Here is a 1074869-nt window from a genome sequence, read left to right as displayed (position 1 = left end):
AATAATAAATAACAGGTTAGAAATTTAGGGCTCCTCTATACATAGTGTTTATACTGCTTTAACTAAGAACCTGACATAAAGTGGTACAACCTCCTATCTTGGATACAGTTATACTAGTATAAAGGTGCTTACCATTGGTATAGTATATTTCTGTTATGATTCATACCTATTAATAACAGCAATAATTAAAACCTGTTTAATTAGTACTGTAAGGCTCTCAGATCACTGGACACAGGTTGTAAGAGAAGTGAAGAGTACATATTCTTAGCTTTATTTTTGTCATTCAGAGTTTATACAGAGTAGCATTTTGGAAAACACCCTCTGACAACTGGCTTATATAATGTGTGCCTGCTTGCAGCCCACAGACTACCAGTTATTAATTGCAATGATCCAAAGATACTGGGACAAATTTTTAAATCAGCCTCAAGCCACTCTCAATTTCTGTGCATCCAGTCACAGAAGCAATCAGCTGCATGTGCAAAGGAAATGTACAAAAGAGAGACGGGCTGGAAATTTGGCCCATTATTATGTTTACCCTAATTTATCTGTCAGATAGTAAGAGACTGATCCTGGCCTCAGATATGCAGACATATATTACCACGTATAGTCTCTTTTGAGATCAACTGCAGTTGAGCAGCTGAGCATACATGAAAGGAAGGGTCTCAACTCATCATTCTAGAAATGTAACAGATAAATACAGTTGGCATCTACAAAGCTGGCTGTCCTTGCAGAATTGACTGATTTTTGCAGTTTAGTCTTGGGATCTTCTCCCTCAACTGCTAGCACACACCAATAATATCAATCAGAAACCATCCTGTAGACTCTCTCCATTATTTTAGCTCTGTGCACTTCCAGCACACTTGCTTGTGCCCAGGAATTTGTCCCTCACACAGAGGTTAACTTGTTCACCCAAGCTACAGTAAATCTATGAAAATAGAGGCTTGAAGTTGAACTGTTAGATGGGAATGTGCCATCTACTCCGGAATTAGAAAAAGAAAACACAACAGAAGCTAAGCATGGTGGCAGAGTAATGCAGCAAGCAGCAGCCTGTTACAAAATGTTCATTTTAGAGTTGCAGGTTTTTGTCTCTGTCCAATTTCAAGGAACAGCCCACAGAAAGACATACTAAGAAGAGCTAGTAAGGACCAGACAATTCAAAGAATGGTGCTTCTGGGGAACACAGGCAGTTTCTGTACCAGTCCCATATCACACATTAATACACCCTGGGATCTAAACTGGGGGTCCAAATATGTAGCTTAGTCTCTCTCCATATTAACTCTGGGAAAATTTAAATTCAGATCTGTATTTTGAAACACCATGCTGAAAAGCCCCCAGATTCTGGGTTTTGGTATATATCTCCTTATCTAAACAAAGTCCAGATCTGGTGGAATAGGGATCCTTATCCTAAATCTAATCCTGCAAGGTGCATTTTCAGTGGGCCCTAGGAGCCTTTCAGAATCAGGCCCTTAAGCCATAGCAGACTGACAAGCACACCTAAAAGAACAAAGCCAATACTTAAAAGGTGTCAGCTAATACACAGCAACTTGTTGAGGGCTGATTCATTGAAAGGATCACAAAATTACTAAAATGTCTATTGAACCATCACATTTTACATCTGTGTACAAAAGATTAATGTATTAATCAGGACCTCCCTGCTTTTCAGCTGCCCAAACTTGTTAGCGAAAACCAAACAACACAATAAGCGCTGAAAACCAAAATATTCTGACTGTTAACCAAAATATTTTAATTAAGAAATGCCACTGGAATGTGTCATGGGAATTGTTCAAGTTCCTCATGTTCCCATTCTCTTCAATGGGCTAGGGTCTGTATCCCCAAAAATCCTAGCTTTTAATACAGTACACTTGCATTTTGAAGGGGATAGAAATGTGAACCTGGATATGGATCTAAATTTCACAACTGCTCCCATTTCTATAATGAGTAAAACCAAAAATTCTGATTCAAACAACCCTCCTCCTGAACTGTGGGGTGTCTGAAAGCCCAATCTGTATTTTGCAACTCAGACCCCATCCTACCCTAATCCTTAATGAGGCTATTTTCTTTCATGAGTTCTTTAAAAGAACTGGCAAAGGTAGATAGTGGAAAACATGAAGCAACATGCTGAGCAGTCATTGTGAGGCAAGCTATTTTATGCTTAAAACCAAGTCATGAAGATCAAAATAGTAACATGAAACCTTATTGGGATAGGAAGAATTCTGCATTTGCTCTGGTATGCTGAAAGGGGAAGCCCTAAATTATACAGTGAACATCTTTAATCAAGCACTAAAATTTTATGGAATTCATGCTAGGCTGTCAAAGTGGGGTTTGTTTGTTTTCAGAACATATTATGTAAATGCCACAACAAGTCCCTTTCCTTCTCTTTTAATAAATGCACAGCAGAACTGAGTGTCTGTCCAAACTGACCCATGTATCATTTCTCCACTGTTGCAAATAAATGTTATCTGATTGGAACTGTAGTGAAACCTTTACAAAAGAATACACTGTTTTAGGGGACAGCCCAAATTACCGCCAAATGTATTGGGTACAATTCTGCTTCCCATTTTTATTTGAAGGCTATTCCTAACAAGCAACTGATTATTGTCAATCCCTTAATGCAGGCTTTTCTGTATTATTATTTACAGCATATCTATGCTAATTTTTTTTCTTGGTTCTATCACAAACAAACAGTTTAATTATTCATGATTATCTTATTTCACTCAGTTTAAGGCTTCTTAAAATTTATTTTGGGGATGGCAAATAATTGGAAAATTACCAGACCGGAAAAATGCAAAAGTAAATGGTGTACAAGGAGTATTCACATACAGATGCAAACATAAGTTGGAAAACAGGCACCACATATTTTTAATAGGAATCAAAGGACAATAGTGTTTCAGGTTTTTAGATAAATACACTATATTAGATCCTGTAAAGAATAACAAATAGTGCCCACATAGCAAGATAATATGGATTTTTAATTATTGTAAGTGAGGAAGTTTCTCCGCTGCAGGACATTCCATGCTTTACTAAACAAGACACTCCTAGAAGGAACACGGGGATTTTCTCATATTACACAGAAAGTTTCTTTAACAATCCACTTTTGCTAATTCAGTTTTGTTCGTTTACCTCACAAATAAAACTCTCCTAAAAGATATCACAGAAAATAAATGAAGACTCAAAACTGTTAGTGTTCATGTTCATGTCAAATAAAATTGATATTAATATTCCAAGCAAAGACATTCACCTGCAAGGCACCTACATAATTAGAATACAATTTCTAAGATGGCAGTTTGTAGGCATATCCCTTTGCTATCATAAAAATAGCTGTTAAGTAACCATTCAACTTGTAATAATTTGATGCTTGTACTAAGTCCAAAAAGTCATTAAAACAAGATACTTTAAAACTGTAACTTTAGTAATGTTGACTGTTTTTTTCTTTCCTGTGCTCCTTTTGCTGGAGGGGTGTGACATGAGAGAAGATTAACAGCTATAACAAAAGATTCTTTGTAAAGTTTCCTGTGGCTGGCCTAACTGCCAACATTTTCATCTAGTATGCAATTCCACATAATATTCTTGGCATTTATTAACAATGCAATATACAGGGGAAGCCCAATTTGTACTGTATTTTATATTTTTGGGGATTATTCTAGATGAAATGCTCTAGATTATAGACATGTAAAATATTTTAATTATTTGCTTTCCCATGCCCTTGTACTGAAGCGGTGCTTTCAAATAACCCCACAAATCTAATTATGACCCTGACTATGACCCCATTTGCTTCAATGGGATTACTCATGTGGCATAAAGTTATATACACACTCAAGTGCTTTGCTGTGTCAGGGCCTAATGAGCATTCAGAGACTGTGTGCAAAGGTTAGCCATATACTTAGGCTGTGTCATAACTATAAAGGGAAGGGCAACAGCCCTCCTGTGTACAATACTATAAAATCCCTCCTGGCCAGAGACTCCAAAATCCTTTTACCTGTAAAGAGTTAAGAAGCTCAAGTAACCTGGCTGACACCTGACCCAAAGGACCAATAAGGGGACAAGATACTTTCAAATCTTGGTGGGGGGAAGGCTTTTGTTTGTGCTCTTTGTTTTGGGAGAGTTCTCTCTTGGGACTAAGAGGGACCGGACATCAATCCAGGCTCTCCAAATCTTTCTGAACAAGTCTTTCATATTTCAAACTTGTAAGTACAGCCAGGCAAGGCGTGTTAGTTTTATCTTTGTTTTCTCAACTTGTAAATGTATCTTTTGCTAGGGTGTTTACCTCTGTTTGCTGTAACTTTGAACCTAAGGCTAGAGGGGGGTCCTCTGGGCTCTTTAAGTTTGATTCCCCTGTAAAGTTATTTTCCATCCTGATTTTACAGAGATGATTTTTACCTTTTTCTTTAATTAAAAGCCTTCTTTTTCAGAACCTGATTGATTTTCCTTGTTTTTAGATCCAAGGGGGTTGGATCTTGATCCACCAGGAGTTGGTGGGAGAGAGGAGGGGGGATGGTTAATTTCTCCTTGTTTTAATATCTAAGGGGTTTGCATCTGTATTCACCAGGGAATTGGTGAAGAGTCTCTCAAGGCTACCCAGGGAAGGGAATTAGCACTTTGGGAGTGGTGGCAGCGGACCAGATCTAAGCTGGTAGTTAAGCTTAGAAGTTTTCATGCAGGCCCCCACATCTGTACCCTAAAGTTCAGAATGGGGAAGGAGCCTTGACAGGCTGCCTTTGGAAGCCTCCCACAAATTGAGGAAGGACTGGTTCAAGACCACTTCCCCAGCTGCTGCTGCTGCTGATATAAGTCTGACTCAGTCCCAAGTTCAGGTAGCTTCCATACTGTGCAAAAGTTTGTGTCTTCTGCAACTCAGAGCTCAGGACTAGAGGATTGTGTTTTGTTTCTATTGCATTAGAACTGTAAATGAAGTTTCAAATGTACAATCACTAAATATAAGTATCTTGTGCCAACTCACCCATGGTCACTATACATGGCATACTGGAAATTCCATTATAGATTCTTCAAGATATTCAGTCACAGCCATTAAGCTGCTCTAAGGAATATAGGGATGAGGATAGAGTATTTGCAATCCAATGTTATGGCAACTCTGAACTGCCTCTTGTCGATAGGACTCCAGATTAATCCTAATATAATTCATTGCAGACTTTTCCTGCCTTTGAAGTTCAATTCCTCTATCCCATCTATCTGGATACTGTTAAACCATCCCTGCCAGGCATAATTTCTATCCCAGAGGCATAAAGATAATTCAGAAGAGCTTTTTCCCCTCTTTAGAATACACCACATATGCTGTGACGAAGTTGGAGATTTTTGTAGTGTTTTAGTTTAGTGTGCGCTCCTCAGTTTCCCTGTGAGCTGCATGTTTAACAAGGTGGTGGGAGAGGGTTGTTGTTGCAGAGGACCAGGTGTGACCTCACCTAGCAGCTAGGACCCCAGACAACGGCCTGGAGATGGGGAACCCTAACAACCAGTGACCTCGTGACTAAGAGGCCCACCCCAGCTTGGCAGTCAGCCGGTTCTGGCCAGTGGTAGGACAAAGGGCTGAGGAGAGAGGACTCCCATGACCTGACCAACCAGTTCCAGCCAGAGGGGAACAAAGGATGGAAGAGAGAGGGCTCCAGAGACCTGTTTACCTGGGACAGAAGACAAAGGACAGGAGAGGAGCTGTTGCGGCTGATGATATAGGATGCCTTGGCTGGAAGGAGGGGGTCTCTGGGCTTGGAGAAGAGAGCAGCCAGAGCCCACCTGGAGGCTGGAGAGACCTAGATGCTCTGTTGTGAGGGTTGCTAGGCATGAGGCCCTGAGAGTTTCCTATGCTGTGTTCAGACGCTCAATAAACCCTCCTGTTTTACGCTGGCTAAGAGTCACTCTGGTCTGGAGATCAGGGTTGCACTATTCCCTCTGGCGTGGAGGCCCCAGGGGTCCAGAGCAAGTGGACTCCCTGAGGCGGCCCACAGTGAGAGACAGGAGTGCTGAGGACTCAGAGAGGTGTGGCTCCAGGAGGCGATGGGGCCAACAGCTTAACCCCCGAGAGAGAGTGGACCCCCGAGAAGGGCTTTCGCACTTAAAGGGGTTCCTCCCAGGGACCGTATGGAGCCGGGAGAGTGCACGAGTACCGTGAGTCCGTGACATATGCGTGCATTTTTAAAAAATTCCCAAGGTAAGGTTAGCCCCAGTTAGTCAACTACCACCAAAGGGATTCCCAACCAGCATCATTCTCCTCCTCATTGTCTAACTCACTCATCATCTTCGTGCAAGGCTCTCCTTAAACTCTTCTGCCATGATCCCTACAAAAAAACTTGACAATGGTTTCACTGCTAGTTGGCTGAAACCACAGCCCATCATGCTAACCAATATTGTCTCATTGTTTCCTCACATGCTCCTGTCTATATCGATCTGTTATCCCTTGTCGTATACTTACATTGTAAGCTCTACAGGGCAGATCTTTTGTTCTGTGCTTGTACAGCACCTACCACAGCGAGGTCCTGGTCCATGACTAGGGTTCCTAGGCACTATGATAATACAAATAATAATAATATCACCAACCTGGTAGATTATAGATTTGAGATGTTTAGAAAATGTCACCTAGGAAGCTCAATTTAGCCATCAAATTTAGCCATCAAAATAAAGGATTGTTGTGAGAATGTGATATTACACATTATTACAGGATTCTTAAGATAGCCCTGAATCAGCCTGCAATCTGGGGGATCTCATCACTCATAAAGACAGGAGGTGGAAAGAGCTCCTTGGAATTGTCTGCAATCCCAGCAAGATTTTTAAATCTGCACTGCCTAATTCCCTGAGTCAACCCAGGGGACTTCCTTCAAGTAGAGTCCTCAGCTCTGTTGACTTTTGTTTAAAAGGTAATATCAATTCCACTGATATTGGTTTGTTTTGATGTTGTAAATTGGTCTCCATAGGTATGGCTGAAATCATGCTCTAAGGCACTGATGCTGGAGCTAATAACCACGTAGTCATTAGTCTGTGCAAACATTAAAAAGGTTTTAAGGTGTTAATGCCTACCCATCTATTTCAACAGTGAAAGGCACTAAGGAAGAGATTAACATGAGGTACAAGGATAGGGCTTTAGGAGGGAACAGGAGATCCCCTGTGGTACAGAAAAGTAACAGCTGAGCGTGTGTCCTACTAAATGACAATCGGGGAGGAATGTTGTTATTGCTGTGTTGGTCCCAGAGACAAGCTTTTGAACTGAGTTCTTCTTCGAGTCTGGGAAAAGAAGAGCTCTGTGTGGCTTGAAAGGGTGTCTCTTCAACAGAACTTCAACCAATAAAAGATATTACCTCATAGGGTGACCAGACCACCCAAGTCAAATATCGGGACGTGTGGGGGGGGGGGCATGGCGGGAGGGCGAGGCAAAAAAAACCAACACCCTTCCTCCACAAGCGCTGGAGGGAGGCCCGGGAGATTCAGGGGAAGTGCGGGGCCAGGGTGAGTGAGAGTCCGGCCTGGCCCCGAGCAGGCAGGACTCAGTCGGGTGGTAAGGAGAGCAGGAGGACCGCCCGCGGGGCCAGGCAGCGGGTGTTCTCCCCCCGGGCAGCGGGACTTGGGAGCAGCCACTGCTGCAGCTCCCACTGCCGCGGGGGGAGGAAGTGTCCAATGGCCAAGCTCGGCGGCTGCAGCTCTGGCGCCCGGGCCCGAACACACCGAGCCTGGGCCTGCTGCGGGGACCCAGCAGCGCGCATGCTGTGCCCAGCCCCTGGCCAGTCACATCTGGGCTGCTGCCCAGCTGGTGCTATCCCGCGGCAGCCCCGGAGTGGGGGCAGCAGGTCCCAGCTTCCCCGTCCCGCTCGGGTCCCGCAGGGGAACGAACGGGCCTGGGCTGCCAATGCCTCCACCCTGGGGCCACCACGGGATTGCACCAGCTGGGCAGCAGCCCAGACGCGACTGGCCAGGGGCTGGGTGCAGTGTGCGTGCTGCTGGGTCCCCACAGCAGGCCTGGGCTCGGGGGGTTCGGGCCCGGGTGCCAGAGCCACAGCCGCAGCCGCCAAGCTTGGCCAATCGGCCACTTCCTCCCCCCGCGGCAGTGGGAGCTGCAGCAGCGGCTGCTCCCGAGTCCCGCTGCCCAGGGGAGGAGAACAGCTGCCGCCTGGCCCCGCGGGCTGCCCCCCTGCTCTCGCTACCGCCAGACTGAGTCCTGCCTGCACTGGGGCCAGGCCGGACTCTTACTCACCCCGGCCCCGCGCTCCCCCTGCGTCTCCGGGGCCTCCCTCCAGCGCTTGTGGAGGGAGGAGGAATGGTGAGCCTGGGGAAGAGGTGGGGATTCGGGGAGGGAGCCAATGGGGGGAGGAGGGGGCGGAGTCGGGGCGGGGGTGGGGGCGCATGCACTTCCGGGCTCCGGAGCATTTCCTTGTTTGTCCAGTGTCCCGACCGCACATTGGTCGGGACGTGGGACAAACAAGGAAATATCGGGACAGTCCCGATAAAATCAGGACGTCTGGTCACTCTATTACCTCACCACCTTGTCTCCCTAATCAGGGGAGGAGATCTATAGTACTATACCTAGTCTTCAGTTCAGGGACTTTCAGGGTGTTCAAGCTCACATCATAGATTTTTAGTTGACCTGGGTGGATCACAGATTTCCTCAAATAAAAATTGAAGCAAGAAAAGTGCAGCTGACCTGAGACTATTGATAAGGAACTAACCTATCTACAGGTTTTTAAAAGTAGATTTCTGCAACAGGCTATGGCAGCTCCCTGGAGGACTATATAAATCGTGGGCTACTGTAACACCCGTAAAAAAATTCATGTCAGCATTCTTGTATATAATGTAACATTTGTATCTTTTACAAGTTTTTTTTTTAATATCTCAGGGAGGTATGTCTTGAGCCAAAATTAGAACTGGTGCTTTGATGGTGTTTCAGTTCTGCAGGACTGACCCCTAGATCTTTTTAAATCTTCAAGAAGTAAACAAAAAATAAACCAGGATCCAATTCTCTTCTGGCTTGCACTGTTGCAAGTCATCAGTGTAAAACCACTATGAGAATAGAACCAGGCCCAATTATGCCAAAATATTCAGGTTTAGTTGACTATCAAGATGCTTGGCTTGTGCAAACTGGCATGCAAAGTCCCAGTGGAAACACATGGGAAAGGTACATGATGCTTCTTGAGATGCATACCACCACTTTTATCATCAGTCTATTCTTGATTATGTCTTTTATGATGTGCTGAAAAAGTGGCTGCATCCATATCCATTGCCAAAGGCGTAAAGAAAAAAAAGAAAGAAAAGGACAAAGTGGAACTCAGACTTGACTAAGGGGTGAGATTATCCCATTCTGGTCAGTGTCAATAGGAGGTATGACATGAAGACATTATCCAATGCAAAAGAAAAGCAGGTTTGCTCTTAACACACATGATAAAATGTTCAAGAACAATTTGTCCTACTGAAGCTATTATTCCTGTAAAACTGCAAAGGTCAGTTTCTGCTTGGTTTATAGATGATGTAAATTTCACTCATCTAAGATAAAGCTGCCTTGGGGCAACTTAAACTTGAATATCTGATATTTCAAACACATTCAGTGCTTTACATTTAGGAATCATCATAACATGCTTTTTGTGGCTAGTCTCCTTTTATCATGTCTCCCTTGAAACTGCATGCCTACTCAGTGTTCACCAGGCTTTCCTAGGACTTTGAAATGAAATATCCAAGATTATACAGATTAATGGCATTTCATAAAAGAGCTAAACTGCGCAACTTGTGTAACTAACATGACAAGTCGCTCTTTGCAAGAGCATAAATTCTTTGAGAAGAATATAGGGATAGGGTGACCATATGACTCATTTTTGCTGGGACAGTCCCAGCCATCCCGACTTTTTTGCCAAAAGTGGGCATTTGTCCCATTTGCTCTTGCCTACTTGATCAGTTGGCAAGAGCAAATGGGATAAATGCCCACTTTTGGCAAAAAAGTGGGGTGTGGGGGTAGGCAAGCAGCAATGCCAGCCCCGCGGGGGGAAGGAGGAGGAGGCAGGGGTCTGGCAGGAGGAAAGCAGGGCTTGAGCCAGCAGCCAGCAGCCAGCCTTTGGGAAATATGGTCACCCTATCTAGTACATGTGTTGCTGCTCACCCGAGCCCTGCCTGCCCCCAGTGTGGGGAGCAGGGCTTGGGCGAGTGGCTCGGGCCAGCTCCGTGGCGGGGAGGCCTCAGGTGAGCAGCTCAGGCCAGCCTGCATGAGAGGGGGCTCAGGTGAGCAACTCGGACCAGCCTCGCGCAGTGTTCCATTTTCCCTTTGGAAAATATAGTCACCCTGTATAGGAACCTATTTAATTAAATGTACTACCATATTGCATGAAAGTGCCATCTGTGTGGTATTTCCTCCCAGTCATGAACCTTGCATACCGTGCTTAGGTCTATTAAGTCCTGCTAATTTATTACAAAGATGAACAACACTGGTAATGACCTAGAAACAAATAAATGAATATACTTATCATCAGAGACAGCTCTATAGATTAAAAAGTAGGTCCATAGATAGGTGTGTGGGTGTGAGAGAGATAGAGAATTTAAAAGTTCCCTAAATTCCTTATTTGTTTACTTATCTAATTGCATATGAACAATTTGAATCTAGCACAGGCCTGTTGAGATGCCAAATCTTGTTTGCAAGCATGTCCCATCAAAGGCAGGTACACAGTTCAAGTTATATGCTATGTAAATCTAAACTGGCTAACATAGTTATCTAACTTTTTGCAGAATTAAATAACATAAAAGATAAAGATCGTTGCTTTCAATCTTCACTTGTGACCTCAAAAAACAACTATTTTGCTAATATATTACTAGTTAGACAAGTTATGAATAAAATTAGTTGATGAACATAGCTAACTAGAAAGTAATATAATTCATTACAATTATTGAACTTTTTGCATCAGAGGTAAAATTCAATTAGAGTTGTGCCATGGACTGCGGTGGAACCAGGATTTACCCCAGGTTTTCCAACTTCATTATGCATGACTACACACATACATTTACGTGAACCTTATGTATGCAGCTACCTGATGTGTGTGCACTGAAATAAGGTACTTGTGTGCACAAAGTGACAATTAAAATTCAGTGCACAGTCTATTGCAAAATTCAGTAGCTTGCTTTACTTTTCAAAAAATTACTTGACAGTATTCAATCAAAATCTAACTATATAACAAGGTTACAAACAACAAGGCAAGAAAAAAAATAAATGAAATATATAAAATAAATGGAAAAATCTGTCCTCCTGAGGCTTGGGCATTGTTCTCATTAGTGATGGGTGAACTCATTTTACCTGATTTCAAACCCACTCAAACATTCAAATATTCAGTCTCAACTTGAATGTTGTTGGTTCTGCATCCTTCTTAAGAAAAACTATTAAAACAAACAGCAGAAAGAAAGAGAGAGGCAAAAATTATGAAGAAAAAATAGATTTGATGTAAATTATGTCTAGGTTATCCATTCATGCCTCTCTAAATTTTGGAGGCGTGGGGAAGAATGGTCTCTATCTCTAATAGTACAGGTTTCCCTTTAGAAAAACATTTTAAATTGAATCTAAACTTGGGGTAGACAGTATATTTACCAGTTAGCTTAGTTACCTCAGATTAATTTTGTAAACCCTAAAATAAACTTTCACAAAACATCAGTCTCTGAAAGGACCACCTTAGCTCTTATGCAACACTTGAAATTCCTCTATAGTCACAAAGCATAGGTCCCTGGTTTTGTTTTAACTCAAACATAGTTATGTAATCGCCCACGCAGCAAACTATTCACAAGCAATTTGTGGAGTGATTTGTCATACATCGTCTTATTTCTAACCTAACCACCATGTTCATTACAAAACATAAAAATCATTGAATGTTCAAATTCTCTTCCAAAATCCTCAGTAATGCATAACCACCTATCTGAGGGCATAAATTAAGTCTACATACTGTAGTACAGGATAAACTAATTTTCATGCATTAAATGTGTTATTGTAAACTTATAAAATAATGTACTTGAAGCAGAGAATTTCAGTATAACACAACACTTGAGAGTTCTGCATAATTAAATTAACTAAATAAAACACATTGAATTAGACAAACCACAATAGAATCTCATTCAGGTATTCAGGATTAATCTTCTCATATGACTAATTTTGTTCTCAGTCACATGACTCGAACCAAACTCTCCTCCAGTCTACATGAGAGTATGTTGCATTCTGCACATCTCTGCCAACTAATGTGTTACGAACGAGACACTCATTGTCACTTAACAAATTCTCTGAATATTTATTTGATCTGAGCCTATGTTTTAAATGACAAAACTGAATGTAAAACACTTATTTTCATTAATACTTATAGATAAATCTGCTTTGTGTATTACCTCACTCTAAATTGTTTTTTTTAATTTTGCACATGCCAAATGTACACAGGTAAACATTTTCACAAGCAGGTAATCTGCAGCAAGACTCTCTCTCTCTCTCTCTCTCTCTCTGCTATAGACACTTGGCATAGCTACAGCAACACAAAGGAGCCATTAAAGAGATTTAACCAACCTCCTGAAAAGTCCAACTGTGTAAGTCTGGAATCCCCAGGTGTGGTAGAACCAACCAAGTGGCTTTATGCCACCCCCATCTCAGCACCTAGGAGGGAGGGATAGCTCAGTGGTTTGAGTATTGTCCTGCTAAACCCAGGGTTGTGAGTTCAATCCTTGAGGGGGCCATTTAGGGATCTGGGGCAAAAAATCTAACTGGGGATTGGTCCTGCTTTGAGCAGGGGATTGGACTAGATGACCTCCTGAGGTTCCTTCCAACCCTGATATTCTATGCTGAGTGTTCCCAAAGAAAAAGATGTGGCCAGAGTATCCATGTGCACTACTGATCCACAGCTGCCAGAACAGCCCTTAGGAACCATGGACAGCTGATTGCAACTCCGGGCATGGCTACACGTGCAGATGTAGAGCTCTGTGAGTTAAACCAGCCCTCGGAGAGCGCAGTAGGGAAAGTGCTGCAGTGTGTCCACACTGTCAGCTGCAAGTGCTAGTAGCATGGCCATACTTGCAGCGGCATTGGGAGCAGTGCATTATGGGCAGTTATCCTACAGAGCACCTCTTCCCATTCTGGTGCTGTGGCTTGTGGGAAGGGGGCAGGGGGTTGCAGGGCATCCTGTCCCAACGCCCCATGATGCATCACTTTACATCCAGCAATCTCTGTGCTTCTGTCCACATTTGGCACCATCTTTCAATGTTTTTTGTACTGCGTGCTGTCTTCCCTTTCGGTCTGCGGGAATGGATCCCGAAGTGCTGAGGAATATGCTGATGGGTCTTGTCAGCACATCACAAATGGCAGTCGAGTTATTTCTTAAGCTACAAACTGACAGTGAGGAGTCCGACAATGATGTCGACTCGCATAACGCATATGACACGAGATTGCTTGTGGCATTCACGGACATGCTCAGTGCAGTGGAACGCCGCTTTTGGGCTCAGGAAACAAGAATTGAGTGGTGGGATCACATTGTCATGCAAGTCTGGGATGACGAGCAGTGGCTGCAGAACTTTTGGATGAGAAAAGCCACTTTCATGGAACTGTGTGATGAGCTCGCCCCCAACCTCCTGTGCAGGGACACGAGATTGAGAGCTGCCCTCCCGGTGGAGAAGCGGGTGGCTATTGCAATCTGGAAACTGGCAACTCCAGACAGCTACCAATCAGTCACTAACCAGTTTGGAGTGGGAAAGTCGACCATTGGAATCGCGTTGATGCAAGTTTGCAGGGCTATTAATCGCATCCTGCTCAGAAGAACCATGACTCTGGGTAACGTGCATGACATTGTGGCTGGCTTTGCACAAATGGGTTTCCCTAACTGTGGATGGGCGATAGATGGGACACATGTTCCAATTCTGGCACCAGCCCACTTAGCCTCCGAGTACGTTAATCAGAAGGTGTATTTCTTTATGGTTCTCCAGGCGCTTGTGGATCACCGTGGGCGTTTCATTGACCTTAATGCAGGTTGGTCCGGAATGGTGCATGACGCATGCATCTTTCAGAACACAGACCTGTTCAGGAAGCTGCAAGTCAGGACTTTCTTCCCAGACCAGAAGATCACCCTAGGGGAAATCGAAATACCCATTGTGATCCTTGGAGACCCCACTTACCCTTTAATGCCGTGGCTCATGAAACCCTACACAGGGAGCATTGACAGCAACAAGGAGGGTTCAACAACAGGCTGAGCCAGTGCAGAATGACTGTGGAGTGTGCTTTTGGTCATTTAAAGGGCGGCTGGTGCTCTCTGTATGGGAAGCTGGACCTGGCCAATGATAACATCCCCGCGGTTGTATCTGTGTGCCCTCCATAACATTTATGAAGGGAAGGGTGAAAGATTCACTCAGGCATGGACCTCGGAGGTTCAACACCTGAGGCTGACTGAACAGCCAGAGAGTAGGTCTATTAGAGGGGCCCAGCACGGGGCTGCAAGAATTAGGGATGCCTTGAGGGAGCAATTTGAGGCTGAAAGCCACCAGTAATGTTTGGTGCCTTGCACGGGAGTGAAGTGCAGTGGTTCCAATGTTAGTAGGAATCTGTGTTTGCTAACATTAACTTGCAGTGCTTTCCTGGGCTAAGGTATCTTTTACTTAATGCAATAATAATGAATGTTTTCAAAGCCAAAAAATCCATTTATTGAAAATAAAATTCATTTATTGAAAAGAAACACAGCTGCTTGGAAAACAGAAAGGGCAAGTGGGTGGGGTGGGGAACGGTACAATCACAGATTTGCGTATGTCCTGTTATCATACTCAGCCTTCCTGTCTGGAGTGCTGTGCAATGAATGCTGCACTTCTGGCTAGCTAAAATGCATGGTGATAGGGGTTGAGTGCAGTGGGTAAAGGTCATAGTTTGTGAGTCTGGGTGGTGAAGCTACAGATGTTGGAGGCAGCTGGTGGCAATAAGAACCCGGATGTTGGGGAAAGTGGGTTGGAGGTGACATGGGGGCACAAGGGAAAGAGTTTTGGGACAAGGGCTGAGGGGAGCGGGGTGGCAAGCGTGGAAGTGCTCTGCCTGCATTGCTATGAGCGCCTGTATCAAGTCTGCTTGGCGCTCCATAATGCTTAGCAGCCGCTCCATGCTTTGGTGCCGGCGATCCACATTCTGCTGGCGGATCCTCCTTTCACTCCCCCGCCACTCCTGCGCTTTCTGATTTTCATTAAAGAATTGCTGCATGACTTCATGCAGCATGTCCTCTTTGCTTCTACTTTGCCGCTTCCTAATTCTTTGGAGTCTTTCGGCTATTGATAACACTTAACAGACAGAGCAATGATTTGGCCATACTTAAAGACAAGCACAGTCTACACAATAGCAGAAATTGCCCATCCCAAAGCAAGCGCATCTAACCCACAGGAGCTCCAAAATGGTGAGTAAGCACAGAGGCAAGGGGGACTGATTGTTTCACAGCCATACTGTCCTCTGGAGTTCTGTGCCTTGGGGAGAGCCAACAGCTGCAGGGGGCCCCTATACTGAACACTGTCCCCACATTTTCCACAGGAGTTCGTCCTGGAAGATATCTCACTGCTGAGGGTGACCTGGGAAGCAAGGGAGGGTCTTCTACTACAATGTGGCTTCCTCCCTGGCCCATATGCAGCTTGCCTGTGTGCAGCAATGGTCCCCCCGCACCTCTTGGCACAGTAGCGCGGACATGGGACAAGGAGCACAGTAGCTCTGCCAAAGAACCTGCGCAAGCAGATTGCCCAGCTTCTGCATGAGACCTTTGAAGAGATCACTGAGGCGGATTACCGTGATGTGAGAGAGTACATCAACGCCCTATTCCGCATCTAGGCATGCATGCAGCCCTAACCCTCCTCGCCCCAAGAGCCCACATCGAACAACTTCCTTCCCAAAATAAAAGCTGCTTTCCAGGAACCTCCTCTGGTGTTTGTCTTTCCCCAAGCACCGGCCGCTACAACTGGCTACCTTCCTCCTGGCTTGAAAACAGCTCCTGGCTGCATGCATCTAGGGATGCCGGGGTGTCTCCCTCCTCCTCAGCACCCTCGCTCCCGCTTTCCTCCTCCTCCTGACTTGTTGAACTGGGCTCTGAAGTGTTCATGGTGGTCTTCGGAGTAGAGGTGGAGTCACCCCCAAGTATTGCGTCCAGCTCTTTGTAGAAACGGCAGGTGGTTTGCCTCGCAGGCTTTGCGAAAGGCATTCCGCAGCTCCTTCACTTTAACCCTGCAGTGCCGTGCGTCCCGGTCATGGCCCCTTTCCGTCACGTCCCTTGATATCTGCCTGAAGGTACCATAATTCCTACAGCTGGAGTGCAGCTGGGACTGGACAGCTTCCTCCCCGCAAACACTAATGAGGTCCAGCGCATCACCATTGTTCCATATTGGGGATCGCCTGGCACGTGGAGGCATGGTCACCTGGAAAGATTCACTGAGAGCACTATACGCCTTGCTGACCAAACAGAAAGGGGATTTTCAAAATTCCCAGAGAATTTAAAGGGCAGGTCTGATGGTTGGGCACCTGAGGGCAGGGCAATAGAGTTCAAAGTGATGACCAGGGTGGCTAGAACAGGCATTGTGGGACACTCCTGGAGGCCTATCAAAGCTCATTAATAGACCAGTGTCTCCACACTGGCACTGCGGCGCTTCAGCCAGGGCGCATCAAGCGTTATGCTTTTCGTTGAAGTGGATTACCAGGAGCGCTCCAGCCGCAGAGTCCAGGCGCTCTACATGCCTTGCCAGTGTGGACGCATCATGAGTTAGGGTGCCCAGGGCTGCTTTAATGTGCTCTAACTCGCAAGTGTAGCCATGCCCTCAGAGTCATCCTGGGGCTATTTTAAGCTGTGCCAGAGACCAATTTATCCCCCAGCTAGCTCCATAATCAAGGGAATGCATGTAAGGACACTTTTGTTCTCTCTGGACCAGATGATCTAGCCCCTGTCTAATCACCATCTGTGCATGTACAAATGTGATAACTGCATAGACTATATTCTAAGCCAGGATGAAACCCACTGACAGTTTACTTTTTTTCCCCCAGATATAATATGCCAAATGTATTTCTTGATGCTCTTTTGCCAAGTGGTAACAGATCTGGGAGCCTTATATGTCTTTTACCCCTTTGGATCAGAAATCAGTGACATAGAGTCAGGTTATTTCTTTAGTGTGATTTGTTTACTAGGGGTTGCACACTTTGTTGCTTTTGCTGCACATGCACACACTCTGTGTACCCCCTGCCCTCCCTGTCTCCATGCCAGGGGCTGTGTGCGGCCCCCATCCTCCCCCTCCTCGCCATGCCAGAATACCCCATTCTCCCCACATGCCACAGGCTGTGTACCCCCCATTTCAACTTTCATTCATGCCCCCTTCCCTTTCATACCAGAGCTCTGTATATGTCCTAGTTCCCCTTTTCCCCAAATACCAGTATCCCACCATTCTTTCCCCCCCCCCAGGGGTTTGGTGTGCCCCCCATGGCAGGAGCTCTGTAAGAAACCCATCCCCTCACCCTTTTTATTCACCTTTCTTCCTCTTTCAGGGTGTCAACGTTTTTAAAATTATATTAGGAGAATGGGCAGAGCTAAAATGAGAGGTATTGTTATGCTGGAATGTGTTGATTGTTGCAATTAGCCAGCAATTACAGAGATGGTTGAAGTGACTAAATCTGCTAACCAGTTTCTGTGGGCTTTCTTCACATACAGTGCAACAGCAGCTGTAGCGCTTTAGTGAAGACACTACTACGCCAACGGGAGATCTCCCATCAACATAGGCACCGACTCTGTGGGTGCTCTGGGGCTGAAGTATCCACAGGGAAAATATGGTGGGTGCTGGGCATCCACCAGCAGCCCCACTATCAGCACTTCTCCCTCCCCACAGTGCTGCCTGAGCCCGGCGGTCCCCACAGATCAATATGTTCCCCCTCTCTCCCAGCACCTCCCGCCAGCCACAATCAGCTGTTTCATGGCATGCAGGAGGCTTGGGTGGAGGAGCAAGGAGGCAGCACGCTCCAGGTAGGGGATTGGAAGAGGCAGGGTGGGGTGGACCGGAGGTGAGAAGAGGTGGGAAGGGTACAGGGAGGGATGTGGCCTTGAGGGAAGGGGACATTGGGGGCAGAGCCTCAGGAAGAGCCAGGGGTAAGCACTGCCCTGCACAACGGAAAGTCAGTGCCTGTGCCCGTCAAGATAACTAATGCCTCTTGGGGAGGTGGATTAACTATGTCGATGGGAGAAGCTCTCCTGTCAACATAGCGTTGTCTACACGAGGGGCTAGGTTGATATAACTGCGTTGCTCAGGGGTGTGGCTTTTTCACACTACCTGAGTGATGTAGTTATACCAATATAGATCTGTAGTGTAGACCTGGCCTATGTGTCTCTCCATTTCTCCCTTTTGCTTTTCCAATTTTCATCAGAATCAATGGGATGCTCGCCATTGATGCCTAGAACATTCCCTGAAATGGTGTTTAAAAATTGTCACATTTCATACAAACAAGTTGAATATCGGGCTTTGCAAGTTCAGCCAATGTACGCATCCTGATCCCTTGAATACTGGTGGTCATAAACTGCGCACAGACATCTTCTCACAAAAACATTAGCTACAACACCACTGCCCTGCCTTAAGAAGCAGCTGTCTTAAGTGTCTGCCTCGCTCTTGGACTCTTATTAACATCTTAATGCTTAACAAACAGTTCCCTCTTCCTGCTTCAGCCCCTGAGATTTTCACCTGGGGAAACTCCATCTAGCTCATGGCTCTTCACCTGGGACCATATGGCCCTAAAAGATTAACTTTGGCCTCAACCCTTCTAAGTGCAGCCACCAATACAAAGGTACCTCAGAGGTTTAACCTCCAACCAAAGAAAAGTATCGTAATCTACACAGTCTCCTCAAAGGAGATCTGGACTATTACATCAGTGACCCCTCAGCATACAAGCCACTAGCACCTTTCATCATAATGCTGTGTTACACTTAATCAGTAGTATGTTGTGTGAGCATGGAGAACTGGGAAATAGTTGTATTATTTTTTTATAAATACCACATGCCCCTCTGCTGCAGTTCATAGATCAAAAGGATTTGTTAAAAGAAACCAGGCAGGAGAGGTAAAACAAGCCTAGATAAGAAGCATTCCCTCAAACAATAGTCAGGGCATGGCTACACTAGACAGGTGCGCTGCTGTAAACTCTCTAATGTAGCCATGCTAAGCGGATGGGAGAGAGCACTCTCATGGGCTTAACTACTCCAGCCCCCGCAAGAGGCGGTCGCTATGTCGGCAGGAGAAGCTCTCCCACTGACATAGTGCTGTCCACACTAGTGCTTATGTTGGTGTAACTTATGTTGCTCGGGGGGTGGGGGTGATTTATTCATAAATTATGCCAACATAAGCTATAGTGTAGCCTCAGCTTTATAGCTGTGAAGAGGGGCTTCTCAGCCCGAGTTCTGATGGCAGAGCTGTCTGCCAAGACTGAGAATCTGGAGATCAAAAGACACTGGTCTGTAAAAAGGATCTGCCCTAGAGAAAGGAATGGAGGTGGGGGGAGTTGACAGCTGCTGCAGACTGACACAGGTGGATTGAAAGCTAGGATCTACAGCTAGCAGGCTATAATTTGGTGCCCAGGGGGAGCAAAGAGGCACCAGGGCTAAGTCAGGTCTACTTAGGGGCTCCAAGGGAATGCCAAATATTGACAGATGTGTCTATATCTGTGTTGTCTTAAGTCCACTTCTTTAAGCACTGTGGTGTACCTTTTGGAAAAATAAATCACACTATTTTGGAGAAGCTGCTTCTGTGTCACTGCAAACTGTTACAATCCACAGGCTCCCACAGGGAAACTCTTGCAGTACCAAGCCCATTGGGCCTTCTAAGTAACACAGTTGGCAACTGGGGGAAGGGAGGGAGGTGTAACCCAAAGACCCAGTCGAGGAGTGATTCATCTGTGAGGCCCCACTGCAAAGAGAAGTGGAGGCACAGGACTGCCACTTGAAAGGGGTGCACTCACAGGAGCCGAAAAGGGGTCTCATCCAGGGCAGTCTGCACAGGGACCATGAGAGTGAGTACTGTGTACTTCTGATACAGACAACATCCATGGCCTCAGTCTGGCATGCACTGAGTAACACAGATGTAAAAGATGCTACACATATGTAGCTAAGGTTTTAGAAAATACTATTATACTGCATTAGTGAAATAGTTTGTGACCATGCAATTCAAGACTATATCATAATGTATATGCAAGGAGACAAAGATAAGTTTACACCTGTAACCTTATGTTTGGATTTTCTGACTTTTGAGTGCTTAACCTTAATATTCTTAGTGTAATTTTGAATGGAATTGTGTGTGTGTGTATACATATAATATTCCATACAATATATATATTCAATATATGTGAAGATGATAGCCATGCTGTGAATTGCAGAATTAGATGATATGTTTTGCGTGGCATACACGCTTGATGTAGTATAAAGGTTTTATTAGCACACGTTTAAAACTACTTCCTCTTCCTCAAATAGCTAAGCACAGCAAGCCAGGATAATTTTGCAGGGGGAAGGGTAGGTAAAGAGAGAGACATTTTCATGGCTGATGGTTTCCTGTTAGTGGTGTTCTTTTTAAAGTGGCAGCTATCTGAAATGTGCTTAAAGGTTAGGAATGGTGACAGTCCCAAAGGAGAAAGATTAGTAGATAGAAGGCAGGTGAAGTGGTCAAAGGAACACAACAGATATGCTGATCACATGGGATATTGCCATCATGCATTTTGTATATACACACATTCAATTGATCCAAGGGTACCAGCAAAAAAACATATTCCCTGACCCCTGGGCCCATACTTGGGTAACTAGCCCGTGCCACCATCCATGCGCAACATCCACACTGCTATTTTTAGTGCACTAGCTCAGACATGTGTCTGTCTCCAGAGCTGGGAGGCACACTCCCAAGGTCAATGTAGACATACCCTAATATTCCCCAATCTTAGCCCAGCCACACAGGCTTATTGAGAAGTTATTTCAAATGATGTGTGATGAAGTGGGGGGTTTTCTTAGGATTTTGCATGAATACTATGTGTGTCTCCATTTCCCCTGTGTGCTGCATGTTTAACAAGATGGTGGGAAAGGGTGTTTGTTGTTGCAGAGAACCAGTTGCGACCTTGCCTAGCAGTCAGGACTCCAAACAACAGCCTGAAGACTGGGTACCCTAGCAACCTACCCTAGCAACTGGTGACTGGGAGGCCCACCCCATCTTGGAAGTCATCCAGTTCTGGCCAGTGGGAGGACAAAGGGCTGAGGAGAGAGGACCCAGGTGACCGGTTTGCCTGGGACTGAGAACAAAGGAGGGGCTGTTGGGGAAGCAGGGCCGGCTCCAGGCACCAGCTAAAGAAGCAGGTGCTTGGGGTGGCCAATACCAAGGGGCGGCATGTCCGGGTCTTCCAGCAATTCTGTAGCGAGTCCCCCAGTCCCTCTCAGAGTGAAGGACCTGCCGCCGAATTGCTGCCAAAGAGTGGAGCGGCGCAATCGCGCTGCCCCGGCTTTTTTTTTTTTTTGCCTCTTGGGGCGGCAGAAAACCTAGAGCCGTCCCTGTGGGGAAGGAAATATAGGATGATCAGCAGGAAGGAGGGAGTCTGTGCAGGCCAAGTAGTCCCTTCCCCAAGCCTGTCCCTCATGCCAGTAACTTCCATTATCTCAGAGCTTCAGCAATAAAGGACTCCACACAGTCTCCCTTCTGTCCGTTTGGTTTCTGGAGCAATTCCTCTGGAGCAGTCCATTGGGAGCATAACCCCTGGCCCCTCAGCTTTCTGGAGGGTACTGTAGTTTTACCCACTCAATTTCCTACTGTCCTCTAAAGGTCAGCTAATTAAGTTCCAGCCCTTTCTTTGGTGCAGTGAGCAGTGTTAAGCAGCCAGCCAGCCAACCACCTGCAGGCCTCTGACACCAAAGGAATGGTATCCTTTATGCCTTCACATACCCCTCCCCCTCCCAAGGTGGGTCTGCCAGGGCACTTACCACTGGCCCTCCTGACTTCTGTAGCTCTTAAAGGAAGTCTGCACTCCGATGGTCCTTCCCAGCCCAAGGCTCTATTTGAAATTGAAAGAGTTGTAAGGCCAAGTACCAATGTGTCACACAGTCATTTGAGTCCTTCATGGTTTGGAGCCACCTTAGTGCTGCCTGCTCAGCGACCAAGACAAAAGGTGTTCCAAACAGGTAGTCTCTCAGTGTCTTTATGGCCCATTGTATGGCCAGGCATTCCTTCTCAGGGACAGACTACTGGGTTTCCCCGTCTATGAGTTTTCTACTTATGTAAAGGATACGGTACTCTTGTCCTTGGAAAGTTTAGGACAGCATTGCACCCATGGCACAGTGCAAGGCATGTGTTTGAAGAATGAATTCTCAAGAGAAATTAGATCTGTGCAATACCAGCATACTACAAAGAATCTGCTTAATTTTCTGAAATGCTTAATTACACTGGAGGGATCATGTGTCTTGTTAAGTTGTGGCTAATAAGGCAAAGTCAGGCACAAATCTTCTATAGTACCCTGCTAGGTGTAGGAAGGACCAGACCTGCTCTTTTGTTCTTGGGATGGGGGTGTTTGCTAGGGCCTCATCTTTGTTCACTAGGTGTTGTACTCTTACCGTTCCCTGCTAGATACCCGAGATGTTTCATTTCTCTTTTCCCCTCTTGCACTTCTTTGGTTTGCTTTTGAATGGGCCTCCGATATAGTTTGAAGGACGGCTACTAGGTTCTGAAGGTGTGTGGCCTAGGCCTGACTGTAGACCACTACATCATCAAAGTAGGCCATGGCATAGCAATGGTAGGGCCATAACACCTGGGCAATCAGACTTTGAAAGGTGGCCAGGATCCCATGCAACCCAAAGAGCATGGTAACAAATTGGAATAGGTCCACCAGTGTAGAAAAGGCAATTTTTTCTTGGGAGTCAGAAGTAAGCATAATTTTCAATAGCCCTTATTTAGAACTAATCCTGTGTAAAGTGAACTTGACCGAGATAATACAGCAGATCATCGAATTGGATCAGATATGCTTCAAAGTCAGAAATGGTATTTATCTAATGGAAATCTACAGAAAATCAGATGCTCACATCTAGCTTTGGTACCAAAAGCACCACACTACACCACAGGTTACGGGATTTGATAGGACTTCCAAATAGGCTCAGCCCTGGCGAGTCACCGAGGAGGTTTGTCTCAATAGTGGAGAGAACACCTCTTTGTAAGCTCTCACAAGGTTGTTTATTTGCATTTGCTACAGATTAGACAGCTCCTCTCCAAGTGGCACCTCCTTTATCCCAATTTCAGCTGGTTTAGGAAGCTGAGGCTCCAAATCCTCTTTTTCCTTCACTGGGTATATGAAGAGTCTTTGCTGTTCTTTCTAGGTTTTTAAACAGATTTACATGATAAATCTGCTTTTGTTTTCACTGGTCCAGGCAGTAAATTTCATAATCTACCAGTCCAACCTAACTGAGTACTTTCTACAGGCCCCATTTGGCCAGGAGCTTGCTCTCTGAGATGGGGAGGTGTAAGGTCTCCCTGCTGGAATTTCCTGGCTCTAGCCCCTTTATTATATTGCCCTATGTAAATCATCACATCCACATGGTTTGGAACTACTATTTATAGGTTAACTTCAACATTTAAAAAAATACATAAATGTTCATGCTAAAAGGGGAAAATATTGACTATAAAAAGTCTAAAGAATTTCTAAACCTTCTTTTAAATTATTATTTTCCTTATTTCAATCACCCCCATAGTATTGCTTCCAATGCAGATTTTAAAGCCAAGAAGACTTTTAAGTTCTGCTATTTATTCCACTAAAATCAAAAAGGTTTTACTTTTCTTAATTGTGATTTTAAAAAGTTTAAAATGTGAAGTTGCAAAGGCTGAGATCCTGTTATAATCCCTCAGGTAACATCCATGCTATATAACATTCACTCTTGTTAAAGGTTTATATTACTTATTTCTTTTACTAGTTAACAATTTTCTTAACTGGGTCCCAAAATCACTCCTTTCCAGAACCCCATAGCCAGGGCATTCACATGGATGTAGAGGCACCGACTTTCCAATGTGCCGGGGGATCCTCACTGCTCAACCCCTGGCTCTGCCACAGGCCCTGCCCCACACACCCCCTTCCCGCCCACTCCCCATAGCCTGCCTTGCCATAGCTCCTCCTCCCCCCCCCTCCCGAGCCTCCTGCACGACATGAAACAGCTGATCAGGAGGTGCGGTGAGTGAAGGGGAGGCACTCATCGGTAAGGCTGTCGGTGGGCGGGAGGCACTTGGAGCGGGGTGTTGAAGGGAAAGGACTGATGGGGGGGCTGATGACGTATTACTCTGGGTCTTTAGCAATGTAGGTTGGTAAATTCTGGCTCCTTCTCAGGCTCAGGTTGTTCCACCTGACCTCCTGAGGGGTTCCAATCAAGGTTCTGCAAGGAAGCAGCTTTAATGTTTAGCTGATGCTTCATAGAGACCCTGTCAGAGGGGATGCACTGAATATGCCCCACTCACAGCCTGCGCTGTTCACTCCCGTCCTGCATCCTACAAAATTACTGCCTGCCGTGAGAGGAGATTGCAGTCACTTTCTGCCACCATAGCTTTCCCATACCTGTCTATTTAGCTATATGCTCCCCATTGCAGTATCTGAGGACCTCACACTCTTTATCATCACAACACCTAGGAAAGAGCTATTATCTTCATTTTATAGATATGAAACTGAGGGGCTAATTGACTTACCCACTGTCAGACTCACCCAGAAAGTCTGTGGCAGAGGAGGGAATTAAACCCAGGTTTCCCCACTCCCAGACAAGCACCCTAACCACTGGACCATCCTTCTTTCTTTGATGGATGTTCTACTATAGAAGTTTCCACCAAATTCTATGCAGGCTGACCCCGTGATTAGTGGGACCTGTTGTGTATATATGCGTTGTTTTGCCTCCTTGCCCACTCTGTTTATTTTTAAAGTTTTTTAAAATAAAATATCAGGAAAATTAAAAACAATATCAGCAGCCAAGTCAATTGGTTACTTTAAGTACTGTGTAACTATTTTTAAACACATTTCTGTGGTTGAATAATTCTGGCTTGACACTTCCACAAACTTATTTCAAATATTTAAAACAACAACTTTTACTTTAAAGGTCCTTTTTCATAATCTCACCCAGACCAGGATGTAATGCTGATTAATTACACTTCTTTGATGCATTGGAATCACTGGTCTTTACCTCATGCCTCACAAACAACCTGAATCACGTCATTAATCATGATTACTGCACATGCATGTCCTATCATGTTGTTTAATTACCATCTCCGTTACTAATTTATCTGGTACCTTAATCCCAAAACAAAAGCCCTTCCATAAGTGTTTTGGCCCTGGAACAACAAGTGACAATACTTCTGAATAAATTAGGAGTGAGACTGATAATTCAAAAGGTACACATCCCATTACCAGAGAAGGAATGACTGCTTAGACTCCACATTTCCTTGTTCTTTAACAAAACCATTCCCAAACAGGTTTTGATTGGACAACAATAATTCTTTAACATTATCAGCAATAGCCATCTATCAATATTTTTCTCCCATTCACGAGAGAAAAGAGTTGAAGAAAAATGTACAATATAAAAATAGGCCAGGCTACATTTTTTGTAATTATCTTTAATATTCATCAGAAATCTAAGGGAACATTCGCTTACATATTCTAGGAAAAGAGACAGAGCGCCACATTCAAGGCAATGACTGGTTCAACTTTTAAATTCATAGACAAATGAATTTTCCACTTTACATTTTTAGATTTGCATAATATACAATGGCCTTAATGATCACTTGGTCACTTAATTATTGACCAACTAAATGAAGGACCCTTGGCTTCACCTGAAGCCTTTACCTCATCCGGCTGGTCATTAATCATCCAGAAAGTCATTAAAAACCCCTTTAGCTTCAGTCATGAAGTACAGTAACTTGGATAGGGTACCAATCTGCAAGTCAGGTGATCTGGCTTTGAATCCTGGCTCTGCTACTAACTCAGTTTTGGATCCTGAGTAGGTCACTTAGGTCAAAACTTCCAAGTGTCCACTAATCATAAGTGCCTCAACTTTTGGATATCCAGGTTGATACAACTTCACTTGAAGTCCATGGGAGCAGCCGGTCCTCCTCACCTCTGAAAATCAGTCCTTAGTTATATCCCGGTGAAAGGAACAGAACATGGGGCCACCGGCAGGGCCGGCTCCAGGCACCAGCCCACCAAGCTTGTGCTTGGGGCGGCACCTGGAGGGGGGCGGCGCGGCGCTGCGGCCCCCGGGGAAAGCGGGGCCATGGCCGGGCTCGCCGCCCTCCCCCCGGCGCTCTGGCCGCCCTCCCGCCTGGCGCACTCCCCCCAGCCGCCCTCTCGCCGCCCTGTCCCCTGCGCTCTGGCCGCCGGGGGGAGAGTGGAGCCCCGGCTGGGGCTCACCGCCCTCCTCCCAGGGCTCCGGCCGCCCTCCCTCCCGGCGCTCTCCCCCCGGCCGCCGGGGGGAGAGCGGAGCCCTGCGGGGGGGGGGTGGCCGGCGGCTTTTTTGCCTGGGGCGGCAAAAAAGCCAGAGCCGGCCCTGGCCACCGGGCAGCCCCACCTCAGCAGCTCCTGCGGTGCAGCTGTACTGCCCCCAGCCCTGTTCTCTGGAGGGCCTGTACAGACCCCAGACAGGAGATGCAGTTGTGTGGAAGGGCTGGGGGTGGGGTGAGGACAGTCCATCTGCACCGGAGGAGCTGCTGGCATGGGGCCATCTGGCAACCCCACATTCTGCTCCTTTCGCTGCTGCAGTTCCTGGGAGAGACCTGCGGTTCGATGGATACCAATTTCTATCTGCAGATATCTGCATCCGCGGGTATAAGTTTATATCCATGCAGGCCTCTAATCACAAAACATTGTTTGTGACTGGGGGTGGCTGGTGGGAGAGGCACAAAGGGTCAAGTGACCCTCCCCAGGCTTAAGTGCCCCCACCGGCCTGGGCGAGGAGAGGAAGGGGCCAGAGCCAGAAGGCCATAGCCTCTCCTCTTCCAGCAACACTGCCTGGGACGCTGCCCAATGCAGTGCAGCAGCTGCCTGGGAGAGCCACGCACTCCCCCAGGCAGCTGCTGTGCTGCACCGAGCAGCATCTGGGAGTGGTTCCAGGCCTGGCTGCCAGGAACAGCAGCCAAATGACGGGGGGAGGACAGTGGGCCACCCCCCAGGTAACGTGGGATGGTGAGGGGACTGGGAGAGTGCGGGGGTCCTGGGCTGGAAAGGAGTCACGTGGGGAGGTCTCAGGGGGAGGTCATATACCCCCCCTTGTAGCTACTGCCCCCTTTGTGTCCCTCCCATGAGTCGCCGAACCAGTAAGAGTTAAAATCTACTTGCACCACAGAGTGCCCAGCATTACTAGACCCTTACCATGATGGTGCCCTTTATGCGATACCAGATTATAAATAGTCATCATCAAGATGGGCACCCAAAAACTGAAGGATAGCAAATGAGCAGATATGTTTGAAAATTTTGGCCTTCCCCATCTGTATAATGGGGATAGTTATGTTTACTCATCTTTATAAAGCACTTCGAGATTATGGATCAAAAGTTGTATGTAAGGGCTAAGTATTATAATTCTTTACATCTCTGGCCATATGATCTTTTACATTTAAAGAACTTTTATGACTCTTAATTTGTGAAGATGATCATAATTAACTAAAGGAGATGCAAGTATCATCTTAAACTTAAAAGGACTTGACTAGCCATGAAGATAGACGAATTTTAAGACAGTGGCTCATTCTAAAGCAAGAGGTTAAAAATATAAGCACAATGTGAAAAAACATACACCAAGACTTTCAAAAATAGAAGCCTAAAATTAGGCCCCTCATATCATAGCCTGATTTTAGAGAATGCTGAATGCCCAACAGCTCACACTGAGGTCACTTACTTAGGTGCCTAAATATGGACTTAGGGCAGCGCTTCTCAAACTGTAGGTTGAGACCCCAAAAGTGGTTGCAACCCCATTTTAATGGGGTCACCAGAGCCAGCGTTAGACTTGCTGGGATGTGGGGGCTGAAGCTAAAGCCCGAGCTCCACCTCCACCTGGGGTGGCGGGGCTCCAGCTTGCCCCTTCCCCCAGGGTCATGTAGTAATTTTGTTGTCAGAAGAGGGTCACAGTGCAATGAAGTTTGAGAACCGCTGATTTAGGGGCTTAACCTTAGGCTTCTATTTTTTGAAAATCATGGCCTTTAGTAATCCTTAATTTTAAAAATTCTACTTGCATGTAAAAACAAACAAACAAAAAAAGATAGTAGTGATATTTTATAGGTGTTCTAACTTTTTACTTCAAAGAAATATCGCATTAAGCCTTCATTTCTGATTATCACTCAGTTTGGTCCTTTCAAGTGAAAGTCATCCATTCGTATTTTGCACTTACCTCTACGATTTACATGTAATATATCAAGGCTCTCAGATGAAAAGCAAATAATTGGTTATAATTATTCCACAAATATTCCCTATGTTTTCAGAAGCTTCAAAAGAAGCTTTGTGGCAGAGGTCTCCAGGCAGCATCTAGCCCTTTTGGGGTTTTACCATAATAAATAAGAATAAAACCTTAACAGTTTAAATACTGCATTTGGTTAGCTAATTAGTGCCATCTAATGGTAGAAAGTGGAACATTTTCCATGAAGAAACAAGATACTACATGAAATAACCTTGATTCAGGGTTTCCCAAAGTGTGGATAACACACCTGTCCCCAAATAATGCAAAAAGGTGTAAAATTTTTCAAAAAAATAAGTTTTAACGTGATTTTTAAAATACAGACACATAAACCCTCTTGAAGATCACCATATTGTCTTATCCTTGGCACCCCTGCTAATGATTAAGTATTGACTAACGCAGGATGTAAATGTGAACAACAGACTGCAAGATCTTCCATAATAAAACAGTATTATACCTGTACTTGTGTATGTCTGCATCAGTATTTACCTCATATAAAGCAGTCTAAGCCCAATCATAAAATAACATGACATATGTATGACACAAAGTACACGTAGCCATGCATACAGGCCATGACACAACATATCACTGAACTGGAATACCAGACATATAGGCTATAATGGCTAAGGGCCAAAGGCTGAGCCTCATATCACCATGCTGCATACATCATTCAGTCAGTGCTGCAGCTCAGTTCTGGCCAAGGGGTAATTAGGATGATAGATCATTACAAGAAAAGGCAAATGGTAAGTGATTCCAACAACAACTCAGAAAGGGGAAAAAAAGGAGAAAAATAGGCAGCCACTTCCTCCTTCAATTGATTCCACTGGAGCTATACCAACTTCCACCAGACAAGGATCTGGCCCCAATCATTGTATAGGGTGTTCTGACTGCTGAAAGCATGAAACCTTCAAATCTCCTGTTACTTTTTGAAACCAAATTTTAGTATATGTGCTGCTGAAGCAAGCACATATTCCTAAATGATGAATAAACTTGAGGATATTTTCCCCTTAGCTAAAATTTGTAACCATGGAGGTCTGGGGAAGGGGAGAAATCAAGATATGATTACGCCAGCTGGCAATGTCAAAATGAATAATCAAGGAATTTATCTCTAGGAATCACACAATAGCATAAGTTACATACCCTTGCAGGAAGTCTCTGTTTCATGCCATATTTGTGACATTTTCTGTGTTTTGAAAGCAGCACATCTTCAGCAAAGTGACTACATAGTAAATCAACTTGAATGCTCAATTTCTGGTGCTACAGAGTTTCCAAAGACTGTGAAGCATTGTTTCTGAAGGCTCTGTGGATGGAGACATTGGGCCAAAATCTGGTCTACTCCATTTCTTTACACCATAACAGAAAGAGGCTAGAAAGTGGTTGGATCTCCCCAACTAGGTGTGGTATGTGGTTGTAATATTAGTCTGCTCTAATAAAGTTTTTGTTGAAGTTATACTTTTTGACCTATGACCTAAAGATCTGCAGATATAGGGCATTATTGTTAAAACAAGTTCCTTCAGACAGGTTGTGTTTGTGTGAGTTTCTGCTAGGCCTGCACACAAGTTAACTGGATCATGACATGATGTCAGAAATAAAACTTCTAAAACAGCCAATTGTGAGGCTGTGCTGCAAAGAAGCTGCGCTGCACAGACATTCTGTGAAAGGAGGTGGCATGCAGGAAGATGCCTAATTTCAAGCCTAAAAAAATCCTGGAATTCTCCAGACCATCTGAGTGGCCCAATTGCAAACAGTGCTTTGTCTGGTACCAAACAGCTATGAAACTCTGTGATGAACCAGAAGCAGTGCAGGTCAGTTTTTTGATTTATGCTATGGGGCGAGAAACAGAGCATGTATTCTGCTCTTTCACATTTGGACAAAGTCTGTAAATATGTTTCTGTATCATATATGCAAAGGCAATAGATGCAAATCCCATCTTTTTCACATGCATTGGGGAGAATGTAAACTGAGGTTCCAGAGAGGATTTTATTATGTCTGCAGTGGAGGACAATTTTTTGACATATTATTATTTCTTGTGGTGCCTATGTGTAGACTACCTTTTGGAATTGAATAAGCAGTCTACTAGGACATTTGACTATGAAAACTAAATTATGTAAAGGCTTAGAGAGCATGGGAGAGATGTTTTATAAAGAAAAATTAAACCTTAAGTTTCATTCTATGGCCCCAATTCTTACAGACTTACACATGGGCTAAATATTAGTCACATGCATAAGTATGTGCATATGTTTTTGCAGCATTAGGGCCTGTATCTATTCTATACACCTAGGTTTTGCCATGCAAATACAGCAGTTACCATTAAACTCTTTATTCTTTTGCCTTTTATGTAATTAACATCACTGTAGCATTTATAGCATCCTCTATGCTTAGAAAAGCAGTTTCCAAACTGTGAACCATGAAACACTTGCTAGTAACCTGGTGCTAAGTCACCTTGTCCCCACCCAGTAAACATCACATTTTAAAATGGAGACAACTTTAAAACAAAAAACAAAAAACATTTCCTAATACTACTTCACCATGTCAGCAATGACTGTAGTTGCCACTGGGATGTTATATGATTGTGAATGGGAGATGAAGTAGTCTGTGCCATTGGGAGAGATAGCAATTAAAATGTAATATGTAACACACACTATGAAAAAGGTTAGGAACCCCAAGTGAATGGAAACATAAAATTCTGGTTCAGAATACTAGGCCAAATGCAGACCAGATGTAAGGGGGTGTGACGCATCTACTTTAGCAAAGTTACATGCTTACACAAGGAATTTGCCCCATTGTGTAGAGCCAATAAACAGTTTATAATAATGTGGTTTTGGAAGTCTGAATTTTAACAATAAAACAAAACTTTAATTAATTTTGTAGCCAGAGATTATCTGTATGTGTAGAGAAGTCTATTTACTAGTCTGGATCTAATTCAATAGAAAATGTAACCGACAAGATTGACCTGAACTCATTGATCTACTCTAAACCTTTGAGCAATTAAAGCAGTTCTCTACTCAAGTACATGTGAATTATTGAGAATCAAACATTACTCAGTAGCAGATGCACATCCCCTAAGATTCAAAGTTTTGTCCCAGAATGAGATCTCAAAACACAGCTTGTTGATCCTATTGTACCCTCGTGCTATGCATTCAGACATCATAGTATCGCTGATCTAAGAGCAAAAGCAGAATTGCAAGCCTAAAGGTGAAGGTGTGAGAAATAGCAGCCTGTAGCTGATCCAGCTAACAGTCTATCCTATTTTGACAGGCCACTGAAAAAACGTAGAACCAGTTTTATTACCCTGTCCTTATTATGTCATTTTAGTCTGTTGTATTCCAGGGACTGATATATAAATAAGGAAGCAAAGCAAACTGGATTAGCATCTTAAACTAATTTTAACCATGCTGCCTGTAAAAGCTTTCCAGACATTTATTAGAATTGCCATATCTATCAATCTGGTACCACTGACGTTTCTTCACATGTTTTTATTTCTGTTTACATGTCACTGGGTTCCTCACCCAGGCTGCCTTCTAGGGCCATGACAAAGCCTTCACACTCACCAAGGCTTTGGTCTGCAACACATAGGTGGTCCACAGTCCTGGGATACTCAGACCTCCAGCTGGGTCCATAAGAGTCAACCCCTTCTGGGGTTGTCAATGAACCAAAGGAGACGGACACAAATGAACTGTCATACAGATATGGGAGGACTCCCTTTTCTCAGAGAGTCCCTGATAAACCATAGTCACACGGAGGCTCATAAGTTTAGTCTATAATCAAGTAAAAAAACAGGGGTTCATCATTGAGCTCACCCTTCCTTCAGGGAGGGGGCCATAGGGCAGTGGTTATTTGAGAACCACTTACCTTCACCCAGTCCATCTCTAGGAGAAGAAGCCTACTTTTCTCCCTGGTCTGCTTTCTCCCCTTTTAGACTCCTCCCTCCAAGTCTGACATCTCTCACAAGTGTGGCGTGGCAGCCCTAGCTGAGCCCACAATAGCTCATTAACCCTGGGTTGCCTAGTGTGGGGTTTGTATACCCCGACTGTGACACTGGCAGACCAGGTGCCAGCTCACGCCAAGGTCCCTAGGCCTCACCGAACACTTACAAATGCATAACTGGAAACCAGTCTTGCTTACCTGTGTGTCAGCATTATTAAAATAGACATTAGAATTATAATGATGTGTTGTATTTTAACTTTATGGAATGCTTGTAGGATGCTGCATTTATTAATCCTACTTATATTATCTGTATCTCTGGTTATAAGATAATGTTTAAATATTTGCTCTGTAACTATACAAATGTTTGTTAAGACTGTAAATTCCCCACAGTCAAGGAGGAAGCCTTACCAAATATGATATATTAGTTTACCCGAACAGGTGTTATCTCCTGCTTATCAGGAAGCACTACTGAATCCAAATACGCCATTGTGGAACAAAGACTTTGTTGATTGCTTCCCCTCACCCATCCATGGAGAGGTTATGTGCAGGAGCATTTGTCCCATCAGCTTGGATTCTAGAGGCAGGGGTTGATAAAAATCCCTAACCAGAAGAAACTGAGGTCTCTTTATGCTGTCTGAATTCTGAGGGGCAAAAATTCCTAGAAATAAGCAAGAGATCCCCAGGCTGCTTGACTTGGATTAGCCCTAAAGGACATAAAAGCTTGTTTATTACAGAGGCTTTATTACCGTACTTTTTCAATTTAAGATTTTACCTCATTTGTGTGTGTATGCTTATCTACTTTAATCTTGTAAATAACTCTCTTATTTCTTTTCTTAGTTAATAAATCTTTAGTTAGTTTATTACAGGATTGGCTACCAGCATTGTCTTTGGTTTGAGATCTAAGTACAATTGACCTGGGATAAATGACTGGTCCTTTGGGACTGGGAGTAACCTCAATATTGATGTGATTTTTGATGTAAAGTGACCATCTATCACACAGTCCATCTTGCTTGGGTGGCAAGATAGAGTGGAATGTCTGTGACTTCATGGTAAGATTATTATAGTGATTTAGGAGTTCACATTTGTTACTGGATTGGTGAAATCTAATTATAGAACATACAGACAATTGGGGGCTTCTGCTCTGCTTTTTGACAATCTGCCTTTTGACAATCTGCCTTGAGGCTGGCATTCATGGTTGTGAGCCACTGCAGACAGTGTGACACACAAAATGCCTTTTCAAAAAAAAGGTAAGGAAGGGACTAGGAGTCAGGAGATCCTGACCCTGGTCTTTGGCTGCATTGGAGCTGTTTGGTATCAGTCTACCGGCACAAAAGGCCCTAAGACCAATATATACCACCACAGGAGGATCAGTTAGAGGGATCTTCTGGTGCCATAGAGTCCTTCACCACTTCTCCTCCTGTGGTCACTGGAGGGCATGAGGCAGTGCTGCTATTATATCAGCCCCTTAGAGTTATCTGCTTTCAGTGTAAATTAGAGCAGCATTCAACTCTGAAGAGATGGAGGGTGCTACTAGACTCCTGTGATCTTAAAAATCCCCTTGAGTTAAAAAGAAAATTCTGCAGTTGCCCTCAGAACAGGGAGGCACTGATCTATCAAACTTTAAACAATATTATTGGGCAGCTAACAGAAGAATGATTGAAGTGTAAAATAATGGAAAAACTGATTCTCATGGGCTTTAGAAGGGGAAAGATTGTCCATTTGTAACCTTTCCATGCTTTTCCATGACTGAAGGTAGGGAAGCAGTGTTCCTAGATTATGACAACACTAGAAATTACAGGACTTTACTAAAAATGAAAATGGGAATACCACATAAAACAACCCCACTTATTCCAATTACTGACCTTAATTTTTTAATTTATTTTTTTTTGTTCCAGAGGGTTTAAATAACTGGGAAAGCAGCTCAATTGAAAGTGGCATAAATTATTACAGTAGCTCCCTTGAGATTAGAGACTTTATTATACTGAATAACAAAAAGGAAGGAACTTAATATTGTCTGGTTATATTGTGGGTGGGAATGTGTGTTAGTATTTTAATAAACACTATATTTAAAACATATCAGATTACCAATGAAGATAGACAACTTTCAGTTATTAAAATTGCCAACAGAGCCAGATCATCAGCTAATGTCTATCAAAGAAGCTCCATTGAAGCCCCTCCAAAACACTATATGAATATCCCTAGCAAAACCCACATAATCTCCATTAATGGAAGTGGACATTGCAAGCTATGATGAGCTCAGTTGAATTACCTGGGTTTGATTTGAGGGCAAGGGATGTAGTAAACTACAAAACTATCAAGAGGTATTTTATTTAAAATAATTCTTTACATGGCCATTTACATGCACACACTTAAATATATATATGCACACATACACATGTATCCCTCCGGCTATACCAACATTTCTAACAGGGTGCAGGGTGAACAGAAACTTAGGGCTACCCTTAAAGACCACTCAGACTGCAGCTATTGTAGCCTGTATTGGCCAGACTGCTGCAGTAGACGGCTACAGGGAGCACATTGCACTAGTGTACTGTAGACCCCATTGGCTTCATACTTGCATACAATTCAAACTGTTGCAATTGATCTTCAAAGATAAATCTGATTGTGTCCTCGCTACCCCAGATATTGCCTCTTTCCCACACACACCATCACAGCTGTTGAGCTCTCACTAACAGTCCCTGTATTTGAATATCCAGTGGTTGCTGACAGAGTTTTCACTGCATGCTCTCAACTCTGAAAACTCACCAATCCTCATTTTTTAAGTCTTCAGGGCATGGTGAATGGCTTACTTGTTCAGGCTGTTGACGTCACTAGGCCTCACCTTAGGTAACTCGGGAGGGTGGAAGGCCACTAAGTGTCAATGAAGCCTTCCTGCACTAGGCCTAAGTGAACCAAACTCTATCCTTCCATGTTTAAACTCTAATCAACCTCAAAAGCCAGGTGCAATTGGAATATGTAAGCAACCAGTTATCTGTGTGCAACCCCCTGCTCAAGCAGTAATAATGAGGCCTGCATGTTTCTGGCTGAAGGGAAAAAGGACAAGATAACGGTTTAAAGAAGTTACTAACAAGCTAGGCTTATAGCTGCCAAGAATGACTTAACTATTACCAGGGACGGGAGGGGTAGAGGGAGGAATGGGGGGGAGAAAGGGAGGGCTAGAGCGGAAAGGGGGGGGTGAGGCTTAACTGCAAAATGTATAAAAGAAGAAAAACTGTTCCTGTTAATGTGCTTGATTTGAGACTTGCCAGTCTCCTTGCACCGCTTTGGGATCCCAAATAAACTTTGTTTGCTTCTCCCCCTGGTGTGTTTATTGGCGCGAAGCACACCGGGCAACGGACCCGCTGTTGCTTTGCCTCGGGCACTCTGTGCTGGCAACAGTTTTGGCGCCCAACGTGGGGCTCGAGGCTGAAATTTAGCCTTGCCCGGACCCCTCTCGGAGGTCGACAGATTGCGGCGACGACTGACGCCCAGCGCGCACCGGTGACTTTACCGGGGGCCTCGGCGGAGACGTGGTTTGGTCGACCCCAGAGGGCACAACGGTGCAACGCGCTTGAGCAGTGGAGAAGCAGCTGTGGGCGACGGTGGGGAACCGGACCCATGGATAGGGCGACGGTGCAGAACCAGACCCTTGGATAAGGTAGGAAAAGTCCAGTGGGGACTTTATCTGTCTTGACCTGGGGACGCCCAGTGTCTACCTGTTATGACCTGGGGACGCCCAGTGTCTCCCTATGGGGCAGGGACAGAGTATGGCAGGCAGGGTAAGGTGTACACCCTTGGAATGCATTCTGGTGAACTGGAAAGTGTTTGGATCGGATCCGTTGGTTAAAGGTAAACTGAAAAGGTTCTGTACAGTAGACTGGCCTCAATATCAGCTAGAGGACCAGGAAAGGTGGCCACCGGAAGGATCACTTAATTATAACACGATCCTTCAATTACTTCTGTTTTGTCAGCAAACGGGTAAATGGAATGAACATATGTATGTACAGTTGTTTATGTTGTTAAGAGATAGGTTAGATATTTTGCAAAAGTGTAATTTGACTCAGACAGGTTCGGTAGTAGCTATTGTTAGTCCCCAGAAACCCAACCCCCCCCCACAGCTGTAATGGCAGGTCCGGTGTCCCCTTCGGCTATCACACCCCCACCATATAAAGACATGGTGTCTCAGGTCCCAGAGATTGCCCCCTCGGTGGAATTTTATCCGTTGATCACTGAGACCATGGTGTCCAGACATGGCTCAGATAGGAATCAGGCCACTACTATGCAGGTTTACACCCATGTGCCTTTTAACCCGGTGGACCTAGCAGCCTTTAAGGCACAGGCAGGGGAATTCTCTACGAACCCAAGCAAGTTTATCTCGGTCTTTGAAGGGTGCCTGGCTAGCTGTAAGCCTGACTGTGATGATTGTCATGTCCTTATGCGGACCCTGCTGTCTGAGGTGGAGCGTAATCAGGTTGTGTCTTAAGAAAAGGAAAAGAGGCAAGCGAAAATGATGGTCGCAGCAGTATAGGCCGGTGGCAGGGGAAAATTCCAGGAAGGTGGAAGGGGCCGGGGAATAAGAGAACGTGGGCGCCCTGGCTCACAGGAAAGGTGTCTGGGTCGCAACCAGTGTGCCATATGCCGGAAGGAGGGACATTGGAAAAATGAGTGCCCCGAAAGGGAAGGTACCCCTATGATGGCAGCGGAGGATCAAGAATAGGAGTGTCAGGGGAGACGGACTATCCTGCCCCTGGAACCCCGAGTAAACATGAGGGTGGGAGACTTGGACATCAACTTTTTAATAGACTCTGGAGCTGCACGAACCGCCGTAAATCAACCCCTGCAGCTGCCTGTGTCAGAGTCCCTCACTGTGGTGGGTGCCACAGGGAAAGGAACCAAGTGCCCAGTATATGCCCCAGCAGAATGTGCTTTGGGAAACAGAACTCTATCTCACAAACTGGTTTACCTCCCCGATTGTTCAACACTTCTACTAGGATGGGACCTGCTTTGTTGCTTAGGAGCCACCCAGCATTTCACCCAAGATGAAATAACCCTCACCTTACCTCCAGAGAATGCCTGGATAATGACCCTTGCAATTGAGCCCTCAGACATGCAAGCCCCAGAGTAGAGCAAGTGGGAAGACAAAAGGAGGGTTAAAAAGCAGCTTTGCTGGACAGTGCTGGCCCAGGGATTTAAAAATTCCCCCACCCTTTTCGGCCAGGCCCTGGCCAGAGACTTAGAGGAGTGGGACAATGAGGACAGGGTCCTCCTCCTGCAATATGTGGATGACTTGTTAATTGCTGCTGTGGGTCTCATCCCTTGCCTTAAAGCCACTGTGAGCCTCCTGAACTTTGTTGGACTCCTCAAAAGTGGGTGTGCTCGTCCTGGTTTGTTGCTCCAAAGCTCTGTATAGAAGTTATTTTGCTGGATAATGGCAATGTGTATGTGTTCATTGTTGGGAAAAGGTGTATGAGTGAAGAGTGGAAGTTTCCTTTCTAAGTTAAAAGAAGCCAAGAAGGAGAGAAGGAAAAAGAACAGAACGAGTTAACTGAGGGAAAAAATATAGCTAGCAAGCTCAGTCCAAAGATAAGATGCTGGCCCATCCAAGGACACTGCCCAGAGCTAAGACTTGTCCGACAGCCAAGAAAAGGGGGGGCCTGAATGTGCCCAAGCAACTATGAGATCTGCAAAACACTGTCAGGCATTAATGAAATGTGTTAGGTTTCTTTTCTCACAGATAAAAGAAGTGCTACCCAAAGACCCTAGCAGCCCTGCCATTCATTGAAATAAGGAGACTGAGTCTACGTAAGGTCCATCAACGAAAAACTGCTTTGGCTCCACACTGGAAAGGCCCTTTCCAAGTCCTGTTAACCACCAACACCGCTGTGAAGTACCAAGGACTGCCCAGCTGAACCCAAGCTTCTCACTGTAAAAAGACCTCTCCACCTCGGGAGGACTCTCCGACTGATGATAAGCCTATTTAAAGACAGGGTGATGTGCTAGTAACCTCTCCCCTGTATGATGCTGAACCACACTGTTTCAGGAAAAGAGAAGAAGGAACACTTGCTTCATTGAAACCACAAAGTCCAGGAATTCCTGACTACAAAAGACATTAAGAACTGACCCTGGTGAAGAAACAAAGAATTATACGCTGGCAGGGAGGCTCTTACACCCCTGGCCTCCCAGGTACAGGCTGAATGTCTAGTCTGCCAAAAGAACAACCCTCGAGCTGGAGTGTCAGTGCCATCAGCCACTCTGGAACCTACCCCAGGCCCGGGGCTGGTTTGGCAAATAGACTTTACTGAGTTCCCCCGGACCCAAGGATTCAAATACCTTTTCGTCTTGGTGGATCGATTCAGCGGATGGCCTGATGCCTTACCCCTTGTTTTGCTCCGCATTCGCGCTCTCCCAAAGGGCAGGTTAGGGCTCAGTCCCTTCGAGATTATGTTTGGAAGGGCATGGCCTATGAATGGTACACCGGTTCTGGCAGGGGAGTGGGAAATGGGGTGTGGCTTTTTATCTCAGTACATGTGCTCTCTGTCTGCTGTTCTCTGTTCTCTCCACAGGTATACCAGAGATTTGCAGCCTCTCCCGCTGGATGCCCCTGTCCATTCCTTGCAGCCAGGCGATTCCGTTCTCGTTTGGACCTGGAAGGACAAGCCTCTCCAAGAGAAGTGGAAGGGACCCCACACCGTCCTGCTGGTCTCCCACACAGCAGCAAAGGTCAAGGGACACAAGAACTGGATTCATCACTCCTGTCTGAAGGCAGTGCCCGCTCCTGAACGGTGGACCGTCCAGCCTACGGAAAAAGACTACCAGCGACGACCTGGGACTTAAACTGTTATTCAAAAGACAATAAGGCCTGCTGGGAATGCCCTATGGTCTCTCTGGACAGTCGCAGCGCACTCCCCGTGAAAACTCTAAGCGTTGGTTGTATTTACTCTCACAGGACCGGCCTAACCTGGTGGCCTGGTCCTTTTGTTTTTAATCTGCCTACTACTGGTAATTGATATTTTGTGGGTATTTGGGGAATTGTAATTGTTAGGCCCTAGGGTCACCTGCCCAGCATGAGTTCAGGTCCAGGGTCTGCCACAGTGGTACTCTTTGCCATAGGGACACTCCTTTCGTTACCTCCCGTTTCCCCCCAGGCACATGTGGGATGGAACGGGATCCCTACTAACTTGGAAACAAACACATATGAGTCCTTGAAGGTTTGCTTTGCCCAAAAGTTTAACCTCTCTAACTGCTGAGTATGCTCCCAAATCCCGCACCACGCAGCAGGGTTACCCTGGAGGGTGGTCCCCCAAAATTGGTCAGATATCTGTTGGGGATGGTTCAGTAGGGGAAGAAATACCTCGGGTACCCCCTTGTCACAAAACTGTACCATTGAATCCCAGTATGCATTAAGGGACAACCCCTGGCCGCCCCAGGCAGCGTTAATCTTTGTATGCCACCTCAGAGCCCATTAAGGAAGGAGACAGGTTGGGTATAATCCTCCTCCCATCCCATGGGGTGGGACGGCTAACCCAATTTTATCGTAGGCTCTCTGTGTTTCTCACCAAGTATGCCAATAAGACCTTAGCCATAAAAAAACTCAAAGCTATACCAGCTCCGGTTGCTGTCCCTGCAAAACAGACAGGCCTTAAATTATGTTTTAGCCTCCCAGGGCGGGGTGTGTGCCTTTATTGGGAATGAATGTTGTACTTAGGTCCCAGAAAACTCACAGGACATTAACAAGCACGTCCTGTCGGCCAAACAGGCTTTCAAGCAGTGGAAGGCCCAGGAAAGGAAACCCACAGTTTTCAATTCCCTTTGAAGTTGGTTGCCCAACCTAGGAGGACTGGGGGGTGGCCTTGTGCGTCTCCTCCTCACTGGTGTGGTACTGTGCCTGGTCACCCTCCTCCTAATTGCTTGTTTTAAAATGCTCCTCCGTAAGCTTTGTGCCCCCCGTTCCTCAAAAATCCCGGCATACCCTCTCATTGAAAACCCCAGCTTCATAGCACTTAATCATATCTTGTCCACAGAATATGAGAAAACTCAGCCAAAAGCTTGTTGAGTATTCTCAAAGGAGGGAGTTGTTGACGTCACTAGGCCTCACCTTAGGTAACTCGGGAGGGTGGAAGGCCACTAAGTGTCAATGAAGCCTTCCTGCACTAGGCCTAAGTGAACCAAACTCTATCCTTCCATGTTTAAACTCTAATCAACCTCAAAAGCCAGGTGCAATTGGAATATGTAAGCAACCAGTTATCTGTGTGCAACCCCCTGCTCAAGCAGTAATAATGAGGCCTGCATGTTTCTGGCTGAAGGGAAAAAGGACAAGATAACGGTTTAAAGAAGTTACTAACAAGCTAGGCTTATAGCTGCCAAGAATGACTTAACTATTACCAGGGACGGGAGGGGTAGAGGGAGGAATGGGGGGGAGAAAGGGAGGGCTAGAGCGGAAAGGGGGGGGTGAGGCTTAACTGCAAAATGTATAAAAGAAGAAAAACTGTTCCTGTTAATGTGCTTGATTTGAGACTTGCCAGTCTCCTTGCACCGCTTTGGGATCCCAAATAAACTTTGTTTGCTTCTCCCCCTGGTGTGTTTATTGGCGCGAAGCACACCGGGCAACGGACCCGCTGTTGCTTTGCCTCGGGCACTCTGTGCTGGCAACAAGGCCTTTGCCTAAAGCATAGCATCTTCTTTCATTCTTGATGAAAAGTTGCCATCTGAGGCGCACACACACATAGCTAGTCTCCATTTGACTGGACAACATCAATGCAAAACAGCTGGTCGACTTCAATGGACCTACTTTGAATTACACTAGCTGATGATTTGGCTCTTTTGGAAGTTTTCCCAATAAAAGATATTATCTCACCCACCTTGCTCAAGAATATCCTGTCATTTGCTATATGAGAAAGCTCTGTTCTCATCCCAATACATTACATGAAGGTGGGGTGGAGGGGGGAGGAAGGTAATACTTAGTTAGATCATGAGAGGAATCTACTTTTGTTCAATTAATTTTAAATTTGAATGTGCTCAGTTGTCAGGATGGGTGCATGTGACTAGGCTCCAGTTCTAATTCCCCAACACAAGCCACCAATTGTTTTTCTCCACCAAGAGGAAAAAAACCTTCTTTCCAGAGAGTCCTCTTTTACTAGTTTTAGGGTTCACCAGAACAAAGGAATCCCATATCAGATGCCTTGACCAGTGCCTCTGGGCTCACTACTCAAAAACGGAATACATACAAACTACTACTGAGGCTTGATTCAAATAAGCTTCCTGGGGCAACAGAGAGAGGCAGCCTTCCTCTCCTGGGCCTTGTCCATTCTTTATGGAACTCAATTCCTAACATTAGCTAGCCGCTTGAGGTAGATCAGACTCCCAAGGGATCCAGTTATTCCCTTCACTCCCCCAGCTAAGCAAAGAACTCCCCTGGATCCAAACTTTTCCTAGAGGCCTCCTAGGCTGAACAGTTGGACATAATGCATCAGGATGGAGTGACTAGAAGAGCCCGTATCGTCCATCACAATGCATTTATTTTAAGATAAAAAAATTAAAATAAAATAAATAAATAATGTTGTTTAATCAAGTGTTTGTGTATATGACGCCCATTAAAAGGCTGCTTTCAAAAAGGCCCAGAAACAGCTAGACATCCTGGTCTGTCCTCAGTGTTCAGCCAGCCAGAGTTTGTTCTGACAATATAAAGTTTGCCACCTGTTATCTAGCTAGAGAGTTTTGATCCACGGGAAGTATTCAGGCCTCAAAAGTAACTGGAATTCTCTGTCACTTGCTCATGTACGGGGAGATTTTGGCAAACCAGTAAAGTGCCTGAAACCACTATGGCTTATTGCTAAAAGCAGCCTAGTCAGCAGTCTCAGCTTAACTAGGGTTACCATATTTCAGCAAGCAAAAAAGAGGACGGGAGGAGCCCCGCCCTAGCCCCGCCCCTGCCCCTCCCACTTCCCGCCCCCCCAGAACCGCCAACCCTCCCCCCGTTCCTTGTCCCCTGACTGCCCCCTCCTGGGACCCCTGCCCCTAACTGCCCCCCAGGACTCCACTCCCTATCTAAGCCTCCCTGCCTCTTGTCCCCTGACTGCCCCAACCCTTATCCACACCCCCACCCCCAGACAGACCCCTGGGACTCCCACGCCCCATCCAACCACTCCCCACCCCCTGACAGCCCCCCCCAGAACTCCCAACCCATCTAAACCCCTCTGCTCCCAGTCCCCTGACTGCTCCGATCCCTCTCCCCACTCCTGCCCCCTGACAGCTCCCCCCCAGAACTCCCAGCCCTCCACCCCCCCCGCTCCTTGTCCCCTGACTGCCCCCTCCTGGGACCCCTGCTCCTAACTGCCCTCCAGAACCCCACCCCCTACCTAAGACTCCCTGTTCCTTGTCCCCTAACTGACCCCTCCTAAGACCCCCCCCAACTGCCCCCCAGGACCCTACCCCCTACCTGTACCCTGACTGCCCAAAACTTTCTCCACTCCCCCCAAAAAGCCCCCGTCTGAACTCCCGACCCCCCCTCCCGTTTCTTGACTGCCCCCTCCAGAACCTCCCTGCCCCTTCTCCTGCCCCCTGGCCCCCTTACCCTGCTGCTCAGAACAGGGTGTTGGGCTCTGTGCGAGCCGGACATGTGGCTGCGCTCCCCAGCACAACAAAACCCGGTCCCTGGCCCTGCACAGTGCTGCCGGAGCCGGGCTGCAGGGGAGAGCTGCCGGCTCAGAATGCAGGGCGGAGCTCCTCTACAGCTGCTCCGGAGTCCAGCCCGTGACTTTCCTGCAGCCCTCCCAGCCACTCGCTCTGCTCTGCCGGGGGAGGGGGGAAATCCCGGACATTTTGAGTTATTTACAAATTCCCCCCGGACGCTATTTTTAGCACAAAAAGGAGGACATGTCTGGGTAAATCCGGACGAATGGTAACCCTAAGCTTAACCAAGGCAGGAGGGGGGGGGGGGGGGTTGGGTGCCACAGAAAGGGCAGCTTGACCCCACATCCTTCCTATAAGAATTGTGTTGAAGTTGCTGATACTTGCATTTTAGGAGAGCAGGATGTGCCCCAGGAATGTCTATTGGGGCCTCAAGGCTGCAAACTCTGGAAAAACCCACACCTGGTTAATCAATAATCAGAAGGAACCTCTTGCTTGACCATTGAAACTGCTTACTTAACAAGTTTTCTTTAAGGGACGTGTCATTCTATTACTAATGTATAAATAAGGGGGAAAAGTTTGAGGTAGTTGGACTCATTTGGGACTTGTTTGGACTCTCCCTCTGGATACATCTTGCGGTCCCCACTGGCAGACAAAAGATTTGTCCACCGGAAGGCTGCCGCTGTGTCACTCGAGAGCCACACTCAGCTTTGGTAATTATTGGGGGTTGGGGGTGTTTTATTAACCTGTTGCGGATGTGTGTAAGTGCTTGAGACTAAGTAAAGTTTAGCTTTAAGTGAAAGCACTCGTGTTGTCCTGTTTGTGCCAGCCATCTATCGGTCGGACAGCCGTGTCTCCCCCGATATATTTCCTGACACCACCTCGCACAGAGTAAAAGTTACCAAGAGCTATGGGTTGAAAGAACTGGGCAACACTCATGTAGTTTCAATTAAATCAGCTGAATTAGTGTCTCTTAATACATTCAGTTATTTTTATACTTCCCATCTGGTCTTTAACATCCTAAATCCTGAATTATTTTTGGAAAATACAAGGTTAGGAAAAGTGAGCAACACCTGAGATGCAAATGAGGGGGAAGGGTTCTGATGGGTAGTTGCAAAAGGAATGGGAGTCCTGAATATTTGGCCCTGATGATGTGTAATAGAGGGGGTAGTATTTGTTTAAAATTCACTCTTTCAGTGAATTTCACTCAGCCAGTTTGCTGGAGCATTATTGGAAAGTGAAAACAAGGCAGCTACAAAGCCAGCTGAAGCTAATCTATTTAAAAAGTCAAAAGAATACTCACTGTAGGTGAGACACACAGGGTGCAGCTAAGGTTCTGATCTTTATTACTTAGTCCCAGTCATGTCACATGGGTCACTCCACACACAACTTGTTTCCTCCCTTTTAAGATCAGTGAAGTCAGCATGTTGAATTTCTAACCTCTGTTTTGTAGGGGGCAGTAGTGTGATGGTGTAAGCACCCACAACCCTATTAAAGTCAATGGGAGCTGCAAGTGTGCAGCATCTCTGAAAATCAGGTCTTCGGGCCACACTTCATCCCTGCACCAGTACTGTCTCTGGCTTAGGTACAAAGGACAAGCAGCCCAGCCAAGATCCTCAAAGATATTTAGGATTTCAGTGGGAATTAGGCACCTAGATACTTCTGAGGATCTGGGCCCTTGTGCCTCCCCTCTCCTGGGAACCAAATAAGCACCCAGAGCAGGTTAGAGCAGCCATAAGGGATGCTCTAACTTGCAACTCCCATGGGGACACTTCCAGCCAGAATGCACTACATGAAAACTGCCAGGGCATGTGAAAGGAAATGACAATTGAATTAAATTTTTGATCACGGACTGCAGAGGGATGTCCTTATGTCCTCATATATTGAATTCCCATATGGCACGGAGGGAAGAATCGCTGTCATGATAAAGTAATTAAGGACCTGATTTTCAGAGGTGCTGAGCATCCAAAACTCCACCTGAAATCACTGACAGTTGCAAGTGTTCAGCACTTCTGAAAATCAGTTCCTATATTGGGGTGAGGAAGACAGGGGTGAGTAGGGTAGTAATGTCCTCCTAGACTGTAGCTTCAACATGAGAACCATGGAACAGCTGCATGATCTTCTGAACAAAGAAAATACATATGCACTTAAATCACTAATGACTCTTTTATGATATAATTTTAAATTATCTTTTTGCTTTAATAATTAGATGGCAGAACAGATGGTGAACACAGCCTTAAGCGATGTGTCCATTAATATATCCCGGAGACTCATCACTATACCAGGGGACTCATTTGATTACAGGGTTTTATTGAAAAAAACACTGTGACATAAGGAAATGTTTACTATGCCAGGGGATTGATTCTGACTTCACTGCAATAGGGTTCCACTCTGTGGTGCTGTCAGCTGTTAGAGGGCTTTCCCTCAACCCTTCCACTTCCCTGGTTCTTGTCACACAGACAGCTAGCAGCAAAATATCAGAAGTCCAAAGTGCAGACGACACCATGTTTATTGGGGTTAATTTCCAAGAAAACATATTCTGAAGCCTTTCACACCAATTGGGCTTATTTCTATACGCCGATAGAGTCTGTTCCCCCGTGTTCCCTTCTCAGCCCTGATACCGCAGAGCATTTACCCCATGTCCCCCTTCCCACCTCTGACGCCGCAGAGCCTTGCCTGTGTCCCTGTTCCCAATTCCCTATTCCTATTCCACCCCACAGCAAGCATGATTCCAATTTCCCCTTCCACTTCCTGTTTGACCCCAGTTTATATAGTAATATTCTTAGCTATACCTTAACCAATCAGTTTACTGAAATCTATCTAACCAATCCTAACATATTGTAACATAATTCTCTAACCAATTATATCCCACTACCCTAATTAACTTACACCTAGCAAAATTAATTATATATCAGACAGAAACAATTAGAGAACCAGACAGATTAACAATAGAAAAGCGGGGGTCATAAAGATAAAACATACAGAAATGTGGGTTTCACAACCACAACTATTGAGAAGTGATTTCTTGCCAGACAGGATGCTATCAAACTAAGTTTTCTTTAACCATCTTTATCTGGTGGTGATGTACATGCCTAACAGCCCAATATCACTTTATTTCAATGTAACTGGTTTGGAATGTGAGGATGTGACCTGTAGGCTTCCCAGCTTATGGCTGCCTCTGCTGCTTAGCTAAAGGCCTTAGATAAGAACTAGGCCTCAAACTATCCTAGTGAGAGAAGGCCCATACACAGGCAGACTGTGATTTTGATTCTTCGTTTTATAACTCTATTACTAGCTAAGTGATAAAAATATACCCACGTTCTTAAAGTTCTTTACAGGCAGGCCTGCATATCTATATTCTAGCATCAGCTAAAACATGTTGCATTTCTGCTTCATTGAACTTGGTGGTGATTGTTCAGGTTTATGGGCAGGGGTTGTTTGGGGCTTTTGGCAGAGCATTCTTTGGGGTAGCCATATGTTGTGACACTGGGAGCTGCATCAGCAGTGGGCTGGGAGCCCAAAGGCTGGACTTAATTTGCATAAAAGTTAAAATTATACATTTATCATCAAAATTAATGTGTACAGCCATAATTTTTGCACTTGTTTCTCTCTTCCTTTATATCAGGCTAGAAATTACTTGTTTGAGCTCATCAGTAATATAAATCTGCAGCTGATCAGCATTGTCTTTTCCCTACAATAATAGAGAGGGCAGCTACTGGCTACATTTCAGGAATATGAATCAGTAATTGGTTAAAAGATAGGAAACAAAGGGTAGAAATAAAGGGTCGGTTTTCACAATTGACATTGGTAAATAGCAGCCTCCCACAAGGATCTGTACTGGGGTTATGCTGTTCAACATATTCATAAATGATTTGGAAAAGAGGATGAACAGTGAGATTGCAAAATTTCCAGGTGATACAAAATTACTCAAGATAGTTAAGTCCATAGCTGACAGTGAAGAGTTATAAAAGGATCTCACTAAACTGGTGACAAAATGGCAGATGAAATTTAATGTTGACAAGCACAACATAATGCACATGGGATTATTTTTCCATATTATGCATACAAAATGATGGGGTCTAAATTAGCTATTACCACTCAAGAAAGAGATTTTGGAGTCATTTGGATAGTTCTCTGAAAATATCTGCTCAATATACAGTGGCAGTGCAGTCAAAAAAAACTAACAGAATGTTAGGAACCATAGGAAAGGAATAGATAATAAAAACAGAAAATATCATAATGACACTATATAAATCCATGATACACCCACACCTTGAATACTGAGTGCAGTCTGGTCACCCCATCTCAAAAAAGATATATTAGAATTGGAAAAGGTGCAGAGAAGGACAACAAAAATGATTAGGCTTATGGACAAGCTTCTATACAAGGAAAGATAAAAAGACTGGGGCTGTTCAGTTTAGAAAAGAGGGGGGATATGATAGGGGTCTATAAAATCATTAATGGTATGGACCAAGTGAATAGGGAAGTGTTATTTACCTCTTCACATAACACAAGAACTAGGCATCACCTGATTAAATTAATAGGCAGCAGGTTTAAAACAAACAAAAGGACATACTTCAAACAATGCACAATCAACCTATGGAATTCATTGCCATGGGATGTGGGGAAGGGCAAAAGTATAACTGGGTTCAAAAAAGAATTAGATAAATTGATGGAGAATAGGTCCATCAGTGGCTATTAGCCAAGATGGCCAGGAGTCCCTAAACCTCCAACTGCTGGAAGCTGGGACTGGACAACAGGGATCACTTGAAATTGCTCTGTTCTGTTCATTCCCTCTGAAGCATCTGGGACTGGCCACTGTCAGAAGATAGGATACTGGGCTAGATGAACCATTGGTCTGAGCTTGAATGGCTGTTCTTAATAATTATATATAGCTTTTATAAAGCACCTTTCATCTGTAGATCTCAAAGCGCTTTACAAACGAGGTCAGTATCATTATTCCCATTTTACAGATGTGGAAACTGAGGCATGAAGTGACTTGCCTCAGGCCACCCAGTAGGGCAGGAGCTGAGTCAGTACTAGAACCTAATTCTCCTAGTTCCTATTCTAGTGCTCTGTCTATTAGACTACACTGCTCTAAGTACCCTTGCTTTCAAACTGCATAAATACTTTGCAGACTCCCTTAGACAATTTTCCTCAAAGATCCACTTTTCACCTAAAAACATGATATTTGGAATGATTCTCTTTCAAATTTCTAGAGTGGCATTTACAGTGTCCAAGGTCAGAATTTCGAACTGTTTCTTATTTAATCCAGGTCACTGCATTTAGATAGAACAGGTGAAATGAATCTTGCCTATCACCCTAATCATGTGTTAGCTATATATCAGGATGATCCAGAATCAGCCTCTTGTTTTATATGTGGAAGGCTCTCCAGCCACTAACAAGTAGATTGGCATCCTGTGGAATGTCATACTAGTCACTTAATTCTAGGTGTGGTGGGGAAAAAACATAAAACAGGGCAGTCAACTCATATAAGTGACTAAGCTTGGGACACATAACATTAAGATTCATTCAACATATTCATACAGAACAAAAGATTAAACATATTTACTACTGTATTGAGAGGTGTAAATGACTCTCCAGAGAAAGGGTTAAAACCCTTGCAGAAGCTGCCATCTCACTAGTGAGAGAGGGTAATGGCCCAATACTTATTAAAACTATTGAAATCAATTAGGTGCCTTTGAATTTGATGTGCATTTATCACAGGGTTGTTTCACAACCACAAAAGAAACTTGATTGAATTTAAGTAAAGACAAGGACTGCCCAGCGCCCAGAAAAATGTGGCTAAAGAAGGTATTGTGGTTAGGTGATCTGGTCTAGGACTGGGAGGTTTTGAATCCATTGTAACAGTGTTTTGTAAGAAAAGTACTCTAGGAATGCAGTGTGGCTGGAGATCAGGGCAGAGGTGTGTGAATTATAAATTTCACTCTGCATTTGCTATCTAATATCCCTGTTCAAGAGTGTACCCACATGTAAATAAATTAGATTAAGATACAGGCTCTTGTATCAGTATCAAATCTTTTCTCACCCAGCAAAGAGATAAATCATTAATGTAGTCAAATTCAAGCAATTTGAAGCAAGCAGGTGCAAGGTCTGTGGATTTTCAGTTTTGGAAATCAGTCAGTGTTGTACCTGCTTATTTCAGGGCTGACTGGCTGCTGGAGTACAAATCTTCCTCACAGTTCTGCATCAGGGAAAGAGGGCTTGGTAAATGAGGAAGTGAACAATTCTAGGGAGAGACACTTAAAATGGGTGAAGATGTATGCCTCTTGCTGGAACAGTATATATAGCTGTCATATGAGCAGAAATAAAAGCAGGCTGGGAAGAAATAAACGGTGGCTCAGAGGAACTTAAAAATAAGATGGAAACCTCCCACAAGGAATCAAAAGATGTTCTTATGGCAGTAATAAAATACAGGAATATAGGCTCAAATTCTGCAATCTGATGCATACAAATATACCCCTGTCTCCATGCTGAGCCCTATTGAAGCCATGAGGCTCCATGGTGGGGTGAAGGTCATGGATGCACCATGTTGAAGATTGGGGCCATAAGATGCACTAGAGAAACAGATCTCTGAAATCTCCCCCACCCACTATAAGCTGCAGAACAACAATTTATTTCAAATATCATCTGAAGTAAATGTTCCAGTTTTAAGGAACTCTAAGCAGTTAAGCAATATGTATTCCAGTATCTATTGGAAAAGCACTACAATGCATGAAGGCAGATACAAGACAGGGAAGGCACACACGATATATCTATTATCACTGATAACAGGTATCCAGAAAAATCAGCATGCTGCAAGACACAGTTAAAGGCTCATGTTTTAGCCAGGTTCTACAAGCAGTCAGGTTGTTTTGACAAATGCTTCTTAGCACAAAAATCAAAAGAAATCCAGATCAAATTTCATTAGGGTTTGTTTTTTGGTTTGGGGTTTTGTTTTGTTTTTTGTTTTGTTTTTTAAAGGGAGGAACTGGGGGGAGGAAGGATTACTTTTTATTTCCATTTATATAAAAGAAGTCATGTCTTTCAAATATATTTAAAACAAGTTGTGAGGAAATGAAATCCGTTTAAAAAAAAAAAACAAATCCTATGTCACTTACTTATCTGTAAACTCCCCTACTTTGACAAAAATGCACAGTTTGCCTGTATGGCCCAAGAGCACTTGGCACAAGTCCTGAGATGGCCTTAAGCCCCCTCTGCAAGAGCATGAAAATGAAGATGTATTTCCAAATGAAATTCACTTCATACACTTCTAAAGGGAGTATCAATATTTGCCCTGTTCTTGTTCATATGTAATTTTTGTTTTACAGTTTTGCAAATGACCGACAAGCTTGTTTGTGAGTAAAGACTGCAGGATTTTGAACAGTCTATAGTGGGCCAGATGCGGTTTGACCAGGCATCTCAATGGGACTATTTGCATGAATGAAGCAAAACAGGATTTAAAATGTCAGTTGAGTAACAAATTTGCTGTAATAAATAGAAGCTCAGAAGAACATCAATTTTTTTTATTTTTTTTTTGCATTCCTATAGCTTAATGATAGCCAAAAGAAGAAAAGAGACTTATTGGCTTCATATGCCAAGTTATGTACCCCTGGAAAAGATTTAAAATTAAGAACAGACAGAGGAATATTTAGCAGACAAAATAGGATTGTGTTTGCATAAGGACAGTTTGATAAATATTTTCAACTAGACTTTAAGGTATAGTTATATGTACTAAAAACATTACAATGAAAAATTTATGTATTGATCTGTTTCTACTCCCACTGAAATCCTGCGTAAAGCTGTAGGCACAATAAGGGTCTGATCCAAGACCTATTGAACTCAATGAAAAGACTCCCTTTGACTTCCAAGGACTTCCAAGACTCCCTTTGGATCAGGCCGTAACTGATTGAGGGTTAGATACTCTTTATACAAAACATGAGCAGCGAGTCTGATTTTAATAGCTTATTACTTATTTTAGAGGGCTCAACAAAATCTGAAATACTAAGATCCTACTGGGCAACTTTAAAAACACTCATTCTCTTTTTGGAACTTTCTTGCAATGTCTTTTTAACACGGGCTGCTTGCCATTGTGATCTAGATGAATGAATACAGGTTTGGAAATCAGGAGATCGTGGATTCTAATCCTGGCTCTGTTGTTGACTCACTATGTGGCCACTTTTCTGCTTTAGTTTTCCATCTGTAATATGAGAATAATATTTACTCTAGGGTGTTGTGAGAATAAATTGATTAGTGTCTATATAGTGCTTTGAACATATAAAGCACTGTATAAATGTGAGGTATGATTGCCCTTCAACTTTCATATCTCAGACCTGGAAGCTCACAGATCTCTCTCTCGGCTTGTTTTCCCCATAGAGTGTAAAAGACTAATCACCCTGACATCCTGAATGTAGCTGTTGGCTACTCTCTGCTGGCTCTTGTTGCTAGTAAGCAGAGCCCATCACCTGCCCAGAATCCTGTTTCCTGGCAATATCTACAATTCTGCCATTTTTACATACTATAAACTTCAATGTTACAGGAGGAGAAAGAAGAAGTACCAGAGTGTGTGCCAATATAAGCAAGCTATGGACAGAGCTGATTCAAAGTCCCTCTGCTGAAACAATTGTGGGAAGAGTTCTTCTTTCTGTTTTGCTTTTTATTTCTGAACATGGATAGTATCACATTCCTTTCTAAACTCTAGGTCTGTCATGTTTGCAATTGTTTTCTAAAGCTTTGAATCTCTGTAAAAACTGAAAAATAATCTAGTTAATTGCTGCATTTACTAACAAAGATGCCATCAGTTTCTTGGCTGTATGTCAGTCAGGATTTGAAAAAGCACCAAATCCAAGCTTTGTTTAACATCAATATATCATTATTATCTACTGCAGTTCAAATATTGTAATATTTTAGCTAGGAAAGAAATTAATCAGTAGTGGATTATTTTAGATATTTGATTTCCAGATGAATATGGAATCAAATCAATAGTGTAACGAGAGATTTTGCTTTTAGCTGTTTTGAAAAATCTTGCAATACCTTGAAGAGAAAACCTGAAAAAAGGGGTTTAAATACCGTAAAAATTTCAATTCTCCCCATTGATCTAATTAAGGTGGTGACAGTATCAGGACACTTTGATTTACATAAAATAATAATTAGTTCTAAGACTAAGGCTTTAAATAAATAGTAATTGGCGATAGTTTAAAGTTAGAAATCCAAAATGGCAAATGCAATAATCCTCTATGAAAGACACAGTGTTAGGGTATGGAAAGTTCCAGCAACTCATAGGTAGGGTGACCAGACAGCAAGTGTGAAAAATCGGGACGGGGGTGGGGGGTAATAGGAGCCTATATAAGAAAAAGACCCAAAAATCGGGACTGTCCCTATAAAATCGGGACATCTGGTCACCGTACTCATAGGGAGGAGCTTAACTATCTAAAAATAGGATGACATAAGAGGTGAGGAGCTAGACAGTAAGTACAAATACGCTAATAAAAAGGGGAGGTTCTAAATAGAAAAAGGAGTTATGCTAATATCTGGAAGCTGATTGGCTGAGCCAGGCTAATAAATTATGTTAATGAGCAAACCTTGAGAGAGCAACCATTATATGAGGCTGACAGCCAGCAGGCTTATTTGTGGGGGTTTTGTGACTATGAGCTGAGGAGAAGGGAAAGGACAAGATCAAGCAGGCCTCCGTATCTATGACAACAGCAGTGACAACCGAAGATTCCGGAAGGCAGCAGCTTGTGAGGCAGCTGCGAGGCAGCTAACCACCACTACCAGAGCAGCCCTGCAGCTCCTGAACGGGCAATTCCTGTGACCTGCACAGGCAACAATAACAACCATCATCTCCGACGTTAGTACCACCTTGACAAAGCCGAAGGACCTTTCCTTTTGAGATGAGTCAGAAAGTTCAAAGAAGAATAGAAGTAAGTTTGATTTTTCTACTGTTTGTTAAGGAGTGCCTGGATGTGTCTATCAATAAAGTTGGGTGCCTGTATCTTGAGTGAGATCTACCCCACTCATCCTGCAACCAACCGCTCACTGTTCACAGGATGTTAGACGTTAAAAGTGTTAGATATTAAATGCTAGATGTTAAATGTTAATAGGTTAAGGTTAGTGTTAAGCAGATGTTTTCATTAAATCTGTAACATTGTAATAGTCTCTTGTACGTGCATGCAGGGCCGCCCAGAGGATTCAGGGGGCCTGGGGCAAAGCAATTTTGGGGGCCCCTTCCATAAAAAAAAGTTGCAATACCATAGAATATTATATTCTCGTAGGGGCCCCTGTGGGGCCCTGGGCAAATTGCCCCACTTGCCCCCCCCCCCCCCCGGGCAGCCCTACGTGCGTGTAAAGATCATGCATATTACATTGAATTAAGTATTGTAACATTAAAATTAAGGCCTTTGTGTATGCAGGATCTCTATATGCCTATTACATTGTATGCCTATATGGTCTGTATATTCTGTGTATTATGGGTTTTTTTATTTTGTTGTGCCACTTTATTATATTATTTTAATTGTAATTCTATTGTGTTTTACTATGCCTTATGTATTCTTCCTTGCTTTGTTAGATACATTGTAACTACTTATTTCTTTTAAATAAATATTATTTATTTTCAAAGAATTTCTGCTTGTGTGTGTGTCAATCCTTGAGCGGAAGGCTGTATCCATTTCCTTTCAGGGGTTATCAAGATTAGCTTATTCTGGGGATCCCTCTGCAGGTAGTAGACTAGCCCCCTGGAAATTCCTTTAGGGCAGGCCACAATCTTGTTACCCTTTTATTAAATTAGAAGTGCTATTGTAGGCTAATTTCATTGGCGTCTAAAATTTTGGGGTAACAATAGATGAGGGTAACACTTTCAAAAATGCCAAAGTGATTTAAGCTCCCAAATCCTATTTTCAAAAGTGATGTAGGCACTTAGGCCTCACACCACAGGGCCCCCACGAAGCTAAGTTGCTCAGGCTTTGGCTTCAGCCCCAGGTAGTGGGGCTCAGGGCCCTGGGCTTCAGCCCCATGTGGTGGGGCTTCGGCTTTGTGCTCTGGGCCCCAGCAAGTCTAATGCTGGCCCCGCTTGGAGGACCCTCTGAAACCTGCTTGCGGCCCCCCCCTCACCCTCCCAGTGGCCCCGGGTCCCTGGTTGCGAACCACTGGTTACGTTTTTTCTGAAAATGGGACATTGGCTCCTAACTCACTTCAGCACTTTGTGAAAGTTTTACCCAAAATGATTCATTGCCAGTGGTAGATAGTGCCCAAATTAAGTGACAGGGGTCATTGCTCCCCTTCCCACACACACACAGCCATCTCCCACAAGATTGAGAATGTATCTTTCCAGCTTCCACCCTTCCTCCCACCCACCCTTCTCCAACTGCTTGGAAACCCTCCCCTGCTCAGAAACCACCTGGCACCTGAATTAGCCTCTCTGAAGCCTAGAACTACTTACTCTGCACCTGCTCCCTCTGAAGTCTGCATCCCATATGTTGGTGAGAGCAGCTAGGGTTGCCAACTTTCGAATCACACAAAACCGAACACCCTACCCCCACCCCTTCCCTGAGGCCATGCCCCTTCCCTGAGGCCCCGCCCCCACTCACTACATTCTCCCTCCCTCCGTGGCTTGCTCTCCCTGACCCTCACTCACTTTCACTGGGCTGGGACAGGGGTTGGGGTGTGGGAGGGGGTTCCGGCTCTGGGCTGGGGATGAGGGGTTTGGAGTGCAGGGTGGGTTCCAGGCTGGGGGGTGGAGTCGAGGGATTCAGAATGTGGGAGGAGGTTGCAGGTTGAGGCAGGGGGTTGGGGTGTGGGAGGGGGTATGGGCTCTGGGCTGGGGTATGGGCTCTGGAGTGGGATGAGGGGTTTGAGGTGCAGGAGGGGGCTCCAGGTTTGGGGAGGCTTAGGGCTGGGGCAGAAGGTTGGGAAGTGTGGGGGGGCATGGGATCTGGGTTGGGGGGGGGCAGGCTCTGGGGAGGCTAGTATGAGGGCTTAAGGGTGCAGGAGGGGGCTCCAGGTTTGGGGGGGCTGAATGCTGGGGCAGAGGGTTGGTGCAGGCTAAGGCAGGCTGCCTGCCTGTCTTGGCACCGTGCTGCGCATGTGCCGGAAGCAGCCAGCAGGTCCAGCATTAGTGGAGGGTGGGGGCAGGAGGCGACACGCATGCTGCTCTTGCCCACAGGCAAGGCCCCCCCCAGCTCCCATTAGCTGGGAACTGGCCAATGAGAATGCAGAGCCATGCTCTGGGTAGGGGCAGCACACGAAACCCCATCGCGCTCCCCCCCCACACCTAGGTGCCAGACCTGCTGGTCGCTTCCAGGGTGCAGCACGGTGCCCCAGGACAGGTAAAGACTAGCCTGCTTTAGCACAGCACCACCAACCAGACCTTTAACGGTCCAGTTGGCAGTGCTGACTGGAGCCGCCAGGGTCCCTTTTCGACAGGGTGTTCCGGTCAAAAACCAGACAGCTGGTAACCTTAAGTGCAGCAGATACACTATAGGTATGTATAGTGTGGCTTACTACTAGACATTATTGGTGAGACTTATCCCCACACATCTCTAACAACCAGCTGCCCCTGTTTAATACCATAGTGGAGTTTAGATTTTAGCCACAGTGTAAGAAGTATTTATGTGATCTATCTCCAAGCCTGAATTCCATAAGGAGTCCTGGCCTACTCTGGGAATGAGTATTCTCTAAAATGACTGTCTTGTTGGGACAAGATCATGTTTACAGGAGGAATTTTCAAGTGAACTGTAATGCTTGTACTATGAAACCTGCATATTTTATTAGTGTTTGGTTCCATTTTAGGAAAAAATATTGTGACAAAGTTCCTTCTCTACTTTGGTGGGTCATGCGCTTATTGGCGGATTTTCTCGCCTCACAGATTCACCATGTGGGTCAGGAAACAGCCCAGAGACCTTCCCCTCTGGTATAAGCCACAGTCCAGGTCAATTTTTCCTGTGTCTGATCAGGGGTTGGGAGATTTGGGGGGGAACCCGGGCCCACCCTCTACTCCAGGTTCCAGCCCAGGGCCCTGTGGACTGCAGCTGTCTAGAGTGCCTCCTGGTACAGCTGCGTGACAGCTACAACTCCCCGGGCTACTTCCCTATAGCTTCCTCCCAACACCTTCTTTTTCCTCACCACAGGAGGTTTCTCCTGGTGTTTGATAATGCTTGTACTCCTCAGTCTTCCAGCAATGTGTCTTTTCACTCTCAGCTCCTCTTGCTCCCAGCTCCTTGCATGCACACCACAAACTGAAGTGTGGTCCTTTTTAAACTCAGGTGCCCTGATTAGCTAGCCTGTCCTAATTGATTCTAGCAGTTTCTTAATTGGCTCCAGGTGTCTTAAGTATCCTGCCTGTCTTAATTGGCACTAGCAGGTTCCTGATTATTCTAGTGCAGCCCCTGCTCTGGTCACTCAGGGAACAGAAAACTTCTCATCTAGTGACCAGTATATTTGCCCTCTACCAGACTCCTGTACCCCACTGGTCTGGGTCTGCCACAATATATAAAATGTCTTGTCTTCCTTCTCCCTACTTGTCCTGTTTTTTCATCTTCTTAGGGTTCTGCCCCAAAGGGTTTACAATCTATCAGTTTAGGTGTTTGTGACATGTCAGCACAGATCTAATGAGGGAGATAGTCAAGTCTAAAAGAGAAAATTGAGACTATATTGTAGTAATACTATTTATTATAATTAATACAAATATCCAGTTTACTTTGTTTAGATGTACTGACAAATCAGAGTTCATCTCTGAATTTTATCATCTTAGATGTGAGTAGTTGTCCCAGTAAAAGTAAAACAAACCAAATGAAAAACTCTTTAAAATTACAATTATTTTCTGTTATTTACAGAAATGATGGCATATATCACATTAGTAGATGTGCAGGTGAATGAGGCCCTGATGGTGTGGGCTAATACTACTAATGTGATGTGATATATGCCATCATGTGCCAGCAATGCCCCTCTCCCATGTACATTGGCCAAACCAGACAGTCTCTATGTAAAAGAATAAATGGACACAAATCAGACATCAGGAATGGTAACATACAAAAACCAGTAGGAGAACACTTCAGTCTCCCTGAACATTCAATAACAGATTTAAAAGTAGGTTTCAGAGTAGCAGCCGTGTTAGATTTAAAAGTAGCCATCCTTCAACAAAAAAACTTCAAAAACAGACTTCAAAGAGAAACTACAGAGCTACAATTCATTTGCAAATTTAACACCATTAATTTGGGCTTGAATAGGGACTGGGAGTGGCTGGCTCACTACAATAGCAATTTTCCCTCTCTTGGTAGTGACACCTCCTCATCAATTATTGGAAGTAGACCATATCCACCCTGACTGAATTGGCCTTGTTAACACTGGTTCTCCACTTGTAAGGTAATTCCCTTCTCTTCATGTGTCAGTATATTTATGCCTGCATCTGTAATTTTCACTCCATGCATCTGAAGAAGTGGGTTTTTTTACCCACGAAAGCTTATGCCCAAATAAATCTGTTAGTCTTTAAGGTGCCACCAGATTCCTCATTGTTTTTGTGGATACAGATTAACACGGCTACCCCTCTGATCTAAAGTTTTAGTTACTCATCACCCCCCAACTATTATTTATGGTACAACCACCTACACACTCATTCTGAGAGGCCTTTGAGGGAGGGAATCCAGATTGATCATAAAATTAAGGATTTGGGAAGAACAATGTACAAGTATGCCTATACAGCATTAGCATACATGGTAAAGAATAGTCATTACTAATATACTGTCATAATTTGCAGCACCAGACTTACTAAAATATGCCTTCTGCCAAACTGAATTTTAGGAAGTGCACTGTAGTTAGATGGAAATCTTGTCTCCTTTCCCCAGAGTGCAGCAGAAGCATATCAGTGATATGCTATTAAGTATACATATCTGTATGTGCTGGGTAAGCCATGGCCTGCAACTTATTACTAGAACCTATGCCCCTCACAGAAGATAGCACATGCCTCCAGAATTTCAGGTGGACATATTTTAAATAATAAAGCAAGAGAAATCTGTCTCCCTATGTGCTTGTCACCACAGCTGAGAGTAGCTCTTATTTACAAAAACAACAATAAGAGAGTAGCTCTTATTTATGGTTACTGTATGTGAACATCTGTGCATAAGGCATTCACAGTAGAGGGTCCTTGGCTCTGGAACATATAGTTTCTGTTGCTAAAATAGAGTGAAATGCATTCAGGGCTTGGTGTATGGCCCATCTATTTGCCATACTTGGGCTTTTACCGGGAGGAGGAGATTAGTTGGATTTAGTCTGTAAAGAGCTGTATCCTGAGGTGAGAGTTTAATTAAGTTATTTGTTGACATTATTTTTAGAATATGTGCACCTTAGAGCCAGCATCATCCTTGAGTGTTTGGAAAGTCGATAACATGTTATAGCTGCTACCACAAATAAATAATTATTTTTCAATAATAACCACCACCAAACACTCATGCTATTGGATCCAAAGGTCCCAGGTTCAGTCTCCACAGATGCATATGGGGAATTGAACTGCTGTGGGCCACTAATGCTCAGGCTGAATTTACCCAGCCAGAGAGTGTGTGTTACCCATGCTGAAAGCATGAGCCTCTAATGTTCCAAATAAACAGACTGCGACCATCACAAGTGCTGTGTGACCCAGGGGTGTCTAGAGTAGCCCTCACTGAAAATGTCAAGGTTAGGGTAGGCTCGCAAAAAGAAGAGCAGAATCCCCCAACACTGGTGGTTAACACTGAAGTTAGACTTACCAACCAGTCACAAACTGTGCTGCTGATCGCCCACATTGGTTATCAAGAAGCTGAAAAAAGAAATCACACAGCCCCCTTTATTGCATTCTAGTTCTCTGGCTCCCAATCAGCACATAGCCACTTTACTGGACCTGACTATACAAAATGTTCTTCAGATCCACAAAGGGTCAGCCACATTACCAGGTCAATATTAGTTTGGATCTTACCGAAAAAGAATACAATCCTTTAGTATCTAAAAGGAAATATTTTATTATGAAAGAAAACAACAAGAAGAAAGTTGTTAAATGGTCAAAACAATCAGATACATACATAAGATTTCAAAGTCCATATATCAGGTTCTTAGTAGTATTAGTGAGTTTGCTGGCTTGTAGAGTCCCTCTGGAACACATCCAAAGCTTGGATGGGTCATTCAGTCCTTTGTTCAGTGCCTTCTCTCCATGGGTTTAATTGTATAGCTAATTGCCTTTGATAGGCCATCAAACAGGCTGGATAGTGCTGATGCCAATCTTACTCCTGAGGGCATTCTGCGCCAAAAAATTAAAAATTCTGTGCACAATATTTTAAAATTCTGCAAGTTTCACTTGTCAATAAATAAATGCACAGGCTCTAGCATGGCAACGGGGAGCACAGGCCACTGGCTGCACGAAGGTGGGAGATCACCATGCAGCCCTCCCACCCCGAGACATGGACTCAGTGGTGAGGCTGCACCTGTCCCTGACACAGCATAAGGCCTAGGCCTGCCCCAGAAACACCTGGGGCCCTGCGCCTCTGCCCCAGGTGTGGGGCAGGCAGGCTCAACCAGGCAGGATCCAAGTGTGGAGGAGCTCAGTGTGGGGGGATCCAGGTGTGGGGTGAGAGGATTCTGTATGGGACAATCTATGAGCAGGCAGCTCAGTAGGGAGGGTCTAGGTGTAGGGGGATCTGGATGCACAGAGGCTCGTGCAGGGGGAATGGGACTTTGCAGGGGCTTCTGGGAGAAGGTGGTTGAGGCTGAGCAGAGGGGTCTGGTTGTGGGGGGCTCAGCGGGGGTGTCTGGGTGCTGGGGAATGGGGTTGGTGGGATGGGGCTTTGGGTGAAGCTAGTTGGGTGTCAGTGGTGTGGGGGTCTGGATGTGGGGGCTCAGGGTTGTGCAGGGAGTGGGGCATCAGGATGCGGGTTTGAGTGAAGGGAGCTCAGGGGGAAGGGGTCTGGGTGAAAGGGTGGGAATCCAGAGGCAAGAGGACTGGGTGCAGGGGTTCTCCAGAGGCAGGAAGGCTCCAGATGCAGGTGTGGGGTTCAGGTATGGAGGCCTAGTTCTGGATGTACTGGGTGATGCTTGGCAGGGGTGTCTAGGTATGGGATGTCCAGATGCACGGGGGGTTGGGTGGATGAGGAAGCAGCTCCCCTTACAGTTACCCCTCCCCCCACAGCTGAGGAGCAATGGAGGTAGGAAGTAGTGGAGAATGCTGCGCTTCCTGCAGCTGCAGGAGGTTTCTGAGGGGGGTTCTGACACAGCGCCAGCCTCTCCTTGCAGGGGAGAAGGAAGTCCCATCCTCTCCTGCCTCCAGCCCAGCCGGGACTAGCAGCTAATCCCAGCTCAGGGTAGTAGCCACTGGCTTGGGTATCCCTAGCCACATGGTGATTTACCTCTCCGCCGGCTGCTCCACATGCCTGAAACAATGTACCTGAACTGCTAGGGAGTGGTACATGACTGCTCTTGCAGCTTCCCTTTGCTTCCCCATTTTTCTGTGGGGGACATGAATTCTGCGCAAGTGTGGTGGCACAGAATTCCCCCAGGAGTACAATCTGTCAGGGAGTCTCATCCAGAAACACAGCACAAGTTTGAAATATAAATATACTGTACATACTTATAATTCACAATACAAAGATGATACATATTGTAGCAGAGCTCTGACCTTGTCCCCATGGGTCCTGCGCTTCTAGGTGGTATATGTTAGCCTCAGTGGCTCTCTGTGACCCTCCATGTAGCCCTTCTCTCTCTAGGGCCAGGGTTACAGTCTACTGAGACCTTTTCATCATAAGCCAGCAAGGAGGTTGGGAAGAGAACTCCCACAGTCTCTGTTGTCCCTAGGGCTTGTTTTAGAACAGTTTAGCTTCCTGTCCTGACAGGGGCCTGACTTCCCCTCCCAGGAGGTGTTCCTGTAGTGGTGGGTTGGGGGGGAACCCGGGCCCGCCCTCTACTCCGGGTTCCGGCCCAAGGACCCTAATGGTAGTAGCTGTTGGCAGCCAACCTTTCACTGCCAGAGTTGCTACATTTCCCTGGGCCACTTCCCCACAGCTCTCCTGCTTCTCCCTTACCTTAGGGCTCCCTTATCAATAACTTGAGGGTGTCTTCATTAACCAGCCCTTCAGCCACACTTCCTCTCCCCTAGCTCTCCTCTGCCTGACTGGAGTGAGCCCTTTTTATAGTATCAGCAGGGCCTTAATTAGAGTCAGGTGGTCACATTAGCTTAATGGCCTCACCTGACTCTTTGCAGGTTAATTGGAGTCAGGTGTTCTCATTAGCCTGGAGCAGCCCCTGCTCTGGTCAGTCAGGGAACAGAAAATTGTTAATCCAGTGGCCAGTATATCTGCCTTCTGCTATTCTGCTGTACCCAACTGGCCTGGGTCTATCACAATATATATAACCATAATTATCATCTATCTACCCTATGGGCAGGTGGCTTATGTGTGCATTCGGTGCAAGGAGCTCCTGGCCCTCAGAGACTGTGTATGGGCTTTGGAGACCAGAATCGCTGAACTGGAGGAGCTGAGGGAGACAGAGAGGTGCACAGATGAGACTTTCCAGGACACAGTAGAATGGTCCCACCCCCCCATCTGACAGCCTAGATAGATTTATGTGTAGTGCTGGGGAGGAGCCAGTGGTCGTGGTACACGTAGGTACTAATGACAGAGGGAAGGATAGGGAAAAGGTCCTGGAGGACAAATTTTGGCTGCTAGATAAGAGATTGAAGTCCAGGATCTCTATGGTAGCATTCTCTGAGATACTCCCAGTTTCATGTGCAGGGCCAGCTACACAGGCAGAACTGCAGGGTCTCAATGCGTGGATGAGACGATGGTGTAGGGAGGAGGGGTTTAGATTTATTAGGAACTGGGGTAACTTTTGGGAAAGGGGGAGCCTTTACAGGAAGGATGGGCTCCACCTAAACCAAAATGGAACCAGATTGCTGGCACTTAACATTAAAAAGGTTATAGAGCAGTTTTTAAACAAAGGGCTGAGGGAAAGCCGACAGGTGCGGAAGAGCATGTGGTTTGAACAGAGACATCCCTTAGGGGAAAATTTATTAATGGAGATTTTCTATGTCATAGTAAGGAGGAGAAGATGGAAAATGATAAAATACAGGCAGGGTCTGATCAGAAACAGTCAAATAAAAAAAGAGTCCCATTCAATTACATCGTGTAATGGCAGACAGCTAAAAGGAGACAAGTTATTAAAGTGCTTATATACCAATGCTAGAAGTCTAAATAATAAGATGGGTGAACTAGAGTGCCTCATATTATATGAGGATATTGATATAATAGGCATCACAGAAACTTGGTGGAATGAGGATAAGCAATGGGATACAATAGTATCAGGGTACAAAATATATCGGAAGCACAGAACAGGTCGTGCTGGTGGGGGAGTGGCATTATATGTGAATGAAAGCATAGAATCAAATGAAGTAAAAATCATAAATGAATCAAACTGTACTATAGAAACTCTATGGATAGAAATTCCATGCTCTAATAATAAGAATATAGCAGTAGTGACATATTACCAACCACCTGACCAGGATGGTGATAGTGACTGTGAAATGCTCAGGGAGATTAGAGAGGCTATTAAAATAAAAAACTCAATAATAATAATAATGGGGGATTTCCCCATATTGACTGGGTACATGTCACCTCAGGACAGGATGCAGAGATAAAATTTCTTGACACCTTACATGACTGCTTCTTGGAGCAGCTGGTCCTGGAACCCACCAGAGGAGAGGCAATTCTTGATTTAGTACTAAGTGGAGCACAGGATCTGGTCCAAGAGGTGAATATAGTTGGACCACTTGGTAATAGTGACCATAATATAATTAAATTTAATATCCCTGTGGCAGGAAAAACACCACAGCGGCCCAACACTGTAGCATTTAATTTCAGAAAGGGGAACCACACAAAAATGAGGAGGTTAGTTAAACAGAAATTAAAGGGTACAGTGCCAAAAGTGAAATCTCTGCAAGCTCCATGGAAACTTTTTAAAGACACCATAATAGAGGCTCAACTTAAAAAACATAGTAAGAGAACCAAAAAAGAGCCAACGTGGCTAAACAACAAAGTAAAAGAAGCAGTGAGAGGCAAAAAGGCATCCTTTAAAAACTGGAAGTTAAATCCTAGTGAGGAAAATAGAAAGGAGCATAAAAACTGGCAAATGAAGTGTAAAAATACAATTAGGAAGGCCAAAAAAGAATTTGAGGAACAGTTAGCCAAAGGCTCAAAAAGTAATAGCAAATTTTTTTTAAGTACATCAGAAGCAGAAGTACAAACAGTGGGGCCACTGGATGATCGAGGTGCTAAAGGAGCACTCAAGGACGATAAGGCCATTACGGAGAAACTAAATGAATTCTTTGCATCGGTCTTCACGGCTGAGGATAAGGGAGATTCCTAAACCTGAGCCATTCTGTTTAGGTTACAGATCTGAGGAACTGTCCCAGATTGAGGTGTCATTAGAGGAGGTTTTGGAACAAATTGATAAATTAAACAGCAATAAGTCACGAGGACCAGATGGTATTCACCCAAGAGTTCTAAAGGAACTCAAATGTGAAATTGCAGAACTACTAACTGTAGTCTGTAACTTATCATTTAAATCAGCTTCTGTACCAAATGACTGGAGGATAGCTAATGTGACACCAATTTTTAAAAAGGGCTCCAGAGGTGATCCCGGGAATTACAGACCTGTAAGCCTGACTTCAGTACCGGGCAAACTGGTTGAAACTATAATAAAGAACAATATTGTCAGACATATAGATGAACATAATTTGTTGAGGAAGAGTCAACATGGTTTTTGTAAAGAGAAATCATGCCTCACCAATCAACTAGAATTCTTTGAGGGGGTCAACAAGCATGTGGACCAAGGGGATCCAGTGGATATAGTGTGCCTAGATCAGAAAGCCTTTGACAAGGTCCCTCACCAAAGGCTCTTACGCAAAGTAAGCTGCCATGGGTTAAGAGGGATGGTGCTCTCATGGATTGTTAACAGGTTAAAAGATAGGAAACAAAGGGTAGGTATAAATGGTCAGTTTTCAGAATGGAGAGAGGTAAATAGTGGTGTCCTCCAGGGGTCTATTCTGGGACCAGTCCTATTCAACATATTCATAAATGATCTGGAAAAAGGGGTAAACAGTGAGGTGGCAAAATTTGCAGATGATACAAAATTACTAAAGATAGGTAAAACCCAGACAGACTGCGAAGAGCTACAAAAGAGTCTCTCAGAATTTGGTGACTGGGCAACAAAATGGCAGGTGAAATTTAATGTTGATAAATTGAAAGTGATGCACATTGGAAAGTATAATTCCAACTATACATATAAAATGATGGGATCTAAATTAGCCGTTACTACTCAAGAAAGAGATCTTGGAGTCATTGTGGATAGTTCTTTGAAAACATCCACTCAATGTGCAGCGGCAGTCAAAAAGGCAAAGAGAATGCTGGGAGTAATTAAGAAGGGATAGATAACACTGGTCTACAATTTTTGAGACGTTGTCTGCTTCAGAGATAAAAAGTGCTATTTATTATGTATTTTGATGTGCTGAATTCAAATATGACAATTAAAACAACTGATTGGCTACTGTTTCTAAGATATTTAAGTGTTTACATTTTATATCTATGTATATTGTGTAGATAGTAGAGTTTTAATCATAAATTGTAAACCTAGGTCTTTTCATGTGTTTATGGTTGCTTTACATGATAATATTTCACCTGTCCTGTTTATGTAACACTTTAAAAATCAGCAAAAGGGTTATATAAATAAAATTTATTATGAAACAAAAGGCAAAAAACTATTATGTACATAGTTTAGTCCTATTCAGTGTCTACTCGGCGCTTCTTGGCTTGTCTCTTGTATTCATTAAATGGAGCATCTCTTGTCACTGTCCAGCAATAGTCTGCAAGCATTGATGGGCTCCATTTGCCCTGAAAGCGTTTCTCCATTGTTGCAATGTCCTGGTGAAATCGCTCGCCGTGCTCGTCGCTCGGTGGAAAAAAATCTAGATGAGAGTGCAAAAAATTTATCTTTAGTGACATGTTGCAACCAAGGCTTTTGTATGCCTTGAGGAGGTTTTCCACCAACAACCTGTAGTTGTCTGCCTTGTTGTTTCCGAGAAAATTTATTGCCAGTAACTGGAAGGCTTTCCATACCGTCTTTTCTTTGCCACGCAGTGCATGGTCAAATGCATCATCTCGAAGAAGTTCATGAATCTGAGGACCAACAAAGACACCTTCCTTTATCTTAGCTTCACTTAACTTTGGACATTTTCCACGGAGGTTTTTGAAAGCTGCTTGTGTTTTGTCAGTGGCCTTGCCAAAGTTCTTCATCAGACCCAGCTTGATGTGTAAGGGTGGTAACAAAATCTTCCTTGATTCAACAAGTGGTGGATGCTGAACACTTTTCCTCCCAGGCTCCAATGACTGTCGGAGTGGCCAATCTTTCTTGATGTAGTGGGAATCTCTTGCACGACTATCCCATTCGCAGAGAAAACAGCAGTACTTTGTGTATCCAGTCTGCAGACCAAGCAAGAGAGCAACAACCTTCAAATGGCGAAAAAGCTGCCACTGATGTTGGTCATAGTTTATGCACCTCAAAAGTTGTTTCATGTTGTCATAGGTTTCCTTCATATGGACTGCATGACCAACTGGAATTGATGGCAAAACATTGCCATTATGCAGTAAAACAGCTTTAAGACTTGTCTTCGATGAATCAATGAACAGTCTCCACTCATCTGGATTGTGAACGATGTTGAGGGCTGCCATCACACCATCGATGTTGTTGCAGGCTACAAGATCACCTTCCATGAAGAAGAATGGGACAAGATCCTTTTGACGGTCACGGAACATGGAAACCCTAACATCACCTGCCAGGAGATTCCACTGCTGTAGTCTGGAGCCCAACAGCTCTGCCTTACTCTTGGGTAGTTCCAAATCCCTGACAAGGTCATTCAGTTCACCTTGTGTTATGAGGTGTGGTTCAGAGGAGGAGGATGGGAGAAAATGTGGGTCCTGTGACATTGATGGTTCAGGACCAGAAGTTTCATCCTCTTCCTCTTCCTCGTCTGACTCAAGTGAGAATGATTCTGGTGCATCAGGAACCGACAGTCCTTCTCCGTGGGGTACTGGGCGTATAGCTGATGGAATGTTTGGATAACGCACAGTCCACTTTTTCTTCTTTGACACACCTTTCCCAACTGGAGGCACCATGCAGAAGTAACAATTGCTGGTTTGATCTGTTGGCTCTCTCCAAATCATTGGCACTGCAAAAGGCATGGATTTCCTTTTCCCGTTCAACCACTGGCGAAGATTTGTTGCACAAGTGTTGCAGCATATGTGTGGGACCCACCTCTTGTCCTGATCTCCAATTTTGCAGCCAAAATAAAGGTGATAGGCTTTCTTAATCATAGTGGTTATACTGAGCTTTTGTGATGCAAAAGTCACTTCACCACAAACGTAGCAGAAGTTATCTGCACTGTTCACACAAGTACGAGGCATCTCTGCTCACTTTGGCTAAACAGAAATGTGTCCCTTCGCAAAATCAAACACTGACAAATAAGAGAGCACGACACTGTATGATTTCTAGAGCTGATATAGGGCAATTTGTTCAGCAGAGTGATGTAAGCTTCGTTATGATTGCATCATCCATGACTTCTAGGAATAACATGATGCAATTCATATCATGTATGACGCAATACCAGCTTCAGAGTGCATCATTCATTGTTTTGCCTAAAAAGCAAGTACTGTCCAAACCCAGTCATAGATTTATTCATAGATCCAGTCAAAAATGTATTTTAGTCATTTCTGGTTTAAATTGAGATCCCTTCCCTTTATAACTTACTTATCCTCCGCCATTCTCAAGTCAAGGGTTGTATATACTGACCCAATAGCATATCTTGAAAACTAGAGCCAATCAACAATTTTAAGCATCATTTTCGTTCTCAGTGACCCAGAATTAGTAAAGTTTGACTACATTTATTTCAGAAGCATTTTGGCTGTAGAGCAGTGTAATAGGACAGAAAATATCATGTTGCCTCTGTATAAATCCATGGTACACCCACATCTTAAATACTATATGCAGATGTGGTCGCCCCATCTCAAAAAAGATATATTGGAATTTGAAAAGTTTCAGAAAAGGGCAATGAAAACGATTAGGGGTATGGAACAGCTTCGTATGAGGAGAGATTAATAAGTGTAGAGAAAGTAGATAAGGAAGTATTGTTTACTACTTCTCATAACACAAGAACTAGGGGTCACCATATGAAATTAATAGGCAGCAGGTTTAAAACAAATAAAAGGAAGCATTTCTTCATATAATGCATAGTCAACCTGTGGAACTCCTTGCCAGAGGATGTTGTGAAGGCCAAGACCATAACAGGGTTCAAAAAAGAACTAGATAAATTCTAGAGGATAGGTCTATCAATGGCTATTAGCCAGGGTTGGCAGGAATGGTGTCCCTATTCTCTGTTTGCCAGAAGCTGGGAATGAGCGACAGGGGATGGATCACTTGAGGATTACCTGTTCTGTTCATTCACTCTGGGGTACCTGCCACTAGTCACTGTTGGAAGACAGGATACTGGGCTAGATGGACCTTTGGTCTGACCTAGTAGGGCCATTCTTATGTTCTTATGTTCATATTTAGCCAATGATAACTTTTGTACTGATACCTTCCATGGCATATCTTGTAAGATTCATTGCAGTTTTGCAATATTGGTTTCAATAATATCATAAATGATCACCTGTATTCCATATAGCATCATATGTTGATCTGTTATTACAGCAGAGTTTCTCATGAAAGTGTTGCATGAGTGTGAGTGGGATGAAGTTGGGGTTTGTATTGCTTTTCAGTGGCTGTTGGTGTGACACTGCACTCCATATGTTTTATGGAAATATGCTTATGAGTGGGAATATGATGCAACTGGAATATGCTTTATGCAAAAGGTCTCTTGTAAGGTATCATAACAAAGGTTATAACCTACTGAATATATTCCTCCTATTTGTATGCATGTATAATTCTTGTTTCTGAAGCTAGAAATATGAAGTATAACTCTGAGGTCCTATTGTAATTATGCAAAGTGTGGGCCATTAATGGTGGTTTAGAATCTTGATGGCTCCCATTGACTAGGACAATTGGTTGCAAATGGTTTATTTACCTGCAAACCTTCCTGTGTATGTGTGGGCCAAGCCAGGAAGAATGGAGACTAGGGATCTTACAGTGAACATGTGACCATGTCACACGATACTGGAATCCATCTTAATCCTTGTACTTTTCCATTGATGAGGGGAGGGGAGGGACAAGCACAGACAAAAAATTCCCATCTTGTTCCAAAGCTACAGAAGGGAGTGGAGCATGACAAAAGGAGCTGCCAGTCACAAGAAAACCCCTGCTTACCACCCAAGATGTCTGCTGGAACTAACAAGGACTGTACAAGGGGAAAGGATGGGGCCCAGATTAGGAAAGAGTCAAGTCTGCGAAAGAAGCTTATTGGAACATCTTTGAGGGTGATATATTACTAATCGGTTTCTTAATGTATTAGGCTTAGACTTGGGTGTTTTGTTTTATTTTGCTTTGTGACTTACTTTGTTCTGGCTGTTATTACTTGAAACCACTTAAATCCTACTTTTTATACTTAATAAAATCACTTTTGTTTATTAATAAACCCAGGGTAAGTGATTAATACCTGGGGGAGCACAGCTGTGTGCTCCCCCAGGTATTAATGTGATATCAGTGATATAGAGGGAGAACAATTTATGAATTTACCCTGTGTAAGCTTTATACAAATTAAAACAGATTTATTTGGGGTTTGGATCCCATTGGGAGTTGGGTGTCTGGGTGCTGGAGACAGGTAACTGCTGAGCTGTTTTTAGCTAAAATCTGCTTTGGGGGCATGGCCCAGACCCTGGGTCTGTGTTGCAGCAGGCTAGCGTATCTGGCTCCAGGGCCGGCTTTAGGCTGATTCCCCCGAATTGGGCCCCGCGTAGGGTGACCAGATCACCCAGGTCAAATATCGGGACACGGGGGGAGAGGGGGCGCGGGGTGGGGCAGAGGGGAAAAAAACGGCGGCAGAGCAAAAAACAAGCAAACAAACAACCCCCCCGCCCCCTCACACCATTCCTCCTCCCTCCGCAAGCACTGGAAGGAGGCCCGGGAGACGCAGGGGAGCGCGGGGCCAGGGTGAGTGTGAGTCCGGCCTGGCCCCAAGCAGGCAGGACTCGGGCGCGGTACCTGGAGGGAGAGTAGGGGGGCGGCGTGGTGGCTGTTCTCCCCACCTGGGCAGCGGGACTCGGGAGCAGCCACTGCTGCAGCTCCCACTGCCGCAGCTCCCACTGCCAAAGGGGGAGGAAGCGGTCGCTGCCAAGCACGTGGCGCTCGGCGGCTGCGGCTCTGGCGCCCGCGAACCCCCACGAGCCCGGGCCTGCTGTGGGGACCCAGTGCGCACACTGCGCCCAGCCCCTGGCCAGTTGCATCTGGGCTGGCTGCCCAGCTGGTGCAATCCCGCGGGCGGCCCCGGAGTGTGAGCAGCAGGCCCCAGGCCCCCCTCCCCCCCCGCATCCCACTTGGGTCCCGCAGGGGAACGAACGGGGCTGCCGATGCCTCCGCCCCGGGGCCGCCCGCCAGAGCCGGCCCTGCTTTAAAGACCCACAATTTAGCCCCTCTTAAGGATTTCATAAACCCACCCATAGCAGCTACAAACTGTGGGCAGGGAGAAACAACCACATGACTTGGCTTCTTCTAAATGTAATCACTGTAAAATATTGTTGTAACAGTGTTCAGCTTTAGACAATCTGTTTATAATAGAATCACCTGCAATGGACTAATGGCTGCTTATTTTAATGAGAGATAATGATGAAGATGTAAAAATCACCTTTCAGATAATTGGCCATTCATCTGCAATAGAGCATACATGACTCAGGAAAACATGGTGGTGTCTTGCTTTGCCACCTAAATACATTTTTGTACCAAACTATAATCATACCAGTGAATCCTGAATTTGGAAGAAGGTAACAATCCCTTGCTCAGGCCAAGTCACAAGTTTATGGATTGTTTATCTTCTGATATGTCTTCTGTATGACTTGTCAAAGGATAAGAAGCATGCTGGCACTGAAGAAAAATTAGTAGTTGGGACAGTTTTCCCAGACAGTAATTCTGATTTTGGAAATGCAGCCCTAAGACACAAACATCCTGTCAAGACAATGCAGAAAAACGTTTGTAAACAAGTAAAATAAAAAACAGTATCATGACAAATCTTAGAATAATCTGCATTACATTTCTTATAAAATCTCCTCCAGATTTTAATTCATGTTAATGCCAGATGACAAATGAAGTTAGGATAATGCACAATAGTTTATATTAATTTAGTCATGCATGAATCTCAATGGTAGCATGATCAGGCCTTTGTGCTCACACTACTGTTCATTCATGCTCACATTAAATAATAATCTATTTTGTACAAGTGAGCAATAATTTCACCGTCCAAAGAGCAATTAACGGATGTAAAACTAAATATCTATTCACATGTGTATAATATTTTGTTGTATTCTGAACACAAACAAACATACAGCAAATGTTTTCTCTGGAAAATGTCTGTGTTATGTAATAATATGTATCATAGTTTTTATATAGCACTTTTTATGTAGGGATCTCAGTGCTTTTCAAATGAGGCTAAAGCCATGTCTATACCAGGAGCATTTTGCTGTTAAAGGAATACCAATATACTATACCAGCAAAATGCTGCAAGCATGGATGCAGCTTATATCAGCAAAGCTGTGCTCTTGCTGGCATAGCTTATTCCAGCCCTCCTGAGTGAAATCAACTATATTGGCAAAAGTGCAGTTTTGCTAATACAACTAAGGGATCTACTCTAGTAACTTTTGCCAGCACAAGTATGTTGGTCAAGTATCACGCTTCTTGTCAAGGCTGAATCCCCACTCTGTCACTTCTAGTACAGGAAGTGGGGGCCCGCAAGGATTTTAAAAATTAATACTTGCCACTCCAGGCTTGTATTACACTCCCAAGGTTTCAGCTTCTCTCTGACCTTGGCTTGGTAAACACTGCCACCACCCAAATGCAAAAAAACCCCTTTGAACTCAGGAAAGAGCAAAAGAGCAATTGGGAATTCCTCAAGCCTTTTCACCCCCACTCTGGGGAAGAGCCGAGAAAGAAAACAAAGGAAATTAGCTGTGCTACCAGCTAATCAAAGAAGCACAAATCTCTTAGGACACCAAAAATCCAACCCTGTTCTTAAAAAAGGTAAATTTTATTAAAAAGAAAAAGGAAAAAATTACATCTGGAACTTAGGCTTTTTGATAGATCTTAAAAGAAACAATTACAAAAATTAAGCACCCAAAATACCTTTCTTGGGGGTTCAGCTTAAAGGTTACAAGCAAACAAAAGCATCAGGGGTTAGCACAGAGGAGATCTGCAAACCAAAATAAGAAATAAACCTGATAGCGTCTAACTAAACATTTCCTATCCAAATAATTTCTTCTAGGTATGGAAGATACTTTTTCATACCGGGTTCAAACCTTACCCAGCATTTCTGCTTATAGCATTGCTGTTCTGTGGTCCCTGCAGCCCAGAGAACAATGGAGAAACAAAAGGAAAGCTTTTTTCCCCATTTAAAAAAGTTCTATCCTTCCCATTGGCTCTTTTGGTCAGGTGCCCACTCCCTTTTCTTTGCCTGGGGACTTTTAACCCTTTACAGGTAAGCAAGCAGCCACCAAGAGGGACTTTATAGCTAACTGGCTGGATGGGTGTCCATAAAAGGGAGCTCCCCCACCACTTTATTTATCACACCTCTTCACACCCCTGACCAACATAGTTATACTGGCAGAAATCAGTAGTGTAAATATGACCCAAGTATCATTATCTCTGTTTTACAGGTGGAAAAAACGAGGAAAAGAGAGATGAAATGACATGCCCAAGTCACACAGCAGCTCAGTGATAACTGGAATAACACCCAGGTCTCTTGATACAAAGGGCAGTGCCATGATTGCTAGATGATGCTACTGACAATTTTAAGAAATGAATGATTAATAAAAAGTACTAGGAGCTTGGTATTCTAATTTCTATAAATATATAATGTCATCTTCAAGTTCACACAGGGAAAAAATAATTAAAAAGATGCATTTTTTTTCCTTTCAAGCTTGAGTTTAATCTGCAATCAGCTTACTCAAAAAAGCAGAGGATATGAACTCTTCTGACTGATGATAAAATAGGTATGTTATTTTAGTCCTAGGTTGTATCTACATTAGGGTCTGCCAAAAATGTCCCACCATTGTTACTACTGGTCAATGGCAGCACTAGTATAGACAGGGTCTAAGGAAGCCACTGGCATTTTAACCATAGAGTCTTCTAACCATGTTTAGAGCAGTCTAGATGACCTGGGGATTAAAACATCAACAACTACCAGCACCTTATTTATTCTAGGGCTCCAACTGTTGTTGCCACCAGCGGAACTGAATCAGCAATAGCAATGGTACAAAGAGTCTCATGGTATGATTTCCTCTTTATATTAAATATTTGTGTTTATCTCCACAATCAGTTTGCATTTGTCCAAACTGAATCTCATATTATTTTTTTTTACCCACAGAGACCTATTCCTGAGAGATGCGGTTTAGAAGTTCTCAAGCTCAGGTCACGATTAGTTCATTAAACAGATGTGAAGTCTCTGTCCTCACTATCTGGTATCTTTTATGATCTTCAGCTATAAGGGTATAAGCTATACCATTATACGCACTTTTAGATTGGTAAAATTGCATTCACGGTAGGAGGTTGTACTGCTTGAACTACACCAGAACCTCAGAGTTACGAACACCAGAGTTACAAACTGACCAGTCAACCACACACCTCATTTGGAACTGGAAGTACGCAATCAGGCAGCAGCAGAGACAAGACCAAAAAAAAAAAAAAAGCAAATAAATACAGTACAGTACTGTGTCAAATGTAAACTACTAAAAAAATAAAGGGAAAGCAGCATTTTTCTTCTGCATAGTAAAGTTTCAAAGCCGTATTAAATCAATGATTAGTTGTAAACTTTTGAAAGAACTTTTGAAAGAATAATGTTTTGTTCAGAGTTACAAACATTTCAGAGTTACGAACAACCTCCATTCCCAAGGTGTTCATAACTCTGAGGTTCTACTGTATATTGGTTTCTAAATCAGACAAATTACAGCTATAACTGGCTCTGTGGGTGAGGGGAAAGCAGTGGATGTGTTATTCCTTGACTTTAGCAAAGCTTTTGATATGGTCTCCCACAGTATTCTTGCCGCCAAGTTAAAGAAGAATGGGCTGGATGAATGGACAGAAAGCTGGCTAGATCGTTGTGCTCAATGTGTAGTGATCAATGGCTCCATGTCTAGTTGGCAGCCGGTTTCAAGCGGAGTGCCCCAAGGGTCGGTCCTGGGGCCGGTTTTGTTTAATATCTTTATTAATGATCTGGAGGATGGTGTGGGGTCCGGGGCTCTGGCCCCCTCGGAGTTCCGGGCCCTTTAAATCCCCACAGCAGCTCCAGCTGGGATTTAAAGGGCTCGGGGCTCCTGCGGCTGCGGGAAGCCCCGAGCCCTTTATATCTCGGCCTCTGCCCGGCCGCCGAAGCTGCGGGCAGGATTTAAAGGGCTCTGGGTTCCCCGCAGCAGCGGGGAGCTCCGAGCCCTTTAAATCCCAGCCCCAGCCCGGCCGCCGGAGCTGTGGGTGGGATTCAAAGGGCTCTGGGCTCTCTGCAGCGGTGGGGAGCTCCGAGCCCTTTAAATCCCGGCCTCAGCCCTGCCGCTGGAGCTGCGGGCGGGATTTAAAGGGCTCACAGCTCCCCACCACAGCGGGGAGCCCAGAGCCCTTTTAATCCCGGCCTCGGAAGCCAGTGCGGTCCAGCATGGCATACTGGCTCTTGCCGGTACACCATACCGTACTGGCTTATAGTCACCTTTGCTCCCCTGCCTCCCGAACACAGCAAGCCAGCTGATTGCCCCAGGCAGAAGGGAGGGGGGAGGAGTGAGGACTCAGTGCGCCTTCCCTCTCCCTCCCTATGCAGCAATCAACTGGCTTGCAGCGTTTAGAAGGGAGGGGAGGGAAGGGGGAAGAGCCAGGATGCAGCAAGCGAAGTAAAGGGGGAGGAGGTGGGGGGGGAGAAGAGGAGGGTCAAGGGTGGGGGCTTGAGGGAAGGAGTGGAGTGGGCGCCCGCTGAAGCCCCCACCTCTGGTGCTTGCAGAGTAGGGGAAGCTGCCCTGGAACCTAACCCCCCCCCCCCATTTACATTAATTCTTATGGGGAAATTGGATTCGCTTAACATCGTTTCACTTAAAGTCGCATTTTTCAGGAACATAACTACAACGTTAAGTGAGGCGTTACTGTATTAATATTTAGAATCCTTGCTGGCATCCACCTTCTGCACTCGAAGTGCCAGAGTGGGGAATCAACCTTGACACTTAAAAATCCTGTAACACTTCAGGAATGAGCAACAGAGGGTCCTGTGGCACCTTTAAGACTAACAGAAATATTGGGAGCATAAGCTTTCGTGGGTAAGAACCTTACTTCTTCAGATGCAAGTAATGGAAATCTCCAGAGGCAGGTATAAATCAGTATGGAGAGAACTAGGTTAGTTCAATCAGGGAGGGTGAGGTGCTCTGCTAGCAGTTGAGGTGTGAACACCAAGGGAGGAGAAACTGCTTCGGTAGTTGGAAATCCATTCACAGTCTTTGTTTAATCCTGATCTGATGGTGCCAAATTTGCAAATGAACTGGAGCTCAGCAGTTTCTCTTTGGAGTCTGGTCCTGAAGTTTTTTTTGCTGTAAGATGGCTACCTTTACATCTGCTATTGTGTGGCCAGGGAGGTTGAAGTGTTCTCCTACAGGTTTTTGTATATTGCCATTCCTGATATCTGACTTGTGTCCATTTATCCTCTTACTCATAGACTCATAGACTTTAAGGTCAGAAGGGACCATTATGATCATCTAGTCTGACCTCCCGCATGATGCAGGCCACAAAAGCTGACCCAACCCCTTTCCCTTGACTCTGTTGTTCAAGTCCCCAAATTCTGTGATTTAAAGACTTCAAGTCGCAGAGAATCCTACAGCTAGGGACCCCCGCCCCTTGCTGCGGAGGAAGGCGAAAAACCTCCAGGGCCTCTGCCAATCTACCCTGGAGGAAAATTCCTTCCCTACCCCAAATATGGCGATCAGTAGAACCCCGAGCATGTAGGCAAGATTCTCCAGCCAGACCCTCATTGGCCATTGATACTATTTACCAGCGATGGCACGCTGTTGATTTGACTAAAATCATGTTATCCCATTAAACCATTCCCTCCATAAACTTATCTAGCTTAATCTTAAAGCCAGACAGGTCCTTCACCCGCACTGTTTCCCTCGGAAGGCTGTTCCAATATTTCACCCCTCTGATGGTTAGAAACCTTCGTCTAATTTCAAGCCTAAACTTCCCCACGGCCAGTTTATATCCATTCGTTCTCATGTCCACATTAGTACTGAGCTGAAATAATTCCTCTCCCTCCCTGGTATTTATCCCTCTGATATATTTAAAGAGAGCAATCATATCCCCCCTCAGCCTTCTTTTGGTTAGGCTAAACAAACCGAGCTCCTCGAGTCTCCTTTCATACGACAGGTTTTCCATTCCTCTGATCATCCTAGTGGCCCTTCTCTGTACCTGTTCCAGTTTGAGTTAATCCTTTTTAAACATGGGAGACCAGAACTGCACACAGTACTCCAAATGAGGTCTCACCAGTGCCTTGTACAACGGAAGCAGCACCTCCTTATCCCTACTAGATATACCTCGCCTAATGCATCCCAAGACCGCATTGGCTTTTTTCACTGCTACGTCACATTGCCGACTCATAGTCATCCTGCGGTCTACCAGGACTCCAAGGTCTTTCTCCTCCTCCGTTACTTCCAACCGATGCGTCCCCAGTTTGTAACTAAAATTCTTGTTAATCATCCCTAAATGCATCACCTTACACTTTTCACTATTAAATTTCATCCTATTTCTGTTACTCCAATTTACAAGATCATTCAAGTCTCCCTGCAGAATATCCCGATCCTCCTCCGTATTGGCAGTACCTCCCAACTTTGTGTCATCCGCAAACTTTATCAGCCCACTCCTACATTTGGTTCCGAGGTCAGTAATAAATAGATTAAATAAAATGGGACCCAAAACCGAACCTTGAGGAACTCCACTGGTGACCTCCCTCCAACCTGACAGTTCACCTTTCAGTATGACCCGCTGCAGTCTCCCCATTAACCAGTTCCTTATCCACCTCTGGATTTTCATATCGATCCCCATCTTTTCCAATTTAACCAATAATTCCTCATGCGGTACCGTATCAAACGCTTTACTGAAATCGAGATATATTAGGTCCACCGCATTTCCCTTATCTAATAAGTCTGTTACTTTCTCAAAGAAGGAGATCAGATTGGTTTGGCACGATCTGCCTTTGGTAAAACCATGTTGTAATTTGTCGCAATTGCCATTGACCTCAAGGTCCTTAACTACTTTCTCCTTCAAAATTTTCTCCAGGACCTTGCACACTACAGATGTTAAACTGACAGGCCTGTAGTTACCCGGGTCACTTTTTTCCCCTTTCTTGAAAATAGGAACCACATTAGCTATTCTCCAGTCCAACGGTACCACCCCTGAGTTTAAAGATTCATTAAAAATTATCGCTAAGGGGCCTGCTATTTCTCGTGCCAGTTCCTTCAATATTCTTGGATGAAGATCATCCGGTCCGCCCGACTTAGTCCCGTTAAGGTGTTCAAGTTTGGCTTCTACCTCGGATACGGTAATCCCCCCTCCTTTATTCCCCTCTGTCATGCTGCCACTATTCCTAAGCCCTTTATTTGCCTCATTTGCAAAATATTTGTTTAGATATTGTGCCATGCCTAGATTATCCTTAATCTCCACTCCAGCTACAGTCTTCAGCGGTCCCACTTCTTCTTTCTTTGTTTTCTTCCTATTTATATGGCTATAAAACCTCTTACTATTGGTTTTAATTCCCCTCGCAAGGTCCAACTCTACACGGCTTTTGGCCTTTCTCACTCCATCTCTACATGCTCTGACCTCAATAAGGTAAGTTTCCTTACTGATCTCTCCCCTCTTCCACTCTTTGTACGCTTTCTGTTTTTTCTTAATCGTCCCTTTGAGATGCTCGCTCATCCAGCTCGGTCTAAATCTCTTGCCTACTAACCGTTTTCCCTTTCTCGGGATACAGGCCTCCGACAGCTTCTGCAACTTTAACTTAAAATAATCCCAGGCATCATCTGCTTTTAGATCCATAAGTATGTTAGCCCAATCCACTTCCCTAATCAGTCCTCTTAATTTATTAAAATTAGCCTTTTTAAAATTGTAAACCCTAGTCTCCGATTTAATTCTGTTAATCCTTCCATTTAGTTTAAACCGAATTAGCTCATGATCACTTGAGCCAAGGTTGTCCCCTACAACCATTTCCTCAACGAGGTCCTCACTACTCACCAAAACCAAATCTAAAATGGCCTCCCCCCTCGTTGGTTCAGCTACTACTTGATGAAGGAATTCATCAGGAAGCACATCTAGGAACATCTGAGTCCTATTATTGTTACTAGCATTTGTTCCCCAATCTATATCCGGGAAGTTAAAGTCTCCCATAATTACACAGTTCCTATTAGTATTTACTTCCCTAAAAACATTAAATAGTTCTCTGTCCATATCCAGGGTAGAGCCCGGCGGTCTATAGCACACCCCAAGCACTATCCGAGGGGAGGCTCTAGTAGTTCTTTTACCCAGTGTGAGTATTGCCCAGACAGACTCTGTCTTATCCATTCCATCAGTTATTATTTCTTTACAGTTTACCTCATTATTGACATACAATGCCACCCCCCCCCCACCTTTACCTTTGTTCCGGTCGTTCCTAAACAGCACATACGCTTCCATTCCTGTACTCCAGTCATGACTACTGTTCCACCAGGTTTTGGTTATTCCTACGATATCTGGTTTCATTTCTCCGACTAGGAGCTCCAATTCCTCCATTTTGTTACCTAGGCTTCTCGCATTGGTTTATAAGCATCTTAATGTATGCCGTTTAGCCTGTCTCCCATTAGTTATGCAATTTGTTACGGACCCCTTACTGTTCATCCCCCCTCTCCTTCTTATGTCCAATCCCATCCCCCCGGCTATATCTGTTCTTATCTCATCACCCTCCTTTTCAATGTTGGAATCTGGCGTGGAGATTAACTGGACATCTCCCAACCGTCTCCCTCAAATTCCTAGTTTAAAGCTCTTCTGATGAGATGAGCCAGCCTCCCTCCCAGAAGTCTATTTCCTTCCCTACTCAGGTGAAGTCCATCCCGTGAGAACAGTTGTCTGTCCCCGAAAGCCTCCCAGTGGCCATACATCCCAAAGCCCTCCTTATAGCACCACTCCCTTAGCCAACTATTTATCCTCACAATCCTGTCATCCCTTTGCTGCCCTTCTCTAGGAACAGGCAGAATCCCACTGAAGATGATCTGAGCCTCGATTTCCTTGAGCGTCTTCCCCAGTCTGGCATAATCTCCCTTGATTCTCTCTAACGAGAACCTAGCGGTGTCATTCGTTCCTACGTGAAAGATTATCAAGGGGTTCTTACCTGCTCCTTTTAGGATTCTTTTCAACCGTAGGTCCACATCCCGTATTTTAGCACCCGGGAGACAGCACACCCTTCTGTTCTCTGGGTCCGCCCTGGTCACAGGCCTGTCTAACCTCCTCAGTATGGAGTCCCCAATCACGTAAACCTGCCTTTGCCTGGTGACAGGGCGATCTACTAACCTATTCTCTGTTCCCTCTAGTTGTAACCCATGTCCGTTCCTATTTTCATAGATTCATAGATTCATAGATTATAGGACTGGAAGGGACCTCGAGAGGTCATCGAGTCCAGTCCCCTGCCCGCATGGCAGGACCAAATACTGTCTAGACCATCCCTGATAGACATTTATCTAACCTACTCTTAAATATCTCCAGAGACGGAGATTCCACAACCTCCCTAGGCAATTTGTTCCAGTGTTTAACCACCCTGACAGTTAGGAACTTTTTCCTAATGTCCAACCTAGACCTCCCTTGCTGCAGTTTAAACCCATTGTTTCTGGTTCTATCCTTAGAGGCTAAGGTGAACAAGTTCTCTCCCTCCTCCTTATGACACCCTTTTAGATACCTGTAAACTGCTATCATGTCCCCTCTCAGTCTTCTCTTTTCCAAACTAAACAAACCCAATTCTTTCAGCCTCCCTTCATAGGTCATGTTCTCAAGACCTTTAATCATTCTTGTTGCTCTTCTTTGGACCCTTTCCAATTTCTCCACATCTTTTTTAAAATGCGGCGCCCAGAACTGGACACAATACTCCAGCTGAGGCCTAACCAGAGCAGAGTAGAGCGGAAGAATGACTTCTCGTGTCTTGCTCACAACACACCTGTTAATACATCCCAGAATCATGTTTGCTTTTTTTGCAACAGCATCACACTGTTGACTCATATTTAGCTTGTGGTCCACTATAACCCCTAGATCCCTTTTTGCCGTACTCCTACCTAGACAGTCTTTTCTCATTCTGTATGTGTGAAATTGATTTTTCCTTCCTAAGTGGAGCACTTTGCATTTGTCTTTGTTAAACTTCATCCTGTTTAACTCAGACCATTTCTCCAATTTGTCCAGATCATTTTGAATTATGACCCTGTCCTCCAAAGTAGTTGCAATCCCTCCCAGTTTGGTATCATCCGCAAACTTAATAAGCGTACTTTCTATGCCAATATCTAAGTCGTTGATGAAGATATTGAACAGAGCCGGTCCCAAAACAGATCCCTGCGGTACCCCACTCATTATGCCTTTCCAGCAGGATTGGGAACCATTAATAACAACTCTCTGAGTACGGTTATCCAGCCAGTTATGCACCCACCTTATAGTAGCCCCATCTAAATTGTATTTGCCTAGTTTATCGATAAGAATATCATGCGAGACCGTATCAAATGCCTTACTAAAGTCTAGGTATACCACATCCACCACTTCACCCTTATCCACAAGGCTCGTTATCCTATCAAAGAAAGCTATCAGATTGGTTTGACATGATTTGTTCTTCACAAATCCATGCTGGCTGTTCCCTATCACCTTACCACCTTCCAAGTGTTTGCAGATGATTTCCTTAATTACTTGCTCCATTATCTTCCCTGGCACAGAAGTTAAACTAACTGGTCTGTAGTTTCCTGGGTTGTTTTTATTTCCCTTTTTATAGATGGGCACTATATTTGCCCTTTTCCAGTCTTCTGGAATCTCTCCCGTCTCCCATGATTTTCCAAAGATAATAGCTAGAGGCTCAGATACCTCCTCTATTAGCTCCTTGAGTATTCTAGGATGCATTTCATCAGGCCCGGGTGACTTGCAGGCATCTAACTTTTCTAAGTGATTTTTAACTTGTTCTTTTTTTATTTTATCCGCTAAACCTACCCCCTTCCCATTAGCATTCACTATGTTAGGCATTCCTTCAGACTTCTCGGTGAAGACCGAAACAAAGAAGTCATTAAGCATCTCTGCCATTTCCAAGTTTCCTGTTACTGTTTCTCCCTCTTCACTAAGCAGTGGGCCTACCCTGTCTTTGGTCTTCCTCTTGCTTCTAATGTATTGATAAAAAGTCTTCTTGTTTCCTTTTATTCCCGTAGCTAGTTTGAGCTCATTTTGTGCCTTTGCCTTTCTAATCTTGCCCCTGCATTCCTGTGTTGTTTGCCTATATTCATCCTTTGTAATCTGTCCTAGTTTCCATTTTTTATATGACTCCTTTTTATTTTTTAGATCGTGCAAGATCTCGTGGTTAAGCCAAGGTGGTCTTTTGCCACATTTTCTATCTTTCCTAACCAGCGGAATAGCTTGCTTTTGGGCCCTTAATAGTGTCCCTTTGAAAAACTGCCAACTCTCCTCAGTTGTTTTTCCCCTCAGTCTTGCTTCCCATGGGACCTTACCTATCAGCTCTCGGAGCTTCCCAAAATCTGCCTTCCTGAAATCCATTGTCTCTATTTTGCTGTTCTCCCTTCTACCCTTCCTTAGAATTGCAAACTCTATGATTTCATGATCACTTTCACCCAGGCTGCCTTCTACTTTCACATTCTCAACGAGTTCCTCCCTATTTGTTAAAATCAAGTCTAGAACAGCTTCCCCCCTAGTAGCTTTTTCAACCTTCTGAAATAAAAAGTTGTCTCCAATGCAGTCCAAGAATTTGTTGCATAGTCTGTGCCCCGCTGTGTTTATTTCCCAACATATATCCGGATAGTTGAAGTCCCCCATCACCACCAAATCTTGGGCTTTGGATGATTTTGTTAGTTGCTTGAAAAAAGCCTCATCCACCTCTTCCACCTGGTTAGGTGGTCTGTAGTAGACTCCTAGCATGACATCTCCCTTGTTTTTTGCCCCTTTTAGCCTAACCCAGAGACTCTCAACACTTCCGTCTCCTATGTCCATCTCTACCTCAGTCCAAGTGTGTACATTTTTAATATATAAGGCAACACCTCCTCCCTTTTTCCCCTGTCTATCCTTCCTGAGCAAGCTGGACCCATCCACACCAACATTCCAATCATGTGTATTATCCCACCAAGTTTCAGTGATGCCAACAATGTCATAGTTGTATTTATTTATTAGCACTTCCAGTTCTTCCTGCTTATTCCCCATACTTCTCGCATTTGTATATAGGCATCTAAGATACTGGTTTGATCTTTCCTCCCAGTTTTGTCCTGACTCTCCTTTCTCTCTGCCAATATAGCCCACACTCCCTCTCATTTCCGACCCATCTCCCCGGTCTCCATGTTCCCCACTTACCTGTGGGCTTTGCTCACCTGTCCCCGTCGAACCTAGTTTAAAGCCCTCCTCACTAGGTTAGCCAGTCTGTGTCCGAATAGGGTCTTTTCTCTCCTCGAAAGGTGAACGCCATCTCTGCCTAGCAGTCCTTCCTCGAATAGCATCCCGTGGTCTAGGAAGCCAAAGCCCTCCTGGCGACACCATCTTCGCAGCCAGGCATTCACCTCCATGATGCATCTGTCTCTGCCCGGGCCCCTACCTTTGACAGGAAGAATCGAAGAGAATACCACCTGCGCTCCAAACTCCTTCACCCGTACTCCCAGAGCCCTGTAGTCACTCTTGATCCGCTCAGTGTCACACCGCGCAGTATCATTTGTGCCCACATGGATGAGTAGCATGGGGTAGTAGTCAGAGGGCTGGATAATCCTCGACAATGCCTCCGTAACGTCTTGGATACGGGCCCCCGGCAGGCAGCATACCTCCCGAGATGAAATGTCAGGGCGACAGATGGGCGCCTCCGTCCCCCTCAGCAGAGAGTCTCCGACCACCACTACCCTACGTTTCCTATTCGCAGTGGTGGCAGCAGACTTTCCAGCCTTAGGGGTACGAGGCTTCTCCTCCTTTACTGTAGGGCGTGATTCCTTCTTTCCTGTATCAAGGAGAGCATAACGGTTACCTATAACCACGGCAGGAGGGTTCGGAGCAAGGGTGGAGCACTGCCTGCTGCCAGAAGTAACCAGCTGCCAGTGTCCACCCTGAGCCATCTCCTCCTCCACCAGTGGTGTATCAGCAGTCCTGTGTACTGGGACAGCTACCTCAGCTTTCTCCACATGGACACTGTCGAGGAATTGCTCGTGGATTCGGATGCTCCTCAACCTAGCCACCTCCTCCTGTAGCTCTCCCGCCTGCTGCCTGAGAGATTCCACCAGCAGGCACCTCTCACATTGGATGGTCCCCGCAGCCTGGATATCAGTAAGTGGAAATTGCAAGTTACAGTCTTTGCAAAACCACACCAGGATCTGGGTAGAGGCATCCATGCTCAGGCACTCTGTCTGGCTACAGGCACAGGTGGAGGAGACAGTAGCAGTGCTGGCACAGGTGTTGCGGGTCTTCCTAACCATCGTAAGCCTCCCTCTGTCAAACTCCCGTCTGCAGCCCCCTGTCAGCAGAGGCTTCTAGCTTTCAAACCTTCCTTTGAAGCTCACAGCTTCCAACTGCCAGCCACAGCACACGGTCCTTCAAACAACCAAAACAAACAAACAGACCCAAAAGGGTGCTGTATTGCTCCTCCTTCTCCTGGAGAACTCTCTTGCGAAACTCCCTGTTTCCCTTATACTCCCCCTTGTGCCATCCTGTATCCTCCCGGGGTCCATATTTGGTGCTGTCTCCATCAACTCCTCCCCCCTCTCTTTGGAACTAGCTGCCCTTCTCTTCTTCCTCACCCTCCCACCGTCAGCTACCACCTGCTGCCCCCCCTCCTCGTTATCCAAACACCCAAACCTGTTCCTGAGTTCTATTTCCCCTTCACTGGCCCTCCTTTTCCTTGGCCTGCTTCTCACGGTCACATGCTTCCACTGCCCTTGTTCTCCCTCTGATAATCCCCCCTCACACACCGTAGCCGTACAGTTTTTTTGCTGTAAGATGGCTACCTTTACATCTGCTATTGTGTGGCCAGGGAGGTTGAAGTGTTCTCCTACAGGTTTTTGTATATTGCCATTCCTGATATCTGACTTGTGTCCATTTATCCTCTTGCGTAGTGACTGTCCAGTTTGGCCAACATACATAGCAGAGGGGCATTACTGGCATATGATGGCATATATAACATTGGCGGACGTGCAGGTGAATGAGCCGGTGATGTTGTAGCTGATCTGGTTAGGTCCTGTGATGGTGTTGCTTGTCTAGATATGTGGGCAGAGTTGGCATCGAGGTTTGTTGCAAGGGTTGGTTCCCGAGTTAGAGTTGTTATGGTGCGGTACGTGGTTGCTGGTGAGAATATGCCTAAGGTTTTTCAAGATAACACTGAACAGCGCACTGATACACAGATACCCTCCCACCAACAACACAGGAAGAAGAACTCCACATGGACTCCTCCTGAGGGTAGAAATGACAGCCTGGACCTATACATAGAATGCTTCCGCCGACGTGCACAGGCAGAAATAGTGGAAAAACAACATCGCTTGCCTCATAACCTAAGTCGTGCAGAACGCAATGCCATCCACAGCCTCAGAAACCACCCTGACATTATCATCAAAGAGGCTGATAAAGGAGGTGCTGTTGTCATCATGAACAGGTCTGACTACCAGAAGGAGGCTGCCAGACAACTCTCCAATACCAAATTCTACAGGCCACTTTCCTCAGATCCCACTGAGGAATACACTAAGAAACTGCACCATCTACTCAGGACACTCCCTACACTAACACAGGAACAAATCAACATACCCTTAGAGCCCCGACCGGGGTTATTCTATCTACTACCTAAGATCCACAAACCTGGAAATCCTGGACGCCCCATCATCTCGGGCATTGGCCCTCTCACTGAAGGACTGTCTGGATATCTGGACACCCTACTCAGACCCTATGCCACCAGCACTCCCAGCCATCTCCGTGACACCACAGATTTCCTGAGAAAACTAAAATGCATTGGTGACCTCCCAGAAAACACCATCCTAGCCACCATGGATGTCGAGGCTCTCTACACAAACATCCCACACACAGATGGAATACAAGCTGTCAGAAACAGTACCTCTGATGATGACACAGCACAACTTATTGCTGAGCTCTGTGACTTTATCCTCACACACAATTATTTCAAATTTGGTGACAATATATACCTCCAGACCAGTGGCACCGCTATGGGCACCCGCATGGCCCCACAATATGCCAAAATTTTTATGGCTGACCTGGAACAACGCTTCCTCAGCTCTTGTCCACTCATGCCCCTTCTCTACCTACGCTACATTGATGACATCTTCATCATCTGGATCCATGGGAAGGAGACCCTAGAAGAATTCCACCATGATTTCAACAGCTTCCACCCCACCATTAACCTCAGCCTGGACCAATCTACACAGGAGGTCCACTTCCTAGACACCACCGTACAAATAAGCGATGGCCACATTAACACCACCCTATACCGAAAACCCACCGACCGCTATGCCTACCTTCATGCCTCCAGCTTCCACCCCGGTCACACCACACGATCCATCGTCTACAGCCAAGCACTGAGGTACAATCGCATCTGCTCCAACCCCTCAGACAGAGACCAACACCTACAAGATCGTCACCAAGCATTCTCAAAACTACGATACCCACACAAGGAAATAAAGAAACAAATCAACAGAGCCAGACGTGTACCCAGAAGCCTCCTGCTACAAGACAGGCCCAAAAAAGAAACCAACAGAACTCCACTGGCCATCACCTACAGTCCTCATCTTAAACCTCTCCAACGCATCATCACTGATCTACAACGCATCCTGGACAATGATCCCTCACTTTCACAGACCTTGGGAGGCAGGCCAGTCCTCGCCCACAGACAACCCGCCAACCTTAAGCATATTCTCACCAGCAACCACGCACCGCACCATAACAACTCTAACTCAGGAACCAACCCTTGCAACAAACCTCGATGCCAACTCTGCCCACATATCTACACCAGCAACACCATCACAGGACCTAACCAGATCAGCTACAACATCACCGGCTCATTCACCTGCACGTCCACCAATGTTATATATGCCATCATATGCCAGCAATGCCCCTCTGCTATGTACATTGGCCAAACTGGACAGTCACTACGCAAGAGGATAAATGGACACAAGTCAGATATCAGGAATGGCAATATACAAAAACCTGTAGCGAACACTTCAACCTCCCTGGCCACACAATAGCAGATGTAAAGGTAGTCATCTTACAGCAAAAAAACTTCAGGACCAGACTCCAAAGAGAAACCGCTGAGCTCCAATTCATTTGCAAATTTGGCACCATCAGATCAGGATTAAACAAAGACTGTGAATGGCTATCCAACTACAGAAGCAGTTTCTCCTCCCTTGGTGTTCACACCTCAACTGCTAGCAGAGCACCTCACTCTCCCTGATTGAACTAACCTCGTTATCTCCATACTGATTTATACCTGCCTCTGGAGATTTCCATTACTTGCATCTGAAGAAGTGAGGTTCTTACCCACGAAAGCTTATGCTCCCAATACTTCTGTTAGTCTTAAAGGTGCCACAGGACACTCTGTTGCTTTTTACAGATTCAGACTAACACTGCTACCCCTCTGATACTTCAGGAATGATTAGACAGGAAGGAAAAAACCTCTTTCACCCCATATGCTAAATCAGGGAAATCACCTCATTAGTAATACGCCCCATGTACATATAATTCATCTCACTCCAGTATCCCTTTAAAAGAACAGTGAAAATTAACAGTAGTCTCTATACTGAATGGATATGGATGGGTGATTTTTCTGCGGGGTGTCTGTGTTTTGGGCATATGGGGGATTTTGCAGAGGTGTCAGCTCCCTCCCAGAGCCTGCACCCCACAACCCCTACAGCACCCCTGCCCCAGCCCAGAGCCCCATCCTGCATCCCAAACTCCCTTCTGGAGCTTGCACCCCAACCCCCTGCCCCAGCCCTGAGCCGCTTCCCACACCCGAATCCCCTCATCCCTGGCCCCACCCTGGAGTCCACACTTTCAGCCTGTACCCGCTGCCACACCCTCACTCCCTGCCCCAGCTCGGAGCCCCCTCCCATACTCCAAATCCCTTGGCTCCATCTCCCAGCTCGGAGCCCCCTCCTGCACCCTCTGCCTCAGGCCAGCGAAAATGAGCAAGTGAGAGTGAATGGGGTAGAGTGAGTGAGGGAAGATGCAAGATGCAAGGAGGGGGGGGGGGTGTGGAGGGAACGGAGACCAGGTGGGACAAGGATGTTCAGTTTTTTGTAATTAGAAAGTTGCAACGCTGACTGGGGAAAGTCAGTGGGGGTCTGTGGTGGGCGGTCAGTGTTTGGCAGTGGGTGTGCGCATAGTAGCAGGGATCAGTGACACACTACCCGATGTCAACAGCCCAGACCCCAGGTCCGGAGGGGACTGTGGTTGCTGAGCCCGCCCTCAAGGTTGTGTCCCCCGCTGGCCAGTATAGCAAGGTGCTGCCACCAGGGGGCCCTGGAGCCCGGGATGAGCTCAGAGAGCGGACTCGAAACTCCACCGACTGCGGCTGGCGGCCCCACGCTCATGGGAGCCAATGAAGCTCGGCTTTGTTTTGAGAGAGGTCAGCCTCTGAGCCAATCGGCTGGGGTTTTGTAGCGCGGCTGCCAGGCCGTGACCCTGGTGTCATGGCCGCCTGCACGGGGTGCCAGGCTTGCTGCCGCGCTGGGCTTAGGGAGCTGGCAGCGGCCGGCAGTTTCCGCCCGCTGCCCGGCAACATGAGGCGTTGGTTGGAGCCGGCCGCTCGGCTGGTGCAGCTGGCCCAGACCCGAGGCTTGCAGGGTGGCGCCGGGGCCTATAAGGCGGCGTCAGTGGACGTGGGGAGCAGGTAACGAGGGGGCCGCCGGGAGAAAGAAGCGTCCGCCCGGGGGGGGACTCAGTCCCCCCTCCCTCCACCGGATCGGGGAACGTCTCCCGTCTCCTTTCTCCCTGTATCCCGGGGCTTGTGCCTGGTCCCCGTGCCTACCACGTCTTCCTGCTGCCCCAGAGCCCTCTGCTCCCTCCCAGAGTAGCTCCCCTTGCTGCGCTGCGGCCTCCCATCCCGACCCCCCAGCCCCTTCTCAGAACAGCCCTTCTCACTGCCCTGTGTCTTCCGCCGTCCCTCAGAAAATTCTTCCTCGCTGCCCTGCGCGCCCCGCCCCCTGTCCTCTTCCAGAATATCTCCCCTTCACTGCCCTGCCCCCTCCCAGAGCAATTTCTCCTGCAGGTGTTCTCCCCTCAACATTTCTTCCTCTCCCACCCCCCACCATGGTTTGTTACTTTCTTCTTCCACTGACCCCAGGATCGTTTCCCATCTGAGTATGTCTCCTTGATCTCTGCTCCCCACTGCCCATTCATGTCCAGTATCTGCTGAGAAGTGTGTGTTGGTGGGAGGCAGGGGGTCTGTGTAGCTTTGCTTCAGCCATTCCTTTTCCAATCCACAATCTCCCAATATGTTGCTAGTGGAGCCAGAGCTGGACAATAATTGCTAAACATATTGTTAAAAATCCACTGGCCTCCTTTTCTTGTTATGCCTGGCCTTACTGCATATAGTTGATGCACTGCTTTTCAGTAGCTTAAAATCCTCCCATCACGATGACTAAGGTGGTTTATGTCATGGTGGTATTGGTGCTGAGTTGTGCTGATACGTTTATAAAGTAGAAAAGTATTAATACACAAGCCATTTAAGGTTAAAGTATCTCAGAAATCACCATCCAGATGTGGACTCTTCCTGCATTTTAAGATCTAGTGGCTGCCTCCCTTTCCCCACATTTGATGTTTTTTATTGATAAATTTCATCAGAGGAGCTGTTTGAAAGTTTTAGAAATAATTAGGGGCCTGATCTAAAGTCCATGAAAGTCAGTGGAAAAGCTCTAGTTGACTTCACTGGGTGTTAGATCAGGCCCTAAATCAGTTGAAGTAAATAAGAAAACTGAATGTCATTTGAACTTTTTTTCCACTACTCTCTGACATACATAGCAGCCAAATAATGGGCATAGTCTTGCCTCTAAATGTAAAAGTGTGTGCATCAGATCTTCCACTGCACTTTTTCCATTAAAGTACTATCTACTGTCACTGAGAAAAAGTGTGTGTGTGTGGGGGGGGTGTAAATGGTGGTACTTTTTGCCTTGCATATATACACCATCTCATTTTGTGTTGATTTTTTAAAAAACATTTAATACATACACCATTGAGAATAATAGCCATTAATAGGACTTAAAACTCTGAAGTGTAGTGGAGACTTGCTGGTTTCCAAAAGAATATAGAGCCTTTCACCTCTAAGTAACTGGTTCAAATCTAGCCAAATTCTGTACTGACAAAGATGTTACTGTCTGGCTCTTACTTTGCAGATATGAAAACTGGGTGCTGATCTGTCTTGTTCCACATGACTTACTACCTGTTGCATATGGCAGTCACAGCAGAGAAGTATGGGATGGAATTAGTTTGAAGATTAAGGGTTTGTCTACACTCCCCTGTAGTTTGGAGGAGGGTAGGGAGAAAGAAGTGCACCCCAAAATGTTGTGCTGTAAGTCCCCTATGTGGGTATGTGGCGTGAACTAAAAGGTTCCTAGTTCGTGTTAATGTAGCCTACTTCAAACAGGATTACATTAATGCAGGCTAGGAACCTCTTAGTTCATGCCCACAGCATTGACACAGGACAGTTACAGCACAGCACTTTGGTGCACATTGCTATTCACACCCCACCCCATTGCCCAAACTACAGGACATTGTAGATGTAGCTTCAATTTTCCTTTCATCTTAGAAGGCGGTCACTTTGGAATTGAGGCAAAATTGCTGAACAGTAGGGAAGCTTGTACTCTTGTTTCCTATTCTGTGGATAGATCTAGGGCTTCAGCATCCAGACTTGTCAACGCCAGTTTCTATCATGAATAGTAAATATAATCAGTATTTTCTAAAAATATGAAACATAAAATATAAATGTATAGTAGTTGAATAGAGAGGTGTTGATAAACTGATCCTCAGTTGTCACTAATGGCAGATATCCTCTTTTTTTTTTTTTTAACAGAAAGTTGGAAATTTCCTCAGGAAAACTGGCCAGATTTGCTGATGGATGTGCTGTAGTGCAGGTAAAAAATCTATGCAAACTCAAAATGTGTAAGTCAACTTCGATAAATGTACTGGTTTTTGTTGAGATGTCTCAACCATATATGGTAATTGGACTCCCGACTGGATCCACAGCTAGTTACAGCATAGAAAAAAAAACTTTATAAGGTTTCCAGAAGCCTCACCAGTACACTGTGGATTCATGTGTTTTCTCTTCACTTGGAAAATTCTCTACTGAGAAATGAAACTAAATGATACATTTATGAAAATGTATTTTCTAAAAGTAATTTCACTGTTTTTAAATCAAGTTAGGTGATACATCAGTGATGGTCACAGCAGTCAGTAAAACAAAGCCTTCTCCATCTCAGTTCATGCCATTGGTGGTGAGTACTAATTGTAATTACACAAACTGCCCAAATTGATAACTATAAATAATAGTAGAGAAGCAGAACTTGAGTCCTCGGACATTTCAGTTGTTTTTTAATATAAATTGTTTTGTCTCTGTGGCTACAGCAAATAGAATATTTAGCTATTAAATTCAGATGTATTGTCATCTCTTACCTTTTTTATAGGTATATTTAAGAAAGAGCAGTAATTACAGTTTTGTTTACAAATCCCTGTTTTGTTATATAAGGTTGACTATCGCCAGAAAGCTGCTGCAGCAGGAAGGATTCCCACAAACTATCTTAGAAGAGAACTTGGTTCCACTGATAAAGAAATTCTTACAAGCAGAGTAATAGGTATGACAGAAGACTGAGAAAACAATGTCCAGTACTTTCTTTTTGTTGTTTGTGATATCCTCATTGAAAGATTGAAAAGAGAGGGCTAATATTGCCTCTTCAGCAGTTTCGGGAGAAGTGCATGCCTTAAAGTGCTGCAAATTTCAGAACCATTTAAAAAAAATGTCCATTGGGGCTGCATACACATTCCCTATATGAAAGCCCAAAATACAGTAAAAGCTGTTTTATCGGCATGTTGTGGGAATGGGGGGTGCCAGTAAGTGGAAAAATGCTGGTTAACTAAGAGGGATGGAGTTTGGGTGTGGGAGGAGGGGTGGGTGTGGGTTCTGGGCGGGAGTTTGGGTGTGGGAAGGGGTTTGGGGCAGGAGGTTGGGGCCCCTGAGTGGACTCAGGGTGGTGGATCCCGGGGGCATTCACCTCCGGCAGCTCTCCGCAAGCGGTGACCTGTCCTGGCTGCTCCTAGGCAGAGGCGCAGCAGATGGGTCTGTGCACTGCCCCCGCCCTGCCCTGAGTGCTGGCTCTGCAGCTCCCCTTGGCTGGAAACTGTGGCCAATGGGAACTGTGGGGGCAATGCCTGCGAGCGGAGGCAGCGTGCAGAGCCACCTCCACCTAGGAGCAGCCGGGTCAAGTAGACACTTGCAGGGACCCACCTGAGGTAAGCGCCCCCCGTATCCGGTACCCCGAGCCCCTCCCATGCCCCAACCCCCTGGCCCAAGCCCCCTCCTGTACCCAAACTCCCTCCCAGAACCTGCACCCAGCCCCCCGGCCCCAACTCCAGCCCTACACCCCCTCCTGCAATCGGAACCCCTCATAGCCATTCCTCCACCTAGGGAGCAGCAGGGACATGTCGCCACTTCTGGGGAGCCTGCAGGTCCCACGCCAACCTGACTATAAACCGGACTTTCTATGAAGCTTAAAAATGCTGGTTTATAGAGCTTTCCAGTTGGTACAGGGCATGATAACACAGCTTTTACTGTATCTAACAGCTTGTGAGATTTCTTCTTTGCTCTTGAAATTGGGATTTCTCGTGCCTCAGCCTAGAGGGACATCATTTCTTGGAGCTAATCATTTGTCAGGAGAGAGGAAAGAAGAGGCAACCAAATTGTTTTCTGGAAAGGTAGGGAAAAAAGGAGGCAGACTGTTTGGCCCAAATGTATCCTCCTCCCACCTGCCTCATTGTTTGAAAAATAGTATCCAAGATGCCCAAAACTTGTCTCTTGAATGAGATAATGGCACCTTGAGGCTCAATGTTTGCTAAAACTAGCAGGACTTAATAGACAATTTGAAGAGGGGATAGGGTTCTGAACAGACTAAGCCGGGGTGGGCAAACTTTTTGGCCCGAGGCCACGTTGGGGAATAGAAATTTTATGGCGGGCCATGAATGCTCACAAAATTGGGGTGGGGGTGCAGGCTCTGGGGTGGGGCTAGGGATGAGGAGTTTGGGGTGTAGGAGGGTGCTCTTGGCTGGGATCGAGGGGTTTGGAGGGCGTGAGGGGGGATAAGGGTTGGGTTTGGGGTGTGGGAAGAGGCTCAGGGGTGCAGGCTCCAAGCGGCGCTTACCTCAAGCAGCTCCTGGAAACAGTGGCATGTCCCTTCTTTGGCTACTGCGCAGCCAGGTGCCTCTGCACGCTGCCCCATCTGCAGGCACCACCCCTGCAGATCCCTTTGGAGCATGTAGGAGCTGGACCGGGGCCATGCCACGGCTTCCGGGAGCCGCGGTCCCCGACCCAGCACCCCAGCTGGAACGGGGCTGAGTCGTTGGTGCAGCCCCCGGCTGGAGTGCTGGAGAGGGGCCGAGCTGCATGGTGCAGCTTGTGGGCCGGCTTAAAACGGCTCACGGGCTGGATGCGGCCCGCAGGCCATAGTTTGCCCACTCTGGACTAAGCCCTAGTCAGTGTGCAGAGGTGTATTAATAAATCAGATTGAAAATCAAAATTAAAAAAAAAAATGCAACATTTGCTTAACTTCATCATTGAGTTGTGCTGCTTTTCATTACATGTCATCTTATTACAAGCTCTCTGGAGCTAGCACTTTGTCTTTGTTTATGTCTGTATCCGACACATTTATGCTGCTACTAATAAATACTCAACTTTTCAAATCGTGTTCTTTTCAGCAGCAGGAAAAGAACCATGAGAGCATTACTGAGCTCCTTATACTGCCATCCTTTATAAGTCAGTTTGGACATGTGCATGGTTACTGATTTTTAGTGTTTTCAAGGCCCATGGCACTGAAGTTCATGCTCTTAAATAGAAATCCGCAGAGGCAGTTCTAACTGGATAAAAATAGCAATTTTTCATATTGATGTTGTTTTAGTGGCTTGTTTTTCATTATTGTTGCCTGGGTCCTTGATGCAGTTTCTGAAATAAGATTTACTTTATGCTGACCCTAAAGTGGCAGAGCAAGGATATTGTAGGGTTATTTCTTTATAAACAGTTTATTTTTCTTGGTTAGTTTTAAAAAATAAAAAGGTAATCTAGGTGAGACTTCCAAGTATAACAATTTTTAGGCAGGTCAATTTGGTTCTAATCTGAAGTGTTATAATTTAAACCATTGACATGTATTTATTATTTTATATAAGGGGAAGCTTAGCTATGTACAAATTTCAGAGTAGCAGCCGTGTTAATCTGTATCCGCAAAAAGAAGAACAGGAGTACTTATGGCACCTTAGAGACTAACAAATTTATTAGAGCATAAGCTTTCGTGGACTACAGCCCACTTCTTCGGATGCAGTGGGCTGTAGTCCACGAAAGCTTATGCTCTAATAAATTTGTTAGTCTCTAAGGTGCCACAAGTACTCCTGTTCTTTTTGCTATGTACAAAGTTTATTACTAACTGTGACTTGGAGCGCAGGAATAGCATAGTAGATCAGACCACTGGTACATTGTCAGGTATCCTGCCCTTGTTAGTGGCAGTTGATATGTGCTTCGGAGGAAGACACTAGAATTCCCTATACTGGACAACTGTGAAATAACCTGCTCACCAAGGGAGCTTCTTCCTAATTCCCATTGCTTATTGGCTGGTGTGTATCTTGAAGCATGAAGGATTATGTCCCTTACATTTTATTTTATCTAATATGACAGTGAATATTCTCACTATCCATGTACATGTCTAATCCTTTTTTGAATGCTACTCAGGTCTTAGACTCAGTATCTTTTGGCAAAGAGTTCCACAAGTTAATTAGCCTTTGTGTTTCTAAAAATTTTAAATGTGTTGGTTGTCAGTTTCTTTAGATAACTCTTTTGTTTTTTATTATGAGAGGAAGATAAGGATTACCTAAATTTATTTTAGACATATATGCAATAATAAATGACAATCATTTACTTCCTTCATCCACTCTCTCCTATAAACAGCCATAATCTTAATCTCTCCATGTATGAAAGTTCTGAAATGTTTTTTACAGATCGATCAATTAGGCCGCTCTTCCCAGCAGGCTACTATTATGATACACAGGTGGGTTCATTATTTTTAGTGATAGTCATAGTTCTGTGAGAGCCAAAAGAATACGATTTTGGGCAAGCTTCCAAATTGGGTTAATGTTTTGCAAAATAGTGTTAACTGTTGGTGCAGGTGAAGGCTTAACAGCAGCCTTCTTTAATTGTTCAGTAAATAATATTGCTTAACACAGACCAACTACTCATTGCTACAAAGAAAGCTATTCATTGGAACTGGTCTGAATTCAGACTCACTGTCACAAAGAAAGGAGTGGGATTTATTCTCTGGGAGTAAGTAATTTAACTAGCTAGGAGCTGTCATTCCTGCTCGGTAATTTTAGATGAAACTATGATCAATGTTTATGTTGCATGTCAAGTAGAATAGACTATTCAACAACCTTAAGTCAGTGTCCCAAAAGATTTTCATTGCAAGTCCATGCTCCATTTTCTCTTATAGAAGGTGGGGAAAAAAGCTCAAACTCTGCATATTTGTGCAACAAAATAAAAATAATCCTTAAAACCCAAGAACCTCTCAATCTATTTCCTGTGAATATATTAAGGTTGTTTCACTGTGGAATTTTCTTTCTCACATTTGTTACCTCTTAGATTTATCTCATTCTACGTAGTTTATGAAGTATGCAAAGTATAGATAAAGATAACTTTGTCACATTTTAAGGGCCTGTGTTTGCCCCTAATTTGGTGGTTCTTGGTGTTAAATATCATTTTTCTCCATCAGTTTATTGATTTAGGTACGTGAACATTTTTTTTCTCTTCATATGAATTCATATAATTTTTAGGTCATTGTATTTATTGTTCCTTGCAGGTGTTTTGATTAAAAAAAACAAACACATATAGCTCAAAATTCTTCCATTGTCTTTTATATTATACCAGATCCTTTGTAATCTTTTAGCAGTAGATGGTATTAATGATCCCGATGTCCTGGCAATTAATGGAGGTAAAAGTAAATTTAAATATTTTTTAACTTTTTTTAATGTTTGTATTTATGTAATTATTAAAAAAATATATATCTTACAATTTTAGCATCTGCAGCACTGGCGTTATCGGATATCCCATGGAATGGTCCCATTGGTAAGTAAATATTTTAGCTCGAAAGCTTGTCTCTCTTACCAGCAGAAGTTGGTCCAATAAAATCTGTTACCCACCTTGTCTCTAATATCATGGGACCAACACAATACAACAATACTGCATATAACTTGAAATTTAGTCATTTTAAAATTAAAGGCAGTTTCAGGTACTACATCTGTCCCAGATTCTACTGCCAATTTGTATGGTTTTACCGTCATGTTTTGTTTTTCTCTTCTCTCGTGCTGTGTTAAGCTCCACACAAACAAGGAAAACTGATTATATAGCGCAAATAGTGAAACTACACAAAAAGTTGCAAATGTACAAAGTAAAACTGAAAAATAGAATAGATTTCTTTCTGATCTTCTGTGTACTTTTAACGATAGAAGCAACAGAACTACAGACAGATGTATGATCAGTAAAATGGCTTCCCTTAACATCCATTAATTGTTACAGAAGTTTAAACAAAATTGTAAGAATACATGATAGCATTGCAGCAACTGTCTAAAAACAAGGCATAGTGCTCAGGTCAGATACTTTTTTTAAAATAGACTTTATCTGCAGACAAAGTGAAATTAGTGATCAGGAAAATACCTTCTAATTTTCATATTCTGAGGAAATATCCCCATGACTATGAAGTATATGGAAAAAATACTTTTTAAGTGTCTTGTTCATTTAATTTTATTTAACAAGTTAATACACTTCTATGAAAGCTTATTCTCCTGTATCACTACTTCAGATTACCTCTAAAGTGTTTCTTTCATTTATTGGAGATATTAAAACAATTTTCTCTTCAAGGTTTTGGTGGGGAGGGCACACATGCTACAATCATTATTTTCTTATTCTAAGGCAGGGGTCAGCAACTTTCAGCACGTGGCCCATCAGGGTAATCTGCTGGCGGACAAGAGACATTTTGTTTCTGTTGACTGTTCGCAGACACAGCCCCCCTCCCAGTGGCCGAGGTTCGCCTTTCCCCGCCAATGGAATCTGCGGGAAGCAGTGGCCAGCAAGCTTACAACCTTAGGGGCATAATATTACTATCAGTGACACTGCAATAACAGCACTAGCCCAATAAGCCAGAATTTTTCAAGTGTAATTAACTTGACTTGCAAATTATCTGCATTGTTTGAATAAACAAGTTTATTTTAATTTTATAATTGTCAAAAGGTCATCTGGCACAAACACACACACATCCCACTATTTAAATAGAATTAGTAATTTTAATAATTACCTCTGAAAGCAAACCAAGTAAAAATGATCCTTTGAATGAACTCCTACTTAGATGCAAAAATGAACTTCTGGAGTTTCTTCTTAGGTGCAGTAAGGGTAGGAATGGTTGATGGAGAAGTTGTTATTAACCCAACTCGAAAAGAAATGTCTTCTAGTACCTTGAACTTATTGGTCACTGGAGCTCCTCATAGTCAAATTGGTAAGTGGTTAAAATTATTCAACTTTGATGTTTAGTTAAAAATCAAGCATTTTCTCATATGAGCCACCTTTAATCATAATTCTCTTGAAATACTACCCTTGTAATCAAGACTAGATAGAAACAAATAGTAAGGAAGTATTTTTTTCTAGTTTGATTTCTTTCGAAGTCATTAAAATATATATATATATTGGAATTTCTTTACTGTATTAATGAGATTCAATATCATTTAGATAAAACTTATGTGTGCTCCCTGAAATTTTGGAAAACAGTATCAATAAATAAAGTCTAAATGTTTTATTGTAATACATAGGACACATGACAATTAACTCAAGTTTCAAACAGCCAGTAAAATTTTAGTCCCCACAGGATCCAGCTTTGTGATGCAGAGTTGTTTTGAGAGAATTTAGATCCTATTTAAAAACACTGGAAACCTTAAGTTATAAAGCTGCTTAAAAGAGCACGACTTTTACTTAAACCGTTTAAATTAATTTCCCAAGCCCTGGCAGGAGCCATGGGATGGAAGCCCTGAACTCCAGCAGGAGCCACAGGGGCAGAAGCCCCGAGCCCAGGCGCCCCACGCCTGGTCAGGAGCCACGGGGGTGGAAGCCCTCACCCTAGGCGGCCGAAGCCTAGGCAGGAGCTCTGTGCGTGCGTGTGTGTGTGTGTGTGTGTGTGTGTGTGTGTGCGTGCGCATGTAAGCCTCGAGCCCAGGCAGGACCCAGGTGGGTGGGAGGGGAGCTCCGGGGCACTTCTGCACTGCCCGTGGAGGTGGGGAGATTAGATTTTGGGGAGAGTAGAGTTCATGGGAAAGGACTTATTTCGCGGTCTGTGACATATTTTTCATGGCTGTGGAATTGATAGGGACCAATTCATGAGTGGCCACAAGATTCATCATATACTTGTTTATAAGTTGAATTTCCTATTCCATATTAATGTAATCTTACTGGTTGAGGAAGTGTATAACGTATTGTATTCAGTCTGTGGCACATCTATATTTAAATGCATATTCTAACCATTAACCTATTTTGAAGGCATTAGTTTGACTTTCAGTTGCATCTTGTGAAATTTCTCCTTACTAACTTATATTTGAAAAATTATTCTGAAATCCTCCCAATTAATTTTTCTTCCATAAGTCCAGCTCTTCAGTTTGCATTTTGAAACTGTTTCTGTGACTCTATGACCTTTTGAAATAATAAAATCAGCCTGGCAGTGATTTTAATTTTACCAAAATTACACGGGTCTTCAGGTTTCCTTTGTGATAGATATATTTTAACAACTTGTTCTATATCAGTTGAAAACCATGATGGTAACTGACTTACTATTTGACTCTGAATTAATAGTCATGTTGGAAGCAGCAGCCGAGAATATAGTGCAGCAAGATTTCTGCCATGCCATCAAAGTGGGAATGAAGCATACCCAACAAATAATTCAGTGTATACAACAACTGGTAAAAGAACAAGGTGCTGCCAAGAGAACTGTTCAGAAGTTATTTAGTGCTCCAGCAGAGATTGTTGAATGTGCAAAGCAGTAAGTACAAAAACAAATGGTTCTACTAAAGTGCATTAGTGTGACCAACTTCTGTCACTAACTGACCCTCACTTCTGGGCTTTTTTCATACAAAATATTGTTTGTTTTTAAACATTTGAGTCCCTGATTTATCCTCTGCTTTTTCTTCCTTTTGATAGTCAGAAGCCCTGACACTGTACCCCTCCTTTGCTTAGTCACAAGGGCGATGCTACTGTAGCAGCCTGAAGACATGGGGATGGGAAAGAAGGAGTCAGAGAACCCTCTCAGGCCCTCCTCTCCCACAAAAAATAAGCGAGAAAGGTTCTTATCTCCTCCAGATAGAGAAAGCATCTTGAGGCTGAAGCACCTGTGGTCCCCCCCTTTTTAGAAAAGAAAATTGGAGAAAAATGGAGCAATCTTGAGTGAGGGGAACTCTAACAGGAGGTAGCAGAGAGAATTCAAGATGAGGATGAGACAGATCAATACTGGGGAAATGCTACATGGCTTCCCACTCTCCTTCTGGTGTTTAGAGAGCTGTTACCTTATGCATCTGTACAACCCTCCTAGCAATTTTTTCATCTGTCCCTGCTCGGAGGGAAAGCCAGCAAGTGGGGGCAAATACCTCCCTATGAAAGAGGGCTGAGGTGGGAAATGCAAAAGGCCATGTCTCTCTTCTGCCTAATAGCAGCACATCAGAACTACTGAGGAGGGGAATACCAGTGGGCCCACTGGCTGCTTTGTAAGGGAAAAGGGAACTTTGTGCTCAAGACTAGCTTAAATGTAATTGACCCACTGAGCTTCCTTGTAGTGCTCTCCCAGCATGCATTCTCCTCTTCCTCTCCCCAGTTTAGAATGTTATTGTCTCTCAGTTCTCTCTGCCATCTGGGTGAGGTTCCCCAAAGATTGACCCATACATAGTGGGAGACATAAGTTTCCCTGTCCCTTCAGCACTCTCACATATCTTTGATGGGAAGGAAAAGGAGTCCTCTTACCCCCTAACTACTGTGTATTCAGGGAGGAGGGCACATAGTTCTTTTCTCTAACCCCATCTTTGAGGACTTTGGGATTGCTGCTCTTTTGAAGAAGCAACTGTAACTTCTCTCCATGTAATCTCTACTGTTCTACCCCATGTTGATGTACAAAATTTTCCCCCAGTTACAGGCAGGGGGGACAGAGCTTCTGTCTGTAAAAGAGAAAAATGAAGGAGAGCATCAGTCTGGGGCCATTAAACATCCAAAACCATAGAAATATATATCTTTAGAGAGATCCAGATTGACCATTTGCTGGCATCCCCTCGTTTTTTTTATAAAGGTGACGTCTTTGTGTAGAATTGCTTTACAAGTTTTAAGCAGATAGACTTATGGATCTGTCAGTGAGGCCCAACTTCCAATAATATAAATGAATGCTATGTGTGTGATTGCTGGGGAGAGGAGAATTTCTTGGGCACTAATTTCATTTTTAGACAATCTATTGCAGCAAACAACCTAAGTATTAACAATGGTATACTTAATATAAGACTAATTAACTGAAACCTCCCCCTTTTCTTCCCATTCACTCTCAATGCATGCTTCGAAGGGAGCTCTCATAAGCATTATAACTGAGAACTAATGGAATGCAGCCAACAAACTCTGAGTATTTCAACAATTGAGAGAGAAAAATCAGAAAATGATTGTACACATGAGAGAGCAGAATTCAAAAAACTACACTGATAGTGATAACACAAGTATAGGAAATAAAAGCAGTAAATTGGGCGATCAAGGATGAAAGATAATTTAATAATGCTTTTTAGTGTATCAAGATGTATAATTCTTTATTTGGCATGAGCTGAAGACTGTGTTTGCTTAAATCTAAATATCTTGAGTCCTGTTGGCTTTCAGTCAGGTGCTTATTAATTTTGTGTACATTTCCTTTATAGCAGAAAATTCTAAATATCTTTAAAAAATGTCAATAACAAAAGCTCTCCCCATTTTATGCTGGCAGTGTCTGGCTCAATATACATTGCACCATAAAAGTTCTTTTATAGTAGTATTATGTGAAGGTTCCTTAATTGCTTGATGCATCAGGCAGTCTGTGTGGGTTTTGTGGGTTGCTAATATGTTATAATGGTCAGTGCAGATAAATTGTCACTTAAAATTAATCTTAGTGAAACTTAGTGTGCAGTTCATGGCTAAATAAGAATTCTACCAGTTTTGTGTTTGCTCCAATCTTTATAGATGAATCCCCTTGAAAATGTCATTAAAAGCCATTTAATGAAATACAAGGTGGATCTGAACATAACTGCTTTTAAATTTTATTTCAACAAAATGTCAAACCATTTTCTAAAGAATAGACTTTATGTACTAAGTTTCAACATGGAACAGTATTTTTCTGGCCATAGTAAACTCTTGAATATAGGGTTTCGTATCCGAACAAGTTAAACTTTTTATTCTATATAATGCTGCTTATGAGTATTGCTATAATACTAATATGAATTTGAGATGTATTTAAATCTTAAATAATCTAGCAACCTTTTTAAAGTCACCATTTTCTTTAGAACACTAAATGCATTTATGATGATGACTTGTTCAAACTTTGTACAGGTAAACAAATACTAATCAGGTTAATTACTTTTTTCTCTTCAAAAAGGCTTGCCTCTGATAAGGTCTGTGCAGTATTCGCAGATTTTAGCCATGACAAAGTAAGTGTTGCCATCAAAATCTGTGGTGGTGTGTTTTTTGTCATATTTGAGTCAGTTCTCTGAATTTGTTTTAGTTCTCTGAATTAGTCCATGTTTAGCTTTAGTTGTACTGCTATCCCCATGACATTTCTTTAAAGAGCCACTAACACTTGACTGTATTTCCTCCTATTCTGCAAGTGTACGAGAAACAAGGTGGGTGAGGTAATTCCTTTTATTGGTGAGAGAGATGGACTTCCGAGCCACAGAGAGCTCTTCTTCAGGCTTGAAAGCTTGTCTCTCTCACCAACAGAAGTTGGTCCAATAAAAGATATTACATCGCCCACCTTGTCTCTGTAATATCCTGGGACTGACATGGCTACAGTTACAGTGCAGTAATATAAATAAGTTATCAGAGGCTCTTCTCTTGGAGATTCTTGATTCAGTATGTAATGATTCCTTGTGCTTAGATTCATTGCTCTGATTATCATGGCTATCTGCTAGACAGCTGTGCAGAACTTCAAGATTGTTGCTTTATTGTTAGTCTGCACTATCAGTGGTAATAGTTGTAAATCTTATCTAGATTTCTAGAGATGAAGCAGTTAACAAGATAAGACTTGAAACAGAAGAACAGTTGAAAGGTATTGTACTACTTTGTGTAATATTTGTACAATTTTCATAAAATTGGGTACTAAACTTGAGGCCAATATTCACTACCATAATATATATATATATATATATATATATATATATATATACAGTCCTGTAACATTATTTTGAAAAGAAAGATTGCTGTTTATGGAGACCTGCAAAGTATGTAACTTTTTTAGATTGGTCTTGTGCCCTTTTTTGTGATTGTATAAAGTGGGCCTGAACATTTTTTGCATACGAGAAATTTCTGCTTTAGTGTTCCTTGGTTTTGCTGGAATGCCTGTTTGAGATCTCGGATGTTTATTTTAAGCCCTTACATCTTCATTGAGGGGACGTAAGGGTGCTGAATCTTGAACAAAGGCTTCCTTTATCCAAAATGTTAATTAGTCATAAGTTAAATAAGTTTTAAGAAAACCTATTTTAAATTGTCTTTGGACCCCAGGTTAAAAACCACTGGTATAGCACAAAGATGAGCATAGTATTTTGTTACAGAAGTTCTAATTTAAAATAACTTGGTACAAAATACTGAATTATAAGAACTAACACTGAAATAATACTGCATTGCATGAAATGGTTATGTGTAGTATATAACACAGCATGGAGCCTAGTACTTTGTGTATATGCTTTGGCTTAGCTCTGGCCCATTTACCTGAAAATGTGTTCTTAGCATGTAGGGGAAAGAAGGGGATTGTCATTCACCTATTCAACAGGTCTATTATAGTGTCTTTATACCTCCAGTCTACCACATGAATGCACAGTCCCATTTGAGTTTATTAAGGTCTTCTGCTCACTTTTGCATAAATAGTTGAGAAACGAAAGACTTTTATCAAGTCTGCTCCCTTTGCCTGGGAGATAGCAGTTATTGCCGAGATAGCTGGAAGCTATATCACTGCATTAATCAGCCTGTGTCTACCTCCTCAAACTCCTAATGGTCAGGAGGAAAGATATTGCCACTGAACACTCCTTTTCCACATGCTGGGAGGGGGATGTGATAGAAAAAAGGCTTACTCCTCTTCCTGGCCTACCTTCACGTTGTAAAGGCGCACAAGAAAAAACTAATGTATGTGAAGGGAGTTGAGGATGCACCTCAGGTTCTCGCCTCCCCTGGGGAAAAAAAAATAAAGCTATGTGTCTCTGTAAGCGGTCCAGCCAACTATGAAATCCTCCAAACCCCAGGGTGCACGGGGTATGGAAGTCTAAGGTTGTACCTTGCACATCTTACTGACTTAGGCCCTGCACAGTTCAGGATTGGCACCATTTCAGTCCATTAGTTTTTACTCTTTTGAAATGTTTGTTTCAGCAGCAATAGAAAACAAGTTGTCTTATTCCTTTTGGTCCTACCAGTCTGAGAGTAGTGGAGCACCGACTTCTGTAGCTGCCAGTATTACTGCTTTATGTGTTAATTAGAAGAATTACTAACAGTTTGGAGAGTGCTCCCAATTGTGAATAACATGTATAGCAATACAACGGGCTTCTGTTGTACTCTAATGCTGGCCACAGTGCTTGTTAGTTGATAACTGTTATGGAGCTTGTTTTCCAACTTTAGAAGCTTGGAGTTCTAATTTGTGTTTGGTATCTCTAGAGAAATTTCCAGAGGCTGAGTCTTATGAAATTATGGAATCCTTTAATGTTGTTTCAAAAGACATTTTTAGAAGCTTTATTCTGAATGAATACAGAAGGTAAATGCATAGAATCCTTTTTGAATAAACTCTTCGCAAATATTTCCCCATAATTATGGTTTTCTTGACTTTATAGTTCATATTTTATTACTATAGGTGTGATGGCAGAGACTTGACTGCTCTCAGAAATATCAGTTGTGAAGTGGACATGTTTAAAACACTTCATGGATCAGCATTGTTTCAGAGAGGTCAAACACAGGTAATACTTTCAAAGATCAGAGTTGTAGTTGTCATAAGCTGAAAGTTTCCATTAACCATGACATTTGTTATCTCAGTCAAGTAATTATTGAAAACATCTTGCATACCTTCCAGTTTAAGAAAGTATAAATACATTGCGTGCTATTCAGGTTCAGTTTAATATTGCCTGGCTCCCATTAGAAGAAACAATGTACAGAACTAAACTGTTTGCTGTTCCAGTGGAAACTTCAAAATAACATTGCAAAACATAGTTGCCTAGAAGTATTCCGTTAAACAGAATCACATGTCCACTTTCAGCCTTTTTAAAATTCCTGAAGAAGGCCCAGTAACCAAAACTTGGGCCTACAAACGTGCTTTTCTGTAATTTCATTTAATAAGTTGTAATTTCCTTTGAGTGGTTCACAATAATACTGCTTACTTGCCTAAATACATAAGTATTTATTTTAACCCCCTCTATGCATTACTTATAAAAAAGAAAGTATGGGAGTTTTACATTAAAACTATTGTTTGCCGAAAAACAGCACTGTTTATGCATTGTATAGTTCAATGTTTAGTTCACTTAAAATAAAATTGTCTAATTTATCTGAACTACTACTATATAGAAGACTGCCAAGCAGTTTTTCTGTAAATCTTTTTAAAAGAAAGTTATGTATTCAGATACATTTTATATCAAAGTTCAGAGTGGTGTGGAGGGGAGAGGGAATCCTTTCTAAAACAGGCTAGAGCATCTGCCTGTTGAGTTTCTGATCTAAGACCTCTTATTAGACCTCAGTTTCACCGCCATCTTTCTTCTGGGGATGGATTGATTATCATCTGTCTAGCTCTTTAACCGGTTAATAGGGGAATCATTAACTGAGATAATTCCTATCTCTTAAGGTGAAGATGCTACCTTTGTAGTACTCCATACTTTTGCCAGGACAGGGAGAGAGAACCAGGAATCAGTCCGTTTCCTTACGGACTGGTGGACATTTGCAAGACCGAATTCTGATTCTGTCAACATCTTTATTGCAAAGAAACTTATTAAGAATTGATGTTTGACAAAAATCATGATAGAAACTTTCTGAATCAACTCTCCTTAAATCTTTGTGCCCAATATAAATCGCTTTAAAAGATCATTAACTGTGTGAGGTTTTCATTGTCCCTTTTTTAATTCTAGGTTCTCTGTACAGTTACATTTGATTCACTAGAATCAAGTGTAAAATCTGATCTTATCACAACAGCTGTGAGGTATGTGCCCTCTTATCTTCTATCGCTTTGTTACCTTTATAATAAAGAAGCATGGGTAATTTAAACAGTTAATAAATGGTACTTGAACTGAATATATATATATATATATATATATATATATATATATATATATATATATATATATATATATATATATATATATATATATCAAAATTTTCAAAAATGGATGTGTACAATTAGGCTTCTAAATAAGTGGCCTGATTTTCAAAAGTGCCAAATGCCCAGTAGCTCTTTGGAAATTGCCTTTAGTGTTGGTTATGGTTATAGTGGCTCAGTAGTTACAAACAATAAATCAGAAAATATGGCAAGAAAATATTCACTCTTTTAAATAATGAGACCAGACCATGTAAAAAGATTCCTAAATGACTAAAAACTCTACATAAATGTGCCAAATTATAGCATTTTAAAAAAGACTTATAATTTTTTCCAAGTATTAATATTATAATGAAAACAGTGTACACATTTTACACTTTCAATGTATGTTCTCTACAGATTTGTGCTGTAATGTGCTGTTGTGTAGATTCAGTACATGCAACACATGGAGTAACAGATTTGTACCATGTTAGCAACTACCTCTCCAGTGATTTTAGGTGGCGCTAGCCAAGCATAATGTAGTTTTGACTCATCCAGAATAAGTAAAATTGTCAGATGATTGATAGTTTTTCCAACTTCAAGTAATCTATTCCAAAGACGCTAATTTGTCAGAAGAAAAATCTTTTTAGCTGGTTGAGAAGTTGGTCATACTTCAATTTTAATTACCTCACTGATAGGGTTGCCAGTTTTGGCTGGAGGTTTCATCACAACATGATCTTTAATTAAAGATTAATCTTTAATTACTTGAGATTCCAGGACAATCTAGGAGGGTTGGAAACCCCACTCACTGAAATGAACTGAGAGTTAGTCTACACAGTGGGGTAATGTGTACTACAGGGGTGTGATTTCTAAAATGCACTAACTTGTTGTATATTAATTGGTCCATGTAAACCTTGCTTATACACACTAAATGTTCCCTAGTACACTTTAACACAGGGCCCGCAAGTGCAAACAAAGCAATGCGCTTCAGAAATCATACACCTTTAGTGTGCATTACCCCACCATGTGGACAAGCACTGAGTCTCTTTAAAACTAGTAATTATTCTGTCAAGCTAAGTCCTCTTGCTGATTTACTAATCTTTATTGGTAACAATTGTCTTATTAGGTGGTAAATATTCTTCCCTTCAGGCTTGCATGCAGTCATCTCCTCTTCATGCATTTTGCTCTCTCAACTTTGCTTCAGTTAACACTATTTTCTGCCCAGAGATATTTAACAACCTCATTTCATTCATCTTGCAAATTAATTTGTGCATTCACCCACAGTTCTCACATTAGTGTGCAGTAGGCCACTGCAAAAGTGAAGAGAGGGTCCATGTGTGGAATTACATGTGAGATTGATTGAAAGGTTGTCACTTATAGGTTAGCTCCTCCTATTAGTCTCTACTATTGCACTGGATTTGAATCTTTAAGACTTTGATTATACACAGTTTGATTATTTTAACAGAAAAGTTGCGTCCCTAACTGAAAGTTAAACCGGTATACAAATTGGTATAACCCTTAGTGTGGATACAGTTATATTGGTATAGTGGTGCCTTATACTGATATAGTTTATTTCCCTTCCCCATGGTAGAGCTTACTCCTCGGGGAATTCTGCGCCACTGCACGCACACAGAATTCACATCCCTCACAGATTCCTTCCTTCCACTCCTCCCCTGCCCCCTTCCCCCCCCCCCCCCCTGGTAGGGGCTTGTACTGTTTTAACTATAGCAGTGTAGTTTAAATGATACAATTTTTGTGTGTAGACAAGGTCTTGAATTCATGTACTACAGAGAAATAGCAATAGAAAACGGTCTTGTTGTCCAGCTGGTTCATTGAAACACTTCCCCTGCTTTATAGACACCTGTATTTAGTGATAATGGAGCTGTGTAACCTTTTAATCCTACTCTAAATGGAAACTGATGTTCAGTTGCTCCTGTATGATGATGTCTTATTTTTCATTTCTAGTGGAATAAAAGATAAAAACTTTATGCTGCATTATGAGGTAAGATAGCTTTTCTGTGTTCCACGTGTTTTGTTGCATATTTCACAAACATGAATATGCCTAAGAGTTTATTAATAAAATTTTAAGCAAGCCCTCTTATACCATAAGCATTTCTCATTCTTTGGAATTTGCTCAAAATATTTCACAAAGCAGATATAATTTCCAAATCTGTTATATTACAAGTACCTTTGGTGATTTTTGCTTTATGAACAAGTTTGTGATTGTATGATAGAGAAATGAAGATATAGTTCCACAAGTTTACTTGTGGTTAGCTTGCCTCCCCTGGTCCTCTGTTATCTTGCAACTGCATTACAGTAGAACTTCAGAGTTATGCAAAAAGAAGAACAGGAGTACTTGTGGCACCTTAGAGACTAACAAATTTATTAGAGCATAAGCTCTAAGGTGCCACAAGTACTCCTGTTCTTCTTTTTGCGGATACAGACTAACACGGCTGCTACTCTTCAGAGTTATGAACACCTTGGGAATGGAGGTTATTTGTAACTCTGAACAAAATGTTATGGTTGTTCTTTCAAAAGTTTACAACTGAACATTGACTTAATACAGCTTTGAAACTACTATGCAGAAGAAAAATGCTGCTTTCCTTAATTTTTAGTAGTTTATGGTTAACACAGTGCTGTACTGTTTGCCTTTTTTTTTTCTCTGTGCTGCTGCTTGATTGTGTACGTTCCATTCCAAATGAGGTGTATGGTTGACTTGTCAGTTCGTAACTCTGAGGTTCTACTATGTTCTCTGACGACAAATGTTGTTTTGCATTTATTAAATGCAAATCCAGGATACAACTGGGGTGGTCAACTATCAGGGAGTAATGGTGCCAGAGAGGAAATGCGTTGGCTGAATTCTCACTGCCTCCCTCTAGCACATACTATTAAAAGTAGAGAGATTGCAGGAAGTTTAAAAAAAAAAAAAAAAAAACCAAAAGTCTGTAGATGGGAAGAAACAAGACTGGTGTAGAGACAACAAGAAAAGGCAAACACAGGAATGGAGGACATAACAGTTAAGGCATTAAACACTGATGATCATACATAATAAATTATAGTTTGTGTATTTCAGAAAATTAGTATCATTTGCTTGGTGGAGTGAAATTGACAGCAAACTACATCACTATGAAGTAAATCAGATTACCCCTGCTAACTAAACCTATGGAACATAAATTGGATAGTTCAGTGGTTTGAGCATTGGCCTGCTAAACCCAGGGTTGTGAGCTCAATCCTTGAGGGGGCCATTTATGGATCGGGGGAGGGGGGACTGTCAGGGACAGTACTTGGTCCTGCTACTGAAGGCAGCGGACTGGACTCAATGATCTTTCAAGGTTCCTTCCAGTGCTATGAGATAGGTATATCTCCATATATTACTTTTTTTTAATATTTATTAGTTCATTGTGTCTCCAACAATGTCTAGTATCAGACATTTAAGAGGAAAGTGCAAAAATCCCCCAAATAGAAAATGTATAAAATGGAATTTTAGTTGATAAAGGATTTTATGGCTGATGATTTTTAAAGTTTATACAAAAATGAGGAGTCCGGTAGCACCTTAAAGACTAACAGATTTATTTGGGCATAAGCTTTCGTGAGTAAAAATCCCCACTTCTTCAGATGCATGGAGTGAAAATTACAGATACAGGCATAAATATACTGGCACGTGAAGAGAAGGGAGTTACCTTACAAGTGGAGAACCAGTGTTGACAAGGCCAATTCAGTCAGGGTGGATGTGGTCCTCTCCCAATAATTGATGAGGAGGTGTCAATACTAAGAGAGGGAAAATTGCTTTTGTAGTGAGCCAGCCAGTCCCTATTCAAGCCCAAATTAATGGTGTTAAGTTTGCAAATGAATTGTAGCTCTGCAGTTTCTATTTGAAGTCTATTTTTGAAGGTTTTTTGTTGAAGGATGGCTACTTTTAAATCTGTTATTGAATGTCCAGGGAGATTGAAGTGTTCTCCTACTGGCTTTTGTATGTTACCGTTCCTGATGTCTGATTTGTGTCCGTTTATTCTTTTACGTAGAGACTGTCCGGTTTTGGCCAGTGTACATGGGAAAGGGGCATTGCTGGCACGTGACGGCATATATCACATTAGTAGATGTGCAGGTGAATGAGCCCCTGATGGTGTGGCTGATGAGGTTGGATCCTCTGATGGTGTTGCTAGAGTAGATATGGGGACAGGGTAGGCAACGGGGTTTGTTACAGGGATTGGTTCCTAGGTTAGTGTTTCTGTGGTTTGGTGTATAGTTGCTGGTGAGTATTTGCTTCAGGTTGGAGGGTGGGGGTCTGTCTGTAATTGAGGACTGGCCTGCCTCCCAAGGTCTGTGAGGGTGAGGGATCATTTTCCAGGATAGGTTGTAGATCGTTGATGATGAGCTGGAAAGGTTTTAGCTGGGGGCTGTATGTGATGGCCAGTGGTGTTCTGTTTTCCTTGTTGGTCCCCTGCTGTAGTAGGTGACTACTGGGTACCCGTCTCGCTCTGTCAATCTGTTTGCTCGCTTTCCCAGGTGGTTATTGTAGTTTTAAGAACACTTGATAAAGATCTTGTAGATGTTTATCTCTGTCTGAGGGATTGGAGCAAATGCAGTTGCACAAGTGTACGTTTGGTTTATACAAGTGACTAATGTGTTTTTTTTTTTCTTGATACTCGTGCTTTTGGGAGGGTATTGATGTTTGTTTGCTTCAAAACAATCAATCAAAGAAGGAAAGGGTACCACATGCTGCTTTACTTGCTATATGAAAATTGCATTTTTCTAGTTTCCTCCTTATGCAACTAATGAGATTGGCAAAGTTACTGGTGTCAACAGAAGAGAACTTGGACATGGTGAGTGATACCTAGAGAAGTTAAACATTATTATTCTAGTACTTCATTTAATCACTTTTTGTATTGATAGAGTATTTTGCACCTTTAAATGCAGGTGCGCTTGCAGAGAAAGCTTTGAAGCCAGTTATTCCCCAAGATTTCCCTTTCACAATAAGGGTTACTTCAGAAGTCTTGGAGTCAAATGGTATTAAAATTTCATTTTCATTTTTTTACCTAATGGCAAAGACCAAATATGCTTCTTTAAATTCCCTGTATTAGATAAACTATGCTAGCAGTTCTAGCTAATTAATTTGGTTTGCTATTTAATGGTGCTAGTTGAAATTCTGAAAATGACAAGGATGTGCATGTTTCTGAACCTCAGTTATGGTTGTTAGAGAATTGCTTTAACTTGCAAAGCAGTAGACCTGAAATAAAAGGGGAAGACATAAACTGAAGATTAATAAATGGCATATTTCCCACAAATTTTTCTGATGAAGTTCAGTGTTCTAAACCCTTTGTGATAGCAAGTGTAGTCCATTGAATTTCTGGGGAACCCTGTCAGCTGGCCAGTAAGGGGTTTAATTTTAGAATTACCGAAGAACTTCTCTAGCTAGTTTTGCTTGTTACTTTTGATAGATACATCTCCATTCTCTGACTCTCTGTAGGATCTTCTTCAATGGCTTCAGTATGTGGTGGAAGTTTGGCATTAATGGATGCAGGTACAATATGTAAAATTCATACAGTGGATAAATTCATTTATTCATTAAATGGCTATACATTTGGGCATGACAGGATAATACAATTATTTTAATTTATTTCTATTAGGAGTTCCAATATCAGCTGCTGTGGCAGGTGTAGCAGTAGGACTGGTTACCAGATGTCATCCTGAGAAAAATGGAGAAATTGAGGATTATCGTTTGCTGACAGACATCCTAGTGAGTGTTTATAGTAGGTTTCCCCCCTCAATTTGTTTCCTCTTGTCAGATAAGGCTTCCAATTTCTCTCTTGCAATATTTCTCCAGAATACTTTGGGAACATGTAATACCAAATTACTGAATAATTATGGATCTATTTTCTGATTTTTTGGGGGGGTTCCCCTGCCCTTTTGGGGGAAGATCTCCTTAAGCATATCTATTAACCATATTTTAATTTTATATGTTTCCTTTAAGCTCAATTAACTTCTTCACTTCTAGTGAGTTTGCCTCTTCTATTTGGGGGAAGAAGAGGCACAACTTAGGCCATGCGTACACTAGCACTTACGTCAACAAAACTTCTGTCACTCAGGGGTGTAAGAAAACACACCCCTGAGTGACATAAGTACAGAGATGCTACTCCCGTTCATTGAGCTGGTTTTATTATGTTGACAAGAGAGCTCTCTTCTGTCGGCATAACGCAGCTACATGAGCATTCTTGCAGTGGCACAGCTGTATTGGTACAGCTGTGCCATTATAAGCTTGTAAGTGTAGACATGGCTTTAGGGTGGCACTGAAGGTAGGTATCTATTTGTTGACTGATAAGCAATGTATTTTGAGTAAGGCTTCTACCTTTTCTTCTCCCCAAATAGCTGGTTATTCAGTGAGTCTGCAATAGCTCATAGAATCCAAGGGGGAAATGTTCAGAGTTAATAAAGAACAGTGAAATAGTACTAAAGAAAGGCATTGAAGTCTTACGAGAAGCAACTTTGAATCTAGCAAACAAAAAACTCTGTGGCTTATAGGTATAAGGGTGTGACCTAGGAAATCTTTAGCATGGCCCTTTACTGCAGGATTTAAATTGGCTTGTTTAAAATACTTTCTTTCATGTACCCCTATAGGGAATTGAAGATTACAATGGTGATATGGACTTCAAAATGTCTGGTACTAATAAAGGAATAACTGCTCTGCAGGTATCTTAATTTATTAAATCCCCTTAAAATGAAATATAGAAAATATCACTGGACAGCACCCCTTCCTTACATATTGATGTCACTTAACTCTTTTCCCACATTAGGCTGATATAAAACTACCAGGGATACCACTAAAAATTGTAATGGAAGCCATCCAACAAGCCACAGGTAAGTCCATATTTATATGTTGTACCAATTTTAACGGACTAATTCCTAACTTTTTAATATTTTGTTGCATACAAAGCTCCCATCCTATCTGAACGATCAGTGTGCTGTGCATTGCTAAGATTTAACTTCTGTACATGCTCCTGTATAAAAAGAGTTAAATATTTGAACTCCCATACTATCTCAAGAAAGTCTGGCAGTTCCCAGCACTGTTATAAATTCCAAATCCTGTCAAGAGCTAGGGAAAATGTTTGTTATTCACTCACATAGGCTGCAATTGATAAAGTGGAATGTAAAAGTGTACTGCATGCAGACAATGGGATACTAATGGTTACTAATCCATCACAATATAAATCATATATTGTGGCAGAAATTCAATGATGTATCAGACTATTAAACTAATACTGAATTTGAAATATTAAATATTTGGCTGGAAGATCTATAATTAAACAATTGCAGCCTACATTTGAGTTTGGCTGGTCTGAAAAATGGATTTAGGAATCAATATTTCTCCTACTCTCAATTGGCTATATGAAATTAACTTTCCTCCCTTTATTTCAAAACTGAAAAATGACTTGTTGGATCAGAAAAAAACTAAATTTGTCTTGAGTTGGCCATATATCATTGGGAAAAATGAAATTTTTGGCAGCCAATCCCATTTCAGACACTATCACCCAGATACCAAAAGGAACTCTAAAGGAATTACAAATAAAAATTGTGCGATAATAGGTTCCCAAGAGTAAATAAGAAAACTCTGTGGACCCACTCTGAAAGGTGGAATATTGATATTCCAGTTTTAGCTTATTTGCAACTAAATCATTATATCAACTCCCAGAGCATTATATCAAATCACATGTAGTAAACCCAAGTTTCAGGAGACAATTAAGAAGGATAGAAATGCTAATTACAGGAAAGGCTAACTCAGAGTTCCTGATCACTAAATGATGCAACAAATTCTTCCTGATTGACCTAGAAGGTTACCATTGGGGCAATCGGCAAAGGATCTGAAAACGGATACCACTTTGGAGCAATGGAAGATATCTGAAGAAAGGACAAAACTTCATCTATTTCTGTAAATGTTAAGGAAATTTGTTACAAAATACCTTATTCCATTTAAGCTAAGGAAAATTGGACTAATAAATGCTGAAGAGATTGTGGATGAATAGGGACCTTTATGATGGGAATGCCCTAAGATAATATTTTGGAGGAAAATAAATAGAATTTTCAAGGTAACTAAAATTAGGCTACATGTAGAACCCATAGTGATTCTGTTAGGTTACAGACTGAAGGAGATTATTGATTTTTGGGAAGGACCTATTGATGACAGTTACTATGAACAACCAGGTGTGTGATGGCTTATTTTTTGGAAAAAGACAGATCCCCACTCCAAACATTAGTGGTGTTCAAAACAAGGTATGGAAAATCCTTTTAATGGACAGACAGCTTTATATCAGGATCAAGTAGATTTCATAATGTATGGTTATCATTTTTGGAATTTGAACAAATAAATATATAGTAAAAGGTGACCAAATACACATGGATCTTTTGAAGGTGACACATGCAGTACATGGAAAGTATGTGTATGGAAAGTATGGGCGTGTCTACACTTACCACCGGAGTGATTGATCCAGCTGGGGTTGTTTTATCGTGTCTAGTGAAGACGCGATAAGTCGACCGCTGAGCGCTCTCCTGTCGACTCCTGTACTCCACCAGAGTTAGAAGCGTAGGCGGAGCCGACGGGGGAGCGGCAGCAGTCAACCTATGACCGTGAAGACACCGCAGTAAGTAGCTCTAAGTACGTCGACTTCAGCTACTCTATTTTCATAGCTGAAGTTGCGTAACTTAGACCGACTTAGCTCGCGCCCCTCCCCCAGTGTAGACCAGGCCTTACTGTATGTAAGCTTGTATGGAAAGTTCATGTACACTAATGACAAAAAAAGTTTTATTTTTAGAAGGTCTCAGTTGATTGCACCCATTGGGAGAGAAAAGGAAGGAGTGCTGCCCCCCCCCCCATCCCCGTGCGCCCCGCCCCCTCCCCCCGCTGCCTCTGTCCTTCACAGGCAACTCTGCCCTAGTTACACAGCAACACTTCTGCTCCACTTGGCCACTAAGCAGCTAGCCTCTCAGCCCCTTGAAGCCGCAGTGCCCCTACCCTGGAGTAGAGCATTGGTCAGGCAGAGCCACAAGGAGAGGAAAGGGAGTAACCCCATCTGTCTCAGCAGCACCTAAGCAATTCCCTTGTGGGAGCACCAGGCTCTCCCACCCCAGCAGTACTAGCACCCTCATTTCACCAGCTCCCCAGTTCTTCTTTGAGTGCTGTCCCTGTGGGTGCTCCACTTCAGGTGACGGTGCGTCCCGGCGCCGTTGATCGGAGGCTTTTCCATAGCAGTGCTCGGTTGGGCTGTGCGCATGCTTAGCTGTCTTGCGGCATCTGTTCTTTTGAGCGCATGTGCACAGCCCACCCCCCTCAGTTCCTTCTTAATCGTCCTCAGCTGAAGATGGAGCTCTCCACAGTTCAATAGCCCGTTCCCTCTAGAGTTTAAAAAAAATATAAATTAGTAGTTAAATAATCTTACTGTATATAATCTTACTGTGCATTCATTGCACCAATTTGAAGGCATAGTTAGTTCGTTTAAAAAAAAATGTATTCTTAGCTTTGTTAGTTCTCTAGTTCATAGTTCTCCCTCAGGCCACGCAAACTCATGTTAACGACTATGCCAGGTTCAATGTGTGAGGTGTCTTGGAGAGATGCACATTCCTTCTAAGTGCATTCATTGCAGCAACTTGAAGACATGAGCCCGCTGAGACCAGGACCTCCACCTGAAGATGATCCTAATGGAGAAATCACTTCTCCCAGGATCAGACAAGGACAACCACAGCTCCTTAGGAAAGTGCTCACCAGCGCGGTCTAAATCATCAATGAGCACGGCTCCATCCTCCTCAGAAAAGAGGAAGAGAGCCTCGATCTCTCTTGCAGCAGGAACCACAGAAAAAGAAACGGTCCCCTGGGTGGTCTCTCCCTCCGGTGCTGACGGCTAAGAGAGTGAGTACATATGACTCTCCCAGCACCAGCCACGCCACGGAACCGAAAGACAAAAAGGAGGAGTTGAGACCTAAACCACCACGTCTCCTTCATGGCGCCAACGCATATGGCACCGACAACTGAGCCAGTACGGACCATGCCACCGCCGCCCCCGTACTGTCCACGTTGTTACTATTGACATTTACCTTGGCACTGACATCCATGGCTGGCACTGACCAAATAGAACCACAAGCCTCCCAGTCGACAAAGCAATACAACAGTGCCGACACCATCAGTACCGCAACACTTCCTCGTGCACACTGACATCACCATACCATCGCTACCACAGACAACCCTTGGCACCGAGGGATCGCCAGTTTTAACGCAGCTGACCTCTCCAACGGCCCTTACGGATAGTGAGTCAGATGAGCAAGAGGAAGGAGTCTTCTTGCCACACCTCTCGCCCATATCCCAAGGGAAAGAGGTGCAGAGCTCACTGAAGACCAAAACACAACAAGTGAAACTACCCTTTCCATGGTATGTGCCCCCCATGCCTTTTCCCCTTTCAGTGCCTACGTGGAATCCATGGGCAGCATATAAGGCCCAATACACCACACCCTCCTCACCACAAAGGGGAGAGTTACGGTCCCCACCAGGATCACCAGTTCCTGCTACATCACTTGGGACCAGACGACACAACACAAGAACCCGAGGGGAACATGGGCAATGAAGACACCTCACTCGCACATAACTCATCCTCCTCTCCGGATGAAGCCATCATGCCACTTCCACCAATGATGGCAGATGACTTCAAACAATTCCAAGAATTCTTTAAAAGGGTAGCAGCCAGTCAGAACATCCCCCTGGAGGAAGTCCAGGAAAACCAGCACAAACTACTGCAAATCATAAAGCCATCAGCCACCTCTAAGATAACTCTCCCTATAAACAATGCGATTCTCGAACCTGCTGACACAGTATGGCAAACACCAGCATCTACCCCTCCAACATGCAAACGTGCAGAAAGGAAGTACTATGTACTAGCCAAGGGCATGGACTTCCTATACTCCCACAACCTAACTCATTGGTAGTGGACGCCGCAACCCACAGGGCAAAACACTCACGTGACAGAATTTACTGGGCAGGAAGATATACACCTCATCCATGCTACAGTTGCGCATTGTGAACTATATCATTAAATATGATCATGATAATTATAATAAGCTCTTTGAATTTGCCTCGGAACTTCCTGAGGACAAGAGAGCGGAACTAAAGACCGTACTTGCAGAGGGTCAGTTAGTTTCAGGACGGCATTACAAGCTACCCTGGACATGGCCGATACCGCTGCACGTACGACTACGATGGCCATCACAATGTGAAGAGCATCATGACTCCAAACATCCGCATACCTAAAGAGATACATTTAAAAATGGAGGACTTACCAATTGAGAGAGAGAGACAAATTTTCTTGGTGAAAACGGAAAAAGTTCTTCACACAATGAAAGACTCTCGTGCCACACTATGCACGTTAGGCATTTATACTCCTCCCCACAAAAAGAGGAGGTACCAGTCATACCAACACCCAATTTAATGGCCTGCAATCCAGACCGTCTGAGGCGAACAGACAGAAAAACAGACCGCCACGCTGGAGACAGACGCAGCCACAACACGCAGCGTCCCAACCTTCAGGCAACAAGCCGCAATTTTGAAGGTTTGGTCGAGGGCCTGAACGACCTCCCCACGACTCCAGTGCATACCACCGTATTTGGCCATCATCTACAGCATTTCCAACAAGCCTGGGAGCTCATTACCCAAGACCGTTATGTTTTGGAGATAAAATCTGGCTATTCCATCCCCTTTACTTCTTGTCCCCATACCTTCCCCATCCCTCTTCAGGGACCTCTGTCACGAGCACCTTCTCGGACTGGAAGTAGAGCGCCTACTACAGTTAGGAGCCGTGGAACCCATACGAATGGAATACAGGGGAAAGGAGTTTTACTCTCATTATTTTTTGACAGAGAAGAAAAGTGGGGGATGGCGCCCAGTTCTAGACCTCCGAAAACTCAACAAATTAATTCACTCCAAAAAGTTCAAGATGATCACTCTAGGCATGATAATTCCTACGCTGGAACAGGGGGACAGGTTTTCATCCCTCGAACTACAAGACTCATGTTTCCACATCACAATTCATCCAGCCCACGGACGAGTCCTCTCATTTACGGACACGAACATTTCCAATACCGTGTATTCCCATTTGGCCTTTCCACGGCACCAAGGGTGTTCTTCAAGACCCTAGCAGTTGTCACAGCACACTTACACAAATGTGTGATCATAGTCTTCCCCTACCTCGATGACTGCCTTCTCAAAGGACGCACGTACGCAGAGACAGAGACATTCACCCGCTCACCTTTGATCTTTTCCAGAACCAGGGACTCCAAATAAACATAAAAAGTCCACACTAATACTGACAGAACACCTGGAATTCATCAGGGCACGCCTCGACTCAGTATAAGGTAGAGCGTTTCTTCCGAATACCAGAGTTCTAATCATAAAACATCTGGTAGACACAATCTCCTTCTGTCCCCAAGTTGAAACAAGAATTTGTCTACAGCTATTAGGACACATGGCTGCTAACACATACATGAAAAAGCACGCCAGGCTACACATGTGGTGCCTTCAAAGCTGGCTGAACTCAATGTACAGACCCACCAAACACAACATACACAGGCTAGTCAAACCACCCCCCAAGATCCTGGATTCTCTCAGGTGGAGGATGACAGCGGCAAATCTAACGATGAGTATTCCCTTGCAACAACCCCCCAACCTCAGTACTGATCGCAACAGACCCATCTCTATTGGGCTGGGGAGCACACTTAGACACCACACAGCACAAGGCAAGTGGTCACCAGCCGAAACACACCTACACATAAATCTCCTGGAACTTAGAGCAGTGAGAAATGCCTGCTGTCACTTCCTCCCTCTAATAAGGAACAAATCCATCCGAGTCATGACAGACAAGATAGCATGCATGTTCTACATCAACAGACAAGGGGGGGCCTGATCCCACTCCCTCTGCACTGAAGCCATGATGCTATGGAACTGGTGCATCTGCTATAATATAGACCTCTTAGCCTCTTACCTTTCTGGATGCCAAAACACCACCACAGACACCCTTAGCACAAACTTCTCATGGGAACATGAATGGGAAATGAACCCCACAACTGTTCACAGAATATTCAGACGTTGGAGGTTCCCTTCCATCAACTTATTTGCCACGTCCCAGAACTGCAAATGTACTGGTTTCTGTTCCAGAGCAGGACTCGGCCCTCGATCTCTAGGGGATGCCTTTCTAATCCAGTGGGACACCTCACTTATGTATACTGTGACGGAGTCTGCTTACCCCGCACTAGCCCAGACAGGGTTAAGCCCATATTATTGATAGCGGCAGTCTCGCCTCCCAGGCGGGACTGGGCATGCTCCAAATGCTCTAGCAGTATAAAGGGGGGAAGCCCAGCTCATTCTGGGCTGGAGGCTGCAGGGGAAGGACCTGTCTGGGAAGCTCCAGCAGAGGAACAGCCACAGCCCCTGTCTGCGCCGGAAATCAGAGCCCTCCCGGGCCTGCTTGAACCCTTGCTACTGGAGGAGCTACAGGAGGCGACCGGCAGAGAAGCCGAAGTCTCATGCAAGACCTCAACGCAGAGACTGGTAGGAAGTGACCCGGGAGGGTGACGGAGCAGTACCTCCTGCCCAGGAAACCTCAGCATGTTTTGGTAGAATCCCCACACTGAGTCATTTGCAAATTGCTCCACCACTGTTCGGGCCCTGGGTTGGGGTCTGGTGGAGTCGGGTGGGCCCGGGCCCCCTTACCGGGGCTGCCATACCCCTTGGTGGGCACGCCGCCCCCACCCCCATTGGACTCCGGCCGCTAGGCCACGCTGCCCTGCATTCCAAGGGTGGCTCTATTGAACTTTGGCCGCTAGGCCATGCTGCCCCAATCCTAGGGGCCATCACCTGTGTTTTGGACTTCTTTGGCCATATGAGACAGGGCAAAGAAGCTCTCTAAATACTTTGCTGCACAAGAATGTATTGATGATGGCAGTGGGAATATAAATAACATGAAGATGCCATTCAGTGGAGAGCCTGAGATGTTTCTGGGCATCATAAGGCAGGGATGGTTCATGCCCCTTTACAAGGATGCTTGCATTTTTGACTGAAACTGCTAACTCAAGGTTTTGAGAATCTGCTTTTAAAGCTGTTAACCAAACATTTCACAGGAAGTGACTAAATCATGTTAACTGTTACACATGGCCTGTCAACTGTGCCATGCAGCCTTCCTTCTTACTAAAGCATGTAGCCAGGACTCTCCCAACCTCCTTGTGGAAACCTTCACTACTCTGCTTTGGATGGATAGTTTGTTGGAAAATACATTGTCTAAACAGAAATGTTTGCTTTGTCCTAAAGGTGTGACTAATGCTGAGAGAACATCTTTATTAAACTAAATTGTTTTCTGTGAAAGGAATTTTTTTAGAGCATCTTTATGTAGATCATAAAGGTTAAAAGCATGGTACTGCCTCTCCCAAATAGAGTAGCTTATCCTTCCTAACTGGTAGCTTGGATTAAACAAAAAAGAACATTTTAAAAATATCATTGAAACATTTTATTAATAGATAATATAAAGAAAAAATGGCGGGGGAAGTGTTACACAAATAACATGAAGAGAATCAAACAAGAACATTATTTTTGTGGTACAGCAGAGCTTCTATAATCTTTGAAGGTTTCTAATTCCTTTGACCTGAGGATCTTTATATAATTTTTAGCACACTGTGGTGTTTTGGACACTTCAGATTTGAAGCTGTGTACCAATAAATTGTGCTGAAGGTGCAGGGCTCTTATAAAGAAGAGAGACTATAGAAAAATCCCTCTAGAATAAGGATATGTCTACACTACGAGAGAAGTTCGATTGTACTTAAATCGAATATGTGGAATCGATATTACAAAGTCAAACATGTATCCACACTAAGGACAGTAATTCGACTTTGTGAGTCCACACTAACGGGGTAAGCCTCGACATTGGAAGCGGTGCACTGTGGGCAGCTATCCCACAGTTCCCACAATCCCCGCTGCCCATTGGAATTCTGGGTCGAGCCCCCAATGCCTGCTGGAGAAAAAAATGTGTCGAGGGTGGTTTTGGGTAACTGTCGTCATCCAACCGTCACTCCCGCCCTCCCTCCCTGAAAGCGCTGGCGGGCAATCAGTTCGCGCACTTTTCTGCTGAGTGACAGCGCGGACGCCACAGCACTGCGAGCATGGAGCCCGCTGCGACCATCGCTGCAGTTATGGCCGTTGTCAACACCTCGCACCTTATCATCCACCTTTTCCAGAGGCAGATGCTGAGAAATCGGGCGAAGAGGCTACGGCAGCGCGGTGAGGACATGAAGTCTTGAGAGTGGCACAGACCTCTCACAAAGCACGGGACCCCGTGCCGTGAACATTATGGTGGCAAGGGGTCATGTTGATGCTGTGGAACAGCGATTCTGGGCCCGGGAAACAAGCACGCACTGGTGGGACCGCATAGTGCTGCAGGTCTGGGATGAATCACAGTGGTTGTGAAACTTTTGTATGCGGAAGGGAACTTTCCTGGAACTTTGTGAGTTGCTGTCCCCTGCCCTGAAGCACAAGGACACCCGGATGCGAGCAGCCCTGACTGTCCAGAAGCGAGTGGCCGTAGTCCTCTGGAAGCTTGCAACGCCAGACAGCTACCGGTCAGTCGCGAATCACTTTGGCGTCAGCAAATCTACCGTGGGAGTTGCTGTGATGCAAGTAGCCAACGCAATCGTTGAGCTACTTCTGTCAAAGGTAGTGACCCTTGGAAACGTCCAGGTCATCATAGATGGCTTCGCCGCGATGGGATTCCCAAACTGCGGTGGAGCTATAGATGGAACTCACATTCCTATCCTGGGACCAGACCACCAGGCCAGCCAGTACATTAACCGAAAGGGCTACTTTTCAATGGTGCTGCAAGCACTGGTGGACCATAGGGGACGTTTTACCAACATCAACGTCGGATGGCTGGGCAAGGTTCATGACGCTCGTATTTTCATGAACTCTGGTCTGTTTAGACGGCTGCAGGAAGGTATTTACTTCCCGGACCACAAAATAACTGTTGGGGATGTGGAGATGCCTACAGTGATCCTCGGGGACCCAGCCTACCCGCTAATGCCCTGGCTCATGAAGCCCTATACAGGCGCCCTGGACACTGAAAAAGATCTCTTCAACTACCGTCTGAGCAAGTGCAGAATGGTGGTGGAGTGTGCTTTTGGACGTCTCAAGGGGAGATGGAGAAGCTTACTGACTCGCTCTGATCTCAGCGAAACCAATATCCCCATTGTTATTGCAGCTTGCTGTGTGCTCCACAATCTCTGTGAGAGCAAGGGGGAGACCTTTATGGCGGGGTGGGAGGTTGAGGCGAATAGCCTGGCTGCTGATTACGCCCAGCCAGACAGCCGTGCGATTAGAATAGCCCAGCGGGACGCGCTGTGCATCCGGGAGGTTTTGAAAGCTAGGTTCCTCAGTGAGCAGGGTAACCTGTGACTATTAAGTTTGTTTAAAGAGAAGCAGAACCTGCCCCCGTTTCTTTACCCACTTACTGTTGACTATCCTCTCCAGCTACATACCCCGTTCACCCCGTCCCCTCCCTTCCAACACACGTTTAAAAATAAAATAAATGGAACTTTGTTAATGAACACCGTTTTCTTTATTACGGATTTTGCGGTAAAGTGTTGAAACTGGGACGCAGACTGTGGTGGGGAGCGGGCGTAGTGATGGAAAGAACGCTTCTTAACTCGAGGAATGACAGGCTCCTGCTCCTAGAGAGGTCCGCAGTGGTGGACTGGTTGTTTCAACGGAGCCTGCCACCCCTCCTTTTCGGGACTCTGTGTGTGGGGGCTATGTGACTTTGTGGCAGGGGAGGACGGTTACAGATCACCTGCTGTGTGGCTCTGAGATCCAGGATAAGGACCGCAGCATAAGATCTCTATCCGCCCTCCCCCGCCACAAAGTCACATGGCTCTCCCCCCCCCCACCCCCACAGAACATGAAAACCACCTCCCAGACTGACCAGGGAGCCTAGTGACTGCAATGTGTGTGTGAGACCTTCTGCTGAACCTGCCCCCGTGTCTGTACCCTGGTAAAGGTGACTGTCCTCTCCAATTACCAACCCCCTTCCCCCCCTTCCAACACACTCTCCCCTAAAAGAACATGATGGAAACAGTAATTAAGAGAAACGTATCTTTTATTAGCAACTACACAGTTAAGGGATGAAACTGGGACGGGGGCTTGGGTGAGGCGGAAAGGAAAGGACTTATCAAATTTTGGGGAATGAGAGCCTTCTGGTACTTGAGCAGTCTGCAGGGGTGGAGTGACAGTTTTCACGGCCCCTGCTGCCCCTCCTTCTTGGGACTTTGGGTGAGGGGGGTATGGGAGTTTGTGGCGGGGGAGGGCGGTTAGAGAGAGATTGCAGCGGGGCTCTGTCCTCCTGCCTCCGGTCCTACAGAACATCCACAAGGCGCCGGAGCGTGTCCGTTTGCTCCCTCATTAGTCCAAGCAGCGTTTGAGTCGCCTGCTGGTCTTCCTGCCACCACCTCTCCTCCCGTTCGCTGTGTGCTCGCTGGTATTGTGACATGTTCTCCCTCCATTGGGTCTGCTGGGCCGCATCGGCTCGGGAGCAGCCCATAAGTTCTGAGAACATGTCGTCCCGTGTCCTTTTCTTTCTCCGCCTAATCTGTGCCAGCCTCTGCGAGGGAGATGCCAGGGTGGGTCGGGAGACAGTCGCAGCTGTGGGATGGGAAAAAGGGAGTGAATTCCTCACAAAGATAATTTTTTGTGAACAATGAACATAGTCTTTCTCTGTGAACAAGACCATGCACAGCATCTATCACATGCGCACTCAGGACAAGGTCGAATTTTTGGCCTTCGCATTCAGTGCCTGGGGTCTTGCAGTGGAGATCAGACAAGCGGGGCAGGACAGTGGAATTCGGGTAGCAGGCTGACGTGGTAAGCCGTAGACTTTTGGCTGCTTAAAACTTAAATTAGAGCAGTGCCCTCCTTTCACGTTCAAAGCAATGCTCCTATCGTTGGGCAGTTCCTGCTGCTGGCAATCCGGCAAGCATGAACTCTGCCCCTGTCCTACCCCCTCGCGGCTGTCCCCGGGAAAGATCCCTGTATGCTGCCCCTCTCCCGCCTCCACCGCGTGGCGGTAAACCGCCGGTGACAGTTCTGTAAAGGAACAGGCAAGCAGTCCCAATAGTAACATTCCCCTAATTCTAAGCAGGTCACCATGAGCGACATCACTCTGCTGAGAATTTCTGAGACTGAGAAAGAACGCATGCTGCGTGAAAGCCAGCAAAAACCAGGGCCGTATGCCGCCATGCTGTGCGAGGCAATGATCCCAGAGTACTTGATGATAGCCTGGCGCAGAAAAGTTTCCTACCACGGAGGACGCAATAAGTCCGCTCTCCCCAGGAACCTCATGCAAAGGCTCTCCAATTACCTCCAGGAGAGCTTCGTGGAGATGTCCCATGAGGATTTCAGCTCTATCCCTGGACATATAGACCTTCTTTTCCAGTAGCTGCACTGGCAAGGACTAAAAAGTAGAGCGCCTAGGGCAAACAAATCATGAAAAACCCATTCTTGATATTCCTGTTCTGTTCAAAATAAATGTTTACTTGTTTAAAACACTTACCGACTGATCCTTCCCCTGATTCAGGGTCTGGGTTAACGCCTGGGGATGGTTGGTAGGGGATCTCTGTGAGGGTGATGAAGAGATCCTGGCTGTCTGGGAAATCAGCGTTGTAAGCGCTGTCGACTGCCTCGTCCTCCTCCTCACCTTCCTCATCTTCCCCGTCCGCTAACATCTCCGAGGAAGCGGCCGTCGACAATATCCCATCCTCAGAGTCCACGGTAGTGGTGGTGGCCGCACGTAGAATGGAATGCAGTGCCTCGTAGAAACGGCATGTCTGGGGCTGGGATCCGGCGCGTCCGTTTGACTCTTTGGTCTTCTGGTACGCTTGTCTCAGCTCCTTGATTTTCACGCGGCACTGCGTTGCATCCCGGCTGTATCCTCTCTCTGTCATGGCTTTTGAGATCTTCTCGTAGATCTTTGCATTCTGTCTTTTCGATCGCAGCTCCGAAAGCACGGACTCATCGCCCCACACAGCGATCAGATCCAAGACTTCCCGATCAGTCCATGCTGGGGCCCTCTTTCTATTCTGAGATTGCATGGTCACCTCTGCTGGAGAACTCTGCATCGTTGCCAGTGCTGCTGAGCTCGCCACGATGTCCAAACAGGAAATGGGATTCAAACTGCTCAGACAGGAAAAGGAATTCAAATTTTCCCGGGGCTTTTCCTGTGTGGCCGGTCCGAGCATCCGAGCTCGGACTGCTGTCCAGAGTGTCAACAGAGTGGTGCACTGTGGGATAGCTCCCGGAGCTATTAGCGTCGATTTTCCATCCACACCTACCCTAATTCGACATGGCCATGTCGAATTTAGCGCTACTCCCCTCGTTGGGGAGGAGTACAGAAATCGAATTTAAGAGACCTCTATGTCGAACTAAATAGCTTTGTTGTGTGGACGGGTGCAGGGTTAATTCGATTTAACGCTGCTAAATTCGACATAACCTCCTAGTGTAGACTAGGCCTAAGAGGTCATTATGGAGCCTATAATATCTCTATAATTTATGCCACATCAATGGCAAATACTACATTTGTCATGCTAGATGCTCACATTAGATTAGACAGCCTCCTTGTATCCTACCTCTCAAATTTAAAAGCAAACATAATGTAAGTTTATATTCACTTTAAACATAGTACTGCCTTTTTTTCCACAGTTGCAAAGAGAGAAATCTTGCAAATTATGAACAAAACAATTGCGAAACCCAGACCAAACAGAAAAGAAAATGGACCAGTTGTAGGTAATATTGCATGTACAATAACTCCTCACTTAACGTTGTAGTTATGTTCCTGAAAAATGCCACTTTAAGCAAAACAATGTGAAGTGAATCCAATTTTCCCATAAGAATTACTATAAATGGGAGGCTTGGGTTCCAGGGAAATTTTTTTTTTTCCCCAGACAAAAGGCATTATATACATTTTAAAACAAGCTATTTAATACAGGTATAAGATTTAAACAATTTTAAAGAAACAATACTACAATTATCATTGCTGAGTATGAAGCTTGGTTGAGGTGGTGGAGTCAGAGAGTGGAAGAGGGTGGATTGTCCGGCTGCTTCTCTTGTTGTTCTTGCAAGCACAGGCACTGACTTTGCCAGGGGTGGGGGGCTCAACCCTTGGCCCATCCACTCCACCCCTTCTCTTCCCCCCCCCCGCTCCTCCCCTCTCCCCCCAGCTTCCTGCCCGCGGCAATCAGCTGGTTTGCGGCGTTCAGGAGGCTGGGGGGAGGAGCGAGGATGCAGCACGCAGCCTTCCCCCTCCCCCCAGACTCCTGAACGCTGCAAACCAGCTGATTGCTGTGGGCAGGAGGCAGGGGAGGGAGGGGGAAGGCTGCCTGCCGTGTCCTCGCTCCTCCCTCCAGCCTCCTGAATGCCTCAAGATAGTTGATTGCCGCGGGCAGGAGGTGGGGGGAGTAGGGAGAAGGCGCTGGTCCGCTGGGTCCACTGGTGGGTGGGAGGGGTTGGTGGGGGGGGGCATAAGGGAGCTGATGGGGGGGCTGCCAGCCGTGGACAAAGCAGGTGACCAAACGACGTTATAGGGGAGCATTGTACAACTTTAAACGAGCATGTAATGTAATGGAGCAGGGACGTAACATCGAAACAACATTAAGTGGGGATTTTCTGTACATAATTGTGTATTGTTAACTTTTAAGATGAAATATTTGAAATAAGCTTCTGTTTAAAATATTTTGTTATAATGGTCCTCAGTTATATGTAGGTGGTTTTGTTTTTGTTGGCTCAGTGTTTCCCTCTCTCCCCCCCCCCGCCCCCTCCCAAGATTTGTGAAACTTGGTTAAATTTAAGGATTTCAAATGTTGTTTTGAGGATGGGAACTTTAAACTCCCAGTTCTATCTGTTTGTTAACTTACACAGATTTAGTGAGTGATATGTACGTGTATATGAGTGCTGGCTTTGACCTTCTGTGTAATTTATACCTGTTAGAATTCCTGATCAAAAACTTATACTGACCCAGGTTCTGATTTTCTTTGTAGTTAAACTTCATTCAGTCATTGAGAGACAAACATATTTCATTAGCATATCTAGCAAATCTTTACAAACCAGGCTACTAAAATTAAAATATAAATGAGTATCACTTGATTTTAGAAATATCACAAGAATTTATAAACTCTGCATTTCAGACTGTGACTTACATGCTATTTTTCAGAAACTGTTCAGGTACCCCTATCAAAAAGAGTGAGGTTTGTTGGCCCAGGTGGCTATAACTTAAAAAAACTTCAAGCTGAAACTGGTAAGAGAATGTGATTTTTTTTTTTTATTTAATTGAAATTGTATAGATGTGATATTGGCTCTCTTCAGTGTATGGGAAACCCTTACTCTGTGGGATTTCATTTTATTGACAGTAGTAGCACACTAGATTATTAAATGCCTAAAGACTTTGTTAATGCAGAGTTAACATTGCCCAGTGATGTCTTGTGCCCTTCTGATATCTGGGAGTGGCTAAAGGTAAACCTCAGAAAACCAGGAAATATAGTGAAGGTAAGCTTCTCCCCCACAAGGCAACCTTAACTCTGTCCCTGGAGCTGGCAATAGTCTCTGGGAGTGGTTCAGTAAATGGAATGGGATGTGGGGTGTTTTGTCATGATGACGTTCTCAGAGAATGTTCTATAGTGTTATGCTTCCAAGATTTGAATTTCAGCATTTGTCTGTGCACATTCCAACTGCCTTCATTGTTATGTGTAACTGAATTGAATGGTGGAGGGATGAGTTGGAGCAATGTGGCAGAACTCGGACTGTGAGAGGAGAGGTGCATGTGTACTTTGAAGGATCAAGTGTGCCTTATTTCAGTGCTGAGATTTGTATGTTGTGTCTACAGAGGTACACAAGGGTGTCTTTTTGCTATGGGGATTGTCAGCAGTCCAGCGGCATACACGCCAATGGACTCCCAGGCTCACTGGGGGATAATTGAAGGCAGTGTCACAGAAGAAATCTTTGGGACAAGGGTTGACGGGAAGATAAAATTTAGCAGGTTTGGGGTGGGGTGTATTTAGTAGGTTCAGGGCATGTATTGACTACAAAATTAAGTCAACCTATGTTCAGTTCAACTTACAGCCACTGCAGTAACTACTGCAGTTTTTCATGTCCACACTACCCACCTTATATCCGTGGTGTGCTTGTCAGGAGCACTTCCACCAACTTAAATGGAGGCACTGTTGGGGGCTGAGAGCCCGGGCTCCCAACTCTGCGTGGAGCTAGGTGCAGGGAGACTGGCTGCTGCCTGGGCTCTCAGCTCTACTCCCTACACTGACATAAGCCCTACGTTGCTTGTGGAGGTGGAGTTATATCAGTGTAGTAGGGCGCTAACATCGCCTGGAGCAAGGCTGTAGCGTAGACACTGACACAATTAGGTTGACATAAGCTGCCTTATATCTATCTAACTCTAGTGTAGACGAGGCCTCGGTGTTTTACATGTAAGCAGCTCCTGTTTGATAGACCTGACCTAAGCCCGATTTTGCTGTAGCAAAGAGAATTTGTTACTGTGTCCTTCAGTGGTCATGTGCTCTGTTCCTAAAATGTTCTGTAGCATCTGTAAGGGCAGAATGCTACTATGGATGGTGTTGACATACTAGGTGTTGCTGAAACAGGACAGAATTTAGATTGTGTTGCAGGATAGCATACATCTAGGGCTCAGACTCTCAGTCCCTGGGTACAGCTCGGGTTCTATGATCACAGCATAACACTTTGAGCCACCCAGTTACTGTGACTACAGCCTGCCTGGAAATCTGTTGCTTCAATAAAGCAGTTCTATACAATGTTGTCTAGCCACAATATAAACAAATGAGTGTAAGCCCTGATTAGGGCGTTAATATTCTGATGACAGTACATTGACATGATTTACAGTTTTGGTGTAAGTGAAGCCTTCTGGTAAAATTCACTATAAAACACCAAGCCCACACAAGATCACATGCTCCCATAAGTCTTAATATGGGTCTGCTATAGTATGAATTTCCTCTTTATTGGGTTAGCTGTAGAGGAAATTCTAATTTCATATTTGTCATCAGTGTTTAATTCCATGTGCATTTTTATTTTTAAGGGGTAACAGTGAGTCAGTTGGATGAAGAGACGTTTTCTGTGTTTGCCCCAACGCCTAATGCTATGCATGAAGCACGAGAGTTTATTAACGAAATCTGCAAAGATGATGTAAGGACAGACTTTCATTATTTGCTTTGTATTTCTTTATTTTATGAACCTGTGTCTTACACCTTTTTGTTGGTTTTTTTTTTCCCTGCAGCAGGAGCATCAGTTGGAATTTGGAGCAGTTTATACAGCCATAATAACTGAAATTAGGTAAGATATACTTGTCTTCTGAAGTTGAGATGAACTCATACATATGTACATACATTTTTATTATATCAGGAAGTCTAATTGATACCTGGAATATTTTTTTAAATGGTCACTTACAATATAATTAGAGAGACTTATGTTAACTCATTATATATATATATCCCTTTAGAAACCAGAAATCCAGGTTCTGGGGTTATCTTAAGGTATGTCTACACTACGAAATTAGGTCGAATTTATAGAAGCCGGTTTTATAGAAATCGTTTTTATACCATCGATTGTGTGTGTCCCCACATAAAATGCTCTAAGTGCATTAAGTCGGCGGACCGCATCCACAGTACCGAGGCTAGCGTCAACTTCCGGAGCGTTGCACTGTGGGTAGCTATCCCACAGTTCCCGCAGTCTCCGCCACCCATTGGAATTCTGGGTTGAGATCTCAATGCCTGATGAGGCAAAAACAGTGTCGTGGGGGATTCTGGGTACATGTCGTCAGGCCCCCCACTCCGTGAGAGCAACGGCAGACAATCGTTTCGTTCCTTTTTTCCTGGGTTACCTGTGCAGACGACATACCATAGCAAGCATGGAGCCCGCTCAGCTCACTGTCACCATATGTCATCTGGGTGCCAGCAGACGTGGTACTGCATTGCTACACAGCAGCAGCTAATTGCCTTTTGGCAGTAGACAGTGCAGTATTACTGGTAGCCGTCATCGGCTATCTGGGTGCTGGCAGACGTGAGACTGCATTGCTATACAGCAGCAGCTCCTTGCCTTTTGTTAGCAGATGCTGTATTACGACTGGTATCCATTGTCGTCGTACTCCTCAGTGAGTTCGGTCAGAGGCGCCTGGGCAGACATGTTTTGTCTCCTGGAGACTCAGTCCTGCCGGCAGTCCTATTGCACCGTCTTGATGATGACGGCTAGCAATCGTAATGCAGCATCTTCTGCCAAGCACCCAGAAGATGCCGATAGCTATCGGTCATGCTGCACCGTCTGCTGCCAGCCTAAGATGTAAAAGATAGATGGACCAGATTTGTTCTGTATTCCTTTGCTTCCCCCTCCCTCTGTGAAATCAATGGCCTGCTAAATCCAGGGTTTTGAGTTCAGTCTTTGGGGGGGCCATTCTGTGTGAGAGTTGTTTGTCTTTCTCCCTGATGCACAGCCACCTTTGTTGATTTTAATTCCCAGTAAGCCATGTCATCACTCGCCCCTCCCTCCCTCCGTCAGGCAATAGTTTCGCGCCTTTTTTCAGCCCAGACGCCATAGCACTGGGATCATGGAGCCCGCTCAGATCACCGCGGCAATTATGAGCACTGTGAACACCACGCGCATTGTCCTGGAGTATATGCAGAGCCAGAACATGCCAAAGCAAAACCAGGTGAGGAGATGATTGCAGCGCGGCGACAAGAGTGATGAAGAAATTGACATGGACATAGACCTCTCACAAAGTACGGGCCCCAGCAGTGTGCAAATCATGGTGTTACTGGGGCAGGTTCGTGCCGTGGAACACCGATTCTGGGCCCGGGAAACAAGCACAGACTGGTGGGACTGCATCGTGTTGCAGCTGTGGGACGATTCCCAGTGGCTGCAAAACCACTTTCATGGAACTTTGTGACTTGCTTTCCCCTGCCCTGAAGCACCAGAATACCAGGATGAGAGCAGCCCTCACAGTTGAGAAGCGAGTGGCGATAGCCCTGTGGAAGCTTGCAACGCCAAACAGCTACCGGTTAGTCGGGAATCAATTTGGAGTGGGCAAATCTACTATGGGGGCTGCTGTGATCCAAGTAGCCAACGGAATCAAAGACCTGCTGATATCAAGGGTAGTGACTCTGCAATGGGATTCCCTAACTGTGGCGGGGTGATAGGGATATGGGTTCCGTCTATCTTGTCACCGGAGCACCAAGCCACTGAGTACATAAACCGAAAAGGGTACTTTTCAATGCTGCTGCAAGCCCTGGTGGATCACAAGGGACGTTTCACTAACATCAACGTGGGATGGCCGGGAAAGCTACATGATGCTCGCGTCTTCAGGAACTCTGGTCTGTTTCAAAAGCTGGAGGAAGGGACTTTCTTCCCGGACCAGAAAATAACCGTTGGGGATGTTGAAATGCCTATAAAAAGAACAGGAATACTTGTGGCACCTTAGAGACTAACAAATTTATTAGAGCATAAGCTTTCGTGGACTACAGCCCACTTCTTCGGATGCATATAGAGTGGAACATATATTGAGGAGATATATATACACACATACAGAGAGCATGAACAGGTGGGAGTTGTCTTACCAACTCTGAGAGGCCAATAAAGTAAGAGGAGTGGGGGGGGGACTTTTTAAGTGATAGTCAAGATAGCCCAGTACAGACAGTTTGATAAGAGGTGTGAGAATACTTATAAGGGGGGAGAGATTCAATGTTTGTAATGGCTCAGCCATTCCCAGTCCTTATTCAATCCTGAGTTGATTGTTGTATCTAGTTTGCATATCAATTCCAGCTCAGCAGTCTCTCGTTGGAATCTGTTTTTGAAGTTTTTCTGTTGTAACATAGCCACCCGCAGGTCTGTCATTGAATGGCCAGACAGGTTAAAGTGTTCTCCCACTGGTTTTTGAGTATTATGATTCCTGATGTCAGATGTGTGTCCATTAATTCTTTTGCGTAGAGACTGTCCGGTTTGGCCAATGTACATGGCAGGGGGCATTGCTGGCACATGATGGCATATATCACATTGGTAGATGTGCAGGTGAACGAGCCCGATGGTATGGCTGATGTGATTAGGTCCTATGATGATGTCACTTGAATAGATATGTGGACAGAGTTTGCATCGGGCTTTGTTACAAGGATAGGTTTCTGGGTCAGTGTTTTTGTTCAGTGATGTGTGGTTGCTGGTGAGTATTTGCTTTAGGTTGGGGGGTTGTCTGTAAGCGAGGACAGGTCTGTCTCCCAAGATCTGTGAGAGTAAATGATCATCTTTCAAGATAGGTTGTAGATCTCTTACTTAATTGGCCTCTCAGAGTTGGTAAGACAACTTCCACCTGTTCATGCTCTCTGTATGTGTGTATATATATCTCCTCAATATATGTTCCACTCTATATGCATCCGAAGAAGTGGGCTGTAGTCCACGAAAGCTTATGCTCTAATAAATTTGTTAGTCTCTAAGGTGCCACAAGTACTCCTGTTCTTTTTGCGGATACAGACTAACACGGCTGCTACTCTGAAATGCCTATAGTTATCCTTGGGGACCCAGCCTACCCCTTAATGCCATGGCTCATGAAGCCGTACACAGGCAGCCTGGACAGTAGTCAGGACCTGTTTAACTATAGGCTGAGCAAGTGCAGAATGGCGGTAAAATGTGCATTTGGACGTTTAAAAGCTCACTGGCGCAGTTTACTGACTCTGATAGACCTCAGCGAAACCAATATCCCCTTTGTTATTGCTGCTTGCTGTGCGCTCCACAATATCTGAGAGAGTAAGAGGGAGACATTTATGGCAGGGTGGGAGGTTGAGGCAAATTGCCTGGCTGCTGATTACGCGCAGCCAGAGACCAGGGCGGTTAGAAGAATACAGCAGGGCGCGGTGCGCATCAGAGAAGTTTGAAAACCAGTTTTGTGACTGGCCAGGCTACAGTGTGAAACTTCTGTTTGTTTCTCCTTGATGAACCCCCTCCCCCCCCCCGTTCACTCTACTTCCCTGTAAGCTAACTACACTCCCCTCCCCCCTTCAAGCATCGCTTGCAGAGGCAATAAAGTCATTGTTACTTCACATTCATGCATTCTTTATTAATTCATCACACAACTAGGGGGATAAATGCCAAGGTAGCCCGGGAGGAGTGGAGGAGGAGTGAAGGACAAGGACACACTGCAGTTTAAAACTTTAAAACTTTAACTCTTATTGAAGGCCAGCTTTCTGATGCTTGGGCAATCATCTGGGGTGGAGTGGCTGGGTGGCCGGAGGCCCCCCCCACCGTGTTCGTGGGTGTCTGGGTGAGGAGGCTATAGAACTTGGCGAGGAGGGCTGTTGGTTACACAGGGGCTGTAGCGGCAGTCTCTGCTCCTGCTGCCTTTCCTGCAGCTCAACCATACGCTGGAGCATATCAGTTTGATGCTCCAGCAGCCAGAGCATCGACTCTTGCCTTCTGTCAGCAAGCTGACGCCACCTATCCTCTTCAGCCTGCCACTTGCTCTCTTCAGCCCGCGATTCAGCCCGCCACCTCTCCTCTTGTTCATATTGTGCTTTTTTGCACTCTGACACTGACTGCCTCCACGCATTCTGCTGTGCTCTGTCAGCGTCGGAGGACATCTGGAGCTCCGAGAACATATCATCCCGAGTCCGCCGTTTTCTCCTTCTAATCTTCACTAGCCTTTGCGAAGGAGAAACATTTGCAGCTGGTGGAGGAGAAGGTAGAGGTGGTTTAAAAAAGACACATTTTACAGAACAGTGGGTACACTCTTTCACGTTAAATTTTGCTGTTCACATTACACAGCACATGTGCTTTCGTTACAAGGTCGCATTTTTCCTCTTATATTGAGGGCCTGCTGGTTTGGTGTGAGAGATCACTCACGCAGTGCCAGGCAACAGAATTCGGCTTGCAGGCAGCCATGGTAAGCCACAGTCTTTTGGCTTTTTTAATCTTCTTAATATGTGGGAATGGTTTCAAACAGCAGCGCCCTCATTTCCCATACCAAACACCCGTTGGGTTGGCCATTTAAAATGGGTTTGCAATGTAAAAGGAGGGGCTGCGGTTTCCGGGTTAACATGCAGCACAAACCCAACTAACTCCCCTGCCCCCCACACACCCAATTCTCTGGGATGATCACTTCACCCCTCCCCCCCACCGCGTGGCTAACAGCGGGGAATATTTCTGTTCAGCCGAGCAGGAACGGGCACCTCTGAATGTCTCCTTAATAAAATCACCCCATTTCAACCAGGTGACCGTGAATGATATCACTCTCCTGAGGATAACAAAGAGAGATAAGGAATGGATGTTGTCTGCATGCCAGTAAACACCTGGACCATACGCTGCCATGCTTTGTTATACAATGATTCCAGACTATGTGCTACTGGCCTGGCGTGGTAAAGTGTCCTACCATGGCGGATGGGATAAGGCAACCCTCCCCAGAAACCTTTTGCAAAGGCTTTGGGAGTACATCAAGGAGAGCTTTCTGGAGATGTCCCTGGAGGATATCCGCTCCATCCCCATACACGTTAACAGACTTTTCCAGTAGCTGTATTGGCCGCGATTGCCAGGGCAAATTAATCATTACACACGCTTGCTTTTAAATCATGTGTAATATTTACAAAGGTACACTCACCAGAGGTCCCTTGTGCGCCCTCAGGGTCTGGGAGCATGCCTTGGGTGAGTTCAGGGGTTACTGGTTCCAGGTCCAGGGTGGTAAACATATCCTGGCTGTTGGAGAAACCGGTTTCTCCGCTTCCTTGCTGTGAGCTATCTTCATTGTCTTCATCATCATCTTCCTCGTACCCCGAACCCGCTTCCCTGTTGCATGATTCTCCATTGAAGGAGTCAAAGCACATGGTTGGGATAGTGGTGGCTGCACCCCCTACCATAGCATGCAGCTCCGCGTAGAAGCAGCATGTCTGCGGCTCTGCCCCGGACCTTCTGTTTGCCTCTCTGGCTTTCTAGTAGGCTTGCCTTAGCTCCTTAATTTTCACGCGGCACTGCTGTGTGTGTCCCTGTTATGGCCTCTGTCCTTCATGGCCTTTGAGACTTTTTCTAATATTTTGCCATTTCATTTACTGCTACGGAGTTCAGCTAGCACTGATTCGTCTCCCCATAGGGCGAGCAGATCCCATACCTCCTGTTCGGTCCATGCTGGAGCTCTTTTGCGATCCTGGGACTCCATCATGGTCACCTGTGCTCTCCACGCTGGGCAAACAGGAAATGAAATTCAAAAGTTCGTGGGGCTTTTCCTGTCTATCTAGTCAGTGCATCTGAGTTGAGAGTGCTGTCCAGAGTAGTCACAGTGAAGCACTCTGGGATAGCTCCCGGAGGCCAATACGGTCGAATTCCGTCCACACTACCCCAAATCCGACCCAGAAAGGCCGATTTCAGTGCTAATCCCCTCGTCGGAGGTGGAATAAAGAAACCGGTTTAAGTCGAAAAAAGGGCTTTGTCGTGTGGACGTGTCCAGGCTTAATTCGATTTAACGCTGCTAAATTCGACCTAAACTCGTAGTGTAGATCAGGCCTTACAGCTATATGAAACTGAAAGGTTCGGTGAGGCATTGGCCTTGAGAACTCAGGGGTCATGTATGGATTATTGTTTGGGAAGAGTTTGGACTGTCTACTAATTCTTAGAAGGGGACTCTCTTCCCAAGGAGCAGGTGAGCCAGGCAGACTTGAATGTAGAGTAACCTAGTGCCGGTTCATCTATGTAGACCCATTGCAGAAGATTGTTAGGCGGTATTAAGAATGTAGAGGAGCAGACCCTTTTATAAGTGGGAACCCTTATAAAAGTAGATACTGTTTGATAATATATATTTCCTTTCTGACTAAGTTAAAAAAAAAAATGTTGTAAAACCACTGCAGAACAGATGTACTACCCTCCAAGACTTATGTAGAAAATCACTGCTGCTGGTGAGATTGCCGTCAGCTCCTCTCCTAGTATTTTTCTATTGAAAAAATTATCCTCTTCTCCTTTTCTCAACAGAGCTTTTCTGTACACTTCGCTGTATCTGTCTTATGTATTTTTAAGGCCTCTAACACTTGCAAACTCCCACAACATCTGAGTGCCCTTTCGTTTACTACAATGGTATATATTGATTTAAAAGATAAACCTAAAAAAATATGTACTAGTCATTTGTTATTGAAAATGAAGCTTGCATTTCAGGACAGACAGTTTAAATAAATGTGTGCACCTCCTCTGGTAGGTAAACAAGAAAATAAAAGGACCAGTAAAATCTTACTAAGGAAATTCAATTTATATTTCCATTGGAACCATGAGCCAGAATAAATGTACAGCTGACTAGACATATATTATTTTGAAATAACCAAACTCTTTTATGATGCAGAGATATTGGAGTGATGGTAAAACTGTATCCGAATATGTCTCCAGTGCTACTTCATAATTCACAACTTGATCAAAGAAAGGTAATAAAAGTTGTTCAAATTAATAGGAAAACAAGGAGGCAAAGTACTTCTGGGTTTCCAATCAAGATTTCCTCCCGTTTTTTTTTTATTAAGTTGTTCAAGTGAGCTGAGAAAGGGGATAGTGTAGCAATCTATCTTCATTGCAGCAGTCTGTAGGGTTAAAGGGAGATTATATTGCCCTTCCTAACAGTAATCAGATATAAGGAAGTGTATGTGGAGATGAAGAGGGTAAGGGCTTCAAATTTCAGACACTTACTAGCCGGAAGCTCATCAGAAAGAAAGAGGCACAGCCAAGGTCCAGGGACATCATCCTGGTAAAAATCCCAGCAATCTGACTTTTACCTATGCATGGGTATGTATGGGTGGCGGAGGCTGGCATTGCCCTTGGATAGTAAATCTCCTTCCCTGTCCTTCATGCTGGTCTTGACCTGTAGATTTTGTGTATGAGGGAAAAGCGGGTTTAACAAAAACAGACGGATTATAGGATTAAAGGATTATATCATATAAAATTAACAATATTAAAATCAGTATAATATGATAAACTGTACATTACGATTTTATTTCATTTAATTGCATGTGGTGTACCTTGGGGCATAGATGCAAAGTTATTCTCTTCCTAACCAATATATCTTGGGTACCTTGGGTTAGTAGCTGGCAGGTAAAGATCAGTCTCAGGTCCTATGTGTGATATACTGCTGAAAATCTTATCTCCTGTATTGGCTACCATGGAAAACAGTTTCCTTATTTTTCTGAACTTTCTATGAACTGACTGCATGCTCCTACAGGGATTAGTGGTACCAACAATATCCTATCATGCTGCATACTGGTGCTGCATCAACAAGAGACAGCCCCGGTGGAAGAGATGTTTCAATAAACAAATAATTTTATGTATGTACTGAATACCCTTCTTAGACTGGGTAGTTCAGTATTTAGGACCAAGTTCTTACCTTGTATACTGAAGTACAACTCCTTTGAGATCACCTATTACTGAGAGAAGTGTATTGCCCTCAGAGATACTGAATGTTTGGCATTTAACTTTTTTTTTTCACCATAGCATATTGTAAAACAAACATGATTCTGCCAGGGTATCCTGATCAGTTTAAATCCTCCATTCTAGTTGGAAAACTTGACTCCATTTAATTCCTGTTAAGTCACAATGCTATATTCTAAGTAAAACAGAAGGCTTTACAAAAAGCTTTTATGTACCCATTACTCTTAGTAAAGCTAACTAACTCTTTCTATAACTTTCTGAATTTAAGAACATTTTGTTTAATTATGTAAATATTGTGTTCTAGATTAAACATCCTAGTGCCTTGGGATTAGATGTTGGCCAAGAAATTCAGGTATTTATTTAAACCTTGAAAGTGTTGGAAAAAAATCATTGTCGATTTTGGTTCATTATCTGAAGGTGTAATAGTTTTGCATATTATCCTTGTTTTGTGTTTGCATAGGAGGAATATGGCTACATCTGCTATGAAAAACTTCAGTCCATCATACTTGATAGCTTTGTGCGCTGGTTAAAAGCCTCATCCTGCTCCCTTGGAATAAATGGGGTTTTAGCCATTGACTTCAGTGGGAGTAGGAATTGATTGTGCAAAATAGATTTAATAAACTATGAAAACTTATTTCAGTTTGATATGGTTAATTCTTACACTGAAACGTAATGTAACCCGTGTTACAGTCTGAAAGCAATCTCATTTCTTCTTAGGTGAAATACTTCGGACGTGATCCAACTGATGGCCGAATGAGGCTTTCACGTAAAGTACTTCAGTCACCAGCCACAACTGTGATTAAAACTCTAAGTGACAAAAACAGTATTGTAATGGGAGGTGCAATTCCAGAGTCATCTAGCTCATCCTGTTGACTAGTAAGATCATAAGAACTGTTATGGTCATATTAGTACTGAACTTTTTAACGACTGAACAAATATTGTACAGATAACATTTTAATTTTGTATAAATACTGTTGGATGCTGGTTGCTATTGAACTTTTCATCACTATCTCATAGGCTGTTTCATTCTGTGTCACAAAAAGCTTAGTTTCGTTGTAGTATTGTTACAAATTATGTAAAATTGCCAAGGAAAAATTGACAATTCTAGACTTTGGGTCGGCTACTGTATGTAAGCTATCAGAAAAGAACTATCTTTATTTTTAAGAAGTCTTACTCATAATGCCAAAGAGCAGATACAAACCCAGTTTAAAGAACTGTAAAGTTTGCTGCTTTCTTGGAAGTTCTGACCCGCACAGTGGAATGCCTGAAGCTGTCACCCTTACACAAAAATGTCTCCCTAACATGCATTTGATTGTAGTCTTGGTTTGATTTTTCAAAAGAATATTACGTGCGTTTTTTTCTTCAGAAGCCAATGGGACAGTAGACAAACGTGACTGTTTATAAAGTGGAGGCAAAAGCATGCCATGTCATTGGCAAATCACATTTTTTAGTAATAATCACTTAAGATATTGTCAATGGTTTAGAACAATCTTATTCTCTAGATTGGTGGAGCTATATGCTGATTTAGAGGAATGTAAAAATAAACTTAATGCATTTTTAACAAACATTTGTGAATGTGGAACCTTTTTGATTTAACTAATATTTTGTCAGTTGGTCCCTGGAAAAGAATGGTATCTTGCATTTTCTTTGGAACATAACACGGTACCAAATAATCCAACTTTAATAAAAGCATGCTATTCTAGAACCTATAGACTGACAATTGTGAATCAAATAAATATGTAGAAACACAAACTATCAAAGCTAAGAGGTGATGTAAAGGGTCATAATTTTAAGATGCTGTTAGAAAATTTGGCTAAAATTCCATCAGTATCTTATGCTGCTATTCAGAGTAAGAATGGTGAGAACCAAGGAACCTCCAGTTGCATAGATTGGAGAACAGACCTCTGTAGCTCGGTAAAATAGACATTTTCAGAGTTAATGTTTCAGGAATATCTGATAGCATTCCAACGTAAATGGTAAAAGTGAGAAGCCCTTTTTCACTGACTGTCCTTTACATAAGGCAAAACAAACTCCACAACTTTTGATTTTGGGGATGTTCCACTTTTAGTTTAGCACTTAAATTAGCACAATGTACCTCTGTTAGTCAAAGCCCAACTGCAGGACACAACCCTATAATGAATGACGTAAGGAAAAAATTTCAGCAATCTGCAAGATATGTGGAATTCCTGATAATTTAGAATTAAATGCTGATGAACCCCCCCCCCCCCCAAAAAAAATATATATATATAACAAATATAAGAACAAATAGGAGTATTGAGATGATGATAAAAAAATTTTCTAGCTCTGAATTAAACCATTGTGTCTGGTATACTTTTCAAAAAATTTGTCTTAATTCAGTGGAGGAGTTTTAACGTTTTTAATGTTCAGTCAAGATGATTTCATCAGATTCTCTTAGACTCAAAGGGACACTTTTAAAAGGTTATAAGAATTAACTGTTTGTCCGCCGCCATGTGTGGAGGTTTCCAAAACCAGTTAAGAAAGCACCTATTCCCATGCTGCTCTCAAACTTTGTCTAACAGTAGAAAACCAAGCCTTCTGTCAGTGGCAAGTAGGCTCTGAAGCTCCCAGAATAAAAAAAAAAAAAAAAAAAAGTGGAGCAACATACAGGGAAATATTTATCTCTTAGTACAAAATAAACACTTGTGTTTGGGGAGGAGAAATGTGAACACTTGAGTGTGAATATACAGCCACAATTATTTTGCTATTTTTTTTATTCTTAATAAATATTAAAAGAATATTGACCCAGTTATATTTGTAGTCTTTTGTTCCTCACAGTATAAGCTTGAAATATAATTTTTTCCCTACCAAACTTTTGCTTGTCCACTTGTCTCACTGTTATAGTATTTCCAGCGAGATACCCTTTCACTTCCTGGTTTTGTTACTACGAATTACCAGCACAGGTAACCAATGAGGTCACACTCAGTGGGTAATATTAGGGTATCATGCTAATGATCGCAGATCAGCCCTAAACAGAATCTGAGCAGAAAAATGTTTTAGCTTTTCATTGACTTCCTTTAGGAAATATAACCTCGGTCTAAAAGTGCCCACAGTTCGTAGTACAGTCTCTGTTCAATGGACATTGAAGTTCTGTTTTACATTTTTCTTTTAACAGATGGCCAACAAAGTAGTCTGGTTATTAAAGTGAATATACTGATTTTGTTCATAAGGCTCTGAACTGTGTTTCAACATCAGAGGTTTAATAAGGCACTCCACTAGATGTCCAGTGAAGGTGATGGTTTGGAATCTGACCTGAATCCAATTCTTCACCCGGTTGTGAAGGTTAATAATTAGATCATTTGAATGGCTAGGACTAATGTGCTTTAATTTAATATGAAATGTTAGTCTATTGTAGATCATGTAACTCCTCGAAGTGTGGTTATACTCTGAAAAATGACACTGCAAAAATAGCATTCTAGCATTCCAAATTTGCTCACTTCTTATTTTTGTAATTGATAGCCCTGCAAACTCAATCTGTGGGGTGAATCTGAAGTTCTTCGAGTGATTGCTCATGTGTATTCCACAATGGGTGTGCATGCTCGCTACATGCACCGGTGCCGGAAGGTTTTCCCCTAGCAGTACCCTTAGGGGAGTGCCCTAGCAACCCCTATAGTGGCGCCTCCATGATGCGGTATAAGGGGCACTGCATGCTCCCCCCAACCCTCAGTTCCTTCTTGCCGCTAGTGAAGGTGCTTCGGAACTGCTCTGCTCCAGCTTTACTGTAGCTTGTCCCCAAGCTTGTTCGTTCAGTGTATGGTACCTGAAGTTAGTTAGTTAGTTTAGTTTAGCTAGAGCGCCCGGGCCGAGACGTGCCCCAGGTTTTAAGTCGTGCGACACTTGTAGGCAATCGGTGCCAGTGAGTGATCCGCATGCAGACTGTTGACGCTGTTTGTGGGAAACCCACCTCAGTGATCGCAAGATTTGCAAGTCGTTTAAGCCTCAGACCAAGAGAGAAAGGGACATCAGGCTCTGGGCTATTCTGATGGAGTCGGTGCTGACCCCGGCTCCAGTGCGCCGCTCTGAGTCAGCACCGGGCACCGTGGTGTCAGTGCGCGGCGACCCTTCGCCGCCATCGACTAGTCGGTACCGCTTCCTGTCCATGGGGCACGCCAAGAAGAGTAGGAAGAGGCCTTCGCTGCGGCACCGGAGTAAACCCGGGACAGAGGCTAGACCCATGTTGGGCAGTCCTCGATCCCCACCAGCCTCTAGGCCTCCGACTCAAGCCAGGCCCATTCGGAGCAGGCCTGTCCAGATGCCCTCCACACCGGAGGCCCTGCAGGCAACCTGTGATGATATATCCATGCCGGTAAGAAGAGCACCGTCGATGTCGACCCCACTCTCCAGAGGCAAGCCGCTGCTGGGATCACCGCAGTCACCCCAGCTCGGTACTGGTCTCGGTCGAGGGAACGTTCCCAACACCGTTCGCCGCCCAGCATGCGTTCAGGGCAAAGTCCACGTGGATCGCCCTTGACGCCCTCCAGGCTGTCTGGTTGGGTCCCATCTGACTGAGACTCTCGGCACTACTCCGCCTCGAGGAGCGAACACCAACGGGACCAAGGCAGACGACGCCAAAGGTCCTCTTCTCGGAGGGGCTATCACAGCTGGTCACGACATGAACGTCGACGTCATTCCCGTTTGTCGTCCCGCTCGAGGACCCCGCCACGGCACTGCCTCCGCAGCCTCGGGCGTCGATCGCCGGCGTCTCACCATCATGGGTCCGCCTGCTGGAGCCGATCGCAGAGTAGCTGTTACCAACGGTACCAGTCCTCCACATCGGGATCGTAGTCAGCATTGCTCCTGGCACCGCCGCTCCTTCCGGTCCAGGGACAGCGGCAGGTCGTATGTCAGCCCAACCTCCCTTTGTAGCCGTCCATTGATGGGCCAGGCTGAACAGCTGGGCCCCATGGCTGGCTCGATGGGGGCTCGCTTGGTGGCTGGAGCCTCAAAAGGACCATCGGCCTCCCTCTCCGGACCTTTGATGAAGGAGTCAGTGGGACGTACATCCTTGCACCATGCCCAGAGACTGACCAGATGGTGGACCCTCCAGTACTGGTGGACACACAAAGTACCACACCAGCCTCCTCACTCTCCCCCTGATGAGGCGATTATGGCCCCACCTCCCTCTGTCCCACAGGAGGACTTTCGGGCCCACCAAGAACTCTTAAAAAGGGTGGCATCAAGCCTCCACCTCCAAGCAGAGGAGATGGAGGCACCCTCAGACTCCCTGTTTAATGTACTGTCCTCCTCAGCACCGGGCAGGATGGGCTTGCTTCTCCACCAAGGGGTGGCAAAAATTTCAAATGCCCTGTGGCAAACCCAGCCTCATTGGCCCCCATCTCTAAGAGAGTGGAACGCAAGTATTTTGTGCCCGCCAAGGGGCATGAATACTTACACACCCACCCTGCTCCTAACTCCCTGGTGGTTGAGTCGGTCAACCACAGGGAACGGCAGGGCCTACCAGCCCCTATCCTGAAAAATAAAGATTCGCGGAGGCTGGACTCATTTGGAAGAAAAATTCATTCATCCTCGAGCTTCCAGTTGCAGGTGGCGAACCACCAGGCCGGTATGAGTTCTATCTGTGGGGCTCCCTGACCAAGTTCAAGGACTCCCTCCAGGAGCACGACAGGAAGGAGTACAAAGCACTGGTGGAGGAGGGCACAGTGGCTACCAGGGCAACCCTGCAGGCAGCTTTGGGTGCAGGGGACATGGCTGCGCGGTTCATGGCCTCGGCGGTGTCTACGAGAAGAGCATCATGTCTCTTGCTCTCTGGGCTGTCCAGCTAGGTGCAGACCTCCCTCCAGGACATCCTGTTTGATGGCAAAGCCCTGTTTGCAGAACAAATGGATACAAAGCTGCATGGCATGGAAGACTCCCGCATGACTCTCCAGACTCTGGGTCTCTATGTTCCGGCTCCGGCTAACCCTATGTTCAAGCCGCAGCAGACTCCCGTTCAGGCCACCCATTCAAACTATGAGATTGCTTATAAGAAGTCGCGGGACTATAAGAGGCACCCAGTCTTGGCCTGTCCCCAGCCTGGGTCCTCCAAGGGCAAAGGCAGTTTTGACAGGACGCCTGGGGGTGCCCTGCCAGTTCTCATCAGGGATCCACCCTCATAAAGCTTCCGTTCTCCAATCAGTTATGTGCTTTCCTCCCGGAGTGGTCGCAGCTGATCTCGGACCGATGGGTCCTCAACACCATCTCCCAGGGCCATACCCTCCAGTTTACTTCCTCCCCGCCCAACCACCCCCTGCCCCCGTCCCTCCTGGGGGATCTCTCGCACGAGGCTCTGCTCGAGCAGGAGGTGGGGTGGCTCCTGGGCCTAGGAGCAGTGGAAGTGGTTCTGGGGGAGTTCAAAGGCCAGGGGTACTACTCCCACTATTTCCTTATCCCGAAGGCCAAAGGGGGGCTCAGGCCCATCTTGGACCTGCGAGGCCTGAACTGGTACATGGTGAAGCTCAAGTTCCGCATGGTCTCCTTGACCTCCATCATCCCCCCCTGGATCCCGGGGACTGGTTTGCTGCCCTCAATCTGCTGGACACGTACTTCCACATTCATATATTCGAGGGGCACAGACACTTCCTCCGTTTCATGGTAGGGCAGGAACACTACCAATTTACAGTCCTCCCGTTTGGCCTGTCCAGTGCCCCCAGTGTATGTCGGTGGTGGTGGCCTATCTCAGGCGCCAGGGGGTCCAGATCTTTCCCTATTTGGACGACTGGTTGGTCAAGGGCAGCTCCCGGTTGCAGATGCGGGATCACGTGGCACTCCTTCTGTCCACGTGCACCACTTTGAGCCTGTTGGTAAACAACACCAAGTCCACCTTAGTCCCGATACAACGCATAGAGTTTAATGGGGCGGTCCTGGATGCCTTGTCAGCCAGAGCCTCCCTCCCACCGGACAGGTTCAAGACCCTGAAGGGGCTCATGGACATGATCACAAGGTTTCCAGTGGCAACAGCCAGAGTGTGCCTCCAGCTCTTGGGTCACATGTCGGCGTGCATGTATGTGGTCCTTCACACCAGACTCAGGATGAGACCCCTCCAGCCTGGTTGGCCTCGGAGTTCTCCCAGGCCAGGAACAGAATGGAAAAAGTCCTCACGGTGCCTGAACCAGTGATCACCTCCCTACGGTGGTGGTCCTCCCCGAGAAACATGCTACAAGGGGTCCCGTTCAGGGGCAGGGCCCGGTCGCTGGAACTGGTGTCTGATGCGTCGGACCTGGGATGGGGGGCCCATGCGGGGAACATTCAGACGCAAGATCTGTGGTCGGCTCAGGATCTGACCCTCCACATAAAAGTCAAGAAGCTCAGGGCGGTACGGCTGGCGTGAATGCCCTTCCGCTCGCACCTGTGGGGCCGGGTGGTCAGGGTCGTCACGGACAACATGGCCTCGATGTTTTTCATCAACAGGAAAGTTGGGGGCCCGATCCTCTTCCACAAAGCCCTCAGGCTGTGGGACTTTTGTATAGCCCACAACATCTGCCTACAGGCCTTCCATCTGCCGGGCGCCTGGAACGCACAGGCGGATCGCTTGAGCAGAGACTTCTCCTTTCAGGCAGAGATGGTGCACAGACCTTTCCAAGTGTGGGGAACTCCCCAGGTGGACCTGTTCGCGACTCGGCAGAACCGTCGCTGTCCCCGGTTCTGCTCCTGAGGGGGGCTGGGATGGGGCGCTATCTCCGATGCCTTCCTTCTGTCCTGGTCAGGCCAGTTTCTCTATGCCTTTCCCCGTTCCCGCTCATCGGCAAGGTCCTGGAAAAGATAGACAGACAAGGCCCGGGTCCTTCTGATTGTCCCGGAATAGCCTAGGCAGCATTGGTACGGGACCCTCACAGGCCTGGTGGTCACCCCATCCTGCATGGACCGGCTCTCCCAGGACCAGGGCCGCCGCCTCCACCCCAACCTAGCAGCACACCACCTCACGGCGTCACTGCTCAATGGTTAGGTAGAGAGGAAAGGACGTGTTCAGAAGGGGTTCAGCGCATCCTCCTAGAAAGCAGGCGGCCTTCCATTCACTGAACCTGCTTGGCAAAGTGGTCTCGGTTTTCCAGATGGGCGAAAGAGTGGGGCGTTTTCCCGGTGGCCAGCCCGAACCATCTTATTCTGGACTACCTCCTTCACCTTAGAGCCCAGGGCCTGGTGCCCTCGTCAGTCAAGGTGCACCTGGTGGCCATATCAGGCTTCCATCCGCCGGTGCAGGGCCACATGGTATTCTCCCATGCTATGACTGGACGATTCCTTAAGGGGTGGATCATCTCTTCCCATATGTTAGGCCCCCAGTCCTGCAGTGAGACCTAAACCTGGCATTGTCTCGTCTCACGGGGCCCCCGTTTGAGCTGCTAGCCATGTGCTCCTGGTCACGCCTTTTGTGGAAGGTGGCCTTCCTGGTTGTGATCACGTCAGCTAGGCAGGTCTCAGAACTCAGGGCCCTGACCTCAGAGTCCCCGTACACGGTGTTCCTCCCAAAGGTGGTCTCCACCTATCACATGGGTCAGGACATTTTTTCTGCATGCGTCCAGTGAGGAGTACCGCCGCCACCCACTGGATGTGAGACGGGCTCTGGCTTTTTATCTGGAGCGGACTAAGCCTTTTAGAAAGTCCTCGGAACTGTTCATTGCCTTGATCTCCACTCAGCCGCTCTCCAACTGGATCACCTCGTGCATCCGTACCTGTTATGACCTGGGGGGAATTTTTCCACCATCAGTTGTAAGGGCACACTCGACTAGGGTGCAAGCCTCGTCAGCTGCCTTTTTAGTACATGTCCCCATTCAGGACATTTGCAGGGCTGCCACATGGTCTTCAGTTCACATGTTCACCTTGCATTATGCGATCGTCTCCCAGACCAGGGATGATGCCGGGTTCGGCAGGGCTGTGCTCTGTCCCAAGAATTTGTGAACTCCTGCCCACTTCCAACAGATATAGCTTGGAATCACCTATTGTGGAATACACACGAGCAATCACTCGAATAAGAAAAGACAGTTACCTTTTCTGTAACTGGTATTCTTCAAGATATGTTGCTCATGTCTATTCCACATCATAGAATCCTAGAATATCAGGGTTGGAAGGGACCTCAGGAGGTCATCTAGTCCAACCCCCTGCTCAAAGCAGGACCAAATCCCAACTAAATCATCCCAGCCAAGGCTTTGTCAAGCCTGACCTTAAAAACCTCTAAGGGAGAGTTCACCACCTCCCTAGGTAACCCATTCCAGTGCTTCACCACCTTCCTAGTGAAATTTTTTTTCCTAACATCCAACCTAAACCTCCCCCACTGCAATTTGAGACCATTACTCCTTGTTCTGTCATCAGGAACCACTGAGAACAGTCTAGATCCATCCTCTTTGGAACCCCCTTTCAGGTAGTTGAAAGCAGCTATCAAATCCCCCCTCATTCTTCTCTTCTGCAAACTAAACAATCCAGTTCCCTCAGCCTCTCCTCATAAGTCATGTGCTCCAGCCCCCTAATCATTTTTGTTGCCCTCTGTTGGACTCTTTCCAATTTTTCCACATCCTTCTTGTAGGGTGGGGCCCAAAACTAGACACAGTACTCCAGATGCCTGAGCAATATCTTTATACTCCTCCCTGATCATTTGTCCAATCTTCCACTTCTTGTAAGCTTCTTTTTTGCGTTTAAGATCAGCAAGGATTACACTGTTAAGCCAAGCCAAGCCAAGCCATATTTACTATTCTTTCTATACATTGGGATGTTTTTTTCGTGCAACCTCAATAAGGATTCTTTAAAATACAGCCAGCTCTCCTGGACTCCTTTGCCCCTCATGTTATTCTCCCAGGGGATCCTTCCCATCTGTTCCCTGAGGGAGTCAAAGTCTGCTTTTCTGAAGTCCAGGGTCCATATTCTGCTGCTCTCCTTTCTTCCTTGTGTCAGGATCCTGAACTTGACCATCTCATGGTCACTGCCTCCCAGGTTCCCATCCACTTTTGCGTCCCCTATTAATTCTTCCCGATTTGTGAGCAGCAGGACTAGAAGAGCTCTGCCCCTAGTTGGTTCCTCCAGCACCTGCACCAGGAAATTGTTCCCTACACTTTCCAAAAACTTCCTGGATTGTCTGTGCACCGCTGTATTGCTCTCCCAGCAGATATCAGGGTGATTAAAGTCTCCCATGAGAACCAGGGCCTGCGATCTAGCAACTTCTGCTAGTTGCTGGAAGAAAGCCTCATCCCCCTCATCTGGTGATCTATAGCAGATTCCCACCACGACATCACCCTTGTTGCTTACACTTCTAAAGTTAATCCAGAGACTCTCAGGTTTTTCTACAGTTTCATACCGGAGCTCTGAGCAGTCATACTCCTCTCTTACATACAGTGCAACTCTCCCACTTTTTCTGCCCTGCTTGTCCTTCCTGAACATTTTATATCCATCCATGACAGTACTCCAGTCACGTGAGTTATCCCACCAAGTCTCTGCTATTCCAATGACATCATAGTTCCTTGACTGTGCCAGGACTTCCAGTTCTCCCTGCCTGTTTCCCAGGCTTCTTGCATTTGTGTATAGGTACTTGAAATAACTCGCTGAGTGTCCCGCTTTCTCAGTATGAGACAGGAGTCCTCCCCTCTTGTGCTGTCCTGCTCGTTCTTCTTCCCTGTATCCCATTTCCCCACTTACCTCAGGGCTTTGGTCTCCTTCCCCGGTGGACCTAGTTTAAAGCCCTCCTCGCTAGGTTAGCCAGCCTGCTTGCGAAGATGCTCTTCCCCCTCTTCGTTAGGTGGAGCCCGTCTCTGTCTAGCACTCCTCCTTCTTGGAACACCATCCCATGGTCGAAGAATCCAAAGCCTTCTCTGACACCACCTGCGCAGCCATTCGTTGACTTCCACAATTCGACGGTCTCTACCCAGGCCTTTTCCCTGCACAGTGAGGATGGACGAGAACACCACTTGTGCCTCAAACTCCTTTATCCTTCTTCCCAGAGCACGCTTAAGGTCATTCTTGGCAGTATCATTGGTGTCCACGTGGAGAAGCAGGAAGGGTTAGCGATCCGAGGGCTTGATGAGTCCCATCCTCCTTCCCCTCTGTCGGAGTTGTCTGGCAAGAAGGAACTGAGGGTGGGGAGAGTGCGCAGCACCCTTTTTACCGTGCCATGGAGGCGCCACTCATTGGGTCACTAGGGCGCTCCCCTACGGGTACTGCTAGGGGAACAACTTCCGGCACTGGTGCACATGGCAAGCACGCACACCTATTGTGGAATAGACACATCTCAAAGAACACCAGTTACGGAAAAGGTAACTGTCTTTTCTTTCTGGCTTGAACACCACCCCCAATAAGGAATTTGCATTTGGAGCATAGTTAACAATTGATGATCCATTAGCTAAAAAGAACCCAAGTCCTTCCATAGCTGAATTGCCTCTTCTGGGCTAATAAGAGAAAAAACATATTTATGTTAAAGCAAGCGGGTATAAAACTAAATATCAGTATGAACCTGATCTTTTGAGTATGGATATGGTGAGATTTTTTTTTTAACATAGTCACTTTTGTGACCATAACCCTACTTCAATGAAATAACATAGATAGGAAAGTGCCTAATGTTTTAGGCATCTGATCATGTATGTCTGAAAGCTCTAACCTTTTATCATGTATTTGTATTATTGTAGCACCTAGGACCCTACTACTAGTCATACACCATAAACCCATTGTGCTATGTGCAGCACACACAATAGAAAAGATGGTCTCTGCCTCAAAGAGCTTACAGTCTAAGTATAAAACGAGGCAGTGGATGGGTATGGAAGGGAGTACAAAGAAACAGTGAGACAGTATTGGTCAGAATAATAGGCAGTGGTCTCAGTATACCAGCAGCCTACCCGTTGTCCAGTTTTTTTGTAGGTGTCACAGGAAAAGAGAGTTTTGTATGTGTTGCAGACAACTCTTGGTATCTTACAGATTCCGGTATGTGGCTATGTATATATTTTGTTACTGTAACAAAGGTTCTTAGGTGTGGGTCTCAACTTCCTAATGTTAAAATCGTGAAAGGAGAAATTTCTTTTTTGTGAATTATTGTTTTTTATGCTAGTGGACAGCATTGTGGTCTCTCTTTATAGCAGAGGCTTAGGAGCTAGGACTCCTGGATTCTTTTCCTCTGTCAACCATTTGCTGTGACCTTGGGGAAGTCACTCAACTTTCTGTGGTTTAGTTTATTCCCTTGTAAAATTAACATTACCTATCTCTCAAGAGTGTTGTGCCTGAGAATTAGTTAGCATTTATAAAGTGCTTTCAGATGCATGGAGGCATATATAAGTGCAAAAAAAATGTAATTTAAGAGTTCAACCAGCTAGGTGTGCAAAGACTTCAAATCTAGATGCTGCACTAAGCGCGCACACAGATTCAGAAGATGGTGTGCAAGCTGAAATGTTAAAAATAAATTAAATGCAATATAAAAATCAAAACTAGTACTGAAAACTTGAACCTAATCCTCAGAAGCATGGGAAACCACTTTTCTTGCCTGAATAAAGGGGTAGCATAATTATGTGAAATACTGAAGATTAAACAATTTAAATTTTGGTTGGATTGTAAACAGGTGATGACTGACCAATGAAGGTCCAAATTCCCTTGGTCAAGTCCTCAAAAGGGAAAAGCTACCATGTCCCATCCTAGGTTCTTCAGCACATAATAGTGATTGAGCAAGGAATCAGATTTCCTTTCTGACTGTACTTCCCAATAGGAATATCTGGACTCTTAGGGATGTTTCTCTCTGTGATGGAGCATCTGCCCACAAGGGGTTAATAGATCCCTAGGGAGGCTGCACAGGAGTCAGCCAATTAGAGAGAGGCTGTGAGGAGCAGCCAATCAGGGCCAGGCAGGCCCATATAAGAAGAGCTGCAGGGCAGAGCAGCTTCAGTAGCTGCCTAGAGCTTGAGGAGGGAAAATCAGGCTCCTAACAGGAGTGCACAGAGCAGTGCTGCTAGCAGCACTGGGTGATGGGGGGGGGGGGGGGGGGAAGCTAAACATGACTCCTAATTGGCTGCAGGGATTTGCAGGCTGGGGGCCTAATGCAAGGGCAAAGAGGGTGCTGGGGTGCCACAGGGAAGTGGCCCAGGGAAATGAATTGAGGAGTCGGAGGGGATGCAGAAAGTGGTGGCCATCTATAGGGTCCCTGGGCCAGGACCCAGAGTAATGGACAGGCCTGGATCCCCATCCCCCCCACCACTGAAGAAGTGACCAGGCAGTGGGCTGCAGTTGCCACTGAGGGAAGTGGCTGGACAGCAGACTGCAGTCCCCCTGGCAAGGGAAGTACAGACTGTGGCATAGCTGGAGGGCTTTGTCCTGAAGAGGACTCTGTGGTCCTTGGAATGACACTGGTTTGGAGCAGAAGTGATGGCAGCAAGATATCACCAGAAGAAGGTGCACTGGCTAGTAGAGCTAATCCCCGGGACAGCCAGCAGGAGGCGCTGTAGTGGTGAGTGAATCCTATCACACTCTCCAGTTCTATCTGTGAAAGAGAGCATGAGACCCATCTCCACCTTAACGGCAGGCTAAAATCCAAAAGTGAATAAGACAAGAAAAAAGAACAGTCCTCTGGGGATGACCATCCTCTGCTTCTTGAAAAGGCAGAGAAAAAACCACTAGAAAACAGGAAGGAGCTGCAGAAGTAGGCCTGGAGGCAGAATATTCTAGTTATCACATGGATGGTTCCAAATGGATGGTTCAGGCAAGGGGATTTGGAGGACAGTGAAGCATAGATATTCTCTAACTTTTCAAGCTCCTCCACATCCCTTCGGAGATTGCTCTGACAGGCCAGGAGCCATTCCCAGCAAGAGATGCAAAGAAAATTGAGAGTGCTTTCTGCCAACAGCGGAACAGGGTCAGACTCCCTGTGGTAGTCCATGATGATAGGATTTTCCCATCACCATCCAAACTCCCATAGTCATGATTACAGATGTCATCCTCTGACAATTGAGAGATCAGCTATGGCACCCAAAGTATGTAGGGTATATGTTCGAGGTCAGAGTGGGCTCACAGCATCCACTTTCCAGAGTCAAGAGCAGTCAGGTTGGCTCTGCAGACCAGGGTCCATGAATGTACTTCGTGTGCCCTGCTTAATTTAATTCTAAATATTGAAGAGGTGCAGATCACCTCCTGAGCAAGAGGTCATATTGGCACAATTGATATACAAGGGATACCAAACGCAAACAGACTGGCTAAGCCATGAGCAGATACAAAACCCAGAACCAGAAAATATTCCAGCTGTTATCCAAGGAATTAAGTCAGCTTCAGGTGGAAGCATTCACATCGAGCTGCAAAACAAAGGTGAACCTTTTCTTCCCCACGGAAACGGACTAAAAATGACTGAAGAAATGCTCTGGCTCAAAAATGGCTGAATCAACTTCTGTATGCCTTTCCCCGCTCCCCTAATGGATCTGTCGAAGAAGTCTTCACTCATCTTCTCAGTAGGCAAAACCTTTACTTTAAGTGTATTATGACTTGGCTAACTGATAAAACTCAATGATGATAGTCATAAATGGGGAATCATCATCCAATGGGAGGTGTTTCTAATGGTGTGTTCCAGTGATCTATTTTTGACCTAATGCTATTCAATATCTTGGTCAATGATCCTGAAAAAAATAAAATCCATGCTGGTAAATAATTGCAAATAAGTCAGTATGATAGAGCGATCTGGATCACTTAGTAAAGTGGGCTCATTTGAACAATATGCATTTTAATACAGCCAAATGTATGAACTCAGGATCATCTGAGTCTCTGGTTGATCACCCATGGTCTTGAGGCTCCTAAGGGCGGTATATCTATCCGGACCAACAATTTAATCCGGTCTTCTCTATGTGTGGTCAGCACTTAGTGCTGCAAGCTGTCACAACTCATCTATTCCAAACAATGACATCTATTTCTCTTTAATTACATACTTCCTTGTTGCAATACACTGGCAAGAAGTCTCCCCAAAAGCTCTGCTCTCAAAAGTTGCCAGCTTTTTATTTCACGTTTAACAAGGGTAAGATTTTTTTTTCATACACTACAGCCATTTATAACAAAAGTTAACTCTCATTTTCATACTTCACAGGAAATAATTCTCCCATGAATTTGCTCAAAGGCAAAAGAGAATCTGAGGCACATTCTGGATGTGAGAAGAGCTGTTAAAATATAGGTTAATAGGATCACTTCAGGAAAACAGTTTTCCTTCTTTCATGTCTGAACCTGAAAACATCCAAATCCTCCATTGCTAAGTGTCATTGTAACATTTTCCCTTGCAGAGAAACCTATTCCAGGAGGGATCAGAGGCCCCTCAACACTTTTGCCATTGGAGAATCTCCTGGGCAGAAAGGGTGGCAGCAATCACAGAGGAAGTCTAAATAAACTGTCACCTGCTCATCCATCAACACACATATAAAGCACCACTGGCTTGACCTTTGCTTCTCTGCAGAAACATCCTTTGGCAGGAAGGCACTCTAAAGTAGTGTTCCCAAAATAGATCAATGCTTCTAATTTTAGGAAAGGGAGGATGAGACCTTATGTCTGTCCTGCTTATTGCTGCTTTAATTTTTTTTACTGTTCACTATGTGCCAAAGGAATCAGGCTCAGGGAGAGAAAAGAGTCTAAAATGGAAAACATGTTACCTGAGTTCATTTCTGAGACTGTCTTCCCCCATTCTGCCTCATATGAGAAGTCCTTTGGATATCTTCATGATGGCACTTTGAGGTTCCAGATACTGTATATAGTTAAAACCGTTAAAAACATCACTGTTAAAGTTATATAGCACTGTTCGCCGCTCCAGGCCAATGGGAGCGGCGGGAAGCAGCGCGGGCCGAGGGATGTGCTGGCCTCCGCTTCCCGCTGCCCCCATTGGCCTGTGACGGCAAACCGTAGCCAGTGGGAGCTGCGATCGACTGAACCTGCGGACGCATGCCAAAGGTTGTCAACCCCTGTTATGTAGTCTCTTAAGAAATGTAGTGTTTCCATACTGCTTTGTGAGTACTTGTCTGACTCAGGTGGCAGAGGGGTATAAGACAATTCTGAATAATCTCAGATATCTGCAAGAATATCAATGTCCAGCCCATTGTCTCTGACTGGGGAAGAGGCCAGTCTAAGAGAGGATGTCAGGTAACCAATTTTCCATTTGGCCAAAAATTTGCTCTGGATTGAAGAGGATACAAGGTATCTGGTATGGAAACATTTCCCCCCCTAGATTTAAATGTTATATAATTTGTGTTACAAAATAAAAATTGCCTTTGCAATTGAGTTATCATGCTTACAGATCGCAAGTGGATTATTTTTTTCCTGACGAAATGTTGTCTATATTGAGAAATTATATACATTGATTGTATGGTCTCTTTAAGAATGCTGTTTTCTATTTCTCATCTCATTTCAAGACACAGGCATAGAAAAGACCCAGAGAAGGGCATGTTTACGCTTAGGTGTAGCATGTATTGATTATATGGAAGTGTTCAACTTGCCATTTGAAATGGGGAGATGAAGGGAGAAGAGAGTGAAGACCTTGTAAGCGGCATCTGTTCTGAGAATACTTTGTAAATAGCTGATACTTTACGTATCCTTTTTTTGCCTTGGAGGAATGTAATATTTGGTATAGAAAGCCTAGAAGTGTCCATAGAGGGGATTTGCCTCAACCGTCCCTTCATTTTGGTGTAAAATGTTTATAAAGAGCTTTTGTAAGCTTCCCTCCAGTATATTGCTGGCTACCCAAAAAACCCCAAGCAAACAAAAGTACAACCTCTGCGGTATTTGTACAGTATTGCTAACCTGCTCTTTTCATATACATCTTGCAAGAGCACCAGGACATGAAGAGCTTTCTGTTCAGATGACACGGCTACTTTAACTCTAGGGAAAACTGAACTTCTTTTTGACAAACAAAACCTGGTCAATAGAGACTGCAGCCATGTCTACACTATAAACTTTGGTCAACTCAAGTTACATTGTCGTTCAGCCACTGAAGTTTATATATCACTGGGACAGATGAATACTTGGCTGCTTGCACTGGCAAATGTGTCTGCTCACCAGGAGTGCTTGTGTCAATATAAAGTGTGGTGGACCATCTGCTGTAATCCATTTTGGGACATGTTTTATGAGATAGTAATGATTTTCCCAGGGATTTCTGGGAGCTGGAGGCCAAGTTACCAGCATGCAACTTTCTCCAGCCCGTGATACCTTCCATGTCTCGTAACTTTTGCATTGCTATTTAAAATCCCAGTCCCTTCTGACACTTTGTTCTCTGCCATCTGACAGAAGCATGGAGCCCATAGAGCTTATTACTGTTCTCATTAATGTTGCAAATACAAGACACATGATTCTCCTGAATATGCAGGCCTTCAGGAAGTTCTTCAATACGCAGGATCACAATGAGAAAGACATCTCATTGTGGAGATCTTTGAGGACAGTTTGCTTGGGGACATAACGGGGGAAAAAATTCCAGGTTGCTTGTAGCAGTTGCAGGTGGAATGGTTCTGGGGCTGAGAAACAAGCACTGACTGGTTGGAGCACAGTGTGGGGTTGGGACAGTGAGCAGTGGCTGCAGAACTTTTGGGTGTGAAAAGGTCACATTCCTGAATTTGTGTATCAAGCTCACCCCAGCCCTCCAGCACATGAGCACCAGAATGAGAGCTGCTTTGATAGTGGAGAAGTGAGTGGTAATTACACTCTGGAAGGGGGGGAGGGATAGCTCAGTGGTTTGAGCCTTCGCTTGCTAAGCCCAGGGTTGTGAGTTCAATCCTTGAGGGGGCCACTTAGGGATCTGGGGCAAAATCAGTACTTGGTCCTGCTAGTGAAGGCAGGGGGCTGGACTCAATGACCTTTCAGGGTCCCTTCCAGTTCTATGAGATAGATAGGTATAGGAAGCTTGCAATGCCAGATTGCTACCAGTCAATGGGAAATTATTTTGCAGTTGGGAAATCCACAGTGGGGGCCCTTGTCATGCAAATGTGTAGGGCCATTAATTGTCTCGTGCTGCACAGGCCTGGGACTTTTGGCAAGGTGCAGGAAATAGTGGATGTATTTGTAGCAGTGTGGTTCCCGAAGTGCTGTAGGCAATAGATGGCACCAGCCCACCTTGCCACAGAGTACATCAACAGAAAGAGCTACTTTTCTATGGTTCTGCAACCAGTGATGGATCACGGTGGATACTTCAGTGATATCAATGTGACTGGTCAGAGAAGGTGCATGATGTTCTCATCTTTAAGAACACAGGACTGTTCAGGAAGCTGCAAGCAGAGACATTATTTCCTGACCAACGGCTTATCATTGGTGATTTGGAAGTGCCTGTTGTGATCTTGAATGCAGAATGACAGCTGAATGTGCTTTTGGTAGGTTGAAGGGACGCTGGCAGAGTTTACTCACTAGATTGAATCTCAGTGAGAAAAATATCCCAATGATTATAACTGCCTTTTGTGTCCGGCATAATTTCTGTGAGGCAGAGGGGGGGGGGAAGCTGCCATCAGTAAGATGAGGCCCTGAAGCATAAACTCTTGTATCAAAGGCCCAGTCTGAGGTCTGAAGCCTGAACCAAAGTACTTCCAGGCATTGCTAAGCAAAAGCTGGGCTGTGAGCCAGAGGCAGGTCCCACTCACAGAAGTTGGTAAGAAGAGGGCTGCTAGAAGCAGGTGCATCCACATATAAGTGCTAATAAGAGGAACTTGTGCCAAATGGCACCTGGACATCCCAATACGAGGACACTCCACAGAGATAACAAGGAACAGGCAGGTGCATCTTAAAAGACAGGGTCAAAAGGACAGCATGATGGATAGATCTGTTTGAGTGAAACAACATGATCAAAGGGGGAGACAGCACCCTAATGAGTCAAGGGGCTATACCTCAATACGTCAGTAGGGATGAGTAATCTGTCTTGTAACTGTATAAAAGTAGGTCCCGGAGTGCACATCTTTGTCTGGCCTAGAGGGCAGTGGAAAGTCCTGCCACTGACTGAGCCGCTCCATTGCCAGGTGACACAAATTCGTCGTATGTCTTGTAGAGTCTACGGGAAACTATTACTGTACTTCATTTGACAATAAACCTGGCTCGGGTTCCTTCGTACCTTTCTAGAGTCTGTGGTCTTTGTGGGTTCTCTCGGGGTTTGCTGTGTCAGCTATCTGCACAGAACTGGGGCAGCACACAGAGGGAACACGCACGCAGCCAACTATTGTCATCGTCGAACAAGAGCAGAGCACCACACCAGTAGCTACTGACAACAGAGGGGGAGCTGGCTGTCTGAGTTTGAATAGCCTGATTTAAAAGAGCCCAATATAGGGCTGTGTTTAAGGGTTGTTTTTCAGTCATCCACAATAGTGTTCTCTCTTAATGGCTTGAGATAGTGCATGTCTTGTGTAACTTAAGTCATGTATTCTTTGTTTTTGCCTTCTGCTATCTATTCTTTAGTGCCGTCTGCAAATTATAAATACTGCTGGGCCTGTAGCTTTGCCTGCCACTATGAATTTTATGGTTCTTGCTGCACATTTATAAATATGGCTGGGTATTTTCATGATCTGAATTCTGTGGTTCTTCATGTGCATTTATAAATTCTGTTTGATTTCTTTGCTGCCACGTGTTCTGTAATATTTGTTGTGAAATAAATAATCAGGTACTTTGATTATCCAAAAATACAACTTTGAACGCAAAAATTCAGTACCCAAAATCAAAGTGCAAATAAACACATACATACAATATTATACAAACTTAACATAATAGGATGAAACTTTTAAAATTCCTATTGAAAAGGAAGTAAACAGTAATGTCCAGTTGTGTAAACAAAAAGGTAGTTCAGTGTACTCCGTTGTGGCTACAGACATCAATCTGTGATTTTTCACAGGTGTATGTGCAGCTGTGGCTTTGTTTGATGAGAAGTAGAGTGATGGGGTAAGGATGTGATCTGTGATGCTACATAGTATGCTGGATGGAGCAGTGTAGGGAGTAGCAACTGTGGAGTTCTCCAGGGAGTGCAAAGGCTGATTCCAGGATTTTTTGACCTGTAGGTTAACCAGGATGTGCACCATTTAGGTTTGCTGCCTGAGAAGACCAATTAGGTTCTGGTGCATTTCACACTCCTTGTCCTCCTGGGACCACTGGGCCTTTTGCTGGTCCTCTCTGTTCTTCTCCATGCTCTTAGTCATATTGGCCTTCCTGGTCCAGTGCAGTACTGGCTTGCAAGATCTCACCAAACATATCCTCCTTAGTCTTCCTTCTCCTCATCAGGATTAGGTGATCTGTGGCCACGGAGGGGGCACCTAAGGCCACCACTCCAGAAGCTGCTGATAAAAACAGACAGATATGCCATTAGATTTATAGTCATAACAGAAATGGAAAGATAAGTTTCAAAACACCCTTCCCTTATTCCCAAAAATACTTCTTAATAAGAAATGCTTATTGACATTTCAGCTTTGGAGCACTAGGCTATAGCACCGCTCCACAGCTCCAACCATGGTGAGTGCAGCCTGGCCTGGAGGATGGGCGGGGGGGTTTCTGTTGCATGAAGCTATAGAATTCCAGCCCCGATTCCATGATATGGGGCAGTGGCATGTGACAAGGTGCTCCACTCATTGCATGTATAGTGCCTCCTTCTGGCCACTATGGGGATTAGTTCTGCAAGGTTGATACCCCTTCCTGCTGTTTTATGCCATCACTTCATCCCTCTCTCTGGTCTGCAGCCCCATTCTCACTCTTAAGAACTGCAGTGTCCTCTTCGTGACTTGGCCCTCTGGCCAGATCACTCCGTGTGCCCCCCTTCAGGGATACAGTCCTTCACGTTCTCTGTCACTCCTACAGTAACCCAGGTAGTCTTCCAGTTCATTGCCCCACCAGTGCCACTTCCCTAGTGGCAGATAAAGGAGCCCAGGCCTACCCTTTACCGCGGGTTCTAGTCCAGGGACCTTTGGTTTGAGCATTGGCCTACTAAACCCAGGGTTGTGAGTTCAATCCTTGAGGGAGCCATTTAGGGATCTGGGGCAAAAATCTGTCTGGGGATTGGTCCTGCTTTGAGAAGGGGACTGGACTAGATGACCTGAGGTCCCTTCCAACCCTGATATTCTATGACAAAACCCAGTAGTTCTGGGCTTTACTCTGTCAGCCCTCACTGCTCATTCCCTGGACTGCTTCCTACTCTTCTGGTTCCCCCCTTTCTCTTGATGTACTACCTCCAAACCCTCTTCCTAGGAAGTGACTGCTGCCCCGTCTGTTGCCAGCTTCCTGGCATTATAGGCCACACCTCTTCTTGGTATTATTTTTCATAGACAGTGGTGATTTTGGCTGATATCTCACTCCTGAAGGGCACAGAAAACCCAGCTGTCAGTAGCATCCCGAAGCCACCCGTGCTCATGTGCTGCTGGCTTGTTTGCTATGATAGTGCCAGCCAAGCTATTTGCAGAGTTTGGGAAAGTATTGTAATGTGGAGGAAGAAATAAGGTCACCGTCCCTAGAAACTCTGCAATCCTCTCTTGAAGATATCTCCAGAGAAGTTTGAGATTTCTCAGGATAAAAGGGAAATCCCTACTCACTGAAATAAGGTGCTCCACAGTTCTCCCACTGTCTGGCCCAACAAGGGAATTGAAAGCAGATAGCAACTCTACTTCTGTTTGTTCTACTTCTGCCTAAGCACAGGAATTGTTTTGAATGTATTTCCTAACTTTTTATATTCTCTCAATGAACCAGTAAAACAATGAAAAATCAGTATCTTTGTCTGGTACTCTTTGAAGATGGTCCGGGTACTGTCTTTAAATGGCCAGGGCGGGAGGGAAAAGCAAATAAAATATTGTACGCACAAATGCATACACACTCATCCAAGCTCCTTCCCTTTCATCAGCAAGCTAATCTGTGCTTGCCTGGTGAGACTGGCTAGACTCCTGCTGAGTTTCAAACAGGCCCTAGCTTGTGTCATGGTTGGAATCCTCTGTTGCCTCTCCCTCTTCCTCCGTGTTGTTCACAGCAGGGTTCTCTGTCTTGGGCTCCTCTAAGGTATCCGCAGTAGTCTGTGGGGTGCTTGTGAGGTCAATGCCAAGGATGTCATGCAGTTCATTGTAAAAGCGGCAGGTCTGAGGGTGCACCAGATTTCTTGTTGCTTTCCCTCGCCTTTTGGTATCCCTGGTGAAATTCCTTTGCTTTCATGCGGCACTGTTGCTGTTCCCTGTCATACATCCTGCATCCCTGTGCAATTTGCTTATAGATACCCATCTTTCTACATCTGTTCCGTAGCTGTTCTTTCTTGCACAGTCTCTTGTCCCCACAGACCCAGGAAAGCCAATAAGTCTTGCCTGCTCCAGGCAGGAGTGTGTCTAGTACCTCTGTGTGCACAGAGCCAAGGTTGGTTGCAGGGCCGTCCTTAGGATTTATGGGGCCCTAAGCAGTATTATTAAACTGGTGCCCCTATGCCCGACGGCAACCCAGGCTCACAGCCTGAGGGGAGGGGGGGGGATGGATGAGGCAGCAAAGGATACTGAGTCGCCTGGCCTGCCTCATGGCAGCAGAGAATCATAGTTCCCCATAGAGACCCCCGTACTCTCTCCCTCATGCAGAATGCATGGCGCCGGTGCATTCGGCTCTGTGAATACGGCACCTGCCTAAGGAGACTGCAGTGCACGCTGGGTGTGCAGGAGCCGACCTGCTCTTACCTGCTATCATGGGCAGTGGGTGAAGCTGCCGCTTGGGAAGGCTAGCTCTCCAGCCTACCTCTTCTGCCTGTGGCCCCGCCCATACTCCACCCAGATCCTGCCCTCTCCCCACTGTCTCCCTCCTTTCTAATTTACTTTGTGTGATCTCCATAACAATAGACATGATTTTGAAATTTCACCAACTTTAAAAAATGTTTCCAACGATTTTAGGCATAACAAAGAATTTGATATCTTACTAAAGTACTGATTTTGCTAGAGGGTTCTCTTAAAACTAGTTCATCAAATAGAAATAAAGAAAGGGAAACTCGTTTGTCCAGCTATCTGGCAGGAAAGGGGTGTTGTCCCTTTAAGGGCTGTCTTCAACAGAGGGTGAAGGGAGAAAGGGATGGACAGAAAGGACAGGAAGACTTTGGAAGCAAGTTTTTTGTACTATAGTAATTAAAATTAAAATGTGTATTTTAGATAAGGATGGTCCTTTGAAGGATTTAATTAAAAAACTATATGTCAAGATCCAAGCATGTAAGGCTAAAGATGAATACTCAGATTGTGCATCTAAAAATCTATGCAAGGATTTTTTTAGAGATGTGACTTTATCATCTTCTCCAACAGACTAATGAAATATTTTTAAACTAAGGTCCTGTAGACTAACATGTTCTGAGTAAATATCACAGTAATGCACAGATGTTTTTGTCAGTAAATTCAGAAACTGACAGTATATACCTGGAGGGTTGGCTTGAGAGGCTCTTTAACAGTTTCAATGTTGTGCTAATAGGTCTGGCAGCCTGGAAGGCCTTTTCATTTTTAAGTTACTAGATCCCCTCTGGAGGAAGACTCACCAGGCTGCAGCAGCTAACTGTGGGAACCTGCAGGAAGGGTCAGAACAGGGATAGGAAGAGCCGGGAGGTGTGGACGCTAAGACCCAGGGGTGCCCAAATTTTCGGGTGCCCCTATGCAAACGCTTACGCTGTGCTGTGTATGCTTAAGGAAGGCCCTGGTCGGTTGGACGCAAACAACAAAGGTAAGTTGCTAGGTGTGCATCCCAAGGTGGGCAACTAGGAAAGGTCATCACTGAAAAGGGTTGTGTATGCAAAATTTCTGGCTGAAATCATAGAATATCAGGGTTGGAAGGGACCTCAGGAGGTCATCTAGTCCAACCCCCTGCTCAAAGCAGGACCAATTCTCAACTAAATCATCCCAGCCAGGGCTTTGTCAAGCCTGACCTTAAAAACCACTAAGGAAGGAGATTCCATCACCTCCCTAGATAACCCATTCCAGTGCTTCACCATCCTCCTAGTGAAAAAGTTTTTCCTGATATCCAACCTAAACCTCCCCTATAGCCATTTACAAGACAAACTTTGCCTCTCTACAAAGGAAAAAGGACACTAAACTATCTAAACTGCTACATGCCACAAGCAGCCACAACAGTAGTTCCTTAACCCACCCAGCAATATTGTTAATCTTTCCAGCTATACTCTTAGCTCAGCAGAAGAGTCTGTCCTATCTCGGGGCCTCTCCTTTTGTCCCTTCAGACCCATGAATATGATACAGTTCTGCGGTGACCTAGAATCCTACTTTCGACATCTCCGACTCAAAGAATATTTCCAACATACCTCTGAACAGCATACTAACCCACAGAATCCCCCCTACCAAAAAAAGGATTCTGCGTGGACTCCTCCGGACGGTCGAAACAACAGACTGGATTTCTACATAGATTGCTTCCGTCAACGTGCAAAGGCTGAAATTGTGGAAAAGCAACATCACTTGCCCCATAACCTCAGCCATGCTGAACACAACGCCATCTCCAGCCTCAGAAACAACCCTGACATCATAATCAAAAAGGCTGACAAAGGAGGTGCTGTCATCATCATGAATAAATTGGAATATGACCAAGAGGCTGCTAGACAGCTCTCTAACACCACATTCTACAGGCCATTATCCTCTGGTCCCACTGAGGATTACCTAAAGAAACTACACCATCTGCTAAAAAAACTCCCTGACAAAGCACAGGAACAAATCTGTACAGACACATGCCTAGAACCCCGACCAGGGGTATTCTATATGCTACCCAAGATCCATAAACCTGGAAATCCTGGACGCCCCATCATCTCAGGCATTGGCACTCTAACATCAGGCTTGTCTGGTTATGTGGACTCTCTCCTCAGACCCTACGCTACCAGCACTCCCAGCTATCTTCGAGACACCACTGACTTCCTGAGGAAACTACAATCCATCGGTGATCTTCCAGAAAACACCATCCTGGCCACTATGGACGTAGAAGCCCTCTACACCAATATTCCATACAAAGATGGACTACAAGCTATCAGGAACAGTATTCCCGATAATGTCACAGCTAACCTGGTGGCTGAACTTTGTGATTTTGTCCTCACCCACAACTATTTCACATTTGGGGACAATATATACCTTCAAGTCAGCGGCACTGCTATGGGTACCCGCATGGCCCCACAATATGCCAACATTTTTATGGCTGACTTAGAACAGCGCTTCCTTAGCTCTCGTCCCCTAACGCCCCTACTCTACTTGCGCTACATTGATGACATCTTCATCATCTGGACCCATGCAAAAGAAGCCCTTGAGGAATTTCACCATGATTTCAATAATTTCCATCCCACCATCAACCTCAGCCTAGATCAATCCACACAAGCGTTCCATTTCCTGGACACTACTGTGCTAATAAGCGATGGTCACATAAATACCACCCGATACCGGAAACCTACTGACTGCTACACTTACCTACATGCCTCCAGCTTCCATCCAGGACACACCACACGATCCATTGTCTACAGCCAAGCTCTAAGATATAACCGCATTTGCGCCAATCCCTCAGATAGAGACAAGCACCTACAAGATCTCTATCAAGCATTCTTAAAACTACAATACCCACCTGCTGAAGTGAAAAAACAGATTGACAGAGCCAGACAAGTACCCAGAAGTCACCTCCTACAAGACAGGCCCAACAAAGAAAATAACAGAACACCACTAGTTGTCACCTTCAGCCCCCAACTAAAACCTCTCCAGCGCATCATCAGAGATCTACAATCTATCCTGAAAGATGATCCTTTACTCTCACAGATCTTGGGAGACAGACCTGTCCTCGCTTACAGACAACCCCCCAACCTAAAGCAAATACTCACCAGCAACCACACATCACTGAACAAAAACACTGACCCAGGAACCTATCCTTGTAACAAAGCCCGATGCCAACTGACATCATCATAGGACCTAATCACATCAGCCATACCATCAGGGGCTCGTTCACCTGCACATCTACCAATGTGATATATGCCATCATGTGCCAGCAATGCCCCTCTGCCATGTACATTGGCCAAACCGGACAGTCTCTACGCAAAAGAATTAATGGACACAAATCTGACATCCGGAATCATAATACTCAAAAACCAGTGAGAGAACACTTTAACCTGTCTGGCCATTCAATGACAGACCTGCGGGTGGCTATGTTACAACAAAAAAACTTCAAAAACAGACTCCAACGAGAGACTGCTGAGCTGGAATTGATATGCAAACTAGACGCAATCAACTCAGGATTGAATAAGGACTGGGAATGGCTGAGCCATTACAAACATTGAATCTATCTCCTCTTGTAAGTATTCTCACACTTCTTATCAAACTGTCTGTACTGGGCTATCTTGATTATCACTTCAAAAGTTTTTTTTCTCTTACTTAATTGGCCTCTCAGAGTTGGTAAGACAACTCCCACCTGTTTATGCTCTCTGTATGTGTGTATATATATCTCCTCAATATTTATTCCACTCTATATGCATCCAAAGAAGTGGGCTGTAGTCCATGAAAGCTTATACTCTAATAAATTTGTTAGTCTCTAAGGTGCCACAAGTACTCCTGTTCTTTCTCCCCTATAGGGAAAGTGTGGGTGAGGGAGCAGAATTTACACATCTTAAATTGCTACACAAATTTTGTTCACGTTTTACACACACATGGAAAATTACCTCTGAATTAAAACCAATCTTGGAAAATTTTAGCCCCCAAAGCATTTGTTGACCAAAGTTATGAGCAACTGAAAAAAAGGAATTATAACAGAAATTGACTTTCACCCATAGTTATGGTAAATGGTGCCACACTTCTCAGTACATAATTATATTCAAAAATAGTTTAAATAAAAAAGGTCCATTTTGCTCATTTCAGAATCCTGAAATTTCCAAAAATGAGGCTAGATTAAATTTCAGATATATAATGTGTAATGTCTGTGTTAATTAATTTTAACAGGCTGGTCTGAGGAAAATGGTGATGTTCCCTTTAAAAGTCCATGAAACATGTATAATAAGAGACAAGTTGTATATCTGTTTGAAGCTGCTAGTATTTATATGTAACTTAAATTCCTCAGTATCCCAAATTTGTATCTTATTCTTGAAAACTCATATTTGCAGTAGAATCTTTACATTTAGCAGATGATTTTGGATACACGTACAGAATCTGTCCAGCTCCCTAGTGGCACCCTTTTTGAAAAGGTGGCTGCACATCTATTATTCTATCTGAAGGTAGGGATAATTTTACCTTAACTGGCTTATTTTATAAACTAGTCTTTGGCTATTTGAATCCAAATTAGTGGTGTAGATGCACTGATATAAAATTTTTGCTTTTTTTGATCAAACCCTGCTTCCTTTTAGAAATTCTTTTGGTCTGCTTTAGTACAGATAGAGCCATTGAAAAATATTCCAGTAGTTAGGAGTCTGACAATTACTTTTTACATTTTGCAGTCAAGATAATTAAGGTAAGCTGCTTTATGTGAGATCTACACAGTGGATCTAATGAAATAATTTAACCTTAGTAGTGTTCAGAAAATGTATGCAGGTACCATGGTTTCTTAGTATTTTGTATTTATTATTCATATTAGGGTACCTCCTTACTGGAGCACCATTGTGCTAGGTGCTCCAATAAATACATGGCATGCCCACATCTTTAATACTGCGTGCAGATGTGGTCACCCCATCTCAAAAAAGATATATTGGAAAAGGTTTAAAAAAGGGCAACAAATATGATTTGGGATATGGAACAGCTTCTGTATAAGGAGAGATTAATAAGATTGGGACTTTTCAACTTGGAAGAGACAACTAAGGGGGGATATGATAGAGGCGTATAAAATAATGACTGGTATGCAGAAAGTAAATAAGGAAGTGTTGTTTACTCCTCATAACACAAGAACTAACCATGAAATTAATAGGCAGCAGGTTTAAAGCAAGCAAAAGGAAATATTTCTTCACAAAATACATAGTTAACCTGTGGAACTCTTTGTCAGAGGATGTTGTGAAGGCCAAGACCATAACAGGGTTCAAAAAAGAACTAGATACATTCATGGAGGATAGGTCCATCAATGGCTATTAGCCAGGATGGGCAGGAATGGTGTCCCTATCCTCTGCTTGCCAGAAGCTGGGAATGGGTGACAGGGCATGGATCACTTGATGATTACCTGTTCTATTCATTCCCTCCGGAGCACCTGGCATTGGCCACTGTCGGAAGACAGGATAGTGGGCTAGATGGACCTTTGGTGTGTCCCAGTATAGCCGTTCTTATGTTCTTAGGTACTGTAGAAACATAGAATAAAAGATGTCCCTTGCTCTGAAGAGCTTGCAACCTAAGACAAAATGCACCATATGGGTGTAACGAACAATAAAAAGGAGCAAAGGAGGATAAAGCAAGGTAGGATGTTACTAACAATTGGAAGAAACAGCAGAGGATTGACACGGATAACAACAATAACATGACTTACATAGGACAAATAAGATAAATATAAGAAATCCCTCCTGCCATCTACCCACGGTAGTCTTTTCATAAAATGAGAATTAGTTTCACATTGTTCTTACTGTTTCATTAACATTAAAATGAGTACTATAACTTGTAATTTTTGTGAAATCTTTATTTCAGCACCGGTAACAGAAATTCACACATTTTACAGGGTTATATTGGAGTAAGCAATTTTATTCCTTCAAATGTTAAGAAATTTCTGTTTAGTTTTCAAAATGTTAGTGCTTATTTTACAAAGCCTTATGGCTTTTGAGACTCAAGGGTTAACATTTCAAACATTTATCCACAATGATTCTTATGTAGGACAGTACTCCATGAGTTGGGATTTTAAAAAAAGATACCAAATATCATGGGGCTCTTGATTAATTTGTGAGAGCTGGCAATAGTGCTCTTATAGATTTATATTCATGATGGCAATGATATGGACCAAAATTACTTCACCCTAAGAAATTTCAGCTACATTCAGCAATAAGTTTATTGCTTTTTTTTAAATATATTTTAAAAGTTAGAGCCCCCTACTGCTTAATTGCTTGACAGTTGACATCCTGTCCTGCTGCTTTTGAGTCCACTATACCAGAGTTTTTCCTCTTGGTGATTGACAGTAAATACTCCATGTGGCAGATACAGCTTAGTGGCAGCCAGAGAAGTGGGCTGGTTACATCAAGGGAAATTGATTTGTTTTTAAATCATGTTCTCTGGCTTCAGTGAACCTCACTTGTGTGCAGTATTTTACAGTTAGGCGCCTTCTCCATCCTCTGCAACCCATTCCTATTACATTGATAGATTTATAAAAATCTTTGGGACAAATCTTGCAGACTTACTGTGGCTACATTTTCATTCCATACAATAAGAGTTTTGCCAGAATGAGGACTGCAGGAAAAGGCCCCACAGTTTTAATAAACTGGGGACAAATTCTGGCCCCTCCTGTAAAGCTGTGGAGCACTATTTGGAACTAGTGCAGTTCTGCTGTGCAAAGAGGAGTAAAATTTTAGGGGGCATATAGTGAGAACACCTGCGCCTGCCAACAGTGTGGAATTTCCTCTTGGAGGGGGTTGTTTTGGGGCCATAGGGCCTAGTACAGCCTCAGGATTGCTGTGTCAGCCCTGGATTCTTTCCACAATCTAAGGTGAGGGGGCATAATTCCTCTCTCCATTTCCACCCTCTTTGTCCCTGTGAATCTCCCCATTCCCCACCTCAGCTATTCAGTCTGCCACTTTTATGCCCCTATATGTTTTGGTACATATGCTGAACTCTTCATCATAGCACACTAGTACAAATAATTACTATATTTAAACTGTAGCAGGGCTGGTCAGACCTGGTATGTTACAAGCCTCTCCTTCTGTGCACTATCTAAGGTAATGTAGTCTTTATTCAAAGGTTAAAAATTATTTGTTTTAGATTATGCTTATACTATCAAACATGTTCTCACATTCTTTACAGCTGACTACGAACATATTCTTCAAAATTGAGCATTACATTTGTACTCTTTTGCAGGAGAAGGCAGAATAAATTTAAAAACTTAATGTCTGCTGCATCATGGTCCTTCCTTTGAAGATACAATAAGGCCTTGCAGAGGCCCTGTTTTGAAAGGCAAAAATGTGGTTTTGATTCATGTTATCTCAATCTGGTTAGCTTAATACATTTGAAAAGTCTTTTTTATGTGCGTTAAGATGCAGGTTAACACATTTGAAGAAGTGGTAACTGGCCATCTTGTGTCTTCACATGTGTTAGCCTTCATCTTAACGGGCACAAAAAGGGCATTTAAATTGTGTTAAACTAACTTCATTGAGTTAAAATGATTGAAAACCACACATTTTTTTGCCCATCAAGAAATTGCCAGTGGCTAGACAGAAACCACCATCTCAACAATTAGTTAGTGCATGTTAGGCTATGTCTACACCAGCACTTTCGTTGGTAAAAATTTTGTCGGTCAGGGGTGTGAAAAAAACACATCCCGGACCAACAAACGTTTCACCAACAAAAGTATGGTTGTGTACAGCGCTATGTCGGCGGGAGAGCGTCTCCTGCTGACATAGCTACCGCTGCTTACTGGGCGTGGTTTAATTATGCCAGCGGGAGAGCTCTGTACAGCTGGTGGTACAGCTGTGCCGCTGTAAGGTCCATAGTGTAGACATAGCCATAGAGTAATTAGAGCATGGGGGTGTGTGGGAGCTAAAATATAGTTGCTGTAGACATAAAGAAGGTATGTCAGAGCAGAAAGGATAATATTGCCTGAACGTCTAGTTAAGATTTGTAAATATTTACTACAGAGCTGCTACTAAGGTGTTGTCTGCATGGATTTTTTTTATAAACTAAGGTGTGAATTAAAGCCAATATACTTATGCCAGTATAAACCCCACATAGATACTTCAGTACAGAGTGGTTTTTTCAGGCTTGGTCTACATTTAAAACTTGTATAGCCATAGCTATGTCGTTTTTTTTGGGAAGGTATTACAGGGAGGAAACGTGAAATAGAACTATTTTTTAAATTAACTCTAGTTTCTGGTAACTTCAGAATATTTCAGGCAATTTGAGACTTTTCAGTGATTAAAACAATTTTTATATAGACTGAATAGACCTGTCACTACTTAAGAGAACAACATTGTATTTAAGTAATATATCTATTTAAAAAAAATCCAGAGGCTATACTCACTGTAAGGAAAATGTAACTAAAAAGTATTTTAAATTTGTTCTAGTAAAGGAAGCTGTTGTACATGACAGCACAATTAAATTATACAATAACACTAAATGAGCAAAAGGAGAGGTAGGTTGGAGGAATGACATGCAAAAGAAAAAGTACTGCCCTTTTTTTCTGCTGTATGATATATAAAAAAGGTCTGAACATTTATTTCAAAACCATTCTTTTTGTTACTTTAGAGCTTGTCTATACTAGAAAGTTGTACAACGTTAGCTATATCAGTATAGTTAATGGTATAGTTCACCTAGTGTGGATGCAGTTATATCCGTATAAAGGTGTTTTATCATTATGTATTTATTTATTTATATTATTGTAGCACCTAGGAGTCCCAGTTGTGGACCAGACCTCCGTTGTGCTAGGTGTTGTACAAACAGAACAAAAAGTTCCTCCTCAAAAGAGCTTTATACGGGTATAACTATTCCTATACAGGAAGGTGAATAACTACACCTTTAAACTAGTATTACGCCCCTACCTTAAGTAGTTATACTGATAAAACTTTCAAATGTAAGCCAGTATGTCTACACTAGAAGCACTTCAGCGGCACAGTGGTAGCCCTGCAGCTGCACCTCTGTAGTGCAGACACTTACTACAATGATAGAAGAGGTTCTTTAGTTGCTAAGGAAATCCATCTTTCCAAGAGACAGTAGCTAGGTAGACGAATGAATTCTTCCATTGACTTAGCAGTGTCTACACTGGAGCTTAGGAGGTCTTAATTACGTGGCACATGGTGTGAAATTTTTCACAGCACTAAGCAATGTAGTTAATTAAACCAACCTAACTTTGTAGCGTAAACCAGCCCCAGGCCTTAGAAACAGTAGGAATAAAAAGGTTTTTTGGGGGAAAATAGCAATAATACCAAGCCTTATCTTTCCTATTTTTGTTGCAGACTTACTCAGAGGACCTGAGAATTAAAATGGGAACAGAGTTTTTAATTGAAGGGTTGGGATCTTTAGTCTTGAACTCAGATCACTCTTCTGAATCATTTGTTAGGCATTTGAGTTAAACAGCTGTTAAAACAAAACATCACTAAAACTCCATTCACCGCTTTATTTGGTCAAGTTTCACTATTGGTGATGGCACTCTACTAGCTCTCCAGTCATCCATAGACTTCCAGGAAAGCCAAGTAGACAAAACTTGAATTTCTAATATAAACAAAGAAGTAAACCAACCTTTTAAACCTTTTTATATTAAAAAGGCACAAAACTTGCTATAGGGCTGATTTGGAATGAATAACCCCATGTACATATGAACTTAGGGAGTGGATAAGGGCTGTCTGGCTGCAGCTCAGTCCAGACCAAACTGAAATAATGGTGGTGGTTTGGGGAAGCAGTTGGAAGAATTGGAATTTAATAATGATGGTAATAATTGGAATGACTGCCATTTTTAATACAGGTGCATCACTTGTGTGGTTGACTTTGGGCTGCTCCACAATGTCTGTTTCAGTACATGTCACCAAAAGAGTGCTTGTTTCCATCTGTACATTGCAAGAAGTGTGACCTTTGCTCTTTTCTCTCCCGTGCAGACCTTGCCACACTTACCCATGCTTTTGTCATTTTAAGATTAGACTGTTATGTGGTCTATGAGGGCATCCCTCAAGTCACTGTGACACTGGTGCTAGCATAAAAGTGTGTGGCATGCTTATCAAACAAAATTCCACCTGGGGAACACATTACACTATTGGTCTGGGATCTGTACTAGCAACCATTAGGTTTCCAGGTGCAATTCAAGATTCTGGTGTTAAGCTATAAAGCTATAAAAAGTTTGAGATCTAGGCCACGTCTGCACTACAAACTTTGGCTGACACAAGTTACTTCTGTATACAGCTGCTGAAGTTTGTATATTGCTTGGGCATGTGCATACTTGGCTGTTTGTGTTGACTCTGTGCATACTCACCAAGAATGCTTGTATCGACATAAAGTAAGTATCCCAAGTGCGCCACACAGCACCGTCCAGCACAATGCCTTTTGGGATATTTTTGCAGTGTTTTGTAGGATAGCAATAACTCACCCAGTGATCTCTGGGAGCTAGGGGTCAAAGTCCCATGATGCAACTTTTTCCATCTCATTATGGCATCCAGACCCCATAATTTTCATGCCTTAAAAAAAAAAAAAAAAAAAAAAAAATCTCACAAACCTGCATCATCCTTTTCGGTTGCCATCTCTGACAAAAGCATGATGCGGTGCTGGGGGTGCAGCAGCACCCCCTGGCTTGAAGTCGTTTCCCTCATGTACAGAGTTTACAGTTTTGTTCAGTGGCTTTCAGCACCCCCATTATAAAAATTGTTCCAATGCCACTGAAAGCATGGAGCCTGCAGAGCTATGCACTATTCTTATGAATACTGCAAATACAGGATGCATGATTTTCCTGTATTTGCAGACTGTCAGGAAGTACCTCAACAACGGAGGACATGAGGATTTATTCAAGGACAGTTTGCTGAGGGACATATTCAAGGTTTTTGGTATTCACAGAGTAACTGCAGACAGTGGAGCACCACTTCTGGGCTTGATAAACGAGCACTGGGTGGTGGGGTTGCATGGTAGTGCAGGTTTGAGATGATGAGCAGTAGGCTGCAGAACTTCTGGATGCAAAAGGCCACACTCCGAAATCTGTGTGGTAAGCTTGCCCCAACCCTCTAATGCATGGACAGCAGAATGTGAGCTGCACTGACAGAAGAGAAGCCAGTTGCAATCGTGTTCTGGAAGCTTGTAACCCCAGATTGCTACCAGTCAGTGAGATCATTTTGGAGTTGGAAAATCCACAGAGGAGGGCCATTGTCATGCAATTGTGTAGGGCTATTAACTGTCTCCTCCTATGCAGAACTGTGACTCTATGCAGTGTACAAGAAATAGTGGATGTGTTTGCCATAATGGGGCTCCTGAAGTGTCCCCGTGCCCCCTTGCTTGGGCCAAAACTTTGAAAGGTCTCAATTCTGCCTTTTTCCTGTTCTCCTCTCATGGTACTGCTCTGCTACCTACCCCAATAAAGGAGAACTAACAACTTAAAATGCCTTGTTAAAAATTTTTAAGTAACACTTACATTTGCTGTCAGGCGTTTGAAAGTTAAGTTTTCTTGTCTACATAGTAAACACTGGCATTTTTATCTGTTTGAATAATCAAAGTGGTGCCTTCTTGGTTGCAAAGATTTGAACTGCTTCCTGAAGGTCCACGGTCTGGGCCAGCTCATGCTATATTGAGATGGTTGCAAAGCCGACCAGCCTCTCCTATGTCATTGTGGAGCGTAGATGTGTTTTTATTAACTTCAGCTTGGAGAAGCTGCGTTCTCCACTGGCAACTGTTACAGAAAGTGTTAGAAGTATGCACAGAGCAACAAAAGCATTTGGAAAGAGGGTGGTCATCTTATTTGTGCACATATATTCCAGAACAGACTTTGGAGTTGATCCTGCTGAAATATATCTTTAAAAGGCTTTCAGTTCATCACCTAAATCACTCACATCAATATCGCGCATGTCATCATGTGTCAACACTGTCTCTAGTGCCCTGCATTGTTGGTGTAGGTCTTCTTCAGGTATAGTGAGGAGTTTTGGAATATCATACAACATCCCAAATATACTGCTATGTTCCTTGAGCTGCATGAAACATTTTTCAACTGACTGTATTGCACAATCTAGCATCTAGTTAAAGAATTCAACTTTGAATTGTTGTTTGGGGTCTCTTATGGGATTATCCCATGTTTCGTAATCAAAATGTCGTCGTCTTTGGTGACTCTTGTATTCTTGAATTGGTGGGAAAATAGCTTCAGTGTGAAGTTCCTCTGCCAACTTTTGTGCACTCTTCAGAACATTTTGAAATCCCTCATCTGACCGGTAAGTCTGTAGGTATGACTTTGCTTTGTCCAGTTGTTCCATTGTTCCCGATATATCAAGGTCAACACCTTGGAGTCTCTTGCTTATAACATTTATTTCAAACAGTATGTCATGCCACAACACTAAGCCACACAGAAATTTGAAGTTATGTATGTTTCTGGTGATTCCATTTCCCTCTGCCACTGTTCTCCCATGAACAGTTCCTGTCATAGCATTATCCTATAATGGCAACTATGGGGGATAGCTCAGTGGTTTGAGCATTGGACTGCTCAACCCAGGGTTGTGAGTTCAATCCTTGAGGGGGCCACTTAGGGATCTGGGGCAAAATCAGTACTTGGTCCTGCTAGTGAAGGCAGGGGGCTGGACTCAATGACCTTTCAGGGTCCCGTCCAGTTCTAGGAGATAGGATATCTCCATTAATTTATTTATTAAAAGCTTTCTTTCTTTTTCTGAATGCTGCCCCAGAGGGGTGTTTTCTTCTTTCACTCATGACTGCGGTTCTGTGCCAGCTATAGTGGCTCTCAACACTCAATTGAAGGGGACAAATAAGCAGGCTGGTAGCAGGGCCTGAGTGAGGGAAGATATCAGAGTCCTAAGGGCCTAACTAGCTCCTACTACTTCAGTTGACTGCCTGTTCTCCTCAAGGTTCAGGGAAGCAGCAGGAAACGGGAAGCTCCCTGAGAAGTTGGTGTTAATCAGTCCAAGCTTCTGGGGGTGCTAGAGAGGTACATAAGAGGCTCCTCCTCCTCTCCCTGCAGCTCCTGCTGCTTTCTGTTATTCCTGTCACCTTTTCTCCTGCCTGCCTATTATGTCTCTTGTGCCCTCCTTCCTCCAGCATAGTACTCCACCATCTCTGTGCATCTAGAGCAGAGAGAATACATATGCACCAGAAGGGGACACAATTTTCTACATTCTGGGTCCTAGTGATGCCCCCCACAGTCTGGCACCTGAGGCGGCTGCCTCAGTTCGCTTCGTGGTAAGGCCAGCCCTGACTGGCAGTGTTTATTCACTAGCATGGGCGGTGGGTATAAAAGGCCAGGGGAGCTAAGCCTCCCCAAACAGGATGTGGTTCACCTCCCTTTGGAGGTGCACTGGCCCACTGCCTTTGGAGTGCTGCCACCAAAAGTGTGCCCGGGCTCCATCCTGAGACCCTGCTCCCTCTCGTCCTCTTCCCCTGTGGCCCCACCTACACTACTCCTTTTCCTGCCCCGCCTTTTCCCATCTCCCCTTGGATGGAGGGGGTGGGGAGGCACGGGCGGGGGGCCAAGCAGGAGCAGGGCCTGGGGTGGAGCAGGGGTGGATTGTAGGCGGGGTCTCGGTGGGAGGAGGCCAAGCAGGGGCAGGTGTCGAGGGGGGAGCAGAGTGGTGAGGCCATGGTTCGGGTACTGGTGCCCACCCTCTTCTAGGGAGCTTCCAGCGCTCATGCCCAGCCTCCCCAAATGCAGAAGTCACTTGCCACCCATGTTCAGTAGTCTGAACTCAGTGAGAAAATATCCCAGGCTGCCTATTGCCCTGCATAATATCTGTGAGGCAAGGGGAGGAAAGCTGCCATCAGGATTGAGCTTAGCGATGGAATGGAGGTCTGAGTTTGAACAGCCAGATTCCAGGGTTCTTACAAGAGCCCAACATAGATTATGCAATTGAAGGAGGCTTTGAAAAGAGCAATTTCACAGTCAGTCACAGTAGTGTTCTTTCCTGGAGTATTTTCTGGGCCTGGAGTTTTGGGTGCTGCTAAGAACTGTGTAGTGCTTGCTGTACATTTATAAATGACTGAGTGTTTCCCTGAAGCTATGAATTCTGTGGTGCTTGGTGTGCTTTGACTAATGCTAAGCATTCTATAATATTTGTTATGAACTAATAAAGATTATTTGATTCTCCAAAAATAGCACTTTTGGTGAAAGAAGAGAGTGTAGAAAATTAATGTGCAAAAAACCCCATAGGCAATGTTATACAAACTTTTAACATAGCTTAATGGGGTGAAAATTTAAAATTATAAAGGAAGTCAACATTTGTCCCTCTGAGCAAACAAGCGTAGTCCCGTGTGGCTTCACATACGCCAGTCATGGGTTTACAACTCCAGGTCAGTGTGTGTGTGAAGCTGTGGTTTTCCTTGTGTTAGGTTGGGTTCACTTTCATATGTTTTGTGACTACAGGAATCCATGTTGGTTCCAAAATGGAATTTTGTACCCAAGTGAGTTATAGGTCCATTTTCCCGGTCTTTAATCTTTCCTGGAATTGTAAACAACTTCCAGTCAGAACTGGTTTTCCTAAGGGGTTTCCCAGAAGGGGCTTCCCGCCTTTTCTAAGGGGTTTCCCGGGCAAGTATATAAAAGACTGCACCGAACATGGCCTCAGGGCTGTCCATCTGAGTGGCAGCCAGGGATGGTCACGGGTCTTACCTGCAGACATCTATCCATCCTAGTGATAGAAGGGTTAGGGATTTTCCTCCAACAGCTTCCTCGCCTGTAAAGAGAAGAGAGAGAAGGAGAAGAAACAACGCGTACCTTTGTCATCATCCGTCGCTGTTCTCCTGAGCATACCATCTGTTCTGCTTCCTGTGGTCCCTAAGGAACATCAAGGGACTCCTTGGAGCTCCTCTCCAAAGGCTTGCCATTAGCCAGAGGATCGAGGTCCCAAGCACCTGCCGCCGCTTTGATCTGTGAAGAAGGTTTTTATATCTGTTTTGTAGGGTTGAGTTTGGGGGTAATCACTGTATTGCGCTATTTTGCTGTTTATTCCCACTCTTTGTTATAAACCCTTCAATATACTTTATTTGATTTTACCTTTACTGATTGATTCCTCATTATTTAGGGTGGGAGTGGTCCTCTTTGCAGGAGAAGGGATCGTACCAGGTGACAAATGCTGGACAGGGAGGCCGAACCTAGGGAGACAGAAAGCATAAAGGTCTCTTGTCTTATCACACACACGTACTCCTTTGTTTTTCAGTCCTTTCCCCCTTTAACTCTTGCTGTCCCCAGGTGTGGCATTGTAGAGGTAATGATGGGCCCCATGATGCCATGTGGTATTTTGTGGGGTGTAGGGAGCAGCAACCATGGAGTTATCCAAGGAGTGCAAATGATTGGAGAGTCTGGGATTTTTGGACCCATAGGTCAACCACAGTCTGCAGCATTTTGGTTTGAGGCCTGAGAATACCCCAAATTTCCTGCTCCTTGTCCTGCTGGGACTCCTGGCTTTTTTCCTGTCCTCTTTTTCTCAATACTGTCGATCACAGTATGATTCAGCACTGCCTTGCAGAATCTCGCAGAATATATCCTCCCTAATCCTCTCCTTTCTCTTCCTCATCAGGGTCATGAATCCTGCAGCCATGGAGGGTGCCCCGCTCAAGGCCACTAGGCCAGAAGGTGCTGATAAAACCAGGTGTGCCACTGGATTTACATAATAATGGAAAGATAAGTTTTAAAATTCCCTTCCCTTATTCCTATAAATGCTTTTAATAAGAAATGCTTATTGACTCTTGAGCTTCTCAGCAGGACATTGCTCTCAAGCCCCAGCCATGATGAGTACAGCCTGCCAGGGATGAGGGGTAGGGGAGGATTTTGTTGTATGAGGCTAATAACATTTTGATATCTATTCCATGGATAGAAGTATAGAGCAATGGCACAGAATATTGGCACTATTTTCCACAGGTGGTGGTGGTTTTAGCTGATATCTTACTCCTGAGGTACACAAAGTCACAGAAAACCTAGCTGCTACTGGCATTCCAAAGCCGCCCAGGCCTGTATGCTCCTAGCCTGTTTACTGCAATGGTGCTAGCCGGACTCTTCAAAGTGGCATAGCAAAGTGTCCTACTGCAAAGGAAAAAAAGTAGCTATCCCTAGAAAGCTTCAGGAGAGAATTACAGTGTGTCTCTGTCAAGGTTCCTTCCCCACTCTGAACTTTAGGGTACAGATGTGGGGGACCTGCATGAGAAGCTCTAAGCTCAATTAACAGTTTAGATCTGGTCTGGCTGCCACCACTCCCAAGCACTAATTCCCTTCCCTGGGTAGCCTTGAGAGACTCTTCACCAGTTCCCTGGTGAACACAGATCCAACCCCTTGGATCTTAAAACAAGGAGAAATTAACCATCCCCCCCCCCTTCTCCTACCAACTCCTGGTGGATCCAGATCCAATCCCCTTGGATCTAAAAACAAGGAAAAATCAATCAGGTTATTAAAAAAGGCTTTTAATTAAAGAAAAGAAAGGTAAAAGAAAACCCTCTGGGAGAGATTAGCATACCAGCTACTCTCACAGACAACAGATTCCAAACACAGAGGATGTTCCCCTGGGCAAAAACTTACACAAAAAATACCCAAATACCCAATTTGACTATTCCTCTAATTGCACAAGACAAGTTACAAAGAAATAAACATAAACCTATTTATTTCCTTTACTAATACTCACTACTTAATAAGAGGCTGAATTCTGGAGCTTTCCCACTCCGGTCCAAAGTGAAAACTCAACAGACAAAGGGAACTTCCCTCCTTCCCTTTGAACCATCTTGTCCTCCCATTGGTTCCTCTGGTTAGGTGTCAGCTAGGCTAGGTGAACTTCTTAACCTTTTACAAGTAAAAGAGGCATTAATCCTTAACTATCTGTTTGACAGTCTCTATGAAAGTTTTATCAAGATCTCTCAGGAGGCTAAAATGGACATCCCTATGCACATAAACAAAGTGCTTTGTATGGCCACCCCCGCCTAACATAACAGGGGAATGAAAAGCAGATGCGAACTCTACCTCTGTTTCTTGTGTCTCTACCACCTCCTTGTTTTACTTATACAATGAAAAGTTGATACCTTTTGTCTTGTTAACTTGGCAATCGGCCAGGCGCCATCTTTAAATGTAAACATTGTAAGGAAAGTGCATGAAAGCACTTTCAAGCGTTCCTTTTGCCTTCATCAGGCTCATCCAGACCTGGCTAGATTGTGGCGGAGTCTCAAACAAGTCCCTGCTCACAGCATGGCTGGAGTCCCCCACCGTGTCTCCCCTCCACCTTCCTTCTCACTGTTCATGGCAGGGATCTTTGTCTCAGGTTCTTCTGAGGTATCCATAGGCAGCAGGTTTGTATAATTTTTGGTGGTGCCCAAAATGGTGGTGCCCCCCTGCTCCCGCCCTGTAAGCCGATATAAAATGAAGCTACAACGCATCGGAACCACAAGATTACAAGGGTCAATTAAAAGTGGAAAGTCAGAAGCAGCACTTGCCTGCTTTAATATACAGTATTATATTTTGTTGCACCTGTTGTGACAAAGTGGGAATGTTCTTAATGTTTTCTCTGAACACTGTGTGGGTGTCTCAGTTTCCTCTGCAAGGTGCCAACTGAAGGTGTTGGAGACAAAGAGATCAGGTGTCCTCCTTGTCCAGAAGAGACACAAAGGCCAGAGGAGGGAGTGTCAGTTTGGAGCTGGCTGGGGAAATGGGGAGAAGCCCAGAACTTGGGTCTGGGTTCCCCACCCCCCAAGATGGACCTGACTGAGGGGTCCTGTTTTCTGTACCTACAAGCTCTGTTTTAGACTGTGTTTCTGTCATCTAATAAATTTTCTGTTTTACCGGCTGGCTGAGAGTCACGTCTGACTGCAGAGTTGGGGTGCAGGGACCTCTGGTTGCCCCAGGACCTGCCTGGGCAGACTCGCTGCGGAAAGCGCAGAGTGTGGAAGGGCATGCTGAATGCTCTGAGGTCAGACCCAGGAAGGTGAAGCCGTGTGAGCTTCTTGCCCTGGAGACAGTCTGCTCCAAGAGAGGAGGCTCCCCCAGAGTCCTGACTGGCTTTGTATGGAGTAGTTCCAAAGCATCCCAGCATCGCCTTCCACACCGAGCGCTTCCCAGGAGTCCACACAGGCACCGACACTCCCTTCTCTGGCCTTTGTCTCTTTTCCAGGCATTAGGAGGCCACCTGATCTCTTTGTTCTCCAACACCTTCAGTTGGCACCTTGCGGCCCAGGCCATCGGTTGCCAGGAGACGGGATGTCGGCCATTCTCTGCGCAGACGGCATCACACTGGCCCTCTCGGGCTCTGCAACAATCGCACCCCCTTATCCCACCACCTAGATACTTGAGAAATGCATAGGGGAAACTGAGGCACCCACATAGTATTCAGAGAAAACATTAAGAACATTCCCACTTTGTAACACCTGTATATGATTAGTTATATACTTTAAAGGGTGTCAAATAATCAAGTATTGTGCTAAACACAATGATACTCCAAACTGACCACCAAATTTAAGTTGCACGTTTTCCACCTCAGGTGAAGGCTCTGGGGTGGGGCTGGGGATGAGGGGTTCACAGTGCAGGAGGGTGCTCAGGGTTGGGGTGCTGGTGGCACAGGTTCTGGGGTGGGGCAGGGCTGGGGATAAGGAACTTGGGGTACTGACTGGCTGCCCCAGGGCTAGGGCAAGAGAGGACTCCCCCTCCCCCACTGGCAGCAGCAAGCTCCAGGGGAGGGACCCCTCCTCTTCTCCCGCCCCCTCCCCACAGCACACTCACCCTGCACCACGGTCCTGCACATGCTCCTAGGGCCTCTCTCAGGTCCAGAAAGCCCCCTCACCTCCCCTATGATGGGTACTGGGGGCGGGGGTTGCCATCATGGGTGGCCTCCCCTGCTGTTGCCCCTCACCATAGCCTCACTGGGGATGGGGGATGGGGCTGCCCCTTGCCCAGCGTGGGGCAGGAGTGGGGACTGCAGGGTGGTGGTTGGGGGGGTTGTAGGGTGTCACAAAATGCACCCAAGCCCCAGCTGCTCAGGTCTAGGAAGCCCTCCCTCCCCCATCTCCCCTGTGGTGGATGGGTGGGTGCTGGGGGGCGGGGGGTGAGACTGCCATCACATGTGGCTTCCTTCCTCCCCTGCTGCAGCCTGCTGCCCCTAGGGTTACCATATTTAAAAATTAAAAAAAGAGGACACTCCCTGGGGCCCTCGCTCCGCCCCAACTCCGCCCCTTCCCCGCCTCAACCCTGTTCCCTCCCCTGAGCGCCCGCATTCCCCCTCCTCCCTCCCAGCCACGTGAAACAGCTGCCTGAGCGCTACCGGCTTTGGGCAGCCCCCAGACCTCCGGATCCTGCACCCCCGGCCGGGCACTTCCCTTCCCAGGCTCCGGCGGCAGCTGCTGTGTGCTGCTCCCTGCTCCCTGACTTTGGCAGCACAGGGTCCAGAGGTATGGGGGCTGCCCAGAGTCAGGGAGCACAGCCGCCGCCACCGGAGCCCAGGAGGGGAATTGCCTGGTCAGTGGCGCAGTCTCCGGAGGCATGGGGGCTGCCCAAAGCCGGTAGCGCTCGGGCAGCTCGGCTCTTACAGAGCCGAGGAGTCAGGGAGCACAGCAGCCACCGGAGCCCGCTCTAAGGTAAGCCAGGGATGCCGGAAGCTGGGAGTATTTTTCCCGGACATGTTCGGCTTTTTGGAAATTCCCCCTGGATGGGAGTTTGATTACCAAAAAGCCGGACATGTCCTGGAAAAACTGGACGTATGGTAACCCTAGCTGCCCCTCACCCAAGCCTCACTGGGGATGGGGCTGCCCCTTGCCCAGCACTGGGCAGGAGTGGGGGCTGTGGGGGGGGAGGGGCAGATCACAGGGTCAAACCTCATCGAAGCCCCAGCAGCTGCTCAGGGAAGAAACCCAGCTCCAAATATTGGTGGAGCACAGCCCCCAGCCTTGAATATTCCTGGTGCTCGGGCACCACGAGCCCATATAACCTGCCGCCCCTGGAGGTATCCACAGTGGTCTGCTGGGTGCTTGTGGGGTCTCCACCAACTCTGGCATGTAGTTCGTGACACAAGTGACAGGTCTCTGGCACAGCACCAAGTCTATTGTGCTCACTTTCCTTGTGGCATCCATGGCCAAGTTCTTTTGCTTTAATGCAGCACTGCTGCTGATCCCTTTCTTGCCCTTTTTCCTGCACTCCTCATGCAATCTTCTTGTAGATGTTCACAATTCTATAGCTGGCCCATAGCTGTGCTTGCACAGTCTCTTCTCTCCATAGGCCCAGAAGATCCAATACTTCCTGTCTACTCCAGGCAGGAGTCCATGTAATATCACCGCTCTGTTTGCATGGAGCCAGCATGGTCGGTTGGGTATTTGCAAACAACAAAGGTGAGCTGCTAGGTGTGCTTACCAAGTTGCCAATCAGGAAAAGGTATTTCAGAAACATTCTCGGGGATTGAAAGAATGGTTTCTTGTCTCCGTGACCCTTGAGCAGTAGAGTTTAAAATTGTGACCAGATTGGTCACTGGGGCAGGGAATGGGGCATTGTGGGACAGATGCTGGAGGATTGCTAGGGTAGACACAGGATTGCAGTGTCTCTTTGTTTGCACTGCATCGACCTCAGTAGGTTGACTGTGGCTCTACCAATTGAGGGGGTGATTTTACTGAGTTACTAGCCGGGCATTGGCCAGAGACAAATTTGAGTGTAGACTTATGTCAACCTAACTTTGTAGTGTAGACCAGGCCTTCGTTAGTGAAGAGATTGGCATGGGGACAGAGGCATGCTACTGTAGATAAGATCAGTGGAGAGGCTCAAGCTAGAGCCTTTTTGAGGGAGCTGCCAGCAGCATGTTCTCCATGAGGGTCAAGTGACTTTGCAATCCATTCTTCCCTTGGGTCAGCAAGAGTCTGGATTTGTTTACTTCCTGGACAAGCTGTGGGCTGATCTGCATACAAATTTGTCCCAAAATAATGTAACTGGTTTTGATTTGTGCACACACTTGCCCCAAAATAACAAAAGGTGCAGATTTCTATTTTGGAACAAGTATCCTATTTTGATTTTGTTTAAGTCTGTTTATTCCAGAGTAAGGCCTGGTTTACACTTAAAAATTAGATTGACCTAGCTATGTCACTCAGGGTTCTGAAAAATTTTGCACCCTGAGCCCAGTAGTTAGGTCAACCTAACACCTTATCTACACATGGCTAAGCTGCCTCCTCTTGGAGAGGTGGATTAACTACATCAATGGAAAAACCCCTTCCATTAATGTAGGATATGTGTAGGCTGTGGCTATTCAGCTGCAGTGCTGTAGCCGTAGATTAGACACGGCCTAGTGTCCACAAACAGACACCCTGAAGTAACAAAAAGTATTAATTTAAACCATTTTAGTCATTTTTGTTGAAGTTTGTGTATAGACTGGCGTAGGCTGTTACAGAAGAGGTGGACTGAGGATTGATGGAGTTTGGGGTTTATTTCTATTAGATTTGCTGGTAGGCATCTTATATATGTTTCAAGGTGGAATGAACAGTCCTTTTATTGTATTACAAGGAATATTTATTTATGTTAATTAGTAGCAGTACCAAAGTCTGGGCATCTACTGAGGTTCTTTACAATCTAAAATGGTTCCTTGTTGTGGGTGACCTTTTAAATAGTGAGCAAAAGCACTAGAGTTTGGGTCTTACGCTTCTTCAGCTATCCTTGATGCAAGGATGTCTGCCTACCCAGGGGGTTCATTGGTGGGTTTTTAAGTGTCTGAGGAGCCCAATTCGTGCCCTACAGATTTCCCCCCTTATGTGACAGGTGTAATCTTGGAGGAGACATAGTTGTTGGCTAGACTGTTGTGCTCTTTCTTTCCTCCTTTGTAGCTTCTCTGTCTTATGAGCATGTCTGTTCTCAAAATGAGCTGTGTCTTGGTGTATGGCGTGGCGCCACTGTGTTCTGTTCCGCACAGAGTACTCCCAGTTTGTTCAGTTGATGCCTTCCTTTTTAAGGTGTACTTTCAATATGTCTTTGAAGCGCTTCCGCTGCCCTCCCTTCTTCCCTGACTTAACTGAGAGAAGAGTATTTGCTTCGAGAGGTGAGTGTCAGACATACATACACAGTGGCCAGCCCAGCAGAGTTGCATGACCTGCGCTTCTATACTGCTGATTTTGGCTGCAGAGAGAACGCTGATGTTAGTGCATCAGTCTTCCCAGCTGATCCTGAGAATCCTCCTGAGGTAGCACTGTTGGACCCACTCCAGCTGCTTGACATGTTGTCTGTAGGTTACCCAAGTCTCTCTCACCCATAGAGAAGGGTGGAGATGGCAACTGCCTTCTAAACCAAGATCTTGGTGCCTGTTTGCAGATCCCTATCATTAAAGACTCATTTGAGTAGTCTTCCAAAGGATGTGCTGGCACAACAGATCCTGTATTCAATTTCTGTGTCAATGCTGGCTGTTTGGGAGAGGTGGCTGCCAAGGTATGGAAAATAGTCCACATTTTCCAGGGGTTCTCCACTGATGGTGATTTGTGGAGTATGAAGAATAGTTTGTGCAGGCGAGGGCTGGTAGAGTACCTTGGTTTTCCCGATGTTGAGAGAGACACCCAGGGTGTGATAGGCATCTGCAAAAAGATTTAGGGTACTTTGCAGGTCGGCCTCTGTGTTTGCGAGAATATCACAGTCATCTGCATACTGAAGGTCAGTGATGGCAATACTTGTGATCTTAGATTTTGTTTGGAGATGTCAGAGATTGAGGAGTTCACCATCCATATGATACTCAATCCCGATTCCATTGGGAAGGTGGTCATAGATAAGAATCAGGACCACAGCAAGGTAAATGGAGAAGAGTGTTGGAACAATGATACAGCCCTGCTTGACACCAGTGTGAATGACGAATGGTTCCGTCTCTGAGCCATTGCATCTCGTAGCTGGCTTGGTCCTGAAGTGCTTTGATATTGCACTGCTTTCGCTTAGTCTTTGTGCGTTCGCGGTATGGTCGAGTGAGCTGCAGGTACATTATTGTTCTTCTTCGAGTGATTGCTCCTGTGTATTCCACAGTAGGTGTGCATGCTCGACACGTGCACCGGTGCCGGAAGTTTTTCCCATAGCAGTACTTGTACTGGGGGAGCACCGCAGCGACTCCTAGAGTGGTGCCTGTATATCATGCTATAAGGGGAGCCACGGGCTCCCCCCACCCTCAGTTCCTTCTTGCCGCCAGTGAAGATAGTCGGAACTTTGTGCTCCAGCTCTGCTGCAGCCCTTCTTCTCGACCTTAGTGGTACCGTTGGATCGTTATTCAGTTGTTAGAGTGGAAGCCCCAGGCTTCAAGTTGTGCGATTCTTGTCACCGTTCTATGCCCAGGAGCGACCCTCATGCTGAGCATCTCCGTTGCCTGGGTGAGACTCACATTAGCGACCGTTGCAAGATCCGCAGGTCATTCAAGCCGAGGACCAAGAAGGAGAGAGACTTAGACTTCGAACTCTCCTGATGGAGTTGGCGCTGGCCCCAATGCTGGTACGCAGATCGGACTCGGCGCCGGCCGCTGCGTCTTTGGTACGTAGCGAGGCCCCTTCGACCAGTCGGCGCCGCTCTTCCTCCAGAAAGCAAGGGAAGGGCTCGGCCTCGCTACACCGCCATGATAAGGATAAGGAGGAGGCTGGTCCTGCGCTGGGCAGCCCTCAGACCCACCCCGGGCTCAAGACCTCCGACTCCTGTGGAGTGGAGCAGCCCAGTACCGTCGGCCCAGGCATCCCCACCATACGGATGCCATCGACGCTGGAGGCGGTGCAGGCTGCGAAGGACATTATGGCTAACAGAGGGAGTTTGCCTGGGATCTGTCAGAGAGGAGGTACGATAAGTGCTGCATTAGGGGGGCTGTGTTGGTGAGTATCTGAGTGTCTGTTGCAGGGGACGGTTTGTCAGTTTGACCCTGTGCTTGATTGTTTGATTGTTTGTTTGAACAGTGTGAATTGGGAGTGCTTTGTTCCAGGTGGGCCTTGAGTCGGCCTGCCTGGTATAAAAAGGCAGTCAGCAGTGAACCAGCTGAGCAGCGAACAGCGGAGGCTAACAGAGGGAGTTTGCCTGGGACTTCACCTCGGGAGAGCCCACTGAGGCTTACATCTCGCGGGCTTCTGTGAGTTGCTGCAACAGCTGAGGAAGCTCTTAGAAGGAAGAAATTATGGAAGGTGAGAGTTCAGTTGTTGTTACCTGCACAGGTTGTGCCATGTTTGTCTTTCTTCCACAGGGCAGAAACGACTTTGTCTGTACAAAGTGCAAGCTGGTCTCCATATTGGAAGAGAAGGTTCGAGGTCTGGAGAAACAAGTATTGACCCTGCGTTGCATACGAGAAAATGAAGATTTCCTGGACAGATGTCAGGATATGCTTCTACAGGCACAACGTTCTGAGGAATTGGAGCAGGTTGTGCAGAGGGGACTGAGGGATGGTGAAGAAATTTGGCAGCATGTGACCTCCAGAAGAAGAAAGAGAAGCGTCCATGTACCAGCAATGGAGATACAGGTGAGCAACCGTTTTCATGTTCTCTCCAGAGGTACTAATGTGGAGAGTGGACTAGATGATACATCTGAGGGAAGGGAGCAGAAGGAGACTCCACCGATTGGAAGGCATGAGATGCACTGTCCTAGGGATGGGGGTTCCACGACGACTGCTCCCAAGAGGAAGAGGGTGGTGGTGGTTGGGGACTCCCTCCTCAGGGGGACTGAGTCATAGATTCATAGACTCATAGATTCATAGACTTTAAGGTCAGAAGGGACCATTATGATCATCTGGTCTGACCCCCTGCACGCTGCAGGCCATAAAACCGTCCCCGCCCCTTCCCTGGACTCTGCTGCTGAAGTCCCCAATCCTGTTATTAGTGACCTCAATCGGCAGAGACCCTCCTACTAGAGATCCCTGCCCCATGCTGCGGAGGAAGGCGAAAAACCTCCAGAGGCTCAGCCAATCTGCCCTGGAGGAAAATTCCTTCCCGACCCCAAATATGGCGATCAGTAAGACCCCGAGCATATAGGCAAGAGTCTCCATCCTGACCCCTTTTAGCCATTATGCTATTTACCTACCATTTCTTGGTTTTCCTTGACAACTATGTTTTACCATTAAACCATTCCCTCCATAAACTTATCTAACTTAATCTTAAAGCCAGACAAGTCCCTCGCCCCCACCGTTTCCCTCGGAAGGCCGTTCCAATATTTCACCCCTCTAACGGTCAGAAACCTTCGTCTAATTTCAAGCCTAAACTTCCCCACGGCCAGTTTATATCATCTATCTGCCGCTCCGATCGATAAAACCGAGAGGTCTGCTGCTTGCCAGGAGCTAGGATTCACGATGTGACGAAGAGACTGCCGAGACTCATCAAGCCCTTGGATCGCTACCCCTTCCTGCTTCTCCACATGGGCACCAATGATACTGCCAAGAATGACCTTGAGCGGATCACTGCAGACTACGTGGCTCTGGGAAGAAGGATAAAGGAGTTTGAGGCACAAGTGGTGTTCTCGTCCATCCTCCCTGTGCAGGGAAAAGGCCTGGGTAGAGACCGTCAAATTGTGGAAGTCAACGAATGGCTACGTAGATGGTGTCCGAGAAAAGGCTTTGGATTCTTCGACCATGGGATGGTGTTCCAAGAAGAAGGAGTGCTAGGCAGAGACGGGCTTCACCTAACGAAGAGAGGGAAGAGCATCTTTGGAAGCAGGCTGGCTAACCTAATGAGGAGGGCTTTAAACTAGGTTCACCGGGGGAAGCAGACGAAAGCCCTGAGGTAAGTGGGGAAATGGGATACTGGGAGGAAGCACGAGCAAGAGGGGAGGGTTCCTGTCTCAGACTGAGACAGCGGGACAATCAGCGAGTTATCTTAAGTGCCTATACACAAATGCAAGAAGCCTGGGAAACAAGCAGGGAGAACTGGAAGTCCTGGCACAGTCAAGGAACTATGATGTCATTGGAATAACAGAGACTTGGTGGGATAACTCACATGACCGGAGTACTGTCATGGATGGATATAAACTGTTCAGGAAGGACAGGCAGGGCAGAAAAGGTTGGGGAGTTGCATTGTATGTAAGAGAGGAGTATGACTGCCCAGAGTTCCGGTATGAAATTGCAGAAAAACCTGGGAGTCTCAGGATTAAGTTTAGAAGTGTGCGCAACAAGGGTGATGTCGTGGTGGAAGTCTGCTATAGACCACCAGACCAGGGTGATGAGGTGGACGAGGTTTTCTTCCGGCAACTAGCAGAAGTTACTAGATCGCAGGCCCTGGTTCTCATGGGAGACTTTAATCACCCTGATATCTGCTGGGAGAGCAATACAGCGGTGCACAGACAATCCAGGAAGTTTTTGGAAAGTGTAGGGAACAATTTCCTGGTGCAAGTGCTGGAGGAACCAACTAGGGGCAGAGCTCTTCTAGACCTGCTGCTCACAAACTGGGAAGAATTAATAGGGGAAGAAAAAGTGGATGGGAACCTGGGAGGCAGTGACCATGAGATGGTCGAGTTCAGGATCCTTACACAAGGAAGAAAGGAGAGCAGCAGAATACGGACCCTGGACTTCAGAAAAGCAGACTTTGACTCCCTCAGGGAACTGATGGGCAGAATCCCCTGGGAGAATAACATGAGAGGAAAGGAGTCCAGGAGAGCTGGCTGTATTTTAAAGAATCCTCATTGAGGTTGCAGGAACAAACCATCCCGATGTGTAGAAAGAATAGTAAATATGGCAGGCGACCAGGTTGGCTTAACAGTGAAATCCTTGCTGACCTTAAACGCAAAAAAGAAGCTTACAAGAAGTGCAAGATTGGACAAATGACCAGGGAGGAGTATAAAAATATTGCTCAGGCATGCAGGAGTGAAATCAGGAAGGCCAAATCACACTTGGAGTTGCAGCTAGCAAGAGATGTTAAGAGTAACAAGAAGGGTTTCTTCAGGTATGTTAGGAGCAAGAAGAAAGTCAAGGAAAGTGTGGGTCCCTTACTGAATGAGGGAGGCAACCTAGTAACAGAGGATGTGGAAAAAGCTAATGTACTCAATTATTTTTTTGCTTCTGTCTTCACGAACAAGGTCAGCTCCCAGACTGCTGCACTGGGCAGCACAGTATGGGGAGAAGGTGACCAGCCCTCTGTGGAGAAAGAAGTGGTTCGGGACTTTTTAGAAAAACTGGACGAGCACAAGTCCATGGGGCCGGATGCGCTGCATCCGAGGGTGCTAAAGGAGTTGGCGGATGCGATTGCAGAGCTGTCATAACTATAAAGGGAAGGGTAACAGCCCTCCTGTGTACAATACTATAAAATCCCTCCTGGCCAGAGACTCCAAAATCCTTTTACCTGTAAAGGGTTAAGAAGCTCAGGTAACCTGGCTGACACCTGATCCAAAGGACCAATAAGGGGACAAGATACTTTCAAATCTTGGTGGGGAGAAGGCTTTTGTTTGTGCTCTTTGTTTTGGGGGTTGTTCGCTCTTGGGACTGAGAGGAACCAGACATCAATCCAGGCTCTCCAAATCTTTCTGAACAAGTCAGATTTCAGACTTGTAAGTAAACAGCCAGGCAAGGCGTGTTAGTTTTTATCTTTGTTTTCTCAACTTGTAAATGTACCTTTTTGCTAGAGTGTTTATCTCTGTTGGCTGTAACTTTGAACCTAAGGCTAGAGGGGATTCCTCTGGGCTCTTTCAGTTTGATTACCCTGTAAAGTTAGTTTCCATCCTGATTTTACAGAGATGATTTTTACCTTTTTCTTTAATTAAAAGCCTTCTTTTTAAGAACCTGATGGCTTTTTCCTTGTTTTTAAGATCCAAGGGGTTTGGATCTGTATTCACCAGGGAATTGGTGAAGAGTCTCTCAAGGCTACCCAGGGAAGGGAATTAGCATTTGGGGAGTGGTGGCAGCGGACCAGATCTAAGCTGGTAGTTAAGCTTAGAAGTTTTCATGCAGGCCCCCACATTTGTACCCTAAAGTTCAAAGTGGGGAAGCAGCCTTGACAAGAGCCATTGGCCATTATCTTTGAAAACTCATGGCGATTGGGGTGGTCCCAGATGACTGGAAAAAGGCTAATGTAGTGCCCATCTTTAAAATAGGGAAGAATGAGGATCCGGGGAACTACAGGCCAGTCAGCCTCACCTCAGTCCCTGGAAAAATCATGGAGCAGGTCCTCAAGGAATCAATTCTGAAGCACTTAGAGGAGAGGAAAGTGATCAGGAACAGTCAGCGTGGATTCACCAAGGGCAAACCATGCCTGACTAACCTAATTGCCTTCTATGACAAGATAATTGCGTATGTGGATGACGGGAAAGCAGTGGATGTGTTATTCCTTGACTTTAGCAAAGCTTTTGATACGGTCTCCCACAGTATTCTTGCCACCAAGTTAAAGTATGGGCTGGATGAATGGACTATAAGGTGGATAGAAAGCTGGCTAGACCGTCAGGCTCAACGGGTAGTGATCAACGGTTCCATGTCTAGTTGGCAGCCGGTTTCAAGTGGAGTGCCCCAGGGGTTGGTCCTGGGGCCAGTTTGGTTCAATACCTTCATTAATGATCTGGAGGATGGCGTGGACTGCACTCTCAGCAAGTTTGCAGATGACACTAAACTGGGAGGAGTGGTAGATACGCCGGAGGGTGGGAATAGGATACAGAGGGACCTAGACAAATTAGAGGATTGGGCCAAAAGAAACCTGATGAGGTTCAACAAGGACAAGTGCAGAGTCCTGCACTTAGGATGGAAGAATCCCATGCACTGTTACAGACTATGGACTGAATGGCTAGGCAGCAGTTCTGCAGAAAAGGACCTAGGGGTTACAGTGGACGAGAAGCTGGATACGAGTCCACAGTGTGCCCTTGTTGCCAAGAAGGCTAACGGCATTTTGGGCTGTACATTGCCAGCAGATGGAGGGATGTGATCATTCCCCTCTACTCGACATTGGTGAGGCCTCATCTGGAGTACTGTGTCCAGTTTTGGGCCCCACACTACAAAAAGGATGTGGAAAAATTGGAAGAGGCCAATTAAGTAAGAGAAAAAAAACTTTTGAAGTGATAATCAAGATAGCCCAGTACAGACAGTTTGATAAGAAGTGTGAGAATACTTACAAGGGGAGATAGATTCAATGTTTGTAATGGTTCAGCCATTCCCAGTCCTTATTCAATCCTTTGTTGATTGTGTCTAGTTTGCATATCAATTCCAGCTCAGCAGTCTCTCGTTGGAGTCTGTTTTTGAAGTTTTTCTGTTGTAATATAGCCACCCGCAGGTCTGTCACTGAATGACCAGACAGGTTAAAGTGTTCTCCCACTGGTTTTTGAGTATTATGATTTCTGATGTCAGATTTGTGTCCATTAATTCTTTTGCGTAGAGACACTTCTCACGCTTCTTATCAAACTGTCTGTACTGGGCTATCTTGATTATCACTTCAAAAGTTTTTTTTTCTCTTACTTAATTGGCCTCTCAGAGTTGGTAAGACAACTCCCACCTGTTTATGCTCTCTGTATGTGTGTATATATATATCTCCTCAATATATGTTCCATTCTATATGTATCCAAAGAAGTGGGCTGTAGTCCACGAAAGCTTATGCTCTAATAAATTTGTTAGTCTCTAAGGTGCCACAAGTACTCCTGTTCTTTTTGCCTAAAGATGGTATTTATGATGAGCAGGTCATGCTCCATACACTTTCTGAGGAGGAGAATACCATTGGGGTTTACATTTCTCACCCCTTCTTTGCCTATTGTGCCATTCCAGAGTTGGGATTCCTGTCTGATTCTGGCATTGAAATCTCCCAAGGATGAGTTTGTCTGCCTTAGGTGTGGTGGTATGGACTGCATCAAAGGCACTATAAAATTGTTCCTTGTTGTTTTCCTCATCATCAAGTGTTGGGGCGTATGCACTGATGATTGTGGCTTATTGGTTCTTGCTGAGCTTGAGCCGAACAGTAATGAGACACTCGCTGATCCCTCTGGAAGCTCCAAAAGCTGACTGGCTATATTATTTTTGATGGCAAAGCCAATCCGGTGAATGTCTCTCTCTTCAGGTGACTTTCCTTTCCAAAAGATGGTTTAGCCACCTCTGTCCTTTTAATTGGCGCTCATCAGCCCTGTGGGTCTCACTAAGAGCTGCAATGTCAATGTTGAGTCTTGCCAGTTCTCTGGCAATTATGGCAGTTCTTTCTGGGCATTCACTGTGCTGAAAGTCCATAAGGGTGTGGACACTCCAGTTGGTGAAATTCATTGTCTTGTATCTCTTGTTTTGGCTGCGGAGTTGAGTGATCCCACTGGATGCGTCCATCCAGTCGGAAGAGTATCAGACAGCCTATGTTTGGGTGTGCAGAGGGGATCCTAAAAAGGCCTGCTCAGACTCAGTCTCTGCTGCCAAAATGCACTTCTGTCTCATCCAAACACAAAATGACTGTCACATGGCTGCCGCCTATGTGCAGATTTATGATTAAAGACGCCAAGAGATCACGGCTCTCGTCTTCACCGCCACTTGTCCGTCACCGCCGAGATTATGTGGGTATGAACCCTTTAGCAGAGGCCTGCGTGTGAAATCTTTTAATGTGGGGAAACCGGTGTGCAGGTGGTGACCACATGAGACTTGGCAGGAGGAAAACCCTGACCCAGTGACAAGGAGATCCAAGACAACCAGGGACCTCTGTCTTGCTGCAGCCCTCATTCACCTTCACAGATGCAGAGTATTAAAAGGTCCTCTATATGCACCTGATTCACGTTTGGGGTCTTAAGTTTGGACCAGGGTTAGTCAGGAGCCTCGCCTCACACCTGCTCGCCAAAGGGGACTCTACCAGGAGTATGAAAGCTCCGGTCGATGTAGCTCTGAAGGTCGTTAGCTCACACAACCCTCTCCACCAGGACAAGGTTATAGTCCATCAGAGAGGTTTGGCTTTTACGAACAAACCACTGAATCCTCCAGCCCCCTTCGATAAGCCCCTAGAGTTACTGATCTCTTTCCCCTGCGTCCGCACCAATGAAGTGGAGAGAGGCAGGTCAGTAAGTGTTGGGGTGTCTCAGGGGCTGGTGTAAGATTCTGTTGGGGTCCATGCTGGTGGAGGTCCTTGGGGGACTTAGTTCATGGGGACAGTGGGCTCGGGGCCCTAGAGTGGCTGTTGGGGGCAGCAGGATTGTGATTGTCAGGGGCAGTGGTTGCACTGTGTCCATGGATGCTGGAACAATTTGTATGGGGTGTGTGTATGTGTGCTGAGAGCCATTGAACCAAATTGTGAACCGTATGTAATGGAAACTACTCCAAGACAGTGGTGCTACTGCATGCCTAGTTCTAGCACCTCTGAAAAGGGGGTGGATTCTGTCCCTGGACTCTGAAAGGGGGGGAGGGGCTGAGGTCAGTGGTGGGAGGGTGTTATAGTGTGTGGGAGAGGGGGAGGTGGACTCAGGGCGGGTATTTATAGCCCGCCCCCTCCGTCCTTTCAGCACCAGCGCGTGGGCTCTCGGCCACCGTAGCCCCTGCGAGTGGAGCCCGTGGCACGCGCTGCTGAAAGGAAGAGAAAGGCAAGAGAGTCGGGTTACAAGATGGCGGCCGCACTGTGGTAGTTGCTGAGGCGGCGGCGCGGAGTGAGGGGGCCGGGCTGGGGGCTCAACTTTCCCCTCTTGCCTTCAAGGAGCCATGAAAAGCGGCGTGTTAAAGACCCCGCGCTGCCCGTGAGCGACTTCCCGACCCCGCGGAGGCGGCGAACCGGCGCGGAGGCCCTGGTCGGGCTGCACCATGTCGGACACCCGGCGGCGGGTGAAGGTCTATACCCTCAATGAGGACCGGCAATGGGACGACAGGGGCACCGGGCACGTCTCCTCCACCTACGTGGAGCGGCTCAAGGGGATGTCGCTGCTGGTGCGGGCCGAGTCGGACGGTGAGAGCGGAGCCAGGAGCTGCGGGCAGGCCTAGGCCCTGCCTGCCGGGAAGGTGGCCTGCGCTTTGGCCCCCATGGTGCCATTCCTACCCCAGCCGGTTACTACCCGACTCACACGTTCACAGGGTTGGGTCTGGCTGCTGGGACAACGGGACTGGGGAAGGGGAGAAAATGTGACAACTCCCCCGCCCAGCGACCCGCAAACACTGACCCCACCACAGCCTCCTAGTCTGGCCTTGTCTTGCCCCAGCAAAGCCCCAGGCACTGACACGCCATTCCTCCGTGGGTCGGGCTTATTAGAGGGAGTCTCCCCCGTTCCCTGAGAGGCAGCGTCTCTGGGGGACTTCTTTCTCCAAACTTACTTTCTCCACCCAGTGAGGCCGAGTGTGGTCTGCACTGAAGTGACTCCAAACGCTTCCTTAACGTTACCGCCAGTGACTGAGTCTGCCAGCCCTTACCTAGCAGTGAGTGACGATGAAGTCTATTTAAGCGACACCCCTTGTTCAAAATTTCTTTTATAAGTATTCCCAGATTAAAAAAAAAACAGAATATTGATTTTTTTTCTTTTCTGAATGGGGTTTTCCTTTTTCTTGTATGTGCAGGGAATTTCTTTTTGTAAATTCTCTGTTTTGGAAAGGTGAAACTCGCTGGTGTGTGGTTTTTTTGTTTGTGTTGCTTGCTTTTTTTTAATTGTGTGTTTAAGTTCACCTAGAAAAACTTTTTTTTTTTTTTTTTTAAGAAGGAAAAAAATCATAGTGACAACTTTGTCAGCTGACAGGTGCTAATGTGCTAAATAAACCTTCTGAGATCTGGTATAGATTACTTCAGACTTGTTGCCAGGATACATATGTTACTTACACACAATAAAGTCTTTGGGTTTAGAGTCTAGATTTTTCATTTCTGAAGGGCACCTCAAGGAGATGAGAGCAAAAAATGCACATTCTTGTGTGGGCAAGTAAATTTTTATCATAAACTCTTTGTTATAATTTAGTACTAGTTAGCATTTATTTATAAAATGTTCTCCGCAGTTGTCAGATTACTGCACAGGACAGCAGAAAAATAGCAATACACAGAACATTGACTCTAAAGTAAATTAAATTGTGTTTTAAATTTAAATAATATTTTATTTTGGCTTTGTCTGTTACCTGGCTTATTCAGCAGGTGTAGGGATTTCCATTAAAATGCAAAATATTCTCTTGGACTGGCTAGAAGATTTGATTTAATTAAATATAATATATTTATTGGCACATGGCAAGTTATAAGAGCCATGGAGATTTTTGTTTTATTAAACTTCCTAAATATAACTCCTTATCACCTTTTCAGGTTCTCTATTGTTGGAATCAAAGATAAATCCAAACACTGCATATCAAAAACAGCAGGCAAGTATCCGCTTTTTTTTGTCCTATCATTTCGCACTGAATTTGGCACAAAAATTAATGCTGATTTACAGAAAAGGGCAAAAGGTTTACTGTACAGGTTTGCTGCTGCTGTTTGTTTTCTGTGCAGGTTGAAAAATTGTTTGCAAACTTTGAAAAATTGTACTTCTATTAGTACTATAATTTAAGGTGTTTGAAAAGGGCTGTTGATTGTTAGGCATTTTGGGGAATATCTTAAACTCACGAAAGGAAGAATACTTCAATTACATGTATACTCCATATTCCTTTTTATTTCTGCTATTAACCCATTAACATACTGGTTATTTCTTTAGTTCTTTCTCTGAAAATGATATCCAGGAATTCGCCTGTACAATGTGACTTTTATTATTATTGTTCAGGCGCACCTGCTAGCCTAACCTAACTAAGCTGACTAGCCAGGGTTAAATACACTTGCACACAACCATCTTTTGAGGGCATGCTTTCTGTAAATCAAAAGAATAAAACAGTTTAGCACTGTATTTAACATATTGTCAACCTTCTAGTCATCCATTTTTAAAAAATCATGTACTATGTTTCTCTTGCTTTTTCTATAACAGATAGGAAAAGACAATGTTGTTCTCATTAGTTTTTTGCTACTTTTCTTTTTCTATCCATCCCCTTTTTCTCGTATCTATTACCATAGTTTCCGAGCACTTCCCGCCAGTAAAACACAGTAATACTTTTCCACCCTTGCCACAAAGCGGCAAGTTGAGGTTTTGTAATTAATACAAAAATATGAGACTATGTTGCAAGAGAACTTTAGTCAACAGGTTTGCATTTAGTTCTGAATGCAGCAAGATTATTGATCAACATTATTTGATCTGGCAATGAGGTCCATAGTCTTGGCGCCAGTTCCCGTGAAGATTCTTCATCTCCCATCTTCACAAGTTTCTATCTACTGGATGGTGGTTTAATTGCTTCAGTAGAGTATAGCTGTTGTGGGGAGGTCATGATTGCAGGGGGGAGGGATGGTTTCTAAGATAGTTGAGTCCATTTTTGTGCTGCATTTTGAAAATCAAGATAGCTTTGGACTGGACTCTGTGTTGAGTAGAGTTAGTGCACAGAGAATTAATACTGAATGCAATATATCGAATGCAGATTGTGTTGCTGAACAGGTCTGTTCTGAATTCTCTCTTTAAGATTTCATATTGCCGCCTATCACTCTAGCGTCTGAGAACCTGCCATATAAAATCAATAGGACTTCAGGTGGCAGGGGTCAGGCTTGGGCAAGTCTACACACCAGCTGACTTTGGGGCCCCAACCCACAGTTTGAGAACTGTTGGAATATACTGATGCACAATTGTTTGCTTTTTGTACAGTAAAAATATTTGCAAACTCTTAATCTGTTAAATACACAAATAAAATATTTAACCTTCTTCTTCTAAGGGTATGTATGTATGTACTGCAAATTAAGGTATAATTGTAGCACAGGTAGGCATACCTATGCTAGCTTGGGTAACAATAGTAGTGAATTTGTGGCAGCATGGGCTTCAGTGTGGCTAGCCACTCCAGCACAAGCCTGATATGGACCCTGAGTATGTACTCAAGTTGCAACCCCATGCCAGGGTCCATGTCTTCATTGCAATTATTACCTGAACTAGCTAGGTTAAATTTAACAGTGATATCCCTACCCACACTATAGTTACACCTGCATTTGTGGTGTGGATGTACCTAAGTTTGTATTGGCACACATGCTGCAGAAAAAATTATCTTCAAATTACAATAAGCAAAAACAAATTGTAGACTTGAATTGAAAAGGTGCAATACTAGTTTTGCTGAATATAACCCATATAAACATGATTTTAAAATAAAATTTAAACGCTTCCAGGTAAAATTTTAGAGGAATTATTGCATTTAATATATTTAAGGATATTGTCGCTTTACAAAAAATAATTTATATCATGTGAAAAGTGCAGTTTGACAACAGAATCTGAAACAGCGTAGGCATCAGCAATGTAGAGTTCTCTACACTGCTGCAGGAGCGTGTTCAAGCATGATTTGGGGTATGTCATCCACATAGAGTTAAATTGAGTAAACTGCACTCAAGTTAGCCCTAGTGAGAGTGACCACATTGTGAAATAACACTTGAGTTGTGTTTGTACTGGTACAGTATTCGTGTGTGGCACTTAGGCTTCTGGGGGCACATCTTATGGTTCTTAGTGCTGCAGTATGCTGAGTCTATAAATTCTTTTTCAGTGTATTGTGGGAGAACTTGTCTGTTATTTCTGGGCATATGGCAGAAGTGGTGTTAGTCTGGCAACACTAAGGGCTGGTCTACACTGGGGGGAGCGGGGGATCGATCTAAGGTACGCAACTTCAGCTATTAGAATACCGTAGCTGAAGTCGACGTATCTTAGATCGATTTACCTCTGGCCCTCAGGCACAGGATCGACGGCCGCGGCTCCCCCGTCGACTCCACTTCCACCTCTCGCTCTGGTGGAGTTCCGGAGTCAACGGGGAGCACGTTTGGGGATCGATTTATCACGTCTAGACGAGACGCGATAAATCGATCCCGATAGATCGATTACTACCCGCCAATCCGACGGGTAGTGAAGACATACCCTAAATTAAAATTGGTTTATGCCAGAGGTTGGGCATGGGACTCTCATTTTGGAAGGAGGCCGATGTAGGGTATGAGATGCAGTGGTGGGCATTTTTGTGCTGACTCTTTCCCAGGAGAAAGCAGCAGTGTGGTGTGTTTTTCTCTCACCCCCCCCCCCCCCCACCCCAAGAAGAGCACACAGGCTGCATACAGAGACGCTGGGGGATTGTGGAAACTACTGGAAGACTAGCTGCATTTGAGTGGCGGTAGCCTGTATCTGCACTTCAAAGTGGTCATGTTAGCATCTGACAATTTGTGTTCATTTGGGTTTTAACCTATACTCCCTGTTGTACCTGCCAACTCAAGTTAATGGCAGCACTATACTTGAGTGAAGGATTTTTTGTGTGTGGATTGGGGTCAAATTAGGGACAACACTCAAGCTTCAGCAGGAATTAACTTTGCATCTCTTAAGATGAGAAAGTAATTAAGTTTCTGTGCCTCTTCACTCTTTGGCAACTATGCTATGGCCTTAATTAAAAGTTAGATCAACATAGCTGGCTCTCAGGGGTGAGAAAAATTCACACCCTTGAAAGCCATAGCTATGTCAACCTAACCTCTGATATAAACGCAGCTAGGAAGAATTCTTCTGTGAACCTAGTGACTGCCTCTTAGGGAGGTGGATTACGTACAGCAACAGAAAAGAAAATCTATATAGCAGCAGTACCATAGCTATGCTACTGTAGCACTCACTGTGTAGACATGGCCTAAGAATGGTAGTTGTGTGCTCTCTTTATTTTATGAGGAATCTGTCTGTCAGGGACTAAATAGGTGACCTTCAACATAATGAACACCTGTTAAATGGTGATGGGCTTGATCATTTTTTCTGTTCTTCTATGCACAGAGGAAAGCTAGATCAGGTGCTTCTGAGATAAGAAGGCAGGGAGGAGCTGTGCTAGCTCTGGCATTCTTTCCCTTTCTCCTTTTCATTCCCATGGAAGACTCTCCAGAGTTGCACTGGGTATGTCAAAACTAGGCAGCCCTTTGCTTCCCCCCCCCCTTTTTTTAACCATGAGTTAATTGCTAAATCATTTGTTACAAAATTCAGGCTACAAGTGATCCGTAGGATGAAGAAAAAACACTTAGAGCCTCGGTCAGATGTGTGTGGGGTGTCCACACTAGCCTTTAGAAATTTGTGAAGTACCTCAAGTTAAGTGGCAATGTCTATCTTGTCTACACAATAAAATTATACTGGTATAAGCTAAGGAAAGGTGTAAATTTAAACTGAGGGTATGTTTACACTGGCAAGTTTCTGCACCACAAGTTATACCACTTTTATTAAAACGCTGGAACTAAACCGCTGTCCATGTTGTGCTCCTTGTGATGCTGGAGCACATGCACTGCTGTCTTTGCCGATTGAGGTAGCTATCCCACTGTGCAACTGGCCACAGAGTGCTTTGGGAAGGGTTTGCAGGCACAGGGTCCCATGATGCAGGTTTCCCAATCTCATTGTTCCATGGGCATCCTGCTACATTGCCAGCTGCTTTTCAATTGAAGTGTGGGAGGGGAAAGAGTGTGTGTATGAACTGGGGGGGACAGTGTGTTTTGGGGGACAGAGTCAGCATGCTGTCTTGTAAGTTCAGACAGCGGCAGGAAGCAACCAGTCCTGAGGCGTGGGAGGGTTACGTAAGGGATAGCTCAGTGGTTTGAGCATTGGTCTGCTAAACCCAGGGTTGTGAGTTCAATCCTTGAGGGGACACTTAGGGATCTGGGGCAAAATTAGTACTTGGTCCTGCTTGTGAAGGCAGGGGGCTGGACTCGATGACCTTTCAAGGTCCCTTCCAGTTCTAGGAGATAGGATGTCTCCATTAATTAATTAATTTATTTATTTAATTTTACATGCCTCTTGTGTTCAACAGCAGGAGCATTCCACATTAATGGTTTGCTTTGTGTCCCGGAGCAGATTGGCACAGGACACAAGGGCTGTCAGAAGCAGTGCTTTGAAAGGGGAGGGGCGCATGTCTCCAGGGCAGCGGAGTTTAAAACAATGAGCAGAGCAGTCACTTGAGGCATTATGGGACAGCTCAGGAGGCCAGTTACAGTGCAGAAAGCAGTCAAGTGTCTACACTGGCAGTAGTGCGCTGGAGCCTCTGCGCAAATAGCTTTACAACTCTGAGGTGGTGATGGGTTTTTTTTTTTTTTGGCAATGCTGCAACTGAGAATTTTCTTCACACAAAGTGGCTTGGCAGTGTGTACACTTTTTCAGTTTGAGTGCAAAAATCTGCTTTACTGCGCAGAAACTTGCCAGTGTAGATAAGCCCTTATATAGTTATACTAGTATAACTCTATGTGTGGACTCTCTGGAGCAAAAGCGGCTTTTTGAGTTTAGCTAATGTCACTTTGTAAGTGGTTTAAACCAAACAGAAAAAGCTTTCAGAATAAGTGTGTCCATGCAGTGAGTTATACCATTATAACTATACTGGTTTAACTATTGGTTTGAATTATACCAGTTTAACTGGTAAACTTTCCCCAAAAGAGAAGCCCTAATTCAAGGCAATAAAGTCTAGTGAAGTCAAATACATTGTAGGCAAGCATCTACTTTAGCCCTGTGAGAATAGTGTACCAAAGATGATGATGACCCACTCTTGTGGTGATGGCTCCACTTTATACTGGAACACCTCACAAATAGGGTTTTGGAAAGTGCTTGATGACCAGAGGAGGGGGAGCTGCCATAGCTTCACAGGGATCTGTGCTGCCATGGGATGGAGGCCAGGTCTGGTCTGGTCTAAGAGTTGTGGCTGGTACTGTGTCCCTCCTGGGACATCTATTTGTGGGCCAAACAATCAACCTGTTTTACTGAGAGAGACATCATGTTGGTTTGCCCCAAGTAATTACAAAGGAGAAATGCTATAAGATGCCTCAACTTCCTGGTATGGATTTTCCCCATGTTGAGTTTTGGTCACTATTAATTCAGAGATGAGATTTTATATGGTATTACCAACCTCTTGATCTAGTCAGTTCCCTAAATTTTAGTATGTAGTTACACTGCAAAATTACTTAATTTCTTTGCATAAGTTTCTCTGTTTGCCTACCATTAGAAGGCCTGTTTCTTTTTCCTGGTCTTCAAAGTTGCAATTTCTTAATATATATCTCCACATCCTAAATAATTTAATTATCACCACAGCGCGCATACCCCCCCACCCCCAGCAAAACTAGGCATTGCCTCCTTATAAAGTAGCTAGCATTTTTGTAAATGGATGTCAGTGGAGTTGAGCTTGATCCCAGCTAGGGCTGGATGTGGCCCTCTTCAAAATTTTGTCTTCATTGTAACAAGAAACCTTTGCAAGGATTATTTTTTCCTTGAATCTGTCCAGTAAATTCAAAGGATCCCTCTACTCTTTGGAGTTCACTATTTGCTAATAGGAGTGGCAAGGATGAGTAATTATGATGGAAAAAAATTAAGTGGTACTCTTTGAAGCTTATCTGTATGAATACTTAGCAACAAGCTGGGATGTAAATTTATCTTGAACTGCCTCATACTATCAAGTTTCTAGTGCACTTTAACCTGCCAGCACACTAGGGAACTTGTAGAGTGCAGTAGCAGGATCCACATGGGCACTTAGGGCTTGGCACAGCTGGCTAGTGTGAGGTAGATTTACACTGCAGACTGCCATGAATTTGATGTTTGTATAGACAAGTCCTGAATAAAAATAACAAGTCTAGTATCATCTTGTAGTAACTTAATGACTAACTTGTTAAAACATATATTTTACAATATGTAAACTTTTAGTTCTAAAAGGCTTGCCTCTTCACAGGTGGATTGATTTAAATCAAAGCAATTTTAATCATCATTTAAATTATTAGTTTTAATCATATTTTGCATTTGTATTTTTTTTTAGTTATTTTCCTAAAGAAAGGTTGGTTCTCTTGGTAACCATGAAAACATGTTGAGTTGAAGTTAAATATAACCTTTGTGCTAAATATGGTGTTTCTTTCTGCAAATCAGGATGAAACATGATATTTGTACACATTTATTTAAGTCGTTATACAGTTGATTTCATGGATTCAGATTCTTAATTTTTTTTGTTAGAAAACAATAAATAATGCATTTCTAATTTACTAGATTAATTTTTTACTTGTGCTTTGTGTCAAGCACTATTTGAATGCAATTAAAATGCAAAAAAAGGAATCTTAAAGTTGTTTAAAATTAGCTAAATTAAAATACCTTAAATGTGCTGGATCCATCTAAAAAAAAGATTTATTAATCATTTTTAAATGAAAAACATGGTTTAACACAGGACGTCTTATCTGTAGTTAATGAATTGAGCTGATTGTTTCTTGCCACTTGTGCTTTGAGATTTTAGAAGTAGTAGCTCACATTCTCTCATACCTAGTTTTTTATTCATAAAGGAAAACCAGCTTTCCAGGTTTCTCAACTTATTAGTTTTCAACTTTGAATGAACTAATTAAATAAACTGAAATGAAGAAAATATTCTCTTTGAACCTGCAGAAGAAGGGCTGTTGCTGTCAAAAGCTGGTTTAGCACTTCAGTGGACAGGGGCTTCTGCTAGTTCAGTGATTTAATTGTCTTTAAAACTTTAGCAATAAACATATACTGCTTTTTTTCCCCCCCCAAATTAAAATTATTTTAATAGAGTGAGTGAGTTTAAGCCATAACAAAGGTTCCTATAATTGCAAATTTAATTTTAAATACTTTTTTTAAAATCTATTTAAGTCCGATTTTTAAAAAAATCGTTTTTATCCACCTTGTTTCTTTGGTTTAAAGTTATAAATTTGGAACGTGTGGAATTATTTCCCAAATTGTGTTAAATGTTCTCTGAAATGAAAATATGAATGTAATCTCATATTTGTGTGTGTATTTTTATAAATATGGAAAGGTTTTTTTTTTTTTTATTTCCATATTGTAAATAAGTTGTTTACTATAATGTATAATTAATCTTTACAACTGCCTCCAGGTTATTTCTGTTGAGAGGAGGACTACTAAGTCTTCTTTCATGTAAATATTCTGAATGTTTAAGAGTAATAAGATTTGATCAAATTATGTTTTGGGTGCTAGGACATGAAAGAGACTGTCAAGGCTGATTCCCCACTCTAGCACTTTGAGTGCAGAAAGTGGGGGCCTGCAAGGATTCTAAAAATTAATACTGGCCACTCCAGGCTGGTATTAAACTCCCATAGTTAGAGCTTTTCTCCGACCTTGGATGGGTAGATGCTGCCACCATCCAAGTGCAACCCCCTCCCCCCCCTTCTGACCTAGGAAGGCGCACTTTGGAATTCGTCCCTGTGAGGTACCCTCAAGCCCTTTTCTTCCCCCCCCCCGCCCGGAGAGGAACTGAGAGAGAAAACAAAGGAAATCAGTTGTTGCTACCAGCTAATTAAACAACACCTCTTAAGACACACAAAACCAATCCTGTTCTGAAAGGTAAATTTTATTAAAAACAAAAAGAAAGAAAATACATCTGGAATTTAGGCTATTGCTGGATTTAAAAAGAGCAAATATAAGAATCATCGAAAAATGGATTTCTTGAGGTCCAGCTTAATGGTTACAAGCAAAACAAAAGCATTTGGGGGGTTAGCACAGAGGAGTCCACAAGCCATAAAGAAATGAGAGAGAAATCTAATCGCATCTATCTAGACATTCCCTGATCTACTTACATATCTGGTTTCAGATGGGTATGATTTTTTCATACCTGGTTTAAAGCTTCTTAGGGTTAGAGAACAACCACAGACAGACAAAGGGAAAGTGTTTTGTCGTGTCCCCCTCCCATTGGCTCTCCTTTGGTCAGGTGCTCACTCCCTTCCTTTTACTATGGGCTTTTTTAACCCTTTACAAGTAAAGCAAGTAGAGAATAGCTACTAACAGGGATTTTGTAGCTGGCTGGCTGGGTGTCCATAAAAGGGAGCTGCCCACCCTTCTCTCCCCCTCCTCCCCCCCGCATTTATCACAGAGACTGTAAAGAGTTTTATACTTGTGGCAGAACTGGTGGTTTCATCCTCCTTGATGTGATATGTGATTCTGTCTTGACAATTTTTACACCAGTTAAAGTAGTAATTGCATCCTTGGATGTATTACTTATTGTATGGCATTCAGTCTATTTTGTATTGCACCTGAATTATTATTATTTTTTTTTTGAAAATCACAAATATTTATTTTTAAATAGGACACCTTGATTGTTTGGTCAGAAGCAGAGAATTATGATTTAGCACTGAGTTTTCAAGAAAAAGCTGGCTGCGATGAAATTTGGGAAAAAATCTGCCAGGTACAGTTAATTTTTAAAATTATAATTTTCAAATTTTGATGTATCCTGTCTGCTTGTTTTGTGTGCCATACTTTATACTTAATTTTTAAAACGAAGTGTATTACTGCATGTTTATATTCTTAAGATTCAGCTGCCTGATACAGTAATTCTGAGTCTTTGCTGTTGACACTGATGCCTGTAGCTGCTCAGTGGCCCATTAGAGCCATCTTTTCAGTTCCAGCTAATTCCCAGAAGGCAGCTTCGGTTTGACAGAAAGGGGCGGGGGGGAAAGAATCTATAAAGACAGCACATATGAAATCTATACTTTCCACTTTCCAGTATCTCTCTTCAGTGATTGGGGCTGTTGTCTCTCTTCAGCTGCCATTTTAATTATACTTCCTAGAAGAGGTAAAGTTTGAAATTAAGACTGAAATAATCAACTTTCCCATTAGAAACATTTGAAGTCTGTTTCAAAGTTCAACAAAATAAATGGGCAAAAACTATAGAACTTATCTTCCATCATGGAAACTCTGATTTCCAGTACTATCTAATGTGGAAAGCTAACTCTTTCACTCCTAGTTTGCATATCAGATTGTCAAGCTGGAATCTTTGTTTAATTATCCATTATTATATTTGACATTTAACTGTTGTCTTCAGTGGTTTACTCTCCTTTGCCATTAGATATGGCTTAAAATATCTTTTATATACCAAATTGTTTTGTTTTTACCCTGGAGTTTTCCTTAAATTTAGGAACCATTAATTACTCCTGGGGGAAATTCTGCACCAAGAATTTATACCAGGGAGGAGTATAAAAAATATTGCTCATGCATGCAGGAGTGAAATCAGGAAGGCCAAATAACACTTGGAGTTGCAGCTAGCAAGGGATGGTAAGAGTAATAAGAGAAGTTTCTTCAGGTATGTTAGCAACAAGAAGAAAGTTAAGGACAGTGTGGGCCCCTTACTGAATGAGGGAGGCAACCTACTGGCAGAGGATGTGGAAAAAGCTAATGTACTCAATGCTTTTTTTTTTTTTTTTTTTTTTTTCCCCCTCTGTCTTCACGAACAAGGTCAGCTCCCAGACTACTGCACTGGGCAGCACAGCATGGGGAGGAGGTGACCAGTCCTCTGTGGAGAAAGAAGTGGTTCGGGGCTATTTATTGTGCTGGATGGCACAAGTCCATGGGGCTGGATGCGCTGCATCTGAAGCCGCTAAAGGAGTTAGCGGATGTGATTGCAGAGCCATTTTGGCCATTATCTTTGAAAACTCATGGCGATTGGGGGGGACTTGGATGACTGGAAAAAGGCTAATGTCGTGCCCATCTTTAAAAAGGGGAAGGAGGAGGATCCGGGGAACTACAGGCCAGTCAGCCTCACCTCAGTCCCTGGAAAAATCATGGAGCAGGTCCTCAAGGAATCAATTCTGAAGCACTTAGAGGAGAGGAAAGTGATCAGGAACAGTCAGCATGGATTCACCAAGGGCAAGTCATGCCTGACTAACCTAATTGCCTTCTATGAGGAGATAACTGTGTCTGTGGATGAGGGGAAAGCACTGGATGTGTTATTCCTTGACTTTAGCAAAGCTTTTGATATGGTCTCCCATAGTATTCTTGCCGGCAAGTTAAAGAAGTCTGGGCTGGATGAATGGACTATAAGGTGGATAGAAAGCTGACTAGATCGTCAGGCTCAACGGTTAGTGATCAATGGCTCCATGTCTAGTTGGCAGCCAGTATCAAGCGGAGTGCCCCAAGGGTTTGTTCTGGGGCCGGTTTTGTTCAATACCTTCATTAATGATCTGGAGGATGGCGTGGACTGCACTCTCAGCAAGTTTGCAGATTACACTAAACTGGGAGGAGTGGTAGATAGGCTGGAGGGTAGGGATAGGGTCCAGAGGGACCTAGACAAATTAGAGGATTGGGCCAAAAGAAACCTGATGAGGTTCAACAAGGACAAGTGCAGAGTCCTGCACTTAGGACGGAAGAATCCCATGCTCTGCTACAGACTAGGGACCAAATGGCTAGGCAGCAGTTCTGCAGAAAAGGACTTAGGGGTTACAGTGGACGAGAAGCTGGATATGAGTCAGTGTGCCCTTGTTGCCAAGAAGGCTAATGGCATTTTGGGCTGTATAAGTAGAGGCATTGCCAGCAGATGGAGGGACGTGATTATTCGACATTGGTGAAGCCTCATCTGGAGTTCTTGGGCCCCACACTACAAGAAGGATGTGGAAAAATTGGAAAAAGTCCAGCGGAGGGCAACAAAAATGATTTGGGGGATGGAGCACATGACTTATGAGGAGAGGCTGAGGGAAGTGGGATTGTTAGTCTGCAGAAGAGAAGAATGAGGAGGGATTCGATAGCTGCTTTCAACTACCAGAAAGGGGGTTCCAAAGAGGATGGATATAGACTGTTCTCAATGGTAGCAGATGACAGAATAAGGAGTATTGGTCTCAAGTTGCAGTTGGGGAGGTTTAGGTTGGCTATTAGGAAAAACTTTTTCACTAGGAGGGTGGTGAAGCACTGGAATGGGTTACCTAGGGAGGTCATGGAATCTTTTTCCTTAGAGGTTTTTTAAGGTCAGGCTTGACAAAGCCCTGGCTGAGATGATTTAGTTGGGTATTGGTCCTGCTTTGAGCAGGGGGTCGGACTAGATGACCTCCTGAGGTCCCTTCCAACCCTGATATTCTATGATTAAAAAATCTGTGCACAATATTTTAAAATTCTGCATATTTTGTCAAAACAACATACTATAATCACACCAGTTCCAATTATTTTGGTAATTGGCTAACACATTTTGAAATAAATGTGTCTAACAGTACAGATAACAAAAATGATTCAGGAAATGTTTTTTGACAAATAGATTACTTTGAGTAATAATTCAAACTACAATAAACAAACGTATATCTCGCACCCCTCGGAAGCAATGCAAAGGCTTGGAGTCAGGTGTAACAGAGGAGCTGAAGGAGTGGGAAGTAATTGCTGGGAAAGAGCCTTGGAGTGAACCTGGAGGATTGTTAGGTATGGGTGGCAGAAGAATGGGACAGGGTTTTGTTTGGGAGTATGGAGTGGAGGGATTGTTAGGGAGTTGGAAAGCCTCCCCCATTCAGTCAGGCATGTCTGCTCCCATCCCCGTGTGTCCCTGCACTCCCTTCTCCCTCCCCCATCTAATCCTGTACCCCCACTCAGCCCCTGGCTCAATGTTGTCACCCCACTAGCTCCTGTGGCCCCACTCTAGTCTGTGCCCTTCTCTGTCCTCTTCCACACCTCCATGTCCCTTGCCTCCTCACCTGGGCCCATGGGCAAGGTGCTATGAGGAAGGCAGCCTCTGTCCCCTCCTTCTTCACAGCTGGCTGCTCCAGCAGTGAGCTAGCTGCCTTCTCTACTGGCACCACAGCAGCCCCTGGTGGGTGACAGGTGTAATTGCAGCACCTCCCCAGCATAATCTATTATTCTGTGGGGGACATGAAATCTGCACTTCACAGAATATCAGGGTTGGAAGGGACCTCGGGAGGTCATCTAGTCCAACCCCCTGCTCAAAGCAGGACCAATTCCCCACTTGCTCACTGGTGCAGAATTCCCCCAGGAATACATTAATATCAATGTGGGAGATTCAGCATTTTGACAGTGCTGTTTACTACTTCTGGAGAAAGAGGAGAAAATAATTCTTGTAGTGACTGACTGGGTTGAGGGAGTAAAAAAAATAAATAAAAAATTGTGTGCTGTTAGTTGAGGGAGTTCAACACATTGCAGGATTAGGCCCTAAATGTTACTGCAGAAGAGAATATTTTGGCGATGTAATAGTCTTTACAAGTATTAGCAACCTTTCAGTCCACTTCAGATTGCTTTTCAGTTCTTGGAGTAAATGAAACAATAACAAATAATGAGCCAACCGTGTTAATTTTTGGATCAGTTCTCTATACTAATTGGCTTTTGTTTAACTGTTCTTTATAACAAAGATCAGAGGAGCTAGCCACTAATCTTCATCCAGAGGTGTGTTCTGTGTATTACCTCATTAACTTACATTCTGTGTGTCTAACTTCTGTCTCAGGATCAGGCTCATAGGGGCATAGCCTCATATTATAATAATCCTTAATTATGAAACTTATTTTTTAAAAACATTTCTGTTGTATGTGCTCTTTAGATATAAAAAGACAGCTAAGCTTTCAAATTTTTAAATTCCATACTAACAGAAGTTATTTATGGCATTGTAACTTAAGTCAAAAGTGTGTAACATGCTAAGTTTACTAGGTCTTTGTTACTATTTTGAATAAAGTGTCTATTTTTCATGTTGGAAGTCATATTTTTGTAAATGTTGCTGGGTGGCTGGCTCTACTAAAGGGAGGTGAGTCTCTGCCTACCTGTGACACAGCTGATTTGCCTCTCCAGGTGGATCAAGTCATGTCACTAAACCAGGCCTCTGAGGTGGTAGCATAACATCCTTTTTGGACAGCCAAGGGGGAACTACAGAGTGAGTGAAGCTGCAGGGAGAGAAAGTGTTCCCTGAAGGGGCTTGGGAGAACTAGTTTTCTTCTGGGGAGAAAGTAAGGAAGACAGGCCAGGACTTGTCTTCTCCAAAGGTTTAGAAAACAGAGGAAGAGAGAGTATCTCACAGAGAAAGGGCTGTGCCCAGGATAAGACCTTTCTGTGTTTATTTTGGAACTTTGTTAATAAAACCAGACCTCAGTAAGGGCTGTTGTTGGGCTTGTGGAAGCCTCTTTTTGAGTTATTGAGGAAGCAAGAAGGGAAACTGAGTCAGGGCAGTGCAGAGCCACCTCTGGTCATGAGGGAGGATAGGAAGGTGGCTGACGCTATTACAGCATTATTCAAATGTAAATGTAGAGTAAAACTTCTAAAGGGACCTAAATTGCTTTCTCAAAAATGATGTAGACACTTAGGCTAAGATCCATTTTTTTCAATGAGACTTAGACTCCTAATTGCAGAAGTTACTTTTGAAAATGTGAATTAAGCACTTTGTATTTTACTCATAATCCTTGATAGTGGGTTTTTATCATACATAGATCATTCAGATTTTGCAGGACTTACTCTGGTCACTTACAGTTATAAGACAGGAGTAACAAGATAATGGAATTGTAAAATCAATACAAGAGGAGAAGCAAACTTTACATCAGAAACCTGTTTTGAGATTGATATTTACATTGTCCTTTTCAGTTGCATCTATTTGATTAAGTTAATAAGAGACCATGTTATGATGTGTGATTGGAATTTTATTAAAAATATCTTATTTACAGTCAACTAGATGGTATTTCTCTGATGTAATGCAGTAACTTTTGAATGCTGTATTTGATGAATTTCAGGGATTATTCTAAGCACCCTATTTATTTTGATGAAAATCTAGGGGGGGGGAGGAAATGAGGGGCACACTGAGTCCTTGACATTTGGTTAGCACAACCACAATGTCAGCCTCTTCTGTAATTTTCTATAGATCAAAGAATAAATTGATGGTATAAATTAACATATTCCAGCATAAGAATACCCCTCATTTTATCTCTGCCCATGTCCCAACTGAGTTCCAAATATTGATGCCCTGAAAGAAAGAGAAAGAGAGAGAGGATGGGGGCACACAGAGCTTCAGCTATGGAGGGGAAGAATGAGGGGCCCTGAAAGGGGGGGGGGGGGATCAGAGCCCATGGTATGGGTGGGAATGGGGACCTGGGAGGAACAATTGGGAGGCGTGCAGAAGCTATGGTATGGGGGAGGGGTGAATGGGATATACACAGAGTCCCTGGAATGAGGGGTGGGGCTGGGAGGGTTGCAGCGAGTCCCTGAAATAGTGGCGAGGAGGGTGGCTCACAGCGATCTTGTTAGGGAGAATGGATGGCGACTAGGAGTGCCTGGTGTGTGCAATTAGCTCAGCCTACAGAAACATAAAATATGTAACCTCCTAGTTACATGTTTTAAATCAAGATGGGATATTTTTTCAAAAGATATGCTCTAATTCAAATGTTAACTAATTCAGGGAGGTCTTATGGTCTGTGTTACCCAAGAAGTCAGACTAGAGATGATCACAATAGCCCTTTCTGGCTTTGTAACTTGTGTGTGCACTACAAAGTCAGATTACAGTGAAAGATTAGTTTGTAAAGCACTGCAGGAAGAATTGTGCTATGTTATTTAGGTTTATTATAATTAGGTTTAGTACAAAACAATCCTATGTACGTTTTTATGTGGATAATGAACAAATTAAGTTTTCCTTCACAGCATCTCGTAGTGCTGCTGTCGTTGACCTTCCATATTTCCATTTTAAACACTGAGTTTTTAGGATTTACAGCTCTTCCATAAAACTTCAGTTTGTACATCTAGGATACCCTGAGCTTGTTTAGCTAAGTATTTTTCTGCTCAGTCCCTGCTGAGGCTTTATTATTATTATTTATTAAACTAATGGGATAAGTAGCTGGGTGGTTCTAGTCTCTGTAGCTACCTCTGACCCTAGAACTCCAATTGGCAGGAGAAGGCCTACTACAGAATAGACTTTGCATGGGGAGAGAAGGAAATGCAGGAGACTTTGCATTTACACAGCCAAATTAAAGCCCTTCATAGACCTCACTTAATATATGTATAGTATTACTCCTGGGGGAATTCTATGCCAAAAAATTAACAATTTTGTGTACAGTATTTTAAAATTCAGCAAAATTCTTCATATTTTGTCAAAATAACACATAATCATGCCAATTTCAGTTACTTTGTAATTTATTTCAAAATACCTATCAGCAACTGTCTCTAACACTAGACACAATTTCCTCAAGAAGTAGAGAGTTAAGGAAACCCCTATGACAACCTAGTTCCTGTTTCTCTGCTCCCTCCCCTACAGAGCCCAGCAGGAGAGGTAGACCCCCACACCTCTATCCCCCAGAGCCCAGCTGCAGGGACCCCCCCAGCCCAGACACTTGTGCACACATCCCTTATCCCCCTGAGCTCAGCTGTGCTCCCTTCCCTCCCTAGCCCAGACACTTGCACTCTCCCCCAGACCTCCCCAGAGCCCATCTGTGCTCCTTCACCCCCTCCAGCCCAGACACCTGCACCCCTGACACACGCACCCCTGAGCCAAGCCGCAGGCCCCTCCACAGCCCAGACACACTCACCCCTTCTCCACCAGAGCTCAGCTGTGCCCACTCCCCCCAGCCCAGACACACTTGCCCCCTGCCCACCAGAACCCAGGATCCAGAAGGAGAAACAGACTGATTCTGGGTCCTGGGTTTATATTGCATTTCCTGCACTCCATCTCCTTCCTTCAGGGCATGCTTAGTACTGCAGCTGCTGGGAACCCTCCAGCTCCCTTTCCCTCCTTCCTGTCAGGATCTATGGGGTTCAGCAGCTCTGCAGCCCATTTCTGTGGGAGGAAAAGGAAGTTCTGCACAAATTCTGCCTTGCGCAGTGGTGCAGAATTCCCTCAGGAGTCATAGTATTCACTTTAAATATTTGAAGTGTATTCCTAGTTATATAATCCAAATGCTGTCTAAGCTTGCACTTGTATTTTTTAGATTTTATTTCTGTTAGTTTTACAAGTCACTTTCAGACCAATGTCCAAAATAGGAATGGAAACAGTTGTTTTTTAATAATTGGGTTTCCCTAGTGCTTCTGCTAGCCCAGCTTACAAAAAGGATTGTTCTTTTTATGGTATTCATGATATGAATACTGTAAAAACTTCACTATCTCTATCTTCTTGGACATTTTAATTCTATAATATGACTATTCAGAGGAATTACAAAGAAACAAAGAACTTTTTGTAAGGTTTACAAAGTTACCTTGTTTCGAAATAAGTATAGAATTTTTAAATGATCATTATTTAAGGCAGTGACCTTATTTTCATACATGGCTGTAAAGTGCCTAGCAAGCTGTTGGCACTACAGTAGAAACTGTACAGTTATGAACTGATCAGTCAACTACACACCTCATTTGCACCAGAAGTATGCAATCAGGCAGCAACAGACACCAACAAATACATTTATTTTTTTTTTTAAAAGCAAATATAGCACAGTAGTCTGTTAAACATGAACTACTAAAATAAAAAGGGAAAGCAGCATTTTTCTTCTGAATAGTGAAGTTTCAAAGCTGTTAAGTCAATGTTCCATTGTAAACTTTTGAAAAAACAGCCATAGTGGGGTGTGTGTGTTTTTTTTTTTTTTTTTTTTTTTTGAGTTATGAACAACCTCCATTCCCAAGGTGTTGTAACTCTGAAGTTCTATTGTATATAATTATACATGAGTTACATAAATTATCAACTTGAATGTTTTCTGTATGTCTTATGTATATTTTGGGATAAAACAGTAATTGTCTACATTACCTTTTTAGGTTCAAGGTAAAGATCCATCAGTGGAAGTCACACAGGACCTTATTGATGAATCCGAAGAAGAACGCTTTGAAGAAATGCCTGAAACTAGTCATTTGATTGATCTTCCTACTTGTGAACTCAACAAACTTGAAGAGATTGCTGATCTAGTTACCTCTGTTCTCTCCTCACCCATCCGTAGAGAAAAGTTAGCGCTTGCCTTGGAAAATGAAGGCTACATTAAAAAACTATTGCAGCTTTTCCAGGTTTGCGAGAATCTAGAGAACACTGAAGGTTTACATCATTTGTATGAAATTATTAGAGGAATTTTGTTCCTCAATAAAGCAACTCTGTTTGAGGTAATGTTTTCTGATGAGTGTATTATGGATGTTGTGGGATGCCTCGAGTACGACCCTGCTTTGGCTCAGCCAAAAAGGCACAGGGAGTTCTTGACCAAAACAGCAAAATTTAAAGAGGTTATACCTATAACAGACTCTGAACTTAGGCAAAAGATTCATCAGACTTACAGGGTACAATACATTCAGGACATCATCTTGCCAACACCGTCAGTTTTTGAAGAGAATTTTCTTTCTACCCTCACTTCCTTTATTTTCTTCAACAAAGTTGAGATTGTCAGTATGTTGCAGGTAAGTGAATTGAAGAAGGTGGGACGGGATTGTAAATTGAGACTTCCAATTGTACATCTTTAATTCAGTGTTGTTTAATCATGTACAGCTTTCATTCTGTTTGCACAGTATCCTTGGTGCTTCCCCACACTTTAAACAGATGTTGTTATATGACATAAAAGCATAAAAATTGAGTTTAAAATACATGTCAGATGGCTGTTATGTATCATAGTCTTCAAAAACTGATTATAAATAGCAAAATGCTGCAGTGGAAAATGGTGAATAGACTAGAAGTACCATAATAACTTTCACACATCTATAGCGTAGTCCTCAATCTGTGAGTGAATTACAATGCATTTGAAACTGTTTTCATCAGACAGCATGCAGTTTTATTTCTCTTATATTTATGGATAGCAACACTTCAGTGTGACAAAATATTTTCACAGCAGATCATTAATCCCCCATTTGTAATAGGTATCACAGGAATGTTTCTGAGCATGTTAACTACATTAGTGCTATTCATTTGTGGCACCAAGTAAGTGCTCTGGAAAGATTGAGAGTTACTATTGTAAACTACTGTACCCTTTTCAGGAGTCTGATTTGTCTTGCGTACCCCCAAGTTACACCTCACTTAAAAACTACTTGCTTACAAAATCAGACATGAAAAGACAAAAATGTCACAGCATAGTATTCTGAAAAATTGCTTATTCTCTTTTTTACCATATAATTATAAAATAAATTGACTGAAATATAAATATTGTACTTACATTTCAGTGTATAGTATATAGAACAGTATAAGCAAGTCATTGTTTGAAACTCTAGTTTGTACTGACTTCACTAGTGCTTTTTATGATTTTGGTAAAACTAGGCAAATATCTAGATGAGTTGACGTAACTCCTGTAAGACCTCTGGTTGAGAACCTCTGCTTTATAACAACCAGCTTAATTTGATTAGTGCTTCTTGACATCAGTGCCCCATGGTGGTATTTAATAATAAAAGCAAAACTGTTGTTGGGCTTAAAAAAACATTTATCAGACACTTACTAGCCAGAAGTACTAGAAGAATAGCTTGGAGCACCACCAGGAAGTACCAGACAGTGCTTTGGTGAAAGGCCCATTTATGCTTCACATGGAATTGTGGGTAGTCTCTATTTTCCAACCCAAATTCTGTTGCTGTATTACGCTAGCACCAGAGTAAAACTGACAGGTACCTAATTGATTTTATTCTGCTCCTGCTCTAGGCTGTTGTGCAGAGAGGGTTTTCTCAAAGGGTGAAACTGGTTAATCTCTGGGCATAGGTAGTCTCCAGGAAAGGTGAAGGGGATCAGAAGATGCACTAAAGGAAGTGAGGGATCAATAAAAATCCCAGAAAGAGACCAGAGAGGGAGGAAGGCATAAGGGATGGTGTGAGGTGTGAAATTCCCAGAAGGTGCAGCAGAACACTGAGAGAAAAGAATAATTATAATTATATAAGGGAATTGCTTGCTTTTAGGTTGTGGATTGTATGAACTTCTCATACTTTGGTTAAGTTTGACATTAGTTAACTGATTTGGTAGCCTAAAGAAACTCAAAAATAAAACTGCCAACTAACAAAATTAATAGAAGAATTTGGGTTTGAGACACCGTTCTCTTAAAGAGAAACCTTTCTCCCTCATTTTATTTTTGTTTATGTGGGATCTTGCTACAGATAAAAATGAAATGAAAGCTCTTTATTTTCTGAGACATCATCTCAGGACTTTGGGGTTATTGGTGTTTGTTTTACGGACGCTCTCCAAGGTACGTAAACCTGACGTACGCAAATCCAAGTTTACGGAAAAAGTTCTGTAAGCTAGAAATAGTGTTTTTTGTGTAATGGTTGGGGATACATTTCTGACTTACGCAAAATTCAAGTTACACAAGATGTTCTGGAATGGAACGCTTGCATAAGTCAGGGAGGGTCTGGATTTCTTTTTCCTCCAAACGCTATTTCAGTGTGCTGTTTTTCCAATTTAGGTTTCATCAACTTATTTGTGAAAGTCTGATTGCATCTTAACAGAAAACTCTGATCCCTGCGCTGATTAACTCCTTTCTTTACTGGCCCCTGAAGAGTGTTTGAGGCCTTGATATGTTCTGTCACTTCTCCATTACTTTCAACTACTGTAATGAAAATTTTGCAGTCTTAAGTTTACTTGTTTTTTTTTTTCTTTCTTTACATAAAATTTAGATGATAGCTGTAGTTGCGCAAGTAGCCAGGTTTTGAAATGTGTGCAAGTGGGGCACACTGACATGTTTATATTTTAAAAGCTACTTTCCATAAGCCACCTATTCCACATCAGGATGGTGACGGTGGCTGTTGCTGCTGAAGGTGTATGTGAATGAAAGTAGTCCCTTCACACAGGAGGGAAAACCTAAATTGTTGTATTACCCCCTGTAGTAAAGACATGCTTGTCTCAGTCCCTGGAAAAATCATGGAGCAGGTCCTTAAGGAATCCATTTTGAAGCACTTGAAGGAGAGGAAGGTGATCAGGAACAGTCAGCATGGATTCACCAAGGGCAAATTATCCCTGACCAAGCATTCTATGATGAGATAACTGGCTCTGCAGATATGAGGAAAGCGTTGGACATGATATTCCTTGACTTTAGCAAAGCTTTTGATACAGTCTCCCATAGAATTCTTGCAAGCAAGTTGAAGTATGGATTGGATGAATGGACTATAAGGTGGATAGAAAGCTGGCTAGATTGTCTGTCTGGCTCAATGGGTAGTGATCAGCAGCTCGATGTCTAGATGGCAGCCGGTATCGAGCGACGTGCCCCAGGGGTCAGTCCTGGGGCCGGTTTTGTTCAACATCTTTATTAATGATCTGGAGGATGGGATGGATTGCACCCTTAGCAAGTTCACAGATGACACTAAGCTCGGGGGAGAGGTAGATATGCTGGAGAGTAGGGATAGGCTCCAGAATGACCTAGACAAATTGGAGGATTAGGCCGAAAGAAATCTGATGAGGTTCAACAAGGACAAATGCAGAGCCCTGCACTTAGGACAGAAGAATCCCATGCACTGCTACAGGCTGGGGACCAACTGGCTAAGCGGCAGTTCTGCAGAAAAGGACCTGGGGATTACAGTGTACGAGAAGCTGGATGAGAGTTAACAGTGTGACCTGGTTGCCAGGAAGACTAATGGCATACTGGGCTGCATTAGTAGGAGCATTGCCAGCAGATGGAGGGAAGTATTTATTCCCCTCTATTCAGCACTGGTGAGGCCACATCTGGAGTATTGCATTCAGTTTTGGGGCCCCCCACTACAGAAAAGGTGTGGACAAATTGGAGAGAGCCCAGCAGGGGGAAATGAAAATGATTAGGGGGCTGTGGCATATGACTTATGAGGAGAGGTTGAGGGAACTGTCCTTTATTTAGTCTGCAGAAGAGAAGAGTGAGGGGGGGATTTGCTAGTAGCCGTCAACTACCTGAAAAGGGGGGGGGATTCCAAAGAGGATGGAGCTAGGCTGTTCTCAGTGGTGCCAGATGACAGAACAAGAAGCAATGGTCTCAAGTTGCAGTGGGGGAGGTCTAGGTTGAATATTGGGGGGGGGGGGGAACTATTTCACTAGGAGGTTGGTGAAGCACTGGAATGGGTTACCTATATAGGTGGTGGAATCTCCATCCTTAGAGTTTTTTAAGCCCTGGCTGGGATGGTTTAGTTAGGGTTGGTCCTGCTTTGAGCAGCGGGTTAGACACCTTTCTCTTTAAGAGACAAGAGAGGCCTTTCCCAATAGTGGAGAGGACTAATAAATGTTTTTTTTGTCTTACTGTAACTGCTCTGGAAAACACTTTTCTTTATAAGTTGACCCAGCTGCTGAGTCTCTGACAGCCTCATTCACTTGAATGAAGTGTGAATAGGATTTAAAATTCAGGAGTTAATTTCTAAAGCTAATCATAGAAGCGGCTCCAACTGCGTTCCTCACTACTTCTGGTTAACCTAGTAAACTTAAATTAAAAATTGCAAAGGGTGTTTATTGAAGTTGTCTTTGAATTATTTATTCACTTTGGGTAGAACTTTGCTAAATATAGAAATACCACCAGATACTAGGTATTGCTCAATTATAGTGCAGATAACATGCACTAGTTACATCTTCATTTTTGTGGTGCATTTTCAGAATTAATTCAATATAACTGAAGGTTATCAAATGATTTTGTAAACATTGGTGGGTAATTAGTACTGCTGTACTGTGTAAGTCAGTGGCCTTGGAGAATAATTTGGATCCAATATATTCCTTAGTAAAAAGGGGTCATAATACAGCAGGTCAAATTCAGAAGTGAGTCGGTCAAGTGTAATAGTACAGGTTTGTTTTGTTTTGTTTTAAACTTACATTATTAGTTTTCTCAATGTGTTACACCTGTTTAGACTCTTTAAGTCTCCCTTAGGCTCACAGGGTCAAACTCAGATGAGTTATACAACTTGCATGCAGAGGAGCTGGAGAAAGGTGTTAGAAGGTGTAACTGGCTCCTTAGTGAGTTACGTCAGAGGAGATGACTTTAAGGGGTTCTAAGGCCTGGTTTACACTTAAACAGCTAGGCCAGCAAAGCTTTGGTTAGATGTCTGAAAAAAATCACACCCCTAACTGTCATAGCTGTACTATGCCCTACTGTAGAGGCTGTCATACCATCAGAAAAGTCCTTTTGCTGGTATAATTTATTTCATTTGGGGAACTGATATAAGCTATGCCAGTTAAAACCTCTTCTGCCTATGGGTATAAGCTGCGTCTCCAGTAGGAGGAGGTTTTCCAAAATATCTATACCAGCAAACCCTTTCTACTTTTGAAAAAGCCTAAGGTACGCTTTGCCTCTGAATTTTGCCCATAGTGCCTGTTCCATTTGGAAGACATTTAAACTTTTTTTTTTTTTTCCAGGTGCCTTTATAGGTTTCCAAAAAGCAGGCTGGCATTAGGCCAGTTTACACTTAAAATTTAGGATGACATAGCTATGGCTCTCTGAGGTGTGAAAAAATAGCACTGTAGCTATGCCAACCTAACCCCTGGAGTAGAATGCCTCTGTCAACCTAGCATTCCTACAATAATGGAAAAACCCGTATCATAGCTGTAGTCTGCATCCACTCAATGGGGTTATGATAGCATAGCCATGGTGTTGTAGCTATGCCGCTATATTATCTGTAGTGTAGAGATGACCTTGGGCAGAGTACCCTTGTGCTGTATGGAATTTCACAGACTTTGTAATGTTTTTATAATTTTAAATGAAAAATAATCTTTATCTTAAGCGGGTAATTACCAGTAAGCAAACTTTCAGATCAGTACATAGGGCAAGTTATTAAATTAATAGCACAGTAATGTACAAGTGAATATATTGGGTAGATGTTTCTTGAAAAGATGCTGCTTTTTACAGGTTGGTACATAGTAAAGTGCTTTTATATTTAAATCGGTGTACTGGTTTACAACTTTTGTAAACGCTCTGTTGTCACTGTATATTTAAAACCTTTGGTGGTACTTTTAAACCAAAGTGACACAGTGGTATCATGATTCCTCAGGGCTTGTTTCTCATACCAAAAAATACAGAGAACAGTGTGTAGGAGTGGGGAATGGCTGAACAACTGAGGGATGGTACTGTTCACACTGCTTTTCTCTACTCTTTGGGGATTAAGCCATGGCATAATCCTAGAGGGTTTTTCTAGTTATGTCCTTTTTAAAAAAACAAACAAAAAAACCCCTCTTCACTATAAAAGGAGAAAAAGCAGACCAAATGGCTGGCAAAACTATTTGTGTGAACACAGTTATACCAGTATAATTGAGTATATGCGGATGGGTTGGGAGGCATGAGCCATGAAAAGAGCATTAGAAAGAGAAGTGAGGGATAGTGTGTGTAGTAAGGGAGATAGTATTTATGTAAGTTTGACACTTCAGGAAGCAAGCTTGGTATCCTCTTATTTTCTGCAGTAACATGTTGAGAGATGGTTTTTATTTTCTAAGCCAGTCTCTTGTTCAACAAAACAGGATTTAAAAAGCTTGGCATTAGAACTTGAGATGTTTTTACTGTACTGAATAAAGGTATGCTGTTACTAGGCTAAAACGTTAGATCTAAATTTTGTTCTCACTTAAATCAGTAGGCGTTTTACAAGTGTATTTATCTGAGGGCAAAATTTGACCCATTTAGTTCTGATAGAGTTTAGTTTCTGTGAAATACTATAAGTTTAATGCAAGGCATTTCACATCAAATAATGCTTAATACAATAACATCCATTGGAACACACACTTTAAAATCTGCATGCTTGGATTTCCTTATTTATGATGAAAATGTCGAAGTACATGACCTGTAACTTAGCTAGCAAGACCACCAAGCTAATATGCTAGATTCTAAAGCACAAGCACATAGCTAAGTGGAGAATTTTATTTTATGCCTATATATATATCTCTTCTCTTTGGCATTGTATAGTAGAATACGTTTTTCGTTTGGACTATTATGATGTAATAGTAATTGCTATAATGTATTATGCAGGAAGACGAGAAGTTTCTGTCTGAAGTTTTTGCACAATTAACAGATGAAGCTACAGATGATGACAAAAGACGTGAATTGGTGAGTCCTTTCTTTGCATGTGAAACTTCAGAGACTTAAGTATTAAATTTGTACTGCGAACCTTCCCTTCAGTTACTTCTTAATGACGGCAAAAAGGTATTCCTAAAATGAAGCAACAAATTCTTGATTGAGTTTTCAAACTCTAGTAAAGAGTAAATTGTAGTTTTCTTTATTTTACTGTTGACAATATCACCTAGGACATTAGAATGTAGACACTTTAAAGTTTTCTTCACCATTATGTAGTCGTAATATTGTTTATCCTACGCAGTACTGCTGAGTTCCGCAATTTTGGCTGTATCCTTCACAGAAAGGCCTATTGTCAGAAGTCCTGAGATTGCTGAAAAGTCACTGTGAACAAATTTAAATTTAATGATTTACAGGCTACTGGGACTGCCTGCTGATTTGTACTTAAAAATCTTTGACTTATTTGTAACTGAAGGAAGGATGACCTCTGGAGTCCCTTATTTTTGTATTTATAGCTGCCACCCTGATTCTCTACACCATGTTGCATAGCGAGCATTTCTCCCTGAACCTGTTTACCTCTCATTAGAATGAATTATGGTATTGGAGACAAGAACATATTGGAGAAAAAGAAATAGTTATTGTTGTATTTAAACAATAGATATGCCAGACAACAATTTAAATTCTTCATATACTCAGTTCAGTAAGATAACTAGGTGTTCACTTCCATTTTTTCAGGAGGGTTTTTCTTTTTTGTCATATAACAACATTTGAGATTCAAGTTGGATAAATCAGATTTTTTTCCTAGCTGCCTTTTACCATTATTACCCAAGTATAACAGGTTTCTCAAGTGTTTTTAGCCAATATAGTTCACTATTTTTCTTTGATATACTATGAATTTAATTACACAAATGTTTTGTTAATATTTCTTTCAAATGTTATAGGTTAACTTTTTCAAGGAGTTCTGCGCATTTTCTCAGACATTACAACCTCAAAACAGAGATGCGTTTTTCAAAACTTTGGCAAAGTTGGGAATTCTTCCTGCTCTTGAAATTGTAATGGTAAGTGAATCACCTGCAGCCAAATTATTTTTAAAAGGGCACTGAATTCTGGTGCCCTGTTTTGACACTGTGGGCTGATTTTTTTCAGACATATTGGGCACTTGCAGCCCCTTTGACTTCAGTTGCAGCTTTGCACTTCTGAAAATCACAGTGTCTCAAGTGGAGCACCCAAAATCAGTGACTACTTTGGTCATAATTTAAAAAAATATATTTTAAACTTGCATGGTGGAGAGAAAAGTGTGGAATGTCCCTGGTTTTGATATGAATGCAGAATTTGAAATTGCATTAGTTCTTGATCTCTTGACTCAACTCTGGTATGCTTAGTCCTGAACCAGTACCACAATATATAAGGTATTAGTGACAGTTTTGTGACTAGAAACAAATGATTTATATTCCTTTGGAAAGCTGCAAATTCCATCTTTCTACTGGTATGAAACATTTTTAATCATGACAGATCGAGATTTAGAGCATAAATATTGTTTTCCAATTTGTTTTCCTTCATTTCAATTCTGATGTGATTTAGCTGCTACCACTCTACCTAAAAACAATGCTTTGTGTACCACGTAAACATTCTGAATCCCAACTTTCAAGTGCTCTAGAGTGTTCATCTCTCACTTTAGCAGATCGTAGACATTAGCTACTATAAACACATCACAAATTAAGTGGAAACAAGAACATCACACTAACACAATATTGAAGTCCTAAAATCTCATGATCTTTTAAGGCTGTAATGCGCCTTTGTAGATCAGTACAAATATTTCTAGATCTGAATTTTTTTGACTCGGGTCCAGGACCAGTTATCGGAAAGAAAGAGAAATGTTTCCTGAATAAATGTATTCGTGCTGTAGATGAGTAAACAGTAAGTGTAAACAGTTGTACGTAATTGGGATACGTTTGTAAACCTTTATATTGGCCCTTTTGTACTAAATTAACTCAGCTGTAGTAATAAATATAGCATATTGGTATCTAGATATTAAGTACTGCTATGTGGACTTTAACTACTAACTGCTAAAATTATGGCCATCAAAATCACACATCTTTAGGCTCTTTCTGGATAGTATGGAAAGTTTTCTTCCAATTTTATATTGGGACTGTTGGACTTGCTTCTCGGCTCTATGAGCTGTGGTCAAGTGAAAAATTCTCTAAGTTGACCTCGCAATCAAATGTTGGTTTTATCATTGTCCTATGCTACTGTACCTCAAATGATTCATCTGTAATAAACTGAGTTTACTTTTATTAGGGTATGGATGACTTGCAAGTTAGATCAGCTGCTACAGATATATTTTCTTATCTAGTAGAATTTAGTCCATCCATGGTCCGAGAATTTGTAATGCAAGAAGCCCAACAGAGTGATGATGTAAGTAAGAATATTACAGGACTATCTAATAATTTACATACTGAAGCTTGTGTGTATGCTGATTATACTTGTATAGACAGTACTCTGTGCTTTTTGCAGAATTGAGATCTTTTCAGTCTAAATATAAATTTTCTTAAATGTTAGTTTTTTTAGTAAGCAACAGCATTCTGATTGGGGGTGGGTGGGAAGATGTGAGCACATAAAACCTGTATTTTGCTCATTATAGAATGGGTTCCCATCAATTGCCAGGTGAAATCCAGGGTACTAGGTATCATATTACTAGACAAAAACAACATTAAGATGGAGTTAAGGTTGAGAGCACATACAGTTACATAGAATATAAAACATTAGAGGGATGTTATAATTCTCCCAAAAACAAGCATTACAAACTCAGGAGGGTTCAGACCTAACATTAAATGTAAAAGAAATACAAACAGGCTAAAGTATGGAAATTCATGATTAAGGCGCTGCCTTGGAGTGACACCTTGAGGGAGAAAAGTGCACCTGATTTTTAAAGACATTCGATTTTTTTCACCTAGGCTCATTTTCAAGTAATTTTTATTTTTTCCATTCCACTTTACTGTTTTAATATTTGAAACTCAGATTTTTGCATTGGCTTTCAGTTATTTTTTTCACATGTGAACTTTCAATGGTAGCAGCTAGAGACCAAATAAAAATCAATGTGTATTTAAAAAAAAAAAAATCTAGTAGTATTTGTATTACTGAAAACTTATATGTAATTGACTTGTTTTGTTGCAGGATATCCTCCTCATCAATGTAGTTATTGAGCAAATGATCTGCGATACTGACCCTGAGCTTGGTGGGGCTGTTCAATTAATGGGGCTCTTACGTACTCTGATTGATCCAGAGAATATGTTGGCCACAGCTAATGTAAGAAAATGCAAAGGGGTAATGAAACTTTACTGTCTATGCACATTTAAAAAGTCGTCTTACTCTTTCTGTCTTCTTTGGTTGGAGGAAAGTGGGAAGGAAAAGCATTTTGGTATTGTCCTGTTTTGCCTGATGGGTTTTTAGTCAACTGCAAAATTTCAATAAAATTATTGCTAATGAAAGGCACTGATCTGTATTTATTGTCTCTAATTAATGCTAAGAAACATGGCATTGTCTAAGAAGTTCTTAAAATTGGCAATCTTCTCCCCAAACACGTGGGTATTAGGCTAGTCTTAGCTCCTATTGGCTGGGTGGGTCACATCAAAACATTGAAAAAAGAGTCCAGTGTGTCTGCATGAAGCTAAAACAATGTTTAATTCCTACAGCGTAATGCAAATCCAACTTGATAGATTCCCATATTACAGAATGTACTTTATCCTGATAGAATACTTGGTCGTACGTATAATTCTGTTTATATTGTCACAAATGATCAAAAATCCAGGATTCCTTGAAATTTGCTTTAAAACTTTGCCCAGAGTTCTGATAATTCCATTTAATTTTCATTACATTGAATCCAAACATTTCCTTTGGATTAAAATGTTCTATAAAGTTTAGGTCTCTGGGGTTTGAATCAAATTAGACTTTGCTATGTTATGGTGAGTAGCCGTTGTTTTTTTCTTAGAAAGATGTGCCTGTGTTAGATGGTTTGGCATTGTAGCCACCAAAAGAAGTATTTAAAGTAAAATCTAGTAACCTTATGTACATGCAGCAATCCTTAAATGTTGTATGCATTGTAGAGAACTGGTGAGGATAGTGGTCCCTCTTTTTTTTTTTTTTTTTTTTTTTTTTTTTTTAAATATATACAGAAGCTTCAGGCAATATATGCAAAATTACTGTCAACTCTTTCCTTTTTAAATTGTTGGTTAAAGGCACTATGTGATGCATTCGTGTCAGTTCATTTGTCTTTCTCCATTGAAGAGATTTGAGTTTATGCTTTTGCTTTAATCCCAAATTACATAAGGTTGTTCTCATCCTAGTCCCTCCCACTCTGTTCTACATCTTTGGGTTTGATGGGTATAGTCTACTCTAGAGAACGCCTGATGTGTTGCAAATCTGTATCAAAAGGTACTATCAAGGCTATGTGAGGTAGCTTATGTCTTGCCTGTGCTGTATTTTACTTAAGTGCTATTAGTCCTCACTAGCAAGGTCACTAAATTCACACCAATGTTTAATAAATAAATATGTTTGTTTCAGAAAACAGAGAAAAGTGAATTTCTCAATTTCTTCTACAACCATTGTATGCATGTTCTCACTGCACCACTCTTGGCTAATACTTCAGAAGACAAATGTGAAAAAGGTAGGATTAAATGTTGGATTGACTTTTTATCTTGCCATGCTTACCAACTGGTCATCTAGACAAACGATGTCACTGATTTGTAGTGTCAGAGCAAAATGTGCTTGCTCAAGGCTATTGTTGCCTCTCAGATAAGAATAAGCATAAGTTGATATACAAAAATATTACTAGTCCAGGGATTCCTCAAAAAGTGTTTGAGTAACTGCTATGAGTGGTGGTAATATGTCCTTTGTGCTCCACAGCCTTGGGAGCCTGGCCTGTGCATACTAGGTCATAGAAAAATAAGCAGAACTATGGAAATGTAGTACATGCCAAGTCTGAAATATTAATAATTTATTAACTTTATTCTTGTCAATCTTTAATAAAGGCTAAAGTATTGCTATATAATTCCTGCTCAAACTGCATCTCCATGGTAACTCCTAATATACGCACTTCTAAAAGTATCAGTATTTGGTACATTTGTTGGCTACTGATGTAAAACTGCAATCATAACTTCTGTTGGTAGCAGCAGACAGTTTTTCTTAGTAACTTTTAAAAATGTTGATGTGTAGCAGCAAATGTATTCAACTGCATAAGTGTCTCAGAGCGTTTACAAATTGCTTTGTCATTTAGCCAAACCCTGGGATCATGTTTTCTTTGGTATCTGCAGGGTATTAACTCCAGATATTAGTGTTACTTTGAAATTTCCAGTGATACAGAAATGCTGAAAGTCATAGTTCTTCCTCAAGGAGTGTCCCTGTGGGTGTTCCACTTCAGATGTCTTGGCGCCTTGAGCTTCTAATCAGAGACTTGTGGTAGCAGTGCCCCGGTTGGCCGTACATGCATGGCATCTGTCTTGCTCCGCTCTCCCACGAGTGCAGCCAACCGCCACCCAGTTCCTTCTCTACCACCCTTGGTTTCAATCGGAACGACAGCAGTGCCCTTATCTACTCTCGTATTCCTTTAATCTCTGCCCTTTTGTAAGTTAGTTTTCCTAATTGTTTCTCTCTGTTCATTTTTCTTTCATTTTCACATTTAAAAACAAAAAATTCCCGTTTTTCTCCCCGCCTCAGGCGGGCAGCCATTGAAGAGGCATTAGACCTGGACTATTCCCATTCTTCATTCAGCTAGCCTCTCAGACATGCTGGGTTGGCTCTCCAGGTTTCAAGCGCTGTCTGACCTGGGGACTCTCAATACCAGTGACAGACAGCCACTCGCAGTGTGTCCGTTGGGTAATGTGTGTTCCCCCCAGGCAAAAGTGTCCCCACAGCAAGAAACTCACAGTGCGGACAAGAAAGGCCAGGGACCTCCAATTAAAACTTGTAATGATGATGGAGAGATCCCTCTGACCTGCCTCCGACCCCAAGTCCAGGCACCACCTTGCCAAACCTCACCTGCAGCTGCCTCAGATATGCAAAAAATTACAATTAAGGACCCTGGTCCTATCAAAGTCACAAAAAGCGATTCCCGACCGCAAAAACTGCCCCGGTACAGACAGCACCCAGAGCGCCCGACTGCGAGGCACTGGGACTATCCAGTACCGATATGTCTCGAGGAGCAAAAGACCCTATGCGGTCTCTCTCTGTCTCCTAGCTTGGAATCCAGGGAACAGAAACCTCAGACACAAAGCAGCACTGTGGCGCCACCTGCTGCACCAATACAATATGACAAGTCTGGTTCCCAACCTCAGCTAGCCTGCACTGCTGCCACTGAGTCTCCCAGATACCACAACAGTTTGTCAGCCATACAGACCTACTCATTGCTTCCACCCTGGGAACTTCGCTCTTTGGCACCGATGACGCCCTGGCCAGGTCAGGGCCAAGCTTTATCACTACACCCGCTGGCTCGTCCCCTCCTCTCTCCAGTGATGAAGTGGAGACAGGAGTGGGCACACTTTACCACCCCTCTCCTAAACCTGGACCTGCTCGGTCACAAGGCGTGGGTTGGCAACCTCCACTTGGGTGCCCCCTCCCATGGCCTTCCCACCTCAGTGGGCACACTGGGACCCCTGAGCATTATACAGAGCCCAAACCACCCAGCCATCCAGTCCACCTAGGTCCAGGACAGAGCGGTCGCCTCTGCTGTCTGATCCAGCTTCCCTAGAACTGGAGGAGGAAGCTGCAGACAGGATAGAGGTTGACATCCTCCTACCTACCCACATCCCGACTTCGTCTCTGGACGAAACAATAATGCCCCCCCCGCACGTCAGGAGATGACTTCAAATCCTAACATAAGCTGACAGATATTTTGGCTGACAGAAAAGCTTGCAATATAGCACTATCCATTAATGCTGCCATCATGGACTCAGCAAAAGCTTTATGGCAGACTCCAGCCACGGCCCCGCTTTCTTGTCCACCAAGGGTGGGCGAACTACAGCTCGCGGGCCACAAAATCCACCAGCTGATTTTAATCCGGCCCTCGAGCTCCTGCTGGGGAGCGGGGTCAGGGGCTGCTCCGTGCACACATGCCACAGCTTCACATGGCTCCCTGAAGTAGGGGCATGTCCCCCCTCCGGCTCCTATGTGTAGGGTCAGCCAGGGGGCTCTGTATGCTGCCCCGTCCCAAGCACCATCCCCGCAGCTCCCATTGGCTGGAAACTGGGGCCAATGGGAACTGCAAGGACGGGGCAGTGCGCGGAGCCGCCTGGCCACGCCTCTGTGTAGGAGCCAGAGGCGGGACATGCTGCTGCTTCTGGGAGCTGCTTGAGGTCAGCACCACCTAGATCCTGCACCCCAGAGCCCCTCCCAGGCCCCAGCCCTGATAGCCCTCCAAACCCCTTGATCCCAGCCAAGAGCACCCTCCTGCACCCCAAACTCCTTCCCCACTCCAGAGCCTGCACCCCCGGCTAGAGCCGCCCCTGCATCCCAATCCCCTTCCCCAACCTGGAGTCCCCTTCTGCACCCAGAACTTCTCATTTCTGGCCCCATCCTAGAGCCCATACCCCCAGCCAGAGCCCTCACCCCAACCTCAATTACGTGAGCATTCATGGCCCACAATACCCAGATGTGGCCCTCGGGCCAAAAAGTTTGCCCGCCCCGTTGTAAGCAATCTGACAAGAAGTACTATGTGTCGTGTAAAGGAGCTGAGTTTTTGCTTACCCACCCTACTCCAAACTGATCGGTGGTAGAGGCAGTTAATCAAAGCGGGAGGCAACATCAAACCAAAACCACCCCCTACGATAAAGATTGGAAAGGCCTAGGCCTCTTTGGCAGGCGACCCTCCAATTTCGCATAGCAAACTATTCTACGTTACTGGCCATGTGGGCGCGCGCGCGCACACAATTTTTTCTCAGATGTCATCTTTTATTGAGCAGATCCCAGCTTAAAAAAAACAGTATAAAGCCGATTATTGCAGAAGGTTTTCTCATCACCAGAACTGCCCTGAAAGGCTTCTCTGGATTCTGCTGACACGGCGGCCTGCTCCATCGCCATGTCCGTTGTCTTGCAGAGGACTTCATGGCTCCATTTCTTGGGCGTCCCCAGGGAAGTTCAGGTGACAGTAGAGGACTTGCCTTTTGAAGGGCAAAAATTGTTTGCAGAGAGCACGGACCTCTCCTCACACACCTTGAAGGACTCCCATGTGACACTAAAGACAGTAGAATCTATATCCCTGCAAACAAAAAGAAACAGGGCAGATTCTACAACCAACAATTCTGTCCTGCCCCAAACACTCAGCCTCAACGACATTATGATCAACGCAGCAAGCAGTGCCAGGTGAGATGCAGGAGCAGTCGTTTACGTCTCAGCCATCCACTTCTAGGCAAACGTTTTGAAGTGTTGGTCGAGGACATGAGAGCCCCATGTTCTCCAATTAAAGTGTCACCTCTAATTTCCAGCCCATTTGAGGACCGCCTTACACCCTTTTACCCAGTCTGGAGAAACATTACCAGAGATATGTGGGTTCTGGAAATTATACAGAAGGGCTATTCCATCCCCTTTCTTTCCATTCCACCTATCCACCCCCGTCCCTCTTCAGGGACCCATCTCCTGAGCAGGAAATACACCATCTCCTGCGATTAGGTGCTACGGAACCAGTACCGGTTCAGCACAGGGGTCGGGGGTCCTACTCACATTACTTTCTCACTCCGAAGAAAACAGGTGGATGAAGGCCCATTCTGGACTTAGGCAAACTGAAGAAGTTTGTGAGAACACAGCGCTTCAAGATGGTAACCCTAGCAACCATAATTCCGGCATTGGAGAAAGGAGATTGGCTCTCGGCCATCGCCCTACAGGCGCTTACTTTCACCTCACTATCCACCTGGCGCACAGGAGATTCCTACGATTCACTCTGGGCAACCTACACTACCAATACAAGGTACTTCCCTTTGGCCTCTCTATGGCTCCAAGGGCTTTTTCCAAAGTACTGGCCATTGCAGCAGCACATCTTCGCAAGCAGGGTTTGACCATGTTCCCCTATTTAGACTGCCTGCTAAAAACACTGACATACAACGAGGCAGTTCACGCCACTCACACCACTCTAACCCTATTTACAAACCAATCTACAGAAATCCAGCCCAACTGGACCACAACCCAACAACTGCACTTTATAGGGGCACACCTCATGTCACAGCATTAGCATGGCTACCCCAACAACGTTTTTTGCCTTAACAAACCTAATCACAACAGTAAGACACAGCTCACAAACGTTTGCCAGAACATGCCTACAACTTCTCGGACACATGTCGGATACCACGTTTGTCATGAAACATGCCAGGCTGCATATGAGATGTCTACAAACCTGGCTACTCGCTGTATACATTCCTCGCAGACACTCTATCAACAATGCCCAGCAGAGTAAAAGACTCACTCACATGGTGGACAAAACACAAACGTCTGCTCAGGCGTTCCCTTCCAAAGGGGGGAAACCCCATCAGTCACTATAACCACGGATGCCTCTCTGGTAGGATGGGGGGCACACTTGGCCGACAACATCTTCCAGGGCCGATGGTCCTTAGAGGAGTCAAATCTCCACATAAATCTATTGGAACTCCGAGCAGTTCTAAATGCCTGCCATCACTTTCTCCCCGTGATCCACAACAAAACTATCCAGATTCTTGTGGACAATTTGGTGACTGTTTTATATAAATCGCCAAAGGAGGGGCCCGATCTTACCTGCTCTGCACAAAAGCAGCCTGCCTCTGGCAATGGTGTATCTCCAACAACATAGGATGCCGTGATGTGTATATCTACTTGGAAACCAGAATGCCACAGCAGACGACCTCAGCAGGAACTTCTCATGGATGCACGAGTGGGAACTAGACCCACAAATTCTGCAAACTATAGTCCAACAATGGGGATTCCCCTCAATAGACCTTTTTGCCACGACCCACAATGCCAAATGTCCACAATACTGCTCCTGAGTGGGACTGGGACACAACTCTCTGAGACGCCTTCCTCATCAAATGGGGGCCCCTGCTCCTGTATGCCTTCCGCACCCCCTCCTCCCCCCGGATCCTCCTGTTGAGTCGTATCCTACACAAGATCAGAGAAGACCAATCTAGAGTCATCTTGATTGCACCAGCATGGCCCAGACACCCATCCACTGACTAAGTGCTTTCTCGAGGGTATAGAGAACATTTACCCCACAATAAGGGACCCCAGCCTTGTTCTCGGTGCCCTCCTGGGCAAACCCTTTGAACCAGTAGTGACCTGCTCGTTCCTACACTTCTCCATGAAGGTTGCCTTTTTAGTAGCTATCACATCAGCACGAAGGATGGGAGAGTTGGGTGCCCTAATGGCACACCCACCTTATACCACATTCCTCAAGGACAAAGTAATCCTATGCTCACATCCCAAATTCATACCCAAGGTTGCCTCCCTCTTCCATTTCAACGAACCCATTCACTTACCTGTATTCTTTCCCAAGCCACACGCCAACTACAGGGAGGTGTCCGTTCACACACTAGATGTCCGCAGAGCACTAGTGTTCTATAGAAAGAGAACACAAACATTCAGAAGATTGTCCAGGATATTCGTATCCACAAAAGAACGATCAAAAGGCCAAACCATTTCCAAACAAACCTTCTAAATGGATCTCTAATTGTATCAGTGTTACCAAAATTACAATTTGCAAGCTCCTTCTGGACTTTGCACACACTCTACTAGGGCTGTGTCCACATCCATAGCCTTTCTCAAACATGTACCCATCACGGGTATTTGTAAAGCAGCTACCTGGGCATCGCCCCATACTTTCACCAAACATTATGCCCTGGAACAGTAGTCCACTGTAGACACTCGCTTTAGTCTATTGGTACTCTCCACCATACATACATCAACTTTGAAGCCCCTCTTCTCCACCGAGAGGCACTGCTCTTCAGTCCCCTAAAGTGGAGCACCCACAGGGACACTCCTTGAAGAAGAGGTTACTCACCTTGTGCAGTAACTGAGGTTCTTCTTCGAGTGCTTGCTCATATCGATTCCAATTAGGTGTGCGCGCGCTGTGTGCACGATCGTCGGAGAATTTTCTACCCTAGCAACACCGGCGGGTCGGCTGTGGAGCCCCCTAGAGTGGCGCCTTCATGGCGCTGGATATATACCCCAGCCGACCCGGCGCCCCCTCAGTTCCTTCTTACCGCCCCTGACGGTCGTTGGAACTGTGGAGCGCGGCGTAGCTGTTCTCCACTCTCCCTAGCTTATTCCATTTATTGATAGTTATAGTTATAGTTCTAGTTGTATATAGTTAGATAGTTGTTTAAATCACTTTATTAATAGTTGTTGTATAGTTAAAGGGGATTAAGGGGTTGTTCTCCCCCTTTTTCCCCCGGCGCGTGGCCGGGCTCATGCCCAAGGCTCCCGGCTTCAAACAGTGCGCGTCCTGCGCTAAGCCTATGCCAACAAGTGACCCGCACGACTCGTGTCTGAAGTGCCTGGGGGAGTCCCATCAGATAGATAAGTGTAAGATCTGTAAGGCCTTCAGACAGAGAACCAAGAAGGAGCGGGACTTTCGGCTTCGGCAACTCCTTATGGAGGCGGCACTTAGCCCGGACGCTCCATCGGCGCGTCAAGCCCCAGCACCAAGCGCCTCGGTGCGCAGTGCCCCGGCGGCACCGACCATTCCGACTCCGAGTGGCGTCGGACAAGCCTCCACGGCACCGGACCCCGTCGGCACCGCACCCACAGCAAGTGCCTCGGCGCCGATCATCATCGCCGGGACATAAAAAATCCCATAAGACGCAGGGGACTGCCGTACCGAAGATGCCGGCTCCCCCGGCACCGGGGGTAGAGCCGCGTCCGCCTGTGGAGCACCAAAAACAGGTGCCTCCGGCACCGTCGACTCCGGCTCCGAAGCCGTTGAGTCCGGTGCAGACAGGATCACCACCGCGACCGGCGGTGATACAGTGCCTCCCGTCGACCCCAGAGACCTTCGCGACGGCGAGAGACTTGATCGCTCTCACGGAGCCGGCACCGCCCCAACCACCGGCACCGTCGGCGCCGTTGACTCGTCCGGTCCAGTCCAGGGGGAAACCTGCCTTGATGCGCCCTCCATCGCAGGGACTGGAACCATGGCACCGTTCCAGGTCCCGAAGCAGGTCCCCATGCCGCTCGCAGTCCCGGCGCCGGATATCACCTCGGCACCGGTCGTACTCGCGGCTAAGATCATCGTCGCGGCACCGTTCTACGTCCCGGCACCGCTATGATCGTCGGTACCGGTCAACATCGAGACGTAGTTCTTGGCACCGTTACGATCGACGCTCAACGTCGAGGGGTCGCTCCCGGCACCGGGCCTACTCGAGGTCGCCGTCCAGGTCCAGGTCCGACTCCCGGCACCGGCGCGGTCATCGGCACCGATCGCGATCTCGGCACCGATCGCCGGCACCGCACAGAGATAGAGCATCTCCAGACCGGCACCGTGCGGCACCGTATCCCATGGGGATCATCTCGGCGCAGTCGGCACAGCCATGGCCATCGAGATCGGTGTCTCGCTCCTCTGAGGACGCATCGAGATCGGCATACCCCCCTCAGGGGCAAGCCGAGGAACAAGATATGGGCCACTGGCAGGAGTTAGCAGAGGACCCTGCTCACGGCCCCTCTCACTGGTCATTCTGGATCCCGTGGGCGTACCACCAAGCGCAAGGGGCTCCACTAACTTCAGCCTCTCGCTTGGGACACTCTGACAGAAGGGCCCCAGAGTCCACCATCTCTCGCCCTCCTCCAGGGGGCATGGAGGCTTCCGTGCCCGCACCACCTGACGTCCTGGACCCAGGGGCAGGTGATGCTCCGTCCCAGGAACGGGGAGACCAGGACCCTCCCTTGGATCCCTTACCACCTGAGGCATCTTCCTCTTCCTCTCCAGATGAGGCAGTGGCGGGCACGTCGTGCACAGGTCCACCCCCGATAGATCTTCGGGCTCATCAGGACCTCTTACGTAGGGTGGCCCGTAATATGGACCTACAGGCGGAGGAGATAGTGGAGGTGCAGGACCCCATTGTAAATATCCTCTCGGCGGATGCCCCATCCAGAGTGGCGTTGCCCCTGATCCGCACGATCCAGGCTAACGCCACTACGATATGGCAAACTCCTGCCTCTATTCCACCCACAGCCAGAGGGGTGGAGAGAAAGTACTTTGTCCCCTCAAAGGACTATGAGTACCTGTATACTCCTCCACAGCCGTGTTCACTGGTGGTGTCATCGGTGAATGCAAGGGAGCGCCACGGTCAACAGGCCGCAGCGCCCAAATCGAAGGAGGCTAAGCGCCTCGATTTGTTTGGCCGTAAAGTTTATTCAGCCGGAGGGTTACAACTCAGAGCGGCTAACCAGCAGGCGCTCCTGAGCCGTTATAGCTTTAATTCCTGGAACTCTATGGGGAAGTTCAAGGAATTGATTCCCCAAGATTCCAGGGAAGAGTTCGGGGCCTTAGTCGAGGAAGGTAAGAAGGTGGCTCGGACTTCCTTACAGGCCTCCTTAGATATAGCGGACTTGGCTGCGAGAACCCTGGCGTCAGGTATCGCTATGCGAAGGACCTCCTGGCTCCAAGTTTCGGGTTTGCCCCCTGAGTTGCAACAAACCCTGCAGGATTTGCCCTTTGAGGGACATGGGTTGTTCTCTGATAAGACGGACTCTCGCCTGCAGAGCCTCAAGGACTCCAGAACAATCATGCGCTCCCTGGGGATGCACGTTGCGGGTCCTCAGCGCAGGCCATTTAGGCCTCAGCCTCAGCGCTTCTACCCCCCCCCACCTCGTCAGAGACAGGACTCTGCCCGGAGGCGGGGGCGAGGTGGTAGAAGAAGGTGGACCGGCCCTCAACCCGGTCAGAACCAAGGGCCACCAAGACCACCCTCAGGCCCCAGGCAGAACTTTTGAAGGTGCGGTCGAGGACGGCGCCCCAGTCATCCCCCCAGGATCCAGCCCCCTCCTTTCGGGATCGCCTCTCCCACTTCCACCGTACTTGGTCCCTTATAACCTCGGACCGTTGGGTCCTTCGCACGGTGGAGAGGGGATACGCTATCCAGTTTTCTTCATCCCGTCCCTCTTCAGGGACCCTTCTCACGAGCAACTTCTTATACAGGAGGTTTCCACGCTCCTTTCTATGGGGGCCATAGAGGAGGTTCCAGTAGAGTTAAGGGGCAGGGGATTTTATTCCCGTTACTTCCTGATCCCCAAGTCCAAAGGGGGTCTGAGACCCATCTTAGACTTGCGCGGACTCAACAAATTTATAGTAAAGTTGAAGTTCCGCATGGTCTCTTTAGGGGCCATTATTCCTTCCCTCGATCCTGGAGACTGGTTCGCCGCCCTCGACATGAAAGACGCATACTTTCATATTGCAATTTACCCACCTCACAGACGCTTCCTGCGATTCGTGGTAAGCAAGGTGCACTATCAGTTTGCAGTCCTTCCCTTCGGCCTATCCTCGGCCCCAAGAGTGTTTACGAAATGTATGGCTGTTGTGGCAGCGTACCTTCGTCGACAAGGGATACAGGTGTTCCCGTACCTAGACGACTGGTTGGTACGCGGTCGCACCAAAGAGCAAGTTCGAGCTCACGTCCACATAATAGTGCACACATTCAACGAGTTGGGCATCCTACTCAACAGGGACAAATCCACTCTAGAGCCTACCCAGAGAATAGAATTTATCGGCGCAGTCCTGGACTCCGGACGTGCACAAGCTGTCCTACCAGACAATCGCTTTCATACCATCACGTGCCTCATTCAAGGGCTCAGGGCCTTCCCAACTACCACGGTGAGGTCATGCCTTGCCCTGCTGGGTCACATGGCTTCTTGCACGTACGTAACCAGGCATGCCAGACTTCGGCTTCGCCCACTCCAGACCTGGGTGTCATCGGTATACCGCCCACATCGGGACAGCCTGAACATGGTGGTCACGGTCCCGAACTCGGTCCTGACCTCCCTCACCTGGTGGCTAGATCACAATGTGGTTTGCGAGGGGATGCCATTTCACGCCCCACAACCCTCTCTGCACCTGGTCACAGACGCATCATCGCTGGGTTGGGGTGCCCATCTCAACGAACACCATACCCAGGGCCTGTGGACTGCACCCCAGCTAGCCCTGCACATCAATGTTCGGGAACTGATGGCGGTGCGCCTGGCGTGCCAGGCATTTCTCAATCTCCTACGTGGCCGCTGTGTGTTAGTTCTCATCGACAACACCACGGCCATGTTTTACATCAACAGGCAAGGAGGAGCACGTTCGTCGACTCTATGCCAAGAGGCGATTCGCCTATGGGACTTCTGCATCGCCCACTCAATCCATCTCACGGCATCGTTCCTCCCTGGAGTCCAGAACACTTTAGCGGACCGACTCAGCAGGTCCTTTCAGACGCACGAGTGGTCTATCCGTCCGGACATCATATATTCCGTTTTCCAGAAGTGGGGGTTTCCCCAGGTAGATCTGTTTGCATCTCGAGCCAACAGAAAGTGCCACGTGTTCTGCTCCCTACAAGGACGAGCTCCGGGCTCTCTCTCGGATGCGTTTCTCCTCCCCTGGAAAGACCACCTGTTTTATGCCTTCCCTCCATTTCCTCTGGTCCACAAGGTGCTGCTCAAATTGCGCAGAGACCAGGCACAAGTAATTCTGGTCGCTCCAGCGTGGCCGAGACAACACTGGTACACCACGCTGTTAGAGCTCTCTGTTCAGACACCGATCCCGCTCCCATTATGTCCAGATCTCATCTCTCAGGACCACGGCCGACTGCGTCACCCCGACCTGCAATCGCTCCACCTCACGGCGTGGTTGCTCCATGGTTCACCCAGGCTGAGCAACAATGCTCGCACTCTGTCCAACAGATTCTGCTGAGCAGTAGGAAGCCTTCAACACGGACCACGTACTTGGCCAAGTGGAAGCGGTTTTCCTGTTGGTGCGAACAACGAGCCATGTCCCCGTTACAGGCACCCATTCCTCTCATATTGGAATATCTCCTCTCCCTAAAACAGCAATGTCTCACTCCGACCCCACCACCTAAGTTGGGCTTGGGAGTCACCTAATTGGAATCTATATGAGCAAGCACTCGAAGAAGAAAAGACGGTTACTCACCGTTGTAACTGTTGTTCTTCGAGATGTGTTGCTCATATCCATTCCAAACCCGCCCCCCGTCCCCACTGTCGGAGTAGCCGGCAAGAAGGAACTGAGGGGGCGCCGGGTCAGCTGGGGTATATATCCAGCGCCATGAAGGCGCCACTCTAGGGGGCTCCACAGCCGACCCGCCGGTGTTGCTAGGGTAGAAAATTCTCCGACGATCGTGCACGCGGCGCGCGCACACCTAATTGGAATGGATATGAGCAACACATCTCGAAGAACAACAGTTACAACGGTGAGTAACCGTCTTTTCTTCAAGATGGTTGTCCTTGTGGGTGCTCCACTAGCTACCCTCCTCCCCATTCTGCTTCAGAGTTTCAGCTCGATCCTCTGTGGTAGAGAAGGAACTGGGTGGCGGTTGGCTGTGCTCGGGGATAGCCGCTCGGAGCAGCCAGCTGGGGCAATGCTACCACAAGTCTCCCAACTTGAAGCGCAGGGCACCAAGACACCTAAAGTGGAGCACCCACAGGGACAACCATCTCGAAGAACCTCAGTTACTGCACAAGGTGAGTAATCTTCTCTTTGTAAGTAACACAATTTGAACCCTTTTCTCCTATCTGTCGGTTTAAAAAAAAAAAAAGTATTTGAGTTCTCCAGGCAACATGAAATGTTGCTGAAATAATAATACTACTCAGCACTTTTTGTCTCCGAAGTACTTCACAAAGAGAAATGTATCCTCATAACACCTCTGTGAGGTATGTAATTCTTACGATCCCCATTTTAAAAGATGGGGAAACTAAACAAGAGCTACTTTTCAAATATGTTTTGAGACTGTCCATTATCTCACTTAAAATGACTGTGGTCTATCTAATGAAGAATGTGTTAGCTGGATAGTTGGCAAATATTAAAAAGGGAATTCTTTATCTATTTCTGTGTACTTTATAAATATTCTTATGAAATGGGGAGTAGCTACCAGTCGTGGGAGCACGGCTCCTAGTGCTGGTGTACTGGCTATCCTGGCGCTTTACAACGCTGAAACTTGCAGCGCTCGGAGGGGGTGGGGAGTTTTTTCACACCCCCTGAGCGAGAAAGTTGCAGCACTGGAAAGTGGCAGCGTAGACAAGGCCTCTGTCACAATATCAGTCTATCTGGAGACTGAGGAAAACAGCACTGCTTAAGTCAACCATTCAGACATGACTGGAAAGTGATCTTCACAGTCACAATTGTGTTTTTTAAAAAAAGAAAGCTTAGGGTACGTCTAGACTACCCGCTGATTATAATCTAAATTATAAGGTTTTTTATTGTAGAAATAATTAATTTAGATTAAAGATTAACACTACTCCTAAATGTTCAATTAAATATAACAAGCACTCCATTAAGTGTGGGGTTGTTTTTGTTGTGTGTGTTTTTTTTTTTTTTTTTTTTTTTTTTAGGTTTTGTAATTAGAAAAAAATAACCGAAATCTTGCCTGGCATATAAGTCTTTATTGTTATAATGCTTTTGTATAACTTATTAACACAAGAAATTGTGCCATCAGCTGATTGAAGCTAGTAATGGAATTGATGATTTATCTACATTATTAAATAGGCACTTTACAGTGTTTTGAAAATCTGTATTGACACTTATTTTTATATCAGATGCAGCAGTTGGGTCCAACAAGAGTAACACTATTTGTCCTGGTAAGTGGTAGTCTATTTTTATATTTTGAAATTTATTTTGTCAGCATGGGGTTTGTTCAGTATATATTAGGAAAAGGCTCTAAAATAAAATATTTCCAAACTTGAATCTGTTTTTTGTTTGTTTGTTTTTTAAGTCTCCTTTATTAGTTTAGATTACAGTTCTACTTCCTCCCAGCCAACATACACAAAGAACCTTCATTTTCATTTGACTTTGTTTCAGGCTGTCTTACAGAATTTCATAATGGTCCCTTCTGACCTTAAAGTCTATGAGTCTATGAGAATTGTACAGTAACTCCTTGCTTAATGTTGTAGTTATGTTCCTGAAAAATGCTACTTTACGCGAAACAATGTTAAGTGAATCCAGCTTCCCCACAAGAATTAATGTAAATGGGTGGGGAGGGGAGAGGGGTTAGGTTCCAGGAAAAAATTAAATAAGTGTGTGTGTGTGTGTGTATGTATATATATATATAATAAAAATAAATAAATATAATGTACAGAGTCCTGCACTTAGGATGGAAGAATCTGAGAGAGAGAACGAACACAGACATGCCAAACCCGTGGACAAAAATGCAGAAATTGGGCTTGGTTTTGGCTTAATTGACTTGAGTTGCTTGTTGGCTAGTTTTTGGCTTGTAGCTGGTTAATACTTTTTTTTTTTTTTTTCCTTTATTGCCCAGCGCTGACTCCATCAGAATAGCCCGGAGCCTAATGTCCCTTTCTCACTTGGTCCGAGGCTTAAACGACTTGCAAATTTTGCAGCAATTGCTGAGATGGGTTCCCCCAAACAGTGTAAACAGTCTATGTGCGGATCACTCACTGGCATAGGTCGCCTACAAGTGTTGCGCAACTTAAAACCCTGGGGCACGGGGCATGCCCTGGTCCAGCCGCTCTAAACTAAACTAACTAATTCAACTAACTACAAGTACCACACACTGAACGAACAAGCAGTTCTGGGGACGAGCTACAACAAAGCTGGAGCAGAGCAGTTCCGAAGCACCTTCACTGGTGGCAAGAAGGAACTGAGGGTGGGAAGAAGCACGCAGTGCCCCTTATACTCCAGGAATCGCTAGGGGCACTCCCCTACGGCTATTGCTAGGGGATAAACTTCCGGCACCGGTACAAACAGCGAGCATGCACACCTATTGTGGAATACACATGAGCAATCACTCGAAAAATAATAGTCGTCCATCGATGGGCTAGGCCAGCCAAGCCAAATAACCGGCTCCACCAGTGCCACAGCAGGTGCAGTGGCACCGGGCCCAGTGGCTGGCCCAATGGTACCACCGACGCAGCCCCCAGCGGGGGCTTGTTCGGTGGCTGGAGCCAAAGAAGGACCGTCGGCCTCCCTCTCCAGACCTCCAAGGAAGGAGTCGGTGGGATGTACATCCCCGGCACTATGCCCGGAGACCAACCAATGGTGGACCCTCCGGTGCTGGTGGGGACACACAGTACCGCACCGGCCTCCTCACCCTCCCCTGATAAGGTGATTACGGTCCCTCTGTCCCACAGGAGGACTTGATGCCACCCTTTTTTAAGAGTTCTTGGTGTGCCCTAAAGTCTCCACCTCCAGGCAAAGGAGATGGAGGAGCCTCCCTGTTTAATGTATTGTCCTTCTCGGCACCGGGCAGGGTGGCCTTGCCTCTCCATGAAGGGGTGGCGAAAACTTCAAATGCCCTGTGGCAAACCCCGGCCTCATTGGCCCCCATCTCTAAGAGAGCAGAACGCAAGTATTTTGTGCCCGCCAAGGGGCATGAATACTTGTACACCCACCCTGCTCCTAACTCCCTGGTGGTCGAGTCGGTCAACCACAGGGAACTGCAGGGCCAACCAGGCCCTATCCCGAAAAATAAAGATTTGCGGAGGCTGGACTCATTTGGAAGAAAAATTTATTCGTCCTTGAGCTTCCAGTTACGGGTGGCAAACCACCAGGCTCTCCTGGGACGGTATGAGTTCAATCTGTGGGGCTCCCTGCCCAAGTTCAAGGACTTGCTCCAAGAGAGTGACAGGAAGGAGTTCAAAGCGCTGGTGGAGGACGGCACAGTGGCTGCCAGGGCAACCCTGCAGGCAGCTTTGGATGCAGGGGACACGGCCGCACAGTCCATGGCCTCCGTGGTGTCCATGAGAAGGGCGTCATTGCTCCTGCTTTCTGGGCTGTCCAGCCAGGCGCAGACCTCCCTGCAGGACCTCCCATTTGACGGCAAAGCTCCGTTTGCTGAACAAACGGATACAAAGCTGCATGGCCTGGTAGACTCCCGCACGACGCTCCAGACTCTGGGTCTGTGTTCCAGGTCCGGCTAAACCCAAGTTCAAGTGCAGCAGAGTCCCACCCAGGCCACCCATTCAAAATACGAGACCACTTATAAAAAGTCGCGGGACTATAAGAGCACCCACAGAGGCGGTCTTGGCCTGCCTGGGTCCTCCAAGGGCAAGTAGGCGGGGAAAAGGCGGTTTTGAGAAGACACCCTAGCAGTCCTCATCCAGATCCACCCTCAGTAAAGCTCCCCTTCTCCAATTTGACCTCCCAGCCCCCGTATATGGTATTTCATAAAGACAAGATCCAGCTCTGTCCACACCTTTTGTTCTTCCCGACGGTGGTCTCCGCCTATCACATGGGTCAGGATATTTTTCTGTCGGTCCTCTGCCCCAAACCCTATGCGTCCAGTGAGGAGCACTGCCGCCACACACTGGATGTGAGACGGGCTCTGGCTTTTTACCTGGAGTGGACTAAGTGGTTCATGAAAGGTTGGCCAATCTCCACTCAGTGGCGCTCCAACTGGATCACCTTGTGAAGCCATACCTGCTTTAACCTGGCGGGAATCCCTCTGCCATCAATTGTGAAGGCACACTCGACTAGGGCGCAGGCCTCGTCGGCTGCCTTTTTGGCCCATGTCTCTATTCAGGACCTTTGTAGGGCTGCCACATGGTCTTCAGTTCACATGTTCACCTCGCATTATGCGATTGTCTCCCATACCAGGGAGGACGCCAGGTTTGGCAGGGCCATACTCCATCCTGAGAGTTTGACCTCCTTCCCACCTCCAACAGATATAGCTTGGAATCCCCTATTATGGAATACACATGAACAATCAATCGAAGAAAAGACAGTTACCTTTCCGTAACTGGTGTTCTTCGAGATGTGTTGCTCATCTCTATTCCACATCCCGCCCTCCTTCCCCTCTGTTGGAGTTGTTTGGCAAGAAGGAACTGAGGTTCAGGGGGAGCATGCAGTGCACCTTATACCGCGCCATGGAGGCGCCACTCCAGGAGTTGCTAGGGGCGCTCCCCTACTGGTACTGCTAAGGGAAAAACTTCCGGCACTGGTGCACACGGCGAGCATGCACACCTATTGTGGAATAGACCTGAGCAACACATCTTGAAGTACACCAGTTTCGGAAAGGTAACTGTCTTTTCATGGAGTCTGTTCTCTGACAAAGATCTCAAGTAGGTTTTCAGTCTTCACCTACTGACCGAGAAGAAGCATAACCTAGGTATCTAGGCTGGTTTAGGAAGCTCCTTAAGAAGTCAAATTAACAAGTTGATTAAATTTCTATTCACTTTCAACTGTTAATAGGCTGAAACTACTTTGTCATAAGCTGTGGATGAGTAGAAAAGTTTGGTTTGTTTTTGTGTGCCTGATTTAGTTCATTTAATTTTTCTTGTAGATAATTATCAAACAGCACAGCTGCTTGCCTTGATTTTGGAGCTGCTCACCTTTTGTGTGGAACACCACACATATCACATCAAGAATTATATTATGAACAAAGATTTGCTAAGAAGAGTATTGGTCTTGATGAATTCAAAACACACATTTTTGGCCTTGTGTAAGTAGTAAATTGTCGTTTACTTTGTTTTAAAGATTGTGTGCATACATTTAGCACTGAAATACTTCATGGTCAGAATCTGTTGAATTTACATGCAACGCCTTGGATTAATTTGTAAGTGTGTAAATATCCACATTTTAAAAAATCCAGTGAGCCACCAAAGTTGCTATTCTTTATTGAAGTTACCTTGTCGTGTAATTTAGGTCCAAAATGTGACACAACTGTCAAATTAACAGAAACACAAAGGTAGAAGGCTTCAGGAACTTATGTCTAGTCCACCAGCAAAGGCAGGAAACCCACCTGCTTAGTGCTCCAAAGGAAGGTGAAAACAACTGATATTCCCTGCCAATATTCCCAAGTACTGTGTGGTGGAAGGAGAGGTTGGTAATTCTCTTCCCCCTCCACCCCGTGGGATGGATCATTTTGGAATTGGGAAGTAAGAATAAACTATGATTAGGTGTCTAGTCTCACCGAAACTGAGATATTATAAAACCATAAAATCCACTATTATTGGTAGGGAATTAATTAAATTACTATTTTATGCACCATGGTACATAAGAAATGACCTAACATGTTTTGTGCTCGCCTCTCAGAGCTAGACAGCAGAAAGAGTGAACAAATGAACCAATAAAATCTCTATATCAGATGGGCTAACACTTATTGCTGCTTCATGTAAACAAGAAAATAATGGAACCAGAGTTTTGTTGGTTTGTGCGCAACAAGAAATGTGAAAGGAAGAAAGGTTTGCCCGATAGGAAAAAGACAAACCAATAGATGCTTATTTTGAACCTTTCAAAAAGGTGTTTTAAAAACTGCAAGCAAACAAGTATTGAAAAGAACTTTGCAACCCTTTTAACAGATGTTGTCGGTCTCTGGGCTGGTCTCACTCCCACTGAAGTCAGTCTTAGATTTTCTGTTGATTTCAGTAAGAACAGAATGGGGATTGTACAATGATTATCAAAGATCTCTAAATTTTCTTTAAATTTATAGGTGCTCTTCGCTTTATGAGGAGGATAATTGGCCTGAAGGATGAATTTTATAACCGTTATATCACCAAGGGGAACCTGTTTGAGCCAGTTATAAATGCTCTTTTGGATAATGGAACTAGGTACAATCTGCTGAATTCGGCTGTAATTGAACTGTTTGAATTCATCAGAGTGGTAAGTTTTTAAGCAAGTTTTGTTTAAAACACTAAGTTTTAGGCATGTAACATCTCATGTATTGAACACAAAATGCAGAGTCTAGAAAATTTCACACTAAAAAGGATAGTACCAATAACAAAAGTTTAGCTATTATAATACTTCAGTATAAAAGTCTTTTGTTTTGTCTTGTGTTTGCATCTTGCTGGACTATCCTTTTCCTATAACTTTAGAGAGCATGTCTGGCCAAGAAGTTGGGGGTTAGGAACTAGTTAACATTTCTCCTCTTGAAATCAGCATGTAAAATGTACTCTGTGTGTGTGTGTGTGTTGATTAGAGCAATGTTAATTGTTCAAGTGCTTGCTCATATAGATTCCAATTAGGTGTGTGTGCGCCACGTGTGCGGCCGTCGGAGAACTTTTACCCTAGCAGCACCTGGTGGGTCGGCTGTGAAGCCCCCTGGAGTGGCGCCTTCATGGCGCTGGATATATACTGCGGCCAACCCACTGCCCCCTCAGTTCCTTCTTACCGCCTGTGACGGTCGTTGGAACTGTGGAGCTCGGCTTTGCTGCTCTCCACTCTCCCTAGCGTTTTTTCTCTCAACAGTGTTAATAGTTTAATAGTTTATAGTTATAGAGTTTTTATATAGTTATAGTGTAAATAGTTCTATTTAGCAGGGTTGGCAGGGATCTTTCCCTCCTCCCCGCTGGTAGTTTGGGCTCATGCCCAAGGCTCCAGGTTTTAAACCCTGTGCGTCCTGTTCCAAGCCCATGCCAATGGGTGACCCCCATGACTCTTGCCTAAAGTGTCTGGGGGAATCTCATCTGGACCATTCAGACCACAGCCAGGACCACAGCCTGCGTCCATTCCTCCGACTGCTAAAGGGGTGGAGTGGAAGTACTTCGTCCCTTCCAAGGGATATGACTATTTTGTGTACACATCCACAGCCTTGTTCACTGGTGGTGGCCTTGGTGAATGAGAAGGAGCGTCATGGTTAGCAAGCCCCAGCACCCAAATCAAAAGAGGCCAAATGCCTTGATTTATTTGGACGCAAAGTTTACTCCTCAGGCGGTCTTCAGCTCCGGATCGCAAACCAGCAGGCGCTCCTGAGCCGGTACAACTATAATTCTTGGAACTCCATGTTAAAGTTCAAGGAGCTGGTTCCTTCGGAGTCCAGAGAGGAGTTTGGGGCCCTGGTGGAAGAGGGCAAGACGGTGGCGAGGACCTCATTACAAGCCTCGTTGGACACCGCAGTCTCTGCCGTTTAGACCCTCTCTTCAGGCATTGCAATGAGACGTATATCTTGGCTGCAAGCTTCCGGCTTATCACCGGAGCTTCAGCAAACATTACAGGATCTCCCCTTTGATAGAGAGGGCCTGTTTTCAGACAAAACTGACTTGAGGCTTCAGAGCCTCAAGGACTCAAGAGCCATAATGCGATCGCTGGGGATGCTCACACCGGCTACCCAGCGGAAGCCATTTAAACCTCAGCCCCAACGCTCCTATCCTCCTCCTCCTCTGCCGAGGCGGGACTTCTATAGGAGGCGGGGGCGCAATACCAGGAGGAAACCATCCAACCACCAACCCGTCCAAGGCCAGTGTTCCAAGCCTTCAGCAGGCCTTAAGCAAAACTTTTTGAAGGGACGCTCGAGGACAATGTACCGGGCCTCAGTCAGGATCCTACCCTACCCTTCCTGAATCGTTTATCCTGTTTCCACCGTGCTTGGTCCCTTATAACCACGGACCGTTAGGTTCTTTGCATGGTGGAAAGGGGATACTCTCTCCAATTTTCTTTCTCCCCACCCTTGCTCCCCATCCCTCTTCAGGGACCCTTCTCACGAGCAACTCATTCAGGAGGTTCAAACAGCTCCTATCCATGGGGTCGATTGAGGAGGTTCCAAGGGAGCTAAGGGACATGGGATTTACTCCTGTTACTTCCTAATCCCCAAGGCAAAGGGCGGGCTTCGGCCTATCCTGGACCTGCGCGGACTCAACAAATTCATGGTAAAGTTGAAGTTTCGCATGGTTTCCTTGTGCAATATTATACCTTCCCTGGATCCTGGAGACTGGTACGCCGCCCTTGACATGAAGGATGCATATTTCCACATAGCAATCCATCTGGCGCACAGACGCTTCCTCCACTTTGTGGTCAACAGTGAACACTACCAGTTCACAGTCCTTCCGTTCGGCCTTTCTCTGGTCCCCCCGGGTGTTCACCAAATGTATGGCAGTCATGGCAGCCTCCCTTCATCAGAGACGGATACAGATATAACTGTATCTCAACGACTGGCTCATCCAAGGTCGCACCAAAGAACAGGTGCAGTCCCACATTCAAGTGATCACGGACACGGTTTCTCGATTAGGTCTTCTCATCAATGTGGCGAAGTCGACTCTAGAACCAACCCAGAGAATAGAATTTATCGGGGAGATCCTAGATTCTGTGAATGCCCGAGCCCTCCTGCTGGACGCTTGTTTCCACGCTCTGATGGGCCTCATCCAGAGCCTTCAAAGCTTCCCAACATTGATGGCAAGAACGTGCCTGAGTCTCCTGGGTCATATGGCTTCCTGCACATACGTGACCAAACATGCCAGACATCTATCTACCAGACAGCCTGAACCTGGTGGTCACTGTCCCGGAAGAGGTCCTCACCTCCCTCCAATGGTGGCTAGACCCAAGGGTGGTATGTGAAGGAGTTCCCTTCCACACCCCTCAGCCCTCCTTGTCCCTCGTCACGGATGTGTCAGCCCTGGAATGGGGCACCCACCTTGGGGACATCCAGATGCAAGGTCTATCGGCCCAATCCGATATCTCTCTCTCTCTCTCTCTCTCCCCCCATATCAACGTATGGGAGCTGATGGCGGTACATATTGCACGACAAGCCTTTCAGGAGCAGTTGCACAATCGTTGTGTGGTGGTCCTCACAGATAACACCACGGCCATGCTCTACATCAACTAGCGCGGGGGGCTCATTCCTCCCCCCTCTGTCAAGAGGCCATTTGACTTTGGGAGTTCTGCGTAGCCTATTCCATTCACCTGGTGGCATCGTTTCTCCCAGGGGTCCAGAACACGTTGGCGGATCACCTCAGCAGGGTCTTCCAATCCCACGAGTGGTTGCTTCGCCCCGATGTCGTCCACTCCATCTTCCTAAAGTGGGGGTTTCCCCAGGTCGACCTGTTTTGCCTCGCGCAGCGACGGGAAGTGCCCGGCGTTTTGCTCCCTCCAGGGTCCCTCCCTGGGCTCTCACAGATGCCTTCCTACTCCCGTGGACGAGTAGGTTGTTTTACACCTTCCCACCGTTTCCCCTTGTACACAAGATCCTGATCAAGGTGTGCAGGGACAGATCACGACTGATTCTGGTCGCCCCGGCATGGCTCAGGCAGCATTGGTACACCACGCTGTTGGAGATCTCAGTGGATGCCCTGATTCCACTGCCTCTCTTTCCGGACCTGATCACGCAGGATCGTGGCCGCCTCTGTCACCCCGACCTGTGCTGTCTCCGCCTCACGGCATAGATGCTGCATGGCTGAGCCACTCTGAACTCCTCTGTTCTCGTTTGGTGCAGCAGGTCCTGTTGGGCAGCAGGAAACCTTCCACTCAGGATACTTTTATGGTTAAATGGAAGCAATTCTCCAATCTAACCGCTCACTCCACAAGGGCTCAGGCTCGGCAGCCTTCGTGGCCCAGGTGCCAATCCAGGAGATCTGCAGAGCTGCTACTTGGTCTTCAGTGCATACGTTTGCCTCACACTATGCCATCGTTAGACAGGCCAGAGACGATGCAGCATTTGGTAGGGCAATCCTACAATCCACGGTACTTCACTTTGACCCTATCGCCTAGGTAAGGCTTGGGAGTCACCTAATTGGAATCGATATGAGCAAGCACTTGAAGAAGAAAAGACGGTTACTTTTCTTTGTAACTGTTGTTCTTCGAGATGTGTTGCTCATATCCATTCCAAACCTGCCCTCCTTCCCCTCTGTTGGAGTAACCGGCAAGAAGGAACTGAGGGGGGCGCTGGGTTGGCCGCAGTATATATCCAGTGCCATGAAGGGGCCACTCCAGGGGGCTCCACAGCCGACCCACTGGGTGTTTCTAGGGTAAAAGTTCTCTGGTGGCCGTGCACATGGCGCGCGCACACCTAATTGGAATGGATATGAGCAACACATCTCTAACAGTTACAAAGGCGTGTAACCCTCTTTTTTAGACCTGCTACTTCTACCCACTGCCTAGGGAAAGGTATGGCATCACAACCACCAAGCCACTTGGGGAGAAAGGAGGGGACTGGCAGGAGTACCTGGGATGATACTTGTTCGGTGTGGGTGCCTTGAGATCTATAGGGTTGGGGTCAGGTGAATCTTTGGGAGATGAGAAGATTGTCTTCTACCTGTAGCTGTTTCCCACAAGACTATCCTATATTTGTAGGTCTTGCATATCACTTTGGATCTAAGATGGTATCTTTAAATCAGTAAAATGTCTTCTAAGACTAAAACTATAATTTCTTATTCATCTAAACTGGAAAAAGTGCTTTTGTTCTAGAATCAAAGTGTTGTAGTGAAAAGGGAGTTCTAGTCTCCTTGCAACTCAGGAGGTTTGATTTTATTTTTCCTAAACCATTCCTAATAGGTGGTTGAACAACTTTGAATACATGTAGTGATAGTGATCCTACTATCATCATGAAGTAAAAATAGCACGAGTAATAGATAGGCATAGATAGCATAAATTGCCTATCAGCAAGTGGGTGTGAATATAGGTCTAAAGGAGTCTAATTTAACATAAATTACATGCTGAAAAACAAAGTAGACACAGCCTACTTCAGCTTCCCTCCCAAAGGCTGGGTAAAGAGAAGGGCCTTGCAGTGTGCCCCGAAGGTCCACAAAGTCAGACCAAGAGGTTGTTCAGAGACCCACTTTGATGTTTGCAGACTGAAAGAGGCCAGTAAATACAGCATGCTTTAACACCTTGAGTGGCTGGCAATCCCTATCCAGAAAATGGGCATGTTTAGGGTTCTGCAGGACTTGAGGGAGCATGTCTGGCCAAGAAGTTGGGGGGTGGGAATTGGTTAACATTCTCCTCTTGAAATTGGCATGTAATACAGGGGTAGGCAAACCACAGCCCGCGGGCCAGATCCGGCCCGTCAGAGCTTTGGATCCAGCCACACGCTGCTCCTGGAAGCAGCCGGCACAGCAGCCCCAGGGGGGTGGCAGAGAGCTCCGCGCGCTGCCCTCACCTGCAGGCATCGCCCCCCGCAACTCCCATTGGCCTGGAATGGGGAACTGCGGCCAATGAGAGCTTAGGGGGAGGTACCCGCAGGCGAGGGCAGCGCGCAGAGCCCTCTGCCCGCACCTCCCCCCCCCCACACCTCACCAGGGGCTGCAGGGATGTGGTGCCAGCCACTTCCGGAGCAGCAGGGCCAGGGTAGGCAGGGAAGCTGCCTTAGCGCTGCTGCTACCGCAAAGCCACTCCAGGTAAGCAACGCCGGGCCGGAGCCTGCACCCTGCACTCCACACCCCAACGCCCTGGCCTGAGCCCCTCCCGCCATCCCAACCGCCCTGCCCTAGCCCTACATTTATGGCCCTGCATGCAATTTCCTCACCCAGATGTGGCCTCCGGGCTAGAAAGTTTGCCCACCCCGATGTAATAGCTGTAAAAACGTACAGAGGGGTGTGTGTGTGTGTGTGTGTGTGTGTGTTGCTTAGAGCAATAAGAACAGGAGTACTTGTGGCACCTTAGAGACTAACAAATTTATTAGAGCATAAGCTTTCGTGGACTACAGCCCACTTCTTCGGATGCATATGTTCTTTTTGCGGATACAGACTAACACGGCTGCTACTCTGAAACCTGTCATTATGCTTAGAGCAATGTTAATTTTAGGCCTGCTACTTCTACCCACTACCCTTGTAGGGAAAGGTATGGGAAAATGGCACCAATGGCATCACGACCACTAAGCTATTTGGGCTGCTTGGGGAGGAAGGAGGGGACTGGCAGGAATACCTGGGATGACATTTGTTTGGTGTGGATGTCTTGAGAGCCATAGGGTTGGGGTCAAGTGAATCTTTGGGCTTTGCATGAGGAGAAAAGTGTCTTCTACCTGTAGCTGTTATCTTTCCCACAAAAAGAGAAAATGCATTGGGTTTTCAGTTCATTCAAACATGGGCATTTTTTGACTCTTCCCCCTTTGCCCATTTTAGTACAGAAAGAAATGATCAGGCCCATAAAGTGGGATTCATTAGAGACTGACTGAGAGGTAACTGTTCCACATTAACTACATTACATATAAAGTGGATATTAAAACTCTGTGATTCTTATATGAATGTTACATGTTTATTTGCTCTTGCCTTGTATTTTTCACATGAAGGCGTAATCATGTATAAAACACTCACGTTGATATCACAGATAAGAGACAGCAAGTGAGAATAAGGAGCAGATAAATTCAAGCATCCATTTTCCATTTACATTAGAAGCAATTCTGTTGATCTCAAAGATTTATTTATTTAATTTTTTCCATGAAGAGAAATGAAGTAACTTTCTCATTTGTCATTTGCAATAATTTTTTTTCATTTTGGAAAAACGAGTCGAGTAACTTTTAAAGCTAATAGCCTTTACTGAAAACCTTCTGTATCTTACTATTACATTTGAGATTTAAATATTGTTTTGTGCTTATGCAGGAAGATATCAAGTCACTTACCGCACATATAGTTGAAAACTTTTATAAGGCACTTGAATCTATTGAATATGTTCAGACATTCAAGGGGCTGAAGACTAAATATGAGCAAGAAAAAGACAGACAAAATCAGAAATTGAACAGGTACTGTATTATTCGCACATCTTGAAACTCACTTTTGTAATAAAACAAAATATTCTAATAGCATTTCTGGATATTCTTTCTAGAGGATTCCCTAGAGTAGTTAGATGTGTGTGGAATTACTTTATTTTTCACGTTCTCGTTTCCGGGTTAAATTTACACAGTAATCTGACTTGTAGAGCTGACCAACTTGAATAGTAAATTGGTGGGTGGCTGAGGGTGGAAGGAATGTTTTCTATCAGAGAAATTTGATTAAGGCCATGTCTACACTACCACTTACGTTGGCAAAACTTGCGTCCCTCAGGGGTGTGGGGAAAAAAACACCCCTGAGTGACATAAATTTCGCTGGCATAAGTGGCAGTGTACACAGCGCCATGTCGATGACAGAGCTCTCTCCTGACAGCATAGAGCAGCTACATGAGATCTTACAGCAGCGCAGCTGAATTGGTGCAACCTAAGCCACTGTTGGATAGCTCATAACACACAGCTGCATCTTGCAGTGTGCTCTAAAACCATCCTGACATATTTGACATTAAACTTAAACTCTAATTTGGAGCGGCGGTTACTAGAACTTGGGTAGGGTCAAGAGTAGAATCCTCTATGAAATCTTTACTACTGACATTGTCATGCAGAGTTCGCCTTTTGGGCACTTTGATTCTTGTACATTCTATCTGGACACTTATAATCTAAATAACTAACCTGATGTAGACTGCCTTCATCAACCCACTAAATTCATTTCAAGGCATCAAGAAATTATTTCCAGGATGAGCTAGTACAGTCTTCGAGTATTGTGCTTCAGTGAGTTATACTTTTTTCAGGTTGCTTCTGTGGTGATCTTTAGCCATACTGTGTCAACCATTCATGGTTCCTTGTTTGATTGTAAACCAGCGACAAGGCTTGAATCATTTGTGGTTGTTTCTTACAGCGTCCCATCCATATTGCGTAGTAACAGATTTCGCCGAGATGCAAGAGCCTTAGAGGAGGATGAAGAAATGTGGTTCAATGAAGATGAAGAGGAAGAAGGTGAAGCTGTTGTACCTCCAATAGAGAAATCAAAACAAGAGGATGACTTTCCAGATAGTTATGAAAAGTTTATGGAAACTAAAAAAGGTAATTTATTTATAATTTCTGTTCTGCAGTACAAAACTGTTGTATACCATACATCATGTGACTTGAGATAAACATCTTAATTCTTTGAGTAGGTGTCCCCTATAGGTGCTCCACTTCAGGTGTGCACACACCAGTGCGATTTTGTTTGGAGATTTTTGGTAACAGGGCCTGCACCTGCACCCTGTTTATCTTCATGGTCCAATGCAAGGTCATATGGGGGTGGGCAGACGCAACTCTAGTTCCTTCTCAGCTGCCTGTGGTTAGAGACTGAGTCTTTCTGTGTACATTAGCCTCAAAGTTTTAGCCAGCTTGCTTGTTTTATTCTTACCTTTTCATTTTGTTTTATTAATTTTCCACATATGCTGTATGCTTTTGCGCGGCTCGCCCTGTTTTTGTGTTTTGCAACCAGCCACTGAGTGCCCTGCTTCACCAGTACTAACTAGGTTTCTGTTGCAAGAGGACTTCCAAATGTTTGAAGAACCTGAATCCCCTCTACTGAGAGGTACCAAGAGGGATCTCCTGGCAGTACTGACATGCACCCTGCTGCTGCCAAACCTGCAGATGCAAGCAATGAAACAGCAGTGCAGACACCATTAACCCCCCACTCCTCCTTAAAACCGGGGATACCACCTCCTCAGATGCTTGAGATCTCTGCCCAAGATTCCACTACCTTTCCATTTGAACATTGCTCCCCTAAGATGTATACCTAGAAAGAGACTCCAGAAACCAATGACTGATCCGACACCACCTCTGGCAGGAGCACTCTTGGGGTCCCTCCCCCTTCCCTTATGTCCCATAAGACTGGACTTTCTTGACTCCTTGGATCCCATAGGGAGACCAGTTCTCTAGAGGATACCATTACTCAAGAGGACCCTCCAAGAGGGCAACCACTGGTACCCCAGGATCCTCTAGAAGGAGAGCTGAAGAAGAGGCAGTGCCATTGAACAAGTCGTGATCCTCCTCAGATGAGCAATTATGCCGCCTCCTCCCATTCTGTGTCGTTTGATATATTGCGGAGAGTAGATGACTTCAGGGCGCTCAGAAGCATGCTGAAGAAAAGGAATGTCAAAGCAGTCTTCTCTGAGATCTTTCCTGGAAGGAAGACAGAAGGCAGAAGATTCTGGAAGTGAACTGCTGGCTAGGTGAGTGGTGTAAGGTTGAGGGTGTTGATTTTGTGGAACATTGGTCCGCTTTCTGTGGGTCAAAGGGGCTGTATAGTTTGAGTGGTCTCCACCTCAGTAGAAAGGGGACCAATTTCCTCAGGGAATAGACTAACTAGAGTAGTCAGGAGGGGTTAAACTAATACTAAAGGGGAAGGGTAAAAAGGGGGAAAATGTGAGTACTCAGTACACAGTCAAGATGTTGAGAACAAAATTGATCAAGGAACCAAAAACATGAAGAGAAGAAATTCTTGAATTGCCTATAGGCTAGTGTTAGTCTCCGTTACAAACAAGTAATTGGAATTGCTCATTTATGAGCATAAATTAAAACTAGTTGGTATTACTGAAACCTGGTGCGATGATTCACGCTATGGGAATCTTACTCAATAGTTAAACGCTAATTTGGAAGGATTAAGTGGATAAAAGGGAAGGAGGAGTGGTACTTTTAAGTAAAAAAATGGCATTACCTGTTTGTCACTAATAGCTTGGAAGAAAATGATCTTGAATGCTTCTGGATCAATGTCTTTAAAGCACAAAATTAGTTGGAGACTGTTATAGACCTCCAAATCACACTAGGGAACAGAATGACCACCTCCTTACACATCTGTCTATAATGTGTGTGGGGCAGTGGGGGAGGAAGCTGCGTGATCACGTGGAACTTCAGTTTTAGTGACACATGCTGGAGATCTCATGCTATCAGTATTGAAACATCTTTGAAATTTCTAAACATGCATGAAAAATTCCTAACTCAAGTGTTTGCAGCCAACACGGAGGAATTCTTCTAGGTCTTGTCCTACCAGATAAACAGATACTGATCACAGAACTAAAAATTGAGAGCTTAGGTACAAGTTCATCTTTGAATGATGTTGCTATGGGTGCTCCACTGTAGGTGTGTCCGTGTCCCTGTGCTGCTAATGGGGCAGAGAACTTCAGTAGCAGTGTCCATTGGGCCTGTGCCTGGGCGGTCTCTCCTCGTGCTGCGCCATGAGGCTAGCCCACATGCATGAGCTAACTGTCCTCAGTTCCTTCTCAACTGCCCCGGCTAGAGATGGAGCCATTAGCAGTCAGTTAAGGCTGTTGTTTTTCTGTTTGCAGTTCTTCTTCCAGTGCTTGCTCATGTCCGTTCCATGCTAGGTGTGTGGGTGGGGATATGTGTGTGCGCCACATGCACAGTTGCTGGAGATTTTTTCCTCAGTGGTATCCGTTGGGCTGGTTCTATTGCCCTCTGGAGTTGTGCACATATGTACTGGTATAAATGGTGCTGCAGGCCCCGCGTCCTCTTTCTTTTTACCGTCTATGACGGTTGCTGGAACGACTCTTCTTGCTAAGCAAGGCTCCTTTCCCAGTGGTTTGGACTTTCTCTGTTTGTATTTTGTATAGTTATCGTAGTCCATGTACATAGTTCTTAGTTAGAGTTAGTGTGTGTATATATAGTAGTGTTAGTAGCTGTCCCTCTTGTTGTGAGACTTTTCGCCCCAGGAGCTGGGCATGCCCCAGTCCCCAGGCTTCAAGCTGTGTGCCTTGTGCAGCAAACCGATGCCAGTTAGTGACTCTCACACTAGCTGTCTAAAATGTCTAGGGGAGTCTCATGTTAAAGTGTGAGATCTGTAGAGACTTCAAACCCTGCACGAGAAAGTATAGAGACATTCGACTGAAGGCCATTCTTGTGGAGGTGGCCCTCAGACCGGCCTCAGAGCCAAGCTGTTCTGAATCAGTGCCAAGCACCCTGACAACCATGTGTGCTCCCAGGCATGTGGCTCTTCCCAGCACCGCTCTCCATCCCTGGTGCAGAGGAAGAGGCATAAGAAACAATGCACTGAGAGATAGCGTTCTCCAGTGCAAAGGAGAGACAAGCAGGATATGACTAGCATATTGAGACCCAGGTCGGGCCACTTGCTCTCTCCAGAGTTTCTGATGGTGCCAATAACTCCGCCTAGGGCGCTGAGTCCAATACGGGACCCATCACTGACTCCCAGGAGCAGCCAGGGGGTCAGGCATCTGCTGGCTCTTTTCCATCCAGAGGCTTTCTAGGTGGCAAAGGACCTGCTGTACCTCCCAATCCCACTGATCCCTCAAGGCCTCTCATGAGCCAAGGCAACTGGGGACAGAAAGGGGCAGGATGCGGCAAGCTCCAGCGCAGCACCATCCAGGGACAAACCCTCCATGGTCCGAATGCAACGGTCACCAGCCCGCTGCCAGTCCCCAGTTTCCCGGCACTACCTGGAGGAGCAAGTGGGTACTGGGCCTAAAAACCAGACTTCAGTACTGGCTCTTCTGCCGGTGCCTGGCCACCAGGCCACTGGCTGATGCAGTGGCAGTACTAGAATCCTTGAGGGGTTCTCCCTGTACTCGCATACTTCGTAATGTCAGAAAGGCAAACTATTGTCTCGTCCCGCCTGGCTCTGGACCCGGACTCCAGTACTGACCCTGGTGCCGATGTCCAGGAAATGGCCCCAGTGGACATGGTGGAGGAGAGGGAGCCCCTCCTCTGGCACAGGCATCCTCTTCGTCATCCCCAGATGAGGCTGTTGCATTCCCTTATAACCCCCTCCTAGAGGATGACTTCAGGGCCCACCAGAAGTTCCTGAAAAGGGTAGCTGTGAACTTGGGCCCAGAAGTTGAGTAGCTTAAGGAGTCAGCACACAGCCTAATAGACATCCTGGCTGCAGCTGCTCCTTCGAGAGTGGTCTTGCCTGTTAACAAAGTATTACTCGCATCCCCCACCCCACTGGGGTCCTTGGTGGTGGTGGTGAATGAGCAGGTCAGACCGGGCAGTTGAGTGCTACCCTCCTAAATAGAGCCCAAGAGACTGGACCTGTTTGAATGTAAGGTTTATTAGATGGGAAGTCTCCAGTTAAGTATCTCCAACTAGCAGGCCCTGCTCAGGATGTAAGATTTTAATCTGTGGGAATCATTGTCAAATTTAAGGATTCCCTGCCACAGGAGTAAATGCAGGGGTCCATGGCCATCCTAGAGGAGGGCAAGACTGTGGCCAGGACCTCCCTCCAGGAGGCTCTGGATGCAGCTGACTCAGCAACCAAGACTATGGTGTCAGCAGTCACCATGAGGCGCTGTTCGTGGCTCCAGTCATCTGGCCTCCCTCATGAAGTGCAGCAGTCCATCCAGTACCTCCCCTTTCAGGCCACCTCCCTGTTCTCGGAACAGACAGACTCGACGCTTCAAGGACTTGATGGCCATCTTTTGCTCCTTGGGCCTTTTATAGGCCTCCAGCTTCCAGGAAACACTTCAGGCCCCAGCAGCCTCCCAAGTTTGCGGTGCCTCCCAGGCAAGAGCCCTACAAAAGAAAAGGGAAGGGCTATAAGTGATGCCAACCCTTCCTTCCCACCTCAGTCTCCCAGGCAGGCTCTCATAGATATCGCAGCGGGGCTAGGCAGGCCTTTTGAAGGTATGCCCGAGGGTGATAGATCTGGAGTTGAGACTGATATATCACCCCTTTTTGTTTTTGGAATGCCTATCGCCCTTCAGCCCAGCATGATCATATGTAACATCGGACTGTTGGGAACTAAGTACAGTAACAGTCAGTTACAGCATCCAGGCCTCTGAACCACCTCAGGAGATTGAGGAAGCCAGAACAGAGGAGTACCTAAGGCCAAATCTTCCTCCTCCCCGGACAAAGTTGTTGTGCCTCCTCCATCATTTCTGGCAGATGACGTCCGTCTTTTCCAGGAGCTGGCAAGGAGGGTGGTGGACACCCTTCACAAACAGTTGGAGGAGATCAGAGACACCCAGCATCAACTGCTCAATATCTTCCACTCTTCCTCTGTATCAAAGGTTGCCCTTCCAATTAATGAGGCCGTTTTAGACCTGGCCAAAACAGTTTGGCAAACCCCGGCTTTGGTGGCTCCAGCTTTCCAGTGGGCAGATAAAAAATATTATGTCCCAGCAAAGGAACATAATTTCCTTTCCCGACTCACCACTTAATTCCATCATGGTAGACCCTGTCCGTTCCTGTGGCAGGCAACACTAGTGTAGGGCTACATCAGACGACGGAGACTGGAAATACCTGGATCTCTTTGGCAGGAAGAACTATTCCTCGGCCCCCTTGTAATTCTGTATTGTCAACTGCCAGGTTGAAATTTTTTTATTGAAAAACTGCCAGAGCTGTGTTGGGAATCCTTTAAAGAGGGACAGTTAGTATCAAAAACTTCATTACAATCATCCCTCGACACCGCTGATAACAGCAATTAGGTCCACCTCCACAATGGTGGTGATGTGACTGACATCATGGCTCTATTTGTTGGGATTTGTGAAAGAGATGCAGTCCACAGTGGAAGTTCTTCCTTAGGGCACAAAAGTCTTCACCGAAAAGATGGATGCCTCCCTTCATACCCTGAAGGATTCCAGGACTACCCTAAAGTCACTCGGAATCTATACTCTGGGGCAAAAGAGGTGTTTTAGTTCCCAATCTCAACACAAACCATATGCGGCTCAATATTGACCTCAGCACCATTACGAACCGCAGAGACAAAAAGGGAAATTCCCAAAGTGCAAACAGTCTGGTCCACAAAACTTGTCCCAACCCCCTGCATCTAAACATCACTTTTGATGGGCAGGTTGAGGCACCGTGAGACCACTCTCCACAACTGACACAATCGACCCTGGTTGTATACCCATTTGGCCACCGATTGACAGTGTTCCCGAGAACGCATAATGTCAGATAATGGCTTTTACAGATCGTCCAATCCGGTTACCCCATCCATTTCACCTTTCTTCCCCGTCCCTCTTCAGGAACCCTTTTCACGAGAATTTACTACAACAGGGGATAGATCTCCTTCTCCAGTTAGGAGCCACAGAATCAGTACCTCAGCATCTGCGAGGCAAGGGATTCTACTCTTGTTACTTCATAATACCCAAAAGAAAGGGAGGTTGGAGACCCTTATTGGACCTCAGAGCTGTCAGCAAGTTTGTCAAGACTCAGAAGTTCAAGATGGTCACCTTATTGACGATCATTCCAACATTGAAACAGGAAGACTGGTTTTTGGCCCTCATCCTCCAGGATATCTATTTTCACATCTCGATCTTACCAGCTCACAGACGATTTCTCAGGTTTGCTCTTGAACATGGCCATTATCAATACAGTGTCTTCCTCTCTGGTCTGTCATCAGCCCCTAGAGCTTTTTCCAAAGTTCTCTGTGGTAGCTACTCACGCTTGCAAGTGATAATAATTTGCCCATATTTGGAGACTGTCTCCTCAGAGCCCGATATCTCCAGGAGGCCCACAAAGCTGTTGACACTATGATACACTTGTTCACAGAACTGAGTTTACAGATCAACACCCAGAAGTCAACGCTCACTTCAGTTCAACACTAGAATCTGTAGAGGCTAACTTAGACATCCTACAGGCCAAAGCCCTCCTACCTCAACACAAGTTCCTATCTCTGGTTTCACTCACAGGCACCATTCAGTACAGTCCATGGATACCAGCCAGACTCTGCCTCTAACTCCTAGGACATATGGCAGCAGGCATGGGAGAGATACCACATGCCAGACTCCATATGTGATGCCTCCACTATGGTTTAGTTCAGTTTACAGACCAAACAGGGACAGGCTGGACAAACCTCTGTCACTACCCACCAGAATTAAAAACTCCTTAAGCTGGTGGAAAGTTGCATCTGAAGTGAGGTTTTTACCCACGAAAGCTTATGCCCAAATAAATCTGTTAGTCTTTAAGGTGCCACCAGACTCCTTGTTGTTTTTGTAGACTGGTGGAAGGAACTGACCAATCTGTGCAAAGGGATCCTCGACACGTCACTATCATTGCTCCTTCCACCAACGCATAACTCGTAGGGTGGAGTGCACATTTAAATTGCCTCACGATTCAAGGCAAATGGTCACCTATGGAGATGTCTCTACACACAACTGAGTGGTCATGAATGCCTCCGCCCATTTCCTCCTGCTGATGGCAGGATCAAATACAAAGATCCTAACAGACAACGTAGCCTGTATGTACTACATCAACCATCAGCGGGGGATGGGGAAGCATGTCACCCTCCCTATGCACGGAGGCAATGAGACTATGGAACTGGTGCACTTCTCACGTCACTTCGTCTGCGGCTAACCTTTTGGACGTGCAAAACTCTATAATAGACCACCTCAGTCGTAGATTCCTGCACAAACCTGAGTGGGAGATGCACCCATCAGTACGCCACAACTTGTTCAAGAAACGTCCCATGCTACTGCTCCAGGGTGGAGATGGGACAGCACTCTCTGGACAATGCTCCTCTTCTTGCTTGGGGCAAGGACCTTTATGCCTTTTTTCTGTTTTCCTCTTCTGCTGAGGGTCCTGTTTAAAAATAAAAAGGGACAGAGCTCCTATCATCCTGATTGCTCCTACTTGGCTGAGACAGACCTGATATCCTTACCTGACGCAGCTCGCAACGTGCCAACAGTCTCGCTCCGAACCTTTCTGCACCTCCTCTCACAGGCCCAACGGTGTACCCTACATCCCAACTTGGGGATTCTCCACCTCAAAGCATGGCTCCTGCTTAGTTTCAGCATCTAGAACAGGGGTCTCAAACTCAATTTGCCTTAGAGCCAGTGCCAGTCCTCAAATCCTCCCAGTGGGCCAATAATGTCACTGAAGATGGTGTTCAGAAAAGAAAATGTTTATATTGTATTTTTTATTTCTTAGAAATAATAAAGCTGTCATACAATTCTTCGCCTGCCAGAGAGTTTAGTGTTTGCCAGACACCTGGCAATGTTTCAGTTCTGTCAGTTTGTTGATGTTTGGCCTTCGTGACTGTGCAGTTGAAACCTTTAGGATTGCAGCAAGGTGTGCATCAGATAGTTGTTTGGTATTTTGACTTGTTTATATTCATTGTGGAAAAAAGTGATGCTGCCTCTATGGCTGACTCTGCCTGGCAACTAATGATGATATCTCTGTTCCTCTCCCCCAGCCAATGGGAGCTATGGGGGGCGGCGCCTACAGTGGACATTGTCTGCAGGGTATCTGCCTGCATCTCTCCGCAGGCCACAGTGGAGAGGTTCTTGGGCCACAGATGTCCCGCAGGCCGGGAGTTTGAGACCCCTGATCTAGAAAGTTCATGCTCAAAGGAAAATACAAGAGATATTACACAGTAGAAAGTCCTCCACACTACATACTTACCTGCAGAAATGGTCCAGGTCTCAGATTTGGTGCACATCCCAACAAATCTCTATCAATATCAGCAACTCTTTCATATAATCTTGAATATGCTCTGACCCTTAGTCAGGATTATCCCTAAAATCTCTTAAGGTCTGTCTAGTAGCTATTACAGCTGGGATACTCGATGCTGTTGCACCCAACCACTAAAAGGTTCATTAAAGTTATAATAAACCTCTTCCCTCGACCTTGTCTTTATACCCCGTGTGGGACCTAAACCTGATACTGAAAGCGCTGACTAGGCCCCTCTTTGAACCCATGGCCACCTGTTCACTAACATATTTATCAATTAAAATGGCATTCTTGATAGCTATTACCTCAGCCAGAAGAATAGGAGAAAGCAGCTTTATAGACAAGGTTACGTTCAGGCCACATCCAAAATTCATCCCTAACATAACCTCTCCATTTCACATGATTCAATCGATTCACCTTCCAATCTTCTACCCCCAAGCCTCACCAAGACAATAGGGAGGCTATACTACATATCCTAGATGTTAGGAGAGCCATGGCCTTCTACCTGGATAGGGCAAAAGTCTTCAGGAAGTCTGAGACTTTTCCTTTCTGTGGTAGAAAGCCCCAAGGGCTCAGCAGTATCAGCCCAAAGACTCTCCAAGTAGGTCTTGAATTGCTACCAAATTCATAATGTGACCCCCCCACACACACCCACACACCCAGACTCAATCTGTACATTTTCCACAAGGTCAGTCTTCTCATCCATCGCTTTTTTTCAAGGATGTTCCTATCACAGAGATCTGCAGAGCGGCGACAGGGCGTCAGTCCATACTTTTGCAGAACATTATGTGATCACTGGGCACTCGGCCTCTGATGCCATCTTTGGCTCTATAGGACTTGACCCAACTCCAAAGTCCCTTCAAAAAGGGTACTGCTCGGGAGTCACCTACAATGAAGCACCCATAGGGACACTACTCGAAGAAGTTATCTTGTGCAGTAACGATGGTTCTTCGAGATGTGTCCCTATGGGTGTTCCACAACCCACCTTCCTCCCCTCTACTTTGGAGTTCTCCTTTTATGACTGCAATAGAGAAGACGCTGAGGACAGTTAGCTTGCTAGCGCTGGCTAGCCTTGTGGTGCAGCATGAGGAGAGACAGTCCAGGCACAGGCCCAATGGACACGGCTACCAAAGTTCTCCAATCAGCAGTGCAGGGATTCAGACACACCTACAGTAGAACACCCATAGGGGGACACATATCAAAGAACCATCATTACTGCACAACGTGAATAACTTCTTATCATGACTTGATCAGATTTATAAAGTGCAAGCAAAATAAAGTCCTGACCAGTAATGTATATACTGGATGCTTTAATAGAGCTAGTTTTTCAAAGCTGAAAATAGTTAAGCCAAATCAGCTGGGAGGAAGAAATTGACCAGGAAAACGAGTAATTTGGAATAATTTAAGAACACTTTACTATGAGGAAAAAATGAGGAAAAAAGCCATACTGGCTAAAAAATCAACATGGTTTAGAGGAGAAGTGAAGGCAGCTATATATAGATATATATCTATACACTCACAGATAAATAGAAGAAAGGGAAAGTTGATAGTAATGAGTAAGTCAGAAGTTAAGCATCATAGAAAATTGATAAGGGAAGCCAAGGGACACAAGGAGAACTCAGGCCAGTAGAATTAAGGACAATAAGGAGGAATTTTTAAAATATATTAAGAACAAAAAGAATCCTCTGGTATTGGTCCATTACTAGATGGAAATTGTAGAATTATTAACAATAATTAACAATTAAGTATTTAATAAATATTTCTGTTCTATATTTGGAGGGAAAACAGATTATATAGTCTTGTCATGTGGTGATAACACTTTCCATTGCATTAGTATCTCTGGAGGATGGTAAACAGAAGCTACTAAAGTTCGACACATTTAAATCAGCAAGTCTAGATAACTTGGATCCAAGAGTTTTAAAAGCTGACTGAGGAGGTCTCTGGACCGGTAATGTTTATTTTCAATCTGTCTTGGAGCAGTGGGGAGGTCTCAGAAGACTGGAAGAAAGCCAATGCTGTGCTAGGTTTTAAAAAGTGTAAATGGGATGACCCTGGTAATTACAGGCTTGTCAGCCTGAAATCTATCTTGGGCAAGATAATGGAGCAACTGACATGGGACTCATTTAATAAAGAATTAAAGGGAGTTAATGTAATTAATGCAAATCGACACTAGTTATGGAAAATAAATCCTGTCAAACTAACTTGATATCATTTTTTTTTTTTTTTTTATGAGAGTACAAGTTTTGTTGATAAAGGTAATAGCGCTGACATGATAGACTGCATGACATTTAGATTAAAAAACCAAAACGATATACAATTGATTTGGCACACATTATAGATTCATAGATTCAAGGACTGGAAGGGACCTCGAGAGGTCATCGAGTCCAGTCCCCTGCCCGCATGGCAGGACCAAATACCGTCTAGACCATCCCTGATAGACATTTATCTAACCTACTCTTAAATATCTCCAGAGATGGAGATTCCACAACCTCCCTAGGCAATTTATTCCAGTGTTTAACCACCCTGACAGTTAGGAACTTTTTCCTAATGTCCAACCTAGACCTCCCTTGCTGCAGTTTAAACCCATTGCTTCTGGTTCTATCCTTGGAGGCTAAGGTGAACAAGTTTTCTCCCTCCTCCTTATGACACGCTTTTAAATACCTGAAAACTGCTATCATGTCCCCTCTCAGTCTTCTCTTTTCCAAACTAAACAAACCCAATTCTTTCAGCCTTCCTTCATAGGTCATGTTCTCAAGACCTTTAATCATTCTTGTTGCTCTTCTCTGGACCCTTTCCAATTTCGCCACATCTTTTTTAAAATGCGATGCCCAGAACTGGACACAATACTCCAGCTGAGGCCTAACCAGAGCAGAGTAGAGCGGAAGAATGACTTCTCGTGTCTTGCTCACAACACACCTGTTAATACATCCCAGAATCATGTTTGCTTTTTTTGCAACAGCATCACACTGTTGACTCATATTTAGCTTGTGGTCCACTATAACCCCTAGATTCCTTTTTGCCGTACTCCTTCCTAGACAGTCTCTTCCCATTCTGTATGTGTGAAGCTGATTTTTCCTTCCTAAGTGGAGCACTTTGCATTTGTCTTTGTTCAACTTCATCCTGTTTACCTCAGCCCATTTCTCCAATTTGTCCAGATCGTTTTGAATTATGACCCTGTCCTCCAAAGCAGTTGCAATCCCTCCCAGTTTGGTATCATCCGCAAACTTAATAAGCGTACTTTCTATGCCAATATCTAAGTCGTTGATGAAGATATTGAACAGCGCCGGTCCCAAAACAGACCCCTGCGGTACCCCACTCATTATGCCTTTCCAGCAGGATTGGGAACCATTAATAACAACTCTCTGAGTACGGTTATCCAGCCAGTTATGCACCCACCTTATAGTAGCCCCATCTAAATTGTATTTGCCTAGTTTATCGATAAGAATATCATGCGAGACCGTATCAAATGCCTTACTAAAGTCTAGGTATACCACATCCACAGCTTCACCCTTATCCACAAGGCTCGTTATCCTATCAAAGAAAGCTATCAGATTGGTTTGACATGATTTGTTCTTCACAAATCCATGCTGGCTGTTCCCTATCACCTTACCACCTTCCAAGTGTTTGCAGATTATTTCCTTAATTACTTGCTCCATTATCTTCCCTGGCACAGAAGTTAAACTAACTGGTCTGTAGTTTCCTGGGTTGTTTTTATTTCCCTTTTTATAGATGGGCACTATATTTGCCCTTTTCCAGTCTTCTGGAATCTCTCCCGTCTCCCATGATTTTCCAAAGATAATAGCTAGAGGCTCAGATACCTCCTCTATTAGCTCCTTGAGTATTCTAGGATGCATTTCATCAGGCCCTGGTGACTTGCAGGCATCTTACTTTTCTAAGTGATTTTTAACTTGTTCTTTTTTTATTTTATCTGCTAAACCTACCCCCTTCCCATTAGCATTCACTATGTTAGGCATTCCTTCAGACTTCTCGGTGAAGACCGAAACAAAGAAGTCATTAAGCATCTCCGCCATTTCCAAGTTTCCTGTTACTGTTTCTCCCTCTTCACTAAGCAGTGGGCCTACCCTGTCTTTGGTCTTCCTCTTGCTTTTAATGTATTGATAAAAAGTCATCTTGTTTCCCTTTATTCCCGTAGCTAGTTTGAGCTCATTTTGTGCCTTTGCCTTTCTAATCTTGCCCCTGCATTCCTGTGTTGTTTGCCTATATTCATCCTTTGTAATCTGTCCCAGTTTCCATTTTTTATATGACTCCTTTTTATTTTTTAGATCATGCAAGATCTCATGGTTAAGCCAAGGTGGTCTTTTGCCACATTTTCTATCTTTCCTAACCAGCGGAACAGCTTGCTTTTGGGCTCTTAATAGTGTCCCTTTGAAAAACTGCCAACTCTCCTCAGTTGTTTTTCCCCTCAGTCTTGATTTCCATGGGATCTTACCTATCAGCTCTCTGAGCTTACCAAAATCTGCCTTCCTGAAATCCATTGTCTCTATTTTGCTGTTCTCCCTTCTACCCTTCCTTTAGAATTGCAAACTCTATGATTTCATGATCACTTTCACCCAGGCTGCCTTCTACTTTCAAATTCTCAACGAGTTCCTCCCTATTTGTTAAAATCAAGTCTAGAACAGCTTCCCCCCTAGTAGCTTTTTCAACCTTCTGAAATAAAAAGTTGTCTCCAATGCAGTCCAAGAATTTGTTGGATAGTCTGTGCCCCGCTGTGTTATTTTCCCAACATATATCCGGATAGTTGAAGTCCCCCATCACCACCAAATCTTGGGCTTTGGATGATTTTGTTAGTTGCTTAAAATGGATTAAAAGCTGGTTAACTGATAGGTGTCCAAATGTAATGGTAAATGGAGAATCATCGTCAAACTTGTTTCCAGTGGGAGCCCACAGAGATCAGTTCTTGGTCCTATGCTATTTAACATTTGCATCAGTGACCTGGAAGAAAACATAAAATCATCACTGATAAAGTTGCAGATGACACAGAAATTGGAGGAGTGGCAAATAATGAAGCGGACAGGATTCAGAGTGATCTGAATCATTTAGTAAACTAGGCACACCTAAATGTATTGTAAATGTATATATCTAGGAACAAAAAATGTTCTGTACTGGGAAGCAGTGATTCTGAAAAAGATTTTGGTATTGTAGTGAATAATCCGTTGAACATGAGCTCTCTGTGTGATACTGTGGCCAAAAAAGCTAATGCGATCCTGTGATGCATAAACGGGGAATCTTGAGTAGAAGTAGAGAAATTATTTTACCTCTATATTTGGCACTGGTATGACTGCTGCTGGAATACTGTGTCCAGTTCTGGTTCCTACAATTCAAAAAGGATGCTGATAAATTGGAGAGGTTCAGCTCCCAGACTACTGCACTGGGCAGCACAGTATGGGGAGGAGGTGACCTGCCCTCTGTGGAGAAAGAAGTGGTTCAGCCCTATTTAGAAAAGCTGGACAAGCACAAGTCCATCACTGCATCCGAGGGCGTTAAAGGAGTTGGTGGATGTGATTGAAGAGCCATTGGCCATTATCTTTGAAAACTCATGGGGATTTTGGGGGGGAGGGGAGATTGGAAAAAGTCTAATGTAGTGCCCATCTTTAAAAAAGGGGAAGGAGGATGATCCGGAGAACTACAGGCCAGTCAACCTCACCTCAGTCCCTGGAAAAATCATGGAGCAGGTCCTCAAGGAATCAGTTTTAAAGCACTTAGAGGAGAGGAAAGTGATCAGGAACAGTCAGCATGGATTCACCAAGGGCAAGTCAGAGATAACTGGCTCTGTGGATGAGAGGAAAGCAGTGGATGTGTTGTTCCTTGACTTTAGCCAAGCTTTTGATATGCTCTCCCACCGTATTCTTGCCAGCAAGTTAAAGAATGGGCTGGATGAATGGACTATAAGGTGGATAGAAAGCTGGCTACATTATCCGGCTCAATGGGCAGTGATCAATGGCTCCATGTCTAGGTGGCAGCCGGTATCAAGCGGAGTGCCCCAAGGGTCGGTCCAGGGGCCGGTTTTGTAATATCTTCATTAATGATCTGGAGGATGGGATGGATTGCACCCTCAGCAAGTTTGCAGAGGACAATAAACTGAGAGGAGTGGTAGATACGCTGGAGGGTAGGGATAGAGTCCAGAGGGACCTAGACAAATTAGAGGACTGAGCCAAAAGAAATCTGAGGTTCAACAAGGATAAGTGCAGAGTCCTGCATTTAGGACACAAGAATGCCATGCATCGCTACAGGCTGGGGATCAACTGGCTAAGCAGCAGTTCTGCAGAAAAGGATGTAGGGGTTACAGTGGATGAGAAGCTGAATATGAGTCCACAGTGTGCCCTTGTTGCCAAGAAGGCTAACGGCAATTTGGGCTGTATAAGTAGGAGCATTGCCAGCAGATTGAGGGACGTGATCATTCCCCTCTATTCGACATTGGTGAGGCCTCATCTGGAGTACTGTGTCCAGTTTTGGGCCCCACACAAGAAGGATGTGGAAAAATTGGAAGGAGTCCAGCGGAGGGCAACAAAAATGATTAGGGGGCTGGAGCACATGACTTATGAGGAGAGGCTGAGGGAACTGGGATTATTTAATCTGCAGGAGAGAAGAATGAGGGGGGATTTGATAGCTGCTTTCAACTACATGAAAGGGGGTTCCAAAGTGGATGGATCTAGACTGTTCTTAGTGGTACCAGGTGACAGAAGGAGGAGTAATGGTCTGAAGTTGCAGTGGGGGAGGTTTAGGTTGGATATTAGGAAAAACTTTTTCACTAGGAGGGAGGTGAAGCACTAGAATGGGTTACCTAGGGAGGTGGTGGAATCTCCTTCCTTAGAGGTTTTTAAGGTCAGGCTTGACAAAGCCTTGGCTGGGATGATTTAGTTGGGGATTGGTCCTGCTTTGAGCAGGGGGTTGGACTAGATGACCTCCTGAGGTCCCTTCCAACCCTGATATTCTATGAAGAGCCAGGAGAATGATTAGAGGATTGGAAAACATGCCTCGTAGTAATAGACCCAAGGAGCTTCAATCTGTTTAGCTTAACAAAGAGATTGAGGGCTGACTTGACTATAGTATGTAAGCATCTACATGGGGAACAGATATTTAATAATGGGCTCTTTGATCTAGCAGAGAAGGTCTAGGGTGACCTAGACAAATTGGAAGATTGGACCAAAAGAAATCTAATGAGGTTCAACAAGGACAAGTGCAGAGTCCTGCGCTTAGGAAGGAAGAATCCCATGCACCGCTACAGGCTGGGGATCTACTGGCTAAGCAGCAGTTCTGCTGAAAAGAACCTGGGGATTACAGTGGATGAGAAGCTGGATATAAGTCAGCAGTGTGCCCTTGTTGCCAAGAAGGCTAACAGCATTTTGGGCTGCATTAGTAGGAGCGTTGCCAGCAGGTTAAGGGAAGTGATTATTCCCTTCTATTTGACACTGGTGAGGCCACATCTGGAGTATTGCATCCAGTTTTGGGCCTCCCCCATTACAGAAAGGATGTGAACAAATTGGAGAGAGTCCAAAGGAGGGCAATGAAAATGCTCAGGGGACTGGGGTACATGATTTATGAGGAGAGGCTGAGGGAACTGGGCTCTTACTGCAGAAGAGAAGAGTGAGGGGAGGATTTGCTAGCAGCCTTCAACTACCTGAAGGGGGGTTCCAAAGAGGGTGGAGCTTGGCTGTTCTCAGTGGTGGCAGATGACAGAACAAGAAGCAATCGTCTCAAGTTGCAGTGGGAGAGGTCTAGGTTGGATATTAAGAAACACTATTTCACTAAGAGGGTGGTGAAGTACTGGAATGGGTTACCTTGGGAGGTGGTGGAATCTCCATCCTTAGAGGTTTTTAAGGCCTGGCTTGAGGAAGCCCTGGCTGGGATGATTTAGTTGGTGTTGGTCCTGCTTTGAGCAGGGGGTTGGACTAGATGACCTCCTGAGGTCTCTTCCAACCCTAGTCTTCTATGATTCCATGATACGCCACTTAGGAAGGAACAATTATTTGCACGTATACAAAATAGGAGATGACTGCCTAGGAAGGAATACTGCAGAAAGGGATCTGGGGGTTATAATGGATCGCAAGCGAAATGAGCCAACAGTGTAGCACTGTTGCAAAAAAAAAAAAAAAAAAAAAAAGCAAACATCATTCAGGGATGCATTAGCAGGAGTATTGTAAGCAAGACACAAGAATTAATTCTTCCGCTCTACTCTGCGCTGAGAGAGCCTCAACTGGAGTATTGTCGACTTCTGGGCCCCACATTTCAGGAAGGATGTGGACAGATTGGAGAAGGTCCAGATTAAAGGTCTAGAAAACATGACCTATGAGGAAAGATTGAAAAAAAAAAAAAAAGGCTTCGTTTAGTCTGGAGACGAGAAGACTGAGAGGGGACATAATACTTTTCAAATATGTAAAAGTTGGTTTTAGTGAGAAGGACAGTGAAAAATTGTTCTTGTTGCTTCTTGTCCTAACTTCAGAGGTTAAGGGGATTACATTGCAGCAAGTGGAGTTTAGGTTGGAAGTTAGGAGAAAATTCCTGTCACGGTAGTTAAGCCCTGGAATAAATTGCCTAGGGAAGTTGTGGATTCTGTCATTGGTGGTTTTTAAGAGCAGGTTAGATAAGCGCCTGTCAGGGATGGTCTAGATAATACTTAGTCTTGCCTGGAGTGCAGGAGATTGGACTTCTTGATGTCCTTCCAGTCCTACACTTTTATGATTAAATACTATGTACCCTCCAACGGCTCAGAATACCACTCCTCCCATGCTACCCCACATTTCATGGTAGTCAACGCTATAAATGAGAGAGACAGACAACATTGCTCCTGATCAACTACTCACAACAAGAAGGCCCCAAGCTCTTCAGCAATGCCATGGATGATTCTCTTCACTATTTGAAGGACTCTGGAGTAACCCTCTAATCCCTGGACATCAGTGCCCCTGCAACTAAGAGAAAATTCATCAGGTCACAGCCAAACCGTCTCACCCAGTCCAGTACGAAACCTTTCAAAGAATCATACAACCATCCAAGAAGAGGCCTGGATTCAACAAGAAGGGCCCATCATCTGCTGTCCTCTTTCAGTAAGCAACTTGTAACTATCTGTTTTGACTGTTCCTTTGAAGGTCATGAGTTCTTCCATCATCTGGGTCATATGTTGCACCACCCTCCTGCTACACTCCTCCCCGCACCTCCCCCAGCGATATCTTGAAAAAGGGAAGACTTTCTCGGGAGAACATCACATTAGACAGATGCTATAAGTCATTACATTACATCAGGCTACACCATTCTCTTCAGATCCATCCTCCTCCACTCCCCTTCCTTTCCCTTTTCAGGGACCCTTCTCACAAGGGTCTCTTAACGCAGGAGTTACAATCCCTCCTTCTGGAGGTGATCAGACTAGTTCCCCATCTTTCATCAGGAAAGGGTTCTACTCCAGGTACTTCTTGGTACCCAAGAGGAAAGGAGGATGGAGACCAATCCTGGACCTCAGGACTCTGAACGTATTCATTCTATCACAGAGGTTCAGAATGGTAACCATAGCAACAATAATACTATGTTATATCGGGACTAGTTTGTGGCCCTTGACATTCAGAATGTGTATTTTCATATTGCAATGCATCCAGCTCACTGATGTGTACTTCAGTTTGTCATTGGCAGCGACCACTATCAGTATTGAGTGTTTCCCCTTGGCCTTTCAGCTGTGCCAAGACCTTTACAAAGATCCTCTCGGTCATTGCATTCTCCCATCTGGACGAATGGCTTCTCAAAGGTCGTTCCTTCCCCAAGGTACAATCAGCAATCACCAAGGACCTAGTACTCTTCCATTCTTTGGGGCTGTTACCCCAAAAAATAGATTTTGGGACCCCCCTCTAATAACCTCCCTAATACCCCGTTGGTATGTTCTTCCGAAAGTATGAGTTTCCAGGGTTGTTAAGGAAACACCAAGGACACAGATATAACTTTCCGATAAGGTGATTGACACCCGAGGTATATTTTCCAAAACAAAGTGTCTTCTTATTAAAGTAACGAATCCTTACCGTATATACTCGTTCATTAGGTCGTTCGTTTATAAGCTGACCCCCCAAAATGGATAGGTAAAAATAGCAAAAACTGTATGACCCTTTTCATAAGCTGACCCTATATTTCAGGGGTTGGAAAACTTTGAATCCCGGCCCGTCAGCGTAAAGCAGTGGCGAGTCGGGACATTTTGTTTACTTGGAGCGTCTGCAGGCATGGAGCCCCTCAGCTCCCTGTGGCCGCAGTTTGCCGTTCCCAGCCAATCGGAGCTGTGGGAAGTGGCGCCACTTCCCACAACTCCCATTGGCTGGGAACGGCAAACTGTGGCCACAGAGAGCTGAGGGGCTCCATGCCTGCAGACGCTCCAGGTAAACAAAACGACAATGTATTAGATATTCAATTCAATGATTCCATAGAACGGGGTCGGCAACCTTTCAGAAGTGGTGTGCCAAGTCTTCATTTATTCGCAGTAATTTTAAGGTTTTGTGTGCCAATAATATATTTTACATTTACAGGGGCCGGCGGATGGAACCCCAGACTGGCAGCAGGCTGAGCAGACTGGCGGCTGGGACCCCTGACCGGCAGCAGCTGAGCGGGGCTGGCGGCTGGGACCCCAGCTGGCAGCAGACTGAGCCACCCAGCCCGCTGCCGGTCTGGGGTTCTGTCTGCCGACCCCTGCCAGCCGGGGTCTCTGCCGCCAGCCCCATTCAGCCCACTGCCGGCCCGGGGTTTCATCCATTCAGACCGGCAGTGGGCTGAGTGGGGCCAGTGGCAGGGACACCAGGCTGGCAGCAGCATGCCACAGTAAATCAGCTTGTGTACTGCCTTTGGCACGCGTGCCATGGATTGCCAACCCCTGCCATAGAGTTTAAAATCTCCAAATTTTGGAGTAGACCTATTTATAAGCCGACCCCCGCTCTTTGATGTGTCATTTTTTTACCAAAAATATTCGGCTTATGAACAAGTATATACGGTAATCTAAAAATTGAAATCAGACACAAATCCCTAAATGTAAATTAGAGCATTCAAACTGCAGTAGCATACAATTTAAATTATTCTAAGCAAAGCCGTTTGCTACAAATGGCCAATTTGTAACAAATTGCTGACAGTTCTTAAATTATACGCTAAATTTTACGTAAGTTGCAATTAACTATTTCATGCATTCTTATTAACGCACACATATATTTCAAGCATACACATATTAAATACTATGCTAGACTACACTAAAAATTATATTTAAAAGCTGGCAGACTTACTCTATAAATCCTTTGATATCCTTTAATTGCTGTTACTGCTTTTTATAAACGTTTTGGAATTCTTTAATCGTGGTTGCTGCTCAGTTCTGGTTAGTCAGCTTCGTTTTGTTCTGGTCTTCTTCTCTGTCTCTACACTAGGCCTTGTCTACACTACAGGGAAAAGTCGATCTGAGCTACGCAATTTGTCATATGTCAATAGCATAACTCAAGTCCACATAGCTTAGATCTACTTACCGCGGGGGCCACACTACGTGATGTCGACGGGAGACGCTCTCCCGTTGACTCCCCTTACTCTTCTCGATCCGGTGGAGTACAGGAGTCGATGGGAGAGTGATTTGCGGTCATTTAGCGGGTCTTCACTAGAGCCACTAAATCGACTGCCAGTGCTTCGATCGCTGTGTCGATCCCCCGGTAAGTGCAGACAAGCCCAGTTTCTGATAATTCTTTAGCAGCTCTCCTTGCTGGTTTCTAATTTCTTCATCTGTCTTCCCCCGACTGCTTTCCTCGCAGGCTCCTGACTGACTGCCAGCACAGTCTTTTTATACAGTTCTAATACGCATTACCTCATCTTCCTCTATCAGAAGAGGCAGCCCCAAATTGGCCTAAGTCAGTTCAGGCTGAGGCAGCTTGACCTTTCTGTCACCCCTTTTTTTCTGCACATACTCACTGTTGCTGTTTACTTCAGAGTTATGATTCTGCTGACCCACTCACCTACTGGGCCTTTCGCCCGAGCGCCATCCTGGCACTCCTGAACATTCTGCCAATTAACTGAACTTTTCATCCTGTGTTAGTACTGCGCCTGCTCAAGATCTGCAGCTTTCATCTTAGAGTGGAGTAGCTCCTGCTTATTCAGAATATAGATCAAGCAGACAAAATGGAGGCTGGAGAATTTCTCTAGTAATAGGGCAGCTGAACTTGCCTGAGTCCCTCTCTCCACTTGCCTCTGACAGCAAACCTACTGTCCCAAGAATTGGGGACAATGACTCATCCCAATCTCTCCATGTTACATCTCAAGCCCTGGGTCCTCGATGGCTCTCAGGTGTAGAAATGGATTGTTCTTTTTAAATACAGAATGTGCTGTTGAATAGTAGGAAACCCTCTGCAAGAAAGACTTGCCTGCAAAAGTGGAAGCAATTTTAGTCCTGCTACAGCAGGCATCATCTCATAGTAGAGTACCTGCTGAGTTTAAAAACTTTGGGTTTGTCACTGAGCTCCATCGAAGTCCACCTGGCTGCTAGTTTAGCTTTTCATATACTGGTTGTGGGATTTTCAGTATTCTCATGCCCTATTACTTCAAGGTTTATTAAGGGTTTAACCAAACTTTTTCCTCATACCAGAGGTCCTGCTCCGTGTTGGGACCTTTAGCTTAATTCTCAACTAGAGAAAATACCCTTCCTCATTTGTCCTTCAAAACCTCCTTTGTCGTAGTCATCACTTTGACTAGAAAGGTTAGGGGAATTGGGAGCCCCTGTGGCAGATCCAGCCTGCCCAGTATTTTTACTGGGACATGGTGACTCTACATGCCCATTCCTGCTTCCTGCCCAAGGTGTCGTCGGACTTCCACATCAACCAGGATGTTCAGTTGCAAATCTTCCACTCCAGACCTCATGTTTCAAAGGAAGACCTAGTCTTCACACTATAGGCTTAAGAAGAGCCCTCACATTCTACCTCAAAAGAACTAGGCCCTTCAGAGCCTCTCCTAGTCTTTTTTTGTCTCTTTCACATATAGGACAATGGGAGCATGTTTTCACCCAAAGACTATCAAAATGGGTCTCAGGGTGCATTTTGGCATGTTATGAAGCTTTTTGAGTGCGCGCGCACGCACACACCCAACGAGGGTGACTGCCCAGGCAACTTCAGTTACTCTGACTAAAAACATACAGATTGCTGCAGACATTTATAAAGCTGCCACCTGGTTGTGCTTGCATACTTTTTCCCAGCACTGTGCTATCGGATGTGCTTCCAGGGCAGATGCAGCCTTTGATGGATCTGTTCTTGAATCAGTACTAGATTTAGTTTGGGCACTCTTCAGAAGTCCTTTAAAGCGGAGCACTGATAGGAACAACAACTTGAAGGAGGAGTGGTTACTTACTTGTACAGTAACTGGAGTTCTTCAAGATGTTTTGTTCCTGTGGGTGTTCTTCTACCTGCCTTCCATCCCCTCTACTTTGGAGTCCTTGCCTCTGGCCAGATTTCGTGATGGAGAAGGAACAGGAAGTCCACCCTCCCCTATATGCCCTTCGATCAGAGCACAAGGCTATATAGGGTACTGGTGCAGAACCCATGAACCAAAAATCTCCAATTGAAAGTGCACAGTCATGCATGTACCTAAAGTGGAGCACTCATAGGGACAAAATACCTTTAAGAACTCTGGTTACTGTACCAGTAAGTAACCTCTCCTGTGTGGAGTGTTTTCATGTTAATACTTATGACAACCATTTGTTTTGTTCTCTAAATTCTAAGCAAAAATATTTTTTTATTCTAGTCAGTAAATAAAATGTTAATATGCTTTTGAGAACAAGATTGGAACTAGAAACTTCTTCAATTGCCAATTTGGTTAATTTTCTCCAAAAGATGCTGTTGATTGGAAGTTTCATGTTTGCAGGGTGAATTAGACTCATTTCTATATTCTTACCAAACACTCCTGATTGGCCAGATTTACCTTTGCTTGACCTACTTAGCCTGGTCCTATATTTAGGACATTGATTCCATTCCCCCTTCTTTGGAAGATGCCTTTCAGCAGCTGTTTAGTTTAAATTCAGCTATTTTCTGGGTTGCAGTGTGGGTGTGCAACATAGTGTAAAGTGACTTTTTCAAAGGGGGTGTAGATTTGTGAAAAACCTGTATAATTGATGTATATTAAAATGTTTGTCCTTCAGCTAAAGAGAGTGAAGACAAAGAGAATCTCCCAAAAAGGACTTCAGCTGGTGGATTCAAATTCACTTTTTCCCACTCTGCCAGTGCAGCTAATGGAGCAAATAGTACAAACAAATCTGTAGCAGCTCAGACATCACCAGCAAGTTCTAATGGTTCCTCTTCAAAGAACACAAACTTGACTACAGCGGTAACAACCGCTAAGGTGAGAGAACTTGCATTTGTAAAAGCAGACATTACCTACTCAAGAAAGAGTAAGAGTATGAGTTTTCATCTTTCTAACACGTTAATGAAACCATACTGATTTGTACTGTGTTAAGTCCTGTATTGTGTGACAATAGAAACAAGACTGAGGGCAGTCTGTCTTTGATGGACTAGTTAAGGATAAAATATTTCAAGTCCAGTCACATTTTACTAATTTTTGGCGAGCGTAAAAACACTTTCTTTTAGCAATTCCAAGCTCTTGTAGATTTTACCAACTAGTCACCAATCTTGCATTTCCAGCTGACATGAGGGGCTCAAATTCCCAAGTATTAAACAAGCTGTTAGTCATGGCAGGAGTCTTAAGTTATTGAGATAACCAGATTTCCTTTATCTCAATACAAACATTTTTCTTACTGTTTTCTGAGATGTGGCATTAACAAGACACTCTGTTTCCTCTGAACTGTCTATATCGATGGAACCACATTTATGGAATTCATGCTAATGCCTTTAAGCAGACACACAGAGGACTTGGTTGGTACTTAGTTGAAGACTCATATTACAGTGAGAGACCAGTGGTTAATCTCTAGTCAACTTACTACCTTATCCCCAAGCTCTTGCTGCAAATAGTAGTGTCCTTTTCACCAGTTTCACTTAGGTGGAGGAAGAGGAGTATTTTTAAAATGGGAACTCATCAGAGTTTTAAAATGGGAACTCAGCCTAGAGGATAAATCACTGTTTATATGGCTTTTAAAAAGGGAGAAGTATAAATTGGATTGAAGGGTGAGAAGGGGATCCTCAGGTCTCTAAGAAGGAAATAATGGACATTCATAAAAGATAATAGGATTAAAGATTTTTAAATAGTGTGAGACCGTTTAAATTCAAACAGTGGAAAACCAGTTTTCAATACTAGTATTTTCCTTGATTTTATACAGAAAACATAATCTTACCTTGATACATTGCAAGATTTACATTATAGGTCAGCCTGGGTCCAAGTACCTCATTGGTGACAACTTTTCTCAACAAATGAGTGTTAGACATCTTATCATTTTCTGTTTCATATGCCCAGACACTCTGTAAGCTTTTTTTTTAATTGTAGTTGGAAGTCTGTAAACCTACTGCATGCTATCCTAATACACTAATCTTCTGAAGCTTTGTCCTAGACAGCTGATCAAGGGGGATCTGGTATTTTCATTACAGCTGTGCATTTCTGGGAGATGAATTTTTTTCAAATGTGAGGTTTTCTTTCTTTAAAATCAGCAGGGAAGTCTAGTTGGCCTAGTGGATTATCCAGATGATGAAGAGGAAGAGGAAGAAGAGGAGACATCCCCAAGGAAAAGACCTCGTCTTGGTTCATAAAAACATTGAAATAAATGTATATTATGAGGTCTTAAATGCTGCAACTGATCAAAGAGCTAAAGAGTCTGAATCAGAAAGCTTTCTCCCTTGAATATATAAGATAATACAAGGAGTAGCAAAAGAAACTCAGTATATCAGTGAGAAAGGTTTAGTTCTGCAAACATCAGGCTTCCAAGGAACTTAATCTCTTTCTAGTAAAATAAGGAGTCTGCCATTCAGTTGGGAGGGGTGGGGGGAGGGTTAGTAATCAGAACCTGGATGACAGCTTCTCAGCAAGGAAAGTCTCAGGTTTGGGGAGGGTACTGGGAGGGAGGAAGGTGTGGTTAACAACTTTTAATATTGCAGGGTTTCTCCAGTGTGTAACAGACCTAGAAAAAAAATGTAAAGCTTCAGTTGTAAACCCAGTAATCTTAATTTTGTAATGGTGCTGTCCATTTTGTTCTTTTAGCAATTGCCTCTTTTTTTAAAAAAATGAAGGGAAAATAATTCTATTTCCATAAAAATAAATTCAGATTTTGGGACCATTAGTTGCAAATTTAATAAAATGTCTGAGAAATGGAGTGGGGAGCTTCTGGAATAACAGTGCATGTTGAGTTGTAAAAAACATGAACTTTTCAACTCACATTTTGAAGAGGAGAGAAAAAAAAGCAAGCTGGATAATGGACAGGTCAATTAATTTGATTGTTTTTTAAATTGGATATCCAGCAATATCTATGCCAAGAATTGGTAGCTTCCAAAAAGATCTCCAGAAACTGCTAGCATCAATAAACTAGTACTTTAAACTACACACTAAGTACAGCTAGCAGTTTTTCAGGTGATAGAAGATACTGAATTGAGTCACTTTCTGTTTTATTAGTGAAGCTCTCGTCCTTGAGCAGCAGGTGCGTTTTTGCATTTGTAGGTTTAAATTGTGTAATTGAGGTGGTAATAAGAAACACTAACAAAGGTTTTGAAAAGTGGCATTTAACACCCAGAAGCCATTTTGGACCAAGATGGAATTATTACTAACAATATACCAGTCTGTTTGAGGCAGAATCAACATTCAGCATCTGAACCTGGGTGTAATATGAAAGCTGCTTTTTAAAGAGTAAAAGCACATTCCATGAACGTAAACTAATTGCAACCAAAAAAAACAACAGGTAAATTGATGGAGGTAAACAGTTTAAGAGGTTTTATTTTCAAAGAGCAGCAAGTGAACTGTAAATATTTTAATGTTAGTTGCCCCTATATGATCTGAGATCATGCTGAAGTGAGGGAAAAAAACCCCACCAAACTACAATTAAGGTGTCAGAGATGCTAAACTATGAAACCAGCTGCAAACCACCACATAGATCACTCTTGTAATATGTGTTATGGGTCCATTTCTCCTGGAATAGTTTAAACTGAAACAGGTGTACCTGTTTTGGAGATTTTGTAGTTAATTTTAATTTTAGCTATTGTTTGGAAAATATGGACTGTCTGTGTAGATATGAAGTATAGTTTTTTCCATAAAACAGAAGTTTATTTTGTATTAAAATACCACAGTACTTGTTTTACACCATTTGTATACATGTGGTGATATAAATGCTGAACTGTAACATTCAGGAATTAAAATGTGACCCTGTAATTCCATAATTATTGCTTTTGTTTGGTTTGTTGTACATGGTAAGTTAACTCATAATTTTGGAACGTGGCCATTTTAAAGTATTCTTTAATAAGACAAACTATTCATGCAGTTTAAAAAAAATATTATATACCACTAGATCAAATACCAACCAGAATGCAGGAGTTCTTATCAACCAGTAAGCTAGATACAAAACATTCTGATTGATGACAGTTAATGCGGGTGGATCTGAGGGAATTATTGTTGCCCCTTATGGGCTCCAGGCAATCAAGAATGTGGCCTCTCCTCTTAGCCTCCAACTCAAAGGCAGTGAGTAGGGAAGCTGGTTCAAGTGTGATTGGAATATCATCATCATGTGCTTCCTCTCCAGATCTCAATTTTCTTTTTTCCTGACAAGTCGTGTCTCTCCATGCTTAAAGATGACAATTTCCTACAAATTTATAGTTATCACTAAGAAGGCTCCAAAGTGATGCAGAGTGTGCCTTTCCCCTTCAGAGGCTGAAAACATCACCTGACCGCAATCCAATTTTTTTCTAATAAAAATTACCCTAAACAAAGTTCTTTGATTTAAAAAGTGTTGATTTTTAATTTTTTTTCCCCTGTAACTTTTCCTTTCTGAAGAACTGCCAAGAGCTTTAAGGATACATTCAGACCAGCTCATGAGCCTTTATTCTATAGCAAATATGTGAATGTTGTGAATTTTTATAGTTACTCTAGAAGAATAAAACTATATGAAGAGACATTTGATGTCACCTTAAGGTCTGAACATTTTTATCAAACTTTTTAAACCCCCTTTGGAGTGTGACATATGGAGCTCCCACTCAAACTGGCTAGCATCCAGGGTCACCTGCCTCAGGCAAAGATTCCTTTATCTATGACTTATTATATGCTGTCTGCATTCTGCTAGGGGACAGATACATTCTAATGCCTGGGGCCCCTCCACTACAGATTTAAAAAAAAAAAAAAAATTACATCTGCCAACATGTATCAGTTATAAATACTATTTTAATAAAAAGTTACATGAAATTTTGATTGGTTGGGTGGTTTTTTACTCAGTTATTGCGCCAATCAAGCATTGTTAGTGATGAAACCTTACAGATTACAGCCTCTTTGCTGAGATAAATGTTCTAAGCAGGATTTATGACCAGACAGTAGTGAATTGTAGTGAACAAAATGGCAAAAAATTGTTTTCAAAATTTTGAATTATGGGACTAGTTCATAAGTGCTTTCACATTTTATTTAACCGAGACAACAAATGTTTACTTTTAAAAGTTGTACTTTGCCACAAAACACAGGCTTAGTTACTGTTAAATTGGCCCAAAAGATTTATAAAAACAATGGAATCTAGTGTTAGTATGAAGTTTGTTTCTCATGACTTCAGAAGCTTCATCTTCATTTCCTGTGTCTCAAACAAAACTCTCAAGATGGTGTTTCCCTGTTTAGACTTTATCATATTTGACACTTGAAAGGGGTAATGTTTCTTTGACAGAGTAATAAAAGGAAAAGAACCAAGTTCTGTATTTTTATCTCTGTTAGAGAACTGGTTTAAGAATTCTGTAGATGGTGTTTTCCATGCTATGAACATTTCTAGTATGTGTTTTGAAAAAAGGAAGTAGCCATCGACATGTAGAGGTGTTTGAATTTTTTATATATTAAATAGAACAAAGGTGTAATTTTAAATAAGTGGCTATGGCAAAGCTTTTAAAAAAACAGGTGCCTAAAGGTAGGATCCTAAGTCCTTACTGCACAAGGGCAATGTGGTTCATGGCTAGGGTTCCTAGGTGTTATGGTAATAAAATACATCATAATTATTAGGTGCTACCTAAATAGGTAGCCTGATTTTCTAAAGTGCTATGCATCTAGCAGATGCCAGAGAAGTCAGCACTTCAGAAAATCTTGGCCCACTGGGTTAGTGTGTGAAATCAAGTTTTTACTACTGTGGATGCAATTTAGTTTTAAATATTATGTATATGAATAAATGAGTTGCTCATGTCTTGTGGAAAATCAACAGTATACTGTGTTTGAAAGCAAGCAGTTTATGGTTAAATAATTTATTCTAAAAGAAATTCAATTCTTGTCCACAAGTATTTTTACAATGAGATTCTTGAAACTTAGCGCTTGTTAATAACTTCTTCTTTAAGTTTTGCTGCAAGCATTCTCCTCTTTAGCAGTAGTCTTTGCTTCTCCTCTTCTGACATTTCCTAAAAACAAAATTAAAATTATTACATTACAGTATAACCTCTCTGACTGCATAGAAAATTGACTTCCAATAATATAAAGTTTCAGTAGATTTTTAAGTCAATTCAGACCATAAACAATGAATAGAGATTTTTCTCTAGAACTCAGAATTAAATAATATTGAAATGGAAATTACTTGCAAAAATTGCAATCTTGGCAGCTTCCCAAAGCTCAGGATGGCTGATAACAATGGTATAGGTTCGATAGACCTAGACAAATTGGAGGTTTGGGCCAAAAGAAATCGGATGAGGTTCAACAAGGACAAGTGCACTTAGGACGGAAGACTCCCATACACTGCTACAGGCTGGGGACCAACTGGCTAAGCAGCAGTTCTGCAGAAAAGGACCTGGGGATTACAGTGGATGAGAAACTGAATAGGAGTCAGCAGCGTGCCCTTGTTCCCAAGAAGACTAACAGCATATTGGGCTGCATTGGTAGGAGCATTGCTAGCAGATTGAGGAAAATGATTATTCCCCTCTATTCGACACTGGTGAGGCCACATCTGGGGTATTGTGCCCAGTTTTGGGGCCCCCACTACAGAAAGGATGTGGAGAAGTTGGAGAGAGTCTAGCAGAGGGCAATGAAAATAAGGGGGCTGGGGCACATGACTTACAAAGAGTGGCTGAGGGAATTGGGCTTGTTTAGAGAAGAGTGAGGAGGGAGTTGCTAGTAGCCTTCAACTACCTGAAGGGGGGTTCCAAAGAGGATGGAGCTTGGCTGTTCTCAGCGGTGGCAGATGACAGAACAAGGAGCAATGGTCTCAAGTTGCAGTGGGGGAGGTCTAGGTTGGATATCAGGAAAAAACCATTTCACTAATGGAATGGTGAAGCACTGGAATGGGTTACCTAGGGAGGTGGTGAATCTCCATCCTTAAAGGTTTTTAAGGCCCAGCTTGACAAAGCCCTGGCTGGGATGATTTAGTTGGGGTTGGTCCTGCTTTGAGCAGGGCGTTAGACTAGATGACCTCCTGAGGGGTCTTCCAACTCTAATCTTCTATGATACTTGCTGTAATTTACACCTGGGGACAACACACTGTCCAAGCACAAAGGAGAGCATGATGTACCCCATGTTCCTCAGCCAGATCCTAACACATGTTAGTTTTGTGACCAACAGAATTTGTATAGCTTAGTGGCATGTAAAGGTGAATTACAAAGCAATAATAAAAATTGTCTTTAGTACACATCTGCAGATATCTTCTTACATTACCAGAATATGGGATCTTATGGTACTGAAATAATTTGTAAGCTATTTTGCACCTCCCTCAAGTCAACTTGGAAACTCCGGCTTTGCTGAAGCTATCCCATTGTAGAGCATTAAATGCTAATTCACTGTAACCAGTGTTGATGTCAACATGATGCATTGTGTGATATCTTCAAACAGGAGGAGTCTGGGGGGGGGGGAGGGACTTGAAGGCTAACACATGTTTGTAGTAGCTCAAGCAGCTATTTAGTGGGTCTTTCTGGCACATAGCTGTGTACTTAACTCAATATTTACTCTTTTAAGACAATGATAGTGATAACATTCCATATTAAGCTCTGAAGAAAGTAACTCCCTCTTCCCCATAAATCACAATAATCATTAATAGTGTAAACATTCAGCGTACTTGCTGCCTTCCTCTGAAGTATTTGGTGTTGATTGCTGGACCCTGAATATTAGTGATTCTGACCTTGCCATGCTGTGGTACCTGATCCCTCAAACCCATTATTCTCTATCAAATATATAAAAGTATTTTAACAGTTTGGGGAGAAGGATTCTGTTTCCCTGAGCAAGTATGGCTCTGCCCTCCCCTTACTGTAATGTAATAATCCTCCTGGAGGAGGCCTAGATTTCCTTTGAAGTCAGTCAGCGCTGCTCCTTAACTCTATAGAGGGGCAGAGCTGAGAGACAAGGCAATCCAATCTTCCAAGTATAATAAAACTCTCATTAATTTTTTTTAAATTAAAATAATTTAGAAAGGTCTTTATAAGACTGACTTATACCCCCTGTTTACTTTGATCTACAGCAAGTTATGATGACTTCCTTTACTATCAGTTAAATCAGCTTTTAATCCTGACAAGTCATTGTGTAGTAATGGTACCTTACCATGTCTGCTTATCTCTAATAAGCAGTTATCTCTGTGCTTAGCACCACAGAGCCAATACTGCTACAGAAGTGTTAGGTGAATTGTACTCTCAGAAATCAGTGCAATTGTCATTGAAATTCTTATTGCAGAGTCTATGTTACTGGTGTGATACAAGAGACTTGTAGCAAAACCAATTAGAGGTGGTGTTTGCAGTACTTGCCTTTTTTAGAAAATTTTTCTAATATTTAGTTTAACATGGAAGTGATTCAGAGAACACCATGATGCTTTTATGACTACACTAGCACTTAAATCCTGCTAGGAGAGAACTTCCCAAAATCTTTTAGTGACTAGGGTATTATCTTTGGCAAAGAAGTCTAGTGGAGGGTGGTTGAGTGAGGGGAGGTACTGTTTTCTTTCACAGACACTTTCCAAAGTTGGTTATGTACCACTCCAAGAATATCTCAATGGGCTCAATTCTGCGTGAGCCCCATAGTATTGATTCGTCAGTCTCTGGCACAGTTGCTGTATAAGGTCATACAGTACTGCTTTATTTAGATCTGCATTGTTTCCCATATTTTCCCTTCATGTGGCCTTGCAAATCTTGTTTCTATTAGACCACGTTAGCATATGTTTAAGTCCTCTCGATATGTTTAACAACTTTTATTTTTGTCTTATTTTTCCCTGAAGTTTGTCTTTTGGAAACACATCTTTGATCTCAAAAGCCCATATAAATTCATTTTCTGTGACCTAGTACCACACATTACTCTAAACTGCTCTTGGGGTGGGAGTCTGGGTGGGGGGCATGTTTCCCTGCCATGTACGAAAATGTAACAGCTTTACTTTTAGTCAGTTAATGAGTTAGCAGAGCAGGCACTGTAGTTTGTATGTGCTTCATATGCAAATAGTAGTGATATCAGCATGAAGTGAAGCTTAAGTCCCTCTCAGAGAGGTTTTCCCTTGAGAAGTCAGCCAATAGCTTAAATTTAAAAATAAATAAGCACTGCCAAGAATAAATACAGCAAAAGTGGATCTTCATGGACCACAAGTCTCATAAGTTGGGAAAAAATGACAAACTCAGTTTTGAAGATCACCTTTCAGAGCTGTAGGCTGGATACTGGAGCTTAGCTACACATATATATTTACAGTTTCCCCCATCAAGATGTGATTTCCATTAATGTCACACACATTTTTTTCAAAAGTGCCCTTTGATAAGAATTAGAATTTCCCTGACCTCCTCTGACCGGGAAGACAGTCATCAAAATATTTTTTCGTGCTTATCACGTCAGTGCAGATCAAATCTTCCATTTGTATGACAAATGTCAATATACTAAACCCTAAAGATGAACTAACAGAAAAGTAGGTTGGAAATGTTTTTTCTGATTTTAATTTTTGACCAAATTTCCTCTATATATTTTGGGACTGATCCTGGCACCTGGCTCCACTACCCTTTTTTTTATTCCAGTTTCTTGTTCTGGTAGGGTATGTCTAGCAAGAGGGAGGGAAAGCAAGGCATCAGGACCCTTGTTCAGTAACCACTTATATAGAGGAAATGCTTCCATTTTATTCTGGGTCTACCTATAAATTCCTTAGCTTACTTCTTGAAACCTTCCCACGCTGAGCTCATCTCCACCTCCCTGCATCTGAGTCATTGCCTGGAGTATTGTATAATCCTAAATTAGATTCTATTGTAACACTGCAAGGATATTATCTTTGAGTTTTCTCAAAGAACTACACAGACTTACAGTGCTTGCTGTTGTCTTGGAGGATGGGGTCCACACCAGGGTCACTAGATCCTGTCACCAGTTCCAATTAGAGGAAAAAAGTTTTCCTGCTTTCTGCTCTTCAGGGATTGTGTTTCCAAAAAGTTAGAGAAACAAATGGGGCAGATTGCTTTCAAATGGTCTTCTATCGACAAACTTAGAAATACAGCACACACTGACCAATACTATGGTCCTAGCTTAGGAATAAACATGGTTATGGATTCTTTAACTCCCACCAATATGTCTAATCAAGCAGCTGTACAGAGAGTACTGAATTCCATCTTGTTTATTGAACTGTGAGCATCAATGCTTACATGTAAGGGAGACATGCTGTTTTGATGTCAGGCATCATTGGTCTCATCAGATTAACTTCTCTGTCCTACTTTTAGGAGTTTTCTAAAATTTATCCTTAAGTCTCTGCTGAATCACACTGCAGTGATTTCCTTCTTTCAACCATCCTTACACCACTAAATAACTCAGGTTGTGTGCATTCAAGTGGGACACAGATCTCTTTTTGCAAGGCAACTTCTAGTATCTGATTATGACAGGATGAAGTAAATGTCTTAGAAATATAGGAATTGCTGTACCAGAACGGACATGTGGTCCTTTTAGGCCAGTTTCCTGTCTGAAAATGGCCATTAACAGTTGCTGCAGAAGACAAAAGCTAATGCAATATATTAGCACCTACACTGCAATAAAAAAGCCTTGGTTGGCCCATGCCACTTGACTCAGGCTCTCAGGGTTTGGGCTAAGGGGTGTCTAATTGCAGTGTAGATATACTCTAAGTGTGCTACTTTTACCACACAGCAGGGACTGACCCCAGCTAATAATAACTGATAATTTATTTTATCAGAGGCAGTGTACATCTGATGCTGTTCTTACTTACAGAACTAAGTAATTTTTAAAAATCTCATGGAACTCATTGCTGAATACTTATGGATCAGATGCCCTAGGAAGGAAGCCTGAGGTTTAATTTATGTAAATTTAAAATCCCTAATCCAGAAATGAAGGTTTCAATCCTTCTCTGCTCGGACACAGCAGCAAACAGCAAAAACAAGTGTTCTGGCATCTTAATCTCTTCAGTTCCCCTACAAATTCACAGTACTCATTCCCCCTTCATAAGGGACTAACTGGTCTTGTCTGTATTTTAAATTTAAAAAAAAATCACAAAGGAAACATTCGTTCTCTTGGATGGTGATGTTGCTATTCATAGGCAGTTTGGTCTACTTTGTATTGTGCTAAATGGGCAATGCACACCTATTCCTGCCTCTTCAAGAGAATGATAGGCTACAGTAGTGAATTTTCCAGGTCACCACTACAACTGTCTATTGACAGGAGAGATTAGATCCATCAAGAATATGCCAGTTATGAAGAGATCATTTTGCTTTTCCATCGTCCTAACTCTCTCACAGGAAGATTGCTTTCAGTACAAAAGCCTAGATTTTGTGCAAGGCAAAAAGATGGTAGTAGCACCCAAACTTCAGGCCTCCTTGCCTTAATACTGCTGCCTCCTCCACCAGTAGCTGAGGCTATAGGGCATTTCCTCACTTGAAATACAAGAAAAACACTTTACAAAGTCTCGAAAGAAAGGAAGTTCTTCTTCGAGTGCTAGCTCATATCGATTCCAATTAGGTGTGTGCGCGCCGCGTGCACGATCGTCGGAGAAGTTTTCTACCCTAGCAACACCCGGTGGGTCGGCTGTGGAGCCCCCTGGAGTGGCGCCTTCATGGTGCTGAATATATACCGCAGCCGACCCAGCGCCCCCTCAGTTCCTTCTTACCGCCCGTGACGGTCGTTGGAACTGTGGAGCGCGGCATAGCTGTCCTCCACTCTCCTAGCTTACCCGTTGTTTATTGTAGATAGTTGTTAGTTGTGTTATAATAATGGAGATATCCCATCTCATAGAACTGGAAGGGACCTTGAAAGGTCATCAAGTCCAGCCCCCTGCCTTCACTAGCAGGACCAAGTACTGATTTTACCCCAGATCCCCAAGTGGCCCCCTCAAGGATTGAACTCACAACCCTGGGTTTAGCAGGCCAATGCTCAAACCACTGAGCTATCCCTCCCCTCTTTAGATTAGTTGTGGTTAATAGTTATAAATAGTTTTCATAAATTAGCGGGGGTTAAGGGGGCTATTACCCCCCCTTTCCCCCCCCAGGCGCACAGCCGGGCTCATGCCCAAGGCTCCCGGTTTTAAGCCGTGCGCAACATGTGCTAGGCCTATGCCACTGGGAGACCCCCATGACTCTTGTCTGAAGTGCTTAGGGGAGTCTCACCAAATGGACAAGTGCAGGATTTGCAAGGCTTTCAAGCCAAGGACGAAAAAGGAGCGGGACTTCAGACTTAAGCAGCTCCTCATGGAGGCAGCACTTAGCCCGGATCCTCCTTCGGCGCGCCAGGTTCCGGCACCGAGCGCCTCGGTGCGTAGCGCCCCAGCGGCACCGTCCGGAACTGCACCACGGGCAGACGCGGGGAAGGCACCTCGGCACCGCGTCCACCTCAAGCCCCTCGGCGCCGGTCCCTGTCTCCGGGACATAAAAGGCCCTGTAAGACTCAGGACGCTGCTGTCCTTCAGACACCAGCTCCCCCTGTGGGGGTAGAGCCGCGCCCGGCTCCCGAACGCCAGAGGGTGCAAGGACCATCAGCACCGTCGAGTCCGGCGTGGACTGGCTCACCGCCTCGTCAAGTGGTGGAGCCCTGTCTCCCTTCCACACCAGAGACGTTCGCCATGGCGAGAGACCTTATAGCACTCACCGAGCCGGCGCCTTCTCAACCTGCGGCACCGCTTCGTACAGTCCAGTCCAGGGCAAGCCTACCCTGATACGCCCGCCGTCTCCGGGCGTGGACTCACGGCACCGCTCCTGTTTGCGGAGCAGGTCTCGACGCCACTCGCAGTCCCAGCACCGATCCCCATCTCGGCGCCGGTCGTACTCGCGGCACAGATCTACCTCCCGGCACCGGTCTTCTTCTCGGCACCGACCCGAGCACCGGTACCGGTCGGAGTCAAGGCGCAGCTCCCGGCACCGGTATGAGCACCACTCACATTCGCGAAGCCGCTCCCGGCACCGAGGTTACAGACGATCTTCGTCATCCAGATCCAGGTCCGAGTCTCGGTACCGACATGGTCATCGGCACCAGTCTCAATCCCGGTACCGTTCACCGGCACCGCGCAGACATCGTATCGGGAGGATTATCTGCACCCAGGCCCTCGAGATCGGTGTCGCACTCATCTGAAGGGGCCTCCCGTTCAGCGTACCCTGCTCACGGTCAAGCTGCAGACGACTCGGGCCATTGGCAGGAGGGGGCAGAAAACCTGCGACAAGACCCTACGCATTGGTCTTTCTGGACCCCTTGGGCGTATCACCAGGCTCAAGGGGCCCCAGCAGCGACCTCTCGCTCGGCTCACTCTGAGCACAGGGCTCCTGAGGCCACCATTTCCCGCCCCCCCCCCCCCAGGGGGTATGGAGGCCCTGGCCCCGATGCCCATGCAGGAGCCAGATCCTGGTGCAGGGGATCAGGCACCTCCAAGTCCCGTGGAACCGGACCCCCGCGCAGGTCCTTTACCCCCCGAGGTGTCCTCCTCATCTTCTCCAGATGAAGCAGTGGCGGGTACAACACCCGCAGGCCCACCTCCTATAGATCTTCGTGCCCACCAGGATTTGTTACGTAGGGTGGCACGAAATATAGACTTACAGGCCGAGGAGATAGTGGAGGTGCAGGACCCGGTGGTGAGCATCCTTTCCTCGGATGCCCCAACACGGGTGGCATTACCCATTATCAGAACAATTCAGGCTAACGCTACAGCCATATGGCAAACCCCGGCCTCCATCCCTCCCACTGCCAAGGGTGTAGAGAGGAAGTACTTTGTCCCTTCCAAAGAATATGAGTACCTCTACACACATCCCCGACCGTGTTCACTGGTAGTCTCATCAGTGAATGCCAGAGAGCGCCATGGCCAGCAGGCGGCAGCGCCCAAATCAAAGGACGTCAAGAGCTTTGATTTGTTTGGACGCAAGGTTTATTCGGCGGGGGGTCTGCAGCTTAGGGCCGCAAACCAACAGGCGCTTTTAAGCAGATATAACTATAACTCATGGAACTCCATGGGGAAATTTAAAGAGTTGGTCCCCCAGGACTCAAGGGAGGAGTTCGGGGCCCTGGTGGATGAGGGAAAAAAGGTGGCTAGAACCTTCTTACAGGCCTCCCTAGACATTGCGGACTCGGCAGCCAGGACAATAGAGTCAGGGATAGCCATGCAACGTGTCTCCTGGCTCCAGGTTTCGGGGTTGCCACCAGAACTACAGCAGACCCTGCAGGATCTGCCGTTTGACGGCCAAGGCTTGTTCTCGGAGAAGACGGACTCTAGGTTACAGAGCCTCAAGGACTCGAGAACCATGATGCGCTCCTTGGGGATGCATGTCCCAGGACCCCAACGCAGGCCATTTAGGCCACAGCCACAGAGGTTCTACCCTCCTCCTCCTCGACAGGACTTTCCCAGACGGCGGGGACGAGGTGGTAGATGGAGGTCGACGGGCCCTCAGCAGGGTCAGAATCAGGGCCCACCTAGGCCACCTTCAGGCCCTAGGCAAAACTTTTGAAGCTGCGCCCGAGGATGGAGTACCTGCCGCCACCACCCACATCCATTTCCTTCCTTTCGGGATCACCTCTCCCGTTTCCACCGTGCTTGGTCCCTTATAACTTCGGACTGTTGGGTCCTTCGCACGGTGGAGAGGGGATATGCGCTCCAATTTTCTTCTTCCCCTCCTTCCCACCCCCCCTCCCCCTCCCCGTCCCTCTTCAGGGACCCTTCTCACGAGCATCTCCTTATACAGGAGGTTTCTGGGCTCCTCTCTATGGGGGCCATAGAGGAGGTTCCCCCAGAGTTAAGGGGCAAGGGGTTTTACTCCCGCTACTTCCTGATCCCCAAAGCAAAAGGGGGTATGCGACCCATCTTAGACTTGCGCGGACTCAACAAATTCATAGTAAAGTTGAAGTTGCGCATGGTCTCCTTGGGGACCATCATCCCTTCCCTGGATCCTGGAGACTGGTACGCCACCCTTGATATGAAGGACGCTTGTTTTCATATAGCGATCTACCCCTCGCACAGGCGCTTTCTTCATTTTGTAGTAAACAAGGTACACTACCAATTTGCTGTCCTTCCCTTCGGGCTGTCCGCGGCTCCGAGAGTGTTCACCAAATGTATGGACGTCGTGTCAGCATACCTTCGTCAGCAAAGGATACAGGTGTTCCCGTTCTAGACGACTGGCTGGTCCGTGGCTGTACCAGGGAACAGGTTCGGGCGCACGTCAGCATAATACTACAAACATTCCAAGACTTAGGCATTCTACTCAACGAAGAGAAGTCCACTCTGGAGCCAACCCAGAGAATAGAGTTTATCGGCGCAGTCCTAGACTCCACACTTGCCCAAGCTCTTCTGCCAGACACTCGGTTTCACGCCATCGCAAACATCATCCGCGGACTTCAGGCCTTCCCGATCACCACTGTAAGGACATGTCTCGGTCTGTTGGGTCACATGGCCTCTTGCACTTACGTAACCAGACATGCCAGACTTCGGCTTGGTCAGCTTCAGGCCTGGGCCTCGTCGGTGTACTGCCCTTCTCGGGCAGCCTGAGCATGGTAGTCTCGATTCCGAGCTCGGTCTTGACCTCTCCCACCTGGTGGCTGGATCACAAGGCGGTTTGTGCAGGAATGCCGTTTCACACCCCACAGCCCTCCCTGCACCTAGTCACGGATGCCTCATCTCTAGGTTGGGGGGCTCACCTCGGGGAGCACCATACCCAAGGCCTGTGGACCGCATCCCAACTAGCTCTGCACATCAATGTTCGGGAGCTCATGGCAGTACGCCTAGCCTGTCAGGCATTTCTAGGTCTCCTGCATGGCCGCTGCGTGTTGGTCCTCACAGACAACACCACGGCCATGTTCTACATCAACAAACAAGGAGGAGCCCGGTCGTCTCCCCTATGCCAAGAGGCCATTCGCCTGTGGGAGTTCTGCATTGCCCACTCGATACATCTCATGGCATCCTTCCTCCCTAGAGTCCAGAACACTCTGGCGGACCGTCTCAGCAGATCCTTCCAGACGCACTAGTGGTCGATTCGCCCGGACATCATCTATTCCATCTTCCAGAGGTGGGGATTTCCCCAGGTCGACCTGTTCGCATCTCAAGCCAACAGGAAGTGCCACGAGTTCTGCTCCCTTCAAGGGCGATCTCCGGGTTCCCTCTCCGACGCCTTCCTTCTAATGTGGAAGGGCCAGCTGTTCTACACTTTCCCTCCGTTCCCACTGGTCCACAGGGTACTGCTCAAGCTACGCAGAGACCAGGCACGTATGATTCTAGTCACTCCAGGTTGGCCGAGACAGCACTGGTACACCACGCTTCTGGAGCTATCGATTCAGACTCCAATCAGTCTTCCTTTGTGCCCAGACTTGATCTCCCAGGACCACGGTCGATTGTGTCACCCCGACCTGCAATCGCTCCACTTTACAGCGTGGATGCTCCATGGCTGAATCAGACAGAACTGCAATGCTCACATCCCGTGCAACAGATTCTGCTGGGAAGTAGAAAGCCCTCTACGCGGACCACCTACTTAGCCAAGTGGAAGTGGTTCTCCTGTTGGTGTGAACAGCGGGCAACGCCCCCTCTGGAGGCATCTATTCCCCTCATACTCGAGTATCTCCTGTCCCTGAGACAGCAGGGCTTGGCGATATCGTCAGTCAGAGTTCACCTGGCCGCTATATCGAGAACACGCTTCCTCGGTCTTCTCTAACCCGATGGTTGTCAGATTCCTCAAGGGCTTAGACCGGCTGTACCCACAACAGCGCCAACCCGTTCCGGCGTGGGATCTTAACCTGGTTCTCTCCAAGCTCACAGGGCCCCCGTTCGAGCCATTGGCTACCTGCTCACTCCTTTACCTATCTTGGAAGACAGTCTTCCTCGTAGCCATCACTTCAGCGAGGCGTGTTTCTGAACTCAGGACGCTCACGTCTGAGCCTCCGTATACAGTCTTCCATAAAGACAAGGTGCAGCTTCGCCCCCACCCTGCCTTTCTTCCCAAGGTGGTTTCAGCTTTTCATGTGAACCAGGATATATTCCTCCCGGTCTTCCATCCTAAGCCACACGCCACGCGTCAAGACCAGCGTATGCACTCCTTGGATGTGCGCAGGGCCCTTGCTTTCTATATTGAACGTACGAAACCATTCCGAAAGACGACGCAACTTTTCGTTACTGTAGTTGCTAGGGTAGAAAACTTCTCCGACGATCGTGCACACGGCGCGCACACACCTAATTGGAATGGATATGAGCAACACATCTCGAAGAACAACAGTTACAAAGGTGAGTAACCGTCTTTTATCAAACTTAACCCTTCTATAAAATAACACTTCTCAGAAAATTCAAGCTAGCGGTGTTAACCATGAACGTTATTTTTCTGCGTGTGTTAGCAAAAAAGGAGCTAACATTTCAGGGAACCAGTATGCAAAATCACATCTCACTAGCAGATAGGAGAAAACTGTCATGCAATGAAGCAGTTTAACAATATGTGCAAGAACAAAGAGCATGGGTTTATTATGAAGATTTACCATTGTAGAAAAAGCATTTAATGCTCACAATCACTAAGCTTTCTGCTTCTTAGCTATACTGATTTTAGATTGCAGAATTAATTTCTGCACAATGAATAACTTGTAACTGAGTTTGTTCTGCCATTAAATTCTACCACTTTTTCCTTGTTCTTTTGTCCTGTTTTAATATTCAGCTGCAATATCCATATCTTCATTGAAGTGGTCTGTGATTTTTCTAAACAAGATTAGTCATGCTGATTAAAGTGTTCATCTTTCACCTCTTTAGAAGATAATGCCTCTTCTTTCTGATCTATATTTGGTGTTGGTAGATTATTTCTTGACTCCTTCATAGCCATCAATGTATCTCGCTTCTGTTTTAAATAGTCTTCTCGTTGTCTGAGGTGGTGCGGTTCAAGCTCTGATAAATTCTGGAATTGTTTAAAAGGCAAATTTACTAGAAAACTCATTTCAGAGTGTACCAGTTATATATTTATAAATGAAGGGATATGGAGTTCACCTAATTCATACCTAGATATTTGGCTCTAGAATTATCGGTCTAACAAAACTACATTACATCATACACACAGATACTACTAAGAAATTGTTAGAAGAATGGCAATAAACTCCTGGAAAATGAATTCTATTCCAAGGTTGGGATATCAGGGTCCAGTTTATACTGAATTGTAGCTTTCTGCAAATTAGATCATTGGATACACTGAAAAATTACTTGCATACTGATACTTAATATAAGAGAATTCTAGCCAGTAAAATGTTATAACAACATGAAAATATGTATTGGTTGTATAATAATTGTTCAAATACCTTAGCTGTATGATATCTTATTCAAATTAAGTGGAATAAACCTGTTACTTACAAATCCCTCAGGCCCAGCTTCTCTTGTTGCATTCTCTGAACAATTTCCAGTTCCCTTTTTCTTAATTTCTTCTTTCACTTTAGTAGGTTCAGAAGACTGCGGAGGAGGTTCTATCCTTCTTAGTAGAGGATGCACGGGCCTTAAATCTTCCTTAGTAGATTTGTTTGTTTCTTCTAGACACCAATTTTGCACAGAAACAAATTAGAAACATTATATATACAAACTAACAAATGTAAGATTAAAAAATAATATTGCACCAATGCATAAAAACATTGTCAGTTAAAACAACTTTTTTGAAATGAGATTTCCTCTTTATGGCTTAATTAAAAAACAGCTTCCTTCAAAAATGTATTTTGATGAAGCATTCTTTTCACACTAATATCAGCTAAACACTATATTTCTGTTACAAGAACAGGAAACAAGTAGGGGGAGCAACATCATTGGTTTGTATGCTATTCTATAATGACTAACAATTACTCAAATGATAAGAAATACTATTTCAAATTCTTCACTTTCAAAAGACCAGTTCATGCCATCTGGGCTCTCCTTTCAGTTGTTAGTATTACAGTCAGGAGAACCAATCACTGCTGAGAGATAAGGCACTTTCTGGCCAGCTCCAAACGCACTTGTACTGTGCAGTTTTTCCCTCCTTCAAAGAGCCTGGAAACAGCAGTATGCTCTTTTTAAATCTGTGTTTTGATAGGAGAGAAAAAGGTTCTTGAAAGGATACAAAAAAAAAAAAAGTTTCATATGCACAGGCTGACCCTAAAGACTGGGAGATCAATTTGTTCAGTGTGGAGTTTGATCATTCATTGTGAACAATCTGACCAGAGAGGGCTCTTCAGGGCTAATCTTGCCCATGCATTAGAACAGAAGGCAGGTCTGCCAGATTTCTGACTTAGGAAGCACCCAGACCTCCCAATCACAGAGCTGGCTTGAGGAGCCTTAGGGGAAGTGTAGGTAGCATATTTCAAACCAGGTAAGAGTGTCAGCTTTGATTCCCCTCAGTCTACTGGTCGGCTCCTTCAATCCTCAGTTAGTGGCCATACTGAACAAAACACACAGAAATGATATGGCTGCAGTCTTTACTGTCTTTTGCCTCTTTTATTTATTTATTTTGTAGAGGTGGGCTTTCAAGAAGGATTCAGAGGAAGCTTCAGATCAGAAGAAAATCATTGGAGAGAGAGCCTGCCTCACAGGACTTATCCACGCCTAAGCCTCAATAATTACTTCAGTATTGGAAAGATGGGGTAGTTAGGTATTCTGCAGCCAAAAGGTCTTATGGTCCTGACCAGACCTGTCCGATTTTTTTTTTTTAAACAGCCAACCTTCCACAGTCAGTAGAAGCTACAGAGAGAGCCAAAATATTCTAAATTGTGAACTTAGTCACATTTACTATCCTCCTCACAAAGTCTCCCCTGTTAAATCCCATAGATCCTCCTAGATAGCAGGAATGAATGCTCCAGAACTCTGGGTAACATGCAGTTATTTCCATAATTACTTGTTTAGTCCATTTTTGAATACACAGCTACTAAAGCCATAGCATCACCGTTGTCTTTAAATCACATAGAATCATAGAATATCAGGGTTGGAAGGGACCGCAGGAGGTCATCTAGTCCAACCCCCTGCTCAAAGCAGAACCAATCCCCAACAAAATCATCCCAGCCAAGGCTTTGTCAAGCCTGACCTTAAAAACCTCTAAGGAAGGAGATTCCAACACCTCCCTAGGTAACCCATTCCAGTGCTTCACCACCCTCCTAGTGATTTTTTCCCCCTAATATCCAACCTAAACCTCCCTCACTGCAACTTGAGACCATTACTTCTTGTTCTGCCATCTGGTACCCCTGAGAACAGTCTAGATCCATCCTCTTTGGAACTCCCTTTCAGGTAGTTGAAAGCAGCTATCAAATCCCCCCTCATTCTTGTCTTCTGCAGACTAAATAATCCCAGATCCCTCAGCCTCTCCTCATAAGTCATGTGCTCCAGCTCCCTAATCATTTTTGTTGCCCTCCGCTGGACTCTTTACAATTTTTCCACATCCTTCTTGTAGTGTGGGGCCCAAAACTGGACACAGTACTCCAGATGAGGCCTCATCAATGTCGAATAGAGGGGAATGATCATGTCCCTCGATCTGCTGGCAATGCTCCTACTAATGCAGCCCAATATGCCGTTAGCTTTCTTGGCAACAAGAGCACACTGTTGACTCATATCCAGCTTCTTGTCCACTGTAACCCCTAGATCCTTTTCTGCAGAACTGCTACCTAGCCACTCGGTCCCTAGTCTGTAGCAGTGCATGGGATTCTTCCGTCCTAAGTGCAGGACTCTGCACTTGTCCTTGTTGAACCTCATCAGATTTCTTTTGGCCCAATCCTCTAATTTGTCTAGGTCCCTCTGTATCCTATCCCTACCTTCCAGCATATCTACCACTCCTCCCAGTTTAGTGTTAGCTGCAAACTTGCTGAGGGTGCAATCCATGCCATCCTCCAGATCATTAATGAAGATATTGAACAAAGCCGGCCCCGGGACTGACCCTTGGGGCACTCCACTTTATACCAGATGCTAACTAGACATGGAGCCATATGTTGAGCCTTTTGGGGATCCACTGAGGCTGCATCATAAAAAGGCATGCCATGAGTAATGAACAGTGCTAAAGACATCAGGCTCAATGTTCTCAACTTGTTGACAGTAGCCACCTGACAAATTCTCTCTGATACATCCATTGTTCCAGACCTTAGTCTGGGACATGAAGACTTTAAAATGAGCTGTGTCTAGAAGAGACTATTACGTACTCCAGTTGTAATAAGGAACAAGGTGGGGACTCCAGGTAGTTTTTCTCATGAATTCTGTTGACTTCAGAATCTCAAGGATCCACTTGTGTCTCCACTGAATCCCTTCTAAAATTATGTAAAAACCTGTAGGCGAACACTTCAACCTCCCTAGCCACACAATAGCAGATGTAAAGGTAGCCATCTTACAGCAAAAAAACTTCAGGACCAGACTCCAAAGAGAAACTGCTGAGCTTCAGTTCATTTGCAAATTTGACACCATTAGATCAGGATTAAACAAAGACTGTGAATGGCTAGCCAACTACAAAAGCAGTTTCTCCTCCCTTGGTGTTCATACCTCAACTGCTAGCAGAGGACCTCACCCTCCCTGATTGAACTAACCTCATTATCTCCAGACTGATTCTTGCCTGCATATTTATACCTGCCTCTGGAAATTTCCATTACATGCGTCTGACGAAGTGGGTATTCACCCACGAAGGCTTATGCTCCAATACATCTGTTAGTCTTAAAGATGCCACAGGACTCTCTCTTGCTTTTTTCTAAAATTATGTCCATGATCAGCTAATCCTCCATTTTAGGGAAAACATGCAATCCCATCATATATGATAGCTGTAGTAGCTGTTTAAGAATTCTGTAGATACACACTATGCCTACATTGGCCCAAAAAGGAAGCAGTCTGAATTAATAGTGATATTTCCCAGGTAAGAGCATAATTTTCTTCCCGTATGTGTTTCTCCGTTTCTTTTATCACCACCTAAATAAAACATTACACACAAACAAATTACAATAAGAGCATGGTAAAAGTGCAAAGTCAAGCACTCAAATGTTTTGAAATGCTAGAATTAAGGTTGATCATCCAATCTTAATCCAGACCACTATGCATATGCATCATGATACAGCCTGCACTTAAATGATCGCATCCTGTTTTTCCCCACCAGACCCCCTTCCATGACACATGCTAGGGAACAAGAGTGGCTTTAGTTTTCTTAATTTTGCCATCACACAGCAGGCCCTTGTGCTTCTGTTATCGTTCCCATTGATTCCTAGATATTGGCAGCGGACATCTATCCCAGTGACCGCTGCTCTTATTGTTGCAACATGGACGTTAAAGATCATACTAACTAGCTCACTGATGGACTGATTTAAAAAAATATTGTTTTGGTTTTTTTTGTTTGTATTTGTTTGGAAGGGAGCCTTCTTCCACCTCAGAAATCATTTTGTGTATCAACTAATACTTGGCAATAATGATTAGTAGTCCCCAATGCACAGTGTAAGCTTTGAAGACTGGTAAACAGTCATCTTAATGTTACAATCAAAGAGAAGGGGTGCCAAAACACATGTCCTATCACTGTTCTCTGGCCATTGTAGCCTCTACCAGGTTTTCATGCAGAAAGTCAGCAGTGTCCCTGTGTTCCAACTACTTCTGCCCTTTTGCAGATTGCTTGGATGGTAGCTTCATGTTGCCAGATGTCCCTCTCACCTACTTAATAAGGATCCATCAAAACAAGAGGCGCCAACCTTTCTAGAGGAAGAACAGTGTCCACTTTAGATATACCAGAGTTATGGACGGTTTCCAAATAAAATGGAATAACCCTAGCCATTTTCATACAATCGTAGAAGGAACTTATTAAAGACTTATTAGATCTTACAGTCCATCTCTCCACAAATGCAGAATGCTCTTTTACAGAATATTTTCTAGTATTTTCTATTATTCTAAATATTCCAAGTGAGAGAGTTTCTACCATTTCAGGGCTATTTTGTTGTCATTTAGATTTTTCCGATATTCAGCCTCATTCTTCTTCTTTTCAATTTCATCTCATTAATCCTAGTTGTGTACCATCCTATCTCAACTTTTTGCTACTTGATACATTGTTATCATTAGCCTTTGTTTATGGCCCTTCAGCCTGTTTTCAATACACAAGGCAGTGTTCCACTCAAAGCCAATGTGAATTAATTTTGAAGTGATGTATGTAAGACAGTGTCAAATGCTTTACTAAGTCCAAATATTTCTTCTACTACATTACACTTGTGCACTAATTTTGAGATTCTCGGGGGGGGGGGGGGGGGGGGGGGTTTAGGAAAAGCAATGAAAAGTTTGGAAAAAAATTCTTCATAAATATATGCTGAAAAAGCTGAAAATTTGGTTTTCTTCCTCTTTTGGCCAAGTGATAGATATTGGGTATCTATGTCAAGATAGCAGTCTTGCATGTTCACCTTTTTCTTTCTTCTTGGACAGGAGATGCAGAATGTTGCACAGCTGCCCATGCTGAAAAGAGAATAGTGCCACTGGAGCAAGAATTGATTCCAGTTGCAATGCTAGCATATGTCTGTGTAGGCCCCAGAGCCAAGTGTGTCATGGATTGATCAAGTCACAACTCTCAATTCCAATTCGCTTGGTAAACTCATAATTCCAAGAGCTCCTAGAAGTCTAGCATCAACTAAACTTCAACTAGTTTGATTCTGGGTGCATGCATCTAACAAGCCAACATAATGTGGTGGAAAGAAAACAAGACTCTATAGAGTATGCTCTAAGGTGACTGAGGCAGTATCAATGCTACTGTGACTGGAGTCTCCATAGGTTTTCCAGTCACTGAGGACAGAGTGGGATGTCTTCAGAATGAAATAGGCTCCTCATGAGATAAACCTGTGCTTGGGGAGAGGTGAGTCCCTGTCTCCTGAGCTGGTGTCAAACTTGAATAGGGTGGTGTACTGAGGCCACAAAGAAAGTGATATTTTGAAGCAGTTTGTCAACATGAGAGTATCAAATGTAACTGGAGTTTCAAGGTGTTCAATCACAGTTTTTACCCTAACCACGTAAGATCTATGTTGAAACATACAGTGTCAATGTAATCACAACCCTCAGCTGTAATGCCAGCCTTTTGTAGCCTTTATGCTATGTTGATTTCAGAATAGTCTTACAAGGATTATGACAGGAGTTCCTTCAGGTGCTCACCCTGGAACCCATCAGTCCGCAATAATATGTGGCACAAACATCATAGCTACGGTCCAATCTAATTCAGACCAGACATCAGTCAGTTGTATCAATAGTTAAATCATTTAGAACACTTTTTGAAGTTGCTGTGCTGCTTCTGTATTATAGATATCTAAAAAAGTGGTAAAGGGGGAGCGGCCTGCAAAGTAAAGAAAATGCACAAGAAATATGTAACGTAAGTCAATTTCAAGCTGGGTAGACTGATTTAAATCAAAGCAATTTAAATCACTGATCTTAATTATTCTTTAAATAAGCCAGAAACCTTGATTTAAATAATTGATTTTAAAATGTTTTCCATTTGTACTTTTTATTATTTGTCTAAGGAAAGGTTTATTCTCATTAGCTGATGCCCATTGAAACATGGTGATTTGCAACTAAATACAGCCTTTATGCTAAATTTGGTGGTTCTTTTTGCTAACTTGGAGGATACAGCTTCTGTGCTGTTGAGGCAGATGAAAGTCTCAGGGAAGGAGAACATCAAATTGGAGCAGAGGGAAACAATCCCATAGTTTGGACCTTCCTTCCAGATGATGCCATGGTATACTCTCACACTGAGGATACCTCTCTGCGGAAGGGAACTCCTGTTATTAGGAAGAGACAGGTAATAGTAATGGGTGATTAGATCATTAGAAACAGCTGGGTTTGCGATGATGGGGAAAACTGCATGGTGACTTGCCTGGTAGGTGCTAAGGTTGCAGATCTCTCAAGACATCTAGACAGACTTATGTAGAGCTGCGGAAGAGCTGGTAGTCGTGGCACATGTAGGTACTAATGACATAGGGAAGGATAGGAAAGAGGTCCTGCAGGCCAAATTTAGGCTGCTAGGTAAGAGAGAAGTCCAGGACCTCCATGTAGCATTATATGAAATGCTTCCAGTTCCACGCACAGGGCCAGTTAGGCAGAACTGCAGGGTCTCAGTGTGTGGATGAGATGATGGTGTAGGAAGGAGGGGTTTCGATTTATTAGGAACTGGGGAAACTTTTGGGAAAGGGGGAGCCTGTACAAGAAGGATGGGCTCCATCTAAACCAAAATGGAACCAGATTACTGGCACTTAAAATTAAGAAGGTTGTAGAGCAGTTTTTAAACTAAGGGTTGGGGGGAAAGCCGATAGGTGCGGAAGAACATGTGGTTTGGACAGAGACATCCCTTAGGGGAAAATTTATTAATGGAGATTCTCTATGTCCTTGTAAAGAGGAGAGGATGGAAGATGATCAAATACAAGTAGGATCTGATGAGAAACAGTCAAATGAAAAAGATTCCCATTCAATTATATCACAATGGCAGACGGCTAAAAAATGACAGTTTTTAAGTGCTTATATACAAATGCTAGAAATCTAAATAATAAGATGGGTGAACTTGAGTGCCTCATATTAAATGAGGATATTGACATAATAGGTATCACAGAAACTTGGTGGAATGAGGATAATGAATGGGACACAATAATACAAGAGTACAAAATATATCGGAAGGACAGAACAGGTCATGTTGGTGGGAGGTTGGGGGGGTGACACTATCTATGAAAGGAAGTAGAGTCAAATGAAGTACCATACAATTTGTATGGATAGTAATTCCATGCTTGAATAATAACAATATAGCAGCAGGAATATACTGTTGACCAAGATGGTGATAGTGACTGCAATGCTCAGGGAGATAAGAGAGGCTATAAAGATTTAAAAAACTCAATAATAATTGGGATTTCAACTATCCCCATATTGACTGGATACATATTACCTCAGGATGGGATGCAGAGATAAAGTTTCTTGACACCTTAAATGACTGCTTCTTGGAGCATCTAGTCCTGGAATGCACAAGAGGAGAGGCAATTTTTGATTTAGTCCTATGTGGAGCACAAGATCTGGTCCAAGAGGTGAATATAGCTGAACCACTTGGTAACAGTGATCATAATAAAATAAAATTTAATATCCCTGGTGGGGGGCGGGAGGGGGGGGGAGAACATCCCAGCAGCCCACTACAGTAGCATTTAATTTCTGAAAGGGGAACTACACAAAAATGAGGAAGTTAGTTAAACAGAAATTAAAAGGTACAGTGCCAAAAGTGAAATCCCTGCAAGCTATATGAAAACTTTAAAGACCCCATAATTGAGGCTTAGCTTAAATGTATACCCTAAATTTAAAAACACAGTAAGAAGACCAAAAAAGTGCCACCATTACTAAACAACAAAGTAAAAGAAGCAGTGAGAGGCAAAAAGGCATCCTTTAAAAAGTGGAAGTTAAGTCCTATTGAGGAAAATAGAAAGGAGTATAAACCCTGGCAAGTGAAGCATAAAATTACAATTAGGAAGGCCAAAAAAGAATTTGAAGAACAGCTAGCCAAAGACTCAAAAGTAATAGCAAAAAATGTTTTTAAGTACATCAGAAGCAGGAAGTCTGCTATACAACCAGTGGGGCCACTGGACGATCGAGATGCTATAGGAGCACTCAAGGAAGACAAGGCCACTGCGGAGAAACTACATGAATTCTTTGCATCGGTCTTCATGGCTGAGGATGTGAGGGAGATTCCCAAACCAGAGCCATTCTTTTTAGATTCCAAATCCGAGGAACTGTCACAGATTGAGGTGTCATTAGAGGAGGTTTTTAGAACAAATTGATAAAACAGTAAGAAGTCACCAGGACCAGATAGTATTCACCCAAGAGTTCTGAAGGAACTCAAATGTGAAGCAGGGCCTGTGCAACCACTAGGCGAACTAGGCAGTCGCCTAGGGCACCAAGTGGTTGGGGGCGTCCGGGATTTTTTCTCCCTCCCCTCCCTTCCCCTCACGCAGAGTGCAGCGTGGCTGATTGGGTGCCTGGGCCTGATTTAGGCACTCCCATTGGCCTCCAGCAGCCAGAGTCCCTCCCCCGCACCCCCTACCTCAGTATCGCGTCGCCAGCACTCTGTGGGGGAGGGGCTGTGCGCTCGGCAGCCTGTTTGGTTTGGCTCCACGTGGCGCCAGCGGCTCGAGCGGCATCGGCAAGGGGAGTCCCGGGGGGCAGTCAGGGAGCGGGTGGTTGGAGGGGTTGGGAGTTCTGGGGGGGTCTGTCAGGGGACAGGGAGCAGGGGGAGGGTTGAATGGGTCGGGAGTTCTGGGGGGGAGTGGTTGATTGGGGCATGGGAGTCCCGGGGGTCTGTATGGGGGCGGCAGTGTGGATAAGGGTTGGGGCAACCAGGGGACAGGAAGGGTCCTAGGGGGGCAGTTATGGTGGGGGGGGTCTCAGGAGGGGGCAGTCAGGGGACAAGGAGCGGGGGGGGTTGGAGGTTCTGAGGGGGGAGGGGAGGTTGGGGGCAGAGCTCAGGTGGGGCTCTCCTCCCCCCCCCATCCTCTTTTTTGATTGTTGAAATATGGTAACCCTAAAAAAGCAGTGCCCTGGCTCGGCAGGGAGGAGCCGCCTTCCGGAGGCACCAGAGAGCCAGAGCGTCGCTTGCGGAGGCTGAGAGCCCCAGCCATGGAGGAGCCAGCACGGTGCAGCAGGGCAGCAGCCCTGCAAAGGCGGCAGGACCGCTAGCGGGGAGCAGCTGCGCCCCCTACCCCTCCTGCCCAGCGCACCCCCTCCAAAGGGCTCTTGCAGGCTGCAGCAGATGCATGTGGTTGGCGGCCCCCATGCGCCCCCTGGCTCCCCCCTCGCCCCACTTGGGCTCTGCGGCTCCCGGGCATGTGAGCCACCACTGGGGCGTGGGGCCCTGAGCCTGCTCCGGGAGGGGCAGTGGCAGTGGTGGCTCACACTCCCGGGAGCCGCAGAGCCCGAGCACAGCAGGGGAAAGACAGGGGCACACGGGGGCTGCCGCTCGCATGCATCCACTGCAGGAGTCCCCGGGTGGAGGGGGCGCTGGGTGGGTCGCAGCCCGGGCAGGCGCACTCCCTGGATTCCCCCTAACCGCGCTCGGGTTCTGCGGCTCCTGGGCATGTGAGCCACCGCTGCCCCTCCCGGAGCAGGCTCAGGGCCCTGCACCCTGGCGGTGGCTCACATGCCTGAGAGCCGCAGAACCCGAGCGCGGCAGGGGGAGAGCCGGGGGTGCATGGGAGGCCAGCGGGGGGAGGGGCGGGGTGCCTGGCCGCAGCTTGGGCGGGAGGGGCAGTGTGCGCGGCTGCTCCCCACTAACGGCGCCTCCGCCTTTGCAGGGCTGCTGCCCCCCTGCGCCGCGCCGCCTCCTCCATGGCTGGGGCCCGTCGCCGTTGCAAGTGGGACGCTCTGGCTCTCAGGTGCCTCCGGAAGGCGGCTCCTCCCTGCCAAGCTACTGCAGCGGCCCAAGCCCGGCAAAGCCAGTAAGTGGACTTGGGGCGGGGGCCGCCGGGGTGGGGTGGGGTAGGGTGGGGAGGGCTCACGGGGGGGCTGTGCACCCTCCAGTGGAGTTCAGGGCGCAGGGAGGGGGGAACCTGTTCTGGGGAGCAGCCCCTGGGCACGGCTGGCCCCTGGGGTCTATAAAGGCTCGTTGGGAATGCCCCTCAATGACCGGTGTGTGTGGGGGTGAGGGGGGGCGCAAGGTGGAAGTTTCACCTAGGGCGCAAAATATCCTTGCACCGGCCCTGGATTGAGGTGTCATTAGAGGAGGTTTTTGGAACAAACTGATAAAACAGTAAGAAGTCACCAGGACCAGATGGTATTCACCCAAGAGTTCTGAAGGAACTGAAATGTGAAATTGTATAACTACTAACTGTGGTACGTAATCTATCATTTAAATCAGTTTCTGTACCAGATGACTGGAGGATAGCTAACGTGATGCCAATTTTTTTAAAAGGCTCCAGAGGCAATCCCAGCAATTACAGGCCAGTAAGCCTAACTTCAGTACTAGGCAAACTGGTTGCAACTGTAGTAAAGAACAGAATTTGCAGACTGATAGATGAACATGATTTGTTTGGGAAGAGTCAACATGGTTTTTGTAAAGAAAAATCATGCCTAACCAATCTACTAGAATTCTTTGAGGGGGGTCAACAAGCATGTGGACAAGGGGGATCCAGTGGATATAGTGTACAAAGATTTTCAGAAAGCCTTTGTCAAGGTCCCTCACCAAAGGCTCTTAAGCAAAGCAATCTGTCGTGGGGATAAGAGGGAAAGTCCTCTCATGGATCAGTAACTGGTTAAAAGATAGGAAATTAAGGTTAGGAATAAATGGTCAGTTTTCAGATAAGAGAGGTAAATAGTAGTGGCCACCAGGGGTCTGTATTGGAACCAGTACTATTCAATATATTCATAAATGATCTGGAAAAAGGGGTAAACAGTAAGACAGCAAAATTTGCAGATGATACAAAACTACTCAAGACAATTAAGTCCAAAGAAGACTGCAGAAAGTTACAAAAGAGTCTGACATAACTGATGACCGGGCAACAAAATGGCAGATGAAATTCAGTGTTGATAAATGCAATTAATGCATATTGGAAAACATAATCCCAACTATATTCAAAAAATGATGGGGTCTAAACTAGCTGTTACTACTCAAGAAAGAGATTTTGGAGTCATTATGGATAGTTCTCTGAAAACATCCACTCAATGTGCAGCGGCAGTCAAAAAAGCTAACAGAATGTTGGGAATCATTAGAAAAGAGAAAATATCATATTGCCTCTATATAAATCCATGGCACGCCCACATTGGAGGTGGGTGGTGGTGGTCAGGGACTCCCTTCTCAAGAGTCATCTATCTGCCGCCCCGACTGAGACAACCGAGAGGTCTGCTGCTTGCCAGGAGCTAGGATTCACGATGTGATGGAGAGACTATCGAGACCCATCAAGCCCTCGGATTGCTATCCCTTCCTGCTTCTCCACGTGGGCCCCAATGATACTGCCAAGAATGACCTTGAGCGGATCACTGCAGACTATGTGGCTCTGGGAAGAAGGATAAAGGAGTTTGAGGTGCAAGTGGTGTTCTCGTCCATCTTCGCTGTGCAGGGAAAATGCCTGGGTAAAGACCGTCGAATTCTGGAAGTCAACAAATGGCTATGCAGGTGGTGTCAGAGAGAAGGCTTTGGATTCTTCGACCATGGGATGGTATTCCAAGAAGGAGGAGTGCTAGGCAGAGACGGGCTCCACCTAACAAAGAGAGGGAAGAGCATCTTCGCCAGCAGGCTGGCTAACCTAGTGAGGAGGGCTTTAAACTAGGTTCACCGGGGGAAGGAGACCAAAGCCCTGAGGTAAGTGGGGAAATGGGATCCTGGGAGCAAGCACAAGCAGGAGAGCGCAAGGGGGGAGGACTCCTGCCTCATGCTGAGAAAGAGGGATGATCGATGAGTTATCTTAAGTGCCTATACACAAATGCAAGAAGCCTGGGAAACAAGCAGGGAGAACTGGAAGTCCTGGCACAGTCAGGGAACTATGATGTGATTGGAGTAACAGAGACTTGGTGGGATAACTCACATGACTGGAGTACTATCATGGATGGATATAAACTGTTCAGGAAGGACAGGCAGGGCAGAAAAGGTGGGGGAGTTGCGTTGTATGTAAGAGAGGAGTATGACTGCTCAGAGCTCCGGTATGAAACTGCAGAAAAACCTGAGTGTCTCTGGATAAAGTTGAGAAGTGTGAGCAACAAGGGTGATGTCGTGGTTGGAGTCTGCTATAGACCACCAGACCAGGGGGATGAGGTGGACGAGGCTTTCTTCTGGCAACTAGCAGAAGTTGCTAGATGGCAGGCCCTGGTTCTCATGGGAGACTTTAATCACCCTGATATCTGCTGGGAGAGCAATACAGCGGTGCACAGACAATCCAGGAAATTTTTGGAAAGTGTAGGGGACAATTTCCTGGTGCAAGTGCTGGAGGAACCAACTAGGGGCAGAGCTTTTCTTGACCTGCTACTCACAAACAGGGAAGAATTAGTAGGGGAAGCAAAAGTGGATGGGAACCTGGGAGGCAGTGACCATGAGATGGTCGAGTTCAGGATCCTGACACAAGGAAGAAAGGAGAGCAGCAGAATACGGACCCTGGACTTCAGAAAAGCAGACTTTGACTCCCTCAGGGAACAGATGGGCAGGATCCCCTGGGAGAATAACATGAAGGGCAAAGGGGTCCAGGAGAGCTGGCTGTATTTTAAAGAATCCTTATTGAGGTTGCAGGAACAAACCATCCCGATGTGTAGAAAGAATAGTAAATATGGCAGGCGACCAGCTTGGCTAAACAGTGAAATCCTTGCTGATCTTAAATGCAAAAAAGAATCTTACAAGAAGTGGAAGATTGGACAAATGACCAGGGAGGGGTATAAAAATATTGCTCAGGCATGCAGGAGTGAAATCAGGAAGGCCAAATCACACTTGGAGTTGCAGTTAGCAAGAGATGTTAAGAGTAACAAGAAGGGTTTCTACAGGTATGTTAGCAAGAAGAAGAAAATCAAGGAAAGTTTGGACCCCTTACTGAATGAGGGAGGCAACCTAGTGACCGACGATGTGGAAAAAGCTAATGTACTCAATGATTTTTTTGCCTCTGTCTTCACGCACAAGGTCAGCTCCCAGATTGCTGCACTGGGCAGTACAGCATGGGGAGAAGGTGACCAGCCCTCTGTGGAGAAAGAAGTGGTTCGGGACTATTTAGAAAAACTGGACGTGCACAAGTCCATAGGGCCGGATGCGCTGCATCCGAGGGTGCTAAAGGAGTTGGCGGGTGAGATTGCAGAGCCATTAGCCATTATTTTTGAAAACTCATGGCGATCGGGGGAGGTCCCAGATGACTGGAAAAAGGCTAATGTAGTGCCCATCTTTAAAAAAGGGAAGAAGGAGGATCCGGGGAACTACAGGCCAGTCAGCCTCATCTCAGTCCCTGGAAAAATCATGGAGCAGGTCCTCAAGGAATCAATTATGAAACATTTAGAGGAGAGGAAAGTGATCAGGAACAGTCAGCATGGATTCACGAAGGGGAAGTCGTGCCTGACTAACCTAATTGCCTTCTATGATGAGATAACTGGCTCTGTGGATGAGGGGAAAGCAGTGGATGTGTTATTCCTTGACTTTAGCAAAGCTTTTGATACGGTCTCCCACAGTATTCTTGCCGCCAAGTTAAAGAAGTATGGGCTGGATGAATGGACTGTAAGGTGGATAGAAAGCTGGCTAGATCGTTGGGCTCAACGGGTAGTGATCAATGGCTCCATGTCTAGTTGGCAGCCGGTTTCAAGCGGAGTGCCCCAAAGGTCGGTCCTGGGGCCGGTTATGTTTAATATCTTTATTAATGATCTGGAGGATGGTGTGGACTGCACTCTCAGCAAGTTTGCAGATGACACTAAACTAGGAGGCGTGGTAGATACACTAGAGGGTAGGGATCGGATACAGAGGGATCTAGACAAATTAGAGGATTGGGCCGAAAAAAACCTGATGAGGTTCAACAAGGACAAGTGCAGAGTCCTGCACTTAGGACGGAAGAATCCCATGCACTGCTACAGACTAGGGACCGAATGGCTAGGTAGCAGTTCTGCAGAAAAGGACCTAGGGGTCACAGTGGACGAGAAGCTGGATATGAGTCAACAGTGTGCTCTTGTTGCCAAGAAGGCTAACGGCATTTTGGGCTGTATAAGTAGGGGCATTGCCAGCAGATCGAGGAACGTGATCGTTCCCCTTTATTCGACATTGGTGAGGCCTCATCTGGAATACTGTGTCCAGTTTTGGTCCCCACACTACAAGAAGGATGTGGAAAAATTGGAAAGAGTCCAGCGGAGGGCAACAAAAATGATTAGGGGTCTAGAGCACATGACTTATGAGGAGAGGCTGAGGGAACTGGGATTGTTTAGTCTCCAGAAGAGAAGAATGAGGGGGGATTTGATAGCAGCTTTCAACTACCTGAAGGGGGGTTCCAAAGAGGATGGAGCTCGGCTGTTCTCAGTGGTGGCAGATGACAGAACAAGGAGCAATGGTCTCAAGTTGCAGTGGGGGAGGTCCAGGTTGGATATCAGGAAAAACTATTTCACTAGGAGGGTGGTGAAACACTGGAATGCGTTACCTAGGGAGGTGGTGGAGTCTCCTTCCTTGGAGGTTTTTAAGGCCCGGCTTGACAAAGCCCTGGCTGGGATGATTTAGCTGGGAATTGGTCCTGCTTTGAGCAGGGGGTTGGACTAGATGACCTCTTGAGGTCCCTTCCAACTCTGATATTCTATGATTCTATGATACCTCAGTCCCTGGAAAAATCATGAAGTAGGTCCTCAAGGAATCAATTCTGAAGCACTTAGAGAGGAAAGTGATCAGGAACAGTCAGCATGGATTCACCAAGGGCAAGTCATGCCTGACTAACCTAATTGTCTTCTATGAGGAGATAACTGGGTCTGTGGATGAGAGAGAATCAGTGGATGCGTTATTCCTTGACTTTAGCAAAGCTTTTAATACGGTCTCCCACAGTATTCTTGCTGGCAAGTTAAAGAAGTATGGGCTGGATGAATGGACTATAAGGCGGACAGAAAGCTGGCTAGATCATTGGGCTCAACAGGTAGTGATCAATGGCTCCATGTCTTGTTAACAGCCGGTTTCAAGCGGAATGCCCCAAGGGTCGGTCCTGGATGCATGACGTGGTCCAGGAGGATATTCTTTGAGATGAGACCGGGAGTCCTTCCATCCAGTCTGCCACCGCTATGAACAGCTGGTTCGACTTCTGTAATTGCTTACTGCACTCAGTGTAGAAGGCTAGTGCTTGCCGAACATTGAGGGAGTGCAGCCTCTGCTCCCGGCTACTGGCATGAGGCTTAGGGTAAAAGTCAGGCAGGAAAATATCCTGACTGGTATGGAAGTGTGACACCACCTTGGGAAGAAAGGCAGGGTGAGGCCTGAGTTGCACCTTATCCCTGTGGAAAATCGTGTAATGTGGGTCTGAGGTAAGGGCCTTTAGCTCAGACACCCTCCTTGCAGATGTATGGCGACCAGAAAGGCTACCTTCCATGAGTGATATAGAAGGGAGGAAGTCGCCGTGGTTCGAATGGGGGCCCCATTACACTGGAGAGGACCAGGTTAAGATCCCATGCTGGGACAGGCTGCCTGATCTGGGGATGTAGGCGGTCCAGACCCTTGAGGAAGTGACCAACCATAGGGTTGGCGAAGACAGATCGACCAGACACTCCTGGCTGGAAGGCCAAGATAGCAGCAAGGTGTACCCTTATGGAGGACGCTGCCAGGCCTTGTTGTTTCAGGTGCAGGAGGTACTCCAATATAAGAGGTCTAGGTACTTGGAGAGCGGGTGTACGACCTCACACGAACAAGAAAATCTCTTCCACTTCGCCAGATATGTGGCTCTAGTGGAGGGCTTCCTGCTGCCGAGGAAGACCTCCCTTACTTGTTCTGAGCACAGAAGTTCCATGGGGTTCAGCTATGAAGCTTCCAAGCCATGAGGTGGAGGGACTGCAGCTCAGAGTGATGAAGGCGACTATGGTCCTGAAAGATTAAATCGGGGAAGAAACGCAACATGACTGGGGCATACACCAACAGTTCCAAGAGCGTGGTGTATCAATGTTGTTGAGGCCACGCTGGAGCCACCAGAATTCTCTCTGCCCCATCCCTGCAGACCTTGAGAATGACCTTGTGCACGAGAGGAAAAGCGCAGAGCAAGCTTAGAGCAAGCGACCTCCCCAGGGTAGCAGGAATGTGTCCGTGAGTGAGCCTGAGCTGTGTCCCTGGAAGGAGCAGAACATAGGGCACTTCCTGTTGCAGCAGGTGGCAAACAGGTCGACCTGGAGAAACTCCCACTTTTGGAAAACTAGGTGTATGACATCTGGATGGACCACTCGTGCATGCGGAAGGACCTGCTGAGGTGGTCCGCCAGTGTGTTCTGAATGCCTGGTAGAAAGGATGCTTCCAGGTGAATGGAGCAGGCTATGCAGAACTCCCACAGCCGGAGGGCTTCCTGACATAGGGGAGAGGAACGGGATACACCCTGCTTATTGATGTAAAACATGGCAGTAGTGTTGTCCATTAGAACAGCTACGCACTGACCCTGTAGTTGGCCCTGAAAGGCCTGGCATGCTAGTCGCACCGCCCTCAGCTCCTTGACGTTGATATGGATGGAGAGCTCGTCCTGCAACCAAAAGCTCTGCGTTTGGAGGTCTCCCAAATGCGCACCCCATCCCAGAGCCGATGCGTCTCTTACCAGGGACAAGGAAGGCTGAGGGCTCTTGAAGGGGACACCTTCGCACACAGTTCGAGGGTTGAGCCACCATTGAAGGGACTCCAGGACCTGGCCTGGCACCAAGGCCACTGAATTCAAGCTGTTGCATCCCAGGCGGTAGGCCGAAGCGAGTCATGTCTGTAGAGGCCTGAGCCTCAGTCTGGTGTGCCGGCCATCAGGACCGGCTCTAGGAACCAGCAAACCAAGCACGTGCTTGAGGCGGCACAATTCCAGGTGCAGCATTCCAGGTGTTTTTTGGTTTCTTTTGCTTCGGCAGTTTTGTTTTTTTTGCTTGGGGCAGCAAAAAACCTAGAGCCAGCCCTGCGGATCATGTAAGTGCAGGCAGCCATGTGGCCGAGGAGAATCAGGCACCCCCTTGCTGTTGTGGTTGGGAATTGCCAGAGGCCCTGAATGATGTCTGTGATGGCTTGGAATCAGGCCTCTGGCAGACATGCTCGCGCCTGAACTAAGTCTAACACTACCCCAATGAATTGTATTCTTTGGGTCGGTTCCAAGGTCGACTTCCCCAAGTTGAGGAGGAGACCCAGTCACTCGAATGTGTGTCTGACTAATTGGGTTTGGGATTGCACCTGCCCCCTGGTGCAGCCCCTGAGCAGCCAGTCGTTGAGGTAGGGTTAGACCTGCACCTGCCACTAACGGAGGAAAGCAGCCATGCACTTGGTGAACACTCCGGGGGCTGTTGAGAGGCCGAATGATAGGACTGTGAATTGATAATGCTTGTGGTTGACCACAAAGCGTGGGAAGCACCAGTGTGCGGGTCAAATCGCTATATGGAAGTATGCATCCTTCATGTCAAGGGCAGCGTACCAGTCTCCCGGATCCAGGGAGGGAATAATGGTGCCCGTGGAGACCATGCAGAACTTCAACTTTACCATGCAATTGTTGAGTCCACACAGATCTAGAATGGGTCTGAGACCCCCCCTTGGCCTTGGGGATTAGGAAGTATTGAGAGTAGAATCCCTTGCTCCTTAGCTCCTGAGGAACCTCCTCCTCCACCGCTCCCATGGCGAGGAGCGCCTGCACCTCCCGGATAAGGAGTTGCTCATTAGAAGGGTCCCTGAAGAGGGATGGGGAAGGGAGGTGGGAGGGAGGATAGGAGCAGAACTGGAGAGAAAATCCCACTTCCACCGTATGGAGGACCCAGCGGTCTGAAGTTATTTGGGACCAAGCATAGTAGAAGTGGGACAGACTATTCAAAAAGAACATGGAAGGATCCAGAAGTGAGGCTGGTGCACCGCCTTCGGGTGCCCCTTCAAAAGGCCTGCTTGGAACCAAAGGATGGTTTAATTGGGCCCTGGCCCTGTCCAGAAGGGAGGTTGGAAGGCTGTCTTCTGCCATAAATGCCCGGTCTCCTATAAAAATCCTTCCTTGGCCGAGGATGATAGGAGTGTTGCTGCTGCCGCTGAGGCTTGAAATGTTTTCGTTGGGTTGCTGGAGTGTGCATACCCAATGATTTCCTAGTAGCCCTTGAGTCTTTTAGGCTATACAGCCTAGAGTCAGTCTACTACACGAACAGATCCGCCCCATCAAAAGGCAATGTGACAGGTTCAGTCACAGAGACCCCTTTGGGACTGTCATCTGATGTGCTGAGACTACCTCTGAACCTGTTTTCCCTGCCAGCTTGGAACTTCAGAACCCTATCTTGTTGAGCCAGACATGCTAATCTGCTGCAACACAGACCTGGGGTCTGAACCACGCACCCCAAAGCTGCAGACTTAACTGAAAATGGCTTAGCAAGTGTTCCTGTGTCTAGCACTCAGACACCTAGCTCCCAATGGGATCCAAACCCCAAATAAATTCGTTTTACGCTGTATAAAGTTTATACAGGGTAAACTCAAATTGTCTGCCCTCTATAACACTGATAGAGAGATATGCACAGCTGTTTGCTGCCCCAGATATCAATTACTTACTCTGGGTTAATTAATAAGCAAAAAGTGATTTTATTAAGTATAAAAAGTAGGATTTAAGTGGTTCCAAGTAATAACAGACAGAATAAAGTAAATTACCAAGCAAAATAAAACAAAACACACAAGTCTAATTCTGATACATTAAGAAACTGATTACAGATGTAATCTCTCCCCCAGAGATGTTCCAATAAGCTTCTTTCACAGACTGGACTCCTTCCTAGTCTGGGTCCAGCAATCACTCACACCCCCGTAGTTACTGTCCTTTGTTCCAGTTTCTTTCAGGCATCTCTTTGGGGTGGAGAAGCCATCTCTTGAGCCAGCTGAAGACAAAATGGAGAGGCTTCCAGGGCCTTTTATATTCTCTCTCTTGTGGGCGGAAACCCCTTTGTTCTTCAGTGCAAAGTCACAGCAACAAGATGGAGTTTGTAGCCACCTGGGCAAGTCACATGTCCATGAATGATTCAGCTTTTTGCAGGCCGATGCCATTGTTTACATGTTAGTTTGAAAGTTCCCAGGAAAGCTCAGATGTGGATTGGCGTCTCCCAAAGTCCATTGTCAGTTAAGTGTTTCTTGATTGGGCACTTATTGAGAATAGTCCTTTCTCAAGAAGCTGACCAAATGCTTCACTACTTAGAATCAAACACATTGAGCTACAAGTACATAGCCAATATTCATAACTTCAAATTCAAAAATGATACAAATGATACATAATCATAATCAGCAAACTACAACCTTTCCATAGACACCCCACTTGACCTCCTCTGTACAAAACCTGATGCAACCATAGGACCCTGGTTGCAACATTGATCTATGGGGTCACAGTTCATGTCAATAATGTCACAGGCAAGTCCTGCATGGTCTGTTGAACCTCAGGTGGAAGTCCCTAGGCCTGTAGCCATGAGCTATGCCTCATGGCAATACCGGAGGACAAGGTGTGTGCCGTTGAGTCCGCAGCATCCACTGAAGCCTGTAAAGAGGTCCATGCCACCCCCTTGCCCTCCTCCACTATAGCTCCAAACTCCTCCCTGGACTCAGCTGGCACCAGCTCCTTAATCTTAAGCATCAAGTTCCAAGAGTTGAAGCTGTACCTACTCAGAACTGCCTGCTGGTTAGCAATCCTGAGTTGCAACCCCCTCGTAGAGTACACTTTGCGCCCAAATAAGTCCAGGCACTTGGAGTCCTTGGACTTCGTGCTGGGGCTTGTTAACCCTGCCTTTCCTTCTCGTTCACCGCAGCCACCACCAACGAGCAAGGCTGCGGGTGAATGAAGAGGTATTTGTACCCCGTAGATGGGACGAAGTACTTCCTCTCCATGCCCTTCGTGGGAGAGGAAGGGTCTGCCAAATGGTCTTAGCATTGGTCTGTATGGTCTTGATGACAGGCAGAGCCACCCTCGACGGACCTTCCAGGGCCAGGATGTCGACCACCAGGTCCTCCGACTCCATCACCTCCTTGGCCTGCAAACCCATGTTTCAGGCCACCCAATGAAGGAGGCCCTGGTCGGTGTGACTGTCTATGGGTTGCAGTCCAGAGACGAGCACAAGGAGGCTAATGGAAGAACAGGGTCCTCCTGTCCCTCTTGCTCTCCAGGAACCTCCTGTCCTGTCTTGCTGACTGGGCCAGGCAAACCTGAATCAGGCTCAGGAACTGGGGTTGGTTCTGGGGGGGTGAGGGAATGGTACCTGCTCAGCACCCCTAGGGGTGGGGCAACTGGCGGAAGGCTCCGGCACCCGTGGTTCAGAGATGGCTGACTAGGAACCTTCAGATTGGGTACCCTGTGCCTGGTAGTACATCCACGGAGTCCAAAATGGTCACTGCGCTGGTCCCTGCCACTGCACAGGCCACAGCCCTGCCCCCACCTCAGGCCTTCCACGGCCTGACCGGTGCTGGCCCCACTCCAAGTATCTAGACCCCATCTCTGAGTGTGAGGACGGGGACCGGGACCGCGATGGAGCTGGTCTGGTGAGTGGCGCTGCGCTGGGGAATGGTGCCACGAGGCTGGAAAGAGGTGCCGTGATCTGGAGCTGCAGGGGGTCGCTCATTGGTGCCTGGACCGGTGTCGGGAGCAAGACCTGCTACGCGACAGGGGTCAACGTGAGGATCAGTGTCGCAAGCAGGAGTGCTGGTGTGACCTGGAGCAGTGCCGCAAGTACGACCAGCACTGGGACTGCGAGCGGCGCCGTGATTCCATCAGCAGTGCCGAGGGACAGAGCATCGCTGGTTTGCCTCGAGACGGTGCCACACAATGTGGTACCAGAGGCTCGGCGCAAAGGATGGGTGTCCTCGGTGCTGTCATGGCGATGAGGTCCGTCGCAGCCTCAAAGGCGTCCAGGGTGGATGGCAATTCCACCTCCTCGATGACCTGGGCAGGGGAGTTCAACTTGTGGGGACAAAGTCAACGGTGCCATCGCCACAGACTTCGGCACTGGGTGCTCCTCTCTGGGACGCGCCCCATTGGCCGGCTCCAGAGGGTTGGGTCTCTGGGACGGAGATCCACTTCTCTCTTGCTTCCAGTGCCGCTTCTGCGCCGGGGAGTGGGAGCAGTGCCAGCTCGATCCTGCCGGTTTCAGCACCGGGGAGCAGCAGTGCCGTGGGTCTCTGCCAGAGTCTTTCTGCAGTGCTGCTTCCACCACTGTCGCCGGGACACTGCGGACCAATGAGCTTGGTACCGGGTCTTGCCGCACTGCTGGAGGTTGTGGTCTGAGTGCTGCCTCCATAAGGAGCTGCTTGAGGCAAAAGTCTCACTCCGTTTTTGTTCTGGGGCGAAACCCTTTACAAATCCTGCACTTGTCTGCCTGGGGAGCCTCCCCCAGACACTTTAAACAAGCGTTGTGGGGGTCGCCCATTGGCATAGGTTTATTGCAGGACTTTCAGGGCTTGAACTCCTGGGACTTGGGCATGTAAGCCCCCCAAGGAAACGCAGTCAGGGTGGAGGGTAAACCTGCCAGCCCAACAGCTAACTAACTTAACTATAACAACTAAGAACTAACAAAGAAATACAAAGAACAAACAATCAATGCTAGGGAAACTTGGATAGTTTGCAAAGCAAGACACCACAGTTCCAATGACCGTCATTGGCAGTAAGAAGGAACTGAGGAGGTGCCGGGTCGGCAGGGTCATATATTGAGCACTATGAAGGCGCCACTCCAGGGGGCTCCACAGTCAACCCAACGGGAGTTGCTAGGGGAAAAACTTTCTAACGACTGCGCACGCACACCTAATTGGAATCGATATGAGCAATCACTCGTAAATAAGAAATGCATCATTCTTCTTCTAGATAAGTAATTTTATTTGTTATTTGTGTCAAGCTGTATTTGGATGGAAATTCAGATTAAATGAAAAAAATGCACAAAAACAGCGTTTTATTTTTTTAATGAGATAAAGCTACCTTAAAAGTGTTGGATACCTTAAAAAAAAAAGTTCATCAGAAAGTTTATCAAAACATGTTTTGCATTTAAAATGATTATTTTTTATACAAAGGCAGTATTATCTGTAATTAGTGAACTGAACTCATTTGTTTCTGGCACCATGTCCTTCATGGTGCCAGACTTTAGCTCTAGTAGACTTTAGTTCTAGTAGATCTCACCCCTCTCACACCTACAACTTTTTATTCATAGATTGGAAAAGGAAAACAAGATTTCCCGCTTTTTCAGCTCCCAATTGTTTCTTAACTTTTAATGAAATAGTAATTGAACCGATCTAGTTGAATAAATTGAAATAAAAAAAAAATTCTTTCTGCACCTACAGAAGAGGCTACTGGTGTTCAAAGCTAGCTCAGCACTTCCCCAAACTCTGGTTCCAGATTCTTACCCAGAGATTTCCACCGTATCAGTAGTCTGACTTTCTTTAAAAGTTAGCAACAAACATGTATTGCTTAATATTATTTTTTGTATTTAATTTAAATGATTTTAATATATTATAATAATTTTTGGCCTTAACATAGATTGTCAATTTCAAATTTAATTTTAAATACATTTATTTTAAAAAAAATAAACTTGTATTTTGAAAGTCCACTAAAAAAATCCAATTTTTATTTTTTAATAGATTTTTATCCACCCTGATCTCAAGAACAGTTCATTTCACTGAACTAAAGCTCTGTGAGAATCAAGCCTCAGTGCACCTATAATCACATCAGTAGATTTTTTAAGTGAAGTAGAGGCATACTAAATAGGTATTGTGTTAGGACAAGATTCTTAGCTTAAGAAAAAATGGTGAATAGACAAAGGAAAGATAAAGATATCCTAGCAACAGATGAGAGACGCACAATAAAAGCCAAGGAGTTCCTCTACAGTCAATATGATTAAGAAAAAGAAACAGATAGTTGTAGGCAGTAGAAGTTGTTCCCTGTTGGAACTGTCTTTGGAGAAAATGGCCTTGAAACTTTAAGCTAGTAGAATTCCCTACCAGGTCTCATACAAGAGTATGGATCCCAACAGTAGGGATTTCTTACAAAATCTATCTTTGGAAAATACATATTATGTTTACACCTCAAGCTATCAAAGCAGTACTATAAGTACAGTTAAAATAAATTAGTATTTTGGTCCACCCCAATCATTGTTAGCAAAGAGCTTACGGCATCCCTAGCAGAGTCAATAATGTTCATCCAATTTCAGGATCAATACTACAAGACAGCAGAGTTGCAGGGACTAAGCGAGTACATCTCAGACTCTTGGAGGGGTTAATTCACAACAAATGTGCTCATTCTCTAGGGAATGCTACAACAATCCCAGAGTTCAAAGTATACAAAGTCTCCCCAATGTGTTTCTCCATCATGATCCGTGTTGTTCAGCTCTACAACTTCTCAGCCCAGGGAGTAGATAGAATATGTTCCTCACTGGAACCAAAAACCTGTTCCAAAACCCAAATACCAGCTTCCTTTCTGAGATCCAGATCTCAGATCCTTCCTCCAATATTTACAGCTGAAACTCTTTTTAGGGTATGGCAGGTAATTTTCCTCCCCAATGTGAAAGGTCACTGGTTTCTTCATCCACTTGCTTTGGTTGCAATACAAACACCCCATCAAAGCTTCACATCACAACTGTTAACATTCTATAGCAAATAGCACTGACTTGATCAAACAACACATACATCATGACCTTTAATAAACATAGTCCTTTTTCTTTTAACGATCCAGCCATTTTTCACTGTGCAACTTGTGCACACTTCAAGTCTACCTAGAGGAGAACTCAAGGAGGTAAATATATTATGCTGCCAAAAATCATAAACCTGCTCAAAAAGTAAAATTAAGAGATAAAGAAACTGATCTTGAACCAAACGCAGAATGATTCTCTTTGGAGAAAACACAGCTATGCCTGAGTGAATTCTGAACAAGTCATCAACAGTTATGCCTGGTTCTTTAAAAGGGATATTTTCCTACTATATAGAAATGCTGTATAATTAACAATGAAAGGTGTAATGCAGACATGCATCAGTGATACCAATCAGTTCTGTGTTCTTGGGGAACCACGGCACAGTATCCAGCCTGTCTGACTCATGAAAGACACCCACCCCCCGCCAGCCTCTACTTGAACCAAAACCGATCAGAGAAAAGACTTGCAGAGAGCAGTGAAGGGTGGCGAGAGATATACCTAGACCCCTTCTGACAAGGGAGACAAGATTAAGGCAACTCCCCATGCCTCATCTGCATCAAAGATGGGACAGGGAGGCATCTCCATTAGCATACAGAATGGAGAACAGAGATTCTAAGGCAAAAACCGCACTGCACTCTGGGACCAGAAAAGCAGGGAAGCACTGCATCATGGGGGATCTCTGCTCCTGATGTTAATGAACCTATGCCTGCACACACCCAGCTCAGCAATTATCAGACCAATTCTAGTAATAAATCCTTGATTGATATCACTGGTCTACAATTTTTGAGAAGTCGTCTGCTTCAGAGATAAAATGTGCTATTTATTATGTATTTTGATGTGCTGAATTCAAATATGACAATTAAAACAACTGATTGGCTACTGTTTCTAAGATATTTAAGTTTTTACATTTTATGTCTATGTATATTGTGCAGATAGTAGAGTTTTAATCATAAATTGTAAACCTAGGTCTTTTCATGTGTTTATGATTGCTTTACATGATAATATTTCACCTGTCCTGTTTATGCAACACTTTAAAAATCAGCAAAAGGGTTATATAAATCAAATTTATTATGAAACAAAAGGCAAAAAACAATTATGTACATAGTTTAGTCCTATTCAGTGTCTACTCGGCGCTTCTTGGCTTGTCTCTTGTATTCATTAAATGGAGCATCTCTTGTCACTGTCCAGCAATAGTCTGCAAGCATTGATGGGCTCCATTTGCCCTGATAGTGTTTCTCCATTGTTGCAATGTCCTGGTGAAATCGCTCGCCGTGCTCGTCGCTCACTGCTCCGCAGTTCGGCGGAAAAAAATCTAGATGAGAGTGCAAAAAATTTATCTTTAGTGACATGTTGCAACCAAGGCTTTTGTATGCCTTGAGGAGGTTTTCCACCAACAACCTGTAGTTGTCTGCCTTGTTGTTTCTGAGAAAATGTATTGCCACTAACTGGAAGGCTTTCCATGCCGTCTTTTCCTTGCCACGCAGTGCATGGTCAAATGCATCATCTCGAAGAAGTTCACGAATCTGAGGATCAACAAAGACACCTTCCTTTATCTTAGCTTCACTTAACCTTGGAAATTTTCCACGGAGGTACTTGAAAGCTGCTTGTGTTTTGTCAATGGCCTTGACAAAGTTCTTCATCAGACCCAGCTTGATGTGTAAGGGTGGTAACAAAATCTTCCTTGATGCAACAAGTGGTGGATGCTGAACACTTTTCCTCCCAGGCTCCAATGACTGTCGGAGTGGCCAATCTTTCTTGATGTAGTGGGAATCTCTTGCATGACTATCCCATTCGCAGAGAAAACAGCAGTACTTTGTGTATCCAGTCTGCAGACCAAGCAAGAGAGCAACAACCTTCAAATCGCCACAAAGCTGCCACTGATGTTGGTCACAGTTTATGCACCTCAAAAGTTGTTTCATGTTGTCATAGGTTTCCTTCATATGGACTGTATGACCAACTGGAATTGATGGCAAAACATTACCATTATGCAGTAAAACAGCTTTAAGACTCGTCTTCGATGAATCAATGAACAGTCTCCACTCATCTGGATTGTGAACGATGTTGAGGGCTGCCATCACACCATCGATGTTGTTGCAGGCTACAAGATCACCTTCTATGAAGAAGAATGGGACAAGATCCTTTTGACGGTCACGGAACATGAAAACCCTAACATCACCTGCCAGGAGATTCCACTGCTGTAGTCTGGAGCCCAACAGCTCTGCCTTACTCTTGGGTAGTTCCAAATCCCTGACAAGGTCATTCAGTTCACCTTGTGTTATGAGGTGTGGTTCAGAGGAGGAGGATGGGAGAAAATGTGGGTCCTGTGACATGGATGGTTCAGGACCAGAAGTTTCATCCTCTTCCTCTTCCTCGTCTGTCTGATTCTGGTGCATCAGGAACCGGCAGTCCTTCTCCGTGGGGTACTGGGCATATAGCTGATGGAATGTTTGGATAACGCACAGTCCACTTTTTCTTCTTTGACACACCTTTCCCAACTGGAGGCACCATGCAGAAGTAACAATTGCTGGTATGATCTGTTGGCTCTCTCCAAATCATTGGCACTGCAAAAGGCATAGATTTCCTTTTCCTGTTCAACCACTGGCAAAGATTTGTTGCACAAGTGTTGCAGCATATGTGTGGGGCCCACCTCTTGTCCTGATCTCCAATTTTGCAGCCAAAATAAAGGTGATAGGCTTTCTTAACCAAAGTGGTTATACTGCGCTTTTGTGATGCAAAAGTCACTTCACCACAAACATAGCAGAAGTTATCTGCACTGTTCACACAAGTACGAGGCATCTCTGCTCACTTTGGCTAAACAGAAATGTGTCCCTTTGCAAAATCAAACACTGACAAATAAAAGAGCACGACACTGTATGATTTCTAGAGCTGATATAGGGCAATTTGTTCAGCAGAGTGATGTAAGCTTCGTTATGATTGCATCATCCATGACTTCTAGGAATAACATGATGCAATTCATATCATGTATGATGCAATACCAGCTTCAGATTGCATCATTCATTGTTTTGCCTAAAAAGCAAGTACTGTCCAAACCCAGTCATAGATTTATTCATAGATCCAGTCAAAGATGTATTTTAGTCATTTCTGGTTTAAATTGAGATCCCTTCCCTTTATAACTCACTTATCCTCCGCCATTCCCAAGTCAAGGGTCGTATATACTGACCCAATAGCATATCTTGAAAACTAGAGCCAATCAACAATTTTAAGCATCATTTTTGTTCTCAGTGACCCAGAATTAGTAAAGTTTGACTACATTTATTTCAGAAGCATTTTGGCTGTAGAGCAGTGTATCCAAAATACTAAAGTTGCCTAATTGCATTGTGAGCTCCCTGCAAGAAACACCACCCATAGCCAAGAGTGATCAGCTCCTATTGTCTAGCCTAAAGAAAACCCTTGAATCATCAGTTTACCCATAAACAAATCTAGTGTTCTCTCTTGAACCATTGTCTTTTCCCTACAAAAAAACCCTACTCACACTCCAGTAAGTGTTCTGATGCATGGACCCAAACTCTGCATCAGTTCCACTTGGATTTCATCTTCTCCTGACTGATAGTGCTGGGGACACTGCCTGTCCACAGCACTCAGGACCCTGAACTACCATCATCACCTGGAAACCCCAACCAGTTCAAGCTTCGTGGAGCGGTGAGATGCTTCTCTCTCTCTCTCTCTCTCTCTGTGTTTTCCTTTCTACCTCAGGTATTAACCTTTAATAAGGTAACTGATGTTGGTTTAGGCTCTCCTTGTGTAGTTATTATTATTCAATAAATAACTTTTATGGTTAAGCTGGTTGCTTCTTTCTCTCTCTCTCTCTCTCTGAACTTTACTCTTTGGTGTTTTTAGCTTCCCCATTTACTCTGCAGCAACGCTTCTTTTACCTAAGCTTTTACCTAAGCTAAGTAGTGCCCAAAAATACTGTGGGGTTTGCTCATCAAGTGGGTTACTACCAGTATAATTGTGACGTGAAAGTGGGGATAGGGACGTGCTGAACCTGTGACATACAAGGGTGGCAGCTTGAATGTGCTGCTTGACCCGGTCTGCTCTGAGAGAGAGAGAGAGAGTGTGTGTGTGAGAGAGAGAGTGTGAGTGAGTGTGTGAGAGAGTGTGAGTGAGTGTGTCCCCTGCAGGATAGCTCCATTGGGAGGAGACTTGCAGAAGGGAGAAGTAGAACTCCACATGAAAATACATGTGACAAGCAGTACGTTGGTAGAATTACAGAACACCCCCCCACACACACACACACACACACAGAAGAGTAACTCTAATAAATGAGCATACCTCAAAGTAAGAGGCAAATCTGGTAACACCAGGGAGACAGAATCAATGCAGTTTTATAAAAACTGATTCTGTAGTGAAAATATAGAAAATATGGAGTTTATTAATAACAAACATGTTATATAAATACACACCCAGAGGCCAGAATCTTGGCATAATTTAGGCTGAAGCCTTTAAAACATGTTAAACAGAAGATGCTGCTTTGTGTTTCACTCAGAGGAGCTGTAGTGGAACTACAACCTTGAGTAACTACAACCTTTTGCTAAATTATAAACTAACTTTTTTCATCTATTTTATATGCTTTATCCCTATACATTATAGAAATCTAGTAGATCAAGCTATACTATTTGATATTGTATCACAAGGTAAAATTTTATTATTAGATAAAATAAATCTGAAAAGGTGTTAATTAAGATTTAAGAAACTATACAGATAATTTAAGAGATCTAAATGCATTCTATAAAAGAACCCGTCATTTGAAGGAAGTTTCAGTGCCTAGGCAACTTGACCAGAAAGTACTGAAAAATAGTTCAGACTATGCTGCCTATTTTAAATAGAAATGTGAGCAATAATATAACTAATCTTTAACAAGGTATAATTGCCAGGTGTTTGTTTTGAATTTAAAAAGCTGATACATTTAAATGGCATCTTGAAAAGCCAATGTGAAGTATAAATCTTTAAAGTGAACCAACCGAAGTGTATAAGATAATGAGGTATGGTCAAATGTATGTTTGGCAGTTTCATAGAGAGAGTTTTATACATGAAGCAATCGTATTAACCTCATAAGTGAAGTGTAGGGGATAATCAAGTACTGGTACAGAGGTGTGTACAGCTGTTTTGTACTATTTCATTAAATATTATCTTTAAGTGGTGACTGACCAAGCAAATGAGTCAAATAACTTTATACTGCTGCATGATTAACTACTAAACAAGACAGAATCATTGAACAGTGTGAAGAGACTTTACATAAAGCCTCTGTTCTAAAGTCAAAATGGACATTTCTGCAGGCAGCTAAAAATGCTGATGAAAGAGCATGGAGTTGTGCAAAGTTGGCCAAAGGACACCACCACAAAGGGCCAAGAAAAGTAACTTGTGGAAGTAGATCAATGACTGGCGCTAAGAGAGTAGACGTTCAACATATGATCCCGTGTATATCTCACAAACTGGTAGAGCAGAAGATGTTTTGTATGAAGATACTGGAGTTTCCCAGACAAAATTGCAAGTAGTCATAAAGGAGATGCCTTGTTTTCTCAATGGACAATGGTTAGGGACCAAACTTGTATCCTGGTTGGTCATTTCAAATCTTCACCAGAAGCTTGGGTCACTTTCTCATTGGGCCCCCATCAGCTATATCAAGAAGAGGAACAAGACCATGCCATCCAGCAGAAAAATGTATAAAATGTCCTGAGTTGTTCAATACATTGCTTCATGAAGCAGAAACACTTGGACGAGAGACACTGAACTGGACTGACCAGCAAGAGCACCCCCAGCTTGGCAACAACTAAAGTCTTGTCGCTAACAAGCACCCTATTAATTCTGTCTTTGAGAGTCCTGTCTAAGAAGACTGCTGAAAAATCTGGAAAGATAATAAGAATACTGCTGACATAACAACTTGAGTGAATAACCTTAATGCACTCCATCAATCTTGAGAAACCAGTCACTGCAACTGTGATGCTGAGCTGGAGAACCCACCTTCATGCCAGACCAATTGATAAGTAGAAAAATAACTTTTATACATGTATTGTTTTTCCAAGTGGTGACTTGGTTATGTTTAGCTAAATGCTTCTCAGAAAGTACAAACCTAAGTTAAAATCCTCTGAATGACTAAAATGTATGATGCGTATTTGTGTTTCACTAACAAGTTTAGTCTTATCTAGAAGGTATGCTAAATCAATAAGTAATTAAGTACACTCAGGTGGGAGAGACTAATTATACTTAAACTAAGCCTACTCATCATTGGCACATGCGCAATATGCCCAGCCATTTAATGGCACCATCATCACCCAAGTGGAGAGCCAGCAGCCTGCCATTGAAATAAATAGCAAGCACTCGACAATGATATGTGACAGTCTGAAGTTGACCACAGGTCATTAGAAAAACCCCATTTAAAGAGACTGGCCACACAGTTGCCCTGTCCTGTTCAAAACCAGTTCAGAGATCACCACGGGTGCCTTGGCAGATCAAAACCTTGTGGACAGATAGTTGGGTCAGTGATGAGAGAGTGATTAATGACAGTGATCGCTGACCACTCATTGTGCTAAGCAGATTCCACCATCATGTCCTTTGGTAGCATAAATGACCATAAAGGGCATCTAAAAGACAGGTGAGCTGGTGGGTGATCGAAGAGGTCTGTGTACAATGACATGTCGTTATTCTCACAGATCTTAGCCAGCAGCATGACAGAGGGATTTTCACGGCAACTATGGGACGGTACTATGTTACTAAGTATTGGTAGCCATGGCAAGCAAGTTGCCCGTAAAGTCCCAGTAACAATACGAATAGCTTTGTTAAGCTCTACATCAACCAGCCTCGTGTTAGAAGAGCGACACCAGACAGGAGTTCAGTACTCTGCTGTTGAATAGCAGAGGGCAAGGGCTAATGATCTAAGCATCTGGACGCTCGCACCCCAGGTTCAACTGGCCAATTTTCTGAGCAGGTTGTTCCAAGTGCTGACTTTTGCTGCTGTCTTCCTCAAGTGGTTGCGGTATGTTAATGTCACACCAAGGTAAAATGGGTTTGGATTATGATGCAGTGTGACAGGATGTGAATGACCACTGCGGCGCCTCCTGCTGGATGTCCTAGGGATCAACTCTGCTAACCAGTGCACCCTCTTCTGGTGGCATCTCACCGCCATCATTTCTGCTCCAAGGACCCACGTCACTCCCAGGACTGTGGCATCCTCTTGATGACACAGCCATCCGCCTGTGCCACACTCCATGGTCCCCAGTTCCAGGGGATCTGCAGTCAGCTGTGCAGCCACTTCCCTCAGTGGCAACTACAGCCCAATGTCTGGAAACTTCTTCAGTAGTGAGGGGTGGAGGGACCTGGGCCAGCTCACTACTCTGGGTCCCACCCACTATTGTAGATGACCGCCACTTGCTGCATCCCCTCTGACTCCTCAGTAGACCTCCCTGGGCCAGTTCCCCACAGCTACGGCACCCTCTTTGCCCTTGCCTCCAGACCTCAGCCAGCAGATCCCTGCAGACCGCGAGGAGCTGCCTTTGGTTCCCTGGGTTTCTGCCTGCAGCACTGCTCTGTCCAGGGTGCTTGCTGCTTTCAGCCTGCAAGACAGCCAGTTCTCCTACCTCAAGCTCCAGGGAGTAACTGAAGCTGCTCTGCAGCCCAGCCCTGATTGGCTGCTCCTTGCAGTCCCTCTCTGATTGGCTGCCTCCTGCGCAGCCTCCCAAGGGCTCTATTAACCCCTTAGAGCCTAGTGTGAGGGCAGGCACCCCATCACATGCAGGTGTTGGCCATTGAGGAAAACGTTTAACTCATGGCTTGCACTTGCATTTTGCAGATAGAATACACTAGAAACAGTCTTAGAAATGCTCAGTTGCAGGCACCATTGACTACAATAGTCTGCCATGAGCTTCATAACTTAATTCAAGACCATGTCAATTTTACCTGGATAAACTTGCACGAGAGTGTAACTGGCACGTTGTTGAAGTACAGTTTGATCAGTATCAGTGAAAGAACTAAGCCTTGAGAAAGGCTGTTGATCTGACACTTCCAGAAGCTACAGCAGTTGCCCATGTGTACTCTAAACTGCCTGTTTGGAGAAAGAGCTCTACTACTTCAACCACCCAATGCGGAGCATCTCGAGAGCATTTAAACAAAAGGCCTCTGTGCCTGTATTATAAGCGGCAGTCAAATCCAAGAAGACTGCTTCCGTCTTTAGTTTTTGTAGAAAACCATTTTCGATAAACGTGGTGGTGGATTTGATCACAGGTGTTGCATCCTTTTCTAACCCCTGCCTGCTCAACTTGCAAGACATCGTCCAAATCCGGAGCAATTTGTTGGAGGATCAAATGCTCAAACACCTTGAAATACACTGACAGCAAGAATATTGGATGGTAACTCAACAGGTTGTAGGGGTTCTTGCCCAACTAAGCCTACTACTACTTGTAATAGGTAACTTTGCTTCCCTATAGCAAAAGTTACTGTGAGAAACCCCTAGTGTTCAGCCTAGAAGTCACACAGATGTGGTCTAGACAACTGACAACTTCTTAGACAAAAAGCAGCAACAGCTTTGAATTGGCTTGTAAACTAGAGAATTTACTACTATTTGAACCTTTGGTTAAAGTGGTATAAGAGCCCACCATCCCTGGTGAAATTTTGTGTGGTGTAAGTGGCAAAGCTTGGGTATGAATATTACCTAGGCAAGGCACTTATCTAAATTTCTAAATTCTACTGCAGAATTGTTTGGATGAACAGACATGAGCAGTTCCATAATTCCATTGGCACATAAACTTGATTGAAAATAAGAATCTATGTCTAAGGATCCATAGTTCCATGTTGATAGCAAAGTCACCCACCAAGACTAGCACAGAATTAAGTTAAAAGTTTGCCTTTGTAACAAGATTGTGATATGACTTTGAATTAACTCAACTGATTTATTATCTCTTCAAAATTGTAACATTCCACGTTGAGGTCAATTTCTGACATTGTGAACATCTAATCATCTTTTGCTTTCTGCAATTTCTTATTTACTTTAAAAGCTATTTTGCCTAAGACAACTCATAAAATTATAATAATTTTATAGTCTGTTCATTAGCCAAAGAGCACAGATCCAAAGAACAGTAAGAAACCTAGTAGAGGTAACTGGTTAATTAAATTATTATATTAATTATACAAATTATAAATTTGTTTTATAACCTCTCTTTCTCATTTTATTTCTTTTTTTTTCCAGGTATGTGAAAGGCAAACTTCTTTGCTGAAAAATTAAGACTCCTATTTCTCTATAATGAGTAGAGATGAGCAGGCTAATTATAATGTAATACATAAAATACTTTCAAGTAACATTACCTAATGATAATTTTGCAATTTCTTCACAATCATCAACTCTCTCAATATCTTCAGTGGATTCCTTAACTTTTGCTTCTCTTGAATATCCGGGACAGCTGTATGTAACATCTGATGACTTCAATTTATCATGCGTCTTAGAATTAAAAAAAAGAGTTTGTTACATTTTCTAATAATGTACCTTAGGCATTAAAAATATCAAACAAGAATAAAATATGAACTGTTAGATTGTCAGAGATGGTTATTAACTTTTTGATGAGTTATTAATGGTGCCACGCCCATCTGCTATACTATGGAGGTAAAAAAGAGAAAACGCTTTACTCACTACTAACAAGAAGTCTCCTACTGACTCACTACCATAAATTAAAAGACTTGAGTTTAATTCAAGACATGCCTCCTAATCCAGAACCACTGAAATTTAGAATTTCAGGTAGGTTGGTGTTTGCCTCCATGCCACACAAAGAGATTTGATGCCATACTTCATGTGTGACTGTGGGGGCAGATTTCTGCTGTTCTACCATCAGTATATCAGAGAAATATCAACCTGAATCAGGAGAGGAGGGGCATGTGTGTGTGTCTGTAGAAAAGATACCACAATAGCAGAACTTTAGTTAATGGAATGGAAACACTGTTACCCAATGATATCCTTTTGGGGAATAATGTCTCCTCCATTCTGAGACATTTGGGCTTGCCTCTCACGCTCTCCCTCATTGCAAATTCTCCATACTGGGGGGCACAATCTAAAGGGGGAGCATGTGACCAACCGTCTCGTGTGCCCAGCAACCCCTCCCGCAACCTGCGCCCAGGCTGGGACCATTGCTCACTCTCTGCCCCACCAGAGTTATCTGTGTGGGGAGAGAGACTCTGTCCTTCTCCCGCTGCACCCCCCCGCCTCCCCAGCTTGTTTGACTGCTGTCCCTGGCAGCTGGGCCTGGGCAGGGAGCGGGAGGGAGACGCTTCTCACATGGCTCAAGGTAACTGCTCCAGGTCACTGATCTGTGCAGCACAGCAGCTGCCTGAGAAAGAGCCTGGCGGTGGCAGCAGGCCACCCCCCAACCTGGGCCAGCTTCTGGAGATGGGCCAAGCTAACCAGAAATGTGCAGGGAAGAAGAGGGGACTCCGGCTTGCTCGGCCACTGTCCCCGCAGCCGGGCCTGGGTAGGGGCGGGTGAGAGGGAAAGGGGGCGGGGTGCGTGGCCCGCCACTGCCAGACTCTTTCTCAGGCAGCAGCTGCGCTGCGCAGAGCAGCAACCAACAGTGGAGAAGCAGCTGGTCCCACCCTCTCTGCTCCCTGGCTGGGCCAAGGTTCCAAGGACAGGGACCAAGCATGACAGGAGGCAGACACAGAAGGAGAAGGACAGAGCCCCTTCTTCCTCCACCAGGCCAATCTGGGGGGACATTTCACCTCATATGTCCCCACACACATCACATCTGCTAGAGGCAGTTCAGATTTGTCCACAGAACGGCAAGCTTACCCCATCCGTACCATCATCAGGCCAGAAAAGCTGTACATAAACACTAAATTCTTTTTAGTAGATAACTCTAAACAGAAATGCTTTCTTCAACTATGAAACTATATACAGCCCATTTATCCCAATGGCCTAGGATATCCAAAACTTTCGGATAACCAGTGTTCAGTTAAATAGAAATGCTATTTTGAGCACTTTTTCTTTTCAAAATTGCCCCGCCAAGCTGCTGCTGAAATAGGAGTAGGTCACAGTATCTGCAAGTAATCATTCAGAACCACTATAAAAATACAAAATTGTTGATTAGCTAATTGAGAAGTGACTGGCAGGTGATAAACATAAAGCTACATGGGCAACACACTGTGGATTCTATAATTAGATTTTTGAAAAAAGGTAAGTTCAAATTACTGAAATCATACTGTATATATATGGATCTGGAAAAAGACTGCTGTACAGATACCTGAAGAACATATCTCAAGTAGAATCATAGAATCATAGAATATCAGGGTTGGAAGGGACCTCAGGAGGTCATCTAGTCCAACCCTCTGCTCAAAGCAGGACCAATTCCCAACTAAATCATCCCAGCCAGGGCTTTGTCAAGCCGGGCCTTAAAAACCTCCAAAGAAGGAGATTCCACCACCTCCCTAGGTAACCCATTCCAGTGCTTCACCACCCTCCTAGTGAAACAGTGTTTCCTAATATCCAACCTAGACCTCCCCCACTGCAACTTGAGACAATTGCTCCTTGTTCTGTCATCTGCCACCACTGAGAACAGCCGAGCTCCATCCTCTTTGGAACCTCCCTTCAGGGAGTTGAAAGCAGCTATCAAATTCCCCCTCATTCTTCTCTTCTGCAGAATAAACAATCCCAGTTCCCTCAGCCTCTCCTCATAAGTCATGTGCTCCAGACCCCTAATCATTTTGGTTGCCCTCCGCTGGACTCTTTTCAATTTTTCCACATCCTTCTTGTAGTGTGGGGCCCAAACTGGACACAGTACTCCAGATGAGGCCTTACCAATGTCGAATAAAGGGGAATGATCATATTCCTCGATCTGCTGGCAATGCCCCTACTTATACAGCCCAAAATGCCCTTAGCCTTCTTGGCAACAAGAGCATACTGTTGACTCATATCCAGCTTCTCGTCCACTGTGACCCCTAGGTCCTTTTCTGCAGAACTGCTACCTAGCCATTTAGTCCCTAATCTGTAGCAGTGCATAGGATTCTTGTTGAACCTCATCAGGTTTTTTTTGGCCCAGTCCTCTAATTTGTCTAGGTCCCTCTGTATCCAATCCCTACCCTCTTCACAATTGAGTGTCATCTCCAACCAACTGAGAGTGCAGTCCACACCATCCTCCAGATCATTAATAAAGATATTAAACAAAACCGGCCCCAGGACCGACCCTTGGGGCACTCCGCTTGAAACCGGCTGCCAACTAGACATGGAACCATTGATCACTACCCGTTGAGCCCGACAATCTAGCCAGCTTTCTATCCACCTTACAGTCCATTCATCCAGCCCATACTTCTTTAACTTGGTGGCAAGAATACGGTGGGAGACCGTATCAAAAGCTTTGCTGAAGTCAAGGAATAACACATCCACTGCCAGTTATCTCATCATAGAAGGCAATTAGGTTAGTCAGGCACGACTTCCCCTTCGTGAATCCATGCTGACTGTTCCTGATCACTTTCCTCTCCTCTAAGTATTTCATAATTGATTCCTTGAGGACCTGCTCCATGATTTTTCCAGACTGAGTGGGGCAGACTGAGGTAGAAATGGAGCTCCAAAAGAAAAATGTTCAAGTAAATTTTCCATTCTGGATCCTGACCTCAACCCCAGTCTCAGATAGGGATAAGAATGCGGTTCTCCCTTTCCTAAAATTAGCAGCCTTAATCTTTTGGGACCACTGGGTGGAACACTTTCCTGACAAATGCTACTGTTACTGAGAATGGAAGACCAATCCTGTAATGTTTTATAAAGGTATTGATGGACAATCAGGTGTCCAATTTCAAATTTACTCAGATGTGGCTGTTGTCCTTTCTGTCCAAGCAGCAACAAAGGAATGTATTGAGTGGATTCTTATTCCTCCTGGGTCCAGTTTATCAGCAGCTGCATACTGGTTGATGATATAGCACTTAATCCACCAAAATATGAAGGATTTAGATGCTTTTAGGCCACACATTTAGGCTGCAAAAACAAATAAGGATGATTTCCCGAAATGATCAGTTGCACTAAGATAAATTTAAATAGCTCTTTTCAAATCTAGCATGTGTCACGCTATTTCTTTGGACTCTAGGAAGAATGATCTCCTGTGATATAGGAAAGAGAAATTATTTTGTAACAAATTACTCTGGAGTACGAAGAATACACCTTTATGAAACATGCAGTATGGTATATGTCTTCTAACAGTAGAGGATTTGTAACTCTAGTCACCAATGTGACTGTGAACAGAAAGCACGTCTTTAAGAAGAGGCAATAAAGGAAATTAGATACCATAAGTTTGAATGGATGGGATGTCCAAGCACTGTGAACAGGTTCTAGGTTGGGGAGGTGGAAAATACATTGTGATGGCAGCATGTTCTTGCTCATTTTAACTAGGAAAGGGGACTTTTGTGGGGTGTGCAGCTGGAGGGTAGAGCACTTTGGGTCAACAGTGGGAAACAGAATGCTTGGGGCACCTGTACAGGGCAGGAGTTGGGAAATAGTTTGGGGGAAACAGTAAACAAAAACAAACAAGTTGTATACTTTTCAAGATTTGCTTGTATGTAGTCTGTCTTGTATAGTTAGATTTTAAGTCCTTTGGAGGCTCAACTGTTTGTACTGTACCTAGCACAATGGACCCTCGATCTCTGTAGGGCCCCGAGGTACTATTGTTATACAAATAACGATGATGACTTGGTTTAGACAGATGTATTGGAACCCTCACCTCACTGAATGATCTACCAGAGATTTGGATGAGCCCGCATTTGAGATTGTTCTTAGAACTGAGATGTGAATTGCGATAGTATGTGGGGTCTTAGGTCAAAATCAAGGCTGTCTTGTAAGAAATCCAGCAGAATTTGGATGACTGGTTTCTGGGGGTTGATCTTACTAATAGTGACAACAGGAACAGAATTTTGTCCCCCTTTTGTGGAAGCCAAAATGGTGGAAGGCTTGCAAGAGACTAGGAAAGTCTCATACTTTGGAGGGATCTCGTTCAGGACTTGCCATTTAATAGCCAACTGTCACATTCAGTTACTCTGGGTTGGAATGCAGGAGCAAGCCCTGCAATAGAAGATCCTCTCTGCTGAACAGACAGACTGGGGACTTCTATGACACTTCCACTTGGTATGTGAATCAGTTTCCTTTGCCAGTGTGGGGTGATGAAAATAACCACATTTCCCCTTTTCCAGTTTACTGAGCTCACTCTTCATAGCATTAGAAGAGAGAAAGCATACAAAAGCAAATTCAGCCATCTCTGTGCCAAAGCCTTTGTTCCCAGATATCTACGATCTGCTTACTTGGTGAAGAACTTTGTCACATTTCAACTGGCTAATAGCTCACAGTTTAGCCAGTCCACTTTTGTGTCCCGTGTCCCTTTTATATGGTTTGCCCTGATGGAGACTAAGTGACATTCTGCCTGGGAGAGGATCTGAAGTGCTCTGGTGTTTAGCTTCTGGTATCATAGAATATCAGGGTTGGAAGGGACCTCAGGAGGTCATCTAGTCCAACCCCCTGCTCAAAGCAGAACCAATTCCCAACAAAATCATCCCAGCCAGGGCTTTGTCAAGCCTGACCTTAAAAACCTCTAAGGAAGGAGATTTCACCACCTCCCTAGGTAACCCATTCCAGTGCTTCACCACTCTCCTAGTGATTTTTCCTCACCTAATATCCAACCTAAACCTCCCCCACTGCAACTTGAGACCATTATTCCTTGTTCTGTCATCTGCTACAACTGAGAACAGTCTAGATCCATCCTCTTTGGAACCCCCTTTCAGGTAGTTGAAAGCAGCTATCAAATCCCCCCTCATTCTTCTCTTCTGCAGACTAAATAATCCCAGTTCCCTCAGCCTCTCCTCATAAATCATGTGCTCCAGCTCCCTAATCACTTTTGGTTGCCCTCCGCTGGACTCTTTCCAATTTTTCCACATCCTTCTTGTAGTGTGGGGACCAAAACTGGACACAGTACTCCAGATGAGACCTGACCAATGTTGAATAGAGGGGAATGATCACGTCCCTCGATCTGCTGGCAATGCCTCTACTTATACAGCCCAAAATGCCATCAGCCTTCTTGGCAACAAGGGCACACTGTTGACTCATATCCAGCTTCTTGTCCACTGTAATCCCTAGGTCCTTTTCTGCAGAACTGCTGCCTAGCCATTCAGTCCCTAGTCTGTAGCAGTGCATGGGATTCTTCCATCTTAAGTGCAGGACTCTGCACTTGTCCTTGTTGAACCTCATCAGATTTCTTTTGGCCCAAACCTCTAATTTGTCTAGGACCCTCTGTATCCTATCCCTACCCTCCAGTGTATCTACCACTCCTCACAATTGAGTGTCATCTGCAAACTTGCTGAGGGTGCAATCCACGCCATCCTCCAGATCATTAATGAAGATATTGAACAAAACCGGCCCCAGGACCAACCCGTGGGAAACTCCGCTTGATATCAACTGCCAACTAGACATGGAGCCATTGATCACTACCTGTTGAGCCCAATGATCTAGCCAGCTTTCTATCCACCTTATAGTCCATTCATCCAGCCCATAGTTCTTTAACTTGCTGGCAAGAATACTGTTGGAGACCATATCAAAAGCTTTGCTAAAGTCACGGAATAACACATCCACTGCTTGCCCCTCATCCACAGAGCCAGTTATCTCATCATAGAAGGCAATTAGGTTAGTCAGGCATGACTTGCCCTTGGTGAATCCATGCTGACTGTTCCTGATCACTTTCCTCTCCTCTAACAGTATCCTGTTGCTGGTTTACTGAATCAGGATATTCTCATTCCTCAAGTGATCCTGAAAGTCCTTAAGGGTTGTGACTGCTCTAATTTCTAGGAACCTTGTGCTCTGAAGCCTGTTTATGGCCAAATCCTTAGGTATTGTTTTGTCTCAGATGTGCTCCCCATACTGAGAGGCTGGCATCCGTTGCCAAGATTTTGGGGTCCAGATAGCAAAGAGAGGATTCTGCCACCATATAGGCTTTCAATTTCCACCAAGTGCCACACTGAGTCACTCTAATCTATGACCCAATAAATATTTTGTCTAACATTTTCAAAAGCACCTAAGTGACTTAGGCATCAAAGTCTCATTTTCAAAAGTGACCTAAGTATCATTGACTTTTAATGAGACTTAAACCACTAAGTCACATTTGAAAATAGGACTTAGGTGCTTTTCTCTATTTGACACTGTCTCCTCACTGCCTCTACTACATTCAGAGAAAACTGAGCTTGAGAGTCCTTTCCCCAGAAAAATGTTAGCCTATAAAATTTCTGCAATGGAAAGCCTCTCCTTCTTTTAATCAACATAAATCACTGTTACTGAGTTGGCTGTTTTGTAGCCTCTCAGAATGACTTATAGGCTACAGTGCCGAAGATGTTCATTATATACAACATATACCATTCTGAAGAGTCAGACATATGGGGTAAGAGTCTCACTCCGGCCCCCTTTACACTGGGTAAAATGGCTAAAGCACTATAAAGGGGCTATAAATACCCTGAGGATCTATCCATGAAAAAAAAAACCTGGCACAAGAATAGCAGAAGACAGCTGTAAGACAGCTTTCCAAAGACCCCCCAACAAACCCTGTCATAGTGGAGGCAAGACGTGAAGCAGGAAATGCATGCCAGAATGTGGTTGGAGCACAGCACAGTGATGAAGCTGAGTAGCACTGCAGCCATTAGGACAGCCCACAGAGGCTGCTGTAACTTAGACCCCAAGAACATCTAAATTATTCTGGGGGCCACTGTCATGCCCAGAGCAGCCCAGGATAGCAAATGTGCAAAGGCAACATAGAGTTTAGCAGCTTAAAAGGGCAGCACAGAATCTCACCCCTAGGCTCTAATTTCCAAGAAGTCAGGCATATAACTTTGAAAAAACAAGAACCCACTGACGTAGGAAAGTAAATTTAAAAGTCAGCAAAGTGTCTAAAAGCTTAGGAAAAGCCAGACAGTTCCTTCAGGTAAAAGATAGCCTTATGTTTCCAAGGAAAGTTCTCCTTTGAAGGAGAGTGTGTCTTTTGTAGGATTTGAAAATATGTGAAAAGTTTGACAGGTGGGAAACTTATTTGTGTAGTCACAGTATTCATTAGTTGATTCAGGAATTACTCAGCCTTAGAATTAAAAAGACCAGCACCCTCAAAAAATTAAAAGTATAAAAACAAGGGATATTAAAAAACACAGTAATAAGACATAGGACAAGGTCAGCACAAGTGCACAAGGGTTGAGATTTTCAAAAGCACCACAGTGATTTGGAAGCACATGCCCTATTGAAAGTCAATAGGACGTCCTCCTAAGTCACCAAGTCCCTTTTGAAAATCCCACCACATATGACTATGTGCTTAAAAATTAAATGTTAACTTCCTAAGATTTATGAGGCAGTATCCAGAAAAAATTCCCCACAGTGAAAAATCAAGTCAGAGTACCAGATTTTTAAGACTTCCATAATAAAGACTTTGTGCAACAGGGATAACTTGTTAAGAATGAAGAATACAGTAAGGAATAAGAAACCAATCTTGCCCATGATGTCAGTGGCACTTTGCCTGGTAATAAGGGTTTCCTTCTATTGAGTCCTTCTACTTTTGTGAGATAGCAGCATAACACACACACACACACACACACGCACACACGATAGATAGATAGATAGATAGATAAACCAAAGTCTGCCATCTTTACTCACACTGAGTAATATTTTACTCCTAATATAACAGTCCCATTGATTTCAACAACACTATTTGTGGAGGTAGGAAAAAGTTTGGTGCAAAGTGAGTAATGAGGATAAGATTTCAGTGCCTCCAGCACCAAAAGTGTGCCAATATATAACAAGACACATCCAGCCTGAAGTGTACTTATTCCACTTTTGACACTGAAAATGTAAATATTAAAAAATAAGATATTTAATGGACATGAAACATTTTCAGAATGAATTTATACAATTTAAATTCCACTTTACAACTTTATTTTACAGTAGAACCTCAGAGTTACAAACACGTTGGGAATGTAGGTTTGTAACTCTGAAATGTTCGTAAGAACATAACATAAGAAAGGCTATACTGGGTCACACCAAAGATCCATCTAGCCCATTATCCTGTCTTCCGACAGTGGCCAATGCCAGGTGCCCCAGAGGAAATGAACAGAACAGGTAATCATCAAGTGATCCATCCTCTGTCGCCCATTCCCAGCGTCTGGTAAACAGAGGGTAGGGACACCATCCCTGTCCATCCTGGCTAATAGTCATTGATGGACCTATCCTCCATGAACTTATCTAATTCTTTTTTTTACCCTGTTATAGTCTTGGCCTTCACAACATCCTTTGACAAGGAATTCCACAGGTTGACTGCATTGTGTGAAGAAATATTTCCTTTTGTTTGTTTTAAATCTGCTGCATACTAATTTCATTCCCCTAGCTCTTGTATTTTGAGAAGGAGTAAATAACACTTCCTTATTTACTTTCTCCACACCAGTCATGCTTTTATAGACCTCTATCATATCCCCCCTTAGTCGTCTCTTTCCAAGCTGAAAAGTCCCAGTCTTATTAATCTCTCCTCATATGGCAGCCGTTCCATATCCCTAATCATTTTTGTTGCCCTTTACTGAACCTTTTCCAATTCCAATATATCTTTTTTGAGATGGGGCGATGACAGCTGCACGCAGTATTGAGGATCTGGGCATACCATGGATTTATATAGAATGTTATAGAATATCTATATGATATTTTCTGTCTTATTAGCTATCCCTTTCTTAACGATTGCAAACATTCTGTTCGCTTTTTTGACTGCTGCTGCACATTGAATGGATATTTACAGAGAACTATCCACAATGACTCCAAGGTCTCTTTCTTGAGTAGTAACAGCTAATTTAGACCACATAATTTTATATGTATAGTTGATATTATGTTTTCCAATGTGCATTACTTTGCATTTATCAACATTGAATTTCATCTGCCATTTTGTTACCCAGTTTTGAGAGATTCTTTTATAGCTCTTTGCAATCTGTCTGGGATTTAACTATCTTAAGTAGTTTTGTATCATTGGCAAATTTTGCCACCTCACTGTTTACCCCTTTTTTCAGATCATTTATGAATATGTTGAATAGGACTGGACCCAGTACAGACCCTGGGTGACACCACTATTTACTCTCTCCATTCTGAAAACTGACCATTTTTTCCTACCCTCTGTTTCCTACCTTTTAATCAGTTACTGATCCCATGAGAGGACCTTCCCTCTTATCCCATGACAGCTTACTTTGCTTAGGAGCCTTTGGTGAGGGATCTTGTCAAAAACTTTCTGAAAATCTATGTACACTATATCCACTGGATCCCCCTTGTCCACATGCTTGTGGACCCTGTGACAGCGTACCCCATAAGGCTTTATGGGGGGGCGTTTATAAATGTATGTATGATATAACTGAAATATGTTTTGTGCCGCCTGTGCCACGTAACATATCTCCGTAAAGGTTATGGTCTACTATATCTATTCATCCTATTTGTACATATATATCATTTTCCACTTGAGGTTAAGAATTTGGGCTGTATGCTTGCTTGATTTCTAAGTAAGCTCTGTGAGGCATTTGGTCAGCTTCTTTAGGAAGGAATTCACCAGGTTAAGTACCTGATCAGGAAACACTTGGGGAACAATGCATCTTGGAATGCTCCAATCCACATGAGAAGTCTTCCTGGAGACATGCAAGATACCATGTGGACAATGGCTTCAGCCTGTAAAGACTGAGTCATGCAGGGACATGAGACTTGCCCAGGTGACCCCAGAACTCCATCTTGGAGCTGGACTTTGCATAGGAGGGAGGGGGGGGTCTCCACCCACAAGAGAGAGTCTATTTAAATCCGTGGGAGACCCCTCCGTTTTGTCTTCAGCTGGCTAAAGAAGGAGCCTCTCCACCCCCCCCAGGATACTTGAAGGAGACTGAAACAAAGGACAGTAACTACAGGGGGTGTGAGTGATTGCTGGACCCAGGCTAAAAGGAGATTAGCCTGTAAAAGGGAGCACTCTGGAACTGGTGAGGAAATTATCTGTATTCAGTTTGATTAGGCATAGACTTGCGCATTTTATTTTATTTTGCTTGGTGACTTACTTTGTTCTGTCTGTTACTACTTTGAACCACCTAAATCCTACTGTCTGTATTTAATAAAATCACTTTCTATTTAGTAATTCACTCAGAGTATGTATTAATACCTGGGGGAGCAAACAGCTGTGCATATCTCTCTATCAGTGTTATAGAGGGCGAACAATTTATGAGTTTGCCCAACGGATTTATCTGGGTTTAGACCCCATTGGGAGTTGGGCATCTGAGTGCTAAAGACAAGCATACTACTGTGAGCTGTTTTCAGGTAAACTTGCAGCTTTGGGACAAGTGATTCAGACCCTGGATCTGTGTTAGAGCCAGACAGGAGTGGCTGGCTCAGCAAGACAGGGTGCTGGAGTCCTGAGCTGGCAGGGAAAACAGGAGCAGGGGTAGTCTTTGCACATCGGGTGGCACCTCCCAAGGGGGTTTCTGTGATCCAACCCGTCACAGACCCTCTCAAAGAATTCTAGTAGATTGGTGAGGGATAATTTCCCTTTACAAAAACCATGATGACGCTTCCTCAACAAACTATGTTCATCTATGTGTTTGACAATTTTGTTCTTTACTATAGTTTCTACCAGTTTTCCCAGTATTGAAGATCACCTCTGGAGCCCTTTTTAAAAATTGGCATCACTTTAGCTATCCTCCAATCATTTGGTACAGAAGCTGATTTAAATGTTAGGTTACAGACTACAGTTAGTAGTTCTGCAATTTCACATTTGAGTTCCTTCACAACTCTTGGGTGGATTCCATCTGGTCCTGGTGACATATTACTGTTTAGTTTATCAATTTGTTCCCAAACCTCCTCTATTGACACCTCAATCTGGGACAGTTCCTCAGATTTGTCACCTAAAAAGAATGGCTCAAGTTTGGGAATCTCCCTCACATCCTCAGCCGTGAATACCGAAGCAAAGAAGTCATTGAGCTTCTCCACAATGGCCTTATCGTCCTTGAGTGCTCCTTTAGCATCATCCAGTGGCAACACTGGTTGTTTGGCAGGCTTCCTGCTTCTGATGTCCTTAAAAATTTTTTTGCTATTACTTTTTTAGTCTTTGGCTATAGCTGTTCTTCAAATTCTTTTTTGGCCTTCCTAATTATATTTTTATATTTTGTAACTCTGAACAAAACGTTGTGGTTGTTCTTTCACAAGTTTACAACTGAACATTGACTTAATGTGCTTTGAAACTTTAATATGCAGAAGAAAAATGCTGCTTTTAACCATCTTAATTTAAAAGAAACAAGCCCAGAAACAATTTCCTTACCTTGTCAAATCTTTTTTTAAACTTTCCCTTTATTTTTTTTTAGTAGTTTACAGTGAACACAATACTGTACTGTATTTGCCTTTTTTTTTTTGTCTCTGCTGCTGCCTAATTATGTACATCCGGTTCCAAATGATGTGTCTGGTTGACCAGTCAGTTTGTAACTCAAGTGTTCATAACTCTGAGGTTCTACTGTAATTGATTTTAATTAAAAGGACAAATACAGCATATTTAGGACCATTATCAAATCATTTAACTCACTTCATCAGAGGTAACTAAACCATTCCCTGGCTAAGAAAGTTTCCCCCACTCCCTCCCCCCTCAAAAGGAATAAGATCTTTGTGTTATTTATCCACTCTCCTATGTCCTTTTATAGAATTGTTGCCGGCATTCCTTTTAATCTTACAAAAACCTTCCTGCAGTTTTCCAACATTCATTATGAATTTCAATTGGTGTTTTGTGGCTAAATATTCCTGAAATATTATATATGCTATTTTTAGTTTTTATTTTTCTAGTGGTACCTCTCCTAGTTTTTTTCTTTAGATAGCTTTCCTCAGTGGTCAGGCCATTGCTGAATTCAACAATGTTTGCTATGGGAATGATTAAAGTGGTAAACCACTGATATGTAATTTAGCAAAAACTAAAGAAGGTCATCTGATATTTCATTTTCTCATAGCTAGAGTAAGAGCATTTAACTAGCATAAAATGAAGCACAACTACATGAATCTTGCTTGGAGTACTAAGATATCTGAAATTCTCCTACCCAAAGCTGCTGATTTCCTGTATGAGCCAGGTTTAAAATAAGTTTTCATAAAAGCTATTAAAAGATTAACAATGTCAACACAAACACTGTGCTTGCAAATACAGGGAAACTTTACCAAATTTTCAGGTCACAGGGGATAAAATTTCTGTCCTGCAAAGATGTATGCACTCTCTAATCAGATCAATGTTATTCTGGGGACCCTCCTGAGCACAAACTGCTAGTTCAAGTGCTTGCTGATGTTGATTCCATTCTAGGTGCGTGCGCACCCATGGGCACAGTTGTTGGAATTTTTTGCCTTTAGCGGTATCTGTAGAGCTGGCTGTGGTGCCCTCTGGAGTGCTGCACTCTTGCACTGGTATATGAGGCACCACCGGCCCTACACCCTCTCAGTTCTTTCTTACCACCGGTGACAGTTGGATGGAGCGCCTTCATCTTGCTTTGCAAGTGCGATAGCAGTTCTTACAGACTGTTGACGGTCTTCTTTGTTACATACAGTTGTCAGATAGTTTAGTTAGAGTCCCGACAGGGACTTTGCCCTGGGGCAGGGCATACCTCATTCCCCAGACTTCAAACCGTGTTCATCATGAAACAGGCTATGTGTGTGACACCCACAGCAGCTGCTTGAAGTGCTTGGGAGAGTCACACATAAACGAGAAGTGCAGAATTTGTAAAAACATTAATTCCAGGACTCAAAGAGTGGGATATCCGCCTAAAGGCCCTCCTCATGGAGGCTGCACTTCGCCCAGCATTGGAGCCTTCCAATCTGACTCTGCGCCCTTCACCATGGAAGCAGCATGCCAATGCCAGCCCAATGAAACTCTTGGGGCATACCAATGATATCGGTGCCATACTCTCACCACTCCTCCCTGGCTGCTGCAGATAAGCCACCTCATGCCAGTGCTGGGCTCAGAGCACAGTGCAGACTCCAGCACAGAGTTAAGAGAGCAGGTGTGGATTCCTAGGTTGCCATCCCAGAAGGGGAAAGTGCCCTGCCTCCTCCCCCCCATGATGCCTTCATCATCTTCGTCACCAGATGAGATGGTGGCGAACCCTTCCAATGCTAGCCTCCCAATGACTAAGGAGCACAAGGCTCTCCTCAAAAAGATGGCTTCCATCCTAAACCTGGAAGTCGAGGAGCTGGCAGAGCAGTTGGACGCTCTCTTTGATGTGCTATCGGCTGTTATCCCAGTATGGGTTGCACTGCTGGTCCATCAAGGGGTTCTCAAGATTGCTAAAGGGCTATGACAAACCCCCTCATCCATTCCACCCACTTCCAAATGGGCAGAAAAGTAGTATTATGTCCCTGCAAAGGGGTTTGAGTACCTGTATACCCACCGCCCCCTGGGTCGCTCGTTGTATCAACAAAAGGGACATGCCTAAGAATAAGGATGCCAAAAGACTGGACCTTTTTGGCAGCTGCCACTTTGGCTCTACCTGCTATCCCAGAACCACAGCAGGCTTCTGCACCTGAATCTAGCCGTGCTGCATCTGACGGCTTGGTTGCTGCATGGCTGAATGCAGAGGAACAGGAATGCTCGACCCATGTCCAACTGGTTCTGTTGGGCAGCAGGAAGCACCTCCACCAGGGCAACCTACCTGGCAAATGGAAACCGTTTATGAGTTGGGCCTTGAACCACGGTCTTCACTGCAGTTGATCCTAGATTACCTTCTGCATCTCAAGCTCCAGGGCCTGTCTTTTCGTCGATCAAGGTCCACTTGGCAGCCATTTCGGCCTTCCACCCTCCGTTTCAGGGCAGGTCAGTCTTTGCTCACGACATGATGGTCCGGTTTCTAACAGGTCTGAAGCAGCTCTACCTGCAGGTCCATGACTCCATCCCTCCTTGAGACCTGAACCTTGTGCTGTCAAGGCTCACGGAGCCCCACTTTGAGCTGCTTGTTCCCTTCTTCTGCTCTCTTGGAAGGTCTCATTCCTGGTGGCAATAACATCAGCCCATAGGGTCTCTGAGATTAGAGCACTTACCTCAGAGCTGCCCTACCTCAGAGCTGTTCTACAAGGACAAGGTTCAGCTGTGGCCACACTCAGATTTCCTGCCCAATGTAGTTTCGCAGTTTCATACCAACCAGGATATACTTGGAAAACTTCCTAGTTTTCTTTCCAAAACCTAATAAGTCATATGAGGAGTGAAGATTACACTCTCTGGACATCAAGAGAGCACTAGCCTTTTACCTCAAAAGGACTAAGCCATTCCGTTAGTTGACGCAACTATTCGTTGTGATGGCAGACAGAATGAAGGGCCTTCCTGTATCTGCCCAGAGAATTTCATTATGGATCACCGCCTGCATCCATTTTTGCTATGAACAGGCGAAAGTGCCACCACCAGTGACTGTAGCAGCCGATTCAACCAGAGCACAAGCTCATCAGCAGCCTTCCTGGCCCAGGTGCCGATTCTGGACACCTGCAGGGCCGCTACCTGGTCATCCATCCATACGTTCATGTCCCATTATGCAATCACCCAGCAAGTCCGGGACAATGCTGGCTTCAGTAGAGCAGTGTTGCAATCGCACAATCATAAACTCCGAGCCCACCTCCAGAGATACTGCTTGTGAGTCACCTAGAATGGAATCAACATGAGCAAGCACTCAAAGAAGAAAAAACAGTTACCTACCTTTCGTAACTGTTGTTCTTTAAGAGGTGTTGTTCATCTCCATTCCTTTACCCACCCTTCTACCCCTCTGTCGGAGTTGCCAGCAAGAAGGAACTGAGAAGGCATAGGGCCAGTGGCGCCTCATATACCAGCGCATGAGTGTGGAGCTCCAGAGGATGCCACAGCTGGTCCTACGGATACCACTAAGGCAAAACATTCCGACAACTGTGCACGTGGGCGCGCACACATCTAGAATGGAATGGACATGAGCAACATATCCCAAAGAACAACCGTTACGAAAGGTAGGTAACTGTTTTTTGTGCCAAACTAAGTACACCAACTCTGGTTATGCACACACCTACTAGACAGTAAGATGAATACGATACAACTGCTAAAGCTTACCTGTACTGAAATAAAGTATCAAAGAACCATAGTTATAAACATTTTGGCACACAGTTAGATTGTAAACACTTCAGAACAGTGACTATGTTTTTGTCTGTGTTTGTACAGCATCTTGCACAATGGGGCCTTGATTCTGATTAGAATCTCTGGGCACTATTACAACATAAATATTACATAATGGACACCAAAACCATTTTTCAAACTGGATAACTGCAACTGAGAACAAAAAATGGCATCACCAGTGCCCCCTCCTCTTCCTGTGGTGGGTAGACAGGGCAAGCTATTTGTTCGTTTTCTCCAAACACCACATCTCTCAGTTGGCCATTTGATAGAAACAAATGCTTCATTTGCACTTCTTCAACACTGAAGGGAGACGTCATTGAGCTGCTTCCCCCGTGACCATCATGCATATCACTGATGTTAATAATGTCATGAAAATGCACTCAAGTAAAAGTGAGAGAAATAGAAACTTCAAAAGGAAAGATAGTTTAATTTATAACGGCAACAAGGAGACTTTGCCATGGACTGAAAGTTGCTATCAAGGACAAAAATATTGAAGAAAATGTTGAGGATCTTATTACTTAATCAACACCACAACTGATTATATATATAAAAAATGCAGGTTTCAGAGTAACAAAATGCACTCACCTCTTTAGACCTTTTCCTTTCTTGCTCCATTTCATATTCTTCCTTAGACTTCCTGTAAAATAAAAAAAATTGAGTAAATATGCAAGAGTCCTGCATATAAAAGTGATTCATATTGATTTTCTAAGGATAACAGTGATAAACCACCAAAGCCTCCAAAATCTTTGATCACTTCAACTAAAAGCAGGGGTCGGCAACCTTCAGCATGCAGCCCATCAGGGTAATCCGCTGGTGGATCATGAGACGTTTTGTTCACGTTGACCGTCCGCAGGCACAGCCCCCCGCAGCTCCCATTGGCCGGCAACGGCGAACCGCGGCCACTGGGAGCTGCGGGGGGGCCATGCCTGTGGACGGTCAATATAAACAAAATGTCTCGTGGCCTGCCAGCGGATTACCCTGATGGGCCACGTGCCAAAGGTTGCCGAACCCTGATTAAAAGGGTACTCTCAATAGAAAAAGAGAGCTATGACAGACAGACAGACATCCTGAGAAAGTATAGGCCCCATTCTCCTCTGTGCAGAACTAATCTGCATAGGAGAGTTTCCTGGGAATTCCTCCTTTGGGTGGTAGATTCCCCCAGAATATAACCCATGCAAGAAGATGGGAGTTCCACTCCTTTTAGTCACAGATAACCTGAGATCCACACAAAAGACAAGGAGCCTCTCAAAAAATATACATTGCCTCTTGCCTCCATCTGCTTACGGGCACTACCTGCCCTCTTTTACAATCATGGATGCCCTTCACCACTCTCTGAAGGACAGAAGGTAGGGAGTTTCCACAACACAGAGGGGAAACATCATATAGTAATACAGCCTCAGACTAGTTGTGCTGGTTTTTGTTGATCCAGTTGCTTGCCACTTTTTGTTTGTTTGTTTGTTTTTGTTTTTGGAGGGAGCATGATCTAGAGGAGCCATACCAGCTCTCCCATGCCAACTCAACTGAGCTGGAGCTCTGCAAGAGCCCCTGCACAGGAGCTACAATAAGTTGTGGGAAAGAGGAAAGCATGGTGCAAAAACAGAACTCAGATCATCTAAGGGATCAGTATCCCATCCAAACATGGACACAGAGAGGAGCATGGTATTCTCTCGATGCGAAGGAGCCATAATGCCGCTCTAACAAGGCAGCTGAGAATTGTCCTAACAATTGGGAGTTAAGGGAGTTAACTGTTAAGCAAGTGCCCAGAAGAAGAGGGCATAGCAAGAGTGCTCCTATATTCTGGCAATCCCTTCATGATGGAAGATGCCTTACTAGCTATTGCAAGTTAAAGACACGTGGCTCAGGAGGCTGGGATGGGAAGGGGGAGGACAAAAAGTGGCACACCATTTGGTAGCACTAAAGTAGATTAGCCAGAGCTAAGGATTCAACCCTTAGCCTCTAGAAACATCTGTGGGCTTTTTCCCCCCACTAGCAACTAGTATTTACATCCTCTCATGATTAGGCCTTTAACAAGAAAGAGCAGTTACTTACTCTTCAGTAACTGTTTTTTCAAGATGTAGTGAGTGTGGATCCTGCTGTAGGTGCACATGCACCTGAATTTGAAATCTTTTGCACAGCAGTGTCTAGTGGGGCCGCAAGTGTGTCTTGTGCCTCCCCTCATGCTCCTGGATGAATGTATAAAGGGCAGCATGGTCCCTGCACCGCCTCAGTTCCCTTGCAACTCAAAGCCCATCATAGCGGAGGACTTCAAAAACAGGAAAGGAGGGCAGGTCGTGGGATCCATACTGAGTAAAACATCTTGAAGAACCATAGTTATAGTAGGTAAATAACTGTTCTTTCATTGAGTATGTGTCAGTGTGGATTTCACTGTAGATGACTGGCAAGCAGTATCCTCCTCAGGAGGTGGGCAGAAGAGTCAGCAGCATCAGTTGAATAGAGATGGAAGTTCAGCTCTCCTGAACTTTGCATCTGCTCTGGCAGCCAAACCCAGTGAGTAACGCTTGACAAACATGATCAAACTGCTCCATCTAGCAGTGTCACGTGGCCTGTATACCCTTTGGGATAGGGAAATGGGCACTCGTGCCCCATGTCATTTCATTATGGCTGCCTTTAGCCTCTCAACTGCACGGCCTAGTGGCCAGAGTTAATATGGCTGCCCTTAGACTCAGGGCTGTGAGGCCTAAAGGCCAGAGTCAATATGACTGCCCTGAACCTCAGGGCTGCATGACCTAGCAGCCGGAGTCAACGTGGCTGCCCTTGACCTCAGGGCTGCGTGGCCTAGTGTCCTGAGTCAATATGACTTGGGTGGGGCCCCTGGCCTGCAGTCTGGACAGAGCAATAATCGGTCTAGGAAGATCAGCTCTCTGGCAGAGCAGACGGCAAACAGTCTATCGTCCCAGCTCTGGCGGATGGCCAACAAATGCAGTTGTCTTGGCCTCAGATGGGGGAACTGCCACCCAAGGGTGGGGTGACAGGGAAGAGGGACGCGGGCCCACCTGACTCCACCGTGTCCAAGCCCACCGCCCTGATCATGGCAAGTGGGTTCACCACTGAGTCAGTGGCGGGGTCTGACTGAAACACACCGACTGCTGTGGAGACAATGGCTAGTCCCCCCAGCTCCTGGCTACTTTCTATCATGATTCCTGTCATCCGTGGTCTGGGTGTCAGTGTCTCTGGTTTCCACAGGCTGCATTGCTCCCAGCAACTGCAACCTCCCTGGGGCATCAACCGACACTTGGGTGTCAGTCTGAGGCTCGGCACCTCTGGCTCCTGTGGTCCGGGATTCCTGCTGCTCCTGACAGGAATGACAGTTCCATAAAATGATCGCTTCTTTGCATAGGGCAGAAGAGCATGCTCCCCCTTTGCTTGTTTATTTGGTGGATAGTGGACATATTGTCTGTCAGTATCTGCACAAAGGTTTGCAGGATCAGGATGAATACCATGCATGCCAGTTTGATGAACTCTAAAATGTTTATATATATAGTTTCCTATCTTTCAAGGGAAGGTCCCTTGAATTTTCAGGTGGTTCAAGTGGGCTACCCTGTATCAGATGCATCTGTGACAAATGTTCTGGATGGTGACAGGGTCACGAATGAATGACAATCCAGCATGAATGTCAATTTCACTGAGCAGCTGCTGTGGATCAGAGAGCAAACTTCCTTTTGCAAACACTATCTTTCCGTGTTTCCAAAATGAAAAATTTCAAAACCCCCAGTTCATGAGAAATTTTTACAAAATTTGGTTTCAGTCCTATTTAGACTGAAACCAAATTTCAAAATGTCAAAATTTCCTGTAAACCAGAAATTCTGAATTTCAACCAGCTCTAGCAACAAAGCCACTTCTGTTTGTAAAAGGCTTTCACGAGAAGGGCTCCTGAAAAAGGATAGGGTAAGGAGGCAGGTAGAGAGTGAGGAAGTCAACTGAATGGTGCAGCTGTGAGTAATGATGTCCAAAACCCATTTATCAGCAGTAATGTCCAGCCATGCCTGGAGTAAGCAGTGAAGCAGTTTTCAAGTATAAGCTCTGGAGTGGTCTTGGTACCACTCTCGACCATTTCATCAAACCTGCTGTCTCTGGAAGGCAGGCTGGTGCGAGATGGAGGAGGAAAACAACAGGCAACTCCACAAGTATCAGTGTTGCTTTCTAGGTGAATACTTGGGCTGGCGACTGTGACAGAACAATAGCATTCTCGGCCTCGGGGGTGGTTGCAGAAAGGTTCATGGTACAGTCCCAGAGCATAAATGCCCAGGGATCTGAGTGTTGCCTTGGAATCTCTGAGGGAATATCTGTCACACTTCATCTGTTCTTGTACTAAATAGATCCAAACCCTCAAAGCGTAAGTCCTCAGTTGTGGCTTGGACTTCTCTTGATATCACGGACACCTAAAACCAGAAGGCCCAATACATGGTGACTGCCATGGCCATCAAGTGAGTGTCTGTATCAGATTCATGTACTGCCCCTGGTAGCGCAGTTCTAGCTACCATTTGGTCCTCTTTGATTATGTCTCTCAGCTCCTCCCTGCCATCTTGTGGGAGTCTAGATAGGAAGGGGACCACCCTCTCCCACATCAGGAAGTAGTGTTTTGTGAACAGTACATGATAGATCATGATGTGAAACTGGTGGGATGTGCTGAGGAGTAGGCCTTTAGGCTGAAAATGTCCAGCTTCTTGGGGTCCTTGTCTTTAGGAGTTTCTTTGTTTGATCTGCTTTTCTCCTGAATGATGGAGACAATGAGTGATCCTGGTAATGAATGTGTGTAGAATCACTCAAAGCCTTTGGGTGGACCCTGTTACTGTTTTTTCACATGCTCTGAAGTCAAGGGAAGCACGGCCAGGGTGTGCCACAGACACTGTGCTGTATTTTGGGTTCTCTCATTGATCAGGAGAGCAATTCTTGCAGGCACTGAGGATGTCAAACAAATTGAATCACCTTTGTTTCGATGTCCCTTGTATAGGACAGTTACCTGTTCCGTAACTGGCGTTCTTCGAGATGTGTTGCTCCTGTCTATTCCACAGTAGGTGTGCGTGGTTGCCACGTGCACCGGTGCCGGAAGTTTTTCCCTTAGCAGCATCCGTAGTGGGGGAGCACCGCTGCGACACCTGGAGTGGCGCCGACATATTGTGCTATAAAGGGGGCTGCGTGCTCCCCCCATCCTCAGTTCCTTCTTGCCAGACAACTCCGACAGAGGGGAAGGAGGGTGGGATGTGGAATAGACAGGAGCAACACATCTCGAAGAACGCCAATTACGGAACAGGTAACTGTCCTTTCTTCTTTGAGTGATTGCTCCTGTGTATTACACAGTAGGTGACTCCAAGCTATACCTGACGGAGGTGGGTAGGAGTTCTAAATGATAAAGATTAAGGGTTACCCAGGCAGAGCACCGCCCTACCAAACCCGGCGTCGTCCCTTGCTTGGGAGACTATCGCATAGTGCGATGCAAAAGTATGTAAAGAGGACCATGTAGCAGCCCTGCAGATGTCCTGAATAGGGACATGAGCCACATAGGCCGCAGATGAAGCCTGGGCTCTTGTCGAATGCACCTTAACAATAGGAGGCCAGGTCATAATACATGCGTATGCACGAGGTGATCCAGCAGGAAATCTGCTGGGTGGAAACCGGTTGTCCTCTCATGCGCTCGGTCGTAGCAATGAAAAGCTGAGGGGTTGCCTGAAATGGCCTTGTTCGATCTAAGTAAAAGGCCAGCACCCTACGCACATCTAGCATGTGTAGGCGGCGTTCCTCATTGGAGGAATGGGGCTTAGGACACAGGACTGGCAGGAAAATGTCCTGGTCCATATGAAACACCGAGACCACCTTCGGCAGGAAGGCCGGGTGCGGGTGAAGCTGTATCTTCCCCTTATGGAAGACAGTGTACGGGGGTTCCGAGGTCAGCACCCTCAGCTCCGAAACCCTGTGGGCTGAGGTGATAGACACCAAAAACGCCACTTTCTCAGGTAAGTGGGACCAGGAACAAGTGGCCAAGGGCTCAAAGGGAGGTCCCGTGAGGCGTGACAGAACCAGGTTCAGGTCCCAAGGGGGAACTGGGGGTCTAGCATAACGGAAGGCTCTGTCCAAACCCTTTAAAAACCTGGAATGTGGTGGGAGAACACTGACTGTCCCGCCACCAGAGGGTGGAAGGCCAAAATGGCCACCAGGTGCATCCTGATCGAGGAGGGGGCTAGCCCTTGGGTCCTAAGGAACAGGAGGTAGTCCAGGACCAGCTGGAGCGGAGCGGACGCAGGGGAGGAACCTCTCTCCCTTGCCCATGAGGAGAACCAATACCACTTAGCCAGGTAGGCTCCGTGTGGACGGCTTCCTGCTTTCAAGCAGGACCCGTCTAACAGCTTTGGTACACCTCCCCTTCTCCACACCTAGCCACGGAGCAGCCATGCCATCAGGTGGAGCGGAGCCAGGTTGGGATGGAGGAGACGACCTCCCTCCTGGGGGAGGAGGTCCGGGCGGAGAGTGGCAGCCTGTGAGGGGGGGCCACCAAGAGTTGCAGTAGGGTCCCATACCAATGTTGACGGGCCCAATCTGGGGCTATCAGGATAATTCTCGCCCCGTCTGACTTCACCTTCTGTAGGACCCTGCCTATGAGGGGGAAGGGCGGGAAGGCGTACATCAGGGGCCCCGACCAATCGAGCAGGAATGCATCCGTCATGGCCCCATCGCCGTCTATCACCCTGGAGCAGAACCTGGGACACAGGCGGTTCTGGGCAGTGGCAAATAGGTCCACCTGGGGAGTGCCCCACTGAAGGAAAATCCATTCTGCCACCTCCCTGTGCAGGGAACACTAGTGTTGAGGTGAGAACACCCTGCTCAGGCGATCTGCGAGCATGTTGCTCTCACCGGGTAGGTGAGAATGTTGTGGGCTATACAGAACTCCCACAGGAGTTGGGCTTCCTGGCATAAGGCCCTGGCGCGTGTGCCCTCTTGCCTGTTGATGTAATACATTGCGGTGGTGTTGTCCATGAGGACTCTGACCACCTTCCCTTGCAAGTGCTGGCGAAAGGCCAGGCACGCCAGGCACACAGCCCTGAGTTCCCTGACATTTATGTGCAGGGTCAGTTCCTCGGGTGACCACATAACCTGGGTTCTGACGTCCCACACGTGGTTCCCCAGCCAAGGTTCGAGGCATCCGACACTAGATCTAGTGAGGGAGAGGGGTCTCAGAAGGGGATACCCTGGATCATGTTGCTCGGGAGGGACCACCATTGGAGGTCTGCAACCACCGTTGGCGGTACCGTGACAACCTTGTCCAGGCCGTCCCTGGCCTGGGAATAGTGGGAGGCCAGCCAGAGTTGGAGGGGCCTCATCCGGAGCCTGGCATGTCGCACCACTGTGGTGCATGCTGCCATGTGGCCGAGGATTTGAAGGCATATCCGAGCCGTGGTTACCGGGAAGGTTGTGACCGAGGCGACAAGACCTCTGAGCGCCTCGAACCTGTCCCTTGGAAGGGAGGCTGTGGCCGCCTGGGAGTCCAGCAGCGCTATGAATTCTATGCACTGGACTGGAACTAACGTGGATTTCTCCTCGTTTACCACTAGGCCCAGAGCGGAGCAGGTGCGTAGCAAGAGGGATACTTGCTGCTGCACCTGGGACCGGGACTTGCTCTTGAGCAGCCAATCGTCCAGGTAGGGAAAGACCTGCAGCCCTCTCCTCCTGAGGTGGGCCGCTACCACCGCCATACATTTGGTGAAAACCCTGGGGGCCGTCGAGAGGCCAAAGGAGAGGACGGTAAACTGGTAGTGATCCTGACCCACCAGAAAACGGAGGAAGCGCCTGTGACCTTTGAAAATGTGGATGTGGAAGTAGGCATCCTGAAGGTCCAGCGCTGCAAACCAATCCCCCGGGCCTAGGGAGGGAATAACAGAGGCTAGGGATACCATGCGGAATTTGCAGCGTACCAACAACTGATTGAGCTTCCGCAGATCGAGGATGGGCCAAAGCCTGCCCTTCGCCTTCAGGATGAGGAAATACCTGGAATAGAATCCTTTGCCCCGGAATTCCCAAGGAACCCTCTCTACGGCTCCCAGGGAGAGGAGGCGCTGTACCTCCTGACCTAGGAGGAGCGCATGTTCCGGGTCCTCCGCCAACTCCCTGGCCGGAGGGCAATTGGGAGGGGGCGAAACAAACTGCAACCTGTACCCCCAGGATACAGTGTTGAGGACCCAGTGGTCCGTAGTAATACGGGACCATTGCAAACAGAAGGCAGGTAAACGATTTGCAAACCTGAACTTTATTAACGGGGGGGGGGGGGGTTAACCTGGCAACAGGCCCGGTGAATCCCCACAAGCAGTCAAAAATGCCACTTCTCTGGCCTCTTGGCCTTAGAGGGCCCCGGACGAGGGCCCGAGCGGGACTGGCGTTGTGACCGGTGCCTCTGCTCCCGCTGCTTCTTGGGGGGGACTCGTATCTACCCCGAGCCTGTGGAGTGGAGGTGTGAGGCCTGGGCTTGTCCTTGCCCAGCGTCTGCAGGGTAGTATGGGAGTCTTTCATCCCATGCAGACGCGTATCTGTTTGATCTGCAAACAGGGCCCGACCATCGAATGGCAGGTCCTGCATGATCGACTGGGACTCAGCCGATAGGCCAGAGAGCGAAAGCCAGGATGCCCTTCTCATGGAGATCGCCGCGGCCATCGAACAAACGGCTGTGTCCGCCGCATCGGAGGCCGTCTGGAGCACCGCGTTAGCCGCCACCGCACCCTCATCCACAAGGGCCCGGAACTCCTTCCTGTCCTTCTCGAGGAGGGAGGGCTCAAACTTGGCAAGGGACCCCCACAGGTTAAAATCATATCTGCTCAAGAGTGCCTGGTGGTTGGCCACTCTGAGCTGAAAGCTTGCAGGCGAATAAACTTTTCTCCCAAAGGAATCCAGCCTGTGAGCGTCTTTGTCCTTAGGAGTAGGAGCGGGTTGGCAGTGCCTCTCTCGGTGGTTCACCGACTCCACCACTAGAGAGTTCGGAGTTGGGTGGGAGTATAAGTACTCGTGCCCCTTTGTGGGCACAAAGTACTTTCATTCGGCCTTTTTGGAGATCCGACAGAGAGATGCCGGGGTTTGCCAGAGGCCAGTAGTAATATTGGCCACCCCCTGATGGAGTGGGAGGGCCACATGCCCCGGTGTCGAGGAGGTCAGGACATTAAACAATGTGTCCAATGGCTCCTCCATCTCCTCGGCCTGGAGCTGGAGGTTTGATGCCATCCTCCTGAGTAGCTCCTGGTGGGCCTTAAAATCCTCCTGAGAGACCGGAGGTGGTGGCGTTAAGGAGGTCACTGCCGCAGTGTCGTCTGCATCCAGCTGTACCGCAAGCTTGACGTTCTGACCCGGGGCCCGAGTTGGTGCCGGAGGGTCGGTGCCCACTGCCTCATCGCGGTGCTGAGGCAGCAACGTCGGCTGGGCCTGGGACGCTCCTTTTTGTTGGGGATGTGTGCTTCCCCAAGACAAAACAGGCATCTGCTGTGTTCGTCTATGATGAGTATAAACTAACAGCAGGAAGGGCAAAGTTTAAATCCGGTGGGTTTTGTTTTCACCTTAGCCAGTGGCAGGCGCAAAGCACCTCACCCAGGTGTTTAGAGGGGGAAATCTCTCTTCTGTCTTTCCTAACTGCTTTCTTCTTTCTTTTTTGGAATGGAAACACACAACAAAAATCAAATGAAGAAATTAATAAAACAAAGAGAAGAAGAGTTTCTTCACTGGAGAAGAGTTCTGAAATTCAGAAGCAGGTCAGATACAGTCCAGGTTGTCTCTGACTGCCAGGGGTGTTAAGCGGGAAATAAGGGAGGGTTGGGGACACTTTGCCCTATAAGCCTTCTCATGGGAGCACAAGGAGGCACGGCCCTGCTGGACATGGTTGTACAAAAGAGTCCAAGCTTGCACACATGTACACTTATACTAGGATCCACACTGACACATGTTGAAGAAGAATATTTATGCCACCTAGAAAATGAAAAAAACACCCAAGTAAAATGCAGCAGAATATCCATCTATATCTACTACCATAAATATTAAGTAGGAGACCACTTCTTGTTACCTAAGAACCTCTCTGAGTATTTTCATTTCTTGTTGTTCAATTTCAGTGAACACATCAGAACCATCTGTCAAACAGTCAGGTAGCACACCTATAAAAAAAATAGCAAAAATGCATGTATTGCTCTAAAGAAAATGGATTCTTACTCCATTTTGCATGCATTCTTCAACCAGAGAGAGAATAGTAGGGGGAAATTACTGAACTGTAATTCTGTGTCTCAGAAGGTATGTTTCCAAAAAGATTCTAAACTTTTGGGTCTCAACTTCCCAATATGAGACTGGCAAAACTTTCAAAGCTCTAAAGGACTGGTCCCCAAGAGCAGCTGTAGCTGGTAGAGCATGAGCCAGGCTCTCCATTATTCTGTGCCATTTCCCACATTTCCGAAGCTCCCAAGTGACAAGCCAAAGTGAAAAATTATCTCGCAGATTAAGAACTATTACAGTAGGAAAAAACAGCACAAGAAGACAAAACCCCAAACTCTGAAGGAGGAAGATGGGTGGATGAATAGGAATCATATCAGAAAGATCTTGAGAGAAGCACAATTACAGGTACAGTAACTCCTCGCTTAACGTTGTAGTAATGTTCCTGGAAAATGCTACTTTAAGCAAAATGATGTTAAATTAATCCAATTTCCCCATAAGAATTAATGTAAATTGGGGGGGTTAGGTTCCAGGGAATTTTTTTTCACCAGACAAAAGACTACACACACACACACACACACACACAGTATAAGTTTTAAACAAACAATTTAATACTGTACACAGCAATGATGATTGTGAAGCTTGGGTGAGGTGGTGGAGTCAGAGGGTGGAAGAAGGTGGGATATTTCCCAGTGAATGCCTTGCTGCTAAATGATGAACTAGCACACGGCTGAGCCCTCATGGGTTAACGCATTGTTGTTAATATAGCCTCACACTCAACAAGGCAGCACGAATGGAAGGAGGAGGAGACACAGCATGGCAGAGAGAGACAGACATATACCGTGTGTGTCTGTGGGTGAGTGAGAGACAGAGACACACACCGTGTGTGTGTGTGTGAGAGCGAGAGAGAGAGACAGACAGACACACACACACACACACACACACCGTGTGAGAGAGAGATGTGCATTGCCCCTTTAAGTACGCTGACCCCACTCTAAGTACGCTGCCTTTTTAAGTAGATCAGCAAGTTGAGACAGCAGCTGCTGCCAGCAAGATCCCTCCATTCTGAGCCCTATCATGTCCCCCACCTGCTCTGTGGAGATGAGGTGCAGGAGCGGGGGAGGGGGACACCCTGACATAGCACCCTTCATCCCTCTGCCCCCCCTGCACAGCAAGCAGGAGGCTCCCGGGAGCAGCTCCAAGGCAGAGGGCAGGAGCAGCACATGGCAATGTGGGGAGGCACAGCTGAACTGCCCGGCAATTGATAGCCTGCTGGGCGGCTGCTGCATACGGAACTTAGGGGAGCTGAAACGGGGGCTGCCGGTCCACCCTGGTTCCAAGCCCCCACCAGCTAGCTCCAACGGTCTGCTCTTTCTGCAAGCAGTGGACAAAGCAGGCAGCTGTGAAACAACGTTACTGGGGAGCATTGCACAACTTTAAACAAGCAAGTTCTCTAATTGATCAGCAATGTAACAACAAAACAACGTTCACTGGGACGACGTTAAGTGAGGAGTTACTGTAAATAATTTTCCCTCATCTAAAAGGTACTCAGATATTATGTTGATGAGTGGAATAAAACAGTCCATGAGGAAATTAGTAATTCTGTATTCAGTACATAGTTTGGATGATGTGCAGTATATATGGCATGGGACCACACAATGAATGACAATAAAAATAAATATTTAATAGCTACGTATTAAGTGAGCAACATCCACCCTGTGCACTGAATGAGACAAGGGTCCAGTGGAAAAAATAGTATGTGATCATGTAAAGACTATTATAACGCATACTCAGAAGGGGGGCAAATTAAGGTTGCACAGACAACTTTAATTCTGGAATTTCCTAGCTTTTAAGTGCTTGACTTTGCAACCTTAATGTTGTTTTAATGGAATTTCTTGTATATTATATGTGTGCATGTGTTTGAGTCTGTTGTTATTCAAACAGAAAATTGTAGGTATTTTTCCTTTTTTGTGGCCCCAATTCTGGGTTCCACCATGGCCCCTTTATGCTGGCTTTTAAAAGGAAACAGCTTACAAAAACAGTCAGTGTGTTCAAACTGAGCATGTGTCCAGCCTACCCACTGGCTTGGGCATTCAGCTTCTAGTCCCTGACTCTGACCCTTAGCTCTACTCTTGACTACACCCCTGGGCGTCCCGTGGTCCTCATCCTTGACTCTACTCTAACCTCCAAGCTTGGCTACCCCCTTGGCTCCAACCATTGGACCCGATTGCCCATGTCCCAGTCATGTCCATTAGACTATTACTTGTAACAACTATATACTTTACTTACACACATACACTTTTGTTGTACAGACCAAAAAGGCAGAGGAAAATTACAAAACCTCTTGATTTAGTTTCAAGCTTACAGTGTGAAATACAAGAGTTGAAGTCTCCAGACAATAGCATGCTGAAATTACTGCACATATATATGTATGGAGTTGTTACAAGTCAATAGATATTAATAGAGTGACTAAATAATAACTCTCATGTATTTAACTCCTACAGTTTGAGATGCAGCACCTGAAAATGAGAGAGTAGTAATGGAAGTACACATCAAACTTACTGTACAGCCATTATGTTCAAAACTGCTATACAGAATGAGGTAAATATTCCCCCATACTGAGGGTCTAGGACACAAATAAATTGGTACGATTCCTCTGGGTAGAGAGTGGGGCTGGTGAGAAGATTTGAATGTGCATTCCCTAAACAGAGTAGAATACAGCTCCTTGTGCAGCTATACATAGAGGTTTGGAGCAACGGTAAGGTTAAGTGTCAAATGGATCAGATGCTATGAAAATCCATCTATCCCTGTCCTCCACTGAGCTGGGGAACAGGCAACTTGAGAGCTGCTGCACTTTTGATCACAACTACATTGTGCCAAATTATAGTTACTTTTGTAATACCACCATTTAAATCAGACAATCCTTAAACTGAAATTTGAATCCAAATTTCATAGAAATAATCTAATAGGCTTTCAGATAAAGTTTTAGATACATTTTAAAAGGAATACAATTAGCTGTGGCTGACAGAACCAGTTGTAGACTCAGGGTGAAATCCTAGCCCCACTGAAATCAATGGAAATTTTGCCATTGAATTCATTTGGGCCAGGATGTGGTATTTATGGATGGGTAGACCATAGAGTTATCCACAAAACAGCTGAAAAGATGCACTGAAAACTAAAATTTCTCATTTACTATTTCTTACCATTTCTTTCTTGAATGATTCTAATGGCTTGCAACTGCATTTCAATATTTTTCTGTACCATCATTTCTTTAAATAATCTAAAATCTTCTGCTGCCAACACTGGTTGCAAAATGGCCTTTGGGGGGGAAAAAAATCTACAAATTAATTAAAAACTTTATAGAAAGCAAAAACTGATCATTTCAAAATAGCCCAAACACAAAAAGCTCTGTATTATTACAGCAAGACAACATTTGTACGTTGTGTCTACTTAGAATCTTTTTTGTTTTATGCCCTGAAATAAACAGCTATTGCTGACACAATGCCAAGAATGCTGGAAACAACAGGCAACTATCCAAGGATTCATGAGCATGGAAAACAAAGAGCTTTTCTTGTCTTATGCTCTTTAAAATCTGTCACTGCCATATCTGATTTTCTGTTTTCTAAATGCAGTTTATAAACTGTATGATATAGTAAAATTACTGCTGGTGGAATTCTGCGCCAAAAAATTAAAAATTCTGCAGCAAAAAATTAAAAATTCTATGCACAATATTTTAAAATTCTGCAAAATTCTGCATATTTTATTTTTCAAAATAAAACAATATAATCACACCAGTTTCAATTATTTTTGGTCATTTATTTCAAAATACCTGTCAGCAAGTAGGTCTGTAACAATACCGACAACAAAAAAAGATTCAGGAAACGTTTTTTTGACAAATAGATTCCTTACTAGGCATATTAATACAGAATTCCAAGTAATAATTCATTTAAACTACAATACAGAACCGTTTTTCCTGCACCCCTCAGAAGCAATGCAAAGGCTTGGGAGAGTCAGGGGTGACAGAATTGTTGAGGGAGAGGGAAGTAAATTGCTAGGAAGGAGCCTGGGTGTGAACTTGGAGGGTTGTTAGGCATGGGTGGGGAAAGTATGAAACAGTTTTATTTGGGGGGGTGAGGAGGGATTGTTAGGGAGCTTCCCCCATGCAGACCCTGGCTGACCCCTAGCCTCTCCCATTCAGTCAGGCACATCTGCCTCTGTCCCCATGTGTGTCTGTGCCCTTAACCAGCCACTCCTGTCCCTATGTAGCTCTGCACCCTCTCCCCCAACCCCAAGTGTCTCTGTACCCTCACCCAGCCTCTATGTAGCTCTGCACGCCCCTCCCCCCCGGCCCCAAGTGTCTCCACACCTCCCTCCCCTCCATGGCCCCATGCCTCCACTCCCATTCAGCCCCTGCCCCAGTCTGTCCTCCCGCACTAGCCCTTATGAGCCCATCTGACCCCCCCCCCAGCACCCCGCGCTGTCTGTCTCTCCATAACCCCCGTCTCCTGACCTGGCCCGACAGGCGCTGTGAAGAAGGCAGGCTCTCTCTTCCTTAGCTGGCTGTTTGCTTTCAGCTTTGTTCTATCGCCACAATGCCCTCAGGTGGGCAAAAGGCAAAACTGCAGCAACATTTTGGCAGAAGCTTTTTCTGTGCAAAAAATTAGAAAACTGTGGGGCTCGTTAATTATGTGCATGTACAGAAGTGCAGAATTCCCCCAGGAGTATAAAATATATTAAATGACTTAATTCAACATTAAGGCCCCAGTCCTTCAATGAATTCCATTGCAGGTGGACCTCTACACCAGCACAGAATCCCAGTGAAGTCAATGGGACTCTGTATGAATGTTAAGGTAACCCATGTATAGTTCATTGCAATATCAGAGCCTAATATATTTAATTATTTTTAATTGAACATTATTATATGTTTTGTGAACCTAGTGAGACTGTAATTCTGTCAAACTTATCAATATTTTAATAGTTATACCCAACTCTCCTAGACAGGACAAAAATATTTAAGGATGTCAAAAGGAATAATAAAAATTAAAAGCTGGTTGGTCTAGTGACATATAATAGTGCTCTGCATTTTATGTGAATTGGATTCTATTCTCATGGTGAAATCCTGGCCCCATTGAAGTAAATGGCAAAACTCCCAGTGACTTTAGTGGGGCCAAGATTTTATCTTCAGTATTTTTTTCCTCCTCAAGCTCACAGGAGAGTGGTATGAAGGCAACACACGCAGCCCATATGCCCATTCCTTCTTGGCTGGTGTCAGAACTTTGAGTCATTAGCGCTGTTGGACTGAAAGGTAGGTAGGAGGATTGTAGAATTACACTGGAAAGACAGATTACACTTGGCTAAGTGCCACGCCATTACTGTAATGGTGGAGAGAGACTTGATGCATGATGCAGTGGTGGTGTGACTTACTCTGTAGCAACTTTTGTGTGTGGTTAAAAGGTACATTACAAGCACCGAAGGTGCTTGCAACAGAGCTAACACTTAAATTTCTCTAATGTAGACTAGACTCCAGATTCTGGATAGGCCATAAATTAAAAAAGAAGAAGAAGAAGAAGAAAGCTAGTGGTTAAGGGAAAATACCTGGAATATATCCCCTGCCCTCTTTCTAACGACAGCCAACACATTATGGTATAGTTGCTAAAAGGAATAAGATGTCTAACATTTGCTCCTCCACACTACAGTTCAACTTAAGTGCTACAATTTGGTGGGCTTTCCCAGAATCTGATGTTGCAGCTCTGTAAAATAATGCTGAAGGACTATGCTGTGTCCAAGATAATTAGAAACCAACAAGAGTGATTGCTAATCTTTCTCCAACTGAAAAATCATGTGGGCAGAAACTGGCCGGCTATCAATTCCAAAACTTTTCTAAAACCTGGATATTTTTATATTTGTATTGAAGTTTAAGTGATTTGAAGAATTGTGGCTCAAGTCAATCTTTCTTTGCAGCTTATTTTGTAAACAAATTTAAGGAAACTGATTGATAAGAATCACACTGTCCTTGTTATTTTCCCTTTGTAGTAAGGGTTTTAAGTCTCAATATCCCATGCCATCCTAAACAATCTCTCTCCTTTCTTAAGAATTCACAGCCTTTAAATTACTTATAAACTTACTCTGTCTCTCCTTCTAGTCCTCTTAGTCATTACTTCACCGAGTGATATTTTGGGTTCTTTTAAACTTTATTCAAAAAAATCAATCCCACTATTGCCCTTTAATAATTTTTTTCCCTCCAATTTCTCTACCTCTTCATCATTTTGAGGTGTTGACCTCAAACCAACCAATCACATAGAATCATAGAAGATTAGGGTTGGAAAAGACCTCAGGAGGTCATCTAGTCCAACCCCCTGCTCGAAGCAGGACCAACACCAACTAAATCATCCCAGCCAGAGCTTTGTCAAGCCAGGCCTTAAAAACCTCTAAGGATGGAGATTCCACCACCTCCCTACATAACCCATTCCAGTGCTTCACCACACTCCTAGTGAAATAGTGTTTCCTAATATCCAACCTAGACTTCCCCCACTGCAACTTGAAACCATTGTTCCTTGTTCTGTCATCTGCCACCACTTAGAAAAGTCGAGCTCCATCCTCTTTGGAACCCCATTTCAGGTAGTTGAAGGCTGCTATCAAATCTCCCCTCACTCTTCTCTTCTATAGACTAAACAAGCCCAGTTCCCTCAGCCTCTCCTCGTGAATCATGTGCCGTAGCCCCCTGATCATTTTCGTTGCCCTCCGCTGGACTCTCTCCAATTTGTTCACATCCTTTCCGTAGTGGGGGGCACAAAACTGGACGCAATACCCCAGATGTGGCCCACCAGTGCCGAATAGAGGGGTATAATCACTTCCCTTAATCTGCTGGCAATGCTCCTAATACAGCCCAACATGCTGTTAACCTTCTTGGCAACAAGGGCACACTGCTGACTCATATCCAGTTTCTCATCCACTCTAATCCCCAGGTCCTTTTCTGCAGAACTGCTGCTTAGCCAGTCAGTCCCCAGCCTGTAACGGTGCATGGGATTCTTCCATCCTAAGTGCAGGACTCTCCACTTGTCCTTGTTGAACCTCATCAGATTTCTTTTGGCCCAATCCTCCAATTTGTCTAAATCACTCTGGACCCTATCCCTACCCTCCAGCATATCTACCTCTCCCCCCAGCTTAGTGTCATTTGCGAACTTGCTGAGGGTGCAATCCATCCCATCATCCAGATCATTAATAAAGATGTTGAACAAAACCAGCCCCAGGACCGACCCTTGGGGTACTCTGTTTGATACCGGAGGCCAACTACTAGACATCAAGCCGTTGATCACTACTCGTTGAGCCCGAAAATCTAGCCAGCTTTCTATCTACCTTATAGTCTATTCATCCAATCCATACTTTTTTAACTTGTTGGCAAGAATAATGTGGGAGACCATATCAAAAGCTTTGCTAAAGTCAAGATATATCATATCCACTGCTTTCCCCATATCCACAGAGCCAGTTATCTCATCATAGGAGGCAATCAGGTTGTTCAAGCATGACTTGCCCTTGGTGAATCCATGTTGACTGTTCCTGATCACCTTCCTCTCGTCTGAGTGCTTCAAAATGGTTTCCTTGAGAATCTGCTCCATGATTTTTTCAGGGACTGAGGTAAGGCTGGCCGGTCTGTAGTTCCCCGGGTTCTCCTTCTTCCCTTTTTTAAAGATGGGCACTATATTTGCCTTTTTCCAATTGTCAGGGACCTCCCCCAATCGCCATGAGTTTTCAAAGATAATGGCCAATGGCTCTGCAATCACATCAGCCAATTCCCTCAGCACCCTAGGATGCATTAGATCTGGACCCATAGACTTGTGCATGTCCAGCTTTTCTAAATTGTCCTTAACTTGTCCTTTCACCACTGAGGATTGCTCACCTCTTCCCCATACTGTGTTGCCCAGGACAGCAGTGTGGGAGCTGACCCTGTCTATGAAAACCGAGGCAAAAAAAGCATTGAGTACTTCAGCTTTTTCCACGTCATCTGTCACTAGGTTACCTCCCCCATTCATTAAGGGTCCCACACTTTCCCTGACCTTTTTCTTGTTGCTAACATACCTGTAGAAACCTTTCTTGTTACCCTTCACATCCCTTGCTAGCTGCACCTCCAATTGTGTTTTGGCCTTCCTGATTACACCCTTGCATGCGCAAGCAATATTTTTATACTCCTCCCTGGTCATCTGTCCAAGTTTCCATTTCTCGTAAGCTTCCTTTTTGTGTTTAAGCTCCCTGAAGATTTCACTGATGAGCCAAGCTGGTTGCCTGCCATATTTGCTATTCTTTCTGCACATCGGGATGGTTTGTTCCTGCGCCCTCAATAAGTCTTCTTTAAAATATGGTTGTATGGCTTTCATAGTTAACTTTAATTCATTTATATTGTGTAGTTAATACAACTTAAAAATTAATTTAAAAAAATACAAAAAACACAGGAAACAAATTTTGATAAGAAGTTTTTGATGCCACATACAAATATATGGCCTTCAAGTGACACCACTGATCTAAATTAAAACTGCAGAAGTAATTTGCTAGCCACAATTCATAGCTGATGGGTATGAATTTATTATAGAATTTTAGAAAATGAAACATTTTCTGCAAAAAAGGACCTGTAATGCTATATTAGTGGAAATAGAAAATTAACAGATTATCAATTAAAATCCAGTCATTACTGTGGACTATAACAGCATAACAAAGAAAAATATACCTGTGAAGTATGTGACTTCGCAAGAGGAGATGAACACGCTTCTTGAAATGTCTCTTCATTAATTCCAATTTCCTTAAGATAACCTTCTAGCAGTTTTTCAACCTACAAAAAATTATGAGTCTTACCTTCTAATAATTTTCCCCCCAACACATAGACATATAAGTCACCAAACTTTTAAACTCACCTGTCAAACCATACTAATTGTCAATACATTATTTTACTATTGTGATTTTTATTTTTTTACAGTATCTTGATTCATTTGAAAGTCACTGCAATATTATTAAGAAAATTAGTTATAGTGAAAACCTCAGAAACCTGCTGGTATGTAGTATCTTCCAGAAATCCACAGTGGTTTTCAATGCTCATATTAGTGAGTTAATTAGAAAACTTTACTGGAGCTGTTGAACAAAATAGAAGGCATACATCACAGATTCCAGAAAGGACTCTGATTGTCAGCTTGACTAAATAGTGGATACCAAACTCTCAAGACTATGAATGCAAGTAGTATTTTAGCTAGAGACTAGGTCAGTGTAATTGAAGAAAATGTAACACTAAAAAAGATACAGTTGTGTATCAAAGTTTCTTGATAAGAACAATATTTTAATCTAAAATGTGATACAGAACAAGGATATGGAGAAGTATAAATAAAATATCAGATTAGATTTTAAGGTTTTGGTACTTAGACCTAAATGGCCTGATATCAGCCTACTTTTGACACTGCCTCATTTGCAGTTAGTGGAGGCACTGATGCTAGCCTCTCACCCGCATATAATAAGACGGGGATTTAACTTGGTGTTTTGCATAAGGGCTCATGACTCAAGAAAGCCCCCTACCTCTTGTACAAAATAGCACAGGTTTATGAACTTTCAAGGCATGTTGTAGGGCCCGTTTGTTTTAGCTCACCTCTGAAAAAATATAGAGGGATTAAGGTACAGACAAGTGTATGGGGATATTAGTATTTGATCATGTTGTTGATTGTTAAAAGGGGTGGACTGACTGTATTGCATTAGGGTTTTCTAATTTTAAACAACTGTCAGGACATTCAGAGACAGTGTATGGACAATTTTTTTTTCTAAATTGGAAGAAAATAAATGTCCACACAAATTACAAGACGATAATTTAAATGAATGCCTAAAACGAATATATTTCACGTTTCTTCATTATGCTTTGTTTGGATTCTGGAGAAACTTCGAACTCTGGGACTTAACGAATCCAATCTGAATTGATACCATTTGAATACACAGTTTACCCATGATTTCTATGTATGTGTGTTTGGAGCATGCCCCACAATGACCAAATTCAAGAAAAAGATCTTGGATAAAATTAAATGGATCTTAAAAATGGACATCAACATGACACTACCACATTGTGTACTTGAAGAATAGTAACCTGAACAGGGTCCAAGAAGGCAGTAAAATATAGGCCAACTGCTAGTATCTTGCCAAATCCTGGTCCCTATTTCAAGACAGAGGCCTGTCTTGAAACTACACTAGGAGTTTATGTCGAATTTAGCTGCGTTAAATCGAATTAACTCTGCACCCGTCCACACAACAAAGCTATTTAGTTCGACATAGAGGTCTCTTAAATTCGACTTCTGTACTTCTCCCCAATGAGGGGAGTAGCACTAAATTCGACATGGCCATGTCGAATTAGGGTAGGTGTGGATGGAAATCGATGCTAATAGCTCCGGGAGCTATCCCACAGTGCACCACTCTGTTGACGCTCTGGACAGCAGTCCGAGCTCGGATGCTCGGACCGGCCACACAGGAAAAGCCCCGGGAAAATTTGAATTCCTTTTCCTGTCTGGGCAGTTTGAATCTCATTTCCTGTTTGGACATCGTGGCGAGCTCAGCAGCACTGGCAACGATGCAGAGCTCTCCAGCAGAGATGGCCATGCAATCTCAGAATAGAAAGAGGGCCCCAGCATGGACTGATCAGGAAGTCTTGGATCTGATCGCTGTGTGGGGTGATGAGTCCGTGCTTTCGGAGCTGCGATCGAAAAGACGGAATGCAAAGATCTACGAGAAGATCTCCAAAGCCATGACAGAGAGAGGATACAACCGGGATGCAACGCAGTGCCGCGTGAAAATCAAGGAGCTGAGACAAGGGTACCAGAAGACCAAAGAGGGAAACGGACGCTCCGGATCCCAGCCCCAGACATGCCGTTTCTACGAGGCACTGCATTCCATCCTAGGTACGGCCGCCACCACTACCCCACCACTGACCGTAGACTCTGAGGATAGGATATTGTCGACGCCCGCTTCCTCGGAGATGGTAGTGGACGGGGAAGATGAGGAAGGAGATGAGGAGGACGAGGCAGTCGACAGCGCTTACAATGCTGATTTCCCAGACAGCCAGGATCTCTTCATCATCCTCACAGAGATCCCCTACCAACCATCCCCAGGCGTTAACCCGGACCCAGAATCAGGAGAAGTGTTTTAAACATGTAAACATGTAAACATTTATTTAGAACAGAACATTAATATTAACTGTGGGTTTTTCATGATTAGATTGTCCCAGGCACTTAAAGTTTTATTCTTTGGCAGTGCAACTGCTGCAAAAAAAATCTAACAATGTCCGGTATATCTTGATTGGTTTGCCCTAGGCGCTCTACTGTTTAGTCCTTGCCAGTGCAGCTACAGTAAAATTCGGTCTATATGTCCTGGGATAGAGCAGAAATCCTCATGGGACATCTCCATGAAGCTCTCCTGGAGGTAATTGGAAAGCCTTTGCATGAGGTTCCTTGGGAGAGCGGCCTTGTTGTGTCCTCCGTAGTATGAAACGTTTCCGCGCCAGGCTATCATCAAGTACTCCGGTATCATTGCCTTGCACAGAATGGCGGCATACGGCCCTGGTCTTTGCAGGCTTTCACGAAGCATGCGTTCTTTGTCGCTGTCTGAAATCCGCATCAGAGTGATGTCGCTCATGGTGACCTGCTTTGAATTAGGGGAATGTTAGTATTGGGACTGCTTGCCTGTTCCTTTACAGAACTGTAACCGGCGGTTTACAGCCATGCGGTGGAGGCGGGAGAGGGGCAGCATAGAGGGATCTTTCCCGGGGACAGCCACAAGGGGGTGGGACAGGGGCAGAGTTCATGCTTGCCGGATAGCTGGCAGCAGGAACTGGCCAACGCTAGGAGCATTGCTTTGAACGTCAAAGTAGGGCAGTGCTATTATTAAAGTTTTAAGGTGCCACAAGTCTACGGCTTACCATGTCAGCCTGCTACCCAAATTCTGCTGTCCTGTTCCGCTTGTGTGATCTGCACTGCAAGACCCCAGGGACTGAATGCAAAGGCCAAAAATTCGACCTTGTCCTGACTGCGCATGTGATAGGTGCTGTGAATGGTCTTGTTCACAGAGAAAGACAATTTTCTTTGTTCACCCAAAAATTTATCTTTCTGAGGAATTCACTCCCTTTTTCCCATCCCACAGCTGTGACTGTCTCCCGACCTACCCGGCCATCAGACTCCCAGAGGCTGGCGCAGATTAGGCATAGAAAGAAAAGGACACGGGACGACATGTTCTCAGAACTTATGGACTGCTCCTGAGCCGAGGCAACCCTGCAGACTCAGTGGAGGGAGAACATGTCCCAATACCAGCGAGCACACAGCGAACGGGAGGAGAGGTGGCGGCAGGAAGACCAGCAGGCGACTCAAACGCTGCTTGGACTAATGAGGGAGCAAACGGACACGCTCCGGCGCCTTGTGGATGTTCTGCAGGACCGGAGGCAGGAGGACAGAGCTCCGCTGCAGTCTATCTGTAACCACTGTCCCCCGCCACAAAGTCCCATACCCCACTCACCCAAAGTACCAAGAAGGAGGGGCAGCAGAGTCCGTGAAAACTGTCACTCTACCCCTGCAGACTGCTCAAGTACCAGAAGGCTGTCATTCCCCAAAATTTGAGAAGTCCTTTCCTTCCCGCCTCACCCAAGCCCCCATCCCAGTTTCATCCCCTAACTGTCTAGTTGCTAATAAAAAATATGTTTCTGTTAATTACTGTTTCCTTCATGTTTTTTTAGAGGACAGTCTGAAGGGGGGGGGAAGGGGGTTGGTACAGACACGGGGGCAGGTTCAGCAGCAGGTCACATACACAGTGCAGTCACTAGGCACCCTGGTCAGTCTGGGAGGTGTTTTTCATTTTCTGTGTGTGGGGGGGCTATGTGACTTTGTGGCGGGGGAGGGCGGTTAGAGATCTTATGCAGCGGTCCTTATACTGGATCACAGAGCCACGCAGCAGCGGATCTGTAACCATCCTCCCCCTGCCACAAAGTCACATAGCCCCCACACACAGAGTCCCGAACAGGAGGGGTGGCAGGCTCCGTTGAAACAATCAGTCCACCAGTGCGGACCACTGTAGAAGCAGGAGCCTGTCATTCCTCGAGTTTAGAAGCGTCCTTTGCATCACTACACTACACCCGCTCCCCACCACAGTCTGCGTCCCAGTTTCAACACTTTACCGCGAAAACAGTAATAAACAAAACGTTGTTCATTAACAAATTTTCAGTGATTTTATTTTTAAACGTGGGTTGGAAGGGAGTGAACGGGGTATGAAGCTGGAGAGGATAGTGAAGATTCACTGGGTAAAGAAACGGGGGCAGGTTCAGCTTCTCTGTAAAAAAACTAAATAGTCACAGGTTACCCTGCTCACTCAGGAACCTAGCTTTCAGAGCCTCCCGGATGCACAGCACGTCCCGCTGGGCTCTTCTAATTGCACGGCTGTCTGGCTGGGCGTAATCAACAGCCAGGCGACTTGCCTCAACCTCCCACCCCGCCATAAAGGTCTCCCCCATGCTCTCACAGAGATTGTGGAGCACACAGCAAGCTGCGATAACAATGGGGATATTGGTTTCGCTGAGATCAGAGCGAGTCAGTAAGCTTCTCCATCTCCTCTTGAGACGTCCAAAAGCACACTCCACCACCATTCTGCACTTGCTCAGACGGTAGTTGAAGAGTTCCTTTTCACTGTCCAGGGCGCCTGTATAGGGCTTCATGAGCCAGGGCATTAGCGGGTAGGCTGGGTCCCCGAGGATCACTATAGGCATCTCCACATCCCCAACAATTATTTTGTAGTCCGGGAAGTAAATACCTTCCTGCAGCCGTCTACACAGACCAGAGTTCCTGAAAACACGAGCGTCATGAACCTTGCCCGGCCATCCAACGTTGATGTTGGTAAAACATCCCCTATGGTCCACCAGTGCTTGCAGCACCATTGAAAAGTAGCCCTTTCGGTTAATGTACTGGTTGGCCTGGTGGTCCGGTCCCAGGATAGGGATGTGAGTTCCATCTATAGCCCCACCGCAGTTTGGGAATCCCATCGCGGCGAAGCCATCTATGATGACCTCCACGTTTCCCAGGGTCACTACCTTTGACAGCAATACATCAACGATTGCGTTGGCTACTTGCATCACAACCACCCCCACGGTAGATTTGCCCACGCCAAAGTGGTTCGCGACTGACCGGTAGCTGTCTGGCGTTGCAAGCTTCCAGAGGGCTATGGCCACTCGCTTCTGGACAGTCAGGGCTGCTCGCATCCGGGTGTCCTTGCGCTTCAGGGCAGGGGACAGCAACTCACAAAGTTCAAGGAAAGTTCCCTTCCGCATGCGAAAGTTTCTCAGCCACTGGGATTCATCCCAGACCTGCAGCACTATGCGGTCCCACCAGTCCGTGCTTGTTTCATGTGCCCAGAATCGCCGTTCCACGGCATCAACATGACCCAGTGCCACCATGATGTCCACGGCGCGGGGTCCCGTGCTTTGTGACAGGTCTGTGCCACTATCAGACTTCATGTCCTCATCGCGCTGCCGTAGCCTCCTCGCCTGATTTCTCAGCATCTGCCTCTGGAAAATGTGGCTGATAAGGTGCGAGGTGTTGACAATGGCCATAACTGCAGCGGTGGTCGCAGCGGGCTCCATGCTCGCAGTGCTGTGGCGTCCGCGCTGTCACTCAGCAGAAAAGTGCGCGAACTGGTTGCCCGCCGGCGCTTTCAGGGAGGGAGGGCGGGAGTGACGGTTGGATGACGACAGTTACCCAAAACCACCCTCGACACATTTTTTTCCCCAGCAGGCATTGGGGGCTCCCCAGCATTCCAATGGGCAGCGGGGACTGCGGGATAGCTGCCCACAGTGCACCGCTTCCAATGTCGACGCTTGCCCCGTTAGTGTGGACTCACACAGTCGAATTACTGTCCTTAGTGTGGATACACACGTTCGACTTTGTAATATCGATTCCACATATTCGATTTAAGTGAAATCGAACTACTCTCATAGTGTAGACATACCCTGAGACAATGGGATTTGAGCATGAAATTTCTGCTGAGGTGGGAAGAATGGAATCCACTCCCAGGCCATAAAGTATGACAAGTTTATGCCATGACTGTGTGCAAGGGTATGGGCAATATGGGAATATGCAGAGATGAGTATTTTGGAGAAATACTTATTTTCTGCTTTAAGAGATTGTTCTGATATTTTTAAAATATTCAAAAATTAAAATAACTTTAAAAATTCAAATTTTGCATGTGGTTAGTTATCAGGGAAGAATCATCACTTTACAAAGATTAGAGAACAGAGAGCCAGTAAAACAAAATTACAAACAACTAAAACTTGCACACATTCTGATGTGAATTTCCTTTGTCTGATAAATAGACTTTTGCACCACTATAACTGCCAGCAGTAACAGTCTTGCAAGTGCACAACTGGGTAAAGAAAACACTATTTCCTTACTTATTTAAATGTCCAATTCCTTAGATGCAATCAAAACTTCAATAGCTATATGTGATGCTTGGGAGAGGCATTTTGTGTCTTTCTTACTATGATTGAAAGTGCTAGATCTCTTTAAACATCTAGGTACATCTAGATACTAAACTGCTCAAGATAGTTAAGACCAAAGCAGACTGTGAAGAAATTCAAAAAGATCTCACAAAACTAAGTGATTAGGCAACAAAATGAAAATTTAATGTGGATAAATGTAAAGTAATGCACACTGGAAAAAATAACCCCAACAATATGATGGGGGCTAATTTAGCTACAACTAATCAGGAAAGAGATCTTGGAGTCATCATGGATAGTTCTCTGAAGACATCCACGCAGTGTGCAGCAGCAGTCAAAAAAGCAAACAGGATGTTAGGAATCATTCAAAAGGGGATAGAGAATAAGACGGAGAGTATCTTATTGCCCTTATATAAATCCATGGGATGCCCACATCTTGAATACAGATGTGGTCTCCTCATCTCAAAAAACATATACTGGCATTAGAAAAAGTTCAGAAAAGGGCAACTAAAATGATTAGGGGTTTGGAACAGTTCCCATATGAGGAGAGATTAAAGAGGCTAGGACTTTTCAGCTTGGAAAAGAGGAGACTAAGGGGGGGAAATGATAGAGGTATATAAAATCATGAATGGTGTGGAGAAAGTGAATAAGGAAAAGTTATTTACTTGTTCCCATAATATAAGAACTAGGGGCCACCAAATGAAATTAATGGGCAGCACGTTTAAAACAAATAAAAGGAAGTTCTTCTTAACACAGCGCACATTCAACCTGTGGAACTCCTTGCCTGAGAAGGTTGTGAAGGCTAGGACTATAACAGGGTTTAAAAGAGAACTACATAAATTCATGGAGGTTAAGTCCATTAATGGCTATTAGCCAGGATGGGTAAGGAATGGTGTCCCTAGCCTCTGTTTGTCAAAGGGTGGAGATGGATGGCAGGAGAGAGAGTTCACTTGATCATTACCTGTTAGGTTCACTCCCTCTGGGGCACCTGGTATTGGCCACTGTCGGTAGACAGGATACTGGGCTGGATGGACCTTTGGTCTGATCCAGTATGGCCGTTCTCACGTTCTTACATTTCCAGTGTGTGTGGGGAAGGAATCACTGGTTATGTTACGTTTTATGCCATTGACAAAAAGTAGGTGTCACAAATAGATCCCACAAAGTCAATTTAGAGTATTATGAAAAAGGCCTATGTCCAGCTAAACAGGAGGAATTTCAGAATCCCAATGCATGGTTTACAGAGTAGAGTATTACATCTATTAGGCACTGAGAAACTTTTTTGGAGAGAGCCTATATGGATGAGATGGACTCTACCATAACCAAAGTGAAACCAGAGGATTGGAAATTATATAAATCACCCTCACCTGAAATGCTGTGTTCAGTTCTAGTCACCCTAGCTCAAAAAATAAGGAATTCAGAGACAGGCACTGAAAATAATGGGTTATGAAAAGACTTCCAAAAACAAAAAGATTGAAAAATTTGGTATTTTTTAGTCTACACAAATAAGATGATTCATGAGAAGTAAACAAAATAATAAAGTTTTAAAAGGATAAATCAGCTCCTCCTACAGGAAATATTTAATTAAGTTGAAAGGCAACACATTTAAAATTGATAAAGGAAATACATACTTCATAATGCATAATTAACTTGTAGAACTCACTGTCACAAGAGATCACTAAGGCCAAAAATTTAGCAGGATTCAGAAAAGAATTATTTATTTATAGAAATAGTGAAGACATACACAGTTACATTAAGTAGAATAAAACTGTTTTTAGACAGTATATGAACCTTCACACTTCAGGGTATAAGTCAACTACTAAGGCTTAGGTTTAGGAAGAAATGTCACCTATGAGTTAGTGGACAAAAATGGAACAACCATGAGGTTCTCACATATTCCCCTAACACATCTGGTACTGGCCACTGTCAGAGACACGAGACTGGACTAAATGAACGACTACTGATCCGATATGCCCATACCTATGCTCCAGATTCCTACACCCTAGCCATTGGTGAATAATACTCACCAGAGCTTTGTACTCCTGATGAATCTCTGTATAGGACAACTTGCTTTCTTCTTCATCATCAAAAACTGAAATTAAAAAAAAAAAACTTGACTTTTCTTAAAAATGTATGTGTCAATAGTACAAAGAGTATTTCAAGTATTGAAATATTAAAGTTAGTGACCTTCAATTAAATGCAGCCTTAATTAAAAAGTAAGATCTACCTATTACAAAAGGTAATATATATTTAACCTCAAGTCACATATCTGGAATCTCTTCCATTTCTGCAGGTAGGTGTGATGAGGAGAACCCTTTCTACTGTGCAATAGTACCGCCTGTATTTCCTCCAAGCAGGATGTCTCTATGTGCTGGAAACAAGAAGGAGACACACTTTGAGATGTAGGATCCATAAATTAGGGTGAAGGGTGAGACTCTTATTCTGTGACAGAAGGTAGGGAGTGATGGTAGAATCACCGGTGGACACAACGCCAGCTGGGACAGGTAAGGGTACCATATCTGTCTGGGCCATGTGGGAGCAATCAGAATATTTGCTTTTTCCTTTTTTGTCTCCAACAGCACCTTTAGTAATAGAGGGAATGGAGGAAAGGTGTAAAGAAGGCCCTTGTTTCAAGGGAGGAGGAGAACATCTCCACTGGAGTGTCGTCTCATCCCCGGTCTGGAGCAGTACTGCGGACATTTCTTTCTCTAGTAGGTAGCAAACAAGTCTCTCTCTGGCTACTCCCATTTCCTGAATATATCATGTAGAATAGTTGACTCTACTTCCCATTCGTGATCAAGCAGGAACTTTCAGCTGAGGCTGTCGGCTGTCGTGTTGTATATTCCTGGTAGGTACGCCACTGATATTAGGACATTGTGTGAGATGCACCAATTCCCTAGCTTTCTGTGCATAAGGAATGAGACCTGGGATCTCCTTGCCAGTTTATGTTGTACATACTGGCCATGTTGTCCATAATGACTTTCATGTGCGTGTTCATGATCAGTGGGAGGAACTGAGCACACACATTTCAAACCGCTCTGAGCTCAAGTAAGTTGGTGCTGAGATGCATCTCTGCCCCTGCATCACTGGATTCTGCTGAGCCAGCCTGCCCACCCATACCTGGCGCAGAGGGGCAGGGCCCGGGGTGTTTCTGGGGCAGGCCCAGCCCTGGCACTGTGTCGAGTCTCGGTACTGGAGGAGGTGGGGCCTTCAGGGTGATCTCCCATCTCAATGCAGCCAGTGGCCTGTGCTCCCCACTGCCCTGCCGGAGCCACATTTATTTATTTACAAATAAAATTTACAGAATTTTAAAATATTGTGTGCATAATTTTTATTTTTTTTGGTGCAGAATTCCCCTCAGGAGTATTTTCTTTTGTAAGCCAACGTGTATATCCCCAAGGATCTTAGAGTCACTCAAGAATCTATTAGCATGTTATAGCTGAAAGATTTCTTCACCAAACAGTCACTGAACCAACAAGAGGTTATGCCATTTTAGATTTGGTATTGATGAATCGTGAGGACCTCATAGAAGAACTGGTTGTAGTGGATAGCCTTGGTTCGAGTGATCATGAGCTAATTCAGTTTAATCTAAATAAAAGCATAAGCAAAAAAAGATCTGCAGTTAGGGTCGTTGATTTCAAAAGAGAAAACTTAAAAAAATTGGGGGTACTTGTTAGGGAAGTGGTCTGGACTGAAGAACTCAAGGATCTGAACATGGAAGAGGCTTGGAATTACTTTTAACTCAAAGTTGCACAAACTGAAGCCTGTATCCCAAGCACGGGGGCGGGAGGGGGAAATTGTAGGGAAGGGTTGCAGACAAGCTAGATGAGCAAGCATCTCAAACAGGTGATTAAAAGAAAGCAGAAGGACTACAAGGAATGGAAAATGGGATGGATCAGCAAGGAAAATTACTTCTTGGAGGTCAGAAAGTGTAGGGATAAAGTGAGAACTGCCAAAAGTCAAGCAGAGTTGGACTTTGCAAAGGAAAGTACAACCAATAGTAAAAGGTTCTGAAGTCATATAAATAAAATGAAAACAAGGGAAAAAGAAGTGGGACCACTAAGTACTGTGGATGGGGTGGAGACTAACGATAATCTAAGCATGGTCTAACGCAGAGGTAGGCAACCTTCAGCATGCGGCCTATCAGGGTATTCCACTGGCGGGCCATGAGACATTTTGTTTACGTTGACTGTCCGCAGGCACAGCCCCCTGCAGCTCCCAGTGGCCCGCAGGCCATACTGCTTCCCGCAGCTCCCATTGGCTGGGAATGGTAAACCACGGCAACTGGGAGCTGCAGGGGGCCATGCCTGCAGACGGTCAAAGTAAACAAAATGTCTCGTGGCCTGCCAGTGGATTACCCTGATGGGCCGCATGCTGAAGATTGCCGACCCCTGGTCTAATACCTAAACAAATACTTTGCTTCACTTTTTCATAAGTACTGACAGGGTGGCTAATGGCAACGAGGATATGGAAGTAGAAATTACCACTTCCAAGGTCAAAGTCAAACTCAAACATCAAACTCAAACATCTTAATGGGACTAAACTGGGGGCTCAGATAATCTCCATCCTAGAATATTAAAGGAACTGACACATTAAATTGCAAGCCCAAGAGCAAGGTTTTTTACTGAATCTGTAAACTCGGGGGTTGTACCCTATGACTGGAGAATTGCTAATATAGTTCCTATTTTTAAGAAAGGGGAAACAAATTTGAACTGGAAAACTACAAGCCTATTAGTTTGACCTCCATTGTATGCAAGGTCTTGGAACAAATTTTGAAAGTAGTTAAGGACAGAGGTTAACAGTAATTGAGATAAAATACAAAATGGTTTTACAAAAGGTAGATTGTATCAGACCAATCTGACCTCCTTCTTTGAGAAGATAAGTGATTTTTTAGACAAAGGATATGCAGTAGATCTTATCTATCTGAATTTCAGTAAGGCATCTGATTGCAGTTCCACATGGGAAATTATTTGTTAAATTGGAGAAGATGGGGATTAATATGAGAATTAAAAGGTGTATAAGGAACTAGTTAAAGAGGAGACTACAACAGGTCATATTGAAAGGTGAACTATCAGGTTGGAGGGACGTTACTGGTGGAGTTCCTTGGGGATTGGTCTTGGGACCAATTTTATTTAACATTTTTATTAATGACCTTGGCACAAAAAGTGGGAGTGTGTTAATTAAATTTGCAGATGATACAAAGTTAGGAGGTATTGCCAATACACAGAAGGATTGGAATATCATACAAGAAGCTCTAGATGACCTTGAAAACAGGAATATTAGGGATGAATATTAGGGATGAAATTTAATAGTAGAAATTGTAAGGTCATGCACGTAGGGACTAACAACAAGAATTTCTGATCCAAGCTGGGGACTTATCAGCTGGAAGTGACAGAGGAGGAGAAAGGTGTATTGGTTGATCACAGGAAGACTGAGAGTTGCCAATGAGATGCAGCTGTGGAAAAGGCCAAATCAGTCCTAGGATGCATCAGGCAAAGTATTTCCAGTAGAGAGAGGGAAGTGTTAGTACCATTACACAAGACACTGGTGAGACCTCATCTGGAATACTATGTGCAATTCTGGTCTCTCATATTTATGAAAGCTTAATTCAAACAGGAACAGGTGCAGAGAAGGGCTACTAGGATGATTCAAGGAATAGAAATCCTATCTTATGAGTAAAGACTCAAAGAGCTTGGCTTGTTTAGCCTAACCAAAAGAAGTCTGAGGGGAGATATGATTGCTCTCTATAAATACCTCAGAGGGATAAATGCCAGGAAGGGAGAGGAATTATTTAAGCTAAGCACCAATGTGGACACAAAAACAAATGGATATAAACTGGCCATCAACAAGTTTAGGCTTGAAATTAGATGACGGTTTCTAACCATCAGAGGAGTGAAGTTCTGGAACAGCCTTCCAAGGGGAGCAGTGGGAGCAAAATAACTAACTTGTTTCAAGACTGAGCTTGATAAGTTTATGGAGGGAATGGTACTATGAGACTGCCTACAATGGCATGCGTAGTCAGTCTGCAACTGGTAGCAGCAAATATCTCCAACAGCTGGTGATGGGGAACTAGATAGGGAGGGCTCTGAATTATTACAGCAAATTCTTTCCCAGGTGTCTGGCTGGTGGGTCTCGCCCATATGCTCAGGGTCTAACTGATGGCCATATTTGGGGTCTGGAAGAAATTTTCCCCTGGGTCAGATTGGCAGAAACCCAGAGTGTGGGGGGGAGGCTTCATCTGCACCATGGGGCGCAGGTCACTTGCAGGTTTAAATTACTGTAAGAGGTGGATTCTGTGTAACTAAGTTTTTAAATAATGATTTGAGCACTTCAGTAACTCAGCCAGAGGTTATGGGTCTATTACAGGAGTAGGTGGGTGAGGATCTGTGGCCTGCAATGTGCAGGTCAGACTAGAGGATCAGGATAGTCCCTTCTGGCCTTAAAGTTTAAGTCTGGCCTTCCTCTAAAGTTTAGAGGAAGGGTATCTAGTGGTTAAAATATGGGCATACAAGTCAGGAATTCAGTTTCTTTCCCATATCTGCCAATGACTCACTGTGACATGTTGGGCAAGTCACTTCTCATTTGTGTCTCCATCTCCCCCTTTGAAAAATGGGAATTCTATTTACCCTACATCACTGATGGGATGGGAAGTTTTATTAATGATTTATGTAATGTGCTTTGACATACACAGATGTGCTTAGAATTAGTATTAATTTCATCCAAATTTATAGTAGCTTAAGAAATAATCATGTCTCCAGTTGTGATGGCCCTAAGCCAATGTCTCACTGCACCTTTATAAAATATTATGTGAGATGGCTGTCCCTATAGGAGAGATTACTCACATCATCCCTTAACAATCCCCAGCGATGCAATGACGAGAATCTAGTCAAACAGTTTAGTCACTCTGACTAAGCAACCCTTTCAGAACAGGAGGATTAACGTTGTTTCAGTTTCACTTTTGCCCATGCTTCTGAACACCCATCTAACATTCTTCCAATGAAAGGATTGAAAAAAATTCCAGAGGAGGTTTTGAGTATTTTCAGATACCAATACTAGTACAGTACTTCAAGTTCATGTGCATGTTGATCCCACACATGATGTACTGGTTCAGAATTTTTTTCTCTAACAGTATCCTCTGGGAGGAGGGGGTTTGTGCATGCATTTCTCATGCTCTGAAGCGCCCTTTCCCAAAAACATAAGAGGCAGAGAGACCCCAAATACCAAGCAGTTCCTTCTGACCACCCTGTCAAAGAGTGAACTTCTCAGTGTTCCTCCTCCTCCTTTATTTAGTTTTAGATTAAGGTAGATAGTTTAGGTTTTCGTATTTTATTTCTTTTTGGCCCAGGGAAGAAGAGAAGAGCTTAAGTACTAGGTTAGTTGTACGGAGTCAGTAAATTGCACTTGAGGAGGGATGAGTCGAGGTTCTCTGGGAGATGTCTTTCTAATATCTTGGACATCATGTCTAAAGTATGTCTCTCTCTCATTTCCACTAATCTCAAAAGTATTAAGACAAGTAAGGCAAGACAGAGCTCCTGTCATCCTCATAGCTCTGGCATTACCTTGTCAGTTCTGGTTTTCAGATCTCCTCAACCTTTCAAGGAATCAATTTATAACCTTCGTCTCCAAAAAGACATTATTTCTCAAAACTCAGGTGTAGTGCTTCATCCGGATGCAGCATCTCTGTATTTGATGACATGGAAGATGTTTGGCTAACGCCAATGGACAAGGAATGTGCTCTAGAAGTACAATCAGTGTTGTTACAGAGTAGAAAACCCTCCACTAGGAAAAGATACCTTGCAAAATGGAAGAAATTTTCTATTTGGACAAAAACAAAAGGATGTATTCCTACTTCCTCTACTTTTCCACTTATTTTATAAGATTATCTTTTATTTTTAAAGCACCTGGGTTTATGTGTAAGTTCTAGTATGGTTTATTTGGCAGCAATTTTGGCTTATCGCTCATTGGTGTTAGGATACAGATATTCAGGCCTGTCTGTAAAGGCCTATACTTCAATAATTTACGTGTATTTTTATTACTTAGCTAGTTATACAGGTATAAAAGAAAGAATTAAAATCACTGTCTGTTTGTGTAAGGGCCTTCTCATACTGTGACAGTTTGAGGCTCTGTTCTTAGGCTAAGTAAGGCCTTTGGCTAAGCAGCAGAGGCAGCCATAAGCTAAGAAGTGAACGGTCACATTCTTACATTCCAAACTAGTCACATTAAAATAAGGTGCTATTGGGCTGTTAGGAATACAATTCTGTCCTGATATTTTTATTACCTCCAGAGAAAGGGAAGAGCCTAGAAGATGTAAAAGGAAACTTAGTGTGATAGCATCCTGTCTGGCAAGAACTTACTTATCAATAGCTGGGATGTGAAATCCTCGCTTCTGTATTGTTTTGTATGTTTATTTGCATGGTCTCTGTCTGGTTCTGTAATTGTTTTTGTCTGCTGTATAATTAATTTTGTTATGTGTAAACCAATTAAGGTGGTGGACTATAATTGGTTAAATAACCATGTTACAGTATGTTAGGATTGGTTAGTTAAATTTCAGTAAAATGATTGGTTAAGGTATAGCTAAGCAGAACTCAAGTTTTACTATATAGTCTGCAGTCAGTCAGGACATGGAGGGGGAATGGGAACAGGGACTGGGGTGGGGGAATTGGGATCGTATTTTGTTAAGGGGGGGAATGGGAACAGGGAATGGGAACAGGAACAGGGACATAGGCAAGGCTCTGTGGTGGGGGAATGATCATGTCCCTCGATCTGCTGGCAATGCTCCTACTTATATAGCCCAAAATGTCATTAGCCTTCTTGGCAACAAGGGCACACTGTTGACCCATATCAAGCTTCTCATCCACTGTAACAGGTCCTTTTCTGCAGAACTGCTTCCTAGCCGTTCAGTCCTTAGTCTGTAGCAGTGCATGGGATTCTTCCATCCTAAGTGCAGGACTCTGCACTTGTCCTTGCTTTAAATGAAGACTAGACTCATCCATAAATACAGTATTTCAAGCAACCCGAGACACAGTTGGAGGACAAGTATAGGGGAATATAGGGAATCCAGACAGAAACCTAGTGCCTTGGATTTGTGGTAACCAGGAGAGGCTTTACATGAATGTCACGTTTGAGAGTAGGTGTAGATGTGTTTTGATGAAGCTCAGTTTGAGCCAGTCTTGAATTTAACAAGTTGCACTGTAGAAAAACCCTTCTCACATAATGCATGTTTTGCAGTTTCATCCATCAATACCTCCAAATCTAAGATGAAAATTTATTGTGAAGACTCTGCATTGATAACACTGAATGAGGTATCCTTTTTATCAAACTTAACAATGATTCACTTCTCTTGCATCATGAAGCTGTATCTGTGTTGTCACCACACATTCGCACCAATGCTTTTGAACCTTATATAAAAGGCTCTGGCTCTTATCTGACAAAATGACATCCCCTATCTGATGGAGCATTAATCTGAATATGAAACACTATGGAACAATGTGACGGTCTATACTATTATGTTCACCACTTCTACAAGACTCTGACAAATTTTGTACAAAGTATACCATACAAGATTTCATTGGAAAAGTCAGTCTGCTAAATAATAATGTCCCGGTAAAATATGTGTGGCAATATTGTATGTAAAGTTACAAGATTCTACTGTATAACCCTGTTATAACAATCCCAAAGTGAAGAAAAGCAGGCCCAAACCAGTTTTTCAGAGACAAAGACATGCGGACACCTCAGCTGGCTCTCACCTGCTTAAGCAGCCATTCTCCAGCAACAAGACAGTGTAAACAAGAAATTTACATTTCGTCACAGGGACAGTTCAAACCTCATGTCCACAACAGACTGTATGTCCATGACTCAGCAAGGATGTTTCTAGCACAATAAATTGAATTATGACGAGGGGAGGAAAATACTTGACTTCACTCCTCCTCCCATCTCTCTGCTCATGACATCAATGAATACCTGAAGGACACTGAACTAAGGGGGAGGGGTCCTAGGCTGAAGGGAGACCCAGTCTGTAAAATTTACTGCAGCACATCAGGGCCGGTGCAAGGAAGTTTCGCGCCCTAGGCGAAACTTCCACCTTGCGCCACCCCCAACCCAGCTAACCCTGCTCCCCCTGCAGCAGCTAACCATGACCCCCGTCCCCCCCAGAGGAGCCCCGCCCGCCGCGGCAGCTAACCCAGCCCGCCACCACCCCAACCGGAGAGCCCCACCACAGCAGCTACCCCCCCTCCACAACAGCTAACCCCGCCAAGGGAGCCCCCCTCCACGGCAGCTAACGCCGCCCGCTGCCCCCTCTGTGGCAGCTAACCCCACCCAGGGATCCCACCCCAGTTCACCTCCGCTCCGCCTCCTCCGCTGAGCACGCCGGCGCCGCTCTAATTCTCCTCCCCTCCCAGGCTTGCGGCGCTGACTGGAGGAGAATTAGAGCGAGGGCTGTGTGCTCAGCGGAGGAGGCAGAGTGGAGGTGATCTGGGACGGGGAGCGGTTCCCCTGTGCGCCCCCCCCCCCGTTACTGCGGGCGGCCCTCCCCGCACCAGCTTACCACCACTCCACCTCCTCGCCTGAGCGCGCTGTTAGGTGCCCTCAACCACTAGGCGCCCTAGGTGGCCGCCTAGTTCGCCTACTGGTTGCACTGGCCCTGCAGCATATGGTGAGGAAAACAGAATTCTGTTAGTTTGTTAAGTTAGCCCCTAGCTCGCATTTTACTCTTTTGTAACCAACCCTGCCTTTTATGCATCATCTTGTAATCACTTAAAAACTATCTTTCTGTAGTTAATAAACTTATTTTATTGTTTTATCTTAACCCTTGTGTTTGGATGAAAGTGTGTGTGAAACTCCATTTGGGATAACAAGGCTGGTGCATTATCATTTTCCTTTGATAAAATGATGGACTTTCTATGAGCCTGTATGGCTCAAAAGGGTACTACTGAGCAATACAAGACACACATTTCTAAGGGACAAGGCTGGGACTAGGAATTTGCAGGTGTCACCCTATATGTAATTCATGAGTGGCTGGCCAGAACATTCATGTAACATAGCTGAGAGTGATTTTAAATGTTGAAGGCTGTGTGAACAGGCCAGGAGTGGATGTTCTGACAGCAAAGCAGTGTAAAAGGCATCCCAGGCTAGAGTAGTAAGGGGATACAGTTGTTGAACAGTCCAGATTGTACCTTGGGGAATGCCAAAGATAATAGAAGGGTGTTAAGGCTGCATCCCCACTTTGAACTTTAGGGTACAAATGTAGGGGCCTGCATGAAAACTTTTAAGCTTAACTACCAGCTTAGCTCTGGTCCACTGCCACCATCTTCAGAATTCCCATGCCTGGGAAGCCTTGAGAAACCTTCACCAATTCCCTGGTGAATACAGATCCAAACCCCTTGGATCTTAAAACAAGGAGAAATTAACCATCCCCTCTCCTTCCTCCCACCAACTCCTGGTGAATACAGTTCCAACCCCCCCGGGATCTAAAACAAGGAGAAATTAACCATTCCCCCTCCTTCCTCCCACCAACTTCTGGTGAATACAGATCCAACCCCCTTGGATTTAAAACAAGGAAAAATCAATCAGGTTTTTAAAAAGAAGGTTTTTAATTAAAGAAAAAGGTAAAAATTATCTTTGTAAAATCAGTATGGAAATTAACCTTACAGGGTAATCAAACTTAAAGAGCTCAGAGGACTCCCCTCTAGTCTTAGGTTCAAAGTACAGCAAACAAAGATAAACACTCTAGTAAAAGGTACATTTACAAGTTGAGAAAACAAAGGAAAACTAACTCGCCTTGCCTGGCTATTTACTTACAAGTTTGAAATAGGAGAGACTTGTTTAGAAAGATGTGGAGAACCTGGATTGATGTCTGGTCCCTCTCAGTCCCGAGAGCGAACGCCCTCACAAACAAAGAACACAAACAAAAGCCTTCCCCCCGCCAAGATTTGAAAGTATTTTGTCCCCTTATTGGTCCTTTGGGTCAGAAGCCAGTTAGGCTTCTTAACCCTTTACAGGGAAAAGGATTTTGGAGTTTCTGGCCAAGAGGGATTTTATAGTACTGTACACAGGACAGCTGTTACCCTTTCCTTTATAGTTATGACAAAGGGTAAAACTATTAGGTTCAAATTCTTCCAAACAGAAATAGTCCTTGTTTGCATAGTACAACTTATCAAACCCACATGGGAATAATACACTGCCTCAACTACTAATTGCTACTTGAAGCAGCCATCCATCAAAGAGACTTACTTTGAGCTGTAAAGAATTTATGGCTTAGTTCCATGAGATAACTCTGTATCTACACCGAAAATAACAGGATATGAGTCACAACCTTACTTCAAGGATTCTATGCATCAATGGGGCTGCTCTGTGAATTTGCTCCGCATTGAAGAAACAGAGTAACAATTCAATGCCTAACCATCAAACTTCAAGTAATCAGTGTTAATAGCACGAGTGATTAGGTATCAAAGATAATGGGTCAGTACATCGAGTCAGTACATTGGAGGATTGAGCCAAAAGAAATCTGATGACGTTCCACAAAGACAAGTGCAGAGTCCTGCACTTAGGAAGGAAGAATCCCATGCACTGCTACAGGCTGGGGACTGACTGGGATTGGCAACCTTTGCCACGCAGCTTGCCAGGGTAAGCAGTTTACCTGCCACGTCCGCAGTTTTGGACGATCGCGGCTCCCACTGGCCGCGGTTCACCATCCCAGAACAATGGGGGCTTACAGGAAGCAGCGCAGGCCGAGGGATGCCGCTTCCCGCCGCCCCCATTGGCCTGGAACGTCGAACCACGGCCAGTGGGAGACGCAGTCGGATGAATCTGCGGACGCAGCAGGTAAACAAACCAGCCCGGCCCACCAGGGTGCTTATCCTGGTGAGCCGCATGCCAAAGATTGCCGCTCCCTGGGCTAAGCAGCAGTTCTGCAGAAAAGGACCTGGGGATTATAGTGGATGAGAAGCTGGATATGAGTCAGCAGTGTGCCCTTGTTGCCATGAAGGCTAACGGCATATTGGGCTGCATTAGTAGGAGCATTGCCAGCAGATCGAGGGAAGTGATTATTCCCCTCTATTCAGCACTAGTGAGGCCACATCTGAAGTATTGCATCCAGTTTTGGTCCCCCTACTACAGAAGGGATGTGGACAAATTGGAGAGAGTCCAACGGAGGGCAACGAAAATGATTAGGGGGCTGAGGCACATGACTTACGAGGAAAGGCTGATGGAATTGGGCTTGTTTAGTCTGCAGAAGAGAAGAGTGATAGCAGCCTTCAACTACCTGAAGTGGGGTTCCAAAGAGGATGGAGCTCGGCTGTTCTCAGTGGTGGCAGATGACAGAACAAGAAGCAATGGTCTCAAGTTGCAGTGGGGGAGGTCTAGATTAGATATTAGGAAACACTATTTCACCAGGAGGATGGTGAAGCACTGGAATGGTTGACCTAGGGAGGTGGTGGAATCTCCATCATTAAAGGTTTTTAAGGCCCGGCTTGACAAAGCCCTGGCTGGGATGATTAAGTTGGAGTTGTTCCTGCTATGAGCAGGAGGTTGGACTAGATGACCTCCTGAGGTCTCTTCCAACTCTAATCTTCTATGATTCTAGTATACTCAACCTTATCAGCTTTGACTGAGCAGAGGCCTGGTTGCACAGTGACCCAAACACAGAGCTTCAGTTTTGTAGTGCAGTTCACCAGTCTCAAGCCCTGAAGAATTAAAGCTATTTGTGCCAAGGTGATGAAGTGTACTGATGCTTTAACAAGGAGACTGGAGCTCATTGGTGCTTCAGACTGATGATGCAGTTTTGCGTCAGTATCTCCTACCTTAAACTCTATGATCACGTGTCCTACACTTCAAAGATGGTTCTATGTCAACATGTAGATTTCATATTTGAAGACAGTATTGTGCCAATGTCTTAAATCTCAAGTAAAAGCCTCATTTAACAGGCAAAGATGCAAAACCATACTTCAGATGTTAGAGCAGGAATCCACTTCAAGATCTCTGAAGCAATCCAGACGGACATACGGTTTGGATTTACAAGTCTTATTTGGAGTTTTTAGGAGACACCACTCGCCTTAATTTCCATGGTTTAAATGTGTTCTGCGCGAAAAGGCTACTCTATGTTAACAAGAATACTTCAGATTTAGAAGACTGTTCTACACAGAAAAGTTGAACCTCAGTGCTTTCCTGCATCAAAGTCTTCCTACCAGTTAGAGATACAAGACTGCACTTCAGATGTTGGATCAGGCATTCCACTTCACGGAAGATGCTTTTGAAGCAATCAAGGCTGAGAACGGTTTGTACTTAAAAGAGTCTCATTTTGAGGCCTCAGAAGATGTGAAGTACTCCACTTTCTCGAGACTCCAGCTTCGGGAAATGCCTTTAGGACAAGAGATGCCTCAATGCAATCCTAAAGCACGTTTCATCTTTGAATGTCATTTCAAATTTAATCTAAAAGAGAAAGCAAGAGACAAAAATAAATACAGTCTCCATGAGCCAAGAGAAGGAGCTGAAGCTACAAATCAATGTAGTCAAATGTTTCTTAAAGGCTATTGATGCACTGAACAGTGAAGGAATATCAACACTCCATGGAAATAAGGTCAACAACTCTGTGATGGGGTGCACATATTCCACACTAGATCAAGTTGGGATGGGGCTAAGTACCTGCAAAGGGAGCCAGGAAGAGGGCTTGTTCCACCCTATAGAACTTAAGCAGCCTACCAATTACAGAAAGAAGGTTTCCATCTTGGCTCATGAGGGCAAGTATTTAACCAGGAAAGGGAATAACTGTGTGGGGTGGGTTGGGTCTGAGCTTCTCAGCAGGAAGTATCCTGTTTCTGGGGAAACTACCAGAGCCAGGCAGCTCTCAGGCTTTTCCCTGAATAGATGGCCTGAAGATCCTGAAATGAGGATTACTTTATTCATGCCAGAGATGGTGTCTTGCCATTTTTTCTGGTGCAGACAACTGTTTATGCTCCTCCCAATACCAGGAAGAAACAGAGCCAGGAGACTTCCCAGACAAAGATTAACTTGGGGATCTGGAGAACCTAGGAGACAAATTGCTTTATCCCTGCTAGAAGATGGAACTCTTCACTAGGGACTCTCAGATCAGATGGATTATTTTCCTTTTATTTTGATAATTCAGAAAAAAATCATAGTAGTAAGTAAGCATTTCAAGAAAACTGAATAAGACCTCAGAAGAAAGTACCTCTTGGGAGCTATAACCTCAGTCAAGGTGCCATTACTCTGTTGCACCCTGGACAGTAAGATGGAAATATGTGCCCAGCAACAGAGGGAGTACCATAATGAGTCTTACACTTATTTATAATAGCTGCAGTTTACAATAGTTCACACACACTTCCTGAAATAAAACAGGATCCATATTCTTCAGCAACACTGGGTAATGGGGCTTAGGGATATAGCCTTGGGACATCACTTGCTTGTACTTGAAGCCAGTAAATCCCTCAAGAGTTAATCAAAGACTTGCTCCCTGCTCCTGTTCTTAGAAGAGAAGGAAGGCTGCTGAACAACAATGGAAGATTTAAATACTGAATTGTGAAGTTATAGAAACTACTAAGAGCTGTTAATAATTAAACTAATATTAAGGCTTCTTATAAAACTCCCCACCTCCACCCCTTTGGAGTCTATCATACGTCTCACAAGCTAAGATGTGTTCAGAAAAATCCTGGAGTTAAAAGGCAGGTTTCATCAAGACTATGGTTGCATCACTAAATTACAAAATTTAAAAAAATCAGATGAACCTGACATTTCATTAGTACTGTACAGCTATAAATAAAGGGAAGTTGCCTAGAAGTACTTCTGAAAGCTTTAGAAATCTCAGACAAGCCTGTAATACATATAGATGCACACAACACAGAGCTATTCATAAGTGACAAATTATACTTCTAATGGATCTGTGACTACCCCATCATCACTCTACCCTGTCCACTAATTAACCTCTGCTGTAACTACAACCAACTTTCCAAACTAATGATTAGCCTCAAACAGCTAGAAAAATGTTATCTCCTCCCTCCCTCTCTTCCCAATTTACACTGGCCTGGATCCCAAGGCAAACCATAGCCTCTTTGGACAAGTGAATGGCTTAAAGTCTCTGTCTACCACACACAATTAAAAATGAGTGCATATCACTGTCAGATGCTAATATATCAGATATTACAAGAGACAAGAGAGAGCTGCAGCTAGAACCTGAAAGGACCTGAGCTGTGCAAGATCTTGTATAACAAGTGACGGGTTGGATCACAGAAACCCCCTTGGGAACTGCCAAGTGATGTGCCAAGACGACTTCTGCTCCTGCCTTCCCTGCCAGCTTGGGACTCCAGCATCTTGTCTTGCTGAGCCAGACATGTCAGTCTGCTCCAACACAGACCCAGGATCTGAACCACATGCCCCAAAGCTGCAGGCTTAACTTGAAAACAGCTTACAGAAGTGTTCCTGTCTTTAACACTCAGATGCCCAACTCCCAATGGGGTTTAAACCCCAAATAAATCCCTTTTACCCTGTATAAAGCTTATACAGGGTAAACCCATAAATTGTTCACCCTCTATCACACTTATAGAGAGATATGCATAGCTGTTTGCCCCCCCCCCCCGGCATTAATACACATTCTGGGTTAATTAATAAGTAAAAAGTGATTTTATTAAATAAAAAAGTAGGATTTAAGTGGTTCCAAGTAATAACAGACAGAACAAGGTGAATTACCAAGCAAAATAAAATAAAACATGCAAGTCTAAGCCTAATGCAGTAAGAAAACTGAATACAGATAAAATCTCACCCTCAGAGATGTTTCAATAAGCTTCTAGCACAGACTGGATGCCTTCCTAGTCTGGATCCAATCCTTTCCCCTGGTACAGTCCTTGTTCCAGCTCAGATGGTAACTAGGGGATTTCTCATGACTGCAGCCCACTTTGTTCTGTTCCACCCCTTTATATATCTTTTGCACAAGGCGGGAATCCTTTGTCCCTCTCTGGGTTCCCACCCCCTCCTTCTCAATGGAAAAGCACAAGGTTAAAGATGGATTCCAGTTCAGGTGACATGAGCACATGTCACTGTAAGATTTCATTACCCACTTGCCAGCACACACGTATACAGGGAGACTTACAAGTAAAACAGAGCCATCTCCAGACAATTGACCTGGTTAATGGGAGTCATCAAGATTCCAAACCACCATTAATGGCCCACACTTTGCATAATTACAATAGGCCCTCAGGGTTATATTTCATATTTCTAGTTTCAGATACAAGAGTGGTACATTTATACAAATAGGATGAACACACTCAGTAGATCATAACATTTGCAATGATACCTTACAAGATATATTTTGCATGAAGCATATTCCAGTTACATTATATTCACACTCATTAGCATATTTTCATAAAATCATAAAGAGTGCAACGTCACAATAAGATGTAGAATTGTCAGCATTAGGTCAGAGTGCAGATCACAGTGACAAAAGATACAGAAGCAGTCAGTGCTTCAACCCTGTTTGTAATGTCTCAGACATATGACATGAAGGTCTGTTATTGAAAAGTTTCACGGATTTCTGTGCCTTATTGACAGAACCAGAACATCAGACATCACCCATGATGCTTAAATATAGAAGAATTATCTTAAGTCAGTTTGTTAGCAATGATAAATTTCCCTCCCTTGGACCCTTGTATAGTTGGACATTGTCTAAAATTTTCAAACTTGGGTATCTTAAGTTAGGCATCCAAATCTATATTTACTCACAAATAAAAGTGAGATTTCCCCCCCCCCAGGTGGTTGAGCACATCTGAAAAATCTAATGACTTTTATATATGTGCCTAAACATGGATTTAGGTATCCAATGCTGGGCCCTAAATTGAAGGTGGGTGAGATAATATCTTTTATTGGAACAACTTCTCTTGGTGAGAGAGAGACAAGCAGTGTTTTCCCCAGGAATTGAAATGGGGGAGAGGGGAAGTGTTCAAATATACAGGAGGAGAAGGGCCAATAAAGGCTGAGACCATGAGGGTGAATGTGGGCTGTATGGCACCATAGTAAAAACTGAAAATTGTTTCACAATCATTTTATTAAATTTAACTCATGTTTTAAAATCATCACAGAAATTAAAGCTGGCTACTGAAGCCTACTATGAAGTGCTACATCTACATTCTTCTTGGTTTCTTCTTGTAATTTCACACAACACTGTTAATGAACTTCTCAAATGCAGTGCATTAATCTTTGGTGGCTTCTTGTGCGTCCGGTACTTCCAGTCCTTAATGATATACTCATAATCAGGCAGAAGGCAACTTCTTTTAGAACACAAAATTATATTCAATGAGGAAAAAGAATGCTCAACTGCAGCTGTTGTGACTGGGAGTAGCAAGAGATGAATTCCTAATTCTTTCATTCCGGGAAACATAGCACAAATATTAGGTCGAACCACTAGTGATGATAAAAGGTCGATGTCAAATCTTCATACATTCGTCGTATGATATTTCTCTCTGTGTTCAAATTCTCTACTCTGATCCACTCCATTACAGCCAGTTCATGCTTCTGGGTCTCAATTTGCTTTGTCTTATAAGTCCACGGTTTGCTGATAGGCAGCCTTTTCTTTTTCCAGGGCAGCCTTTTCCCAGGCAAATTGTACATCAATTTCCATTTGTCTTCCCTTGAGATCATCACTTGATGAGCTGAGATACCAGAGTACCCTCTCCTGCCAGAACAGGCACCCCTCCACTCCTGTCTTGCTGAACTAGACATTCCCGTCAGCTTCAGCACAGACACAGAGGTTGGACCACACCCCTCTGCAGTTCACTGAAACTGAGATGCACTCAGCTCAGGGGCTTCTTAGCTAACAGACTTTCACAGCGCCCTGTGTTCAGCCTTTCTGGGCAGTTTGCAACTTGTGCAGTTCTAGCTTCCTCTGATCTTCACTCCTACTTATTTGGCTTACTTTTCTGTCCCTATTTCCCTTACCCGAAATAAGCAAACAGAAAATAACAAACCAGTAACCACTTTGTCTGTTCTTCAGCTACCACACCCAAACTCACTTAAAAATCACTACCAGTATCTCAAAGCAATCAGCTGTGCACAGATGCTGCTCGACTACGCCAGTGTGACGGGTTGAATCACAGCAATCCACTTTGGGACTGCCACCTGATGAGCTGAGACTACTTTGCTCCTGCTTTCCCTGCCAGCTTGGGACTTCAGTGCCTTGCCTCGTTTGAGCCAGACACACTAGCCTGCTACAAACACAGACCCAGGTCTGAACCACGTCCCCCAAAAGCTGCAGGCTTAACTGAAAACAGCTTAAGAAGTGCTCCTGTCTCCAGCACTCAGATGACCAGCTCCCAATGGGGTCCAAACCCCAAATAAATCGATAAACTCATAAATTTCTCACCCTCTATACACAGCTGCTTACCTCCCCCCCTGCCCAGGTATTAATACACACTCTGGGTTAATTAATAAGTAAAAAGTGATTTTATTAAATACAAAAAATAGAATTTAAGTGGTTCCAAGTAATAACAGACAGAACAAAGTGAATTACCAAGCAAAATAAAATAAAACATGCAAGTCTAAGCCTAATACAGTAAAAAAATTGAATACAGATAAAAAAAACAAGGAGTCCTTGTGGCACCCTAGAGACTAACAAATTGATTTGGGCATAAGCTTTCGTGGGCTAAAGCCCACCTCATTAGATGCATGAAGTGAAAAATACAGGAGCAGGTATAAATACATGAAAGGACCGGGGTCGCTTTATCAAGTGTGAGGTCAGTCTAACGAGATAAATCAATTAAAGCAGGATACCAAGGGAGGAAAAATAACTTTTGAAGTGGTAAAAGAGTGGCCCATTACAGACAGTTGACAAGCCATTCAGAACACACACTTTGCATCTCTACAGGACACTAAACTATCTAAACTCCTACATGCCACAAGGGACCACAACAGTGGTTCCCTTAACTCACCTAACACTATTGTTAATCTATCCAGCTATACTCTTAGCCCACCAGAAGAATCTGTCCTTTCTCGGGGTCTCTCCTTCTGCCCCACCGCCCCTATAAACATGATACAGTTCTACAGTGACCTAGAATCCTACTTTCGACGTCTCCAACTCAAGGAATATTTCCAACACACCACTGAACAGCATACTAACACACAGGAAGCTGCCTACCAATACTACAAAAGGATTCTGCGTGGACTCCTCCTGAAGGTTGAAACAACAGACTGGACTTCTACATAGAATGCTTCCATCGATGTGCACGAGCTGAAATTGTGGAAAAGCAGCATCACTTGCCCCATAAACTCAGCCGTGCAGAACACACCATCCACAGCCTCAGAAACAACTCTGACATCATAATAAAAAAGGCTGACAAAGGAGGTTCTGTAGTCATCATGAATAGATCTGAATATGAATAAGAGGCTGCTAGACAACTCTCTGACACCACATTCTACAGGCCATTACCCTCTGACCCCTCTGAGGATTACCAAAAGAAACTACATCATCTGCTCAAGAAACTCCCTAAAGCAGCACAGGAACAAATCTATACTGACACATCCCTAGAGCCCCGACCAGGGACATTCTACCTGCTACCCAAAATCCATAAACCTGGGAATCTTGGATGCCCCATCATCTCAGGCATTGGCACCCTGACAGCAGGATTATCTGGCTATGTAGACTCTCTCCTCGGGCCCTACGCTACCAGCACTCCCAGCTATCTTTGAGACACCACTGACTTCCTGAGGAAACTATAATCCTTTGGTGATCTTCCAGAAAACACCATCCTAGCCACTATTGATGTAGAAGCACACAAAGATGGATTACAAGCCATCAGGAATAGCATCCCCGATACCATCACGGCAAACCTGGTGGCTGAACTTTGTGACTTTGTCCTCACACCCACAACTATTTCAGATTTGGGGACAATTTATACCTTCAAGTCAGCGGGACTGCTATGGGTACCTGCATGGCCCCTCAGTATGCCAACATTTTTATGGCTGACTTAGAACAATGCTTCCTCAGTTCTCGTCCCCTTACATTCCTACTCTACTTGCGCTACATTGATGACATCTTCATCATCTGGACCCATGGGAAGGAGGCCCTTGAGGAATTCCACCAAGATTTCAATGATTTCCACCCTGCCATCAACCTCAGCCTGGACCAGTCCACACAAAATGTCCACTTCCTAGACAATACAGTGCTAATAAGCAATGGTCACATAAACACCACCCTATACCGGAAACCTACTGACTGCTATACTTACCTACATGCCTCCAGCTTTCATCCAAACCACATCACACGATCCATTGTCTACAGCCAAGCTCTAAGATACAACTGCATTTGCTCCGATCCCTCAGACAGAGACAAATACCTACAGAATCTCTATCAAGCGTTCTTAAAACTGCAATACCCACCTGGTGAAGTGAAGAAACAGATTGACAGAGCCAGAAGGGTACAGAGAAGTCACCTACTACAAGACAGGCCCAACAAAGAAAGTAACAGAACGCCACTAGCCATCACCTACAGCCTCCAACTAAAACCTCTCCAGCGCATCATCAAGAATCTACAACCTATCCTGAAGGACGATCCCTGATTCTCACAGGCCTTGAGATTCAGGCCAGTCCTCACATTCAGACAGCCCCCCAATCTGAAACAAATACTCACCCGCAACTACACCACACAACAAAAATACCAACCCAGGAACCAAACCCTACTACAAACCCCAGTGCCTACTCTGTTCACATATCTATTCAAGGGACACCATCATAGGACCTAACCACATCAGCCACACCATCCGGGGCTCAGTCACCTGCATTTCTACCAATGTGAAATGTGCCAGCAATGCCCCTCTGCCATGTACATTGGCAAAACCGGACAGTCTCTACGCAAAAAAATAAATGGACACATATCTGACATCAGGAATCATAACATTCAAAAACCAGTAGGAGAACACTTCAATCTCTCTGGTCACTCATAACAGACCTAAAAGTGGCAATTCTTCAACAACAAAAAGTTCAAAAACAGACTCCAACGTGAAACTGCAGAACTGGAATTAATTTGCAAAATGGATACCATCAGATTAGGCCTGAATAAAGACTGGGAGTGGTTGGGACATTACAAAACCTAAACTTAATTTCCCCGTTACTAATTTCTCGCTACTGTTACTCACACCTTCTTGTCAACTGTCTGTAATGGGCCACTCTCTTACCACTTCGAAAGTTATTTTTCCTTCCTTGGTAGCCTGCTGTTAATTGATTTATCTCATTAGACTGACCTCACACTTCATAAAGCAACCCCCATCCCTTCATGTATTTATACCTGCTCCTGTATTTTTCACTTCATGCATCTGATGAAGTGGGCTCTAGGCCACGAAAGCTTATGACCAAATAAATGTGTTAGTCTCTAAGGTGCCACAAGGACTTCTCATTGTTTTTGCTGATACAGACTAACATGGCTACCACTCTGAAACCTGAATACAGATAAAATCTCACCCTCAGAGACGTTTCAATAAGCTTCTATCACAGACCGGATGCCTTCCTAGTCTGGGCCCAATCCTTTCCACTGGTACAGTCCTTGTTCCAGCTCAGACGATAACTAGAGGATTTCTCATGACTGCAGCTCACTTTGTTCTGTTCCACCCCTTTATATATCTTTTGCACAAGGCGGGAATCCTTTGTCCCTCTCTGGGTTCCCACCCACTCCTTCTCAATGGAAAAGTACAAGGTTAAAGATGGATTCCAGTTCAGGTGACATGAGCACGTCACTGTAAGACTTCATTACCCACTTGCCAGCACAAAGGTATACAGGAAGACTTACAAGTAAACAGAGCCATTTACAGTCAATTGTCCTGGTTAATGGGAGCCATCAAGATTCCAAACCACCATTAATCGCCCACACTTTGCATAATTACAATAGGACCTCAGAGTTATATTTCATATTTCTAGTTTCAGATACAAGAGTGGTACATTTTTACAAAATAGGATGAACACACTCAGTAGATCATAACCTTTGCAATGATACCTTACAAGAGACATTTTGCATGAAGCATATTCCAGTTACATTACATTCACACTCATTACCATATTTTCATAAAATCATATAGCTATAGTACAACGTCACAACTGTATGCAGTTCTGGTCAGTCCATCTCAAAAAAGATATATTGGAATTTGAAAAGATACAAAGAACGGCAACTAAAATGATTAGGGGTATGGAACAGATTCATATGAGGAGAGATTAAAAATACTAGGATTTTCAGCTTGGAAAGAAACGACTAAGAGGGGATCCAATAGTGGTCTATAAAATCTTGACTGGTATGGAGAAAGTGAATAAGGAAATGTCATTTACCCCTTCACTTAACACAAGAATTAGGGGTCACCCAATAAAATTAATAGGCAGCAAGTTTAAAACAAACAAAAGGAAGTAATTTTTTATTCAAACAAAAGGAAGTAATATCTAAAACAAAAGGAAGTAATATCTTTATTAATGATCTGGAGGATGGGGTGGACTGCACTCTCAGCAAGTTTGCAGATGACAATAAACTAGGAGGCGTGGTAGATACACTAGAGGGTAGGGATCGGATACAGAGGGACCTAGACAAATTAGAGGATTGGGCCGAAAAAAGCCTGATGAGGTTCAACAAGGACAAGTGCAGAGTCCTGCACTTAGGACGGAAGAATCCCATGCACTGCTACAGACTAGGGACCGAATGGCTAGGTAGCAGTTCTGCAGAAAAGGACCTAGGGGTTACAGTGGACGAGAAGCTGGATATGAGTCAACAGTGTGCTCTTGTTGCCAAGAAGGCTAACGGCATTTTGGGCTGTATAAGTAGGGGCATTGCCAGCAGATTGAGGAACGTGATCGTTCCCCTTTATTCGACATTGGTGAGGCCTCATCTGGAATACTGTGTCCAGTTTTGGGCCCCACACTACAAGAAGGATGTGGAAAAATTGGAAAGAGTCCAGTGGAGGGCAACAAAAATGATTAGGGGTCTGGAGCACATGACTTATGAGGAGAGGCTGAGGGAACTGGGATTGTTTAGTCTCCAGAAGAGAAGAATGAGGGGGGATTTGATAGCAGCCTTCAACTACCTGAAGGGAGGTTCCAAAGAGGATGGAGCTCGGCTGTTCTCAGTGGTGGCAGATGACAGAACAAGGAGCAATGGTCTCAAGTTGCAGTGGGGGAGGTCCAGGTTGGATATCAGGAAAAACTATTTCACTAGGAGGGTGGTGAAACACTGGAATGCGTTACCTAGGGAGGTGGTGGAGTCTCCTTCCTTGGAGGTTTTTAAGGCCCGGCTTGACAAAGCCCTGGCTGGGATGATTTAGCTGGGAATTGGTCCTGCTTTGAGCAGGGGGTTGGACTAGATGACCTCTTGAGGTCCCTTCCAACTCTGATATTCTATGATTCTATGATTCTATGAATTCTTCACAGACTGCACAGTCAACCTATGGAACTTTTTGCCAGGGGATGTTGTGAAGGCCAGAACTATAACTGGGTTCAAAAAAAGAACAAGATAAGTTCATGGAGGATAAGTCCATCAATGGCTATTAGCCAGGATGGGCAGGGATCCAACACCACAGTCTGAGAGTCCTAGCCTCTGTTCACCAGGAGCTGGGAATGGACAACATGGGATGGATCACTCAATGATTGCCTGTTCAGTTCATTCCCTTTTAAGCACCTGGCATTGGTCACTGTTGGAAGACAGGATATTGGACTAGGTGGAGCATTGGTCTGACTCAATATGGTCGTTCTTATGAAAAAATTTATTATAATATAATAATAAAAATGTTTAGTACAGAAACTCCTCAAGATAACAACCTCTTAAGATAGCAATGATGTGAGATAATGAGCTTGGCAAATAATGCATTTTAAAAATCTTGGCTTACTAGGAAATGTATATAAAAATACCTTTCCCAGTCACAAATCTAGCATTCTAGAGCAAAGTCACTAAAACTTAGTCCAATAAACAAATGTCCCTTTCACGTGCCCCTCCCCTTTCCTGCCAACACACACCACTCATAGTTGTTGTCCTTGGTCAGTGCAGACCCAAAATTCAGAGATGCTTTCATATGAGTGCATCTCCCACCCTGGGGAGAAGGCACCTTGCTCGTTCCTCCAGCCACTCGCTCTGGCCACTGCTGTTTGTCGTGCCACCATTCGCTCCACTGCTCCATCATCAATGGCTCTGTGCCATCATCTTCTGCTGCCACCTGCCACTGTGACCTCTCTGAGTTGGTCTCTTGAGGTTCAACCTAGCTCTGAGTGATTTCAGCTTTCAGTGACAGAACCTCACTGCCAATGCAGGCTGGGCAGCCTCTTCCACAGAAACACTGTCCTGCAGCAGGTCTAAGCACTTAGACCTGATCATCAGTGATTTCAGCTCTAGTCATCACTTAAAAAAACAAAAGACTCTATGCAGCCTAATCAGCTCTATCTTTGAACAGGGGTGGGGGCAGATCAAATAGTGCCTGTGACTCTTAGGCAGAGCCCACATCACCAAGCAAAATACATGTCCCCCATGCTCCATCTTTCTCTCCACTGGGATCTGGCATCCAAACCCGCTCCTTAGCAACTGCAGTTCAGTTGAGGTTGACCCATGCTTAATTTGCAATGAAAGAGATGCCGGGGCTCAAGCAATTAGTTGCCGGGGCTCAAGCACATTTTTCTACTTTCATAACTGGCAAGCTCAGAGGTCCCAGGGCTATCAAGTGCCAAGCCTAGATGTGTCAGGGCTCAGCCCTGGCACAAATTAAGCACTGAGGGTGACCCCCTCAATCAAGACAGGCTCAGTACAGTCATACAATAAGGATAACAACATTTCATTACTACTACTGCATTCAATACTAAAGTGATTTGTAACTCAACATCAGCCAAAATTGATCACTTGAGCAACACAACTCTGTCTGATGGATACCTAGTCACAGTAGGGGTGTGTTCATGTAAATACACAAATGCACATTGAGAAACATAATCCCAACTATAAGTATAAAATGATGGGGTCTAAATTAGCTGTTACTACTCAAGAAAGAAATCTTGGTGACATTGTGGATAGTTCTGTGAAAACATTCACTCGATGTGCAGCGGCAGTCAAAAAAGTGAACAAAATGTTGGGAATCATTAAGAAAGGGATAGATAAGACAGAAAATATCATACTGCTTCTATATAAATCCATGGTATGCCGACATCTTGAAAACTGCATGCAGATTTGGCCGCCCATCTCAAAAATGATATACTGGAATTGGAAACAGTACAGAAAAGGGCAACAAAAATGACTAGGGATATGGAATGTCGTCCGTATGAGGAGAGATTAATAAGACTGGGACTTTCAGGTTGGAAAAGAGACGATTAATGGGGGGATATGATAGAGGTCTATAACATCATGACTGTGTGTGGAGAAAGTAAATAAGGAAGTGTTATTTACCCCTTCTCATAACTCATAAGAACTAAGGGTCACCAAATGAAATTAACAGGCAGTGGGTTTAAAACAAACAAAAGGAAATATTTCTTCACACAATGCACAGTCAACCCATGGAACTCCTTGCCAGAGGATGTTGTGAAGGCCAAGAATATAATAGGGTTCAAAAAAGACCTAGATAAATTCATGTAAGATAGGTCCATCAATGGCTATTAGCCAGGATGGACAGGGATGGTCTGTTTGCCAGAAGCTGGGAATGTGAGACAGGGGATGGATCATTTGATGACTGCCTGTTTTGTTCATTCCCTCTGGAGCACCTGGCATGGCCACTGTCAGAAGACAGGATGCTGGGCTAGATGGACCTTTGGTCTCACCCAGTTGTGACGCTGCACTCCATAATGTTTATAGAAATATGCTTATGAGTGTGAACATAATGTAACTGGAATATGCTTTATGCAAAAGGTCTCTTGTAAGGTATCATTACAAAGCTTATAATCTACTGTATATATTCCTCCTATTTGTATGTATGTATCATTCTTGTATCTGAAGGTAGAAATATGAAGTATAAATCTGTGGTCCTATTGTAACTATGGTCTGAGGTAAACAGGATGAAGTTTAATAAAGACAAATGCAAAGTCCTTCACTTAGGAAGGAACAATCAGTTTCATACATACAGAATGGGAAGAGACTCTCTAGGAAGGAGTATGGCAGAAAGGGATCTAGGGGTGTGACGTTATTGATATAATATGGGACCATATAGATCACTGTTGCAACCAAGGTCCTGTAGTGGCACGCAAATCTTGTATAAAGGGGGTCAAATGGGGTGTCTAAGACAAGGTTATGGTTTACTGGTTATGATTATGCTGTCTATATGTATGTATCAATTTTGTAGTTGAAGTTATGAATATTGGCTCTATACTGTCTGTATTTCAAACTTATGCTATGCTGCTGGGTGACATCCCAGACAAACTGGTGTTAGCTCTGCCTAGCCTGCTTGATGGCCCATTAAGGACCATCAGCTATACAATGGACCCATTGAGAGAAGGCAAATATGCCTTGAGACTCAGCAAAGTATGCAGGAACTTGCCCATGTGACTCCAGACTCCATTTTGCTGTAATTTTCCACAGTAAGAACAAAGAGGTGTTCTTACACCTGGAAAAGACTATATAAGGCTGATGCCTCATCTCCATCTTGTCTTCAATCCTGCTTCATACCTCTGGAGGAACTTTGCTACAAGCTGAAGCTTTGAACAAAGGACTGAGGACCCATCCCAGCGAGGGATGTATTCCAGAGACTTGATTTGAACCTGCAGTTTATTCTATCTCTGCTGCAAGCCTGAACCAAGAACTTTGCCATTACTGTATGTAATTGATTCCATTTAACCAATTCTAACTCTCATCTCTATCTTTTTCCTTTTATGAATAAACCTTTAGATTTTAGATTCTAAAGGATTGGCAACAGCATGATTTGTGGATAAGATCTGATTTGTATATTGACCTGGGTCTGGGGCTTGGTCCTTTGGGATCAGGAGAACCTTTTTCGTTTACTGGGGTATTGGTTTTCATAACCATTTGTCCCCATAACGAGTGGCACTGGTGGTAATACTGGGAAACTGGAGTGTCTAAGGAGATTGCTTGTGAGACTTGCGGTTAGCCAGCGGGGTGAGACCGAAGTCATCCTAGTCTGGCTGGTTTGGTTTGCCTTAGAGGTGGAAAAAACCCCAGCCTTGGGCTGTAACTGCCCTGTTTGAGCAATTTGTCCTGAGTTGGCACTCTCAGTTGGGTTCCGCCAGAACCGCATTGTCACAAGGGGTTATAGTGGACCACAAGCTAAATATGAGTCAACAGTGTGATGCTGTTGCAAAAAAAAGCAAACATGATTCTGGAATGCATTAACAGGTGTGTTGTGAGCAAGACACGAGAAGTCATTCTTCCGCTCTACTCTGCGCTGGTTAGGCCTCAACTGGAGTATTGTGTCCAGTTCTGGGCACCGCATTTCAAGAAAGATGTGTAGAAACTGGAGAGGGTCCAGAGAAGAGCAACAAGAATGATTAAAGGTCTAGAGAACATGACCTATGAAGGAAGGCTGAAAGAATTGGGTTTGTTTAGTTTGGAAAAGGGAAGACTGAGAGGGTACATGATAGCAGTCTTCAGGTATCTAAAAGGGTGTCATAAGGAGGAGGGAGAAAACTTGTTCATCTTAGCCTCTAAGGATAGAACAAGAAGTAATGAGCTTAAACTGCAGCAAGGGAGGTTTAGGTTGGACATTAGGAAAAAGTTCCTAACTGTCAGAGTGGTTATACACTGGAATAAATTGCCTAGGGAGGTTGTGGAATCTCCATCTCTGGAGATATTTAAGAGTAGGTTAGATAAATGTCTATCAGGGATGGTCTAGACAGTATTTGGTCCTGCCATGAGGGCAGGGGACTGGACTCGATGACCTATCGAGGTCCCTTCCAGTCCTAGAGTCTATGAATCTATGAAAGTGTGGGCCATTAATGGTGGTCTAGAAGCTTGATGGCTCCCATTGACTAGGACAGTTGGTTTTAAATGGTCTGTTTACTTGCAAATCTTCCTGGCTGCATGCGGGCCAATCCGTGGGTAATGAAAAATGAGGTCTTACAGTGACATGTGACCATGTCACCTAATACTGGAATCCATCTTAAATCTGGTACTTTACCATTTAGGCGGGGTAGGGACCCAAAGAGACAAAAGAGTCCCACCTTGTACCAAAGCTTTTAAAGGGGGAGCAACAGAACAAAGGGGCTGCCAGTCATGCGAACACCCCTGTTTTCCACCTAAGATGTCTGCTAGAACTAACAAAGACTGTACCAGGGGAAAGGATTGGGCCCAGACTAGGAAGGAGTGTAGTCTGTGAAAGAAGCTTATTGGAACATCTGAGGGTGAGATTTTACCTGTAATCAGTTTCTTAATGTATTAGGCTTAGACTTGCATGTTTTTGTTTGGTAACTAACTTTGTTCTGTCTGTTATTACTTGAAACCACTTAAATCCTACTTTTTATACTTAATAAAATCACTTTTGTTTATTAGTAAACACAGAGAAAGTGATACCTGGGCGGGAGGGAACAACTGTGCATATCTCTCTATCAGTGTTATAGAGGGTGGACAATTTATGAGTTTACCGTGTATAAGCTTTATACAGAGTAAAATGGATTTATTTGGGGTTTGGATTCCATTGGGAACTGGGGGTCTGGGTGCTGGAGATAGGTGACCTGCTGAGCAGTTTTTGGTTAAAGTCTGCCGCTTTGGGGGCGTGGACCAGACCTGGGTCTGTGTTGCAGCAGGCTAGCATGTCTGGCTCAACAAGGCAGGATTCTGTAGTCCCAAGCTGGCAGGGAAAACGGGCTCAGAGGTAATCTCAGCACATCAGGTGACAGTCCCAAGGGGATCTCTGTGACCAAACCTGTCACACCAGTATGGCCATTCTTAAGTACAGTCCAGTCCTGAAGCCTTTCCTCTCCACCCCTTGGCTCATCACTAGTTATCAGGGGAGAGCTCATTCAGACCTTACTTACAAATCACAATTTGAAATTATTAGGTTGGCCAACCTTGCCAAAAAGCATGCACTGACATTGTCATAAAAAACAACAGCTGTGTGAGGAATCTAGTCTTTGTTCATATTTTCAAACCTATTATGCTTTTTCAGGTACAAATATTTTATCATACACTGTATATGCTTTTAAAGTGTGTATTAATGTTTCAATTTCAATTCAAATTTCCAACCAACAACTAAATTGGCAACACTTCATGTAACTAGTTGACCACTGGGGGAGTGATGGAGAAATTCACGGGGGAGTTACAAGCTTTCACGCCACACAGAGCTCTTCTTCAGTATGGGAAAGGTACTCCCTGCATCACAACAACATGCAAGGTGGAACAGATTGTTCAGCATACGTAGTTAGCACATACATTCAAGGCAGAGTGGCCCATTAACATCTCTGAAGTCATAGGACAACAAGAGAGGGGGTTAGCGGGTTACAGATTGTTGTAATAAGCCACAAATCCAGTATCTCTGTTCAGTTCTTGATTTTTAAGCCATGTCTACACTACCACTTATGTCGGCAAAACTTATGTCACTCAGTGGTGTGAGGAAAAAAAAAAAACACACCCCGAGCAATGTAAATTTCGCTGGCATAAGTAGTAGTATGCACAGCTACCGCCTCTCATTGGGGGTGGTTTAATTATGTTGACAGGACAGCTCTCTCCCTTTGGCATAGAGCAGCTACACGAGAGATCTAACATTGGTGCAACTGCATCGGTACAGCTGTGCCGTTGTAAGGTCTCTAGTGTAGACATAGCCTTAGTGTCTAGCAAAGGAATGAATTTAAGCTCCCAGGCTCATCTTCTGAAACTGTTGTGCAGATTTTCTTTAAGGATGAGGACTGACAGGTCAGAGAAGTGACTGCTTTGTGAGAAGTGTTCACCCTCAAAGCAATACCATTCCACTAAAATCTTTATACCACACAATCACATATTTATATAAACTTTAAAGAAAAATTTGAATAATAATAATTAGCATTTCTAGAAGTTATTTACTAGATGGTAAATGACAGTAAATGACCAGTTCATTCCTTCTACTGAATCAGTAAATTATCTGTCAATTACTGGAAATTAAATTTTCCAAGAGCAAAACAATAGATATAAAATGTTTTAATGGATTTGTTAGTAATGTAAAACCTGCAAAGAGTAGTAAAAACTTTTTTTAGTGTCTGTAGCAGTCCTGAAAATCTTAACTCCTGCCAAACTACTTTCATGAACTCTTGACTCTAACATGCAATAATTAAAAGTCCTGCTAATTATCAATTATTAAAGCAACTCCATTGACCTTTCATAAATGTCAAGACAGTTCTAAGATTACAATGAAGAACTTTGCCAAATATGTTTCCATGGAACACTTAAAATTTCCATCTTTATTTGATACTATCCTCTATTGGAAGCACAGCACTGAGTCACTAGGAAGTAAGACTAGCAGAGCACACTTCAGTGAAGTGTTTCCATCTGGAAGCAGATCTAAGAACCAGTTTAGTGCTTTCTGAGAAGCCCCTGGGAGAAGGAAGATGCCTGACAAGCAAGCAGGTGTTGCCCCCAGGGAACGACATTTGCAGGCCAGATCCCAGGGCACTAGCCTTCACGTCCCCAGCGGCTACTGGCCGGCGGCCTTCTAGCCAGCCTCGGCAGAGAGGCCACGCCCCGAGTAGCCATGGTGACAGCGCTCGGGGGAGCTGGCGCTGCTGCGGGCCGAGAAAGGTTGTACGGCGCTGAATACAGAAGGAGAGTCCAGGCCTGGAGCAGGAGGCGGTAGATGCACCTGCCCTCGCTCTCTGGGGTGAGAAGGAGCCAGGGGAGGGGCACAACGGTACCCTCATCTCAGGGCCCCGAGACCGCTCTAGCTTCTCTGTCAATAAAGAGAAAGGGGGCAGCGCGCAGGATGAGCTGGGGCCCGAATGTCTCTCAACGGGCCTAGCAACGCCCTTCTCCCCAGGGAGCCCCTGCCACAGCGCTTTTTGCGGGGTGGGGGGGAAGAGGAGAGGCTCTGTCGCTCCAGCCCCGGCAGGGTCCCCGCCCCCGGCCTCTCACCCGCGCATTTCTGCTCCAGGAACTCCAGGATGGGGATGGACCAGGCGGGCCCGCGCAGGAAGCCGGCGATGCTGTCTACCACCCACTCCAAGTCCGCCTCCCCCTCCGCCGCCATCGGGGCGGGTCCAGGCCGCGGCCGACTGCCAGCGCACAAGCTCCGGGGGAACACAGGAAGACCCGGGTAGAGTTGCGGCGGCGGTTAGGGCTTCGTTAGGTCACTATCGCAACGGTCGTCACACAGGGAGCGCGCGCTCCGTGGAGCATTCGAGCCCGTCGCGCGCTTTCTTCCTTGTGTTAAACGGGTGTGAAGCGCGCGGCAGCAGCGTCACTGTGGCACGGTCCAGGTGGGAGAGAGGCACTGAGCGGACAGAACGTTCGGCGGGGCCGCGCCTCAGGGCCAGGAGCGCATGGGAAGCAGCCAGGCTGGTCTCCGGTTGCGAGGCTACGCGCTGGCGCTGGGGGCGCGCGGGAGCGCAAGGCCCGAGGAGCGGAGGAGTGTTGAACCCGTGGGCCACCCTGGTCCTGGTGCTGCTCCTGGACTGCAAGAACAGCCATGCGAGGGTGGGTCGCCCTGCTTTATCCGAAGGTTCTGCCCCTGGAGCTCTGCAGTGGCCGTCGCTTCCCGGGCCCGGGGGAGGTGTTTCCCCCTGTCCTCCCAGGCTCTTCTGCGGCTGGCTTGAACGATCCCTGAGCGCCTGGCCGAGGGAGCTGCAGCATGGTAATTACCCCAGGCAACCCGCAGCACGCCGGTATAGTACGGCATGCACCCGTGCACTGTACACAGGGCAGAGGTGAGCCGCAGCGGTCGGCATTTCTATGGGGAGAGATGTCTCTACGTGCTAGCTAGAGGCTAGTGCAAACATTCCCCGAATTATAGAAACAGGCCTGGGCTCCAAATACTCTGATGCCCTGTTTACCTCCTCCCAGAGCTCTGAGACCTGTTTGCATCTTGATTTCACAAATGCTGTAGCAGAGTAGCAGAAGTCAGCTGTCCCCAGGTTACCCATGAGAGTGATTTTTTTTAAAGAGAGTTTTCTTATATTGCTTATTAGTTTAACCAACATAACTGCCTGGATTTTGGATATACCCATTTTTATGCATTTGGGAGAAATTACAAAAGCGGAGATGGAGATCATTGTGGAGATAAAGGAGGAAGGAAGCACGGAAGACCAGCATTGAATAAGGATTAATATAAATGGCAAGTTATACTGAAGACAAGCACAAGAACAGGTAATATTATGCATTAGTTACTTATTGTTTTAAGGGAATATAATATTATGCATTAGTATTGAATATAAATGGCAGTTTATACTGATGGCAGGCACAAGCACATGCAAAGTTATTATTACTAATTAACTTTACATGTACTGTTTTTGTTTTTAGTAAGTACAAGTAAAGATATTGTATATTGATTAACAACTTATTACTATTTTTAAACAACTTAATATTAATCTACTACTTTTAATACTGCAATATTGATACAATTTGAGATTAAATTATTTTGATACTACCATTTTTAATACCATAGTGTTAACACAACCTGAGATTAAATTAGCTTGAACAACCAGACTTCTTTACTCCAAAACCTTATCCTGCATTTGTCTGAAAATATGTTACCCTTCAGCCGGCCGTTTTCTGCAGTGGCCAGATACAGACGGTCGAGAAGTGCACGTCCCTTTGGTTCAGGGGATGTGGGTTGGGTTTACCAAAACACACACACACACACAGTTCTGTGCTTTCATACTTTTTATCTTATTTGTCGGCGTTTCAAAACAGACCAATTAATTTGGGTAGGCCAATTGTTTACTGTGGTGGTTGTGGTTACTTTGATATCCAATTGTTGTTTTAGTTTGATAAGTTATGCACAAGGAGATAACTTATCTCCATATAGCCCATTGTCTTGACTGTGGGTAATGTGGTTTTATAAGCCATGTCTGAAGGCCTAATTTATTTCACCACATAGGAGTCAGCATAAAGCGTTATCTGGTTGCAGCGTCTCTTGACCACAAGTTTCAGCCTAATTTTGCAAAGCTTGCTTTTTGAAACTTCCGGAAGTTTAGGCCTAACACTGACAATACTTTTGTTCAGTTCAGGCTTGACAATACAGTTGTTCAAATTATTAACGTCCCCCCAGGCCTAAATTTCTGGTTTAGCAACAACATTTATTTGAGTATATCCTGCAATAACAGGGCAAATAGCGAATGTAGGCAAATATTAAGACTTTAGTAATAAGTATAGTAAAATAGACTATTAATCCCAGAAGAATGTGTGGATTTTTTTTTTATCATCTGTAATATTTTTTTAGGAATTTTAATTATTTGGTGGGTTGTTTTTTTAGTATTGTTTAATATTTTGCTTGATTGAGCAGATACATTTACCTATTTCTTTTAACCAGGGGATTATTACTGCATCCGCAGACTGAGGAGAGTGGGGAATCACCGGGTTAACTCCTGGAACCGTTTCTGTGAGACATTAAGAAGTACGGAAATAACATTGCCTAGCCGAGTTATTGCTAGGTGAATATCAGAGAATTTTTGGACAATTTTCTCTAATTTGGATATTCAAAGGGGTATTGGCAGGTGTACCTGAAGCTTAACAGAGTCAAGTGCACCGTGAATTTATGTAGAATTGATAACAGTGCCTAACTGGAAATGATAACAGTAAGACCGATTGATGCAAGCTATACTTTCAGCTGGCCGAAATACGACCGACTGACTGCATATGGAGCAGATGGTGGATAATAATAAGAATGATGTTTCAGTGAATTTTGGGGGGATACCTACACACCTATTTTCTATCCGTGCTTTCTCAGAATATGTGTTATTGATTAAGGATTTCTTAAGGTGGAGCCATCCCTCGCGCATCATACACCTCACCTGAGTGGTACAGTGTCTTCTAACACTCATGGGGCCATAAATGGCTCCAAATAAAGGCCCTTTCCTATAAGCTTTTTCCTAAGTAGAAGCATTTTTTCAAGGATTTGACTTATTAACAACAATAGACAAGACCAGTTTAATACTTTGGAAAAGAAGAGTTTGTCCATGAAGGCTATCCTGGAGCGCCTGGTTTTGAAGGACGTCTTTCTCCCATTGCTGGCGATTTATTTTGTTTTGCTGTTGGACTACTGCTTGAAGATTGCATTGGTTTTGATTAAAGTTTTTATTGCGTACGGTGTAAATTGTTATTGATGTATTATAAGGGAGAACTTGCTTAAATGTTTAATTACTGCTTTGTGGTCAAATGGGATAATACACTTTTATCGGTTTGCTTCCCAGAAGTTTTTCCGAAGCACCTACATCCCATTTTATTTCCATTTGGCAAGCATACACTTGTCCTTCACCATACGTGAAACATAAAGAGTTATAATATGCACAACTAAAGAACTAGAGCGTATTATTGATAGGGAGTATACATTTAAAAGGAGGCTGAAGAAAATAAACATAGGTAATGATGGAGCGATTTTCCAGCTAAGATTTTTTAATAAGTGTTAAGTTGACAGCCTTTACAGGGCACCAAGGATTGCTGGTATTGCGAACAGTCCCGTTGAATGTGCATCCAGGAAAGGATGAGTTCCTGGGGGTGAAAAAGGTACCATTTCTTACTCACAAATCAGCCACTGCTGATTTCAATACTGCAGACACGCAAATAAAGAAGAGCCACATTCCTGTAACAAAAAACACAAGGTGGCCTTACTGTACTGTCTCAGTGGCCCAAGGGCTTATCCAATCTTGATTAGCATAAATATTACTATTAGTGGTAGAAATTAGGTATGTAAATGGATGGGACAATATTTTTGTTATTTTTCCCTCCAAGGGTTCACACGTTTGAGGTAATAGAAGCCAGACCAACTGATCCTTCTGGTACAAAGGCTTCTAAGGATCAACCTCAATGAGCGGCTTCCACTGATAAGTATATTGCTATTTTTTAGAATTTATTTCTTGGAGAACAGCAGATAATTTATTCTCCCACCCTTTCCAATCACCCTGCTCATTTTTTAATTTAGGCTTAAGATCCTGGATTTTTTTCCCCACCACCCTATTGCTTTGTGTGTGGTAAAGCAGGTGTAAAATGGGAGCTATTAACTGGCCCGAACACCAACATTCCCAATCTCGGCTGTTCCAAGGAGGACCACCGTCAGTAGAAATGATGCCGGGAGTACCCCAAACTCTTCACAACATTTAATGATATTGGATATCTTATTGGAGCTTAAAGGAAACACAGCGGTTCATGAGGAACCCAAATCTACAACAACCAAACCCATGGGGTTTTATTTTGATCCTGCAAGTGGCCCCGTTAGATCCATTTGCCAATGGTAATTTACCTGCCACTTTTTTTTTTTTTGGTAAGCGCCTAGCATTTAGACCTTACGATATTTTTGATGGCTGAGGCAAAACTTACAGTTATCAGTTACAGCTGCAACAGTTTTGCGAATTTCTGAAAACCCCAAATCACATAAAATAAATTCAAGAACAGATTTATTTCGTTGGTCCTGATTTTCATGAACAGCCCTTGCATAGTGAATGGCTGCACGAGATGGTTCTGGCTTTTTTGCTATATGCCAGAGTTGGAGGGTCTCGTCAACAACAGCATGAGCGGGAGGAGTCCAGGATTTATGACTAGCAATTTTTATGACAGCAGAAATTTTTCCAAGCTCCCAATGATTTTTTAAGAATTTTACTATAGCATCCCAATGTGTGTTATGGGCCGTTTCAGGATTGGCGAGGTCAGAGCTTTGGGCTCCTAAACATCCCTTATAAAGGTAGGAACTGTCCACACCAATGTACCAATTTTCCCCTCCATGATTCAGTTGGGCAAGTTAAGGCGAAGGCCAAGGCGTCGACTTCGGCTAACTGAGCCGAAGGATTAGTCTGAAGTCTGAGTTCTCGTGGAGGCGCATTTTAGGCAATTATATCCAATTACACCTGCATGTTGTGGTGTGCCATCGATTCACAGCCGCGCTTTTTTTGTGTTATATTCTGGAATACACCATTGTTTTTGTAGGAATTGGTGATTATTTTGAATCCATTTTATAGGCAGCAGACGAAACTGGGTTTTTAGGGTCAATGCCATTTTTATAACTGCTTCAGGCATGTCCTGATGCATCCATCGAAACTCCAAACCTACCGAAAATAGATCATATGAAAACACAGACTAACTTAACAGATTTCTTGAAAACCTCTGAAGGATGGGATAAATCTGATTAAGAATAGTTAATGTTTTATCCGTGGAGGATTGGGCATACTGATAAGGATGAAAAGTGCCACTGGTAAAAGAAGAGTGATTTTCTTGTTTGAATTCCACCACCAATGCTCATGACCAGTATTTACATATACATCCATTTTTTTAGAGGCATTTAGATAGGTAAGAGAGGGTTTTTTAAAGAAGTGGGCTTTTTATTTTTGCTAAATTGTTTGTATAAATGATTAATTAGGATTTTTTGTTATTATTATTTAGAAGGTAGGCTTGTTTGAAAAAGGTATTTTAGGAGGAAGACCAAAGACTAGTTTGGACTGCTAATTTAGCAGCCCTTTGGAAGTCCTTCAAGGAGCGGATAGAGATGATTTTGTCTACTGCTTCTATTACATCTGAATTTAAGGTGATGTCTATGGCACCCCATATCCATCCCAAAAATGTTTGCCTAAGGGCAGGTTCTTTTACTTTCTCTTGTTTGATTTCCCAACCTTGGTTTGGGAGGTGCTGCAGTAAGGCATTTAAGATTATGCTGCAATTCTCTTGGATGGAATCAAAGATCAAAATATCATCCAAATAACTAACCCAATTATTATAATTGAAGGAGGCCATTGATTGTGTCTTCAAAATTGTAATCAATCTTGATATTCACTTGTATAGTTCCATAATTTTCATTATAATGGAAAGCGATATTTTCCACTAAATGCCCAACTGGGGTACTTGTCATATTCATATCAGTCCTACCCATATATGGATGTAGCAGGGTGGACACCCGCTCCTGCCCTGAAGGGCTTGAGATCAGCCCTGAAAGAGGGCTGCAGGGGTAAAAGCAGCCCTGGAGAGGACTGCAGCTCTAAAAGCTGGGCTGAATGGGGAAGCAGCCGCAGTTGGGCCACGCCCCAATCAGGTCACAGCTGGCCTGTATAAAAAGGCTGGGATCCAGGAGCTCAACAGTCTCTCTCTGCATTCAGAGAGAGAAGGGCCTGGCTGCTAGGGATCTTACTAGGTACCTGGAGTGGAGCAGGGCTGGGGAAAGGCCAAGGAAGCCGGGGAGCTCCGGCCTAGGAAAGCCCCAAGCTTCAGGCCTGGTAAGGCCTATTAGGTACTGGGTTGCAGGGGGCAGCCCATGGGTAGGCAGAGGCAGCAGGTCCGAACCCCTTTGCCTGTGATGAGTGGCTGATACTGCAGTCTGCCCCAGTGAACGGGCTAGATGGAGACTGGGCAGTAGCCAAGACTGAGGCGAAGTGGGGCTAGATGGTGACTGGCAGTAGCCTTACACTGAGGCGAGGTGGGGTTAGTGGGTGGGGGTTCCCCTGGGAGGGGGAGACCCAGAGCTGTGAGGGGTTATTGCCAGGGGGCAACACCCCAGACAGCAGGGCACCAGGGTCCTGGGAGGGATACAGGGGCCAGCAGTAAGGTGTGAAGAGGGCGCTCTGATGACTGGTGAGCTAATTCCCGAGACAACCAGCAGGAGGCGCCGCAGGGGTGAGTCCGCACCGCTACAACAGGCATTCCCTGGCAGACCTGCCTGGACCAAAAATACCTTTCCTTCCTGAGCCTTAGCCATTTTTAATGAATAAAAATTTCTGTATCTTTACGATAGAATTGGAGCCTTGGGTGGAATATAAACCCCCAACTTGGTAAGCAAACAATTGCCTAATATGCACTAGGGGTACTGGATTAGGGGAATTTATGTACTGCTGAATTTGATCCCTTTCAGGCCCGGGAGTGGGAAGTTCCCAGTAATATCCTGTGATATAAGTCAATATGGGATGATATTCTCCTGCTCTTAATCGTTTATACGTATTACGCTATAACGTTACCAAGCAATGATCTACCGGCATTTACACCGCCATCCTCTCAATGACAGGAGGTTGCACTTCTGATGTCAGTTCTACCAATGGAAGAACCGGATTATCAAGTCGCCTATGAAAATATGCCCGGTTGCAGGGACAAAAATAGGTTTAACAAAAACCTCCAACAATAAGCAAAAAACAAAGGCCAGAAAAAATCCAGGCGGTAATGATCGCTGGGTCAGACCATAAACTCATTTAGCTAACCATCAGATATCACGGGGAATATAAAACCTTACAATGGTGAGCCTGTTACGGGACTTCCCAGTTTTCAAGCTTTCTAAGAGTGATTAACTAGAATTCCCCAGCAGCAAAATCAACCCCAGCACTGGACAATTTTTCTTACTGGTGCTGCTGCTGTTCTTGTTGTCGTGGATCCAATAAAATGGAATCCTTTTGGAGGAGATAAAACCTTAAAATCGTGGACCTGCCACAGAACTTCACAATTTTTTGACGTAATAATACTGAGGAGAATGTAAATTCACAGTGGCAAGATCAATCCTAGCACAAGACAATCTTACTAACTCGTGCTGACACGGACGCTATCACCGTGGATCAAAGGGATGACACGATGATTTATGACACTGAGGGAATAGGATCCTTCTCGAGGGAATAGCAGCAAGAAGGTAGAATTATAGCAGCAAAAAAGTGCCATTAGGTAGAAAGCGGAAGGTAGAAACACCAAAGGTTCATTTACTGTGACCTGAGAATACAAAACTGGTAATTCAACAACAAAAAGGTACACAGGCAGGTATAACCACGCATTTGGAAACATTAACTACAGAATCTTTACATCCCTTTAATTTGCCAGCTATTTTAATTGTAGGTATGCCTTTGTGTAATGCATGTCCCTTTAAGTAGTTTTCAAAGTAGCAGCCGAGTTAGTGTGTATCCGCAAAAAGAACAGGAGTACTTGTGGCACCTTACAGACTAACAAATTTATTTGAGCATAAGCTTTCGTGGGCTACAGCATCTGATGAAGTGGGCTGTAGCCCACAAAAGCTTATGCTCAAATAAATTTGTTAGTCTCTAAGGTGCCACAAGTACTTCTGTTCCTTTAAGTACTGTGAGTCACCCAAGTTTTTTACTGCTTTTACCACAGTTCGGCAGACAATTGTCTGATGGGCTCCCGAATAGAGAACGATGCTGCAGAGTCTTTAGAGGCTTATGGGTCACTGTAACCTGTCTGCCCTGAATCTGACTGCGGCCCCTTATCCCAGTTTTTACAATCCCACTGCTAACACCACGCGGAGATAAAGGAGGAAGGACGCACGCGTCAGGACCCTAATTGGGCCCCGGGTGATCGCTACTTCCCACCACACAACACAGATGTAATGAGATTGAGTAGTGCCCGTATAAGAAAAATTAAAATGACTGATTATTCCTCAGGAAAGGTTTTTAATGACTGATGGCTATAAATGCAGCACAGACATAATAGGAAAAGAAAAATTAAAGACCAGCATTGAATAAGGATTTATGTAAATGGCAAGTTATACTGAAGACGAGCACAAGAACAGGTAATATTAACATTAGCTACTTGTTGTTTTAAGAGAATGTAATATGCATTAGTATTGAATATAAATGGCAGTTTATACTGATGGCAGGCACAAGCACATGCAAAGTTGTTATTACTTATTAATTTAACTTTACATGTACTGTTTCTCTTTTTAGTAAGTACAAGTACAAGATATTGTATATTGATTAACAACTTATTACTATTTTTAAACAACTTAATATTAAGCTTATACTACTACTTTTAATACTGCAGTATTGATACAATTTGAGATTAAATTATTTTGATACTACCATTTTTAATACCATAGTGTTAACACAATTTGAGATTAAATTAGCTTGAGCAACCAGACTTCTTTACTCCAAAACCTTATCCTGCATTTGTCCGAAAATACGTTACCCTTCAGTCGGCTGTTTTCTGCACTGGCCAGGTAAAGACGGTCGAGAAGTGCATGTCCCTTTGGTTCAGGGGATGTGGGTTGGGTTTACCAAAACACACACACACAGTTCTGTGCCTTCATACTTTTTATTGTATTTGTTGGCCATGTTTCAAAACAGACCAATTAATTAGGGCAAGCCAATTGTTTACTGTGGTGGTTGTGATTACTTTGATATCCAATTGTTGTTTTAGTTTGATAAGTTATGCACAAGGAGATAACTTATCTCCATATAGCCCATTGTCTTGACTGTGGGTAATGTGGTTTTATAAGCCATGTCTGAAGGCCTAATTTATTTCACCACATAGGAGTCAGCATAAAGCGTTATCTGGTTGCAGCGTCTCTTGACCACAAGTTTCAGCCTAATTTTGCAAAGCTTGCTTTTTGAAGCTTCCGGAAGTTTGAGGCCTAACACTGACAATACTTTTGTTCAGTTCAGGCTTGACAATACAGTTGTTCAAATTATTCACAATCATCTGGAAAATCTGGTTCATATAAATGAATTGACCTCTGACCCCAGTACTGTGCTACTTTCCCATGCTGTTCCAGAATTTGCATGAGAATGGCTATGTGCAAATAGGTATACACAGGAGGACATCAAGTAACTATAGGGAAATATGTTCTGTCTCTACCAAATTGCCTAAAATCTGTCTGATGAATTTTAATCATAAATGGCTTTTTTTTTTTACCACAGCACAATATGAAAGGTCAGAATCGACAACCTTGATGCAAGCTATCCAACAAGGACTACAGTGTTGATAAGTCACCATTATTTAGGGCAGTGGTTCTCAAAGCTGGTCCGCCGCTTGTTCAGGGAAAACCCCTGGCAGGCCGGGCCAGTTTGTTTACCGGCGGCGTTCACAGGTTCGTCCAATCGCAGCTCCCACTGGCCACGGTTCGCCGCTCCAGGCCAATGGGGATGGCGGAAAGGGCGGCCAGCACATCCCTGGGCCCGCACCGCTTCCCACAGCCCCCATTGGCCTGGAGCGGTGAACCTGCGGACGCGGCAGGTAAACAAACCGACCTGGCCTGCCAGGAGTTTTCCCTGAACAAGCGGCGGACCAGCTTTGAGAACCACTGATCTAGGGGACATTAATCAAAGCCCTCAAATAAGTAACAGATTGAAAAACTGAATTTCTTTAAAACTGGAAACAAAGTTCCATCCAACCTTATTATGTTGGTATTACACAGAGATTAACATAACTAAACTTGGCAAAATAATCTGAGACAAATCTATCTGCCCACATTTCAAATGATGAAAAAACTAACAGGCAAGTGAGAAAAAGTAGAATTTTGCGAGGCTCATAACTGTTATGCTGTCACATGTTGCATGCTAAATAATTGGTCCCAGATGAGACCATTTCAGGAATGGAAGACTCTGCTGAGGAAACTGAATAAGGCCAGGTCTATGCTACAGACATATAGCAGTATAACTACGTTGCTCGGGGGTGTGAGAAGTCCATACCTCTCAGCAACATAGTTATACTGACCTTAACCCCTGTGTAGACAGTGCTATGTCGGGGGAGCTTCTCCTGCTGACCTAGCTACCGCTTCTTGGGAAACTGAATTACCTACACCGACAGGAGATCTTTCCTGTCAACATAGGATTATCTTCACTTAAGTGCTGCATCAGTGTAGCTGCATTGATGGAGCGTTTTAAGTGCAGACCTGCCCTTAGTTTAACATCTAGCTAAACTATTGAGCTAAATGATCAAAGAAGGAGCATTCACATTGTCTACTTTTTGTGTTCTGGCTGAAGTATATGTGAAAGTATACTAAATATGTTTATATTCTATAAATTTGCACAGTGGAGTCTGTACATGCTTATGGATTAAATACACTGGTCTACAATTTTTGGGAAGTCGTCTGCTTCAAAGATAAAATGTGCTATTTATTATGTATTTTGATGTGCTGAATTCAAATATGACAATTAAAACAACTGATTGGCTACTGTTTCTAAGATATTTACGTTTTTACATTTTATGTCTATGTATATTGTGTAAATAGTAGAGTTTTAATCATAAATTTTAAACCTAGGTCTTTTCATGTGTTTATGGTTGCTTTACATGATAATATTTCACCTGTCCCGTTTATGTTACACTTTAAAAATCAGCAAAAGGGTTATATAAATCAAATTTATTATGAAACAAAAGGCAAAAAACGATTATGTACATAGTTTAGTCCTATTCAGTGTCTACTCGGCGCTTCTTGGCTTGTCTCTTGTATTCATTAAATGGAGCATCTCTTGTCACTGTCCAGCAATAGTCTGCAAACATTGATGGGCTCCATTTGCTCTGATAGCGTTTCTCCATTGTTGCAATGTCCTGGTGAAATCGCTCGCCGTGCTCGTCGCTCACTGCTCCGCAGTTCGGTGGAAAAAAATCTAGATGAGAGTGCAAAAAATGTATCTTCAGTGACATGTTGCAACCAAGGCTTTTGTATGCCTTGAGGAGGTTTTCCACCAACAACCTGTAGTTGTCTGCCTTGTTGTTTCCGAGAAAACGTATTGCCACTAACTGGAAGGCTTTCCATGCCGTCTTTTCCTTGCCACGCAGTGCATGGTCAAATGCATCATCTCGAAGAAGTTCACGAATCTGAGGACCAACAAAGACACCTTCCTTTATCTTAGCTTCACTTAACCTTGGAAATTTTCCACAGAGGTACTTGAAAGCTGCTTGTGTTTTGTCAATGGCCTTGACAAAGTTCTTCATCAGACCCAGCTTGATGTGTAAGGGTGGTAACAAAATCTTCCTTGATTCAACAAGTGGTGGATGCTGAACACTTTTCCTCCCAGGCTCCAATGACTGTCAGAGTGGCCAATCTTTCTTGATGTAGTGGGAATCTCTTGCACGACTATCCCATTCGCAGAGAAAACAGCAGTACTTTGTGCATCCAGTCTGCAGAGCAAGCAAGAGAGCAACAACCTTCAAATCGCCCCAAAGCTGCCACTGATGTTGGTCATAGTTTATGCACCTCAAAAGTTGTTTCATGTTATCATAGGTTTCCTTCATATGGACTGCACGACCAACTGGAATTGATGGCAAAACATTGCCATTATGCAGTAAAACAGCTTTAAGACTCATCTTCGATGAATCAATGAACAGTCTCCACTCATCTGGATCGTGAACGATGTTGAGGGCTGCCATCACACCATCGATGTTGTTGCAGGCTACAAGATCACCTTCCATGAAGAAGAATGGGACAAGATCCTTTTGACGGTCACGGAACATGGAAACCCTAACATCACCTGCCAGGAGATTCCACTGCTGTAGTCTGGAGCCCACAGCTCTGCCTTACTCTTGGGTAGTTCCAAATCCCTGACAAGGTCATTCAGTTCACCTTGTGTTATGAGGTGTCGTTCAGAGGAGGAGGATGGGAGAAAATCTGGTCCTGAACCATCAATGTCACAGGACCCACAAGTTTCATCCTCTTCCTCTTCCTCGTCTAACTCAAGTGAGAATGATTCTGGTGCATCAGGAACTGGCAGTCCTTCTCCGTGGGGTACTGGGCGTATAGCTGATGGAATGTTTGGATAATGCACAGTCCACTTTTTCTTCTTTGACACACCTTTCCCAACTGGAGGCACCATGCAGAAGTAACAATTGCTGGTATGATCTGTTGGCTCTCTCCAAATCATTGGCACTGCAAAAGGCATAGATTTCCTTTTCCTGTTCAACCACTGGCGAAGATTTGTTGCACAAGTGTTGCAGCATATGTGTGGGGCCCACCTCTTGTCCTGATCTCCAATTTTGCAGCCAAAATAAAGGTGATAGGCTTTCTTAACCATAGTGGTTATACTTCGCTTTTGTGATGCAAAAGTCACTTCACCACAAACATAGCAGAAGTTATCTGCACTGTTCACACAAGTACAAGGCATCTCTGCTCACTTTGGCTAAACAGAAATGTGTCCCTTTGCAAAATCAAACACTGACAAATAAGAGAGCATATCACTGTACGATTTCTAGAGCTGATATAGGGCAATTTGTTCAGCAGAGTGATGTAAGCTTCGTTATGATTGCATCATCCATGACTTCTAGGAATAACATGATGCAATTCATATCATGTATGACGCAATACCAGCTTCAGATTGCATCATTCATTGTTTTGCCTAAAAAGCAAGTACTGTCCAAACTCAGTCATAGATTTATTCATAGATCCAGTCAAAGATGTATCTTAGTCATTTCTGGTTTAAATTGAGATCCCTTCCCTTTATAACTCACTTATCCTCCGCCATTCCCAAGTCAAGGGTCGTATATACTGACCCAATAGCATATCTTGAAAACTAGAGCCAATCAACAATTTTAAGCATCATTTTCGTTTTCAGTGACCCAGAATTAGTAAAGTTTGACTACATTTATTTCAGAAGCATTTTGGCTGTAGAGCAGTGATATTGCTCACATTAGTTAATGGGAGTCTTATCGTCTTAAATGGAAGCAAGAGTTAGGCCAGAGGTTCTCAAACTGGGGGTCAGGACCCCTCAGGGGGTCATGAGGTCATTACATGGGGGGTCGCGAGCTGTCAACCTCCACCCCAAACTCCGCTTGCTTCCAGCATTTATAATGGTGTTAAATATATTAAACGGTATGTTTAATTTATTGGGGGGGGGTCGCACTCAGAGGCTTGCAATGTGAAAGGGGTTGCCAGTAAAAAAAAGTTTGAGACCCACTGAGTTAGGCCCTACTGAATAACTAGATATTTGTGTTACAGTTTGTAATCATCTTTACTTTATTTTCACATTTTCTACATCAATATGGCAGACAGTGGCCAACACTGGAAGTTATGGGCATTCTATTATAACATCCAAAAGAGTGAGGCAGACCGACCCTATCTAAAAATCAAAACTCTTAATGCAGCCAGAGGACTAACACATAGCAGCACCTGCCTTCCCTAGAGCTGGCAACAGTCAGCAACATCCATCAAAAGACATTTTGTTTCAGTCTAGTCCCCCCAGCCTCTCTAAAACCACATCCACTTGCAACCCAACTAATGCCCCCCTTCAGATATATTTGTCGTTGTGATGTACTGTTCTCTCAATAGAAGCAGTCATTCCATGTCTGTAGGTAGGCAGTCCCCTTATAATCCATACAACATCAACAAGCCTTGGGTGTCCTGCAGATCCTTTGAGGTCGTCCTCAGGGTTAGGTATTGTGCTCTGGTTGTCCATTTCCAGCATCACAGTAGGAATGATGGTGGATTTCTCAAAGGCCTTCTGATGAGATGGGGAGAGGACTGTGCATGAGGAGGAACCCACATCCAGGTAAGAAACTCTCCTTACTATGAAACCTTTTTGTTTCTGCCATCTTTTTGTATCTTTTGGTCTCTTTCTCTCTTGCATCGACCTTTTTCTTTATTATTTTTATGTTACTATGTATTTACACACAGTTCTTGGTAAAGCTTCTATTGTTGGATTCTCACCAGTCTGTTGTTTGTGTCCCACTCTAGGTCTGAGTACACTGCAGCACTGTTTCTTCATTTAGCATTAGTGACCCAGAACCCTCTTAGTGCCAACTGGCAAGAGGCACAGAGTGGGTGCATAGGGGCAGGGATCTCTGGAGTCTGATATATACATTTGAGCTCCCCAAAGAATGCCATGTGAGGTCTCTTATAAAAGCCGGTGTAAGGATAAGGCTTTGGTCTGCAGCCATATTGCAAGGCCTAAAGCCTAAGGCTTTCGTCTGCAGCCAGGTTAAAAGAGCAGCAACCTTAGCTGAGAAGCAGGAAGTCACATCCTCATATTCCATCTAAATTACATTAAAATAATGTAAAATCAGGATGTTAAGAAGGCGACCCCATCATAATAGCACCCACTATCACCAGATAAAAAAACAGAACTTAAGATGGTTAAAGAAAACTTAGGCCTTGTCTACACAGGCAAGTTTCTGCACAGTAAAGCAGCTTTCTGCTCTATAACTCCTGAGCTGTACACACTGCCAAGCCACTTAGTGCGCAGAAACTGCACAGTTGTAGCGCTTAAAAAAAAATAAAAAAACCCCAACAAGAGGCATACAGCTTTCTGCGCCAGGGCTACAGCGCTGTGGTGCCAGTGTGGACACCGTGGTCAATTACAGTGCTGCAATTAGCCTCCAGGAGGTGTCCCACAATACCTGTTCTTGCCTCTCTGGTCATTGGTTTGAACTCTACTGCCCTGCCCTCAGGTGACCAACCATCATCCCCACCTCGTAAATTCCTTTGGAATTTTGAAAGTCCCCTTCCTGTTTGCTTGGTGATGCGTGCAGTGGTCTCAGCACATCTTTCCAGGTGGCCATGCCTGCTCCACCCACCAGGCGATCCCCCGCTTGGAGCAATGCCGAGCTGCTGGACCTCATCAGCATTTGGGGAGAGGAGGCTTTCCAGTCCCAGCTGTTCTCCAGCCGTAGGAATTATGATACCTGTGGACAGATTTCACAATGCATGACAGAAAGGGGCCATGACCAGGACACATTGCAATGCAGGGTCAAAGTGAAAGAGCTGTGGAACGCCAACCACAAGGCGCAGGAGGCAAATAGCCACTCCAGTGCTGCGCCCATGAGCCCCTAGTTCTACAAGGAGCAGGACACTATACTCAGCAGCAACCCCACCTCCATTGAGAAGGCCACTGTGGATACTTTGGTGGCTCACGTGCCAGTCGAGAATGGATCAAGCCAGGAGGAGGAAATCTTGGGTGAGGACGTGGAGGAAGGAGGGGGACCCAGAGGCAGAGGATGACTCAGAGGTCAGAGATGCATGCAGCCAAGAGCTGTTTTCTAAGGAGGCTAGCTAGTCACAGCTGTTGGATGCTGGCAAAGTGCAAACAGGAGAGGAGGCCCCTGGTAAGTGGATTTGGGAATTGCTGAAGCGAGTTGTTGGAGGCAGGAGGGTTGCAGAAAGCAGGCTTGTCTCCCACCGCATGCCTAGTCTGAGCAGCAGAACAAGCTGTTGATTGACTCCTTCACTTCATGGGAATCTCCCTCCGAGATCTCCAAGAAACTCTCGTGGAGATACTGGGCAATGCACTGCCGCAGGTTCTTCGGCAGAACTGCTTTATTTCTTGCCCCATTAATGGTAAATTTCCAATGCCACTGTGTCATCACGGTGGGGTGGGGGGAATGGACAGATGTCCATTGCTGCACACAGGCGAGCTGCATAGGGACCAGGGTGGAAGCCGTAATCTTGGAGAAGACCTTCCCTTGATTCCCTGCTCACCCTCAGCAGTGAGATATCTTCCATAATGATCACCTCCTGTGCAAAGTGTGGGGACAGGTATGATTATTGGGCCCCCCCCTACAGTGTTAGCTGTCCCCAAGAGCCACATGCCCAGTGCACAGCAGGGTCCGGGAAGAGTGATATACCCTGCCCCTGTGGCTGTTCACCATTTTGGGGGTCTTGTGGCTCATAGAATCATAGAATATCAGAGTTGGAAGGGACCTCAAGAGGTCATCTAGTCCAACCCCCTGCTCAAAGCAGGACCAATTCCCAGCTAAATCATCCCAGCCAGGGCTTTGTCAAGCCGGGCCTTAAAAACCTCCAAGGAAGGAGACTCCACCACCTCCCTAGGTAATGCATTCCAGTGTTTCACCACCCTCCTAGTGAAATAGTTTTTCCTGATATCCAACCTGGACCTCCCGCACTGCAACTTGAGACCATTGCTCCTTGTTCTGTCATCTGCCACCACTGAGAACAGCCGAGCTCCATCCTCTTTGGAACCCCCCTTCAGGTAGTTGAAGGCTGCTATCAAATCCCCCCTCATTCTTCTCTTCTGGAGACTAAACAATCCCAGTTCCCTCAGCCTCTCCTCATAAGTCATGTGCTCCAGACCCCTAATCATTTTTGTTGCCCTCCGCTGGACTCTTTCCAATTTTTCCACATCCTTCTTGTAGTGTGGGGACCAAAACTGGACACAGTATTCCAGATGAGGCCTCACCAATGTCGAATAAAGGGGAACGATCACGTTCCTCGATCTGCTGGCAATGCCCCTACTTATACAGCCCAAAATGCCGTTAGCCTTCTTGGCAACAAGAGCACACTGTTGACTCATATCCAGCTTCTCATCCACTGTGACCCCTAGGTCCTTTTCTGCAGAACTGCTACCTAGCCATTCGGTCCCTAGTCTGTAGCAGTGCATGGGATTCTTCCGTCCTAAGTGCAGGACTCTGCACTTGTCCTTGTTGAACCTCATCAGGTTTTTTTCGGCCCAGTCCTCTAATTTGTCTAGGTCCCTCTGTATCCGATCCTTACCCTCTAGAGTATCTACCACGCCTCCTAGTTTAGTGTCATCTGCAAACTTGCTGAGAGTGCAGTCCACACCATCCTTCAGATCATTAATAAAGATATTAAACAAAACCGGCCCCAGGACCGACCCTTGGGGCACTCCGCTTGAAACCGGCTGCCAACTAGACATGGAGCCATTGATCACTACCCGTTGAGCCCGACGATCTAGCCAGCTTTCTATCCACCTTACAGTCCATTCATCCAGCCCATACTTCTTTAACTTGGCGGCAAGAATACTGTGGGAGACCGTATCAAAAGCTTTGCTAAAGTCAAGGAATAACACATCCACTGCTTTCCCCTCATCCACAGAGCCAGTTATCTCATCATAGAAGGCAATTAGGTTAGTCAGGCACGACTTCCCCTTCGTGAATCCATGCTGACTGTTCCTGATCACTTTCCTCTCCTCTAAATGTTTCATAATTGATTCCTTGAGGACCTGCTCCATGATTTTTCCAGGGACTGAGGTGAGGCTGACTGGCCCGTAGTTCCCCGGATCCTCCTTCTTCCCTTTTTTAAAGATGGGCACTACATTAGCCTTTTTCCAGTCATCTGGGACCTCCCCCGATCGCCATGAGTTTTCAAAAATAATGGCTAATGGCTCTGCAATCTCACTCGCCAACTCCTTTAGCACCCTCGGATGCAGCGCATCCGGCCCCATGGACTTGTGCACGTCCAGTTTTTCTAAATAGTCCCGAACCACTTCTTTCTCCACAGAGGGTTGGTCACCTTCTCCCCATGCTGTACTGCCCAGTGCAGGAATCTGGGAGCTGACCTTGTGCGTGAAGACAGAGGCAAAAAAATCATTGAGTACATTAGCTTTTTCCACATCCTCGGTCACTAGGTTGCCTCCCTCATTCAGTAAGGGGCCCACACTTTCCTTGATTTTCTTCTTGTTGCTAACATACCTGAAGAAACCCTTCTTGTTACTCCTAACATCTCTTGCTAACTGCAACTCCAAGTGTGATTTGGCCTTCCTGATTTCACTCCTGCATGCCTGAGCAATATTTTTATACTCCTCCCTGGTCATTTGTCCAATCTTCCACTTCTTGTAAGATTCTTTTTTGCGTTTAAGATCAGCAAGGATTTCACTGTTTAGCCAAGCTGGTCGCCTGCCATATTTACTATTCTTTCTACACATCGGGATGGTTTGTTCCTGCAACCTCAATAAGGATTCTTTAAAATACAGCCAGCTCTCCTGGACCCCTTTGCCCTTCATGTTATTCTCCCAGGGGATCCTGCCCATCTGTTCCCTGAGGGAGTCAAAGTCTGCTTTTCTGAAGTCCAGGGTCCGTATTCTGCTGCTCTCCTTTCTTCCTTGTGTCAGGATCCTGAACTCGACCATCTCATGGTCACTGCCTCCCAGGTTCCCATCCACTTTTGCTTCCCCTACTAGTTCTTCCCTGTTTGTGAGTAGCAGGTCAAGAAAAGCTTTGCCCCTAGTTGGTTCCTCCAGCACTTGCATCAGGAAATTGTCCCCTACACTTTCCAAAAATTTCCTGGATTGCCTGTGCACCGCTGTATTGCTCTCCCAGCAGATATCAGGGTGATTAAAGTCTCCCATGAGAACCAGGGCCTACGATCTAGCAACTTCTGCTAGTTGCCAGAAGAAAGCCTCGTCCACCTCATCCCCCTGGTCTGGTGGTCTATAGCAGACTCCAACCACGACATCACCCTTGTTGCTCACACTTCTCAACTTTATCCAGAGACTCTCAGGTTTTTCTGCAGTTTCATACCGGAGCTCTGAGCAGTCATACTCCTCTCTTACATACAACGCAACTCCCCCACCTTTTCTGCCCTGCCTGTCCTTCCTGAACAGTTTATATCCATCCATGACAGTACTCCAGTCATGTGAGTTATCCCACCAAGTCTCTGTTATTCCAATCACATCATAGTTCTCTGACTGTGCCAGGACTTCCAGTTCTCCCTGCTTGTTTCCCAGGCTTCTTGCATTTGTGTATAGGCACTTAAGATAACTCATCGATCGTCCCTCTTTCTCAGCATGAGACATGAGTCCTCCCCTCTTGCGCTCTCCTGCTTGTGCTTCCTCCCAGGATCCCATTTCCCCACTTACCTCAGGGCTTTGGTCTCCTTCCCCCGGTGAACCTAGTTTAAAGCCCTCCTCACTAGGTTAGCCAGCCTGCTGGCGAAGATGCTCTTCCCTCTCTTCGTTAGGTGGAGCCCGTCTCTGCCTAGCACTCCTTCTTCTTGGAACACCATCCCATGGTCGAAGAATCCAAAGCCTTCTCTCCGACACCACCTGCGTAGCCATTCGTTGACTTCCACGATTCGACGGTCTCTACCCCGGCCTTTTCCTTGCACAGGGAGGATGGACGAGAACACCACTTGCGCCTCAAACTCCTTTATCCTTCTTCCCAGAGCCACGTAGTCTGCAGTGATCCGCTCAAGGTCATTCTTGGCAGTATCGTTAGTGCCCACGTGGAGAAGCAGGAAGGGGTAGCGATCCGAGGGCTTGATGAGTCTCGGCAGTCTCTCCGTCACATCGTGTATCCTAGCTCCTGGCAAGCAGCAGACCTCTCGGTTTTCCCGGTCGGGGCTGCAGATAGATGACTCAGTCCCCCTGAGGAGGGAATCCCCGACCACCACCACCCTCCTCCTCCTATTGGGAGTGGTGGTCGTGGAACCCCCATCTCTAGGACAGTGCATCTTTTGCCTTCCAATCGGTGGAGTCTCCTTCTGCTCCCTTCCCTCAGATGGGTCATCTAGTCCACTCTCCGCATTAGTACCTGTGGAGAGAACATGGAAACGATTGCTCACCTGTATCTCCATTGCTCACCTGTATCTCATGCGTGCTTGCCTGGGGGCAGCCAGTTAGTGACAGGTATGTGAGTACTGGCTGTGCTTTAAATCACTGAATCAGTGTTCTCTCTGTTGAAAACAATACTGCTTCTGTAAAATGTTGCTTTTAAACTTCACAGAGATGACCTTGGAGGCCCAGCCTCCCTTTTTGTTATCGGTGGCTGAACGGCTGCACAGAATTAGAAAGTGGTCAAGAAGAACTAAGGAGGACTTTCTGCGTGATGTTATGATGCACTCCACTGCCAAGAAACAGGAGTTGAAGGAGTGGCAAGACAGCGAGAAGGGGGACTGAAAGGAGAACGCGGCACGCTAGAATGAAGCCACAGAGTGGCTCTTAAAGGTTATGGAGCGCCAAGCAGACACGCTCCAGGCAATACCAACTCTTCAAACTGAGCAGCTCCACGCCCACTCTTCCCTGCATCCACTGTCTCAAAACTCTTTCCCATGCTCCCCCAAGACACCGCCAACACACACCTATCAACCTCCTGGCTCCACTCTATACCCACGGCATTCCACTCCTCCCTCCTCACAGTCAGCACTGTGGACTCCCACTACCCACTGCACTCAACACCCATCCATCTGCAGTTTGGCCCTGCTGAAGTACAGTACCCACTGCATTGTACTCCAGAGGAGAAGGTTGGATATGATCCCTGGACATACACAAATCCTGGGACCCCTCCTCCTCCTGGGACCTTCCCTTCCCCAATCCCCCTCACTGCTGATTTTGTTTGTTTGTTTGTTTGACTGTCTCCGCTGGTTGTTGTCTTTTAATAAAAGAATTGTGTTGGTTTGAAAGCAATCTTTATTCTATTAACTGAAAGCAAAAGGAGCCCTGCAGAGCAACATATAATTATGTTAAACCCACATATTGCATCATCTGCACCAATCACCTCCTAGCATTACAAGCACTGCACTCCCGAGCATAGCAACAAATATTAGTGGCTTTCAGTTTCAAATTGCTGCCTCAAGGGATCCCTGATCCTTATGAGTCTCTGCAGTCCAGCCCTGAGTAAAGCTTTCACCCTTCCCTTCACAAATATTATGGAGTGTACAGCATGCGCCTATAAAGCATAGGAATATTGTCATCAGCCAGGTCCAGCTTCCCATAGAGGCAGCGCCAGCGAGCTTTTAAACGGCCAAAAGCACACTCAACAGTCATTCTGCACTTGCTCAGCCTGTTGTTGAACTGCTCCTTGCTGCTGGCAGGAGTCCCCCTGTATGGCTTCACAAGCCATGGCATTAAGGGGTAGGCACGGTCTCCCAGGATCAGAGTGGGCATTTTGACTTCCCCTAGGGTGACCTGGTCCAGGAAGAAAGTCCCTGCTTGCAGCTTCCTGAACAGGCCAGTGTTCCGAAAGATGCATGTGTCATGCACCTTTCCGGAGCAGCCTGCTTTAATGTCTGTGAAACACCCACGGTGATCCACAAGCATCTGGAGAGCCATTGAGAAATGCCCCTTGCAATTAATGTACTTGGTAGCTAGGTGGTCTGGTGCCAGAATTGGAATATGCATGCCATCTATCCCCCCTCCGCAGTTAGGGAGGACCATTTGTGCAAAGCCATCTACAATGTCATGCACATTGCCCAGAGTCACGGTCTTTTGGAGCAGGATGCAATCAGTGGCCCTGCAGACTTCCGTCAATACGAGTCCAACAGTAGACTTTCCCACTTCGAACTGATTAGCAACCAATTGGTAGCAGTCTGGAGTAGCCAGCTTCCACAGTGCAATTGCCACACATTTCTCCAGTGGCAGGGCAGCTCTCACTTTCGTGTCCTTATGCCACAGGGCTGATGCGAGCTCATCGCAGAGTCCCATGAATGTGACGTTCCTCATGCAAAAGTTCTGCAGCCACTGCTCATCATCCCAGACGTGCATCACGATGTGATCCCACCACGCAGTGCTTGTTTCCCGAGTCCAAAAGCAGTGTTCCACTGTGGTCAGCACCTCCGTGAATGCCACAAGCAATCTCGTGTTGTAGCTACTACCTGTGACAAGAGCAATGTCGCACTCCTCTTGCCTTTGTAGTTTAAGGAATAACTTCACTGCCACTGTGATGTGTTGGTCAGAGCGGGCAGTACACAAACCATTAAAAGACAGAAGCACGGGGATTGCTGGGATGCGAAGCAATGCATCATGGGGCATTGGGACAGGACCCAGGATGCCCCGTGATACCCTCCACCTTCCCACAATTCTTAGCAGCAGAAGAGAAAGAGGTGCTCTGTGGGATAGCTGCCCAGAGTACCACTGCAAGTGTGAGGATGCTATTGTGCAGGCAGTTGACAGTGTGAACACACAACAGTGGTTTCCCTTCAGTGCTCTCTGAGCGGTGCTGTAACTCTGCCAGTGTAGACATGCCCCTAGTTTGATAGCATTCTTCTGGCAAGAAATCACTTATCAATAGTTGTGGTTGTGAAATCATCATTTCTTTATTGTTTTGTCATTATGGTCCCCACTTCCCTATTGTTTATCTGGATGATCTCTGTCTGGTTCTTTGATTGTTTCTGTCTGTTCCATAATTAATTTTGCTAGGTGTAAATTAATTAAGGTGGTGGGGTATGATTGGTTAGAGAATTTTGTTAGGATTGGTTAGTGAAATTTTAGTAAAATAAATGATTAAGGTATAGCTAAGCAGGACTCAATTTTCACTATATAAATTGGGGTCCAAAAAGGAGACCAGCAGAGAAGGAACAGAAGAAGAAGAAGAAGGAAAGACCTGGAAGAACAAGAATTCACCTCCAAGACACAGCCTAAGATCAAAGCTGCTAAGAATCCTCTGCACGACCATGATGAGCAGCAACCAGAATCCAGATGAGACTGACCTTGCCTGGCTAACAGGGAAAGTTCGCCTGCCTGATCAGGATTGGTGAGCATAGCACTGTATGCATGTGTATTCTGCTTGGTAATTGTAGGCTAAATAGAGGATAATAATATTACTGAGTAAGGCTCTTTCACTGGTAAAGGGTCCTGCAAACCCACAGAAAATTACACCCTGAGCCCTAGGAATTGGGTAAAGGTGGGTACTTAAATTGACAAGGTTACGCCTGAGCCCTAGGAACAGAGTAAGGGTGGGTGCCCTAGAGTGTAAGGTTATGCCTGAGCCCACAGAAGGATAAGAGTGAGCGCGTAAATTAAGAGGGTGACGTCTTGAGCCCTAGGAACTGGGTAAAGGTGGGTGCCCCTAGAGTGTGTGAGTAACAGAGAATTTTGTGCGGGTAACACCGATTTTACACTGGTCATCAATATCATTGTAAAATGACTGTACGGCTGTTGAGTAAGGAGCTGTGTATATACATGATATGTTATTAAGGTCTGTGTCTAGGTCTAGGGACTGATCACCAGCAAAGGTGAAAAAAAGGTTTTCTGTCACACAAGAAATGTTTATCTAGCTCACTGTTTACATGTAAATTAAATATTATATAGTTCACCCTGGGCATCCTCTCCAGTCTGAACTGAAGGTACACCTCAAAGGCTTGCACAAGTATATTTGGGGGCAAAGAAGATGCCCTGTCATCCTTCACTTACGATGTAAATGGACTGCGGGTTTTACTTCATGAAAGAGGGGTTTCAACCAAGCTTGGCTGAAAATGGTGGAAAGAACTTAGTGTGAGAAAATCTTCTTTAGACAAGAGGAAAACTTGTTAGTTAAGTTTAGTCTCTAGAAAACATGTTATGATTTAGTTTTGTATGTAATCATTTGTTTCTGATATTCTTACTGCCATTTAAATATCTGTTCTTTGATAATAAATATATTTTTGTTTTCACTATAAATGTCTAAGTGCTGTGGTGTTAAGCAAAGTGATGATCCTGAGTTGAATCTTACAAGCCTGTGTGCACTGTTCCTTTGGGAACAGCAGGCCAGGCAATTCTGTGAGTGTTCAGTGGATAGGAAACTGGAGACTGCAGGGAATGCTCTGAGGACTCAGGGGTTGGCATGAGCCTATTGCTACCTGTATGGACAGACTGAGGCCTGGAAGACAGTGCTTGAGTTGCCAGAGGCTGATGGATTCAGGGAGCTGTTCCACAGCAAAGATGGATAAGACTTCTTCGTGCTAAGCGCAGGTGATGGTGAGGTGCCTCACAACCCGGGGGAGCATCACAACCTCTCTGGCACATCTCCTGGGTACAGGTTCTTTGTCTGTTACCCCCCTCACATAAATGGGACCATGCAACCCAGATTCCCTATGTCCCAGGACCAGTGCTAACCACTCAGACTTTTCAGTAGCTTAAGCACACCTTCTAAATAAGGCTATGTTTTTGTCACAGAGGATACAGGGAAGAGGCACAGAAAAGGCATAATGAGGACAGAGAAGGCAAGCCCCAGCCTGAGATCGCTGTCCCCGTAGCACAACCAGTGTGCCATATGCCGAAAGGAGGGACATTGGAAAAATGAGTGCCCTGAAAGGGAAGGTATCCCTATGATGGCAGCGGAGGATCAAGACTAGGGGTGTCAGGGGCGACGGACCATCCTGCCCCTGGAACCCCGAGTAAAAATGAGGGTAGAAAATTCAGAAATAGATTTTTTAGTAGACTCTGGAGCAGCAAGGACGGCTGTAAATCAACCCCTTCAGCTGCCAGTGGCAGACTCCCTTACTGTGGAGGGTGCCACAGGGAAAGGAGTGTGCCCAGTGTATGCCCCAGCGGAATGTGCTTTGGGATACAAAACTGTATCTCACAAGCTGGTTTACCTCCCTGATTGTCCAACACCTCTACTAGGATGGGACCTGCTTTGTCGCTTAGGTGCCACCCTGCATTTCACTTAAGATGATATAACTCTCACCTTACCCCCTGAGAATGCTTGGATAATGACCCTTGCAGTTGAACTCTCAGCCATGCAAGCCCCAGAGTGGAGCGAGTAGGAGGACCAGGTGTATTCCCTTGTCTGGGCATCAGGGGTCCCAGGGAAGACAACCCATCAAACCCCTGTTCATATGCAGCTTCTCCCAGGAAAAAGCCCAGTGCGAATCAAACAGTATCCAATTAAGAGGGAAGCCAGAGAGGGACTGCAAGAGACTATAGATCGGTTCCTAGAGTACGGTGTACTACGAGAATGCCAGTCAGCTTGGAACACCCCCATTCTACCCGTGCAAAAGCCCAATGGCACGTATCGGCTGGTACAGGACCTCAGGGCAGTCAATGAACGGGTTAAGACTCTGCACCCCCCCGGTTCGAAACCCATATACACTGTTGGCCTTTATAGGGGGGCAGTATACCCATTTCTCGGTCCTAGATTTAAAAGATGCTTTTTTCACAATTCCAGTCGACGCCCAATCTCAGGAGATATTCTCCTTTGAGTGGGAGGACAACCGAAGGGTTAAAAAGCAGCTTTGCTGGACAGTATTGGCCCAGGGATTTAAAAATTCCACTACTCTATTCGGCCAGGCTCTGGCCAGAGACTTGGAGGAGTGGAATAATTCGGACAAAGTCCTGCTCTTGCAATATGTAGATGACTTGCTAATTGCTGCTGTGGGTCTAATCCCTTGTCTCAAAGCTACTGTGAATCTCCTGAACTTTGTTGGACTCCGAGGATACAGGGTAGCTCGAAGCAAGGCTCAAATTGCACTTTCAGAAGTACAGTATCTGGGATTTCACATAAGGCAGGGGGAGAGGCAGCTCTCAAATGACAGAAAGGAGGCTATCTGCCAAGTTCCTATCCCTAGCAACCGCAAACGGCTCAGGGCATTTTTGGGCATGGCAGGCTTTTGCAGAATATGGATCCCAGAGTATGGACTGTGGGCTAAACCTCTGTATGAATGTGTTAAGGGAGCGGATCATGACCCCTTTTGCTGGTCCCCAGAAGCAAACAGGGCATTTAAAATCTTGAAAAGGAAGTTGATGGAAGCCCCAGCCCTAGGTCTGCCAGAACTTTCTAAGCCATTCCAACTGTATGTGCATGAAAGGAAAGGAATGGCCCTGGGAGTGCTTACTCAGTTATTAGGTGCCTGGAAATGTCCTGTGGTATATTTCTCTAAACAACTGGATCAAGTTGCAAAGGGGTGGCCAGCATGCTTGAGGGCGGTCACAGTAACTGCCCTAGTGCTTGGGGAAGCTGAAAAACTGACACTGGGAGGAACTGTGCAAGTGTATGTTCCTCATATGGTCCAAGCCCTGCTGGACACTAAGGGTAGTCTTTGGCTCACACAGGCTCGGGTTGCTCGGTACCAGGCAAAACTGTTAGAGAACCCTGAAGTTACCCTTCAAACCTGTCCTTCCCTTAATCCAGCTACCCTGCTACCAGAGACAGAAAAGCAGGAACATGACTGTCTGGAAATCATAGATGCACAATACTCTAGCCGCCCAGATTTAAAAGATCAACCACTCCCAAATGCTGACTTGGAATGGTATATCGATGGCAGTAGTGCTGTTGTGGATGGGCAAAGGAGGGCGGGTTATGCTGTTGTGACACTTCATGATACCTTGGAAGCTGAAAGTTTACCTTCTGGGACATCTGCCCAACTTGCTGAACTAGTGGCCCTGACTCGTGCACTCGAGCTGGCAAAAGACAAACGGGTTAATATCTTTACTGACTCAAAGTATGCTTTTGGGGTATTGCATGCTCACGCTGGTCTGTGGAAGCAAAGAGGGATGCTAACAGCCCAAGGCTCTCCGGTTAAGCATGGGTCTCAAATTCTCCGGCTGTTAGAAGCAGTACAACTCCCCTCAGCAGTAGCAGTGGTACATTGCAGAGCCCATCAAAAGGAAGATCAAGATGTAACCAAGGGCAATGCCAGAGCAGACAGGGAAGCCAAGTGCGCTGCTACCCTGAAATCACCAACAAAGGAGAATGCCCAAATGCATGCCCTCATCCCATCAGTAGGTGAGCTTGCATCTCGTCAGTACTCCCATGATGACAGAAACCTGGCTGACAGGCTCAGTCTCCAGGAAAAGGAGGGATGGCTTTATTCCACAGAGGGAAAAATCCTCCTGCCCAAGGGCCTGATTCGACCAGTATTGCAGAAACTGCATCAAACCACCCATGCAGGCAGAGAGGCTCTTACCCAGCTTATGAATAAATATTTTCTAACCTCTGGACTTAAACCCCTAGCACCACAGGTACAGGCTGAATGTTTAATCTGCCAAAAGAATAACCCTCGACCAGGAGTAGCAGTGTTGCCATCCACACTGGAACCTACCCCAGGCCCAGGATTGGTGTGTCAAATAGACTTTACTGAGTTTCCCAGGACCCAAGGGTACAGGTACCTCCTCGTCCTGGTGGATCGATTCAGTGGATGGCCTGAAGCCTTCCTATGTTGTAACAACACTGCCAAAACAGTGGCTCTTAAGTTTGTCAAGGAAATCATTCCTCGCTTCGGACACCCCCAGTGGATGGAATCTGATAACGGAACACACTTCACATCACAAGTTGTTCAAAAGATATCAAGTACCCTGCAAATCCCCTGGAAGCTCCACACACCATGGCGACCACAAGCCAGTGGAGCAGTGGAACGCACAAATCAGACACTCAAGCGACACCTCTCAAAGGTCTGTCAGGAGGCCTCTCTTAGGTGGCCTGATGCTTTGCCCCTTGTGTTACTCCACATTCGTGCTCTCCCTAAGGGCAGGTTAGGGCTTCGTCCCTTTGAGATTATGTTTGGAAGGGCATGGCCTCTGAACGGTACACCGGTTCTGGCAGGAGAGTGGGAAATGGGGTGTGTTTTTTTGTCTCAGTACATGTGCTCTCTGTCTGCTGTTCTTTCTTCTCTTCACAGATACACCAAAGATTCACAATCTCTTCTGCTGGATGCCCCTGTCCACTCCTTACAGCCTGGTGACTCCGTTCTCATTCGGACCTGGAAGGACAAACCTCTCCAAGAGAAGTGGAAGGGACCCCACACCGTCCTGCTTGTCTCCCACATGGCAGCAAAGGTCGAAGGGCACAAGAACTGGATTCATCACTCTCGACTGAAAGCAGTACCCACTCCTGAACAGTGGACTGTCCAGCCTGCAGAGAAGACTGCCAGTGACAATTTGGGACTTAAGCTGTTATTCAAAAAACAGTAAGGGTAGCTGGGAATGCCTGGTGATCTCTCTGAACAGCCACAGCGCATTCTCCGCGAAAACCCTGAGCATTGGTTCTGTCTATTCACAGTAAGCTGACCTAGCCTATGGTCCTGGTCCTTTTATTTTTTGATTTGTTTGATATCGATAATTCTTATCTTCTGTGCATTTGGGTTATTGTAATTACAATATGGGTTTAGGTTTAGGGTCTCTCACAACATTCCTTTTTGTCACAGAAGCAATTCGTCTGTTACCTACTGTTTCACCCACATCGCATGCAGGATGGGGAGCCATCCCTGCAGATATGGCTACCAATACCTATGAGGCCCTGAAAATTGCCTTTGCCCGTGAGTTCAATCTCTCCCACTGTTGGATATGTGCCCAGACTCCCCACCATTCGGCTGGATTGCCCTGGAGAGTAGTTCCCCAAAATTGGTCAGACTTTTGTCAAAGGTGGATGGTTACCAGCAGCAGCACCTCTGACAATTTAAGTTTGCGATCTAACTGTACTGCGGAAGCTCCTTATGGCCTACACAATGGCTCTTGGAATTCCCACTATAGTAGCACTCTTAAGCCCCAGCCTATTCGTTTACGCTCTCCAACCACTGGTCTCATATGTTTTCAGCAAGCCAGTACAAGTAATCATACTTGGTTTGCAGGCATTAGTACATGTAGATTTTATATTGGTCCTGGTATAAGTCTCACTGTTCCTTTACTAAATGCCACCGGTTGGCAAACCGGCACTGCATTGTTTGCCCTATCCCCACAAACCACCCTACGGGACCTACAAGGTAACAATGGAAAGGCTAATTATGGTGAAGCATTCTGGGTTTGTGGTAATAGTGCCTATAAATGGCTTCCTCATGGTTGGCATGGTAGCTGTTACAAAGGCTATCTCGCTCCTCTCCTCCGTGTTCTCACCCAGGCTCCCTCGGGTCGCCCTAGGTATTATCGGTCCTTGAGAGCTACCAGTGAACCCATCGGAGAAGGGGACAGGTTTGGGATGATATTCCTCCCTACTTATGGGGTGGGACGGCTAACCCAACTCTACAGGAGACTGTCTAAATTTCTCACCCAGTTTGCCAATGATACCCTGGCCAAAGAGAAAAGCATAAGTTCTGAGCTGTACCAGCTTCGATTGCTAGCCCTACAAAATCGCCAGGCCCTAGATTATGTATTAGCCTCATGGGGCGGGGTTTGTGCCCTTATTGGAGAAGAATGTTGTACCTATGTCCCAGAGTTTTCACAGGATATTAACAAGCATATCTTATCAGCTGAACAGGCCTTGAACCAGTGGAAGGCCCAGGAAGGGGAACCCACTATTTTTGATTCCCTTTGGGGTTGGTTACCTAGTCTAGGAGGACTAGGGGGAGGCATTGTTCGCATCTTGCTTACAGGTGTTGTGATATGTTTTGTCCTTTTCCTTTTGCTCGCTTGCTGTAAAGTGCTCATACGTAAGATTTGTACCTCCCATTCCCCAGAGGTTCCTTTATACTCTCTCATTGATGATTCCAATTGCATGGAGCTTAATCGCATTTTGTCTTAGAGTATGAGAAAACTCTGCCAAAGGTTTGTTGAGTGTTCTCAAAGGAGGGATTGTTGGTGTCACTAGGCATAGCTACCAGGTAACTCGGGGGGGATGGAAGGCCATAAGTGCCGATGAAACCTCCCTGGTCTGGGTCTAAGTGAGCCACGGTAACTCCATCTTGTGAACTTTAACCTACATATATGCTAGCAGCCTAATGCTGAAGCAGGCCGGAGCAGAAATGTAATGGTCAGCTTTTTCTAGCAGACAGCTGCAGTTTCGTTCACACTAGCAAAACTGTTAGTGATAATGCGGGGGAAAAGGAGGTCTAGTGCGTAGAGCTTGCAAGGTCACAGATAAGCATGCAAATGGGAAACTTTTCTAACAAGCCACAATGTGTACCTGCTGTAACTGCTCGGGACGGGATGGGTAGTGGGGGAGAAACAGACAAAGCTTACACAGAAACAGCTTGGAATATAAAAGGGAAAACTTGCTTGTATGTGCTGCGCTTGATTTGAGACATGCTGGTCTCCTAGTGCCTTTTCGAGATCTCGAATAAACTTGGTTTGCTTCTCCACCCTGGTGTGTCTATTGGTGCGGCGCACACCGGGCAACAAACCCTGTTGCCCCCCTTGGGGCCCTCGGGGCCGGCAACAATCATATAGGCTTTTTAAGGGTTTCTTAAATAATTACTCTTAAATAGCATGAGAGCTAGACAAAATGACACCCGCATATATTTCTCTGCCTCAGTTTCGCACCACTCGATGTAGTTTGGGTTTATGGCAGAGTCCTCTGAGGAGTCCAGGAGTCTTCTCTACTGCACATGGCTTCTCTTCCTAATTGTTAAGTCTCTTTCCTTCCTCTAGGTCAGCTAGCTTTTGTCTTCCTTGGCTGGTCTCTCAGTTAACAGCCCCCTTCCCACCCCGACCTCAACCCACAGCTAAATCTCTTCCTCTCTCCTGCCCCAAGCTTTCTCTTCTGCACTCTGTGAATTAATCAAGTTTATGTGTCCCACAACCAAAAACAGATTCCTTTGTTCTGCACTCTCCAAAGCCCAACTTCTGCAGAGAAATTGGAGCAAACTGGCTTCTTCCAGCCTTCTGCCATCCTATTATTCTGTCTGGAACAGATCTCTTATTAACTTAATAGCCCTTAATGACTGTCTCATTCAAAGATAGACATTTCCTCCTTTTCTCTACCCCTTGGAGAAAGTTACATTATATTTTTTTAACATTATATGTTAGAATCAGAATGTGAAAAATCTTGTTGCCTAGAAGCCCAGGACAAGTTGGAGTACTATCTGGACAAGTAAAAGTATCAGGATTTCTGTCTGCCAGACAAAAACAAGAGACACTTGCAGTGGGTTGCATGAGATCAGATACAGCTACACTGAGTTGCCAGTCATGGGGAAGGGTGTCTGGAGGGGATGAGTTTAATGAAGTGGTAATTTTTCATAATATTTTTATGAATCCTATGTGTGCCTCATTTTTCCCTTATATGTTGCTTTGCTACCATGTGGGGGAAAGAGGACTAAGTCTGCTTTCAGGGCAGACCAAAAAACATAGGTGTGTGAGTGTTGCCTACCTGTCTGAGTGGACTGAATGGGACATTAAAAAGACTAGCCAACGCAGCTAGCAATCAACATCCCAGAGAAAGGAGCTATTCCCCACCTCTCAGGAGGGGTTGTGAATTCTGCATGGCCCTGCCTGGAGAACCAAGAACTAGGAGGTGACCAACGGGAAGTAAATAATTGGTTTCTGAGGGCTTGTCTACACTGGCAAGTTTTGTCAATGAATCTAATGTCAATACAAAAAAATCGACAAAAGCAAAGTCGCCAAAGTGAGTCTACATTTTCTCCCTCTGTTGACAGATTGTGTCCACATTCGGGGCACCATTGTCGACATCATGAGCAATGCACTGTGGGTATGTATCCCACAGTGCCTGGCGACATCATCTGTCACTAGGTGTTGTGGGAAGGCGGAAATGGAGCACAGCACATCCTGGGGCATGCAAAATGTCCCGTCATGCACTGCTTTGTGTCCCAGCCCTCCAATGGTTTCTGCTTCCTTTCGCACCGTTCTGGCTTTCCTTTCATGCCATTTTTTCCAACTGTCAGTCTTCGTAGTGCACGCCAGCATCTGCAGTGAGAGAGGATGGATTCCGCATTTCTCTCCTATGCGCTGTTAACTGTCATGAGGACATCATGCATGGCAGCAGAGTTACTCGCGAAGTTACTGACAGAGGATGAATCACAGGCACCCGAGTGTGATATGGACAGCAGCAACTTATCAGTGCTTTTGGCATTCACAGAGCAGCTGCATATGGTAGACGGTCGCTTTTGGGCTAGGGAAACATGCACTGGTTGGTGGGATCGCATTGTCATGCAGGTGTGGGATGAAGACCAGTGGGTACAGAATTTTAGAATGCGTAAAGCAACCTTCCTGGAGCTATGTGCTGAGCTGGTACCCAGACCTGCGGTGCAAGGACACCAGAATGAGAGCTGCCCTTTCAGTAGAGAAGCATGTTGCAATCACTGTGTGGAAGCTGGCGAATCCAGACTGCTACTGGTCAGTTGCAAATCAATTTGGAGTGGGGAAGTCCACTGTTGGGGCTGTATTACTCCAAGTGTGCAGGGCAATAAATCGCACCTGCTGCGGAGGACCGTGATTCTGGAAAATGTGCATGAAATAGTGGATGGCTTTGCAGAGATGGGTTCCCTAATTGTGGCGGGGCGATAGATGGCACACACATTCCAATTTTAGCGCCATACCACCTTGCCTCAGAATACATCAATAGGAAGGAATACTTCTCCATGGTGTTGCAGGCTCTTGTGGATCACCGGGGGCATTTCACAGGCTGGTCTGGAAAGGTGCATGACGCACGCATCTTCAGGAACAGTGACCTGTACAGAAAGTTGCAGGTGGAGACTTTCTTTCCAGACCACAAGATCACAATGGGGAAATGTGGAAATGCCCATAGTAATCATGGGAGACCCATCTTACCCCTTACAGCCCTGGTTCATGAAATCTTATACAGGGCACCTGGACTGCAGCAAGTAGCATTTTACCAACAGGCTCAGCAGGTGCCACATGGTAGTTGAATGTGCCTTTGTCTGTTTGAAAGCTCGCTGGAGGTGTCTCAATGGCAGGCTAGACCTTACCGAGGATAATATTCCCGTGGTCATAGCCGCGTGCTGCACTTTGCATAATCTGTATGAATCTAAGGGTGAATGTTTGCTCAGATGTGGAGCACTGAGGCAGAGTGCTTGGCTGCACAGTTTGAACAGCGAGATGCTAGGGCTGTCAGAGGAGCTCAGAGGGCTGCTATTAACATCAGAGAGGCTTTGAGGAACCACTTTGACAATGAGGGGAACTAACACGTCTGCTTTGGAGTTGCTTCCCTGCTGCATCCATGAACAATTTTGGGGCCCAAGATCCATGCAACAAAATGCTTTAGAAGCCTGTTCCAGAGAGTGAATTGATTGTGATATGCTTTTGTAGAACACAGAATAAAAATGCTGTACCATTAAATACCTTAGCTTTTATTTATTGTTAAAAAGGGTAAAACCTCACAATGGTGTGTAGCTCCAGCTATCACTGTTCAAGCTGTGAAAGGGGGTGGAGTGATGGGGAAACTCAGGAGTTCTGTGAAGTGAAAAGGAATGTCTAGGCATACAGAGGGTGGGGTTGGCAAACAACTGTGCATGTGCATGTGCTGCAGTGGAGGTCAACCACTGATCTGCTCAGTCTGAAGCTGTATCAAAGACTTGAGCATCTCTGTCTGATCCTCCATAACTTTTATCATCCGCTCTGTCGCTTGCCTAGCAAATGCTGCATTCTCTTTTCTGTCCTAACTTTCGGCTTCCCAACACTCTTTGTCTTCCCTGGTCTGTCTCTCATCATGCTGCAGCACCTCCCTGAACATGTCTTCTTTGCTGCATCTCGGCTTCTTCTTTATCTGCCGAAGCCAGTCGGCAGGGGTTTGTGGTGTGTTTCTCAAGGTCTCCAATGTTGTTGACAATGCACAGAAGAGGGATTGTTACATTCCAGCAAACTATTGAAACATTTCAGTAACAAGGGACTTTTGCAACTAGTAGCAATCACTTTCTCAGTGACTCTAGGCAGGCACATAGCTCTGCAAGAACCCCAATCATGGTGAGTGTTGGAAGTGGGGGGAAGGTGGTTGTGCATAGGACAAAACGGCTTGCAGGGCAGATTTGCAGGGAACTCATTCTAAAATTATCACACACTTTTTCACAGGCAGCCAACCCACTGGCTGACATCTCACTGCTGCGGGTAAGCAGGGAAACCAGGGCACAACTACTGCATACTTGCAGCTTTTACCCCGGTCTATATGCAGCTCAGTTATGTGCCACTTTGGTCCCAGCTCCAGTGATTGCTAAATGGCATGGTACAGTTTCACAATGGGTGAACTAACAAGGCTGTGATCCCTTGGAATCTGTGGCAGAGGATTAACAAGTACCTCTTGGAAACTTTCCAGAGCCTCTCTCTGAAGAATTCCCTGCAGCTCTCGATGGCCACACATATTAGCTACACAGGGCAATGTCCAGCTCACAGAAAACACTACCTGCCTCCCACTTTTTGATTCCCTACACAAGCCCCAGCAACTTACCCGGCATCTCATCTGCTTCCTGCTCCCCATAGAGCACTTCTGGAGTGGAGAAAAATTCCTGGCTGCCTGCCCCACCGGACAATCCTGCTGGGAGCTCCACATCCTCTTCTAGCTCCACTTCTTCATCCAGAATTTCAGCTTCCGGGTTACCCCCTCTTTCTGCTGCCTCCGATGTGTCCACAGGGCTATTGGCGTTGGAGGTGGGGTCACCACCGAGGATAGCATTCAGCTCCTTATAGAAGCGGCAGGTCTTAAGTGCACCACCGGAGTGATGGTTTGCCTCCCGCACCTTATGGTAAATCTGCCTCAGCTCCTTTATCTTTGCTCTGCACTGCTGTGTGTCCCGATCATAGCCCTTTTCGCACAAGCCTTGAGAAATTTGCCCATATGTGTCCCGATTCCTATGGGTCAATCGCAGCTGTGACTGAATAGACTCCTCTCCCCATATACTGATCAGATCCAACAACTCAGCAGTGGTCCAAGTGGAGCGCGTTTGGTACAACAGCCAGGCATGCTCACCTGGGAAGCCAGCAAGCAGGAAATGAGATTTAAAATTTCCGGGGCTTGCAAGGGGGAGGGGCAGTAGCATGACCAGAGTGGTAGCATGGGAATTGTGGGACACTTTCTGGAAGCCAATAAAATAAAATAAAAAAGGCGTGGTGTCTACACTGGCTGTTTGTCGACAATAAAGCAAGGTTGTTTTTTTTTAACAAAAGTCCCATTGCAGTGTGTATGCTATCGCTGTTTTGTCGCCAAAAGGTAGTTTTTTGACAGTGTAGACAAGTCCTGAAAGATGTTGCCTGCCCTTGGAGGTTTTTAAGGCCCGGCTTGACAAAGCCCTGGCTGGGATGATTTAGTTGGGAATTGGTCCTGCTTTGAGCAGGGGGTTGGACTAGATGACCTCTTGAGGTCCCTTCCAACCCTGATATTCTATGATTCTATGATTCTCTCTATTGGGACTGACTGAGGAGTCAGAGAGAGAAAGAATCTGAAATGGAATCCACTACAGCTTGGCCAGTGAATTAGTCTGGTTTGACCAGAATTGACTATGCTTTAACATTTATGTCTTTATGCGAACCTAAGGACTTCCAGTGCTTTGTTAGTGGAGGCTAACAGAGGGAGTTTGTCTAGGATCTGTCGGAGAGGAGATACGCTAAGTGCTGCATTGGGGGGCTGTGTTAGTGAGTATCTGAATGTCTGTTGTGGGGACAGTTTGTCAGTTTGACTGTGTGCTTGATTATTTGTTTGAAAAGTGTGAATTGGGAGTGCTTTGTTCCAGGTGGGCCTTGAGTTGGCCTGACTGTTATAACAAGGCAGTCAGCAGTGAACCAGCTGAGCGGTGAACTGCGGAGGCTAACAGAGGGAGTTTGTCTGGGAGTTTGCCTAGGGAGAGCGCACTGAGGCTTTCATCTTGCGGGCTTATCTGAGTAGTTACTGCAACAGCTGAGGAAGCTCTTATAAGGAAGATAATATGCAGGAGCAGCGCCAGGGTTTTTGGCGCCCTAGGCGTGGGGGTCCTTCCGCGCTCCCGGTCATCGTCGTCAATTCTGCGGTGGGGGGGTCCTTCCGCACTCCCGGTCTTCGGAGCACTTCGGCGGAAGGACCCCCCACCGCCGAATTGCCGCCAAGGGCGGCAAAATACCACCCCCCAAATCCTGGTGCCCTAGGCGACCACCTAGGTTGCCTAAATGGAAGCGCCGGCCCTGGTAATATGGCAGGTGAGTGTTCAGCAGTTGTAACTTGCACAGGTTGTGCCATGTTTGTCTGTCTTCCACAGGACAGAAGCAACTTTGTCTGTACAAAGTGCAAGCTGGTCTCCATATTGGAAAAGAAGGTTTGAGGTCTGTAGAAACAAGTGTCGACCTTGTGTTGCATAACAGAAAATGAAGATTTCCTGGACAGACATCAGGATATGCTTCTATGGGCACAACATTCTGAAGAATCAGAGCAGGCTGCGCAGCGGGGACAGAGGGACGGTGAAGAAATTTGGCAGCATGTGACCTCCAGAAGAAGAAAGAGGAACGTCTATGTACTAGCAATGGAGATACAGGTGAGCAACCGTTTTCATAAAAAGCAACAGAGGGTCCTGTGGCACCTTTGAGACTAACCGTTTTCATGTTCTCTCCACAGGTACTAATGCAGAGAGTGGACTAGATGATACATCTGAGGGAAGGGAGCAGAAGGAGACTCCACCGATTGGAAGGTATGAGATGCACAGTCCTAGGGATGGGGGTTCCACGACCACCGCTCCCAAGAGAAGGAGGCGGGTGGTGGTGGGCAGGGACTCCCTCCTCAGGGGGACTGAGTCATCTATCTGCCACCCCAACTGGGAAAACCGAGAGGTCTGCTGCTTGCCAGGAGCTAGGATTCACGATGTGACGGAGAGACTGCTGAGACTCATCAAGCCCTCGGATCGCTACCCCTTCCTGCTTCTCCACGTGGGCACCAATGATACTGCCAAGAATGACCTTGAGCAGATCACTGCAGACTACGTGGCTCTGGGAAGAAGGATAAAGGAGTTTGAGGCGCAAGTGGTGTTCTCGTCCATCCTCCCTGTGCAAAGAAAAGGCCTGGGTAGAGACGGTCGAATCGTGGAAGTCAACGAATGGCTATGCAGGTGGTGTCAGAGAGAAGGCTTTGGATTTTTTGACCATGGGATGGTGTTCCAAGAAGGAGGAGTGCTAGGCAGAGACAGGCTCCATGTAACGAAGAGAGGGAAGAGCATCTTTGGAAGCAGGTTGGCTAACCTAGTGAGGAGGGCTTTAAACTAGGTTCACGGGGGAAGGAGACCAAAGCCCTGAGGTAAGTGGGGAAATGGGATACTGGGAGGAAGCACGAGCAAGAGGGGAGGACTCCTGTCTCATACTGAGAAAGCGGGACGATTGGCAAATTATCTTAAGTGCCTATACACAAATGCAAGAAGCCTGGGAAACAAGCAGGGAGAACTGGAAGTCCTGGCACAGCCAAGGAACTATGATGTGATTGGAATAACAGAGACTTGGTGAGATAACTCACATGACTGGAGTACTGTCATGGATGGATATAAACTGTTCAGGAAGGACAGGCAGGGCAGAAAAGGTGGGGGAGTTGCATTGTATGTAGGAGAGCAGTATGACTCAGAGCTCTGGTATGAAACTACAGAAAAACATGGGTGATGTCGTAGTGGGAGTCTGCTATAGACCACCAGACCAGAGGGATAAGGTGGACGAGGCTTTCTTCTGGCAACTAACAGAAGTTACTAGATTGCAGGCACTGATTCTCATGGGAGACTTTAATCACCCTGATATCTGCTGGGAGAGCAATACAGCAGTGCACAAACAATCCAGGAAGTTTTTGGAAAGTGTAGGAGACAATTTCCTGGTGCAAGTGCTGGAGGAACCAACTAGGGGCAGAGCTCTTCTTGACCTGCTGCTCACAAACCGGGAAGAATTAGTAGGGGAAGCAAAAGTGGGTGGGAACCTGGGAGGCAGTGACCATGAGATGGTCAAGTTCAGGATCCTGACACAAGGAAGAAAGGAGAGCAGCAGTATACGGACCCTGGACTTCAGAAAAGCAGACTTTGACTCCCTCAGGGAACTGATGAGCGGGATCCCCTGGGAGAATAACATGAGGGGCAAAGGAGTCTAGGAGAGCTGGCTGTATTTTAAAGAATCCTTATTGAGGTTGCAGGAACTAACCATCCCAATGTGTAGAAAGAATAGTAAATATGGCAGGCAACCAGCTTGGCTTAACAGTGAAATCCTTGCTGATCTTAAATGCAAAAAAGACGCTTACAAGAAGTGGAAGATTGGACAAATGACCAGGGAGGAGTATAAAAATATTGCTCAGTCATGCAGGAGTGAAATCAGGAAGGCCAAATCACACTTGGAGTTGCAGCTAGCAAGAGATGTTAAGAGTAACAAGAAGGGTTTCTTCAGGTATGTTAGCAACAAGAAGAAAGTCAAGGAAAGCACGGGCCCCTTACTGAATGAGGGAGGCAACCTAGTGACAGATGATGTGGAAAAAGCTAATGTACTCAATGCTTTTTTTGCCTGTGTCTTCACTGTGGAGATTAATGGAAGGAGGAGGCACTTGTCAGAGCCCTACGGGGGCTCACGTCAGGATCCTAGTGGGGCTCTGGGTGATCGCTACTTCCCACCACCCAACACAGATGTAATGAGGTTGAGTAGTGTCCGTAAAAGAGAAACTAAACAACTAATTATTCCTCAAGAAAGTTTTTTAATGACTTACGACTATAAAGGCAACACAGACAGAATGTGCCTAGTGACTTTACATGTATTGTAACCATTTCCAACCAACACAAATTTATATGCAATACTAATACATTGATTAACTATATTTTACTAACTTTAACCTACCTATAACCTTTTATAACAACTTATAAACTTTTATTGACTTTTATGATAAACTTGATGGTAACTTATACTGAAGACAGGCACAGCGACTTGCAAAGCTGTTATGATTTATAAACTACTAACTTCACCAGCGCTGTACCTGCTCTCAACAAGGCACAAAACATATACAGTTACTATATATTGATTAACTATTCACTACTACTATTTTTAAACAACTTAAACAATTTACTAATATGATCAAACTATAGTATTAATACAGACTTAAAATTAACTAGCTCGAACACAAGTAGACCTCTTCAGTCCGAAACTTTACCCTGCATTCTTCCAAAGATACGTTGCCTTTAGTCAACCATTTTCCGCATTGGCCAAGTACAGATGGTCGGTGAAGCGCAAGTCCCTTTGGTTCAGGGGGTGTATGTGAGCCTGACAAAGAGTGATCTCTTTTAGGTCAACACACACACAAACACTTGCGTCTTTTCACCTTATTTATATGGTATTTGCTGGCCGTGTTTCAAAACAGGTCAACCAATGAAGGTGGCCAAATGTTTCAGTGTGGTTATTTGCAGTTGTCTTGATCTTATGAACTGTGCACCTGTGCTCAGCTCATCTCTTCTCTATGCGGCTAATTGTGGTCAATTTGCTAGGCTCAAAAATGCTTGCGTTAGCTTAAAGAGGTATTTGATTGCAGAGCATAGTGACCACAAGTCTGTATCTATCTTTACAGAGTTTCCTAGCTAGATTATGCTTAGGCTTGCAGGATTTAACTGTACTCGCTTCTTACAACTTCCGGGAGGTTGAGGCCTAACGGTACTTAACACTACTTGACAAGACTAATGCACATTAATCACATTCACGAACAAAGTCAGCTCCCAGACTGCTGCACTGGGCAGCACAGCATGGGGAGGAAGTGACCAGCCCTCTGTGGAGAAAGAAGTGGTTCAGGACTATTTAGAAAAGCTGGATGAGCACAAATCCATGGGGCTGGATGCGCTGCATCCGAGGGTTCTAAAGGAGTTGGCGGATGTGATTGCAGCGCCATTGGCCATTATCTTTGAAAACTCATAGCGATCGGGGGAGGTCCCAGATGACTGGAAAAAGGCTATTGTAGTGCCCATCTTTAAAAAAGGGAAGAGGGAGGATCCGGAGAACTACAGGCCAGTTAGCCTCACCTAAGTCCCTGGAAAAATCATGGAGCAGGTCCTCAAGGAATCAATTCTGAAGCACTTAGAGGAGAGGAAAGTGATCAGGACAGTCAGCATGGATTCACCAAGGGCAAGTCATGCCTGACTAACCTAATTGCCTTCTATGACAAGATAATTGCGTATGTGGATGACGGGAAAGCAGTGGATGTGTTATTCCTTGACTTTAGCAAAGCTTTTGATTCAGTCTCCCACAGTATTCTTGCCGGCAAGTTAAAGAAGTATGGGCTGGATGAATGGACTATAAGGTGGCTAGATCATCGGGCTCAAGGGGTAGTGGTCAATGGTTCCATGTCTAGTTGGCAGCCGGTATCAAGCAGAGTGCCCCAAGGGTCAGTCCTGGGGCCGGTTTTGTTCAATATCTTCATTAATGATCTGGAGGATGGCGTGGACTGCACTCTCAGCAAGTTTGCAGATGACACTAAACTGGGAGGAGTGGTAGATACACTGGAGGGTAGGGATAGGATACAAAGAGACCTAGACAAATTAGAGGATTGGGCCAAAAGAAACATGATAAGGTTCAACAAGGACAAGTGCAGAGTCCTGCACTTAGGATGGAAGAATCCCATGCACTCCTACAGACTAGGGACCGAATGGCTAGGCAACAGTTCTGCAGAAAATGACGTAGGGGTTACAGTGGATGAGAAGCTGGATACGAGTCAACAGTGTGCCCTTGTTGCCAAGAAGGCTAACGGCATTTTGGGCTGTATAAGTAGGGGCATTGCCAGCAGATCGAGGCACATGATCATTCCCCTCTATTCAACATTGGTGAGGCCTCATCTGGAATACTGTGTCCAGTTTTGGACCCCACACTACAAGAAGGATGTGGAAAAATTAGAAAGAGTCCAGTGGAGGGCAACAAAAATGATTAGCGGGCTGGAGCACATGACTTATGAGGAGAGGCTGAGGGAATTGGGATTGTTTCATCTGCAGAAGAGAAGAATGAGGGGGGATTTGATAGCTGTTTTCAACTACCTGAAAGGGGGTTCCAAAGAGGATGGATCTAGACTGTTCTCAGTGGTACCAGATGACAGAACAAGGAGTAATGGTCTCAAGTTGTAGGGGGTTTAGGTTGGATATTAGGAAAAACTTTTTCACTAGGAGGGTGGTGAAGCACTGGAATGGGTTACTTAGGGAGGTGGTAGAATCTCCTTCCTGAGCGGTTTTTAAGGTCAGGCTTGACAAAGCCCTAGCTGGGATGATTTAGTTGGGAATTGGTCCTGCTCTGAGCAGGGGGTTGGACTAGATGACCTCCTGAGGTCCCTTCCAACCCTGATATTCTATGATTCTATGATTCTATGACTAATAAATCCTACACTCTTTTGAAAACTGCTTGGGTGTCCCTGCAAATACTTGCTGAGGTGCATTAGACTCTGAAGAGTGTACAAGATTCTACCAGTCATCTATTTCAATTGGACTCACTGGACAGAGCTCACAGTGTGAAACAGAAGTGCTGGAGTCCAGAGGTTTGATTCTAAGAAGTGGTGAGGCTGCAGGGCCCACGCTGGAGGAAGAGAGGAACTTCTTGAGGGCTGACACACTAAATTGATTCTCCAAGAGAATTTTTAAAAGCTGGGACATAGCACCAATTCTGTGGCTGAGTGAGTGTGAAACAAAGAGAACTGAGCTTTCTTGGGTAGGCACAGGAGAAGGCAACTGATCAGAGCTACAGAATTAAGCTGCCAAATCAAGCTAGGGGGCTGAAGGAGGCAGGAGGAAAGGCAAGGAGAGTACATTACTAGAACTGAACTGTTAATCAGGGAGGGCTGGAAGGCGGAGGGGCTGACAGAACACTTTTTTTGGAGAAGTGTCTTAGAACTATATTTGGAAAACTAAGATTATTAGTATGTTTGCATATGGATCCACAAGTAGGTCTATAGCTGAACAAGCGTCAGTATATATTAGATTGTGCATGATGGGAAGCTTTGTGTTCTCTTTGATGTCAAGTAGACTTGGAATATGGGACAGCTGATGGTATTCCAATGGTAACAGCTTTACGAGTTCTGAGGATCACAGCAGAAGAGCTCAAATAAGTGAATTTACCACACAGAGTAATTTTAAAAAGAAGAAAGAGAATTAGGCCAGTGCACAAATTGAAAATTTGCTAAGTCTCTTTATTCTGGTATTGAGGGAAGAGGAAAAGGAGAGATCCTTCCATCATTGTGTGCCTCTTCTATTATACTTTGATGTGATCAAAACCACAATAAATATCAATACATGTGCTTGCTCAACAAAGCTTTTAACCTGCAGGCCTTTCAGGATATGTATATTGCTCTTGGTGGAAATCCTATCCTCATTATCCTCTATTTGTAGAACGTAGGCTTCCACAGTGAATTTATTCAAAACAAACTCCTGCACCTCTATATGGTAACACGCACTCCAGGACTTGATGCAAATATGAGTGAATGGCATAAGTGTAGATGCTGTCAAGCCCTAATAGGTGTTCTACGTGGGAAGCAGATTATTCCACATTTGTCAGCTGTAGGGTTCTTATACCATTCTCCAGAGGAGACATTGGGGGGAGGGGCATGCAGGGTCACATGCCCCAAGAAGTGACTCATGCCTGCTTATATTGGGTGGGCACAAGGTAAAGGGGGAACATGTGACCACCCCACATGTTGCCTCTGGGAGGAACTTCCAGCCCAACCTCCCTGGGCCAGGGCAGCCAATCCCGCTGGCTCCAGGGGGCCTGGGACCACAGGAGTGAGGGGCACATGCCTCTGGGCTGGGCTGGGGAGACAGCCACCACCACAGTGTCTCCCTGCAGCTCCCACACCTTTGTGGATACCTCAGCAGAGGAGGCGTGGGCAATACCCCTACCTCTGGCTGAGCAGAGGCCAGGGAACCTGCCCCCAGCGCCTTCTCCAGCAACCCCCTGCTATGCGCCCAACTCAGGGCCATTGCGCTCTCCTTGCTCCACCAGAGTTACTTGCAGTGGGGTGGTCTCTCTCCTGCTCCCGCTGTACCTCCCTCACTGGCATGTTTCCGGCTTGCTCAGCTGCTCTCCCTGGCATCCGGACCTGGGAAGGAAGGGGAGTGGAGGCGGAAAGATGGAGTCACTTCTCACACCGGCTGAAAATGGCCACTCCAGGTCACTGCCTCTGTGCAGCACGGCCACTGCCTGAGAGAAAGCCCAGCTGGGGAGGTGGCAGCAGCCCGCCCTCTCTGCTCCCTGCCCTGGCCCGGCTGCCAGGGGCAGGAGCTGAATGTTCTGGGGGAAGGCACAGCAGGAAAAGGACAGAGTCCATCTCTCCCCCTACCCCAGCAAGCCAAGCAGGAATCTGGGGGGGGCATTTAACCCCATATCTCCCCTCATGCATCACTCTCTGTGTGGCAGCTCCTGGAGCTGGCAAGCTGCAAGCTGCGGCTGCAGGGAGAGGTGTGGCAAACAGTTGAGAGCTGCAGGGAGGGACAGCTGAGGGTAAGGGGGGGTGTACCTAGGGGGGCATGACTCAAGTTGTTCGGGGGAGGCGAATCTTTAAATTGTGTCTCCCCCCCCCCCCATCAGCACAGAATAGTTGTCTCTGCCAATCTCTGAAGCATTTGATTCTAGCCACTGTCAGACAGGGTATTGGACTAGATGGACCACTGGTCTGATCCAATATAGCAATTGTTATATTTTCTACCTGCTTGAAGAGGGATCAGGAACAGACACATTCTCAAACACACTGACAATGAATACTCAACAGCTGACAGATTAGTTGTCTGTATGATCAGATCTAGTTTCAGGAAAGATGCAAGTCGTCCACAATATTATTTAGACATTAGAAGTTCTACTTTAAAATAGCACTGATAGTATATAGGAATTTAGCTCAAAGTCTCAGATGGGAAGCAATAGATTCTTCTTCGAGTGCTTGTTCATGTCCATTCCATATTAGGTGGGTCATAAATATAAAGGGAAGGGTAACAACCTTCCTGTATACAGTACTATAAAATCCCTCCTGGCCAGAAGCACAAAATCCTTTTACCTGTAAAGGGTTAAGAAGCTCAGGTAACCTAGCTGGCACCTGACCAAAAGGACCAATAAGGGGACAAGATACTTTGAAATCTGGGTGGGTGGTGGGGGTGGCTTTCTCTCTCTGTTCTGTGTGCTTGCCGGAGACAGATCAAGAACACAAGCAATCCAACTCCATTAGAATTAGTAAGTACTAGCAAGGGAATGCATTAGCTTACTTTTATTTTGGCTTGCGATTTTCTCTGTGCTGAGAGGGAGGTGTATTCCTGGGTTTCTTTTGGTAACTTTAAAGTTTTTCCCAGAGGGAAATCCTCTGTGTTTTGAATCTAATTTTACAGAGGTGCTTTTTTACCTTTTTTCTTTCTAATAAAGTTATAGTTTTTTTTAAGAATTTTAAGTGTCCTAAAAAAACCCAAGGTTGGTCTGTGCTTATCTGGTTTATTCTCAAGCCTCCCCAGGAAAGGGGGTGTTGAGCTTGGGGGGCTATTAGGAGGGAGTAGGAACACCAAGTGGTCCTTTCCCTGAGTTTTGTCTAATCACTTGGTGGTGGCAGCATTACCTAATCCCAAGGTACAAGGGAGAATTTGTGCCTTGGGAAGTTTTTAACCTAAGCTGATAGAAATAAGCACAGGGGGATTTTCATGCAGGTCCCCAAATCTGTACCTTAGAGTTCAGAGTGGGGAGAGAACCCTGACATGGTGGCAGAGCGGTGGGGTCATTTTGAACCAGAGATCATTTTGAATCAGAAGCACAAACCTTAGGAATTCTTTTTCTTCTTTTAGCTGCTTGGGGAAAGCAGGAGCTGAGAACAGCTGGAGTTTTTTTTCCCTTTTCTCTCTTTTTGCCTGGAGGCAGAGGTGTTAGTTTTTTTAACAAAGGTGTTAGCTACAGCCAGGAAATTCACAAGCTGTTTTTTTTTTCCTTTCTTACTCTCAGGTTAAGCTAGGATGACAGAAAATGACGTCCAGAAAAAACTGGAATTAGCCAGATTTGAAGCTGAGGAAAGACAAAAAGAACATGATAGACAGATGGCCAGAGAAAAAGCCAAGATGGCGGCAGATGAAGCTGTCCACAAGAGAGCTAGGGAGGCAGAAGAAGCCAGGATGGAGGATAAAGAGAGAGGAAGAGATGGAGTTAGAGAGGGTAAGGGCTAAGCAGAATATACCAGACAACCCTAGCAATCCTTCTCCAGGTACCGCTTTCCACCCCAGAAAGTTCCCCACCTACAAGGGAGGTGATGATACAGAGGCCTTCTTAGAAAATTTTGAAAGGGCCTGCCTTGGGTACAGCATCTCTACAGACCAGTATATGGTGGAGCTGAGACCGCAGCTCAGTGGACCCTTAGTAGAGGTGGCAGCTGAAATGCCTAAGGAACACATGAACAGCTATGAACTTTTAAAAACAATGCCAGAATTAGAATGGGGCTAACACCCGAGCATGCCCGTCGGCGGTTCAAAGCCCTAAAGTGGAAACCAGACGTGTCATTTACCCAACACGCCTACCACATTGTGAAAAATTGGGATGCCTGGATATCAGGAGCAAGTGTTAAATCTCTGGAAGAGTTGCCTTTCCTAATGCAAATGGAGCAGTTCTTAGAGGGTGTTCCTGAGGAAATAGAAAGGTACATCCTAGATGGGAAGCCCAAAATTGTAATTGAGACGGGGGAGTTTGGAGTCAAATGGGTGAGGGTGGCAGAAAAGAAAAAAACTGGTAGCAGTTGGAGCGAATATCAGAAGGGGCAACCCAAAACAAAACCGTATCACTGGGGGCAACCCAAGACCCCACCTACATCCCAAGGAAAACCCCACATATCTTATCACACCACCACACCAGTCTCCAGCAACCAACCTCACCCCAGTGACCAGTCAGCTGGGCGGTGTTTTAAATGTAATGAGCTGTGGCATATAAAGGCCAACTGCCCCAAGAACCCCAACAGATTGCAGTTCATTACATCACAATTACACCAAAGGTCCCCAGGCCCAGATGCCTCCCAGATCCCCTCAGAGTGAAGGGAAACTGTGAGTGTGGGCGGGAAGAAGGTTATCGCGTGGAGGGACACTGCAGCACAAATGTCAGCTATCCACCAATCCTTAGTGGACCCCAAATTAATCAACCCAGAGGTCCCAGTGATGATTCAACCCTTCCTGTCAAACTCTTTAAACTTGCCTACAGCCAAGTTGCCTGTCCAGTACAAGGGCTGGTCAGGAATGTGGACTTTCGCAGTCTATGATGACTATCCCATTCCCATGCTGTTGGGGGAAGACTTGGCCAACCATGTGAAGCTAGCCAAGAGGGTGGGAATGGTCACCTGCAGCCAGGCTAAGCAAGCCTTCACACCTAGCTCCGTTCCTGAGCCTTCTACAACGGCCCCATCTGTGTTACCAGAGACCCAGACTGAGGTGGTGGAACTGGACCCCATGTCAATGTCTGCAACAGCAGTAGTGGATCCAGTCACAGAGACCCATACAGAGCCAGTCCCAGAACCGGAACTGGCGGAGCAACCAGCACCAGAACCATTGCCAGCCCTGAATCCAGCGCTTGCAACCCTGTCTACAACTCCAATGCCAGAGAGCATCAGCGAGCCTGCACGGGCAGCAGCAGCTAAACCTAGGCAAGAGGCTCAACAGTAGCCTGAAATACAACATAGTGCACCAGCGGAGAGCGGTTCACAGTCCACAGAAACAGCCCCATCACCTACATCGCTTCCAGAGGGACCAAGCCCAAGTCCACAATCCAATGAGGAACTGATGTCTCCACCATGAAGGGAACAGTTCCAGGCCAAGCAGGAAGCAGATGACAGTCTCCAGGGAGCTTGGACGGCGGCACGGAGCAACCCACCGCCTCTCAGCTCTTCTAATCAATCCAGGTTTGTTGTAGAAAGAGGACTTTTATACAAATAAACTCTTTCTGGTGGACACCAGGAAGACTGGCACCCTCAAAGACAGTTGGTAGTTCCAACTAAGTACCGGGTAAAGCTCTTGAGCTTAGCCTACGATCATCCTAGTGGCCATGCTGGGGTGAACAGAACCAAAGACCTTTTGGGGAAGTCCTTCCACTGGGAGGGAATGGGCAGGATGTTATTACCTATGTCCGATCTTGTGAGGTGTGCCAAAGAATGGGAAAACCCCAAGACCAGGTCAAAGCCCCTCTCCAGCCACTCCCCATAATTGAGGTTCCATTTCAGTGAGTAGCTGTGGATATTCTGGGACCTTTCCCTAAAAAAGACATCCAGAGGAAAGCAGTACATACTGACTTTTATGGATTTTGCCACCCGATGGCCAGAGGCAGTAGCTCTAAGCAACACCAGGGCTAAAAGTGTGTGCCAGGCATTAACAGACATTTTTGCCAGGGTAGGTTGGCCCTCTGACATCCTTACAGATTCGGGAACTAATTTCCTGGCTGGGACCATGAAAAACCTGTGGGAAGCTCTTGGGGTGAACCACTTGTGTCATAATTATAAAGGGAAGGGTAACAACTCTCCTGTGTACAGTACTATAAAATCCCTCCTGGCCAGAGACTCCAAAATCCTTTTACCTGTAAAGGGTTAAGAAGCTCAGGTAACCTGGCTGACACCTGACCCAAAGGACCAATAAGGGGACAAGATACTTTCAAATCTTGGGGGGGAGGGGAAGGCTTTTGTTTGTGCTCTTTGTTTGGGAAGTTGTTCGCTCTTGGGACTAAGAGGGACCAGACATCAATCCAAGCTCTCCACATCTTTCTGAACAAGTCTCTCATATTTCAAACTTGTAAGTGAACAGCCAGGCAAGGCGTGTTAGTTTACCTTTGTTTTCTCAACTTGTAAATGTACCTTTTACTAGGGTGTTTACCTCTGTTTGCTGTAACTTTGAACCTAAGGCTAGAGGGGATACCTCTGGGCTCTTTAAGTTTGATTACCCTGTAAAGTTAGTTTCCATCCTGATTTTACAGAGATGATTTTTACCTTTTTCTTTAATTAAAAGCCTTCTTTTTAAGAACCTGATTGAGTTTTCCTTGTTTTTAGATCCAAGGGAGTTGGATCTTGATCCACCAGGAGTTGGTGGGAGAAAGAAGGGGGGATGGTTAATTTCTCGTTGTTTTAAGATCCAAGGGGTTTGGATCTTGATCCACCAGGAGTTGGTGGGAGAAAGGAGAAGGATGGTTAATTTCTCCTTGTTTTAAGATCCAAGGGGTTTGGATCTTGATCCACCAGGGAATTGGTGAAGAGTCTCTCAAGGCTACCCAGGGAAGGGAATGAGATTTGGGAATGGTGGCAGCGGACCAGATCTAAGCTGGTAGTTAAGCTTAGAAGTTTTCATGCAGGCCCCCACATTTGTACCCTAAAGTTCAGAGTGGGGAAGCAGCCTTGACATGGTGGCAGAGCGGTGGGATCATTTTAAACCAAAAGCCAGTAAGATTTTTTTTCTCCTTTCTAGCTGCTTGGAAAGCAGAGCTGAAGGTAGATGCATATCTAATCTCTCCTTGCCTGAAGGCAGAGGTGTTAAGTTTTTTTTAACAAGGGTCTTTGTTAAGAGAAGGGTTCAATCAGTGAGCAAACAACTGGTAAAAGGAATTTACAAGCTGAATTGTTTTTTTTCTTTCTACCTCTCGGGGATAGCTAGTTAGAAAGTCTCTGTTACCTCAGCAGCAGCCTGAGCTGAGTGCATCCCAGTTTCAGTCAACTGCAGAGGGGTGTAGCCCAGCACAAGAAAACAGGAAAATGACTACCAAAGAAGTAGCTAACAAAATAGAACTGGCCAGACTAGAAGCAGAAGAAAATGAAAAAAAACCATCAGATACTGCTTCAATTAAAAAAACTCGAGCAAGAAGCTGAAGAGAAAGCCAAAGAGGAGGCCCACAAGAGAGCTATGGAGCTGAGAGAAAAAGAAATGGAGGAGAGGGAAAAAGAGATGAAGCATGAATTGGAATTAGCACGGGCTAGGCCGGATATACTGCCAATCCTAACAACCCCTTCCCATCCCAGAAAATTCCCCACCTACAAGGCAGGCGATGATACTGAGGCCTTCTTAGAAAATTTTGAAAGGGCCTGCCTTGGATACAGCATCACTACAGACCAGTATATGGTATTGCTGAGGCAGCAGCTCAGTGGACCCTTAGCAGAGGTGGCGGCTGAAATGCCTAAGGAACACGTGAACAGTTATGAACTTTTTAAAAACAAGGCCAGAATCAGAATGGGGCTAACACCTGAGCATGCCCGTCAGCGGTTCAGAGCCCTAAGGTGGAAACCCGATGTGTCATTTACCCGACATGCCTACCACATTGGGAAAAATTGGGATGCCTGGATATCAGGAGCAAATGTTAAATCTACGGAAGAGTTGCCCTTCCTAATGCAAATAGAGCAGTTTTTAGACGGTGTTCCTGAGGAAATAGAAAGGTACATCCTAGATGGGAAGCCCAAAACTGTAACCGAGGCGGGGGAGATTGGAGCCAAATGGGTGGAGGTGGCAGAAAAGAAAAATACTAGTAGCACTTGGAGCGAATATCAGAAAGGGCAAGCCGAAACAAAACCTTACCACCGGGGACAACCCAAGGCCCCACCCACATCCCAAGGGAAACCCCAGACGCCTTCTCACCCCACCACACCAGGCTCCACCAACCAACATCGCCCCGGTGATACCTTAGCAGGGCGATGTTTTAAATGTAATGAACTGGGACATATAAAGGCTCACTGCCCCAAGAACCCCAACCAATTACAGTTCATTACACCCCAATCACACCAAAGATCCCCAGACCCAGATGCCTCTCTCATACCCTCGGAGCGAAGGGAAACCTTGAGAGTGGGCGGAAAGAAGGTTATCGCTTGGAGGGACACTGGGGCACAAGTGTCAACAATCCACCAATCCCTACTGGACCCCAAACTCATCAACCCGGAGGTTCCAGTGACAATTCAACGCTTCATGTCACAGTCTGTAACCTTGCCTCCAGCCAAGTTGCATGTCCAGTACAAGGGCTGGTCAGGAATGTGGACCAATTCCCTGGTGAATACAGATCCAAACCCCTTGGATCTTAAAACAAGGAGAAATTAACCATCTGTCATAACTATAAAGGGAAGGGTAACAGCTGTCCTGTGTACAGTACTATAAAATCCCTCCTGGCCAGAGACTCCAAAATCCTTTGCCCTGTAAAGGGTTAAGAAGCTCAGGTAACCTGACTGGCATCTGACCCAAAGGACCAATAAGGGGACAAGATACTTTCAAATCTTGGGGGTGGGGAAAGGCTTTTGTGTGTGTTCGTTGTTTGTGAGGGCGTTAGTTCTCGGGACTGAAAGGGACCAGACATCAATCCAGGTTCTCCACATCTTTCTAAACAAATCTCTCCTATTTCAAACTTGTAAGTAAATAGCCAGGCAAGGCGTGTTAGTTTTCCTTTGTTTTCTCAACTTGTAAATGTACCTTTTACTAGGGTGTTTACCTCTGTTTGCTGTAACTTTGAACCTAAGGCTAGAGGGGATACCTCTGGGCTCTTTAAGTTTGATTACCCTGTAAAGTTAGTTTCCATCCTGATTTTACAGAGATGATTTTTAAAAGCCTTCTTTTTAAGAACCTGATTGATTTTTCCTTGTTTTAGATCCAAGGGGGTTGGATCTGTATTCACCAGGAGTTGGTGGGAGGAAGGAGGGGAATGGTTAATTTCTCCTTGTTTTAGATCCAAGGGGGTTGGATCTGTATTCACCAGGAGTTGGTGGGAGGAAGGAGGGGGGATGGTTAATTTCTCCTTGTTTTACGATCCAAGGGGTTTGGATCTGTTTTCACCAGGGAATTGGTGAAAGGTTTCTCAAGGCTTCCCAGGGAGGGAATCCATTGGAAATGGTGGCAGCGGAACCAGAGCTAAGCTGGTAGTTAAGCTTAGAAGTGGCCCACACTTTCCTTGATTTTCTTCTTATTGCTAACATATCTGAAGAAACCCTTCTTGTTATGTCTCTCAAGGCTACCTAGGGAAGGGAATTAGATTTGGGAATGGTGGCAGCTGACCAGATCTAAGCTGGTAGTTAAGCTTAGAAGTTTTCATGCAGGCCCCCACATTTGTACCCTAAAGTTCAGAGTGGGGAAGCAGCCTTGACAACTTGGTTGCCACCCCTTACCACCATCAAACAAATGGTCTGGTGGAGAATTTTAATGGAACTTTGGGGGCCATGATACGTAAATTCGTAAATGAACACTCCAATGATTGGGACCTAGTGTTGCAGCAGTTGCTCTTTGCCTACAGAGCTGTACCACATCCCAGTTTAGGGTTTTCACCATTTGAACTTGTGTATGGCCACGAGGTTAAGGGGCCATTGCAGTTGGTGAAGCAGCAATGGGAGGGGTTTACGTCTTCTCCAGGGACTAACATTCTGGACTTTGTAAACAACCTACAAAACACCCTCCGAACCTCTTTAGCCCTTGCTAGAGAAAATCTAAAAGATGCTCAGGAAGAGCAAAAAGCCTGGTATGATAAAGATGCCAGAGAGCGTTCCTTCAAAGTAGGGGACCAGGTCATGGTCTTGAAGGCACTCCAGGCCCATAAGATGGAAGCATCATGGGAAGGGCCATTCATGGTCCAAGAGTGCCTGAGAGCTGTTAACTATCTCATAGCATCCCCCACATCAAACCTAAAGCCTAAAGTGTACCATGTTAATTCTTTAAAGCCCTTCTATTCCAGAGAGTTAAAGGTTTGTCTGTTTACACCCCAGGGAGGAGATGATGCTGAGTGGCCTGAGGGTGTCTACTACAAAGGAAAAAATGATGGTGGCGTGGAAGAAGCGAACCACTCCATGACTCTTGGACGTCTGCAGCGACAGCAGATCAAGGAGCTGTGCACTAGCTTCATGCCGATGTTCTCAGCCACTCCAGGACGGACCGAACGGGCACACTACTCCATTGACACGGGTAATGCTCGCCCAATTAGAGTCCAACACTACCAGGTGTCTCCTCAAGCCAAAACTGCTATAGAACAGGAGATCCAGGACATGCTACAGATGGATATAATCCGCCCCTCTTATAGTGCATGGGCATCTCCAGTGGTTCTAATTCCCAAAACAGATGGGGAGATATGCTTTTGCCTGGACTATCATAAACTAAATGCCGTAACTCGCCCAGACAACTATCCAATGCCACGCACAGATGAGTATTGGAGAAACTGGGACGTGCCCAGTTCATCTCTAGCTTAGACTTAACCCAGGGGTACTGGCAAGTACTGCTAGATGAACCTGCCAAGGAAAGGTCAGCCTTGATCACCCATGCAGGGATGTATGAATTTAATGTGCTCCCTTTCGGGCTGCGAAATGCACCTGCCACCTTCCAAAAACTTGTGGATGGTCTCCTAGCAGGATTGGGAGAATCTGCAGTCGCCTACCTTGACGATGTGGCCATCTTTTCTGATTCATGGGCAGAACACCTGGAGCATCTACAGAAAGTCTTCGAGCGGATAACGGAGGCAGGACTAACTGTTAAGGCTAACAAGTGTCAAATAGGCCTAAACAGAGTGACTTACCTTGGACACCAGGTGGGTCAAGGAACTATCAACCCCTACAGGCCAAAGTGGATTCTATCCAAAAGTGGCCTGTCCCAAAGTCAAAGAATCCTTCTTAGGCTTGGCCGAATATTACAGGCAATTTGTACCGCACTACAGCCAAATCGCCGCCCCACTGACAGACCTAACCAAAAAGAAACAGCCAAATGCAGTTCAGTGGACTGAGGAGTGTCAGAAGGCCTTTAACCAGCTTAAAGCGACACTCATGTCTGACCCTGTGCTAAGGGCCCCAGACTTTGACAAACCATTCCTAGTAACCACAGATGCATCCGAGCGTGGTGTGGGAGGAGTTTTAATGCAGGAAGGACTGGATCAAGAATTCCATCTGTCACAGAGTCCCCGTGCGATGCTCTGGAACTGCTCCACACAAAGCCAGTCAGGACTTTGGGGAGCGTCCTCTCCCTCGGAGCAGATTGTCTTCAGGGCAAGAAGCTCACACGGCTTCACCTACTGGGTCTCTCCTGGGAGCATTCAGCATATGCCCCTTCGTGTGCTTCCCACAGCGAGTCCGCCCAGGCGGGGTCCTGGGGAAGCCAAAGGGTTCTGCACCCCCCACTTCGCAGTCAGACGTGACTCTCGGCCAGCCAGTAAAACAGAGGTTTTTAGATGACAGGAACACGGTCTAAAACAGAGCTTGTAGGTCCAGCAAACGGCACCCCTCCGCCAGGTCCATTCTGGGGCCAAGCAAGGCAGACCCCCATCTGCCCTCCCTTCCAGTCCCCAGCTAGCTCCAAACTCCAACCCCCGTCCAGCCCCTCCTTCTCTGGGCTTTGTCTCTTTCCCGGGCCAGGAGGTCACCTAATCCCTTTGTCTCCAACACCTTCAGTTGGCACCTTTGCAGAGGAGGGGCCCAGGCCATCAGTTGCTAGGAGACAGAGTGTCGGGCATTTATGTACCCTGGCCCTTTGCTCTGCAGCAACCATACACCCTTATCCCACCACCTAGATACTTAAGAACTGCATAGGGGAAACTGAGGAAAACATTAAGAACAGTCCTACTTCGTCACACCATCCTGTCGTGTTTCTCAGCAAGAAACTGTCTGAGAGGGAAAGCCACTGGTCAATCAGCGAAAAGGAATGCTACGCCATTGTGTACGCACTGGAAAAGCTACACCCATACATTTGGGGATGGCGTTTCCAACTACAAACCAACCATGCTGCACTGAAGTAGCTTCACACCGTCACGGACAATAACAAAAAACTTCTTCGGTGGAGTTTCGCTCTCCAAGATTTTGATTTTGAAATATAACACATTTCGGGAGCTTCTAACAAAGTGGCTGATGCACTCTCCCATGAAAGTTTCCCAGAATCCGCTTGTTAAAATCGTCCTTGAAATGTGGAAAATATTGTTAGTTTTTATATAGTCAGTAGGATATCTAAAGGTACATGTGTCTTATTAACTCTGTTTTCTCCTAGAGCTCCAGGAAGAAATCACAGCCAGTGTGGAACCGGCTGTCCAACACTATCTGTGATTTGGGGGGGGGGGTGTCATAAATATAAAGGGAAGGGTAACAACCATCCTGTATACAGTACTATAAAATCCCTCCTGGCCAGAGGCACAAAATCCTTTTACCTGTAAAGGGTTAAGAAGCTCAGGTAACCTTGCTGGCACCTGACCAAAAGGACCAATAAGGGGACAAGATAGGCTTTCTCTGTCTGTTCTGTGTGCTTGCTGGAGACAGATCAAGAAAGCAAGCAATCCAACTCCATTAAAATTAGTAAGTACTAGCAAGGGAATGCGTTAGCTTACTTTTATTTTGGCTTGTGATTTTCTTTGTGCTGAGAGGGAGGTGTATTCCTGGTTTTCTTTTTGTAACTTTAACGTTTCTCCCAGAGGGAAATCCTCTGTGTTTTGAATCTGATTGCCCTGTGAGATTATCTTCCATTCTAATTTTACAGAGGTGCTTTTTTACCTTTTTTCTTTCTAATAAAGTTATGGTTTTTTTAAGAATTTTATGTGTCCTAAAAAAACCCAAGGTTGGTCTGTGCTCATCTTGTTTATTCTCAAGCCTCCCCAGGAAAGGGGGTGTAGAGCTTGGGGGGCTATTAGGAGGGAGTAGGAACACCAAATGGTCCTTTCCCTGAGTTTTGTCTAATCACTTGGTGGTGGCAGCATTACCTACTCCAAGGTACAAGGGAGAATTTGTGCCTTGGGAAGTTTTTAACCTAAGCTGGTAGAAATAAGGACAGGGGGACTTTCATGCAGGTCCCCACATCTGTACCCTAGAGTTCAGAGTGGGCAGGGAACCCTGACAAGGTGTGTGTGCTCGCCACATGCACCAGTGCTGGAAGTTTTTCCCTTGGCAGTATCTGTAGGGGACCGGCTCTGGCACCCTCTGGAGTGCCGCCCGCATGGCACAGTATAAGGGGCGCTACTAGCTCCCCCCACCCTCAGTTCCTTCTTGTCGCCAGTGATGGTGTGACACATTTCTGTTACCAATCTGCCTGAGGCGTCAGGTGATCAGGCAGAAGACACAGGATCATTTGGGGAGGAGATGATGAAACACACCAAGTGTCTATGTTTTAAAGCTTTATTAATAAAATAAAATAACAGCAGAGAGTGCTGGGGGGGGGGAATGTTCCCCACGTCACTCAGAGGAAGGAAGGAAGCGTTAGTGCGCCAAGCCCTAACCCACTTTCATACTCACACCCACACTACCCGAGGCTGGCCAAGCCTGGGTGTAACGTAAGAAGAAGAGGGGGAGGGTGGATGAGAGTTCTTGTCCTGGGCCCAGATCATCTGGGGTCCACTGTGATCTCCGACTTGCATTGGCTCTCGGGAGGGTTTTTAAGTCCTGGGTTCTTTTGGGGGTGTTTTCGTTCAGGGGCCTCTGTTCCTGGTCCTCTTTGTACCAGTCCAAACCGGATTGCTATGGCCTCCATGGCTTCCCAAAACACACCGGCTCCAGAGACTTTGTTTTCCGCCCCTGCTGGCCTTCACCATCTTGCTCGTTTTGCAATCTCTGCATCCCTGCTCAGCTCAGCTCTTCTTTTCTCACGGCTAGCCAGGATTGGGTAAGATGTGAATGCAGCTGTAAACTTTCTTGTCAAGCCCATGGCCTTGGACTGGGGCCAGCATCTTATCTTCCAATGGAGCTTGCTGAAGTGTCGAATTAATCCATTCTCTGCTCTTTCTCCTTCCCCCTTTGACCTTTCGCAACCTGCAAAGGAATCTTCCACTTTACATTCACACACCTTTGACCTTCCCCCAAAATGCCTTGCAATGCTTGCAACCCCGTTAGCAACATACAATGCTAATTTGCCTCCCCATGGGATCCCCTGAGGGAGGAAGTCCTTGGGCCTGTGACAGTGGTGCTGGAACATCTGCTGCTTCGACTAGCATTGTTTCGTTCTCTGTTCTTGAGAACTTTGAAATCCTATAAAATAGTTATATATAGTTAGTAGTTTCTTAATTACCCTTAGTAGTAGTTCTCGAACTTTTTGTTAGTCCGGGACGGGACCCATCCGGAGGTCAGGGCATGCCCCGGTTCCCAGGCTATAAGCCCTGTGATCGCTGCAAATGGCCTATGCCCGTCAGCAATCCACATACAAGCTGCCTAAGGTGCTTAGGCGAAGGGCACATAAATGACAAGTGCCATATCTGCAAGTCATTCAAATCTAGGACAAAGAAGGAGTGCGATATCCGTCTAAGAGCGCTCCTAATGGAGTCAGCACTCACTCCGGCACCGGAGCAGCGGTCCGACTCCGCACCGAGCACCGTGGCCTCCATGCACAGTGCTCCCCTGGTGCTGTCCATGAGCTGGCACTGGTCTCCCTGCACGGCTCTGGTCAAGAAGCTGAAAAAGACTGAGAGAGGAAGATCTCCTACCTCCCGCAAGGGAAAGGAAAGGACAGGGGAGAGCCAAGATCCGTGTTGGCCAGCTCAACATCCCCCTCAGGAAGTCGGGCCTCAGCTCAAGTCGAGCGGTGCAGCCCATCCTATGCTTTGCCTGTGACTCCAGATAGCAATGCAGGCCCCAGCCAGCTTCAGGTGCCGTCAATGCCCAAAGCCCTTCAAGCAGCTCAGGAGATCCTGACGCTCCTGGTGCCACCATCACTGGCTCCTGTGGTACCCCAGTCTCGGGGAAAACCCACGTTGGGACCTATGTGTGTGTCCCCACCTCAATGGTACCATTCCCCATCGTGAGGGACGTCCCACTAGTGTTCGCCCCCCGCAGCCACCACACCTCAGGACTGGAGAGGCAGACTCAGCGGAGCCCTCTTCAGTCCCTGCACCGAGGGCACTGATTGAAGGACTCAAGGCATACTTCACTGGTAAATTGGGGCAGACTCTTTGAGGCATGCGCCACCCGGCAAGAACTCCAGGATCTGCCCCGACCATCTCCGAGGGCCTGGCACTGATCCCGGGTCCGATTGGACACCAGAGACTGCCGATCGCCAGGCCGTCATTGTCCGTCTCTTAAAGGAAGATCCCCCTGCTCAGGACGATACTCCCAGCAACCGGCCCATAGTAGCTCCTGGTCTTGTTCAACGTCCTGCTACCAGTTGAGTAGCGTGAGGCGTGGATTGCCAGGTATCTGACGCAGATCTGCTGAATGCCATCAGTCCCCAAGAGCCCTACCAACACAGTCTTGCTCAGACAGGTCAACTTCGGGATGTAGCGACCGGCAGCGGTCAGACAAGAGCCACCGCTCAGCCCAATCCTGGTCGCCTGATACCTACCACTCTGCAGGTAGCTCCGGCTTGGAGCAAGGTTCCCTGACTGTGGAACAAGCCCCATTACTGGCGGTGCCGACTACATTATCAGCACCAAAACCTGTCCCATGGCCCCAAGTGCAGTGGCTGGTGCCCTTGGAACCCTTGGGAGTTCACCCAACCTTCCCAGGCTGCCCGATCAGTGTCAGGAGCCTCGGAGAGGCCAGCGGCCTCAGTATTCCATTCCCCTCAGGTGCTTGAGTCTTTGAGAGGGTAAGACCCGCACAATGGCTTCCGCTATCTCTTCAAGCCTAATATTCTGTGATTCTATTATTCTGTCTCCATGTGGCGAGCCCCTTTGCTGGGCCTCAGTGGACAACCCAGAGAGGAGCAGTCATCTATGCAGGACCTGCCCTTCGATGGCCGGCCCCTATTTGCGGAGCAAACAGACAGCAAATTGCATGGCCTCAAGGACTCCCGTACCACCCTGAAGACCCTGGGTCTCTATATTCCAGCCCTGGCGCATAAGCAGTTCAAACCACAGCAGCGGCAGGGCCAGGGGAGCCAGCCTAGGCAGGAACAGCCCCATAAACGAGCCAAGGGCTACAAGTGCCATTTGAGCCACCAGCCTCCACCCTCTTCCTAGTCGGGCTTGACCCGGAATAAGCAGGGAACCAAATGGTCATTTTGAGGATGTGCCCTAGGGTGACCTACCAGACTATTTCCCAGATCCATCTTTCCCAATGTTCTCCAACCACCATTCCCTCTTCCTCCCTTTCTGATCGACTATAACCTCGGACCGATGGGTCCTCAGCACAGTGGAACAGGGTTATACCCTCCAGTTCCTTTCTACTTCCCATTCCCACCCACCTTCCCCGTCCCTCTCATGAGAGTCTCCTCATGCAGGAAGTAAAGGGGTTGCTATAGCTGGGTGCGGTAGGAGAAGTTCTTCTCGAGTACAGGAACAAGGGGTTCTATTCCTGGTACTTTTTAATCCCAAAGGCCAAGGACAGTCTACGGCTCATCCTGGACCTGCAAGACCTCAACAAAGAAGCTAAAGTTCTGCATGGTTTCCCTGGCTTCTATTATCCCCTCCCTGGATCTGAGAGACTGGTATGCTGCCCTTGACTTGAAGGATGCATACTTCCACATAGTGATCTTTCAAGGACACAGACACTTCCTCAGGTTTATAATGGGGCCCCACCACTACCAGTTTGCAGTCCTCCTGTTTGGCCCAGCAACAGCACCAAAAGTGTTTAGCAAGTGCATGTCGGTGGTAGCGGCTTACCTCAGGTGCCAGGGTATCCAGATCTACCCGTACCTCAATGACTGGCTCATCAAGGGCAGCTCCAGGTCTCAAGTCCAAAAGGATGTTGTGGTGCTTCAAGGTACGTGCCATGTTCCGGGCCTACTGGTAAATGACAAAAAGTCAACGTTAGTGCCAGTTCAGAGGATAGAGTTCATCGGAGCAGTCCTCAACTTAACCTGCGCCAGGGCATTCCTGGCGCTGGAAAGGTTCCACACATTGATGGAACCTCAATGCCATTGATGAACCTCATCGTGGAAGTCTCCACGTTCCTTCTGACTACAGCATGGGTCTGTCTGCACCTGCTGGGTCACATGGCAGCATGCACTTACGTGGTCTGCCATGCCAGGCTCTGGATGCGGCTCCTGCAAGAATGGCTGGTGACGGTCTATTCCCCATCCCAAGATCCCCTGGAAGAGACTGTTACCATTCCGCAGGCAATACTTACCTCGCTGTGGCAGTGGACCAACCGCAGAACTATCCTGGAAGGGGTTCCGTTCGACAGCCCTCCCCACTCCATCAAGTTGGTGTCGAACGCCTCGGACTTTGGCTGGGGGGCGCATATCAGCGTCCTCCAGACTCGGGATGTGGTCCCCGGACAAAACGCAGCTGCACATAAATGTCAAAAAGCTTTGAGCAGTGCAGATGGCATGCGGAGTCTTCTTGCCCCATCGGTCAGGCAAGGTGATATGAATCCTGACTGACAACACAGCCTCGATGTTCTACATCAAGAGGCAAGGGGAGCGCGCTCATCAGCTCTCTGTCAGGAGGCACTCTGTCTGTGGGACTTCTGCATCAGCCACGAGATCCACCTGGAAGCTTGTCACCTTCCCGGCATCAGGAATATGCTACTGGACCAGCTCAGCAAGGACTTCTCCTCTCACCACAAGTGGTCACTCCATCCAGAGGTAGCCTGCATGATCTTCCAAAGGTGGAGAACTCCCCAAGTGGACCTGTTTGCTACTAGACAGAACAGGAAATGCCACCAATTTTGTTCTCGGCAAGGTCTGAGCAAGGGCTCCCTCTCTGATGCCTTCCTCCTGTAATGGTCAGGGAGTCTGATGTACACATTCCCTCCTATTCTGCTCATCAGCAGGGCCCTGGCAAAGATCAAGAGAGACAAGGAGCAGGTTGTCATGATCGCTCTGACGTGATCTTGCCAGCACTGGTTCAGCACGCTCATGAGCCTGTCAGTGGCCCCCATGACCCCTGCCCAACCAATCAGACCTGCTGTGACCTGACCACAGTCGACTCCTACACCCCAATCTCGGGTCCCTCCACCTCTCAGCATGGATGCTGCATGGCTGAACCTGGAGGAGCGGACCTGTTCGGAAGGAGTCCAACAGGTCCTCCTGGAAAGTAGGAAGCCCTCAACTAGACTGACTTACCTGGCCAAGTGGATGAGGTTTTCCCACTGGGCGTCCGAACAGGGCATCTCTCCCTCGCATTCCTCCATACAGGCTGTCCTAGACTACCTGCTTAATTTGAGGAACCAGGGTGTGGCACACTCTTCCATTAGAGTGCATCTCGCGGCCATCTCCGCTTTTCCCTCACCAATCCAAGGACAGACGGTGTTTTCCCATGACATGAAGGTCAGATTCCTGAGCGGGCTTGAGAGACTCTTCCCTCAGGTACAGGCTCCTATCCTGCAGTAGGATCTTAACTTGGTCCTCTCTAGGCTCACTGGCCCACCCTTTGAGCCTCTGGGTTCCTGCTCCTTTTCCCACCTGTCGTGGAAGGTTGTGTTTCCTGGTGGCGGTGACGTCAGCAAGATGGGTCTCTGAAATTAAAGCCTTGACCTCAGAACCTGCGTACACGGTCTTCTACAAAGATAAGGTGGTCTCCTGTCAAAGGTGGTCTCCACCTTCCATATGAACCAGGACATCTTCCTCACGGTGTTCTGTCCCAAACCGCACAAGACCAGTGAAGAGAGGCGTCTTCATGCCCTGGACGTTCTTTCTACTTAGAATGCACCAAGCCTTTCTGTAAATCAACTCAACTCTACATCACTACAGCGGATAGGCTGAAGGATCACCCAGTGTCCTCGCAGAGGATTTCCAATTGGATTACCTTGTGCATAAGGACCTGTTACGACCTGGCGGGTGTTCCGCCGCCGCCGATTGTCAGAGCCCACTTGATGAGAGTGCAGGCATCTTTGGCAGCCTTCCTGGTGCACATTCCTATCCAGGACATCTGTAGAGCCGCAATGTGGTCCTCTGTTCACACGTTTACTGCTCATTATGCCATCACTCAGCAGGCCAGGGACGACGCTGGGTTTGGCAGAGCTGTGCTGCAATCTGCGCATCTGTGAACTCCTACCCACTTCCAGGAGTACTGCTTGGGATGGAATGGACATGAGCAAGCACCCGAAGAAGAAAAGACAGTTACCTTTTCCATAACTGGTGTTCTTCGAGATGTGTTGCTCATGTCCATTCCATGACCCGCCCTCCTTCCCCACTGTCTGAGTTTTTCTGCAAGAAGGAACTGAGGGTAAGGGGATCCGGCGGTGCCCTTTTACCATGGCATGCAGGCACCACTTTAGAGGGCACCAGAGCCGGTCCCCTACAGATACTGCTGTGGGAAAAACTTCCGGCACTGGTGCAGGTGGCGAGCACACACACCTAATATGGAATGGACGTGAGCAAAAAATCTCGAAGAACACCAGTTACAGAAAAAGTAACTTTCTTATTTTTTATAACGTGAGGACAAAATGAAACATAAGATCAAAAATTAGAGTCTGATGTACTGAAAATGAGAATAAAAGTAAAATATCATGACTCAGTCTCAAGCAGAATGCACAGAAATGTCTTTAAAGAACCACAACAGCCCCTATATTACAATTCATTTGAGAGACTGGGACTATACCCTGAAAACATAATCAAGAATGTTTTCTTGTCAGGCAATTACATTTTAAGAGACCAGAATTGTTTTCTCCCAGTTTGGTAAGAATATAAAAATACCATTAGACTAATTTAAAAACATTCTAACAAATTATAGTATATATTGTTTACCAAGTTCTTCTGTCTATTTTTTGGTCTATATAACAATAAAGGGGTGGAGGAGGTTCTTGTGTGATAGATAAATTATTACTTGCCGAGTTCTGTGCTTTGCACCATGCTGAACACCCTCTCAGCACTTAGCAAATAAATAATAATAATAATAACAATGTTTGAGTATTCTTAACTAGATGTTGTAGTATATATGACACTATGAGTTTCTTGATTTGTAATATATTAAATGCTTTCTGATTTTTCAAGCCTTAATGAGAACACGGGGACCTAAGTTCATTTTATCACCTAGTAATTTTGTAGTACATGTTAAAGTATGAGAAATTTAGAAAAATAACTTATGTCAAAATGTATTTAAGTTTACATTAAAATGTATTTGCTTGGGCACACACTCTTAGAGTAGATATTTGTGGATTTATTGTTTTTCTACTGTAAAACAAAGTAATTTCAGTCATTTCCCTCACTTACTTCAATGCTGAAAGTAGTATTTCAAATGTTTATATTCATTCCCTTCAAATAATCTTGATTATATGACCGTTTGTTTTACTTGTGTGTACTTAATAGAAAAATCCAATTATTATTTAAAATGTATTTACACATTATTTTTAATTGATTATTTTGGCTTTTATAGAAGAGAGGAATCAGTAGTTCAAGTACAGCTATTCTATTAAACTAAGGGTCTGATGCTACTGCCGTTACTCAAGCCATTCTCCTGCTGATAGTGAGATTTTTGCCTGAAGAAAGGGTATAGTATCAGGCATAAAAAGTGATTCCAGTTAATTTAAATCCATCTCAAACATTTTAAAGTTGTTTTCATCAGCGATCCCTCCGGGTTGAGGATGATCTCTTTCACAGGTTTTATTTTTCATCGGTCCTTTGATGACTGAGGAATCTGATCCTTGAGCCACATGCTCATTGGCAGACATTGCAGGTGGTGTTGGAAGACATGGTTAGGCCGCGATTGCTGCATGACAGTTGTCTTTCCTTTCTTTTCTGGCATTTTTCTGCGACCAGGGCAAGGCAATTTTCCTCAAAAGTGGACGTTCCCTCTCTGACAAGTCTTCACAAAGTTATCCCTATCCTGGGCTGCTGTGTCCCAGTGTGTGGTGTTGATGCCACATCTCTTGATGTTTATCTTGAGGGTGTCTTTAAAGCGCTTCTTTTGGCCTCCCCATTTCCTTTCTCCTTTGGTGAGTTGGGCATACAGCAGTTGTTTTAGTAAGCATACATCAGGCATGTGCACACAGTGCCCTCTCTACCTCACCTCAGGCACCTCAGGGCCTGAAGATGTTGGCCTCTGTGAGGACACTGACATTAGTGCGACGATCCTCCCATTTTATGTTGAGGATCTTCTGAAGAAAGTGCTGGCATTCCAGGTTTTTCAGGGGTTTCTATAGGTCAACCAAGTCTCACAGCTGTAGAGGAGAGTTGGGATTACCACCGCTTTATAAACTAAAAGTCTAGTATGTGTTCTGATGGTTGTGATCATTGAACACCCGGCGAGACAGTCTGCCAAAGGCAAGCTGGCACAGCGAATTCTGTGCTGAATCTTGACATCTATGTCTGCCCTCTGTGAGAGATGGCTGCCAAGATAGGCAAAGTATTCTACATTTTCCAGTTCTTCTTTGTCGATGTAGATCTTCCTTGCTGGGTCTGATGATTGACCAGGGCCTGGCCGGTGGAGAACTTTTGTTTGCCAATGTTCAGAGTTAGCCCTAGGCTTTAGTAAGCTTCAGAGAAGCAATTAAGGGCTGTTTGTAGCTCCTCTTTGAATGTGCAACTACAGCACAATTATCTGCGTACTGGAGTTCAGTTATTGTTGCTGATATTACTTTAGTTCTGGCACGGAGACGAGAAAGGTTGACGACATTGCCGTCAATCCGATATTGGATGCCCGTGTCCTGTGGCAGATGGTCTTGGATGGATTATTTGTTAAGCCACTACTGCTTATTGCCTTCATCAGGGGGGATCTGCTTTTGAAGAGCATAATTGATAATTATGGCATTTTAAAAACTTCTAGCAGTAATGACCTATTGTGATGGTTTGAATATTTCTCAACATTCAAATCTGTCAATGTGTGACAAATGACTGAACTGTGGAATGCAGTGTTGTTGTAGCCATGTTTGTCCCAGGATATAGAGAGACAAGGTGGGTGATATTTTTTTATTGGACCAACTATATGGAAGACCTGTATTTTGTTACGTCACACCATACTTGACAGAATAGAGATTTTTTTAACTATAAAACTTGTTTAAAAGGATGTTTAATCATTATATTAAATAAACATTTTTTTCAGATAACCCCTACAAGAGAACAAATTATCCCCTGAAGCATGAAATGTAATTACTATAACCTTAGCTCTGCTCCAATCCTCTTTTAAAACTAGTCACAGTATTTAGCTCAGTGACCTTCTCTTGCAGTGAATTCTGGAGGTTGAGTATACTCTGAATAAAGCAGCATTTCATTTTATGGAGAAGAAAATAGAACAGTGTAGTTTCCTGTTCACTCTGATTTATAGAGGATTGTGGGACTCTCAGACAGGTAACATTTTGAGGGGATTAGACAAAGGATATGAAATCTGTTTCTTTTGGGAGGGAGGGAGGGACAGGGAGTTCCTGTCCTATAGAGCTTACTGTTTCTTCTCTTCGATATGGACAGTATCTAGCAGATAGTAGAATATATCAGTAGAATATAAATTAATTTGATATAAATTTTAAAATTTATTTTAGCCTTTTAGCTCCCTAGCAGACTTTGTAAAGTTCACATTTTTATGTCCTTCATAACTGTCCTGCACTGTTAAATTAGCTACTTCACACCAACTGAATTTAATGTTCAGTAAATGTTAGGGCTTGATCCTTTAAACCTGTCTTCATATCCCTTATCAGTAGGGGCAATCTTATTGCAGTCAATAGGATTATTCATGAGTAAAGGTGTGTAGGGCAAGCCCTTTGATTGGAAGTTGTTTGAGGGCTGTGCTTTTGTCTTATTTAGGCCTGGTCCACACTAACCCCGCATTTCGAACTAAGGTACGCAAATTCAGCTGCGTTATTAACATAGCTGAATTCGAAGTACCTTAGTTCGAACTTACCGCGGGTCCAGACGCGGCAGGCAGGCTCCCCCGTCGATGCCGCGTACTCCTCTCGCCGAGCTGGAGTACCGGCGTCGACGGCGAGCACTTCCGGGATCGATCTCAGAAGATCGATTGCTTACCCCGGACCCAGAGGTAAGTGTAGACCTACCCTTATTTTTCCCCTTCAGGGCTAAGTTAGATGATGAGCAGCAGTAGGATTTAAGAGTAGAGCTGGGAGAATTTTTTTTGCAAATAGAAATTTTGCGAAAACCTGCATTTTTCAGGTTCCAAAACTATTTTGCTAATTTGGGTTGAATTCAACATATCATTTCAGCCAGGAAAAAAATGATTTTTTTAAGTCAAAACATTTAATTTCAACTCTCTCAAAAGGTTTTGTTTCAACTTTTTGTTTCAAAAACAGCACTTTGTTCTCAAATTTGGCCAATTTTAAAGAATAACCCCAAAACCAGCCAAGCCAAATTAAAAACTTGAAAAGAGTTTCATTTGCAATCAACCCAAAATGTTTTGGTTGATTTGAAACATATTTTTCAATCAAACAAAAACATTTTTTTAATTTGTTTTCGATTTGAATCAACACAGAATTTTTTTATGTTGTTTGGGAATCTAAGTCATGATTGATTTAATGACTATCCAGCTTCAAAATTTTCACTATGAAAAAAATGAGAGCATGTGAGCCTGCCTGTGGCAGGAGAGGACAGCCATCCCAAAAGAATCAATATATGGAAGCAACCCATCAAAAAGAGAGTCTTCGAGACACTGTCTTCTCAGATGTATTATGATTTGCTGTGCAGACATTATAGTCAAGTTAGATAAAGAACCTTGCCCTATTTATCATATATGTTTCAACTCGACCGGAATTCCAAGATACTGCCTGCCAGTACCTTGCACACATTACTCCTGGAGGAATTCTGTGCCACCTGCACATGCACAGAATTCATGTCTGGAGCAGAATTTTTTTTCTGCAGAAAATACATTCTGCCCAAGAAGTGCTTCAGTTCTGCCTTTTGCCCATCAGTAGCCGCTGTGGCACCAGAACAGCCAGCAGCATGAACACTGCCAGCTGTTCTGGCACCACAGCAGCCTCTAGGGGGCAAAAGGCAGAACTGCAGCACTTCTGGGGCAGAATGAATTTTCTGTGGGGAAAAAATTGTGTGTGCACAGTGGCACAGAATTTTGCCAGGAGTAGAAGTTCATCACAGCACCCTGCCCGCAGAGTCAGATTAGGACAGATAGAATGGGGCACATAGAGCTGCTGGGGGGCACAGACTGAGGTTCAGAATGGCTAGTGGGGGGACAGACTGGGGGTGGACTCAGGAGCTAGAGGGGTGACAGTGTTGAGCCAGGGACTGAATGGGAGTGGGGGTACAAGGCCACATGGGGATGGGGAGGGGGTTGCAGAGACACATGGGGATAGGGGAGAAGGCTGCAGAGACCCATGGGGATGGGGAGTGTGGGGCAGGAGCAGATGTGCCTGACTGAATGGGAAAGGCTTGGGGTCACCCAGGGTCTGCATGGGCAGGCCCTCAACTCCCTAAAAATCCCACTCCCCCCAAATCTGTTTCATACGTCTCCCATCCACACCCAACAACCCTCCAGATTCACTCCAGGCTTCTTCCCTCTCTCTCAGCTCTTCTGTTACCCCTGACTCCCCCAAGCCTTTGCACTGCTTCTGATGGGAGTAGGAAATACAGTTCTGTATTGTAATTTAAATGAATTACTCAAAGTTCTGTATTAATATGCCTAGTAATGAATCTATTTGTCAAAAAAAATACCAGAATAAAAATACCAGAATCTTTTTTTTTTTTTTTTTTGGTCTGTATTGTTACACACATACTTGCTGACAAGTATTTTGAAACAAATTACCAAAATAATTGAAACTGGCATGATTATATTGTGTTATTTTGTGACAAATAAAATATGCAGAATTTTGCAGAATTTTAAAATATTGTGCACAGAATTTTTAATTTTTTGGGTCAGAATTCCCCCAGGAGTAATGACATATACTTTATTCTCCTTTTACATAGAACTGTTCACTTGAACATGCAAAAATATTAATAGTTTTGGATTTAATAAATATCCATTCAAAATGTGAATCTATTATTTTCCTTGCTCAGTAAAGACTGAACATTCTATAGTAAACCGAGTCTGATTTTTTTCTTATATATATTGCTTAGTATGTACTAAAGTATGCACTTGCACTCTGCAGTCCTTATAAAGTGTTTAATTAAGCTGTTTTGCCAATATCAGTAAGTTTATATTACATTAGTAGGACCATGTGGTCTGCCTCTGTTAGCTAATTTAACATATGAATATTCTAATTATTTCCCCTAATGATTCTGTATTCCCTAAGAGAGACTGTGTAATATAACTTTGGTATAAAATGCTGGAAGTTCAACTCATGTTAATGTAAATTTTAATGAAAGCAGTCTTATTGACACATTTTCTTCTAGTACGATATGGAGGACATACATTAGTGACTTGATTTTTTTTCATCAGTGCTAAAAAAAGGATGTGATATCTGGTCAAAAACACAGACAAGTTAAAGATCCTAATTAAAAAAGATTAGTTATTAAAATGTCCATGTTAAATAAATGCTATTGGGAACCATTAGATTTCTCCTCCTTTTACACCCCAGGGTTTTGAAACACACAACCTGGAGCTTGTGCAGGAACTTGGAGTGCTTCCTGGGAATCCTGACATGCATAGTTGCACCCTAAGCACCCCAACTCAGAAAGGTAGATAGAGAGACTACAGAACGTACATCTGCACATCCATATATTCACACCATCGCTTGTAGAACAACCTGAAATTTTAGCCATCATCTTTCTCATTGCCATCACCTTCCCTCTCATCACCAGTGGCCATCACCCAAGGACATCATCTTCTCCTACTGCCTCTACGCTCAAATGCAACTTTTATAATATGATATGCTGATACCACTATGTTTGATGCATATTAAGTAGGAGTATTTCCCCTTTTTCTTATTTGTATATCCTCACCTTACTATGTTGGAGTGTTCTCTCCTATAGGTCAGTATATCAGTGGTTTCAACTTATTATCATATATGTCGGTTCCCTACCAGGGCCCTCTTGTGGTTAGATATCTGCAGATGTAGCTCATGTATCTAGTATGTATTTCGATTCAGTGCCATGACACTTTTATGGTAGGTCTCTTGGACATTCTTGTGGTTCGTTGTTCCTGTGGTCAGAAATTCCCCTTAAACACTCTATTTTCAGCTCCCCAATACTTGGGGTTTTTCATTAGGCTATATATTTGTTCAGAGTTTACCTGTTCAAAGTTCATAGGCCTCAAGCCTTATGCTAACTTGCTGAAGCTAATGTCTTACTGTATCATATCACTACAGGATACAGGCCTGTAGGTTCTTTGCATTACTGCTGAATATATACTCCTGGGGGAATGCTGCACCAAAAAATTAAAAATTCTGCAAAATTCTGCAAATTTTTTTTGTCAAAATAACACTATATAATCATGCCAGTTTCAATTATTTTGGTAATTTATTTCAAAATACCTATCACAAGTATGTCTGTAAAAATACATACACACACAAAATTTTCCCCAGGAGTACAGTGTTAAATAAACCCCTATGAAAACCCAGTTTCTACTTCTCTGCCCCCTCCCCCCAGAGCCCAGCTGGAGGGCCAGACTATCACACTCCCTTCCCCCCAGAGCCCAGCTGTGCCTCCCCCCGTCCCAGACACTCACAGCCCCTACCATCCTAGAGCCCAGGAGTTCAGAGGGGTAGGGTGACCAGATGTCCCGATTTTATAGGGACAGTCCCGATTTTGGGGTCTTTTTCTTATATAGGCTCCTATTTCCCCCCACCCCGTCCTGATTTTTCACATTTTCACATACCAAAGGGAGAAACAGCCTGATGCTGGGTCCTGGGCTTGCATGGTGGTTCCTGCTCACCACCGCCTCCTTCCATCAGGGTGTGCTGGGAACTGCAGCTGCTGGGAACCCTCCAGTTTCCTCCTTCTCCCCCGGCCTTGTCTTCTATTTGCAAGCTGAGCTCTTTTGGGTCCAGCAGCCCCTTGTGGCGGCCAATATCTCTGCAGCCAATTTGTGTGTGTGTGGGGGGGGGGACAGAAATTCTGCATGCTCAACATTAGAAGGGCTGAGCTTTTGGTACTTTCTGGTAAGTTTTTTCTTTTTCTTTTGATACTTCTTATTTAACCATCTCTTTAAATTACTTAGTTTCCTGGATTGTTAACGCCCTGCTTTGGTGGACATGGGGCTTATACTTACAGCTGCCATTAGACAGTCTTATTCCTTTTCATTTCTCCATTCCTTCTCATTGCCCCCTCCTGACAGGCATTAGCTGTGACTGTGATACTTGTAAATACAGTATTCTGTACTTCCCCCAACTATACCATACCACATATTAAACATTACATTAAACATATGGTCATATGATCAAACCCCACAGGCTAGGGTGATGAAAATAGCCTGGCTATGTTGCATTCATACGAAACCTCCTCCATGATCTTTAGTGTATTTTCATGCTGTATTTTGGCTGACCACAACTGGGTTCCCAGAAATCTTAGCTAACTCTACTTCACGCATTTCCAACTCAATTAAATGAGCTCAATTAAATTCTACTAGCTATCCCAATATCTAATTTCTAACACTACACAATAAGCACTTAACACTACATATATGAAGATGTGTCCCTCCATAAATAATTAACTTCTGTTTCAAGAATTACTTAAACAAGTCCCAAGAAAAAGCAGAGGGGAGAGGGGGGTCTGCTCCCTCCCTCTTCCCTTGATGGCTAATGTGCTGTTAGCTGATCGAGAGGTAATTACCCAGTTGGGACCTACCGAGCAGCAAGGGGCAAGCTGGCAGTAGACAGATCTGGGCACAGCCCGGGAGAGCCAAAGGGACTAAACTACTTCGGCCTTTTTGGCAGCTTAATTTAAAAAAAATCAACTCTCCCGCCACCTCAAAGTGTGGGTCCTGATGCAACTGCAATTTCAACTTCAGGTACCTCAATATTACAAAACAACTCTACTTACAAAGCCCCCTTAATATGTATATAAAGATTCTAAACCCCAAAGACTAGTAAATAATACCCAATGAAGATGCCCTTGGAGTGCAATGAGGGATCCTTACACAGTTACAATTTCTATCGAGACCTAATGGTGGGAGACAGGGGGTCACCCATGAGCCATGTTAGCCTGATGGTCAAGACGATGAGTACTTCTTTGTGTGATGTGTGTGAGAGAGAGTTTGTGTCTATGTCTACTATTTCCCCCTGCAGGGCATATCCCTCCCTCTGTTGCAAAGTTAATTAGTTAAGAAAAGTAGAAGTAGCATACCAGATGCAAAGAAACAGAAAAGAGAAACAGCTGAGGAAAAAGAGAAAGTCCCTGGTGAGTTGTAGTGTTTCTGACAGGCATCAAATTCTGACTGCAACATTAGTTGGATTTCAACTTAGATTTTTATAAAAAATGAGTTCCTATCCCTAGTAGGGAGGTTATCCCTGTGCACCTCTCAGGGTTCCATCTGGGGTGCCAATCTGTAGCCCGATCTATAGATTATATTATATTGATTACTTAAGAATCCCCAGTTATCACAGGGTTGACAGGTTCTTGTCTGAAGATCAAGCCCAGTATTATTCAAATTATTATATAGTTGGAAACCCCGATGTGCACAGTTGCAACAGTCACACTATAGGAACTCTTCTATATTTACAGATAGCTTATTAATACATTTAGCACAGTCACAAACACCCCAACTCAGTAAGGTAGATAGAGATACTACAGAATGTACATCTGCACATCCATGTACTCACACCATCCCTTCCTCATCACCATCACCTTCCCCCTCATCACCAGTGGCCATCATTCTGGACATCTCCTTCTCCTACTGCCCATAGACTGGGATGTAACTTTTATAATATGACATGCTGATGCTACTATGTTTGGTGCATATTCAGTAAGGGTATTTCCCCTTTTCCTTATTTGTATATCCTCACCTTATTAATGTTGGAGTGTCCTTTTCCTACAGGCATGCCAGGTGAAAGTATGACCCTATGAGCAAGTAAATGTAACCATGTCACCTTTAGTAACCTGGAAAAAGGTCTGTCAATAACTCCAGAGTGGCTACATCTATACCTGAAGTAGCAATGGGTTCGGTATGGCATAAATCAGTTCTGCATACAGTATACACATATAGCACCATCCTGTTATGTATGTTAGTTCTTTGCTATGACACTTTTATGGTTGAACTCTTCGACATTCTTGTGGTTGTTCCTGTGGTCAGAAATTCCCTTTAAACACTCTATTTTCAGCTCCCCAATACTTGGGGTTTTCCGTTGGACTGTATATCTGTTCAAAGGTTACCTCATAGACTCATAGACTTTAAGGTCAGAAGGGACCATTATGATCATCTGGTCTGACCCCCTGCATGCTGCAGGCCATAAAACCGTCCCTACCCCTTCCCTGGACTCTGCTGTTGAAGTCCCCAATCCTGTGTTTTAGTGACTTCAATCGGCAGAGACCCTCCTGCTAGCGATCCCTGCCCCATGCTGCGGAGGAAGGCGAAAAACCTCCAGAGGCTCAGCCAATCTACCCTGGAGGAAAATTCCTTCCCGACCCCAAATATGGCGATCAAAGTTCGTATGCCTCAAGCCTTATGCTAACTTGCTGAAGCTAATGTCTTACAGGATACAGACTTTTAGGTTCTTTGTATTACTGCTGAATATAATGCAAAGCATATAATAAAGGCAAGCTAGCCCTGTGGGCTACACGGTATACATCTGACCTTTGCTTTTATGACTTGGTTATTCTGTACAAATTAAGGGCTGGTTCTATAAGATCCAGTCTGAGTAAGAGCCATACATAGTTGTGCTGCTCCAGGAGCAAGGCAGGAACAAGACCATGAATCTGAGTATTACAATCTGAACTCTGGTTTCCCCTTGCTCCAGGGGGATGTAAACTGCACCACCAAGAGAGCATTTTTGCTGATATAGCTTACTTCTCCTTCCATGCTGTCACATCCACATTGGCCAGCATTTGGTGGGGGTGGGGTTGGGTGTGTGCATGTGAAGGCACATCTGTCCAAGTGCATGGGAAACAGAGTAGCTATGGGGTCCCTATAAGTACCTAAGGGCACATCTACACTGCAATGTAAGCCCCAGGGTTAGTGGGAATCAAGTCAGATGATTTGTGTCAGGGAAACCTGGGCTTGAGCATCTACTTTGTATTTTAACCCTATGTTAAGAGTTTTCTAACCCAGGCTCGAACCTGGGGCTCTGATGTCCACACTGCAGTGTGCAGACCTGAATCAAAGTAACCATATCCCAGAGTCCCCAGCTCCCCCACTCCCTCCACTCCAAAATGTGGACACTCTAGCCCTAGGACTGTGGTGTACTGTGGGAAAACTTTACTGCCCACCCTGCATGTTATAGAAAGTTTGAACAGCTTGCCAACACAGCCTGCCAAGCAGTCATTTTGGTCTGTGCTCTCTCAGCTACTGGAGTCAGTAACATGGAGGAGGTGCTTTTTGATGAACTTCTATTGCCTGTGCCCTCACACCTGTATCAGGAAACTGGAAGAGCATCCGCGAGGTGGTGGAGGACATTTCGGCAGTGTTTTCCGACCCACCAAAGGTACCTGACAGATATTCTGATGGAGCTGCAGGAGAAGGAGGAGGAGGCAGCAGCAGAGGAGGAGGAGTATTCTGGCATCTCAGACTTGCACTGGCAGATGCTGCTCAGTATAATTGTCATAGTTGCTGATGCCCTCTATGTAGACTGCTGCTTCTGGCACAGAGCCACAGGCACAGACTGGTGGGACCACAGGCGCCGACTCAACGGCTTAGCACCCACTGGCAGCCAAGCTTCTCCCCTTCCTTCCAATGCCTCCCGCCCACCGGTGGCCCTGCTGATCAACTCTTCCCCCTCCCTCCTAGCGCCTCCTGCCTGCCGTGGATCAGCTGATCCACGGCAGGCAGGAGGCGCTGGGAAGGAAGGGAAGAAGCAGGGATGGGGTGCGCTCAGGGGAGGGGGTGGAATTGGACAGGAAGAGAGGAGGAAGTGGTGAGGTGGGGACAGGGCAGGGGTGGGAAGAGGCGGAGCAGGGGTGAGGGAAGGGGTGGAGTGGGAGCGGGGCCTTGGACTGAGCAGGGGTTGAGCACCCCTGGGGAAAATTGGAAGCCGGCGCCTGTGGGTTGGACCACATTGTCATGCAGACCTGGGTTGACCAGCAGTGGGGCCACAACTTTCACATCATGAAAGCCACATTTCTAGAGTTTTGTGAGCCGCTTGCCCCCACCCTCCAGCATAAACAGATACATCTGAGGTCACCCTTGCCGGTCCAGAAGTGGGTTGCTATAACCGACTGGAAGCTGGTTATCCCAAACTGCTACAAGTTGTTGCCAAACAGTTTAGGGTTGGAAAGTTGGACAGGAGTCGCTGAAACAGTTCTCTCTGTTGATCTCTCTGTCATCCTCCCTTAGCTGCCATTTCTGTTCGAGGAACTGCTTTGCAAGTGCCTGCTCCCATGCTGAAACACTGTCCTCTACCTGGGCAGTGAGCCTCAGTCTTGCCTCCTCTCTGTCAGCATGCCATTGTTCCAGTCTTTTGTCCCTCTTTTTCTGATACTAGACCTGCTGGTCTGCCCTCTCAAGAACATCAACCATAACTTCATCATGGAAATGCTTCCTTCTGGAACTGTCCGTGAAGGTATATTGGGCCAAGGATCGAGTTCCTGAAGATTATCGGGCAGTATAGATTGAGGATCCTGAAACAGGACAAGAAACAGAGGGTTATCACCTAAATTAGCTCAGTGAGCACAGAATTAATTTTTGTGGAATCTCAACATAAAATATAATATTTCTAAAGTGAACCAATAAGTATTGTGAAGGAGTGCTTCAGTCCTCATACTGTCTCTGGACACAGTCTTGTTAATTGTAGTTACAGAAGTGTAGAGACAATGGTAAGGTTAAAATTATAACCATTTTCTTGTTTTACAAAAATTTCATAACTAATTGCTAGATGGGGATGGGAGGCAGGTGTGTATAGTGTCCTTGCTGCAAAAGGCTTTTTCTGTTTCAGGCCTTTCATATTTTGGAAGACATAACTGTTCTTGTCGTGCCCTACTGGCAGAGGAAAATGTTATTCCAAGCTGCTGGAGGGAAACCTGCAGTCTATGCAGTTGAAGTATTTAAACATATAATGATCAAACAGCACATTGGTGAGTGGAGTAGAATAGTCCGCTATACAGGGGGCCTGGAAAATATGCCCTTCCCCGCTTTGTGACTATCTGGAGTTCCTACTTCAGGAAAATTTTGCCACTATCAGCAGCCAGGATTGGGTCAGAATTAATAGGATGCTGTGTTAGCTCACACGTGATTTCATCTGTTAATGGTGCATTCAAATACCCTGAAATCTGCAGCTTTCCTCCACCCAGCACAGTTCTGAGGAAAAACTGACACCCCACTCATACTTTGCAGAAATTATTTTGTGTCCCACAGACTGCATGGATTAGCTCTAACTGAAATGACTAGATTTGAAAATAGAATATTATTTCCCAAACATGCACACTCTGTTCACAGGTGGTTCTATAGACCCAGGAGGAGTGATTACACAGTGGCAAACTTCTTATTACTGAAAGAAAAACATGAATGACCATAGCAAACGTGTTTTAACAGTTTAAATAACCTCTACAGCTGTTTATGAATGTTTGAAATTCCAAGTTGCCATTTTGAACTCCATGTGATACCTGGCATGGTGATACAATCCTTCTTTAGTGGCTACACTGATGTCCCCCAAGGGTCTGTACTGGGATCAGTCCTATTCAACATATTCATAAACGATCTGGAAAAAGGGGTAAACGGTGAGGTGGCAAAATTTGAGATGATACAAAACTTCTCAAGATAGTTAAGTCCCAGGCAGACTGTGAAGAGCTACAAAAGGATCTCTCAGAACTGGGTGACTGGGTAACAAAATGGCAAATGAAATTCAATGTTGATAAATGCAAAGTAGTGCACATTGGAAAACATAATGCCAACTATACATATAAAATGATGGGGTCTAAATTAGCTGTTATCACTCAAGAAAGATCTTGGAGTCATTGGGGATAGTTATCTGAAAACATCCACTCGATGTGCAGAGGCAGTCAAAAAAGCTAACAGAATATTGGGAATCATTAAGTAAGGGATAGATAATAAGACAGAAAATATCATATTACCGCTATATAAATATATGGTACGCCCACATCTTGCGTACTGTGTGCAGATGTGGTCGCCCCATCTCAAAAAAGATATATTGGAAAAAGTTTAGAAAAGGGCAACAAAAATGATTAGGGGGCATGAAACAACTTCCATATGAGGAGAGATTAATAAGACTGGGACTTTTCAGCTTGGAAAAGAAATGACTGGGGGGGATATGATTGAAGTCTATAAAATCATGAATGGTGTGGAGAAAGTAAATAAGTGTTGTTTACTCCTTCTCATAACACAACTAGGGGTCACCAAATAAAATTAATAGGCAGCATGTTTAAAACAAACAAAAGGAAGTATTTCTTCACACAACGCACAATCAACCTGTGGAACTCTTTGCCGGAGGATGTTGTGAAGGCGAAGACTAAAGAAGCATTCAAAAAAAGAATTAGATAAAATCATGGAGGATAGATTCATCACTGGCTGTTAACCAAGATGGGCAGGGATGGTGTCCATAGCTGTCTGCTAGAAGCTGGGAATTGACGATTCAGGTGCCAACAGAGCATCATGCCAGCTGAACAGATCAGTTGGCTCCATGCTAAGCACAATGCACAGAACCCAGTCAAAGTCATCATAAAATGGGCATGTGGTATGCCCCTGGTATGGTTCTTGTCCCTGGTCTTTGGGTACTTGCTCTTCAGCCTCTTAATATGCTCCCTGCACTGATCACCAGTCCAGAAAATCTGCAGAGTTGCCAGCTTTTTAGCTCTCATCTGGTATGGATGGACATTCCGGGTGCTTTTGCTGAAATACAGTTTTACCAGAAATCACCAAAATTTGGCTGTGCTCCTGTGACCGTGAAGCATCTTGCTTTGCAAAAGGCTTGATCGGTTCGCGCTTCATTGCAAACCAAGGGGGCTCTCTGAAAGTATGCTTACAGATCAGTGATAAAAAGAGAATTAACTATACTGCAAACTACTGCATGACACAGCCTTAGCTGAAATAGTTTAAAAGACAGGATATTGAAACACATTAACATAACTGCAACATTTTGCTGAATAGAAAACTGTGGTGTTAGTCAGAAAGCAGAGCATGTATCTAGTGAATGCACCTTGTTGTTAGGAATGCTTATAAATTATTCTTAGCTATATTTGTGTAACAGGATGCATTAATAGCTTTTATTTAACCAAAAGAAAGAAAATCTTTGATGCACCTTTCCATTTACAAATGTATCATGCAGAATAATGCCCAAACAGTGCAAATATCAAAACAATATTGTAGCAGAATACAACATTTTATAACTGTCACACTCTTACAAATCTAAACAACATCTACATAATTCACAATGGGGTAAATTCATTCTTTGTTATTCTCTTGGCTTCAATGGACTTGGCCCAATATCTCTTGATTGTGTCTAATTCTGGGATGGAGCTCATAACGAGAAACAAATAGTTCAAAAGATCAGATCATAATCTGAGCTCCGCCTCACAATGTGCACTGTTTCTTTTAGGGTTTTTGTTTTTGTTTTTTTTTAATAGATACTTATAATAAGTATCTTTATATCTATTGCCAAACTTTGTAATCTTGCAACTGTAGTAATAATAATAATAACTATTGTGGCAAAGTTCCTCCTCTACCTTGGTGGGTCCTGCGCTTATTGGCGGATTTGCTCACCTCAGTGATCTTCCCCTCTGGTGGAACCCACAGTCTGGGTCAACTCCTCTTGTGTCTGATCAGGAGTTGGGAGGTTTGGGGGGAACCCGGGCCCACCCTCTACTCCAGGTTCCAGCCCAGGGCCCTGTGGATTGCAGCTGTCTATAGTGCCTCCTGTAACAGCTGCATGACAGCTACAACTCCCTGGGCTACTTCCCCATGGCCTCCTCCAAATACCTTCTTTATCCTCACCACAGGACCTTCCTCCTGGTGTCTGATAATGCTTGTACTCCTCAGTCCTCCTCCAGCAGCACACCCACACCCACACCCACCCACCCACCCACCCACTCTCTCTCTCCTCTCTCTCTCTCTCTCTCTCTCTCTCTCTCTGCTCCTTGCAACTCTTGCTCCCAGCTCCTCACACGCACAGCCTCACTGACTAACTGGGAGGCTTTTAACTAGTTCCAGCCAGCCCTTGATTGGCTTCAGGTGTCCCAATCAATGTAGCTATCTCCACTGCCTTCTAGAAGGATCTTAATTGGCCCCAGGTGTCTTGATTAACCTGGAGCAACTGCCATTTGGTTACCATGGTACCAGGGATTTGTTTAGCCTGGGGCTAACATACCTGTTCCTCACTACTTTACTGTAGCCATCTGGCCTTGCCCCATCATACTATATCTCGCATTAATATAACGTCATTACTTCCAAAGAATCCCAAAGTTCTTTACTGAAACTGTATACAGTAGAAGAATCATTTCATTCACTACTGAAATGCAGCCACCATCTAAGTTTCCTGTAAGCTGCGCGGCCACACAGCAGCCTATTTAGTGCTGCGCAAGTGTTCAGGGAACCCACCCGGGGACCTGCCGTGGCCAGAGGAGAGGTGCCCCTCCCCCAGCTTCCACCTAGCCCTGCCCTCAACCTGCCGTGACCGGGCGCCCCTCCCCCCGGCCCCAACTCTGCTGTGGCGTGGCCTGGGCCAGCCCCAAGTGTGGCCGGAGCAGCCCAGGCCCAGTTGCGGACGGGGCGCCTGAACCTGCTGGGGCAGCGCAGCCGGAGTGGCCCAGGCCCAGCTGCAGCCAGATAGGGCCCAGCCATGGCCAGGGCAGTGCGGCCCAGGCGGCCCCAACGGGCAGCCGGAGCAGCTCAGGTGGACCCCACGTGCACCCACACATTACCTTCAGATTGGTGCACATAACAAAAATTCATTCTGTACATGGGTGGGAAAAATTAGGCGGGAACACTTGCTACCATTCATGTGGTTTAGGTAGAGAGTGCTGTTGAATAGATGAAAACAGTTTAGGGAAGGAAATGAATATTTAATAGATACTGCAGGCTCAGGGTGGCTTTTCCAGGATCCTTGAGATGTTGCAAGCATTGTTTTGCTCAGACCGGCAAAACTACAGGCCTCTTTTCCTCTCCCAAAGAGGAGGAAGTGTCTGGACAGGGATATTATTGGCATGTTCTTTGTAAGCTAACAAGCAAGTCATGCAGGAACCTTACACGGACCACATGGCCAGAATCTTTATGCCCTCGTTCATAGCTCCCAAATATAGACAACCAAGAAAAGACCATAGGGCCACCAGGGGATTTTCCTTCTGCCTCCAAAATTGTAGGGATGAGAGAGCAGTCTCAACACTTGAATGATCCCTGTATACCAGGGGTGGCCAACCTGTGGCTCCGGAGCTGCATGTGGCTCTTCAGAGGTTAATATGTGGCTCCTTACCTAGGCATTGATTCTGGGGCTGGAGCTATAGATTCTAACTTTCCAATGTGCTGGGGGGTGCTCACTGCTCAACCCCCTGCTCTGCCCCAAACCCTGCCCCCATTCCACCTCTTGCCCCAAGGCCCCTGCCCCTTCCCCTGCCATGCCCTCGCTCCTCCCCCTTCCCCCCATAGCCTCCTGTGCTCGTGAAACAGCTGATTGCAGTGGGCAGGGGGGAGGAGGGAGTCAGTGCTGATTGTTGGGGGCTGCCGGCAGGCAGGAGGTGCTGGAGGCTGGGGAGTGGATGGGGGGCTGCTGACATATTACTGTGGCTCTTTGGCAATGTATATTGGTAAATTCTGGCTCCTTCTCAGGCTCAGGTTGGCCACCCCTGCTGTACACCATGTGCGCGCGCACACACACACACACACACACACACACACACACACACGTTGTCTGTTGGCAGTCTTTATGGTATACATCCTGATGTCTTCTAAATGTCTTAGTCCCATTATGCACTGATAAACTGACCAGTCTTAAGAAGTCTGACATTGTGGTAACATCTGAACCTCACTGAAACAGCGAAGGCACTTGAACCTGTTTGTGACTCACTATCTTATCCAGAAAATTTGTGCTGATCTTTCAGTGTGGCTTTATGTAGTCAGATGTGTTTCCCTGTGATAACTACTTTGAGAATGTGCAAAGTCTTCTCTGGGACAGAGCAAGAAAAACTGATCCAAATACTGCTCTGTAAATACTAAACTCAAGAATTTCTCTCATGCAGGAATAAATTGCCAGGTGTGTGCAAAGATACCTTCTGTCACCAAAATAAAAGTGGGAAATGGTCAGAGAATCATTGCCATAAATGTCACATCTTAACTGTTGATATGGCCTGAATAGACTAAAAGGACAAATATTTAGCCTAGTAGAAGACTGATATGGACTTGGGAGAAAAAAGTATATTCCTGTCCTCCAGACTGTGGGCTTCCATGTACATCTTCCAACCCTATATCAGTTAAAAGTTCTAAAATCTTCAGTTATCCATCAGGTAGGGCACTATACTGTCCAAATGTATTGGTTTCTATAGAGGACTGGCTAAGGCTCATTATTAAAATTACAGCCTATAACTATCATACCATGCAATTATGGGGGAAGGGCTGCTTTATGGCCATTTAGTAAATCACTTTGAACATGTAGTTTAAATTCACCAGAATTTTTGCTGCATTTGCAATGGAATACCCACCATGAATGTTTGCTTTAATTTCAGTTAAAGAAAATGGATGGGAGCTGTGCATTAATTAGAATTGCAACCTAGCACTCATGGAAATCCATGGTAAATTGACACTCATTCGCTCCTCATTTTCTCGTGCTCCAGGATACATATGCCTTTTTGGTTTATTTTTTAAAACCCTCCATTTGTACTCCTAATTAAGTTATCCAGAAGTTTCAACTGCCCCAAATATCTTTGGATAATCACATTGTAATGTAGTCATAGACCATAAAAGATAGAAAAAAACAGGACAGAACATAACTATAAACTAAAAAATTGCAGGGAGCCCTAGGGAAGCTGGCTATGCTTTCAGACTTTTGAAGAAGAAAAATCTATTAGATAAACCAGATAAAAATATGTCCATGGAGATAAGGCTAGAAATGTTTTGCATATTGAGTTACGAAAAGACAAACATGAATTTATGTTCTGAATGTCAGATATAAAAGAGGACACAGATATATAGATCATTCCAGATTAGTCAGATCCAATAAAAGATTTTACCCCACCCACCTTGTCTCTTTAATATCCTGGGACCAACTTGGCTACAACAACACTGCATATGACTTGTTACAGTGATATAAAGTACTGTACTAGATGAAATAACCATATAGGATGAAATTTCAGGTCACAGCAAACCATTATAGTAAAATAAATAAGTGGGAATAGAATATGTTTCTTCTTCAGAACTCTGTTCCTAATGCCTATTTACTTATGTTATCATAAAAGGTTATCTTAATTAGCCTCAGTCCTTCTCATAGTAATTGTTAGCCAAAACAAAATCCAAACAGTTTTATGATCCCTACAGAAACATATATTTGAATAACTGCTTATTCTATCAGTTCCAAGTCTTCTCTCTTCCCCCTATGTCTTTCCCTGTTCTGTTGCATTTCAGATTTTAACAGTTCACGGTTAATTGTTTTGATTTCTTACCCTTCCATTCTTGACAGGGTCAATTAACTCAGCTTCTGAGTTGTTCTCTTCCTCTGCTCCAAGCAAGTTTGCAAGTTGTTCTTTTCAGCTTTAATTTCCTTGTCTACTTTATGGTTTTTGTGGGGGAGGAGGGAGGATTTTCCATTCTTGCACTCACATCTCCTTCTGAGCTGTCTGTCTCCAAATAATTCTTCAGGCATGTCCTTATTTTTTGCTTCCAGATCCAAGAATTTCAGTATCTTCTTTCTATCTTTCAAATCTTGAACATTGTAAAATCTGGTCTTCATGAGAGAAGATAGATTTAAAGGGAATCCTCACCTTCTCTGCCTCTCATAATGCCTTAGTTTTCCCACTGATTTCTTTGCATTTAATTCATGCCAGGGCTAACAAATCTTGGCAAATATTAATTTTATTTCCCTGTATGTGGATTTCATCTAATTATCTTGCTTTTTTCACTGCTACTTCTTTCTCCTGAAAGTAATGCAATGTAATGTATTTGGTCTGATTTCTGTCCCAACAGAAGTATGTACTGCAGTGCTCTCAGAGCTCTGTCTATAATATCAGAGGGGTAGCCGTGTTAGTCTGGATCTGTAAAAACCAACAGAGGGTCCTGTGGCACCTTTAAGACTAACAAATGTATTGGAGCATAAGCTTTCGTAGATGAATGCCCACTTTGTCAGCCGCATGCGTCTGTTGCTGTCTATAATAGCAGCTTCTATTAATTTAAAGTTAGCAAATCTTTTATTAAGTTCATAGTCTATGATTCTACGATTCTATCAGGTTGGAAGGGACCTCAGGAGGTCATCTAGTCCAACCCCCTGCTCAAAGCAGGACCAATTCCCAATTAAATCATCCCAGCCAGGGCTTTGTCAAGCCTGACCTTAAAAACCTTTAAGGAAGGAGATTCCACCACCTCCCTAGGTAACCCATTCCAGTGCTTCACCACCCTCCTAGTGAAAAAGTTGTTCCTAATATCCAACCTAAACCTCCTCCACTGCAACTTGAGACCATTACTCCTTGTTCTGTCATCTGGTACCACTGAGAACAGTCTAGATCCATCTTCTTTGGAACCCCCTTTCAGGTAGTTGAAAGCAGCTATCAAATCCCCCCTCATTCTTCTCTTCTGTGGACTAAACAATCCCAGTTCCCTCAGCCTCTCCTCATAACTCATGTGCTCCAGCCCACTAATCATTTTTGTTGCCCTCCGCTGGACTCTTTCCAATTTTTCCACATCCTTCTTGTAGTGTGGGGCCCAAAACTGGACACAGTACTCCAGATGAAGCCTCACCAATGTTGAATAGAGGGGAATGATCACATCCCTCGATCTTCTGGCAATGCCCCTACTTATACAGCCCAAAATGCCGTTAGCCTTCTTGGCAACAAGGGCACACTGTTGACTCATATCCAGCTTCTCGTCCACTGTAACCCCTAGGTCCTTTTCTGCACAACTGCCTCCTAGCCATTCGGTCCCTAGTCTGTAACAGTGAATGGGATTATTCCGTCCTAAGTGCAGGACTCTGCACTTGTCCTTGTTGAACCTTATCAGGTTTCTTTTGGCCCAATCCTCTAATTTGTCTAGGTCCCTCTGTATCCTATCCCTACCCTCCAGCATATCTACCACTCCTCCCAGTTTAGTGTCATCTGCAAACTTGCTGAGAGTGCAGTCCACGCCATCCTCCAGATCATTAATGAAGATATTGAACAAAACCGGCCCCAGGACCGACCCCTGGGGCACTCCGCTTGATACTGGCTGCCAACTAGACATGGAGCCATTGATCACTACCCATTGAGCCCGACGATCTAGCCAGCTTTCTATCCACCTTATAGTCCATTCATCCAGCCCATACTTCTTTCACTTGCCGGCAAGAATATTGTGGGAGACCATATCAAAAGCTTTGCTAAAGTCAAGGAATAACACATCCACTGCTTTCCCATCATCCACAGATCCAGTTATCTCCTCATAGAAGGCAATTAGGTTAGTCAGGCATGACTTGCCCTTGGTGAATCCATGCTGACTGTTCCTGATCACTTTCCTCCCCTCTAAGTGCTTCAGAATTGATTCCTTGAGGACCTGCTCCATGATTTTTCCAGGGACTGAGGTGAGGCTGACTGGCCTGTAGTTCCCCGGATCCTCCTTCTTCCCTTTTTTAAAGATGAGGACTACATTAGCCTTTTTCCAGTCATCCAGGATCTTCCCCGATCGCCATGAGTTTTCAAAGATAATGGCCAATGGCTCTGCAATCACATCTGCCAACTCCTTTAGCATCCTCGGATGCAGTGCATCCGGCCCCATGGACTTGTGCTTGTCCAGTTTTTCTAAATAGTCCCGAACCACTTCTTTCTCCACAAAGGGCTGGTCACCCCATGCTGTGCTGCACAGTGCAGCAGTCTGGGAGCTGACTTTGTTTGTGAAGACAAAGGAAAAAAGCATTGAGTACATTAGATTTTTCCACATCCTCTGTCACTAAGTTGCCTTCCTCATTCAGTAAGGGGACCACACTTGCCTTGACTTTCTTCTTGATGCTAACATACCTGAAGAAACCCTTCTTGTTACTCTTAACATCTCTTGCAAGCTGCAACTCCAAGTGTGATTTGGCCTTCCTGATTTCACTCCTGCATGCCTGAGCAATATTTTTATACTCCTCCCTGGTCATTTGTCTGATCTTCCACTTCTTGTAAGCTACTTTTTTGCATTTAAGATCAGCAAAGATTTCACAAGTTTTATACATAAAACATTTTCAGAATTCCGGAATGCTCTTTAATCAAAGGTTATTCCTTTTATCTCTTCTCTATATGATCAAGCTTCAGTTGTAACACACTTTCTCTTTTTTCTATTAATCTCATGTTATTGCATCCTATTTTTAATTCTGAGAATTCCCTCCCTCTTGTTTCTAAGTTGATTACTCTGTCTTCCATGTGAGTTAATAGAGAAAATCTTTGTATCTATTTTCATTCTTATTGCTTTTTAATGTTATGAGCAATGTTTTGATATCAGTCTTTATTGCTGGTTCCATTCTTTCTCTGCTTTTTTTTAGCTTCAGAGTCACATTTTCCTTCTTGTTTTGCTGAGAATATTGAAGCATTTATTTTAGAAAATAAATTAATTACCTTTGAGATTTTCATTGAGTAGCTTTTAAGACACTTTTCATATGTATTTTCAGAAGTGGATAGTGGTAGGAAGTCAATGAATGTGGATTCCTTAAATACCCTTAGTATTCCATGTTTTCAGTTTTTACCGATTTTCCCCAATAAATTACCAGGTTTTTTATTAAAGGAGTTCAGTTTTTACTGACTTACACCTATTTATCAATCCACTCATTATTTTTTTCAGGTAGTTATTTTTGTTAAACACTAATGTTTTATGCAGTTGTTGTGTCCTGCAGCTCTGAGATTGAAATAGTTCAGTGATCTCCAACCTTTTTATGCGCAAGATCATTTTTTGAATTTAAGGGCAACCTGGGATCTGCCCTGCTCCTTCCCCGAAGCCCTGCCCCACTCACTCCATTCCCCCCCCCAGTCGCTTGCTCTCCCCACCCTCACTCACTGTAACCGGGCTGGGGCAGGCTTTGGGGTTTCAGAGGGGGTGCGGGATCTGGGCTGGGGCCGAGAGATTTGCAGTGTGGGAGGTGGCTCTGGGCTGAGCCTGGGGCAGGAGTTTGGAGTGCAGGAGGGGGTGCGGGCTCTGGAAGGGAGTTTGGGTGCAGGAGGGGACTCCAGGCTGGGGAAGAGTGTTGGGGTGCAGGAGGCGGAGCAGGCTCTGGGAGGGAGTTTGGGTGCAGGAGGGGGGTCAGAGCTGTGGCAAGGGGTTGGGGTGCAGAAGGGGGTATCGGTGCAGGAGGGAGTATGGGGTGGTGGCTCTGGGAGGGGGCTCAGGGCTGGGGCAGGGGCTTGGGGTGCAGGAGGAGGTTTGGGGTGCAGGAGGGGGTATGGGGTGCTGGCTCTGGGATGGGGGTTGGGGTGCGGGTTCCCACTGGGCGGCACTTACCTTGGGCAGCTCTCAGTCAGCAGTGCGGCAGGACTAAGGCAGGCTCCCTGTCTGCCTTGGCCCCACGCTGCTCCTGGAAGGGGCCAATGTGTCCCTGTGGCCCTTGGGGGGGCACATGGCTCCGTGTGCTGCCCCTCTCTGCAAGCACCACCCTCGCTCCCCAGGACCACCTGGGGGGGCAAGTGGGGCAATTTGCCCCCGACCCCCAGGTCTGCAGGGGCCCCCAAGAGAACGGCTGAGGCTCCGGCCCTTGCCCCAGCCCGACCCCATTGCTCTCCAGGAGCCTCAGCACATCCAGGAGCGTCCCTGAACAGCGGTGCAGTGTGGCTTCCGCGGGGCCTGAGCTTCTCCCCGCTCAGAGCCGCCTGGTAAGGGGGCGGGGCTGCAAGCTCCAGCGGGGTCTGAGCTCCCTCCACTCAGCCTGGAGCTCACAGCCTTTACCACGTGGCTCTGAGCGGGGAGGAGCTGAGGCCCCGCCGGATTCTCCGGGATGCCCTGAGGCTCCAGGTGAGGGGGGGACCCAGGGGTAAGAGTTTGGGGCCAGGGGGGTTGGATAAGGGGCAGGGAGTCCCGGGGACAGGGAGGGGGCAGAGGTTGGGGGGCGGTCAGGGGGCAGGGAATGGGGGGGTTGGATTGTGGGCATTCCGGGGGTCTGTCAGGACTCAGCGGGGGGGTGTGTGGATAAGGGTCGGGCAGTCAGGGGACAGGGAGCAGAGGGGGTTGGTGGGGGTGGGGTCCCGGGGTGATGGTGGTAGTGGGGTCTCTGGGGGACGGTGAGGGGGCAAGGAGCAGGATGGGTCGGGGATTCTGAGGGGGGCGAGCAGTTGGGGGGAAGGAAGTGTGTGGGGGGGTCGGATAGGGGGCAGGGCCAGGCTGTTTGGGAGGCACAGTCTTCCCTATCCTAAAGCTCATTCAGCAGTTTGAGGCTTGCAGAAGAGCTAAGCTGTTAGCTTTTCCATTAGGGCTACCATCCCTTTCACTTCTCAAATGCCAAATTATAGTCTGTATTTAATTTCAGTGCCATAGGGTGATTCATGTCAGGGGAGGGTAGCTTCATTTAAAAATAGCCGCTGGGGGAAGGATCACATGAGAAGAGCAATATCGTACACCACCTACCTCCTTCCCAACCCTACCAAGGGAGACCCCTCTCCCCTGCATTCCCTGAGGCTTCAGAGGGGTTAATTCAGTGGTTCTCAAATTTTTGTATTGGTGACCCCTTTCACATAGCAAACCTCTGAGTATGACCCCCCCTTATAAATTTTATATATTTAACACTATTATAAATGCTAGAGGCAAAGCGGGGTTTGAGGTGGAGGCTGACAGCTCGCGACCCCCAGTAATAACCTCGTGACCCCCTCAGGGGTCCCGACCCCTAGTTTGAGAACCCCTGGGTTAATTTAATTTTAGCACCCTGTGTCCATTCACATGCATGTGCTATTTTGAGCATTTCAGTTTTCACAACATAGGCTCACCCCAGATTCTGGAACAAGCTCAAATGCTCAGTTTGTGGAGTATGTACATAAGCTATACCAAAGCCAAACCCACAGTAACCGTCTCCAGTTTGTGAGGGACCCCATGGAGCCAGTCTCTAGGAAACAGATAAATGCATGGAGATTAAGTCCATTAATGGCTATTAGCCAGGATGGGTAACGAATGGTGTCCCTAGCCTTTGTTTGTCAGAGGGTGGAGATGGATGGCAGGAGAGAGATCACTTGATCATTACCTGTTAGGTTCACTCCCTCTGGGGCACTTGGCATTGGCCATTGTCAGTAGACAGGATACTGGGCTGGATGGACCTTTGGTTTGACCCAGTATGGCTGTTCTTATGTTCTAACCTAAATGAACCCAAAGTTATGGAGACAGATATGAGTCAAGGAAGCCAGCAGAGTATCAGAAACCTGGAAAAATCGCTGACTGGATGGTCTCAGGCGTTTGGTCACAAGCGGAGGTGGTTCAAAAGTTTTGGATTTTTTTTAAGCAGAATTTTTTTGTTGTTTCTTTAAACAATCAAACACAGCAAGCAGCAAATATTTGGCCACACACTTCTGAAACCCCAAACCATATGCAGGTTTTGGCAGACTAATTTCAGCTTTTCAATTAAAAAAAACACAACAAATTTTGAAGGAAAGCAGACATTGTCTGTGATTTTTTTTTGCTTTTTAAAAACCCCTAGTTTTCGATCCAAAAAAAGTTTTGACGGAAAATATTTGTCCAACCCTTTTAATGAGCTTTAGTGCCTTTTAGCACTAGCTGATGCTGAGAACCAGTGATACCTTGTAAAGAAGTTTTCTCAGAACTGGGTTTGTGCTGAGATGTGGAAGGTTTATTTTTCCCAAGGCCGCCCATGGGGGGGGAGGGGGAGCAAGTGGGGCTTTTTGCCCCAGGCCCCGCAGGGGCCCCCACGAGAATATAGTATTGCAATTTTTTTTATGGAAGGGGCCCCCAAAATTGCTTTGCCCCAGGCCCCCTGAATCTTCTGGGTGGCCCTGTCGCTCCCATTGACCACAGTTCCCTGTTCCCGACCAATGGGAGCTGCAGGGGCTGTACTTGCAGGCAGAAGCAGTGCGCGGAGACCCCTGCCCTCCCCCTTTCCCTGGGGCCATGCTGGCCACTTCCAGGAGCGGTGTGGGGCCGAGGCAGGCAGTAAGCCTGCCTTAGCAGCAACGCTGCTGCCCCACCGGAGATCGCAATCGACAGGGAGAGTCTCCAGGATCAACCAGTCAATTGCGATCGACAGGTTGGTGGTCACTGAAATAGTTCCACAGTGTATAACACAGAACACACACACGGAAGAGTTCAGAAAAATCAAACAATGTTAATATCGTGCTATGATTGGCTCACAACGAGACGCTGCCAGCCTATTTCTTTGCATCCGTTTAGTGTGGCACTGAATTTAAACAGTTAATCCTCCTCAGTAAAGATAAAGTAAACAGGTAAACATAGGGTGAAAATGCAAATCTATGCCTAAATATTAATAAGAAAATCGGTGCTTAGAAATTTTTAAAAAAAATAAAGATGGGAGTAAAGAGGATGTATTGCGCTGCAAGTACTGCAGCATTGAGGTGAGTGCTCACACTGACAGAATAAAGGAATATGTTGAAAACAAGCAATATAAGAAGCTTAAATAAAAAAGTGAGCTTTCGCATAACCAGTCAATATCAGATTTCACAAGTGCTTTAATGAAAGAGAGGTCATAGCACAACTGAGCAATGAATTTGTGCGTTCTCTTTGTTGTGCCAGACAACCGCTGTTAATTGCAGCGGGGCCTATTGGTGACTTTGAATGACAATACTGTCCAGCAGCAAACACCCTTCCTAATGCAGACAACCTCACTCATAAGTATCTGAAAGAAAATGATAATGCTTTAGTATCTGAACTGATGGAATGAATTGATGGAAATGTGATGTCTAGGCTGATTTTTGACAAGTCTCCTGATGCTTTGGACCATCCAATTCTTGGCCTTTTGTTTTTGTTTTTTTATTTCACAGCAAATAAACCCAGATTATTTTGTGCTGATGTGATATTAATCCTCTCTACTGATACCCATTTTGTTGGCACAGTAATAACTGACATGTTTGAGATGTACCAACTAACTTGAGAAAATGTGGCCACAATTAACACAGATTCTGCTTTCTACATGACTAAGTTTGCACAGGAGATTAAACTCAATCAGAAACTGGAGCTGCTATGTACTACCTGTCCTGCTCATCTGATTAACATTGTGCTGTCAGCAACTACTGCTACAGAAGAAATGAAAGACGTGAAATCTTGAATAATTGGATTCGGGGCCATTTTCAAGCTTGCAAACAATTGGAAGGCTTTGTTTTACACAGTGCAAGATGAGTACAGACCTGACTGCTGATTACGTTCCCCTGTTGTACCACATCGCTGGATGAGCTTGTACTTTGCTGCCTATCATGTAAATAATGCGTGGACTGTGCTAATGCATCTCCTAGATCAGCCTGAGTTTGTTGGTTCTAAACCAGAGACTCTGAAGAGACAGGCAAATAACAGTAATGACTGCCAGATTCTGTGCACCAAGGTAATGTTCATTGTTGAAAACTTGGAATCACTGTGTGACACACAGAAAACACTGGAGTTTTCTCAGACTACTGCCAACAACATGTTTGTCAATATAGATGTTTACTGGATCCTGACAACCAAAATCTCAACTGAATTGAGCATAAAAGCTGCAGGAGAAACATACGGCAAGAAAATCCAGCTGTTTCTGGAAATCCTTCTGACCCTGGAACACGAGAAAACCAAAAAAGCATTTCAAAACCTTCGACACTATGCTCAGCAAGAAATGGGAGACGACCGTGACCTGTAATCTGGACTCCGAAGTGTTTGATGCTGAAGATTTTTTTTGGAATGTCATCCAGTTGTTGCACCCCTTCCTCCAGGTGAATTTTGCAGCTAGAATGTTATATAATAGGTGTAATCTTTTCATCTAGATTTTTCTTTGTTGTGCATTGACATAAAAAATTACCATAAGAGCTCTTAGAAATTGTCATAGTTCAAACCATTATATAGCCAAAGTACCTCAGACAAAAGGTAAAAGAATCTTCATTTCCATAACTAAGCCTTGCACAAAGCTGTATTTGTACTCAGATTATGATTTTTGCTACAGATCGAGCCTCGTTATCTGATGACTGGAATCAGGATTTTTAACTTGCAGTTAGGAATAGGAAAATAGTAGACAAGGAGTTTTATTGTAATATTCAGAAGTTTGGTATGTACTTTGATTTTCCAGTGTCATTTTACTGTTCTTTTTCTGTCCTGCTGCTATTAAATAAATGTATATTAGCAAAATAGTGATAGATTAGAATTTGATGCAGACAAAATCAGATGTCACTATATACAATTCCTTGACTTTCTTGCTGCTAGTGACTAGGATTCATAAATTAACCAGATCCACGATGACAATGAGAGGGGTGTCAAAGTCCTGAGAACAATTTATTTGGTAATTTGGAGAAAGCTTCCTGCTTGGAGTCTCAGTAACTGAACTCCATGATAATTAACTGAACTGCAGTTTACTAGTAAGATTCCATATCATTAGTGTGCTCCTGCTAATAGTTAAGGACTAGCTGGATTTTTTGATTTATTATTAATTATTACAATAATGATTATTATTATTAATAATAATAAGCACTTGGATAACTATTTACATGTTCAAACAGCTTTTAATCCTAATTATGTTGTGAGATAGTTATATTAATATTATTTCTGTTTGACAGACCAGAAAATTGAGAGTTTAAATCTTCTCACTGAAGGCAAGAGAAGGAGTTGCTTTCAGATCTGGGGTTAAAACTCAGCAGTTTCTGGCTCCCAGTTTCAAAATCAGTCCACTAAACCATATTGCCTCTTTGTACATTTATTTATTTATACAGTGATTTATAGTACATGTGTCAATATCTCTTGGTGGGTATAAAAACTAAAACAGTAATTTAATAAGAATGTTAAAAAAAGTTTGTAAAGCCAAAATTCTCATGTATTAGAATTATGTAGCTTTGCACTGATTCTTTGGGAAGAGAAGGTTACTCACCTGTGCAGTAACTGAGGTTCTTCGAGATGGCTGTCCCTGTGGATGCTCCACTTTTAGGTGTTTGAGTGCCCCTGCACTTCTAGTCGGAGATTTAAGGTAGCAGTGCCCTGGTTGGCCATGCACGCGCTGCAGCCAGCTCATGCTGCTCTGAGAGTGTATCACGCACACGTAGCCAACCATCCCCCAATTCCTTCTCTGCCGCAGAGGATCGAAGAGAAACTATGAACCAAAGGGAGGAGGGGGAGTGGTGGAGAACCCACAGGAACAACCAGCTCGAAGAACCTCAGTTACTGCACAGGTGAGTAACCTTCTCTTCTTCTTCAAGGAGTGTCCCTGTGGGTGCTCCACTTTTAGGTGACTATGGAGCAGTACTCTTCAGTGAAGGGAGGGGCTTTAGAGATGTTTACTGAGCGGTGGATAACACCGATTCTCCAAAATGAGCATCAGCAGCTTATTGCTTCTCTATGGTATAATGTCTGGTGAAGGTGTGTGGTGATGCCCAGGTAGCTGCTTTACATATCTCAATGATGGGTATATCTTTAAGAAAGGCTATTGAAGTGACTATAGTCCTGGTGGAGTATGTGCGAAGACCAGAGGGGGGTTCTAGGTCGTGTTCGTGGTAGCATAATTGGATGCACTCCGATATACATTTTGAAAGTCGTTGTTTGGAAATGGTTAGTCCTTGAGATCGTTCCATTGTGGAAACGAACAATTTGGTGGATTTTCTGAATGCCTTTGTTCTATCTATATAGAAAGTGAGTGTTCTACGAACGTCCAGTGTGTAAAGAGATGCTTCCCTGCTGTCAGTGTGCGGCTTCGGGAAGAATACAGGTAAGTAGATGGGCTGGTTGAGATGGAAGGATGAGGCCACTTTAGGTATGAATTTCGGATGTGGGCAAAGGATTACCTTGTCCTTGAGGAATATGGTGTAAGGTGAAGTTACCATCAGGGCACCAAGCTCTCCAACCCGTCATGCTGACGTAATTGCGACTAAGAAGGTGACTTTCATGGACAAGTGTAATAGTGAGCAGGTAGCTGGAGGCGCAAAAGGTTTGCCCATGAGGGTACGGAGACTAAGTTAAGGTCCCACATAGGGTTAGGGTCTCTGACTGTAGGGTAAGTATTCTGTATACCCTTGAGGAAGCGTTTAGTGAGAGGATGCACGAATATAGTGAAGCCATCTACTTTGGAATGGAAAGCTGTGATTGCAGATAAGTATGCCCGGAGTGAACTGATAGAAAGACCTAATTTTTTTAGAGTCAGCATATATTCAAGTATTGCTGGTAATGGAGCCGTTCGAGGGCAGAGTTGTTTGTCTCTGCACCATATGGAGAAATGACGCCACTTTTGAGCACATGTTTTTCGTGTGGTTAATCATCTGCTGTTCATCAAAATATCCCGGACCTCTGTGGAACAGCTTTCCTCCAGAGGTGTCAGCCACAGATTAGCCATGCCTTGAGCTGGAGGATCAGGATGTTGGGGTGATGGAGATGACCTGAGTCCTGTGTGAGTGGGTGAGTGGGCAATGGTGGTGTTGTGATCATCTGATTAAGGTAGGGAAACTAGGTTTGTCTGGGCCACGTTGGTGCGATCAGGATTACTCAGGATCTTTCCTGTTTTATCTTGTAGAGGAAACGAGATATTAGAGGAATCGGGGGAAAGGTATACATTAGAGGCGCTTCCCATTTCATGAGGAAGGCATCCCTGAGGGAGTTTTCCCTGAGTCATTCCCGGGAGCAGTATTGAGGGCACTTGTTATTGTGGGACGTTGCAAAAAGGTCTATTGTGGGAAACCCCAGTGTTGGAAGATAGTGCTGTGCTGTTTTGGCTTCCCGGTAGGTAGGCTGCTTTGAGGTCTATGTTGGTCTATGTACAATCGAGCCCCACCTTGGCGATTGATATAAAACACGGTGGCCAAATTGTCCGTAAGGATCTGCTTTGTCTTGTTGCAAATGAAGGGCAGAAAATGGTGGCATGCATTGCGGACCACCCGGAGCTCCAATAGATTTATGTGGAGCGTGGACTCCATGGATGACCATCTGCCCTGGGTGGTATGTTCAGAAAGGTGTGCCCCCAGCCCAGGAGAGAAGCATCTGTGGTTATCAAGTATCAGAGGGCTGTGTTAGTCTGGATCTGTAAAAAGCAACAAAGAGTCCTGTGGCACCCTATAGACTAACAGACATATCTGTGGTTATTGTGACTGATGGGGTGTGTTGTTGGAACTGGACACCCATGCAGATGTTGGAATGGTTTGTCCACCAGGATAATGAGTTCTTTATCGTGGTGGGCATGGTCAGTCGCTTGTGAATGGAATGTCTGTGAGGAATATATACTGTACGGAGCCATGCCTGAAGGTGCCTCATTTGAAGTCGTGCATGTTTCACGACAAACATGGTTGCTGACATGTGTCCTAGAAGTTGGAGGCATAACCTGGCGGATGTCTGCGGGCTGTTTTGTATAGTTGTTATGAGGTTTGTTAATGTGAGGAAGCATTGTTGGGGTAGACTTGCCAATGCCCTGGTGCAGTCCAGGTGGGCACCTATGAATTCCAGCTGTTGGGTCAGAATTAGGGTGGATTTTATGGCATTGATTTGTAGGCCTAGTCTTATGAACAGATTTGCAGTGAGTGACAAAGCGTCCACCACCTGTTAGTATGTAGAAGCTTTCAACAGGCAACCATCCAGGTAGGGGAATATAATTACCCCGTCTGCAAAGATGGGCTGTGACCATAGCGAGGACTTTGGAGAAAACTTGCGGGGCTGTGGAAAGTCCAAATGGGAACACTTTGTACTGGAAATGTAGGTTGCCTACTGTGAAATGAAGGAAACTTCTGTGTGCAGGATGTATGGTAACATGGAAATAAGCATCCTGGAGTCAAAGGCCAAGAGCCAGTCTCCCTTCTCCAATGCCGGGATTATGGTTGCAAGGGTAACCATCTTGAAACGCTGAGTTCTGATAAACTTATTTAGCTTGCGCAAGTCCAATATGGGTCTCCAGCTGCCGGTTTTCTTTTGGATGAGGAAATAGTGTGAATAAAACCTGGTCCTCCTGTGTTTGGAAGGTACAAGTTCTATGGCACCGAGTTGCAGGGGGTGATTTATTTCCTGCTGTAGTAGGTGTTCATGAGACGGGTCCCTGAAGAGGGATGGGGGAGGGGTGTGGGTTGGTGGAATAGAGGTGAAGGGGATGGAATAGCCTTTGCGTATAATTTCCAGAACCCATTTATCTGATGTAATGTTTGCCCAGACTGGATAGAAAGGTGTTAGGCGGTCTCCAAATGGACTGGAATCGGGAGATGGTTGCAGCAATGGAATTTGAGGGGCTCTCATGTCCTCGACCAACACTTCAAAATGCCTGTCTAGAAGTAGATGGTTGGGACATGGTGGATTGCCCCGTTGTCTGTTGTTGTCTTGGCTGACATTGTTTGCGACGTTGGTAGTACTGTCTCTGCAGCTGGATATACAGAGCAGTACGGAAGTGCTGGGTGTAAAATGCACCATTTCTTTTTGTTGTCAGGTACGTGAATTCCCAAGATTTTCAGCGTGGCATGGGAGTCCTTGAGTGTATGCAAGCCTGCATCTGTGGTGTCTGCAAAGAGTATCTGTCCCTCAGAAGGTAAGTCCTCGATCGTGGCCTGGATTTCCTTGGGGAAGCTGGAAAGGTGGAGTCAAGAGGCTCTCTGCATGACTACTGACATGGCAATGGAGTGAGCCGCCGTGTCTGCAGAATCCAATGATGCCTGCAAGGCCATCCTGGCAATCAGGGAACCTTCTGAGATGCTCACTTTGTATTGTTCTTTTTTGTCTGTGGGGAGATGCTCAATAAATGTAGACATCTGTGCAAAAATGTTGTGAGTGTATTTGACTAATAGCACAGAATAGTTAGCAATGCGTAACTGAAGAGTCGCTGAGGAATAGGCCTTTCTACCAAACAGGTCAAGGCATTTCCAGTCTTTGTGGTAAGGAGTGGTACGAGCCAGGTGTTGTTTTTCCTTTTGATTAACAGCTTCCACAAGTGAAGAGGAACTCAGCCCCTTTTTCTGGCACATAATACTTCTTGTCTGAACATTTACAAGAAGGTGGGGCCGTGGCCGGTGTCTGCCAGACCATTTTTGCCAGGTCCATAATAGCAGAATTAATAGGCAATGCAATCTTGGCCGTAGAAGAGGCATGGAGAATGTCAGTGAGCTTATGCTGTCTCTCTGGTAGCTCTTCTAAGCAGATACCTAGGGAATCAGCCACACACTTGAATAGATCTTGGAAAGATTTAAAGTCATCCCCCGGTGTGGGGGGAGGCATGATTGTGTCCTCTGGGGACGATGAAGAAATATGGGTAGGAGGTAGGATGTCACCCTCTATTAAATCCTCATTGCCCTCTTGCTCCTCCACGGCGACTTCAGGGGAAGCTGGGGCAACCAGTGAAGTAGATCTAGCTGATCTTGGTGTTCTGGACCTGGATTGGTTAGAGGGCTGAATATTATGAGCCCTGTACAGTGCCGATGGGTCCCAGTAGAGCCAGTTTCGTGGAGGGGGGGCATCCATTGAGGGGGTTGCCACACTATGGGTTGTAGCCCTGAGGTTCCAGGTTTGGGCGATGAATGGCGTGGGGTGCCCATCCCCATAGCCAGTTCATCCTCCTCGTCGCTTGAGAGAGGAGGGGCTGAGCCAGCAGGTATATCCATGAGACTCATGGCTGGTCTGGCTAGGGTGCCGTCTGTGCCGAAGAGAGGCATGCCCGGGGTGGAGGCAACAAAAAGGTCTGCCTGGCTAACAAAATGCTGCGGCATCGGGAAGTTAGGTGCAGGCATGGCAGGCACACAGAGGTTAGTCAGTGTCTGTGCTGCCGGTGCTGTAGGCTTGCTGTAATCATAGAATCATAGAATTTTAGGGTTGGAAGAGACCTCAGGAGGTCATCTAGTCCGCTGCTCAAAGCAGAACCAACAATATATAGGAACAGCAGGTGGCGCCATAGCACTGCTCGGTGCCAAGGGCTTCAGCTCTCTAGCCTCTGAAGGAACAGGCTTAGTTTTTCCGTGACTGTGGGTATGTCTACACTACGAAATTAGGTCGAATTTATAGAAGCCGGTTTTATAGAAATCGGTTTTATACAGTCGATTGTGTGTGTCCCCACATAAAATGCTCTAAGTGCATTAAGTCGGTGGACCGCGTCCACAGTACTGAGGCTAGTGTCGACTTCCGGAGCGTTGCACTGTGGGTAGCTATCCCACAGTTCCCGCAGTCTCCACTGCCCATTGGAATTCTGGGTTGAGATCCCAATGCCTGATGATGCAAAAACAGTGTCGCGGGAAGTTCTGGGTACATGTCGTCAGGCCCCTCTACCTCCATAAGAGCAACGGCAGACAATCGATTCGCGTCTTTTTACCTGGGTTACCTGTGCAGACAACATACCACGGCAAGCATGGAGCCCACTCAGCTCAGATCAGCTCACCATCACCATATGTCATCTGGGTGCCGGCAGACGTGGTACTGCATTGCTACACAGCAGCAGTTAATTGCCTTTTGGCAGTAGACGGTGCAGTATGACTGGTAGCTGTCATCGGCTATCTGGGTGTTGGCAGACATGGGGCTACATTGCTATACAGCAGCAGCTCCTTGCCTTTTGGCAGTAGATGGTGTATAATGACTGGTATGCATCGTCGTCGTATTCCTCAGTGCGTTCGGTCAGAGGCACCTGGGCAGACATGTTTTGTCTCCTGGAGACTCAGTCCTGCCGGCAGTCCTATTGAACTGTCTTGACGATGATGGCTAGCAGTCGTAATACAGCATCTTCTTCCAAGCACCCAGAAGTTGCCGATGGCTATCAGTCATGCTGCACCGCCTGCTGCCAGCCTAAGATGTGAAAGATAGATGGACCAGATTTGTTCTGTATTCATTTGCTTCCCCCTCCCTCCGTGAAATCAACGGCCTGCTAAACCCATGGTTTTGAGTTCAATCTTTGGGGGGGGGGGTCCAGTCTGTGTGACAGTTGTTTGTGTTTCTCCCTGATGCACAGCCACCTTTGTTGATTTTAATTCCCTGTAAGCCATGTCGTCACTCGCCCCTCCCTCCCTCCATCAGACAATAGTTTCACGCTTTTTTCAGCCCAGATGCCATAGCACTGGGATCATGGAGCCCGCTCAGATCACCACGGCAATTATGAGCCCTATGAACACCACGCACATTGTTCTGGAGTATATGCAGAGCCAGAACATGCCAAAGCAAAACCAGGCGAGGAAGCGATTGCAGAGTGGCGACGAGAGTGAGGAGGAAATTGACATGGACATAGACCTCTCACAAAGTACAGGCCCCAGCAATGTGCACATCATGGTGTTACTGGCATGGAACACCGATTCTGGGTGCGGGAAACAAGCACAGACTGGTGGGACCGCATCGTGTTGCAGGTGTGAGACGATTCCCAGTGGCTGCGAAACTTTCGCATGCGTAAGGGCACTTCCATGGAACTTTGTGACTTGCTTTCCCCTGCCCTGAAGCGCCAGAATACTAGGATGAGAGCAGCCCTCACAGTTGGGAAGTGAGTGGTGATAGCCCTGTGGAAGCTTGCAACGCCAGACAGCTACCGGTCAGTCGGGAATCAATTTGGAGTGGGCAAATCTACTGTGGGGGCTGCTGTGATCCAAGTAGCCAACGCCATCAAAGACCTGCTGATATCAAGGGTAGTGACTCTGGGAAATGTGCAGGTCATAGTGGATGGCTTTGCTGCAATGGGATTCCCAAACTGTGGTGGGGTGATAGACGGAACCCATATCCCTATCTTGTCACCGGAGCACCAAGCCACCGAGTACATAAACCGCAAGGGGTACTTTTCAATGCTGCTACACGCCCTGGTGGATCACAAGGGACGTTTCACTAACATCAACATGGGACGGCCGGGAAAGGTACATGATGCTCGCGTCTTCAGGAACTCTGCTCTGTTTCAAAAGCCGGAGGAAGGGACTTTCTTCCTAGACCAGAAAATAACCGTTGGGATGTTGAAATGCCTATCGTTATCCTTGGGGACCCAACCTACCCCTTAATGCCATGGCTCATGAAGCCGTACACAGGCAGCCTGGACAGTAGTCAGGACCTGTTCAACTATAGGCTGAGCAAGTGCCGAATGGTGGTAGAATGTGCATTTGGATGTTTAAAAGTGTGCTGGTGCAGTTTACTGACTCAGATAGACCTCAGCAAAACCAATATTCCAATTGTTATTGCTGCTTGTTGTGTGCTCCACAATATCTGTGAGAGTAAGGGGGAGACATTTATGGCGGGGTGGGAGGTTGAGGCAAATCGCCTGGCTGCTGATTACGCACAGCCAGACACCAGGGTGGTTAGAAGAGTACAGCAGGGCATGGTGCGCATCAGAGAAGCTTTGAAAACCAGTTTTGTGACTGGCCAGGCTACGGTGTGAAACTTCTGTTTGTTTCTCCTTGATGAACCCTCCCCCCTGGGTTCACTCTACTTCCCTGTAAACTAACCAACCTCCCCTCCCCTTCGAACACCACTTGCAGAGGCAATAAAGTCATTGTTACTTCACATTCATGCATTCTTTATTAATTCATCACACAACTGCCAAGGTAGCCCGGGAGGGGTGGGGGAGAAGGGAAGGAAAAGGACACACTGCAGTTTAAAACTTTAACACTTATTGAAGGCCAGCCTTCTGATGCTTGGGCAATCATCTGGGGTGGAGTGGCTGGGTGGCCGGAGGCCTTCCCGCCACGTTCATGGGCGTCTGGGTGAGGAGGCTATGGAACTTGGGGAGGAGGGCTGTTGGTTACACAGGGGCTGTAGCGGCGGTCTCTGCTCCTGCTGCCTTTCCTGCAGCTCAACCATACGCTGGAGCATATCAGTTTGATGCTCCAGCAGCCGGAGCATCGACTCTTGCCTTCTGTCAGCAAGCTGACGCCACCTATCCTCTTCAGCCTGCCACTTGCTCTCTTCAGCCAGCGATTCAGCCCGCCACCTCTCCTCTTGTTCATATTGTGCTTTTTTGCACTCTGACATTGACTGCCTCCACGCATTCTGCTGTGCTCTGTCAGCGTGGGAGGACATCTGGAGCTCCGAGAACATATCAGCCCGAGTCCGCCGTTTTCTCCTTCTAATCTTCACTAGCCTCTGTGAAGGAGAAACATTTGCAGCTGGTGGAGGAGAAGGGAGAGGTGGTTAAAAAAGACACATTTTAGAGAACAATGGGTACACTCTTTCACGTTAAATTTTGCTGTTCACGTTACACAGCACATGTGCTTTCGTTACAAGGTCGCATTTTTCCTCTTATATTGAGGGCCTGCCAGTTTGGTCTGAGAGATCACTCACACAATGCCAGGCAACAGAATTCGGCTTGCAGGCAGCCATGGTAAGCCACAGTCTTTTGGCTTTTTTAATCTTCATAACATGTGGGAATGGTTTCAAACAGCAGCGCCCTCATTTCCCATACCAAGCACCCGTTGGGTTGGCCATTTAAAATGGGTTTGCAATGTAAAAGGAGGGGCTGCGGTTTCTGGGTTAACATGCAGCACAAACCCAACTACCCCCCCCCTCCCCACACACACACACCCAATTCTCTGGGATGATCACTTCACTCCTCCCCCACTCCGCATGGCTAACAGCAGCGAATATCTCTGTTCAGCCGAGCAGGAACGGGCACCTCTGAATGTCCCCTTAATAAAATCACCACATTTCAACCAAGTGACCGTGAATGATATCACTGTCGTGAGGATAACAAAGAGAGATAAGGAATGGATGTTGTCTGCATGCCAGCAAACACCGGGACCATACGCTGCCAGGCTTTGTTATGCAATGATTCCAGACTACGTGCTACTGGCCTGGCGTGGTAAAGTGTCCTACCATTGCGGACGGGGATAAGGCAGCCCTCCTCAGAAACCTTTTGCAAAGGCTTTGGGAGTACATGAAGGAGAGTTTTCTGGAGATGGCCCTGGAGGATTTCCGCTCCATCCCCATACACGTTAACAGACTTTTCCAGTAGCTGTACTGGCCGCGATTGCCAGGGCAAATTAATCATTAATCATGCTTGCTTTTAAACCATGTGTAATATTTACAAAGGTACACTCACCAGAGGTCCCTTGTGTGCCCTCAGGGTCTGGGAGCACGCCTTAGGTGAGTTCGGGGGTTACTGGTTCCAGGTCCAGGGTGATAAACATATCCTGGCTGTTGGGGAAACCGGTTTCTCCGCTTCGTTGCTGTGAGCTATCTTCATTGTCTTCATCATCATCTTCCTTGTACCCCGAACCCGCTTCCCTGTTGCGTGATTCTCCATTGAAGGAGTCAAAGCACATGGTTGGGGTAGTGGTGGCTGCACCCCCTAGCATGGCATGCAGCTCCGCGTAGAAGCGGCATGTTTGCGGCTCTGCCCCAGACCTTCCGTTTGCCTCTGTGGCTTTGTGGTAGGCTTGCCTTAGCTCCTTAATTTTCACGCAGCACTGCTGTGCATCCCTGTTATGACCTCTGTCCTTCATGGCCTTTGAGACTTTTTCTAATATTTTGCCATTTCGTTTACTGCTACGGAGTTCAGCTAGCACTGATTCGTCTCCCCATATGGCGAGCAGGTCCCATAACTCCCGTTCGGTCCATGCTGGAGCTCTTTTGTGATCGTGGGACTCCATCATGGTTACCTGTGCTGATGAGCTCTGCATGGTCACCTGGTGCTCTCCATGCTGGGCAAACAGGAAATGAAATTCAAAAGTTTGCGGGGCTTTTCCTGTCTACCTGGTCAGTGCATCTGAGTTGAGAGTGCTGTCCAGAACGGTCACAATGAAGCACTGTGGGATAGCTCCCGGAGGCCAATAACGTCAAATTCCGTCCACACTACCCCAAATCTGACCCGCAAAGGCCAATTTCAGCGCTAATCCCCTCGTCGGAGGTGGAGTAAAGAAACCAATTTAAAGGGCCCTTTAAGTCGAAAAAAGGGCTTCGTCGTGTGGACGTGTCCAGGCTTAATTCGATTTAACACTGCTAAATTCGACTTAAACTTGTAGTGTAGACAGGCCTGTCTGTCTAAGAGCTAGACCACACTGGGTCTTTCGCTCCTCGGGTTGCCTCTGCACTGGACGAACCCAGTGCCACACGGTCCGAGGCTCTGTGTGCCGATGGTACCGGGGCGGATTTAGCAGTTGGAGATCGCTTTTTGCATGGCGATTCTCCCTGGGAGGAGGAGTGAGACCGCTTCTTTGTTTTCATGGGGGCTGGCTCCTTTGTGCTCGTCTTAGAGGAGAATCCCATGTCCAACACGCAGTTGATGAGAGAGTGAGCTGCTTGGGAGGAGTCCCCTGCTCAAGATCAGAGGCAGGATGCAGGGATTTCTCCATAAGGGATTTCTCCAGTTTGAGTTGGAGTTCCCTAGCCTTTCTGGTCCTTGCCGTTAACTTTCTGCAGTAGTGGCACTTCTGTGGAATGTGAGTCTTCCCCAGGCAGTGAACACACTGGGAATGACCACCAGAGACTGGTATTGACAGTCTATAGGTGAGGCACGACCATTTGAAGAGAGTCTCTGGTTTTTTTTTTTTTTGTTTTGTTGTTGTTGATGTTGGTTTTTTTAGATGGAAAGGGAAGAAACAGGAACCCCGCAGGGAACAGGAAGGGATAATTTTGGGCAAAAAGGAAAGGAGAAAGTATTCTGAGGTGCTGCTGTTGTTCCAACTGATACCAACAGCAGCAAAGAAGGAACTGGGGGACGGTTGGCTACACGCGCACGATACCCACTCAGAGCAGCAAGAGCTGGCTGCAGCGCATGTGTGGCCAACCAGGGCACTGCTACCTTAAATCTCTGACTAGAAACCCAGGGGCACTCAAACACCTAAAAATGGAGTACCCACAGGGACACTCTCGAAGAAGAACTTACCATGCTTTGAATAGTCAGCCCTAAAAGTCTATCATACAAATTATGGGAAAGCAGAAGCCATTTAAAATCTGTTTCTCTAAGGAAGAATTTAATAAAGATGAGTTTGTTGTTGACCTGCATCTGGTGTGTTCCCTTGTTTATTTGAGCCTAGTTATATTTAATATTTTCACTAGTTATAAGGACGATGACTCCACTATGACATCAGCCACAGGAAAAGAGCAACAGGAAAACTTGCCAGTAAAGAAAGGATTTGCATTGTTAAAACCCAAATTTTTTAGCTGCAAGAGCATTTAGTAGGCAAAACCAACCTACTTGTGGACTATATATTTCCAAGGAATCAAAGACTGGCGTGTGAAAGAGAAATTTCCTTAATGAAACAAGTTTTGTGTTCTGCACAAGGAGGATTATCTGTTCCTAAATGCCTAACTAATTTCTTAAACATAGCTCATATGCCACTACAAAGGAGTCTCTAGCACTTCTAACATTTGGCTGGCAGCTGCTTGTTTCCACTCACTGCAATCATCCTTGACACAGGCTGCAAAGAATAAGAGCTAGACAAAGGGAAGATATAAACCAAAAGCAGAATCATTATATGAGGACAAATCACTTCTAACTTTTCACTCTGCTAAAGAGGATATAAGAGTTCCTTCAGTAGTCAGTGCAGAAACAGGAGCAGCATCTACTGTGGGATACATAAAATTGTCTCACAAGATGGAGATATATCAATCATCATTTTGCAAGAACTATGATACCTTCAGTGGATGAATCAGCTGAAATGGCAAGTTTTTTCAGATCCAGAATACCTCTGAATCATAACAAATTCTATCCCAAGTTATTTTTCCATGCCAGTTACTGACTTTGTCTCACTGTCTTTTTCATATATATCATGCTATGATGAAAGCTCCTATTCCAGTACACCACAATCCAGACATCATTTGACAAGAAAACCTCCCATTACCTTGAATTATTAATTATTAGTGGCAACACCTTTGTTTTTGGACAGAATAATCACTAGGCTAAGCTAGAATTCAACATAAACCACCCTCATTTTCTAATTGAGTTTGTTTATAGACTATTCCATTGAGGGACAGGGAAAAGACAGTTACTCACCTTTGTAACTGTTGTTCTTCAAGATGTGTTGCTCATATCCATTCTAATTAGATGTGCGCGCACCACGTGCATGGCCGTTGGAGAATTTTTACCCTAGCAACACCCAGTGGGTTGGCTGAGGGGCCCCCTGGAGTGGGGCTTTCATGGCACTGGATATATATCCCGGCCGACCCAGTGCCCCCTCAGTTCCTTCTTGCCGGCTACTCCAACAGAGGGGAAGGGTGGCGGGTTTGGAATGGATATGAGCAACTCATCTCCAAGAACAACAGTTACAAAGGTGAGTAACTGTCTTGTCTTCTTCAAGTGCTTGCTCATATCGATTCCAATTAGGTGACTCCCAAGCCTTACCTAGGCGGTGGGGTCAGAGTGAAGTACCGTGGATTGTAGGCTTGCCCTACCAAATGCCGCATCATCTCTGGCCTAACAATGCCATAGTGTGAGGCAAACATATGCACTGAAGACCAAGTAGCAGCTCTGCAGATCTTCTGGATTGGCACCAGGGCCAGGAAGGCTGCCAACGAGGCCTGAGCCCTCGTGGAGTGAGCAGTGAGCTGGGGGGTCGGGACCCCGGCCAGATCATAGCAAGCACGAATACATGACGTGATCCAAGAAGAGATCCGCTGGGAGGAGACTGGAAGACCCTTCATCCGGTCTGCTACTGCGATGAAGAGCTGTGTCGTTTTCTGGAATGGCTTTGTACGTTTAATGTAGAAGGTAAGAGCCCTACGAACATCAAGGGAGTGAAGTTGTTGTTCCTGACTATTGGCGTGAGGTTCTGGGTAGAAAACCTGGAGGAAGATGTCCTGGTTGATATGAAAAGTCGATATCACCTTGGGAAGAAAGGCAGGGTGAGGTCGTAGCTGCACCTTATCCTTATGGAAGATCATGTAAGGTGGTTCCAATGTAAGAGCCTTGAGCTCAGAGACACGCCTCGCCGAAGTGATAGCCATGAGGAAAGCAGTTTTCCAAGAGAAGTACAAAAGAGAACATGTGGCTAAGGGCTCAAACAGGGGTCTCATAAGTCTGGAGAGGACCAGGTTAAGGTCCAACGTGGGTACAGGCTGTTGTACCTGCGGATATAAATGGTCCAGGCCCTTGAGGCACCTACCAACCATGGGGTTGACGAAGACAGATCGGCCATTCACTCCTGGGTGGAAAGCGGAGATGGCCGCCAGGTGAACTCTGATGGATGATATCACCAGGCCCTGAAGTTTCAGGTCCAGGAGATAGTCCAGAATGAGAGGCATGGATGCTTGGAGGGGAAGTGTGTCGTGGTGAGAGCACCAGCATGAGAATCGCTTCCATTTAGCCATATATGTAGCCTGAGTGAAAGGTTTCCTGTCAAACAGGACTTGTTGCACCAAACGAGAACAGAGGAGTTCAGAGTGGCTCAGCCATGCAGCATCCACGCAATGAGGTGGAGGGACCACAGGTCGGGGTGACAAAGGCAGCTGCGATCCTGCATGATCAGGTCCTGAAAGAGAGGCAGCGGAATTGGGGCGTCCACCGAGATCTCCAACAGTGTGGTGTACCAATGCTATCTGGGCCACCAGAATCAGTCGTGATCTGTCCCTGCACACCTTGAGCAGGACCTTGTGTACGAGGGGAAATGGCGGGAAGGCGTAGAACAATCAACTCGTCCACAGGAGTAGGAAGATGTCTGTGAGAGAGCCTGGGGAGCGACCTTGGTGGGAACAAAACGCCTGGCATTTCCGATTGGTGCGTGAGGCAAACAGGTCAGCCTGGGGAAACCCCACTTTAGGAAGATGGAGTGGATGACATCCAGACAGAGCGACCACTTGTGGGCATGGAAGGATCTGCTGAGGCGGTCCACCAACGTGTTCTGGACCCCTGGGAGAAAAGACACCACCAGGTGAATGGAGTGGGCTATGCAGAACTCCCACAGTCGAATGGCCTCCTGACAGAGGAGGGAGGAACGAGACCCCCCCTTGCTTGTTGATGTAGAACATGATGTTGTCTGTGAGGACAGCCACACAACAACCGTGCAGCCGCTCTTGAAAGGCTTGACAAGCTAGATGTACCGCCATCAGTTCCCGTATGTTGATGTGGAGAGAGAGTTCGGATGGGGCCCACAGACCCTGTGTCTGAGTGTCCCCGAGATGGGCGCCCCATCCCAGGGCTGACACATCCATACCAAGGGACAAGGAGGGCTGAGGGGTGTGGAAGGGGACTCCTTCGCATACCGCCCCTGGGTCTAGCCACCAGTGGAGGGTGGTCAGGACCCTCTCCAGGATGGTGACCACCAGGTTCAGGCTGTCTCGAGCAGTGTCTGGACCTAGATCGGTGTCGGGACCTGGACCGGCATCTGGATCTGGACCTGGGTCTTGAGGACAATGACCGGCGTCGGGAACGGCATTGGGACAGGGATCTACTCTTGGATGGTGACCAGTGGACAGAGCGGTATCGAGACTGGTGCGGGAGTCGGAGCGGTGCCATGAGTACGACGGTGCCGTGATGGACAGCGGTGCTGGGACTGTGAGCGGTGCCGGGACTGCGAACGGCGTCGGGAGCAGGAACAGTGCCGAGAGCAGGAACGGTGCCGCGGCTCAACCGACGTAGCCGGTGGGTGAATAAGAGCCAGTTTGCCCCTGGATGGTGCCACATGGATAGGTGACGGTGCCTTGGTCTGTTGAGGGGATGATGATACAGTCATGGCAATCAGATCCCTTGCCACTGCAAAGGTATCTGGTGTAGATGGCAACTGGACCTCAACCACGCTGTGAGATGGGGAGACCAGTCTCACCGGACTCAACGGCTCCGTCCTCGGTGCTGGAGTCAACGGTGCCGAGGCCGTTACCTGTGTCCCCGGGCTTTCTGCTGGGGGACAAAGTTCTGCAGGCGAATCTGGAAGGGGTGGAGGTGGGCCAGCCTTTTCCGGCTTCCGGTGCCACTTCGGGCCAGGCAAGTGAGAGCGGTGCCGGACTGCAGAAATTGGTTGCATTGCTGGGGAACGTCAGTGCCGCGGCTCTCTATCAGAGTCCGAACATGGTACCATTCCTGTAGCTGAAGCCAGGGCACTGCATACCGAAGCACTTGGCACTGGGTCTTGCCATGCTGCTGGAGGCTGAGGACTAAGAGCCGCCGCCATAAGGAGCTGTCTCAAACGTAGTCCGGGGGTGAAAGCTCTTGCAAATCCTGCACTTCTCTGCCTGGTGAGATTCCCCCAGCCAAGCTCCACAGTTCCAATGACCGTCACGGGCGGTAAGAAGGAACTGAGGGGGCGCTGGGTCAGCCAGGATATATATCCAGCGCCATGAAGGTGCCGCTCCAGGGGGATCCACAGACGACCACCACGTGTTGCTAGGGTAAAAATTCTCTGACGGCCGTGCACGCGGTGTGTGCACACCTAATTGGAATCGATATGAGCAAGCACTCGAAGAAGAACAAATGTTACTGGAACTTGATAGATTCTCAGATAAAATAGTATAACCAGCTGCAGGTCAGCAACAAACCCTTCATTATTAAGGTTTTTCTTTCTAAGAATACAAGAATGACCATACTGTGTCAGACCAATGGTCCACCTTGTCCAGTGTCCTGTCTCGTGACAGTGGCCAGTGCCAGATGCTTCAGAGGGAATGAACAGAACAGGGCAATTATCAAGTGATCCATCCCTTGTTGTACAGTCCCAGCATCTGGCAGTCAGACATTTAGGGACACCCAGAGCATGGGGTTGCATCCCTAACCATCATGGCTAATAGCCATTGATGGACCTATCCTCCATGAACTTATCTAATTATTTTTTTAATCAAATTATACTTTTCGCCTTCACAACATCCCCAGGCAACAAACGCCACAGGTTGACTCTGCGTTGTGTTCCTTTTGTTTGTTTTAAATTTGCTGTCTATTAGTTTCATTGGGTGACCCCTGGTTTGTGTGTTGTGTGAAAGGATAAATAACACTTCCCTATTCACTTTCTTTACATCATTTGTGATTAAATAGACTTCTATATCTTCTTTGAGGTGGGGCAACCAGAACTTCACACAGTATTCAAAGAAGCCTTATTGAGGGTGCAGGAACAAACCATCCCGATGTGCAAAAAGAATAGCAAATATGGCAGGCAACCAGCTTGGCTTAACAGTGAAATCTTCAGTGAGCTTAAACTCAAACACAAAGCTTACAAGTGGAAATTTGGACAGATGACTAGGGAGGAGTATAAAAATATTGCTTGAGCATACAGGGGTGTAAAATCAGGGAGGCCCAGGCACAATTGGGAGTGCAGTTAGCAAGGGATGTGAAGGGTAACAAGAAGGGTTTCTACAGGTATGTTAGCAAGAAGGTCAGGAAAAGTGTGGGACCCTTACTGAATGAGGGTGGCAATCTAGTGTCACAATGTGGAAAAAGCTGAGGTACTCAATGCTTTTTTTTTGCCTTGGTCTTCACAGACAAGGTCAGCTCCCAGACTGTTGCACTGAACAACACGGTATGAGGAGGAGGTGATCAGCCCTCAGTGGTGAAAGAACAGGCTAACAACTATTTAGAAAAGCTGGACATGCACAAATCCATGGGTCCAGATCTAATAAATCCAAGGGTGGTGAGGGAGTTGGCTGATGTGATTGCAGAACCATTGGCCATTATCTTTGAAAATTCATGGTGATTGGGTGAGGTCCCAGACGATCAGAAAAAGGCAAATATAGTGCCCATATTTTAAAAACGGAAGAAAGAGAACCTGGGGAACTACAGATCAGTCAGCCTCACTTCAGTCCCCGGCAAAATCATGGAGCAGGTCCTCAAGGAATCTATTTTGAAGCACTTGGAGGAGAGGAAGGTGATCAGGAACTGTCAACATGGATTCACCGAGAACAAGTCATGCCTGACCAACATGATTGCCTTCTATGATGAGATAACTGGCTCTGTGGATATGGGGAAATCAGTGGATGTGATATATCTTGACTTCAGCAAAGCTTTTGATATGGTCTCCCACAGTATTCCTGACAGAAAGTTAAAGAAGTATGAATTGGATGAATGGACTATAAGGTAGATAGAAAGCTGGCTAGATTGTTGGGCTCAACGGGTAGTGATCAACGGCTCGATGTCTAGTTGGCAGCCAGTATCATTCGGAGTATGGGGTTGGTCCTGGGGCCGGTTTTGTTCAACATCTTTATTAATGGTCTGAATGATGGGATGAATTGCACCCTCAGCAAGATCATGGATGACACTAAGCTGGGGGGAGAGGTAGATACACTGGAGGGTAGGGATAGGGTCCAGCATGACCTAGAAAAATTGGAGGATTGGGCCAAAAGAAATCTGATGAGGTTCAACAAGGACAAGTGCACTGCTACAGGCTGGGGACCGACTGGCTAAGCAGCAGTTCTGCAGAAAAGGACCTGGGGATTACAGTGGATGAGAAGCTGGATATGAGTCAACAGTGTGCCCTTGTTACCAAGAAGGCCAACGGCCTATTGGGCTGAATTAGTAGGAGCATTGCCAGCAGATCAAGGAAAGTGATTATTCCCCTCTATTTGGCACTGGTGAGGCCACACCTGGAGTACTGTGTCCAGTTTTGGTCCCCTCACTACAGAAGGGATGTGGACAAATTGGAGAGATTCCAGCGTAGGGCAACAAAAATGATTAGGGGGCTTGTGCACATGACTTACGCAGAGAGACTAAGGGAACTGGGCTTATTTAGTCTGCAGAAGAGAAGAGTGATAGCAGCCTTCAACTACCTGAAGGGAGGTTCGAAAGAGGATGGAGCTCAGCTGTTATCAGTGGTGGCAGATGACAGAACAAGAAGCAATGGTCTCAAGTTGCAGTGGGGGAGGTCTAGGTTGGATATTAGGAAACAATATTTCACTAGGAGAGTGGTGAAGCACTGGAATGGGTTACCTAGGGAGGTGGTGGAATCTCCATCCTTAGAGGGTTTTAAGACTCGGGTTGACAAAGCCCTTGCTGGGGTGATTTAGTTGGTGTTGGTCCTGCTTTGAGCAGGGGATTGGACTAGATGACCTCCTGAGGTCTCTTCCAACCCTAATATTCTATGATTCTATGACCGAATACTTGCTCCCAATACTTCTGTTAGTCTTAAAGGTGCCACAGGACCCTCTGTTGCTTATGACAGAAGAGAGATGTCACAGTGTAAAGCATCATTTTTCATAGAGCATGTTGGCAGGTTTCACAGGATAGTATTACATTTCATGAACATATTATAATAGTGCGTATCAACCAAACAATAAGCTTAAAATGTTTCAGTAGAAACCTGAAGGAAAACAGAATTTTCACTCTTTATCTTGTAAAATCAAGGGTAACTTGCAATTTAGAAATTACTTTTTTGGCTGTTCTGTGTAGGGCCTATGTTTGTCTGTGGTATAACATCAAGCATAGTTTGTACTTAAATTCAATATTTATTATTATTAGTTTTTGGACAGGTAATGTATTTATATCCCAAAATATATATGTGGTCAGTACAACAGATTTAATGATGCTTTTGGAACTGCATCTTTTCCCTGACTCCTTATGATTTTTAAACTTCATATTCTTATTTTATATAAGCATAGGTGTTTTTTGCATTTAATTTTTTAGGTATTGTCTTAAAGGGACAAGAGTAGTCAGGGAGAAATACAAACTTTATCGGTGTGCTATTACTGGTTGCAGGGTATGTTTCTTGTAAGTACTGCTTTAATTGTGCTGTTACATGAGCATTACTCCTGGGGAAATTCTGCACTAAAAAATTAAAAATTCTGTGCACAATATTTTAAAATTCTGCATATTTTATTTGTTAAAATAACACAATATAATCACACTGGTTTCAATTATTTTGATAATTTATTTAAACTAGAGTACAATGGATGGAGAATGGGAGTGGGGAGCTGTCAAGGGTACAGATGTGGGGACCTGCATGAGATAAGCTTATTTACCAACTTAGGTCTAGTAGCTGCCACCAACAAATAGTTTAAACAAACGTTTATGGGAGAGTCATTTGGAAACTCTGTCTTCTCCCCAAATATTTCCCCAGTCTTTATCCACCTTTTCCTGGCAGGATTGAGACTGATTCACCTCGCACCAATTCCTGGTGAGCCCAGATCCAAAAACCCTTGGATCTTAAACAAGGAAAAATCAATCCGGTTCTTAAAAGAAGACTTTTAATTAAAGAAAAAGGGTGAAAGGAATACCGCCTTACTACTTTTAAGAAATGTTAGATGGCTGATTCCTGGATCCTTCACTCCGGCACAAACTTTTCTGAACAGCCAAAAGGCTGATTTTCCTCCTCTCTCTTCGAAAACATCTTGTCCCCCCATTGGTTCCTCTAGGCAGGTGTCAGCTAGGCTATGTGAACTTCTTAACCCTTTACAGGTAAAAGAGGAATTAACCCTTAACTGTCTGTTTATGACAGGAGCATTGGAGGAAATCCCCAAATCCCCTTGGTCTAATAGTAATGTAGCTAGCATTGACCCTTTACTTCTAGTCAACAAATATATTCAGCCATATGCTCAGTGTTACATCATAGGCAACTGAAGAGCAAGTGAGGGCTGGGGACTCAAATTCACAATTTATATTGACTACTGACCATCTCCAGAAAGGTCAATAACAAACAGTTGATGGAGCACATTTTGATAGGAAAATGTTTTTTCACTCCAAGAATTTAGACAAGTTCTAGTCACTAAAGTGCCATAAGCATTTATAAGGCCATATTGTACATTCTGCTCTGCCTGAGGGGACAGAGCCTGCGCCACACCTACCTCCTCAGAAACACCCCAAAGCCCTGCCCCTCTACACCAACTATGCTGCAATAGTGAGCAAGAGGGACAGAGTGTCTCTCTCTCACACGCATGATTGGGAATTGGTCCTGCTTTGAGCAGGGGGTTGGACTAGATGACCTCTTGAGGTCCCTTCCAACTCTGATATTCTATGATTCTATGATTGCCCAACCCCCCCACCCCAGTGGGGATTTACATCTCTACTGGTTGGTCCAGGCGCCCAAACTGACCTGCCTGCACTGCTGGGGAGGGGCGTGTGACTGCTCTTGCGGCTTCCCTTTGCTTCCCTGTCAGAAGTCATTTTTCTGCAGGGAAGCAAAGAAATCTGCGGGGGCCATGAATTCTGCGCATGTGCGGTGATACATAATTTTCCCAGGAGAAGAGCATGCATGTAATATAGCATTGATTAGTGGATGTGGCATGGAACCAAGAGCTTGTGTTCCAAGAACTCCTGGGTTCTAATTCCATCTCTGGCACTGATTATGCAGCTTTAGTGCAAATATTCAGTACCTAACCTCTCTGAATCTGTTTCCCCATCTGCAAGATTGGGATACTACTACTTTGTTTTAGAAGTGTTATGAAGATTCAGGTTTGTGGAACACTATGAGGATGTTAAGTGTTATATAAAAGCTAAATATTATTTTGTTTGTTCATTATTTGCAGGTGTTCTTGTAGAGTTTGCACCAACTTTCAAGTTAAAGAAACTTGGAGCAAAAGTCTAATTTCAAGAGTCTGAGCTCTTGTAATATCTGTATTTAAAATTCTTGCAGTTTGTACAGTTTTATTATGTTTTGGCCGATGGCATTAAATAAGAGTGCAATTTTAGGTTTTGATCCAGGAAGCTGTAGTACCGTTTGATGGAATGATAGGAACAGGAGACTCAGAGCAAAAACATATGGCTGCAAAAATTCTGCTAAAGATCATGAATAAGCCTAGAAATAATCAACAGAGAGTCCTGTGGCACCTTTAAGACTAACAGATGTATTGGAGCATAAGCTTTCGTGGGTGAATGTTAGTCTTAAAGGTGCCACAGGACTCTGTTGCTTTTTACAGATCCAGACTAATACGGCTAGCCCTCTGATCCTAGAAATAATCAGATAGTAATAAAGATTAAAGGTGAATATTAATGACCCAAAGCTCCATTTTTGGAGATGTGGATGCAGAAGTAGAAAACTTTAGATGACATGCAGAGATCAGTTAATCAGAAGAATTTATCCTGCATTCTGCCCTTCAAGTTTCAAAAATCTCTGTATGAATTTGGCTCTGTAAGGGGTTATCAAATCTTAATATTTGCCAAACATGTTCAGATTTAACCTATACATTGGTCTGTACTTAGTCACTTTGGTGGTGATTACTATATCCCCCTTGTGAATGACTAATCCAAAATGGTCTCCCTAGTCATTTTTACAGAATATAATAACCATCACAATACTCCAGTTATGATCAGTAAGAATCGGTTTATATGCCAATTTTGCCAGATACATAATCTTATAAATCTAAGCAAGAACAATTGTATGTATATTGGATTCTTAAAATAACTGAGTCTGAGTGGGTGGCCTGATTCTGTGTTGCCCTGATTCTGTGTTGCCCTGCACCTTGTATAATGATTTTACACTATAGCAGAGTGAGTACAAAACATTCCAATTTTGATTTGAAAGTGTTTTTTTGCTCTTAAATGGCTACAGAACATGATTTAAACATGGTTTTAAAATTTAAATTGCTTTTTAAAATTCATATATATTGCTGATTCTTTACTTTCTTCCCATTTTATAGTCTTAAATTGATAAATTTGTTGATTTTTTCCTTGTGTCTTTTGTTTCCTAATCTGTCTTAGAATTTCAGATTTTACATAGATATATTTTCTACTAAGAAGTAGATGAGGTTCAACAAGGACAAATGCAGAGTCCTGCACTTAGGATGGAAGAATCCCATGCACTGCTACAGACTAGGGACTGAATGGCTAGGTAGCAGTTCTGCAGAAAACGACCTAGGGGTCACAGTGGACGAGAAGCTGGATATGAGTCAACAGTGTGCTCTTGTTGCCAAGAAGGCTAACGGCATTTTGGGCTGTATAAGTAGGGGCATTGCCAGCAGATCGAGGAACGTGATTGTTTCCCTTTATTCGACATTGGTGAGGCCTCATCTGGAATACTGTATCCAGTTTTGGTCCCCACACTACAAGAAGGATGTGGAAAAATTGGAAAGAGTCTAACGGAGGGCAACAAAAATGATTAGGGGTCTGGAGTACATGACTTATGAGGAGAGGCTGAGGGAACTGGGATTGTTTAGTCTCCAGAAGAGAAAAATGAGGCGGGATTTGATAGCAGCCTTCAACTACCTGAAGGGGGGTTCCAAAGAGGATGGAGCTCGGCTGTTCTCAGTGGTGGCAGATGACAGAACAAGGAGCAATGGTCTCAAGTTGCAGTGGGGGAGGTCCAGGTTGGATATTAGGAAAACGATTTCACTAGGAGGGTGGTGAAACACTGGAATGCATTACCTAGGGAGGTGGTGGAGTCTCCTTCCTTGGAGGTTTTTAAGGCCCGGCTTGACAAAGCCCTGGCTGGGATGATTTAGTTGGGAATTGGTCCTGCTTTGAGCAGGGGATTGGACTGGATTACCTCCTGAGGTCTGTGACAGGGTCAGGCCAGATGGCTACAAGAGATTGATCCTATTGAGATCCAGGTCCACTGCTAAAGGACCTCCCCCCAGCCTAAGGGAGGATCCACAGGACCTGGAAGCCAAGTGATTCTGGGGGTACAGGAGAGTGATCCTGTTGGTATCCAGGAAGGACCTGGGCTGTGAAAGGACCTCCCCCCAGCCTAAGGGGAGGATCACAGGTCCGTGATACCAAATAAATAAGGGGGACAACTAATGAAAAAAACAGGAAGGGGAGTGAGGTCATAGGGCTAAACAAAGGGAACCTGATGGGGACACCGAGCAGAGAACACTGCTCCTCAAAGGCGTCAAGGGAGCCAGTGGACGCAGCCCACAGGAACTCTGCCCGGATGCGTGAATGGATGGAGGAGCGGAAATAGGCCCCACAGTTGCAGGAAATCCCGTCGGCCAACCTCCTCTCCCTGGTTTTGTAGATGGCTAGTTTGGCCAGGGCTAAGAGGAGGTTGATAAGGAGATCCCATGACTTTGTGGGGCCACGGATGGGGAGTGCATAGATGAACAGGTGAGGGGAAAAGTGCAACCAAAAATGTAATAATATATCTTAGAGGAGCCGGAATAGGGGCTGCAATCTGGCGCACTCTAGATAAATGTGCACCATGGTTTCCTTCATGCCGCAAAAGGGGTAGGTGTTTGGGATAGGGGTAAACCCCGCCAAGTACATGCCTGTGCTCACGGCCCTGTGAAGGAACCGCCAACTGATATCCCCGGCGGGCCTTGGAACCAGGGTGGAGTATAGGCGCACCCACCGGGGCTTCTCACCTTCAAGAGGTGGCAGGAGGTCCCACCACTTTGTGTCGGGGTGGGACGTGAGGGTGAGGAAGTGAAGGGTGTGGAGCACGAGCGTGTACAGATGCTTCTTTGGCGCAGTCTGGAACAGAACCGGCTGCAGCTCGTGCAGTCAGCTCACAATGAAAGGGCGGGGGGGCCGGTTGGATCTACGGGGCAGGGGCCTGATGAAAAGGTCCACTGGGCCTGGGCTGGAGGGTGGGCGGCACGTGCCCTCTCACAGGACCCGGTCGAAGTAGGCCCGAGCACTGGGCGGTAAAGCGGCCTTCACATCCTGAAGTACGCGCTGGGGAGTATGAGGTCTGGAGAGCCCCATGTGCTGAGCGAGCGTCAGGGGATCCAGCCAGTATCCTGGGTCGTAGTCCAGGAGGTCTCTGACCCTGGTGACTTCTGCCAAGACCAGCCTCTGGAGCACCGTGGGGGACTCCACCACCTGCACATGAAGCTGGGGGTTGTGTAGCAGGGGCTCCACGGAGGAGATCAGCACCCACGGTGGCCACCATGGACTTGGTCATTGAAAACAGCTTCCAGGTCCAGAGGTGGTCTTCGTAGAAGACCGGCAGCCCGGAGAGGTCTCACGGAAGACCTCTCGGATGGAGATAAAGGAGTTGCCAGTTGTATCGGAGCCCTCAGAAGCGGTGCAGGAAGGCATGCGCCAGTACTCTCCACGCCGGACTACCTGCACCATACAGGAGCCTCTGCAGGGCCTGCAGGCGGAAGACATGGACCTGAGTGTGTAGGCACTTCAGGCCCTGCCCCCTCTTCTCCAGGGGAAGGTGGAGGACCCGTGCAGAGACCCAGTGCATTCCTGGCCAAAAGAACTCCAAAATCGCCATCCGGAGGTTGGCCAGGAAACAAACCCGGGGCCGGGACCAGGGTGTTGAGATGGTACCAGAGCATGGACAGGACTAGTTGATTGAGCACCAGTGCTCTCCCTCGAAGGGAGAGACACCAGAGCAGTCCTGTCCATTTCCGGAGCCGCTCCAACACCCTGCCCTCTAAACCTAGCCAGTTCTCCGGCGGAGATGGATGCGTGGCAGAAAGGTAAACGCCGAGATAGAGCAGTGGACCAGCGCTCCACTGGACAGCATGAAGTGCGGGTGGGAGGGAGCTCACCTGCCACCCGTCCCCTACCACCAGGCCAGAGCTCTTGACCCAGTTGACCTGGGCAGAGGAGGCTGCTGAATAGATGGTCTGGCAAACCTCCACCCACATCAAGTCACCCAGGTAGTGGACTACGAGGAGCACGTCGTCGGCGTACGCCGACAGGACCAGTCGCAGCTCCGGCTCCTGCAGCACCAACCCCGTCAACCTCCTACAGAGGAGACAGAGGAAGGGCTCGATCGCCAGAGCATACAGCTCGCCCGAGAGGGGGCACCCTTGACGTATTCCTCACCCGAAGCTGATCGGTTCAGTCAGGGTCCAGTTGAGCCTGACCAAACACTCTGCGGAGGTGTACAGCACCTGGAGAAAACCCACAAACTGGGGCCCGAAGCCAAACGCTCGCAGAGTGCCAAGGAGATGCCCGTGGTCCATCCTGTCAAATGCCTTCTCCTGATCCAGGGAAAGGAGGGTGAACGACAGACCATCCCTACAGCCGAGTTCCAAGAGGTCCCAGACCAGATACAAGTTGTCGAAGATGGTGCGGCCCAGGACGGTGTAGGTCTGGTCTGGGTGGATCACGTCCGCCAGTACGGACCCTAGCCGCAGCGAGATGGCCTTCGCTATGACTTTATAGTCCATGCTGAGGAGCGAGATGGGACACCAATTCCGTAAATCGTGGCGGTCCCCCTTCTTCGGCAATAAGGCGATCACGGCTCACCTGCATGAAAGAGGGAGGAGCCCACCCTGCAAGGACTCGGCCCAGACGGTGACAAGGTCCGGGCTGAGGACGTCCCAAAACACGCAGTAGAACTCCACGGTCAGCCCGTCCATGCCCGGAGATTTATTGGTGGGCATGCGGCGGAGGGCTTCCGAGAATTTGGCCAGAGTGAGAGGCAGCTCCAGCTGGTCTCGGTCACCCGCGCTGACCATCGGGAGTTCATACCAGAGCATTCTGCGAGCGTTAGGATAGGTCAGATCCAGGGAGAAAAGACCTGTGTAGAAGTCCCTGGCCCTCCCGCACATCTCCGCCGGATCCGCGAGGGGGGTGCCGTCCTCTGCTAGAAGGCAGGTGACGTGCTTCTTGGCCCCCCTCTTTTTCTCCAGGGCGTAGAAGAAGCGGGAGCCGCAATCCATCTCCCAAAGGAGGCAGATGAGGGATCGAACAAAGGCACCTCCGGCCCGATGGTCCTCGAGGGTCCGGAGCTCCTCCCGCTTCTCCCGGCACGTTCCCCAGAAGGATGGATCACCAGGGCTGGTGGCCAGATGCCTCTCCAGCTCTAAGACCTCCCATTCCAACTGCCCTATCGCCGCATCCCTCCGTCGGCTGGCGCCCCGGGTGTAGTCACGGCAGAAGAGCTGGGCGCACACCTTCCCCAGGTCCTACCACCGCCGCGCTGAAGGAAAGGCATGCCGCTGCCCTCGCCAGGCCAGCCAGAACTCCCGGAAGGATGTCACGAAGCCCACATCCTCCAACAAGCTATTATTAAAGTACCAATAGGCTGGCCCCGCCATCTCCACGCAGAGAGAGGCTGTCACGGTGGCTAGATGGTGATCTGAAAAAGGGGCCGGCCGGACGCTGGAGGAGTGGGCCTGGGAAAGATGGAAGCATGACAAATAGATGCGGTCCAACTGGGAGTGGCGCGACCGATGGACCTCCACCCGGACAAAAGTGAACATCGAAACGTCATCCGGGTGGTGGTCGCGCCAGACGTCCACCAGGGAGTGATGTTCAACGATCTCCGGGAGGACGTCCACGGCGGCCAGGTGCTGCTCGGTCCCCGAGCGGTCCCGTTCCTCGAGGGTGGCGTTAGAGTCCCCGCCCAGGACCAGGCACTCGCGAGGATCCAAGGTGCTGAGGAAGGCGGATGCCTGCTGATAAAAACGCAACCTCTCCGGGCCCGATGTCAGGGCGTAAACATTGACGAGATTGACCACAAGCCCCTCCATGCGGACCCAGAGGTGGAGCAGGTGGCCCAGCACAGCCTCGGCGACCTCCAGCACCTCGGGCGGTAGGTCAGGGGAGAACAGGGTCTCCACTCCAGCCGTATGAAATATGAGGTGGCTAAAATAGACCCTGTCCCCCCACTCCAGCTGCCAGCTAGCTTCAGCGGCCGGATCCGTATGGGTCTCCTGTAGGAGGATCACAGAGTACCCTCCCTTCCGAAGGAAGGAGAGCACCTGGCTCCTGCGGAGACCCATCCTACAGCGCCGGGTGTCTAACTTTGCGAAGATGATCGGTGCCATAAGGAGGGCTGGGAAGGGGATCCTCACCAGCAGAGATGCCCACGGCCTCCGTCGGGGCGTGCAACAATCAGTGACATACTCCGTAGGCTATTAAGGAGTCTCGGAAGAGGCGGACCTGTTGGTAGGCCACGGTGGCCTGCCTCCTAGTCCGCTTACCGTCCTCCATGAGGGCCCTCGCGGCCCGGAGGATCTGATGAAAATCGCCCCCCCCCGCCATCACTGGAGTGCAAGCTGTACCTTGTTTCGGGAGCCACGGACGTCCTCAAGGAACTCCCGTAGCTCCTCTCTCAGCGTATGGGGGGGTGGGGTTACTGATCAATGGCTTTCCTCCAGTGGGGCCCCTGTCACAGCCCCGTGGCCCACCGTGATGGGCAAGCAGGGGGCAGACCCTCGACGTGGCGTCCAATGGGCCGACGCCACATGGCCCACCTCAGATCCTGGCTCAATGGGGGGCAGCGGAGGGAAAATAGCAGCCCCTGGTGGGTCGGGACAGGGAAAAACAGAGGCCGCTCCTTGGGGGTCATCCTCTGGGATATGGAAGGAGACAGCCCCAGGGACGGCAAAAGCATCACGGGAAGTGGAGGGGACGGGGTCGGTGTCAGGGGCAGGGCCGGAATCAGGAATAGGGACAGGGGAAGGGGCAATATTGGGATCGGGGGTCCCAGCAGCCAGGCCACTGGGTGGAGGGGTGACACCCCGCAAATGGGCTCAGGGATTTGCGGGGAGAGAGGTGGGCCCTCGGCGATGCTGGGCTCGTGCTCCAAGGCAGATGGTAAGGCCGCGGCATCCGTAGGTGGAGAATCAATGATGGGGCCCCCACCCGAAAAGGAGGTCGCCTGCCCCTCAGCCACGACGGAGTCCCCTGGTGACTCGGGTCCTGGCTGCGTGGCACTGGCCGTTGCCTCAAGAGGCTCGGCGGCCGCTAGTGGGGTGCCATTTGCGGCCTGGTTGATGGAAGAGTCCAGGGGCTCCTCAGAGGCGGGAGCAGAGGCAGTGGATAAGGGGACGGAACACGGGGAAAGGGGGGCCGAGGCAAGGTCGCACAGATTGAGGCCCGCTGGCAGAGGGTCGTCCTTCCCCTGGGTAACCGGGGTCAGACCCAGGGCCTCGATCTCCTCATAAATGGAGGGGATATCACCTTCCACCACCCCAGGGCTCTCCCCGCCAGCACCCGAAGCGACACTCGCCTTGGTGCTTGCAGGGGCTTCAGATTGTAAGGGGGTGAGAGGGGCCCCATCAGGGGCTTCCTTAGGAAGGGACTCCCGGAGGAGGGGCGATATTACCTTCCGGTGCTGCCACGGCGTCCGCAACCGGCACCATTGAATGGGAATCGGCAGGGGGCAAAGCGGAAGGTTCGGCATCGGTGCCCCCCTTCCTGGTCTTCCGGGGGGCTACCGCATTAGATGGCAGGAGCGGAGCTCAAGCCTTCCGCTTGCCCAGCTTCCCCTGTACTAAGGACCAGCCCTCTATGGCATCATCCGGAGGCTGGCTAACAGGGGTCAGGTCAGGGAGCAAGGGCGAAGGCTCAGGGACTCGGGGAGGCAATGGTGGGGCAGCATGTAGGAGGGAGGATTCTCCCTGGGGCATGCCCTTTTCTATGCCCGGCGATATCCCTACCTCACCCTCCTCCACAGGCCCCGCCAGATCGCAGGCGGCAGAGGCAGGGCCCTCCCACTCGTCTGGGTGCACTGAGGGAGATACCCCTTGGGCCCGAGGGGGAGCGTTGGTGGGCCGGAAAGGAGGAGGGGAGGCTTCGGGTGCTGGGCAGCGAGGGGCGCCGGCAATGACGGGGCCGGCGCCCTGCCGGGGCTCGGGGGTCCTGGATGCTCCTCCGTGCCGGGACAAGGGGCAGTCCCTCCGGATGTGTCCCATCGCCTGGCAGAGGTAGCACCGGGCCTCCCCCGTTGAATAATGCACCCGGTAGCGGGCTCCTTGGTAGGGGACCAAGAAGTACCCCTCGAGTGCCTCACTGTCACGTGCCACCGGCGGCAGTTGTAACTGTACCTGCCGGCGGAACGAGAGGACATGACGGAGCGCAGGGTCTTTGCAGCCCAATGGGAGAGGGCTGACCACGGAGATCGGCCTCCCCAGGGTAGAGAGGGCGGGTAAGAGGTGGCATTAGGAAGGAAGGGAGGGACAGAAGTCAGGACCAGTCGGGCGCCCAGGTCTTCTAGCACCTCCAGGGGAACGAACACGGCCCCCACCGCCAGGCCCTTCTCCATCGCCTCCTGGGCAGCGGCCTCCGATGCTAGGAAGAAGATGACCTTTCCATACATTTTGGAGGCCGCCACAATGGCCATGGGCCCCACCACCCTCGCCAACGCCCGCACGTAGGTCTCCATGTGGGGTGAGGCGGGTACCAGGAGGCAATGGACACCGTGCTTCCCTGTCAAGGTGGGGAAGGGGCCCCAGCCGCTATAGATGGTAGCAGAGGCGGTGGTCAGTTGAGATGATGATGCAGCGGCAGGCGGGGGGGGGGGGTTGCCGCCACCTGGGCGTATGCCCTTGGATCCGGGGGAGGGACAACCACAGAGCTGGTGGAGGGAACAGCAGGGAGGGACGCCGTGGCCAATGGCGGGGCCGCAGCAGTGGGGGCAGCCCCCGCCATGGAGGGCCTGGCCCTTTTGGCGGGGCCTTTAGTTTTCTTTGTGCCCTGGTCCTTCCTGCCGGCTGGGGGGCACTCCCAGAGTCAGAGGGGGCGAGGGACGTGGCAGCAGCGGAGGTCACCTCGTTACCCGCCGCTGCCGGTGCGCCAGCAGGGGCTTTAGCAGGTGGCACGGCAGTGGCGGTTGAGGTAGAGGCTAGGGGGGACGATGGTGGGGTGGGTGGAGGAGGGGCAGCAGGGTCTGCCCAAGGGGTCCCACTCGCCTCGTCCCCTGCCATAATGAGGACGGGGGCAGAACAAACACCGGAGGGGGCAGGGAGAGTGGAAGCAGGTCGACCATTCCTCCCCCCTAGGCTGCAGGCAGGGGAGCAGGGCGCCAAAAAGGGGTGGGCTGGATGGGAGCGGGACTATCAAGGGCTAGGGGTCAGTCACCGACTCGGGGAGGGTTTCTGGCTCCTCTAGTTGCACCAAGGAAGGGGGAATATAACAGCATTGGGGGGTGCATTGAGACAATGTCAAACTAAAACGGGGAGGGGCACAAGCGCAAGGGAGGGGACATGGGTGCACGAGGGGAGGGGCTAATCAGGGCAAGGGGGCCACAGGGGGAAGGGAACAACCAGTCTGGGAGTGGGGCAGGGGAACCACGGGGCTAGCTTCAGAGGCTGGGGCGGGTCAAACAGAGAAAGGCTGCAGAGGGAAAAGACGGGGCAGGCAAACAAATGGGAGCTAGAGCGGGGCTGGGGCAAGGGAGAGGGGCAAAAGGCTACAAGGGGCAATTGGGTAGGCAGCAGGGGCAAAGTTGGGGGCTTGCTGCAGGGGGGAGGGGGTTAGTGCACCTACGTGCGCTTGCAACAAAAAGAAAGTCTTTTTAGGTTGGCTGCTGCTTCAGGCCCAATGGTGGCAACAGGGCATGGCAAGCCTAGGCGAGCAGCTGAGTCCCAGAGGCAGGAGCTCGAGGCAGATGGTGAGTAGCCGATGGGGATGTTGGAGGGGGCAACGATGATGGTGGTGGTGGGGGTCGAGGGGGGGACACAGATGGACCAGGGGGCAGTCTCCACGCCACACCCCCTATGTCCCCACAAACACAGTCTAGACCCCCACCACAAGAGCACAGTTCAAAAGTTACTCAGTCCGTGAGAATCTCCTCCACGGTGGTCTGTAGAATTCCTACGTGCTCCTCCACTGGCAGATGGTCCTCTTCTTCTCCAGCAGCTCCAGGCAGCAGTCTGGTGGCCAGCAGGAAGGACCCCTCTCAGGTAGAGGTGGTGGTGGTGTCCACAGCAGCAGGAGCAATGGTTGGGGTCTCTCCCTCCCCTCCTCTGGGGAGTGGGCCAGCAGGCCCCCCCCAAAGGGCTGTAACTGGAGCAGCAGCAATCAAGGGTGTGTGTGGGGGGGTCTAGCAGCAAGCCAGCAATCAGGTAGCAGAGAAGGGGGGGGCAGTCTGGCCCAGCCAGGGGAGTAGCTGGAGCAGCAGCAGCTGCAGTTGTAGAGAGAGCCCAGGGCCTAGTAGCAGGAGGAGGAGGAGGAGCCCCCTCCCTCCAGGCTAGAGGGCTACAGGAGAGTGATCTATAGGAGAGATCTATTAGTCTCAGATTAAGCAGGTCCCTTTTCCCTGGGTAAGGTAACAGGAGTGGTTCCAGAACAAGCAGGAACTTGCTGGAACTAATTAAGGTAGGCAGGCAGGCTAATTAGGCACCTGGAGCCAATTAAGAAGCTCCTAGAATCAATTAGGACACACTGGCTAATCAGGGCACCTGGGTTTAAAAAGGACTCACCTCAGTCAATAAGGTGTGTGTGTGTGAGGAGTTAGGAGCAAGAAGCTGAGAGTGATAAGGTGTGCTGCTGGAGGATTATGAAGTACAAGTGTTACCAGACATCAGGAGGAAGGTCTTGTGGTGAGGATAAAGAAGGAGTTGGAGAAGTAGCCTAGGGGGTTGTAGCTGTCACATGTCTATTACAAGAGACACTGTAGACAGTTGCAATCCACAGGGCACTGGGTTGGAAGGAGTAGAGGGTGGGCCCAGGTTCCCCACATCTGCCTCAACTCCCTATTTGAGACCAGAGGAGGTGATCTGAACTGTGGATCCCACCAGAGGGGAAGGTCCCTGGCCTATCCCCCAACCCACTAGCTGGGTCAGCAGAGACTGTGGGGATTGTTTTCCTCCCTTTCCCCATACTGGCCAGTGATGAGGTTAGCTGAGTGAACAGCAGGTTTGAGCCACTAGCAAAAGTAGCCAAACTGAGGGCTGCCGTGAATCTCTGAAGTGAGTAAATCTGCCAGTGAGTGCAGAACCCACCAAGGCAGAGGAGGAACTTTGTCACAGGTCTCTTCCAACCCTAATATTCTATGTATGGGGATACCATGGATTTACAGAGGGTCCTGTGGCACCTTTAAGACTAACAGAAGTATTGAAGCATAAGCTTTCGTGGGTGAATGCCCACTTCATCAGATGCAAGTAATGGAAATTTCCAGAGGCAGATATAAATCAGTATGGAGATAATGAGGTTAGTTCAATCAGGGAGGGTGAGGTGCTCTACTAGCAGTTGAGGTGTGAACACCAAGGAAGAAGAAACTGCTTCTGTAGTTGGATAGCCATTCACAGTCTTTGTTTAATCCTGATCTGATGGTGTCAAATTTGCAAATGAACTGGAGCTCAGCAGTTTCTCTTTGGAGTCTGGTCCTGATGTTTTTTTGCTGTAAGATGGCTACCTTTACATCTGCTATTGTGTGACCAGGGAGGCTGAAGTGTTTTTTGAATATTCTCCTACAGGTTTTTGAATATTGTGTATTACTATGGATTTACATAGTAGCATTATGATATTTGTCTTCTTATTTATCCCTTTCCTAATGTTTCCTAACATTGTTAGCTTTTTTGACTGCCACTGCACATTGAGTAGATGCTTTCAGAGAACTATTCATGATGACTCCAAGATCTTTCTTGACTGGTAACAGCTAATTTAATACCCATCATTTGGTCTGTATACTTGGAATTGTTTCCAATGCGCATTACTTTGAACTTATCAACACTGAATTTCACCTGCCATTTTGTTACCCAGTCACCCAGTTTTGTGAGATCCCTTTGTAGCTCTTAGTTAAGTCCAAAGCTGACTACAATCTTGATTGATTTACTATTATCTGCAAATGCTCACTGTTTACCCTGTTTTCCAGATCATTTACAAATATGTTTAACAGCACTGGTCCCAGTACAGATCCTTGGGGGTCCCTGCCATCTACCTCTTTCCACTATGAAAACTGACCACTTACTCTTCCCTTTATTTCCTATCTTTTAACCAATTACTGATTCATGAGAGGACCTTCCCTCTTATCCCATGACTGCCTAGTTTGCTTAAGAGTCTTTGGTGTGGTACCCTGTCAAAGGCTTTCTGGAAGGCCAAGTACACTACTACCAACTGGCTCACCATTGTCTACGTGCTTCTTGACACCCTCAGAGAACGCTAATAAATTGGTTAGGCATTATTTCACTTTATAAAAACTATGTTGACTGTTCCCCACATATTATGTTTATCTTTGTGTCTGATAATTCTGTTCTTTACTATAGTTGCAGCCAATTAGCCTGGTACTGAAGTTAGGCTTACCAGCCTGTAACTGCCAGGATCACTTCTGGAGCCTTTTTCAAAAAAAAATCAGGGTTATATTAGCTATCCTCCAGTCATCCATAGGGCCCTACCAAATTCATGGTCCATTTTGGTAAATTTTATGGTCACAGGATTTTAAAAATAGGCAATTTCATAATTTCAGATATTTACATCTGAAATTTCAGTGTTGTAACTGTGAGTTCTGACCCAAAAGGGGGCCAGAATGCCACACTCACTTCTGTGTTGCCTTCAGAGCTGGGCTTGGAAGGTAGCACCTGCGGGGTTTCCTGAAGCCAGGGGAGGTACCCAGAATTGGGTCTTATCTCCCCCCCCCCCCCCAAAGCAGCCATGCAGGGGAAGTGGAAGTTCCGTCCCTCCCTAGCCTGGCTGGGACTAGCAGCTGGAGCCTGGTGCACGGTAGGAGCCCCTGGCTGAGACACCCCCAGCCCTTCCCCTCCAATAGCTAGATTTCACGGGGGAAGTCTGATTTCACAGTCCGTGACACATTTTTCATGGCCATGAATTTGGTAGGGCCCTAGTCATGTGGTACAGAGGTTTATTTAAGTGATCTCTACAGAGATACAGACTCAAAATGGTTGAAGCCATCTTATTTTAAGGTAGACTGTTAAAGTTGACTATTTGTTCTATATAAAGCTATGAAGACTATTAATAAACTAAGAAATTGACTATCGTTAGTAGCTTCTGCAACCACAGAACATAAAAATCTGAAGAGCTATTGTATTATTTGAATTGAGCAATGTAACCTTTTTTTTTGGTTATTATTGTGCATTTACCACCAGCGTGACCTTACTTACTTTCTTAAAATATAGTTTAAAGTTTATGTTTATACAGTATTTAAAATTAATAAAATAAGTAAAAATAAATAACCCCTTTCCCTGCCAAACATAAGAATGTAAGATTATCAGCCTGGAATCAGAACCTAACTACATGGAGACAGGAAATCTAATAATGTTCAGAAAAATAATTTTTAAAAATAAAACCTTTTTACCTTTTTTTAAGAGGATTGTTTGCAAGTTTTATAATGAGACAGAAAATCAGTAGCATGCAAAATGGTGTAGGATAGATTCACAATGCAGGCATCTAACTATAAATCCAAAACTGTGGAGAACCTTAAAATTCTTCCAAAGTCAGCCTTTTTACTCTCAGTCATTTCGATCCTCTGCTATTCCCTGAGATCATGATGAATCTTTAAGACAAGTTTCAGAAGCACTGCAGAGCAAAAAAAAAAAAAAAGTCTTCATTGTAGCATGGTCTCCTTAGAAGAAAAGGTCATATTTTGTATTTTCTATACAAATATGCGGTAAGGAGAGCCACATGGACAAGATGGAAAAACATTTAGACCATGTGGAAAGGAACATACAGAAAAACAGCTGTTGAAATGACAGTGGTTAAGAAAACACAGACAAAGTGAATAGTGATATGACTGTAGGGTTGAAGCCTAAAAATTATTTTCCCCCTGTGAGGGGAAAATAATTTAATATAGTGGAGGGAATGGAAAATCATGATTCAATAAGTTTTGCTAAATTAATTATCCTATCACTGCTGAATCTGAATAAAAAAGGTGAAAGAAGCATGAGCCTAAAAGCCTAAAAAATGAGATCTACAGGAATCGAGGACCCCTTCATAGCTGGGGGCTGGTTTGTTTACCTGCCGCATCCACAGGTTCAGCCAATCGCAGGTCCCACAGGCTGTGGTTCGCCGCTCCAGGGATGCGCTGGCCGCCGCAGCCCCCAGTGGCCTGGAGCAGCGAACCATGGCCAGTGTGAGCAGCGATTGGCCGAACCTGCAGACGCGACAGGTAAACAAACCAGCCTGGCCTGCCAGGGTGCTTACCCTGGTGGGCCGCATGCCAAAGGTTGCCAAACCCTGCTATAGACTCTAACAAACCAACACTAAAATACTTCTTAAAAAGAAGCCTGATGGTAGAAAGACTCCACAAGGTGATGTCTGGAAATGCAGGTAAGAACATCAGAAAATATGGCAAAGCGGAGAAGAAAACTCTATGTATAGAACTAAGGCAATAGGAAATGTGCATCTTTGATGAATGAGTATATGTTAGTATATATTTTTTCTAATTGTTTCTGTTTTAATATAATTCCATTCCAATTCCATTTAGTGGTATTGTGGACAGCACACTTAAGTGATGATTATATAATATATAGGAATCTTGGCTTTCCATCTCTTCATTATGACTCTTTTAGTCACTAATCTTGATATAGCTAATCATTTCTTAATATTATTAGGCAATATTCATTAATTCAGTAGCCAGAATACCCACTAGTTATGTTATGATTGAATGCAAGTGCCAGTAATTGCCCAGTATATGGTATCTGTAAAGAATGAGACTAAATAGCTTGCTACTGAATACAGCTCCAATATTCTGTGACTTGCTAAATTTGCTTTGAATGAATGCTCGTGTAGCTGATAGTCTGTTTCACCCCTTTGATATAGAGAGCTTGAATTACTTTTAACTTTATGGCACAAGGTTTACCAGGGATGAGCAGAGATGGATAAGAGAATTTTTTTTCTTCCCAATTCTCTTTAAGGTCCAAATTTAAATTGGTATTGTAAGTGAGTTTAACTATATGTGCATAACGCCAACAAAAAAAAAACTTGATTGTTGACAAGGACCTCCCAAAGACTTGGATGACTAGGTTGTTCCCATCTGTGTGTGGCTCATGGTCTATTATGACTGCAGGAAAGCCCGGTGTGAGAATGGTATCTAGGAATTGTTGTGGATATAATCAAATAGTGATATTTAATTTCAGTGAAATATTTCTCTAGACCTTCAGTATTCCTTTTTCTATTAATTCATCCACATCAACTTTTTAAATCTGACCATAGGTTTTTATATAATGACACAAAAGGACAGCTAGTGAGGTTAGAGGGAATACGATTCTAATATTCCTTGATCTCAGTCCTACTCTACCAGCATGGCAAAAAGTTCCCACATGGCTTTAAAAAAAAGGCCTTAAGAAAAATGTTCCTGAACTGGCTTAAATACTGAGTTGTTCATAAAGTATAAAACTGTATTTTCTGGAACTGGGGTATAATGAGGGGTAGGGCAGAAGGCCCAGATCCCTTTGGTCCGTGATCAGACCTGGACATTTGGCCTCCATCAGCTGGGCCAAATTTGAGTGTGCTCCAGGTTGCAACGCCACTCACTCCAATTTTGCCTATCCTCCCCTCTGTATTTCAATCGTGCTTACGCTGGGTGACACCCACAACTAGCCTTTCTGGTACAACAATGAAGAAGCCAGACAGTGCTGGTGGCCCATCAGCAAAGACAGTGGACCCTGGAAGAACTTAACCTTCCTGTGAATATTCCAGTCAGCCTGTAAGTAATGGCTGCTATGACTCAGCAAGGTATGTCAGTGTTTTTCCACAAACTGAGGGGGGAGGGAAAGCTCAGTGGTTTGAGCATTGGCCTGCTAAACCCAGGGTTATGAGTTCAATCCTTGAGGGGGCCATTTAGTGATTTGGGGATTTAGTTGGGGATTGGTCCTGCTTTGAGCAGGGGGTTGGACTAGATGACCTCCTGAGGTCCCTTCCAACCCTGATATTCTATGACAAAGGGTTCCCGCCATATGCTAAAGCTATATAAGGCAGGTAGTAACATCATTTGTTGTTCTGCACTCCCCCCACAAGCAGACTCCTGAAAACACTTGAGGAATAAAGACTGAACTGGGGGAAGTGCTGGACCCAAGCTACAGGGATTTCTAGCCTTTGCATGAAAACCTTGGGATTACACTACACTTGCTTTGCAGCTTGTCTTAAGAATCTACAGCCTGCTTGTATCATCAGCCAGAGTGAGAATTTGCTAATTCATATCCTTCTTTCTAATATTGTAGGCTTAGTTTGCATTTTTGTTTATTTACTAGGTAATCTGCTTTGATCTGTTTTCTATTACTTAAAATCTATCTTTTGTAATTAATAAACCTGTTTTAAATTAAACCCAATGTGCCTTTAAGTGAAGTGTGAGGACAAATCTCAGCTTGGTTTAACACAGGTTTGTTGTATTTCCTCTTCACACTCGGGGGGGGGGGGGGGGGAGGGGAGGAACTCTATGAGAGCTTACTCCGTACTGTTCCCTGTGCACCGGAAGGCGCTATAATCTTGGGTTTATGCTCCAGAGGAGGTCCATGCCTGGGGAGCTGAGAGTTACCTTGGCTGTAACCTTTTTACTGTTGGTTCATGCAGCGGCTGGTCAGAGAGCCTGCATGTAACTGCAGCTGGGTGTGTCCCTACCTGTGGAAGTGTTGGACTGGGAGCGGATCTGCAGCTTGTTACAGCAGCACAGTGAGAGATGGAGCCCAGGCTAGTGGGTCAGAGAGATCAGTGGTACTCCAGGATAGACCAGGGTACACCCCACCCTCACACAGAAGAAGAGCAGGATTCACCTGGAACTCCCAGGAGTGTGGGATTTCGGTTTTTAGTTCTTCCTGGGGAAATGAAAATCATAGAAGATTAGGGTTGGAAGAGACCTCAGGTGGTCATCTAGTCCAACCCCCTGCTCAAAGCAGGACCAACACCAACTAAATCATCCCAGCAAGGGCTTTGTCAACCTGGGCCTTAAAATCCTCTAAGGATGGAGATTCCACCACCTCCCTAGGTAACTCATTCCAGTGATCCACCACCCTCCTAGTGAAACAGTTGTTTCCTAATATCCAACCTAGACCTCCCCCACTGCAACTTGAGACCATTGCTTCTTGTTCTGTCATCTGCCACCACTGAGAATAGCCAAGCTCCATCCTCTTTGGAATCCCCCTTCAGGTAGTTGAAGGCTGCTATCAAATCCCCCCTCATTCTTCTCTTCTGCAAACTAAATTAAGCCCAGTTCCCTCAGCCTCTCCTCATAAGTCATGTGCCCCAGTCCCCTAATCATTTTTGTTGCCCTCTGCTGGAATCTCTCCAATTTGTCCACATCCTTTCTGTAGTGGGGGGCCCAAAACTGGACACAATACTCCAGGTGTGGCCTCACTAGTGCTGAAGAGAGGGAAATAATCACTTCCCTCCATCTGCTGGGAATGCTCCTACTAATGCAGCCCAATATGTTGTTAGTCTTCTTGACTCCTATCCAGCTTCTCATCCACTGTAATCCCTGGGTCCTTTTCTGCAGAACTGCTGCTTAGCCAGTTGGTCCCCAGCCAGTAGCAGTGCATGGGATTCTTCCGTCCTAAGTACAGACTCTGCACTTGTCCTTGTTGAACCTCATCAGATTTCTTTTGGCCCAATCCTCCAATTTGTCTAGCTCATTCTGGACCCTATCCCTACCCTCCAGCATATCTACCTCTCCCTGCATCTTAGTGTCATCCATGAACTTGCTGAGGATGCAATCCATCCCATCATCCTGATCATTAATGAATATGTTGAACAAAACTGGCCCCAGAACTGACCGTTGGGGCACTCTGCTTGATACTGGCTGCCAACTAGATATCGAGCCATTGATCACTACCTGTTGAGCCCGACAATCTAGCCAAATTTCTATCCACCTTATGGTCCATTCATCCAATCCATACTTCTTTAACTTGCGGACAAGAATACTCTGGGAGACCGTATCAAAAACTTTGCTAAAGTCAAGGTATATCAAGTCTACCACTTTCCCCATATCCACAGAGCCAGTTATCTCATCATAGAAGGCAATCAGGTTGGTCAGGCATGACTTGCCCTTGGTGAATCCATGTTGACTGTTCCTGATCACCTTCCTTTTCTCCAGTGCGGGAGGAGGATAGGGTTTAGGGCTTCTAGAACTGCCTGGGTCCCTAATGAGGACAGTGTTCTCCAACTTGACTGCCTCTCTGGGTAAGATCTCATGGCTAGGTGTCGGGTAGAGAGATTATGGGTCTGGGTGCAGTGGGGAGAGCTTTGAGCTGGGTGAGGAGTAATATGGGGGGGAAGAGCATGGGACTGGATGTGTGGCAGCAGGAAGAGGGTGTGTGGGGCTGGGTGCAGGGCAGGGAAGGAAGAACTCTGAGCCCACTCCTTTGGAAAATTCTGGTGGTGTCCTGTCGGGGACAAACAATTGGACAAATGACTTTGTGATACAATTAGAAACGAAAACAAAATGGAAGATCCTGAGGCAGATAAATCAAAGAACTAGGATGGGTTGAACAGTGTTTGAACTCTATTACTTATGTTCTTATAACTTTGTATATTTTTTATTACTATTGTTGGTATAACCATGTCCATGTATAGGAATAATGCATCAAAGTAATTCAGAATCTTTTCTGATTGTGCTGAGCGTTATTTAATGAACTTTGGCGGATACTAGAAGTCCATATGGAGAATGTCTATTGAAGACAAAAATTTTGTATGTGGAGAGACTACAGAATCCGTCTTAGGCTTATCATTATTGCTGTTCTGTGCTTTAGACAGTTGAAAACAATAGGATTCATCTAAGCCCTCTGAAGTTGATGGGAGACTTTCTGTTGACTTTTGTGGACATTGGATCAGAGCTAAAGGCACAAATCTTTCTACTTTCTTCTCAGTTCCCCAACTAACTGGATAGAAAGGTGTCATCTGCTTTGAATTGGTTTAGGAAACAAATAAAAGGCTTAACAATTACAAGCCACTCAAGATGAACATAAAGGGATACATTCTGCCCTGTGCAGTAGTGTAAGACAAGTATAACGGAAAGTACTCCCTTTAAAGACAGGCCCAAGGTCCAGCTCAGCCCTGTTCCAAATTCCAACCAACAGCAATAAGACATTCTGAGAGTTATAGTTCCCAAAGGAATATGGGAACTGTAGGCTGGTAACAAAGCAGCAAGCTGGAAAGAGATATAGTAAAAAAAGTCGCTTGCTTTCCTCAGTATAGGAAAAGACCTGGCTGCTGAGGCTCTTCAGTCAAAGGGCTCACATGTGGTTTTGAGGATATAAGAGGAAGAATAAGGATACTGGAGAGAGAGAAGTAGTGGAGATGGGGCTGGTTATATGATATATTTCCTGAAGGGCAAAACCTAGGAAGGAGCCCTGAGTACAAAAGAAGTGGGGGGGATAACTGCTTCTGACTCTAAGGCCCAAGACTGGAGCTCACAGCAGAGAGGAGAGGGGAGAGATCTCTCTTACACCTCTGAGGGACCATCAGGAGGTATGGCTGATAGACACATGAAAGAGGATCTATGATCCAGAAACAAGACTGAGTAACCCTGCAGCCAACAGGAAAATGTTGTATGAAGCCTGGGAAAGGACTGTGCCTGGGGAACATGAACTGTGATGCTTTTTGTTTGGCTAATTGGTTGGTTTGGACTTTTCATTATCCTGCAAGGGTTGAACTTTTATTTTTGGCTGACAGAAGTTTGAATGCAGTAGAGATGAAATACAACACCCTCTGTCTGTGTCATGTCTCCAACTGATTGAGGTCTGTGGATCCAAGGATATAAAAACATAAAAATGGCCATACTGGGTCAGACCAATGGTTCAGTATCCTGTCTTCTGACAGTTGCCAATGTCAGATGCACCAGAGAGAATGATCAGAACAGGGCAATTATTGAGTGATCCATCCCTTGTTGTTACAGTTTCCAGTTTTGGTTGGATGTATTCCTGGAGGTTTTATCACATGACAATCTTTAATTCCTAAAGACCCCAGGACAATCCTGGAGGGTTGGCAACCCTACAGAGTCTCAGCATCTAGCAGTCGGAAGCTTAGGGAAGTGGTTCTCAACCTATTTAGCATTGTGGGCCACATCCAATACTACCTGTATGGCCCTGAGGATGTCACATGGGCTGCAGCTGTGTGCTGATTGGGCCACAGGTTGAGAACCACTGGCTTAGTACACTTTAATTCATCTCCATGACCCATTACAAGAAAAACTGCCCAAATTGGCAGGAATTCTTTGACCGAAGACTTACAAGGGAGTGCCTCTTCTCTGCTTCATTCTGCTGGCCAGGGTAGAATTTAGTGCAAAAGCTGTTGTCCTAGAAAACTGCTGTTATTAATGTATTGTTTTGATGGTTACATTTTTTCTATTTATGAGCAAATAATGAATGAAAGGATATTAAAAGAAATAAATATTAGCAGCCAGTCTTCTAGTTTAACTAGAATCATAAAAAGGATAGGACTAAAGCAATATTAGAGTTTGAATTAAAAGACCAAAGTAGTAAGTTTAAGTAAAACTTATTATGAAGACAAATGTCTCACAAATAATAGTTGACATTCTTAATAATCTAAACCTATTTAAACACCTTTTAAAAATAATCTGTAGTTAAATATAACTAGCAAGAGAGAAATCTCACTATTTACTGTTGGTCAGATCAGCAGACTTTCTACCATGACATCACCTAGTTTCCTGCCAAGGAAAACTGAAACACTTGTGGCAACAGGCTGACTGAAAAGAAATGGAACAAATTTACTTATGTCTTTTCAGGTTAAATGCTAACTTAGATTTAAAACTTCCACAGATTGTTTTACAGGTTAGGTAACACATGCACAATTATTATACTTAGTATTACTTAATACTTAGAATTTATGTAGTGCTTTCATTCATACATTCCATAGTCTCTACCTACTTTTTTCAAAGTACTTTAACATCGTTATCCCCATTATTTAGAGACAGGAAAACTCAGAGGTAGAGTAACTTGCCTAAGGTCACACAGAAACTCAGTGACAAAGCCAGAACTTGAACCCTAGTCTCTTGCCCCAGTCCTGTGTCATATGCTCTACACTACCCTGCTTCCCCTTGAATTAATTTTAAAATGTCAATTAACACCTTCTCAAACTTCACGTTGTCGTAGTTTATTGTAGACCGAGTCCACCATTACAAAATTAAAAATAATGAATTAAAATCAATATCAGAGAATATTGGAGATGTGTGTTTCATTCTGTTATACTTTAGTTCAGAAGCTAAAGGATTTGGTGTCCACATGGACTAAATCAGAGTCCTATAGCTTGATGAGTATCAGTTAGCAAGATATGTCTGGAAACAAAAAGTATAGTATGTTGTTGCAACCAATATTCTATCCTGTATCGAAGTTTAATGCATTTGTTTGGAGACAATAGTGCAGAAGAGCAGTTTTGGAGCTGCAGATAGCAACACAGATGTCTGTCCATCCTGCCTCTTTCCCTTCTCAGGTCTCCCTCTGCTCGTTACAGTTGACATAGACAGTCAAATGCCAGTAGTGATTAACAACATTTAGGGGTTGAAAGCTGCCCATCCCCTTGTCCACTCAAAATATTCTCCGATGCCACTGTCTCATTCTTCATTTTTTCCTGAAACTAGTCTGATATTAGGGTCAAATCCTACAGTTTCTACTCATGCAACACCCTCTTGAAGTCAATGGACTTTTGCCAAGTTAGAACAGAGGGACATGCAGAGAAGAAATCTCTGAGAATATTTTGTGGAATTTCTCCTACGTTATTCAGTTGTCATGGAGGTTTTGCCCCATCTACAGGAAGCCAGGGCATCCTCAACAACTCTGGACCCTTAGTATACTGCCTCTGGTTGTCCATAGGGCCCTACTGTGAAGGGAAAATGTAACTTGGGGATCTATGCAGGGCCAGTGAGATGACGACAATGTGCATGTTTCCCTGTCCTCACCCCACCCAATGAGGACCAGCATAGTGTCTACAGGCCACTCTCCTTTCAAGAGTCTTGGCCAGATTAGGCATTCTTCTTGAGTGCTTGTTCACATAGATTCCAATCAGGTGTGCGCGCGCCGCATGCACGGTCGTCAGAATGTTTTCCCTTAGCAGCTCCCGTCGGGTTGGCTATGGAGCCCCTTAGAGTGGCACCTTCATGGCACTCAATATATGACCCTGCTGACCTGACGCCCCTTCATTTCCTTCTTACTGCCCATGACGGCCATTGGAACAGCGCTTGCTCAGCAAGGGCTTTCCTTAGTGTTTCTCCCTAGTTAGTCTAGTTTACGTAGTAGATAGTTTAGATAGTAAAGTTTGGGAGTGGGATCTCTCCCCAGTCCCTAAGCCATCCTCTGACTCTTGGACATGCCGCGAGCCCAGGATTTTAAGCCCTGTGTTGCTAGCAACAAGCCTGTGCCCATTAATGACCCCCACGACTCCTGGGGGAGGTGCACCAGATTGAGAGGTACAAAATTTGCAGGGTTTTTCATTCAAGAACCAAAACGGAGCGAGATTTCCACCTCAAGCAACTTCTCATGGAATCCACTCTGCATCCCCAGGCTGCTGCAGACCGCCAGGACCCAGCAACAAGCACATCTTTATGGAGTGCTCCAGCATCAGTATGTGACATGGTGCTGAGGAAGGATTCTAGAACAAGAGACCCTTGGTACCAGCGCTCCCCAGTACCACAGCCAGGAGCAGCGGCCCGGCACCACTTGACTTCGCCAGTGCCACACAAGCAGCATAGGAAGACTGAAATGGGGTGCTCACTGGCTCCAAAAGCCATGGGACTGTCAAGGTATGCACAGGCGCACCCCAGAATGGACTTGGCGCCAAAACAGCACGAGTCGGTGCCGTTGACTTTGGTGCTCTAGAGGGGACCATTGAGTCTGGCACACAGCGACTCTCCACAAAAGCAGTGCCAAGTGGAGTTAGAACCACCATCCACCCAGGACACTTTTGAAGCCATCCGAGACTTAATCGAAATGACAGCTTCACAGCCCCCAGTTCTGAGGAACAAGCCTCCAGTACTAATACGTCTGGTACTATCTAAAGGCAAGCCGGCTATGATGCGGTGCTTACCGCCCCCAGCTTGGAACCACTCCCAGTCACGCTTGCCTTGGTACCACTCCCTGGCACTGAGCTCCATAAGAGCATCTCTGGCACTGGCGCAACGCTCCCCCTCTCTGGCACCGATTCCCCGGCTCAGAGAGATAAGGCACCAACACATGGCACCGGGCCCTTGTCCTTGATTGCCAGCACCGGATACTCGGCACTGGTCTCCGATGCTGGATTCTCAGCACCAGTCTCCAGCAAGGTCAACCTGGCACCGGTTCCCCACCTCATTGGCTTGACATGGGTCTCCTGCGCATGGCCCTTTGGTGCCGCCTTGGCCATCATGATCAGGATCTGCTTCCTCGGACTCAGGCAGTGACTCAGACCTGTGCCGACTGTGCCAGAAAGAATATGAGAGGCAGCGCAGGGAAGTGCAGTTGATCTGGCAGCTGCAGTGGCAGCCCCCAGCGCAGTGGCCCTTCTGGATTCCCTGGACTTATCCTCAGGCCCAGGGCTCCCTTTCACAGGGTTCAGTTGGTTACCTCAGAACACCAACCACCTGACGCTACCAGGGATAGGCCTAATCCTCAGGAATCTGAGACCACCCTTACCCTGCCACTCGCTCAGGCCGCTGCCGAGGTGACTCCGGCACAGGATCAGCTATAGGGTCAGGCTACAGCCACCTCGGCTATAGCTGCCACAGGGGCAGGCATTGACCAAGAGAAGGTCAGGGAGCCGGAGGGACAGGATGACCTGGTACCTCATCTGACCACCTTGTCTTTATCTCCTGATGAGGGTGTGGCAGGGGCTTCAGCTTCGGGCCCTCCTCCGACTGACCACAGGGCACATCAGGACCTTCTGAGGCAGATCGCTTGCAACCCCATGTTGTGGGCAGAAGAAGTGGTTGAGGCTAAGTACCCCATGGTGCACATTCTTACTCCTGAAGGTCCATCGCGGGTAGCTCTGCCATTAATCAAGACAATTCAGATCAACATCAAGACTGTGGCAGACCCCAGCCTCAATTCCGCCGACCGCCAGGGGCGTGGAACACAAATATTTCATCCCTTCCAAGGGCTATGAATATCTGTTCTTCTTTGAGTGCTTGTTCACATCAATTCCAATCAGGTATGTATGCGCCATGTGCACAGTCATCTGAAACTTTTTTTTCCCTTAGCCACTCCCGTCGCTTCATCTAGGGAACCCCCTGGCACTCAATATATAACTATGCCAACCCGACCCCCTCCCCCCCCCCCCCCCCCCAGTTCCTTCGTACCGTCCATGACAATGTTGGAACTGCGTTTTGCTTGCTTGCAAGTGTTCCCTTAGCCTATTACCTAGTCCTACCCAGTTTCTTGTTTAAGTAGTTTAGTGTATTGTTGTTTATAGTTAGGAATGATCCCACTCACCAATTTCTATACTATCCCCTTACCCTGCCTTGGACTTTGGTATGCCTCAAGCCCAAGGGTTTAAGTCTTGCGGTGTATGCCAAAAGCCTATGCCTAATAGAAATCCCTGACTCATGCCTGAGGTGTATAGGGGAGGCACTTCAGTCTGAGCGCTGCAAGATTTGTAAGGCTTTCAAGCCTAGAACTAGAAAGGAGCATGACTTCCATTTAAAACAGTTACTGATGGAGGCCGCATTCTGTCCAGTGGCACCTGACCACCAAGGCCCAGGCCTGAGCTCGGTGCGGGGCGCCCTGGCCTCGGTCCGCGAATTGATTCCGAGGAAGGACTCTGGTGTGAGAGACCCTCGGCACTGAAAATCCCTGGCACTGCACCGTGTCTCCAGTGCACCACAAGTGCCATACGAAGGCAAACAGAGGGCGCTCTCCTCAGAGCTGTGAGACCATCGGGGAGGCTTTGCTGCTCCAGAGGAAAGACTCAGCTCCCAAGCAGCAAGAGCTTGTGCCATTGACTCTGGCGCCCCAGACAGCACCATTGAGCCCACTACTTAGTGACTCTCTGGCGGGGCAGTGCCTGGTGGTGGTGTTGGAGCCCCCCTCCACCCCAGACACTTTTGAGGCTGCTAAGGAGCTCATTGAAATAACTGCACCTCAGCTCCCAGCCATTAGAGAGAAGCCTCTGGCACCGCCTAGACGGGTGCCGTCTAGAGGCAAGCCCGCGATTATGAGGCCCTCCTCGTTGTTGGACTGGCACCGTTCCGGCACCATTCCAGGTCTCCATCGCCACAACACTCCCCAGCACTGGCCTTGGTACAAGAACGCACGGCACCAGGAGCACGATGATCTATGTCTCCTGCACTGAGGGGTCGGCACCAATCTAGAACACTCTCGCAGGGCCGGCACCGACACTGGGCACTGGAGCACCAGAAACCTGGTACTGGTCTCAGTCACGGGACAGCTGGCACCAATCCTCGATGTGATCGTCACAGCACCGATCCCTGACCTCCTCTTCACAGCACCGACTGCCGGCACAGGGGTCGTCGGCACCACTATGGTCATAGCCCTTGGGCTCTTCAGACTCGGAGGCAGACTCATATTACTCAAGGTGCAGTAGACATAGGTCTGGTAAGCGCTGAAGAGACGTACAAGCAGCCTGGCAGCCTCAGCGGCCCGGCAGCCTTAGCGGCCACCTGCCACACAATGGCCCTTCTGGACCCCCTGGGCTTACCATCAGGCCCAAGGTACCTGTTCAAGAGCTTCTAGGTCGGTGGCCTCGGGATGTCATCCTTCCCAGTCACCGATGGATAGACCTACCCCTTGGGTTATGGAAGGGGCCCTCTCTAGATCACCCCCTCATACTACAGAAGAGTCAGCAGAACTGGCTCCAGAATCACTCATAGCCCAGGGCACATCCGACTGGGATGGATCAATGGAGAAGTCCAGTGCAACCCAGGAGCAACTCAGGCATGAAGACCCTTGTACTCCCACTTGCTTTTTCATCACCCTCACCTGATGAGGTGGTGGCAGGAGTGTCAGCTTCAGGTCCTCTGCCCATTGACCACAGGGCACACCAGGACCCGCTCCGACACATTGCCCGTAACCTGGGCCTACAGATGGAGGAATTAGCCGAGTCGGAGGACCCAATGGTGGACATTCTTACCCCAGAAGGTCCTTCCAGAGTGGTGTTTCCTATAATAAAAACTATTCAAAATAACAAACCCTGTGGCAGACTCCAGCCACCATTGCACCCCCCGCCAGAGGAGCAGAAAGGAAATACTTTGTCCCCTCCAAGAGATATGAGTTTTTATTCTACCCCCCACACCGTTGCTCCCTGGTGGTCTCGGCGGTCAATGAAAAGGAGAGCCAGGGGCAACAGGTGCCAGCACCCCAGGCTAAGGAGGCCAAATGTATGGACCTCTTTGGCAGGAAAGTATATGCTGTGGGGGGCCTACAGCTGAGGATAGACAACCAGCAGGCCAGTCAGCTTAACTTCTGTACCTGGAAAGATAATGGAGCAAATAATTAAGAAATCAATTTGCAAACACCTAAAAGATAATGAGGTGATTAAGTAACCATCAGCATGGATTTGTCAAGAACAAATCGTGTCAAACCAACCTGATAGCTTTCTTTGACAGGGTAACAAACCTTGTGGAGGGGGAGAAGTGGTAGATGTGTTATATTGAAGGGCCAAAATCCATTAATATGACTACAGTTTCTGTTAAGAACTTTTCCTATAGGCCCGGAGTCCACAGCTTGGTCTAGGGCATGAGGGCTAGCTAACAAAGAACAATACTTGGCTAAGAGAAAGCTGGGGTAGACAGACAACCTTGTGTGTTTCAAGTCGACGAGCGGAGTCGGCATAACTCCAGATGATGAGCCATAATTGGGTGTCCTTATCATGAGTTACAGACACACGAAGCGCTGAGAAGGGCCTCAAAGTTAACTCCCTGGTGCAGGAAGAAGATACAATACCCCTCAGATGCCAGACAGAGTTCAGGGAGAGGCTTAACATGATTGACATCCTCCCCTCACAGACGTATGCCAATCCCAGTTCACAGAAAGGCCAGGGTAAAACTATAAACAATTGTTATGGTTAAATACTAATTACTGCTTTTTTGCTTTAAATCTCCAGGAATGTACCTGTTTAGTCAACGAGGAGAGCTGCTACCTCATTCCCCTGGACCCCAAAATTGGGATTTAACCTATATACTTTAATAGGAATAGATTGAGGGAAATTACCTGTGTATTGGCAATCTGTTAATCTGAGCCATGGGGTGTATGAGGTGGCCAGGGAGGGGTAGTACCTCTGATAGGGGGGACTTGTCGTACCCCTTTGGGGGTAGTCTGTCCACTTTGGTCCCCACCTGTCACTCAGCTCTCACCTGTGGCTCCAAGTAGCTGCAGCATGCGCAGCAGCCACACCCTGGGCAACGGCTTCAACAGGCCGGCCAAACCAGGTGAGTGTAACTGACGGGATTCAAACTCTCAGTGAATTAGGGATATGCCTACCCCACATGCGACATCAGCTCTGGCGGACTGGTCACAAGAGATCACTAAGATCCAACGGCCAAGAAGGTGGGTCTGCAATGCTTTGTGGAAAGCGAAGGGCTTGACGAGGCACGAAAGACTTCAAGGCCATCCACTGCAACCAAAGAAGTTACTAGTCGTGACTATTTTTTGTACCATTGGTGTTTGGCTTCTAAGGTCGAGAGAGTGGGATTGCTCCTGTGCAACGGCTCTACCACTTAAAAGGCTTCACACACAGGTCCTGTGCAAATCATCAAACATTATCATCATACCACCCAGTCCTGCGGTGATGGGGGAGGGGCAAAGCGACAGGTGGAGGTTACCACTGGGAGTCGTAGTCCCAATCCTGCACGCAGTCTGGATAGGTGGTCGTCCAGCTCTGTACTTGGGGCAGCAGAGTTGCCCAGCAGCATCCCAGGCATCTGAGCAGCCCTCTTCAGGACAGCACTGCTCACCCTAGTAACGGAGGGGCCCAGAAAAGGTGGCCTAAAAATTGCCTGCCCTACAACAACTGGCCAGCAAGCCGCGGCTGGCAGTTCAACCCAATCTGCAGCCGAAACCAAAAGAAAAATTTGAGAGAACTTACCATTGGTGTATGGAATGTTCGTACCCTCATGGATCGAGAAGCTCTTGCAAGACCTGAGAGAAGGACAGCCCTCATTGCTCGAGAACTAGTCCGTTATAACATCAATATAGCGGCATTAAGTGAAACAAGATTGCCTGGGGAAGGTTTCTTGAGTGAACCAGGAGGTGGTTACACCTTCTTCTGGAAGGGTAAGACTGAGACAGAGGATAGAATACATGGAGTTGGTCTGGCACTAAAAACCTTATTGATGCATCAACTCCCAGATCTTCCAGTGGGTATCAATGAAAGATTGCTGAAGCTACGCTTCCCACTAAATGCCAAATGTTATGTCCCCATCATCAGTGCATATGCACCCACTTTAACATGCTCTGACAACTTTAAAGGAACAATTCTATGAAGATCTCGACAGACTGAAGGCCACACCTGTAACAGATAAACTACTCCTACTTGGAGATTTCAATGTCCGAGTCGGGGCTGATAGCGAGAACTGGAAAGGCATAATTGAGCCACGTGGTGTAGGCAAAATGAACAGCAATGGACTACTCCTTTTGAGTCTTTGTTCTGAAAATGACCTGACCATTACCAACATTCTGTTCCGACAAGCGGACAAATACAAAACAATGTGGATGCACCCTAGGTCCAAACAGTGGCATCTGATAGATTATGCCATTGTTAGAAGGCGAGACATCTGAGACTTACTGATTACTACAGTAATGCGAGGCGCAGCGTGCTGGACAGATCACAGATTAGTCAGGACATCTCTTCAACTCTACGTCGTTCCTTCTCGGCACAAATGCCCCAAGCAACATAGCCAAACTGAAGGATGCTCAATGTTTCAACAAATTCCAGAAGAGTCTTGATGACAAACTGACATCCCACGGACAACTGATCGGTACTGTAACCGAAAAGTGGGACCAGTTCAAGCAGATAGTGACTGACGCAGCAATAACATCTCTTAGATGGTTTGGTTTGAGAACCAAGAAGAAATATGCTCAGCACTGGAAGTAAAGAGAAAAGCTTTTATCGAATGACAGAATGACCCTTCCTCAGTCTCTAAGCGGGACCATTTCAAGTACCTTCAGAGCAAAACACAGAGAGACCTCCATCAGATACAAGACAACTGGTGGGAGAGTAAAGCTAAAGAAATTTAACACTATGCTGAGACCCACAACTTAAAGATATTCTTCAGTGCTATTAAGACTGTCTATGGACCTTCTAAACCAAGGACCACCCCAATGGTCTCATTAGACAACACAACGCTGATTAAAGATAAAGAAGGCATCAACGAAAGATAGCGAGAACACTTTAGCAACCTTCTCAATAGACCATCAACCGTGAATAATATTGTCCTCAATGAAATTCCACAACAACCTGCTCTGACAGATCTTGACTTTCTGCCTACTATAGATGAGATTAAGAAAGCTATTAGCCAGATGAGTTCAGGGAAAGCTCCTGGAAAAGATGGGATACCAGCAGAGAGATACAAAGCAGCAGGTCCAGCAGCACTAGCAGCATTCCACAGCATGATCATCAACATCTGGGAGGATGAAAACATACCACAGGACCGCCATGATGCTACTCTTGTCTCTCTTTTCAAGAACAAAGGCAGCAAAGCAGAATGTGGAAACTATAGAGGCATATCCCTCCTCTCCATTGGAAGGAAGATCATCACCCGCATCATCTTGAACTGCTTAATAGCCAGTATTTCCAAGGCAAATCTACCTGAAAGTCAATGTGGTTTTCGACCTAGCCGGAGCACAGTAGATATGGTGTTTGCTGTCAGACAAATACAAGAGAAGTGCATTGAACAGAACATGCACCTTTATGCTGTCTTCATACAAAGACATTTGATACCGTCAACAGGGAAGCCCTTTGGACCATTCTAACACGACTTGGCTGCCCAAGAAAATTTGCCCAGATTATACGCCTTTTTCATGACGGCATGACAGGCGAAGTGTTGTCTGATGGAGCCACATCAGCCCCCTTTAACATCACCAACGGCGTGAAACAAGGATGTGTTCTTGTTCCTGTCCTATTTAATCTGTTCTTTGCATGTGTCCTTAACCGTGCAACAAAAGATATGGATCGAGGTATAAACTTGAAATACCGGCACGATGGTTCACTTTTTGACCTCCGTTGCCTGAATGCAAAGACTAAGACAGTGCAGAAACTCCTTCTTGAGGCACTCTTTGCTGATGACTATGCCCTCATGGCTCACACTGAAAATGATCTTCAGCACATTGTCACATTGTCAACAAGTTTGCGGAGGCCTCGCAACTTTTTGGACTAACTATCAGCCTCGGAAAGATAGAAGTTCTCCATCAACCTGCACCTGGATCAAATGCTTCTGTCCCGAGTATCTCCATTGACGGCACTCAGCTGAAAGTAGTGACAGCTTTCAGAGTAACAGCCGTGTTAGTCTGTATCCGCAAAAAGAAGAACAGGAGTACTTGTGGCACCTTAGAGACTAACAAATTTATTAGAGCATAAGCTTTCGTGGACTACAGCCCACTTCTTCGGATGCATATAGAATGGAACATATATTGAGGAGATATATATACACACACACACATACAGAGAGCATAAACAGGTGGGAGCTTATGCCACAAGTACTCCTGTTCTTCTTTTTGCTGAAAATAGTGGAGAACTTTAAATATCTGGGTAGTGTCATATCCAGTGATCCATCACTGGATAATGAGATCAATGCACAAATATCCAAAGCAAGCCAGGCACTTGGCTGTCTGCATGTCAAAGTTTTAAATCACCACAACATCCGGATGTCAACAAAACTGCTTGTGTACAGAGCTGTTGTTCTTTCATCTCTTTTGTACAGGTGTGAAACATGGACACTATATAGGCGTCACATCAAGCAGCTCGAAGCATTTCACATGCGCTGCTTCCGTAACATCATGAAGATCTGCTGGCAAGACAAAGTGCCCAATCTCAAGGTCCTCGAGAGAGCCCAGCTGACAAGCATCGAAATGATGATCATGAAGTCACAGCTACGTTGGACCAGTCATGTCAGCCGCCTGGATGCCAACACACTCCCCCGCCAGCTTCTGTATGGTGAGTTCTCCCAGGGCATCCGGCATATAGGTCGTCCACGGAAACATTACAAGGACACCATCAAAGCCAATCTGCAGTACAGCGACAGAACACAGTGGCATGCAACAGTCAGAAATACCTGCATCGCCTTTGAGGAAGACCGCTGCTGGCATCTACAAGAGGCACGCGAATGACATCACAGAGCATCAGCAGCACACAATCCATTGACCGGGAACTTCCCATGCACCATCTGCAGCAAAATGTGCACCTCTAGAATTGGCTTGTACAGTCATCAGAGGGCACACCATGAGACCAACAACTGATGACCTGCACAGATTTTGTCATCATCGGATCGATGGACTACCAAGGAAGGAATCTGAGCCATGGGCGGAGCCATTATGTAATCTTTTAGGCCATTGGCTTATTGTGCTTATCGTGTCTTGCTGCTTGAACCTATCCAGGGGCTTGGAACCGCCCAGCCTGTCGCTTCTTTCCGCCCAATGAGCACCCTATATAATGTAATCAACTGTTTTGCAGTGTCTCTCTGAGCCTAATAAGCACAATGACACACCGCCAGCGCTGTGCGTAATAAAACCTTGTGCTTGACTCTACATGGTGTCCATTTCTGTTTTTTCCTATATCTTGACTTTAGGCTTTTGATACGGTCTCACATGACCTTCTCAAAAACAAACTAGGGAAATACAATCTAGCTACTAAAAAGATGGGTGCATAACTGGTTGGAAAATTGTTCCCAGAGAGTAGTTCTCAGTGGTTCACAGTCATGCTGGGAAGGGCATAATGAGTGGCGTTCTGCAGGGATTGGGTCTGGTTCTGTTCAATATCTTCATCAATGATTTAGTTAATGGCATAGAGAGTACATTTATAAAGTTTACAGACGATACCAAGCTGGGAGGGGTTGCAAGTGCTTTGGAAGGTAGGATTAAAATTCAAAATGATCTGGAGAAATGGTCTGAAGTAAATAAGATGAAATTCAATAAGGAGAAATGCAAAATACTCCCACTTAGGAAGGAACAATCAGTTGCACACATACAAAATGGGAAATGACTGCCTAGGAAGGAGTACTGTGGAAAGGGATCTGGGGGTCATAGTGGATCATAAGCTAAATATGAATCAACAGTGTAATACTATTGCAAAAAAAGCAAACATCATTCTGGGATGTATTAGCAAGAGTATTGTAAGCAAGACATGAGAAGTAATTCTTCCGCTCCACACTGCGCTGATTAGGCTTCAACTGGAGTATTGTGTCCAGTTCTGGGTGCCACATTTCAGGAAAGATGTGGACAAATTGGAGAAAGTCCAGACAAGAGCAATAAAAATGATTAAAGGTCTAGAAAACATGACCTATGAAGGAAGATTGAAAAAACCGGGTTTATTTAGTCTGGAGAAGAGAACACTGAAAGGAGACATAACAGTTTTCAAGTACATAAAACGTTGCTCCAAGGAGGAGAGAGAAAAATTGTTGTTCTTAACCTCTGAGGATAGGACAAGAAGCAATGGGCTTAAATTGCAGCAAGAGAGGTTTATGTTGGACATTAGGAAAAACTTTCTAACTGTCAGAGTAGTTAAGCACTGGAATAAATTGCTTAAGGAGGTTGTAGAATCTCCATTATGGATTTTTAAGAGCAGGTTGAACAAACACCTGTCAGGGAATTGTCTAGATCATACTTAGCCCTGCCTTGAGTGCAGGGGACTGGACTAGATGACCTCTCAAGGTGCCTTCTAGTTCTATGATTCTAACCCGCATTCAGGCCAAGGGTAGAGCCTGACCAAGCCATCGTTGGGATCCAAACAAGGGTTTTGAAGGGATGCTCGAGGACAGCATACCTGCCACTATTCCGGATCCTTCCCCCTGCTTTTTGAACCGTCTATCCCACTTCTACTCTGCGTGGTCCTATATAATATTAGACCATTGGGTTCTTCAGAACAAGGAGCAATGGTCTCAAGTTGCAGTGGGGGAGGTCCAGGTTGGATATCAGGAAAAACTATTTCACTAGGAGGGTGGTGAAACACTGGAATGCGTTACCTAGGGAGGTGGTGGAGTCTCCTTCCTTGGAGGTTTTTAAGGCCCGGCTTGACAAAGCCCTGGGATGATTTAGCTGGGAATTGGTCCTGCTTTGAGCAGGGGGTTGGACTAGATGACCTCTTGAGGTCCCTTCCAACTCTGATATTCTATGATTCTTCGCATGGTACAAGTGGGATATTCACTCCAATTCTGCTCCTCCCCTCCGTCCCACCCCCCTTCTCCATCCCTCTTCAAGGACCCTTCTCACGAGCAACTCCTTATCCAGGAGCTGCAATCGCTCCTTGCCATAGGGGCAGTGGAGGAAGTTCCTCAGGAGCTAAGGGGCAAGGAAGTCTATTCCTGTTATTTCCTAATCCCCAAGGCAAAGGGGGATCTCAGACCCATCTTAGACCTGCGAGGATTCAATCAGTTCATGCTAAAGTTGAAGTTCCGCATGGTCTCCCTGAGCACGATTATCCCTTCCCTGGATCCGGGGTACTGGTACACTGCCCTTGAAATGAAAGACATGTACTTTCATATAGCCATTTGGCCAGCCCACAGACGTTTCCTGAGGTTTGTTGTCAACCGCAAACACTATCAGTTCATGGTGCTCCCATTCGGTTTATCGATGGTCCCCCGGGTGTCCACCAAGTGCAAGTCAGTGGTTGCGGCTTTTCTCCGCAAGAGCCAGGTACAGGTGTATCCTTCCCTCAACAACTGGCTGCTATGGGGGCGCTCCAGGGAGCAGGTTGAGTCCCAAGTCTGATTAGTCCGAGATACCTTCCAGAGACTAGCACTCCTCCTCAATGAGGACAAGTCAACGCTGTCACCGACCCAATGAATAGAATTAATTGGAGTGGTGCTGGACTCGGTTCAGGCAAGCACGATACTACAAAAGTCCAGATTTCAAGCACTGACAGACATCAATCAGACTCTCAGGCGATACCACAGGGATACGCCTCAGTCTCCTTGCACACATGGTTGCATGCACCTAAGTGGTCAGGCATGCCAGGCTAAGGCTCAGACTACTCCAGGCACGGCTCGCCTCAGCTTATCACCCAGGTCAAGACATTTTTTGGACTTGGTAGTAACAGTGCAGGGGCGAGTCATAGATACCCTATGCTGGTGGCTGGACCCTTGCATGGTTCATGGAGTCCCATTCAGCACCTCTTAACTGTCCATGACCTTAGTAACGGATGCATTAGACCTGGGTTGGGGGGCCCATTTAGGAGACCTACAGACACAAGGCCAGTGGTCACAGTCCAAGATCCCACTCCACATCAATATGAAAGAGCTCAGAGTGGTGAGACTAGCCTGCCAGTCCTTCCAGACCAGAATACAAACTCTGTGCATGGCAGTGCTGACCGACAACACCGCTGCCATGTTTTACATAAACAAGCAGTGCAGAGCCTGCTCCTCCCCTCTCTGTCGGGAAGCTCTCTAGCTGTGGGATTTTGTATAGCCCCCTCCATTCACCTGGAGGCGTTCTATCTCCCTGGAGTACGGAACGAGCTTGCAGACCACCTCAGCAGGTTGTTTTGCAATCATGAGTGGTCCATCCATCCGGATGTCATACATTTCATCTGCCAAATGTTTCCTCGGGTAGACCTATTTTGCCATCAGGAGCAACAGGAAGTGTCCAATGCTTTGCTCCTTCCAAAAGCACAGTCTGTGCTCTATCTCAGATGTGTTCATGCTACCGTGGAGAGACTGTCTACTGTATGCCTTCCCTCCGATACCACTCATCCAAAAGGTGCTGCTCAAGATCCGCAGGGACAAGGCGGAGGTAATTCTGCTGACCCCTGTGTGGCCATGCCAACATTGGTACACCATGCTTCTAGAGCTGTCAGTGGACACCCGATCCCACTGCCGCTCTACCCCGATCTGAACACACAGGACCATGGTCACCTCCTTCACCAGGACCTCCAGTCCCTCCATCTCATGGCTTGGAAGCTTCATGGTTAAACCCAACTGAGCTCCAACGCATGGAATCAGTGATGGAGGTGCTGCATGGTAGCAGGAAACCTTCCACCCGGGCCACTTACCTAGCTAAGTGGAAAAGTTTCTCATGCTGGTGTGAGCAGTCACGTACCTCCACTTCAGTCATCTATACTGTTCATCCTCGAGTATCTACTGCATCTGAAGCAGCAAGGTTTGGCGGGCTCATCCATCAGAGTATACCTCGTGGCCACCTGGGAGCGTTAGGGCGCTTGGTATTCGCCAGCCCTATGGTGGGCCATTTCCTGAAAGGCATGGAAAGGCTATACCCACAGTCCTGACCGCCGGTACCTGCTTGGGAACTCAATCTGGTCCTCTCTAGGCTAATGGGGGCCCCGTTCAAACCTCTGGCTACATGCTCCCTTAGGTATCTCTCGTGGAAGGTGGCATTCCTGGTTGCCATCACATCAGCCAGGAGGGTGTCAGAGTTAAAAGTGTTAGCCTCTGACCCCCCCCCCCCACAGTCTTCCATAAGGACAAAGTACAACTCAGGCTGCACCCAGCCTTCCTGCCCAAGATGGAATCCCAATTCCACACTGGACAGGACATTTTTCTACCAGTCTTCTATCCCAAGCCACATGCTAATGCACAGGAGCAGAGGTTTCACTCACTAGATGTACGGAGAGTGCTAGCATTCTACATTGAGTGCATGAAGACTTTCAGGAAGTTGCTACAACTGCTTGTAGCAGTGCCAGACCGGATGAAGGGCTTCTGGTCTTCTCACAATGCACTTTTTCCTGGGTCATGGACTGCATCAGTACCTGCTACGACCCAGCCCCAGCTATTACAGCCCACGCGACATGAGCTCAAGCCTTGTCCGCCACTTTCTTGGCCCAGGTGCCCATTCAGGAGATATGCAGAGTGGCAACCTGGTCTTTGGTGCACACGTTTACCACCCACTATACCATCACACAGCATGCTAGAATGGACGCAGCTTTCGGCATGGCGGTTCTCCAATCAGGTATTCCTTAACTCTGACCCAACCCCTGGGGAGAGCTTGGGAGTCACCTGATTGGAATCAATGTGAACAAGCACTCAAAGAAGAAAAGACGGTTACTCACCTTCTTGTTATTCTTTGAGATGTGTTGTTCACGTCCATTCCAATACCCACCCTCCTTCCCCTTGGTCGGAGTAGCTGGCAAGAAGGAACTGAAGTGTGGTTGGGTTGACAGGGTCATATATTGAGTGCCATGAGGGTGCCACTGCAGGGGGCTCCCTAGCTGACCTAATGGGGGCTACTGAGGGAAAAATTTCTGATGACCGTGCATGCGGCGCATGCACATCTGTTTGGAATGGACATGAACAGCACGTCTCGAAGAACAACAGTTACAAGAAGGTGAGTAACCATCTTTTCTCATACCTGCAGCCACACTCTTTGGTCATGTCAGCAGTTAACAAGAAAATGCGACAGGGACAACGAGGGCCGGCCCCCAAATCTAAGGAGGCAAAAAGGATGGACCTTTTCGGTAGGAAGATCTATGCCACTGGGGGCCTTCAGCTGAGGATAGCTAACTAGCAAGCTATCCTCAGCAGATATAACTTCAACTCATAGGCCTCCATGTTGAAGTTTAGAGCTGATCCCTGCGGACAGTAGGGCTGAATTCTCTGACATTGTCGAGGAAGGGAAGACGGTGGCGCAGATCTCGCTGCAGGCATCCCTAGACTCTGCAGACTTGGCCGCATGGCCATGAGGAGGACATCATGGCTTCAGGCGTCTGGGCTACCCCTGGAGCTGTAGTAAACCCGGCAGAACCTTCCTTTTGAGGCTGTGGGGCTGTTCTCTGAACAGACAGACTCCAAGCTGCACAGCTTGAACGACTCCAGGGCTACCATGAAGTTGTTGGGAATGCACACGCCGGCAACCCAACGTAAGCACTTCAAGCCCCAACCACAACAACAGCGTCCATATCCTCCTCGGCTGAGGCAGGATTTCTATAGACGAAGGGGCAGGAACAGCAGGCACAAACTTTCCAACCCCCCTTTGGTGCAAGGCCAAGGCCAGTCCAAATCTTCATCAGGCTATAAACAGGTCTTTTGAAGGTGCGCCTGAGGATGATGCACCTGTCTCTCCACTGTATCCCTACCCATGTTTTCTGAACCATTTGTCCCACTTCTACCATGCTTGGTCCTAAATAACAGCGGACCGCTAGGTTCTTTGCACGGTAGAAGTGGGATATTCTCTCCAATTCTGCTCCTCCCCTCCCTCCCATCCCCCTTCCGCATCCATCTTCAGGGACCTTTCTCATGAGCAACTCCTTCTCTAGGAGGAGCAGTCGCTCCTTGCCAGAGCCATTCAGCGTATGCAGACGATTCCTGCAATTTGTAGTCAACCACAAACATTATCAGTTTACGGTCCTCTTCTTTGGTCTGTCAACTGCCCCCCAAGTGTTCACCAAGTGCATGTTGGTCGTAGCAGCCTTCCTCCGCAGGAGGTAGGTGCAGTTATACCCATACTTAGATAACTGGCTGCTCAGGGGCCGTACCAGGGAGCAGGTGGAATCTCAGTTCTGCTTAGTCAGATCCACTTTTGAGAGACTGGGACTCCTCCTCAACATGAACAAGTCAACCTTATCACTGACCCAAAGAATATAATTCACTGGAGCACTGCTGGACTCGCTACAAGCAAGGGCATTCCTGCCAGAGACCCAATTCCAAGCCATGATAGACATTATCCAACCTAACCACTACTGCAAGGGGATGCCTGAGTCTCCTTGGCCACATGGCAACCTGCACTTAGGTGGGCCGGCATGCCAGACTGAGGTTTAGGCCCCTTCAAGCATGGCTCGTGTCAGTATACTGCCAGGGATGCATGGGGCGACAAGTTATATGGGCCCGTGGTGCCCGGGCTCCAGCAGTATTCAGGGCCTGGGGGCCCACCTCCACCAATGTTTGGGGCCGGGTTTCTCCCCCGGCCCCACCTGCTGCCTCCATGTGCCTCCCCCGTGTGTCCCCCGGCTCTCACGTGCTGCCCCTGAGCACCTTCCCCGGGTCCCGGAGTGTCCCTGCCTCAAACTGATGGCTGCCCCCTGCAGCTCTGCGCTCCGCTCTGCTCTGGCTCCTGGCATCAACTGCTGCCGCAAGGTCCTAGTGACCCCCATCCACTAGTGCCAGAGCAGACTGACCCTGACCCTGCCCTTCCGCCTCAGACCCTTCCCTTTTCTGGCAGGACCCTCCACCAGCACAGGAGGCCCTCCCATCTGCAGTCACCGCTCCTGCCCCGCGCTGGGCAAGGGGCAGCCCCACCCCCACCGAGGCTACAGTGAGGGGCAGCAGCAGGGGAGGATGCACACATGTGATGGCAGCCCCCCCCAGCACCCACCACAGGGGAGGCGAGGGGGCTTCCTGAGAGGGGGCCTAGGAGCACATGCAGTGACAGTGGTGCGAGCTCGCTGCTGCTGGTGGGGAGAGGCTGGGGGGAGTCCTCCTCTCTGGCCCCAGCCCTGGTTCAGCCTTCCTGCACCCCATTCTCCTCATTTGGAACCCCGCCCCACCCCAGAGCCCACACCCCCAGCCACAGCCCTCATCTCCCCTAATCCTCTGCCCCAGCCCTGAGCCCCCTCCTGCATCATGCACTCCTCATCCCCAGCCCCAGCCCTCACCCCTGCACCGCAACCCTCTGCCTGAGCCCCTCCCACAGCCCAAACCCCTCATCACCAGCCCCACCCCAGAGCCCTTTTTTTACATTATTTTATATAGACTTACAAGGCAGGTGTGTGTGTGTGTGTGTGTGTGTGTGTGTGAGGAACTTGGTCCTGTTTTGGGCACCACCAAAAATTATCCAAACCTGCCGCCCCTGGGGGACGCGACAGCCTGGACTCGGTAGTGATGGTGTCAGGACACATACTCGAGTCCCTACATTGGTGGCTCAACCCTCAGATGGTATGCAAAGGCAGTTCCTTCAACAGCCCACAGCCGTCCTTGTCCCTAGTAACAGACGCATCAGCTCTGGGTTGGGGGGTGCATCTGGGAGATCTCCGAACACAGGGCCTGTGCTCACAGGATGAGCTCTCCCTCCATATTAATATCAGGGATCTTAGAGCAGTGTGACTAGCATGCCAAACTTTCCAGTCCCGGCTGCAAGGCCAGTGTGTGGCAGTGATGACGGACAACACCACTGCTATGTTTTACATCAACAAGCAGGGTGGAGCCTATTCCTCCCCGCTATGTTGGGAGGCCCTCCAGCTATGGGAGTTCTGCATAGCCCACTCCATTCATCTGGAGGTGTCCTATCTCCCAGGAGTACAGAACGAACTAGTGGATCTCCTCAGCAGATCGTTCTGCAACCACGAGTGGTCCATCTGTCTGGATGTCCTTCACTCCATCTTTCAAAGGTGGGGGTTTCCCCAGGTCGATCTCTTTGCCACCCAGAGCAACCGAATATGCCCAATGTTCTGCTCCTTACGGAAACACAGCCTGGATTCAATCATGGACGCGTTCCTGCTACCCTGGGGAGACTGACTCACGTATGCCTTCTCACCGGTTCCACTCGTGCATAAGACGCTGCTCAAGATCCGCAGAGATAAACCGGAGGTAATTTTGCTGGCCCCAGCATGGCCCCATCAGCATTGGTACACCACACTTCTGGAGCTGTCAGTGGACACCCCGATCGTATTATCACTCAACCCTGATCTGATCACTCAGGACCACGGTCGCCTTCACCACCCACACCTTCAGTCCCTCCATCTCATGGTCTGGAAGCTTCATGGTTAAACCCCATGGAGCTCCTGTGCTCAGAACCAGTAAGGGAGATTTTACTCAGCAGCAGGAAACCATCCACCAGGGCCACTTACCTAGCCCGGTGGAAGAGGTTCACTTGCTGGGATGCCCAGCAACACATACCTCCACTCCAGGCATCTATACCACTCATCCTGGAGTACCTTTTGCACCTCAACCAACAAGGTCTGGCAGCGTCATCCACCAAGGTACACCTCGCAGTTATCTCTGCTTCCATCCAGGAGCATCTGGGCATTCTCTATTTGCTAATCTTATGGTAGGACATTTCCTTAAGGGCCTGGAACAGCTACATCCACAGGTTAGACAGCCTGTTCCTGCATGGATCCTTAACCTGGTCCCCTCCAGACTAATGGGGCCCCCATTTGAACTATTGGCAACTTGCTCCCTTCTCTGTCGTGGTAGGTAGCCCTCTTGGTTGCCATCATATCAGCTAGGAGGGTATCGGAGTTAAAGGCCTTTACCTCCGATCCTCCATACATAGTTGCACCTTGTTTATGTGGTAGACCAAGACCTCACCCAGCCTTTCTTCCTAAGGTAGTGTCACAATTCCATACTAGCCAAGACATTTTTCTACACGTCTTTTATCATAAGCTTCACAACAATACCCAAGAGCAGAGGCTACACTCATTGGGTGTTTGGCGGGTGCTAGCATTCTACTTGGAGTGCACACAGCTGTTCAGGAAGTTGAAGCAACTATTCGTGGCGGTGGCAGACTGGATGAAAGTCCTCCTGGTTTCATCTCAAAGAATATCTTCCTGGATTACAGCCTGCATCCGTACTCGTTATGAGCTGGCCAAGGTCCCAGCTCTGGCTATTAAGGCAATTTCCACAAGGGCATAAGCCTCATCAGTGGCATTTCTGGTCCAAGTACTGATACAAGACATCTGCAGGGCAGCAACATGGTCATCAGTGCATACCTTTACCTCTCACTGGGTGATCATCAAACACGCCAGAGGTGATGCAGCGTTCATTAGAGCGGTGCTCCAATCAGCTATTCCTTAACTCTGATACCACCTCCGGGATGGAGCTTGGGAGTCAGCTGATTGGAATCTATATGAACAAGCACTCAAAGAAGAAACGGTTACTCACCTTCTCATAACTGTTGTTCTTCGAGATGTGTAGTTTACGTCCATTCTAATACCACCCTCCTTCCCCTCTGTTGTAGTAGCCAGCAAGAAGGAACTGAAGGGGGGTTGGGTCGGCAGGGTCATATATTGAGCGGCATGAAGGTACCACTCCAGGGGACTCCACAGGTGACCCGATGGGAGCTGCTAAGGGAAAAATTTCTGACGACCATGCACGCAGCGTGCGCACACCTGATTGGAATGGACATGAACACATCTCTAAGAACAACAGTTACGAGAAGGTGAGTAACCGTTTCATCTGGAGGCCTGGGCACATCACAATATGGTCATACCTCAGTAGCCCTGCCTCCCACTTCAAGTACTAGTGGCATGAGAGACCCCCTCCACTTCTTCCAGAGAAGCCAGGACAGTGGCACTGGGGGCCATCTCCTGAACAGGAGAGGCAGGGAGAGCAGCAACAGGGGTTTCCTTTGCCCCTCTTCCCCCAAAGGACAGTGGATGAAGCAGAGAGGCCCCTGTGGTGCTTTCTGCATCTGAATTCTCCTTCTCCTAACACCCCCACTCCCTGTTGGGGTGGTATTGGCAGGGATTCCCAGACCAGTGGGTTTTGACATTAAAATGATGAAGGGGGCTGTTCACACATCTCATAGCTATTGTTTCAGGCTCTCTGCAGACTCAAGCAGACATCACCACATTAATTATGCCCAGGTCACATTTTCAACCTTTTCTTTGCAACTATGAGAGCTAGATTTTTTTTTTAATGAAAGATTAGATTCTGATTAAACTGTATTATCTGAGGAGCTGGGTCTTTGTTGCAGACTGATCATGTCTATACCTTCATTCTCCCCTCCCAAGAGTCCTCCATACAGTTCTAAGGAGGATGACACAGAGGTGGCTTATACTTGGCTCATTACAGGGAGTGGGCAATTCATATGCAGAGTCTCCATTGTGCATGAAACTTGGGGTCACAATTCAGCCCTGAGTAAAAATAGGATTTGGAACTTTGCGCACAAAGACTGGTAAAGGCAATATGCTACACTTTCCCTAGGGGCTAGCTGAATCAGGGCAGAAATTTACTCTGAAGTGCCAGTCCTGGTTCTAATGAATGTATTCTTTATAAGAGGGCAGACTGGGGTCCCACTGAGATGATGGGTGCCTATCCGAAGAAGTGGGCTGTAGTCCACGAAAGCTTATGCTCTAATAAATTTGTTAGTCTCTAAGGTGCCACAAGTCCTCCTGTTCTTCTTTTTATGTTTATATAATGCTCTCTCTAGAAGCTTCCTAATATGTGCCTCAAACTCACTAATGTTCTTATGGCTCAGAAATTCTCTTCTATAACAAATGTATTTACACACCAACACTACATTTTAAATAAAAAGAAGGTTAATCCTTAAAGCTGTTCTTTCAGCAATAGTAGGTCGCATACTGTATTAAGTACTAACAGATCTGTTTTAGACAATATAAACCTGAAAGAACAGGATTTTTCCTTCCTCTGTCTGCATATAGATAGATTATTGAATGAACCATTTCATACAAATACAAAATAATCTTGATAATGTTTGGCTCTGGAATGTTTAAAAGAGTTAAACACTTAATATCAATAATCCTTAAAGATATTTTAAAATATCCAAACGTCTCTATATTTTACAAGTAAAATGATGCTTTAAACATTTTCCTACTTAGTTTAACTGAAAAACAAAACAACCTCCCCCCCATGAAATTTCCTATTCCATGGAGAAGATGGGAAAATATACTAAATCCTATCCTGTAGGAGACCGGTAGGAACTAATGTAATTGGGGCAGATTTTGAAACTCTGAGTAGAATGGATCTTTGCTGGTAAGTATAATTTTGTTCGGGTTTTTTTTAAGTGATGTCTACGATTTCATCCAAATTAGCAGACCACCCTGCAGGAGGACTTTAGAGTGTTGCTGACAGCCACTTGCCATGTGTTTAGAAAGTTTGCATATGTCCTTAGCTTTTCTTTTTCATTTAAAAATTTTAGAAGGTTGTGGAAGGTTTTTTAGAACAGGAGAGGAGTGGGAGGAATGTTAGTTTAAAAAGGAAAAAATAGCATGAAACTGATCCTGCACACTCTTACTTACATAAGTAGCAATCTGCAGAACGGGGCACTTAATTTATGCCCCTTGATAAAAGTTTTTAACAACTAATTTTTGTATAAATTAAACCTAACAAATGATAAAAACTGAAATTGCGAAGATCTCAAAAAGTTAAATTAAATAAATAAAGCCAAGAACAGTTAAATCAAAAAGAGATTGAATTCCAAACCTATGTCTCAGAACTTTCAGAATTCTAACTGCCTGATCCTGTGCCAAGTTAAATCACTGGCAAAACTTCCATTTACTTCAAGAGTGCAGGGTGAAGCCCTTAATACCTGGCCCCACAAATCTGTCTAACTTGTACATCCCATGGAGCTGGTACCAACACATAGCCATGAAGTAACATGGTGAAAATAAGGTATGTATGAAGAGGCAGGTTGTTCATTCTACTTAATGTGAATGGAGGGTCCCTGAACTGGTATGGGGGGCGGAGGGGAAGGATTGCAGAAGAATGGTGGAAAAGTGTCAGCTCCACAACTCTACCCCTTCCCTAACCAAACAGAAGCCCCTCCCACTGCATGCTACCTAGAACTGGGCTCCATGAATAAGTAGGTACCAAATGAAGAGGAACAGTAGATAAGCTAAAAAATAATTATGAGAGATACAAGTAAGAGGGCTTGTGTGCCTTATAATTATTTTTGCCTTACCTAATGTAACTGTGGATATACTCATCCATAAAAATGTACACTCCTGGTGTGAATTCTGCTAACTCTTTGACCCACTGATATTGTGTGGCAACAAGTTCCAAAGGCTGTGTTATGTTTTTAAAAAAAATCCTTCTAGCAGTTTTAAATGTATTGCCTTTTAATTTCATTAAATGTCCTTTTTTTTACTTGTTTTGAGGGTAAATAGGAGCATCTAACTGAACTTGATACTATTTACTATTTTATATACCCCTCACATGTCCCTTCTTCATCTTTTCTCTAAACTAAACAGTTCCTACTATTTTCTCCTCATATGGAAATATTGTCATATCTGAAATTATTTTAAGCAGCTTTCTTTGCACCCTCTCTAATTCTGCTATATAGCTTTGAAGTGGGGTGATCAGATTGGAGCACAAATTATTTATACAGAATCATAGGTATAAAACTACAACGTAAATAAAGTTTTGAGTCTTGTCCAGAAGAATGCCAGAGTATACTTAAGCAAACAGAGAGAAGAGTATACCACGGACCCTAGACAGAGAAAGTGCCTTCCATCATTCCTATATCTTATATAGAGATGAACAGCAGTTCCAACCACATTGCGTCTGATGTAGCAGGATGTAGAGCAGAAAACAGTTCCTAAAGTAAACCATAGTTAGCATTTCAAGCCATGAAAAGACCTAGAATTGCATTCACTCAATAGGCAGTGAACACAGATTGCCAAACTCCTCAGATATTAGTGAAGCCTATTGGCAAAGGTCATGGAGCAATTCTACAGCTTATTTATACAATAACCAGTCGTGTAGCCTCAAATAAAAAGCATTATTGCAATCCATCCTACAGGTTGCAAGACACGGATTTCAGTGATGTGGTTCTGTGCCATAAAAGAAAAGTCACAACTTCTAAATGTTTCAGAGGTGAACAAAATCCTCTTGAAACTGCTCAAAATTGGATTTCCATATTTCAGTATGTGGTCAAAAAACCTCCACATTTTGTATCTTTAGTCACTGACTTGGGGGCAAACCCTGTTAGTAGATAGATTTGCCATCACACACAATTCCCCATCCCACCACCCATACCTTTCCTATAGAGTGGTTTAGTTTCAATTAACTGTTTTATGTCACTCTTCAATCTTGATGAAGCAATGAAGGAGTGCCAAGACGGAGTGGCCATGATTGGCTGAGACAGAACTACATATCTGGGTACCATCAGTGTATTTGTACCTAACATCATGCTGGCTTATCAGTTATCATATACATACTGTCAATAAAACAACCCGCAGTAGTCCTTATTTTTGCAGCCATTTCTGCAATGATAAATGACCAACCCATCAGAAATTAATTCTGAAGCTAATCTGAGGATGTATAACAGAAATCAAGGTAAATTTTCTTGAATTTGCAGTTTCACAATTACTGCAATTATAACAGCTTGGCAATTTTACTGTGTGGTTATTCTAAAAAAAAAAAAAGATGAACGTTATACATTACTATTTTCCCATTTTGTTTGTGTTGGTTTTCCCTTGCCTACACCTCCAGACTGTGTAATTAACTATGAATCATTTGTTGAGATGCATCAATTTGCAGTGGACTTCTTAAAGAAATTATAAAATGGATACCATAAATTCAGTGGCCTGACTGCTCGAATACTGAGAGACAATGTGGATGAGGTAATACCTTTTATTGGATCAACTTCTGTTGATGAAAGAGACAAGCTTTCGAGCTTCATAAAGCTCTTCTTTATGTTTGTGTAGCTCAAAAGCTTGTCTCTTTCATCAACAGAAGTTGGTCCAATAAAATATATTACCTCACCCACCTTGTCTCTCTAATATCCTGGGACCAAAAGGGCTACAACAACACTGCAAACAGTATACTCATCATCTAGAAATGCCCAGAACATATATAAAGTGAGTGCTCCTGCTGTCAGTGATGTCATACAACACACAGGCTGGAAAAAACCCAAACAAAACATACTTTTAAAACTGTTTAATCAAATGTTCATCTCATAATAATAATAACACAGATGTCAGCACAAAGTATTTTCCAGGAATTGAAGACCAAGTAGTGTTACTAACCTATAGCTGAGCCTTGGATCAGCAATTCCTCCTAGCCAGTCTTTAATTCCCAGGAAATGCTGTAGTACACAGAGAGCTGACTGGTTAGCTATTCAGGCTTTTACAAAAATGCTTTTGTAGTTATCTTTAAGGACCAGTTGTTTGTTGGCTGTTATTTCACTCATGTATCACTAGACCTTTACTCTGGTCCAAGACTTCACAACTTTTTTTTTCTGCCTGTTCCCATTTCATGGCAAAACTAATAATGAAACCTCCCTACTCATTTGGTTTTGGGAGGGAAGGAGAGAAAGAAGACCTTGTTTTGTATACATCCACGACTGATTTACAGAGAGATGAAATCTCATCATTGCAAAGCAAAGCTACCCAAATCTACAACTTTTGTTGTGTGTTAATAATTTACCAGAAAATCTCTTTTATTTGACATCTGATTTAAAGACTATTTTCCCCACAACCAATAATTTATTTTTCTCCTCTTTTACAGAGTGATCCTCTCTAGTGTAGAAGAGGTCATTAAGGGAGATTTCCATCCTAATCTTAGAGAATTAGGGCAGATACGGCATCCAGACATTTGGGTTAAAAAACACAATCTGTTTCCCTATTTGGAAGTTCTTCAAACATTTAATTTCAACCATATTAGGGAATTGATTTTTTTAAATGAAAGTGTACACACGCACCCACCCACCCCCCTGGAAAAACAAGATAAAGTTCTCTGGAAAATATGCAGCTAAAATTTCTCTCCTGGCAGGAGAGCGGTTGGATTTAAAGTCTGAGATTTTGCATACTGCTCTGTCAATACAATACAGTCTGAGTATATTAAGTACATAAAATCCCCTATATTAATGTTTGAGGTGGGAATTGAATGTGCAAGAGTGAGGAGACAGCACAAGGAAAATAGCGTGGGTGAACAAATTGCTTGTCATCATTAACAAGATCGTCCTCCTTCCCCTCTTTGTCGCAAGTTCAAGCAGACTGGTTTCGTCTATGTCTCAATTTCACCTTAAAAAAAAAAAAAGAGGACCCCCTCCCTCAAAAAAACCCCTATGAGCCACGGTTATGAGTGTGGCTCATAACCTCATCTGCCAGGGGTAGAAATGGGAGAATTCAGCGCCTCTCTTTCGCCTCAAGGGGAGTTGGAGAAAACTGACCCCTTCTTTCCCCCACACCAGAGGGGTTTCACCCCACTCTTCCCTCGCACACCTTTTCCCCACAGAGAGTCAAACTGAATCAATCTCCTTCTGCCGGTGGATAGGCGGAGGCTGCAGAGCAGTCCACCCCCTGAGGAGTCAGAGGGCAGAGGCACCGTCTGCTCACCCTCGGTCTTGAAGCTTCTCCGCGCTCAAGAGTCCCGCCCCTCCGTGGACGCGCGTCTTCGCTGCCGCAGCTGCAGTGCGCGAGCTGAAGGCGTGTGCGCGGGCGCGAGCCATGCAGCGGTTTCCCCCATCCCCCTCCTCAATTCCACCACCATCCAGAGGCTGAGGCGGAGGAAGAACAGGCTGGCGGAGGGTTACTCTTCGCTTTGGCAGAGACGAGTTAGCGATCCATGCGCTCTTGCTTTCCTTGGAGCAGTGTGTATAGAGAGTGTGATGCGGCTGTGCTGGGGCTGATTGGGGCTTGGTGGCCGTTACTTGGAGAAGGGACGAGTGGCGGTTCCTGCAAAGGAAATTAGTTCTCAGGGACAGCGGGAGGTTGAGGAGCCAAGGAAGCAGGGGGGATTGAGGAGTCTGTTGGGAGGTAGGGGGGCTCAGGAGCAGCGAGGCACCAAGGAGCAAGGAGGGGTGTGGGGTGCTGAGGAGCCACGGGAAGGAGGGAGGCTGCGAGAGCAACGGGCGTGGGGGAGGGCGAGATCACAGGGCGAGGCAGGGTGCGGGTGGGGAGGGGTCTTGTCCCTTCTCTGTCTCAGTTCAGTTGATGGCAGCGGAGGCTAAAAAGGGGAACTGATTAGCAATAGCTTCCCTTCGCTGCTGAGGCGGCTGGTTCCCTATCCCTGGGCTGCCTGTGACACTAGTGGGGGCGGGAGCGCGGTCAGAGGCTGTGCCTCTCGTCGGCACAACCTTTAATCTGAGGTGGGGGCTGCTGAGTAGTATTTGCCCCTCTTCCTCCTGTCCTTGCTCTGGGGGCCGATTAGTCTGGAGAGTTTAACTGGGGTTTCCCCTCCTCGCTGAATGAGGAGTTGCTGTGGTAGCCTTGAGGGTTTTTTTTGTCTGATGTAGACTCCAGCAGCCTTCCTCCTTTCTTTCCTTCCATCCTTCCTTCTTCCCCTTCGCTATGTAGAGCGGGAGAGACCCGTCAATTGGAAGACTGAAATGAATTTAGATGGACTTTCAATTGCTTTTTTTAAAAAAGAAGAGGATACATCCCAGTTGCCAATGCACTGTTTTTTATATTGCTTTGGAGAAATGGGGGTCATTTGCTGCTGCTAAATCCTTGGGGCATTTTAGAGAGTTCCTACAAAGAAGGCAAATCTGTATTTTTTTTGAAGCGAAGGAGCCACATTGATTTTAGCCTTTTTTATAAAATGGAGAATGAGATATTCACACCCCTGTTGGAACAGTTTATGTCTAGCCCTCTTGTCACCTGGGTAAGAATTAATTTTCACAAATGCCATTTTTAAGGGTAAATATCTAGTTGCAGAGATTGAGGTGGAGTTAGTGTCATGGTGATGATTATATTTTAGGTTAAGACATTTGGACCCTTAGCTGGAGGAAATGGGAGCAACCTGGAGGAATATGTGGCTCTAGTGGATGGCATATTCTTGAACGAAGTCATGCTCCAAATGTAAGTGCTCATGTATGTGTTTTTTCTTGTCATTGTATATTTTATTTTTTGTCAAGTCTTTTGTTTCTTCAACATGTCATTTGACTTTCCAGGCATCACTTTGTAAATATGTCTGATCATAAAATTGTGTTTTGGCTAATAGTATTCATGTGGTTAGCTATGAGGAGAATCTAACTTATACTATATTTAGTCTAATTTGTTTCCACTGGAATTTTTTTTCAAACACAGAAAACATATTTTTAAAATTTACTATTCAAAATCTGGAACTGTATTGTTAATTATATGATACTGCCACTATAATTTGCAAGTCTGAGACAGTATGACAAAAATGACATAATTGCAAAGTATGTGGTGCAGTACCCACAGGATTATGAAATGTAAGATTTAATAGAAATTGTATTTTTTTAAACATCTGTAAATACAGTTTCATTTTGACATAAATGGTTTAAAATAAGATATACATTAAATTAAAATTAAATTAAATTAAAAGACCAGAATGACTAATAATTTGCCTGTTAATAAGGTTCTAATGTTTGTTTTAGTTCATGTGGCATAGGATTTTTTTGAAATTGTGTGATACACTGTTATATATTGCATGGATGCTAATAGGGACAGACTTGTTTTTGACTTTGTTTCTACAGGATCAGAAACTTTAGTAAGTACTGGTTGTGAATTGTAGTATGGCTACATTTTTATTCATACTATAGAAGCTAAAATGATCAGTGAAGTGTTTTGTTTATTGCCACAAACCATACACAACACAGTTTTTTCTGTTTGGTATCAGAAACTAATTATTGAAAATTTTGATTGTTTGAAAGGCATGTATAATTATATAAGAGCTACATAAAGTGATATACATGAACGAATTAGATTAATATATTAGTCACAATTTAGAAAATATGTATGTTGGAGAAAATAAGTGCTCCACTTATTGAAGTTTCAATAAAAACAGAACTGCAATATACAGCAATTTATTAAGAAGTATTGTGATTTCTACCACAATTGTGACTATGGAACATTGCTTACTAGTATATTGCCCAGATAGTGACAGCTTTCTGTTAGTCTTTAAGGTGCCACCGGACTCCCTGTTATCTTTCAAATGTACATTTCTGTAGTACTGTACTTCACTAATAAGAAGCAAGATGGTACTGGCGGAAAAAACTTCTCATTTAAAGCAGCCCCTTGCTTTTTTCTCCTCACAATATTTTAAACTCTTCCTATATAAATTTAACCTATCCTTGGATATCTAGATAGGAATAACTGTACACATAAGTACAGATATACCAGTGTGTAAGCAGCTTGCAATGACAGCTGTTCACCAAGAATACTGTCCAGTGATGGCCAGGCACATTCTTGTACTCTGTTTATACTATTTTCACTCATGGTAAAAATATTGTAAAATTACTAATTTTATGTACAGTATTGTAAATATGTATACTGGATGTACTGAGCAACTTTAAAGCCAAGTTTTGGGCCTACTGAAGTCAAGCATCACTTTTGCCATTAACTTCAGTAGAAGCAAAAATTAAAATTTATTTTTGTAATATAGATCCTGCAGAGAAATGTGCAAAGTATGGTGAAGTCTTTTTAAAAATGTGTATCTTCTTCTAGAAAGCTTTTATTGTTGCATAAATTTGTAAGTGATTGAAAAGTGCAGTGTCTTCTACCGATGAATTTATTGAAACACTGTTTTTACTGCGTAATTGAATTTGAAATAATCCAAATCAGAAAAGTTAAAGTAATTTGGCAACTACGTGACTGTATATGTTGGCAACAGAACTTTTATTCATTATAAAAATGTTTAATTTTAAATTGGAGGCTGATCACTAACTTTGGTCAAAATTTAATAGTTTAATCTTGAAAATATCAGGAATGAAATTCTGAGAACTTTCTCAAGTCTTTGGAATTTTATCTGAGAAAATATCCTGGTAAAAATATGTTGGTAGTCTTCCTCCAAACTATTAAAAATAATATAAACTCAACAGGTACAGTTGTCATGAGGATCTATGCCCAAGCTCCAGGTCCTGGTGGTTTTTTTGTCTTGTCTTTGTGTGTAAATCTTGGACCACATCCTGAAGAATGTCATCCACTTAGAAAAGTGGTCATTGTGTGTATAGATAAAATGCAAAAATATACAAAATCCATTAAAGATAATTTTGAAAAAAAGAAGAGGATTTGATAGTCTTGCCAATAAAATGTTCATCACATTAGAAATAGAGATGAGGGAGTTGGTGGTGTCAAATATTACTATATTTGTAAAAATAATTTCATTTATAACCTTCTGTTTTCATGTTTGTAACTCTTTTCCATAATATTAATCTTTTGGGTTGAAATTTGCTGTGCTTGCTCTCTGTCCAAACTTGGAGTGTCTTGGAAGTTTGAGCAAAATCTCTCCAACTGCTCTTTAAAAAAAATTATATTTGGCAAGGGTGAAAAAAATGTTGCCTGTTTGAGGCTTGACTGTATTCCAACTGAAAGGCTCATTTTTAGCCTTTGTGTTGACTTTTAGGGCCCAATCCAACTCCCACTGACAACCAGACACTCTTGTTTGTATGTAGGTAAAGTATGGCAAAAATGTCAGTTTGGGAATTTTGCAATTTTTCATCGAAGGCTTACTTTTCTTCGTTTGAAAAGGATATGGGTGTTTGAAAAACTGTATGCTGAGCATACATTGTAGATAATCCACACATGTTCTTTTCACTATATAGCAAGAATTACACTTGTAATGTTGGATCTCCACCCATCTTCCCAAACACCTACTGAAACAAACAAACAACTCAAGAAACCAAGCTATGCCTCCAGCAGAAATGTTACCTCAAAAATGGAGGAGAGCCAAAGGCTCCAAGAAGTCCACTGGGCACTTTGCTGTTCCTACTGATTTTACCTGGAAAGTGCTCAGATATTACAGCAACGGGCAGCAGTGTAAAACCCTTACAGAGCTATGCACTTAAAGATAGATACAGTTTTAAAATGAACCTTAACATTTATTGGTATTATTACCTATACTCTTCCTTTAAAACTTTGGTTACCATGTACAAGAGAAGTGTGACAGAAAAACTAGTACTAATGCATTTTGAGACACTCTAGCTTTTGAAAAGTTTTCTAAAAATCATAATGTGATAATTGTCTAGATATCTCGTGATAGGGTTAGAAACAAAAATTCTTTACACTTCCATGCTTTTGTACTCCAATGGAGAGCATGAACTGTTGTTCCAGCAAGAATCATTAGGAGTGATAGTTGCGTTAGATGTGAGAAGTGCTACCAGAAGTAGGTGTCTAATACATTAAGGTGCATCAGCTTCTTAACATTCTACACTAGTGTGCTTCAAGTGTCGGTCGGATGCTATTAATGTTAGTATTTTAGTGCGAGAGTACAGCTAGCAATATGTATTGGCTGAAGCCTTTTTATAGGATGACATTACGTGTTTCTGCTGTCAGTATTGGAGGTGGGTGTGAGTGTGTGCGTGTGTTGGTTAATATGTGAGTAGAGAAACCATCACAGTAAGCAGTTTACATAGGTTCAGAACATGAACAATTGGACACTGTTTCAACTGTTGAAGCCCTGCTGCTTTTCTGCTTTGGTACATATTTCATTTTTGCAAAATGTTTTAAAACAAATGGTTGAAAATATGAATATTACATCAATTAGTAAGTTATAATTCTCAACAATATTTTTACAGTGATTATTTTAGAGGATAAAGTGTTTTTTCTTTCACTCTGCTTTTTCTATTGGCTGACTGCACTCAGGGGTCCCTCAACTCCCATGATATTGTGCAGGCAGCCTACTCAACAACCTCCTCCCCATTTCTGTGCCATGCGTGCAGAACATGCACTGTAATCCAACTAACTCCTCCTTGTGAAGAAAGCTGGAGGCAAGAGGCAGCTGCAGGCAAGTCCTGCCAGGGTAGGGAGATGGAAAACAAAATGTTAGGTGAATTTAGAAGCAGAATGCTGAATTCTGTAGCACCTTGGAAAAATGTCAAATTTTGCAGCTGCAGAGTCTATGCCCTCTTCCCTCAATTGAGATGAATGGGGCAGGTTCACACCTCTCAGTCCTATTGTTACAGACACAGGCAAGTGTCACTGTTTGTTTTATACGTGTCTGCATTTTTAACTCTTTGCTATCAGAAGTGCTAGAATTTTTTAAAATGAAATTTAAGATTGTGGAGTGCAATTGTGCAACGAGGAGGAAGTTCCACAACAAATTCCATTGCTGCCGTGTACACAGGGCCCTAAATATTATTGTTGGAGAAGGATCCTGTCAATAAGAAATGGGATTTTATAAATGCCTAATGATTTATCTAAAGTAGGGCTTCCGACTTACACATGTTAGCAAGTCCATAGGAGGTGTATGGTGGTAGGATCTGTACTTGCGTGATATATTGGGATAGTGGATGGATGAAAGGAATAGAGGACATGTAGAGACATATCCACATGGAAATTTTTCAACAGTTGGTCTTTCCCTGTCCTTTTTCTCCCCTAGGTCCCCTTCGCATGCATACGCACAAACCCCTATACGTCCTTCCCCAGTTCCATGCTCCCTTTCCTTTGTTCCTATTCCATGTCCTCTCTGTGGCACCCCATCAACTCTCTATTTTGGCGGTTCAGTAAACTGTCCTTCATTCCCCCTCATACTTCCTTACTATCCTGGTCCTCTCCTCCTGCTTACCACCTCTGCTCTAAGGTATTTCTGAGACTGGGGAGCACAACTCCATGACACCTGTGAATATGTATCTTCATTTTCCTGCCCCCATCTCCAGGCATTTGCCTTCATATCTTTCCTGGGACTCTTGCTCCACCAAATTTCCTTTTGGCCTCCTACTTCCCCATCTCTGGTTCAGTCTAGCAGCTGGAGCCAGGACGTCTGTGTTTGTTTATAACATTTATACTATAAATGTTTTATAAGTGTTTCCCCTTATACATTTTTTATAGAGGCCCTCTTTATATATTAAATGCTCTATCCAAGAATACTAAAAGGCACTTCTCAGCAAAGACAGCAAAACTAAACAAATCTGGAGTTTCTAGGCCAATTCATTTTGGAGATATGTTGAAGCAAAAAAGTATAAGAATAAGTTTCAAAAAAGTAAACTTCAGTTAAATTTTCAAAATATGGTAATTTGGAACTGTTTGACAATTTTCCAGTAAAAAATTGGCCTCAGATGAGATGTGTGCAAAACTTAAGGAAGACTGAGGAATTTTGTGTAGTAGTTGAGGAAAGTTTTAAAAATTGGATTTAAAATAGGGTGCTGTCTTCATTCCTAACTTGCGAAGCAACTACTGCCATAACACAGTTGATGTCTGGCAATGAAATTATCAGTTTGTTCATAAACAGTAGTCACAACTGGCTCATAAATACTTCTTCATGCATAAAACCCACAAACTTAATGTTCTAATAACTTCCTTTGGCGTACACAGTGTTGAGAGCAAAGTCGAGTGGAAGTGAAACACTCCTCTGATTCAGAAGGGTTACCTAAGGGGGAGAACTGACATTTTATTGATATAAATAAGGCCAGATCTACATTGCGAAATTTTGCTGCTATGTCTGTCAGGGGTGTGAAGAATTACGAGATTGGATTGACTGTGCAGGCAAAAGTTTGTAGTGTAGGTGGAGTTATACTGGCAAAACTGCGCTTTTGCCAGTGTAGTTTATTTTGCTTCGGGGTAGGGGTGGGGACTGGAATGGAATAAGGTATACTTGCAAAATGGCAGTTTTGCAAACACACTCTACACTAAGATTGCTTTGCTGGGATAGTATAGTGGTATAGCTGTACCGGCAAAGTGCTTCTATTGTAGATCTAGCATAAGTGTCAGAAGTTAATTTCCCAGATTAATTGTCGCTTGCTAGCTTTGTCTTTATCACCAATTTATACCACAGATGGGAGGGGATTTAGTTACCAAAACTTGATTGAAAATTAGTTACTAAGATGGCAAGTCTTTTTTTTTTTTTTATGTGTCTGTATGCACACTTAGTTTATGGCAAGCTGGAGTGTAAATCTATGGTGTACTACGTCTTCCTCTACACTCTAGAGCTGAGGATGTGAGTGCAAACTTGAGCAGATGTATTCACACTATCTCACATCTAGCTAAAAATAGTAGTGTAACAGCAGTAGCATGGACTGTGGTGAACAGTGGCATGGGATAGCCACCCTGACTATGTTTCCGTGGGTTCTAAGCGGGTTTGTACTTGAGGCGGCTAGCCGGTGCCACGGCAGCCACACCGCTGTTTTTAATGCGCTAGGTTGATGAGAGCTAGTGTGAGTGTGGGTACTCGAGTTGGTCATCACACCCCAAGTTCCAAGTATAGATGTAGCCATAGTGTCAGTGTAGCCATAGGATACTGCTGCTGCACTAGAAGTTCCCTAGTGTGCTTTAATCAACTTGTGTTTTAAAGTAGGGTAGATTGCAACAGCCTGTGAAGTGCGTATTTTATCTCAGTTTTACTGCTAGAAAGAAAAACTGAATAAGAGTGCAGTAATACATTGTCCCAGGTCACACAGCTTGTGCTTTAGTTGAGGTGGGGATGCTTTGTTTTTATTTTTTTCTGCTATAATCCGGTTAATTGATACTTAATTGGGTTGGTATCCAAATAACAGATATAATTCCCAATTTTGAAATTAAAAGATTTGTTTCTATATTTTTTCTCTGTTTCTCACTCCCAATTTGGGATTATGTTTGAGCTTCTTCCTTTTCTTTACATGTCCTCTGCTCCTGTTCTGTTTGTGGGTTTTCTCTTTCTATCTGTTCTCTTCCTCTTCCAGATTAGCTCCCCCTTCGTTGCTTCCCTGGTTTCTTCTTACTGAACTGCTTACCCCCTTTCCCCCCCAAAAAAACCCCTCAAACAACAAAACAAACACAACTTACTGGAGAAAGAGGCATTTTTCAAGATATGTTATCCCTGGAGCACGTGACCTAGATGGCCAAAGAGATTATCTGGACAGTACTGTGACTTCTGCTAATTAAGACTCCTCACTCTTCTCCCTTGAGTTGCTGAAGGTTGGTAAGGAGAGGCATGGCATGAACTCAAGCAGGACTCCTGGGTTACCATTGCTCAGCACTGTTGAGAGAAAGCTCTGAAACTGCTTTTCCATTACTGTATTAGGCCAACAATTAGTCAAAGCATTGAGTGGAGGCAGGTTTCAGAGTAGCAGCCATGTTAGTCTGTATCCGCAAAAAGAACAGGAGTACTTGTGGCACCTTAGAGACTAACAAATTTATTTGAGCATAAGCTTTTGTGGGCTACAGCCCACTTCATCAGATGCATAGAATGGAATATATAGTAAGGAGATGTATATATACACATACAGAGAACATGAAAAGGTGGGAGTTCTCTGTATGTGTGTATATAAATCTCCTTACTATATGTTCCATTCTGTGCATCTGATGAAGTGGGCTGTAGCCCACGAAAGCTTATGCTCAAATAAATTTGTTAGTCTCTAAGGTGCCACAAGTACTCCTGTTCTTCCTTGAGCGGAGGCAGTGTCAAAGGTTACTGCTTAGCCCAGACCCTACTGATCCAGTTTCCCTCATGTGATTTCCCCCCTTTCATGTAAATGCTAGACTTTAGGGGGAGAATTTGGAAAGGGGGGTTATTTTAAAAGCTGTATGATGATTCAGTAAATTTAAAACTGTAAATATGCTATATTTTTGGAATGGGGGAGCAGCAGAAACAAGTTGATAAATAATTCATATTTATTGAGTGTATACTGTTGAATATGCACAAAAATGTATCTTAGGGGACCTAGTTATTAGGACTCTGTTTACAATTACATTTTTATTACTGTTTCTTTAGTGTAAGACACTTTGGGCTATGACTTTTCTAAAATTTGGTTCTGTGTTTCTTATAATTTTTATCACTATTTACATTATGTGTAAAAATTCTAAAATAAATCCCACTGGCAGCTATGGGGAGACATTTGCTGCTCCAGTTTTTCTTTTTTCTTTTAAACAAGGCCTGTAGCGGGGTGGTCACCCGCTCCTGCCTTAAAAGGGCTTAAAACAGCCCTGGGAGTGGGCTGTGGCAGGGGAAAGCCTAGGCTGATTGGAAAGCAGCCACAGCTGTGGCTGGCTTAATGGGGGCCCAGCTGGCCCTTATGAGAGGGCTGGGGCCAGAAGCCAGAGACAGACTCTCTCTAGCTTTGAGAGGGAGGGACCTGGCTGCAGGGAGCTGAGAGAAGGTGCCTGGAATGGAGCACGGCTGGGGGAGCTCCGGTCTGGGAACCCCCCCCCCCCCAGGCTTTGGTCTAGTGGAAGGCCAGTTAGATATCTGGGTTGCAAGGGGTACACAGAGGCAGCAGGTCCAAACCCCCCTTGCCTAAGATGAGTGGTTTTTATACTGCAGTCTGCCCCAGTGAGCGGGGGCTAGATGGTGACTGGAAGTAGGCCATGACTGAGGCAAGGTGGGGATAGAGGGTTGGGGGTTCCCCTGGGTGGGGAGACCTTGAGACTGGGGGGGGTATTGCCAGGGGTCAGCACTCCAAAGACAAGGGGCACCGGGTCCTGGGAGGGACATGGGAGCCGGTGACAGCAGGACACTGGCCTGCAGACGGCGCTCCGGAGGCTGGAAATGCTAATTCCCTGAGACGACCAGCAGGAGGTGCCACAGCGGTGAGTTACGCACCACGACAAGGCCCTTCAGGAAAAAATATATGAAGTAATTTTGTGGTGGCTTTGGAAGATTGTGGCTGTATATTTATGATACCGTGTGTACTAGAACAGTACAGAAATGTTTAACCGAGGCTAAAACATGATCAGTTAACATGGCTTAAAATCTTAGTCTGTGTATTAACAAGCATTACGAAGGCTTTTCATTCATTATTAAGGTAACTTTATTGAGCTAACAAGTGAAAAAACCCACCTCTTTTGCATGTCAAGATAGGGTCAGGCCCTTAATGTTCTGCTCTAAATATGTCTAAATTGAAGGGCTGTCGATTAATCGCAGTTAACTCACGTGATTAACTCAAAAAAATTAATCACATTGTTAAACAATAGAATACCAATTGAAATTTATTAAATATTTGTGGATGTTTTTCCTTCATTTTCAAATATATTGATTTCAATTACAACACAGAATACAAATTGTACAGTGAGCTCTTTATATTATTATTTTTGGTTACAAATATTTGCATTGTAAAAATAAGAGAAATAGTATTTTTTAATTCACCTCATACAAGTACTGTAGTGCAATCTCTTTATGGTGAAAGTGTAACTTACAAATGTAGATTTTGTTGTTGCATAACTGCACTCAAAAACAAAACAGTGTAAAACTTCAGAGCCTACCAGTCCACTTAGTCCTACTGCTGCCCGCTTCTTGTTTACAATGTTACCTGAAAGTGAGAACAGGCATTCACGTGGCACTTTTGTAGCCCGTGTTGCAAGGTATTTACATGCCAGATATGCTAAACATTCGTATGCCCCTTCATGCTTCGGCCACCATTACAGAGGACATGCTTCCATGCTGATGATGCTCATTAAAGTGATGTGTTAATTACGATTCTCTCAGTCACAAATTTATGTCTCTTGCTCTGTTTTACCCGCATTGTGCCATATATTTCATGTTATAGCAGTCTCGGATGATGACCCAGCACATGTTCATTTTAAGAATACTTTCACTGCAGATTTGATAAAATGCAAGGAAGGCACCATTGTGAGATTTCTAAAAATATCTACAGCACTCAATCCCAGGTTTAAGAATCTGAAGTGCCATCCAAAATTTGAGAGGGACAAGGTGTGGAGCATGCTTTCAGAAGTCTTAAAAGAGCAACACTGATGCGGAAACTACAGAACCCGAACTACCAAAAAAAACCCAAAACCAACCTTCTGCTGGTGGCCTCTGGCCTTGGTTACACTCGCGTGAGTGAAGTCGTGCCGCCAGCGCTGCGAGAGCTCTCTCACAGCGCTGCAAGTACTCCACCTCTCTGAGGGGAATAGCTTGCAGTGCTGCGAGAGAGCGTGCAGTGCTGCAGGCGCTGATTACACTGGCGCTATATGGCGCTGCACTCGCCGCACTCGGGGGGGGGTGTGTGTGTGTGTGTTTTTTCACACCCCTGAGCGCAGCAAGTGCAGCGCTGTGAATTGCCAATGTAGCCAAGGCCTCAGACTCAGATGATGTAAATGAACATGTGTCGGTCCACTCTGCTTTGGATCGTTATCAAGCAGAACCCAGCATCATCATGAACGCATGTCCTCTGGAATGGTGATTAAAGCACGAAGGGACATATGAATCTTTAGTGCATTCGTCACGTAAATATCTTGTGACGCCGGCTACAACAGTGCCATGCGAATGCCTGTTCTCACTTTCAGGTAAAATTGTATATAAGAAGCGGGCAGCATTATCTCCTGCAAATTGTAACCAAACTTCTTTCAGTGATTGACTGAAGTAGGACTTAGTGGACTTGTAGGCTCTGAAGTTGTACATTGTTTTATTTTTGAATGCAGTTTCTTTTGTACATAATTCTACATTTGTAAGTTCAACTTTCATGATCTAGTACAGTACTTGTATTAGGTGAATTGAAAAATACTATTTTTGTTTTTTTACAGAGCAAATATTTGTGATAAAAATAAATATAAAGTGAGCACTGTACACTTTGTTTTCTGTGTTGTAATTGAAATCAATATATTTGAAAATGTGGAAAACATCGGAAAATATTCAAATAAATGGTATTCTATTGTTTAACAGCGCGATTAATTTCTTTAATTGCTTGACAGCCATTCTAAATTGGTTGGGAATTTACCTCTTAAGCATATGTTGTAAGCATTTGCAGGTTTGGATTTTAACTTTATGCTTGTGAGTAGTCCCATTCACTTAAATTGAACCGTTCAAGTGTGTAAAGTTAAACACATAAAATACATGTTGGCAGATTGGGGCTGAAGTCCCCATGTCAATTTCCAGTGATCCTCTTTGCACCAATACAGTTTTTCCCCCAAAACCTCCTATTTCTGATTTTCAGTGGAAATTCTATAATGTGAACCAAAATGAAAAGTTCTCATCTTGGTCTTTGGAACAAGTTTTATGAAAGGTTCTGATCCTGTCAACTTGGCGTTAAAAAAATAATTGATCTGGAGGAAGATAGTGTAGAAAATACTCTGCCAATCTCTGCAGATTTTTTTTTCTTTTTTTGACTGGAGGAATTGAAATTCCAAATTCTGATTTGTGTGATAGAATATAGTAGAACAAAATACTTTGCTCTTTTTGATAGGTTATAAATTTAAAAACTGATTAATATAATACAGGATGCATATATTGGTTAATCTTTTCCCAAGTAAAGTTAAAGGTAGTTTTGCCATTGACTTCAGGGGAGCCAGGATTTCGCTCATGATGATTTTATCTGGACCTAGTATTAGAAAGTTAATTGATCTGAGACCTACCTTCCCTACAACTTATATTTTCTAGCTTTTTAAACTCTATGTACAAAAGATGCATTACATTTTTGCACAGCATAGTCATTGGAGGGTGCCACAGAATATGCACACTCCGTCCCTCTGTTGGGGCAGGGCAGGGTTGTGATACTACCGCTGTTACCATCTCCCCGACAGTCTTTAGGCAGAAAGCGGTGTGGCCCAGAGACGGTATAGCATCCCTTAGAGTCAGGACAGCGCGGCTTAGTGGCCAGTCAATCAGTGGCCCTTGCGCTCAGGGCAGCACAGCCTAGCAGCCAGAGCCAGTATAACTGCCCTCAGTTGCAGAGCAGTATGGCTTAGTGGCCAGTGTCCATATAACAGCCTCTGGGTACAGGGCAGTGCAACCCAATGGCTAGAGTCAATATAGCAGCCCCTAAATGCAGGGCAGTGTGTCCCAATGGCCGCTACCCAGGGGCAGGAGGAAGGGGCTGCCACCAGGGGGATGGCGGCCCAGGTAGGGAGGCCCAGGCCCACCCGACTCCACCGGGCTTTGACCCAGGGCCCTGACAGTGGTGAAGTGGTCCGCCACTGGGTCAGCATGAAATCCCACTAAAACACGCTGACCTCACTCGGGTGGGAGATACCACTTGCTCACTCTCCCTGGGTCACTTCCTACCGCGCTTCCAGAAGCTGTAGTCCATTGACCATTGGAGTTTCCGGGCTCCTCAGCGCGGGTGATTCCCTGTGGCTCTGTCAGCCGCAGACCTCCCGTCCGTCTCTCAGAGTACCCGGTTCCTGCAGGCAAAGGCTGGGATGGCTCTTCAGCTGGAGCCTCTGCCAAAGGTCCTTACCCTCCGGTGGTCAGCCTAGAATGAGCTGGGCTGCTCCCTTTTATAGTGAGGTAGTAGTTGGATCAAGCCCAGCATGGTCTCAGGGGTGGGACTTCTGCCGCCCATAGTGTGGGATTAATCCTCTCTTGTCTAGTGCGGGGTATGCACACCCCATTACATGCACCCTGCCCTTAAGAGGGATCCTGGCGAGTGGTCCGTCTCCCTTTCCTCCTCTCCCAACCTGGAGAAGAAGTCCGCATTGGCTTACCTGTGTGAGCCTTACCTGACCGATGACAGACGCGGAAATCATATGGTTGGAGGGAGAGGTACCAACGCATAATCCTGGGATTGGTGTTCTTCATTCTGTGCAGCTATTGGAGGGGTGCGTGACTGGTAATCAGTGTGAAGGAGCTGCCGAGCAGATAGTAGTGTAGGGCATTGATAGCTCACTTTACTGCCAAGACCTCCATTTCGATCGTCAAATAATGTGTTTCCCTGGGGAACAGCTTACGGTTTAGATGTAAAATGGGGCGTTCTTCCCCATTGATTTCCTGTGATAGGATGGCTCCTAATCCCACTTCTGAGGCGTCTATTTGCAATATGAAGTCCTTTGAGAAGTCTGGGTGTATGAGGACTGGTTCCTGTGCTAGATGTTTCTTCATGGTCTGGAATGCTTCCTCACGCCACTGGACCACCACATCTGCCGGGGTTGAGAACTTTTGGTTAGGTCAGAGAGGGGAGCTGCTATTGTTGCAAAGCCCGGTACAAAATTCCGATAGTATCTGGCCAATCCCAGGAATTGGCGCACTTGCTTTTTGATTGTCAGTGTATCGGCTAAAGCTTTCACTTTATCAATCAGATGCCGTAACTTGCCTCCTCCCACTATATACCCCAGGTATGGTCACCTCTTCCTGCTTGAGACGGCATTTCGTGGGGTTGGCTGTGAGGCCCGCCTCCTGAAGGGCTTTGAAAACACTGGTTAGATGTTGAAGGTGGTCCTCCCAACTGCTGCTATAAATCACGATGTCTATATATGCTGCCGCGTATCGGTAGTGAGGCTGCAGTACTCTGTTCATCAACCGCTGCCCCATGTATTCCAAAAGTTATGAACTGGAAGAGGCCGTATGGTGTGGGAAAAGCAGTCTTTGCCCTGGAGTTTGGCGTCAGGGGTATCTGCCAATACCCCTTTGTTAGATCTTATATTGACAAGTATTTGGATCTGCGGAGATATAGGAAGAAGGGGACACACATCAGGGCCCAAATGGGGCTCTGGGTGATCACTACTTCCACCACCCAACACAGATGTAATGAGGTTAAGTGGTGTCCGTATAAAGAAATTAAAACTACTGATTATTCCTCAAGACAGGCTTTTAATGACTTACAGCTATAAATGCAACACAGACAGAATAGGAAAAGAAAAATTAAAGACCAGCATTGAATAAGGATTAATATATATTGTAAACAAACACAAGTACAGGTAATATTATGCATTAGCTACTTATTACTATAAAAGCATATCCTTAACTGGCAAGTTTTACTGATGACAGGCACGAGTACATGCAAAGCTATTATTATTTAACTATTAACCTTACAAATTCTATTCCTACCCTTAATAATCACAAGTACAAAGAAAGATACTATCAATTGATTAACAACTTTCTACTATTCCTAAACAACTTAACACTAGTATAAAACTTTTACTACTATTTCTAATACTGCAACATTAATATAAACTGAGATCAAATTATCCCAACACTACCATTCTTCATACTATAGTGTCAGTACAACTTGTGATCAAAACAGCTCGAGCATCCCAGACTTCTTTACTCCGTAAGCTTATACTGCATGCAACCAGACTATTTTACTTTAAAACCTTATCCTACCGAGAATATGTTATCCTTTAGTTGACCGCTCTTTGCACTGGCCAGGTACAGATAGTCAGTGTGATTCAGGTTTCCTCAGTTTAGGGGTGTGGGTCAGACGGTCAAAGAGAACCACATCCTAGACCAAGACGCGCGTGCGCACACCCACACCCACCCACCCGCCCGCACCCCTGAGGCTCTACACATTTATTCTTATCTGCCCGCCATGTTTTGAAGCAGGTCAACCAATCAGGTTAGGCCAAATCTTCAATGTGATTAGAGTTGGCTATATAATTCATGCTTGCTTATTTTCTTGTAGCCAATTGTTCTAATTTTAGAAGTTATGCACAAGGAGATAACTTATATCCATATAGCCCATTGTCTTGACTGTGGTTTATCTAATAGCCAGATGTTCCAAATATGGTCAACGTGGGCTAGACAAGCTGTGCCCCCGGGGCGGGGAGGGGTACAACTTATCTTGCCACATTATGCTACCTCCTATAAAGTATCTGGTAGCAGAGCATTTTGACCACAAGTCTGTTTCCTTTTGCAAAGCTTGCATCTTAAAACTAATTCTACGAGGCTCGCTTTGTGAAGCTTCCGGAAGTTTTAGGCCTAATATTGACAATACTATTGTTCTTTTTAAGCTTGACAACACTCTTGTTCAAATTAATCACAGGATCCCCCTAGTTGCTCCAGGAGTTCTTTGATGTGAGGCATTGGATAAGTGTCGAACTGGGGGATAGTGGTGACCTTTCGGAAATCAGTGCAAAAGTGAATGGCGCCGTTGGGTTTCGGGACCAGTATGATCGGGCTCCGCCATTCACTCCTAGATTCCTCCACAACTCCCATCTCAAGCATTGTCTCCAATTCCTGGCAGACTGCGTCCCATATTTTCCTGGGGAGAGGCTGATGGTTGTCCCTCACCCTCTGTCCCGGGGTTGTTGCGATGTGGCAGCTTATGATATTGGTCCACCCTGGGAGCGTTGACAAGACCTCTGGGAAGTCCTGTACAAGACGTTGTAGCTGTTCTCATTGTGCAGGGCTAAGGCCTTCTCCCATTACCACTGGCTTTGGGTCTAGGGGCTCTCCTAATAGTGGTCCCAGTTCCGGGTCAGGGGGTGAAGGTGCGATGATTAAGGCCTCTGTCCTTCCAGGCTTTCAACAAGTTCACATGGTACATGTGTACATCTTTCTGTTGCCTTGGTAGCCTGATTTCGTAATCTACTGGTCCTAGCCGGCGAGACACCTCAAAGGGGCCTTGCCACTTGGATAATAGCTTCGATTCGGTGGAGGGCAATAATAGTAGAACCTGGTCTCTGGGCTCAAAACTGCATACCTTAGTCCCTTTGTTATATTGTTGCTCCTGGGTCTGCTGGGCTTGTAGCAAGTTCTCTCAAGTGAAGGCACCTAAGGTCTGGAGGCGCTTCTGTAGCCGCAACATGTGGTGGTTAGTTCAGAGGGCCAGTGTCTCTTGTGCCTCCCAGTCTTCTTTCAGGAGATCCAAAATGCCCCGAGGTCATGTCCCACAGAGGAGCTCAAAGGGAGAGAACCCAGTTGAGGCTTGTGGGACTTCCTGGCCAGCGAACAGTAGAGCAGGCAGTAATGAGTCCCAATGTTGGGGGTTGTTTTCTATAAACTTGGGGAGCATTGACTTGAGGGTTCCATTAAAGCGTTCGACTTACTCATTGGTTGTACACTGAAGTCCTGAGAGTTCGAATGTTCATGAGGCAACAACTCTGCTATTGTTTTGGAGGACACACTGGTGCCCTGATTGGTTAGGATCTCCTTGGGTATCCCGACCCAAGCGAAAATCTTCAGTAGCTCCATCGCGATATTAGGGGCTGTAGCTGTGTGTAAGGGGATGGCCTCAGGATAGCGCGTTGCATAATCAATGAGGATGAACTTGTTCCCTGTCATAGAATAGAATATCAGGGTTGGAAGGGACCTCAGGAGGTCATCAAGTCCAACCCTCTGCTCAAAGCAGGACCACTCCCCAACTAAATCATCCCAGCCAGGGCTTTGTCAAGCCTGACCTTAAAAACCTCTAAAGAAGGAGATTCCACCAGCTCCCTAGGTAACCCATTCCAGTCCTTCACCATCCTCCTAGTGAAAAAGTTTTTCCTAATATCCAACCTAAACCTCCCCGACTGCAACTTGAGACCATTACTTCTTGTTCTGTCATCTGCTATCACTGAGAACAGTCTAGATCCATCCTCTTTGGAACCCCCTTTCATGTAGTTGAAAGCAGCTATCAAATCCCCCCATATTCTTCTCTTCTGCAGACTAAATAATCCCAATTCCTTCAGCTTCTCCTCATAAGTCATGTGCTCCAGCCCCCTAATCATTTTTGTTACCCTCCGCTGGACTCTTTCCAATTTTTCCACATCCTTCTTGTAGTGTGGGGCCCAAAATTGGACACAGTACTCCAGATGAGGCCTCACCAATGCCGAATAGAGGGGAATGATCACGTCCCTTGATCTGCTGGCAATGCTCCTACTTCTACAGCCCAAGATGGCGTTAGCCTTCTTGGCAACAAGGGCACACTGTTGACTCATATCCAGCTTCTCGTCCACTGTAACCCCTAGGTCCTTTTCTGCAGAACTGCTGCTCAGCCTGTAGCTGTGGATGGGCTTCTTCCTTCTTAAGTGCAGGACTCTGCACTTGTCCTTGTTGAACCTCATCGAACTTCTTTTGGCCCAATCCTCCTGGTGTATGCCAGGCCAGAAAAAAAGCCATGCTATCCTTCGGAAGATCTTTCTACTAAAGTGTCCCACCCAGGGTTCTGTAGGAGGTTCTGGCCTTGTCTCTGGGGCAAGGAGCTGTTGGGTAACTTTCTGTGTTTGAGGTTCCTGCACCACTCAGTAGAGGCAGTCTCCTCGAGTGTCAAACCACAGTCTTTGTGGGGAGTGTAATGTATCGTCTCCTTCTTGGTCTGGGTTGCTGGCTGCTCCCAGGCTTGACTTAAAGTTGGGTCTTCCCTCTGCTCTTGTCCGAAGTCCCCATCTTGCTCTAACTCCACCTGGGCATCTTTGACAGGGTGCTCTGTACCTGGAGGGGACTTGGCGGGCGGCTCAGGGGGTTTAGATGGTCCTTCACTGGGGTCGGGTTCCATGGGGTGGCCAGAGTTCCCCCAGCAGCTACAGTCAATGACAGCGGCCCTTGCATTCAGGGCAGCGCAGCCCAATGGCTCAAGTCAATATAGCAGCCCCTAAACGTGGGGCAGTATGGCCCAATGGCCAGTACCCGGGGAGAGGAAGGGTCCACCATCAGGGGGATGGCGGCCCGGGTAAGGAGGGCCAGGCCCACCGACTCCATCGGGCCTTGACCGAGGGCCCTGACAGTGGTGGTGTGGTTTGCCACTGGGTCAGCGTGGAATCCCACTGAAACACACTGATCTCACTTGGGTGGGAGATACCACTGGCTCAGCCTCCCTGGGTCACTTCCTACCGCATTTCCAGAAGCTGCAGTCCATTGAGCATTGGGGTTTCCAGGCTCCTCAGCATAGGGAAGATCCCCTGTGGTTCCATTGGCCGCAGACCTCCCGTCCGGCTCTCCGTGTCACTGGGTTCTGCAGGCTCTTCAGCTGGAGCCTCCGCCAAAGGTCCTTCCCCTCCATCGTACAGCCTAGAATGAGCTGGGCTGCTCCCTTTTATAGTGAGGTAGTAGGAGCATGTCCAGCATGGTCTGAGGGGTGGGATTTCTGCCACCTATTGTGTGGTATTAACCCTCTCTTGTCCCATGCAGGGTATGCACACCCCATGACACAGGGTCTTTAAATATTTTAATACAGGATTAAGAGTATTTTGAATGAAATCTGCATTTTGTGTAAACATTGTTTCTACATTTGAGATCTCCTTAGGAGATCATTTGGAACATATGTGACGATATTCTGGTACTCTTTTTAATTAGTTTTTGTAATGGCTACATTTGGATAAGTGTGTTCAGAGAAAAGGATGAAAAAGGTGTAATAATTTTTCTGAATCTTCACAATTACTTTCCTCTTGGAAAATTAAAGATATTTAAGTAATGGAGGGCACCTGTTTATTTGGTGGTGTTTGGGGGAGGGAAAGCGTGGAAGGGAGAAACTTGGGTATACAAATGTAATAAAAGACAAGTCTCTTATTTTCCCCCTTATAAACTTGAAATTTAGTATCTAATAAATACTGAGCACAGCATTAGAACGTAAATGCTTTTAAGTATTGTAGAAATCACTTTTCTTTTAAAAGGATTTAATATTTTCATATGCAAGAAAGCATATTGACTGCATAAATTGTGCTGTGCTTTAAATGAATAAGTGTTTCCCCTCTGGTATCTGACATCCACATTGCATCTCCTGTTCAGTCAATACAAAATGCTGCAGCAAAGACTTTTGCCTGCCTATCAATCTGACCATGTCACCCCATCTTTCAGTCCCTCAACAGTGACCCGTTATCTGGTATAGCTGAACTGGCATTCACCCCATGATTGTGTCTTTCCTGGTTTATTCTTGGGATTTTCACTAGTGCAGCTACACAGGTTGCTGGCTACTAATTAATTAATACTGAATTGTAGACAAGACCTAACAGTAAGGAAATAGTGCTCCTTGGCATCTCTTCCTGTTTCTGTCTGTTTCTGTCTGCAGATAGCCCCACAACTTTTCATTAGAGCTGGTTGAAAAATGCAAATTATTTTTATGGGAAACATTAAAGAAATTTTTTTAAATTTCTCATGAAAACAGTTGGAACTGACTTTGCCGAATCTCCAAGCCAGTTGTCCCTGGCTACTTGGTGCTTCATGCTGAGGTGAAACATGGCAGCAATGTAACAGTTAAGCATGGAGTTACTTGGGGTGAAAATTCAGGAGTGGGATCTGACATTTGGGAATGAACAACCTAGAGATTCTTGGCTGTTTTTTTGTTTGTTTTGACAATATGGTGAAATATGGTGTCCATGAGTGTCCCCAAGAAGCTGGTAAATCACAGAGGCAGGAAAAAAAGCCATCCAGCAGGACCTCACCCTCCTTAACCACCACTCCTTTCAGATTACCACAATAACCCAGATATATTTTCCCAACTTGTTGCACCAAGGGCCTTAATCAGTCCTGGCTGTGGTCAGTATCTTGAACCCCTGCCCCTGTATGGTTTTCTGAGCCCTCCTTCCTCTGAGGATAGCTCTGATTCCCACAGGCTCTGAGATGGAAACCACAGCTTAAAATATATAAAAAACCTATTCAAATAGATTCAAATATCTACTCCTCTGAATTTGGTACCAATTACTGTTGCAGTCTGAGGGTTCTGTGCACTGATCATCTTCTTCCAACTCCCTCAGATATGTGTTTGTGCAGCACAATCTATTCTGTTTTTTTTCTCACTTCTTCCAGTGGCTTCTCCTCAGTGAGTCAGCAGAGTGGTGTGGCCCATACTGCCAGCCTAGTGGTGTGAGGAAGTCTTCTGTTCTGCATGCTCCCTCAAGCTTGGTCTAAACCAGTGTTCTATTCTACCACTGCCTTGTCTGTTTTCTTTTTTTGCAGGATGCAGCAGAGTAAACTAGCCCATACTGCTATCAGTACCAGTAGACCCTCTGTTTGGCCTGCCTTTGGTCAGCGTGGTCTAACACAGACTGCCTTTTTGCCACACCTATTGGTTGTTTTATTATGAGTGCAACAGACGAGCCTAGTCCATATTTCTAGCCTGCATGTTTCAATAGGCCATTGAAATAGCTGGAAACTTCAGGTAAAGGTGCAGTTAAGCTTTTATGTTTCCAGGTGCCCTTCACGTATGTCAGTTGGCCTACCTGGCCATTTTATTGAGTTTGACAGCCAGTCACTTTCATCCGAGTGACATTCCTGAGAGCTTCTAGTTGCTTACACCATCAGCCTGCTAGTTCCAATGGATGATGTGAACAGCTGTGATGCTACACTGAAAGTCAGCATTAAAGGAGGTGAATACACCATTTTGTTGCATAAGTGTAAAACCACTTCAACAAGTTTTAAAGACTCAAAGAGCATTACTGCATAAACCAGTGGATTTAAGCATGAGTGCTTGTGCCAAGTTCTCCTCTCTTCCCTCCCTCATTCCTTATCATCTTCTTCTCCTAAAAATGTTTAAAAATAAAAAATAAAATAAAATATATAATAAAATAAACAATTTAAAAAGGCATTTTCATGCCCATTCAAGGGGCAGGTTGTAGACTGGAGCAGCAGCAAAGTGCTAGTTGCAAAAGGAGCAGTCTTTATACCTGTGAGACTGCGTAGCCCAATAAATTGGGAGTTGCTCTACTCTTCTGACATGGTTACTTCAAGCCTTCAGTAAGATGCTTTTCTGTACCATGACCAAAAAAAGGCGGGGGAAGAGAGAAAGGGGAGGAAAAACCCCTCATCTTGGACTTCTCCATTTTCCCCCCCCCCCCTTAGAACTGAGATTTCTTCCAAAGTTTCTGAGCATTCCAAATAAAATTGGTTCTCAAAACTCTGAGAGTATTCCCATAGATTTAAAGTTCCCCACCTTTATCAATACTGTCACCCTTCCTTCAGATGGGCCACTAAAAAGGCAATGAAGAACAACATTGCAAACTGCTTTCACCAGTTACTACTTTAGTGGGGATTTTTATGGGGTGTTCATTCAAATCTCTCTCTCTCTCTCTCTGGTAGGAAAGAGAATGTAGACAAATTTTGCCCAGCTCTGGTTCTGTCAAGACTGATTGACATAGTACAAGGTTCAATTCTGCAGTGAATCCAGGCCTTTCTGATAGAGATTTCTCTCTAGGATTTTTCACTGTCTGATAAGGACACTTGGCCCCATGTGACAATTTACTGTGTTGTGCTACTTGCACTTAGCAGTATTGTGGATCCACTGCTAATTCCTGGCATCTGTTTTCTCATCTGTCGAGTGCTATCTCTGATGACCAGTCTATGATAAGGTCATAGATGATTAGTTGATAAGCCTATCTATACAAGATAATAGATGTACATACTCTCAAGTTGCAGTGGGGGAGGTTTAGTTTGGATATTAGGAAAACCTTTTTCACTAGGAGGGTGGTGAATCTCCTTCCTTAGAGGTTTTTAAGGTCAGGCTTGACAAAGCCCTGTCTGGGATGATTTAGTTGGGGATTAGGTCCTGCTTTGAGCAGGGGGTTGGACTAGATGACCTCCTGAGGTACCTTCCAACCCTGATATTCTATGATATTGACTAGATCTTTCATCTGCTTGAGTCCCTGGGCTGTTTCATCTATTTTCAGAGGAGCTCCTCAGTGACTTCAGGACTTGGCCGACCTGTCAGACTTTCCTGGTTCTACTCCAGTTGCCAAAGGAAAGAGTTAACCAATTGTATTTCTTGTAAGAGCTCTGGGAGATGTATTTGCCTTCTAGGGACTCCAGTTACTTTGTGTGACAGTGACTGGATGTGGAAACTGTTCCACGGAGCAGATACACCTCCCTACCCTACAAACTGTCCTGTTTATCAGTAGAATTTCTAAAATCAGGAAGCAGATTATCTTCTGCACCAAAGAACAGCCTTTGGGTCAGCTAAGCAGATGCCAGTTAGACACATGAGAATGAGAACTAAATCATCAGGTCTTTGAGCAGTTAACAGAAATTAATGGTCCAGGCACCCATAGTCTTATAAATTCCTACGTGTCTGTTCAGGATCCTTGAACTTCCTAGATTGGGGGAAAAGTTCTGTTCCAAGATTGTCAACCTCCTAGACCTATGGTACCTGAGATTCATGGCCTCAAATTGGAGAGGTTTTACTTTCTGGACCATGAATATGGAAAAGAGTTCATGGATTTCCCGCTCAAATCTAGAAACTTTACAAATCTTGGCTTTTCAAGGGATTCAGAGAACTTGATCTTCATTGTGCTATCAGAAGAACAAGAATTCTATTTTGTCTCATAACCAGGGATATATTGGAGTTCCTTGTAGGTCCACGTCTTTGTTACAAAGCTTGTTGTACATTCCTTCCTCTCTTAGCCCTTTTTTGCAGCACCCTCACCCTCTCAATTCTTTAAAGATGTGTGTCTACAGAGATGCTGACAGGTGACTAGTAGAGTAACATAATACATCAGGTAATCCCTGAACCTTCTTCCTTTTTTTTTTTTTTTTAATTATATGAAGGAGTTTTCCCTTTTCTCACTGTTAATTTTTTTTCTTGTTGGCAGTTAAATACAGCTCCCAAACCTACTAAGTCTTGTGGCCAATGTATCTGGAAGCCTTATGTGCAGTTTTTTCCCTAGAGGTAATTCTCAGGACTGCACCAAAATTTTCTGTCTCCCCCCCCCCCCCCAAACTTGAATCAAGCTATTTGACTTCCTTTATGCCAAGTCCTTCCACAAGTAGTATGATTCGTTGCATGTTTTAGATGAGGTCAGTTCATTCAGATTCTGTTTAGGCAAAACTAATCCTTGGAAAAAATTTTGATGCAATTTCAGGATTAGTTGGGTGACCTAAGAAGGGATGCAAGGCATCCATAGCCACTATTTCCAGATTAATAAATACAGTTTTACTGTTGGCTATTTCCCAGTTGTATTGGTTAATGGTGCAGCAAGTACGTATCCATGTGTAATTTGTCTTTCTCTGAAGTGGTGCTTGGTGTTCCATGAACCCTTCCCCCCCCCCCCCCTACAATTTCACCAAATTTTACATTACATTTCAGTTGGAGATGAAATATCTCAGTTCTTCCTTTGTCTCTTATGGAGCTTTTCTGTAGAGAGAGGGAGAAATTTTAGGATTACCTCATATTGAGATATTGCTTTGCCATACATTTTCATTTCAATTTTTTGTATAGTAAATGAATAAGTAGATAGAGTATACTGCCTGGATGTCCTTTGTAATGTTTATTTATCAGAAATTATAGTTTGTCTTCTCAGCTTTGGGAGTTGGTGAGTTAAAGAGGCATGAAGTTCTCTGAACAACTCCACCTGCTGGCAGTACATTGGAGAAAGAGAGAGGGGTTTATATAAGAGGAGCCTTAGTGCTTGGAAGATGAGGAGGAATAACTTAGGCCTGGTCTATACTACCCGCCTGAATCGGCGGGTAGAAATCGACCTCTCGAGGATCGATTTATCCGCGTTTTTGGGGGGGGGGGTATCAAAGTCTCTCCGTAACTGCTGTTGACAGTTTAAATGCTATCAGCAATACTTTTGCTGACAGCTAATGGAGAATTTTCAGTAGCCTGAGCTACCACTGTGTAGCCCAAAGTTTCCTTGTACAAAGGTTTCAGTGCTGGAATATTCCTCCTATATGAAGGAGTTAAAAAGTAGGAGTTTAAAGAAGTAAAATATAAAATAATGGACAAATAATAGTTATGGAGACAGCTTCAAGAACCATGTTAAATTCAGTTACGGAAAACAGCAAAAAATCAGTGCTTGTTAAATGTAAAAATTGGAAAGGAAAATGCAGTTTTCACTCTAAGGATATGCAGGGTAGAAAAGTAGTAGTAATAGCTAATCACACTATCCTTTTATGTAAGAGAACAAAGAAAGTCAGTGTTAGTTTTTCACTTCATTCAAGGAAGATATGATCTTGAACAGGATTATCTAAAAATTCTAGTGGCATTAACTGTTTTAAATGTTTACCATTTTTTTGAGTATGTAGATCTGCCAAATGTGTTTAATGAGCCATCCCTTCTTGGTGAGTAAAATATATACTTTCTTAAATTGTATTAGTAAAAAAAGGAGATAAAGTACACTACATCATCACTTCAGTGAATAATTAGTCTTTACTGAACTCTTTGTTGCTATTTCTCTACTCTCCTTGCATTGGATAAATTGTAGGCGAGTAGAGATAATGGGCAGAAGAAGACGAGAGTTTGGAAAGAGAAGGTAAAGATACACCTGTACCCCGATATAACGCTCTCCTTGAGAGCCAAAAAATCTTACCGTGTTATAGGTGAAACCGCGTTATATCGAACTTGCTTTGATCCACTGGAGTGTGCAGTCCGTCCCTCCCCCTCCCCCCCCCCGCCGGAGCGCTGCTTTACCGCATTCGATCTGAATTCGTGTTATATTGGGTCACGTTATATCGGGATAGAGGTGTACTCCCATTAGCTTGACAGTCTAGTTCATTTTATAAACTATTTTTAAAGTTATTTTATAAAAAGCTGAATGAAACAAAATTTATATTTTATTCTGCGCATTTGTTTTGACCTCTGATTTTCTCTGTCACCCTTGATTCTCTGATTTCACTGTATTTCCTTTTGTTTTGGATTTGTGTGCAGTTTAGTTTGTCTTGGTTATCCAGACAGTTTCAGCTAGTAAACACATTATACCTATTCTGGAGATTCTACCATTCTTTCCCTACTATGTGTAATCAGAACACTTTTCCAGGTGAGAGGAGATTCTTCTCTTATCCGTGTAGCTGTCAACCTTCACATTTAAAATATGGGCTCCAACACTCAAAGCATCCTGAAAGATTGCAGTTGTCACATTGAGGTCAAAGGAAAAGATGGCCTCAGAAAAAGCAGCATTCTAGTCCATTTAGTACATTGAAGATGCAGAACAGGACCTTGAATGTGACCTGGAACTGTACTGAGAATTAATAAAGACTGCAGATCACTGGTGTGATGGGGTATTGGTTCACTAAATTAAGAAAGAAAGCAAGCTGCTGCATGCTATACTATATGTAGTTTCTTGGTGACTTTTTCAGTGTTGTCACTGGGTTGTACATATTGAAATAGTCTAGTCTGGGCCCAAATGTCTACACCACAGGTAAACAGCTCCTTAGCCAGAGCCCTGTATCTCCAGGTCTTTTGACATGGGTCAGCCCTGGGTGTTTAATTGCAATGTAGACATACCCTAATAGGCTTTAGCTGTTTCCTGGCAATGATGACTAACCCGTGCCTGCTTGGACTGGAAATCCATAGTTTTCTGTTGAAGTTGCTTTCCTACCTTCCTTGGGACCCAGATGAATAATGCACCCTGTCACAATGTCACCCTTTTATCCTTCTTTATTATTTAAAAGAAAAGTTTGATTAAAAAAAAATTTAAAAAAAATTTTTACATTAGAAATATCGGGGCCGGGTTTTTTTATTTTTGTTTTTGACTGGAGGTCTTGGACGATTGAAGAAATGAAGTAGTCATAGTTGTAAAATCATTTGCAAAGATTTTTTTCACAAATACTTGCCAGTAGTTGAGTTTAATAGATGCTAAAAACAAAATTTTAAAATCTGACTAAAAATCCCTCCACATCTCAATTTTACAGGGTTTCAGTGATATCCTATTCCCACTAGTTATTTTTGTTTTCCTTTGCAGATCACCTTTAGGGTGACTTTTACTCCTGTCAAGTCTCATAAATAGGTCAGCATCACCTTATTGTCAACTGTGTTTGAATGCCTTTCTTTAGTCAGGCAGTATTAGCATGGATGTTTGACCTCTGTTCATTGCTGGGAGATCATTTATCAGTGCTCTGAATGCCATCTCCAGGTCTAGACTCTGACTGGAATGGGCAAAACTAATGGAAGAGGTTAGATGCTACTAGAAATGATCCAATTCAACATCTCAGTAATCTTACTCAAGAAAAACTTTAGACCAAGTGATAGTTAGCAAGATATTAAATTTTAAAGTCGGCTTGTTGAGTTGGACTAATATTAGGTTTTGTAAGACTCTTTTTATAAAAACAAATCTAAATTTCAATCTGAAATTATCTGTCTCCCCCCCCCCCCTCCATATTATTTGGTTTTGCTTTAAAACCCCTAATCTGATGGCCCTTCTGCCATGTACATTGGCCAAACCGGACAGTCTCTACACAAAAGAATAAACGGACACAAATCTGACATCAGGAATCATAACGTTCAAAAACCAGTAGGAGAACACTTCAATATCTCTGGTTACTCAATAACAGACCTCAAAGTGGCAATTCTTCAACAAAAAAACTTCAAAAACAGACTCCAATGTGAAGCTGCAGAACTGGAATTAATTTGCAAACTAGATACCATCAGATTAGGCCTGAATAAAGACTGGGGGTGGGTGGGTCATTACAAAACCTAAACTTAATTTCCCCAATACGAATTTCTCCCTACCGTTACTCATACCTTTTTGTCAACTGTCGTCTGTAATGGGCCAGTCTCCACTTCAAAAGTTATTTTTCCTCCCTTGGTATCCTGTTGTTAATTGATTTATCACATTAGACTAACCTAACACTTGGTAAAGCACCCCTATCCTTTCATGTATTTATACCTGCTCCTATATTTTTTACTTCATACATCTGATGAAGTGGGTTATAGCTCACAAAAACTTATGCCCAAATAAATTTGTTAGTCTCTAAGGTGCCACAAGGACTCCTTGTTTAATGGTTATAGTTGGTTGATGTTGCCTGAAAATACGTTGTGTGAGAGCTTATTGTGGAAAATTGGTAGTGATTATCTAGTATTGTTGACAGAACGTTTGTTTTGTTTTAACATAGTTAATAATACATGTTTGTATATTACAGAAAGCAGCACATGTTGCAGTCAGATTGAAACAGAACAATAGGAAAGTTGTTTTCATGTTCTATGCTGGTCATAGCTGGGAGACAGCTGTTTCAGTTGATATGAAATTAAATTCCTGCAAGCAATTTCTCTCTCTCTCTCTCTCTCTCTCTCTCTCTCAAAGAAGGACTTTCAAATAGGAGAGAATTCCAAAATGGTAAAAGGAGGTTTTATTTTGAGATTTTGGTTTCTAGTTTATCCTTCGATCGTATTTGAGTTTCTTTTGAGTACCACTAAAATTAAGAAATTATTTTATTTTCTCCCCATTCCTCTTTTTACTTTTAAGTTTTTCTCTCTCACTTTTAGATTTTATGGATTTCTCCTTCTCGACTAGCTTCATTTCTGTCAGTCTCCCTACATTTATTTTCTGCAAGTCTTTCCTTACCCTTCTAAGTTTGTATGTTCCCCTTTCTTGGTTGGAGAAGGGGATTTGCAGGATACTTGTTTTACCTTACCATTTTTGTGAAGATATTTTTCTCTTTACAAAGGATCATGTATTTGTCACTCTTGGATATATTACATTCTTAACAGCATTTGCAGCAACAGAATGAAATATATAAGGAAGATACTAGTTTCACTCTGCTCCTTCTGAGTTATGTACAATAATAGTAGCACCATAAGAACATTCATCTGTGGTTTGTCAGGAGGTGTATTGGTTATGGGAAAATAAATTCCTTTGTTATTGGATGAAATTTTAAACTCCTGTGGCCAGATTGTGGTCTGTTATGATAGTAATACTGTAACTATCAATAGTTGTTTGTACAAAGAATAGGTGAATAAATGCATGGAAAATTTGAACATGTAGTATACAAATGAGCATGTCTGAATGATGGTCATTCTGGAATATTAAGCGAATTAGCCAACAAACTTACTGTAGTAGGAGAATTATTTTTTGAAAAATCATGGATAACTGGGGAAAGTATCAGAAAATTAAAGAAAAGCAATTGTAATATTTATAGTAAGTTTTTTTCAAAAGAAAGTGCGTGGTCTTGGCAGCTAATATCTATCACTAGTAAGTCGGTCAGTGTTTGAAAAATCTGCTTGACATTTGTTAACCCCACAGACTGTACTAGCTAGGTTAAAGTATACAGATCCAGTCATACGCTCCTGGCATAATTTTAAGGCATGAAACCGTTGTATGCAGCTGCTGTAATTATAACATTGTCAGTCTTTTACCTTATGTAGGTGAATCATTGCATTATAGCTCTCTTGCTGGACAATGGCTGTTGATGGGCTATTTGACACCCCGTCCGGGCATTGGTTAATTTTCTTGCTGTTGCCTCTGGGGAGCTAATGTCTGTCTGATTCCCCAACTTACAGCATGCTTTAGTGACCACCATACAACACAATTCTCATAACTTCATATGTATTAATGATACACATATATGGATAGAGAAATGTTTTCAGCAGATCATAATCTAAATGAAGGATATGGGGGTTACAATATGCTCCCCCAAGGTACAGAATGTCACAATTCTGTACCTCAATTCTGCAGGAAGGGCATTCCTGGTTTCTGCAGCATTCCAGTGTGGTATACTGGAAATACTGGCAACGTTAGGTACATTAAAATTGGGAGATATTTATTGAATTAAATATTAAAAATGTTATGTCCTTGAGCTGGATGAGCAACTTGTGCCTCTCCTGGAACTGCTAATTCAGGCTACCTGTGTACTCAGGAAGACAGTACTTCAACAGTTTGTTTAGAAGTGTTTGGTGTGGGTTTTTTTTTTTTTTTTTTTTTTTAAAGGAATGCTAAGGTTTTGGAATAAAATCCAGTATGTCAAGGAGAGGAGTCTGTAGTAATTGTGCAGCCCCATAGAGAATACATAGTGAGTGTTGTGGAGGGAGGCACATAAGGCTGATATAGCAAATTGAACACTAGCTTACACACTAACAGCAATTTACACACTAATCTAACTCTTTGCATCTTCAAAGCATTATACAAATATGATGAAGGTTGTTGTGGGCAGTACTGCCAACTTCAGAGGTTTAAAAATCATGTAACCCCCCCCCCCCAAAATCAAATGGACAGTGCAATTTTAGGCTGCACGCTGCATATGTAGAAGCATTATGCCATGGAGTCAATAGTTTCTCTACCGTCATAGTGAGACAGTAGCTTGAATCTTATTCAAGGTTGGGCACAACAATACTAGGAAGATATTGACAAATTAGGGGCAGCACAGAGAAGAGCAACAAACATGATCTGGAGGTTGGAGGAAAGATTTAAAGAACTAAATTTGCTTCTTGAATGTGAGGCAAGTGTCCCTGTGGGAGCAGCACTTCAGGTGTCGATGCGTCCCTGCGCCGGAGAGTGGAGATTTTCGGTAGCAGTGCTTGGTCAGGCATGTGTGCGCAGTATTTGTCTTGCAGTGCCTTCGGCGCCTCGTCGAGTGCATGCATGACCCAATGCTTTCAGTTTCTTCTCAACCATCTTCGGCTGCAGACAGAGCTCAGTGGCAGGCTACCTTTTTGTTAAATCTAGAAATAAATAGGTTAGTAGTAATTAAATAAGTCTTGTTTATTTAGTTAGATACCCTTTTCCAAAAAAACCCCCACCCAACTTTTTTTATTGTTGTTTCCCTCTTCCCCGTTGGGAAACTCTTAACGGTCATGATGCCTTATTCTCCTGGCTTTAAGAAATGTGACTCCTTCCATGAGGTGATGCAAATCTCCAGTGGCCACTCTGTGTCCGATGTTTGGGAGAGACACATATCCCTCAAAAATGTTCCCACTTCAGTAAACGGAAAGCCAGGACATGGCGCAACAGAACCCTTCACCTCAAATGATCCGAATGGAAAAGTCACTTCAGCCTACTGATACAGGACCAAAACCAACTTCAGCAGGTGGCTTCCTGGAGAAAACCTCTGCTAAAGAAAGTGCTCAGTCTTCCAAAGTTTCTAGGAAGTGAGCCTTGACCTCCCCTCACAGGAACACTCAGAAGAAGAGGTCCTCAGCGAGGTTGCTGTCTTGCCTAGAGTTAATATCTTTGAAGCTCCGGGCACCTCTGGCACCATCCCTTCGCAGACCTCTGCTGAGCCCCATCGCACCAATAAGGAGTCAAGGCACAGTGCCTCCTCTACGGCACTGATCAGCCCTGTGTGAGAGACACTGCAGAGACCTGTACCATTGGCAATGCCGCCAGCACTGGCACCGACAGAGTCATCACCACCAACTGATGGACCGAGAACGGCACTGACTGTCCCGACCAAGGCTATATGCAAATTAGTCCATGGCACCAACCAAATCTACAACAATGGCACCATTGACACAGAAACAGGCAGCTCCGCAACAGTTTCTGCAACAGAGACATTGCAGTCTCTTTGATGCCACAATCACCCCTGCTTGGCACATTGGATCTCCGGGCCAAATAATGGAGCAGATACCCATTTCACCTGCTCCTCCACACATCTCCAGTGAATGCGGAGGAGGATTTACATGGGAGCTGCTTTTTCTCCCAACATTTCTCTCCCATGGAACGTGGACCTCCATGGGAAGCAATGAAAACTAAGACCCATCAGAGTCGTGAGATGGAGCATGGTATGAGCAACCCTGGATCTGTCCACTGATGCCCTTTACTAAGCAGTGGCCCCACTGGGACCCGTGTGGGGTGTATAGGGCTCACTACACCAGACCCCCAACTCCAACAAAGGGCGAAATCTGATCACCTCCACCACCCCCAAGCTGGGAGACGTCGGAGGCACCAGAGTGGCATTTCACCAGCCCACAACTCATCATCTTCCCCGGATGAAGCAGTAATGCCACTGCCACCAACCACAGTGGATGGCCTAAAACAATTCCAGGAAATCTTTAAAAGCGTAGCCGCCAGCCAACACATCCCACTGAAGGAGGTGCAAGAAAATCACCATAAGCTGCTGCAAATCCTACACGCATCAACAATAGTTAAAATTGACTACCTGTAAATGTTGCGATAATGTAAGCGGTGGAGAACATTTGGCAGATGCACGTGACAATACTGCACATCGCCAAAAGAGTAGACAGAAAATACTTTGCCCAAGCTAAAGGGATGCACTTCCTTTTTTAACACCCGTAACCTAATTCCCTAGTTGTGGAAGCCGCCAACCACCACAGCAAACAGCCCCAATATCGGTCCACTCTCCAGGACAAAGAACATAAATAGTTAGACCTTTTTGGCCAAAAAGTGTACTCGTCAGCTGCACTACAATTCCGGGTTGCCAATTACTCAGCCCTGCTAGCTAAATACAACTTTGACAATCATGGTAGGCTGCAAGAATTTGAGGAATTACCGGAAGAAAAATGACCTCAGTTCAAAGCCATAATGACAGAGGGGCAACTAATTGCCCGAACAGCAGTACAGGCCTCTACGGATGTGGCTGATACAGCTGTGAGAATGACGGCCACGGTAATAGTAATGTGCAGGGCCTTGTGGTTGCAATTGTCTGGTATTCCGAAAGAGCTCCAACTCAAGGTTGAGGATCTACCCTTCAATAGGGAGAAACCCTTTTCCACAAAAACGGAAGACGTCCTTTACTCAATGAAGGACTCAGGGGCCACTTTGCACACTTTAGGTATATACGCGCCACCTATCAGAAGGCATCAGTACCAACTGTGCCAAAAGGGCAGGGATACCTCATTCCATTGCCTACAACGACAGTTCGAACCTAACAGGAACAAAGAATGCGCGCAAAGATGCAGGACCCCTCAAAATCAGTCCTAGACTTCGCAACCACCCACCACCAAACAACAGTTTTGAAGTTTTGGTTGAGGGCCTGAATGACCTCCTCTGGAACATGGCGCTATCAGCTACTTCCAGCCACCTTTTTGGCCACTGCCTGTGCCCATTCTAACATGCCTGGACAGCAGTAACAATGGACTGATGGGTACTGGAGATCATAAGATCAGGCTACGCCATTCCCTTTCTCTCCCACCCTCCTATCATACCCCCTTCCCCGTCCCTCTTCAGGGACCCTTCTCACTAACACTTCTTACAACAATAAGTGAACTATTTTCTACAATTGGGTGCCGTGGAGCAAGTTCCCACTCAATACAGAGGGAAGGGTTTTTACTTCCATTATTTTCTCACCAAAACGAGAAATGGTGGGTGGAGACCCATCTTGGACCTTTTGGAAGCTCAACAGATTTGTGAGAAACCACAGATTCAGAATGGTCACACTGGCCACAATTATCCAGCGTTAGACAGCAGGGACTGGTTTTCAGCCCTCGACCTCCAAGATACTTATTTTCATATTACCATATACCCTGTTCACAGATGATTTCTATGGTTCTCGTTGGGGACCAGTCATTATCAGTACAGAGTACTACTCTTTGGCCTCTCCACTGCCCCACAAGTTTTTTCCAAAACCCTAACAGTAGTGGCAGCCCACTTGCGAAAACAGGGGGTAATGATCTTCCTGTACCTAGATCTCTATCTACTGAAAGGTATGACTCAGGAAGAAATGACAAACATGGTGCAGAACACCATTGCTTTGTTCCAGACCCTGGGGTTGCAAATAAAAGTATAAAAATCAACCCTGATCCCAGTGCAACAACTGGAATTCATTGGGGCCTACCTCGATTCCACACAGGCGAGAGCATCGTTACCCAGCCACAGATTCATAACACTAAACAGTCTAATTTCTCATTGAGCAATCCTCAAACGTCTGCCAGAACCTGCTTACAACTATTAGGTCACATGGCCACAACATTTGTGGTAAGACACGCGAGACTGCATATGTGTTACCTACAGTGTTGGCTGAGCTCAGTATACATCCCCATCAAACACAGTCTAAACGAAAGAGTAGTGGTACCATCAAAGGTCATTGTATCCCTAAAGTGGTGGACAAAACCAGAAAACATCTGCACAGGGATCCCTTTCCCACAGGATCCACCATCACTAATAATTATGAAGGATGCGTCATTGGTAGGCTGGGGCGCTCACATGGACCAGTACAAGGTAGATGGTCAGCAATGGAAACCCAACTTCACATCAATCTCCTAGAGCTCCAGGCGGTATACAGTGTGTGGAGACATTTCCTTCCCATCATATGGAATGAGTCAATCTAGATACTAACTGAAAAGATTCATATAGAACAAGCATGCTATCGCCAAGGAGGAGCTCGCTCCCATTCACTAAGCACTGAAGCCATGAAACTATGGAATTGGTGCATACACCACAACATCAGAGGGGTAGCCGTGTTAGTCTGAATCTGTAAAAAGCAACAGGGGGTCTTGTGGCACCTTTGAGACTAACAGAAGTATTGGGAGCATACGCTTTCGTGGGTAAGAACCTCACTTCTTCAGATGCAAGTAATGGAAATCTCCAGAGGCAGGTATAAATCAGTGTGGAGATAACGAGGGTTGGTTTATATGGGTTGGTTTACACGAAAGGATGTCAATATTTTAGGCAAAAAATGTGGGTGTGATCGCAAAATGACCTTGTCTTTAGCAAACACGGTGTAAGGGGGCTCGGTGGTATACAGAACATTTACCTGGAAGTCTGACAACCTACACCACCATGGGAATTGAATCTTGTGCTTAAATGCCTCATCAGGGCCCCTTTTGACTCTTTAGTGACCTGCTCACTTCATCTGTCTATGAAAGTCGTGTTTTTAGTCATGATCACTTCAGCCAGGCGAGTCAGCGAGATCGGGCACTGATGGCCGAGCCCCCTTACACCGTGTTTGCTAAAGACAAGGTCATGTTGTGATCACACCCACATTTTTTGCCTAAAATATTGACATCCTTTCATATAAACCAACCCATATACCTTCCCACATTTTACCCAAACCACATGGGAACTTAAAAAAGGCCACCCTACATACGCTCAATGCCATTGCCACAAGGAGTAATGGTCTCAAGTTGCAATGGGGGAGGTTTAGGTTTACGTTGGATATTAGGAAAAAACTTTTTCACTAGGAGGGTGGTGAAGCACTGGAATGAGTTACCTAGGGAGGTGGTGGAATCTCCTTCCTTAGAGGTTTTTAAGGTCAGGCTTGACAAAGCCCTGGCTGGGATGATTTAGTTGGGAATTGGTCCTGCTTTGAGCAGGGGATTGGACTAGACGACCTCCTGAAGTCCCTTCCAACCCTGATATTCTATGATTCTACTTTAGACAGAACCAAACGCTTTTGGAAATCTCCAAGACTGTTTATTTCCACAACAGAATGCTCCAGAGGATGCACAGTATCAACCCAGAGACTATCTAAATGGATCTCTGTGTGTGTCCAGCTTTGCTATCGACAGCATAACAAGAAACCCCCACAAGGGTTCTGATCCCACTCCACACATTCCATAGCTATGTCTGTTGCCTTCCTGAACAACATTCCTCTGATAGAAATATGCAGGGCTGCCACCTGAGCCTCTGAGCATACTTTTGCAAAACACTATGACATCATTCAGTGTTCTGCCAGACACTATATTAGGCCTTATTGTGCTCTCTACAACAACAAACACGAATCCAAAGCTCCTTCCGTCTGCAGTGGGGCATTGCTTTACTTTCCCCTGAAGTGGAACACCCACAGGGACGCTACCTGAAGAAGTTGTTCTTCGATTGATTGTTCACGTTGATTCTGATCAGGTGTGTGTGCGCCGCGTGTGCGGTTGTCAGACACCTTTTCCTTTAGGAGCTCCCGTTGGTTCGCCAGGGAGCCCCCTGGAGTGGCGTCCTCATGGCGCTCAATATATGACCCTGCTCACCCGACCCTCCTTCAGTTCCTTTTTACTGTCCGTGGTGGGGTTGGAACTGCGTTTCGCTTGCTTGCAAGTGTTCCCTTAGCTATTACTTAGTTCTACAGAGTATTTTGTTTTGTAGTTAGGATAGTCTTGGTGACTGGGTTGTTCTCCCCTCACCCCGCCTTGGGCTCCGGGGCATGACTCAAGCCTAAGGAATTAAATCTTGCAGTGAATGCAAGAAGTCTATGCCCAATAGCGACCGTCACGACTCGTTTCTGAGGTGTTTAGGGGAGGTGCATCAGTCCGAGCGCTGTAAGATCGGTAAGGCTTTCAAGCCTGGGACTAGGAAGGAATACAACTTCTGTTTGAAGCAGCTATTAATGGAAGCTGCACTCCATCCAGAGGCACCTGACTGCCAGGTCCCGGGCCTGAGCTTGGTGCGGAGCACCCCGGTGTTGGTCCATGAACCGGTACCGAGGAAGGAGTCTGGTGCAAGAGACCCTCAGTACTGAAGATCCCTGGCACTGCAGCACAGTGCGGCACCCTGGCACTGGTCAATATCCCCGGTGCCCCATAAGTGCCATAAGAAGGTGGACAGAGGGCACTCTACTCGGAGCAAGACCATCCGGGGAGACTTTGCTGCCTCAGAAGGAGGACTCGGCTACAAACCGCAAGATCTCGTGCCATAGACTCCGGCGACCCAGTTAGCACCATTGAGTCTGGCACTCAGCGACTCTCCGGCGGGGCACTGCTTGGTGAAGGAATTGGAACCCCCCCTCCACCCCACATACTTTCGAGGCTGCAAAAGAGCTGATAAAAAGTACTGCGCTTCAGCCCCTAGCTGTTAGAGAGAAGGCTCCGGCACTGTCTAGACGGGTGCCATCCAGAGGCAAACCTGCTATGATGAGGCCCTCTTCTTCACCAGAGCGGCATTGTTCACAGCACTGTTCCTGGTCTACATCACCGCAACACCCCCCGGCACCGGCCTCAGTACAAGATTGCCCAGTGCAGGGAGCACGACATTTTGTGTCTCCAGCACCAAGGAGTCGGCACCGATTTGCGGTCGCCCTCTATTGTCCGGCACTGTGATGTGACCACAGGAGCTGTTCTCCGGCACTGGCCTTGCGGCACCAGTCTAAATTGCGGGAAATACGGCACCTATCTTCTACATGATTGTCGCGGCTCTGATACCCGACTTCTTCTTCTCGACACCAACTGCCGGCTCAGGGATCGTCGGCACCGCTGTGGTCATCACCCTTGGGATCCTCGGACTCTGAGGCAGACTCCTACTATTCATAGAATATCAGGGTTGGAAGGGACCTCAGGAGGTCATCTAGTCCAACCCCCTGCTCAAAGCAGGACCAATCCCCAACTATTCACCGCGCAGTAGGCACAGGTCGATAAGCACCAGAGGCATGCTTATTCAACCTGGCAACCACAGTAGCCACTCTCTGCACAATGACCCTTCTGGACCCCCTGGGCTTGCCATCTGGCCCAGGTACCCCATCCAGGGTTTCTAGGTCCGTGATGTAGGGGCATCATCCGGCACGGTCACCGACGGATAGACCCATCCCTTGTACTACAGAGGTGACACTATCCAGACCACCTCCTCATACTACAGAGGGGACAGTGGAATTGGCCCCAGACCTATTCACAACCCAAGTCACATCTGACCATGCCGAACCACTTGACACGAATGCTACCCAGCACCAACCTGGGCACATAGTGGGCCACAATGACCTTGTACCCCCACTAGCCTCCTCCTCATCTTCGCCTGGCCTTGCCTGAGGCAGTGGCAGGAGCATCAGTTTCAGGTCCTCCACCCATTGACCACAGGGCTCACCAGGACCTGTTTCGCTGCATTGTCCGTAATACGGGCCTACAGGCGGAGGAAGTTGTCGAGTCAGAGGACCTAGTGGTGGATATTCTTGCTCCGGAAGATCCTTCCAGAGTTTCACTGCCAGTTATTAAAACTATGTGCAACAATTGTAATACTCTATGGCAGACTCCAGCCTCCATTCTGCCCACCTCCAGGGATGTGGAAAGGAAATACTTTGTTCACTCCAAGGGTTATGAATTCTTGTTCTCCCACCCACACCCTTGCTCCCTTGTGGACTCAGCGGTGAATGAGGAGGAGTGCCAGGGACAGCAGGCGCTGGCTTCCAAGGTAAAAGAGGCCAAACTTATGGACCACTTTGGCAAGAAAATTTATGCCGCGGGGGGGGAGGGGGAGGGGAGGGTCTACAGGATAGTTAACCAGTAAACTATCCTCAGCAAGTATAATTTTAATTTGTGGAACACCATGTCCAAATATAAGGAGTTACTCCCCACTGAGTTGAAGGCCGAGTTCTCGGCTCTGAGTTCTCGGCTCTGGTTGAGGAGGGGAAGACTGTGCTGGGCTGTTTTCAGACGGGACAGTTTCAAGGCTCCACAGCCTAAAGGATTCTAGGGCAACTATGAAATCTCTGGGGATGCACATGCCTGCTACCCAGAGAAAGCCTTTCAAGCCTCAGCCCCTATGGCAGTAGAGGCAATACCAGCCAAGTGTAGACTCTCCAACCCTCGCTCAGGCCAAGGGCAAGGCCCGAGGAAGCCATTGTCGGGATCCAAGCAAGGGTTTTGAAGGGACATCCAAGAGTGGCGTACCAGCCACCATTATGGATCCTTTCTCCCGAGTTTTGAACCCTCTGTCCCACTTCTACTGTGTGTGGTCCTATATAACATCGGACCACTGGGTTCTTTGCACGGTAGAAGTGGGATATTCTCTCCAATTCTGCTCCTCCCCTACCTCCCTTCCCCGTCCCTCTTCAGGGACCCCTCTCATGAGCAGCTCCTTATCCAGGAGGTGCAGGCGTTCCTTGCCATGGGAGTGGTGGAGGAGGTTCCTCAGGAGCTAAGGGGCAAGGGAGTCTATTTCCATTATTTCCTAATCCCCAAGGCAAAGGGGGAAATCTCAGACCCATTTTAGACCTGTGAGGACTCAATCAGTTCATGGTAAAGTTGAAGTTCCGCATAGTCTTTCTGAGCACAATTATTCCTTCCCTGGATCCGGGGGACTGGTACGTTGCCCTCAACATGAAAGACGTGTACTTTCATATAGCTATTTGGTCAGCCCACAGACGTTTCCTGAGGTTTGTTGTCAACCGCATACATTATCAGTTCACAGTGCTCCCATTCGGGTTATCAACAGCCCCCTGGATGTTCACCAAGTGCATGTCCGTGATCGCGGCCTTTCTCCAAAAGAGGCAGGTGCAGGTGTATCCCTACCTCGACGACTGCCTGCTGCGGGGGCGCTACAGGGAGCAGGTGTAGTCCCAGGTCCGGTTAGTCAGAGAGACCTTCTAGAGACTAGGTCTCCTCAATGTGGACAAGTCGATGTTGTTACCCACCCAACGAATATAATTCATTGGGTCGGTGCTGGACTTGGTTCAGGCAAGAGCCATTCTACAAGAGCCCAGAATCCAAACACTGTCAAACGTCATTCATACTCTCAGACGATACCCCACTATGACCACGAGGGCGTGCCTCCGCCTCCTGGGACACATGGCGGCATGCACCTATGTGGTCAGGCCATTCCAGGTGTGGCTCACCTCCACTTATCACCCGGGTTGAGACAGTTTAGACTCAGGAGTCATAGTTCTTCTTCGAGTGCTTGCTCATGTGTATTCCACAATAGGTGTGCATGCTCTCACCGGTGCTGGATTTTTGTATAGCCCACCACATCTGCCTACAGGCCTTCCATCTGCCGGGCCCCCCGAACGAGCGGGCGGATCGCTTGAGCAGGGACTTCTCTCAGCACAAGTGGTCTCTCCACCCAGAGGTGGTGCACAGACTTTTCTAAGTATGGGGAACTCCCCAGGTGGACCTATTCACGACTCGGCAGAACCGTTGCTGTCTCCGGTTCTGCTCCGGGGGGGGATGGGATGGAGCTCCATCTCCGATGCCTTCCTCCTGTCCTGGTCAGGCCAGTTTCTCTATGCCTTTCCCCCATTTCTGCTGATCGGCAAGGTCCTGGAAAAGATAAAGATGGATAAGGCCTGGGTCCTTCTGATTGCCCCAGCATGGCCCAGGCAGCATTTTTATGGGATCCTCACGGGCCTGGCGGTCGCCCCGCTGTGGCTGTTTCCATCCCACCTGGACCTTCTCTCCCAGGCGGCACTCCTCACTGGATGGATGGAGCTTGGGGGAGAGGACCGTCAGAAAAATATCCTGACCCATGTGATAGGCGGAGACCACCTTCAGGAGGAACGAAGGGCGTGGGTGGAGCTGGAGCTTATCTTTATGAAACACTGTTTACGGAGGATCGGAGGTCAAGGCCCTGAGCTCCAAGACTCACCTAGCCAACGTGATGGCAACCAGAAAGGCCACCTTCCACGAGAGATGTGACCGGGAGCACATGGCTAGCGGCTCAAGCTGGGGCCCGTGAGACGGGCCAACACCAGGTTTAGGTCCCACTCAGGGGGCCTAACATACAGGAAGAGGCGATCTAACCCCTTAAGGAATTGGCCAGTCATAGCATGGGAGAATACCATGTGGCCCTGCATCGGCAGATGGAAGGCCAATATGGCCACAAGGTGCACCTTAACTGACGAGGGCGCCAGGCCCTGGCCTCTAAGATGAAGGGGGTAGTGCAGAATAAGCTGGATTGGGGTGGCCACCGGGGAAACGCCCCGCTCATCCGCCCATCTGGGCCGCCTGCTTTCTAGGAGGATGCGCTGAACCCCTTCTGAGCATGTCCTCTCCTCCCGACCTAACCACTGAGTAGCCACACCATGAGGTGCAGTGCCGCTAGGCTGGGGTGTGAAAGAAGCTTATTGGAACATCTGTGAGGGTGAGATTTACCTGTATTCAGTTTCTTAATGTATTCGGCTTAGACTTGTATGTTTTCATAGAATCATAGAATATCAGAGTTGGAAGGGACCTCAAGAGGTCATCTAGTCCAACCCCCTGCTCAAAGCAGGACCAATTCCCAGCTAAATCATCCCAGCCAGGGCTTTGTCAAGCCGGGCCTTAAAAACCTCCAAGGAAGGAGACTCCACCACCTCCCTAGGTAACGCATTCCAGTGTTTCACCACCCTCCTAGTGAAATAGTTTTTCCTGATATCCAACCTGGACCTCCCCCACTGCAACTTGAGACCATTGCTCCTTGTTCTGTCATCTGCCACCACTGAGAACAGCCGAGCTCCATCCTCTTTGGAACCCCCCTTCAGGTAGTTGAAGGCTGCTATCAAATCCCCCCCTCATTCTTCTCTTCTGGAGACTAAACAATCCCAGTTCCCTCAGCCTCTCCTCATAAGTCATGTGCTCCAGACCCCTAATCATTTTTGTTGCCCTCCGCTGGACTCTTTCCAATTTTTCCACATCCTTCTTGTAGTGTGGGGCCCAAAACTGGACACAGTATTCCAGATGAGGCCTCACCAATGTCGAATAAAGGGGAACAATCACGTCCCTCGATCTGCTGGCAATGCCCCTACTTATACAGCCCAAAATGCCATTAGCCTTCTTGGCAACAAGAGCACACTGTTGACTCATATCCAGCTTCTCGTCCACTGTGACCCCTAGGTCCTTTTCTGCAGAACTGCTACCTAGCCATTCGGTCCCTAGTCTGTAGCAGTGCATGGGATTCTTCCGTCCTAAGTGCAGGACTCTGCACTTGTCCTTGTTGAACCTCATCAGGTTTTTTTCGGCCCAATCTTCTAATTTGTCTAGGTCCCTCTGTATCCGATCCCTACCCTCTAGTGTATCTACCATGCCTCCTAGTTTAGTGTCATCTGCAAACTTGCTGAGAGTGCAGTCCACACCATCCTCCAGATCATTAATAAAGATATTAAACAAAACCGGCCCCAGGACCGACCCTTGGGGCACTCCGCTTGAAACCGGCTGCCAACTAGACATGGAGCCATTGATCACTACCTGTTGAGCCCGACGATCTAGCCAGCTTTCTATCCACCTTACAGTCCATTCATCCAGCCCATACCTCTTTAACTTGGCGGCAAGAATACTGTGGGAGACCGTATCAAAAGCTTTGCTAAAGTCAAGGAATAACACATCCACTGCTTTCCCCTCATCCACAGAGCCAGTTATCTCAGTTTTATTTTCCTTTGCTTGGTAACTTACTTTGTTTTGTCTGTTATTACTTGAATCCAGTTAAATCCTACTTTTTATGCTTAATAAAATCACTTGTGTTTATTAACCCAAAGTCAGTGATTAATACCTGGGGGAGCAAACAGCTGTGCACATCTCTCTATCAGTGTTATAGAGGGTGAAGAATTTGAGTTTACCTTGTATAAGCTTTATACAGAGTAAAACAGATTCATTTGGGGTTTGGATCCCATTGGAAATGGGTGTCTTGGGTGCTGGAGACAGGAGTACTCGCTGAGCTGTTTTCAGTTAAATTTGCAGCTTTCAGGGCGTGGTTCAGATCCTGGGTCTGTGTTGCAGAAGGCTAGCTTGTCTGGCTCACGAAGATAGGGTTCTGGAGTCCCAAGCTGACAAAGAAAATGGGCTCAGAGGTAGTTTCAGTTCGTCAGGTCACAGTCCCAAGGGGGTCTCTGTTACCAAACCCATCACAGACGCCACTCCAGGGGACTCCCTGGCCAACCCGACGGGAGCTGCTAAGGGAAAAAGTTTCCGACAACCGTGCACGTGGCGCGCGCACACCTGATTGGAATGGACGTGAAGAACACATCGTGGAAAACAACAGTTACAAGAAGGTGAGTAACTGTCTTTTACTCACCTTGTGCAGTAAGAAAGGTTCTTTGAGATGTGTGTCCCTGTTGGTGTTCCACTACCCAGCTTCCTCCCCTCTACTTCAGAGTTTGCTAATTGAGCACTGCGATACAAAAGGAACTGAATATGAACTCATCTATGGTTTTACTGGATGATGAAGAAAACCTTTTTTCTTTTTATACAAGTAACTTACTGTCTGACATATGATGACTCGGAAGTTGTACATGTTGTAGATGGATGTTCATAACCTGTTATTGTCAAAGCTGGTTCCTGAAACTAAATGGAAAAATGTCACTCAATATTACTCAGTGCACCGCTTTAAAAAAATGAGATTATTCTTTGAGCGATGTCTGTGTGGGTGCTCCGCTTCAGGTGTTACGCCTTTGGTCGGAAAATTTCAGCAGCAGTGCATGTCTGGGTTATGCATGCATGGTCCCCATGTTACGGTGCCGTTGGCGTGTCGTACAACGCGTGTGACCTGAGCTCAGTTCCTCCTCCCCCTTCTCTGCCTGAGACGGAGCTCTCCACAGTGTCACAGAGTTAGCTTGTTTAGTGTTAAAATAGTTTATTTAGGGTAGTTTAAGGAGTACCTACTAAGGAGTAGGTACTGCACTCTCTTCACTGTTTCTCTATCCTTTAAAAAAAAATGCAGAACACCAAACTAACCTCCCCTCCTCCCCCCAACTTTTTCCATATATTAGTTAGGGCTCACTCTTATGGTGAATCATAGTTATTCCAGTTATGCCTGGCTCACCCAGATTCAAGCACTGCCTTTCATGTTGGGATGTCATGCCACTGTCAGATGACCACTCTCACTGCATCCGCTGTCTGGGTGAGTTGCACATCCCTCAGAAATGTGCTCACTGCAACAACCTAAAGGCTTGCGCTAGAAGGGATAGAGACTTACGTCTCAAGCTCATTCTCATGGAAAAATCCCTGCGTCCAGCTTCAGACCCCATCCAGTATACTCCCTCTAGACAAGGGTCTCCAGAGATATTACCCTTGTCACAAAGGAAGGGTCATTCCTCAAAAAAATCAATGAGGAAAGAGCCGCGACTTCACCTCAGAGAGAGATGACCAAAAAGAAGCTGTCTCCAGCTTGGTCTCTTTCCTTGGTACCGAGTGCACCATGGCTGAATACCTACGAGGCACCGCCCACACTGCCCACACCATGGCCTCTGCCAACCCCAGGCATGTTGGTTCAGAATCAAGAGGTAAGAGCAAGCCTACCTAGCAAAATAAAGATAATGGATTTCAAGAAGGCAGAGTTTAGCAAATTCAGTGAGTTGGTAGGTAAGATCCCATGGGAAGCAAGTCTAAGGTGAAAAACAATTGAAGACAGTTGGCAGTTTTTCAGAGAGACGTTATTAAGGGCATAAGAGCAAACTATCCCACTGCATAGGAAAGATAGGAAGTATAGCAAGAGGCCACCCTGGCTTAAGCAGGAGATCTTCAGTGATCTAAAAATAAAAAAAGAGAGTCCTACAAAAAGTGGAAACTATGCCAAATTATATAAATATATAATATTTATATAAATATAAACAAATAACACAAGTATGTAGGGACAAAATAAGAAAGGCCAGGGCACAAAATAAGTTCAAACTAGCCAAAGACATAAAGGATAACAAGAAAACATTCTACAAATACATTAGAAGCAAGAGGAAGACCAAGGACAGGGTAGGACCGTTACTCAATGAAGTGGGAAAAACAATAACAGAAAATGTGGAAATGACAGAGGTGCTTAATGACTTCTTTGTTTCATTTTTCACCAAGAAGGTTGGCAGTGATTGGGCGTCTAACATAGTGAATAGCAGTGAAAATGAGGTAGGATCAGAAGAGGCTAAAATAGGGAAAGAACAAGTTAAAAATTACTTACACAAATTAGATGTCTTCAAGTCACTAGGGCCTGATGAAATGCATCCTAGACTATTCAAGGAGCTGACTGAGGAGATATCTGAGCCATTAACAATTAGCTTTGAAAAGTCATGGAAGATGGGAGAGATTCCAGAAGACTGGAAAAGGGCAAATATAGTGTCCATTTTTAAAAAGGGAAATAAGGACAACCCAGGGGAATTACAGACCGGTCACCTTAACTTCTGTACCTGGAAAGATAATGGAGCAAATAACTAAGCAATCAATTTGCGAACATCTAGAAGGTGATAAGTACCAGCATGAATTTGTCAAGAACAAATCGTGTCAAACCATCCTGATAGCTTTATTTGACAGGGTAACAAGTCTGGTGGGGTGGGGGGTGGGGAAGAAGTGGTAGACGTGGTATATCTTGACTTCAGTAAAGCTTTTGATACTGTCTCACATGACCTTCTCATAAACAAACCAGGGAAATGCAACCTAGATGGAGCTACTATAAGGTGGGTGCATAACTGGTTTGAAAACCGTTCCCAGAGAGTAGTTATCATTGTTTCACAGTCATGCTGGAAGGGCATAACGAGTGGGGTCCCACAGGGATCAGTTCTGGGGCCCGTTCTGTTCAATATCTTCATCAATTATTTAGATAACGACATAGAGACTATGCTTATAAAGTTTGCAGATGATACCAGCTGGGAGGGGTTGCGAGTGCTTTGGAAGATAGGATTAAAATTCAAAATGATCTGGACAAACTGGAGAAATGATCTGAAGTAAATAGATTGAAATTCAATAAGGACAAACGCAAAGTACTCCATTTAGGAAGGAACAATCAGTTGCACACATACAAAATAGGAAATGACTGCCTAGGAAGGAGTACTGCAGAAAGGGATCTGGGGGTCATAAATATGAGTCAATGGCGTAACGCTGTTGCAAAAAAAGCAAAAATCATTCTGGGATGTATGAGCAGGACTATTGTAAGCATGATATGAGAAGTAATTCTTCCGCTCTACTCTGCGCTGATTAGGCCTCAACTGGAGTATTGTGTCCAGTTCTGGGTGCCACATTTCAGGAAAGATGTGGACAAATTGGCGAGAGTCCAGAGAAAAGCAACAAAAATGATTAAAGATCTAGAAAACATGACCAATGAAGGAAGATTGAAAAAATTGGGTTTGTTTAGTCTGGAAAAGAGAAGACTGAGAGGGGACATAAGTTTTCAAGTACGTTAAAGGTTGTTACAAGGAGGAGGGAGAAAAATTGTTGTTCTTAACCTTTGAGGGTAGGACAAGAAGCAATGGGCTTAAATTGCAGCAAGGGAGGTTTATGTTGGACATTAGGAAAAACTTCATAATTGTCAGGGTGGTTAAGCAGGGGACTGGACTAGATGATCTCTCAAGGTCCCTTCCAGTCCTATGATTCTACCTCCTGTGCCGCAGCACCATCAACGCCGCTTAAGGAAGTGGCACCCAAACCTTCACCACAGGCTATGCCACCACAGCCTGCCCCACCAGCCACAGCAGCACCGACGACTGTATCCACAACATTGCCATCGATGCCAACAACTTTACCTTTGGCACTGACACCTACGGCGCCAAATATATTGGCATTGATCACTTAGCACTGAAATTACTTCACAGTGATGCTTTTTTCATCATAAAGACCTATTAGTCTCGTTGACACTGGAATCATGGCTCTCCAGTGTATGTGGATTCACCACCAGCCCCTCCTCTGTCCAGTAAGGAGGACAATGATGAGGAAGAGGGTGTCTTCTGTTCCAGACACACTTCACCTGTCTGACCAATGCCAACCACTGGGTCCCTATGAGTGAGGCATTATTTTGGACGAGATATATGCCCATGGTATGGGCCCTGCACTGCCGTTCCCAACAGATTGTGCCTTACTAGGACCCATGTGCCATTTATAGAAGGCATCAGAGGAAGCCCCCCTGTCCCTCCAGGGACGGGATTAGATCCCCAACACTACTATCAGTACCTGCACAGTCAGAAACTGCTGAGGAATGGGAGGCAGATATATCACAGGAGCTAGCAACTCCTCCTCTTCCCCAGAAAAGGTCATCATGCCTCCTCCATCCACAACTGCCGCCAACTTTAAACCATTTTAGGAGCTCTTCAAATGGGTGGCGGATGCTCTAGAGATCCCTCTTGAAGTCTTGGAGGTCCAACGTAAGCTGTTGAATATCCTACAAACCTCCTCGGCTTCCAAAATAGCGCTCCCAATCAATGATGCACTAATGGAGCCAGCCAAAACAGTTTGGCAGACCCCAACTACCATACCATCCACTTGTAAGAGGGCTGACAAAAAATATGTACCCTCAAAAGCTGTAGACTTCCTCTTTTCCCACCCAGCTCCAAATTCTCTCGTAATAGACACCGGCGATCAACGCGGTAGACAGCAACAATACAGGTCAGTGCCTAATGACAGAGATGGTAGACCCTTTTGGCTGCAAGGTCTATTCCTCAGTGACCCTGCAGTTTCAGGTTGCCAATTACATGGCCCTCTTAGCAAAATACAGCCACGGCAACTACTCAAAATTTATGGATTTCATTAATGATATTCCGGAAGACAAAAGGGACCTCTCTCATGTCCGAAGGACAGCTTGTGGCCAGAACCATCTTAGACGTGTCCAACACAGTGGCAAGATACATGGCCACTGTGGTGGTCATGCCCTGGGAAACATGGCTCCATTCTTTTCGCTTCCCCAGGAAGATACAGTCCACTGTAGAGGACCTCCCATTCAACGCAAGAAGCTGTTCACCACAAAGACTGACAAAGTCCTCCAGACCACGAAAGACTCCTAAGCTGATGTTGGGCATATGGGGTATGACTCCGTATGCTGGGTATTTACATGCCTGCAACCAAGAGAAGGCAAACTAGGTATCAGTCTTACCAACACAACAGGTATACCCCATATGCCCAACATCAGTGCCAGTATGAGCCACAAAAACAAAGGCAGAGCCACCGGCCTCCACAGCCTCAATCTTCCTCCAAGAAGCAGCAATTTTGCAGACTTGGTTGAGGGTCTGGATGACCTCCCCCACTCTACAGTGCTGATAGCACCAACCATCTCCCATTTTGGGAACCGTTGGAACCCCTTCTATTTGGCATGGGCTTCCATGACCACAGACCTGTGGGCCCTAGAAATAATAATGCACAGGCTACTCCATCCCTTTTATCTCCATCTCCTTTACTCAGCCCACCCATCCCCATCCCTCTTTAAGGTGCTCATGAGAAGCATCCCTATACGACAAGAAGTAAACCACCTTCTACATCTAGGTGCTGTGGAACAAGTTCCTCCGTAACACAGGGGGAAAGGTTTCTACTCGCACTACTTCTTAACTCAAAAGAAAAATGGAGGATGGATACTGATCCTCAATTTCAGAAAGCTCAACAAATTTGTGAGGGTCCAATGGTTCAGGATGGTCACACTAGCAATGATAATACCAGCACTGGAACGAGGGGACTGGTTCTCAGTCCTCGACCTTCAAGATGCCTATTTCTACATAACAATACACCCTGCTCACGGGAGGTTTCTCAGATTTACCCTGGGAGCAAATCACTATCAATACACCGTCCTGCCTTTCGGTCTTTCCACAACACTGCGAGTGTTCTCCAAAATCCTTGCAGTAGTAGCGGCACACCTTTGCAAACAAGGAATTATAATTTTCCCCTACCTCGACAATTGTTTACTAAAAGCTCCCACTCGGGCAGACACTTCAGTGTTACTCACAGAACGATTGCCCTCTTCCTGAATCTTGGGCTACAGATAAACACACACAAATCGATTTTAAACCCAGTGCAACAGTTGGACTTCATCGGGGCCCATCTTGACTCTGTGGAAGCCAAAGCATCACTACCAACGAACAGGTTTTTCACTATGACCAAACTCATCTCCTCAGTAATGAACAGCCCGCACACATCTGCCTCCAACTCTTGGACCACATGGCTGCAATCACATTTGTGGTACAACATGCCTGTCTCCACATGTGCTGCTTCCAAGGTTGGCTCAGAACCATCTAAATGTCAAACAAATATGGCCTAAAAAGACGTCTTATGATGCCGCCCAAAGTCAGAGAGACTACATTGGTGGACACAGCCCAACAATGTGTGCGTGGGGGTCCCTTTCACTCAGGATCCACCCTCCATAATACTTACAACTGATGCCTCCTTGATAGGCTGGGGAGCCCATCTCCAACATCCTGCGATTCAGAGCAAATGATCTCCCTCAGAGACACTGTTATACATAAGGCTATTAGAACTCGGTGCAGTTTGCAATGCTTGCCTTCACTTCCTGTCATTGATAAAAAACAAGAACATTTGAGTAATGATAGACACCGTTGCTTGCATGTTTTACATAAATTGACAGGGAGGAGCCTGATCTCACTCCCTTGGCACCGAAGCCATGAAACTATGGAATTGGTGCATCAGACAAAATATCAACCTCTTGGCAACATTGCAGAACTAGAAATGCCCAGAATTCTGTTCGAGAACAGGTCTGGGACCCCTAGGGCTGGGGGACGCCTTCCTCCTAAAATGGGAAGCACCACTTCTATATGCATACCCACGGATACCTCTGCTATTGAGGGGGATACACAAAATACATATCAACAAGGTGAAAGCCATACTGATAACCCCAACATGGCCTTCCATCACGGGATGTCGGACAGGTTCACCATCCAAACCTTGAGAGACTTCACCTGAAGGTGTGGAGGATATTTCTGTGATGTTGCACTCTATATGATTTTATGAAAATATGCTAATGTAACTGGAATATGCTTCATGCAAAAGGTTTCTTGTAAAGTATCATTACAAAGCTTATAATCTACTGAGTGTGATCATCCTATTTGTATAAATGTACCACTAGAAATATGAAATATAACTCTGAGGACCTATTATAATTATGCAAAGTGTGGGCCATTAATGGTGGTTTGGAATCTTGATGACTCTCATTATCCAGGACAATTGAGTGCAGATGGCTCTGTTTTACCTGCAAGTCTTCCTGTATATGTGTATGCTGGCAAGTGGGTAATGAAGCCTTACAGTGATATGTGATCATGTCACCTGAACTGGAATCCATCTTTAACCTGGTGCTTTTCCATTGAGAAGGGGGGACTGGGAACCCAGAGAGACAAAGGATTCCTGCCTTATGCAAAAGATATTTAAGTGGGTGGAGCAGACTGGACATCACTTGAAGAGGTTACTCACCAATGTTCCCTCTAATTTTTGATAGGCAGTGTGTGCAAAAAATTGTGTGCAAATTTTTGTGCTTCTGTGCAAATATTTGTGTGTGCAGTGTTTCGCTGTGTGTGCGGGGTTTAGGATCTGTGTGCGCGCACACACGCGCACAGCTTAGAGGGAACAGTGATACTCACTCTGTGCAGTAACTCAAGTTCTTTGAGATTTGTGTTCCTGTGGGTGCTCCACTACCCACCATGTGCCCCTCTGCTTTGGAGTTCAAGTTTGGACTCTACGGTAGAGAAGGAACCGAGGGGGCCAGGTCACGCACACACTAGATGAGGCGCTATAGCACTGTGAGACGGGGACCACGCATGCATGACCTGGGCGGACACTGCTGATGAAATTCTCCAATCAAAGGTGCAGGGACGCACCAACACCTGAAGTGGAGCACCCACATTTGAACAAACTTGGTTACTGCACAGGGAGAGTAACCGTCTCTTTCTTCTACTGTAGCTGTTTGTATCACTGTTTAAATAACATAATTTATTCTAAACCTAGTTTTTACAGGGGAAGAAATAATAAATTGTAAGGATTGTCTAAAACTGGTTCTCAACCAGGGGTACATATTCTCATCTGCAGAAACATTGAGGTCTCTGACACTTGGGTCCAGATCAACAAAGGTATTTGGGTGCCTAAGTTTCAGTTTTAGGCTCCACTGTGATATATAAAACTCCCACTCAGCTGCTACCTAATCCTGTAGGCTCCTAAACTCACTTGGTGCCTAAGTTTTTAGGGCAAAAGATCCCTAGGCACCTGTATTTCTGCCTCTGGGCATGTGCACTGCTGCATCAGTCTAGGCATCTGAATGTCTGTCTGCCACCTAAACCCCAGTGCAATTCATAAACGGGGGGAAGATAGAAGCACATCTAGCTTTCCTCTGGGGCTCAGTTCATTAGGTGTGCTCACACCTTACAGATCAGTCCCCATATAGAATCAGTCCAAAGGAGTTGGTGGTTGTGGTGGTGGTGTCCACCTTATAATTTTTAGCCATTGGTTAGAGCTCTCACCCTAATAATATGGGAGACCCAGGCTCAATTACCCCGCTGCCTGAAGAGAAGAAAAGAATTTGAACAGGGTTCTCCCTCACCTCTCAGGAGAGGGCTCTAACAACAGGGCTATGAGATAGTTGGATGTGGGACTCTTTCCTGTTGAAGCTGTTCTATTATATATAAATAATTATTCATTGGAACAGGGAGATTGGACCCTGGATTACCCACCTCCCAGGTGCTTACCCTAATCCATGGACTATAGAGTCATTCTCAGTCTCTGTGGCCCAATGACTCTCTAAGAATTTATCCGTAGTGAAACCGCTTCAACAGGAGATAGTGAGACCCACATCAAAAGAATATCTGTTAGCCCAGTGGTTAGAGCACTCTGCTGAGAGGTATAAAAGACCCCTGTTCAAATCCTTTCCCCACCTCAGGCAGAAGTGGAAATTGAACCCGGGTCTCCCACATCCTGGATGGGTGTTCCAACCACTGGCTAAAAGCTATAAGATGGGCACCATCTCCGTCCATTCTGTGTGGAGTGTGACAGGTATCTAACTCATTCTCCTTAGAAATGACTTAGGTGCTTAAACTGCTAGACTGCAAGAGAGGTGTTTCCGTCTGTTGATTGCTAGCAGAGCTAGATGCTTCCAGAAGCTGGGAATGGGTGACGGGGGATAGATCACTTGATGATTACCTGTTCTGTTCTTGCCTCTGAGGCACCTGGCATTGGCCACTGTCAGAAGGCAGGATACTGGGCTAGATGGATCATTGGTCTGACACAATTTGGCCGTTCTTATGTTATGTGAGGACTGGACTCAAGTGCCTAACTCTATGATAAACCTTTCTTGTCAGCATCTCCCGTTAGGCAGTGAGTCTCTGAACTAGACAAAGTCCTGGCTTTTGTGGATCCCATTCTTAGGTACCTATTTCACTATTCATTGTATAGCAGTGGTGGGCAACCTGTGGCCCATCAGGGTAATCTGGTTGCGGGACACGAGACAGATGTGCTGGCCGCTGCTTCCCACAGCTCCCATTGGCCGGGAACGGCGAACCGCGGCCACTGAGAGCTGTGGGGGGCCGTGCCTGCGGACAGTCAACGTCCGCAAAATGTCTCGCGGAGTGCAATCAGATTACCCTGATGGGCCGCATGCGGTCCGTTGGCCGCAGGTTGCCTACCACTGTTGTATAGGGAGCCTAGGCATCTAAACCAGACGTTGTGGTTCTCTGCATTGTTTCTGTGATTTTCTAGGTGCCAAAAAGTTAGGCGTTGCAACGCCTAAGTCCCCTTGGGCCTTGGATCGTTATGTGATTGCATAACTGATCATGCTTTCCAAGGCGCTAAAGTGCACAAGCTTGAGGTTACCTGGCTTTTATGGAGACTTATTGTATGTTTCTTTATTGTATTTTTCACTATTCTAGGAAGGGGGTCCAGTTCCCTGCTGCCAGTGAAGATGTTCATAAACTGTTCATGGTCTATGCCAATAGATGTGTAAGGGGAGGTGGAAACACTAAGGATTTGCAGACTTTACCTGTATAAGATCTTCTAAGTCAGGCTCTCACAAACAAATTTTTTGATGGCCTTAGAGTGCGGCCACCAACTCTTGCTGGGGGCCGCTCTGACACTTTTCCCTAAAATACTTAATTCTTAATTAGCTGTTAGAAATAAATAAATATGCATATATACATGTCCAAATCCAAAGTAATTTATTTATGTAGGTTTTTTTTTTTGCAGAGTCAAGAATAAAAATAATGTACAGTTGTCTCTATTCTTTACTGGACCTAAACAAAACTGAAGCACAAATAATGTGCTTTGCACGTTCTTCTCTTTGTTGTTGTTTCTTTTGCTTTTTTGGTGGCTTTTTTTAATACTTGCTAGCTAGTCAGTCTGCTGCTGTGAAAAGTGATTCTTGTATGTTAGTATGACTTTTCATAGCCTCCCAGCTAGCTACTAAGTCTGTTAATATCACTGTTAATTTTCACAACAATCATACAAATATAATTTTTCACAGTAGACTTGCTCAGCCCTGGCATGCCTGGGGACAAATTAAGCCCTGGATGGCAAGGTGGATGAGGAGGCAGCAGGGGCCAGGGGCGATCGGGGGAATGGATAGAGGTTGGGGGAGGCAGCATGGGTCAGAGTGAGGGGCCAGAGGAGGCACCTGCCGATGCATGGCCGAGGATGGGGGCCAAGGCCCGAGCCTGAAGCCTTGTGGCCAGGGCCCAAGCCCGAAGCCCCACAGCCAGGGGATGGAGCCTGCTGTGGCGCAGCCAAAATCTAGGGCTGGAGAAAACAGCGGGTGTTGGTGGGGTGAGCCTGGGGTCGGAGCCGAAGCCTGCTGCCAGGTTGCCGAAGCCCGGGACCAGAAAAGGCGGGAGGATCAGGGATGATGGGGGGAGTGGTGAGCCCGCCGCTATACCACCGGGGGACGGAGCCCGAAGTCCCAGGCCTGGGGTACGGGGACCAGAGACCGAGCCTAAAGTCCCGTGGCCGGAGCCCGAAGCCTCGCAGTCACAGAGCCTGCTGGCATGTGGCCAGAGCCTGAAGCCCTGCAGCTGGAGACTGCCACCCACCACCCCAGGGCTGAAGCCTGACCCCACCACCTCCAGGAAGGTGGGGAACTCGCTGGCTGCCTGCTCCTCCAGGGTTTGTCTCTCCAGAGGGGGGCAAGGCCCAACCCGTGCTGGTGGCTCTATGGGAGGGGCCACTGCTTTGTCCTCCCCACAAGAAAAGCCCCTGGTGGCTGTATGCCATAATTTGTATGGGTACAAGTTGGCAAAAAAGTGTCATTGAATCCACCTTCAAATAAGCCCCATTTTGCAGGCTCAGATCATTAATATTTAGTGCAGATAAGGACTGGCCAAACAGTTGATTGGTAATGAAAGAGTAGAAGTTATTATACCATAGTTCCTTATGCAGAGGTGCTTCCAATAACACATTTTAATGCTTCAACATGTCATTTTCTATACTTTCTCTTGAGGTGCTTAAGCACTTGCAGAATAAAGTAGGAAAGGAGTTGATTGATATTGCTGTACTCCAGTGAAGGCACCTGTCTTACTGTGAATGTTACAATAAATTGGAGGGTGTATTACTTTACTTGCTTAGTTTGTAAACCATGTTTAGTATTTTTTGTCATTTATAAACAGTACAAATATTGAAGCAGTATGGGAAATCTATCCTTTTATATCAGAAGTTTTAAAAGTATTTCATGCACAGACAGTATTCTCTTAAGCGGCTTTTGACTTAACATATTTAGCCAACAACATTTCTCTGAAAAAGTAAACGTTCAGATATTTAATTCTAAAATTCAAATACAGGAACAACCAGTTTTTGCTTTGAAGAGCTTAGAAAACTCGTGCAGATTGTTTGTCTTAATTTTGTTTGAATGTATTTGTTACAATAAATTGAATGTTGAAACCAATATTTTGTAATCTTGTCTTTAAAATTAGGGTGCAATGCAGTACAGGATTTAGTCATTAAGCACCATCAAATAACAGATGGCAAGAGAGGACACAACTGGTTTGTAGTCTGTTTCGACTTAAGTATGAAGCCATTAAGCTATCAGATTCCTATTTCTGATAGATTTTGGTCAGTGACTAAAATATATAATCCCTGATTAAATGAGGTCTCAAACTGTAGTTCATTGTACTGTATTTTAAAATAACCGAGTTCACCCCATTTTGTATGGTTTTTATCCTAACATATTATAGTTGTAGATGCTCTTATCTGTACTTACCTCAGTTGAAATTAATGTAACTTGTCATAAATAGGTTGCTCCTAAATGTAAAATTGCCTAAGGCTATCGTTTACTACTGTGCTGCCTATTGACTTCTACACAGATTTGCCCTATTTTGCTAGGCTATTTGCCAGTGAAGCATTTTAATATTCCATTTTACAAAAGGAGCTGTTCAGAGTTGTAGGATTCGTTGCCTTGAAAAATATCTATAGTGTGACTAGTGAGGTTGCCTGTAGCATCTTTTGTTTATTCATGCAGAATTCTTTTTTAATAATTCATCATCTATTGTTGACAAACCAAAATCAGTTTTTAGAACTGAAAAATGTATTTTTTCAGAAGTTATTTCTCTGCATCTTCGGTTTTGAGAGAGGGGTTTTTTCCTTTTAATTTTCAGTAATGTAGTAGTTAGATATTTTAGTGACTTCAGACCAAATACATTCTAGTAAGTAGAATTTTCTATTTTGAGTAGAAACATAAAATTGTTGATAATTCAGATTATTTGACTACCATACACACATTGTTTGAGAGGAGATAAGTAAAAAATTAGCTTCAATAAAAAGAAAATAGTAAACATCCTGGCATAAACAAACATTCAAAGAACCATTTTACGTTTTCCAAATCTTTTGTATTGGAACTGATAAAATCAAGCTCATAAACATTTATTTGATATGTTTGTTTATCTTTTTGTACTGAAACCTATTTCTTTACAGTTTCAAAAGTACTTTGTTGCACTTTTTCCTGATTTAGCTGTTTAAAACTTTTAATTTATAATTATAAATTATAAAAGATTTTCATGTTTGCTTATTGTGATTAAAAATGTACAACTATGCCTATTCCAGGTTCTAGGCACCCTGGCAAACTGTTGAACACGAAGTCATAACAATAGGATATAATGGAAAACAAAACCAGCATGATGCTTCAAAGCTTAACTCTTCTGCAAAAAAACCCAAGATCCCTAATACCAGAAACACTCAAAATTCCACATCCTAGAAATCTCAGTCCTTCCCAACTGTCTAAAAAGATAGACTTTGTGGAGTGCCTGAAGTTCTCCAGATTCATGCAGTTTCAGAGCCGGGTGTGGGGGGAGTGAGTTTTGAAGTCAGAAGGCTCTCATGGAAAATGTCCTGCCAGCAGCTCCTTTTCATAAACTAGGGACATTCAAGCTCTAGCGAAGAACAACTTCCTTTTATTTGTGTTAAACCTGCTGCCCATTCATTTCATTTGGTGGCCCCTAGTTCTTATATATGGGAAAAAGTAAATAACTTTTCCTTATTCACTTTCTCCACACCACTCATGATTTTATATACTTCTATCATATCCCCCCTTAGTCTCCTCTTTTCCAAGCTAAAAAGTCCTAGCTTCCTTAATCTCTACTCGTATGAAACCCGTTCCAAACCCTAATCATTTTAGTTGCCCTTCTCTGAACCTTTTCTAATGCCAGTATATCTTTTTTGAGATGAGGAGACCACATCTGTACGCAGTATTCAAGATGTGGGCGTACCATGGATTTATATAAGGGCAATAAGATAGTCTCCATCTTATTCTCTATCCCTTTTTGAATGATTCCTAACATCCTGTTTGCTTTTTTGATCGCCGCTGCACACTCCATGGATGTTTTCAGAGAACTATCCATGATAACTCCAAGATCTCTCTCCTGATTAGTTGTAGCTAAATTAGCCCCCATCATATTGAATGTATAGTTGGGGTTGTTTTTCCCAATGTAAATTTCTTTACATTTATCCACATTCAATTTCATTTGTCATTTTGTTGTCCAATCACTTAGTTTTGTGGGATCTTTTTGAAGTTCTTCACAGTCTGCTTTTGTCTTAACTTTCTTGAGCAGTTTAGTATCATCTGCAAACTTTGCCACCTTACTGTTTACCCCTTTCTCCAGATCATTTATGAATAAGTTGAATAGGATTGGTCCTAGGACTGACCCTTGGGGAACACCACTAGTTACCCCTCTCCATTCTGAAAATTTACCATTTATTCCGACCCTTTGTTCCCCGTCTTTTAACCAGTTTTCAATCCATGAAAGGATCTTCCTTCTTATCCCATGACAACTTAATTTACGTAAGAGCCTTTGGTGAGGGACCTTGTCAAAGGCTGTCTGGAAATCTAAGTACACTATCTCCACTGAATCCCCCTTGTCCACATGTTTGTTTGACCCCTTAAAAGAACTCTAATAGATTAGTAAGACATGATTTCCCTCTACAGAAACCATGTTGACTTTTGCCCAACAATTTATGTTCTTCTGTGTGTCTGACAATTATATTCTTTACTATTGTTTCAACTAATTTGCCCAGTACTGACATTAGACTTACTGGTCTGTATTTGCTGGGATCACCTCTAGAGTCCTTTTTAAATATTGGCGTTACATTAGCTATCTTCCAATCATTGGGTACAGAAGCTGATTTAAAGGACAGGTTACGTAAACATAGACAACAGTGGTATGTTCTACACTAGAGGTAAACTGCTATCCCCGCTGAAGTTAAGGGGGGCAGGATTTCATCCCATGAAAGACTTCTCAACCTTCTGTCCAGATTCAGATTGTGAAAAGCATTCATTCAAAGCCACTGGACGTCTAAGCAGACCCCAAGTGATGGACAGATATCCTCTATCAAAGGAAGCAATATAATGTTTGCTATATCCTACAGTTCTTCTTTGAGTGATTGCTTATATCTATTTAAATTAGGTGTGTGTGCGCCATGTCTCAGTCGTTGGAAAGTTTTTCCTCTAACAGCACCCATCAGGTCGGCTGTGGAGCTCCCTGGACTGGCTCCTTCATGGTGCTCAATATATGACCCTGCCAACCCGGCTCCTCCTCGGTTCCTTCTTCCTGCCAGTGATGATTGTTGGAACTGTGGTGTCTTGCTTCGCAAGCTCTCTACGTTTCTCTAGCATTTTGACTGTACTTTGTAGTTCTTAGTTAGCTGTTGAGCTGGGGGGTTCATTCTCCTTGGGGGGGCTTACATGCCCAAGTCCCAGGGGTTCAAGTCCTGCAACAAGCCCATGCCAATGGGCAACTCCCATGACTCTTGTTTAAAGTGTCTGGGGGAAGCACACCAAACAGACTAAACCAGGGCCCGACTAAACCATCGTCTCGTTCCAAGCAGGCCTTTCGAAGGGGCGCCCGAGGATGGTGTACCAGCCTCATTCCTGGATCCTTCCCTGTCTTTTTTGAATAGTCTGTCCCACTTCAAAAAATAACAAGAAATAACTTCGGACTGCTGGGTCCTCCCTACGGCGGCAGTGGGATATTCTCTCCAGTTCTGCTCCTGCACTCCCTCCCACCTCCTTTCCCCGTCTTTATTTAGGGACCCTTCTCATGAGCAACTCCTTATCCAGAAGATGTAGGTACTCTTTGCCTTGGAAGCAGTGGAGTAGGTTCCTCAGGAACTCGGGCAAATGATTCTACTCCCAAAACTTCCTAATGCCCAAGGCCCAGGGGGGCCTCAGACCCATTCTAGATCTGTGAGGACTCAGCAAGTTCATGGTAAAGTTGAAGTTCCACGTGATCTCCGTGGGCACCATTATTCCCTCACTGGATCTGAGAGACTGGTACGCCGCCCTCGATATGAAAGACACATACTTCCATATAGCGATTCGATCTGCACACCAGTGATTCCTATGCTTTGTGGTCAACCATTATCAAGCATTATCAATTCATAGTCCTTCCATTGGGCCTCTCAACAGCCCCCCGAGTGTTCACTAAGTGCATGTCGGTCATGGCTGCTTTCCTCCAGCGGTGGCACTGCAGGTTACCCCTATCTCAATGACTGGCTGCGCAGGGGCTGCACCAGGGGGCAGGTAGGGTCAAATCTGATTAATCAGATCCACATTCAAGTGACTGGGTCTCCTCCTCAACTTGAGGAAATCAACCTTGGTACCGAACCAAAGAATAGAATTAATTAAGGCAGTGTTAGACTCTGTTCAGGCAAGAGCACTTTTGCCAGTGCCCCACTTCCAAGCCATCACGGACATCATTCAAGGCCTCCGGCAATACCCAATCATTACAGCAAGGGGATGCCTGAGTCTGCTCGGTCACATGGCTGTCTGCACTTATGTAACCCAGGACACCAGACTGAGGCTCAGGCCTCTACAGGCATGGCTTGCTTCAGCCTACCGCCCGGCCTGCAACAGCTTGAATTCAGTTGTCACGGTGCCGGGGCAGGTGCTCGAGTCCCTTCAGTGGTGGCTTGACCCTCAGGCAATCAGTGAAGGAGTCCCCTTCAACAGCCCTCAGTCTTCCATGTCACTGGTTATGGACGTGTCAGCTCTGGGATTAGGGGCGCATTTGGGAGACCTCCAAACGCAGGGCCTGTTGTCACAGGACGAGCTCTCCCTCTATATCAACATCAAGGAGCTGAGGGCCATGCAACTAGCATGGCACACCTTTCAGGCCCGACTACGTGGTCAGTGTGTAGTAGTTCTAAAGGACAACACCACTGCCATGTTTTATATCAACAAGGAAGGTGGAAAGGTGGAGCCCGTTCCTCTCCCCTATGTCAGGAAGCCCTTTGGCTGTGGGAGTTCTGCATAGCCCACTCCATTCACCTGGAAGTATTCTTTCTACTAGGAGTTTTGAATGCACTGGTGGATCACCACAGCAGGTCCTTCCACATGCACAAGTGGTCCATCCGGCTGGATGTCATACACCTTGTCTTCCAAAAGTGAGGGTTTCCCCAGGTCAACCTGTTTGGGCACTTCCTGTTGCTCCAGGTGGCAATGTTCTGCTCCTTCCAGAGAGACAGCCCACGATCAAACATGGATGCATTCCTGCTACCCCCACTACCAAAAAAGGATGTGGACAAATTGGAGAGAGTCCAGCGGAGGGCAACGAAAATGATCAGGGAGCTGGGGCACATGACTTACAAGGAGAGGCTGAGGGAACTGGGCTTGTTTAGTCTGCAGAAGAGAAGAGTGAGGGGGGATTGGATAGCAGCCTTCAACTACCTGAAGTGGAGTTCCAAAGAGGATGAAGCTCAGATGTTCTCAGTGGTTGCAGATGACAGAACAAGCAGTAATGGGGGGAGGGATAGTTCAGTGGTTTGAGCATTGGCCTGCTAAACCCAGTGTTGTGAGTTCAATCCTTGAGGGGACCATTTAGGGATCTGGGGCAAAAATCTGTCTGGGGACTGGTCCTGCTTTGAGCAGGGGGTTGGACTAGATGACCCCCTGAGGTCCCTTCCAACCCTGATGTTCTATGATTCAAATTGCAGTGGGGGAGGTGTAAGTTGGATATTAGGAAACACTGTTTCACTAGGAGGGTGGTGAAGCACTGGAATGGGTTGCCTAGGGAGGTGGTGGAATCTCCCTCCTTAGAGGTTTTTAAGGCCTGGATTGACAAAGCCCTGGCTGGGATGATTTAGTTAGTGTGGGTCCTGCCTTCAGCAGGGGGTTGGACTCTTCCAACCCTAATTTTCTATGATTCTATGAGTCTACCCCGAGGGGGCTGCCTGCTTTATGCCTTTCCCCCCATTCCCTCTCATGCACAAGGTCCTACTCAAGGTCCATAGGGACGGGGCAGAAATAATTCTGGTAGCACCAGCGTGGCCTGGACAACATTGGTACACCACGCTCCTAGAACTGTCTGTGGACACCCTGGTCACGTTGCCTCTCCTCCCCAACCTAATCACTCAGGACCACGGTCGCCTTCATCACCCTGACCTGCATTTCCTCCACCTCATGGCTTGGGGCTTCCTGCTGCCGATGAGGACCTCTCTTGGTCCTTTCATGGCTTCCTGCTGCCGATGAGGACCTCTCTTACTTGTTCTGAACACAGAAGCTCCAGGGGGTTCAGCCATGAAGATGAACCCCCTGGAGCTTCTGTGTTCAGAACAAGTAAGAGAGGTCCTCATCGGCAGCAGGAAGTCCTCCACTAGAGCCACATAGCTGGCAAAGTGGAAGAGATTAACTTGTTGGTGTGACCAACATCTTACACCCCTTCTCCAGGCACATGTACCTTTCATCTTAAAGTACCTTCTGCTCCTGAAACAACAAGGCTTGGCAGCGTCCTCCATAAGGGTACACCTCGCTGCTATCTTGGCCTTCTGCCCGGGAGCTTCTGGGCACTCCATTTTTGCCAACCTTATGGTTGGTCGCTTCCTCAAGGGTCTGGAACGCCTACATCCCCAGATCAGACAGCCTGTCCCTGTGTGGGACCTTAACCTGGTACTCTCCAGGATAATGGGGTCCCCTTTCGAACTGCTGGTGACTTGTTCACTTCTATATCTGTCGTGGAGGGTAGCCTTTCTGGTCACCATGACATCTGCAAGGAGGATGTCTGAGTTAAAGGCCCCCTTATACGGTTTTCCACAGGGATAAGATGCAACTCAGACCTCACCCGGCCTTTCTTCCAAGGTGGTGTCACACTTTCTCACTAGTCAGGATATTTTCCTGCCTGTTTTTTACCCTAAGCCTCATGCCAGTAGCCATGAGCAGAGGGGCACTCCCTTGATGTTCGGCAAGCACTAGCTTTCTATATCAAGCGCACTAAGCCGTTCAGGAAGTCAAATCAGTTCATAGCGGTGGCAGACCAGATGAAAGGACTCCCAGTGTTATCTCAAAGAATATTCTCCTGGATCATGTCATGCATCCGCACGTGCTATGAGATGGCCAAAATACCTGCCCTGGCTCTAACGGCACACTCCATGAGAGCTGAGGCCTCATCAGTGGCGTTCCTGGCCCAGATCCCGATACAAGAAATCTGCAGGGCAGCAACTTGGTCCTTGGTACATCCGTTCCCCTCTCATTATGCCATCATCTGGCATGCAGTGGCGTAGCCTGCTCCTAAGAGGAGGGGGAGCAAACATAAAAAAGGCTCCCCCCTTGGCTCCTCCTCTGGCCACGCCTCCTTGGCTGGCGCCTCCTCTGGCTGCTCCGCCCCCCCTTTGGCTGGCTCCTCCGGCTGCACCGCCCTTGCCCCCCCCCCATGGCTCCTCCAGCCCTACCGTGCCACTCCCGCGCCCCCCCCCCCACACGCTCCTCTGGCTGCAGCTGTGCCCCCCCGCTCCTCCGGCCACACCCGCTGTCCCCTGTGGCTACCGACCGCCAGCCTGCGCCCCCCCCCGCTCTTCTGGCCACGGCAGCCGGCCGCGCCCCCCTGCTCCTCCGGCCGCGCGCCCGCCACTCCCCCCCCATGGCTGCCGGATGTGCTGCGGCTTGCAGGCAGCCAGCCTGTGCACCCCCCCTGCTCCGCGGGCCGCATGTCCCGCCCACTGCTCTTCTGGCCGCGCGTAACGCCCCCCCTGCCCCCGTCGCCCCCCCTGGATGCTAACTGCGCTGCAGCGGCCAGCCTACGCACCCCCTTGCTCCTCCAGCCAAAGGCGCCGCTTTTGGCAAATTTGCTGAGGGGAAGCAGCTGCTTCCCCTGCACCCCACTAGCTATGCTAGTGCTGGCATGCCAGGGCTGATGCAGCTTTCGGCAGAGCGGTGCTCCTTATCAGCGATTCCATAACTCCGATCCCACCACCTAGGTAAGGCTAGGGAGTCACCTAATTGGAATCAATATGATCAATCGCTTGAAGAAGAAAAAAACAGTTACCTTCTCATAACTGTTCTTCTTTGAGATGTGTTGCTCATATCCATTCCAAACCCGCCCGCCTTCCCCTCTGTCGGAGTAAGCGGCAAGAAGGAACTGAGGAGGCACAGGGTTGGCAGGGTCATATATTGAGCATCATGAAGGCGCCACTCCAGGGGGCTCCATAGCCGACCTGGTGGGTGCTGCTAGGGGGAAAACTTTCTTATGTGTGCACGCCGCGTGCACAGTCATCTAATTGGAATGGATATGAGCAACATTTCCAAGAACAACAGTTATGAGAAGGTGAGTAACCGTTTTTTCCTTCCTCTAACCTGTCATGAAAACCTTGCTTTTATTTTGATTGAGCTTCAGTGAGCTTGCTCTCATCCTTGCCTAATCTCATATTTACTAGGAGAGATAAAACCATGCTGTTAGGGCTGGATGAAATGGAGATATAGAACTAGGTGGTATAATTTAATTATATTGAAAACACTTCAGCCCATATCTTTTCAAAGCTGTCCTAAAGGCCCCATGTACACATCAAATAGAAGAGATAAGTGGAATTCTCATCATTCTTGGTGAAAAAGAATTATTCAATATCACATTCTGGATTCTCTCTGAAAGAAAGGAGTAGTGCCACCAAAGAAGAACTCTGTTGATTCCTGCTAGGGCCACTGTTGAATTATCGACACCACATGATCAATGATATCAAAGGCAGCTGATAGATGGATTAATTCACAATCTACGATATTTGTACTGGGATTAGAGAATGAAAGGGTGTAAGAAAGCGTAGAATCAAATGAAGTAAAAATCTTAAATGAACCAAACAGTACTATAGAATCTCTATGGATAGTAATTCCATGCTCTAATAACAAGAATATAGCAGCAGGGAAATATTACCGACCACCTGACTAGGATGGTGATAGTGACTATGAAATGCTCAGGGAGATCAGAGAGGCTATAAAAATAAAAAAACCTCAATAATAATGGGAGATTTCAACTATCCCGATATTGCATGGGTACATGCCACCTCAAGACGGGATGCAAAGATCAAGTTTCTTGACACCTTAAATGACTGCTTCGTGAAGCAGCTAATCCTGGAACCCATTAGAGGAGAGGTAATTCCTGTTTTAGTCCTAAATGGAGCAGAGGATCTGGTCCAAGTGGTTAATATAGCTGGACCGCTTGGTAATAGTGACCATAATATAATTAAATTTAACATCCCTGTGGCAGGGAAAACACCACAGCACCCAACAGTGTAGCATTTAATTTCAGAAAGGGGGACTACACAAAAATGCGGAGGTTAGTTAAACAGAAATTAAAAGGTACAGCGCAAAAAGTGAAATCCCTGCAAGCTGGATGGAAACTTTTTAAAGACATCATAATAGAGGCTCAACTTAAATGTATACTCCAAATTAAAAAAACATAAGAGAACCAAAAAAGTGCCACTGGGGCTAAACAACAATGTAAAAGAAGCCGTGGGAGACAAAAAGGCATCCTTTAAAAAGTGGAAGTCAAATCCTAGTGAGAAAAATAGAAAGAAGCATAAACTCTAGAAAATGAAGTGTAAAAATATAATTAGGAAGACCAAAAAAGAATTTGAAGAACAGCTAGCCAAAGACTCAAAAAGTAATAGCAAATTTTTTTAAGTACATCAGAAGCAGGAAGCCGTCTCAAGAACTAGTTGGGCCACTGGATGATCGAGATGCTGAAGGAGCACTCAAGGATGATAAGGTCATTGTGGAGAAACTAAATGAATTATTTGCATTGGTCTTCATGGCTGAGGATGTTGGGGAGATTCCCAAACCGAAGCCATTCTTTTTAGTTGACAGATATGAGGAACTGTCCCAGATTGAGTTGTTATTAGAGGAGGTTTTGGAACAAATTGATAAACTAAACAGTAATAAGTCACCAGGACCAGATGGTATTCACCCAAGAGTTCTGAAGGAACTCAAATGTGAAATTGCGGAATTACTAACTGGAGTTTGTAACCTTTCATTTAAATCAGCTTTTGTACCAAATGATGGGAGGATAGCTAATGTGACTGCAATTTTTAAAAAGGGCTCCAAGGGTCATCCCCACAATTACAGGCTGGTAAACCTGACTTCAGTATCAGGCAAACTGGTTGAAACTATAGTAAAGAACAAAATTGTCAGACATAGGTGAACATATTTTGTTGGGGAAGAGTCAAGATGGTTTTAGTAAAGGGAAATCATGCCTCACCAATCTACTAGAATTCTTTGAGTGATTCAACAAGTATGTGGACAAGAGAGATCCAGTAGATACAGTGTTCTTAGATTTTAAGAAAGTCTTTGACAAGGTCCCTCACCAAGGGCTCTTAAGCAAAGTAAGCTGTCATGGGATAAGAGGGAAAGGCCTCTCAAGGACTCGTAACTGGTTAAAAGATAAGAAACTAAGAGTGGGAATAAATTTTCAGTTTTCAGAATGGAGAGAGATAAATAGTGGTGTCCCCCCAGGGTCTGTACTGGGCCCAGTCCTATTCAACATATTCATAAATGATCTGGAAAAAGGGGTAAACAGTGAGGTGGCAAAATTTGCAGAGGATACAAAATTTCTCAAGATAGTTAAGTCCCAGGGAGACTGCGAAGAGCTACAAAAGGATCTCACAAAACTGGGTGACTGGGCAACAAAATAGTAGATGAAATTCAGTGTTGATAAATGCAAAGTAATGTAGATTGGAAAACATAGTCCCAATTATACATATAAAATGATGGGGTCTAAATTAGCTGTTACCACTCAAGAAAGAGATCTTGGAGTCATTGTGGATAGTTCTCTGAAAATATCCACTTAATGTGCAGCGGCAGTCAAAAAAGCAAACAGAATGTTGGGAATCATTAAGAAAGGGATAGCTAATAAGACAGAAAATATCATATTCCCTCTATATAAATCTATGGTACGCCCACATCTTGAGAACTGTGTGCAGATGTGGTCACCCCATCTCAAAAACGATATATTGGAATTGGAAAAGGTTTAGAAAAGGGCAACAAAAATGTTTAGGAGTATGGAATGGATGCCATATGATGAGAGATTATTAAGATTGGGACTTTTCAGCTTGGAAAAGAGAAGACTAAGGTGCATATGATAGAGGTCTACAATGTCATGACTGGTGTGGAGAAGGTAAATAAGGAAGTATTATTTACTCATAACACAAGAATTAGGGGTCATCATATGAAATTAATAGGCAACAGGTTTAAAACAAACAAAAGGAAGGATTTTTTCACACAACGCACAGTCAACCTGTGGAACTCCTTTCCACAGGATGTTGTGAAGGCTAAGACTATAACAGGGTTAAAAAAATAACTAGATAAGTTCATGGAGGATAGGTCCATGAATGACTATTAGCCAGGATGGGCAGGGCTGGTATCCCTAGCCTCTGTTTTCCAGAAGCTGGGAATGGGCGATGGGATGGATCACTTGATGATTACCTGTTCTGTTCATTCCCCTGATGCACCTGTTATTGGCCACTGTCGGAAGACAGGATACTGGATTCAAAGGACCTTTGGTCTGATCCACTATGGCTGTTCCTATGTTCTTATTATGGAATGATTACTAGTTCCTGCAATTTGAGTTACAATTTCTCCTGTGAGGGCAAGGAACCTGTTTTGATGGTGTATTCTCAGAGATTAATGGAACCTGAGCATTTCTAGAGGACTCTGAGTACACTGTTTTCTCAATAGACCACTTTGTTATAGTCCTACTAAGTTACTGAGTCTTTCATCCTCAGCTATCAATAGTGTGGCCCCAAGTGTCATCTTTCCCAGCTTCATCCTTACCAATCATACTGGTTTACAGAGACTGGTTACAGATTAGGTACAAGGTACAATGGTTGGAGTGTTTGTAGTGCAAGTCCCATGTTTGACTGCATCAAAAGTTATGGGTTTTTTGTTTGTTTTAATTCTTATACTGTTGCACTGTGGAAGAAAAGGAGTGTTTTTTTTCCTCCACCACAGCACCCCCAAAGTCTCAATCAGCAGGAGGGTTGATTCATTCAGGCCATCTCAGTATTTACATTTTAAAACTTACAATTTGTGATAGACAAGACATTGTGCAACGGTTCAGGGATAGAAGGCTGTGGAGAAATTATGGGTGAGGAGAACAAGATACATTAGAAAGAACTTCCTTAAGTGGGTTTTAAGGAGAAATATGAAGGAAGTACACACAGCGTGGATTTGATTTAAATCAAATTTATTTAAATCATGATTTAACTCACTAGTCAGGAAGTCTCAATTTCTACATAAAAGTGCATTCTTGTTGGTTGTTATAACCTTAATACATATTCTTCACAACTCAGAGATAGATGTATGTTTCATTTTTAGAAGGTACACACTATACATTTTTAAAGTGATTTATTTTGAAAAATTTTCAGATTCAGAAACTTTTATAGCTACATCAGAAAATAAATAATTGTTTGGTTATTTCATTTACCAAAGGTAATTAAAGCAAATATTTATGAAGTCATTTGGGAGGTGAACTATCTCCAATTCAACAGGTTAATCATTAATATTTTGAGGATTTTCTTGCTGTGCTGTATTAGGAGGAGAATGTCACCAGTCACATGTTTAAATTGTTTTATTTAACTAAACAACAACATTATGTATTCAAGAAAAAAATCCAGAACAGCAAACATAATTTTTTAACAAAACAAGCATATGAATTTTTGAATTTAGTTAAACATTTAAGTTTTTTTTAAATCAGGTTTGTTTTTGTTAAAATAGTTTTTAACTAAAATAGTTAAATGAAATATTTAAAAAAAAATTAAATCGACTATGTCAGCCAGGTCAACATGTGAAATTTAAAATATTGGCTTCTGCTGCTAGCTCAGTCGTCTTTGCCTTCATTTTCCTGTTTGTTCATAATCTGGAAAAGAAAAACAAGTTTTCCTGCTTTTTCAGGTCCCAAATGATTTCTCTTTTTGAAATGAATTAGTCCAAAGGAAGAAAATATTCTATCTACACTGGCAGAAGAAGCTACTGCTGTTCAAAGTGAGATTATCACTTCAACAGTCTCTGAATCCAAGTGCTTAAGTGACTTCCACCAGTTCATTGTTGTGACTTTTTTAAAAACATCATCAGCAAACATATATTTCTTGAATAGTTCACCCTTTGCTCTGAAGTTCATTATAGTTGGCATTATGGAGGGATGATTGCTGGATGTCCATGTCATAGCCAACTCCTCTTCTTCAGCAGTTAAGATCTGACCCTGTTACCGAGTATTGACAATCTTTGCAAGAAAATGAGCTGGAGATAGTGCTTGTCCCTTTCTTTTTTTTAATGCTTGTAATTTAATTCTGTCATTGCATATTTCTCTTTTTAAGATCTCACTCAGTTCCTTCCGAATTTCAACAGTGTCAGCAATAAAATAGCTATTTCCCTGCATTTTGTTCAAGGCGACAGAAATAGGCTTCAGGGTACTCAGCATGTGTTCAACATCTCTTTAGCCCAATGTTGAGAATTTTGGCTGTGACAGTGCCATCTATTTTTTCACGATTTTGTTCACAAACTGTCATCAGATTAGGCCAGTTCTTGATATAGTGCTAAAAACAGTCCACTACTGATTTCCATTGCACGTATCATGGGAGAGTTAGCTTGGTTCCTTCCACTTTTTTCAGAGCAGCTGCTGCAAAGTGGTTGTTACGGAAGTATTTTGCAATTTCAACATTAGTCTTTATTTCTGGAACACTGAAGTCTTTGGCTAAGAGGTGCATCAAATGAGCAATGCAACCGTATGTTATTAGCTTGGGACTCTCTTCTAAATAATTTCATCTCATCTTGGATACATTTGCAGCATTGTCTGTGACCAAGCTGCGTACTAGACATTTGAATTTTTTTTCAGTTTGTTACAGCTTTTACTGCTGCTGCTTGTAAATATTCTGCTGTGTGTGCATTTCCTGATATATCAATTGTTTCTGTAAGAAAGATATTCCCTTATTCTGTTGTCACACAAGCACATACAACAGGATCATTGTGGAATTGCTCCACCCATCAAGACTCAAGTTAACAATTTTACCCTCTAGACCTTTTGCACACTGCTCAATTTCTCTTTCATACATTTTATCCAGCAGTTTGCCTGCGACATGTCCTCTGTTGGGTGGACGGTATCCTGGTTTTAATGACCGAACCATGTTAATGAAGTGTGGGTTCTCAATCATACGGAGAGGAGAGTTTGTTGCATAAACAAACCAGGCAATTTTTGCATCAGTTACCTCTTTCTGTAATCTGCTGGTTGTTTTCACAAACTTATCTGTGGTTGTTTCTGGATGATGGAAATTTTTTTTTTCTTTTTGCTACAGGTGATATACTGTGGCTATGTGACATACATGGTGTGACTGAAACACTGTCATTGGCAGACATCTCTGAAACTATCGAAAATGATGGTGATCTTGAAGGTGGATAGTCTTCAGAATCGTGTATGTTGAGGATAGATTCTCCTAAACAGAATAAATCAATGCAGTTATTTAATTATTATTACCATACTGCTCATTTAGTATTACTAATTGCATTCACTGACACTCAGTAATATTTTAAAGGTGAAATTGTAAAAGGAAGATCTGCCTACTTCAGCTATTTATTTTTTATATCAACTGCATCTAAAATGATAGTACCAGAGAGTAACAACTATATTTCTTGCTCAAACATGGGAATTGAAGAAAAGTCCAGAAGGAAGACAGGCAGTCCTTAAGAAAGAAGTATGAAAGAAAAAAGTTTATCAACCTGAAGATCCTGTATGTTCAGACATGTTCCTTTCATCATCTTCACTGCAGCTTCCTCCTGAGAAGGAACACTTCTCATGATGTTGTTTCATTCGGGCAGTCAGGGCTTGCATTTCTTTGTTGCACTATTTGCATTTTGCACGTATGCCTGTCTTACCCACAGGTAGAGGAACTTCATTAAAATATTCCTAAACTGGGTCTCTTTTACGGCCTACTGCCATTATAGGTTTTCCCTTCTAGTGAGAGAATGGTATGGTAGATTTAAAATCAATGAAGGCTACACTCAGACCTCAGAAGGACTTCTGGAATATGCTGCTCAAACAGTTTCACTTTTGTTTCTACTGCCTGTCCCTCCCTTCTCACATTTATCTCCAGACTACTTCTCCTTGTCCAGATCTATTCTGCCCCCAAAAATCTTCCATTCTTTGAATTTTTTGAAACTTTGCACTTTTAGAGAGAGGTAAGGGATTGACTCTGTGTATACTAATTTGCAGAGGGACAATAGGTTTAAGGTCTGTTATTTCTCACCTCTATATATTATTTATTTAAAAACATTTTTGCTGTTAACAAGCATGTTATCTCTGGAGACACAAATCCACAGTTTGAGAATTGCAAAACTAAGCATCTCTGATGGTATCTTCTAGACTGAGCATTGATTCCTATTGGGTAGATAGAAAGATTAAGTTAAATAATCTATACAGAAATCCATGGAACCCCATAAGATTGGGTCCCTATTCCATCAACTACTGGAACTCATTTACAAAACTTTTCTTAAACATTACATGAATATATTGTCTCATACTATAGAATTAGAAGTTATAATCCCTATTCCATGATGAGATATCTTTGAGCTATAATGTATCTTAATTAAAACTGTCTTTAGATAGTGTTTTTTCCTCGAAAAGCATTTTATCAAAAAATCCGATTTAAATTAAAAAATCATTTATTTTTATCCACCCTGAATATACAGATATCATATGCCAGATAAGTAGAAGGAACGCTGTTCCAAGCATATGGTGTAAAGCAGAGTGAACGAGACTATGTGAGAGCAATTAGCATACCTGCCTGAGAGAGAAGAAGGTATAAAAAAAGACAGGGAGAAAAGGTGTTGCATAATGAAAACTTGGTGTGTTTTTTTTTTAAGTGTCAAGATCCTGAGCAAAACAAGATGTGGAGAAAGGGTGGGTGGAAAAGGATTATTGAGAGTTGAAGGTAGGAGAGTTCACTCAGGAATTGGCAGCATGACAAGTAAGTGAGGTAGGAGAAGCTTGGAAGAGAAGAAAGTAAAGTTGAGAAAAGAGAATAGATTTAAAGAGGAAGATGTCTGTATAGTAACTAGATTTCATTGAGCAGCAGGAGAGACAAAGTTGTAGATTAGAGATACAGTCACAGCAGTGTGAGCAAAGAGGAAAGGAGTGGGCTAGTTAGTTTAAGGTAAAATGTAAAGACAATAGTATTGACAAAAGCATCAAGAACAAGAAGGGAAGGAGGTAGCAAAGATTAGCAGAGAGTGTCTGATGGACTGGAAATCACAGTCTCTACGCAAAAAAATAAATGGACGTAAATCAGACGTCAAGAATTATAACATTCAAAAACCAGTCAGAGAACACTTCAACCTCCCTGGACACTCAGTAACAGACTTAAAAATGGCAATTCTTCAACGGAAGAACTTCAAAAACAGACTCCAATGAGAAACTGCACAACTGGAATTAATTTGCAAACTGGACACCATCAAATTAGGTCTGAATAAAGACTGGGAGTGGATGGGTCACTACAAAAACTAAAAAAACCTAATTTCCCCATGCTAATTTCCCGTACTGTTACTCTCACCTTCGCGCTGGGATTAAAGTCAGAGGAATAGAGAGAGCTATGTGTCAAAGTCTAAGGAAGATAAGGAGTTGTGGATATATGGATATTTGTGTGAAGAGTTGAAAGAAGAGCTGGATGATACCTTGAAGAAGGCAAAGAGGTGGGAAGAATAGGGAGCTCTTGACACACTCATTAAATTTGTTGATGGAGAATGGGGGGAACAGAGAGAACTAGGCATTGGTCATCAAGAGGAGGCTGGACGAGCAGAAGGCAGATGACAGGCTACTATGAGGGGGAAAGGAGTCCAGGAGAACTGGCTGTATTTTAAAGAAGCCTTATTGAGGGTGCAGGAACAAACCATCCCGATGTGCAGAAAGAATAGCAAATATGGCAGGCACCAGCTTGGCTTAACAGTGAAACCTTCGGTGAGCTTAAACTCAAACAGGAAGCTTAGAAGAAGCGGAAATTTGGACAGATGACTAGGGAGGAGTATAAAAATATTGTTCGAGCATGCAGAAAGGCCAAGGCACAATTGGGAGTGCAGCTAGCAAGGGATGTGAAGGGTAACAAGAAGGGTTTCTACAGGTATTTTTGCAAGAAGGTCAGGGAAAGTGTGGGACCCTTACTGAATGGGGGTGGCAACCTAGTGTCACATGATGTGGAAAAAGCTGAGGTACTCAATGCTTTTTCTTTGCCTCGGTCTTCACAGACAAGGTCAGCTCGCAGACTGCTGCCCTGGACAACACAGTATGGGGAGGAGGTGAGCAGCCCTCAGTGGTGAAAGAACAGGTTAAGGACTATTTAGAAAAGCTGGACATGCACAAGTCCATGGGTCCAGATCTAATAAATCCAAGGGTGGTGAGGGAGTTGGCTGATGTGATTGCAGAGCCATTGGCCATTATCTTTGAAAATTTGTGGTGATTGGGTTAGGTCCCAGACGATTGGAAAAAGGCAAAGAAATCTGCGGGGGCCATGAATTCTGCGCATGTGCAGTGATACATAATTTTCCCAGGTGAAGAGCATGCATGTAATATAGCATTGATTAGTGGATGTGGTATGGGACCAAGAGCTTGTGTTCCAAGAACTCCTGGGTTCTAATTCCATCTCTGGCACTGACTATACAGCTTTAGTGCAAATATTCAGTACCTAACCTCTCTGAATCTGTTTCCCCGTCCACAAGATCGGGATAATAATACTTTGTCTGTTTTAGAAGGGTTGTGAAGATTCAGGTTTGTGGAACACTATGAGGATGTTAAGTGTTATATAAAAGCTAAATATTATTTTGTTTGTTCATTATTTGCAGGTGTTCTTGTAGAGTTTGCACCAACTTTCAAGTTAAAGAAACTTGGAGCAAAAGTCTAATTTCAAGAGTCTGAGCTGTTGTAATATCTGTATTAAAATTCTTGCAGTTTGTACAATTTTATTATGTTTTGTCTGATGGCATTAAATAAGAGTGCAATTTTAGGTTTTGATCCAGGAAGCTGTAGTACCCTTTGATGGAATGATAGGAACAGGAGACTCACAGTAAAAACATATGGCTGCAAAAATTCTGCTGAAGATCATGAATAAGCCTAGAAATAATCAGATAGTAATAAAGATTAAAGGTGGATATTAATGACCCAAAGCTCCATTTTTGGAGATACGAATGCAGAAGTAGAAAACTTTAGATGACATGCAGAGATCAGTTAATCAGAAGAATTTATCCTGCATTCTGCCCTTCAAGTTTCAAAAATCTCTGTATGAACGTAGCTCTGTAAGGGGTCATCAAATCCTAATATTTGCCAGACATGTTCAGATTTAACCCATACATTGGTCTGTACTTAGTTACTTTTGTGATTACTATATTCACCTTGTGAATGACTAATCCAAAATGGTCTCCCTAGTCATTTTAACAGAATATAATAACCATCACAATACTCCAGTTATGATCAGTAAGAATCGATTCATATGTAGGGTTACCATCCGTCCAGGTTTCCCCGGACATGTCCGGCTTTTTCAGCGTTAAATGGCCGTCCGGGGGGGATTTCTAATCAAGTAGAAATGTCCGGGATTTCCCCCTTCCCCTCATGCAGAGTACGGCTCGGCTGATTGGATGGAGGGACATGATTGAAAGCCGCTCGCAGCCACTGGGGCCTCTAGCAGCCAGAGTCCCTCCCCCTCCCCGCTCCCTCCTCCCCCGCAGAGCAGCACAGAACAGTGTTTGAGTCCACCTGGAGCCCGCAGCTCTCCCTCTGCCGGGTGAGTGGGGGAGCAGAGGCAGGCGTGGGGTGCAGGGACTGCAGGGCGAGTGGGGAGCAGGGGTCCCAGAGGCTGCAGGGGCGGGGGGGTGCAGGAACTGCAGGGCGAGTGGGGAGCAGGGAAGCACTTAGCAACCCCCAACCAAGATCAGAGCGGGAGGGAGGAGGGGGAATGCGGGGTGCTCAGAGGAGGGGGCAGAGTTGGGGCAGGGACTTTGGGGAAGGGGTTGGGGAAGGGCGGGGGTGGGGCAGGGCCAGGGGCGGAGTTGGGGCAGGGGCGGGACCGGGGCCCCGTGGAGTGTCCTCTTTTTTAAATGTTTGAATATGGTAACCCTATCATATGCCAATTTCGCCAGATACATAATCTTATAAATCTAAGCAAGAACAATTGTATGCATATTGGATTCTTAAAATAACTGAGTCTGAGTGGGTGGATAGACCTGATTCTGTGTTGGCCTGTGCCTTGTATAATGATTTTACACTATAGCACAGTGAGTACAAAACATTCCAATTTTGATTTGAAAGTGTTTTTTTGCTCTTAAATGGCTACAAAACATGGTTTAAACATGGTTTTAAAATTTAAATTGCTTTTTAAAATTCATATATATTGCTGATTCTTTACTTTCTTCCCATTTTATAGTCTTAAATTGATAAATTTGTTGATTTTTTCTTTCTTTTGTTTCTTAATCAGTCTTAGAATTTCAGATTTTACCTAGAGATATTTTCTGCTAAGAAGTTTCATATTTAAAATATTCAGCTATGCTGAAAAAGGTAAATCCAGGGCCTCATTAACATCCTTACTGTGAAGGGAACACAAACTCAAAATACAAAATTGATAGCCTGTGCTCTATTTACAATCACTTATCTTTCTTGACTTGTGAAGCTCAACGTACAGGAAGCTGGAATGCTTCAGCCAAGCTATACCCTGACACCAAAGTTTGCAGTTTGAAATCAGTTGGACTTGTGCTTCTGATCAGTTAGATGCTTTTTAAAATGCCACTGTGAAATGGGTAAGTATAAGCTTTAGGAGCCTAAGTTTAAGCTTATATTTTTGACACGTGTGTGTGTGTGTGTATATATATATATATATATATATATAGAGAGAGAGAGAGAGAGAGAGAGAGAGAGAGAGAGAGAGTTAAAATGAATATAGATTACTTAACTCTTCTTGAGGTAATCTTGTTTGAATGAGAATGGCCACACTGCAAAATAACACTGGAACATCACACAGTGATTGGATTACTGCAGGAGTAATTGTGTTAGCACAACTTGTCAGCTGCTAACGCAAGCTGTAGCCTCTACTCCCTGGCAGGTCAGCCAATGCAAGCTAACAGCATTACTAGGCCTGTCCTTAGGCACACACAGCATACGCAGCTGTTTACGGCACCTGAAAATTTGGGGCACCACTAGGTCTTAGTGCCACCCTCCCGGCTCTTCCTGTCCCTGTTCTGACCCTTCCTGCAGGCTCCCATAGCTGGTTGCTGCAGCCTGGTGACTCTTACTCCAGAGGGGATCTAGTAACTTAAAAGTGGAAAAGCCTTCCAGCCTGCTAGACCTATTAGCACAACATTGAAACTGTTAAAGAGCCTTTTAAGTGGTAATGAAGCCATTTAACAGGTATTTGCCAACCCCCAGGTATATACTGGTTTCAGAGTAGCAGCCCTGTTAGTCTGTATCCGCAAAAAGAACAGGAGTACTTGTGGCACCTTAGGGTATGTCTACACTACGGGATTAATCCGAATTTATATAATTCGGATTTGAAAAACAGGTTGTATAAAGTCGAAATGAATGCGGCCACACTAAGCACATTAATTTGGTGGTGTGCGTCCAAGTACCGGGGCTAGCGTCGATTTCTGCACCGTTGCACTGTGGGTAGCTATCCCATAGCTATCCCATAGTTCCCGCAGTCTCCCGCGCCCATTGGAATTCTGGGTTGAGATCCCAGTGCCTGATGGGACAAAAAACATCGTCGCAGGTGGTTCTGGGTACAGCCTCACCTCCTCCCTCCCTCCCTCCCTCCCTGCATGAAAGCAACAGACGGCAGACAACCATTTCGCGCCTTTTTTCCTGGGTGGGCGAACACACTGCAGACTCCATACCACGGCAAGCATGGAGCCCGCTCAGCTCAAGACAGCAGTCATGAATATTGTAAACACCTCGCGCGTTCTCGTGGAGTTTATGCTCAGCCAGGACCAGAAAAACGAGGCGAGGAGGCAGCGGCGGCAGCAGCGCAGCGACAAGCATGATGAGGACATTGACATGGACACGGACACGGATACAGAATTCTGTGAAACCACGGGCCCCGGTGCTTTGGAGATCATGTTGTTAATGGGGCAGATTCTATCCATGGAACGCCGATTCTGGGCAAGGGAAACAAGCACAGACTGGTGGGACCGCATAGTGTTGCAGGTCTGGGACGATTCCCAGTGGCTGCGGAACTTTCGCATGCGTAAGGACACTTTCATGGAACTTTGTGACTTGCTGTCCCCTGCTCTGAAACGCCAGAATACCAAGATGAGAGCAGCCCTCACAGTTGAGAAGCGCGTGGCGATAGCCCTGTGGAAGCTTGCAACGCCAGACAGCTACCGGTCAGTCGGGAATCAATTTGGAGTGGGCAAATCTACGGTGGGGGCTGCTGTGATCCAAGTAGCCAAAGCAGTCACTCAGGTGCTGCTACGAAAGTTAGTGACTCTGGGAAATGTGCAGGCTATAGTGGATGGCTTTGCTGCAATGGGATTCCCTAACTGTGGTGGGGCGATAGATGGAACCCATATCCCTATCTTGGCACCGGAGCACCAAGCCACCGAGTACATAAACCGCAAGGGGTACTTTTCAACGGTGCTGCAAGCACTTGTGGATCACAAGGGACGTTTCACCAACATCAACGCGGGCTGGGCGGGAAGGGTTCATGACGCTCGCGTCTTCAGGAACACTACTCTGTTTAAAGGGCTGCAGCAAGGGACTTACTTTCCGGACCAGAAAATAACCGTTGGGGATGTTGAAATGCCAATAGTTATTCTTGGGGACCCAGCCTACCCCTTAATGCCATGGCTTATGAAGCCATACACAGGCAGCCTGGACAGGAGTCAGGAGCTGTTCAACTACAGGCTGAGCAAGTGCAGAATGGTGGTAGAATGTGCATTTGGCCGTTTAAAAGGTCGCTGGCGTTCATTATTGACTCGCTCTGACCTCAGCCAAAGAAATCTCCCCATTGTTATTTCTGCTTGCTGCGTGCTCCACGATCTCTGTGAAAGTAAGGGGGAGACCTTTATGGCGGGGTGGGAGGTTGAGGCAAATTGCCTGGCTGCTGATTACGCGCAACCAGACACCAGGGCGATTAGAAGAGCACACCAGGAAGCGCTGTGCATCAGAGAAGCTTTAAAAACCAGTTTCATGACTGGTCAGGCTACAGTGTGAAATATCTGTTTGTTTCTCCTTCATGAAAACCCGCCCCCTTTATTGACTGATCTTCTGTAAGGAACCCACCCTCCCCCTTCCCCCAGCTTTCTTTCAAACCAAATAAAGTCACTATCATTTAAAAATCATTTATTCTTTATTAATAGATTAGAAAAAGAGGGAGGGAACCCGGGTGGTATTTGGGAGGAGGATTGCTGGGAAGGAAAAAGCCACAAAGAAAAGGTTAAAAAAATGACAGCCTTTTGCTTGGGCTGTCTACTGGGGTGGAATGGGATGGTGTACGGAGCCTCCCCCCCCGCGTTCTTACACGTCTGGGTGAGGAGGATACGGAACATGGGGAGGGGGGAGGGTGGAACAGGGGCTGAAGCGGCAGTCTGTTTTCCAGCAGCCGTTCCTGAAGCTCCACCAGACGCCGGAGCATGTCTGTTTGCTCACGCAGCAGCCCCAGCGTTGCATCCTGCCTCCTCTGGTCTTCCTGCCGCCACTTCTCATCTCGAGCGTCTCTCCTCTCCTCACGTTGGTCCCTCCTCTCCTCACGTTGGTCCCTCCTCTCCTCACGTTGGTCCCTCCTGTCCTCACGTTCACTGGCTTCTTTCCTATACTTTGAAACTGTTTCCTTCCACTCATTCAGATGAGCTCTGTCACTGCGGCTGGATTCCATAATTTCAGAAAACATCTCGTCTCGCGTTCTCTTCTTACGACGCCTTATCTGTGATAACCTTCGGGATGGAGGAGGGAGGCTTGAGGAATTTGCAGCTGGTGTAGGGAGGGGATAAAAGAGAGAATTGTTTAAAAAGCTACATTTTGCAGAACAATGCTTATACTCTTTCACGGTGACCAACACTATTCACATTACATAGCACATGTGATTTCTGTGCAAGGTCGCATTTTGTCTCTTAATGCTGAGTGCCTGTGGCTTTGCTGCTAGAGATCACAGGTCTGGGCAACAGAATTCGGCTTGCATGCGGCCATGGTAAGCCATTGTCTTACAGCTTCTGCGCCCTCCTTTCCCACATACCAAGCATAGCCTGTAGAGTGCTGCGGTTTTTCTGTTAACATTCAGCAGCACCAGAAAACAAACTAACCCCCCCCCCCTCGCCATGAATTCTCTGGGATGATTGCTGTACCCCTCCCCCCCACCGCGTGGCTGGTATCAGGGAAGATCCCTGCAGGCACCAAACTAACCACCCCCCCCCCGCTGCCGCCCCCCTCCCGCCATGAATTCTCTGGGATGATCACGGTACCCCTCCCCCCACCGCGTGGCTGGTAACAGGGAAGATCCCTGCTAGCCAAACGCGAAAAACTCAGGCCCAATTTCCCATCTGCGCTTGGCTAACTGCAGGGAAGGATTTATTTTCCGCCACAGGCAAACAGCCCAGTAGGAACGGCCACCTCTGTCCCCTTAATTAAGTTCCCGTATTTCAACCAGGTTACCAGGAGTGATATCACTCTCCTGAGGATTACACAACAAGATAAGAACGGATGTTGCTTGAATGCCAGCAAACACCGGGACCATACGCTGCCAGGCTTTGTCAGGCAATGATACCAGATTACTTGCTGCAAGCATGGCGTGGTCAAGTGTCCTACCATGGAGGAGGGAATAAGGATGCACTGCCAAGAAACCTTCTGGCAAGGCTTTCGGAGTACCTCCAGGAGAGCTTCATGGAGATGTCCCTGGAGGATTTCCGCTCCATCCCCAGACACGTTAACAGACTTTTCCAGTAGCTGAACTGACCGCGAATGCAAAGTCAGGCAAAGTAATCATTAAAAACCGTTTGCTTTTAAAACAAGTTTTATATTTTAAAAGGTAAACTCACCTGAAGTCCCTTCCATGGGGTCAGAGTCTTGGGTACTGGCTTGGGAGGCTTGGGAGGGTACTTCAGTCAGGGTGAGAAAAAGATCCTGGCTGTTGGGGAGAACGGAGTGCTGTGTGCTCTCTGCAAGCTCATCCTCCTCCTCCTCCTCCTCCTCCTCCTCCTCCTCCTCCTCTCCCCCATCGGCAGAATCCTCAGGCGTCGCTGATGAGACTATCCCCGACCCAGAATCCACGATCACAGGTGGGGTAGTGGTCGCAGCCCCCCCTAGAATTGCATGCAGCTCGGCGTAGAAGCGGCATGTCCGCGGCTCTGACCCGGAGCGACCGCTTACCTCCTTTGTTTTTTGATAGGCTTGTCTGTGCTCCTTCACTGTCACGCGGCACTTCTCAGAGTCCCTATTGTGGCCTCTCTCCATCATACCCTTGGAGATTTTTTCAAAAGTTTTGGCATTTCGTTTTTTCGAAGTTCTGCAAGCACTGAATCCTCTCCCCATACAGCGATCAGATCCAGTACCTCCCTCACGGTCCATGCTGGTGCTCTTTTTCGATTATCAGCCTGCATGGTTACCTGTGCTGATGAGCTATCTGTGGTCACCTGTGCTCTCCACGCTGGGCAAACAGGAAATGAAATTCAAATGTTCGCGGGGCTTTTCCTGTCTACCTGGCCAGTGCATCCGAGTTTAGATTGCTGTCCAGAGCGGTCACAATGATGCACTGTGGGATAGCTCCCGGAGGCCAATACCATCGAATTGCGGCCACACTATCCCTAATTCGAAATGTTAAAATCGATTTTGGCGCTACTCCGCTCGTCGGGGTGGAGTACAGAAATCGATTTAAAGGGCCCTTTACATCGAAATAAATAGCGTCGTTGTGTGGACGGTTGCAGGGTTAATTCGAATTAAAGCTGATAAATCCGAATTAAAGTCGTAGTGTAGACCAGGCCTTAGAGACTAACAAATTTATTAGAGCATCCGAAAAAGTGGGCTGTAGTCCACGAAAGCTTATGCTCTAATAAATTTGTTAGTCTCTAAGGTGCCACAAGTACTCCTGTTCTTTGTGCAGGTATATACTGCCAGGTTCTTAATTTACTGACAAAAACAGTTGTGCATTACTGTAATATTTACTCAGAACATCTTAGTCTACCGGACCTTAGTTTAATATTTGCTTTAAACATATTTCATTAGTGAGTTAGTGAAGATTATAAAATCACATCTCTAAAAAAAATCCTTGCATAGATTTTTAGATGCACAATCATCTTTAGCCTTAAATGCTTGGATCTTCAGACATATAGTTTTTTAAATAAATCCTTCAAAAGACCACCCTTATCTAAAATACACATTTTAATTTTAATTACTATAATTAACAGAAAACTTGCTTACAAAGTCTTCCTGTCCATCCCTTTCTCCCTTCATCCCCCGCCGCGTCCCCCCCCCCCGTTGAAGAGAGCCCTTAAAGGGACAACACCCCTTTCCTTCCATATAGCTGGACAAAGAGTTTCCCTTTCTTTACTTCTGACTATCTGATGAACTAGTTTTAAGAGAACCCTTCAGCAAAATCAGTACCTAGTAAGATATAAAATCCATTGTTAAGCCTAAAATCTTTGGAAACATATTTTTTAAAGTTGGTGAAATTTCATAGACTTGTCTATTGTTATGGAGGTCACACAAAGTAAATTAGTGTTCCCTTTTTCTAAAAGCAATGAACATTGTTATTAACCCACTAAACCTCTGTGACTGATTAATTTAAAATAATGTCTTTGTTTCAGTGAGTTAAATATGTAGTAATCTGGAATGATTCCTTTATGAAGGTTTAAGAGTACATTTTAAAATATAAAATCAGCTTAGAAATACTGATTAAGAAAATGTAAAACAAAGAACTGCATCATGTATTCCATAATATCTCATGATATTACAGAGACAAGGAGGGTGAGGTAGTATGGACCAACTTCTGTTGGTGAGAGAGACAAGCTTTTAAGCTTACACCGAGCTCTTCTTTAGGTTTGGGAAATATACTCAGAGCACGGCTACACTTGCAGATGTAGTGTGCTGTGAGTTAAACCCGCCTTCGGAGAGCGCAGTAGGGAAAGCGCTGCAGTCTGTCCACACTAACAGCTGCTTGCGCACTGGCGTGGCCACATTTGTGACACTTGCAGAGGCATTGGGAGCGGTGTATTATGGGCAGCTATCCCAGCATGCAAGTGACTGCAACGTGCTTTTCGAATGGGGGAGGTGGGGTGGAGTGTGACAGGGAGTGTGTTGTGTGTATGTGGGGGAGAGAGAGTGGGTTTTGGGGGGCTGAGAATATATCAGCATGCTGTCTTGTAAGTTCAGACAGCAGCAAACCCCCCTTCCTCCCCGCCTCTCTCTCTCTCTCTCTCTCTCTCACACACAGCATTCCACACTAATCTGTCTCACAGCATGCTTATCTGTCTCAGAGCAGAAAAGCAGCCGTCTGTCAGAAACGGAGCTTTCAAATGGCATATCCGCATTCCTACAGCGAGTTCAAAACAATGAGAAGAGTGGCCACTTGACTTAAGGGGATTATGGGACGTTTCCGGAGGTGATCAGATTGCAGTAATGCAACACCTCGTCTACACTGGGGCCGTGGTGCTCCAGTGGGGGCGCAGCAAACGTTATTCCACTTGCCAAGGTGGAGTACCAGCAGCGCTGTAGCTGCAGAGTCAGAGCGTTCTACGTGTCTTGTCAGTGTTGATGGGGAGTGAGCTAGTGCACCTGGGGCTGCTTTAATGTGCTGTAACTTGCAAGTGTAGCCAAGCCCTCAGTGTCAAAACTAAATGCAAAGTGGAACAGATTGTTTAGCATAAGTAGTTAACACATAGTTCACGGGACCATTCAAAGTGAAGTGACCTGTTAACACCTCCACAATCATAGGAGGGAAAGGAGAAAAAAAAAAGGCTTAGAGGTGGAGGCTTCAGTGGATTACAGATAATTGTAATAAACCATAAATCATTGGTTTTGACGTGCGTTTGTCCAGTAATTCTTCCTCTGGGTGGCCCATGAAGAGATTGGGATGTTGGGGAGCAATCCTAGTACCCCTGGCTGTTCTCATGGTTTGGACAAAGTGTTTGTTTTGTTGCTGAATGTAATATTGTTAGAGGTGAGGATGAAATGGATGAGTTTGGCAATGTCTTTGGGGTGGATATCTGAGTGTTGTCCATTATCTTGTTGATATTTAAGGCAGGCAACGATGATGTCATTGTGAGGGATATTGGTGTACAGAGAGGTGACGTACAAGGTGGCAAGCTTTGTGTTCTGAGGGAGGTTGTTAATATTGTGGAGTTTCTGGAGGAAGTCGGTTGTATTCTGGAGGAAGCTGGCCCTTTGTGTGGTGAGTGGTTTGAGGATGGTTTCTATGGGGCCTGATATTCCTTCAGTAAGAAGAGTGCATTGGCCAGATATGATAGGTCTGCCTGGGTTCCCTTGTTTGTGTATCTTGGGAAACATCTGTAGAGAGTCACACACTTTGTTACTTTTGTAGGCTGAGTTCATTGCACATGCTAGAGGCTCCTTGCGTCCCTTCATTTCCATCCCACAATTTGTAATTTATTAAATTCGTTCTTTTCTTTCTATCTGGGAGATAAGTCATTCAGGATGTCAACATTTTAAACTCTGTTTGGACAATGGGCAAAACTGAGAGGGGAAGGGGGTGTTAAGGTATTAATGGCTGTTATCAATGGTTCTTTGATTTGTAGATAATCACAGGCCTAATTAAAGCTAATGGGTGTGTAACCAGATGCCAGGGTCTCTATATCTCCTATTTTCCCCCTTCCAGTTCTCACCAAAAAAATAAAGAAAAATAAGTCTAAAAGCATTTGTGTGCTTCAGAATACACTGTTAATATTTTCCAGTTGGAATATTTTATCAGCTTAGATAACACAAGATCCTTAGTTTTTGTAAATTGACTTCAGTGGAGCTATGACAATTTATATCAGCTGAGGATCTGTTCTTATCTTTAGCAGCAGAGTACTGTAAATTGATATACAGTAGAACCCTGTTTATTTGAGCCTCCATTATCCGGCACTCTGTATTAACCGGACCGTGGCTTGGGGTGTCAGCCCCAGTATTCACAGTAATTAGTAATTGTACTGGATGTTTCAGATGATTGGATTTGTCAGTCATTTTCTATTTCTACTTGTTTAGAGAAAGATCTAAAAAATTACTTGTTGGTAATTAATTTTATTTTTCTTTTTTTCTTGCAGCAACCCTAAATCCACCAGTCAGAGAGTAAATAAGAAAGTCAACAATGATGCGTCACTTAGGATTCAAAATTTGTCTATTTTGGTGAGACAAATAAAATCTTATTATCAGGTAATTTTTTCTCTTGCTGCCTTTTATGTAGATTTTTGAACAAGTTCTTACTAAATTTTCAGAGATGAGTCCAACAAAAGCAAGATGAGCAATTAAAATCACAACTGTATGAGTTTATTTTTTTCAGTTTATCTTTTGGTCAACATTTACCACTGTTCAGTGTACACCTGGTTCTGGTGATTATATTCCAAAGTAGGAAGGGGATCTGAAAACAAGTAACATTTGAATTATTGATCTGTCCATATAGCTATTCACTGTTCTGAGTTGCTCTCATATTAAATCATTTAATGTCAATCAGCAGCCTCTGAATCCACATACCTTTTGTGCAAATAAGGGATAAGTATATCACATATGAAATCAAAGTCTGCCAATTGCCCCCTGGTTTATAACGACTTTCATTAATTTTTTATTACTGTTGTAGGAGCTACTTAACTTTTTTGTTTGATTTTTGTTTGTTTTTATTATCTGGTTGAGTTTCCCTAACAGGAAGTACTTGATAAACGCAGTGATGAGATAATTCTACAGCTATAGCTTAGCTATTTTATTTTATTTTAATGTGATAGAAGGCATAGTATTGTGTGGGCAGACTGTGTGCCCCCACATAGTCCTGCTGAAGTCACTGCGGTTCTTTAGGATATGGGAGTCTGCCTATAATCTATACAATGCACAATACAGGATTGGGGATTTAGTGAGGCACTATTTTACTGTTCATTGATTTTAATAATAACATTTTGTTCCTGTATCAGAGGGGTAGCCGTGTTAGTCTGGATCTGTAAAAAGCAACAGAGGGTCCTGTGGCACCTTTAAGACTAACAGATGTATTGGAGCATAAGCTTTCGTGGGTGAATGCCCACTGGCAATACATTTGTTAGTCTTAAAGGTGCCACAGGACCCTCTGTTGCATTTTATTCCTGGATCATTTGTATCATCTTGGGCTACCATGTTAAATAATCTGTCAATCGAATGTTGAAATCAATTGAATGTTAAGCTGTGTCATGTATGATTATTGTAAGTATGTGTCTGCCTGATGATGCTGACATGTCTGGCAACTGTAAAATGATCATTATAGTGAAGGTAAAGTTCTTCGAGTCCTCGCACTTGTCCATTACATTGTAGGTGTGTGCGTGAACATTGGAGAATTTTCCTTATCGGTATCTGTAAGGAAGCCACCGCTCCTTCAATTCCTTCTTACCCTCTGTGGTCAGTAGTTGGAGCCTCTGAGTTCACAGTTTGTTGCTTGAGAGCTAAGTTGTGGGTACTTATCTTACCTTTCCTAATAGTTTGCTGGCTGAGATAACCATGGTATTCCAAGCTCTGTTGGTTTCCCACCAGGTAGCCTCTGCTTCTGCCAGTAATCAAGAACCACCATGCATGTGCTGCATCCGAATCTTCAAGGGCTCCACCTCAGAGTGTGGTTCATCAGTGGTTAGATGTAGAAGAGGTGCATTACTCAGTGGTAGTTCAGGATGTTCTTCTTAATAGCAGGAAGCCCACTATAAGGGCTACTTACCTGAGTAAATGGAATGTTTGTCTTTCTGGGCAGCTTCCTGGAAACGGTCAACTTTGCACACATTTGGCTTCAAGTATTCATTAATCCTATCATAACCAGATTCTTTAAGATTATATAGATTATTCCCTCTTGTTTGTGACCTGGAGCCGACTTGGGACTTAAATTTAGTATTGTCTGCCTTATGAGTCCCCCATTCAAGCCCTTAGCATCTTGTTCATTTCTGCATCTCTCAGCCATCACCTCAGCCAGCAGAGTGGGAGAACTGCAGACACTTGTCACGGATCTGCAGTACTGTTTTTTATAAGGACAAAGTCCAGCACAGATCTCATATGAAGTTTCTGTGTAAGGTGGTTTCTCATTTCCATCTTAATCAACCTATATTCTTATTTGTTTTTTCCCAAAAGTTCTGTGCTCGCAAGACTGAACAAAAGCTGCACATCCTAGATGTGCATTGAGTTTTGGCTTTTGACCTGGACAGAACAAAATCTTTCAGGATCTCTACCTAGTTATTAGTTTCCTACATGAAACACACAAAGGGTCACCTGATTTTGACTCACTTGCAAAATGGATTACTGGTTGCATCTTTATCTTATGCTGCAATGGACAGGAAACTACCTGAAAAGTTGACAGCACCCTCTAGTTGACAGCTCATGTAGCCTCGGTAACATCTGTAGCGCACATCACTATTGTATGTTTGTAGAGTAGCGATGTAGTCTTCTGTCCACGTTTACTATGTTCTCACCACTGTGTCAAGAGATAAAGAGACGATGCAAAGGTAGAGAAACCTGTCTTGCAGTCCCTCTTCCACTCAGTCTCTGACCCCCACCACCTTTGAGAACAACTTGGAAGTCACTTACTAGTGTAATGGACTACAAGCACTTGAAGAAAAAACAGGTGTGACACACTTACCTCAAAATAGCACCCTGTAATCCCCATATTCATCATTCATATTCAGTTGTGATATTTCTTACAAACTTGCCATGTAAGATATAATATGAAAGTTTCCTACAATGTAGGAAGGAACAAAGCAGCTCTGCCAAGGAACCTTCAGCAGAGGATTGCCGAGTACCTCCAGGAAAGTTTCCTAGAGATCTCTCTGGAGGAGTCCCGTGAGATCTTGGCATGCATTAATCCCCTGTTCTGCCGTACTAATTAGGTGCACAGGGAAATGTCTGGCACACAGAAACAGAGCCACCCCTGTACATTTCTATACCCTGAACCTAGCTCCACACTACACAAACCACAGCCACTTACCAGGCGTCTCCTCTCCCACTTCTAGCTCGCCGGAGAGCAACTGCTGAGATTGGCTAGATGCCTCAGGAGTCATGAACAGTTCCCACCGAGCGATCCCGCTGGGGGCTCCACATAGTCATCTAACTCCACCTCTTCATCAGTGACTTCGTCCTCCGGGTTAGGTCCTCTTTCCACCACCTCCAGGTGTGCCGAAGTATCCACAGGACTCTTGGTGGTGGAGGTGCGGTCACAGCCAAGGATAGTGTCCAGTTCCTTATAGAACTAGCAGGTCTTGGGTGAAGCACCAGAGTGACAGTTTGGCTCCCTTGCCTTATGGTATGCCTGCCTCAGCTCCTTTATCTTCACTCTTCACTGCATTGTGTCCCAGTCATACCCCTTTTTGCACAAGCCTTAAGAAATTTGCCTGTAGGTATCAAAATTCCTACGGCTGAAGCGCAGCTGGGACTGCATAGCCTCCTCTCCCCAAATACTTAGCAGATCCACCAGATCCACAGTGATCCAAGCGGGAGAGAGTTTGCTTCATGGAGCCGCCACAGTCACCTGGAGAGATGTGATGAAACCTCTCCATGCCGAGCAAACAGGAATGGAATTTCAAAAATTCCTGGGGCTTTAAAGGGGCAGGGACGGATGGTAGTTTACCTCTCTGCAGGGCAGTGGAGTTCAAACTGCTGACCAGAGCGGTCAGGATGGGCATTGTGGGACACCACCTGGAAGCCAATTAAAGCAGAAAAATCAAGTTTGGTGTCTACACTGGCGCTTTGTCGACAAAACTTTTGTGCAAAAAGCCTTATGTCTTTTGTTGGGGTGGTTTCATTTTTTCACCACAACAGGGCATTTTTGCCACCAAAAGTCACATCATAGTTTGTATGCATCCACTGTTTGTCGACAAAAGCTGCCTTATGTCGACAAAACTCTGTAGTGTAGACAAGGCCCTAGGCACATAGACTAAGGATATAAAATAGGGGACAGTGGCACCATGCTTTGGAACTTTCTCCTCCCCCACCTATGGAAGCAACAAGAATGCTGGAAAGACAGAAGACTTCATCTGAGGAGACTTGTCCCAGGCTTGAGAGAGGCCTGTGTATTATGAACTGTAACATCCAGTGGGGTGGGAAAACTGCTTGATCTAAATACTGCCTAGTGTAATAAAGTTTAAGATTTAGATAGTGCGCTTATCTTTTATTTTCTTTGGTAACTATTTCTGATCTTTTATGCCTACCACTTGTAATCACTTAAAATCTATCTTTGTTTCTGTGTGTTTTGCCTTCCCACATCCACACACGATATGCTCAGCAAAACCCCTTGTCCACTCAGTCCAGACTCCTGGGTGGTTTTCACAACTGCTTTAGTCTTAAGTGGGGGTGGGTTGGGGAGCTTTGGGTTAACTCATCCTGAAAGTTATATTAATTGAAGGGTATGTTCACATGCATTCTCAAAAAGGTTTGTGATTCAAGCAGTCACCAGTATCTCTCAGCATAACAACAGTAAAACTTTCCATTTGGTTTCGGTGGCCACAATTTCACCAAGACTGCACAATTCAAGGTGGTTTTGTATTTCCGATTTTCCTATTAAAGATCTACTTGCATTTATTACAAGATAATAGGGGTTGTACCTAGTCAGTTTTTTAATTGGCATGAAGTGGTACTGATAACTCTGTATATGGCACTTTTCACTTTGAGTTAGCACAGTGCTGTGGAAGTAACTTGGGTACTATCTTTTGTGTGAAAAGTAAACTTAGGTCTTTCCCACTTGTTGCAGATTCTCTGGCACTTTTTACAAGAACAAGGTTAATCATGATATCCTGGCCAAATTCCAGTTTGGGAAATTATCTCTGTATCCATATCTGGATCTCTGTATACATGTGTCATAACTATAAAGGGAAGGATAACAGCTCTCCTGTGTACAGTGCCATAAAATCTCTCCTGGCCAGAGACTCCAAAATCCTTTTACCTGTAAAGGGTTAAGAAGCTCGGGTAACCTGGCTGACACCTGACCCAAAGGACCAATAAGGGGACAAGATACTTTCAAATCTTGGTGGGGGGAAGGCTTTGGTTTGTGCTCTTTGTTTTGGGGGTTGTTCGCTCTTGGGACTGAGAGGGACCAGACATCAATCCAGGTTCTCCCCATCTTTCTAAACAAGTCTCTCATATTTCAAACTTGTGAGTAAAAAGCCAGGCAAGGCGTCTTAGTTTTACTTTGTTTTCTCAACTTGTAAATGTACCTTTTACTAGAGTGTTTATCTTTGTTTGCTATACTTTGAACCTGAGGCTAGAGGGAGGTCCTCTGAGCTCTTTAAGTTTGATTACCCTGTAAAGTTATTTTCCATACTGATTTTACAGAGATGATTTTTACCTTTTTCTTTAATTAAAAGCCTTCTTTTTAAGAACCTGATTGATTTTTTCCTTGTTTTAGATCCAAGGGGTTTGGATCTGTATTCACCAGGGAATTGGTGAAGGTCTCTCAAGGCTACCCAGGGAAGGGAATTAGCTTTGGGATGGTGGCAGCGGACCAGACCTAAGCTGGTAGTTAAGCTTAGAAGTTTTCATGCAGGCCCCCATATTTGTACCCTAAAGTTCAAAGTGGGGAAGCAGCCTTGACAACATGAGTTACCATTTCCAACTGAAACTGTTTGGGATTCTTGCTTCCTATCGTAAATTGTTTAGTGTTATTATGGTGTTTCACTCCAGCATTCAGGGCCTTGGTTCTATGTGTCATTCTTTTCCAGTGCATTCAGCATGGACAATGCTGACAAAAGTTCTGGACCTGGTCCCAGGCAGGGACATGTTCATGCTGTCACACCCACCTGCAACTGAGCATGGTAGGGGAGCATCAGAGTCAGATGACTCTTCTCACTAGGGAAAGTGAGAGAACTAGGGATTCCCAGACAAAGACATACTAAAACACACACGAGAGAGAGTGCAAATAGAAAACCACTGTTCAGTGTAGCTAGATAATCTAGAAATATTATCGTTATTTCAAGAAAAAAGGTATGCTTGGTATCAACACTATCTGAAACTGTTTTACATCATAAAGAACTGTCAACATTAATTGAACCTATTGAGAATTTGTTTTTGTTCAGTTGGAAGAATAACTAGCCTTACAAACATGAAATTATTGATAATTAGAATATTTTGCATATTCATTTGAGACTGTTTTTAGAGTGTGATGTCATTAACATAGAAAGTTCACTCATCTAATTCTGCTTAGCACCTTCGCCACTGAAAAAGAGAAAAAAACAACTGTGTAACATCTGTTAAATAATTTTAGATGGTTTTATCAGCTCAAGACCAAACTGCACTGTTGCAATCATTAAAAAGTAATGATTTGGTCTTAATTTTAAAAACCTTATTTCCTTTACATACAACAATAGTTTAGTAATACATTATAGACTTATAGAAAGAGACCTGCTAAAAATGTTAAAATGTATTACTGGCATGCGAAACCTTAAATCAGAGTGAATAAATGAAGACTCGGCACACCACGTCTGAAAGATTGCTGACCCCTGGGCTCTTTCTGAGCAGTTGTACCTTGCCCAGCAGTCCAACACCGGCGAGCCTGATGCAGGGGAAGGAACTTCTGGTAAATATGCAGTTTGCTTTGATATTTCAGGGGCAAATCTGTTCATTTACTGTTTTTTAATTGGGTTAGCAATAACCATTAAAGGTAGAGTTGCTCTCTGCTTCTTATTCTCCTGTACAGACAGGCAGAGAGGGCCCTGTGGAACAGTTTTTTTTTAATGTGCATTGGGATGTCCCGTGAATCCTCAGTAGAGATGGTGAGGAAACTTCCCTGGAGCTAGTCTGCAATCCTCTGCTGAAAGTTTCTTGGGAGGGCTCCCTTATTTCTTCCACCATGGTAGGACACTTTCCCACGTCAGTCAGCAATTATTTCAGGGGGCACCATTGCTGCTCACAGCCTAGTAGCATATGTACCCACTCTGCAGTCAGACACATGCAGGAGCTCTTCCCTTTCAGCCTCCATTACCCACAGGAGTGAGATATCAGCTAAAATCATCACCACCTGTGGAAAATGGTGCCAGTATTCAGTTGAGTTGCCCTAACTGCATATACTTGTGCCTGTGTGCTTTCCCTCCCTCCCTTTATTATCCCAAATCACCCCCGTGTCCCCGGGCCATACTTACTGACGCTGGGACTGCTGCTATGCTCTATGAGACCCAGGGGAAGTGAAAATGTAGTGCTTGTAACTTGCATTGATCAAGGGGACGCCAGCGGAGCAGGTCAACCAGATAAGGAGGAGAAGAGAGAGGATGCGAGACAACATATTCCAAGAGATCCTTCTGTGGATACCGACCAGAGGGCTTGAAGGAGTACCCTTTCAGACAGAATGGAAAGGGGGAGTGTGGAGAGGAGAAACACGCAGCAAAAGGACAGAGACATGCAGCAGGATATGATACCATTTCTCAAGCACCGGATGGACATGCTAGAGACTCTTATATACCTTCGGGTCCAAGTCACCCGTGCTTGCTTCCCATTGCAGCCTATCAAGAACTGCATTCCGGGACCTCCCTCCCCTTCCCTCCACATTCCACATATGTTCCCAGGCCGCTACAGTATCCCTACCACTCCACCCTGAGGGAGAGTACATACAATCACAGCCGCATATACACTGACCTCTGAGAAACATGGTTAGTGTATGTGTTTTTGAAATGAGAATGACTGTTCTTTCCCTTCAAAGATTATTTTCCCTGTATTTATAAAGTTTTACTCATTTAAAATTATGTTTGCATATGTTTGGAATAAAAATTTGTTTATGAAAACTTAATTAATATTTATTAGTTCACAACATGTGGGGGCTGGGACCGACAGCATTCAAAGATAATAGCAATAGGTTCATTTGAAGTGTCATATTACCAAACACTCATTACAAGATTCATACTGGGGTGCTAAAAAAACAATGCCAAGCAGCGCACACGACAACACACATTACTGTAGTTCACTACTGAAATGGTCTTTCAACGCCTCCCTGAGCCGTATAGCTTCCTGTTGAACTCTTCTTATAGTCCTGGTATCTGGCATCTCAAAATCAGCAGCCAGCTGTTTCACGTCCGTGCTCTACCCTTGCAGAAACTTCTCCCCTTTTGCTTCACAGATATTATGAAGCACACAGCAGGCAGCTATAACCATGGGGATTTTTTTTCACTAAAGTCTAGTCACGTGAGTAGACAGCGCCAGTGTCCTTTCCAATGGCCAAAAGCACATTCAGCAGTCATTCTGCATCTGCTGAGCCTGTAGTTGAAGTGCTCTTGGTGCTGTTGAGGTGGCCAGGGTATGGGTCCATGAGCTACGGGAGTAAGGGGCAGGCTAGGTCTCCCAGAATCACTATTGGCATTTCAACATCCCTAATGGTAATCTGGCAGTCTGGAAAGAAAGTCCCTACTTGCATCTTTCTGAAGATGCCTGTGTTTTTTAAGATGCATGCGTCATCCACCTTGATGTCAGTAAAATGTCTCTGGTTATCCACCAGCACTTGCAATGCCATAGAAAAGTAGCCCTTTCTGTTGATGTACTCGGTGACAAGGTAGTCTGGGACCAAAATAGGAATATGCATGCCATCTATTGACCCACCCCAGTTTGGAAGCCCCATTGATGCAAAACCATTCAGAATGTCCTGCAAATTGCCAAGAGTCACAGTCTTATGTGGCCCTGCACACTTGCATCACAGCAGTCCCCATGGTGGATTTCGCAACTCTGATTCCCAACTGATCAGTAGCAATTCAATCTGGCATGGCCAGCTTCCATACAGCAATGACGACTCGCTTCTCCACCGTGAGTACAGCTTCCATTTTAGTGTCGCTGTGCAGGAGGGCTGGGGCGAGCGCCACATGCAGTTCCATGTATGTGGCTATGCGCATCCGAAAATTATGCAGCGACTACTCATCATCACAAACCTGCATAACGATGCGATCCCACCGCTCAGTGCTTGTTTCTCGGGCCCACCATCTGCAGTTGCTCTGTGAATGATAACAACAACCTGGAATTGTTTCTCTCTATGTCCGTCATCAAGGCAGCCTGCAAGGCATCGTCCTATTCCTTGCAGCTCCTCTGGTATCTCTGAAAATACTGAAGGACCAGGTGTGTTGTGTTTGTAATGGTTAGCACAATACTGAAGAGCAGTGCAGGATCCATGCTTCTTACAGAGCTGGCAGAAGCGTGGGTTTTCAGGGCTTTGGAAAAGAGGAGTGAAACATTATGGGATGCAGATAATCTCTGATGGAGAAAACTGCATGTTGGGACATTGAAACCATGTTTCTAGACACCCCTGCGTGACTTGTTTGTCTCCGTGAGGCTTTGTAATTCCTTCCCAAACACCCCGCACCAGGGTGGTGAGTTGCACAGTGGGATAACTACCTACAGTGCTCTACTTTCTACATCTATACAAGCGCTGCCACTGAGAATGCGCACCACATTGATGTAACTTAGGTTGACTTAATTTTGTAGTGTAGACATGCCCACAGAGTGTCACAGCTAAATGATGGAACAGATTGTTTAGCATAAGTAGTTACATATTTCAAGGGACCATTCAAGGTGAAGTGGCCCATTAACACCCCTCCATTTGGGTGAATGGTGTGTGTGTTAATGGACCTCTGCACCTTGAATGGTCCCTTGAAATAGATGTTAGCTACTTGTGCTTGGGATTAGTTGGGTTTGGCTTTTTTTGAGGGATGGGAGTGAAGGTTGCAGATGTTGTGAATATTATTTTAGCTATAGTGGAAAAACGTTGAGACAGGAAGGTGGAGAAGGCATTAGATTCATTTAATATCCGGAAGTCTGTTCTTAGCCAGATCCCCTCAATTGAGAATGCTTTGTCTCCAGCTCTCACATGCTTTGTTCTGGATTTTGTGATCTTTGTTGTTCCAGAGGAACATATCTTTCTTGGCAGTTCATGTAGATATGAAGTTTTCAGAAACACCTCATTCCGATTTTCAAAAGTGCCTCAGGGCTTATCTACATGTTCAGCGCTGCAGTGGCTCAGCTGCACTAGTGCAGCTGTAGTGCTTTAGTAAAGACGCTACTATTTGGATGGGAGAGCTTCTCCTGTCAGTGTAGTTAATCCACCTCTGGGAGTGGTGGTAGCTATGTCAACTGTGGGTTAGGTTGGTATAACGGTGTCGCTCAAGGTTGTGAATTTTTCACACCCCTGAGCAACATAGTTATGCCAATGTACGTTTGTAGTGTAGACCTGACCTTAGACACTTAGGAGGAGCCTGTGTCTCACTGAAAGTCAGTCATATTTATGAACCTAAATACTTAAATCTCTTTTGAAAATGTGACTTAAGCTTCTTAGTCATTAGGCATTTTTGAAAATATTACCCATTTTTCCAATGTAGCTGGGACTTGATCTGTTAAGCGCCTTGAAGATTTAAATTAGCAGCAGAACTGTATAGGGATCCATTGAAGGAATTAGAGCACAGACATGATGAATTTAGCCTAAACTGTGGAAGAAGGGGGCAGCTGTATTTTGCATTAGCTGGTGCCTTTGCATTATTTGCACATTCAGCTTTAGATACAGTGAAATACAGTAATTAAGTCTAGAGGTGAAAAATGCCTGTACCACTGTGACCAGGTCCTAATCCATGTGTTGGCGTGGAGTTTCCTAGCAAGAAAATGAAAAAGACACTTTGTTATTGATTCTGTGTGACCATCCAAGTTCAGTGATAAGTCACACAGGACCCTTGGGCTTTGCATCACTTTGATTAGTGGGAGCAGGTTGATTTCACTGGAAAAATGGAAGAGGATAGTGTCCTTATTAGTTTCCCTCTGTCCAGCCATCATCACTTTGGTCTTGCCTGAGGGTATGTCTACACTACGAAATTAGTTCGAATTTATAGAAGCCGGTTTTATAGAAATCGGTTGTATACAGCCGATTGTGTGTGTCCCCACATAAAATGCTCTAAGTGCTCTAGTCGGCGGACCGCGTCCACAGTACCGAGGCTAGCGTCGACTTCCAGAGCATTGCACTATGGGTAGCTATCCCACAGCTATCCCACAGTTCCCGCAGTCTCCGCCGCCCATTGGAATTCTGGGTTGAGATCCCAATGCCCGGATGATGCAAAACAGTGGCGCGGGAGGTTCTGGGTACATGTCGTCAGGCCCCTCCCCCTCCGTCACAGCAACGGCAGACAATAGATTCGCGCCTTTTTACCTGGGTTACCTGTGCAGACAACATACCACGGCAAGCATGGAGCCCGCTCAGCTCAGCTGAGCTCACCGTCACCATATGTCCTCTGGGTGCCGGCAGACGTGGGACTGCATTGCTACACAGCAGCAGCTGCTAACTGCCTTTTGGCGGTAGACGGTATAGCATGACTAATAGCCGTGGGGCTGGCAGCCGTAGGGCTGCATTGCACCAGCCCCTTGCCCTCTGGTAGAAGATGGTATATTACGACTGGTAACCGTCGTCATCATACTGCAGTGGCTGTCAATCAGGGGCACCTGGGCAGACATGCTACTGTCTCGATGATGATGGCTATCAGTCGTAGTATACTATTTTCTGCCAATTGCCCAGTATTGTCTGCTAAGCACCCAGAAGAGGCCGAGGGCGATCTGGGGGCTGGCAGACGTGGGGCTGGCAGACGTGGGGCTGCATTGCTACACAGCAGCAGCCCCTTGCCTTTTGATAGAAGATGGTATATTATGACTGGTATCCGTCGTCATCGTACTGCAGAGGCTATCAGTCATGCTGAACCGTCGGCTGCCAGCTTAAGATGTAAAAAATAGATTTGTTCTGTATTCATTTGCTTCCCCTTCCTCCGTGAAATCAACGGCCTGCTAAGCCCAGGGTTTTCAGTTTAATCTTTAGGGGGACCATTCTGTGTGACAGTTGTTTGTGTTTCTCCCTGATGCACAGCCACCTTTCTTGATTTTACTTCCCTGTACCTGTACCTGTACGCCATGTCATCACTCGGCCCTCCCTCCTTCTCCTGGTCCGTCAGATACTAGTTTCGCGCCTTTTTTCTGACCAGGCGCCATAGCTAGCACTGGGATCATGGAGCCCGCTCAGATCACCGCGGCAATTATGAGCACTATGAACACCACGCGCATTGTCCTGGAGTATATGCAGAGCCAGGACATGCCAAGGCGAAACCCGGACCAGCCGAGGAGGCGATTGCAGCGCGGCGAAGAGAGTGATGAGGAAATTGACATGGACATAGACCTCTCACAAGGCACAGGCCCCAGCAATGTGGAAATCATGGTGTCACTGGGGCAGGTTCATGCCGTGGAACGCCGATTCTGGGCCCGGGAAACAAGCACAGACTGGTGGGACCGCATCGTGCTGCAGGTGTGGGACGATTCCCAGTGGCTGTGAAACTTTCGCATGCGTAAAGGCACTTTCATGGAACTTTGTGACTTGCTTTCCCCTGCCCTGAAATGCCAGGATACCAAGATGAGAGCAGCCCTCATAGTTGAGAAGCAAGTGGCGATAGCCCTGTGGAAGCTTGCAACGCCAGACAGCTACCGGTCAGTCGGGAATCAATTTGGAGTGGGCAAATCTACGGTGGGGGCTGCTGTGATCCAAGTTGCCAGGGTAATGAAAGACCTGGTGATATCAAGGGTAGTGACTCTGGGCAACGTGCAGGCAATAGTGGATGGTTTTGCTGAAATGGGATTCCCAAACTGTGGTGGGGCCATAGACGGAACCCATATCCCTATCTTGGCACCGGAGCACCAAGCCACCGAGTACATAAACCGCAAGGGGTACTTTTCAATGCTGCTGCAAGCCCTGGATCACAAGGGACGTTTCACCAACATCAACGTGGGATGGCCAGGAAAGGTACATGATGCTCGCGTCTTCAGGAACTCTGGTCTGTTTCGAAAGCTGGAGGAAGGGACTTTCTTCCCGGACCAGAAAGTAACCGTTGGGGATGTTGAAATGCCTATCGTGATCCTTGGGGACCCAGCCTACCCCTTAATGCCATGGCTCATGAAGCCGTACACAGGCAGCCTGGACAGTAGTCAGGACCTGTTCAACTATAGGCTGAGCAAGTGCCGAATGGTGGTGGAATGTGCATTTGGACGTTTAAAAGCGCGCTGGCATAGCTTACTGACTCGCTCAGACCTCAGCGAAAAGAATATCCCCATTGTTAAATCTGCTTGCTGTGCGCTCCACAATATCTGTGAGAGTAAGGGGGAGACCTTTATGGCGGGGTGGGAGGTTGAGGCAACTCGCCTGGCCGCTGATTACGCGCAGCCAGACACCAGGGCGGTTAGAGGAGCACAGCAGGGCGCGGTGCGCATCAGAGAAGCTTTGAAAACGAGTTTTGTGACTGGCCAGGCTACTGTGTGAAACTTCTGTTTGTTTCTCCTTGATGAACCCTCCAAACCCCCCCCCCCCCGACCCGGTTCACTCTACTTCCCTGTAAACCAACCACCCCACCCCACCCTCCCCTCCCCAATTCGAGCACCGCTTGCAGAGGCAATAAAGTCATTGTTTTTTCACATTCATGCATTCTTTATTAATTCCTCACAGAAGTAGGGGGATAATTGCCAAGGTAGCCTGGGATGGGTGGGGGAGGAGGGATGGAAAAGGACACACTGCATTTTAAAACTTTAACTCTTATTGAAGGCCAGCCTTCTGATGCTTGGGCAATCATCTGGGGTGGAGTGACTGGGTGGCCGGAGGCCCCCCCACCGTGTTCTTGGGCGTCTGGGTGAGGAGGCTATGGAACTTGGGGAGGAGGGCTGTTGGTTAAACAGGGGCTGTAGCGGCGGTCTCTGCTCCTGCTGCCTTTCCTGCAGCTCAACCATATGCTCGAGCATATCAGTTTGATGCTCCAGCAGACGGAGCATTGACTCTTGCCGTCTGTCTGCAAGCTGACGCCACTTATCATCTTCAGCCCGCTACTTGCTCTTTTCATCCCACCATTCAGCCCGCCACCTCTCCTCTCGTTCATATTGTGCTTTTCTCATGTCCGACATTGACTGCCTCCACGCATTCTGCTGTGCTCTATCAGCGTGGGAGGACATCTTCAGCTCCGTGAACATATCGTCCCGCGTCCTCCGTTTTCTCTTTCTAATGTTCACTAGCCTCTGCGAAGGAGAAACATTTGCAGCTGGTGGAGGAGAAGGGAGAGGTGGTTAAAAAAGACACATTTTAGAGAACAATGGGTACACTCTTTCATTACAAGGTCACATTTTTCCTCTGCCTGCCGGTTTGGTATGAGAGATCACTCACGCAGTGCCCCAGGCAACATATTTCGGCTTGCAGGCAGCCATGGTAGGCCACAGTCTTTTGGCTTTTTTAACCTTCTTAACATGCGGGAAAGGTTTCAAACAGCAGCACATTTCCCATATCAAGGATGAATTGGGTTGGCCATTTAAAATGGGTTTGCAATGTAAAAGGAGGGGCTGCGGTTTCCGGGTTAACATGCGGCACAAACCCAAGTAAACCCCCCGCCCCCCCCCCCCACACACACCCGATTCTCTGGGATGATCACTTCACCCCTCCCCCCACCGCGTGGTTAACAGCGGGGAACATTTCTGTTCAGAAGAGCAGGAACGGGCACCTCTGACTGTCCCCTTAATAAAATCACCCCATTTCAACCAGGTGACCGTGAATGATATCACTCTCCTGAGGATAACAAAGAGAGATAAGGAATGGATATTGTCTGCATGCCAGCAAACACCGGGACCATACGCTGCCATGCTTTGTCATGCAATGATTCCAGACTACGTGCTACTGGCCTGGAGTACATGAAGGAGAGCTTTCTGGAGATGTCCCTGGAGGATTTCCGCTCCATCCCCATACGCGTTAACAGACTTTTCCAGTAGATGTACTGGCCGCGAGTGCCAGGGCAAATTAATCATTAAACACGCTTGCTTTTAAACCATGTGTAATGTTTACAAATATTTACAAAGGTACACTCACCAGAGGTCTCCTGTGTGCCCTGAGGGTCTTGGGTGAGTTCGGGGGTTACTGGTTCCAGGTCCAGGGTCACAAACATATCCTGGCTGTTTGGGAAACCGGTTTCTCCCCTTCCTTGCTGCTGTGAGCTACCTACAGTACCTCCATCCTCATCTTCCTCGTTCCCCGAACCGTCTTCCCTGTGTGTTTCTCCATTGACGGAGTCATAGCACACGGTTGGGGTAGTGGTGGCTGCACCCCCTAGAATGGCATGCAGCTCCGTGTAGAAGCAGCAAGTTTGCGGCTCTGCCCCGGACCTTCCGTTTGCTTCTCTGGCTTTGTGGTAGGCTTGCCGTAGCTCCTTAATTTTCACGCGGCACTGCTGTGTGTCCCTGTTATGGCCTCGGTCCTTCATGGCCTTGGAGACCTTTTCTAATACTTTGCCATTTCTTTTACTGCTACGGAGTTCAGCTAGCACTGATTCATCTCCCCATATGGCGAGCAGATCCCGTACCTCCCGTTCGGTCCATGCTGGAGCTCTTTTGCGATCCTGGGACTCCATCACGGTTACCTGTGCTGATGAGCTCTGCGTGGTCACCTGTGCTCTCCACGCTGAGCAAACAGGAAATGAAATTCAAACGTTCGCGGGTCTTTTCCTGTCTACCTGGTCAGTGCATCTGAGTTGAGAGTGCTGTCCAGAGCGGTGACAATGAAGCACTGTGGGATAGCTCCCGGAGGCCAATAACGTCGAATTCCGTCCACACTACCCCAATTCCGACCCGCAAAGGCCGATTTTATCGCTAATCCCCTCGTCGAAGGTGGTGTAAAGAAACCGGTTTAAAGGACCCTTTAAGTCGAAAGAAAGGGCTTCGTTGTGTGGACGTGTCCAGGCTTAATTCGATTTAAAGCTGCTAAAGTTGACCTAAACCCGTAGTGTAGACCAGGCCTGAGTTGAGTTTGAGCCAGCTCTTTTTCATCCAGGAGCTAGCTTGTAGAAAATGTTAGCTTTGTTGTATCAGTGGGAAATGAAATATAGTTGTCATCAGCATATAGTTGACAACAAAGCCAATATGCCTCATTATCTGTCCAAGTGTTCTCATAGTAAAGAGAACAGAGAAGAGTATGGATCCCCAAGGGACTCAACAGGTGACAGTTTTTGAGGAACAGAAGCAGTTACCCATTACCATTCTGGAGAGTAATGATTGGAGTCATTGTAGTGCTGATCCAGCTTCTCAAGTTTTGTCATGTAGGCTAGTCCCAGAAGTAGTAGCCCCTTGCTCCTCTTTTAAAAAAAAAAGAAAAGAAAAAGAAAATCCAGCAACCTGCTCAAGCAGCTCTGTGCAACCAACATTGCTCAGCTTACAAGTAAAAGGGTGATTTTTAAAAAAATAGACAATATATCAAATTGAACCAAGCTTCTGAAAATCAATGTTTTTTCTGCCTTTTACATCGCCATTAATAAAGATTCTGAAATTAGAATTTAACTGACAATTTTATTCATGAGCAAGGCACAATAGAAGCCAGCTTTCTTCCATAGCTGTATTGACCGTGCAGTGTTAACAGTAGTACAGTTTTGTTAATAAAGTAAGCAGGTATGGCCCAAGACACAACACAAGCAGATAGGTTGTGTGAGAAAACACGTTTTTATGTATGCATATCTCTGGCCAAAACAACACCTTAAGTAAGGCCACAGCAAAACTGGATAATAAAATGCTAAATCTGTCCTTGAGACAGAAGATGGTGCATAACTTAGGTTACATTTAATGAGTTTCAAGCTTTAGGTGATGATGACTACTTACTATTCTTGAAAGAAAAGATTATTATTGTCGGAGAAAAACAGAGTTCTCACTATTTGTTTAGGTACAGCAAGTCAGATGCTTTATTAACTCTCACAATTGCGCAGAGGGAGAGAGCTAAGCAGGTCTCTCAACAGGTAAACAATTACAGCAAGCATTTATACCTTTTGTTACAGACAATAATGAGCAACAGTTGCATTTTGTTTATACATAGGCCATCTTGATATCTCATTTCCTCACTTGTTTTGACTCTTGCCAACATACAATATTTTCTATACCTTATCTACACAAGGTCTTCTACACCTTATCTATACCAGGTCATAATGACTTCTTACACAGTTCTTTCTCACCCGCCTCACACAATCCTCGCTTCTACAAATCTCGCGTTATCAGGGTTACAGTTAGCCTGACTCTTGCTAACGAACTGTCATGTATTGCATCCCCTTCCTGTCAGTTCTTTCTCTGCTTCCACATTATGTATTTTTCTTTCTTTTTTTAAATTCATATAGTATCTGCAGTTTAATAAAACATTTAATTGGATACCTTGTTTTTGTGCAAGCATGTGTAATTTTGTGGTGAAATATTTTAAGTTTCATTCTTACCATTAATGCTCTTATAACTTTTATACTCCATAATTTTATAGTCCAAACCAGTAGACATCTTCTTCCAGAGAATGAAAATTATCCCATATAACATTTCTTTCCAAATTGTCTTAGTTTTGTCTGTCAGTAGCCGAGCAGTTCCATAGATACACAATCTTTTCTGTGGAATTATATGGAAGTATATTCTCTATATTTAAAAGAATATTAGTGCTAGTAATTCATCTCTCATGACTTCAGCAAGTAGGAAATAAAATTAGTGTGTATGTACAATAAAGGAAAATAATTTAATCAGGAAATTGATTTTAATGTCAAGGTTCAAAGGGATTTTAAACACAGTTTAAAAAAGTTAACAGTTCTGTAAAATATCTTTCTGGGGTTATTTTGGTTGATTTTAATTTCTAATTTTTTAAAGCCAGGAGCTGTTCTCTAATATTGTGTTTTTTCTATAACAATAGTATAGTCAGCGTTTTTATTTGGCCTTTTCTGCTCAAAGTTACCAGGGGCGTGTGTGTTGGATGGGGTGGGTTAAGAGGATATATATATTTGAAAACAGGTAGTGTTTCCTCCTATTGTTGATATTCTTGTTACCACTTCAGAATATTTGTAGGAAAGAAATAGCAACAGAGTCAACCTCTGATCAAGCTTTGATTGCAGTTCAAAGTTGAGGTGATTAGGCCCCCATGATTCATTGAACACTACTCAGTAGGACTTGGAATGGCATTCATATCGTCAGATTTTAGAGGGGCAGAAATAGACAGCTTTAGCAGCAGCTTAGTAGTAGTATAACAAAAGTTTTGGCCAAAAAAATCAAAGGATCTTTAAGGAGTCACATTACCCTTGTCCTACAACTGTACAGAGAGTTGATGTATAGTAGTTACTTATAGTTGTATTACAGCCACTTTGTAGTACTCTATGCAACAGATTTGCAGACTAGTTAAAACCTGTTTAGTTGACTATATAATCAAGAAAGAAAAGTCATGCAAATGGTTGGCAACATTTCCAAAAATGGTAGTTAATTTATCACTTCAGGCTGCTCTAATTCATGCTAAGGGGTCTAGCCAAGCATGACAGACAGTGCAGTATTGTAAGAGTATAAAGGTGAGCATTACATCACCTTTACATTCGTCTGCACTAATATAAACTGAGTGCTCCTCAGCTGTGGCCAAAAGATCCAGCCCTGTATTTTTAAAATGCTTTCTGATAAACTAATTTAAGATGTTAGCAATATAAAAAAGAAATGTTGTTTTTTAAAATACATAATTTTTAGCCTGGTAGTCTCTCTTCAACAGGTAATAGTTGTAACACGTATCATTATCTTTGTCATCTATTGTCCTTGTTTCATTTAATTAAATCTTCTGCTTTTCCTTTAATTTTTTAGCCTTTTTTAATGGGAAAAGAGCAAAATTGTTGAATTTAGTCTTTTTGTCAGGATCGCAGATATACAGAAATCATGATTATTTATCAGAAATTTTTGATATTAACTAGGCCAAATCTACCACCTAAAAATGTTCTGTAACATTTACTGGGCCATGTAGTTCAGGGTCTTTAAAAGCTTAAACAGCTGTTACTATCAATAAAACTCTGCATCAAGTGGTTGGTCCTTTTACTGAGGGAACTTGCTTTTTCTGCTGTCTACTGTATACTCACTTAAGGCATATGCAACACACGTCTAATTAGTTTTACTCTAATCTTAATCAGTTGAGCTATAAATTTGCTCATCCCTATACCGTGTGTTGAAAGCTGTGTTACCCATAAGTGTTTAGCTATAGCTAAGAATACTTGCAAGAAATCCCACTTTCAGGTGTAAAACTCTCCTACAGTACTTAACTTAAAACAAGGCCCATCCTCAAAAACATCATTTTTAGATTTGCTGCATCAAGTGAATTAGCATTTCTGATTTTGATTCTTAAATTTGCTCTCTTACATGCAGTTAATCACTAGAGCAGAGGTTCTGAAACTGTGGTCCGTGAACTCCATTCGAGAAAATGAAGGGCCACCCACCTAATTAGTGGAGCCGCGCAGGCGTGGCTCCACTAATTAGGTGCCTGGACCCTGGAGAAGACGCACATGTAAGGTGAGGTGGTGGCCTTGGGGGGAATAGGGGATAGGTGGGAGGGGGCAGTGGGGTCAGAAGAGGGGGTGGAGGGAATTTGGGATGTGCAGGGCTGCGGCAGCCAGAGAAAGAGGCGATTGTCCCCAGCTCCAGGGCTGCAGCTGCCGGGGAGAGATGGCCCTCCTTCCCAGCCTCAGCTCTGTGGCTGCTGTGGCGGGGAAGAGACCCCCCCTCCTTCCCAGCCCCAGCTCAGGGGCTGCTGCAGTGGGGGAGAGAGAGGGAGAACCCCCTCCTTCCCAGCCGCAGCTTGGGGGCTGCCGCGGCAGGGAAGAGAGGGCACATCCATCGCATTAGAAAGGTAAGACTACTGATATTAAAATATGTGTTGTGTGCTTTTATTTGTAGAACAAAAACCATTAATAATTAAGGTTTTTTTTTATATAGCGCTTTTATCCAAAGTGCTTTATAATAGCTCATGGTACAAACAACATTTGGAAAGATCGTTAAGTGATCCACCAAGACCCTCAACAATTTTCAAGTGGTCCGCAAAAAAAAAAAAAAAAAGTTTGAGAACCACTGCATTAGAGTGTACTTGCATATTGTGTGTATGTTGTATTATATTTTGTGTTGGGTATTGGTATTGTACATATTGCTGAATCTGTGCCATAATGAGAAATACAAAAATGTTACTTCAAAGCTTCACATGGGGTGGCGTCTGCTTGGTATGAACATCTGGGCTCTGAAAGGAAACCACTCTGCCTCAAAAGAATTAGGTTCTGTTTAGACTGGGGATTTGCCTTGATTACAGCTTTCAGTGCATCTGACGAAGTGGGCATTCACCCACGAAAGCTTATGCTCCAATACATCTGTTAGCCTTAAAGGTGCCACAGGACTCTGTTGCTTTTTACAGATCCAGACTAACACAGCTACCCCTCTGATACTAGTGACCAACTGTCACTGTAGGTGACTTAGCACTCCCTAGTGTAGACAGTCTTACCCCTGCTTGAAACCAGGCTAAAATCTCCTGGTGCAAATAGTGATTTCACTTCTCTGCACTCAGAATCATACTAGCGCAGCTACACAGATGGCTGGTCGTTAATAGTGTTAATTGTCACAAATCCACGTCCAGGTAAGCCTCCAAAAGTATGTACTTGGAAATAAAGGAAAGTGGATCTTTCATGGTAGTTTGCTTCACTTACAGTTTTAAGCATTTTAAGAATACCTGTGTATTTTGTTTTAGATTCACTTAATACCTACATAACTCTCGGTTAAAACATATAAGCAAAAGAACAGCTAGTAGAAAGTGGAATGACCAATATTTGTAATTTTCATTTTCTTACAGTATAAATAAATAAAGTATAAAGTAAATAAATACATTTATCAATAGTCTATTAATAGGATGGTAAACATCAGCTAATTTTAAAAGGCATTTTTTTTTCTTTCTGCATTTTTCCTTTGATTCAGGATCTGTAGCTGACCTAGGATCTGTATGCTGGCTCTGTGTCACTAGGGGATTTCACTCTACTGGGATGATCCTTCAGTGCCCAGTTATACCAGTTCTGCAGCCACCAGAAAGAGAACAAAGCTTTTGTAGAATTGATGCAAAGCTTTAAAGTTTTTACAAAGCCCAAACAGTTAAATCTAGATTTCGTGTGAATGAGTTTGAATTAAGATATATATTATTTTGAAGCTACTCCTATTTCACTGACTTCAGTTTGTATGATTAGCATTTGATATTTGACTTGGTTCAATACACATGAATTAAAAATATTAATTTTATCAATTTTCACAGGAGACTTTGCAGCAGTTGATCATGATGTCTTTGCCAAATGTCTTAATAATTGGCAAAAATCCTTTTTCTGGTAAGTTTTTTTTCTATTTAATTTAATTTTAAAAAATTTGTAATTAGTTCCTTGAAAATGTAGCTCAGGTAGGAATGAGCCACACCAGAGGGCTTGATGAAAATTTTAGCAAACGCTTGACTACAGAATGATGAATTTCATTGCTTCTGCTCAGATCTGAAGGTCAACCATGAACAAACACAAAATTTTAAACAACTAAAACCTCGAGATAGACATGCTACCATTGGGATTTATATTGAAGTATAACTGTCTTTTTAATCTTTTCCATGCCATGCTTCAGTGCATGGAAGGAGGAATCATTTCTCTTGGGCAAGAGGAACCATCTCAAACAAAACTACCTATCTGTTATCTCGTCAAATACATTGTTTAAAACCTTGACATCATCCTTGACCCTGAACTTTCCTTTCTCCTCCAATATCTGTAAATCTGTCTCTATAGCCATGTCTGTAACATTTCCCATTTTCCTGGGTACTGTGCCTCTACTTTTATCTTTTCTAATCTTGACTGTTGCTGCTATCTTCTCCTAGGCCTCTCAGGGTATGTCCACATAGCCCATGGAAGCAAGTCTCTCAGCCATGGTTGACAGACTTGAGGTAGAGAAGCTCGCACTAACATTCTGAAAATAGCTGTGTAGATAGTGCTTTGAAGTTGCAGCTCAGGCTCTAAAGCCAAGGGGTGGGGCAGGTTTCAGAACCTGAGCTCCAGCTACAACTTCAAACTGTTGTCTATGCAGCTATTTTTAGAGCACTGACGCAAGCATGCTAGCACACATCTGTCGACCCAGCTGGGAGTCTCACTTCTGGGAGCTGTGTACACATACAGCCAGGGTCTCAGCTCTCTAAGTTCTAGTATATGTAGAATACTTTTGCCTCCTTTCTCATGTGTAGTAAGAAGTCTGAACATGTTCCCGCCATTCTCAAACACCACAGACTGTACAGTTATTGCATGTGATAGTTCAAAACATTCCATGGATTTGCTTTGACCTGCTTCAGAGACCTCATCTCTTTGTATTAGTTTTTTCTTTTGTTGCCAGTGATCATTTAACACCTGCTTCTGACTTGTTTGACGGAATCCTTCATTTTTTTTAATGTTAGTAAAATCAGATGTGAGAGGCCAGATACTGTCATGTATCAAAAACTGGCTAAGAGAGAGAAAACAAAGGTAGGAGTAAATGGTTAATATTTGTAATAGGAAAAGGCTGACAGTATGGTATCACAAGATTAAATACCAGGTCCATTGTACTTTAATATATTTATTATCTGGAAAAGGGATGAGCAGTGAGGTAGCAAAATTTGAAGATGACAATAAATTATTTAGGTTTCTCAAGATGGGAGAAAACTGAGAGGAACTTCAGACACACCTAATTAGGCTAAGTGTATGGACAACCTGATGGGAGATGAAATTCAGTGTTCACAAATACCATGTGAAATGTACATTACAGTGAGTAATTTGAGCTACTCATATACCTTACATGGTCCTAATTTAATTATCAACTCAGGTCAAAGGCTTGGCCATCACTGGGAAAATTCCATGAAGAGCTCTGCTCTATGTGCAGCAGTGATAAAAAAAAAAAAAAAAAAAAAGAAGCAGCAAAAACAATGTTAGGATACATAAGAAAAAGGCTGGAAAATAATTTGGAAAGTATTACAATGCCATAATATAAATCAGTGGTATGCCCTCACTTGGAGGCCTATATTCAGTTCTCAAAAATTATATAGCGGAAATAGAGGTGGTTCAGAGACAGGCAGTGAGAATAAGAGGCATGGAAAAATTCTCATGGACAGTGATTGAAAAGATTGAGATTGTTTACCTCAGTGAGGAAAGGAATAAGATGAGCATTATAAAAATATATAAAATAATGGATGATATAGAAGAGGTAAAGCAGGGTCTTCTGTTCACCCTATTTCATAATGAAAGAACAAGGGGACATTTAATGAAATTTGAAAGTGACAAAATCAGAATTGATCAACAAATATTTTTTCACCTAATGCACTGCCTGTGTTACGTAACTTATTGCCACCATCACTGATGCCAGGAACTTATCAGATGTCAAAAAAGAACTGGGTGCTTATTTGGATTCAAAGATTAAACAACAGTTTTGGAAAGAGTATTAACCCTCATGCTTCAGGCCATACCAGTCCCTAACTTTTGGGTTTTAAGAGGAAACTTTCCCTGGGGGACACGTTCTCCAATAACAGTGTATTGAATGGTTTTATACACCTTTCTTTGAAGCATCTGGTACAGACTGCTATTGGAAGATAGGATATTAGACTAGATGGACCACTGGCATGATTCAGCATGGCAAATTTGTGTTCCTCTGTTACTTCCTTATTATAATGGCATATTTCTAATGTTAGAACACTAAAATCCTGTCTTGAGTTGGACCCATTGAAAATTATGTGCACTCAATGAGGTATTTTAGGGAAAAACTAAAATCTCTCCCTGCAAGATGTGCATGAGGGAATAATAGCCAGCATTCATATTAAAGATATTGTAAAAAAACATGTTTGCACATGACAGCCTAGCATTTCAAAATACAAAAGTATGAAAGCTAAAGCATCCCAATATACCCATGAAAATATTGTCTTAATATAGAAGGGGAAAATGTAATAGAATGAGATTGCTGTATGATTTGCAGATTGACTGTCCTCCTGGCAGGATTAGTTAAATAGAAAAACCGTGGGACAGTCTCAGTTCACTCCACAGGAATTGCATTGACTTATTTTGACATTTTGAACATACAATAAATATCAAACTTGGGTACCTAAATAAGTGGTCTGATTTTCAGAGGTGTGCGTCTGAAAACCCACAGTTTCCATTTACTGTAGTGTGAAATATGCTTGAGTAGCACACTTCAAAATGAGATCACTTATTTAAGTGTGTAAATAGAGACTTAAGGTGTCTAGATTTAGACACCCACATTTGAAAACTTTGGCTAGAATGCTTACAAGTAGTAACTGTAAATGTAAATAGGATGGGAGAGCATATGTTGCCCTGGTCTGGACAATTTGAGGATTGAGGACAGCAGCCAGGAAAAGATCTAAGTGTCCGTCTGTGTCACCAGTGTAAGTAGTTTTCCCTTTAGTGGAAAAGTACACATTTTCTTTTTCCCCTTCTGAACACAGCAGGGAGGTATCTTTCACCTCACTCCACTCTTATGGGCCTTACTAGTCTGACAGGGACTCCAGGAGTTGCATTTATGTATGCTGGCTCCCCCTGGTTCCATGGATGCCTTAGGCTTCAATCTCTGGCAAATAAACCTCTCCTACTCCTCCCTGAGCAGTGCCCTGCACTGTCTCGCTTTGCACCAACAACACAGCCAGTACTGATGGCCCCGCTTCTGCTGGACCCGTCCTCAGAGTGTGAGAGGGTTTCTGAGCCAGACCCTCATTCTCACCTGCTTACCTATAGCCTGGATCCTTGGCAACAGCCCCCCTATCTGCCCACATATAGATCTTCTGCTATCCCCGGGGGCCACTGAGGCCCAGCAACGCATATGCTTGAGCCTATTGGCCTGCTTCAGCCTCTAACAGGACTGCGGGATGCTGCGACTGCCACCACACTGCACCCTCTTCCATTTATGAAGAACTGCAGGAAGTTCCCATTCCACTGGCACTGACGGTCCCCATTGGGGCCTCATAGTCCTCAAACGATGCATTTATTTCACCTTCCCTCTACCCTCCAGACAACCATAGCCAATAGCATGACCTGCTTTGGTGAGTGGTTGAGGCTCTCGGTCTCCTGGTGGAGGTCCAGGATGCGCAAAACCAGTTCCGGGATGTTCTGCAACTGCTGGGACCCTCCTGGACTGTCCTCCCTATCCACAAGGCCATCCTCCAACTGGTCCAAGTGGTCTGGCACACCCCAGCTTCCAGTGCCCCTACTACGAAGTGCGCTGAACGCCGCTACTTCATCTGATTTAAGGGTACAGACTTCCTGTTTACCCATCCACCACCCAATTCACTTGTGATCCATGCAGCGACTGAACGCTCCCGCCAGCAACACCTCAAGGCCACCCCCACCCCACGGGCGGCGGAACTGGGGGGGGGAAGGGGCAAAGCCGGTTGCTGGAGCCCAGGCAGCTGTGGGGAGCTGCGGACCCTCCATCTGCCCAGAGTGGGGGGGCCCAAGAGCAGCCCCCAGATCGTGTCCCCTCCCTCGGGACCCCCCACCCAAGGCAGGTGGTGGGTCTGTGGCTCCCCACTGTTGCCTGGGCTGCTCTAACCATAGCCCAGCTTCAAAGCCTCGCTCTCCAGCTGGAGCTGGGTCGGCATAAGAGACATACTGGCAGCTGTGGGGAGCCCTGGACCCTTCACCTGTCCTGGGTGGGGAATGGGTCAGGGGCTGCTGTCGGGTCCCCCTATCCCTGGCAGGTGGAGGAGCCCGAACTCTCCGGTCCTGCTCCGGCTTCTGGCTTGGCCGGGAGCAGGCTTTCAGGAGAATGAGGAGGGGCAGGGTGGCGAAGAAATTGGACCTTCTGGGGTGCAAAGTTTATTCCTCTGTGGGCCTCCAGTTCTGCATTGCCACTTACTAGGCCTTTTTGGCAAAATACAATTTCCTTTCCTTACCTGAAGCTGGTGGAATTTCAGGCTTTCCTCCTGGCGGAGAAACGGCAAGATTTCCAGATGTTGCTGGACGAGGGTGACCTGGTTGCCAAGGTGGCTTTCTAAGCTGCAGTTGACGCCGCTGACACTGCGTCCCACACTCTAGTGACCGGTGTCATGCTCCACCAGGATTCCTAGCTCCAATTCTCTAGCTTCCCTACGTAAGTCCAGACCAATCTTGAGGACCTTCCCTTTGACAACCAAAAACTCCTTAGCGACAAGACAGACAAATTCCTCCACTCTTTCAAGGATTCCCATGCCACTTTGCGGTCGCTTGGTATTTACCCCGGCCATGACCCACAGGCAACAAAGATTGTTTCCGTGCCACCTACTAGCCTTACTTTCAATGTCCCTGGGAGCCATCTCACCATGGTCCGCACATCCAATGACCCTGCTATTTCGCCTCTGCCACTTCTGCTGACTCGGCTCCCTCACACGGTCTGTCCAAACAGCTCTTTTGACTCTTCCCTTGAGACCTGCGAACCTCCTCCTACCTCTCCCACAGTGACCCAGATTGTCTTTGTGGGCCATCTTGCCCGGCTCGCCCACAACTGGGGCAAGATTACCACCTATTGATGGGTGATGGACATCATCCATCGGGGTACTTGATAGAGTTCCTCTGGTTTTCCCTCGTCGTCCACCCCTTGGTGGCCATGGGAATCCTTCCCACCACACCCTACTCCAGAAGGGCACCATAGAATTAGTTCCTCGCCATTACTGTAGCTGTGGGTTCTATTCCCCCTATTTCCTTGTGCTGAAGAAGGGGGGTGGCTGTCGTCCACTTCTGGACCTCCAGTTGCTGAACACGGTCACGCTTCCTCTCATTCGCCCATCCCTCTGTCCTCGAACCTGGTTCATGGCTCTCGATATGAAGGATGCCTATTTCCATGTTGACATCCACCCAGCTCATCGAAAGTTCCTCTGTTTCACAGTGGGACATTCTCGTTACCAGTTTCGGGTCCTTCCCTTTGGTATTACCACTGCTCCCTGGGTGTTTGAAAAGATCTTTGCTGTCATCGCAGCCCACATGCGTTGTCTTGGCCACTCCATGTTTCCTGGACGATTGGCTCCTTGTTGTGCCGTCATGCACCCATCTCCTCTCCACTATCCAGACCCTCCGTGCTCTCTTTGCCGGCCTGGGCATCTGTATCAGCAAGGTCAAGTCAGTTCTCGTCCCCACCCGTATGCTCATGTTTATCAGGGCATGTCTGTATTTTCTTGTGGGCCGAGCCTTCCTCCCGACAGACCGTTTTGCTACCCTCACCTTTTTCATAGCGCAGCTACTCTCAAACAGCATATGCGTATCTGCCAGTGCCTTTCCCTCCTGGGCCACATGGTGGCCTGCATCGCCATAACACCTGCATGTGCGCTGCCTACAACTGTGGCTCCGGTCGATCTGCAGGCTGCAGTTGGACCACTTGGGCAAGCTGGTCTTGCTTTCCACCCCCGTTCCTCCATCCTGGCTTCCCTCACATGGTGGACCAACCCATCCAAAGTCTTGGCCAGCACTCTGTTCGCTCCTCCCACTGCCCACACCACACTTACCATGGATGCCTCCCTCGCTGGGTGAGACATCATTTGGAGGGCCATATGGCACAGGGCCACTGGATTCTGCAAGAGGTGTGGATGTACATCAACATGCTGGAATTGTGGGCTGCCCGCCTTTCCTGTTGGGTGTTCCTTCCCCTCATCAGATCCCGGTATATTCAGTTGCTGTCCGACAACAAGACAGCAGTTGTGTATATTAACAAGCAGGGAAGTGCCTGGTCCTCCTCCCTCTGTGCAGAGGCCATACTCCTCTAGAACTGGTGCCTCAGGCATGGGTTCACCCTCCACGCCATGCATCTCCTAGGCACCAGCAACTCTCTGGTGGATCTCTTCACCCAGGTGTAAGGTTGCCTGTGGCACTCCAACCCAAAGCTGCTCCTTCTTATGGCTTGGTATTTGGATGGGGTTCGTGTGTAGGCAGAGCATGTTCCATACCCATGCACAACATCCTCACACACAGCAGACAGCAGTCTACCAGAGCCTGCTACCAAGCAAAATGGCGACATTTCACCGCCTGGGTGCACCGCCACCACTACCCTCTGGACTACGTCTCCATTCCCATCCTCCTGGAGTACCTTCTCCACCTTAAGATGTTGGGCCATGCCCCCTCTGCCGTCTGTGTCCACCTGGTGGTGCTGAGTGCCTCTGTCCTCCCCCATGGACAGCTCCTTGGTCTTCACTCACCCAACCACCACCATCTTCCTGCATGGCATACTCAATGCCTTCCCGTCGGTGTGGAATTCTACCCACTTTTTGGACCTGAATCTCATCCTCTCTGCCCTCACTAAGCTGCCCTTTGAACCTCTCGCAACTTGCTCTCTTGCCCACCTCTCTATGAAGGTGATCTTCTTAGTGGCCATCACCTTGGCAAGATAGGTTAGCAAGCTGGAGGCCATGATGGCCGACCCACCCTTTACTGTCTTCCAAAAGACAAAGTCTCCCTGTGCCTTGCACCCCAAATTTCTCCGCAAGGTGGCCTCTCCGATCTACTTCAACCAGTGCATCCACTTTCCGATCTTCTACCCCAAACCACACATCTCCCCGAGAGTGAAAACGTTGCATTCTCTCAATGTCCGTCAGGCACTGGCCTTTTATCTCCAGCGGACCCACATCTTCTGTGTCCGCCCAGGCTCTTCCTCACCATCACAGAACACTGCTGGGGCCATGCCCTCTCCTCCCAGTACCCTCTCTCACGTTCCTCTGCCTCCAGGAGTCAATGGCCCACTCCACGCGGGTGCGTTCTGCCACGTCTGCCTTCCTCGTGGACATGCCATGGCAGGACATTTGTAAAGCGGACACATGGACCTCTGTCCATGCTTTTACCACTCGCTATGCCATCACTGCGGCAGCGGTGATGGATGCAGCAGTCGGCTGTGCCATCCTACAGACTAACTTCTTGTGAGTCCTTCCATCCATCTCCATGCTGAACACTGTTCTCTACTCACCCATGTCTGGAATCCATATAGGGACCATCACTTGAAGAAGAGGAGGTTACTTATTGTAATTGAAGGTTCTTCAAGATGTGTGGTCTGTCCCTATTTGGATTCCAATACCCGCCTTCCATCCCCTCTTCTGCGGGCTCCATTGCATGCTGGTAAAAGGGACCTGTAATGGTGTTGACCCGCACAGCCTCTTAAAGCCTCAGACACACTACATGGCCGATGCATGTGCGGATCAACGGACACTACTACAAACAGTTTTGGCACGTGGTATGCGTTCGCAGACATGTCTGGAATCCAAATAGGGACCACAGATCTCAAAGGACCTCACATCTCAAAAGACCTCCAGTTACAGTAAGTAACCTCCTCTTATTTTTTAAACTACTTGTGAGTAATAAAGTGTGTGTGTGTGTGTGTGTGTGTGTGTGTGCTGAAAGTTACTTTTTTAAAAGACAAAGGAACAAGGAGCTGAAAGCTTTGACATACATTCCCGCATCATATTTGTTATTATTCTGAACTAAGCCAAAATGTTCAATTGTATAAAAATAACGTTGATAAATAAAATGTGCAATTTAGTAAAAGAGCTTTTCATAAAGAAAGATCAGATTTGAAATCATATCTGAACAGTTACTTGCACCCACAATAATTTATTTTATTTTAGAGCCAGGAACTGAAGAAATTAAAAAACTACTTTTACTCTTACTTGGCTGCGCAGTTCAGGTAAGTTTTTAAATATGTTTCTTTACATGCTATTTTATTATATTACACATTTTTAATGGTTGTTTCCTGATGCAAACATATCCTCTCCCCTCAATTTGTTTTTTAATACAGCATTAACTCAAATCAGGAAATTCCAACTGTTTTAAGGTTGCTTTAACAATATTAAGGTGGTGACATTGCAAATTCTGTATGTTTTATGGTATAAATAAATAACAAAGTATCTTTGTCTTAATGTATCATGGTTTACATTTAGTAAGACAAATTGGAATGCTTAATATGACACACAAACAGCATGAATGAGTTAATATTGTTGGAGCAACCTTAATTTTTAGCATTTCTCGTTGTTTTATTAATGTTAATTTGTTTTATTTAGTTTTCTTGGTGTTCTAAAGTAAAAAGTGCATTATATTTCCCCCTTTCATAAAATCGGTTTAAGAGGGTGCTTCAAACTACCAAAGAATGATTTTACTTTAGAAGAAAAAGCGTTGTAAAGTATTCTTTTAAAAGAAAAAAGAACAGGAGTACTTGCCCACGAAAGCTTATGCTCTAATAAATTTGTTAGTCTCTAAGGTGCCACAAGTACTCCTGTTCTTTTTGCGGATACAGACTAACACGGCTGCTACTCTGAAACCTTTTAAAAGAAAATATTTGCATCTAGGCTGCCTATTTGTGTGCTTGATTTTAGTTCAGTTCAAATTAAATAACTGAACTCCCTTATGCATTCCCTATAATCAAAATTTTAATGCAAATCATAGAAAGTGTGTATCTCTAACAATCTTAGGGCCAAATTATGAACCCTTTAATCCTATTGATAAATATTTACTTACACAAGTAATCCCATTAGAACATAAGAACGACCATACTGGGTCAGATCAAAGGTCCATCTGCTTCAGTGGGAATGAACAGAACAGTTAATCATCATTCCCAGCTTCTGGCAAATCGAGACTAGGGACATGATCCCTTCCCATCCTGGCTAATAACCACTGATAGACCTATTCTCCATGAATTTGTCTAATTGACTTCAATGGGAGTACTTACATGAGTAATTGCTCACCAATAGGAATAAGACATTCAGAGTGGTGGCCTTAAATAAATAATAGAAATGAAACTGACCTTTAATGTGCACATTAGAATTACAGGTAAGGTCTGGGTTTACCCAACTGGTGTGGATATGACAGGACATTGACTGGCAAAGTATAAAATAATGAGCAAAATAAGATGTAGGTGAAATTCTGTTGTACATTTAAGATATAATAGTAATGGAATAACACATTTTCATAGGATAACAGTCACTTGATGTTTCTTTTGATCACTATGAAATAAGGCCCAGCTTTTCACCCTGGCTCTAACCAGGCCTCTATTTTGGCATTGTAAACCACAAATCAGGATTGGGGCCTTAAAATTGTCAATTATCTTTGATGCATGTGCTAAATTGTGCTCATACAGTAACTCCTTGCTTAACGTTGTAGTTATGTTCCTGAAAAATGCTACTTTAAGTGAAACAATGTTAAGCGAATCCAATTTCCCCATAAGAATTAATGTAAATGGAGGGTTAGGTTCCAGGGACAATTTTTTCGCCAGACAAGACTATTTTTTTTTATATATAGATACACATACACACACACAGTATAAGTTTTAAACAAACAATTTAATACTGTACACAGCAATGATGATTGTGAAGCTTGGTTGAGGTGGTGAAGTCAGGGTGGGATATTTCCCAGGGAATGCCTTACTGCTAAACGATGAACTAGCACTCGGCTGAGCCCTCAAGGGTTAACACATTGTTGTTAATGTAGCCTCACACTCTATAAGGCAGCAGGAATGGAGGGAAGGAAGACAACATGGCAGAGAGAGACAGAGACACACTGTGTGTGTGTGTGTGTGTGTGTGTGTGTGTGTGTGTGTGAGAGAGAGAGAGAGAGAGACGCGCATTGCCCCTTTAAGTACGCTGACCCTATTCTAACTACACTGCCTTTCTAAGTAGATCAGAAATTTGAGACAGCAGCTGCTGCCAGCAAGCTCCCTCCATTCTGAGCCCGTCCTGTCCCCTTCCCCCCCATCCCCGTGGAGATGGGGGAGCGGGAGCAGGAGTGGGGCAAGGGGAGATCCTGACATTATCCCTCCCCCCCCCGCCCCCAGCAAGCAGGAGTCTCCCTGGAGCAGCTCCAAGGCAAAGGGCAGGAGCAGCACTTGGCAGTGGGGGGAGGGACAGCTGAACTACCCGGCAATTGATAGCCTGCTGGGCAGCTGCCACACAGGGAACTAAGGGGAGCCAGGGAGCTGATATGGGGCGGGGGACGCTGCTGGTCCATTCTGGTTCCAAGCCCCCACCAGCTAGCTCCAACGGGCTGCTCTTTCTGCAAGCAGTGGACAAAGCAGGCGGCTGCCAAACAGCGTTATAAGGGAACATTGCACAACTTTAAACAAGCATGTTCTCTAATTGATCAGCAACATAACAACGAAACGACATTAATCGGGATGAATTTAAGTGAGGAGTTACTGTAATTATTTGTACCTGCATAAATAAAGGCTAGGGTTTGAAAGTCTGACATGAACTGTAAAGGTAAAGCTGAACTAAATTAATATCATTTAATTATCTGGTACAAATATCGTAGTATCAAGGTGAATCTGAGATAGTCATTTTCAGTTTAGGAGACATGGATCATATGATGATGATCTGTAATACATTTTTATTAGGGATATCAAGCGATTAAAAAAATGAATTGTGATTAATGGTACAATTGATCATACTGTGAAATAGTAATAGAATACCATTTATTTAAATATTTTTGAATGTTTTCTACATTTTCAAATATATTGATTTCAATTGCAACACAGAATACAAAATGGACAGTGCTCACTTTATATTTATTTTTGATTACAAATATTTGAACTTTAAAAAAACAAAAGAAATAGTACTTTTCAATTTCCCCTTTACAACTACTGTAATGCAATCTCTTTATCATGAAAGTTGAACTTACAAATGTAGAATTATGTACAAAAAACCTGCATTCAAAAAGAAAAAAATATAAATCTTTAAAGTCTACAAGTCTACTCAGTCCTACTTCTTGTTCAGCCAATCACTCAGAGAAACAAGTTTGTTTACATTTGCAGGCGATAATGCCATCCGCTTCTTGTTTATAGTGTCACCTGAAAGTGAGAACAGTCGTTCTCATGGCACTGTTGTAGCCAGCATTGCAAGATATTTACATGCCAGATACTAAAGATTCATATGTCCCTTCATGTTTCAACCACCATTCCAGAGGACATATTTCTATGTTGATGACAGGTTTTGCTCGATAATGATTCAAAACAGTGCAGACCAATGCATGTTCATTTTCATCATCTGAGTCAGATGCCACCAGCAGAAGGTTGATTTTCTTTTTTGGTGGTTCGGGTTCTGTAATTTCTGCATTGGATTGTTGCTCTTTTAAAACTTCTGAAAGCATGCTGTACACCTCATCCCTCTCAGATTTTGGAAGGCACATCAGATTCTTAAACCTTGAGTCGACAGCTGTATCTATCCTTAGAAATCTCATGTTGGTATCTTCTTTGCAATTTCTTATATCTGCAGTGAAAGTGTTCTTAAAATGAACAACATAGAATCATAGAAGATTAGGGTTGGAAGAGACCTAAGGAGGTCATCTAGTCCAACCCCCTGCTCAAAGCAGGACCAACCCCAACTAAATCATCCCAGCCAGGGTTTTGTCAACCTGGGCCTTAAAAACCTCTCCCTTGGTAACCCATTCCAGTGCTTCACCACCCTCCTATTGAAATAGTTTTTCCTAATATCCAACCTAGACCTCCCCCATTGCAACTTGAGACCATTGCTCCTTGTTCTGTCATCTGCCACCACTGAGAACAGCTTAGCTTCATCCTCTTTGGAACCCCCTTCAAATAGTTGAAGGCTACTATCAAATCCCCCCTCATTCTTCTCTTTTGCAGACTAAATAAGCCCATTTCTCTTAGCCTCTTCTCATAAGTCATGTGCCCCAGTCCCCTAATCATTTTCGTTGCTTTCCGCTGGACTCTCTCCAATTTATAAACATCCTTTCTGTAGTGTGAGGCCCCAAAACTGGATGCAATACTCCAGATGTGGCCTCACCAGTGCCGAATAGAGGGCAATAATCACTTCCCTCAATCTGCTGGCAATGCTCCTACTAAAGCAGCCCAATATGCCGTTAGCCTTCTTGGCAACAAGGGCACACTGTTGACTCATATCCCACTTCTTGTCCACTATAATCCCCAGATCCTTTTCTGCAGACACAACATGTGTTGAGTCATCATCCAAGACTGCTATAACATGAAATACATGGCAGAATTCAAGTAAAACAGAGCAGGAGGCATACAATTTCCCCCCCCCCCAAGGAATTCAGTCATAAATGTAATTAACAAATGATTTTTTTTTAAAGAGCATCATCAGAATGGAAGCATGTCCTCCGGAATGGTGGCTGAAGCATGAAGGGGCATACAAATGTTTAGCATATCTGGCACGTAAATACCTTGCAATGCTTGCTACAAAAGTGCCATGCTAACCCCTGTTCTCACTTTCAGGTGAGATTGTAAATAAGAAGCGGGAAGCATTATCTCCCATAAATGTAAAGAAACTTGTTTGTCTTAACGGTTGGCTGAACAAGAAGTAGGACCGAGTGGACTTGTAGGCTCTAAAGTTTTACACTGTGTTGTTTTTGAGTGCAGTTATGTAACAAAAACATTCTACATTTGTAAGGTGTACGTTCATGATAAAGAGATTGCAGTACAGTACTTGTTTGAGGTGAATTGAAAAATACCATGTTAGAGGGCTTATTCCTTCACCCTCCCACTTCCCTGGTCCTTCTCGAGTGAACAGAGAACAACAATACCCGAAGTCCGAAGGTGTAACAATTTGATGTTTATTGGGGTGAACTTGCAGCAAGCTTAAATCCAAGTTCCTTTTTCCTTATTTTCGAATCCCAATGTACTTCCTATTTGCCCCTAATTTATATAGTAATATTCTCAGCTATACCTTAACCAATCATTTTACTGAAATTTACCTAACCAATCCTAACATATTGTAACATGATTAGCTAACCAATTATATCCCACCACCTTACTTAGTTTACACCCAGCAAAATGAATTATACAGCAGACAGAAACAATCACAGAACCAGACAGAGACCATGCAAATAAACAATAGCAAAGTGGGAACTATAATGACAAAACAATACAGAAGTGAGGATTTCACAACTACAGCTATAAAGACATAAGGGTTTCCCAACTATGTCTATTGATAAGTGAGTTCTTACCAAACAGAAAACTATCGAACTAAATTTCCTTTTACATCTTCTAGGCTCTTCCCTTTATCTGGAGGTGATAGATCAGATCAGCTTTCTAACAGCCCCAGATTGCCTTGTTTCAGTATGACTGGTTTGAAATGTGTGAGGATGTGACCCTATGATTTCCAGCTTATGGCAGCTCCCACTACTTAGGCAAAGGCCTTAGTTTAAGAACAGGGCCTCAGACTGTCACAGTGAGAGAAGGCCCTTACAAAGGCAGACAGTGATTTTGATTCTTTCTTTTATACCTCTATAACTAACTAAATATATACCTAAAACATATACCTAAATTCTTAAAATATAGGCCTTAACAGACAGTTAATTATCTGTATTACTGATCATCATCATATGATCCATGTCTCCTAATCTGAAAATGACTATCTCAGATTCACCTTGATACTACGATATTTGTACCAGATAATTAACTGTCTGTCTATATCCTAACACTCCACCATCCCCCCCTCCCTTTTTTTTTCCTTTTGGGATCTTCCTGCCCAGGTATCCCTGGAAAAGCATAGGACATATGGCGATACACTTCCTGCTAGGGCCAGGCATCAAGGTGGAAGTTGTGGATATTCCATCTGTCCTACTGCCCCTTCTGTAGTACCGTGCCCTTCACCTTCTCTCATTCAGGCATACCACATATCATAGAATATTAGGGTTGAAAGAGACCTCAGGAGGTCATCTAGTCCAATCCCCTGCTCACAGCAGGACCAACACCAACTAAATCATCCCAGCCAAGGCTTTGTCAAGCCGGGCCTTAAAAACCTCTAAGGATGGAGATTCCACCATCTCCTTAGGTAACCCATTCCAGTGCTTCACCACCCTCCTAGTGAAATAGTGTTTCTTCTTCGAGTGCTTGTTCATGTTGATTCCAATCAGGTGTGTGCACGCGCACGTGTACGTTGGCCGGAAGATGTTTCCCTTAGCAGCTTCCATCGGGTTGGCCTGGGTGCCCCCTGGAGTCGTGCCCTCATGGCACCTAATATATATAGCCCTGCCAACCTGCCACCCCTTCAGTTCCTTCTTACCGCCAGTGACGGTGGCTGGAACTTGCTCTTGCTCAGCAAGTTTCTTCTCTATTCCGTTGTATATAGTTAGTATGTTATTCGTAGTGTTTGAGTTAATAGTTTAGTATAGTGTTGTTGGGGGTTCCCCCCCCCCCCCAGTCTGGCACGAGCGCCGTGGCATGTTGTGGTCCCCAAGCTTCAAGAACTGCATGGCCTGCGCCAAGTGCATTCCAAAAAGTGACCTGCACTCGTCATGTCTTCGATGCCTGGGGGAGACCCCTCAGAAAGATCATTGTAAGATCTGCCGCGAGTTCTGCCCGAGAACACTTAAAGAAAGGAAACAGCGGCTGAAGGTGATCTTCATGGAGACAGCCTTACGCCCCCACTGCGACCCAGGCTCAAGAGACCCGACCCCTACGTCGGCGTCCTCAACACAGAATGCCCTGGCGCTGTCGGCGAGTTCGGCACCGAGGGAGGACTCCTCCAGGGACGCTCGGTACTGCCACGGCTTCTCATGGGGCCCGTCTGACAGTAGGCACTGCTCCCACTCGCTGGTGCCTCAAAAGAAGAAAAAGCCGGACGACTGTTCTCCTCCGGCTAAGCCTCGAGATGTGCGACCCCAGGCGGGCCACTCCTCGGCATCTCCTTCTGGGGCCGTGTCGACTCCTGCCCAAGTGCAGCAGTTGAGTCCGGCCCCACCTCAATCACCGGTGTTTACGCAGCAGCTGCAGCTCCCGTCCATGCTGGAAGCGTACCAGGCTGCTCGAGACGACCTCCACCTGACGGCATCGTTCTCACCTGCCAGGGAAGAACCCTCAGTGCCGACGGAGCCACATCCTCTGGTGCACTCCAAAGGGAAGCTGGCTATGATGTGGAGGTGCTCCCCTTCTCCTTGTCCATTGGTGCTTAACCGCTCCGACAGAGAGCTTTCCCTCTCCCCGAGCTCTTGACATTCAAGACATCAAGGATCGGCTCCTCCGTGATCTTCAGTGTCTGAGACCTCGGAGTCATTGCCCGACTCCTGTCGCTCAAGTAGGAGCAGAAGCCGTAGAGCAAGGTCGGGCAGAGACAGAAGGGAACATCAGGCGTGGCCTTCGCAGTGGCAGAATCCGCCTCAGTGGCCCTTCTGGACCCCCTGGGCTTATCACCAGGGTCAGGGAGGAACCCAGGGCCCACGCTCAGCGGTATCTTCAGTGGCCTCCACCACTTTCGTACCACCTTCCGCTGTGCATCTGCTCCTGGCGCCTACGGTCCCGACATCTTTGCCTCTGGCCCCGTCGTCGACTCTGGCACCTTGCTCAGCTCCAATTTCGGCACCGGCCTTCACGGCGTCAACGCACCTGTCTCCCATGCCTGCATCGTTTTTGATGTCGACCTCGATGCAGGCACCTATGGCCCTGGTACCGATGTTGGCATTGGGCCCCTCGACCCTGGCAGCTCATGTGAGCGTGCCAACGCAGCTTCCTCCGGTGAGACTGATGCCGATATTGACGCCTGCTACGATGCCTATGGCCCCGGCACTGTCATCGGCACCACTTCCGCCAATGCTGTCCTGGGAGTTACGTGACCCTTCTGGAGCAGACGGTAGGGAGCTTCCATTATCAACACGATTCCTCCTCCTCATCACTGGACGAAACGTTGGCAAGGACGGCCATAGCTCCTGCATTTGAGGATAACAGAGTCCTACAGTAGTTGCTCTGTAGGACTGCCCAAGGTCTGGGCATCAAGGCCGAGGAGGTGGTAGAGGACACAGATCCCATGGTGGACATCCTAGCACCCTTGGGACCTTCACGGGTAGCGTTGGCCTTCATAAAGACGGTTGTGGACGCAACTAAGACCCTGTGGCAGACACCAGCATCCCTGCCACCCACTGCCAAACGAATGAGCGGTGCTATTTCGTGCCCTCCAGAGGCTTTGAACATCTGTACTCCTACCCGCCTCCGGATTCGCTAGTGGTCGATGCGGCTAACCAGCGGGAGAGACAGGGTTTCCAGGGTCCTTCTCCAAAGAATAGGGATGCTAAACGCCTAGACCTCGTGGGTAGAAAGGTCTACTCCACTGGTGGTTTGCAATTCCATATTGCTAACCAAAAGGCCATTGTGAGCAGGTACTCTTATAACACCTGTGCAGCAATGGCGAAGTTCATGGAGCTCGTCCCTTTGGACTCTCGGTCAGAGTTCACCGCCTTGGTGGAAGAAGGGAAATTGGTCTCCTGGGCTTCATTGCAGGCAGCTTTAGATGCTGCAGACGCTGTCACAAGAGTGATGGTGACAGGGGTGGCTATGCAGCGGTGGGCCTGGTTGCAAGTCTCAGGGTTGCCCTACGAGGTCCAACAAACAATTCAGGACCTCCCGTTTGAAGGTGAGACTCTGTTTTCAGAGAAGACGGACAAATGGGTCCACAGCGTAAAAGATTCCCGAGCTACCCTCAGATCCTTGGGCTTACATACCCCCACCACACAGCAGAGACACTTCCGCCCACAACCTCCTCAAAGGTTCCAGCAGCAGAACTGCCAGGACAATTCTCGGAGGAGGAACCGGAGCAGCAGGAGAAGGCAACACCCCTTCGCTAATCAAGGCCAGCCCAAACCACCCTCTGGCCCTAAACTGGCCTTTTGAAGGTGCAGTCGAGGACAGCGCATAAGATCAGATCAGATCTCTAGTCATCGGTCCAAATTGCCACTTCTTGTAAGCTTCTTTTTTGAGTTTAAGCTCACAAAAGATATCACTGTTAAGCCAAGCTGGTCGCCTGCCATATTTGCTATTCTTTCTGCACTTCGGGATGGTTTGTTCCTGCGCCCTCAATAAGGCTTCTTTAAAATACAGCCAACTCTCCTGGACTCCTTACCCCCTCAGATTAGCCTCCCAGAGGATCCTGCCCATCAGTTCCCTAAGGGAGTCAAAGTCTGCTTTTCTGAAGTTCAAGGTCCATATTTTGCTACTCTCCTTTCTTCCTTTTGTCAGGATCCTGAACTCAACCATCTCATGGTCACTGCTGCCTAGGTTGCCACCCACTTCTACTTCCCCTACCAATTCTTCCCTGTTTGTAATCAGCAGGTCAAGAAGAGCACGGCTCCTAGTCAGTTCCTCCAGCACTTGTACCAGGAAGTTGTCCCCAACACTCTCCAAAATCTTGCTGGATTGTCTGTGCATTTCTGTATTGCTCCCCCAGCATATGTCAGGTTGATTGAAGTTCCCCATTAGAACCAGGGCCTGTGATCTGGAAACTTCGGTTAGTTGTCCGAAGAAAGCCTCGTCTACCTCATCCTTCTGATCTGGTGATCTATAGCACACGCCCACCACAACGTCACCCTTGTTGCTTTTGCCTCTACATTTAACCCAAAGACTCTTAACAGGCTTTTCTCCAGTTTCAAACGGGAGCTCTGAGCCATCGTATCGCACTCTTACATACAATGCAATCCTCCACCTTTCCTCCCATACCTGTCCTTCCTGAACAGTTCCTTGATTGTGCCAGGACTTCCAATTCTTCCTGCTTGTTTCCCAGGCTTCTTGCATTTGTGTACATGCATCTAAGATAACTAGCCGATTGCCCTACTTTCTCAATATGAATCAGGAGGCTTCCCGTCTTGTACTCTCCTCCTTGTGTTTCCTCCCAGTATCCCACTCCCCCACTTACTTCTGGGCTTAGGTCACTATTCCAATTAGTGTTCCAGACTTCCCATTATAGTGGGCTCAAGAAGGTTGGGTCTGGGTTGTCTAATACACTGGGGGGAAGGGGAGGGCTTACTACATTACTTATGGGTTATAATTAGTGGCTGTTCTCTAGGGGGTTGTGCCCCCCTTGATCGTTTCTGTATGCAACGTAACACAAATACAGTTAATACGCCAGCTGTTATGATAATCCATAGCAACACCGAGAGTCCTGACTACTGCATTATCGTCCAATATCCCGGCCACCACAAAAAACCCTGCTTCGCCTCCTTTGATAGGGTTAAAATTTTGTCAGCACCATCCTGGTGTGTGTGTTGTAAGTGTGTCCAACTGTTGGCACTTGCAGCAAGTTGCTCTTGTAATCTTTGTGTACTCTTGTCCATATTGTGTGTCCATTGAATATCCACAGTGAAATTTGGTATTGTCCAAGCCAATTCAACTACTTGGTACTGCATGCGGTAGTAGATGCTGGTTCGATTGTTTACAACGATTAAGTCCACTGATCCATTGGTGCACCATAGTCCAGGTGGCAGTATATAAAAGTTCATAATTTGGTCATATACGGGAAGGATTTTGCCTCCTAGTGTTATATTGCAGGATTGCGTATATTCCCAACAGAATACATTGTACCCCATATACATTACTCCTAAATGCCCCCCCTTTGCAATAGGCCATTGATCCTACTCTTCCATAGGGTTCAAGGGGACCACCTTATTTGCATTTACTTCTCACGGTATCATAGTAACAATTACACAAGAACTCTCCCCATAGGTCTGGGATGTTATTTTCCAGGTAGAAGGGTATGTTTTTGCAATTGTGGATAAATATGGGCTAGCCTCCCAATTTAATACTGAGGGCCATTGTTCTGACCAAACATCTTTCATAATATCCATTAACATTATTAACTGAGCATTTTGAATACCTACACACACTTCTCCCCATGTTAATCTTCTGAAGCCATAATGTCACCAGGTCCCCTGCCCAATGAGTTAACCGCAAGTTTACTGCTGTCCTCCACCCTATGGCAACTGCTGATAGTTCCTGTGCCATTAATTCATTAATTTGTTGTTGAAATTTCACATTTTGGATTACTAATTGTTTGGTTACCCACTCGTCCCCCAGATTCCATGTACCCAGCATAGTATTCCCTGCTGCCCACAATCCCTTTTTCCGATGACGATTCCAGGTGTGTCCCCTCACCCACCAATTGAATTGTTGTTTCAATCCTTTTATGTACATACTACAATTAGAATGAATTTGGTCCACCCACCATTCCTTGGGGTGTACCACCCATATAATAGAGTTACACGTTAAAAGTGCTGGCTGCATCCGCTCCCACAATGGCTCCCATACATTTGCTCATCGGGGAATATTCTCGGCTCCAGGCTGTGGCCACTTTAAATTTGGATTCTTCAACTTGCCATCCATATCACTTGTAGGGTTATATTCTGTAAAATGGTTAACTCATCATACACCCAGTGTCCAAAGGGATTTTACACCCAGTGTAATATGTACATAACAATCACACCTTTGGGGATTATCTTCCATGGAACTACCATTGTGGTTACATATGGTAACATCACACCCTAAATGTGGCACCCTATTTTTCCAAGAAGGTTCATTTGCTCCAGGAAACCAGAGGGTTATATTCTTTGGATCTTCTGTAACAAACCACATAGCTGCGTAACTCTGTTTTCCAATATCGTTAATCGTGGCAGCACCTAGGGAGTACCATGCAATATTTCCTGATAAATTTGATATTCTCCACCAGGTTGGGATTCCCCCATCTACTCCATAAACCATATACTGACACTCCAAAAATTCCTCTTGGAGTATTAGTGGTACATCTTTCTATGGTGAGATTCTCATAGTCTTCATTAGCTTTATTACCACAGGCTGCATGTGTTGCCTCCTTTTGACACTTCACATTGTGGGATCTGAATAGAATTTGTAAATGTTATAATTGTGATTAGCACTAGTAATTGTTCCATCCAGGGCCTGGGAATTTTCATCCTTTTCTCCTTTTTGAATTACCCTGTAATACACACGCAGCAAAATTTACACATCCTCTTTCTCAGTCCCGTTTGTACCTTTTTATTTGTGTGCAGTGAACCCGCTCCTGTCCTTCATTCTCTGTACCCAAAAATAGCAGACTGGGCCCTAATTGGTCAAGAACAAGATAGGGGCCCTTCTGTTTAGGAGCTGGGAATGGATGGTGTTGACCTGAAATTTTGTACATCACTAGATCTCCCGCCATGGGTAGATCACGCTCCCTGGGCAGGTCATACCATGCTTTGACTCTTGCTGCTCCTTGCTTGTCTCACCAGGCCACCACCTGCTGTACCCGTTTTACATGTTTGATTAGAGTTAAAATCCATTGTGTTAAGCCGTGTGTAGTGACTTCCCCAGGTACTTCCCATGAGAGCCTCATATGGAGAAAATCCTGTGCCCTTTGATTCTCAGGCCCTTATTCTCATTAAGACAAAGGGCAGTAACTGTGACCAGTTTTTCCTCCCATTTCCACTCCCTTTCTTAGCTCACTTTTAATGGTGTGGTTCATGTGTTCCACCTTCCCCGCAGCCTGTGAGTGATAAGCAATATGGAAAATGATTCCAGTGAGGGCTGAGAGCTTCCCTAACAGATCTGACCAGAAAGCAGCTCCTTGGTCTGAGTCAATCACCTTTGGGACCCCCCAGCGAGTGAATACCTTGTTTACCAGTATTTCAGCAGTTATCCGGGCAGTTTGATACTTTGTGGGGAAAGCTTCCACCCACCTGCTGAAAGCATCCACTACCATCAACATGAATCAGTTTTTTCTGTGAACTGGTGGTAGGGGTCCTGTGTATTCAATTTGTATTCTTTCCCTATGTCCAAAACAGTGAAAATTCAGAATTGGGGTCCAATATGGGCTAGCATTTCAGGGTACGCTACCACTACTGAGGCTGGTGAATTGGCCAGAGCATTTAGTGCCCTGTAATTCACAGTAAGGCACCACGTACTGTTTGGCTTTCTCACTGGCCACACAGCAGCATTACAAGGGGATGCAACCGCTCTAATCAATCCCCTCTGTTCCAATTCCCCAGTAGTTGCCCCCACCTGTGCCAGTGCCTCCCGAGGAATAGGATATTGTTTCTGTGCGGGAGGGTCCCCTCCCTCTAGCAGTACTTTCATGCTGCCCCTACCACAATCCAGGTTATCCTTAGCCCACACAGGAATGTGTTCCCCACCCTGCCGAGGGTGGTGGGATGGCATGTGCCGCTTTAATGGTCATAGTAACTATCCCCATAGGAATGGTATAGCCCTGACTGCCCTGCGTCTGCCCCATTAAACACACCCAATTGGCTAAGTCCAGTACAAGTGTAAATCTCCTGCCCCCAACAGATTAAACATATAATTACAACCCCACAGAATCTCCCCTCCCCCCAGATTCCTTTGATCTGTCCCTGCCTCAGGGTTAACTGTGTCTCCCCTCCCGTTGCCCCTACAATTGTCTCAGTTCCTTCTGAGGCCCTCCCTTGCCCCCATGTGGTTAAGCTGACGGCTGCCCGGTGTCTATTAAAAAATCCCTCGTGGGACTCCCTTCGATTGCCCCCTGGAGCGTGGGGCGACCAGATGCATCCCGTCCTAAACTGAAAACATGGATAGGACACCTCCCAGGGCGCCCTTAAGTTGCAGCACCCACCTCTGTCCCTCCCGCTGGTTTGCAGGGGGGCCAGGGATCCTGGCACCGAACACGTTCCTGTCTCTAAGCAAAATTGTGTGCCTGACATTTCAGGCAGTCCCAGTCCCAGTCCCAGATGGTGTCATCTGGTAAGATCCTGGGTAGTCAGTTTAGCTTGCAGTGTCTGGATCTGTTGCTCTATAGCTGCCGACTCATTCCTGACTACCTCCCGAAACCTACAACCTCTCCCTCTACATCCTCCCCTCCGGGCTGACCCACCCCTTTCCACCTTGTACTGATCCCCCTGCAGTAATAACATGGACTGGCTCTTCCCCCGATGCATCTGCCTCCACACAGCTGCATGTCCCAGAAACTGGGGTAGCTGATGGGGAGCAAGTTCAGGATGCTGGAATCTTAAATGCCCCATGAACTGCGGATTGCTCAGCTCCAACCATTTCTCCAGTGTGACAGACCCAGACCAGTGGGGTACAGGAGTCTGGTAGAGGGCAAATATACTGGTCACTGGATGAGTAGTTTTCTGTTCTCTGAGTGACCAGAGCAGGGGCTGCACTAGAGTAATCAGAAACCTGCTAGAACCAGTTAAGGCAGGCAGGCTAATTAGGACACCTGGAGCCAATTAAGAAGAAGCTGCTAGAATCAATTAAGGCAGGCTAATCAGGGCACCTGGGTTTTAAAAGAAGCTCACTTGAGTTTGTGGTGAGAGTGTGAGGAGCTGGGAGCAAGAGGCGCAAGGAGCTGAGAGTGAGAGGGGGAGGGTGTGCTGCTGGAGGACTGGGGAGCACAAGCGTTATCAGACACCAGGAGGAAGGTCCTGTGGGGAGAATAAGGAAGGTGTTTGGAGGAGGCCATGGGGAAGTAGCCCAGGGAGTTGTAGCTGTCATGCAATTGTTACAGGAGGCACTATAGACAGCTGCAGTCCACAGGGCCCTGGGCTGGAACCTGGAGTAGAGGGCGGGCCCGGGTTCCCCCCAAACCTCCCAACTGACCTGGACTGTGGGTTCTTCCAGAGGGGAAGGTCTCTGGGCTGTTCCCCAACCCACATGGTGAATCTCTGAGGCAAGAAAATCCACCAATAAGCGCAGGACCCACCAAGATAGAGGAGGAACTTTGTCACACTGGTGTCAGGGGTGGGATCTTGGGGTGCACAGTGCGGCGGAGGAAGGAGGGTGATTTAAAAAAACAAAAAATAACAAAACAAACAAAAAAGGAGAGTTTATTTTTTTTCACCACAATGGATGACGTAGTGCGGGCACTGATACAAGCTATGGTGGCCCAGCAGGAGGCTACCCGTGTCCAGGCAGCTGCCCAACAGGAGGCAGTGCGGCTGCAGCAAGAGACTAATCGCCTGCTGATGGACCAGGCTGCTCAAGACCGAGCTGTGTTGCGGGAACTGGTAAACCAGGTAAAGTCGCTTACAGAGCTGAATTGCGGCCATGATGGGACGCAGCTCATACGGGCCAGCCATTGGCTGCAGAAAATGACACGGGAGGATGATGTAGAGGCATACCTTCTGGCCTTTGAGAGGACAGCCCTACGGGAGGCCTGGCCTCGAGATCAGTGGTCTGGCATCCTTGCCCCATTCCTGTGTGGGGAGGCCCAGAAGGCCTACCATGAACTGCCTGAAGAGGCTGCGGCAGACTACCCGCAGCTGAAAGCAGAGATCCTGGCCAGATCTGGGGTAACGACAGCAGTGCGGGCCCAGCAGTATCACGGTTGAAGGTACCAGGAAGACAAAACCCCGCGGTCCCAATTGTATGACCTCATCCATCTCGCATGAAAGTGGTTGTAAACGGAGTTCCAGAGTCCGGAAGAGATACTAGCGGTTCTGGTCATCGACCGATACATGAGGGGACTACCACCAGACCTTCGTGCCTGGGTAAGCCAGTACGAACCCTCCACCTATGATGAGGTTGTCGCCCTGGTAGAGAGGTGAAGGACAGCTAGGGAGCTGACCCGACCAGTTAAGGAAGAGGCACCCCGGGTTAAACTAGCAGCACCAAGTCCTAAAGTTTGGGTGACTGGGCCACCAGGAGGGCCCAGGTGGAAAAAGAGAGAGGCTGAAGGCCCATCAGAGGCCACAAAGACACGGAGCACTGAGGGAGAAGAGGATCATGATGTTAGACTGTCCAAACCAAGAGACCAGGGAAAGCCTATGGCTCCATACAGATGTTATGCTTGCGGGGAGTGGGGACACATAGCTGCACAGTGTCCCAATGCTGAGGAGCCTATGCAGTATAACCTGGGGAACTGGGCAGATCTATGCTCCCTAATCCACCTTGTGGGGGGTCTCACTAACCCCACATATGTATACCAGACCAGTGAAACTAAATGGGGTAGGGACCACGGCACTGGTTGATTCGGGGAGTGCTATCAAGCTTATCTCAGGGAAGCGTAGTCAGGTGCTGCAGGCTAAACATACGGGGATAACATGTGTCCATGGGACAGTTAGTTACTACCCCACCATCCCAGTAAAAATCGAGATCCAAGGGAACACTACTGAGGTAGCAGCAGGTGTAGTCCCTAAACTCCAATACCCGGTGCTCATAGGGAGGGACTTCCCAGGGTTTGGAAACTTACTCCCAGTAGGGGGATTGGAGAAAGATGGGGACCCTAAAATTGTGAGGCATCCACAGCAGACTGTCAACCCCCAATCTTCTCTGAAATATCCCCAGATTTGTTCTCCACTCCCAGACAGGGTAGAAAGACAAAAAGGAAAAGAAGGGCAGCTAAAGCCTTGGGAACCCGAATACTGACCCAAAGCCAGAGGGTCGCTCTTGTAGGTAGGCCGACCCGCGCAGCTGAAAAGGAGGCCACGCAGGAGGGAGAAGCACCTGAGTCTGACCCCCACCCTAAAGCTTCTGAACCAGTAGAGGTAACAGAGACTGAGCCCCTAGATCTTGGGCAGATTAACCCCGGGAGAGGAAATTTTGGACGGGACCAGGCAGAAGACCCAAGGTCTGACAACATTAGGAAGGAGGTGACTGAAATAGATGGGGTCCCCGTGGAAGGGAAACCCCAGGGACCAGGACCCTATTTCATAATGAAGAAGGGTCTCTTATACCGGGTTGCACCAGTACAGGGGCAGAAGGTACAGCAGATCCTAGTACCTCAAAAACATCAGAACGCTGTATTAAGTCTTGCTCATAGTCACCTTTTTGGGGGGCATTTGGGGGTAGAGAAGACCCTGGCACGAGTCCTACGACTGTTCTTCTGGCCCGGAATACATGAAGAAGTGCGGAGGTACTGTGCCTCCTGCCCGGAGTGTCAGCTGCACAGTCCCCGTCCCCACTTGAGGGCACCTTTAGTACCCCTTCCCATCATAGAGGTCCCCTTCAAGCGAATAGCCATGGACCTAGTGGGACCCCTGGAGAAGACGGCTCAGGGCCACCAATATATACTTGTTGTTTTGGACTATGCTACTCGGTACCCAGAAGCCGTCCCCCTGCGGAACACGGCCTCTAAAACTGTAGCCAAAGAGCTGGTGGGGATCTTTGCCTGAATGGGGCTACCGAAGGAGATATTAACTGACCAAGGAACCCCATTTATGTCGAAGCTAATGAAGGACCTCCGTATGCTGCTCCATATACATGCCCTGAGAACTTCGGTCTACCATCCGCAGACTGACGGGTTAGTAGAAAGGTTTAACCGAACCTTCAAGGCTATGATAAGGAAGGTGGTAAGTTGTGACGGGAAGGATTGGGACACCCTGCTACCCTACCTTACGTTCGCTATCCGGGAGGTACCACAGGCCTCAACTGGGTTTTCCCCCTTCGAGTTATTTTACGGGTGTCACCCCCGTGGCATACTAGATATCGCCAAAGAAATCTGGGAAGAGGAACCCAATGAGGGGAGAAATATAATAGAGCATGTTATGCAGATGCGAGACCAGATAGCCCGGGTTACCCCTATTGTACGGGAATATTTGGAGAAGGCCCAGGATGCCCAGCGAACCCATTACAATCGCCAGGCAAAAGTGCGACAGTTCCAACCAGAGGATCGGGTTATGGTGTTGGTACCCACGGCAGAAAGCAAGCTTCTGGCCCAATGGCAGGGGCCCTATGAGGTGGTTGAACCTGTGAGGGAAGAAGGTGTGGCAGCCAGGATGCAGAAAACAAGAACAGATTTATCATGTTAACCTTCTGAAACCTTGGCATGCACAAGAGGCATGCACAATGGTCCAAAAAGACCTAACCCAGGAAAACAAGCCTTCCAAACAGGCGAGAGTGTCTCCCGATTTAACACCAGACCAGAAGAATGAGGTGTCTGAGATGATCTTCCGGAACCAAGATGTGTTCTCGACAAAACCGGGTCGAACAACCGAGACATATCACCACATCGTCATGAACCCTGGGGCCAGAGTAACAATGAGGCCCTATCGGGTGCCAGCGGCAAAAAGGGAGGAAATAAAAGCAGAAGTAAAAAAAATGCTGGAGTTGGGGATCATCGAAGAATCCCACAGTCAGTGGTCCAGCCCAGTTGTGCTGGTGCCCAAACCTGATGGCACCACAAGATTTTGCAATGACTTCCGGCGACTAAACAAAGTATCCCAGTTCGACGCGCACCCCATACCTCGCATAGATGAGCTAGTGGACCGTCTGGGTAATACCCGGTACTTGACTACCCTAGACTTGACAAAAGGGTACTGGCAGATTCCCCTTGCAGAAGACGCAAAGGAAAAGACTGTGTTCTCTACACCAGAGGGTCTTTTTCAATCTACTGTCCTCCCTTTTGGACTACATGGGGCCCCATCTACCTTCCAGCGCCTCATGGACAAGCTATTACGCCCACATAACAGTTATGTTGCTGCCTACTTGGACGATGTGGTCATTCATACCCCAGACTGGGAAACCCACCTGGAGAAGGTGGAGGCAGTCCTCGATACCTTCAGGCGAGCTGGCCTTACAGCAAACCCTGCCAAGTGCGCTGTAGGGTTTACAGAGGCCAAATATCTTGGCTACATTGTGGGAAAAGGTCTGGTAAAACCCCAAGTGAACAAGTTAGAGGCCATCCAAAATTGTCCCCGACGAAGTCGCAAGAAACCAGTCCGGGCGTTCCTAGGTGTGGTGGAGTATTACCGACGATTTATCCCCAACTTTGCCACAAGGGCAAGCCCCCTGAGAGACCTAGTGAAAGCCCATGGACCTGATCTGGTGAGATGATCTGACGCAGCAGAGGAAGCATTCACAGACCTACAGACTGCCTTCTGCAATAACCCCGTACTGATAGCCCCTGATTTCACCAAGGAGTTTATCCTGCAGACGGATACATCGGAAGTAGGGTTGGGGGCTGTTCTATCACAGATGGTCGGGGAGAAGGAACACCCAATTCTATACCTCAGTCGGAAACTCCTTCCAAGGGAACAAAAATATGTAGTGGTGGAGAGAGAATGCCTCGCTGTAAAATGGGCCATGGAAACATTGCGCTACTACCTGCTCGGGCGCAGATTTGTCCTCGTTACCAACCATGCCCCTCTTCAATGGATGCAGCGGAACAAGGAGAAGAACACAAGGCTGACCAGATGGTTCTTATCCCTCCAGCCTTTCCAGTTCCGTGTGCAACACAGAGCAGGGAGCCGTCATGGCAACGCCGATGGCTTGTCACATGTTCACTGTCTGGCGTCCCAAGCTGCTCAACCCCTTGGCGTTGAGCAGGGGGGAGGGATATGTGACAGACCCAGACCAGTGAGGTACAGGAGTCTGGTAGAGGGCAAATATACTGGTCACTGGATGAGTAGTTTTCTGTTCCCTGAGTGACCAGAGCAGGGGCTGCACTAGAGTAATCAGGAACCTGCTAGAACCAGTTAAGGCAGGCAGGCTAATTAGGACACCTGGAACCAATTAAGAAGAAGCTGCTAGAATCAATTAAGGCAGGCTAATCAAGGCACCTGGGTTTTAAAAAGGAGCTCACTTCAGTTTGTGGTGCGAGTGTGAGGAGCTGGGAGCAAGAAGCGGAAGGAGCTGAGAGTAAGAGGGTGTGCTGCTGGAGGACTGAGAAGCACAAGCGTTATCAGACACCAGGAGAAAGGTCCTGGGGTGAGAATAAGGAAGGTGTTTGGAGGAGGCCATGGGGAAGTAGCCCAGGGAGTTGTAGCTGTCATACAATTGTTACAGGAGGCACTATAGACAGCTTCAGTCCACAGGGCCCTGGGCTGGAACCTGGAGTACAGGGCAGGCCCGGGTTCCCCCCAAACCTCCCAATTGACCTGGACTGTGGGTTCTTCCAGAGGGGAAGGTCTCTGGGCTGTTCCCCAACCCACATGGTGAATCTCTGAGGCAAGAAAATCCACCAATAAGCGCAGGACCCACCAAGATAGAGGAGGAACTTTGTCACACCAGCAATTCCACATTCCCACTAGGTCCTAGTGCCCCTGTCTGGGGTGTCACCCATGGACCCTCCAAGGGACGCACCCAGCACCATGTTTGCGATTAAGTGTATCCCATCCTGTTTCCCCAAGGATTCGCTTCATCTTATTCATCCCCGCAGTCTGAGAGTACACCCCAAACAATTGTTTTGCCACCTGTCTGGGATTAGAAATGGGTGTGCCAGTCCTGCCTCATCGATTCCCAAAAGACTACGCCATATGATCACCTGGACCTCACTAGTTAGACCCTCCATCTCCCTGCCCACCTCCACTAGCCACAGCACAAACTGATCCCAATCATCGTGGGGTACCTTTCCCAAAATGGCCCAGTACTGCCTCCTGGTCTTTCAGGGACAAGAGATGGATTTCTGCCTGTTCTACTACTTGTGGAGCATGGTTCCCCCACCCCGCAACGGGGGCCTTAATTCCTGCCTCCTGCAGTTCCTATAGGGTAATCTCTCTCAGGGGCTGTAACTGTGGATCGCCAGCTTACAATTTCCACTGGCAGTGGTGGGTACAGTGTATTTTCAGGGTAGGGTGGTGGAGGTGTCTCCTTCAGTTCCAGTAGTGGGATGGATGGTTTGGGGTCCCCAAGTTCATTGCCCCCATGTTTACATTGATACAATTCCTCCTCTAAGTCTCCTACTCTCCCCAGCAGTTCATCCCTCTCTCGCCAGATTGCCTCACAAGACTCCTCTGTCCGTACAGTATCTCGTGCCTTCAAATCCGCTACCTCTACCACTAACATGGATTTTTCTGTTAAAATCTGTTGCTGATCCACAGTCCCCTCCGAATCCTTAATGTGTTGGAGGAGATCGGCTTCCCTTTTTACCCAGTATGCCATTCCAGCGCAGAAACCTTATAATACCATTTCCTTTTTCCTACACTCCTTTCCCTTGGGGTCTCCCAAAACCTCCCCCATCTCCTTCTCAATCTCACCTCGGGTGGACCCATGCACCCGGTATGGGCCCTGATTCTTCCTTATCCATTTGTTCAAAAAATCCGTTATCCCTGCTTGCCAGAACCCGCAACCACCATCATGAGTGTTCGCCATACCCCCTCCAAGCAGCTGCATGGACTGTTGGGGAGGGGGATTTACAGGCTGCCACTCACCTATCTGATGCGATGTATCTGAGTCACGGCACCAAGATGTTAGAGGGCTTATTCCTTCACCTTCCCACTTCCCTGGTTCTTCTCGCATGAACAGAGAGCAACAATACCCGAAGTCCGAAGGTGCAAACAATTCGATGTTTATTGGGGTGAACTTGAAGCAAGCTTTTGTACGCTTTCCAGCTTATGGCTGCTCCCACTGCTTAGCCAAAGGCCTTAGCGTAGGAACAGGGTCTCAGACTGTCACAGTGAGAGAAGGCCCTTACACAGGCAGACAGTGATTTTGATTCTTTCTTTTATACCTCTATAACTAGCTAAATGATAAACATATACCTAAATTCCTAAAGTATACGCCTTTACAGACAGGCCTGAAAATCTATATCCTAACATATTATTTCTTTTGTTTATTGTTTTTATAGTGCAAATATTTGTGATAAAAAATAATATTAAGTGAGCACTGTACACTTTGTATTCTGTGTTGTAATTGAAGTCAATATATTTGAAAATGTAGAAAAACATCAAAATTATTTAATACATTTCAATTGGGATTCTATTGTTTAACAATGCGATTAAAACTGTGATGAATCGTGATTAATTTTTTTTATTAATTGTGTGAGTTAACTGCGATTAATCGACAGCCCTAAATTTTATGTTTATTATACCAAAAGGCTAGTGTAGACTGAATTTAGCCTGAGAGGGCTCAGTTGAGTAAAATTTATTCACTGTGGCCCCGATCCATCAATGACTTGTGCACCTGCTGATCTGTATGTATATGGTTAGTTGCACTATTCATGTGCATATAAATCTTTCTTCAACTTTGCTGATCCCCCTCAATCAGATTAAATTAAATCTACGCTGACCTAGTGAAAATAAAATTATTAGAAAACATCATCACATGATCCATGTCTCCTGATCTGAAAATACCTTAACTTCAATGGGACTACTAGTCTATGTAAAGCTAAAATGGTATCTAAGTCTTTTTGTCAGGATCAGGGCCCATAACATGATTAGCTTGCAACAATCTTATTTGATTAAAGATAATACCTATGATAGCTCATTAAATTAGTGACCAGTTTATCCATGAAAGTTGTGGGGGTTTTTTAAGTATGCTATAGTTTTCTAAATACACTATTTTTGATTGGGTGAAAGTTAGTTAGAAAAGTAGAGTATACTGTACAGCTGGCTTCAATTGAATAGTGTAAAAAGCAGTTCGGGGAGATTTGCTCAGTATATGATTGGCTGTTTGAGTACTAAAAAAGGTAGTTAGGAAATGTTTATGAAGTAAACATCATCATAGACTCTGAGCAAGAAATATGCAAATTTTAAGGAGCCCCCTTCATCAACTTTTTTCAAAGTGAATATTGTCTCAGTTCACTAATATTAAAAGTCAAGCACAAACTACAATGTTTTGCTATAGTTACATTCAATCTGTACTAGCCAGTTAGGGGATTGGACAACTGATAATTATTTTATCATCAGCTTTCAGCTCTCAGAATATACTAAAGAGGTATGATAAATAATTGTGGTTAATGTATTTCTTTTAGTGTCAGAAAAAAGAAGAATTCATTGAAAGAATCCAAGGTTTAGATTTTGATACAAGAGCAGCTGTTGCTGCCCACATTCAAGAGGTATTTGTTACTTTTGTACTACCTGATGTCCAAGTGATTTTCATTTTTGCTGTTCTGGAATATTAAGGAAAGAATAATTTTATTTAGTCAAAAACAAGGGAAATCTATTTGACATTCACATTAATGGATTACAGTAGAGAACGTTAGTTGAGAAGGCTTTATTTTATACAAGTGAGCGTAAATCACATTTCTTATTAAAGGTGGTACTTTAATAAAAACATTTTTTTCATACTGAATAGTTTTTTCCATCACAGAATCATAGTAGTGTAGCTCTTGATGGGATCTTGATAGATCATATACTCCAGTTCCCTGCACTGAGGCAGGAGTAAGTATTATCTAGACCATTCCTAAGAGGTATTTGTCCAAACCAGGGGTGGCCAAACTGCAGCAAACTTTTTTACAGTTAAAGTACGGCTTGCGGAGCCCCCCACGCCTTCCCCATTCTCTGTCTACCAGACTGGGGGGAGGGGGGAGCTCGGGGCTTCTGCCCGGTGGTGGGGCTAGGGGCTTCTGCCAGAGACAACTGGTGCCTGCTGAGAGTGAGGGGGCATAATTTAAAGGTTTGGCACCCCCAACAGCTTGAATTATGCCCCACCTCTTATCGTCAGTGGCCCCTCTCTGCAGCTCCCAGGTGTTAGCTTCGTGTGGAGAGGCAGCGGCAAACACCTGGGAGTTGCAGGGAGGAGCTTTAGCTTTAGCTTTACGGGGAGAGCCAGCAGCTCTTCCTGCCGCTCCCAGCTGTTTGCTGCTGCCTCTCCCAACTTGCTGGATCCAGCAGCTGCTGTGCAGGGATCGGGCCGGCAGCACCATGTGGCCTAGCCAGAAAACCCTGGCAAAAATCTGGGGGGAGCGGCATGTGATACCACATGCCTCCCCCCACGCACTGCCTCTGGCAGAATGAAGTGTGTGTGTGGGGGGGGTGTCTTGGGGCTTCAGCCCCAGCTCTCGAACTTCTGAAGATTGCGATATGTTGCTCAGAGGGTTGGTACGTTTGGCCATCCCTGCTGTTCTTAAAAACCTCCAATGACTGAGATACCATAAGTAATTTGTTCCAGTGTTTAACTATCCTTACAGTTAGGAAGCTTTTCCTGATGTCTAACCTTGAATGGGCTTAAATTGCAGCAAAGGAGATTACTTTTTGTGCTGTCCTCAGTGGATATGGAGAATAATTTATCACTCCCCTCTTTATGACAACCTTTTATGTAGTAGAAGACTGTTATCATGTGCCCCCAAGACTTCTCTTCCCAAACTAAACAAACCCAATTTTTTCTTCGAGTAGTGTCCCTATGGGTGCTCCATGGTAGGTGTGTTTGTGTCCCTGCACTGCTGATCATAGAACTTCAGTAGTAGTGTCCATTAGGCCCACACATGCGCTGTCTGTTTCCCCTTGTGCTGAGCCAAGAGGCTAGCCAGCACACACGGGCTAAGCCTCCTCAGTTACTTCTTAACTGCCCCTTGCTAGAGATGGAGCTTGCTTTATGCACTTTTATATAGTTATTTTGTTAGTATATTATAGTTTATTGTTCTTTACCCTCTTATTGTATCCCCCCCCAAAATAAAAACAAAACAAAACTCCCCCCAAAACTTCATTTTCCTGCTTTTTTCCCCTTCCAGGGATCCTTCCCCCACCCCCACGCCTCCAGTGGGCATACCCAGTTTACCAGGTTTCAAGAAGCGCCTCACTTGCAAGGAGGCAATTCCGATTGCAGACAAGCACTTTTAAGTGCATTTGTCGCCTTGGGGAGGGCCATATCCAGAAAAAAGTGTAGTCTCTGCCAGCAAATCTGGCCACATTCCCATAAGGACAGACTGCTCAGGCAGAAGATTATTTTAATGGAGGCCGCTCAGACCCGTGCAGAACTTGCGCCGCAAGTCCCTGGATAGACATGAATCTTCTCCACAGCCGTCTAAGGGCTATGGATCGAAGAAACAGACTGCTGACCCCTCTCAGAAGTCAACTTAGAGGAGAGCGGGAAGTCCCCAAAAGTGCGCCCTGAGATCTCCATAGGCAATCTCCATCTCGCTCGGTATCTTCAGCACCAAGACCATCTCAGTGCAGCACTCATGGCTCACAGAGACCAACAGCAGTCGATACTGTTGACATGCCCACGGACCTGATGGGCACAGGCACTGAGTCATCGGCACCGAGAGACAGGAGTAAGCACTCCACTAAAAAGGCACCCTCAATACGTGAATCATCATCGGTACTATCATCGATGCCTCACCCAGCACCAGAGCAAGTGGTATGGACAAGACCGCCATCCGCCTCTGATACCTGACACTGGGGCAGTCAGTACCAATGGAATTCTGCCAATCCAGCAACTTCCATATATCCGATGTACCGGGATCCCCGCTTCTTGGTACTGCGACCTCCGCACTGAGCCTCCGCTTGGCATGGGATTCGTCACCGCTGCCAGGCCTCACTCCCCCACTCTCTAGCGAAAGTTCAGACAGCGAGCTGGAGGAAAGAACATCCCAGTACTCTTCTCAGGCTCCATATGGTGCTCAGTACCAGCAAGGCCCATACCCGCAGATGTCCCCACCACCGACATCATGGTACAACTACCCATAGGCACTGCCACCATGCTCTATGCCACCATCACCCCCGTGGTCTTATTGGGACTCATGGGAAGCATACCGCCAACATGCCTCTGAAGCTTTGAGCCTCGCCCGGGAACCCTCAAGGCATACCCCTTCAGCCACGGCTTCCAGAGCTTTGGAACCTCCACAAGACATCATGGAGAAACAGGAGGGTGATGCCGAGGAAGAGGTGACCCTGAGGTCTTCCTTTTTTCCAGACCATTATGCCTTCACCACCATATCTGCCAGACGACTTTTATCTCTTCCAGCATCTGGCAAAGAAGGTGATGGACACCCTCAAGATACCATTGAAGAAAGTCAAGGACACCCACCATCAGCTCTTTGACATCCCCCACTCCTCGTCCTCCTCCAAGATTGCCCTCCTGATTAATGGGACTGACTATCTTAGACCCAGCGAGAACTATATGGCATATCCCAGTGACAGTATGTGTGACCTGCAAGCGAGTGGACAAAAAGTACTATGTCCCCACGAAGGAATCTGAATTCCTCTTCTCCCACCTACCCCCCAACTCCATTGTGGTGGATGCTGTCAAATCAGGCGGCTGACGACATGAGTCGAGGGCTACTCCGCAAAACTGAGATTGAAAGCGTCTGGACCTTTTTTGTAGGAAGGTGTACTCCTTGGCTATATTCCAATTCCATATCACCAACTATCAGGCCCTTACAGTGAAATATGATTATATTAACTATTCAAAGTTGAATGACTTTATTGACCAGGTGCCAGAGTCACATCGTGACCAAGGCCTGGTCTACACTGGGGGGAGGCGCGGGGATCGATCTAAGATATGCAACTTCAGCTACGAGAATAGCGAAGCTGAAGTCGACGTATCTTAGATGGAATTAAAATTACTTACTTCGCGTCCTCGTGGCACTGGAGTGATGGCCGTGGCTCCCCCGTCGACTTTGCTTCTGCCTCTTGCACTGCTGGAGTTCAGCAGTCGACGGGAGAGCGATCGGGGATTGATTTATCGTGTCTACACTACACGCGATAAATCGATCCCCAATAGATCGATTGCTACCCGCCGATCCGGTGGGTAGTGTAGACGTACCCCAAGTTAAGGCCATTATATAGGAGGGACAAGTAGTGGCATGGACAACGCTGCAATTTGCCCTCAACGTTGCTGACAAAGCAGCTAGCTTAATTTCCATGGCGGTGGTGATGTGATGAGCATCGTGGCTCTATCTGTCAGGTTTCCTGGCAGTCTACTGTTGAGGACCTCCCCTTTGAGGTCACAAAGCTCTTTGGAGAAGATTAATGCTTCCCTTCATACCCTGAAGGATTCCTGGGCTACATTCCAGTCGCTGGGTATCTACATGCTGAGACAAAAGAGGCAATTTAGTCCCCAATCCCAGCATAGACCATATACATCCCAATATCAACCTCAATGACAATACGAACTGCCAAGGAAGAAAGCAAAATTCCCTGAGCAGAAACCATCTGTCTTGCAATCTTTGTCATCCCAGCCTTCTATGTCCAAACATCAGTTTTGACAGGTGGGTCGAAGCGCTGCTGCACCACTCCCACCAATTGATACAGCCGACCAATTCTTCACACCCATTTGACCACCAAGTGTCAGTATTCCGCAGTGCCTGGAATCACGTAACATTGCACTGATCAGTCCTAGAGATAGTTTGAACTGAGTACTCCATCCATTTCACCTCCCTACCCACTCCACAACACCCTTCCCTGTCTCTCTTCAGGGACCCTTCACGTGAGTTTAGAACGACAAGTCAATAATCTCCTCCAGTTAGGAGCCATAGAACCAGTACCTCAACCTCTACAAGGATTCTATTCTCTTTATTTCCTAATAAAGAGATTGGAGACCCATACCAGACCTCAGAGCTCTCAACAAGTTGGTCTAGGCTCAAAAATTCAGAATGGTCACTTTATTGACAATCATTCCAGCACTGTAACAGGGAGACTGGTTTTTGGTCTTTGACCTTCAGGGCGCATACTTTCACATCTCTATCCTACCGGCTCACAGATGATTTCTCAGATTTATCCCGGAACAAGACCACTATGGATACATAGTGCTCCCCTTCGGGCTATTGTTGGCCTTGAAAATATTGACCAAGGTTCTCTGGGTGATAGCCACTCACGCTTTCAAGTGATAAAGATTTACCTTCACCTCGATGATGGTCCCCTCAGAGCCCAATCTCTCCAGGAGGCTCACCGAGTCACCAAAGCACTTATTTACAGAGCTGAGCCGTACAGATCAAAATCCAGAACTCAGCTCTCACTCTGGTGGGGGTTTCCCCAGGTGGATCTCTTCGCCACCAAGGACAACAGCCAATGCCCTCAGTTTTGTTCATTCCAGAACCTCAGCCTGGGCTCAGTGGCAGATGCCTTCACAATTCCGTGGGGTGGGAGCTTGAGGTATGCCTTCCCACCATTCCCGCTCATCCACAGGGTCCTGCTCAAGACCCGCAGGGAAAAAAAACAGTCATCCTCATTGCACCGGTGTGGCCACGCCAGCATTGGTTCATGACCCTGCTGGAACTGTCCGTGACCGCCCCGATCGCCCTCCCCCTCCATCGCGACCTCATCACACAGGATCGGGGTCACCTACTCCACCCGAACCTACCGTCGCTACATCTCACGGCGTGGTATCTCTCTGGCTAAACGATACGGAGCACAGGTGCTCCCACCAGGTCCAGCAAATTCTTCTTGGTAGTAGGAAGCCCTCCACAAGAGCGACCTACCTTGCCAAATGGAAGAGGTTCTCCCACTGGCCTCATCACATACAGCCTCTGCAGGCCTCCGTCCCATCAATTCTGGACTACTTGCTGCACCTCAAGCATCAAGGGCTCGTCCCCGCCTCAATTAAAGTGCATCTGGCTGCCATATCGGCGTTCCACCCTGGAGAGTTTGGAGTTTCGGTGTTCTCGATCCCCACAGTAGTCCGATTCCTCAAGGGGCTGGAGAGGGTGTTTCCCTACTCGCGCACACCGGTCCCTGCATGGAATCTTAACCTGGTCCTAACTAAACTCATGGGGCCGCCCTTTGAACCCCTAGTCTCTTGCTCCCTCATGCACCTCTCATGGAAGGTAGCGTTTCTTGTGGCCATCACATCGGCTAGGAGGGTATCGGAATTGAGAGCCCTCACTTCAGAACCTCCTTATACAGTTTTTTTATAAGAATAAGGTGCAACTGAGGCCGCACCCCAAATTCCTTTCTAAGGTGATCACGCAATTTCATATGGGACAGGACATTTGTTTACCGGTGTTCTTCCCCAAGCCCCATACGGTCCCAAGCCACCGCAGCCTACATACCCTCGATGTCCGTAGAGCCTTGGCATTTTATCTAGAATGGACCAGGCCATTCCGCAAGTCGACGCAACTGTTCATTGCCATTGCGGAGAGAATGAAAGGCCAGCCTATCTCTGCGCAACGCTTGTCAGCATGGATTGTGCTTTGCATACGCACATGCTATGAGCTTGCCAACGTACCAGCCCTTGGGGATCAGGGCTCACTCGACTAGGGCCCAAGCGTCCTCGGCGGCTTTCTTGGCACAGGTTCCACTCCAGGAAATCTGTAAAACGGCTACCTGGTCGTCGGTGCATACATTTACAGCCCACTACGCGATCCATCATCAGACCAGAGAGGACGCGGTGGTCGGCAGGGCTGTGCTTCAATCAATTGTTCCTTGACTCCTACCCTCCTCCAGTGGTAAGCTTGTGAGTCACCTAATGTGTAATGGGCGTGAACAATCACTCGAAGAAGAAAAAACGGTTACTTACCTTTTGTAACTGTTGTTCTTCGAGATGTGTTGTTCACGTCCATTACACTTTCCACCCTCCTTCCCCTCTGTCGGAGTCACCGGCAAGAAGGAACCGAGGGAGGGTTAGGCCCGCAGGGATATATATATATATATATACGCTAGAGCGGGGCGCCGCTCTGACGGGAAGGGGGACCCTGCTGGCCCGATGGGAGCCGCTGAGGGAAAAAGTTTCCGACGTCCATGTACGCGACGCGCGCACACCTAATGCGTAATGGACGTGAACAACATATCTCAAAGAACAACAGTTGCAGAAGGTAGGTAACCGTATTTTCTTTGAGATGTGTGTCCTATGGGTGCTCCACAACCCACCCTCTTTCCCTTTACTTCGGAGTTCTTGTTAATGACACTGTGGTAAAGAAGAAACTGAGGAGGGTTAGCCCGCGCGTGCCATCTAGCCTCGTGGCGCAGCACGAGGGGAGACAGTGCATGCGCAAGCCTAACGGACACTACCAAAGTTCTGTGAACAGCAGCGCAAGGACCCAAGCACACCTACCATGGAGCACCCATAGGGGGACACATCTCAAAGAACTTTTGTTACTGCATAAGGTGAATAACTTCCTCTTTTTCAGTCTTTCCTTCTAGGTAATGTTTTCTAGACCCTTAATAATTTTTGTTGCTCTTCTCTGGACTTTCTCCATTTTGTCCACATTTCCCCCTGAAGTGCGGTGTCCAGAACTGGACACAGTACTCCCTTTGAGGCCTTATCAGTGCTGAGTAGAGTGGAAGAATTACTTCTAATGTCTTGCTTACCAACATTCCTGCTAATACATCTGTAGCAAAGCGATGACTCACTGTCACGGCTGGTTATCTTGGGAATTAGCTCAACTCCAGCTCCGTAGCACCTCTGCCTTAGGCCCCATGTCCCTCCCGGACCCTGGTTTCCCTTTCCTCAGGGTTCTGCCCCCACCAGTACCCCCTTATTCTGGGTCTCCCCTCCCAAGGGAACCCCAACCTTCTAAACCCACCTTGCCTCAGTGGCTACCGCCAATCATCATCTAGTCCTCTTTCCCATTGCAGTCTGCAGTCTATAATGGCAAGGGGTAGGACCAGCTGCCCCTGCCTATTCCTGGGCTGCACCTCTGTAGCCCCAGTACCTTTGTAGGCCTTCACCAAGGCCTTCAGCCTGGGGGTTTACCAGGCTGGAGCTCCCCAGCTCCTCTTGCCCTTTCCCTACACTGCTCTACTCCAGGTACCTTGCTCTTAGGCAGCTAGCCCTTCCCACTCCAGGGCTAGAGTGAGACTCCTCAGCTCCTGGCTCACCGCCCTCTTATCAGGGCCAGCTGGGCCCTGATTGAGCTGGCGATGCCTGTGGTCAGCTACTCACTCAGCTGCTGTCACTACTTTTCCCAGCCGCAGTCCTCTCCAGGTCTGCTTTTAACCCCTGCCTACTGGAATGGGGCAGCCGCCCCACTACAACATCCCAGAATGATATTTACTTTTTTTGCAACAGTATTACATTGTTGACTCGTATTTAATTTGTGATCCAGTATAACTCCTAAATCCTTTATAGCAGTACTCCTTCATAGATAGTCATTTCCCATTTTGTATTTTTGTAATTGATTATTCTTTCCTAAGTGTAGAACTTTGCATTTGTCCTTATTGAATTTCATCCTGTTTATTTCAGCCCATGTTTCCAGTTTGTCAAGATCGTTTTGAATTCTAATCCTGCCCTCCAAAACACTTGCAGTCCTTCCCAGCTTGGTATTGTTTTCAAACTTTACAGGTGTACTCTCTGTGCCGTTATCCAAATAATTTATGAAGCTATTGAATAGAATCGAATCCAGGACAGGCCCCTGTGTGACTCTACTTAATACATCCTTCCAGCTTGACTGTGAACCATTGATAACTACTCTTCATATGATTTTTCCAACCAGTTGTGCACTCTCTTTATAGTAGGGTCATCTAAACTATATATCTCTAGTTTTCTTATGAGAAAGTTATGTGAGACAGTATCAAAAGCCTTACTAAAGTCAAGCTATATCACATCTACTGCTTCCATCCTATCCACAAATGTTGTACCCCGTCAAAGAAGAATATAAGTTGGTTTGATGTGATTTGTTCTTGACAATTTATGTAGATGGTTACTTATCACCATATTATCTTACAAATTGTTTGTTTGCTCTATTATCTTTCTGGGTACAGAAGTTAAGATCATTGGTTTATAATTCCCTGGGTTGTCCTTATTTTCCTTTTTATACATAGGTACTATATTTGCCTTTTTATATTCCTCTGGTATCTCTCCCATCCTCCATGAGTTCTCACACATAATTGCTAAACGCTCAGAGATCTCTTCAGCCAGTTCATACTAGTATATGTAATGTGAAATTCAGTTCTGTCTAGTACAAATATATTAATATGAACTGAATCAGAAATAAGTGATTTGTTAAAAATATGATTCTTTAAAGCAATGTGTGGATCCACTGTATTGGGCTGTATACAGGGATTAAAGGAACAAAATAATAATTTAGACCTAGATTGTATAAATGGATCCACCTAGTTGGTACCATTGACGTCAACTGTGCTCTATGCGAGCACACAGATGTCCCTGGATTAATTGATTCTCAGGATCTAGCCCTTAGTGAGTAATCTTTTTTGCCTCAAGAAATATGCGTGTATCTTGTGTTTCTTGGGGAATATGTATATATTTTGGAGGACTGGTAGCTACTCTGTCATTAAATATGAGTTGAGTTTTTCGGGTAAGAGGACTGAAATCTCTTTTTTAAACCTATAGATTTAATGTAATCACCAAATTTTAAATGAACAAGCCCCATTGAATTTCCAGTAATATTTGTTCAGATCCATTTAGCTAAGCAACCACACATGATAATTACCTGTGCACTATAGTGCAGATTGCAAATTTCTACAGACAATATGTTAAAAGTTATTCCCTTATTTTGCCATTACATTAAGAAGCTCTGCCAAGAATAGATAATGGAATTTCCCAGCTCTGTCAGCTACCTGCTGTTTCTGTTGCTGTCTGTAAGCCTTCCTAACTTTACCTGAACTCAGCACAGAGGTCTGGTAAGACAGGAAGGAGAAATTGACAGCATGGGAGTCTGGGGCTTCATAAGTCTGGAACTCTTAAAGTTTCCATTCATTCTAAGTTACAAGCATATTTTTTCCCAAATAAACATACCATACCCATCCTTTTCTTATTGCAACTATGCTCACCTTGTGAATAAGGCACTTAACCTGGTATAAGAAGAAAACAAGCTGTCAGGCTGTACTTTAACTTCAAACTCAACATAGCAATGAATTGATTTTATTACGTCATCTTGAGGTCACTCTTAAGTGTAGGACTCCCACATGGCAGCATGGTGCAGCATCTATCATGCCCCAGGCTACCAGGGTTGTATTTTACCACTTTTGTTGTTCCATTTTTATGTTGCTGAAATGAAATACTGGTGGATGTTAATATTGATTGATTAATCTTTCATTTTAAAATAGGGATGTTAGATAACTATTCATAGGGTTCTTTTATGCTGTTCACAAAGATGTGGCTTCTTAAATCAAATCTTTTATATGAGACTAGAAATGTTTGATTTCTTGTGACTGGATACTCTACTCATCACTGGATGATGCCTCTTCCTGGTGGTTCTGGGGATTAGCTCTGCGAGGCCGATGCCCCTTTCTGCAGTTGCACTCTGTCTTTCCATCTCACTCTTTCAGTCTGCAGCCACTCTCTCGCTCCAGGAGCTGCTGCCGCTTCTTCGTGATTTGGCCCTCTGGCCAGGTCACTATGGTCCTCCCCTTCTAGGGTATCAAAGCCTTTTATGAAAAGGCTCAGGCAGTCTTCCTATACCCTGACCAGCTGGTGCCACTTCCCCAGTGGCTGGTAAGGGAACCTGGGCCCACCCTCTATTCCAGGTTCCAGCTCAGGGACCCTCTAATCAGCAGCCAAGGTCTGTTCCTTCCTAGACCTGCTGCCTCTTTCCCAGAGCCTTTCCTACCTGTCTGGCTCCCCACACCTCAGGTTTGCCAGCCTCCCAACTCCCTCCTAATATTTTATCGGTAGTTGTTGCTAGGCCTAATTGAGCTGCTTTCCAAGTTTTCATTGTATGTAAAGAAACTATTCCATCAAATACAACTTAACATATTTTTTATTGTCAGACATTTTCTAATGTATTAGAACCCACAGAGGATAAATTGAGTTGGGAGACCAGAGCTAAGAGGAGTTTTCCCAATTATTCCTCTTGTTATACTTCTTTTGCATTCTTATATTCTTTTTGCATTATAATTAAATAGTGCATAAAGGTTGTTTTCACAATTATTTCTTTCTCTTATAGGTAACTCATAATCAGGAAAATGTATTTGATCTGCAGTGGATGGATGTCAGCATTGTGTCACAAGAATATATCGAGCCTCTCTTGAAAAATATGGCATTACATTTAAAAAGACTTATAGATGAAAGAGATGAACATTCTGAGGTATGTATGTGCTTAATTATTTAAAAATAAAAAGTATAAGAAAGCACCTTTTTAAAATTAAACAGTTTGGAATTTTTGAAAATAGATAATATACGGTCTTTGAATGTTATCAGTTGGCAGCATGGCTTGAAATAAGACCACTTCTTCAAATTGTTCCTTATGTCGATTCCATGTTAGGTGTGTGCATGCCCACGTGCATGGTCAATGGAAATTTTTCCTCTAGTGGTATCTGTAGGGCCAGCTCTGGAGCCCCATGCTTATGTGCCAGTATGTTGGGTGCCATCGGCCCTGCGCCATCTCAGCTCCTTCTTTCTGTTAGTGATGGTGTTGGAATGTTCCTTGCTTTCACAAGCCGCATAATGATTTCTTTTGCTTGGACTCTTTTGAGTTTTTCTTGTATGTAGTTATTGTAGTTTTAGTATTATAGTTAGTAGTCATTAGTAGCGAAGTCCCGTTGGGGACATAGCCCCAGGGATGGGGGGCTATGCCAAGCCACTTAGTGTGCAGAAACTGTACAGATGCAGCACTCTAAAAAAAAAAAAAAAAAAAAAAAAAAAAAAATTCAATAAGAGGCCTACAGCTTTCTGCGCCGTGGCTACCGCGCTGCGGTGCCAGTGTAGACACCGTGGTGATTACAGCGCTGCAATTGGCCTCTGGGAAGTGTCCTCTCTGGCCATCAGTTTGAACTGTACTACCCTGCCCTCAGGTGACCAACCGTCAGCCCCACTCCATACATTCCTTTGCAAATTTGAAAATCCCCTTCTTGTTTGCTCGGCGATGTGTGCAATGGTCTCAGTGCATCTTTTCAGGTGGCCATGTCTGCTCCACGCACCAGGCAATCCTCTGCTTGGAGCAATGCTGAGCTGCTGGACCTCATCTGCATTTGGAGAGAGGAGGCAGTGCAGTCACAGCTGCACTCCAGCCGTCAGAATTTTAATACCTATGGACAGATTTCTAGATGCATGATAGAAAGGGGCCATGACTGGGACACATTGCAGTGCAGGGTCAAAGTGAAGGAGCTGCGGAAAGCCTACCACAAGGCGTGGGAGGCAAACCACCGCTCTGGTGCTGCGCCCACGAGCTGCCGGTTGTACAAAGAGTTGGACGCGATACTCAATGGTGACCTGACATCCACTGCAAAGTCCCCTGTGGATACTTCGTTGGCTTCGTTGCCAGTCGAGAGTGGATTGAGCCAGGAGGAGATAATCTTGGATGAAGAGGGGGAGGGGGACCCAGAGGCAGAGATAACTCGGAGGCCAGATATGCATGGAGTCAGGAGCTCTTTTCTACCCCGGAGGAGCCTAGCCAGTCACAGCAGTCCGATATTGGCGAAGCACAAACAGGAGAGGACGCCCCTGGTAAGTGGATCTGATTTGGAGAATTGCTGAAGCGAGTTGTTGGGGGCAGGAAGGTTGCAGAAAGCAGGCTTGTCTCCCACCTCATGCCTAGTTTGAGCGGCAGAACAGGCTGTTGATGGACTCCCTCACTTCATGGGAATCTCCCTCAGAGATCTCCAGGAGATTCTCATGGAGATACTGGGCAATCTGCTGCCGCAGGTTCCTCGGCAGAGCTGCTTTGTTTCTTGCCCCATTAACAGTAACTTTCCCGCGCCACCATGCCGTCACCATAGCTGCACACAAGCTAGCAGCATAGGGGCCTGGGCGGAAGCCGCAGTCTTGGAGAAGACCCTCCCTTGATGCCCTGCTCACCCTCAGCAGCGAAATATCTTCCATAATGATCATCTGCTGTGGAAAGTGTGGGGACAGGAATGATTATCAGACCCCCCCTACAGTGCTGTCTCTCCCCAGCTGCCCAAGAGCCACATGCCCAGTGTACATCAGGGTCCAGGAACAGTGATTTACCCTGCCCCTGCAGCTACTCACCATTTTGAGGGTCTTGTGGCTTATGTGTGCTTGCCTGGGGTCAGCCAGGTAGTGTCAGGTATGTGAATACTGGCTATGTTTCAAACCACTGAAACAGTGTTGTCTGTGTCGCAAACAATAATGCTTCTGTAAAATGTTGCATTTAAACTTCACAGAGATGACCTTGGGAGGACAGCCTCTGTCAAGGCTGCTTCCCCACTCTGAACTTTAGGGTACAAATGTGGGGGCCTGAATGAAAACTTCTAAGCTTAACTACCAGCTTAGATCTGGTCCGCTGCCACCACTCCCAAAGTGCTAATTCCCTTCCCTGGGTAGCCTTGAGAGACTCTTCACCAATTCCCTGGTGAATACAGATCCAAACCCCTTGGATCTTAAAACAAGGAGAAATTAACCATCCCCCTCCTTTCTCCCACCAACTCCTGGTGGATCAAGATCCAACCCCCTTGGATCTAAAAACAAGGAAAAATCAATCAGGTTCTTAAAAAGAAGGCTTTTAATTAAAGAAAAAGGTAAAAATCATCTCTGTAAAATCAGGATGGAAAATAACTTTACAGGGTAATCAAACTTAAAGAGCCCAGAGGAATCCCCTCTAGCCTTAGGTTCAAAGTTACAGCAAACAGAGATAAACACTCTAGCAAAAAGGTACATTTACAAGTTGAGAAAACAAAGATAAAAACTAACACGCCTTGCCTGGCTGTTTACTTACAAGTTGGAAATATGAGAGACTTGTTCAGAAAGATTTGGAGAACCTGGATTGATGTCTGGTCCCTCTCAGTCCCAAGAGCGAACAACCCCCAAAACAAAGAGCACAAACCAAAGCCTTCCCCCCCACCAAGATTTGAAAGTATCTTGTCCCCTTATTGGTCCTTTGGGTCAGGTGTCAGCCAGGTTACCTGAGTTTCTTAACCCTTTACAGGTAAAAGGATTTTGGAGTCTCTGGCCAGGAGGGATTTTATAGTACTGTACACAGGAGGGCTGTTACCCTTCCCTTTATAGTTATGACAGCCTCCCTTGTCGGCGGCAGAACGGTTGCGAAGAATTAGAAAGTGTCCAAGAAGAACTAAGGAGGACTTTATGCATGAGGTTATGATGCACTCCGCCACCGAGAAAAAGGAATTGAAGGAATGGTGGGACACTGAGAAGAGGGACCGAAAGGAGAACGCGGCACACCAGAAAGAAGCCACGGAGCGGCTCTTAACAGTTATGGAGCACCAAGCGGACACGCTCCAGGCGATACTAGCTCTTCAAACTGAGCAGTTCCGTGCCTGCCCTCCCCTGCAGCCACTGTCACAAGACTCTTTCCCATGCACACCCTTCACACTGCCAGCAAACTCTTATCAACCTCCTGGCTCCACTCTCTAGCCTCAGCATTCCACTCCTCCCTCCTCACAGTCGAGCAGTGTGAACTCCCAATACCCACTGCACTCAACACCCTCCATCTGCAGTTTGGCCCTGCTGAAGTACAGCACCCGCTGCATCGTACTCCAAAGGGGAAGGTTGGTTATGATCCCTGGACATACACAAATCTGTAGCCATGCCAAGACCTCTCCTCCTTTTGAGGTCTTCCATTCCCACATTCCTTCTATTCCCCCATCCCTGCCGATGAATTTTTTCAGTTCACTCTCTCCTCTGGTTGTTGTCTTTCAATAAAAGAATTGTATTTGTTTGAAAGCAATCTTTATTAAGTTAAAGCAAAAAGACCACTGCAAAGCAACATACATACAGCTATGTTAAGGCCCCTTCTTGCCTCATGTGCACCAATCACATCCTAGCATTACAAGCACTGCATTCCCGAGCATAGCAATAAATATTAGTGGCTTTCAGCTTTAAATTTCAATAGCATCCCTAATCCTTATGGCCCTGCACTGCGTCCCTCTAATAGCCCCGGTCTCCGGCTGTTCAAACTCAGCTTCCTGGCGCTGAGCCTCTGTGGTCCAGCCCTGAGTGAAGCTTTCATCCTTCCCTTCACAAATATTATGGAGTGTACAGCATGCGGCTATAAGCATAGGAATATTATTATCCCTCATGTCCAGCTTCCCATACAGGCATTGCCAGCAGGCTTTTAAACGGCTGAATGCACACTCCACAGTCATTCTGCACTTGCTCAGCCTGTTGTTGAACCGCTATTTGCTACTCTCAAGTTGCCCCATGGATGGCTTCATGAGCATTAAGGGGTAGGCGGGATCTCCCAGGATCACAATGGGCATTTCTACTTCCCCTACGGTGATCTTCTGGTCTGGGAAGAAAATCCCTGCTTGCAGCTTCTTGAACAGGCCAGTGTTCCAAAAAGATGCATACGTCATGCACCTTTCTTGACCAGCCAGAGGTAATGTCTATGAAATGCCCACGGTGATCCAAAAGTGCCTGGAGAACCATTGAGAAATACCCCTTGTGATTAATGTACTCGGTGCCAGAATTGGAATGTGCATACCATCGATCGCCCCTCCACAGTTAGGGAAGCACATATATGCAAAGCCATCCACAATGTCACGCACGTTGCCCAGAGTCATGGTCTTTCGGAGCAGGATGCGATTACTGAGCCTGCACACTTGCATCAACACAAGTCCAATGGTCGACTTTCCCATTCCGAACTGGTTAGCGACTGATCGGTAGCAGTCTGAAGTAGCCAGCTTCCACTGTGCAATCGCCACACGCTTCTCCAACGGCAGGGCAGCTCTCATTCTCGTGTCCTTGCGTCTCAGGGCTGGTGTGAGCTCATCACACAGTCCCATGAATGTGGCTTTCTTTTCAGTGGGATTGATCACTGTGCATTCAGTTAAGCATATATGTAGGGCTTTGCAGGATTGGAGCTCTAGATAGTAAACTCTTTAAGGTAGGGGCCATATCTTATTTTGATACAGAGCCTAGAGTAATGGGACTCCAATCTTGATTGGGAACCTCAGGCACTAGCACAATACTATTAACAAAAACAACAAAAAAAGCTTTTGCAATCATAACACCTTTCATCTGAAGATCTTAAATTGTTTTACAATATTAATTAATTTTACCCCAAATATCCTGGAGAGATAGGTAAGTATTAATACCCCATTTTACAGTTGAGGAAGAAGACAAAAGAGAGATTAAATGCAAGATTTTTGTAAGTAGGAGCCTAAAGTCAGGCAGTTCTTGTGCACATATATTTTCCACTTTAGTTCCTTTACCTTAGGTGTGTGTGTGCCCTGTGCACTTGAGCTGGGGACTTGATTAGCTGTACCTCTGGGGATGACACATGCACCCTGTGTCCTGATGCCTCCATCAGAGGGCAAAAAGAGCAGGGCTGCCTCAGCCCCCTCACAGTTCCTTCTTACTGCCTGTGGCTGCAAAGTCAAGCCTCACAGCTCACTGTTGTCAGCACTTATTTTGTACATATTTACACAGAGAGTTAATTCAGGACAAGACAGGATGTAATTCTACAGTGCAGTAGCCTGCCACACACTAAGGACATGTCAACACTACAAGGTTAAGTCAATTTAATTTCATAGAATCACAGAAGATTAGGGTTGGAAGAGACATCAGGAGGTCATCTAGTCCAATCCCCTTCTCAAAGCAGGACCAACACGAACTAAATCATCCCAGCCAGGGCTTTGTCAAGCTGGGCCTTAAAAACCTCTAAGGATGGAGATTGGAATGGGTTACCTAGGGAGGTGGTGCAGTGCTCCACCAGCCTCCTAGTAAAATAGTGTTTCCTAATATCCAACCTAGACCTTCCTCACTGCAACTTGAAACCATTGCTTCTTGTTCTGTCGTCTGCCACCATTGAGAACAGCTGAGCTCCATCCTCTTTGGAACCTCCCTTCAGGTACATGAAGGCTGCTATCAAATCCCCCCCCTCACTCTTCTCTTCTGCAGACTAAACAAGCTCAGTTCCCTCAGCCTCTCCTCATAAGTCATGTGCCCCAGCCCCCTTATCATTTTTGTTGCCCTCCGCTGGACTCTCTCCAATTTGTCCACATCCTTTCTATAGTGGGGGGGGGGGGGAAACTGGACGCAGTACTCCAGATGTGGCCTCACCACTGCCAAATAGAGGGGAATAATCACTTCCCTCAATCTGCTGGCAATGCTCCTACTAATGCAGCCCAATATGCTGTTAGCCTTCTTGACAACAAGGGCACACTGCTGACTCATATCCAGCTTCTCATCCACTGTAATCCCCAGGTCCTTTTCTGCAAAATTGCTGTTTAGCCAGTCGGTCCCCAGCCTGTAGCGGTGCATGGGATTCTTCCTTCCTAAGTGCAGGACTCTGCACTTGTCAATGTTGAACCTCATCAGATTTCTTTTAGCCCAATCCTCCAATTTGTCTAGGTCACTCTGGACCCTATCCCTACCCTCCAGCATATCTACCTCTTACCCCAGCTTAATTTAAGTTGACATGTAACCGCTGCAGTAATTAAGTTGATCGTGCTTGCCCAAACCACACTCATTGTCTTAGTAGAGTGCATCCTCACTAGCAGCGCTTGCATCGATGCAGAGAGCTACTATGGGTAGCTATCCCACAGTGCATCTAGCCTTAGGGGGTTTGAGGAAGGGCTTGCAATGCCTCGTGGGACCAAAACATTGTCTCAGGGTAGAATGGGAACATGGCTTCGACCTCCCATGATGCAGTTTCCTCCCTCCCTGTCTCCCTACCATGATATTAGTGGCAAACAACCCATACTTTCTCATGCCTGTTTTCAAAAGCCTGGCTTAGTCATGTGTAAGTCATAGCTCAAGAAGTTATAGACCCTGCTCAGCTGTGCACTCTTGTTGTGAGCATTACAAACGCCTCACACCTTATCCTGCAGTATTTCCAGAGCTGAGACATGAGCTGCTGCACAGAACGTTGCAATGTCCTTCAAGCAGCCCTGTTGCAAGCCATAGAATGAAACAATTCCCAGTTGCTGCTAGCAGGTGCACAGCAGCTGAACACGGTGGAACTCCATTTCTGGTTCCGGGAAAAAAGCAATGACTGGTGGGATTGCATCATTATGTAGTTATGGGATGTTGAACAATGGCTGCAGAACTTTCAAATGTGGAAGGCCACTTTCCAGGAACTCTGTGCAGAGCTTTCCCCAGCCCTGAAGTGCAGCAATACTAAAGCTGCTCTGAGAGCGGAGAAGTGAGCGATGATTGCTTTGTGGAAGCTAGCAATGCCGGACTGCTACTGGTCAGTGTGGAATCCATTTGGAGTTGGTAAATCCACTGTGGGAGCTGTTGTGATCCAAGTTTGCAGGGCCATTAATTGACTTCTGCTAAGTAGGGTAGTGACTCTGGGAAATGTGCAGGACATAGTGGATGGTTTTGCTGCAATGGGGTTCCCTAACTGCGGTGGGCAATATATGACATGCGTATCCCTAACTTGGCACCAGACCACATAAACTGAAAGGGATACCTTTCAATGGTGTTGCAAGTGTTGGTGGATCACAGGGAGCATTTCATGTACATCAACGTGGGATGACCAGGAAAGGTGCATGACGTGCGCATCTTTAGGATCAGAGGTCTGTTCATAAAGCTGCAATCAGGGACTTTCTTTCTAGATTGCAAAATAACCACTGATGATGTAGAAATTCCAATAGTGATCCTTGGAGACTCAGCTAATCCTTGCTCCCATGGCTTATGAAGCCATACACTGGCCACCTCAAGTAGTTCAACAGTAGGGTGAGCAAGTGCAGAATGGTGGTGGAATGTGCCTTTGGACATTTAAAGAGTCACTGGCGCAGTTGGCTTACTAGGTTAATCTCAGTGAAAGCAATATCCCTATTGTTATCGCTGCCTGCTGTGGGCTCCATAATATCTGTGCGGTGAAGGGAGAGAAGTTTCCACAGGGATGTGGGGTAAGAAGACAGATAGGCTAGCAGCTAATTTTGAGCAGCCAGATACCAGGGCAATAAGAAGAGCCCAGAGCCCAGCAAGGAGCTCTGCCTCTTCGGGAGACTTTGAAAACCTGTTTCAGTAATGAGCCACAGTAATGTGTGCCACTTCCTGTGCCTTCCCATACCATCCCCTCCATTGCATCAGTTTCCCTGTACCTCCCCTTTCACCCACCAAATCCCCATGCTTAGAATAAAGAAAGAGTATTTCTCGACCTACGTTTGTAGTGTAGACCAGGTCTAAGTCAGTGGCTCTCAACCTTTCCAGGGTATTGTACCCTTTCAGGAGTCCGATTTGTCTTGCGTAGCCCCAAGTTACACATCACTTAAAAACTACTTGTTTACAAAATCAGACATAAAAATTCAAAATGTCACAGCACACTATTATTGAAAGATTGCGTACTTTCTCATACTATACAATTATGAAATAGATCAATTGGAATATAAATTATATAGAGAGCAGTTAAACAAGTCACGTCTATGTGAAATTTTAGTTTATACTGACTTCACTAGTGTTTTTTATGTAGCCTGCTGTAAAACTAGGCATATATCTAGATGAGTTGATGTACCCCCTGGAAGACCTCTGTGCACCCCCAAGGGTACCCTTACGTCTGGTTCAGAACCATTGGTCCAAGTCACCATGTGGACCCTGCTACCTCACTAAAAGTTCTGTAGTGCACTTTGACATACTGCTGCTTAGTGCCCATACAGCAACATAAAGTTTGTGTTTACGAACAACTAGACTATGGCAAACTGGGGTGTGAATCTACCCTGCAGTAACCTGCTGCAGTCTCACTGTCCATATGAACCCTGCTGACACACGTTAACAGTTCATTAACGCGCTCTGAACTAGTCCCATTTCAAAGAGGACTGTTAACACGCATCAACAGGGTGCACACAGACTGTTATACCATGGCAGACTACTGCAGTTTAGTTTCACACCCCATCTTGCCATGTTCCTCAAAGAACCCAGTTCCTCAAAATTGTTCCTCAAAGAACCCAGTACCGTTCTCTTCTGCACCGTCTCTAACAGTTCAGTTCCGACTAATGACTCTGGTACTGGTAATTTTGGTCAACGAGATCATCCCCATTGACTTCTTTGCAAGACCAGCACTAACAGGGTCATTACTGATGAAGCCTCCCACCTCGTAGTCAGTACCATGCTACCCAGTACCATATTGGTATTTTCTGCACCTCCTATATAATAGCTAGAGACTTGATGGTTTTGTCCCTCCCTGGCTCTCAACTCTTCTCTCATCTGAGTCAGGGAGCATCAGGGAAGATCTTACCCAAATACACACTTACAGACAATTATTATTAACTAAACTAAAATTTATTAAAAAAGAGAGAGTATTGGTTAAAAGATCATTATACATACAGACTTGAATAAATTGTCAGTTTCATAGTAGAGATGATGAGCTTTAGAGTTGCAAAGAGTTCTGTCAGAATTAGTCCATAAGTTCAGTCCAATGTCCAATATCAGGTTGATCCGTTGGGTGAAGAATAGTTGCTTTGAAGTAGAATTACCTATTTCCTATGAGCATAAGCTTTCGTGGGCTACAACCCACTTCTTCGGATGCATACGAAGAAGTGGGTTGTAGCCCACGAAAGCTTATGCTCTAATAAATTTGTTAGTCTCTAAGGTGCCACAAGTACTCCTGTTCTTTTTGAGGATACAGACTAACACGGCTGCTACCCTGAAACCTATTTCCTATGTATACACAGGTAAGTGGTTGCATTAATTAGCATAAGGTAATTATCCATTAAGCAGGTCATAAACAGTTTACTACAACCTTCAAAGAAATATAGACAATGACACTATTACACCCAAGTTTAATCTAAATGTTAATGTTCCCTTTTGATCACTGAATCAATAGCTATAGTAATAGACAGGAACTATCTGTTTACATCAGTAGTGGGCAACCCGTGGGCCACAGGTTGCTCACCACTGATTTACATGGTTAACAACTAACAAGACATAAAAACACATACCATTAGTATTACCTCTAATTCTCTAACAATACAGGTTTGCATTTCAAAACTCTAGTCTATTCAACATAGCTATGTTTCCTATTTATAAGGAATAGCCCTAATTAGCATTTACATACTTCTCTAGCATGTCTTTAAAGGTTGAATTTGGGTCATTTAGCCTGCAAGTTGCTTAAGCCTTTTTGGCCCAGTGTCACAGCTCCTAAATAAATAAACTGATTTTCAAAAGTGCTGAGAACCTTGCTGTTCTCAGTAAAGTCAATAGAAACTGTTGGGTAGTGAGCATTTTTGAGAATTGGCCTCTTACTTGGTACTTAAATATGAGACTAGAAGTCTAAATTTAAGCTTCTGTTTTTGAAAATCTTATTATGTGACTTGCCAAAAGACACATAGGAGGTCTGTGGCAGAGCCAGGAATTGAACCCAGTGTTCCTGATTCCAACTCGTTCTTTTACAAGACCATATTACTTTAGTTCTTGTATCATTTCAGTTTTTGACTTACTGTACCTATAAAAGTTAATTGTTACTTTTTGACATATAAACAGCCATCTGAAGTGCTTATATGCTTGTTGTGTTTTATTTCTTAGACTATCATAGAGCTTTCTGAAGAACGGGACTGTCTTCATTTTCTACCTCATGCATCAGCAGCACAATCACCTTGTGGATCTCCAGGCATTAAACGCACTGAAAGCAGACAGCACTTGTCAGTGGAGCTAGCAGATGCTAAAGCAAAGATAAGAAGACTTAGGCAGGAGCTGTAAGTACATATTGATTGGAAATAAATCTGAATATGAGAATTGGGTTCTTGGGTCTTACATTATTGCTGACCTCACACAATACAAAAAGAACAGGAGTACTTGTGGCACCTTAGAGACTAACAAATTTATTAGAGCATAAGCTTTCGTGGACTACAGCCCACTTCTTCGGATGCATATAGAGTGGAACATATATTGAGGAGATGTTCCACTCTATATGCATCCAAAGAAGTGGGCTGTAGTCCACGAAAGCTTATGCTCTAATAAATTTGTTAGTCTCTAAGGTGCCACAAATACTCCTGTTCTTTTTGCGGATACAGACTAACATGGCTGCTACTCTGAAACCATCACACAATACAGTACTCTCTAGGCCAGTTGTCCAGTTTTCAATATGAAACTGTAGTTTTAAATGCATTTTGGAGCTATTACTATTATATAGAGAAGAAAATTTCTAGAGTGTGAGAATTTTACTCTAACAGCCATAGGTGCCAACTCTGTGGGTGCTCCTGGGCTGGAGCACCCACGGTGAAAAATTGAGTGCGGAACACCCATTGGGAGCTCCCCGACCCGCCCCAGCTCACCTCTGCCTCTGCTCCGCCTCTGCCTCCTCCCCAAGCGGCCGAGTGTCCTGCTTCTCCCCCCTCCCTCCCAGCGCTTGCGCCGTGAAACAGCTGTTTCATGTGGCAAGCCTGGGAGGAAGGGAGGAGGAGGAGGAACGCAGCGCGCTTGGGGAAGAGGCAGGGCTGGGGCGGGGATTTGGGGAGCGGTCGAATAGGGGCAGGGAGGGGGCGGAGTTGGGGCAGGTCTGGAGGCGGGGCTGGGGCGGAGGGGGGGGGGCGCTGTAGTTTCAGATGTTTGTTAGTGTGTGTGCTCTTTCTCTTACTGTATATTGAGAATTCCATTGATGTTTTAGCTATGAACATATCAACACAGCAATGGGTTGAACCTCTGAGTATGTTGTGTTTCGTTTGTGTCATTGTGATGATGTAAAATGAGTGTGAAGTGCTCATAAAAGTATACTATGGAACTTCCTCAGGGTTCGCCTACTTGGGAACTTCTTGCGGGTTTGGGATATACTTGACCAATCCTGAGTTGCCATGCAGTTCAGTGACTTATGTTGAACCTGTGGTGCCTAGTTGGTGTAATTGAGCCATTTCACACTCACAATCTTCAGATAAGGCCAGTCTGTATGAGAAGTTAGTGCACAGCAAGCTAGGGTGTGAATTTACAGCACAGTAGCTGCAACCTCACTAACTCCGTATGTGTACATTCTTAAAGCATCTTTGTGTGCTTTACCTTAGGCTTGGTAAGCCAGTCAATTGACCAGTCAAATAATGTTAATCGCCTGTTATTCGACACCTCCCTTGTATCCTCAGCCAACAATTTGCTGATAATATAAAAAGGTCTGTGCGATTGACAGTGTTGTGACATCACATCGCTATAGAAGTCCCTCTCTCCCTGCTCTGTTTCTGCTCCTTTTGCTGCTTATGAATTGATGGTTTTTGCTGCAGGGAGGAATGGCCACCTGTCCCCCCTTTATGTGATCTGGGAGTCTATAAGGGTCCTGGGGAGGAGAGGGCAGCATGCCCAAAAGCATTTTGATTGACTGGAATCATCTGGAATAGCAGCAGTTTAAATAGAACTGAATGGCTACTGGTTGACCGAAATACAAGAAATACTTCATAATCTAGAGAGCATTCCAGAAGTAATGAGACATTAATAACAGTACACAGGACTCTGTGTGGCTTGAAAGCTTCTCTCTTTCACCAACAGAAGTTGGTTCAATAAAAGATTCTACCTCACCCACCAGTGACATAATAAATTATGCAGAGTTGGAAAAAGCCAAAATCATTTGTATGGAAATCTTTTGCTAGACAGGAACATGGAAAAACTATTCCAACTGTGTGGAAGTTCTTTTTTCTGAGTATGACACACTTATTTAGAATGAAGGAACACTTGTTGAATTCTTCTGATATATGTCCAACTACTGTCAAAGATAGATCATTATGGTCAAACAACAAGAAAAGTGGTCTGCTTCAAAATTTGTCTGCATTCTCCTACTTTGGCTTTGGCAGCAGTATCACGACAGATGGCGTCTTTTGATGAAGATAGTGATATGACAATGAAAGTGAAACTAATGCCATTTCTTCATCTTCTAATAAGAATTTTACTATTCTATCTGGTTCAGCATTTAAAACTTCTACTTCTGGAAAGTCTTCAGATTTTCATGAAAGTGGTAGTAAGAGGTTTTTGGATAGTGTCCTGTTACCAGAAAAAATGAACTTAATTGTACATTTGCTAGAGGTATTTATGCTAGTAGTACACTTCATATAGTCAGAAATCCTTTATATGCTATAATTTTTTCATAAGTTTTGTCCAATTTACAAAATATCAAGTAGGAAACAGATTGCAGGAAGTCTTCTGAATGCTGAAGTGGATGATGTGAAAAAAGATAGCTGGTGTTCTTATTGCATGAACTTCTCATGTCTCTAGTGTCTGATGGATGGAGCAATGAGACTGTCATCAATTTCATGATAATAGCTCCACAACCAGAGTTTTACTTGTTCCAGTGCATAACTGAGCATCATTACACAGCCCAGTGTATAGCTGACCAGTTAAAAAAAATATAATGGACTTGGGTCCACGGAAGGTTATTTCATTTGTGGCTGACAAAGTGGCTAATATAAAGCTCTGCTTGATCTTCATTGATAAATGTTCTGTGTTATGAATGAGCTGCCCATATGATGCAGGTTTTTACTGGTGAAATTGAAGATCTGACAACTTTCTTATCATGCGTCGAAAATAAAAAGCATTGTCAATTTTTTCAAAAACAAAGCAGTATCAGCAGCCTTTTTCAGTGTCATTTAATACAGCACTCAGTTTCATCCACACTGAGTAAGGCTTGTTATACTCAATGGGCATCTTCTATTAAATGTCTCAAAGATCTTCAAATAAGCAAGAAAGCTAGTCAGTCAGCTTGAAGAAATGGTGGCTGGATGCTGCCTCTGAAAAATCCTCACTGATATTCTTGAAGACAATGCCTTTTTAGATGCGAAACTCAAAAATTCATTTCACTGCCTGAACTTGTAGCTCAGTCCGTTCCGAATTGGAAAATGATAGTTCTGTATTGTCTGATGTTCCGGAACTTGTTCTTGGTGTTAATAACATATTTGGGTGAGATGATCCAATAAAGGATATTAACTTCTGTTGGTGGCAGAGACTTTGTGTAGCTCAAAAGCTTGTCTTTGTCTCTTCCACCAGCAGAAGTTGATCCAATAAAATATATGTGCTCACCCACCTTGTGTCTCTCACATCCTGGGACCAATATGGCTACAACAACACTTGTAAGAGACATATTTGTGAGAAAAAAGAACACAGTCCACTTGCAATAGCTGAAGAGAAGATGATAATAGACAAAATAATATCATGGAAAAATCAGTTGATCACTCCTGCACATAATGCCACTTACCCTGTTGAGCCACACTTCAGGGGCCAAGCCATTTCTGATGATAAGTTTAATTCAGCCTGTAACTTCATAGTGACTGTTGCAAATTTTAAAGGATATACAAATGAACAAACAATTCTGACTGAGGCAGCAAATTATAAAGCAAGAATTAGCTCATTCAGTCATAAAACAATACGGAGTGCAATCCCAGCAGCTGAAATGAAATATTTTGCTCTTCCATCATGGTGGAAAGGGTTGTGTCCTCATTGCATTCTAGCTACAAAGTGGTAGAAATTCTTTTAACACTTCTGTGTACTACTGCTTGTGAAGAACGAATTTGGTTGGTTTGCAGAATCATTCGTTCAAAAACCAGAAATAGACTGAAGACCTCCACTACTGGGAATCTGGTGACTATGCATCATAATTTAAGATTGGAGAAGAAAATGACAGATGACTCCGTAGTTATCAGACAAAGAGCAAGAAGGAGATGGAGATACTGATAACTGATGAGGATGACAAAGATATAGATGAAGCAGTTGAAGTTGATAAAGAAAAAGAAGATAATAAAAAGCAAGCTGCATGAAGAGTTGGCTTGCTGCCTACCTAGTAATTTAAAAATTACTTTTTTTTTGTAATTGTTCAGTCTTGAATGTTTGCATTTAAATGCTTACCTGACATGTCTAAAAAAGATAGTAATAATTCTTTCATTTTTTAGAACCTCATTTCATTGTGTTTAATATTTTTTACACATTTAAGTAACTTGATTTTTGTAACTAGGCTAAGCCTATTGAAGACCATAAAAATTTACACTTTTGTTACTGTTGCTACTGTTCTAATAATAGTGCTTTAAAATATTGGGCCATTTTTGTCATTATTTGACCATATTTGACCAATGTTTGATTAGTCAATTAACCAATTATTTTGGACTGGTCAAATGCCCAACCGTACTTTAGCTTAGTGTGCTTATAAGTATACTTAGCTAAAATGCCCCAAGGCACTTTTAGTGCACAGTAAACATGTCCACATAGGGAGTTAGTGCGGAGTAGCTAGTGTGCTGCACTCTAGCTTGCTGAGCACTAACTTCTCTGTGAAGACAAGCCCTAATTCAGCACTGCCTTTCAGTTTACACAGTGCACTGGGGGAGTGGGGGGAGGGATAGCTCAGTGGTTTGAGCATTGGCCTGCTAAACCTATGGTTGCAAATTCAATCCTTGAGGGGGCCATTTAGGGATCTGGGGCAAAAATCTGTCTGGGGATTGGTCCTGCTTTGAGCAGAGGGTTGGACTAGATGACCTCCTGAGGTCGCTTCCAACCCTGATATTCTATGATTATTTCAGTAATTCAGCAAACACCAGTATAATTCCCCATCTGTCTTGTCCTCCATTACTACTCTATCAATGGTATGTGCCTTACTCTGTTTTAAATGTGTCTTTTTATAGATGTAATCTTGTGTGGGAATATATTTGCCTCAACAATTGAGGCAGTAGGGAAAAGGCGGGGTGAAGCAGAGAGCTGTGGGCAGGTCAGGACTTTCAAAAAGATTATGTTCTTCTTTGAGTGATTGCTCATGTGCATTCCAATAGGTGTGTGTGCGCTGCATGTATGATCTTCGGAAGGTTTTTTCTCTAGCGCTACCCGTCAGGTCGGCTGTGGAGACCACTGGAGTGACGCCTTCATGGCAGTGTATATAGGTCCCTGCCGACTGCTGCCTGCTCAGTTCTTTCTTACTGTCAGTGATGGTCATTGGAGCAGCTCAGTCTCTTGCATTCGCAAGTGGCTACCTAGTGGTTCCCTTTTCTTATTTGTAAATAGTTTAATTGAGTTGTATTAACAGTAGTTGTATAGTAGTTTATAGTTAGTTAAGCTTACTTTGCCCCCCCCCCATTTTCCCCAGGCACTGGGGCATGCCTCGGTCGCAGGGGTTTAAGGCGTATGAGAGGTGTGCGAAACCTATGCCTAGAGGTGATCCCCATGCTCCTTGTCTTAAGTGCCTAGGAGAAGGTCATCAGACAGACAAGTGCCCAGTTTTCAGGCGCTATAGACCCAGGACTAAAGACAGCGGGACTATCGTTTAAAGCTCCTCCTGATGGAGTCAACCCTCCGCCTTCAGCTGGTACCAGAAACGGCACCGGCATCATGGGTGCACAACACCCCAGCCTCGGTGTGGGATGCCCTGGCACTGAGGAAGTACTCCTCCAAGGAGCATCAGCACTGCTCCCTGGCTTATAAGGCCAGCTCTAGCAGGCAGCACCGCTCACAGTCCCTGGTGCCACATAAGAAAAAGAAGGCGGACGGGGTCGTTCCCCCCGTTAAGAAGCTGCGAGGGAATTCCAGTGGGGTGCATCCTGCGGCAGGACACCCACAGCCTGGCTCTCAAGACCTGACTGCATTGACTCCGGCCCCAACTGGAGGTCAGTCGAGTCCAATGCTGGTGGACTCCCCGACTCGGGAGGATTTGGAGGGAAGAGCTCCACCCTGCCTCCATGCCGGATAACCACGAGGCAGCGCGGGACCTTATTGACATGACGGCACAGTCCTTGGGTCCAGAGATGTGAGCTCCAGCACCACTGAGGACGCTGGCTCTAGTTCAGGCACTGTCAGCGGCACCGACAATAGCATCTATGACGGTGCCTCATGTGGCACCATCTCCAGCACCCTTCATGGCACCGATGGCAGCACCGCCCCCATTCATCATCAGGGCAAGCCCATGATGTTACAGCGCCACTCCACATCTTCCCAGTATGGCTCCCCGGCACTGTTGGGCTCCGTCCTCCCCGTGGTCGGGCTCAGAGTACTCTTCCGAGTCAGAGGCTGTGTCTTTTGTCTCCCGACGCAGCCAGTACTGCTCGCGGGCCTGGCACAGCAGAGTCGTGGACTCGTCGGCACCGGCGGTATCCTGGCCACCCCAGTGGCAGGGCCCAATACAATGGCCCTTTTGGATTCCTTGGGCCTATCATCACGGTCAGGGCTCCAGGGCCGTATCGGTGGCATTCGCACCCTGTGCTCCCCCCTTAGCAACGTCAGTGTGATGTCACACACCCCCAGGGCTCCAGAGGACCCCGCACGGGACAAGGATTCTGGGCCTCCACACTCAGGCGTAGCACCCGAATCAGTGCCATCAGTTGTACTGGAGCCACCTTCAGCCACGGGGGAGACCGACGCACCTGACCCAGCCTCTAGGGAGCCAGAAGGGCAGGAAGACCCAGTCCCACGGGCCTCCTCCTTGCTGGACGAGGCAGTAGCGGGCACCACCACCACCCTACCGATGATGGATACCAGGGAACACCCGGACCTTCTTAGGAGTGTGGTCCTAAACCTCCAGGCAGAGGAGGTCACGAAGGAGTCAGACCCGATGGTGGACATCCTTGCCCCAGAGGGTCCATCTAGGGTGGCCTTGCCCCTGATGAGAGCGATCCAGTACACTACTAGGGTGCTCTGGCAGACTCCGTCCTCAGTACCACCCACCGCTAAAATGGTGGAGAGACATTATTTTGTGCTGCAGAAAGGGTATGAACACCTTTTCACCAACCCCCAACTGGGGACTCAACTGGGTCGATGCAGCAAATCACAAGGAGTGGCAGGGGCAGCCAGGTCCCGCTCCAAAGTTACAGGACGCTAAGAAGCTGGACCTTTTCAGCTGAAAGGTCTACTCGACTGGTGGGCTCCAGCTTCGAGTGGCCAACCAGCAACCACCTAGCGGTACTCAACCGCTATGCTTTCAATTCCTGGAGAACATTAGCAAAGTTTCAGGAATTACTCCCAGTTGACTCGTGCAAGGAGTTTAATGTGCTTCTAGAGGAGGGTAGGGTGGTCTTAAGAACCTCCCTCCAGGCTGTGTTAGACTCGGCGGCTCGGACTATGGCCAATACCATTACAGTGAGACGCAATGTATGGGTGCAAGTGTCGGGTATACCACTGGAGGTCCAGAACACTATCCAGGACCTGCCCTTTGACTGTGCAGGCTTGTTTGCCCAAAATACAGACTCTCGCTTGCACAGTCTTAAGGACTCGTGGGCGACTCTAAAGTCTTTGGGGTTCCACACACCTGCACCCCAAAGAAAACCATTTAAGCCTCAGGTCCTGTCCTGCTTCTATTCCAGGCCCCTGAGGTGAGACTCGTCCAGGAATAATAGGAGGTGCCCGTCGTAGTCCTCCTCAGGCCAAGGCCAAGGTTCTTCGAAACAGCTCCTGGCCCGAAGCCAAACTTTTGAAGATGCAACTGAGGACGGAGCACCTGTACCAAGCTTGGTTCCTTACCCACTCTTTTTGAATTGACTGTCCCACTTCTACCGTGCTTGCTCCCAGATCGTGTCAGATTGCTGGGTCCTCAGCACAGTGAACGTGAAATATTCTATCCAATTCTGTTCCCTCCCACCCCACTTCCGCGTCCTTCTTCAGGGACCCTTCGCACGAACAACTCCTTCTGCAGGAGGTGCAATTGCTCCTCGCTATAGGGGCGATAGAGGAGGTTCCTCAGGAGTTCAGGAACAAGGGATTTTACTCCCGCTATTTCCTCATCCCCAAAGCCAAGGGTGGGCTCTGGCCTATCCTGGATCTGAGAGACCTCAACACATTCATAAGGAAAGTGAAGTGGTCTCCCTGGCCTCCATCATTCCTTCCCTGGATCTGGGAGACTGGTACGCTGCCCTCGACTGGAAAGATGCGTACTTTCATATCTCCATTATCCCGGCCCACAGACGATTTCTTCACTTTGTGGTCAGTGGCCAGCACTACCAGTTCAGGGTGCTCCCGTTTGGGCTTTTGGCGGCCTGCCGGGTATTCACTAAGTGTATGGCGGCCCCTTTCCCAGTGATGGCCCCATAAGTAAAGGGAAGCTCTTCCCTTCCTTTGTCTAGTCCTAGTACCTAGAAAAATCAATCTCCATGATGAACACACGATTTTTCTATGAAAATATTTCTGTCCCTTCCAAATTTCTAAACACAAATGGAGATGGCGAAGCTCTGGCCAGTGGGTGGCTCTGACCCTCTCCACCACCTGGCATAATATATTTTACTCTGGCATAAAAACGTGCAGCTAAAACCCAGGATTAGGGATGTGTAATTTAGAGGGATACAGCAACTCCATGCGCACCAAGCAACTTGCATATAGCATAGAAACCGTGCACCCAAGGATTTAGCCCAATGTGCTTAGTGGAGAGAGGAGACAGATAAGATTAATTAAGAGCTGAAGGTAGTGTAAATCACATTTATGAGATCACTGATCAGCTTTTACAGGCCTCTCTTGACCAGATTATCTAAACTGGCTGAACTATCTGGCTGATTCATTCAGAAACCCCCTCTCCCACTACATTTTAGTCTTTATGAGGACTGTAGAACAAAAGATGTGGCTCTCATTTTCTGATGTCTGTATTATTATGTGTCTATTGAAATGTTCCCGCCCAGGATATTCTATAAACAGCTGCACCAAGAAAATTAGTGAAAAAATTACTGTTATTAGTTTGATTGGCAGTTAATAGATAGCCTAAATAGTGAGCACCAGTATGTTCCATATAATTTAGTACAATTCTCTCTAGTCTTTAGTTGACGCATACAATTAGAACCACAAAGAAGGCTCTGAACATTTAACATTTTGCACTGTATTTGAATTTAATTTGTAAATATATTTCCTCTAGGCATAGGAGTATATTGAAAATCTTAGACTTCTTTAAATTATTAAACTGTCAGAAACATGTGGTACTTTATATTATATGTTGGGTTGCATTTAAAATTGTGAAAATACAAATAGATTCATATCTTGAGTAAAAAAATAAGTAGTCCTAGATGACAGACAGTATAATCTGTTTCTTTTAGACTAACTTCATAGTTTGATATACCATATACAGTACAATTCCTTAAAAAAGTGTATGAAGATTGTTTTGAGACATATTTTTAGCATGCTGCACATGGAATTAGATACAAAATATGATTCAAGAATTTGGTGTGATGAAGACACTGCAAGAAACTGTATTCATGCATGCTTAATTCAATAAGAACATCAGAATGGCCATACTGGGTCAGATCAAAAGTCCATCCAGCCCAGTATCCTGTCTACCGACAGTGGCCAATGCCAGGTGTTCCAGAGGGAGTGAACCTAACAGGTAATGATCAAGTGATCTCTCTCCTGACATCCATCTCCACCCTCTGACAAACAGAGGCTAGGGACACCATTCCTTACCCATCCTGGCTAATAGCCATTAATGGACTTAACCTCCATGAATTTATCTAGTTCTCTTTTAAACCCTGATATAGTCCTAGCCTTCACAAACTCCTCAGGCAAGGAGTTCCACAGGTTGACTGTGTGAAGAAGAACTTCCTTTTATTTGTTTTAAACCTGCTGCCCATTAATTTAATTTGGTGGGCCCTGGTTCTTATATTATCGGAACAAGAAATAACTTTTCCTTATTCACTTTCTTGTGCCACACCACTCATGATTTTATATACCTCTATCATATCCCCCCTTAGTCTCCTCTTTTCCAAGCTGAAAAGTCCTAGCCTCTTTAATCTCTCCTCATATGGGACCCCAGTTTCTCTGCAATGACTTTGTCGTCTTTAAGTGCTCCTTTTGTATCTCAATCGTTCATTGTATTGAAATCAAACTGCTTGTAGATTTCTATTTAAAAATATGAGTGAGACGTAGGCCAGGAACATAAATGTTAATAGAAAAGTCATAGTGCCCTAATCTAATAATGTGCAATATTATGCAGAATTTGCCTATATCAAAAATATGTGATTTCTGGATATTAGTATAGGAAAGTGCCTTTGACTGTTACTGTGGGCCATGGTCTTGCAATGAGCTTGACATGAGTGGGCCCCTGAATGCATGTGGAGACCTATTTACTTAATTGAGACTCTGCCTATGTTCAGGGGTCCATCCACCTGACACTCATTTAAACAAATGTTTCTTTTCATGTTTACTGCATTTTAATTCAAATGTTGAATATCTCAGTACAGGTATAGATAGTTCTCTTAGTCCCTCTTATTATGTTTCTTTTCTGTTTCATTACTAATGTAACATCAAAGATCGCTCAGTAATGTAATAATATATCTGAATGTGTGATATTTCAAACTGAAACCTTTTTTAACCTTGAAAGGTATTTAATTATAGAGGCACTGGTAGCCTCTCTAATTAATTGGGTTTGCATTGAGATTGAATTGAGTTTTGCTTGTAAATCAAGGATTCAACCTTTGTAACATGTGCACAATAAAGCATATCTTCACCAAACTTATTGCACTTATTCTTTGAGCACAGAATGAATTTTCTGAGAATTCACAAGTAAATGTGTTAGTTTGAATTAGTATAATTTTAAAAACAGACATCTTTAAGGAATTTAGCACTTTTCTGTTTTCTGTCCTGAATTATCTTGATGGAATAAAGCTGACACTTCAGATTTTCCATAAAAAATAAACTTATTGAAATTTGTGCTTAGGCTAAATTTGAAGAAATTATGTAGCTAAACTGTATCTTATTATCAGTAAAGGCACTGAAACAACCTTAATTCACCCCTGTATTGAAACAATGAGGAAAAAAATGAAAAAAAATCAGGGTGGATTTGATTTGATTTTTATTTTATATTTTTAAGTGATTTATTTTGAAAACTTTTCAGATTAGTTTTACAGCTATATCAGAAAATGAATGATTGTTTGGTTATTTCATTTACCAAAGGTGATTGAAGCAGATATTTATGAAGTCATTGGGAGGTGAACTATCTCCAATTCAACAGGTTAATCATTAATATTTGGAGAGTTTTCTTGCCATGCTATATTAGGAGGAGAACATCACCAGACAGATATTTAAATTGTTTTATTGAATTAAAACAACAGCGTTATGTATTCTGGATTTTTTTCTTCAACAGCAAACATGTAATATTTTAACAAAACAAGCATATGAATTTTTGAACTTAGTTAAACATTCAAGTTTTTTAAAATCAGGTTTGTTTTTGTTAAAATTGTTTTTAACTAAAATAGTTCAATGAAATATTAAAAAAACCACAAATATTAAATCGGCATGTCAGCCAGGTGAACATGAGAAACTTCAGATATTGGCTTCTACAGATAACTCATTCATCTTCACCTTCATTTTCCTGTTTGTTCATAATCTGGAAAAGAAAACAAACTTTCCTGCTTTTTCGGGTCCCAAACATTTCTCAATTTGGAATGAATTAGTCCAAAAGAAGAAAATATTTTTTCTACACTGGCAGAAGAAGCTACTGCTGTTCAAAGTGAGATTATCACTTCAACAGTCTCTGAATCCAAGTGCTTAAGTGACTTCCACCAGTTTACTGGTGTGACTTTCTTTGAAACATCATCAGCAAACATATATTTTTTGAATGGTTCGCCCTTAGCTCTGAAGTTTATTATAGTTGGCATTATGGAGGGATGATTGCTGGATGGCCATGTCATAGCTATCTCCTCCTCTTCAGCAGTTAAGGTCTGACCCAGGTACCAAGTATTGAGAATATTTTCAAGAAAATGAACTGGAGATAGTGCTTGTCCCATTCTTTTTTTTTTTTAAATGCTTGTAATTTAACTCTGCATATTTCTCTTTTTAAGATCTCAGTTAATTCCTTCCAAATTTCAACAGAGTCAGCAATAGAACAGCTATTTCCCTGCCTTTTGTTCAAGGCTACAGAAATAGGCTTCAGGGTACTCAGCATGTGTTCAACATTTCTCTTAAGCCCATGGTGAGAACTTCAGCTGTGATAGTGCCATCTATTTTTTCACGATTTTGTTCACAAACTGTCATCAGATTAGGCCAGTTCTTGATATAGTGCTCAAAACAGTCCACTACTGAGTTCCATCACACGTCTTGTGGGAGAGTTAGCTTGGTTCCTTCTAGTTTTTTCAGAGCAGCTGCTGCAAAATGGTTGTTACGGAAGTATTTTGCAATTTCAACAACATTAGCCTTTATTTCTGGAATACTGAAGTCTTTGGCTAGGAGGTGCATCAAATGAGCACTGCTACCGTATGTTATTAGCTTGGGCCTCTCTTCACTCTCTTCTAAATAATTTCTTCTCGTCTTGGATACATTTGCAGCATTGTCTGTGACCAAGCTGCGTACTAGACATTTGAATCCTTTTTCATAGCTTTTACTGCTACTTCTTGTAAGTATTCTGCTGTGCGTGTGTTTCCTGATGTATCAATTGTTTCTGTAAGGAAGACATTCCCTTCTTCTGTTGTCACACAAGCACATAGAACAGGATCATTGTGGACATTGCTCCACCTATCAAGACTCAGATTAACAATTTTACCCTCTAGACCTTTTGCACACTACTCAATTTCTCTTTCATACACTTTATCCAGCAATTTGCCTGCGACATCTGCTCTGTTGGGTGGACTGTATCCTGGTCTTAATGACTGAACCATGTTAATGAAGTGTGGGTTTCAATTATTCGGCAAGGAGAGTTTGTTGCATAAACAAACGGGACAATTTTTTCATCAATTACCTCTTTTTGTAATCTGCTGGTTGTTTTCACAAACTTATCTGTGGTTGTTTCTGGATGATGGAGATTTTTTTTTCTTTTTGCTACAGGTGATATACTGTGGCTATGTGACATACTTGGTGTGACTGAAACACTGTCATTGGCAGATAACTCTGAAACTATAGAAAATGATGGTGATCTTGAAGGCGGATAGTCTTCAGAATCGTGTATGTTGAGGATGGATTCTCCTAAACAAAATAAGCCAATGTAGTTATTTAATTATTATTACCATACTGCTTATTTAGTATTACTCATTGCATTCACTGACACTCAGTACTGCTTTAAAGGTGAAACTGTAAAAGGAAGATCTGTCTATTTCAGCTATTTATTTTTTATCATAACTGCATCTAAAATGATAGTACCAAAGAGTAACAACTATATTTTTTGCTGAAACCTGAGAATTCAAGAATAGTCCAGGAGGAAGACAGGCAGTCCTTAAGAACGAAGTATGAAATAAAAAAGTTTATCAACCTGAAGATCTGCATGTTCAGACATGTTCCTTTCATCATCTTCACTGCAGCTTCCTCCTGAGAAGGAACACTTCTCATGATGCTTCATTCAGGCAACCAGGGCTTGCATTTCTTTGTTGCACTGTGTGCGTTTTGCACACATGCCTGTCTTACCCACAAGTAGAGGAACTTCATTAAAATATTCCCAAACTGGGTCTCTTTTACGGCCTACTGCCATTATAGGGGTTTTCCCTTCTAGTGAGAGAATGGTATGGTAGATCTCAAATCCATGAAGGCTATACTCAGAAAGACCTCAAGACTTCTGGAATACGCTGCTCAAACAGTTTCACTTTTTGTTTCTACTGCCTGTCCCTCCCTTCTCACATTTATCTCAGACTTCTTCTCCTTGTCCAGATCTATTCCGCCCCCAACAATCTTCTATTTATTGAACTTTTTGAAACTTTGCACTTTTAGAGAGGGATTGACTCTGTGTATACAAATTTGCACAGGAACAATAGGGTTGAGGTCTGTTATTTCTCACCTCTATATATTTATTTATTTAAAAATTTTTTGATGTTAACAAGCATGTTATCTCTGGAGACACAAATCCACAGTTTAAGAACTGCAAAACTAAGCATCTCTGATGGTATCTTCTCCACTGATCACTGATTCCCATTGGGTAGAGAGAAAGATTAACCTAAATAATCTATACAGAAGCCCCTGGAACTCCATAAAATTGGGTCCCTAATCCATGAACTATTGGAACTAATTTACAAAACTTTTCTTAAACATTACATGTATATATTGTCTCATACTATAGAATTATAATTTATAATTCCTATTTCATGATAAGATATCTTTGTGATATAATGTATCTTAATTAAAACTACTTTTATATAGTTTTTTTCCTCCAAAAGCATTTTATCAAAAAAATCCGATTAAAAAAAATCGTATATTTTTTTTAATTTTTAAATCATTGATTTTTATCGACCTGGAAAAAAATTAAGTGGTTTTAAAAATAATTTCCATTTAATTCAGAACCACAAGCACTTATCTGCATCAATCATAGTTGTCCAGTTATTTCATGGTAATATTACAGTGCAGAGTTCAAGTTGTTTGAGTGTCCTAAATGTACATTTCCATATCTTACTACGTTTGTATTTTTTTGTAAGTTTAACTCTGAATTTCCTGAGCATGTAATACTTGTTTTTGGGACTGTCACCTGGACCTGGAATATTTTCTACTTCTTTCATTACTGATAGGTACTCTCAGCCTTAACTACATTGTAATGTAGGTTCTTCTTTGAGTGATTACACATGTCCATTTCACTTCAGGTCTGTGCACAGCCAGTGCTGTGTTGTTGGAAATTTTCCCCTCAGTGTTAGCCTTGCGTTGCTGAGTGATTATTTAAAGGGCAGAGCCACTCCCAACCCCCCTCATTTCCTCCTTACCATCCATGACAGTTGTTGGAGTGTTTTATCTTGCTACCACAAATTCCCTCATTTTACATCTTTATATAGTTGGTACTTATTAAGAGTTAAGTTTAGTAGTGGGTTTCCTTTATTGGCGTACTACTTCTGTACTTTTTGGTTTCCAGCATTTGGGTAGCAGTAGATGGTGCCCGGGCATACCTCAGTCCCCAGTCTTCAAGTCCTGCAGCGCCTACAAGAAGCTGATGCCAATAGTGACCTGCACTACAGGTCTCTGAAGTGCCTAGGATAGGCTCAGGTGCCAAATCTGCAGGGACTTTAAGCCCAGAACTAAAAAAAGACAGAGTTCAGACTAAAATACTTGATGGAGGCAGCCCTGTTCCTACCCTCAGAGCCCGCTTCTTTGGAATGTGTACTGAGCATATTTGATTTGGTTAGGAACACTCCTCCTGTTTTGCCAGACTCTCAACACCAGATTCCTTCTCTGGTACGGAGGAAGAGGCATCAGAAGATGGCATCAAAGGACTCAGTATCCAGAAGATTGAGGTCCCTGTCACTGAAATCCATCAGACATGCTGGCAAGGAAGGTAGAGTGCACTCGAGCCTGAGGTACCTCCCCAGTGCAGATAACTGCTCAGGCAGGGTCACTGATTGCAGGCCAGGTAGTGGCCCAGTTGAGACCAATCCCTAAGGTTGCACCATCTGGCTCAGCAGTGCAGTCTTCATTGGCTTTGCAGCAGCAAGAATCTGTCCTGGTGCCATCAACACCTGAAGAATATACAGTGTCATGCAATCTATTGAGTCTCTTGGTACTGGTTTAGCTGAGCATTCAAGAATCATCCCATTTAGAACTAACAGTTGCTTTTAGGATTTGCCATCTGCTGCATCCAGTACAATGGGAAGTGCTGGACACTCTAGTACTTCCTCGTATGATGTCATTTCAGAGGCAAACTGGTGATGATCTCACCCAGTACCGCCTTCTCCAGACTCCCAGCATTGATCCCCAGTTCCTCCTTGGTCAGATGAATCTGGTTCATCCTCTGAGTTGGAAGTCAGCTTGTACATATTGTGACTGCATCATATTTGTTACCATTCCCTTCCATTTGGTTACTCAGCAGAAGTTCCGTCTTGGCCAACTGGTAGAGACATGTGGTCTGGAAGGAATTGGGCTCTGAGACCATACCAATAGCCATTTTAGAACCCTTGGCCTGCAGGTTGTCTCCGTGGCCTCTCTGTTCTACTTCCTCCAGTAATCATAAAAATCCTCCCCAAGATCCATCAAGAGCAGTAGGAAGACATTCCTGGTACTGGGATCAGTACCAAACATGAACAGTGTGCTCTGGTGAACCCTCCTCCTCCTTGCAAGAATTGAGAGAAACTCCAGCTCCCCCCCGTCCAGGGGTGGTCCTCCAGCGAGGAGGCAATTGGCCAATGAGGCAGGTGGTTCTTCAAGTGCTTGCTCATGTCAATTCCATTTTAGGTGTGCGCATGCCCACATGCGTGGCCACCAGATATTTTTGCCTTAGCAGTATCTGTAGGGTCGGCTGTGATGCCCTCTTGAGTGCTGCACTCATGTGTTGTTATATTAGGCGCCGACGGCCCTATTTCCTCTCAGTTCCTTCTTACCACCTGTGATAGTTAGAGCGCCTTTCCCTTGCCTTGTAAGGGTTACCAGTTCTTCTACTTCAGTCTTTGAGCCTTAAGGCCTTGTAAATAGTTTGTTTACAGTAGTTAGTAAGTAGTTGTTAAGTAGTGTAGTTAGACATAGAGTCCCAGCGGGGACTCTGCCCCAGGTGGGGCATGCCCCAGTCTCTGGATTTTAAGCCCTGCTCTAACTGCAACAGGCCCATGCCTTTTAATAACCCCCATGTCTCAAGTGCTTGGGGGAATCACATGTGAAGGACAAGTGTAGCATCTGTAAGAACTTTCATCCCAGAACTGAAAAAGAGCGAGACATCTGTTTGAGGACCCTCCTCATGGAGGCTGTTCTCTGCCCATTGTCCAAGCCTTCCCGGCCAGAATCTGCCTGTAGCATCTTGGCCTCAGTGTGTAGCGCACCCCCGACACCAGGCTCCACCCGGCACTGCTCCCCATCACCGGTGCCTAAGAAGAAGTCGAAGAAGAGCGACTCCCTGGCACCAAGCAAGAAGGGCAAATGATCCAGTTTAGCCCACCAGGCCACACTGGAGCCACATGGGGATGCCCTCCATCGGGCCCACTAGCACACAAGGGATCCTCACCGACTCCGGGTAGCTGTAGGGGATTTAGCCTGGTGGCAGGGCTGATGCCTTCCCAGAGAACAGAGGCCTCTACCAACGCTGCCGCCACCATGTGTGTCGCAGGACACGGCAAAGGCTTCTGGTGAGGGCAAGCCAGCCATAAAGACCCCCCAGAGGCTGGGCGAAGGATGCCGGTCTCTGGGGATGAGACCGCTCTCCATCTTCATGACCCATGTCTCTGTCTTCTGCAGGATGTCCTAGACTGTACTTGCAGTCTCTGCCTTCTCTACACGGATCACCTAGAGAAAGACATCGGTCACCGTATTGCTGGCACCGATCATCCTCCCACCGTCTGTCTCCTCGGTGCAGATCCCGGTCTTCCAGACAGTGGGAGTGGTCTTTGTCCCGGCACCAATCCTCCTACTCGAGGCACCGGTCTCTCGCAGCAACAGTTAGCTGTCAGATGCAAGCTTCGATGGTCCCTTTGTGGTCACCAGAAGGTGATTCCTCTGGTACAGAGAGGGAATTCAGCCCTTCACTGTGACAGTACCAGTGTGATTAGGCACCCCAGGCTGCATCAACCTCCGCAATGCCATCATGGCAGCAAAGCCAGTGACCGGTGCAATGGCCCTACTAGAGCGCGTGGGGTATGCCTATGATGGCGATACCTCCATCAGTCCATTCCTTGGCCGCTGCCTCGAAGTAGCAACTAGCAGCACTCAGTTCGGTGCACGAGGCACACTCGGAGGCCAGGGTAAAGGAGCAAGTGCCCACCCCAAAATCCTATTCCCTCCTGGGGGATGATGCCTCAGGGCCTGTCCCGGTGACCCATTGTCCTCATCCCCATATGAGGCGGTTGTGGGGCCCTCTCGTGCCAGTCCGCTGGACCATTTTTAAGAACATAAGGTCCTGCTTCGTAGGGTGGCTACAAACTTGGGCTTGGAAGTGGAGGAGATGGCTGAACAGGCGGACAGTCTTTTTAATGTGCTCTCGGCCTCTACCCCATCTGTGTTGTGCGACCAGTATACGATGGGGTCCTTAAAATAGCATAAGCCCTTTGGCAAACTCCTTCTTCCATCCCTCCCACCCCCAAGAGGGCTGAGAAAAAATATTTAGTCCTGGCCATGGGTTTTGAATATTTGAATACTCATCCTCCTCTGGGCTCGCTTGTCATCTCAGTGGCTAAAGAAGGACAGACAGGACAAACCAGTTCGACCCCCAAAAATAAGGAGGCCAAGAGAATGGACTTTCTTGGAAGAAAGATTTATTCAAGGGCCAGCTTTCAGTTCCAGGTGGCTTACCACCAGGCTCTCTTGGGGAGGTACAACTTCAACTTATGGGACTCGTTCCATAAGTTCAAGGACTCCCTGCCCCAGGACTCGGCCCAGGAATTTGGGGTCCTGGTGGATAAAGGTACGACGGCCCAAATGGCGTGGGATGCAGCCGATTCAGCAGCTAGGGTGGTCCCGTCGGCGGTGGTCATGAGGCGCAGCTCCTGGTTTCAGACCACTGGCCTGTCCCAGGAAATGAAGACCTCGATCCAGGATCTTCCCTTTGATGGGAATGGTGTCTTTGCCAAGCAGACTGACGCGAGGCTGCACAGACTGAAGGACACTCGGGCCACTCTTCGCTCGCTGGGTCTGCATACACTGCAATCGGTGAGGAAGCAGTTCTAGCTGCCCCCGCCACCAAGGCCTTGGAAGCCGTGACAGGGGCCTGCAAGGAGAAGGGAGAGAGACATGAGTGTTAGTCATTGCCGCCCTCTCCCCTGCGCAACCTGGCCCATTGAAGGGTCATGGGGGCCAGAAGCATATCTTTTGAGGGTACGCTCGAGAGCGACGCCCCAGTCAGCTCCCAACTCACCTCGTTCTTTCCTCAACTGTCTTCATCCCTACTGTTTGGCCTGATTGCAGATCATCTCAGAGTATTGGGTGCTAGAGATTGTATCTTGGGTCTACACTATGCAATTCTACCCACACGTCAGGGTGCTAGATATTGTATCTCTGGGCTACACCAATATGTCAGGGATCCTGCCCCTTCCTGGGACCTGAACTTCATGTTGTCATGGCTTATGGGTCCTCCCTTCAAGCCTCTAGCTTCCTGCTCCCCTCTCCTCCTGTCCTGGAAAGTTTCTTTCCTGATCGCAATAATGTCCACCGATTGGGTCTCTGAGATCAGGGCGCTTACTTCAAAGAGGCTCTATACTGTGTTCTACAAGAACAAGGTCCAGCTGTGGCTGCACCCAGCATTCCTGCCCAAGGTAGTTTCACAGTTTCATACCAGCCAAGACATATACTTACCGGTTTTCTTTCCGAAGCCTCAAAAATCAGAAGAGGAGCACAAACTGAATGCCCTGGATGTCAGGCGGGCGCTAGCCTTCTACATGGACAGGACTAAGCCGTTTCACAAGTCAACACAGTTGTTCGTTGCGGTGGCGGACAAAATGAAAGGTCACCCAGTGTCTGCTCAGTCTGGATCATGGCCTGCATCTATTACTGCTATGACCTGGTGAAGGTACCTCCACTGGCAACTATGTTTACCCACTCGACTAGGGAGTGGGGTTTGTTAGCAGCCTTCCTGGCCCAAGTGCCGATTCAGGATCTCAATAGGGCCACTACATGGTCGTCAATCCACATGTTTATGTCTCATTATGAGCTTATCCAGCAAGCCCAAGACAATGCTGGCTTTGGCAGAGCAGTGTTGCAAGTTGCACGACCATGAACTCCAAGCCCGCTCCAGAGGTATTGCTTGTGAGTCACGTAGAATGGAATCAACGTGAGCAAGCACTCGAAGAAGAAAAAACGGTTACCTACCTTTTTTGACTGTTTTTCTTCAAGATGTGTTGCTCGTGTCCATTCCATTACCCACCTTCCTGCCCCTCTATCAGAGTTGCTGGCAAGAAGGAACTGAGAAGGCATAGGGCCGGCAGCGCCTAATATACCGACGCATAAGCACGGCACTCAACCGGCCCCTTTGGATATCGTTAAGGCAAAAATCTCTGATGGCTGCGCTCCTGGGTGCGCGCACACCTAGAATGGAATCAACATGAACAAAACATCTCGAAGAACAACAGTTACGAAAGGTAGGTAACTCTTTTTTCCTCACCTCCCCCAGACAATTACAGGGCCACCAGCACCTAAAGAGTGTCTCTTTCACCTTAGATATTCAGGAGCAGTGGTTCAAGAAAGGTCTCACAGATTGGTCGATATCTTGACATCTGTGGGGCCTTTTCGATTGGCACTCACATTAACAAGGCTATTATGGAGCCTGTAAAGTGCTGTGGCATGCTCCATCTTCCCTACCTCCCACAGCTAAAAGAATTGTCTCTGTGACAGTTGAGATCACCAAAGACCCACTAGGGGGTTGGGTGTAAAAATGTTCAACCCCCAGTGAGGTCTCGGTGGTCTCAGCTTTCAAAGAGATACTGCGCCAGGGTCAGCAAGCATCTAACCCAAAAAGATGCAAAGAAGCTTGATCTCTTTAGCAGGAAACTTTATTCAACAGCTGGGCTATAGCACAAGATTTCTTATCAGCAGGCATTGCTGGCTCTATGATTTAAATCTCTGGGACAATGTTTTAAAATTTATGGACAAGTTGCCAGAAGAAGCAAGACAGGAGTTTCTTGCTATGATGGAAGAGGGAAAGTTAGTAGCCAGGACCTCACTTCAGGTTGGATCTGCTTTGGATGTTGCAGATTCTGCAGCTAGAGCCATGGCATCGGCCATTACAATGCATGGATGTTCATGGCTCCAGTCATTGGATCTTTCTCAGAAGGTCCAATAGACCATCCAGGATCTTCTTTTGAGGGTCCAATACTTTCCTCAGAACAGACCGATGAAAAGCTGCATAGTCTTATATCAGAGGGGTAGCTGTGTTAGTTTGTATGCACAAAAACGAGGAGTCTGGTGGCACCTTAAAGACTAACAGATTTATTTGGGCATAAGCTTTCATGGATAAAAAACCCACTTCTTCAGATGCATAGCCTTAAAGACTCTAGTGCTAAACTCAAGTCTTTGGTCATTTATACACCTGTCCTAAACAAGAAACAGTTCCATCCCCAGAAGCCACATCAGTGTGCTTTGTTTACTCCTCGCCACCAAGACCAAGCCAGAAAGAAAGGCAAGAGTTATAGGAGGAGTCCACCCTCACCTACTTCTTTAGCAGCAGCCAGCTCGTCCAGACACCCTGGAAACTCCAAGCGGCCATTTTTATGTGTTTGTCAAGGACACTGCTAGCTTCTCCCAGTGTTTTCCAACAGGCTGTCTCACTTCCTAAGTATTTGGATCCACATCACTATGGACTAGTGGGTCCTACATATGGTGGAATTGGGATACACCGTTCAGTTTATTTCCACACACATCCCCTTCCCGCTCCTCTTCCCTGTTGCATTTTCCAAGGGAGCACTCTCGCGAGGAAGTTCTCCTTGAGACTTTCATTCTGTCCCCTGGTTGGAAGCCATAGAGGAGGTTCCCTCACTTCACAGAGGGAAGGAATTTTATTCTTGTTACTTGCTCATACTACAAGCAAAAGGAGGTCTCACACCTATATTAGATCTTCAACAGCTCAACAAATATTTAAAGGAAATAAAGATTTGCTTGGTCACTCTTGCTTCCATTCTCCCCTTCCTTGATCCTGCTGACTGGTATGCTGCCCTTGACTTAAAGGACCCACGTTTCCATGTGGCAAAACATCAAAGCCATAGGAAATACCTTAGGTTTTTGGTCAACCAATCCTACTACCAGTTTACAGTCCTCCCATTTGGCTTGTCTGGAGCCTCTCGTGTTCATAAAGTGCATGGGAGTAGTGGCAGCATTCCTGGGAAAATCAGAAGTTCAAGTGTTTACCTAACTGAGCGACGGGATCAAGGGGCAAGTGCTGTGTAGTGTGCCGAAGGTTGCTCATGGCCACACTAGGATTGCTCATCAACAAGGAAAAGTCAACTCTGTCACCTGTACAAAAGGATAGAGTTCATAGGAGCAGTCTTGCATTCTATGGAAGTCAAGGATTTCCTTTTATAGACCACGTTTCAGATGATGCTGACCATTTCTTTAGATCTGAAGGCCCATCCTACCACAACAGTACAGAATTGCCTCAGACTTCCATGGTTCGGTGTGCCAGGCTTCATCTCAGGAGGCTGTGAAGATGGATGAGTTTAGGGTACTCCATGAGTCATCATCAATTGGACATGGTAATTTGGGTGCTTACATGAATTTTAGCCTCCCTGGACTGGGGTACTGTCCCAACCAATGTATGGGTGGAGCTTCTATTTGCCCCTTCTCAACCTACTTTGACCTTAGTTACAAACACTTCTGTCGGAAGTTGGGGGACCACTTGGGATTCCTGCAGACTCAAGGTCTGTGGTCTGCCCAGGATTTAACTCTCCCCATCAATGTAACAGAACTGAGAACTATTTGACTAGCTTGTCCTGATTTCCTTCCCCATATCAACAGGGAAAGAATTTGTTAGTTTACAAGTAATACAGCTGTCATGTTTTGTGTGAACAGGTATGGAGGGGCCCAGTTGACTCTGCTATGCTGAAAGGCAGTTCTCGTGTGGGGCTTTGTATCAACAACTTAATCCAAAGCCTCCCACTTTCTGAGTGTACAGAACTGTCTGGCAGACCAGTTGAGCAGGTGTTTCAGCAGCCAGCATGAGTGGTCTCTTTGCCAAGATGTAACCAGGTTCATTTTCCAACTGTGGGAGATTCCCCACATAGACCTGTTTGCAATCAAAATCAACAGGAAGTGTCGTCAGTTTTGTTCACAAGCAAGTCACAGTCCAGGATCTCCCTGTTGCCCTGGATGGACAAGCTTCTGTATGCATTCCCTCCTATTCCATTCCTACCCAGAGTGGTGTTAAAAATCAAGCAGGACCTTACACGAATGATACTCTTATTTTTTCCGGGGGTGCTCCACCTCCAAGCCGAGACCCCACTCCACTCCGCCCCACCCCCAAGGCCCTACGCTCGCTCCTCCTCTTCCCATCTCCACTCTGCCCCTCCCCACAAGATCCCACCCTCACTCTGCCCCCTCCCGAGACCCCCACCCACCGTCCACTCGCTGTTCTTCACCCACCCTCCCCAAGCCACTCCCCAGCCACCAAAATAGCACCCGCTATTTTTTTTTCCTTGGGTTCTCCAGCCGTGGAGTACCTACGGAGTTGGCACCTATGCTCATAGCACCAGCATGGCCTCTCCAATACTGGTTCTTCTTCGAGTGATTGCTCATGTGTATTCCACAGTAGGTGTGCGTGCTCGCCACGTGCACCGATGCCGGAAGTTTTTCCCTTAGCAGTACCCGTAGTGGGGGAGCCCCGCTGCGACCCTTGGAGTGGCGCCTCTATATCGCACTATAAAGGGGGCTGCGCGCTCCCCGCACCCTCAGTTCCTTCTTGCCGCCAGTGAAGGTAGTCGGAACTTTGTGCTCCAGCATTACTGTAGCGTCTATCCTTAGTAGTATGATCTTCAACCGTAAATAGTTTTCTATAGTTAGTGGCCTGGCTTGGGGCATGTCCCGAGCTCCAGGCTTCAAGTCGTGCGACTCCTGTTGCAATTCCATGCCCAGAAGCGATCCATACTCTGTGTCTTCGCTGTCTGGGCGAGGCTCACATAAGTGAGCGCGGCAAAATCTGTAAATTGTTCAAACCCTGGACTAAGCGCCAACGAGATATCCGACTCCGGGCCCTGCTTATGGAGTCGGCATTGCCACCAGCACCGGCGCGCCGACCCGACCCGGAGCTGGGCACCGCGTCCTCGGTTTGGAGCGAAGCCCCATCCACCAGTCGGTACTGCTCCCCCGCTGAGAAACAAGGCAAGACCCAGCAGCACCGAGACAAGGATGGGTGAGGCCGGACCCGAGTTGAGCAGCCCATGATCCCCCTCGGGACCCACAACTCCAACTCGCATTGAACGGAGTAGTCTGGCCCCATCTGTGCGTGCCTTTCCGCGTGGTGAGGATGCCGTCGACACCGGTGCCGGGCGTGCTGCCCGAGTCGGGCCCCCGGTCCCGAGGGAAGCTGCCGCTGGGCACTCACCAGCCCTCCCCTGCCAGGTTGGAGGTTGAGGTCCTGGCTCGATATGCGGGGCCTTCCTGTAGCCCGCGGTAGATCTCCACTCCGTTGACTGGGTCGCCTGAGAGCGAGTCTCTGGAGTCTTCCTCTGCCCAGAGGGGTCGTGGGCGCCGGGACAGAAAGCATCAACGCTCCTCTTCCATTCGGAGTGATAGCAGGTTTCGACGCCATCGGCACCGCCACTCATACCATGGCGCGCACCATACTCGGAGTGCATCCCGACCGGCACCAGCACTGAGGCGTCGTAGCCACGGTCGCTGAAGGGATTCCATACATAGCTCCTCCGATGTGTACATCTCCTCATTGTCGAGGTCCAAATCCCGTGATCGGAGCCGACATGTCGGAGCCGACATCGTATGGCACCGTGCGCTCCTCGGTAACTGCGCCCCAGCCCTCCCTCCCCGAGCTGCATCGTCCCTCAAGAGCAAGCAGCTCTGCTAGGACCTCAGATGGCTCAGTGGCAAGGGGCGCCCTGGCAAGGACAGTGGTGCCAGTGGGCACCGGGACCCCAAGCGCCCGCACCGGTGAGGCCCCGTTCAGTTGCTGGGGGTTCCCAGGTTCACTCGGCGTCCCCGTCTCGGCACCGAGAGCAGTGCTTGGGTACCGAACCACCGGCACCGTGCTGTGACCCAGACGCGGAGTGCGACCCGACGGTACCACCTGACACCCTAGGGACGGTACCGGTCGTCTCATCGGCACTGGACGAGTCCATAGCGGCACCGCCCCCTCCTTCTCAGGAGGATTTTAAGGCTCATTGGGAGTTTCTGCGACGCGTAGCTGCAAATTTCCAGCTCCAGGCTGAGGAGATGGAGGAGCCGTCAGACACTTTGTTTAATGTCCTGTCCTCCTCGGCACCGGGCCATGTGGCCCTGCCGCTTCACCAAGGTGTAGCCAATATTTCTGTCGGGCTCTGGCAAACCCCTGCCTCTCTCCCGCCCATTTCTAAGAAGATAGAGCAGAAGTATTTCATGCCAACGAAGGGGCATGAGTACTTGTACACTCATCCTGCCCCGAACTCACTGGTCGTGGAGTCCGTCAACCACCGTGAAAGACACGGTCAGCCCGCACCCACCCCCAACAATAAAGGCGCCAGGAGACTAGACACTTTTGGGGAAAAAAGTTTATTCTTCTGCGAGTTTCCAGCTCAGGGTGGCAAACCATCAAGCACTCCTGAGCAGGTATGATTTTAACTTCTGGGGGTCTCTGCCGAAATTCGAGCTTTCCCTCCAAGAAAAGGACAGGAAGGAATTCAAGGTTCTAGTCGACGAAGGTGTGGCAGTGGCGAAAGCGGCGCTCCAGGCAGTGTCGGACGCGGCCGACAGCGGCTCATTCGATGGCCTCGGCTATCTCCATGCGACGGGCGTCGTGGCTCTCTCTGTCGGGGCTGTCCGTGGAATCCCGGTCCCTTTGACGGAAAGGCCCTGTTTGCGGACCAAACGGACACTCGTCTGCATGGGATGAAGGACTCCCGCACCACCCTACAGACTCTCGGCCTGTATGTCCCACCAGCCAAGGACAAACCCAGGCCGCAGCCCTCGGCTCCCCCCGTAAGGGGCAGATATGAGCCCCTGCCTAAGAGGCCTAGGGACCAGAGGCACAGGTCACAGCGCCAGTCCTGTTCGGCCCCACGCCCCGGCCCCTCGAAGGGGAAGAGACGTTTTTGATTCTTTGCGGGGGGCCACCGGGCCTGTTGCCAGGGAAGCCCCCCAGTTAATAAAGTTGGTTTTTGGCAACCGTTTATCTGCCATCCGAGTGCAATGGTCCCGTATAACGTCGGACCAGTGGGTCCTCAGAACCATCTCCCAGGGATACATGCTGGATTCACCCCCCCCCCATCTCCTGTCCCGCGATGTCCCCAGAGACCCGGAGCACGCCTTCCTTCTAAATCAGGAGGTGACGCATCTCCTCACCCTGGGCGCAGTGGAGAGGGTACCTCACGAATTCCAGGGCAAAGGGTTTTACTCCCGGTATTTCCTGATCCCGAAGGTGAAAGGCGGGCTCAGGCCCATCCTCGACCTGCGGAATCTCAACCAGTTTCTGGTCCGCTGCAAATTCCGTATGGTGTCCCTGGCCTCTATTGTTCCGTCCCTAGACCTGGGGGATTGGTTCGCAGCCTTGGACCTCCAGGATGCGTACTTCCATATCCATATTTTCGAGGGCTAGAGGTGCTTCCTCCGCTTCCTGGTAGGGAGAGATCACTATCAGTTTACGGTCCTTCCCTTTGGCCTTTCCACGGCCCCTAGGGTTTTTACCAAATGCATGGCGGTAGTGGCAGCCCACCTCAGGAGGATCGGGTTGCAGATCTTCCCCTACCTGGATGATTCGTTGCTCAAGGGCAGGTCTTGGTCCCAGGTGCAGGCGCAGATGAAATTCTTGCTCAATACCTGCACGAGTCTAGGCCTAGTGGTAAACGAGGACAAGTCCACGTTAGTCCCGGTTCAGCGCATACACTTTATAGGGGTGCTGCTAGACTCGGTGGGGGCCACAGCCTCCCTCCCCCGGGACAGGTTCGAGACGCTCAAAGGTCTCATCGCCTTGGTCACGGCCTTCCCTGTGATGACGGCCTGGGTGTTCCTTCAAGTCCTAGGCCATATGACAGCATGCACCTCAGTGGTGCAACATGCCAGGCTCACGATGAGGCCCCTCCAACTCTGGCTGGCCTCCCAGTACTCCCAGGCCAGGGATGGCCTGGACTAGGTCGTCACATTGCCACCCAATGTAGTGGCTGACCTGCAATGGTGGTTCCTCCCGAGCAATATGCTTCATGGTATCCCCTTCCGGGAGACCCCTCCCTCACTAGATCTGGTGTTGGACGCCTCGGACCTGGGCTGGGGAGCCCATGTGAGGAGCTTCAAAACCCAGGGCAGCTGGTCACCTCCGTAATTGTCCCTGCACATAAATGTCAAGGAGCTCAGGGCAGTACGCCTGGTGTGTGTGGCTTTCAGCCAGCACCTGGGGGAAAGGTGGTCAGAGTCCTCACGGACAATACGACCGCGATGTATTATATCAACAGGGCAGGGGACACGTGTTCCGTGGCCTTGTGCCAGGAAGCCCGGCACCTGTGGGAGTTCTGTATAGCCCACAATATCCTTTTGAGGGCTTTTCACCTCCCCGGCAAACGCAATACGCTCACGGATCGCTTAAGCAGAGTTTTCTCCCAACAGCACGAGTGGTCTCTACACAGGGAGGTGGCCAAGAGGCTCTTCCTGGAGTGGGGCACTTCCCAGGTAGATCTTTTCGCCACCATCCAGAATCACCTCTGCCCTCGGTTCTGCTCCAGGGCGGGAGAGGGCGAAGGGGCGATATCGGACGCATTCCTAATTCCATGGTCGGGCCACCTGTTCTACACCTTCCTGCCCTTCCCCCTGATAGGCAATGTCCTACAGAAGGTGAAGGCAGACAGAACGTGGATTATCCTGATAGACCCGGATTGGGCCCGTCAACATTGGTACGGGACCCTCCTGCAACTTTTAGTGGACCCCCTGCGCAGGCTGCCACTTCGACTAGACCTCCTCTCCCAGGAGGGAGGATGTCTCCTCCACCCCAATCTGGCCGCGCTTCACTTGACAGCCTGGCTGCTCCATGGTTAAACGAGGAGGAGGGGAGGTGTTCTGAGGATGTTAGACAGGTTCTGCTTGAGAGCAGGAAACCGTCCACACAATGAACCTACCTGGCCAAATGGTATCGGTTCTCCACGTGGGTGAGGGAGAGGGGCTCCTCCCCCTCCTCTGCATCTCTCCAGCTCATCCTCGATTACCTCCTGTCCCTTAGGACCCAAGGGCTGGCGCCCTCCTCGGTCAGGGTACACCTTGCAGCCATTTTGGCTTTCCACCCTCCGGTGCATGGTCACTCGGTGTTTTCCCACCACATGACATTCCGGTTTTTAAAAGGGTTGGATCGGGCATTCCCTTACGCCAGACCCCCGGTCCCACTCTGGGACCTGAACCTAGTGCTCTTCCGCCTCACGGGCCCCCCCTTTAAGCCCTTGGCCATGTGTTCCTGGTCCCACTTATCATGGAAAGTGGCATTCCTGGTGGCTATCACCTCAGCCCGCCGGGTCTCAGAGCTTAGGGCCCTGACCTCGGAACCCCCATATACAGTCTTCCATAGGGATAAGGTCCAGCTCTGTCCGCACCCGGCTTTTCTGCTGAAGGTAGTCTCGGCTTTTCATATTGATCAGGACATTTTCCTCCCAGTTCTCTGTCCTAAGCCCCATTCCTCCAATGAGGAACAACGCCTGCACATGCTAGATGTGCGTAGAGCGCTGGCTTTTTACCTAGACCGAACCAAGCAATTCCGGAAATCCCCTCAGCTTTTCATTGCATCGGCTGAGCACATGAGGGGGCAGCCGGTTTCCACCCAGGGATTTCCCGCTGGATCACCTCGTGCATACGCACATGTTACGACCTGGCAGGGTTTCCCCCGCCTCTTATAGTGAAAGCTCATTCGATGAGCGCTCAGGCCTCGTTGGCTGCCTACGTGGCTCATGTCCCTATTCAGGACATCTGTAGGGCTGCTACATGGTCCTCTGTCCACACCTTTTCATCGCACTATGCGATCGTCTCCCAAACGCAGGATGACGCCGGGTTTGGTAGGGCGATACTCCGCCCTGGTAACCCTTAAACTCCTACCCATCTCCATCAGGTATAGCTTGGAGTCACCTACTGTGGAATACACATGAGCAATCACTCGAAGAAGAAAGGACAGTTACCTGTTCCGTAACTGGCGTTCTTCGAGATGTGTTGCTCAGCTGTATTCCACCTCCCGCCCTCCTTCCCCTCTGTCGGAGTTGTCTGGCAAGAAGGAACTGAGTGTGGGGGGAGTGCGCGGCCCCCTTTATAGCGCGATATAGAAGCGCCACTCCAGGGGTCGCAGCGGGGCTCCCCTACTACGGGTACTGCTAAGGGAAAAACTTCGGGCACCGGTGCACATGGCAAGCATGCACACCTACTGTGGAATACACCTGAGCAACATATCTCGAAGAACGCCAGTTACGGAACAGGTAACTGTCCTTTTTCCACTCTGTGGAGACTCTCAGACACGGTTCTTTCACGCTACCACTGGACCTTGACCTGATCTCATGGGACCATGGTATCTTCCTCCATTGCAACCAAGAGCTCCTTCACCTGACAACGTGGATGCTCTGTGGTTGACACCTCAGAAGGAGATCTGTTCAAAGGGGGTACAAGATGTGCTGTTGAGTAGTAGAAAACCCTCTAGGCATACTCACTTGGCCAAGTGGAAGAGATTCTGTGTTTGGCCCCAACAGAAAGAAGTTTCCCTGGTCTACAGCAATACATGTGCTGTGCTGGTTGTTATACCAGAAGCAGCAATGTCTGGCCATTAGTTCCATCAGGGTCCACCTAGCAGCTATCTCTACTTTCTATCCTCCAGGTTGTATTCACTCCCTTTTTTCCAATCCTTTGTCAGTCAGGTTTTTGAAGGATCTGAATTGGATTCTATTTCCACTTGGGGGATTTAAATCTGGTATTAGCAAAGCTAATAGATCCTCCCTGTTAGCAGCTGCCTGTTCATGACTCCATATCTCGATGAAGGTAGTCTTTTGGTGGTAATCAGTTGGCCAGGAGAGTGGGTAAATTACATGATCTAGTGTCTGGACCTTCATATACAGTCTTCTGCAAAGACAAAGTAAACCTACCCCCCATCCAAAGTTTCTCACCAAAGTGATGTCTCACTTTCACATCAGTCAGGCAATATATTTACCAACATTCTTCCCGAAATCTCTTGCTCATAAGGATGAGGAAAGACTGTATACATTAGATGTTAAGAGAGCATTAGCGTTTTACTTGGTTAGGACTAAAGTGTTTAGATAATCTTCACAGTTATTCATGGTATTTGCAGCCAGGATGAAGGGACTTCAGGTCTCTTCTCAGAGAATCTCATTGTGGATCTCTTCTTTCGTACATTTGTGCTACAGCATGGCTAGTAACTCCTCCAAACAGGATACTAATGCATTCAACAAGATGTTACGCAACTCTTGGAGGCTTAATAGCCCAGGAACTTATTCTTGACATTTGTACAGCTGCAACTTGATTTCCAGTGCATATCTTTGCCTCACATTATGCCATCTCTCAGCAATCTAGAAATGATGCCAGATTTGGATGAGCAGTCCTTCAGTCATTCAGGCAGACTCCAATCCCACCTCCAGATCATATAGCTTGTGAATTCACCTGAAGTGGAATGAACATGTGCAGTTATTCGGAAGAAACTGTTACTAACTTGTACCTGTTGTTGTTCGAGTGCTTGCTTATGTCGATTCCATGCTATGTTTGTATGCACCTGTATGCACAGTTGCCGGAGATTTTTCCCTTAGTGGTATCCATAGGGCGAGCTCTAATGCCCCCGAAGTACCACGCTCATGTGCCAGTATAAGGGGCGCCACCAGTCCCACACCCTCTCTGTTCCTTCTTACCACTCATGATGGTTGCTAGATTGGTCTCTTGCTCTTGCAAGGCTTTCTTACCCTAGTGGTTTGGACTTTCTCAATTGTATATAGTTTTCTCTTGTTAGCTAGTTAAAATAGTTAGTGTTTTAGTGTAGGTAGTTGTCCCAGCCTTTGTGAGACTTCATTCCAGGGACTGGGCATGCTCCAGTCTCCGGGTTTCAAGCCGTGCTCCACCTCTGGCAAACCCATGCCAGTGAGCAATCCGCATTCAGCTTGTCTGAAATGCCTTGGGGAAGCTCACATGAAAGATAAGTACAGGATCTGTAGGGGCTTCAGGCCAAGGATTTAAAAAGACAGAGACATTGACTGAAGGCTCTACGCCAAGTACTTCAGTTTCAGTGTGAAGTGCACCTCCGGCATCATGCACTGCCTGGCACCACTTGCCTTCTCCAGTGACTAGGAGGAAGCACAAGAAACATGAAAGAGTCTAATCATAGCCTAGTGGACATTTTGGCCACTGCTACCTCCTCTAGGAAGGCCCTTCCCAACAAAGCAGTGTTGGGTCCAGTTAAGACCTTTAGGCTGACCCTATCCTCCCTTGTCAAAAACAGTGAAGAAAAAGCACGTCGGACGTCAGGGTTTGAGTACTTATATTCCCACTCACTTCCTGGATCCCTGGTGGTGTCGGCTGCAAATGAGAGGGACAGGCAAGGCCAACCCAGTGCCATCATGAAAAATAAGGAGGCTAAACGACTGGACTTATTCGGGAGGAAAGTTTATTCAAGAGGCAGCCTCCAACTCTGCATATTAAACCAATAGGCCTTGTTGGGGAAATATGATTTTAATTTGTGGGACTCGGTGGCCAAATGTAAGACTCCCTGCCACAAGAGTCAAGGCAGGAGTTCTGTGCCATCCTGGAGGAGGGTAAAACTGGGTCCAGAGCCTCCCTCCAGGCAGCCCTAGATGTGGCTGATTCAGCAGCCAGACCAGTGGCGATAGTGGCAATGAAGTGTTGTTTGTGGTTGCAATTGTTGGGCCTCTCCCAAGAGGTTCAACAGTCTGTCCATGACCACCTCTTTGAGGGAAATGCATTGTTATCTGAACAGACAGACACCAGGCTGCATGGCCTCAAGGATTTGAGGGCCACTTGGCACTCCCTGGGCCTGTATACATCCCTGGCTTCCAGGAAGCATTTCTGGTCGCAACCACCTCTTAGATTCTACTTCGGGTGCTTGCTCATATCGATTCCATGTTTGGTGTGTGCATGCCATGTGCACTGTTGCTGGAGATTTTTCCCTTAGCGGTATCTGTAGGGGCCGGTCCTAGCCCCTTGTGGAGTCCCACACTTATGTGCTTGTATAAAGGGCGCCGCCGGCCCTGTGTCCTCTCAGTTCTTTCTTACTGCTCGTGATGGTTGCTGGAACGTCTCTTGCGATTGCAAGCGTCCTTGTTCTTTGTATATAGTTCAGTGTTAGTAGTTACCTATAGTTACTTAGATAGATATGTGTCCCATTTCAGGATGTTGTCCTAGGGATGGGGCATGCCCCATTCCCTGGATTTCAAACAGTGCGCTGCCTGCCATGCCAGCAAGCGACCTGCATATGAGCTGCTTAAAGTGCCTTAGGGAAGCTCACATCAAGGACAGGTGCAAGATCTGAAAGAGCTTCAGGTCACACACTTAAAGACAGGACATTTGTTTGAAGGCCCTGTTAATGGAAGCGGCACTTAGACCGGCCTTGGAACTGTGCCACTCCAATTTGGTGCTGAGCATATCGGCCTCAGTGCGGAGTGCTCCCCCGGCACTGTGCCCTTCCTGACACTGCTATCCATCCCCTGTGCCAAGGAAGAGGCACAAAAAACAGCGTGCTAAAAAGGGCGCTCCCCAGTGCCACAGAGGGATAGGCGGGGGACGGTTGATGAGGTGAGAACCGCGCTGAGCCACTCGTCCTCTCCAGAGCCACGGTTGGCAACGGCAACACCACTAGGGCACTGAGCCCAGTCCGGGATCCACCACCGATTCCTGGGAGCGATCAGGGCATCCTCCACCTACAAGCCCCATCAACACCAGAGACTTTCCAGGTGGCAAGGCACTTAATGTCTCTTCCAGTGCTGCTTATGCCCCAAGAACCTTAGTGACTCCCTCGGAAGCATCGAAGATGGCCCCCTCCAGAGGGAAACCCTCCATGGGCCCACCTTAGTGGTCTCCAACGTGACGCAAGTCTCCGGCTTCGCAACATTGATCTCCACCTTCGTGGCACCAATCACCAGCTTCCCAGTCACTGGCTTCACGGCACTGGCCTCCGACCCAGTGTTGTTCCCCAGCTCCCCATCACAGCTGATAGGGGGACATGGCAATGGCTCCACCATGATCTCCGATAGAGGAATCCTTGTTGGAGTCTGGGGACAAATCCATCCCTCCCCCGAGGAGGCACCGGCATCAGCATTACATGCTGGATTTTGATGCAGGACAATCTGTGGATGCTTGGCCACTGGAGCAGTGGCGAGTACACTGACAATATTGGAACCCATAGGGCTTCCCTCCGATGCTGGGACCTTACTCCTCACTGTCATTCTTGGTGGTCTCCGAGAGGTGAACCCTGACCCCAATTTTGACTCCGATCCCAGTACCGAGACCCCAGCAGTCCCAGAGGAGGCAGCCTCGGCTTTGGAGGAGGAACCAGCCCTTCCTATGGTAGTGGCCTCTTCCTTATCATCCACAGACGAGGCAGTCACAGGGCCTGCCAACCTGTTGTCACTGGATGACTTCAGGGCTAACCAGGAACTCCTCAAGAGAGTCACCGCAAACTTGAAGCTAGAGGTAGAGGAGCTCAAGGAACCCGCGGACAGCCTGTTTGACATTTTGACTGCAGTGGCCTCCTGTAAGTGGCCCTACCAGTAAATGAAGAGGTGCTGAAACTGGTTAGGGCAGTGTGGCAAGCCCAATCTTCCCTGCCCCCAACCTTGAAAAGGGCAGAGAAGAAATATTATGTCCTGGCCAAGGTGTTTGAATACATGTATTCTCACCCTCCACTGGGTCCCTGATGGTTTCAGCTGCAAATGAGTGGGATAGACAGGGACAAGCGAGTGTGACCCCTAAAAGTAAGGCTGCAGAGAGGCTCGATTTGTTTAGTAGAAAGGTGTATTCGATAGCTAGCCTACAACTTTGTTTCTCCAACCCGCAGGCATTGCAGGGGAGTTTAAAGACTCCCTGCCTCGGGAGTCAAGCCAGGAATTCTTGGCCATCCTGGAGGAAGGCAAATCAGTGGCCAGAGCCTCACTTCAGGCTGCCTTAGATGTGGCTGATTCGGCAGCCAGGGTCAATGGCATGGGCGGTGTCTTATGTGTCACAGTTTGTGGCTGCAGTCATCGGGTCTCTCACAAGGTGCAGCAGTCGGTCCAAGACCTCCCCTTTTTCTTGGAGCAGACGGACACTAAGCTGCATGGCCTGAAGGACTTTAGGGCCACTCCGCACTTTTTTGGGCCTGTACAGGGCTCTGGCCTCCAGAAGACACGCCGGCTGCAGCTGCCTCCCCGGTTCTCAGGTCATCCCAGGCACAAGCCCTATAAGAAAAAAAGGGAGAGGATATAAGCACTGATAGCCCACTCAGTTGTCTTTGGTTCCCCAATTGGGCTCAGGAAGATACCCTGGTCGCTCAAGGCAGGCCTTTTCAGAGTGTGCCCGAGAACGGCATATCAGACTTGACCCAGGATCCATGCCCTCTTTTGGTTTTGGACCACTTGTTTCCTTTCCGTACTGCATGGTAACAAATAACCTTGGACCATTCGGTGCTCAACACTGTGGCAGTTTTCATCCATCCTCCCCATCACACCTCCCAGTCCCATCCCTCTTCAGCGACCCTTCTCACAAGCAGCTCCTTGTCCAGGAGGTGGAAGCCCTCCTGCTTTGGGGGGGCCATAGAGGAAGTTCCTCGAGATCTGAGGAGGAAGGGGTTTTTACTCCCGATATTTCCTAATCCCAAAGACCAAAGGGGGCATCAGGCCCATCCTAGACCTGCATCGACTCAATAAATATCTCAAAAAGTTGAAGGTCTGCATGGTCTCTCTGGCCTCCATCATTCCCGCCCTGGATCCGGGAGACTGGTATGCCACCCTCAATTTAAAACATGCTTATTTCCACATCTCAATCTTCCGTGGGCACAGGAGAGTCCTCCAGTTCATGGTGATACTGCGCCACTATCAATTCACTGCACTCCCCTTCGGTCTCTTGTCAACCCCAGTGGTTTTCACAAAGTACATGGCAGTGGTAGCAGCTTACCTGAGACGTCGAGGCATGCAGATCTATCCATATCTTTACAACTGGCTAGTCAAAGGCAGTTCACAAGCTCAGGTGCATTACAGCGTCAGCATAGTACAGGCCACCCATCGAGAGCTGGGTCTGCTTATGAACAAGCAGAAATCAACTCTGATCCCAGTTCAGAAAAGAGAGTTTATAGGAACGGCGCTCAACTCTACTCAGGCCAGAGCCTATTTGCCGGAGACCTGGTTCCAAGCCGTCATAACTATAAAGGGAAGGGTAACAGCTGTCCTGTGTACAGTACTATAAAATCCCTCCTGGCCAGAGACTCCAAAATCCTTTTACCTGTAAAGGGTTAAGAAGCTCGGGTAACCTGGCTGACACCTGACCCAAAGGACCAATAAGGGGACAAGATACTTTCAAATCTTGGGGGGGGGGGAAGGCTTTTGTTTATGCTCTTTGTTTGGGAGCTCGTTCGCTCTTGGGACTGAGAGGGACCAGACATCAATCCAGGTTCTCCCCATCTTTCTACACAAGTCTCTCATATTTCAAACTTGTAAGTAAAAAGCCAGGCAAGGCGTCTTAGTTTTACTTTGTTTTCTCAACTTGTAAATGTACCTTTTACTAGAGTGTTTATCTTTGTTTGCTATACTTTGAACCTGAGGCTAGAGGGAGGTCCTCTGAGCTCTTTAAGTTTGATTACCCTGTAAAGTTATTTTCCATACTGATTTTACAGAGATGATTTTTACCTTTTTCTTTAATTAAAAGCCTTCTTTTTAAGAACCTGATTGATTTTTCCTTGTTTTAGATCCAAGGGGTTTGGATCTGTATTCACCAGGGAATTGGTGAAAGGTTTCTCAAGGCTACCCAGGGAAGGGAATTAGTTTTTGAGAATGGTGGCGGCAGACCAGAACTAAGCTGGTAGTTAAGCTTAGAAGTCTTCATGCGGGCCCCCACACTTGTACCCTAAAGTTCAAAGTGGGGATACAGCCTTGACATGGTGGCATAGCGGTGGGATTCATTTTAAACCCAAAAGCCAGTAAGATTTTTTTTTTCCTTCTAGCTGCTTGGAAAGCAGAGCTGAAGGTAGATGCATATATTATCTCTCCTTGCCTGAAGGCAGAGGTGTTAAGTTTTTTTAACAAGAGCCTTTGTTAAGAGAAGGGTTCAATTAATGAGCAAACGACTGGTAAAAGGAAATTACAAGCTGAATTGTTTTTTTTTCTTTTTACATCCTCGGGAGTAGCTAGTTAAAAAGTCTCTGTTAACTGAGCAGCAGCCTGAGCTAAGTGCATCCCAGTTTCAGTCAACTGCAGAGGGGTGTGACCCAGCACAAGAAAACAGGAAAATGACTACCAAAGAAGTAGCTAACAAAATAGAACTGGCCAGACTAGAAGCAGAAGAAAATGAGAAAAAACAACATTTGACTGCTTCAAATTAAAAAACTCGAGAAAGAAGCCAAAGAGGAGGCCCATGAAAGAGAAAAAGAAGCCAAAGAGGAGGCCCATAAAAGAGAAGAGAAAGCCAAAGAGAAGGCCCACAAGAGAGAGATGAAGCTGGAAAAAGCCAAAGAGGAGGCCCACAAGAGAACTATGGAGCTGGAAAAAGCCAAAGAGGAGGCCCACAAGAGAACTATGGAGCTGGAAAAAGCCAAAGAGGAGGCGAGAGAAAAAGAAAGGAAGCATGAACTGGAAGTAGCAAGGGCTAGGCAGGATGCACCAGCCCATCCTAGCAACTCCTCTCCAGGTACCACTTCCCATCCCAGAAAATTCCCCACCTACAAGGCAGGCGATGATACTGAGGCCTTCTTAGAAAATTTTGAAAGGGCCTGCCTTGGATACAGCATCACTCCACACCAGTACATGGTAGAGCTGAGGCCGCAGCTCAGTGGACCCTTAGCAGAGGTGGGGGCTGAAATGCCTAAGGAACACATGAACAGTTATGAACTTTTTAAAAACAAGGCCAGACTCAGAATGGGGCTAACACCCGAGCATGCCCGTCGGCGGTTCAGAGCCCTAAGGTGGAAACCAGATGTGTCATTTACCCGGCATGCTTACCACATTGACAAAAATTGTGATGCCTGGGTATCAGGAGCAAATGTTAAATCTCTGGAAGATCTGGTTTCCCTAGTAAAATGGAGCAGTTTTTAGAGGGTGTTCCTGAGGAAATAGAAAGGTACATCCTAGATAGGAAGCCCAAAACTGTAACTGAGGCGGGGGAGATTGGAGCCAAATGGGTGGAGGTGACAGAAAAGAAAAAAGCTAGTAGCAGTTGGAGCGAATATCAAAAGGGGCAAGCCGAAACAAAACCTTACCACCGGGGACAACCCAAGGCCGCACCCACATCCCAAGGGAAACCCCAGGCGCCTTCTCACCCCACCACACCAGTCTCCACCAACCAACATCGCCCCGGTGATACCTTAGCAGGGCGATGTTTTAAATGTAATGAACTGGGACATATAAAGGCTCACTGCCCCAAGAACCCCAACCGATTACAGTTCATTACACCCCAATCACACCAAAGATCCCCAGACCCAGATGCCTCTCTCATACTTTCGGAGCGAAGGGAAACCTTGAGAGTGGGCGGAAAGAAGGTTATCGCTTGGAGGGACACTGGGGCACAAGTGTCAACTATCCACCAATCCCTAGTGGACCCCAAACTCATCAACCCGGAGGCTCCAGTGACAATTCAACCCTTTGTGTCACAGTCTGTAACCTTGCCTACAGCCAAGTTGCATGTCCAGTACAAAGGCTGGTCAGGAATGTGGACTTTTGCAGTCTATGACAATTATCCCATTCCCATGCTGCTGGGGAAAGACTTGGCCAACCATGTGAAGCTAGCCAAGAGGGTGGGAATAGTCACCCGCAGCCAGGCTAAGCAAGCTTTCACCCACATCCCTGTTCCTGAGCCGTCCACCAGGGCCCCGTCTGTGTTACCAGAGACCCAAACAAAGGTGGTGGAACCGGATCCCCTGCCAACGACTGCAACAGCCGTAGTGGATCCAATCCCAGAGACCCAGCCAAAGCCAGTCCCAGAACCGGAACTGGCAACGCAACCAGCACCAGAACCATTGCCAGCACTGAGTCCAGCGCTTGCAAACCCGTCTACAACATCAACGCCAGAGAGCACCAGTGAGCCTGACCTGACGGAAGCAGCAGATAACCCTACCCAAGAGGCTCAGCCAGAGCCTGAGATACCACATAGTGCACCAGCGGACAGCGGTTCACAGTCAATGGAAACAGCCCCAGCACCTGCATCGCTTCCAGAGGGACCAAGCCCCAGTCCACAGTCCAAGGAGGAACTGATGTCTCCAGCATGAAGGGAACAGTTCCAGGCCGAGCAGGAAGCAGATGACAGCCTTCAGAAAGCTTGGGCGGCGGCGCGGAGTACCCCACCGCCTCTCAGCTCTTCTAACCGATCCCGGTTTGTTGTAGAACAAGGACTTTTATACAAGGAGACTCTTTCTGGTGGGCACCAGGAAGACTGGCATCCTCAAAGACAGTTGGTAGTTCCCACTAAGTATCGGGTAAAGCTCTTGAGCTTAGCCCATGATCATCCCAGTGGCCATTCTGGGGTGAACAGAACCAAAGACCGGTTGGGGAAGTCCTTCCACTGGGAGGGAATGGGCAAGGACATTGCTAATTATGTCCGGTCTTGTGAGGTGTGCCAACGAGTGGGAAAGCCCCAAGACCAGGTTAAAGCCCCTCTCCAGCCACTACCCATAATTGAGGTCCCATTTCAGCGAGTAGCTGTGGATATTCTGGGTCTTTTCCCAAAGAAGACACCCAAAGGAAAGCAGTACGTACAGACTTTCATGGATTTTGCTACCCGATGGCCGGAAGCAGTACCCTTAAGCAACACCAGGGCTAAAAGTGTGTGCCAGGCATTAGCAGACATTTTTGCCAGGGTAGGTTGGCCCTCCGACATCCTTACAGATTCGGGAACTAATTTCCTGGCAGGGACCATGGAAAACCTGTGGGAAGCTCATGGGGTGAATCACTGGTTGCCACCCCTTACCACCATGAAACCAATGGCCTGGTGGAGAGGTTGAATGGAACTTTGGGGGCCATGATACGTAAATTCGTAAATGAACACTCCAATGATTGGGACCTAGTGTTGCAGCAGTTGCTTTTCGCCTACAGGGCTGTACCACATCCCAGTTTAGGGTTTTCACCATTTGAACTTGTGTATGGCCGCGAGGTTAAGGGGCCATTACAGTTGGTGAAGCAGCAATGGGAGGGGTTTACGCCTTCTCCAGGAACTAACATTCTAGATTTTGTAAGCAACCTACAAAGCACCCTCCGACACTCTTTAGCCCTTGCTAAAGAAAACCTAAAGGATGTTCAGGAAGAGCAAAAGGCCTTTAACCAGCTTAAGGCGACACTCGTGTCTGACCCTGTGCTAAGGGCCCCAGACTTTGACAAACCGTTCCTAGTAACCACAGATGCGTCGCGTGGGAGCAGTTTTAATGCAGGAAGGACCGGATCAAGAATTCCATCCTGTCGTGTTTCTCAGCAAGAAACTGTCTGAGAGGGAAAGCCACTGGTCAATCAGCGAAAAGGAATGCTACGCCATTGTGTACGCGCTGGAAAAGCTATGCCCATATGTTTGGGGATGGCGTTTCCAACTACAAACAGACCATGCTGCGCTACAGTGGCTTCATACCGCCAAGGGAATAACAAAAAACTTCTTCGGTGGAGGTTTGCTCTCCAAGATTTTGATTTTGAAATACAACACATTTCGGGAACTTCTAACAAAGTGGCTGATGCACTCTCCCGGGAAAGTTTCCCAGGGTTAACTGGTTAACAATTGTTCTTGGAATGAAACATATTGTTAGTTTTTATATAATCAGTAGTATGTCTAAAGGTACATGTGTCTTATTAACTCTGTTTTCTCCTAGAACTCCAGGAAGAAATCACAGCCAGTGTGGAACCCAACGTCCAACACTATCTGTGATTTGGGGGGCGTGTCATAACTATAAAGGGAAGGGTAACAGCTCTCCTGTGTACAGTACTATAAAATCCCTCCTGGCCAGAGACTCCAAAATCCTTTTACCTGTAAAGGATTAAGAAGCTCGGGTAACCTGGCTGACACCTGACCCAAAGGACCAATAAGGGGACAAGATACTTTCAAATCTTGGGGGGGGGGGAAGGCTTTTGTTTATGCTCTTTGTTTGGGAATTCATTCGCTCTTGGGACTGAGAGGGACCAGACATCAATCCAGGTTCTCCCCATCTTTCTACACAAGTCTCTAATATTTCAAACTTGTAAGTAAAAAGCCAGGCAAGGCGTCTTAGTTTTACTTTGTTTTCTCAACTTGTAAATGTATCTTTTACTAGAGTGTTTATCTTTGTTTGCTATACTTTGAATCTGAGGCTAGAGGGAGGTCCTCTGAGCTCTTTAAGTTTGATTACCCTGTAAAGTTATTTTCCATACTGATTTTACAGAGATGATTTTTACCTTTTTCTTTAATTAAAAGCCTTCTTTTTAAGAACCTGATTGATTTTTCCTTGTTTTAGATCCAAGGGGTTTGGATCTGTATTCACCAGGAGTTGGTGGGAGGAAGGAGGGGAATGGTTAATTTCTCCTTGTTTTAAGATCCAAGGGGTTTGGATCTGTATTCACCAGGGAATTGGTGAAAGGTTTCTCAAGGCTACCCAGGGAAGGGAATTAGTTTTTGAGAATGGTGGCAGCGGACCAGAACTAAGCTGGTAGTTAAGCTTAGAAGTCTTCATGCAGGCCCCCACACTTGTACCCTAAAGTTCAAAGTGGGGATACAGCCTTGACACAAGCGATGTCAGAAGTCATTGCCCACATCAAGGCCATCTGCTCACGACCGCGTGGGTCTGCCTCAAGCTGCTGGGCCACGTGGCAGCATGTACTTATGTGGTGCAGTATGCATGGCTGCATCTCGGGCCTCTGTAGATGTGGCTGGCATCAGTTTACTCCCCCAGCAGACACCACTTGGACTTGGTTCTCACAATTCCATCGAATGTTCTGGCATCACTGACTTGCTGGACAGAACCGCAGATGGTGATGAACGAAGTCCCCTTCACTGCCCGATTCCTGTTGGTGACATTGGTCTCAGACGCTTCAGACCTCAGGTGGGGAGCCCACCTCGGCAGTCTCTGTACTCAGGGCCTCTGGTCTCAGGAGGATCTCTCCCTTCACATAAATGTCAGGGTGATATGCTTGGCCTGCTAGGTGTTCCTTCCCTACCTATCAGGCAGAGCGGTACAGATCTTGACAAACAGTATGGCCAAGATGTTCTACATCAACAAACAAAGATGAGCTCGCTCTTCAGCCCTGTGTCAGGAGGCTCTTTGATTGTGAGACTTCTGTGTGGAACACGCCGTTCACCTCAAGGTGTCACACCTCCCGGGGACCCGGAATGCACTGGTGGATCTCCTCAGCAGGTCCTTCTCCTCTCACCATGAGTGGTCCCTGCACCCGTTGGTTGTCAACTCCATCTTCCAGAGATGGGGGACTCCCCTGGTGGAGCTGTTCGCTTCCAGGCAGAACAGGAGATGCCTGCAATTTTTCTCGATGTGCGGTCTCAGTCAGGGCTCCCTGTCTGATGCCTTCCTGCTCTTGTGGGCAGGGGGACTGCTATATGCCTTCCTACCCAACACCCTTGGTCCACGAGGTCCTCTTAAAGATCACGAAAAGGACATGGCGAGGGTTATCTTGATTGGTTCGGCACGCTTCTGGACCTTTTGGTAGCAGCCCCACTACAGCTCCTGCTACGCCCGGACTTGATCTCGCAGAACCAAGGTTGGTTGCTTCACCCAAACCTTGCGTCCCCACATCTGATGGCTTGGATGCTGCATGGTTGAACCGTTGGGAACGGGCCTGCTCGGAGCGGGTCCAGCAAGTCTTACTGGGTAGGGGAAAACCCTCTACCGGGGCAACCCTTTTTGCCAAGTGGAAGCACTCAGTTGTTGGACCTCTGATCGGGGTCTTTCCCCATATCGGTCGTCTAGTCCATCTTGGAGTATTCACTACACCTGAAGTACCAGGGTCTGACCCTATCGTCAATCCAGGTCCACCTGGTGGCCATCTCGGCCTTCCACCCTCTGGTCCAAGGTAAATCAGTCTTCTTGCATGAGATAACAGTCAGGTTCCTTAACGCCTTGGAAAGACTCTACCCTCAGTTTTGTAACCCAATTCCCCCATGGGACTTGAATCTGGTACTGTCAAGGCTCACAGGACCCCCACTTTGAGCTGTTGGCATCTTGTTTGCTGCTGCTCTTCTCATGGAAGGTGGCCTTCCTAGTGACAATTACATTGGCCAGAAGGGTCTCCGAAATTAGAGCCCAAACTTCAGAACCCCCTTATACGGTGTTCTTCAAGGAGAAGGTCCTACTGTCTCTCGACCCCTCCCCCCCAGTCCTTCCTGCCAACTGTGGTGTCACAGTTCCATAACAACCAAGACATTTTTCTTCCTGTCTTGTTTCCGTAGCCTCACAGATCAGACGAGGAACGTCAGCTGCATACCTTAGATGTTAGGCGGGCACTAACCTTCTATATCGAACGGACTAAACCCTTCCGCAAGGCGACATGGCTCTTTATAGCGGTGGTGGACAGGATAAAAGATTTGCTGGTGTCATCCCAGAGGATCTCAGCCTGGATAACCGCCAGCATCAGGATGTGCTACGAGCAGGCGAAAGTTCCGCCTCCGGCCATTGTTACAGCCCATTCTACAAGGGCCCAGGCTTTGTCAGCAGCATTCCTCGTGCAGATTCCAATCCAGGACATTTGCAGGGCCACGACATGGTCATGAATTCATATCTTCACGTCCCATTACGCCATCACCCAGCAGACCAGTGATGATGCCACTTTTGGGAGAGCAGTGTTCTAGTCGACACGTCCATGAACTCTGAGTCCACCACCAGGGATACTGCTTGGAAGTCACTTAGCATGGAATCACAATATGAGCAAGCATTTGAAGAAGAAAGAACTGTTACTAATGTTCTGTAATGGTTGTTCTTCAAAATGTGTTGCTCATGTCCATTCCATGACCCGTCCTCCTTCCCCTCTGTCAGAGTTACCAGCAAGAAGGAACTGAGAGGGTGCGGGGCCAGTGGCACCCCTTATACCGGCGCATAAGCGCAGGGTTCCAGGGGCGCTGCACCGGCCCCTACAGATACTGCTAAGGGAATAATCTGCAGCAATGGTGCACATGGCACGCACACACCTAACATGAAATGGACATTAGCAACACATTTTGAAGAACGGTTATGGAAGGTTAGTAACAGTGTTTTCTTTTGGAGGTGTTGCACATCTCCATTCCAAGACCCACCCTCCTTTTCCTTTATATTGGAGTCTGTCTGGTAAGAAGGAACTGTGGAGGATTGAGGGCATTTCTGCCCTTTATACCATCACACAGCAGTCCGAGGCAGCAGTGGGCACATGTAGTGCCCTGATGGGTGCCACTGATGGAAAAATCTCCAACAGTGCACTGGGTACGCATACACCTGAGGTGGAATGGACATATGTAACACATCTCGAAGAACAGCCATTATGAAACAAGTTAGTAACACTTTATTCCTCAAAAATTGTGTTCTCTATAACATACATTAATTTGCTGTAGCTTTTGATTTGCAATGCACAACTCGCACTCCCATGAAATTATGGATTAAATAAAGAAAAGTTTGAGTAATATCAAGAAGTAGTTATTGTTGCCCAGCTACTGTCAGTAATTTAAATATTGGCAATTAAGACACTGATTCAGTGGTATAATGGTATAGTACTATATTATTTTAATTACATTTTTTGTTTATTCAAGGGAGGAAAAAACTGAGCAGCTGCTGGATTGTAAACAAGAACTTGAACAGATGGAGGCTGAACTAAAGAGACTGCAGCAGGAGGTGTGTATCTTGGACATCTATTATACAAGTCAACATAACTTTTAAGAATTTGACCATCCTCAATAACAGTATTATTTTCTTTTTTCAGCTTATACAGCTGTTTGTGTTTTTGTTTTGTTGCATTAATATCGCACCTATATATATGAACTTTTATAACTTATTAATTGATTGATTTTATCCAATTTGTCTTAATTGCAAAAATGATCACTTATTATATATTAATGGGTCTTGTATGAATGGCCTGTGCAAAAGTCTCACATCTATGTTGTACCACCAGAATACCCCAGAAATATGAATGTACAGAGCGTATCTTGAAAAGCTCCAGTAACCTTCATTTTTAATTCTCTATTTTGTGTATGCCTGTTGATAGACAACGGGTGAAAACGCATTTTTCAATTGTTCTTCAGTACGCCTATATATAAAACCATATTTCAGGTCATTCATAGATATCATCGTAAATGGAAAAGCTTTGGTCCTCCTATTGTGATCAGTAGAGAGATTCTTCTTTGAGTAAATGCAGATATGTATTCCAAGTAGGTGTGTGCACGCCTCATGCGCTGGAGCCAGTCTTTTGCCTAGTACCCACAGAGGGGCAGTGCACGTGCCTCATGGCTGTCGCCCCTCCCGGGCTGTATAAGGCGGTGCCACTCCGACCCTGTCATAACTATAAAGGGAAGGGTAACAGCCCTCCTGTGTACAGTACTATAAAATCCCTCGTGGCCAGAGACTCCAAAATCCTTTTACCTGTAAAGGGTTAAGAAGCTCAGGTAACCTGACTGACACCTGACCCAAAGGACCAATAAGGGGACAAGATACTTTCAAATCTTGGTGGGGGGAAGGCTTTGGATTGTGCTCTTTGTTTTGGGGGTTGTTCGTTCTTGGGACTGAGAGGGACCAGACATCAATCCAGGTTCTCCAAATCTTTCTGAACGAGTCTCTCATATTTCCAACTTGTAAGTAAACAGCCAGGCAAGTTTTTATCTTTGTTTTCTCAACTTGTAAATGTACCTTTTTGCTAGAGTGTTTATCTCTGTTTGCTGTAACGTTGAACCTAAGGCTAGAGGGGATTCCTCTGGACTCTTTAAGTTCGATTACCCTGTAAAGTTATTTTCCATCCTGATTTTACAGAGATGATTTTTACCTTTTTCTTTAATTAAAAGCCTTCTTTTTAAGAACCTGATTGATTTTTCCTTGTTTTTAGATCCAAGGGGGTTGGATCTTGATCCACCAGGAGTTGATGGGAGAAAGGAGGGGGATAGTTAATTTCTCCTTGTTTTAAGATCCAAGGGGTTTGGATCTGTATTCACCAGGGAATTGGTGAAGAGTATCTCAAGGCTACCGAGGGAAGGGAATTAGCACTTTGGGAGTGGTGGCAGCGGACCAGATCTAAGCTGGTAGTTAAGCTTAGACGTTTTCATTCAGGCTCCCACATTTGTACCCTAAAGTTCAGAGTGGGGAAGCAGCCTTGACAGATCCCCTCAATTCATTGTTACAGCCCATCAGCTGGAGTTGAAGCTCTGTGTGGTTATTGCTCCACAACCTTGTGAACTTATATTTTCTAGTCTAGATGTTGTGCATATAGTTGATCATTAGTAGTTAGTTAGTTTAGAGTTAGTATAGCGTTATTTTTAGTGGTAGTGCCCCCCCCCCGCCTGGTGATGCCCTCAGCAGGGTTCAAGCAGTGCCCTTCGTGTGGGGCGATGCCCAACACTGACCCCCACATGCAGTGCCTGCTTTGACTTGGTGAAGCCCACCTGAAGGAATGCTGCTCGATCTGTCATTTGTTCAAGAAGAGGACTCAGGTGGCGCGGGACCTTTGCCTGAAGCAGACCTGCTTGAGCAGCCCATGATTCCTGACCTGGTACAGAGCCCTTCCTCAGGTTCCGAGTCCTTCCTCAGGCCGCATATCACCCTTGGGCTTGGAGAGAGAGCGGCTTCCCTCAGTTCTGGGGCTGGGTCACCTCCAGAAAGGCACAGAAGTAATTCTATGTCGTCAGTACCAAGAAAGAGGTTGCATAAAAGCAACTGGGGATGTTCCGGGTTCTGAAGTGACTCTTCTGCCTCCCCTAAGAGCTCAGACCAGCTCAGTACCAACTCCGGCATGCGGGATGGCGTGGAGACTTCTGACCCTCCCTTGATACAGGGTAGGGAGAGCAGATCTACACCCTGTCGTCCCTTCAGCTGAGGGTTACAAATCAGCAAACCCTGCTGACCAAATATGACTTTCTTAATTGGTTAGTTATGGCTAAGTTTGAGAAGCAGTTGCCTGAGACCTCCCGGGATGAATTTCAGGAGTTTGTTGCTGAGGGCTCCTTAGTGGCAAAGATGGCCAGACAATCTGACCTCAATATGGCGGTCACTTTGGCCAGGGGGATGGCCTAAGCTATTACTATGAGAAGGGTTTCTTGGCTCTAGGACTCAGGGATTGCGCTGGATGTTCAGCAAACAATTGAGGACTTGCCGTTTTGATGGCTGAACCCTATTCTTGAACAAAACAGATTAAACCCATTCTGTGCTTCACCCCCTCCTAGTGAAATTTTTTTTCCTAATATCCAACCTAAACCTCCCCCACTGCAACTTGAGACCATTACTCCTTGTTCTATCGTCTGGTACCACTGAGAATAGTCTAGATCCATCCTCTTTGGAACCCCCTTTCAGGTAGTTGAAAGTAGCTTTCAAATCCCCCCTCATTCTTCTCTTCTGCAGACTAAATAATCCCAGTTCCCTCAGCCTCTCCTCATAAATCATGTGCTCCAGCCCCCTAATCATTTTTGTAGCCCTCCGCTGGACTCTTTCCAATTTTTCCACATCCTTCTTGTAGTATGGGGCCCAAAACTGGACACAGTATTCCAGATGAGGCCTCACTCATGCCGAATAGAGGGGAATGATCATGTCCCTCAATCTGCTGGAAATGCTCCTACTTCTACAGCCCAAAATGCCATTAGCCTTCTTGGTAACAAGGGTACACTGTTGACTCATATCCAGCTTCTCGTCCACCGAAACCCCTAGGTCCTTTTCTGCAAAACTGCTGCCTAGCCATTTGGACCCTAGTCTGTACCAGTGCATGGGATTCTTTCTTCCTAAATGCAGGACTCTGCACTTGTCCTTGTTGAACCTCATCAGATTTCTTTTGGCCCAATCCTCTAATCTGTCTAGGACCCTCTGTATCCTATCCCTACCCTCCAGCGTATCTCCCACTCCTCCCAGTTTAGTGTCATCTGCAAACTTGCTGAGGGTGTAATCCACGCCATCCTCCAGATCATTAATGAAGATATTGAACAAAACCGGCCCCAGGACCGACCCTTGGGGCACTCCGCTTGATACCAGCTGCCAACTAGACATGGAGCCATTGATCACTACCCATTGAGCCTGACGATCTAGCCAGCTTTCTATCCACTTATAGTCCATTCATCCAGCCCATACTTTTTTAATTTGCTGGCAAGAATACTATGGGAGACCGTATCAAAAGCTTTGCTAAAGTCAAGGAATAACACATCCACTGCTTTCCCCTCATCCACAGAGCCAGCACTTTTCTAGGACCTTTCCCCAGAATACCTTTTGAGGAGCTGCTGCCCCTCAACTGCTGCTCTCAAGCAGCTATTTTGCAGCTGTCTGCTGTATCTCCTTCTTTTCCAGCTGGTAAGTATTCTTATCTCCTGTTGTACTTACTCTAATATTTCTGAGGGTATGGCAGAATCTCATAAACTTCAGTAGCATCTGTGAATTTCATTGTGGTGATGTTTACTCTTACTAATCCACAGCAACACACTAGAAACATTCTTTTAACTTAATCCTTTGTATTTATTGTAACTATTTGTATAAACCCTTCAGTTAACATAAACCCAAACCAATCTGAACAATTTGTAAAATTTGGCTGCCAAAATTTGTTGGTTATAGATCCATGCTGCTAACATCCAAACATGTGTATCTGATATCTGTGTCAAGGCTTCAAAACTGATACCTCGAGGTTTGGGATTGGCAATATCTTGCTGTATTATCTCCTGGTTGTTCTAATCTTACATATACACTTAAAATGTGGCTTTCTTTATATAGGAATTAGATACAGTGCTTCTGTCAGCTAATTTCTAAGTTATTATCTGCAAAAAATTAGAGTTTCCAGTTGCCTAAGTAGTCCCTTGAATCACAGTTAAAGTTGCACCCCCCCACCAAAATCTGAAATGGCACCCCTGCTTAAGTCTCTCCAGCTGGCGGATTGAAATGAAAGTCACCAATACCCACACCTTCAGGGATAGTCCCTCCCTGAGGTCCCAGCAAAAGGGGGTGGGGTGGTACCAGTCTTAATGTAACAGGTTTGGGGAAATTGATCTGGCTGGATCTCTGTGGCAGGCTCCGCCTGTCTGTCTTACCCTGGTAGTCCACTGTACTCTCTTCAGGGTTGTGGTGAAGATCTCCTGCTTAGTAGTTCCCTCTGCAGCATACTATCTGCTATTTAGGGCAATCTTGCTCCTTTCCCCCCATTGACTGCCAGGTCCTCCCTTTTAAAGGTCACCTCCCTATCATGCATGACAGACAGGGCCAGATGGTGGTGGGGGCCCTTCCTATACACCCCATCACAGTTTTGGTTTGAATTGAGAATTAAGACACATGAAGATTCAGAGTTTCCATACTTGCTTTAAAGCATTTTCAAGTTGCTCATGTAAGAAATGACAAATATGGATCTTTCGGGTAGGAATTTAATCACATTGAAGTATTTTTTCTTTGTTCTACTTGAAAGAACAGTGTGTTGAAACTCACTGAACCTCCTTTCAAGAGCGTTAGTGTTAGATAGGAAACAAAATCTAGACATGTAATTTGTGTAAATATATTATGTCTATATATTCTAACTAGGCAATCCATCTAGGTTTGTGAAAAAATAGAAAAAGAGAAGAACAATACATCATCTCACAGATTACCTATCATGTAACTTAATTTTTTATTTTCTAGAACATTAATTTGCTTTCGGATGCTCGCTCTGCCAGAGTGTACCGTGATGAGTTAGACGCACTCCGTGAGAAGGCAATCCGAGTTGACAAGCTTGAAAGTGAAGTCAGCCGATACAAAGAGAGGCTACATGATATTGTATTCTACAAGGCTAGAGTTGAGGTATATTTAAAACAATTCTTAATCACATACAATTTGTTGTTTTTTTAGTAAAAAAGAAAAAAAAACGTATTGCCCGTTGATATTGCTTTCTCTTTTTTTTTTTTATTTTGACAACGTGAAAAAAATGAAGACTTTAAAGCAGTTTGATAGATTCTTGCACTGCAATATATTATTCTATCTTGTCTGATTAATGGTCGTTTTCAAGATGAGTGTTCAAACATCCACCCACATGGAGTTTCATTTGAAGTCGGCAAGACTCTCTGTTAGTGACTGGGTCCATCTATGCAGACCTACTTGCAGGATCAGGGTCTATAAGCAAACATAAAGAAGACATGGGAAACACGGAGGAGGGAGTTAGCTTGAGATTTATTTTAAGTTTAATTTTTCATTCACTTCTTTTGGGCATCATGGGGGAAGGAAGTTTTCAGGAATGATCTGAATGAGGAAAAGAAGGTGGCCTGGTGAACTAGGATTAGGAGGGTATTTCATGCATAAAACATGGGGAAAGACACAGAGATAGAATTGAAGAGACATTTCAAATTCTATCATGGATTAGAAATTGGTAAGAGACAAAAAAGAAACCAAACTAAGAATAAATAATCAATTTTCTACATGGCAAATGGTGGGATGCCCAATTACCTTTACTAAGGCCAGGACCTTTGTCTGGAAATGGCAGGTGAATGGGGATGTCACAAAATTTGCACAGGGTGCAAAATTATTAAGGGTAGTCAAAATCAGAAAAGTCTGTTCGGAACTTCAGAGGAACCTAACAAAACTAGACAAATTGGCAGATCACATTAAATCAATGCAAGGTAATATTTATTGGAAGGAATAATTTGAACTATGTTGCTAAGTTGAAAACTAACTCTGGAAAAAGATTTAGGTTTCATTTTGATATTTCACTAATGTCCTGTCTTCATTATGAAGCAGCAGTCAAAAAAAAAGTGTTATTCTGTATAACATACGATATAAAATACTGTAACTTTTATAATGACATTATATAACCTGATGGGACATCCTTACCTTGAAAGCTGTGTTAAGTCTAGTCACTCAACTTGAAAAATGATATAACAGAAAATAGAAGGGGTTTTACAGACAGATGATAAAGATTATTAGAAACATGAAAATACTTCCATATAAAGAGAAATTTGGGAAAAATTAGGAACACTAAATTTAGAAATGGATCAAATAAAAAGTCACATGACAGAAATATGTAAAATAATGTATGATATAGAGAAAGTCAGTCTGATACTACTCTTTACTCTTTCCTTTCATAGAGAAATGAGGGAATCAATGAAATTGCAAGATAACAAATTTGAAACCGATGAAAGAAAATATATTTGTATGCAGTTCATAATTAAGTTATGGAACACATAGTCAGATATCATTGAAGCCAAGACCTTAGAAGGATTCAGAAAAGGACTAGACATTCATATAGACTGGAACATTCACAGTTACATTAGATAGGATAAAACATTTTTGAAGAATATAAAAACCATATTTAAAAACATAAGATAGCTACTAATTGATGAGAGTAGAAAAAAAAGTCCCAATAAGCAGATTATTGCAAAAAGGACTTCTATGGGGAATTGTTGTTTTTTCTTCTGAAGCATCTGGCTGGCTACTGTCAAAAACAGGACAAAACTGTTCGGATAAGGTATGGCAATTCCTATGTTGTTCTGTTTTCATCTGGCTAGGAGACTTAATATTTGTAGATGATGATTTCACCTTGTTAGTACATGCCTTTTTCACTTCACCTTTTGATTACAGCAACACTGTTTACCTGGATATAAAAGCATTAGCCTGGAAAAAACAGCATTTGTGCAGAATACAGCAGCTAGCTTCCTCAGCAACACCAGTTACTGAGAGCGTATCATCCCATATTTCACTACCTGCAGAAGACCACATCAAGTTTAAGGTCTCTGACCTTGTTTTCAAGATATTAAATATGCTAGGCCTGGAACATGTAAAGAACCACCTTGCTCTCTGTGACCTCAACTGCCCTGAATAACTCCATTCCTCAGGCACAGTGGGATTGTGCACAGCAAAAATAATATTTTTTTAAAACATACTGTGTACATGCAGTCTTTCCTCCTGAGGAGAGCAGAGTGGAGAAGAACTCAGCATTACAGGTGATAGTCACGCCTGTAATTATTTGTAGCTCTGGAAGGCATTCAGATTCCACATTGGTAGAATGGTCTTTGGTAAGCACAAGGTTCAGTATTTTGACCTGAGTCTGTTCCATGTGTGATAAACTCAGGACCGACAGCTGCAAGGGGTGGGGGGGGGAGGGTAGAAGACAGTCCCAGAAGGTTAAAAGGTCCTCCTCCCTATCAACTGAGGAGGGTCAATCAGGTTCAGCTGAGAAAGGGTTACCAGAGAATCAATTAGGATCAGCTGAGAGGGAATTACCTGAGGTTAATTAGGATCAGCTGATTCCAACTAAGGACTACCTGAGACCTTTTTAAACCCTCCCGTATTGGGAGAAGAGGAGGAGAGAGAGAAGTCGTCACGCTGTCAGTAGGTTAGGAGCTGCGAGACAGCGAGCCTCACCAGGAGGGGAGGCTGCATTCCCTCCCATAAGGGAGAAAAAGAAGCACAAAAGACTGGTGGAGAGAAGGAACGGACTTCCCCTGTGCAACCAAGAGGGACTGTTTTACCCAAGCCTGTCTCACCACGGCTAAAAGCAGCTGAGGCTGGTGAGACCGAGAAGGTGCCTTGCCACACATGGTGGAATGCGAAACAAAGAGATGTGGATAAGGAGGTGGAAGGATTTGATGCATTGTTGATGTGAAACTTTAAATCCTTGGGGAAAGAAATGTATTTATTCATTTAATTAAAAAGTATAGATTAGTTTTGATATTTTGTAATGCTTTATAGTATATTTGCAAATCTTCTGTAATATAATTTGTAAATGTAGAGAAATCTTAGTAATATGAGACCTCACTGTTGTACTCTGCTATTAAATCTTTGCTGAAAAGTTGGAATTGACTTCTTGATTTTGTGTGTATGAATTATAGGGTGTACCAAAGTGAAATATAGTTAGGTTCAAATGTAAGAGAACAGTGAAGTATTGTTGTAGCCATATTGATCCCAGTGTATTATGGAGAAAAGGCGAGTGAGTTAATATCTTTTATTGAACCAACTTCTATTGGTGAGAGAGACAAGCTTTCGAGCTTACGTAGAACTCTTCTTCAGGTCTGGGAAACTAACTCAAAGGTCTGGACTACACTACAGACCTATATTGATATAACTATATCATTCAGAGGTGTGGATTTTTTGCACCCCATAGCAACATAGTTATATCGACCTAGCCACCCCTCCCCCGCCCCCGGAGTAGACAGTGCTGTAGCTACTGCCTCTCAAGGAAGTGGATGAACTATGCTAATGGGAGAACTCTCTTCTGTCGGCATAGAGGGTCTTCATTAAAGCACTACAAATGCAGCGCCAATGCAGTATTTTAACTGGAGATATGACCAAAGTGTCACTGCTAAATACAAGATTTGAACAGATTATTTAGCATAAATAGCAAACACACATTTCAAGGAACCGTTCAAAGTGAAGTGGCCTGTTAACACCCCTCCAGTTATAGGGAAGAAAGGAAGGAAGGAGTGGAGAAAAAATCAGTTGGGGAGGGTTGTTAGTGGGTAACAGATTGTTGTAATAAGCCATAAATCCTGTGTCTCTATTCAGTCCACGATTTTTAATGTCTAGCAAAGTTGTGAATTTAAGCTCCCAGGCTTGCCTTCACCAAACATGGTCATTCCACCAGAGAAGTAGATTGCATCATGGAATGGACTGAACAAATACCCTGAGAGAACCTACTTCAATACAGAAATAATGCCCCCTCCGACTGCACATCCGTAGTTGTCACCTACCACCCTACACTGAAACCCATATAGGGTATCATTCAAAAACTACAACCCATACTCAATGGGCACCCCATTCTGAAAGAAATCTTTGCTGAACCCTCCTTCAAACAACCACCCAACTTCTCCAAGTTCATCGTCAAAAGCAGGTTCCCCACAGACCAGGACACACCAACTCAAAGCAGCAGCACCATACCCTGCCAAAACAACAGATGCAAAACCTGCAGACATATCTCCATTGCTACAATGATCATAACCCCCGACCACACCTTTCAAGATCCATGTCTATCACAATATATGGTGTACTTCATCCAGTACACTATATGCCCCTATAACAATTATGTGGGTGAAACCAGACAATCACAGGAAAATGATCAAACACAAAAACACCCTATCACCTGTGAGTGAACACTTTTCCCAGAGAGATCACTCTATATCTGAGCTCTCAGTCCTCATCTTGAAAGGAAGCCTGCACAACACTTTCAAAAGACGATCCTGGGAGCTTAAATTCATAAATTTGCTAGATACTAAAAATCATGGACTGACTAGAGACACTAGAGACTAGAGATTTATGGCTTATTACAACGATATGTAACCCACTAACAACCCCTCCAGCTGTTTTTTCCCCCCATTCCCTTCCTTCTCTATGACTGAAGGGGTGTTAACGGGCCACTTACCTTTGAATGGTCCTTGAAATATGTGTTAACTACTTACGTTAAACATTCTGTTCAACCCCTGTGTTTAGTAGTGATACTTTAAGTTAGGCTTGTTCTACACTACATGTGTACTTTGTGGGGTGACCAGATGACAAAGATAAAATATCGGGACACGGGGGGGGGGGAGGTGAGGGCGGAGCAAAAAAAAAAAAAAAAAAAAAAGTCGGAGCACCCCCACCGCCAGGCGGCAGTGGCACAGCCCTGTCTCCACCCAACTCTCGGCTCCGACCCCCGATACACCCCCAGCTCCCCTATCCCCTCGCTCCCAGGCCCAGCCTGGGCTCCGAGCTGTGCAGCTGAGCCGTGCACCAGGCCCCTCCTGCAGCTCCCGGCCCAGCCGCTCCCGGGCTCCGTCGCACCTGCCCTACAGCAGAGGCTGCTCCACTCCGCCCCGCCTGGAACACTTGACCCGCAGCCCCGGGCAGTCCCTCTTCAGCCGTGGGGAGCTCGGGGACCCACCCGGGCAGGGGGTGAACCAGGCAGCCGGGCCCGGCCCCTTCCAGCAGGAGCATGTCCTTCCCACACATGTCTCTGCCCCTCGCCCGGGCCCTGCCTGCTCTGTGTTGCCCCGGGGGCTGCAGGGCTGGAGCAGCCTCCGCACTGCGCTCCCGGCCCCGGCCATGGCCCATGTGCAATCCTGGGAGGGAGGAGGAATACCGTGTGGTTGGGGAAGAGGTGGGGCCAGGGCAGGGATTTGGGGAGGGTTCCAATGGGGCAGTGAGGGGGCGGGGATTTGGGGAGGGATCCAATGGGGGAGGGAGAGGGCAGGGGCGGGCGAGAGCCCCTCCGGGCTCCACCTGTGAGCCAGAGTAGAGGGCAAAATTGCTTGTTTGTCCAGTGTCCCGACCGAACATCGGTCGGGACGCGGGACAAACAAGCAAATATCAGGACAGTCCCGATAAAATCGGGATGTCTGGTCACTCTAGTACTTTGATATAACTACATAGCTCAGTAGTGTGAAAAATCCACACCCTGAGCGATGTAGTTATACCGACATTAATCCCCCATGTAGACAGCAATATGTCGTCGTGACAGCCTCTCCTGCCAACATAGCTACTGCCTCTCATGGAGGTGGAGATGTTAAGCCAATGCGTGAGCTCTCTCCCAGAAGCTTGAGTGTCTTCACCAGATGTGCAACAGCAGCGTGTAGACCTGCCCTTATTTTCCCAGACCTGAAGAAGAACACTATGTAAGCTCAAAAGCTTGTCTCCCTCACTAACAGAAGTTGGTCCAATAAAAGATATTACCTCACCCGCCTTGTCTCTCTAGAAAAAAATGAAATTATTTAAAAATATAGAGAAACTGATTTGGAGAACGATAGAAATAAGTGTTGCAGAAGCACATAAATTAAGGGCAAAATAAAATTTAACATTAGATTGCAGAAAATATTTTAATTAACAAGAAGCTATTTTTCCCCAAATATGTTCAAATTGCACAAAAAGCATAGAAACTAAAAATTTCCACACAAAAATGAGAGCATAGAGTTTAAATCATGCAGATGATAATGAAACAAAATTTTGAAGAAATTGGTCATGAAAATTAATCTGAAGGTGAGCATTTGAAAGTGAGATACTAGAGCACATAGTATGTTTTCCATGGGGTGCAGAGGACTCTCATATGTGGGCCATCTGAAAGGGATGAATTTCATCCATAGTATATAAATGATTTCAAGAACCTTATGATGAAAGACTTGATGAAGGCAGAACTGAAAATAACAAAGTGGCCAAGTATCTAAACAGATGGAATTTTCATGTTCCTAAAATGCTGGTTTCAAACAAACAAACGCCGCCGACCCACCCCCCACCTTTTTGTTTCTCTTTTTATAACTTTTTTATTTATAGGCTGCAAACTCTGAAAACATTTCAAGAGTCCATGTATGCCCGAATAGAGACAGTAGTTAATAAACTAGTCATTTATGCACCTAAAATAATATTCGAAAATAATTTTTAACATTTGTGAAGTAAGGAATATGAAGAGTCAAGATTTTTTTGTTCAGTGATCAGTTTAAAAGATAGCAGCTGGCTTGTGCTGACATTTGAAAAAGATATTCTTTGTTTGCATGAGTAAAACTGAGTTCTTGTATGTTCCTTAATATTTTTGTCAGATGCCATTAAAGGATATGAAAACTGCTAGTACATATGCATCAGTTGAAGCTGTTGGGACCCCTTAAGCATGCTATTGCATTTTCAACAGTATTAGACATGTAATTATGGGTTTATCCATGGATATATTTGCGTACACAAGTAATTATGCTTTATTAGAAAGTACTCTTTAATGCTTTGATCTCTAATTCCTTCAACTCAAATACTTGAGGGATCTATTTGATATTAAAATAATTTATTAAATGGTGGCACAAAGCAGAGGGAGAGGTGTTTTACTGAGCAAAGAGGTGGTTTGCAGTTGAATGAAATATTGGTGGTATTTTGAATGTGCAACTCAGTTAACAGGAATAACAATTGCTTAAGCTAGAGTGGCTTAATTTCCAATGTTCTACAAGGAAAATCCAATCATAATAGAGGTCTGATTTTAATATTTCAGATGTTACTTTTAGCACTCGTACATTTTGTTGTGTAACATGCAGCTGTAAATGTATTTTTTATGAAAATAGTAGGGCTCTCAAGCAATTAAAAAAATAATCGCGATTAATCACACGATTAGAAAACTTAATCACAATTAATCGTGCTGTTAAACAATAATAGAATACCATTTATTTAAATATTTTTGATATTTTCTTCATTTTCAAATATATTGATTTCAATTACAACACAGAATACAAAGTATACAATGCTCACTTATATTTATTTTTTATTACAAATATTTGCACTGTAAAAAACAAAATAAATAACATTTTTCAGTTCACCTAATACAAGTACTATGGTGCAAGCTCTTTATCATGAAAGTTGAACTTACAAATGTAGAATTATATACAAAAAAAACCTGCATTCAAAAATAAAACAATGTACAACTTTAGAGCCTACAAGTCATAGACTCATAGACTTTAAGGTCAGACGGGACCATTATGATCTTCTAGTCTGACCTCCTGACCTATGTCTGAACTATTGAAGTCCTCAACTTGTGGTTTAAAGACTTCAAGGTGCAGAGAATCCTCCAGCAAGTGACCCATGCCCCACGCTGCAGAGGAAGGCGAAAACCCCCCAGGGCCTCTGCCAATCTGCCCTGGAGGAAAATTCCTTCCTGACCCCAAATATGGCGATCAGCTAAACCTGAGCATGTGAGCAAGACTCACCAGCTAGACACCCAGGAAAGAATTCTCTGTAGTAACTCAGATCCCACCCTATCTAGTGTCCTATCACAGGCCATTGTGCATATTTACCGCTAATAATCAAAGATCAATTAATTGCCAAAATTAAGCTATCCCATCATACCATCCCTTCCATAAACTTATCAAGCTTAGTCTTGAAGCCAGATATGTCTTTTGCCTCCACTGCTCCCCTTGGAGGGCTATTCCAGAACTTCACTCCTCTGATGGTTAGAAACCTTTGTCTAATTTCAAGTCTAAACTTCCTGATGGCCAGTTTATATCCATTTGTTCTTGTCCACATTGGTACTGAGCTTAAATAATTCCTCTCCCTCCCTGGTATTTATCCCTCTGATATATTTATAGAGAGCAATCATATCTCCCCTCAGTCTTCTTTCGGTTAGGCTAAACAAGCCAAGCTCTTTGAATCTCCTTTCATAAGACAGGTTTTCCATTCCTCCTAGTAGCAGTTCTCTGTACCTGTTCCAGTTTGAATTCATCCTTAAACATGGGAGACCAGAACTGCACACAATATTCCAGATGAGGTCTCACCAGTGACTTGTATAATGGTACTAACACCTCCTTATCTCTACTGGAAATACCTTGCCTGATGCATCCCAAGACTACATTAGCTTTTTTCACAGCCATATCACATTGGTGGCTCATAGTCATCCTGTGATCAACCAATACTCTGAGGTCCTTCTCCTCCTCTGTTACTTCCAACTGATGCGTCCCCAGTTTATAACAAAAATTCTTGTTATTAATCCCTAAATGCATGACCTTGCACTTTTCACTATTAAATTTTATCCTATTACTATTACTCCAGTTTACAAGGTCATCCAGATCTTGCTGTAGGATATTTCGGTCCCTCTCTGTATTGGCAGTACCTTCCCGCTTTGTGTCATCCGCAGACTTTATTAGCACATTCCCACTTTTTGTGCCAAGGTCAGTAATAAAAAGATTAAACAAGATTGGTTCCAAAACCGATCCCTGAGGAACTCCACTAGTAACCTCCTTCCAGCCTGACAGTTCACCTTTCAGTATGAGTTGCAGTCTCCCCTTTAACCAGTTCTTTATCCACCTTTCAATTTTCATATTGATTCCCATCTTTTCCAATTTAGCTAATAATTCCCCATGTGGAACCATATCAAATGCCTTACTGAAATCGAGGTAAATTAGATCCACTGCGTTTCCTTTGTCTAAAAAATCTGTTACCTTCTCAAAGAAGGAGATCAGGTTGGTTTGGCACGATCTACCTTTTGTAAAACCATGTTGTATTTTGCCCCAATTACCATTGACCTCAATGTCCTTAACTACTTTCTCCTTAAATTTTTTTCCCAAGACCTTGCATACTACTGATGTCAAACTAACAGGCCTGTAGTTACCCAGATCACTTTTTTTTCCTTTCCTGAAAATAGGAACTAGGTTAGCAATTCTCCAGTCATACAGTACAACCCCTGAGTTTACAGATTCATTAAAAATTCTTCCAAATGGGCTTGCAATTTCATGTGCCAGTTCCTTTAATATTCTTGAAGATTATCTGGAACCCCCGATTTAGTCCCATTAAGCTGGTCAAGTTTGGCTTCTACCTCGGATGTGGTAATATCTACCTCCATATCCTCATTCCCATTTGTTATCCTACCATTATCCTTAAGCTCCTCATTAGCCTCATTAAAGACTGAGGCAAAGCATTTGTTTAGATATTGGGCCATGCCTAAATTATCCTTAACCTCCACTCCATCCTCAGTGTTTAGCGGTCCCACTTCTCCTTGCTTTGTTTTCTTCTTATTTATATGTCTATAGAACCTTTTACTATTGGTTTTAATTCCCTTTGCAAGGTCCAACTCTTCATGGCTTTTGGCTTTATCCCTACATGTTCTGACCTCAATAAGGTAGCTTTCCTTGCTGATCCCTCCTCTCTTCCACTCCTTGTAGGCTTTCTGCTTTTTCTTAATCACCTCTCTGAGGTGTTTGCTCATCCAGCTTGGTCTACAGCTCCTGCCTATGAGTTTTTTCCCCTTTCTTTGGATGCAGGCTTCTGACTGTTTCTACATCCTTAAATCCAGGCCTCCTCCGCCTTTAGATCCACAAGTTCTTCAGTCCAATCCACTTCCCTAATTTCCTTAATTTTTTTAAATTTTTGAAATAAAAAATCCTAGTCACACATCTATTTTTGTTTATCCTTCCATTTAGCTCATGATCACTCGAACCAAGGTTGTCCCCTACAACAATTTCTTCTATGAGTCCTCACTACTCAGCAAAACCAAATCTAAAATGGCATCCCCTCTTGTTGGTTCAGCGATTAATTTTTTTGAGGTAATTGTGTGAGTTAACTGCGATTAATCAACAGCCCTAGAAAATAGTATAAAACAAGTTTTTGTTTTTACCATTAAAATCCATTTTGTATTCTTACATTGATATTTTAAAAACTAGATATGCTGAAATCAGGTTTGGTATGAATGAGAAAACTTTGATTTCTGTTTAATTCTTGAAGGAGTTAAAAGAAGACAATCAAGTATTGTTGGAAACAAAGACAATGTTGGAAGATCAACTAGAGGGGACCCGAGCCCGTTCTGATAAATTACATGAACTGGAAAAGGAAAATCTGCAATTAAAAGCTAAACTACATGATATGGAGATGGTAAGTATTTAAATAGGAAATGACACTCATACCTGTGTTTTTAAGAAAAATATAACTGTTGTGCTTTTAATTTGCATTTGAAAGTTTTAATAATGGAAGGACTTCAAGTTTCAGTGGAAGAACAAAGTAAGGCCTGAGTAGCTTACAATTTTCAGACACACACACAAGATGTTATTTTCTTCAATAGCTTCAGTTCTGCATAAAGAGACATCTATTCCAAAGGGGAAGAACCTACCTAAAAGTTACACAGTATTTAATTAAGTGGATAGAGTCTGTTGAGCAGGAATATAGAACCAGTGATAACAATTAAAACCTTCTTTGAAATAAAGATGGTATCTGGTTGAATATTCATCCAAAATTGAATTGGTTAAAATTTGGAAAGTTGACAAAAACCAGTAAAGTTTTCAAAATATTTTCACAAAAATAGTTTCTGTGTTTTGACCAGCTCTAATCCAGACAATGCAATATTAAGTTTAAAAAAACAAATAATGTTTGTATAACTATTAACATTATTTTTGTTTTTTTTAATGTGTGATTTCTCTTATTTATCTTACCAAAATACTAGTATGCCTTACCAAAACAATAAACACCCTTCTTCCCTTTACTTTGGAGCTGGGGGTGGAGGACTGGCACAGGAGTGAGTAGAGCCACCTCCACAAGCTTAATGCTGACAGAGAGTTCCTCTGTACAGGGGAATTTTTCCATCATTTGCTTCCAGGCACTTTGAAGCCATTGTAATCAGTCCAGAAGTGGCCTTAGTAGACCAGAGAATCCACCTCCGTAAAATAACGGTGTGACGGGTTCGGTCACAGAGACCCCCTTGGGACTGTCAGCTGATGTGCTGGAATGACCTCTGACCTCTGTTTTCCACTGCCAGCTTGGGACTCCAAAACCCTGTCTCGTTGAGCCAGGTCTGGTGCATTTCTCCAAAGCTGCAGACTTTAACCAAAAACTGCTCAGCAAGTCACCTATCTCCAGCACCAAGACACCCAGTTCCCAATGGGATCCAAACCCCAAATTAATCTGTTTTACTCTGTATAAAGCTTATATAGGGTAACTCATAAATTGTCCGCTCTCTATAACACTGATAGAGAGATATGCACAACTGTTTGCTCCCCCAGGAATTAATCACTTACTCAGGGTTAATTAATAAACAAAAGTGATTTTATTAAGTATAAAAAGTAGGATTTAAGTGGTTTCAAGTAATAACAGACAGAACAAAGTAAGTTACCAAGCAAAAGAAAACAAAATACGCAAGTCTAAGACTAATACATTTAAGAAACTGAATAGAGGTAAATCTCACCCTCAGAAATGTTCCAATAAGCTTCTTTCACAGACTAGACTCCTTCTTAGTATGGGCCCAATCCTTTCCCCTGGTACAGTTCTTGTTAGTTCCAGCTCAGGTGGTAACTAGGGTATTTCTCATGACTGGCAGCCCACTTTGTTCTGTTCCACCCCCTTTTATATCTTTGGCACAAGGCGGGAATCCTTTGTCTCTCTCTGGGTTCCCACCCTTCCTTCTAAATGGAAAAGCACCAGGTTTAATATGGATTACAGTATCATGTGACATGTTCACATGTACTGTGAGACTTCATTACTCATTGTCTGACACACAGGAAGTCTTACAAGTAAACAGAGCCATTTACAACCAATTGTCCTAGTTAATGGGAGCCATCAAGATTCCAAGCCACCATTAATGGCCCACACTTTGCATAGTTACAATAGGATTTCAGAGTAATACTTCATATTTCTAGCTTTAGATACAAGAATGATACATTTATACAAATAGGATGAACACACTTAGTAGATTATAAGCTTTGTAATGATACCTTACAAGAGACCTTTTGCATAAAGCATATTCCAGTTACATTATATTCACATTCCAAGCATATTTACATAAAGCATATGGAGTGCAACGTCACAAATGGCTACTGAATTTTATATTTTTGTGCATTTTGAGGCAGACTATTTTAAAGGTTCATGTTAATAATTTTTAAGGAGCGTGACATGGACAGAAAAAAAATCGAGGAACTCATGGAGGAAAATATGACTCTAGAACTGGCTCAGAAACAAAGCATGGATGAATCATTACATCTTGGCTGGGAACTTGAACAGATGAACAGAACTACTGAGCTTTCTGAAGGTAAATGAATACTTGCCACTAGTTTTAAATAGAAGTTTGGAATAGTATAGCTAAACAGGGTGTCAGAGTAACACTATGACATAATTTTGAAAATAATGATGCTTGAAGTGGCCTATTTGCATGCAGTTATTTCTACACTCATACGTACAAGGTGAAATCATCTTTAGTAGAGCTTTACACCAGCTGACAATCAGACCCAATTTGTTTAATTTAGAAAACAGCATGAAAATAACTAAAAGACCTTATTTATGTAATGATTTTTGAGATATGCTGAAGAAAAATATGCCATTTTCCCATCTTCTTTGAAAACAACTGGCTAAAATGGACATCTGTTAATGATGATAGTTCCACTTTGAATGGCCTCTGTAGCTTCCCACTTATAAAATTAAAGCTGTGTGCCTCTGGAATCTCCCTCATCTAGTGCAGGATTCTGAGGTTGTAAAGGGGAATGGCCCAAACATGGGCATAGTTTGACTTCTGTATTTGGGGAGGCAGCTCCAATCAGGCCAATGGGGCTGCACATGGGAGGGCAAATTTTGCGTCTGTCCAAGGCTTGCAGTTTGGGGGGCAATGCCCTCCCCCCAAAACTACACTCAGGGGTCCAAACCATCCTTCAGTTCTTTGTGAACCTCTGAAGGTGCGATGAACTCAGTGTGTGTGAAGTGTCCTAGATGCTTCTCTTGTCATTTTTTATTTTGCCCTGTTAGGGCTATTTTTATTTTAGTTACATTGTAGTTAGTCAACTTTTCTTTATTTAAGACAGAAGAAAGGGTGCCTATCCAGCACAGGCATCATCTAGTCCCATACAGAACGGGAGGGTTGGCATAAACCTGTTGATGGTTCTGGACAGATTTGAGGTCTGCTGATCTGTCTCACCCACACCCTGTAGGGATCATCTTGGGAAAATCATGGGAGGCGGGAGAGATTCCCGAAGACTGGAAAAGGGCAAATATAATGCCCATCTATAAAAAGGGAAATAAAAACAACCCAGGAAACTACAGACCAGTTAATTTAACTTCTGTGCCGGGAAGATAATGGAGCAAGTAATTAAGGAAATCATCTGCAAACACTTGGAAGGTGGTAAGGTGATAGGGAACAGCCAGCATGGATTTGTAAAGAACAAATCATGTCAAACCAATCTGATAGCTTTCTTTGATAGGATAACGAGTCTTGTGGATAAGGGAGAAGCTGTGGATGTGGTATACCTAGACTTTAGTAAGGCATTTGACACGGTCGTGCATGATATTCTTATCGATAAACTAGGCAAATACAATTTAGATGGGGCTCCTATAAGGTGGGTGCATAACTGGCTGGATAACCATACTCAGAGAGTTGTTATTAATGGTTCCCAATCCTGCTGGAAAGGCCTAACGAGTGGGGTTCCGCAGGGGTCTGTTTTGGGACCGGCTCTGTTCAATAACTTCATTAACGAGATGTCAGGGGCTACACCATATGAATTAACAAGACATGTAGGGGCATGCTTGTGGACAGAGAATTCTAAGGCTTTCTATGCCGTGTGCTGCAAGTTTGTGTTTGGGACAAATGGAGTACGAGCCACATGGCAAAAGAATATAAAAGGCAGCTGCATTTTCCCCAGTTTGGTCTTCAATCCTGCTTCCAACCTCTGGAAACTGAGGTTCTCTTCAAACAGTTCTCTACAAACTGAAGCATTAAACAAAGGACTGAATGACCCATCCAAGCTGTGGATGTGCTCCAGAGGGATTTTCAAGCCAGAAAACTTGCCACTACTGCTAAGAACCTGAAATATGGACTTTGAAATCTTAAGTATGTATCTGACTCCTTTAACAACTCTCTTTTTCTTCTTTCTTTTATTTTATAATAAACCTTTAGTTTTAGATACTGAAGGATTGGCTTGCAGTGTGATATTTTGGGTAAGATCCAAACTAATTTTGATCTGGTAAAGTGGCTGCCCCTTTGTGGATCAGAAGACCATTTTGTATAGTGAGCAGAGTTTTTAAATAACTTCTCACTTTACTGGACCTATGTGCTGATTGAGAACCAGAGAACTGGAATGCAATAAAGGGGGCTCTGTGATTTCCTTTTTAGCTTCTTGACAACCAATGTGGGGGATCAGGAGCACAATTTCTGACAGGTTGGTGAGTCTAACTTCAGTGTTAACCACCAGTGTTAGGAGAATCTGCTCTCCTTTTTGCAGCCTGTCATGACCTTGGCATTTTCAGTGAAGGCTACCCTAGGCACCCCAGGTCACAGTGGACACAGCCCAGCAACGTCTGTGTTAGAATTCCTCTCCTACAACCATCACTGACTGTGATCCTAACCATCAATGTCTCCCTAATCAGTTGGGGGGCACATCTACACAAACACACAGTGCAGGGGAGATGGTCATCCACCAAATCCACCTTACACATCAATCTCCTAGAACTACGAGTGGTCCGCAATCCCTGCCGACATTTCCTACTTCTCAAACATCATACCATAAGCATGATGACAAACGATCTCGCTGTATTACATCAACAGGCAGGGCAGACTGAGGTCCCACCCTTTATGCTCAGAGGTGATCAAATGGTGGAACTGGTATATCCAGAACAACATCTGCATTTCAGCCACGTACCTCCTGGGACACCAGAACAGCAGTACGGATGCACTGAGCCGGACGTTCTCACACAATCATGAGTGGGAGCTGGATACATGAGCACTTTAGCTCATATTCAACCGATGGGGCCATCCCACCATAGATCTCTTTGTCACTCAACACAACGCCCGTTGCCCTCAATTCTGTTCTAGAGCAGGACTGGGATGTGGATCTCTGGAAGACACGTTCTTCATAACCTGTAACACATCACTCCTTTATGCCTTCCCTCCCTTTCCCCTCCTATTTTGAGTACTTCACAAACACAGAAGGACTGAGTTCATGTCATACTAATAGCTCCAACATGGCCACAAAATATCTGATCTACTTACCTTCTACGTTGATGGTATGCTGACCAATCTCTCTCCGCCTAACGCAGGGGCTCCTCTCACAAGACACAGGACACATTCTCCTTCCCAATCCACAGATGCTCCACCTCAAAGCCTGACTCTTCCATGGTTCCGGGGTCTGGAAATCACCTGCTCAGACACAGTCAAACACATACTTTTGAATAGCAGACATGACATGAGCAGAGCATTTACATTCATAAGTGGACAAGATTTCACTGCTGCTGCACCTCATACCAGATTGATGCAGCACACACTTCATTGCCACTTACTCTTGACTACATTCTACACCTTAAACAGTCAGGATTGGCCAATAGCTCTCTTAAGATATACTTAGTGGCAATCACTACTTTTCACTTCCCCATTGACGGCCACTCCATCTTTACACATCAGCTCACAAATCGCTTCTTGAGGAGTATTCAAAATCTCTATCCCCATATATGAGACCTGATCCTGACCTGGGAACCCAGCCTAGTCCTATGTTCTCTGACTAAGCCCCTGTTTGAACCAATGGCAACCTGTTCTTATGTACATCTATCAATGAAAACGGCCTTCTTGTCGCCATCACCTCTGCAAGACAGGTGAGCAAAATCTCGGCCCTCCTCGCATATCCACCATACACACTGTTTTATAAATACAAAGTTCTTCTTCGAGTGATTGCTCAGGTGTATTACACAGTAGGTGTGCGTGCTCGCCACGTGCACCAGTGCCGGACGTTTTTCCCTTAGCAGTATCCGTAGGAGGAGAGCACCGCTGCGACCCCTGGAGTGACGCCTCTATATTGCGCTATAAGGGGAGCTGCGCACTCCCCCCCACCCTCAGTTCCTTCTTGCCGCCAGTGAAGGTAGTTGGAACTTTGTGCTCCAGCCTTGCTGTAGCTCTTCTAGTAGCCTTAGTAGTACTCATCTTCTCCAATAGTTGGATAACTTCCTAGTTAGTTGCCTGGTGCGGGGCATGCCTCGTGCCCCAGGCTTCAAGTCATGCGACTCCTGTTGCAGTTCTATGCCAAGAAGCAACCCATACACTCAGTGTCTCCGCTGCTTGGGTGAGACCCATGTAACCGATCGCTGTAAAATCTGTAGATCGTTCAAGCCTCGAACTAAACGAGAGAGAGCTATCTGTCTCTGGGCCCTGCTAATGGAATTCACGATGGCCCTGGCACCGATGCGCCGACCGGACTCGGCACCGGGCACCGCGTCCTTGGTGCGGAGCAAGACTCCCTCCACCAGCTGGCACCGCTCACCATCTAAGAAGCAGGGAAAGACTCAGCGGCACCTACAAAAGGACAGGGGTGAGGCCGGACCCAAGTTGGGCAGCCCACGATCCCTCTTGGGACCCAGACCTCCGACTCGCGCTGAGAGGAGTAGTCCGGTCCTGTCTGTGCATGCTTCTCCCGTGGTGAGAATGCCGTCGACGCTGGAGGCTGCACAGGCCGTGCGTGACATTCTCTCCCTTCTGATGCCGGGTGCGCCACTTGAGACGGGCCCCCGGTCTTGAAGGAAGCCGCCGTTGGAAGCACACCAGCCCTCCCTGGCAAGACATAGCCTGTGATCTGAGGACCATGCACCGCCCTGTTCGACGAGATCCTCACATAGCTCGCGTCAGCCCTCCGCTCAGACTAGCTGACTCGCCCGCGCGGGAGTCTCAAGGGTCCTCCACACCCCACTGGGGGGCACAGGCACCGAGACAAGTGGCGTCAACGCTCCTCCTCGAATTTTAGCCACAGGAGCAGATCCTGACACCATTGTCATAGACACTCGGGTTCGAGTGCCCGCTCCGCCAGACACCATGCTCGGAGCTCCCCTCGAGTGTTACCGGTACTGAAACATCGTAGCTACAACTGCCGGGATGACTATGAGAGCAGCACCTTGGACGAGTACCGATCCTCATCGTCAAGGTCCAGATCTCGAGGTCAGCACCGACACGACTGTAGATGCTCCCGCCACTCTTATGGCACCGTGCGGTCAACAGCCACCTTGGCCTCAGCACCCAGCCGCCCATCCCCAAGCCACACCGCTCCTCAAGAGCAGCCTGCACCGCAAGGCACCCAAGCCAGTCAGTGGCAGGGGGCACCGTGGCAGGGGCAATGGTGTCAATGGGCATCATGGCCGCAAGTGCCCGCCCAGGCGAGACCCCGTTCGGTAGCCGGAGCATCACAGGCCCATTTGGTGTCCCCCCCTCGACAGAGTCAAAAGTCGACGGGTACCGAACCGGTGGCACTGGGCCTGGATTTGGTCTTGGGGGTCGAACCTCCAGCACCTCCCAATGCCCTGGGAGCCAGACCTGCCCCCTCCCTGGCACCGGAGGAGACCATAGCGGCCCCTCCACCCATTCTATAGGAAGACTTTAAAGCTCATCAAGAGCTCCTCAAGCGGGTGGCCTCAAATCTCCAGCTCCAGGCTGAGGAGATGGAAGAGACGTCGGACACCCTTTTCAATGTGCTCTCTTCCTCGGCAACGGGCCATGTGGCCTCACCTCTCCACCAAGGGGTGGCCAACATATCGACTGCCCTATGGCAAACCCCATCTTCCTTGGTGCCCATCTCCAAGAAAGCAGAGAGGAAGTCCCTTGTCCCAGCTAAGGGACCCGGCACCCAACTCTTTGGTGGTTGAGTCAGTGAACCACCGGGAACACCACGGTCAGTCCACCCCCACCCCCAAGGACAAAGATTCCAGGAGACTGGATTATTTTGGCAGGAAGGTTTATTCTTCCACGAGCTTTCAACTCAGGGTGGCCAACCACCAAGCCCTGTTGAGCCGCTATGACTTTAACTTGTGGGGGTCTCTGCCAAAGTTCGAGCCTCATCTCCCAGAGCGGGACAAAAAGGATTTCAAGGCTCTGGTTGAGGAAGGAGCAGCATCGGCGAAGGCAGCCCTCTAGGCCGCCTCGGATGCGGCCGACATAGCAGCCCATTCAATGGCCTCGGCCATATCCATGCGCAGGACATCATGACTTCTCCTGTCCAGCCTGTTTGCAGAGTCCCAGTCTCTGATGCAGGACCTTCCCTTCGACGGGAAAGCGTTGTTTGCGGACCAAACCGATGTCCGCCTGCATGGGATGCACCATCCTGCAAACTCTGGGCCTACATGTCCCGCCAGCAAAGGACAAACCTAGGCTGCAGACCTCTGCTCCTCCCACTAGGGGCAGATATGAACCCCCCGCCTAAGAGACCAAGGGAGCAGAGATGCAGGTCCCAGCATCAGTCTCGCTCGGCCCTGCAACCAGGCTCCTCGAAGGGCAAAAAGCAGGGGAAGAGGCGGTTTTGACTCTTGGTGGGGGGCCACCGGGCCTGTTGCCGCGGAAGGCCCCCAGTTAATAAAGTTTGTGTTCTGCAACTGTTTATCTGCATTCCTAGTGGAGTGGTCCCGTATAACGTCGGACCAGTGGGCTACATGTTGCAGTTTGCCTCACCCCCCCTCCACTCCCCCTCCATCACCCCCTGCCCCAGGAGGACCTCGGAGACCCGGAACAGGCCCGCTTTCTAAGCCAAGAGGTGGTGCGCCTCTTCAACCTGGACGCGGTGGAGAGGGTACCGGTAGAATTCCGGGGCAAGGGGTTTTACTCCCGGTATTTCTTGATCCCGAAGGCGAAAGGCGGGCTCCCGCCCATCCTGGACCTGCGGAATCTCAACAGCTTTATGGTCCACTACAAGTTCCACATGGTATCCCTGACTTCCATAATCCCCTCCCTAGACTCGGGGGATTGGTTCGTGTCCCTGGACCTCCAGGATGTGTATTTCCACATCCATATTTTCAAGGGTCACAGGCACTTCCTCCACTTCTTGGTAGGGTGGGACCATTACCAGTTTGCGGTCCTCCCTTTTGGCCTTTCCACGGCCCCCAGGGTTTTTACCAAATGCATGGCAGTGGTGACAGCCCACCTCCGGAGGAACAGGCTGCAAATTTTTCCTTACCTGGATGATTGGCTCCTCAAGGGTAGCTCTCAGTCCCAGGTACAGGCCCAGATGCAATTCCTGCTGTCCACATGCGCGGGTCTGGGCCTAGTGGTGAACGAGGCCAAGTCCACATTGGTACCGGTTCAGCGCATACACTTCATAGGGGCTCTGCTATACTCAGTAGAGGCCACAGCCTCTCTTCCCCAGGACAAATTCGAGACACTCAAAAGTCTCGTAGCCTTGGTCACGACCTTTCCCGTAACAGTGGCAAGGGTGTGCCTCCAAATCCTAGGTCACATGGCAGCATGCACGTCCGTGGTGCGACATGCCAGGCTCAGAATGAGGCCCCTCCAACTTTGGTTGGCTCCCAGTATTCCCACTCCAGGGACAGCCTGGACAAGGTGGTCACGATACCACCTGACCTGGTGGCCGCTCTGCATTGGTGGTCCCTCCCGAGCAATATGCTGAACGGGATTCCCTCCGAGAAACCCTTCCCTCACTAGACCTGGTGTTAGATGCCTCGGACCTGGGCTGGGGAGCCCATATAGGGAACATTCAAACCTAAGGCAGATGGTCAACCTTGGAATTGTCTCTGCACATAAATGTCAGGGAGCTCAGAGCAGTACGCCTAGTGTGCATACCGTTCAGTTTGCACCTTCGCGGAAAGGCGGTCAGAGTCCTCACGGACAACACGGTCGCGATTTATTACATCAACAGGCAGGGGGGCACGCACTCCTCGGCCCTGTGCCAGAAAGCCCTGGACCTATGGGAGTTTTTCATAGCCCACAGTATCTCCCTACGGGCCTTCCACCTACCCGGCGCACGCAATGTGCGAGCTGATTACCTCAGCAGGGTGTTTTCCCACCAATACGAGTGGTCACTCCACTGGGAAGTCGCCCAACAGCTCTTCCGAGAATGGGGAGCTCCCCAGGTTGACCTCTTCGCTACCGCCCAGAACAGACGCTGCCCCCAGTTCTGCTCCAGGGCAGGGGCAGAAAGGGGGGCAATCTCGGACGCATTGCTCCTCTGGAGGTTAGACCAACTGTTCTATGCCTTTCCACCCTTCCCACTGATAGGCAAGGTCCTGAAGAAAGTAAAGGCAGACAGGTTGAGGGTTATCCTCATAGCCCCGGTTTGGGCCCGCCAGCATTGGTACGGGACCCTTCTGCAACTTTTAGCGCCCCCCTCCACGGAGGCTGCTGCTTCGCCCGAATCTCCTCTCCCAGGAGAGGGGATGCCTTCTCCACCCCAACCTGGCCACGCTCCACCTGACAACGTGGTTGCTCCATGGTTAAACAAGGAGGAGGGAAGGTGTTCGGAGAATGTAAGACGAATTCTGCTGGAGAGTAGAAAGCCATCTACATGGCGGACCTACCTTGCCAAATGGTCTAGGTTTTCCAGGTGGGCAGGGGAGTGGGGCGCCTCCCCATCATCCGCATCCCTCCAGCTCATTCTCGATTACCTCCTGTCCCTTAGGACCCAAGGTCTAGCTCCTGCCTCCATCAGGGTACATTTAGCGGCCAATTCGGCCTTTCACCCTCCGGTGCAAGGTCAGTCGGTGTTTTCCTATCAAATGACCTCCCGTTTTTTAAAGGGCCTAGATCGTGCATTCCCATACACCAGGGCCCCGGTCCCACAATGGGATCTGAACCTAGTGTTATCCCGCCTCACAGGTCCTCCCTTTGAACCCTTGGCCACGTGTTCCTGGTCCCACCTATCATGGAAAGTGGCATTTTTGGTGGCTATCACCTCGGCCCGTCGTGTCTTGGAGCTTAGGGCCTTGACCTCAGAACCCCCGTATATAGACTCATAGACTTATAGACTTTAAGGTCAGAAGGGACCATTATGATCATCTGGTCTGACCCCCTGCATGCTGCAGGCCACAAAACCGTCCCTACCCTTTCCTTGACTCTGCTGATGAAGTCCCCAAATCCTGTGTCTTAGTGACTTCAATTGGCAGAGAACCCTCCTGCTAGAGATCCCTGCCCCATGCTGCGGAGGAAGGCGAAAAACCTCCAGGGCCTCAGCCAATCTACCCTGGAGGAAAATTCCTTCCCGACCCCAAATCTGGCGATCAGTAAGACCCCGAGCATGTAGGCAAGAGTCTCCAGCCTGACCCTTGTTAGCCATTCTACTGTTTACCTACCATTGCTTGGTATTCCTCAGCTAATATGTTTTACCATTAAACCATTCCCTCCATAAACTTGTCTAACTTAATCTTAAAACCAGACAGGTCCCTCGCCCCCACCGTTTCCCTCGGAAGGCCGTTCCAATATTTCACCCCTCTGACGGTCAGAAACCTTCGTCTAATTTCAAGCCTAAACTTGAAGACTATATGGTCTTCCACAGGGATAAAGTCCAGCTTTGCCCACACTCTGCGTTTCTCCCGAAGGTGGTCTCCGCCTTCCATATGGATCACGACATTTTTCTACCAGTACTCTATCCTAAGCCTCATTCCTCCAATGAGGAACACCGCCTACACACACTAGATGCATGTAGGACGCTGGCCTTTTACCTGGACTGAACCAGGCCGTTCAGGAAATCCTCGCAGCTTTTCGTTGCGTTGGCCGAGCGTAGGAGGGAGCAACCAGTTTCCACCCAGCGTCTTTCCCTCTGGATCACCTCGTGCATACGCACGTGTTACGACTTGGCAGGGGTTCCTCTGCCGCCTATCGTAAAGGCGCATTCTACAAGAGCGCAAGCCTCGTTGGCCACCTATGTAGCCCACGTCCCTATCCAGGACATATGTAGCGCTGCCACGTGGTCCTCTGTCCACACTTTTTCCTCGCACTATGCGATCATCTCCCAAGCACGGGATGACGCCAGGTTTGGTAGGGCTGTACTCCGTCCCGCTAACCTTTAAACTCCTACCCACCTCCATCAGATATAGGTTGGAGTCACCTACTGTGGAATATACAAGAGCAATCACTCGAAGAAGAAAGGACAGTTACCTGTTCCGTAACTGGCGTTCTTCGAGATGTGTTGCTCAGGTGTATTCCACATCCTGCCCTCCTTCCCCTCTGTCGGAGTTGTCTGGCAAGAAGGAACCGAGGGTGGGGGGAGTGCACAGCTCCCCTTATAGCGCAATATAGAGGCACCACTGCAGGGGTCGCAGCGGTGCTAAGGGAAAAACTTCCGGCACTGGTGCACGTGGCGAGCACGCACACCTACTGTGGAATACACCTGAGCAACACATCTCGAAGAACGCCAGTTACGGAACAGGTAACTGTCCTTTACACTACACCCACACCCAAGATTCTTACCTAAGTTCCCAACATTTTTTCATCTCAGTCAATCGATACACCTCCCTTGCTTCTTCCCGAAGCCTCACAATAATCAATAGAAGGCAGCTCTAGATGTGAGGAGCACAATTAGCCTTCTACTTGGACAGGACTAAATCCTTCTGGAAATTGCCATGATTATTTCTTCCCACCACCAAATAATTCAGAGGCACTGCTATATTTAAACAATGCTTCTGTAAATGGATCTCACAGTGTATACATTTATCTTACGAACTCCATGATAGACAACCTCCTACCTCAATCAGAACACATTCCACATGATCGTTATCTTCCACTATTTCTTTCTTAATAATGTCTCCACTGATGATGTTTGTAAGACTGCCACATGGACATCAAGAGACACTTTATCTCAGCACTATGCTATTATGCACAATGCCATACCAGGTACTCTCCTTGGACATGCTGTCCTATCCTCAGCAGTACATGTCACTCCGAAACCCCAGCCTTCCAACTAGGGGCACTGCTTTGTCATCTACAAAGGAGCACCTAAAGGGACATCACTCAAAGAATAGAGGGTTACTCTCCCTGTGCAATAATTGAGCCTCTTTGAGATGTGTGTCCCTATGGGTGCTCCACTACCTGCCCTCCTCCCCTCTGCTTCGGAGCCAAAAATATAAGCTCTGCAGCAGAGAAGGAACTGGGGGTGCACAGCACTTGACGTTCCGCACACAGCACAAGAGAGGGGAGGTGTGCATGTGCGGTCAGATAGGCCCTGCTAGTGAAGATCTCTGAGTCCAGGTGCAGGTGGCGTTGCCACACCTACAGTGGAACACCCATAGGGGAACACATCTCGAAGAACCTTAGTTATTGCAGAGGGTGACTAACCCTCTCTTTTCAACCTTTTTGGTACTGGCTTCCTTCCTTCCTCATCTGTGTCAGGGAGATCTCAGGGACTGGTGCCAGTCCATGGACCTGTTGTTGAGACCACTGTATCAAAGCATACCCAGCTAGATTGAAGGCAGCATCTATAGGATGTCTTTGCACAATGTTCCTCATACAGTTTTGCAGAGCCGCTACTTGAAGTTCTCTGCATGTGCTTCAAGCAAATGTTTCCGTAGCTGAGCTCTGATTTGGAAAAGTGAAATTGCAATAATTTGTAATGCTTTCTTGAGCTGGCATCCAGAGCTGATACTTATTTTGGTACTTCTTCTTCGAGTGCTTGCTCATGTCCATTCCATGTTAGGTCCATGTTCACAGTCGTTGATTTTTCCCTCATAAGAACATAAGAATGGCCATACTGGGTCAGACCAAAGGTCCATCAAGCCCAGTATCCTGTCCTCTGACAATGGCCAATGGCAGGTGCCCCAAAGGGAATGAACAGACAGGTTTTCATCAAGTGATCCATGCCCTGTCACCCAATCCCAGCTTCTGGCAAACAGAGGCTAGGGACACCATTCCTAATATGGCTAATAGCCATTGATGGACCTATCTTCCATGAATCTATCTAGCTTTCTTTTGAACCCCGTTACAGTATTGGCCTTCACAACACCCTCTGGCAAGTAGTTCCAGAGGTTGACAGTGTGTTGCATGAAAAAATACTTTCTTGTGTTTGTTTTAAACCTGCTACCTATTAATTTCATTTGGTGGCCCCTTGTTCTTGTATTATGAGGAGGAGTAAATAACACTTCCTTATTTACTTTCTGTATATCACTCATGATTTTATGGACCTCTATCATATCCCCCCTTAGTCACCTCTTTTCCAAGCTGAAAAGTCCCAGTCTTATTAATCTCTCCTCATACGGAAGCCGTTCTATACCCCTAATAATTTTTGTTGCCCTTTTCTGAACGTTTTCCAATTCCAATATATCTTTTTTGAGATGGGGCGTTCACATCGGCACGCAGTATTCAAGGTGTGGGCATACCATGGATTTGTATAGAGGCAATATGATATTTTCTGTCTTATTATCTATCCCTTTCTCGATGATTCCCAACATTCTGTGGGTATCCATTCGGCCGGCTCTAGCACCCTCTATTGCCGCGCACTCATAAAGGGCCTGGCCAACTCCGCACCCTCTCTATTTTTTCTTACTGTCCATGATGGTCGCTGGAACAGCTCCTCTTGCTTCACCAAACTCTTACTCAGTGATTTTAGTTTAGTCCTTTTTCACTGGTTTTCCTATCCCAGTTCTTTATTTTCTCAGTTTGGACTGTTATAGATTAGTTGTATATAATTAGTTGGCACTTCTCGCCCTGTTAGCAGACTTTCGTCCACTCCTGGTGCTGGGGCATGCCTCAGTCCCCAGGTTTCAAGCCCTCTGCCTCCTGCAGCAAGCCCATGCCTGTGAGTGACCTTTACTCTTCTCTGAACAAACGGATGTGAAGTTTCACGGCCTGAAGGATTCTAGAGTCGCTCTTAGTCCCTGGGTATATATGCACCAGCGCTGTCAAGGAAACACTTCAGGCCTCAAGAATTGGTCTGCTTCTTGGCTCCAGCACCGCACCAGGACCTGTTTGAGAAGCAAAATGGGTTATAAATGAAGACATCTGCCCTCACCCACTTCAGCTTCGCTCCCGGTCTCTCACAGATCCTTGGGAGGCCCCAAGCAGAACTTTTGAGGGGGTGCCTGAAGACGTTATACCAGTTTCTGTACTAGATCTTGCCCCCGTTTTGTTTTCAAACTCTCTCTCCCGCTTCAGCCTAGACCACTGGATACTGAGTACAGTGGAGGAAGGTTACACTCTCCTGTTTATTTCTATCTCTCCCTCCAACCCCACTTCCTCATCCCTCTTCAGGGACCCTTCTCATGAGCAGCTTTTACCCCAGGCGGTGCAAGCCCTCCTCTGGGTAGGGGCTGTGGAGAAGGTACCTCAGAGCTTGAGAGGGAAAGGGTTTTACTCCTGTTATTTCCTAATCCTGAAGGCCAAATGGGGGTCTCAGACCCATCCTTGACCTGCATTTCCTCAACAGTTATCTCAAGAAATTCTGGAGTGGCATGCATATGCGCTGGTATAAGGTATGTCGCTGGCTCCCCCCCTCACTCAGTTCCTTCTTACCGCCAGTGACAGTGCTGGGACGTCTCCTTGCTTCGCAAGCTTTTTTTCTGTCTCTACTGTGCCTAGTAGTGAATTTGTTGTATATAGTAGTTTAAAGTTGTATAGTTAATAGTTCCCTTAGTGTTAAGTTAGAAATACTTAATCGCAGGCAGGACTCAGTCTAGGGACGGGGTATGCCCCGGGCCCAAGGCTTCAAACCTTGTGACTATTGCAAAAAACCCATGCCAGTCAGTGATCCCCATAGAAGCTGCCTAAAGTGTTTAGGGGAAACCCACGTGAGTGACAAGTGTCGCATTTGGAAGAACTTCAGGCCATGGACCAAAAAGGACTGGGACGTTCATCTCCGAGTACTCCTTATGGAGTCGGCCCTCGCACCAGCCTTGGAGCTGATGAGATTGGACTCTACTCCAACCACTGTGGCCTCAGGGCGGAGGGTGCCACCAGCACTGACCTCCGACTGGCACTGATCCCCATCCTTGGTACTGGCTAAAAAGCAAAGGAAGGCTGGGAGGGGGCATTCTCCTACATCCCGTAAAGGGAAGGAGAGAGTAGGAGGAGAGCACAGTGCAGCCCTTCCTATCCAGACGGTGGCCAGGCTCCTGCCAGCCCAGGAAGCGGCAGAGGCACTCAGCACCTGGCTGTGCCGCCCATGCCGGAGGCCTTTCAGGCTGCTAAGGACATACTGTCCCTTCTGGTGCCGCCCACGTTGCCTGCTGAGGTACCCTGTTCGATGGATAAATCTGCCTTGGGTCCCTTCCAGCAGTCTCAATCAGTGCGGCACTGTTCCTCGCTGCAGGGGGTGCCCCGTCAGTGCTCACCTGAACAGCGCCACCAGCTCTTGGACGAGTCGGCTTGCCTGCCAAAGTTCCCGGACTCTAGGCAGCATTCCTCAGGCTCTAGGCATCAATCACCAGCGGTCTGGCCTGAGATGCTCTCCCAGCTCACGGCACTGTTCTGAAGGGTTGAGACGCCAGTCCCCAGAGCCCCATCACCAGTCGGTGGATCGCCAAGGGGGGGAGGGATAGCTCAGTGGTTTGAGCATTGGCTGCTAAACCCAGGGTTGTGAGTTCAATCCTTGAGGGGGCCATTTAGGGATCTGGGGCAAAATCAGTACTTGGTCCTGCTCGTGAAGGCAGGGGACTGGACTCGATGACCTTCAAAGTCCCTTCCAGTTTTATGAGATAGGTATATCTCCATATATTTATATTCTATTCTATTCAGTACGGTTCACCGCGGGCACGTCGATGGTCTCAGACACATTGGTGTTCTCATTCCCGTTCCCAATCTACAGAGCAGAACCACTCTCTAAGTGTGAGGCATCAATCGCCAGGATACCATCACTGATGCGCCGAATGCCACCACTGATCACCGCAGTCACGGCAACCAGCGCCATTGCCCCCATAGAGGCCCTCATTGGAGGTCTGCAGCCAGAGCCAACGGGATTGGGGTAGACGGGCGGCCTTGGTACTGTCCTGGTCCTACAGACATGTCTCTCCCTCCTCGGGCTCAGACAGTGAGGAGGAGACCCTTCCTGCAGGTCAAGGCCACCCACTTTGGGCACTGGTATTCCCCTCTGGGCCACCAGTGGCACTATGGCCCCAGGGCCAATGGCCGACTCCCTAGCAACTATGAAACCCCTGGGGATTTCCCCACCCATTGCAGGAGCATAGGTCATCCTCGGGAGCTTCTGAAATACTGTCAGCGACAGTCTCCCACCCGCCCCCTGACTCAGACGTGGAGTCAGAGAAAGCTCCCCAGGATCAGCCAGCCTTGGCTGAGGCTCCTGTGGCAGAAATGGTGGAGTTGGTAGACCCACCTGTACGTGACTCATCATTTTTCCCAATGAGGTGATAGGAGGGTCCTCTCACTCGGTTCCCCAGGATGATGCAAGGGTCCACCAGGAGCTTTTGAAGAGGGTCGCCTCAAACCTGGGGCTGGAACCCAAGGAACTGGCGGAGCCCTCAGACTCCCTGTTCGATGTGCTAAGTGGAGCACCCCCTCCAAGATGGCATTGCTGGTGCACAAGGGAGTGTTGAAAATTAGTAAGGCCTTGTGCCAGACGCTCTCCTCCCTGCCCCCCATCTCCAAGCGGGTGGAAAGAAAATACTATTTCCCCGGTAAGGGGTATTGAGTATCTTTATACCCACCCTACCCCAAGCTCACTAGTTATGTTGAGCGCGATAGACAGGGTCAACCGGGATCAACACCTAAGAACAAGGAGGCAAAGAGGCTCGATCTCTTTGGTAGAAAAATTTATTCTACGTCCAGCCTCCAGCTGCGAGTGGCCAACCATTAGGCCTTACTTGGCTGTTACGATTTTAATATTTGGCATTCCATGGCCAAGTTTACAGATTCACTGCCAGAGGAGCCCAAGAAGGAATTCCTGGCTATCCTTGATGAGGGCAGAGTTATGGGCCAGGGCAGCCCTCCAAGCGGCCTCAGATGCGTCAGACTCTGTGGCCTGGGCCATGGCTTCGGTCTTTTTTTATGAGGCAGATGTCCTGGTTGCAGTCACCGGGCCTATTGATGGAGGTTCAACAATCCATCCAGGACCTCCCATTCGATGGCCTGGCACTGTTTTTGGAGCAAACAGATAGTAAATTACATGACCTGAAAGACTTTAGGGCTACCTTGCACTCCCTGGGCCTTTACACGCCAGGGCCAACGAGGAAGTGGTTTAAGCCACAACAGCCCCACCGGTTTGGGAGCCAACCTCGGTCAGACTCCTTCCGCAAGAAAGGCAAGGACTGTAAGCGCCGACAAGGCCATCAGCTGGCACCCTCAGCTCACTCGAGCTCCACCTGTAACTAATCGGGTAACAAGCAGGCATTTTGAGGGTGTGCTCAAGAGTTACCTTCCATTCTGTGTGCTGGATCTTGCTCCCATGTTATTTTCCAACCATTTGTCCCCCTTCCTTCCTGCCTTTCTGCCTCGCCTCTGCAATGCAGCAGAGTAGCAGGGGGATATACCCTCCAGTTTATTTCTATCCACCCCTCCCACCCTTCCTTTCCGTCCCTCTTCAGGGACCCTTCTCACGAGCATCTGCTCGCTCAGGAGGTGCAGGGCTTTCTGTGGGTGGCAGCTCTGGACACAGTCCCTCTGCACTTGAGGGGGAAAGCATTTTATTCATGCTATTTTTTTTATCCCAAAAACCAAGAGGGGTCTATGCCCCATCCTTGACCTGCGAAACATCGACAAGTATTTCAAGAAGTTGAAGTTCCGCATGGTCTCCTTGGCCTCCATCATTCCTTCCCTGGATCCGAGAGACTTGTACGCTGTCCTCGATCTGAAAGACGCTTACTTTCACATATCGATATTTCACGGACACAGACTGTTCCTACGTTTCGTAGTTGGACCACACACTGCCAATTCGCAGTGCTCCCTTTTGGCCTAGCAACGACACCGAGGGTGTTTACGAAATACATGTCAGTGGTGGTGGCCTACCTCAGATGTCGGGGTATCCAGATTTACCTGTACCTTGATGACTGGCTCATCAAGGGCCGCTCCAGGGTCCAGGTCCAGCGCAGCATTGAGATGTTGCAAGCCATTTGTTAAGCTCTGGGCCTGTTGATAAACAAACAAAAATCAATGTTGATCCTGGTCCAACTGATAGTTTATCAGAGCGGTACTTGACTCTCTCCAAGCCAGAGTATTCCTGCCAGAGGCCAGGTTCAAGGCAAAGTCAGATCTGATTGCCAGCATCACTGCCCATCTGCTCACCACTGTCTGGGTCTGTCTCAGATGGTGCACATACGTAATATGACATGTGAGACTCAGGCTGCTTCCCCTCCAGATGTGGCTGGTGTCGGTCTACTCCCTGGCCAGACATCACCCAGACAAGGTCATCATGATCTCTCCGCAAGTGCTTACCTCTCTGCAGTGGTGGTCTGACCCGATTCTGGTGTTGGAAGGTGTGCCATTCGTGAGCCCGCAACCCATGGTCTCCCTGATTTCAGATGCGTCCAACCTCAGTTGGGGAGCGCATCTCAGTACACTGCAGACTCAAGGGTTATGGTCTCGAAAGGCGCTCACATTGCATATAAACATCAGGGAGCTCAGAGCCATCCACCTGGCTTGTGGTGTCTTCCTTCTCCAACTCTCCGGCCAGGTGGTGAAAGACAAACAACACGGCCTCCATGCTCTATGTCAACGGGCAGGGGGGAACTCGATCATCGGCTCTGTGCTGGGAGTTCTGCATCCAGCATGCAATCCACCTGGAAGCCTCACACCTCCCCGGTGCCGGAACATGCTGACGGATCACCTTAGCAGGTCCTTCTTCTCTCACCACAAGTGGTCCCTTCACTTGGAAGTTGTCAGAATGCTCTTCCAGAAGTGGGGTGCTCCCCAAGTGGACCTGTTTGCCACCAGACAGAACAGAAACTGTCATCAGTTTTGTTCTCTCCAAAGCCTCGGTAGAGGCTCACTATCCAATGCCTTTCTCCTGTCTTGCTCGGGCACCTGATGTACGCCTTCCCGCCAGTTCTGCTCATCAGCAAAGTCCTCTCAAAAATCAAGAGGGACAAGGCACAGGTCATTATGATCGCCCTATCATGGCCTTTCCAGCATTGGTTCAGCATGCTCATGGACCTGGCTGTTGCAGCCCCATGGCCACTTCCCAGCCACCCGGACCTACTCTCACAGGATCACGGTCGACTCCTACACCCGAACCTTGCCTCTCTCCACCTCACAGCTTGGATGCTGCGTGGCTGAATCCAGAGGAACAATCCTGCTCTAGTCAGGTACAGCAGGTTCTCTTGGAGAGCAGAAAGCCCTCCACCACTTTACCTGGCAAAGTGGAAGTGTTTCTTCTACTGGGCGTCAGAGTGGAATAGCTCCCCGACCCAGTTGTCTCTGCAGTTCATTCTGGATTACCTGCTTCACTTAAAGCACCAGGGTCTCACCTTTTCTTCGATCAAGGTGCACCGCTGCCATATCGGCCTTCCATCCTTGTATCCAGGGTAGATTGGTGTTCTCGCATGAGATGTCGATCAGGTTCCTGAAGGGCATTAAAAGACTCTTTCAACTGGTCTGGGACCCAGTTCCCCAATGGGACCTTAATCTGGTCCTCTCCAGGCTCACGAATCTGCCCTTTGAGCCTATGGCTTCTTGTTCCCTTTCCCACTTGTTGTGGAAGGTCGCATTCCTTGTAGCTATTACCTTGGCGAGATGTGTCTCTGAACTTAAAGCCCTCACTTCGGAGCCCCCGTACACGGTATTTTACAAGGACAACTGTGGACCCATCCAGCCTTCCTGCCAAAGGTGGTGTCGCATTTCCATGTCAACCAGGATATCTTATATATGGCAAATATAGTGCCCATCTTTAAAAAAGGGAATAAGGAGAATCCGTGGAACTACAGATCTGTCAGCCTCACCTCAGTCCCCGGGTCCTCAAGAAATCCGTTTTGAAACACTTGGAGGAGAGGAAGGTGATCAGGAACAGTCATCATGGATTCGCCAAGGGCAAGTCATGCCTGACCAACTTGATTGCCTTCTATGATGAGATAACTGGCTCTGTGGATATCGGGAAAGCGGTGGACATGATATACCTTGACTTTAGCAAAGCTTTTGATATGGTTTCCCACAGTGTTCCTACCAGCAAATTAAAGAAATATGGATTGGATGAATGGACTGTAAGGTGGATAGAAAGCTGGCTAGATGGTCAGGCTCAATGGGTAGTGATCAACTGCTCGATTTGTGGTTGGCAGCTGGTATCAAGCAGAGTGTCCTGGGGTCAGTCCTGGAGCCGGTTTTGTTCAACATCTTCATTAATGATCTGGAGGATGGGATGGATTGCACCCTCAGCAAGTTCGCAGGTGACACTAAGCTGGCAGGAGAGGTAGATACGCTGGAGGGTAGGGTTAGGGTCCAGAGTGACCTAGACAAATTGGAGGAATGGGCCAAAAGAAATCTGATGAGGTTCAACAAGGACAAGTGCAGAGTTCTGCACTTAGGACGGAAGAAACCCATGCACTACTACAGGCTGGGGACCGACTGTCTAAGAAACAGTTCCCCAGAAAAGGACCTGGGAATTACAGTGGATGAGAAGCTGGATATGAGTCAACAGTGTGCCCTCGTTGCCAAGAAGCCTAACAGCATATTGGGCTGCATTAGTAGGATCATTGCCAGCAGATAGAGGGAAATGATTATTCCCCTCTTTGGCACTGGTGAGGCCACATGAAGTATTGCGTCCAATTTTGGGCCCCTCCACTACAGAAAGGATGTGGAGAAATTGGGGAGAGTCCAGCGAAGGGCAATGAAAATGATTAGGGGGTTGGGGCACATGACTTACGAGGAGAGGCTGAGGGAACTGGGCTTATTTAGTCTGCAAAAGAGATAAGTGACTGGGGGTTTGATAGCAGCTTTCAATTACCTGAGGGGGGTTCCAAAGAGGATGGATCTAGACCAGGCCTGCACAACATGCGGCCCGGGGGCCGCATGTGGCCCAGGTGGGCTCACTTTGCGGCCTGCGGGGGGTGAGTAGGTGGGCTCACTGTGCGGCCCTCGGGGGGTGAGTAGGCAAGCGGTGGGTGAGGGAGCGGGGTGAGTAGGCAAGCCGAGGGTGTGGGGGCTGAGGAGGCGAGCGGGCGGGCAGTGGCGGGGGTGCAGGTGAGCCGGCGGTGGGGAAGCGGGGCTGAGGAGGCAAGCGGTGACTTGATGGCTGACCTGGTCTACTGATCTGGTCTGGCTCCCATCCCCTCTCCAAGGGTTGCAGCTGTCTGTAGGTGCTGCCTTCCATGCCTCCCTCATTCACACCTCATTCATTCAACAGGGCAATTGATTACAAAGTGGGGGGGAGATCTTATTCTACTTCTAGCAAAAAGACATTTTTCTTTTACCTTAATTATACTACCTTAGGAGCCCACTATAACATATTACAAAGGTTCAATATCGCTGTTTTTTAAATTAATGGAGATATCCTATCTCCTAGAACTGGAAGGGACCTTGAAAGGTCATCGAGTCCAGCCCCCTGCCTTCACTAGCAGGACCAAGGACTGATTTTTGCCCCAGATCCCTAAGTGGCCCCCTCAAGGATTAAACTCACAACCCTGGGTATAGCAGCCCAATGCTCAAACCACTGAGCTATCCCTCCGCCCCTTCTGTGGAAGGAGGGTTTGTTTCCGCGGGGCGGGGTGTTGTGTTTTGGGGGGTCTGGGTGGCGCTGGGGGGGGGGAGTTTCGGCAGGGCCAGGGGGTTTCGGCCCTCAGCTGTTTTCTTTGGAGTAATATGGCCCTCGCCGCTTTACGAGTTGTGCAGGCCTGATCTAGACTGTTCTCAGTGGTGGCAGATGACAGAACAAGGGGAAATGGTCTCATGTTGCAGTGGGGGAGGTCTAGGTTGGATATTAGGAAAAACTATTCTAGGAGGATGGCAAAGCACTGGCATGGGTTACCTAAGGAGGTGGTGGAATCTCTATTCTTAGAGGTTTTTAAGGCCCGGCTTGACAAAGCCTTTGCTGGGATGATTTAGTTGGGATTGGTCCTGCTTTGAGCAGGGGGTGGACTAGATGACCTCCTGAGGTCTCTTCCAACCCTAATCTTCTATGATTCTATATCTTCCTCCCAGCGTTCTGTCCAAAGCCTCACACGAGCAATGAGGAGAATTTGCTGCACACTCTATATGTCAGGCGCACCCTGGCATTCTACCTGGGGCGCACCAAGCTCTCTATCGCGATAGCTGACAGGATGAAGGGCCTTCTGGTGTCCTCAGAGGATTTCGAATTGGATCACAAGCAGCATCCATGCTTGTTATGAGTTGGTGCAGGCTGTGTCTCTACCAATAGTGAAGGCTCATTTGACTAGACTCACTCGTCTTCAGCTGCCTTCCTGGTGCACGTCCCTATCCAGGACATCTGCAGGGCCGCAACATGGTCTTCGGTACACACATTCACAGCGCACTACACCATCACCAAGCAAGCCAGAGATGACACTGGATTTGGCAGAGCTGTGTTGCAGTCAATATGTCCATGAACTCCTACTCGCCTCCGATGGTACTGCTTGGGAGTCACCTACAATGGAATGGACATGAGCAAGCACTCAAAGAAGAAAAGATGGTTACCTTTCGTAGCTGTTGTTCTTCGAGATGTGTTGCTCATGTCCATTCCAGGACCCACCCTCCTTCCCCTATGTTGGAGTTCCAGCAAGAAGGAACTGAGGGAGGGGGGAGCCGGCAGTGCCCGTTATACTGATGCATACGCGCGCCATTCCAGAGGGCACCAGAGTTGGTCCCCTATGGCTACCACTGAGGGAAAAACTTCCAGAACCGGTGCATGTGGTGAGCACACACATCTACAATGGAATGGACATGAGCAACACATCTCGAAGAACAACAGTTACGAAAGGTAACCATCTTTTATTCTTATAGTCCCAGCATGGCCATGCCAGCACTGGTTTGGCATGTTATTGGACCTATAGTGAACCCAATGCCGCTCCCTCCCCTCTCATACCTGATCTCCCAAAATCACCGCTGATTCTCCACCCAAACCTCAAGGCCCTCCACCTGACCGCATGGAAGCTCCATGGTTAAATGCAGTGGGGCTGGCCTGTTCGGAGCAAGTCCACCAGGTATTGCTATGTAGTAGGAAACGATCTACTAGAGTGATTTACCTTGCCAAGTAGAAGTGTTTCTCCATGTGGCCTGTCACCCGGTAGGTCACCTCTCCAGTCTATGCTGGAGTATCTGCTTAATCTGAAACAGCAGGGCCTAGCCATTTAGTTGATTAAGGTACTCCTAGTGGACATTTCCATCTTCCACCCTTTGGTGGATGGTAGGTCGTTTTTTCCTCACAAAATGTCCATTCACTTCCTCAAGGGCTTAGAGGGACTATACCCTCAGATTCGTGAATCCATTCCACCATGGGACCTAAACCTGGTCCTGTCAAGACTCGCAGGCTTCTCCCTTTGAGCCACTGGCATCATGCCCCTTGATGTACTTCTTTTGGAAGGTTGCCTTCCTGGTAGCAATTACCTCGGCCAGGAGGGTGTCAGAGATCAGGGTCCTTACGTCAGAACCCCCTTATACAGTGTTCTTTAAGGACAAGGTACAACTTCACCACCACCCTGCATTCCTCCCGAAGTTTCATAACCTGATTACTATTTTCTTGCAAGTATTCTTCCCCAGACTTCTCACAAATAGAGAGGAGCAGCATTTCCACATGCTGGATGTTAGACGGGCCCTGGTTTTCTATATAGAAAGGACCAAACCGTTCTGTAAGTCTATGCAACTCTTTGTGACAGTAGCAGACAGGATGAAAAGCCTGCCAATTTTGGTCCAAAGAATTTCATCTTGGATCACTTCCTGCATTTGCACATTCTGTGAGCAGGAGGGTGCCCCACCTCCTGCCCTCTTGACCACCCACTCGACAAGAGCTCAAGCTTCCTCAGCAGCGTTTCTGGCCCAGGTCTCAATCTAGGATATTTGTAGAGGAGTGACTTGATCGTGGGTGCATACTTTTTCATACCACTACACCGTCACCCAGAAGGCTAGAGATGATGTCAGGTTTGATAGAGCAGTGTTGCAATCTACATGTCTATGAACTCCGAGCCCATCTCCTAAGGTACTGCTTGGGCATCACCTAACATAGAATGGACATGGGTAAACACTCAAAGAAAAAACGGTTACTAACCTTTCTGTAACTGTTGTTCTTTGAGATGTGTTGCTCATGTCCATTCCACAACTCACCCTTCTGCCTCATGGTCAGAGTTAGCCAGCCAGAAAGAACTGAGAGGGGGCAGAGCTGGCCTGGACCCTTATACCAACACATGAGCACATGGCACCAGGGGGCACTAGAGCCGGTTTGACAGATTCCACTGAGGGAAAAATCTTCAGCAACTGTGCATGTGGCACGTGCACACCTAAAGTGGAATGGACATGAGGAACACATCTCGAAAAACAACAGTTACAGAGAGGTTAGTAATCTTTTTTTCAGTCCTCCTTCATCCACAATTTCATAGTTGTTCTTAGGTGGGGGAGAGAGGTCTGAGTGGCCCCAACAAACAATGCTGACTAGAAGATTTTGGAGGATCATGGTGCAGGCCTTTTTATCCCACAAGTCTCACAGACTCACCTCAAAGATCTTGAGTTAATGATAAGTAACCTCTATTTCTTTTAAATCTTACAGTGCCACGAAAGTCACTTGGCCATGAAGTGAATGAATTGACATCAAGTAGATTGCTGAAGCTGGAAATGGAAAACCAAAGTTTGCTGAAGATGGTGGAAGAGCTACAAAATGCAATGGGTTCTGTAGAAGGCAGTAATTCAAAGATTCTGAAAATGGAAAAAGAAAACCAAAGACTTAGCAAAAAGGTAGCCATCAATATGTGCATGTACAATATGATCAAATAGACTATAAAAGGTGTGGTATGTCAGGTTTTATCGGTATGAGTTTGGGATGGATGCATTACTCACATGTGCTAAAGTGTTTTGTGTGTGTGTGAGAAAGAGAGATTAGTCTTTTCATAATTAAGACAAAAGCAGGCTTTCCATTCTGAATCTGATTTTCCCCCCTCTGATACAATCTCTCTCTCTCTGTCTCTCTCTCAAAAAAGTTGTTTATATTTAAGATTTTGCATCTGTGGTCTTTAGCCAAAGTGGAATTTTGATGAGACTGTTGCAGTGAATCTGACAAGTATGGAACTTAAAATAGATGTTACAATAATTTTCAAAAAGTTAATGACATATCTTTGTCACATTATATTTTAAGAACAGGTTGGCCTAGAAACCTGTTTGACTTAAGAGCCCTTGATGTGATCTAGTACATAGAACTAATTTAGAGAGAACTGGGTGGTTTAGTTTTGGACGTGTTCACTAGTGACTAACTAAACTCTGGAATAACCATCATGGCTGTTTCTGCACAGCTCAGGAACTGTAAAGGTTTCAGTCAGCTCTATTTTCAGCATCAATACAAACTTTTTTGCTGAATAATGGTTGAACTAAGTGTGGACTGTGTTGAACTAGGTCAGAGGTAGGCAACCTATGGCACGCCTACCAAAGGCAGCACGCGAGCTGATTTTCAGTGGCACCCTGTAGTGGGTGGTCACCCGCTCCTGCCTTGAAAGGTTTTAAACATCCCGGGGAGAAGGCTGTGGCTGAGAGAGAAAACCCTAGGCTGATTGGGGAAACAGCCGCAGCTGGTCCACGCCCCAATCAGGCCGTAGCTGGCCCTATAAAGGGGCTGCTAGGCTGAAGTCTCTCTCTAGCTGTAGAGGGAGATAGACCTGGCTGCAGGGAGCTGAGCAGAGTACCTGAGTGGAGCAGGGCTGGGGAAAGGCAGAGGAGCTGGGGAGACTCCAGCCTCAAAAGTCCCAGGCTGTGGCCTAGCAGAAGGCCAACGGGTACTGGGGGTTGCAGAGGGCAGCCCGGGGTAGGCAAAGGCAGCAGGTCCAAACCCAAATTTGCCGGTGATGAGTAGTGTGATACTGCAGTCTGCCCCAGGGCGCGGGAGCTAGACAATGACTGGCAGTAGCCTTATACTAAGACAAGTGGGGATTGTGGGTGGGGGCTCCCTGGGGAGGGGAGACCCTGAGACAAAGGGGTTACTGCCAAGGGGCAGCACCCCAGATAATGGGACACCGGGTCTGGGAGGGACACAGGGGCCAAGTGGCAGGGGACACCAACCTGCAGAGGGCGCTCTGGAGGCTGGACGAGCTAATTCCCAGAGACAACCAGCAGGAGGCACCGCAGGGCTGAGTTGCTGCACCTTTAACACCCACACTGCCCTGGTCCTGGCCACCGGTCCAGGGGGCTCTGCATTTTAATTTAATTTTAAATGAAGCTCCTTAAACATTTTTAAAAACTTATTTACTTTACATACAACAATAGTTCAGTTATATATTATAGACTTATAGAAAGAGACCTTCTAAAAACATTAAAATGTATTACTGGCACGTGAAACCTTAAATTAGAGTGAATAAATGAAGACTTGGCACACCACTTCTGAAAGGTTGCTGACCCCTGAGCTAGGTGGTTGAACTGTGTATGTATGTTTGTGTAGGGGAGCATGGGGCAACGTTAAGGTTGTTCATAGTACTTTAACTAGGAATTTCCATACTTCACAACACTGGATTTGTTGAAGGTTATTTTGTTTCATATTTAACCTTAACCTAGAATTTCTTGGATTTCTGATGTCTGTGTTTGTAAAACTGTAACATTGTTCTTTGTTGTACTGTTACTTTTTCAACATTAACTTCAGTTTCCAGTCTTAGAAAAGATACATAAAACACAGCATATCTCCTGATATTTAGAGATGTTAAGATGTTTATCCTGAAGAACTTAACAATAAATATGAACCAATATAAAGAATCTAGTTTTAAAAAGCTCCCAGTTTCATAGATACTGAAGAAGTCACCAAATATATTCTTAAACTGAATTTTGTTGAGCATCTCACTTTTCTCCCCTCTTGCTGGAAGAACAGAACAGCTGGTGTTAGAGCACCATCTACCAGGAAGTATGGAGACAAAGTATAATGAAAGCCCAAGTGCCCGACTCAAAAAAATTAATAGGCTGAGTCCACCCCCAAACCTTCAGGCTTTTTCTGTGCCTCTTTCCTGGAAGCATGGAGTGTAGCTCTTCACTAGCGCTGCCAAGTAATTAAAAATGTTTTTCCCTGTGTTGCATTTTGAGGGATACCTATATTTTAGGGACTTTTAATCATTGTTCCCCAACAAACTTCTCTTATGATGTACTAAGGTACCCAGCATCCCAGCCTCATAATAGAAAATTATTAGATTGGAATTTTGAACAGATTGAATAGAACATAGGGTATCAGTGAGACAGTTAACTGCCAGAGACAGTTGAAATAATTTTAGCAGTTGAGACTTGAGTAAGTTTGGGAAATTCGTCTTTCTAGATTTTTCCCCTGTAGCAGATTTTCAAGAGATTTACCTTTTCAATTTGCAACACTTCTGCAACTAAACACAAGACAGTTAATTTAGCTTTTTTATCTCGTTACTTGTTACAAAAATTGTGGTCAGATATAATCTTTAAATGAGGAGATCTCAGAGACTCTTGCTCTCATCAATAATACATTCATAGAATCACAGAATATTACAGTTGGAAGAGACTTCAGGAGGTCATCTAGTCCAATCCCCTGCTCAAAGCAGGACCAACACCAACTGAATCATCCCAGCCAGGACTTTATCAAGCCTGGCTTTAAAAACCTCTAAGGATGGAGATTCCACCACCTCCCTAGGTAACCCATTCCAGTGCTTCATCACGCTCCTAGTGAAATAGTGTTTCCTAATAGCCAACCTATACCTCCCCCACTGCAACTTGAAACCATTGCTTCTTGTTCTGTCATTTGCCACCACTGAGAATAGCCTAACTCCATCCTCTTTGAAACCCCCCTTCAGGTAGTTGAAGGCTGCTATCAAATCCCCCCTCACTCTTCTCTTCTGCAGACTAAATAAGCCCAGTTCCCTTAGCCTCTCCTTGTAAGTCATGTGCCCCAACCCCCAAATCATTTTCGTTGCCCTCCGCTGGACTCTCTCCAATTTGTTTACATCCCTTCTGTAGTGAGGGGACCAAAACTGGACACAATACTCCAGGTGTGGCCTCACCAGTGCCGAATAGAGGGGAATAATCAGTTCCCTCTATCTGCTGGCAATGCTCCTACTAATACAGCCCAATATGCCGTTGTCCTTCTTGGCAACAAGGGCACACTGCTGATTCATATCCAGCTTCTCGTCCACTGTAATCCCCAGGTCCTTTTCTGCAGAACTACTGCTTAGCCAGTCAGTCCCCAGCCAGTAGCGGTGCATGGGATTCTCCCTTCCTAAGTGCAGGACTCTGCACTTGTCCTTGTTGAACCTCATCAGATTTCTTTTGGCCCAATCCTCCAATTTGTCTAGGTCACTCTGGACCCTATCCCTACCCTCCAGCGTATCTACCACTCCTCCTAGTTTAGTGTCATCTGCAAACTTGCTGAGGGTGGAATTCATCCCTTCATCCAGATAATTAATAAAGATGTTGAACAAAACTGGCTCCAAGACCAACCCATGGGGCACTTCACTTGATACCGGCTGCCTGCTAGACATTGAGCCATTGATCACTACCCGTTGAGCCCGACAATCTAGCCAGCTTTCTATCCACTTTATAATCCATTCATCTAATCCATAATTCTTTTACTTGCTGGCAAGAATACTGTGGGAGACCATATCAAAAGCTTTGCCAAAATCAAAATATATCACATCAACTGCTTTCTGGATATCCACAGAGCCAGTTATCTCATCATAGAAGGCAATCAGATAGGTCAGGCATGACTTGTCCTTGGTGAATCCACATTACCAGACAACAAATGTCAAAATAGAGTTAAGCATTTATATTGCCATATAAAATTATGTTAATAGCTAGGGCTGTCAAGCGACTAAAAAAAATTCATCACGATTAATCGTGCTGTTAAACAATAACAGCCTACAAGTCCACTGAATCCTACTTCTTCTTCAGGCAATTGGTAAGATAAAAAAAATTGTTTACATTTGCAGGAGTTAATGCTGCCCGCTTCTTATTTACAATGTCACCTGAAAGTGAGAACAGGCATTCACATGGCATTGTTGTAGCCGGTGTTGCAAGATATTTACATGCCAGATGCGCTGAAGATTCATATGTCCCTTCATGCTTTGACCACCGTTCCAGAGGACATGCGTCCATGCTGATGACAGGTTCTGCCCGATAATGATGCACAACAGTGCAGACCAGTCAGTGCATGTTCATGTTCATTATCTAAGTCAGATGCCACCAGGAGAAGGTTGATTTTCTTTTTTGGTGTTTCGGATTCTGTAGTTTCCACATTGGAGTGTTGCTCTTTTAAGACTTCTGAAAGCATGTTCCACACCTCATCCCTCTCAGCTACTGCACATGCTGTCTTCCCTCTAGGAAGGGCAGAAGTAAAGACCTCACTTAGCCCAAGAATACTATGGAATTTGTGGTCAGAGTCCATAGATTAAGTGAGGTAAAGATGAATCTTAAAACTTCATTTGAAGGTTGTCACCAGCCCAATGAGGATAAAGAATAGGATAAGGATAGGGATAGGGGAGTGTCACGGGGTGACGACTCACCGGCGCGGCATCTCCTGCTGGTCTTCTCAGGAATTAGCTCTTACAGCCCAGAGCGCCCTCTGCAGGCTGGTGTCTCGCTTGCCGCTGGCTCCTGTGTCTCTCCCAGACCTCGGTGCCCTTTACCTTGGGGTTCTGCCCTGGCAGTAACCCCGCTCTGGGTCTCCCCCCCCAGGGGAACCCCCAACCCTCTATCCCCACTTTGCCTCAGTGGCTACTGCCAGTCATCCCCTCTCCCTGGGGAAGATTGCAGTCTATAAACCACTCATCGGCAAGGGGGGTTGGACCAGCTGCCTCTGTCTATATCTCGGCTGCCCCTCTGCAGCCCCAGTACCTTTGTGGGCCCTCAACTTGGCCTGCAGCCTGGGGCTTTGCTAGGCTGGAGCTCCCTCTGCCCTTCCCCAGCACTGTTCCACCCTAGATACCCTTCTCAGCTTCCCAGGCAGCCAGGCCCGTCTCTCTCAAGTAAACTAGAGAGAGTGTGTCTGCCAGCCTCTGGCCCTCAGCCTTCTTATAGGGCCAGCTGTGGCCCTATTGGGGCGTGGGCCCAGTTGTGGCTGCTTCCCCCAATCAGCCTAGTTTTTCCCCACCACAACCCTCTCCCAGGGCTGTTTTAAGCCCTTCAGGGCAGGAGTGGGGTGACTACCCCGCTACAGGGAGTTTTCAGCCTTCATATGAATGGTGAACGTAGACGCCTGGTATGTTTGGCCCTTAGTGGTATGTGAATGAAGGAAGTGTCGTCTCTGAATTATATTTCTCACATAATTATTTTGTTACTTCCTATAGTATCTATCCTTGTGGCAGATCTGAAGGCTAAGATGTCAGATATTGTAATCTTTGGTCTGTAGTGGAAGGATGGACTCTAGAAAAACTGAGTTAGTTCCCCATATGTGGTGGGTGGTTCACCACTTGATGTAAGAATAATGGTGGTTTGAAGCCATTGTTAGAAATATTGCTGAAATGGTGTGCTGTCAGTTTTAACAAGTGTTCCCACAAAAATTTCTCACTTTGCCTGTGATAAAGCCTGTGCCCTGTGGATGCATGTGCTTACAAACAAAAGGAGTGGGGGACTAGGAAATATGTTCATTTGTTTCCACATTGAAACAATTATGCATTCTCATAACCAAGGTGGGAGGCAGCAGCACCATTTGGCAAAAAACTCGGTATATGAAGTACCCCTTTCAGGAAAAGTTTATCCTGAGTTCTTTAAAAATATATAGAGTATAATGTAGTATGGCACAGCATTCAACTTGTATAAATGAAAGCGTGAGTGAGGAAGCAGTTAATGTCTTGTAGGAGCAAAGGGAATCTTTCCTAAGGAAAATTTTTGAAATATCCATCATCTAGTAAAATTTGGCCCATTTTATAGACAAAAAATGTATTCTTAAAATGGATACTTATGATTCCTGGGGATAAAAGTACTGATGGAGATGGTTTAGCATTATCCTGAGATGGGGTGAACTCTAACAGAATCAGAGGATAAGGGAGATCCCCATATCTTTCCTTTGCTGAAATAATTTAATAAGTGGCCTTTCAAGACCATCACAATGCAGATAATATAGATAAAGTGATCAGGACAAAGGGACTCAGAGGCTATGTCTACACTACACACCAGTGTCACCAGCATGTAGTGTATATGTAGCTACACACCATTGTGAAAAGCAAGCTTCGTCACCACTGCAGTGTGTAGCTATATTTGTCAGTGAAAGACTCCGACAGTGGGGAAAGGCTTCAGCTGCTCCCCACTGCTGGAGTCTTTCAGTGCAATGAAAAAAGGCTCTAGGAAGGGGAATCATAGAATATCAGGGTTGGAAGGGACCTCAGGAGGTCATCTAGTCTAACACCCTGCTCAAAGCAGGTCCAATCCCCAACTAAATCATCCCAGCCAGGGCTTTGTCAAGCCTGACCTTAAAAACCTCTAAGGAAGGAGATTCCACCACCTCCCTAGGTAACCCATTCCAGTGCTTCACCACCCTCCAAGTGAAAAAGTTTTTCCTAATATCCAACCTGAACCACCCTGACTGCAACTTGAAACCATTACTCCTTATTCTGTCATCTACTACCACTGAGAACAGTCTAGATCCATCCTTTTCAGAACCCCCCTTCCGGTAGTTGAAAGCAGCTATCAAATCCCCCCTCATTCTTCTCTTCTGCAGACTAAATAAGCCCAGTTCCCTCGGCCTCTCCTTATAAGTCATGTGCTCCAACCCCCTAATCATTTTTGTTGTCCTCCGCTGGACTCTTTCCAATTTTTCCACATCCTCCTTGTAGTGAGGGGACCAAAACTGGACGCAACACTCCAGGTGTGGCCTCACCAGTGCCGAATAGAGGGGAATAATCAGTTCCCTATCTGCTTGCAATGCTCCTACTAATACAGCCCAATATGCCGTTGTCCTTCTTGGCAACAAGGGCACAGTGTTGACTCATATCCAGCTTCTCGGCCACTGTAATCTCTAGGTCCTTTTCTGCAGAACTGCTGCCTAGCCACTCGGTCCCTAGTCTGTAGCAGTGCATGGGATTCTTCGGTCCTTGTTGAACCTCATCAGATTTCTTTTGGCCCAATCCTCTAATTTGTCTAGGTCCTTCTGTATCCTCTCCCTACCCTCCAGCATATCTACCACTCCTCCTAGTTTAGTGTCATCTGCAAACTTGCTGAGGGTGCAATTCATCCCGTGCTCAATATTAATGAAGATATTGAACAAAACTGGCCCCAGGACTGACCCTTGGGGCACTCTGCTTGATACCGGCTGCCAACTAGACATGGAACCATTGACCACTACCCCTTGAGCCCGACGATATAGCCAACTTTCTATCCACCTTATAGTCCATTCATCCAGCCGATACTTCTTTAACTTGCTGGCAAGAATACTATGGGAGACCGTATCAAAAGCTTTGCTAAAGTCAAGGAATAACACTGCTTTCCCCTCATCCACAGAGCCAGTAACCTCATCATAGAAGGCAATTATTTTAGTCAGGCATGACTTGCCCTGGGTGAATGCATGCTGACTATTCCTGATCACTTTCCTCTCCTCTAAGTGCTTCAAAATTCATAGATTCTAGGACTGGAAGGGACCTGGAGAGGTCATCGAGTCCAGTCCCCTGCCCACGTGGCAGGACCAAATACTGTCTAGACCATCCCTGATAGACATTTATCTAACCTACTCCTAAATATCTCCAGAGATGGAGATTCCACAACCTCCATAGGCAATTTATTCCAGTGTTTAACCACCCTGACAGTTAGGAACTTTTTCCTAATGTCCAACCTAGACCTCCCTTGCTGCAGTTTAAGCCCATTGCTTCTTGTTCTATCCTTAGAGGCTAAGGTGAACAAGTTTTCTCCCTCCTCCTTATGACACCCTTTTAGATACCTGAAAACTGCTATCATGTCCCCTCTCAGTCTTCCTTCATAGGTCATGTTCTCAAGACCTTTCATCATTCTTGTTGCTCTTCTCTGGACCCTCTCCAAAATTGATTCCTTGAGAACCTGCTCCGTGATTTTTCCAAGGACTAAGGTGAGACTGACTAGCCTGTAGTTTTCCAGATCCTCCTTCTTCCTTTTTTTAAAGATGGGCACTACATTAGCTTTTTTCCAGTCATCCAGGACCTTCCCCGATCACCATGAGTTTTCAAAGATAATGGCCAATGGCTCTGCAATCACATCCACCAACTCCTTTAGTACCCTCGGATGCAGTGCATCTGGCCCCATGGACTTGTGCTCGTCCGCCTTTTCTAAATAGTCCTAAACTAGCTTTCTCCACAGAGGGCTGGTCACCTCCTCCCCATACTGTGCTGCCCGGTGCAGTACTCTGGGAGCTGACCTTGTTGTGAAGACAGAGGCAAAAAAACATCGAGTACATTAGCTTTTTCCACAGTCTCTGTCACTAGTTTGTCTCCCCATTTCAGTAATGGGCCCACACTTTCCCTGATCATCATCTTGTTGCTAACATACCTGTAGAAACCCTTCTTGTTACTCTGAACATCCCTTGCTAGCTGCAACTCCAAGTGTGATTTGGCCTTCACCTTGGCCTTGATTTGGTCTTTACCTGTCCTGACTCGCCCTGCAGCTCAAGGAACTGAAGCCTCCTCTTCATGACTCAGCTGGGTCACTACGTGGTTACCCCTTCTAGGGCTTACTCAAAGTCCTTCCACACAGTCTCAGGCAGTCTTCTCCAGCACTGTCCTGATGGTGCCACTTCCCCAGTGGCCAGTATGGCAACCCAGGCCCACCCAATGCTCCAGGTTCCAGTCTAGGGACCCTGTATTGGGCAACTATGATATGCTTTTCCTCAGCCCTTGTTGCTCCTTCCCTGGACTCCTTCTTACAGCTTCTAGTCATCCCCCCCCTTTGGTTGTACCAGCTCAAACTCCCTCCCCCCAAGGAGTAAGTGTAAGTCATATAAAAAATGGAAACTAGGACAGATTACAAAGGATGAATATAGGCAAACAACACAAGAATGCAGGGGCAAGATTAGAAAGGCAAAGGCACAAAATGAGCTCAAACTAGCTACAGGAATAAAGGGAAACAAGAAGACTTTTTATCAATACATTAGAAGGAAGAGGAAGACCAAAGACAGGGTAGGTCTACTGCTCAGTGAAGGGGGAGAAACAGTAACCGGAAACTTGGAAATGCAGAGATGCTTAATGACTTCTTTGTTTCGGTCTTCACCGAGAAGTCTGAAGGAATGCCTAACATAGTGAATGCTAATGGGAAGGGGATAGGTTTAGCAGATAAAATTAAAAAAAAAACGAGTTAAAAATCACTTAGAAAAGTTAGATGCCTGCAAGTCACCAGGGCCTGATGAAATGCATCCTAGAATACTCAAGGAGCTAATAGAGGAGGGATCTGAGCCTCTAGCTATTATCTTTGGAAAATCATGGGAGACTGGAAAAGGGCAAATATAGTGCCCATCTATAAAAAGGGAAATAAAAACAACCCAGGAAACTACAGACCAGTTAGTTTAACTTCTGTGCCAGGGAAGATAATGGAGCAAGTAATTAAGGAAATCATCTGCAAACACTTGGAAGGTGGTAAGGTAATAGGGAACAGCCAGCATGGATTTGTAAAGAACAAATCATGTCAAACCAATCTGATAGCTTTCTTCGATAGGATAACGAGTCTTGTGGATAAGGGAGAAGCTGTGGATGTGGTATACCTAGACTTTAGTAAGGCATTTGATATGATCTCGCATTATATTCTTATCAATAAACTAGGCAAATACAATTTAGATGGGGCTACTATAAGGTGGGTGCATAACTGGCTGGATAACCGTACTCAGAGAGTTGTTATTAATGGTTCCCAATCCTGCTGGAAAGGCCTAACGAGTGGGGTTCCGCAGGGGTCTGTTTTGGGACCGGCTCTGTTCAATATCTTCATTAACGACTTAGCTATTGGCATAGAAAGTGCGCTTATTAAGTTTGCGGATGATACCAAACTGGGAGGGATTGCAACTGCTTTGGAGGACAGGGTCATAGTTCAAAATGATCTGGACAAATTGGAGAAATGGTCTGAGTTAAACAGGATGAAGTTTAATAAAGACAAATGCAAAGTGCTCCACTTAGGAAGTAAAAATCAGTTTTACACATACAGAATGGGAAGAGACTGTCTAGGAAGGAGTACAGCAGAAAGGGATCTAGGGGTTATAGTGGACCACAAGCTAAATATGAGTAACAGTGTGATGCTGTTGCAAAAAAAGCAAACATGATTCTGGAATGTATTAACAGGTGTGTTGTGAGCAAGACATGAGAAGTCATTCTTCCACTCTACTCTGCGCTGGTTAGGCCTCAGATGGAGTATTGTGTCCAGTTCTGGGCACCGCATTTCAAGAAAGATGTGGAGAAATTGGAGAGGGTCCAGAGAAGAGCAACAGGAATGATGAAAGGTCTTGAGAACATGACCTATGAAGGAAGGCTGCAAGAATTGGGTTTGTTTAGTTTGGAAAAGAGAAGACTGAGAGGGGACATGATAGCAGTTTTCAGGTATCTAAAAGGGTGTCATAAGGAGGAGGGAGAAAACTTGTTCACCTTAGCCTCTAAGGATAGAACAAGAAGCAATGGGCTTAAACTGCAGCAAGGGAGGTTTAGGTTGGACATTAGGAAAAAGTTCCTAACTGTCAGGGTGGTTAAACACTGGAATAAATTGCCTATGGAGGTTGTGGAATCTCCATCTCTGGAGATATTTAAGAGTAGGTTAGATAAATGTCTATCAGGGATGGTCTAGACAGTATTTGGTCCTGCCACGTGGGCAGGGGACTGGATTCGATGACCTCTCGAGGTCCTTTCCAGTCCTAGACTCCATGAATCTATGAAACACACCTCTCTTCTCCCAGGGAGTGATTGCAAATTACTTCCCTTCAGTCCCCCTTCTGCTACCAGATCCTGGGCTTTATACAAGTCCTTCCTGTTCTTACCCAGCTGAGCCTCATTTAATCAACTCCTGCTCTCTGGTCCTCCTCCAGGTGCAATCCTTTCAAGCCCTGTGTGGGGTAGACCCCCCCATCAAAGGGGGCTAAATATGTATGTACAGTACATGCTGCTAAAAGAAGTATGCAGTGTAGATGTACACAAATACTTTAACTGACACTACAAACAGACAAGATAGAAGATGAAAAGTAGAAAAACGTCAACCACAATTTGTGATCAATTCCATAAAGCTGAAGAAAGCAACTGGTAGCAGCAGGCCACCTCAGTACAGCTTTAGGGACTTCATTAAGCCAATTTATAATTGTTTATTTTGTGTATACTGAGTTTATCTCTATTTAAGTTGTAAAACAAGTTTTGTAAGATTTCATAAAATCATAGCACTGTAGGGATGGAAGGGATCTTGAGAAGTCATTGAGTCCAGACTTCTGTGCTGAGGCAGAATGAAGTATTATTATTAATTATTATTATTATCCCTGACGGGTGTTTGTCTAACCTGTTCTTAAAAACCACAATCTCTCTTGGAAGTGTATTCCAGAGCTTAATAATAAGTTTTTCCTAATAACTAATCTGAATCTCCCTTACTGCAAATTAAGCCCATTACTTCTTGTCCTACCTCCAGTGGGCATAGAGAACATTTGATCACAGTCCTCTTTAGCCATAAAATATTTGAAGACTGTTATCAGGTCCCCCTTCAGTCTTCTTTTCTCAAGACTAAACATGTCTATTTTTATTAACCTTTCCTCATAAGTCGGGTTTTCTAAACCTATTATCATTTTGTTGTTCTCCTCTTGACTCTCTCCAGTTTGTCCAATTTCTGTTATCAAAGAATAGATCTGTTAATAAATAAAATAATTGTAAAATAGGATAAAGGAACTCTCTGTGCTTCAGATGAATTAGTGTTGTGAAGATTCCAGATGCCTGGAATAATCATGGAAGGTAGGACCTTGGTCACGTGGCAATTGAAAACACAGGTCAAGTGTGCAGCGATTGTGACGTTTCAAAAAATCATCATGAATAATGATTTTCCGTATTGAAGGCTATTTTTACAACAAAGGGGGCTAGATTTTTTATTTTTAGATTAAAGTTTATTTTAGGTGGGACAGAGTTTGTAATATTTGCCGGATCTTAAATACAAATTTATGGACTTGATCCAGCTCCATTGAAGTCAATGAGAATCTTTCCATTGACTTTAACACGTGTTAGATCAGGCCATATACAACATATGGAAAATAAAAGTAATAATTATAATATTTTCACTTCACCTCAGTAAGAATAGTCATTTATGTTCATAGTCCTCTCTGGATGAATTTTAAATATGTTTCCCCCCCCCTCCAGTTGGAAGGACTTGAGAATGAAATTAGCCAAGAGAAACAAAGTCTTCAGAATAGTCAAAATCTGAGCAAAGATCTGATGAAAGAAAAAGCACAACTTGAAAAATCCATTGAGACACTTCGAGAAAACTCCGAGAGACAGGCAAGTAACATAATCTTTGCAAGAAAAAGGACTAGTAACTTTTTTAATGAAAGGTTAAAATATCCTTGGCGTAAACAGTCACAAAAATCAGTGGAGCTGCAATTATGGACTCTGCAAACCTCAAAGATGAACTTTCTATATTTTCAAATAAAATGATGAGGTATTTTTTTCTTAAACTGCGTTTAGAATCTTTCAATAAGCCTTTTGCCGTAGTTTGACTGGATGTTTGGATTTTTGGTATTATGCCTATTTCTAATATATTATATCTCTCAAGATGTTGTTTTGGGAAAAGAATCCATTATTGGGTTAAATGGCTACCAGAAAGAGAGTGAAGCCACTAATGTATGTTGGTTTTGTATAATCTTAAAACAGACAAACTAATGTACTTGAAAATTTGTCTATATTTACAGTTGATTGCATAACCATCACCTCTACACACACAATGTGTGTTATGTTACATGGTATATAATATAGTAGAATAAACCACAGCAGAACGTTAATTTTACCTTATATTAAAAAGGAAGTGATGTATAATGTAATCCATCTCCATCTGTCCTATCTCAGTAGGCTGCTGTTTATATATAGAAATAAATTATTTTTGGCATGGTACTGACCTACATTTATAATTTTTTTTTTCAAATAATTAGATTAAAATATTGGAACAGGAGAATGAGCATTTGAATCAAACAGTAGCTGCTCTAAGGCAACGGTCCCAAATCAGTGCTGAAGCAAGAGTGAAAGACATTGAAAAAGAAAATAAAATCCTCCATGAATCTATCAAAGAGACCAGCAGTAAGCTAAATAAGATTGAATTTGAGAAAAAGCAAGCGAGGAAAGAACTGGAACATTATAAAGAGAAAGGAGAAAGAGCAGAAGAGCTTGAGAATGAGTTGCATCATCTTGAAAAGGAGAATGAGTTATTACAGAAAAAGATTACCAATTTAAAAATTACTTGTGAGAAGATAGAAGTCTTAGAGCAAGAAAACTCAGACCTGGAAGTGGAAAATAGAAAGTTGAAAAAAACTTTAGATAGCTTAAAAAACCTTACTTTTCAGTTAGAATCATTGGAGAAAGAGAATTCACAACTTGATGAAGAAAATTTAGAACTAAGAAGAACAGTTGAATCTTTGAAGTGTACAAGCATCAAGATGGCTCAATTACAGTTAGAAAATAAGGAATTGGAAAGTGAAAAGGAGCAACTTAAAAAAGGGTTGGAGCTTATGAAAGCTTCATGTAAGAAAACAGAACGTTTGGAAGTCAGCTACCAAGGTTTAGATACAGAAAACCAAAGGCTACAGAAAGCATTAGAAAATAGTAACAAAAAGATTCAACAATTGGAAAGTGAACTACAAGATTTAGAGTCTGAAAACCAAACTCTGCAAAAGAATCTGGAAGAATTAAAAATCTCTAGTAAACGCCTAGAGCAATTAGAGAAGGAGAATAAGCTGTTGGAACAAGAGACTTCTCAGCTGGAAAAGGATAAGAAACAACTGGAAAAAGAGAATAAGAGACTCCGACAACAAGCAGAAATTAAAGACAGTACTTTAGAAGAGAACAATATAAAAATTAGTAATCTGGAAAAGGAAAACAAATCTCTATGTAAAGAAATAGGTATATTTAAAGAGTCTTGTGTACGTCTAAAAGAGCTAGAAAAAGAAAATAAAGAACTTGTGAAAAGAGCTACCATTGATAAGAAAACACTTGTCACATTACGAGAGGTAATTTGAAACTAATTTCTGTTCGTCTATTATCTATCGGACATAAATGTAATACAGCTAAGTGCTGCGTGTCTATAATATCATAATAGCTTTTTTAACAGTTGTAACATACAGAAAATATGTCTACTAGTAATTTCTGAAAAAATCATGTTCCTATCTTGTTGTTTAAAAGGGAAGTTTAAAAGGAAAGTCATGCAAAAAAAAAGGGGGTAAACAACTAAGGTGAAATCAGACTTGTATTTAGGATATAATTTCTGATTATATGTTGTTCCAGATGTTAATAGTTGTGAGGAAGGAAGAAATTATATTAACAGGTTGTACAAGCTACATGTAATCATAGAAATTTAGTGCATAGACAATTTCCAGAAACTAAGTTCTTTTTGCGGATACAGACTAACACGGCTGCTACTCTGAAATAAGTCTGCATTATTAATTTAACATTTTAGATTGATTTTTTTTGTTTATTTTGCATAAGGATTTGGTGAATGAAAAACTGAAGACCCAGCAAATGAATAATGATCTTGAAAAACTTACCCATGAACTTGAAAAGATAGGTTTAAATAAAGAGCGCCTCTTGCATGATGAACAGAGCACAGATGACAGGTGAGAGTGCCTAGACCAGTTTGGGATAGTTTGGCAAATGTTTGTTTTTCATTTGCAATAATAAAATGGGAGTACTTGTGGCACCTTAGAGACTAACAAATTTATTTGAGCATAAGTTTTCGTGGGCTACAGCCCACTTCTTGGGATGCATAGAATGAAACACACAGAAAGAAGATATTTATACATACAGAGAACATGAAAAGGTGAAAGTAGCCATACCAACTGTAAGAGGCCAATCAATTGAGATGAGCTATCATCAGCAGGAGAAAAAAAAACTTTTAAGTGATAATCGAGATGACCCATAGAAGGTGTGAGGATAGTTAACATGGGGAAATAGATTAGTGTAATGACCCAACCATTCCCAGTCTCTGTTTAGACCTAAGTTAATTGTATCTAATTTGCATATTAATTCAAGTTCAGCAGTCTCTCTTTGGAGTCTGTTTTTGAAGTTTTTTTGTTGCAAAATTGCCACCTTCAAGTCTGTCACTGTGTGGTTAGAGAGGTTGAAGTGTTCTCCCACTGGTTTTTGAATGTTACGATTCCTAATGTCAGATTTGTTTCCATTTATTCTTTTGCATAGAGACTGTCTGGTTTGGCCAATGTATATGGCAGAGGGGCATTGCTGGCACATGATGGCATATATCATGTTGGTAGATCTACGGTTTTCTCCATATATCATTATTTTTAAAAAGACATTAAATAGAGTTAGGCCCACAATGGGAGTATCTTTGAAAGTATTATAATATGGTAATAAATGTTCTTCTTCGAGTAGTGTCCCTATGGGTGCTTCACTGTAGATGTGTTTGCATCCTGCCCTGCTGATCAGAGACTTTTGGTAGCAGTGTCTGTTTGGCCTGCACATGTGCTGTCCCCCACCTGAGTTCTGCCATGAAGCTAACCAGCATCGCGCAGGCAAACCCTCCTTAGTTCCTTCTTAACCTCCCCATCTAGAGACGGAGTTTAGCTGTCCATTAGCAGATCATTAACTTCTAAAGACTTGCTACTTGTAAAAAAGGGGAAACTACTTCTTAGAGTTTCTTTTACATTTCTTTATTCTTTTATTTGTTTTAAAAAATCTTCAAACTTCGTTTTTTCTTCAACCCTAACCACCCCCTCCCATCTGGGGACTCTGTACCAGAGTGTATGCCTAAGGACCCACTGGCAGAGGCAAGGAAACATCGGTACTGATAGGGTAAGATAAAGATAGAGAATCTGCCTTGGGGAAGGCTCCTTTGGTATGGACATCAACATCAGTACCGTCTTTGGCACACCAGAAGATCGTTCAGCCTGGACTGCATCTCCAACACCATCAATATAGTCATCCCGGCGCTGCCAACCACTATCGGTACCGATGCCTATGGCACCGCCAGACTTCTAATACTCAAGAGACCTTTCTGTGTCTGATGCACCAGACTCGCCTCTATTCAGGGCTGGAGCTCTGGTACCAAGTCCACCTCAACCTCCAGATTCACCTTCGACATCATGCCATGCACCACCATTCTCGTGTGGGGAATCACACAGTGAGCAGGAGGATGTAGTCTCCTGTTGCTCCTCTCAGGCACCCTGTGGTACCCATTACCAATACGGACCTCAACCATACTCTCCCTGGTGTTGGCAGCCATGGTACCAACAACCGGGACACTGCCCACCATCCCAGTGGCCTAACAGGGACCCTTGGCAGGCATATAGACATTGCCCTGCATGGCCTATCAGGAGCCAATGAGATGCTCTCCTTCGGCCACTGCATCAGGGGTGTTCAAGGCCCCTGAACAGGTAAGGGAGGAACAAGAGGTTGATAGTCCGGGGTGTAGCCTCTTCCTCAATAACTTCTCATCTTCATCACCAGATGAGACAGTAATGCCTCGTCCACTGTTGTTGGCAGACAACTTCAAACTTTTTCAATAGCTAGCTCAAAGAGTGGCAGAGGCATTACAATTAACACTGCAGGAGGTGACCGTGTCACACCATAAACTGTTGGACATTTTACACTCCTTTGCCTCATCCACAATAGCCCTTCCTATCAATGAGGCTCTCTTGGATCCTGCTAAACTTATATGGCAGTCCCCTGTGTTGGTCCCGCCAACATGTAAGTGGGCCAATAAGAAATATTATGTATCACAAAAGACACAGAATTTCTCTTCTACCACGTGCTCCCTAATTTGATCATTATGGACATGGTGAACTCTGGAGGCCAACATCATCACATGAAATCCACCCCCTACGATAGGGATTGGAAGTGCCTCAATCTCTTTAGGAGAAAGACTTATTCATCAGCCACTTTACAATTCCATATTGCAAATTATCAAGCCTTAATGGAAAAATAAGATTATATCAACTATTAGAAATTCAATTCCTTTATTGAGCAGCTCCCAGATTCTCACAGGAACCAATTCAAACCCATCATTAATGAGGCAACTGGTGACTAAGATGGCTCTCCAGTTAGCACTCGATGCAGCTGACACAGCGGCATGTTCCTTCTTCTTCGAGTGATTGTTCATGTCCATTCCAAGCAGGTGTGTGCACACCGCGTGCACGCCAGCCAGAAGATTTTACTATAGCAGCGTCTGTAGGGTCGGCTTCGGCGCCCCCTGGAGTGGCGCCTTCATGGCACTGTATATAGGGGCCAGCTGACCCCCCACCCTCTCAGTTCCTTCTTACCGCCGATGACGGCTAGCTGGAACTTCGCTTGCTCTTCAGCAATCGTGGCAGTGTTCTGTAGTTCTTGTAAATAGTTAATTAGTTAGTTGGTTGTTAGTGTTAGCCAGTTAGATATTAGTTGGGGGGTTTTCCCCAACTTTTTCGCCGCCCCGCTGGGGCATGCCCGGGTCCCCAGGGTTCAAACTCTGTCGGGACTGTGGGAAATTTATGCCGAAGAGTGACCCGCACTCTTCGTGCTTACGGTGCCTCGGAGAGACCCATCAAAGGGATAGGTGCACTATCTGCAGGACTTTTCGCCCCAGGACTCTCAAAGATAGAGAGCAGAGACTTAAAGTCCTCCTAATGAAGGCGGCACTGTGGCCGCAATCGGATCCCGGGCTTTCCGAGCCAGCCCCCAGCACTTCATCCTCGGTGCGCAGTGCCCCGGCACCGGAGATAAGTTGTGAGGCCAAGGCCCCGAAACCCTGGCACCGGAGAGAGTCAGCGCATAAGAAACCATCTTCTACAAGACACCGCTCTCCATCACCAGTGCCGGTTAAAAAGAACAGGCCGCTGAAGGAACAATCTCCCCACCGGGACTCTAAAGGTCCGGCGCCGTCCACGAGTGTTACAGGACAACTCGCGCCGCAGACCCATCCGGCCATCCCGTTGACTCCCGCCCCGGAGAGGGCAAGGTCGAGTCTGGAACGGCATAGATCCCTGGACATGATGGACGAGGTGAGCCTCCCATCGACGCCGGAGGCGTTCGAGGCCGCATCAGACCTCTTGAGCCTCCCGGTGCCGGCGTAGCCGCACCGATGCAGAGAACTTCCGGCTACCGCTCGGCCCCATTACCACTCTAGGGGCAAACCGGCTATGCATTCACCACACTCTCCACGCGGCACCGCGTCAAAGGAACCGGTGCGAGCACCCCCTCCAGCGACAGTAGGTACCGCGCCTCCGATGTCCTCATATTCAGAGACTTCTGACTCAGAGGCGGACTCGTACTGCTCTAACAGATTGAGGAGCAGGCGATCATCCTCGTGTACGAGTGCTCAACCGTACCCACCGCAGTGGCACCAACAGCAGCAGTGGCAACCGCCCCCACAGTGGCCGTTCTGGACGCCGTGGGCCTACCGTCAGTCAGTGGGTCAGGCGTACGGGCCCTGCTCATGAGCTGCTTCTGTTTCCTCAACGTCTGCGGCACCGCTGCTAATGCTGCCACCACCAGCACCACCGTCTGACAGGAGTGTGCCACAAGGGGACACGGCACCCCCTGGTCAAACAATGGCACCAACGGGGACTTTGCTCCCAACAGCGCAGGCACCGTCCAGCACTCCTTGTCGTTCGGTGCTGGCCGCGGTGCCGCATCTTGAGCCCGCACCGGCCGCGCAGCCTGAGTACCGTGTGCCGCAGGACCTCACAGAGGGAGACGTGGTAGATGAAGGGCCACTGCATGGGACATCTTCCTCTTCATCTCCGGACGAGGCAGTAGCGGGAACTTCAGCGGCACCGGCCCTAGAGGACAATAGGATCCTCCAACAGCTCCTTACTCGGGCGGCCCAGAGCCTCTCGATACAGACTGAGCAAATCGAGGTGGACACAGATCCAGTGATTGACATCCTGGCCCCGTCAGGTCCAATTAGGGTAGCCCTACCTCTCATTAAGACCATTACGGACACAACCCGCACCTTATGGCAAACTCCAGCCTCATTGGCTCCTACGGCCAAAAGGACTGAGAGGCGATATTTTGTTCCTACCAAGGGGTATGAACATCTTTATACACCCCCCCACCGGACTCCCTAGTGGTAGATGCGGCCAACCAGAGGGAACGCCAGGGTTTCCAGGGGGCTACTCCTAAAAATAGAGAGGCTAAGAAGTTGGACCTGTTCGGGCGTAAGGTAAATTCAATGGAGGGCCTGCAGTTGCGCATTGCCAATCAGCAAGCTATAGTGAGCCGGTATGGACACAATACGTGCTCGGCTTTGTCTAGATTCACGGACCTCCTCCCACAGGACTCATGAACCGAGATTTCGGCCCTGGTTGATGAGGGAAGATTGATTACCCGTGCTTCCCTCCAGGCGGCCTTGGACGCGGCTGATTCAGCCTCACGCACGTTGGCGACTGGTGTGGTCATGAGGCGCGGGGCCTGGCTTCAAGTTTCCGGCCTCCCTCACGAGGTCCAACAAACGATCCAGGACCTGCCCTTTGAAGGGCCCACGCTCTTCTCAGAAAAGACTGATAAGAGGCTCCATAGCCTAAAGGATTCGCGTACCATCCTCCGTTCCTTAGGCCTACACACCCCTGTTACCCAGCATAGGCAGTTCAGGCCACCGCAGGCCCCTCGACCGTACCAGCCTCAAAATCAAGGGGATGCCTCGCGCAGAAGGCCGAGAACGGGCAGGAGGAGGCAACAACAGCAGCCTTTCGGACAGTCATCTGCCCAACCAAGGCCTACGCAGGGGCCTAGACCACCATTTTGACGGCTTGGTCGAGGACGACCTCCCAGTCAGAACCATGGATCCGTCCAACCTTACCTTTTCGTCACGTCTGTCCCCCTTCTATCGGGGGCCCAGATTACATCGGATGCTTGGGTGCTGCGCACGGTAGAGGAGGGATATTCTATCCAGTTCTCCTCCCTCCCGCCCCACCAGCCCCCCTCCCCGTCCCTCTTCAGGGACCCCTCTCACGAGCAACTTCTACTTCAAGAAGTTCAGCCCCTCCTCGCTTCAGGGGCAGTGGAGGAGGTTCCACCGGAGCTATGAGGCAAGGGCTTCTACTTTCGATATTTCCTAATTCCAAAAGCGAAAGGGGGCTTCAGACCTATTCTGGACTTGCGACGTCTCAACAAGTTTGTGAAGAAACTCAAGTTCCGCATGGTCTCCCTGTCCTCCATCATTCCTTCCATGGATCCAGGAGACTGGTATGCCGCCCTCGACTTAAAGGACGCATACTTTCATATCACAATAATCCCTCAGCACAGGCGTTACCTCAGGTTTCTCGTGGGCAACGCTCATCTTCAGTTTACGATTCTGCCCTTTGGTCTGTCAGCAACCCTAAGTGTCTTCACGAAGTGCATGGCAGTCGTGGCAGCCTTCCTGCGCAGACACGGGATCCAGGTATTTCCCTACCTGGACGATTGGCTCATCATGGGCAGGAACAAGGCACTAGTGGAGGCTCAGGTGGTCTTCATCAGGTAGACCTTCTGCTCACTCGACCTCTTACTCAACAAGGCCAAGTCCACACTGTCTCCAACTCAAAAAATTGAATTCATAGGAGCAGTTCTGGACTCGACACAAGCCAGGGCATATCTCCCAGAGGCCAGATTCCGAACTATATCCAACATCATTCTCGGCCTCCAAAGTTACCCTACCACCACAGTAAGAAGCTGCCTCAAATTACTAGGACACATGGCAGCATGTACCTACGTGGTGAGACACGCCAGACTCAGACTGCGCCCACTCCAGTCTTGGTTGGCAGGGGTTTATCGGCCAGTCAGGGACTCCCTAGAATCAGTGGTGACGTTACCTCCACCGGTGTTGGACTCCCTTCAATGGTGGCTAGACCCGCGGGTGGTCTGCGCGGGGGTTCCTTTCTGGGACCCCGAACCTTCCCTATCCCTGGTAACGGACGCATCGGATCGGGGATGGGGTGCTCATCTGGGCCACCTCAGAACACAAGGTCGCGGGAGGATCTGTCACTGCACATCAATGTCAGGGAATTGCGAGCGGTACGCCTCGCATGCATAGCATTCAAGTCCCAGCTGGCAGGCAGGTGCGTTTCTGTCCTCACAGACAATACTCCAACGATGTTTTATATCAACAAACAGGGTGGTGCTCGCTCCTCTCCCCTTTGCCAGGAGGCCCTGGCATTATGGGACCTTTGCGTACAGAATGTAATTCACCTGACAGCATCCTACCTCCCGGGCACGCACAACGCGCTCGTGGACGCCCTCAGCCTCTCGTTCCAGGGCCACGAGTGGTCTATCCGCTGGGATATAGTTCTCTCAATTTTCCGACTCTGGGGTCATCCCCAGGTGGACTTGTTTGCCTCCAACGAGAACAGGAAGTGTCGTCAATTCTGCTGCCTCATGGGATGCGTCACAGGTCCCTATCAGATGCTTTTCTCCTCTCTTGGGCAGACGGGCTGTTTTACGCCTTTCCCCTGATTCCCTTGATTCACAGGGTAATCCTCAAGGCCCGCAGGGATCACGCTTGACTCATCCTGATAGCTCTTGCGTGGCCGCGCCAGCACTGGTACACGTCTCTCCTACACATGTCTACGAGTGTTCCACTCAGGTTGCCCCTACTACTGGACTTGATCACGCAGGACCGCGGTCACCTCCTTCACTCGAACTTGGAGTCGCTCCAACTTACAGCTTGGATGCTCCATGGCTAAACCCAGTGAAGTTACGATGCTCTCATCAGGTCAGACAGGTCCTGTTGGACAGCAGGAAGCCCTCAACAAGGACCACGTACTTGGCCAAGTGGAAGCGCTTCCCCCTCTGGGCTACACAACGGGGTCAGGCCCCCTTGCTCGTCCCTGTCTCTCTCATATTGGACTATTTGCTACATCTGAGACATCTGGGACTAACTCTCTCCAACTCAGGCCGCACCCAGCGTTCCTACCTAAGGTGGTTTCCCCATTTCACATGGATTAAGACATTTTTCTCCCTGTGTTTTATCCGAAACCGCACTCCTCGGCTAAGGAGCACCGACTGCATTCTCTGGACGTTCACAGGGCTCTCGGGTTCTATATAGAAAGGACGAGATCCTTCAGGAAGTCGACCCAACTTTTCGCCGCCATGGCCGACAGTAGGAAAGGGCTCCCGGTCACGTCACAGCGAATCTCAGCTTGGATCAGAACCTGCATCCAGGAGTGCTACAGTCGGGCCAATATACCAGCCCCGCCTATCACGGCCCACTCCACGAGAGCACAGGCCTCTTCAGCCGCGTTCCTGGCCCACGTCCCAACGCAGGAAATTTGTAGAGCGGCCACCTGGTCCTCAATCCACACCTTTACGGCGCACTACGCCATCACGCACCAAGCCAGGGAGGATGCTGCATTTGGCCGCACAGTCCTCCAGTCTGCAGTGACCTCCGACCCCACCACCTAGACTCGGGCTTGTGAGTCACCTGCTTGGAATGGACATGAACAATCACTCGAAGAAGAAGAAACGGTTACTCACCTTCTTGTAACTGTTGTTCTTCGAGATGTGTTGTTCATGTCCATTCCAATACCCACCCTCCTACCCCTCTGTCGGAGTATCGGCAAGAAGGAACTGAGGAGGTTGGGGGTCGGCTGGCCCCTATATATAGCGCCATGAGGGCGCAACTCCAGGGGGCGCCGGAGCTGACACTATGGACGCTGCTATAGTAAAATCTTCCAGCTGGCGTGCATGCAGCACGCACACACCTGCTTGGAATGGACATGAACAACACATCTCGAAGAACAACCGTTACAAGAAGGTGAGTAACCGTTTCTTCTCCTCTTCCATCATGAAGAGACGAGCCTCTTGGCTGCACTTATCGAGCTTCCCTAAAAAGGACAAACCACCGTGGAAGACTTTCCCTTTGAAGGTACAAAATTGTTTGCAGACAAGATGGACGCTTCCCTCCACACACTGAAAGACTCCAGGGACTACTCCTTTAGTCGCTTGGAATTTACATACCTGAGCAGAAGAGAAAATATAGTCCTCAGCCCTCATTCAGACCCCGCTCATCACAATATTCAACCCAACACTTATGAGCCCCAAAGAAAAAAGTCTAGGTTCTCCAAATGGAAAGCTTTGGGCCCTCAATCTACTTCTTCCCAGCCATACACCTCAAAACAACAGTTTTGATGGGTTAGTTAAGGTGCCATCAGATCATTCCCTCCAATACCATATAACACTGGACAACCTTTCTCACCCCCATGGATGCCATCTTGCCCTTTTCCGCAATGCCTGGGAACAGATAACTTTCGACAAATGGGTGCTGGAGATTATTTGAGATGGGTACTCCATTCATTTCAACTCCCTACCCCGCCCCCCCCCAACACCCTTCCCCATCTCTCTTCAGGGACCCTTCTCATGAGAGCCTGTTACAACAAGAGATAGAACACCTCCTCAGTGTAGGAGCCATCGAACCAGTACCTCAACATCTAAGAGGGAAAGGCTTTTACTCTTGTCACTTCCTGATACCTAATAAAAAGGGAGATTGGAGATCCATATTAGGCTCACAGCACTCAACAAATTTGTCAAGGCTCAGAAGTTCAAGATGGTCACTTTATTAATGATTATTCTAATGTTGGAACAGGGATACTGGTTTTCGGCCCTCAACATGCTTACTTCTTCTTCGAGTGCTTGCTCATGTCCATTCCATTGTAGGTGTGTGTGCTCGCCACATGCACCGGTGCCGGAAGTTTTTCCCTCAGCGGTATCTGTAGGGGACCAGCTCTGGCGGCCTCTGGAGTGGTGCCTGTATGGCGCGGTATGAGGGGCATCGCCGGCTCCCCCCACTCTCAGTTCCTTCTTACCACCAATGACAGTGCTGGAACATCTCTTCCTTTGGCAAGCCTTTTTGTTCTTAATCCGTTGAGACAAACTTTTTTCTGTAAATAGTTAAAAGTTGTTAGTAGTTTCCCTTAGTGTAGTTGGTTAGTCCCGGGCGGGACTCAGCCTAGGGACTGGGCATGCCCCAATCCCCAGGCTTCAAACCCTGTAATGGCTGCAAAAAAACAATGCCCATCAGTGATCCTCATAGTAGCTGTCTGAGGTGCCTGGGCGAGACCGATATCAGTGACAAGTGTTGGATCTGCAAGGGGTTCAAACCTTGGACAAAGAAGGAGCGAGACATATATGTCTCTGGGTGCTCCTTCTGGAATCGGCACTGGCACTGGAGCCATCCTGTGGCTCTGCTCCTTGTACTGAGGCATCAGTACAGCGCACTCCACCGGTGCCATCTTCGGACTGATGCCGATTTCCTCTCTCTCCCTTCCCCCTCACCCCCCCCCCGCACCCGTTAGGAGGCAAAGAAAGGCCGGGAGGGGACGATCTCTGACATCCTGTAAAGGAAAGGAGAGGGCCTGAGGGGAGCAAGGACCCGTGCAGGGCAGCTTCTCACCTCTGTACGGGAGTTAGGCCCTGGCTCAAGTCAAGCGGGTTAGCCCATCCCGAGACGCGCCTGCCACCCCAGACAGTGATGCAGACCTCTGGCACCTGGATATGTCATCGACGCCCGAGGCGGTGCAGGATGTCTTACTATTACTGGTGCCGCCCACTCAGTGGACTGGCACCACTAAAGAAGCATGAAGCATCAATTGCCAGGCCACCATCGCAAATCTGCCAAATGCCATCGGTCTCCAGGAGCTCGGTGCAGGGACTCATCACCCTCTGACAGATCCCCGTTGCAGAGCTGGGATCGGCACTGTCGCAACCAGGACAAACGGTCAGCACCGTCCTGGTCTCTCAGACGTGATCCCTCCTCTTCAGACTCCGGTACCAAACAGGGGTCAATACCAGCAGGCCAGGGCCCCGCACAAGGGTACCCACTCTACAGGTGGCACCGCCTGTTGCATCGTGGCCCGAGAGACAGTGGCCTCCCCCTTGGAATCCTTGGGGGTTCCTGCAGTCCTCGCAAGGGCTCAGGTCAGCCTTCAGCGCCTCAGATAAACCATCAGCCACGGCCTCCCAACCGCCCCCTGACGCAGAGGGCTCTGTGGAAAAGACCCCTCAGCTCTACCCAGCTCCCATGGAGGAACCGAGCAGATTTTGGAGGCAGCAGATCCTCTGGTACCAGCTTCCTCCTTGTCGCCGCCTGATGAGGTGATTACAGGGCCTCTCATCCAGTCCCTCAGGGTGATACTAAGACCCATCAGGAACTGCTAAGAAGGGTTGCCTCGAACTTGGGGCTTCATGCTGAGGAGCTCGAGGAACCCTCGGACTCCCTATTTGATGTCCCTGTTGGATGTCCCAGCCAGGGTGGCGTTGCCCTTGCATGAGGGGGTGGCAAAGATCAACAAGTCTCTGTGGCAGACCCCCTCATCACTCCCCCCTATTTCAAAAAAGGCAGAACACAAGTACTATGTGCCTGCTAAAGCTCCTGAGGATCTTTACACACACCCTGCCCCAAGCTCCCTAGTGGTCTCCGTGGTTAATGAGCAGGAAAGGCAAGGCCAGCCAGGCTCCACCCCGAAAAATAAAGACTCGAAGAGGCTCGATTTGTTTGGAAGAAAGATTTATTCGTCCTCGAGTGTCCAGCTGTTATGCTTATAAGAAGCACACGGGATCTTTTTCAAGGGAAAAGGCAATACGCCACATTTATTGAAGATACAACAATTACCATATGCATTCAATTACAGCACACACAGACACACACACTATCCCACCAGTCGATGTTATAGTTACCAGTCCAGAGTCTGGATCAACCTAGTGGCAAGCTAGGTTGATCACCGATAGGGAGGAGCCGGGTTTCATCGGGTTGCGACACGATACTCCAGGGAAGTCTTGGCAGGACGAACCCAAAGTTTCATGGCTAGGCATCCTGTTTATATAGTGATTTTCCTTCATTGGGACCAATGAGTTTTGCACCATCGTGGTGTAATCAATTGTTTGACGAATGCTTGTTTTCTTAAATTGTCCTTCTCAATCTTACATCAGGTTCCTCAGGGAGTTATCTCAAGAAGTTGAAGTTCTGCATGGTCTCCCTGGCTTCCATCATCCCCCCCCTTGATCCGGGAAACTGGTACGCCGCCCTTGATTTGAAAGATGCATACTTCCATGTGTCAATATTCCAGGGACACGGATGATTCCTGCGCTTCACAGTGAGTCCCGCTCACTACCAGTTCACAGTGCTCCCATTCGGCCTGGCTACAGCTCCGAGGGTGTTTACCAAATGCATGGCGGTGGTGGTGGCCTTCCTCAGGCGGCGAGGTATCCAGGTTTACCCGTACCTCGACGACTGGCTCATCAAGGGTCTCATCTAGGTCTCAGGTCCAACACAATATCTCAGTGCTGCAGCTCATGTGCTGTGCTGTGCTCTGGGCCTGTTAATAGACGAGGAAAAATCAATGTTAGTCCCGGTGCATAAAATTAATTGGAACAGTCCTCGACTCCACCCGTGCCAGAGCATTTCTGCTGCAAGACAGATTAGAGACAATGGCAGGTCTCATTGCCAGCATCTCTACGTATCCCCTCACCATGGCCTGGGTCTGCACAATCTACACCCCGCCCAGAGACCATCTGGACAAGATTGTCATGATTCCACCAAAGGTACTTGTCTCTGCAGTGGTGGACTGATCCAAAGTTGGTCCTGGAATGAGTTCCGTTTCAGAGTCCCAACCCTTGGTATCTCTGATATGGGATGCCTCCGACCTCGGCTGGGGAGCACATCTCGGCACATTGCAGACCCAAGGGACATGGTCCCCAGAGGAGCTGCGGAGTCTTCCTGCCTAACCTTTCCAGTCAAAGTGCACATATACTCACAGACAACACAGCCTCAATGTTTTACATCAACAGGCAAGGGGAAGCTCGCTTGTTGGCCGTCTGTAAGGAAGCACTTCGTTTGTGGGACTTTTGCATTCAGCACGACGTCCACCTGGAGGCATCGCACCTCTGCAGCATCTGGAAAGCACTGGCGGATCACCTCAGCAGGTCCTTTTTCTCTTTCCACGTGTGGTCCCTTCACCTGCAGGTTGTCCAGGTGCTCTTCCAAAGGTGGGGGGCTCCCTGAATGGACCTGTTTGCCACCAGGCAGAACAGGAAGTGCCAGCACTTCTGCTCTCTCCAGGATCTAGCCAGGGACTCTCTTTCCGATGCTTTCCTTCTGTCATGGGAGGGGGATCTGATGTACTCATTCCTGCCAATTCTGCTGGTCAGCAGGGTCCTAGCAAAAGTCAAAAGAGACAAGGCAAGGGTAATCATGATTGCCCTTGTGTGGCCTCGCAAGCACTGGTTCGGCACACTCATGAACCTAGCCGTGGCACCCCCATTGCCACTGCCCAGCCGTCCGGATCTCCTCTTGCAAGACCACGGACAGCTCCTGCATCCGAACCTTCCCTCCCTCTACCTCACGGCTTGGTGGCTGAACCCAGAGGAAAGGGCCTGCTCCAGCCAGGTACAGCAGGTCCTCTTGGAAAGCAGAGCAACTTACTTTGCGAAGTGGAAGCAATTCTCCTGCTTGGTGGAGGAGCATGGCATCTCCCCGACACGGTCGTCTGTGCAGTACATCCTCAATTACCTGTTCTACCTTAAGCAACAAGGCCTCGCGCTTTCCTCCATCAAGGTGCATGTGGCAGCCATATTAGCTTTCCACCAGAAGGTTCAGGGCAAATCGGTGTTCTCACATGACATGTCCATTTGGTTCCTGAAAGGACTAGAGTGGCTCTTCCCACTGGTCTGGGTGTGATTCCACAATGGGACCTCAACCGTGTCCTCTCGAGGCTCACAGGGCCTCTCTTTGAGCCACTTGCCTCCTGCTCCCTTTCACACCTGTCATGGAAGGTAGCTTTCCTTGTAGCCATTACCTCAGGAAAGTGAGTTTCCGAGATTAAAGCTGTCACTTCAGAGCCCCATTACACCGTTCTCTACAAGGTTAAGGTCCAGCTGCGAGCCGACCCCGCATTCCTGCCCCAGGTGGTGTCTCACTTCATGTTAACCAGGATATCTTTCTCCCGATTCTCTGTCCAAAGTCGGACTTAACTGTGGAGGACAGGCTGCTGCACACCTTAGACATCTGGCGCGCCCTAGCCTTCTACCTGGCGCGCACCAAGGCCTTCCGCAAGTCGACCCATCTTTTTATCATGACCGTGGACAGGATGAAAGGCCTATCGGTGTCCTCGCAGAGGATCTCTAACCAGATCACCTTGTGTATCCAGACCTGTTATGAGTTGGCGTGGTCCAAGCCACCACCTGTACTAAAGGCCCACTTGACCAGGGCACAAGCGTCCTCGGTGGTCTTTCTAGCGCATGTCCCCATCCAGGACATCTGCAGAGCTGCCACGTGGTCATCAGTACACATGTTCATGATGCATTATGCCATCACCCAGCAAGCCAGGGATGATGCTGGATTCTGCAGAGCTGTGTTGCAGTCGACACGTCCATGAAGTCCTACCCATGTCTGGTAACAGAGGGGTAGCCGTGTTAGTCTGAATCTGTAAAAAGCAACAGAGGGTCCTGTGGCATCTTTAAGACTAACAGAAGTATTGGAGCATAAGCTTTCATGGGTGAATGCCCACTTCGTCAGACACAAGTCTGGTGACACTGCTTGGGAGTCACCTACAATGGAATGGACATGAACAAGCAATCGAAGAAGAAAAGACAGTTACCTGTTTTGTAACTGGTGTTCTTCTAGATGTGTTGCTCATGTCCATTCCATGACCCACCCTCCTTCCCCACTGTCAGAGTTTCCAGCAAGAAGGAACTGAGGGTGGGGGAGCCAACAACGCCCCTTATACCATGCCATATAAATGCCACTCCAGAGGGCTCCAGAGCCAGTCCCCTATGGATACCGCTGAGGGGAAAACTTCCAGCACCGGTGCATGTGGCGAGCACACAAACCTACAATGGAATGGACATGAGCAACGCATCTTGAAGAACACCAGTTATGAAACAGGTAACTGTCTTTTCCATATTTCAGACATACCGTGTCACAGACAATACCTCAGATTCACACTAGGCCAAGAGCATTACCAGTACGAAGTACTCCCTTTTGGCCTCTCATTGGCCCCCAGAGTATACTCTAAGATCCTCTCTGTAGCGGCAGCCCACTTATGTTCCCAGGCCATCGTGATCTACCTTTACCTGGATGGTTGTCTTCTCAGGGCACCATCCTTTGATGAACGCAAATGAGTTACCGATACGATTTTGGATTTATTCAGAAGTCTGGGTCTACAAATCAACATACAAAAGTCGACATTAACACTGGTACAGAGACTAGAATTCATAGGAGCCAATCTCGACTCTGCCCGCGTGAGCGCGCTCCTCACACACACAGATACCTTAGTCTCTCCATGCTTATAGACAGTGCAAACCAGCCCTTAAATATCGACCAGACACTGCCTTCATCTTCTGGGGCACATGGCCACAGGCACATTTGTGATAGCTCACGCCAGACTTCGCATGAGATGCCTTCAGTCATGGTTTAGCTAGGTTTACAGACCAAACAAAGACAGCCTAGACAAACCACTGTTTCTGCCCACCAAGATCAAACAATCCTTGAATGGGTGGAAGGACCCAGAAAACGTCTGCACGGGAATCCCATTTGCACAGACTCCCTCATCACTTCTTCTTACCACTGACACGTCATTCATAAGATGGGGTGCAAATCTCAACGACCTTACTGTACAGGGCAAATGGTCACCCTCCAAGGTGTGACTTCACATCAACCTCCCTGAACTCAGAGTGGTCAGGAACACATGTTCTCACTACCTTCTGCTGATCAGAGGCACACACACACAAAGACAGATAATATAGCATCCATGTACTACATGACAGATAATATAGCATCCATGTACTACATAAATTGTCAAGGAGGCACCAGATCGCCCTCCCTTTGTTTGGAAGCAATAAAGCTGTGAAAGTGGTGCAGGGGCATACCTACCAGGAGTGCACAACATGACAGTGGATAGTTTTAGCTGTCAATTCCCACATGACCATGAATGGAAAATAGACCAGGTGACACTCCACAACGTATTCCGATGATGGGGGAATACCAATAACAGACTTGTTCGCCACTTACTAGAACAAGAAATATCCACAGCACTAGTCCAGAGCAGGCATCGGCCAGCACTTCATAGGGGACGCTCTCCTCTTCTCATGGGACAAGGGTCTTCTTTATGCCTTTCCCTCATTCCCTCTGTTGCTGAAAGTCCTGTTGAAAATAAAAAGAGAGCAAACATCATACTGATCACTCCCACCTGGCCGAGAAAGATGTGGTATCCTCGCCTGTCACAGTTGGCACTGTGTCCACAGATGATTCTTCAACCAACTCCTTACCGCCTCTCACAGACTGATGGACACTCTCTCCATCCTAACCTGTGGATATTATGGCTCAAAGCCTGGCACCTTCATGGTTCCACCACATTGAAACATCCTGCTCTGAGGAAGTACAGGAGGTGTTACTTCACAGTAGGAAAATGACTACCTGTCATATTTACCTACAAAAGTGGACCAGGTTTCAGATGTGATGCCATTCCAGAAGAATTACCCCAAATATTGCCACTCTACCAATAGTCTTAGACTATTTACTGTCTCTTGAGAAATCAGGAGACTCTATTAGTTCACTAAAGGTACACTTAGCGGCAATAGCAACTTTTCACCAACAAATAGAAGGGTACTCAGTTTTCTCGCACCCAACTATGAAGAGGCTCCTTAAAAGCATAGCGAACCTCTTTCCCCAACCCAGACATCCTACCCCACAATGGGACCTGAATTTAGTATTAAAAGGACTGAGCAGACAGCCCTTTGAAACCTATGGCCACTTGTTCACTAATTCACCTTTCACTGAAGATGGCATTTCTGATTGCTATTACCTCAGCAAGGAGGATGGGGAGATATCCTTGATGGTGCATTCCCCCTTTTATGTGTACTTTCCTGACAAAGTCACACTCAGACCACACCCAAAGTTGACACCCAAAGTGACTTCCACATTTCACATAAATCAATTAATTTACGTACCGACCTTTTACCCCAAACCACACCTGGATAATAGGGAAGCTGTTCTACATACGCTTGATGTAAGGGGAGCCTTGGCTTTCTATTTGGACAGGACAAAGGCTTTTAGGAAATCTCCTAGGCTCTTCCTCTCCATTGCAGATAGATCTAAAAGGACAGCAATTTCAGCTGAGAGACTTTCTAAATAGGTCTCGAATTGTATCAAACTCTGTTACCAGATTTGCAGTTTAGCACCTCCATCATACATTCTACAAAATCGATTTCCTCAAAAGTCGCCTTCTTCAAGGGTGTCCCCATATCAGAAACTTGCAGAGCAGCTACTTGGGTATCTGCATATACCTTTGCAGAACACTATGCCATCCTGGGGGATGCCGCTGGAGATGCTAGATTTGGCTGTGCAGTATTATCACCCATAACAGACTCTACTCCGAAGCCCCAGCCTCCCGTGGGGGATACTGCCTAGGAGTCACCTATAGTGGAGCACCCATAAAGACACTACTCAAAAAAGAAGTTACTCACCTTTTGCATTAACGATGGTTCATTGAGATGTGTGTCTTTATGGGTGCTCCACGACCCATCTTCCTCCTCTCCATTTCAGAGTTCTCATCATAAACTCTGCAGTAGAGAAGGAACTGAGGGGGGTTTGCCCAAGCAATGCTGGTTAGCTTAATGGCAGAGCACGCGGGTGATGGCACATGTGCAGGCTGAAGAGACACTGCTACCAAAATTCTCCAATCAGCAACACAGGGACGCAAGCACACCTAGTGGAGGGCCCATAGGGACACACATCTCGAAGAACAAAAGTTACTGCACACGGTGAGTAACTTCAGATTCCAAATATGTCTTTAAAAGTAAATTGCCACTTTGTTGCTAGCAATTTAAAAATTATACCAACATCTACTGTTCATATATAATTTACAATATTCCGATGCTTCTAATCAGCAGTAGGAGCAAAAGAGACACAATGTCCAGGATCGTAGCCCCAGTGTTTTTTTTGAATATTTCAGACAACAGTATTCTTGTAAATGTTAGTTTTCTATACTTGTCACACACACACAGTAACCTCTGACTTGACAACAGATTCCTTGCTCTGAGCTGTTGTGACTTTACCTACCAAAAAGAAATTCTTCTCACATCCTCCTGCCTTTGTACAAGCTGGGACATAGTGAAGATTTTGAACCTCTTCCAAACCCTGAACTGTGCTCCTTCTACAACACCTGCTGACATAAAAGAGCTGACATCTGTTTCCTGGACTCTGTGCTGTGTTGCATCCTCTCCCACAGGAGGAAATATGTGGCAGGAAAAGCAGGCAAGCCTGGGCTTCTAGCCAGCTCTCCTTTCACAATGCCATTCGTTCATGAAAAACAGCTGGTGTTGTGGTCTGTTATCATTGATGGGCATAAAGATGGAGACAGATTCTGGGCCCTCTCTAGGTAGCCAGATACTTTATCTTCAGACCCTCTTATTACTGCTAGTGTTCAGTTGCCAGTACCACTTAGGGAGAGTCTGCTATTAACTTTTGTTTTCTAATGGTATCTGGCCTTTGCTCCTCTTTCCCCAGTTGGTGATGAGTTGCAACTCAGAAACAATTTCTAGGTCCAGCACTCATTTGTTGCTCAGCATTCATAGTTTTGAGAGACATTACATCATCTAACTCAGCAGTAAGCCATGCTAAAATAATGTGGTTCTTTGTTCCCCTCCTTTGGCTATACCACATAAAGAGGTTTACTGCCACCTTCAAACTAATCAACCTGGTCCTTTAGCTCCACCGGTAGAGGCTCATGCCCTTAGATGTGTAAGTCCTGGTTTCAATCCCCACAGATAACTCTTCCACTGACATTGTTACAAATAATGCCCTGTGTGGACTTCTGAAACTTAGAATGAGCTTCCCCAACTAAATGGGAGTGTGGTGTCCATACTAACACATTTTAGCTCTTTGTTCCCTTTTAAGGTATGTATGGGCAATGAGTCTGCTTCTGTGCCTAGCTCAAGCATTAAATGCTCATGCTTTTAGATCCAGATATTATAGGTTCAGTCCCAGCAGGTGACCTGGCCAAGGGTATCACTACATAAGGATTTCTCCCTTCTCCCTGGATCATCTAGTTTAGATGATTTCCCTCCCATTTTAAGAGATTTTATTGGAGCTATAGACATGAGTCCAGGAGGAAAATGAGAAATTACTTGTGTCCTTAGGGAGTAACTAATAGCTTTTTTCCATGTTTTGTCAATTCCTGGGTCCACAATCCATTGATGACCCTGAGTATATTGCTGACTCCTCTCCTCACCTCTTCATTGTTTCCCTTGCTTCCAAGATTATTTGGACAGTTATAGGAGTTGCTGTTCAAAATAAATGTTCTTTTCAAGATGCCATTGCAGACACAATGGCTCCAGACTAAGTTGGAGGACTGCGGATGATGAATGTTTGTTTTACTCAAGAAATGGATTAGTTCATTTGGGATAATAACGTCTAAAATTGTCATGCCTTTGGATCCATTATTCTCACCCCTTACTTTCACCTAAAAGATATCTGGATTGATTTCTGATAGGCCAGAAGGTAACAGTTGTCACGATTTGTATTCCTGTAGTTCAGCCTTCACTGCTTAAAGTAAACAACCACTTGAGCAGACTCATATAGAATCATAGAAATGTAGGGCTGGAAGGGACCTCAAGAAGTAATCAAGTCTGGCCTTTTGCACTGTTCTTAAAAACCTCTAATGATGGGGATTTCACAACTATCGTAATAGTCTTTATCCACAGGGCTGTTTTCTACTCCAGAGTATTCCTGGTCTGGCTCCTCATTTTTTGGTCATGGAGATAGAAAATATTCCACATCTAGCCTGTCTGCTTTCTTGGGATGGAGGGTGGGATTGGCATTTTTTGTACTGAGCATTGTTAGCAATATCTTAAAATCTTTCCTCTGTCTGGCCCTAATCTCACATAGCTTGATAATGATGACATTAAAGATTTTTCAGTTTGTTGCTTTGCACCTTCAAGCACTTAGGGTTGGCTTTTTATCTTTAGACAAAGTGGGTTCATGGTTCTTCCACCCCAATCTGGCATCGAAGTCTCAAATCAGGTTAGAAGATGTCTTCGCATTTGCAGCCTCCTAATCCATGTGAGGTCTCCGCTCATCTTTTTCCTTTTCACTTCTCTGTATAGACCAGTCTAGTTCTCAGTTACAGATGCAAGATTTTTTCATTTGCAATTTGATGTTTACATGGGTTCTCAAATAGGTAAATTCTGGGGTCATTTCCCTCTCATCTGATGGTGACTCTTTAAGGCCACTGCATCCTCTTCTTAATCCTTTTACTCTTGGTCCTCTGCTTCAATTCCTGTCAGGGTGTAGCTGTTGTGGCTTCAAGAATCACAGACAGTGTGTTCCATTTAATAAGCCCAATATGTTTTTTTTTTAAATCAGCGGACTAACAGGTGTTGGGTAAATCCAATCCATGCCAAATAGTACTGTACTTTTCTCTGCAATTTCATCAGAGATTCCTAGAATTGAATGGGCATGGATACTGAACTACATTCACTCCTACATGTGTTCCCTACAAGACACTAGTGAAGCATGTTGGCAGGGAGTCAGGGAACTTACATTGCCACTATTAGCAATCAGTCCAACACCTTCTTCAAGGGCTTGCACATGTTTATTCTAATGTAGGCGTGTGCATGCCTCGAGCACGGTCACCCAAAATTTTTCCTCTAGTGGTATCTGTCGGGTCAGCTCTGGCGCCCTCCAGTGCCGTGCGCTCATAGTGCCAGTATAAAGGGCCCTGCTGACCCTGCGTCCCCATAGTTCCTTCTTACCGCCCATGACGATCTCTGAAACTGCTCTCTTTGTTTCGGCAAACTTTCCCAGTGGTTTTCACTGTTTTTTTGTGTGGTGTATATAGTTAAATTAGTTATATATAGTTAGTCAGTTTTAGTCTATAAGGGCAGACCTTTTCTCCTTCAATTGGCAAAGTTCATCCATTCCCTGGTGCCGGCGCATGCCTCAGTCATGAGGCTTCATGCCCTGTGCCTCCTGTGGCAAGTCAAAGCCCTTGAGAAACCCATAGTCGAGGTGTCTCAAGTTCTTGGCAGAGATTGACTGAAAGGACCACTGCCAGATCTGAAAGAACTTCAAACTTTGCACGAAAAAAGGATCAAGAGGCAAGATTGAAGGTCCCTTCTTATGGAGGCAGCTCTGAGACCCACTTCGGAACCAAGTTGCTCAGACTCGGCACCAAGTAACTCAGCATTCGTGCGGAGTGCTCCTACCACCGTACAAGAGTCTTGGCACCATTCCCCATCCTCGTTTCCTAAAAAGAAGCACAAGAGACAGCCGGCTGAGAAGGTTCAATCCCCGGCTCTGAAGTCGGACAGGCATGGGGATTGGGATAGAGTGAGAATTGTGTCAGGCCACTCTTCTACCTCGGCACCGCAACAGCAGGTACCAGTGACTCTGATGCCTATGCAGGTCCCAGGGACTCTGGCTCCAGAGGTTTCATCTTCAGGCAGGCAGTGTGGTATCAGTATGTTTACGATGCTGTCAACTCTGGAGGCATTCATAGCAGCCAGGGACCTGCTTTTGTTGCCAGTGCCTATATCTCCGGCAGTGCAGGAATTGGCACCACCGGTACAGTTAGACAGGGAACCATCTTCTCCCAGCCTCTGCCCAGTATCAGGACCCATGGTACCATCTAAGGGAAAACCCTCCATGCTAGCCTCAGCACAGACTTCATCATCACAGCACTGATCTCCGGCAACAATGGGGTCAACACCTCCCTGGTCACCTTGCCCAAACTTTTTGTCTTCATAGTCAGAAGTGGGGTCACACTCCTCTCACTCTCGCAGCCACCCCCGAGGCACTTCTACCCCACCATACCAAACACAGTGGTACCATTGAGTGCTTGGCCCTCTCATCCTTCGGGGCCAGTGCCAATGCAATGGCCATTTTGGACCCCATACAGGTCCTTTCTGAAGGTGCTCCTATTTGGCGGCTTCCAAGAGTAGAGCACCAGCAGTGCCTCGACGGGAGACTCCCAATCCGGACTCCAGTACCGAGCTTCTAGAAGAGGGCCCGTGGGTCGTGGCCAATATGGAAGGAGGGGTGGAGGGCCCTCAACCAATGCTTCCACCTCCTCGTCCCCGAATGAGACAGTATTGGCAGCTGGCATGTCTTCTTCCCAAGCTGACCACAAGGTTCTCTCCAGGATTTGTTAAAGTGGGTGGTCTTGAATTTGGACATCCAGGCAGAGGTGGTCACAGAGTCCTCTCATAGCCTGCTGGACATCTTGACAGCGGAGGGCCCCTCAAGGGTGGCCCTGCCACTCAATGAGGCTATCATGGACCTTGTTACGGTTCTGTGGCAGACCCACTGCTTTCCTTCCCCCTTTGTCAAACATACGGAGCAGAAGTATTATTTGCCAGTCCAGGGTTACAAGTTCTTACACTTGTATCCCCCTGGGGTCACCAGTAGTATCATCCACCAATTAAAGAGATCACCCAGGGCAATTGGGGACACTGTCTAAGGCAAAAGACTCCAAAATTTGGACTTATTTGTCAGAAAGATCTATTTTACTGGAGGGAAGCAACTTAAAATAGCAAACGAGCGGGCACTGCTGGGTCACTATGACTTTAATATGTGGGATGTCATACACAAGTTTAAAGATCTGCTCCCTTAGGAAGCTAGCCAGGTGTTCCCCTTGCTGGTTGACAAGGGGAAAACCATAGCGAGGGCCTCCTTGCAGGCAGCCCTGAACGCAACTGATTCTGCAGCCAGATCTATGGTCTCAATGGTAACCATGCACAGGAGCTCTTGGTTACAGTTTTCCGGTCTTCCTGAAGAGGTCCAGCAAGCCCTCCAGGATCTCCCCTTTGAAGGATCCTCACTCTTCTCTGAGTAGACCAATGCTTTGCCCCACCGGCCTGCTAAGGCCCACAGAGGAGAAAGAGCAGGAGGTTTGAGCATAGGTCTCCTCCACCAGCTTCCAACTTGGGGCCGACACATGCTACTCCCAGGCACTCAGGGAGCTTGAAGCTCTCCTTTTGATGGGATGCTTGAGGTTTCCATCCCTGTCCCTATTATATTGGATGCAGTTGCCTCTCTGTTTTTGGACCGCCTGTCCCAATTTATTAGTGCCTGGACCCATATCAGCTCAGACCTCTGAGCATGAGCTGAGCATGGTGGAAGTAGAATACAGTCTCCAGTTTCTTTCTACTTACCCTTCCTATTCCCCTCCCTATCCCTCTTCAGGTACCCTTCTCACGAGCAACTCTTCATCCAAGAAATCCAATCCCTCCTTCAGATGGGAGCTGTGGAAGAGGTTCAACAAAACATGAGAGGAAAGGGGTTCTACTCCCATTATTTCCTAATTCTGAAAGCCAAGGGTGGTCTCAGACCTATTATAAACCTGCGCTGCCTCAACAGCTACCTCAAGAATCTAAAGTTCTGTATGATCTCTCTGGCCTCCATCATTCCCTCTCTGGATCTTAGGGATTGGTGTGCTGTCCTCAATTTAAAGGACGCATATTTCCACATATCGATTTTCCAAGGCCACAGAAGGTTCCTCAGATTTGTCATGAACCAAGCACACTATCAGTTTGCAGTGCTTCCATTCGGCCTGTCAGCTGCTCCACATGTCTTCACCAAAGTCATGGTGATGGTAGCAGCCTTCCTGAGGAAACAGGGAGTGCACAGGGATCAGGTAGAATCCAGAATCCAGCTCATCCAGTCAACCTTCCAGGCCTTAGACCTGCAAATAAACATGCAAAAGTTTACCCCTCATCCCAGTGCAGAGGATAGAGTTCATTGGAGCAGTACTCAGTTCCACTCAGGCCAGAGCCTTCCTCCCAGGAGATTCGTTTCAGGCGATCACAGTCCTGATAAGGTCCTTCAAGGCCCAACCAGTTACCACAGTGTGGAGCTGTCTGAAACTCCTGGGCCACATGCAATGTGTGAGGCTACGCCTCAGACCTCTTCAGGCATGGCTGGCCACAGTGTTCTCACCTATCTGTCACCATCCGAACTTGGTTCTCACCGTACCTCCTCAGGTCCTCATTTCCCAGGATTGGTGGCTGGACCATCATGTGATTTGTGTGAGAGTATCCTTTTCGTGGCCCTAACCTTCATTGTCCCTGGTTTCGGACATGTTGGTGCTGGGTTGGGGAACCCACTTGGGCCCCTCAAGACTCAAGGCCTTTAGTCTCCAGAAGAACTCTCTCTTGTTATCCTTCCGTCTCACATTGTGAACAAAGACGTATTGGCTGTCTGGGACAATATGACAGCCATGTTTTACATCAAGAGGCAGGGTGGGGCACGTTCTTTGCTGCTGTCCCAGGAAGCAGTTCATCTGTGGGAATTCTGCATAACACATTCAATCCACCTCAAGGCTTCTCCCTCCTGGGAGTGCAGAACCAACTGGCAGATCGCCTTAGCAGGTCTTTCTCCATTCACCACAAGTAGTCACTTTGGCCATACATCACAAGGGACATTTTCCAATAGTGGGGGACTCCCCAGATAGATCTGTTTGCTACCTGAATCAACAGGAAATGCCACCAGTTCTGTTCCCTGCGAGGCCACAGCCCGGAGTCTCTCATGGATGCTTTCCTGCTGCTGTGGACAGCTCACCTGTATTACACCTTTCCTTCTATCCCACTAGTGCACAAGGTTCTGATGAAGATCAAGCAGGACTAGGTCATTCTCATAGCCCCAGCATGGCCCAGGCAACATTGGTTCACTGTCCTGTTAGGCCTCTCAGTGGAGGGCCCTGCTCCCATTTCCTTTATATCCAGACCTGATCTCCCAGAACCATGGTCGGTTGCTCCATCCGAACCTCAGCTGTCTTCATCTGATGGCCTTGGAAGCTCCCTGGCTGAATCCTGAAGAGCAGGCCTGCTTGGAGCAGGTTCATCAGGTCCTGCTAGGTAGTAGGAAGCCCTCCACCAGGGCTACTTACTTTGCAAAATGGAAGCAGTTCTCCATCTGGTCTTCCCAGCATGTAATTCCACCCTTGAGTTCTTCATTGCAAGTTATATCGGAGTACCTGTTGCATCTGAAATAGCAAGGCTTGGCTATTTCTTCTGTCAAGGTCCACCTTGCAGCGATATCAGCCTTCCATCCCCCAGTCGACAGGCAGTCTGTCTTCTCTCATGTGGTAGTTATCCATTTCCTTAAAGACCTAGAGAAGTTATACCATCAGGTTAGAGATCCCATTCCTCCCTGAGACCTAAATCGTCTTATCAAAGCTTATGGGTCTTGGGTCACCTGCTTGAGCTGCTGGCAACATTCTCATTAACTCACCTCTACTGGAAGGTGGCCTTTTTAGTGGCTATCACTTCAGCCAGAAAGGATACAGAGATGCGTGGCTCACGTCAGAGCCCCTGTACACAGTTTTCTTCAAGGATAAGGTACAGTTGTGTTCACTTCCTGCTTTTCTCCCAAAAGTGTTTTCGCACTTCCATTGCAGTCAAGCAATGTTCCTTCCAGTTTTCTTCCCAAAACCACCTTAGAATAGGGAAGAGCAACGGCTACACTTTCTAGATGTTAGAAGGGCCCTAATGTTCTATATAGAATGGACTAAGCCGTTTCATAGATCTACCCAGCTGTTCATAGCAGTAGCAGAGAGGATCAAGGGATTCCCTATCTCCACTCAGAGAATCTCGTCCTGGATCACATCATGCATTTGCATGTGTTATAAGTAGGCAAGCGTTCCGTCTCCAGCTAACCTGACTGCTCATTCCACAAGATTACAGGCCTCCTGAGCCGCTTTCCTAGTGCAAATCCCTATTCAGGACATCTGCAGGGTGGCAACCTGGTCATCAGTGCACACGTTCTCAGCACACTATGCCAGCACTAAGGTTAAGATTTTGTCACAGGTATTTTTAGTAAAAGTCATGGACTGCAAAACTGGCAATAAACACAAATTCATGTAAGCCCACGACCTGTCCGTGACTTTTACTAAAAATAGCCGAGGAGGGAGACTAATAGTAAGAGCCCCATTGGGGGCTGACCACCAGCCTTTGCTCCGGCCTTGCCGCTGCTCCTGCGGTGGGGGCTGACTGCTAGCCCTGGGAGCTGCTGCTCCTGCTCCACCCCGGCAGCCACTGTTCCAGCCTGGGGGTTGACCCGGCTCTTGCTGAAGAAAAAACAGTTACTAACCTTCCATAACTCTTGTTCTTCAAGAACATTCCAAGAACCACCCTCCTTCCTCTCTCAATGAAGTTAGCTGGAAAAAAGGAACTGAGGGGGTGCAGGGTTGGCAAGCCCTTTATTCTGGTTCTATAAGTGTGTGACACCCCAGAGGGTGCCAGGATGACCCAGCAGTTAACCACTAGGGGGAAAATTTCCGGTGACTATGCTTGGGGCATACAAACACCTACATTGGAATGGACATGTGCAACCCATCTCAAAGAACAACAGTTACAGAAGGTTAGTAACCATTTTTTCAAGAGCACTATATTCACCTAGAATTTAAAATATGTATGTCACTTAAAAAAAGTCTTAAAGAATTTTTTATCTTTCTTGAAATAATAAAAATATATATTTTTTAAATTTCATTGAGTAGTAGGTACAAGCTTTTGGAGTCAAAATTAGAGTCTACACTAAAGAAGTCTCTAGAAATAAAAGAAGAAAAAATTGCAGCTTTGGAAGCTCGTTTAGAAGAGTCAACAAATTTAAACCAGCAGCTGCGCCAGGAACTTAAAACAGTAAGGAAAAAATGTCATGACCATTTTTTTCCTCAGGTTATAAAATTCTTGAATATAATTCTTATTTTCCAATTTTATTTGCAGTTTATATTGATATTCTTACAACATTAAGTACACTTGACAAAATAATTCACTTATCTCTCAAAATACTTAAGCTTCAGAAGTAGTGCATTCTATATTACAAGACACAGGAAAGCTTGTCTGTAATTTTCTTAGCACTAAATTTTCAAAAAACTCACGTTACATAAGAATTCAGATCTTTGTTTGGTAAAAATATTAGAGTGGTGATTCATGATGGAGGTCTTGAATTTTTCTACAATATTTGGTGTGTGTGAGGAACAGTGTTTAAAAACAAATTATTTACTGAATTTAGACCTTAAGACAAGAGTATTGTGTCTTCAGCATTGCTAATTCTTGTGAATTTATCTCAAGAGCTACAGTTTTTGCAGTATTTGCTGTTCAGTGTCATGTACAGTGGTTTTCAGTTGAAGAATTATGGGTAAACAATTGTTGTATTTGAAACTAGAGGCTTCATTTCCCTGGCTTACTGATCATTCCAGTGTCTCAGCTGCATGCTCTGTACTGCTGTGCATGTACAGAATCCTAGTTTAGAGACACCAGCCAGTGGCAACTCCAAGACACTACCAATTCCCTCAGGAAAGGTGGTGATTAAAGAGGGTCACTTTGTGGAGGGGTATCCCTTTTCCCACCCATCTTCAGCTTGCATTTTTCTCCACACTGCTGCTGAAATAGTGTACGTAGGTAATAGTGGGGAAGAGGACAGGAAGCAGTGTTCATTAAGGTAGGAGAAAATGCCAGAAAAGGGAGCCAAAGACAATACAGTGCCCAGTGGAGAGGCAGAGGATGATGTTTGGGGAAGGCCAGGAGTACTCAGTGGAGAGGTGGTGGGAAACAGAGTAGGGACCTGACAGTAGTACCCAGAAACTGTCTGGAAGGGAAAGAGCATGTATTGGGGAGAGTTCAGAGAACCTTTGCCTCCCATCTGTCAGGAAAAAGAAGAGGGGAGGACCCCCTCAGTTTCTGTAGGTGCATTTTGTCTGTGTTTTCATCGAAAAATTCACACATAAGGGAGAGCAAAGGGTGATCTCTAAGACTTTATAAAAGAAATCCCAAAAGCAAACCAAAAAGGAATATTGATATTTTTACAGAATGCATGATTTTCAAGCCAATCTCCTGACTTCTCTTGGCCTGGATCATAATTTTTGAACTCACAGAGTTGGCAGGACTGTGTCTTGCAGATAAGAGTTAAAATAAGTGATAAGACAGGTTGTAACTAAGAGTTACATCATGGGCCAAGTCACAGAGCTTTGATGGTGGGTAAAAGAGAAAAATGCAGTTGAACTCAGGGCTTGATTTGGGGGTACAAAGGATCCTCACTTCCCAAGAAATCTAGAATTTAGTGATACAACTTTAAACATCTGGAATGTAATGGTCATCTATGAAATTTACCCATCTAGATTTTGACACTTGTATAATTAATTTGAGGTACAGTTGAGTGCACAAAAGATACATATATCCAACACATAGTAGATAGGGGTGTAGTTGTTCTGCTGGCAGTTTCATGTTTTATATTTATATAATATGTGTAAACTCCCACAGTTAAATTGACAATTATAAATATTAAAAATATTCATTGAGTTTCTTGTCCTGTGCAAATTACATTCACACATAGTTAAAAAAGAGGTTTGGGGTTATATTTTCAATTTTTGTAATTATCTTAATTGATTTTAGGTGAAAAAAAACTATGAAGCCCTCAAGCAAAGACAAGAGGAGGAAAGGATGGTACAGAATTCTCCTCCAAGAACTGGTGAAGAAACCCAGTCTGTCAATAAATGGGAAAAGGAAAATCAGGAAACTACTAGAGAACTATTGAAGGTTAAAGATAGATTAATAGAAGTAGAAAGGAATGTAAGTTGTTTCAGTTTTATTTGTGTAATGTGATGTGAGAGTGAGGTGGCCAGAGTAAAAATGTGAGTTAACAAACATGGGTTTTCTAGCTCAGCCAGTAGAGGCTCATGCTTTTACTCCCAAGAGAGTCACATTACAAGTGATGGCCCCTGTGGAGATTTAATCTGGATAGACCCCTGACACTTAGGGCATGTCTACATTTACCTCTGGAGCAATCGATCCAGCGGGGGTCGATTTACCGCGTCTAGTGAAGACGCGATAAATCGACCGCTGAGCGTTCTCCCATCGACTCCGGTACTCCACCGGAGTGAGAAGTGCAGGCGGAGTTGAGGGGGGAGCGTCAGCAACTGACCTACTGCAGTGAAGACATCGCGGTAAGTAGCTCTAAGTACGTCGACTTCAGCTACGCTATTTTCATAGCTGAAGTTGCGTAACTTAGACTGACTTAGCTCGCAACCCTCTCCCCCCTAGTGTAGACCAGGCCTGAGGATGAACTTCCATTGCCAGGAGGAATGTGTAATTCACACTTACACAGTATGACTCTGTCCTTCTCTAGGGGCTGAACCACATAGCGCTTTATGGGTCTCCTACAGTCTTTGCACTGTCAGACCTGGGTCTTTTAGCTTAAATAGTAGAGGCTTATAGTTTTAGAAGCAGAGGTGCCAGGTTCAATCTCTGCTGCCAATGACACATCCATGGGTGTCACATACAAACAGGGATTTGAGTGTAAGACAGTAATTGTATTAGTGCCATTTGAATGTCTAGTTTGGGGCCAGTTTTGAAAATGTGCCCTCCCTCCATCCCTGTATGAATATCTCAGGTTAGTGTGGCCACTACATTCCTAACCGAAAAACAGATAAATTAATAAAAGTGTGGAAGCTTTATCTCACAATTGCTTCTCTCTTGTGATTTTAATGGAAACCCATAACTTCATCTTATTTGTATTTAAAATAAATAATTTTCTTTGTAGGTAAAGTAACCTAAAATATAAACAATGTCCTGTTGATATGCATGATTCTTCTATCTTTAACCTTTTTTTTTTTTTTAAGAATGCTACCCTGCAGGCAGAGAAACAAGCTCTGAAAACTCAACTAAAGCAACTTGAGACCCAGAACAATAATCTACAAGCTCAGATTCTGTCACTTCAGAGACAGACTGTTTCTTTACAGGAGCAAAATACAACCTTACAAACTCAGAATGCCAAGCTTCAGGTTATATTTTTATATTTTGCTTTTATCATCTGATTCAAAATAAATGTAGATTTTTTTCAAGTCAGAGCTTTGCTATTAACTGTTTGACACTAGCAATCACAATTTCAGTTGATATGGAAATCAAAGCACCTTGCACCATTTGTAGTTTGCACTAATAACAGTCAGTAATAAATTGCTACAACAAGATATTAACATCATACATTTATCATGTTTAAAACCCTTGGAATTTATGCAGAGGAACTAAGTGTACTTTTTCAGCTTCCTTCCACACCCTTTTTTTTACCTTCTTGACTTCTGGTGATGTAAGCAGTTAAAGCACCCTAAGCACTCATATTAGGTGAGATACTCTTTAATATTTTCTTAAATGAGTTAGAAGTAATGAAGTGTAAATTGACACATAATATTAAAAGAAGAAAAATTGTGAGCTCACTGTATGGCCATGAAAATGTAGAGAAGTGAGCCAAAATTAATAGGAGATTTAATTCAGATAAGTGCAATGTAATTTGCTCAGAAAAAAATAAAGCCATATGCTTTGGTCCTGGGAGCTATGAAAACAAAATTAACATTCACAAAGATACGTTAAGGAAATCAAACCTAAATTGCCATCCCTCCCAGGCTATCTATATTTTCAAATACAGATTCTCCAATAAATGAATTCCTCTAGCACAGTGGTTCCCAAACGGGTTCGTGAACCCCGGGGGGTTCGCCAAATGTTACAGGGGGTTCTTGGGAAAAAATTCCCTAATGGCAGACAGAGCTGTCCCTAGGAACCCCAGCAGCATGGGGCCAGTAGCCCGGAGCCCCTGGACTTCCAAGAGCTGAGCAGATCAAAGTAAGCATATCTATCACACTGAGGAGATTTAAACTTCAAGACTCCTTATAAGAAATGGAAAGGGAGGTGGATATTTGTTGCTGTTTTTAAAATTAAATAGGGAGCTTGTATATTATGAAGAACAACCTTAAGCTTTGCTGTAATGTGCGTTTTTGTCTGGACTGCTCAAGACCTGAATGCTTGTGTAGGAGGAACTCTTTGAATTGGCTTCTTAAATCCCTTCCTGCTGTTTCACATCTCATACTCCTTGATGAAACCTAGGAGCCTTGTCTTATAACAGGCTTATTCAAAGTGATACGAGCTACGAAAGTGATATCTTGGAAGAGTGTTGTCGTTTTCATAATGTAATAAAAATACTGGAATGATAAATAATAATTAATAATAAATAGTGTGTAATAAGCATGTCACAAAAACAAATGTTATATTTCCAAGGTCACTGCTTTTATAATTTATACTCAGGTAAAGGAGAAAATCCCTGGAAATATTCATTTTTAGGAGGGGGTTTGCGAGACTTGACATTTTTGTGAAAGGGGTTCACGGGTTGTTAAAGTTTGGAAACCACTGCTCTAGCAAATGGATCTTGTGTTTTTTAGGGCTCTAAGAATCAAACAGCTTTAGAGAGTACATGCAAAGCTCTCAATTAACAAGATAGTGTGAACAAATTGCTACCATTCTTAGAAAGGCCACTCCAATTCTAATATCCCTCCAGACCCCCAGAAAGAAAAGGAATCTGAACAGAAGGGGAAAGGAATTGAAATAACTAGGAAGTAGTTCCTGTTTGGTTCAATTTGGAACCATGTATCCTTTCCATATGGTCTTGCAGGATATCATAAGAGATGACGGTGAGTTCACAGCTACATTGAAGAATCTAGGAAAATAGGCCAAAAAGGACTATAACATACATCATTTGAAATCTGATGTAGTTTCATTGCAATGGCAGATTTGGCTTTATCCTCTTTGGTGAAGGACACTACCAGTGAATTAGATTTCTTTCATAAAGTCACCTGGACATAAGAATTAGACTTCTCCCTTCACAGGAATTATGAAGCTACATCAGCCACCATGAAAACCTCAGCAGTTTCTGTTTGTTTTGCCTGGCCAATGCTGGTATAGATAGATTCTCTTGTAGACATTGTACTCAGAACTAAGAAAGGATACAGCCTAAGGGCCTCTCTCTGGAAAATCTCCCGTGTGGCTGCCTTTGTTTTGGATCATCACTTGAAACCTTTATCCCTTGTTCTTAGTTAGAGCAGTGGGATACAATGCAGTCTCTTAGAGGCACATGCAGTTCCATGGATCTCAACTAAACAACTTATAGAGGCTTCAAAATACTTAGTACCCAGAGGCAAGCTCTTTAGAGAATCTATGGGAAAATAGGTGAATCATCAGAAATGACCAAAAGAGCCTTGACCCCTGCTATTATACATTACAGAAAGTAAAAGCCTTATTTTAAGTCTAACCAATCATTTCTGGTATTTCACGCTAACAAACACAGCACAGAGAGACAGCAGCTACACAAGAAGATATAATTAAACCAGAAAAGGTTGAAACAGAGATGAATTCTCAGATCAGCACTCAGCAACCTCAAAACACACTGAATGACTCCCTTCCTAGCCCTAGTGCAAAATGAACACCAAATTGGTATCAGACGCCTTTAATTTGTGAATTGATGACTGCTGATGACTTTGAACAAATAAGTTCTGGGTGTAGTCCAGAGAAGATATACAATAGTAGTATTAGAAGCAGCATTACCCCTTCATGGATAGCCTGATCAGGGCTCTAGCCAGAGAGAAAGCAGAATCAAATCACCTGAAATCCATGCAGCTTCTGGAACATTATAGTTTTGTGATAAAGAGAAGAAAAAATGTGCTATCCCCAGTACATTTTCATCATTCTTTTGGTTATGAAGATAGAGCCAATGAGGCACAAGTAGATCATCTCCAGAGACTACTAGAAAAAGATGAAGCAATCTATAAAGGAAGTAAAAGTTGCTGAAGAAACATCATTTCCTGCCCTACTAAACATGTTGGGATTGTTAGTATCTTCCAGAGACAATCTGCAGTGGGCCAGGATACATACGAGACCTCTCCAGCTCTGTTATTTTTTCCACATCCCATCCTACTCCAGCCTGTTGTGAAAATCATAGTCTTATGGATTGTATCTATCTCCTTCAGTTGGTTGATGAAAAAGGATTTCGCCTCAAAGAGGCAGTCAGCAAGTGAGATGGAACAATAATCACAAAGTCATCAGTCTAGGATAGGGATCGGCATCCTTTGGCATGCGGCTTGCCAGGGTAAGCACCCTGGCGGGCCGGGCTGCTTTGTTTACCTGCTGCGTCCGCAGGTTCGGCCGATCGCGGCTCCCACTGGCCACGATTCGCCGCTCCAGCCCAATGGGGGTAGGGGGGGCGGGAAGTAGCAGCCAGCACATCCCTCGGCCCACGCCATTTCCCGCAGCCCCCATTGGCCTGGAGTGGCGCACCGCAGCCAGTGGGAGCTGCGATCGGCCGAACCTGCGGCAGGTAAACAAACCAGCCTGCCAGGGTGCTTACCCTGGTGAGCCGCGTGCCACAGGTTGCCGATCCCTGGTCTAGGAGGTTGAAACTAGGAAGGTGCTTTCAGACACTATGACAGTTCAGGGATCATATCCATAGAAGAGAGAAAGCATAGCATTGACTGGCTAGAGCTCATAGTAGTCAGTTCTGGCCTCAAAGCATTGACCCTCTCTTTAGGTGGTAGACATATGTTGGTTATGAAGGACAACACAACCGACATGGCTTCACTAAGGCCTTGGCTACACTTACCGGCAAGTTCGACGGCTGGAAATCGAACTTCTGGGTTCGACTTATCGCGTCTAGTCTGGACGCGATAAGTCGAACCCGTAAGTGCTCGCCGTCGACTGCGGTACTCCAGCTCGCCGAGAGGAGTACCGCGGAGTCGACGGGGGAGCCTGCCTGCCGAGTGTGGACCAAGGTAAGTTTCAACTAATTCGAAATAAGGTACTTCGAACTTCAGCTACGTTATTCACGTAGCTGAAGTTGCGTACCTTAGTTCGAATTAGGGGGGGTAGTGTAGACCAAGCCTAAGCAAACATAATCCTTACCATTTAAGAAAAAAGCTCTGCTCATGTTGACTTGAGAAGAACAACACTTTTTGTTGCTGTGCATCCTGCACCTCAAGGGAAATTGAAAAAGATAGATTGGCTCTGCAAACAAACATGAACTCAAGTGGAATAGAGTCCACAATCAGAAATATTCTCATCCCTCGTCCGTTTATGTGGGTGACCAGTGATGGACCTGTTTTCTTCCAGAAACAAGAAGGCATCTTGCTATTTCTGTAGGTGACTGAATCCAGAGGCTGAAACAACATAAACATTCAAAGCTGGCCAAGATCTCGTCTGTATACCTTATCCTTTTCTGCAGTACATCTCCCATAATTCTGATATAGGCTCTTGGCCTCCTGTGTGCAGTTTCTGATTCAAAGCTGCAGCACAGCCTATGCTAACCATGCCTCCTTCTCGTGCTTGCTGCCAGATCTTCTGTCTCCACGGCAGCAGTCAAGTGGTGGTTTGCTTCACTCCCGTGTTTTTTTTTTTTTTAATGTTTAGCCATTTTTCAGGCAGTTAAAGCTTTTTTATTTGCTTTCAAACCTTTTCACCACTTTCTGGTTCAGGTTCTGAGCACTCTGGTGGCAACAGCCATATGAAATCTCCGCTGCAGTGTCTCCCTGCCAAGCTGCTGTTCCCCTTTTCAGGCCTGGCAGAACAACCGTGCAAGCACTGGGCAAAATCCAAAAGGTGCTCTGTATATGAGATAAGTTTCTCAGGCTCAGCAAAAGGTAAAAAATGTCCAGCCTGCATGTGGCTGACCGTATATCTGTTAGGACACAGGGCTCTGAGTCAGACAAGTTGGGGCCTTTCTACGCCACCCCCCGAAGTAGCTGCAACTACACAGAAAAATCCAACCATGATACATAGAGTAGGCTTTGAAGACTGGCTGGGATGATTTAGTTGGGAATTGGTCCTGCTTTGAGCAGGCGATTGGACTAGATGACCTCCTGAGGTCCCTTCCAACCCTGATATTCTATGATTCTATGACTAGGAGAACTTCATCCAAATGAAATGACTCAGGGTAGGTCCAAGGCAACAAAGGACCATAAAGATTAGAGCCTTTCTGGGTTACTGGTTGCCCCCACAAGTCCTAAAGTGGGTCTTAGAATCCCTGTGGAGTGAAGCAGGACAACTACACAACTCTCCTTCCTCGCACTGTGAATCAGGCAATTCTCATGATACTCTGGAGTAAATCCTCCCAAAACAGCAAAAGCAAATGTGTCCTTTGCAAGGCAGGGATTATTATTGTTAATGAACAAGTGGGGTGAAAAATCAGGGGTTAAACCTCTTCTCCTTTGCCTTCTCCCCCTTAGGGAGTGTTTGCTGGGGTTTATCTTCACAGAGTCTCTCTCTCAGTGCTCTGTACTATGCTTACCACCCCTTCCCCAACTTACAGCATGTCTGGGCATGATGAGAAGCCTGTGCCTCCTGTGCAGCCCTGTCTCAGGCTGCAACCTAATGGAAATTGTGCCCGTGTTGATTTCAGCCCAAGGACTGTCGATGTGCCAAGGAAAGGGGCTAAGATTTGAGACAGCAGCTGAGGGTCTGTCTCTCTATCGCTCCCCTGCTCCACAGGCTGGCTCCACATTAAAGCCTAGAGTACTTCAGGCAGTCTGTGACCAGAACAGAGACTCTTGAGAAATCCACTCCCCATGAAGCTGTACCTTTGTGGGATTACAGAGGGGTAAGTGAGAAATCCTTTCCCATGTTCAATCCTGAGTAAAGCTCCAAATGGTTCTAAGTTCCTTGTACAGCACTTACTTGGGTGCTCACCAGCCAAGGGGAGCAGGCAGAGCACCTTTCAGGCTCCTGAGGACAGTTAAGAAGCTATTTGCACATTTGAAGTATGTGTACCAGTATCCCTCCTCTGTTGTCTGGATCCCCAAACCAAGATGAATAGTAAACTACCCTCTCCCCATCGTAAACATCCGTGGAAGAAGTACCACACCTACCAAACAAACAAACAAACCCCACACCAACAATTTACATAGCTTTTTTAAGACAGGATGTCAGTGAGTGGGCAGTAAGGAATGTATAAATATTAATAACACATTTTTCTTTCCAAACATAATTACGATACGTTTTCCCATTGATGCCTCCTTTGAGGGCATCATTACATCCAAATAAGGTCACCTGATTAAACCAAATGTTAAACTAAAATGTTTATATCTATTTAGTCTAGCTAATCTATCTATAAAACAAAGACATTTCACAAGTTTTGGAGCCTAAGGTTGGTGCAGCCAGAGTTCTACCAGTGAAAGATAGTCACACCTTCAGAAGGGGACTTTGTTCTAACACCCCATAGACCATAAGAGTGATGATACACTACTCAGCTATTTCAAAGCCTCATCTATAGCTGTTCAAACCAAAAGCTTTTCATGTCTTTAGTAGGAAAACCTACTTTTTTGTAAACAAGTGGTTCATCTTCTAGGGGTATGATCCTTGCTTCAAATAAGATGTCTTGGGCCCTGTCTTGGTAAAGCCCTTGATGTGATTTGTGATGAGCAATGGATTCTAACTTGGTGTCTACAAGGATGTCATGTTACATCCATGAATAGTCATTGTTCATCCTAAACTGATATCTTGTGCATCCAAACTTACAGGTGAAGAGTTAGTGGGAGAAACATTAGAGAAATTAGTAACTGACACTGCAGAGAGGCCTCAGCCCTGACTGTCAAAGCCTACAGCAATCCAGGTTGCTACCAATACAGGATATCCAAGAAAGGACCCTGATACCCTGGCAAGGAGAAAAAATCTGGAGCAGAAGCTTCCAAGGAAACTTAGATTCATTTTCCTCCAAACCAACAAAATTCTGAGCATAACAAAGACACTTCCTTTTGATCCATTCTGCACCTACAGTCTTAGGATTGTGGTCGCAGCAAGGCACAGCCCACAGGCTGCAGCACACAATAGACTTTGGATTGCTTCCAAGTGCCTGACTTTGCAATAACACCAAGAAAAGCTCCCTGATTCCCTCAACAAACATCATTCACTGGGAGTGGAGACAGACATTTCAGTGACGAAGATCTGCCCACTGCTAGACAGATTCCAGAAGATCCAGGATCTGATATCCATGAACAAATGCTTGAGGCCAACCATAGTTCAGGGTGTCTAGCCACGGGGCCTTTTTGTCTCGCACATATGGGTCTCCCCATAAGTGTAGTCACATATCAGGTCTCCAGGTCTTTCTTCTGAGAGAATGGGACCATTGCCTGGAGCGAATGCAAGACCAGATACTGGTTCCCAGTCAGGTACTAGCTCTCCTAAGATGATGGCTGGCCAGAGAGAATGTCTGTACGGGTCTTCCCATATGCCTTCCCGGCTTGCAGATTCTCACAACAGACACTTTTCTGAGGGATGGGGAGCACTTCTGGGACCCATAATGACACAGGGAATCTGGTGTTCTGGGGAAAGGAGCCACAGTATCAATCTCTTGAAGCTCACAGCTGTTAAATTAGCTCTACTGAGATTCCAGAGCTACCTAGAGGGCAAGAACGTTTTGGTCCAACCAGACAACACAACCACAGCTGCATACATAAACAATCAAGGGGGAACAAGCAGTGTAGCGCTACATGCAGAAGTAATGGATAGACTGTGGAATGGGCAGACAAAACTCTCCGTTCTCTGAAGACAATACACATCAAAGGAGAACTGAACCAAAAGGCAGACTGAGAGCACTAAAGACTTATATCGGGTTTACAGAATCCACAAGGAGATTGGGCTTCCTGTTCATTTCCTTTAATCCTGAGCAGTTTAGGGCTTAGAGTATCCAAACTATCTCTTACTAGATGGATTAGACGTACATCGTTGAGGCATACAAGCCATCTGGTCCACCTTTTCCAGAAGGAATCAAGGCACATTTACAAGACCCATTGCAACCTCATGGGCCCAAAAAGCATGTGCTCCACCGCAGATATCTCTAGGGCAGCCACATGGCCATTGGCCAACACTTCTATCAAACAGTATAAGGTGGACTTTCTGTCTCTACAGAGCACTCCTTGGACAAGAAGGTGCTGCATGTGGTGGTCCAGACATAACCTTGCCATTTGAGCAGTTCAAAAAAGCATAGCTTTCCTATTTTTTATGTTCACTTTGTATTTCTCCCTTCTCCTGTTCACTGCTCATTACTTCCCATATGAATCAGAATTGTGGGAGATGCTGGGCTTCAGAATGGAAAATTTCTAATCTGATAATTTCCTTTCTGCTAGCAGCATCTCCCACAGTTCTACCCAACCTGTGTGGCTTCACCGCTACAGGTTAGCATTTTATTTGGATAGTTGCTTCTTATCTAGTGGCCTAATGTACATAGTTAATTGATTGGCACTGAAATTATTGTTACTAATAATTGTCTAAGGTTTTTTTTCACAGCTTGGAATGAATCATCTGGCAGCAAGCAGGCGAAGGGGGTGTGGCTAGCACAGACTTCTGCAGCTTTAAATGACCTCCAGCAAATGCACACAGGAGGGGAATAGCCCATACATATCAGAATTGTGGGGATGCTGCTAGTAGAATGAAAATTATTGGGTACGAAATTTTCCATCCTGCTAATCCCAAGGACTATACAGAAAAAGGGGAGGTGGGGAACAATGGTAATATTGATAGCCCCTTATAGGTGGAGGAGTACATGATGGTTCTCTGACCTATTCAATCTAGCATGTATACCACTAATATACTTACTCTGCAGACAAGTTATTGTCTCTGAGATCAATCCTGTATCCAGATCCGGACAGACAGAACCTAGCTGCTTGGATTTTGAAGGAAAGTATCTAGGAAACACAGGCAACAAATAAGACATACTCCAAAACTTGGCTAAGAGTCAGGTACTGCTGCAGATGTCAAGTTGTGTCCCTGCATCAGCAGAAGTTAAACATATCTTAGAATTTCTCCAAGAAAGCCTCAATATGGGCTTCAAAGCCATCACGCTTTAAGGCCAAATATCCATATTAGCAAGTATTCTATATTTGAAAGAAGAAAAATGTCTGTATATATTGGACATCAGATGCATCTATTGGAAAGCCTTTCTGATACATTCTTCACACTGTCACAATCTAGCCCTTGCTGTACTAACTGCACCCTTTGGAACCTAGGAAGGAATTGTTAAATTCCATTTAAAACATGAGTGGCTGATACATCCACCACACAGAAGTCCTCTCAAAAGGATCTCAGTACTGTGTGATCCTTTTGGACAGAGCGGGCCTTTGGATGCTAGGTTGGTTCTTCCTCAAATTAATTTCCATCTTCAATACATATCAAGAAATAAGAACAGGAGTACTTGTGGCACCTTAGAGACTAACAAATTTATTAGAGCATAAGCTTTCGTGGACTACAGCCCACTTCTTCGGATGCATATAGAATGGAACATATATTGAGGAGATATATATACACACATACAGAGAGCATGAACAGGTGGGAGTTGTCTTACCAACTCTGAGAGGCCAATTAAGTAAGAGAAAAAAAACTTTTGAAGTGATAATCAAGCTAGCCCAGTACAGACAGGTTGATAAGAAGTGTGAGAATACTTACAAGGGGAGATAGATTCAATGTTTGTAATGGCTCAGCCATTCCCAGTCCTTATTGTGTATATATATATCTCCTCAATATATGTTCCATTCTGTATGCATCCGAAGAAGTGGGCTGTAGTCCACGAAAGCTTATGCTCTAATAAATTTGTTAGTCTCTAAGGTGCCACAAGTACTCCTGTTCTTTTTGCGGATACAGACTAACACGGCTGCTACTCTGAAATCTATCAAGAAATAGTCCTTCTATGCTTCTACCGCAAGCCTTCCCATCCATGGGAGAAGTTTTAATTCACACTTGATGTTTGCCATTACTTCAGGATATATACTAAGTGTACTAGACCCCTTACGAAGTCCAGGGATTAAACTGAGTATTTCAGAGGCATACAAAATAAAGAGTCTTACATCTCTGTCAAATCTCAGGGCCCATGCCTTAAGGGCAATGATGCAATGGTGACTTTATGGGTAGAAAAATCATATGCTTCCATGGGAAGATCTTCAAGGTAGCCACTTGTTTATCAGTGCACCCTGTCTCCAAATTTTATAAATTGGGCATCCATTCGTCAGCTGCCATTATTTTTGGTAGAAGGGCGCTCTGCAGTGTAGTTCCTCAGTAAAAGAGAATGAACACAGTTTCACTTAGGTGCTATTGATTTAACATTATTTCCATTTCGCCATTCTAGATGGACTCTGTTGATAGAAATCCCATTGTAATGGATCTCTGAAATACAATAAAGAATAGAAAAAAACATGCATGCTTACCTGAAAATTTCCTTTCTTCAAGTAATAGTCACAGTTCTGGCTCACCTGTTCAAAGGATTTCTAGTGATCAGATAGCGATAAACATTGGTATCCAAAACACTTTTAATACACCTGTCAACCTCACTGCTTCAAAATAGGAAAGAATCTCTCTTCAGGAAAGCATTTAAGAGGAGGCGTGGAGTTAAGCACATGGTTAAATGCTTTCCTGAATAGAAATGAACTTAGCCATATGCTTAAATGCTTTCCTGAATTGTGGCCATAATGACTTACCGTCATATAAGGTAAGGTATAAGGTATAAGATATAAGGATGTACCGACTGAAACTAAAATATACCATTTAAATTAAGTATCAGGAAAAATTATTACCATTAAGGTGCGTTAGATAATAGGATAACTTGGCTAATGAAGTTGTTGAAGTCACTGAAGTATTTATAAGTATATTAAATAAAAAAAAAAAAATTAATTTTGAGGCCAGTCCTTCACTAGGGTGAGTTAGACTAGATTAAAGGACCTGAAAGTCCTTTGTTACCTTAATAACTATAATAGTATGCTAGTCCCCACTTTCATTGTTGATAATACTAAATTAAATGGACTTTCCTTTATTTCTGATAACACTGTTTACGACTACAGGTTGAAAATTCTACCCTTAATTCTCAAAGTACATCTCTTATGAATCAGAATGCACAACTGCTGATCCAACAGTCTGCCTTGGAAAATGAAAATGAATCTATACTCAAGGAACGAGAGGATCTGAAGTCATTGTATGATTCACTCGTCAAAGATCATGAAAAACTGGAACATCTTCATGAACGTCAAGCTTCTGAATATGAATCTCTAATTGCCAAACATGGAAGCCTCAAGTCTGCACACAAAAATCTTGAGGTGGAACATAAGGACTTAGAAGATAGGTAATTATTAATATGTAAGATGGATCTTGTGAGTAAAATTAAAAACCTGCATTTCATAATAATACAAGAACATTGTTGTATAAATTAGATTGAATAAAATGAATGTTTCTTTAATATGTCATTTAGATCTTAACTCCTTGAATAAATTTCTCCTTGTTCAAAATTGAAATTACATCCTTAGCTATTTTTATTAGTTCTAGAGGATATAACCAAAGTTTTTATATTAATCTTGTTTACAGGTACAATCAGTTGCTGAAACAAAAAGTACAATTAGAGGAGTTGGAAAAAGTGCTTAAAGTAGAACAAGAGAAAATGTTGCAGCAAAGCAAAAAACACGAAACTGTAGCAGCAGAATACAAAAAACTTTGTGATGAAAATGATAGGTAAAGAAAAAATCTGATATTTGATTTAGATTTAAATATATTATTAAATGAAAAAGCCAACATTTGTTCAGTATTAAGGCTGAGGTTTTAAACTTGATAATAAAAGTCAAGAAATTCAAACTTGCATTTCCCACAGCAACCATAACTAAGTTAATTTGCTCATGTGTAATATTTTGTATCATTGCATATAGGATATGCCTTTGTATATACAGTATATTATTGCATATGGTATGTCTCCTCTGCACGGGCATGTAGTCCAAGTCACAGTCTAACCCTGTGAAATGAGAGGATTTTTAATGATTTCCTCCCCAACTTGCAAAACGTAGTTGTTGTACAACCCTGGTAAAGCTCCCCCTAGCTGGATGCACATCGGGCTGCTGTGTTTTGAGCTGTACAAACTGGGTGTGTGTACCCTGAAATTTCCCTTGATCTGAGTACGTTTTTGGACTACGCTTCCTGTGCACAGACTGACTTTTATCTCTTCGTGGAAACAAGGCCCCACTACCCAGTTGTCATAGGCTTCCTGGACCAGTACTGATCCACTCAGCCTCCCCAGTAACTTAAGCACACTCTTTCCAGAGCTACAACTTTATAGGTGCTCACCTCTTTGAGGACATGTGATAGTTAAAAGCAAATAGACACATAGACTTTATAGGGTTCCTAAACAATTGTTCTTTACTTTAGCTAGTACAAGAAATTTACAGATCTGTCCAAAACAGTAAAAATACATACATGTTTCCCTGCCTCATTTTCTCACCACTCTTGAGCCTTCTTTGGGCTTAGGTCAGACTCCTCTAAAGAGTGAAGGATCCCACCTACTACACATGGCTTTTACTCCAAATAATGGAATGTCTCGCTCTCCTGTGCAGCCAGTTTCCTTCTTTTTTGGTCTGGTTCCACAGTTAAACAGGATCTAGTGTACTACTGTAAATCTCTGCTTTGCTTTTATTGTCCTTTACTTGAGACCAGAATTGGATCCTAACTATGGTTCTTCTTCGGGTGATTGCTCCTGTGTATTCCACAATAGGTGTGGTGCTCTCCATGTGCACCGGTGCCGGAAGTTTTTCCCTTAGCAGTACCCATAGTGGGGCAGCACCACTGCGACCCCTGGAGTGGCGCCTCTATATCGTGCTATAAGGGGAGCTGTGCACTCCCCCCACCCTCAGTTCCTTCTTGCCGCCAGTGAAGGTAGTCGGAACTTCGTGCTCCAGCTCTGCTGTAGTGCTTCTAGCCTTAGTAGTATAACTCTTCTTAGTAGTCTGATTCTCTAGTTAGTTGCCTGGCTCGGGGCATGCTCCATGCCCCGGGCTTCAAGTCGTGCGATTCCTGTCGCAGTTCTATGCCCAGAAGCGACCCACACACTCAGTGCCTTCGCTGTCTAGGCGAGACTCACGTAAGTGAGCGTTGTAAAATTTGCAGATCGTTCAAACCAAGAACGAAACGTGAAAGGGATATCCATCTCCAGGCCCTACTAATGGAGTCGGCATTGGCCCCGGCACCCGGCTTGGTGCCGGGCGCATCGTCGATGCAGAGCAACGCCCCATCAACCAGTTGGCACCGCTCCCCCTGCTAAGAAGCAAGGGAAGACTCAGCAGCGCCAAGAGAAGGACAGGGATAAGGCCGCACCCAAGTTGGGCAGCCCACGATTCCCCTCGGGATCCAGACCTCCGCCTCGCGCTGAGCAGAGTAGTCCGGTCCCATCCGCGCGTGCCTCTCCTGCGGTGAGAATACCGTTGACGCCTGAGGCAGCATAGGCAGCGCGTGACATCCTCGCCCTTCCGGTGTCGGGTGTGCTGCCTGAGACGGGCCCTCGCTCCTGAGGGAAGCCACTGCTGGGAACTCATCAACCCTCCCCGGTCCAGCATAGCCCCCGCTCCGAGGATGAGGTGCCTACCCGTTCTGCAAGGCCATCTCGTAGCCTGCGTCAGACTTCCACTCCGTTGGCCGATTCGCCTGAGAGGGAGTCCCGAGGGTCCTCCACTACTCGGAGGGGTTGCAGGCACCGAGACAAGATGCGTCGATGCTCCTCTTCCTATCGGTGTTACAGGAGCAGGTCTCAACACCATCGGCACCAATGCTCAGATTCGAGTGTTTGCTCCGACAGGTGTCATTCGCGTCATAGCCATGGTCGCCGGGGGGAATCTGGAAGCAGTACCTTTGACGGGTACAGGTCTTCTTGGTCGAGATCTAAATCTCGAGGCCAGCACTGACACGGCCGTGGATGCTCCCGTTGCTCGTATGGCACCGTGCACTCTTCAGTGACTTCAGCTTCGGCACCCAGCTGCCCATCCCCGGGCCGCGCCGTCCCACACAATCAAGCGGCTCCACTAGGTCCCCAGGTGGGGCACTGGCAAGGGGCACCCTGGCAAGGGCAGTGGTGTCAGTAGGCACCTTGGCCGCACTACCGGCACCGGCGAGACCCCATTCAGTGGCCACCTCGGCACTGGGAAAAGTCAAGTGGCACCGAGACACCAGCACCGCACGCGGGCTCGGACTTGGGGGTTGAACCACCGGTACCGCCCGATGCCCTGGGGGCAGATCCGGTCCCCTCACCATCACCAGAGGAATCCATTGTGGCGCCACCACCCACCTTGCAGGAAGATTTTAAGGCTCACTAGGAGCTCCTTAGGCAGGTCACCTCGAATCTCCAGCTCCAGGCTGAGGAGATGGAGGAGCCGTCGGACACTTTGTTCAACATGTTGTCCTCCTCGGCACTGGGCCGTGTGGCCCTACCTCTCCACCAGGCGGTGGCCAATATCTTGACTTCACTTTGGCAAACCCCGGCGTCCTTGGCACCTATTTCTAAAAAGGCGGAGAGAAAGTACTTTGTGCCAGCAAAGGGGCATGAATATTTGTACTCCCACCTGGCACCCAACTCTCTGGTGATGGAGTCTGTAAACCACCGAGAGAGGCATGGCCAACCCGCGCCCACCCCCAAGGATAAAGACGCCAGGAGACTGGATACCTTCGGCAGGAAGGTTTATTCATCGGCGAGCTTCCAGCTCAGGGTGGCAAATCACCAAGTCTTCCTGAGCCGGTATGATTTTAACTTGTGGGGGTCTCTGCCAAAGTTCGAAAAGGAGAAGGAGGAGTTCAGAGCTTTGGTCGACGAAGGCGCGGTGGCGGCGAAAGCGGCCCTCCAAGCGGCTTCGGAAGCGGCAGATACAGCAGCCCGTTCGATGGCCTCGGCTGTTGGCGATGCGCAGGGCATCGTGGCTCTCGCTGCCAGGACTGTCCACGGAGTCCTACTCCCTCATGCAGGATTTGCCTTTTGACGGGAAGGCCCTGTTTGTGGATCAGACAGACACCCCTCTGCACGTGATGAAGGACTCCCGCACCACCCTGCAAACTCTGGGCCTATATGTCCCACCAGCTAAGGACAAACCCAGGCCACAGACCTCAGTTCCTCCGGCTAGAGGCAGATATGACCCCCCCCGCCTAAGAGGCCGAGGGAGCAGAGATGTAGGTCCCCGCAACCTGGGCCCGCCAAGGGCAAGAGGCAGGGGAAGAGGCGCTTTTGACTCTTTGAGGGGGGCCACCAGGCCTGTTGCCAGGGAAGCCCCCCAGTTAATAAAGTTTGTATTCTGCAACCGTTTATCTACCTTCCGAGTGCAATGGTCCCGTATAACGTTGGACCAGTGGGTCCTCAGCACCATTTCCAAGGGCTACATGTTTCAGTTCGCTTCGCTTCGGCCCCCCCCCCACCCCCGGCCCCTGGAGTCCCCTGGGGGGCCTAGACCAGGAGGTGACGCGCCTCCTTACCCTAGGTGCGGTGGAGAAGGTACCTCAGGAATTTCAGGGTAGAGGTTTTTACTCCCGGTATTTCCTGATCCTGAAGGCAAAAGGTGGGCTCAGGCCCATCCTCGACCTGCAGAACCTCAACCAGTTTACGGTCCATTACAAGTTCCGTATGGTTTTCCTGGCCTCTATTATTCCATCCCTAGACCCGGGGGATTGGTTCGCAGCCCTGGACCTCCAGGATGCGTATTTCCACATACATCTTTTCGAGGGTCACAGGCGCTTCCTCCACTTCCTGGTGGGGCGGAAGTTACATGCTTGAAACAAAATTCTGATTAAAATATGTATATTTTTATCTATAATATTCTTATATGACATTTTTTAATTACAGGCTAAATCATACATACAATCAACTTTTGAGAGAGAATGAAGTTCTTCAAACTGACCATAAGAATTTGAAAAGCTTATTGAACAATTCTAAACTAGAACAAACACGATTAGAAGCTGAATTTTCTAAACTGAAAGAACAGTACCAACAATTGGATATTACATCTACAAAACTGAATAATCAGTGTGAGGTAAGTTAATTTTTTAATCTCTTCTGTTAATCCTTCAATTACTATAGCATTGTAAATGCAGATAATATTATGCAATGTGCTAGACTTTTTATTAATGTATCTGCTTTTGTAGGTAAAATATTAGTACCTGATCACCTTTAGGGCTCCACTCCAGATTTTCTGTCTGAATTTATTATCATAGCCTTACATACTCCCTAATTCACCCACAAGGCAGTGGAATTTTTCTGTCAGGGGTTGCTCCCTTAGCCTTATATCCTCCCAGGCCACCCACAAGGCAGTGGGTTTGATGAGGTATCAGGTATAGCCTGACCTGACTCCTTAAACCACAGAGTATAAATTGAAATTTATTAAATATTTTTGGATATTTTTCTACATTTTCAAATATATTGATTTCAATTACAACACAGAATACAAAGTGTACAGTGCTCACTTTATATTATTTTTATTACAAATATTTGCACTGTAAAAAATGATAAACAAAAGAAATAGTATTTTTCAATTCACCTCAGACAAGTACTGTACTACAATCTCTTTATTGTGAAAGTGCAACTTACAAATGTAGAATTTTTTTTGTTACATAACTGCACTTAAAAACAAAAAAATGTGAAACTTTAGAACCTACAGGTCCACTCAGTCCTACTTCTTGTTCAGCCAATCGCTAAGACAAACAAGTTTGTTTACATTTATGGGGGATAATGCTGCCCACTTCTTATTTACAATATTACCAGAAAGTGAGACAGGCGTTCGCATGGCACTTTTGTAGCTGGCATTGCAAGGTATTTATGTGCCAGATATGCTAAACATTTCATATGCCCCTTCATGCTTTGGCCATCATTCCAGAGGACATGCTTCCATGATGATGACACTCTTTAAAAAAATAATGCCTTAATTAAATTTGTGACTGAACTCCTTGGGGGAGAATTGTATGTCTTCTGCTCTGTTTTACCCACATTCTGCCATATATTTCATGTTATCGCAGTCTCAGATGATGACCCAGCACATTTTAAGAACAGTTTCTCTACAGATTTGACAAAACACAAAGATACCAATGTGAGATTTCTAAAGATAGCTATATCACTCGACCCAAAGTTTAAGAATCTGAAGTGCCTTCCAAAATTTGAGAGGGACAAGGGGTAGAGCATGCTTTCAGAAGTCTTAAAAGAGCAACACTCCGATGCGGAAACTACAGAACCCAAACCACCATAAAAGAAAATCAACCTTCTGCTGGTGGCATCTGATTCAGATGATGAAAATGAACATGCATTGGTCCGCACTGCTTTGTATTGTTATTGAGCAGAACCCATCACCAGCATGGATGCATGTCCTCTGGAATGGTGCTTGAAGCATGAAGGTACATATGAATCTTTAGCACATCTGGCATGTAATTATCTTGCGATGCTGGCTACAACAGTGCCATGTGAACGCCTGTTCTCACTTTCACATGACATTGTAAATAAGAAGCAGTCAGCATTATCTCCTGCAAATGTAAACAGATTTGTTTGTCTGCACAATTGGCTGAACAAGAATTAGGACTGAGTGGACTTGTAGACTCTAAAGTTTGACATTGTTTTATTTTGAATCTAGTTATTTTTTTGTACTTCATGCAGGTTTTTTCTGCACATAATTCTACACCTGCAAGTTTATCTTTCATAATAAAAAGATTGCAGCACAGTACTTGTGTTAGGTTAATTGAAAAATACCATTTCTTTTGTTTTTTACAGTGCAAATATTTGTAATCAAAAATAAATATAAAGTGAGCACTGTACACTTTGTAATCTGTGTTGTAATTGAAATCAACATATTTGAAAATGTAGAAAATATCCAAAAATATGTAAATACACCTCTACCTCGATATAACGCTGTCCTTGGGAGCCAAAAAATCTTACCGCATTATAGGTGAAGCCGCATTATATCGAACTTGCTTTGATCCACTGGGGAGTAGGCAGCCCCGCCCCCCCCCCCCCCCGGAGCACTGCTTTACCGCGTTATATCTGAATTCGTGTTATATCGGGTTGCATTATATCGGGGTAGAGGTGTAAATGGTATTTTATTATTGTTTAACATTGCAGTTAATTTTTTTTAATTGCTTGACAGCCTTAATAATAATCCCTGGTTTTTTTTGTGGAGAAAAGAATGAAAGTTAGTTGAGCTGGACTGGAGGAGCTGTCATTGTTGCTTTTGTAAAATTCTGAACCTGTTGCTGTTGTAAAATTCTGAACCCGAGAAAACAAAATGAGACAAACACACAAAAAGGGAGAGAAAAGAACAGCAACTAGAGAAAATGCAACTTCTGTCTTTCATGTTGAGTCACTTGTAACCTCACTGCTGGAAAATACAGGCATGGCATTTGGTCTTAATAGCCACTCCGAGACCTGGCAAACTTGTACCAGCATAGGGCTGTTTAGGGCACGGGTGGGCAAACTTTTTGGACTGAGGGTCACATTGGGGTGTGGAAATTGTATGGCGGGCCATGAATGCTCACGAAATTGGGGGGTAGGGGTGGAAGCGGGGGTGAGGGTTCCGGCTGGGGTTGGGACCAGAAATGAGGAGTTCAGGGTGTGGGAGGGGGCTCCGGGTTGGGGTGCGGGTGGGGGGGCTGGGGATGAGGGGTTTGGGGTGCAGGAGGGGGTTCCAGGCTGGGACCGAGGGGTTTGGAGGGAGGGAGGGGGATCAGGGCTGGGGCAGGGGGTTGTGGTATGGGGGAGGGCTGTGAGGGCTCCGCCTGGGGGTGCAGGTTCTGGGGCGGGGCTGGGGATGAGGTGTTTGGGGTGTAGGAGTGGGCTCCAGACTGGTACGGAGGGGTTTGGAAGGCGGGAGTGGGATCAGGGATGGGGCAGGCTGTTTGGGGCACTGGGGGTGGTGAGGGCTCTGGCTGGGGGTGCAGGCTCTGGGGTGGGGCTGGGGATGAGGGGCTTGGGGTTACAAGAGGGGGCTCTGGGCTGGGATTGAGGGATTCAGAGGGTGGGAGCGAGATCAGGGCTGTGGCAGGGGATTGGGGCACGGAGGGTGGGCGTCTCAGGGGTGCAGGCTCCAGGCAGTGCTTACTGCAAGCAGCTCCCGGAAGCATGTCCACCCTCCGGCTCCGAGGCACGGCCAGGTGGCTCTGCGTGCCACCCCATCTGCAGGCGCAACCCCTGCAGCTCCCATTGGCCGGGAACCATGGCCAATGGGAACTGCGAGGGCAGCACAGGTGGACAGGGCAGCATGCAAAGCCACCTGGCCATGCCTCCGCATTCTACGTAGGAGCTGGAGGGGGGTCATGCCAGCTGCTTCCTGGGAGCCGCACAGAGCGGGGCAAGCCCCCAACCCCAATCCCCGGCTAGAGCTGAGGGCTGGATTAAATGGTCTGACAGGCCGGATGTGGCTCGCAGGCCATAGTTTGCCCACCCCTGGTTTAAGGCATTGCTTTTAGTTGCCTCTCTTGTCACAGGATTACATCAGTGTTGTGGCCAGATAAAACGGGTTGTTATTAGACAGAAGGCAAAAGATGAGGGATAGGAAAGAGAAGAAATAAAGTGGAGGAGAAAAAGGACATACTGGGGGATACAGGGGATAAGATAGTGTCACATCCCAGGTGGTGATTGGGATTTAGCCGGAGCCAGTAAAGGTGGAGATGGCAATGTCATCTGGATCTCTCTCTCTCTGATCCACTCTGGCCAGGACATCACTTGGGCTTAGGATGACAAAGGCCCAACAATGACACACTGGATCCTGGGGTCCCAGGAGACAGTAGGGTGGCAACCATGATGCTCCTTTCTTGTCCACTCATCTCCCAGCCAACAGTTATCTTCTGCTAATTTTTTCCCCCCAAGTCTTTTCTTTTTAAAAACCTCAAAAGGGAGTGATGAGTGGAATAACCCCATCCCCTTCTTATTTTGTTCATCAATTAAGCTAATTTTTGACACATCAGTTTTGGTCCATTGATTTCTGGTTCCACATTTCTCTAGTTTACTAGGCATGATTTTAACCCAGGCTTGAAAGTAGGCCTTTTTTGTTTGGACTAATTTAGTCTTTCTGTCTCCCTTTTTACCTTTTCCCATCAACATTTCTAGTTACAGGTTATTGTGATATTTTATAAACTTTAACTCGTTTCTCACAGTTGAGCTCATCATAATTAAGGTAAATTTGGAGGCCCAAATATTACAACACACTGTTACTCCGGTGTACTGGCACACAGGATAGGCCACAGTTTAGCTTTTTATTACTAAAAGCAAAATGTGACTGGACAGAAATAAACTATCATTGGATATAGTTCCTCCTCAGTATCATTACATTATATCCATGGAGACAAAATTCCACTTCATCTTAGCAGGTATTCTGGAATTATTTTAAAGAGTTTATTGGTGATAGTGAGCATGAGATGTATAAAGAAATAAATAGATAGTAATTCAATTTAATGCTTAATAGAAATTAAGAAATCACCAGGAGATCAGAACACTAAAAACTGCAGGTTTCTGAGAGTCACTGTAAATGTTGGTACTGCAAACTTGTAAATGTAGCTACGTGAACTTTTTTGGCTGTGTCAGCATTGCAAGGTGCTAGACAATTTTCCTGACTAAATATAGGTGATATGTTAGAACAATTAAACTGTAGTACAATTTTTAAGATTATAAAAAACTTTTCGAATAACGTTTTCCTGGATTTTGACTTCTCTTTCAGTCCAAGATATTTGGGTTTGTCTTTCTTTTCCTGCAAATATCAGAGGCCATTCAGACTTATCCATGGGCTCTGAAGATGGGTCCTGTCCCCTTCTAGGCATGCAGCTAGATTCTCTGTGTGTGTAGTATAAATAGAGTGGCAGTTCAGTGTTTTTACCATCCTGGCTTTTAAAGCTTATTTAGAGACATCAGTAAGCAAAATCTTTTCCTAGCCTATCCTAGTGTCTTGGGAATCAAAATTTCCTGATTTCAGAGTAGCAGCCGTGTTAGTCTGTATCCGCAAAAAGAACAGGAGTACTTGTGGCCCCTTAGAGACTAACAAATTTATTAGAGCATAAGCTTTCGTGGGCTACAGCCCACTTCTTCGGATGCATATATTGGCCTCTCAAAGTTGGTAAGACAACTCCCACCTGTTCATGCTCTCTGTATGTGTGTATATGGATCTCTTTAATATATGTTTCACTCTATATGCATCCGAAGAAGTGGGCTGTAGCCCACAAAAGCTTATGCTCTAATAAATTTGTTAGTCTCTAAGGTGCCACAAAATTTCCTGAGGCTTTGTTTCCTGGTGCTCTCAGAAGCTACAGAAGAGCTATGCCATAGCTGTTCAAAATCTGTGGACCCTTTCTTACCAGGAGAAGGGGGCACAAAAGTCTAGATGGCCATATTGGGGCCTTTCACTCCCTATGCACAGGCCAAGATTCCTCCAAAGAAACCTCAGCAAAGCAAGGTCAGTCGTCTTCAATACCATGGATTGAACACACTGGACCCTCCTCACCAAACAGAGATTCTTCAATGCTGAATCCAAAAATTCCCCAACCTCCAGCCCAATCCATTAAAAAAAAAAAAAGAAGCTCCCTGCATAAGTAGGCAATTGAATCACTAGGCAAGGAGTCTGGCCTGCTTATCTGAATCTCCTTAACAAAAGGAGGATTTGCACTCTTAACATTACCTCTTTAATTACATATTGGAGGATAATGAGTAGGGGGGCAACAAGCTGCCTTCTCCCCCCATCTGCTCCATTTCCCCCATAGCCCCATGAACCTTAAGTCACAGGGGAGGTGTGGGGAGACAGGTCTGTAAGAAAAGGAACAGATCCTCTGATGATGAAAATCCATCTTCTAAAAGCAAAAATAAAGTAAAAGACAAAAAAGCCATGAGTTTCAGCCTATCTCCATAGTAGGGGAACTCAGCTTCATAGCATAATCCCTAACTAGAGAATTCGGAAAGGTTCTTGGTCTTAGGCCTGGTCTATACTGGGGGGGGCAATCGATCTAAGTTATGCAATGTCAACTATGTGAATAACATAGCTGAAGTCGACGTACTTAATCTACTTACCACAGTGTCTTCACTGTGGTCAGTCAACAGCTGACGCTCCCCCATAGACTCCACCTGCGCCTCTTGCCCTGGTGGAGTACTTGAGTCGACGGGAGAGCGCTCGGCGGTCAATTTATCATGTCGAGACTAGACGTGATAAATCGACCCCTGCTGGATTGATCATTGCCCCTCGAAGCCAGTAATGTAGACAAGCCCATAGATATGTTCGACGTTATGAGGAGGAAAGAAGTGGCTACCAGAGAAAGAAGACAAGCAAGCTAAATCTTCTATCCAAAATCAAGTTGTCTCCCTGAAATTCCTCATTCAAGGACATCATTAGGGAAGAATGGGAAACACCCAACAATAGGAAAGGCTTACTCAGCAAGTCCAGAAATTCTGCATTATAGTACAACCCAGAGATTTCTTCTTCATCTTCTCTATAGTTAATGCAGCAGTGGCATCCCTGGAAAAGACGCCATTTCCTGCTGTGAGTGGGTTTTTTCCCCAAAAAGATCCTTCAGAAAGGATAATTGAAACTATCCACTGAAGGAACTTTAAAGCTTCTTCAGCTTCTCTTAGGCCTGGTCTACACTATGACTTTAATTCGGATTTAGCAGCGTTAAATCGAATTAACCCTGCACCCGTCCACACAACGAAGGCATTTATTTCGAAATAAAGGGCTCTTAAAATTGATTTCTGTACTCCACCCCCGACGAGTAGCGCCAAAATTGATTTTGTCATTTCGAATTAGGGTTAGTGTGGCCGCAATTCGATGGTATTGGCCTCCGGGAGCTATCCCACAGTGCACCATTGTGACCGCTCTGGACAGCAATCTGAACTCGGATGCACTGGCCAGGTAGACAGGAAAAGCCCCGCGAACATTTGAATTTTATTTCCTGTTTGCCCAGCGTGGAGAGCACAGGTGACCACAGATAGCTCATCAGCACAGGTAACCATGCAGGCCGATAATCGAAAAAGAGCACCAGCATGGACCGTACGGGAGGTACTGGTTCTGATCGTTATATGGGGAGAGGATTCAGTGCTAGCAGAACTTCGAAAAAACGAAATGCCAAAACTTTTGAAAAAATCTTCAAGGGCATGATGGAGAGAGGCCACAATAGGGACTCAGATCAGTGCCACGTGAAAGTGAAGGAGCTCAGACAAGCCTATCAAAAAACAAAGGAGGCAAATGGTCGCTCCGGGTCAGAGCCGCGGACATGCCGCTTCTACGCCGAGCTGCATGCAGTTCTAGGGGGGGCCGCCACCACTATCCCACCTCTGACCGTGGATTCCGAGGCGGGGATAATCTCATCAGCTACACCTGAGGATTCTGCGGATGGGGAAGAGGAGGAGGAGGAGGATGAGCTTGCGGAGAGCACCCGGCACTCCTTTCTCCCCAACAGCCACAATCTTTTTCTCAGCCTGACTGAAGTACCCTCCCAACCCTCCCAAGCCAGTATCCAAGACCACGACCCCATGGAAGGGACCTCAGGTGAGTTTACCTTTTAAAATATAAAACTTGTTTTAAAAGCAAGCGTTTTTTAATGATTACTTTGCCTTGAGGACTTGGGATGCATTCGCGGCCAGTACAGCTACTGGAAAAGTCTGTTAACATGTCTGGGGACGGAGCGGAAATCCTCCAGGGAAATCTCTATAAAGCTCTCCTGGAGGTGCTCCAAAAGCCTTGCACAAGGTTTCTGGGCAGTGCAGCCTTATTCCGGTAGGACACTTGACCGCGCCATGCTTGCAGCAAGTAATCTGGTATCATTGCATGACAAAGCCTGGCAGCGTATGGTCCCGGTGTTTGCTGGCATTTTAGCAACATCCGTTCTTTCTCTCGCTGTGTAATCCTCAGGAGAGTGATATCACTCATGGTTACCTGGTTGAAATACGGGAATTTAATTAAGGGGACAGAGGTGACCGTTCCTACTGGGCTGTTTGCCTGTGGCTGAAAAGAAATCCTTCCCTGCAGTTAGCCAAGCACGGGGGGGGGGGGGGGGGGGGGGAGGGGAGGGCGGAATTGGCCCAGAGCTTTTCGCGTTTGGCTAGCAGGGATCTTCCCTGATACCAGCCACGTGTTTGGGGGAGGGGTAAAGCGATCATCCCAGAGAACTCATGGCGGGGTGGGGGGGGTGTTAGTTTGGTTCCTGCAGGGATCTTCCCTGATACCAGCCACGCGGTGGGGGGAGGGATAAAGCGATCATCCAGAGAATTGGATGGGGGGTGGGTTAGTTTGTTTTCTGCTGCTGAAGGTTAACAGGAAAACCGCAGCACTCAACGGGCTTTGCTTGGTATGTGGAAAAGGAGGGCGCAGAAGCCGAAAGACAATGGCTTACCATGGCCGCATGCAAGCCGAATTCTGTTGCCGGACCTGCGTCTGTGGCAAAGCCACAGGCACTCAATATTAAGAGGCAAAATGCGACCTTGCACAGAAATCACATGTGCTATGTAATGTGAATAGTGTTGGTCACCGTGAAAGAGTATAAACATTGTTCTGCCAAATGTATCTTTTTAAAAAATTCTCTCCTTTTTTCCCTCCCTCCAACAGCTGCAAATTCTTCAAGCCTCCCTCCTCCATCCCGAAGGCTATCTCAGATAAGGCGTCGGAAAAAGAAGACGCGAGACAAGATGTTCGCAGAACTCATGGAATCCACCCGCAGTGAAAGAGCTCATCTGAATGAGTGGAAGGACACGGTTTCAAAGTATAGGAAAGAAGCCAGTGAACGTGAGGACAGGAGGGACCAATGTGAGGAGAGGAGAGACGCTCGAGATGAGAGGTGGCGGCAGGAAGATCAGAGAGGCAGGATGCAACGCTGGGGCTGCTGCGTGAGCAAACAGACATGCTCCAGCGTCTGGTGGAGCTTCAGGAACGGCAGCAGGATAACAGAGTGCCACTACAGCCCCTGTATAACCTCCCTCACCATGTTCCATAGCCTCCTCACCCAGACGTGTAAGAACGCGGGGGAGGGGGGGAAGCTCCGTACACCATCCCATTCCACCCCAGTGGACAGCCCAAGCAAAATGCTATCATTTTTTAACCTTTTTTTAGTGGCCTTTTCCTTCCCGCCGATCCTCCTCCCAAACCCCACCCGGGCTCTCTCCCTCTTTTCATAATCCATTAATAAAGAATAAATGATTTTTAAACGATAGTGACTTTATTTCCTTTGAAAGCAAACTGGGGGAAGGGGGGAGGGTGGGTTCCTTACAGAGAATGAGTCAATAAAGGGGGCGGGTTTTCATGAAGAAGAAACAAACAAAAATTTCACACTGTAGCCTGGCCAGTCATGAAACTGGTTTTCAAAGCTTCTCTGATGCACAGCGCTTCCTGGTGTGCTCTTCTAATCACCCTGGTGTCTGGCTGCGCATAATCACCACCCAGGACATAAAGGTCTCCCCCTTACTTTCACAGAGATTGTGGAGCACACAGCAAGCAGAAATAACAATGGGGATATTGGTTTGGCTGAGGTCTGAGCGAGTCAGTAACGATCGCCAGCGACCTTTTAAACGGCCAAATGCACATTCTACCACCATTCTGCACTTGCTCAGCCTGTAGTTGAACAGCTCCTGACTCCTGTCCAGGCTGCCTATGTATGGCTTCATGAGCCATGGCATTAAGGGGTAGGCTGGGTCCCCAAGAATAACTATTGGCATTTCAACATCCCCAACGGTTATTTTCTGGTCATAGAATCATAGAATATCAGGGTTGGAAGGGACCTCAAGAGGTCATCTAGTCCAACCCCTGCTCAAAGCAGGACCAATTCCCAACTAAATCATCCCAGCCAGGGCTTTGTCAAGCCGGGCCTTAAAAACCTCCAAGGAAGGAGACTCTACCACCTCCCTAGGTACTGCATTCCAGTGCTTCACCACCCTCCTAGTGAAATAGTGTTTCCTAATATCCAACCTGGACCTCCCCCACTGCAACTTGAGACCATTGCTCCTTGTTCTGTCATCTGCCACCACTGAGAACAGCAGAGCTCCATCCTCTTTGGAACCCCCCTTCAGGTAGTTGAAGGCTGCTATCAAATCCCGCCTCATTCTTCTCTTCTGGAGACTAAACAATCCCAGTTCCCTCAGCCTCTCCTCATAAGTCATGTGCTCCTGACCCCTAATCATTTTTGTTGCCCTCCGCTGGACTCTTTCCAATTTTTCCACATCCTTCTTGTAGTGTGGGGCCCAAAACTGGACACAGTATTCCAGATGAGGCCTCACCAATGTCGAATAAAGGGGAATGATCACGTTCCTCGATCTGCTGGCAATGCCCCTACTTATACAGCCCAAAATGCCGTTAGCCTTCTTGGCAACAAGAGCACACTGTTGACTCATATCCAGCTTCTCGTCCACTGTGACCCCTAGGTCCTTTTCTGCAGAACTGCTACTTAGCCATTCGGTCCCTAGTTTGTAGAAGTGCATGGGATTCTTCCGTCCTAAGTGCAGGACTCTGCACTTGTCCTTGTTGAACCTCATCAGGTTTTATTTTGGCCCAATCCTCTAATTTGTCTAGGTCCCTCTGTATCCGATCCCTACCCTCCAGTGTATCTACCACGCCTCCTAGTTTAGTGTCATCTGCAAACTTGCTGAGAGTGCAGTCCACACCATCCTCCAGATCATTAATAAAGATATTAAACAAAACTGGCCCCAGGACCGACCCTTGGGGCACTCCGCTTGAAACCGGCTGGACACTAGACATGGAGCCATTGATCACTACCCGTTGAGCCAGACGATCTAGCCAGCTTTCTATCCACCTTACAGTCCATTCATCCAGCCCATACTTCTTTAACTTGGCGGCAAGAATACTGTGGGAGATCGTATCAAAAGCTTTGCTAAAGTCAAGGAATAACACATCCACTGCTTTCCCCTCATCCACAGAGCCAGTTATCTCATCATAGAAGGCAATTAGGTTGGTCAGGCACGACTTCCCCTTGGTGAATCCATGCTGACTGTTCCTGATCACTTTCCTCTCCTCTAAGTGTTTCATAATTGATTCCTTGAGGACCTGCTCCATGATTTTTCCAGGGACTGAGGTGAGGCTGACTGGCCTGTAGTTCCCCGGATCCTCCTTTTTCCCTTTTTTAAAGATGGGCACTACATTAGCCTTTTTCCAGTCATCTGGGACCTCCCCCGATCTCCATGAGTTTTCAAAAATAATGGCTAATGGCTCTGCAATCTCATCCGCCAACTCCTTTAGCACCCTCGGATGCAGCGCATCCGGCCCCATGGACTTGTGCACGTCCAGTTTTTCTAAATAATCCCGAACCACTTCTTTCTCCACAGAGGGCTGGTCACCTTCTCCCCATATTGTGCTGCCCAGTGCAGCAGTCTGGGAGCTGACCTCGTGCGTGAAGACAGAGGCAAAAAAAGCATTGAGTACATTAGCTTTTTCCACATCCTCGGTCACTAGGTTGCCTCCCTCATTCAGTAAGGGGCCCACACTTTCCTTGACTTTCTTCTTGTTGCTAACATACCTGAAGAAACCCTTCTTGTTACTCTTAACATCTCTTGCTAGCTGCAACTCCAAGTGTGATTTGGCCTTCCTGATTTCACTCCTGCATGCCTGAGCAATAGTTTTATACTCCTTCCTGGTCATTTGTCCAATCTTCCACTTCTTGTAATGTTTTTTTTTGCGTTTAAGATCAGCAAGGATTTCACTGTTTAGCCAAGCTGATCGCCTGCCATATTTACTATTCTTTCTACACATTGGGATGGTTTGTTCCTGCAACCGCAATAAGGATTCTTTAAAATACAGCCAGCTCTCCTGGACCCCTTTGCCCTTCATGTTATTCTCCCAGGGGATCCTGCCCATCTGTTCCCTGAGGGAGTCAAAGTCTGCTTTTCTGAAGTCCAGGGTCCATATTCTGCTGCTCTCCTTTCTTCCTTGTGTCAGGATCCTGAACTCAACTATCTCATGGTCACTGCCTCCCAGGTTCCCATCCACTTTTGCTTCCCCTACTAATTCTTCCCTGTTTATGAGCAGCAGGTCAAGAAAAGCTCTGCCCCTAGTTGGTTCCTCCAGCTCTTGCACCAGGAAATTGTCCCCTACACTTTCCAAAAACTTCCTGGATTGTCTGTGCACCGCTGTATTGCTCTCCCAGCAGATATCAGGGTGATTAAAGTCTCCCATGAGAACCGGGGCCTGCGATCTAGCAACTTCTGCTAGTTGCCAGAAGAAAGCCTCATCCACCTGGTCTGGTGGTCTATAGCAGACTCCAATCACGACATCACCCTTGTTGCTCACACTTTTCAACTTTATCCAGAGACTCTCAGGTTTTTCTGCAGTTTCATACCGGAGCTCTGAGCAGTCATACTCCCCTCTTACATACAACGCAACTCCCCCACCTTTTCTGCCCTGCCTGTCCTTCCTGAATAGTTTATATCCATCCATGACAGTACTCCAGTCATGTGAGTTATCCCACCAAGTCTCTGTTATTCCAATCACATCATAGTTCCCTGACTGTGCCAGGACTTCCAGTTCTCCCTGCTTGTTTCCCAGGCTTCCTGCATTTGTGTATAGGCACTTAAGATAACTCATCGATCGTCCCTCTTTCTCAGCATGAGACAGGAGTCCTCCCCTCTTGTGCTCTCCTGCTTGTGCTTCCTCCCAGGATCCCATTTCCCCACTTACCTCAGGGCTTTGGTATCCTTCCCCCGGTGAACCTAGTTTAAAGCCCTCCTCACTAGGTTAGCCAGCCTGCTGGCGAAGATGCTCTTCCCTCTCTTCGTTAGGTGGAGCTCGTCTCTGCCTAGCACTCCACCTTCTTGGAACACCATCCCATGGTCGAAGAATCCAAAGCCTTCTCTCCGACACCACCTGCGTAGCCATTCATTGGTCCGGGAAGTAAGTCCCTTGCTGCAGCCGTTTAAACAGAGTAGTGTTCCTGAAGATGTGAGCATCATGAACCCTTCCCGGCCAGCCCACGTTGATGTTGGTGAAACGTCCCTTGTGATCCACAAGTGCTTGCAGCACCATTGAAAAGTATCCCTTTCGGTTTATGTACTGGGTACCCTGGTGCTCCAGTGCCAAGATAGGGATATGGGTTCCATCTATCGCCCCACCACAGTTAGGGAATCCCATTGTAGCAAAGCCATCCACTATGACCTGCACATTTCCCAGAGTCACTACCTTTCGTAGCAGCACCTTAGTGATTGCTTTGGCTACTTGCATCACAGCAGCCCCCACTGTAGATTTGCCCACTCCAAATTGAGTCCCGACTGACCGGTAGCTGTCTGGCATTGCAAGCTTCCACAGGGCTATCGCCACTCGCTTCTCAACTGTGAGGGCTGCTCTCATCTTGGTATTCTGGCATTTCAGGGCAGGGGACAGCAAGTCACAAAGTTCCATGAAAGTGCCCTTACGCATGCAAAAGTTTCGCAGCCACTGGGAATCGTCCCACACCTGCAACACTATGCGGTCCCACCAGTCTGTGCTTGTTTCCCGGGCCCAGAATCGGCGTTCCACGGATAGAACCTGCCCCATTAACAACATGATCTCCAAAGTACTGAGGCCCGTGGTTTGAGAGAATTCTGTGTCCATGTCCATGTCCTCATCACGCTTGTCACTGCACTGCCGTCGCTGCCGCCTCCTTGCCTCGTTTTTCTGGTCCTGGCTCAGCATAAACAGCACGAGAACGCGCGAGGTGTTTACAATGTTCATGACTGCTGTCTTGAGCTGAGCGGGCTCCGTGCTTGCCGTGGTATGGAGTCTGCAGTGTTCACCCAGGAAAAAAGGCACAAAATGGTTGTCTGCCATTGCTTTCATGGAGGGAGGGGTGAGGCTGTACCCAGAACCACCTGCAACAATGTTTTTTGCCCCATCAGGCACTGAGATCTCATCCCAGAATTCCAATGGGCGGCGGAGACTGCGGGAACTATGGGATAGCTACCCACAGTGCAACGCTCCAGAAATCGACGCTAGCCCCGGTACATGGACGCACACCGCCGAATTAATCTGCTTAGTGTGGCCGCATACATTCGACTTTATACAATCTGTTTCCAAAATTCGAATTATATAAATTCGGATTAATCCCGTAGTGTAGACATACCCTTAGTGTCGACATACCCTTAGTGTCTGCTTGGCAATAAGCTATTTCAGGGCCACAGTGTTCGGCTGCAACAACTTAACAATACTCTTAAAACTCATCTCAAAAACAAAGGAAATTTGTTTATTTTTATTTTTGTAATGTATGTCCTGGTATTCACTGTCAAGAGTTTAGGTCAAAAATAGTTTAACTCCTATATTAATAAGATATTTTTCTATTACAATTGATTGCTCTGCTAGTTAAAGTGAATCCAGCCAATTAACAAAATATTAAAATGTTAAAAGAAACATTTCTGAGTCCATTTATTTGATATTGCTATGTCTTTTGCCTGATTTACTGAAGCCTTTGTGTGTCCTGCTTATATCTTCTAGATAAGCCTGTTAATCAGGTAGTGTGCTCAGTTTTATATTAAGTCCTGTTTTGTACATTTTTAACAGTTGCTTAGCCAGCTTAAAGGAAATCTGGAGGAAGAAAACAGACATCTACTTGATCAAATTCAGACATTAATGCTACAGAATAGAACATTACTGGAGCAGAATATGGAAAGCAAGGATCTTTTCCACGTTGAACAAAGACAGTACATGTAGGTATACCAAAAATTATGAAACCGCTGTTCAGAAATGTGACAATGGCAAGCTTACAAATGTAAAAAAACACCTTCTACTGGCTGATACATTACATAATACTCTCATACCCTATTCTCTTGTATTTTTTCTTCAAACATAACTAAAGTGATTGCATTATATATTAATTGCTGATAATCACAACCAGAAATGTTGATTTTTAAAACTAAATAATTAAAAATACATGGTTTTTATGGTATGTGGATCTAATGAAAAAAAAATTATTCCTCCTTCCACTTCAAGCATCCCAGAATTCTTTGAAAATTCTGTTGCTTTTTCTAGTAGAGAACTTTTGTTTCTTTTAGCAGTAAAAAGAAAGTGTTTTTAAATACTACTTTATTGTATCCTATATGTGCATGCTGTGTTCATAAAGTACAGCATTACATCATATTAAAGACCGTAAATGGCCCATGAAAGTCTTTAAAATGTCTTCATTTAGATATATCTTTACCTCCTATTTTCTGTATTTCATAGATTCATAGATTCATAGATTATAGGACTGGAAGGGACCTCGAGAGGTCATCGAGTCCAGTCCCCTGCCCGCATGGCAGGACCAAATACTGTCTAGACCATCCCTGATAGACATTTATCTAACCTACTCTTAAATATCTCCAGAGACGGAGATTCCACAACCTCCCTAGGCAATTTGTTCCAGTGTTTAACCACCCTGACAGTTAGGAACTTTTTCCTAATGTCCAACCTAGACCTCCCTTGCTGCAGTTTAAACCCATTGTTTCTGGTTCTATCCTTAGAGGCTAAGGTGAACAAGTTCTCTCCCTCCTCCTTATGACACCCTTTTAGATACGTATCATTGACCGTATCAAATGCCTTACTAAAGTCTAGGTATACCACATCCACCGCTTCACCCTTATCCACAAGGCTCGTTATTCTATCAAAGAAAGCTATCAGATTGGTTTGACATGATTTGTTCTTCACAAATCCATGCTGGCTGTTCCCTATCACCTTACCACCTTCCAAGTGTTTGCAGATGATTTCCTTAATTACTTGCTCCATTATCTTCCCTGGCACAGAAGTTAAACTAACTGGTCTGTAGTTACCTGGGTTGTTTTTATTTCCCTTTTTATAGATGGGCACTATATTTGCCCTTTTCCAGTCTTCTGGAATCTCTCCCGTCTCCCATGACTTTCCAAAGATAATAGCTAGAGGCTCAGATACCTCCTCTATTAGCTCCTTGAGTATTCTAGGATGCATTTCATCAGGCCCGGGTGACTTGCAGGCATCTAACTTTTCTAAGTGATTTTTAACTTGTTCTTTTTTTATTTTATCCGCTAAACCTACCCCCTTCCCATTAGCATTCACTATGTTAGGCATTCCTTCAGACTTCTCGGTGAAGACCGAAACAAAGAAGTCATTAAGCATCTCTGCCATTTCCAAGTTTCCTGTTACTGTTTCTCCCTCTTCACTAAGCAGTGGGCCTACCCTGTCTTTGGTCTTCCTCTTGCTTCTAATGTATTGATAAAAAGTCTCTTTCTTTTCTAATGTATTGATAAAAAGCCATTTCTCTTTCTTCCTCTTTATTACTTAGAGACCTCTGTTTCTTGGCAATTTTTATGCGGCTCCCACTTATTCTTAGGTGAAAAAGTCTGCTCTCAGATACCTAAAAATGCAAAGAAACATGTAATATTATATAAACATATATACATAGCTGCTAAAATAGCAATTTTGATTAATTTCTGTTTACAGTGACAAGTTAAATGAACTGAGACGACAAAAGGAGAAATTAGAGGAGAAGATTATGGATCAGTATAAATTTTATGAGCCATCCCCCCCCAGAAGGTACTGCTTGAATATATTTTATGAAAATGAGTATAACCAGAAATTTAAACAAGCTAAGGACCCATTTGTGCCCCTATTGAAGTTGATGGTAAGATTCCCATTGACTTCCATGTGAGCAGAGCATGTCCACATATTGTAGTTAAACTTGCACACAAATTATTTTTTAAATTATGCATTTTATAAAGTAATGAATTATAAATGCAATAATGGGTTTAATTTTATTAAAACAGAAGGGGCAATTGGATTACTCTAAAAATGAGGAAATTGATAAAATCTAAGAAGGATGTTAACCGCGAACGTCTGAAGTCTCTGACTCTTACACCTACCCGTTCGGAGTCCAGTGAAGGATTTCTTCAGCTACCCCATCAGGACAGTCAAGATAGTTCTTCTGTGGGTTCAAACTCTCTTGAAGATGGCCAGACACTGGGAACCAAAAAGAGCAGTAGTGAGTAGTTACAAAATGATTTTAGTTTGAAATACTGTTTGGTTAAATATATTTCCAATATGTGGTAAAAACTTCAAAACTACTTAAAAAAGAACAAGTCAGTTGGAAATCTTTAAGTAATGTTAAGAGCTCCCAAGGCCTTTAATCTTTAGGTCAATGGCAAAGCTCCCCTTTACTTCAGTGGTGCAGGTTCAGACCCCACCTAAAGTGTATGGATAGATGCTGTATTTTAGCATTTCAGTAAATGTAATTAAATACATTAAAATAGATCTATAGTATATCAGGGATACAGAATTAGGTAGGCTTATTGGATCAGAATAACAGCATTTAGCCTGTCAGAACTTCAAATGCTCCTCTCCCTAATCCACCTCCTTCTGCTTTGTTTGTTTTCTCTCATTCCCATGAGACTCCCACCCTCCTCAAGTATGCCTCTCCATATTGTGTCCATACTAACAACCATTAGTTGCTAAAAAGATCATGTGTCTCTTGAAACTCATGGTGATGGGTTTTGGCAACAATATAATTGAGACTAGAAAGAGCTGTGGAGTGATATAAGCAGCTAGAAGGACACAGATCACTGCTGATCCTAGAGATGGGCAGAGCTACAGAAAGAAATAACGGATAAGTTCCTGATGTAGGGGGAATTGACGTTTGCCAGACATGAAGTGTTAACCCTGAATGAGCCACTTTGTCATAGCCGTTAGGATGCACATAGCTTAGAGTATTTTATACAACCTTTACTTATTTCTTTTGTTGTTCATCAATAATTTAAGTCATGAAATTTCTAGTGGCAGGTAATTAGTTTTTTGCCATTACATTCCATGTTAAACAAGTTGCATTACTGATTAGTTAATAAATTTATTACAAGTGAGATATTGATGTTACATATAAAGCATCAATGTACCTTCATATTATAATTCATACCTTTTAAAGTTTAATATCTAAGTGACTTAGAATATATAAGGTGAAAATTTGGTATTCCAATTTTCATCCCAGGTGAGAATTTTCTTTATTTAAAAAAAAAAAAAAATCTCACATGGCGGTTTTTGATTTTGGCTCTTACTGTGCAAACTTAATAAAAATAAAAAATAAAAAAATTTGGTATTATTTCACATATTTTTACGGAAATTAAAAATAGAGCATAAGAGAATCTGGAAGAGTCTGTCTTTGGATAGGGTGCCAATGCATGTAGGGACAATCCTGCTGAAAAGAAGTGCTTGAAATTCCTAGTTTCTTAAAAGGAGTTGGCTATAAAAGGTTATGTGACCCTTTAAAAAGAAGCAGTTTGAAACCTGATGCAGATTAAAATAATTACAACCCTTCCCTTGCCTATATAAATACTGGATTTTTTTTATTTTGCTTGCCTTCATTCATTTTGTCCTCACTACAAGAATTAGTCTCCCCTCAAATGTGGTGCTATCAAGAGTTGCTTGTGTATAAGAGAGGACCTTAACTATACTAAATCTTTCATAAATCCATTAATGATAAAAACAGGCCCTGGTTTAAGAAGACAAGGATCTTCAACAAAGCAGTGACTAGTTGCTAAGAGGGCTTTTGTCTTGTACCTTAATAAAATAACACCATTCCATATTATTTCTGGTTTATGGTGACAGGATCATGGAACAAAATATTTCCAATATTTCCTATCAATGTTTTTCGAAGTGGATTAGATCCTTTATACAAAAATGGGGACTCAGATCCCTGAATGTTGCAGTTTTGGAAATATACAGAGCTGCTGCCAGGATTGCAGTCAATATTTTTACTCAGCATCACTGTTGGCCTAGCCTCATGATCTGATGCCTAGTCCAGGAGAGCAATTCTACAATAATCATTATTCAGTTAAATAATCCTCCTCATTCCCATCTCCTTAGGGATTTATTACTCTTTGTGAATCTCCAAGAGTGGAAACCCGTACCGACAATCCCCAAAAGAGAAAGAGAAGTTACTCATCTATAACTGGAGTTCTTTGAGGAGATATATCCACACATCCCACCTTTCATTCCCATTTTGGAGGGTCTATTGCAGGGGTGGGGAAACTTTTTGGCCTGAGGGTCACATCGGGGTATGGAAATTGTATGGCGGGCCATGAATGTTCACAAAATTGGGGGTAGGGGTGTGGGAGGGGGTGAGGGCTCCAGCTGGGGGTGCAGCCAGAAATGAGGAGTTCAGGGTGTAGGAGGGGGTTGTGGGCTCTGGGGTGGGGCTGGGGATGAGGGGTTTGGAGTACAGCAGGGGGCTCCAGGCTGGGACTGAGGGGTTCGGAGGGCGGGAGGGGGATCAGGGCTGGGGCAGGGGTTGGGGTACCGAGGAGGGGTGTGAGGGCTCCGGCTGTGGGTGTGCGCTCTGCGGTGGGACCAGGGATGAGGGCTTTGGGGTGCAGGAGGGTGCTCCAGGGGACCGAGGGGTTCGTAGGGTGGGAAAGGGATCAGGCTGTAGCAGAGGATTGGGGCGCGGGGGGGTTGCGCTTAGGGATGCAGGCTTCAGGTGGCACTTACTGAAAGCAGCTCCTGGAAGCATGTCCCCCCTCCAGCTCCAAGACGCGGCCAGGCGGCTCTGCACACTGCCCTGTCCGTAGCCACCACCTCTGCAGCTCCCATTGGCTGGGAACCATGGCCAATGGGAGCTGCAAGGATGAGCGCCTGTGGATGGGGCAGCGTGCAGAGCTGCCTGGCCACGCTTCCGCGTCAAGGCAGCTGCCTCCTGGGAACCGCGCGGAGCAGGACAAGCCCCCGACCTCACTCCCCGGCTGGAGCTGAGGGACAGATTAAATGGTCTGATGGGCCAGATGTGGCCCGCAGGCGGTAGTTTACCCACCCCAGTCTATTGGATTCTAAGTGAATAGGAGAAACTCAGCTTGTGGGCAAGTCAAGCTTTGTCATCTTTCTCTTTTGTAGCTCTGGGCAAGGAATTTTCTTTTGCAATGTAATCAATCCCTTTTCATGTTTCATCAGTACAGTATCCTGGAAAAGTAGGTTCCGTGGCTGAGGGTCAACCTCAATGTCATAATGTATGGAGCCTCAGGTTCACCTAGGATCCCTCGCCTTCTGGGGCTTTCCACTCCTCTCAGATAGTTTTATTCTGTAAACCTACTGTCATAACTATAAAGGGAAGGGTAACAGCCCTTCTGTGTACAATACTATAAAATCCCTCCTGGCCAGAGACACCAAAATCCTTTTACCTTTAAAGGGTTAAGAAGCTCAGGTAACCTGGCTGACACCTGACCCAAAGGACCAATAAGGGGACAAGATACTTTCAAAACTTGGTGAGGGGAAGGCTTTTGTTTGTGCTCTTTGTTTTGGGGGTTGTTCGCTCTTGAAACTAAGAGGAACCGGACATCAATCCATGCTCTCCAAAACTTTCTGAACAGGTCTCTCATATTTCAAACTTGTAAGTAACAGCCAGGCAAGGCGTGCTAGGTTTATCTTTGTTTTCTCAACTTGTAAATGTACCTTTTGCTAGAGAGTTTACATCTGTTTGCTGTAACTTTGAACTTAAGGCTAGAGGGGGTTCCTCTGGGCTCTTTGAATCTGATTACCCTGTAAAGTTATTTTCCATCCTGATTTTACAGAGATGATTTTTTACCTTTCTTTCTTTAATTAAAAGTCTTCTTTTTAAGAACCTGATTGATTTTTCCTTGTTTTAAGATCCAAGAGGATTGGATCTGGACTCACTAGGAATTGGTGGGAGAAAGGAGGGGGAATGGTTAATTTCTCCTTGTTTTAAGATCCAAGGGTTTGGATCGGTGTTCACCAGGAAATTGGTGGAAAAGTCTCTCAAGGCTACCCAGGGAAGGGAGTTAGTACTTGGGAGTGGTGGCAGCAAAACCAGATCTAAGATGGTAATTCAGTTTAGAGGTTCACATGCAGGTCCCCATATCTGTACTCTAAAGTTCAGAGTGGAGAAGGAACCTTGACACCTACTAAGAACTACAACTTGGGATCCTCAAATCCACTTTTATCCCTATGAAGTGGGGATCCTGGCTTTATTGAGTGATGTTGGCTCAACTAACTTTCTGGGGTCCAAAAGATTCATAAGTCTTTTCCCTGAAAAAGAACTAAAGAGAGACTCTTGTCAGATCTCCATTTCCAAAATTGAATATCTGTCCTCTCAACTGCTGTCTTTTCCTAGGCCCTTGTTGGCTTCAGAAGATTGTGAAGATGAAGAGGCTTCAGTTAGATAAACCTTCTCAAGAGGGAGAATCACCATCTTCCTAATTTCTGGATTATTCTTAGGCTTTAATGTCAGTCTCTCTACCTCTCGTGGTGAGACTTGCTGAAGCCCTGAATCTAGAGACAGAGAACTCTCCTATTCTTTATTATGGAGGCACTGGTCATGGTTTCATGGCTAAGGTTGTGTTCTGTTTTGCGCTTAAAGCAGTGATTTATCCATTTTGTTATATATGAAAAATAGAGCATATCTTGACAGAACAAGGAGTAATGGTCTCAAGTTGCAGTGTGGGAGGTTTAGGTTGGATATTAGGAAAAACTTTTTCACTAGGAGGGTGGTGAAGGACTGGAATGGGTTACCTAGGGAGGTGGTGGAATCTCCTTCCTTAGAGGTTTTTAAGGTCAGGCTTCCAAAGCCCTGGCTGGGATGATTTAGTTGGGGATTGGTCCTGCTTTGAGCAAGGGGTTGGACTAGATGACCTCCTGAGGTCCCTTCCAACCCTGATATTCTATGATTCTATGCTCTTCCACAAACTTTCGGCAATCGCTCTTTAAATATAGATTTTTTTTTTTAGAATTTACAAGTAAATCTGTTGTTTTATGAGTTAAAATTAATTTTAAATTGGGTCCTTTAAGAAATTTAGCATTGGTGTCAATCTTTTCTTTGTCCAAAATTATCTTAATAATGGAATAACACAGATTCTTCAAAATTTCCTCTATATACAGTAGTTAAAATTAATTGAAATCTTGTGCATAGGCTATATTTGAAAAAAAAGTTGTAATTAAGCTAAGTTATTAACAACCATTGTATTTAATTGGTATAATTGTATAAGCTAAAAACATGGTCACGTCAACAGCTCAAGTAGCTCTTAACGTGGCTATTTTGATTTCAGAGATAATTCAGTTAGGGTGACCAGGTGTCTGGTTTTCGACTGGAACATCCGGTCAAAAAGGGACCCTGGCGGCTCCAGTCAGGACCGCCGACCGGAGCATTGAAAATCTGGTCAGCAGTGCTGTAGCGCTAAGGCAGGCTAGTCCCTACCTGTCCTGGGGCAGCGCACTGCGCCCCGGAAGCGGCCAACAGGTCTGGCTCCTAGGCAGGGAGGCCATGGGGCTCCGAATGCTGCCCCTGCCCTGAGCACCAGCTCTGCACTCGGCCAATGGGAGCTGGGGGGGCGGTGCCTGTGGGCGAGAGCAGCGCCTCCTGCCCCCTCCCCCGCCACCTACTAGCGCCGGACCTGCTAGCTGCTTCCGGCGCATGCGTAACATTATGTCAGCCTGCCTTAGCCCCTCCCCCCCCAACCCCCACGCTGCTGCCCGGGAGTCATGCAAGGTAAGCCTGCATCCCAACTCCCTGTCTCAACCCGCAGCCCCCTCACACACTCCAAATCCCTTGCCCCCCCCCCCCCAGCCTGGAGCCCCCTCCTGCACCCAAATCCCTCATTCCCGACCCCAACCCAGAGCCCTCACCCCCTTGCACCCCAACCCCCTGCCCCAGCCCAGAGCCCCTTCCCAGACCCTGAACTCCTCATTCCCGGCCCGAGCCCAGAGCTCTCGTAAGAGTACAAAAATTCAAGATGGTCACACTGGGCACAATAATCCTGTGCTGGAACAAGGGGACTGGTTCACAGCCCTTGACCTACAGGATGCCTATTTTCACATATCCATTCATCCGGCCCACAGACACTTCCTGCACTTCACAATCGGACACGACCACTTCCAATACAGGGTACTCCCTTTTGGACTCTCCACAGCAATGAGAGTATTCTCCAAAATCCTAGCCATAGTCGTGGCCCATCTCTGCAGACAGGGGATCATACATTTCCCCTACCTAGACGATTGCCTCATCAAGGGCAACTCATATGACGAGACACTTCAAGTTACCCATTTCACCATTTCACTCTTCCACAGCTTGGGCCTACAAATAAATGTCCAAAAATCCACCCTGATGCCTACACAGCAGATCGAATTCATTGGATCTCACCTGGACTCAGTTCGAACCAGAACCTCACTACCACACAACCGATTCCTCACTATCTTACAGCTCATACGTACACTCTCTGTTCGTCCCAGGATACTGGCAAGAATTTGCCTATAGCTCATTGGACACATGGCAGCCACCACCTTTGTGGTCAAGTACGCCAGGCTGCACATGAAATGTCTTCAGAGTTGGCTCAACTCAAATTTCAAACCCCATCAGGCACAGCCTCTGCACACTGCTGACTCCTTCAGCGAACGTACTGGCTTCCCTGCAACGGTGGACAAGACCAGAGAACCTTGGCATAGGCATTCCCTTTCAACAACAATCTCCCACGCTCATGCTTCCACGATTATGGAATTGGTGCATACAGCACTACATACAAATTGTTGTGTCGTACCTACCTGGCTGTCACAACACTACCGCCGATACACTCAACAGACACTTCTCCAAAGAACACGAGTGGGAATTGCACGATACTACAACAGCTCTTCTCCCAATGGAGCACCCCGTCAATAGACCTCTTTGCCACAACCCTGAATCAGAAATGCCACCTCTTTTGCTCCAGAGCAGGATGCTTCATCCCGTGGAAAAACTCTGTCCTGTATGCCTTTCCACCAATCCCTCTGATACACAGAGTCATACGCAAGATCAGAGACGACAAGGCCCGGGTCATACTCATTGCCCCATCTTGGCCGAGACAGACATGGTATCCTTACCTGCTCCTCATCTCCACGGACTCTTCCCAACAGACCAGATCTCCTTTCCCAGGACAACGGATGAATTCTTCACCCCCAGCTCCAGAAACTCCACCTGACATTGTTCCAGAACCATGAATTAGCCTGTTCTGAGCAAGGCCAATATGTCCTCCTGCATAGTAGAAAAGACTTCACTCATAAAACTTACCTGCAGAAGTGGACGTGGTTGTCCCTGTGGTGTTCAAACAAACATTTATCACCCCATATCATGACCCTTCCTAACATTCTAGACTACCTCCTGAAACTAAAACAGGACGGACTCTCGCTCAGCTCCATCAGGGTACACCTAGCAGCCCTTACTACCTTCCATGATTCGTTAGACGGATATTCACTCTTTGCCCACCTCACCATAAAACGCTTCCTCACGGGCCTAGAAAATCTCTACCCCAAGTTTATGCATCCGTAGCTGCATGGAATCTCAATCTCGTTCTTTGCGGTCTTATGAAACCTCCATTCGAGCCCTTAGCTACTTCATCTCTTCTTCATATGTCCATGAAGGTAGCCATCTTGGCTGCGATAACATCAGCAAGGAAGGTAGGGAGAAATCAGCACCCTGATGGCCTATCCTCCCTATGCAACCTTCTCCAAAGACAAAGTTACTCTGCGACCCCACCCTAAATTTCTCCCTAAGGGGGTATCAACCTTCCACCTTAACCAACCATATACTTACCTACATTCTATACCAAACTTCACGAGATTCCACACAAGGCAACGCAGCACACCCTCAATGTCAGACAAGCACTGGCCTTCTGTTTAGATAGGACTAAACCATTTCATTAGCCCTCCCGCTTATTTGTCTCCACTACCAAGCAATCAAAGGGTGCAGCACTTTCTAAACAACGACTTTCCAAGTGGATCTCTGACTGCATCAGATCCTGTTATCACATTCAAAATGCTCAACCGCCCAAAGGCATCAGAACTCATTCTACTTGAGTTATGTCAACATCCGTTGTTTTCCTCCATAATGTACCCATTCCTGATATCTGTAAGGTGGCCATGTGGTCATCTGAACACACATTTACTAAACACTATGCTATCACACAGGATACCACAGCAGACACAATAGTAGGCCATACAGTACTGTCTACAGTACTCATTGCCGCAACTCAGGTATGTTAGCAACAAGAAGAAAGTCAAGGAAAGTGTGGGCCCCTTACTGAATGAGGGAGGCAACCTAGTGACCGAGGATGTGGAAAAAGCTAATGTACTCAATGCTTTTTTTGCCTCTATCTTCACGAACAAGGTCAGCTCCCAGACTGCTGCACTGGGCAGCACAATATGGGGAGAAGGTGACCAGCCCCCTGTGGAGAAAGAAGTGGTTCGGGACTATTTAGAAAAACTGGACGTGCACAAGTCCATGGGGCCGGATGCACTGCATCCGAGGGTGCTAAAGGAGTTGGCGGATGAGATTGCAGAGCCATTAGCCATTATTTTTGAAAACTCATGGCAATCGGGGGAGGTCCCAGATGACTGGAAAAAGGCTAATGTAGTGCCCATCTTTAAAAAAGGGAAGAAGGAGGATCCAGGGAACTACAGGCCAGTCAGCCTCACCTCAGTCCCTGGAAAAATCATGGAGCAGGTCCTCAAGGAATCAATTATGAAACACTTAGAGGAGAGGAAAGTGATCAGGAACAGTCAGCATGGATTCACCAAGGGGAAGTCGTGCCTGACTAACCTAATTGCCTTCTATGATGAGATAACTGGCTCTGTGGATGAGGGGAAAGCAGTGGATGTGTTATTCCTTGACTTTAGCAAAGCTTTTGATACGGTCTCCCACAGTATTCTTGCTGCCAAGTTAAAGAAGTATGGGCTGGATGAATGGACTGTAAGGTGGATAGAAAGCTGGCTAGATCGTCGGGCTCAACGGGTAGTGATCAATGGCTCCATGTCTAGTGTCCAGCCGGTTTCAAGCGGAGTGCCCCAAGGGTCGGTCCTGGGGCCGATTTTGTTTAATATCTTTATTAATGATCTGGAGGATGGTGTGGACTGCACTCTCAGCAAGTTTGCAGATGACACTAAACTAGGAGGTGTGGTAGATACCCTGGAGGGTAGGGATCGGATACAGAGGGACCTAGACAAATTAGAGGATTGGGCCAAAATAAAACCTGATGAGGTTCAACAAGGACAAGTGCAGAGTCCTGCACTTAGGACGGAAGAATCCCATGCACTTCTACAAACTAGGGACCGAATGGCTAAGTAGCAGTTCTGCAGAAAAGGACCTAGGGGTCACAGTGGACGAGAAGCTGGATATGAGTCAACAGTGTGCTCTTGTTGCCAAGAAGGCTAACGGCATTTTGGGCTGTATAAGTAGGGGCATTGCCAGCAGATCGAGGAACGTGATCGTTCCCCTTTATTCGACATTGGTGAGGCCTCATCTGGAATACTGTGTCCAGTTTTGGGCCCCACAGTACAAGAAGGATGTGGAAAAATTGGAAAGAGTCCAGGGGATGGCAACAAAAATGATTAGGGGTCTGGAGCACATGACTTATGAGGAGAGGCTGAGGGAACTGCGATTGTTTAGTCTCCAGAAGAGAAGAATGAGGGGGGATTTGATAGCAGCCTTCAACTACCTGAAGGGGGGTTCCAAAGAGGATGGAGCTTGGCTGTTCTCAGTGGTGGCAGATGACAGAACAAGGAGCAATGGTCTCAAGTTGCAGTGGGGGAGGTCCAGGTTGGATATTAGGAAACACTATTTCACTAGGAGGGTGGTGAAGCACTGGAATGCATTACCTAGGGAGATGGTGGAGTCTCCTTCCTTGGAGGTTTTTAAGGCCTGGCTTAACAAAGCCCTGGCTGGGATGATTTAGTTGGGAATTAGTCCTGCTTTGAGCAGGGGGTTGGACTAGATGACCTCTTGAGGTCCCTTCCAACCCTGATATTCTATGATTCTAACTCCTAAGTCCTACCAGCTTTAGTGGGTACTGCTTCACATTCACGTGGAGTGGAGCACCCACAAGGACAGCACTCAAAGAAGAAGAGAAAGTTACTCACCTTGCAGTAACTGAGGTTCTTTGCAATGTGTGTCCCTATGGGTGCTCCACTCCCCACCCTCCTCCCCTCTACTTTGGAGTTCTATACTGATTTCTTCATGGTAGAGAAGGAACTGAGGGGTGCACGAGACGCGCGCACTCAGGCAAACTCTTACGAGACCACAAGACAGCAGCTGAGCGTGTGCGTCCCGACCAGGCACTGCTACCGAAGATCTCCGATCAACAGCGCCGGGACGCACCATCACCTGGAGTGGAGCACCCCCAGGGACACACATCTCAAAGAACCTCAGTTACTGCAAGTTGAGTAACTTTCTCTTCTTCCAATTGCATTTGAGAACAATGGCAACCACTTTAATGTTGTTCTTGTCTTTTTGGCTGAAATCCTCTGCCTTACTAATGAGGGGTACAAAAGGCAACAGAAGATGATCTCTGAGGACCCCGAATTGTTCAGTGTCAAAACAGATACACTACATTAAAGATGCCAGGGCATGTTTAAAACCTTTTGGCCATTACTTTGTGTCTGCCAAGAAAAGCACTTCCACTTTTACCAGTCACAAGGATTTTTCAGGCAATGTTTCAGCCATAGGCCGCACATATGTGATTCCAACAAGAAGAAGAGCAGATTCTACCAAAGGACAGATTTGATATCTGCTTTAGTGAGCTAGCGCCATCAGTATCTGCAGCTACATCTCACATTTTGTAGGTATGCTGAGGGCCACAAACCAACCCTTTTTGTGGATCTGTTTCTTAGAGACTAAAAATCACCATGAAGTACTGATAATTGTTGTCTTAACTGTAATTATTTACTTGTTACTGTATACTTTTTGTAGTATGAACACAGGTTTTATAAAACACATAATCAAAGGTAATTTCTTGTCAGTTTGGATGAAAAACAAAATGCAGTTAGAAACAACCACAATAAAATTAACTCCTCAATAAGAAAAAAGAGGGACTGTGTGTCATGGGATTCAGGTGGCAGTCCAGACCAGTAAAGGATTTTGTCACCACCTGCCTTGTAACCCTGGGTGCCTCACAGCTCTTTGGTGCGGTAGCTCCCAACCTGGGCTGCTCACAAGCAGCCTGCCATTATGAGTATCTGTATATAGCAGCAGCCCTGGGTCCAACAGTCTGATGCCAGCAGCCTGCCAGCAACATACCAGTCACACTCTGTCTTCAACCAGCGTGGGTTTCAACCATCAAGATGACCGCAACACACTCCCGGTCCCAAATTTCCCCAAAACTGTGTGCCCTGATATGTTCAGCCCTTTCCTGGGCAGCTCAGAGAAATAATAATGTTCATTACTCCATAATTTAAAGAGGCAAAACTACATCACAGCTTATTAACTTAACTGGAGTAAATGCACCCTTCCTTTTAAACGCAGCATTGAGTTGGTTTATAGTAAAATAAAACAGATTTATTAACAATAGGACATAGATTAAGTGATGCTAAGTAAAAGCAATAAAGTTAGAAAGGGCTACAAGCAAATAAAAGTGAAAATGAATCTGAAAGTCTAAAACCTAATCTAGCAAGATATAGTCTTTGTTCAAGCTGGTTTCTCTACCTAGTCATTCTTTTTCCCTTCCATGGCCGACTTTCCCCCAGTCAGGACCTTCCCAAAAAGTACAAGGTGCTTGCTTCCCTTGTCATCTTAGGTGAAAGATCTTTGCCTAAACAGATTTCTCATCTATATTCAGTTCCAGAGACTTCAACCCCCCTTGGTTGAAGGACATATTTTTCTCAGCTTGGAAGAGCTCTGGCCTCTTGTATCTGTCTAGTGATGGATGCCCAAGATGGCTTCTCTCCTTGCTTATATCTTCCAAAATTCAATTAACTTTTTTCAAGAGGCAGAATGATCTCATGGTGTCTTTCTCTTCCTGTGGGCTTTTCATCCCCCTGTATGATTTCTATGTAAATTGGGTTTCCATTGTTTCTGATTCCACCACGCTTAATTTATATAGGAAACAAGCAGATAGCTGTGGCATTCCCTCCTGTCTGGAGAGACTGTACAGCCCAATATCAATGAGTATCCATAATTCCTTATATAGTGATAATGCATACAATTCACAACGATATCAATCACCAGTGTGCCATAGGCTTTCAGAAAAGACCTCACTCTGTACCAGTGATACTCAGACATCAGTGGTTTAGGCGCCAAATTAGCGATCAACTTTACCCAAAAGAGCCACAGTTGTATAAATTCATTGTTTCATTTACTCTGTGTGTGTCTGTGTGTGTGTGTATATATATATATATATAATTCACAGCAAAACAACTGACAAAGTATTCTACAATTGGTTAATAACATAGTAAAAGCATCCTGAGTGGTTAATAACTTAGATTGGTTAATAATTAAATCACACCATGTTTTAATATGTGCTGCAAAGAGCCGCAAGGAGACACATTAAAGAGCCACTTGTGGCTGCCAAGCCTCAGTCTGAGTGTCACTGCTCTATACACTTTTCTAATACGGTACAGTAATATTGTATACAATCAGTTGATTAAATTGCTTATCACTTGAGATTCAGCCGCTCTATCTTTATAGACCTGTAAACCTTTGCCATGTATTCTTTGAAAAGTAAAACCCATACCAAGCTTCTCTCTCCTGTCTACATCATGCTGTCTTCTGCCCCACTTTGCCTCCACCCCTTGTTAGCTAGACGAATCTGTTCACATGATATGTAAATACATTTTATGCAGTGGTGTTGTAGTCTCAGGATATGAGAGACACAAGGTGGGTACAGTAATATCTTTTATTGGACCAACATATGTTCTATATCTCTCAGCAACAGAAGTTACCCAATAAAAGATTAATATTTCCCACCTTGTCTCTCTAATGTAAATACATTCTCATTGTCTTTCGAAGTACTTTGAAAGTAACTCCCAGGTGGAGAAAACATATTCCTTTGTCTAGTGCAGTCCTGTTTACCAACTCTCCATGACATACCTGGTTTACACACACTTTAGTCATAATTTCAGCATATATTCATCACTCTTAATACCCACCCTGTACATACATCACACAAGAATATCAATGATCAGTGAGTTATTAGTTTTCAAATGACACTTCACAAAGCATATTTTGTTCAAAGATTATTACAGTAGTGTATATGATGTGAATGCAGGGAGTGCTTATTGTCACAGTGTGTTCCTCACTTCGCTGTCACTAATGCTAAAACTAGTTATTTATACTTTATTTGTCACAAAAGCAAGAAATAAGCTTCATACTGGTGCATGCATTCTTTTGGCATGTGACAGTGAAATAAAACTATCCTTTTATAGAGCTAGATAGACAACATATCTTCTTTATGAAGACTTTAATGATCACTCAACTTACTGTGGCCAATCAGTGTCCATTTTCACATTGCTTTCAGCTCATTCTGTCCTGATTATTGAAAGTAGCTGTGTTTATTGAGCTGAAAGAAGGTCAGAAAAGCTTATTTTATGTTTGATTACCTACCAGTATATCTATGCGATCAGCAAGCTAAAGGTTAACATGCATTAAGTGTACTTGTCTCCTATATGAGAAACACGTATATTGACTGGTGTGTCTTTCCTTTATGTCTCCCTACTCTTCCCCACCCAAAGGCATGAACAGTTGACTTATATTAGGGATTAGCAGCTTCTCTCTGATCTAGATCCCATTGTACTTTAGAACTGTGAATATTCTCCGTATGTTCATCATTTTGCAGTGTTTCTCAACCTTTTTGATAGCAGGGACCGGCTTGCTGCCTTCCTAAACTGTGTCAGGGAGATCTCAGGGACCGGCGCCGGTCCACGAACTGGTCATTGTGAAACAGTGGGTTAAAGCATGCAAGACTATACCAGTTTTAATCAGTAATGGAAGTTGTAGAATATATAGCTTTTGTTTTTACTGTAATATTTTAGTGCTAAATTGATGGAGCCATGTTGCAGCAGGACTCTCTGCAGGCAATCTAGCTGAATCAATCATACATCCTCCTAGATCTCCTGGGGCGTGCATGCTGCAGCAGGAGCACCACCACATTTCAAAGTGGTGCACTGTATATGTCCCCCTGTGCTGAGTGCAAAAGGTGGAGGGGAAGCAGTGTGATAACCCACTTTCAATCAAGTACTCCTCCTTTGGAAAGGATACCACCAGCGCTTGCAATCCTCCACAGTATCATGGCTGACTGTTGTACGTGAGTGCAAGGGGATCCTTACATTTTTTCCCAACTTGCACTCTTGTGCAAGACCAGAAACAACCTTTATTTACAAAAGGTAATAAAAGGAATGTTTTAATAGATAAAAATTTACTTATCAATGTCCATTTAAGTAGTGGAAGTTATACTATTTCTAACATTGTTAATCCAGCTGTGCAAAATTCTATTTGCCTGTTCACTTGGGGCCAGTGAATTTTTTTTTGACAGGCTAGTAATTACACTGCTCTACAGCCAAAAAGCTACTGAAATAAATGTAGTCAAACTTTACTAATTCTTGGTCACTGAGAACGAAAATGATGCTTAAAATTGTTGATTGGCTCTAGTTTTCAAGATATGCTATTGGGTCAGTACATACGACCCTTGACTTGGGAATGGCGGAGGATAAGTGAGTTATAAAGGGAAGGGATCTCAATTTAAACCAGAAATGACTAAAATACATCTTTGACTGGATCTATGAATACATCTATGACTGGGTTTGGACAGTACTTGCTTTTTAGGCAAAACAATGGATGATGCAATCTGAAGCTGGTATTGCGTCATACATGATATGAATTGCATCATGTTATTCCTAGAAGTCATGGATGATGCAATCATAACGAAGCTTACATCACTTTGCTGAACAAATTGCCCTATATCAGCTCTAGAAATCATACAGTGTCGTGCTCTCTTATTTGTCAGTGTTTGATTTTGCAAAGGGACACGTTTCTGTTTAGCCAAAGTGAGCAGAGATGCCTCGTCCTTATGTGAACAGTGCAGATAACTTCTGCTATGTTTGTAGTGAAGTGACTTTTGCATCACAAAAGCGCAGTATAACCACTATGGTTAAGTATCAGAGGGGTAGCCGTGTTAGTCTGAATCTGTAAAAAGCAACAGAGGGTCCTGTGGCACCTTTAAGACTAACAGAAGTATTGGGAGCATAAGCTTTCGTGGGTAAGAACCTCACTTCTTCAGATGCAAGACATCTTGCATCTGAAGAAGTGAGGTTCTTACCCATGAAAGCTTATGCTCCCAATACTTCTGTTAGTCTTAAAGGTGCCACAGGACCCTCTGTTGCTTTTCACTATGGTTAAGAAAGCCTATCACCTTTATTTTGCTTGCAAAATTGGAGATCAGGACAAGAGGTGGGCCCCACGCATATGCTGCAACACTTGTGCAACAAATCTTCGCCAGTGGTTGAACAGGAAAAGGAAGTCTTTGCCTTTTGCAGTGCCAATGATTTGGAGAGAGCCAACAGATCATACCAGCAATTGTTACTTCTGCATGGTGCCTCCAGTTGGGAAAAGTGTGTCAAAGAAGAAAAAGTGGATTGTGCATTATCCAAACATTCCATCAGCTATATGCCCAGTACCCCACGGAGAAGGACTGCCGGTTCCTGATGCACCAGAATCTTTCTCACTTGAGTCAGACGAGGAAGAGGATGAAACTTCTGGTCCTGAACCATCAATGTCACAGGACCCACATTTTCTCCCATCCTCCTCCTCTGAACCACACCTTATAACACAAGGTGAACTGAACGACCTTGTCAGGGATTTGGAACTACCCAAGAGTAAGGCAGAGCTGTTGGGCTCCAGACTACAGCAGTGGAATCTCCTGGCAGGTGATGTTAGGGTTTTCATGTTCTGTGACCGTCAAAAGGATCTTGTCCCATTCTTCTTCATGGAAGGTGATCTTGTAGCCTGCAACAACATCGATGGTGTGATGGCAGCCCTCAACATCGTTCACGATCCAGATGAGTGGAGACTGGTCATTGATTCATCGAAGATGAGTCTTAAAGCTGTTTTACTGCATAATGGCAATGTTTTGCCATCAATTCCAGTTGGTCATGCAGTCCATATGAAGGAAACCTACGATAACATGAAACAACTTTTGAGGTGCATAAACTATGACCAACATCAGTGACAGCTTTGTGGTGATTTGAAGGTTGTTGCTCTCTTGCTTGGTCTGCAGACTGGATACACAAAGTACTGCTGTTTTCTCTGCGAATGGGATAGTCATGCAAGAGATTCCCACTACATCAAGAAAGATTGGCCACTCCGACAGTCATTGGAGCCTGGGAGGAAAAGTGTTCAGCATCCACCACTTGTTGAATCAAGGCAGATTTTGTTACCACCCTTACACATCAAGCTGGGTCTGCTGAAGAACTTTGTCAAGGCCATTGAAAAAACACAAGCAGCTTTCAAGTACCTCTGTGGAAAATTTCCAAGGTTAAGTGAAGCTAAGATAAAGGAAGGTGTCTTTGTTGGTCCTCAGATTCGTGAACTTCTTCGAGATGATGCATTTAACCATGCACTGCGTCGCAAGGAAAAGACGGCATGGAAAGCCTTCCAGTTAGTGGCAATAAATTTTCTCGGAAACAACAAGGCAGACAACTACAGGTTGTTGGTGGAAAACCTCTTCAAGGCATACAAAAGCCTTGGTTGCAACATGTCACCAAAGATACATTTTTTGCACTCTCATCTAGATTTTTTTTTCCACCGAACTGCGGAGCAGTGAGCGGCGAGCGATTTCACCAGGACATTGCAACAATGGAGAAACGCTATCAGGGCAAATGGAGCCCATCAATGCTTGCAGACTATTGTTGGACAGTGACAAGAGATGCTCCATTTAATGAATACAAGAGACAAGCCAAGAAGCACCGAGTATACACTGAATAGGTCTAAACTATATACATAATAGTTTTTTGCCTTTTGTTTCATAATAAATTTTATTTATATAACCCTTTTGCTGATTTTTAAAGTGTTACATAAACAGAACAGGTGAAATATTATCATGTAAAGCAACCATAAACACATGAAAAGACCTAGGTTTACAATTTATGATTAAAACTCTACTATCTACACAATATACATAGACATAAAATGTAAAAACTTAAATATCTTAGAAACAGTAGCCAATCAGTTGTTTTAATTGTCATATTTGAATTCAGCACATCAAAATACATAATAAATAGCACATTTTATCTCTGAAGCAGACGACTTCTCAAAAATTGTAGACCAGTGTTATTTTTATTTTTATACCATAATTATGGCTAAGTAGCATTTATTTGGTCTGGTACCATTTCATGGTGATTTTGCTTGGCTGTATTAATTCTAACATGAAATGGTTCTTATAATAGAGCAGTATTAGAAATACTGCATAATGGCGATACCAGAAATTGGACATGTTGACTTTTTCTGTTGAACCAAACTAAAAAGAAATATAACAAAATATAGGGTATATTTCCCCTTTTGTGCAGAGAAATACAGAAGGAGCAGAAGTGTCTAAAAATATAGGAAAATCCATGTGCATGTATATTAAATTGCTATGTAACATGCCATTGGTTCAACAAATTGAGGCAAATGACAAGGCATGTGTAAAACCTGTAGATTGTGATGTCGGGTAGCATGCAAATGAAGCAGGGGTCTGGGCATTTGTAAGAAATCTATGATTTCTGAGCACCTTTCTGTCAAAGATGAAGCCCTTGCATCACCATTGTTTGCATGTGGCTCCTGTATGCTTGGCAGTCTGCTGACACATTTATATGATGCTACATGAAGACACAGATGTCCACTATTAACATGTTACTGCTGCACTGCACTCCAGGAGTAACATGTGACTTTTTTCTAATTGTAATAATTAATATAATTTTAATGTTCTTTTTGCAGATGTTACAGGTATTATTTTAACTTTTCTGACTCCCCTAAGTGTCATAACCACACCCCCATTTTGTTTGTTTTTTGTTTGCTTTTTTGGGGGTGATCAAGTGGAGGTGGTAATCTTCTGTTTGGTACTTTTTTCCAGTAGCAATTTGGCAGGGTACCATGCCAACCAGGAAATCTGAGCAACCACTGCAGCTTTATAACAAACTTGTAGTTTATTATTTCAATTTTCTGCACTCCGTTCACATAGTCCCTTGAACAGATGGTCCATAGAAAGAAAATGTACAGAAACAAAGAGTGAAAGAGAGAGTTAGTTATTTATTAATATGCACAATACATAATAAATCATGAGTGAAAAGTACAAGAAAAAAGCAAATTAGAAAAGACACATTATAGCAAGTAATTAAGATTCAAACTCTTTTTTAGAGAAGAAAAGTGGATGTTTTATTAAAGTCACAAAGTAATCAAATTTTAGGCCTTTTGAATAAATCTATTTTCCACTTTCTTAGAAAAACTCTTTATCTGTTCATATAAATCTCTGCAAAGAAAAGTTACTTTTGTTTTTTCAAGAATTTGGCAGTTCTGAACTTTCAAAGTATATTACAACAGAGGGTTCTGTGGCACCTTTAAGACTAACAGAAGTATTGGGAGCATAAGCTTTCGTGGGTAAGAACCTCACTTCTTCAGATGCAAGTAATGGAAATCTCCAGAGGCAGGTGCGTGGTTGCTGGTGAGAATATGCTTAAGGTTGGCAGGTTGTCTGTGGGCGAGGACTGGCCTGCCTCCCAAGGTCTGTGAAAGTGAGGGATAATTGAAGATGTCATCAATATAGCGTAGGTAGAGAAGGGGCATGAGTGGACGAGAGCTGAGGAAGCGTTGTTCCAGGTCAGCCATAAAAATGTTGACATATTGTGGGGCCATGCGGGTGCCCATGGCGGTGCCACTGGTCTGGAGGTATATATTGTCACCAAATTTGAAATAATTGTGCGTGAGGATAAAGTCACAGAGCTCAGCAATAAGTTGTGCTGTGTCATCATCAGGGATACTGTTCCTGACAGCTTGTATTCCATCTGTGTATGGGATGTTTGTGTAGAGAGACCAACAGAACTCCACTGGCCATCACCTACAGTCCTAGCTTAAACCTCTCTAACGCATCATCAGTGATCTACAACCCATCCTGGACAATGATCCCTCACTTTCACAGACCTTGGGAGGCAGGCCAGTCCTCGCCCACAGACAACCTGCCAACCTTAAGCATATTCTCACCAGCAACCACGCACCGCACCATAACAACTCTAACTCAGGATCCAACCCATGCAACAAACCTCGATGCCAACTCTGCCCACATATCTACACCAGCAACACCATCACAGGACCTAACCAGATCAGCTACAACATCACCGGCTCATTCACCTGCACGTCCACCAATGTTATATATGCCATCATATGCCAGCAATGCCCCTCTGCTATGTACATTGGCCAAACTGGACAGTCACTACGCAAGAGGATAAATGGACACAAGTCAGATATCAGGAATGGCAATATACAAAAACCTGTAGGAGAACACTTCAACCTCCCTGGCCACACAATAGCAGATGTAAAGGTAGCCATCTTACAGCAAAAAAACTTCAGGACCAGACTCCAAAGAGAAACTGCTGAGCTCCAGTTCATTTGCAAATTTGACACCATCAGATCAGGATTAAACAAAGACTGTGAATGGCTATCCAACTACAGAAGCAGTTTCTCCTCCCTTGGTGTTCACACCTCAACTGCTAGCAGAGCACCTCACCCTCCCTGATTGAACTAACCTCGTTATCTCCATACTAATTTATACCTGCCTCTGGAGATTTCCATTACTTGCATCTGAAGAAGTGAGGTTCTTACCCACGAAAGCTTATGCTCCCAATACTTTTGTTAGTCTTAAAGGTGCCACAGGACCCTCTGTTGCTTTTTACAGATTCAGACTAACACGGCTACCCCTCTGATACGAAAGTATATTACATTTCTCTCCATTGTCTTCAGTGCTTTTGAGTATATTGAAGGTTTCATAGCCTAGTTTTCATATTTCATTATCACTCAGCAGCATGAGAATAATAGTTTTTAGCATAGCATACATAGCTGAAGCTCAAACATTCATTTCTATCCTTAGTTTCAACATTAACTTCCATCTGTTCTTCTCCCTTTTTTCTTTCATTTCCCTGTTTCCGTTTTTCCTCATGCTATGACATAAAAGTGATTGCACTGAAAAGACTGCCCTTTTTGAGGAACAGACCGAAGGAAAAAGACAAAATGAAGGCCATCTACCGTCGCTCCATGTGTAAGACTTTGACAGTTCAGCTTCTTTTAAATGGCTACACTGGCTTCCTTTACTAATTTTTCACTAACCTTTCCCCTGGACTGTGCTGTTTTTTTACTATTTTGCAATGTGCAAGTCCTGCTATAATACAAGAAGCTGTAAGATTTTTTTTAAAACCTTGGCACTGAATAATATATATATTATATATACACATACGCAATTTATTGTGATTACATTTTATATATTTGTAAACATATTTATTATATATACACATTGTGCATGCATGTGTATATGAATGTACAGTGCACTCTAGACATTTGAATAGTTTTAAATTCCACTTTTAGTAAGCATTTTTATAAACCACAAATATCTTACATTTTTGGTTTAAAGAATCTATAGAGAAAATAGTGCAAGGATATAAAGTGGTCTGTTACTCTTTTCAAATGTGTGTCATTTCTTCTTTACTAAAATGTTCTGTTTTTTAAAAAGGGGGTGGATACTTCTATAGTAGATCCTTTTAAATACTATAATGCAAAATACAGTATACCTGCAGTAACCTGCACTGAACAAGGACCCCAACCATTGCCAAAATTCATGTTGTGTTAGCATCTCTACCCATCTTACCCTTATTCATTCCATTTGTCTTTGCAAAACAACATATCAAAGCTTCTAACATATATATTGCATATCATTGCAGCACAAGCATGGCACTTGTATCTAATAATATTTATTAAAAATCATATCTGAACTGAAAGTATGGCCTGTAGTACTTTTCATTCATTGAGCTGATTGCATGTCATAACATGGATGATCTTGTGTTTGTAGCTTTCAATATTCAGTATGCATTGATGCTTAGACAAATGTCAAACTTTTTACAATACAAAATAGGAATTAAAAAAATACATTGAACCGTGCTGATTCATTTGCTTTCATTTGCATCCCAGCCATGAATGACCTGGTGCAGTCCATGGTCCTAGCAGGAGGACAATGGACAGGTAGTTCTGAGCATCTGGAGGGCCCTGATGATGTATCTACAGGTAAAAGGAAAAAAGAATTGGGAGCTATGGCCTTCTCTACTACAGCTATCAACTTTGCAACTGTCAACTCTTCTTCAGGCTTCAGATCCAAGCAATTGCTAAATAATAAAGGTATAGGTAGAAGCTTTTTGCTCTGTCATGATTATATTGGTAACAATTTTATATAAATCCGTTTTTACTCCTTCATATTTCATATTCTTCTGTAGCAAACAACCTGAATAATTGAATTACAGTACTAAGAAGTAATTGAATGGGTTTAATAGCTTTAATTGTAAAATACCTTAGATTTTTTTCCTACAGAAAGGCTACATAAGCAAAGATGAATTGTATTTCAAATAATTATTTCATTACATTTTACAGATGACAAATGTTTAAATTACATTTTTGCTGTGAAATTTAATTTATATACTGTTTTATGTCTTTATGTATAGATACTACATCCTTTGAAGATGTAAGTCCACAAGGCATTAGTGATGATTCTAGTACAGGATCAAGAGTTCATGGTAAGATGTGAACTTTAATTAAATAATAAATTGAGAATATATGATGTGAATGCTAACGATGTTTGCCCACACAGTGAATTACAGCATTGCAAGTGAGCATGTTTTCTATAATTTGCGTATGACTTGACTATATAATGCCATTTCTTCAAACCTAATACTTTTTCTTTTTTTATAGAATAATCTTTCCACTAACAGTTGTGTATATTTAGTAGAAGATATCTGTGAAATGCATCTTAACAGAATACAAATTTTTTTTGCCCATTTTCAAATATATTTGGGTTTAATTGTGAAAGAAAGGAAATTTTGACTTGCATTAAAAAAAACCTTTAGATTTCAGTGATTCATTTCTTGATTTTAAAGTAAAGTTTTATATATTTCATAGTACAAAATAAGTCTTTTCATCAAGTAAAATACAGAGTGAAAAGCTAAAATAGAAGCACTTACAAGAAATAAAACAAACTATTTTTCTTTACTAAAATTTTAAAATGAATATAAACAAAATTGAAATAAAATATTGTTATTTAGTATTTTGGAAAATATTAACAGTGCAATTATTTCCCTTGTATTAATAGGTGCTAGAACTAGGGGTGTGGGGGGTGCTGCAGCACCCTCTGGCTTGAAGTGGATTCCATTATATACAGCATTTAGTTTTAGTTCAATGGCTCTCAGCACCCTCATTATACAAATTGTTCCAGTGCCCCTGCTTATATTGGGGAGGAGCACAGGACATTAACTATGCAGATGCTCTTGCTTCTCCTGTTTGTGGCATTTCTACAGTGTGCAGGGTTACTTGTCAAATTTGTTGTAAGTGACCAAATCACAAGCAGCTTTCTGCACGCCATTGTGTTCTTCTGTAAAATCCTGGTTTCCCACTAGCAAATCTGTTTCAGTTCTAAACATGCACTCTGTTTTCTATTTTTCTTCCCCTTGTATCTTACTGTTCCCGTAGCATCCTTTACTAAAGTGTCCTCTTGGACTGCCTGGTAATCCCTTCGCTTTCTGATCTATAAGAAACAACACTTTGTTGACAATGGGGGTGCTCAGCCTGTGAAATAGTGCATGATTCCTACCTCAGAGCATTCTGTGATCAGAATGTAAAGGCATAGTGTCATCTGCTAAAATTTTGTTTATCATTCTGTCTCCTTACTTTTCATTTAGCTTCCAGACCAGCCAGCCTTGATAGTGGCAGAACATCCACTAGTAATAGCAATAACAACGCTTCACTTCATGAAGTCAAAGGTATGGTGCAGGTGAATTGCCATCTGTGCTTCTTTTCCATGACTGTGTTTGTAAGATGGTCTGGTAAAATAATAAAATAAAAAATGCATGGCATGTTTTTCTTTTAACACTTTATGCCAGTGGTGGGCAACCTGCGGCCCACGGGCTGCATGTAGCCTGTCAGGGTAATCGGCTGGCGGGCCGCCAGACAGTTGGTTTACATTTGCATGGCCACCTGCAGCTCCGAGTGGCAGCAGTTTGCCCTTCCCGGCCAATGGGAGCTGCGGAAAGCGGCGGCGAGCACATCCCTGTGGCCCAAGCCACTTCCCGCAGCTCCAATTGGCCAGGAAACCGCAGCCACTAGAAGCTGCGGGAAGCTGTACAAATGTAAACAAACCATCTGGCAGCCTGCCAGTGGATTACCCTGACTGGCTGCGTGCAGCCCACAGGTTGCCCACCACTGCTTTACGCTCTTCGTTTTCCAAATTAGGGAAGAATATTAATAAAATAGACCTTCAAATGCATTTAGTAAATATTAAAATAGGAGCAATTACAATATATGAAGTTGAAACTATTTTAAAATAAATCTAAGATAGAACATACATAAGAATGGCCATACTGGGTCAGATCAGTGGTCCATCTAGCCCAGGATCCTGTCGTCCGACAGTGGCCAATTCCAGGTGCTTCAGAGGGAATGAACAGAACAGGTAATAATCAAGTGATCCATCACCTGTCGCCCATTCCCAGCTTCTGGCAGACAGAGGCTAGGGACACCATCACTGACTATCCTGGCTAATAGCCATTGTTGGACCTATCCTCCATGAATTTATCTAGTTCTTTTTTGAACCCTGTTATAGTCTTGGCCTTCACAACAATCTCTGCCAAAGAGTTCTATAGGTTGACTGTGTGTTGTGTGAAGAAATACTTCCTTTTGTTTGTTTTAAATCTGATGCCTATTCATTTCATTTGGTGACACCTAGTTCTTGCGTTATGAGAAGGAATAAATAACACTTCCTTATTTACTTTCTCCACACCAGTCATGATTTTATAGAACTTTATCATATCCCTCCTTCGTCATCTCTTTTCCAAGCTGAAAAGTCCCAGTCTTATTAATCTCTCCTCATATGGAAGCTGCTCCATACCCCTAATCATTTTTATTGCCCTTTTCTGTATCTTTTCCAATTCCAATATATCTTGTTTGAGATGGGGTGACCAGATCTGCACGTAGCATTCAAGATGTGGGCATACCATGGATTTATATAGAGGCAATATAATATTTTCTATCTTCTTATCTATTCATTTCCTAATGATTCCCAACATTCTGTTAGTTTTTTTGACTACCTCTGTACATTGAGTGGATGTTTTCAGAGAACTATCCATAATGACTCCAAGATCTCTTTCTTGAATGATAACAGCTAATTTAGACCCCATCATTTTATATCATAGAATCATAGACTTTAAGGTCAGAAGGGACCATTATGATCATCTAGTCTGACCTCCTGCACAACACAGGCCACAGAATCTCACCCACCCACTCCTGTATCAAATCTATGTCTGAGCCATTGAAGTCCTCAAATCATGGTTTAAAGACTTCAAGGTGCAGAGAATCTTCCAGCAAGTGACCTGTGCCCCACTCTGCAGAGGAAGGCGAAAAACCCCCAGGGCCTCTGCCAATCTGCCCTGGAGGAAAATTCCTTCCCAACTCCAAATATGGTGATCAGCTAAACCCTGAGCATGTGGGCAAGACTCACCAGCCAGACACCCAGGAAAGAATTCTCTGTAGTAACTCAGATCCCACCCCATCTAACATCCCATCACAGGTCATTGGGCATATTTACCGCTAATAGTCAAAGACGAATTAATTGCCAAAATTAGGCTATCCCATTATTCCATCCCCTCCATAAACGTATCAAGCTTAGTCTTGAAGCCAGATATGTCTTTTGCCCCCACTGCTCCCCTTGGAAGGCTGTTCCAGAACTTCACTCCTCCAATGGTTAGAAACCTTTGTCTAATTTCAAGGCTAAACTTCCTGATGGCCAGTTTATATCCATTTGTTCTTGTGTCCACATTGGTACTGAATTTAAATAATTCCTCTCCCTCCCTGGTATTTATTCCTCTGATATATTTATAGAGAGCAATCATATCTCCCCTCAGCCTTCTTTTGGTTAGGCTAAACAAGCCAAGCTCTTTGAGTCTCCTTTCATATGACAGGTTTTCCTGGATATCAGGTTGGTTTGGCACGATCTAACTTTTGTAAAACCATGTTGTATTTTCTCCCAATTACCATTGACCTCAATGTCCTTAACTATTTCCTCCTTCAAAAAATTTTCCAAGACCTTGCATACCACAGATGTCAAACTAACAGGCCTGTTGTTGCCCGGATCACTTTTTTTTCCCCTTTCTTAAAGATAGGAACTATGTTAGCAATTCTCCAGTCATACAGTACAACCCCTGAGTTTACAGATTCATTAAAAATTCTTGCAAATAGGCTTGCAATTTCATGTGCCAGTTCCTTTAATATTCTTGGATGAAGATTATTTGGGTCCCCCGATTTAGTCCCATTAAGCTGGTCGAGTTTGGCTTCTACCTCGGATGTGGTAATATCTACCTCCATATCCTCATTCCCATTTGTCATCCTACCATTATCCCTAAGCTCCTCGTTAGCCTCATTAAAGACTGAGGCAAAGTATTTGTTTAGATATTGGGCCATGCCTAGATTATCCTTAACCTCCACTCTATCCTCAGTAAAACACAAGCAGTTTCTCCTCCCTTGGTGTTCACACCTCAACTGCTAGCAGAGCACCTCACCCTCCCTGATTGAACTAACCTCGTTATCTCCATATAGATTTATACCTGCCTCTGGAAATTTCCATTACTTGCATCTGAAGAAGTGAGGTTCTTACCCACGAAAGCTTATGCTCCCAATACTTCTGTTAGTCTTAAAGGTGCCACAGGACCCTCTGTTGCTTTTTACAGATTCAGACTAACATGGCTACCCCTCTGATACTTGACTCCTCCTCAGTGTTTAGCAGTCCCACTTCTTCTTTCTTTGTTTTCTTCTTATTTATATGGCTATCGAACCTTTTACTGTTGGTTTTAATTCCCTTTGCAAGGTCCAACTCTACATGGCTTTTGGCCTTTCTCACTTTATCCCTACATGTTCTGACCTCAATAAGGTAGCTTTCCTTGCTGATCACTCCCATCTTCCACTCCTTGTAGGCTTTCTGCTTTTTCTTAATCACCTCTCTGAGGTGCTTGCTCATCCAGCTTGGTCTACAACTCCTTCCTAATGAATTTTTTCCCCTTTCTTGGGATGCAGGCTTCTGATAGTTTCTGCAACCTTGACTTGAAGTAATTCCAGGCCTCCTCCACCTTTAGATTCACAAGTTTTTCTTCGAGTGCTTGCTCATATCGATTCCAATTAGGTGTGCGCGCGCTGCGTGCACGATCGTCGGAGAAATTTTCTACCCTAGCAACACCCGGTGGATCGGCTGTGGAGCCCCCTGGAGTGGCGCCTTCATGGCGCTGGATATATACCCCAGCCGACCCAGCACCCCCTCAGTTCCTTCTTACCGCCCGTGACAGTCGTTGGAAATGTGGAGCGCGGCATAGCTGTTCTCCACTCTCCCTAGCTTTACCCCTTGATTCTTGTAGATAGTTGTTAATTGTGTTTTTTAGATTAGCAGTTGTTGTTAATAGTTATAAATAATTTTTCGTAGTTAGCGGGGGTTAAGGGGGCCTTTGTTCCCCCCTTCCCCCTCCCAGCACACAGCCGGACTCATGCCCAAGGCTCTCGGCTTTAAGCCTATGCTAGGCCTATGCCAACGGGAGACCCCCATGACTCTTGTCTGAAGTGCTTAGGGGAGTCTCACCAAACGGATAAGTGCAAGATTTGCAAGGCTTTCAGGCCAAGGACGAAAAAGGAGTGGGACTTCAGGCTTAAGCAGCTCCTCATGGAAGTGGCACTTAGCCCGGATCCTCCTTCAGCGCGCCAGGTTCCGGCACCAAGCGCCTCCGTGCGTAGTGCCCCAGCGGCTCCGTCCGGTACTGCACCACAGGCAGACGTGGAAAAGGCGTCATGGCACCGTCCTCCCTCGGCACTGCGTCCGCCGCAAGCCCCTCGGCGCCGGTCCCTGTCTCCGGGACATAAAAGGCCCCGTAAAACTCAGGACACTGCCATCCAACAGGCACCGGCTCCCCCGCACCGGTGGTAGAGCCACGCCCGGCTTCCGAACGCCAGAGGGTGCAAGTATCATCAGCACCGTTGACTCCGGCGCCGGGTGTAGAGCCGTTGAGTCCGGTGCGGACTGGCTCACCGCCTCGTCAGGTGGTGGAGCCCTGTCTCCCTTCTACACCGGAGACGTTTGCCACAGCGAGAGACCTCATCGCCCTCACGGAGCCGGCGCCTTCTCAACCCGCGGCACCGCATGCCCTTCGTATGGTACAGTCCAGGGGCAAGCCTACCCTGATACGGCCGCCATCTCTGGGCATGGACTCGCGGCTCCACTCCCGGTCTCGGAGCAGGTCTCGACGCCGCTCGCAGTCCCAGCACCGATCTCCATCTCGGTGCCGGTCGTACTCGCGGCACAGATCTACCTCCTGGCACCGGTCCTCTTCTCGGCACCGACCCGAGCATCGGTACCGGTCGGAGTCAAGGCACAGCTCTCGGCACCGGTATGAGCGCCGCTCCCATTCCCGAGGCCGCTCCCGGCACCAAGATTACAGACGGTCTTCATCGTCCAGATCCGGATCCCGGTACCGACATGCATATCAGCACCATTCTCGATCCCGGTACCATTCACCGGCACCACGCAGAGACCGCTCGCCGATTGATCGGCACCGCTCGGCACCGTACCAGCAGGTTTCCCTGGACCCAAGCTCGGCACCGCCCTGGCCCTCGAGATCAGCGTCTCACTCTTCTGAAGGGGCTCCGTTCAACGTACCCTGCTCAGGGTCAAGCCGCAGACGACTTGGGTCACTAGCAGGAGGGGGCAGACAACCTTCCACAAGACCCTACGCATTGGTCTTTCTGGACCCCTTGGGCGTATCACCAGGCTCAAGGGGCTCCACTAGCGGCCTCTCGCTCGTCTCACTCTGAGCCCAGGATTCCTGAGGCCACCATCTCCCATCCTCCCCCAGGGGGTATGGAGGCTCCGGCCCTGACGCCCACGCAGGAACCAGACCCCGGCGCAGAGGATCCTGCACCTCCAAGTCCCTTGGAGCCAGACCCTCACACAGATCCCTTACCCCCTGAGGCGTCCTCCTTATCTTCCCCAGATGAGGCAGTGGCGGGTACAACACCGTCAGGCCCACCTCCTATAGATCTTCGTGCCTTGTTACGTAGGGTGGCAAGAAATATGGACCTACAGGCCGAGGAGATAGCGGAGGTGAAGGACCCGGTGGTGAGCATCCTTTCATCTGATGCCCCAACCCGGGTGGCGTTGCCCATTATCCGAACAATTCAGGCTAACGCTACAGCCCTATGGCAAACCCCGGCCTCCATCCCTCCAACTGCCAGAGGGTAGAGAGGAAGTACTTTGTGCCCTCTAAAGACTATGAGTACCTCTACACGCATCCCCCACCATGTTCACTGGTAGTCTCATCAGTGAACGCCAGAGAGCGCCATGGCCAGCAGGCGGCAGTGCCCAAATCAAAGGACGCTAAGCGCTTTGATTTGTTTGGACGCAAGGTCTATTCGGCAGGGGGTCTGCAGCTCAGGACCGCAAACCAACAGGCGCTCTTAAGTCGGTACAATTATAACTCATGGGTTTCCATGGTAGATTCAAAGAGTTGGTTCCCCACGACTCAAGGGAGGAGTTCGGGGCCCTGGTGGAGGAGGGCAAAAAGGTGGCTAGAACCTCCTTGCAGGCCTCCCTCGACATTGTGGACTCAGCCGCCAGGACTCTAGCGTCTGGAATAGCCATGCGATGTGTCTCTTGGCTCCAGGTTTCGGGGCTACCGCCAGAACTGCAGCAGACCCTGCAGGATCTGCCGGTCAAGGGCCAAGGCTTGTTCTCGGATAAGACAGACTCTAGGTTACAGAGCCTCAAAGACTCGAGAACCATCATGCGCTCCATGGGGATGCATGTCCCAGGACCTCAACGCAGGCCCTTTAGGCCACAGCCATAAAGGTTCTACCCTCCTCCTCGTCCGAGACAGGACTTCCCCAGAAGGCGGGGACGAGGTGGTAGACGGAGGCCGACCGGACCCCAACCCGGTCAGAACCACGGCCCCCCTAGGCCACCTTCAGGACCTAGGCAAAACTTTTGAAGCTGCGCCCGAGGATGGCGCACCAGCCACTACCCAGGGTCCATCTCATTTGTTTCGGGATCACCTCTCCCGTTTCCACTGTGCTTGGTCTCTTATAACTTCGGACTGTTGGGTCCTTCGCACGGTGTAGAGGGGATATGCCCTCCAGTTTTCTTCGTTTCCCCCCTCCCACCCTCCCTCTTCGTCCCTCTTCAGGGACCCTTCTCACGAGCATCTCCTTATACAGGAGGTTTTTGGGCTCCTCTCTATGGGGGCCATAGAGGAGGTTCCCCCAGAGTTGAAGGGCAAGGGGTTTTACTCCCGCTACTTCCTGATCCCCAAAGCAAAAGGGGGTCTGCGACCCATTTTAGACTTACGCGGACTCAACAAATTCATAGTAAAGTTGAAGTTCCGCATGGTCTCCTTGGGGACCATCATCCCTTCCCTGGATCCTGGGGACTGGTACGCCGCCCTCGACATGAAGGATGCATATTTTCATATAGCAATCTACCCCCCTCACAGGCGCTTCCTTCGTTTTGTAGTAAACAAGGTACACTACCAATTTGCTGTCCTTCCCTTCGGACTGTCCGCGGCTCCGAGAGTGTTCACCAAATGTATGGCTGTCGTGGCAGCATACCTTCGGTGACAAAGGATACAGGTGTTCCCGTATCTAGACGACTGGCTAGTCCGCGGCCGCACCAGAGAGCAAGTTCAGGCGCACGTCCAGATAATACTACAAACATTCCACGACTTAGGCATTCTACTCAACAAAGAGAAGTCCACTCTGGAGCCGACCCAGAGAATAGAGTTTATCGGGGCAGTCTTAGACTCCACACTCGCCCGAGCTCTTCTGCCAGGCACTCGGTTTCGCACCATCGCGAACATCATCCACGGACTCCAGGCCTTCCCAATTACCACTGTAAGGATGTGCCTCGGTCTGTTGGGTCACATGGCCTCTTGCACTTACATAACCAGACATGCCAGACTTCGGCTTCGTCAACCTCAGGCCTGGGTGTCCTCGGTGATTCGCCCTTCTCGGGACAGCCTGAACATGGTGGTCACAATTCCGAACTCGGTCTTGACCTCTCTCACCTGGTGGCTGGATCACAAGGCGGTTTGTGCAGGAGTGCCGTTTCACGCCCCACAACCCTCCCTGCACCTGGTCACGGACGCCTCATCTCTAGGTTGGGGCACTCATCTCGGGGAGCACCATACCCAAGGCCTGTGGACCGCATCCCAACTAGCTCTGCACATCAATGTTCGAGAGCTGATGGCGGTGCGCCTAGCCTGTCAGGCATTTCTCGGTCTCCTGCATGGCCGCTGCGTGTTAGTCCTCAGAGACAACACCACGGCCATGTTCTACATCAACAAGCAAGGAGGAGCCCGATCGTCTCCCCTATACCAAGAGGCCATTCACCTGTGGGAGTTCTGCATTGCCCACTCGATACATCTCCTGGCATCGTTCCTCCCTGGAGTCCAGAACACTCTGGCAGACCGTCTCAGCTGATCCTTCCAGACACACGAGTGGTCGATTCGCCCGGACATCATCTATTCCATCTTCCAGAGGTGAGGATTTCCCCAGGTAGACCTGTTTGCATCATGAGCCAACAGGAAGTGCCACGTGTTCTGCTCCCTACAATGGCGATCTCCGGGCTCCCTGTCAGACGCTTTCCTTCTAACATGGAAAGACCAGCTGTTTTATGCTTTCCCTCCATTCCCACTGGTCCACAGGGTACTGCTCAAACTACGCAGAGACCAGGGATGTGTGATTCTAGTCACTCCAACTTGGCCAAGACAGCACTGGTACACCACGCTTCTGGAGCTATCGGTTCAAACTCCGATCACGCTTCCCTTGTGCCCAGATTTGATCTCCCAGGACCACGGCCGATTGTGTCACCCCGACCTTACAGCATGGATGCTCCCTGGCTGAATCGGACAGCTACAATGCTCACATCCAGTGCAACAGATTCTATTGGGAAGTAGAAAGCCCTCTACACGGACCACTTACTTAGCCAAGTGGAAGCGGTTCTCCTGTTGGTGCGACCAGCGAGCCACGCCCCCTTTGCAGGCGTCTATTCCAATTATACTCGAGTATCTCCTGTCCTTGAGACAGCAGGGCCTGGCGATATCTTCAGTCAGGGTTCAGCTGGCCACTATATCGGCGTTCCATCCAGGAGAACACGCTTCCTTGGTCTTCTCTAACCCGATGGTTGTCAGATTCCTCAAGGGCTTAGACCGCCTTTACCCACAGCAACGCCAACCCGTTCCGGCGTGGGATCTTAACCTGGTTCTCTCCAAGCTCACAGGACCCCCATTCGAGCCATTGGCTACCTGCTCGCTCCTTTACCTATCTTGGAAGACAGTCTTCCTTGTAGCCATCACTTCAGCAAGGCGTGTTTCTAAACTCAAGGCCCTCACATCTGAGCCTCCGTACACAGTCTTCCATAAAGACAAGGTGCAGCTTCGCCCCCACCCTGCTTTCCTTCCCAAGGTTGTATCAGCTTTTCATGTGAACCAGGATATATTTCATCCCGGTCTTCCATCCTAAGCCACACACCAAGACCAGCGTATGCACTCCTTGGACGTGCGCAGGGCCCTTGCTTTCTATATTGAGCGTACGAAACCATTTCAAAAGATGACACAACTCTTTGTTGCAGTAGCCGACCGGCTGAAAGGCCTACCGGTCTCCTCCCAACGTCTCTCCTCTTGGATCACGTCCTGCATTCGTGCTTGCTACGACCTGGCTGGTGTCCCAGCGCCATGCCTCACCGCCCACTCCACGAGGGCCCAAGCCTCTTTGACTGCCTTCCTGGCTCAAGTCCCGATCCAGGACATTTGTAGAGCTGCAGTTTGGTCATCGTCCCACACCTTCACTGCTCACTATGCGCTGGTGCATTTGGTTCAGCGGTTTTGCACACAGCGATGTCTCACTCCGACCTCACCGCCTAGGTAAGGCTTGGTAGTCACCTAATTGGAATCGATATGAGCAAGCACTCGAAGAAGAAAAAACGGTTACTCACCTTTGTAACTGTTGTTCTTCAAGATGTGTTGCTCATATCCATTCCAAACCCGCCCCCCTTCCCGACTGTCGGAGTAGCCGACAAGAAGGAACTGAGGGGGCGCTGGGTCGGCTGGGGTATATATCCAGCGCCATGAAGGCGCCACTCCAGGGGGCTCCACAGCTGACCCACCAGGTGTTGCTAGGGTAGAAAATTTCTCCGATGATCGTGCACGCGGCGTGTGCACACCTAATTGGAATGGATATGAGCAACACATCTCAAAGAACAACAGTTACAAAGGTGAGTAACCATTTTTTCTTCAGTCCAATCCACTTCCCTAACTAATTTCCTTAATTTTTTAAAGTTAGCCTTTTTGAAATCAAAAACCCTAGTCACAGATCTATTTTTGTTTATCCTTCCATTTAGTTTAAACTGAATTAGCTCATGATCGCTCGAACCAAGGTTGTCCCCTACAACAATTTCTTCTATGAGGTCCTCACTACTCACCAAAACCAAATCTAAAATGGCATCCCCTCTTGTTGGTTCAGCAACTACTTGGTGAAGGAATCCATCAGCTATCGCATCTAGGAAAATCTGAGCCCTAGCACTTGTCCTCCAGTCTATATCTGGGAAGTTAGTCTCCCATGATCACACAATTCCCATTAGTATTTACTTAATTAAAAACATGTATAGTCGGGATTTTTATGTTGTCCAATGTGCACTAGTTTGCATTTATCAATATTGAATTTCATCTACCATTTTGTTCCCCAGTCACTCAGTATTATGAGATCCCTTTGTAACTCTTTGCTATCTGCTTTGGACTTAACTTTGGAGAAAAAGAAATATTCTCTTAAAAAAAAAAATTTAGCCACAAAATTAATTTCAATTCAATTACATTTTAAACAGGGAAATAATACTCCTTAATTTTTTGTATCTTATCTGTGTGTTTCTTATCTTATCTCTGAAATAAAATCTGTAAAAATGTACAACACAAACTAACCAAAATAACTATAAGGTATATAGAGATGTGTATATAATAAAATGCAGTCACCTTTACAAACTTTCAAATTTTGCCTTTGAAAACTAGATAATGTTACTACACTATTAGCAGTATTCCCTATATTTCATGTACACCTCTAACCTGATATAACGCGGTCCTCGGGAGGCAAAATAATCTCACTGTGTTATAGGTGAGACCGCATTATATCAAGCTTGCTTTGGCCCCCCCTCGTTCCTTGTTCCCTGACCGCCCCCTCCAGAGACCCCCATCCCTAATCACCCCCAGGACCCCATCCCCTACCCAGCCCCCGTCCCGTGACTGCTCCGACCCCTATCCACACACCCTGCCCCCTGACAGGTACTCACCGGCAGCGGCGGGATGCGGAGCAGCCCGGCCCCAGCCTGCTCCACTCCGCCACCGCCCAGCCGCAGCGCTCCGCTTCCCGCTGTCGGTGAGTGGAGGGAGGTTGAGAAAAGGATGCCCCCCCACACTCACCTGCGGCGGGAAGCGGAGCGACGCGGCCCCAGCCCGCTCCGCTTTCCTTGCCCCGGCCCCAGCCGTGTCGCTGCTGGTGAGTGTGGGGGTAATCCCTTCCCCCAAGTCCCCTCCCCTGAGCGACACGGCTGGGGCCGGGGTGAGGGAAGCAGAGCGGGCTGCTCCCGGCTCCCCCCGCTAATCCCCCGGGCCACTCTGGGACTGCGGAGCCCCCAAAAGTGCCCTCCCACAGCTCCTGCCCCCCAGACCCTGGAGGGGGAGCCCCTTACTTCCCCGAGACCCTCTGCTCCTTATCCAACCCCTCAGCCCTGGCCTGGCCCGGCACGCTTTACCGTGTTGTATGCGAACCCGCATTATATCGGGTCACGTTATATCGGGGTAGAGGTGTATTAATATAGATTTTTTTTAAACATTTTAATCCTGTTTGTGATGGGCATTCCACAAGATTTTATATTTACTGCTAGCTGAAGAATGCTGAACATGTTAGAGTAGCATCCATTCATGAGACTTCATAGAATGTATTTGACTAATACAATAACTCCTCGCTTAACGTTGTAGTTATGTTCCTGAAAAATGCTACTTTAAGCGAAACGATGTTAAGTGAATCCAATTTCCCCATAAGAATTAATGTAAATGGGGGGGGGTAGGTTCCAGGGAAATATCTTTCTCCAGACAAAAGATTATATTTTTTATATATATATACACACACACATATATACACTGTATAAGTTTTAAACAATTTAATACTGTACAAAGCAATGATGATTGTGAAGCTTGATTGAGGTAGTGAAGTCAGAGGGTGGGATATTTCCCAGGGAATGCCTTACTGCTAAATGATGAACTAGCACTTGGCTGAGCCCTCAAGGGTTAGCATATTGTTGTTAATGTAGCCTCACACTCTACAAGTCAGCAAGAATGGAGGGAGGGGAGACAGCATAGCAGAGAGAGACAGAGACACACACCATGTTTGTGAGAGAGACACGCATTGCCCCTTTAAATATGCTGACCCCACTCTAAGTACACTGCCTTTTTAAGTAGATCAACAAGTTGAAACAGCAGTTGCTGCCAGCAAACTCCCTCCATCCTGAGCCCTGTCATGTCCCCATCCTGCTCTGTGGCGATAAGGTACAAGAGTGGTGGGAAGTGGACACCCTGACATTAGCACCCTTCTTCCTCCCCCCTCTGCACAGGAAGCAGGAGGCTCCCAGGAGCAGCTCCAAGGCAGAGGGCAGGAGTAGCACGTAGCAGTGGAAGGAGGGACAGCTGAACTTCCTGGCAATTGATAGCCTGCTGGGCAGCTGCCGCCCAGGGAGCTGATAGGGGGACTGCTGGTCCACCCTGGCGCTAAGCCCCCACCATCTAGCTCCAATGGGCTGCTCTTTCTGCAAGCAGTAGACAAAGCAGGCAGCTGCCAAACAACATTATAAGGGAGCATTGCACAACTTTGAACGAGCATGTTCTCTAATTGATCAGCAACGTAACAATGAAACAACCTTAACCAGGATGACTTTAAGTTAGGAGTTACTGTACTTTCTTGATAATATCTGTTTATTGGTAATTTAGAAGTGAATACTAGAACAGCGTTTTTTTGCTTTATTGATTTTGTTACTCTCTACTGTGAAAGATTCCCTGAGTTAACTTGTGCCCCAGATTGTATATGGTACATCAACAGTTTCTATTGTAGACAGTTTTCCTTTCTTCAAATATAATTACATTATTCAGAAATAACAAAAAGGGTAGAGAGCAGTTTACTATTCACCAGTATCTTTTACTCTGATCCTATAAGAAAGATTGAAAATCAAAGAAAATTGTTATAGCAGCAGGGTTTTTTGCACTTACTGCTATGTTCCTCCTTCAGGTCACAATTGTAATAAACTAACATTGACAATATAAGGAAAACCTCTCTAGAGGAGCCTTTCTAGAAATTTTCTTCAAGTTTGTGGACAATACCAAGCTGGGAGGGATCACAAATGTTTTGGAGGATAGGATTAAAATTCAAAATGATGTGGGCAAACTGGAGAAATGGACTGATGAAAACAGGATGAAATTCAATAAGGACAAATGCAAAGTACTTCACTTAGGAAGGAACAATCAGTTGTGCACATATAAAATGGGAAATGACTACGTAGGAAGGAGTCCTGCAGAAAGGGATCTGGGGGTCATAGTGGATCACAAGTTAAATATGAGTCAACATGGGGGGGAAAAAAGCAAACATCATTCTGGGGTTATTAACTGCAGTGTTGTAAGCAAGACATGAGAAGTAATTCTTCTGCTCTACTCCGTGCTGATTAAGCCTCAACTGGAATATTGTGTCTAGTTCTGGGTGCCACATTTCAGGGAAGATGTGGACAAGTTGGAGATAGTCCAGAGAAGAGCAACAAGGATGATTAAAAGATGACCCGTGAGGGAAGATTGAAAAAACTGGGTTTGTTTAGTCTTGAGAAGAGAAGACTGAAAGGGGACATGATAGCAGTTTTCAAGTACATAAAAGGTTGTTACAAGAGGGAAGGAGAAAAGTTATTCTCCGTAACCTCTCAGGTTAGGACAAGATGCAGTGGGCTGAAATTGCAGCAAGGGTGGTTTAGTTGGACATTAGGAAAAAATTTCTAACTATCAGGGTGGTTAAGCACTGGAATAAATTGCCCAGAGAGGTTATGGAATCTCCATCATTGGAGATTTTTAAGAGCAGGTTAGACAAACACCTGTGGTCTACATAATACATAGTTCTGCCCTGAGTGCAGGGGACTGGACTCGATGACCTCTCAAGGTCCTGGTCCTATGGTTCATGTTCCACCTTTTCTGTCTCATTTATATAAGATGTCACATGAGTAGCAGATGACAATATCCACTTTACAGAGTTGCTGAACATGAACTGAATCATAAAGTCTTCTGTATACATTTAACCTCTTAGAATCAAATTTCAAGTGAAGGGTGCTTTTTTTCCATTGAAAAAATCAGGTTGAAAAGTTGTAACAGATAAGCCAAGGGAATGAAATTGCATTTTATAACATGGTTTCAGAATAGGATATTTGATCTGAGTAATATAGGACAATTAGAGTCTTCAACATTTTAAAAAAAATTATATAAAACAGGCATTATTAAATGCAGGGCCGGCATTTGGCCGCCCCAAGCAAAAAAAAAAAAAAAAAACCCTCTGGGAGCACGACTACCAAAGTGCAAAAAAAAAAAAAAAATTTGTGCCGCCTCAAGCACATGCTTGGTTTGCTGATGCCTAGAGCCAGCCCTGATTAAATGACATCTAATAATCCTCCAGATATTGTTCAGAATGTGCTGTTCAATTATTTTCATGTAATTTTTATTATAGAACATTTAATACTGTTTTCCCCAAAAGCAGGTGGAGTTAACAACCAAAGTAGGCCACAGAGTCACAGCAGTGGAGAATTTAGTCTGCTTCATGAACATGAGGCTTGGTCTAGCACCAGCAGCAGCCCCATCCAGTATTTGAAAAGTCACACCAAGTCGAATCTCATGATCCAGGAAAAAATGCCTGAAACAATAGATAATCAAGGAAAGCAGAAGATCAAAACTGGTTCTCCTGGAAGTGAGGTTGTTACTCTGCAGCAGTTTTTAGAAGAAAGCAACAAGATTACTTCTACAGAGGTTAGTTAAAAAAAATTATTTTAATTTTAGGGCTATACAATACCCTATATTTATGCACAGATTTAATATGTTACTTATAGTGTATGCCATTGCAGGACCCCCTTAAAATTCTTTTAAAAAGACACTGTCAAATAATAGTTTGTCTACATAAACAATTAGTTCATGGCAAGCTGGATGTGTGACTATATCCTGCACTAGCCTGTGTCTGTCCATGTGAACCCTGCTGACATGCATTAATAGTTTGTTTATACACTTTGATATAGTCTTTTTTTAATCAGGACTATATCGAAGTGCATTAGTGAACTGATGAGTGTCGATACAGACAGTCTGTGGCAAGCTAGTGTGGGGTAGATTTAAACCACAGCTTGCTGCAAACTAAATGTTCCTATAGAAAAGCCCTTCATTTTCAGGTCCAAAATTTAGTTTTTGTTAAGGAAAATAGAAAAAGGAGGGTGATGGCTACAGAATGTAATATGAGATGGTATGCTAAGTAGGAGCGAAGTGGCATTCTGGTTCAGTGTGCAGTGGGGAAAAACAGCTGCTGCCCACCTGGGATTAGTAGAGCTGGTTAGATGGCAGGAAGTGTACTTAACTCTGGTTGTGCATCCCCAGTAAAAGGAGACTGGGGCACTCCTGATATAATTTTAAAAGAAATAAATACAAAGTGTAACAATTTGTAAGTGGTTGCTGCTTCCCTCATGACCACATTAGGAAAGAAAAGTTGAGGGCTCCTGTCCTAAGTGCTGCAGCTGAACATACTCATCAGTAGTGGCGGGAGGGCAGTCATTTGCCCCAAAGTGGTTTCCTTTCCTCTTACTGCCTGCTAATTTTCTTCACTGAGAACTGCTGTCACAGCCCTCCTCATGAAGGTGGAGAAAGTGGTGGGATTGTCTTCAGAGGTTTCCCCCCCTCTAACTCATCATCTAAGGAGGCTGTCTTGCCTGTTTCAACATCTCCAATTGATGCTAGGCTCTTTCTAGTTTTGGTGGGATGAATGTCTGTAACTCCTGATATTGTTTCCCGGGGTTCTTCAATCCAAAGTTCTAGGTAACTGTGCGAGGTGGTGTCAGGAAATAAATCAATGGAGATATGGCCGTCATTCTGGTCCTGCCACAGAAGACAACACTCTTCCTTCTAGACCTTTGTAGACTGACCTGCTGGTGGGGGCCATATTTAGTCAGTGAATTTGAGGATGCTCCAGAGAACACTGACCTAGTCTTGGAGTATCCAAATCCTTGTCTTTCTTCCCCCTTTACTCCATCCTTTGAGGACTTTTTGTCCTTTATGATTTCAAGAATTGCAAGCATTGCTTCAGACCACTGGGTCCTAGCGATCATTGAACTGGTGAAATCCCTGATGCTTAAGAGCTATTACCAAGCCACCTCTTTACTTTTTCCATGAGAAAATGAGGTCATGATTTAATTTAAAATTCCTCCTGGTCAAGATTTTGAGTACTACTAGACATAGCCTATGAGTTCCAGATGGATGGAGCTGGTTGAACAGAAAAGGAAACTTTCTTCCAACTTTGCATATTGGATTTCTTCCAGCCACTTGAACCTGGTTCAGAAATCCAGAACCCCACACACTAGTCTTAGGTTCAAAACACTGGTACATATTGTTCAAATTGTTAAGGAAATTATCAATTAGTTAGTGAAAAGGAAGGCAGGAGAGAAGATGTGAGTGTGAGGTTCTAATTAGTTGATTGGTTGAGCTACTTGATATCAGAGGAGAAGTAATATCTCATGAACTCCAGATAGTTGCAGCCTTTCACAGATGTCTAGTTTCCAAGGTAGTAATGTTTCCTTATAGCCAATCTATAAGATAGCTCAAAGTTGTATACAATTCAAATTTAAGAGGTAAAATCATCACTTGCAGGTTTGCCACTAATGAATAGTCTTAAGCGATTCAAATAAATGTAGTATTTAAATAAAATCTAATTGTTTTTCACTTTCATGCAATAAAGATGACTAAAATATCTTGTAAATTTAAAAATTAAATCAGAACTACACAATAAGCTGTTTGGATATGTTTTGACAGATAAAGTGTGCAAGCCAAGAGAATCTTTTAGATGAAGTAATGAAAAGTTTGTCTGAGTCTGCTGAGTTGGCAGGAAAAGAAAAGCTAAGGAAACAGTCGTCTGTCAGCAGTGGTATCGTCAGGTCATTAAGTGTGAAAAACACAGTTGACTTCTCAGATGGAAGGTCAGGTAAACCTGAACAGCTTGTAAGGCCCAGCCCTCGTAAAACTGAAGATACCTACTTTACCAGCTCTCCAATAAAATTGATGTCAGGTACTCAAGGAAAGGTCAAGTCAATCAAAGAAAAAGTACAAACAGATCCATCACAACGACAATCAAAAGATTGCAGCCCTTATGCTACCTTACCTCGTGCAAGCAGTGTGATTTCTACAGCAGAAGGAACTACTCGAAGGACAAGCATTCATGATTTTTTATCTAAGGACAGTAGGCAGCCTGTATCAATTGATCCAGCACCATCTACAGCTGATAGAAGCATTCCATCAGCATCTAGTGAGTACTGTGCACACCAGCAGTCCTCTAATTTTTTTCATTATACATCTTATAATGTAGATTCTGTTCCACAAAATGATTTAGATAATATAGTTAAACCAGATCACTCGGGGTATAAATCTGAGAAGCCTAGGAATTCAAGGATGGGAAAGTCAAATGTTGACAAAACTTCAAGCACTAATGTGTTCGGTGGTAAAGTTGGTATATCAACTATTGATAGCACAGGGACATTTACTGTGGCTCATGTGTCACAGACATTTTTATCCCTTAACACTGAATTAGTTAGTAATATAAGTGGATTACCTCAAAGGTCTACAGCAAAGGTAACTAATCAGTCTTCAGATGACCATAAGTCTGATAACAGTAACCCACAGTCAGTTCTAAATAGTGAATGTACTGCTTCTTCTGCATGTGTAAATACTAGCAAGATTGAATCCCCTTTACTGGTTTCTGAAGATAACCAAACTGTTTGGTATGAGTATGGTTGTGTATGATAAGAGAGTTGTCATATTAAATACAAATGACAGATGTTCTTCTCAATGTCCACTGATTTAGGGAATGTTCCACTACAAATAAAAAATAGTTTCTTGGCAGGTTTATGGGGGAGGGGGATGTTTTCCTCTGAATGGTGATCTAAAAATCAGCTGTGTATTACACCATGCATATACATGTAAAATTGTAATCACACCAAAGCTTGCATGAAACATTAATTGCACTGTATATTTTCTGCATGCCTCTAAAAGCCTTAATAATACAAACTAATGTTCTGTATTTTTGTTTGTCACATGTTAGAAATATTTTGTTTTTCTACATTATTGAATGCATGTTAAAGCAGTTGCATGCTGCATTGCCAAAAATGGCACAAAGAACCAGGTAATTTTTACCAACAGGAAGGTACTTTTCTTACTTGTACTTTTGTTTTCAGATGCATCACCCATACAAAAATGCCTATTTTTTTCCTCTTGCACGTATACAATACTAGCAAAAACAAAAAAACCAACCTATTAGAGAGATTTCAGTATCTTTTGCTTTTTATTTATGCTATGTTTTGTGTGTCATTTTGCTCAAGGAATAAGTTGTAGCCCAAATAATTCAGTGCCTGTAATTTGCTGCACAATAAATATGAACTGTAGTTCATATTTATTAAAATATTTGAACTTTAATCAATAAAACAATTGTTAATATTCATAAATGGTACTTTTTTAAAATATAACAATCAAATTAAGTGTAGCAGCTGCATAGAAAAAATGATCCTCCTCTACCTCTTTTTCCCTTTCCTGTGGTTTGTCTTCCCATGTCTGACATACAGAGGTGGTCCAATGTGCTGTTTTATTTGGAGTCAAGTAACACTATAGTTTTATGAGAATTTTTACAATGTATAATAATAATAATAATAATAAAATCTTTACTAATTATGGTGGAAATTTTTATTTCCTATGCAGATAGAACATTGCTTAGTTAGAAAATGAGGCATGAGATTTGATAAGACTATATTAAATATGAATGCAGCTGAAATATAATTTAAATTTGATTATAAATTGTCAATTTAGCAATTCTTTATGGAATAATTTAGCTAAACAGAAAATGTTGAAAAAAGCTATTTAAAATTCTAGCATCTCTGCAACTGCTTGAAATCGCACTTTAAGTCTGGTAACAATTTAAACTTAAAAAGATTTAAACCAAACTTTAAAATTATACCATACTTCAGCTATAAATTGCATGTGTTTGTAGCGCTAGACCCTTAAGTAGACATGAGCATTTTTTTAACAAATTGAAACACAATTAAATATTTACGTTTGAGAAATCAAAAGTAGCTGTGCTATATAAAATCCTGCATGAGAGAAGATAGAATATGAAATATCTTGTTGAAAATAATGACTAACTTTTACAATTGCGCTTCTTTGGCCAGAAATCGTGTGGCAGTGCACAGCGCTGCCACATGGGGACCCAAATTTGATACCTTTGGTCCCAGGTCAGCAAGGACTAGAAGTGCTGCAAGAATAGTTCACTTAACTCTTCATGAAGGAAGCAGTAATTCCATTGTGTCACACTAGAAATATCTTCAGCTGATACAGGAGCATCATTGATGAACTTTGGAGAATCCATTGCCAGGTCTCCTCTGCAAGATGAACTGCTTTTGAAGGTGTGAGAAGGAAGCAAGTGGAGAACATAAAGTGTCTTAGAGAGACTCCACGAAGGAACAAATTATGCTTCTTCCAAAACATAAAATAGCCTTCCTTTACCATGTTTGCACACCTACACAGTTTATGGGCTGATAAATCTCTCACTTATCCTTTGGTTATGTCCAGCCTTGTGCTTCTTAATTAGGTCATTGCTGTATCTCCTAGCCTAAATACAATAAAAGAAATGCTCTCAACATAATTCTTCTTATTCTCACACACACACAGAGTACGTCAGTCTTGCGTCATTTCATTCTGCTTCACTTCTTGTTGTTCCATATTTGTTTAACTCATTTTTAACATATATGGTGCTGCCAGTTGAACAGAAATATGCACAATAAATTTTAAACGTTATCTATGGAATTATATAGGAAATCTATAAAATCTTGAAGTATCCTACAGGAACTCAGAAAGCACACTACAAGCATCGGTACTTTTTGGCGGGTTGGGTAACTGACAGCAAACCCATTTATTGGAAAAACTGATAAACTCCATGTACCTCATTATAAGCTATTAAGAATAAACCAACAGCACCATTTCGACCTATGTTGGCGCTCAGCAGTGAGGCCAACGATTGAAGGGAAACAGAATTTCAACCTACCCTTTCAACCCTAGATGTGATCCTTATAGATTGATATTGAGAAAGTAAAGGAAACTTTTCCAGCCAATGTGTACTTCCATCTCTGAATCATTTTCGTTCCTTTCACAAACACTAAATTCTCACACACCAATCTTCTTCTTCTATATGGCTCTGGTGTAGAGCAGCAACTACAATTTCACCTGAAGTTGATCAAGCCAAATGGCTACATCAGGAGTAGCAGTATTTATTGCAGTAATGCCTCCTTCATATTTATAAATTGGGCAGTAGGTAATATGTTTGATGGTCTGTCGTGAGGAGCCACACTTGCCAGTTAAATTTGATAACTAATAAAATGATAACTCTGGCAAAAGAAAGGGGCCTTTATGTGGATGCAATTTTTCTTTTATATTCATTTTCACTACCAGCACCTTACACTACCGGAGTGAAATTAAGAGGCTTTGTATAAATGAAAATCAGCCCTTTTAAATTTCATATCTTCACATTGGGGTTTTGGAATGACCTTTTTCAGCTTGGGCCACTATAACTATTTCCCCTTGTTTTTCAAATTTCTGATGTGCTATTGATCGTAGGAATTTTAAAAGTAACCCTGTGTTCCTGGTTTTCTGTTGGGCCTGATCCTGCCCCATCAATTTCAATGGGAGTGGGAGCAGACCCATTATTAGGGAATATTTTAATGGCCTTGAAAAATCAATCATGTTCAACTGCTGCTCAGCAGCTCTAATATTTGGGGCGGGGGGGGGAGAAAACAGATGTGCTCATGCATAGGGAGTTTCTCCTCTGTACTGTACTCCCTTACAAATACTCACACATCATGGCTGAATCTTTTCATTCTTGTTTCAGTTGTGGAGGCTTTGTGGGATTCCCTTCAGATCCCATCAGTGTTGCTCCTAGATCAATCAGAGGGCTTCCTACAAAGCAATTCGGTGCACTCATTTCTTGATCCATGTCTCTGCAACTCCTGGTCCCTGCTGGCCTTAGAAATGGAAATCCAAGACTAAAAATCAAATTTTGCGTGATAATTCAGAGTATTTGGTCATCAGCCAAAAATGGACATTAGACAGTTAATTAATTGTTCTGCCATGAACAGGAATAATTTTTTGCTTGCAACAAAAAGTTTGCCTGAAGCTTTGCTTTTCTAAGTGAACACTTAGTTAAGATACTTTATTGTGCATGTTATATCTGTTGCATGCAAAGGTTATTTTCCACTTAACAGACTTGAATTTAGCCATTTTAGTAAATAGTTATATATGTATTACTGGCAGTTAGGTTTAAACAAACAAAAAGTTGAGCCAATTTCTCTGCTGGTGAAAGTGGGCATAGTTCCATTGATTTCAGTGGTGTTTTGCCCTTTCATAATGGCACAGATTTAAGGCCATTAAATTTAAAAGTTGAATTTAGCCTCTTGTGGATTTGAAAAGTAATATTTGATTATTTTATATTTGATTATTTTAAAAATGCAAATATGAACTTTTATAACAGGTTTACCTTTAATATATGTCTGTATATTATTCTAGTGAATTCCTTCCTTCCCTCTCCCTCAACAACCCTGTCCCTCAAAAAAGTATTTTTATACCTTTGAGCAGGTATATCCTACTATTAAGTAACTGCGTATTGTTAAGTGAGGGCTTTTTCTTGTCCTGCTAAACAAATTGAATAACATGAAATGCTTTTCTCCTGCAGATGTGGAAGCTATACCAGAAAGCAGAAATTCAAAAAGCAGGTCTAGGGAGCAACAAAGCTCCTAATGCTATTACCCACTACATGAGATGTGGGCCAAGTGGTGAGTTTCCTGCCCAAACTGTAAATGAGATTAATTTCATTTACAACAAACTAACAGCATTACGTGTAAGAATAAGTGCACATTGCATTAACAGACGTAAATATTGCTTGCTTAACTGGTTTTCTATCTTGCTTATTAGTAAAGCCAGAACAGACGGCTGTAGTTAGGGTTTTTTTGCCTGTCTGGGCAGGGAACGAGAAATCTTTTAACACTTTTTTCCCTTGTAAAAGGACATAATTTTTATATATAAGATTCCCAGGATGTCTTTTAAAAACTTTATAAGAGGAAGCTTCAAGAAAATGAGCTTATGAAACAGTATTGAAGTCACTTATTTAAAAAGGGACAGATAAATTCAAAAGAATAGTTTTATAAAGCAAAAAATGTTAGTTTTATAAACTATTCTATATTGCAGGGAAACTGCCTTTATGTAAAGTTTATCTTTGGCATTCTGTCCCTTTCTTGTTCTCACTAAATCTCTGATGCATGCTGTTAAGTTCTTTTAGTAACTTTACTCTGAATTTTGTATCTCTTCTACACTTTAAGCTTTTCTTATGTTCTCTTTCTTCTTTTTTCTACCTTTCAACTGAACACAGAGAGAAAAGTGTCCTTCAGTGTCTCAGTAAGAAGCCTTTATTTCTGAAGTAACAAGACAGTCGACTATAGGAATCAATAATAATAATTTAAAAAAACATTAAGGGAACTTTTTACAATTCTTCGTGAATAGAGCAGGCAAGAAATACAAACCTTCCTTCCTTGAATCAAGGAGTTCTACTGGAGTCTACTGATGAAACTTTTTAGACGGTTTTAGGAATTGTTGCACATTGCACTGTTAAGATCTACTGAATAAAGGACAGTTCTCATCTCCTTAAGGACCAACCATTTAAGATCTCAAGAATTACTCCAGGAATAAAATGCTACTTCTTTCATCTTTTGTTTATGAATTTAGCCACTGATTGCTTACAGCTTCTGCTAATAATTAGCAAAAATCTAGCAGTTTATATTTAGTTCTGTAAATCTGAAATAAATGCAATAGTATTTTGTGGAAATTTACTGTATATACAGATACAAAAAACCCACAAGCTTACTGGCACTTCACTGGCTTATTTGATTAGCATCATCTGCATGATGTTGCTCTTTAAAAGAAAAATCTGTGCTGATTATTATTTTGGTGCATACTGCAAAAGAAAATTCTGTTTATGTACATGAAAACATTTGAACAACTCCATAATAAAGATGGAGTGATGGAATATTCACACTATATAGAAATTCTTGTGTTTTCCAGATGCACAAGTTATACTGCACAGATACGTTCAGAAGTTCTTGACAGGAGATTGACAAGAATAATTTTACTAGGACTTTTTTTCCCCCTAATGTAGTTTTTCAACAAATGGCATTCCCAGGATAAAACTGTCTTATAGTAAATGTTTGTGTTTTAACAATTTTTTTTTAAATTTGTGTTTTGATGTGTGCTGACTGTGGCTTAGGAGGTTTCCTTATGGCAAAAAACAATGTAAATAATGTCATCTGCATTTTACAATCAATTCACTCATTAAGATTCTCCTTTATTAATAAGACATTCTCTTTTGTTAATTATAATTCTACATTAAAATCGATAAATGTTATTAGTACTTCTAAAGTATTTGTATGCATTTGTTGTCTTGAAGACATTTGCAAGAGCACAGAAAACAGATTTAGTTAATCCAGGGAAATGTACATGGACTTATCACTTGATCCCAATTTATATTAAATATCAACATTTTATTTTCTTGTATATCAATAAGTGCATTAATATTTCTATGAAAAAATCAAATTAACGGTGTAACCTCATAGGGTTTAATCCAGCAAAGGCTTATGCTCATGAGTAATTTTATATTAGTCCCACTGATATTAATGGAACTATTCCCATAAGCATTTGCAGAATCAGGACCATGGACTACATTTACACCAAGTTCACCACATTCTTTAACTTGTTTGGCAGGGCAGCTATATATAGTTTTAAGTAGTAATAATATATTTTTTAGGCTTTCACTACCATCTATAAAGACTAGAGCTGGTTGGAAAAACTTTGACAAACATTTTCCATCGGAGAATGCAGTTCCGTCGAAATCAAAACACTTTGTAAATCATATTGATTTTGCCAAAACTTGGGGGAGTTGGCAGGGGGTGATTCTGACAATGTCGAAACATCCTGTTTCAATACAATCAGAATGAAACATTTTTATTTTTTTCTTTTTTAAACAACTTCTTTTTGGAGTATCTTATATAATATAATATTAAAAAATCTAAATCTAAACAAGTTTTAGTTTTGTCAAAATAAAACATTTTGGTCTGAAACTTCAATTTTCTTTTGCAGAGAATTTTGAAATTGTCAGATGTCATTCTAACTGGATTTAGAACAAATTTCTTAATCCTCCACTGAACAGAATTTCCATTCTCCACACAAAAACATTCTGATAGCTTGTCAGAATGATAAAATAATCTATCACTGACTTAATGCTCTCATATAGAGGGCCCAATCCTGCTACCATTATTTTCAGTGTCAAACTCTCATTGATTTTAATGGAGGCAGGATTGGGCTCATAGGGCTTGAACAACAAAGGAGTTTAGGCACCTAAGACCAAAATCTAGATCCTCAAAATCCCTGTTCAGCTGTCCCATTACCTGTAAATGCCTAAAGTACATAGGTACCCAAGTTTCCACCAGTAAAGTCCTCTAGGTGCCTCCATTTCTGCTGATGATGAAATGATCAGCACCTAAACCCTGGGAGATCCTTATGCTAGCTGTTACCCTGTCTACCTCACCTGCGGGGACTGATCCTGTAGGCATTTTCATAAGCCACCTAAAAGCATGCCTACCACATCAGGTTCTGACCAAAACACAGTGGAGATGGTCATGGTGCCCTGCAGTAATGAATATTTAAGTAGATTATACAAAGTGGAATAACTTTGACATTTGACACTGAGAGCCCCAGCCGAAAATACCCTATAGCTCAATAGTTCGAGCACTTCCTCTGAAGACCCAAGTTCGAAGACCCAAGTTCAAATCCCCACTCTGCCTGATTCAGAGCAGGGACTTGAACTCAGGTTTCCCACCTCCCAAGTGAGTGCCCTAATGACCAGGCTGTAGGATATTCTGCAGTGGGTCTCTGTCTTTCCCTAAGGGTATGTCTACACTACGAAATTAGGTCGAATTTATAGAAGCCGGTTTTATAGAAATCGGTTGTATACAGCCGATCGTGTGTGTCCCCACTAAAATGCTCTAAGTGCTCTAGTCGGCGGACCACGTCCACAGTACCGAGGCTAGCGTCGACTTCCGGAGCATTGCACTATGGGTAGCTATCCCACAGTTCCCGCAGTCTCCGCTGCCCATTGGAATTCTGGGTTGAGATCCCAATGCCTGAATGATGCAAAACAGTGTCGCGGGGGGTTCTGGGTACGTCAGGCCCCTCCCCCTCCGTCAGAGCACCGGCAGACAATAGATTCACGCCTTTTTACCTGGGTTACCTGTGCAGACAACATACCATGGCAAGCATGGAGCCCGCTCAGATCAGCTCACCGTCACCATATGTCATCTGGGTGCCGGCAGACGTAGTACTGCATTGCTACACAGCAGCAGCAGCTAACTGCCTTTTGGCGGTAGACAGTGCAGCATGACTGGTAGCCGTGGAGCTGGCAGCCGTAGAGCTGCATTGCACCAGCCCCTTGCCTTTTGGTAGAAGATGGTATATTACGATTGGTATCCGTCGTCATCATACTGCAGTGGCTGTCAATCATGGGCACCTGGGCAGACATGCAACTGTCTCGATGATGATGGCTATCAGTCATAGTATGCTATTTTATGCCAATCGCCCAGTATTGTCTGCTAAGCACCCAGAAGAGGCCGAGGGCAATCTGGGTGCTGGCAGACGTGGGGCTGGCAGACGTGGGGCTGCATTGCTATACAGCACCAGCCCCTCGCTTTTTGGCAGAAGATGGTATATTACGACTGGTATCCGTCGTCGTCGTACTGCAGTGGCTATTAGTCATGCTGCACCGTCGGCTGCCAGCTTAAGATGTAAAAAATAGATTTGTTCTGTATTCATTTGCTTCCCCTCCCTCCGTGAAATCAATGGCCTGCTAAACCCAGGGTTTTGAGTTTAATCTTTGGGGGGGGGCCATTCTGTGTGACAGTTGATTGTGTTTTTCCTTATTCAAACAGCCACCTTTCTTGATTTTAATTCCCTGTTCCTGTACGCCATGTCGTCACTCGGCCCTCTCTCCCTCCCTCCCTCCTTCCCCTGGTCCATCAGATACTAGTTTCGCGCCTTTTTTCAGACCAGGCACCATAGCTAGCACTGGGATCATGGAGCCCGCTCAGATCACCGTGGCAATTATGAGCACTATGAACACCACACGCATTGTCCCTGGAGTATATGCAGAGCCAGGACATGCCAAAGCGAAACCCGGACCAGCCGAGGATGCGATTGCAGCGCGGCGACGAGAGTGATGAGGAAATGGACATGGACATAGACCTCTCACAAGGCACAGGCCCCAGCAATGTGGAAATCATGGTGTTACTGGGGCAGGTTCTGGGCACGGGAAACAAGCACAGACTGGTGGGACCGCATCGTGCTGCAGGTGTGGGACGATTCCCAGTGGCTGCGAAACTTTCGCATGCATAAGGGCACTTTCATGGAACGTTGTGACTTGCTTTCCCCTGCCCTGAAGCGCCAGAATACCAGGATGAGAGCAGCCCTCACAGTTGAGAAGCGAGTGGCGATAGCCCTGTGGAAGCTTGCAACTCCAGACAGCTACCAGTCAGTCAGGAATCAATTTGGAGTGGACAAATCTACTGTGGGGGCTGCTGTGATCCAAGTTGCCAGGGCAATGAAAGACCTGGTGATATCAAGGGTAGTGACTCTGAGAAACGTGCAGGCCATAGTGGATGGCTTTGCTGCAATGGGATTCCCAAACTGTGCTGGGGCCATAGACGGAACCCATATCCCTATCTTGTCACCGGGGCACCAAGTCACCGAGTACATAAACCGCAAGGGGTACTTTTCAATGCTGCTGCAAGCCCTGGTGGATCACAAGGGACGTTTCACCAACATGGGATGGCCGGGAAAGGTACGTGATGCTCGCGTCTTCAGGCACTCTGCTCTGTTTTGAAAGCTGGAGGAAGGGACTTTCTTCCCGGACCAGAAAGTAACCATTGGGGATGTTGAAATGACTATCGTGATCCTTGGGGACCCAGCCTACCGCTTAATGCCATGACTCATGAAGCCGTACACAGGCAGCCTGGACAAGAGTCAGGACCTGTTCAACTACAGGCTGAGCAAGTGCTGAATGGTGGTGGAATGTGCATTTGGATGTTTAAAAGCGCGCTGGCGCAGCTTACTGACTCGCTCAGACCTCAGCGAAAAGAATATCCCCATTGTTATTGCTGCTTGCTGTGCACTCCACAATATCTGTGAGAGTAAGTGGGAGGTTGAGGCAAATCGCCTGGCCGCTGATTACGCGCAGCCAGACACCAGGGTGGTTAGAGGAGCACAGCAGGGCGCAGTGCGCATCAGAGAAGCTTTGAAAACGAGTTTTGTGACTGGCCAGGCTACGGTGTGAAACTTCTGTTTGTTTCTCCTTGATGAACCCTCCGCCCCCCCCACCCGGTTCACTCTACTTCCCTGTAAACCAACACCCCACCCTCCCCTCCCCCCTTCGAGGCAATAAAGGCATTGTTACTTCACATTTATGTATTCTTTATTAATTCACACCACAACTAGGGGGATAATTGCCAAGGTAGCCCGGGATGGGTGGGGGAGGAGGAGGGAAGGAAATACTGCAGTTTAAAACTTTAACTCTTATTGAAGGCTAGCCTTCTGATGCTCGGGCAATCATCTGGGGTGCAGTGACTGGAGGTCCCCCCACCGTGTTCTTGGGCGTCTGGGTGAGGAGGCTATGGAATTTGGGGAGGAGGGCTGTTGGTTACACAGGGGCTGTAGCAGCGGTCTCTGCTCCTGCTGCCTTTCCTGCAGCTCAGCCATACGCTGGAGCATATCAGTTTGATGCTCCAGCAGCCGGAGCATCGGCTCTTGCCTTCTGTCTGCAAGCTGACGCCACCTATCATCTTCAGCCCACAACTTGCTCTGTTCATCCCACGATTCAGCCTGCCACCTCTCCTCTCGTTCATATTCTGCTTTTCTGAAGTCTGACATTGACTGCCTCCACGTATTCTGCTGTGCTCTTTCAGCGTGGGAGGACATCTGGAGCTCCGAGAACATATCATCCCACGTCCTCCGTTTTCTCCTTCTAATCTTCACTAGCCTCTGTGAAGGAGAAACATTTGCAGCTGGTGGAGGAGAAGGGAGAGGTGGTTAAAAAAGACACATTTTAGAGAACAATGGGTACACTCTTTCACGTTAAATTTTGCTGTTCACATTACACAGCACATGTGCTTGCATTGCAAGGTCGCATTTTTCCTCTTATAGTGAGGGCCTGCTGGTTTCGTATGAGAGATCACTCACACAATGCCAGGCAACAGATTTCGGCTTGCAGGCAGCCCTGGTAAGCCACAGTCTTTTGGCTTTTTTAACCTTCTTAATATGTGGGAATGGTTTCAAACAGCAGCGCCCTCATTTCCCATATCAAGCATGAATTGGGTTGGCCATTTAAAATGGGTTTGCAATGTAAAAGGAGGGGCTGCGGTTTCCGGGTTAACATGCAGCACAAACCCACCTAACCCCCCTCCCCCACACACACACCCAATTCTCTGGGATGATCACTTCACCCCTCCCCCCACCGCGTGGCTAACAGCGGGGAACATTTCTGTTCAGCAGAGCAGGAATGGGCACCTCTGAATGTCCCCTTAATAAAATCGCCCCATTTCAACCAGGTGACCGTGAAGGATATCACTCTCCTGAGGATAACAAAGAGCGATAAGGAATGGATGTTGTCTGCATGCCAGCAAACACCGGGACCATACGCTACAATGCTTTGTTATGCAATGATTCCAGACTACGTGCTACTGGCCTGACATGGTAAAGTGTCCTACCATGGCGGACGGGATAAGGCAGCCCTCCCCAGAAACCTTTTGCAAAGGCTTTGGGAGTACATGAAGGAGAGCTTTCTGGAGATGGCCCTGGAGGATTTCCGCTCCATCCCCATACACGTTAACAGACTTTTCCAGTAGCTGTACTGGCCGCGATTGCCAGGGCAAAATAATCATTAAACACGCTTGCTTTTAAACCATGTGTAATATTTACAAAGGTACACTCACCAGAGGTCCCCTGTGTGCCCTCAGGGTCTTGGGTGAGTTCGGGGATTACTGGTTCCAGGGTGACAAACATATCCTGGCTGGTTGGGGAAACCGGTTTCTCCGCTTCCTTGCTGCTGTGAGCTATCTACATTACCTCCATCCTCATACCCCGAACCCTGTTCCCTGTGTGTTTCTCCAGTGAGGGAGTCATAGCACACGGTTGGGGTAGTGGTGGCTGCACCCCCTAGAATGGCATGCAGCTCCGCGTAGAAGCGGCAAGTTTGTGGCTCTGCCCCGGACCTTCCATTTGCTTCTCTGGCTTTGTGGTAGGCTTGCTGTAGCTCCTTAATTTTCACGCAGCACTGCTGTGCGTCCCTGTTATGGCCTCTGTCCTTCATGGCCTTGGAGACCTTTTCTAATATTTTGCCATTTCTTTTACTTCTACGGAGTTCAGCTAGCACTGATTCATCTCCCCATATGGCGAGCAGATCCCGTACCTCCCGTTCGGTCCATGTTGGAGTTCTTTTGCGATTCTGGGACTCCATCACGGTTACCTGTGCTGATGAGCTCTGCGTGGTCACCTGTACTCTCCACGCTGGGCAAACAGGAAATGAAATTCAAACGTTCGCGGGGCTTTTCCTGTCTACCTGGTCAGTGCATCTGAGTTGAGAGTGCTGTCCAGAGCGGTCACAATGAAGCACCGTGGGATAGCTCCCGGAGGCCAATAACGTCGAATTCCCTCCACACTACCCCAATTCCAACCCGCTAAGGCCGATTTTATCACTAATCCCCTCAGAGGGAGAGTAAAGAAACCGGTTTAAAGGGCCCTTTAAGTCGAAAGAAAGGGCTTCGTCATGTGAACGTGTCCAGGCTTAATTCGATTTAACGCTGCTAAAGTCGACCTAAACTCGTAGTGTAGACCAGGCCTAAGTGTCCAACTCCAGAAGAGGGTTCGCGGTTGTGAATCACGACTAGCAGGAGGCATCTCCCTCCAGCCTCAACATAGTTGTCGAATTCCCTTTGTGTAGTGGGGTTTAAGGCACACCTCTCTCCCCAGCATTTCCTACTAGCTAGTTTAGCTACACAGCATCCCATTCTTAGATGCCCAACTCTGGGCTGTGAATTTACTGGGCAGCAGGGTGCCTAGACATTAGGCATTGCAGTGCCTGAGCCTAAGTCCCCATTGTGGATCTAGCCCATAGAGACAGAAGTTCCCCTTACATTGTTTGTCAGACAGAAAGTACAGTGCTGGTGTGCTAAATACATTCATAAGGACTTGAAGGTACCTACAGTGGGAGACACCAGAAACAAAATATTTTGAAAGCATCTCTCTGTTCAGTTCTGATCACACTTCTGAATTCTTGTTAAGGGTCTGCCCCTATGAGTTGCCGCATGGCCTCAACACCCATAGATTAGAGTGGGGATTGACAGCACTCAGCACCTCATGCCATTAGGTTCTGAATTATTAGCAACATCAGTAATATAAGTAAGCATTCCCATCTTGATTTAACAAGCATACATGCTAATGGCTAAATCCTAGTTATATGCTACAAAGGCTAGGCAACAATATGTACCTAGGGATACCAGAAAGTGTATCCACCCAGGAAAAATCCTGCCATTGTAGGTCAGGGTGCTTATTGGCATGACCAACATACTTCATAGTGCTTGTTTTATTGCTTTTCCATGAAGCATATTATGCACAGCTATTGTGGCCATCTTGTGCTTCTGATGTATAAGCTGCATATGCGCTTTCCAGGTTTCTGATTGGCCATGTCTTTTTTCTCAGATTTGCATCTTTCTTGGCTTTGCATTTATTTAGCTCTTTTATACACTCATGAGTTTGGCTAATATTACATTTTAGATCCTCCTACACATGCTGTCTTTTGCATCCCATTATGTCTTTCTTTACACCTTTGTGTCTCCTAATGCACTTTTATGGCACCAGGCAGGCGTTAGCCTGAAATGTACATTTATTATATATAATTTAAGTTATAAAAATTAATGTGTTAAAGGTGAAATTCACTCTTCCCCTTCCCAATGCCTAGGCAATCAGTCTTTGTATGGAAAAAATAAGGAGGGAGTTGGGAGCAATTCATCCTTCAAACTGCAGCAGGCCCATGGGACTGCACCACAGCTCCTACTCAGGTGCTGTTCCTGACTTGTGGGTTGAAATGCTAACTACTGCCCTACCCTACCATATCCCTCTAAGTAGATTTGGAGCCACTTGATCTACCTAAGCACAGATCCAGAAGCTGCTCCTTAGTCTGGCCTAGACATGCAGTAGATTATCAGCAGATAGTGCTCAATTCTCAGAGGTGCTGAGAGTCCTCAAGTACCATGGAATTTATTGGGAGTTGAGAACACTAGTCAACTCAACACAGGTACTTGACAGCTCCCAAGATTGTCCCCTCCTCAGAGGTTCTCAACCTTTTTCTTTCTGAGTTCTTACCCTTGCTATAAAAACTTCACGGCCCACCTGTGCTACAACAACTGTTTTTCTGCCTATTGAGAAGATTAAAAGCCAGGGCTGGCATTAGGGAGTAGCAAGGAGGGCAATTGCCCAGGATCCCACACCACAGGGGGCCCCATGAAGCTTGGGCTTTGGCTTCAGCCCCAGGCAGTGGGGCTCGGGCTTCAGCTTTCTGTGGCACCTGGCATTGGCCACTGTCGGAAGACAGGATACTGGCTAGATGGACCTTTGGTCTGACCCAGTATGGCCATTCTTATATTCTTAATAGCACAGAAAGAATGCAGAAGTTCCCCTTTGTCACTGCTTTCCCAGTACTTCCCTCTTGCAGATCACATCCCAGGGCAGAGGGACATGAGCAGATCTTCTATTGCTCCTATTATTTTTACCCTCTGAATAAATAAAAAAAATGATATAACTCCTTTCACTACAAACATCCTTTACAATCTCTATATCCTTTAAACCAGTTGTTCTCAACCAGGGGTATGCATAACGCAGAGATCTTCCGGGGTACATCAACTCATCTAGATATTCACCTAGTTTGGTAACAGGCTAAATAAAAAGCACTAGCGAAGTGAGTACAAACTAAAATGTCATACAATGATTTGTTTATACTGCTCTATATACTATACACTGAAATGTAAGTACAATACTTATATTCCAATTGATTTATTTTATAATTATATGATAAAAATGAGAAAGTAAGCAATTTTTCAGTAATAGTGTGTTATGACACTTTTATATTTTTATGTCTGATTTTGTAAGCAAGTAGTTTTTTAGTGAGGTGAAACTTGGGGTACTCAGGACAAATCAGACTCCTGAAAGGGGTACAGTAGTCTGGAAAGGTTGAGAGCCACTGCTTTAAACAGTCTATGTATATGCAATATGAGAGCTCCTTCACCCCTACTGAAATTCAGGCACCTCTGGAGTGGAACACAACTGCTGTTCAACAGAACGCAACAACACTAAATCAGTTTAGAACAGGAAGTGGAAAAATCTATTGCTCCTAATTTTAAGATTATAGTAGATGATATAATATCACGTGATGTATAATTTCCACTTAATTTTTTTCTGAGTTCTCATCCGCAGAGGCTACTATAACATTCCCTAAATGTATTATTTCTTTTAAGCTTTCTCTGTCTGAGACAGCATGCAACTCCAACAAAAGAACTCATGTATAATTTTTAGTACAGACTATGCTGCTGTGTGTGTAATATTACATTGGTAATAATAGAATTGTCTTAAAGGAATGTGTCTGGATGTGACACAGAACTTAAACACCATTTTACAAAAATGCGTATTTAAAACAGTGTTTTCCTTTACATACCTGTTAAGGACTTTTTTTTTAAAATGTTTGCCATTTGTATACACCTAAGAACATTATTAAAATGCCAAACCAAATAACTTATTCACATTGTATATTGTGACAAAGTTCCTCCTCTATCTCGGTGGGTCCTGTGCTTATTGGCAGATTTTTTTGCCTCAGAGATTCACCATGTGGGTTGGGGAACAGCCCAGAGACCTTCCCCTCTAGAAGAACCCACAATCCAGGTCAATTGGGAGGTTTGGGGGGAACCCAGGCCCACCCTCTACTCCAGGTTCCAGCCCAGGGCCCTGTGAACTGCAGCTGTCTATAGTGCCTCCTGTAACAGCTGCATGACAGCTACAACTCCCTGGGCTACTTCCCCATAGCCTCCTCCAAACACCTTCCTTATTCTCACCACAGGACCTTCCTCCTGGTGTCTGATAACGCTTGTACTCCTCAGTCCTCCAGCAGCACACTCTCAGCTCCTTGCACCTCTTGCTCCCAACTCCTCACACTCACACCACAAACTGAAGTGAGCTCCTTTTAAAACCCAGGTGCCCTGATTAGCCTGCCTTAATTGATTCTAGCAGCTTCTTCTTAATTGGCTCCAGGTGTCCTAATTAGCCTGCCTGCCTTAACTGGTTCTAGCAGGTTCCTGATTACTCTAGTGCAGCCCCTTCTCTGGTCACTCAGGGAACAGAAAACTACTCATCCAGTAACCAGTATATTTGCTCTCTACCAGACTCCTGGAGGCGCTGTCCGGGGTTCTCTGCTCGGTGTCCCCGTCTGGTTTCCTTCTTTTGACCCTTTGACCTCACTCCTGTCCCTGTTCTTTTATTAGTTGTCTCCCGTAATTTTTTGGTCTCCAGGCCCTGTGGACCCCCCCCCCCCCTTAGGCTGGGGGGGGATCCTTTAGCAGTGGGCGGGCTTCGCCCTGGATCCCAATAGGACCAGACTCCTGTACCCCACTGGGCTGGGTCTGTCACAATATATACACACTTTTTTTTCTGTCATCTGTTGTTGGAGGGAACTGATGTTAACTAAGAGATGAATCTGTCGTCACTTAATTTCAATAACCTCTTAATATGATCAGTGGATCTTTGTTCAGAAAGGGAGTCATACTAATGTAGCAGAGCTCCTCTGGTTTGCTTTGTTTTATTATTTCACATTGCTGTTTATTTGTGAAGAAATGGCTCTTAACTATATTTTGCTACAGTATTATAAAACACTACTGACACATTTTATTGAAATTAATAAGTACAAAAATTGTCACAAACTTTCAAAAAGTTGTAGCTATGTAGTATTTGAAATTGATAAATCTTGGCTGTTACTGTTGTTGAGAACAAATGTCAGATGCTGGACTTTTTGAGGAGAAGGTGAGAATATGCTTAACTTGAAAATGTAGGCTGCTTTGTGAACATCAAGAGCTGTAGAATTACCAAATTAGTTTCACAAATGCAGCTCTGCACCTCAGAAACGCCTAGACGGTAACTAGACCCTTATTCACAGTGATTTTAAGTAATTTCTGTTTATTAACTTCATTAATTTGTTCATTAGCTTCAAAACACTTAACAGATGTCAAATTAAAACACTGGCCTACATTTTCAAAAGTGATCAGTGATTTTGGGTGCCCAACTGAGAGTACTTTAAAGGGTAGTTTTCAGAGAAGGGTGCTTTCACTTTTGCAAATTTGTTATCCTGTATTTTAACATCCTACTGCATTTATTTGTGGCTACAGAGTTCTCTAGGCAGTGCATTGAACCCATCCACCATTACTAAGTGTAAGATGTTGCATTTGGATCTTTTCTTTAACTGAAATGTGTAAACGCGTGTATAGTTGGACAACTTCTTATTGACTCGTCCATGTAGTTTTTTGTTAATTCAATCTGGTCAAACTATATCCCTTTTGAGACATCTGCCAGTTTACCTGTGGAAAATGTGGTGACTATATGCACCTTTATGGGGTGGACAAAAAAACAGGAGTTGCCATATCAGGTCAGGTCACCAGTCTCACCTTGTCAAATATCCTGTCTCTGAAAGTAGCAAAGTGCCAGATGCTTCAGTGGTAGGTGCAAAAAAATGTGTAAAGCACAAATATGAAAAACCTGTCCCAGGGAAGTTTCGCTTATAGCCTAAAGAATGATGGTTTATATTCCTTATAAAAATATACAATGTTCCTGTGAATGTTTTCATTATCCATACAAATGTCTCCTTTTTGGAATCTTACTAACTTCTTGGCTTCATTGATGTACTGTAATAGTGAGTGCCACAGATTGATTCTGCATTGTGTTTTTAAAGTTTCTTTTTATAACTTTTAAACATTTTGCTTTTCAGTATAATGCAACATTCCATTGTCATATTATGTAAAAATAAATAGGGGTAAATATCAGGGGGTAGCCGTGTTAGTCTGTATCTACAAAAACAACAAGGAGTCTGGTGGCACCTTAAAGACTAACAGATTTATTTGGGCATAAGCTTTCGTGAGTAAAAACATCACTTCTTCGGATGCATAGAAGAAGTGAGGTTTTTACTCACGAAAGCTTATGCCCAAATAAATCTGTTAGTCTTTAAGGTGCCACCAGACTCCTTGTTGTTTTTTTAGGGGTAAATAGAAATTCAAGATTTAGCATTCAATAATTTCTATACTTCTATACTTTTGTCTTCTTTCTAAATTAAACAATCTGTCTTTTTGATTTCTATCCAGAAGTCTCTCCATTTCTTTGATCATTTTCAGTATCTTTTTCTGGACCTCTTCTTTCTCTTTTTCTGAGAAAGCATGACCAGAATAGAACACAGTACTCCCTGTGCAGATGTACCATTGATGTATATAATGGCAGAAAACATTAATTATTATTTCTATTCCATTCTGTGTATATCATTTTTTTGCTTTTATTGTACATGGCTGTACACTGAATAAAAGTTTCCACTGAGCTGTCTTCAGTGATGCTCAGGTCTTTTTTCTAACTGGTTATAGTTAATTTAAAACCCAGCCATAGGCATGAATAGTTTGGATTATTCTTTTCAGTATTACTTTGGATTACTTTGCATTTGTAAATAATTAATTTCATGTGTTTATCATTCTGCCCATTCACCTAACTTTATTTGGTTTCTCTAGCATTCCTCTTAGTTTTCTCTAATCTTGACTATATTGAGATTATCTGCAAATTGTGTCACCTCACTATTCAATACTCAACTTCTATTTAGTTTAGGGTTTTATATTGTTTCTCATAGTAGCTGAGCCCCTTCCATGTAAAAGAGATTGGTGGACTTCCTGGAATCTCTGGCTCCTCTCTCTTTGGTGGGAACAGAAAATCTGATTGAAATAGGGATGGGTTTTTTGAAAGGGACGGAGGGAGGGAGGGGGAGCGATGGGTAGAGCAGGGGTTATTCATGTTGTGAATGCGTCATTCTTGTTGGTAGATAATACTAAAATAATAAATGCTAAGGCCTAGATCAACTAGGGATGTAAAAAGCAACAGAGGGTCCTGTGGCACCTTTGAGACTAACAGAAGTACTGGGAGCATAAGCTTTCGTGGGTAAGAACCTCACTTCTTCAGATGCAAGAAGTGAGGTTCTTACCCACGAAAGCTTATGCTCCCAGTACTTCTGTTAGTCTCAAAGGTGCCACAGGACCCTCTGTTGCTTTTTACAGATTCAGACTAACACGGCTACCCCTCTGACACTAGGGATGTAAATAGGGTTTAAAATAGCAACTATGTAACCTATTCAAATTCTGTTGGTCAAATGGTTAACTATTAAGGCGGAGAACTTGGGGTGCGGGTGTTGCTGCCGCCTGTGCCCGGGATCCCCACTGCTGGCCCAGCGCCCAGGATCCAGGCTGCCAACCCCAGGCCCAAGACAGCAGCAGAGTCCTGGGTTGGGCTGGCAGAAGAGTTTAATCATTAACCAAAACTGATAAGACTGATGCTTATCAGTTAACTGGTTAAACTTTTACATCCCTAAGGTCAACCCCTACCTCTTCCTCCAAGATCCACACATGGAAGGTTTCTCCACATGCAGCTCCCATCTTCTCAGTGGAGAAATGAGAGATTCAGGTGCCTCTGCTTCTGCACTGTTCTCCCCATACCTGCAGTGGGCCCTCCCAGGGTGGCTGGGTGGGGGTAGGGAATATGCATGTTGTCCCCACAGCTTAGTAGAAGTAGAAACAAAAGTTAATACAGCCCCAGGCTACATTAGCCTTTCTGACTGGTGCTGCAGATGGGAGTCTCTAGTAGCACTGCTCTGCTGGAGCCATGTTGCCAAAGAGTAGGATTCTTCCAGTTGTTAGAGCCATCTTGCAGATGGGTCTGGCCTCAATGGATCCTTCAGGATCTGCCAAGTTTGGAGTGGTGTTTCTTTAGATGGATGGGACAAATACTGCTTCTCTGATGGGACAATCTGGAGTAATCTCAGCAAGGAATTACTTTCAGGAATTTCCTTGTAAAAAGGCCTCTCTGGCATTTCACAAGGGAGGAGATAATCTGACCCTGAAATTTGAATATAGTTTCTCTCTCTCTCTCATATTACCCAATTTATCATCTATCCAAAGAAGTTGTCATAAACATACAGCTAAGGGTAGCATAAAATCCCTCTTTACCCCGTAAAGGGTTAATTCCTCTTTTACCTGTAAAGGGTTAAGAAGCTCAGATAACCTGGGGGCACCCGACCAAAAGGACCAATAAGGGGAGAAGATACTTTCAAATCTGTGGAGGAAGGTTTTTTGTCTGTGTCTCTCGGAGCCAGCCAGGAAAGAGGGCAGGGGAAAATACATCTCCCTAGCTATATCTGAACTAAGCATCTAGTCTTGCAGAAATAGTAAGTAATAGCAAAAAAGAAATGTTTTAGTTTGTGAATTTTCCCTGTGTTAAGAGGGAGGTTTATGTAACTTTAAAGTTTTTGTAACTTTAAAGTTTTGCCTAGAGGGGAAATCCTCTGTGTTTTTGAGTCTTTTGTTATTCTGTAAAGTACTTACCATCCTGATTTAGAACTAGTAGGGGAAGCAAAAGTGGATGGGAACCTGGGAGGCAGTGACCATGAGATGGTCGAGTTCAGGATCCTGACACAAGGAAGAAAGGAGAGCAGCAGAATATGGACCCTGGACTTCAGAAAAGCAGACTTTGACTCCCTCAGGGAACAGATGGGCAGGATCCCCTGGGAGAATAACATGAAGGGCAAAGGGGTCCAGGAGAGCTGGCTGTATTTTAAAGAATCCTTATTGAGGTTGCAGGAACAAACCATCCCGATGTGTAGAAAGAATAGTAAATATGGCAGGCGACCAGCTTGGCTAAACAGTGAAATCCTTGCTGATCTTAAACGCAAAAAAGAGGCTTATAAGAAGTGGAAGATTGGACAAATGACCAGGGAGGAGTATAAAAATATTGCTCAGGCGTGCAGGAGTGAAATCAGGAAGGCCAAATCACACTTGGAGTCGCAGTTAGCAAGAGATGTTAAGAGTAACAAGAAGGGTTTCTTCAGGTATGTTAGCAACAAGAAGAAAATCAAGGAAAGTGTGGGCCCCTTACTGAATGAGGGAGGCAACCTAGTGACCGAGGATGTGGAAAAAGCTAATGTACTCAATGATTTTTTTGCCTCTGTCTTCACGCACAAGGTCAGCTCCCAGATTGCTGCACTGGGCAGTACAGCATGGGGAGAAGGTGACCAACCCTCTGTGGAGAAAGAAGTGGTTCGGGACTATTTAGAAAAACTAGACGTGCACAAGTCCATGGGGCCAGATGCGCTGCATCCGAGGGTGCTAAAGGAGTTGGCGGGTGAGATTGCAGAGCCATTAGCCATTATTTTTGAAAACTCATGGCGATCGGGGGAGGTCCCAGATGACTGGAAAAAGGCTAATGTAGTGCCCATCTTTAAAAAAGGGAAGAAGGAGGATCCGGGGAACTACAGGCCAGTCAGCCTCACCTCAGTCCCTGGAAAAATTATGGAGCAGGTCCTCAAGGAATCAATTATGAAACATTTAGAGGAAAGGAAAGTGATCAGGAACAGTCAGCATGGATTCACGAAGGGGAAGTCGTGCCTGACTAACCTAATTGCCTTCTATGATGAGATAACTGGCTCTGTGGATGAGGGGAAAGCAGTGGATGTGTTATTTCTTGACTTTAGCAAAGCTTTTGATACTGTCTCCCACAGTATTCTTGCCACCAAGTTAAAGAAGTATGGGCTGGATGAATGGACTGTAAGGTGGATAGAAAGCTGGCTAGATCGTCGGGCTCAACGGGTAGTGATCAATGGCTCCATGTCTAGTTGGCAGCTGGTTTCAAGTGGAGTGCCCCAAGGGTCGGTCCTGGGGCCGGTTTTGTTTAATATCTTTATTAATGATCTGGAGGATGGTGTGGACTGCACTCTCAGCAAGTTTGCAGATGACACTAAACTAGGAGGCGTGGTAGATACACTAGAGGGTAGGGATCGGATACAGAGGGACCTAGACAAATTAGAGGATTGGGCAGAAAAAAACCTGATGAGGTTCAACAAGGACAAGTGCAGAGTCCTGCACTTAGGACGGAAGAATCCCATGCACTGCTACAGACTAGGGACCGAATGGCTAGGTAGCAGTTCTGCTGAAAAGGACCTAGGGGTCACAGTGGACGAGAAGCTGGATATGAGTCAACAGTGTGCTCTTGTTGCCAAGAAGGCTAACGGCATTTTGGGCTGTATAAGTAGGGGCATTGCCAGCAGATCGAGGAACGTGATCGTTCCCCTTTATTCGACATTGGTGAGGCCTCATCTGGAATACTGTGTCCAGTTTTGGGCCCCACACTACAAGAAGGATGTGGAAAAATTGGAAAGAGTCCAGCGGAGGGCAACAAAAATGATTAGGGGTCTGGAGCACATGACTTATGAGGAGAGGCTGAGAGAACTGGGATTGTTTAGTCTCCAGAAGAGAAGAATGAGGGGGGATTTGATAGCAGCCTTCAACTACCTGAAGGGGGGTTCCAAAGAGGATGGAGCTCGGCTGTTCTCAGTGGTGGCAGATGACAGAACAAGGAGCAATGGTCTCAAGTTGCGGTGGGGGAGGTCCAGGTTGGATATCAGGAAAAACTATTTCACTAGGAGGGTGGTGAAACACTGGAATGCGTTACCTAGGGAGGTGGTGGAGTCTCCTTCCTTGGAGGTTTTTAAGGCCCGGCTTGACAAAGCCCTGGCTGGGATGATTTAGCTGGGAATTGGTCCTGCTTTGAGCAGGGGGTTGGACTAGATGACCTCTTGAGGTCCCTTCCAACTCTGATATTCTATGATTCTATGATTCTATGATTTTACCTTTTCTTTAATTAAAATTCTTCTTTTAAAAAAACGATTGATTTTTCATTGTCCTTAAGGTCCAAGGGTTTGGGTCTGTGTTCACCTGTACTAATTAGTGAGGATATTATTCTCAAGCCTCCCCAGGAAAAGGGGTGTAAGGGCTTGGGGGGATATTAGGGGAAGGTAGGGCTCCAAGTGGGCCTCCCTGAATGTGGTTAAATCACTTGGTGGTGGCAGCGATACTTAGGCAAGGAAGGAATTTGTGCCTTGGTGAAGTTTTAACCTAAGCTGATAAAAATAAGCTTAGGGGGTCTTTCATGCAGGTCCCCACATCTGTACCCCAGAGTTCAGAGTGGGAAAGGAACCCTGACAAGTTGTTACAAAAAACCTAGTGGCTTGAATACAGGACTGATGCCCAGCAAGGACCATGTTTCCACTGAGACTGTAAAATGATACTAATTGTGGGGGAGAGGGGAGAGAAAAAATATAGCAAAGATAATAGACAATCAAATATGTTTTCTTTTAATGTAACCAAGTTGGTTTTCTAGGTAAAAAACACAAAAGTGGAAACAATGTGGTAGGGGGACGAACGGACACGGGGAGATGCACTATAGAAGAAATAGACAATTCTTCTCATGAAGTTAGTTACTCTATTATTTTAAAACACTGTCTCCAATGTAATGCAAATACCAGAACTTGGTTGATTCCGTTTTTCCAAACAGTGACAGTATTTCAATTCTCAACATTACAGCACAGTATGAATTATTAGAAATTTCCATTTTAGCCAATTTTTTTACAAAAAAAGAGGCTGTAAAGTTATTTCAGAGAGAGATTATTCCTCTATGCCAGTGATACTCAGACCTCAGTGGTTCAGGAGCCAAATTAGTGATCAGCATTACCCAAAAGAGCTACAGTAGTGTAAATTCATTGTTTCATTTACTATTTTTTATATTTTCTCACAGCAAAATGGCAGACCTTGTATTACCATTTTATCAACTACAATTGGTTAATAACATAGTAAAAACATCCTGATTGGTTAATAACTTAGATTGGTTAATAATTAAATCACACTGTGTTTTAATATCATGCTGCAAAGAGCAGTAAGAGACACACTAAGGAGCCACTTGCGGCTCGCAAACCCCAGTCTGAGTATCACGGCTCTACGCACTGTGTACATACAGGTAGGCTGCAAAAGAATCTTAAATATTATCTTTATCAGAAGCTGAAATTAATATTTTATTAAGCCTTGGGTAATTTAAAGACAATGTATTTTTCACTAATTAATAAAATACAAATTTAGCTAATGGGAAAAAAATAGTTACGTGTATGCCTGTAATTTCAAAAATTTTTATTTCTAATTAAACTTTCATCAGTTTTTCTTTATAACAAGTGATGCCCAATGTGAAACAATTAAATTTTTGTGAGATTCAACTTCTTAATATTTTCATCAAAATGCATGATAATGAGGGTCATGTCCTGTTGATTTCATGAACTTTAGAAAGTCTTCAGGATTTAAGCCCATGGTTGCTGAGTTTGTCATTGGACAATATAAATTTCACATCTCTGTGGTCACAGAACAGGGCCACTGGTGTTGCAAAGCCTCGGCCTACTTTTAGTTCTTCTTCGAGTGACTGCTCATGTGTATTCCACAGTAGGTGTGCGTGCTCGCCACGTGCACCAGTGCCAGAAGTTTTTCCCTTAGCAGTACCCGTAGTGGGGGAGCCCCGCTGCGACCCCTGGATTGGTGTCTCTATATCACGCTATAAAGAAGGCTGCGCACTCCCCCCACCCTCAGTTCCTTCTTGCTGCCAGTGAAGGTAGTCGAAACTTGTGCTCCAGCATTGCTGCAGCGTCTTCCTTAGTAGTACGATCTTCGACCGTTACTAGTTTTTACAGTTAGTAGCCTGGCTCGGGGCATGCCCCAAACCCCAGGCTTCAAGTCGTGTGACTCCTGTCGCAATTCCATGCCCAAAAGCGATCCACACTCCGAGTGTCTTCGCTGTCTGGGCGAGGCTCACATAAGTGAGCGCTGTAAAATCTGTAAGTCCTTCAAGCCCCGGACTAAGCGCGAACGTGAGATCCGACTCTGGGCCCTGCTGATGGAGTCAGCACTGGCCCTGGCACCGGCGCGCCGACCCGGTGCTAGGCACTGCGTCCTTGGTGCAGAGTGAAGCCCCATCCACCAGCAGCACCGCTCCCCTGCCAAGAAACAAGGCAAGACCCAGCAGCGCCGAGACAAGGACAGGTGAGGCTGGACCCGAGTTGGGCAGTCCACGATCCCCATGGGGACCCAGACCTCCGATTCATGTGGAGCGGAGTAGTCTGGCCCCGTCTGCGCACGCCTCCCTGACGATGAGGATTCCGTCGACGTTGGAGGCAGCTCAGGCAGCGCGCGACATCCTCGTCAGGCCGGTACCGAGCGGGCCGCCCGAGTTGGGGCCCCGGTCCCGAGGAAAGCCGCCCTTGGGCGCCCACTAGCCTTCACCGGAGGTCGAGGTCCCTGCTCGATCCGTGGGGCCTTCCCATAACCTGCGACAGACCTCCACTCCGTTGTCGGGGTCGCCTGGGAGCGAGTCGCCGGAATCTTCCTCAGCCCACAGGGACCGCAGGCGCCGGGACAGAAAGCGTCGAGGCTCCTCGTCCAGCCACAGTGATAGCAGGTCTAGACGCCATCAGTACCACCGATCGTACCACAGCGCGCGCCATGCTCTGAGTGCATCCCGACAGTCACCGGCACCAAGGCGTCATAGCCGCGGTCACCAATGGGACTCCAGAGATAGCACCTCCGACGTATATGTCTCATCGTCGTCGAGGTCTAAATCCCGGGACCGGACCTGACATGGATGGGACCGGTCGAGCCGTTCCTACGGCACCGTACGTTCCTCGGTCACTTCCAATTCGGCTCCCAGCCATCCGTCCCTGGGCCGCACCATCCCCCAGGAACATGTAACCCTGGTAGGACCTCAGACAGCTCAGTGGCAAGGGGCACCATGGCAAGGACAGTGGTGCCTGTGGGCACCATGGCCCCAGGCGCCCATACTGCCGAGGCCCTGCTCCGTGGCTGGGGCATCCCAAGCGCCCTCGGCGTCCACGCCTCGGCACCGAGAGCAGTCCTCGGGTGCCGAACCACCGCCGGACGTGGAGTGCGGCCTACGGCACCGCCCGATGCCCTAGGGGCCGTACCGCTCGGCTTGTCAGCACCGGATGAGTCCATAGTGGCACCGCCCCCTCCTTCTCAGGAGGATTTCAAGGCTTATCAGGAGCTCCTCTGGCATGTAGCACCAACCTCCAGCTTCAGGAGGAGGAGATGGAGGAGCCGTTTAGTTTTTCCAATATGGCATTTTCATCTGCAAGTCTCAGATTTCCATTCCCAACACCCAATTTCTTAGCGAGGTCATTTAAATTAATTTGCCTGTCATACAGAACTGTTACCAGCTGGAACCCTTTCTTCTTTTTGTCTTTTAAAAAAAAAGGTTTTTATTGTGACCGCCTTTCATATGTTGGACATGAGGCATCATTTCTTCAACAGTGAACACCTGGAAAATATAATTAATACAGTATGAATCAATATGCCCTGTTATTTTTTGGTTGCTTAGTGGCAGGTATCTTTTATTAAACTGTACTAAACTTTACACTCAGTCTAAAAAATGTTCCTTTTCATAAAGAAATTTTAAGAGGAGAACAATAAAATCTGTCTATAGTTACATTCGTCTTACAGCCACCTTTGGAATTCTATTTGATGAGTACATCATTTTTTTTCCAACAGTGGTGGCACCAATTTTTATTTTTACTGAAGGCTAAACACCAATAATTCTCAATATATGGAGCATTATTACACTTAAGAGGGTGGTCTGCACATTTTTAAGTTGGGTGGGGGGAAGGGAGCTGAGTAGGGGAAGAGTTTGGAAAGGGTCACAACAGTACTGCATCTTCCAGGCTCAGGTCTTGCACTGAGATAACTTGTCATCAGTGGTACTTGGATGTCAACAGTGACCTCCCATAAAGAACTGTGCCAGTTCCCACAGTATTTCCTTGAAGCAACATGGGAACGGGACAAAGGCTTCCAGGGGAGTATGATGGGACATGCCCCATCCCACTGACAGGCTAACAGGCATTGCTGCATGCAAGCAGTGCCAGGTGTACCTGCAGAATATGCCCCACCTGGAGAAGGGGAGCTTAAAAAGGTGAATCTCATTACTGTGGGAGACATGGGGGTTTGCCTGGGAGGTGAGGCAGCTGGAGACTGCCAGTGAGCTCTAGTAGCAAAGGGAGCCCAGCCTGAGGTAGCAGTTGGCCTTTCCTGCCTTCCCTCCACCTTTGTTTGGGAGTAGACTGACACTGCTGCAAACCTAGTACAGGTAAAGAGCAGAGGCAGGGGGGACCTGAGGAACACTGCAAAGTCATAAAGGTAACTGGCCTCAAAGCAGACCCTTGGGAGTGAAGTGAACTCCTGCTGGGAACAGTGAGATTATCCAGGGGCAAGAAACTATGGCTGAGGGTGGGCGATCTACAGGGAGGTCCGGTTCTAAGTCATGGTATGTCAGAGGGAGAACCCAATAAATGCAACAGATGTTCTCAAAGCCTTTATACGAAACTTCCAACAGATGTTCTCAAAGCCTTTATACGAAACTTCCTGCTGGGCTTTGACTTCATATCCTGATTTAAAATAGAATGTTTAAAACCAAAATGATTAACCCTCTGAAAAGCACCATATTCAGTCATGTTATATCACAAGATTTGAAACTTCCTAGATTTTCCTTTTATAACATAGCTCCAAATATCAAACCATACATACACTACCTAACTCCGGCCTGCACTCTCAATTTTACACTGTTCTTGAGGCAGAAGAATTTTGTTTCTATATTTTTATATATAAAAACAAGGGCTGTCAAGAGATTTAAAAAAATTAATCGCGATTAATCGTGTTGTTAAACAATAATGGAATACCATAAATATTTTTGGATGTCTTCTACATTTTCAAATATATTGATTTCAGTTACTACACAGAATACAAAGTATATAGTGCTCACTATTTTTTATTACAAATACTTGCACTGTAAAAAACAAAAAAAAATTGTATTTTTCAATTCACCTCATACAAGTACTGTAGTGCAATCTCTTTATCATGAAAGTTGAACTTACAAATGTAGAATTATGTACAAAAAATAACGGCATTGAAAAATAAAACAATGTAAAACTTTAGATCCTACAAGTCCACTCAGTCTTACTTCAGCCAATCGCTCAGACAAACAAACTTGGTTACAATTTGCAGGAGAATCTGCCTGCTTCTTGTTTACAGTGTCACATGAAAGTGAGAACAGGCGTTTGCATGGCACTGTTGTAGCCAGCATCGCAAGATATTTACGTGCCAGATGCTCTAAAGATTCATATGTCCCTTCATCTTCAACCACCATTCCATAGGACGTGTCCATGCTGATGATGGGTTCTTCTGCTCGATAACGATCCAAAGCAGAGTGGACCGATGCATGTTCATTTTCATCATCTGAGTCAGATGCCACCAGCAGAAGGTTGATTTTCTTTTTTGGTGGTTCAGATTCTGTAGTTTTCGCATTTGAGTGTTGCTCTTTTAAGACTTCTGAAAGACACCTCGTCCCTCTCAGATTTTGGACAGCACTTCAGATTCTTAAACCTTGGGTTGAGTGCTGTAGCTGTTTTTAGAAATCTCACATTGGTATTTTCTTTGCATTTTGTCAAATCTGCTGTGAAAGTGTTCTTAAAACAAACGTGCTGGGTCATCATCCGAGACTGCTATAACATGAAATATGTGGCAGAGTGCAGGTAAAACAGAGTCGAAGATATACAGTTCTTCGAGTGATTGTTCATGTCCACTCCAAGCAGGTGTGTGCGCGCCGCATGCACGCCAGCCGGAAGATTTTACTATAGCAGTGTCCATAGGGTCGGCTTCAGCCCCCCCTGGAGTGGCGCCTTCATGGCGCTGTATATAGGGACCAGCCGACCCCCCCCACCCTCTCAGTTCCTTCTTACTGCTGGTGATGGCTAGCTGGAACTTCGCTTGCTCTTCAGCAATCGTAGCAGTGTTCTGTCGTTGTTATAAATAGTTAGTTAGTTTGTTGTTTAGTGTTAGTTTAGTTAGTTATTAGTTGGGGGGGTTTCCCCAAGTTTTCGTCGCCCCGCTGGGGCATGCCCGGATTCCCAGGGTTCAAACTCTGCCGGGACTGCGGGATATTCATGCCGAAGAGTGACCCGCACTCTTCGTGCTTGAGGTGCCTCGGGGAGAGCCAGCAAAGAGACAGGTGCAGTATCTGCAGGGCTTTTCGCCCCAGGATTCTCAAAGATAGAGAGCAGAGACTTAAAGTCCTCCTAATGGAGGAGGCCCTGCAGCCGCAATCAGATCCCGGGCCTACTGAGACGGCACCAAGCACTTCATCCTTGGTGCGCAGTGCTCCGGCACCGGAGATAAGTCGTGAGGCCAAGGCCACCAAACCCCGGCACTGGAGAGAGTCGGTGCACAAGAAACCATCTTCGATGAGGCACCGTTCCCCATCGCCAGTGCCGGTTAAAAAGAACAGGCAGGTGAGGGATCATTCTCCACACCGGGACTCTAAAGGGCCGGCGCCATCCACGTCTACTACAGGACAATTCGCGCCGCAGACCCATCCGGCCATCCCATTGACTCCCGCCCCGGAGAGGGTACGGTCGAGTCCGGAAAAGCCTAGATCCCCGGACATGATGGAGGAAGTGCGCCTCCCATCGACGCCGGAGGCGTTCGAGGCTGCCTCAGACCTCTTGAGCCTCCCGGTGCCTGCGTCACCGCACCGGTGCAGAGAACCTCTGGCTACCGCTCGGCCCCATTATCAATCTAGGGGCAAACCAGCAATGCTCTCGCCGCGCTCCCCGCGCCACTCTAGCGGCACCGGTGCAGACAGCACCCTCTCAGAAACCTGGGATTCGGAGGTGGACTCGTACCGCTCTAACAGATCGAGAAGTAGGCGATCGTCCTCGTGTATGAGTGCCCAACCGTACCCACCGCAGTGGCAGCAGCAGCAGTGGCAACCGCCCCCCCAGTGGCCATTCTGGATGCCCTGGGCCTACCACCAGTCAGTGGGTCAGGCGTACGGACCCCGCTCACGAGCCGCATCTGTATCTTCGACGTCGGCAGTACCGCCGCTAATGCTACCACCACCGGCACCGTCGTCTGACAGGAGTGTGCCACAAAGGGACACGGCACCGCCCAGCCAAACAACGGCACCGACGGGGACCTTGCTCCCAACACCGCAGGCACCATCCAGCACGCCTCGTCACTTAGTGTCGACCCCGGTACCGGCCGCGGTGCCACATCTTGAGCCCGCACCGGCCGCGCAGCCTGAGTACTGTGTGCCACAGGCCCTCGTAGAGGGAGAGGGGGTAGATGAAGGCCCTCTTCAAGGGATCTCTTCCTCCTCATCTCCGGATGAGGCGGTAGCGGGTACTTCAGCAGCACCGGCCCTGGAGGACAATAGGATCCTCCAACAACTGCTTACTTGAACAGCCCAAAGCCTCTCGATCCAGACTGAGGAGATCAAGGTGGACACGGATCCAGTGATTGATACCCTGACCCCGTCAGGCCCATCCAGGGTAGTCCTACCTCTCATAAAGACCATTACAGACACAACCCGCACCTTGTGGCAAACCCCTGCCTCATTGGCCCCTACGGCCAAAAGGACTGAGAGGCGATATTTCGTTCCAACCAAGGGCTATGAACATATTTATACTCACCCTCCCCCGGACTCCCTAGTGGTTGATGTGGCCAACCAGAGGGAACGCCAAGGTTTTCAGAGGGCTATGCCCAAAAATAGAGAGGCCAAAAAGTTGGACCTGTTCGGGCGCAAGGTGTATTCAACGGGGGGCCTGCAGTTGCGCATTGCCAATCAGCAAGCCATAGTGAGCCGGTATGGACACAACACGTGCTCGGCTTTATCTAGGTTCATGGACCTCCTCCCGCAGGAGTCGCGAACTGAGTTTTCAGCCCTGGTTGAGGAGGGGAGATTGATTACCCGGGCTTCCCTCCAGGCAGCCCTGGACGCGGTCGATTCGGCTTCACGCACGTTGGCAACTGGTCATGAGGCGTGGAGCCTGGCTTCAAGTTTCCGGCCTCCCTCACGAGGTCCAACAAACAATCCAGGACCTCCCCTTCAAAGGACCCACGCTCTTCCCGGAGAAGACTGATAAGAGGCTTCATAGCCTAAAGGACTCATGGACCACTCTCCATTCACTAGGCCTACACACCCCTGTCACTCAGCGTAGGCAGTTTAGGCCACCACAGTCCCCTCGGCCATACCAGCCTCAAAATCGAGGGGATGCCTTGCGCAGAAAGCCAAGGACGGGCAGGAGGAGGCAACAACAGCAGCCCTTCAGCCAGTCATCTGCCCAGTCAAGGCCTACACAGGGCCCTAGCCCACCATTTTGATGGCTTGGTCGAGGACTACCTCCCAGTCAGAACCCTGGATCCGTCCAACCTTACCTTCTCATCACGTCTGTCCCCCTTTTATCGTGCTTGGTCCCGAATCACATCGGACGCTTGGGTGCTTCGCACGGTAAAGGAGGGATATTCTATCCAGTTCTCCTCCCTCCCGCCCCACCAGCCCCCCTCCCCGTCCCTCTTCAGGGACCCCTCTCAAGAGCAACTTCTACTTCAAGATGTTCAGTCCCTCCTCACATCAGGGGCAGTAGAGGAGGTTCCTCAGGAGCCACGGGGCAAGGGCTTCTATTCTCTATATTCTATTCTCGATATTTCCCAATACCGAAAGTGAAAGGGGGCCTCAGACCTATTCTGGACTTGAGGCGTCTCAACAAGTTTGTGAAGAAGCTCAAGTTCTGCATGGTCTCCCTGTCCTCCATCATTCCTTCCATGGATCCAGGAGACTAGTATGCCGCCCTCGACTTAAAGGCCGCATACTTTCATATGCGATAATCCCTCAGCACAGGCGTTACCTCAGGTTTCTCGTGGGCAACGCTCATCTACAGTTTACGGTTCTGCCCTTTAGTCTGTCAGCAGCCCCCAGGGTCTTCACGAAGTGCATGGCAGTTGTGGCACGGGCACACGTGTTTCCCTACCTGGACGATTGGCTCATCAAGGGCAGGTCCCGAGCGCAAGTGGAGGCTCAGGTGGTCTTTACCAGGCAAACCTTCCTCGCACTCGGCCTCTTACTCAACGAGGCCAAGTCCACACTATCTCCAACCCCAAAAATCGAATTCATAGGAGCAGTTCTGGACTCGACACACGCCAGGGCATATCTCCCAGAGGCCAGATTCCGGACTATATCCAACATTATTCTCGGCCTCCAACTTTACCCCACCACCACAGCAAGAAGCTGCCTCAAATTACTAGGGCACATGGCAGCATGTACCTACGTGGTGAGACACGCCAGACTCAGACTGCGCCCACTCCAGTCTTGATTGGCAGGGGTTTATCGGCCAGTCAGGGACTCCCTAGAATCAGTGGTGACGTTACCTCGGCCGGTGTTGGACTCCCTTCAATGGTGGCTTGACCCGCGGGTGGTCTGCGCAGGAGTTCCTTTCCTCGACCCCGAGCCCTTCCTCTCCCTGGTAACGGACGCATCGGATCGGGGATGGGGTGCACATCTGGGCAACCTCAGAACCCAAGGTCTTTGGTCACGAGAGGATCTTTCGCTGCACATCAATGTCAGGGAATTACAAGCTGTGCACCTCGCATGCATAGCCTTCAAATCCCAACTGGCAGGCAGGTGCGTTTCTGTCCTCATGGACAATACTCCAACAATGTTCTATATCAACAAACAGGGTGGTGCTCGCTCCTCTCCCCTTTGCCGGGAGGCCCTCGCATTATGGGACTTTTGCGTACAGAACGTAATTCACCTGACAGCATCCTATCTCCCGGGGATGCACAACGGGCTCGCGGACGCACTCAGATGCTCATTCCAGGGTCACGAGTGGTCTATCCGCTGGGATATAGTTCTCTCAATTTTCCGGCTCTGGGGTCATCCCCAGGTGGACTTGTTTGCCTCCAGCGAGAACAGGAAGTGTCATCAATTCTGCTCCCTCAGGGGACGCAGTCCGGGGTCCCTAACAGACGCCTTTCTCCTCTCTTGGACAGACGGGCTATTTTATGCCTTTCCCCCGATTCCCATGATTCACAGGGTAATCCTCAAGGCCCTCAGAAATCACGCTCGGCTCATCCTGATAGCACCTGCGTGGCCGCGCCAGCACTGATATACGTCTCTCCTGCACATGTCTATGTGGGTGCCACTCAGGTTGCCCCTACTACCAGACTTGATCACACAGGATCGCGGTCGCCTGCTTCACCCGAACCTGGAGTTGTTCCACCTTACAGCATGGATGCTCCATGGCTGAACCCCGTGGAGAGGCAATGCTTTCAATCAGGTCAGGAAGGTCCTTCTGGGTAGCAGGAAGCCCTCAACAAGGACCACGTACTTGGCTAAGTGGAAGTGCTTCTCCCTCTGGGCCACACAATGGGGCCAGGCTCCTTGCTCGCCCCGGTCCCTCTTATATTGAACTGTTTGCTATATCTGAGACACCTGGGACTGACTCTCTCGTTGGTTTGAGTACACCTTGCTGCAATCTCGGCGTTCCACCCGGGAGAGGGGGGTACCTCAGTGTTTGCGAACCCACTCGTTGGACGGTTCCTTAAGGGCCTTGACAGACTGTTCCCGCACATCCGTCAACCTGTCCCTGCTTGGGACCTCAATTTGGTCCTGTCCGTCCTCACAGGGCCCCCCTTCGAGCCACTGGCTTCGTGGTCGCTGTTATATCTTTCATATAAGGTCGCGTTCTTGGTGGCTATCAAATCAGCGCAGAGAGTGTCAGAAATCAGAGCTCTAACATCTGAACCCCCATGCACCGTCTTCCACAAGGACAAGGTCCAACTCAGGCCGCACCCAGCGTTCCTGCCTAAGGTGGTTTCCCCATTTCACATGGGTCGAGACATTTTTCTTCCCGTATTTTATCCGAAACCACACTCCTCTGCGAGGGAGCGTAGACTGCATTCCCTTGATGTTCGCAGGGCTCTCGCTTTCTATATCGAAAGGACAAGATCCTTCAGGAAGTCAACCCAACTTTTCATCACTGTGGCTGACAGGATGAAAGGCCTCCCGGTGATGTCGCAGCGAATTTCGGCTTGGATCTGAACCTGCATCCAGGAGTGCTACAGTCGGGCCAATATACCAGCCCCGCCTATCACGGCCCACTCCACAAGAGCGCAGGCCTCTTCCGCTGCGTTCCTGGCCCAGGTCCCGACGCAGGAAATTTGTAGAGCGGCCACCTGGTCCTCAATCCACACTTTTACGGCGCACTACGCCATCACACACCAGGCCAGAGATGATGCTGCCTTTGGCCACGCAGTGACCTCCGACTCCACCGCCTAGCTTCGGGCTTGTGAGTCACCTGCTTGGAATGGACATGAACAATCACTCGAAGAAGAAAAAACGGTTACTCACCTTCTCGTAACTGTTGTTCTTCGAGATGTGTTGTTCATGTCCATTCCAATACCCACCCTCCTGCCCCTCTGTCGGAGTATCGGAAGAAGGAACTGAAGGGGTGGGGGGTCGGCTGGCCCCTATATACAGCACCATGAAGGCGCCACTCCAGGGGGCGCCGAAGCCAATCCTACGGACGCTGCTATAGTAAAATCTTCCAGCTGGCGTGCACGCGGTGCGCACACACCTGCTTGGAATGGACATGAACAACACATCTCAAAGAACAACAGTTACGAGAAGGTGAGTAACTGTTTTTTCTCCCCCAAGCAGTTCAGTGACAAATTTAATTAATGCATTATTTTTTAACAAGCATCATCAGCATGGAAGCATATCCTCTGGAATGGTGGCCGAAGCATGAAGGGGCATACGAATGTTTAACATATCTGGCACATAAATACCTTGCAATGCCGGCTACAAAAGTGCCATGCAAATGCCTGTTCTCACTTACAGGTGACGTAAATAAGAAGCAGGCAGCAGCATCTCCTTGTTTGTCTGAACAAGAAGTAGGACTGAGTGGACTTGTAGGCTCTAAAGTTTTACATTGTTTCGTTTTGAGTGCAGTCATGTAACAAAAAAAAATCTACATTTGTAAATTGCACTTTTATGATAGAGATTGCACCACAGTACTTGTATGAGGTGAACTGAAAAATACTATTTCTTCTGTTTATCATTTTTACAGTGCAAATATTTGTAATAAAAATAGTAATATAAAGTGAGCACTGTACACTTTGTAAACTTGTGTTGTAACAGAAATCAATATATTTGAAGATGTAGAAAAACATCCAAAAATATGTAATAAATTTAAATTGGTATTCTATTGCTTAACCGTGCGATTAATCGCGATTCATTTTTTTTTAGTTAATTGCGTGAGTTAACTGTGATTAATCAACAGCTCTACTATAAACTCCACAGTGTGATGGGGAATTTACCAAGAACAATACAGGGCAGATACCAACACTGTTTTCATTTTCAAAGTTATGCTCCTACTCAGAAACAACTTCAGGCAGATCAACTAATTAAGCACAAACTATTTGTGTCAAACCCTTCACCCCCAAGAATTTTACAAACTATATACATTAATGGCACCTAATGACATCAGCATGTTTCCTCCATTCCCAACTCTGCTCACCCAGTATGGGGCAGAGCTAATAATAACAGACCTAGCCTAAATTCTTGTTTGGACATAGTTGCCCTTACCCCACGCATGCTACAGGAAACAGAAGAGACCCGTGAGTGTGGTTAGGATCCCCATAGGTGATGAGGGCAAAACAGATCATGTTATTGAGCAGGTACAATTAAAACAAATCACCAGTTTTACCTCTACAATCTATCGTTTTTGCCCCTGGCTTTTCACCTTACTCTTTTAGTACACTGAGGTAAAGGGATAACCTCAACCTGTACATATTTCTAGTAGTGAATTTTGGAAATGTTTTAGAAGTAAAACCAGTAGGATCACGACCATACCTGCTCAGTAAAAGCTACATAAGGTATGTCTACACTGCTAAACACCCCTCCACCCCCACCCCCACCCCACCCACACACACACAAAGTGCCTTCTTAAATCTGGTTAGCTAATTTGGATTAAAATAGCAATGAAGATATGACAACTCTGCTTTTAACTCACATTAACAGCTTAAGTAAAGCCTATAAAGGGAGGCTGAGATTTAATTGGAGTTATTAACCTGAATTAAAATCTGGAATGTCCAGTTTCCATTGCTACTTTAACCTGAGTTAGTTAACATGGGTTAGCCAACCCAAATTAAGAACAGATCTTTTTTTTTTTCCAGTGTAGACATAACCGTAGTGAATTGGCAACACAAAAAAAAAATAAAACCCATGAGTCCTAACTTCCAGGCCCCTCCTCCAATCACAAGATAGCCCAGCTTCCCTTGGTTATTGTATTTCTTGTTCTAAAAACCCATAATGAATCAATGTGCAGTGATATTCAACATGGAGCTGGCTGGGCAGATTATGGAGCCACTGGGATTCTCCTGTCCATATCTTACCTCATCAAAGGAGATGATGGAACAATATTGTGGTATCACCAGCACACAGGCATCTGCTGCCTAGCAACCCCATGAATATTTTGGTTTCAGAGAGTAGAGGCACCAGGTAAGCTGGGAAAAATTGGAGTAAATTCATACAAGCACTGGAAAGAGATCTGCATAGGAAGTGATGGAGTTGTCTCTTGTTCTTTGTTCCTCAGCCCTGGGAGTTACCTTGGAGTGGTAGCTGGTCTTCTTTGCTGTTTTGCAAAACAAGCAGCAATAAAGACTCCCACATATATCACAATGCCATATGCAACAATCCCAATCATGGGGAGGGGAGGGTCACATGTGTGATCAGATTCTGAATGTCATCGTAAATCCATACTTGGGGGCAGGATCTAAAATCAGCACTTATCTTTGTGCCTGGGTGGCATCTGGAATATGTAGGATCTCAATACACCAGCTATGCCCAATACTGACACTGACTTATTACAGGTGCAAGAAACTCTGTTGCCCACTAACCAAAACTATTGTCATAGATGCCTCCTTAACAGGTTGAGGAGCACATCTGGGGTTACTGAAAGTTCAAACCTGTGGTCAAAACAGAAAGCTTCTCTGCACGTTGATATTCTGGAGCTTTGGGCCATCTGATGCTTGTCAGATTTTTCAAAATCACATTAGGGACTCAGTGGTTCTCATAATCACCAACACCACTGTGATGCATTATGTAAATGGACAGAGAGAAGCACACTCCAACATGCTGTGTCAGGAGGTGATCAGGGTCTGGTAGCTTTGCACCAGGGGAAACATTACACCCATGGTCAATCATTTACCTGAGGTCGAGAATCACCTGGCAGATCACCTCAGCAGAAATTTCTCTGATTAACGAGTGGTCTCTGAAGCCCAGCATCCTGTGGTCCATTTTTGCAGTTTGGGGCATCCCCATGATCCACCTCTTCACCATGAGACAAAACAAGAAATGCTGATTACTGTACTCCCGAGGGGGTCTCTGTCTGGTTCCTTGACTGATGCTTTTCACCTGAGCTGGGAATAAGCACTCCTATATGCTTTTCCACTAATTTGAATAATCTCACAGGTTATTTTCAAGATGAAATTGGACCATGCCATTCTCACTGGCATTGCTTCACCATGGCTGAGACAATATTGGTTTTCCGACCTCCTTGCTTTATTGGTTTGGCCTCCCATATCCCTTCCTCTTCATCCCAACCTCCTGCCTCAGCAACATGGTCAGGTTTTGAATCCAGTGTTTAGCTGCCTACAGCTCACAAGGTGGATGCTGCGTGGTTAGACAAGGAGGAGGAATGATGTCCAGAAACAGTCCGGTAAGTCTTGTTCAATAATAGGAAGGCCTCCACCAGAGCATCCTATTTGGACAAGTGGAAGTGGTTCTTGTTGTGGTCATTAGTCCGAGGAGGTCAACAAAGCTGCTGGCTTGTTTCCAGTTACTGCTTGGCATGGGTCAGCCCTGAAGGACATATAGAGCTGTTTATTATAGAAGTTTATATTACCTTTTTAAATCTAAGATTGAAACTGATTTGTGTGTGTGTTTCCTGTTTTAACCTTTTAAATAACCTTTTACTTTTCCTAGTTAATAAACCTTTAGTTAGTTTATTACAGGATTGGCTATAAGTGTTTGGTTTGAAATCTGAATACAACTGCCCTGAAATAAGTGACTGGTCCTTCGGGACTGGGAGTAACCTGAATACTGTTGTGCATTTTGGTGTAAGGGACCATCTATCACTAAGTCCAGCTTGCCTGAATGGTAAGATAGACTCAAATGCCCAAGGGGACTGTCTGACACCATGGTGAGACTGTTATAGTGCTTTAAGAGTCCACACTTGTTACTGGGTTGGTTTAGTATGATTATAGATCATACAATTGGTTTGGGGTTTCTGGCCTGCTTTTTGACAGTCTGCCCTGAGGTTGGCACTCTCAATCATGAGCCACTCCAGACAGCATGACGTGGCCACCCAATTAACAAAGTCATATTTGGAAAGAAACGCCTTCTGGTTCACGATGTGCATCTGCAGGGAAGAAATATAAATCTTTTCCCGCATAAAGTCCAACCTCTTGGACTCTTTGTCCTTAGGAGTGGACATATACCTGCCTTGCTGCATTTGCTGCGGTTAGGGGACAAGTGGGTGCAGAAACCCTCAAAATCCTGAACGAAGTGCCCCTATTCTGAATGCTTTACCATAAGAGACAGTGAAGCTGGAGTATTCCAGAGGTCCTTTGCAGGCTCCAAGAGAGGCTCATTTATTGGGAGGGTTCTTCTCCCCAGAGCTGATGATTGGAGAATATCTAGCAGTTTGTGTGTATTCTCCTGCAGGAATTCTGCCTGGATGCTCAAGGTAGTGGCCATACATCTTAGGAAGTCCTGATACTCTTTAAAGTCCTCAGGCATGGAGAAGAAGATTCCAGCACAGTAGAGTCATCCAGAGAGGACCAAGAGGTGGTTTAGTTGGCTGTGCCAACAATAGTCCTGTTCTTGCACCACAGGATCTGCTCAGAATAACCCTAGCAGTCGAGAGGGACCAGACGCAGCAGTCACTACCAGATGGGGTGGTTTGGGAGCAGGAGCCACCATCAGGACTTTCCTCCTGGAGCAGGTCAAAGAGTGTGACCCCAGGGACTGAAGAGTGTCTCAAGGAGGCCACTGGGCACCGGGGTAAAGACACTGGTGGCCAGTATGCCCTGTCCAAGAGTCCCCATCCCGACTGCAGGACAGACTGTGATCTCGATGGTGATCCCAGAAAGATCTCAAGGGCCTATTGGGTGACAATGAAGGGGAGATTACTCTGAACTGGATATTCAGGAGTCCCTGGGGTTCTCTGGTGATAACAGGGGAACCAGCCCCAATGGGGCAAAGAGTCAGAGTTGTCTGAAGCCCAACATGCGGGCACTATTGGTCCCAAAGAGGAATGGGGGATCAGCACAGGCAATAGCAAATGCGATACACTCTTATCCAGTACCAGGAGAGGCACTATTATCAAGGCTAAGGGTACCAAAAGCTATTAAGGGATCTGCTACACCATGCCATCACAAATTAATTTTTCTAGTAAGATTTTGAGACAAAGTATTGAAAGATTTATTCAAATCCATTGTCCATCTTTTTAAACAAAACTCTCCAGGGGACAGAATGCCGCTTAAAAAACAGTGGCACAATATGTGCCCAAATATATTACATCTATTGCCCTCCTGCCATCCACAATTTTTTTAATTCTATCAAATGTAGGAATTGCCAACAGGAATTCAAAAAGGTACACCCTTCCTGCTCCCTAACAGACACATGTCACCTCCCTCCCTGCTGCACTGACCCAGCATCGTAGGTGGCTGCATAGTTACTACTGACACTCACTTCGGGGTGCTCCATGCTGACCACTGGGATGTTCAAGGCTCGCAGATGCTCCTCCAGCGCCTCCCAAAGCCCACAAGACGACAGTGGCTGTTGCTGCTGGACTGCCATGGCTGACAGCTCAGTCTCAGACTTGTCAGCTGACTAGCTGATGCTGGGAGGTGCCCTCTGCAGAGGGCAGCTCCTCTTACCAGGACACACGAGCTGGGGGTTCTGCAGCAGCCGGCATCACACAAATCACAACTGCAAAGACAGGCGGGTTTACAGGAGAGAAGGTCTGAATCTCTCCCCTACCCCGAGATCTATTGGGAGCAGGGATGTTTGGTTTGGTTTATAAGTGAATGGAAAAGGACTGGTAGCTGATTTACATGATGATTTCCCAAGGCTGAAGTACACTCATATAGTTAGTGGTAGTTCCCAATGTGGAACAGAATTCCCTAAAAATCTAACTGAAAAATAATTTTTTCATCAATTAATTACAAAATATTTTTATTTTAAAAAACAGTGTGGTCTTGCAGCACCCACCCCACCCACAAATTGCTTTGCATTCCTTTGCCTGGCTTTTACCCAAATTAAAAGAAGAAGGAATACTGACATCCTTTTTTTAATATAATCAAGGATCTCTATGTTTTTGACACACTGAGCCTAAATACCATGCTGCAGCTCCTTCATTTCTGTGAATTTAGCCTTTGTCTCCCTTCGGGTGTGATGCAGGGTTATTACCACTAGGCCACTTGAGAGAACTGATTTTACATGTTAAAAAGTCTCAATTTTTATATCTTTTATGATAAGTAACTTGTGCAGGGCTTTTCTTATAAGCAGGCTAGAACCAAATCTGTGTGACATATTTCCCTTTGTGTCTTACCATTTCAGAATGATTTGTCAGTCTGGATTAAGTATTTACAAGCTATTTTGGAATTCTGTGATATGTTCTTTATCAGTATGTAGGCTGTATTTGCTTATATAAAAGGCTTGTGAACAATTTACAAGCAGGAAGCTAGCTGCAAATGGAATAAATTTGCATTAATTCTAATAAAAATTGACGCTTCAGACATTAAGTCAATAGTAACACTGGGTTCATTCTGATTTGGGAGTAGCTGTTTTGCAAAAAAAAAAAAATTGATTTGAATAAATGTGTCAACATACTGTATGAAATATGTGGCATTTTAACTGTAAGATAAGAGTTGTTGCCATTAATGGACAAAACATTTTATTCCACATAATAAATCCTCCTTTAAGAAGAATTAAAAAGAGACATAACACTAATCCCACTAACCATTAAACATGTCTGTATATGCATTCATATAGGTGTGGGGGGATGTCTTAATTAGGTTGTAGTTATATAATCTGACACATTACTTCAGAATTTTGCTCTGTAACTAAACTTCAAACAAATACTTAATGAAACTCAGTTTTGGTATTTATTTTTTTCACAAAAATCAATTTGAGATTATATACGTTAATACAATTCAAACACTAGATTGACAATTGTGATTATTATGTCTTACGGTAGCACTCAGAGGCCGTAATGAGGATTGGACCTCAATTATGCTGGTTTCTGTACAAACATATAGTAAAAGACAAACCCCTGTTCAGGCAGTTTATAATCTACATAGAGCCAAAGTATAACAGGTGAGTGCAGCACACACAGAAAGGACTAGCGAAGAGGCAGAAGATGGGGATAACAGTAATAACAGCACCAATGGAAACTTTTTTCACTTAACTATTTAAGTCAAGTTTTTAAAATTTAAGTGCCTAATATTAGGCTCCTAAAACCATATATAGATGCCTAAATAAGTGGCCTGCTATTTAAAAGTGTTGAGTACTGAGAAGTTCCAGCAAAGAAGCCCCTTTGTGAACCTCTGGATATATGGGTTGCATCATGATGTCCCTTTAACAATAAATTCGAAAGGCTTTAAAATGGCTTGTAGGATATTATGCTAACTGATGCTCCAAACATCTTTAAACTAATAGAATAAAAGAGGCAAATCCCAGAAGTGGTTAACAGCAGCATGAACTGGCTCTTCTTATTTAAACACAGAGACAAGCATGAAAAGAAAAACAGTTTTATCTGTTCAAGATGTGCAAACAGTTTTGTTAGTAAAACTGGATGCACAGATGTAATTAGCAGATTTGACAGAAGAATGTAAGAGATCTGGGTTGGTTTAAATATTTAGGCCACATCAGAGAAGCCAGGACATCATTTACAAGATACACATGAGGATGGGCGGGTCACTAGGCACTGCTGTAGGTGGGAAAGCTAATAAGGATGGGATCATGCCACCAACTCAGAGAGAGGAAGATTGGGGGCAGGAGGGAGATGTTGGAAGCCTATTCCTGCTACCTGTAAAGCAGTTCCCTACTTCACTTGGAGACATCAAAGCTTCCTTGTTTGAGACTTGTAGCACTCCTCCTGCCCACTTTCAAATACCATGGCCCATGCCAGCACTATGAGCAGCTGGCCCTTACCTGTGCCCCACACCTCCATTACTCATCCACCTCCCTACTATCCTAATTTAGGTGGTAAAGAACCAAGGAGCTCTCCTTGGGATCTTCCTCTGTAAGACAGACTTTTCCCCCTCTCTACTAGAAGGCGGAGCCTCCTTTGAAAATGAAATAATTTGTTTAAGAAAAAATATATATAGTGTTATTAAGAAAAAGATTTTGCCTCAGTTTCCTGATTAAAACACTTTGGCAAAAATAGGGTAATGCAGTACCTTAGCATGTATTAATTTTTTTTAAAGACAGACTACTTTTCTTGAGCAGACACCACATTTGAAAAACTTTGCAGATTCATAATATATAAATAGCTGTTACCAAAAGCATAAAGACTGCTGCGCTCCTTCTATCGCAGCACACAGCTAGTAATTACGGACTAATTTCTAGCTAAAGCGGGGACGTTGTGCAACATCCTGCAAAATGGACTCACAAATGCAGCAAAGGTATTGTCATTGTGCACTGTATTCTGCCTAAAATCAGTTCAATGCACAGCCCTTCGTGCGTTCTTTTTCTCAAATAGCGGGGAGCTTAATGCTTAAGCACCATTGTTTGGTCAGAGAGGACATGTATGTAAAAGCATAAAAATGAGACTACACACATTTTCCCTATGGCCACACCCTTTTACAATTCTTTGCTGTGACAGTTGTGGGAAAACTCTGGAGCAATCTCTCTGAGTCTTCATGGAGGATACAGAAATAGGTCAGCCAACTTTTGTTGTATGCAGCTTCCCCTAGGTTTCCTGTCATGAATGTGTGAGCAATGCCAGATTGAATTAGACAAAACTCAATTAAAGCTTAATTTTAAAAGTATTATTTTACATATATTCTTGATTAAATATGAATTTGTATACAATTAACAAAACCAGATTTTTAAAAAGAAACCTAATTATATGACCAATTACCACAACTGTGTATATACTGTAAATGGATAGTTAGACATTTATATGTCCAACATTTATATGTGCAGCTACTGTAATTTCACATGCTAATGTAGGCACACAATTGTACACACAGTTCTGTTCATGCAAGTGGGCTTCGACACACTAAAAATGTGGTCACTAGCTAATGAAGAATTAAGAGAAATTCAAAGCAAAGAATAATTAGAACAAGTAAAATAGCATGCAATTAGACTGTGTACCTGCCTAATAAACAATAATAAGAAATATATAAATGTATTACTAAAGATGCAACCAATAATAATTAAAACTTTTGATGAAAGAACAAAACAAAGAATTAACTAGCATGTAATTCAAGGGAAAGTATTTATAAATGTCAATCCATTATACAGACTTACAACATCTGAAATAATTCATCAGCTTTTCTCACTTTGTTCTAGAATAGGGAAACTATAATAAAGCCTTAATTTGAAACACTATGTATCTGTGGTTACAAGACATGGACAAAATATGATCCAATGCTAATTAAACGAACATTATGACAGTACATGGAACAGTTTCCAGAAATCATCAAAAGGAAGTTTAGTCAAAAAGCAGATTTGTAGGAAACTTTAGTGACTGTTTGATATTTTAATTTTAAAAGTCCTTCCAAAAGAACATTATTCTGGTCAATCCAAAATTCACTGAATTAATTATATCACAGATACCATCTCCACACCCTGTGCATCTAACATGGCAGTCAAGTGATCTGATTTGGTATCCTGCAGTTGTAACACATATTGTAATTGCACATGTCCCTTTCTATTATAGGAACACAACTTGAGTGTCACTTGCATGTATCTTGTAATACTTTGCATTTATAGAGTGCCTTTTTATAAGGTTTTGTCCACAATTGCTTAAGTGTCACAACAATTATGTGAGATAGATAAGTATTATTATTTCCCCATTTTACAGATGGAGAAACTAGGGATGTAAAAGTTTAACTGGTTAACCGATAAGCATCAGTCTTATTAGTTTTGGTTAATGATTAAACTCTGCTGCCGGCCCCATCCAGGGTCCCAGCTGCCAGCCCCGCGCCAAGGGTCCCGGCTACCAGTCCTGCACCCTGGCTCCTGGCTGCTGGCCTGCACCCAGGGATCCACTGCTGGCCCAGGTGCTGGGCCAGCAGCAGGGATCCCGGTGCTGGCGGCAGCTGGGATGTTGGGCATCGGTGGAAGTGGGAATCCTGGCGTGGATGGCAGCCGGGATGCTGGGAACAGGTGGCAATGGAGTCCCGTGTAACACGTGAGGGTGCTGCAGCACCCCCCGCACCCCTAGTTCACTGCCTTAATGGTTAACTGTTTAACCAATAGAATTTTAATAGGTTACATGGTTACTATTTTTAAACCCTATTTACATCCCTAGGAGAAACTGGGGCACAAAGAAGTTAAATACTTGATGCACAGCAGTTCCAGTATTACAAACTATTTTCAACTGGACTAAGAGGGGCAGACTCTCAGATGGCATAAATTGTCATAGCTCTATTGACTTCAATTCAGTGCTTAATTTGTAATAAAAGAGATGCGGGGGCTCAAGCAATTATTTTACATTCATAACTGATGCAGCAAGCCTAGAGGTGCCAGGGTAAGCCCTGGCATAAATTAAACACTACTTCAATTAAACCATTGACTTCAATGGCGCTATGACAATTTAAGCCATCTGAGGATCTACCTGAGTGTAGAGAATTATGATCTGACTTATTTTAAATTCCCTTTGAGAGTCTTCATAGACACATGTGCCAAAAAGGGCATTATGCATTATAAATGTTCAAAAGGCACCTAGGAAATTCATCAGCAGATGGTGACTGCTAACATGTGAATGTGTTTCTAGTTATTACATAATGCAATGAAGGATGGCTGTACCATGTAATCAAAACAGGCAGTTGCTTAGAGCACAAAGGTATTAGGGACAGCAAAATTTGCAGTACAGCTATTTTACTTTCCACATCACACCTACAATTTGAATCACCCTCCCAAGAAATTGCAAATTGCAATAACCTGCTGCAGGTCACTGTGAGTTATTCTCCCAAGAACACCCCAAGGCTAAAGGATGCATTACATGATGTCATTTGGGATTATCTGTGGGTTTTTAGTCAGTATTAATGGAAAGAAAGATTAAGGATTTTTCAAAGGCTATTAAAAGGTGGTAGCTTCCTCCTATAATTTCTTCTAATCTATTATACTGATGTCATGTGTGTGCCAAATTTAGAAAGCATTTGATTTTAAAAAATCTGTCCAACCATTTTAAGGCTTTGGTTTATGGCTTAAGTATTTTGGCTTAAAAATATACTAAAACCAAAAATAGAATAAACTATTTCCTGGTATGCAAGAGAGACCAACATTTTTTAAGTACTTAAATTACAGACATGAAGTTAAGGCTGCTGAGAAATTAAGCAACTTGTACTTTTGACAAATATCCTGATACTTAGGCATTTTAAGCAAAAAAGGAAGGTGGCTGTGTTGAAATTTCCTACCCCTCTTCAAATGGAAGAGACTGCACTTATGTGGCAGATAACTGAGGAGCGTATTGAAATGATCTTCCCCTTTGAGACAACTGATCCATCAGTATTGGCTCAATTTTGGCAGTATGGACATATTATTAGAATGGAAGACCAACAAATTCCAAAGTGTATTTACCAAGAAATGCTGCTACATGGATAGTGATCACCAGGGCCGCCGAGAGCAGTTTCGGGCCCCAGTGAAAAAAAATTTTGGGGCCCCCCCAGCAAGGGCGGACTGGCTAAACAGGGCTTACGAGAGGGAGGGGAAGCAGGGCCCTGGTCCCCTTCCAGACCGCCGGGCTCCGGTAATTTGTACCGGCTTCCCCCCCTCCACCCCCCTGTCGGCCCTAGTGATCACATGGACACCAAAAGATTCTGTGGCGGGCGGGATCTTCATTGGGAGCAAGATTTGGTACTTTGTGTATTCCCCAGGGATCAGAATGGCTATACATCCATAGGCGTGCGCACGGGGTGTGCCAGGTGTGCCCGCGCACGGGGTGTGCCAGGTGTGCCCACGCACACCCTAATGCCCGCGGGCCGGCCCCCACCCCTCAGGGCTTTAGATCTGGCCCGCGGGATTTGCCCCCCATGGTACCGCAGGCCCCGTGCCACTCTCAGAAGCGGCCGGCACGGCACCATGTCCCTGGGGCCCTTGGGGGGGGGGCAGAGGGCTCCATGCATTGCTCCAGGCACCGCCCCCCACAGCTCCTATTGGCCGGGAAGGGGGAACAGTGGCCAATGGGAGCTTCAGGGGAGGTACTTGAAGGTGCAGCAATGGCAGCGCGCGGAGCCCTGTGGCCCCCTGTTCCCCAAGGGCCGCACAGGAATGTGGTAAGCGGAATGGCATGGGGCCAGGGCAGGCAGGGAGCGTGCTGCTGCAGGTAAGCAGCGCCGGGCCGGAGCCCAAACCCCTCCTGCACCCCACCCCCCAACTCCCTGCCCTGAGCCCCCTGTCTGCACCTCACACCCTTCCTGCACCCGAGCCCCCTACAGCCCCATGAACTCCAACTCCCTGCCCTGAGCCCCCTGTTGAACCTCGCACTCCTCCTGTACCCCAGCCCCCTGCCTGCACCCAGTATCCCTCCTGTACCCCAACCCCCTTCCTTGAGCCCCCTGCACCCCCATGCACTTCAGCTCCCTGCCCTGAGCCCCCTCATACACTCCACACCCCTCCTAGAATCATAGAATATCAGGGTTGGAAGAGACCTCAAGAGGTCATCTAGTCCAACCCCCTGCTCAAAGCAGGACCAATTCCCAACTAAATCATCCCAGCCAGGGCTTTGTCAAGCCGGGCCTTAAAAACCTCCAAGGAAGGAGACTCCACCACCTCCCTAGGTAACGCATTCCAGTGCTTCATCACCCTCCTAGTGAAATAGTGTTTCCTAATATCCAACCTGGACCTCCCCCACTGCAACTTGAGACCATTGCTCCTTGTTCTGTCCTCTGCCCCAATCCCTTGCCCTGAGCCCTTTCCTGCACATTGCACTCCCTCCCACACCCCCACCTTTATGATGTTCACCTTTAAAAAAAAAATAATAATAAAATTCCCTGGGTGCCCATCCTAATGAAATGTGCTGCACATGCCTATGTATACATCACTGCTGATACTTTCAGAGCTGCCAGCCCTAAGTGTTAAAATTCACGAGTCAGATCCCTGACATGAGATTTCCTTAAAAATACTGAGATTTAAAAATAAGCATAGGGTTCTTTGTATTTGACTTCCGGTTTTATCGCTTCTCTTAGGGTACATCTATACTTACCTCCGGGTCCGGCGGTAAGCAATCGATCTTCTGGGTTCGATTTATCGCGTCTTGTCTAGACGTGATAAATCGATCCCGGGTTGATCCTGGAAGTGCTCACTATCGACGCCAGTACTCCTGCTCCACGAGAGGAGTACGCAGAGTCAACGGGGGAGCCTGCCTGCCGCGTCTGGACCCACGGTAAGTTCAAACTAAGGTACTTCAACTTCAGCTACGTTATTCACGTAGCTGAAGTTGCATATCTTAGGGCTGGTCCCCACTTAGTCCGGACTTCGGACTAAGGTACGCAAATTCAGCTACGTTAATAACGTAGCTGAATTCGAAGTACCTTAGTCCGGACTTACCGGGGTCCAGACGCGGCCGGAAGTCTCCCCCCGTCGACGCCGCGTACTCCTCTCGGAGAGCTGGAGTACCGGCGCCGATTGTGGGCACTTCCGGGATCGATCCGGGATCGATTTATCGCGTCTTAACCAGACGCGATAAACCGATCCCAGAACATCGATTGCGTGCCTCCGGACCAGCCGGTAAGTGAAGACTAGCCCTTAGTTCGAAGTGGGGGGTTAATGTGGACCAGGCCTTAGGGTCTCTCTGTGATCAGGAGTCCAGATATTTACTGATTGTAAAAGCCCAGAAGAGAGTCTCACCAGTCGCTGGGCTCCAGGAGCTAAGAACAATACCAAGCCCCAGGAGACACTCAATAAAACAACTAGCGCTAGCACCAGAGCGGTTGGCTCAGGCCCTGCGCGGTGCCCGGCCTGCCGCGGTATTTCCACTGACAGCTCAGCCGCAGGCAGTGCAGCTACGCTAGTCCCCTTTGTGCCGCCGCGTTACACATACCAGCCCCGCCTCCCTCCAGCCCCCACTTCCAGTTCTCCGAGCGCGAACCCGACGGCCTACAGCCTCGGCCCCGCTCTGTACGAGCCCCAGAACACCGCCAGCTCCGCTCTGCTTTCAACGCCCTCCTCCCGATCGCGCCCTCTGCCCCGCCTCTCAATGGGTCACGTGTCCTGGCGCGCTCCGCTGCGTTTCCGGCTCGCTTACGGCTCGTGGCAGGTAAAGGGGCGCTGACAGGCTGGGCTTACCTGGGGTGCGCGGTGTTTGGGGGGCGCGGAGCCGGGCCCCTCTGGGCGTGCGGTCCCCAGGGGCTGACCAGTCCGCCTCTCGCACCCGTCCCTCCCAGACAGCCCCGGTGTCGCTCGTTCTCAGTGACTGCGGCACTAGGGTGTTGAGAAAGGCCTCGGTGTGCGCGCCCCGCCTGATTTCCCCCCTCCCCCCAGCTCCCCGGCTGCTGTTCCCCCACCCTACCCCCAATCTCCTGTGCCTGCTTCCTGGCACCTCTACGAGTGTCTGGACAAGGCGGGGTCGGTGGCACTAAGGTGCCCCCTGCGGTGCCTGGGGTAGGCCAAGGCTGAGGGCCCTTTGGCGGATTGCTCCCTGTTCAACCGAAAGAGCCTGACTCTGAGCAGCGCTGCTGGCTGAGCGGAGCCAATGTTGCTCGAGGAGACCCCACTTCTCAGTCGTCTCCCCAGCCGTCTCGAGCTCTGGCTGAAAGCCGTTAGCTTGAATGCCAGGTGGGAACTAAGCGGCAGCCAACCTGGCTGGCGGAGCACAGGTCTGAGGTGCTGAGGGCAAGAAGCACCACCTCACAAGTGGGCTTCCACATTCAGTACTAGTCTTTGTTTCCCTCCCTGTGTCTGCAATCACTGATAGACTCGGGGGGAGTGTGCCTTGTGGTGGCCTAGTTTTAGGGTGACACGGATGTGATAAGAATAACAAGACTGGCATTCAGAAAATCAGTTTGTGGTCTGATGATAGGCTCAAGATGAAAAAAGTACTCTTGGCTACAGCTGTTATCTGGGCATCTAGAAGCAGCCTGTGATATAATAAACTCCCAGATTGAGGACCTGTGTTACAAAAGACAACTGCACTCAGTCATCAGTGGTGCCGGTGTAACGTTCACATGCTTTCATCCAGACTGCCTAGATACTACAGTGCTATGGGCCATATAAGTACTTATGGTCTGTGTTAGGCAGGATATCAGATTAGATTACTATAATGGTCCCTGCCATCTTTAAAATCTAGGAACCTAGCTATAGATACCACTATTTCTGTCATTGAGTTTTAGTGAAGTTAGCCCCTCTTCCAAACCATAGTGTCATGGATGTGAGCAGCTGCTGTAGAAATGGGTATTGTCATCATAACAAAGACACTACGCCCATGTCCCCTCTTACTAACATAGTAGGTGGGATGATGATGTAGAACCCCATGTAAGGGCACCTTTGGGGTTGAAAGATAAAGGTGAGCCATTCTAAAAGCTACAAGTTTGTCAACAGTTGCACATGATAAAGAATTGCAAAGGCAGACTATATAAAATTAGAATGGATGTTTAACCCTCATCTATCGGCAGGGGGAGATGATTGACCAATGCAGCCAGTGCAGTTTCTGTCCAAAACTCAGACACAAAACTTAATTGCCAAGGGTAAAGAAAATCACAGGTTTCTTCACATCTATATATCATTAGTTTTCAATAGATGTGCCATATATCATCGGGGCTGAGGCACATGCTTTACGAGGAGAGGCTGAGGGAACTGGGCTTATTTAGTCCGCAGAAGAGAAGAATGAGGGGGGATTTGATAGCAGCCTTCAGCTACCTGAAGGGGGGGTTCCAAAGAGGATGAAGCTTGGTTGTTCTCAGTGGTGGCAGATGACAAAACAAGGAGCAATGGTCTCAAGTTGCAAGTGGGGGCAGTCTAGGTTGGATATTAGGAAACACTATTTCACTAGGAGAGTGGTGAAGTACTGGAATGGATTACATAGGGAGGTGGTGGAATCTCCATCCTTAGAAGTTTTTAAGGTCAGGCTTGACAAAGCCCTGGCTTGGATGATTTAGTTGGTGTTGGTCCTGCTTTGAGCATGGGGGCGGACTAGATGACCTCCTGAGGTCTCTTCCACACTAATCTATGATTTTATGATTTGTTCAATAGGAAAAATATTTTGCTGAACAATCACACAGATTAGAATTAAGATTTTTGTTATATTTGGCAGAGTGGATTTGATTTAAATCAGTAGTCAGGAAGGCTTGATTTAATCATGGATTTCTACATAAAAGTGCATTCTTGCTGGTTGTAATGACCTTAATACATATTCTTCACAACTCAGAGTTAGAGATAGGTTTCATTTTTAGAAGGTTCACACTATATATTTTCTAAGTGATTTATTTTGAAAACTTTTCAGATTAGTTTTACAGCTATATCAGAAAATGAATGATTGTTTGGTTATTTCATTTAACAAAAGGTAATTGAAGCAGATATTTATAAAGTCATTGGGAGGTGAACTATCTCCAATTTAACAGGTTAATCATTAATATTTGGAGGATTTTCTTGCCATGCTGCATTAGGAGGAGAACATCACCAGACAGACATTTAAATTGTTTTATTTAACTAAAACAGCAACATTATGTATTCTGGATTTTTTTTCTTCAACAGCAAACATAATATTTTAACAAAACAAGCATATTGTTTTTTGAATTTAGTTAGACATTCAAGTTTTCTAGAACATAAGAGTGGCCGTACTGGGTTAGACCAAAGGTCCATGCAGCCCAGTATCCTGTCTACCAACAGTGGACAATGCCAGGTGCCCCAGAGGGAGTGAACCTAACAGGTAATGATCAAGTGAACTCTCTCCTGCCATCCATCATCACTCTCTGACAAACAGAGGCTAGGGACACCATTCCTTACCCATCCTGGCTAATAGCCATTAATGGACTTAACCTCCATGACTTTATCCAGTTCTCTTTTAAACCCTGTTATAGTCCTAACCTTCACAACCTCCTCAGGCAAGGAATTCCACAGGTTGACTGTGCACTGTATGAAGAAGAACTTCCTTTTATTTGTTTCAAACCTGCTGCCCATTAATTTCATTTAGTGGTCCCTGATTCTTATATTATGGGAACAAGTAAATAACTTTTCCTTATTCACTTTCTCCACATCATTCATGATTTTATATACCTCTATCATATCCCCCCTTAGTCTCCTCTTTTCGAAGCTGAAAAGTCCTAGCCTCTTTAATCTCTCCTCGTATGGGACCCGTTTCAAACCCCTAATCATTTTAGTTGCCCTTCTCTGAACCTTTTCTAATGCCAGTATATCTTTTCTGAGATGAGACGACCACATCTGTACGCAGTATTCTAAAATCAGGTTTGTTTTTGTTAAAATTGTTTTTAACTAAAATAATTAAATGAAATATTTAAAAAAAAAAAAATTAAATTGACTATGTCAGCCAGGTCAACACGAGAAACTTAAAATATTGGGTCCTGTGACATTTTAAAGACTAACAGATGTATTGGAGCATAAGCTTTCATGGGTGAATACCCACTTCATCAGACGCATGTAATGGAAATTTCCAGAGGCAGGTATAAATATGCAGGCAAGAATCAGTCTGGAGATAACAAGGTTAGTTCAATCAGGGAGGATGAGGCCCTCGTCTAGCAATTGAGGTGTGAACACCAAGGGAGGAGTTTGGCCGATGTAAAACTGGACAGTCCCTACGTAAAAGGATAAATGGACACAAGTCAGATATTAGGAATTGCAATATACAAAAACCTGTAGGAGAACACTTCAACCTCCCTGGCCACACAATAGCAGATGTAAAAGTAGCCATCTTACAGCAAAAAAACTTCAGGACCAGACTTTAAAGAGAAACTGCTGAGCTTCAGTTCATTTGCAAATTTGACACCATCAGATCAGGATTAAACAAAGACTGTGAATGGCTAGCCAACTACAAAAGCAGTTTCTCCTCCCTTGGTGTTCACACCTCAACTGCTAGAAGAGGGCCTCATCCTCCCTGATTGAACTAACCTCGTTATCTCCAGACTGATTCTTGCCTGCATATTTATACCTGCCTCTGGAAATTTCCATTACATGCATCTGATGAACTGGGTATTCACCCATGAAAGCTTATGCTCCAATACATCTGTTCGTCTTTAAGGTGCCACAGGACTCTTTGTTGCTTTTTACAGATCCAGACTAACATGGCTACCCCTCTGATACTTAAAATATTGGCTTCTGCAGCTAACTCATTTGTCCTCACTTTCATGTTCCTGTTTGTTCATAATCTGGAAAAGAAAAACAAGCTTTCCTGCTTTTTCAGGTCCCAAACATTTCTCAGTTTGGAATGAATTAGTCCAAAGGAAGAAAATATTCTATCTACACTGGCAGAAGAAGCTACTGCTGTTAAAAGTGAGATTATCACTTCAACAGTCTCTGAATCCAAGTGCTTAAGTGACTTCCACCAGTTCATTGGTGTGACTTTCTTTAAAACATCAGCAAACATATATTTCTTGAACAGTTCACCCTTAGCTTTGAGGTTTATTATAGTTGGCATTATGGAGGGATGATTGCTGGATGTCCATGTCATAGCCAACTCCTCTTCTTCAGCAGTTAAGGTCTGACCCCGGTACCGAGTATTGAGAATATTTGCAAGAAAATGAGCTGGAGATAATGCTTGTCCCATTTGTTATTTTTAATGCTTGTAATTTAACTCTGTTATTGCATGTTTCTCTTTTTAAGATCTCACTCAGATCCTTCCAAATTTCAACAGCATCAGCAATAAAACGGCTATTTCCCTGCATTTTGTTCAAGGCTACAGAAATAGGCTTCAGGGTACACAGCATGCGTTCAACACTTCTCTTAAGCCCAATGTTGAGAACTTTGGCTGTGACAGTGCCATCTATTTTTTCACAATTTTGTTCACAACTGTCATCAGATTAGGCCAGTTCTTGATATAGTGCTCAAAACAGTCCACTACTGAGTTCCATCACACGTCTTCTGGGAGAGTTAGCTTGGTTCCTCCCACTTTTTTCAGAGCAGCTACTGCAAAGTGGTTATTATGGAAGTATTTTGCAATTTCTGGAACACTGAAGTCTTTGGCTAGGAGGTGCATCAAATGAGCACTGTAACCATATGTTATTAGCTTGGGACTCTCTTCTAAATAATTTCTTCTCATCTTGGATACATTTGCAGCGTTGTCTGTGCCCAAGCTGCATACTAGACATTTGAATTTTTTCTTCACTTTTCACAGTTTATTATAGATTTTACTGCTACTTCTTGTAAGTATTCTGCTGTGTGTGCATTTCCTGATGTATCCATTGTTTCTGTAAGGAAGACATTCCCTTCTGTTGTCATATAAGCACATATAACAGAATCACTGTGGACTCCACTCATCAAAACTCAGGTTAACAATTTTACCTCTGGATTTTTTGCACACTGCTCAATTTCTCTTTCATGCACTTTATCCAGCAATTTGCCTGCGACATCTGCTCTGTTAGGTGGACTGTATCCTGGTTTTAATGACTGAACCATGTTAATGAAGTGTGGGTTCTCAATCATACGGCAAGGAGAGTTTGTTGCATAAACAAACCAGGCAATTTTTTTCATCAATTACCTCTTTTTGTAATATGCTGGTTCTTATCACAAACTTATCTATGGTTGTTTCTGGATGATGATTTTTTTTTTTTTTTTTTGCTACAGGTGATGTACTGTGGCTATGTGACATACATGATGTGACTGAAACACTATCATTGGCAGATAACTCTGAAACTATAGAAAATGATGGTGATCTTGAAGTGGATGGTCTTCAGAATCGTGTATGTTGAGGATGGATTCTCCTAAACAAAATAAGTCAATGCAGTTATTTAATTATTATTACCATACTGCTCATTTAGTATTACTCATTGCATTCACTGACACTCAGTATATTTTAAAGTGAAATTGTAAAAGGACGATCTGCTTATTTCAGCTATTTATTTTTTATACAACTGCATCTAAAATGATAGTTACTCTCTGGTACTAACAACTATATTTTTTTGCTCAAACCTGAGAATTCAAGAATAGTCCAGAAGGAACACAGGCAGTCCTTAAGAACGAAGTATGAAATAAAAAAGTTTACCAAACTGAAGATCCTGCATGTTCAGACATGTTCCTTTCATCATCTTCAACGCAGCTTCCTCCTGAGAAGGAACACTTCTCATGATGTGGTTTCATTCAGGCAACCAGGGCTTGCATTTCTTTATTGCACTGTTTGCATTTTGCACGCATGTCTGTCTTACCCACAGGCAGATGAACTTCATTAAAATATTCCCAAACTGGGTCTCTTTTATGGCCTGCTGCCATTATAGGTTTTCCCTTCTAGTGAGAGAATGGTATGGTAGATCTCAAATCAATGAAGGCTACACTCAAAGACCTCAAGACCTAGAATAATAGAATATTAGAGTTGAAAGAGACCTCAGGAGGTCATATAGTCCAATCCCCTGCTCAAAGTTCTTCTGGAATATGCTGCTCAAACAGTTTCACTTTTGTTTCTACTGTTTGTCCCTCCCTTCTCACATTTATCTCCAGACTTCTTCTCCTTGTCCAGATATATTCCACCCCCAACAATCTTCTATTCATTGAACTTTTTGAAACTTTGCATTTTTAGAGAGAGGTAAGGGATTGACTCTGTGTAAACAAATTTGCAGAGGGACGATAGGGTTGAGATCTGTTATTTCTCACCTCTCTATATTATTTATTTATTTAAAAACATTTTTTCTGTTAACAAGCATGTTATCTTTGGAGAGACAAATCCACAGTTTGAGAACTGCAAAACTAAGCATCTCTGATCTAGACTGAGCACTGAGTCCCATTGGGTAAATAGAAAGATTAACCTAAATAATCTATACAGAAGCCCCTGGAACTCCATAAAATTGGGTCCCTAATCCATGAACTATTGGAACTAATTTACAAAACTTTTCTTAAACATTACATGAATATATTGTCTCATACTATAGAATTAGAATTTATAATCCCTATTCCATGATGAGATATTTTTGAGCTATAATGTATCTTAATTAAAACTATCTTCAGATACATTTTTTCCTCAAATGTATTTTATCCAAAAAATCCGATTTTAAATAAAAAAAAAATCCAATTTTTTTTGTTTGTTTGTTTGTTAAATCATTGATTTTTACCCACCCTGTTATTTGGGGACTTGCTGTAGATTTTTTTTTTTTTTAATCTTCAGTCTATATAACTAACTGACATTTTTCAAACTAGTAAATTCATTGTATAGTTCTCTAGAAGTGTAATTGGATGATAATTGATTCAATTTGGAATGACCTAAGACAAGTTTTATGAATTGTCAAAAAGCAGGTTTATTTTCATTTAAATCGGATTTTTTTATTTAAGTCGGATTTTTTAAATCAATTTGATTTAAATCAAATCCACCCTGATTTCATTGTATCTTTTCTATTCACAGTGAAGAAATGAATCGAGGGATGATGCTGAAATTGGAAAACCTGGTCCACTTACATTGTGCTTGCAGACAGCTGCATAGTCTTTCTTACAGGAAAATTCACAGAACACAGTGGAAGCCTCTGCGGTCATCCACATACCCCATGCGGCCAGTTCAGCTGCACCCACAGCTCTGGCAAATAGACACATTCACCAGTGTTGCACTCTCACAATATAGGCTTTTAGCTACAAAGGAGGTAATGAACAAGTTCCAACTACTACTTTATCCCATCTAAAAGTACAAAGTGCAAAAAAATCAATTTTTGAGCATTTTCATTATATAAATAGAAACTCTGTTAGTAATGAATTTACTGTGTATAAGATTGTTACCCCACTGTATAGAGAATTTACTTTAGATTTACAAGACATATTAATAGGTTTCAGAGCAGCATCCGTGTTAGTCTGTATCCACAAAAAGAACAGGAGTACTTGTGGCACCTTAGAGACTAACAAATTTATTAGAGCATAAGCTTTCGTGGACTACAGCCCACTTCTTCGGAGTGGAATAAATATTGAGGAGATATATGTACACACACATACAGAGAGCATATTTGTAGATGTATTGGCACTCTCTCCCAAACATTCATTTGAAGTTTTTTTTAAATCCAAATGTTGCAGCACCAAAAATCTGAAAGAAAAACTGACTATAAACAAGTGGAAATGATTTTCATTGCTCAAAATGAGAGATATGCAAAAAACAGTTAAAATGCCGCTAAGTGATTTTTAAAATATTCACTATTTCAACAGTTTTCAGTAATTTGTTTGTAATGTAGGCAAAGATATTTGTTTACAACTTACAATTTTTGTTTTCATTGGCCCTCTAAATATTGTTTATTTGTCATTCCTTAATTTATGCTACCCATATATCCTTACGCACGTCTTACTCCTTTGTAGGGGAAAAGACCAGGGAAACAGAAATTACCGCCAATAAAACCTAAAATAGAAAGGCAGGAGGTAAAGATACAGCAGAGGATGACAGTTCAAGATCTTGCAAGAGCTATGGATAAAGACATAGGTGAGCCAATTTATTCTTTTGAAAAAAGATCCAGCAGTGTTATATTTAAGACAATAATGGAGTTTTGAAGAATGCTATAGGAAATGTCATGCTGGAATTCTCTATATTATAATTTGATTACCACATATTTTCTCATCAGGATCCACAATAAATCCCCTGTCCACTGCCAGACAAACTTCTTATATCCGAGTTCTAACAAAATGAAAAGAAAATGTTAGTAGTCATATAATCCTGATTATGAACATTTATGAACACCACCGTTAGATAAGAAATATTTTTGCCTTATTTGAGTGACCTTTTCTTTGTATGTATGTCTCTGTGAGCCTACATCTTCTGTTTCTGATTTTTTTCCCTCTATGTTCTTCACTTTTCCAGCCAACAGGTAGAGAATTAGAATAGCACCATCTTCCTATGGTGAAATGCTTTACATACTGTATTAGATAAGTTGTGAATGAAATTGACTAGGATTATGCAACTGTTTTTATCAAATGTTTCAGTGCAGAAGAATAGCACCACTGTAACGCTACATCTTTAGCACAGCTTTCCAGCAGACATCAGTCAGGAAAGGCTTGGTGCGCTGAGGTCCTCAAGCTGAAAACTGATGGTAAAAGACCAAACAAATCATGGTGGTGTTGCCATATTAGTGCACATTTTGAGCGGCGTATTTAATACTTGACTTTCCACTAGCAAACAAGCAATTATAATTCCACTCTTTTAACATATTTTGTCAGCTAGAACAACGTGGGCCTTGAGGCTAATTTCCAATGCAGACAATTTCAACAATTGCTGTAGCTGTACTAGTGCAAAACCCAAATGTAGGCAGAGAAAGCTGGGATTTACACCAGTAGAGCTTACATCTGTTTGAAACAGGAGTAACCTCTATCCATGCAAATTGTAATTTCCCTTATTTACATTAGAGGTTTGCAGTGGTGCAGCTGCAGTGATGGCTGAAATTGGGCTATTTCCCAGTGCAGACAAAGCTTTATTTACTAATATACACTAATAAAGTTTTAGGGGCATAGTGCTATATTTTTACACTTTCAGCAAATATATTATACCATTGATGCCTGAAATCAATTGTTTATCAGAATCATACTAATTTTCAGTTTTTTATACCTAATTCTGTACTCACGTACATGCCCATCTTAACAGCCTTTCTCAGCACTGTGCTGAGAATAAAGAAAATCTGCCATGGCTCTTTGGGCAGGTCTACACTTGTGGGGGGAGATGTCGATCTAAGATACGCAACTTCAGTTACGAGAATAGCGTAGCTGAAGTCGACGTATCTTAGATCGATTTACCTCACGTCCTCACAGTGCGGGATCGACGGCCGCGGCTCCCCGGTCGACTCCGCTTCCGCCTCTCGCTCTGGTGGAGATCCGGAGTCGACGGGGAGCGCGTTCGGGGATCGATTTATCGCGTCTAGATGAGATGCGATAAATCGATCCCCGATAGATCGATTACTACCCGCCGATCCGGCAGGTAGTGAAGACGTACCCTTTGTGTATGTCTGAGATGTCTGCTGACTCATTAAATTTTCCAGTAGTGCTCATGTCACTCATTAGCAACTCTTAATTGCTGCATTGTTTCCTGCATTTCCAGTACTACAAAAGAGGGGGAATGAATAGATTTGCCTGAGATTTTGTCATCTTCTGTGGCACTTCTCAACCATCTAATTCAGATGAGTTAAGTTCCTTTGATCTGGTAAACGTTTGGACTGAAATAAGTAAATAAAACAATTGGACCAACCTAGACATTTAAAAAAAAGTCCCACAGGTGATAGGAGAAAGTGTTCTTTTATTTGTTGGTGCTGTAGCACACTCAGTATGAATTTTAATGGGATAGGCTGGGATAATAGAGGAGATAAGTCTACAAAATAAACCCATTTGCTCACTTTCTCAGAAACCTGGGGGGGGAAGGGAGTCTTAACCTTGGTTGTGTGTGTGTTAGGGCAGAATTTGGCTGTTAACTTCGGCCGGTTCCTATTTGCAATTGTACGCCCTCCCTTTGCTTTCACTATTGCATAATATACCTCTGGCAACTGCTGCTATAAAACTAAATGGGAAAGTGATAAAGAAAAGTGTTTTCAGCAATCCCTAATGCAGTTTAACACCTAGAAATAAGAGGAACCAGTTCCATGTGACCAGCCTATTCTCATGGACCACGAGTAAATACTTTTTTTTGCATCACCAGATGTACTTGAAACTTCAGTTCTATTACTAGTCATTTACTCTGTGCATAGGATGAAAATATATCAAACTTGAAAGTTATGCATATTAATAAAATCATTACATCATTTAATTAGATGGTCTTGTTTCAGAACAGCTTATTGAAGATGATTGGTCCATATAAATATACAATATTATAGGAATGTTTTATATTAATCTGGGACAAGTAAAAATACTTTCAAGATGGAGTATTTTGGAAATATGTACATTAACTACTGTAAAAAGCAACAGAGTCCTGTGGCACCTTATAGACTAACAGACGTATTGGAGCATAAGCTTTCGTGGGTGAATACCCACTTTGTCAGACGTGCTTTTTACAGATCCAGACTAATTCGGCTACCCCTCTGATAATTAAGTACTGTGTATATAAATCATTTATTTGCACTACTAATTCACATCCAACATACCGAGAAAAGGAAGGAAAACTGCTACTTTTCCTTCACTGCCCTGCACTTCCTTGAGTGGAGCTAGAATATTTGATGAAAGCACATATTGTATTAATGGGTACCTCTATCGCAGGTAGCTTCTGGAGGATCAAGTGTTGTTAAATGTTTTTACTATTTCTTTAATCAGATCATGTGTATGAAGCCCTACTATTCACAGGTGTTGACCTAGACTCACTAGAACCAGATTCAGTTTTGGAAGAAGTCTGGATTAAGGAAGTTGTTAAAAAATCAGGGATGAAATGCAAATGGGCAAAATTAAAACAAGAAAAAGTCAGAGAAAATAAAGATGCTATGAGAAGGTAAAATTGTGATTGTTCTTTTGATTGTTTCCTGCTACTATTAAAATAGCACATTTGGGATACACAGCTGATAATATTCAAAAAATAAATTTTAACTTCTGGTTTGATTCCTTTGCCCATGTAATTGCTACATCAATGTTAAGACTTCTTCTGTTTTAGTTGATATTGATTTTTGTGAAACTTTCTAAAAAAATGTTGCTTCTTGCTTCATCTAATTGGGGTTGCTGTATTAATTGATACTGACATAAATAAGATTGTTTGCTATAAAGAGGGAAAAATACTTTAATTAGTGATTTTTTTATTACATTTTGTTCTTTGTGAAGACTAGGGGGAGAACTTGACTGTTCTATTAAACACTGAGCTATAATACATGGCTACTAATTATACATAGAGATCGTTATTGCCCATAGTTTTGTCAAACACTCTGTGTAATATCTAATGTTTTGCTATTAATGGTAGGCCTCCTGCTGATCCAGCTTTATTAACCCCAAGGCCTCCAGTTGTTACTATATTGGGCCATGTTGATCATGGGAAAACAACTTTACTTGACAGTCTGCGAAAAACTCAAGTGGCAGCAATGGAAGCAGGAGGCATCACCCAGCATATTGGTGCCTTTCTTGGTATGATTTACCCATATATATATATATATATATATATAAACAGTTATACACTATATATAGTAGTCAGCTTTGCTTACAGTTTACTTGAACAGAATACAATTATATGCAAGGTTTTTTGCTATATAGCAGAAAAAAACATGAACATATTGCTTGGATGGAACTTAAAAGCATTATGCATACCATTTGCAATGTTGAAATAATACTGTCATAAACATACAGCTAAGGGTAGCATAAAATCCCTCTTTTACCTGTAAAGGGTTAAGAAGCTCAAATAACTTGGTTGGCACCTGACCAAAAGGACTAATAAGGGGAGAAGATACTTTCAAATCTGTGGGGGAAGGTTTTTGTTTGTTCTCTTTGTGTGTTCTCTCCGGGTCAGCGAGGAACCAGGGCAGGGAAAATACATCTCCTAAAGCCATACCTGAACTAAGCATCTAAGATTACAAATTGTAAGTAATAGGAAGGAAATATGTTAGATTATCTTTTGTTTTAGCTTGTGAATTTTCCCTAGGCTAAGAGGGAGGTTTATTCCTGTTTTTTTTTTTTTTTTTGTAACTTTAAAGTTTTGCCTAGAGGGGAATCCTCTGTGTTTTGAATCTCATTACACTGTAAAATTAACTTCCATTCTGATTTTACAGAGGTGCTTCTTTTACTTTTTTCTTTATAATAGGTTCTGGTCTGTGCTCACCATGGTTACCTATTTGGTTGGCATATTATTCTCAAGTCTCCCCAGGAAAGGGGTTGAAGGGGGTTGTCATAACTATAAAGGGAAGGGTAACAGCTGTCCTGTGTACAGTACTATAAAATCCCTCCTGGCCAGAGACTCCAAAATCCTTTTCCCTGTAAAGGGTTAAGAAGCTTAGGTAACCAGGCTGGCATCTGACCTAAAGGACCAATAAGGGGATAAGATACTTTCAAATCTTGGGGGGGGGGAGGAGGCTTTTGTTTGTGGTCTTTGTTTGTGAGTGCGTTCGCTCTCGGGACTGAGAGGGACCAGACACCAATCCAGGTTCTCCACATCTTTCTAAACAAGTCTCTCCTATTTCAAACTTGTAAGTAAAAAGCCAGGCAAGGCGTGTTAGTTTTCCTGTGTTTTCTCAACTTGTAAATGTACCTTTTACTAGAGTGTTTATCTTTGTTTGCTGTACTTTGAACCTAAGACTAGAGGGGAGTCCTCTGAGCTCTTTAAGTTTGATTACCCTGTAAGGTTAATTTCCATACTGATTTTACAGAGATGATTTTTACCTTTTTCTTTAATTAAAAGCCTTCTTTTTAAGAACCTGATTGATTTTTCCTTGTTTTAAGATCCAAGGGGTTTGGATCTTGATTCACCAGGAGTTGGTGGGAGGAAGGAGGGGAATGGTTAATCTCTCCTTGTTTTAGATCCAAGGGGGTTGGATCTGTATTCACCAGGAGTTGGTGAAAGGAAGGAGGGGGAAAGGTTAATTTCTCCTTGTTTTAGATCCGAGGGGGTTGGATCTGTATTCACCAGGGAATTGGTGAAAGGTTTCTCAAGGCTTCCCAGGGAGGGAATCCATTGGAAATGGTGGCAGCGGGACCAGAGCTAAGCTGGTAGTTAAGCTTAGAAGTTTTCATGCAGGCCCCTACATTTGTACCCTAAAGTTCAAAGTGGGGATACAGCCTTAACAGGGGTTGGGGGAATATTTTGGGGAAACAGGAACTCCAATTGATCCTTTTCCTGAATCTTTGTCTAACTCACTTGGTGTGGCAGCAGTACCATCCCAGGGCAAGGAATTTGTGCCTTGGGGAAGTTTTTAACCTAAGCTGGTGGAAAATAAGCTTAGGGGTTCTTTCATGCAGGTCCCCACATCTGTACCCCAGAGTTGAGAGTGGGGAGGGAACCCTGACAAATACTATAAGGACTTGATCACTTGGGGACATTAAAGATCCCATGGCACTTTTTGCAAGTGTAAGGATTAAAAAAAAAAAAACTGCATCCTGGCCCAATTCCAATTTTCATAATTGTAGTGTGCCTATCTGGCATTCCTCTTGTAGTTACAATTGCATATGTTGTTCTTCCTTCCTGTCCTAGAGAGAGGTAGCATGGTCTAGTGGAGAGTACGTTGGATTTGGATTCAGCATCCTTTTGTTTTGTTCACAGCTCTGCCACTGACCTTGCTGTGGGCAAGTCATTTCATATTTGTGCTTCAGTTTCCCTGCCTGTAAAATAACCCTTCTTTTATAAAACTGTTAGAAATACATAGATTAAAAGTGTTACATATAGTTTGATATATATATTAAACTGTTGGATAGTGTTGCTTTTTAAAACTGAAGACTTGCTGTGCTTCACCTCAAGACTCGTTCTGCATTTCAGTTGTGGGTGAGGTGATATACGTACATTAGGATGTTTCTGGATAAAAGGCACTATGACAGATTTTCAAAGGGGACTCAGGCAGTCAGGCACCCAACTCCCTTTTGATAGGCATCCAGTTCCGATTGCAGATCTGCCTTAAACCCCCTTGGAAGTCCCAGTCTTTATAAATGAAACTCGTCATTTATCCTTTAACCACTAAGCTTGTCTCCAGTGGTATGCTCATTAGTAGCATTGCTTTTTTCGCGTTTTTGATATCTGCTATGACAGAAACAGTGTGTTAACTTTCATAGATGATATACAAATTGTTCATGGAGGAAGGTGTATTAGTTCAAAGAAAACTATGGGAAAGATTATGCTTAAAATATATTGTGTTTTAAATTATGTTTTCACAGTACATTTGCCTTCTGGGGAAAAGATAACTTTTCTTGATACTCCAGGACATGCTGCCTTTTCAGCAATGAGGGCAAGGGGTACACAGGTCACTGATATTGTCATATTGGTTGTAGCAGCAGAAGATGGAGTAATGAAACAAACTATAGAATCCATTCAACATGCTAAAAATGCCAAAGGTACTGTATATTTGACCTTTTAACATTTCATTTTTTTAAATTTGTGGTGTGTTAATACCCAGCACTATATACCAAGACATGCTCTAGTAACAATTCAAAGAATAAACACTGGTACAAAACAAATAGCAGCCTGTCCTCTCCCACAAAAGATAATCCTCATACCAAATCCAAGTCCATTCAGGTTGAGGATATTTTTCTCCTTAAAGAATCCTATGGAATAACTGAGTCCATTTTGTAGCAAAATAAATGTGTCTAATAGATTCTGAGGCCCGAAGGGACCATTGTGATCATATAGTCTGACCTGTATAGCACAGCCCATAAAACTTCCCCAAAATAATTTCATAGAAAACATCTTGTTGAAAAACATCCAATCTTGATTTTAAAATTGTCAGTGATGGAGACTCCACCAAGATGGACGCTTGGTAAATTGTTCCAGTGGTTGGTTACTCTCAACTTCTGGCCATTGGATAAAGTTATACCTTTCTCTGGTAGACCTGAAGAGACCATTATTAAATACTTGTTCGCTATCTAGATTCTTACATACTGTAATCAAGTCACCCGTAACTTTCTCCTTGTTAAGCTAAATAGACTCAAAGAGCTCAATCTATCACTATAAGGCATGTTTTCTAATCTTTTAATCATTCCCATGGCTCTTCTCTGAAAACTCTCCAATTTATCAACATCCTTCTTGAATTGTGGGCACCAGAACTGGACACAGTATTACAGTAGCAGTTGTACCAGTGCCAAATACTGAGTTAAAATAAACCTCTCTACTCCTACTTTTGATTGCCCTGTTTATGCATCCCAGGATCACATTAGTTTTCTTGGCCACAGCATCTCATTGGGAGCTCTTGTTCAACTGATTATCAACCACAACCCCCAAATCGTTTTCAAAATCACTGCTTCCCAAAATAGAGCCCCCGATCCTGTAAGTATGGCCTAAGATATACACATTTACATCTGACTGTATTTAAAATGCATATTCTTTGGTTGAGCCCAGTTTACCAACCGATCCAGATCTTTCTGAATCAGTGGTCTGTCCTCTTCGTTGTTTACCACTTCCCCAACTTTTGTGTCATTTGTAAACTTTATCAGTGATGATTTCATGTTTCCTTCCAGGTTATTGATAGAAATATTAAGTGGCCAAGAACCAACTCATAGACTCATAGACTTTAAGGTCAGAAGGGACCATTATGATCATCTGGTCTGACCCCCTGCATGCTGCAGGCCATAAAACCGTCCCTACCCCTTCCCTGGACTCTGCTGTTGAAGTCTCCAATCCTGTTTTTAGTGACTGCAATCGGCAGAGACCCTCCTGCTAGAGATCCCTGCCCCATGCTGCGGAGGAAGGCGAAAAACCTCCAGAGGCTCAGCCAATCTGCCCTGGAGGAAAATTCCTTCCCGACCCCAAATGTGGCGATCAGTAAGACCCCGAGCATATAGGCAAGAGTCTTCAGCCCGACCCCGTTAGCCATTATACTATTTACCCACCATTGCTTGGCTTTCCTTGACTACTATGTTTTACCATTAAACCATTCCCTCCATAAACTTATCTAACTTTATCTTAAAACCAGACAGGTCCGTCGCCCCCACCGTTTCCCTCGGTAGGCCGTTCCAATATTTCACCCCTCTGACGGTCAGAAACCTTCGTCTAATTTCAAGTCTGAACTTCCCCACGGCCAGTTTGTATCCATTCGTTCTGGTATCCACGTTAGTACTAAGCTGGAATAATTCTTCTCCCTCCCTTGTATTAATCCCTCTAATATATTTAAAGATAGCAATCATATCCCCTCTCAGCCTTCGCTTTGTCAGACTAAACAACCCAAGCTCCTCTAGTCTCCTTTCGTACGACAGCTTTTCCATTCCTCTGATCATCCTAGTGGCCCTTCTCTGCACCCGTTCCAGTTTGAGTTCATCTTTTTTAAACATGGGAGACCAGAACTGCACACAGTACTCCAAATGAGGTCTCACCAGCGCCTTGTACAACGGAAGCAGGACCTCCTTATCCCTACTAGATATACCTCGCCTAATGCATCCCAAGACAGCATTGGCTTTTTTCACCGCCACGTCACATTGTCGACTCATAGTCATCCTGCGGTCTACAAGAACCCCTAGGTCCTTCTCCTCTTCCGTTACTTCTAACCAATGCGTCCCCATCTTGTAACTAAAATTGTTATTAGTCAGCCCCAAATGCATCACCTTACACTTTTCACTATTAAATTTCATCTTATTTCTGATACTCCAATTCACAAGCTCATTCAAGTCTCCCTGCAGGATATCCCTGTCCTCCTCCAAATTTACAACGCCTCCCACCTTCGTATCATCCGCAAATTTTATCAGCCCACTCCTGCAATCGGTTCCGAGGTCAGTTATAAATAGATTAAATAAAATGGGTCCCAAAACCGAACCTTGAGGCACTCCACTAGTAACCTCCCTCCAACCCGACAGTTCACCCTTTAATACAACCCGCTGCATTCTCCCCAGTAACCAATTCCTTATCCACTTCTGGATTTTCATATCGATCCCCATGTTTTTCAGTTTAACCAATAATTCCTCGTGGGGTACAGTATCAAACGCTTTACTGAAATCCAGGTATATTAGGTCCACCGCATTTCCCTTATCTAATAAATCCGTTACTTTCTCAAAGAAGGAGATCAGATTCGTTTGGCACGATCTGCCCTTCGTAAAACCATGTTGTAATTTATCGCAATTGCCACTACCCTCCAGGTCCTCAACTAGTTTCTCTTTCAGAATTTTCTCTAACACCTTGCACACTACAGATATTAGACTAACAGGCCTGTAGTTACCCGGATCACTTTTTTTCCCTTTCTTGAAAATAGGAACCACATTAGCTATTCTCCAGTCTAACGGGACCACCCCCGAGTTTACAGATTCATTAAATATTATCGCTAACGGGCCTGCTATTTCCCGCGCCAATTCCTTCAATATTCTCGGATGTAGATCGTCCGGTCCTCCCGACTTAGCCCCATTAAGGCGTTCAAGGTTTGTTTCCACCTCGGATACGGTAATCCCCCATCCTGAATGCCCCTGTATAGTGGTGCTAGTATCCCTAATACCTTCATTGGCCTCATTAAACACCGATGCAAAATATTCATTAAGATATTGCGCCATGCCTAGATTGTCTTTAATCTCTTCTCTGGCAATAGACTTCAGCGGTCCCACTTCTTCTTTCTTTGCTTTCTTCCTATTTATGTGGCTGTAAAACCTCTTACTATTGCTTTTAATTCCCCTCGCTAGGTCCAACTCTACACGGCCTTTGGCCTTTCTCACTGTATCTCTACATTCTCTGACTTCACTTAGGTACATTTCCTTACTGATCCCTCCCCTCTTCCACTCTTTATACGCTTTCTGTTTTTTCTTAATCGCCCCTTTGAGTTGGTCGCTCATCCAGCTCGGTCTAAATCTCTTGCTTAGTAATCTTTTTCCCTTTTTTGGAATACAGGCCTCCGACAGCTCATGCATCTTTAACTTAAAGTAATCCCAGGCTTCTTCTGCTTTTAAATCCATTAATACGTTTGCCCAGTCCACTTCCCTTACCAGTCCCCTTAGTTTGTTAAAATTGGCCTTTTTAAAATTATAAACCCTAGTCTTTGATTTAATTCTGTTACTCCTTCCATGTATTTTAAACCGAATTAGCTCATGATCACTGGAGCCCAAATTGTCCCCTACTACCACTTCCTCAACAAGGTCCTCATTACTTGCCAGAATCAAATCTAAAATGGCCTCCCCCCTCGTCGGTTCAGTTACCACTTGATGGAGGAATTGATCAGCAAGCACTTCTAGGAACATCTGAGCCCTGTTATTGCTACTAGCGTTTGTTCCCCAATCTATATCCGGGAAGTTAAAGTCCCCCATAATTACACAGTTTCTGTTAGTAATTACTTTTCTAAACACATTAAATAGTTCCTTATCCATATCCTGGGTCGATCCCGGCGGTCTATAGCACACTCCAAGCAGTATCCCCGGAGAGGCTCTAGTAGTCCTATTACCCAGTGTGAGTATTGCCCAGACAGACTCTGTGTTATCTAATCCATCCACTATTATTTCTTTACAGTTTATTTCACTATTGACATACAAGGCCACCCCCCCACCTTTACCTTTGTTCCGGTCTTTCCTAAACAGCGCATACCCCTCCATATCTGTGTTCCAGTCTTGACTGCCATTCCACCACGTTTCCGTTATTCCTACGATATCCGGTTTCAGTTCCTGGACCAAGAGCTCCAATTCCTCCATTTTATTACCTAGGCTTCTGGCATTGGTGTATAAACACCCTAATGTATGTCGTTTAGCCCGTCTCCCATTAGCAGCACTATATGTTGCGGGCCTCCTTGTGTCCGTCCCCCCTGTCCTTCCTATGTCCAATCTCATCTCCCCGGCTATGTCTCCTCTCCTTTTACTCACCTTTTCCATACTGGAATCTGGCGTGGAGATTAACTGTGCATCTCCCAACCGTCTCCCCAAACTTCCTAGTTTAAAGCTCTCTTGATTAGATGAGCCAGCCTCCCTCCCAGAAGTCTATTTCCTTCCCTACTCAGGTGAAGCCCATCCCGCGAGAACAGGTGTCTGTCCCCGAAAGCCTCCCAGTGGCCATACATCCCAAAGCCCTCCTTATAGCACCACTCCCTTAGCCAACTATTTATTCTCACAATCCTATCAGCCCTTTGCTGCCCTTCCCTCGGAATGGGCAGAATCCCACTAAAGATAATCTGAGCCTCTATCTCCTTGAGCGTCTTCCCCAGCCTGGCATAATCTCCCTTGATCCTCTCTAACGAGAACCTAGCCGTGTCATTTGTTCCCACATGAAGGATTATCAAGGGGTTCTTACCTGCTCCTTTTAGGATCCTTTTCAACCGCAGGTCCACATCGCGTATCTTTGCGCCCGGGAGACAGCACACCCTTCTGTTCTCCGGGTCCGCCCTGGTCACAGGCCTGTCCAATCTCCTCAGTAAAGAGTCACCAATCACATACACCTGCTGTTGCCTGGCAACAGTGCGATCTAGTAATCTAGTCTCCGATCCCTCTAGTCCTGACCTGTGCCTGTTCCTATCTTCCCTTATGCTCCCCCTTATGCCTTCCTGAATCCTCCCGGGGCCCAGAATTGGTGCTGTCTCCATCAACTCCTCCCCTCTCTCTCCTGGACTAGCTGCTCTTCTCTTCTTCCTCACCCTCCCACCTTCAGTCGCCACCCGCTGCCCCTCCACCTCGCTATCCAAACACTCGAACCTATTCCTGAGTTCTATTTCCCCCCTCACTGGCCCTTCTTTTCCTTGGCCTACTTCTCACAGTCACATGCTTCCACCTCCCATGTTCTCCCCCTTCCATTCCCCTCTCACCGTCCTCTGCCTCTACCTCCGCCACGGGGCATTCTCCTTCAGCCCCCCCTTGCCTTTCCTGCATCAGCTGCTCAAACCCCCGCCTAAACTCCACCAGGGTATCTACCTGCATCTGCAGCCCCTTAATCTTTTCCTCCAGTAACATTATCAGGCGACACTTCATACACACATACCTTAGTTCCAGGTCTCCTGCTAGGACTATATACATACCACAGCTCGCACATGTCGCCATCCGCATTCTGTCTGCTGCTGCTGCTTGGCTCATGGCTGCTGCAGTCCCTGCCCACAGCACCTGGGGGAATGGAGTACAGAACACACCGCGCCCTCCTGCCTCCCCGCTTACCTCCCCCTGCAAACTCCCTCTCAAACTCCCCTGTTAGCCGCCCTGTTTGTTTGCTGCCACTGCTCGCAGCTGTACCGCTGCCTGGCTGGGCGGCCGCTTTTATGGGCCCCTTGATCAGCCAAGCCCCGCCCCCTACTCAGGGCTCGGCGTCCTTCCCAGCACCCAGCCCCTGCCGGCCCCTACAAACCAACACACGAGAACACACAAGACCAACGAGGACAGATGCAAATACAGGTACCTTCTCCTCCAATGAGAACTCCCTCTCAAACTCCCCGGTTAGCCGCCCTGTTTGTTTGCTGCCGCTGCTCGCAGCTGTACCGCTGCCTGGCTGGGCGGCCGCTTTTATGGGCCCCTTGATCAGCCAAGCCCCGCCCCCTACTCAGGGCTCGGCGTCCTACCCAGCCCCTGCCGGCCCCTGCAAACCAACACACGAGAACACACAAGACCAACGAGGACAGATGCAAATACAGGTACCTTCTCCTCCAATGAGAACTCCCTCTCAAACTCCCCTGTTAGCCGCCCTGTTTGTTTGCTGCCGCTGCTCGCAGCTGTACCGCTGCCTGGCTGGGCGGCCGCTTTTATGGGCCCCTTGATCAGCCAAGCCCCGCCCCCTACTCAGGGCTCGGCGTCCTTCCCAGCACCCAGCCCCTGCCGGCCCCTACAAACCAACACACGAGAACACACAAGACCAACGAGGACAGATGCAAAACTAAGACTCCTAAAGGACCCTACTGAGAATTGTACCTGTTCACTGCTTTCCAGATCATGTGTAGGCTTGGAGGAATGTACTACCTACGCCTGATCCCACTGATTGCTTTTAACCCCAATCTACAGAGTAGAGGGATTTTAATAGCATATCTTTCTAGAATCATAAGGCTAGTTCCCTCTACTCATTTTACAGAGAAATCAGAATAATTGAGGTCTAGCAGTTTCATAATTCCATTTTGAAAATGTCTTTGCAATTTCAGAAGTCTTTGGCAGCTTGATATTCAATGGTCTAAGTTTGTTTCCAAATAACTTTCAACTTTTCAGGGTCTTATAATCCTTAGTTTTCTCACATAGAACAGTAACATGGCCAGCACTGGAATTTTTCAGTATTTTCAGTATCTTTTTTTGTCTTGTTTTGTCTTTCTATAGGCTTAATCTTAAAAATTTTATTGTAGCCTAGATAGTAACACATTAATTATAAATATATTAGCGGGTAATTCTTTAAAAAGCTTTCTATAGGATTACTAACTCAAGGCAACTGATTTTTCTTGACATGTGAGGAAGATTTTTTTTTCTTTATCATTATCACCATAGTTAAGGTGGAACTAGTCAACTTTTATGCATAGGAAGGTAAATGTCTATGATGATTTTGCAAAGTATTTTAAAAATAGATCTAAGTTGTTTTGTGGATTAGATCTCTGCCAGCGAATGACAGTAAAGTCTTTGATATTAAAATATGGGTTCCTTGCTAAAGAGACATTTTTGAAATATGCTGCTGGTTCTTTTGCTATCTCAGGGTTTTCTTCTTGAGCATCTTGTATAGTTTTAGCTCTTCTACCACCAAAAGAAAAGTGGATCAAAGCAATGCTATGAAAAGATATTTACCATCTTGAGCCACTCACATGATTTTAGCAGCCTTAGCGAGGTTGCATTGTGATTAACTCTTTTACATCAAATTGACCCGGGCTTAAATTCCAGATTTTTCACAGTGTATGTGTTAGGCAGGAGTTTGCAGAATCACTTTGAGTGGCGAGGAGATGAAAAGTTCTAGAGTAGTTTTGGCAAATGCACCACCACAAAACTGTTCTGACTTTTGATGAAATTGAGAGCAATATGATGATGCACAAAGAAGAGAAAAAGGTGCTTTTTTCCTCTACAGTTCTCAGAGGGTGGACCCCCAGCTCCCGAAGAGTCTCTGTTATAATAAATTTATTTGACTGAGGGCGTGGGAGGGCTAGGTGGCAACCCCTTTGACACCCATTAATGCTGCATTTAGCTTGGCTATATGGATCACTGCAGAGGGGGGCATGAAGAGTTTCCCTTCCTGCTGCTTCTGCACCCACCAGGCGTGAGAATCCTTCTAGATTTCCAGTTCACATCCTAAAACATATGTTTTAAAGCCCAGAATGGGACATCTAAAAACTTTATTTGTGGGGGACAGAGAGAAGCTAACTTTGCACTTGGAGAATTCTACCATAGTTACACCTGCATAACTACACCTCTAGCTTTTGTAAACAGAATTTATTCCTTACTTCTTTAATTTTGCTAGTGAATACAAATGAACAGTAGTGTTGATTCTCTTTGTTGACTGATGCATATAGTGCGGTTCCTTCATATAGATATTGGTAACAGGCATCTTAGAAATAGCTAGGATAGATAGTACTGAATATTATAGGTTCATAGATTATAAGTAGGGCCCTACCAAATTCAAGGCCATGAAAAACATGTCACAGACTATGAAATCTGGTCTCTCCCTCCCCCCCACCCTGAAATCTGGTTTTTTGTGTGCTTTTACCCTATAATATGCAGATTTCATGGAGGAGACCAGCATTTCTCAAATTGGGGGTCCTCACCCAAAAGGGAGTTGTAGTTTCCAGCTGCCCAGCTCTGAAGGCAAAGCCACCACCACCAGCAGTGCAGAAGTAGACAGCAGTGCAGAAGTAGACATCTGTATTTCTAGGCTGCTGCCTGCAAAGCTGGGCCCTCAGTCAGCACCCGCCTCTCTCTGGCCGCCCAGCTCTGAAGGCAGCAGCGCAGAAGTAAGGGTGGCAATGCTGCAACCTGCCCCCTCCCTAAAATAACCAGGTGGCCCCCCCCTCCCCCTGCAACTCTGTTGAGTCAGGACCCCCAAATTGAGAAACATTAGTCTCCCCTGTGAAATCTGTATATTGTAGGGTAAAAGCAGACAAAAGACCAGATGTCACGGTCTGTGACGCATTTTTCATTGGTGTGTATTTGGTAGGACCCTAATTGTAATAATCTACTCTGACCTCCTGCATAACACACATTAGTAACATTCTATTGGGTAAGATACTTTAGCACTACTATCCATTATTTACAAAATGTCACTCTGGAGCTAGTTTTCATGGCTTTATGGCATTGTTACTAGAACCAGTTTTAATAAAAACAATAAAAAATACTTCTTGTGTTTTCCCATAATTTTGCAACCCAAAACAGCAGTGATACCATTTTATTAATGTCATTTTCAATGTTTGGACAGTTTATGAGCATAGTTTTAAGCCTAGTGCAAACAAATGTGCTTGAATGTGTAAACAGGAGTCACTTGTGTTTCATATAGCAAACAGTAATAACTGAAGAAAAGGCACATTACCTTAATTTAGAGCTTAGGTAAATGTTGTGATTCTGGTGTAAGAGAGATATATACTTATTTCTTTCTCAGTTCCTATCATCCTTGCCATAAACAAATGTGACAAACCTGAAGCTGATCCTGAAAGAGTGAAGAAAGAATTGCTGGCTCATGATGTGGTTTGTGAAGAGTATGGGGGTGATGTTCAGGCTGTACATATGTCTGCACTTAAGGTAAAATTTTGGTGGATGAATGGTCATGTTCGGGGAATTCTGCCAGGTGGAATAAGACCATGCTTTGATTTGACACTTGGAAAATACAAGTTTTGAGTTGGGGCCTACTCCTTGAGTATGCTGAGTGCCCTGAGCTCCCAATGGAGTCAGTTGTAACCAAGAGCTCTGTTTCTTGCAGGTTCAGGCCTTTAGTGAGCAAGAGACCAGCAGTAGAATTACAGACTTCCAGTTACCCACTAACAAAAATCAGAGGCATTTGTTCCAGACTTCTGTCACTTACTCATATTAGCACTTTAAGTAAAAGGCATACAGAGGAGTTAGTGCTGAAGTTAGGCAGAAAGGAATATTTCAAAACCAAGTATAAACCTTCATAATACAAGTTTGGACATTGGGGAACAGTTGGCAGGAGAGAGCAAGTCTCATAAATCTGTTTCCTCTAGACAACTGATAGTTAATTACTATAATCTGAAATCCTAGTTCTTCTTCGAGTGATTGCTCCTGTGTATTCCACAATAGGTGGGCGTGCTCGCCACGTGCACCGGTGCCAGAAGTTTTTCCTTTAGCAGTACCCGTAGTGGGGAGCACCACTGCGACCCCTAGAGTGGTGCCGCTGTAGCGCACTATAAGGGGAGCTGCACTCTCCCCCCACCCTCAGTTCCTTCTTGCCGCCAGTGAAGATAGTCGGAACTTGTGCTCCAGCTTCGCTGCAGCCTTCTCTTCTCTAGCGGTACCGTTCATCAGATCGTTTTCTCAGCATTGGCTTGGACCCGGGGCATGCCCCGCGCTCCAGGCTTCAAGTCGTGCGACTCGTGTCGCCGCTCTATGCCCAGGAGCGACCCCCACGCTAAGTGTCTTCGCTGCCTGTCTAAGACTCATGTTAGCGACCATTGTAAAATCTGTAGGTCGTTCAAACTAAGGACTAAAAAGGAGAGGGACTTCAGACTCGGAGCTCTCCTGATGGAGTTGGCGTTGGCTCCGACCCCGGTGCGCAGATCGGACTCGGATGCCGGCCGCCGCGTCGCCAGTACGCAGCGAGGCCCCTTCGACCAGCAGGCGCCGCTCTCCTGCCAAAAAGCAGGGGAAGAGCTCGGCCTCGCAACGATGCCGCGACAAGGATAAGGGGGAGGCTGGTCCTGCGCAGGGCAGCCCTCGGTTCCCCCTGGGCTTAAGACCTCCAACTCGAGTGGAGCGGAGCAGCCCGGTGCAGTCGACCCAGACATCCCAGGTACGGATGCTGTCGACGCCGGAGGCAGTGCAGGTGGCAAAGGACATTATGTCTTTGCCCATGCCAAGCTCGCAGCTAGTACGACCCCCAGGTCTCGGGATAAGCCCCCCTTAGGGGACCGTCCGGCTTCTTCGGTGAGCAGTGGCTCTTGCTCCAAAGATCACTCTCCGCACCGCTTGATGCACAGCGGCCGCTCGTCAAGCGACACCCGGCCGCCATCGACGCCTCCCAGACCCTCTGTCCCGCTGCCGAGACAGGAACCGTGGGCCCCTCCTGCCCCACCCGCCAATTAGCGCAGGCACCAGGAGAGGCACCGGGATCGCTCCCTGGCCCGACGTGAGTACCGGAGCAGATCTCGACGCGACAGGTGGCGTCGTTCGCGTTTCAGCTCCCGCTCGACCAGATGCCGCAGCAGAGGCTCCCCGCATGGTACCTCGGTGTCGACGTACCTCGGCGTCGAGGCACCGCGCTTCGTAGCGTCGTCACGGCTACCGAAGCAGCTCGTCCAGAGGGTACCGTTACTCGTCTTCGAGGTCCAGATCACGAGGGAGATGCCACCACAGGCACCGCTCCCGCGGCACCGAGCGCTCTTCAACCACCTTGGCCTCGGTCCCCTTCCCATCCTTGGGCCATGTGGCCCCGCCGGGACTCGTTGTACCTCCCGGTACCCAGCAAGCCCAAGGCTACGGAACCCTGTGGCAGGGACAGTGGTGCCAGTGGGTGCTGTGGCAGCAGGTACCGAACCAGCCCGGGGCCCGTTGGGTCGCCAGAATGTCCCAAGCCCCATCGGCCTCGACGGGCCAAGACTCGGCAGACCCGTGTCAGGACTCCGACCTGGGTCTCGACGCCCTGCACCCGTCCACACAATGAACCTATTTAGTTCGACATAGAAGTCTCTTTAATTCGATTTCTGTACTCCTCCCCGACGAGGGGAGTAGCGCTAAATTCGACATGGCCATGTCGAATTAAGGTAGGTGTGGATGGAATTCGACGCTAATAGCTATCCCACAGTGCACCACTCTGTTGATGCTCTGGACAGCAGTCCGAGCTCGGATGCTCTGACCAGCCACACAGGAAAAGCCCCGGGAAAATTTGAATTCCTTTTCCTGTCTGGCCAGTTTGAATCTCATTTCCTGTTTGGACATCATGGTGAGCTCAGTAGCACAGGCAACGATGCAGAGCTCTCCAGCAGAGGTGACCATGCAATCGCTGAATAGAAAGAGTCTTGGATCTGATCGCTGTGTGGGGCGATGAGTCCGTACTTTCGGAGCTGCGATCGAAAAAACGGAATGTGAAGATCTAAGAGAAGATCTCCAAAGCCATGACGGAGAGAGGATACAGCCGGGATGCAATGCAGTGCCGCGTGAAAATCAAGGAGCTGAGACAAGGGTACCAGAAGACCAAAGAGTCAAACGGACGCTCCGGATCCCAGCCCCAGACATGCTGTTTCTACGAGGCACTGCATTCCATTCTAGGAGCGGCCGCCACCACTACCCCACCACTGACCGTGGACTCTGAGGATGGGATATTGTCGACGGCCGCTTCCACGGAGATGTTAGCGGACGGGGAAGATGAGGAAGGAGATGAGGAGGATGAGACAGTCGACAGCGCTTACAACGCTGATTTCCCTGACAGCCAGGATCTCTTCATCACCCTCACGGAGATCCCCTACCAACCCTCCCCAGGCGTTAACCTGGACCCTGAATCAGGGGAAGGATCAGTCGGTAAGTGTTTTAAACATGTAAACATTTATTTTGAACAGAACAGGAATATTAACAATGGGTTTTTCATGATTAGTTTGCCCTAGGCGCTCTACTTTTTAGTCCTTGCCAGTGCAGCTACTGGAAAATAAGGTCTATATGTCCGGGGATAGAGATGAAATTCTCATGGGACATCTCCACGAAGCTCTCCTGGAGGTAATTGGAAAGCCTTTGCATGAGGTTCCTGGGGAGAGCGGCCTTATTGCGTCCTCCGTGGTAGGAAATTTTTCCGCGCCAGGCTATCATCAAGTACTCTGGGATCATTGCCTCGCAGAGCATGGCCGCATACGGCCCTTGTTTTTTTCTGGCATTCACGCAGCATGCGGTCTTTCTCTGTGTCAGAAATCCTCATCAGAGTGATGTCGCTCATGGTGACCTGCTTTGAATTAGGGGAATGTTAGTATTGGGAAAAGGAGGGGTGGCAGGCTCTGTTGAAACAACCAGTCCACCACTGCGGACCGCTCTAGGAGCAGGAGTCTGTCATTCCTCGAGTTTAGAAGCGTTCTTTCCATCACTACGCCCGCTCCCCACCACAGTCTGCGTCCCAGTTTCAACACTTTACCGCAAAATCCGTAATAAAGAAAACGGTGTTAATTAACAAAGTTCCATTTATTTTATTTTTAAACGTGTGTTGGAAGGAGGGCAACGGGGGGAACGGGGTATGTAACTGCAGAGGATAGTCAACATTAAGTGGGTAAAGAAACGGGGGCAGGTTCAGCTTCTCTTTAAACAAACTTAATAGTCACAGGTTACCCTGCTCACTGAGGAACCTAGCTTTCAAAGCCTCCCAGATGCACAGCGCGTCCCGCTGGGCTCTTCTAATTGCACGGCTGTCTGGCTGGGCGTAATCAGCAGCCAGGCTATTTGCCTCAACCTCCCACCCCACCATAAAGGTCTCCCCCTTGCTCTCACAGAGATTGTGGAGCACACAGCAAGCTGCAATAACAATGGGGATATTGGTTTTGCTGAGATCAGAGCGAGTCAGTAAGCTTCTCCATCTCACCTTGAGACGTCCAAAAGCACACTCCACCACCATTCTGCACTTGCTCAGACGGTAGTTGAAGAGTTCTTTTTCAGTGTCCAGGGCGCTTTTATAGGGCTTCATGAGCCAGGGCATTAGCAGGTAGGCAGGGTCCCCGAGGATCACTATAGGCATCTCCACACTCCCAACAGTTATTTTGTGGTCCGGGAAGTAAATACCTTCCTGCAGCCGTCTAAACAGACCAGAGTTCCTGAAAACACGAGCGTCATGAACCTTGCCCGGCCATCCGACGTTGATGTTTGTAAAACGTCCCCTATGGTCCACCAGTGCTTGCAGCACCATTGAAAAGTAGCCCTTTCGGTTAATGTATTGGCTGGCCTGGTGCTCCGGTCCCAGGATAGGGATGTGAGTTCCATCTATAGCCCCACCGCAGTTTGGGAATCCCATCGCGGCAAAGCCATCTATGATGACCTGCACGTTTCCCAGGGTCACTACCTTTGACAGCAGTAGCTCAATGATTGCGTTGGCTACTTGCATCACAGCAACCCCCACGGTAGATTTGCCCACGCCAAAGTGGTTCGCGACTGACCGGTAGCTGTCTGGCGTTGCAAGCTTCCAGAGGGCTATGGCCACTCGCTTCTGGACAGTCAGGGCTGCTCGCATCCGGGTGTCCTTGTGCTTCAGGGCAGGGGACAGCAACTCACAAAGTTCTAGGAAAGTTCCCTTACGCATCCGAAAGTTTCGCAGCCACTGTGATTCATCCCAGACCTGCAGCACTATGCGGTCCCACCAGTCTGTGCTTGTTTCCCGGGCCCAGAATCGCCGTTCCACAACATCAACATGACCCATTGCCACCATGATGTTCACGGCACGGGGTCCTGTGCTTTGTGAGAGGTCTGTGCCCCTCTCAGACTTAATGTCCTCACCGCGCTGCCGTAGCCTCCTCGCCCGATTTCTCAGCATCTGACTCTGAAAAAGGTGGATGATAAGGTGCGAGGTGTTGACAATGGCCATAACTGCAGCGATGGTCGCAGCGGGCTCCATGCTCGCAGTGCTGTGGCGTCCGCACTGTCACTCACCAGAAAAGTGCGCGAAGTGATTGTCCGCCGGCGCTTTCAGGGAGGGAGGGCGGGAGTGACAGTTGAATTACGACAGTTACCCAAAACCACCCTCGACACATTTTTTGCCCCAGCAGGCATTGGGGGCTCGACCCAGAATTCCAATGGGCAGCGGGGATTGCGGGAACTGTGGGATAGCTGCCCACAGTGCACCGCTTCCAATGTCGACGCTTGCCCCGTTAGTGTGGACTCACAAAGTCGAATTACTGTCCTTAGTGTGGATAAACACGTTCGACTTTGTAATATCGAATTTGTGGAACCGATTTAAGTAAAATCAAACTACTCTCGTAGTGTAGACATACCCTTAGGCCATGACCATGTATTACTTCAATGACCCTCTGCACAGGTGCAGAGGCCTGGTCTATTGGATCGCATTGTGGAATTGGAAACTATGGATCATGTGTATTGGACAGATGTTGGTACTGAAAATTCATCTTCTGATCCTATTGTAATTATCTGCCTCCTTAATTCTTAACTGTGGAAAAATTGGAAAGAGTCCAACGGAGGGCAACAAAAATGATTAGGGGTCTGGAGCACATGACTTATGAGGAGAGGCTGAGGGAACTGGGATTGTTTAGTCTCCAGAAGAGAAAAATGAGGCGGGATTTGATAGCAGCCTTCAACTACCTGAAGGGGGGTTCCAAAGAGGATGGAGCTCGGCTGTTCTCAGTGGTGGCAGATGACAGAACAAGGAGCAATTGTCTCAAGTTGCAGTCGGGGAGGTCCAGGTTGGATATTAGGAAAAACTATTTCACTAGGAGGGTGGTGAAACACTGGAATGTGTTACCTAGGGAGGTGGTAGAGTCTCCTTCCTTGGAGGTTTTTAAGGCCCGGCTTGACAAAGCCCTGGCTGGGATGATTTAGTTGGGAATTGGTCCTGCTTTGAGCAGGGGGTTGGACTAGATGACCTCCTGAGGTCCCTTCCAACCCTGATATTCTATGATTCTATGTTGTTTGGTACAGGGTGAGAACCTGATGGCTTTAGCAGAGGCAACTGTTGCTCTAGCAGAGGTGTTGGAACTGAAGGCAGACTCCACAGGCCTAGTAGAGGGAACCATAATAGAATCTCGCACAGATCAAGGAAGAGGGTAGGTCAGCTAATCATCTGTCTTCCTTTCAACTTTAATTAATGTTTCTGTAAAGTTTATTCCAGTTGACTTGGTTAAAGAGTCACTGTCTAGGTGGTTTCCAAAATGTAGGTTTTAATTGGGGGAGGGGAGGAAGGGGAGAATAAATTATAAAACTCTAATATTTTTAAATGAAAAAAAGATTATTGTTTGGGTTTAACAGTTTCTCAGCAATGTTTGCAATCCAAATGTTGCAGTATTTATTGCCTTACTGCATGGGAACCAGAAAATGAATAGTTAGAAACTGACTGGGCTGTTTTATTTTTCAGTGGAACAAAGTGTTGTATAAGCAGACAGCATAAATGGTAAAACATAAACTAAACTTATTTAAATAAAATATTGAAACACAGATTTTTTTAAAAAATCCATGAATATCAATCTGACAATTTTTTAACCTATGTAGTTTACTTGCTATAAAATAGAAAACTTTTTATGAACCGTCCACTAAAAAGTGTCTCTTTGTACTTTAAAATGGTGATATTTAGAGGGTACCTGCAAAAGAAAGAAATCAATTTTTTTTTATATATTTTTTTTAAAATATAAAGGGAGCCTGGAAGGTTTCTTTTCAACAAATTCTGTTTGATGTTTATTACCTTAGAAATATAAGCAATGTGTCTGTTACTTCCTGGATTTTTTGGAGGACTGTTTGGTATCACGTATTTTGTGAGTTTTCTCAGTGCCTAAAGGAAGAGGAGATTGCTGAATTTTTAACATCTTTATACATCTAAAGATACTAAAAAGGATACAGCCCATTTTTTTCCTTTGCAAGTCTCCTTTAAAACTTCCTCTGCATGGTGGTGAAATGTTTAACAGATGTGTTCTGAGATCATAGCACATACTGTTCTATATTTGCTTTTTTCATCTTTACTTAAAGGCATGTAACTGTAAATATGATAGCAAACTTAATTTTGTCTGTCTTTCCCTTTCTCCTCCTCCTAGTCCAGTAACCACGGCCATAATCCAGAGAGGAACTCTGAGAAAAGGATGTATTCTGGTTGCAGGTAAAAGCTGGGCAAAAGTGCGCCTGATGTTTGATGAGAATGGCAAAACAGTAGATGAAGCAACTCCCAGCATGCCGGTAGAAATTGTGGGCTGGAAGGAAGTCCCTTCAGCAGGAGCTGAAATCCTTGAAGTAGAATCTGAGGTATAGCAAGAATAACTTAATGCATAGCTAATACACTTGTATTGCGGTATGTAACATAGATAGAATTAAGTACAAAAATGGTAACGTTCATTGAAAATGAGCCATAGTAACTAAGGCTTGAAGACAAAACCTGGGTACTAAATGTGGCCTGGAATAGGTTTTCCACAAAAGGATTGAAGAACCCAATGAAACACATAACCCTTATTCCCTCCCCTCCTCCAGCACTTCCACATTGATCTGCTCCACATTTAGCCAAAGAAAGTGATCTCTCAGTGAGATGGAAGTGTAACCTGTGGTCTCCTGTTTCCCTATGCCTCTGCTCGACTGTAGCTGGTGTCTGGGTGGCTTCTCTTTCAGTATTGCCTTGGCTGAGTGTCCAGGAATAATTACTAATTTCTTCCCAAATACCTCTCCAAGGACTTAGGTTGTCTCCTCTTCAGTAGCATATAATAATAATAACTTTAAAACATGATACAAAATAAACCAAAACTTAATGGGCTCATTATTCTTAATCTTAGAATTAATGAGACTCAAAATAAAACAAAGAAATTGGTGTGCATAACTTGTTTTAACTTAAACTCTGCCAAAACTAATGCAGATAGGTACTGTTTGTGTCATTAGAGGGAACAAGCAGTATCATTTAAGACTCCAGCCTCTCCAAAGCTTCCTGTGTTTTCCCCCTGACCCTTTCGTAAGACCAGATGTCAGAAGCCCACCCCTGATATCAGGTTTCTCACGTCAGCGTTCTCCTTGTGTCCTTGGAGTCCCTCAGATATACCTTTCCAGTGACTTTGATATCAAATAATCTGCAGAGAGGCTACAACAATCTTTTATGAATTGGCCATTGTATGTTTCCTAAATCCATTTAGGATTCTGTTTGTTGCTTTGGATAAATGGTTCTGGTGTCAGTTTTTTGGTGCCATGAAGTGAGGTGAGAGATTCCTAGGAGCAAAATAATGCAGTTTATTCCCCAGTAGTTTATGGAATGGTTATCATGCCCTTGTATGTTGGCTTGAGAACTTGTCTATGTTGGGCACCTCTCCTGTTGTCTTCTGTGAAATGAGATGGTTTGTTTAGCTAGACTGTAAAATAATACTTAAAATTAAAAGCAAAACAAAGTTAAAATCAAGAAAGTGCTTGAATGGTGTTCATCAGATAATCATCTAGAAAAGTGTTTTAAGACCAAGCTGCCCAGTACTATATATTGATAAGTAACAGTGCTGTCTCTTCTGCCAAGCAAAGGGCACATGAAGTTGTTGACTGGAGAAACTATGCTGAACAACAGGAGAAAATCAAACAGGATATGGAAGTTATTGAAACAAAGCAAAAGGAACACAAAGATGCATACAAGAAAGAACGAGAGCGCCTATCCAATCTGACCTGGAGACAGAGAAAAGCAGCATTGTATAAAACCAACAAACATCTAATAGCTATGAGCTCTAAAGAGAGAGCGGAGAGTGACAGAAAAGTGCTACCTGTAATTGTTAAAGGTGCTGTCATGTTCAGTTGACTTTGCAGTTGTTTTAGTGCATATTTCCCAAGTCTAAATTTAAACCTATTGTAATTGTAGGTTTTTCTTTGAGTGAGTATCCACACAGATTCCACTCCTGGTGCGTGAGATCTGATTCTTGTGAATAACACTGTTGGGGTTTCACCTGTGCCCATTTTTCTTCTTGTAGCTGAGGGTATAAAGGATGGGGTGGCCACAATGCACATTTTGTTCCTTACTGCCTGTGGCTGTGAGATGGCACCCTATAGTGTTCACATCCCTTGCCCTGAGCAAGTTAGCTGACATAGTTCTATTAGTTTATTTTTTGCTTAGATAAGTTTTCTTTGCCCGTTGACTTTTAAAAAACAAAAACCCCTTAGATTTAGAGTAGTGATAGGTTTTCTCTTCCTTTGTACAAGAGTCTTACTCCCTGTACACACCCCTCTCCCTTGTATAATGGCCACTTCCACCCCCCAAATAAGAACTTAAAATGACTGACTGCAGGTCACTAGGTTTTAAGGTCTGTCCCTCCTGTGACACAGGGATGCCATCACAGATGCTTCTGATGCTCCTGTGCCCGGGAGAGGACCTTGCTCCAGAGTGCTGCTCGATTGCCAAGTCCTTCTCCAAAAGGACTCAAATAATGAGGGAGGCAAAACAGAAACACGTCCTCTAGGAAAGGTCCATGCAAGCCTTATCAGATTTTGACACACTTTTTAAGACACTCCAGATACAGGGCCTATCCCGGGGTAGGCAACCTATGGCATGCATGCCGAAGGCGGCATGCGAGCTGATTTTCAGTGGCACTCACACTGCCTGGGTCCAGTCCACCAGTCCAGGGGGCTCTGCATTTTAATTTAATTTTAAATGAAGCTTCTTAATCATTTTAAAAACCTTATTTACTTTACATACAACAATAGTTTAGTTATATAATATAGACTTATAGAAAGAGACTTTCTAAAAACGTTAAAATGTATTACTGGCACGCAAAACCTTAAATTAGAGTGAATAAATGAAGACTTGGCACACCACTTCTGAAAGGTTGTCGACCCCTGGCCTATCCCATGCTTTGAGTGCCCCAATGAGCTGAGATGCCACCCCAAGCTCCAGGGCAACTTGTCACTCGTAAGCCCTACTTGCCAACCATATTGGCAATATTTTCGGAAAAGGCTTTTAAGGAGTTCTCCCAGATACTTATTCCCCTTTCCAAACAAGATGGAAAGTCTCCTGTAAGGCTCACTAGTATAAAAGCCTAAAGGTGGAGTCCCGTTTCAGTGCACCTACACCGAAACCCAAGCCAACACCAACAGTCTATTCTATTTCTATGTAGGTTCTTACACCGCACTCATCACCATAGTATCTGAGTGCCTTCAGTAGTGCATTAAGCAGTGTGACTAAAGTCTGTCCGCTGTTGTCTGTTAGAGCAGTGTTTTTCAAACTGTGGGTCGCGACCCAGTACTGGGTCGTGGCATTTAAGGCACTGGGTCGCCTTGCTCTGGTCAGCACCACCAACCGGGACTTTAAGAGTCCTGTCAGTAGTGCTGCCCAGCTAAGGCAGGCTAGTGGCTACCTTCCAGCACCCCAAACCCCTCATCTCCAGCCCCACGCCAGAGCCTGCACCCCCAGCCCAGAGCCCTGACACCCTCCTGCATCCCAACCCTCTGCCCCAGCCCTGAGCCTCCCCCCAACCCGGAGCCCCTCCCACATCCTGAACCCCTCATTCCCAGCTCGGTTGGGTCGTGGGCATCAACAGTTTTCTTCAAATGGGTCACCAGAAAAAAAGTTTGAAAACTACTATGTTAGAGATCCTCTTCCCAGGGGGAGGTGTATGTCTTGTACTGGTAGACATTTTTTTTTTCTTTAAAAAAAAAAAAATAGATGTTGCTATGTATTTGTATTTAATGCAGGTTAAAGAAATGCACCTTTCACTTGGAGCAAAAAGTGGTGAGGTTTGTGATGGTCCTTAATTTTGGGGGGAGTTCATTCCAGTCTGGGACTGACCTCAGAAAAAGTTCTGTCTCCTGCACAGATGAGTTTTACCCTTATTGTAGAGAGTTCTATTGTGCCAGAGAAGCAAAGTTGTCAACCATACACTTTATGCTGGAGGTTTAGGCCATGTTTTTGATATCCTGGGCCCAGGCCATGCAGCACCTTGAAGATAAGGACCAAAACCTTGAACTTGATGCTGTGTTCTATGGGAAGGCAGTGTAGAGAGCGGAGGACAGATCTGATGTGCTCTCAGTGGCCTGTGTTGCTGAGGAGACAGGAACTGCAATTAGAACAGAATCCTGCAGCATAAGTGCTGAAGGCTTCAGGTATCTTAGAATCATAGAATAGAATCATAGAATATTAGGGTTGGAAGAGACCTCAGGAGGTCATCTAGTCCAATCCCCTGCTCAAAGCAAGACCAACACCAACTAAATCATCCCAGCTTGGGCTTTGTCAAGCCGGGCCTTAAAAACCGCTAAGGATGGAGATTCCACCACCTCCCTAGGTAACCCATTCCAGTGCTTCACCACCCTCCTAGTGAAATAGTGTTTCCTAATACAGTAACTCCTCGCTGAACGTTGTAGTTATGTTCCCGAAAAATGCAACTTTAAGCGAAACGATGTTAAGCAAATCCAATTTCCCCATAAGAATTAATGTAAATGTTGGGGGGTTAGGTTCCAGGGAACTTTCTTTGGCCAGACAAAAGACCTTTGTATGTATGTATGTATGTATGTATGTATGTATGTGCGTGTGTGTGTATTTTATTTATATATATATATACACACACACACAGTATAAGTTTTAAACAAACAATACTGTACACAGCAATGATGATTTTGAAGCTTGGTTGAGGTGGTGAAGTCAGAGGGTGGGATATTTCCCAGGGAATGCCTTACGGCTAAATGATGAGCTAGCATTCGGCTGAGCCCTCAAGGGTTAACACGTTGTTGTTAATGTAGCCTCACACTCTACAAGGCAGCACGAATGGAGGGAGGGGAGACAGCATGGCAGAGAGAGACAGAGAGACACACCTTGTATGTGAGAGAGAGATGCATATTGCTCCTTTATGTATGCTGACCCCACTCGAAGTATGTTGCCTTTTTAAGTAGATCAGCAAGTTAAGATAGCAACTGCTGCTAGCAAGCGCCCTCCGTCCTGAGCCCTGTTGTGTCTCTCTCCGCCCCCCTTCTCTGTGGAGATAAGGTACAGGAGCTGGGGGAGGGGGACACCCTGACAGTACCCCTCTCCCCCGCCCTCTGCACAGCAAGCAGGAGGTTCCCAGGAGCAGCTCCAAGGCAGAGGGCAGAGCTGCACACGGCAGTGGGGGAAGGACAGCTGCACTGCCCAGCAATTGCTGGGCGGCTGCCACACGGGGAACTTAGGAGAGCAGGGAGCTGATAGGGGGGCTGCCGGTCCACCCTGGTTCTAAGCCCCCACCACCTAGCTCCAACGGGCTGCTCTTTCTGCAAGCAGTGGACAAAGCAGGCAGCTGCCAAACAACATTATAAGGGAGCATTGCACAACTTTGAACAAGCATGTTCTCTAATTGATCAGCAACTAAACAACCCTAAGTGGGACGACTTTAAGTGAGGAGTTACTGTATCCAACCTAGATCTCCCCCACTGCAACTTGAGACCGTTGCTTCTTGTTTTGTCATCTGCCATCCCTGAGAAGAGCCTAGCTCCATCCTCTTTTGAACCCCCCTTCAGGTAGTTGAAGGTTGCTATCAAATCCCCCCTCACTCTTCTCTTCTGCAGACTAAATAATCCCAGTTCCCTCAGCCTCTCCTCGTAAATCATGTGTCCCAGCCCCCTAACCATTTTCGTTGCTCTCCGCTGGACTCTCTCCATTTCGTCCACATCCCTTCTGTAGTGGGGGGACCAAAACTGGACGCAATACTCCAGGTATGGTCTCACCATTGCCAAATAGAGGGGAATAATCACTTCCCTTGATCTGCTGGCAATGCTCCTACTAATACAGCCCAATATGCCATTGGCTTTCTTGGCAACAAGGGCACACTGCTGACTCATATCCAGCTTCTCGTCCACTGTAACCCCTAGGTCCTTTTCTGCAGAACTGCTACTTAGCCCGTTGTTCCCCAGTCTGTAGCGGTGCATGAGTTTCTTCCATCCTAAGTGCAGGACTCTGCACTTGTCCTTGTTGAACCTCATCAGATTTCTTTTGACCCAATCCTCTAATTTGTCTAGGTCACTCTGGGCCCTATCCCTACCCTCCAGTGTATCTACCTCTCCCCCCATCTTAGTGTCATCTGTGAACTTGCTGAGGGTGCAATTCATCCCATCATCTGGATTATGAATAAAGATGTTGAACAAAACCGGCCCCAGGACCGACCCCGGTGCACTCCGTTGCCAACTAGATGTGGAGCCGTTGATCACTACCTGTTGAGCCCGATGATCTAGCCAGCTTTCTATCCACCTTATAGTCCATTCATCCAGCCCATAGTTCTTTAACTTGCTGGCAAGAGTACTGTGGTAGACCATATCAAAAGCTTTGCTAAAGTCAAAGAATAACATGTCCACTACTTTCACCTCATCCACAGAGCCAGTTATCTCATCATAGAAGGCAACAACTGTACTGCCTCTGCTACCTACAGCAAGGCACCAACCACAGCACTGAAGCCCATGGCACAGAGTACTTTGGTATGGTCCGTTTTGGCACAGGGTATGCCCATATTGAGACCTATCCCTGTGGTATGTACTACCCACCTCCTTGGTACTGACTGAGGTATTGACTATAGTAGATGTAGGACTCTGTATCAGCTCTGATGCATGGCACGGAGACACCTTTCAGTGGGGCAGATGTTAGACTCTCCTTACAGAGAGGCTATGGGATGTCATTGCTAAATCAACCTCATTGGTGATCCCAAGACAAGGCACAGCTGACAGAACTTCCCCTCTGCTGGAAAAGATAAATTTCTTTTCCTCTCAGAGCTCACCCAAAGTTTCTCTCTAAGGGAGTTTCCAACTTTCACATCAATCAGTTGATTCATCTCCCTGTGTTCTTCCCTTGTCTATTCCAGGTGAAATAAACCTCCATATATTTGAAGTCATCAGAGCATTGCTCTTTTATTTGGATAGGACCAATCCATTCCTGTGCACACCTGTTCTGGACTCTTTTTGGCATTCACTGAAAGGATTATATCATTGAGTGGGTCTTGACTATTTCAGGACTTGTTATGATTTGGCTAAGAAAGATCCCCCTGGACGTATTAACACTGAAGCAGCCTCTGCAGCATATTTGATTAACATCTGCATAGGAAGCAACATGGAACTCAATCTATACATCTACCACGTGCTATTCCCTGGCACAAGCGCCCAGATTGGATGCTAGCTTTGGTATGGCAGTCCTGCAATCTGTATTAAAGTAGAACTCCTGCTGCCTAGCTACCGGTAAATGGGCAACTGTTTGTTAGTCACCAAGAGTGGAATCTGTGGACAATCACTTAAACAGTTACCCTACAATACCTGTGGTTCTTTGAGATGTGTTATCCACAGATTCCACACACACCCTTTCATCCCTGCTAATTGGAGACCTGCTCCTGAGATTCTTGTTGGTGAAGGAACTGAGATGTGCACCCCGCTTTTAATACACTTGGCTGCAGGGAGCAAGCGAGTGTTCAAGGCACAGGGGCAGCCGCAACAGACATTGCTATTCAAAAGAATTCAGTCTTGTGCATGTGGGTTGCATGCACCCCTAGAGTGGAATCTGTATGAAAATGTCTTAAATAACCACAGTTCTTACCAGAGTAAGAAAACACTCTGTTCCAGTCCTAAAATTAAGCACTGGCTTGTAATCTTTTGAGGAAGAACTTCCTGAAGGAAATGGTTGTTTTCTTTATGAAAATTAACGTAAGCATAACTTAATGACTACAATAAATTTAAAGTATTGTGTTACTCTGAAAAGTTACTATGTAAGTATGGCATATTCTTACTCAGAAGAACTGCTTCCTGGGTCTACTCAGAGGCTATCTGCTTACTTTGTTAAGAAATGTATTTTTACTACTGTCAGCCCTGGCGAACCAGCAACTATGGGCTTGTCTTCTGGTTCATACCTTAGCAACAGAATTGCTAACTAAAGCACTGATCCTGCAAAGACTTAAGCAGGTGAGTAACTTTGAGGAATCCTACTGAAACTGTGTGTGTAAACACATAACTCACATGCTCAAGTATTTGCAGGATCGAGCCCTAAATTCCAGTGGCAGGACTATCTGTGTAGACTCAGTCTGCAAAAATGCCATCCATTATATCAACTCAACTCCATTGGCAATAGTGTTCCATTGGTAGAGCTGAGGCCATGCAGAATCTTTATTGATGATGATGCAAGAGCCAGGAAGAACCCAGCTTGACTTTAATATCCCAGGCTGAATATGCAGGGCTCACGGTATTTGTAAAACTAAGCAAACTTGATCTGAAAATCATTGAGACATAACAAACATTGACCCCCCTCCTTTCCCCAATGATGTTGCGTTCCGTCACTTTTCAGAATAGAACACCACACTTTCAAGTTTGTGCAGTATGTTCAGCAGTCTCTTCTGTATGCTAAAAAGAATAATGCACCAGATATTTTTGTTGATATTGTACAATCTAGAATTCCCATGTAGCAGCATTTGTCTTTTGTTTGTTATAATTTTGATACTTGTTTATTCTGATTTTACAATGCCTAGTAATAGAACATTTGATCTATTTAGGTGATGTAGACGGTTCCACTGAGGCCATTCTAAACATTCTGGACAGCTATAATGCCGACGATGAATGTGAATTGGATGTGATCCATTTTGGAGTAGGGGATGTCAGTGAAAATGACATAAATCTTGCTGAAACATTTAAGGGTAAAGTATAAATTTAGACAGTGATCTTACAATCAGTATGAAATCCTTTATTTTTATGTTTCATACACATTTACATTGATTGTATTGCTAATTAATTATTACACAGGGGAAACAAAAACTGAAAGCACAGCTACCCTGTTCATTTGATAAAAAATGGTTTACTTTCACAGAAAAATAAATAAATAAATACTAGTATCTGTGCAAAGAGGTATCCTGCTAGAAATCTAGTGAAAATGCAAGTAATGTAGAGAAAGGTATACACAATACTATATTGTCTATAATGTGGTAGACAATACCTGCGAACTTGTGTGTTGGAGACAGTGTTCTAGATTTGAGCCCTTATTCTGGTTGCCTTACGCTGCTTCAGCAGTGCAAAGCAGCCAGAAAAATGGCTTAACCAGATCCCAGAGGATTTTTTTGTGCAGGGGAGTCCTGGTGTGGGAGGGGGTTGGCCAGCATTGTGGTTCCTGTTGTAACCTCCCCCTAGCCCAGGGGACATGGCTGCAGTGCCTCTATGCCTGTTAGATCCCCAGTTGCTGGAACTGCCCTGGGCCATAGCTGGGAGTAAATTAGAACCTCCTTCAGACTGCTCTGATTTATGCTGGAGACCAAGATAAGGAGCTGGCCTTTTCTGGACCCAAGATAAGTAGCTCCCTTTCAATCCTGCTCCTTTATATAGCATATTGCTCAGCCAGATCACAGGATCTGACTAGCTATCTATCTGCTTTGTTACATCTGATTGTAGCATCTAGGAATTTAGAGAGACAAAGTGGGTGAGGTAATATCTTTAACTGGACCATCTTCTGTTGGGGAGAGAGACAAGCTTTTGAGCCACATAGAGCTCTTTTTCAAAGATGGTCCAATTTAAGATGTTACCGCATCCATCTTGTCTCTCTAATATCCTGGGACTGACATGGCTACAACTACACTGATCTAGGGACAGTATTTTGTGGGGGTTTCCATTGAAGCAACTCTTCTTAAAGTAAGAGCATTATTGGAGGTGCTTAGTGTACATGCAGTGATCTCTGATTTTAAAAACTGATGGAAAAGTTAAAATGGGGAAACTATAAAATTTCCTTTTTGCTATCAGTAATGTTGCTTTTACTAGTGCTCAATTTCAGGATATCTTGACTCCTGATTCTAAAAAGTGTTTTTTAAAAAAGGAAGAGAAAAGAGGATTATAATTTACATTAGTAAATGTGAAAATCTCAACCCAAGTAAAGCAAACACTTTTCAGTTGTTAAGTACAGACTGTGCTAAGAATAAAATATTACATGAATATTCCAGGATAGCCTGTGCAAGCTCATCTCCAAACGTTTTCACTTACTGCTTGAAAAACAAAGAAGTTCCTATACCTGGAGTGTTTATATTTAATAATCAGCTATGGTGGTTTTATCTGTCAGGTGTCATATATGGATTCAATGTGAATGCAAACAAATCTATTCAGCAGCTGGCTGCTAAAAAGGGAATAAAGATTAAATTTCACAATATTATCTACCATCTTATTGACGATTTGAAAGATGAGTTGAGCAGCAAATTGCCCCTATCTGTAGTAGAACATATAATAGGTAAGTTTTCACTGGAAAAGGTAAATATTGCCTTGAAAAACTAGACCTTTCTTGTGGGGTAGGGAAAATATTTTGCTGTTCTGGGGTGGGCCTTGATTTAAAATGGTATGTTGAGGAAATACACAAATCTCATTCTCCAGGATAGCTTTCCCACTATACTGGATTGCATAGAATTCCTCTGCAGTTATTCTCCTCAATACACAGCAGCAGAATGTTCAGAAGACTAAAGTTTTGATAGCAATGACGAGCACAGCAAAGCATAGCATTCATTTCTGGTGGAGTTTGTATTACATTCCCTTGCACTTAATCCTTCCATTTCTTTCCGTAGGGGAGGCCTCTGTTCTCGCTACCTTCTGTGTCACAGTAGGAAAAAGCAAGGTTCCAGTGGCTGGCTGCCGAGTACAGAAGGGGCAGTTTGACAGAAAGTTGAAGTTTAAACTAATTCGTAACAGAGATGTTATTTGGAAAGGTAAAACTGCTATCAAAACATTTATCCACACTGATATTCTACTACACATACATGCTCACCATTGGAGTTAGATTGTTAGGCCCAGGCTATATCCTCTGATCTATACAGGCAATGGAAGTCAATGAAAATGTTGTTGTATCTGAAGGTGGAATTTTCTTCTTAAAAAGTTGTTCAATCACCTTAATACACTATTTACAGTAGACTTCACCTAAAAAGGACGTCTAGTTCCTGCAAAGCTTGTTTCTTCTTCGAGTGATTGTTCACATCCATTACACATTAGGTGTACACGCGCTGCGTGCACGGACGTCGGAAACTTTTTCCCTTAGCAGCTCCCGTCGGGCCAGCAGGGCCACCCCCCTCCCGCCAGAGCGGCGCCCCGCTCTGCAGGCCCGACCCCCTTCAGTTCCTTCTTACTGTCCGTGGCGGCATTGGAACAACTCTGTCTCTCATCTGAGAGTGTCCCTTAGCATAGTCATTAGTGTTATCTTCACAGTTATCAGCTCTTAGTTGTTAGTGTTAAGCTTAGCAGTTAACAGTTCTTTAGAGTGCTTAAGTTCAATGGTAGGAGTTTGGTCAACCCCGGCACCGGCCCTGGGCGGCGGGGCATGCCGCACGCCCAAGGCTTCAAGGCTTGTGCCACGTGCCGTAAGCCTCTGCCATTAAGCGACCCTCATGACTCGTGTCTCCGTTGCCTGGGGGAAACACACCAAAAGGAGCACTGCAAGATCTGTAAGGCCTTTAAGCCCAGGACTAAGAAAGAAAGAGACTTTTGCCTTAAGCAGCTGCTCATGGAGACGGCGTTACAGCCCTCCACTTTGACAGCACTGTCTGCCTCGGTGCGGAGTGCCCCGGCATCGGTCAGGGACCCGGCGCCGGCGGGACACCAGAAGCCCACGGCACCGACTCAGCGAGGGCACCTCCGGCATCGGTCGTCTTCGCCGCCGAAATCTAAGGGCCAACCCAAGGCCCGAGGACGCTCCCCGCATAAGAGGGCAGCGCCCGCAAAGACCTCGAGTGCGCCTAAGGCCGTTACGGCCCCGGCACAGGTCCCGGTGTCAGTGGCTCCGGCGCCGAAAGGCCCATCGAGCCGCGGGATAGGCGCGTCGAGTGAGGAGGAAGGGCTGGAGGAGCTCTTGGAACAGCCCTCCACTCTGGACACATTTGAGGCAGCAAAGGACCTCATTGAATTGTCCGTTGAGGGCCCTCCCCAGACTAAGGACGCTCCGCTGCGACTGCCATCCAGAGGCAAGCTGGTGATGGTGCGCCCATCACGGTCGCCATCTCCGCACCGTTCATGGCATCGGTCCCAGTCGAGCTCCGCCTCAATGGACTCCTGGTTGCCCTCCACGCAGAGAGCTCCACAGCCGTCGGGCCTCAATAAGAGGCAGGCACCGACCCAGCAGTCATGCTCGAGTTGGCACCGGGACGTGTCGGATACACGATCCCAAAGACTGACCACCCGTAGTCGTTCCCGGTCCCGTGGTCACCGGTACTGATCCAGGTCCAGATCGGTGAGGCGATACTCCAGGTCCCGGTCGCGGAGGCACTACTCTCCAACCCCGGACCGGCACCGTTCCACGGCACTGCCGTGGCCTTCCAGATCACTGTCTGTAGTGTCGGAGACTGACTCGGGCCGGTACGGCGGATATGCCCACAGGGCACTGGCCAGTAGAGACTACGAAGCCTCTTGGCATCCTCAATGGGGCCAGCAGGGTCAATGGCCATTCTGGACACCTTGGGCCTACCACCAGCAAGGCCCCCCGTCCGGGGCCTCGAGATCGGGGCCATCAGGGCATCGGTCCCGCTCCCCGCGGTACCGCCCGCCCTCTCGCAAGGAGGCGACAATCTCCAGACCGCAGGAGCGTGAAGGAGTGGACTCGGCACCGAGCACAGTGCCGTCTCAGTCCCACGCCATGGGACAGGTTCCTGAGGAGCAACCAATCGGTGAAGGGCAGGAAGGCGAAGATGGGCAAAAGGCCCCGACCTCTTCCTCCTCACCGGATGAAGCCGTAGTGGGTACAACAGTGTCTGGTCCTCCCCCGATTGATCTTCGGGCGCACCAGGACCTGCTCCACCGTGTAGCCCTCAATCTGGGCTTGCAGGCTGAGGAGACGGTAGAGCAACAGGACCCCATGGTCGACATCCTGAGCCCGGAGGGCCCCTCCAGAATCGCTCTCCCGCTTATAAGAACGGTCCAGTCTAACTACAAGACGGTATGGCAAACACAGGTCTCCAGTGCACCAACTGCAAAAGGCATGGAGAGGAAATACTTCGCCCCATCTAAAGGGTTTGACTTCCTCTTTTCACAACCGTCTCCCTGTTCGCTGGTGGTCTCTGCGGTCAACGAACGAGAGAGTCATGGCCAACAAGCCCCAGCGCCCAAGGCCAAGGAGGCGAAATGCTTGGACTTGTTCGGGAGGAAGGTCTACTCGTCTGGGGGCCTACAGTTGAGGATCGCTAATCAGCAAGCGATTCTGAACAGACACAACTTTAATTCTTGGACATCAGTCTCCAAGTTTAAAGAATCCCTGCTTCCGGACGCACAACCAGAGTTTACGGCCCTAGTGGACGAAGGGATGGCGGTGGCCAGAACCTTGTTACAGGCCTCCCTTGACTCCGCCGACACAGCTGCTAGGACAATCACGTCAGGGGTAGTGATGAGATGCTCGGCATGGTTGCAGGCTTCCGGCCTTCCGCCAGAGGTGCAGACCACCCTGCAGGACCTTCCGTTTGAAGGGTCAGGCTTGTTTTCGGACCAAACGGATGCCAGGCTACATAGCCTTAAGGACTCGCGAACGACCCTCAAGTCGTTGGGAATGCATACCCCAGTGACACAGAGGAAACCCTTTAAGCCCCAGCCACCACAGAGGCAGTACCACCCTCGTCCTCGCCACGAACCGTACCGCCGTCGTGGCAGAGATAACAGGCGGAGACGTAACAATACGCCTAACCAAGGCCAAGGTCATGGCCAAGGCAAGCTGCAGCCAAGAAGTAAACCAGGCTTTTGAAGCTGCGCTCGAGGACGGCGTACCACATTCCATTCCGGATCCACCTCTACGTTTCAGGGACCGCCTGTCCTATTTCTACCGTGCATGGTCACGCATAACATCGGACCGATGGGTCCTGCACACGGTGGAGGCGGGCTATACCCTTCAGTTCTCCTCGCCCCCTCCCTTCTACCCCCCTTCCCTCTTCAGGGACCCTTCTCACGAGCAACTCCTCATGCAAGAGGTGCAGACCCTCCTCGCAGTGGGAGCAGTGGAAGAGGTTCCACCAGACCTAAGGGGAAAAAGATTCTACTCCAGGTATTTCCTGATTCCCAAGGCAAAAGGGGGCCTCCGTCCCATTTTGGACCTACGCGAACTAAACAAGTTCCTAGTCAGAACGCGTTTCCGTATGGTCTCCCTTGGAACTATTATCCCATCCCTGGATCCGGGGAATTGGTACGCTGCCCTCGATATGAAGGATGCGTATTTTCACATCGCCATCCGCCCGGCCCACCGGCGGTTCCTGCGCTTCACCATCAACCAGCGCCATTTTCAATTTACGGTCCTGCCATTCGGCCTAGCAACAGCCCCACGAGTGTTCACGAAATGCATGTCCGTGGTGGCAGCCTTTCTTCGGAAAAGAAGGATGCGCGTATACCCGTACTTGGACGACTGGCTTCTTGCGGGCAGGTCAGAGGCGGAGGTCCGCTCCCACGTGACGCTGGCCCTACAGGTGTTCGGCAGGCTCGGCCTACTGGTCAATGTGCCCAAGTCCACGCTAACTCCCACGCAGAGACTGGACTTCATAGGTGCAGTCCTGGACAGGGTGACAGCGCGGGCAAGTCTTCCAGAGTCGCGGTTCTTGGCCATTCAAAGGGTCGTAAGCTCCGTCCAGCAATTTCCCATGACTACAGCAAGGTGCTGCATGCAACTCCTGGGGCACATGGCAGCCTGCACACACGTAGTCAGACATGCCCGCCTAAGGCTCAGGCCGTTGCAGTTGTGGTTAGCCCTATTAGGATAATAGTTCCAAGGGAGACCCCTTGGATCTGGTGGTGACGATCCCGGCTCAGGTGTTGAGCTCCCTCCGCTGGTGGCTCGATCAACAGCAGGTTTGCGAAGGGATCCCCTTCGCTGCCCCACAACCCACTCTGACGTTAGTAACAGATGCATCGGACCTGGGTTGGGGGGCGCACCTGGGGGAGCTGCAGACCCAGGGTTTGTTGTCCAGGGAAGACAGGTTGCTTCACAGCAATCTGAAGGAGCGGAGGGCGGTTCGCCTCGCCTGTCAGACCTTTCACGCCACCATAGAAGGTCACAGCATGTCAGTTCTGACGGACAACACTACCGCCATGTTCTATATAAACAAGCAGGGCGGGTCCCGGTCCTCTCCCCTCTGTCACGAGGCACTCCGCTTATGGGACTTCTGTATAGCCCATTCGATCCACCTAATCGCAACATATCTCCCAGGGGTCCAAAACAGGTTAGCAGACCGCCTCAGCCGATCCTACCACATGCACGAATGGGCTTTGAGGCGGGACGTCCTGCATTCAATCTTCCGGAGGTGGGGGTTTCCCCGGGTGGATCTCTTTGCCACCAAGGACAACAGACAATGCTCTCAGTTTTGCTCTTTCCAGAACCTCAGCCCGGGATCGTTGGCAGATGCCTTCACGATTCCGTGGGGAGGGAGCCTGAGGTATGCCTTCCCTCCATTCCCACTCATCCACAAGGTCCTCCTCAAGGCCCGCAGGGACAAGGCGACAATTATCCTCATCGCCCCAGCGTGGCCACGACAACATTGGTTCACGACCCTGGTGGAATTGTCCATAGCCAACCCGATTGCCCTCCCCCTCCATCGCGACCTCGTCACACAGGACAGGGGTCGCCTGCTTCACCCGAACCTACCGTCACTACATCTCACAGCGTGGTATCTCTCTGGCTGAACGATGCGGAGCACAGGTGCTCCCACCAGGTCCAGCAAATTCTCCTTGGTAGTAGGAAACCCTCCACGAGAGCGACCTACCTGGCCAAGTGGAAGAGGTTCTCCCACTGCCTCATCGCATACAGCCTCTGCAGGCCTCAGTCCCATCAATTCTGGACTACTTACTGCACCTCAAGCATCAAGGGCTCGCCCCCGCCTCAAGTAAGGTGCATCTGGCTGCTATATCGGCGTTCCATCTGGGGGAGTTGGGAGTGTCAGTGTTCTCCAACCCCACAGTAGCCCGATTCCTCAAGGGTCTTGAGAGGGTGTTTCCCTATTCGTGCACTGTGTCCACGTCCCTGCGTGGAATCTCAACCTGGTCCTAACTAAGCTCATGGGGCCCCCCTTCGAGCCCCTGGCCTCTTGCTCCCTCATGCACCTGTCATGGAAGGTGGCGTTTCTCGTGGCCATCACATCGGCCAGGAGGGTATCGGAATTGAGAGCCCTCACTTCGGAACCCCCTTATACTGTTTTTCATAAGAATAAGGTGCAACTAAGGCCGCACCCTAAATTCCTCCCAAAAGTGGTCTCATACTTTCACATGGGGCAAGACATTTGTCTACCGGTGTTCTTCCCTAAGCCCCATACGGACCCTAGCCACCGCAGCCTGCATACTCTCGATGGCCTTGGCATTTTATCTGGAACGGACCAGGTCATTCCGCGAAACACCTCAGCTGTTCATTGCCATTGCAGAACGAATGAGAGGCCTACCTATCTCGACGCAACGCTTGTCAGCATGGATTGTGCGTTGCATACGCACGTGCTATGAGCTATCCAACGTACCAAACCCAGAGATCCGGGCTCACTTGACTAGGGCCCAAGCGTCCTCGGCGGCTTTCTTGGCGCGGGTTCCGATCCAGGAAATCTGTAAAGCAGCCACCTGGTCGTCCGTGCATACGTTCACAGCCCACTACGCGATCCATCATCAGACCAGAGAGGACGCGGTGGTCGGAAGGGCTGTGCTTCAATCAATTGTACCTTGACTCCTACCCGCCTCCAATGGTAAGCTTGTGAGTCACTTAATGTGTAATGGACGTGAACAATCACTCGAAGAAGAAAAACGGTTACTTACCTTCTGTAACTGTTGTTCTTCGAGATGTGTTGTTCACGTCCATTACACTTCCCACCCTCCTTCCCCTCTGTCGGAGTCACCGGCAAGAAGGAACCGAAGGGGGTCGGGCCTGCAGGGATATATATACCCTAGAGCGGGGCGCCGCTCTGGCGGGAGGGGGAGCCCTGCTGGCCCAACGGGAGCCACTAAGGGAAAAAGTTTCCGATGTCCGTGCACGCGGCGCGCGTACACCTAATGTGTAATGGACGTGAACAACACATCTCGAAGAACAACAGTTACAGAAGGTAAGTAACCGTTTTTTTCTTGCTTAAGCAATACATCCAGAATTGGTTTTGGACAGACATTTTCTTGACCAATCATCCTGGTGTTCATAGGTGCCAACTCCGTGGGTACTTCGCGGCTGGAGCATCCATGGGGAAAAATTTAGTGGTTGCTCTGCACCCACCAGCAGCCAAGCTCCCCGCCCTCCCCGCCTCTTCCCAAGCGCGCCGCGTCCCAGCTCCTCTGCCTACCTCCCAGCGTTTGCCACCACCAAACAGCTGTAGCACGCTCTGGGAGGGAGGGGAAAGGAGCGGGTTCAGGGGAGGAGGCAGAGAAAAGGCCGGGGTGGGGATTTGGGGAAGGAGTCTAATAGCGGCAGAGAGGAGACGGGGACTTTGGGGAAGGGGTTGGAATGGGGACGGAGCAGGTGTGGAGTCGGGGCGGGGGGTGCAGGGGTCGAGCACTCACTGGTGCCATTAGAAGTCGGCGCCTATGCTGGTGGTCCCTCCCAATAAGAAGCTTCCACATGCTCTGAACCCCTGACAGCAGTCTGTGTAGGAAGGAGATAGTCAGATCAATTAAACTTTGAAAGGAGTAGCACCTGATTTTCAGAACGTGTAAATTATGGAGGTTCAGCATCACTAAAAATCAGAACCTTCTTGCATGGGCCTTGCCATGTAGTTTTTTTGCGGGGAGGAGGTTGTTTGTTTCAAGTCCACGTTAGTCTTTATATTGGATCTATTTTTTCCATTCTCTCTCTAGGATTTTTAACTTCACTGAAGCACCATAAAGACGATGTCCAGGTAATAAAAACTGGCATGGATTGTGGCCTCAGTTTGGATAAGAACATAGAGTTCAATATTGGAGATGAAATTATCTGCTATGAAGAAAAGAAAGTTGAACGGACAATTTCATGGGATTCAGGATTTTAAATAATTTTATTTCACTTGAATGTGATGGAGAAAAGGCCTTGCATTATTCATGTTCTCATATTAAAGACACTTACAAAGTGGCTTGTAGTGTAAGAATTCTTTGGGTTCTTAACAGGAGTGCCAACAGCTGATATTTCAAAAGTAAAAGGATTTGTTTCAGGGGCTATGAATGACAGGGCTGGGTTCCTCAGTTCTGCAGGATTGTGCCAGCTTTGTAGACCCGTAAGATCACAGGAAAGCATGGGAGCCAGCATGGCAGTGTTAACTCCTTGGATGTTTCAGATATGAGTAAATAGTACCTTTTTAGGAAGGAAAAGAGTATTTCAGGTCACTGTAATACTGTTTGTATTGGTAACAGTTTGGTTGATAGAAATAATTCAACTGTTAAAATATTATCTGAAAAGAATAAAATGGCTAGACAAACACAGAAGGAATTATTGATGTACTGTCACTACAGCCTTTGAGAAAACAAGTGCCTTTATGTGAAAGGTTTGGCATTCATTTCAAGAGGTTTCCAGCGCATCATCAAGGATCTACAACCTATCCTGAAGGATGATCCCTCACTCTCACAGATCTTGGGAGACAGGCCAGTCCTCACTTACAGACAGCCCCCCCCACCTGAAGCAAATACTCACTAGCAACCACACACCACACAACAAAAACACTAACCCAGGAGCCTATCCTTGCAACAAAGCCCGTTGCCAACTCTGTCCACATATCTATTCAGGGGACACCATCATAGGACCTAATCACATCAGCCACACTATCAGAGGCTCGTTCACCTGCGTATCTACCAATGTGATATGCCATCATGTGCCAGCAATGCCCCTCTACCATGTACATTGGCCAAAACGGACAGTCTCTACGCAAAAGAATAAATGGACACAAATCAGACGTCAAGAATTATAACATGGAAAAACCAGTCAGAGAACACTTCAACTTCCCTGGTCACTTGATTACAGACCTCAAAGTCACAATACTCCAACAAAAAAACTTCAAAAACAGACTCCAATGAGAAACTGCGTACAGATGTGGTCTCCTCATCTCAAAAAAGTTATAATGGCATTAGAAAAGGTTCAGAGAAGGGCAACTAAAATGATTAGGGGTTTGGAACAGGTCCCATGTGAGGAGAGATTAAAGAGGATAGGACTTTTCAGCTTGGAAAAGAGGATACATGGTAGAGGTAGTGCTTGTCCTATTTGTTTTTTTTAATGCTTGTAATTTAACTCTGTCATTGCATGTTTCTCTTTTTAAGCTTTCATTCAGTTCCAAATTTCAACACCATCAGCAATACAACGAACAAAATGCAGGGAAATAGCCAAGGCTATAGAAAAATAGGCTTCAGGGTACACAGCATGTGTTCAAAAATTTTCTTAAGCCCAATGTTGAGAACTTTGGCTGTGACAGTGCTATCTATTTTTTCACAATTTTGTTCACAAACTGTCATCAGATTAGGTCAGTTCTCGATATAGTGCTCAAAACAGTCCACTACTGAGTTCCATCGCATGTCTTCCGGGAGAGTTAGCTTGGTTCCTCTCCCTTTTTTCAGAGCAGCTGCTGTAAATTGGTTGTTATGGAAGTATTTTGCAATTTCTGGAACATTGAAGTCTTTGGCTAGAAGGTGCATAAAATGAGCACTGCAACCGTATGTTATTAGCTTGGGACTCTCTTCTAAATAATTTCTTCTCATCTTGGATACGTTTGCAGCATTGTCTGTGACCAAGCTGCGTACTAGACATTTGAATTTTTTCTTCACTTTTCACAGTTTGTTATAGATTTTACTGCTACTTCTTGTAAGTATTCTGCTGTGTGTGCATTTCCTGATGTATCCATTGTTTCTGTAAGGAAGACATTCCCTTCTGTTGTCATATAAGCACATATAATAGGATCACTGTGGACGGACATTGCTCCACCCATCAAAACTCAGGTTAACAATTTTATCCTCTAGATTTTTTGCACACTGCTCAATTTCTCTTTCATGCACTTTATCTAGCAATTTGCCTGAGACATCTGCTCTGTTAGGTGGACTGTATCCTGGTTTTAATGACTGAACCATGTTAATGAAGTGTGGGTTCTCAATCATATGGCAAGGAGAGTTTATTGCATAAACAAACCAGGCAATTTTTTCATCAATTACCTCTTTTTGTAATCTGCTGGTTCTTATCACAAACTTATCTATGGTTGTTTCTGGATGATGATTTTTTTTTTTTTTGCTACAGGTGATGTACTGTGGCTATGTGACATATATGATGTGACTGAAACACTATCATTAGCAGATAACTCTGAAACTATAGAAAACTATGGTGACCTTGAAGGTGGGTAGTCTTCAGAATCATGTATGTTGAGGATGGATTCTCCTAAACAAAATAAGTCAATGCAGTTATTTAATTATTACCACCATACAGCTAATTTAGTATTACTCATTGCATTCACTGACACTCAGTATACTTTAAAGGTGAAATTGTAAAAGGATGATCTGCCTATTTCAGCTATTTATTTTTTATCACAACTGCATCTAAAATGATAGTTACTCTCTGGTACTAACAACTATTTTTTGCTCAAACCTGAGAATTCAAGAATAATCCAGAAGGAACACAGGCAATCCTTGAGAACGTAGTATGAAATAAAAAAGTTTACCAAACTGAAGATCCTGCATGTTCAGACATGTTCCTTTCATCATCTTCAACGCAGCTTCCTCCTGAGAAGGAACACTTCTCATGATGTTGTTTCATTCAGGGACCTAGGGCTTGCATTTCTTTGTTGCACTGTTTTCATTTTGCACGCATGCCTGTCTTACCCATAGGTAGAGGAACTTCATTAAAATATTCCCAAACTGGGTCTCTTTTATGGCCTACTGCCATCATAGGTTTTCCTTTCTAGTGAGAGAATGGTATGGTAGATCTCAAATCAATGAAGGCTACACTCAGACCTCTAGACTTCTGGAATATGCTGCTCAAACAGTTTCACTTTTGTTTCTACTGCATGTTCCTCCCTTCTCATATTTATCCCCAGACTACTTCTCCTTGTCCAGATCTATTCCGCTCCCAACAATCTTCTATTCCTTGAACTTTTTGAAACTTTGCACTTTTAGAGAGAGATAAGGTATTGACTCTGTGTACACAAATTTGCACAGGGACAATAGGGTTGAGGTCTGTTATTTCTCACCTCTAAATATTAATTTAAAAACATTTTGGTGTTAACAAGCATGTTATCTCTGGAGACATAAATCCAGTTTGAGAACTGCAAAACTAAGCATCTTTGATGATATCATCTAGACTGATATGAGTCCCAGTGAGTAGATAGAAAGATTAACCTTAATAAGCTATACAGAAGCCCCTGGAACTCCATAAGATTGGGTCCCTAGTCCATGAATGATTGGAACTCATTTACAAAATTTTCTTAAACATTACTGAATATATCATCTCATACTATAGAATTAGAATTTACAATCCCTATTCCATGATGAGACATTTTGAGCTATAATGTATCTTAATTAAAACTATCTTTAGATAGGTTTTTTTCCTCAAAAAGCATTTTATCAAAAAAATCCAATTGAAATAAAAAAAATCTGATTTTTTTTATCCTCCCTGGCAATAAGTGAAAGACCTAAACATCTAAGTCTGTATGCTGCACTGCCTACCGCTTTTTCTACATGCATGGAAAAAGGAAAAATAACTTTCCCTTTTCTGTATAGCAGGCTAGATAAAATGTTTCAAGGAGGTAATATTGTAAAAGTAGAGTTGCAGTATTGGTAACTACGTAGGGGGGTAAATCAATTCTGAACTCTAAATGGGAGGCTTCTCCTTTCGGAGGGGACTAAAAATTTAGTTTTGTTCTCTAGAAATGGCACACTTACTCAATTAACATGTAAAATCCACTTGGGGTCCTTGCAACTGGCTTATCACCACCAGCAAGAGTCTGCAAGCTGAACTCTCTGTCACAACATGTAACCTCATTCATTGTCTACCATGGGGACAGAATTTAGCTCTGAAATGCAAAGCTGAATCCATCTTAAACGTTGACACTTATACACATCTGCCCTGCCATCCTGCAAGGATAGTAGTGATGGTAATGTGCATAATTGGGGCAAACCCAAACTTATGTAAAGTAGCATCAACACAAATGAAAGTCAACAATGCAGAGCTCTACCCATCCCAGTTGTACAGCACAATGTGCACCTCAGTTTTGCATGGTGTGAACTGAACCTAATCAGGACAAGTAACTCATTCTTAAAGCTGCAGTTCATAACTACAAAGAAGAAAGATATACTTTACATGGAAGATGGGTTGTTTTAAAAGTTCTTTACTGATGCTTTTACACAATGAATAGGGCTTCTCTTCCCTGTATCCAGGAGACAGCATGAGCCAGAAGCTGAAGCTTCAGTCAAATTGAAGGTAATACGCTTATTACTAAAGGGGAAGGGAACACATGGTAGCAATTATCATGCAGTTACACCTAATGCAGTACAACTTGATTCCAAATAAGTTTTTTGTAGAAAACCACTAGATCATATCTCCTTAAGCTTATCCCCTCCCTGACAAAAAAGCAAGCCTCAGATGGTACCATCCTTAACTTCCACTTTTAACTTTTAGTTCCTTTTTCAATCTTATCCTCAACTCCCTTAGTGGCCCTCCTTCCCCCTGTGTGACTATCTCACAGCGGCCTGGGAGGCCATTCAGGGTTTCTTCATTGTTGCTAGCAAAAGAGGAATTCTGGCAATCAAGCCTTTTCTATTAGATAAGTACAATCCCTGCTGAGTATTTTGTAGAAAGACTCCCCTTTATATCACTTGTACAGTGCTAGGACTGAACTAAATATTCAATTCAAAAGGACATCGAACTCTAAAATGGCCTTAAAGGGAGGTTTTGGAATAAAGCTGTTATGATCAATAGTAATTCTATGTAGTCTCACACAGTTTATTTTTAGAAGTAACCATTCCTCTGCAACACTGAGAACTGCAGTGAATTATACTGAATTCATTAAGTTGAGAAGCAGCAGAAAGTAATCATTAAAATAGGATGTTAATTTATAGATGGCCTATGAAAAGCTGAAATCATTTTACACTCACACAAGGTAACATCCCAGAAATAGGGCCCCAGTAAGAAGGCAACTTAAATTCAGTTATAGTACTTTCCTTTTTAAACACTATACAAATTAATCCTGTTCCCCAAACTTCGTTCCAGCAAAGTAGGCAGTATCCCCATTTTAGAGGTGGGAAATAGAAGGGGCAGTTCAGGGGATGCCCAAGATGACAGCCTCAATACAGCTGAGATTAAAACTGAGTTCCTGGCTCTTCTCTCTAATCCTTACACCTATTTTACCCCTCCTCCACCTCACCAGAGTCAGAGACCTCCTAGACTACGACCAGAGAGACTGGGTGGAACCCCTGATGCTCGCTCAGCACATGGGGCTCTCCGCTTTTCATGGAGGTGAGGGCAGCCCCGACCTTCCCACCTGTACACCGTGAGCCAGCTGAATGATTTGCAGCTGGTTCGCTGCCGGACTGCGCCAAGGAAACACCTCTACATGCTCATGCTTCACATCCTCCATTTCCTCACCCTTGTCTCCCACCCCGATACGAGTATTGCTCAGGAATGCAAGAGTGAAATCAGGAAGGCCAAATCCCACTTGGAATTGCAGCTAGCAAGTGGTGTTAAGAGTAACAAGAAGGGTTTCTTCAGGTATGTTGGCAACAAAAAGAAGGTTAAGGAAAGTGTGGGCCACTTACTGAACGAGGGAGGCAACCTCGTGAGAGAAGATGTGGAAAAAGCTAATGTATGCAATGCTTTTTTGACTCTGTTCTCATGAACAAGGTCAGCTCCCAGACTACTGCACTGGGAAGCACAGTATGGGGAAGAGGTGACCAGCCCTCTGTTGAGAAAGAAGTGGTTAAGGACTATTTAGAAAAACTGCACAAGCACAAGACCATGGGGCTGGATGCGCTGCACCCAAGGGTACTAAAGGAGTTGAGGGATGTGATTGCAGAGCCATTGGCCATTATCTTTGAAAACTCATGGCGATTGGGGGAGGTCCCGGATGACTGGAAAAAGGCAAATGTCGTTCCCATCTTTAAAAAAGGGAAGGAGGATCTGGGGAACTACAGGCCAGTCAGGCTCACCTCAGTCCCTGAAAAAATCATGGAGCAGGTCCTCAAGGAATCAATTCTGAAGCACTTAGAGGAAAGTGACTTGACTTTAGCAAAGCTTTTGATACTGTATCCCCCAGTATTCTTGCCAGCAAGTTAAAGAAGTATGGGCTGGATGAATGGACTATAAGGTGGATAGAAAGTTGGCTAGATAGTCAGGTTCAACAGGTAGTGATCAATGGCTCCATGTCTAGTTGGCAGCCCGTTTCAAGTAGAGTGCCCCAAGAGTTGGTCTGGGGGCCAGTTTTGTTCAATATCTTCATTAATGATCTGGAGGATGGCGTGGATTGCACCCTCAGCAAGTTTGCAGATGACACTAAACTGGGAGGACTGGGAGATACACTAGAGGGTAGGTATAGGATGCAGAAGGACATAGACAAATTAGAGGATTGGGCCAAAAGAAATCTGATGAGGCTCAACAAGGATAAGTGCAGAGTCCTGCACTTAGGATGGAAGAATCCCATGCACTGCTACAGACTAGGGACTGAGTGGCAAGGCAGCAGTTCTGCAGAAAAGGACCTAGGGGTTGCAGTGGACGAGAAGCTGGATATGAATCAACAGCATGCCCTTGTTGCCAAGAAGGCTAAAGGCATTTTGGGCTGTATAAGTAGAAGCATTGCCAACAAATCAAGAGACGTAATCATTCCCCTCTATTCAGCACTGGTGAGGCCTCATCTGGAGTACTGTGTCCAGTTTTGGGCCCCACACTACAAGGAGGATGTGGAAAAATTGGAAAGAGTCCAGCGGAGGGCAACAAAAATGATTAGGGGGCTGGAGCACATGACTTATGAGGATAGGCTGAGGGAACTGGGATTATTTAGTCTGCAGAAGAGAAGAATGAGGAGGGATTTGATAGCGGCTTTCAATTACCTGAAAGGGGGTTCCAAAGGGGATGGATCTAGACTGTTCTCAGTGGTACCAGATGACAGAACAAGGAGTAATGGTCTCAAGCTGCAGTGGGGGAATGTTTAGGATATTAGGAAAAACTTTTTCACTAGGAGGGTGGTGAAGCACTGGAATGGGTTTCCTAGGCTGGTGGAATCTCCTTCCTTAGGTTTTTAAAGTCAGGTTTGACAAAGCCTTGGCTGAGATGATTTAGTTGGGGATTTGCCCATGACCTCCTGAGGTCTCTTCCAACCCTGATATTCTATGATTCTATCATCTATTGCCACCTGTTGAAGGTGTAACTCCAGTGGGCCAACCTCTATTCCACACTAGTCCCAAGGCCCGCCAGGGATATTGGGGGCTTGTCCACAGAGCCGTGAGTACAGGCATGAACTTGGCGCAGTTCATCATCTCTGATGCCTGCCCCTTCTGCGGCGTGAGAGAGACCCTGGCGCATGTATACCTTGAGCGCACCAGGTTGCAGCCCGTGTTCCCACTCTTCCTGAACATCCTTTTACGTTTTTGGCTGCACTTTTCCCCTCACCTTTTCCTACACTCACACCCTATCCATAGCCCCACAAAGTCGTGGGACGTCCTCATCAACCTCTTCCTGGTGAGGGCCAAAGTGGCCATCTACAATACCAGGGAGAGGATGTTGGCTGAGGGGGTTCTTTGCGACTGTGGGGCCTGTTACCAGTCCTCTCTCTGTTCACGTATCTGGGCACAGTTCCTTCAGGTTCCCTTTGTTTGTCCCTTCGACCTTCACACCTGCCCGTTTTGGTTGTTCCCCATAATTATTTGAGTTCCTGGACGTTGTGGATCCTCCCCTAAGGCTGGGGGAGAATCCTTTAGTAAGGGGCAGGCTTGCACCCGCTTCCCCAGAACCCAATAGGACCTCAGTACCCTGATTTGAGGGAATATATCTGCTGAAATAGTGCTCCTGAAGAAGGAGGCATGAGGAGGTCACCAGAAGGAAAATAAATGTACAGCACTGCAAAATCTGAGGGTTTTTTTTATTAACACAGATACATTTACTTGTCTTCTGGTTTGTTGAAGCAGTATGTCAGGCAGCACTTGCCACAGTAATGTCTGTCAAAGTGACTGGCCATAAAAACTCCAGCCCCACATTCCTCAGAGGGGCACTCTCGGCGCAGGCGACTGATTTTACCATTCTCATCCACCTGTAAAAGGAAAGGCTCCATAAGTAAAGATATCTTTTTAGAGACACCTTGCCTCAAAGTGCCACTAATTCCTCAATGAGAAGCGACAGAAGAATATGGCTTATCAATTAAAAAGATCACAACTCAATCTGCTGTAGACACGATTTACCATTCTAGGCATCAGTTTTCACCAGTGCAACCAACTTCCAGGTGAGGCTGCCATAAGTTTACAAACTCAAACTTTTCTGACCAAAATTAGAAGCATTTGATTACACTGGCCCCTCTCTTCATATTTACAAAATTTATGTTTGTGAATATGAACAGGTTCATAAAGCAGCCCCAAAAAAGCTTTGAGGAAGTTTATTGCTTTTACAAGTTCTGTGCCTTCTCCAGTTACTCACCTATGCAGATGTAAAGAAAGTCACCTGGAAACTACAGCTTACAGATTCAGTAAACAAACATCAAGGGATGTACTAAATACCTACATGCTTATTACTGGTGATGCTACAGCTCAAACTCCCCCTTCTATCAAGGAATCAAATTTACTCAATTCTTTTAGTTACTCTTACCTTGTAATATTTAAGGACAGCAAGCTTAACCTTCTTTCTCTTATGCTTGTTCTTCTTGGGGGTAGTGTAAGATTTCTTCTTTCTCTTCTTAGCACCACCACGAAGTCTCAGCACAAGGTGAAGAGTCGATTCCTGTTAGTAATACAAAGATAATACAGTAGAACGAGACAACTTGTTTCCAAAACATGCAGGCTAGTAAATAGTAGCAGCCTTCAAGCAGAGGGGTTTTTTTTTGTTTGTTTGTTTTTGTTTTTTTAAAACACTATACATACAGTGATCTGTATCACCAGCAGATCTCAAGTCCAACCACCAAGTACTCGTGCTTACAATAGAGAAATTCTGAGCAGTGTCAAGTGAGCAATGAGTTTGCAATTGAACAAGCTGTACAAGTCCTCTTGCGCACGCTCTCATAAGAGACTAGATGATTGCAGTGTTTTGTTTCACTTGTTCAGTGATTTAATTCCCAAAAACACAACTGTCAATACACTCAGCTGGAAATGCTGTCATAGATCTAGTTAGAATATGCCCATACTTCTGTTTAGATCAAGTTACTAAGCTTAACTAATGTGTTCCAGCCCCTCTGGGACAGTACTATGTTCATCATTGCACTCATAAGCTTCCCCTTCCTATAGCAGGAGAGCTGGCTCATGCCATGGTTCTTCACCACATCATTTCAGTCTAGCATGGTCTAAGGAGATAGATGTGATGTTGCACTCCATATGCTTTATGTAAAAAGTCTCTTGCAAGGTATAATTACAAAGCTTATAATCTACTGATGTGTTCATCCTATTTGTATGTATGTATCATTCTTGTATCTAAATCTAGAAATATGAAGTTAATTCTGAGGTCCTATGGTAATTATGCAAAGTGTGGGCCATTAATAGTGGTTTAGAATCTTGATGGCTTCCATTGACCAGGACAATTGGTTGTAAATGGCTGTTTACTTGTAAGCCTTCCTGAGAGTCAGGCCAGAAAGAATGGAGGCTTGGGGTCTCACAGGAAATGTGACCATGTCACCTGGTACCGGAATCCATCTTAAACCTGGTGCTTTTCCATTTAGAAGGAGGGGTGGGGACCCAGAGAGACAAAAGATTCCCACCTTGGGCCAAAGTCATAAAAGGGGGTGGAACAGAACAAGGGGGGCTGCAGTCATCAGAAATCCCCTAGTTACCACCTGAGCTGGCAATAACAAGACCTGTACCTGGGGAAAGGATTGGACCCAGGCTAAGAAGGAGTCTAGTCTGTGAAAAAAAGCTTATTGGAACATGCGAGGGTGAGATTTACCTGTATTCACTTTCTTAATGTATTAGGCTTAAACATGCGTGTTTTGTTTTATTTTACTTTACTTGGTAACTTACTTTGTTCTGTTATTACATGAAACAACTTAAATCCTACTTTTTATACTTAATGAAATCACTTTTGTTTATTAGTAAACCCAGAGTAAGTGATTAATACCTGGGGGAAGCAAACAGCTGTATATATCTTTCTATCAGTGTTATAGAGGGCGGACAATTAATGAGTTTACCCTATATAAGCTTTATACAGAGTAAAACGGATTTGGGAGCTAGGTGTCTGGAGACAGGAATACCTGCTGAGTGGTTTTCAGTTAAAGTCTGCAGCTTTGGGGGTGTTCTTCAGATCTGGGTCTGTGTTACAGCAGACTAGCGTTGTCTGGCTCAACAAGACAGGGTTCTGGAGTGCCAGGCCATCAGGGAAAACGGGCTAAGAGGTAGTTTCAGCACATCATGTGACAGTCCCAAGGGGGTCTCTGTGACCAAACCCTTCACAATAGGGTGCACACACTTGGGAGCTTCTGCAATTCTGCATTATACTTAGGGCCCTACCAAATTGATGGCCGTGAAAAGTGTGTCATGGAACAAGATATCTGGTCTTTTGTGCGCTTTTACCCCCCCCCCCCCCCCCCCGTGAAATCTGGTCTTTTGTGTGCTTTTACACCCATACTATACCAATTTCACGGGGGAAACCAGCATTTCTCAATTTGAGGGTCCTGACCCAAAAGGAAGGAGGAAAAGAACAAGGTTATAGGGGGGGAGAGAGAGGAGATGTTTCACGACACTGACTCCCTCACTTCTGCGCTGCCTTCAGAGCTGGGTGTCTGGGAAGTGTTGGCTGTGCACCCAGTTTTGAAGGCAGCAAGGACGAAGTAATACTAAACCATGTCACGCCCCCCGCCCCCCCAGCAGTAGGGGACAGAAGTAATACTATACCATGCCACCCTTACTTCTGCACTGCTGCTTTCAGAGTTGGGCGGCTGGAGAGTGGCAGAGGCTGGCTGAGGGCCCAGCTCTGCAGGTAGCAGCTCTGACTTCAGGGCTTGGCTCCTGGCCAGGAGCTGCCGCTCTCCAGCTGCTCAGCTCTGAAGGCAGCGCTGCTGCCAGCAGCACAGAAGTATGGAGTGGCAGTACAGCAACCACCCCTCCCCCATGTAGCCTTGTGATTCCCCACCCCCACAACTCCTTTTTGGGTCAGGACCCCTACAATTACAACGTGAAATTTCAGATTCAAATGGCTGAAATCATGAAATTTACGATTTAAAAAATTCTGACTGTGAAATTGACCAAAATGGACCATGAATTTGGTAGGGCTCTAATTATATCGTATCCCGTCTCTGGAAGATACACACCTTTTGAATATTGTAGTCAGACAGCGTGCGTCCATCTTCCAACTGCTTGCCAGCAAAAATAAGTCGTTGTTGATCAGGAGGAATTCCTAATGGGAAGTTAATCAAGATTAAATAGAAAAATCTACTCAAATTTCCTATAAGAGTAGAGTCATAAGGAATGCAGACTACAGAAATAAAATGTACAAAACATAGATGGCAGGATATGAAGATACACTTACAAAACTTTTCTGTAAGTGACATTTAATTTTGATACTAGTGACCATAGAAAATACTATCAGATTTCTAGGGAATGATATTTGAGGTAAGCTGCTCTTTATCTAAAGGAGAATGATCAGAGTAGGGAACACAAGAGTCCAAAAAGCACTGAACTTACCTTCCTTATCCTGGATCTTGGCCTTCACATTTTCTATAGTATCAGAAGGCTCAACCTATTATTAAAAAAAGTGGAAAACCAGTTAAAACTCTGAAGTAGAATTATATCAGCTATATACATCTATGAAATTTTGTCAGTGAAAGCTACAGGCCAGATTTTCTAAGGGGCATCAAGCCAGTATTATTTATTTGCAGACACACAGTCATTTGTACACAATGATGTACAAAAACAGAAGCCATGCTTTCAAATTGTGGACCCAAATTTTAAGTCTTTCAAAGCAACAGATAAAAATAGCTTATTTAGCTGAAACATAAGAAACTTAATTTGTATATTCTATTTAAACTGACAGTAAAAGTTTTCTACATTCATTTATCAACCCTGTTTACAAGACTCTTAAGGACAAAATTATACTTTCAAGATCCCTCATGAGTCTGAAACTCTCCTTCCTACATTCATGAAACCACCTGGAGGAGAGCTCTGCATGTTGGGGAAGAAGATTACAATGATTCTTTACAAGTTTGTAAATTAAAAGGGCTTTATTATATTCTCAGTACATTTAGTTTATACATTTGACAGCACTGTGCCTAATCAATGTCTCCTATTTGGGTAGGTCTTTCAGACAGCAACAGGAGGGAAGCATTTGGCAGAACATGAAAGTGGGATTATAGAACCACAAAAATAGGTAATCAAGGGCAGGTTTCATATTTTAAACAGTGAACTCATTTTTATGCATTGGCTGGATCTTGAATGTTTCAATTTCAACCATAACATTTAGACACCGCCTAGAGAGGAGGCAGATTAAAACGCCCCCTCCACCCGGGAGATATTTAGGGTGTTCCTGGTGGGCTTTCCAATTTTTTGCCTCCTTGGGCAGCCTGCTCCGAACTGTCCCAAAAAGAGGCCGCTCACACGAAGTTTCAAAAAACAAAGCCACCCTTGCCCGAGGGTTCAGCCGAGCACTGGCTGGCAGCGGCGAGAGGGGCCCGGGCCGCGCGTGGGAGCGTTCCGTGGGGAACTACAGCCGTAAGCAGGGGCCCTTCGCGTCTCCAGGAGAGCTCAGCCCCTTGCCCCCCACCCAGCGTGCGCGTCCCCTACGGACAGACACGGGCCGTGTGCGCCTAGGGGTCCACCATTCCCACCCAGGGCGCCTACAGATGGGGGAAGTCGCATGTCACCTCCGACCCCCGCACAGGACACCTATACATGCGGGGGAAGGGTGCATATCCCCACGCACAGCGGGCCTACTGCTAGGGGAGGTGCACCCCCACTCACGGCCGGGCGGCCCCTGGCGCACTCACCTCGAGGGTGATGGTTTTCCCGGTCAGGGTCTTCACGAAGATCTGCATGGTGTGACTAGCACCTGCGGGCAAAGAGAGCACGGTCAGATGAGCACGCGGTGAGGGGAGCAGACGGGGGTGGGGGAAGAGCGAACACTCACCACCAACCTGCTCGCTGAATGGCGGATGCCGGAAAGAGAGCCCAGCTTGGTCTGCACGGGGTTTCCAGCCTAGGAAAGGAGGGGCCTCCAGGCCGGCGCGCCACTGCGTGCGTGCGAGACTACAACTCCCAGCATGCACCGCCAGTACAAGGCAGACCAGGGCGTCCTGGGGATTGTGGTTTCCATGTTGGCATGAAGGGGGACGTCTGAAAGGGCTGATGGGAGTTGTAGTCGGAAGTTGGGCGCGCAAGAGGGGAAGAAACTACATTTTCCACAATGCCCCTGACTGAACTCCTCCCTCCCTCCCTCCGCTCCTATAGAGCGTAGTTATCAGCAACGGCCGTTGCGGCCGACCGGGATGTGGATCGGCTGAAGTACCGTCGCGTCCTGAGTGGGGTCCGCGAGCTTAGTCTGCAGCGCTGTGATGCGTTCCGCAGTAGTGAACAGCCGGAGAGCGGACTGGCTGGGGAGCTCGCGGGTGCCGCGCTGCAGCTAGGGTCCGGCGCTGCGATTCGGGTTCGGCTCTGCGGTGTGATCCAAAACCCCGGCGCGGGCCCGACTCCTCCCTAGTGCCCCCAGCGTTGTTTGCGGGCTCCCCCTTGGTTTCTACGGGGCGGGCCTGTGCGGGGGAGCCCTTAGCCGCGCCCCGCCGAGCTCAGCTCCTGGGCTGGCGCTGGGGATAAGGCAGAAAGTAGCAGCGAGGTCGAGTTGTGGGGTGATGCGGGAACTGTCTGTCCCAGCAGAACAGAAGTGGGGGTTGCTGCTCTCGGGCAAACCTGGGGCACTCAACGGGGGTAGCAGGAAAACATGGCTGCCCTAGGGCACATTCAGTTTGGCTAATGCCGGACTTCTGGGAAACGCCATAGAGGCATTCAGAAATAGATGCAGGGATTGGACTGGTTGACCTAGGAGCTTTAGGGTTTGTCTACGCTACCCGCTGGATCGTTGGGCAGCGATCGATCCAGCGGGGGTCGATTTATCACGTCTAGTCTAGACGCAATAAATTGACCGCCAAGCGCTCTCCTGTCAACGCCAGTACTCCACCAGGGTGAGAGGCGCAGGCAGAGTTGACGGGAGAGCATCAGCCATCGACTTACTGCAGTGAAGTAGATCTAAGTACGTTGACTTCAGCTACCTTCTTCACATAGCTGAAACTGTGTAACTTACCATAGATTGATTCCCCCCAGTGTAGACCAGGCTGTGGGCTACTTGGATAATGTGTTCTTTTACTCATTGCTTCACTTGATTTGTTTGTTTGGTCAAATAAAGTTAATGTATAAATTCAGAAGAGGCTTATTTTCTCCAGTGCCCTCTTTCCTCCCACCACTCCACATGTAGACCTCAACCATGCAGACTACTCTAGTTGGGCAGACACATGTTGCCAGGTGCAGCCTCAGAAGCCACTGGGGCTCCATGGGTGTGGAGAGCCACCAGTGTGGAGCAAATTGCAGACTCAGGGTCTTTTGTAGCACAATAGAGATGACTTCCACAACTGCCCTCTGATTAGTATCACCCCTGAGTGCCAGATGCAGTGAAAAATGGCTAGATTTGGAAGTGATGGTAGGGAAATGGTACAAAGTACATAGGAAAGAAACCTAGAACAGATGTTCGCGAGATGTAATAGTTTATGTGGAAATAGTAAGAAAATCTTGTCTTTTTTAATAATGAAATATTTGATGGTAAGCATTAATAAAGAGCCAGAATAGATAAAGAATGGCACCACTTGACACATGAATATGAGTTGGTGTCGCATTTATACTACATTATTTTAACAGTCTCATCTTTTTGTTTAGGTTTTGACTGAAGCATTTACTTCTGTTGAAGAAAAGAGGGAATTGGGCTTAAATTTTCTATAAGAAATGAAAGTGTTGCTTTTCAACCATGTCCGCCCATAATATTGGAGTGAGCAGACATTCAGTTCTCCCTCCCATTGTTCCTGACAGTGATAAGAAATTTTTAGACAGTATACAAGGATACATCATTACAGAAATTGAAAAAGTGGGTTGTACAGAACAAGGACCAGCTGAGGAGTATTACATTATATACTGTAATGTTTTTGACAAGGTAACAGCACTATAAGAAAATATTTTCTTTGTAAACAAGCAGTGGAAAGGGCTACTAATCTTAGATGCACTGACAAACAGGAAGTGTTGTGTCATTTTTTTTTAAAATGAGATTTTAGATTAGGGGTCGGCAACCTTTCAGAAGTGGTGTACCGAGTCTTCATTTATTCACTCTAATTTAAGGTTTCGCATGCTAGTAATGCATTTTAATATTTTTAGAAGGTCTTTCTATGTCTATAATATATAACTAAACTATTGTTTCAGAGTAGCAGCCGTGTTAGTTTGTATCCGCAAAAAGAACAGGAGTACTTGTGGCACCTTAGAGACTAACAAATTTATTAGAGCACATAAGCTTTCGTGGACTACAGCCCACTTCGTGGACTGCAGCTTCCATATATGCATCCAAAGAAGTGGGCTGTAGTCCACGAAAGCTTATATGCTCTAATAAATTTGTTAGTCTCTAAGGTGCCACAAGTACTCCTGTTCTTTTTAAACTATTGTTGTATGTAAAGTAAATAAGTTTACTTTAAACTTAAAATGTTTAAGAAGCTTCATTTAAAATTAAATTAAAATGCAGAGCCCCCCCTGGACCAGTGGCTGGGACCCCGGCAGCGTGAATGCCACTGAAAATCAGCTCACGTGCCGCTTTTGGCACGCGTGCCATAGGTTGCCTACCCCTGCTTTAGATCAAAAACCTCAAAGGTATTTGGCCTAGTCAATGAAATCAATGGAAGTTAGGATTCTAAATACCTTTGAGAAGCTGGGTCTTAGAGCACACAAGAGTTTGGCTTGACAGCCCTGAAGACTGAATACATGTTTTCATCCCCAAGACAGGTATAGCACTGGAAGCAGCAGTTTAAGCTTCCTCACCAATGTACTTCATCTCTGACCTGGAAATACCGGGTTTATGGGTGAAAGGGTATGCCTATGGAGGCAGTGCTACAAGGCCAGATTCTCCCCCATATTAGGGCAGTTTTGTGCTGCTCTGGTATTTCAGAGCTGCACTAAAACCAGCCTTCCTTGCCGTTGGCCCAAGGGGTATCGCTGATGGAAGAGGATGGGAGCAGGGTGGATAAATATCAATGATTTAAAAAAAAAATCAAAAGCTATTTAAAGGGCCAATGAAAACAAAAATTGTAAGTTGCAAACAAATTTCTTTGCCTACATTACAAACAAATTACTGAAAGAACTTTTAAAATAGTGAATATTTAAAAATCACTTAGTGGCATTTTTACAGTTTTTTTGCATCTCTCATTTTGAACAATGAAAATCATTTTCACTTTTGTTTATAATCAGTTTTTCTTTCAGATTTTTGGTGTTGCAACATTTGGATTTAAAAAAATTCAAATGAATGTTTGGGAGAGAGCTCCACTACATCTATGTATATATTAATATGTCTTGTAAATCTAAAGTAAATTCTCTATACAGTGGAGTAACAATCTTATACACAGTAAATTCATCACTAACAAAGTTTCTATTTATATAATGAAAATGCTCAAAAATTGATTTTTTTGCTCTTTGTACTTTCAGATGGGATAAAGTAGTTGTTGGAACTTGTTCATTACCTCCTTTGTAGCTAAAAGCCTATATTGTGAAAGCGCAACACTGATGAATGTGTCTGTTTGCCAGAGCTGTGGGTGCAGCTGAACTGGCCGCATGGGGTATGTGGATGACTGCACAGGTTTCCACTGTGTTCTGTGAATTTTCCTGTAAGAAAGACTATGCAGCTGTATGCAAGCACAATGTAACTGGACCAGGTTTTCCAATTTCAGCATCATCCCTCGGTTCATTTTTTCACCGTGAATAGAAAAGATACAATGAAATCAGGGTGGATTTGATTTAAATCAAATTGATTTAAAAAATCCAATTTAAATAAAAACTATCTGATTTTTTTATTTTAAAAAAATCATTGACACTTATGTACCCTGCTTTTTGACAATTCATAAAACTTGTCTTATGTCATTCCAAATTGAATCAATTATCATCCAATCACACTTCTAGAGACCTATACAATGAATTTACTAGATTGAAAAATGTCAGTTAGTTATATAGACTGAAGTTTAAAAAAAAAAAAAAAAATCTACAGCAAGTAACCAAATACCAGAGTGAATAAAAACCAATGATTTAAAAAAAATAAAAAATAGGGTTTTTTTCCTCAAAAAGCTTCTGTATAGATTATTTAGGTTAATCTTTCTATCTACCCATTTGTGCTTTGCTTTTTTCAGCTGCCAAGAGAGATGTAATGTACAGGAATCAAAACTGGGACTTCTTCATAGCTACTTTTTACATGCATGTAGAATCAGTTTTTGCATCCTTTGCATGCATGAGTAAGGGCTGCAGGATCAGCCCCCCAAATTGTGAGTTTGATCTAATGCTTTATGCTATTTAAAAAAAACATTGGCCTGGCCTGGTACCTTCCTCCTTAGCCTTTCCAGAGCCGTAAGTGCCCTGAAGGCATCAGGCTTAGTACCTATTGCAGAAAGTGTCTCATGTTGCTGAAAAGTGGTTCTTCTAGCTGCATAAACAATGTCCTGAAAATTATCCCTTAACTTTAATAATATCAGAGATTATTTAAACTGAAAGAAGTATGGAGTTCATTTGTCACCATTTATAGTTTGTGCACTTTCATCAGCTTGGGCAATGAAAACAGACTGTCAGTTTTATGTTCTGCTTCTCATGCATTAGCACAATGCATTTTATGTTCTGCTTCTCGTGCATTAGCTGCTGTTTGAAGTGTATACAGACACTCCCCGGGTTATGCAAACTCGATTTACGCAAATCCGTAAGATTTTTTTTGACGTAATTGTTGGGTATACGTTCCCAACTTATGCAAAATTGGACTTACAAAAGGCCTTCCGGAACGGAACGCTTGCATAAGTCGGGGAGCATCTATATTGTGTCCAATTGTTTCTATTTACTCTGACTGTTGTGCTGTTTGGAGGTTTGCGGGGAGTCTGGAAGGGTGTTCCATTAACCACATCAGTATATCGCATTTCAAATGGCAAAACATGTCTTCACAGATAATAGAGCATGTTACTGTGTACAAGAACATCCTGACTTCAATCAAACAGGAGTATGATGCATTTATTGAAGCAATAAAAAAGGGCCAAAGGAATGCATTTTATCTTCATGGAAAATTGAAAGTTCTGGCATCTGAGCCTACAACTCTAATATATTATAGAAAAAGAACAATCCAACTTGAAGACAAGTAAGGCCACTTCTAATATATTGTGTAAAGCAACATGTGTGATACTAACTCTGATGTGTAAATCATTTTAAATGTAGCTAGTTTATCACAGTTGTGATTTTTAAAAACTAGTTTTATTATTTTATTATCCATTAGGTGAAAGTCCCAAAATGACTGTGTAATTGTTAAAAGAATAATTTAGATTTTTGTATTTCCAGGCCTGATTCTGCAATTCTTCTGCAGTTAAAACTCCCCCTGAAGTCAATGGAGATTTGGCCTGCATAAGTACTGCAGGATCAGGCACTTGAGTTAAACATATGCTGTTTCGCCACTTGTAAAATAAAGACAGCATAACTTCAAAGTGAAAGTTCATTGTCAAAATGTATTGTATTAGGAGACTTTGTTTAATTTGAGAAGTATAAAACAGAGTAAGAATTACTCCCTTTCCCTCAGTCTACTATGTGGCTTTCTTTACTGTCCTATACTTTACTGGTGTCATGTAGTTGCATGTATGTGATAAGATTATCAGAAGGCGCATGCCTCTACCCCAGGGGTTCTCAGGACAAATTTTTTGGTGGTGTTAGAGTACGGCCACCAACTCTTGCTAGCGGCCGCTCTCACACTTTTCCCTAAAATACTTAATTAGCTTTAGGAAAAACAAATAAATATGCAGATAGATATTTCCAAAACATTGTTATTTATTGCTAGCTAGAAATCACTTTTCACAACAGACTATTAACAAAAAAGCCAGTATCACTTTTTCACAGCAGACTTATTCGGCCCTGCCAAGCCTGGGGACAAATTAAGCCCTGGATGGGGGGCTGGGAGAGGCAGCGAGGGGCTGGAGCCTGGGGTCTACCGCCTCATAGTCGGAGCCCAGGGCTGGAGCCCAAAGTCCCTCTGCCAGAACCTGCTGCCCTGCCACCCTAGGGCTGAAGCCTAAAGACTGAGCCCCACTGCCCCCAGAAGTTGAGGAATTCACTGACTGCCTGATCCTCCAGCGTTGTGCCCCAGGTGTCTCCAGAGGGGGTAGAGCCCAATCCCTGCTGGCAGCCCCAGCAATCAACACCAAGGTGGGGCATCCAGGAGCAACAGGGAAGGGGAGAGGCTGCTATTTTGCCACTCACCCCCTCCATCACAGCCCAGGAGGGTGTAGCCGCAAGAAAAGCCCCTGGTGGCCGCATTTGAGAAATGCTGCCTAGCCACAAACAGAATCAAATAGAATTAATATGGCATGTTAGGAAACACAAATAACTGAGAATGACAGAATAGTATTGTGACAAGCTTAGTATAGCTCGCCCTGATGATCTAGGATTCTAAAATGTAGAAAAGAAAATGGAGACTTCTTTTCTTTGTTGCAGAATAAAAGTTATCGAGAGAAATTCTGCTAGAATTCAAAATCTGATATTGAAAATAAGAAATATTAAGAAAGTGCCCTCTACAGAAGTTTTGACTCCAAGAAAAAAGATAAACCCTGCTAAGCCTATACCAGGTAAAGACCAATATTTTGTTAGGTAATCTGAGTATTTCTTTTGGATTAAAGCTTTGCCCTTAACTAAAGAGAAGCCACATACACAGAGGGCTGCAATGACCCTGTAAGGCACTAGCCCATGTTTGGGTGGTATGGAGCCTTGCTGACCCAGTGGAAGCTCTGGAAGGATGCATGCTTCAGGGAGGCATAATGCCTTCCAGAGCTCTTTGGTAGTCATGGGGAGCATGCTGACTGTTACAGAACTTGTGCCTCCTTGATTCTGGAGCCCATTTGTGCAACCTGGGGCATCCCTGACGTCTGATTTAACTTGTCACTGCTGCAGTAGACCCTATTGGCAGTTGCAGGAGTGCAGAATCACTAGAGCACAGGAAAACCTCAAAACCACTCCTTCCCCCACTTCTATTCCTGTGTCTGTCCCTAGCTTACATTAGGATGTTCATTGTGGCAGGGCCTTCTGCAAGGAGTTGCAGAGCCAACTCGGGCTGCTGCACAGACCCTCTTGCACTGGGGGGATTTCTTAGGATGGGGAGCTTACATCTATTCCGTGTCCCATTTGGAGTCAGTGCAGCCAGGCCAGCATGAAGGGGTTGTAGAGCAGAGATGAATTCCCCCACTGAGCACAATGGTTGATTGTGACCAACTCGTGTGTGGCAGTGCCAGGGGAGAAGGCTTCTCCCATCTTTCTCTCACATTGCTTAGAAGATGGTCACAATCTGGCCAGTAATGTTTGGTCAATACTTAACAAATTGAATCTAAATAGCTAGGTGTACATGTATAGTACATAACAAGTCATTTGTACATTTGTTTCTAAGTCCTCACTGCTGGAACATTACACCAAAAACTAACAGATTCAATTACAGCTCTGGAATATTATTGAACTCTAAACTTTTATCACCTTCTATACATTTTTTCCCCCACTTATTAATAGAGATGGGCTCTAAAGTAACGGGAAACTTGGATTATGTCTGAGCTGCAAAGTTCAGATCTTGTCTCTAAGACTGTCATCTTCCTTTTATTCAGTGTTGATTTTCAGTCTAGAGAACCCTAGCAAATTACATGTCTCACAGTTTCTGTATACACCTGGTATGTTTATCACAATTAAGAGCTCATTAAAGACATTTCCTTCTTCAACAGGTCTGACTGTAAAAGAATCTCTCAGCTTAGATGCTCTTTCTAGACACCTTGCTCAGCTAGAAGGGAGAGTGCAGGAACTGAAAGCAGACATGATATCAAAATACATTCCTCTGGAGAACAAGGCTGGCCTAGAGCAGGAACTCAAGCACTCACTGGAACTACGAGATAAGGCAGAGGCAGTAAATGAGAAACTGAGACTTAGGTACAAGTGTTCATCCTACAACATATCTTGTTTTTATGTTGGGGATATTCTCTACAGTGTTCTGTCTGTCACATAGATTTAGCTTTGGTACGTTATTAATTGTTATAGAGGTATTAACAATATCAGTATGAATTGTGCTCAGTACTTTGCAAAATTCATGGGAAGACATTCCTTGCCCCTAATAGCTTATAGTCAACAGACAAAGAATGCAGTGTGGTAATGTAGGGTCAGGATCTGGCCCCCTGCTCTGTTCATTGCTCCAGCAGCACAAAGGAGATAAAGAGCTGCCTCAAGTGGGCAGCCAGGGATTTCCCTGATGTAGGGGGAATACTTGGGTGATAGGTGATGAAGATCCTCTGCTGGCAAAGTGGCACTGAGGGGACCACTCTAACTGGTATAAACTAGAGTAGCCCTTAGACTGCTTTAAATTACACTAGGGGCAGTTTTGTCCCCCACTTCCCCCATCACTTCCTAGATTGTGGGAGATAAAAGATGTCTTCGATAAATTGAGTGCAGCTTGCTGGGATCTGAACATCTGGCTCATAGTATGATGGTGATTTGAAGATGCATTCAATACAAATCAGCATAAGGCTTTTAATGACATAAATATGGCAGCCTTCCTGTGTTTGGTGGATTAATGATGCTTGGAAGAAGTGCATTTTGAAACCCTTTGAAAGGAGACAGTACCTTTTACAGTAGGACAGACAAGGACTCCCATGTGTAATGGGCAGCAAAGAGGAAAGCACAAAGATGAAAGTAGGAGAAAGATATAAGGGAAGCAGTTGGGTGGAAGGGAGGGAGGGAGGGATTAGAATGAGAAGAGATGTGGGCAGAGGTCGAGCTTTATAGAACCTTGAAGTTAAGCGTTAGCTTGAACTTGATCCTTCATAGGGAACTTCGTAGGTAACTACTGAGGAGTTACTGATCCTAACGAAATGTTCGATTCCCTCTTTGACTGTTTATAGTTATAATAGAATTACATTGGTTGCAAATGCTGTGTCTGTCTGGGCAAAATCCGACAAGAGCACCTCCTTGCAAGAATTACTCTCTCAAGTCATGGAAAAGAAGGAAGTTGTAAAAGGTAAAACCAATACAAATAGAAGGACAATATTATGAAGCATGGAAAATATGGGACCAGATTCTCAGCTGATGCAAATTAGTCTATTTCCATTGATATCAGTGGGGCCATGCAATCTTATACTAGCTGAGAATCTGGCCTATAAATTTGTATTTTTCTTTTTTAAATGTGTACTGAGATTTTCAAAGGGGCATGAAAGAATTAAGAGTCCAAATCCCATTTAGAGTCAGTGGAAGTTGGGCCCCTAATTCCTTTAGGTCCCTTTGAAAGTCTTATCCCTAATGATCTTGGGTCATCCATTTCCCCCATGCATGGTGATGCATGTGTCCAGCATTTAGGAAAATAAGATTTTTGCCCAGAAATCTGATAACGGTATAGAAAAATATTCACCAGAGTTATACAGGGATGACTTTGGTCTATGATGTTTTACTACAGTTAAGATGAAGGTGAGGTGTCCTGAGGTGGTTTATACAATCTCCACCTCTCATGTGCTACCCAAATCCCTCACCTTTTTTTTTCCAGAGTCACAGAGGTCTCCTGCTGCTAGTACTTCAAATCATCCAGGTTATTTAGGCAAGTGAAGTAGAGATGGCGAAGGATCTTTAAAATGTTTTCCAGCCAATTGCCTTAGGCCTTCTGACATGCTCAACCTTTTTATGAGCATTAAGCACACTCCCAAAACTGTCAAGATCATCTCAGGTGCTGCATGAGTAGAGTACAGTGGCATGCTTGGCATCAAATTGAATCTTACTTGTTGCTCTCAACTTGTATTGTTAGACAGATCGGGGAACATACCTCTTATGTTCCTCCACTCTGCCCCTTCTAATGGGCTTTTAGATTGTGAGTCAAAGTCTGCTCCCATTTACAGCCCTGTAAATCTATGTACTGAATTCAGTGGAATTACTTGGGTGTAACTGAAATCAGAATCTGTCCCTATGTCTGTTGTTCGCTGTTAGTTGGAGTTTAAAGTGTGGTCTCCACCCTTGTCCCAGAGCTAAGAGCCAAATTCTGCCCTGACTGACATTCTGTGCAGCTGCATTGGTTTCAGGTGGAACTGTAGAATGTTTCGGTGAGTAGAATTTGGTCCTTAGGGTGTCACCTCTCATTCCTAATCTCTGACAGCCTTAGAGTATGCGTCTGGGGACACAGACAGGGAAACTTTGTTCTAGAATTTACCTGGCCTGATTGAAATTGTTTCCTAATTACATTTCCACTTATGGGAGACTTCTTCAGTCTTGTCAACGCATGAAAAATGCATTAGTTTATATAAGGTCCCTTTCCTGCTTGCTAATGCAAAAGAGCCTGGCTAAAACTTTAAACCCATCTTTCTTGAAAGACACATTTCTATGGATCAAAATCTATTCTCTTTTTGTACTCTTACAGTGTTAATGCTGGTTTTCTCTATTGAAATAATAACACATTTACCTCCCATTGATGTGTCTAATTTTCAGCTGCTGCTGCCTTTAGCATCTCTCATATATTTGAACATGACCCCAGCAAGAGTAAAGAGGCTGAAGATTTGCTTGAATATATTGAAAGGTAAATAGAATGCAACTCTTATATTCTACTTTGTGTAAGCAGTTTACAGCATTTCAGAGTTTGGATAACATATCATGTTTAATGCAGTCCTCCAGGGCAAATTAGGATTTTGTAAAAAGAGCACTCTTTTCTTCTTTTTGTGAATTTCTGGTGTTTGTAAAATGTGCTTGCTAGCCTGACAGCCCTGCTGACCTACATCAGTTGGTTATCCATAGACCAGATGCAGCAAAAGCAGCTTTTCCACACTGCTCTACTCATGTGCTTCAACCCTGTCCTGGAAGATCACTTTTGGGGCGGAAAGGGTAGTTTGAACTTCATGGCCCATTCCATCCTTGGCCTCTTTGCTGAAACTGCCAGCAAAGGTACTAGCAGTGGAGGTGGGGTTTTTTTTGGTGATATGAACACCTCTGAGGCGATTACCTTGGTCTAGAGTTTTTCCTAAAGATGCCAATAAGTACCTAGTACGATTTTCAAAAGCACTAGGTGCCTGTTGAGAGCTAGGTGCTTTTAAAAATCCCACTGAGCGCCTGTCTTCATCTTTAGGTGCCTAATATCTTTAAAACTCTTGCAACTAAGAAGTGGAATGAGATCATAAACTCATTTCACACAGTCCACTGAACAGTCATTACATGGCAACAGCTTCCAGGTACTACCAACCTAGATTGGATTTGGCCTTAGTTTGATCCGTGAGCTGAAAGGCCATATTCCATTATACCAGTCCCTCCCAAATCAGCATCTTAAATATAACATTCATTGAAATCTAACTACAACAGTTTCTTTCTGGAGATCAATATTTGTTAACCCAACAGCAGTGCGGCAAGTCAGTCTTTCAGGAGAAAATCTAATTGACACAATCAGGAGGTGAATGGTAATAGAGGCATAGCTAGTTTTAGTAGGGACATTTCAGGGGGTTAATCATAGGCTATCATTATTATAGTCTAGATGTGGTTTCCCTTAACGGAGTAATCTGGGACAAGATTGCACCCCTACTGCCCTCAGATACACTGGGAGGGGATGCAGAGAGACTATATGGTTGATGGAGCCCTGACGAGGAATTCTGGCTGGGAGCACATGCCATAGTAGCAACTTGGCCACCCTTTGAGCAAGTGCAGTCCTCTGTGCCCAGCTGGCGATAAAAGCCAGTGTGGAAACCACAGCACCAGCTTTCCCTGTCCTCCCTGCCTGCTAGCAGCACTGAGGGGGATCAGGGATGACACTATCCAACAGCCATTCTTAGCGCAAAGGGGAAGCTTCTTGCACCCTCCCTCCCCCAGGAGCCCATGTAGAGGCTGAGCAGAATACAGGCAGAATCTCACCATTGAATAGTTAATGCGGATATAGACAACTTTCTGGGGCACCCTCTTGCGCAACTGGTGTTGGGTGCTGTGCAACCTGATTTCCTCATTTAAATGCCATGTCAAGCCTCCTTTCTTTTGGTCAGCTTTCCATTGATGATCCACTTCCTGAACCCCATTGTGGACACTGTGTAAGTTGCTAGGCAGTGGTCAGCATTCTACGATCCAGTGTGTAGTGCCTATACTGATGATGTGTACCAAAATAATACTAAAAGATGAAGGTGAGGGGAAAAAGTAATTTGGGGAACTGAGAACCACTCAGGACTGCCACTTGCTGTCACCAGATTTTTTTTATACAGAAGGACTAGATATTTTAAAATATTCTTTGTATTAAAGCTGTGGTATTGCCCATGTCTTTGACATTTGATTCTAGGCTTTCTGGAATTCCTTCCTTGGCTAGTTCACCACATCATCAACTGATCATTTCTTTTTTGTTTTTGTGTCAGTGCTATATTACATTGTCTTTTCCTTCATCTGTCCTAGATTCAATGAATTATTTTCATATGGTCAGTATGAGGCTGCAGCAGTTTATGCTGCAAACTGTCCTAGAGGAATTCTCCGCAATGAAGAAACCATGATGAAATTTAAAGGTATGGAATTTAGATGGAAATACTGTTGGTCAGATTCTCAGCTGGTGTAAATTGACATCACTATTGATTCAAATAGTGCGACACTGACTTACGCCCGCTGAGAATCTACCTCTATTACTCATGTTGAAAGAAGCCTTGAGGGGACAAATGTGAATTACTTATGTGTGTTTGGATTTTACATTTAACACTTCAAAGTAAAAATAAAAACAACCTAAGGGTATGCTGCGATTAAAAAATGCATGGCACAAGGTCTCCGAGCCCAGGTCATAGACTCATAGAATATCAGGGTTGGAAGGGACCTCAGGAGGTCATCTAGTCCAACCCCCTGCTCAAAGCAGGACCAATTCCCACCTAAATCATCCCAGCCAGGGCTTTGTCAAGCCGGGCCTTAAAAACCTCCAAGGAAGGAGACTCCACCACCTCCCTAGGTAACGCATTCCAGTGTTTCACCACCCTCCTAGTGAAATAGTTTTTCCTAATATCCAACCTGGACCTCCCCCACTGCAACTTGAGACCATTGCTCCTTGTTCTGTCATCTGCCACCACTGAGAACAGCCGAGCTCCATCCCCTTTGGAACCCCCCTTCAGGTAGTTGAAAGCAGCTATCAAATCCCCCCTCATTCTTGTCTTCTGCAGACTAAACAATCCCAGTTCCCTCAGCCTCTCCTCATAAGTCATGTGCTCCAGCCCCCTAATCATTTTTGTTGCCCTCCTCTGGACTCCCTCCAATTTTTCCACATTTTCAACTACCTGAAAGGGGGTTCCAAAGCCTCGTAGTGTGGGGCCCAGAACTGGACACAGTACTCCAGATGAGGCCTCACCAATGTCGAATAGAGGGGAATGATCACATCCCTCCATCTGCTGGCAGTGCCCCTACTTATACAGCCCAAAATGCCGTTAGCCTTCTTGGCAACAAGGGCACACTGTTGACTCACATCCAGCTTCTCGTCCACTGTAACCCCTAGTTCCTTTTCTGCAGAACTGCTTCCTAGCCATTCGGTCCCTAGTCTGTAACAGTGAATGGGATTCTTCCGTCCTAAGTGCAGGACTCTGCACTTGTCCTTGTTGAACCTCATCAGGTTTCTTTTGGCCCAATCCTCTAATTTGTCTAGGTCCCTCTGTATCCTATCCCTACCTTCCAGCGTATCTACCACTCCTCCCAGTTTAGCGTCATCTGCAAATTTGCTGAGAGTGCAGTCCACGCCATCCTCCAGATCATTAATGAAGATATTGAACAAAACCGGCCTCAGGACCGACCCTTGGGGCACTCCGCTTGAAACGGGCTGCCAACTAGACATGGAGCCATTGATCAATACCCGTTGAGTCCGACAATCTAGCCAGCTTTCTATCCACCTTATAGTCCATTCATCCAGCCCATACTTCTTTAACTCGCTGGCAAGAATACTGTGGGAGACCATATCAAAATCTTTGCTAAAGTCAAGGAATAACACATCCACGGCTTTCCCTTCATCCACAGACCCAGTTATCTCCTCATAGAAGGCAATTAGGTTAGTCAGGCATGACTTTCCCTTGGTGAATCCATGCTGACTATTCCTGATCACTTTCCTCTCCTCTAAGTGCTTCAGAATTGATTCCTTGAGGACCTGCTCCATGATTTTTCCAGGGACTGAGGTGAGGCTGACTGGCCTGTAGTTCTCCGGATCCTCCTCCCTCCCTTTTTTAAAGATGGGCACTACATTAGTCTTTTTCCAGACATCTGGGACCTCCCCCAATTGCCATGAGTTTTCAAAGATAATGGCCAATGGCTCTGCAATCACATCCGCCAACTCCTTTAGCACCCTCAGATGCAGCACAGCTGGTCCCATGGACTTGTGCTCATCCAGTTTTTCTAAATAGTCCCCACCCACTTCTTTCTCCACAGAGGGCTGGTCACCTCCTCCCCATGCTATGCTGCCCGGTGCAGCAGTCTGGGAGCTGACCTTGTTTGTGAAGACAGAGGCAAAAAAAGCATTGAGTACATTAGCTTTTTCCACATCCTCTGTGACAAGGTTGTCTACCTCATTCAGTAAAGGGCCCACACTTTCCTTGACTTTCTTCTTGCTGCTAACATAACTGAAGAAACCCTTCTTGTTACTCTTAACATCTCTTGCTAGCTGCAACTCCAAGTGCGATTTGGCCTTCCTGATTTCACTCCTGCATGCCTGAGCAATATTTTTATACTCCTCCCTGGTCATTTGTCCAATCTTCCACTTCTTGTAAGCTTCTTTTTTGCATTTAAGATCAGCAAGGATTACACTGTTAAGCCAAGCTGGTCGACTGCCATATTTACTATTCTACACATCGGGATGTTTTTTTCCTGCAACCTCAATAAGGATTCTTTAAAATACAGCCAGCTCTCCTGAACTTCTTTCCCGCTCACGTTATTCTCGTAGGGGATCCTGCCCATCAGTTCCCTGAGGAAGTCAAAGTCTGCTTTTTTGAAGTCTAGGGTCCATATTCTGCTGCTCTCCTTTCTTCCTTATGTCAGGATCCTGAACTCGACCATCTCATGGTCACTGCCTCCCAGGTTCTCATCCACTTTTGCTTCCCCTACTAATTCTTCCCTGTTTGTGAGCAACAGGTCAGGAAGAGCTCTGCCCCTAGTTGGTTCCTCCAGCACTTGCACCAGGAAATTGTGTCCTACACTTTCCAAAAACTTCCTGGATTGTCTGTGCACCGCTGTATTGCTCTCCCAGCAGATATCAGGGTGATTAAAGTCTCCCATGAGAACCAGAGCCTGCGATCTAGTAACTTCTGCTAGTTGCCGAAAGAAAGCCTCGTCCACCTCATCCCCCTGGTGTGGTGGTCTATAGCAGACTCTGACCACGACATCACCCTTGTTGCTCACGCTTCTAAACTTAATCCAGAGACTCTCAGGTTTTTCTGCAGTTTCAAACTGGAGCTCTGAGCAGTCATACTGCTCTCTTACATACAATGCAACTACCCCACCTTTTCTGCCCTGCCTGTCCTTCCTGAACAGTTTATATCCATCCATGACAGTACTCTAGTCATGTGAGTTATCCCACCAAGTCTCTGTTATTCCAATCACATCATAATTCCTTGACTGTGCCAGGAATTCCAGTTCTTCCTTCTTGTTTCCCAGGCTTCTTGCATTTGTGAATAGGCACTTAAGATAACTCGCTGATCGTCCCACTTTCTCAGTATGAGACAGAAGTCCTCCCCTCTTGCGCTCTCCTGCTCGTGCTTCCTCCCGGTAACCCATTTCCCCACTTACCTCAAGGCTTTGGTCTCCTTCCCCCGGTGAACCTAGTTTAAAGCCCTCCGCACTAGGTTAGCCTGCCTGCTTGCGAAGATGCTTTTCCTTCTCTTCGTTAGGTGGAGCCCATCTCTGCCTAGCAATCCTTCTTCTTGGAACACCATCCCATGGTCAAGGAATCCACAGCCTTCTCTCGGACACCACCTGCATAGCCATTTGTTGACTTCCACGATTCAATGGTCTCTACCAGGGCCTTTTCCTTCCACAGGGAAGATGGACGAGAACACCACTTGTGCCTCAAACTCCTTTTTCCTTCTTCCCAGAGCCACGCAGTCTGCAGTGATCCACTCAAGGTCATTCTTGGCAGTATCATTGGTGCCCACATGGAGAAGCAGGAACGGGTAGCGAGCCGAGGGCTTGATGAGTCTCGGCAGTCTCTCCGTCACATCATGAATCCTAGCTCCTGGCAAGCAGCACACTTCTCGGTTTTCCCAGTTGGGACGGCAGATAGATGACTCAGTCCCCGTTAGGAGGGAGTCCCCGACCACCACCTGTCTCCTTCTCTTGAGAGTGGTGGTCAGGTGCTATTGCAATGCAAATAATAAATAATAATATATCAATAATAAAAGAAGGATCAAAGCAAGGAAACTGGGTTAAAGTTGCCTTTACTGTTAACTATAAAACCGACATCCTCTGCAGAAAGTTCTATACGTGTATTTTCAAAATGATATGCAGGCATTTCACTAGGCAACTCCATGTAGACTCAGTGGTTTAAATCCACACATTTTGCTATGAAAATTTGCCTTTAGGTGTTCACAGATAATGCCCAATCATGTGATGTGCCACCATCTTCTGTACTGAGCAGCCTCAACTTTCATTGACTAGCATGGCAGCAGAGGGGGCTCAGCATCTTGCAGGATTGAGCCATTAGTTGGAATTTGTCCAGGGCATTCTGAGGACATCAGCAAAGCAAAAAAACAAAACCAACAACAACCAAACAAACAAAAAACATATTGGAAAACTTAAAATGCTATTTTCCAAAATATTTTGCTCAGTGACTTTCCTTTCCCTCCTTCTAGCTCTTGGTGCTGTTAAAGGGAGGATTCTACCTTTGCTGAGATATTTTGAGGCCCTCATAAGCTCAAGTGCTGCAGTTAAACATCCTCTGTGTGCAGCCATGACTCTGGAAGCAATCAAATGTGCATTGTTTGAAAAACAGTTAAATCTAGTTATGCACTGGGTCACACAGCAAAGGTAAGCAGGCCTGTAGTGTACTTGGATTCATATGGGTATGTGCCCTTCCCCTGTGAAAGTTGCATTCATGCTTTTCCTAAGTGATCAGGCCTTTCCTGTTTAAAAAAAAAAAAAAAACACTCTCCTTTTCTTGTGAATTAGAACCATGCAAACACAATATCACAAAATGGCAATCTCACAGATACATTACTTTGATGCCATTTATTAAATTCACCGTGGTATACACCAAGACAAATGAACAGCATGAAAAGCTATTTTTGCAGAATGCAACATTTAATTTAAGATATCGGCCTTGTTAGATCGCTGTAGACCAAAATTTTGTTTCAGGCCCTTTTTACTGTAGTAAAAAGTTATGTGAAAATCAGATTGTGAGACCGTTTTTTGTTCTGGTACCATTTTTTAAACATTAGAAACCTGCAGTTATTGGAATAGCTAGAAGTTTTGGTTTTACTCTTATATGTGTCTGTTTCTATAATAACAGCAGTATCCAGAGCTGGCTTTAGGCTAATTCCCCCGGAATCGGGTCCCGCGCCTAACAGGGCCCTGCGCCTTAGGCGCCTTTTTAATTTTTTTTACCCACCCGGCGGCGGTCCGGGTCATCGGCAGCACTTAGGCGGTGGGGGGGGTTCTTCACTCGCTCCGGGTCTTCGGCGGCGTTTCGACGGTGGGGGGGTCCTTCAGTGCCGCGGAAGACCTGGAGCGAGTGAAGGACACCCCCCCCTCCACCACCGAAGACCCGGACCGCCGTCGGTATTGGAATCGGGCCCCGCAGTTCCTAAAGCCGGCCTTGGCAGTATCTATACAGTATTTAGTACAGTTACTTCAAGAGACATCTGAACTGGAAACTCAAAGCTATCCTCCATCCCCTGGATTTCATTTGTGGGGGTTGAAGTATTCAAATTTGAATCTCCAGAACTAAAAGTGCCTCTGCAATTTTGCTCTTGGATCAAATCCTAAACCGGAAGGAACCTATTTTCCAGATCCAGTTCGGATGCATCTTAAAATAGTGGAAATCTCACAAGAACAGTTTGGGAGATTTCCACTGTTCAGCATGGCATTAATCTAATTAGAATTCTGACATATGGGGCATTTCTCTTTATGGCTTATCCTACCACACGCAATAATCTTCCCAAAAGAGCCATTATTGCATATTTTATCACTAGAATTATAGTCATTGCTAAATCAATAGGACACTGGAAATTATGTTGAAATGTCAAGCCAGGCCTTGTATATTCAGGAGGACAGGAAACCTACATCCTTTTGCCAAAACTATAAAGTTAGTAAAGATGTCTTAGCCTGATGCACACTCTGAAGTGCTTTATTATGACTTTAGAATGGGACTGTACAAATATTAAAAAATTCTAAAATTACTTGAATTGTAGGCAGAGCTGGTAGCGACACCAAAGTTAAGGGTGCCTAACACTCTCCATCATAAGAACCCATTTTCAATTGCTTCTACTTTGCAAAGCTTTACCTATTCAGGCTGAAATTTTCCATGCCAGATGTCTGCCTCAGTCTGAATTTCTTTGCAAAGTTTAAACAAAACCATTTCTGAGAATGATATTAGAGAAAAGAAGGTTGTTTTGCCAATGTTAAAAAAAAAAAATTCTTCTCAACATTTCTATGAAGAGTTCTGGAGCCTGAACTCCAAGTTGGAGTATGAACTTGAAATTTGTCAGAGTAGCATTGGAGTCAGGGAGGTGTTTTTTCCTGCCCCTGAGGCAGTCCATCCAAATTTGGCCAAGTTATAAGCATCTGAAATCTCCAGATATTTTGTCTGCACTGAACTTGCTCTAGCCCCACACAGTTCCTTCATGCCAGCTGCACTGAGTATCCTCTGAGGTTCTTATGTGTCTACCCCACAGAATGCACTGAGTAGGTTCCCAACTCAACAGCAGCAAACTCTTTGCCTGACTTGCCAGGTGTCACAAAGTGGGCATAACACACATTTTCCTTCCCCATACACATCCCTGCACCCCAACTGGAGTTGTAGAACAAACTTGGCCTATTTAGTTAATGAATATTGTGAAAGTATGTTTATATATTTCTTTGTATTGAATCGTGCATTCACTTCCCAGTTTTTCTTTTGTTTATCTTAATGCTTCAGTCTCTTTGCTTTTTTGCGGGGAGGGAGAGAATCATTACATGGGTCCCATTGCCAATGAAATTAATAAAATGTTGGGACCTCTGGAAGAAAGGAAGACAGTTGCTTCCTTGGGGCCGCATTCTGCCTTCAGAGATATGGGTACAGTTCCTATTAACTCCAGTGGGTGTTGCACATGCACATCTGATAATTGAATTACACCATCAGAGACAATCATGAGAGTCTTACTTGGTTCATATTTCTGGCTAAGAGACGGGTATTACAACCTTGGGAAAAGGAAGATATTCATAGAATCATAGAATATCAGGGTTGGAAGGGACCTCAAGAGGTCATCTAGTCCAACCCCCTGCTCAAAGCAGGACCAATTCCCACCTAAATCATCCCAGCCAGGGCTTTGTCAAGCCGGGCCTTAAAAACCTCCAAGGAAGGAGACTCCACCACCTCCCTAGGTAACGCATTCCAGTGTTTCACCACCCTCCTAGTGAAATAGTTTTTCCTAATATCCAACCTGGACCTCCCCCACTGCAACTTGAGACCATTGCTCCTTGTTCTGTCATCTGCCACCACTGAGAACAGGTGAGCTCCATCCCCTTTGGAACCCCCCTTCAGGTAGTTGAAGGCTGCTATCAAATCCCCCCATATTCTTCTCTTCTGGAGACTAAACAATCCCAGTTCCCTCAGCCTCTCCTCATAAGTCATGTGTTCCAGACCCCTAATCATTTTTGTTGCCCTCCGTTGAACTCTTTCCAATTTTTCCACATCCTTCTTGTAGTGTGGGGCCCAAAACTGGACACAGTATTCCAGATGAGGCCTCACCAATGTCAAATAAAGGGGAACGATCACGTTCCTCGATCTGCTGGCAATGCCCCTACTTATACAGCCCAAAATGCCGTTAGGCTTCTTGGCAACAAGAGCACACTGTTGACTCATATCCAGCTTCTCGTCCACTGTGACCCCTAGGTCCTTTTCTGCAGAACTGCTACCTAGCCATTCGGTCCCTAGTCTGTAGCAGTGCATGGGATTCTTCTGTCCTAAGTGCAGGACTCTGCACTTGTCCTTGTTGAACCTCATCAGGTTTTTTTTGGCCCAATCCTCTAATTTGTCTAGGTCCCTCTGTATCCAATCCCTACCCTCTAGTGTATCTACCACGCCTCCTAGTTTAGTGTCATCTGCAAACTTGCTGAGAGTGCAGTCCACACCATCCTCCAGAGCATTAATAAAGATATTAAACAAAACCGGCCCCAGGACCGACCCTTGGGGTACTCCGCTTGAAACCGACTGCCAACTAGACATGGAGCCATTGATCACTACCCGTTGAGCCTGATGATCTAGCCAGCTTTCTATCCACCTTACAGTCCATTCATCCAGCCCATACTTCTTTAACTTGGCGGCAAGAATACTGTGGGAGACCGTATCAAAAGCTTTGCTAAAGTCAAGGAATAACACATCCACTGCTTTCCCCTCATCCACAGAGCCAGTTATCTCATCATAGAAGGCAATTAGGTTAGTCAGGCACGACTTCCCCTTCGTGAATCCATGCTGACTGTTCCTGATCACTTTCCTCTCCTCTAAATGTTTCATAATTGATTCCTTGAGGACCTGCTCCATGATTTTTCCAGGGACTGAGGTGAGGCTGACTGGCCTGTAGTTCCCCGGATCCTCCTTTTTCCCTTTTTTAAAGATGGGCACTACATTAGCCTTTTTCCAGTCATCTGGGACCTCCCCCGATCGCCATGAGTTTTCAAAAATAATGGCTAATGGCTCTGCAATCTCACCCGCCAACTCCTTTAGCACCCTCGGATGCAGCGCATCCGGCCCCATGGACTTGTGCACATCCAGTTTTTCTAAATAGTCCCGAACCACTTCTTTCTCCACAGAGGGCTGGTCACCTTCTCCCCATACTGTACTGCCCAGTGCAGCAATCTGGGAGCTGACCTTGTTTGTGAAGACAGAGGCAAAAAAATCATTGAGTACATTAGCTTTTTCCACATCCTCTGTCACTAGGTTGCCTCCCTCATTCAGTAAGGGGCCCACACTTTCCTTGATTTTCTTCTTGTTGCTAACATACCTGAAGAAACCCTTCTTGTTACTCTTAACATCTCTTGCTAACTGCAACTCCAAGTGTGATTTGGCCTTCCTGATTTCACTCCTGCATGCCTGAGCAATATTTTTATACTCCTTCCTGGTCATTTGTCCAATCTTCCACTTCTTGTAAGCTTCTTTTTTGCGTTTAAGATCAGCAAGGATTTCACTGTTTAGCCAAGCTGGTCGCCTGCCATATTTACTATTCTTTCTACACATCGGGATGGTTTGTTCCTGCAGCCGCAATAAGGATTCTTTAAAATACAGCCAGCTCTCTTGGACCCCTTTGCCCTTCATGTTATTCTCCCAGGGGATCCTGCCTACCTGTTCCCTGAGGGTGTCAGAGTCTGCTTTTCTGAAGTCCAGGGTCCGTATTCTGCTGCTCTCCTTTCTTCCTTGTGTCAGGATCCTGAACTCGACTATCTCATAGTCACTGTCTCCCAAGTTCCCATCCACTTTTGCTTCCCCTACTAATTCTTCCTTGTTTGTGAGCAGCAGGTCAAGAAAAGCTCTGCCCCTAGTTGGTTCCTCCAGCACTTGCACCAGGAAATTGTTCCCTACACTTTCCAAAAACTTCCTGGATTGTCTGTGCACCGCTGTATTGCTCTCACAGCAGATATCAGGGTGATTCAAGTCTCCCATGAGAACCAGGGCCTGCGATCTAGCAACTTCTGCTAGTTGCCAGAAGAAAGCCTCGTCCACCTCATCCCCCTGGTCTGGTGGTCTATAGCAGACTCCAACCACGACATCACCCTTGTTGCTCACGCTTCTAAACTTAATCCAGAGACTCTCAGGTTTTTCTGCAGTTTCATACTGGAGCTCTGAGCAGTCATACTCCTCTCTTACATACAACGCAACTCCCCCACCTTTTCTGCCCTGCCTGTCCTTCCTGAACAGTTTATATCCATCCATGACAGTACTCCAGTCATGTGAGTTATCCCACCAAGTCTCTGTTATTCCAATCGCATCATAGTTCCCTGACTGTGCCAGGACTTCCAGTTCTCCCTGCTTGTTTCCCAGGCTTCTTGCATTTGTGTATAGGCACTTAAGAGAACTCATCGATCGTCCCTCTTTCTCGGCATGAACCAGGAGTCCTCCCCTCTTGCGCTCTCCTGCTTGTGCTTCCTCCCAGGATCCCATTTCCCCACTTACCTCAGGGCTTTGGTCTCCTTCCCCCGGTGAACCTAGTTTAAAGCCCTCCTCACTAGGTTAGCCAGCCTGCTGGCGAAGATGCTCTTCCCTCTCTTCGTTAGGTGGAGCCCGTCTCTGCCTAGCACTCCTCCTTCTTGGAACACCATCCCATGGTCGAAGAATCCAAAGCCTTCTCTTCGACACCACCTGCGTAGCCATTCGTTGGCTTCCATGATTCAACGGTGTCTACCCCGGCCTTTTCCTTGCACAGGGAGGATGGACGTGAACACCACTTGCGCCTCAAACTCCTTTATCCTTCTTCCCAGAGCCACGTAGTCTGCAGTGATCCGCTCAAGGTCATTCTTGGCAGTATCATTGGTGCCCACGTGGAGAAGCAGGAAGGGGTAGCGATCCGAGGGCTTGATGAGTCTCGGCAGTCTCTCCGTCACATTGTGTATCCTAGCTCCTGGCAAGCAGCAGACCTCTCGGTTTTCCCGGTCGGGGCGGCAGATAGATGACTCAGTCCCCCTGAGGAGGGAGTCCCCGACCACCACTACCCTCCTCCTCCTCTTGGGAGTGGTGGTCGTGGAACCCCCATCCCTAGGACAGTGCATCTTTTGCCTTCCAATCGGTGGAGTCTCCTTCTGCTCCCTTCCCTCAGATGGGTCATCTAGTCCACTCTCCGCATTAGTACCTGTAGAGAGAACATGGAAACGATTGCTCACCTGTATCTCCATTGCTGGTGCATGGACGCTCCTCTTTCTCCTTCTGGAGGTCACATGCTGCCAAACCTCTTCACAATCCATCTGTCCCTGCTGCGCCTGCTCTGAGTCTTCAGAACATTGTGGCCATAGAAGCATCTCCTGACGTCTGTCCAGGAAATCTTCATTTTCCCTTATGCAACGCAGAGTCGATACTCGTTTCTCCAGCCCTCGAACCTTCTCTTTCAATATGGAGACCAGCTTGCACTTTGTACAGACAAAGTCGCTTCTGTCCTGTGGAAGAAAGACAAACATGGCACAACCTGTGCAGGTTACAACAGCTGATCGCTCACCTTCCATATCACCGTCCTCTTAAGAACTTCCTCAACTGTTGCAGGAACTACTCAGAGAAACCTGCAGATGAAAGCCTCAGTGTGCTCTCCTCAGGCAAACTCCCGCTGTTAGCCTCTGCTGTTCGCCACTCAGCTGGTTCGCTGCAGACTGCCCTTATATACCAGTCAGGCCCACTCAAGGCCCACCTGGAACAAAGCACTCCCAATTCACACTTTTCAAACAAACAAGCAAGCAATCAAGCACACGGTCAAACTGACCAACTGTCCCAACAGCAGACACTCAGATACTCACCAATACAGCCCCCCAATGCAGCACTTAGCGTACCTCCTCTAGGACAGCTCCCAGGCAAACTCCCGCTGTTAGCCTCTGCTGTTCACCACTCAGCTGGTTCGCTGCTGACTTATATACCAGTCAGGCAAATACGTCCTTTGCCAACAAATAAACTGGGTTTGCATTAGCAGAACTTTTCAAAGGTGTGGGCATGAGACCGGAAACATCAAATACCAATATAAACGGGAAGAATGTAGATCTGTTTTTATTTATCCTTCCATTTAGTTTAAACTGAATTAGCTCATGATCACTCAAACCACGGTTGTCCTTTACAACCAATTCTTCTATGAGCTCCTCACTACTCATCAATTCCAAATCTAAAATGGCATCACCTCTTGTTGGTTCAGCAGCTATCACATCCCGGAAAATCTGGGCCCTACTATTATTAGTAGCACTTGTCCTTCAATCTGTATCTGGGAAGTTAAAGTCTCCCATAATCACACAATTCCCAGTAGAATTTATTTAATTAAAAATATTGAAGAGGTCTCTATCCATTTCCCTTCCCCATACACATCCCTGCACCCCAACTGGAATCACACAAATACAGGAGAGCTGCAAGGGCTGCAGTTGCCCATTCCAAACACCAGTGGCTAACATGGCACCAGGCATTGGTGAAGAGGCAGTCTGTTCTGTGCTCTTAGATCTCTGCCTGCTGTGGCCCAAGCACGTGGAAGGGGAAGAAGGAAACAACCTAATTCAAAAGCAGAGTGGGGCACAAGGACAGAGGGGCACAAGAGCTGAAGGGGAGCAGTCTGGTATTTTCACACACAATCCAGTTCTACTGTACCTGATTCTGAAGTGCTCCAGAGTTATGAAAACACACTAATAACTATCTGGTTTGTTTTATTACCTTGTTTTCTTCAGGCTGACGTTTTGTGAGGCAGTAGGGGATGTGATTTATGACTATGGGGAGGTGGAACCATTCAACAAGTCCAAGTGCTTGGCTTTGGCTCAGATTGCCTACAGTCAGTGTGGCGTGCACAAGAAAGCTGCTCTGTGCTTGTGTAAACAGGGCCAAATTTGTGGAGCAATGGATTATATACAGCAATTCAAACAGCTCACTTTAGGTAAATCACAAAGCATTTATTATATTGTCTTTCATCATTTTTCTACCAATTGTTTATTTCAGGTTTAAAAATTAAATCTTATCATGGTGACATTTTGGACTAAATTTTTAAATGATACATTTTAAATTCACACAAAAAATCCAATTCTGTTCTCATTGAGTCTAATGGAAGCAGTATTTGGCTCTTAACATGCCACTGCATATGTAAATAATATAAATAACTAGAAATGTTACCCTAAAAGCAACTAAAGTGACTAGTTCAGTTGGAAATAAGGAATTTCTTCAGAGGATCGAGCTTCAGTAGCTCCCTATTGATCTGCCATAGAGACTAATGTGAGATTGGTAGAGGACTCCATAGCCTAAAGTTTCAAAATCTAAGAGGCTAGTTTGGCCTATCTGTAGTTCTAGCATAGATTCTTAATCTGATAACTAGAGGCTGCAGAGAAATTCTTTAAATATGATAATGGAAACGGAGATGACTGCCTAATGAGTTCTTAGGGTCATTTGCACCTGTGCAAAGTGGTTCTAAAACCCTGGCAAATCATAATGGCACCATTTTACACTCTGTACACAAGCTGCACTGCAGTGTAGAATCAGGCCCTCTGAGAAGATGTCTATAAAGCAGATTCTGACCATTAAGCATGCCCAGCCTCTGTCTTGTCAAAGCCCTTCTCGCCAAACTTGACATAGAATGTCGTGAGTGAGTTCCTCTGTCTGTTTCTTTGACATGAAAATGTCCTGAGGTTTTTATCTGATGGGCTAAAATCCTTAAAATATCCATCGTTTGTTTCTTTTGACACCAGTATATTAGATTCTGTTGTCTCCAAAAGAATCATGTTTAAAAGCTGTCTGACTGCATCTGGCATTGTCATTGCATAGCAGACCTGCAACTTCAAGGTCTTTTAAAGCCTAAGGAATATTGGCCAAACTAGGAGTGTTTTAATTCACTAACCCCTTTCATTTATTTTTGGATTTCTCTACTAGCAGTTATTCACATTTCTCATTAAGTATTTTATTTCTTGCTTTCTCTTGCTATTCTTCCCAACCTTTTATGTATGTGTGTATATATGTGTCTATACATTTATAGACACACATTATGTAGCATTTCAGTATCTTTTATAAATAGATAATGGTGTATATTTTTATAGCAACATCCCTGATGTCAGAGTCCCTGTGAGTATGGGTGTCTGTTGCAGCTTGTAACTTTGGAGAAGAAAAAATAATTTAGCTGTAATAATTATTCTTTTAAGATTTAGTTAGATGTAATAGATGAACCCACAACCACTACCCATCTCAGGTGGGACTTCTAGAATCTTTTTTTAATGTTTCCAAATTATGCACATTTTCAATTTAGAAGCTCTGCGCTGGAGCCAATATTGAGCAGTTAAACTATAGAAAACCTCCTCACCACTCTCATGTTAGGAACATGGGTATAAGATTGAAGAACTACTACAGCTCTGTATTTTAGATAACTATATTTTAGAAGTAAGTACTTTTCTCTTTTGTAAAACCATAATCAGATTAATTCTGCATCCAAATACATTGACTGAAGTCCTGATTCTGCAAGCACTTAGACACACATAACAAGTAAAACAAAGCATATGCCTAAATTTTAGCAGGATTAGGCCTAAATTTGGAAGTGAAGACACTTGATCAGTTATGATGGAAAACACAGTTGAACACACAACTAGACAATCATGTCCTATACCCACAGGGGTGAAATCCTGGCCCCAGTGAAGTCAACAAGGGTTTTGCCAGTGGAGCCAGGATTTCACTCCATATGTTTCTGCTCTCATTTAATCACATTTCCTTATAGCTTTGTATTGAAAGCGCATGCAGTTGCATGCCTATTTAGATGTACACTTGCTGTTTTTTACCTTTACAAAAGAGATGGGCCCCCCAGGTATTAATACATACTCTGGGTTAAATAATAAGTAAAAAGTGATTTTATTGAATACAGAAAGTAGGATTTAAGTGGTTCCAAGTAGTAACGGACAGAACAAAGTGAATTACCAAGCAAAATGAAATAAAACACGCAAGTCTACGCCTAATACTGTAAGAAAACTGAATACAGATAAAACCTCACCCTCAGAGGTGTTCCAGTAAGCTTCCTTTTACAGACTAGTCTCCTTCTAGTCTGGGTCCAGCAATCACTCACACCCCCTGTAGTTACTGTCCTTTGTTCCAGTTTCTTTCAGGTATCCTTGGGGGTGAGCCAGCTGAAGACAGAATGGAGGGGTTTCCCAGGGGTTTAAATAGACTTTCTCTTGTGGGTGGATACCCCTCCCTCCCCCTGTGTAGAATTCCAGGTACAAGATGGAGTCTTGGAGTGACATGGGGAAGTCACATGTCCATGCATGACTCAGAACTTACAGGTAGCAGCCATGGTTCACATGCTACCTTGACTGTCCTCAAGTAGTCTTCTCATGTGGATTTGAGCATTCCAAGATCCATTGTCCGTTAAGTGCTTCTTGATTGGGCACTTAACTTGCATATTCTTTTCTCAAGAAGTTGACCAAATGCCTTACCGAGGCTATTTAAAAATCAAGCAAGTATATAGCCAATATTCATAACTTTGAATACAAAAATGATTACATGCATACAAATAGGATGAATAGATTCAGTAGATCATAACCTTTGCAGAGATATGTTACATGGCATGCGTAGCATAAAACATATTCCAGTTATGTCATATATACATCCATAAGCATATTTCCATAAAGCCTTAGGGGTGCACCGTCACAGGTGGGAAAAACAAAGATGATGAAAGAAGTGAAGATATGTTCTGAAAGATCAAAGAATGCTGTTTTGTGAATGCAAACTAATGAAAATGTTGATAGATTTTAAAATGTTGGTTGCACAAGTTCAGATTGCCAGTTGCCAAAAAACTGAAGATGACACTAATCTTGTCAAAAATTTTACCAGCCTATTTTAAATTAAAATAGGATTTCCTTCAACATCAGGCATGCATGTATATTTGCTCCACCTCTTTTTTGTCTTGAGCAAACCCATTTATTGTGGCTAATATAGATAAAATTCTGTTCACTATTTATTTTTGAGTTGAGTATCATTCATGGATGTTGACAGGCAATGACATATTGTTCCATATTTATGTCCCTAAGAGAGTGTAATATTGCAAAGCACTGATCCTCAAAATATGTTCTATGGGCACATTCAGAAGAGAGTGTGAATGCTGTAGGAAAAGTGAAGGAGTGGGTTATAGAAGGGGATGTGGTTCAGCAGAGGATCTCTCTTTTTTGTAAGTTGTTCCACAGAATGAAAAAGTTAAGTTACTGGCCTAAAATAAATTGAGGCATCTATTTATTTTCTGTATTAGTGATTACATCATTTGAAAGTTAAAATTGATTTTTCTTTATATTGGAAGTGTGGATCATTTAGCTTCAGAGTTATTACCTTGTAAACAAGTTGCAGATGCACCCTCAAATTATGTTAGTCAAAGAAGTAGGCAGCATAAAGACTACATCACATACTGGATGCATAGATCCTGATTCTCAGCTGCACCCAAGGGGTATACAACACAACTTGTGGGGGAAAGAGAGGTGCAAAGGTGGCTTCATGGCACCTTTGTACTCCCCCATTCCTAAACTGACTGTATTGGGCTGGTTCCCTGGAGTGAGTTAGAGCAGACTACATGCTGTTCTAATTTACACTAGCTGGCAATAGCCCCATGCTGTCATCATGGCAGTCAAGGATTGCTGAACTGCAGGGAAGACCCAGTCATGCCCCCTTTCCCCAGCTATGTCCCTTACACTGACAGTCACGAATATGGATAGTATATGAGCAGTTAGACCAGTTCTACAGCAACAAAGCATCCATTGCACTGGGGTGATCCTCTTGCAGGTGGCTATGTGGCTTTAGGATTGCTTTGGACAGTGGAGCAGCAAAATAGCAGCCCTAACACAGACAAGAATCTGGGGCACATTCTGTTCCTCAATAAAGAGCAAAATTATCTATTTAAACTCTCTTGGTTGTTCTTTTCAGCTTGACCCAAGATATTGACTAGAGAAATGTAAAAATCCCATCTGGTCAACTCTTCTATCTTACTTCAGAAAACATTATGTACTTGCTCAGATACCATACCATCCTCAGTTAACATTTATAGTACCTGAGACTGGTCAGTGTGAATTCTCCAAAAACAATAGATACGCACCTTAAGCAGCATCATAGATCCATCAAAATTAGGCTATTAGGCCCCACTCTAAATATTTTATCTTTGCTCAGGAAGTTTTATCATTGACTTTAATGAGGCCAGAATTTCACCCTCCGAATTGACAGGTATCTGAGGTTGTAAACAGTGTTCGTATCCTGTCCAGTCATTTAGCCACACTGTACATATTTAGGGCCCAGTCATGCAGGAAAGGCAGTAGATACTGAAGATGTTTAGCATGCTGCAGGATTGTGCTACTTGGCTCTTATTTTTTCCTCATGCCCTTTCCTCCATCCACTCAGTCATTTTTCTTTAAATGATTTCTCTCCAATTATGTCAACCTTCATCTGCTGCTGTGGTGCCTAGAACTGTTGCAGCATTCTAATGTAGGTGCTGTCTCACCAGTGCCATTTAGAGAGAGGGGCTATCACTTCACTGTTCTGGGATGTGACGCCTCTGTGTAAGCAAACTAAAATCACATTAGCTTCTCTTTGTGCCCATATAGCAATGCAAGTTCATATCACTTTTGCTTTCTGCAATTCCCTAGGCCCCTTTTCAACATTGCTGCTTTCCAAGTCTCTCTCTCCCATTTAATATCTTCCTTCAGATTTTTATTCCTCTGTTCTGTTAGGTTGCATTTTCCAGTCTGATTTTATTTCTTGCCGATATTTCTAACAACTTCAAGGTATCTCTTATTATTTCTGTCTTCTTTGATATTTGCAACACTTCCCTAGTTAGTATCATCTGTGAATTTAATTATTGTGCTGTTTATCTTTTCTTCCAGATAAATGAGACCAGGTTCTGATCTCATGTATACTAGTTTTACACAAACTTAATTGAAGTTTCACCTGATTTACAGTGGTCAGTGAGATCAGAATTGGAGTTATCATGCTTGTGTGTTTGTGTGAACACCCACAAATGTATAGTGACCTGGATGTTTGTTTTCAGATGATTACTTATTCCTACTGAAAAACTGTCCTAGTATTGAGCTAATTCATTGTCTAACTCAAGAGTGGAATGAGAAACCAGCATTATTATCCATTGGGGCTACGATCCTCTCACTCATTGATGCTGATCACAAAGAGCATGGTTTACAACTGTTAGAGGAAATAAACATGGGTGAGAAGAGTAAGTACAGTAAGATGTAATTAACAGACATTTATAGTGAAGTTATGTAAATGTCACATTTCTCTATTTTCATTGCAGTATCTGGGAAGTTCCAAAACAATTCAATTGTAAATGACAATAAAATGAATACAAAGTTATTGAGGTCACAATCATTTAATTGTGTTAAATTTAATTCAGCTAATTTAAAAACACATAGTTAATCTTTTCCCTTTGTACCATGTGTCCATTGACATTTTCCAAAAAACAAACCCCAAATCCATAAATTATTGTGTCATTGATGCTCCTATTGTCCCTAATCTATACTGGAGAGTGATTAAAATCTCACTACTCATGGTACTCCCTTTGATATCAAAAAAGTTACTTTTGCCATCTGCTACAGCCTGCCTTGCTCAGTCCTGTGTTCAGATTAGCACTTTTGGTAGGGTCTGCTGCAAGTTCCTGTACTTTCTTCTAGAGTTAAGGACCTTTCTTGGCCATGTAATTTGGCAACTTGGCACATTTAGTTTTTCCCCTTGCAGTGATGATTACTCCCAACTGATGGCCTTATCCTACTCCCACTGAAGTCAAGAGCAAAACATCCATTAACTTTAAATAAATAAATTAAATTAAATAAATAAAAGGCAGAATTGGCCACACATTCTCCAGTCTTTCTGCTTTTCGTGGGGTTTCAGACATGATTTTCAGTGCTGTGGTAGGAGGTGCTTTTAATCTTTATAAATAAAGTAAACACTACTTTTCTGATGGATTTTTGATCAGTTATCTCTTTATTTGGTCCTTGACCTTAGAATTTATCCAACTGGAAAAAGAATTATTGATCTGTAGTCATATTATCCCCTAAGATCATACCTCTTTCTGTTCTTTGTTTAATATGAGCAAAGCAGAAACTGATTGAGGGCAAATACTGTGCCACTACATGATATTTTTTTCTTCATCAGATGCACTGGAACAAGTTATTTTAAATGATACGGTCTGTACCTTGGAAGGTTGGAAGAAGATCGCAGATACATGTGCAGAAAATAAGCATGAAAAATTGTCTCAAGAAATTCTCTCGATCCTTACCTCACAGGAAGGAGTGGTTCAGATTTCTCCATTTGATGATGATGATGATGTAAAGATAATGGAACACGTTTTCTTGTAATTCTTCTGTAAAGCAATTGGTGGAGCTCTAACAACATTCAACCTAAGCATCGTTTTAGTTGCTTCTATGAATTATAGTAAACATTTATCACTCAGAAATAGAGCTGAGACTTCTTTTTGCCATCAAACGTAAATTAGTAGCCCCTTTTAATACTTGTGTGTTAACTGGGAAGGTATTTTCATTGTAGAACAAACTTGGCCTATTTATTTAATTAAGATTGTGAAAGTATGTTTATATATTTCTTTGTATTGAATAGTGCATTCACTTCTCAGTTTTTCTTTTGTTCATCTTTATGCTTCAGTCTCTTTGCTTTTTTGCGGGGAGGGAGGGAATCATCACATGAGTCCCATTGCCAATTAATACAATGTTGGGACCTCTGGAAGAAAGGAAGACAGTTGCTTCCTTGGGGCCACATTCTGCCGTCAGAGATATGGGTACAGTTCCTATTAACTCCAGTGGGTGTTGCACATGCACATCTGATAATTGAATTACACCATCAGAGACAATCATGAGAGTCTTACTTGGTTCATATTTCTGGCTAAGAGACGGGTATTACAACCTTGGGAAAAGGAAGATATTCAAATACGGCCTTTGCCAACAAATAAACTGGGTTTGCATTAGCAGAGCTTTTCAAAGGTGTGGGCATGAGAGCTGGAAACATCAAATACCAATATAAACGGGAAGAATGCAGATCTGTTTTTATTTATCCTTCCATTTAGTTTAAACTGAATTAGCTCCTGATCACTCAAACCACGGTTGTCCTTTACAACCAATTCTTCTATGAGGTCCTCACTACTCATCAATACCAAATCTAAAATGTCATCACCTCTTGTTGGTTTAGCAACTATTTGGTGAAGAAATCTGTCAGCTATCACATCCCGGAAAATCTGGGCCCTACTATTATTAGTAGCACTTGTCCTTCAATCTGTATCTGGGAAGTTAAAGTCTCCCATAATCACACAATTCCCAGTAGAATTTATTTCATTAAAAATATTAAAGAGGTCTCTATCCATACCCAGATTGGACGCTGGGGGTCTATAGCATACTCCAAGCACTATCCACGGGAACCTTTCTTTTCCAAAGTGATTTTGACCCAAACAGACTGTCTTATCCAGTCCACCCCTTATAATTTCTTTACAGTCTACCTCATCATTAATATACAATACCACTCCACCATCTTTGCCTTTATTTCTGTCTTTTCTGAATATCAAATACCCTTCAATATCTGTACTCCAGTCATGACTATTATTCTACTATTTCTGTTATCTCTATTATAACTGGTTTCACTTCCTGCATCAGTACTATTAGTTCATCCTTTTTGTTACCCAGGTTCCTTGCATTCCTGTACAAACATCTTAATTGTTGCTTCTTGGCCTTGCCCACATTCCTTGCCAAATTGGGTACAGTCATTCTGCCAGTATCGCCTACCTGATTGTTAGCTTCATTGGTATTGGCACGATCTTTCCCCTTAATGTCCATTCTCCTACCCACTGCTGTTCCTTTCTCCATTGCTGTATCCTTTCTTACTTGATTTACCTCCTTCTCAATGTTAAAATCAGGCGTGGATTACATGAGCATTTCCCATCTCCCCTGAGTTCCTAGTTTAAAGCTCTTTTAATGAGTTGTGCTAACCTCCATCCCAGAAGTCTGTTTTCTTCGAGTGCTGTCCCTGTGGGTGTTCCACTCTAGGTGTCGGAGCATCCCGGTGCCATTGATCGGAGATTTTCGGTAGCAGTGCCTGGTTGGGACACACGTGCTCAGTTGGTATCTCCCATCTCGTTGGAATCTTCCTGAGTGCCCGTGTCCCGCACCCCCCACAGTTCCTTCTAAACCGTCCCCGGCTGAAAACGGGACTCAGGGCAGTGCTGATCCTCTTCCCTGGTCTCTGTAGGAAAAATTAACAAAGAATACAGAAATACTTATTAGTTACATCCCAGTTGTTTCCCTTCCTTTAGTATAGTTACATAGTTAGTTACTTAGTTTAAAAAAAATACTTTTTCGCTTCAGGCTTGCATTCTGCTGAGACACTGTCCCCAGTAGCATAGCTAGTGGGGTACAGGGGAAGCAGCCGCTTCCCCTCAGCACATTTTCAAAAAGTGGCACACCTGCCAGCTGGCGCTAATCTCCTGCAGGCAAGGGGGGGCAGCACGGTCGGAGGAGCCATGGGGAGGGGACGGCACGACTGGAGGAGCGAGGGGGGGCGCAGCAGGGCGGCCCACAGCCAATGGGGGGGCAGCGGGTGCGGCCGGAGGAGGCAGAGCGAGGGGGGGGGCACAGCATGGCGGCCCGCACAGCATGGCCGGCAGCCGCGGCCAGAGGAGTGAGGGGGGGCGCAGCAAGTCGGCCTGCAGCGCGGCCCGCAGCCGGAGGAGTCATGGGGAGGGGGCAGCGCGGCTGGAGGAGCGAGGGGGGGCGTAGCAGGGCGGCCCGCAGCGCGGCCGGTAGCCAATGTGGGTGCGGTGGGCGTGACCGGAGGAGGCAGAGCGAGGGGGCGGGGGGCACAGCAAGGCGGCCGGCAGCACAGCCGGCAGCCATGGCCGGAGGAGCAAGGGGGGGGGGGGCGCAGCATGGTGGCCGGCAGCCAATGGGGGGGCGGCAAAGCCAGTGGAGCCAGCCAAGGGGGGTGTGTGGAGCCAAAAGAGGAGCCAAGGGGGGGGGCACCTTTTTTATGTTTGCTCCCCCTGCTCTTAGATCCTGGCTACGCCACTGACTCTCCCCTGCCATTTCTAATTCACAATGCCAGGGGCTTCAGGATTCAAAAAGTGTGTTTCCTGTCAGGACTCCATGTCACGGTCAGATGGGCACTCACATTATGTGAAGTGCCTTGGCTAAACCCACATCCCCACAAAGTGCCTCCACTGTACAAGCATCAAGTCAAGGGCTCGGCGCGACAGGGACCTGCAGCTTAAAATGCTTCTCATGGAAAAATCTCTGCAGCCACTTTTGGAGATGGGGAAAGTTAAACCCACTCCCACATGCTCCCCAGCCAGATCTGAACCAGTTGGGAGCGTTGCTTCACCCTCTCTGGAGCAGCAAGAAGCACGGCAGTTTCACAGGAGAGACTGACAAGGGTAAAAGGTCTCCCACAAGATCCTTACCCTCTGTGCTGACAGAGCCACAGGCAGGCACCTCAGCTCTTTCTACAGCCTCAACCACGGCTCCTGCAGAACGCAGAGGCAGGAACCCAACCTCCCGTACTGGGAAGGTTTCCGAGGCACCGAGCACGTCAGCACTAAAAATAGCTGCGGTGCTGGCTGCGCCGTCTGCCCCGATGCCGACAAGGACGTCGGCACCAACCCCCTCTTCGGGAAAAATAGCCGCAGTGCTGGCTGTGCGCTCTGCCCCGGTGTCAGCACCGAGCCTGCCTCCTGCCCCAGCACCAGCAGCGGACCCCCTGCAGGGCATCTCCAACAGACCCACGGCACCGCTGACACTTTCACTTTCACCTGCTAACGTGCTAGAGCACAGTTCAGGCTCAGCACAGCCCAGGGAGCAAGAACAACAGTTCCTCACACAATGTGACCTCTCAGTGCCACCTGAGCCTAACTCTCTGCTTCTGGAAACACAGGGCTCGCTCTTAGAACAGCCGTTCTCATCACCTGAACTGGCTACCTTCTCTAATAGCGAACCCGATGTACAGTAACAGGCAGAGTTCTCTCCACCTGCCTCTCCTCCTCCACTGGAACCTCTTCCACCTCAGGCTACAGTCCACAGCCACCAGCCTCAGTTTCCCTACTTCGCCCCACCATGGGCGGCATCTGGGTTCTCCTACCCTATGCCTTGGCCTCAGTGGTACCCTTGGCCACATCCTCCTACCACTCATCCTCAGACCTCTGTGCCTCGATCTCCAGCTCCGTCCACTTCTAGAGTACCTGAACCCTCTCCTGAGAATGTGAGCTATGAACCATATCCTGACTCACCGAACCCTATTTCTCCCTCTGCTCCGGATGGAGCCCTCTCCCCCCCGCCTCCACAGAATGTGGACGACGGTAAACAATTTCAAGAGCTTTTCAAGAGGGTGGCACTCAGTCAAGACATCCCCCTAGAAGAGGTTCAGGAGACACAATACAAACTCCTGAGACTCCTTCAACCCTCTGCGCCCGCAAAGATCGCACTCCCTATAAATGAAGCACTCCTGGAACCAGCTGACACTCTCTGGCAAACTCCAGCTTCTTTATTACCAACCTGCAGAAAGGCCGAACGTAAATACTATGTTCCTGCTAAGGACGCTGACTTCCTATTTTCTCACCCACAACCAAACTCTCTTGTCATCAGTGCAGTCGCACAAAGGACGAAACAGCCACAATCTCAGCCCAACCTGCAAGACAAGGACCTTAAACGCCTTGACGTCTTGGGTCGCAAGGTTTACACGTCCTCCACTCTACAATTCAGGATTGCAAACTTCTCTGCACTCCTTGCCAGCTACGACTTTGATAACTACAATAAACTTTTTGAATTCGCCTCCTACATTCCAAGGGACAGGAGAGCAGACTTTAAATCAATTCTGAGCGAGGGCCAATTGATTTCCAGAATGGCCCTCTTTAGATACAGCGGACACAGCAGCCTGTACTACTGCAACTGCTGTGGTTATGGGCAGATCTTCATGGCTTTCTGCATCTGGCATCCCTAAAGATCTGCAGACCAAAGTGGAGGATCTCCCCTTTGATAAAGACAAACTGTTTTCCAAAAAAACCCGATGAACTACTTCACACCATGAAAGATTCTAGAGCGACACTGCGCAACCTGGGCATTCACCCATTTCCTCCCAGGAGACAACGATACCAACCCTACCAAAGACCGCGCACACAACAATATTATCGGCCTCAATCCAAACCATACGACGTAATTAGGAATCGCGCTAGACCCCCCTAAGCACAGACAAAATCAAGCTCAAGCAACCACCTCCTGCCCATCTGGGAACAAACAACAATTTTGAAACGTTGGTCGAGGATCTGCGCGACCACCCCTTGATTCCACAGCCTACTTCCCCATTTGGCCACCGCCTCCAGAGTTTCCAACATACCTGGCAGCAAATTACATGGGACCACTGGATCCTCGAAATAGTTCAGTCTGGTTACTCTATCCCATTCATATCTGTCCTCCTACCCTTCCCCCTTCCCTGTCCTCCTTCAGGGACCCCTCTCATGAGCACCTCCTTCGTGTAGAAGTGGCGCACCTCCTCCAGCTAGGCACAGAGGAACCTGTGACGACGCAACATCGAGGGAAAGGGTTCTACTCCCATTACTTCCTGACCCAGAAAAAAAACGGTGGATGGAAACCTATACTAGACCTATGCCGACTGAACAAATTCGTGAGGGTACAAAAATTCAAGATGGTCACACTGGGTACAATAATTCCTGCACTGGATCAAGGGGACTGGTTTACAGCCCTCATCCTACAACACGCTTATTTTCATATATCAATTCATCCAGCTCACAGACTCTTCCTACGATTCACAATCAGTCATGACCATTTTCAATACAGAGTTCTTCCTTTCGGCCTCTCCACAGCGCCGAGAGTCTTTTCTAAAACTCTAGCCGTGGTCGTGGCTTACCACAACAAACATGGGATCACACTTTTCCCCTATCTGGACGATTGCCTCATCAAGGGCAACTCCGATGGCGAAACACTTCAAGCTACCCATTTCGCCATCTCCCTCTTTCACAGCCTAGGCCTCCAAATAAACGTCCAAAAATCTACCCTGACACCTACACAACATATCGAGTTAGTCGGCGCTCATCTCGAGTCAATCCAGAGCAGGGCCTTGCTCCCATATCACAGATTCCCCGCTATCACACAACTCATACGCACGCTCTCTTTTCGTCCCAGGACACAGGCAAGAATCTGCCTACAGATCCTTGGTCACATGGCAGCCTCCACCTTCGTGGTCCAGTATGCCAGGCTGCACTTGAGATGTCATCAGGGCTGGCTCAATTCCAATTTCAAACCCAACAGACACACTTTAGGACGCTGCTAACTCCTCCTCCCAATGTTATAGCTTCCCTACATTTTCTGGACAAGACCAGAAAACTTCTGCACGGGGGTTTCCTTCCAGCAACAATCCCCAACACTCATGCTCACCATGGATGCTTCCCTAATCGGTTGGGGAGCGCATCTTCTGGGGACACAGGGCACAAGGCTGGTGGTCCACATCAGAGATGCACCTACACATAAATCTCTTAGAGCTCAGAGCAGTGAGGCGAGCATGCCTTCACTTTCTTCCCCTCATAAAGAACAAATCTATTCGGGTCTTAACAGACAACCTAGCATGTATATACTACATCAACAGACAAGGAGGAGCCCGATCACATTCCCTTTGCATGGAAGCCATCCGACCATGGAATTGGTGCATACAAAATCTAATACAAATCATCGCTTCCTACCTACCAGGCTGCCACAACACTACTGCCGACGCACTCAGCAGGCACTCCTAGACAGAGCATGAATGGGAGCTGCACCCCGCAATACTTCAACAGCTCTTCTTCCTCTGGAGCACCCCGTCAATAGACCTCTTTGCCACAACCCAGAATCAAAAATGTCCCCTGTTTTGCTCCAGAGCGGGACTCGGGACTGCATCCCTAGGAAACGCGTTCCTCATCCCGTGGAACAACTCTCCTGTACACCTTCCCACCAATCCCTCTACTCCACAGCGTTCTTCGGAAGATCGTAGACGACAAGGACCGGGTCATCCTTTTTGCCCTGGCTTGGCCAAGACAGACGTGGTATCCTTACCTCCTCCGCATGTCCTCCCGTCATCCACGGGCTCTCTCCAACAGGCCAGATTTCCTTTCCCAGAACAACGGATGGGTTCTTCATCCCCAGACCCAAAAGCTCCACCTCACAGCCTGGTTCCTTCATGGTTCCAAACCCATGAACTAGCTTGTTCCGAGCAAGTCCGATGTGTCCTCCTGCACAGTAGAAAAGACTCCACTCATAAAACCTATCTGCAGCAGTGGAAGCATTTCGCCCCCTGGTGCTCACGTAATCACTTAACACCCAATATGGTGACCCTCCCTAACATTCTAGACTACCTCCTGAAACTGAAACAGGATGGACTTTCGCTCAGCTCCATCAAAGTGCACCTGGAGGTGCTTGCCACCTTCCATGACCTCTTAGAAGGTTATTCACTCTATACCCACCCCACCATAAAACGATTTCTCACAGGCCTGCAAAATCTGTACCCTGAAATTTACCCAACAGCGGCTACATGGAACCTTAACCTTGTTCTTCAAGCTCTCATGAAACCTCCATTCGAGCCCTTGGCTACCTCCTCTCTTCTCCATATGTCCATGAAGGTAGCTTTCTTAGTTGCAATAACTTCAGCAAGGAGAGCAGGTGAAATAAGTGCCCTGATGGCCCATCCTCCCTACACAATCTTCTCCAAAGATAAAGTCACTCTGAGACCACATCCTAAATTTCTTCCTAAAGTGGTATTCACCTTCCACCTTAACCAACCTATATACTTACCTACTTTCTATCACAAACCTCACAAGACTCCACACGAGGCAACCCTGCATACTCTCAATGTCAGGCGAGCAATCGCTTCTTACTTAGACAGGACTAAGCCATTTCGTAAATCTCCACGACTCTTTGTCTCCATCACTGAAAGGTCGAAAGGTACGGCTATCTCTAAACAACGTCTGTCCAAGTGGATCTCTGACTGCATAAGATCCTCTTACCATATTCAAAATATTCAACCGCCCAAAGGCATTAGAACTCATTCCACTCGAGCTCTGTTGACATCCGTTGCCTTCCTACAAAACGTACCCATTTCTGACATCTGTAAAGTGGCTACGTGGTCCTCTGAACAGACGTTTGCCAAACATTATGCTATCACGCAAGATACCCTGGCAGACACCATAGTAGGCCATACAGTACTCTCTACAGTACTCACTGCCGCATCTCCAAAGTCCTACTGACCATAGTGGGAACTGCTATACATTCACCTAGAGTGGAGCACCCACAGGGACAGCACTCGAAGAAGAAGGGAAAGTTACTCACCTTGCAGTAACAGAAGTTCTTCGAGATGTGTGTCCCTGTGGGTGCTCCATTCCCCTCTACTTTGGAGTACTAGCATAACACTGCTCTACAGCCAAAATGCTTCTGAAAATAAATGTAGTCAAACTTTACTAATTCTGGGTCACTAAGAACGAAAATGATGCTTATAATTGTTGATTGGCTCTAGTTTTCAAGATATGCTATTGGGTCAGTATATATGACCCTTGACTTGGGAATGGCGGAGGATGAGTGAGTTATAAAGGGAAGGGATCTCAATTTAAACCAGAAATGACTAAAATACATCTTTGACTGGATCTATGAATAAATCTATGACTGGGTTTGGACAGTACTTGCTTTTTAGGCAAAACAATGAATGATGCAATCTGAAGCTGGTATTGCATCATACATGATATGAATTGCATCATGTTATTCCTAGAAGTCATGGATGATGCAATCATAATGAAGCTTACATCACTCTGCTGAACAAATTGCCCTATATCAGCTCTAGAAATCATACAGTGTCGTGCTCTCTTATTTGTCAGTGTTTGATTTTACAAAGGGACACATTTCTGTTTAGCCAAAGTGAGCAGATATGCCTCATACTTGTGTGAACAGTGCAGATAACTTCTGCTACGTTTGTGGTGAAGTGACTTTTGCATCACAAAAGCGCAGTAAAACCACTATGGTTAAGAAAGCCTATCACCTTTATTTTGGCTGCAAAATTGGAGATCAGGACAAGAGGTGGGCCCCACACATATGCTGCAACACTTGTGCAACAAATCTTCGCCAGTGTTTGAACAGGAAAAGGAAATCTATGCCTTTTGCAGTGCCAATGATTTGGAGAGAGCCAACAGATCATACCAGCAATTGTTACTTCTGCATGGTGCCTCCAGTTGGGAAAGATGTGTCAAAGAAGAAAAAGTGGACTGCGCATTATCCAAACATTCCATCAGCTATACGCCCAGTACCCCACGGAGAAGGACTGCCGGTTCCTGATGCACCAGAATCATTCTCACTTGAGTCAGACGAGAAAGAGGAAGAGGATGAAACTTCTGGTCCTGAACCATCAATGTCACAGGACCCACATTTTCTCCCATCCTCCTCCTCTGAACCACACCTCATAACACAAGGTGAACTGAATGACCTTGTCAGGGATTTGGAACTACCCAAGAGTAAGGCAGAGCTGTTGGGCTCCAGACTACAGCAGTGGAATCTCCTGGCAGGTGATGTTAGGGTTTCCATGTTCCGTGACCGTCAAAAGGATCTTGTCCCATTCTTCTTCCTGGAAGGTGATCTTGTAGCCTGCAACGACATCGATGGTGTGATGGCAGCCCTCAACATCGTTCACAATCCAGATGAGTGGAGACTGTTCATTGATTCATCGAAGACGAGTCTTAAAGCTGTTTTACTGCATAATGGCAATGTTTTGCTATCAATTCCAGTTGGTCATGCAGTCCATATGAAGGAAACCTATGACAACACGAAACAACTTTTGAGGTGCATAAACTATGACCAACATCAGTGGCAGCTTTGTGGCGATTTGAAGGTTGTTGCTCTCTTGCTTGGTCTGCAGACTGGATACACAGAGTACTGCTGTTTTCTCTGCGAATGGGATAGTCGTGCAAGAGATTCCCACTACATCAAGAAAGATTGGCCACTCCAACAGTCATTGGAGCCTGGGAGGAAAAGTGTTCAGCATCCACCACTTGTTGAATCAAGGAAGATTTTGTTACCACGCTTACACATCAAGCTGGGTCTGATGAAGAACTTTGTCAAGGCCATTGACAAAACACAAGCAGCTTTCAAGTACCTCCATGGAAAATTTCCAAGGTTAAGTGAAGCTAAGATAAAGGAAGGTGTCTTTGTTGGTCCTCAGATTCATGAACTTCTTCGAGATGATGCATTTGACCATGCGTGGCAAGGAAAAGACGGCATGGAAAGCCTTCCAGTTAGTGGCAATAAATTTTCTCGGAAACAGCAAGGCAGACAACTACAGGTTGTTGGTGGAAAACCTCCTCAAGGCATACAAAAGCCTTGGTTGCAACATGTCACTAAAGATACATTTTTTGCACTCTCATCTAGATTTTTTTCCACCGAACTGCGGAGCAGTGAGCGACGAGCACGGCGAGCGATTTCACCAGGACATTGCAACAATGGAGAAATGCTATCAGGGCAAATGGAGCCCATCAATGCTTGCAGACTATTGCTGGACAGTGACAAGAGATGCTCCATTTAATGAATACAAGAGACAAGCCAAGAAGCGCCGAGTAGACACTGAATAGGACTAAACTATGTACATAATAGTTTTTTGCCTTTTGTTTCATAATAAATTTTATTTATATAACCCTTTTGCTGATTTTTAAAGTGTTACATAAACAGGACAGGTGAAATATTATCATGTAAAGCAACCATAAACACATGAAAAGACCTAGGTTTACAATTTATGATTAAAACTCTACTATCTACACAATATACATAGACATAAAATGTAAAAACTTAAATATCTTAGAAACAGTAGCCAATCAGTTGTTTTAATTGTCATATTTGAATTCAGCACATCAAAATACATAATAAATAGCACATTTTATCTCTGAAGCAGACGACTTCCCAAAAATTGTAGACCAGTGTTATTGGAGCTGTTATTGTCAGGAGAAAGCAGCACCTATGACAAGAGAAGAGAAACATAGTAGGATTCTGAGGGTAACATCAGTAACAGAAAAATATCTAGCTCCAGATGTGGTTTTACTTCAGAAAATGTGACTTGTCTGAAACAATGTATCTAATAAACATAGTCCTTACAAAGCCCAGCAGAAGCTGATTAACTTCAAGTAAACAATTATAGAATAGGGTGTAAAGATGAATGTATTTTAGGCATGAACTTTCCTGCTTAGTCACACTTTGTAAATACTTATTTATACAAATTTTCACCATCTTTTCATAAATACCAGAAAATGTAATATTAACCTCATAGAAGCAGGAGCTTTCTTCTTTGTATTTCATCACTAGGTGAAACATAAACAGGGCTTAAGATAATTAGATAAATATTCTTCAGGGTGTGGAAAACTCTGGGAACAGTACCATGCCCTGTTAACTGTGTGGGCCACTGGATAAACTATTGTCTGTAATCTGTGTTTTTTCTTCTCTTTCTATTTTGGCAAATACACCTTGTTTTTATTTATGTGACTGGAATATGTTGGTGCAGGAAAAACTTAGATGACAAAATAATATAAGTGTATTCTCTTTCCAGTTCATATCCAGCTCCTTCAGTTTCTTTGATGGATCAATTCTTTCTTTCTTTCTTTCTTTCTTTCTTTCTTTTAAAGGCTATTTCAGGATGTACAACATGTTTCCATAGTGCCATTCAGATATCCTTTCCCTGGACATATTCTATATGTCTGAAAGTATAAAAGGTTTTGAGAATACACGTGTGGCCCATGAGGTTGCAGCCTGCAGAGTTCAGGAAATCAGAGCAACCTGCCTCAAAAATCTTAAGCTGTTGCCAAAATCTTATTCTTGATGTGATGCCATGCTGCAAAAGGTACAGTGCAGATCAGCAAAAATCAGATCTGGGGATGTTGTCTGTGAAAATGTAGGAGGAATCAGAGGAAAAACTAAACAAGTAAGTACACCTCACAAATACAGCACAGTTTACTGTAGAAAAAACATTATAAGTTACTTTTGCTTTGAACCGCAGTTACCTTTGACAAATGCACATACGATACCTAAGAGAGGCATTCTATACAAGCAACACATCATATTTTTGTATTCACCAAGAGTAACCATATCTTTCAGTCAGAATGACTTATATTTTATATTAAGAAATCAATTAAACAAGAAAGACCTCAAATAAGGACTGCATCTGTGAGCATGAAATTGTGTTTGTGTCTGTCTGAAGCAGGGCAAGGGCTTATCTAAATTTAAAGGTATAGTATACCGAAAAAGTTGTTATAGATAGTGCTGACAGCAGTGCCTATTATTAAGATTGCTTGATGCTTGCCATCTTAAAACCCTGTTTTCAGGTGTTGATAATGTTGCCGAAGTTTAATAATCTTGAATGAATTTTTCCAGGCTGGGTAGGTATCTGCTGTGATAGTCTGTAGCCTTATGTCCACCCATTTTACAAAACTATACTATGATAAATTTTGTACAAAGTGTGCCTTGTGAGGTATCATTTGAAAACTCAATTTTCTGATCATTATTATCCTGCTAAAATATGTGTGGCAGCATTGTATGGAAAGTTATAAGATTCTACAGTATGATATTACTCAGACACATTTGATATTACTGACCATGGGGATGCTAAAGTCTGAAAAGCAACTACAAACCAGTTCCTCAGAAACAAAACGAAAACTGATGCTTCAGCCAGGTGTCAACAAAATCAAATGGACTGTCATCTGGTTAAGTGGCAGGAAAGAGGGTGTGAGTGAAAAATCTACATCTTCACAAAGAAACAGCTTGAGGTTCTTGGTCCACACAGACTTTCTGTCCTGAAGCCCAGCAGGAGGTGATTCTCAAAGAAGAGGAAAAAGTACAAGAATGGGGAACAGATACCCCAAAATATTGCTCCCTTTCTCTCTGCCCATGGCATCCATAACACCCGAAGAACCAGGCAAGTAACACTGGACTGGGGGAGGGGTCCTGGCAGAAAGGAATCCAGCCAGTAAGACTGCTGAAGCCTGTGGTGAGAGAGACCTTTTGCTTTGAGAGGTTTCAGAGTGGTAGCTGTGTTAGTCTGTATCAGCAAATTTGTTAGTCTCTAAGGTGCCACAAGTACTCCTCGTTGCTTTTGCTTTTCATTCACTTAGCTTGTTAAGTCAGTTATTAGTTGTGTTTTACTTCTATTGTCTTGTAGCCAATGCTGACTTTTATACCTCATTACTTATAATCACTTAAAATCTATCTTTTTGTAGTTAATAAACTTGCTTTATTGTTTTATCTAAGCCAGTGTGTTTGGATTGAAGTGTTTGGGAAACTCTATTTGAGATAACAGGATTGGTGCATATCATTTTCTATTAATAAAATGACAGACTTTATATGAGCTTATATTGTCCAGGAAAGGGCTGGGCAGTACAGGAAGTACGTTTCTGGAGGAAAGTCTGAGACTGAAAATTTGCTGGTGTTGCTCTGCAGTGTCATTCAAGAGTGGCTGGCAGGATTCATACAATATAACTGGGAGTAATTTACATACTGGAGGCTGTGTGTGAGCAGACCAGGAGTGTTTGGTCTCACAGTAAAGCAGTGTAAGAGGCACCCCATGTTGGAGAATTGAGGGGACACAGCTGTTCATCAGTCCAGATTGTACCCTGGGTAATGTCACATCTGTCTCAGGTTGAAATTTTTTTGGAAAATTTCAGCCAAAGCTGTTCAGCCATTTCCAAGAACAGGGGAAAATGTTGGTTTGCCCATGTTAAAACAAATCTGGTGACCTTTTCTTCAAACAGCTTTAGCACCCCCATGGTTTGGAGCAGGGGCTTGAAATTTGGCAGGTGTGGGAGTGTCAGATGTGCCTTTTGTTGTCCCCATGAAAATTTGGCCAAATTATAAGCCTTTGAAAAGCTGCAAATTTCCACATGGTCAATAGAGACTTTGTAGATTTCAACAGCTAAATTCACAGAAAATTCTGTCCAGTCTGACTATTCTCCCTGGGGCTGATCAGGACTGTATTGCAGCTCTGGACTGCTGCAGGCCTTGCTGGGTCCTGGTCCAGCCACCTGAACTGAGAGTAGGGAAATTGTCTCTCTTGTGTTTTCAATGTCCCCCAGCCAATGGGAGTGTGGAACTGGTGCTCGGGGCAGGAACAGTGCGCGGAGCCCCGTGACCCCCACCCCCACCAACCAGACCTGCTGCTGGCCGCTTCTGGGGTGCAGCGTGGTGTCAGAACAGGGAGGGACTAGCCTGCCTTAGCTGGGTAGCACTGCCGACAGGACTTTTAACAGCCCGATCTGCAATGCTGACCAGAGCCACTGCGACCCAGTGCCTTACATTCAGCAACCCAGTATTGGGTCACGAGCCACAGTTTGAAAACCACTGCACTAGAGCACACGCCTCTTCAGAATCTGGAATGAAACCGAAGATTCCCATGCCTGTTGTCAAGGCTGCTTCCCCACTTTGAACTTTAGGGTACAAATATGGGGGCCTGCATGAAAACTTCTAAGCTTAACTACCAGCTTAGATCTGGTCTGCTGCCACCACTCCCAAAATGCTAATTCCCTTTCCTGGGTAGCCTTGAGAGACTCTTCACCAATTCCCTGGTGAATACAGATCCAAACCCCTTGGATCTTAAAACAAGGAGAAATTAACCATCCCCCTCCTTTCTCCCACCAACTCCTGGTGGATCAAGATCCAACCCCCTTGGATCTTAAAAACAAGGAAAAATCAATCAGGTTCTTAAAAAGAAGGCTTTTAATTAAAGAAAAAGGTAAAAATCATCTCTGTAAAATCAGGATGGAAAATAACTTTACAGGGTAATCAAACTTAAAGAGCCCAGAAGAATCCCCTGTAGCCTTAGGTTCAAAGTTACAGCAAACAGAGATAAACACTCTAGCAAAAAGGTACATTTACAAGTTGAGAAAACAAAGATAAAAACTAACACGCCTTGCCTGGCTGTTTACTTACAAGTTTGAAATATGAGAGACTTGTTCAGAAAGATTTGGAGAGCCTGGATTGATGTCTGGTCCCTCTCAGTCCCAAGAGCGAACAACCCCCAAAACAAAGAGCACAAACAAAAGCCTTCCCCCCACCAAAATTTGAAAGTATCTTGTCCCCTTATTGGTCCTTTGGGTCAGGTGTCAGCTAGGTTACCTGAGCTTCTTAACCCTTTACAGGTAAAAGGATTTTGGAGTCTCTGGCCAGGAGGGATTTTATAGTACTGTACACAGGAGGGCTGTTACCCTTCTCTTTATAGTTATGACACCTGTGAAACCCACTGGCAAAGGATCCCTTCCCCCTCTACTGCTTGTCCACATGGAAGACGATAACCTATTACTGCTGTCAGATACTCTGTTAGCTTAACTGGCATAGGTCTATGAGGAAGATCTAAAGGTTCCAAACCTACTATTTTTCCACAGTTTGTGATCATGTAATTAAAGACTGTATCATAATGCACATGTGAAAAGGGGATGGATTAAGGTTGCATATGCTTCTTTCTAGCTTTTTCCCACAATACAACAAGAGGATCTGAAAATTTCTAGTCTCATACAAGGCATATATGCAGCAGCAAAGTTTTCTATTACAATATATTGACTTCACCTGTGCAAGAGGTTGGTGCATTAATTGCTGCAAAGAACTGTGATCTGAGTGGTTAGCAATGAATTGTAGCTATGCTTCCTATTAGTGGTTCTGTATCCTATGTCAGTATGAAATACTTGCAATTGCATTTGCTGTGCATTGTTTATTTGTAGAAATGCTACATTGTTTTATCTGGGTTTGATGTTGGCCACATGCTTCCTTTAATTTCACTGTGGTATGAAAGGATAAGTTTTCCTTTGTATGTCCTTCTCAGTCATTGGAGGGGGGACAGGTTAAAGATGATGGAGGATCTTAACCCTTAAAAGGCTACAGTTCTATAGCATTTGTTTGAAATCCATAGTTTTCACCTTCCACTGTGGTGTACAGAGTCCTGTACTGTCATTTTCACTCTCAGTGTATGGTAAATACCATTTTAGAAGGGTTTATTTCAGTATTTCCTTGTCACATAGACAACTCTCCCTCGTTGTACTTTATTTATTGAGATGAAATCTTGCAGCTTCCACTAAAGGCATCCAGAAAGCATTCTTGTTGCATTCATAAAATCCTCTGGTAGGTAACCAGGTTAGATTATGGTAATTCACAATTCCTGGGGCATGGAAAAGCTCAGGCTTTATTTGTCACTGTGAAGTAAACTGTGAAACACATTTTTAGTTTTAAAAAAAGTTTCTGTGTAGATTTAGAAACTAGCAATTACATGCTAATATTTCTAGACTAACAGGAACAGAAGTTAGAGTTAATGAGCCCTGTGCAGGTACATCATTAATACTGATTCTCAAAGCACTCAATAAAGATTAGTTAATCCTCACAACAGCTCTGTGAAGTAGGTAATATCCTTGTTTTGCAGATAGTGAAAATGCAACAGAGGTAAAAGGCATGACTTTCAGAGGTGCTGATCACCTGTACCTTCCACAAAGTCACTGGAAGTTAGCAGAGTCCGCCACCTCTGGAAAAATTCAGGTCCTAATTGATTTGAGGGGATGTCAGTGCCCAAGTGGGGATTAGAATTCAGAACATCTGAGTCCCGCTGCTTTGTTTACACTAGTTGGTTGCATCAGTTCAGTATGGTTTAAATTTCAGTCTGTAAGAAACAAGTTTGCCAACATAAATGTTGCCTAGTTGTTCTCATCTCAGGCCAATTCAGTCAGGGTGGATGTGGTTCACTCCCAATAATTGATGAGGAGGTGTCAATATCAAGAGAGGGAAAATTGCTTTTGTAGTGAGCCAGCCACTCCCAGTCCCTATTCAAGCCCAAATTAATGGTGTTAAATTTGCAAATGAATTGTAGCTCTGCAGTTTCTCTTTGAAGTCTGTTTTTGAAGTTTTTTTGTGGAAGGATGGCTACTTTTAAATCTGTTATTGAATGTCCAGGGAGCTTGAAGTGTTCTCCTACTGGCTTTTGTATGTTACCATTCCTGATGTCTGATTTGTGCCCATTTATTCTTTTACATAGAGACTGTCCGTTTGGCCAATGTACATGGCAGAGGGGCATTGCTGGCACATGATGGCATATATCACATTAGTAGATGTGCAGGTGAATGAGCCCCTGATGGTGTGGCTGATGTGGTTGGGTCCTCTGATGGTGTTGCTAGGGTAGATATGGGGACAGACTAGGCAATGGGGTTTGTTACAGGGATTGGTTCCTGGGTTAGTATTTCTGTAGAGTGCTGTGTAGTTGCTGGTGAGTATTTGCTTCAGGTTGGGGGCTGTCTGTAAGTGAGGACTGGCCTGCCTCCCAAGGTCTGTGAGAGTGAGGGATCGTTTTCCAGGATAGGTTGTAGATTGTTGATGATGTACTGGAGAGGTTTTAGCTGGGGGCTGTATGTGATAGCCAGTGGTGTTCTGTTATTTTCCTTGTTGGGCCTGTCCTGTAGTAGGTGACTTCTGGGTATTGACACCTCCTCATCAGTTATTGGGAGTGGACCACATCTACCCTGACTGAATTGGCCTTGTTAACACTGGTTCTCCACTTGTAAAGTAAATCCCTTCTCTTCATGTGTCAGTATATTTATGCCTGCATCTGTAATTTTCACTCCATGTATCTGAAGAAGTGGGGGTTTTTGCCCAAGAAAGCTTATGCCCAAATAAATCTGTTAGTCTTTAAGGTGCCACCGGCCTCCTTGTTGTCTTCTTATATGTTTGTATAGCTGCTAGCATATTCTGAGTGCTACTGAAATGAATAATAACTCTCTGCATATTTTCTGAGTGTTGATGTGGTTCAGAGGATGAGAGAACTGATTAATCCAGCTGCTATGTATTTTGAATTGCTCTATAGATATTTTGTACTCATACATATTTGAATTTAAAAACAGAGCAAAAGTCAAATAAGAGAAATACTGGCTAGCCATTTCCCAAAGAACAATAGATTATATGGTAGTTTCATCTAGAGATGAGCCAAAAATCAACATTTTAATGCAAATCCCATCATATTTCAGGAGGTGTCATGAGGAGGGGGTTTAGAATTCAAATCTCTAGATTTGAACCTGCTCTTTTGATTTGTAGACTCTATAACTGTAAAAAAAAAGGCTGTCTATGTTCTGGTTCACATGCTGACAGAAACTCTAGGGAATGAGTTTCATCCCCAAATGGATGAAAGGTCACTGTCCAAAATCTCAGAAGAACATCTTGTAAGATTTTGGCCCAACTGAATTCTAAATGCTCATCTCAGCTTCTGTCTGGCTCAAACACCTTCTCAGACCATCTCTGGCTTTAATGCAATTTCCATATACCTAAATGACTTTTACTGCACTTGGTTGTTACAGCAGGTTTAACAATGCATTTACTTAGGGTAGGTCTATACTTACCTCCGGGTCCGGCGGTCAGCAATCGATCTTCTGGGATCGATTTATCTTGTCTTGTCTAGACGCGATAAATCGATCCCGGATCGATCCCGGAAGTGCTCGCCGTCGACGCCGGTATTCCTGCTCCGCGAGAGGAGTACGCAGAGTCGATGGGGGAGCCTGCCTGCCGCGAGTGGACCCGCGGTAAGTTCGAACTAAGATACTTCAACTTCAGCTACATTATTCACATAGCTGAAGTTGCGTATATAAGTGGGGGGTTAGTGTGGACCAGCCCTTAGACACAGACCCAGCAGGACATAATTACCAATGGATCACTGCATTTAAAAATAGATTGGAGTGCATTGTTCAACACTCAGATCAGTGTTACAAATTTTAGCTTCTGTTTTCCTATTCCATTTCTTTATTTCAAACTGAACATAACTTCAACCTTCTTATTTTTAATTTTATAAACTTCAATGCAATCAGCACAAGATGTTAACTGGAAATGACGTGTATACTGATGAGTTTGGATTTGTGCTGCTTTTACTACTTATTTTATTATCAATGGACAGCATTTAAAACAAAATACTTGAATAGCTGTGTGATTTCACTCTTATTTTCTTCAATTGGAACTGAACCAAAAGCTACTAAAGTTAATGGAAATCTTTGTGACTAATAGTACAGTGAAAAAGGGTGGTTATGACTGGTTGCAATGGGCAGTGTGCCCAAATTGTTTAATCCATCCTTATCTCTAGACAGGAAGGTAATGAAAACAAATACCCTTATTATCTGGGATTTTAAGGAAACCGTTCTAAGAAGTAAGACTTGCAATACTTGGTTTTGATCCATTTTAATCAATAGCAGTCCCCTTTAACATCACAAAACCATTTAAAAATCTGTTAGGTATTTTGTACCTGTAAACCTTACTCATTTATACAATGTCTGGATAAACTTAGTAGATGACATTACAATAACTTCTGTTTATTTCATTCATTAGTAAGGCACCTGTCGTAGTATCAGGGGACCCATTGCATAAATTAGTGATGCATTAAATTAAATTAAAGAAAGGGAGACAAATTTTCCTTCCCTTTCTGTCCAACCTGCTCTCTTATATAACTGTCAGTTATTTATATTATAACTTATAAATATATAACTTTTGAAACAAGGCGGTTAATGCATTAAAGATCACAAACAAGGTCAGCTCTCAGACTACTGCACTGGGTAGCACAGTATGGGGAGGAAGTGACCAGGCCTCTGTGGAGAAAGAAGTGGTTCAGGACTATTTAGAAAAGCTGGACGAGCACAAGTCCATGGGTCCGGATGCGCTGCATCCGAGGGTGATAAAGGAGTTGGCGGATGTGATTGCAGAGCCATTGGCCAATATTTTTGAAAACTCGTGGTAATGGGGGGAGGTCCAGGTTGACTGGAAAAAGGCTAATGTAATGCCCATCTCTAAAAAAGGGAAGAAGGAGGATCTGGGGAACTACAGGACAGTCAGTCTCACCTCAGTCCCTGGAAAAATCATGGAGCAGGTCCTCAAGGAATCAATTCTGAAGCACTTAGAGAGGAAAGTGATCAGGAACAGTAAGCATGGATTCACCAAGGGCAAGTCATGCCTGATTAACCTAATTGCCTTCTATGATGAGATAACTGGCTCTGTGGATGAGGGGAAAGCAGTGGATGTGTAGGAGTAGGAGCATTGCCAGCAGATTAAGGGATGTGATCATTCCCTTCTATTTGGCATTGGTGAGGTCTCATCTGGATTACTACGTCCAGTTTTGGGCCCCACACTACAAGAAGGATGTGGAAAAATTAGAAAGAGTCCAGTGGAGGGCAACAAAAATGATTAGGGGTCTGGAGCACATGACTTATGAGGAGAGGCTGAGGGAACTGGGATTGTTTAGTCTACAGAAGAGAAGAATGAGGGGGGATTTGATAGCTGCTTTCAACTACCTGAAAGGGGGTTCCAAAGAGGATAGATCTAAACTGTTCTCAGTGGTACCAAATGACAGAACAAGGAGTAATGGTCTCAAGTTGCAGGGGGGTAGGTGGGGGGTTGTTAGGTTGGATATTAGGAAAACCTTTTTCACTAGGAAGGTGGTGAAGCACTGGAATGGGTTACCTAAGGAGGTAGTGGAATCTCCTTCCTTAGAGGTTTTTAAGGTCAGGCTTGACAAAGCCCTGGCTGGGGTGATTTAGTTTTGGATTGGTCCTGCTTTGAGCAGGGGGTTGAACTAGATGACCTCCTGAGGTCCCTTCCATCCCTGATATTCTATGATTCTATGATCTATATATTGAATTATTGCTTAGTCATAGATTGAGGAAGTGCTGTTCAGACCCAAACTAGATTTAGGCACAAGTTTAGGCTCAAAGTCAAATTGAAGGTAAGGGCTGGCTAGTGTTTAGGTTCAGATTCCAACGCACTGAAATTTAGCAAGCTGCTTTTATTTTAGGCCATTCTGATTTAATTTCTAAGCTGCAGCCTCTGTTAGATTAACTGTAAATCCGAACAGTCGCAGAATCATAGAAATGTAGGGCTGGAAGGGACCCTGAGAATTCATCAAGTCCAGCCCCCGGTGCTGAGGCAGGACCCAGCAAACCAGACCATCCCTGACAAATATTTGTCCAGCTCGTTCTTAAAAATCTCCAATGATGGGGATTCCACGACCTCCCTTGGGAAGCTTAATTACCCTTATAGTTAGAAGGTTTTTCCTAATACCTAATTTAAATCTCCCTTGCTGCAGATTAAGCCCATTACTACTTGTCCTACCTTCAGTGGACATGGACAACAATTGATCACAGTCCTCTTTATAACAGCCTTTAAAATATTTGTTATCAGGTCTCTATTTCTTTTGTTTTTTACAGTGCAAATATTTGTATTAAAAAATAAATAGAAAGTGAGCACTGTACACTTTGTATTCTGTGTTGTAATTGAAATAAATATATTTGAAAATGTAGAAAACATCCAAAGATATTTAAATAAACGGTATTATATTATTGTTTAACAGTGCAATTAATCACGCGATTAATGTTTTTAAGCGCACGATTAATCGTGATTAATTTTTTTAATCACTTGACAGCTCTAGTTTATATATAAATTGAGCCAAATGCCAGAAGAACCTTGTGGGTATACTTTATATATATATGACATACACAAAAACTATATTAACAGAACATTATTAAAGTTGCAAAGTCAAATACTCAAAATTTAGGAAATGCCAGAATGTTTACTTGCACAACCTTAATTTGGCCCTCTCGTGTGTATACATTATACTACAGTCTTTAATTACATGATCACATTCTTTTTTTCCCCCTCAGGACCCCCTGCCTCATTCAGTGCACAGGATGGACTTAACGAGCAGCTATTCATTATTTGGCTTTCTCCTTTGTTCAATGCGTAGCCCCATGCCTAGTGATTATATACTATTCAAACCTTGCTCTGAAGACAGAATTAATTTCCTCATGAGCTTTTTCTATGGCGCTCATCACTATAGTATCAGAGTGCTTCACAAACATTAATGATTTTATCTTCACAACAGCCCTGAGAGACTAGAGGGTATTATTATTCCAATCCAGAGATTTGGGACTGAGGAACAGATTAAGGTCAAAAGTATCCACTAATTTCAGGTGCCCAACTTGAGACACTTAGGACCTGATCTTTCAGAGTACTTAACACTATGTAGCACTTTGTATGTTCAAATTACAGCTCCCCTTGACTGCTGTTGTAGCTGTGAGCATTCAGCTGTTCTACAAATCAGACCCACGGTCTCAAGTTGGGCACCCAGAAAATGAACACACAATTAGTGACCAACTGTGAAAAGTTTGCTTTAAGTGACTTGCCCAACAGCACACAGGAACCCTGTGCCAGAGGAAGGGATAGAATCCATTCTCCAGGGCAGCATTCAACTGCCTTAATCAAGACCCTCCTTTCTCTTCCTGTAGTTCCCTTCCTTTCACACCTTCAGTTTTTGCAACAATTGAGGCAGACAACAGTCTCACTCACCGCACAATCCTGATTCATCCCCAGAGCAGGTCCATCGTGCAGTCCATTGTGTTCTCTGAATGAGGCAGGGGTCCCATCATGTGGAAAAAATAGTGTGAGCTCACGTAAAGACTAAATCATAATGAACCTGCACGGGGTGAGGGAGGATGCCGAGGGGATGCAAATTAAGGTTCCACAAGCAACCATGATTCTGGCATTTCTTAAGTTCTGAGTGCTTGATTTTCAACCTTAATCATCTTATTTTAACATAATTTTTGTGAGTAATTTAATAACTTAAAAAAATTAAAAACAAAGAAATTCCATCATGTGGTGCCATATTGACACCTAGTCACTCCCTCATGCATTCCGTTTTTTTTTTCTTTGGTGCCCAGTCTCTACCCTTCCCTAAAAGGCACCCAGTCCCAGTCTCCCAGCCCAATCAATCCCAGGCCTCCTCACTGCCTGGCTCCTGGTCTCCAACTCCTTCCATAACCAGTCAGTCTCCTCTCCTTCCATAACCAGTCAGTCTCCTCTCCTCTAATTCCCAGTCACAGTTTCTCCTGTTCTCTCACAGTCCCACCTTCACCAGACTCTTTGTTCTAGTTTGCTCTGTTCCCTCCCCTTGGTTTGACTTTTGTCCTCTCTGCGTTTGAATCAGACAGCTTCTTCCTCCACACTGCCTTGGTGCCAGCAGGGGGTCATTGGGCAAACAGGAGAGAAAGGCTTCCATTTCTGGTACCCATCCCCACCCTGGTCTGAAGCAGCAATTACAGATGCAGACCTGAGCCCCCATGGCTCTGGGTTGGAGCCTTCTCAGTTGCTCAGTGGGGATGGTGCACAGGTAGTCTGGTCAGCACTACGAGTAGTAGTAGTAGAGACTCAGTGAGGATGGAATCGTCGGAGATTTTAGTTGCTAAAATCTAAGTCTCTATTGAACATATGCAAACTGTGAGTCTTCAAAGGGTTATAACTTGGACAGATTTTCATGCGAATAGCAAAAGGCACATCCCTGACACAAAGCAAATTTCAAGTCCCTGCCCCAAAGCATGAGGGCACTGGAGCTTTTAAAAGACAAGGCAGAATTTTTTAACATGGACAAATAATATATTTTTCTCTAGCCTCGTCCATGAAATGGCTGAATCATTCTGGCTGAAACTAAACAAACAAAAAACCTGGGGCAGACAGCATGAAAAGTTGCAGCCCAAACAGTTAAAATTTTGCAATGTTGTAACTGAAGACAGGGCTTATAATGGGTAGAGTTGAAAAACCTTAATAATAGATGTCAAGTATCAGAGGGGTAGGTAGTTAGTCTGAAGCTGTAAAAAGCAACAGAGGGTCCTGTGGCATCTTAAGACCTTGAGAGGCAGGCCAGTCCTCGCCCACAGACAACCTGTCAACCTTAAGCATATTCTCACCAGCAACCACGCACCGCACCATAACAACTCTAACTCAGGAACCAACCCATGCAACAAACCTCGATGCCAACTCTGCCCACATATCTACACCAGCAACACCATCACAGGACCTAACCAGATCAGCTACAACATCACTGGCTCATTCACCTGCACGTCCAATGTTATATATGCCATCATATGCCAGCAATGCCCCTCTGCTATGTACATTGGCCAAACTGGACAGTCACTACGCAAGAGGATAAATGGACACAAGTCAGATATCAGGAATGGCAATATACAAAAACCTGTAGGAGAACACTTCAACCTCCCTGGCCACACAATAGCAGATGTAAAGGTAGCCATCTTACAGCAAAAAAACTTCAGGACCAGACTCCAAAGAGAAACTGCTGAGCTCCAGTTCATTTGCAAATTTGACACCATCAGATCAGGATTAAACAAAGACTGTGAATGGCTATCCAACTACAGAAGCAGTTTCTCCTCCCTTGGTGTTCACACCTCAACTGCTAGCAGAGCACCTCACCCTCCCTGATTGAACTAACCTCGTTATCTCCATACTGATTTATACCTGCCTCTGGAGATTTCCATTACTTGCATCTGAAGAAGTGAGGTTCTTACCCACGGAAGCTTATGCTCCCAATACTTCTGTTAGTCTTAAGGTGCCACAGGACCTTAATAATAGATGGTGCTGCCAGCCCAGCCTATCTATCTATCTATCTATCTATCTATCTATCTATCTATCTATCTATCTATCTAAATTCATCCCTAATGTAAGAGCATTAAGTGAACAGAATTACACCAGGGATCATTTGGCCCTATTAAAGTTACACAGAATTGCTTTTAGTATTAATTTTATCATTTCCCATAAACACCCCTTTACATGGCAAAACAAACGTAGCCTGTATATTTGATTTTCACACGTGTATTCTGTCATTTAATATAAAAATGAACTAGACAACAGATCTTTGATTTCAGTGTGAAGTTCATCTGATTAGTCTTATGTCTGAACATATTCTGTTAAAAGCTAAGAACATAAATGGGTTCAAATGATATGTCATGTATGCTAAGTAAGTTTCCTCACCAAATCTGTTGTGTAAACTGAATTACACTAACTGCACCTACACATTCAAAATTACTTTATTTGCATAACAAACAGATCTTACGAACTATGTGCACACTGTTTGCTCACCAATTAGGCTTTCTCTTTTTTGTCTTTCAATCCTCTTGGTTGGTCATTCATAAAAAAAAAGTTGTTTTTCTTGGTATTGCAAAGAAAAGCTGCTAATGAAGGAGCAATGAATGGTCTGATTGTGTTACTGTTTGTATGCTTGTACCTTCATTTGCATCAGTGCCAGGCACAGATCCCAAGACTCATTTTGTAGTCTTCAGTGTTCTTCTTCCCCTCCCCCCACTTGAACCAAACATGCATATTTATCATCAGCTTCAAGAATAAAGAAGGGGATGACTTCCTTTCTCTTGTCACATTACTGCAACCTACATGCATTAAAGAGTGAAAATACTCTGCTCCCTCTTCCCCTGCAGATCTCCTGTCTCAAATTTCAGATTGATTTTGCAATCTGTTACCTGTTGGAGAACATACAACACACATTGCAGGCCACCTCCATATCTTTCCTTGGGAATATCCTTTCAGAATGTGCATCCATTTACTGCTGCAGGGAACTGAACTGCTATTTATAATATTTCTGGTGATAATCTACACTGTGCTGGGTGCTGTAAAAACGGAAGAGAAGCCACAGTCCTTGTCTCAAAGAGCTTACACAGAAGAGTCCTGAAGCCCATAGGTCCACACTGCAGTACAAGCATTCTTCACTAGGTCAATCTTTCACCCCTTAATGCAGCAAATGAGTTTATATATTTTGTAGTTCAAAAGTGACTCCTCAGATCTGGTGTTGTCTCTGGTTCTTCACATTTTTTTCTGTCATTTGAATTTTTTGTTAAGCTTTAAAAAATAACATTTAAAAAAAAAAGAATGTAGTGCTTTGTTTTCTCTCTGTGTTCACAGAACAAGCCTCACTTCATTGAATGCCAGGGAGAAAATAATGCAGTCTCCCATTAGAGTTGTTTGCATCATTTTCCGGGATGACAGTTTAAGTCTGCTGGCTACAGATGGCCTTTGAAAACTGACAACACTTGCTGTTATGCCAGTGTATGACTTCATCTGTGTGACTCTGCATGTGACTGCAGCTTTCTTCCTCTTCTGCTAGCCAAGAATGTTTCACAGTTTCCAATTTACTGGTGCAAGAATAATGGAGGATCCCTCTGCATAAAAGAATCACCAGCCTGAAACTGCTCTTCTGCTTGTACTCGGAGACATTCAGCGCTGTCAAAAGCATATTATTAAATTCTGTTTGTTTGGGGGGGTTTCTACCCACTCCAAAGCTAACCTGGATGAACCAGCATCTTTGTAACTGGAATACTGTCTGAAATAAACAGTTTTCCATTCTGTTGATGTCAATTAGGGCAGTGCTGAGCTGCCAAAATCTTAACAACTGGTTCCCTCCTCCTCACCCCAGGAGGGGGTCGTGGTCCGCCCCCGCCCCCCTGGGATTCCTGCCCCATCCAACCCCCCATGTTCCTTGATGCCCCCCCGACAGCTGCCCCATCCACCCCCCTTCCCTGTCCCCTAACTGTCCCCCGCCGCCACATCCAACCCCTCCTCTCATTCCTGATGGCCCCCCGGGACCCCTGCCCCATCCAACCACCCCTTCTCTCTATCCCCTGATTGCCCCTGGAACCCCTGACCCTGACTGCCTCCTACCACCCCATCCAACCCCTGCTCCTTCCTGACTGCCCCCCTTATCCCCATTCAATCCCCCTGTTCCCTGCCCTCTGACCACTCCGACCCCTATCCACCCCACCACCACCAACCTGAACTCCTCTGCCCTCGGTTTATCCAACACCCCCTCCCTGCTCCCTTACTGCGGTGCCTGGAGGTGACTGGCAGTGCTACAGCCGTGCCGCTCAGCTGAGGCCAGG

The 1074869-nt window shown here is 45.3% G+C and overlaps 9 protein-coding genes and 2 long non-coding RNA genes across 60 annotated transcripts; 7 read left to right on the top strand and 4 right to left on the bottom strand.

Moving 5' to 3' along the window:
• Positions 1-86846: 86846 nt before the first annotated feature.
• PNPT1 (polyribonucleotide nucleotidyltransferase 1) lies at positions 86847-137167 on the top strand. 4 transcript variants are annotated; one of them, XM_065590808.1, is made up of 28 exons: positions 86847-86946; positions 89389-89449; positions 89739-89809; positions 90061-90166; positions 93567-93616; positions 94489-94552; positions 94639-94686; positions 95996-96109; positions 97450-97636; positions 100241-100292; positions 100852-100909; positions 102502-102598; positions 102695-102797; positions 103953-104023; positions 106082-106118; positions 108873-108939; positions 109034-109123; positions 109584-109637; positions 109744-109853; positions 110732-110803; positions 110908-110971; positions 123873-123956; positions 125380-125463; positions 127267-127373; positions 127465-127520; positions 134533-134611; positions 135907-135954; positions 136320-137167. In XM_065590808.1, exons 2-28 carry the CDS (start codon positions 89434-89436, stop codon positions 136473-136475), a joined length of 2145 nt encoding a protein of 714 aa, XP_065446880.1. In that variant the 5' UTR covers positions 86847-86946; positions 89389-89433; the 3' UTR covers positions 136476-137167. The 4 variants fall into 4 exon arrangements, with proteins under 4 accessions (XP_065446880.1, XP_065446878.1, XP_065446879.1 ...); XM_065590806.1 differs by having other exon boundaries at positions 86919-87210; positions 89735-89809; XM_065590807.1 differs by lacking the exon at positions 86847-86946 and adding an exon at positions 86978-87210.
• A 52403-nt stretch (positions 137168-189570) lies between these two features.
• On the top strand, positions 189571-272952 carry PPP4R3B (protein phosphatase 4 regulatory subunit 3B). Of its 12 annotated transcripts, XR_010600249.1 has the most exons (17): positions 189571-190006; positions 191330-191385; positions 200143-200241; positions 208521-209144; positions 215606-215683; positions 216589-216705; positions 217946-218062; positions 218822-218953; positions 220208-220310; positions 233393-233434; positions 237094-237252; positions 238243-238412; positions 245054-245193; positions 246116-246300; positions 246758-247442; positions 268769-268968; positions 270225-272952. XR_010600249.1 is itself a non-coding variant. In XM_024106010.3 (16 exons), exons 1-16 carry the CDS (start codon positions 189865-189867, stop codon positions 270321-270323), a joined length of 2460 nt encoding a protein of 819 aa, XP_023961778.1. In that variant the 5' UTR covers positions 189571-189864; the 3' UTR covers positions 270324-272952. The 12 variants fall into 12 exon arrangements, 11 of the variants coding, with proteins under 11 accessions (XP_023961778.1, XP_005299076.1, XP_023961777.1 ...); XM_024106010.3 differs by lacking the exon at positions 246758-247442 and having other exon boundaries at positions 270228-272952; XM_005299019.5 differs by lacking the exon at positions 246758-247442.
• CFAP36 (cilia and flagella associated protein 36) lies at positions 271472-393190 on the bottom strand. Its single transcript, XM_008169062.4, has 10 exons — positions 393057-393190; positions 363112-363176; positions 354326-354427; positions 348810-348924; positions 345470-345557; positions 336007-336058; positions 319598-319730; positions 286436-286608; positions 285840-285989; positions 271472-274127 (listed from the first exon to the last, which is right to left on the bottom strand). Exons 1-10 carry the CDS (start codon positions 393169-393171, stop codon positions 274038-274040), a joined length of 1083 nt encoding a protein of 360 aa, XP_008167284.2. The 5' UTR covers positions 393172-393190; the 3' UTR covers positions 271472-274037.
• LOC112059651 (uncharacterized) lies at positions 392667-396234 on the top strand. Of its 2 annotated transcripts, none has more exons than XR_010600251.1 (4): positions 392667-392805; positions 393076-393617; positions 394109-394286; positions 395452-396234. It is a non-coding gene; the product is annotated as an uncharacterized LOC112059651 (long non-coding RNA). The 2 variants fall into 2 exon arrangements; XR_010600250.1 differs by having other exon boundaries at positions 393076-393774.
• A 153808-nt stretch (positions 396235-550042) lies between these two features.
• CCDC88A (coiled-coil domain containing 88A) lies at positions 550043-960557 on the top strand. Of its 16 annotated transcripts, none has more exons than XM_065590781.1 (33): positions 550553-551265; positions 551362-551462; positions 631902-632010; positions 652880-652949; positions 661202-661260; positions 683954-684037; positions 694706-694846; positions 705151-705320; positions 748855-748936; positions 753881-754039; positions 764378-764524; positions 766523-766667; positions 789934-790118; positions 802619-802756; positions 803404-804474; positions 804950-805077; positions 830914-831055; positions 832808-832984; positions 834034-834195; positions 845044-845321; positions 845561-845704; positions 849834-850020; positions 864466-864611; positions 866356-866448; positions 866679-866893; positions 886836-886919; positions 887843-888046; positions 888367-888438; positions 889597-889677; positions 903752-904020; positions 906058-906547; positions 911009-911108; positions 960442-960557. In XM_065590781.1, the coding sequence occupies exons 1-32, from the start codon at positions 551203-551205 to the stop codon at positions 911071-911073; spliced, it is 5661 nt and encodes a 1886-aa protein (XP_065446853.1). In that variant the 5' UTR covers positions 550553-551202; the 3' UTR covers positions 911074-911108; positions 960442-960557. The 16 variants fall into 16 exon arrangements, with proteins under 16 accessions (XP_065446842.1, XP_065446846.1, XP_065446841.1 ...); XM_065590782.1 differs by lacking the exon at positions 960442-960557 and adding an exon at positions 911702-912734 and having other exon boundaries at positions 903755-904020; XM_065590779.1 differs by lacking the exon at positions 960442-960557 and adding an exon at positions 911702-912734.
• Positions 856834-859243, top strand: LOC135982699 (uncharacterized). The gene is made up of 2 exons (XM_065590799.1): positions 856834-857487; positions 858544-859243. The coding sequence occupies exons 1-2, from the start codon at positions 856983-856985 to the stop codon at positions 859107-859109; spliced, it is 1071 nt and encodes a 356-aa protein (XP_065446871.1). The 5' UTR covers positions 856834-856982; the 3' UTR covers positions 859110-859243.
• On the bottom strand, positions 930701-938968 carry LOC112059653 (prolyl-tRNA synthetase associated domain-containing protein 1-like). Its single transcript, XM_065589994.1, is given in 6 exon segments — positions 930701-930829; positions 930831-930909; positions 930911-930974; positions 932683-932833; positions 932836-932992; positions 938838-938968. Coding segments are annotated over 6 exon segments (636 nt in total). The 3' UTR covers positions 930701-930775.
• On the top strand, positions 953964-1004008 carry MTIF2 (mitochondrial translational initiation factor 2). 10 transcript variants are annotated; one of them, XM_065590790.1, is made up of 15 exons: positions 954908-954967; positions 957447-957574; positions 962204-962435; positions 963133-963253; positions 966055-966226; positions 966686-966846; positions 969574-969750; positions 978836-978975; positions 985024-985148; positions 986127-986331; positions 987569-987821; positions 994518-994658; positions 996062-996226; positions 996555-996695; positions 1003759-1004008. In XM_065590790.1, the coding sequence occupies exons 3-15, from the start codon at positions 962211-962213 to the stop codon at positions 1003926-1003928; spliced, it is 2196 nt and encodes a 731-aa protein (XP_065446862.1). In that variant the 5' UTR covers positions 954908-954967; positions 957447-957574; positions 962204-962210; the 3' UTR covers positions 1003929-1004008. The 10 variants fall into 10 exon arrangements, with proteins under 10 accessions (XP_065446861.1, XP_065446860.1, XP_065446864.1 ...); XM_065590789.1 differs by lacking the exons at positions 954908-954967; positions 957447-957574 and adding an exon at positions 953964-954094; XM_065590788.1 differs by lacking the exon at positions 957447-957574 and having other exon boundaries at positions 954838-954967.
• Positions 1004009-1011957: 7949 nt separating this feature from the next.
• Positions 1011958-1017455, bottom strand: RPS27A (ribosomal protein S27a). Of its 2 annotated transcripts, none has more exons than XM_005299034.5 (6): positions 1017143-1017455; positions 1017003-1017064; positions 1015705-1015759; positions 1015332-1015417; positions 1012688-1012819; positions 1011958-1012139 (listed from the first exon to the last, which is right to left on the bottom strand). In XM_005299034.5, exons 2-6 carry the CDS (start codon positions 1017048-1017050, stop codon positions 1011990-1011992), a joined length of 471 nt encoding a protein of 156 aa, XP_005299091.1. In that variant the 5' UTR covers positions 1017051-1017064; positions 1017143-1017455; the 3' UTR covers positions 1011958-1011989. The 2 variants fall into 2 exon arrangements, with proteins under 2 accessions (XP_005299091.1, XP_023961787.1); XM_024106019.2 differs by having other exon boundaries at positions 1017150-1017219.
• Positions 1017456-1017500: 45 nt separating this feature from the next.
• CLHC1 (clathrin heavy chain linker domain containing 1) lies at positions 1017501-1048726 on the top strand. 9 transcript variants are annotated; one of them, XM_008169077.4, is made up of 12 exons: positions 1017501-1017639; positions 1018936-1019206; positions 1022226-1022413; positions 1023754-1023884; positions 1025019-1025220; positions 1026186-1026301; positions 1027750-1027837; positions 1029676-1029782; positions 1034079-1034253; positions 1041820-1042022; positions 1047138-1047317; positions 1048253-1048726. In XM_008169077.4, the coding sequence occupies exons 2-12, from the start codon at positions 1019024-1019026 to the stop codon at positions 1048453-1048455; spliced, it is 1776 nt and encodes a 591-aa protein (XP_008167299.2). In that variant the 5' UTR covers positions 1017501-1017639; positions 1018936-1019023; the 3' UTR covers positions 1048456-1048726. The 9 variants fall into 9 exon arrangements, with proteins under 9 accessions (XP_008167299.2, XP_065446870.1, XP_008167297.2 ...); XM_008169075.4 differs by having other exon boundaries at positions 1017521-1017658; XM_008169076.4 differs by having other exon boundaries at positions 1017533-1017671.
• LOC101941031 (uncharacterized) lies at positions 1045388-1074015 on the bottom strand. 2 transcript variants are annotated; one of them, XR_010600247.1, is made up of 3 exons: positions 1073062-1073704; positions 1050088-1050340; positions 1045388-1048460 (listed from the first exon to the last, which is right to left on the bottom strand). It is a non-coding gene; the product is annotated as an uncharacterized LOC101941031 (long non-coding RNA). The 2 variants fall into 2 exon arrangements; XR_010600248.1 differs by having other exon boundaries at positions 1047452-1048460; positions 1073457-1074015.
• Positions 1074016-1074869: the final 854 nt, after the last annotated feature.

This window comes from Chrysemys picta, chromosome 3, assembly GCF_011386835.1.
Source record: "Chrysemys picta bellii isolate R12L10 chromosome 3, ASM1138683v2, whole genome shotgun sequence".
Classification (NCBI taxonomy): domain Eukaryota; kingdom Metazoa; phylum Chordata; order Testudines; family Emydidae; genus Chrysemys; species Chrysemys picta.
This window is presented reverse-complemented; position numbering and strand designations above follow the sequence as displayed.

Bases quoted from the DNA above. Each gene is read 5' to 3' on its own strand.
- MTIF2 (XM_065590786.1), top strand. From the start codon at position 960,520: ATGATGGTGATCTTGAAGTGGATGGTCTTCAGAATCGT. The intron at 960,558-962,203 runs GTATGTTGAGGA...TTCTATTCACAG, and splicing joins TGGATGGTCTTCAGAATCGT to TGAAGAAATGAATCGAGGGA. The intron at 985,149-986,126 runs GTAGGTCAGCTA...TCCTCCTCCTAG, and splicing joins CGCACAGATCAAGGAAGAGG to TCCAGTAACCACGGCCATAA.
- PNPT1 (XM_065590806.1), top strand. From the start codon at position 87,011: ATGGCCGCCTGCACGGGGTGCCAGGCTTGCTGCCGCGCTGGGCTTAGG. The intron at 100,910-102,501 runs GTATTGTACTAC...TGGTATCTCTAG, and splicing joins AACAGAAGAACAGTTGAAAG to AGAAATTTCCAGAGGCTGAG. The intron at 102,599-102,694 runs GTAAATGCATAG...TTATTACTATAG, and splicing joins ATTCTGAATGAATACAGAAG to GTGTGATGGCAGAGACTTGA.
- CLHC1 (XM_008169077.4), top strand. From the start codon at position 1,019,024: ATGTCCGCCCATAATATTGGAGTGAGCAGACATTCAGTTCTCCCTCCC. The intron at 1,026,302-1,027,749 runs GTAAAACCAATA...TCTAATTTTCAG, and splicing joins AAAGAAGGAAGTTGTAAAAG to CTGCTGCTGCCTTTAGCATC. The intron at 1,047,318-1,048,252 runs GTAAGTACAGTA...TTTCTTCATCAG, and splicing joins AATAAACATGGGTGAGAAGA to ATGCACTGGAACAAGTTATT.
- RPS27A (XM_005299034.5), bottom strand. From the start codon at position 1,017,050: ATGCAGATCTTCGTGAAGACCCTGACCGGGAAAACCATCACCCTCGAG. The intron at 1,015,418-1,015,704 runs GTAAGTTCAGTG...ACTTCCCATTAG, and splicing joins CAAGATCCAGGATAAGGAAG to GAATTCCTCCTGATCAACAA. The intron at 1,012,140-1,012,687 runs GTAAGAGTAACT...TTCCTTTTACAG, and splicing joins CTGTCCTTAAATATTACAAG to GTGGATGAGAATGGTAAAAT.
- CFAP36 (XM_008169062.4), bottom strand. From the start codon at position 393,171: ATGGCGGCGGAGGGGGAGGCGGACTTGGAGTGGGTGGTAGACAGCATC. The intron at 354,428-363,111 runs GTGAGTATTATT...AATTTTTTGTAG, and splicing joins ATCAGGAGTACAAAGCTCTG to GTTGAAAAACTGCTAGAAGG. The intron at 345,558-348,809 runs GTAAGAAATAGT...TTTTTTTTATAG, and splicing joins AATCATTCAAGAAAGAAATG to GTGTGCTACCTGACTGTTTG.
- CCDC88A (XM_065590770.1), top strand. From the start codon at position 551,203: ATGGAGAATGAGATATTCACACCCCTGTTGGAACAGTTTATGTCTAGC. The intron at 551,463-631,901 runs GTAAGTGCTCAT...TTTTTCTTGCAG, and splicing joins AACGAAGTCATGCTCCAAAT to CAACCCTAAATCCACCAGTC. The intron at 748,937-753,880 runs GTGTGTATCTTG...TTTATTTTCTAG, and splicing joins TAAAGAGACTGCAGCAGGAG to AACATTAATTTGCTTTCGGA.
- LOC135982699 (XM_065590799.1), top strand. From the start codon at position 856,983: ATGGACCGTACGGGAGGTACTGGTTCTGATCGTTATATGGGGAGAGGA. The intron at 857,488-858,543 runs GTGAGTTTACCT...TCCCTCCAACAG, and splicing joins CCCCATGGAAGGGACCTCAG to CTGCAAATTCTTCAAGCCTC.
- PPP4R3B (XM_005299018.5), top strand. From the start codon at position 189,865: ATGTCGGACACCCGGCGGCGGGTGAAGGTCTATACCCTCAATGAGGAC. The intron at 191,386-200,142 runs GCAAGTATCCGC...ATTTTTAAATAG, and splicing joins CTGCATATCAAAAACAGCAG to GACACCTTGATTGTTTGGTC. The intron at 245,194-246,115 runs GTACTGTATTAT...TGTTTCTTACAG, and splicing joins CAAAATCAGAAATTGAACAG to CGTCCCATCCATATTGCGTA.